At 44.5% G+C, this 1,153,433-nt stretch overlaps 1 protein-coding gene across 4 annotated transcripts; it reads left to right on the top strand.

Annotated features, from left to right (window-relative positions):
• Positions 1-212,712: 212,712 nt before the first annotated feature.
• On the top strand, positions 212,713-983,645 carry ADARB1 (adenosine deaminase RNA specific B1). Of its 4 annotated transcripts, XM_069225700.1 has the most exons (14): positions 212,713-212,974; positions 349,213-349,257; positions 434,086-434,135; positions 595,433-595,470; positions 703,585-703,611; positions 810,061-810,135; positions 820,212-821,137; positions 865,248-865,362; positions 867,914-868,082; positions 868,405-868,553; positions 892,957-893,125; positions 927,206-927,387; positions 931,133-931,311; positions 979,769-983,645. In XM_069225700.1, exons 5-14 carry the CDS (start codon positions 703,602-703,604, stop codon positions 979,943-979,945), a joined length of 2,151 nt encoding a protein of 716 aa, XP_069081801.1. In that variant the 5' UTR covers positions 212,713-212,974; positions 349,213-349,257; positions 434,086-434,135; positions 595,433-595,470; positions 703,585-703,601; the 3' UTR covers positions 979,946-983,645. The 4 variants fall into 4 exon arrangements, with proteins under 4 accessions (XP_069081801.1, XP_069081800.1, XP_069081802.1 ...); XM_069225699.1 differs by lacking the exons at positions 212,713-212,974; positions 349,213-349,257 and adding an exon at positions 364,127-364,217 and having other exon boundaries at positions 434,086-434,149; XM_069225701.1 differs by lacking the exons at positions 212,713-212,974; positions 349,213-349,257; positions 434,086-434,135; positions 595,433-595,470; positions 703,585-703,611 and having other exon boundaries at positions 810,076-810,135; positions 820,166-821,137.
• Positions 983,646-1,153,433: the final 169,788 nt, after the last annotated feature.

Below are 1,153,433 nucleotides of genomic sequence, written 5' to 3'. Positions count from 1 at the left end.
AATACAGACATATGCAATGCCATCAACCACTTCTTGTGTGAAAAGCAACACATCAACAACACCAAACTTGCTTTTCCTCTCAGACCCACCTCTTCTCATAACATTCCGAAAGGGTCAGCTCTTTTTCTGATCTTGTGGACATTATCAGCACCCTGAAAGCCACTTCCTATGAAGATGATATCTTTCATACATCTTTCATCAAGGCTCTCCCATAGAAGCTCTCCCGCCCATACTTATCCTTGCCAATGCCTCCCTCACTCAAGGAATCTTCACAGAAACTCTAAAAAGAGGCCAGATCCTCCCACCTAAAACCTGATGACCTTGCCAACTACCGGGCCACTCACCTACCTTCCAAGATATCATTGACAATGCATTCTGTGCTGAGCTCAAATGTCACATCAATGCAAACTATCTCAGTATAGTTACAAATCTGGCCTCAGATCATGCTGCTGCACAGAGAAAGCTGCTTCACACATTTTTGATGACACCATCCTGGCCACAGATGAGGATGACCCCTGCAAGTACTATTACTGCACATCTCAGTATTCTTTAACACCATCGACCATCCCACCCTCACCCACATTCGGAAGTCTCAAAGGGGGTTAATTGACAACATCTTTCACATGTCCCCTTTCTACCTATCCAGTCAACACCAGTTTGTTCACATGGGCACCTCTTAGCTTTCTAGCAAAACTCTCTCTGTTCTCTTTGGATTTTAGCAATGTCCTTCATTGACATCTCATCTATTTCCTACTGAGAGGAAAAAGGTAAGTATTTACCCCTTCAAAACTAAGTTGCCCTCTTTACATGTGTCTTTGGTAGTCTTTTGTGATCACTGAAGGAGCAAGAAACTGTATTTAGCACCACACAGATTCTCAGACATCAGGTGCGGCCTCATGATGTCGGGTGGTTTTTACAAGGGATGCAAGATCTTCTCAGGGGCTTGTGCTACTGACAATCAATGCTGGTGGTGATGCAGGTGCAAGGTTTAGTTCAAAGGAAGGCAAAGAAGATATTTAGCATGATACTGTAAAACATCAAGCTTGCCCAGATTCTTGCTGAAATAATCTCCAACAGAAAGAAGGATTTATATATAAACAAAATGCAAACCCCCGAAGAGCCCAGGTACACCTCCCTACCCCAACTTGACCCTAAGAGGTGAGATGGTCAGAACAAGATTTGATCAATCCTGGATTTTTTTAATTTTAGGATTGAGGTTTCTTGCGAAGGGACCATATCCTAGACCCAGCACCTTCCCCCAAAAAAACGCTCATGGGTTATTCATAGGACCCGCGGGTAGAACCCCACCTACTCTCCTGAATAGATGGCGGGAAAACAGAAGAAATCCATTAGTCTTACTTGCCAGAGACCTCAACCTCCAGACAGACATGGGAATCAGTCCCCAGAGTCGTCGAGGCCATGACCTTCGCTACCGTGGCAGTAATCCGCCATCCCTCATTAGAAATCGATGCCTACCTGGCTGGGGTCTCTGCACAGTGAAGGGAGCTGCCATAGGGGGACTATGCCTCTGTTTAAGAGGAGCAGATAGAGAGTGCAATCAGAGACACAGAAGAATGAAGAACGGCTATGTATATGTGAGGAGTACTCTACGTTCTACACATGAATACATGCAAAGGATCACTTTCAATTAAAAAAGTGTAGACTAACTTAAGGACAAATATATCGAATTTGTTTCATGTGGCCGCAGTTACCAATTTGACGTTGCAAATCTGTCTCTTCAGACCCTACTTATTTAAACTAGTGCAAAGCCACTTTAAGGGACCTAATCTGACATTATTGATACTGAATAACCCCCTGATGAGGCTGCCTTATCAATTCCAAACGGAACTATTTCTGTTGGGATTATCAATGAAATCCATGTCCTGTGTGAAAACGTCCCCAGTGAAGATAAGGAGGCCAGACTGTGTGACGGCTGAAAGCTAGCTCTTCCTCGCTTTGTTTTATTAAAAATAGAGTATTTATTGCCCTATACGTATAGAAAAGGTCATAGATCTCTTTAGATTGGTTGTCTCGAGTGGAGCTGTGCCACATATGCTGAATATTTATATTTTAATAAACTCAGTAATGTTTCAAGATGATCTACGCACGGTTTATACTTCTGTAAACAGTTAAGTAGGGCATCTGCGAACACATTCTTCCGGAAAGAATGCAGCCGCCGGAAACTGGATCTCGTCCTTTGTGTTCCGCCTCACAAAGGAGTAAGTGAGAAGGGCGACGCTAACGAAAGGAGCCTTTCTTCCACCGGAACGCTATCCGGGGGCCCTCCCGCCAAGTCGCTCAATTATACATTGGTGTTTTGGGCTGCGGGATGTTTATTTACAGAACACCCAAGGAAGACGCGAGGTAACAACCAGGGGTCAAAGTGCAAAGAGTAACGCAGTGGTGTCGTTACCTTTGCTTTGCCCTAGAATCTGCACCTGCTTGCAATAGAAATCCCTGCGAGCCCACAATTTAGGTGTAATATTCCCTTCTCAATCTGCATCTTCCTCTACTTCTGTTCACCTCTTCCCCTACACATGTAATTTCGCCTGTCACTTAACCTGCAGCTCTCCGTTCCAGCTGTGACCTTCACCCTCACACACACCCACACACACACATATCCACCTGTTGTGCTCTTGCATCTAAACCTGCCTTACTTGCAGTGCAATTCCTTTCCACTCCCCCACCAACACCTTTGCTTCTCCTCTTGCATTTCCCTTCTTCCTCTTACCTCTCGCCCATTAGCTGTCTGCCTCTCACTTACTGACCTCCAGATTCCGTGCACTTCCTTCCACCTCGTGCGCCCTTGAAGTGCCCACTCACCCTCCCATCTCTTTACCGCTGACCTCTCGAACTGCAAACTTTATTTTATTTTTTTCCTCTCCATTTTTAGTCTTCAGGCAGGTGTTATTGTCCTTCTCACACCTCTATCTTTAGAACTTACGCCTCACTTTTAGTTTCTGTTCTTCCTCTCCCCTCTCTCTTCAGCTGTCCTATTCTCACTTGTCTGTCTGCAGATGTCTTTTATCCTACCCTCATCATCATCAAGACATGCTCTAACTCCATGCCTTAAAAAGAGAGGCTGTAAGATCTTTTTCCTTTCACTTAAAAAGAGGGTACAATCTAACAACAAATGGACAACAGAATACTTCATTTTTAAAATGCAGAAACAGTAACCATTATTACCCAAAACTCTGTTTTTAAAACCGGCTATTTTCCAGCAAGGATCAATACCTATTCAAAGCCAAAGGAGATTATGGGGGTCATTCTGAGCTTGACGGGCGGCGGGAGGCCGCCCGCCCAGCGGGAAACCCCCTTCCATGAGGATGCCGGCTCCGAATGGAGCGGGCGGAGTGGAAGGGGTGCGACGGGTGCAGTTGCACCCGTCGCGATTTTCAGTGTCTGCTTGGCAGACACTGAAAATCCTGGTGGGGCCCTGTTAGGGGGCCCCTGCAGTGCCCATGCCAGTGGCATGGGCACTGCAGGGGCCCCCAGGGGCCCGCGACACCCGTTACCGCCAGCCAGGCTCTGGCGGTCAAAACCGATAGAGCCAGGCTGGCGGTAAGGGGGTCGGAATCCCCATGGCGGCGCTGCCTGCAGCGCCGCCTTGGAGGATTCCCCAGGGCAGCGGGAAACCGGCGGGACACCGCCGGTTTTCCGTTTCTGACCGCGGCTGTGCCGCCGCGGTCAGAATGCCCATGGGAGCACCGCCAGCCTGTTGGCGGTGCTCCCGCGGTCATTGGCCCTGGCGGTCCATGACCGCCAGGGTCAGAATGACCCCCTATATCTCAACTGGCTTTCCAGAATCTGGGACAAATACAGAAGTGAGGTCTCTGTTCCTACTCCAAAGGGTGGGCCACTGAGCTTTTGGAAGCTAGATAGTGTCTATCAGCTATTTCGGAAGCTAGCATGGCTTCTTCATTAAGGAGCTTCTTAAGGGCATTTGCCTTCAGAGTATTTTCAAATCTGGCTATACCGAGGCTCTACCCCATTTTTTCCACTGACACTAAGAAGGTTCTTGATAACTGAGTCATGGACTGCCCAATGTCTTGCATCATTGCACAAGAAAGTTTGCCATTGCTAATTTCCTGCTTTAGGCCGTGCATAAATCTAACCTCACGCGATCTGGCCAACAAAGCCCAGGAGGTAAGAGAACTCCAGCCTGAGAGCCCATATCATGGTACTCGCCGAGAAACCCAGGAGGGCTCTTAAACAAGGACCCTCTAGCGAGTCCCAGCAAACACGGTCATCCAAAACCAGCGACACTGCTCCATAAAATACCCTGTGGTATTAACATTAACACCGCCCTCTATAAAGGCTCTACTGATACCATACCTCAGATCAAACCTTCTCAGTGCTTTTAAAGTACATAGGAGCCCAGCTTTTACCCACTTCATATGACTGTACCACCTCAAGTTCCAAGCAAAAGTAATCCCCAGTATCTTTTTTCTTCAACCTGCTCCAATGGGGAATCATCCAGAAACCAAGTGAATTCAACCTTCCACTGTGAGAAAAGGTTTTAGTTTTCTCCTTGTTTATTGTGAGAGAGTTCTTTCTACAATAAGCGTGTAAGGTTTGTAACTTTTGCTTCAACCCAATCTTGGTGTAGTCCATCAGGACCAAGTCATCTGCATACATCGAACAATGGGTATGCACCCTGCCTTTTTGGGGGGAGAAGAATATTGAACTGCGTAGCATCTCAGGAAGATCCGCAATGAAAAGGCTGAAGAACAAGGGGGCTAACACCCAAGCTTTCTTCAGTCCATTATTCACTGGGATTTTATCTGTGAGAGAGCCTAGGCCATTCAAATCAACTTTTACCCAGTTATTCTCATGCAGTTGCTGTATCATTATTAAAAGACCTCAGTCAGTGCCCAAACATGTCAACGTTTCCCAAAGGAGCCCACAATTAACTCTATCAAAGCTTCCCTAAAAGCCACAAAACAGCAATATAATTTTCCTGCTGGACCAACTGCTCTCCATGCAGCTCCTCATAGAGCAAAGCAGTGATCGACTGTGGAATAGCCTGACCTAAAAAACCCTTTGTTCTTTCGGAATGCACCCACTACTAAATACCCAGGCCTTTAGAGCAATCAGTGGTGTTTGGGCATAGATCTTAGATGCCACATCTAGCAGGGATATCAGCCGATAATTTGCAGGTCATCATAGGCTCCCTTCTTATAGATGGGTTTAATTACAGCCCTACACCAAGAATCTGGTATCAACACCATTGTTTGGTAGCCATTTAAAAAAGGGGCTTAAAACATTGGCCTACCATATTTGGTTTGCCTTATAGAGTATTTCTGTAAATTCGTCAGGGCTATCTGCCCGTGATTACTTCACATTTCCAATAATTTTAGCTATGATGCCCGTCTCATAAATCTGGAGAAGATTTTGGCATTCTGACTGATCAACAACATTGTTGCTTCTTACATTTTTATCTGACATCTTATACGCTCCATAATAAATGTTGTACACTGCGCTTCGCAGACCTGAATTTCTAAATTCAAGGGGGATTTTTGGTTGACATATTCACCAACCACCAGAATAAACAAGATTTGCCCTTTACATTTGCATTCTGCATTTTCTTCCTATTATTCTCATAAAACGCCTTCCTTTTCTGGGAACACACTAGGCGGTAGGTCTTTTTTAGGGACCATCAATCCTGCTAGGACCTTTCCTCACCTCCTAGGGAAAACAGCTGTTTTCAATTCTTGACTGCCCATTGTAGGGAATGGCATTCTTCATCAAACCACCCTGTTTGCAATTTCCCTAGAGTTCTTTCCGGTGAGTAGACTTCAAGAGACTGGACTTCTTTTATGATTTGCTCACACCACTAGATTCCCTTTCCATCTGCCAGTGCAAAATCAACCTTAATTCTAATTTTAACTAATTCACGCAATTTATGCTCAGCAAAAGAAACCCTTACTGTAAACCTATGCTTTCTTAGTCACAGTCCACAAAGATAAATTTGTATTCTTCTCAATAACCTTCAAAAACATCAATCCATTCATTTAGTTTTATTTTAACAAACATTATCAGTCTTTAATTTTTTTAGTGTTTGGCAATTTATCCCACTTTTAAAGGCTTTCTATTGTTTCTCAGTAATTCACTTAAACAGCCATTCCCACGGTTTCTTCATCTTTGCTTTTAGGCAATTTCAGGCGGCTGTTCAATACTCCTTGGTGAAGATGAATAGCATCAGTTACAGTTAAAGGTGGGCAAGCCAACAAATTAACAGGGAGAGCCAAGCCAGCGCAGAGCAAGGGTCTGGCTAGACTCTTGGAGCCCTTGCATAAGCTGAGTTCTGAAAGTGTTTGCTTTGTAAATCATACAACAAACATCATGTAAAATATGATAAATTCTCTTCAGAATTCAAAAAAGTATATTTCTTTAACATGTTGAAGCTTTGACATTATTATGTCCAATTATAGCACTGCACTGAGAGGCACTTATTTCTTCTTATTATTATTATTATTATTATTATTACTATTATTATCAGTGCTATTATTATTAAAGTTATAGCTTTTAAACATGAACTTTTAAACATGAACTTTGAATCATTCCTACCCCCATCCCCACGCTGGTGACAGTGCCATTAGTGAACCAACGGGTAATATAGTTTTCATGTAACCCCTGTATATGGCCCAGATTAATATAAGGCAACACTGTAGTCTATTAAATCAAACACAGTAGGTTTTTGTGCAGCTCCTATTCGGAACTTATGTACTTGAAGGTACTTTCATGCGTGAATATGTAGAAAAAGGTGCTTTGCTGACATAAAATATGTGCCTAAGATCACACACGTTATGCAAGTTTTCTGGTTTCACTTTGTAAAAATCAGACACTAAATGGGTATCTACTTGTCTTTCCTTTTTATGTTAATGCTTTGTTTTAGGCTGTTTGTGCATTTTCTTCAGTTTTTGTGAACTACAAACTCGACCTGAATGTATTGAAGCACTTTACAGGAGCACCAGTTACAATTGCATTCATTTTTTTCATTTTTATAGGCACAGGAAAATTGAGTGATTTACACAGAATCACAACAGAGTGATAAGCCAACACCTACACTCAAGCCTGTTTCCTCAGTTCTAAAGTCTGCAGCTCTGGCGTAATGCCATTTATTGGGTAGAGCGAATGTGGCTGCAGCTGCCACTTGAAAGCTCAGCTTGTTTTGGGCTCGATATTCCAACAGGACCTCGACCTGAATCAGAGCCAGGCTTCAGGCATGAGCCTGGCTCTGGCTTTTCTTGGGTCATCCACCTCTAATTGCAATGACGTATTAGAGACCTATGCTAAGGTCATCACCTGAAACTTCTAAGAGGACTATTGAATGCCCACCAATTTTGGCTTCTCAGAGGCCTGAGGCCACTCTAACCTTCTGGCTCTGATCTGTGATATCACTACGTATGCACAAACATGGGAAGACACAACATGACAGGTCCAAGGGGCTTCTACATACATCCATGGGGTAGAGCAGCAGATTAACACAGAATGGCTCCTGGGTTTCTCAAGTCAGGGTTCCCAGGTGACCCTATTCCTTGTCTCTGCAACTTCACAAGACTGAGCCACATCCTCGATGTAGGTAAAATGAAGGGTATATTTGTGCAAGGCAGGCCTGAGTCTATGTCTTCATATGGAGACGTGTTGCTGCCTGTAACTCTCCCTCTGGAAAGCACTACTCTTGAGCTGCTCAGGAGCCTTGAATGAGCACATGTAGGAGGATTGCTACAAGAATCACCCATGGCAATGGTAGGGGACTGCCCTGTGCTTAGAACAACACACAACCCAACATGCGTTCCACTTTACTGCCTACAGGATTAGAATGTGCCATGTCTCCAATCAGTTCAGAGCCACTACATCCCTCACAGTAGTTGATGGCTTCTCAATGGAATAACCTGTTTAGGCTATGACTAATGTTGCCATCCAGGACTTTGAATGGACATGGGATAGAAAATCCTGAATGGAAACTTTTTTGATCCGTACAGATATATGAAATCTAACGAGCTCATTCCCTCTCACGCACTGGCCTGGGTGGTAATTATGCATTATGCAAAATAGTGAAACAGTTGGGTGTGGTACTTACCAGGTGTGCAAAATTAGGTCTATTCTGAGTCTGGACGTTGGAATGGAAGCTAACATGTTGACAGTACGCAATTTGCTTTCTCCCATGCTAATCTGTGCTAACTTGGAAGTTCTGCAGATTGCTTATTATTGTTTGCTTCAGGTTTTACTCAGTGAACATTTTTTCAGGCAAAAACCTACCGTTGAGCTATATGGACAACATTATGATCCCTTGGCATGAGCAGTGTGGGGGAGAGGGAAGCCTCCCTCCAGTAGAGTGGTGAGAGGGGGGAGCCTGGAAATGTACCCCTGGAGTACTGTGGCAAAGGGCAGAGCCCCCACTGCGAAGGAGACACCTCTGCTGGACGCCCACGCAGCACGGGCCCAAACAGCAAACTGCATTCGCAACTCCCAGAGTGCTGCACTGAGTCAGGGCAGACTGCCTGCTGACCCCCCAGTGGGCCACAACAACCGGTGAGCGCTCTTGCATCATGCTTTTTGTACTGGGCATCGCCTGCCGAAGCTGGGGGCCTTCGTCCCTACCTAAAAACTGCTGCGGCCCGGGCCCAATTGGATCTACGTGGATGCCTGGGGCCCGTGTGAGGAAGAGCTGCTGTGACCGGGGGACCTGCTCCCACTTAGGACGAGCGCGTTGCCCATAAAGTGGACTTGAAAAGTGCCAGGACCCCCGCCAGAGGACTACACCGAACAACAACACCTCTGAGCATAAATAATATGAGGCCTCTGCCCAGGCACCGCGTCCTGGGCCGTGTCCTGCCGAGCATCGCGCCAGTAGTGGGCAGTGTGCCCACCGGCCCCCCTGACAGTCAAGACTCAAAACTGTGAGTACTTTTGTGCTGCGGGCCCCTCTATGATCTTTTTTCCGCATACAAAGACTCAGACGTCTCTCCCTAACTGGGGGCCCACAGGTAACGTTGGGCAGCTTCGCTGTACAGATATCACCACCTTGAGACTTGTGGGGGCCACGCATCTGCTTCTCCCAGGGTGCCCCCTCTTGGAACCTCAACCTGTGCTTGAGTGGGATTGCAAGACCTTCTATGTTTCTGCTGCCCGTTCCGGAGCTACGTGGCTCTTGGGGCGAGGGGAGACCCTCTGTCCTGGCGACCAGGGGGCGCACATAAAAGGTCAGGAGCCCGTGATGACTGGTGACTACTCCGCAGCACACGCAATCCCAGACACCATATTGGGCACCATTTGAACCCTGTGTTAACCAACGTGCGCTCTCACCGGGTGTCCTTCACCCGCTAGTTTGTCCCGTGTGGGCAGCAGAAGAGCTGGGTCGCCTGGGGCTAGCATTCACACCATCACAGTCGCAAGAGACCAACTGCTGCTCGTGGTTGGCGGCCAGGGGACAGAGATCACACACTCCCTCTGAACCACTACACTGCTACCATGTCAATACCACCACCCTATCCGGAAGGGGCACTCTTCTTGCTCCCCCCCACATGTTGTCAGGACAATGACCAGAAGGACCCACTAAGTTTCCATCAGGGGTCGTCATGGGTGTGGTGTCTAAGCCCTGAAAAGGGCTTAGACACGCTGTGCACGTTGTGCGACGCTGGTCAACAAACACACGCGACTCGGTGAATATTATTGCAGTTGGCGTGGCTTGATTAGGCCTGGTGCAAGACGAGCCCTTCAACACGGGTCTCTGTCTTGCGTCGTGGCTCAGAAGAACCTCTAGCCACGCCTCTCTTTATGTTATAGCTCCGGGCCGGAGGCCACGGAGCAAACCAACAAAACAAAATATTGAGGTGAAATCCCTCAGAAACATCCGGGGATTTTACTTGGGGTGTTATACAATACCAGAACACCCCTCCTTGATACAAAGTGTCGGCTGGTCAGTTACATCACTGGCCAGCGACATTACATTCCTTCACAAAATGCAAAACCAACAAAAACACCAACCAGAATAGTTATTGAATAATCAGACAGATGATCACGTAGATGGGTAGAAGGACATGGATTGCCCCGCAAACCATATCTGGCAGATCCTGATCGTTGAGACGCCACCTCAGTGGCCGGACCACCAGTCACTTGTTCAATCGGGACAGACCCAGTATCACCCACAGTGCGACTCACAGGACCACGCGGTGAAATGCCCTCTTCAGGCCCTTCAAGCACCGGACCACTCTCCTCGGCATCACCAACACTTTCGTCTCGAGAGTCTCCCGCATCATGAAACCTCTTAAAAAGTGACACATTGCGGGTCACTGTATCAGTACCACGCTGGGCAACCACAGCAGATCCATTCTGTTGAACAATTCTCCACGGGACCGTAGAAAAAGACGTACAAAATTTACTACCCGGTAGGGTCTGCTTGAGCAATACATGATCACCCACTTTCAGGTCAGATGCTGTGGCTCGCCTAGCACGGCTGACCCGTAGATTCGACATCTGCTGTTTCTCCTGAACCAAGTCTCGGGCTATCTCAGGAGGAACCCAAGAAGAATGATGAGGAATAGCATCAACAGACGCCCTCCCAAAAGCAACATGACTCGGAGCTAGGCTGGTGGTAGAGTGAGGCGTTTGTCGATAATTCCTTAAGAATGAGAAAATGGCATATTCAACAGACTGGCCACCGGCCACTGCATTTCTTATCACCTTATTCAAAGTCTGCATGAACTGCTCTACCTCCCCGTTGGCTTGAGGCCAATGTGGGGTGATCCGGCGATGACGGGTGCCAGTAATCTTCAGATACTCAGCCAGTTCCTTGCTCTGAAAAGGCAGCCCATTGTCGGTCTCAATCTCTGCAATAAGACCATGAGTGGCCATCGTTTTCTCTAACCCAGAAATCACCACCTCCGCCGTGAGGGCAGGAATAATTTCAACCTCAGGATACTTTGAGAAATCGTCAATGATGACCATAGTATGGCGGCCATCAGGTAAGCTGCCAAAATCCAGACTTGCGGAGAGCCATGGACCTGTTGGGATCGGCTCAGTCTCAATGGGAACAGGCCTGCTCGACTCACCAGTAGCCTGACACCAACGGCACGACCTAACCAAGCGTTCAACCTGTTCGTCTATGAGGGAAAACCATACCTTGGATCGGAGGCGGCTCTTCGTTTTGCCCATCCCTTGGTGGCCATTGTGTGCCAACTCAACGGCTTTGGTAGTGAGAGATGAAGGGATAACCAAACGACTTCCCCTTAACAGACACCCTTGAGAGTCAGTGGTGAGTTCACCCTTCACGCTATAGAGACTTCCAATGATACGTTGAGACTCAATGTTCAACAAAGGCAATTGGCCTTTGATACGGTGCCACTGATTACTCTGTATGGCTGCCATGACTTTCTGCAGGCACTCGTCCGACTTAGTTGCTTGTATGATCTCCCCCATAGTCATTGGCAAAGGCCGGGATCGATCGGTTACATACCTAACACATTCTTCAGTCTCTTTCGCTTCTTCAACCTCCACCTCTGAGGCACTTCTGGTATGTCTCGACAAATAGTCAGCCGGGTTTTCGGACCCCGGGCGATATTCTAATTGACACCGATAATCTTGCAATTGCAGCATCCATTTCTCAATTCTTGGCGGTGGCTTGGAAGCGGTTCCATTGAACAGAGGAAGCAGTGGCTTATGGTCAGTGGTCACAACAAACGGGCGGCCATACACGTAAATATGGAAATGCTTGCAACCCCAATGGACCGCAATAGCTTCCTTTGCAATTTGCGAATAACGCTGTTCAGTGTCAGTGAGCAAACAGCTGGTATAGGCAACAGGAGCCCACATACCTTCTCCCTGTTCCTGCAGCAACACAGCACTTAAACCCCTTGGCCCCGCATCAACAGCGACCTTGGTACTCTTTTTTGGATCAAAATATTTCAGCACCGTCTCGCTAGACAAAGCTTCTTTGATTTTGTCAAACGCTGTTTGTTCAGTAGACCCCCATTTCCACGACTCAGACGCCTTGAGGAGATTCCTTAGAGGCTGGGTTAGATTGGATAAATCTTTTATAAATCGACCACAGTAGTTTACCATCCCTAAGAAGCTTCTGACCTCCATGACTGTGGTGGGCGGGGCGCCTCTTTGATGTCATTTACCTTCGCGGGATCCGGGGCAACCCCAATTTCCGAGAACGTGTAACCGAAGAATTGTATCCTGTCTTTTAGAAACTCACACTTTTGTCGATGCAAAGTGAGTCCAGAGTCCTGAATGCGTTGTAGGACCTTTTGTAGCCGGGCATATCCCACCTTCGTCGCCACTTTGTGGTGTCAGACACGCTGTGCACGTTATGCGACGCTGGTCAACAAACACACGTGACTCGGTGTATATTATTGCAGTCGGCGTGGCTTGATTAGGCCTGGTGCAAGACGAGCCCTTCAACACGGGTCTCTGTCTTGCATCGCGGCTCAGAAGAACCTCTAGCCACGCCTCTCTTTATTTTATAGCTCCGGGCCGGAGGCCACAGAGCAAACCAACAAAACAAAATATCGAGGTGAAATCCCTCGGAAACATCCGGGGATTTCACTTGGGGTGTTATACAATACCAGAACACCCCTCCTTGATACAAAGTGTCGGCTGGCCAGTGACATCACTGGCCAGCGACATTACATTGGGCAGACTGCAAACTCATCCACCGGCCCCCCAAACATGGGGTCTGGCCCGTCACGGGCCACGGATGCAGGAACTTCAACGCCGGGCAGTACCAGCGTACCCTCAATGTCTGCCACACTTGATCAGGTATTAGTTGCAACTGAACAATCCGGATTATCCATATAGACACAACTGGGATCGTTTACTACTGAGCTCAGCCTTCTGCGCGACAATCACTGCAAACTGGTGGACAAGGTGTCCGAAGGGGAAAAAACACTTACTGAACTGCAGCTGCAGGTGAAGGAGCACCATGCTATGCTCCGGGACCTTCGCAGCTGGGTCCAGCAACTGGAGATGGGGCAGATGATGCTGAAGGGCAAAGGAGCAATATCCGGATACATGGGCTGCCGGAGAGCATAGAGGAATGGGACCCTCTGTTCTTCCTCGAAACCTGGTTCAGATCCTTCACTCAGAGCTCTGATCTCACACCTTTCTACACCTTGGTGAAGGCCCACGGGGTCCCATCCCACCATCCACCTCCAGGGTCACACTCACACCTCATCCATGGTTGTCAAGAGTCACCTTCAGCTAGCTGGTCTACAGTATTCATTACTTTTCCCAGCCTGCTTAAAGATCATTGCAAACAAAATAAGCCACTTCTTCACTGACCCCCTGGGGCCTCGGAATGGCTCGACAAACACTTCCCGCTGTTACACCACAAGCAGCAGATTGCCTAATCTAATGACTCTCATCCATTACCAGTGCTCTTTATCACTTCCTCGCGATGACGTGAAAGAACTGAAAATGAGTGGACGGAGGGAATGACACCTAACTACTGTTTATTATACAATAAGCATAACACACAATGTGCTATGTCCTCTAGTACCTGAAATACTGTTGGGTGCCTGCATATTGACTTTTGCCACACATCGGAACTGTCCAGACCCCCACGCTGGCAGGTCTTCCCACTCCTCGTGCGCACCTGCTACCACCACGCTATGTGTACAATTACAGGCAGGCACATATGTGGCCTACGAGCTGACCCATCCTTCCACCTACGTCACTCCACCCGCCTACAAGGGCAGATTACACTGTACACCTACAGTTTGGTGCACTCCGCCTGATGCGAAGTGCTCCCCATGTTGTTTGTTTCCCATACACAGAGCACCCCCCTTTATGGTGGCCACAAGTTAAGTATCCCTTACCCCAGTGTTTTTCAACCTTTTTTGGGCAAAGGCACACTTGTTTCATGAAAAAAAATCACGAGGCACACCACCATTAGAAAATGTTACAAAATTTAACTCTGTGCTTATATTGACTATATATAAAGTAATTCTCTTGAATAGGAATCAAATAAACGCAAAGAAAGTATTTTATAATTACTTTATTATGAAATAGTAAGTAAACAGAAATATGAAAAATTATAAAATACTTTATTCAGTGCGCAACCTGGGCCTGTTTGGCTGAACGGGTAATGGTGAGGGGTCTCTAATTTAGTGCATCGTGCTCCCAAGTGGACAGGAAAACAAGACTGTCCTCGGTTGCTGTTATTGTGCCCCTACCCTTTCTCCTCTCCCAGCTCCCCTATTTCCTTCCCCAGTGCCCTTTTCCCTCTAGGTTCCCGCGTCCCCAGGAGGGACCTTACCTTTGCAAGCCACGACCCTCCTGGGTCGTGGCTGGCTCCTCGGCTGTTCTGCTCCGGCTCTTCTCCGTGGTAGACCTCCTTCTCCTTGTCTCTCGTTACTGCCGCTCTCTCGTCCTCCTCGTCCCGCTCCTCGACTCCAGTTCTTCCTGACTTGACCTCCTTCACTCCTTCGTCTCGTCCTGACCTCGTCGCGCTCTCCCTCTCCGCGTCTTTCGGCTCCGGCCCCTTTTCACCGTTGCTGCCCCGGAAGTCCTCAAGCGTTTCCCTGGAAACAGGGAAACGCGTCATCGACGCCCGGAGCGTTCCCATGGAGACATGGGAACGCGGAACTGACTCATCGGGCTTTCCTGGCGAGAAGCTGGTTGGCGCTGGCGTGGACGTGGTCGTAACGACCCGTTCACAATGTCCTACTGTGATAGGTCCAGGCTGGAGTCTGGACCAATCACAGCCCGGACATCAGAAAAGTGGAGGGTGTCCCCCTGAGGAGCGCCAATCGGCGCCCCTGCTGGCCGAGGGTGGGGTCAAAAACCCCACCCCCCCCCATACCCAGGACACAGTCCGGCGCCCACCTAGTGGGCGAAAATGTGACATTTTTTTTTTTTTTTAATCTTTCGAATTTTTCAATTTTTCCCACGGCACACCAGGCAACATCTCGCGGCACACTAGTGTGCCGCGGAACAATGGTTGAAATACACTGCCTTATCCTTGCATCGAATGGTACAACTAACGGAATCTAACGGGCCCTAAGGCAGGAGGGCTCTCACACACTGTCCACCCCTTACCCAGATTCCACATGCAAACACCCTCGAGCATCCGATTCCTTACTCTTAATGTGAGGGGTATGCACACAGCAGGGAAAAGATATACAGTTTATTCATATGTGTGCCACCATAATGCTAACATAATACTCTTGCAAGAGACACATACGAACTGCAAAGACTGCAACACTGCTGGCCACGGACTATTCATGCCACCACCTACTCAACATACGTGTGCGGGCACTGATTTGAGTGAGACGTGGGCCTCCCCTTTCAGGAAACAGGGGTCACTATAGATAGGGAGGGTCAATATGTCCTACTAGAGGGTAGACTAAGTGGCAAACCACTACTGATCAGTAGCATCTACGCCTCCAACACCGACTAATACCTCCTTTGGGAGAAGCCGTCATAACTCCTGGCCTACAAGACTCATCTCCCCTGGCGCCTTGGTGGCAAATACAATAGCAATCTGGATATGACTTTGGACAGATCCCATCCCCCCAACCCCACACACTCCATGCCGTCAGGCAATTTATCTTCGCTCATGGGCCAATCACTGGTCCCTTGTGGAGATATGGTGTACACTGTTTCCCACAGATAAACTTTACTCATTTTACCCTGCACCCCACCAACTCTATGTCCGTGTAGAACGCTTTTTGTGCTCAAAGCTCTGTACTCCCCAATGTGAGGCACTCCGACTATCTAGGAACAATTCTGGAGGATCACGCAGAACACATAGTAGACATGAGTTAGCTACCTCCACGACCCCCAGTTTCTCTCTGGCGCCTCCAACGTGACCCCCTGGATGACCCAGCATTCCAGGACGTGCAGGATACCCACATTCAACAATATTTTGCAGATATTTTGCAGACAATCATAACACTACCGGGAGCCGAGCCATGGAGTGGGATACATTCAAGGTTATCACGCAGGGCATTTGTATAAAAGAAATAGTGGGTGTCCAAAAGACACCAGAATGCAAGATAAACGAAGCTGAATCACGCTTATCCACCCTGCACAGACACCCCGATGCACATGTAGACATTACTGCACAACACATCCAAACAGAATAAGTCCTTGTACCTCAACTGGAACACCATCATTGTTTTAACTTCACAGCACGTGCGGCCAGGACCCAACAGGAGGGTGACAAGGCTGGGTGACTGTTGGCTTGGTTGATATTCCAGGAATTGACTACCCCTCCAATCACAGAGATTGACCCCAAACTGGGGAGATGCTTCTCAGTCGGGAAATGATACTCTGAGAGCTCACCCAGTGCTATGCATGCATGTATAAAGCCCTCAGTGCAGCGCTCCCAATGGATCTCACTGACTTTCTGTCAAAAATCAACCTCCAGCATATCCCCGTTGCCTCCAGGGCAGAATTAGATACTCCAATCATGGTCCAGGAGGTTCATCAGGCCATCAAAGACTTGGCGCATAACTAATCCCCAGGCCTAGATGGCCTACCACTTGACTACTATTCTATTTTGTGTCCAAGCTGGCCGAACATCTAGCAGAAGTGTACAAGGAGGCTCTCCAGTTGGGCATCCTGCCTGGATCGCTCCGGGAGTCACTGCTGATCTTGATCCCTAAAACGAATTGAGATCGAGCGTTTCTAAGCTCCTCTCGACCAATAGCCATATTAGGAATGGATTATAAAATACTAGGCACAATCTTGGTGGGTCACTACTCCCAGTTCATCCTTATGCTAGTCCATGGTGACCAAAATGGTTTCGGCCCCGGGCAGAACACCTCACACCCAGAGGCCCCACATCATGACATCACGTTGGGCCAAACGCATATTCAATGGAGCCCAGAGGCAGTCAGTTATCTGGGAATCAGACTCTACCACTGACCAACAAACTTATATGAGGGTAACCTTCGTTAGGCAATTGCTGTAATCAGGGCACAGATGACATTCTGGCAATCACTCTCCTTTGCCCCCATTTCAGGGATAGAACTTATTAAGATGCTTATCCTCCTCAGGCTGTTATATTACTTCGCGAATCTTCCACTTGCCCCCTCCGCACCTTCTTAAGGAAGCTGAACACACTGTCGGGCTCCTTGATCTGGGGCACACAATGCCACCGGGTGGCCCTCACAAAAATGCAACTCCCTGTAAATCAGGGTGAACAAGGAGCCCCCTCCTTTGAGGCCTACTTTTTAGTGACACAAATACAGTGGCTATCACATTGGACTGCCGGGCACTACATAGGAGAGGCCACCGGCTCATATGGCACCCTTGACATGACCACGTTGCTCAGTCGCCTGCCTTGCCCTGGCCCCTACAGGTGACAATAGCACAAACCTGCATGCTCTCCATACACCGATTCTCATGAGACAGGCCATGCTATGCATCTAGCATTCCATTAGTGGGTCTCCCCCACTTCCCGGGACATTAAACAACATACACACTAACGACATGGACAGCGAATGCCCTCTCCACTGCAGGGGCCTTTACACTGATGACCAATTCCTCACATTTGACCAGTTAACCACAGATAATACCCTACCACCCGGGCAAATCATCACCTATCAGCAACTGCGCAACTCCATGCGGAAACTATGAGGACCTATCAACACCAAGCCACCATCACACCCTGTTATACAGGCCATATACACCATGGGCGCAGGGCAACATCTTATAACCTGGCTGTACAGAGCAATGAGAGAAATCTTGGATAATTCACTAACACCACTCCGATGCTGATGGGAGGTGGAAATAGGCAGGGAATTGAGGGACAAGGAGTGGGAAATTGTGCTGTCCACCTTAAGAGAGTTTCCCGTAATTCTTTCTTTAAGAATGTTCAATTTCACCTTCTTCCCAAGGCGTACCTCACTCCGGGCTGACTGACTAGGTGCCATCCCATGGCATAACTCACGTACCTGTGTTGTCCCCAACTTGGCGTGGATCTCCATCACAAGTTGTCGATCTGCCCAGTGCTGCATCATTATTGGACCACGATCCCCGCATCCTTAATCCACACATTAAGGGAAGTGACAGAATTGCTGGACCTCCAAACATGGAAGCCTGTGCCCTGGGTTTCTTCAAGAGCAAAAAAAACCCACAAAAGGTGTGATCCAGCTGTGCAGCACTAGTACTCCTATTAGCAGCCTGCACACTTACCCTGCATTGGCCAACAGCCTCCTTGCCACTTGTGGAGGCTTGGAGAGAGACCCTGAATAAATGGGGGGCGGAGGAAGAAGCACTGCGCTGTGAAGAACTGAGCAGCCTCCGTCGCCATCCCATCTCCAACCACTGGCCGGTGATCCTTGCATATTTTCAGCAACACACCCATGATGACACCTTGCCACCCTGACAGGAAGCACCTAGTACACCTAATCAGCTGTGACGCCCTACCGCTGGCACAACCAACCTCTGCCGCAACTGGGGACACACCGAGCCACCCTTATAGGCGACCCTCTTACCCCCCTGGACCCGCTGTCCAGATTGCGCAGTATCCGACAACTGGGTACCCCTCTCGCTCACATTCATTACTTAATGTGACACCACACCAGTCACTTCAGTAAAGTAAGTCAAGGATAAAGCCCATGGCCACCGAACCCCACCCCCACCCAGTTCTACGCAGTTTAGATCACTGTAAGGCATACAGCGCACCGTCACATAAATAACATTGTCAAAACTACAACCCAAATAGACTCGCAGAGAATCCACCTTGCAGTGACGATGACCCAAGACGGCCTCTAGCACTGATATTAACACTGAATTACATCCTCGATTTCATAGCTGTATGAGGGATGATGTAAATGCTATGTCTACAGTGTATGCCAGTTACTTTTCCCTTGTGTTCAAATAAAACTAAAAAAACTAATAAAAAATGAAGGAAATTAACATAGAGACCTGTTTCAATGTTGGTTTTTAATTACTGCTGAGTCTGAGACCCAGGGGACCTGGCACACACAGCGCCTTGCATGTTATGTGCAGAAGCGGGCATGACACCAGAAATATGGAGCCTAGTACTGAACACAGAGCGATAAGTTTTACTGATAGATCTGGTTTTTCACCACCTGTCCCGGTTTTAATAGAAGATTGACCAAACACTGAGACAGGCAATATTTCATGTTTTCTACTGAAGAAGTAGTTAGCAACCACTTGCAAAAGCAGAAGAGAGTCAATTCACACAGCCATACAATTCCTCTCAGTGCTTTCATTGTCTGTGTTTTTTTCTTGCTGGGGAGTGATGGCAAGTCATTCCGTGCCCCTGAGTCGATTAAAAATGGTAGACTTATTTCTATGTTTGTGGAATTTTCCGGCTATTGATTTTCAAACTCTGGTCGCCCTCTTCCAGGTATATCACTCAGACCTCGACACAATGGTCCGATGCGCGCCCAGATCGGACATGGTGCGCGAGAGGAGGCCTCACTGGCCGGGGGCTGCGGCGGGCGCGCGCGGCGGTGTCGCACCTTCAGTCAGAAGTGCCGAGTCAGGTGTTCGCGAGGTACAGGGTTTGCAGGCGGCTGCTGAACGGCCCCGGATCCCGGGGGACGAATACGATGACACTTCTGATTAGCTCGAAGTAAAACCTCAGCAGGTTCCTAGGTCTCAGCTCTTGTGTTTACAAAGACCCTTCACGGAGCCTGGGGGAAACTGCGCAGGAAGGCTTTCTCATTTCAGAGAGGGCGATCCTGCGCGGCCTCCCACGGGGAAGAAAGGAGCAGAGAAAAGAGCCAGTGTCTGCAATATCCTTAAACGGAAAACGGGGACCGTGCGGAAAAGAAAACAAGGAGGACAGACCAGCCAGCTGACAACTACTGCTGATCACAGAAATAACAGTAACGCGCTACTGTATAACATCTGCTGAGACACAGCTGGTCGGGGCAACTCACCGGACTGTGGACCCCCTCGTTTAACACAGCTAGGCAAGGAAGCTTTCTCTGCTCTAAAAAAATACCAAAACACAGCCAGACAGAGATAAATCACTCTAGTGTTAAAAAAAACACGCCAGCGGCCTGCTGGAAAATGTAAATCACTCTATTATAGACCACACACCTTGATGGACAAAACAAAGGTAGCTCACTCTAGTGCAGAGCACTATGTAGAACACTCCAGGTTAGGTTTAACTCATTCTCCTCTAGAAAACCTGCACCATAACTAACACCCAGCTGGATAACTTGTTCCACTCTAGAGCACATGCTAACAACTAGCAGGGCAGAAACCACCCCTCTAACTCATTCTCCTCTAGAAAACCTGCACCATAACTAACACCCAGATGGATAACTTGTTCCACTCTAGAACACATGCTAACAACTAGCAGGGCAGAAACCCCCCTCTACGGTAGAACATCCGCTAGGAACCACCTAGACAGGAGTGACTCACTCTACCCTAGAAAAGATACTAACACCCCGCTGGACAAAGGCGACTCTCTCTACAACAGAATACCTAAGAACTGACTTCTGATTAGGGTAACTCATTCTGCCACAGAGCGCACGTACCATATTTTAGTTTTTTACACTTTTTTATATGAACACTTGCATTTTATGAACTAGATTTCCAAAATAAATGTGGCATGTACTTTTAGCACTCTACGCGAGACTTTGTGCCATCATTTTGGGAATATAAGGCCGTGAGCTAGAAGCCATACCTGAATCTTTATGCACGTGGCAGCCTTCTGCATATCACTCTAGAATATACACAAACCCACAAGTGGACACACACAACACCCAGCGGAATCAAGATAAGCCAGTATAATGTGGAGCAGGCCAACACCTAAGTGTTCATAGGCAACGTATTCTTCTGCACCGCACATGCTGACAACCAGCAGGGCAGAGGTGGATCACTCTACTGCAGAACATCTACCAACACTGACCTGCTCAGGGCAACCCACTCTGCTCTAGAACATACACGAGCACCCAACTGGAAAAGGAATTCACTCCACTGTAGAACTTAGGCGAACCCGCAAGTGGAGTGTGATAATTCTGTCTCGTGTAAAAAATACACTCACCAAAATGGTCAGAGGTACCTCACTCTACTCTAAGGCGCATGCAAAACAGCCAGATGGTTAGTGGTAACTCACTCTACTCTAGAATACATGTGACCTTCCAGATGGATAGAAATAATGGTACTTTTCCCTACTGTAAATAGAGGTGCAGTGAGCTGCACTGTGGTAACTCGGTGTGCTGTAAAGCAAAGGCTGCCATTCGTGGCACTGTGGTAACGTTCTCTGATGTAGAACAGAGGCTACACTGAACTGCCCTCACGTAACTCAGTTAGCAAAAGAACAGCGTTACAGTGTGCGGCGCCGTGCTAACTCTGCTGTACTGAAGAAAATATGCTATAGCGAGCTGCACTGGGGTAACTCCGTCTCCTGTAAAATACAGGCCACATTGAGTGGCACTGTTGTAACGTTTTCTGCTGCAGAACAGGCACTACTGTGAGTTGCACTGTGTAAACACTTCTTACTGTAGAGTACAGCTGCACTGGCGACACGGTCTGTGGTAGAACAATGAGGCACCGTGGGAATTCAGTATGATGTAGATCAGAGGCTAGAGCGAGCTGCAGTGTGGTAACTCTGCTAAAGAAGAGAGACTACAGTCAGCTGAACTGTGGTAATTCTTTCTAGTGAAGAGCAATGGTTATAGTGCGTGGAGCTGTGGAGCTCAGTCTGCTGTAGAACAGAGCCTATAGTGTGTTTCACTGTGGTAACACATTCTCATGTATGACAGGGGCTACAATGAGCTGCTGTGAGGTCATTCTTACTGCTGTACAACAGAGGCTACAGTGAGCAGCAGTGTGGTAACTCGGTCTGCTGTAGAATGCAGGTTACAGTGAGCTAAGCTGTGTTAATTGCTGTAGCTCAGAGGCTACAGTGAGTGGCACTGTGGTAACTGAGTCTGCAGTACAACAGTGGCTGCAGCAAGCGGCACGGTGTTAGCTCAGTCTGCTGTAGAATAGAGGCTACCGCAGTGCTCAATTTGAGCCTCTGGTTTCTGGTACCCAAGACATTCTTATAGCTTTGGAGGCTTTAAATTATCTGAATTGTCTCACTTGAAGAAGTGTTATGGTTAGTAGTTGTATTGGTACGGTCCTTGCCAGCGACGGATGGAGTAATGGGTGATGCAAGGAGCAGTGGGCTCCTGACACTTATTTTATTTACAAATTAAGCACTGGGCTACAGTGAGTGGCACCCTGGTAACTCAGTCTGTATTGCAACAGTGGCTGCAGCAAGCGGCACTGTGGTAACTCAGTCTGCTGTAGAACAGAGGCTACGGGGAGTACCACTGTGGTAACTCAGTCTGCTGTAGAACAGATGCTACAGTGAGCGGCACTGTGGTAACTCAGTCTGTAGTCCAACAGTGGCTGCAGGAAGCGGCACTGTGGTAACTCAGTCTGCTGTAGACCTATGAATGCAATTATAATAATTTCTATTGTATCAGCACTCTGGACATAAACAATTAAGCCCAAAGTACGAGAAATAGCGTACGTGCAGGTCATTTACTTTACTATCAGGGCCCCATTAGTGCTGTCTAATTGTGTTGTTGCTGGTGAACGCTTACTTCAACATTGCCACTTTGGATTGCTTTAAGGACTGTGTAGCTTTATGGTGACCTCAGGTTGACGTCAAGGTCATCATGTAGCGGAGAATATTTAACTCTACAGACACCATAATCCATTTCCTGCCTTGTTTCATGAAGTATGGCTAACCAGCGTTGACTGAGATCATGCCATACGTTTTCTCGCTGGTGTTCATTGAAATATCAGAATTATGTAGGTATCTTGATTAGACGGTGCTCTGCCCCCAAAATACAGAGCTTCCGGTTGTCGGCCATGACGAGCATCTGGTACTGCAATGGAAAGTCGCCCACTCCCACAACACGGGGAGTGGGCGATTGCTTGTCCATAGGGCCAGTAACCTAAGCAAGTATAGTCGCCGAGGGAAATCTTTTCCACATACGACAGCTGAGCAGAATCTTCCTGTATATTCCCTCCATTCTTCTGGTCTGTTGGACTTTTGCTTATGCAGGGTCATCCCCAGTCTTTTTGCCTCCTGCCTCCTATTTTTTTCTGACCTGTCGCTGTTGGCTTTTGAACTCTGAGCACTTTCCCACTGCTAACCAGTGCTAAAGTGCATATGCTCTCTGTGTGAAATTGTATGTGATTGGTTTATCCATGATTGGCATATTTGATTTACTAGTAAGTCCCTAGTAAGGTGCACTAGAGGTGCCCAGGGCCTGTAAATCAAATGCTACTAGTGGGCCTGCAGCACTGGTTGTGCCACCCACATAAGTAGCTCTGTAATCATGTCTCAGACCTGCCACTGCAGTGTCTGTGTGTGTATTTTTACACTGTAAATTCGACTTGGCAAGTGTACCCACTTGCCAGGCCTAAACCTTCCCTTTTCTTACATGTAAGGCACCCCTAAGGTAGGCCCTAGGTAGCCCCAAGGGCAGGGTGCAGTGTATGGATAAGGTAGGACATATAGTAATGTGGTTTATATGTCCTGACAGTGAAATACTGCTAAATTCGTTTTTCACTGTTGCAAGGACTGTCTCTCTCATAGGATAATATGGGGGCTACCTTTAAATATGATTAAAGCGTAGATTCCCCTAGAGAGTAGATGGACATGTGGAGTTTGGGGTCCCTGAGCTCACAATTTAAAAATACATCTTTTAGTAAAGTTGATTTTAAGATTGTGCGTTTGAAAATGCCACTTTTAGAAAGTGAGCATTTTCTTGCTTAAACCATTCTGTGACTCTGCCTTGTTTGTGGATTCCCTGTCTGGGTCAGTTTGACAGTTGGGTTATTTTTCACCTCACACCAGACAGTGACACAAAGGGAGCTGGGGTGTAACCTGCATTTCCTGATTAGCCATCTCTGCTAGGAGGGGGGGGTGGAGTGGTCACTCTCATCTGAAAGGACTGTGCCTGCCTCTAACAATGCCGGCTCCAACCCCCTGGTGTGTGTCTGAGGCCTTGCCTGGGCAAGGCAGGATTTCACAAGTAGGTGTGAGTCCCCTTTGAAGAAAGGTGACTTCAAAGACTAAAATGGGTATAAGAAGGGCACCCAAATCTACAGACTTTAGAAACACTTCTGGAATCAAGAGGAACCTCTGCCTGGAGAAGAGCTGTTAGCTGAGGAGGAAGTGCTGCCCTGGCTGTGACTGTGCTTTGTGGAGCTTTCCTGCAGTGCTGCTTCTGCCAGAGTAAGAGGGCAAAGACTGGACTTTGTGTGTCTTCCATCTTGAGAAGAAATCTCCAAGGGCTTGATCTACAGCTTGCCTCCTGTTGTTTGAAGTCTCAGGGACAGCAAAGACTTCTCTCTGCCAGCACCTGGAGCCTCTGGAGAGACTCCTACTCTGCCCTGTGGTGCCCATCCAGTTCCTGGGACCCTGAAAGGAGAAGCTGGCAGCCTAAAGACAAGAAAATCCACGCACAGAGCGCCGTGCGGGGAAAAGATCGACGCAAATCCGATCGGCGGCTGAAAAACGACGCGCCGCCAGCTCCGCGGCTAAGAAACGACGCTCGCAGGAAACGCGACCGAAGAATCGACGCACGGAGCAGGAGAAACGACGCGCAGCATAGCTGACGGAGGCTGGGAGATCGCAACCTGCGCGGCTGGATCGTCAACTCATCGTGCGGCTGGATTTTTGACTCGAGTACCGCCGTGCGGAGTTATTTTCGACGCACGCCCGCCCGTGCGGGGTTATTTTTGACGCACACCAGGTACATTTTCACTCTAGCAGCGCTAGTGTGTTTTTAAAACTACTTAAAGACTCTTTTTGATTTTTAATTAATAACTTGACTTGTGTATGGTGGATTTTTGTCGTTTTGGTCTTGTTTTGTTTAGATAAATATTTCCTATTTTTCTAAACCTGTGTTGTGTCATTTTGTAGTGTTTTCATTGAGTTACTGTGTGTGTTGGTACAAATACTTTACGCCTAGCACTCTGAGGTTAAGCCTACTGCTCTGCCAAGCTACCAAGGAGGTAAGCAGGGGTTAGCTGAGGGTGATTCTCTTTTACCCTGACTAGAGTGAGGGTCTTTGCTTGAACAGGGGGTAACCTGACTGTCAACCAAGTACCCCATTTCTAACATGGTCCCTATAGACCAAGACCAAACTTGACTATTTCAGCTCCCGAAAAGCTCATCTAGAGCAACGGCTTGCCCTACAAAGCCAGCGCGAGGCTAAGGACATGTTGTGAGCAGACCCAACCCTTTCTGCGTGCATCACCCGTAGCTTTGTATCTTATTCTCAGACATACCTATCATTTTATTTATTTGAGTCTGTTAACAGCTCATATTAAAAAAACATATTGACGCACAATAAAATAAGGGACTAAAATGATTCACTTACATTGAGAAAGAACAAAGAAAATTGGAAACTTATTACAAAACACGTGTCCTGGCCCTTAGTTTGATCAAACTCCCAAAGCCCTACTCATTTTCAATGAACTTGGCTCCATGTGACAGGGCAGGCACATGCATCTAAAGCTAATTAGCAGGAACTGACACTCTGACATAATCAGGTCGAATTCGAATATAGGAAACTGCTTCCTATATAACAGGGTAATTTGTTTTCAGTGTCAAACCTAACTGACCCGTTTTCAGCAGGATCGTCTCATTTCTACAGTGTATTAAATTAGGATTTATGGTCTCAGTGTGATGTGGTGTCTTTTCCATTGGACTGTATAGCAGACAGATCCTGATTCATACGCTCGGCCCAGCCCTAGGTATGGCTGGATCACTGCTGGGATAAAACGACAAGATTATCAACTAAAGCAGGGCCACTGGAATTATTCGGCAGTGGAGGGCCAAATTGTGCGGTACGGATTACTGATTATCCGGCAAGTAAAGCCAAATTATGCGGTCTCATGGAGGAACATATCACCACATTATTTTGTCATTTTTACATGTTGATACTATTTGGGTAAAGGTTTCATCTAATTTGTGCCAGTCTAATACCTAAATACAAAGGTACAGAAAGATGACCAGTCACTTTTGTGAAGAGAGTTCAACTACGCAGCAACACGTGTTGCTGCATTTTTATAAAGTTGTGATTTGTTTCAGCTAAAAACTTTTTTTGTTTAAATCTGCAGTTTATGTAGCAGATGATGGAAAATGTGGCAATCATGGCAAATCCATAGTTATGCGGAAAACGCAGCAGCCGCAAAATTGCATAAATCCGGAGGCCCTATATAGCCATAGGCTCTGCGTATAAGCCATATATGTTTACCTGGAGTACCTGTTCATTTAAAACCAAATCACTGGTGGTCTAGTGACCATCACAAGTAAGTATTTCTCTCTGTCGCTCTTTCAGTCTTGCATTTTCTGCCTTTTTTCACTTGTTTTTCCTCTTGTTTTTCACTTGTTTTCCCTTTTCCTTTTCCTTTCGCCCCTCCTTTCCTCTGCCCCCTTCCCTCCCTGCGAAGTTCCTTTTCCCACCCTCCCGCCTCCCAGCTGAATGCTCCACCACCCCCTCCCTTTCTTAATGGCTGGCGTAGCACAGCCATGCGCAGCGGGAGTGCCGCTGGCGCACCAAAGGCAATCCCCTCTGCGCCCGTCTGCGACTGGAGCGCGCCCAGAACCCCAAACCCTGGTTCTCTGTTAAACCAACCCCTGACCTGCATCCGTTACGACGCCAAGACCCTCCTCCGCCTCAACACCGGATATCTCAGCAACTGCTGCATCATCTTCTCCAAGGATACCCGTAGACCTTTCACCTGCAGGAACTGCAACTTCAGCGCCAGCCTCAACAAGTTGAAGGTACTCTCCGCACACAGAGATAACAACAACCTCCACAACCCCATCAACTGCTTGCTCCTGAACATCCACTCCCTCCACAAGTACGCCACCGAACTCTGGGATTTGATCAACACCGCCCGACCAGACATCACCTTCTTTACTGAGACTTGGACCAACCCCACCTCGGGACCAGGCATCGCCACAGCCATTCAAGAGGGATATAGCATCCTAAGGAGGGACCGCCCTCCTGGCCAGGCGGAGGACTCGCCATCGTACACAAGTCCTCACTATGTGTCAAGGCCGTCCCAGAAGAACAATGCACCACCATAAAACACCTTCACTTCCTGGTCCACTCAAACCACAACTCCTTCATCCACGGGACCCTGGTGTACAGGCCACCCAGCCCCCACCCAGCTTTCATTGGCGACGTTGTAGACATTGCTACCCCCCAGGCCCTGGAGTAAGACGATTACCTCCTCCTCAGCAACCTGAATTTCCGCCTCGAGGATTATGCCAATCCAAACACCACCACTCTACTGGACAGCCTCACCACCCTCGGCCTCAGACAGCTGATCCCCGCACCGACAGACATCGCAGGACACACACTGGACACCATCTTCACCTCAAGCAACCGGATCACCATCAAGACCATCTCCACCCTAGACTGGACCTACCACCGCTGCATACACTTCACAATCCCCGCACCCAGCAGCCGCAGCCGCACCCCAGGGCTCCCCACAGGAAATGGAATAAAATCACCAATGAGCAACTAACCTCCCCAAACCCCTCACTCCTTCCTCTGATGACGCCAACACAGCAGCACGCAATCTCAACGCATTGATCACCGAATGCGCCAACACTCTAGTCCCGGCTGACATCGTCCAAATGCGTACCTAAGAAAGCCAGCTGGTTCACCACTGAACTCCAAGAATCAAAGTGTGCCCGCAGACGTTTAGAGAAAAAATGGAGGAACAGCCAAACCAGTGAAGATCTCACCTCATTCAGAGCCATTACTGTTGCCCACCGCCGGAATATCAAGAACAGTACGGAGGATGCACTCTGGGAGCGCATCAACTCTTCTTACACAACTCTAAGGAACTCTTCTCAGTCATCAATGAGTTCACGGATCCCCCCTCTGAAGTCACCAGCATCCCCCCCCACACCCTCCCCTTCTTAATGGAGGCCGCAGCACGGCCACGCACAGCGGGCGTGCCACTGGCGCACCAAAGGCAAGCCCGTCTGCGCCCGTCAGCGCCTGGACCACGCCCAGCACCACAAACCCTCTGGTTCTCCGTTAAACCACCCCCTGACCTGCATTCGTTACAACACCGAGACCCTCCTCCGCCTCAACACCGGACATCTCAGCAACTGCTGCATCATCTTCCCCAAGGATACCCGCAGACCTTTCACCTGCAGGAACTGCAACTTCAACGCCAGCCTCAACAAGTTGAAGGTACTCTCTGCACACAGAGATACCAACAACCCCATCAACTGCTTGCTCCTGAACATCCACTCCCTCCACTAGTACGCCACCGAACTCTGGAATTTGATCAACACCGCCCGACCAGACATCACCTTCCTTACTGAGACCTGGACCAACCCCACCTCGGAACCAGGCATCGCCACAGCCCATCCAGAGGGATATAGCATCCTAAGGAGGGAACGCCCTCCTGGCCAGGCGGAGGACTCGCCATCGTACACAAGTCCTCACTACGTGTCAAGGCCATCCCAGAAGAACAATGCACCACCATGGAACACCTTCACTTCCTGGTCCACTCCAACCACACTCCTTCATCCGCGGGACCCTGGTGTACAGGCCACCCAGCCCCCACCCAGCTTTCATTGGCGACATTGTAGACATCGCTACCCCCCAGGCCCTGGAGTAAGACGATTACCTCCTCCTCGACAACCTGAATTTCTGCCTTGAGGATCATGCCAATCCAAACACCACCACTCTACTCGACATCCTCACCATCCTCGGCCTCAGACAGCTGGTCCCGCACCCACACACATCGCAGGACACACACTGGACACCATCTTCACCTCAAGCAACCGGATCACCATCAAGACCATCTCCACCCTAGACTGGACCGACCACCGCTGCATACACTTCACAATCACCGCACCCAGCAGCCGCAGAGGCAGCCGCACCCCCAGGGCTCCCCACAGAAAATGGAATAAAATCACCAATGAGCAACTAACCTACCCAAACCCCTCACTCCTTCCTCTGATGACGCCAACACAGCAGCATGCAATCTCAATGCATTGATCACCGAATGCGCCGACACTCTAGTCCCGGCTGACATCGTCCAAATGCGTACCTAAGAAAGCCAGCTGGTTCACCACTGAACTCCAAGAATCAAAGTGTGCCCGCAGACGTTTAGAGAAAAAATGGAGGAACAGCCAAACCAGTGAAGACCTCACCTCATTCAGTGCCGCTACTGTTGCCCACCGCCGGAAAATCAAGAACAGTACGAAGGATGCACTCTGGGAGCGCATCAACTCTCCTTACACAACTCTAAGGAACTCTTCTCAGTCATCAATGAGTTCACTGATCCCCCCTCTGAAGAACCAGCATCCCCCCACACCCTCCCCTTCTTGATGGCGGCCGCAGCACGGCCACGCACAGCGGGCGTGCCACTGGCGCACCAAAGGCAAGCCCGTCTGTGCCCGTCAGCGCCTGGAGCGTGCCCAGCACCACAAACCCTGGTTCTCCGTTAAACCACCCCCTGACCTGCATCCGTTATGACACCAAGACCCTCCTACGCCTCAACACCGGACATCCCAGCAACTGCTGCATCATCTTCCCCAAGGATACCCGCAGATCTTTCTCCTGCAGGAACTGCAACTTCAGCGCCAGCCTCAACAAGTTGAAGGTACTCTCCGCACACAGAGATACCAACAACCTCCACAACCCCATCAGCTGCTTGCTCCTGAACATCCGCTCCCTCCACAAGTACGCCACTGAACTCTGGGATTTGATCAACACCGCCCGACCAGACATCACCTTCCTTACTGAGACCTGGACCAACCCCACCTCGGAACCAGGCATCGCCATAGCCATTCCAGAGGGATATAGCATCCTAACGAGGGACTGCCCTCCTGGCCAGGCGGAGGACTCACCATCGTACACAAGTCCTCACTACGTGCCAAGGCCATCCCAGAAGAACAATGCACCACCATGCAACACCTTCACTTCCTGGTCCACTCCAACCACAACTCCTTCATCCGCGGGACCCTGGTGTACAGGCCACCCAGCCCCCACCCAGCTTTCATTGCGAAATTGTAGACATCGCTACCCCCCAGGCCCTGGAGTAAGACGATTACCTCCTCCTCGACAACCTGAATTTCCGCCTTGAGGATCGTGCCAATCCAAACACCACCACTCTACTAGACATCCTCACCATCCTCGGCCTCAGACAGCTGATCCCCGCACCGACAGACATCGCAGGACACACACTGGACACCATCTTCACCTCAAGCAACCCGATCACCATCAAGACCATCTCCACCCTAGACTGGACCGACCACCGCTGCATACACTTCACAATCACCGCACCCAGCAGCCGCAGCCGCAGCTGCACCACCAGGGCTCCCCACAGGAAATGGAATAAAATCACCAATGAGCAACTAACCTCCCCAAACCCCTCACTCCTTCCTCTGATGACGCCAACACAGCAGCACGCAATCTCAACGCATTAATCACTGAATGCGCCGACACTCTAGTCCCGGCTGACATCGTCCAAATGCGTACCTAAGAAAGCCAGCTGGTTCACCACTAAACTCCAAGAATCAAAGTGTGCCCACAGACGTTTAGAGAAAAAAATGGAGGAACAGCCAAACCAGTGAAGACCTCACCTCATTCAGAGCCGTTACTGTTGCCCATCGCCGCAATATCAAGAACAGTACGAAGGATGCACTCTGGGAACGCATCAACTCTCCTTACAGAACTCTAAGGAACTCTTCTCAGTCATCAATGAGTTCACGGATCCCCCCTCTGAAGTCACCAGCTTCCCCCCACACCCTCCCCTTCTTAATGGCGGCCGCAGCACGGGCACGCACAGCGGGCGTGCCACTGGCGCACCAAAGGCAAGTCTGTCTGCGCCCGTCAGCGCCTGGACCGCTCCCAGCACCACAAACCCTCTGGTTCTCCGTTAAACCACCCCCTGACCTGCATCCGTTACGACACCGAGACCCTCCTCCGCCTCAACACGGAACATCTCAGCAACTGCTGCATCCTCTTCCCCAAGGATACCCGCAGACCTTTCACCTGCAGGAACTGCAACTTCAACGCCAACCTCAACAAGTTGAAGGTACTTTCCGCACACAGAGATACCAACAACCTCCACAACCCCATCAACTGCTTGCTCCTGAACATCCGCTCCCTCCACAAGTACGCCACCGAACTCTGGGATTTGATCAACACCGCCCGACCAGACATCACCTTCCTTACTGAGACCTGGACCAACCCCACCTCGGAACCAGGCATCGCCACAACCATTCCAGAGGGATATAGCATCCTAAGGAGGGACCGCCCTCCTGGCCAAGCGGAGGACTCGCCATCGTATACAAGTCCTCACTATGTGTCAAGGCCATCCCAGAAGAACAATGCACCACCATGGAACACCTTCACTTCCTGGTCCACTCCAACCACAACTCTTTCATCCGCGGGACCCAGGTGTACAGGCCACCCAGCCCCCACCCAGCTTTCATTGGCGAAGTTGTAGACATCACTACCCCCAGGCCCTGGAATAAGACGATTACCTCCTCCTCGGCAACCTGAATTTCCGCCTCGAGGATCATGCCAATCCAAACACCACCACTCTACTCAACAGCCTCACCACCCTCGGCCTCAGACAGCTGGTCCGCACCCACACACATCGCAGGACACACACTGGACACCATCTTCACCTCAAGCAACCGGATCACCATCAAGACCATCTCCACCCTAGACTGGACCGACCACCGCTGCATACACTTCACAATCACTGCACCCAGCAGCCGCAGCCGCACCCCCAGGGCTCCCCACAGGAAATGGAACAAAATCGCCAAGGAGCAACTAACCTCCCCAAACCCCTGACTCCTTCCTCCGATGACGCCAACACAGCAGCGCGCAATCTCAACGCATGGATCACCGAATGCGCCGACACTCTAGTCCCGGCTGACATCGTCCAAATGCATACCTAAGAAAGCCAGCTGGTTCACCACTGAACTACAAGAATCAAAGTGTGCCCGCAGATGTTTAGAGGAAAAATGGAGGAACAGCCAAACCAGTGAAGACCTCACCTCATGCAGAGCCCCTACTGTTGCCCACCGCTGGAAAATCAAGAACAGTACGAAGGATGCACTCTGGGAGAGCATCAACTCTCCTTACACAACTCTAAGGAACTCTTCTCAGTCATCAATGAGTTCACCGATTCCCTCTCTGAAGTCACCAGCATCCCCCCATCACAGGACCTCTGCGACAAACTCACCTCCTTTTTCCAAAGCAAGATCCAGGACATCCACAACAGCTTCCTCCCAAAAAATCCTGGCACCGGAACCTGTGACCGATCCTCCCCCCCAGACCATCCGCAGCTGGTCCACGCTCTCCACCGAGGAAACAGTCAACATCATGAACAGCACCCACTCCAGAGCCCCCACGGACCCCTTCCCGCACCACATATACATCAAAGTACTGTAGAAAGCAATCAATGTACAACTAAGGAATTTCATTGAGGTCAACAACTCCCTGGACAGCTCCCAGTCTGTCTTCCGCAGCAACCACAGCATGGAGACAGCCCTCCTGGCAGCCACAGATGACATCTGATTACTCCTAGACCACAGCCACACCGCAGCACTCATACTCCTCAACCTCTCAGCAGCTTTTGACACGGTCTCCCACGGCACCCTGCGCACCAGACTCCATGACATAGGAATCCGTGGAAGAGCCCTGAAATGGATCCACTCCTTCCTTCCTCTCCGGGAGTAGGCAGAGGGTCAGACTCCCACCCTACACATCCAGACCCACAGGAGTCAACTGCGGAGTCCCCGAAGGATCCTCACTGAGTCCCACACTGTTCAACGTATACAGGGCTCCTCTTGCAGCCATTGTCAGAAGCCACGGTATGAACATCGTGTCATATGCCGATGACACACAATTCATCATTTCCCAAACTGAAGAACCGGACACTGCCAAAAGAAACTTCCACTCAGGAATGGAAGCCGTTGCCATCTGATGATAGAAAGCTACCTCAAGTTCACCTCTGACAAGAGTGAGCTCATCATCTTCGGAAACGCCACCTCAGCTTGGGGCGACTCCTGGTGGCCCACATCCCTCAGTGCCCCCCCTGCACCAACTGAGCACGCCCACAACCTAGGCATCATCCTCGACTTCTCCCTATCCATGACCTGCCAGGTAAACTCAGTCACCTCCTCCTGCTGGCACACACTCTGCAAACTTCGGAAGATCTTCAGATGGATACCAGCAGATTGTCGCAGGACAGTCACTCACTCCTTAGTAATATGCAAGCTCGACTACGGCAACGCCCTCTACGCTGGCATCTCAACTAGAAACATAAAAAAACTACAACTCATCCAGAACACATCTCCCAACATCTGAGGACCCTCCATTGGCTAACGGTCAAGAAGCGAATCACCTTCAAGCTAGTCACCCACACGTACAAGGCCATACACAACGCAGGACCAGCTTACCTTAACCACTGCATCTCCTTCCACACCCCCGCCAGATCTCTCCACTCCGCCCAGATGGACCTGGCCACCATCCCTCGCATCCTCAAAACCACCGCCGGAGGACAACCCTTCACCTACATTGTATCAAAGAGCTGGAACAACCTCCCCCTGCACCTCAGACAAAGCTCGTAGTTCATTATCTTCAGGAAGAACCTCAAAACGTGGCTCTTCGGATGAGGCCCCAGCGCCTTGAGACCCTCACGGGTGAGTAACCGTGCTTTACAAAAGCTGATTGATTGATTGATTGACCGCCATTCCCTCAGCAGGGTATTTTTTTTAATTAACCTTGAGGCTGTTGAGCGCTGAATAACCTTCAAGGAAGTCCAGACCATTCTGCAGGCTCTTTGATTTTCTATCCATAAGTATCATGGAAGCAGCCCAGAATATCAAAGTTATGTGTTTTCCACCCAAGTTAGGTGGGAATCATGAGCATCCTTCCCTCTTCTTTGCCCACTGTACCTGTGGAGCAAAATCACAGTCTGCACCCCAGGAGCAGCTTATGTTCCACCAACCATCTCCTAATTACCAACTCAATGACCACATTCAAGAGACAATATGACCGCCTCTTTAGGTTTCGCATACACAGCGCTTGTGCTTGAGGAGTCTTATGTTACTAAAAAAAAAATCTTCAAAAGGACTAAGAACCCACTTCTACTTTGTCCCTTACTTGCCTGAACTTCAAACGGCACTCCAACGTCACTCAAATTTACTTGCTTTTTATTGGCTAGCAGGTCGCTTCCTGCTCTTGTGTTCTGTTTTCTGTTCTGCTTTGCCATCGTGTGGCCAAAGTACACCTTCCAGTTTTCGCTTATTGATTATTTGTTATTGTTTACACGTGAAAAGATTGACTGAACGCAAGTCAATTCGCATTGCAATGTGTGTAAACATGTCGGCCATCTTGCAATGGAGCATCGAGTCCAGATGCAAAACAAGCAGCAAGTGGGCTCATTATGTTGTGTTTTTCATTACTTAATAATTACATTTCTGGTGAACCACAATTGTAAATAATAAAATTATGTGTTTGTTTCTTAATTAACCACTCAGTCAATTTTATTGAAAACTCGTTTGTATAATTGGGCAATGTTTTAATTTGAATTCTTATTCTCTCAGTGACCTATTAACAGGCAGTCAGAAGTGCAGTTACCCTGCAAGCACTAGGGTCATGATTTGAATTGTGCATCAGGTGCAGTGACACCAGGGCCAAAATTTGTCAGAACTCTAAACACCAGATATTGCTATATTTTAATACTAAACAGGCAGTCACAAGTGCAATTCCCTGGCAAGCATTAGGGTCATGATTTAAATAGCACAGAAGGTGCAGTGGCACTCGGGCCACAGGGTGTCAGAACCCTTCTAAATGAAGATTATTGCTAAATTTTACTGCTAAACATGCTGTCGCAAATGCAGTTACCTAGCAGGCACTAGGTTCACGATTTCAATGGTGTAGCAGGTGCTATAGCACCAGGAACAAAAGCTCTAGGCACTCCACTAAACACATCTCTAGGAACCCCCGGAAACACCAAATATTGCTATATTTTACAACTAAACCGGCATCTTGCAGGACCTCAGGGCATGATTTGAATGGTGCAGCAGGTGCAGTGGCACTGGGGCCAAAAGTTGTCATAACTCCTCTAAACACCAAATATTGCAATATTGTACTACTAAACAGGCAGTCACAAGTGCAGTTATCTTGCAGGCACTGGAGTCATGATTTGAATGGTAGAGCTGGTGCAGTGGCACCAGTGCCACAAGGTGTCAGACCCCTCTAAACACACATAATTGCTAAATTTTACTATTAAACAGGCAGTTACAAGTGCAGTCACCAGGCAGGCACTAAGGTCATGATTTTAGTGGTGCAGCAGGTGCTGTGGTACTACGCCCAAAAGCTGCCAGAACTCGTCTAAGCACCAAATATTGCTATGTTTCACTACTAACAGGCAGTCACAAGTGCAGTTGTCTAATGGTGCACATTGTGCAGTGGCATGTGCCACAAGGTGTCAGAACCCCTCTAAACACAGATTATTGCTAAATGTTACTACTAAACAGGCAGTCACAAGTGCAGTTACCTTGCAGGCTCTAGGGTGATGATTTTAATGGTACAGTAAGTGCAGTGACACTGGGGCCAAATCACTAGGAACCCCTGGAAACACCAAATATTGCTATATTTTACCACTAAACAGGCAGTCACCAGTGCAGTTACCTTGCAGGCAATAGGGTCATGAGTAGAGTGGTGCAGCAGGTGCAATGGCACCAGGCCGAAAATTTGTCAGAACTCCTCTATACAGCACATATTGCTATATTTTACTACTAACAGGCAGTTATAAGTGCAGTTTCCCTGCAGGCATTCGGGTCATGATTTCAATGGTGCTGGAGTTGCAGGGGCACCGTGCCCAAAAGCTCTAGGAACCCCACTAAATACAAAATATTACTAAGTTTTACTTCTAAACAGGCAGTCACAAGTGCAGTTATATTGCAGGCACTGGGTCATGATTTTAATGTTGCAGCAGGTGCAGTGGTACTGTTGCCACAAGATATCAGAACCCCTATAAATCCAGAGTATTGCTAAATTTTACTACTAATCAGACAGTCACAAGTGCAGTTACGTTGCAGGCATTAGGGTCACGATTTGAATGGTGCAGCAGGTGCAGTGACACTGTGCCCAAAAGCTCAAGGAACCCCACTAAACACAAATTATTACTAAATGTTACTTCTAACCAGGCAGTATGAAATGCGGTTACCTTACAGGCATTTAGATCATGATTTGAATGGTGCAGCAGGGGCAGTAGCACCAGGGCCAAAAGATGTGATAGCTCCTCTAAACACCAAATATTGCTATATTTTACTACTAAACAGGCAGTCACAATTGTGATCACCTTGCAGTTAAAAGGGGCATGTTTTGAATGGTGTAGCAGGTGCAGTGGCACTTTACTAACTAAACATTACTATATTCTAATACAATGCTATAATAAATAAGATGCAGATTACGAGTTTGGAACCCTGGGAAATTAATTCAACATACATCACAACGTAAACAACTATTAATGGTTTATCAAACTTAAAACAAACATTATTATAGCCTTTTTTCTAATATTTATAATCCAGTTGGTAAACTAGAATGCAAGAAAAAAAACAAAGGCTTTGCCAATGCTTGTTGCTCTCAATGTCCCCAACCTACATAAAGAGCTGTTATGTCGAACGTTCTTATTATTCAATAGAACGCGTGCGGGGTTTCACCGACAGCGTTCGTGTAACGGCAGTGATTGCCGGATCGGACGACATACGATGTGTACACCCTGTGCTGTCTTATTTGATAAATAAAATATGTACATATTTTCATCCATCTCAAGCCACCGGCGTTTTTCTACATAACGCTACGCCTATTTTTGGCGATGATTGGACTTACCCAGCTAGCAAGACAGCACCAGGAGGACGCCTCGTTAATTACTTGGAGGATTAATGATTATGCAAACCTCTTGTCAGACAACGGTGATGTTTCAAAATTTTGTTGATTTTCTTTGGTGATTTTCATCTCCTCTGCAATTTAAGCCTAGTTTTAAATGCGGTGACATCATCTAGGTAATTACTTCACTACAAGCCCAAATTCCCTCAGAAAATTTTGGATTGTGTTTTGACAGCCATATTTTGGGGAGCTTTGCAAAGAACAAGATCAAATTCCTGTAGTAAATGGATGAAAGGTTTTTGGCAGCCATATTTTGGGGGAAAAACAGTATAAACAAGCCCAATTGGCAGAAAAAACGTCATAACCTGTTTGGTGGCCATATTTAAAAAAAATATTTATTTATTTTTACATTTTCTCCTCTTTGCAATTTTCGTTTTACCACCACCATTTTTTATCAGAACCAGGCATGAGGAAATATAAATGGTTACAATGGTTCAAAAGATTTGACAGTTATTTACCAGCTATTGATGGTGAGAAATTTACACCCAAAAGAAAATTTGCTTTGCTTTACAATTGCTTAGGAGCGGAGGGTCAACACATTTTTGATCATTTACCTACTGTTTTACAAGCTCCTAATACGGAATGGGACATATACATGGAAGCAGTCACTAGGTTGGAGAATCACTTCAAAGTCGAAAGAGTATTATAGTAGAACATAGATTTTTTACAAGGGAACAATTATCACACGAGTCCATAGATACATTTCTAGCAGAACTGCGAGTACTAGCAGCAACTTGCAGATTTGATGGTGATTTGAATAACTATTTTAGAAATCAGATTGTGGTCAATTGTTGTGACAGACGTATTCAGGAGAAACTCTTATGTTGTCAAGATCCAGATTTACAAGAGACTCTGGAAATTGCAAGAGGAATTGAAAGGTCTATCCTTTCATCGAAGGAGCTACATGCAGAGCAAGACTCCTCTACAGCAGAGCATATTAATGCACTTACACCTAGAAATAAACCGTCTGGTTCAGCTGTAAAAGGTTCAAGGAAAGATGGAAAAAGAAGGTATTCTGGGGTTTGTTTTTGTTGTGGATCGCAGAGTCACATGGCCAATTCTAGAAATTGTCCTGCGCTGAACAAACCTTGCCTTAAATGTAAAAGAATTGGTCATTTTGCAAAGGTGTGCCGGAGTATCTTGAAGCCAAATTTGCTAACAAAAGAGAACTCAATTAACACCCTTGACTTTTCGAATGATGAGGAGAGCTGCGTGGTGTTGTCAATCAACATGTTGAAGACAGATCAAAGTCATATTGGTGACCCAATATGTGATAGTCAGATTGACAATGTCAAGGTTGCAGTTAAAGTTGACTCTGGGTCACCTATTTCAATTGTGAAGAAGACCTTGTATTATTCTGAATGATTTAAAAATCTGCTGTTACCACTAGACATTCACACAATGGCATTTGGGGGTCACAGTGTTGATGTAGTTGGATTTTTCAATAATGTGTTTCAATTTCAGAAAAAATCAGTACTTTACGAAGATTTATAGTAAGGAAAGGATACAACATTTTGGGTTGGTATGACCAAGGTGCTCTAGGAATTATTTTAAGACCTGGTACTGGTAAATTCTACTCCAAACACTTTAGATGCACTGTTGAACAAACACAAGCGCCTTTTCGAAAATAAGTTGGGCCTTGTGAAGGGGTTCAATCATGAGATTATTTTAAAAAAGAATGCTGTTCCCGTAATTCATAAAGTGAGGGATTCATTTTGAGTGTGAGGGATCAGTTAAAGGAACATTTGGACAAATTGTGCTTGGAGAAGGTTATTGATGTCATGTCGACTTTGCCTTTTTCTCCCCACCAACACACACAATTGGCAATGGCAGTGTGCATGTGTTAGGTGAGGGGTCCCTTAGGGTGGCACAACATATGCTGCAGCCCTTAGGGACCTTCCCTGGTCACAGGGCCTCTGGTACCACTGGTACCTTTTATAAGGGACTTATCTGTGTGCCAGGGGTGTGCCAATTGTGGAAATAATGGTACATTTTTAGTGAAAGAACACTGGTGCTGGGGTCTGGTTAGCAGGGTCCCAGCACACTTCTCAGTCAAGTCTGCATCAATACCAGGCAAAAGGTGGGGGTACACAAGCCCCCCCCCCCCCAGCCCACAGGCCAGGAGACTCAGCCAAAGCTGGGAGAGTCTTCCTAGTCTGTCAGGTGAGGAAGAGTAGGGAAAACAGGCTGGTTTGTTGCAGAGCCTACTCTGCCTTACATCCTCCTGTTCAGGTCATTCCCTCTGGGGAACCGACCCACTTCCACAGAGATAGGACCTAGTCTGAATTGCCTCTTGTCTGTGTTTTTAATGCCTTCACCCATTCTCTCTATTTTGGGGTTAGAGGTATTCACTTTTGCTAATCTTTTCTTAGCCAGGGTCACCCCTAGCTTACCCAAAGAGGTTACCCATAGCTGGAGTAACCCCACCATGACCAACAGGGTCAGGGGGCCTAACTTGCTATTTGGCATGGGGTCAGACCACCATGCCAAGGCCCGTGCAGCCATAAAGGCTAACACCCAGCAGAGGCCACTTACAGCTGTCAGTGCCCGGAACCACACCCTTAGCTCTTCACCTACAAGGGAAGGGGCTAAGCTACAGGCTTCTATGGGTTCAGGGTGCCTGTCTGCTGTGTTAGGATGGGGGGGTTACTACATCTTGTAGTAAACACCCTTCTTCCACTCTTTCTTCTGTTAGCTGAGGAGCCACCCACTCAGGCTTAACAGTTGCCGGACTAGCCAGGACTTCTTGTGGGTCAGGTTGGACTTTACCAGTGCCACTTTTGGAGTTTTCCCCTACTGGAGCAGAATCTTCTTGGCTTGCTGGAACCTTGGCTAAAGGTTTTCCACCTTTCCTGCACTGTTTTCTTTTATTTTTCTTCTGGGGCCTACTCACAGTTACTGCAGGGGCAGCACCTCCAGAATCCTTGGGAGAGGACTGGCACTGGACCAGTTCCTCTCTTTGACTCTGACTAACCTCTGGGTAGTCATTTCCAAGGAGACAATCAAGGAGGAGCTCTGTACTGACTACCACCCTTCTCCAGCTAAAAGTCCCACCCATTTCTATGGGCACAAAAGCCACAGGCCTATCAGTGACCCTGTCTGGGCTAACTCTTACTCTCACCTGGGAGGTACTGGTTTGAGAACACCAGCCTGTCATGCACATAGTGTGACTGGCACAAGTGACTCTCAGGGCAGTGGCTGGGATTCCATTCACCAATAGGTGGCGGATGTGTCTACTTCCCTCTGGAATCTCCAACTCACCTGTTGGGTCCTTTTTCCAGTTGAAGGCTATGAAGACCTCCTCCTCTGAGGAGTCATCCCCAATGGCTACTCTGGTCAACCTGGGATTTTGCTAGGGGGTTTGTTTTTGGGACAAGAAGTGTCCTTAGTGTTGTGCCCTGTCTGTCTACAGTTTTGGCACCATGCCTTAGTGGCATCCCAGTTCTTACCCTGGTACCCACCTTTGTTTTGGGTTGTATCTTGGGGCGCCATCCACCTGGGCAGGTTGTTGGGGGCCTACAGATGACTCTTTTTCTTTATTTCCAGTGTCACCCACTTTCTCCTGGGGAGGCTTTGTAACCCCTTTCTTTTGGTCACCCCCAGTGGAAGTTTTGGTTACCATAGTCTTGACCCAGTGGTCTGCCTTCTTTCCCAATTCTTGGGGAGAAATTGGACCTAGGTCTACAAGATATTGATGCACCTTTTCATTGAAGCACTTACTTAAAATGTGTTCTTTCATAAAACAAATTATAAAGCCCAACATAGTCATGCACTCCATTTCCAATTACCCAACCATCCAGTGTTTTCACTGAGTAGTCTACAAAATCAACCCAGGTCTGGCTCAAGGATTTTTGAGCCCCCCTGTACCTAATCCTGTACTCCTCAGTTGAGAATCCAAAGCCCTCAATCAGGGTAGCCTTCATGAGGTCATAGGATTCTGCATCTTTACCAGAGAGTGTGAGGAGTCTATCCCTACACTTTCCAGTGAACAGTTCCCAAAGGAGACCTGCCCAGTGAGATCTGTTTACTTTTCTGGTTGCACAAACCCTCTAAAAAGCTGTGAACCACTTGGTGATGCAATCATTATCTTCATATTTTGTTACAATTCCTTTGGGTATTTTTAGGATGGCAGTATTCTCTCTGACCCCATTTATGTTGCAGCCACCATTGATGGGAGTTAAACCCATCTCTTGTCTTTCCCTTTCTATGGCTAGGAGCTGCTTCTCCAAAGCCAATCTTTTGGCCATCCTGGCTAACAGGAAGTCATCTTCATTGAGGCTGCTGTCAATGCTTCCAGAGGTACTGGTCTCCCCTGTGGAAGAACCAGCCTCTCTATGATTTGAGGAGTCAGGGTTTGAGGGACCCTGTTCTCCCTTATTAGGACAGGAGGGGGGAATTCATCCTCCTGTTCACTAACTTCCCAAACTGAAGGATTATCCTCCTCAGAGGGGTGGTCCCTTTTGAACTCTACCAAAAGCTCCTGGAGCTTTACTTTGGTAGGGTTGGACCCAATTTTTATCTTTTTTTAGCTTACAGAGAGTCCTTAACTCTGACATCCTTAGATGCAGGTAAGGGGTGAGGTTGAGTTCCACCACCACCCCATCTGTGCTAGACATTATCACTCTAAAAGGTGGGATTACTTTTTTAAGAATCTAAAAACTACTTCTAGAACTTAAATGCAAACTTTTACAAACTTTTAAACTCTAAAAGAAATGCTAACAGGAGCTTACACAAGACCCTCACAGGACTTTTACAAATTTAGAAAAATAGCTCAAATTTCAAAAAACATTTTCTAATGACAATTTTTGGAATTTAGTCATGTGATCGGGTATTGGCTGAGTAGTCCAGCAAATGCAAAGTCTTAGACCCCACCGCTGATCCACCAATGTAGGAAGTTTGCTCTGTATATACTATCTCAAAGTGAGAGATAGTGTGCACAGAGTCCAAGGGTTCCCCTTAGAGGTTGATAGTGGCAAAATTAAATAATTCTAATGCTCTAATTTGTGGTAGTGTGGTTGAGCAGTAGGCTTATCAGAGGGTAGTGTTAAGCACTTGTTGTACACACACTGGCAATAAACGAGGAACACACACTCAAAGACTTAACTCCAGGCCAATAGTTTTTATATAGAAAAATATATTTTCTTAATTTATTTTAGAACCACAAGATTGAAGATTTGAAGTAAATACATAAAATGCAAGGTACTCCATATAGATAAGTAAGGGACTTTGAATTAGAGCAGTAACATCCACAGTTTTAGTTAAAATGGCAATAATCTTTTTTAGAAGTGGACACAGTGCAAGAATCAACAGTTCCTGGGGGAGGAAAGTATTGGTTAGTTTTTCAGGTAAGTAAGGCACATACAAGTTCAGTTTCCTGGGCATAGGCAGCCCACCATTGGGGGTTCAAGACAACCCCAAAGTAACCGCACCAGCAACACAGGGCCGGTCAGGTGCAGAGGTCAAAGGAGGGCCCAAAACAAAGGCGCCTGTGGAGAACAGGGGTGCTCCAGGTCCAGTCTGCCAGCAGGTAAGTACCTGCGTCTTCGGAGGGCAGACCAGGGGGGTTTTGTAGAGCACTGGGGGAGACACAAGCAGACACACAAAATACACCCTCAGCGGCACAGGGGCAGCCGGGTGCAGTGTGCTTAGTAGGCGTCGGGTTTTCTGTAGAAATCAATGGAGGGACCCGGGGGTCACTCTAGCGATGCAGGCAGGGCACAGGGGGGCTTCTCGGGCCAGCCACCGACTGGGCTAGGCAGACGGTAGCCTGATGGTCACTCCTGCACTGGAGGTTGGTTCCTTTCGGTCCCAGGGGCTGCCGGTGCAGAGCTTTGTCCAGGCGTCGGGTTCTTTGTTCCAGGCAGTCGCGGTCAGGGGGAGCCTCTGGATCCTCTCTGCAGGTGTCGCTGTGGGAGTGCAGGGGGGTCATTTCAGGTTACTCACGAGGTCGCAGTCTCCTGGGAGTCCTCTCTGCAATGTTGGTTCTCTGGAGCTCAAGCCGGTGGCGTCAAAGCTCCAGAGAACTTTGCTTCATAGTTGCAAAAATGTTGCTGTTAGTGAACAGTGCCGCTGTTCTCTGGAGTTTCTTGGTCCTTCGGTTCAGGTAAGGGTATACAGGGTGTCCAATTGAATTACTTCCCGTGTCAAATGCCTATTCATGCAATGGATGTGGGAACTCAAACCGGAGGAAATGGACCCTTATCCTCCAAAACTTGGCATAAACTAACAGATATGTGGTAGGTTCCCATTTGTAACATTGACATTAAAGCAACCAATTGCCAATTGTTCTTGAGATTCCTTGAAATATTCGAAAACTTTCTCCAAGAGTTATCCAAATTAATGTGTATTCAGAAGAAAAAGATCAATTCCATAATGTGCTTGATTAATTAGATCATAGAACAGAGTGAACATTCAACCAGCCGACACGTGTTTCGCCCAATGGGGTGCATTCACCTGCGCTTTCTCAAGGCATAAGGAAACATATTGAACCTCTTAGGGATTTCCTGAAAAACCAATAGCATAACAAATATTCTGTTGGTGGAGAGCTGCGCCAATCTTGTCAGAATGCTCCCTACAACATTTCTTACTGTCTCACAGTACACCATTCTAACATTAATTTGGATAAGTCCTGGAGAAAGTTTTCGACTATTTCAAGGAATCTCAAGAACAATTGGCAATTGGTTGTTTTAATGTCATTGTTACAAGTGGGAGCCTACCACATATCTGTTAGTTATCCTTCGGTTCAGGGCAGTCCTCTGAGGCTTCAGAGGTCGCTGGTCCCTGTCGGATGCGTCGCTGTACAGGTTCTTTGAGTCTGGAGAAAGGCCGGTAGGGCTGAGGCCAAGTCAGTTGTCATCTCTGTCGTCTCTTTCAGGTCAGCAGTCCTTCTTCTTTGTGTAGGTTGCAGGAATCTGATTTCCTGGGTTCAGGGTCGCCCCTAAATACTCAATTTAGGGGGGTGTTTAGGGCTGAAGGGCAGTAGCCAATGGCTACTGTCCTTGAGGGTGGCTACACCCTCCTTGTGCCTCCTCCCTGAGGGGAGGGGGGCACATCCCTATTCCTAATTGGGGGAACCCTCCAAAACCAAGATGGAGGATTTCTAAAGGCAGGGGTCACCTCAGCTCAGGGCACCTTAGGGGCTGTCATGTGTGGTAGGTGACTCCTCCTTGCTTTTCTCATTATCTCCTCTGGACTTGCTGCCAGAGTGGGGGCTGTGTCCAGGAGGCGAACATCTCCACTAGCTGGAGTGCCCTGGGGCATTGTAACACGAAGCCTGAGCCTTTGAGGCTCACTGCTAGGTGTTACAGTTCCTGCAGGGGGGAGGTGTTAAGCACCTCCACCCAGTGCAGGCTTTGTTTCTGGCCTCAGAGAGCACAAAGGCTCTCACCCCAGGGGGTCGGAAACTCGTCTCATGGATGCTGTTTTAAACAAATTAAAGACATATTGTAAAAGGGTGGCCCCAAGAAAGGCGTGTTGCTGGGGATGTCAAGTTGTTAAAGATGAGCTGTCTTTAGAAGATGGGTTAGTGTTACGTGGTTGCATGTTAATTCCTCCGAGCAGTCTCAGAAACAGGTTAATCAACATTGCTCACCAAGGTCATACAGGTATGACAAGCACAAGGAAAAGGATTTGTCAGTTTTATTGATGGCCAGGGATGGATGATGAAATCAATGTGTGGGTTGGTGCCTGTCCAGATTGTAATCAGTCTGACAAATCTCTTAAGGTTTGTAACACTCCTTTATGTCTGGCTAAGTTGCCAAAGGGTCCTTGGGAGAAGTTAGGATTGGATTTTGTGGGGCCCATGTTGGAATTACCTGCAACGATGAGGTATGCCCTTGTTGTGGTTGACTATTATCCTAAATTGGTGGAGTGCCATTTCCTGCGAGAACCTAATATGGATGTTGTCATTAAATTGCTCTAGTCTTTGTTTTATAGAGAAGGTTATCCTCAAACGATAGTCATGGACAACGGTGTACAATTTAAATTGGGTGATATGCAGAAATTTCTTAATTTGCACGGAAATAAACATCTTACTGTGGGTTTGTATAGTCCGCAAGGGAATGGCATGGTTGAGAGAGTGAATAGAATGATCAAAGAAACCATTCAGTTGGCGACAGCTGCTAAAAAGGGAATTGTGTAAATGGTAGATGATAGATTATGGTGTTACCATAACACTCCACATTCTACCACAGGCGCACCTTTATTTATTTTGTTGAGGAGCAGGCATTCATCTTGTGAACTTTCTCCTAAGTGGGTATTGGACAAAACTGGAGCTGATAGCAGGTTACCTGATGCAAGTGTAGTAAGGAGCACTGTATTGCAGCATCAAATTAAGAGTAAGATCAGTTATGATGCACAGCATAAAACAAAGGATATATCATTCAAAATTGGTGATTTTGTGAACATAAAAATGCCCAGAGGTGTGAAAAAGGTCATTCTAAATTTTTCCCTACCACTAGCGTTGTTAAGGTTTCCAGACAGGCTGTTATGGTTGAAAACAGAAAATGGTGGAGCAAAAGGAGCACTGCACTAGTTAATCCTCCAGATATGATCGTGAACATCAGGGATAACACGTTGTCTCTGTGCTAGTCTGATCAGGCTTTCAATTGGTGGTTGGGTGAGGGTGGCTTGGGGAATGGTTCGGGGAATGTTGTTAATGATTCCGAGAATCTAGATGTTGTTGATGGCAATCTTGATAATGAAACACGCAGCAGAGGTTTTGTAATATTAGACTCTGCACAATTGTCACAAACTAGTGATGACAAAATTTCATTTCATGATGATTGCAAATTGTTAAGTAGAAGAAACATCAGGTTGCAAAAATGTTTCAATGATTATATGCTGAATTAATATATTTTGTGTGCTTGAAGCATGGTTGATAATATTTTGGTTTTGTTAGTTTTAGTTGCTTAATATTCTGTTAATTAATAGTTAGGTTCTTCTATTTATGTTTTATCTTTATTTCTCTTACAAGTTGTTTTATTTCATTTTTCGTTGGGGGAAACGTGTTATGTTGAACGTTCTTATTATTCGATAGAACACGCAGCGTTTCACCGACGGCGTTCGTGTAACGGCAGTGATTGCCGGATCGGACGAAGTACGGTGTGTACACCGTGTGCTGTCTTATTTGATAAATAAAATATATATATTTCCAACCATCTCAAGCCACCGGCGTTTTTCTACATAATGCTACAAGAGCTTTCTTTCAAAATCAAGACTCTTTCTAATTTTGTATTGCAAAAGCCATAAAACCTAATTTATTCTGAAAAAATGTTGACTTGGCTAGCAGACAGTGAACCACCATCTTTTCATCCACTGATCGTACCTAGGATTGAAGCTTTCCTTGCGTGACTAATGTAAGAAACCTAGCCAACACATAAAAAAGCATACTGTGAGTAGGTACTTGTAGTTCGTAGTTCAGCTTCGCTGTAAGTAGCAGGTCAAACATGGCTCCTGTGCTGCAGGAAGTAAAATCTATCTTTACAGGCGATATTTGCTCACTGCGATGTCTCCCAAAAGTGTTGCTCAGTGGTGCTAACTCGACATTATTGTAGGTTTGCCTTTATGTAGTTGTCAGCATTCTTACGTCTGTTCTATTTATGGTTTTAATGTCAGCTGTAGACATGCAATTTTTTGTCCTGCTTTGCGCTTTGATAATTGATGACACTTACCTCCATGTAATTAATCAAGTTGAATATATAACTAAAAACAACTCATTCTCAGAAAGTACTGAGTTAGCTGGCTTTACGTGCAGAAATTTGCATGGGCAGGTGCAAAAGCTGCATTTCTGCCTTATATAACAGATTTACTGAGATTTTAGAATATTGTAGAAGCACCATGGTCAGCTCAAAAGTGATGCATGACTCATGCCCGTAAGGAGGATAAACCTCAGGGCAATTGTCTTCAATCTTTTTTTGTAAAACTATTCATTATTGAAAAAATCCAGAGAAAGACACCGTTCTTGGATAACAGAATAGTTGAAAACAATATGCATTATATATCAAACAAGTGTATAAAAGACAAATGACAATGTGTAATATAGTGAAATAAGGTACCTCCAAGTGCACATTAGTTCTTCTATAAGACCACAGGACTCTTAGGTGACTTGCAATGTCCCTTTGATGTACTGCAGAGGGCATTTTATTCCTTCTAATTCCTGGTCCGACGTTCTCCCTTCACAAAACATGTTTAAGTCCTTGGTGCCTTGCGCTTTCATACAAAAGAGTAAAGTGGCAGACATGAAGAATAAAAGTGGAATATGTAGTCAAAAAAATTAAGCACACTAAACGTAGGTAGTACTTTGTTGTAAAAATGTAATAAAGTCAGATTAATGTAAATCCGATTTTTTTAAATGCTGTAGCTCAGAATGTGCAGAAACTGGCAGAGAAATTAATCTTTCCTATGGCATGGAATATGTAGGACATGGAAAGTGGAATATGTAGTACAATAATTAAGCACACGAAACATAGGTACTACTTTGTTGTAAAAATGTAATAAAGTCAGATTAAAGTAAATCAGATTAATGTAAATCAGAGTTTTAAAAATGCGGTAGCTCAGAATGTGCAGAAACTGGCAGAGAAATTAATCTTTCCTATGGCATGGAAAAAATAGCATGTTGACATGAATACCTTAATTCAGTGGACACAATGGCATGTAGTGAGATGTGGACTGCTCCTTGACAGTCAAAAAACAGCTTGGGTTTGGGCAGGTGCTGGCTTTGACTTTACAGGATGGCCTGGGAGCTGTGTCCAGTAACTGAATTAACTTCAAGTGGGCATTCCCTTTAATAAGCAGATGAACCTAACACTAGGGCATGCCTACTTCCTTTGTTGCTCTAGCCAACTTGGATCCAAAACCCTGTGGGAGGGGCGGCAATCCCAGATGTGGTTTGGAGCGATCATAAGGGAGGGTTTTCCCACTATCATAGCCACACCTCTGGGTAGGCACAGAAGCTCTGACCAAGGGAAGAAGAGTTGTTCCATATTAGATTGTGCCAGAATGCTGAGCTGAAGGGTTGGGACAGGGGTGGAGGGATCATGTGGCATCCTAGGATTGGTCAGTTGTGCTAGGCATCTAGATCTTTCCACCCACACTTATAAATTAATGCACAAGGGAGAGAAAGAGGAAGTTACTGGACCTGGATGGCCAGCTGAAAGGAGAAGCCATCTGATGCACTTGATCGACTAAGGACTTTGTCTGCTGCTGAAACCCAGAACTATATGGGTCTGACTAGGGGCAGTGGACCCTTATGCTCCCTAGGGACCAATTGGGGGAACATATGGACTCCACTGCACCCCCACATGCCCTGCAAGAAAGCCAGGAGGCCCTAGGGCTTGGGAGTGTGGACAGGAGGGTGCTCTACTGGCTGGATTGCCGAGGGGCTGAGAAGGAAGCCCCCACCAGCAGGAAAGGAGCACCAGGAGCCAGGAAAGTAGAAGGCTGGTGCAGGAAGCCAGTAAATCCAGCTCCCCGCAAAGTGCAGCTTTAGAGACCAGGAGGCCTTTTGGAAATATTCCTGGTTGCTAGAACTCCCTACTTGGAGCATTATGACCCCAAGGTTAAGATTATCTGCTCAGTGGGGCCCGCATTATGCACCTTTGGAGATGCCCATCTAACCATGCCTAAAAGAGATGATCAGTGATTATTCTTTCTAAACATATTCCCTGGGGGAGATAACTTTAATTAATTTTTTTGGGGAAAAAGGCCAGGCATTGAACCTCTCCTCCCTAAGCCAAACCCCAGCATCGGAGACCCCAAAGCCCTGCCGACATTGGATGGGGCCCTGGGTCCCATTCTCAACCCCCAGTGGCTGGAGGAGGGTCAGCGCAGTGCAAAAGAGGGCCGGTACCCCCATCCTCTGATCCCGATGTCTTCAGTGAAATACAGTGCCTGGCGTGCAGCAAGCAGCATTCTACCGGCCGCACGGACCCCATGCTGGAGGGAGAGAGAATGCTGGCTCCAATGCTGGAACAGCATAGTGTCAGGTGGCTGGGAACTGACCAGGCAGCATGGGAGTGGACTCCCTACGCTGCTCCCACATTGTCGGTGGCTGGTTGTGCCCTGGGTAAAATCAGGGCACCAGGTAAAAAAAGAAAATAAGAACAACAACCAACAATGCAAAGGCACATATGAATAAACAGAGAGGGCTGGACCCACTCATTGAATATACACGCTCACAACTTAGAGCGCCCCATGATGCCCTGCAAGTGCTTGATTTACACCATTCTTTTCAATTGTAGTGCCCCAAGGAAGGGCAGGGGAACCACCAATGCATTTCAGAAGTGATGTAGGGAGTGAAGGGGGCGTAGCAGGCCCCTTCCTTTATCTTTGCCACCTACCGCCACGGCAACGTCCGCCAACATACCATAGCCGTGGCTACCAGCCGCCCACCCGCATTATGACCGTCAACGGAATTCCACCAGAAGGCTGGCGGAATACCGTAGATTGTCATGGTGGTGGACGGCGGTATGGTGGCACTGCTGCCAGCAGCAGCGCCACGCCAGCAAAACACCGCCGACCGTATCATGAGCAATGATACGGCCTGGCAGTGTTTTGCTGGTGGACGCTGCTGCTGGCAGCAGCGCCACGTCCCGTCTCCTGCCGGAGGACCCCCTGCAAACAGGTAAGTCAGATCCTCCGACAGGAGAGGGGGGTAGGGGGTGGTGTGTGCGTGTGTACGGGTGTTGTGTGTGTGGGGGGGTGTCTGTTTTTGTTTGCATGCATGCAGGTGTGAGTCACGTTGACTCTGTGCGTGAATGACTGAATGTGAGTGTACATGTATGTTGTGTGTTGTGAATGCATGTGTGTGACAATGTATGTTGGTGCGTGTTGCAGTGTGTGGGTGTGTATGTGTGCATGTGGGTATGCGTATGATTGTGTATGTGTATGCGTGTGGGTGTGTAAATGTGCGGGGGCAGGAGAGGGAGGGGGAGGGTGGAGAAGGGTTCTGGGGACGGGGAGGTGGGCGGGGGAGACCCCTATCAGTGCCAGGGAAGGAATTCCCTAGCACTGAGAGTGCCTACTACCATGGGTTTTGTGGCGGTACTCTTGCCACGAAAACCATGGCAGTAGGCGGGGTCATAATCCCAAGGGTGGGATTGTGATGGCCACCCTGGCGGGCGGAGTGGTACATTGGCGGTTTGACTTGAGACAAACCGCCAATGTCATAATTTGGGAAAAGGTACCGCCAGCCTGTTGGCAGTACCTTTCCCCAAATTACAGCCGACCTCCAGGGTCGTAATGAGGGCCCATGTGTCCCCAGGCCCATGATGTTTGAACTTGAAAAAACTGTTTACCTAAGTTTTAACAATTTCCAGAGCTGTGGCAGGTGCTTTTCAGCTCAAGAGTGCGGGTCTCTTAGTACACATGCTGCATTATATGGTTTGAAGTGGCAAAAGAAGGATTCTAACGCATAAATAATGTTGTTTTGAATGCCAATGCTTTATTGAACAACTTCCGTTGACAAGCAGTGCAATGCTTATTGATATTCTGATAGTGCCGATTTCATTGATATGATGGTGACTTCTAACGTGGTTATTGTTCTTATAATGTGGTGGCCCCTTGACAAAGCCAATAGGTTTGCCTTATACATTTAAGTGGTCACCTCTTGACAAAGCCTATAGGTTTGCCTCAATTATTGAAGTGTGACCCTTTGACAAAACCAATAGGTCTTCTTTATTTAAAATTACACCTCTTTATATTGTGATGTTGCATCTGGTGTAGGTGTTTCTTATTGTGATTATAGTAGTCATGACCCACTAGGGGTCAGATATGATTTCCGAATGCCTCCAAATACATTTCCATATACCATATGGATGTACTTGCAAAATAATGAGTATTATTTAGTGGTGTGTGCATAATAAATGTTATTTTCCTTTGACAAAGAAAAAGCACTGCTTGGACAATGATCTATTGAGTGTTGCGATTGAGTGCCAGTGAATGGTGATTACTGGCTCACATCTGAGTAGGCCTTGGACTGCTCTGCTTCCCTACCCTGAGAGAGTCCAGTGCTGCAATGGGGAACTTGGTACCAAATAAGGATAAAATTGTGGAGAGGTCATGCAATAGCTCATGTTCCCAAAGGAAGGACCTTTAGTTCCAGTGCCGAAAATAGCACTTATGATGGTGTATAAGTCTGAGACAAGCATGGCATGGGCAACAGAAAGCCAAGTGTGAGTAGTGTTCTGTTGTGTATGCTAACTAGTGGGTAGGTAATGGTCAAGCTATGTGTTTTGTATGCCTTGACATGACAGAGAGATGCTCTACTCCCAGGTTCACCTGTTCCTATTTAGTTGAGAAGGAGTGGACAGGAGACTACACAGGGCGTCTGCTGCTAGAGTCAAGATGATCCTCAGCAGTCTCTGTAACATCCATCAGAACCCTTTGCAGGATATCGACCCCTTCCTTTTCACCTCTTCTATTGGCCCCTCAGACATTCACTGAGGGTCCTTCACCTGTCTATTTAGAAAGCTGTCAGCTTGCTATCACAGATTGTCTCCTAGCTTACAGGTGCTCTTAGCTAGCCCTCGTGTGATCTCAGTTTGTTCTTTTCTCACAGATCTTCATCTGGCCCTCTGAAGCTAGACCTCCACCAACCATATGCTTGTCCTCAGACACCATCAAAGACATGTTACCAGTCCTGAGTCGCCTTCAGGTGTCTCAAATAGCCCTCATGGGCTAACATTCCACCATAACAAACTCTCACCAGGGGCTCAGATCTTTCACTGTTTCACAGACTCCCTGATTTGATGCTCACATTGTACTTTCACTCCCTCAGCTGGGCTTCAGTTTTCCCATAGACATGACAAACCAACCTTCAAAATACAATATGTCAGTCATATTCTACTGGCCTTCGGAGGGCCAAAAAGCCATTTGCCAGCTTCAAGTGGCCCTTATTTAAGTCTCAGAAACTGTTGTCCATGCCCCACATTCATTCGGGCACACCTCACAGACACTCAGCTGGCCCTCACAGACCCTCGGCTTCCCCATACCCCAGATCCCCTGAGTAGGGTCTTTTGACTCTTGGCTATCATACAAATCTAATGATCATTTCATCTTGCCCTCGGGTCATTTCTGCTGACCTGCTGAATATCTTCAAGCACCTTTTCCAGCCCTTAGAAAGTCACTTTTTATCCTGAGATAATCCTTACTACTCTCTTCCAGTCTAACCACATCTCCCCTGCAAACAGTTATCTCTGGCACCTGAATTCAATGTATAGATACCTTTTTAATAAGCAGTTCGTATAGCCAAACCTCGTGGTACAAACATCAAAGCATTGCACAAATGTTAAAGAAACACTTTTTAATACAAAACAAAAACAGGGAGAGACACTAACCAGCAGCTACCGTGTTTCCATCATTGCTTCACACATAGGCCCTCATTCTGACCCTGGCGGTCGATGATAAAGCGGCGGCCAAGCCGCCAACAGGCCGGCGGTCTAAAATATGCAATTCTGACCCTGGCGGGAACCGCCAACACAGCCCGCCAACTTAACACTCCGCCCGCCACGGCGGTACAAACAAACAGCGCGGCGGTTCCCGCCAACAGCCAGGCGGCAGACAATGTACCGCCCACCCTATTACGACCCACCAATCTGCCACCTTTTCCGGGGCGGGAGCACCGCCGATAAGAACACGGCGGAAACAGACTACGAACGGGAAAACGCTCACCTCTACGCACTCCACGCGAGATTCCGGCAGTATGGAACCAGAGTTGCAGGTCATCCCCGCACTCCTATTCCTGCTCATATACCAGGAGCACGCCCGGCGGCGCGGAAGACATCGGTGAGTACTGCACCTACGACACAGGGGAGGGAAAAGATTACCGGCACACACCCACCCACCCACACCCACTACAACACACACATCAATGCATTCCCACAGATCACTGTCACAACCCACAAACCACCCCCCTCCGAAATAATGCAAAGACCAAAAGAAGAGATCATAAACGGGCAGATATATTGAAATATGTACACCAGTAATCCCAATAAATAAATAAACTATGTACAAAATATATACAGCTACTAAATGTAGTCCAACCACTGTCCGTGGATCACAGGGGTCCTGTGCAAAGGGGCAAGGCCCAGTCCCACGACAAGAACTCCACGGAGAGAACACTGCAGGGGCATCAGAAAGAAAATAGGACAGGCACCTCAGGGGGAAGGGAAGGGGGGGCACCTCAGCCACTTGAGTACACGACGCCAGATCCACGAGGGGACTCCATGACCACTGGCCCATCCTGGGGAGAGCAAAGCCACAGTCCAAACAGTCCATACAGTGGGTGGCCTGCCCACTGGGCCATCCTGGGGAGAGCAAAGCCACAGTCCATACAGTCCATACAGTGGGTGGCCTGCCCACTGGGCCATCCTGGGGAGAGCAAAGCCACAGTCCAAACAGTCCATACAGTGGGTGGCCTGCCCACTGGGCCATCCTGGGGAGAGCAAAGCCACAGTCCATACAGTCCATACAGTGGGTGGCCTGCCCACTGGGCCATCCTGGGGAGAGCAAAGCCACAGTCCAAACAGTCCATACAGTGGGTGGCCTGCCCACTGGGCCATCCTGGGGAGAGCAAAGCCACAGTCCAAACAGTCCATACAGTGGGTGGCCTGCCCACTGGGCCATCCTGGGGAGAGCAAAGCCACAGTCCATACAGTCCATACAGTGGGTGGCCTGCCCACTGGGCCATCCTGGGGAGAGCAAAGCCACAGTCCATACAGTCCATACAGTGGGTGGCCTGCCCACTGGGCCATCCTGGGGAGAGCAAAGCCACAGTCCATACAGTCCATACAGTGGGTGGCCTGCCCACTGGGCCATCCTGGGAGAGCAAAGCCACAGTCCATACAGTCCATAACAGACCCCACTGCCACTGGAGGAGGCAAGTTGGCCAGAGGACATCCTGCAGCCCTGCCCGAGATAGATCCTGCCCTGCCACGTCTGCCAAAGGGCCAGCGGTTCTTGCCTTGAAGGGCCCAGTTCAGCGGTTCCTGAGACGGCGGGGCCCAGTTCAGCGGTTCTTGAGACGGCGGGGCCCAGCGGAGCGGTGCGTGAGACGGCGGGGCCCAGCGGAGCGGTTCTTGAGACGGCGGGGCCCAGTTCAGCGGTTCTTGAGACGGCGGGGCCCAGCGGAGCGGTGCGTGAGACGGCGGGGCCCAGTTCAGCGGTTCTTGAGACGGCGGGGCCCAGTTCAGCGGTCCTTGCCCTGAAGGGCCCAGTTCAGCGGTTCTTGAGACGGCGGGGCCCAGGTCAGCGGTCCTTGCCCTGAAGGGCCCAGTTCAGCGGTTCTTGAGACGGCGGGGCCCAGTTCAGCGGTTCTTGAGACGGCGGGGCCCAGCGGAGCGGTGCTTGAGACAGCGGGGCCCAGTTCAGCGGTCCTTGCCCTGAAGGGCCCAGTTCAGCGGTTCTTGAGACGGCGGGGCCCAGTTCAGCGGTTCTTGAGACGGCGGGGCCCAGCGGAGCGGTGCGTGAGACGGCGGGGCCCAGTTCAGCGGTTCTTGAGACGGCGGGGCCCAGTTCAGCGGTCCTTGCCCTGAAGGGCCCAGTTCAGCGGTTCTTGAGACGGCGGGGCCCAGTTCAGCGCTCCTTGCCTTGAAGGGCCCAGTTCAGCGGTTCTTGAGACGGCGGGGCCCAGTTCAGCGGTCCTTGCCTTGAAGGGCCCAGTTCAGCGGTTCTTGAGACGGCGGGGCCCAGTTCAGCGGTCCTTGCCCTGAAGGGCCCAGTTCAGCGGTTCTTGAGACGGCGGGGCCCAGTTCAGCGCTCCTTGCCTTGAAGGGCCCAGTTCAGCGGTTCTTGAGATGGCGGGGCCCAGTTCAGCGCTCCTTGCCTTGAAGGGCCCAGTTCAGCGGTTCTTGAGACGGCGGCCGGTCTATGGCCAACTGCTAATTGCCTGGTGGTGCCCTCCTGGGCAGCGGGGATGGTGCTCCTTCACTGCCCACCTGGGCTGTGGGTGGTGGGGCCCTCCTGGCCAGCTGGGCTGGGTCCTCCCTGGGCAGCGGCTATGGGGGTGGTGGGCTCTCCCGGGGCAGCTGTGCCGGTTCCTCCCGGGGCAGCGGCTATGGGGGTTGTGGGCTCCTCCTGGGCAGCAGGCCTGCTGCCTGACCTCTCCGACTTGCTGCCCTTGCCCTCCTTAGTCGTGGGCCTGTGGCCCTTTCCTCCCTTTGGAGCTGTGGCTGGTGACTGTCTCTGGGTGGTGTCCGGGGGGGATGTAGAAGGCGGGCTCCTGCGGCGCCCCTTCCGCCTTCTGCTCCTCTTCCCAGGGGGTGGGCTGGCTGTCCCCTTGCTGCTGGGCGAAGATCCAGACATGCGGGCTGGCGGGCTCCAATACCCCTGCACCCTTGTCAAGGGGGCTGCAGGGCTGGTGGTGGCTGAGGTGCTCTTCTTACCCCGACGAGAAGGAGGGGGGGGCTCAGGGTCAGGAAAGAAGTTAGTAGTGGCGAGGAAGAGCTTCTTGGGACAATGGAGAGTGGTAGGTACAGTGGGAATGGGAGTGGAGGGAGAGGATGTGGTTGTAGGTGAGTCACGTTTGCTGTCTTTGGGTGCAGGTGCAGGAGGGATAGGCTGTCGTGAGGTGGATGGCTGTTGGGTGGGTGGGTGGCTGCGTTTGTGTGGTGTGGAAGAGGGGGTGACAGACACAGTGGGAGAGGACACAGGGGACGTGTAAATGGCAGTGGGGGTGGTGACTGCACGTGTGCGGACTGGAGTGGAGGGTGTGCTGGTGATGGAAACACTGGCTGATGGTGAGGTGAATGGAGGTGTGAGTGTAGACGTCACAGGGAGGGAGGAGGGAGACGAGGAGGTGGGGGTCACAGAGGTGGTAGTGACTGTTGGCATGTCAGCATCGGAATGTTGCGTGTGTGAATGTCTGCGTGATCTGTGGTGCTTATGTTTGGATGAGCTTCTCTTGGGTGTTGAGGTGTGTGCAGGCTGGTCTGATGGTGTGGGTGGGACAGGCAGAGGAACAGGAGACTGGGAGGAGGGAGTTAGTAGAGGGAGGCAGGAGACAGGGACAATGGCTGCCGTCAGTGCTGAGGCCAGAGCCTGGAACGATCGCTGATGGGCAGCCTGACCCGAATGAATGCCCTCCAGGTACGCATTGCTGCGATGAACCTCCCTCTCCACCCCCTGGATGGCATTCAAAAGGGTAGTCTGCCCAACAATGAGCGTTCGGAGGAGGTCAATGACCTCCTCACTGAGGGCAGCGGGGGTAACAGGGGCAGGGCCTGAGGTGCCTGGGGCGAAGGAGATGCCCGGCTTCCTGGCAGAGCGGGCATGGGGCGAACGCTGAGGGGCTGCTGGGAGGGCGGAGATGGTGCGCTGGGTGGCGGCTGTACCTGTAATGGCGGGGGGCACGGATGGTGCCACCCCCGCAAGGGAGCCCCCTTCCGAGGACGTGTCCGTGTCGCTGCAGGGTCCAGTCGTCCCCGTCGTGGAGCTCCCCTCGCCCTCCGTCTCACTGGTCCAGTCTGACTCTGTGGCATGGCCCTCCTGGGCCATGTGAGATGCAGCTCCCTCCTGCCCCGATGCCACTTCTCCTCCGCCTGATGATGCTGATGCACACAAGCACAGAAAGACAAACAAAAAGGGGGGGGGAGAGAGAAATAAAGGGATATTGAGTACATGGATCTCCGGTACAGTTAGCGGACATGACAGACACAGATGCCCCCTGCACTAAGTTGCGCACTTGGGGTCCGCTACGCATTCCGTGGAACATGCCCTACACGCCTAGAGTTGACAACTGCACCCATGGATGACACGGCCCAGGGATGGCTGTACTGACAAACTACTGAGGGTGGTGGCTGGGGACACAGGGGCTTACGGGGGTGCCCAGCCTACAGATATCGCCCTGGCCTAGGGGGACCCCCAGCCCTCCTCCCCCACCCAGACACCTCCACTGCGCGACAACAGAGTAGATAATGCTTGTACTCACCCCCTTGTGTCTGCTGTGCTGCCCTCACGCGCCCATCCAATTCAGGGTAGGCCACCGCCAGGATCCGGAACATCAGGGGGCTCAGTTGACGGCAGGCACCCCGCCTACGTTGGGAGGCCATCCCCAGCAGAGACTCGGCGGTCTTCTTGGTCCCGCGGCGGATGTCCTCCCACCTCTTGCGGCAGTGGGTGCCCCGTCGATGGTGGACCCCCAGGGTCCGGACTTCCTTGGCGATGGCACGCCAAATCCCGATCTTCTCATGGGCGCGGACCTATGTGACACGTACAGGGAGGGAGAAATACCACGTTCAAGTTTGTCAGCATTTTCCTTTCCAGTGGCCCAACGCCCCCCATCCCCGCCAGGCCCCCCGCCATGCCCCCCGCCAGGCCCAACATGCCCCCCATCCCCGCCAGGTCCCCCGCCATGCCCCCCGCCATGCCCCCCGCCAGGCCCAACATGCCCCCCATCCCCGCCAGGCCCCCCGCCAGGCCCCCCGCCAGGCCCAACATGCCCCCAATCCCCGCCAGGCCCCCCGCCATGCCCCCCGCCAGGCCCAACATGCCCCCCATCCCCGCCAGGCCCCCCGCCAGGCCCCCCGCCAGGCCCAACATGCCCCCCATCCCCGCCAGGCCCCCCGCCATGCCCCCCGCCAGGCCCAACATGCCCCCCATCCCCACCAGGCCCCCCGCCAGGCCCAACATGCCCCCCATCCCCGCCAGGCCCCCCGCCATGCCCCCCGCCAGCCCCAACATGCCCCCCATCCCCGCCAGGCCCCCCGCCAGCCCCAACATGCCCCCCCATCCCCGCCAGGCCCCCCGCCATGCCCCCCACCAGGCCCAACATGCCCCCCATCCCCGCCAGGCCCCCCGCCATGCCCCCCGCCAGCCCCAACATGCCCCCCATCCCCGCCAGGCCCCCCGCCAGCCCCAACATGCCCCCCCATCCCCGCCAGGCCCCCAAGCCAGCCAGTGGCCCCAAATCCATATTGAATTAAACTCACTTGTTGGTCTGGAGGACCGTAGAGTAGCGCATACTGGGGGAGGACCCCATCCACAAGTTTCTCCAACTCCTCTCCAGTGAAGGCAGGGGCCCTTTCCCCAGGCGCAGCAGCCATTGTCCCTTCCAGACCGAGGTCACAGCAACACTTGCAGTATAGGTCCTCTCCTGTGAAAGTTCAAGTCGCAAGTGGATAAGTAGATAGAAAATGGCGGTGACGTCCACGGCGGTGCGTACCGCGGCGGTGCGTCCCGCCACCGCCGGCGCCCTTCGCCATTGGCTCCTGAAACCCATAGGCTTCAATGTTAACCAATGCGGCTTTGCGCCGCGGTCTTCGCCCGCCGCCCGCCGCGGTGTGCCACGCCAGCGCATTGACCTCACATCCCATTGTCACACTTCACAGGTCAGGCAGCCGCCATTTCCAGGGCCCACATGGCTCAATTTCAACTGCGTCACACAGGCCTAGGCCTTGCATAGCCACTCAGACACGCCATTCACTGCATAGAGAATCGTATACTGTGCTAGCTGTGAGTACGTACCTGTGGGTTGCTTGACTGTGTGCTCCATGTTGTCCTTCCTAGGCACCGTCCGCTGGGTTGGGCGAGGAGACAGATGAATCCTCCCATGTACCGACCGCTGGTGGACCTGTCGACAATGGAAGAACGCCACATTATCCTGACCTACCGTCTTAACCGTGCCACTATCCATGAACTGTGTGCCCAGCTGGAGCCCGACCTGATGTCCCCCATCCGCCAACCCACAGGGATTCCCCCTCTGGTGCAGGTCATGTCAGTACTCCATTTCTTGGCAAGTGGGTCATTTCAGACAACCGTGGGAATTGCTTCTGGGATGTCTCAGCCCATGTTTTCGAAGGTGTTATCCAGAGTGTTGTCTGCCCTGATGAAATCCGTGAGGAGCTACATCATTTTCCCTGAGGTGGGCGAATTGGCTACAGTGAAGGGTGATTTCTACGCCCTTGGACATATTCCCAACGTCATTGGTGCCATTGATGGGACCCATGTGGCTTTGGTTCCCCCAAGAGACAGGGAGCAGGTGTACAGGAACAGAAAAAATTACCATTCAATGAACATCCAGGTGGTGTGTTTGGCTGACCAGTACATCTCGCATGTAAATGCCAAATTCCCAGGGTCAGTGCATGACGCCTACATCCTCAGGAATAGCAGCATCCCTTACGTGATGGAACAGCTACAGAGACACCTTGTATGGCTAGTGGGGGACTCTGGGTACCCCAACCTGTCGTGGCTACTGACCCCAGTGAGGAATCCCCGGACCAGGGCAGAGGAACGGTACAATGAGGCCCATGGGCGTACTAGGAGGGTGATCGAACGCACCTTTGGCCTCCTAAAGGCCAGGTTTCGGTGCCTGCATATGACAGGTGGATCCCTAATGTACTCACCTAAGAAGGTGTGTCACATCATCGTGGCCTGCTGCATGCTTCACAACCTGGCTTTGCGCCGCCAGGTGCCTTTCCTGCAGGAGGATGGTCGAGACGGTGGTGTTGTGGCAGCGGTGGAACCTGAGGAGAGTGACGAGGAGGAAGACGACGGGGCTGAAACAGACAACAGGGACAGAATCATTGAACAGTACTTCCAATAGGACACAGGTAACATTTCAAAGATAATTTAGTAAATGTTAACTACTCTCCAGCATCTCTGCTGCCTGTCTATTTGCCCCAGTGTATGATGACTGAGTTTTGGCTTTTCCCTCCCTATTTCAGATCTGGGGTCCCCACTACGAGTCCTGTGCTTCGTTTCCCCATGGACTACAGCTTTGTGGCAGCTGTTTGTTGACTTCACCATGTACAAGGACATATTTGCACTGTCATGTCAATTACAATATATTGAAATCACAGCCAGACTCCAGATATTTTGGTGCAAAATAGGTGTTTATTTAAGTGCTCAAAATGGGATGGGTGGTTTCAAGTGGGTGGGGGCTATGGTGAAGGAATGTCCATGGCAGAGTCCAGAGTAACAGTCACACAGGTGCATTGTCCAGAGGCCTGTGGAGAGATGGAGCATGGGCAGTTCAAGGATGGACAGGGTGACAATGTGGGACAGTGGGATGACATCAGGTGGTATCCATTGCTGGCGGGGGTCTTGACATCCTACTCTGTCTTCTTGCGAGATCTCAGGGCCCTCTTGCGGGGTGGTTCTTCTCCTGCAGGAGGTGGGGGTCTGGTGGGCTGCTGCTGTGCGGGGGCCTCCTGTCAACTAGCGCCGGCGGAGGTGGTTGGCTGTTCTTGGTCCAGGCTAGTGGCAGGGGCCCTTGGGTGTTGTTGAGTGTCCGCCCTGTTGTTGACGAGGTCCTGCAGCAGCCCTACCATGGTAACCAGGGTGGTGTTGATGGCTCTGATGTCCTCCCTGTACCCCCGATAGTGTTCCTCCTGCAGTACCTGGATCTCCTGGAACCGGGCCAGTACCGTCGCCATCGTCTCCTGGGAGCGGTTGTATGCTCCCATGATGGTGGTGAGGACCTCGTGGAGAGTGGGTTCCCTGGGCCTCTCCTCCCCCCCCTGTCGCACAGCTGCCCTTCGAGTTCCCCTGTTTCCCTGGGCCTCTGCCCCCTGGCCGGTGTGCCCACTACCACTGCCCCCAGGTCCCTGTTGTTGTTGGGGTGGTGGGTTATCCTGGGTGCCCTGTAGTGGTAGACACACCGCAGATTGACGCGCCCTGGAGACAGAGGCATGGGCCCGCTGGGTGGGAGCTGTGCTGGTGTTCCCAGAGGGGTTTGGGTCTGTAGTGGCCTGGGCCTGTGTGAGGGGAACCGACTGTCCAGAGGTCCCCGATGGTCCGGGCTGGTCATCGGTGTCCAGGTCGACAGAGCTGCTGTCATCGCTGACGGCCTCTTGGGTGGGGGGTGTGGAGAATTCTGGCCCCTCCGCCGCGGTGTGTTGACGGTCGGGTCCTGCAGGGGTATAGAGGTATGGTTATAGTTTCAATGTGTGGCATATGGGTGTATCTGTGGGTTCTCGTGTCCCCAAGTGCTGGCATTCGTGTGTGGGGGCTTTGGTGAGGGTGGCTTGTGGGGGGGATGTGTATATGCATTGGGCATGCTTTGGTGATGGGTGTCCATGCTTAGTGGACGCATGCAGGCCTAGGTTTTGGGATGTGTGGGTTGTGATGGTGAGACATTGGCGGGGAATAGGTGTGCTGGGGGTGGGGGTGAGGATGGTGGTGGGGGTGAGGATGGTGGTGGGGGTGGGGGTGAGGGTGGGGTTCGAGGATGGGGGTGAGGGTGGGGTTCGAGGATGGGGGTGAGGGTTGGGGTATGATTTGGCATGCAGGTGGGGGGGAAGCAGTATTGAAGCTTCAACTTACCAGTATCCATTCCTCCGCCGACTCCTGCGAGGCCGTCAGGATGCAGGATGTTCAAGACTTCCTCCTCCCATGATGTGAATTGTGGGGGTTGAGGTGGGGGTCCTCCGCCAGTCTTCTGCACAGCGATGTTGTGCCTGGATACCATGGAACGCACCTTCCCCCGTAGGTCGTTCCATCGCTTCCTGATGTCTTCCCGATTTCTGGGGTGCTGTCCCACTGCGTTCACCCTGTCGACAATCCTCTGCCATAGCTCCGTCCTCCGGGCAATGCTGGTGTATTGTATCTGTGTGCCGAACAGCTGGGGCTCTACCCGAACGATTTCCTCCACCATGACCCTGAGTTCTTCGTCTGTGAAGCGGGGTTGTCTTTGGGGTGCCATGGGGTGGTGTGTATGATGTGTGGGGTGGAGTATGTGTATTTAAGTGAGTTGAGTGTGGTGGTGTGTGTTGTTTTGTGTGTGGATAGTGTGTGGGTGATGGTGTTGAGTGGCTGTGGCTGATATTTTTTGGATGCTGGTGTCTCGCTCTTGCCTTCTTTACGAATTTTTTAGCGTAGGGGTTTGTGGGTGATGTGGGTGGGTGTTTTATATTGTATTGTGTGTGTGGGAGTGGTGTGTGTATGTGTATCAGGTGTGTGGGATTCAAATCGTCCAATGTGGCTGAGTTTTGTTCGTTTGTGTGTATTCTGACCGCGGCGGTGTGTCCCGCCAATGGAATACCGCGTTTGAATGACCGCCGCGTGGATTCGTGGGTCGTAATGGCATGGGCGTATTTCTGTTGGCGTGACGGTGGAGGTTTTGTCACCTCCACTTTTCCGCCGACCGCTGGTCTGGCGGTCTGTTGTGGCGGTCGGATTTTCGGAGGTTTGCCTTCTGCGGGTCAGAATGACCGTGGCGGGTTTCCGCGACCGCGGCGGGATTATGGAGGATTTCTGACCGGCGGTAGGCGCCTTTTACCGCCGAGGTCAGAATGACCACCATAATCTGGATTTAAACCCTTCCCAGGCGAAAAGGGCGTGCTTCATGACAGCATGCTTTATCTCACACAGTACATTCACATATTCGAGCAAAACACACATTTTGTACTTTTGTTGCATACGCCCTGCGACCGCAGTCTTGCAGTTTAGTTGCAGTATGTGCCTTTTTCACAGCACTACTTGCAATCCTGCAGGTGTCAGGTTCAAATCTTACTAAAATAAATCTGCGAATTCATGCAGAGATCCTAGCACAACTTGCAACTTGCAAGTTCTGACCTAGAAAATAGCTCCTGGATACTTCGCCTGTTGTAAACATTTGCATTTGGCATGCATGGCTAAGACAAACTTTAATTTTTAAAACATTGATAAAATAAATGTTATTGTGCTGAGTGCTTATATCATTAAGTAACAAACATATTTCAGTTTGTTTAGAGTGCTGGAAGTCATGATTAATTTAGTTATACACAATCCCCTGCAAACAGCTGTACATCCTGTAGAATGGGCATGCTATTTTTCAAGCCAATAACAAAAGAGGGTGTAGCATAGTGTCTCTGTGTCTTTGTTCTACTTGAACTAATATGTACAATTTATTCACTTTTTTTGCTAAGCATATCTTCTTAAGCATTCTAAAGTAGACTATTTTCCTATCTTATATTACCTCTTGGGCAATCTTTGAATACACACACATATACCTGTGTTTCCCATTATGACCTGTTGAGTGTGGTAAGCTGGGCAGCATTTAACAACTACCCATGGACTGCAATTGAAGAGAGGCTCTATCTTTTCCTTCACTAATTAAGATTCTGTTTAACAGCATGAAGCTTAAGGCCATGCATGGCAAAGGATGGAGCACAGCATGGCAGACATGTTTTCTTTTTACTGTGGATCTTGCATCTCCCACGTTGCACGACCCCAAAGCCTCACAAAGGCAAGGAGTCGGAGGAATGGGCTGAGGGAAGGAGTTTGGGGAAAGGATGTGCCCCACAATTTGAATATCACTGTCTTAAAACTACACAGCAGCTCTGAAACACTTTTTGTGTGGCCATTACAACACTTGTCTACAATTAGCGTTGGTCCAGGAGGACCGTATCAATGCCAGATTTTCAGGATATCCATGTAACATACATTTATATAAATGAGTCTGAATGAAACTTATTTGCTTAGGCAATGGTTATTCTGAAAATATGTACTGGATTCTGTCCTACCTGACTGGACAGTTGGACCAATGCTTCACGCAGATATTGGCCTATGGACTTACACTGGAAACAACTTGAAAATAAGAAATTGTGTGAGCGATTCCTGATTCCCTTGATAATTCCCCAACCCTACCCACATCATAGGTAGGTAATCTTGAGAGCACATGTCAAAATGATGGAATTAGTGGTCAATTTAACTACTTATTCTGAGACTACATGCCCATTGTGTCTTCAGATTCTGAGAAGGCATAACCTTAGCATCTCTTGGATACTGATAGAGGATACAAAGGAATGGTGATTCTCAGATTAAAATGAAAAAAGAATCAAGATTTCATTAAGAACACAGAGGCTAATATTATGCATTATGGCGGTCATTCTGACCCTGGCGGTCATGGACCGCCAGGGCCGGGGACCGCGGGAGCACCGCCAACAGGCTGGCGGTGCTCCCAAGGGCATTCTGACCGCGGCGGTATGACCGCGGTCAGAAACGGAAAACCGGCGGTCTCCCGCCGGTTTTCCGCTGCCCTGAGGAATCCTCCATGGCGGCGCAGCTTGCTGCGCCGCCATGGGGATTCCGACCCCCTCACCGCCATCTTGTTCCTGGCGGTTTTGACCGCCAGGAACAGGATGGCGGTGAGGGGTGTCGTGGGGCCCCTGGGGGCCCCTGCAGTGCCCATGCCAATGGCATGGGCACTGCAGGGGCCCCCGTAAGAGGGCCCCTAAAAGATTTTCAGTGTCTGCCATGCAGACTCTGAAAATCGCGACGGGTGCTACTGCACCTGTTGCACCCTTCCCACTCCGCCGGCTCCATTCGGAGCCGGCTTCCTCGTGGGAAGGGGTTTCCCGCTGGGCTGGCGGGCGGCCTTCTGGCGGTCGCCCGCCAGCCCAGCGGGAAACACAGAATAACCGCGGCGGTCTTCTGACCGGGCAGCGGTATTCTGGCGGCTCCCGCCGGCACCGCGGTTACCGCGGCCGGTGGGAGTCAGAATGACCCCCTATATCTTTTAATGTCACTCCCAGCAACACTTTCAAAGAACATTAACAATACAACATTAACATTACAACAATCCAGAACTAGAACACAACAGTCTTTAAGTAGCTTCCTCTTAAAATGAGGCGAAACATCTAATCGCCCGTTTTCTTCTTGCCATCCTCCAAATTTCATTCTCTCCACCTCTCTTCTACTGTGACTCTTCTACGGACTACTGTGCTTCGATCAAAATAATTAATATTCGGCAATAACATGTACCTCATTATCTATAATAGGACTAATAATATCCAAAATGATTTCTAAACTTAAATTTACCACAAATATTAAAACCACATTTCATAGACATTTATGTAGTCGAACAACATTCTTTTATCTTTACTTTTTTTTAAGAAAGGGAAGAGGTGGGAGAGATAATGTTAGCCTCCATGTCTTTAATGAAATCTTGATTCTCTTTTCTTTTCAATCTGAGAATCGACATTTCATTTCAAGACCAGAGGCTAGCATTATGCGTGTTGAAAGCCCTTCAATACTACATTTGACACATGCTCTATTGGTCTAAAGTAATGTATTACAAACGTACATGCATTAGACCAATCTGCCACTTTGAGAATCTCTTCCAGATGACCCCCAGACATATACAACTTGCTAGCCCTTGTACCTCTTATAGAATGTGCTCTAAATCTATTTACATCGCCACCTGCCTGATCCATAATGCTTTTCACCCATCTGGTAATTGTTGCCGTGCTCACAGCTTTATGTGGTTTAACATAAGAAATTAAACAACTGTTATTCACCATGTCTTCTGTACTCCATCATTCTGTTTTCATATTCTTTAACCCCTTCGCTGCCAGGCCTTTTCCCCCTCAGGTGTCAGGCCTTTTTTGGCTATTTGGGGCAGTTTGCGCTTAGGTCCTCATAACTATTTGTCCACATAAGCTACCCATGCCAAATTTGCATCCTTTTTTCCAACATCCTAGGGATTCTAGAGGTACCCAGAGTTTGTGGGTTCCCCTGGAGGAGACCAAGAAATTAGCCAAAATACAGCAAACACTTTGTTTTAAAAAAAGAAAATGGGGAAAAAAAGGGCTGCAGAAGAAGGCTTGTGGTTTTTTCCCTGAAAATGGCTTCAACAAGGGGTTTGTGGTGCTAAAATCACCATCCTCCCAGCTTTCAGCAACAGGCAGACTTGAATCAGAAAACTACATTTTCCAACACAATTATGGCCTTTTACTGGAACATACCCCATTTTTACTATTTTTGTGCTTTTAGCCTCCTTCCCGTTAGTGACAGAAATAGGTGAAAAACTTTCTGTAAGGCTATGAAATTGGATACATATTTACCAAAGCTCTTAACCAGCCCCTCTCCAAAAAGTAAGCCTTTCGCATCTTCACTCTGCTCTTTCTGAGCCATATCTCCTAATTTGGGGTAATTTCATTAATATATCCTTTCTTCTCTCTGCAAGCAATCCTGCATTTGCATTACCTAAACGAGCTCCCACTGTCTGTCTGCATCCCCTAAGTAAATCCAAGTCAACATCCGTTTCATTAATATAAGCCTCTTCTGCCATATCTATGACACATGCCAAAGGATCCATTACATCCAACACCTTGTCCTGGCATATCTTCAGAGACCTTTTCAGGCCTTTCATAGGACCCCTGCCTAGTCTAAATAAGAAACTAGTCATTTCAGGGTCTAAGTTCGATGTACTACATATCTTTTCATCAATAACAGGCCTAGAGCATTCTGCTCTTATCACTCGCCATTCTTTAATAAACATGCCTCTGTGCTCCATAGGCCACCAATCTCCACTTTGTGGATGTTTTATAATACATGGCGAAAACATTTTCACCCCAATGGGTCTTTCAGTACCCCAGAAGAGCATCCAGCCTCATAACCTTCCAATCCTTTAAAAAAATCCTAAACTTGTTGCAAGTCTGAAACATACTCATCAAATTCTGTATGCTCATCTCTCAAAGAAGAATGTCATAAATCATCTCTCCAATTTTCTTCATCATTTGTGCCCCAAAATACACCTTTCCTATTTGCGCCACCAAGGACACCTCTTCTTTTAATGGTATTTAGACCATCCTTTCCTTTTTTAGACATATTAATGTCATCCAAATGTTTAGTTTTCATCAATTTCTTACCACCTTTAACATTTCTATGCTCCTAGTCTTCTGACAGTGAACAAAACTCCTCTCCAGATTCTATGTCGTTTCTCTTATTTTTCAAAATATTATCAACTGTCTCCTGCACCTTATTTTTTATCCCATGCTCAGTCTCCTCACAACTTCCCCATTCATCACTGCACCGGTTACCTCCCTGACACCATAGAGACTATCAAACTATTTAACCCTTTCTAATACAACTAAACTAATAACAATCAATAATAATAAACACCTAACAACTATTTAAAATAACTAATACACTATCTGCAGCCATATTGAGACTCTCTTCTTTCAAACTGATCTCGAAATGCATAAAAATCTGTTAATATAAAATGGTTTATTTTAATTTTTTTGCCTAGCATTTTACTAAGGATCTTCAAAATAATATTGACTGATGCAATATGGCACCTCAAAACCTGCTTGCGCTGCCATGACGCCTCAGGAGGTCGAGCTACGGCTTCGAAGCACGAAACGCAAATGAGGCTCACAGCAGCCCGTTCGCGCTTCAGAGGGTCGCATCTCAACTCTGCAGCACAAGGCTCTAAAGCCGGTAAAATTGTGCCCGATGCTTTTTTTAAATTATGCTATTGCGACGGCAAGCGGTCATGTTACTATTTTATCACAATGCCAAACATTACCTGACAAATCACCAACGTGTGCACATTTTACAAAACTTAGGGCCTGATTCTAACTTTGGAGGACGGTGTTAAACCGTCCCAAAAGTGGCGGATATACCACCTACCGTATTACGAGTTCCATAGGATATAATGAACTCGTAATACGGTAGGTGGTATATCCGCCACTTTTGGGACGGTTTAACACCGTCCTCCAAAGTTAGAATCAGGCCCTAAATATAAGTATACGCCAAATCCTGAAAATAAAAATATTTTGTACAGGAAAAACAGATACAACAGATACAGCTTCTGTAAATGAGAAGTCCAGTAAATTACACAGTCACGTATCCTTTCATCACAAGATACCAATTAAATTATAACACCCTATCAATCATGAAAAAGAAGGTACTTATCTCTTCCGAGAGCAGCATTTAAAGGAGGAAGAGTATTTTCAGAGGGAGTTGCTTTTACACTTTTGCGTTCTAGTTCTGAATTGTTGTTGTGTTGATGTTCTTTGAAGGTGTTGCTGAGAGTGGCATTAAAAGACATAGCGGCATATTTAAGTGCCCCTAGCGCCACCGGAGCATCACTTTTCATGACGCTCTGGTGGTACAATGCCCTGCGCTGTATTTACAAGGTGGTGGGCGTTAAGCCACTTTTTGTGGCTTAAAGCCACCTTGTAAATATGACCGCTTCACACGCAGCACTATGCGTGGAAGGGGCGTTCAATGGATGTTGCTGTGGGCGTGCCACATCGACACCCTTTGCATTTTGATGCTGCCTCAGATTTACGGGTTTTCATAAACCTGAGGCAGCGCCAAAATCTAATGCCACCTGAGGAGAAATGCTTTCATTTCTCCTCGTTTTTTGCTCTTTCTATGTGTACTGCATTCTGCAGCATAAATAGAAAGAGCAAATAGCCATTTAAGATTGTTTTTGTGCAGGAAGTTAATCCTTCCTGCACGAAAACAATCTCAACTCAACGCAGCCATCCTTGCACTGTGGTGCAAGGGTTGCTGCGTTAGGGCACAGCAGCAAATGTAGCGCCACCGCAGGGGGAGACACAGGGGTGCGCCGTATTCTATTAAATGCGGTCCATCTCTGTGTTTTGAAAATGACGGTGCACAAACCTGCCAAAATTGGCGCAGCAACGCTCACCATCATTTTCTGTTAACTCTGGCCCATAATGTATAAAGGTAGCATCCAGTCTTCAAATGAAATCTGCATATTTCTGAAACAGAACGCCTCAGGAACCCAATGGTTCTAAGAATGTTTTTAGAGAGTAATGCAACAACAGTTCCACACTTCTGAAAAAAGATGGTCAGAGCAAAACACACACACACACATACACATTCTCTCTCACCTATCTTGGGGCACTTCCAGTCCTTTGAATCACCAGGAACAGGGCATGTTAGGATTGGGCAGTCATACCACCTGATTCTTACACTGACAGCCACAGAGGGAATGGCCCGGGCTAATGGTGTTTGTCAGCTCAGATCTAGTACAGGCTCCCAGAGATCTCTCCCTACATTTCAAGAAGTCTCATGGTTCATTCCATGGCCTACTATCCATCACTTACACCAACAGTGCCATCATTTTATGATGCATTCTCCATTTCCTTTGGAGATTCTGAAAACAGTTCCATGCATAACTTTTATTGTAATCCTTTTGACGTGTTCTAAGGTTTATCAGTGTCGAATCTGTTAGCAAGCATGGGTTTATATTTTCTGCCTACCAATTGTTTTTCCAAAGAAATATATTTTTCTGGAAGTTGTCTGTGTGACATTTCACCTCTCCTTTTTAATGAAGAAGCTCGATCAGACCTTCAAAGACTACTGTGCTATTATGAGGAGCATAATTCTCTCAAACAGAATACATATAAACAAAAGGACCATTATTCAGTGAATCTATTTTACTTAGCTACAGTAAGCATGAACGATTCCTCCACTGCACAGAAGCATGTATACAAGAAGCAAATTCCTTAATGCTTTTGGGATGTTTGATCTGGAACTGTTGGCATATGATTAACCACCTTAAATTTTTTCTCCTCGTCCATGATTGTCAGGAAGTTGTATCCCTTAACCCAGGTGAAACATTGCACTTTCTTACAAAGTGATATACCTTGCAACTTAAGCTTTCATGTCTTGAGGCCGAAGTGTAGCAGGGAAATGGTTGTGCCATTTTCAGGAACTACTCTATTGGGCCCACTACAGGACACAAATAGAGACCAAGGCAATACAAAAGTCTGGCTTCAACATAAACGAGTGCCAGAGCTATTTAGAGTCTTTTTAGAGACCATTACACTGTGAGATTTGTCTTGCGAGTTATAAAGTACTTTCAACCAAAATAACACCAAACCGTGAAAGCACAAATGTTTTTTTCAGGCAAGCATATTAAAAAATATTCTACTAGGACACACATTTTGCAGCTTGTTTGTGGGCCTGCAAACTTGTCGTGAATGAACGGTGCACTCCAAAATTTATTTGAGAAATCCATCACATGGTAACAGTTGTGTTGCAAAAGAACAAAGTAAAATTGGTTCCCCAGAGAAATACAATTGAAGATTGCATGGCATGTACAGAAAAAAACGTGTCAAACTTAAGCCTTGATGGAGCTCACCATAAAGAAATAAATGAAAAATTTAAAACATTGACATTCAAGAAGTTTTTAGCTAAATTACTGAAGAGCTATTCTTCCTCCCCCTCACAATTATCAAATTATGCATGACATTACTGCAGCTTGAGGAAATAAAAGTATCATTGCTTGTTCTAAATATTAAGATTTAGGGCCTCAGTACAAGGTTGGCGGTCTGTGCATCCACATGGCGGCCCGACCGCCATCGGCTTGGTGGTCAGACCACTGTATTACAATTCAGGCAGGCCTATGGAACAAAGACCTGCGCTGTCCCACTGGCACAGCCAGGCAGCACAGACCGCCGCGGTCAAGAGGTAACACAAACAGACCAGCAGAGACATTGTTTCCGAAGGAAACATCATGAGATTGCACACCGCCAATGTGACTGTGACGTCCAACGACCACGTCTCAGCAGATGGAAACAGAGAGTATAAAGGGAGCGACTCACCTTCAGGCAGCCTTACACGTTCGGTGCCACCATGGAGCCCATCACACATGTCCTGCCGCTGCTCCTGATCGTCGAAGGAGCCCAAATTCCACGCTGTTGTCAACACAACCGACCGCAAGTACATACATGTACCTGGGTCATTAACCTAAACAACAGATCGTCGTGCCGTCAGCCACATGATGTGGGGGTCATGCTACGGGCACCAAGTACACTTGTCATTGTGTACACAGTCAGAGTCATTCACACTGAAGGACACTTTCACAGCCATTAAACGCCCCCTTTGAGAAAGTCACTCACACAGCACCGCACCACTGCACAAAAAACACATGTCTGCACATCTTAGGCACAGAGACAGTGAAATGTAGGCGACATTGTGTCACACAACACCAACAACAACAACAACAACAACACAGCAACATCACCTCTGACAATACAACTGACACACTCACATTCTTCACATGCCATGGACAGGTTTCACATTCAACACACATGTCTGGATGTTTCATGGAACACAAACACCGCTCCCATTAAACAGCCCTGCAATGGACCCACACATTACCCACATTGGAACACAGTGGACAGGCAGTGGGAAGCACCATAGTCAGAGGGACAAATATCCAAAGCTCACAATGTAAACATTACCTGCACAATAGGGATAGGGCATCAGGAACACTCAGGGAAGGATGCTGCCCTCGAACACATATCACTTTGCACATGCCCCCAACAACATTCATACAGGGAATGGACCTTCAGGTATCTCCGGGACAAACAATAGTAGAATCATGTGACATGCCTATCTGCACAATGTGAAAGTGCAAGTCAAGAAAGCACATACAACAGCAACTGCATGGGTCAAACATGGAGATTAAGTAGCTGCAAGGTAGACACAGCAGATTTGACACATGCTTAGGCAAATGCAAAGGAAGCTAGCACAATTGAACACCCTTCATGTCTGCACAAACAAAACTCAAGCTGCCACACATGAGACAAATGTAGAGTCCATATCAGGGGGATAGGTCCAAAACCATACATGCTGACATTGGACAAAACAAAATGAAACACTTACCATCCCAAATAGAACACATTGGCGGTCATTCTGACCCTGGCGGTCAAAGACCGCCAGGGCGGAGGACCGCGGTAGCACCGCCGACAGGCCGGCGGTGCTCCAATGGGGATTCCGACCGCGGCGGTAAAGCCGCGGTCGGACCGGCACCACTGGCGGGCTCCCGCCAGTGTACCGCCGCCCCATTGAATCCTCCACGGCGGCGCAGCTTGCTGCACCGCCGCGGGGATTCCGACCCCCCCTACCGCCATCCAGATCCCGGCGGTCGGACCGCCGGGATCCGGATGGCGGTAGGGGGGGTCGCGGGGCCCCTGGGGGCCCCTGCAGTGCCCATGCCACTGGCATGGGCATTGCAGGGGCCCCCGTAAGAGGGCCCCTACATGTATTTCACTGTCTGCTGCGCAGACAGTGAAATACGCGACGGGTGCAACTGCACCCGTCGCACAGCTTCCACTCCGCCGGCTCGATTCCGAGCCGGCTTCATCGTGGAAGCCTCTTTCCCGCTGGGCTGGCGGGCGGTCTGAAGGCGACCGCCCGCCAGCCCAGCGGGAAAGTCAGAATTACCGCCGCGGTCTTTCGACCGCGGAACGGTAACCTGACGGCGGGACTTTGGCGGGCGGCCTCCGCCGCCCGCCAAGGTCAGAATGAGGGCCAATGCAATTACACCACAATTGCTCAACACCCACATATCCATACAGTCAACATCTACCTTTGTCTTGGGTGACACCAGCACACAATAGCAAATGGATCAGCAAGCAGACTGACAAACACAAAACTGTAGGCAGACAACACAAATTGATCCAGAACAACATGAAGGTAGAAAAGGAATTGCAGGACAAATGTGTGCCCAAAAAACAACTGTTTGTGTTTATATGAAACCAAATGTAAATTGCCCAAGGCCATTGGCCAGTACATTTTGTAGTCTTTCATAGCACAGTACTGTGCCAACACTTGACTCCTATTACTGCCAGGGAACCTCCACAGAAAGGGGCATCAAGTGGGCAGGCAGGCACCTCAGGGATCATCCTTGTGGGGGAGGGGTCAGATTTGGAATGGGAGGATTTGGGTTTGGGAGGGGTGGACTGTTTCTTAGGAGGGGTGGGCTTCTTCTTGGGGGGAGGGGTATGGGTGCTTGCGGGGGGCAGGTGTGGCAGTGGAGAACTTGGAGGTGGAAGGGATGACTTGGGATGTGGGTCGGGCCTCTTGGGTTTGGGACAGGAGATGGAGGAAACAGGGGAAAGGGCAAGGCCAAACAAAAAACTTCGCTTAAGAACATGGGGACGGTCATCAAAAGGGGTGGGGATTTGGGTTTGAGGGAGGGGTTGCCTGGTGTGTCTCTGTGTATGTTTTGGGTGTGTGCATGTGTGAGGCATGCTTATGTTTGGATGGTGTCTGCTGCATGTGAGTGTGGATGTTTGCATGTCTTGGGGGCTGGGAGGTGGAGGTGCTGGGAGCACAAACCAGCTGCCACTGGTGTTAGCACAGACACGAGCCCCGTCTGCGTCCTTGATGGGAGGCCCCAGGTCCTCCTCCCAAGCTGCCCGGGTCCACATCCAGCCGCCTTTGTGTATCCATGATACCAGATGACTACCTGAGCCTCAGAACAGTAAGGTCCCCAAAGTGTTAGATGTCGCCCGTGCAACCAGAAAGGTGGTTCAGGTCTGCCTTGCCAACTCTGTCAAGCCAACGTAGTGCAGAAAGTGATGTAAACTCCGCCCATGCACCTTTGAATGAGATAAAGTGCTTAATGGGGTACAAGTCTCCCAGCAGCTCACAGCCCCCATCCCTCCACTCCTGGAAGGACATATTTTCAGCCATCTGTCACACCAACACCAGTATCCACACCAGCAACTCCTGGTGAAAACAGGCGTGTCTTAGCACTGATGTGACTAGCTTCTGCAAGATTTGAGCAGCCTGCCCCACCACGAACTACACGCTGTCTGGGTCCCCAGTACCCTCCATCAATATCGCCAGGAGCTGCTCAGTGTTCACCACCCCCATCAACATGCGCTTCTCCCACCTGTCTCCATCCAGTGTGCAGCGTATTGCATATATGCAGCATAGTAATAGAATTCGAGCTGTGGCACTTTCAGTCAGCCCCGCTCATATGGCTTGGTTAGGGTAGACAAGGTCACTCTGCTCCTCTTCCCAGCCCAAATAAGGGAAACAAGGGTTGTGTCAGCTGTATGAACACCCTCGCAGGAAGTGGGCAGTGAGAGTTCTGAATAACTCATAAACAGTGCAGGAGGAACACCATCTTATAGTTAGCTATTCTGCCCATCAGCGACGGCGGGAGCGGGTTCCAAAAAGCAACCAAGGCTCTCTGTGAATCCATCACCCTCCCCATGTTGAGGCACATATGTTGCACTCTGGAATGTGCAACCATAATTTCAAGGTACCGAAGGTGTTTCAGCTCCCAGCAGACCAATGTCTGGCAGGCTGTTCACTGGGGTCCCTGCTAGCCCAGCGAGAGAAAATAACAGGGACTTACTATAGTTGATCTGCAGCCCAGACAGAGCTCCAAACTCATCCAGTATGTGGGGAGCTAAGGTAAAACACATCCCCATCCGTGTGTAATGATACAATATGCCTCACGTCGCCCAACTTTATGCCCGAGTCCCTCAGCTCCTGCATAGTCCTCACCATCTAGGGCTCCATCAAAAGTGCAAAAAGGAGTAGGGACAGGGGACACCCTTGCCATATCTCCCTTCCCAGTACCCATTTCTCTGAGTGATAGTGTCCCACCCCCACTCTGGCACTAGGCTTTGTGTAGCGCAGACAATTCCAGCCTAGGAACCGGGCCGGAACCTTATGGCCTCCAGAACCTCAAGCAAGTAACCATAATCAACAGTATTGAAGGCCTCCCTCAAGCAAGTAACCCCAATCAATAGTATTGAAGGCCTTCGCAAGGTCACGGGAGGCCAAGGCCATTTTGTCACTACAATTCTTGACCTTGTGCATGACATATAACAAACACCTGTGATTTATTCAAGTGTTTCGTCCCAGGATAAACTTGCATTGGTCTACATGAACCAGGACCATCCTAATAGGGTTCAGGCCATTGGCCAACAGCTTGCACAGGACCTTCAGGTCCAAATTGATCATAGTAAGCAGTCTGTATGATTCAGGGTCATGTCCCCATGTAGTTTTGGCAAAATACTCATCTCATACCCCTCATACTCATCTCAATACCCCTCTCTCATGGTGGGCAGCAATACACCTGTATCCCATGCCTCAAGAAAAACCTCAAGCAGCCCCTGTGTGACCGATTCAGAGAATCCCTGAAAAAACACCACTGGTAACCCATCCCCTCTGGGAGCCTTGGCTCGCAGTAGCAAATACAACGCTGCATGTAATTCCTCAAGCTCAATAGCAGAGTCTGGGTCTTTGGCTGCTATTGCCCGGTCCATGGAACTCCCAAGCCTTCCAGGAAAATCTTAGAATGGTCCTGCACAACCTGGTGTTCGTGAAAGGCGGCCACAGTGCCCACGCTGATGGACGCACTTACGCTGTCTGGACTCACCAGATATATTGTGGGGGATGGTGTGAGCTCCTTGTGCAGGATTCAATCCGGCAGTCTGCCCGACTTGACTCCCTCTCTGTGCAATTACTGCTTGTATTACCTCAAGGTGTATTTATCTAACCTGTCCATATATTCGCTATGCTCCTTCACACATCCGTTTCCCCCATGCGCATTTTGTGGTCCGTCGGGTCCCTTACCTGCAGCACAGCCAGATCCATTTACTCTGACTTGAGCTTGGCCTGAAGCTGGTATTGCACCCCACAGATTAGACCCATACATGTTCCCCGCAGCCCCGCATTCGGCGCCTCCGACTCTGTGGCCCTGTGAGCCATAGTGTCCCAGTTAAGGTCCATATAGTCTATCAAAGCCTGGGAAAGCGCTTCCTCCCCACCGGGTCGGTAAGAATCTCTGCCAATAGCCTCCATGCTGCTCCTGTCTGTGCGGCCCCTCCCTTCTTCAGTGTGCAGTAGACCAGAGAACGATCCAAGAGGAACCTAGCCAGATGCACCACAGCCTATCCAGCCTTCTGTTTGATTTATGAGTGAGAGAGTGGCACATGTATGCTTGCTGCATAGGATGGTGAGTGCACCAAATATCCACGAGGCCCAGATTGTCCATAACCCCTCTAAGCGTAGCATTCATGTGGGGTTTAGTGCCCTCCCAGGGAGGTGTCCTGTCAATGCCCCCGTTAAGCACGGAATTGAAATCCCTCAACCAGAAAATGGGCAAGTGCCCCTCCTGAATGGCCAGGTCCTCCATCATGGGGAAAAAACATGGGTCATATTAGCGGCATGCATGCTAAGCACAGACACCAGCTTTGTGTCCTGTGCCCAAAGTAGCAATCCATACCTACCCTCCACATCGGCTTTGACGTATGTCAAGGAAAATGGTGTGCCCAGAGCCTCCCAGATTAGCATCTCCAGGTGTGCGTCTCTTGTAGACAGGCTATACTAATCCCAGGATTCTTTAAAAAGGAGAGCACTCTGTATCTTTTCATGCAGGAGCCTAACCCTCTGACCTTCCAAGTCAGCAGCTTAAAATTACCCCCTATGAACGGGGCACTAGATCTCTAAGCACCCTCCACCTCACTGTGTTCAAGTCTAGCCACTGCATGAACATGTTCAATAAAAAAGAAATGTGAACAAACAATAATCCCCATCCGTGGACAAACAGAGTACAACAAAATGATTACAGATGCCCACCCATCGCATGTGCCAGGATATGCACTTCATCCCTGCTTGTCCAACTGGGGCAGGCCAACACTCCTGGTTCCCCGACCAGCCACGCATCACTGTTATATTGCCCGGGTCCCAATTAGGGATCTGGACATGCCCCAATGGCCTAGGCCCAGCATCACCTTGTCCCAGGTTGTGGGCAATCTGAGACCCCTCCAACACAAGCTCAGAGACTGGCCCCAGCACTCAGCAAGCCTTAACTCTCAGACACCTAACAGAGCAGTCAATCGTCCTCCAGAGATGACAGCCGCCTACAGGCACACCTTCCATCCGTCACCCAAAAGTACCTTCCGCAAAGGAAGAAATAGACAGCACCAGTCATTTCAATTCCACATCTCCTCAGTGTCCCAGTGTCTGGCACAAAATCTACTGCAGGGCCCAGCGCCCCAGTCTCTGATTCAGTCACAGGGAGAGGAGACCTGTCTCCCAAGGACACACCCAGGCCCCACTTGTAGTGTACCCACATGGTGCCATCCTCCTGATTGTCATTCTCCGGACGCCCATGGGGTCAGCATCCCAGCTCCCTCTGGCACAGTCACATCTGGGGGTCCCTGTGACACCCGGATCCCGAGTTCCCCCACATGCTCCCACTCGGGTAGAGAATCACGGTCCTGTCCCAGAGTCCTGCCACTCCCAAACTACCTCCAGATGGCTGAAGAAGTGTGCCTTCCCCTGCGACATAACCTTCAGCCTCCAGGGATGCAGGAGCATGTGCTTTAGCCGTAGCGCTCTCAGTTTCAGTTTCACACTCAAGAAAGATTTACGTTGCTCCTGCATCTTTGTGTAGTTCAGTTAGATGGCAATTCTACAGTTCCTAAAATCATAGCACCGCCTGTTCATGGCAAGCATAGAGAATGCAGTCCCTGTCATGATAGTTTAGGATCCTAGTGATGATGGCTGTCTTTGGGGCCCCTGGTGGCAGGGGGCACCAGGGCCCTGTGCGCCTGTTCCACCATGAAGAGGTCTGAGGGCCCCTAATGCCGCAGCCCACTGTGAACCCAGTTTTCCAGGAAGTCCTTCGCTGAGTTTCCCTCCACTCTGTCTGGCAACCCCAGCACACAAATGTTACTGCGTTGGGAGTGACCCTCCACATCTTCTACCCAGGGTTCGAGCTCATTGGAGACCGTAGACAACTGTGCCATCTGGCTCTTGTGGGTGGCAACCTCCCCCTGCAAGGTCTGTATGTTACCTTTGGATGCTGTGACCTTGTCTGCCGCCTTCCTCAGATCAACGCGCAGGAGATTGACATCCATGAAGACAGTCTGAATTTTTTGCTCAAGTGCAGTCCAACAGCCATGTATGGCCAACAGTAGCTCTGCCGGTGTGGGCTCCAGGCCCCTCTTCGGGAAGCCATCTGTGTTGTCCACCTCACCCTGTCATGTGACCTGCTAGGGCTGTTGTTGCGGTGTCATACACTGTGTGATAGTGTTAGCAGGGCACGAATGCACCAACTTCTCCTTCTCCATGGCTGCTTCACAGGAATACCAATGTGCTCTCACTGCCCCACTCCAGTTAAATTATGGGCATCTGAGAGCCACACACTCACCCACAAGAAACCTCAAAGCCCCCAATCCATGCACCATGCAGTCCCCAGCTGAGAGCACGCCAACCTCAGGGAGTTGTCAGGCCCCCCCCCCCACAGTCTCTAGCAGGTAGTCTTGTTGAGCGTTTTTCCCTGGGACTCCTGCCAGACACCCTGGCACCCCGCTCCTGCCACCTAGCAACTGCAGGACGCCTCCTGCCGGCCACGCAAGTACTGTCCCAGTGCCCAGAGAGCTCCTGGACTGTCAAGGCACTCACCTGTGGCACTGCATCACCTCTTCAGACCGATACAACTAGCACAGGCCCTCCACCAGCATCCCTGCTGGCTGCCACTCCACTGTGCTCGCGCTTCACCTGATTAGACCTCAGATCCTTCCCACGGCCTCCCATCAGCACTGCTTCTGGGTTTTCATTCCTAGGGCATCAATGGCCACCCACTCATGCAGCTTACAGGTGCCAGCCCCCCCCCCCCTCTGTGGTCGGTCAGGCACACTGACCGTGTAAGCACTGCCCTCTCCCGGGGTTGAGGACCCTCAGCTTCTCAAAGGGTGAGCCAGATGAGGCTTCCCACCTCTGACGATCGTCCCTGGTCAATCCACAGCATCTCTAGTGGCCCGCACAAGAGTCAGCTCAGCCCTCGCCAGTGACCTTGTAGAATGGGCATCACAACACCCACTGCCGAAGGGGCTTCCAGGAAGTCTCAGCCCTGGCACCTGTAAGCACCAGACAGCTGTCTCATGCTATCATCAGTACAGCCCGTGGCTCTGACCATCAAAGGAGCATCCCATGGGGTTCCTTAACCCTGCTTCTGGGATGCCCAGCCAACTTCAGGCCACTGGGTCAGTGGTCGCAGGGCTGGCTTAATCGCTGTGCTGCTCCTCAGCCGATCAGCTGGCACGGCCTGTCCCAGCCTGCACTGTGCCTGTGACTCTGGCCTAACAGCTGCATTAGACCTTTGTTCTGCAGAGGGCTCCAGAAGTCGTCACAGGGAACACCAAATGCCTCCAACTGCATCCCATGTTGTGACCCCTCTGCTGGGGGTCTGCACATCCGTCTCGTCTTGTTCTGGGCAGCAGGATTATGCAGGATTATAGTGGGCCGTCTGGGTTCTTGAAGGCTCACATCCTGTTGGCCATATTGCTTGTGTCCTCCCCCCACCCCCCCAGGTAGAATGTATCTTTAATTCAAAGTCAGCCCAGAAGTGGGATCTGGATACAAGTTTCAATTGCTTGTTCAGCTGCCTTCAATGCTTTGTAGGGTAAACCAGTAGGCGAAAGTACCTTATCTACAACGTTTCAAGTATGCCCAGGACTGTGTCTGTCTACACATTTTGCTGAAATTTACTATGTACTTTTGATTTAGGTGAGATCATTCATGAGTCATCTCCTGTTGCACTTAGATTACAGCAATATTTCAGAAAGGCCAGTTTAACCTAACTAGACAAAATTCCACACTTTACATAAAACTTGGAGGCACTAGTACACTATTTTGAACATTTTAGATATTCAAAAAACTAAAGGTCGTAATTGGTATTCAGTACCAACATATTTATTCTTGTGAACAGATGTTCACTGTCTTTAGCTCCCAAATAAACAGACAGTTCACAGAGATTTCCTTTTAACAAATGTGTATTATAAATCTTTCTGATCTTCATATAAGTACATACATCATAAATAGTTTTCTTTGTACAACCAATACCTGTTGTGCGGACTACCCCACTTTCTCAAGTCTTTAAACAAGACAAAAACACTAATTAGTACATGAATTTGTAGTAGGCACAGCTCCTCAGTGAAAAGAAATCCAAATAATAAAGTATAGACATAACATATTTTACAAAAGCCTTCCCAATTGTGTATCTATAGCTCAGCAATCCAGGTCCACTAACGAAATATAAGAACACAAATATGTAAAATATTAATTCCTACTGAATCATCAATTTCAGCAAATATTAACTCAATATGAAATAATGTTTTTTTCTATTTCATGAACGAATTGTCCCAAGTGCTCACAATATAAATATCGGTTAGGTAAATCATTTTCCTAAACAAACACATCAAAACAGTATCACCTTACAAAATTATCAATATTAGAATAATTATTATTGTGAATAAACACACTACTTGTTTGAAGGATAACACATTAGGATAGTAAAAGAGGGTAGTAGTGATAGTTACAACTTATTATCAATGATCCTGTTGTTTGTATTGTTTCACTAGGTGCACATATCGTTGGTTTCACGTCCTGCTTAGCAAAATATTGTTACTTAACCTAATATTTTATCAAAAGAAAACATGGCCTTAATTTTGTAATAATTTTGCGATCTACTACATTTTACCATCAATCATTTTAATTGCATATTTAATTTTAACAGAAAGTCCCAGTCAGGAAATTCTAGATTATTGGTTGTTATAAATCAAATTATTCCTTGATAATCTTACAAAATGAACCATCTTAAATTAAGGCAGGTTAATACTCCAATGCTAATTACATGGCTCAATAGACAATTACTAATATTGAACCAGAATCCCTAATGCCGGCATCAGCAAGAAGCTACAATCAAGACTACAAAGAATCCAGAATACAGCAGCCAGACTCATCCTGGACATCCCCCGACACAGCCACATCTCCTCCCACCTCAGAGACCTACACTGGCTTACAGTCAACAAGCGCATTACATACAAACTCCTGATCCATACCTAGAAGACACTTCAAACATAGGACCAGCATACCTCAACCACCGCCTCACCTTCTGCGTACCCAACAGACATCACCGTTCTTCCCAGCTCGCCCTCGCAGCTGTTCCCAAGATCCGGAAAAGCACAGCAGAAGAAGATGCTTCTCCTTCCTCGCCGCCTGGACATGGACCATACTATCTCTCAAGTTCAAGCAGACCGCATCACTGAAGCAGTTCAGGACGGACCTCAAGACCTGGTTCTTTGACTGGGCAGTACACCCACAAACAGCGCCTTGAGACCCTACAGGTGATTAACCACGCTTTATAAATCACTGATTGATTGACTGATTGAATGTGAAAGATCACCTTTTATCTTTACTGTCTTAATCAATGAGTATTTATAAATGAATCTGTATCCCCACTGTTACATGAATCAAAAGCTTAATCAGTCCAGTCTGCTGCTCATGGTAGGGCAGGTCTAGAAAGTAGGCAGAAAAGAGAATGGAAAGTACATTGGTGTCCTCAGTTCTGAAAATGATTTACCTATCTGGGTATTATATTGGTAACCGATGAGACCCCTTCTATGTGATGGAGGAATGTACATTATTTCTTACTGAGGTCGTAAATACTGAAATGTTAGACTGAATAGGACTGACAATTCTGTAGATTCGTATTGTGATATTTGTATTCTAGGGGATCTGGATGACAGAATTGTAGATAATCAATTGTCACACGCCTTGTAAAATACGTTACTCCTATGTTTTAATACTTTTTGATTTTGTATGAGGAATTGTGCCTTTTCCAAATTCATATGCCAATTAGTCTTTTTGCAGTGTTTACAGCCTTAAGAATGCAAGGTAGCACGCAAAACATGTGTCAGATGTATAATGAAGACTATTTATGATTTAAATGCTTCTATGAAGGTCAGTGCATTATGAATCAATATGCACACAGAAGTAATGATTGTAAGAATGTGATATCATGAGAAAAAACTCTATGAACTGTCTGTTTATTTGGGAGTTAAAGACACTGGTCATGTGTACAAGAATGAATATGTTCATGGAGAATACTCTTTATGGATGCATACTAATGCCACTAAATGTTGCCTGAGGTTTATGTAATTATATTATCAGTTAGGGTAACTGATATATAGAGCACATAGTTCCGTTTAATATTTCCTCATAACGCAAACAAAATGCAGCCTTCTTTGCACCGGACTGGTTGTAGATTGTACTCCAATGATAGCCTAATGTGTTTTACATTGCAGCAAGTCCAAGCACACCCTAATCTGGTCCATGAAAGCAAATTGACCAAAGAATAAAGCCGGGATTTGCTTTATTAGACTGGTGCAGTACAAGAACTGGCTAACGTTTGGACGAATGAGAAAGGGAAAAGTTTAGCTTAGAGAATTATTTCCATTTGTAGTACATGGGGCATGGGGAGCCATATTACTTAGAAATGCTACCAAGTAACTATAATTTTGTGTACCTGTTAACAAGCATTTGTCCATAATCGAATTACCCTGGAGTCTCCAGGCTTCACCAAAATCATATTTTTTGTTTTTTTGGGGTTGTCCTCAAAATACCCATCCAGCTGGTGTAAGTATTTTACCAGGTCTGCATCAAAATGACCAGGTCACCCACTTACTTGAGTATTTGTGTGTGCTTTGATACAAACTTTGGTGGAAAAGCTACATCCCTTTATAATTTAGCCCAAAGGTCTGCAGTTTAAAGATGAAAAAGCAAGTGTGGGGCCTGGACACAGCCCTATTTAACCCTTTTGTTTGTGAAATGAATTAGAGTGTTTTCATCCATGAGCTAATTGGACCTGCACCAATGTCTCATTATAGAGATTGTATGACTTTCATTAGGATGGACACAATACCTCTAGAGTTTAACTGTGCCCTAATATTCCTCGGTCCACAGCATCAAAGGTGGCAGTATAGTCAATGTAGCTACAAATAGACTTGCCCCAGGTTTGTGGATTCCCTGTTTAATCATTATTGAGGTTGCTTTGTTGTTGTGTATTGTGCAACATTGGGCACTACATGCCGTTTGAGAGAAGAGTAACAAATCACTCTCTTTCGACTATTTCTCTAATTCACAGTGTAATAATTTTGCATATGACTTGGCGTCCATGTCTAATAAGGCAATTTATCTGTAATTGCATAGGATTGCCATACCGCCCTTAAGTGAGTGTAGTGTAGAACCCTTCCATGTGTCAAGGTGCCTTAGTTGAACATTGCTCCTAGGGATTCATTAGGGCCGGGAGCTTTCTAATGTTCTGAAGTGTCATCTCTAATTTATTTTGTGCAAAAAATGACTCCAGTTCCTCGTGGGTGATACTAGTTGTCATTGTGGATGAGAGGTTGCTTTTATCACGTACTCATGTGATAGATTTGTGCAACCCACTTGTCAGCAGCCATATTATTTGAGTAACCTCTGTGCTGCCCAGATATAAATTATTTGTGAACAAGTAAAAGTGCTCCTGGTTCTGATTTTTACATATTTCATGTAACTTCATCAGTTGTTCCTCTCTTTTTTATCATGTTTTCTGTTTTTATCTATTTTATTTGGTGTCCCCACATTGCTCAAAAGAGGACCTTTGGTCAGTCGTCCAACTTGGGCACATGAAGCTTTGTATTTTTGTCTGAGATCCCACTCAATCAGACATTTGGCCTTTTACTTGGTATACCATTTGAACCATTTCAGGACAATCTGTCAGAGAGGTGAAATTCTAATAACTGCAGAGCAAGACGTTTGTTTAAAAAGTATCCTGGCTCAAAAATAATCACTTTCCAGTCTTGAGCTAATTACAGAGTCACTATTCACATAAACAAGAGGAGAGATACAAAGTGCAATCAAGGACAGCGTATCTACTTGTAGACCTGTGTAGTTATGCAGTATGAAGCAAATCAGCCATTCATGGACCTGACATTAAGCACTTGTAAACCATCCAAAAATCTAGTCTCTTGGCCTCTGTTCTCTGGTTTGCAGAGGAACAGGGTGGGATATTCCATTGCTGTTCAGTTTGGTTAAGTCAATTAACATTAACTAAGGCCCTTTAGGTTTAAGTTTAGATCCCTAGTAATAATCACATCCAGATCACTGTACTCTGGCATAATTGATTCTAGTGAGGAAAATAGTTGATCTATTACATTTTGACTGGCCAAGGGGATGGGATATAAATACATATTGCTGAGACAAAGTTTAAAAGAGGCATCTTACCCTCGATCAGTTGTCAGAAAGCACTACTTGCATGATGGCTGAGGTGGTTGGACAGCTGCAACCTTCAATTCCTCGAAGCACGACCGTGTATGTGCAGACTTTTGCCGTTGATTGACATGTCTTGGCAAGCTCCCAATGGTAAAGATTCTAATAACCATTTCCTGCAAACAGCATCCTTTGTATATGTTGATAAGTTTAAGAAAGTAAAAGTCAATTTGTAAACGATACAGTACTGCAACTTTTCAGTAAAGGAACTGTATATATTGCTGGAATATAATGATTTGCTTCTTGGTGGTATTCTGTTTATTATTCGTCAAGGCTATTGGAACCCAGGACCAGACTTCCTTTGCTTCTTAATTGGTACACAAGAATATTACATGATGGAGGCCATGAGTTAGATCTCAGGATGCTCGTACTTCTCTTCCTTGGCTGCTTGAGTGTCCAAAACTGCATGTTGTGCTCCTTGACGCATTTAATTTGTCATTATTAATGCAACTTTGAAACTATTCATTGTGCTGGCTAAAATTTATGGATATTTCTACCGCCAAGGTTTTTCAGGTACGCTTTCCTGGGCATCAAAGTAATTGCAGCTATTGTGTAACAATCATGTGGCTTCATTTGTCACCTAAGTCACTGCCATCAATTCTCAGTTTGAATTCAAGCCAGATGGTTTAAATTCAATTGCATCTAAGTTCTTTGTCATTAAATGAGCGACAAATCTAACCTGCTGCATCGGAGGTATAACATTTCTTCTGTTTTATAAAGCCTAACTGTCATCAGAGATATATTGGGTATTTAAAGCTTTTTGTTCCTTATTCCATCAACTTGATAGTATCAGCCGGTTTGACAATACTCGAAGTGCAGTTGCTCTCGAAGATCTTCCTTGCTGAATGTTGTAGCAGGAACTTATTGGAGCATATTATCTGTCTGACTGGGGCTTTCTGTTTTTATGATGAGTAGTGTGAGTGAATCACTTCCCATATGCTGTTCAATTACTTGTTGAGGTATGCTGTCAGTCTGATTGCTACATTCTACTTATTAGGATGAGCGTACAAGACAGCAGAAGCTGTCTGATTGCAAAATACCTAATTTCAGTTACACAGAAGAGTGGGATTAAAGCCTGCCTATTGCTTACCACTTGTTGGCTTTACTGCCACTGTCATTTCCTTGTTTCCTATTCAATGGCTTGTCTTGCACATCTTGTATCTGTCCCTCCCGTGGAGCATATCCTCTTTACTTGTGTCCTTCCAGTGCTCACCTTTAGGGAACTATGGGGCAGATTTAAGACCCTCTAGCACCTCCTGGCACCACATTAGCACCATTTCTTTTTACGTTAATGTGGTCCAAGGAGGCCAAAATTGCAGTGTAAATTTACAAAGTGGTGCAATGCATGCATTGTGCTACTTTGTAAACCTTTGCGCTACTTAATGCCTGCGCCAGGCATCATGTATGCAAAGAGGGCGTTCCCCCTTTAGGGGTGGCAAAAAAATGGCACAAAGAAATCTAAGAGATTTCTTTCTGTCATTTATTTGGCACTGGTAACGCCTGCCCACAGCAGGCGTTAAAAGGAGGCCCCCAGTAGTTTCAATGGGCCTCTGGGTGTTTTGCAGGATTAGCGTCAGAATCTTTGATGCCAATCCTCCAAAGCGCTGAACTAACTTCAGCGCTTTGGAGGATTGGCTCCGTGTAGCTGTAAAGAGAAAACCACTGCAAATCAGAAAAAACAGCAATAGTATTCTGCCAAATAACGCCAAAATTATAGGAAAGCCACCAAACACACTTGAAAAGGGTGAATGGATGGCCGACAGGATGACTCCGAAGATAGCCTGGAAGACAGACACAAATCCAGACCCGACAGCCTTAAAGAAGTGGACAATCCCAGTAGTGCTTGAGGCATTGAATATTCTGGATACCAGCTCACCAAAGTGCTTGGGGAAGTTGGTATTTAATAGGGATTGTATCTCAGCTGATGATCTCGCAATCTGGAGCGCATATGTCTCTCTGGTGGATGTCAACGTGACCTGTTCCTGAAACAGTAGCGCCTTTAGTCTACTCAGCTTGTCATAAATCAAATTAATAGTATCAATGTGAGGCCACATTTCTGATACCTTTATCTCATATGTGGGGGGAAATAAAACATTTCCACAACACGCAACGACCATAGAGACCGAAATTGTGTAGGGAACCCCTGGTCGCTTACCGCAACAGCTTTGACCACTCTGCACCACGTAACTGCCACTGGTAGGTACATGAAATGTTGGTCGAATCAAAGAGGCGGGAGTACCCTTCAGAAAACAGGCCAAGTTTGCGACCCCGCATTGCAGTGGCCATGAAGGGACACCTGCTTTCAGATCATAGAATGACTAACAGTAGTCTCACAGTCGCTTCCACTAAGAAAGACTTCTGTTTCGCTGTCCAGACATTTATAATCAAAAGGCAACTCCCACTCTTCCTTAACATAGCTATCACCCAAACGCTCATGCCTGCCCACGGCAAGATGTTTCAAGCACTTAAAAAAATGAAAGGTGAATATGGGCAGATTAATAATGCCATGTATGAGCCAGACAGTCGAAGGACTCTCTGCAATCGTAAAAGGCAACTTTTCCAACTTTTCTATATGAAACATGGTGAAACTCCCTTCCCTTTTAGCCATTGTCTGTTGTTTCTCAGAGAGATTAAAAGCAGCGAACAGTTTACTACCGTTAATGTATCTCCATGGAACACGGCCATTTTTCAGTATTTGCAACGTCCAACCAAGCTGCATAATAAAACGCAGCTGACTTTGTCCATGGTATAAACGAGACATGTCTGACTGAATAATATCAATCGTAGATGACACTATATTTGTGAGAGAATAAATTCTGTTGGACAAGGTGTTCATGCCGTTATCATCAACCGCCAAAGTTCTTTCTAAGTTTTCCTTATCTATCTGCCTTAAATGTGCAGCGGCTTCTATCTGAGAAAGTTTCCATATCTCATTAGACATTGCATTTACAAATCTTTTAGAGCGCTGTTTCCTAGGACCTAACAGGAGGTCCTACAAGTCTATATTTTCAGAAAGTGTGTTCAGGTGTTCTTGAACTGCGGCTAACTTGTTAGACTGTACCCATTGTTGACACAGTTTACCCACACTGTACGTAGTGACTATCCCCGTGTGTTGACCTGAGATAAAGTGAGGATCTGGCCAGCTAATCTTAAAACCCCCTGAGGAATTTAAAAAACAAGCCTGACATCCATTGGTGTCTATTGGCCAAACTAACCACCCGCCGGGACTGGAAAGCGAAGAATTATAAGTACCAGCCTGAACCTTTGCATCTAGCTCTTCTTTGGTGTTATTCAAAAAGAATTGCCAACCATTGAATTTAGCCAGTGTGGGGATACTGGGTGTGTTCATTTCTTTTATTTTTGCTAACATGAGGCAGGATGTCTGTTGATCATAGCCATTCAAAAAAAATATTTGTTCAGGAATCAGGCATGCCCTAAACAAGGCCTCCCTACCATGTATTTGCCAATCCTGTGTCCCCCATACACTCTTTAAATCAATATTGTTCTTCCAGTGATCATAACCTTCAATGGTAAGACGGGAAACAAAGTCATCTGAATATATCAATTTTGTATCTGGTAGCAAAATTTTCCTAATTTTGGAACGAGGCAATTTGAAAAAAATATGACTCCGAGTTTCTTGTGTCATTTTCTTGTGTCATGCCCAGAAAAGTAAGTTAATTTTTCTAACTAAGTTTTAGGGCTCCCCACTGGTGGTGTTGAACAATGTTCCCACTGTGTGAAATTAAGTACAGGTCTATGTCTAGTTGCACAGTGCAGGCAGTAATGTCCCCAATTATTGTAGCAGAACATTTCCCGATAATTCATTGTATTTACATTTACGTCATCACTTTCAAATATTGAATAGTCCTTCATTTCAGTTAACATATTATCAACTGTCTGGACATCCCAATCATCAGAAACAACACCGGGTATGATAACATCTGTCATGGATATTTTGAATACATATGGAATTTTAATGACCTCAGTAGGCCAATATATTTCAAAAGGAACTTTGGGCCAGATGTAACAAATTTACCCAGATTTTACCCATTCTGTGTCTATGGGAAAATACATTGGTACATATGGCCCTTTGTCCCACACAATCCCATCAGAAATGGGCACAGCTGAAATGTTCACCGAGACAAGTCTCTGCGGACCTTGTGTGAGGAATGATGTGGAGTCAAAACTTCATCTATTGGTGCTACTATTGCGCATTCAGGGATGTAATGACCATTTATGAGCAAGAAAAAAACAGTCACGGAACCAATCCAAAAAAACAAGGTAGCAAATGTTAGGCAGAACCAAAAATTGTTCCAAGGACATATCAAGTAGTTCTTTTTAAGCCATTGATATAGCTTGCATATCTTTGAATCGTTTTCAATCGTATGAGTGGATAAGTCTGAAGAAAAGTCATCAATATCGACAAAGTAGCCAGAGGCAGTCTCTGCAAAAACATGATCAAGTTCAGTAGTTGTAGATGTGTTGACTTCTCGTGGGGGCTCATAGTAAATTGTGCCATCAGTCTGTGTTGTATTGGTGTATAAAACGGCCAATTCTTGACTAGATGTTGTCGTGGAAGTGTTGACTGGATCCAGCAAGAGCTCATTCTCCGCCCCCCCCCCCATGGTTGAGGAGGAACTTATAGCATTGTTGGACATTGTAACATAGTCCATAGTAGTATTGGTCACTCTATTCTGAAGAGGAATGTCCTGTTGGGTAGTGAGAGGGGATCGGGAACCACCCAAGGGACCTCTGGGTCTTCTGTGCAGGATCGGCCACATGGTGTAGTTTGACATTGTCAATTGAAACAAATCTGTTTCCTCGGGAACCAGGCAACAATGGTAAGATTACAGTTCTGGTACCTTGTATTCCCAAGACTGAGACTGCTGCTCTGTAGGATGGACCGAATTCCTTCTTTACAGCGATCTTTTCACGAACCAGATCCCCAACTGTAGGAATCCAGCCAGTGGAAGTTGTTGGAATATCCCTTATTCCTAAAGTGGCAGCACTGGTGGATGACTTTTCATCTCAAAATTGTTGAAACTCCTGTAAAACAGTGAGACGTTCATTTATGTTGAAAGGTGTGTCTGCTGCCACCATACCAGAACCATCAAGATCTGGGACATACATAGGCATCCCAAAGAGAACTTCATAGGGAGTTCATCCCCCCAAGGACCGTCTTCGCAGATTATTCAGTGCTCTCTGGACCCCATATAGGTGATGAAGCCAGCTGCGGCCAGAACCTAATACTCTAGCTGTTGAGGACTGCTTTAGATCACGGTTCCGCCTCTCCATGACCGAATTTCCCTCGGGATGGTATGGTGAGGAGTAATGGAGTTCAACACCCATCGTGCCCATGGAGTCCCTGAATGCCTTAGAGGCAAATGCAGGGCCCTGGTCCGAGTGGAATGCTACAATTGCATATGTATCGATAAAGATCAGCAAATCTTTTAGAACAGTTTGAGTGTCAGCCGACCACTGCGGCCATACCCACAGGAATCTAGAACAAGAATCTACAGCGACTAGAATGTATTTGTATGCACCATCCGGTTGGAGTGGACCTCAGTGGTCCAGGTACCCACAATGCAATGGCCTACTGGACACTACGAGGGATGTCTGTGGTGGGCGTTTGATATTGGAGCCCTTTATTTGCTGGCAGATGTCACAACAAAGGACATATTGTTTTGTCTGTTTGTATAGACCCGGCCACCAGAATCTTCTCTGTAGGAATGTTACCATGGCCGAAATACCAGCAGAAGCGACACCCTCATGCGCTGCTTTCACTAGATCTAATCTCTGGTCTTTGTTGGGGATTGCTCGATCTCCAACCCCAGGAAGTGTTGCATGAGCAACTTTCTGTGCACTGATATGGTATGAATATTTTGTAGGGTATCCTTTCGGGAGAGACTTTACTTCAGCCAAAGCTTTCACAGCAGTCATTATTTTATTTTCAATCTCGTATGGGAACGAGTCACTGCAGCCACAGAAGCCGTAGCTACTGCGGATTTGGCTGCTTCGTCAGCCAAAGTATTACAGATAACGTGTACTCCTACACGTTGATGGCCCAATGTATGTACTACATGGACACACAGTAGCTTCTCCTTAAGATCAGCCACCCTCCTCCACAATGTCTTGCGTTTTATGGTGTTCCCTTTAGAATCTCTGAACCCATTCAGTTTCCATTGATTAAGATAATCATTGTAAGACTGAACGCAGTAATATGAATCACAGACCATCAAAGTCAGTCTTCCTGTCTCAGTTTCTTCTAGTGCTAAAATAAGGGCTTTAAGTTCAGCCAACTGAGCTGTGCAGTCCCCGAGGGTCTGCATGAAGGTATTGTGAGGGTGGAAAATTCCATCCTTCACTACTCCACTCACGGCTGCGCAAGCAGCTGAGTATTGATGTTTGGTACCTACAGCTGGTTGGGCCGAACCATCAGTATAAATGACAGTATCATAGTCGTTTAAAGGTAAAAGATGTAGCAGAGCGGGGCACTCTTGTTCATATTAGGGAAATTCTTGTGTCTGAAGTTTTGGATCAAAAATATAATCTACATCAGTAGCTGTCAGAGAAGTTGCCCACTGAATCCAGCGTGGGTGTAGTGCTTTCGCGTTAGGAACGCTCGCTTTGGTGAAGGCCTCTGGTGCCGGCACCGGGGGTAACGACAAAGATGCATTTCCCCTGGGCAAGTGGTCTCTCTTTTATGACAGCCATCTGAACAGCAGGTAGAATTTTTTCTATGGGCGCAAAGCATTGCTCTGTGTTTGAGTATAGATGAGATTTATATGCTATGGGCACCGTGTCATCCTCATTGAAGGTGACATACGTGAATCCAAGGGCACCAGCAATTATTCTGATGACCACATTTTTCTTGTTGTCAAGGGTGTGTAAGTGTTTGGCTTCTAGCATGTCCTGTTGCAAATCCCTAAGGATGCATGTATGTTCAATTGTCCAGAGTCTGCTAGAAAAGTCTGGACGTATTAAGTCATATAGGGGCTTAATACGTTGTGCATAGTCAGGAATGTATGTTCTGCCAAAATTAAAGAATGCAAGCAATGACTGTAGTTTCCTTAGTATATTTGGTGGGTGCAGTTGTGCACATTTTTCTAGGAAGTGTGGGGCCAGGCTTTTTCCTTCGTTCAATAGTTCATGTCCCAGGAAAAGTACACCGAGAAAGGCGATATTACTTTTCTTAAAGTTGAATTTATAACTGACTTCTGCAAACCCCAAAATTATGCGATCAACTCTCACAAGAGGAATGTTCAGGTCGTCATCTGTAAGATAAATGTCACCCACATAGGATAACGCCTCATGATCAATAACATGTAATATTGACGTTACTCGGGCTGAGAACAGCGCTGGGCTTTTCTTATAGCCTTGGGGTAGACAGCAAAAGCGTTTTTGTGAGCCAAATGAGAATGCACTCAGGTCCCTACTTTCTTCTGCTAAATTCTGGCAGAAAAACCCATTGGATATATCCAACATCGTTTTATATTTTTTCCGCACTATGTTATTTATTAGTGCCGTACTACGTGAATTTTGTATAGCATATGTACAGGTATGGCTGTTTAAATGTCTGTAATCTAAGACTATTCTATAGGAATGGTCTGGCTTCGCAACTGGGAATAACGGGTTATTCATTGCAGAGGCACAGGGCTCAACTACCCCCTGATATTCCAGCTGAGTGAGGATCTCCCTCACTGGAGCTTTCGCCTCATGTTTAACTGGATATTGTGGCTGAGGCTGGGGTGTAGACCTGATAGGTATTATATGACACGGAGCCTCCCTGTCCAAACCTACATGATTGCGATATAATGCAGGTGCCTCTGCTAGAGCCCAACTGACAGAGTAAGCTTCCTTTTTAGCCTCTCGAACAAGATTGGAGAAACAGGGTAAAATGACATTTTCCCCATGTGGGAGCTTACGGACGTGTTCGGGCGGCCAGTCTCTTTCGGCCAATAGGATGTCACAATTAAGTTCATCCCAAAGATCACACCAATGGTGCGTTCCACGTCTCCCTCAATTTGGATCTTTAAATCATAAAGTCTATCTGGTGGGAGTACACGCCCATCCGCCGTTTCAACTGCAACAAAATTGCTATTTGCTGTTGCATCCAGATGTTCTCTCAGACTCTGGTGACATATCGTGACCTCTGCTGCGCTGTCTAGCAGTGTCACTGCCCACGTCTTGTTCTTCAACAAAGTTCTCAAGTGTATTGGCATTTTTAAGCGATAGTGCTGCCACCTTTTTCTTTTTAAACTGTGGCTTTTGTTGTGAAGTCTTCTCTTCTTTCTTGACTGTAGACTGTGGTGAGTCTTTCTTTTGTTTCACGTATTCAGGACGTCGGTCAGGACGGCTCCCTCTCTCGCTATGCCTATCCAGAGTGTCCTGAAAGGAACAAGAGGGACGTGAATCAGTATATCTATCAGGAGTTCTAATATCCTCCCTATTTCTGAGAGTATATCTCCTTTGGTAGTTCTCTGGATATGGAGAATCTTCTCTCTGCTTCTGTCTTTCTTTAAAAAAAATTGGCTTCTCCCAGCGCTTTTTCAAACTCTCTTGTGTCTGTTTAGTACCTTCCTTAGAGGTGGTACTGTGTACTTCCATACTAGTATAGGTATCGGAAATAATTTTTGGTAGCTGTCTCTAGTGTTCCTAATGTGGAGTTTCTCGGAGACACTGGCGTATAGCCAGGGCTACTGCTTCCCCTTTAATGTTACTGAGTATTATTGAGGATACCTCGTTAAAATTACGCATTAATTTCATCCCCAAATCTAGGGCAGGGGCTGCCTCGTGCTCATTCTGAATTTGTTTGAACACTTTCGGTAAATTGGCAAGTGTCGGGGTATCATGTGTGGTAGTATATCTTGCAGTGAAGACTGTACCCCATGTGGCACAGTCATCCACCGAGGGAACCATCCCAAAGGGCAAGGACCTTGTTAGAATTCTATGTTTTTCCTGTGGTCCCGTATGGGGAAACACGGCTTCCAGCTGATTTGTTTTCTGGGCTATCCAATAAGGTATTTTCTCCCGTTCTGTGGGTACTTTACCCATAATAGTATGTATTGTTTGTGGATTAATCCCAGTAGTCAATTGATATCCAGTAGGTGCTGGTGGTGCTGGACACGCTGGTGTTGTGTTCAAAGTCCGCATTACGAACTGAACAAGCCTTCTATATAATGTTACAATTTCATTTTATAAGTTCCGCAGATCTGCTACTAGCATATTCTGTATATCTGGGTGAGGTGTGTATGTGGCAAACATAGGCCATGTTGGTCCATCATTATTTAAAGGACCTAATCTCACTCGTTGTATAACATGTGGTAGGGTGCCCTCAAACCAGTTCTGATGCTCTTGATAGGTGAGCAGTATTTTGTGATACTGGTATGCTTGGTACCGTTGAGGTACATTAGCAATTCTATGTGTGTAAAGTGGCTGGCCTGGCGTCCTCCTCAGGAAAGGTGACCCAGGCATAGAACGTTTCTGCTTGGTAAGCTTCATTAGCTTCCACTATGAAAGTGAAATCCCCGCCCTCTTCTCTTAAGCCATGCGCTACTAGATGTAATGTTAATGCTTGTCTCGCATTTTCAGGAATGTCTGTGGCGTTAGCCATATTGAAAAATGGGTAAAGAGATAGAATACCAAGTGAGGGGGTAAAATTCCTTTTTAAGAGTTCGAGCTTGAACAACTTACAGCCTAATTAGGAGTTCCCTGTTCAGCTGAGGAGGATTTTCCCAAAGACCACGGATGTCTCTGTATAATGGTACTTAGGGTACTGTCATTTTGTGAGACAGTGATATTCGGGGTACCCGTAAATGAGTGCCTAAACACCATCGTTGGTGGCCTCATGTCATAGTTTAAACTCTTGCTCTGGGCAAGACTGCTGGTTTAAGGATGACAGTACTTATGTTTGTAGTTGACTATGCCTTTCCTACAACAAGTTGCAACTGTAGTGCCAGCCCTTCCAGCTCACTAGCAGTACCTCACCAACAACCCAAACAGTTAAAGATGATTTGTGGCAGCCTTTACGCATGGACTCAGAAGTATGATGTCTCAGGGAGTTTTGTGGTTAAACTGAGATTACCCCTTTCTCACAGATATATTATGTCTCAACCAAACACAGGCAATAACGAAGATGCAGTAATGTTTCAATAGTTTTTCTTTAATACAATGCGGTGAATTGTATTGGCTGCAATGATTAAGATAATGAACAGTACAAGAGATAGAATTGTAAAGACGAGGGTCATGATTATGAAGACCCCCACCATCTTGTATTAGTGTAGAAAGACATGAAGTGTATCATATGTCCGTGTGCCCTATCAAAATAGGCCTAACCTTCTACCTAAAGGAGAGCTGGGTATGTTAAACCTAATCTGCCAATGCCATGTCCCTGGAAGGAGCCCCCAACCATGGTTACCTTGAATGAGGTCTCGAGCTCAGACTTCGGAAGAACACGAAGTCCGGGTCAGTGTCAAGGCGACGTGCAGCATCAATAGCAGCAATAGTATCTGGTCAGAATCCCTCTGATTATCTGTCTAAAGTGTGATGTATTTATACAGATCTACTTGGACCCCTGACGTAGGTTGTTCCAAAACAATAGATAACGCTGCATGCTTGGTTTGGTAATTTCTTATGTGGGCACCTACAGTTTGTCTTTGTTGTATGAGTTGACGCCTTAGCGCAGTGACACTGATAACATAACTCTAAACAAAAGGGCCTAACTATAAACAAGGCAGCCATCTTAGAAGAATTCATTAAATAAATGGTCTAAGACAGAGCAAGATAAGTAGGTTAAAAGTCACTAGGTGACGGATGCACGAGTCTGTAAGCCAAAGGCTAAGCTAACTCCTGTTATCCCATTAAAACAAACTAGGATTCACTACACTGCCAGGATACAGTCACAGGAGAAGGAGAACCGTGGCAGGTGAATAGTAGGGAGGTTCAGGAGGGGAGAGGAAAGAAGATTATTGGCTCCTCTTTGCTGTCATAGCCGGGAGACAATAGGGGGAAGGCCTCTTTTTAGCCCTTGGGGAACACCAGGGTGAATTGAAAGTGTTTCTCCCTGCCCCTTAGGCAATGCCCTAAGGAATGGGTTAATTTGCCCCTTATGGATAAGGGCTAGTCAATCACATAACTATCTCAACTCTTGGGTAGACTACGGGGGAATGCCTTTATGAGAGATGGAGGGAGTTACAACAGCGCTCCCTGGCTCTTTCAAGGCAGGGGAGTGAGTGAGAGTAGAGAAATTGCTGCATTCCTCTCTGGTTCTTCAGGAATGCTGAGGAGGATTACAATATTGCATCTGTTACCTTACCCAAGAGATAGTGTGTTTTTATCCCCTCTTATTCCACCCAACGCTGGCCATGGCATGCCATGAGGGTCAACGATCAAGCCCTTTTTGTACAAATCTACCAGTTGCAGCTATGAGTCTCTATGGAGATAATGAGCAAAAGCGATTACTTTTGCATTCAGCTGCAGCTAACATCTCACAGAGTTTTGCCTTTTTTTAACCTTTCCAATGTAGACCAATTAGTGAAAATATCTCTACCTGAAAGGAAGAAGATGGTGGAAGTCCTGGTGTGGGACCAGACAGAGTCAGATTGAGTCAGACCAGCTATATCAGTGGGAGGACATAGGGAACGATAGACAGGATTATTCTGGAATATGAGGTACAATTCCAAAGTTTAAGGCAGGCTCACAATATACTGGGTGACACACCAGTGGAGAAATGTAGGTGAAAAAACAAGATGGCGACACAAAGGTATAAAAAGGGACTGATCATAGGATGGGGATTGTGCCCAGGGACATCACACACCGCATCCTCTTTATGCAGGTAAAACATCTAAGTAATCTCTTGGAAAAAAAACTGTTGGCAAGAGGGCAGTCTGACAGTGAAAAAATAGTGTTTGTCCCTTCGTCAGTGCCACAGCAAGGTGATCATACTTACTTCTATCAAACATATCACTAGTGGGTGACTACCGTCTAGCAGGTTTCTGTGGCAGAGTAGGAGAGGGTGAGTATGAACATATTTTATTATTTCTGGTCTATGGTGCACTTATTCATTCAAAGTATACTGCATGCAATACTCCTCTGAACAGTGGCAGTCTAGTCTTGCTCACTCCCAATGCAATGTTCACCTCGTACCAGCACTCTCATTTCAGGGACCATTGTTGAACTTGTATGTAGATGGCGAGGTGAAAGGCCACCTGAATAATTTCTAATAGACACTGGTGCTAACCACTCTATGGTTCGTTCTATTAGGGCCCCAAACCTACCCTTCTCGGGAAGTGAAATCCCAGTTGTAGGCATTTACAATAGACAGATTGTTAATCAGTGTATGGCAGATGTCCCAATTAAAATAGGATCAATGGAGAACAGTTTATGTTGTGTGATTCAAGCCCTGTTAATCAACTGGGCAGAGGCTTGTTTTGCAAAATGAACTGCTTGATTTATTGCACAGCAGGTGGTGTTGCAATTGAAACCCAAGATGGAAATTCAGTGTTAAAAATCACATTACAAGACTCAAGAGTGCGTTGTTCCCAAACCTTACAAAAGATGACCTGCCTCTGAATGTAAGACATACTGTCAAAGAAACGGTATGGGATTTCACAGGCAAAGAGATTGGACTAATAAAAAGTGTGAACCCTGTCAAAATTAATGACAAACCTGACTTGCAATTTTATCGTAGAATTAGGCAATACAGACTTACAAAAGAAGCAAATAAGGAAATGAAGCCCTTTATTGCACAAATGATAAAACATAGGGGGTCATTCCGACCCCGGCGGTCAAGGACCGCCGGGGCCGGGGATGCGGGAGCACCGCCAACAGGCTGGCGGTGCCCCGCAGGGCATTCTGACCGCAGCGGTTTGGCCGCGGTCAGACAAGGAAAACCGGTAGTCTCCCGCCGGTTTTCCGCTGCCCTGGGAATCCCCCATGGCGGCGCAGCTTGCTGCGCCGCCATGGGGGATTCCGACCCCCTCACCGCCATCCTGTTCCTGGCGGCTCCGACCGCCAGGAACAGGATGGCGGTGAGGGGTGTCGTGGGGCCCCTGGGGGCCCCTGCAGTGCCCATGCCAATGGCATGGGCACTGCAGGGGCCTCCGTAAGAGGGCCCCACTTTGTATTTCAGTGTCTGCTTTGCAGACACTGAAATACGCGACGGGTGCCACTGCACCCATCGCACATACCCACTCCGCCGGCTCCATTCGGAGCCGGCTTCCTCGTGGGGAGGGGTTTCCCGCTGGGCTGGCGGGCGGCCCTCTGGCGGTCGCCCGCCAGCCCAGCGGGAAAGCCAGAATGGCCTCCGCGGTCTTTCGACCGCGGAGCGGCCATTTGGCGGCTCCCTCCAGGCGGGCGGCTCCCGCCGCCCGCGGGGCTCAGAATGAGCCCCATAGTGTGCTAAGAGAGGTACTTGGTAATCCTTGCAACTTTCTAATAATAGAAATTAACAATCCCAGTAATAAAGGGAGAACTGTGCAAGACCTGAAGAGAATAAATCAAATAGTGATCCCTTGTTCTCAGTTGGTACCTAATCCTGTAGTAATAGTGTCCAGATTCCTTCAGATGCAGAATGTTATACAGTCACTGACTTATGCCAAACATTCCTCTCCATTCCTTTCTATGAGGATATTCAATTTCTCTTCGTATTTGAGCTCCAAAATAAAGTTCTCAATTGGTGTTGAATTCCAAAGGGGTATCATGAAACTCCTTCAATTTTAAGTCAGATCCTAAAAAACGATTTGGAGAATTTACAGTTGCCCTGTAGCTCAGTCCTGGTGCAATACACTGATGACTTTCTTGTAGCATCAAAGACAAGACTATAAATGAGATGTGATTCCACTTTTCAATGACAATGGTCACAAAGTTTCACCTACAAAGATACAGTACTGTAAAAAGAAGTGATTTCTCTTTGTCATCACATTGAAAAAGGAGCAAAGAAAGTCTCAAAAGAACGCCTTTCTGCAATTCTGAAGATGAATCCTCCAGTCACTCAGAAGGAGGTAAAGATGATTCTGTGAACTGTTGGCTCCTTTTGGCAGTGGATTCCAAACTCTTCCCTGACTGTGAAGCCTTTAATAAGGCTAACTCACAGTAATTTTAAAGATCCACTGTCATTTCATGACAAATTTATGAAGGGCTTCCGAAACTTAAGAGAAAAATTATGGAATGCACCCGCCCTCTGTATGCCTGATTATGATAGGAAGTTCTAGTGTTGTTGCCATGAAAGTGGTGGGTGTGCCTTGTCAATATTGATCCAAAACCATGGTGGGATCATGAGGCCTGTAGCATATCTGTCTGCTGTGTTAGAACCAGTAGCTGTAGCTCTTCCTGGCTGTCTGAAAGCGGTTGCAGCTGTTTGCATTGCATACGAGCAAAGTGAAAGAATTGTCATGGGACACACACTTGTAGTGTTTGTTTCCCACTCAGTTGAGATCTTGCTGACCCATACTAGGGCTCAACACATTAAAGCAGTCACTATGAGCAAATCATACTGATAGCTGAAAACATCTCTATAGATGATGTAATTTTTGGAACCCTGCAACTCTGCTTCCTGTTTCAGACAGCAATGAAGACAAAAACATTGATGATGATGAACCAGAACGAGGAATGTGTGAATGTAATGAAATTATGTACCAAACTAAGGCCAGACATCAAAAATATTCTTCTCGAAATGGCTGATCTGATTTTGTTAACAGATGTTTCTTGTCTGAGAGATCATGTTGGAGCATTTAAATATGCCTATGTCGCTTGTTCCATTTCTCAAATTGTTGAAGCATCACACTTGCCTAATGTAACATCAACACAAGTGCAGAGTTGATTGTATTGACAAGCACTTGTTATCTTGCAGATAATTTGAATGTGATGATTTATACAGACAGGCAGCGTGGTTTTGGAGTAGTTCAGGATTTTGGGACCCTGTGGTCACAAAGGGGTCATCTGAAAACCTCTGGTACTCCCATGGTCAAGTGTACTGCCCATAAGGCTGGTAATGGTTTGGTCACACTGAGAAAAGATATGCTTGTCAAGTGACAAGATACTGCGCATTTGAAAATCCAACCATGAGATCAAATGAAAGATTCAATGAACTAGAACAAACTGAATCAAGTGAAAACTCTGTTGAAAGAACAGAACATGTCAACTGTTTCTTGTTAGACTCAATGCAGACGTCATTAGGTGGATTGAAGGCTCTCCAGGAAGAGGCAGGAAATGGGAAATGTTAGGTAGGTTTTAAAAAGAGTTGTCAAGATGTGGGAGTTACTCCTGAATATAAAAATGTTCTTCCTGACATTATGCTGTATTCATTGGCTCAATGCTTGCATGGCCAGACTCAAGTAGGAAGGGATTTGATTACCAGAATTTTCATTTAGTACAGGTTCAATTTGAAGTTCAGAAATGTTACAGATTTGTGTGAGAGATGCACAACTTGTCAGAGAAAAAATATGGTAAAAAGGACTGTGACGGATATGAGTATCATTGGCAAATCAAAGGGGCCATTTAAAAGACTCCAGGCAGACTTCATTGAGGTGCCAGTTTACAGTGGTCTTAAATATATTTACTCACAGATTGAGTCTTTGGGTCTCCACTTAGTTTGAAGTTCAGCCACTGAAAAACCATTATGCAATGAATGCCGGAGAGAGGAAGAACGAGACGGTGAGACCCCTAGGGAGGAAAGAACCAGTGAGTCTCCAGCGTGCCGAGGCAGAGGGAGAGAGCAGGTGAGCACCAAGACCACCTGGGTGTCAAGGCCAGCCGTCCACAAATGCCACGACTCCAGAGCCGAGTTGTGCCTCAAGCAAGTCCTGCATTGGGGTATTTGGGGCTGGTGGTGGAGGAAGAAGAGCTCCTCCAAATAACAGTGAGGAGAAGAGAGAAAACAGCGAGTAAAAGGGATGGGGAAAAGAGGGCTATACAGGCACTGCTCCTCCATTTGGGCAGAGGAGCGTTGCCCCCTCCCACCCACGCCAGTAGCAACTGCTGCAAATCCTTTTACAAGGAAAGGATAATAAACCCCCAGAGCACATGTGTGTTTGGCCAGCCCTTTCAGGTTGCTGAGCTTGAGAGAGCCTGCACAGGCTCCCAGTCTGCCTGGGTACGCCCTGGCTGGGTGCTCCCAGCCAATCCTGATGCTGCTCTGAGCAGGGCAGGCTGGGAGCCTGTGCCTGCAGCAGCGACGGGAGAAGAGCAGCGCAGGAGCAAAGACGGTAAGTGATTTTTTTATTAATTTGCTCCGACAACCCCCCCGCAACCATGCACCCCCCCCCGACAAAGCCCCACAAGCCGCTCCTGGGACCATAACTGCACAACCCTTATTTGGTTTACTTTTGTTTTGTTAGACACAGAGGCACCAGGGTGTTGGTGACAGTGAGACTACATTACTGGAATAGAGCCTCAGTCAGTGTGTCGCTTTCTGTGTTTTCTCCCCGAGGCAATACAGGGACAAGAGTGGGAATGCCTGACCTTGGAAGGTGGAACAGTACAAGTACTATCTCCATGTGGGAGAGCTAGGCACGAAAGGACACCACACTTTGTTGCAGAGACTTGCTGGAAATTATGCTTTATTTCTTCAGTTGTAGTTTTATTTTCTCTTTTTTACGTATATATGTATACCCAATAGAGGAGAGACAAATAAATATGCATCAATCCCTACATGTACGGATGTGGTCATCCATATGCTCTCTACAGGTGTCTTTTGCCACAAGCAGTAGAAGGAGTGGTAAAGTTAAAAATTCTAAACATAGTGAGAATTAAATGCTGTGCTCATGTAACCAGGCCATTACATTCAACAACATCACCCCAGCACTGAAAGAACTTCCCTGGCTGCCCCTGCAGACCAACATCATCTTCAAGATAAGCTGCCTTAAAAAAAATGCCCTCAGAAACAAAACCCAATCATATCTGGTCATCTCTAATGGACAAAGCTAAACTAAGACATGCCAGAAGAAATATCTTAAGCAAACCTTCTCAGTCTGTGACCAGCATTTATAACAGTATCGCTATCTACACCAGAACTGCTTAGACTTTCCTACAATTTAGAAAGAAGAAACTGAAGGCAGATCTATTTACTGAACATTATCACTTCTCCTATTAAGTAGCCACCTTCACTCTACATCATTTTAAACATTATACAAACTTATTTGAGCTATCTTTCTGTTCAATACTTCGTTGTTTACCAGCTCGGTTCATGCTCTATGTATATCCCGAATTCTTAGTGGGAAAGTTAATACTACTGAAAAATGGGTAACATCCTAAACAACAAGTTGTAAACAATGCAGACGTTTCCTACGCAGGCAGAACAACGCTTGCCGGAACAATGCATGGCTTTTTCTCTGCCTTAACTATGCATGTTCCAAACTACGCATATGCGTGGTTAAGGCAGAGAAAAGAGAAGAAAGCTCGGGAGCGGATGCGGTGAGGTAAGTGGGGCTGGGTTGGTGGGTAGCTTTTAGGGGTGAATTAAGGGCTTAGGGTGGGGAGGTCGGACTATTTATTTTTTAGGGGGTGGAGGGGTTTGGAGAAGTTTTGTTTTTAGGGCTTAGGGTGGGTGGGGGGATTTGGTAGTTTATTTTTTAGGGTGGGATTTGGGGTAGTTTTTTTTTTAGGGCTTATGGTATGTGGGGGTTGGGGCAGTTTATTTTTTAGGGGCAGGGTGGGGAGGTGGGGTAGTTTATTTTTTAGGGGTGGGAAAGTTTTAAGGAAGGGCCGGAGAAAGGAGGAAATAAGAATTTTGGTTTGTTACAGAAGTTTTCATCATTCTTTCACCATTTGTCAATAGATTATATTGTAGGAGTCTTTCTTTGATTCTTGACAAGGGCACATACTTCCCCTACCACTTCAGCAGCAAAAGCACACAAAATGTACATCGAAGTGGTAGGATCTGTCATAAAGAAGTTTCCATAAACAATTTAAAAGTAGTAAGAGTATAGTGGCAAGGTGGCTTAGTGGCTTAGGGCCAGATGTAGAAAGCTTTTTGCATGGTGCAAACTGCGAAAATCGCAGTTTGCGCCATGCAAAAAGCCTTTTGCGATGCTCATTCACAAATTGCGAGTCGGTACCGACTCGCAATTTGTGAATGCAACTCGCAAATAGGAAGGGGTGTTCCCTTCCTATTTGCGACTTGCATCGCAATTCAGAGTTGCTTTGTGACAGCGAATGCGGTCGCAAACCAACTCACAGTTACCACCAGTGTCACACTGGTGGTAACTCATTCGCAAAAGGGAAGGGGTCCCTATGGGACCCCTTCCCCTTTGTGAATGCCGACAAAAATATTTTTTCAGAGCAGGCAGTGGTCCAAAAAACGAAACCAAATGGTTTAGGTATTTTTTTCATTTTGCAACTAGTTTTCTTTTAAGGAAAACGGGCTGCAAAATGAAAAAAAAAAAAACGCTTTATTTATAAAAACAGTCACAGACATGGAGGTCTGCTGACTACAGCAGGCCACCATCCCTGTGAGTGCAGGGACTCGCTATGGGGTCGCAAAATGCGACCCACCTCATGAATATTGATGAGGTGGGTCTTTGCGACCCCATAGCGAGTCGCAGAAGGTGTCTGAGACACCATTCTGCATCCGTTTTTGCGACTTGCAAATTGCGAGTCGCTCAGAGTCGCAATTTGCAAGTCGCAAAAACGGATTTTGCTACATCTGGCCCTAAGTACCTTGTAATGATCAGGAGGTGCTAATTATATGCCCCTACATGCATCTGCACACACACTGAAATTAAATCTTAACAAATATTGTGGCCAACAGACTTGATAATGGGCTTTAGTATATGAGTATATGTTTTTCAAATCTCAGGTTGAATTTGTTGCAGACATACCCTAAATGAACAGCAACCCACAGCTGGGGCTGATTGTAGTGTCTTTATTTCTGGGATATTCTCAGTTGAAAGCAGTATTAGAACTTTACTCTTTTCCCAGTTCTACTCCCTTTGGCTTTAAACCTGTCTAACATTTACTGAGGTCTAACAAAGGAATCATGGGTATCAAAGCTCAGAAGACATAATGGACTAAGCAGACAAGTTATGTGTTATTATAACCGGCCCCACAGAAAACACTTTTTTTAAATTCCCCAGTTACAAGCCTCTTCGATTATAATGAGTCTCCTCTGAAAAAAAGACAAAGAGGTTTAAAAGTTAAAATACAGAGTCCACCATCTTGTTCAGGAATCAATAAATTACTAAAGAATATACAATTCGGTTGAATGCACAACCAGGGTTTCCCGATCACAGTCTAAATCCAGCTACTGTGTAACAGATCCCGTCTCTGGTATCTATGGCAAAGGCAATGCCTTAGGGACTATTCACAAACAGAATTAGAGTATTACTAATCACATGCTACAAAATACAATGAAAAAATGTATTGTGTAGGTCTCCACCTCTGCCTCTCTTGTCTTTTCTGCAAGGAGACCTCTGCATGATGGTTGAGACATCTATACATGTAGGCGCACAAATTTGTAGTAAATGGGAACAGGACCAGGGCAATTGATGGAGAAATGGGGAATAATAGGATGCTCTGTATAGGAACTGCTCTCCACCTAAACTTGGGAACTCCCCAGAGGTCCTTGCCTACTTTTTTGCATACTTTATACAGCAATCTAAACTTGAAAGAGTATTGTTTTGACTTATACTGACTACTCCCTTGTGTCCGAACAAAGCTTTACCTCTCTGAAGAGCTCATATCAAGAGCAAAACACGTCAGGGGTTGCTTTTATTCATTCCAGGTTGGTTTGTGTGGTACTTTATCAATCCAAGGCTATAATACTGTGTCTGGAGTGGTAAAAGGCTTTTGTCATTTTCCAGCTCTGCATGGATGCCACCAGCTAATCCTATGCTTAAAGACTTTGCTGTAAAAAATAGCAAAAGACTTTGGGGGTCATTACAACCCTGGCGGATGGCGGAGAACCGGCGGTAAGACCGCCAACAGGCTGGCGGTCTTACCTAGGTGAATTATGACCATGGCGGTTACCGCCATGGTCATCCGCCGGTTCTCCGTCCCGCTCGCCAGGGCGGAAACGACCGCCGGGCTGGAGACCTGGGTCTCCAGCCCTGCGGCCGTCAGTATACCGCCGGCGGTATTTGGACCCTGCTTACCGCCGTGGATTTCCAGCGGTTTGAACCACCATGAAATCCATGGCGGTAAGCACTATCAGTGCCAGGGAATTCCTTCCCTGGCACTGATAGGGGTCTCCCCCACCCCCCACCCCCACCCCGACTCCCTCCCCTACACCCCCCACCACCCCTGCCACCCCCCAAAGGTGGCAGGGCCCCCCTCCCCACCCCGACCCCCAACATAACATTACTCAAACACACCCGACACGCATGCAGGCACCACCAACACACACACGCACACACCCCGACATACATGCCCACAGCCACACACACTGTCAGGCACGCACACCCACATTCAAACATACATGCACACATCCACACAGACATACCCACAGCCATACACACACTCATTCCCATACACACAACACCCCCGCAAGCATGCACGCACTCACACACCCCCTCTACATGCACACACGCACACCACCATGCACGCACACAACACACAACACCCCCTCCCCTAACGGACGATCGACTTACCTGTTCTGTCGATCCTCCGGGAGGGGAAGGGAGCCATGGGGGCAGCTCCGCCGCCACGCCAACAGAACACCGCCACAGCGAATCTCAGGACGTGATTCGCTGGGCGGTGTTCTGTTGGCGTGGCGGTGGAGGTGGAGCAACCTCCACTTCCCCGCCGCCCGCAAGTATGGCTGTTGCCGGCTCTCCGTCGGAATAACGACGGAGAGCAGCCAACAGTCATAATACGCCGAGCGGCAAACCGCCTGCACAGGCGGTCTTCCACACGGCGGTCCCTCGGCGGTCTTGCAAAAAGACCGCCGAGGTCGTAATGACCCCCTTTGTCTCTTCCTAGCTCGACGTGGCTGGCACTGCCCTAATCCTATGCCTAAAACCTTTGCTAGAAAAACAAACATTTAAGGTAAGCAGATTCAGAGTGTCGCTGGTATTGCAGGGTGCTCTATATAGGAGGTGCTCCCCACCTAAATTTGAGAACTACTCAGAGGTCCTTGCTTCCTTTTTCGCATAATTTATGTGGCACTCTAAGCCTCAAAGAGTATTGTTTTTAGAAATATATATGTATATATCACCAGTAGGTAGTTATAGTTAAGACCTAGTTTTCACAGGAAAAGCGTTTTTTGTTTTGCCAATAACGTTGGCGCCGCTTGATGAATCTTCATGAAATTCTCAAAACTAAAATGTCAGCCAGGCCAGCTGCTGTGTTGAAAGTCCTGGGGTGATCCATCAAGTGGTGGCAAACAAAAAGGGGTGTCCCAAAACGCCTTTTCCCCGTGCTTTTTCTCATAGGCTCTTTAGACACAACTACAACCCAAACCACTGAACAGAATTACACCAAATTTTGCAGGAAGCTAGATCTTGGTGCACAGACCATGCTTTTTTGTTATTTATGTTATTTTGTTCAGTAGTTTTGGAGATATTAAAGGGAAAAGAAATATAGATATGTGGCAGAGACTAAGCACAGGTCTCATGGTGAGATCTGATTGGCTGTCAGCACTTCAACCAGTATGTGCTGGCAGCCATCTTGGGACCAATGTACATTATAGCACCCCATTGAAATGCATTGTAATGAATGGCAGGTTTTGAGGGTGATGTATTTGAAACTTTAGTGCTGTTCCTCAAGTCACCGAAGCCATCTATATGTGACAGTTTTTGCATTATGTTAAACAAAGTACTAATGGGTTTGAATGTAGAAAGATTTACTGACAAGTCATTTTAAGTGTGCATTTGTTCAAAATGTAGATTTCAACATAGGTGGTATTCAAATAAAATCAAATGATTAATAGATTAAACTGATTTGATGTAAATTAGACACTACACTAATAGAATGTATTGAAATGATGATGAATTTCTAATGATTAATGATTTGAATATGCATGGTAAAGGAGTAAAAATGTAGTTCTGCGCTGTACTGACTGAAACATATTGACAAAGTTAGTTAATTTAAAGTTGGTGAAATAGAAATGCTATTGATGAATTATTACTGTAGAAATAATAGTTTGCATATTCAATTAGTTTTATTTGATGTATTAATGTGCTGTATTAATTCACTTGCATTGCTTAAGTGAGGCCTGCTAAGTCTGTTTTTCGTGATTGTGTAGAAAATGCTACTTCATTCCTAAACGTGAACTTTCTTTCAGACTTCATTCCCTTAAGAAGAATAGCTTTGGTAATAAACTACTATTGTTTTATATATAGAGACAATTGAAACAATGTGCTTGAATGCAGAACATCTTGAACTATGGACGAACATTATACACAAATATTTCAAACTCATGTGGAGCTACTTGGATGGATCATGTTCCCATGACAGACCTGGGAAGGTTTATGGATGTTGCAGTTTGGAGTCATGTGGTCGATTTCTACTGGATGATACCCCTTCAACATAATGTGGACTGTCACCTTTAGTTGACCAGTTGGACTTTGGTCAGATTCCCCTTGGTCAGATCTTCAGACTCTCCCAACCCCTGCAGATGAAGAACCCCGCATCTTCCTCTTTACTTTGCCCCTTGAGATGCCTTATTGAGACTCAGAGATTTTTTCCCCTTCCGGTGCACTGAAGAAGACTCTTGGTTGAGCTTCTGACATGCTGACACTCTCTTTTTACCTATTTTTTGCCTACCTCTGTTAGTAAATTACTGCAGAAGATTACCTTTTCACAAATTCTTTTGTTCCTTTTTGTTCCTTTTGTCTTTTGCCCATTTGTGTTCTGCCCTACACTTGTTTTCCCCTGATGTGGCCAATTGTAGGGGTTCCCTGTGCCCAGCTAAAATTATAACTCTGTTGATTTAAATTTACTGATGCTTGCTACCCTGAGCAGCACTTGATTTTCTGTATCTCTTTTGTTTTTAACGTTATGCATTATTATTCTTAAATCCTTAGTCTTATTGATGTTAGTTCGCCTGAACTTAGTTTGTCCCTGTGGCAGTGGGTATAGCGATAGTGATTAATGAGACACTTAGGTGGGTGATTGAACAGAAGTGGTTTTATTGTAGAGTACAGGTGCCCTTGTAACAGTCACTGTCTTTTCTCCTTATATGTTGGTGATCTCCTTTGTTCTCTTCTTTCTCAGGGTTCCCGGTAGTTGATGATGTTTCCCCAGCGGTGGTGTCGTCAGGTAGACCGGAAAACGGAACGAAAGGTAGGTAAGTTGTATGTCTGGGTGATTTGTTTGTATGATTTAGTGTGGGGAGAGGGTGTAGAGAGAGCGAGAGAGAAAGAGGGAGAGAGAGATGGAGTGAGGGGTGGTGGTCTGGTGTAAGACTCCAGCCCAAGGGAAAGAAAAAGGAAAAGGATGGGTATAGTTTATAGGGCCCCGTCCCGTCATATCTGTGGTGCCCAAAACTGTCACGGTTTCGGGCAGGGCTGATCAGGACTTTGGTTGGGACACCCCTTGAGGTCACCGAATATCCTACAGAGGTAGTGTACTGGGGCAGAAGAGCAGCTAAAGGCATACACGGAAAGGACAGCTATGGATAGGCACAGGAAACAGGAAAGTAAAAGCAGAGCAACCCTTGTGTGAACAAACAGGAAACGGATTAGCAGTGGACAAACACGCTGGGGTTGTACACAGAGTAAGGCGCAGAACCTCCCACAGTGACAGGGAATCTCAATGCCTCTGTGCAGTTTGCTCTTACAGGTAGTCACCCTGCCAGCCCCATAGAAAGGAGGCAGCAGAAGTGATTCTGTCTCTGGACCCTAGAGCACAAACAAGGATAGTACTTACATACACAGGACACGCTCTTGTGGGTCCAGCTGGAAACACAGTGGCGATTCCTGAGAAAACAGCAATAGCACACTGTCACTGTTAGGCACGAAATACAACGTATAACACTGGACAAGGATGGGGGCTGGAATTGCCTCCTGGAAACCAGGAGCCAACCCCAGTACACAGGAGGACACGTATACACTGGTGAAGACTAATAGAACACTTACCAGACACAAAGAACCAAGAAGAAACAGAAACAGAAGGGAACAAACAAAGAGGCAGAGGCAAGAACTAGGAACAGGCTCAGGCTGAAGCAAAGGCGGGTCTAGGACTTGAAAACAGGGTGCAAACTTCTGGCTGGGACAGACAGAGACAGGACTGGGAAACTGAGAACAGGCTCTGGCTGGAACAGGCAAGGACAGGACTGGAATACAGGGAGTAGGAAATGAGCAGTAAACAGGACTGGGAAACAGAGAGAAGGTTCAGGCTGAAACAAGGCAGGAGCAGGGCAGAGAAACAGGGAGCAGGCTTTGGAAGAAACAAACAGGTACAAGGCTAAGAAGCAGGGAGCAGACTCTGGCTGGAACAATCAGGAGCAGGGCAGAGAAACAAGAAACAGGAAACAGGATCAGGCTGGAACAGAACAGGAACAAAACTGGAACACCATCCGACAAGGGGTCTGTAACACAAAGGAATTGAAGTCCGATGCACGACGGGGAGCTTGAGGAAATGGCTGCTTATAAGCAGTTCCAAGCTGGGCTGCACAGGAGAGGTTTCAGGTGCGTGTGGTTTCGGACACTTGCAAGTCCTGGAGGAGAGGATCCAGTGAAAAGGAGCAACTGGACTTCTCCCATTGAAAACAATGGGAAACAGAATCCGGGTTTTCCTGACAACCAAGCTGTGCATTATGGGATTTGCAGTCCCAAGAAGCAAATGTAGTCCTACACAAGTGTACCATGGAGAAAAGAGAAACAAACAGGAGTCAGCAAGGGACTCTAGATAGGTGTTCAAGGTGATTCCCAGGCTTCTGACAGTCCCCTTACAGCGCCCCCTGGAAATGGGACGACCGAGTCGTAACAGTATACCCCCTCCCACCAGTCTGCTCAAGAAGAGAAGGCGATCCTTTGGCTGAAAAAAGTTGAAGAGGAACAGCCACAGCAAGAAAATCCAACACCAACCTTGGTGGATAAGTTTACAGTCCTGCCATAGGTGAAACTTCCAGTGAGCAAAGCATGTATTAATACCCATATGGGCTCCGATGTCTTTCCTCTTTATTGTTCGAGTGATACGGGAGGAGTGCATGGAGTTGGTTTCTGGTGAAGTGGATTCAGGAGCAAGGAGATCTGGAATGGCATTACGGACGGTATTCTTTATGACATTAGTTTCCTGTTCAATACTTTCCTCTTTGGAAGAGCTGATTGGTGTATTAGTAACTGTCAGGTCTGTAACACCTTCTGACAAGCAGGATTTGTCTGTTTCTGCAGCTGTATTTACATTGATTGTGGTCTGAGGCTTGCAAAGCATAGAGACTTGGGAGACATGGGTAACTGGTGTTCTCAAGGTAAACATGAAAAAGTCAGAATTGTCTTTCATCTTGGATGACATTGGAGTATCAAATTCAGGAGCAACAGGAGTTTTCATGTCTTTAGAAACTGGATTAACATCTGAAAATGTAGAAGTTCCATAAGCTAATTCTTTAGGGTGATCTTCAGACAAGACTGGGATTTCTTCATTGCAAGTGCTCTGTGGTGTGTTCGTGGTATCAGAAATGGTTTCTTTGTAAGGTGTTTCTACTACAGGTAGTTGATCTTCAACTCTGTTAACACTGAAAGGTTGTTCTTTGGAAAGAAATGGAACCGGAGTCTCTTCAGAAATCGCCTTTACATTGGTATCTACATTTTCAGCTCTTGCCTTTGAATTGATGATGGTTTCTTGCAATAAAACACTAAGAACAGTACTTATCATCAGATCTTCGAATACAAGATTCAAATTCAAGTCTTTAGTTTCAGTGGGAAATATTACATCTTTCAGCACTTGAGCTTCGTTTTCAGATTGCTGGTTTTCAGGAGTCTTTAGTTTCAGGGACACAGCCGGTGGTGACATTGGTGTGGCTGATTTTACATCAAGATCAGATACCGGTAGCTCAGAGATCTGTTCTTCACTAATTGTGGAGCTGGAAACAGGATACACATTGGCAGGGATCAGCAGGTCAGGATCAGTGGTTGAGGCTGCAACTGTGTCCAGTTCTAGGAGAAGGCGCTCATTTCTTATGACAGGCTGTTTAGTTTCAGATTGCTGGCTTTCTTCCTTTTCTGAAATCTCCACGGTTTGCTTTGACACAGAAGAGATTTTTAAACTTTCTGAGAAGTCCATTACAATCTTAGTAACTGCGGGGATTTCTTCACAGTCAGAAAAATCCATGAATTCACTTGAAACAGGAACTGTCTCTTCATTATCTGAAAATTCTATGATATTGTTTGAAAGAGCAGGCGTATCCCCACAATCTGAAAATTCTGGTGTGTGCGCCATTTGAACAGCACTATCTGCAGGTTTGTTCACGGCAAGGCAGGAACCACTGTCATCACTAGATTCAGATTCTTCAACACTGTTGCACAACTTGCCATAAATCTCCAGTAAAGTCATATCTTGGTTTCTTAAGGTGCAGCTATTGGAGTCTGCATCAGAACTCTCTTCTTCCTTTGGCTTTATTTGTTCTGATAGAGGGGCTGAGACACTTCCTTCTGAAGACTCTGATCTATCCTTTGAATCAAGAGGTGTCAAATCTCTCAGAGATGTCAGAGATTCAGTCAACTGCTCAGGGATATTCTCTGGAAAACTACAAGCTGAGAGAGAGTCTGAAGAAGAGGCTGATATATTTATAACTGGAGCTGTCTTTTGACTGTCATAAATAGAAGGGACAATCTGCTCTATAGAAGTCTTTGGAGAGGCACACAAAGTAGCATACTGTTCTTTAAGCCAAAGCTGGTGATCATTTTCTTTTTTCAGGTTTTCAAATTGCCTTGCAGTAGTTTCCATCAGCTGCTCTGTTACTTCTTCTACCTTACAGATAAACAGAATGTCTGGTTCTGCCAACAGTGAAATATGCATTGATGTAAAGAGCCCATGTGCAAGATTTCTTGTGTATGTTACAACATATTCATCATAGAAGTCTGATATCTGCCTTTTAATCTGCCAAAACTGCTCTTTTAGTGTGTGTATGTCCATATTGTTATCAAACCCACTCAGAATAGAAAAGGGTTTAGCAGAGCTTTTAGGGATTGAGACTGGTATATTATCATCCAGTTTGGGAAGAGCACAAGCTTTTTGAATTGAACTAAGGAATCCCACAGTCTTTACTGATCCCTTTGATACAGGTTCTATCCTGCTCACTTGAAAGCACTGAGGGACTGGTAGATCTTTACACGAGTCAGCACAACACTTAGGAATTGAGACTGATGTACTTTCATCCAATTTGGGAGGAGCACAAGCCATTTGAGTTGAACTAAGGAATCCCACAGTTTTTACTGATCCCTTAGATACAGGGTCTAGCCTGCTGACTTGAAAACTCTGAGGGACTGATAGGTCTTTATAAGAGTCAGCACTGCACTTTGAATTCTGAGAAACTGGCCTAGATGGGCTGAAGCACTCAACAGAAAACAAGGGAATCGGTAGTGTGGCTTCTTGAACAGTGTCAGGGTTCTTTGTTTTGGCAGAGTGCTGGAAGTGAATCTGGGATGCACTAGCATGAGGCAAGGAATTAACCATCTTTTCTTGAGAGTAAACGTCTTGTGCAGAGGTAGCAAAAGAACTTCCACGGTTATGAACATTCTTACTGGCTTCAGCTAATAGATACTGCAAAAACTCATTACGTCCTTGTAATTCTTCTACAGACAGGGACTGGGGGTCATAGCCACAAATAACATAATAGTCTACCATTGAAAGATTAGCAAGCCACTCAGTATAGTACTGAACTTGCAAGTTATGGTTTTCTTTAACAAGTCTATCCTTTAAACTAAGGTCTTTTTTAGAGGATTTCAGAGAATGTATAGGCTTAGAAAGGGGTGTCTGAGCATGACAGGAAAGCATTTTAGGTCTGTGTGTGCCTTTACTGCCTGGGGAGCTTGAAATGTTTGGGTCGTGCATTCTGTCACGGTTTCGGGCAGGGCTGATCAGGACTTTGGTTGGGACACCCCTTGAGGTCACCGAATATCCTACAGAGGTAGTGTACTGGGGCAATAGAGCAGCTAAAGGCATACACGGAAAGGACAGCTATGGATAGGCACAGGAAACAGGAAAGTAAAAGCAGAGCAACCCTTGTGTGAACAAACAGGAAACGGATTACCAGTGGACAAACACGCTGGGGTTGTACACAGAGTAAGGCGCAGAACCTCCCACAGTGACAGGGAATCTCAATGCCTCTGTGCAGTTTGCTCTTACAGGTAGTCACCCTGCCAGCCCCATAGAAAGGAGGCAGCAGAAGTGATTCTGTCTCTGGACCCTAGAGCACAAACAAGGATAGTACTTACATACACAGGACACGCTCTTGTGGGTCCAGCTGGAAACACAGTGGCGATTCCTGAGAAAACAACAATAGCACACTGTCACTGTTAGGCACGAAATACAACGTATAACACTGGACAAGGATGGGGGCTGGAATTGCCTCCTGGAAACCAGGAGCCAACCCCAGTACACAGGAGGACACGTATACACTGGTGAAGACTAATAGAACACTTACCAGACACAAAGAACCAAGAAGAAACAGAAACAGAAGGGAACAAACAAAGAGGCAGAGGCAAGAACTAGGAACAGGCTCAGGCTGAAGCAAAGGCGGGTCTAGGACTTGAAAACACGGTGCAAACTTCTGGCTGGGACAGACAGAGACAGGACTGGGAAACTGAGAACAGGCTCTGGCTGGAACAGGCAAGGACAGGACTGGAATACAGGGAGTAGGAAATGAGCAGTAAACAGGACTGGGAAACAGAGAGAAGGTTCAGGCTGAAACAAGGCAGGAGCAGGGCAGAGAAACAGGGAGCAGGCTTTGGAAGAAACAAACAGGTACAAGGCTAAGAAGCAGGGAGCAGACTCTGGCTGGAACAATCAGGAGCAGGGCAGAGAAACAAGAAACAGGAAACAGGATCAGGCTGGAACAGAACAGGAACAAAACTGGAACACCATCCGACAAGGGGTCTGTAACACAAAGGAATTGAAGTCCGATGCACGACGGGGAGCTTGAGGAAATGGCTGCTTATAAGCAGTTCCAAGCTGGGCTGCACAGGAGAGGTTTCAGGTGCGTGTGGTTTCGGACACTTGCAAGTCCTGGAGGAGAGGATCCAGTGAAAAGGAGCAACTGGACTTCTCCCATTGAAAACAATGGGAAACAGAATCCGGGTTTTCCTGACAACCAAGCTGTGCATTATGGGATTTGCAGTCCCAAGAAGCAAATGTAGTCCTACACAAGTGTACCATGGAGAAAAGAGAAACAAACAGGAGTCAGCAAGGGACTCTAGATAGGTGTTCAAGGTGATTCCCAGGCTTCTGACAGTCCCCTTACAGCGCCCCCTGGAAATGGGACGACCGAGTCGTAACAAAAACTTCTTTCTTAATAATAGAACCACCTCTGCTCCGTATCAGGTGGTTAGTGCTTCCCTCGTGCTGGTGTTTTTCCTTCCCAAAATACCTTCCCAACCTCCCTCTACTCGCACTCTCCACCCTCCTCCCTTCCCACTATAGCCCTTATTCTGTCCTTCAGGCAGGACCGTACCTGCTGGAGCCACGCCCCTCCAGGGACATGGCGGAGATGCTGCCTTCTGGGACCTCCTTGTCCCTCCGTGGGGTCGTCTCTGGAGGTCAATAGTCTTCGGTTATCTGGTTCTCCTTCCTCGATGTCAAAATTGCTTTTTTCCCCCATCCTCTTCTGTCGCGCTCTCTTTGGTCGTCCCGGCGTCTTTCTCCCCCTATTCTTCCTCTGCTTGCGCACCGTGTGCGCGTTGTCCTTCTTCCCTTTTCATGTTGACGGAAACCCGGATATCTGGGTTTCCTGCTTCCGCAATTTCTTTCTCTGCGGGACCCCCGGGGTATTTGTCCGTCTGTGGAGCGGCATCATATGCAGCTGTGATTTCCGGCACCTGGCTACATCTCCCTTCCCAAGAACGGGACTGATGGAGTTCCGTGTTCCAAGGATAATGGGATAGATAGTCTGCAGTATATTGGTGATTCCCTGGGATGTGACAAACCTGAAATTAAAATGGTTGGAGTTCGTATTCTTGTGGGAGGCCAACCAGGTGAGAGGAGCATGGTCGGTATACAGAATAAAGGGATGACCCAGGAGGTAGTACTGTAGATTCTCAATGGCCCATTTAATGGCTAGACACTCCCTCTCGATTATTGGGTAATACCGTTCCCGGGGTAACAGCTTTCTACTAATGAACACTACAGGGTGATTGTGTCCGTTGTTGTCTGCTTGGGATAATACTGCCCCTAACCCTACGTCCGATGCATCGGTTTGTAGGTGAAAGGGCTTAGTAAAGTCGGGACATCTCAAGATCGGTTCCGTCATGAAGCGGGATTTTAAATGGTGAAAACTAAATAATTGATCCGCAATCAAGACTGATAGTTTGGATGGTTGGCTTTTCTGTAAAAGGTCAGTAAGGGGGGTTGCCAATGTAGAATAATTGGGTATGAACCGTCTGTAATAGCCTATTAACCCCAAAAAGGAACGGAGTTCTTTTTTTTGTTGTTGGAACTGGGACCCGCTGGATGGCCTCCACTTTATTTTTCTGAGGTCGCAACTGTCCCCTCCCCATAAAATACCCGAGGTATGCGATATGGTCATGGGCTAAGTGACACTTTGCCGGGTTAGCTGTAAGGCCTGCCGCACTTAGGACATGGAAAACGCAGTGCAGATGGTTGAGATGGTCTTCCCAAGATTTGCTAGAGGACCAGTGGGAGTTTCCTATCCCAGTCTCGCCCTGATTCCTAGACGGCTTTTTTCAACAATGATTTTATGGTATGATTATACCTTTCAACAAGGCTGTCGGTTTGTGGTTGGTATACCGACGTTTTAAGTTGTTTGACTCCCAATGTTTTACAGATGTGTGCCATTAAGGCTGACATGAGTGGAGTACCCTGATCATTTAGGATTTCGCTAGGAAACCCGACTCTGGAAAAGAAGCCAATCATGGCCTGGGCTACATTCCTGGTCATCATACTGGTGAGGGGTATGGCTTATGGATATATGGTGGCGTAATCGACGAGGACTAATATGTAGGTATGCCCTTTGGTGGATGGGAGGCGGGGACCTATCAAGTCCATTCCAACTGTGGAGAAGGGGATGTCTATTATCGGCAAAGGTTGTAAGGGTACTCTCCTCTGGGGTCCGGGGTCTACTAGTTGACATTTGGGACATTGGGTACAAAACCATCGGATGTGAGCATAAACACCCAGCCAATAAAATCGCCGTAACAAGTACTCCTCTGTTTTCTCTCTACCATAATGCCCCCCCTGGGTTGATTGTGAGAAATGTAGAGCACCTGTGTTCAGTAGGGCTCTGGTACTACTAATTGTCTCTTTTCGTGATTGTCGTGTTTGGTGATTCGGTACAGGAGGTGTTTGCAAATAAGGAAATATGGACTCACCTCTCCTGTAATTTCTGTCTTAGCTCCTCTCCAAGCATGTTGAAGGGATGGGTCTTCCTGTTGACTGCTATGGAAGGAGGGTAAGGGAGACAGGGTAGTGCCCAATATCTTCTTTGAGTCCTCTTCCTTCCTCTGTGCCCAGTATAGTTGTTTCTCACGTCTCTTTTCCCGTTAAGTAGGTCTATAACGGAGATGTCCACTCTCTATTGGGATGTCCGAAAAGGGAGCCTCTGTCCACCAAGACTCTAACCGGATTCCTGCTTTTACCTTCTGTAATAGTTCAGGAAAATGTATGTAATCTGTACCTAAGATACACTCTTTGACCAGGCGGTCCATAATCCCCACTGGGACCTCAGCCTGTTTCCCTTCCCACTCGAGAAGAACTGAGGTCAGGGTGTACTCCCTCTTGTCTCCGTGGTTACAGCATATGGAAACCCATTGTTGGGGCTGGTATTCCGGTAGTTCAACCAAACCGGTTCTAAGGACTGACTGACTACATCCCGAGTCTACTAAGGCCTTAATGGTTTTGCCGTTGACCCTTATCTCCTGCATATATCTAGGGTTGCCCTTCCCTGTACATAGTACTCGTCCCCGTGTTATCCCGATCTCCATAGGCTCTGTCTTGTCCTCCTTGCGAGGGCATGCCCGTGCTATGTGTCCCCATTCGCCACAACTGTAGCATTGGGGTTGTTGCATAGGAGGCTTTTCACCTGCTCTGGGAAATGAAGCATCTTCAACAATCTTTCAGAAAAGGGGTTGAGCAGTTACTGTTTGAGGTCGGGTAGAGGGGCTTGTCATTTTGGAGGGCCTTCTCTTAAACTCAGTCGACCGATGGTAGGAGCAGGCCAGGTCAATTGCCATGGCGGTGTCGACTTTAGGGTGTTGTCGGATCCAACTCCGTGTGAGAGGGGGAAGGGATTCCAAATACTGTTCCAGAAGGACTGCTTTTATGATGTCTTCTCTATCTGTTTCTATGGGTCCTAGCCATTTAAGGCCGAGGTCCTTTACCCTATAATATAATGTCCTGGGGTCTTCGGTAGGGGCCCACTTTATCTTACGGAATCTTAGGCGGTAGTACTCTGTGTTGTGTCCCACACGTTCCAAGATACTCTTCTTGATTTCGGTATATTGTGTGGTCCCAGCCGGATTGGCTGCCTGATAGGCAGTTTGTAATATGCCCGTTAATAAGGGGTCCACATACTGACTCCATCGCTCTTCTGGCCATTGGGCGGAGGCGGCCACTCTTTCAAAGTTTATAAAGAACGCATCAGGGTCCTCCCCCTCTTCAAACTTTTGGAGGACCGAACTCGGTACATTGGGGTGAACCTTACTGGTGGCAATGGTGTCCGTTAACTTTTGTAGGGCGGTCTCGTGCACCAACTGATTATTTGCCATAATGGTGGCCTGGCTTTTTAGTGCACTCTGGAGGGCCTCTCTATCCTCCTTGGCTTCCCTTTGTTGGGCCTCCCATACCATTTGAAGATGACATTGGCCTTCGGCAAGTTGTTTGATCATATCTTCTATGGTGGGCTTCACTTCCATGATGTTCTGGGTGGACTGTCCTCTATCGCTACTTCCGATCCCACTTCTGACACCACTGTGGCAGTGGGTATAGCGATAGGGATAAAGGGGACACTCAGGTGGGTGATTGAATAGAAGTGGTTTTATTGTAGAGTACAGGTGCCCTTGTAACAGCCACTGCCTTTTCTCCTTATGTGTTGGTGATCTCTTTTGTTCTCTTCTTTCTCACGGTTCCCGGTAGGTGATGATGTTTCCCCGGCGGTGGTGTCGTCAGGTAGACCAAAAAAAGGAACCAAAGGTAGGTAAGTCGTATGTCTGGGTGATTTGTTTGTATGATTTAGTGTGGGGAGAGGGTGTAGATAGAGAGAGAGAGAGAGAGAGAGAGAGAGAGAGAGAGAGAGAGAGGGAGAGAGAGATGGAGTGAGGGGTGGTGGTCTGGTGTAAGACTCCATCCCAAGGTAAAGAAAAAGGAAAAGGATGGATATAATTTATAGGGCCCCGTCCTGTCACCTCTGTGGTGCCCAAAACTTCTTGCTTAATAATAGAACCACCTCTGCTCCGTATTAGGTGGCTAGTGCTCCCCTCGTGCTGGTGTTTTTCCTTCCCAAAATCCCTTCCCAACCTCCCTCTACTCGCACTCTCCACCCTCCTCCCTTCCCACTATAGCCCTTATTCTGTCCTTCAAGCAGGACCGTACCTGCTGGAGCCACGCCCCTCCAGGGACGTGGCGGAGCTGCTGCCTTCTGGGACCCCCTTGTCCCTCCGTGGGGTCGTCTATGGAGGACGATAGTCTCCGGTTATCTGGTTCTCCTTCCTCAACTTCCAAATTGATATTTTCCCCATCCTCTTCTGTCGCGCTCTCTTCGGGCGTCCCGGCGTCTTTCTCCTCCTCTTCTTCCTCTACTTGCAGGCCGTGCGCGCGTTGTCCTTCTTCCCTTTTCATGTTGACGGAAACCCGGATATCTGGGTTTCCTGCTTTCGCGATTTCTTTCTCTGCGGGACCCCCGGGGCACTTGTCGGTCTGTGGAGCAGCATCGTATGCAGCCGGGATTTCCGGCACCCGGATACAGTCGCCTTAGGCAAATTTTGGTGATGCTGTATCTTTAGAACTGTGTCTTGCAAATTGTCTACATGACTTTGAGCTTGAGTTTGTAGCAAAACCCCTTAACTTTATTCCTGACTGGAGTTTTGGTCATGGTGTGCAACTTGATTGGAATTGTATTGAAATTGTATTAATGGTTCTACCACACCCTCTGCTGGGTCCAAAGATCCATCGACCTTGAGCGAGCATTGACTTCTGCGAAGGATGAAAATGCTCCAGCAAGTGTCACAAAAAGGAGAATATATAAAGGGTAATAACAGATTTTAGTTACAATATAAATAATTTGTTGATGGCACCATACTAGTTTTAGGAATTGTGGTGTGTTCTAAGGTGAATTTTACCCTGTGAAAAAAAGCCTTCTGCTGGGATTTCATGAATCATGAGAGAAACCTGTTTTCTCAAGATTTCCCATAGAGGTTATGGAGGTGCTCTACAAGCTAAAATGTGAGCATATTTTCTGTAAATTTCACTCTTGTTCTCTGCCATATAAGAATGAAGTCTGACATTCTTGGTAAAACATACTTTGAACAGGACCAGCCTGTCAGTTGATTCCCTTGTGTTCTCCTGCAGCTTCCTAGAGTGTTCTAAAGAACAACTAGTGCAGTAACAGTCTTACTTATGACAAAGTGTGGCACACCTGAAGCCATCTTAATTGACTCAAACTGGTAAAACATAAAACATTTAATTTAGAAAGGAAGAAAATGAGGGGGTTCATTATGTCATAGAAATATAGTTAGTGCTGTAGAAAGAAAAAATAGGACATATTTTAAGTGAGTTCTCAAATATCTTCATCTTCTATTTCAATAAAACATTCTGGCATGCAGACTGAAACAAGCACTTTCAACACCAGCAGCAGACTGCCAGTTAACTCCCTGATGATCAGCAGATTTACTTGAGTGTTCAAATGAGCAGCTAGAGTACTAACATTGTGAATGTATGACAAAACTGTGGCACATCTGACCTCCATCTTGATGGAATTGAAGTGGAAAATTGAAAACATTTTCTGCTGGGGATACTGCAGTAGTGAGGAAATGTAGATTTTCCTGTGATTTATGAAGGACAGTCTTAATTTTATTGAAGACACAGAGGCAAGTATTATGCTTCTCTGATTTTGTTTTATTGTAATAGCAACAGTCAATAAAACTACAAATCCCAAGAGGCTTAGCAACAGACTAGCCAATGGGATAGAAAGACTTAATCACAGTAAACACCAATAGGATACCTATAATAAGAATATTGTCCATACTTGACTGCGAACAGCCCTCTTTTCTTGTGCGAGAAGTTAAAAAGAACCAGAAAACAAAGGAAAAATAGAAAATGTAACAGCAACTACTAAAGTGAATGAGAACAATTCTTGGCAAAGGTTCATGAAGGGAATGTTCATAGAAGGATCCAGTGAATCTTAAAGATATAGGTCCAAGAGATCCTTCAGTGAAGTGGAAGGTGGAGAGACTATTGTCGGAATTATGGTATTCTTAGGATGAAGCAGGTGGCAATGCTGAATTCGCTGTTAGGGATGGAAAACAACATCAATTACCAAGTGCTGAGGTGGGATAATACTCGCCTATGTGTCTTTAGTAAAATTAAGACTGTCCTTCATAAATTACTAGTAAAATCTACATTTTATGTCAAGACTATAGGTTTCTTATATATTTGTTTAAAACATGTTATTCACAATAGCAGTTGAAGTTTGAATGGGTTTACAATAGAATATGCTAAAAACATTATTGTGAGGCCAGTTGGCAGATCTCAGAATGCCCTCAAGCCTGGAACCCACTCAAAAAGCTTTTGATGCCACGGCACCCCTAGAAGAATGCGCCCCGAAAACAGAAATACCAATGCCAGTTAAGGACATGACCCATCTCACCCACCGAGTCAGAGTAGCGGAAGTTACAGGCTTATGTGGTTTGCAAAAAGAAATGAGGAGTTGGGGTTGAGATGACGTTCTGAGATCAAAAGTGCGATGTTCGTACTCTTTCACACAATAGTCCGACACAAAATTTGGGTTGATTTGAAAAGTAAGGATAAAAAACTGTGTGTAAGTTGCTCTTCGTACGTTTATTAAGTAATAAAGTAGAAGTATATGACGAGAAGACACATCCAAAGCTTTGACACCTGACAAACATTTCATAGAAATATGACACAATACCACAGTAAGTTTTGCTGAAAGCATTTTTAAAGAAAGTTCTGCATAGTCAGGCCAGGAAATATACAAATGCAATACTGCAGTCACATCCCATAGTTTTGTATACTTTGTCATAGGTGGTTTACTCTGTTGACCATGGTAAAGGGTGGAATACATAGTTGACTGAAAGAGACCAATCTTGTAGAAACGTATCTACTACAAAGGTCAGGGGATCTCGGTGCTAGCTGAAAAAGCGAGGTAAGTGAGAATTCAGGTGAGACGCAAACAGATCGATGTTGAATGGACCCCATTTGTCCAGTAGAGACTGGAACACTGAGGGATGAAGTCTCCAATCACTGGACTCTCGCAAATGATAGGAGTGCCAATCTGCAGCACAATTTAGAGTGCCCAGAAGATATTCGGCTTGGATAGAAATTTTGTTGATAAGACAGAATTTCCATAAACTCTTTGCCAATTCTACTAGAGGCTTTGATCTGGTAACGCCTAGATGATTGATGTAACGAACAGCAGAGACATTGTCCATAAGAGGATAGAGCATTGCACTTTGCCTTTTGTTAAGCTTTTGACTGCAAAGGAGGCTGCAAGCATCTCTAAACAATTGATATGCAATTCGGACTCCTCAATGGACCATGTACCCCCAGTCAAGATTGGTCCACATTGAGCGCCCCCACCCATCTGGCTTGCATCAGATTCTAATACAAGATCGGGGCTGCCAGGAAGATGGTCCTGCCATTCCAGGTGTTTAAATGGTCTGTCCACCACTGAAGCTCTATACAGGACTCTATGTCTAAGTTTATGAGATTGGAATAGGCGAGATCTTTCCGCAGATGAAGAAGTCCTAGGCTTTGTAGAGCTGGATAGTGTAGTGGGCCTGAGAAGATGGCTTGAATGGAAAAGGAAAGAAGACCTACAATTCTTGGCAGGGATCTCAGAGAGATTTGATCACTATGGAGTGTGTGTTAGTTTTTGATTACTTTCACCTTTGAAAGGGGAAGGTGAAGTGTAGCAGTAGAAGAATTTACTAGAAAACCTAGAAACTCTTAAGTGGGAGTCATGATTGATTTTTCTATGTTTACCATAACGCCCACTACTGAAAGAAGAGAACATGTAAGATGAAGGTGGGAATAAAGAATATGAGCATTCTGACTCATTAGAAGAATGTCGCCCAAGTAAATTATCAGCCTGATACCTAGAGATCTGAGGTGTGCCGCTACTGGTTTCATTACTTTGGTAAAGCGCCAAGGTGCCAAAGACAGACCAAAGGGCAGGGAAGAAAAATGATAGGTTTGGTCCTGCCACTAAAATTGCAGAAATTGTCTTTCTTTAAGCCTTGTCAATTGAAGAGAAAGTATCATAGCAGCTAAGGTCTTTTATGAAAGAGTCGCCAAACAGAAGACCATGGCCCTCATTCTGACCCTGGCGGTCGGTGATAATGCGGCGGCCAAGCCGCCAACAGGCCGGCGGTCCAAAATATGCAATTCTGACCCTGGCGGGAACCGCCAACACAGCCCGCCGCATTAACACTCCGCCCGCCACGGCGGAACAAACAAACAGCGCGGCGGTCCCCGCCAACAGCCAGGCGGCAGACAATGTACCGCCCACCCTATCACGACCCACCAATCCGCCACCTTTTCCGGGGCGGGAGCACCGCCGATAAAAACACGGCGGAAACAGACTACGAACGGGAAAACGCTCACCTCTACGCACTCCACGCGAGATTCCGGCAGTATGGAACCCGAGTTCCAGGTCATCCCCGCACTCCTATACCTGCTCCTGTACCAGGAGCACGCCCGGCGGCGCGGAAGACATCGGTGAGTACTGCACCTACGACACAGGGGAAGGAAAAGAGTACCGGCACACACCCACCCACCCACACCCACTACAACACACACATCAATGCATTCCCACAGATCACTGTCACAACCCACAACCCCCCCCCTCCGAAATAATGCAAAGACCAAAAGAAGAGATCATAAACGGGCAGATATATTGAAATATGGACACCAGTAATCCCAATAAATAAATAAACTATGTACAAAATATATACAGCTACTAAATGTAGTCCAACCACTGTCCGTGGACCACAGGGGTCCTGTGCAAAGGGGCAAGGCCCAGTCCCACGACAAGAACTCCACGGAGAGAACACTGCAGGGGCATCAGAAAGAAAAAAGGACAGGCACCTCAGGGGGAAGGGAAGGGGGGGCACCTCAGCCACTTGAGTACACGACGCCAGATCCACGAGGGGACTCCATGACCACTGGCCCATCCTGGGGAGAGCAAAGCCACAGTCCATACAGTGGGTGGCCTGCCCACTGGGCCAACCTGGGGAGAGCAAAGCCACAGTCCATAGAGTCCATACAGTGGGTGGCCTGCCCACTGGGCCATCCTGGGGAGTGCAAAGCCACAGTCCATACAGTCCATACAGTGGGTGGCCTGCCCACTGGGCCAACCTGGGGAGAGCAAAGCCACAGTCCATACAGTCCATACAGTGGGTGGCCTGCCCACTGGGCCATCCTGGGGAGTGCAAAGCCACAGTCCATACAGTCCATACAGTGGGTGGCCTGCCCACTGGGCCATCCTGGGGAGAGCAAAGCCACAGTCCATACAGTCCATACAGTGGGTGGCCTGCCCACTGGGCCATCCTGGGGAGAGCAAAGCCACAGTCCATACAGTCCATACAGTGGGTGGCCTGCCCACTGGGCCATCCTGGGGAGAGCAAAGCCACAGTCCATACAGTCCATACAGTGGGTGGCCTGCCCACTGGGCCATCCTGGGGAGTGCAAAGCCACAGTCCATACAGTCCATACAGTGGGTGGCCTGCCCACTGGGCCATCCTGGGGAGAGCAAAGCCACAGTCCATACAGTCCATACAGTGGGTGGCCTGCCCACTGGGCCATCCTGGGGAGAGCAAAGCCACAGTCCATACAGTCCATACAGTGGGTGGCCTGCCCACTGGGCCATCCTGGGGAGTGCAAAGCCACAGTCCATACAGTCCATACAGTGGGTGGCCTGCCCACTGGGCCATCCTGGGGAGAGCAAAGCCACAGTCCATACAGTCCATACAGTGGGTGGCCTGCCCACTGGGCCATCCTGGGGAGTGCAAGAGCAAAGCCACAGTCCAAAATGTCCATAACAGACTCCACTGCCACTGGAGGAGGCATGTTGGCCAGAGGACATCCTGCAGCCCTGCCCGAGACAGATCCTGCCCTGCCACGTCTGCCAAAGGGCCAGCGGTTCTTGCCTTGAAGGGCCCAGTTCAGCCCTTCTTGCCTTGAAGGGCCCAGTTCAGCGGGTCTTGCCTTGAAGGGCCCAGTTCAGCGGTTCTTGAGACGGCGGTCCCCAGCAGAGCGGTGCTTGAGACGGCGGGGCCCAGTTCAGCGGTTCTTGAGACGGCGGTCCCCAGCGGAGCGGTGCTTGAGACGGCGGGGCCCAGTTCAGCGGTTCTTGAGACGGTGGTCCCCAGCGGAGCGGTGCTTGAGACGGCGGGGCCCAGTTCAGCGGTTCTTGAGACGGCGGTCCCCAGCGGAGCGGTGCTGGAGACGGCGGGGCCCAGTTCAGCGGTTCTTGAGACGGCGGAGCCCAGTTCAGCAGTTCTTGAGACGGCGGGGCCCAGTTCAGCGGTTCTTGAGACGGCGGGGCCCAGTTCAGCGGTTCTTGAGACGGCGGTCCCCAGCGGAGCGGTGCTGGAGACGGCGGGGCCCAGTTCAGCGGTTCTTGAGACGGCGGGGCCCAGTTCAGCGGTTCTTGAGACGGCGGCCGGTCTATGGCCAACTGCTCATTGCCTGGTGGTGCCCTCCTGGGCAGCGGGGATGGTGCTCCTTCAATGCCCACCTGGGCTGTGGGTGGTGGGGCCCTCCTGCCCAGCTGGGCTGGGTCCTCCCTGGCCAGCGGCTATGGGGGTGGTGGGCTCCTCCTGGGCAGCAGGCCTGCAGCCTGACCTCTCCGACTTGCTGCCCTTGCCCTCCTTAGTCGGGAGTCTGTGGCCCTTTCCTCCCTTTGGAGCTGTGGCTGGTGACTGTGTCTGGGTGGTGTCCGGGGGGGATGTAGAAGCCGGGCTCCTGCGGCGCCCCTTCCGCCTTCTGCTCCTCTTCCCAGGGGGTGGGCTGGCTGTCCCCTTGCTGCTGGGCGAAGATCCAGACATGCGGGCTGGTGGGCTCCAATACCCCTGCACCCTTGTCAAGGGGGCTGCAGGGCTGGTGGTGGCTGAGGTGCTCTTCTTACCCCGACGAGAAGGAGGGGGGGCTCAGGGTCAGGAAAGAAGTTAGCAGTGGCGAGGAAGAGTTTCTTGGGACAATGGAGAGTGGTAGGTACAGTGGGAATGGGAGTGGAGGGAGAGGATGTGGTTGTAGGTGAGTCACGTTTGCTGTCTTTGGGTGCAGGTGCAGGAGGGATAGGCTGTCGTGAGGTGGATGGCTGTTGGGTGGGTGGGTGGCTGCGTTTGTGTGGTGTGGAAGAGGGGGTGACAGACACAGTGGGAGAGGACACAGGGGACGTGTAAATGGCAGTGGGGGTGGTGACTGCACGTGTGCGGACTGGAGTGGAGGGTGTGCTGGTGATGGAAACACTGGCTGATGGTGAGGTGAATGGAGGTGTGAGTGTAGACGTCACAGGGAGGGAGGAGGGAGACGAGGAGGTGGGGGTCACAGAGGTGGTAGTGACTGTTGGCATGTCTGCATCGGAATGTTGCGTGTGTCAATGTCTGCGTGATCTGTGGTGCTTATGTTTGGATGAGCTTCTCTTGGGTGTTGAGGTGTGTGCAGGCTGGTCTGATGGTGTGGGTGGGACAGGCAGAGGAACAGGAGACTGGGAGGAGGGAGTTAGTAGAGGGAGGCAGGAGACAGGGACAATGGCTGCCGTCAGTGCTGAGGCCAGAGCCTGGAACGATCGCTGATGGGCAGCCTGACCCGAATGAATGCCCTCCAGGTACGCATTGCTGCGATGAACCTCCCTCTCCACCCCCTGGATGGCATTCAAAAGGGTAGTCTGCCCAACAATGAGCGTTCGGAGGAGGTCAATGACCTCCTCACTGAGGGCAGCGGGGGTAACAGGGGCAGGGCCTGAGGTGCCTGGGGCGAAGGAGATGCCCGGCTTCCTGGCAGAGCGGGCACGGGGCGAACGCTGAGGGGCTGCTGGGAGGGCGGAGATGGTGCGCTGGGTGGCGGCTGTACCTGTAATGGCGGGGGGCACGGATGGTGCCACCCCCGCAAGGGAGCTCCCTTCCGAGGACGTGTCCGTGTCGCTGCAGGGTCCAGTCGTCCCCGTTGTGGAGCTCCCCTCGCCCTCCGTCTCACTGGTCCCGTCAGACTCTGTGGCATGGCCCTCCGGGGCCATGTGAGATGCAGCTCCCTCCTGCCCCGATGCCACTTCTCCTCCGCCTGATGATGCTGATGCACACAAGCACAGAAAGACAAACAAAAAGGGGGGGGGAGAGAGAAATAAAGGGATATTGAGTACATGGATCTCCGGTACAGTTAGCGGACATGACAGACACAGATGCCCCCTGCACTAAGTTGCGCACTTGGGGTCCGCTACGCATTCCGTGGAACATGCCCTACACGCCTAGAGTTGACAACTGCACCCATGGATGACACGGCCCAGGGATGGCTGTACTGACAAACTACTGAGGGTGGTGGCTGGGGACACAGGGGCTTACGGGGGTGCCCAGCCTACAGATATCGCCCTGGCCTAGGGGGACCCACAGCCCTCCTCCCCCACCCAGACACCTCCACTGCGCGACAACAGAGTAGATAATGCTTGTACTCACCCCCTTGTGTCTGCTGTGCTGCCCTCACGCGCCCATCCAAATCAGGGTAGGCCACCGCCAGGATCCGGAACATCAGGGGGGTCAGTTGACAGCAGGCACCCCGCCTACGTTGGGAGGCCATCCCCAGCAGAGACTCGGCGGTCTTCTTGGTCCCGCGGCGGATGTCCTCCCACCTCTTGCGGCAGTGGGTGCCCCGTCGATGGTGGACCCCCAGGGTCCGGACTTCCTTGGCGATGGCAAGCCAAATCCCGATCTTCTCATGGGCGCGGACCTATGTGACACGTACAGGGAGGGAGAAATACCACGTTCAAGTTTGTCTGCATTTTCGTTGCCAGTGGCCCAACGCCCCCCATCCCCGCCAGGCCCCCCGCCATGCCCCCCGCCAGCCCCAACATGCCCCCCATCCCCGCCAGGCCCCCCGCCAGCCCCAACATGCCCCCCCATCCCCGCCAGGCCCCCCGCCATGCCCCCCGCCAGGCCCAACATGCCCCCCATCCCCGCCAGGCCCCCCGCCAGCCCCAACATGCCCCCCCATCCCCGCCAGGCACCCCGCCATGCCCCCGCCAGCCCCAACATGCCCCCCATCCCCGCCAGGCCCCCTGCCAGCCCCAACATGCCCCCCCATCCCCGCCAGGCCCCCCGCCATGCCCCCCGCCAGGCCCAACATGCCCCCCATCCCCGCCAGGCCCCCCGCCAGCCCCAATATGCCCCCCCATCCCCGCCAGGCCCCCCGCCATGCCCCCCGCCAGGCCCAACATGCCCCCATCCCCGCCAGGCCCCCCGCCAGCCCCAACATGCCCCCCCATCCCCGCCAGGCCCCCCGCCATGCCCCCCGCCAGGCCCAACATGCCCCCCATCCCCGCCAGGCCTCCCACCAGCCCCAACATGCCCCCCATCCCCGCCAGGCCCCCCGCCATGCCCCCCGCCAGCCCCAACATGCCCCCCATCCCCGCCAGGCCCCCGCCAGCCCCAACATGCCCCCCCATCCCCGCCAGGCCCCCCGCCATGCCCCCGCCAGGCCCAACATGCCCCCCATCCCCGCCAGGCCCCCCGCCAGCCCCAACATGCCCCCCCATCCCCGCCAGGCCCCCCGCCATGCCCCCCGCCAGGCCCAACATGCCCCCCATCCCCGCCAGGCCCCCCGCCAGCCCCAACATGCCCCCCATCCCCGCCAGGCCCCCCGCCATGCCCCCCGCCAGCCCCAACATGCCCCCCATCCCCGCCAGGCCCCCCGCCAGCCCCAACATGCCCCCCCATCCCCGCCAGGCCCCCCGCCATGCCCCCCGCCAGGCCCAACATGCCCCCCATCCCCGCCAGGCCCCCCGCCAGCCCCAACATGCCCCCCCATCCCCGCCAGGCCCCCCGCCATGCCCCCGCCAGGCCCAACATGCCCCCCATCCCCGCCAGGCCCCCCGCCAGCCCCAACATGCCCCCCCATCCCCGCCAGGCCCCCCGCCATGCCCCCCGCCAGGCCCAACATGCCCCCCATCCCCGCCAGGCCCCCCGCCAGCCCCAACATGCCCCCCATCCCCGCCAGGCCCCCCGCCATGCCCCCCGCCAGGCCCAACATGCCCCCCATCCCCGCCAGGCCCCCCGCAAGCCCCAACATGCCCCCCCATCCCCGCCAGGCCCCCCGCCATGCCCCCCGCCAGGCCCAACATGCCCCCCATCCCCGCCAGGCCCCCCGCCAGCCCCAACATGCCCCCCCATCCCCGCCAGGCCCCCCGCCATGCCCCCGCCAGGCCCAACATGCCCCCCATCCCCGCCAGGCCCCCCGCCAGCCCCAACATGCCCCCCCATCCCCGCCAGGCACCCCGCCATGCCCCCCGCCAGCCCCAACATGCCCCCCATCCCCGCCAGGCCCCCTGCCAGCCCCAACATGCCCCCCCATCCCCGCCAGGCCCCCCGCCATGCCCCCCGCCAGGCCCAACATGCCCCCCATCCCCGCCAGGCCCCCCGCCAGCCCCAATATGCCCCCCCATCCCCGCCAGGCCCCCCGCCATGCCCCCCGCCAGGCCCAACATGCCCCCCATCCCCGCCAGGCCCCCCGCCAGCCCCAACATGCCCCCCCATCCCAGCCAGGCCCCCCGCCATGCCCCCCGCCAGGCCCAACATGCCCCCCATCCCCGCCAGGCCCCCCACCAGCCCCAACATGCCCCCCATCCCCGCCAGGCCCCCCGCCATGCCCCCCGCCAGCCCCAACATGTCCCCCATCCCCGCCAGGCCCCCGCCAGCCCCAACATGCCCCCCCATCCCCGCCAGGCCCCCCGCCATGCCCCCGCCAGGCCCAACATGCCACCCATCCCCGCCAGGCCCCCTGCCAGCCCCAACATGCCCCCCCATCCCCGCCAGGCCCCCCGCCATGCCCCCCGCCAGGCCCAACATGCCCCCCATCCCCTCCAGGCCCCCCACCAGCCCCAACATGCCCCCCATCCCCGCCAGGCCCCCCGCCATGCCCCCCGCCAGCCCCAACATGCCCCCCATCCCCGCCAGGCCCCCCGCCAGCCCCAACATGCCCCGCCAGGCCCCCCGCCATGCCCCCCGCCAGGCCCAACATGCCCCCCATCCCCGCCAGGCCCCCCGCCAGCCCCAACATGCCCCCCCATCCCCGCCAGGCCCCCCGCCATGCCCCCGCCAGGCCCAACATGCCCCCCATCCCCGCCAGGCCCCCCGCCAGCCCCAACATGCCCCCCCATCCCCGCCAGGCCCCCCGCCATGCCCCCCGCCAGGCCCAACATGCCCCCCATCCCCGCCAGGCCCCCCGCCAGCCCCAACATGCCCCCCCATCCCCGCCAGGCCCCCCGCCATGCCCCCCGCCAGGCCCAACATGCCCCCCATCCCCGCCAGGCCCCCCGCAAGCCCCAACATGCCCCCCCATCCCCGCCTGGCCCCCCGCCATGCCCCCCGCCAGGCCCAACATGCCCCCCATCCCCGCCAGGCCCCCCGCCAGCCCCAACATGCCCCCCATCCCCGCCAGGCCCCCGCCAGCCCCAACATGCCCCCCCATCCCCGCCAGGCCCCCCGCCATGCCCCCGCCAGGCCCAACATGCCCCCCATCCCCGCCAGGCCCCCCGCCAGCCCCAACATGCCCCCCCCATCCCCGCCAGGCCCCCCGCCATGCCCCCCGCCAGGCCCAACATGCCCCCCATCCCCGCCAGGCCCCCCGTCAGCCCCAACATGCCCCCCCATCCCCGCCAGGCCCCCCGCCATGCCCCCCGCCAGCCCCAACATGCCCCCCATCCCCGCCAGGCCCCCCGCCAGCCCCAACATGCCCCCCCATCCCCGCCAGGCCCCCCGCCATGCCCCCCGCCAGCCCCAACATGCCCCCCATCCCCGCCAGGCCCCCCGCCAGCCCCAACATGCCCCCCCATCCCCGCCAGGCCCCCCGCCATGCCCCCCGCCAGGCCCAACATGCCCCCCATCCCCGCCAGGCCCCCCGCCAGCCCCAACATGCCCCCCCATCCCCGCCAGGCCCCCAAGCCAGCCAGTGGCCCCAAATCCATATTGAATTAAACTCACTTGTTGGTCTGGAGGACCGTAGAGTAGCGCATACTGGGGGAGGACCCCATCCACAAGTTTCTCCAACTCCTCTCCAGTGAAGGCAGGGGCCCTTTCCCCAGTCGCAGCAGCCATTGTCCCTTCCAGACCGAGGTCACAGCAACACTTGCAGTATAGGTCCTCTCCTGTGAAAGTTCAAGTCGCAAGTGGATAAGTAGATAGAAAATGGCGGTCACGTCCGCGGCGGTGCGTACCGCGGCGGTGCGTACCGCCGCCGCCGGCGCCCTTCGCCATTGGCTCCTGAAACCCATAGGCTTCAATGTTAACCAATGCGGCTTCGCGCCGCGGTCTTCGACCGCTGACCGCCGCGGTGTGCCACGCCAGCGCATTGAGCTCACATCCCATTGTCACACTTCACAGGTCAGGCAGCCGCCATTTCGAGGGTCCACATGGCTCAATTTCAACTGCGTCACACAGGCCTAGGCCTTGCATAGCCACTCAGACTCGCCATTCACTGCATAGAGAATCGTTTACTGTGCTAGCTGTGAGTACGTACCTGTGGGTTGCTTGACTGTGTGCTCCATGTTGTCCTTCCTAGGCACCGTCCGCTGGGTTTGGCGAGGAGACGGATGAATCCTCCCATGTACCGACCGCTGGTGGACCTGTCGACAATGGAAGAACGCCACATTATCCTGACCTACCGTCTTGACCGTGCCACTATACATGAACTGTGTGCCCAGCTGGAGCCCGACCTGATGTCCCCCATCCGCCAACCCACAGGGATTCCCCCTCTGGTGCAGGTCCTGTCAGTACTCCATTTCTTGGCAAGTGGCTCATTTCAGACAACAGTGGGAATTGCATCTGGGATGTCTCAGCCCATGTTTTCAAAGGTGTTATCCAGAGTGTTGTCTGCCCTGATGAAATACGTGAGGAGCTACATCATTTTCCCTGAGGTGGGCGAATTGGCTACAGTGAAGGGTGATTTCTACGCCCTTGGACATATTCCCAACGTCATTGGTGCCATTGATGGGACCCATGTGGCTTTGGTTCCCCCAAGAGACAGGGAGCAGGTGTACAGGAACAGAAAAAGTTACCATTCCATGAACATCCAGGTGGTGTGTTTGGCTGACCAGTACATCTCGCATGTAAATGCCAAATTCCCAGGGTCAGTGCATGACGCCTACATCCTGAGGAATAGCAGCATCCCTTACGTGATGGAACAGCTAGAGAGACACCGTGTATGGCTATTGGGGGACTCTGGGTACCCCAACCTGTCGTGGCTACTGACCCCAGTAAGGAATCCCCGGACCAGGGCAGAGGAACGGTACAATGAGGCCCATGGGCGTACTAGGAGGGTGATCGAACGCACCTTTGGCCTCCTAAAGGCCAGGTTTAGGTGCCTGCATATGACAGGTGGATCCCTAATGTACTCACCTAAGAAGGTGTGTCACATCATCGTGGCCTGCTGCATGCTTCACAACCTGGCTTTGCGCCGCCAGGTGCCTTTCCTGCAGGAGGATGGTCGAGACGGTGGTGTTGTGGCAGCGGTGGAACCTGTGGAGAGTGACGAGGAGGAAGACGACGGGGCTGAAACAGACAACAGGGACAGAATCATTGAACAGTACTTCCAATAGGACACAGGTAACAATTCAAAGATAATTTAGTAAATCTGAACTACTCTCCTGCATCTCTGCTGCCTGTCTATTTGCCCCAGTGTATGATGACTGAGTTGTGGCTTTTCCCTCCCTATTTCAGATCTGGGGTCCCCACTACGAGTCCTGTGCTTCGTTTCCCCATGGACTACAGCTTTGTGGCAGCTGTTTGTTGACTTCACTATGTACAAGGACATATTTGCACTGTCATGTCAATTACAATATTTTGAAATCACAGCCAGACTCCAGATAGTTTTGTGCAAAATAGGTGTTTATTTCAGTGCTCAAAATGGGATGGGTGGTTTCAAGTGGGTGGGGGCTATGGTGAAGGAATGTCCATGGCAGAGTCCAGAGTAACAGTCACACAGGTGCATTGTCCAGAGGCCTGTGGAGAGATGGAGCATGGGCAGTTCAAGGATGGACAGGGTGACAATGTGGGACAGTGGGATGACATCAGGGGGTATCCATTGCTGGCGGGGGTCTTGACATCCTACTCTGTCTTCTTGCGAGATCTCAGGACCCTCTTGCGGGGTGGTTCTTCTACTGCAGGAGGTGGGGGTCTGGTGGGCTGCTGTTGTGCGGGGGCCTCCTGTCCACTAGCGCCGGCGGAGGTGGTTGGCTGTTCTTGGTCCAGGCTAGTGGCAGGGGCCCTTTGTTGGTGTTGAGTGTCCGTCCTGGTGTTGATGAGGTCCTGCAGCAGCCCGACCATGGTAACCAGGGTGGAGGTGAGGGCTCTGATGTCCTCCCTGTACCCCCGATAGTGTTCCTCCTGCAGTACCTGGATCTCCTGGAACCGGGCCAGTACCGTCGCCATCGTCTCCTGGGAGCGGTTGTATGCTCCCATGATGGTGGTGAGGGCCTCGTGGAGAGTGGGTTCCCTGGGCCCGTCCCCCCCCTGTCGCACAGCTGCCCTCCGAGTTGCCCTGTTTCCCTGGGCCTCTGCCCCCTGGCCGGTGTGCCCACTACCACTGCCCCCAGGTCCCTGTTGTTGTTGGGGTGGTGGGTTATCCTGGGTGCCCTGTAGTGGTAGACACACCGCAGATTGACGCGCCCTGGAGACAGAGGCATGGGCCCGCTGGGTGGGAGCTGTGCTGGTGTTCCCAGAGGGGTTTGGGTCTGTAGTGGCCTGTGCCTGTGTGAGGGGAACCGACTGTCCAGAGGTCCCCGATGGTCCGGGCTGGTCATCGGTGTCCAGGTCGACAGAGCTGCTGTCATCGCTGACGGCCTCTTGGGTGGGGGGTGTGGAGAATTCTGGGCCCTCCGCGGCGGTGTGTTGACGGTCGGGTCCTGCAGGGGTATAGGGTATGGTTATAGTTTCAATGTGTGGCATATGGGTGTATCTGTGGGTTCCCGTGTCCCCAAGTGCTGGCATTCGTGTGTGGGGGCTTTGGTGAGGGTGGCTTGTGGGGGGGATGTGTATATGCATTGGGCATGCTTTGGTGAGGGGTGTCCATGCTTAGTGGACGCATGCAGGCCTAGGTTTTGGGATGTGTGGGTTGTGATGGTGAGACATTGGCAGGGAATAGGTGTGCTGGGGGTGGGGGTGAGGATGGTGGTGGGGGTGAGGATGGTGGTGGGGGTGAGGGTGGGGGTGGGGGTGAGGGTGGGGGTGAGGATGGGGGTGGGGGTGAGGGTGGGGTTCGAGGATGGGGGTGAGGGTTGGGGTATGATTTGGCATGCAGGTGGGGGGGAAGCAGTAGTGAAGCTTCAACTTACCAGTATCCATTCCTCCGCCGACTCCTGCGAGGCCGTCAGGATGCAGGATGTTCAAGACTTCCTCCTCCCATGTTGTAAGTTGTGGGGGTTGAGGTGGGGGTCCTCCGCCAGTCTTCTGCACGGCGATGTTGTGCCTGGATACCATGGAACGCACCTTCCCCCGTAGGTCGTTCCATCGCTTCCTGATGTCTTCCCGATTTCTGGGGTGCTGTCCCACAGCGTTGACCCTGTCGACAATCCTCTGCCATAGCTCCGTCCTCCGGGCAATGCTGGTGTATTGGATCTGTGTGCCGAACAGCTGGGGCTCTACCCAAATGATTTCCTCCACCATGACCCTGAGTTCTTCGTCTGAGAAGCGTGGGGTGTCTTTGGGGTGCCATGGGGTGGTGTGTATGATGTGTGGGGTGGAGTATGTGTAGTTAAGTGTGTTGAGTGTGGTGGTGTGTGTTGTTTTGTGTGTGGATATTGTGTGGGTGATGGTGTTGAGTGGCTGTGGCTGCTAGTTTGTGGATGCTGGTGTCTCGCTCTGGCCTTCTTTCTGAATTTTTGGTCGTAGGGGTTTGTGGGTGATGTGGGTGTGTGTTTTATATTGTATTGTGTGTGTGGGAGTGGTGTGTGTATGTGTATCAGGTGTGTGGAATTCAATTCGGCCAATGTGGCTGAGTTTTGTTCGTTTGTGTGTATTCTGACCGCGGCGGTGTGTCCCGCCAATGGAAAACCGCGTTTGAAAGACCGCCGCGTGGATTCGTGGGTTGTAATGGCATGGGCGTATTTCTGTTGGCGTGACGGTGGAGGTTTTGTCACCTCCACTTTTCCGCCGACCGCTGGTCTGGCGGTCTGTTGTGGCTGTCGGATTTTCGGAGGTTTGGCTGCTGCGGGTCAGAATGACCGTGGCGGGTTTCCGCGACCGCGGCGGGATTATGGAGGATTTCTGACCGGCGGTAGGCGCCTTTTACCGCCGAGGTCAGAATGACCACCCATATGCTTTAATGCCAGGGTCGAGAGTCGCTAAATTTACTCATTTTGGATCCAGTTTAAAAAATAAACCCTTTCTTCATTTATGGGTTATTGCCATTTTGGCATTACAGAGTAAGCTAAATCCTCTCTTTGTACCCATAAAGAGAGGTCCAGAGAATCAATGACCATGTTCTCTAATCTAGCTGTTTCCACCATGTTAAATATGCATGCAAGAGGACCAGCAAGTCAAGTATTTTATCCTGGGACATTGACCAGGCCTTATCAACGCCCTTGCGGGGATCCTTACCAAATTTAAGAAGCAAGTAAGAAGAGACTGATCATCGTTGGAGTAGCTGTGATATTAGAAGCCAGGGAAGGCCTAAGACACTCTGATTTCAATTTTGTTTGTTTATATAAGACAGAACCTAGAAGAAATATAGTCCCCAACATGGGCATTTGGAAAACATTCCGAAGAGATGGGGTGATGAATGAGGGATGGATCGCACATAGGAGACCCCTCAGAGTCCAGAATGGTATTGGAAAGGGAAGAACCAGAAGTAGAAGGGAGAGGTTTTGCTCTGTTTGTAAGAGGGGAAGCCGATGGATCATTGTCCCCAATGTTGTCTGCATTGTCATCCAAATCACCCATGTCATCATCGGTGTCTAAATGTTTTAAAATGATTATTTGTTTAGGCACCTCAGTAATATGTTTGGTTTTACTTTTGCATTTTGATTGAGTCTTAGTATTCCTCTGCTTAGACGGAGGCTTGGGAGGATTGATGTCCTCAGTCTGATGTGAGGAAACCTCACTGTTCAAATATGTACCTTCATTATTGGTAGTTGGTGTGTTTTTCTTTTTAACAGGTAAAGATACTATTTTACATTTTCTGCTTTCCCCCGCAGAATGGGCCAACAGTGTTTTGGACATCATATTCATTCCATAGTTTTCAATGTATTTTGACATCTTGTCCATAGAGGCCACAGGGGCTCGTTCCACCAACTCTTGTTTAAAAGCTTTCCCATCATCATTTATATCAGACATTAAAGGGGAGCTATATAGTAAGAGAATCCAAAAGGAGACAGGGAAATAAAGCAAAACACTCCCCTCAGGCATGTATTTCAATGTGAGAAGCCGGTAATGCTGAGCGGGACAGAGCTGAAGGCCGCACCCCTAAGCTGACACGTGATGAAGGAAGACGTCGTCAGTATGGAGGAGGAACGAAGGAGTAGGCAGCTGCAAGGTAATGCTGACATGGCCACAGTGAGGAAAAGGCCTTGCGAGTTGCACATCGGTCAAAATGGCGGGTGCGAGTTCTGCTGAGAAGAAAAAGCTCAAAGCAGCGTGTGCAGGAACCAACCGCCACCTAGCACGTGCAGCATTCAAAACAGTAAGACCAGATATAAACATGTCATACAAGTCAAACTATAAAGAATACAATAAATATATATTAACTGAATGCATTAAAATGTTTGAAAAATATAACACATGAGTAAATAAGGTACTTATCTTGACTTCGAGCAGCAAGAAAAGAGGGCTGATCACAGTCGAGTATGGAAGTTATTCTCATTATAAGTATCCTTTTGGTGCTTACTGTGATTGCGTCTCTCTATCCCATTGGCTAGTCTGTTGCTAAGCCTCTTGGGATTTGTAGGTTTCTTGACTGCAGCTATTATAATAAAGCAAGATCACAGGAGCATAAAAGGAGCCTCTGATCTTGACATAAAATTAGGGAGCTTCATCACAAATAAGTCTCCCAAGATGGCCACCAGAGAAAAAAGGGACGAATTGTAGCACAAATATCACCTACATGTAAAGCCCAATGACAAAAGTGTGCAAAACACTTAGGGGCATATGTGTTTGCACCGAATTTAAGATATTTTGTTTTACTCTAATTCGGTGCAAAACAAACTCCATATTTATACTTTGACACTAGACCGGTCTAGTGTCAAATTTATGGAGTTTAAGTCATTTTTTGAAAGTGGAAACCTACCTTGCCTTAATGAGATTCAAGGTAGGTGTTTCCGTGCAAAAAATGACTCTATGGCCTTAACGCCATATTTATACTCCTGTGAAAAAATGGTGCACAGGAGGGGGTCAAAAAATGGTGCAAAGCTTGCTTTGCCCTATTTATTAACGCCTGTGTCAGGGCAGGCATTAGGGGACCTGTGGGCCTATTTCCATGGTGGGACACCATGGAATAAGCCCACAGGTGCCCTCTCCAGGCACCGGGGACCCCCCCACACACCAGACGGACTGCAGAGGATGTGAAACCCCATCCCAGGAAAGCACAGGTAAGTATTGCATTTTATTGTTCAAAATGTGCCATAGGGGGCCCTGAAATGGCCCCCCCTAAATGGCATGTGTGCAATGGCCATGCCCAGGGGACCCTGGTCCCCTGTGTTGGCCATTGGGGTGGTGGGCATGACTCCTGTCTTTTCTAAGACTGGAGTCATGTGGTATGGATGGTTTTGCATCAGAAAATAACTCTTTTTTTTTTACTCTAACCTGCCTAACATCATTTTTTGGTGCAAAACCCTCTTCTTCCATAGTGCCAGCCCCACCCGACTAATGTCATTTGTTTTACGCTAGCCCATCCTTTGCTCTGGCTTGCACCATTCCATAAATATGGTCCCTGGCTGGTGCACAGAAATGGTGCAAGCCGGTGCTAAACTTTTTGGTGCAAAACTGCGTTAGTGCAGTTTTGCAACAAAAAGTATAAATCAGGGCCTTAATTATTTTGTCTTTTTGTAGTTTTATATAGCGCAGACTTTACCCAAAGGTATTAGAGTGCTTTACATGAGCATCAGTTACATTACACAAGGACACATTCATTTTGGTTTTAGGCATGTGGGGATTTAGGGCCACATGTACGTACGTGTAGTGAATCGTAAATTGGTCTCACTGCCATATGCGACTGTGCAAATGGCAAAATGGTATACACAAATACCATTTTGGAATCCCCTATTTTGATGCGACCAATTACCAACTTGCAAATATTTGCGGCTGGATTTGCGAGTCTGAAATAAGAAATCGCAATTTTTGACTTGCAAACCTAATGTTCAGATAGGCCATTTTGCACATGTTTTTTCCAGACTAGCACTGATTCCTGTTTGATAAGCAAATTCAAAGTATAAAAGCAGACCCAGAAGGCATCTGGATTTTCAACAATGGCTACACTTTACGTGACTGCATTGAGGAGGCGGTTCTAGGCTGCCCAGCAGATGAAGAGGCGGAGACAGGAGAGGATATACACAACCAGGTAGGCCATATTTATACAGATAGAGGAGAAAATATGTGAAAAATATAGGCTGAACAGCACAGTGATCCTTGAGCTGATAGAACTGCTAAAACCTAAGCTTGGAATCCGTACCTTGTGCAGCTGCTCCATCCTCACACATGTACAAGTGCTGCACCTGTTGGCCTCGGGTAGCTGCCTGGAGTGATTGCTGTCACTGGTGGGGTGTCCCAAAGTGTCCTGTCACATTTCTTCAGAAGGTTCTTAGATGCCATACTTGCACACACACCCAGCTAAATTAACCTTCCCAAGAATGCAGAGTAAATACACAACACCAAACTGAACTTTTACAGAATTGCCAACTTCCCCCATGTATTAGGGTGTGTGGATGTGACACATGTACCAATCTGTCCTCCTGCACATCTTGAGTTTGTGTTCCTCAACAGGAAAAGTATTCATTCACTGAACATCCAGGTGATATGCGATGCCCACAATGTCATCACAGATATAGTAGCAAAATACTCAGGGAGTATACATGACGCATATATCTTCAGGCACAGTGGAATACACCAATGCCTAGAATGTGGGGAGTTTGATGATGTATATTTACTAGGTAACGCGTAGCTGGAAACCTCAATTACAGATATATATTAGTGCAAAACCAGATAATGCCATGCTCACAATCACATTTGTGTTACACAAGTGACAGTGCATATGCTTTGAGGCCATGGATACTCACCCCATATCTACTCCCTGCAAATCAGAATAAGAGACTCTGCAACAATGCACTCTGCAACAAAGCACATCGGTGCACCAGAGCCATCATTGAAAGGACCTTTGGCATGTTAAAATCACATTTCTGATGCCTGTACAAAAGTGGAGGTGCACTCCAGTATGCCCATGAGATTGCATGCCAAACTGTGGCTACATGTGTCATTCTACATAACACTGGAACCAAGCATGGGCTACATCTCAACATGGATGACACAGATTCTGAAGATGAGGAGCAGGAGCCACCACTACGACAGCCTGATGATGGCAGCATAGCACTGGAGGGTATACGGCGACGAGATCACACTGCAACCCATTATTTTGTCAGGTAAGTGACAACTGGAAACTGCCTTCACAAATATCAAACACAAATAGCCAAGTTGTCTCAATCAAACATCCTTTAATCTCAGGTTAGCCTTCTGTGAATTGAAATACAGTAGCACGTACTGATAAGGCAAAATACATCACATAACACAATATAGCCATGTGAATTACTAAAAACAAAACTTAGAACATCACACCCTCCTAAGGCTTCAACCACCATGGCCTGTGTCTTTTTGGTCTAAAGATGTCTGGCGGGCACTGCTACACCGAAGGACGCGAGCATCAGCGGAGGAAATGCTGCTTACACTGGAAATCTCTTCACTGTCCTGAGGAGTGTCACCAGTGCCGCCTGTTGCTTGGGAGGTTTGTAGTAGATCCACAGCTGCAGTAATGTAGCCTACTCTCCTGGTCACATCTCCAGCAAAAGGCCCCAATTCCACCTGGAGTGTGACTGTGCATCGCAACAGGCATGTTGTTGTTGTGCCAGATGGCCAATAGACTGGCTTAGGCGGTTCATCAGTGCAGTTGGGCTCAGGGTGCCTTACATGGGCACAGTCTGCCACCATTTCCCTTCATAAGACATTGATGCTAGTGGGGAGGCTGACCATGTTGCCATTCATGGTGGCCAAGTGTGTCCCCTCACTCCCACACCCTCAAATTTTCTGTGGGTGGCTCTCACCTATATATGGACTGAGAGGCAGGATTACATCCTCGTTGTCCAATTCTGTGTCCTCTGTGGGTTCAGGATTAGTGCAAAAGTGGGTTGGTGGGTTGCACTCCTCTGTGTCAATGCTGACAGCCTCCTCTGCTGCCATGTTGGAATCATCACCTCCCTCCGTACTGGCTCATCAGTGGATACCTGAGGGAGATCTGTGGGACACAGTTGATACATTGTCAATACCTATCTGATGTTTGGTTCATTAAAATTACATTTCATCTAAGTTGACTACTGGACTACTTTACCCATAATGCACTAACTTGCACTGGACTTCTAGACATGGAAATTACTGACTGATGCATGCTTTTGTGAACTGATATTGCGTGCATACTGCCCTCAGAAGTGTGAAAAGGTCATCTGTGCCACTTACTTTTAGAGGTTCCTGGTGCTGAACTGTCCAGGTCCCCTATTCCTACGACAGCCTCCAGCTCCAGTGTGGTCTCCACCATGCTTTCTATTGCTTTTTGTGGTGGTACTGTGGATGGTCCACCACCTGTTCCACGTGCCTCCTTTAACCGCTCTGCACCCTTTTCTTTGGTCCTTGACCTGAGGTCATACCACCTCTTGCGCACTTTATCAACTGAGCGGTGGCTGACTCCGATAAAATTTATTTTGATTGTATATCCAACCATATTTTTTTTCGGGAAATCAGGTACAGTCATTGCTGTCCTCCCAAACAGCACATCGTGATGCAGGCAGCATTCCTCAGTAAGGACTTCCAACTCTTTTTCTGAAAACTTTAACTTCCTCTACCTCCCTGCTGTGTTCCTCTCCTCTGTTTGGCTGGCCATGGCTGCAGTTGCTCCTCTCTGCTTGGTGAGCCTCTTCTGTGTGTGCTGTTTAGACTCTTCCCACAGTCATGGGAGGCACTTCATGGTTCAAGGTTCATTATTCAGCACCAGGAATTGTATTTTCCCTGTTTTTTGCTCCCAGTTGCTATTTGCGACTTTCAATCGCACATTGTGAGTCTGGGTCAGAATGTGTGACGGTATCCAGCCCATTCGCAATTTAGGTAATCGCAATTTGCAATTACGCTAATTGCGATGCAACTGTACCAATTGGCTAAATTGGTGGGCACTGCCTACATACATTCCGAATTACGAATCGGTAATTGCAATTCACATGGATTCACAATTACCAACTCACAAATTCAGATTTTTGTACATGTGGCCCTAAATGATTTACCCAAAATCACAGGATGTCGAGCTGACACTGAAACTCAAACCTGATTCACCAGTTGCAAAGTCTGCAGCTCTGGCCATAATGCCACATTCTCTCCCCTAAGTGTAACATATAATTTAGGGCACTAACTATATTTTCCATGGGAAGAAGACATTTTCATTTTTATAATTTCTAAAGGAAATGCTTTTGGTATTACAGTTTTAATTACATCAAGATGATGTGAGGAGTGCCACACTTTTGTAACAAATATAGAATGTTAGCAATCTAGTTGATCATTAGAATACTGTGGGGAGGCAAAAGTCAAGGGGACGGACTCGGATAATTGAGAGTAGGTAGGATGGTGCAGAGGCAACAAGTTGAACACGCTGGGCAGGCCATGGGGGCAGTGGCAGCACAATGGACCATAGAAGGCAGGGGAAAGGGAGGCAGGGGCAACAAACCAACCATGCAGGAGAGGCAAGAGAGTCTGTGACAATACAACAGACCATTGAAGGCAAAAGGAAGAGGCAGTGGCAGTACAACCATACATGCCAACAGACCCGATTCAGGCAGGAGACTCTTAATGTTTTTAAGTCCAAAAGGGCTTTCTTATCTGTCTCCTGCCTAAAATCTCCTCTTTTTCAAAGTACATCAATGGGGAAAATCAATTCCCCAGGTCTTCTGTTTTCCAAAATGATGGCAAGTATGCTACATTGGATCACGGCGGGCAGGAGAAATTGGGTACGGGCATGGACTCGAATAACAGAGGGCAGGAGGGGGATGGGTAGGGCCCTAGACCAACATTACAGGGCAAGCCTCACGGGTTACAGCAGCACAATACCCCACACAGGGGAAGCGGGATGGCAGAGCAGGACAACAGACCACAGAAAGCAATAGGGAGGGGACAGGGCTATGCGCATGGACAACAAAGAGCAGAGGGGAAAGAGGCAAGGGCAGCAAGCTGACCATACCGGACAGACAGGAGGGACAGCTGCAGCATAACACCATGAAGGGCAGGAGGGAGGGTGCAGAGACTCGTCAACAGACCAGACAAAGCAGGAGAGAGGGGATAGGGGCCTGCACATGGAAAACCAAGGGCAGGAGGCAAGATGGCCAGGCAGAATCAGCAATCTGACCATGGAGGAAAAACTGGATTGGCACTGGAAGCACAACACGTCATGGAGGACAACAGTGGGACAATAATGACATACACACAGACAACGGAGGGAGGGGCTGTGGCAGCACAGAAGACCATGCATGGCAAGCAGGAGGGTTTGTGGCAGCACAACGGGTATGGTGGACATAAGGGAGGGGGCAGAGGCATGTACAAAGGACCATGGGGGACAGGAGGGAGGGGTGGGGGCTGGACACAGACAAGTGAGGGCAGGGGAATGGGCTTCTCGACAGACCATGCAGGGCAGGCAGGAGGAGCAGTTGTAGCACAACAGAGCATGGAGGGCAGAAGGGAGTAGCAGCAAAATGGACTATGGAGGACACGAGGGAAGGGATAGGGGCATGGAGCTCGGGAAGGCTGGGTGGAGATGGCAGGGACAGGTGGCAGCCATCTGACCATGCCAGGCAGGTGGAAGGGGCAGAGGCAGCTCAACGGAACACTCAGAGTAGATAGGAGGGGCAGTGGCAAGGTCCTTGGAAGATGGTGGGCAAAAAGGAGGGAGCAGGGGCAGGCCCACAGACATCAGAGGGCAGGCAGAAGGAGGGTAGGGACTGCAAGCTTAAGCAGAGAGGCTAAGCAGGAGGGCAATGATGGGGCATAGAACTGGGCAATGAAGGACAGGAGGAGTGAGTAGAGATATCAAGCTAAATGGAGGGCAGTGGCAGCTCATCGGACCATGCATGGAGAGGGGGCTAGTCCATGGACTCGGACACCAGAGGGTAGGGAGAACATGGATGGGGCAGCAAGCTAACTGTTCAGGGCGGGCAGGAAGGGCAGTAGCAGAACAACGGCCACACAGGACAGTAATGAGGGAGCAGGGGCATGAACTTGGACAATGGATGGCAAGGGGGGGGGGACAGGAACTGCAATCATGGTTGGGACAGCACAGTGCCAGGCCAGGCCCTGCATCTAACCCAACCCCCACTGTGCATTGTGATGGGCATCTTACTTAACGTTAAAAATAAATAAAAATTCACTGACAAAAAAAAAAAAAGTCACAGGGACGTGATATTTAGCAAATAGAATTAAAAACCTTAGAAATTCGCTAAAAAACCAAAGGCTACAGGAAAGTTATAGTTAGGTTCAGATTTTACACGCACAAAACCATAGAAATTCAGCTTTTATAATTAGAGTTATTTCAAGTAACTATAACTCATGCCCTGAGGTAACTATAACCCGCACCCTCGCCATGCACTGCTAATTACACCAGATATTACACCATTTGTGACATCTTCTATGACATAATTGATAATATCACTGTAACATTTGCAGTAAAATTATTGATGAGAAAACTGTGCATGGCAAGGGCGCGAGTTATAGTTACCTTAGGGCACGAGTTATAGGGCCTCATTATGAGTTTAGCGGTTGGACAACCAGACTGCCATGTTGGCAGCCTAAAAAGGCCACCATGTTGGCAGTCTTCCAGATTGCCCTATTATGAGTATTATACAGGTAAGACAGTCAACCAAAAAAGGCAGACCGCCAGCCCCGCGGAGGCCTGGAAATAGGCGGTCTGACCTCAAGCGCTTACAGAACCGCGACCAACCACTGACCTTATTACAAGTACACAGTCGCCATGGTGGACCCCCATGGCAGTCAGCCAATGGCGGTCAGCCAATGGCGGTCTGAGCCACATCGGTCTGCGGTCACCAAAGTAATACACAACAGCACATTGCATGAATTTGAAAACAACACAGCTGCCACACATTCCCACACTTGACACGCCTGCAAAAGACACTATAAAACACACCCCTTTGTTGTGTGGCCATTTTAGCTATAGCTTTATACACGTTATTTTAGCAAACCAGGCCTGCTGCTGTGCACCTTAACCTAGATATGTTTTGTTTTAGCCTCGTTATATTATTTTAACATTAGTCACATTTGCAGTCTTGTTTTATTTTCTCTATCTAGCTGTTCTTATCCTAGGTCAGCGCTATGTTCTTAAACAAACCATTTCTTTCACTCTGTGCTTTTCTCAAGGCTGCAGTAAGATTGGTCGCCGGCAAAAGTGGTACACTTTGTCTCCAATGTTCACAGAAACATACACACTCTTACCTTTCTTGGAACATCAGTTGTTTTATTATAAAAACACTACTTTGACCCATGTACGTTAGAGAGAGATTCCAGCCAGATGACTACAACTGTATGCTGATTGCTGATTGCTTCGCTACAGCTGCTCATGTAGACTACAGACTTCTTGGTATGAGGGATGATGTCTTCCCGGGGGAACCTGAAGGACAGAATTAGAGCTTAACATGCTGTGCTCTAACATAGCCTAGGTAAGAACTATCTTTACAAACTCTAGTGACAATATGGTAGCGTTATTCTTGTGTTTTACTCTCCTTTTCATAATTTTAATCTTATTGTGCTTCATCGTCCTAGTTATTGCAATTCATGCTTTATTATCTAAGATGCAGTTACTTCAATAAAACCTTATTGAACTTTACTCTGCCTCTGATTGTCCTTGCATATCTGAGACTAAGGTAACTGAGAGAAAAGGATGAGATCTGAATGACCACGATTCCCCTGAGGAGTCATTTATGTCATGCGCCCGTTTGCCGTAATTATCCCGGCTCTTGAGTGGAGATCAGACACTGCTAGTTAGCTTGGCATAAACCCAGATTAGGCCGACAGGTGTCACATGGTGCGGGTTCAGACTCAGTCCCCCGCAGTACAAGTGATTCTGCCACCCAAATCCAGTAGGCTCATTAGGATAATGAGAACCTACGCGACACCTTCACAGACCACTATCCTTTGCATTTACAACGCCTAACACAGAAGCCAGAGCACCTTATTTTGTTGAGGACATAGATAATGCACCCCTTTTTTCAATATCCCGTTTAACACCCTGCGCACACTTGTGTCCATTTACACCCTATTTTACTTCCCCTGTTTGGCAAGTCACTGTCACCCGTTGTTTTTTTTGTTCCACCATGTCACATTCCAAAAATCCCAGTTTTTCTTAGGATGAGTTAAGAGCCATGGTGGATGAAATCATAAGACTAGAGCCACAATTGTTTGGAGCACAATTCCAGCACACTCCTCTCAAAAGGAAAATGGGACAGGATAGTCGATAGAGGGAATGCTGTAGGCACCACCTGCACACAAAGAAGAACATTAGGAAGAGGTGGAATGACCTCAGGGGAAAGGTCCTTTCTCTGGTCTCCATGTACCAGCTGCAGGCCAAGAAGACTGGTGGTGGCCCTCCCAGTGCCCCATTACATCTCTTTTCCTGGGAGGAGAATGTCTTGACCATCCTACATCCTGAGGGCTTGACAGGAATACTTGGGGGAGTAGAGTCTGGTAAGTCACAACACTAAAAATGTCACCAAAAATGCTATGTCATGCATGCTCATAGCTTACCTTTTGCATCATTTACTGTTACTCAACTCACCAACCCAGTGTTCACCTATCCAAAGACCTCTATTTGGCAACTCACAATTGAAGTGTACTCACCTGGTGAGATGACATATGTATAGTTTGTGTAGTACAGGGACTGATATGACTCCAACTCCGAGCAGGCACTGTTGTATAACTCCAAACACCAGACCAGTGGTCACTTGTGCAAAGACCCCTGTTTGTTGCCTATCAAATGTAAGGGTACACATCTGGAGATATAATATTTGTCAAGTGTGTGTAGTACAGGCACTGACATGTCTACAACACCCAGAAGGCACTATTCCTGTAACTACAAACACCAGAACAGTGGTCAAATGCTACAATACACCTGTTAGTGAACTCTCAATTGCAGTGTACTCGCCTGGGGGGAGAACATGGGTCACATGTGTGTAGTAGAGAGAGTGCCCTGACTGCAACTCACAGGAGGCACTGTTTCATGAACTCCAAACACCAGAACAGTGTTTACTTGTCTAAAGACCTATATTTGCTAACTCACAATTTAAGTTTATTCAGCTGGGAGGATACCATTTGTCAAATGTGGGAAGTAGAGGGAGTAACCTGGCTCATAAGGCCAGGAACGCCCTGTATCTGTAAAACCAACCACTAGCCCAGTATTCGGACAATACCATTATTTGGTAACTCTCAATTGAAGTGTACTCACCTGGGAGGATAACTTTTGTACAGTGTGTGTAGTAGAGGGAGTGACATGAATGCCATTCCCAGCAGGCCCTGTATCTGTAACTCCAACAACCAGCCCAGTGTTCTCTTTTCCAAAGACCCTTGTGTCTTAACTCTCAACAGGGGCGGCTCCTTCACAATGGTGAAGGAGCGTAACCCCCATGGCTATGCCAGCAGCTGAAAAAAAACATATTTTACGATTGTTTTATTTTTCAGCTGCTTGTTCAGCCTGCAGCATGTGCCGAGAGCGGCAGGGCTGGGCCATGGTACGGGGGAGAGTGGAGGAGGAGTAGAGTGCACTTAAGTATGCATGTGTGTTTGGCCGGCCATCTTAGGCTGGTCAAACACACATGCTCACTTAGGTTTCTCCAACACTGGTTTCTCCAGCACAGCCGGGTTAGAGGAACTGCACATGCTCCAGTGCACTGTCTGAGCAGCAGACCAAGTCGCTCACACCAATCCTGGTGCTGCTCTCATGCTAGGTTTAGCATGGGAGCAGCACTAGGATTATGAGGGGAGCCTGTGATGGTGTCCCAAGGACTGCTGGAACAACATCAGAAGAGCAGAGGGGCTCTGCAGCAGGCGGCGACAGAAACAGGTAAGTTGTTTTCCTATTATAATTTTCCCCCGTCCCTGTCCCACCATACCCACCCTTCCCCCACCCAACCCTCCCCTTGAAATTTGCAGCAGCCACCGCTGACTATCAATTGAAGTGTACTCACCTGGGAGGATACCATTTGTATTGTGTGTGTAGTACAGGGAGTTACATGACTGCAACTTCCAGGAGGCTCGTCACTGACACTCCAACCACCAGTCCAGTGTCCTCTTCTTCAAAGACTCCTGTTTGGTAACTCACAAAGGAAGTATACTCACCTTGGTGGATAATATTTGTATAGTGTGGGTAGTACAGGGACTGACCTGACTGCACCTCCCAGCAGGCTCTGTATCTGTCACTCCAAACACCAGCATAGTGATCACTTGCCCATATACCCTTGTTTGTAAACTCACAAATGAAGTATTGAGGTATACTCACCTAGAGGGACAATATTTGTATAGTGTGTGTACTGGAGAGAGTGACCTGACTGCAACTCCCAGCACGCCCTGTATCTTTAACTCCAAGCACCAGCACAGTGGTCACTTACCCATATACCCCCTGTGTGTTAGCTCCCAAATGAAGCACACTCACCTGGGGGAAGGGACAACATTAGAAAAGTGTGAGAACTAGATTAAATAACCTGACTGCAATTCACAGGAAGCACTTTTTCAGCAACTCTAAACACCAGCCCAGTGTTCTCTTGTCCAAAGAGCCCTGTGTCTCAACTTTCAATTGAAGTGCACTCACCTGAGAGCATAATATTTGTATGGTGTGTGTAGTACAGTGAATTACATGACTGCAACTTCCATGAGGCTCTGTTATTGTCACTCCAACCACCAGTCCAGTGTTCACTTTTCCAAATACCCTTTTTTGGAAAATCGCAAATGGAGTGTATTTACTTGGGGGGATTACATTTATCAAGTGTATGAAGCAGAGGGAGTGACATGACTGCTAAGGCCAAGAGGCTCTGTTTCTCTAACCCCAAACACAAGCCCAGTGTTCACATGCCCAAATACCCCTGTGTCTTAACTCTCAATTTAAGTTTTCTCGCCAGGGAGGATAACATTTGTATGGTGGTGGGAAGTAGAGGGAGAGACTGGATTGCAAAGCTCAATAGGTCCTGTGTCTCCAACTCCAACCACAAAACCAGTTTTCACTTGCCCATATCCATCTATTTGTGAACTCTCAGGTGAACTCTCAATTGTAATATACTGACCTGGGAGGATAACAATTATCAAGTGTGTGTAGTATGGAGAATGATATGACTGCAACTCCTTGGAGGCACTGTTTCAGTAACTCCAAACACCAGATCAGTGGTTACTTGTCCAAATACCTTGCTTCCTAGCTGACTCATCTGGAAGTGACCAAGATAAAGATCATGCTCAACTCTGAGATGTGTCTGGCTACCTAGCTCCATCTTGACCTTCAAACCCAAGATGAAGCTATTAAGGACAGGAAGGGCAGCTTATCCAATGTACAAAACAATGAACCCAAAGGCCCCAAGATGCATAACCAAAACAGTATTGGCAGCAAACACATTCAGACTGCACTGACCACATGATGGTTCCAATCACATAAACAACAAACTCCTGGGTCTGTCTGCATTGCAATCAACGAGGCCTCAAAATGGCCATAGGCATATCTTGCCTAGCCACTCTTTTGCCTGCACTGGTGGCAAGATTGCACTCTCAGGCAATCCCTGTAGGAAAGTACCATCTTGCCTGGCATGTTACCCCCATATTTCACTGTATGTATGTTGTTTTAGTCCTTGTGTCACTGGGACCCTGCCAGACAGGGCCCCAGTGCTCATAGTATGTGCCCTGTATGTGTTCCCTGTGTGGTGCCTAACTGTGTCACTGAGGCTCTGCTAAGCAGAACCTCAGTGTTTATGCTCTCTCTGCTTTCCAAATTTGTCACTACAGGCTAGTGACTAAATTTACCAATTCACATTGGCATACTGGTACACCCATATAATTCCCTTGTATATGGTACTAAGGTACCCAGGGTATAGGGGTTCCAGGAGATCCCTATGGGCTGCAGCATTTCTTTTGCCACCCATAGGGAGCTCTGACAATTCCTACACAGGCCTGCCACTGCAGCCTGCGTGAAATAACGTCCACGTTATTTCACAGCCATTTACCACTGCACATAAGTAACTTAGAAGTCACCTATATGTCTAACCTTCACTGGTGAAGGTTGGGTGGCAAGTTACTTAGGGGGTCATTCCGACCCCGGGGTTGGCGGGAGCACCGCCAACAGGCTGGCGGTGCCCCGCAGGGCATTCTGACCGCTGCGGTTTGGCCGCGGTCAGAACAGGAAAACCGGCGGTGTGCCGCTTGCTGCGCCGCCATGGGGGATTCCAACCCCCTCACCGCCATCCTGTTCCTGGCGGTTCCGACCGCCAGGAACAGGATGGCGGTGAGGGGTGTCGTGGGGCCCCTGGGGGCCCCTGCAGTGCCCATGCCAATGGCATGGGCACTGCAGGGGCCCCCGTAAGCGGGCCCCACATAGAATTTCAGTGTCTGCATTGCAGACACTGAAATTTGCGACGGGTGCAACTGCACCCGTCGCACCCTTCCCACTACGCCGGCTCCATTCGGAGCCGGCGTCCTCGTGGGAAGGGGTTTCCCGCTGGGCTGGCGGGCGGCCTTCTGGCGGTCGCCCGCCAGCCCAGCGGGAAACACAGAATGGCCGCCGCGGTCTTTTGACCGCGGTGCGGTCATTCGGCAGTTCCCGCCAGGCGGGCGGCTCCCGCCGCCCGCCGGGGTCTGAATGACCCCCTTAGTGTGTGGGCACCCTGGCACTAGCCAAGGTGCCCCCACATCGTTCAGGGCAAATTCCCCAGACTTTGTGAGTGCGGGGACACCATTACACGTGTGCACTATACATAGGTCACTACCTATGTATAGCGTCACAATGGTAACTCCGAACATGGCCATGTAACATGTCTAAGATCATGGAATTGTCACCCCAATACCAGAATGGTATTGGGGTGACAATTCCATGATCCCCCGGGTCTCTAGTACAGCACCCGGGTACTGCCAAACTGCCTTTCCGGGGTCTCCACTGCAGCTGCTGCTGCTGCCAACCCCTCAGACAGGTTTCTGCCCTCCTGGGGTCCAGGCAGCCCTGGCCCAGGAAGGCAGAACAAAGGATTTCCTCTGAGAGAGGGTGTTACATCCTCTCCCTTTGGAAATAGGTGTAAAGGGCTGGGGAGGAGTAGCCTCCCCCAGCCTCTGGAAATGCTTTGATGCGCACAGATGGTGCCTATTTCTGCATAAGCCAGTCTACACCGGTTCGGGGATCCCCCAGCCCTGGCGCGAAACTGGACAAAGGAAAAGGGAGTGACCGCTCCCCTGGCCAGTACCTCCCAGGGGAAGTGCCCAGAGCTCCTCCAGTGTGTCCCAGACCTCTGCCATCTTGGAAACAGAGGTGTTGGGGGCACACTGGACTGCTCTGAGTGGCCAGTGCCAGCAGGTGACGTCAGAGGCTCCTTCTGATAGGCTCTTACCTCTCTTGGTAGCCAATCCTCCTATCTTGGTAGCCAAACCTCCTTTTCTGGCTATTTAGGGTCTCTGCTTTGGGGCATTCTTCAGATAACAAATGCAAGAGCTCACCAGAGTTCCTCTGCATCTCCCTCTTCTACCAAGGATCGACCGCTGACTACTCCAGGACGCCTACAAAACCGCAACAAAGTAGCAAGACGACTACCAGCAACATTGTAGCGCCTAATCCTGCCGGCTTTCTCGACTGTTTCCAGGTGGTGCATGCTCTGGGGGTAGCCTGCCTTCACCCTGCACCAGAAGCTCCGAAGAAATCTCCTGTGGGTCGACGGAATCTTCCCCCTGCTAACGCAGGCACCAAAAGACTGCATCACTGGTCCTCTGGGTCCCCTTTCATCCTGACGAGTGTGGTGCCTGGAACACAACAACTCTATCCAAGTGACCCCCACAGTCCAGTGACTCTTCCATCCAAATTTGGTGGAGGTAAGTCCTTGCCTCCCCACGCTAGACTGCAAAGCTGTGTACTGTGTGATTTGCAGTTGCTCCGGCTCTTGTGCACTCTTCCAGGATTTCCTTTGTGCACAGCCTAGCCTGGGTCCCCAGCACTCCGTCCTGCAGTGCACAACCCTCTGAGTTGGCCTCCGACATTGTGGGACCCTCTTTTGTAACTTCATGTGAACTCCAGTTCACTATTCTTCTAAGTGCCTGTTGGAGTACTTCTGTGGGTGCTGCCTGCTTCTGTGAGGGCTCTCTGAGTTGCTGAGCACCTCCTCTGTCTCCTCCTCCAAAAGGCGACATCCTGGTCCTTCCTGGTCCTCAGCAGCACCCAAAAACCTCTAACGCAACCCTTGCAGCTAGCAAGGCTTGTTTACGGTATTTCTGTGTCGGAATACCTCTGCAAGCTTCATCGCGACGTGGGACATCTGTCTTCCAAAGGAGAAGTTCCTAGTTCTCTTCTTTCTTGCAGAATTCCAAGCTTCTTCCATCCAGAGGCAGCTTCCTTGCACGTTCATCGGGGGTTTCCTGGGCTCCTGCCCCCCTGGACACTGTTGTGACTATTGGACTTGGTCCCCTTGCCTTGCAGGTCCCCAGGTCCGGAAATCTGTTGTCAGTGCACTGCTGGTGTTTATTGTTCTTCCAGAATCCCCCTATCATGGCTATTGTGCTCTCTTGGGGTAGTATGTGCACTTTACTCCTACTTTTCAGGGTCTTGGGGTAGGGTATCTTGGACACCCGGACTGTTTTCTTACAGTCCCAGTGACCCTCTACAAGTTCACATAGGTCTGGGGTTCAATCGGGATTCGCATTCCACTTTTGGAGTATATGGTTTGTGTTGCCCCTATACCTATGCTTGCCTTTTGCAACCTATTGTAATTCTACACTGTTTGCATTACTTTTCTGACTCTTACTTACCTGATTTTGGTTTGTGTACATATAACTTGTGTATATTACTTACCTTCTTACTGAGGGTACTCACTGAGATACTTGTGGCATATTGTCATAAAAATAAAGTACCTTTTATTTTTAGTAACTCTTTGTATTGTGTTTCCTTATGATATTGTGCATATGATATAAGTGGTATAGTAGGAGCTTTGCATGTCTCCTAGTTCAGCCTAAGCTGCTTTGCCATAGCTACCTTCTATCAGCCTAAGCTGCTAGAAACACCTCTATTCTACTAATAAGGTATAACTGGACCTGGCACAAGGTGTAAGCACCTTTGGTACCCACTACAAGCCAGGCCAGCCTCTTACAATCCCCCGAAGGGCTAATGATCTGCACATTTCAGCAGCTGTTTGACTTACATGTAATTGTCATGCTTCACAAAATAAGGTCAATACCACCAATACCATAGGTACCTGCCACAAAAGGATTAACTGCAAATTAACTTTGTACAAGGTCTATGCTTAATGTAACCATAAGCTTTTGGAGGTAAATATCCCAGTACAACTAGTACCATTGTATCTTTCACATCAACAGGTCGAGCTGGAACTGGGCACACAGAGGCCACAGAAGAGACTGCCACTACCCCCCTGGATGAAGCCCTCAGTGAAGAAGACACTCCTGGACATCCGGACATGGAGGACGGTTCTGGCCCATTTGGGCAACCTGGTCAGACACTAACAGTGAGTCTGACTGTGCTCACATCAACACCTCCCAGCCCAGTTGCCTCAACATCACAGACAACCATTTGCCCCCCAACCTGTGTACCAAGCACAGTATCTACCATCTTGTGCCCCCCGGTCCTGGATCCTGAGATGCAGCACAACACTTTGGACAATGAGGGTCCAGGAACCAGTGGGAGAGGGCACTCTGTGGCAAGGGCACTGGGCCATAGGGGTAGTTTATGTGGGAGGGATGCTGTGGGCCTGGGGGTGAGGCCACTGGTGCTGTTTCTGGTCAGGACACCATCAGCAATATCTCAGGGGTCTATTAGGAGTCCCAATGTGTGATGGGCCAGGTCTTGACCAAACTCCAGGAAATCAAGCAGCTACAGAGGGGCATGCATATGGACATGCGAGAACAGGTGGGGGCCGACAATAACAACATGGTCTCCCTAACAGGGGTGATGAGGGACATTCACACCACCCTGAGTAGGACTTTTCAAAACCAGTCTTCCCCTTCCTTTGGGTCATCAACACCAGGCACATCTACATCAGTGCCAACCACTGGAAGGGAGGCCCTGCCAGAGGATGAACCCGCCCCAGCCACACCTGCCTCAGTAGAAGCAGATCTCCCCAGACATCCATGAAGTATGGATGGCAAGACACCCACCACTGCCAACAAGTGACCTCTTCCTAAAGACACATTGTCCTATAGAATAGGCAAAGTGGATGATGTCACCAGCTTGAGCTTTATCACATACCACACCAAAGTAATCCAATATCACACAATCCAAGATACAGACAGATGGCAGTACAACAGCCCCTGATCACACGCCCATCATAATCCAATGACCATGCATCTGGTGGTATGACACAAACATATGACAGTGTTGTGGCACAGGCACTGTGGTCTGCATTGATGATACACATCTACAGCTACATACAGGTCATGCAAGAAAAGTGTTTAGCTAATGTGAAGGATGAATGACTTGGTCACAATCTGTGACTACATATTCCATGCCCACATGATGACACACATGTAGGCATGAAATGTGCACACAACAGCATACAAAACAAATCCAATATGCACTTCTGACCTTCCACCTAAACACTCAAACAGTGTGCAAGCTGCCTTGGCACAAGTCTCATACACCCCAAATCTGTGACCTACATTACCTGGAACAATCCATGTCCACTTAGTATGTTAGAACAGCATAAGATATCTGCCAATGTCACAACTCTGAAATGCCCACATGAGGATGTCATGGCGAAGGCACCTGTACAAAGACAAAACAAGGAGTATAGGCTTGAAAACATATCAGTTTTACAAAGCACACAGCAAGCAACTGGAAATGTAATTACATTGCAAGGATTCTGACACAAACAAAGCAACATCATCAAGGTCAGGATATGTCAAAGGGTAACTCTTCAAGCTGGCTGAATATTGCAGAGTATCAGCTCCCTAGTTGTTGCTAAAACACTCAACTCCACACATTGTCACAACTACAGTTCATTGTACAGTCACTGTCTTTACATCACATTACATACTTACACTCATGAAAAGTAGCTGTTAATGAGATCTTCCTGCAAGTCAGCTCCTTTCTCTTCACCACTGTCATCCTCACTTGACATTTCAGGATTCTTACCCACTGTCACGCAGGTTCCTCCTACGCTGGGATGTAGAGGACATTCCTCCACAGGGCGATGTTGTGAAGCTTGAAGCATGCCACAATGATCTGACACACTTTTCCAGGTCCGTAGAGGAGGGCTCTACCAGCCCTGTCCAGACACCTACATAATCCCTTCAGGAGCCCAGAAGCCTGCTCCACTATTCGCTGTGTTCTTCCGTGGGCTTCATTGAAGCGGACTTCCCCTGGCATAATTGGATTCCTCAGTGGCGTCAGCAACCAAGGACGGTTTGGATATGGGGAGTCTCCTGTAAAGGAATGGGACATAGGTGCAACAATGAGTCACTCACTTCATGATTGTAGCACCCGCCATGGCACACACATAATCAGGACAGTTTTGACTTACCAACCAGCTAAGCCCTCTCTGGGTATAGTTCTGACATCAGCTGGGGTATGGTGCTATTCTGCATTATAAAGGAATCATGGGCTGAACCCAGATAATGGGCACACACATGTGAAAGGTAGAGATCTGCCAAACAAACAACTTGCACGTTGATGGAATGGAAGTTCTTTCTGCTGTGATAAACTTGTTCATTGGCCTGCGGTGGGACCACAACAACAACACGACAATGGCCCCCACCAGATGTGGGATGTGTGCAAAACCATGAAGGTCAGTCTTCACATGGGCTAAATCCTCACATCGGGGAAATCGGGTATATAGCCGTCAAAGTGTTTCAACATTGCGGAGAGGTCATCCTTCAACACCAGACAGAACATAGGTTGGGACATACCAGCAGCTAAGGCCACTGTACATTGAAATTACCATGTGTCTAGGAAGTGCAATAGGGATATGACTTGTACAATGGGTGGTATGCTGGTTGGAACAGCTGGCTTCAGATCTGGCTCTAACTGATAACTTAAGTCCACTATTGTTTGCTTATCCAGGCGGCACATTATTATGTGCCTTTGCTCTATAGTCTGAAGGTCTGGCAGTGGATGGTGGACAAGAGGTTGTTGCATCCTCCCTCTCCCTGGGTACCTATGTATGACAAGAAATTATTTCTAACATTAGTCAGTGTTTCCACAGCAACATACATGATGGATGTCAATGATATCATGTGACAAAGCATTTCTGACTGGGTAGACATGGCACCCAGTACATATCACAGCTGCAAATAACACAAGGGTCACATGTGCCCCCCATGGTTTTCAACACGTGTCCACAACATGGAGTTTGACCAAAATCAAAGATGTGCAACACCATTGGCCCTCGAAATGTGACTGTAAATCCCGACCACCAAAATGACCGCCTGCTGTGGTGGACTGTGCCTCACTGTTAAATGCCATTTGTGCCCTGCAACGTACTACAATGATGATTGAGCAGTATGACCTACATGACAAGGCAGGATAAGGATGTTTGTGAGGTCCAAAAACCTTTTTTGAGTGTGTGACACAGTTTATAAAGCCCAATACAGCATTTCAGGTCGCCAAAATGGCGGATGCATGACCTACTCCACTGGACATTAGGAACTGCCTGCGCCTGCCGGCGGAAGTCATCATTGTGGTAGGCAGTTGCAACTGCGGCGGCCCCAGCCATAGGCTAATGTTGTTGCTAGTGGCAGTCGCAGGCCATTAGCTGTGTCTGCCAGCGGTGACGACCGCGTATGTGCCGGACTTGACTGTTCTGCAGATTCACTGACTTGACTCCTGACACTTCTTCCAGCAACACTTCCACAAGTTGAGGTACTGTGTGCCACCTCTGGAAGAAATCATACCACGTCCAGCAGCTGATAGGGCCCATGCCTTCTCTCCAGAGAAGCTGAAGAGGTTTGTGACTGAGGTTCCACCCCGGTATGAACAGCTCTATGGCTCTCCAGAAGAGCAGGTAATTACTTCACGTGCACAATTTTCTCTGTACCTTACCATCCTTTCCCTCCGCACAGGCTAGAATGTGCCCATGTGTGCCAGTTAGACGTCTTGTGTGCCTGTTGTTGCAGTCTGTGTGGCATCAATGGGATGGACAATGTGCAGGTATTGGTGGCCAGTGCCATATGTTAAGTTTAGTCACATTGTATTGTGTGAGGTTTTTGGGGTTGTAGATCGTCCTTGTGTTGGATGCACATAACTAGGTAAGGAGACATTACTGTCATGCACTGACATCTCTTTCCTCATGCTTGTTGTAAATTTCAAACAACATGTATGTGCATGGCAGCATGAGCTGTGTATGCATGTTGTATGAGTCATTAGAGCATCATGTGAGCAATGTGAATAGTGCCACAGATTTTTCAAACCACATCTGCCTTGCTAAACTGTTGTGTGGAAGGCATACCGTGACTCACTCCACCTTTCATGTTGCCACTCACACCACATGCCAAATTGCTGCTGGCCACATGATGTACTGTCATGCATGGACGTGATGGGAATGGAGTGTCAAATAGGTTCTGTCTGCTCAGTCTGCAGAGCCCAGGGCTTGTCAAATGGATCTCCCAATATGGGACCTATTCGAGGCTGTGGGAAAGTCACTGTAGCTATGCAACTGTGGCACTGTGCCCACTCCCTGTACCCCAGCAGAACCTGGCATGTGGCCAATATGATGCTTTAGTGGCAAAACCTGCCTTGAAAACCTCATACCTTTGACAAGATTAGGAATGGGTACATAGGTACATCATTAATCTAGTCCATATGTGCATTATGCATCATTGTCAATGTGTGTCTTAGACTCATGAGAGATCCCCTACTCCCACAGCTCTGGTGTCACCTTCACACAGGTCATATTTGTCCTATACAGGCACATTGCATAACTGAAAGTCCCATAGTGCAGACAGTGTGTTGATTCCTGTGAGGCCATGACATGTGACTCAGTAGCTTGGTCATTTGGCAGAAACTGTACATCCCATGCCTTAGTTTGTTGAATGCCATCTCTGTAGTATAGACACATATGTCCAAAGGAGTGTCCTGTGGTATAGGTACATACCACCAAACCCACCCCCTGAAGTGACATGAGTCTGCATTTGTTATTCCACATGCCCACACATGGACAGGGAAGGCACTTTCTGTACCCACCATGCCAGCCCCTTGATTGTGTAATGTTGAAGTTTGTACTCTGGCAGTTGCCTGCAGGGACTGTTTTGCAGTGAGTCATTCTCAAAGAGTGTGGATGTGTTGGTCCATTCATGCCTAAGGAGTTTACCCTTCAGAAGCCACAAAGGTGTGTAGTGTTTCACTGTGGCTCACATCACAGTACAGGTTGCTAGAGCATGGGCTACCTGATGTCAGAAGCTTGCTTAGTCATTGTAGGCCATGAACAAGGTAGTGGGTGAGTCTGCAGATGCAAATACATATGTCTTTAGTCAGGTCCCTGTACTTATTGGCTTGTGTGTTTCACACTTGGGGAATGTTAACCAATAGAAAAGTTCTAGCTTGGTGTTTCTGACATGTATGTGACTCAACCATTTGTGAAAAAACTTGTGAATGTAATTTCTTGATTCGTCTTTAACATCCATTCAGGTCAATGCCTATCAGAAAAAAAGAACTATAAAGGCATCAGCAAAAAGGTGTGGACCCTGAGGGTCCACAGCTGGCAGAGCACCCACTGTCAAAAGAGGTGGGAGGACCTGAGACGCTGGGCCTGGAAGATCACAGAGGTCCAGCTGGGGATGTCCTCCCAACGTGGGTGGGGTGCCTCTCAAACCATGCCCCCCCCCAATGGCCTGCATTCTGGTAGTGGCCTACCCAGACATTGATGGGGAGTACATGGGCATATTCCTGCCTGTCACGTTGTTAAGTGAATGTGTGAGGTTCTGACAGCTCCCCCTGAAGATTAAGGATGAGCCATGCGTAACACAGTAGATGAGTGAATTTTGTGTAGACATGTCATGTGTTGTATACTGATGTGCCTTGCCTGTTGGCCCAGGGACCTAGGACACAACTGTGTACAATCCACAAACAACTTGCTCTCCAGGGACAACATATGGCTGTGTACAGTGATCAATCAAGTACTGGTTGCTGTTGCAGTGGTTGTAAATTCTTTGCAACAGACCACTACTCCTCAGTGTTACAGGCCAAAGGTAAGGAAGTGTTGGATCACTGTCCTCAGCCATGTGTCTGGTTAAATGATTATTTGGCATCTGCCACCCAGAGGCTAGTTGTCTTCAGCGTATGAAGGGTGCTTGTGCACGACTACTGTCTGTAATGTGAAGATGGCCAGCATACATGTGACAGAACACACCTTGTTCTTTGGGTGCAGATACAGACACTTTCCCTTGGTATGTGGGGAATGTCCATTGACATGATTTTTGTGCCGTCACTGTTGCCAACATTCCTTGTGCCTTCATGTCAGCATGTGTCGCTTTATCTTTAGCAAAACATTTGTAAGCTGCTGTTTCATGCATGGTCTACATGTGTTGATGGGGTGATGTCTGTATTTCCTCACATGTATGTGCATGGCAACTTGTGTGTTGAATAAGACATTTACAATGGGGCTACATTTCATGTTGTGTCACATACAGGAGTGTGTCACTATTGATTATTGGTTGATACAGACCCTCACGCATCATAACATGTCATTTGGCATGTACAACTGCCATAGCAATGAGGGGCATGGCAGGTAGGCCTAGAACGTTTAGCCACAATGTGCATTTCTATGCGATGGACGTAGAGTCATGTAGCAAAATTCCAGGCACATGTGAAAAGGGGAAGGTTTGTAACCTGACTGTTGACACTCATCATGGAGTGACTTACAGTTATGTTGAGACCACATGTGTTTGGGTACAAGCATTCATCCACAGACATCTGGGTTTGCATGACCAAAATGGAGACAATGATGTAGCTTCCGACTGGGCAACATGATGAGGGCCTTCAACAAGTGCTTGCAAATCTCTGGGCCTCTCCAACATCCAAGACACTAATAGTGTCTACTGATGCACTCAGAGTATGTCATTGCAAGGGGTGCCAGACATTAGTGGTGATTTTCCTGGGGCTTGCTGATTCATTGTGTTGTGGAGTTTAGAGACATAACACAATGACATATTGCACATGATGTCTACAGTGTCAATTTCCATGCAAATGTGTGGCCTATCTGAGCAACATTAGTACTACCTCCATGACTCTATTGCGACAAATATCACTTGGTGAGGTGTGCATTGTGGAACTGCTTCGAGTGTGACATGAATATTCCCATGTCACCTCCAGGCTATTATACTGTTGTTGAGTCATTATGTATGTGACAAATAGATGTGTGCATGACCTTGTTTGGGATCTGTTGGAATGGACTTGGCATTGGCCTAATATTATACGACAACAGGTAACTGAGATATGCTCCACGGGGCAAAGCATTGAGGGTGATGAGGTCTCCTACTTGTTCAGTGATTGCCCAACCTCAGCCATATCATTGTAGTTGTCTGAGATCCTGATTTTCCAGTGGGCAACTGTTGACAGTTCAGTTGGCAAGCATGCATATGGTATGGCACATGTATTCTCCACTTAGGTGGAGTTTGTTGCTGGGGCCTACTGGACATCATGGTAATGTTTGCTAAGCAGAGCTGATGTTCAAGTGTGATAATGGATATGTGATGACCCTATTTCTCTTTGCATTTGCAGTATCAGCCAGGGAAGCAAATGAGACAGGGCACAGCCAAGTGGGGAAGCATCTGGCCACAGGACCTCAGGTCAAGACACCACTGACACAGAGGGACCCAGTGGCCCAGAGGGTGGGGGAGTGCCACGGGGGATATCAAATCAACATCCTCTTCTTCATCGGATTCTTCCTCCAGTGGCCACTCCCTAGTGGTGGCGAACCCATCGGGACATACCCCTGTGTCTTTGTCCACCACCCCAAGTTCTATCACCACCCTCCTTGTTGCTACCCACCCAGTTGGCCATGCCCGCTCACCCAAGAGGGTGGTCAACTCCTTTGCCGCAGACACCTCTGTCCCAGCCCCTGTTACCCCTGCTGCCCTCAGTGAGGAGGCTATTGACCTCCTGAGGAGTATCTCTGTAGGTCAGACAGCCATTGTGAATGCCATCCAGGGATTGGCAAGCCACCTGCAGCAGACAAACGCATTTCTGGAAGGCATTCATAGTGCAATGTCTGGCCTACAGAGATCTTTTCATTCTCTGGCCTCCACACTGGCAGCAGCCAGCCATCCTCCTCCACCTTCCGTCCCCCTTCAACTCCCTCTTTCCAATCCAAATACCCCATTCCCTTACCACAGGCACACAGACCGATCCGCACGCACTCACCTCAACACACAAGAGCAGTATACATAGACACCAGCACTACAAAACACACTGGTTACGCAAGCAAACAACAGACATGTTAGACTTGTCCCCGTAATATGGATTATACATTCATCTAATGTGTGGCAGCTTGAGTTTTGCTTGTGCAGACGTGGCGTGTGTTCAGTTGTGCTACCTTTGTTTGCATTTGACTGTGCATGTGTCCATTTAGTTGTGTGTTCCTTGCAGCTACTTCATGTAGATGCATATCCCGTGCAGATGGAGTTGCAGGTGCTTTGTTGACTCGCACTTCCTCATTGTGCAGATAGACATGTCATTTGGCTCTTGTATTGTTTGTCCCTGAGATACATGTAGGGCTATTTCCTGTGCAAATGTTGTTTAAGGGGCATGTGCAAAGTGATATGTGTCCCAGTGCAGCCTTCTTCCCTCTTGAGTGCTCCTGATGCCCCCATCCCTACTGTGCAGGTAATGTTTGCATAGTGATCTTTGTATATTTGTCTCTCTGACTATTGTGCATCCCATTGTCCATCCATTGTGTTGCAATGTGGGTGATGTGTGGTTCCATTGCAGGGATGTTTAATGGTAGTCGTGTTTGTGTTCTATGCCCCATCCATACATATATATATGTGTTGAATGTGACGACAGTCCATGGAATGTGTGCAATGTGAGTGTGTGAGTTGTATTTGCAGATGTGATGTTGTTTTGTTGTTGGTGCTGTGTGAGACAATGTTGTGTACACTTCACTGTCCCTGAGATGAGCAGACGTGTTTTTGTGTAGTGTTCTGGTGCAGTGTGAGTGACCTGCCCAAAGGGGGCATATTGTGACTGTGAATGTATCCTTATTTGTGTTGCATTCCAACTCAGGACACAATGACAAGTGTATTTGGTGCCTGTAGTATGACCCCCATACCATGTGACTGACGGCACAATGATCTATTGCTGAGCAGAATGACACAGGTAAGTGAGTACTTATGAGGGGTTACATCCATGGCGATGTGGATTTTAAGCACCTTCGAGGATCAGCAGCAGCGTCAGAACGTGTGTGATTGGCTCTATGGCGGCACCGGACGTGTAAGGCTACCTGCAGGGTAGTGTCTCCCTTTATACTACCCGTTTCTGCCTGCTGAGACTTGGTGGTTGAACCATCACTGTAACAATGGCGATCTACAACCTCATATTGTGTCAGGCGGAAACACAGGCTACACCAGCATGTTTTTGCTGCCTTGTGACTGCGTCGGTCTGTGCTGCCTGGCGGTGCCGGCGGAACTGTGACGGTCTTTGCTCCATAGGCCCGCATGATTCACAATACGGCGGTATGACCACCAACCCGACAGTGGAAATATATATATATATATATATACACACACACACACACATATATATATAAATAAATATACATACATCTATATATACACGTAGATATATATACACATATATATAATTATATATAAACTTGATTTAAAATTATACTTTTAAACTTTTTTAAAAAATGTTTGAATTAATGAAATGTTTAATGTTTCATATTTTTAAATACTAAAAATAAACAATGTTAACAAATGTATGTTATTTAAATATTATTTGTTACACATGTAATTTGTTAGTTTTATGTAACATTATATTTTATTATTTCCAGGTCAAAAATAAATATTTTATATGAATTAACAATTATATTATACTTGAAAATATGTTTAATTACTTTTTAAATAATAAACGTTGCTACATTTCCTTATACTTTCCCACAGGGAGATCTCCGTCTGAGTAGCGGAGATCTGAACCAACAGATAGCTAGGTACTATTCGGGAAATAATTCAGTGACAGCTGTTTTAGTGTAAAAGGTCATTTATTAGGACAGGATTGCATAAGTAACATAACCATTAACTTTCAAACGTAACCGTAACTTTAATAACGCCCTCCTATTAAACTCTCCTCGCTCATCCTTCTCCTTCAAAACCTTTATCTCGTTTCCATTCCCCTACGCACTCCCCTTTTCCTTTCATGCCCCATTTGGTTCATGCGTACCCCCACTCAGAGCCTTCACCTGCTTGTTTATTCCCTGGAAGGGTGGCCAAGCCTGCATCTGACTCACCACCCTCCCCCATCTACTGCTCGCTCACCCCTGCAACCTGCCCTAACTGACAATTTCCCTCCCCTCCTTGCTATTCGATTCTAACTTCCGTCCTTCCAATCGCTCTTCCAATTGCCGGGTGGGTGGGAGGCCAAATTAAAACGCGCGAGGGAATCGCGGCAAAGAGGCCGGTCCCTCCACCCCCAACCCCTTTTATTTCCTCCCCCTAGACCCGCCCCCACTTACCTTTTTCCCAATCCCTGTCCCTCGCGTCACTTCCTTTCCCGAAATGACCCGCGGGAAGACTAGAGCGTTGCTCTTGCTTCCCGCGGGCCCCTCCATCGGGAAATAATTCAGTGACAGCTGTTTTAGTGTAAAAGGTCATTTATTAGGACAGGATTGCATAAGTAACATAACCATTAACTTTCAAACGTAACCGTAACTTTAATAACGCCCTCCTATTAACCTCTCCTCGCTCATCCTTCTCCTTCAAAACCTTTATCTCGTTTCCATTCCCTTACGCACTCCCCTTTTCCTTTCATGCCCCATTTGGTTCGTGCGTACCCCCACTCAGAGCCTTCACCTGCTTGTTTATTCCCTGGAAGGGTGGCCAAGCCCGCATCTGACTCACCACCCTCCCCCATCTACTGCCAACCAGCACAAACCCATTTGGCGTTTTGCTGCCCCACCCCCACAAAGGTCACACTACTGCGACCCAGTGCTTCTCATTTCTTGTTTGTAATCCACAAATTTTCTCCCCCCCAAATCTTCCACCAGCAATCTCAGATCTGTCAAATATTATGCGTTTCCCATTGTGGACAGGTGAAACCATCGTTTCTGAAAAGTGCAACCTCCTGCTCTGTAATGCTCTCGTGTTTCAGTAATTTATTATTATTTTTTCTTTTTTTCTTTTTTTTTGCGCCCAGCAAAAACCTTTACTCCTTTGAGCCCGCTCCATGGCTCCATACTTAACTGCCCCTTTCCACCCTCTTCGTGGAACAAATTCTGTCCACCCAAGTATGTACCATGCCATTTTTTGCTTGAGAATCTCCAAATCCCTCTGCATGTGTTGCAGTAACGTGAGTTCTGACAATTTCACAAAGCCATCCCCTCCCAAATGTATGATTAACAATTCTGCAACATCCCCAGTTCAATAAATTAGCAGTGATGAAAGGAAACAGGTTACCCCACCGCCTTCTGCTCTTTTCCCACCATAGCACCTTGTGCCGCCTGCTGGATAGTCCCAGGACCCGATCATATATCTGTTTTCTCCGCGAACTTCGCTGCCCAGTGGACCAATGAATGGCCGACCAGCCATGTAACCATCCTGCTCTGTGATGGACCAAACGCATCTCCTGCAATGGAAAAATAACTGTAACCTGTGCTTTTTGACAGAAACAAACCCCCCCCCTTCTAAAAAACCCTTCCAACTGTATCGCCCCACCTTTCGGGTCTTAACTTAAAGTTCACAACACCTTGATCGCTAGCGGAGTCTCGCCTTGATCTTTTGCCCAGTCCCAACCCAAATGCGCTGCGGCCGTAGCTGCCCCAATCCTAAACGAATGCGTGCCGAAAAAACCATGGCCCGGCGGCCCTCACATCCCAAAGCCATCCTCAACACTCGTAAGAGCTGAAAACTAGTGAGCTTGGACCTTGATCTGTGCACAAAAACCCCCCGGCTGTCTTATTTGACAACCGTGAGGGTTGACTAAAAGCTCCAAAACATCCACCCTGCCTAAGCGGAAAAAGTGCTAGCTCGTATTCATCTGCGCAACATACCGGCAATTCGTGTAACAACTCTAGTAACGACTCAAAATCAAAGGGTTCCCTGGCCGTTCTACCCCCCACCGCTCTAATTCTGACAAAACTTTCCTGTAGCTGCTCAAAAAACTGGAAAAAAAAACAACCAGGCCAGCCGGTAACTTCGCCGAGCGGACTCCGCTAAAAACATCTCCGCCCACCCGTGATCATCATACCCCCCATTCCCAATTGTCTGCCGAGGACCCCTGTCTTGGTCTGCTCCGTTCCTGCTGCCAGGTTGCAGAAACGCTGCCACTGTGAACGGGACAGGGAAGCCGCAATCTCGTTGACAACTCCTGGTATCGGGACAGCTTTAAAGATCACAATTCAGAGATAAGCCCTGCAACCTGAATCAGCGCAACCAGCGCAAAAACCTTCACATCCCTCGCTTTCTGTCCGTTCCTAAATCCACAACAGCCATGTTGTTGGTTCTGAAGAAAACTGCCCTATTTGCTAACTCGCGCCCCCCATACTGCCATGGCCACCAGAAAGAAAAAAGTAATTTCCAGCAAAGCAATGCTCCTCCTTAGTTGTCACCAAAAATGCTGGCCACGCCTCCGGGCACCATCTGCCATCCCCTACAATCACTAAAACCATGCGCTCCTGCCGCATCTGAAATATCTGCACCTGCCATACTGTCTCTTCTTCCCAGAACCACCTGGATACCCCAATTAATTGTTTCAGAAATATTTCCCACCTTAACATCTTCCGAGTCCCCTTGACCCACTTATTCTGTGGTGTGGCAAAACTGCACCTGACATGTACAACCCTAATTACCTGCAAAACGTCCTCCCCCCCCTTTAACTGTCCTACACGCAAAGTTAAGGTACCCCAACCCCTTCTGGGCTGTCTCGAATCGATTTTTCGTACTTCCTATCAATGTGACCAAGAAAAACAGCATCTCTGTTACTGTCTGTGCCGGTAATCTGGCCATCATTATACTGGAGTCTTAAAACCCTACCCAGAAAGTTGAGAACCTATGAGGGGCCTTTGGTCTTTCTGGGTGCCAACGGCAGTCCCATCTGCTGTGCCATATCCTGAAAGTCTTCCAGAGCTGTCCGGCACTCCCCACTAACCCTTCCTTCCCGCAAAGGAAGTCATCCAAATAATGGGTCACCGCATAATGCCCACTACTCTTGACAGAGACCCACTGCATGTAGGTGCTAACAGCTTCGAACAACGCGCATGAGATCGCGCGACCCCTGGGCAGGACCCTGTCCACATAGACTGCCCCTTCAAGCTGCATCCCCAACAATTCAAAAATCCCTTGGGTGTATCGGCAATAACCTGAAAGGTGATTGCATATCGCATTTTCCATTTCTGCCCCATGGCCGCACACCATGACCAATTTTTTATGGCATCATCCACATATGCATACACCAGTCTGGTGTCTTCCGCTGCCATGAAATCGTCCACAGATGTGCCATCCGGCCATCAACCTGATTTCACCCGGGGCCTTCTTTCAGAAAACAGGAGGCAAGTTCAATCCAATCCCTTGGAGAGCACTTCTCAGCAAAGTCAGAGGTCAGCAGAGCAGCAGGGCAACAGCAGGGCAGCAGTCCATTTCAGCAAAGAAGTCCAGATGAGTCCTTTGGGCAGCCAGGCAGGTTGCAGGTTCAGGTCCAGAAGTGTCTGAGTTGGTGGGGTCAGGGGCCCAGTTTATATACCCAAAAATGCTTTTGAAGTGGGGGAGCCTTCAAAGAGTGGTTTTGAAGTACACAAGTTCCCCTTTCAGTACAGGTCTTTCTGCTAGGGTCCAAGTAGGGGGTTTGGCAGTCATTTGTGTGAGGGCAGGCCACTAGCCTTTGAAATGTGTCAGGCTCTCCACCCTTCCAACCCAGGAAGACCCATTCAGTTTGCAGATGAGTGCAGGTGTGACTGAGTGTCCTGTGTTTGTGGTTGTCTGGGTGAAATGCACAAGGGAGCTGTCAACCAGCCCAGCCCAGACGTTGATTGGAGACAGGCTGTAAGGCACAGAAGGATTTTAAGCCCAGAGAAAATTTCACTTTCTAAAAGTGGCATTTCTAAAATAGTACTATAAAATCCAACCTCACCAATAAGCAGGATTTTCTATCACCAATCTGGCATACTAAATATGACCTGGTTAACCCTTTCTGATCAGAATCTACCACTCAAACAGTAAATGAGGGTAGTCCTAATGCTATCATATGAAAGGAGCAGGCCTCACAGTAGTGGAAAACAAAGTTATGAGTTTTCTATTACCAGGACATATAAAACACACATGTACATGTCCTGCCTTTTACCTACATAGCACCCTGCCATATTGGCTACCTAGGGCCTTACTTAGGGGTGAATAATATGTGGAAAAAGGGGAGTTTAGGGCTTGGCAAGTACTTTTAAATGCCAAGTCGAGGTGGCAGTGAAAGTGCACACACAGGCCTTGCAGTGGCAGGCCCGAGACATGGTTAAGGGTCTACTTATGTGGGTGGAACAACCAGTGCTGCAGGCCTACTAGTAGCATTCAATTTACAGGCCCTGAGCACATGTAGTTCACTTTACTAGGGCCTTACCAGTAAATCAAATATGCCAGATGGGAATGAACCAATGTTACCATGTTTAAGGTAGAGAGCATATGCACTTTAGCTTTGGTTAGCAGTAGTAAAGTGTGCGGCGTCCAAAAACCAGCAAAACAGTGTCAGAAAAGTAGAGGGAGGCAGGCAAAAAGTTGGGGGATGACCACCCTAAGGCTGCTAGATCTAATACAAAGCATATGTGATGCTAACATAACTGTTACACCAACCATGATGCAAACCAACAGACTGGACACACTAACCAACCTACTCACTGGTGTATATGAGCTTCTACAACTTCACCAAATAGGTGTCATGGCAACCTTGAGGTTACAAAACAGGCAGGCCACATTTGATATTCCTTCATAGCAAGAGCAGGTACACATAACAAATACCAAAGTTGAGTCATTACTTATTGACACATTACTGTCTGGGCAATAGCTGTAAATAGGCTACCATTGCCTATGTATCATACCTACAACAGTATGCTTATGGGCAAAGCTGTGTGGGCAGTTTCTGAACATCAGCATGGTGGTTATACTCAAACCTCGAATACCAAGATACTTGTGCCTATATGTATATGCCTATAAATGTTGCAGCACTTCAATAGAATCCAACATGCAAATTGTCCACTCTGGTGAGACATCATAAATGTCTGTGTACATCCCTCACTTACCAAGGGGGATTACCTTGCAACAGGTGTGAAGATATCAACCTTCTATGTCATGTGACATGTCAGATGGACATCACCACCTCACATGATGCTGTCACTTATCAGGAACCATGAGAAAAGTAGAGATGACTTGATTATGTCTGACTCTATGTAGCACATAGACATGAATCTTGAGACATTGCAGAGGACAGAGAGCAAGGACCTACACACCTCACCATTATGACATTGGGACGATTGACCTGCTGGTGGGAATTGACAACCAACAGGGTAGAAAGAGCATTACATTGCTACACATATAACACAGTCATGTGCACCATTATGTGTCATTGTAGTGAGAGGACAACATAGTTTAGTAAAATGTTTCAAAATACATTTGGATGTGCACACCTGTGTGCTATAGATGGCACATGAGATCTGTGACACTTTGCACTTACCGTGTTGTCAGAGCTAACCATCTGTTCCATCACTCATTCAGCTGATAAAGGGGTAAACATTTGTTAGGTCTGTACTTCCCCCCTTGTGGCAGCTCTGCTGCCTTCAAACGTCCATCCAACTCAGGGTAGGCTACCGACGAAATGCGGGCCATTAGGGGGTCATGGTCCGATGGGGACCCCGTCCTCATTGGGAGGACATCCCCAGCTGGACCTCTTCAGACGGTGGGCGCTCTGCCGACTGTGGATCCCCAGGGTCCGCACTTTATTGGCGATGGCACGCCAAATCCCCTTCTTCTGATGGGCGTTGACCTGCATGGATGACAAACACCAGAAAGAATGTCATGTCCACATGTACCACACTAAAACAAGCACAGAAATGCACAAGTCAGTTCAGCAAGCCAAACACAGACTGTCTTGAACATCCACTCCACTGATAGATGAGCACATACAGTGAGGGCATATGTGAGCTGGAAACAGGCAGACAACATGCATCTCCAGCACCAGCTCTACCTCTGGTGCACCATAGAGCTGTCCATACAGGGGTAGCACTTACCCCACCAGCTTCTCCAGCTCCTCAGTTGAGAAGGCAGGAGCCCTATTACCTGTAGGATGTGGCATGATTGCTCCCAGAGGCAGTACACAGCAGCTCAGGTCGTGGAGGTCTTGCTGGCAGCAGTGTCAGGTGTCAAGTGAGAGATGAAGTATTAGATGGCAGTCACGTCTGCCATGTAAGAGACCATCACCGCCGGCAGACATCACAATTGGCCCTAGTCTGCCATAGACAGCAATGTGCTCCAAGGCAATGTCTACCGCGGTAGCATCCGCCTACCGCCATGATGACTTTCGCCGTTGGTCGCAGGACGTTTCCTATTGTCCAGTACAGCAGGTCAGGCAGTCTCCATTTTAAGTCCTTAGATGGTCGGAAAAGTGAATTTCATGATGCTTCATAAGGTCTTGAGTGCTGGCATTAACTAACCCTGTAGGAATGTCCAGATTGGAGTGACATGTTGTCAAGGTGATGAGATAAGGGTAAGGTATATTTAGTGGCAGAGTCAGCACCCTCTTGGCAATTGCTAGATAGTTTTTTTGCTTTTTTATGCAATGCATAGTTGGATGTCCTTATAATAGAGGCTCGCTGAATCATGCGTTTACATTTCCATGTCATAATTGAGGGAAGGGGATGAGATTCCACTAATTTTACATCATTAGCATTGGTCTGTGCTGTGTACCATGTCCCTACTGTATCATATGCCATGTCACATTATGATATGAGACATATGTTTAGAAACTTACGAGGGACACAATGAGTGATAGACATATCTTCTTTTTCTCTCACATAGTTACCCTGGAATGAGAATGGTCAGACAACCTCCAGTGTACTGTCCACTAACAGACCTGCAGACCATGGAGGATCGACATGTCATTCAGATCTACTGCCTGGATAGGCACACAATTATGGATCTCAGCCGTCAGTTGGAGCCAGATCTGATGCCTGACATTCATTATCCAAAAAGCATACCACCCATTGTACAAGTTATGTCAGTGCTGCATTTCCTAACCACAGGGTCCTTTCAGAATACTGTGGCCCTAACTGCAGCCTATGTTCAGTCGGGTATTGAAGGATGTACTCTCTGCGTTGTTAAAACACCTGGAGAACTACATTAGAATTCCATAATGTGAGGATTTGGCCCATCTGAAGGCAGATTGTTATGGATTGGCACACATCCCACATGTAGTGGTAGCCTTTGATGGTACTCATGTAACCTTGGTTCCCCCACATGGCAATGAACAGGTGTATCGGAACAGGAAGACCTTCCACTCCATTAATGTCCAAGTAGTTTGTTTGGTGGACCTCTACATTTCCTAGGTGTGTGCATGGTACCCGGTTCAGCCCATGATGCTTTCATCAAGCAGAACAGCGCCAGTCCAGAGCTGATGACACAACAGTACCTAGAGAGGGCCTGGCTGTTTGGTAAGTCACATATGTCATGTGTGTTGTATCCTATGTCTGCTGCCAAATGTAAGGATGTCCAAGATTTATATTTGCACACATGTAACGATTCCTTACTGGAGACTCTGGCTACTCAATCTGTCCCTGGTTGTTGACACTAGTGAGGTACCCAACTGCCCCAGGGGAAGTTTACTTCTATGAGGCCCATGGAAGGACACGGTGTGTCGTGGAGCAGGCTTTTGGGCTCCTGAAGGCAAGATTCAGTAGCATTGAGTCTGGTGGAGCCCTCCTCTACTCACCCGCCCAAGTGTGTAAGATCATTGTAGCCTGCTACATGCTCCATAATCTCGCCATGAGGAATCAGATCCCATACATCCCTGATGAGGGGGAGCCAGTAGTTCCAACGGATGAGAATGCAGAAATGCCTACTGAGGATGACAGTGATGAGAATGAAGGTGGAGACATCCGGGCTGATTTCATCAATCAGTACCTCACCTGACTGTAGGTATGTGTTGTTCCGTAATTTGATTGACTTAGTAGGGTAGTGTTGGGGTTATTGGTGTTTGAGAAGGGTCTTTCTATGACCATCAGACATGTTATTCATTGCTTTGCAATACATAGCCCAGCTTTTAATGCAAAATAGTAAATGGAGTTTAAACTACTGTGATGATCTTTTTTGTTAGTGTTTGCCACAGTGCACATTTTAAGTTACTATTGTATTTGGGACATGTATTTCTAGGTCATTTCCAAGGACAAAATCCTTGTTTTAATTTGGTATTTTCCAAATCTCTTCACAATACCATCCTCATGTCGACCTTTCTGAATTTTGTCACTGGCAGGTGGGTTTAGTAAGTCTGCCATGTGAAGTGGACATGGATTGATCCAGGTACTGTCTGACATTATGTCAGTGGTGTATGAGCTCCATACCCAGGCTGTCAGGACAGTGGGATGGCACTGTTCTGTTCCACACAATAGACCTGTTTGCCATGGCATGTGGATCCAATGGTGTCATCTGTATGGTCATGGGTCTATGACAAATGTCTTCCTGTGAAATCCATTCACTGAACCTTCTCATTGGTTTGCTAATGGCACTATCTTATTAGTATGTACCTCTCATTGTGTTTCCTCATTGCAGGTCACTGTGCATGTGTGTCAAGACTGAGATAGGTGAGTAGCATGCCTACAGATACCAGACCATGGCGAATGGAAGGTTCCCAGACTTGGGGCAGTTGCAATGGCCTCTGTCTGTATTAAGGATATTTTCATTAGGTAGGAATGGTATGGGTATGTGATAAGGGTTTAGCTGATGACAAATTGCACCAATCTGTTTGCCTATTTGGATAGACAAAGTCTGGCATGTTCCTTACTTCAGTGGTCTGTGGAATGTTAATTACTAACACCTATGCCGACACACTTCACTGTGTGATCATTGGCATGTGGTCAGCCTATGTACTGCACAGTGTTACAAATCTGGATTGATGATTGTCCACTTGTATAATTGTGTATGCATTGAACCCAGAATCAACAGGACATGTGACATATCCCTTCCCACATTTGCTACATTTGAGTATATCATGTGCATTCAAGAAAATTCATAGGTAATTGTTCAAAATAGTTGGAATATGGCTCTCCAACATTTATTGTGTTTTAGTTGTGTTTATTTACAGGTGCACAGGAAAATAAAATTAATGGAATCAAAGCAACAAAGTGCAAACAGTGAAGGTTTCAGTCATGGTGGATGATTTAATCAGGGTAACTGCTACAACATTTGGAGACTCAAGTCCAGTGTCCTACTATCCGTCAAAAATGGACAGTGGTCGTAGAAGAGTCAACAGGGTGTATCAGTGGCACACAAAGGGAACCAGTCATTAGAGGATCACTTTCTGGGAGTGGTTGTAGTCTTGGCATCTGCACCTCCTGATTGGTCGGCATCCACGTTTACGGGGGTCCTTCAGCGACAGAGGCAGGGGAGACTGAGGCATGTCCTACCCCTAGCACAGCCTCCCTTCCACTGGCTGCCATAGATGTAGAAGGGGCTGATGCTACATGGCCAGTGGAAGGGGTTTGGTGTTGTGGGCAGACCCTGCTCAGTGTGGTGTTGATGTCTCTCAGGACCCCTGTTAGGGAGACCATGTTGGAATTTAGGGCCTCCTACTCTTGCATTACTTCCTGGTGGTTGTCTCCCTGCAGCTGCTTGATCTCCCCATCATGGCACGTACCTGGCCCATCACATCTTGGGACTGTTGATAAGCTCCCAAGACTTGAGAAATGGTGCCCTGGCCATTTGTATCTTAGCAGCCTCAGTCCACTGGCTAACACCATCCCTCCCGTGCACCTTATCCCCATGTGCTTACGCCATTGGCACAGTTTGCCCACTACCACTGGTGGCAGGTCCTTCATTGTCAGGGGTTTCTAGTTGTGACTTCGGTACTTGTGCTGGGGGGGGCACATGATGGTAGAAACTGTCCTAGGGATACAGGTTTGGGGGTGAATGGTTGCTTGGGATGTAGATGCAACAGGGCTGGGTGGAGTCGATGTGGGCAGGGTGAGGCTGACAGTGGTGGACTGACCAGGTATCCCAGATGGGCCAGAGTCATCATTATTGTCCACACATTCAGGGGTGTTTTCATCACTGAGGGCTTCATCCAAGGGGGAAGTGGCTGTCTCAGGTGTGCTCTCCATGGTCCCGATGGTAAGTAGACCTGTCGAAGAAGTGGAACAGACAGTTACAGATTGTAATGCAACATGTGGTATCAAACTTTAATAGGTAGATATGCTTTGAGCCATGTACTTGATCCCCTGATATGACAGTGAAACCTGCTTTCAAATCTGGAGAACAGCTATGTGAAACACAGACAATTCTAATATCAAACACCTTGTTATAGGATGTCAGAGTATCTTGGCAATTGGATAGCTGTTCATAGACTGATATCTTGGCAGCTGTGTAACTTTATATTTTTCATGTTACCTCACAGTTACCAGTAGTTCACTATGATTCAACAGACAGCTGCACAATCTAATGTGGAACCTGACTTGTCCATCAAATTAGGCGTAATCAATCTACTTGAACATATGTGTCAGGTTACACCAGGTACAGTACACTGCATGTATGTGTGTTCCCCCAGGTGAGTATATTTCAGGAGGTGATGGGAGGTAGAAGGGACGGGTTAGCATAGGATATAGCAGTAGCTGTGTGTTGGTGAAATTGTACTGGCAGATGCCCATAGTATTGCTGTCATTGCTATAGACTGTACAATTGTAGAGCATTCAGGTGGGTTTAGTCGACTGCTTAGTTGACATGTCAAGGCAATGTTTATTGTGGTACAGTGTTCTGGATTTTCTTAATGGTGGAACAGTGCCTACTGGGAGTTGTAGTGCTGTCAGTCCCTGTACTAACAGCGGCAGTCGTTGCATAGGTCAAAGAAGGGGGGGTGACATCGGCAACGGTGTGTATGAGGCTGGCATGGTGTGTGGTAGCATAACTACTGGGGTCCTGGTTAGCAGGATCCCAGTAGACACAGTCAAACACACTGACAAACAGACCAAAAGTGAGGGCTTCATCCTGGGGGAAGTGGCTGCCTCAGGTGTCCTCTCCATGGTCCCAATGGCAAGTACCTATGGTACTTACACCTTATACAAGGTCCAGGTATCCCTTATTAGTGTAATGTAGCCAGTGTCTAGAAGCATGTCTCTCTACAGGTATTTGTGGATGAGCAGCCAAGGCTTATCTAGGAGACACGCAAAGCTCATGCAATACCACTGTAGTCACACTTAGTACTTACACACATGAAAGTAAACACTGAGTGTTACAAAAATAAAGGTACTTTATTTTGGTGACACAAATACCAAAAATACCATAGAGACTATACTCCCTTAGGAGGTAAGTAATACACAAATTGTATACATAAGTATTCAGAAATAGGCATAAAAACAGTTAGAAAACAGTGCAATTAGTGAAAATCACAATAGTTAGAAATGGGCCTAGAGGAAGCACAAACCATATACTAAGAAAGTGGAATGCAAATGTCGGTCACCCACCTAGGCAAGTGTAGTGTGTAGAGGGGAGCTGGGAGTACTAGAAAAGCCCAAAGATAGGTAACACAACCCACCTCAGCGACCAGGAAAACAGGAGTAAATCACAGTAACTTTCCCAGAACACACACAGAAACACAAACAAGACAAGGAGACCTGTGGAAGAAGGGGACCAAGCTCAAGAAGAACAGGAGAGTCCAGGAAGAGAAGGAGCCGGTGCTAACCCGGATGAAGGTGCAAAAGGTGAACCACCAGTGAAGAAGAAAAGTCAGCACTGCACCCAGGAAGACGAAGTTGTGTTCTTCAAGGATGCAAGTGATGTCCCACGCCGGATAGAGGATTGTAGTCGGGTTTGCATCATCGGAGTCCGCCAACAAATCTTGGCACATGCAAAGCTCGCGGTTAGCGGAAAATGGTGCTGCCGGGGACCAGGAAGACCAGGCAGACTCTACCCAGAAGGGGGAATCAGAGGGGTCCCTCAGTGACTCAGAGAGCTCACAGAAGACCCAGCAGCACACACAGGAGTCCCACAAGACGGGGACAAGAACGTTGCAGAAGAGGCCCATGCAGCACCACGACAAAGGCTCCCACGCCGCCGGAGAGCCACTCAAGAAGCTGTGCATCGTAGGATAGAGTGCTGGGGGCTGGAGCTTCAAGATGCATGAAGATCTTGGAAGAAGGATTCCAACAAGCCTTGGCAGCTGCAAAGTACCTGGTGCATGGGGGTACTGTCTTGCGTGGGGAGGCCTTACCTCCACCAAAGTGGGACAGCTGGAAAAGAGGACCGTCAGGACTACTTCAGTCCACCACCTGTGATGCAGGATCCACGCGGCTCAGCAGGAGAGGGGATCCACACAGACGGTTGTCGTTGCAGTTGGTGCCTTCAGAATCTGGGGAGTGACTCCTTCACCCCAAGGGAGATTCCTTATTTCTTCTGATGCAGGCTGAAGACGGGCTGTCCTCAGAGGATGCACCACCGGGAAATTATTGCAGTTGCTGGAAGGTGCCGGAGATACAATGTTGCAGGAGGCTTCTTGCTTCTTTGTAGCAGCTTGTATGGTCCTGAAGAGTCCAGATGCAGTTTCTTCAGTCAGAAGTCAAAGTGGAGGATGCAGATGAGTCCTGCTGGAGTCTTGCAGTCCGAAGCTGAGGAATCACCCAAAGGAGAGACCCTAAATAGCCCTGAAAGGGGGATTGGTCACCTAATCAGGTAAGCACCTTTTAGGGGAGGGCTCTGACGTCACCTGCTGGCACTGGCCACTCGGATGCTCCCAGAGTTCCTTGCGAACCTTGAATCCAAGATTGCAATACGCAAGGACCCTCTGGAGGAGCTCCGAGCCCCACCCCTGGGGTGGTGATGGACAGGTGAGTGGTCACTCCCCTTTCCTTTGTCCACTTTCATGCCAGAGCAGGGACTGAGGGTCCCTGAACCTGTGCAGAATGGTTTATGCAAGGAGGGCACCAAATGTGCCCTTCAAAGCGTTTCCAGTGGCTTGGGGAGGCCTTCTGTAACGCCCCTCTCCCAAAGGAAATCCTTTGTTATGCCTTCCTGGGCTCGAGCTTTTCAAGCAACAGGAGGGCAGAAACCTTCCTGGGAGATGGCAGCAGCTTAGGCTGTCTGGAAATCCTCAAAGGGCTGTAATGGCAATACTAAGGGTCCTCTAAGGACCCTCCAGAGTGCATGGAATCATACAACCAATGCTTGCAAAAGCCTTGGGGTATGATTCCAACATGTTTGATACCAAACATGCCTATGTTCGGAGTTACCATTATGTAGCTGGACATAGGTAGTGACCTATGTCCAGTACGCGCGTAAAATGGCGACCCCGCACTCACGAAGTCCGGCATTCGTGGGGGCACCTCTGCTAGGGCAGGGGTGCCCTCACACAAAGGTACTTTGCACCCTACCCTATGGGCTGGACGACCTGCCATAGGGGTGACTTATAAAGTGACCTGGTGTAGTGAAAAATGGCAGTGAAAGGGTGCTTGCACCTTTTCATGCAGGCTGCAATAGCAGTCCTGAAGAAGCCTTTCCATGGGCTCCCTATGGATGGCAACGTATATACTGCAGCCCATAGGGATCTCCTGGAACCCTAATGCCCTGGGTACGTAGGTATCATATACAAGGGACTTGTAAGGGGGCACCAGTATGCCAATTGAGAGTAAAATACTGTGGTAACAGTAACCAACAGCCAACTTTAAGGGAGAGAGCTTAACTCCTGGGGTCCTGGTTAGCAGGATCCCAGTATACACAGTCAGACACACTGACAAACAGGCCAAAAGTGGGGGAAACCAGGCTAGAAAGAGGCTACTTTCCTACCCTGGGGAAACAGAAAAAAAAAGAAAACCCACTTACCAGTTCTCCTAGTCATCGCTGCCTCCCCCGCATCATGCTCGTCGCTCCTCTTCGTCTGGTATCCCATTATTCACTGAGACACCAGCGCAGGCTCCTCAGCAATCCTGGTGCTGTTTTCATGCTAAACATAGCATGAAAGCAGTGTCAGGATTGGTCTGAGTGGCTCGGACTGCCGCTTAGGCACAAGCCTGGGGTCTGTGTTGTTTCTGCAGCCTGTCTGTGTATACAGCTGGGTTGGAGAAACCTAAGTACGCATGTGTGTTTGGCGGGCCTCAGATGGCCAGCCAAGCACACATGCACACTTAGTGCAATCTTCCCTCCTACCCCCCTCCCACCTCCCGTGGCCCAGCCCAGCCTCTCCCTGTACATGCTGCTGGCAGAGCCAGCAGATGAAAAATTATGAAAAATAAAATGTTAGCAAGCTATAGGTTTATTTTTCATCTGCTGGCTCAGCCAGGGGGACGACGCCCCTCTGCCACTGCAGAGGAGCTGCCCCTATGTACTACCCCCGCCATACACAGTCACTGTGCCCACAGGTGAGTTTAGTTGACATGTAGGATGCCAGACAGGGGTATTTGGACAGTTGGACACAGGGTTGGTGATTGGGTTGGCAGTTAAGATATCAAAAGGTGATCAGTGAGCATGCAAGACAAAACCTTTGGGTGACATCTTAGGTGTTGTGACTTGCCCGATTCTATTTCCCCAGGTATTCCTGTTAAGCCCTCAGGATGCAGGATGGCCAAGAACTTCTCCTCCCAGGATGTGAACGTTGGGGGAGGAGGTGGAGGACCATCACCAGTCTTGTAACCACCAGCTAGTACCTCAGCGCCATGGAATGGCCCTTCCCTTTGAGGTCATTCAACCTCTTCTTGATGTCCTCTCTTGTGCGTGGATAGCTGCCTACAGAATTCACCCTGTCGACTATTCTTTCCCACATTTCTATTTTCCTGGAGATAGTAGTTTGCTGGACGTGGGCTCCAAATAAGTGTGGCTCTACTCTGATGATTTCATCCACCATGACCCTCAACTCGTCATCAATGAAATGGGGATTTTTTTGTGGGGACATAGTGGTGCTGGATGACACAGAAAAGTGATGAAACTGGATGATGAGGTGTGGGTGCTGTGTTGTGAGTGAGTGACAGTTGGTGCCTGATGTGTAAGATACTAATCTGGGTGTTGAGTACTTGTGCAAGTGTGGGATGAGGGGTATTTGAAGTATGGAGAGATGCCTAACCTATCATTTGTACTTTCTATTTGCGATATCTCTCTTGCTGTGTGTGGGGTTCTGGTCGCAAAGTATTCTGGGGTGTCAAGGGGTGTGTTTTATAGTGCAGTTTGTAGGTGTGTCGGGTGTGTGGATATGTGTCAGGTGTGCGGAATTCAAACTATCCAATGTGGTGTGTGCATTACTGTGGTGACTGCCGGCTGGCGCGGTTCTCATTGCCATTGGTTTTGCGCCATGGAAGAACCGCTACTGTGATTTGTGGCTCGTAATAGATTGGGTGGGTATTTGACTGCCTGGCCGTGCTGGTGGTTGGACCGGCTCTTTCCTGCCCTCCAGAGTCCTGGCGGTGTTGGGATTTTGGCTGTCTTTTGGCAGGCTTGACTGTGTAACGCATAATACAGCGGTCTGTATGACCGCCAACATGGCAGTCTTTTGACAGCTGCCACCGCAGCAGTCTTGCCATCAGACCACCAAACTTGCAATGAGGCCCATAATGTCAGAAACGGCCACTTACATCACATCTTAAAAAACTGCTATTGTCTCACATGGTATGTACTTACAGTAAAGCGAGCACACAATCACTTAAAATATACATTGGAAATGTACATGGTATTATTAGAAGGCTTGTTATAGGAGGACTACAATAAAAACAATGTAGTAAGCTAGAGAGCACAGTCATCTGCCAATGTGACAGAGATAGAAGTTAGAAATGTTTCACAAGACCTTAGAGAAGCAATCACTTAGGGCCAGATGTACATAATGATTTAGCATTTCTTAACTGACCGAATCGCTATTTTGAGCCATTAGAAATGCAAAAATGGCATTCAGTATGTACAAGTGTCAAAAACATGGTCACAAAATGTGATTTCTACCCGGTAGAAATTACAGTTTGGAAACTGGCAAAATAGGAAATTGCAAATAGCAATTTCCTAACCGCACATACTAAGGATTTCATATTTGCGACAAGGCAAAGAATTGGCTTTCAAGACGTGCAGTTACCACTGACTCAGTAAAGGTGGTAACCATGTGCATATTATATAAAGAGCCCCAAAATGCATCTGGCTTTCTCACAATGGCAGCATTATACATCTTGGAGAGGAGGATGAGGATTCTGTCTGTGAGGGACAGGAGGAGGAGGAGACAAGAGAGGATATATAGAAAGAAGGTCACCCTTTTTAGCCTGACAGAAGGGGAGATCATAGACATGTACAGACTGAGTAGTCAGGTCATACTTGATCTCATAGCTGAATTACAACCCTAGCTACATGCCCCAGAACTTAGGAGCAACACCATACCTCCCCATGTGCAGGTATTTTTTTACCTACACCTCTTGGCATCAGGAAATTACTCGACAGTCATAGCAGTGGCAGGGTGTTGTCACAAACCTCATTTGTTAGGTTATTCCACATGTTCCTGGATGTAATGGTTGGAAAGCTGAACCAATGTATCTGTTTTCCAAATACATCCTAAGCATTGCATCAGCCAGAACTGTATTCTTAGGGTAGCACAGTTCCCTAATGTACTTGACAAATGCCACCCTTCAGCTGCACAATACTTCTACAGGAACAGGAAAAGTACACACTCACTAATTGTGCAGGTGGCATGTTGTGCCTTCTGTTTCATCACTGACCTTGTGGCCAGATGCCCAGGTAGCACCAACAACTCCTTCATGTGCCACAGTGGAATACACAGCCATCTGGCACATGGGGAATTTGGAGATGGGTTACCGATAGGTTAGAGAATCTCAAACTCAATGAATGCACTGGCCAAGAGTGTATGTGTGATGTGACCTAATGGCTTCCTCTTGCATGCTCCAAAGGTGGCAGTGCATACGCCTTATGGCCCTGGAACCTCACACCTTACCTGACCCCAAAAACACCAAGTGAGAGACAATACAACAGGGCACACAAGTCAACACTCTCACTCACTGAGTGAATATTTGGCATCATCAAGTCCCGCTTCTGTATCATCCACAAGACTGGGGGGCATTTCTCTACAGGCCACGCACACACTGCAAATCATAGCAACCTGTGTCATCCTGCACAGCATTGCAATGAGAAGGTAACTGCATAATGAAAACATTGAACCTGACTCAGGCGATGCCGCTGACGATTACCAGCAGCTACTACAGGGGCAACAGGACGGAACCTATGCAGCTGAGGGACATGCACGATGCACAGGGATAACAAACAACAATTTCTGAGGCAAGAGATGACATGACGTCTTAGAAATGAAACATCACACATAGGTAGTGTTTGGTGCAAACTCAGTGACCATCTTTTATTCAGGTGGCTATCACAACTGAATAAACATACATGTAAATGGGTTATATATGCCAACTCAAAATAACGAGTTGTGATGTATTCATTTTTTACAATTCTTTGTTGTGGCTTGCTCTTCAGCTGCACTGTATCATGGGCCAGATGCTGTGTCACACCCAGAGGGAGGGCGGCGTGTACACCTAGTTGGATAGGCCTCCTGTGCAGACACCGCTCTGACGCATGATCCCTCCTCACTCTCAGGTGGGGGTGGGATGTGGGGCAGGCACAGGCTGTGGATCTGAATGCTTTCAAGTGCAGTTGTGACCTGCACCAGCCCGCAGGCAACATACTGGCAGTAGTGGGACACATCAGTTTGAATGTTCATTGTACACCTGGCTAGGCTTGATTTAGCATTTGCTACCTTGCGAATGTGTCAATCCATACAATTTACTGCCTGAGGCGCAAAGGCTGCACCCTGTGTTTGTGCTCCACTGCAAATTATCAGTGCTCCTGCCCCTTTGCCACTACCTTGGTCAGGTGCTGCAGCTCCCTAATGACATCCCCAATATTTTTAGTTTGCAGGCCACCATAGATGAATGGGGTTTTGGCCACTTCTGGCATGGCCTCACTGTGCCTGCTCACAGACTAGCCTCTGCTGTGGTGGGCTCTCTCATGATGGACTGCTCGCCATTGCTGTCTGCAAAAGTGGGTAGTACTCAGGTGCTGGCTCTTCTGCCTGTTGGGGTAGATGTCCGGGCTGGAGGAGATGATAGTGTTGGTGGCTCCTGAAGGACGTTACTCCCAATAGGCCCTTCAGCTGCCACAGGTGCACAGTCACCCGGGCTGTGATCTGTGGGACATATTTGCACATAGTATTTGTAAATACATGGTATACGTTTTGGAACTATCATGTTGTGACGTTGCTGCCTGTGTGTCTGACATTGTCATTGGTTCAGGAGTGCAGGTCGTACCATGGCTTCCATATTTTTGTGATGGTCCTCTGTGTCACCCCAAGAAATGTACCTTCTCCCATATCCCCTTCCAAATAGTATTCTTCCAGGCCTCATGGACTGAGAAGTAGGCCTTCCCAAACAGCTAGTCCATTTTACCAACACACTTCTCTGTCAGCACCTACAGCTCTCCCTCAGAAAACTTCAGCTTATGTTTTATGCTGCTCCCAGTTTCCCTCATATCCTCTGCAGCCATGGTGTGGTGTGCCCTTGCGTCATTGTGATGGCAGCGGTGTTTCAGGGCCACACCCTGCTTCCAGTAGGTGTGTTAGGCCTATAACTAGTGGTCACACCCTGTAACTATCCTTTATCTGGGCTCTGACATCATCAAACTGCTTCCAGCTGCAATTTGGGCTTCATTCCCTAAATTGTGAATTCCTAGTAGGATTTACTATTACCTTGTAGGTAATGGCAATTGTGATTCCACATAAATTGCTGTTAGGAAAGCTCAGCCTTCGTACATACCTATTTGCGGCTTGCAAATTGCGATTTTTACAGAATCGCTATCTGAGAGTCGCAAACCGGGAATTTCGTACATCTTGCCCTAAATCACAAGAACCTACAGGAACTATATCAAAATATATCTCACCAACAGTTCTTGACTATACTACAGAACAACTCTCTGGTATCCCCAATTTAAAAAAGACTCAGCACAAATCAGAAAAGCTACGAGAAAACCTGTGATGCTCCTATAAGATTCCAAGACATAAATATCCCTGGGAATATAACTACAACAAATAGCGAAAGACCGATTCTTATGAATAACACCAAATGCAATAACAGAAGAATAATCCTTTATGCTACAGAAAATAATCTGCTAAAATTACTACAAAGTCAGATGTGGATGATGGTTGGCACATTTAAATTGTGCCATCCAACATTCGCACAGTTTTATGCCATACATGGTGAACACTTCAATACAAATATATCTTTAGTGTATGTACTTCTTCCTAACAAGCAGAGTTCTATATACTTTGAATTACTAACTCAAGTAAAATGCAAAACTAACTACTAGCTCCAAACATTTATTTACTTTCTACAAACAATAGTATGTTCCATATTAGAAGTCTACCTGAATACAGTGAGACGTGGTTATTAATATCATTTCAACCAGAGTATTTGGAGGCAACCCAAAACCAGTCCCAGGATGCTTGTTTCCAGTCCAGGAAGGACCAGGCCTGGCAGATTACTACAAAGCCAGATGTGGATGATGGTTGGCACATTTAAATTGTGCCTTCCAACATTTGCACAGTTTTATACCATACATGGTGAATACTTTAATACGAACATATCTTTAGTGTATGTACTTCTTCATAACAAGCAGAGTTCTATATGAATGTATGTCGGAACGACGGCTGCCGGAACAACGAATGCCTGAACAACGAGGTCGGAACAACGACCTCGTTGGTACCACTAATGCCTTTACCACGAATGCCTTAACAACGATTTTTCGTTGTAAAGGCATTCCTGGTAAAGGCATTAGTGATAGGCATGCATTGTTCCTGCATGCATTCCCCCTGACCCCCCACCCCAAAAAATTACTGCAACCCCCCCTAAAACCACACCAACCCCCCACCCTGCCCCTAAAACTACCCCAACCCCCCACCTCCTCCCTAAAATTACTGCGACCCCCACCCTACCCCCAAAACCTAAAACAACCCCAACCCCCACCCCATCCCTGAAACCTAAAGTACCCCAACTCCCACCCCTAAAACTACTCAGAGCCCACCACCCTGCCCCTAAAATTACCCGACCCCCAACCCACCCCTAAAACCTAAAACCACCCCAAACCCCTAAAACAACCCAAACCCCCACCCCCGCCAGCCCCTAAAACTGAAAATACCCCGACCCCCCACCCCACCCCTAAAACTAAAACCCCAACCCCCCCACCCCTGCCCCTAAAACTAAAACCTCGACCCCCCACCCCGCCTCACCCCCGCCCCTAAAACTGAAAATCCCCAACCCCCCACCCTGCCCCTAAAACTAAAACCCAACCCCCCCACCCCGCCCCACTTACCTAAGTCGTTGCGTCGTCCTCGTGAGCCGACTTCCTTGTTTGTGCCTTAACAACGCATGTGCGTTGTTCAGCACATGCGTGGTTAAGGCACAAAACAACAAAGTCGTGGTTAAGGAAAGCGTAGTTCCGCTTTCATTGGCCACGACTTTGTTGTTCCAGAGTCGGCCTTTAGGGCGTTTCCCGGTCTATATACTTTAAATTACTAACTCAAGTAAAATGCAAAACTTACTACTACCTCCACACATGTATTTGTTTTGTACAAGCAATAGTTTGTTCCATATTAAAAGTCTACCCACATACTGTGAGACTTGGTTATTACTATCATTTCAACCAGAGTCTTAGGAGGAACCCTAAAACTGGTGCCAGGATGCTTGTTTCCGGTCTAGGAAGAACCTGACTTGGCAGTTTGGGCTGGATTGTTCCCATTGGGAACAGGGTCGAGACTGATTTGCATATGGCTGGGTCCGAACTGGGGTGGAATGGTGAGCAAAAGATCGATGGATTTAACCCAGATCTGTGACTGGGGGAAGGTTTTTCTAAAAGATACAGCACTCCGTCCATCATCTTGTGGTGTTGCTATGTTCACTGTAAGGGGATGCCCAGATGTGAGTCCCTTGCTCACTGTGTGACTGAATTCAAATTAATTTGACTGATGATGGGTGATACCCGGAAACCGGTCTCAGAATGCTTGTTTCCAGTCCAGGGACGACCTGGCTTGGCAGATCAGCTGGACTATTCCCATGGGAAACAGGGTCGAGACTGATTTGCTTTTGGCTGGGTCTGAACTGGGGTAGCATGGTAAGCAAAAGAACAATGGATTTAATCCAGATCTGTGTCTCGGGCTGAGTGTTTGAAATGTTTTGTCACTCCTTTCATCATCGTGTTGTGTTGCTATGTTCACCCAAATCGGAAAAGGTATGCCCAGACGCAAGTCCATTGCTCACTGTGCCACTAGGTTCAAGCTAGCTTGGCTGATGACGGGTGTGTCGTGGGTATTTGAATGGTTGGTATGAGCGAGAATGAAAATAATGAACAGAAGGACAAGAGGTAAGTATTTTAGGTTTGAGCATTTTCCTTTAAATCTTGGCGGGAGGGGGAAGGGAAAAAGAAGAACCAGGACAGTGCCTATTGGTGTACACTCAGTGAGTCATTCTTTAGTCTTAAAGTAGTGACAGGGTGTACTTGTGATAATGTGCAGCCAACAAGGGAAAAGAAGAAATCAAAATAAGTCAGTTTGTGACCTGTATTTTTTCTTTTTTTATAAAGGTCAATCTGCTTCTGTAAGTATTGGAATATGTTGAAGTTATTCACTTGTACCTCCCTCCTTCCTCACTCCTCTTTCCCCTCCTCCCCCTTCCCTCTTCGAAAATATTTGGTGGGATCCAGTATGCAGGCACGTACCTGCATTAGCCACGTCCCTCCTGGAACGTGGCGGGTTGTTTTTGTTCTTCCAGGGGTCTCTTCCTCTTGTTGTTGTTGTTCGGTTTCCCCGACTCGTTCCGCCTCTCCAGAACCCACAATGCTCTCTTTTTCTATCCCGGCATCCCCTCTGTCTCTCTCGGCGTCCTCGTCACTTTCGGCATCTCTCTTCTTCTTCCAGAATCTCCTGTCTTCCTCCGTAATCCTTCCCGCAATCTCTTCCGCGTCTCTCTCTCCTCCCCCTTCATTCTCCTCTGTACCCTTTATTTCCTGGTTAGCGTGCTCGCTCCTGAATGTATTACTCCCCAGAGTGCCCTAGGGTGCACTTTCCTGTCAGCCCCACTCCTATAGTGGCGTTCGGCACTGTGGTGACTCCACAAAACAGATCCCAGGATGCTTGTTTCCGGTCCAGGGAAGACCTGGCTTGGCAGTTTGGGCTGGACTGTTCCCTTGGCATTTGCATATGGCTGGGTCTGAACTGGGGTGGCATGGTGAGCAAAAGAACAATGGATTTAACCCAGATCTGTGACTGGTGGTGAGTGTTTAAAAAGTTTCAGCACTCCGTTCATCATCTTGTGGTGTTGTTTTGTTTGCCCTAAGTGGCAAGGGTATGCCCAGATGTGGTTCCCTTGCTCACTGTGCCACTGGATTCGAGCTACTCTGGCTGATGATGGGTGATACCTGAAAACCTGACCCAGGATGCTTGTTTCCGGTCCAGGGAGGACCTGGCATGGCAGTTTGGGCTGGACTGTTCCTATGAGGAACAGGGTTGAAAATTATTTGCACACGGCTGGACCCAAACTAGGGTAGCATGGTGAGCAAAAAAACGATGGATTTAACTCAGATTTGTGACTGGGTGAGTATTTGAAAAGTTTCACACTTCGTCTATCTTGTTCAGGGGCGCAACCTGACCTAAACTTTGGGGGAGCTAGTACTTCAAGCCACAGTGGTAGAACTGCCACGTCACGTGATGCGGGCAGAGAAGTCCTCGGAGCCAGTATGAGAGTACGCATTGCCAATATGCCTGGTTCTAACCTACTAACGCATGCAAACAGTATTTATGCGTATCTGTATTTTCATTCTTCAGCAAAATAATGCCAGATCTATTGGCTTTGCCAATAATTTCCAACCACACATTAAGCAATGCTAGAGCTTCGAGATTTCCAGCAGATCTCTGAGCATTGGATGTGAGCAAGTTGTTTGGTACAGAGCGAGTCTTATGTCTGAGTGCATGTTTGACACTTAGAAAAGAAAGCACTGCAGCCTCAATGAAAGATGTCTTTTCATACTAAAAACAACATATGACACATAAGAACAAAACTTTCCATGGAACAAGAAGATTTGCAAGGGGGAATCTCCTAATAAATACAGGAAAGTGCTCCCACCGACATCAAGCAATAGGCTTTTAGAAGTAGACTTTAGGAACCATATTAAAGGTGTGGAATGGGTACTAAGATAAAGGGGCTTCTATTGGAATATCATAAAATGGGGGGGTTTACAAAGATCTCAAAAGGAAGGGGCAGTTACAGAGCTGAATAGGCAGGATAACTAAACAATGAGAAATGTGTGTGTTTATATATCAGACAAAACTGGGGAGTAGCGGAGCATTGTACATTTTGGGGAGGGAGACTGCAGATTTCAAGTGAGGGTTTAAATCTTTGAATTATCCAGTTACACACAATCACACCATTATAACAGATTAAGGGGGTCATTACGACCCCGGCGGTCGGTGGTATAGTGGAGGTATTACCGCCAACAGGCTGGCGGTACCTTCCCCCACTATTATGACACAGCCTCCAGCCCGGCGCCCATGACTAGGCCTCCAATGGCATTATGACCCCTCCCACTGCCATGTTTTCAGTGGTTTTGGTACCGCCACTGAAACCATGGCAGTAGGCACTATCTGTGCCAGGGAATTCCTTCCCTAGCACTGATAGTGGTCTCCTCCTCCTCCCTCCACAGAGTCCTCCCACGCCCCCCTCCCAATCCCCTGCACATTTACAGACATACACGCACATACCTACACACCCATACACACACACATACACACATTCACCCATACATTCATACATTCATACACACTCACAAACATACATCCAGGCACACACACACTCTCACGACACAACAGGCACATACACTCACATCTACTCATGCACACATGCATTACACATGTATGCACACATTCACACACAGTCATACACACACACCCACTCACGTACACAACAACCCTTATCCCCCTCTCCTGTCGGAGAACCCGACTTACCTGCTTGCAGGGGGTCCTCTGGCAGGAGCTGGGACGCGGCGCTGCTGCCAGCAGCAACATCCGCCAGCAAAACACCGCCAGGCCGTATCATGGCTCATGATACGGTAGGCGGTGTTTTGCTGGCGTGGCGCTGCTGCTGGCAGCATCGCCACCTTACCGCCATCCGCCATCATGACCGTAGACGGATACCGCCAGCCTACTGGCGGGATTCCGTCTACGGTCATAATGCCATGGATGGTTGGTAGCCACGGCGATGGTACGTTGGTGGCCATCACCGTGGCGGTAGGCGGCATTTGCCGCCAATGTCCTAATGAGGGCCTAATTGATTTGCCCAGAACTGCACAATTTCCAGTGAAGTGCCACTGTGGATTCAAAAGCAGGTGCTCAGATTGACTTAGTACCTACACCATATCTTCTCCCTTAGTTGTTATAAACAAAAAACATTCAGAAAAAGGTTAAGAGTTAATAAATTCTCCGAAATCTCACCTTCACCAATTCTAATGAACACTTATATTCTTTTTGTTATATTTTCCCCATAGGCATTATGCTGTACTCCCCATGCAGTCTATTAAGTAGACCGAATGAAAAATATTGTGGTATCTAGTTATTATGCAGGGGTTGCACCTTGACTACATTATCTCTGGTTTAAGGTTCAGGTTAGTCTTTGTGCATACCCACTATGGGTTAAAGTATAACATGACATATAAATAATATTTACATTTTTAATATTGATGTAATGGTTTGTTAATAGTGACACATCTCCATTGTACCTATCAGGTGGAACAGAAATCATGGTCTATATGATAAGTGGTATTTTCTATCATTTTAAAAAATATACAAAGGTTTGATTAATCTTTTTCAGTTTTTAGGCCCTGCAATCCTTTCTAGAAATGGCTTTGCAATGCTGTGACACGAACGCACCACAATTGCAAATTACAACTATAAGGCCAGCTACTGTTGAAAAATGCAAACACATGCCTATGCCAAATCTGCGCTCAGTCATATTTTCATCTTTTCTGTACGAAAGGGGGCTAGCTAAAGAGGGCTAGGCACAAGTCGGGGTGCATGCTTGTAGACAGAGTCCATCCACTATTTTCACAGGGTGGACATGGTCCACCTTGCAAAGAAGCTGGGCCCCACTATAATATGCTGAACTGGTCCTGTTGTAATTTTCATTACACTGGGACACATGTAGGGGTGCTGGCACATTGCCTGCGGCAAGGGAACATTGTTATTTTAAATTACAGTTGGGCCCAACAAAAGCCGAATTTAAGGGGCTATCAGGCCTCCTTTTATTATGAGTATCCTGGTGGGTAGTTATCTGGAGCCTAACACCTAGGTGTAAATGCACTGGTGGGGAAACAAAGTCACACAGCTAGTTATCACTGCACAGGTGCTTAAAAGAGGCATGTGTTTGACTTTGTTCAGTCCCTTTATATAAGAGGTATGCATGCACTGTAAGAATGTCAAATGCGTGGCCTGTCCCAGTATTTTCACAAATAATTTAAATACCACTATTTTGTTTTATTTCTTTTATAGAGCTACTCATCTCAATGCTGGGTGTCAGAGCACTTTACACCACACGTACATAATACAGTGACAATAAATCATGCAAGTGTGTAAATCAATGTACAGGATGTGTTACGTAAAAAAGTGAAGTTTAAAAGGTGTAGGAGTCACACTCACTGTGCTATTTTACAAGGATTACAACTTATGAACTGCAAGTAACAAAAGGATCTCTTTGTTAAAAACAGAAATCTACTTACCTATCAACGTAAAATAAAAATCTACAATCTGCATGTTACATTATTTGCTTTACAGGAGACACATTAAGCCTACTTTGATTCAAACTGAACCTAGACAAAGCGCAGATCTCTCCAGCAAATGTGATAAGCTCCAGGGTTTTCTTACCATTATTATTATTCCCTGAGGTTTACCAGGCACATAAAGTAGAAGTGAGTGAGCTCAAAATTTAACAGGGAAAGCCGAGCCAAGGGTCTGGCTCATAGAGCCCGTGCATGATTTGTTGTGTTAGTTACTATGTAAATCACACAACAAACATCACTAAAAATATGATACCATCTCTTCAAAATTAATGAAAACTGTATTTCATTGATACGGCACATTATGACACTGCATTGGAAGCACTTACTAAAAGCTGATTTAAACCCTGTATGTGGCCCCAAATATTATAGAGCAACATTATGGTCTAATAAATCAAACACAATAGAATTCTGTACAACTGGTAATCTGAAGCCCCATATGTAAAAGGGGCTTCAGATTGCCCGATAATGCCCGATACTTAAGAAAAAAGAGTTTTGGTGAAATGAAACAAATTGCCTAAAACCACACAGTTTAAACGGGAAAGACATGATTTTTCCATGTATTTTGGTTTGACTTTGTACAGATCAGCAAGCAGAGGGTATTTATTTGCTTTCTTTATGTTCACACTTTGTTTTTACCTCTTTGCACATTTTTCTTTACTTTTTTTATATAGCGCAAACTCAACCTTGTGGTATTGAAGCGCTTTATGTGAGGACCAATTACATTACACAAGGTCCTATTAGTTATTTATAGGCAAGGGCAATTAAGTGATTTGTCTAGATTCGCTGGATATAGAGCCACGCCGGTGTCTCTTTCTGTAATGCCACATCCTGGATGGAGTGAGAGTGGCAAGCAGAAGCCACATGGAAGTTCAGCTTGTTATGGGCTCGAGGTTCCAACAGGACTTCGAGCTGACTCACAGTCTAGCTTCTGGCTTGAAACTGGCTCGAACTTTCAGTGGCTTGCCCACTACTAACACAAAGATCTTTGCAGCAGGTGCCTTAACCACATAGGATAATGCAGACTTTGCAACCAACTAACAGATTTACTGCCACGTTTCTCTTTGATGCCAATTTCTTTGTGGCAGAGTTTAAAAAAAATATATGTATAGGTTGAGGTCCAGATTTTGCATTGGGTTTGCAGCACTTTGTTGGCACAGCCTCCACTCAGAATCACATTTCTTAAATTTTGTAATGCACTCATGATAGATCTGCTAAACATATACGGGAGTTGTTAAGATCTAATGTCACTTCTTGTGATGTCACTTCCTGTGAGGTCATGGGTTGTGATGTCACTTCCTGGTGTGACTTCCTATGATGTCAGGTTCCATGATGTTATGCGCTATGACATCACTTGCACCTTGCCTAACTTGATCAGTCCCCTCACTTCTTTCTTTAGGGCTTATACCATGACAGAGGGGTGGTGATGCCGGAGGGTCTAGGGTTTGGGTGCTACAGTCACTATATTTCAGCTGTCGACTGATGCTTCTTTAACAGGACCTGGGGGTGATTCTGGACAAGGTAGTAGCGCCAGTGGACCAGAATATGGCTGACTTACCCTGGTCCATCTTCCAAAGGGTGCCAGGATGGTCCAATTTTGGATTGTCCTGGTATTGTTTAGGACCTAACCTACTGGTTGGCCAATGGCGCTCCTCTGGTATGAGGGAGTGGCTGAGTTCACTTTACCAAGTGCTAAGTAGAGGCCCTAGTGGAAATCTGGGGCGACCAAATGAAAGTTTCACCAGGATGGTGCTTGCTTATTTTGCCAGTCTGGTGGGTCATCATGATTTTGAGAAATTTCAGTCAGAAAAGTTTATGTCTAGCATTGTGAATGTTCAATGTACATGATAAAAATATTTTGAGGTGTGTTAATATCAGGAAATTATACGCCTGTGTTTTCTGGAAAATAAATACAGCGCAAGAATGTTTAATTCTCTAAGCCAAATTTGGTAGTCTCAAGCTACTTCATTGGTTTGATGTTGGGGTGGAGAATGGGGCTGGTTCACTGTGTTTAAACAAATATCATCACCACTCAACCTCAGTGGGTCTCTCACCGATGTAAAATATGTACTCTTGAATCCGGCATCAAGCTTGAGCTTTAAACTCCCCTTTTTAGTTAGACATTCAAAAGAGGTGAGACATCTGGACTGTGTCTCAGCAGAAGGTGCATTATTACACAGGACTGCAGTTGCCAGTTTAAAGTTGGCATAGGGGAATAAAAGACAGCGTGGGCACCAGCTGATTGCAACAGAGCATCAGGTTGAGGGACTGCAAGGTCCAGAGGTTGCGCAGCCAAGATACATTTCAAATCAGCCTTTGAAATATGTCTGTGTCTTCAAGTTGGAACTGGGTACCGTTCTTCTCCATGCTTCCAATTAACAGCTGCCCCTTGCAGAGATAGCAAGAAGGCCCCAATGGTAAACCACACAAGGGCGGAGCGATTTGCTGTACACCATGCTGCTGGCGGAAAGCTTTGGTGGGCGCATTGCCAGGTGCTGTTAATGCACAGTGCCATGCTGCTCCACTCTGCCAGTCTACTAAATGTTCATTAAGGGTAATAGCGTTCTGTGAGATAGATTGTGAGAGTACAGCAACCAGAAACCCTTAACAAGGCACAGTGGAATATTGCACCGCACATACTTCCCTACTGCGGTGCACAGGTCCTGCACTACCCAAACTGAGCTACATAAGAAACAAGAGGTAGAGGAGCACAGCAATGGGCTACTCATCTCTGTTGCCCGTTTACAGACTATTAGAGCATCTGTGTGGCATGACAGGCAGCGAGGAAAATTTTACTCAGATGCTGCCTGCTGGACCATCTTTTAAAAATCCCTGCCCAAACTATTAAGTCTTGGTGCCACCCACCATCAACCACTGAGACAAACTAATTGCCCAGAGCCCCATTAACCAATATCACTATGCGCGTTCTTACCTTTTAGCCAGTATTTGGAACTTTTAGAAGAACAACTACAAGTGCTTCCCTAGAGAATACAAGATGATGTTGGCCAAAAAATTCTGGACTGCCTTATGGAACTGCATCTTTGCAACACCATTTACAAAAAAGAGAAAAAAGTCCCACTCCCACTTTATGGCATTTACATAGAGCTTGCTACCATTTGTCATGGGTGATAAGCGCTATATAAGTGCAATTACATACAATATAATCAGGGCACCTGGGATTATGTGATTGTGCAGCCACAGCGTTTTTTGCATAGTTATGAATCTCCTGCACTTGCCACATAATTCATCATCTGCTGCATAATCCGCAGATTTTACCCAAAACAACTTTTGTTTCTAGGTCTAACAGTTCATAAGTTATTAAAGTACAGCAACACATTTTTCCGCACAGTGAAAGGCCCTTTGTAAAGGCTGACTGGTTACCTTTCTGTTGTTTATAGCTTTGTTTGAGTGTTCAACTGATAGTAATGAGGTGCAACCTATGCCCATACAGTGTTAACAACCGTAAAAATGACAAAATAGTAAATACTATCAGGAAATGTGCCACATTGTGCCACATAATTTGCATTTTCTTGCCACATAATTTGATCAACCCTGCTTCATAATGTGTCCCTCTCCTGCCACACAATTCCAGTGGCCCTGAATATAATTTGTCATGTGTGCCTTCATTTCTTGGAAGGTCTGAAGTTAACAGCCAGGTTGAGAACTGGGCAGAAATCCTTTCAAGTGCAGATGATGACTCTGTCATTGAAGTGTTAATGAGCAATCTTTGTCTCTCATTTAAAGAATGGAGTGCTATAGTACAGGGCTCTTCCCAGCCAGAGCCCTCACCATGGAGTCAATGAACAAACATATTATAAATTCTTGGTGACCTCAACCCTTTCCTCAAAGACACTTCCAGCAGCGTGAAAAGCAGAATGTGTCTGTCTTAAGGAAAGAAAATGTTTTCTCAACGCCATGCCCGGCCCAGACTTTTCTCTAGACAAGCACACATGTAGCTCCACCCCATGCTAGGGCACTGGACGGTGGGAGCATAAGCCCTTTTAGCCCAATGGGAGTTGCGCACCTGATCTTCTTGTGTTGCTATGTTTGCCCTAAGTGGCAAGGGTATGCCCAGACGTAGGTCCCTTGCTCACTGTGCCACTGGATTGAAGCTAGCCTGGCTGATGACAGGTGGTACCCCAAAACCTGTCCCAGGATGCTTGTTTCCGCTTCAGGGAGGACCTGGCCCGGCAGTTCGGGCTGGTCTGTTCCCATGGGGAATAGGGTCGAGACTGATTTGCATATGGCTGGGTCTGAATTGGGGTGGCATGGTGAGCAAAAGAACAGTGTATTTAACCAAGATTTGTGACTGGGTGTAAGTGTTTGAAAAGTTTCAGCACTCCATCCATCATCTTGTTGTGTTGCTATTTGGAGGTACCTCCAAAAATATACGCTAAGGGCCTAATTCCAAGTTTGGCGGCCCATGGACAGCCATACTTGAGGTGGCCGTCGGACCACCTCAATCCTAGCAGTCTGACTGCTGGATTACGATCCTGGTGGTTGGACCACCAGGAGACTGCTGCCACCGCAGGGATCAGGGATCCTGACGGGTTGGGGGCAGTCAAAGGCCAACTTCGGCACCACTGTGCTGATCACGACTTCCATTTCCGCCAGTCTTTTCATGCTAGGCCCCGCCATGAACAGGCTGGCAGAAAAACAGTGCTGGGAGCCACAGGGGGCCCCTACAGTGCTGACGACCATGTCGAGGGCAGTGCGGGGCCCGCTGCCAGCACCCTTGGAATGCGCACTGTCTGCTATGGCAGACAGTGCACATTCCAAGGATGCTGTGTGTGACAGCATTGGCCTCAGCTTCCTAGGGGAGCCGGGGCCAATGCCACCGCACTGTTTCCACCGGCCTGACAGGCGGAAATGTCATAATGAGATGGTTTCCACCAGTCAGCCCAGTGGCCACATCGTAATATGGCGATAGTGAGGCCGCGGGCTTGCTAGTCGCCTCACCACCGCCGTATTGGAGTTGTACCGGTTCAACTCGCAATTAAGCCCTACGTGTAGAACACTCAACAAATGCCCATCTTGCCTGTCAGATAAAATAATAATAGCCCTAGCATTTGTCCCAGGTACAGAAGTAACAAACCACTGCAATCTCCCGGTAAAATCTCCCTACTACAAAACATACAAAGTCATACTAAGGGCCCTATTTATATGTTGGTGGGAAGCGAACTCTGTTGTAGTGGCGGGATTCCCCTCCATGCCATCAAAGTGGTCCACCAGCCCAATTTAATTGCAGACAGACCATCAGTTTGGCCATGGTGGAGATTACTCCATCTTTGCTGTGGCCACACTTGTTTCAGCAGTTCCTGGCAAAACATTTATAAATGACTGTCTGCCTGGAGGTAATGTATAAATTAGGCAGACAACCCCTTCACCTTGTGGATGGAGACATTTTCTCTGTGCCGTGGTAGAATGGCAGTCCATCTGCCCAGATGTAAATCTGGGCATAAGTCTCCTAATGGACTATAACATTTTCATTGTACACCGGGCAGTGAACAAAGATGCTGCACAGCATTGAGTGAAAGGAAAATGCACCATATCAACTAAGGTATGGAGCATTTCTGCTGTTTCTTTGCTCTGATGCACTGTGTGCTGCCTAGCACCAATGCAGGTACTCTTGCACCATGGAACAAGGGTAGCTGCATTACAAGCAGGACAGGCAGTGTCCCTTCCTACACAAAAACAATCCTCAACAGTGTTTTCCTCTTTCTATGTGTGCTGCAAAATGCAGCACATATGGAAAGAGAAAATAAAGAAGAGAAATAAAAACATTTCTCTTCGTTATGCCTCACTGGGGAAGGCACAGCAATTTGACGCATTCCCAGATGTACAAGTCCTTGCAAATCTGATAATGTGCCAAAATCCATAGATGGATGCATGGAAATGCCGATGCTCCACCCATGGAACACCTTCCCAATGCAAAGTAACACAAGGAAGCCCTATGCTCTGCCATGCATTACTTTGTATTTACTAAACCACACAAAGCCACACAAAATGGCTTTACATGGGTTAGTAAATGCCAAAAAATATTTTGCATCAGGGCTGCAACAAAAGTGACGCAACCTTGGTGCAAAATCTTAGGAAATCTTCCCCCCAGTTTGGCAGACTGCACTGGTCTGGTCATAGACATCAACCCAAGTATCACATACCATGGTGGAATGTACATGACAGAACAATGGATTTACAGTCCAAAACAAACATTGCAGTGGAAGGATGGCACAATGCCTCCGAAGCCACCCTACCCTACCCTCTAACAATTCCAAGAATTATAACACAAAAAGCAAAGTTAACAACACCTTAAAAGAGAACAATATATTACCCAAATAAAATTCAAAAATAACAAATACGGACCAAAGAAATGTCTAATCACCAAGGACTACCATACCTAGAATCCATAGCAAGAACACCAATATTTCACCTAAAACTAAAATAGTGCTGCAATTCACAAAAAATACCAAACACCTGTATTTATAACCATTATATTAATGATTTTTACCATTCAGTCTAAATTATATATTTCTATATAAATACAACACATTTGGGCTGAAAAGTAAAATAATTATTGTAGGTTAATAAATAATTTAGTGCACATAAAAACATATACCACCTCTTACAAAACCCAACAGCTACTACCAATAAATAAATAAACTAAATAATACTTAACAAGGCAATACAATAAGATTAACAACAATAAAACAAACATTTCCCACCTATTAAAAAGAAAAGAAAATATGACTTACAATTTTGTCGCTGATGTCCATAATCTAGAATCAATCCTCAAATATTAAAACTACAAAACTAGATTAAAAGAAGCCCCAAGGGAAATGCAAAAATACAAGATAAAAACAAATATTTTCAGAAGGGAGATCTTGTGGTCCTCAGAAAACATTAAAAAACACTCTTGGAAATCCAAAGAAAATAAAAAAAAAAAAAAACAATGTTAGTTAACAAAAAAAAAAAAACAATCGTATAACCATTTAAAAGTCAAACAAATAATCTTACAAACATTTCAAATAACTTAATATTAAATATAGTATAACAAGCATGCACTACAGGTAATTTTGACATTATACTAAACTACACTTAATATAGTAAGGCCTTCCACACTACACTACCAAAACAAAAACTATAACCTAACACAAAACCACTAAACCATCACAAAACATTAGGCTATACCAACTTTACTAATCCTAAACCCATCCCTTGTCCCCAAGTCCCCTGATAATAACTTAAAAATAGTGTTACCTGGCCCATAGAGCAGCAGCAGGGAACCACGCTTGCCAGAAAGCAGGAGTGACCAAAAATAGCTCAATAGGCTAAAAAATAGAGGTAGCAGTAAAAAAATGTCTGCTACATGAAAATAGAAAAGACCATTCATCCATAGAAAAGAATGGCTATTAATAAGTAAATGTTATTACTATTTATTTTATGACTTAAAAAGGTTTAAAATGTTTAGAAATGTTATAAAATGAATGTACAAAAATAACAAATGAAAAATATATTTAAAAGTGCTATTTAAAGTAATTTATTTAAATTATAGTACTTGCTATTATATTAACCCCTTCGGCGCCAAAGACATAATGGTTACATCGGGTGGCGCAGCACTGGGGTGCCACGGACGTAACCATTACATCTTGGTACCGGCCCATGGGGGGAGCACAAGCACCCCCCCCAGTGGGCATCCCACCCCCTCCCCTGGGAAGGGGTGGAAGGGGAACCACTTTCCCTTCCATCCCTGCCCCCCCAGTGACATCTGATGATGTCAGAGCGCGATCATCAGGGGTCGCCCCCATCGCGCTGGAAGCCCAGCTTCCAGCACAATTAGAATAGAAATGAAAGCATTTCTCTTCCGATCGGGGTGGTGGCGGGCAGAGTGCCATTAAAGGAAAGGAAAGGCTTTTCCTTTCCTTTTATGTGTTTCTGAGCATTTCTGCTGCCCAATCCTAAAGCGATCAGGCTCCAGAAATGCCCACTAAGCACCAGGAATGTTGTCATTGTTTTTAGAAACAATGAACGGTAGCGACATCTTGGACAAGGGTCGCTCTCCTGGGGGGCATTTTTTTATTAGGCCTTTTCAGCCCCGCGGAGGCAGATCGGCTTATTTTAATTAGGCAGATCTGCCCCTAGGGGGGGCTGAAGCCACTGGGCACCAGGGATCTTTTTTTTTTACCTTTACACACGTGGTGAGTGACCCCTTAGGCAAAGATCGCTCCCCTTGGGGGAAAATAGTTTTTAGGCCATTTTTGCCCCCCTTGAGGGCAGATCGGCCTATTTTTATTAGCTCTCCCCCCCCACCGCACACTAAAAGATCTTATCCCAATGGCAAGCAAGAGGACATTTGATTATTTTGAGTTTTGGTTTTACATTTGGGCCATGAGAGCTTGTCTAACTCTCAAAATCGTCCCACTTGGAATGGTGAGGGCTGCACTTTTTTGGACTTTGGGACGCTGCCATGTAGAAAAATCTACAAGACCTAGACACATCTGAAAACTAAACATCTGGGTGAGTCCAGGGTGGTGTGCTTTTCATGCACCCAGCACCATTTTCTTACCCACAATGCCCTGCAAACCTCCAACTTTGCTTGAAATCACACATTTTCCCCACATTTTTGTGATGGAACCTTCCGGAATCTGCAGGAATCCACACAATTCCTACCACCCAGCATTGTCGCATCTATACCAATAAAAATTCTGTCCCACATGTCATCCTAAAAATGTTTTTTTTCAAACTGCCCTTTTGGAGCTGCTTTGGTTCCCTCTAATTTTGTACATGTTTTTGTCTCTTCCCTGTCACAGGCACTTGGCCCACCTACACATGTGAGGTATCATTTTTATCGGGAGACTGAGGGAAACGTTGGGTGGTAGGAAATTTTTGCCAGTGCGGTGATCCCACACAGAAATGTGGGGGAAATTTGATTTTTTAGCTAAATTTGAGGTTTGCTGAGGTTTCTGGGTAAGAAAACACTGGGTGATCCACGTAAGTCACACCTTCCTGGACTCCCTCAGGTGTGTAGTTTTCAAAAATCTCTGGGTTTGGTAGGTTTCTTCTAGATGGCTGCTAAGCCCAGGACCAAAGACGCATGTGCACCCCTCTGCAAAAACAGGTAGTTTTCTATTTAATAATTTTGATGTGTCAACGTAGTGTTTTGGGGCATTTCCTGTCGCAGGAACTTGGACTACCCGCACAAGTGATGTATAATTTTTATCCGGATATATGGGGGAATGCTGGGTAGAAGGAGGTTTGTGGCTCCCCTCAGATTCCAGAACTTTGTAGCACCGAAATGTGAGGAAAAAGTGTTTTTTGCCAAATGTTTGCTAAGGATTCTGGGTGACAGAACCTAGTGATAGCACCACAAGTTATCCCATCCTGGGTTCCCCTAGGTGTCTAGTTTTCAGAAGTGTCCAGGTTCGCTAGGTTTTCCTAGGTGCCAGCTGAGCTAGAGGCCAAAATCGACAGCTAGGCACTTTCCAAAAAACACGTCAGATTTCAATGTAAAAATGTGATGTGCCCATGTTGCGTCTCCTGTTGCTGACATTAGGCCTACACACACAAGTGAGGTACCATTTTTATCAGGAGACTTAGGGGAACACAGAATAGAAGAACAATTGTTATTGCCTCTTGTCTTTCTCTACATTTTGTCCTTCCAAATGTAAGACAGTGTGTCAAAAAGACATCTATTTGAGAAATGCCCTGTAATTTACATGCTAGTATGGGGACCCCGAAATTCAGAGATGTGCAAATGACCACTGCTTCTCAACACCTTATCTTGTGCCCATTTTGGAAATACAAAGGTTTCCTTGATACCTATTTTTCACTCTTTATGTTTCACCAAATGAATTGCTGTATACCCGGTATGCAATGAAAACCCATTGCAAGGTGAAGCTCCTTTATTGGCTCTGTTTACCTAGGGTTCTCGATGAACCTACAAGCCCAATATATCCCCACAACCAAAAGAACCCAGCAGACGTAATGGTATATTCCTGTCAAAAATCTGCCATAGTTGGAAAAAGTTATAGAAGAAAATGTGGACAGAAATGGCTCTTTTTTCACCTCAATTTCAATATTATTTTATTTTAGCTTTTACTTTCCGTAGGAAAACATTGAAGGATCTACACAAATTACCCCTTGCTGAATTCAGAATTTTATCTACTTTCAGAAATGATTAGCTGTCCGGGATCCAGCATTGGTTTCACACACATTTCTGTCACTAACTGGGAGGAGACTGAAAGCACAAACAATATTAAATATGGGGTAAGTCCCTGTAAATAGTGTTGAAAATTTAGTTTTCTGATTCAAGTCTGCCTGTTCATGAAAGCTGGGAAGATGTTGTCTTTACACCGTAAACCTTTGGTGATGCCATTTTCAGGGAAAAAACCACAAGCATTCTTCTGCAGCCCTTTTGTTCCCATTTAAAAAAAAATGAAATTTTAGCTGTATTTTGGCTAATTTCTTGGTCTCCTTCAGGGGAACCCACAAACTCTGGGGACCTCTAGCATCCCTAGGATGGTGGAAAAAACAGGACACAAATTTGGTGTGGGTAGGTTATGTGAACAAAAATTTATGAAGGCCTAAGCGCGAACTACCCCAAATTGCCAAAAAAAGGCTTGGCACAGGAGAGGGAAAAGGCCTTGCAGCGAAGGGGTTAACTATACATGTGTTTACAAAAATTTTATGAAAATGTTATGTTAAAAATTAAGGGCCTGATTACAACTTTGGAGGAGGTGTTAATCCGTCCCAAATGTGACGGATATACCACCAGCCGTATTACGAGTTCCATAGGATATAATGGACTCGTAATACGGCTGGTGGTATATCCGTCACTTTACTGTCACTTTTGGGACGGAATAACACCTCCTCCAAAGTTGTAATCAGGCCATAAATGTGTTGCTGAAACCTTTTTTTTAAATACGTTGAAGATATTAATTACATTATGTGTAAAATGCTAAATATATATGTCAAAGGGTTTATTTTAAAAAAAAACAATAACAAACATGTAACAGGAATATAAAGACAAATGTATAAATATGTATTATGTTTAATTTATGAAACAAGTTCTAAAACTAAATGCACACACAAAATATTTATAAAAAATGCAATAAAGGTTTATGTGAACAGAGTTATAACCAATAAATGTAAACACAAAATGTGTATAAAATCATGCAATAAAGGTTTATCCCCACTCCAATCAAAGGTACGTTTGGGAAAGTGTTGGACTTTGAAGGGGTTGCATGTACATTGACACTTCTATCTAAGCTACATTAAGGGAGGTATTGGACTTTAGAGCTTAAGTGTACTATTGTACTCCAATTTAAGCTATATTGGGGAATGGTGTTGGACTTAGGGGAACATTTCCTTTTCCGACTCTAATATAAGCTACATTGATGAAGGCGTTGGACTTTAAAGGGGTTACATTTACTATTCCTGACACAATCTAAGGTTCACTGGAGAAGCAGTTGGACTTTTAATGATTACATTTGATATTCTCACTCTAATATAAGCTACATTAGGGAAGGTGATGAACTTTGAAGGGGTTTCATTTACAATTCCCACTCCAGTCTAATCTACATTGGGGAAGGTGTCTGATTTTTACAGGGTTACATTTACTATTCCTACCTCATTCTAATCTACACTGAGGTAGATGTACTTTGAAGCGGTTACATTTACTATTCCCATTCCAAACTAAGGGCCCAATTAGGAGTTTAGCGGCCTGCTGAACAGCTCCAGACTGATGGCTTCCTGATCACCACACTATGAGTTCCCCACAGGCCTGGAGGTGTGTCAGCATGGCAGGCACGGCGGCGGAATGCTTCGGCTATGAGAGCGAGGCTGCAGCTAATGCCGGCCACAGGACCCTGTCTCCAGCATGTCAGACGACCTCTTCCCATGCACCACATCGTGAATGGCACACAGTGCACTCACAGGCCACTGTCTCACCCTATATGGGCTCATTGCCCCCAGGCCATCTATTGGGACCCTTTACCTGCCTGCCCGCTGACCTGTTCATAGCGGCGTCCCTGCCATGAAAAGCTCAGTGGTGAGGCAGGTCGTAATACCAATGGCGGTGCCACTGCTGCCTCTGCCCATATTGACAACCTACATTGCCACAGCTGCGGCAGCTCAAATGCTGGCAGTGCCAACGGTCTTGTGGCAGTCCGACCGCATTGCTTGTAATCTGGCGCTCGGACCACCAAGAAGCCGGTGGTCAGACCACCCCCAACTCCATGGCAGTACACGCACTGCCAAATTCCTAATCGGGCCCTAAGTACATTGGGAAAGGTGCTCGATCTTAAAGAGGTTACATTTACTTCTGCCACTACAATCTAAAATACATTGGGGACGATGTTGGACTTTCACACGGCTAAATCTAGTATTCCCACTCCAATATAAGGTACACTAGGGAAAATGTTAAAATAAGTATGTGTTTATTATCTAACCATAATTTCACAATACATTAAATACATTATAATGGAGAAAACATAAAATAATCACTAATATCATTTTAAAATTAACACACATAAAATGAAAAGCTAAAAACATATACAGTAAAAACTAAAATAAAAACATAATTTAAAATAATAATTATTTTATTAACATTTGCACAATATAAAAAGTAATATATATACATACATATATCTATAAACACTTGAAAACGGCAATTCCCTTGCCGCTCCTGACCGCCAATGGTGCCTGGGTACAACACGCGCCACCGCGTTTAACATAAACACAACACCTTATTGATAAATAAGGCACCCGGCACTCCGTGAATGTGCTAAATACGGTTTAATGTAACCACACAGGAACGCGTTTTGGCGTCTCCGCCTTTCTCAACCTGTGGGGGCCGCCATACTCAACAACTTCCCGCTAGACAAATGGAATGATAATATCATCCTGTGGCTCAGATATATCGATGATATTTTTATAATTTGGAAAGGTGATCATGATACTGCCAATAACTTCATCAAAGAAATAAATATCAATGATTGTAATCTGAAATTCACCGGTAAAATTGACAAGCATGAATTGAATTTTTAGATATCAGAGTATTCATCTCAAATAATAAAATTGAGACAACACTGTTCAGGAAAGTTACAGCAGGGAACAGTATCTTACATGCTAGCAGTTTTCATCCACAACCTTTGAAGAACAACATTCCTTTTGGAGAATTTTTGAGAGCCAAGAGGATTTGCAGCAAAGAAAACGATTATTTTAAGGTACAAGATAACATGATTGATAGATTAAAACAGAGAGGATACTCCAGTGAGACATTACAACACAGTGCAGCTAGAGTTAAATCCCGCACCAGAGATCAGTTGTTGTTTACTTCAGAGTATAGAAGTAAAGGTGTGAACAAGACAAGTGATACCCATAGAGACACTGTCAATGTCAGATATATAACCACTTTTAATACAGCACATGAATCCATAAGAAAGATCTTACAGAAACACTGGCACATGTTAAAAAGTGATCCAGTGATAGGTACAAATTTGAGAAACAGGCCCACAATAACATACAGGAAAGGAACGTCAATGAGAAATGTCCTTGTGAAAAGTGATGTGCGACAAGGGAAGACTTTGCATAACAGCTGGCTTAAATCACAAGATGGATTCTTTAAATGTGCCAAATGCAAAGCATGTAAAAATGGTGAAAACATCAAGACCATCAGACCACCATCCCATGAATAAGTTAGCATAACTTGGAGCAAAGCATGTTCCCATTGCTGTACCGCATAGAGACAGACCTATTCACACTATAAAAGGCAGATATGACTGCAGAAGTGAATATGTCATCTATATTTTAAAATGCTGCTGTTCTAAGATATACGTTGGCAGCACAAAACTCCAAGCACATAAAAGAATACTGCAACATCTCAGGGCTATAGCCAACAAAGATGATTTGTACCCTGTTGCCAGACATGTACATGAGTCACATGCAGGACGATTGGATAGTATTAAATACAGTGTAATTAACGGCATAAGAAAGGATGTTCGTGGAGGTGACAGGGAGAAAAATTTGAGAAAATTAGAATCCAGATACATTTTGTTACTAGACTCGAGAGAACCAGCAGGGTTGAACTCTAGCGAAGAATTATATATCCATCTGTGTTAATTCACGTGGGTCCCCTCCATGGTAACTTACTTTCGCTCGGGCACACATTTATTCTTTCTCCCTTTCAGAACGGTTTTTCCTCCAGATATCTAACTCATTTTTCTACAAATGAAAACAATTATAACATTGATTTAGTTGATGTTTGGTCATAGCTGATTACAGTCATATCTATAGCATTGGGGTTGCAGTTTTCCAATGAGTTTCCAGTAGGTCTCCATACTTTCTAGGGTAATGTTGATTAGTTTGTTTGTTTTTTTTGTGTTTTGTTTTGTATAGATTAATGTTTATTCAACCAATCATTGTAATTGGCACAATTGATGATTAGTATGATTTTATATTTTTCACGTTCATTATTTACATTTTGTTTATAAAGATGGGGTTTATATAGACAAAATACCAAAAATGTGACATGGGAAATCTCATTTCTAGACATATAAATTGTTTGTTTAAAAGAAATAATGATAAATATTTTATGTTGCATTATTATGATTTTGTGGTACCATGTTGCTTTAAGAAAATCAGTTGTATATAAATGGGGAAAAAATGGCGGCCCCCACAGGTTGAGAAAGGCAGAGACGCCGAAACTCGTTCCTGTGTGGTTACATTAAACCTTATTTAGCACATTCACGGAGTGCCGGGTGCCTTATTTATCAATAAGGTGTTGTGTATACATATATCTATATATAACTTAAGAAAAACGTTTACTTACAAAAATACCAAATTAAATCTACATGTTTATAATAGATCATCAGCACTAAAAATAACAGATCTCTTAATATACAATCTATAAACAATATAAAAGATGAAAAATATTTTTTGTAAATATAACTTCTAAAATAAACTCAAAAATACATGTTACAACAATAAAATTCAAAATATCATATTGTATATAACTACTATACATATTTCATACATATTGTGTTTATTCATTCTTTATTGTTTGATAATGCAAGATGTTCAAAGCAATAAACCAGGCTCTAACGGTATATCATCATATCAGACATAAAAATCATAGCATGTTTTACCACAATTGTATAAATGAGTGCCTGATAATAAGAGAAAAACAAAAGCAAAAATGGTAGGAAAACACAAAATGAAGAAGGATAGTTTGAAGAGTCTAAGCAGATAATGATACAGTCCTTAGAGTGTGACCAGTAAAGAGTATAGAGCAGGAAGCAAATAGTAAAGCGCAAATAGCAAAGAGCACAAAACCAAGAACAAACCTTTCTCATAAATCCATCACAACCTCCATAGTCTAGCCATCAGTACACTAGCCAGTGTTTTGTAGAATCAGTCTGTCATTCTTAAATTGCTACCTCTCGTTGACTCACAGTCATCCGGATGTGGTAAGTAGACATATTATCACAACTATTTTGAGTATGCGCACAACCGTCCTTTATCATCAAGGGATAGGTGTTATTGTTCATTTAATAATAAAATATAATTATCGATCAGATATGCCACAGGGTTGATCTAGGCCTCTTGGACAGCTTTGATATACATGTGTTGCTGCCAGGAGCAGTGAGTTGGTAACGGACTGGCTCGAGCTCACCCTATGTGTGCGCACACTCACTGGTTGAATTTCATGGCTGTGGAGAGCAGCAGGAGCGCCACCAGTGAGCAGCAATAGCGGCATGTACAAAGCCCTTATGGCAGTGCAGGCAGGATGAATACTTCAGCAGTATTGAGATATTTATAACAGTGCAGTTCACTGGGCCTCCCAGGCCTGACTCCTTAACAAGGCACACACTGGTCTAGAGTGTAACTCAACATGCCCTAGAAGACCTCTAAGAGTCTCAAGCAGCCCCTTTTATTAACCAAATAAATTAGCAAGTTGATGGAAGGAATGCTTGAATTAATCTCAGCCACAGCCAGTCACTCAGGGCCCCTTTCCAGACCCTCATTTTTTACCCACTGCACCATTCTAGGTAGAGGCCCACCTTATACAATTCAGTCTAGATCTTGCTCCGATAGGAACAGTCCAGGCCAGGTGCTCTCTGGATCAGAACATAAGCAAACCCAGACTTGTTTTGCCCCACTTAGGCCTCATAAATGAGGTATAGCTTGATTCCTTTGGCACAGTCAGCAGGGAAGCCATTTCTGGGCATATACATCACTGTGTCTACTGCAAAAACAGCAAGGTGATTGAAGGAATGCATGAATTAATCTCAGCCACTGGCCGCATTTCAAACCATAATTTTTCACCCACAGTGCCATTCTAGACAGTGACCCACATTATGCAAATCAGTTTTTGTACTGCTCCAGAATAAACAGTCCAGTCCAAACTGCTAGGCCTGTCCCCTCTACTTATTTCTCATCAGTGGGGTATAGCTTGAGGCCTCTGGTGCAATGAGCATGGGATCAAGAAGCACCCAACTGAAGAAGCTCAAATAGACCAAAATCCATCTAGGGTTGCTTATGTTCTGATTCAGTTCATTGGCAGTTTGGGTTGGACTGTTCCTATTGGAGCAAGACCATGGCTGATCTGCATGTGGCTGGATCTAATCTCAGGTGGCATAGTGGCCAAAATAACGATGGACTAGGATATGGCCCAAGTAATTAACAGTGGTTAGATTAAATCAAGTGCTCTATCCATTTTTGTTTTATTTTTCCTTTTATTAACCAAGCTGAAGTCATATGGAATACCCATTGAGTGCACTGTGTACAGGCACCATAGTGCTATCCTGTATCTCATTCCCATTCTCAATGCACTCCAACAGCTTGGACCGGAAGGGGTGAAGTCCCTATATGGGTTTTGGGGCTCTCTGATGGACCCCTTTTTCCTCAATTAAATCTATGCAATTGAATAAGACTGTAAACATCCTCATTAAGAATAGGAGACAAAGGCCAAAGTTTAAACGTTTACTCAAGAATATAGGAAAAGAAATATGCAAGCTGGACTCATCGAATACTAGAAGAACTCAGTAAACCTCTACAGAAAATCCAGCATTTATTCACCTTATAAGAAAGGGAAAAGGTGGCCTCTCTTGACAGAGAAAAGCAGGTCCTTTTGTAGGACTTTGAATAAAGGATTTTATACATTCACTACACAGAACATGGTTCACATGGTACGCACTAATGGGGAAGAATCAAGAAGAAACATTTTCCTACATAATACATTCAAAGATCCTCTCATAATTCTACGACATTAGATTCAGAAGTCCCTAAAGTCTATTCAGGTGATGTGACTTGATACACAGTATGTTATTGGGTCTTGGACAGCTAGATTGTCCTTGATTAGTAAGTACATCAAGTTGAGTGTGACTTGGGAAATCTCAGCTTCTCAGTGTAAGAGCACAATTCTTTATTGCAGCAGAAAATAACAACAGTGGGCACATGGTAAGCTATGATGTTGTTATAAAGAGCACACATGTGGGTTCCAGTAGTTAGACTTTATTTGCGTATCCAATTCTCCACTTCTCTCCTTCAGTCTCCACTCTCCACAGCTCATCATTCTAAGGCAGACTACAGGATAACGGAAGGAATGGACTAACATTCTAAAGGCAGGGGGAAGTGGAACATACTAATTCTGCTTACTTCTAAGGGCTGAGGGGAGTAAGGGAACCTAATTCTACTTTCATCACCTTATAACAGATGTCTTATCCAAAATGGAAGAAGGCGTGAAACTAACTTAAATTAGCATAAACTGGATTTTTCATAAATTAAACACTCAATTTTAGAAAACTGATCCCACACAGGTGGAAAACAGATATATCCTACTTTTTCCAGTTGTAATTCGTCACATGACACATCCCTCACACAGAATTATGTGATCATCAACTGAAACATAAAAACCTCTACAGCAGTGGTTCCCAACCTTTTGACTTCTGTGGACCCCTGCTTTATCATTACTGGAACCTGGGGACCCCCACTGAATCATAATTGGAATCCGGGGACCTCCCACTGAGGCATTTTTCTAAGCAGTCACTGAACCCCTGAGGAGGTATTGTGGGCCCCAGAGGTCCCCGGACCACAAGCTGGGGACCACTGCTCTACAGCAATGGTAAAAAGTATGACACAAGTCTATTTATTGATATAGTTTTATGAAGGCCATTCATTTAAAACTCTCAGCTCCACTTTGCAATTTACAAAATGGGACTGCAGTTTATCTGATGCCCTTACAAATTCTAGAGGCAAAGTGAGAACATTGCAATAAAGGTCTTAACATTGAAATGTGTTTGATTTGATAAGTATTGGGAGTGTATATTTTTTTGTTTACCCCTTCTGTGCCAGAGACGTAACCATTACGTCCTGGGCGCAGTGCTCCTGTGCCGAGGAGTTAACTATCACATCCTGGCACTGGCCCACGGGTGGAGCACTAACACTCCCCCATGGGCCTGAGGGCAAGGATTGAAGAGGAATCGCTTCCCCTTCACCCCCTGACCCCTCCCAACCGACATCTGATGATGTCAGCGTGCGATCTAGTGGGCATTTCTGCTGCCTGATCATACCTCACTTGTGTGGATAGGCCTAGCGCCCGCGACAGGAAATGCCCCTAAACACAACGTGGACACATCACATTTTCCCAAAGAAAACAGAGGTGTTTTTTGCAAGGTACCTACCTGTGGATTTTAGCCTCTAGCTCAGCCGGCACCTAGGGAAACCTACCAAACCTGTGCATTTTTGAAAACTAGACACCTAGGGGAATCCAAGATGGAGTGACTTGTGGGGCTCTCACCAGGTTTTGTTACCCAGAATCCTTTGCAAACCTCAAAATATGGCTACAAAAACACTTTCTCCTCACATTTCAGTGACAGAAAGTTCTGGAATCTGAGAGGAACCACAAATTTCCTTCTGCCCAGCGTTCCCCCCAGTCTCCCGATAAAAATGATACCTCACTTGTATGGGTAGGCCTAGTGCCTCTGACAGGAAATGCCCCAAAACACTATCTGGGCACATCAAAATTATCAAATATAAAACGACCTGTTTTGGGGGGAGGGGGGGGGCAACCTGCATTTTTGGTCCTGGGCTCAGCAGCAATTTAGGGAAACCTACCAAACCCAGACATTTCTGAAAACTAGACACCCGAGGGAGTCCGGGAAGGTGTGACTTGCGTGGATCCCCCAATGATTTCTTACCCAGAATCCTCAGCAAACGTCAAATTTAGCTAAAAAAAACACTTTTTTCCCACATTTCTGTGTGGGATCACCGCACGTGGACACATTTCCTACCACCCAACGTTCCCCTCAGTCTCCCAGTAAAAATGATACCTCACTTGTGTAGGGGGGCCAAGTGCCTGTGACAGGGAAGAGCCAAAAACATGTCAAAATTGAGGGGGAACCAAAGTGGGTCCAAAAGGGCAGTTTGAAAAAAACCATTTTTCGGCTGACAAGTGCAGCACAATTTTTATCGGTATAGATGGGACAATGTTGGGTGGTAGGAATTTTGTGGATTCCTGCAGATTCTGGAAGGTTCCATCACAAAAATGTGGGAAAAATGTGTGATTTTCAGCAAAGTTGGAGGTTCGCAGGGCATTGTGGGTAAGAAAGTGGTGCGGGATGCAGGTGAAGCACACCACCCTGGAATCAACCAGATGTTTAGATTTCAGATGTGTCTGGGTCTTGTGGATTTTTCTACATGGCAGCGTCCCAAAGTCAAAAAAGTGCAGCCCTCACCATTCCAAGTTGGACGTTTTTGAGAGTTACCAAGCTCTCATGGCCCAAATGTAAAACCAAAACCCAAAATAATCAAATGTCTTCTTGCTTGCCGTGGGATAAAATGTTTTATTGTGCAGGGGGACAGCTGAAAGGCTGTTACCCACTTCAGTTGGGGTGGGGGCATAACAAGGCCCATACTGGTTGGTAGCCACCACCCCACTATTTTTTTGTAATCTTTTTAATTCCATGCCATCTAGTAGACTTTCTGCCCCCCCCCCCCAGGGTGTGGATCTGGGGTAATTGCCCCACTGGTGGGCAGAACAACTTTGGCCCCATTTATTAGGGGTGTGGGTATGGCCATACCCCCACCCTCTTATTTTGAAAATAAATCTTCCCTGGTCTCTGGTGGGCTTTGTGCCTCCAAGGGGGGCAGATATGGCCAACAGTAATGTGCCCCCATGGGGAGCAACCCTTGCCCAAGGGGCAGCCCCCCAAACAAAACGCACACACCAATCCCTGGTGTATAGTGGTTTCGGACTAATTATATTAGGCTGATCTGCCGAAATGGCCTAAAAACAATTTGGCCCCCCAGGGAGAGACCCTTGCCGAAGGGGTCGTTCCCTACACATAAAAGAAAAAAAAACAACAACAAAAATGATCCCTGGTGTCTAGGGGTTTTCTATTATTATTATATTAGGCCGATTCCAGGGTGCCCCAGGGGCCTGAGGGCAAGGATTGAAGAGGAATCGCTTCCCCTTCACCCCCTGACCCCTCCCAACCGACATCTGATGATGTCAGCGTGCGATCTAGTGGGCATTTCTGCTGCCTGATCATACCTCACTTGTGTGGATAGGCCTAGCGCCCGCGACAGGAAATGCCCCTAAACACAACGTGGACACATCACATTTTCCCAAAGAAAACAGAGGTGTTTTTTGCAAGGTACCTACCTGTGGATTTTAGCCTCTAGCTCAGCTGGCACCTAGGGAAACCTACCAAACCTGTGCATTTTTGAAAACTAGACACCTAGGGGAATCCAAGATGGAGTGACTTGTGGGGCTCTCACCAGGTTTTGTTACCCAGAATCCTTTGCAAACCTCAAAATATGGCTACAAAAACACTTTCTCCTCACATTTCAGTGACAGAAAGTTCTGGAATCTGAGAGGAACCACAAATTTCCTTCTGCCCAGCGTTCCCCCCAGTCTCCCGATAAAAATGATACCTCACTTGTATGGGTAGGCCTAGTGCCTCTGACAGGAAATGCCCCAAAACACTATCTGGGCACATCAAAATTATCAAATATAAAACGACCTGTTTTTGGGGGGGGGGGCAACCTGCGTTTTTGGTCCTGGGCTCAGCAGCAATTTAGGGAAACCTACCAAACCCAGACATTTCTGAAAACTAGACACCCGAGGGAGTCCGGGAAGGTGTGACTTGCGTGGATCCCCCAATGATTTCTTACCCAGAATCCTCAGCAAACGTCAAATTTAGCTAAAAAAAACACTTTTTTCCCACATTTCTGTGTGGGATCACCGCACGTGGACACATTTCCTACCACCCAACGTTCCCCTCAGTCTCCCAGTAAAAATGATACCTCACTTGTGTAGGGGGGCCAAGTGCCTGTGACAGGGAAGAGCCAAAAACATGTCAACATTGAGGGGGAACCAAAGTGGGTCCAAAAGGGCAGTTTGAAAAAAACAATTTTTCGGCTGACAAGTGCAGCACAATTTTTATCGGTATAGATGGGACAATGTTGGGTGGTAGGAATTTTGTGGATTCCTGCAGATTCTGGAAGGTTCCATCACAAAAATGTGGGAAAAATGTGTGATTTTCAGCAAAGTTGGAGGTTCGCAGGGCATTGTGGGTAAGAAAGTGGTGCGGGATGCAGGTGAAGCACACCACCCTGGAATCAACCAGATGTTTAGATTTCAGATGTGTCTGGGTCTTGTGGATTTTTCTACATGGCAGCGTCCCAAAGTCAAAAAAGTGCAGCCCTCACCATTCCAAGTTGGACGTTTTTGAGAGTTACCAAGCTCTCATGGCCCAAATGTAAAACCAAAACCCAAAATAATCAAATGTCTTCTTGCTTGCCGTGGGATAAAATGTTTTATTGTGCAGGGGGACAGCTGAAAGGCTGTTACCCACTTCAGTTGGGGTGGGGGCATAACAAGGCCCATACTGGTTGGTAGCCACCACCCCACTATTTTTTTGTAATCTTTTTAATTCCATGCCATCTAGTAGACTTTCTGCCCCCCCCCCCCAGGGTGTGGATCTGGGGTAATTGCCCCACTGGTGGGCAGAACAACTTTGGCCCCATTTATTAGGGGTGTGGGTATGGCCATACCCCCACCCTCTTATTTTGAAAATAAATCTTCCCTGGTCTCTGGTGGGCTTTGTGCCTCCAAGGGGGGCAGATATGGCCAACAGTAATGTGCCCCCATGGGGAGCAACCCTTGCCCAAGGGGCAGCCCCCCAAACAAAACGCACACACCAATCCCTGGTGTACAGTGGTTTCGGACTAATTATATTAGGCTGATCTGCCGAAATGGCCTAAAAACAATTTGGCCCCCCAGGGAGCGACCCTTGCCGAAGGGGTCGTTCCCTACACATAAAAGAAAAAAAAACAACAACAAAAATGATCCCTGGTGTCTAGGGGTTTTCTATTATTATTATATTAGGCCGATCTGCCCCCAGGGGGCAAAAACGGCCTAAAAATTATTTGCCCCCCTGGGGAGCGGCCCTTGCCCAAAGGGCCGCTCCCCTTATACGTAAGTATAAGATATAAAAAAATTCCCTGGTGTCTAGTGGTTTTTGCCCCCCCCGTGGGCAGATCGGCCTAATTATAGGCAAGGGTCGCTACCCTGGGGGACAAATTTATTTTAGGTCATTTAATGCCCCCTTGGGGAGCAGATGAGACTATTTCTATTAGGCTGATCTGCCCCTGGGGGGGGGCAGAAACCACTTAGGCACCAGGAATAGGTGTGTGTGTGTGTTTTGTTTGGGGAGTCAGCCATGGGGCACATTACTGTTTCCCATTTCTGCCCTCCTTTTGGTCCCCCTTTGGTTCCCCTTCAATTTCGACATGTTTTTGGCTCGTCCCTATCACAGCCACTTGGCCCACCTACACAAGTGAGGTATCATTTTTATTGGGAGACCGAGGAGAGCTAAATTTGAGGTTTGCTGATGATTCTGGGTAGGAAAACACTGGGGGATCCACGCAAGTCACACCTTCCTGGACTCCCTCGGGTGTGTTGTTTTCAGAAATGTCTGGGTTTGGTAGGTTTTCCTAGATGGCTGCTGAGCCCAGGACCAAAAACACAGGTGCCCACCATGCAAAAACAGGTAGTTTTGCATTTGATCATTTTGATGTGTCCACGTAGTGTTTTGGGGCATTTCCTGTTGCGGGCAGTAGGCCTACCTACACAAGTGAGGTACCATTTGTATTGTGAGACTTGGGGAAATGGTGGGTTTAAGGAAGTTTGTGGCTCCCCTTAGATTCCAGCACTTCGCAGCACCGAAATGTGAGGAAAAAGTGTTTTTTTCAGCCAAATTTTGAGGTTTGTAAAGGATTCTGGGTGCTAAGAGCCCGACACGTTACCCTGTCCTGGGTTCCCCTAGGTGTCTAGTTCTACGAAATGTCCAGGTTTGCTAGGGTTTCCTAGGTGCCAAGTGAGCTAGAGGCCAAAATCCACAGCTAGGCACTTTGCAAAAGACTGGTCAGTTTACTTTGGGAAAATGTGATGTGTCCATGTTGTTTTTTGGGGAGTTTCCTGTCGCGGGCACTAGGCCTACCCACACAAGTGAGGTATCATTTTTATCGGAAGACTTGAGGGAACGCTGGGTGGAAGGAAATTTGTGGCTCCTCTCAGATTTCTAGAACTTTCTGTCACCGAAATGTGAGGAGAAAGAGTTTTTTTAGCCAACTTTTTAAGTTTGCAAAGGATTCTGGGTAACAAAACCTGGTGAGAGCCACACAAGTCACCCCATCTTGGATTCCCCTAGGTGTCTAGTTTTCAAAAATGCACAGGTTTGCTAGGTTTCCCTAGGTGCCGGCTGAGCTAGATGCCAAAATGTACAGCTAGGCACTTGGCAAAAAACACATCAGATTTCAATGTAAAAATGTGATGTGACCATGTTGCGTTTCCTGTCGCGAGTATCAGGCCTACCCATGCAAGTGAGGTACGATTTTTATCAGGAGACTTGGGGGAACATAGAATAGCAAAACAAGTGTTATTGCGCCTTGTCTTTCTCTTCATTTTTTCCTTCCAAATGTAGGACAGTGTGTAAAAAAGACGTATAATTGAGAAATGCCCTGTAATTCACATGCTAGTATGGGCACCCCGGAATTCAGAGATGTGCAAATAACCACTGCTTCTCAACACCTTATCTTGTGCCCAATTCTGAAATATAAAGGTTTTCTTGATACCTATTTTTCACTCTTTATATTTCAGCAAATGAAAATGCCTGTTTTTTTCACCTCAATTTCAATATTTTTTTATTCCAGTTGTTATTTTCTGTAGGAAACCCTTGTAGGATCTACACAAATTACCCATTGCTGAATTCAGAATTTTGTCTACTTTTCAGAAATGTTGAGGTTTCTGGGATTCAGCATTGGTTTCACACCCATTTCTGTCACTGACTGGAAGGAGGCTGAAAGCACAAAAATCATAAAAATGGGGTATGTCCCAGTAAAATGCCAAAATTGTGTTGAAAAATTGGGTTTTCTGATTCAAATCTGCTTGTTCCTGAAAGCTGGGAAGCTGGTGATTTTAGCACCGCAAACCCTTTGTTGATACCATTTCCAGGGAAAAAACCACAAGCCTTCTTCTGCAGCCCTTTTTTCCCATTTTTTTTAAAAAACCGAAAAGTTCACTGTATTTTGGCGAATTTCTTGGTCTCCTTCAGGGGAACAGACAAAGTCTGCGTACCTCTAGAATCCCTAGGATGTTGGGAAAAAAAGGACGCAAATTTGGTGTGGGTAGTTTATGTGGACAAAATGTTATGAGGGCCTAAGCGCGAACTGCCCCAAATAGCCAAAAAAAGGCTTGGCACCTGAGGGGGAAAAGGCCTGGCAGCGAAGGGGTTAAGGGCCAGATGTATCAAAAAAGCCTTTTACGAATCGGTAATAGCGAATTTTAAGAAATCGCTATTTCTGATTTGCAAAATGCTATGTATTATATTTGCGATTCGGTAATAGCGATTTCTTAAAATTCGCAAATGCTATTACCGAATTGCAAATTGCGATACAGCCCCCATTCGCACATATGGGCATATAGGCCTATATTTGCGATTTTTCTGCATTTCCCAAATAGCGAATTCCTAACTGGAATTCGCAATTTTGGAAATGCAAAACCCCAGGGTGCTGGGGGCCTAAGGCCCCCTGTGCTGCACCCCAAAAAGTTTTTGGGGACATGTAAGGCGCACACATGCCAAAGGGGCATGTGTGCGTTACATGTCAATTTTAAAAATGCATTTTTAATGCATTTTTAAAATTTGCACATGGTTACCACAAAGTTTGACTTGCTGGTAATTGCGATTCCTTAATGCCAAATTTGCATTAAGGAATTGCTTGATATATGTGGTTTGGAAATCGCAAATAAGGATACCTTATTTGTGATTTCTTAATTAGAGAATCGCAGTTTGCGATTCTCTAAACGGGCTTGCAAATTTAAGGAATCGCTATTTTAGCGATTCCTTAAATTTGCTTTGCGAATGCCTTTCATAAATACTGGAAGGCATTTTTGCATTTGCAAACGGGCATTCGCACAGTTTGCGAATGCAAAAAGGCTTGATACATCTGGCCCTAAGTTCCCTTCACTAGTGGTTTGCGCCTGAATAATAATTAATCCATCAGTCCTGCACACCTAAAAAATAAAAATACAAAAGGGACATTAAAAGATGTACGAACTTCTGAGTTCTTCGCAGGCGAACTTTGAAACAAAACGTATTGGTTGGTCGAAGATGAGGCTTGCAGAGCAAAATATCGAGGTAACGATAACTGGACTACAAATAGTAAAGTTTCTCGAGGAAACTTTCTCGTTGAAGGTAAATGGGCCGGCCATCTTTGAAAGGAGGCATTAAACCATAGAATGCCTTAAGGTGTGTCTGTGCATATAACTTATTCAACAAATTGTTACAACCATTAAGCATGTTTAAGTTCTAAATAGCCAACACACATTTCCAAATTAAATATAATACGTTTATTTGTTAAATGTATATTTGCGGTGTTGCAGCCCTATTTAACATGGGCGCCACTGAGGCTAAAAGACTCGCAACCCTTGTCCCTCAACTGTGTCACTGTCAGGGGGGCGGCGCTGATTCTGTACGCGTGACAGTGGCAATGGAGGCGGGAATTGTCAAGGAGTACTCGCGACCGAGTGACGTTCCTCGCGCGTGCGCGTGATGGGCTCGTTGGTCTCGGCTTGGGTTAGCAGCAGCCGTCCGTTTGGCCGCTGAGCGAGGAGGCTGGATTGGTTGAGTGCACCGAGGAGGCAGCCCCAGTCGTGCGTGTGTGCAGAGCAGCTCCTGGAGCCACAGACACAAAGCTGCTTATCTTCCTCGCCGAGTGTGACGGGAGACCAAGAGAAGAAAGGTAAGAAAGAACAAGTGAACAGGTTGCAGCCCCTGGGGAATCTGCTGCTCAGTGGGGACTGCAGCGCCCCTTCCTACCTCCTGTGCTTCCAGTTCCCTTAAATCCGGGCCGAGCAGGGTCTCTGGAGTCCCCGGCGGGCACTAATAGCATCCCACACCTGCAACCGGCAGTGTTTGCGGAGCCGGGTACCATTTCTCCATCCCTCTGGAGGGATCTACGGAAGATGCGTTTCGAGGCTCAGGCAAGAGTCTCTAACGTATTGAAAATGAATGCAGTTTGTTAATTTATTGCAAACATCTTGTACGCAGTCCTTTAGAAAACCAGTAATTTAGTAAACGCAGATATAGTAAATTCCGTTACATAAAATTTCTAACATTTTTATATGATGTTAATCTATTTCTTAAATGCGACTCTATAGCCCCATTGTTTCAATGGTGCGGTCATTTGTAGTGTAAGATCATTATATGTAAGTAATTATAACACAAACAACGTTTACATAGTAATTTACAGAGCAAAACTTTCTTAAAACTGTCTGAGTGGCGACTTGCATATTTTCATTTAGAAGTATGGCTAAATTAATACATTTTAATGTTTTCTGTTGGTGTACTTGTAACACCATTAACTCTTTAGCTCATCTCCGTTGATTCCTAGGTTACACATTTAATTACCCATTCTTATTAATATTTGCTACTTTTCATAAGTGCTTTAAATTGTGCAGATGAAGCACTGGGGAATGAGGCGACTTTTCCATGATCCAATTAGGGAGACACGTTTAGATCTGAATTTTGATTGTGTAGTCACAATATCAAGTTATATTAATGCATTTGTAACCTTATGTCTGTATTTATGCAACACGAGTGCACTGTGTGTGTATATATGTATATAATACTTTTAAACACATTAAAACCAATATTGTTTGTGCCTATGTACAGTAACTTCTCTCTGGACAATCAGTGAAGGAAAATGTGCTTTCTATCATTAATACTTGTCCTCAAGAGAAAAGCGTTGAGAAGATGTGTACAGTGGAGTGGCTTCGCTTTATAAATGTGTTTGGGACACTGATTATTGATGCCCTGTAGCATCAAGGTTTTCCAGTAATTCTGTGGTTTGTAGATGTCCCCAGTCCCCAAGAACGCCATGTGAAGAACGTATTAGGCCACTCTTTATCCTAATATTACCACTCATTACTTTATGGGTCATACTCTTTATTTTCGATATTGTTCTGGTGACCCTTTTTCCTTCTTGACAGATACTCACCGTTTGAGTCTCATTTGGACAGGCTGATTCTGATTCTCAGCCGTTGTGGGTGTGCTGAAACATGATATATTGGTGACTGGGTTAGAAAAGCAAAGGCTACATAAATAGATAAAAGAAAATACAAAACTGGTGCCCAATTAAACTAGCTAAAGCAAATTTAAATGTCTCCCAGAATTGGAGAAAAAACTATACCTGACAAGTAGTTACATACATTAAACTTAAAGGCATAGCTATTACTTTTTAGTAACTTCCTCTAAATCACAGTGTACTGCTTCTAACCAGTGTATGGCACATTGTTCCTTGACATATTTTGAGGATCCTGGCTCAGTGTCATTAGGTATTTCATTATGGACAGGGTATCATAAGATCACCTTGCACAGGGTGGACCCAGTAATATGTAACAGAATGGCAGTAGTACAAGTAACAACAAACTGGAAATACATTCTGTATACTTGCAACATCTGCCTGCAGAAAAGTGTTGGAAGTAGCCTCTTGTAATGCTCAACAATATCTTAATATCACAGTATGTCAAAGGTGCTGCGGACACGTGCATCCTAAATGATTTAGGAGAAGGGCAGCAATTGAATATTGGTCTGGTGGATGGGGTATTAGTTATAAATTGACAGCAGCATCCACTTTACGTCAAGATGCCAGATTTGATTGTTAAGCATGTAATACTGTGCCAGGTATGGGTGCAGATTGAGTTGTGTTTCTATTTTTACTTTATTTTCCTGTTGAGATAGAACTGGGAAAAAACACAGAATTGGAGCGTAAACTCTTAATGCTGTGCATAGTGTACGAGATAATGACAGTCTAAGCAGACTAGTCATGTACTAGACCGAAGAGCGCCTGCCCCTTAATTCATTCACTAGTTAACACTGGCTTCGTCTCCCTGAGTCTTTTGATGTAGAAGCTTTCAGTGAGTGACTCTTGTACTTTGCAAGAGGTTTAAAGATAATGACCTCACTGAAGGGGAGGATTTCCCGGGGGGGGGGGGGGAGGGGGAGACAACTTAGACTATTTCTTACTTAATAGTTGTTTTCGGAGCGTCTGTCCAAGTGCAGTTTGAAGGGCATCAAGCCATCCATGCTGGAATCTGAGACCCCAGTCATGGTATAAAGCAGATCTTAAAAAAGGTAGTACAATGTTTAATAATAGAGGGCATTAACATTTTCTGGAAATAAAATAATTTTATGGCTGTGTTTCAAAGCATAGTCAGTGTATTCCACCGAAATTCATATGCAAAACATAGCTCATCGAAAGTGATTAGGTGTGGGGTTAAAGTTGTTGGAGTTAGTTCTTTAGATAAAGTAATTATTTGCTCTTTTCAGTTTGGTGCATTGTTCTGTGGTTTACTTAACGAAAAATGCTATAGAAAAGACTTGTTCTTCTATGCTCATTTGAACACACACAATTATAAAGTGGCAAAAAACAACATATTAGAGATTGTTATTCTGTCATTAAAAACCTGCCATTCATATTGCTATGCTAAGGTCGAAAATGGCGTTTCCTTGTGCAAAAAAATTAACAGTGCTTTGTAGGAAGGTTGGTGGTTCGTTATTCCTTCTACGTTCAAGTGTCAGTTTTTCGTTAAGTGGTCAAGTGTTGAATGACCGAGGACATATTGTGTACAATTGCAAAATAAAACATTATTATTGTGGCTGGAATATTTATTAGTAAATGATCATTTTTTTTTTTATATTACACTATTCTAGATGTCTGTCCTTTCCAACAAATATGTTAAAATTCTTATTTTGCATTTTTTGATGCAAGAAAATACAGGCCTTTGTATAAAACAGGAGAAAAAGGGGATTACGAGCATGCATTGCACGCCTGCCCCTGATTCCTTGTCTGGGATTAGCAAATACTAACATTTGGTCGGTTTAAAGGCACAGATTAAGGTAGAAATGATGAAAATGGATTGGAACTGATACAATTTGACTTTATGTTTGGAATGTTAAAAATACACTGAAATGCTATCTGCCCTCAGGTTTTGTCATAAAAATTGTTTGGAGTGAGATGTATTTCCTTATAGGGATTTTTTTTATACAGTGGTCATCTTTTCCGTGGTTTCTGTCATTGCTGCTCGCCTTCAGTTCCCCTCGATGAGAGGAAGCAGTTGGCATAACCTTTACTTTGGTCCTGATAGCATGTGACCTTAATTGGCGCAAGAGGGGAGCATCCTGATCCTTTCTTCAACACCTGCATTATTTAAAGTTATTTTTTGGTGTTGTCAAAGTTTATGTAGCTTGAAAAACGTGCATGTTTGTAAGAATGATTTTATTTAGTTAATGTAATTAGAGATGTTCCCGTTTTTAAACGTTTTGGGGACTGTTAGATCTAAACGCTGCAAGTGATCCTGTGTTGTACTTTTGCCATGTTTAGTGCCGCGAGGGGGCAACGTACTGCTTCGACCTTCTACGAACAGTAGCCCTTAGGCATCCACGTCTCCTATTATTTCCTCGGCGCTTCCTGCCCTCCTCCTGTAATAGTGCTGCAGTGTGTCATGCTGCAGTGGACCTGTGTCTGAACGCGACATCATGCTTCTATTGTTTGAGTGATGAGCTTGTTTCGTGTGACCGTCTGTCCCGAGGGGGCTACAGTATTCAGGATTTGTAAGGTTGAGACTGTTGCCCGGGTCGGTTAGGTAGTCCTGAATGCTTGTCTGTGCGCTGAGCTCCTAAACTGTGGCGTAACCTGTGGTAGGTATCAGTCTGGCAGACCTTCTCCCAGGGGAAGGGGGGTGCTAGGTAGAGTAAGCCGGTACTGTGTCTCAGCAGAGGCTGTTACTAGCCGGCCTTTCAGATGCGTTCGCCTCCAGTCACCTTCCCCGTGTGTGGGGTCCCCTATTCAGACTGAAAGTACCCCATGACCTCTCCCTTACCTTTGGAGGCAGAGGAGACGCTGGGGTGGACAAGTGGGGGAGATAAAGCGCTGTCTGAGTTTGTGTCGTGATCGTATGTCATGCTATGGTGATGGCTCGTTGAAACATCGCAAGGTGACCTGAGCTGGGGATTCCGAGGGTACCAGCTAGCGCCTGTTCTCTTGGCAGGTAGTTTCACTGGGTGGGTCACGGATAAACACGTGTTCTCAGAAATGGTGCTCAGCCTTACAGCTTGGCCTGCAGAAGAGACATAGAAGGAACGTGCTGGGCCGGTGGGCTGGTTACAGGCATGCCCCTTTGTTGGTGTGTGCGCGAGAGCTACTTGCAGTGCTGCCTTTTGTTGTTACAGTTTTGTATGAGGAAACTGTTGTTGCCCCCGCCGCCAATGTCGTGACTGTTCTGTGTTTGTGAAACAGCTCCCTCTGCTGCAGCTGGGCGCGTGCGGGCAGGTGCAGAAGCTCGCGCGCTGCAACTTCTGATCTACCCGTTGGCAGTGCAATTGGGAGTTGTATTGTAACTCTTCTGTGTGTAGGGTATGTTGCACTGCTGCGGTGTCTGCTCGGTGTCTGAGGGTAGCTCGCACTGCTGCTGCCCATGTGTATCACGTGTGTCTTTCGCTGAAGACTTCTGTACTCTACACAGAAATGAATTGAGTAAAACTAAAAAAATAAAAATAATAATAAAGTAGACGTCAGACAATCGTAAATATTAGGAGGCCACCACGACTCTACTGATGTGCTTTTGACATTGAGTGCCTCAGAAGAGTGCTAAAAAAACCCTGATCGCAAATATCCCAAGAGTGAGGTCTAACATGATAATGCCACGAAATCTGTCCTAATTCCAAGGTGATTGCTTTTCCCCAGTCAGTTAACTTCTAATTCTCCACACCACAATTATCAAACGTGAAAGTCAGCTTTATGCATTTTTGTACATTTTTTAATAAGTAAGAAAACAGCTTTACAATGAGTATGGCCCGTTTTATTAATGCGCTCCTTGTTAGTACTGTTGCTAAAGAAACCACACATAGCCCCAGAAATGCCGTTTAACAGCTTACTGGAGACAACGTCTCTCCTGGTTCCCCCCTCAAACAGATGTAAGCACATGTGAGGCAATGTTTTTCTCTGACACGCCCTTTTCTACCAGTTACCAGCCCCCTCTTTAAAGGGGGGGGATGTGTTAATTGATCTGTAATCTAAGAGGCGGGGCGAAGAGCTAGGTTTATGGGTCGGGCCGGGGAGCGGGAATCAAGATTTTCTTGGTGTGAGTGATAGCAAATACAATTCTGCAGTTTTTAGTGCATTCTGGGAGCCTTTGCCCACGTGAAATACTTTTAATATTCTCTTTCAATTGTCACATATGTAAATATTGCTTCTGCACAGATGGCACATGAATGAAATTGGAATTTTGATATTACACACAATAACTGCTACATCAATAGTTCACTTAGCGATCTAAATAAAATAAAAATCTGGGATCTGCACATTACTCAATGTGCCTTGCAGAAAATGTAACCTTCTATGCTTTTTCATAATGAGTCAAAACATGGGGGGAATGTGCTCTCCACTTACCAGGTATAAGACCTGATAAATGAGACTCCAGCCAAGCTCTTTACAATTAAGAAACATAATTTCTGTTAGATTGGCTACTTCTTACACTTCATCAAATATAGTGCAATGCTTTCCAAGGCTGGTGCAAACATAACTCTTGTAGGATGTCACCTCATGACAAGTCCAGGACTTTTTATGACAACCCTGTGCTTTCTGGCTGCTGCGGACTTGCTGTGTTTTTTCAACCAACTAAAGGAACAAACACACCACACACAATACTAGACTAAGATATTCACACAAGTGGGATGTGAATGCAGGTGGGTGCACATTAAAGCACTGGGGTGGTATTGCCATGTGCTGAGTGCTTTAAAGCCTTGTGTGGATTATGGCATTAGAGAGGTGGGGTTGTGTGATAGAAGTATTATAGCATTTAAAGGAATTGGTGCACATGCCTTTGGAGCAACCGCGCTCAGGGTGGAACCCAGTTCAGCAGTCCTTATGAACTCAAGCCCATACTTTGCTGGTCCACTGTAGATAAAGCAACACCAGCACAAACTAGGCAGTATGCCAGGTCAGCAGCACCAGGCGTCTCCTTCAGGGTGAAGTTGTGGGTCACTGGGCAACTGATTGGCACTCACAAATATTCATCTTGTCTTTTACCCCGTACATACCCTTTTTATTACCCAATCGATGGAGGTAGTCATTCTGTTGACCTTGAAAGTATAATAGGCTTAGCCAGCCTTGCAGGGATTCAACAAGGAAGATCATAGCGACAAGTGCTCCGCTAGCTGACTGTTTGATTCTAGTTTTTTAAAATTTCCTTGAAAAACTCCCTTTTGAGCGGCTGCTACTTCACAAAAAACATCATGCCACTCAGTGTGCAAGGGCCACAGCAAGCAGGAAGGTAGGGCCTCGTAACTTCTTTATTCTTTTATTCATCATCTGTCTTGTCGCTTCTCATGCTCACATCGCAAGAGAAAGCCACTCCCCCTCTGTAGCCCTGTGTTGCTGACAATTTCACCCCATCTGTAAGGAATTTGTAAGGCAGTGGTTGTGGTTATTTGCAGGAATGAGACTATTGCAACCCAAAAAATCATTTTCAGCAGACTATGTACATTATACATTTGCGTTAAATAATAAGGTATGAAACCTATTCCTTGCAAATTGTGTGTAGCTCTTTATGCCAATTCAGTGGTGCTGGAACAGTTTTCAGACTCGGGATGATAACCATCAATTTTACACATCTTAAGTCCGAGAGGTTGCGAAAAACCCAAGCATCACACAAACAAGTGTAGCACATGTGCCACATCTATTCAGCATGAAAGTAGTAAAGGTGTGGCATGTAACTGGTGGTGCATTTGGTTGTAACACATTGTCACTAAGAGGGAGCACGTTTTCTGTTGACATGATGCTAAATTATCACATATGTACAGTTATACTGAAAAAACTAAACAAGGCACCAAGGGTAATATGTGGTAATCATATTTCAGCCAGTGTGTCATGGGCCTGAATGTAAGGAAGGAAATTGGCCAATAACCCCTGTTCAAGCTGTGAAATGCAGCAATAATCAGGGTTCAGTGGACCCCTCAGATCTCTATGACTATCCAATCTCCTACGACCACCTCAAAACTATCTTCTTCCTATTGTACTGCATTTCAACAGTTTTCAACCTTAACTTTCCTCTACAGTCTATGACTGTCTGTATTAACATCTAATCAACTAAACTTAATATACTTAACATTGAACTTCCTGTCTAGTCCAGGTGAGAAGTTGTTCAAACCCCTCCTTTTTCACATGGTTCACCAATGGAAATGCCAATCAAACTTCTATAAACTCATGCAAAACTTTCCAGGCCACTGCGAAGCACCTGTCTCAAGCACCAACTGTACAACAGCGACCCCTAATTGCACACCTCTTCCAACAACAAAGCCAGAGTAAAATAAGCCAATTTAAGATCATGAACCTCCAGAAAAAGCTGAAATGTTGGGGACAGGAGTGTGGGGCAAACTCCCTGCCACCAAGTCACCTGTATCTAAATTGGTGGCAGGTAGCCCCAAAGCAGCCCGTATATAACCCTTGGGCTAAGAAGGGTTCTGATATAGCTCAAGCAAGATGGCAGTTGATGGACTGCACCACCCTCCCAATGTTCCCTGGGTGGAAGTCCTGTCTGTGGTCGGCTGCCCTGAAAGCCCCATTTCTAACTCTTAAAGATCTCTGAAGAATGCGATGGAGGGCACAACAGATGCAGATATAGAGTCCTGGGTCCTGAACGACTGGATGCATGAGGTTCCAGTTGCAGGGATTCGATCCTTGCTTTCTGAGTCCCAAATGTGGCTGAATGCAAGAATTCAGCCCTTGCAGCTGCAGCATCTTGTCTTCCTTGCTGGCTCCTCCACCTGGCTAGCCCTGCAGGGAAATCTTTCCTGTAGGTGTTGCTCATCCGTGCTTTTGGCTCCATGTAACACCACCTCGCTGCTGTATTAGCAAAGAAGGAAGGGGAAACAATTGTAAACTGCACTTTTCAGGGGCTTCCTTTTGCTTCCCGCCACACAGCAGCCAGGACGGTGACATCACATCTGGTGCTGACACCGATGTGCTTGTCACTGCCACTGTGAAATGCTAATTCTGCGGGCATGCTTCACAGGGAATATATGCTGTGTCTGCTCACATGTTACCATCTCTTTGGAAAACACCAACATGCTGCAGCGAGTACTGTTACTCTACCTGGGCAAGGGGAAGTTCCTGTACTTAAGCCCAAAAAAAGACATGCCAGTACAGGCGAATACCGTTACCCAGTACCGACGAGTACCGGCCCATTTGAAGCACTGACACCTTCCCCCTAAAAACATGCCCTGAGAAATCGCTTGCTTCCGTTCTCTGATGCAGTTCCTATCTAGAATCTGCTCCCACCTATTCTAATTCGATTCCTCTAGAATGCTGCCCACTGTGTGTTGTTTAGTGTTTGTTTGCTGTACATTGACATCGCTTACATCCTCTTGATCATGTCATTGTAACCTCGCTTGCGCCGCCTTGGTGCCATTTCCTGCACAATGTGATTTATATTCATTTTCTTGTTTTCTGCTCATCAATATGACTCACTTTTTTTTTTTTTTTACTTTGCTCTACCTAATGTTTGCACCAATACACAATTAATTTGTAGAGTGTGCATGATGAAAGCAACATAAGCATAGCATAGCACATGGCAACACACTCTTCACTGTATCCACATGCTGAATGAAATGAAAGACCAGCAACACAGATATGGCAGTCCTTACACTAATGGCGCTGTGATGTTGCGTGAATGTATGATGAAACAACGAATGCTGGAACCATGCATGCCTGAACAACGAAGTTGGAACAACGACCGCGTTGTTACCCCAAATGCCTTTACAACTATTTTTCTTTGTAAAAGCATGCCTAGTAAAGGTATGCATGGTTCTAGCAGGTGCCCCCCCCCCCCCCCCCCCAACCTGCCCTAAGGCCCAGAAGTACCCCACCCTTTATACTAAAACTACCCGGGTATTGAGCCCTAAACCCATCCCGACAAAAACCCACCCCGCCCCTAAAAACAAAAGTACCCCAATCCACCCTGCCCCTAAAAACCGAACTACCCCCACCCCAAAAAACAAAAGTATCCTGATTCCCCCCCCAAAAACCAAATTAGCCCACCCCAAAACAAAACTACCCCAACACTCCTGCCCCACTTACCTGACCGCCACCTCTCCTGATGCACTCTCCCTTTTTCTCTGCCTTAACCACGCATGTGCGTTGTTCAGCACATGCGTGGTTAAGGCTGAGAAAAAGGGAGTCGTTGTTAACGCAAGCATGGTTCCGCTTGCGTTAACAACGTAATCATTGTTCCGGACGTTTCCTGCCATGGGACTTGGCCGGCAGCGAATGCTTCAAAGAAGTCCCTGTTCTGTGACCTGGTTCGGAACAAGGTGAGTGAGTGTGAACCAGTTGTTTCTTCACTCTTGGGCCCTGGTATCCATCTCTGCTGACCTCCTGTCTCTAGACAAGGGAGATGCCTGACTTTATAAATTGACATGATAAATTAATCCCGGTGGCAGCAGATCAATTAATACCGTACTATGTGTGGCAATTAATGAGCTACTGAGAAAGGCATCAAATGTGAAAATAAGTGTGGCGATTGATGCCACATTAACAGATAGCATGTGAAATAAGTGGAGAACAAAATATTTGAAACTTCCCTCATTCTCCAAAGCCCACCGACTGTCATCATATATATTTACAACGTCTTCTCTTTCTCCTCCTTAGGGATGTAACTCTCCTGACCATTGGGCTTATTAAATTCTGTTATTACTCATTTTAACCTTTCAATTGCTTCGTGCTATTGCTAGAAAATGCCACCTCTTGGTCTTTGGAGTTTACATGTTGCTACCGTGCCCCTATTTTTTGGCTTTGTATACCTATTGTGCTGAGTTGTTGTTTTTTTTTTTATTTTTTATTTTTTTATCCTCACGTACATTTTTTTCTTTAATAATTTTTCGTACAAAACACCCTTTGCATTTTTAAACACGTCGAAGGAAGAGATGATTGAAGCGGTTTTCTTCAAGGTGCAACATGCAATGGACACTGATTAGCGTTACAGTATTTAGGGTTTGTTTACATTTCCTGAATAGATTGTTGATAAAACAATGAACAGTGCAATTATGCAGTTCTGTGACTGCTACATTTACTGCATAATTATGCAACAAACTACGTGATAAATCCACTAAGTCATAACTTGCAGATTTCAACAAATTTTGTTTATACCTCGGGTGAGTCAAAATAATGCTGGTAGTGAATGTGACATATAATTTACCGTTTCATTTTTCTTAATGGAGATAAAGCCTGCTGCATTATTGAGACCTCCATTACCTTAGAAGTCCTGATGGCTTTACAATGGTAAAGGTCTTCACAATATTTGGAGGTTGTTGCTATGATGATGAAACCCATATTTAATAGATAACTGTGAAATATTTTTCACATTTCACAGTTCAATGTGAAATATGTTTTTTTAATAATACTACCAGTTTCTGCAGTAAAGCACCCAAACGTGTTGCTTATACTTATGCAATGGCAGTGAAAATAAATGTGGCGCATTAACACGTTATTTGGAAACACTGTACAAATAAACATCCAATTTACATTATTACTACAGTGAAGTGTTACATTACAGTTCATCACAATGATACAGGGAAATCGACAAGAGAAAAGCACTGTCTGCTGCCTCACAAGTTGCGTGTTACATTTACTTTTCACAGGGAAGCAACTCTCGTATTACCCGTTAGACCTGTTCAGTGGAACTTTACCTTACTGCAGGGTTGTTATCCCTTGCATCCTTCTTTTGGATATTGGTTAAAAACGTTTTTTTAATAGAAATGCACATGGAAAAAATGCCAGGGCAAAAACCAAATGTGAAGATGCAGAAAATGTAAAATGTTATTTATTACCATTGTTCAGCGAGGAAGGGCATCACGACCCTCTTGATATTTCTCTTCTTGTGAGTCGTGGCCCTTCCCTATCGCTCAAAAAGGGCAATATCTACCCTGTTGGGGCACAGCTTGCGCCAAGAAAAGCGTGACAGCCCAGCTCCCCCAAACTGCTTCCAGGCAAGGCAGAGTGAGGGGCAGCTGCGGGAGGGCGAAACCTCCCACAAACCACATCTGCACATGGTTCTGAAACCAGGGCGACCCGGGTAGCAGAAGTACAACATCTAAGATGGCGGCTGGGCCTAGGTTTACTCCTTACTACTGCCTAGGTGAATCCGTCTGAGTAGGCTCGCTGCATGGATCCAGGGCTGCACTTTACGAAGATTTGGTCAGCCCTTCATTCCATCGGCCCTGCATGCTGCCACAGAGACCGTGACTGGGGTGGACACACAGGGTAGTTTTGGGGCCTGGCACAATGTTTACAGAAGCCGGGAACCACAGAGAAGCGAGGTGAGATGGGGGGCCATTGGTGGACCTCATAACTCTGCTCAACAACCTGAGGCATGCTCCTGGGATGGGCACCAGAAACAATAGACAACACAGGTCCTTGTTAGGCATAACAAGGACCCTTAAACATGGGCCAAAAGACTGGGCTTCTACAGGAACAGTCATTTGACCACCAAAGGATTCAAAGGGCTGTACAGATGTAACTAAGCCTGGAGGCTCCAGCTTAACGCCCAAGTCCCCAGCTACTTAGTGAGTAATCTGGAATCCGGGTGTATAAGACTGAAGGGTATGCCCACCAGAACCTAGCCCGTCCAAAGGGGGGTCTTTCCTTGGTGCAGTTACCATACATCGAGGGACCCCTGAGATTACAGAGAGTTTAGACACCAGAGAAAGCCTGATACACCCCCGCTCGCCAAGAACATCAGGGACCCGACATAGACTCCCAGCCGTGCAAAGGGGGCTCCACTTCTTTGGTTGACCATCTCCTGACAGTAATGCTTTAGATTCTGACCTTCCTGGATGCGGAATGTGAAGGGTCACCTGGAAGTACAGAGTGGCCAGCAGCAGACTGTTAACCCCCCACCCCCCCAAAGGTTCTGAGAGATGACTGAGTTCCAAGATTGTTGGCAGCCTGATACTGTGAATAGGAGCTCTGAAACAAGTCCACCATGACTTCACCAGATTGCAACTTACCTACATACTCTGCAGTTACCTTGTGTGCCACGCCCAGAAAAAATTCATAAACTATCTTGGAGGAGAGATACAACACTGACCTGACCTAGACCCTGGAACACTATCTCATGCGCTGCTGACATCCTAGAAATGCAGTAGCGTCTTGAAACAAGTGTGATGGGTCAATCGAGGATTTCAACAGAATTCTGTATTTAAAAATAAATAATAATAAAAAAAAAAAAAAAAAAATCTGAACCGGTCATCGCGAAACTAGACAACACAAAGCAGATACCAAGGGGCACGAGAAACTGAGCAAGACAAAAACAATGGCAACATTTTTCATGATGCAGGTATTCCAAGATATTAAATCCAAAATCAGTGGAAGCATATGCCAGGGCATCAAAGAAGCTTGAAAATAAATAGCAGACCATGGGCACATACGTACACTTGAACGTGCCCCAGATGAGAGGACTTAAACAACCAAATGATTGTTCCATAGGAAAGCAAGAATATTTGTGAAACGTATGATGTTGATACAACCGTGAATTCAAAGCATTTCCAAAGGCACAGAGCAATAGGCCATCAAGACCTTCGTTCAAGGCCCCCTGGAAGCCATTTTGGAAAAACCAGTATACAGGCCCTGCTGCATAGGACCCACAGGGCTAAACCCACTGTAATGATATTTGTAATGATATTTGTGTTTTGACCACTGACTCCACGTTACCCTTAGCTTAGTAGCACACCGTCACATTAGTGACCACCAACTTCATTTTGCCAATTGACTTTATTTTAGCATTAGCCACCGCCACGTTAAAAGCTGCAAGTATTATACCATGGAAACGTTATTCAATGTGCTCATGTTTTTATTCTGCATGTTGGCATGTTCTTTCTCACCAAGGGCTTAGGCTGATAAGAATGTACTAAGATGATGTTTATGGTATGCAGGGAATGGTTTTGTTTTGAGAGAGGGCACCATGGGATCTTGGCCAATTCCCGGCGTGTTCTTTTCAAAACTGACCTGAAGTAGCCAGCATTTTTGAATAATAAACTTATGGAATGGGAGGGGGTTTCTAGAATTGTCCTCTATGGTTTGTTTAAATTAAATAAGAGGCCGAAACCAGATGGACCGGGGAGTGACTCAGATTTCGGACATGCTCAGGACACTGAGGTGTGTCATCCTTCCAGTGACGATAATTGCAGATCGATTCTGGCGGTCTGATGCTGATAAGGAGGGAGGAGATGAAGCAGATTTACCCGTGTCTCATGGTAATGCATTTTTAATTCTTGTTATCTGCTTTGCATTGTGACATTATTATTATTATATATATATATATATATATATATATATATATATATATATATATATATATTTGCTGTGAATATTACAGTGGAGAATAGATTGTACATGTTTTTATTTCATTACTGTTACCATTTTTAAACGTGTGCTTTCAGCATGCTAATCTTCCTCTGCGAACCTTGCAAAGTGATTTAATAAATGTCTTCTTTAGACTAAGAAGCACATGTCCGAGATGTTTTTGCCAGTGCATTCATCTCGGTCATTAGTGTAGCAAACAACCCACCGAAATGAACCTCAAGAGACCCCTTGACACCCGGAACTGTCTCATTACTTCTCTGCTCTGTAGGTCTGGAATGGCGTAAGGGTTTCATGGAAGCTCACATGGCCAATACTGTATATTCACTTGAAAAAGCAAAGGTTACAGGAATGTTATAGTTAGGTTCACATTTTAAACGTACCAAACCATAAAAATTCACCTGTTACAGTTAGTTATCTTAAGTAACTATAACTCGTGCCTAAGGTAACTATAACTCACGCCCTCACCATGCAGTTTTTTCCTCAAACGTACCGCAAATATTACATTGATATTATTAGTGATGCTATCAAAGACGTTATGAGTGCTGTAATTTGTGGGGTAATTAGCAGTGCATGGAGAGGGCACCAGTTATAGTTACCTTAGGGCATGAGGTATTGATACTTAAGATCACTATAACTATAAGAGGTACACTTCTGTGGTTTGGTACGTTTAAAATGTGAGCCTAACTATAACATCCCTGTAACCTTTGTGGGTTTTTTTTAAAAGTGGATTTCTATGTGTTTTTTCAATGTTATTTGCTAACTATAATGTTCCTGTAATTTTTTTTTTTTAAATTATTTATTTCTGTGTTTTTTCTAATGTAAAGTAATATGCACTACTACATGTTATTCCATCCACTGTCGAGTTCGGCATTGTGCTGTGCGCAGCGGGGTTTGGCCGCAGGACCTGGCTTGCGGCCAGCCCCACTAACCATTCAACCCCATGCTGCGCACAGCCCTTTGGCCGTGCGCAGCAGGAGTTTGGTGGCAGTCTGTGTCTCTGGGTATGAGAATAGGTGTGAGAGGGTGTATCTGAGGGTGAGAATGGTTGTGAAAGTGTATGTCGGTGTGAAAGTGGGTGCATAAGTATCTGTGTGGGCCTATGAGTGGGTGCATGAGGGTTTTGGTGGGTCTGTGAGTGGGTGTGTAAGTGGGTCTGTGAGTAGATGAGTGAGTGGGTTTCTGAGTGGGTGAGTGGGGCGGTGAGTGGGTGCACAAGGTTCTGAGTGGGTGAGTGGGTGAAAGATTAAAAAAGAGAAATTGAAAGAAAGTGAGAGGGACACAGTTTTTTTTTTAGGCTTTGGTGAATGATATACGTGGAATAAGCTATTTCTGGACAAATTGAAAAGAAAATTTGATTTGTCCATTAAAAAGAGAGATCACATTTCAGTATTAACCTTAAACTTTTAAAGCTTAAAAGAAATTAAAGTAGGGAAATGACCACAGAGACACCTGGACTAGAATTGTCAACTTTCAGTGTGAGGGTCTGAGCCCTGAACCATTATGCCACATATGTGTGCTTACAGTGTTTTCACCAACACCTTGTCAAGGTTAGTAAGCGCTATATAAATGTAATTACAATTTGAAGTTATTGCTTGGAGAGACCATTGCAATGTCTGTCTCTCTCTCTCTCTCTCTCTCTCTTTCTCTCTTTCTCTCTTCTCTCTCTCTCTCTCTCTCTCTCTCTCTTCTCTCTTTCTCTCTTTCTCTCTTTCTCTCTTTCTCTCTTTCTCTCTTTCTCTCTTTCTCTCTTTCTCTCTTTCTCTCTTCTCTCTTTCTCTCTTTCTCTCTTTCTCTCTTTCTCTCTCTCTTCTCCATCCCATGGATGGATATTTGTGTGCAGGGAAGACAGATGAAAACTCTGCTTTCTGACAGTGGGAGTTGTTTGACAGTTTCCGCTGTCAAAAAGCAGACTTGGTTTGCTTTTGCTTGGTGGGAGCAGTTAGGTCCCACCAAGTAAAAGCAAACAGCTATGTCCCGGGGGTATATGTTATAGTTACTTGAAATAACTATAATAGCTGAATTTCTGTTTTTTGTTGTTGTTTTTTTTTGTGTGTGTGTGTAAATTCGGAACCTAACTCAAACATCCCTTTAACCTTTTTTTTTTTTTTTGTTGTTGTTTTTTTTTGTGTTTTAAGTGATTGTATTTGTTTGTATGTGTGTGTATTTATTTACATATTATATATGTGTGTATGTATATGTTCACTGAAAAATACAAAGGTTAAGGTAATATTGTAGTTGTGTATGGTTATAATAGGTATGTTAATAATATGTTACTTGGAATTGTAGAAATCTTAGAAATACACTAAAAAAAACAAAGGTTAATGGGACTTTAGTTTGGTGAAAATGCCTGTTAAACATATTTTAAATGAACTAAACTACTGAAATTCACCAGTTATCTGAAGTAACTATAACTTGTGCCCTAAATTGAATGTAACTTGTTCTCCCGCCCTGTGCAGTTTCGTCATCAATGATGCCATTGCAAATGTTGCAGTGATGTCATAGAACATGTCATGAGTTATGTAATATGTGGGGTAATTTGTAGTGCTTGGCGAGGTCCCAAGTTATTGTTACCTTAAGGCACATATTACCGTACATATTGCTAACCCCACCCACCCTGTGGCCAGATCTGCATCAAACCTCTGCAGACAGCCAGCCAACCAACAGCCGCACACGCCAAAGGCCATGCGTGGCAGAGGTTTGGCTGCAGGACCTGACCTCTGAGCAGCCAACTCTACGCCACGCATGGTGTTCTACAACACCAAAATATAAAACGTGAGCCTATGGGCTTTATCACGGGGGAGCATATCAATAAATATAAAGCAGATCCATCATCTTTCTCCAAAAATCACAAATATTTTAATCATGCATATTTCAGTAATTCAGACAATCCAATATTTATTAATATTGATTGCTATGAAACATTTTGGTGGCGAAAATGTCAAAATAAATAATCAGAGACATATTGTTGTTTTTAACAATCTTTTAACATTTGTCAGCCGAAACAACCACAAGAGGTCCTTGCACTCCAGTTAAAATGTACAGCTTCAGCTGAGTGCTTAAAAAAAAAAAAATATGGAAAGTTCTCCTGGCATCATAGATTCAGTGACCCAGGAAACCTACTGTTTTTTTATTTAAATGTTTGATGATGCTGGGCTCCCTGCAGCCCTCCAAGAAATTTAAAAAAAAAATGTTTGGTGGTTCCCTTGCCCCTTCTAGGGACATCACCAAAACCAAAAATATTTAAACAGTCCTCCCAGAGCATTATTGGGTGCTCCTTGAAGAAGCAGTGAATAATAAATGAGTGTCTGTGGCTGCTGATTTGTTAGTCACTTTTCCCCCTTATGTATTATTTTTTTCCTTCCTGAGGGTCCCAAACCCACCCGGGATACCATGTGTCCCCTCATGATGGGCTGTGGGGTGAGCCTCAAAGCCCCCTGGCCCTGCCGACTCTCTGCAAGCAGCCCCATTTAGACGCCCTGCAGGAGTTGGCTTTTTTATTTTTTTATTTAAGGGGTGCTCACCCCCGGCCCTCAGAGCATTGTTCTGCAGGAGCTGCAGACGACGATGTATTTTTTTTTCTTTGGTGCCACAGTGGCCACCCGGAGCGTCTCTCGTTGGGGGCTGTGGGAGGAGGCGGAGGACCCCCACTGTCCTGCCAGCCCTCTTGCTTGCATCCATCCCGGGTGCTGTGCTGGAGCAATTACAGTATTTTCCTGCAGGCAGGGAAAAGTCTTGTGCTCCCACTTGGTGGGAGCTGCTTTGTGCTCCCTCCAGTTGGGAGCATATTACACTTTCCCTGCTTATGCTTTCAGGAAGGGAAACAGATGTTGTCTTCAGGGTTGTGGACCCTCAGGACACTGTCTAAGCCAGCCCAGGGGAATGGGGTACTGAGGGCCATAACATAGCTCTGGGAGGAGTGGCCAACCTCTCACCGCGCGCGGCCAAAAGCTGTTCGCAGTGTGGGGTTGGCTGCCTGAGGGAGGGTTGGAAGCAGGGCTTGGCCTCGGCTTTAGCTGTCGTTTTGTGTGATATAAATTTACGAGTCTCTTCTTGTAAGAGGCTGAATTTCTACAAGATAGAATACAAGGATTTGGATTTTGTTTCAAGATAGCATTTTATTTCGCTGCAGCGGGTCGCTCCAAAGAGTGTTGAAAAGGACACACGCTGGCCAAAGCAACTGACCTCTCCCTCAGCCTTTGATGTCTTTATTGCAAATAAAACCCCACTTTGCCACACTGTACATGCGTCATAATTTCCAAACACGTTCAAGCACCTTTGAACCACAAGAACATGATGTTCAAACACCAAGATAACATTTCTAAGAACATGGGGCGGTTAGCCCATCTGGAAAGTTTCGAAAGCAACTCTAAGAAACTAGCACATTTGCAATAAAGAAAATTGAGCAGGGCTGCTGAAGACATACAATTTTGCTCATAGCACAGAACAAATGTAACTGAAAGTTAGACAAATTGGAGCCCTCACGGCAAGTTAAGAAATCAATTTTTTAAATTTGAGACCTATTTCAGGTATTTTATTTGTACTTAAGATTGCGCTTTTGTTCAGCACCTTGCTCTGTTGATGGCTTTGCTATGTATCTCTTGTCCCTAATCCTGATTCGATGACTTTCCTGGCTATTCTTGTGTTTGCTCTGTCATAGAGCATTTCATTCTGAGAGTGTTTTGAGTGGCTGATGTATCCTTCCATTATTGACATCTGGCCTTGCTTTGCAGTGCATGGGAGGAACTTGCTCCCTTCGTTCCATCTCCCACTCAACATTCTCTTCTCTCCCAGAAAAACAACTTTTCTCACCCAACATTCCTGTCAGCAAGCGGCTATTTCAATGCAAGATGACTATACGGATGTGCAATGGGTATCTTTGAATGTGTTCTGTTTTATTTTAACATATCCCACTTAATGATGGCCACCCCAGATGTGTACTGTGAGAAATCTGGTTATTGGTTGAGGGGTGTTATAAGCCCTTCTCAAAGGAAAGCCACAGTCCTTGTCAGGGTGAACCACAAACAGTCACTAAATGAATCCTTTTGAAGTAGGAGGAACGTATAGAGGTTCCCCTCACAAAAGTGTTTGCAATTTCCTGCCTGCCCTGGTCCTAGTATGTCTGAGTGCACACTGACATGTTGTGAATCCCTTTGTAAGTGTATTCAGACAGCCTTTTGAAGAGTATGTGCGGTAGGTGACAGCCCCACCCATCCGGCCAAATGGCCCATCCTGCAACCATCTAGTCCCTTTAATGTGTGGCTGTCTGGGAGGAATACACAAAGGTCAACTGCCCCTCACACCTAGCCATGTGACACAGGAGCCGGCTGCAAGCACCAAATGGTTAAGACAAGCAAATATCAACTTTTTTAAAAGTGGCATTTTCTGAATTGTGTATTAAAATCCATCTTTTTCATTAAAGAGGGTTTTGAATTACAATTCTTTAGAGACCAAACTCGAAATGCCTCCCTCCTTCCAATCGAACGCTATCAACTCTGCCTGTAGATTGTTTAGGGCCTACGCTAGGGGGTGATATATATATTAAAAAGGAAGGTTTGGGCCTGGCAAAAGGTTTACTTTGCTAGGTCGAAATGGCAGTTTAAAACTGTGCACACAGGCTGCAATGGCAGGTCTTAGACATGTTTGACAGGGCTATTTAAGTCAGTGGCACAACAGGTGCTTCAGGCCCACCAGTGGCTTTTAATTTACAGACCCTGGGTACATGTAGCACTTCCTTACCAGGGTCTAAAAAGTAAGTTATATGTGCCAATTGGGTGTAAGCCAACTTTACTATGTCTAGAGGAGTGAGCACTTTAGCAGTTTTTAGCTGTGGTAAAGCGCACAGAGTCCTAAAAGCCAACAAAAACTGGTTCAGAAAACAGGAGCGGTGAAGGCAGAACATTTGGGGGTGGCCCTGCTGAGAGGGCTAAGTGCAGCATGTGCACATGCTCATTTGAATGGGATTTGTTAAAGCTTTCCCAAATACGATCAGTGATGGCTACCTTGGGTGTGGCCATCTTTCAGTGCATTTTGTACTGATGTAAGAAATCCAGTTTCAAGATTGTCACTGTGGATGTGTGTCCATTCATGGAAACTAAATAGAAAAAAAGAAAGCATCAGCAAAGCTAATTGGTTTCACTGCCAAGATGTATTAGCATTGTCAGTGGTTGTTAAGACTACCAAATTAACTGAAATAAGCTAAAAGATTTGGAGGTGGTGCTAGAATCTTTAACGGTTGACAGTCTGTACTTTGTTGAAATTTCACCCTTTTGTATTTGGACTGGTTGTACAGCTTTGGAACGGTTTCATCAATGGCCTGTGTTTCCACTGTTGCTGCTTAGATAGATAGGTGGCAGCATTTTTGGGAGATCTAAGTAGAATGCAAGTGAATAGTTAAGATGTATTTTGTAGAGTGAAGATATAAATGAGAGCTCCGTTTTTTGGGCATAATATTGGATTGAGTAAGCTTAGTCTAGAAGTGTGGTTTCCAGGGGCTTCCTGTAAACATTGACTGGCATGTGATACCTCATAGATCAGTGGTTCTTAACATTTTGACTTCTGTGGACACCACTCAATCATTACTGGAACCTGGGGACTCCCTCTGAATCATTATTGGAATCCAGAGAACCCCCACTGAGTCATTACTGAAAGCCAGGACCCTGCCCTAAGCATTTTCAATTATTTGAACTGTATTAATCTGAGGATACTAACTTAATTTTTAGACTCTTCTTTCAAATTCCTTCACTTGTGCAGAATGTTGTAAAATTTTCAATGTTGCTTCTTTATATACACTTTTATAAAGCTGTTACTATTTATTTAATTTCTAAACAGTCGTAGGCCTCCAGAGAAGGCTTTGTGGGATCCTAGGGGTCCACGGACCACAGTTTAAGAACCACTGTTGTAGAACATTGACAACCTCGGCAGGCACAAGGCCTGAAACCTATCCCTCTGTTCTGATGTTGGTTAGTACAGTTGAAGGAAGCTGGTCAGCAAAGTTTCTTTCAAGCCAGGTGTATGTTCTCCAAGTGTTCACGAAATCTCCAAACAGTTGCCATATCCCTAGTGTTTCAAGTATGTTACACATGCTTAATATACGTGTGCAATGTTGCTTCTTAGGCAAAGGTCGGTTTTTAAGATTTATAAAAATCCCTGCTTTGACTCCCGTGTGGTTAAATATTGTTAAGAAAGAAAACAAGTTTGGTTATGGGATGGAAGTTATTTGAGGATGATTTTTCTTTTTTTCTTTTGCCAACGATGTAATCTCTTTATTTTTTAAAGACCAGTGTACATAGTTATTTCAGCAACACTAGATAATGACTATTCATTTGGAGAGTGATCAGAGGGTTGGAAACTTTTTTTTCCGTGTAGCACATACCAAGTTCTCAGTTCTGTTTCACTGGCAGTTTGCCTATAATGCTGTAAAGAACGTTACGGTGACTAGCAAAGGTAGAAAATTCTATGTCCGGACCCGAGGCAAGGATTATGCCGTCTTTCTCCAGTTTATTAAATAGCAGCCGAACATTCAATAAAGAAACTACTATTCCCATGACACCTTGGGAATCGGAGTACAATAGAAACAACCAATAAAAACAGGTAGGTAACAACCAATTGGGTACACAGACCATAATATAGTCCATTGTCTGTTTCTCTCCTTCCTCTTTCTTCGCTGCTCGCAGCTGAGATAAGTTTACATTTTCCCCTCTTTTATCGTGTTTGAAGTTTCTGCGGTTTAATATTGTTTATTTCTTATGTATTGTGCTTTTTAGAAGTGTCTTCATCGCAGCAACGTTCTCGCTCCTTCGCGATCATATCTGGCTGCTGGTGCAGCTCACGCAGTGTTCGAACGTCACAAGGTGACGCCGGTTTCTAACACTGGCGCTGAGGGAAATGCACTGAAATAGACACGCAGCTTCGTTTTTTCTCGGACATCGAAAGCGAATCTGCGCCTCAATTTCAGTAAGAGTCTCGATCTCCCCTGAGCTTTTCCCTGTGCCTGGAGAGTGACACCCTTCTTTAAACGGGTCTGTAAATAAAATCTCTGTTAATCCCATCACAAAGAGCAGTATTTCTAGGTTTCATCATTAGAAACAGTCTCTGCCACCGTAAGTCTTCCATCTTGCAAAATGATGAAGATTCGCCAAGAAGTGTGACGCACTCTGATCAAACAAAGAATTTCACTTTGGCAAATTGCTCGACTAGTGGGCCTCCTTTCCTATTCTATACACGCAATTTTTCCCCGTCCTCCATTATCGAGCTCTTCAATGTTTTTAATGGCAGCACACCTTCACAGAGGGTTAATGTACTCTCAGAAAGTCCTTCTCTTGGAAGATTCAATAAAGGAAATACATTGGTGGCTTTCACACATGGAGGCCTGGAACGGCAGAGAAATCTTTGTCTCTGCCCCGGAGCTCATTATTGAATCAGATGCCGGCAGATCAGGCTGGGGTGCACAATGTGGAGATTTTTCCACTGTTAAAATATGGTCTCCGGAGGAACTAAAATTGCATATAAATTGTCTTGAGCTTTTCGGTGATTCCTTTGCAGTCAAGTGCTAGACTAAAGGCTCAATTCAGTTGTGTGTTCTCCTAAAGATGGACAATATTTCAGCGGTACACTATATCAATCATCTAGGAAGCACTTTTTTGAAAACAGTTTCCAATCTGGCGACCAGTTTTTGGCAATATTGCCTGGATCATCAAATTTCGGTCACTGCTCAATATCTACCGGGCAATCTGAATCAGATTGCGGATTTTCATTCCAGACATTTCCAGGACTCTCATCTGTGGAAATCCCATCCAGAGGTGTTTTCGCATCTCCAGGATCTATGGGGTCCGTTTTCAGTGGGTCTTTTTGCATCCAGGTCGAACATCCGCTCAAGTACGTCACCAACAAACCAACCTAGTTTTGATTACACCCATTTGGAAGTCTCCAGTTTGGTTTCTGGTTCTTCTTGAACTTTCTTGGGATTCTCCAATCTGGGGTTGATGAGCCCGTTGGTGTTTGCAAACGAGTCTCAATCCTGTGGATGCTGATGTAGTCCATGTCCTAATTTTCTGGCCTACCTTGCGTCAAAAGGCCTGGCATATAGATCTATTGATACTTTTAGATCAGCTATTTCAGCTGGTCATTCTGTAGTGGATGGTTTTCGTTAGGGAGAACATGAGGTAGTGTGTCATCTCCTTGGAGGCATCAGGCTTTCTCTCCCTCTGGAACTTCGTTATTCATCCCTCTGGGATGTCAATCAAGTGCTGAACCTGTTTTTTGTCTTGGCAACCTAATCAGTAGCTCTCCAGAAAGGAGCTTTCAGCCAAGATGGTTATGCTTCTGTGTCATATCCTGTAGAAGAGTTTCTGATGTTTGTGCCTTAGATGTTTCAAATAGAACTTTTTCCCCATCGGGAGTCTCTTTTACGTTAAGTAGATGAACAAAAAGTAATACCAGAATAATCTCTTTTTCCAGACGTCCCAAAATTGTGTGTCGTGCCTCGCCTCAAAAGGTTATGAGGAAATGTCTTCAGAAATGTGTCCTCCGGGAGAACAACAGCTTCTTATTGCCTTGCGTAAACCGCATCAAGCGGTATCCTCACCTACTATTGCTCAGTGGGTTCAATGGGTAAGGCAGGAAGCTGGAATCAGTTTATCCCTCTTTGGTGCTCATTCCACATGTGGAGCTGTGGCTTCTAAAGCATTCAGTATAGGTGCTTGTTTGGAGGATATCATGAATGCAGAAGACTGGTCTTCGGACTCGACTTTCAAAAGATTTTATTTCAAGCCAGTTTTTTAAATAGCTCAATTAGTTGTGGATAAGTTTTGAACTAGCATAATCCTCGCCTCCGGTCCTGACATAGAATGGAAAATGTCCTAGCTATTCTAATGGAAAGTTTGAATTCTATTAAGGACTCAGATTATCCGTCCCTAATTAATTTTTGGATGAAGTTTAAAAATTTAAAGGAACCCACCCCATATTTAGTAAGTACTCATCTAATTATTCATTCAGATTGATGTGTGTAACAATTTCAAATGTAATTGATTATATGAGTTTATCTTGGCTGTTCTTTCTGTGACATTTCTCCCTCTGAGGTTCCAAATACTTTGTTTTCAAAAATTGCCCTTACTTCTTAGGAACTGAGACTGTGAAGCAAGCCACTTATCTGGGAATCACGGCATGTTTTGTGCAACAAAATAGTTAGGAGATAAACAGACAATGGACTATATTATGGACTATGTGTACCTGTTTCTATTGGTTATTTCTATTGTTCTCCGATTCCCATGGTGTCATGGGAATAGTTTTTTTTTTTTTATTGAATGTTCAGCTGCTCTTTAATAAAGTGGACAAAATGGCATAATCCTCACCTTCAAGTCCTTAATAGAATTGAAACTTTCTGTTATGATAGCTAGTAAATATTTCATTCTTGTTAAATGACAGCGAACACCTATGCTAATGGTACCTAAACTAACTGACTAGATCAACCTTGTTGCAATGATTTATGCTTCAGTACCATGGTGACACGTTTGTCTGCATTCAGGTGGAGCACATATTCTAATCTCCTTTATCTCTTGGTTTGTATAGACAGGGTAGCTTTAGTTTCTGGTAAGAGTTCTGAGTTTCTTTGCTCACTCCTTGCCACGTACAGGTCTTTTTCACTACTGCACCTACCGAGTTTGACTCATAGAAGATACGTTTGGCATAAAAATTAAAATGTGATAACATTGTTGTGCGTTTATGGTTTATTAATTGACATTTGTACTCTGTAAGAATGGTTTGTTCCTAATATTACTGCTTGTATATGAACGTTTTAAGTTCACTATAATTGCTATTGATGAGTCTTTGGGAAAACATTTAGGGCTATTTTTAGATACATTAAAAATTGCAGATGATGGCTTATAAACTTATACGTTTCAGTGGTCCTCTGTAATTTGTGTATCTGTGTCTGAAGTCGGAGAAAAGATGTTTTTGTTTGTTTCACGATATGCTGAAGGTTTTTTACATTTATGGATTCCTGGGGGCTGGTGGCGTGCGTGTGGGGGCGGGGTTGATTGATGGGGGCACGGGAGGAATTAATAATTAAGTTAAATAATACAAATATAAAAACAAACTTGCCTCAGCTCCTACGCTACGCGGCAAGCTGCTCCTCTCCTCGCCTTCCGGATGCTGCAGGCATAGGCTCCCAGCCTGCCCACGGCCAATCCTGACGCTGCACAGAGCAGCATCTGGATTGGCTGGGAGCACCCAGCCAGGGTGCTCACAGTTGCCGGGCTTGAGAGAGCCTACTGCGCATGTATGTTTGGCCCCCCTCAGTGCATGTCACCCCCGTGGCCCCACCCCTTTCAAAGAAAAGGTTTTTGCAGCAGCCATTGCTGGCAGGGGACAACACTCCTCTGCCCTTATGGAGGAGCTGCCCCTGCGTTTATGTGCTACTCCATCTCTGTGTGACCGCTGGCTCTCTGAATTACATAAGCATTTTATTTCCCTCCCATTGTAAAATAGTCACTACTTTCAGAGTGATTTATCCTAAGGTTTGTAAGTCTGTAACTCTGTCTTGAAAGCCTGTACCATGACTGTGTGAGAGTCCTCCCTGTCTAAAGTTTGTCTAGAGGAATTGTCTAAGGAAAGGCAGATTAGAAAGGACTCCTGCCCGCTCTCAATGGTGTGCTATGTAATAGTGAAAGTTCTTTAGTGCAGAGTGGAACGTTTGATCTTTGAAATGTAAAATATTTTGGCAGAAGAGTTAAGCATTTTCTGCAGGAGCACCCAGTTTGTTCCTGTCTTTGGTATTTATATTTTGTATTTTAGTCGGTATACGCACGTCCGTCTAGCTCTCGGAGTGAGCTGTTGTGTGAATGTGATCTCTGTATGCGTGTTGATTGTTTCAATTATAGTGGGAATTGATGGTGTGCGTTATGTTATATACTCTATTGTTTGAGAGATGCGTGGATGAGCTGCAGTGTTTATGACTTTACCCACTGTCTGAGTGGCTGGAGTGAACAGAGTCGCTTGAGTTAACTCAGTGCATGGTTGTCAGTCCATGACCCGCCCTTTTAATATATTTGAAGTGTTTGAGAAGAGAGTCAGTTTTCAGGGGCAGTGAATGATAATTTGCACACTTGAGGCCCATGTTCTGAACCGGTTATGTGAAAAACTTGCTTCAGTTAATGGCTCATGAAATACCGACTTCTCGGATAGGGAAGTGCAGATTTGTTCCCCATAGCTTGCCTCACTATTTGCTGAGTTGTAGCTACTATTTCCATTTTTACTCCGATTTCACCAGCCTGGAAAAAATTGGCATAATTTATTTTGCCGTCATTTTGGTAGGCACTAGCTCAAGTGATGGAAACGAAGTATGTTGTGCTGACTTACCCTCATTACCAATCAGTGATGCCTGGAGTTCCTTTGGATCACTCTAAGGATTTATGTTCACTTTAAAGCTTGCTGGTTAATTGGTGTTTTGTTCCTAGCTGTTCTACTCCTTAGGGGGTTTACTGTATTTCTGTTCTTAAGTGCGAGAATCTGGTTGGAGGATGTTTCTTTAAAAGTAGAAAGTTTCTATGGACACAATAGGAAGATGGTGATTGACTGCATATGTAGTGACAGTGTATCCGTTTGGGAGATTTCAAGTGCAGAGCTGTTCTTGAAGAGGTGGGTGAACTCTTTTAATGGCTTATTTTACCATAACGGTGTGTAACTTAATACATTATTAAGAGGATATATCCAGAAAGAATACTGAGTCACTCAGTCACATTTGGGGAAAAAGTGTTACCACAAGCTTCATGGCTTGGTTGGCCAACCTCTTTTGGGGGTGGGGGGATGGATTCACGTCCCATCTTTCTCTATACAGAGAGATCCGAGCCTGTTAAGAGGCACTCCAGGAAAAGTTTGGAAGAGCCTACTTTCAAGGCTACACTGCATTAAGCAAATTTTATCATAACTGGTCTTCTTATTAACACAATTAAAATATTTACAAAAAAATTATATTATCCTCCTTAGGATCTGTCTAGCTTCAGTGAGACTTGTCAGAATAAGTGAGAAAGGCCACTTCGGAGGCTATGGGGGTATTACAAAAAGGAAAAATGTAAATGTTAAGGAGAGTGAAAATGTTGTGGCACCTCTGTTGGAAAAGCCATTCTGAGATTAAGAAGGTAAATACTGTTCATCCGTTCTGAGCTCTGAGGGGCCATTGTGACGAACAAGCTCTTGGCCCAATAAGTTGAAGTTTTGGGTATGTCACTGGCGACTTTAGTCAGTGCTGTTTATAAGCTTAGAACAACTGAAACCGGACCATTGTTACATTTAGTAGCAGTTGTGAAGTTAGTTTTAGGCTTTTTGTATGTTGAGGCAGCAATTGCAAGCTTGCAACTGTGATGCTTTTAATCGTTATTGAGCCAGGTTTCTCTAACGTGGCAATTGCTTGAACTGGCCACCAACATTTCTAACAGTGAAGGAAAATTAATAGAATTGGAAATTATTGATAATTAGCTCAACTGTTTTTAGATCTGTCGTAGAAGGAATAGTGGATTTGTTTTGAAATGCTGGAGATTTGTGCGTTTTTCACAGTTTACAGTAATTATTTTGCTCTTCTAAGTTTGATAAAGGAAAATGGTTTGTTGCATTTGAGGTGGTAATGCAGGATGACACCATTGTTGAAAATAGTCCTTATAGTTAACTACCTCAACTTTCTATATGCTTTTAAAATTAACTCTTCATGTAGGTCTGTCATAAAAAACGATTGTTCCACGTTTGCTGTAATTCTAAAGAGAGTTGGTTTTGTGAAAGATCACTAATTAACCTGATGTTGAACTGGATAAACTATTTGGGGTGGAATCACTTCTTTTAGCTGGTTATGAATTTACACCTTTTGGTAAAGGGTATAAAAGTTACTTGTTGTGAGTTGTTGGAAAACTAACTTGCATAATCCCAATTAATGTGCTGGCATGGGGCTCTCAAGGAGGTGTGGGTGTGGTACAGTGTCAACGAGATATGCACTTAAGTACAAGAGTCAGGATCTCCAGCGTGTTCTTGCAGTTCTCTTTCATGGTGGAGGTCAGGGACTTGTGCCAGATTTTTCGGATTAATTTGCCTGATCTGCAACGTTTTACTGCACAAGAAGCGCACTTCGGATAATGATATTTTTCTGTCTTTGGATAGTGTTCAAAGATGTTCTATTGCGGTGGCTGCGTTTTTAGTATGCAAACTCCTTGTAAGATAACTGCACTGACTTTGTTTAAAAACAGATAATTTAAAATACCACAATCACTCTTCCCTGATAATAAGAGAATGAAGTTGAAGATGCCTCTGAAACGGCAGATGAGATGCCATGAGTATCTTTGACATATACAGTAATAGTTTAGTATTGTTATGCAGACTAAGATATTGTTAGGCGAGGTAAGTTATTCCACTGTCATTCAGATTCCCTACGAATCTGTTCGAGAAGGCTAGTCCTGATATACAAATGATATTAATGCACAGAGCGACAAGCGCAGAACCCTGTTTTTCGCTGCAACAAACATTTAGATATCAAATAACTATTGTTTAACCATGTTAAATCCAAATTATGTGCTAAGAAAGAACACATCTTTTCATTTTAGGCATTTTTTTTAATACGCAGAACTTCTTTTATTGACATTGTTCCTATTTCATTGAAATGTTTTCTGGTTACTTGGTGTTTGGGTATTATTTTTCCTGTCCGCTCAGTCCATGACCCTTGGTCTTTGTGAAGATGATCTTACAGGTTTCAGTCAGCGGCTAATGGTTGATTGGCAAATGCTTTCCCTTTAGTTGCGATTGGATTGATCGGTGGTCAAAATGTTTTCTTTTTTGAAATCACGAGAAACACCGCTGTAAAGTACTCCCGGTCTCATGCCCCTACACGGCATCGTAGATTAGATCGGTGGGTACATGGTGGAATAGCAACCTGAATGGGGAGTCAAGATTTTCATTCATCCTCTACAACAATAACCGCTTTCTTGCCTTGTTTAAAGGGTGCGGTCTGTGTGCATTGTTTAACAAATTTACCATTTGTTAGAATGCTTTAGGTCTCTTGCTGTTGCACTGACTTGCATGCTCCCTAGCCCCTCTGTTACCTGTTTTTCTGTTTTTTGGACAGTTGAAACTACATATAAGAACACATTTCAAACTTGCTTACAGAGTGATTTTAAATGTCTATTTCCCTACCTTACTACTGTTCTTAGTAAACTGAACATAGTTGTAATGTTTTGCAGTTGTGGCTTGCGCTAATTGAATGGGGCGGCACACTGGGGTGGGGTGGGGGGGAAGATGGGTGGGACGGGGAAATAGAATTTGATTAAAAAAAAATAATAATAAAAAAAAAACCACTTCCTTCCGCTCCCGTGCCGCTCTTCTGCCTCCTCCCGTTTCGCTGTACACAGGAACAGGCTCCCAGCCTGCCCTGCCCCAATCCTGACACTGCTTAGAGCCGTAACACACATGCACTCTGAGGGGGAGCTGAGCACTCCCCCCCCCACCCCCCCTCAGTGCAAGTCACCCCTGTGGCCCCGCCCCTTCCCCCCAAAAAAACATAGTTTATGATCGTTTTTTGGGAAAAAAGGTTGCAGCTGCCACTGCTGGCAGATGCACAACACTCTTCCGCCCTTATGGAGGAGCCGCCCCTGATGTTGTGTCAGTTGTTTAATTAGATTGCACACTATTTTTGAGAGCGATGCTTCCATCCACTTGACTCAAGTGACAGTTTTACCACCAATGATGTAATCACAAATGTTGCATTGATATCACTGATGTCGTAGAACATCTCATAACTGATGTGATATGTGGGGTTATTAGCAGTGCATGGTGAGGGCGCAAGTTATAGTTACATGATATAACTATAACTGGTAAATGTTAGTGTTTTTGTAGTTCTAAACTGTAGGAGGCTGGACTGGCTTGTAGTGAGTACCAAGGGGTACTTGCACCTTGCACCAGGCCCAGTTATCCCTTATTAGTGTATAGGGTGTCTAGCAGCTTAGGCTGATAGATAATGGTAGCTTAGCAGAGCAGCTTAGGCTGAACTAGGAGACGTGTGAAGCTACTACAGTACCACTTAGTGTCATATGCACAATATCATAAGAAAACACAATACACAGTTATACTAAAAATAAAGGTACTTTATTTCTATGACAATATGCCAAAGTATCTTAGAGTGTACCCTCAGTGAGAGGATAGGAAATATACACAAGATATATACACAATAGCAAAAATATGCAGTATAGTCTTAGAAAACCGTGCAAACAATGTATAGTTACAATAGGATGCAATGGGGAAACATAGGGATAGGGGCAACACAAACCATATACTCCAAAAGTGGAATGCGAACCACGAATGGACCCCAAACCTATGTGACCTTGTAGAGGGTCGCTGGGACTATTAGAAAATAGTGAGAGTTAGAAAAATAACCCTCCCCAAGACCCTGAAAAGTGAGTGCAAAGTGCACTAAAGTTCCCCTAAGGACAAAGAAGTCGTGTTAGAGGAATAATGCAGGAAAGACACAAACCAGCAATGCAACAACTGTGGATTTCCAATCTAGGGTACCTGTGGAACAAGGGGACCAAGTCCAAAAGTCACAAGCAAGTCGGAGATGGGCAGATGCCCAGGAAATGCCAGCTGCGGGTGCAAAGAAGCTTCGACTGGACAGAAGAAGCTGAGGTTTCTGCAGGAACGAAAAGGGCTAGAGACTTCCCCTTTGGTGGACGGATCCCTCTCGCCTTGGAGAGTCGTGCAGAAGTGTTTTCCCGCCGAAAGAACGCCAACAAGCCTTGCTAGCCGCAAATCGTGCGTTTGGCGTATTTGGACGCTGCTGGGGCCCAGGGGGGACCAGGAGGTCGCAAATTGGACCTGAAGAGAGAGGGGACGTCGAGCAAGACAAAGAGCCCTCACTGAAGCAGGTAGCACCCGGAGAAGTGCCAGAAACAGGCACTACGAGGATGCGTGAAACGGTGCTCGCCGAAGTTGCACAAAGGAGTCCCACGTCGCCGGAGACCAACTTAGAAAGTCGTGCAATGCAGGTTAGAGTGCCGTGGACCCAGGCTTGGCTGTGCACAAAGGATTTCCGCCGGAAGTGCACAGGGGCCGGAGTAGCTGCAAAGTCGCGGTTCCCAGCAATGCAGCCCAGCGAGGTGAGGCAAGGACTTACCTCCACCAAACTTGGGCTGAAGAGTCACTGGACTGTGGGGGTCACTTGGACAGAGTCGCTGGATTCGAGGGACCTCGCTCGTCGTGCTGAGAGGAGACCCAAGGGACCGGTAATGCAGCTTTTTGGTGCCTACGGTTGCAGGGGGAAGATTCCGTCGACCCACGGGAGATTTCTTCGGAGCTTCTGGTGCAGAGAGGAGGCAGACTACCCCCACAGCATGCACAAGCAGGAAAACAGTCGAGAAGGCGGCAGGATCAGCGTTACAGAGTTGCAGTAGTCGTCTTTGCTACTATGTTGCAGGTTTCCAGCGCGGTCAGCAGTCGGTTCCTTATCAGAAGGTGAAGAGAGAGATGCAGAGGAACTCGGATGAGCTCTTGCATTCGTTATCTAAAGTTTCCCCAGAGACCCTAAATAGCCAGAAAAGAGGGTTTGGCTACCTAGGAGAGAGGATAGGCTACTAACACCTGAAGGAGCCTATCAGCAGGAGTCTCTGACGTCACCTGGTGGCACTGGCCACTCAGAGCAGTCCAGTGTGCCAGCAGCACCTCCGTTTCCAAGATGGCAGAGGTCTGGAGCACACTGGAGGAGCTCTGGACACCTCCCAGGGGAGGTGCAGGTCAGGGGAGTGGTCACTCCCCTTTCCTTTGTCCAGTTTCGCGCCAGAGCAGGGGCTAAGGGGTCCCTGAACCGGTGTAGACTGGCTTATGCAGAATTGGGCACCTCTGTGCCAAACAAAGCATTTCCAGAGGCTGGGGGAGGCTACTCCTCCCCTGCCTTCACACCATTTTCCAAAGGGAGAGGGTGTCGCACCCTCTCTCAGAGGAAGCTCTTTGTTCTGCCATCCTGGGCCAGGCCTGGCTGGACCCCAGGAGGGCAGCTGCCTGTCTGAGGGGTTGGCAGCAGCAGCAGCTGCAGTGAAACCCCAGGAAGGGCAGTTTGGCAGTACCAGGGTCTGTGCTACAGACCACTGGGATCATGGGATTGTGCCAACTATGCCAGGATGGTATAGAGGGGGCAATTCCATGATCATAGACATGTTACATGGCCATATTCGGAGTTACCATGGTGAATCTACATATAGGTAGTGACCTATATGTAGTGCACGCGTGTAATGGTGTCCCCGCACTCACAAAGTTCAGGGAATTGGCTCTGAACAATGTGGGGGCACCTTGGCTAGTGCCAGGGTGCCCTCACACTAAGTAACTTTGCACCTAACCTTTACCAGGTAAAGGTTAGACATATAGGTGACTTATAAGTTACTTAAGTGCAGTGTAAAATGGCTGTGAAATAACGTGGACGTTATTTCACTCAGGCTGCAGTGGCAGGCCTGTGTAAGAATTGTCAGAGCTCCCTATGGGTGGCAAAAGAAATGCTGCAGCCCATAGGGATCTCCTGGAACCCCAATACCCTGGGTACCTCAGTACCATATACTAGGGAATTATAAGGGTGTTCCAGTAAGCCAATGTAAATTGGTAAAAATGGTCACTAGCCTGTCAGTGACAATTTGGAAAGCAATGAGAGAGCATAACCACTGAGGTTCTGATTAGCAGAGCCTCAGTGAGACAGTTAGTCACTACACAGGTAACACATTCAGGCACACTTATGAGCACTGGGGCCCTGGGTTACCAGGGTCCCAGTGACACATACAACTAAAACAACATATATACAGTGAAAAATGGGGGTAACATGCCAGGCAAGATGGTACTTTCCTACACGGTATGTTTTAGCTGGCATTTTCACCTATTAACGTTCCTCTAACCTTTGTGTTTTCTTTCATCAAATTCCTAAGGTATTTGTTACTGCCTTCGGCTCTGGCATTTAACGCGGGGAGCAGGCCTTTAATAGCCGGTAGAGCCCGCTACGGCGGGTTCTAAGGCTATAATAAAACATTATTACCATACCTAACTAAAATGTCACCTTAACCTGTGTATTTTCAGTGAAATTCTATTTTTTTTTTTTTTTTTTCTTAAACGTGAAGTAATATGTTATTATCATACGTAACACTAACACCACACCACCCATGGCCTTTGGCTAGGCCGTGCATCCAACTCCAAGCATGAAGTGTATTTGAAGAGGGAGCAGCCCCCCCAGGCACAAAAATCTTTCTGCCCTGATCCTCCATCCCCCTGGGTGCATCATAGAGATGGTTACCTCTAATCTGCCCCCAGGGGAGGAGGGGAGCGTAGATAAGAAAGTGACACCAGGAATTTTCTTTGGTGGCAAGATGAGTGGGGACAACCCTCCTAGGCATTGGGCATAGTCCCCCTTCCCCCCCCCCCCCCCCCCAAATAACCCCAACAGTCTTTCTGCCCCAGCCGGGAGCAGATGGGAGCTGTTTTCCTCCAATTTGGCCCTGGGCTGAGGGGGTAAGGTAGAATGCCACTATACCATCAAGCACTGTATTTGGTGGAGGGAGCCCCCTCCCCCCCCGGCAGATGGGCGGTTTTTACCTCCAATATGCTCCCCTGGGAGGGGGCAGAAAGCCCACTAGACACCAGGGTTTGTTTGTGGCAAAATGGGTGGGGCCAGAAAGACTCTTGCAGCAGGCGCAAATCAAACCAGGGTCAATGAGAGTCTCTCTGCAAGACTCCCATTGACCTTGATTTTGTGTGTGCCTGTCTCTTGCACTAGGCCCAGCCGCACAAGTGAGGTAGCATTTTTATTGGGGCAAGTGAGAACGCTGAGTGGTAGAAATGTTGTGGATTTCCACTGATTCTAGAAGTTTACGTCACAGAAATGCAAGGAAAATGTGCAGTTTTAGGTAAAGTTTGAGGTTTGCAGGGCTCTTTCCGAAACTCCATTGGTTGCCCTTTGAGAAACGCATACAGTTTAAAGTCTTAATTACAACACATAAGATCATGAATGCATTAGGAGCCCCTATTCTCTCTGGACTCGTGCAATCTTATTTACCCACAAGTACTCTTCGCTCAGTTGGTTTAACCCTTGCCGTTAATCCACTGTTTAAAAGACAGAGATTAGGAATTCGATCCTACTGGGCCCTGACACTTTGGAATAGTCTGCCCTCATACCTAAGTAATATGAAAAACCATCTTGACTTTAGGAAACAGCTAAAAACCTGGCTATTTGCAAACTGGTTATTTTTCCTGGCTTTTTTAATGTATTTCAACCTCTGTTTAATTTTGTTCTAGGATACTCTAATTTAATGAGAAAGCACTGGGAAGCCCGGTTGTTGGGGCAGCCATGCGCTTTGTAAATCTTGTCAACATAACATAAAATTATGGATAAGAAAACGTTGTGGGATCCACATGCGGCATACCACCCTGGAGTCCCCTGGGTGTCTAGTAGTCAGAAATGTCTGGGTTTGGTAGGTTTTCCTGGGTGGCCGCCGATACCTGGCCAAAACACAGACGCTACACCTTTTGCCAAATCAAATAATTTTATGGCTGGAAATGCTGATGTCTCAACATTGTATTTTGGGGCCCTTGCTGTTGTGGGCAGTAGGCCTACCCACACAAATGAGGTGCCATTTTTATTTGGAGACTTGGAGAAATGGGAATTTGTGGCTCCCTGCAGATTCCAAAACTTTCCATCACAAATGTGAGGAAAATGTATTTTTGGTCAAAGTTGAGGTTTGCAAGGGCTCCTGGGTAAGAACATTTTTTGTGAAACCTGCAAGTCGCCCCAGCGTGGATTTTCCCCGGTTGTGTAGTTTTAAAAAATGTACAAGTTTGCTAAGTTTACCTAGGTGTTGGCTGAGCTGGGGTCCAAAATCCACATTGGGGAAAAAGGATCAGTTCTCTGTGGAAAAATATGATGTGTCCATGTTATGTTTTATGGCCTTTCGTGTTGCTGGCTCCAGGCCTAGCAACAAAAGTGAGGTACCGTTTTTATCGGGAGACATGTGGGAACAGAATAGTAGAACATTGAATATTGCCAATTTTATTCCTCGGCATCAGTGCCTTCCAAACTTAAGGTAGTGTATAAGAAAGAAGACTTTTTATTTTTATTTTTTTTTATTGCCCTCTGAGTCACGTGGCAGTATAGGTACTAACAAATTTAAAGATATACAAATAGCAGCTGCTCAAATGCTTTATCTGGTGTCTATTTTAGAAATGCATAGGTTACGTTGATACCCTTTTTCACTTATTACATTTTACTATGTGAATTGCTCCATTTCCAGTACACAATGGAAAAACCATTGTGCAGCTCAGTTGTTTGCTCTGAGTACCTCTTAGTCTTGGAGAACCTACAAACCCTATATAGCCCTATAAGCAGAAGGGTCTAGAGGATTTAATGGTAGTGCTTTTGTAAATCGCCCATTGTGACAGAAGCTACAACTGGGAATGTCACAAATGGCTGTTTTTCTTTTTTTTTCCTACTCATTTTCAATATTGTTTATGTAAAGTTAGTTCATTTAGGAATACCTTGAAAATGTTGCCTACTTTTCAGAGATCTATAGCTTTACCGGATCACTGATTGGCTTTAACCCTGGTTTCCATCACAAACTGGAAGTACGTTGAAAGTACAAAAATTAGGGAAAATGAGCTGCCTCTTTGAAAAATGCCAAAACTCTGGTAAAATTAGATTTTTTTTATTTTTTATTTTTTATTCAGAACTGCATGTTCTTGGAAGCTAGGAAAATGGTGACTTTAGCACAGCAAACATGTTGTTGATGGCAAGTTTTGCACAAAAAAAAATGTTTTCCTATACCTCCCACCCAAAACAAACATGTTTGCTATATTTTGCCTATTTTCCCAGTCTCCACCAGGGGGGAATTCACAAACCCTGGGTGCTTTTGGAAGCCCCAGGATTTTTTGAAAATAGAACATAGACTTGATTTGGATACCTTATGTGGAAAAAAACGTATTTTCATGCTTAGGTTTAGGTAATACACACTTAATAATTTATCTCTTCCTCTCAGTTTTAGTAAAGCTTTGTATAGAGATGGCCCAAAAAGCTTCAGACATATAGAGATCTGCCTGTGTTGAAGAAAAACACACAAGGATCAGTTTCCGCTTCAGAAATAGGCTGGGCTGTGGAGTGACACTGTCACGTGTAATTACATTATTGCTCGTCCCCAGTGTGGAGGTGTTTTAAATATAATCGTGTTTGCCTGGATAGACTGTGAAAGTTGACGCCTGAATGGAGAAATGTAATGAATTACATGAGTTACATGATTCCACCAATCACTTTATTTCTTTTTTTAATTGCTGTGGACCTATGAAACCTCAGCATTTAAGTAATTGGAATTGTTTTCGCTGCCATACTAATTGTAAGGACCACGGAAGATGGGCTAGAGTTTTTGGTCATTTAGTATTTTAAAAAAAATGTTTTGCAGTGTGTGCTTTGGGGTAGATTCGTCGGGGGTATCATGAATTTCTTTAGGTATACTTAGGTTTATGCTTCTGACTCAACAAATATATCGCAAACCATTAGTTCTCTTTCTCCCTTGGGTGCGTTCTTGTGCCAGTGACAACGCTGAATAGAGGCGGGAGGGGTTTCAACCATTTGTTTGAAATATGCTTGAACTACCGAATCACACCTTCTTTATTAATGGCAATTTAGTGTGTTGGTGTTTGGGACAATATTGGGACAGTTTAGAAGATCTGAGCTGTTAGAGTTCAAACAGGACACTGGACATTATGTAGAGCAATTGTACACCTACAAGTTTGCTGTGGTATTTATTTGTTGCGCGCACATAAAAAAATGGATCGTTCTAGCTAGAGCCTCAAAGCACAGGCCATGAATGAAAATGAGACCTTGGCATGAGAGTAAAAGTCATCAGAAAGGAGGGATGTTTAAAAAAACAAATTGAAGCAGAATAAGAATTTTCATGAAAGCAAAACCATTTTCGGTTAAAGGAAAGCGGCATAACCTTCACAACATGGAAACTATTCCCAGCATGTCCAGAAAAAGCTTGTGCTACCTTTCACACCTGCCATTTTTGTGGCTTAATATCCAGGCCTCTGCAGACAGCCATTTTGTCCCCACCGGGGAGGGGGGAGGGAGGGAGGAGGAGGAGGAGGAGAGAGAATGAGAGTGTGAGAGCATATGAGAGAGAAGGAGGGAGAGGCAATGGGAGAGAATGAGTGTATGAGAGTGAAAGAATGAGAGAAAGAGAATGAGAGGAGGTGAGAGAGAGGGATGAGAGAGGGGGAGAGAGGATGAGTGAGCGAGGATGAGAGGGGTAGAGAGGGAATGTAATGTATGAGAGAGGAGGCGAGAGAGGGGGCGAGAGGGAGGATGAGAGGGAGGGAGAGAGAATGAGAGAATGAATTAAGAAAAGAATTAAGAAAAGGCATGGCTCATGACCTCACAGTTGTTACAATACAGGTATTGATGATGTCACTCTAGAAGGCCCAGGTACCAAAAAACAAGAAATCTTTGATGGAAAACATCACATTTCTGCACACAGCAATTTATAATTTACCAGGCTCTACACAAAATGAAATAGAAATAGTTATGACAGTAGAAATGGTTATTACTGTGCGGACTCAGAAGCAAAGTCTATCCGTCATCGAGCTCCTGCACTAGGTGGACAGTGATGCCTATGTTCAAGTTTCTTTTGGTATGTAGGAATTATGCTTGTACCCACATGTGTGCTGGCTGCATGGCCTGGCCAGGCCTTCTACTTTACCCGCCTGCCCCCCCCCCCCCCCCACCCCCAACCCCCATTCAGTAGGAGTTGTTTCCAGCTGAAGAGGGCAAGTGGGTATTTCCAGTGCGTGGCCAAATGTGAGGTGATAATTTGTAACATTTAATAACAATATGTAACAGAATATCACATAACAAAACAATTTGGCTGAACACTTTGATTGGATAGTGGTGGAGACTCAAAGTCCCAGTCTGCACAGGCCCATGGAGGTGGGACTGAAACCTGACATCACCTGCTGCTGCAAGTTGCACAATAAAGCGCTTGGGGGTATCCTGCTGCACGGGACACTTTGGCTGGATACTGGTGGGGACTCAGTCAGTCTGCCCAAGGAGGAAGGGCTGGAACCTGACATCACCCATTGTTGCGAGTTGCGCTGTAAGGTGCTTGGAGGTATCCTGCATCACGGGACGCACGGAGGCTGTGCCTTGGCAGAGCCTGGGCCAAGGGTGAGCCCGTCTGCATCCGTCTGCAGCTGGACGAGGCTGGGCTGTGCCAACTCCTTTGATTTTTGGGAAGGTACTGTTGCCATTCACTTTAATCTTTACAACCTGAGGGTATTCTCCTGTGTGATGACAAGTCTGTGCTTCCAAGAGTGCTTTCACTTCTTAGGAACTATTACTGGGCATTTAATATTTTACCTTAAAGGCCGGGCCCAAGAATTCTGAAAACATTAGGCTAAAGGTTATTCACCATAGCAGTACTTAGCTGGTGCTGGGGTATATCTTCCATTTGCCTTCCCATTTGTACTCCTGTTCCGCGGGTTAAAAACCACTGTTTATTCTGCTACCATTCTTTGACAAAGATCACAGGATACTATTTGCGTAGTCCTGGTGATATTTTGATTCCTGGTGTCTGGATTAGGGGCAAATGCAAAGTAACTGTTCCGGCTCAGCCCTCCTCCTTAGTCTTCATCTTTGGATGGTGTCATTAAATGAGGGATTGGAGCCTTAAACAATGAAATTGAGCAGATGTGAAATCGCCTTTTGGCACCTGTTCCAGCACAGGATCAAAGGTTAGAGCCTATAATGGTCCCTCTAACAATCACTGACACCCCCTCTGTAGAGGCAGGCCCATCCACGTATCAGGACAATATCCCCTCAAGTATAATGGCCCTCCTGCGAAGCGGAAAAGTGCCATGTGCAACGGAAGCCTGCTTCAACTGTTATCCCTCAACGTAGTCAAGCAACTGACCCTTTTGTGTTATATGATGAGAAATTAGACCTGTTAAAGAGGACCTTGCTAGAAAAAGTTCATTATGTTATTTCCAGTTTGATTGTTCCAATGCAGCTTAGGCTGGATTCAGTAGAGGGTGTATTAAAGGATCTTAAAATAAGAGCCCCTGCACATACTGCCACATGGCCTAGAACGTGCCAACAAGGGGATGAGGGATCTGCTATACATTGTGTGTCAAGGTCTCCTGACAGTGGCACAGATGTTCTAAGGCTCTGTAATTCGCACCCCCAGGATACTTGTCACCCCCCTTCTTTGCCTGCTTGACAGCATACTCACCCATACTTAAGTACATTTGAGGGAGTCCCTGAGGTGAAGTATGATGGGAATTCAGTCACTTCAAGGGTCGGTCAAGATTTGTGTAGACTGCCGAATTACAGGCAGGCCTATTTGTAGGCAGGTTGTGCAATGTCCTGCTCCAATAGGGGCTTTTAAAAAGTTCTAATGATTCCCACCAAAAGGCCAGCGAAGGAAGTTAAACCTAGGGGGATACCGTCACAGAGTGAGGGGGAGAGGGAGTTTAAAGCCATACAGTGGTGAGGATGGGCGCCCCAGTGGGGAAACAATTGATCTACCCCAGCTTGCTCCCCTTATATGGTGGTCATGGTAAACATCCCTCTGTTACCAAAAGGTTTAGAATAGTCACCTATCCAACTAAAGAACAAAGTGCTGCATTGACTCCAGTCTAGGTCATTGTTCCCCAATCTCAGCTGCAGATCAGATCTTACTGACCCGGAGGGTGGGTTGGATTGGGCAATCCAATAAGCCCTTTTTTGGAGATTGCATTATTGTAACTTTTAGGCATGCTGGGAGGATTTTGCATGATACTTATAGCTTTTTCCTGGCGGGCAAAGTTTCACTTCTTTCCCTTGGGTTTTTTGATAGGCATTTAGCACAGCCTCCTGCTGGCCCTGTCCTCCTCCCTCTTGTTGTCCCTTTAGTGGAAAAGAAGACCATCCATCTTACACCTACAAATAGATATGATCCCCTGAATGACCTATGGGATGTAGACTGACTTACTATGCCCATAGTACCCAATGTGGATCTGATTACACTCCTTATCCTCAGAGGTAGCAGTAGGGTGTCAGATAGGAGAGGTAATGAGGACGATACAAATATCGCCATGTCCCAGCAAGGCTACAGCAGGGTGTGTATTTTAGTCATATGGAACATTGCTGGACTGAAGAATAAATTAAGCCCCCAGGAATGACTATAATTAACTCGCATATTATCTGCATCCAAGAAACAGGGCAGGTAACCCTACTCCATATTGGGGGTTTTCCCTAACTGTTTGAACCCGCTACTCTGGCAGGCCGAGGGGTGGGTGGCTTACCAGTTTTGGAGGGTGGCTTACAAATTTTCATTTTAAATCTACCTGTAATGTCTAGAAGAGCTGCTTCGCTCTCCCCATATTATTAATTTGTGCAGTTGAAATTTAAGAGAGGGTCCGAACTCATCATCATTAATTATTATAGAAATGTGTTTGATTTAACATTGGTTGAGGTAGTCAGAACCTTAGAAACAGACCTTGATACATTCCTTAAGCGGGCTAAGCCAGCCTGTCTGATAATATGGGCTGGGGATCTTAACATCCAAAGATGGAGTTTTCTGATAGGACGGCGTGTGGACTTATTAACTGGGGTGACGAGGATGTATTACATTTTAGACATATTGATTATGGGCATTCTCTGTACAAGTATGATTTGTTGTTGCTGGGAAACTTTAGTAGCCTAAGTTCTCCTCAGACACATATGTATGTGGGAGGGAGTAATCCCTCTATGATGACATTTTGGTTACCTCAACTATGGAATAGCATACCACTAGCTTCGGACTCAGGCACACAGTAGTTAGCGATCACAACCCATTAGTTTTAGCTATTCTTTTGAGTTACCAATGTTTTAGCCCCTGTTAAAAGTATACAGATTGAGCCCATCAGACATAAGAGTATTTATCAAGTGGTCGTGAATTGATCCTGCGGGTATATTGCAGAACCTTATGACCCAAGCCTCCAATTAGTTTGTCATATGCCTATCTCATGTGGTGTATTATGATGCAATATCCCCAGCCTTTGAGCAGAGGATGGTGGCTCTCAAATCCCTTCTGGTTCGACCGATTTTTTTTTTTAAAAAAAAGGTCCCAGTACTAGACAAGGTTGGTTCAACCAAGAATGCCCGCAGTATTGAAAGCAATTGACGGCCACCTTGCATCACAATCCTAGGAACAGTGCTTCTGTCAAGTCATTAAGGAAGCGCTATAATAAATCCTTGTTAGCTAGGAAGGGTGAATTGAGGGAGTAGGCATGGGTAAATCTAGTCCAGGCTGCTAAAACTATTGATTCAAAACTGTTCTGGAAGACTGCCAATATTCCTTTCTTGAAGGATGATCCCGGCTCTGCTCTCACATCTTCTCAGGCCTGGGTCAATCATATTGAGAGAATTTTTGATCCAGCACACACAGACGAGCCAAGTGCTCTTTCATGTGTTATAAACAATGGAGACGAGAGCTTTATCTCTAGTAGCACTCTGCCTTTGGGTTTTACAATAGGGAAAATATTGGATGCAAAGAGCAAGTGTGCCAAAGGGAAAGCCCCAGGTCCGATTGTTGTTCCGGCTGATACCTTTATAGGCTTGGCTGAGTTGTGGTGCCCAATTTCAACCCATGTTTTTAATGCAGCATCAAAGGGTTATTTCCCCTCCTCCTGGGCTAAGTCCATTATAGTGCCAATTTATATGAAAGGCAACAGGGCAGACCCGAAATGCTACTGTCCCATCTCCCTCCTGGTCTCTTCCGCTAAACTATTGGGTAGTGCTGTTTTGAGGAGACTCAAGGACTGGGCAACTGATACAAGCATTCTGTCCGAGGCTCAGTATTGGCTCAGGAAGGGACTTGGCACAGTGGAGCAATGTTTTTAAATGTGGAAATACACAAGAGCAAAGCCAGGATCACTCTGTGTTTTGCTGATCTCTCGAGTGCCTTTGATCTGGTGGACCACTCTATATTGTGGTATACTTTGTTATCCTATGAAGCACCAAAGGAAATTGTTAGCCTCCTTGCACAGCTTTCCGAGAACCTCTCCACGCAAGTTAATTTTGGCCCTAATGGCGAATTGATGCACTCTTTTAAAATTAAGCCAGGTGTAATCAATGGTGTGTTTTGGTCCCCCTTTTTTCCTTGTTCATAAATAGGGTCCTTAGTATACTAAGGCCCTGGCGGATTGATGCAGTGGCGTAACAAAACTTAAGGGGGCCTCCCCTGCAAAATACATAGAGGGGGCCCCCCTGACCTAACTCAGGAGCTCTCAGACCAGGATAATATGCTGAGGGAGGAGGGCCCCTGCACTGTGGGGGCTGCGGGGGCCTTTGTTACACCTCTGGGTCAATGCACCAGTTGTTGCTTGCCACCCAGTACCCATGCTTCTTTGTTGACACCGTAATCCTTATGTCCAGGACTGTGAATGAGTAGCAGAGAATGATGGATTGTTTTGCAGGTTTCATGGAGTTGAGGAAACTTTGATTAAATAATTCCAAGACGTTTACAATGACATGTGCGAAGACCCCTAAAAAATTAAAATCATTCCACCTCAAAGGTGTTCAGATAGCGATGGTCAATTCCTTTTATTTGGGAGTTCTCTTCACTGTTGAGGGGTCATAGGGTGATCACATCCATAACACTCGATTGAAGATGAAAAGGGTCAGTGAAGCAATGTTTAGATTCTCAAGTAATCTTGGTAGCCAACCTACTATAGAAATTGTAACTATCTATAAAGCAAAGGTTTTATCTGTTTTAACCTATGGTGGGAGTGTGTGGGGTTATTCATCTTGTAAATCCTTATTGAGGCATCTGTTATGTACCCCTATTTCATCCTCAACCGCTATCCTCCATTGGGAAGTTGGGTTGAACCATTTGGAAGATATTTTATCATCCATACCTACCTTGCTTATATTATTCTCCCACACAGGTACTCTGCCACAAAATAACAGACTATATAAGGTAGGTCCACCTCTTATATTCATTTCACCTACCTGAAACAAGCATTTGCAATGTAATGGGTCTCTCGTTTACTCGAGTTAAAGCTATTAGCTTTGTAAACTCCCAACTGGACTTTTCTTGCCACATAAACTGAAAAGTAAAACCGTTTCACATAAGCGAGCCGACGGCCACCATGAGCGCAAAGCAAACACACAAAAGGCAACAGAACTTTGCTGGCAGTGAAACCTATAGCCAAAAGTGCAATTATCCGTGTAACGGTCGATGTTATGTCATGCAAGGTGCTCTACTACTGCCCAGCGAGATCGCGCTACCTACGGAATAAAGAGAAAAAAGTGCAGAAACCATACTAAAAACACAGAGCCTCGTATGTTTTCAGTAGTTTACTGGTGCGCTCGGGGCAGGCTAAACACCAGAAAAGGCATGACATAGACATGCCTTTCACCAAATAAATCAAGCTAGTTTTAAAAAGCAAGCCCACGAACCAACCAAACTGATGGGCTCGACTGATTCACTGGAAAACTAGCTTTTATATTGGAGATTACATTTTTTGATGGTTTTATTTCTATAATAAAAAAAATAAAAAAATTGTGCCAGGCGAAAGTACCTTTTAAAAACCGGGTACACCTCGTGCCACTTGGTTGTTTGAGCTGTTTTGGTTATGTGGGTACTGGAACTCCTGTGAAATGATCCGGGCGCTTGCATGGTCAGCAGGTGCCTTTGAGAGTCGACTAAGGGGACTGCTGCCGCAGTAGGAATCGGGAGACCTGTATCATATTAGCAGCCTCTGCTTGAAGAGAAGGAGCTAGAACTACTCCCATGCAAATGATAGGCAGGTTGTTAAAGCCTTAGGCATACAAACGGAAGCAACAATAATATGCTTGAGGTTTAACCCCTTTGCTGCTATTTCCCCCGCTTCCATGCTAAGCCTTTTTTTTGGCTTTTTGGAGTAGTTTGCACTTAGGCCCCAATAACGTTTTGTCCACATAAGCTATCCATGCCACATTTGTGCCCTTCTTTTTTTTTTTTTTTTTTTTTTTTTCCAACATCCTGGGGATTCTAAAGGCACCCAGTGTTTCTGGATTCCATTGGAAGAGACTGAGAAGTTATCCAGTATACAGCTAAATTTTGGGGCTTTAGGAAAACTGGGAAAAAAGTGCTGCAGAAGAGTGTATCTGTTTTCCCCCCTGCAAATGACATCAATGAAGGGTTTGCGGTGCTGAAGTCGCCAAATTCCTAGATTTCAGAAAAAGGCAGCCTAGAATCAGAAGATGAAACTTTTTAACCCAGTTTTGGCATTTTACTGGGACCTAACACATTTTTCCTTTTTTTTTTTTTTTTTTTTGCTCTCAACCTCCTTATAGTTTGTGACAGAAATGAGTGTGAAACCAATGGTGGATCCCGAACAGCTATACATTTCTGAAAAGTAGGTAAATCCTGAATTCAGCAAGGGGTAATTTGTGTAGATCCTTTGAGATTTTCCTAAACAAAGTAACAGTTGAAATAAAAGAAAAATATTGTAATTGAGTTGGAAAAAAGCCATTTTTATCTACGTTTTCATCTGTAATGTTTTCCGGCTATGGCAGATTTTTGAAAGCAATATATTGTTACGTCCGTTGGACGTTTCTGGTTGCAGGGATAATTAGTACTTGTAGGTTCCAAAAGAACCTGAGATACTTAAGGCCAATAAATTAGCTGCACCTTGCAATGAGTTTTCATTGTGTATACAGCAATTCATTGGTAAAATAGAGAGAAAAATAGGTATCAAGGAAACCTATCTTTTTCCAAATTGGGCACAAGATATGGAGTTTGAAAGCAGTGTATATTTGCACATCTCTGAATTTGTGGGTATACATGCTAGCATGTGAATTAGAGGGCATTTCTCAAATCAACTTCTTTCTTACAAAATGTCTTACATTTGGAAGGCGCAAATGCAGTCTCGAGATAAAAATGGTATCTCACTTGTGTGAGTAGGCCTAATAATGCCTGCAATGGGAAACGCCACTAAATGCATTGTGGACATATCACATTTTTCCACTAAAATCTGACTGTTTTTGTGTGCCTAGGTGTGGATTTTGGGCCCTAGTCACTTAGTAGAATCCAGGATGAGGTGACTGGTATAGCTCTTACTACATTTGTCTACCAAGAATCCCTTGCAAACCTTAAAATCGGTCTTAAAAACACATTTTCCCCACATGTCTATGATGGAAAGTTCTGAAATCTCAGGGGAGCCACAAATTTCTAAACGCTCAATACCCCCCTTGGTCTCCCAATAAAAAGGATACCTCACTTGTGTGGGTAGTCCAAGTGCCTGTGACAGTGAAGTGCCAAAAACGTGTAGAGGTTGACAGGGCACCAAAGCGTGTTCATAAGCGCTGTCTTTTTAAAATACGTTTTTAGGCTGACTGCATTGGGCATCCACACAAGTGAAGTATCCTTTTTATCGGGAGACCAAGGGGTACGCTGGGTGGTAGGAAATTTGTGGTTTATTTCTGTTTCTGGAAGAATATGGCACAGAAATGCAAGGAAAATGTGTGATTTTAGTCTCATTTTGAAGTTTGCAGGGCATTGGTGGTAAGGAAACTTGTTGGGATCCACGAGAGGCACACCATCCTGTACTCCCCTGGGTGTCTAGTTTTCGAACATATCTAGAGTTGGTAGATTATCCCTAGACAAGAAGCAAGCATGCAACCTAGTCTATTACTTCTGTCATATCACGTCCTAAACACTCAAATTGTGAAAAGACCCCTCACCCTAGTTGGTGGCATGCTTCATCATGCAGGTCCCACTCAAGGCACCTAGTGTGTCAGGGGTGTGCTTGGACGGCTGATTACAGCGTAGGGTTTTTTTTTGGTGTTTTTTTTCATGAGTTGAATTCCCAGCTGAGAAGAAAAGTGCAATAAAAAAGTCTTGTGGCTATCCACATTATTTTTACACATACACACTGGTTAGATTTGGCACAAGGGTGAGTGATGGTTCAATATATAAAATTTTACTAACGAGATTTCACAAAAATGAAATGCACTGGTATTTGAAAGGTAAAAAAATTGAACCAATAACTCGCAGCTTGTGAGCTGTAAAGCTGTGGCAAGGCACCAACCATTTTACAGGCCATTCACACTTATTTCATACATGATACACACAAGACCATTCACACTGCCATCCGGGGGCCCAGCACATTACAACATTCACAACAAGAGACATTCTAGAGACAATGTACTCCCTGGCAGAGATAGACAGAAAATACAGTTATTACTGCACAACCATATACTTATCAAGCACATACTGGTTGGATTTGGCATGAGGGTGAGTGGTGGTTGAATATATAAAAGTTTATTAACAAGAGATTTCACAAAAATTAAATGTTCTATTAATAAGTGAAAGGTCAGAAAACCGAACCAGTGGCTCACAGCTCGTAAGCTATAAAGCCGCGTCAAGGCATAAACCACTTTACAGTCCATTCACTCATACGTGACACACACAAGACTATTCACGCCACCAGCCGCGGGCCCAGCACATTACAGCACTCGCATAAACAGATGGCACCATTCAAGGGCCCATCACTTTCATACACCCACACATCTGACCTAGCAGTCATACCGGCTGACAGTGTGTGTGGACTGGGGTTTGGCTAGCAGTGTCTGTAGTGACCAGCAGCAAGTCACTACTCACACAGCACCAACTCACCCACACGGCCAGCCAAAGCGCCTGTCCAGGCACACACCAGCGAAGCACCAGTCCACGCACATTGGCTTCACATTTTTTTAACAAAAAGGAAGACACAAACTAATTGCAAGTAAATACAAAACTACAAACACAAAAGCTCTAACTAAATGTGCATTACTAATGCCAACTGTGAAACTGAACAAAAAATATAAAACAATAGAGAACAGGCAGTTCACTTTTACACTAATGGTAGCTCCCAAAATTATTTTGGGTGTGGAACATTGTGAAACAAGCGGCCACGCACAGCCCAGGTTTAGAAGGACAGTCAAGGCAGTACATACGACTCTCCTTCCCAGCACCATTCCGCATACAGACTCTACATCTCCTACTGGGAAAGTCTTTTTTGGGCGTGAGAGGAATGTGATCAGCAGAGTGGTGATCTTTCAATCTAGCCATATCCTCCACCACTCTAAATCTAGGAACACTTGCCTGTTCCACTACAAAAAGGCTGACTATCACTGACTCCTGAAGCTGAGCAAATGTCATCTTGGACTCTGGAGAACAATCCTTAAATACAACAAAAGCATTAAAGGTTGCTAAGTGGAATAAATGGATAGACAACTTCTTATATTAAATATAAGCCTTACGAACAGCAGTGTAAGGTTCCAACCTCTGATCTGCTCTATTTACACCACTCATGTACTTCGTATAGTCTAAAAAGCAGACAGGTTTGCGCACTTCAGCAACCTGACCCCAAACAGTCACAGGTGAGGTACTTTCATCATGGAGGGTAGTCAGCGTGTGGACATCTTTCCTCTCTCAAATTTCACAGTTAGAGGTTCATCACTACTCGGAGCACTGCACTGTCCGCTTTCAAATTTGTTTTTACAAACAAGCTGTCTTGGGTAGCCTTCACGGTTAGAGTGGATTGTGCCACAAGCAAGTGTACACTTTGGCCAATTCTTTTTAGCATAACCTAATGATGATTCTTTTCAGAATTTGAGTGTTTGGATTCTTCACAGAACTAAGAGTCTTTGTAGTGTGCTTGCTTCTTCTCTAGGGAAAAAGTACCAACTCTAGATTAGTTTGAAAACTAGACACCCGTTGGAGTTAAGGTGGTGTGCCTCTGTTGTGGATCCCATAAAGTTTCTTAGCCACACTGCCCTGTAAGCTTTGGAATGTGACTGAAATCACACATTTGTCTTGCATTTCTGTACCATATTCTTCCAGAAGCAAAAATAAACCAGAAACTTATACCACCCACTGCCCCCCGCCCCCCCCCGATCTCCTGATGGGGATGCTGCCTCTCTTGTGTGGGTGGGCCGGGTGCCCGCGACGGGGAGGGAGCCGGGGCACAGTGTGAATATATTGGGGTGATCTACTGCAGAACTGCCTGCGTTTTTGGTCTGGGGGATGGCAGTCATCTGGGGGTGCCTACAGGGCCCACAGATGTTTGAGGATTGGACGCCCGGTGGAGTCTGGTGTGTGTTGCTTGCGTAGATCCTGTGGAACTTTCCTGCCCGGAGTCCTAGGCAAACCCCAAGATTTGCTTTGAGGAGCACATTTTCCTCCCTTTTCTTTGTGAGATCACTGCGCCGGCACGGGTTTCCTGCCACATGGCGTTCGTCTCAGTCTCCCAGTAAGATGATGCCACACTTGTGTGGGTCTCCAAAGCAGAGTCAGCCTAGAAATGTATAAAATAAAATTGTGCTTATCAGCTCGCTGTGATAACTCCTCAATCTCTACATGTTTTTTGCCCTTCCCTGTTGCAGGCACCTGGGCCATCCACACAAGTGAGGTATCTTTTTTTTATCTGCAGATCAAGGGAAACATTGGGTTGTGGGAAATTTGTGCCGGTGCGGTCTTCCCGCACAGGGCTGTGGGGAAAGTGTTTTTTTTTTTTTAGCTAGATTTGAGGTTTGCAGGGGATTCTGGGTGGGAGGGTGTTGGGGGATCTGCGCTGGCCCTGCCTCCCTGGACTCTACCCGGGTTCTAGTTTTCAAGAAGGTCTGGGTTTAGTGGTTATCCCTAGGTGGCTGTTGAGCCCAGGGGTGCAGGGGCGGGTAGTTTTGTGGTAGATAGTTTTGTTGTGTCCAGCTTGTTTTGGACCCTTCTATGTCGTGGGCCTACCTACACAGGTGAGGTACCATTTTTGTCGGGAGATGTGGGAGAATGCTGGGTGGAAGGAAGTTTATAGCTCCCCTCCGATTCCAGAACTCCATTACCAAAATGTGAGGAAAACATGTTTTTTAGCCAAATTTTGAGGTTTGCAAACGATTCTGGGTAATAGAACCTGGTGAGAGCCCCACAAGTCACCTCATCCTGGGTTCCCCTAGGTGTCTAGTTTTCAAAAAAGTATAGGTTTGGTATGTTCCCCTAGGTGCCGGCTGAGCTAGAGGCCAAGATCCACAGCTAGGTCAGTTTCCTTTGGGAAAATGTGATGTGTCCACATTGTGGTTTGAGGCATTTCCTGTTGCGGGTACTAGGCCTACCCACACAAGTGAGGTACCATTTTTATCTGGAGACTTTGGGGAGTCCTGGGTGGAAAGAAGTTTGTGGCTCCCATTAGATTTCAGAACTTTCCGTCACCGAAATGTGACGGCAAAAGTTTTTTTTTTGCCTAATTTTGATGTTTGCAAAGGATTCTGGGTAGAAGAACCACGAGTGAGGTACAATTTTTATAACGAGTCTTGTGGGAACACATACCAGAAGAACAAGTGGTATTGCGCATTGTCTTTCTCTCCATTTTTCCTTCCAAATGTAAGATAGTTTTAAGAAAGAAGTCTATTTGAAAAGTGCCCTGTAATTCACATGCTAGTATGGGGACCCCCGAATTCAGAGATGTGCAAATAACCACTGCTTCTCAACACCTTATCTTGTGCCCAATTTGAAAATACAAAAGTTTCCTTGATATTTATTTTTCACTCTTTATATTTTACCAAATGAATTGATATATGCTAGGTATAGAATGAAGACCCATTGCAAGGCGCAGCTCATTTATTGGCTCTGGGTACCTAGAGTTCTTGATGAACCTACAAGCCCTATATATCCCACAACCAGGAGAGTTGCGTTCAAAAATCTGCCATAGCTGGAAAAAGTTAGAGAAGAAAATGTACACAGAAATGGCTGTTTTTTCAACTCCGTTTCAGTACTTTTTATCTTAGCTGTTAGTTTCTGTAGGAAAACCTTGAAGGATCTACACACATTTTTTTAAATGTTTAGCTGTTTGGGATCCACCATTGGTTTGACGCCCATTTCTGTCACTAACTGGAAGGAGGGTGAAAGCACAATTTTTTTTTAAAATGGGGTATGTCCCAGTAAAATGCCAAACTTTATTAAAAATTTGGTTTTCTGATTGAAGACTGCATGTTCCTGAAAGCTGGGAACATGGTGATTTTAGCACCGCAAACCCTTTGTTGATGCCATTTGCATGGAAAAAAACACATGCTTTCTTCCACGGTACTTTCCCCCCCATTTTCCCCCAAAAACAAATTTTATCTGTATTTTGGCTAATTTCTTGGTCTCCTCCAGGGGAACCCCCAAACTCTGGGTACCTATAGAATCCTTAGGATGTTGGAAAATAAATGGATGCAAATTTGACGTGAATCAATCAATCAATCAAGGAATTTGTAGAGCACACTACTCACCCGTGAAGGTTTCAAGGTGCTGAGGGGTGGGAGAGAGAGGGGTGGTGCTGCTGGGGCAGGGGGGGTGCTACTACTACTCGAACAGCTAAGTCTTTAGGAGTCTCCCAAAGGTAAGGAGGTCCTAAGTCTGACGCAGGTGGGTCGGAGGAGTGTTCCACGTCTTGGCGGCAAGGTGTGGGAATGATCTGCCGCTGGATGTAGTTCTGAGGATGCGTGGGACGGTTGCGAGAGTGGCGGAGCGGAGCTGTCGGGGTGTAGGAGAGACGTCTGTTGAGGTATTCTGTCCGGTGTTGTGCAGTGCTTTGTGAGCATGGGAGAGGAGTTTGAAGATGATTCGCTTGTTGACGGGGAGCCAGTGTAGGTCTCTCAGGTGGCCTGTGATGTGGCAGTGGCGGGGGATGTTCAGGATGAGGCGTGCAGAGGTGTTCTGGATGCGATGCAGCCTTTTCTGGAGTTTAGCCATGGTTCCTATGTAGAGAGCATTGCTGTAGTCCAGTTTGCTGCTTACAAGGGCTTTGGTGGCTGTTCTTCTGGTTTCCGTGGGGATTTATAGCTCTTTCGGAGCATGCAGAGGTTGTTAAAGCAGGAGGAGGAGATGGCGTTGACTTGCTGGCTCATGGATAGTGAGGAGTCCAGGATGAATCCTAGGTTGCGTGCGTGGTTGGTGGAGGTCGGGCGGATCCGAGAGTGACAGGCCACCAGGAGTTGTCCCATGCGAAGGGGGTGGAGCCGAAGATGAGGACTTCCGTCTTGTTGGAGTTGAGTCTGAGGCTGCTGATGTTCATCTATTCGGCGATGACCTTCATTCCTTCGTGGAGGTTGGTCTTGGCTGAGTCCTTGGTGAGGGTGAGGGTGAGGATGAGGGCTGTGGTTTCGCCATTGTCCAGTATGGTTCCGATGTTGTCGGTGAAGGCAATGAGGGCAGGTTCGGTGCTGTGATTGCTGCGGAATCTGGATTGGGAAAGGGTCCATTCTCCTCGAGTAAGCGGGTCAGTTGTCTGTTGCCAGCCTTCTCGATTACTTTAGCCGGGAAGGAGAGCAGGGAGATAGCCCGGAAGTTCTTGAGGTCCTTTGGGTCCTCATTGGGTTTTTTGAGGAGGGTGTTGATCGCAGGGTGTTTCCAGCTCGCCGAAAAGGTGGAGGACTCGAAGGAGCTGTTGATGGTCTTCCGGAGCTGGGGTGCGATGACAGAGCTCGCTTTGTTGAGGATGTGGTGAGGGCAGGGGTCGTATGGTGAGCCGGAGTGGATGGTGTTCATGATTTCGATGGTGTCGTTGAGGGGGGGGGTCCAGGAGAGCAGAAGGCTGGTCGGTGGTGAGTCTGTGGTGTTGGTGGTTGCCAGAGGGGGCTGAGTGCTGAAGCTGTTGTGGATGTCCGTGATCTCGCAGTGTAAGTAGGAGGCTAGGGAGTCTCAGGGGCCTTGAGAAGGCGAGATGTTGTTGGAGTTGGAGAGTTCCTTCACGATTTTAAAGAGTTCCCTCTGGCTGTGTACGTTGTTGTGGATGCGTTCTTTGAAGGTGGTTCTCTTGGCGGTTTGTGGGTGATGGTGTGTTGTGGGTTTCTTGAAGGAGAAGTGGAGGCAGCAGTGATCTGTACAGTGGAGTTCGGTGGTGTGGCTGAAGGAGACGTGTTTGCTGGTGGAGAAAATAGGGTAGAGTGTGTGTTCTACGGAGTGGGTCGGTGTCGTGACTAGCTGTTTGAGGCCGAGGTTGGAGAGGTTGTCGAGCAGAGGGGTGGTGGTGTTGTCGTTGGTGTTCTCGAGGTGGAAGTTTAAATCCCCCAGGTGTATGTAGTCAGTGGATGTGAGCGAGCGCGTGCTGATGACGTCGGTGATGGAGTCGCTGAACTGCTGTTGGGGGCTGGGGAGACTGTAGACAAGGGTTCCTCGGAGAGTGGTGTTTGGGTCGGCGTGGCTCTGGAAGTGCAGGTGTTCGGCTGTGCTGAGGATGTCTTATGTTCTGGTCGTGATCCTGAGGGTGTTCTTGCAATGATGGCGATGCCTCCTCCTGGTTTGTTGGAGCGGGCCCTGCAGGTGATCTTGTAGCCGTCAGGGATGGCTATGGCGATGTCGATTGCTGAGGAGGGGTTCATCCAGGTCTTGGTCAGGAAGACAACGTCTGGGAAAGCTGAGTCTATAAGTTACCATAGTTCTACTGCGTGTTTGTGGATGGAGCGGGTGGTGAGAAGGATACATCTGAGATGCTTGTGTTCTGCCTTGGTGGGTGGGTCGTTGGCGTGGAGGCTGGTGAAGTTGCAGTTAGGCAGGAGAAGGGTCCGTGGGTGGTCTGCAGGGAGGCTTGCAGGCAGGCTGGAGAACAGGCGGTGTGGAGGGCGCAGAGGGTGGTGTTGTCGTAACGAAGACGTGTGTGGCGGTGGTGGGGGGGACGAGAGCCAGGGGTTCTGGCATTGGGCATGATCCAGGCACGGACGGGCTCAGATGGGCTTGCCTTTGGCGCGCCAGCGGAGCAGCCGAAATTAGGTAGGGGTGGGGGAAGGACAGGAGAGCTGGGAGGCAGGGGGCGGAAACGGCGTGAAAAAAGGGGGTGGGCCACATTGGCAGGAGAGCAGCTGCGAGGAAGTGGAGGGGGGCCGTGCTGCAGGGGCAGCAGCGGCAGGTAGAGAGAGAGGTGGGAGGGCAAGAGAGAGAGTGGAGGTAAAGGCAGAAAGAGTATGAAAAGGCAAAAGTGAGAGCGAGTCTGAGAGGGCACACAGAGAGCGAACAGCAGCAGGGGCAGACACAGAGAGAGAGCACACGCAGAGAGGAGAAGAGAAAGGAGGAGAGAGGCAGCCTAGCAGGAAAGCAGAGCTCTCCCACTAGACACCTGGGATGAGGCGCAGGCAGAGCCTGCGCGTGGAGGAGGGCCTCGAACTCCTGACAGGGGTCAGGAGTTCAGAGGAGCAAGTGAGCGAGCGTGGATAGCTTATGTGGGCAAAAAGTTATGAGGGCCTAAGCGCAGACTACCCCAAATAGTCAAAAAAGTTTTGGCATAGGAGGGGAAAAAGGCCTGGCAGCAATGGGGTTAAAGAAAACAAACCTAGACCGGCAGGACCCCAACAACTACAGACCAATTACAAATGGACCTTTCCTGGGCAAACTGATAGAAAGAGCAGCGTTCACCCAGATGTCACAATTTATTGAAGACAACTCCATACCTTCAGACTACCAAACTGGATTCTGTCCAGGAAGGAACACTGAATCAGCACTCTTAGGTATCTGGGATGATCTTAAAAATACAGTCAACCACAATGGAGTTGCTGCACTAAATCTGCTGGACCTCTCAGCTGCCTTTGATACTGTTGACCATGACACCCTAATTCAAAGACTCCATGAAGCCGGCATAGAAGGGACTGCTCTTGACTGGATTACATCCTACCTTCAAAACAGAACTAATATTATCTATTCTCCTCCCTCTCTATCCAAACCCGACCTCACAAAAGCAGTGGTCCCCCAAGGATTTTCAACATCTACATGATGTCATTATCGGAATTGATCAATGATTTTCAACTCACATGCTACAACTTTGAAGATGACACACAAATACTGCTTAAATTGGAATGCCCCAAAGACATTGAAAACTCACAAATATTTAGCTGCCTCAGAGCCATTGATCAGTGGATGACTTGAAGCCCTCTCAAACTGAATGCTTCCAAAACAGAAATACTTGTAAGTGGTGACTGGAAAAATTATGATCCACTGTGTGCCTGGCCTGACGATCTGACCACCTCCTCAAGTATCCAAGAAGTTAAAAACCTTGGAATTCCCATGGACTCCAAGTTAACAATGAACGTCCAAGTGGAAAAATTAGCACAATCAAGCTTCATCACCGTGAAGACTCTGCGACGCATCTTCCTCTGCCTCAGATTTCCACACCAAGTGCAGGCTACTATCTCTCTTGTACTATCTAAACTGGACTATGCCAATGGCCTCTACCATGCATCATCCCTATCTATTATATGAAAAAACTACAAAGTACTCAGAACTCAGCTGCCAGGCTATTATTACATGTAAAGCCAAAAGCCCACATCTCCCCTGCCTTGAGAGCACTACACTGGTTTACCGTTGCCAGAAGATCCACCTTCAGGGTGTTTTATATCACCCGCAAAGCTATACATGGAACAGGACCGCTTTTCATCAGAAACAAAATAACCAAATTCATTCAACAAAGAAACCCACCTTAAAACACCACCATACAAGAAAAAGACAATAGGTGGTAAATCCTTCTCTGTTTAAGCAGCTATGCTATGGAATTTGTTACCTCCAAATATAAGATCCACGGATAACTATCTTGCCTTCAGAAGACTACTCAAGAGTTGGCTCTTTCCTTCATAACCACTATATTCAAAATGCAATGGTCTGCATATGCCTGTGTTGATAAATATTTTTAATCTGAATGTGTATATTCTAGATATGTATAGTTCTTTAAGAAATATGTATAGTTACTATTTCATAAGAATTATACACATACTCTTTAAGCTTGTTTAACAAATGTATGTATATGTGTGTGTGTGTGTGTGTGTGTGTGTGCATATACATATATATATATATTATATATATATGTGTGTATATATACAGTATATATATATATATATATATATATATGTGTGTATATTATTATGTGCTTAACATGTACAGAGGTCATTGCATAGCTCCTAGATAAGTTGTTATATTTGATACTTATGAATCCCTGCTTTCTTTTTTATATCACAATGACCAAATGTTATCTTAACCATTGAACAGCAAGCATTTCACTACTGGAAAAATTAAGGAAAGAAAAATGAATCTTAGAAAAGTACACTTATTAATTAGCATAAAATATTAAAAATCTTTAAGTTTGTGTTTATACAAAACTACTTTACTCCTCATATTATTATACCAATTATTATATTCCTTGCCCATATATTCCGTTACTATATATTTACATATCTATTTATTTATTACTCTAGTGCAACTGTACTAGAGAAAAAATAAATACAAATAAATCTATAAATAAATAACATTAAGAATATAAATAATTACATATAAAAATTTAAAAACAATTATATGAATAAATAAATAGCAATTATTTAAAATGTTCTCTCTCGTGAGCTTTACTCTGTCTCCCCATCACCCTATGTGTCTATCAATCTGTCCTCCATCCCCACTCTGACTTATCCCTATGTCCCTATCAATCTATCCTCCATTCCCACTCTGACTCATCCCAAACCCATTCTACTTCTTTCATCTTCAAAATAACCCTGTCTAAGCTCTTCCCTCCTCTACAGCATCTAGCTCACCCCAAACCTACTACTAAGATCTCCCAAACAACCCTACTAAATTCTCCCTCATTTATCTAACCATCGACCCATCTAAAACCCCTCCTGCTACTATAATCTCCCCAGTCCCATCCACAGACTCTTCCTCCTCCATCTCTCCTTTACTCATTCCAAGTCTCATACTATTACTATAAACTCCCAATTAACACTTTGAGATTCTTCCCTCCTCTATTCCTCCATTACTCTAGTCATTCCAACTAACAAACTCACACATCCTCTGCTCAAATTAACTCATACTAATACTGTACTCGTATTTTCCTATACTAATCCACCACTAATTCCTCTTGGGTTAGCGTGCTACTCAACAAAAAGCGCTTTGCCTTGTCCTGACTACCCCTGGGTAGTAAGCGCTATATAAATAACCATTACCATTACAATTCCCTGAACAATTGCACACCAGTGATGACTTTGGTTTAAAAAGTCTTCTACCAAGTTCCCACATCTCACTAACTCCAAAAGTGGACGGACAGCAAGGGGGGTCATTACTGTAATCCCTACCAGTGTAGACCCGAAAATTATAGACCTATCCAGTCCTACTCTCAGACAACATATACATCTTAATTCTATAAATTGCCCTCTTGCTAGGAATGAACTGCCTAAAAACCAAACGGCCCTTGAAAAGGACAAGAGTCTTGTCAACAGCTATTTCTTTCCCTGGAACATAGATCTCTGAAAACCGATCTACAAAGTGATCAAGGACGGGCCAAATCTTGAAAAGATTGTCACAATCGGGGTGACCTTGTGGCAATGCTAAAGCATTATCATCAAAATGCATCATCCGAGGCAGAAGCAAATACTGATCACAACTCATGGTTGCAGGAAATACAGCTGTTGCCATCAAGAGACTAGTAGACCAGCGTGTAGACAGCAGCAGCTTTCTTATCAAGCCCATCAAAAACATGAAACCCAAATAACTTCTTCAACTCATCCAGATTTGTGGGAGCCCACCAGGTAGCTCTAGAGTGGGGCCAAAGTCTGGCACTGTTGTCCCTTAAATTCTGTTCAGCAAACAAATTAGTTTTAACAACAATCTCGTCCAAAAATACATCCTCTATAAACAACTGAAAGAAATTTAGAGGGAAAAAGTTTTCAGTATTCACTCTACACCCTGCAACACCATCTGCACCAAGTTTGGGGCAACTGAGGCTTCAGCTCATCCAGTGGGAAGCCTTTCAGCCCCAGGCTGCAATACAGATGCCTCTGGAAGCACTATCGCCACTTCAGTGGCCTGCTCTAAAAGAGGTACTTCTTCCGCACTGAGAGTGACTTCATCATCAGATGATTACTCTTGGACAGAAAAATCACTGCCAGAATCTTGCACTGCCTCCTTTACCTCCAGATGCAGAGTCAGTCTCATAATCATGGTGAGAGGAAGATTACAAAATCATACCAACAACCTCCTGAGTGGTCATCTTGCGGCTAGCTATAATCCTTACTAATAAAAGTAACTTGACAAATACGTCAACAACAGCCAACACTCTGTAAAATAAGTAATAAACAAAGTGTGGTTTTATCACAAGACCTGTATACTCAAACAATACCACTCACTTGCCAAAGACCACTGGACACACCAGCAACTACTCTGCACAGGCACAGCAAGCAGTAACAATATCTCATTAGAAAGGAAAAACAAAATAAAATTACACAAAGAACAACACAATACACATTGAGCACAAACCCAAAGATAATTTCACACACAATCAAGCAGAAGCTAAATATGGTGCTATTATTACAGCATTTACAAAAACCACATTCACGGAGGGCAGTGATGCTCATTTGGAATAAATAGTACAAAAAACTTCTTCTTATCATACACATACAACAGCAGATCAACCAGTACCGAAACCGCAAGCAGGAGTTGCAGCAAAGGAAAACAAAGGCTTTGCACTAGGAAAAAGGAGAATTAAAGCATTACGATCACAGATGATAAGAAATAAAACCGTTAACAGTTTAAAACAGTATGAAGTCTGCCCACCACCATTCAGATGCAACCCACACATCGTCAGCCAACAGTCAGTCCACTCCCAGCGCCAGTCCATGCACACCGCGAGCCAATCGCTAGCTCACACACGCAGACCATCAGCCAAACTCCAGTTCTCACACACACTAAAACTTTCCCTGGTATAGTAATTTTCTGCCCACAAGGGCGGTTGATACTGTCAAAATACATGCTCCAAACAAAGGGAGAAACCCTTGCCAAAAGGGCCACTTCCCAACATATAAATAAATAAATAAATAAAATCCTTGGTGTCTAGTGGCTTTCTGTCCCACCTGGGGCAGATGGGCCTAAAAATATGGCCAATCTGTGCCTGGGTGGGGCAGAAAATGGGTAACGCATTTCCATAATCAAGGGGAGCGACCCTTGCCCAAGGGGCCACTCCCCAACAAACAACACTGAAATCCCTGGTGTCTAGAGTTCCTCTGCCAACCTTCTAGCCCCCCCTTTTCAGGGTGTCACGGGCTCCATGTGATGATGTCATCAGATCGGCGACAGGAAGGGGTTGGATGTGGCACAGGAAGTGCTCCAGCTGCCATCCTCTGTGTATGTGTGTGAGTGTGGGGGGGGGGGGGGGGGTTGAAAGTGGGCTGCCCACAGGGTGAGGTGCGAGGAAGGAATGGTTATGATATCCGCACACACACACCGCGGCTGATGACTGAGCCATTCCGCCATCAGCACACAAGGGGTTAAGTACCAAAACGAATGCAAATTTCCACTGGGAATGTAGTTTTTCAAATGTGAAGGCGGGGGAAATAAAAAATGTTTTAGCATGTATTATCTTCATCCTCAATTTCAAAGTTTGAATTTGATATTTATTATTAAAAAAACATTATTTTAAGGCTGTGTAAAATGCACTTGAAGCCATTTGACTTGCTTTTTTCTTACAATTGGAATCGATCTATTCAATGGCAGTATCGTTATGTCCCAAAGCATAACTACGATTGGGTGTAAAGTGAAGCAATAACAACGGAGCACTGGCTCCTGCTGGTGTAAGACCTGTACCCCCTGTGAGACTGAATCCTGGGTGCCAATGCTTGTACTGATCTGTGAGATGACTGTCGCTGGATTTTGTGGAATTTAAAATTGCAAATAGACATTGGCATACAGGGGTGCAGAATCTAATAACATATCTACTTTTCCATGGGACAGTTTGCTTTATAAATGTACTTGTCCTGCAAAATAAATCTACTTGTCCCTTTGGTGCCAGGCAGTGTGGTGACAAATTATCGCAGAAATCTAGTTATATAAGAGCTCTGATAAAAGCCTCTCTTATTATGCCAGTGCTCTTACTATAGTAGGGCTTGAATACTAGCAATTTCCTTATTTTGCCGCTTTTCTGCAGATGTAAATACTGGGGCTGGAAATAGGGGTAAGCAATAATTCCAGGGTTGGAATGCCCTTTGAAGTCTGTGCTTACCTACTAACTTGCATGTTTTAAGGGTTTTTGACAGCTCTACTCTGTTTTCCCATACTGAGGAAGGTTGGAAATGTACTTTTTCCGAGGATGGGGGGTGAAAAAGCATTTGGAGGGAAAAGTGAACTTGTAAATGTTCAACAGATTTTCACATGAACAAATCTAAACATGCATACTTGTTTGTGCTAAAATGCAGTTCACAAATATTTTCTAAGAGTATGATTTCCTTGACTTCTATTGTAAATTCATGAAATATGTAAATCCTCACTAATGCAAAGGCATATACCATGGGGTCCTCTTTAGTGACTTTGAGAATTTGGCCTCTGATTAGGTCTGCATTAACCAAGATCTTTTGTTTTTATTAAAGTTGTATTCATCTGTTGGCTGGCTTCACCGTGAGTGAGAACAGTCTGCTCCTACAAAGGAGTTTTGTTCTGTGCCAGGAACAACTGTAGCTGTCTGTGCTTTTTGAGACCCAAAAATATTTTCGCCTTTTACCAATGTTTGTTACAATGGTGAGGGCCCAGCAGAGCCCACAACAATAAAGTGCTAAAAAACCATGTCAAAACAAGACACACATTGACAAAACCAAGAATGCTGACCCCAATGTCGGACCTATTGGCTTTGCCAGTGCATGTTACTTTCATGTTTACCATAGTCTTGTTGAAACTGGTTACACTGATTTTCTATTCTGAATATGTTTTTAAAATACTAGCATGCATTAACACATTTTGCTAAATGATTATTCAAGAATTCAAGAAATGCAACCTAAAATTACACAATTTAGCAAAACATTTCTTTCCTATTTGCATTTCTTGTGAACATTTTATTTTGAAAGCAAAGGATCGGATCATCAATCTTGCTTTCAAGCTTCTGCAAATATTCGCATATAATCAGAGAGCTTTCTGGGAGCATTATACATAGCCTCATTGTGTTAAACTTTGCAAATATGTGTCCACGTTTTTTTTTTTTTTTTTAAACTAGAACCACTGTCGGTAGTGCAGTCCGAGCCTTCAACCTGTATTTAGTGAGGTAACCCTGATAATAAAGGCTTTGCATTCATGGACCATAAATACAAGTTTGAAGAGCATTGACACATGGACACAAATATGACCTCAACTGAAGACAATTGCATTCCATACTCCATAAAGTGGTACTGTAGTCTGGCAATCGGAGGTTTAATGCTTTAATACTGCAGGGGGTTGGGCCTACTTGTCCCCCAAACAAAATAAACATGAACACTTGTTGTCCTTGACCCCAAACAGTATGTCCTCGGTGTTGTGCTCTAGGAATTCTAAACCCCCAACATAGCCAAAAGGTCTTACCTGTGAGAGCTATTGGCTTTGGCAATGTTTTGTAGCCATGCTGTAAAGCAGCTGGGGATGTTTTGCAGTGTGGCTAAAACTAATGTCTTCAAGCGCTATACCACAGCCTGACTAATGCATTTTTTTAAGCATACTAGGGCTAAATGTATCATACTCCTTTTTTAAGGTCGAGCCTACGTCGCGTGCACTTGTGCATGCGTATCGCTTGTGAGACGCTTTAGGAGTTGGAAAAGGGCTCGGAGCCACGTCCACATCACGTCAGTGTCTTTCATTGGTTTGTGGGCTTGCCTGTTGATATCTTCTTGCTTTCATTAGTGGAAGGCACGCATACTTCATGACTTTTCCGGTGGTTAGTCCTCCTCGAGCGCAGCGACCAAGTACTGAAAACATGCGAGGCTCGCTGGATTTGTGGACTACTTTTTCTCTATTTTCGCACTGCGATCTTGCTTGGCAGAAGTTGAACGCTTTGCATAATATCGACCCTGGTACAGAGTTAATTGCACTTTTGCCGGTTACGTAGATAATTGCACTTTTGCTGATAGGTTTCATTACAAGTGAACCGTAGCAGCGCGATCACACTGTTTTTTTTATTTCAATCTGGCAAGAAAAATCCCGTTGGGAGTTTACAACTGCTAATAGCTGTAACTCGGACAAATGTGAGACCTTAGTGCATTGCAAATGCTTGTTATTACTATTTTTATCCATGTTGCACAGCAGCCAACCTGCAAGACAGCAAGGCTACAAATTATTACCAAAGATGGCAATTCCTATGCTGTATAGTAGAAACAAAAAAGCAGCAGAGGCAATAGTCTCTGAGGTGAGACCAAGGCTTTGCTCATAATCACAGGAGTATTTTGCTGAGACCTAACAAGCAATGGCAAATTTGTTAATCTCCCCATGCGTAACAAATTAAAATAAATGGCATTTGGCAAAAAATCCTATCACATGAAGAAAGCAAAAACATCCATGTCTGTGTCTTAGTGTAAATACATTTGATAGCAGAAAACATCTGTTGTCACAATAAACATTATTTCAAAGGAGAAAATGGCATTTTGAAGGGCATGTGATGTAGAAAACAATGCTACAAACGGCAAGAGGTTCAACAAGGAAGAAGAAAAAGTAAAAGTACTGCCTCAGTCACAGCGCGATCAGCCGAAGGACAGCAGTCAAGCTGAAGCAAGCAGTACTTGGTCCATGCTCCAGCCAAAAGAAGAGGAAGTGAAGCCAGCACATGCTGGTCAATTAGCAGGCAGTTAATACGTGACAGTGAAGCCATGCAATGGGGGCGGGCTGCAAGCCCTTTGTTGTATACAGTATCTATTGCCTGCTCAAATGCATGCAGCACATGCGCTGTCACAGGTGAGATCTGAAAAGACCTTGATCCTGAAGTCCAAGGCAAGCTAAGTAAATAAAAAATCTTTTTGACGCCTTGTCAATGATCAAACACAAGCTCGAACTCCTTATAAATACTCTGTCCAATAAAAACCCTTTCTCATTCACTATATATAGGGAATCATCCCACAACTTTAGAATTAGAAAGAGCCATGACCAAATAGCAGGAAACAGTTGCCTTTTTTAATGGCTGTGTTCATCCTTATGATGTTTTATATTGCCTAAGCTCTCCTGCTGACTGCTTGATGAGCCGACAGAAACACATCCAGATTGGCCAATATTTTCAAAGAAAGAAACTGGAATTGGTCCACATGTGTTGGCTAAGTTTAGTGAAGCTGCTTAAGACATCGTGTCATGCAGCACAAGATCCTTAGTTCACTCTCAGAAGAAATGTATTTTGATTATGGTATGGTATAGAACCCATCAGTATCACTCAACACTTATTGTGAATACTCCTTTGTTTCTAGACCTCTTTTTCGTTCTCAGCATTTTGTTTCCAGGATACTCTCTGCTGCCCCCATTTTCTCTTCTTGCCTTTCCTATTTTTTGTTTAATTCATTTTATTGAAAACTCTTTGACTTAATTCCCTTAGGTGTTTCTGAATACACACACATGCAGTACAAAAAAACAATCACCACAATCAATTATTAATGTTCATGGTGAGATACATTCAGTCAGCAAGACGTGTAGCAAGTAAGTGTCAAATACCCATTGTAGGTTGTCTGGATTGGAGAGGTTTTGCTCTATGATCTCATTTGAAATTAAATTGGCAAAATGTACAAGAAGGGAAAAAAAACCAAGTCAAATGCAGGTGTAATTAAATCGGACAGAGGTCTTTAGTGTTTGCATCTGCTCAAAGTTAGCATGGGTTCAGGTATACTGTTGAAAGGGCAAACATGTGAAATATTTTATTCTTCTGCACTAGTTGGGGCTTGGACTCAAAACTATTTTGTCTTACAAAACACAAGTTTGGCTATCTATTTTTGCTCCAACCTTTTGACGATTCTGTTTCCTTTGTGGCTGCTATCCAAAAGAAACTCTATTCTGTGCTTGCTTTTAGTTAGCATCCCTATGTAGTTTATTTCCCCTTATTCTTTTTCTCCAGTGTAATTCTGCTGCTGTATCCCCCTTTGCAGCAAGAGCAGGTTTCTCTCCGTCCTTGTGCACCCTTCTTTTGCTGTTCGGCCATATTGGTAGATCCCGAAGTTGCCTTCAGTTTCTCATTACTGTCGCTGGAATTTCAGAGATATTAGTCTGGAGAACTATCCACCCACTAACTTTAGCAGGACTCCACTCTTCTTTCTTCTGGGGACTCATGTCAGCAATATGCTCACTAGTCTGTGGCTCATTGTGACCAGAATTGCTTTCTTCTGGATGGACATAATATGAAGGGTTTGTAGTGAACAAATTGTAGGGAAGTACCATCTTGCCTGGCATGTTACCCCCATATTTCACTGTATATATGTTGTTTTAGTTGTATGTGTCACTGGGACCCTGCCAGCCAGGGCCCCAGTGCTCATAAGTGTGCCCTGTATGTGTTCCCTGTGTGATGACTAACTGTCTCACTGAGGCTCTGCTAACCAGAACCTCAGTGGTTATGCTCTCTCTTTGCTTTTCAAATTGTCACTAACAGGCTAGTGACCAATTTCACCAATTCACATTGGCATACTGGAACACCCTTATAATTCCCTAGTATATGGTACTGAGGTACCCAGGGTATTGGGGTTCCATGAGATCCCTATGGGCTGCAGCATTTCTTTTGCCACCCATAGGGAGCTCTGACAATTCTTACACAGGCCTGCCATAGCAGCCTGAGTGAAATAACATCCACGTTATTTCACAGCCATTTACCACTGCACTTAAGTAACTTATAAGTCACCTATATGTCTAACCTTTACCTGGTAGATGTTGGGTGCTAAGTTACTTAGTGTGTGGGCACCCTGGCACTAGCCAAGGTGCCCCCACATTGTTCAGGGCAAATTCCCCGGACTTTGTGAGTGCGGGGACACCATTACACGCGTGCACTATACGTAGGTCACTACCTATGTATAGCTTCACAATGGTAACTCCGAACATGGCCATGTAACATGTCTAAGATCATGGAATTGTCACCCCAATGCCATTCTGGCATTGGGAAGACAATTCCATGATCCCCCGAGTCTCTAGCACAGTCCCGGGTACTGCCAAACTACCTTTCCCGGGGTTTCACTGCAGCTGCTGCTGCTGCCAACCCCTCAGACAGGTTTCTGCCCTCCTGAGGTCCAGCCAGGCTTGGCCCAGGAAGGCAGAACAAAGGACTTCCTCAGAGAGAGGGTGTTGCACCCTCTCCCTTTGGAAAAAGGTGTCAGGGCTGGGGAGGAGTAGCCTCCCCCAGCCTCTGGAAATGCTTTGATGGGCACAGATGGTGCCCATCTCTGCATAAGCCAGTCTACACCGGTTCAGGGATCCCCCAGCCCTGCTCTGGCGCGAAACTGGACAAAGGAAAGGGGAGTGACCACTCCCCTGACCTGCACCTCCCCTGGGAGGTGCCCAGAGCTCCTCAAGTGTGCTCCAGACCTCTGCCATCTTGGAAACAGAGGTGCTGCTGGCACACTGGACTGCTCTGAGTGGCCAGTGCCAGCAGGTGATGTCAGAGACTCCTTCTGATAGGCTCTTACCTGTGTTGCTAGCATATCCTCCTTCCTAAGTAGCCAAACCTCCTTTTCTGGCTATTTAGGGTCTCTGCTTTGGGGAATTCTTTAGATCAGTGTTTTTCAACCACTGTTCCGCGGCACACTAGTGTGCCGCGAGATGTTGCCTGGTGTGCCGTGGGAAAAATTGAAAAATTCGAAAGATTAAAAAAAAAAAAAAATGTCACATTTTCGCCCACTAGGTGGGCGCCGGACTGTGTCCTGGGTATGGGGGGGGGGTGGGGTTTTTGACCCCACCCTCGGCCAGCAGGGGCGCCGATTGGCGCTCCTCAGGGGGACACCCTCCACTTTTCTGATGTCCGGGCTGTGATTGGTCCAGACTCCAGCCTGGACCTATCACAGTAGGACATTGTGAACGGGTCGTTACGACCACGTCCACGCCAGCGCCAACCAGCTTCTCGCCAGGAAAGCCCGATGAGTCAGTTCCGCGTTCCCATGTCTCCATGGGAACGCTCCGGGCGTCGATGACGCGTTTCCCTGTTTCCAGGGAAACGCTTGAGGACTTCCGGGGCAGCAACGGTGAAAAGGGGCCGGAGCCGAAAGACGCGGAGAGGGAGAGCGCGACGAGGTCAGGACGAGACGAAGGAGTGAAGGAGGTCAAGTCAGGAAGAACTGGAGTCGAGGAGCGGGACGAGGAGGACAAGAGAGCGGCAGTAACGAGAGACAAGGAGAAGGAGGTCTACCACGGAGAAGAGCCGGAGCAGAACAGCCGAGGAGCCAGCCACGACCCAGGAGGGTCGTGGCTTGCAAAGGTAAGGTCCCTCCTGGGGACGCGGGAACCTAGAGGGAAAAGGGCACTGGGGAAGGAAATAGGGGAGCTGGGAGAGGAGAAAGGGTAGGGGCACAATAACAGCAACCGAGGACAGTCTTGTTTTCCTGTCCACTTGGGAGCACGATGCACTAAATTAGAGACCCCTCACCATTACCCGTTCAGCCAAACAGGCCCAGGTTGCGCACTGAATAAAGTATTTTATAATTTTTCATATTTCTGTTTACTTACTATTTCATAATAAAGTAATTATAAAATACTCTCTTTGCGTTTATTTGATTCCTATTCAAGAGAATTACTTTATATATAGTCAATATAAGCACAGAGTTAAATTTTGTAACATTTTCTAATGGTGGTGTGCCTCGTGATTTTTTTTCATGAAACAAGTGTGCCTTTGCCCAAAAAAGGTTGAAAAACACTGCTTTAGATAACGAATGCAAGAGCTCATCAGAGTTCCTCTGCATCTCTCTCTTCACCTTCTGCCAAGGAATCGACCGCTGACTGCTCTGGACACCTGCAAAACCGCAACAAAGTAGCAAAGACGACTACTGCAACCTTGTATCGCTGATCCGGCCGCCTTCTCGACTGTTTTCCTGGTGGTGCATGCTGTGGGGGTAGTCTGCCTCCTCTCTGCAGTAGAAGCTCAGAAGAAATCTCCCGTGGGTCGACGGAATCTTCCCCCTGCAACCTCAGGCACCAAAAGACTGCATCACCGGTCCTCTGGGTACCCTCTCAGCACGACGAGCGTGGTCCCTGGAACTCAGCAACTCTGTCCAAGTGACTCCCACAGTCCAGTGACTCTTTAGTCCAAGCTTGGTGGAGGTAAGTCCTTGCCTCACCACGCTAGACTGCATTGCTGGGTACCGCATGATTTGCAGCTGCTCTGGCTCCTGTGCACTCTTCCAGGATTTCCTTTGTGTACAGCCAAGCCTGGGTCCCCGACACTCTAACCTGCAGTGCACGACCTCCTGAGTTGTCCTCCGGCGTCGTGGGACCTTCTTTTGTGACTTCGGGTGAGCTCCGGTTCACTCTTCTTCGTAGTGCCTGTTTTGGCACTTCTGCGGGTGCTGCCTGCTTCGGAGAGGGCTCCTTGTCTTGCTGGGCGCCCCCTCTGTCTCCTCACACAATTGCCGACATCCTGGTCCCTCCTGGGCCATAGCAGCATCCAAAAACCCTAACTGCGACCCTTGCAGCTAGCAAGGCTTGTTTGCGGTCTTTCTGCGTGGGAACACCTCTGCAAGCTTCTTCACGACGTGGGACATCCATCCTCCAAAGGGGAAGTTCCTAGTCCTCTTCGTTCTTGCAGAAACCACAGCTTCTACCATCCAGTGGCAGCTTCTTTGCACCCTCAGCTGGCATTTCCTGGGCATCTGCCCAATCTCGACTTTGTCGCCACATTTGGACTTGGTCCCCTTGTTCCACAGGTACTCTCGTCCGGAAATCCATTGTTGTTGCATTGCTGGTGTTGGTCTTCCTTGCAGAATTCCCCGATCACACTTCTGTGCTCTTTGGGGAACATAGGTGTACTTTACACCTACTCTGCAGGGTCTTGGGGTGGGCTATTTTTCTAACCCTCACTGTTTTCTTACAGTCCCAGCGACCCTCTACAAGCTCACATAGGTTTGGGGTCCATTCGTGGTTCGCATTCCACTTTTGGAGTATATGGTTTGTGTTGTCCCTATACCTATGTGCTCTCATTGCAATCTATTGTGACTGTACATTGCTTGCATTGCTTTCTATTGCTATTACTGCATATTTTTGGTATTGTGTACATATATCTTGTGTATATTTGCTATCCTCATACTGAGGGTACTCACTGAGATACATTTGGCATATTGTCATAAAAATAAAGTAGCTTTATTTTTAGTATATCTGTGTATTGTGTTTTCTTATGATATTGTGCATATGACACCAGTGGTATAGTGGGAGCTTTGCATGTCTCCTAGTTCAGCCTAAGCTGCTCTGCTAAGCTACCCTTTTCTATCAGCCAAATCTGCTAGACACCTCTTCTACACTAATAAGGGATACCTGGACCTGGTGCAGAGTGTAAGTACCCCTTGGTACTCACTACAAACCAGGCCAGCCTCCTACACAAATTAGTTTAGATCCTTAGTTCTGGGTCTTCACTGATGTAAACCTGGACAGGGTGTCGACTTGGATGCTTGTACTGGTTTCAGAGAAGTCTGAAAGGGGACCGTATTCTTTTTTTTTTTTTTTTTTTTTTTTTCCAAGATTGTTGTTTTGCAGATGTTGTATCTCAAGATTCTACAGTGCCAGGACTGGATGAGAACTGACCAATGTGTGATGGTATTCTTCAGGTGTGGGCCTTAAGGAGCTAGGGGCTTTGATGAGATGGTAAGAGCAGGAGCGTATGGGTTTTGGTGCATTGACAATTTTGGGAGAAGATTGGTGTGTTCACTTGATGCAGTTGAATGTGGACTTTGATTAGAGCAAACCTGTAATGTATGCATTTGTGACTGGATTGCAAGAAAGGTGAGTTTGAGGTATGCTGATGTTTCTTAGAATGCTTCAGAGAACAAAAAAGAGCCGAGGCATTGTGCTTTATTGGCTTGAGGGTTTGCAAAGGGAGAGGAGTGAAATGGAATCTGCGAGACCAAATGTTGCTGAGGTGGTTCTGTTGCGTAGGTTTAATCACATCCAGGCAAATAGATGTGGCTACAGCGCCCCAGGAGGAAAAGGTGAAATGTGTGTAAGAAGAGGTGTCCACGGGGTTGCACGAATGGTGAGGTGTAGAGCTGAGAAAATGCAAAAGTTCGAGTGGGATAGGGAGCACTGTTCTGCGTAGGTTTTTGAACCAGCAGCTCGGATATTTCTTGCCTAATGATTTTTCTTTGCAGTTTCTCCAGGGCTTACTGGTGATGGCAAACCAGACTTGATCTTTTATACTGCGATTGTGGCCAAATGACATGATGGGTAAGCTTATCAGAGGTAGAGAGCAAGAAGGCCCCACATTATTTTTTTTTATTTTTATTTTTTTAACCAGTTTGTGTTGTTTTTTGCATCACATTAAGACTGGACATCATTTTGACACTGATTAATTTCTAGGGGCAGTATAAATAAATGTCAGCATACAGTAGGTGAGCAAGCATAGCCTCTCGTCACTGTTAGGGGGTGGGGGAATGATTAACAGGGATCGGGTACTCCGCAGTAATGCTCATCTACTCTAGTGAAAATGCTGAGCAAGCGCAGGGGGGGGTATGCTCGGGAGGAGGGGAGTAGAATTCAAGGATTCTTCGGAGAGAGTGCCTGCAATTCATGGAGTGTATCCCATTCTAGTGTGATGTGAGTCTTGTGCAACCCTATAACCTGCTCTCTTCGAAGGCCTTGCGCTCAGCTTTACCCCATTTCAGCGTGGCTGCAGTCCAGTATGCTATGTCGGGAAGATGTGTATCCTTCCATCTCATGGCAATTGTTCTAACTATACAAGTAGGGCTAAGTCTATGAATCTATTGATGGCATTCCCTGACTTATTACGTTTGTATAATCCCAAGAGGTCGGTTTCCATACTACATAGATTCTCCCTCCCTGTGACGATTGTCAGGGTGTCTGCAACAGTCTTCCACATTAATTGCACCTCTGGACATGTCCAGAACGTGTGCGCCATAGTAGCGTTTTGGGTGTTGCATCTCGGGCAGTTGGATGGACTACTATACTGTGTAAGTGTGCAATTGTAAGTTACGCCCTGTGCTAAATGTTATGCTGCATATATTGAAATTTAGTATTGCATGGGACTTTACGCGCGTAAATAAGTATTTGTCCTTGTGAAGTAGTGACCGATGTCGAGCTCCCAGCATTGTCTAATGGGTTGTAGTATATTGCGCAGTGTTTGAGCCAACACGCATGTGAACCATGGGACTAGGTGCTTACCACTACCCATCACGTGAATTGCATGGACCTGGGGGATGTGTATTGGGTTCTCTGCCCACAATCTGCCAGTTTCGCTGCAGCTCAGCTAGTAGAGTGCGATAAGCTAAGAAATGACCCAATAGTAGATTATGATTGGCGCTGAGCTGCTTAAATGGTCTGAGGTTGGTGTCTTGGAACAGCACACCCAGGGTGTCCACTCCCTCCGTCTCCCAAAGTTCTAGCTCCTCTCTCTCTCTCCGAAGAAGTTCCCTGATGGGGGCCTATCGAGCTGATACGGATCGCAGGGGAGTGCAGTGTTTGCGCCAGGGTGAGCCTGAGTCTTCTGATGTAACTGTTGAATGCAGTGGTCAGAAGTTGATTGGATTGCGGGTGGAGCTTCCCAGTGGGCAGCAACAGTTCATGTAGCATACGGCGTGCACGGAAAGACCTTATTTCGTCAGGTGTCGACCCCCCCCAGCCACGGAGATGGCCATTGCAGTTGTGCCGCCAAATCCTAGTGCTCAAAATTATTAGGAGCTCCTAATCCACCTTTGTCGACGGGGAGCTGGAGTTTCTTTAGACAACACGCAGACGCCCACTATTCCAAATTAAGACCCCTAGCATACTATATAATGTGCGAAATGTGAAACTCTGTAAAAGGCCCCACATGTTATCCATGAATACAGTGTCTGTGTGACCCTAGGAAGAATAATATTTACCACAATAGTGAGAGGCTTGAGAGAGCCTGCACAGTCTCCCAGTCTGCCTGGGAGTGCTCTGGCTGGGTGCTCCCAGCCAATCCTGACGCTGCTTGTCAGTAGTGGACGCAGGGCAGGTTGGGAGTCTGTGCCTGCAGCAGCGACGAGGGACAGAGGAGCGGCGCACGGTGGAGGATGTAAGTGTTTTTCTTTTTTCTTTAATTTTTATTCACACCAGCGTAATAAATACACGTTTCGGCGAAGTTTTCCCATGGGCTTAGGGGTGCTGTTTTGCTTGAAATTACTAAGTGGACTAGTGGCCCAAAAAGATAAACTCAGCGGTAAACGAGCATGAAGACGTACTTCTTCCCTGTCGAAATCCGAACCTGACTGGGAACCCAAAGCATCCCTGACTAATTGTTAGACCAACCCCCCTTTGGGTGCATAGCCAGCGAGCCTGGTCACTACAATGGGGCTTGAGGGGTTATCACCCTCCCTCCCCCCAGAGAAAACTCAGGACAAATGGCAACAATGGTGCATTCTACAACACCTTTTTCATTATATATTCAATTGTATTAGTTTTTAAAGCATAGTAAATGAGGACCTTACAATGCACCATGATAGTTAATCTTCATTGGGGCTCTTCGTTGATTTCCTCACTATCCCCATGCTTCTCATCTTACCATAGCCCCTCTTTCATATGTATTTCATTATTTTATAGTGCATCTATTACCAGTGTAGGGTGTTAGAGCACCACACACACAGATAGTGATTCATAAGGTGTTTAAATCAGTGCATAGAAATGTTACATAAAACAAAGTGGATTTTAAGATGTAGGATTCACATGTCATCCATACTGGTAGGCATTTTTTTAGGAGTACTTGGCCTGGGGAAGCATAAACTCAGGATTCAGATCGTAACCTTGGTTATGGTTGACTGCACTAATAAAAATTCTACCTAAACAAACCCTTTTTAGCAAAATTAGGATAAAGCCTTAGAAAACAACTGTCTAACCTGTGCCATGCAGTTTTCATGTAGCTCTTTACGGCTGTTCATAGTTCACTGTGCTAGATTATGATTGTAATTTATGAAATGCTCAGTGATAAAATGATCTCTGTGACAAAAGCACTATCCCACTGAGCTATGTACATAAAATATCCAGCAATCACCATAGTACGCGTTCTTTGCAAGATTTGCGCATGAGTCAAAACTGGCACTAGACAGCACCGATCTCTCTCCAGCAGGTACATTAATCACCATAGTTATCTGGGCACTTTTATTATTGCCTGAAAACTGTTGGATATGCAAGGAGCTCTGCAGTGCTTCACTGTTACAAAACTGCCCTGCCCCCACCCCCCCAGGGAAATGCCTGATGCCTGGTACGGCCGGTCCTTGGCCGAAATCATTTACTCTACAATACTGCCTAGCCTAGTGCTTTGTACACATCTATTTTGTTGTACTCTATTATTTTTAAGGTGAACGTACATATAGCAGGAACATATGTTGTGAGAGATTTGCATCACCCCTTTCCTTTTATATAGAAGCGCTAAAAAACGAATTGCTAATCTCAGCACACATCTTTCTTTAGCCTGTCAAACACGTCTACACATGTGGTTGCTCTGTTAATGTAACACTTAAGTGATTAGGATTTATTTTTGTTTTAGTGGGATTACACGTTTTTTAAAAGAAGCAGAGCTTTCACGCCTGTTCCCGGGTAGAGCTATTTTCAGACTGGGTTGTATTTGCTACCAGTTTTACAGCAAGCTTCTGGTCTGGTTGGTTAAAAATAAAACCGAAGTAAAAAAGACACATAGTGAAGTATATAATTGAATGCACTGCCTTGGGCGGCAGAGTCGTATTGTTCCAGGGGAATGTAATATGTGAGCTCGTGAAATAGCCTTGCTATTATTCACTGAATGCTGGTAGCCTTATGCTTGTATTTTAACTAAGATTGCACTGTATTACACATCAGAAACTAGTTTTTTGTATTTAGATGGCAGTTTGATGATAATGTTAATATTTTTATATAGTTCAAGTTAGCAAATATAAATGTCACACCAAAATAACTTCAGCTTGAAGGCCAGGGACTTAATAATAAAGGATATAGTTTTGACAGGAAGCAACTGATTCTCAGAAGAATAATATAGGCTATAAGCCGTCATGAGTCGCAACATTGAGATTCTGATGGATACAACTACCTGTGGATTCCTCACCTCATGAATACTCCCATGGCGCCAGCATTCGACGGAAATCTTCTTACTAGTCTCTGCACGTCGACGAGGACGTCACTGTCGCCCACGCGACGCCGTCTGACGTCATACAGGCAATAAGAGGTCCTCGACGACGTGCGGACGTCAGTTCCCTTTTTTCCGTGCATTCGAAACGGTTATCTTCGAGGGAGCAACTGTTACTCTTGCGGTTACAGTGTATATCTTGCTGCGTAGTCTTTCGCTGTGGAAATAATGTCGCAGAGAAAGTCTGGATTTAAACCTTGTCGTGAGTGTGGAGGCAAGATGTCGGTGACGGATCCTCATTCCGATTGCCTTTGGTGTTTGAGCTCCGACCACGACGTCTCGACTTGTGATTCATGTCAGCACATGAATCCAAAGGCTCTTAAAGAACGTGAGGCGAAGCTGTTTATGGCCAAGTCAAAGGAGAAGCATCACAAGAAGTCTTCTCCAAGACATCGGCGTCATCGAGACTCCCGGCGCCGTAGAGAATCTCGGCGTCATTCAAGGGAGGCTCGTTCCAGGTCTCCGGATCGGCGCCGAAGAACATGGGAAGTCAGCCCCACGGTTACGCTGCATCCTTCGACGCCGTTGCCTTCTCCGGCGTCTCCAACTTCACCTGGACAGGCGTCGGTGATTGAGGTATTGGAGCCTCAAGTGTTTTCTCCGGCGCAGACGCCGAGGCCGGCGTCGGGGTCGCCTCCGAGACAGGCACCCCAGTATCCGGCTTTTCCCACCCCTGGAGCCGATAGTTCTGCATTCTTGAATGCGATGTATGCCATCTTCCAGCAGATGGCTCCAGGGGGTGCTCCGGCTGGGCCTTTGGCCTTTTCTTTGGGTGATCCTGCGCCTCTTCGGCCGGCACCCTTTATGCCCTTTCTCCCGTTTGGGAACGTGGGCTCGGCGCCAGTGTCGGCGCCAGTGGCCGCTCCGGTGGCTTCGGAAGGATTGGCCCCAGGGATTTCCATCCCGTCGACGTCGAGATTTCGGCCTGTGACTCCGGTGGGCCCATCCGTTTCAACTGCTCTTCAGTCGGCGCCGAAGTTACCTGTGGCGCCGGATGCGGCGTCGGTGGCTTCGGAAGATCGGCGCCGATCTCCGACTTCGGCGGAGGCATTGTCGACTCCGCGGATTGAGCAACGACTGCATTCAAGGAGACGTGCTCTCCGGGTACTAGAAGAGCAGGAGTACCAACGAGCCCTAGAGGAAGGAGAGCTAGAGGACTCGGGTGATGGGCTGCGTGGACTGGAGTCGGCCAGTGGGCTGGACACTTCCCCTGAGTGGGACCTTTCGTCCCCGGGGGAATATACTGAGGAGGCTGCTTCCTTTCATGCAGTGGTACGGAAGGCAGCTAGTTTTTTGGACCTGCCTTTGCCGGTAGTGGAGGCGAAACAAAACCTTTTGACAGAGGTGTTACATCCGGCCTCAGCCGCGGCGGAGCCTCTGTTACCTTTTAATGACGCTCTGCTGGATCCGCTTTTAGAGGTGTGGAAGAGGCCGGCATCTTCCCCAGCAGTTCACAGAGCCGCGGCCAGGAGGTATCGGGCGGCTCCAACTGACCCTGGTTTTCTGTCCAGGCACCCTACGCCGGAGAGCTTGGTGGTGCAGGCCTCCTGTTTGTCCAAGTCAGCGCCTGGTTCTTTTCCGACGGTGCCTGGGGACAGAGATTCAAAGAAGCTAGAGGTGCAGTCGAAGAAGATTTTTTCGTCCTGCAGTCTGGCGTTAAAAGCCACCAATGCAACCTGTATCCTGGGGAGGTATATTCATGCTCTGATGGATGACATCTCCTCTTCGTTTACAGAGCTTCCCCAGGGTCTTTTGGATCTTGTCTCAAATGCCCAGGCTGCTGCGACCCAAATTATCCAGACGGGACTGGAAACCACCGACTCGGTAGCCAGAGCAATGGGCACAACTGTGGTGGCAAGGAGACAGGCCTGGCTCCGTAACTCGGGCTTTTCGGCTGATGTACAGTCCACATTGTTGGATCTCCCGTTTGATGGGGACAAACTGTTTGGGGCTAAGGCTGATTCGGCCTTGGAACGTTTTAAGGAAAGCAGGGCCACGGCTAAGTCGTTAGGGCTCCAAGCTCCTTCTTCCACGGCCTCTTCCAGATTCTTCAGGAGGTTTCGTGGATTTGGGCGTGGCTCTTCCTCCTCTTCCTTTCGGGGAAGATATCAGCAACCTGCCTCTTCCCATCCCTATAGATCTTTTCAGGGGGAGAGGTAGGGTCCGCACCAGAGGAGCCTCTCAGCAGCACTCTGCCTCTTCCTCATCCTCTGGCGGGGTGCAGCAGGGGAAGCAGCCTTAGGCTTCCACCATTTCCAACTCACGCCTCTCCTGTAGGGGGAAGATTACAGCATTTTCTCACCAAATGGGAGACTGTTACGTCGGACAATTGGGTTCTCAGTGTTGTGGGAAAAGGCTACACCCTTCCTTTTCGGGAGTTTCCGCCCCTCATCCCGCCCCGCCCTTCGTATTGTTCACAAGAACACCTCCTGTTGCTAGAACAGGAGGTAGAAGTCCTCCTTTTAAAGGGCGCGGTGGAGTTGGTCCCGGAGCAGGAAAGGGGTCAAGTAGTTTACTCAAGGTATTTCCTGATTCCCAAGAAGGATGGTCGTTTGAGACCAATTCTGGACCTGAGGATCTTGAATTGGTTCCTCAAGCAGGAAAAGTTCAAGATGCTGACCCTAGCACAGGTGCTTTTGGCGTTGAACATGGAAGACTGGATGGTGTCTGTCGACTTGCAGGATGCTTACTTTCATATCCCGATACTCAAGTCACACAGGAAGTATCTCCGGTTTGTGGTGGGATCGCAACATTATCAGTTTGCGGTCCTTCCGTTTGGTCTTACTTCAGCACCTCGAGTCTTCACGAAGGTGATGTCGGTGGTTGCGGCAGAGCTCAGAAGGAAGGGGATAGCAGTATTCCCTTACTTGGACGACTGGTTGATCAAAGCCAAGTCCCCGGAGCTTGTGTTGCGTCATCTGCAGTCAACAACCCAGTTGTTGTTCGACCTGGGTTTTTCGGTGAACGAGCCCAAATCTCACCTAGAGCCCTCTCAGCGCCTCCTGTTCATAGGGGCAGTACTGGATACAACATTGGGTCGGGCCTTTCCTCCGCCTCAGCGGATTCAAGATATTCAGGATTTGGTTCCAATGTTTCGAAATGGAGCGGTAGTTCCAGTCCTCAAGGTCCTTCGTCTGCTCGGTCTTTTTGCCTCCTGCATTCTGTCACGCATGCTCGCTGGCACATGAGGGCTCTTCAGTGGTGCCTCCGAAGGCAGTGGTCTCAACACAGAGGGGATCTAGAGGGTACTGTCAAGATCTCCAGAGATGCTGCTGTGGATTTGAAGTGGTGGATTGTAAGCAACAATCTTTCGCAAGGAAAGCCGTTCCAGCAGTCACCACCAGTGGCCACAGTCATAACGGATGCTTCCACTCTAGGGTGGGGAGCTCATCTGGGGGATCTGGAGATCAAAGGTCTTTGGTCTCCAGAGGAACAGATTTTTCACATCAATCTGTTAGAATTACGGGCTGTACGTCTGGCTCTCAAGGCCTTCCTCCCTTCCCTTCGTGGTCAGTCGGTACAGGTCCTAACGGACAATACTACCACGATGTGGTACATAAACAAGCAGGGAGGAGTGGGGTCGTACCTTCTCTGCAGAGAAGCTCTTCGACTATGGTCCTGGGCAAAGGACCATCGGATTTGCTTGATAGCAAACCATCTGGCCGGAGTTTTGAACGTGCGTGCGGACAGTCTCAGTCGCCACTTCTCGGCAGACCACGAGTGGCGTCTCCATCCAGATCAAGTCCGTTTGATCTTCCAGAGGTGGGGGTTTCCTCGGGTAGATCTGTTCGCCACTCGAGAGAACGCGCATTGTCCGTTGTTCTGCAGCCTTCAGTATCCGATGCAGGAAGCGTTGGGGGACGCGTTTCAAATGACCTAGTGCGGCCAGTTGCTTTACGCGTTTCCTCCCATACCCTTGATTCCTCGAGTATTGAGGAAGATTCGCCAAGACCGGGCTCTAGTAATCTTAATAGCTCCGGATTGGCCAAGGAGGGTGTGGTACTCCGACCTTCTCCAACTCTCAATGTGCCCGCCGCTCCGTCTCCCTTTCAGGGCAGACCTCCTCTCGCAGTCGCAGGGGCAGGTTCTACACCCCAACCTCCAGAGTCTGCACCTACATGCCTGGAGATTGAACGGGGCAACCTGAGTTCCTTCTCTCTCCCGCCTGAGGTAGTGGATGTTATATTAGCGGCCAGGCGACACTCCACTAAATCTATCTACGCTAATAGGTGGTCTAAATTTGTTGCGTGGTGTGGAGAGAGGCAGATTGATCCTTTGCATGCTCATCTATCGGACGTTTTGTCTTTTGCTCTATCTCTGGCGCAGAAAGGTTGTGCAGTGGCTACCATTAAAGGTTATTTATCGGCTTTGTCAGCCTTCTTATGTCTTCCAGACCAACCATCTTTATTTAAATCCCCTATTGTTATCAGATTCTTGAAAGGTCTTCTAAATCAATATCCTCCAAAGCCATTCGTTATGCCGCAATGGGATTTGTCCTTAGTCCTGACTTTCCTTATGGGGTCCCCTTTTGAACCTATGCATTCTTGCCCCTTGAGGTATTTGGTTTTAAAAACAGTCTTCCTGATAGCTATAACATCAGCAAGGAGAGTGAGTGAGTTGCAGGCCTTATCAGTAAAACCCCCTTATACAACTTTTTATGGGGATAAGGTGGTGTTGAGGACCAAGGCTGCTTTCCTCCCGAAGGTTGTTTCACCCTTCCATTTGGCTCAGGCAATTACTTTGTCCACGTTCTATCCTCCGCCTCATCCTTCCAAAGAGGAAGAAAGACTGCACCGTCTGGACCCAAAGAGAGCGTTGAGCTTCTTTATCGATAGAACAAAGGATTTCAGGCTGGAGGATCAGCTGTTTATTGGATACGTGGGCAAGAGGAGAGGAAAGGCAGTCCACAAGAGAACACTATCCAGGTGGGTTGTTCTTTGCATTAAAATATGTTACTCTTTGGCAAAGAAGGATCCTCCTGAGGGCATTAGAGCTCATTCCACCAGAGCTAAGTCGGCCACTTCGGCCTTGGCCAGAGGTGTTCCTGTGGTCGACATCTGCAAGGCCGCAACTTGGTCGTCCCTTCACACTTTTGCAAAACATTACTGTTTGGATTCTGAGGTTAGAAGGGACGGCCATTTTGCACGGTCAGTGCTGCAGGATTTCTTGGTTTGACCATTTAGGCACCCACCGCCGGGCGTGGTACTGCTTTGGGACTCTATTCATGAGGTGAGGAATCCACAGGTAGTTGTATCCATCAGAAGAACGAGTTACTTACCTTCGGTAACGACTTTTCTGGTGGATACATTAGCTACCTGTGGATTCCTCACGGTCCCACCCGCCTCCCCGTTGCCTTTCTGGTCTTACCAAGTAATCCTTGAGTGCGCTCCTCTTGGTCTTTGAGGGTGCAATAGATGTATATATAATATATTTATATATATATATGTATATATGTATATATCTTTGTGTATATACTTGGTGTGTGTATATATTTTAAAAGAGAGAGTTTTATATATATATATATATGTACATAAAAAGATTTACAGTTATTCATACAATGTGGTGTATTTTTACAATATAATGGATGTTGCCTTGCTCTTTCATTGCATTGCCTGGTTGTTCTCATGCACGTAAAAAATGATTGGTACTGACGTCCGCACGTCGTCGAGGACCTCTTATTGCCTGTATGACGTCAGACGGCGTCGCGTGGGCGACAGTGACGTCCTCGTCGACGTGCAGAGACTAGTAAGAAGATTTCCGTCGAATGCTGGCGCCATGGGAGTATTCATGAGGTGAGGAATCCACAGGTAGCTAATGTATCCACCAGAAAAGTCGTTACCGAAGGTAAGTAACTCGTTCTTTTTGTATTTCAGAAAATAGTTTTTCTGCAATGTACGGTTTCTGCAAAGCCTACACAGCTTTTGTCACAAAAACTGCTGATACACATTGCTGTGTTGTTGCCCCCCTGGCTTCTGTGATCCCTGAGCAGGCCAGAGATCAAGGCCAGGGCAAAAATGGTAGAAAAAATGTCTTTTGGTGGTGGAATTTCACATTTCAACCTGTTTGGGTGGTGGAAACAGATGTTTTTTGGTTGTGGAATTTTGCTTTTGAACCTGTTTGTGTATGTACACTTGTTTACGGCTTCCGTTTTACAAATTGTACTAAAGTGACAAAAGACCAAGAAAAGGAAAGGTAATCTTAACTTTGTTGTTTTTGTTTGAGTTTGAGTCTGCTTAGGGTTTGTTTCTTGGGGAGTTTAGAGAGACTAATTGGTTTAAATTCGGCCTCAGTTTTTGAACAGCAACTGAAATGTTTGTGTTGTACTAGTCTGCAACCAAGTAGGTTCTGAGCCCCAGTTCTCTGCCCTTTCAGCACACGAGGTGCAGGTTAAGTGATTGGGCTGGCCCCAGTCACCTGAGTATATCTTCTCCCCTCCCAGCTTGCGCAGCCCTTAAAGTTTAAAGCCCCCCGATCTACAGAGTTTGGGTTTGTATTGGCTGTAAGGTTTCAGATTTAGGCCCTTTTAATTCCCAGAGCTACAGTTTCTCTTGGTTAGATTTTAGGGCTTGGTCTCATATTGGTGGCTAGGGTTCCCATTGGTCTAGATCACCTGATCACTAGCTTTATTCAAAGGGTTTAGGGCCAGGCAAACGGTGCTGCCTGCTTGGTCCTGGATAGGGCATAGGGTAAAAAAATCTGTCTTTCCATCTTTTAAAACTGCAGGAAAACAACATAACATACAGTATAGATTTACTACTACCCTCTAAAGAATACCTATCCTAAATATACACCCCTCATATGCATTAACAGGGTGAACATAACCACTGAACATCCACATTACCCATGTAACGTCTTCAACAGCAAAATAACGCACTATTTGTAAAAGTACAATCCAAACAACTGACAACCCCAATATCACTTGCCAAAAGGAAACTAGATATCAATGCAAGATGCAAACCTATGAGCAGTAGGTTCCCTGGCACCTTCCCCCCAGAACCCTCCACACCCCTTTCAAACCACCAGACACCACAGCAGCAACAACACCACTACCTTTCACAGGAGGACACAGACACTTCTCAAACCTCGAAATACTCCAACCCAACATCTTTCTCTATATCTCCAACCCAAGCTGCAACCAGATTAACCACCCCATTCCACCTACTCCAAAATCCTCTGCGTTCCTGATACTTCTCCAGTACTACACACACACCCCTCAAAAGCTCCAGGACATAAAGAGGGAAGAAACACAACAGCTACATTGCTTTCACGTTAAAGCAAGACCCATTAATTAAACTCACTTCAACATTTTTGTTCCACTCACACCAGACCTCACCTTCAGCACTGAAACATGGTAATCTAAAGGCTTTGCACCCACATGCCACCAAGCCATCCCCCGTACATTTTACATTGTTAGCAAAAGTCATATTGGCAGAAAAATTGTTGAAGACCTGGCTATCACCTCTAAAAAACACAAAATAACACACATCAAAAATCACATCACAGACCTCTGCAAATCTTTAAAAAGATGTCACCCCACTTCAGCTACCACTCATTTCTTCTGAACATGTAGATCACCGCCTAGCCATGTAAACTTTAAAGCTGTCTTACTAGATACAGTGACCAAGACAATCTGAATCGCCCAAACCCGTACATTCCAGGAGATCTCACCATATGGTTTAGAAAGAGCCATCAACCTCTAACAGATTGTTTCGTACCCAACTCACTCTGCTGGAGGCATTCTGGATGTCATGTTTGACCCTTTGGGACACGCTGCAGATACAGATGACTCACCCCTTAAGCCGAAGCGACTACAGCATCACCACCTTCATGATCAACACTGTTATCAACTGCAACACTTAAAAGATACTAAAAACAACAAACTGTTGTAACAGTGAAAAAGCGATACGCCCAGAAACTCAAATCTCATTTTGATAGAAACTCCGTAACAATGCAACCTTACGATATGCACATCTTCTGCAGCAGGATCTCCACTGAACTCGGTAAAGAGATACCAGCAAAGGTGCCATCCAGGTTTGACCACAAGAAGCACCGCATGGAATAATGACATAAAAAGAATAAAAACACAACTCGACAAATCAAGAGATGACAAAAACAGTATTGTACTACGTCACTATAACAGAGTCCACAGAAGAGCCATCAGTACCACAAAAAGTCAACACTACTCCACACAGACAACTGAAGATGACTGCCCTTCTAAGGAATTCCACAAGATTCCAGCAGAATTCTGCAGTCCAGAGTGCCAAAACAAAAATATCACAATGACGAGATGTCTATGACAAAATATCCATAGAATGAATCTCATAAATTAGAAAGAAAATTACCTTAAGGTGAACACCGACAATTCCACCTCAACACATGACCCAACAAAAATAGAAAAAAAACTATTTTCCACCACTAATAAATACCCTCTCATAAAAAGATTGCCTCAACATGATCATCACAAGCAGACTGTAATGAAAGACCCTGCAAATATAACTGTCACGCAATGTTTATTAAGAGCGTATGTAGAGTGAACCCATCCCTCGACTGCTCTCCAACCAATTCCCAGCTGTTATCCCAGCTCCGTGCCAGTATTCCATGTATGCCATTCATGACAATATGAATGCTGTAACCAAGCTGGGTATCAGCGATCTGAGCGCAGTCTAGATCATTTCTGAATCATAACACATCCCCATTATTTCCAACAGAAAAAGCTTTGAACCCAGGGTACACCGTGTTTCCAACAATAAGAAAACAACCATTGTACTTAAGTTCCTATGACGCAATAACGACTTGACTCAAAAACATATTAACATTCAATAAAACTTTTTACACATTGAACTTGATTATGACAATCGCATCATGAATGAAAGTACATAAGACAAATTTTGTATGTAGTCTTGAAATCTAACTGGCATTTGACACACATTATTCCTCCCCCCAAATTCCTCTCTACATTCTTCCTCGTTTCTTCCTCCTACACTCTCCAATTCTTCATTCGCTTTCCTTCTTTTTCCTCCCACTCTCGGTATTTCCTTGTCATCCATAAACATGAAATCTGAACACTGTTGCTTTCTCTCTTTCCACGTTTTGCGTTTTCCCCTGGTGACATTTTCTTGTTCACAATACAATGCCACTCTCCGTTTGTTCCACTTTTGCCCATTCACTAATACCACATGCCATTCATGAACGTCTCGTACCCTCATGGGAACTGAAGACTTGTTAGCACCATTTCCTTTCCTTTCCAATTTTATTTTCCCCAAATCACCCTTGCTTATCCTCCTACCTTCTTTCATTGTTCCTTCCTTTCTCATTCATCCACTGTGGTGACAACTTTGTTCTTGGTTCCCTACCTCTTCAGAGCGGTGTTTCCCCAGTGGCTCCATTTTCTGAAGTGTTGTATGCCCACACCATTTCCTCTACTTTTCACTCACCCCTTTCCTATTCTGTCCTGCCATCTGTATTGCACACATTACCATTCGATTTACTCGGTCCACCATTCCATTTCTCTGGGAGGGGTTATACAAAGATGTAAGAAATCTCTCATCACCACAGACGTAAGTTGTTTTCCGTTGTCTGTCATGTTTCCCTCTCTTCAAAGCACACCTTTTAGTATTTTAATCACACTCTCCCTTTTTATATTCTTTACAAACTCCACCATCACCCACCTTGAATAAACATCCACCATCACTATGGCGAAACGCTCTCTCTCATTCAAATATTCCAATAGGCCCAATTCTATCCAAACACAGTTTCTTCCAGGGACCTCTCCCTACGCTAGAAGAACATATGCCCTCACTCGTTATTTTCAATCTCTTTTCACTATCCCTACACAACCCACACTCTTCCACCCACTCATTTACTTGTCGGTCCATCCCTGGCTACCAAAATTTCTTTTTCAGACTTTTCTTTAATAGTTAATTATCATCAACCTAAGTGCATGCCAACTTGATTTTTCCACATACCATAAGAAGTTCCCCTGCAGCTATGTTCATATTTATTCAACTTGCGTTATTATGTCTTCAAAAGATTTCCATCTATACTTGTAATATAGAGGATTCCCTACCCTCTTCCCCCTATTTTCCTTGTCTTTACGACTACGAGTAATTGACCTACAATGCTTTTTTTGCACTACCGACCCGCACAGTAGTTCTGTGCAGACCGGCACACAAATATAGCCTGTTGTGTCCTCTTTCTCTGTTTACTACTCTTCTTGACTGCAAGATTGAAATGCTCAATCAGGAAGTTCTGGCTGGCATTCATATTGGCTGTTCATTCACACAGCCCCTCCCTTTTATAGAACGCCCTGTCCTCGTCCATTTCTCGTAGTTCGAAAACATGGATTAGGACCGCATTGCGCTGTCGACCACTTCGGCAACACAGTAAGCGGTTGGCGGTCTTTCCTTCTCTTCTTTTATTATTAACACGATTGTTCACCACGTTGGACCCTAATCTGTGCTGGCATGTTAACTATTTGTGGCTAGCTACTTACATAGCGTATTTTGAGTCCTTCATATATGTTGTTAGGTATCTCCATCTATTTCACATATTATACATTTTGAAACAGCATTCAGTATTAAATGTGAAGTAGCTTATCCTCTCACATTATACCATTCTTGTCAGTACGAACTTTACTACATAATGGCGGATTTTTCACTTGTTAAAAAAATATATTACCCTGATACAATCTTTACAAAGTACTTCAGTTTGATGTATATTTGACCTGGATAAGCAGTTTTCTCTCAATACATTTTTATAGATACCCTGAATGATTTTTCACCCTCTTTGGAAGTAGATCTTCCTCTGACCATGGTGGGTAAGCAACTATTTTTGCTATTTATATTTTGTAGAGTGTTGTTGTAGTATTGCACTTCCAAATAATTTTGTCATTTTCAATATTTTTTGTTTTTAATTTCTTATGTTTTTGAAGATATTAATAATTATTTTGGCACACTTCTGTGGTTTGTGTTTTTTTGTCTCTACAGGTGACCAAAGGTCTTGTATAGTTAACACAGACCTGTAGTGAGTAATTACTCAATTTTTTTCTTGTTTTGATTGATCAGTTTGTCACTATATATTTAATGTTCTGGAGAAAAATTTGTGTTTGAGTCCTGATAAAGCACCATTGGATCCTTTTGGACATTTTTTTGGGCGCAAAACATGTTGACTTCCTGCAAAAGGGTGCAGTCATTGTACTTTACCCGTTGTACATGTGTGGGACCATTATTTCCCCTTCATTTTTCTTTTGTTTTTAATCTTGACCGGGTCCTCGCCTATTTATTAAATATTTCTTCATATCAAGGGGGTACCTGAGCCAATTTTAATTTTTATGCATCTCTCCAGTTGCCTCTTAGTAACCTAAAAAATGTGTGGTACTGAGACATAAAAATTCACTCTTAATGGCTTGAAGGTCTGATGCTAGACCTCGTCAGACATTGCAGTGCCAGTCTGATGTGAAGCACAGCCCGATGATGATACATGAGGGCTATTGCTTCTAATTGAGTGTGTGTCTGTGAGAGGGGTGTGATTACCCTTCATTTTTTGGAACTGTGCACCTAGTGATTCTTACAGTATATATTAATAATATATAGATATATATTATATATGTAATATATATATATTATATAGATAATGGGCACTGGACCAATCAATCTCCCACTTCCTCTCTTCTTTTCAGTTTCTTCGTGAGAGTCTGCCCTAGATGGCCTTCATGTGCTGACATCACTAATTTTTTTACACCATTAGGAGGTATTAACCTGTCTCTATGCATTATTATATTCCCATCCTCCCCATTTGTCAATTCCTCTTGCAATTTGACAAAATGTTGTACATCCAGTTTTAGTTTCCTTTCCCGTCTCCACCCTTCACAAATGTTTTTACTCACCTATGGCTGTCTCCCATTCTTCTCACGGAATAGCTTTAAAATCCCCTTCCAATGCATCTTCCACTCCAACGCATACAACTTCATCATCTCTTTGTAGCTTGTTCGTTGTTTTCATAGGCAACCCTGACATGCAGTCTGCCTGTACATTTTTCCAACCTGACACACATTTCACCTCACAACAATACTCTTGAAGACGAGCTGCTAGTCTAGCTAAATCTTGCAGACACCTTGTTTGTTCCTCTGGGTTGTAACACTGTCAACAACAGCTTATGAGCTGTACACAGTGTAAAATAATGCCCCACACGTGCGGAAATGCTCCACACCCCATACAGCAACCAATGCTTCCCTTTCAATTACAGCATAGTTACTCTCCGTTTGGCTTAAAGACCTCTTTGCAGACCCACCGGCTTCTCCATCCCAGCTTTGTGCTGTGATAACACTGCACCTAATCCATGTGCACTCGCATCCACCATCACCACTGTCCTACACTTTGGCTCAAAAGGAGTTAACATCCTAGCATTCACAATTTCTTTTTAATACTTATAAACGCTTGTTCTTGTTCACCCCCCCCCCCAAAAAAAAAAAAACTGGAGTTCTTTACCCTTACTTAGTAATTCCGTCAAGGGCTTGGTCTTTTTGCCAAAGTTACCCACACATTTTGAATAGTATTCCAGTAAACCCATAAAAGACCTAAGCTGATCTTTTCCTGTAGGTGTTGAGGCTTCCCCTATAGATTTGATCAAATCCTCATTGGGACTAACTCCTTGCTTTGAAATAGTAAACCCTAAAATATTCTATTTGCTCTACTTAGACATTCTCTTTACTCAAGGTCAGTCCTACCTCCCAAGATTTATAACATCTTCTCCAAAGTGCTGTTGTGTTCTTCCTTCGTAGCCCCAAAGATTAAAACATCATCCTGAAAAAAATCTTATACATGGGAAACTTTCTAATAAAATATTCATCACCCATTGAAAGACACTTGAAGCTGATGCCAGCCCAAATGGTAGTCATGTAAATTGGAAAATCCCTTCCATGGTTCTAAAGGCAGTTAAATTCTTTGAACTCTTATGCAACTTAATCAGATGGTATGCAGACTTTAGATCTAGTCTTGTGAAGTACCTGGCCCCACTCAACTATAACACCATCTCTGAAATGTTAGGTAAGGGAAAGCTGTCCAGCTTTGTAGCCTGGTTCAACGCCCTGAGATCCACACAGAATTTCAACCGCCCAGCACTTTCTTTGTTATAACTATTGAGATAACCACCCCAACGCTTCCACTGGTTCATTTATGCCCTCCTTTTTAATCTCTTTCAACATCTCTCTAACTTCATCTCTTACTACTGTTGGCACCTTTCGCACACATTTTATTACTGGTACCACCCCTCTCTTTAACTTGATCTCACGTACATACCCCTTTAACGTACCTATCCAATTTTCGAATACTTTGTCAAATTTTTCTAGTATTCTGTCAACCCCTTCTTCCTTCTGCACCACCAACACTTGCTCGGTAGATGTAGGATCTAGTATTACATGTGAATCATACTGCTGCATCCACACCAGTATCGCTGGGTCTTCACTTAATACATACAATTTTCCTTTTGATTTCCTTCCTCTAAACTCAAACATTGCATACATGAAGCCAATTATTTTAAAATCGCCTCCACCATAACCTTTCAATTTCACATCAATGGTTTGAAATTTCACCTCACACCACACTATTGAATACACTACCCGGAATAATGGTGTACATTGACCCAGGTTCCACCATCAATTAAATATCCTTCCCACTAACTCCGAATAATGTCTTGGGTCTGTCAATTCCCACATTTCCCTTACTCTCAATGCACAACATCCTTTCAGGGAAACTCTTGTTCTTGTACATACGCCACTCTACTCCTTGACATATCTTTACATACCCTTGCTAAGTGACCCCTCCTACCACACTTTCTACAGTCTGTCATGAGCAAAACACCCTCTGAAGTCAGCAGCATGGGATAAGCTGCCGAACACCCTTTAAACCTTGACTTGGTGTTATTTCTCTCTTTCCCCTTTATCGTTGTTACATTTTTCTCTGCTACTCCCCTCCTTCGTTGACTTTATATGTAGTTCTTTTTTTGATACAACATTACTTCTCTGTGAGTAGATTCTTTGTTCCATTTGTTGCAACGCCCTCCTACACAAATCCGCTTCCTTTAGCTATACAAATAGCCTCCTGCAATGCCTGATTCCTAGCTGTCCATAGTCTCTCCTGCATATGTTTATTCCTACATTTCACTATCAACTGGTCTCTTGTAATCTGATCTGCCATATTGCCGAAATCACATTTTAACGCTAGTTCTCTCAAACATGTTACAAATTGGTCAATCTACTCATGCTCCTTCTGTGGATGGGTACACAACTTATCTCTTTGCATGACGATATTCACTTGTTTTCCAAAATAGGTTTGTAATTATTTTTTCTTGCTTCCACATACAGATTTTCTATTTCTTCATTATTTGCACCGAGTGCTGCTGGTAAATACTTAAAGATGTGTTGGCCTTCCTTTCCTAATGCATTTACCAATAATGCCCTTTTCCTTGATGGACGGACATTTTGTCCGTCTGTTGCCTCCAAATAGTTTTAGAAATTTACAATCCATTCCTCTCTCTCAATATACAAAGAAACTGCTTGTTCTAAATACATAGGTGGTGCAGCTGCACTTTTTGTGGCCTTAATATCCATACTTGCTGATTTGGAAAATACTCCATATTTGTTATTTCCGTTGGATGCACACCATTCAGAATTCAGCTGGTCTTTAAGTTTGTGTTTGTCAGGTTTGCGTATCACTGTTTAAAAGGAATGCGTTATGATGCAGTATGCTGGTGTGCGTATCACCGTGGGGATACACTCAAAATGGTGTCTGTAGTCAATGAGGGCCAAGTCACGTGATGACAGTTCTCTTCAACAACTAAATGTGAGACGGGCGTAACATGCTACCATGGGAATACACTCACAATTGCATCAGTAATCACCGAGGACCTGAGTCATGTGATGACTCCTCTTCAGCAACAAAACACAAGATGAGTGCACGACTCTCTACACAAACACACAGTTAGTGGTTGGTGCTGCAGGCTCGAAGATGGTATGCTGCTTATACTCCGATTCACCATGGCTGAAGGATCAGGTAAGCTCTTATCCTGAACCGACTCTAACGAGGCACCTCTCTGGCAGTCACACAATTAACGGTGTTTGGAGCTCCTTTTTCAGGTTCTTCTTTGGTGGCTCAAATGTGAGCCAGATCCCACAGTGGACGATGACGTATATTCTGGAATGGCACATCTGGTCATAAAGTTTGGAATACAGCAGCAATTTCACCTGGGTTCATGTTCACCTCATGCATGGCTGGAGAGCAGGTGCTCTTCGCCTATTTGTAATGGTCGACCCTGTAAATATAACTGTCATGCAGTGTTTATTAAGAGCCATATGTAGAGTAATCTGTTAACTGCTCTCCTCCACCTGTTCCCAAATGTTCTCCCAGCTCCGTGCCAACCTTCCATGCATGCCATTCATGACTTCATGATGCGTGTTACAGTGATCTGAACGCAGTCCAGATCATTTCCCACTCATAACACAGACCATCAGGATCACCTATATATCCAGCATCTCTAATTTTTCTTTTTTTTTTTTTTAAAGATATCCTTTGTACAACTTGTGCAGGAGAAGCAGCAAGATGCTTGCTCAGCAAGTCTCTAGAACTAGGTTAATTTCCACCCAAGCTGAAAACCACTTTTCAGAAAGAAAAAACAAATCTTGACCCATCTCACTGAGCAAACTGCAGGTATATATCAAATAGACTATTCTCATGAACATTATTGGAAAGAGCAGTATTTCCCCAATTTTCAAAATATACAGAAGGAAATGACATAATATCAGACCATCAGCCTGGCTTCAGACCAGGCCGAGGCAAATACTAAGCCATCTTTATCCATTTGAAATGATCTACAACTCATAGTGGACAAGAACAGAGTGGATGCCATATTGCTTCTGGATGTATACATGAAAATGCTCTAAAATGGATTGCTTCTTACCTCAAAGACAAAGTGTAGTTTAGCAACCACCTTTCACATTAACTCCTCACACCAAACACTGGTGTCTTGAGGGGTCAATCATGTTCTGTTTATTATTCAGCAGCTGACTAACCCCATTTCCTTACCTGATTAAATTCTTGAACATCCCCTGTTACATCTATGCAGTTGACACCAAAATCAGTCTAAAAAATGGATAGCCTGAAAGACCTCCACAAATCAAAAGTTAACTGCTGTCGCACCATAAACAAATGGATAATGAGTAACCACCTAAAGCCTAGCACTGTATAGAAAAAGATAATGACCTGCAGATATTGGCAAAATACCACTCTACTTCCAAATGGCCCAAGGGACTGAAGTCTCCTCCAACACCATCAAGAAAAGTCCAAAACTTGGGGGCAACCATGGATTCAGGCCTATCCTTGAAACCACATGTCAACAACGTCAGAGTGCGTCCTACACAAGGAAAACACTTGTGTTGCATTTTCCTGTACTTTGGATACCAACAAACTACAAGCAACCATCACATTCACAATCTCCAAGCTTGATTATGCCAATAGCCAATTCCTTGGGGCACCCAGAGTCCTCATGCGCAAAATACAAAAAAACTAAATGGTGCCTCAAGACTCCTCTACCTTGACCCAAGGGGATGCATGACTCCTGCATTCAGTTCACTCGCTTACCTGTAGCTTGAAGGGCAATGTTCAAGGCACTTTGCATTGTTCGTTGAACCGCCAAAGGAAAAGGACTAATATACCTTCTAGTTACATTCAACTAATACAAACAAAACTGGACACTGCACTCCAGGTTTGCACAACTAATTGACATTCCACCTTACTATATAAATTCATAGGAGACACTCCTTTCTCAGTACAAGCTACCAAACATTGGAACTCATGAACATTTGAAGCATCACTGTGCATATACGCTTCAGAGCCATAAACATGGCTAGTTTCAAGTTAACTACATCATTCCACAACCTTTGGATAGAACCTAAAAATATAATTGCACCTTAAAGTTCAATCTACAGCCGCAGATATGGAACAACCCAAACTGCACATTGTTTTCGTTATCCAGATAAGATAAAAAAAAAAGGCTGACCTATGGTTATCCTGGGTATTACATAGTAATATCAATTCATGTATAACCCTTCTGGTCCACACTAATACTAACACCATAACACTTGATGGTCAGTAGCCAACTGTAGCTTAAACCTCTTACATGAGACATATATGCTATGAGTCTTCATCTCCCAGTACTGTACCAGCCAATAAGACAGCCATTACCACCTGAATAGGCATTAAATAACTGAAGAGATTTGTCACATATTGCTGGTCAGTTGGAGGATCTAGTCCACCTCTGTAGTTCCCAACCAGCTACACGCTATGACCACTTTCTTTCATCTCACAATGATCTTGAGATTAGAGATGAAAGTAACAAAGCACATCCAGGCAGATCTCCCACCATACAGTTGCACCTACTCAAGAACAAAAACTTTAAACCAAATATCAGGTTGGACAACCCAGTGCAGTAACTAGCAAAGTAGTCTGTTTTTAAAAAATATTACAAAAGGACCTGCAGAGCTGCGCAGAGCTGCCTGCTTTCTGAAAAATCATAAACTGTATGACTATTGCTCACACCTCTTCAACCACTGTACTGTTAAGTGTTGCATCCCATAACATGATAAACGTACCTTGGTGCTTATCATGCACAACATGGAAACGTGCCCCACACAGGATTTAAAACCAAGACAACATCCTTACAACTACTCTCCTTGCATGGCATAACTTGCTGCTGCTGTGGGTAATTGCTTCAGTTCCCCACCCATAGGGGATAGGGGAGACAGTAGGTGCTATGTAAATGCTGCAATACAACACAATACCATATTGATTACTCCTCCCTTTTAGCATTCTAAATATTGTCTTTTAAGACTGCTGTGCCCACAGAAACTGATTTGTAGCTTGCCCTTTCTGTCTTGTAGGATATTGTGGCAAACCAGCCACAGACGTTTGTGGTGAGCTGATAGATATTCATCTTTTGGGGTTCAATCCTCATTGTTACAGAAAAGGAACTTGTAGCTAATGGGGAGGACACCCTTGTAATCTTCTGATGTGGAAACTTTGCCTCTTTTCATCTTGCTTGACTTGTCAGTAGCATTTGATTTTGTGGAGTACTCCTTTTTGAGAACCTTCATGCTGTAGCTGTAATTTCTGGGAATCATGGAGATGGTTTGAGCGTTTGCTCTTGGAAGACATCCAAGGGTAAAACTGTATCCACTTGTTGACCTTTGACCTTGTGAACTTTAGTTTGTCTCCATTCATAAATGTAATTTCAGTATTAACTCTGAGATTTCTGTAGTCCTATGAGCTGTCTACATATTCGAAGCACGAGTTTCAATTGGCACTTTTTTTTATTTTTTTTGAGTTAGCAGCATTAAGTAGTTGTGTGATCTCTTATCCACGCGACTGGACTAAGTGAAGGGCGATATTTCTGTCTCCGACATATCAAGGGAATAATGTTGCTGCGTGTCTGATTTTGGGTGTGGGTTGTCATACTGGCAAAGGCTTTGTCCAAGCAAAACTGACTGCTAACCAGTAGACTGGTTATTATCAAGACTAGTTGCATGTTTTAAAAGAACCCCCCCGCTGTACATTAGTGATAGAATGTATTCCTTCTCACCTCAATGGACATTGAGGGTCAGTAACCTACAGTTTTCTGCAGTACCCAAATGGCACTTGAACAACGAGCATTCCAGATGTTTGCTCTCTGGGTTAGGTCTTTGCAGAATTAGAATTGTGCAGAGTTTATCCAGTTTGGATGGCCCTTAAGGCATTGCCCTTTAGGTAGGTTACAGTGATTTTGTTGTGCCATAGTGGTCTGTACACTATATTCTTACTTTGCATAGGGGCTATTCCTTGAAACATACTGATGCACCATTAGAGCAGCACCAGAAAAACTCGCACCAAAATATTATAAATGCGTTGCAACTTTTGCTGAGTGAAGGTCGCTTCGGAATCTGGGCATTTATTTCCCTTGTCTTTTACATGATTTTTTTCTCTCTCTCTCTCTCTCTCTCTCTCTCTCTCTCTCTCTCTCTCTCTCTCTCTCTCTCTCTCTCTCTCTCTCTCTCTCTCTCTCTCTCTCTCTCTCTCTCTCTCTCTCTCTCTCTCTCTCTCTCTCTCTCTCTCTCTCTCTCTCTCTCTCTCTCTCTCTCTCTCTCTCTCTCTCTCTCTCTCTCTCATCAAGAAGGTCTAAAACGAGTATTTGTTGAGTGAAAACAATATGGTGTTCTAGCACTTCTGATAAGGCCTTAGTCACTTTCAAAATTGCTGGACTACCTCATAAACTCATGTGGGGAGAAGAGCTTCCTCAGTGGCTCGACATCTATTCCTATCTGATAAGTCACACCCATACACTTTTAAAGCCTTACTCCTCTGAATTATATCCCGTATAAGTAGTTAAACTGAACGAGTATGAAGCAGGAAGTGATGGCCACTTCTTGGAGCACCATCTGGGCTTTTGTCAGTCTGCATCATCTGCCGTTCCGATTGGCATAAAATTGCCAGGTGTGTTAAAAACTAGGGTTCTGTATATCAGATACATTTTTATTGTCCAGTTTACTCATGAGTACCTTTGTTTCCTAGGGGTTATATTTAGTGACTTTATGTAGTGCTACAATATATCTGATAGAGACTTCTAGCTATCCAATTTACAGTCCCTGTGCTGGGTTTGGACCATGTCCCCAGCAGGACATCAGTGAGGGCTTTGTTAAAGGGAGACATCGGTTCTGATGTGGAAACCCCCGGCTGAAGCACCTCAATCAGGAGGTTAGTCGTGAACAGGCACCGCAGGCAAATCCAGGTCCAAGACTACACCCTACCATAGCCTACGAAACTCCCTCCTCTGTAGCCATTGTAGGAGGTGAGAGCATACCAGCATCTGGAGAGGTGTCCAGTCTGCTGCCTTCCCCTAGTTCCTCATACCAGTCCATTTGCTCCAGACCATATTCAATAGGATCCGGAGACCCCTTCATTTTCTCACCTGTGCCTGGTTGCTTATAAAAAGGCTCCAGCAATAATCTGGGCCCTGTCGGTGCCACCGGAATTGGCATCATACAATGCTGTTCTGGCTCAGGATCATCAGGTATGAGGATTGGGCTTGCACCACTGGTGGGCTCCGGTGGCACGGGGAGCGTCGATGTTGGGAACGGCGCCGGAGGAGGCAGACTGTGTGAACTCTGCGTCGTTCCTGATCTGGTATCGGATCCAGGAGACCCCATCGGAGCCAAGGCCAAAGCCTCTGGCGTGGAATCTGATGGGGCCTCAGCTGACCCCATGGGGCCAGAAGGTGCACAAACAGGGCCAGCCAGCTCGAATACAAGACGCATGGCCTCGTAAAACTCCTTGAGTTAAGCGGGGGTTGCTCCGGCTGTTGGGAAGGGGGAGAGGCTCGAAGTCAGCCCTGGCATCGGTTCCACAGAACCGTGCCTGGGACGTCGACGTTCCCGAGTCACCTCGTGGGTCAATGGGCGGGGCGAAGTCTAAGTCCGCTGGACTTTTTCTTCTCCTTGTGCCTCTTCCTTGAATGCCCGGAAGACCTTGAGTGCGAAGAAGAGGACTTGGGGCTCCTGGACCAGTCCTGCTACCTTCTCCTTGATCAAGACCTCCTAGGAGTCACGCCAACTGATGTCGACTACCGGGCTGCCATGAGCTTCAGAGACCACTCTCTCGAATCTTTAAGGGCCATTGCACGACAGTCGGAACACGCCTTTGAGTTGTGGTCTCGGTCAAGGCACCAAAGACACCTGTGGAGGTCCGTCACCAACATGACGCAATGGGAATCTCAAAATGGCTTAAACCCTGACTTTCTTGATGTCATCCTGCACAGACTTCAAAAAGAGTCGACAAAAAGGTCGAAAAAGGCCTGTCAAAAAAGACAGAGGGTAGCTCGATTTTGGATCTGCGCTTAACCGGCGTGAATGGAAAAGAACTGAGGTACGTGCGCCGGGGTGGTGCCTTTATAGGAGACGTGACATCACTGATGGCTCCAACGACCGCGCCAAATGGATCCGAATGACGCCACCTGACGGCGCGCACAGGGTACTGCTCAGCAAAAATTTCCGATTCCAAGCAGACGCCAGGAAATTCCAAGGTAAGGAACTGCAGCTAGATAGTCTCTCCCAGATAATGTGTTACCAAAGGTACGTAGCTTGTTAGAGCGTGTCTGAGCTGGAGATATCAATAGAACCGCATTGCAACAAGCCAAAATCCTTACTGCTGCTCAATATATCCTTTCATAAAAGATGGGAATGCTACTGAGCCTAATGTAGAAATCTCTTGTCTTGCTTACCCAGTGAAGCCTTGCAGTACACCTACTTGGGGCAGATGGGTGACTGTCTGCAATGGTTTCATTCCCTTCTATTTGTCCAGTGGCTTTCAGGGACGTCCTCCATGCTCTAAGATCTACTCGCTTAGCAGGGAAAACCCTGCTTCAGATCATGCCCCCATAAATGCAGTGGAGAGGGATACATTTCTACATAGCCCAGGTAAATCAGTTCCAATACTGAGCCACAAATCCACTCATTTATTGCTACTAAGTGAGTGGCTCCATAACAAAATTGTAGGTCAGTCATCACCAATCCCATGTAAGTTGACTTGTAACATTTGATCATTTACACAGTGGTCCCATAATTACTCTGTATAAAGGAGGGGAGCATTGAGGTCAGTCGTCAGAACAATCTGGTTTGCAGAATATTCAGATTTCTAGGCAAGGCTGCATCTTGAAAAAGATCCACTTTCCTTAATAGTGACAGTAGAATTGGACTATATCAGTGCATGTAGCTTGAGTGTAATGTTTCCTGCTGCAAACCTAGTTCAGAAGTGGCCACAAATATGTCCAGATACTTACAGCTCTCATCTGCCACTTCTAAAGTATATCTTGTGAGCCAGTCATCTGGTTCTCTCTGAACTCTTATTGGGATTTAAGCATGGTTTGGTCCAGTTTAATTTTAGTCCCCTGTATTCCTCAAACTCAGAGGATTGTTGTTCGGGCAGCTCACATAAACCAGTGTATAGTTAGTCACACATAGTTCACTATGCCTGACACCCTAAAAAGCCCTCTTCTACCGTTCTCTGTGTAGTCATTCCGTTGTTGGCTTCATGCCTACCTTATCTGTGTTGATATATTGCCCTAAGTGGCAAGGGTATGCCCAAGAAGTGGGTTCTGTGCTCACTGGAACAAGCTACACCTGACTGACAAGTTCCAATCGGAGCAAAGCTGGTCTTGGGTTGCTTGTGTTCCAATTAAGGTAAGGCCTGGATAGTCAGTTTGTGCTGCACTGTTCCCATTGGAGTAGGTATATATCCAAGGTATGCAGTTCCTTTCGGACTAGTGTCAGGCCAAGGAGAAGAAAGAAAAAGGGGGAGAAAAATAGACAGGTCTGGCCAGTGCAGGGGGTGACCTCAACCACTGCATGATATGAGATAGTAATATAGTGAATGTGTTTGGCTAACAAATATGTAGTCTATTCAGGAATAGGTCCTATGGGAATGGGAGAAAAGATGTAGTCTTTAGTGGTGGGGTGGGATACGCAACACGTGTCTAGGAGTCCCAACTGCAGGGAGCTAGCAAATGTACCTGTTTACCAACTCTGTGGGTGAGTACTATCTAACTCAGGGTTCCACACTAGATTGAAATCTCCCAGTACTATTATCTCTTCCTCAGCAAACCTCGCTAACTGATCAAGGAAAGCAGTCAGGAATTCTATAAGATTTACGTTTGCATAGATCACAGCTATGGTACATTGGCGGCTACACATGGTTCCCTTCACCATCAATATCCTTCCCTCCTTATCTGTCCTGTCCTGACCTGAGATGTGTGGAATTTAAGAGAGAAATGAAACATCAAAGCAACCCCGTTGCGTTTCGCTTAGATGTGGCTGACGATCTATAAATCAAAGGATACGTTTTATGTTTTAACCTGTGTCCCTCAGTCCTTTTCATGTGAGTTTTTTGTAGGATGTCCGCTACGTCAAACCTACAATCTAAGATATCGATCCAAAATTTAGTTTGCTTATGGGGGGGATTTGAGGTCTTTAAGTTTCTAGGTACCTGCAGTAACTGTATAGGTAGGTGAAAGGTCTTCCTTTTAAATGAGTGTGCTTGCAGTTTATGAATTGGGGTAGTGGGCCGCTCCCCCTGCTCCAAACCACACCCCGCCTTCTTGTCCCTCTGCATCAGACATGTCATACTACACCATATGAAACTTATTAATTGTGAGATACTTAGGAGCCTTAGCTCCTCACAAACAAATTTATTTAACCTTTGTGACATATTTCTGGAGACTTCGGTCCAGTTCCGATTGTTCTCTGCATGGAATCAAATAGATGTTTAGGGAGACACCGGCTACGGTTAATGGAGTCGCCCCAGGACTAAGGGCAGTCATTATTATTACTCTGATAGTAATAGCGGTGTGGGTCTGACTCCCCCTCCAAGGACCTCCTGCCCATAGTTCTGGTGATGGGGTATACAGGAGAAATCCAGTCCTTGCAGCTCAGTTTCTAACCAGGTAAAGTTGGTATCCCCTCTGGGCTACCCTCTGGCAGGTCCCGAGAATGCTACCTTTACTTGCCCGAACCTCGTCCCTTACATTGCTGCTGCCATTGCCCGCTTGTCGGTGCTCGTGGCTGATCAGTAGGTTGGTCTTTCCTCGTTCAGTTTCTTCACTGGTGTTTGGAACATTGAGCCCCAGAAGAGCCACCACTTTTTCCAGGTCTGTAAAGTGGTGTGACTTATTGTGGAGATCGAAGGCTATGCCAAAAGGGTGTGTCCATCTGTACCTTACTCGTTCCTTTCTAAAATGGTCCATGACAGGCTTGAACCACATTCTCATCTAATTGGGGGGCGCCACGTCTTGAAATAGAGAGCAAGTAGCTCCCTAGAAGGGGACTGATTTTGCAGACCTCTAGGAGGATCTTCTCTTTGACCTCGAAAGAATGTAGCGTGGCTAAAACGTCCCTCACTCGGGTACCATCTCTTACTCTTTGTCCAACCCTGTGGACCCGCTCCAGTTGTACCTCTGGCTGGTCTTCTCCGAGCAGGTTTGAGAATAGCCCCACCACGAAAGACTCCAAGTCTGTCCCCTCGGCTCCTTCCTCCAGGCCTCCGGGTGTTGTCTCGCCGAGAACGGTTTTCTGAGTCCTCACACTTGAGGATGGCTATCTGTAGTTGGTTGCGGATATGTTCAGTATAATTTTCCAGTGGGGCCACACGCTTATCGAGCTCTACTCATTTAGCTCAGAGGCAGTGTTCGGAATCCAATTGCATCAAAGTCTGCCTCAAGCAAGGATAACCGGGCATTGATATCTGTGCTGAAGGTATCTAGCGATGCATTAAGATCTATACACAGTTCCTTCCTGAGTTCTGTTTTAAAGTCTTTGAGTGAGGTTAGAAAGTTCTCTATTCTCAGAGCCATGTTGTTCCAAGTAGCATCTCGATTCTGCTCTGGTGACTGGGTGAAGTAACCAGTGACTTTATTTGACTGGCTTTTCTTCAATCACATAGAGGCTGTTGGGGTCTGGTGTTCTTCAGTATTAACAATCTAGTCCCCGTTAACCACTTCAATAATCTTTCTCCAGCTCGATAAAAAACTTCAAGTGGGGCATTTGCCCCATGGCGCCAAAAGCTATTTTCCCTACTGATTAGAAGGCTACTGGGGAAGGAGTCCTCTGTTCAGGTTAGTTGCCTTTGTTCCACATCTCAGACTCTTTCGGGGAGAGCGGGTTCCTCTAAGTTTGTGGAGACCCAATGGTCTCTTCTAAGTGAAACTCCTAAGTCTGAATCTTAGAGCCTAGTATTGCGGGAGTTGCAGAGTGGCTACAGCGGGTCTCGCTAGTTCCCAAAGTTGTGTGATAAGTGTTCCCTGTGCGAAAAAAAAATCATGCGTCTCCTTTATTCTCGTCTTTAGCCTGCTCGTTTGCCCCCTGGGCCTCAGTGGGGCCATTTGCCGAACTGGGTGTCCATGGGTGTGTTGTCTCTGTCCACTCACTTTCGGCTATACGGTGCTTCTCGACAGATCAGCAGGTTCGCTCTGGCAGGGCCAGGCCTTTCAGGACTGGTGCCATGTTGTAGTCAGTCAAAATCGTAGTGCTCAATTTCTCTTACCGCCTGCTCAACCCCTTATCTTTGCTTTGTGTGATCCTTGCCGCTCCGGGCCCAGGACATCAGTCCCTCACGTTAAGAGAAGATTTACCCTTATCTTAAGGAAGACTACTAGATCACCGTGGGACATGCTTCATCGGTTGAAAGCCAAGGATCATGCAAAAGGAACTCCTCCTTCAACAGTAACTCCAGTACAAATAGTTGGAGTTGTGATGAGGGCAGGAGGGAGTCTGTACCACCTGTGTTTGGTTACAGTTTAGCCTTTTTTCAGGGACCACCATTTTGGCAATATCATGTTTTCCGGCAGGGACCCCAACAACCTTTTCGCAACCTTTCAAACCCACTTTTTTAGGCAGACTTTGGGGCAGAGGAAGAGGTCGAAGAAGAGGTCGCAAACCGGTCCTGTGGTAGGAACTACCTCAGTAGCAAATGCAGACCCAGAGCCAGGCAGGGAAGAAAAATTTATAGTTAACCTGTCCCAAAGGATACTCACAGAAATGAGTTGTGAAAAAAGGTCTAGGCTTTGTACCGACACCCAAAGTTGATAGGTTCCGTGACAACTATGAACTTCAAAGCTTTTTAGGAAGATATGCCTTCGGACTTTCTTCCATGACAAACACAGTAGTGAACAGATTGACTCTGGTCTCTGGAACCCTTCCAAGTTTACCCCCTCAGCCAGCATGGTACCTGACAAACTCCTTAGCTTTTGAACAGGAAGTTCTTAAAGATTTGGCAAGATGTTCCCAAGGATATAGCTTTCACAGCATGACTAAACAAGAGTTCGAGGCAGTAAAATCATTGGGGACTGGCACTCAAATCACTATCAAACAGGCAGATGAAGGGTTGCCACAGTAATAATGTATAGCATTAATTATGACACCGATTGCTGTCACCTACTGGCTAACAGAACATACTATACCCCGATTACTCAGGACCCGACTAGACGTCTTACTTCCCTGATTAGCTCAATCATGTCCTCTGCTAAGGCACAGGGGTGGATCAGGAAAAATGAGGGCAATTTCCTTTTTTTCTTTAACAAGAAACTAAGGATCCCCTACCTTTACATACTGCCCAAAACTAATAAGGGCCTACTGCCTCCCCCAGGCAGACCAAGTGTCAGGCATTGGGTCACTTTTAATCTAAATTCTGTAATCACTTCCTACAGCCATTGGTAAAGGGAATGCCTTCTTTCGTACAGGACATAAGAAATGTCCTGAACCTTATTGAAGAAACAAATGACATACACCAGATCGACCTATTAGTAATCCTAGAAGTGCAGGCACTCTACACTTACATTCCACAAACTGCAACCTTGGAAGTAGTAGAGAACTCACTATGGTCTAATGAATGGATATCATTAACTCCAGTGAGTTTTGTCATGCAGTGTGCCACACTTGCCTTTAACTGAATTAATTTTTTCAATATGGGGAGCAATTATCCCACCAAACCCACAGCACTTTCACGAAAAACACGTTTGTCCCCTATCTGACATGCCTCTACATGGCAGCTTTCGAGAAAGAAACACTTTTTTATGCCTCAGTGCAAATAAATCTCTTTGGCATAGATACATCGACTATGTCATGGTCTTCTGGAAAGGGGACAGGACCCACATGTGAAAAGTTTTGTGCATGGGTAAACCCCTTGAACCCCCATCTACACTTTTTGTGTAATATATCTGATGAAAGGCTCCCCTTTTTTTGACCTTTTGGTCTGCCGAACAGGGAAGAATTTGTACATAGCCACATACAGTAAACCAGCTGACTGCAGAAGTCTTCTCTTGTACACCAGCCATCACCCCAAGGCACTCTGGGACAACTTGCCCTAAGTACTGTTCTTACGACTGCACTGCAATTGTAACACTACACAGGACTTCCAGACTCGGGCATTAAAGCTTTTCAAAAACTTAGAAGCAAGAGAATATCCAGCACACTGTGTTAGAACAACAGGGGAGCACTATTAGACAGACGCACCAAACCACAGGATGACCTTTTGACTGGCGTGACCACCTTCACATCTGACTCAAATAGGAAACAAAAAAATTATAAGAAAACATTGGGGCATTCTACAAACGAGTGACTTCACATTACCACCGCCACGGTTTGCTTTCAGATCTACCTCTAACTTGAAGGACAAGCTCGTACACACCAGACTTACGAGATCAACTAGTACGGAACAAAGACAACTGTATGGATTTCCCACAGTGGTAGGGCATTTCCCTTGTGGGCCATGTATGTTCACCAGAATGACAAAAGGGATCAAACTCACAGTTGCATTGACCTGGCAACAAAGAGCATACACAGACTGCAACACAAGGAATTGTATATACTTAGTGATGTTCTTGTGAAAAGAAATATATAGGCATGATAACAAGACCTGTCAAGACACGCACCATGGAACATTGGAGTAACATCTGCTGCAAGAGAGAAATCATCAGAATGTGTACACACTTTTGACAGAGGGCCATTCCCCGCCCATGAGATACAGTGGAAGGTTGTGGAGGCACAAACACACATGTCCCAAGGAGCCCTTTTCAAAAGGGAACTGAATTGGTCCTTCCTGCTATCTACACACATGAGGGGTGTCAGCAATGATACTCCATGGAGTGAGATCAAGATCTAACCACCCTGCCAATCAGCTACTCACATAAAGAGAATTTTTCAATTTGTATGGGCTCATGTCCAATGTGAGAGGATCGATGAAGTCCATATGACGTGTTCCATGACAATTTGTTGACTGGTTAAGATACTGAGCAGAGAGCTAGAGTGCTTGCCGGGTCACATACTGAATGGATCTGTGAATCAACATTCTATATGAAGAGTGCTCTGCCTTGCAAGGGATCCCCGTAGTATAAGACCAGAGGTGCCATCAACATGTTCCAATAAGGGTACTAGGACCTTCTCCCAGCATGTAACTATGTAGTGCTAGGTTCTGGTTGCAGGGGTAGATGGGGGATGGTTGACTTCCAGTCACCCATAGAAATATTGATAACCCTTGCCGCCACAACCACAATATCTGGGGCTCTATTTCTCCATAGTGGTCAGTCAAGAGTTTAAACCTGTAATATTTTGTCACAGATCTTTATTTCATGGCCACCAATGTCTTTTGGGGCTGCTCCCCCGCAAAAATTGCCTCCCAAGCCGCTCTTGCTACCATTGTGGACCCTGGTGGGAGGGTTTGTACCATTTTTTTTATCTCCCTGCACTCCAGGATGGCACTTACCCTTCTTGAGAGGAGGTGGGCGAAGTATACATTTCATACTGGGGCAACCCCCGGTAGCATTGTAACAACACATTACCGGCCACGTTTGTGACTTTTGTGAGCCCCGGGGAGGTTGTACTATTTTCAATATTTCCTTTACACCTCAGCACCACATCCCAATATGGGGAATACACTTCCTGAGAGGAGCTGGCAATGGATATGTGGGACGTTCAGGCGGCCACTGCAGGAGCCGTAACAACACATCTTCTTGTGGGACCTGCAACTATTGCACAGCCTGGTGTTACTCCACGACTTCCTTACTGTTCACCTAACAGGGCGGGTGCAACAGACTTTGAGGAATCTACCCGATACTCCACTCTGAGATGGCACCCACACTCCCTCTTGGTGAGTGCGTGGCCTAGTTGCGCACTTGGTGGTGGTGCGGGTGGGTGTGCGGCCCGTGGGAGGTTTACATATGTTCTGCAATATTTGTTTCCCCCTCGTGAGGAGGGGAGGGGGGCGGTTTGCAACCTTACCCTGTTATCATCACTAACCTGCCTGTCCATTACGGGGGCTTTATGGGTCACCCAATATGGCGATCATCTCTACTAATGGTTAGCGATCTAGTCATTCTAAATTAGAACAAACTCACCTGTGAATTGTCAGCTCGGACTATAAAACCACCTGCCCCCTCTCCACTCCCAAGGAGAGAGAGCCAGGATAGGTTAATCAGTGGAGTCCATGCCACGGTTTTGTGAGTATTAGCAGGGGCTCATCCATGAGAACGGACGTTAAGACAGTCTGGTATGATTTCCTTACATTACTGACTTTTCTTTCCTCTCCTAAATACAGAACACTAAGCGTCCACTCTGCTCCTGAACGAGGAGGCAGAAAAGCTACTCTACACATTCACATCCTGGAAGCTCCCTGGGCCTCCACTTCTGAGACAGGAGTCTTAACATGATCTCCCTCGTCTGTGCATTAACATGAACAAGACCCTTGACACAATGTTATGACTCGTCTGTGCACTTTGGATGCACATCTGTTATCCTCCAAACTGTGCTTATTCCCAAATAAAAGCCTTGAAAAAGTCACTGTGTGACGAAACACGTGTTGGCTTGCCTTTACTATGATGCTTTTCCGTTTGAATATGATAGCTGTGGTTATTGCACGATGATTCCTGGATGGATATTTACTGTTTTCTTCGATTAAAAGAACCTACTGCTACTGAACTTTGTTGAAGGACTTGATTTTTACATATTTCCTTGAGTGCTGCAGTATTTGTAACTAACTTTATGTGGTGTTTTTCCAGAACACCACAGCAGGCTTTAGGGTAGTGGAGCTCAACCTACCGTACAGCACCTTTGATTGTTGCTATGGACTCAGTATCATTTTCACATTACTATAACGTTTGGGAAGTGCACCATATTTACTACCACTACCCATTCTTTTCTATGTACAGAAAAGCTACCCTCTTTCACTCTCTCTTTCTCTCTTTCTCTCTTTCTCTCTTTCTCTCTTTCTCTCTTTCTCTCTTTCTCTCTCTCTCTCTTTCTCTCTTTCTTTTCAAACACGGCTTTGGAAAAAAGATCTCTGCCAAAAAGCCCCTTGTGGGTCCCTGTCTAGCATTGCAGTGCCGGCTTGACGAGGACAGGCCCTATGGTGAAGCATGACACCCATCTGGGTGTGCGAGGGCCCTTCTTCCACTTCCTAAAGGAACAATTTACTGTTCCACCTGAGAGGCACTGACATGACCTGTCTTTTTCTCCCCCTTTTACTTTCTTCTCCGTAGCCTGACACTGGCCTGGAAGTAACTGCATACCTTGGTTATATATATATATATATTGTTTATAGGAGCACGTATGATGGACCTTTTAAGCGCTCTGCCCCCCGTTTTTTGTCTTTTGAAATCCAATTGGAGTAGGGTCAAGTCTTATTTGCATATGACTAGGTTTAGACTTCGGTGACATCGTTGGCACAAGAGCAGTGGGCTGTAATGCTACCCCGAGCGATTGTTAGACTTATCACAAACATTCCTTGCATCACCTTTGGTGCTTTTGATACACAGCTAGAGCAAGCTGCAGAGTCAAGTGTGTGCAACCCTTCCTTGTGCACTTGATAGTTAACAGCAGCAAGTGTGTCCTGTCATCCTCTTTTGTGCCCTTGCGCTTTCAAATAGTTGTCTTGTTAATGCTATAAAACTAGACAACTATTCATCCTACCCACCTATCTAATAAGTAGACTGTGGCACAATTATTGAAGGATTTTTCAAAATCAATTAATAGTACTGCCAGCAGTTCTTTATTTTCCCTAACTAATACTAATGTATTAATAATCGGGTGATATGCAGAGGTAATGTTTCTGGCCTTAAATATTAGGGATTCTGGTAACCCCTTTAGTTGATTTACTAGTATTTTGTGGAATGTTGTTGTTGCTTCAGCGCAAATCTGATATCAGCCTATAAGCCACATATGATCCACAATTTTCAGCTTTAGAATTGTGCTAATGTTAACGTCATTTAACCTGCTTCCTAGTTGCCACCCTCTCAGGATACCAGATACATAGTGTTGGGGGCAAGGACAGCAGCAAACTTAAATGTAATTGAAAAGAAATATTATTAGAAAGGAAGCTGTTGGGGCCTGCTTCTTTCTTGATTGTAAGTTCGATAATTGCTTCTGTGAATTCCTCAAATGTGACAAGTTGGTTTAGAGAGCCCAGCTCCACCTACAAAAGCATGGCTGTAGTAATATCTGATCTGCAGGAGATCGTGGCTGTTTGTGTTTTTCTTTGTCTTGGATCATATAGTATACCACAGTAATCCGCAAATTTCTCTCCAGTGATCCCAGACTTGGTTACCAATTGTCCTGTTTCATTCATCACTTTTCTCTGTTGTAGGACTTCCTCTTACATAGCCAGTACAGTGATGTCCCTGCTGTATTACCATGATCATACACTGACCTTTGTGAAGCCATCTACATATTCTTAGTTTCCCTTAGAAGTTGTCGGTTTTAGTTGAGTTTGGCTCCTTGCAGCTCCCTGGGGTTTCCTTTTTTCAGTGTTTGACTTATTGGGATCTATATACCTCCAATTGTCTTAAGGCCTCACCTTTCTACCTTCAAAATATACCAACATTCCTTGTGGTGTAACCCAGAAAAATGTTTTGGCAGCTCTCCAAAGTGTGAATGCCAACTCGACTGGTCCAGTGCTACACCTAAAATACTGTTCATCCTATTAGTAGAGGGCTAAGTTGAAACTCACTTTTATTTTGAGCCACCATGCGTTGACTCGCCACATTCCATTCCTGTGCCACCATGCGTTACCCATTCATAATTCTAGTGGAGCATGATCTGATAGACCTAGTGAGTGTATGTCTTTCTCAGTGTCCCTCTTGTGGTCTGCAGAGGGTATAGGTCAGTGAATAACCTAAGTGCTCCATGGAAGGTGCATTTGCGCTTGTGTGGGTGTTGTGTTGGCCAGGTATCAGGTAGACCATACGTAACTTTGAAGTGTGCCAGTATTGGTTGGACTAATGGTGGTAATGAGGCTATGGTTGGCCTGGTGTTGGTGGCTCAGATCGTCTTGATGCTGGTGGATCCAGAAAGGTTTTTGTAGTGGGCTGGAGGTCAGCGCACATAAGAGTCGGAGGATGTCATTCCATTGTTTCTGTTAACTTCAGATATTTCTCAAATGTCGAAGACAGACTTGTACTACCTGAAATGTAAAATCTGTATGAATTAAGATTGCTAGACCCCTAGACCATGCCACAAATCCTGCATTCCACACTCCACAAAATCCACAGCATCTCAGGAAATTGCACTTGTTATTCATGAGACGTGTATCTTGGAGCATCAGCATATCAAGGTTACAAATCTTCGCTGCCTTAATTACTGCATTCTTCTTGGCCTGATCAAGCATGCCATTCATGTACCATGTGATTACCTTGACAGGCCACCTGTTTTCACTGCCCATATTGTTTGCTATATTAGCCGGCAGTGACAGGAGCTCTGTGCTCGGTTTCCACATACTGTTTCGAACCCCAGCATTCTTAGTAAAGTATGCAACCAATAAACAGAAACACAGCAAAGCCACCGCCGCTCCCTAATTTGAAGCAACGGTCATAGCTTTGTTCAAATATCTTAGACAGCCTGATCTGGGTTTACTTTACCCCATCCCCAAAACTCCAAATAACACTTACATATTACTGGAACACTGGCCAGTGTCCCAGACGCAAGATGTAATTACCTTCCTTTACTTATCTATCTGTGCGACCTTGAGCCTTAGAATCAACAGTGCTGTCTGTGTCAACCTACTGACAGTGCTGTCTGCTCGAATGATATGCAGGGCCTATAAGGCAAAGATCTACTTTCTGACCAAAGTGTGGAAGGAAGTAATTCTCCGAATCAGTTGCTTCCTAGAGGAGTCATGGCAAATTGGTTAGAAAAAACAGAAAGCAGCTTAATCATCTGTAGTGCATACCTATCCCACCAACACACTTCCACGATGAAGCCCTAGTGCTATAGCAGGTAGCATGTCGTCAAATAAAAAGGTGCGTGTGGTCCAAACCACCCAAGTGTCATCACCATCTCACTGTGTGGCCCCTTTGAACACTACGCTGTCTCCGAGTGAGGAACTGTCATGAAGCGAAAAACCCTTCGCCATGGCTGCTGCATACCTACATTATACGGCAAGCCCAGTACATTGTAAAAAGCCCCTCAGAACCACTGTTAACCAAACATTGAACAGGTCAGAAAAGGGCAGTGTAAGACGGAAACACCCACCTTGTCTTTCTTCACAAACGTCATCTCACTTACCAAACCCACAGACATTATGTTCAATATTACGCCCTAATATCATAACTCCCCTTTTATCCAAACACCCTTTCCAGCAAAAATGTTGATTCCAAACTGTATGTACTGTACCTTTTCTGAATTATGAACTCTGTTCTTTGTATAATTTTCCTCTCATACCTATTTAATTTCTGTGCTGAAGTCCAGAGGCTGAAAGTGTTAAATACAACTAGAAGAGATCATGTTGAAAAGAACATTTGTCTCCATATCAGTAGGTCTGACAGTTTCTATCAATTATTGAGGTTGTGTGAACCTTCGAGTTAGTAGATCACACCTAAGTGAGCTCTTCCCCTTCTCTGCTTTCCCTGGTCAACTGAAAGCCTGTGGAGGATTCAATCTGAGTCAGTTCCAGATGTTTTATGCTTTCTACCTGTCTTGATGGACCTGTGGCTTTGTGCAGGAATCTTCACCTTTTCCATTATCTGTGTTGCCACTCTTTTGAATGTACCTCCTGGTCTCTTTTCCCGTCAACCATTTGACCACCCAGTGTTTGGGGGTGTTCTGAGCTGATTGTGTTTTTTTCTGCCTCACAGGTCGCTTCATGTATCTCAAAGAAACATTCGTCCTGTTACTATGCTTTCAGTTTTGCAGGGTACAGCAACATATATTAAAACCCAGCAGCCATCAGTTTCTGTAAATTCCCCGCATGTTATTCATGCTGCATTTGATCTGGATAGATAATCTGAGAGTCTTCTAAAGTCACTGAGTCAGACAATTGCACCCCTTTCATCACTTCATCCCGGGCTTTGTGATGCAGTTGCTTTGCTGTCATGCACCTTGCGGTACTTCGGCAGGGACTTTAGCTGCAGGACATGGTTTTCAACCAGGACTCTGGGAAATGTTTGGCCTGGTTTCCCTCTACTCCTTTGGAGAATCCCACGAAAAGGAGACTACTTTGATCTGCTCGCCCCTCTTCGCCCACATTCCTGACTTGTAGTTATTTGGTGGTTGCAGTGAGGAGTGACATTGTTTATCATGCTTTGCAGGAGTCTTCTATTTTTTAGATCTTGCCCTCTTTCTGACCCCATCATTAAGAAGATCTTGGCAAATTAGGCCATGCTTATGCCTGTTTGTTAAGTTTTCGCTTCCAATGCCGACTGTCAAGCAAATTGCTTCTAGAATGACCATCAGTGACCCAGCTTGTCTGCGTGCCCCCCTCTGCTGTCTTCCAGCCTAAAGAGGAGTCATATACCCCTGCCTGCAACTCTCTGCAAATTTGTACATCTTCCTTTGGTTCAGGTGCTGCTCCGCCTTGTCTTTAGTAGTACCCATTTACCTGGGGTGAGCAGAATTTGTAATAATGTGGGTGTTGCCTCAGTGTCACATCACTGAAGTAGCTATTGTGAAACAAATCTTAGCTTCACGCAGTGTAGCAACTGTATTCAGCAGGAGACTGTTAAGGGTTTAAGCATGTAGCAGGTGATGCTTTTTGGAGCAAAACGTTGCAAATATATTACTAAAGCATGGTGTAGTAGGGCACTGCCATTTATAGACAGCACATTTTGAATTGAAATGACCACTTAATTTGCACAGACGTACAGTTTTATTGATAATACTATATAGCACACAAACGCTAATGTGTGGAAAGCGGGTTCAGCAAATATTTATCATTTGCACATTACCGAGTAAAATGTCTTATGTTTTGATCCTATTAATATTTGTTTTTCCATTACACTTCAGAATTAAAAATGTGCTTCATGTGTGCTTTCCTGCCTACTTATATGTTTTGGAATATTTGTACATTTCTTTGACATTTATTTCAATGTTGTTGTGTGTAAGGAAAAATGTACCTTCTACAACCTTTCCTTTCATTCTTCCCTTACCCCAGCAAGTTTGTCACGAAGTCGACTTAACTAAATGCTTTCTCTTTACAGTCGAAGAAAAGTAAACATTAGTCTCCATGCTAAAAGAAGCAGCAATTTGTCTGACACTTGACCTCTCTTTGAATGCACAACTTTGACAACATAAAAACAAGATTTACAGGCATCTTTAATGACCTCTTGAGCTCCAGCATTATCTTCGGTGTGTTACAGCACCTCCCACCACTATTTCCAAGCAGCCTTGCTCGAGCAGTTAGCACAGCTACTCCCTCCAGTCTGTTTGAGGAGGGGGCTCCTAGGGTTGGGGAGGAATCATTCCAGTGTCTCAGGTGTAGCGTGGATGTCTGTGTGTGAGGCTTAGCTGTTGAACAGCTGTCCGCATCAGACATACGATCAAGGCTCACTGCTCAGTGTGAATGTCATAGGCATCTGATACTGCTCCTTTCATCCTTGCCTTTTTATGTAGGCAAGGATGCTTTGCAAGGGGTAAAAGAAAAAATCAGGAGGGAGGAAGCGTAATGGCCCCAGGCAAAGATTATTTTGTCCTGCACTACTGAAATAGTATCCTTCTATAACTTGTCAGGCGTCAGCTTCTGCTGAACTTAGTGTTAGCCTTCTCATTACCCATCTGACAACACTATACTGTTTGTTTTTGAGGTCCTTGTCTAGTCTCTCCTCCTTGATGTTGTCCTGTTCCACACAAGTGGCAATCTCTGTTGCCACAGACTTCCAGCTTCATATAGTGTCCCCTTCCTTGTGCCTTAGTTCCAGACTAGAAGCAGCAGATATACCTACAGCTTTGGAATTTTTTCTGCATACCGTTTCCTCATGGCACTACTGATGCTCTCATTGGGGGCTGCCTCCATGCGAGCGGAGGAGCGTCGCCCCTTCGCTGGAGAACAGGAAACACGAAAAATAAAATGGTAATAAAAGAGATTTATTATAATTTTATTTTTCATGCTGGCAGCAGCAAAGTCTGAGGGCGGGGCAGCAGCAGGGAGAAATAGTGTGCACTTCAGTTTAAAGTGCGCATGTAACTTTGGCCGGCTGCCTTGCAACGGCCAGCCTGACATGCGCACTTTAAACACTCCAACCCAAGCTGTTTTAGTCAGTTGGGTAGAGAGAATGCACAGGCCCCTAGTGCTTCAAGGAGCGTTGAACCAGCTTACTCCAGTCAGTGCTTCTCTCATGCTGGATGAGCAGCATGCGGCCAGCCCCTGGAATGGTAGAGTGGAATTGAACGAGGCTCTGAGAGTTTGCTGCCTCTGCTGGAGGAGCCATGGAGACGAAGAGTGGCAGTGGGTAAGTAATTATTTATTTTTATTTAATTTAACTTACTGACCGGCACTGTGAGAAACTCGCAGGACCATCAGTCTCAATCATGGCCGTTAGAAACACTGTTTAGAGCTTTGGCTTTGAGTGTAAGGGCGCTGCTGGTTTTAACTAGTGCCTGGCAGTGGGTTACATATTCGCCATTGCCCCGCCTGGGCCACTGGGGCTGCTGCTGTTAGCTAGATGGGAGGCTCGCTTGCTATCCACCCACTGTGATGCTTCATTGTTGGGACGGAGCTCACCAAGGTCATCCACTTTCATGTAGAGCTGCTGTCAGTGGATCCCTACAGGAGATGCAGGGCCCATTGACCGTGCACAAGCACCCTTCAGTTCTATGTTTTTTTTTCTGCGGCCATTCTTTCCTGCTGTCCAGGTGAAAGCCACTTTACAAGCCTCACTTTCGGGGTTTGCTGAGGTTCTGACTCATGCCTGATAAAGATGTGGCAGTGTGAAGTTCGAACAAGGGTAATTAAAATACCGCTAGCAGTTCAGTGCTTTTGTTCAGGCAGGATTACAGGGCATGAGACCGGAGCTGCTTTGGAAGTGTCTACCATTGCCACCTTCTTTGTTCCTGCCCCTTGACTGAGTAAATCTGTAACTGTCTGAAAGAGATGGATCATGGAGAAGTATGTGAAGACGAAGTTTGTGGGCTCTCCCAAACACCCCGAGGCATTCTAGCCTTGGAATTCCGGCTTCCTTCTCCTGAGCCAACGTTTACTCGTGCAGACTATTACACTTACCTGGGTAATACTACACATCACTAAATCCATTCAAAAGTGAATTTGCAGTCCTACATCCGGAATGTAGGAGGCTGCGTACTTTTTTTAAAGAATTGTAGTTTTACTTTCCATATTAAGTATTGACTCCAAAGTTTTAATATGTGGAATGCTCTTCTCTAATAAGACAGCAATTACTGAATTTCACACTTGACATGGTCCCACTTAGCAGATAAGGTACCGACTACTACCAGCCCCACTAGCTTTTCAGGGCTTGGTTAGCAATATGTAGCAATACTGGCAAGAAACTTAATATTATGTGTCAGTCAAGCAGGTATTGCCTATGAAATGAATTGGATTACTAAAAATAAACACAACAGCATTGTGTATTGCATTTCTCTTCTATCATTCACTAATTAAAATCTTTATTAACATATGGAAAATTAACCCAACAGAATAGGTCAGAACCAGTTCATTGACAGAGCTGGCTCTCAAAGGTTCCAGCCTTGCAGAATTTCTTTATGTTCAAAGGGACATTCAACATCGGCCTTCAGTTAATAGCAGTCTTCAGTTAGAGTGGGCAAGGATGATTTTCAGCTTTCACTAAACTTTGGAGACTGCAGAGCTAGAGAAATGCAGCTACGCCTTGAGTTGAACAGTATTAAGCTTTAAAGTAAAAGTTCTAGCTGCTCATCTTAGAAAGGGAAATAGTAGCACAAGACTTCCAGTTATGTGTGACCGTAGTCTCCATCTAATAATTAATCTTGATTAGGGCTTTAGTTTTATGACACAAAATCAGTTTGTGCCAAAGTTAATATGCAATTGTCATTCTAAAGGCCCCAAAGATGAGAAAAAGATGAGGCTACTGGAGTCCCTTTCACAGTAAACGTTTTTTTGAGTGAGACAACCAGGCAAGTCTTAGGCCAACAGCCTCAGTCTAGATCAGGTGTGTGGAATTTTATAAATGGCCACTTGTCAAAGAAAGGGGTCTGTCGGGTATCTACTTGTCCTAGGAAAGAAAGCACTTGTCCCTTTTGGTGCCATGCAGTGAAGTGAGAAATTATGGCACGATTCTCTTTATACCAAATCTTTGGTTTTCTGATTATACCAGTTCTCATACTAATTCAGGGTTTAGATTCTAGCAAGGCTCCGATTGTTAGAAAAATCTACATTCAAGGGGTTGAAAGCTGGTTGGAAGCAGAAGTTTCTGGCTCAGAATCCCCTGATAGTCTGTGTCTGTGAACACCTGGAAACTTGAATGTTTAAGGGTATTTACCAGTTCCTCTACATTATTTTCCTACACTGGTTGGCAATCTACTCCTAACAGAGGCAGGAGTGAAATTTTTAATATTGACGGTAAAGGGGTGTAGGGAAAGTAAATCTACATTCCTCAACAGATTTCATTAGAGAAGATATTAACGTTTATATTTGCTTATGCGGAAATGCATATTATAAATGTTTGAGTAATGTTTCCCGGCCAGCTTCTGTAAACTGTTAATATTTGAAAGCTGTACGTCTGTACCAATGCAAAGCTATACGTCTGCTCCAATGCAAAGCTATAACATACCTGTTGGTGCACTTTTTGTGACTTTTGTTTTTTTAAGAATTATACAGATTCTTCATCAATCCTTTTTTTGTAATATTGGTACTAATCAACCATGTTTTACTGAATGATGCCTCAGTGAAATGGTATTTAAAGTTGCAAAATGGTTTAGCAAAACTTGTCTTCCAAGTTACAATTGTTTGTGTACATTTTATTTTGAAATCAAACAATCGCCAATCCTGTGCTCGTGCTTCTGCATCTATTTGTATGCAATCAGGGATTAATCTGATAATATAACTTGTAGCCTCAAATTGTTACATTTGGGAACGTCTGTACACATATTTACGCTGAAACTAGTGTCAGTAATGAAAACGGAGGTCTCGCTGCATTTTCTTAGAGCGCTTGCTCAGTAGTGAAGCCTCTTACAATATTGAGTCCCGTATACATATTTTGAACAATGCATGCGTATGAATGTGCCGTTTTCCTTGGTGGTAGCCAAACCTTTCACATATCTGCACTGTAAAATGGCACCCAAAGATTCTGCTGCAAGGGGTGAGCCACCTTGTCCACTGGACAAAATAAATGTGAAAACTAATTCTTGACATTAAACAGTACGTTTTGGACATTGGGTATTACGATTCCGCACCTCTGTAGATGAAAATTTAATGTCATTAGAAAGAAGGTATCAGGTGGAAGATTATAACAAAAGCCCCTTTAGAAATGGGGTTTCTGTTCGTCAGAGTATACACACTGTACAAGCAGGAACCACCACTCTAGTCAGGTAAGTCAGATACGCACTTAAAATTAACTTGTGCTCTCTAGTAACTTGGCGCAGAGCAAGCAGCCTTAACTTAAGAGGTAATGTGTAAAGTATTTGTACAAAACAATGAAAACACAACAAAAAGACTACACACCGGTTTTAAAAATAGAGAATATTTATCTCTGTAAAATATGGCCAAAACGACAAAATTATAATCTGTAGAAGTTGAGTTCTGCACTTTTAAATACATCATAGCAGTGTTTTAGAATGTAGGAACATTTCTGCCAAATTCAGGAATTAGGGTAACTTTAGAAGCCGCTGCTCTTCTGTTAGGGTAATTAGGGCTCCACTAGGGTTTGCGAAGAGCAGGGCACAGAAATACGCGGACCGCTCGGGTCTAATCTCTGTTAAAAGTGAATGAGTAGGCAGCTGCGTGGAGAGCAACCAATTGATATGAAGCCTGCTTTGATCAGATCCCAGGCAAAAGTAAACATGCATGATGGGTTGCATGGAGTGCAACCAAGTGATATGAAGACCGTTCAGGTCGAGTCAAAAGTAAATACCTTCACGAGGCTGCAGCGAAGTCCCTGTCAGCGCCAGCATCGGCCGTTACGCTCCCACTGGGGTGCTGATGCTTCTGCGAGTTTTAGCCGTGTGCCTGAGACTGCGATGACGTCTCTGATGGCCCTGTTATTCTGGAAACGGGCAGGGGAAACGCCACTGGGCTCAGGGGCAGGTGCTGGTGATTTCTCCTCTCTCATTCAAGAGAAGAATGCAGCTTTGCGGTGCAACCTTAGTATAGTGCGCAGAATGGCCTCTTCGGTGGTTCACAACCCAGACGTCCGTGCTGGAGTTTTGTAGCAACCTTTAGCAACAATAAAACAGTAGTGAATTCTTTGATGTCCCTGAGACCTCCTGGAAAACAGGGGGCAAGCACTTGGAATCACTCGAGGGCTGTTTTCAGTACTTCAATCTTCTACCAGGCCACCACAGTAGAGCAAGGAAGCAGTTGCTCAGAACAGTCAGGCGCAGCAATATATCAATCCTTCAGCACAGCAGCCTTTACTCCACTGTAGTTTCTTCCAGGTCCAGTAGTGTACTGATTTCAGGGGTTCAGAGCCCCAGTACTTGGACCAAAAAGTGACTTTGATGTAGGGGGATGAATTCAAAGGGTCCTTCTGAAGTGTGCAGGTCTCCCTTTCAGCCAAACTATCATTAGGGGGTAATCAGCCCTTTGTATAGGACAGGAACTTCCCTGTCGAAGTGTAGGTGTGAACTCCTCTCCACCTTTCCAATCCTGAAAGACTCATCATTATACAGATGCATTTGAGTGTCCTGTGTTGTGGGTGTCTGGAGGGAGTGCACAAATGTAGCTGTCACCCAGACTAGACGTGTATTGGAGTCGGGATGTCAGGCACCCAGAGTAGTGAGACCAGAGACATGCCCACTTTCTAAAAGTGGCATTTCTATAATAATAATAATAATAATAATAAATCCAACTTTACCAGTAAAGAGGGTTTGTCATTACCATTCCAATAATATGAAACATGGTTCAGCTTCTGATCAGGAATTAGAACTTAAAAGTATATTAAGGATGTGCCAATGCTGGTGTATCGGAGGAGCAGGCTTCACAGTAATGAAAAAGAACTTTGGGAGTTTTTCCTCATCAGGACATGTAAAACTTAAAAGTACATATCCTGCCTTTGACTTACATGGCACCCTGCTGTGGGCTTTCTAGGGTTTACGTTAGGGGTGACTTATATGTAAGGGGTAGTTAAGGCTTAGCAAGATATTTTAAATGCTAATTCAAAAGTTGCAGTGAGACTGCACACAAAGGCTCTGCAATTGGCAGGCCTGAGATGTTTAAAGGGTACTGAAGTTGGTGGCACAATCAGTGCTTCAAGCCCACTAGTAGCATTTAATTTACAGGCCATGGACAAATGAGATACCACTATGCAAGGGACTTACAAGTAAATTAAATATGTCCATGTTTAGAGGAGAAGCACATGCACTTTATCACTGGTTAGCCATGGTAAAGTGCACAGAGTCCTAAGGCCAACAAAAAGATACAGCAACAAACAAGAGGTGAAAGGCAAAACGTCTGGGGGGGAAAACCACCCTAAGGATGCCAGGTCTAACATTCTCCATGAGCTGGTATTTTTTCCTGTTTCAATACTTTCACTGATAACACCCGCGTATATATCTTTTGTTCTCTCCGTATTCCCTTTCTTTTTGCCTCCCACTCTAGTACAGCTATTTTTAACTCGGGTAAACATTGTTTATACATTGTTTACAGAATCTGCTTCTTTTGACCAAATTGTCATGTAAGAATCAACGTGAGAAGCTCTAAAGTATTATTTTAGATAATTCAGAATTAAACAAACGTTTCCTGTTTTTGGATGTTAGGGAAGTGTGTACATGCTTTGAGTGTCTTCAGCTTTATAATAGTCTGAGAAGCACTTGAGGGAGGAAGGTGACAGATGGTTAGAGAATCCGTTGAACACTTATTTTGATTTACTAATAAATGAAAAGCAAATTAGTGATCTATAATAGACACCTGTTTGTCATGTGTGAGGGTTTGCCACTAGACTGATCTTTGCAGCATCCTGTTAATATAAAGCTTTGTTTTAGCTGGTAACCATCCAGCTTAGTGACATTACTATGAGGCACAGCTATGCCTGTAGTGCTTATAGAAATGATGTGTGGTAAAATTCAGCTCTATCCAGTGAGCTGAAGGAATATAGAGTTTGCTAGGGACTAACGAAGGGATCGGTGCCTTGGGTATTTGTAGGAAATGTTTGAGTATAGTTTCCAAATGTTCCCAAAATTATATCTGGCAGCTGGGACTGTGTTGGTTATTAATGTTTATAGAAAGTTTTGAAATGTACTCAAAGGGGGTGGATGGCAAGGGAAAAGGGTGTGGGGGAAGTACATAAGGTAGTGGAAGGGGTTATGTTCAAAAGCAGCAGAAAATTGATGATTGTCATTTTGAATGAATTTAATATAAGTGTACAGATTGTCATCCAGTGGCAGAAGGATGTGAGATAGCTTGAGATCTTTGTCTTGAGTTGAGGAGTGAAGGTAGGTAATGAGAAGGATTTGAATTTCCTCTGCATAGAGAGAAGATACGAAACAATGAGTGCCGTGATGACATTGCCTAGGTAGAGAAAGGAGATGTTCAGGACTCGACCCAAGAGCAGTGAAAGTGTCTTGTAACTACCCCGCCCCTATGCTACTCCAATTTAGGTAGGAGTTGAGGGGTTGCCTCTTTAATGAACACTACATGACAATGCAGGGGCTATCCACAGCTCAGCTTCCTATCCTATTACTCGCCAACATTAAGCTTGCCTTGTCTACTTACAGCACTCCTCTGTCTTTTGGCTGGGTTTGTGCTACAGAAATACCGTATTAATACATACATCATACATACCTAATTCCTGTTTAAGTCAGGTAAAGCATCTTGCCAGTCTTTAGTTTCATGCTTATTTGCAAACAAAACATTTTTGCAAGTATGTGAGCATGGGAAAGCTTGGTTGAACTAGTGATCTAAGTAAGAAAAATTGCTGCAAGTATGGCTGCATGTTTTCATAACCCAGAAGAATTCCTTCGCTTGCAGCGTACAGTCACATAAGTCTAGCAGTTGCCTTCAGTTACGGGGTACCAAGAGTCAATCTTTTGATTACAAGGTGTTCTAATGTGAAGATCTCACTGATCCCATAAATCCTTTAGTTTACCGCCAACTGCATTAATGGTTGGGTATTGTCACATTGCACATACTCAATATGTAGAATAGCTGGAATGGTGCTCCACCTCTACTAGCTTTTGTTGCCACAAACATATTTCACCGATCAACTAGAATTCATTTGAGAGGAGGCACTTGATTGACCCTGTCAGTAAGACATAAGAGTGTTAATGTACCCAGTTTAAATCAACCCTTACATGCTAGTTTCCTTGATACAAATCAGTGTCCTCATTTCTTTGTAATAGTTTTGCGGGAGAAACCTATATTTAACTTCACAGCATCCATATCTGAAAAAGAGATCCACCACCAGTCCAGTTATAGTGTTAGTTTTCTTTATTGCATTTTGTAGATTTGATGTGTTGTTTTTATTTCATGTCCCAAATTTCTTTAAAAACATAATCACCCGCCCATCCAACACATTTGATCCTATACGAGGACTTCCTCACGGCTTGTATTTCTTTAATAGTAACGAGCAGAATCCACACTTGTTCATATTTTTAATAATTTCTTTAACATATCTCTCATGCATCCATGATTCCATACCATGAGTCCATGATCCTTTTTGTCTGGAGGTGGAGACTCCAAGGAAATTGACAAAGAACAAGATATGACCGACTTAGATATGCCTTCTGTTGTAACTTAATGACCTTAAATGGAAAGCACATTAACACACTTGTTAAGAATACTGAATGTAAAGTGTCTACTAGGGTGCTATGCACATGTCCTTTGGGAAATGGACAATCAGATCTCACACTCCATTCTGGAAGAATTTAAGAATGCATTGGATCAGACAAATCAGGATGGTCAGGATGCGGCTAAGTACATATTGAGAGCCAGTCTGCAGCACTAATGTTTTGATCTGCCATCCTGCATGGATGCACACAACAGGTTTTTCTTAAGACGGACAGGCATCCCTTATAGGTATATCTCATGGTGGTTCCAGACTTGTTAGAAAAAAGTTAGGCTCTGTCCTAGGGCTCTTCAGAATTCAGCCTGGAGATTGTGATTCTTACTAGCTGAATCTGAGCATTTGCACGTCACTCAATCTCCCTCTTTGTGAGGAGGACCTTCTCTCCCAATAACAGGGCAGGGTTCTGCGCCCAAAGCTCCAAGCATGGAGATATAGCAGAACTAACTGAGGGGTTATGTCTGCCCAAGGAAGCAGTAGATATTATCTTGGTGGCTACACAACTGTCTCCCAATTTGATTTGAGGACTTTTGGGCTGATCTACTTTAGGCCAAATGTTTCGATTTACTGTAGTGTTTAACACTTGCCTAGCAAGGTTTTACTGTGGGTAATGTTAATTGTTGTTAGCTCTTTCAACATTTAAGTTTCCTTAAGGGGGTCACACACCTATTTTCTCCTGCAGCCTTTACTATACCACAGTGGAACCTTAATTTAATTATCAGGTTTTTGATGTGCATGCCTTTTGAACCTATGCACAGCTGTCCGCTTAGGCTGTTGACCATTAACAGTTTTTCTTATTGCTGTTACTTCATGTGTGCTGTCAGTAAACTGCAGATGTTTTCTGATAGAGACTTCTAGCTGCAGGTTCCTTACTTTAGAATTTCCAGACGTCCGCTTGGAATTTGGAAGTTTAGCTGAGCAATACCCTTGCACGCGCCACCGGGTGGTGTCGTTCAGGTCGGCGTCACATCATTGGAGCCGTCTGTGATATCACTGTAGCCTATAAAGGCACCACCCAGGTGTGCGTATGTCAGTTATTTTCCTTCTGTGCCGATTAAAGTGCAGATCTGGAATCGAGCTACCCTCTGTCTTTTTTGATCGGCCTTTTTTTTCAGCTTTTTGTCGAAGATTTTTTTTTGTCTCTGCGAAGGATGACATCTAGGAAGACTAGGTTCAAGCCGTGCGGTGCCTGCCACCGCGCCATGTCAGTGATGGACTCCCATAAGGTATGTGTCCGGTGTTCAGACCGAGACCACGACTCTGTTGTGTTCCAACTGCTGGGCTAGGCTAGCGGACTTCAACTTCATGTTGTCTTTCGGCCGACGAGGCGAGTTGGGAACATCCACATTCCAGGCGCAGTTCAGCAGAGCTGTTGGCAGGGCCAACTTTGAGCCTCCCACCCCTTTCTGGGAGTCGAAGCGACCCACGCTCAACTCAGTTTTACGAGGCCATGCGTCTCGTATTTGGGCAGGCTGACCCCACCTGTGCACCTTTGTGCTCCGCTGGATTTGCAGGGGCCCCATCAGGTTCCATGCCGGCGGCTTCTGCACTGATTGGGTCTTTTGGATCTGATATCGGATCTGGAACAATGCCAAGTCCACACAGTCAGCCTCCTCAGGTGTTGCTCCTGACGTCAACGCTACCGGAGCCCACCAGTAGTGCGAGTCCCATTCTAATACCTGATTATGTGGAGCCAGAATGCCGTTGCACGACACCGATTCCGGCACAAATGCGCCAACAGGTGCCAGATCATTGCCTGAGTCTTTCTATGATCAGCCGGGCATTGGTGAGGAATGGGAGGTGTCTCAGGACCCTCTGGAGTCTCAGTTGGAGCAAATGGACTGGTATGAGGAGTTAGGAGAGGCCAGTGGACTGGACTCCTCTCCAGATACTGGCATGCTCTCACCTCCTACGGTGGCTATGGAGGAGGGAGCATTGTATGCTATGGTGGTGCAAAGGGCAGCTGAGGTCCTAGATTTGCCTACTGTGCGTGTCAGGACTAACCTGACTGAAGTGCTTCAGCCGAGGGTTTCCACATCTGAACTGATGTTACCCTTTAATGAAGCCCTCACAGATATCCAGCTGGGGATGTAGTCCTCACTCAGCACAGGGGCACCTGTAAATAGGACAGTTGGCCACCACCATCACCCAGCTCCAAGTGATCCTAGCTTCCTCACACAACACCCCACCCTGGAGAGCGTGGTGGTCCAAGCCTCCACTTCCCATGGCACCTTCCCTTCCGCTCCCCCAGATAGGGAATCCAAGAGGCTGGACCAGCTTGGGAAGATGATGTTTTCTTCATCCAGCCTGGCATTGAGATCAGTAAACACCTCATGCTGATTGGGCAGTTTTTCCCATACTTTAAGGGATACGGTGGCGCAGGTGCTGCCTCAAGTAATCTTGGTGGCTCAGGACTGGACATGGAGAGTCTGGTATCCTGCGCTTCTGAAACTGAGCATTGATTGTCCGATCAGGCTGCCCCTTATTGAAGATCTTCTGATGCAGCAGCAGGGGAAGGTTCTCCACCCGAACCAGTCAACTCTGTGCCTTCAGCCTTCACCCTCCACCCGAACTCTGTAAAGTTATTCTAGCAGCGAAGTGTCCCTCCACTAAGATGGTATACGTCTGCCGTTGGAAACGCTTAGTAACTTATTGTACAGAAAAAACTATGATCCTCTTTTTGCTTCTCTCTCTGACATTCTTCTTTTATCTCTTGCCCAGCAGGGTTCTGTCTTGGGCACTCTCAAAGGCTATCTTTCTGTCTTATCGGCATTTCTTCGGCTGCCTGATCTGCCTTCATTATTCAAATCACCTATTGTACATAGATTTCTCAAAGGGCTTATACATATGTTTCCCCCTATGCCCTTTGTTATGCCTCAGTGGGATTCAAATCTAGTTCTCACATTTCTCAAGTGTGCTCCCTTTGAGCTGTTACATAACTATTCCCTCTGGCTGCTCACCATCAAGGCGGCTTTCTTAGTGTCAATAACATCTGCAAGGAGGATGAATGGGATGCAGGCTCTCATGTAAACCGCCGTATCTCACCATGTTTCCGGACAAGGTGGTACTTGGAACTCGTGCCTCTTTCCTCCCCAAGGTGGTGACCCCATTTCACCTGAGTCAAAACATCACCCTGCCTACCTTCTTTGCTCCACTGCATCCCTCTTAAGAAAAAAAAAAAGGAGCAACTCCACCGGCTAATCCCAAAAAGAGCATTGTTCTACCATGACCGCACAAGAGAGTTCCGGGTGGGTGACCAACTCTTTGCGGGTTACGTGGGAGCAAAGAAGGGTCGGGCAGTGCCGAAACGAGCCATTTCTTGCTAGATAGTTCACAACATTAAGATCTGCTATGCACTGTCCAAGAAGCAGACTCCCGAGGGCTCATTCCACCAGGCAAAGCTGCAACCACCGCGCTAGCACAAGGTGTTCCAGTCCTGGATATCTGTCAGGCAGTAACGTGGGCATCATTGCACACGTTTGCAAGACATTACTGCTTGTACAATCAGGTCCGTAGAGACTGACACTTTGCTTGTTTGCTCCTTCAGGACTTTTTAGTGTGAAGAAGATCTGTCCTCTGCCCACAGCCAGGAGGTTATGGCTTGGGTATCTATTCTAAGGTAAGGAATCTGCAGTTAGAAGTCTCCATCAGATGAACAGGTTACTTACCTTCGGTATCGCATTATCTGGTAGAGACTATCTAACTGCGGATTCCTTACACCCACCTATGCCTACCCGCTCTGCGTACACGTCTAATAGGGTCATGGATTGTCCCTTCCAGGGCCCTAGTTTTTGCACAGACAAACTGTTAGTTCTTTCCATGGCGCTGCACTTCTGGCATGGAAGTTAGTGGAGGAACTGATTATACGCGCGCCTTGGTGGTGCCTTTATAGGCGACCGTAACATCACAGATGGCTGCAACGACGCCATACGAATCCACGGTATTGCTCAGGAAAACTTCTGGATTCCAAGCTGACTCCTGGAAATTCTAATGTAAGGAATCTGCAGCTGGATAGTCTCTACCAGATAATGCGTTACCGAAGGTAACTTGTTCATTTTGCTTATGTATGTTATCGCATATTGCATCTTGGTGGGTTTTTTCATGGTATTCTCTCCATTTTTCTCACATTTTATGTTCATTTTTTTTTTCCAAATTATTTTCTTTAGTAATCTGTTCATTTCACCATTTTTATATTATTTTATTTCCTTCTCTGCTGCCAGCTTGCATACATAGTCGTTTATGAAGGAAAAACATTAACGTTCGACTGACAGCCATTAAAAGCAGTGGATTGATTATTTCCAGCTATAACTCGAACGCATTTTGATCTTCTGTCACTAAGTTTAATTGCAAATACACAATGAATTACCGAACTCACTTTTAAGCACTCTCCTCAGAGTTGCACAAACGAACAGTGATAAAAACTGTTTTCTGTTGGAAGATTTAAGGTGTTTTTACTAAATGCAACTAATTTAAGGATGTTGCCATCTATCGGTGAATCGCAGGAGTCTGCTGCATCAGCACATGCACGAGGCTTCTGAATTTTTTGAGCTGAAAGGGACTGTCACTAGATAAATTGTCAACCTAACGGCATACATGGATAAAGTTACATTTGACCCATTCAGATTTTCCTTTTATTGGCCAGTGGGTGAGAGGAATCTCACTGCCGGTAGCACAGTATTTGTGTGTTTTATGTCCAGAGGCCAAAAGCTGCAACCGCACAAATCTGGGTCAGTTATACGCCTCTAGGAACACCAAAACGTGCCAAAGGTATAGTTCGTCTCCTTTCAGTGCCATGATGTAGACTTGGCTCACCCTACTCTTCTGTAACAGGCAGAAGCAGGTCTAAGTCCACGATACTAATGTAGTGAAATGTCTTTGCACAGCATGCACAACAGCGGTATATTGTGGGATGTATGTGATTTTGGTGAACACGGAACCCGACTAAAGCTGCTCTTTACTAACCTTTTTCGTCTAAATTGTTTCATCTAAATTTTCGACTTGATTGGCTTTCATCAGGCTGAGTAACCCTATTGTGGGAAAAAAACTTCTTGGCCAAAAATATAATTATACGTTTTTTTTCAGCATTCTTCTGCTTTTCACTTGTTTTTTTTTTTTTTTTTTTTTATACTGTTGGCCCATTACAGACGAATTTTTGTGAATGTTCTTTAAACGTCCCTCTTTTTTTTCTTTTGATTTTTTGAGGCGTTTGTCGTGGCTCATTCCTATTTATTCTCCCCTAACTTTCTGATCCTCCCTTTCCTTGGGCACCCGCCCCTCTTTACCCCTGTAACCCACACCTCTTTACCCCTGTAACCCACACTTTATCCTGTTCTTTCTTTTTTTCAATGTTTTTATTGTTTAACTTTATTTTTCACAGCATCATCTTTACCTGGCCTCTGATCTTCTGCCTAAAAACCTTGTTTTTATGGTTTTCATCTAAACTTCTACTTCCTGTCTATCACATTCATGCTGGCTCATTTTCTGTTCGGCCCACACAAACCCCCCTCAATTGCCACTCCGCACTTTTGCCCCTGTGCTCCATTACTTCCACCCCACTTTCATTTATTTATTATTTTACTTACCTTTTTCATTGTTTCAGTTTTTTGTCGATATGTGTACATGGTTGAAAAAGGATGTGGTGTGTGTGTGTGTGTGTGTATATATATATATACATATATATATATATATATATACACATATTTATTTTTACATTAAATAGTATTAAATTAGGTTTGTAGTCCATAGTAGATTGGCCCCAAATTCGGACCAACATTGTGTGCAAGAAACGAGGCAAAAAGCCCACGGCCAACTAGATTGCTTTATTTCATGTGATCCATATGAAGCACGGATATGAGTGAATATGGATACCACTAATCAATAAAAGCTTCCACCTTATCTAAACAGGATGACCCTGCCCATGGTACTTTTGGATAATGTAAGCAACAAATCAACCTTTACAAATCTGTGCTTGGCTCTACGGTTTAATGCTACCCTAACACCCTAAGATGCATATGCTTCAGCCTAGTGTTTTCCAGCACATATAAAAAGGTTTCAGCATATCACGGGAAGCACTAAGTACCTCTGCTCAGTGCTAAATTGCCAAAATAATCACTACACTGTTGGCATTGGGTGTTTACCATATATCTTAATGTGGAAAGCAAATTAACGTTTTGTAGACCTGGATGGCAAACGCCTACCACCTCAGAGAAATTACAGTTGTTACTGGCCCTGTAGTGTATTCTGACCCAAAACATTAAATTGTTCCATGGTAGAATGGTCTTCTGGCAGAAGACATGCGGACCAGTCGGAGCACTGAAAGATACAGTGGACCATCTTCTGCTGTACTCCCAGCCAGTAGGGTCCCTACCCTGAGATGTTGAACCTCCACCTGGAGTATATGCTTTGTCAAAAAGCCGGGCACAAAGTTAAAATATTAAAACTGAGCTCTGTGATGTCAGGGCCACAAATGAGATTCCATCGTTTACACTTCAAACAACAATGAATGCCCTCTACTTCACAATTATGCCTAAATGGCAGTTGTTTGTGACTCACATTTTCAGCCATTGATACAGTGAGTACCACTGTGTGCAAGTTCTACTAAAATGTTGTAGTTTTTTCAATAACATTGGCTGAAAAAGCCAGTGCAAAGCTTCTGGAATTTCTCTTCAAACATACTGGATGACTTTGTTAACAAAACAGTAAGGTAAACTATTGCTCCCAATAGATTCAGGAAAGCATTGAACTGGACTGCGTTAATTACTTCAATAACAGATAATGAGTGATACCTGTTGTGTCACAGCCGCTTGCGAACCACATTAGCTGGAGATTTACAGGACTTTACATGATGATCTACATAAACGTACGAGTCGGCAGTCTTAGAAACAGCAGGAACTTTGCTGCCTTAGCCACACCTCCTTAGGACTGTGATCTGCATTTTGTGAGATGAAGGCATGATAGTTGAGATGATAAATATTGTCATCATTAACCCCAACACGTCTCCTGCCACACGAAAATGTCCAGACTTTTACAAATATTCGAACTGAGCGGAAAATAATAGACCATGTGTCTCTGCATTTTAATGTTGAATACTACACATGCAAGGCCTCCCAAGTGACTGAAGATGTCTACATCTACTCTTTACACAGCCATAAATATGGCCGAGTTTTTGATTGGCCCACTAGCGCTCTCTCGTACTCCAGGGAGCTCTTCATCCTACGACCAGATATGGAATACGAAGTGCCTTTGGATGAGTGATAGACAGATACAAAGAGGGTGTACCCATGAAGCCTTTGAGACAAAAAGTACAATCATTCAGACGATAGTGCAGTTATAGATTATCTCATTGAGGAGTGATGCAGTGAGTTTGTGTGTGTGTGTGTGTATATATGTGTATATATATTATATAAATGCGCTCTGATCATGGCTAATAAGAATTGTATCGCTCGCTATTCTGATCCCTGTAACTAATGACTCCTCAGGAAAATTTGGACTGTGGCTTCTTGCATGAAAAGAACCCCTGTAAATGTTTCTGCACAGGTGTGGTTGCAATATCATTGGAAAAGGGCACTAGCACACCCCACCCAATCCTGAAGTATACGTTGATATAACTGCCTTCTATGAATCCTTCTCTAATCTACAGTGTTAAGCAACATTTTAAACATGTGTACCTTTAGAGAAGCTCTTTGAAAGGTGCTGGTTTCTTCAGTGCCATGCATGTCTAGTCTGTGTACTACCGCATATGTAAATGGCCTTAGCAGAGTCATGTTTCGGCTCTAATAGTAGATCTGTCAGTGGCCTTCTGTACTGTTGATCATAGCATGTTGTGACTGCACTAGAAGCCCTGGCACTTTTCAAAGGAACCGTTTTGCTTTAGGTTACTCTTCTGCCGCAGGTGCTGCCTATGCGGCGAGCTTTAACGGGGAGTCCTGCTTTCATTCATTCTGTCCAGGGCCCGACACTCAATTTGATGAAATGTGTACACCCCCACCCCACCCGAAGCTCGTAAATGGATATCATTTGCCCTAAGAGGGGACCTTTTGTTTTAGCAGGCCTACGTTTAATTACATCTACGTAAAGACAATTATATTTCGAACGGAATTCAGTGCAATACGCCAGCAATATCAGTGATATGTTTGCTGTAAAATAAACGATCTCTTGTGCTCGTGCAGTAGGATTTTTTGGACCAAATTACTTATCATTTACTGTAATTTTGCATCAGTACAGTAACACAGAATTACCAAATTTACTTTAAGTCCAGCCGAAGTAAAATTTCCCCCAAACCTTATTAGGACGACATTAAAAATGCAGCACTAGCTCACAGTAAAAATTCTTGCGTTTTCGCCCACTCTTTCCTTTATTCTAGTGTTTGAATTTACTTATGTCCCTATGGGTTTTGTTCCCAGGAACTTTCTTGTTACATTTATTCACTTCCTTCAGTGTTACCCGCTAGAAGGGATCTTGAGTTCTTAGAAGGCCTTAGCATTTATTTAAATATGTAGTGAAGGTTTGAAAATGCCTCCAGGTTGGCATTTTGAAACATATGAAGAAATGCATTGTTCCAGAAGCACATTTTAAATAAAGGCAAAGTATGAACATTTAGAACTTATTCTTTTTACAGTGTTTTATTTACGTTCGGTCAGAATTAGCCAATAGGAAATAGGCTGATGGTGTATCTTGAACGTTTTGTGGGATGAGCACTTTTTGAGACCATTTTGCCTCCAGGTCACCTATAGTTTCCCACCTCCAGAGCACTTATACTGCTTGTAATCGGAAATAGTTTGCTTGTTGCTCAGTTAGTTCTTCAGTCATTTTGCCAGTATTGAATGCATAAACCAATACACACAAAGTGACACATCTTCATATGTAGTAATCTGAGTGGCCAGCCTTGCTGTAATCGAAAATCTGTATTCCTTTCTGTGGGCCCGCTCCTGGTCTTTGGTAGAACACTTGGGGACATTACACAGCTCCTTGCCCTGGCTGTGTGTACAGTATTGACTTCTATACCTGGCAGTTGAAATGAATTGAAAAAAAGGATTCCAGATCCCAATACCATAAAACATTGGCCCTGTGTCTGATATAGTATGAAGAACATTAGCCATGAGTTGAATTATCTTACCTTTTTCTATTAAGAGCTAATGTGCAATGAAACTCACCATGAGCTACTAATATTATTAGCATTGCAATGTTGTACAGTCACCACATCAGTCAAGGTTATATTGATGGCCATTGTATGCCAAATTAGCACCAGTACATCAGGCAGGATTTGCAGTAGTAATATAAAAAAATATTTGTAAAGTTGGAATGCCTTTAAATAGGAAACAACTAACAGTTACAGCTGCAGCACCGATGGCACCAAGGTAACAATTAATATTAGTTATAAGTCTCCCCAATACCAAATAATTTCACATTCAAAGAACAACTTAAAATATGGTTTGGAAATTGAGCTATGTATTTTCTTCAAGCATCAGCTTAAAAGTTCTAAAGATACACACATTTTCGTCTCGAATACACACTTTTCAAGTTTGATAGACATATATTAATTCAGACAAAAAAGCTTTTAGTTTAGTAGCAGAGCTGCACAAAGAAGAGCTACTTACAGCTAAGTGGAGAGTTACCAGTATCTTTGGAGCTACTCGTTTGCCAAGCCTGATCTTGACATACATAGGTAGTAGGTGTACATTTATGCTGCATCCCACCCTGCCAGTCTCGATATTAGTACAGCTGTGGCAAATCTAGCTTTTGGTGGGCATTTATCCTTTGAGCTGGTTTATTGAATACAGCTAGCAGTATTTTTGTGGATGTGTGTGTTGTTGCAACATTCTTTTCATATTTCTTTATATCAGGTCATTTTCCCCACATTTTATTGTGTGACTAATTGCCAACACTAGTCTTGAATGTTCTAATTGGTCTATCTCATAAGTACAGTGTCAGATGGAATCCATCTCTCACTTCTTTGTGAAAAAGACTGGAAATGATCTAGTATCTCCTGCTTCTTCATACAGTAGTTGAGAAGAGCTGTGACATACGTTCTTCAGCAGTTGTTTGTCAGAATGTTAGCTAAAATATCATCTGACACAAATGTTGTGTTCTAAATATCGTTTACAAAACTATCATCTCTTTAGTTGTAGATTTTCTATTATTCTGCCAGTGGGACGATATTATTATAAACGATATATAGGATGCCATGTTTCTGACAAACAATATTTTGATTGCAATATTCTCGTAACTTTTAACACTGGTTGGAAAACTTCCTTCAGCAGAGAGAAAAGAAAATGAGAGCAGTGATATTTTGCTTATAATTCTTGTACAATATATCCTAGAGTAATGAGGCTTATAGAGGAAGATGGAGTTTGTGATGACTCTTTTGTTAATTCCCCATAATAAATGTGTACAAGTGTATCATTACTCAGTTGTTAATGTGGTATTGACCTTCTCGAATAGTCTTCACCGGCAAGATCTGCCTCACTGTGAATACATAATAAATGATGTTCCACTAATTCTCTCTTCAGTGACATTAGATAGTACGAGTCAATCTTCCATCGGTACAGGTCGCTCTTTCCACTGTGCACCAAAACACTTGGGCATTTGAAGGGCCATTCTGCCAATGCCACATAATTTAAATGGAAACATGATCACAAGTAGCATTGAGTGAATGTGGCCATCATACCACTAATGAGCCAATTTTTTTTTAATCTTCATGTTTATTTTTAGTGCATTCAACTGACAACGATAAATATATGAGCACAATTTGGCTGCAACCTTAATTACAAGATTTCAGCCTTGGGCCTGTTGGCATTTTTTGATTTCAGCAAAACACACATTACCATAGTACTCCCTGGCACTGAAGGGAGCTACTTTGTGTGTGTGGATGCATTTCTTATGAAAGGGCAGCATGCCTTAACTTGTAGTGGATGCAAAAAGAACAGATAATGGACGAAATGTAGAACATATCAAACAATCACTCCCAGTCACAGATCTGGGTTAAATCAATTTGATTTTTGCACGTCATGCCATTCCAGTTTGGACCCAGCTATATGCAAATCAGTATTGACCCTGCTCCACATGGGAACAGCAGCTCAAACTGCCAGGCCAGATCCTCCCTGGATCAGATACAAACATCCTGGGACCGATTTCCAGTTATCACCCCTTATTAGCCACACTAATTTGAATCCGGTGGCATAGCAAGCACAGGACCCACGTCAGCATACCCTACCCATTTACGGTGACAAATGCAAAAAGAACAGATGATGGACAGAATGCGGAACAAATCAAACATGAACCCCCAGTCACAAATCTGGGTTAAATCCTTTGTTTTTTTGCATGCCATGTCATTCCAGTTTGAACCTAGCCATATGCAAATCAGTCTTGACCCTGCTCCTCACAACCTGTAGTGAAGTTAGCAAACTCCTGAAGTCGGCTGACCCATTGCCCCTTATTGCATGCTGGAGTGGGAAGAAGAAAAATGTGACTGACACCAGCCACAGACTAATGGATGAAGTCTAACTGAAACCCCTGTAAGTAACAGTTATACACATCATGTTAGTAAAATTAAAACATTTTGGCTAACACAGACCTAAAAAGGTCAACCAGCCTCCCATTGCCTGCAAGCTTCTTGCTTTTAGGAAAGAAAAAGGTAGAAAGAAGTAAGGGTAAAAGAGGAAGGTATGGGAAAAGTGGAAGGGGAAAAGAAAGGAGGAAAGAAAAAAAGGAAGGTTGGAAAAAGAGAAGGAAGGAAAAAAGGAAAAGGAAGGATATAAAAAAAAGGAAGGCAAAAAGTTAGGGGAGGGGAAAAAGGAATGAAAATGAAAAAAGAAAGGCAAGAGAAGGAAAAAAAGGTAAAGAAAAAAACAATGAAAGGGAATGATAGAACGGAACAAAGAAAGAAAGGGAAAAGGAAGGAAAGAAGGAGAAAAGGAAGTCAATGAAAAAAGGAAAGAAAAGGAAAAAGGGAAACAAAAGGAAAAAAGAAAGGCAAGAATGAATGAACAAAAGGCAAGAAAGAAGGAAAAGAAAGAGAAGGCAATCGAGAAAGAGAAGGAATGAGAAAGAAGCAAATAAGGAAGGAAATAAAAAAGGAGATAAAGTAAAAAGAGGATACCTTAATACAGAACAGTTTCAGTCGACACAGTCCATGGTACGCTTTTAAATAGCAGTCAGAAAGGCAAAACACACCAAAAGGAATTTATAACAGCATTGACAGGAGATGGGATATGATAAAGATGGGATGCCTATCAGAAGCCTTCTGCTTTCAAATCAGGCTCTAAACAAAAAGTAAAGCCTAAAGTAATTCTAAAGAAAAAGCAGAACACTGGCACTGAAGTGAACTAGCTTGTGTGTGGATGTGCTTCTTGTGAGAGAGCAAAATGCAGTCACTCAAAGTGAAGTTAACCAGTGGCTGAAGTGGGCTGACCCACTAGAGACAAAATATGAATAACACAACAGTCAATGGATGAAGGGAGGTGGCAGAGATATGTAAGTATATAATACATATATTTTTTTTAAATCAAAAGGACAAACTGGACATAATGAGCTCCGATGTTTTTTTTTTTTTTTTTCCCCCCAGGCTAGAGATAGCCTAAGCACAGCAAGCTCATTGTCAAAGAATGGCATTTTAGGATTTCTGTGACTTTCATTTAACTAGGTGGTAAACGTCATTAAAAATTTACAAAGGTGATTCATAGTCTGTTGTTGCAGTTGCTGCACAGTCCACAAACACTTGGCAATGTGCTTCTTTGTGTGAATGCACTGCAATTGTAATGGTGAAAAGATTTGGTTATCTGCCTCTGATTGTTAACTTTGTGTGAATTTATGTAAACACAGACATTGAAATCTATATTAAAAATGATGCTGCAAAAATCTTGTGTGGAATCAATAAGGTGTCCAGCATATGTCTCCTAACTCATGATATCCACTGGTTTCCAATAAAATCTAAAGTCCAAACTTTGGTGCAAGCAGCATTAGCACAAGGTCCTTTTATTCAGAGGTTCTATCAAACCTTGCCTCTGGCTATAATCTGAGGTGGACTGTTAGGTCAACAAATGCAGGCCTGGCACATTGTTTTACCCTTTCAACAGAAAGATTTTTTTGGGGAAAACCTTTCAGTCCGTTGGTTCTCCTTAGTGAGATTATTTCCTCTCAATTTTGTCATACCAGGGAAGATGGTAGGCTTTAAAAAGAGGACTGCAAACTCCACCTTTTTCCTGTTGTGTAGCTAGTTGCCAACACGTTTATTTATATGTTTTATGCATTTCACAAGAACCTATGTATTTTGATTATCTAGATTGTCTACACTTGTCAGTATTTGGGGGATTTGTGTGAAACTTTGAAAAGATTTCAGAACTAGGCCATACACATGAACACTTTAATTTAGGCAGAATTACAAAGCATATTACTGTCATATCTGGGCCTAGTCCAATTTACTTCATACATCCCTTTCTAGCTTTCGTAAATTATTATCTTTTTTTGTTTTGACCTTGAATATAGATGCATGGGAGAAGAATCATAAAAATGCCTAGATCTACACTTTTCCATTAATATGTGCATGCATATCTCTTACTAAACTGCAGCCCCTTGCTGCTCATTGACTGATGTTTGCGAAACTAATACTGAAATCAAGCTCAGCCTTTACTTGTGAGATTTGTTTAGATCAGTTTCTTTTGTTTATACTGCTCATACTAACAATACAGATGTGCGGTGCAGACGAGAACTTTTAAGGACATTGACAACCTCACTCCATTAGCAGGTAGCTCATTTGGGCACACTACACAAAACAGACACCACCATTACTAATTTGTTCAGCTGCCAAAGCTTTCTCTGTATTAAGTTTTAAAACCTGACAGTGTCAATTCATCTCCTATTGTGATAATGATAGTTCTTCATCCTCGTCCATCAGAAAGTCATTTGTCTCTCCATTTTTATAGGTCTTTGAACAGTTACTGTCTTTTTCAATTTTGTATATTTTTCTTCAGATAACAGCCAATCTCTGAAATCACTCTTCCACTTAACGGAGTATGACCCAGAATTCCAAATCCAGTGTATTGCAACTCATTGTTTTTGCTAGCATGGACTGTAAAGCCTCCAACTTATAAGGAAGCTTGCTTTTTTCCTCTCAGTAATATAAGAATATATTGTTTTAGCCTCAGACATATCCATTTTCCTAATGCCTTTTTGTAAGTGCACCACCACTTGCCTCCATAATTCTGGTGCATATGGGCACAGCTGTACCATTTGTAGGAGGTCTGCACTGGCAGCTTGGCACTTAAGCACTCATACTTCTGTATAGACACATTTTACTCATAATCATGGGGGTAAGTTAAGCCTTGTGCATGCATTTACAATGTGTATAGCGTAGACACTGACAGTCACTATCTCCTGGTATATCATCACCTTTAGGACATTCTGTATCTGACAGTTGCTCTCCAGTATCTTGTTACAATTTAATTCAAGAGTGCAGGGTCGATGATGAACACTCCTGGTGGAGCACACCATACAGGTATGTTATCCCCCTACGTTCCATAACCAAAGAAATTCAATCTGGCTACTGATTTTAGGTGATGTTCTGGAGAAACTTTTCCCGGGAAAATCAGGCTCCATGGATCACCCATGTTACCATTTGAACATCTTGTACCAAAGTGAATGGAGCACTTACGTTCTGAAAACCTGCATCTAACACCACCTTTTCCTGCTCTGCTACAGAATGGTCTTGGAAAACCCAAAATTTGTAATAGCTTTAAAGGTATTTATTTTTAAGCACTTTGTACAAAAATGTGCTAAGATTGTGGGCTTATTTTAGATATTGCAGCCTGATATTATTGGCTTTGATCAAAGTGGTAGGTTCTTGTTCTTCCTGTTTAGAAAGAATGCAAAAAAGAAACTGTCAGAGACGGGTAATTTGAAGTACTCGTCAACATTTTTAGATTTCCTTTTTTACCAGCGAGCTGTTGACCCTACATTAGCTTTTCCTTAATGTCTGTTGAAACACAAAATCTGTACCCATAACCAAATGCGTAAACCATGGCATGTCAGACAAGCTACTTCATTCTGGTTTAAGTTTAAAATAACGTATTGTAACAATGTCTTTATCTTAAGACATACGTGGCTTTAATTTGAATGTAGATTTTGAATAATTCTCTTTCCAGGTATAAAAATGAACATATCATGTATTTTACTAATAACTAGTGCTTCCATTTTAACAATCTAAACACTGGCTATAATGCATAGACCGTTGATGCATTCCTAAATGATGTGTACATTAAACAAACACAGAAGCAATTTTAATGACAGTTGCACTTAAATGAAGAAAAAAAGCTCAGTACAGAATACAATTAAAATGTTCTGCAAATAACATACTTAGGGCACTGTCATGCGCTACAGTATTCAGTTGATAAATGATGCAGATTTCAAGAATGTTTTTCCTGCAGCTACTGGTGACAATTTACAGTTTAACAGTGTGATATCTAAGATCTGAAGGCTACAGCTTAAAATATAATGAAATTTAGATCACTTTAATTACTTTTCCTCAAAGTAGCGCTACCCCCCCAACCCCCACCACCACCACCATTCGCTGCACCAACACAGCATCGTTTTTGTTTTAAAGGGAAAATGACCACATCAAAGCAAAACCAATATCCTATCAATTGCATTGGAAACAAAACTGCAAACAATTTAACATCAGGCCTAGTTCTTTCAACTGTAGATGTTCATAAAACCGCAGTCTTTGATACAGAGGCTTCATCAGCTATTTCACACATACACATACACATTATTTAAACTAACAATAAATCAGGCAGAGTTTGTCTTCTTTATACAAAAATGCAGATGTGGCATCAATTTTTGTCAATGGTCAGCCTTTCAAATAAAATTACTATTTAACTAACCACAGTCATTCTGCCTTGTTCCATGTCATCCTCGGTTGCTCCAAATAATAACTCTGGGAACTTGTACTTTCTATCGTTACTTGATAGGCTCAGAACATTCATAATTCAGTGACATCACATGCTAGAAACATTGTGTCGGATTTGTAAAGGTGTCATCCAGTGAAAATAGATTAAGCTTCATCTGTTCCTCAATCTTGCATTTACCAACAATAAGGGTTGTGGACTGTCTTTGTTTAGTGATGACTCTTTGGATTGTAAAAATCTATTGTGACATCACTCATGAATGGCCCCTTAAAATATTTCTAATACAGTTCTCAATTATTATGAGTGGGATCAGCTTCCTCAAACCCTACTGAGAGTGCAGTTTCCTTTCCAATAGTGTCTTCATCTGTTCAGGAATAGAATATAATGCTAGATCTTTCCTAATGTTAACCTCCTGATCCGATTGTAGAAAATACATGGAAATAATATTTCTTTTGGGAGAAGTTGGGCTATTATGAACATGTATTTGGAAAAATAAAATCACTCAACTGGATGACAAGTTTGTATTCTAAACTTGTGACTTCCGGCTTCCCAAAAACATTTGTGCAGCACTCCCATTTCTGAGAAATGCCTAGTTTCTCTGGTAATGGAAACAACCAAAGACAGCAGAATGATAGAGATGGAAATGGGCATAGAAGCTGTGGCCATTGTCGAGCCTTAGCCCAGATGCAAGCCTGATTTTAAAGTTGAATAGCTTTCCTCTCCTCAACACTCCGGTAAGAGAATGGATCCCTGATAATTGCCAATCTTGGCATTTACTGGTTGCAGAGTGTACGCTTACTGGGTGCAAAGTGCAGTAAAATCTATAGCAGTGACATCATGGAACTAACTCCTGCAACACCTAGAAGGAGATACTTGCCATGCTACTAAAAGGATGCTAAAGGAAAAGAAGCCAAGCACAAGAGAGTGAATTACTGTTTCTACGAAGGGCAAAAGTAAAAACTTTAGGATGATGTAGAGTTTTACATTAAAAGTGTTCGTTTCTTAAATCTTTCTTTCCTGCTTGCTCGGTATACAGTAATTGCTGTACAGTGTGTGATTGCCATGCGACATGGCCTGCTTTGACTGAAAACCATGCAAGTTAAGTTTTGGAAACTGTTTTTTAAAGCACCAACATTGGATTCTACAACAGTTTAAACTTATGTTTTTTTCTGACTTTCACATTAAATGCTGGCTTTACATATAGCCAAAATGTCCACTGTCTGCCATAGTCTTTTTCCATAACAATTCTTATTATTTAATTAAGGGTAAAGTTATAAATTTTGCAGTTAACAGTAATGTTACTCTATTATTCTTACCATTACACTATGTTTCTATTTTTTAGATTTCTTCTAGATTTCTGCGGCCTTTCTAAGTTGACATGAGAACAGAGCTCAAATCCACTTTTGTAAATCATAAGACTGTCAGAATCCTTTCATGTGCTTTACCTCCTACTCAGGGAGCTCTTTAAAAGTTTTCCTGCGCTTATGATGACCTGTGGATTAAACACCTATCGGCTGAAACCTTGAGTTTTCTCAAAGTGGAGTGTATTGTAACAGACATGACCATAGAATCTACCTTAGATTATTGAGTTCTCCTCCCACTTGCTCTGTGCTTCTCCTTATTATTTACTGCAGTGGTTTTAATGTATTCATAGATTGTACATCACACACACACACACACACACACACACACACACACACACAGTAAAGCACTGAGTAGTGCTTTTTTAAATCACTCGTTTTGGAACATTTGAGGGACTCCATTTTTTCTAACAATAAAATGCTTCGTTTTGTTTGAATCTGAGTTTTTGTTTTACAGTACAAAAATAATGTAAACAACGTATAAAACAGTATACATTTAACAGCAGAGCTCTTCACAGTCAAAAAAGTATGTTGTCCTATACAGATTTCACCAACAGTGCTGTTAGGAGACTAGTACATTACCCCTTGTGTAAAGACAAACAAAGGGGGGCTAACAGGTTTATTATTGGTAATTTTGCTAACAGATTCAGTGGATATATATGTTATATAACAGCAACAGAACAGAATTGATAACATAAGAAACCATACGATTGCGAGGCCCGTATTCCATACCCAACAAAGACAACACCAAACACTCATAACTGTACCAAGAATAATGCCTTATTGAGGCCTCGTGGGAGTTCATGTGTGTAGTGTGTATCAGTGCACAGTGGTAATAAATGACTGATGAATTGCAATGGTTGGTGCGTTGTCCATACCTCTCTATGGTATGTCGGTGCCGCCGTCTGCATTCTCTGGGGAGTTAATTGAAGTTCAGATAAGATGACATCCCAGTGAGTGGCAATATGGTGTTTTCGTAATCTCAGATTATTTTACCTTTTGTAGGGGGACCACTTTCTGTCTGAGCCCCATTGAGCGTATTCAGGCAGCAAATGGATGGGGAGCCAGGCACTTCACTCTGTGAGTAATAAGTTGCTTGGCTACTATTAGTTTCAAATCTAGGAAATGGGAAGTGGCTTTGTATTTCTTGTGCCTGCGGAATAATCACAGGAGACATATTTCCAATTTATGCAGATCTGGTCACCCAGTGCTTGTGGATAAACAGGACATGATATTCAAACAGTAGCTATGCAAACATGGACAAGTCCATAGTGTGAGGAAAGTCCGCATTTATTAGACTGCAGCAAGGGCAAGTGGCGTTGGCTCTGTGGTAGTAACAATATATGTTGGCAAGAGTGAGATGCGCCCTATGTACAATGTACAGTTGAATGAGTTTGAAATGGGTGTTTTGGTGCACTTGTCTTTGGCTCTCCAACAGGGCATCCCATTCCTTGTCTGTGCAAGGACATGCTAATTACTGAATACTCTCTCAGTGACGCCATAGGGCTGTTAGTTGGCGGGGCAGTGTGGCTACGGAGCAAGTCACCAAACCAGTGTATGAGGCATCTGCCCCTCCCCATCCTGTGAAGATGCTGGATTGTGAGGAGGGTGCATAGTTAATTTGCTATATCCCCCATCAGGTCCCCAAGGAAGCAGTCAATGAGTTATAGAGTAAAAAGTGGCCTGGAGGTAGTCCATCCACCTCCATCAATATCTTGAACTGTGCCAAGGCCCCGTCCCAATACAGGTCACCCAACGTGTGTATGCCATAAAGCCAACACAGCTACCAGGGTGAATCTGGCATTCCTTGGCGTACCGAGCAGCATCCTCCCTTGTGTGTTGGGGAATGTGAGTCTAGTGAGGTGGAGACATCTACGAAAGCAGCAATAGGCCACTCCCAGCAACAGGGAATTGGGTGGTCGTGTTCATGAGCGGGAGTGTAACAGATGGAGGATAGTGGGCAAGTCCCAGGCCAGTAGATTTGTGGCTGTGTCCGACTGGTGTAAGCCAGCCAGCCATTTAGTGACTCATTGAGTTTGAGAGGCAAGTTAATACTACTCGAAGTGCCGCACAGCAAGCCCGCTCTCATCTAAGGGTAAGCAGAGCTTCACCAGGGCTACCCTGCATCTCAATTTGTGCCAAATGAAGTCTTGTATCTGTCGAGCAAGGTAGTGAAAAAGCACAGCTGGGATGTAAAGAGGGAACAATAAAATGCTTTATATTGAATTTGAAGTCCATCTCTTTGGTCATGTTTAGCATAGTTGCTTAGAATAAGACTGTTGCTTAGCTGATTTATGGTGTTCGATGTTGCTAGTTACAATGAATCAGGTGAAATCTTTGTTTTTGTTATGGTACATGCCCTGGTTCTGCTCTGAAATATAGGATAGCATTACTCTTTTACACTCTTTAATCAAAACACTATTTTTTCAGGGATAGTTGTCCCATGTCCTCATCGGTCGCTCCAAATTATAATTCGGAGAACTTGTACTTTCAATCACTAAATCATAGAATTACGAATTCTCTGAGCCTTTGACATCACATGCTAACATTGTATGGGATTTGTAAAGGTATCATCCAGTGAAAATAGAGGAGGCTTGACCTCTTATTCAATCTTTCATCATCTACAATCACCAACAATAATCGTTGTGGACTGTCTTTGTTTAATGGTGACCCATTGGTTTGTAAAATCTTTTGTGCCATCCCTCACTAAATGCCCCCTTAAAATATTTCTCATACGGTTCTCTATTGTTTTGAGTCGAATTTGCTTCCTCAAACCATACTGAGAGTGTATGTAGTTTGTGTTCCAGTAGCTTCTCCTGTTCAGGAATAGTTTAAAATGTTAAATCTTTCCTAATGTTTACCTCCTGGTGAAAAAGATCCTTATCTGATTCCAAGCGTCCAAGTTTAGGGAAGATCCCGTGTGGGAGAAGAAAATTCCTTACCCCCATAACAATTCTCTGGTGTAGGCCTGCTTGATAGATTCAATTGCTGGCCCTCCTTCCAGGTGAGGTGTAAAATTTGATAATGTCTTGCTTTATTGTTTGAGAGTCTAAACATACCTTTTGTAACCTGAGCTGAGACTGACAGACTGAAACACAATTAGCTTTTTGTGCTAGAATGCTAAAAGAGCTATGATGGTAATATCTTCATTTTGGTTTTTTTACCACTGCATCTTGATGTGAATGTATATCGGAAATAACACAGCTGTAGAACTGGAGTTGCATTTAAGTTTAAGTAACTTTTTCCTATCTTTCCAAGATTCACTCTTGCGTTTAACTTACAGATACCAAATGATCTGCTTAATGTTTGCACAATTGAGTGTCACAGTACATTTAGACCGGTAGCACAGCTGTTGTGAACCGCTCATTGTATCCACCCATATACTATTGAAGTCATTCTGTAAGTGCATTTCATGGGTATTTATGAAAGGGCTATGCTCAGTTGGTGGTTTGCTGTATTGTTTAAATGAAGTTGTGTTCTGATCATCTGCTTTTGTTTCTTTCAGATTCTATACATTCATCAAGACTGTGGAAGTGTATCGTGAACAAAGGTACAGTCGATATCCTAAAACTGATCGGAAACGTTCTTTCAAAAATAATCATGAGTGACTGTACACTGAGTGAATTCACTAAATTGGATTTAAGTGTGTGCCACGTACCATTGGGGAATAAATAATGTATTTTGGTGATATGCATTTCTCTGCATCCCTGGCCTTTAACTGGATCAATCAACCTGTGCCATTACTTTGGCTTGGAATGTCTTAATCATTTGCCTGTGAAGTGGGACCAAAGATAATTCAATGTAATGTATGTAAATTAGTATTATGCATTTTTTCATCCATGTAGCCAGCTCTGTCTGTACTGCTCTGTCATCCTGGGCTGGATTTCACATTATTGAAGTATCAATGAAAAGTGCATTTAGTGGTAGTAGGTGTGGCAGAGCTGTCAATCTCTGGAAAGTTGTTGCATTTAGTGTCGCCCACCTCTTTTTTTTGCCTTGCTAAAGTACTTTCAGGACTCTCAGCCCACCAGTGCAGAAAAACATTATGGAATATGAAATATATAGATGTCTAGTCCTTCATCACAGCAAGTAAAATAATGTCATTTGTACAGTTCATTTCTCCCATGAGTATGTTAACAATGCTTTTGTGACATAATTTGTTCAAATTGCTCTTCGTTGACTCTCTGACTTTTATGTAGTTTCTTTTGGGGAAAAACACTTTTGATGGCTTACTTTATTGGCATCTTCCAATCTGTGGTCCAGCAACGCAATGGGATCTTAATCTTGTTCTAACCTCTCTTGCAACATTGTGAGATTAAGACTTCTTTCCGTTGTGACTTGAAAAACAGCCATTCTGGCTGCATTAATCTCTGCCAGGATTGCTGAGCTTCATGCCCCCCTCACCCCCCCCCCCCCCCCCCAAGTAGCTGTTACATTGTCTTTCACACAAAAAAGTGTTCCGTAACTCTTATTTCTAAAACCTTTACTATAGTTCCACTTTAACCAAGAAGTTAGTCTTTCTGTTTTTCAACCAAGACCACATACCTACCCCCTGAGAAAATATTTTGCATTCCTGTTGCCTTTAGAACTCTGAAATTGTATTTGTACAATACTAATTACTAAAGGATTCCAACTCATTTATTTTGGAGATAGTCAACCTACCTCATGGCATTGCAGTAAAAGTGCATATTGCCAAGTTGTAATTGTGTGTCTGATATTACCAATTGGGAGTTAAGCCACATTGTCAAATGTGTGCTCTTTTCATGACACCATGCTAAACAGTGGAGTCTTTTCCAAACTAATCCTCTTAAAACTGGTTCTGAGAAATGTGATCTTATGATCAAATCCTTTTGTGAGCTCTGGATTCAAATGAAAAGGGTATAGAACATGGCTACAGAGTAATACTGTTGCTTTTATAGTGATTAATTTTCTCTTAGTCCTTACTTTCCCTTCTTCACAAAAGTACACCAATCTCTCCCCTGAGTAAGCCTGACTTTTTAGAAAAAGTGTGTAGGAACTGGACTGTAGCGTTAGAGACTCAAGTGGCCTTGGTGGCATTTTGCTAAAAAATGTCTCTTTACTTTTAATATTGTGCTGGTTTTTTGCCAAGTCCACTTCCTTCTGAATCTTGTTACTGTGGTGGAGAAAGCTGCTACAGCTCCCCTGCACCCCCAGGTCTCTTGCCGCTCCCCATTTGCCTGTCCCCATGCAGCTCCCCATTCTCCTGTCTCAATTCAGCTCCCCATTCTGTCACCCCTTACAACTCCCTGTTCTTCTAATTTCTCCTTCCCATTTGCTCCTCTTTTCTGCATCTTCTGTTCTTCATGGCAATCATATTAATGCCTGCGGTGATCCTGGACCTTTCTGTAAAGCCATTCCTCCATGGACCTTACATTGTAGAATGTCATTATCCATGGTTTCACCCAAGATCACATCCATGGAAGTCTATAAGAAATGTTATTTTTCTCCTGAATGTCCATGATTATGCTATAGAATGTGTAAACTGCTTTGAGTTTACCATCTGTCATCTATAATCCCTTTAAATATTGTGCACATGAAGGTAAACATGCAGATTTATGGGCTTACATTATGTGTAGATAAAAGGGAGCTTGTTCCTTTGAGTCTAGGGTGCACTCCATCCCACAATGTAATCTTTTCTTGTGAATTGTAGGATCTACAGTAATAGTACTAAAGGCTTGAATAGAGTAGCAAGCTAATAGTATAGTATGGGTCTGTTAAATTGTAGAAGGAAAACAAAAAAACTTAATTAGTTCATTGTACAGACATGGACTTCATTTAAAAAGTTGTCTAAATGTTTTCTGTCCAACTTTTGCCTCTACTTGAGCATTTGCCTCCAGGAAATTGTGTCTAGTAAAGTAAAAGTATGGTTCTTTTCCATGTAGCTGCTTTACAGATGCCATAGATAGACGTATGTCTAACCCAGACAGTGGTTGCAGCTTTTCTTGTGGAATGGACCTTGAGACTACTAGGGAGCGCTAGAAAGCTTATAAGCACATGCTACTATGCATCTGGTAATCAATTGTTTAGAAGTAGCCAGACCTTGCCTCACAAGTAATTGTTCAGTTTTTTTTATTTCCTGAGTCTTAGCTGAATAAAAATGTAAAACCCTCCTATCTTGAAAATGGAGAGTCTTCTCTGTTGGTGATGAGTTGCCATTGAGCGATCGTTTGACTGGAAATAGCTGGGGTCGAGCCCTGCGAAAATGTCCTCTACAACTTTTTTGTTTAGTACCCATTTGTGATTTTCATCATAATGTCAAAATCCACCTCTTGATTCCAAGTCCCTAGGATATGAATTGCTGTGAGTGATAGACCCCTGGCCTGGGTCCAGTGCCTCATGGTTTGAGCCTGGAAGGATAACTGTCTTGATCTTGTTCCTCCCTGTATGTTGGCATTATGTTTTTTAATGGTATTGTCTGATTAATCAAAGGACATGTTGATCCAAAGATAGAAAAAGGTGCACTGCTTTTGATTCCAGAAGATTGATGTGATAGCCCTTTACTCTGGTTGCTCATAGACCTTAAACTCTCATATTATTCATGTGCACCCCCAAACTCTTCCAATACTTACTGAGGGGCATTCCTGGTCAGCATTGTTTTTTTCTTTTAAAAAGGAACTTCAACTAGTAAATTCTGAGTTTTGCACCAACATACTAGAAAGTTCAGTGCTGATATTGTGAGATGGATGGGGTCTTCTTAATTGTCTCTTTTCTGAGACTATAGATCTTTGAGGCACTGGTGGAAAAGGTTCATTAAGAGTCTCTTCCATTTGGAACTGTCAATGTGCAAGATGATGGGAGTGATGCAACTTGAAGAGTTATATGATTGCTGGTATGTCTCAGAGCCACACATTTCTTGCAAATAGATTATACATTCTCCTCTAAATTATAGTTTTGTTTAAAGTGGCTACCTTTGCGCCCACATTATTCATGCATTTATCTATAACCTAGTGGCAGTCGCCACTAGGTAGTTATAGTTAGGACCTAGTTTCTATAGAAAAAGCGCTTGTTTTTTTACCTTGCCTATATCTTTGACGGCGTAAGACGAATCTTCACAAAATTTTCTAAAAGAACACGCCGCTCATTTCGGCTGCTGTCTGGAAAGCTTCAGGGTGATCCGTCAAGCGGGGGCTGAGAAAAAAAAAAAAGGGGAGGGTGCCCAAAACGTTTTTCTCCATGTTAATTTCCATTTGGATTGTGAACAGGACTAGAGTCCGAACCACTGGACAGGTTTACACCAAATGTGGCAGAAGCCTAGCTCTTGGTCCAGAAAGCAACCTTTTTGTGATCTGGTGCTAATCCATTCAGTGGTTTTTGAAATATTGACGAAAAGCCAAATTTGTATAAATAGGGATGTGGAGATCTGATCGGCTGCCAACACCTCAACAACGAAGTGTTGGCAGCCATCGTAGGGCTCAGCTTCAGCTGAGTCCCTGAAAAAATTGTAAAAATAAGAAAAGGAGCTAGGGTAGGGACGGAAACCCTGACCCTTTAGTTATGGTGCGCTGGTCCCAGAGGGATTCTTAACTTCCACCCACCCCCACACAAAAAAGCATTAAAAAAAAAAAAAATTGCTGCATATCTGCAACGGGGTCGCAAATTTGCACAAGAGTGGAAAACAAGCTATAAGTGCCCTAAGGTAACTATAACACACACCCTCACCACATACACTGCTAATTACCCCACAAATCCTGGCACTCTTGACATCTTTGATAATATTGTAATATTTGCGTTAAACTTTTTGATGAAAAAACTGCGTGGCAGGTGCGCAAGTAATAGTTACCTTACCACATGAGTTATAGTTACCTGAGATAAGTCCAACTATAAGAGTTACATTTCTAAGGTTTTGTACATTTAAAATGTGAGAAGCTATAAAGTTCCTGTGCCCTTTGTTTTTTTTGTTTTTAATTCTATTTCCTTGCTCTAACGTCCCTGTAACCTTTGTTTTTTTCAGTGGAAAAAAATAAATATATATATATATATATATATATATATATATATATATATATATATATGTTTCAGTCAGGTACTGTACTGACATCGCTGTTGGTTTGCTCCTTTTGATCTGGCATCCCAATTTGGTTAACAGCCTTGCTGTTTTTCAGAAATCCTTTGCTGCTTATGACCGAGAGTCTGCTTTCATCAGCCAGTTATCGAGGTAGGGATAAACAAATGCCTCCTTCTCTCTTAGATAAGTTGCGACTACTACCATTCACTTTGAGGAAATTTGTATGGCTGATTTCAGGCCGATCGGCAGCACTGCGTATAGATTATGATCGTTTCCTACTAGGAAGCTCAGATATATCCAGTGTGGTTGTGAACTGGGGTGTGAAAATACTCATCTTGCAGATCTGTGGTGCAAAGCCAGAATGCCTTATTTACAAATGGGTAGATTTGACGCGAGCTATCTGAATTTTTCACTGGTGATAAATTTGTTTATGAACTGTGGATCTAAAAATGGATTGATATTGTTTTGCTGTGATTTTCCTTAGTGTCAGGAAATGTATGTTATAAACTGCTGTCTTTTATTGGTATGATGGCAAGTTTTCTATTGCTCAGTTTTGTAGTAAAAGAAATGAGTTTCAACTTGCATTAAGGACAGATAATGCTTGGATAAGAGTTTTGGTGAATAGAAACGGATTGAGTAACTTCTTTGAATAATGTTTAGAACCCATCTGTCCATAGTTATGAGTTTCCTCTCTTCCGAGAAGGAAGTCACCGCTCCCCCTACAGGTCTAGGTGTTGAGCCATCATTGTGCCTTTACTGAAATAATTCTCGCTCTTGAACAAGATGTTTTAGGGGGAGTGGTATTTTGCTTCTTGTTCCATTTTTGATAATATCTTTGCAGCTGATTCTGATGTTGCGAAGGCGGCTGTTTTGGCCATTTTGGGGTTTGCAAAATCCCACCTGTATTTTGGTGTGTACTGTTCAAGATTTGTTTTCCATTCTTACAGAGCCACAGTCTTTAGGTTTTCCACTTTGTTCTAAGCGTCTCATCTTCCGAGTGTTGTCCGAAGTGGACCATATGGTAAATTTGCAATATTTAGTTGCGCCTCAGGTTTGAAGGAGCATAGTCACAACCGTTGTTACTTTAAGAGGGAGATAACGTGCCAACAGGCAGTTGTTGAATGTTCAACTGAATCTACTGCTGCACTGATAACCTGATCCTGGGGATCCCTCACTGCTGCTTGTTCTCCTGCGTCCACCACCCTCCTGTTTTCTTTGGGAAACGAAAAGCAACCTACACAAAGAACTTCTTGGTGAATTCCGACTTCTGTTAACTTTTCACAAATGTATAACCTTCTGGGTTCACCCTGGGCAGAGAGGAAGCTTTGGGGAGGTGGAGCCTCTCTGGTTAAGGTCATTAGCTAAAGAGCTCTGATACTCTTCTGGAGTGTTAAACTTTGAAATAGCTAAGAGCTGCGGGAAAGCCTTCGTTTGGAGTGCTTCCAAGACCTGCAGTGCCTTTGCTCCCGAGTTGAGGGATGGTTTTGCTAATGCTTTATTAAGAGGTATGCCTACAAAGGACACTTATTCTACTAAGAAACCGGTTCATATATATCCGACCTGCTTGTGTACTTCACCCTATTAGCTAGCATTGTTTTATCTATTATTATGAAAATATACCTGTACATTTGTGCATTTTTGATTACCGAAACAGGGCTTCAAGAGGGATGGGTCCCTGTAGGTCTCACACCCAGCAGTAATTAAAAACTAACTTTAGAACGGGGAGCTATATTCGTGTCCTTAACTCTAAAAGGCAAAGACGTGGTCGATTTCTCAAACAGTGACCTTAAAAAAACATTCACGTAAAGCATGTCAGTGCAGTAGCTCCAGTTTACATTTAATGTTTTACTGAATTCCCTGTTTTTCTGTACTTTTATTGAGGCATATTAATCTTGTATACATGTACTGTGAACTGTGTTTGTCTGGAGTTGCCCACGATGGGGAGCTGAAGGCAGTGTAAGGTTCTTGCTGTGCCTGCCAGTGGGGCCTGTTGGTGTTCAGACTGCATGCTCATCCAGTCATTGGCCTCTCCTGAGAGATCACAGACCAGTGAGTACATGCACCACTTGTAACTGTGACCATACATGAATGTGTGGGGAAGAAGTACAAAGGTGAAGGTGTTGAAATATTGCCAGTTTCAAAGTAAAAGGAAACTAAGAGCTTAACGTTGTATGTGTGTGGAAGAGGTAGTAAAATGAAGGAGAGAATCAAAAGAATGTATGGAAGAAAGAAATGAGGTGTGAAATTTGCAGATAGAGGATTTCAGAATAATAATAAAAGGTGAGTGTCAGAGAGAGCCTGCTGAGGAAAGTGGGGTTAAGGGGATAGCAGGAGTGAGTGTGCCAATTTAAAGACCACTGCCCTTTCCACTAAACTCAGTAATGTTTAAATTCGTCTCATACTTTTGAAACTGAAGCATTTTCAATTCTAATTGTTCACAACAATATCATTGTTACTCATTTATAGAATAATGCTAACAAGCATTGACAAAAGCTAATAGGCTTAGCTTGTTTCAGGTGCTTGTTCTTTATTTAATGTTTTTTAATTGAATCATAGAAGGCTCACTGAGAGGCACTAAAATACTAGTTAGGTGGCACATTAAGTGAAGCACATAATTTTCGTTCACATGTTTAAGCCTCTCCATTATTTGCACAGGCCACGCTTCTTGGAAAAGATTCATAGGTTTACTTTTTACCTTTTTTTTAAATCATACTTAAAGTCCTTACTGTAACTGTTCTATTCATCCTTGTGCAATATAATTGTGGATTCTACTTTACTCAGCAGTGAGTCGCTTGTAAAGTGCTCTCACACCCTGGATATGATTTGGGGAACAGAAAATGAGTAATATATGGAATAAAGTAGCCTTCCTGTACATTATAAGGATGTTGCAAGTCACCAAGTTGTTCAGTTCCCATTTGGAGGAATGAAGCCGAAGGCAGAACTCCTTTAAAAGTCATGAGAATCCGAGATGACTTGCAATACCCTTAAAATGGATTACAGATAATGTTCTTCTTTTTAATGCATGGTCACAACAGCACCCTTCCCTCAACCGCTTTAAATCATTTGCCATGATCTTTCATAGGAAATAACCAATATGGTTGCCTAACTTGACGATTAAAAGTATACCTGTATTCTTGTACAAAATTGAACGTAAAAGCGTCTGTTAACACTTTGTTGCAAAGTGATGTGAGAATCGGTTTAATGCAAGTCATATTAAAAATATGCGTCTCGCAGTGTGTAGATAAATTCAAAGAGATTTGTCCTGTAATATCCTTTAGTGTACAAAGAAATAAACATAATACCATCAATATTGCGTTTCTGAACATCATTGTTCGTTAGAAGAAAAGAAAAGGTGGAAAACAAAAGGGCAGTAGTCATTTTCGCTGCTTTGTTTAACCTGCAGCTGTAATAATGCTGAGTGGACGTGGCTTTCACCTGGGGTGCAGGCCTTACCAGGTCACAACCCCACTGTAATAATTTAGTACAGATGAGGATCAGCTTTGTAATTTCTTTTTTACAGGTGACTAGAGATTTTCGAAGTACCCTGTAATGGGGAAATTAGAGATAGGGTTGTATTTTGCGATATTAAGCTTCAATGTATTACAGATTAATTAATAGCGATTTACAAAAAAGATTACATTCACTCCCCTTAAGGATAGGACTTTCAGTTGGGGGACAGCTGTTCTAAAAGATGTTTATTCTTTGCGACAGGAAGCAAGTGCCTGAGAATTACTTTTGTGATGATTTTTATTTGTGCTTTTATAGAGGAAAATTGAAGTCTACATACAGACTAACATGGAATATAAGGCAGCGCTATCTCTTCTCTGCTTTTTTTCCCCTTTGTGCAGTTGCTTTTGTGTATACTGATTCAGTGTGACACATTACACTATTTGAACATTATTATCAAGGTTTTGCCTTTTAGAATTGCTCTTCAGATTGACTATGACTGTTTTTCTTAATGCCCGTCTTCGGTTCAAGTGCTAACAATAGTCTAGTCAAGAGTTGTTGTAGAGCTCATGGCTACCCTAAGGCCTCCCAGTGCTAGAACAGACCTTTCAGTTCGTCAGATCACCGCAGCGTCGAAAATTAGTTCCTAAACAACCAAGTTTTCAGGGCTTTACAAAAAGAAAGTCCATCCTCCAATTTTCGTATCTCTGAGGGTATGGTGTTCCAGAGTTTGGGAGCTAAGCAGGCTGTTGAACAGCCACCCCATTGAAATCTGTGGCTCTTGGGGTCATTCAACAGATGTGCCGAGGAGGATCTGAGGTACCTCCCAGGCATGTATGGGGACGCTGGAGGTCTTAACAATAAGGAGCCTTTTTTGTTGAGTGCGCTATGCATAGTGCATAAGGTCTTAAATTGCACTTGTCGCTCCACCAGGGGCAAGTGTAGTTCTTCTAGAGCCTTTTTGGTGGACTGATATCTCGGGATGTTCATAAGGTGCTGGGCAGTGGCGTTCTGGACAACCTGCAACCTTCTAAACACATATTGAGGTGAGCTGAGGTACAGAACATTCCCGTAGTCCAGGCAGAATAACACAAGGACCTAACAATTAATCTTCTAGCTGTGAGAGGGAGATGATTAAGGACCTTCCTCACCAGTCTCGGGATACCAAAGCAGCTTTCAGCAAGCTTTTTAGGTTGGAGCACCATCATGAGGCTATAGTCCAGCCACATCCCAAGGCTCTTTATCAGCATTTTGGGCTAGGAAGCCCACTCTGGCAGTTCAGCATGGGATTCAAGACGTGGTCACAGAGATTGTTGCCCAGCAGCATAACCTCCATCTTGTCTTTGTTGAGTTACAATTAGCAGTTATCCAGATGGATGGCTACTTCCTGAAGGTATGGGGCCAGGGGTGGGTGGCTTGAGCTGAGGTCGGGCGAGATTGACATGACCAGCTGGGTGTCGTCTGCATAAGGAACCAATGACCACCCCGAAAGAGCCTGTTTCAGCCGGGGTACATATAAAGGTTAAAAAAAAAAAAAAAAAGTAGAACGGGGGGGAAGAGGCAGCAACCCCTGAAGTACCCCACAGCTATAAGGAAGACTGGTAGAGTAGCAGGGCTGATATACAACCTGGAAAGCTCTGCTCTCCAAAATGGAGGAAAGCCATTTTAGTGCTCTGCCATCAGTACCTACATATGATATTCTTGGAAAAGGTGTAGAATAATCTACCGTATAAAAGGCAGCACTGAGATCTAAAAGAATAATGTCCGCCGAACCTCCTTGATCCAGCAGTCATCTAAGTTTTTAAACCACAGCCAGAAAGGCTCTTTCTGCACTGTGCTGTGGTCGGAACCCCATTTGGGTGGGGTGATGGACTTAATTGTACTCAAGGAAGGCAGAGAGATATTTATTTACATTTTGTTTCTATGAGCTCGTAGGCTCCTGGAAGGAGGGAGACCAGCCTGTAATTACTCAGTCAGAGGGGGGTTGGCGTGAGGTCAGATTTTTTTTTTTAAAGTGGTTTGATTACTGCCCGCTTCCATTGAGTGGGGTCCTACCCCCTAGTAAGAGAAAGATTTAGTAGATCTGTCAGGCATCATTCAAACCCTGGGTGGAGGATTTGAAACTGGCATTGTCTTATGGGGATCCTGATCTTAGTGTGTTCAAATGGTTGGTTAAACAACTCAAGGTGAGATTGGGAAAGTCTGTAAGATTGCCTTCTAGTTGGTCTAACAGGGGCTTTCCAGATAGTCAACCATATTTGACCTCTCTGGGAAAGAGGAGTAAATATCCATTATCTTCTTTTGGAAGAAGAGTTCCAGGTTATTACTATGCGAAACACAGGCTTCCAGAGTAGGCCTGGTTGGTTTAGGCTTGGTGATTCCTTTGAGGATCCGAAAGATCCCTTTGTTTGTTTTTGTGACAAAGTAAGAGCCTTGGGACACTATTGTTTTGGCATGATAAAACCTTATGGCTTTCCTATACCTGAATTTGCTAGCCTCGTCATAGGACCTTTTCCAGCTTCTTCCCAAACACAAGCTTCCTTTTCAGAGCCACTAGATGGGCAGTAAACCAGGGGGATTTGTTGCTCCACTGGGCATTCTTATGCCACTTTGCCGGCAAAACAGTGTCCAAGGAGTTGGTGATCCACTCATTAAACCTGTGAATAATCAGGGTCATTTGATCGGATAAATCTGGTCTTGTTGCCTCCAGGGCAGTTGACCAGCTTTCAAGGTACAATTTGGGCCAGCATCGTTCCAGAATCGTTCCAGCTGACTAACTGGAGGACCAGGAACAAGTGGGAAAGGAAGGTGTAAGGAGATCGGGATAGGAAGTGGTCTGTCTAAGTTAAAGGTAAGGGGTTCTAGATCTGGAGATTGGAAATATTGTTAAATACAAGGTCAATAGTACACCCCTTCTTGTGAGTTGGGCCATACACCAATTTCATTAGCTGTAGGGAGGCAAGGTCAAGTGTCACCCACATGTATATTGAAGTCATCAAGCAGGGTGAAGTTCGCCCTATCTATGGTTAGGCCTACGGTCACTTCGGAGATGGCCTGAAGAAAGTGATCAAATGGATCAGGTGGTCTATACAGAAGTATTCCAGAGAGAGTGAAAGTGGTGCTTAGTGTCAGAAAAAGGAGCAGGCTCTCCCAATTCTGAATATCAAGGGACGGGGTCCAGGGCTTGGACGACATCAGGGCCGGCATCCTCATGTAGCTAAGTCTTGGTGATGAACAACGCATGTAGTTTTGACTCTGTATGTGTCTTGATAATTGTTTGGAAAGTACTGCATTGACTTTTTTTTTTTGGGCAGTATTCATCACTGTGTGTGTGTGTGTGTGTGTGTATATAATTTTTTTTTTTTTTTTTGGGGGGTGGGGGGGATTGTCGTTCCACTCTCTGAACTGAATTATAGCTCCAGGGATCCCATCCCCTGGCATCAAATCTTTTCTTTTTGGGTGGATGAAGGGGAGGTGGGGAAGTGTTGCGCCACTTTCCAAGCTGTACTATGCCATAGGTGACCCTGTCCCACTGGGCTCGAGTATGGTTCCCCATGGTGGGAGCATACTTGTATCCGGCTCCTGCCAGCACCCAAGATTGGTGCTGGCTGGGGAGTCGGCAGGGTCCTTTGGGCTCCCCCAGGGACACCAGCATATATGGACATGTGGGGGCCCCAGATGGGCACTCACAAAAAGTAGATTAAGCTGCTCCAATCAGGGGAGCGGGTGGACACCATAGGGCTTCCACTGTAGCCTCCAACAAATTAAAGGTATATGAGTGCCTCAGGTGATCACCGGGGCACACACAACAAAATACAAATTGTCCGTCTTCACCAGGGAAGCCAGCTGGGGCTCCCCTTGTGGCCCCAACTTAGTTTGAAGCTGTGGGTGCCTCAGGTGAGCAGCAGGGCACCCACAGGAAAAAATAAAAATGCCAGTTTCTGCCAGCACTCATTTGGTTGCTGGCGGTGGAACTGGCAAGGACCATAGAGGTCTTGTGGCTAGCCTCATAAACGCCTACATTTGGCATGTTGTGGGTACTGCCCATAAAAAAAGAAAAGATTAATAAATTAGTGGCAGTAGCGGCTCGTTGATTATTCACTGCCCTGTGCAAGGAGCATGCCATTAGGCATTTCTAAATTATATTTCTTCTTCTTGATGATGCCCTTGGAAGGGGCAGGAGCACAACCAAGCATTTTTTTAATGTTGTGAGTGGGCTGCAGGGTGTGCAGTTGCTCCCCAGCAACACAAAAAAGCAGATCTAACCACATTTTTTAAAGCACTCCGAGCAGGAGCTGCATGCTGTTCAGCTGGAGTGCAAGGACCCCTTGTGTTGGGTTATACGGCTGCATTTTGTGGCCTGGAAATGATACAAGAAAGACTCAGATATTGTTTTTTTTTATGTTATCTTTTTGGGGAAAAAACACTTTTATTAATTAAAAATTGCAATGTGTGAATTTATAAAATCTACACTTGATTATAATTATTGGTGACTTTTGACAAACAACAGACTATCTCTTTAAAATTAAAGGTCTGACTGTTCCCCCCCCTTTTTTTTTTTTATATATACCTACTCTACAGTTTCATGTCTTCACAGAAATCTTCTAGTGCAGAAGCAGTTCAGGGATTTTGTTAAGTGTTTCACCGAAGGATTGTCTTTATGGAAAACAGATGCACCTTTGTCCTATTTTGGAGCTGAAGGAAATGGATAGTTATTAACTGAAAATGTTTCAAAAATAGAAATAATGAGGTTGGTCCTTGTCAGAGTAAATTGATAGTAAATCCTGAGGCCTAGTATAAGCCTGATAGATGCATTAGGCGTATCTCTCATGTGGATTTTGTCATAATATGATGATATGATGAAGCTTTATGCTATGCCTAGTATAATAAACTCTTGTTTGGAGAGCATCTCGTCAGCCAGGCATGTTTTAAAAACCCAGCTCAGTGAACGGTAAAGAGAAAATGGAAAGGCTTATGTACCTGCTGTTGAAATATTATGATGAAAGTTTTCTTGTATAGCGCTCTACCGCTCTTGGTACAGCTTATCGGAGTTTTAAACTTTAATTACAGAACATTCCCTTGTCTATGACTTAGAATGTGAGCCAATAAGTCAAGTAGTTTTGAAGGCTTTCCAGAAATGGAGGCATCTGTCAAGCATTTGAATCATAGGGAGGTGCTCATATGGAGAAGAGTTCCTTAAGAGGCTTTTGCTATTTTTGGTAACTAAACAAAGCCTGTTAGTGAAATTCAAGTGCTCCTTCTGGGGCTTCTTATGAGAAAAATGACTGCTAAGAAATTCTAGATCCTTACCTCAACCCTTAGTTAGGCTAATTTGCAGGAGTGTGGAGTCCTAATCATCAAAGACCTATTTGGGCTAAAGGACAGTAGGCTTTTGTGTATTTGTCCACTTGACAAGTAGTCCCAAAGCCCTGAAACATATTCCCTTTGGCTGCCAATTTACAGTGTGTAATTTGAATATAAAGCCTTTACTACTAGGTTAGGCGCGCCAACGAAATGCAGTGCGTGAAAGGCCGCTTGCATTACCAGTAGAGATTTCAGTATAAAAACACATATTTAAGCTTGCAAAATCTGTCAAATAATGTATTAACATTTACTATTTATTTTCTAAATTGATGTGGGATTTTTCTTGTGTTGTTTTCACTTTATTACTGTTTGTGGGATGCATTACTACTTTACACAATGCCTCAAAGTTAAGCCTGGCTGGTTTTGGGGTGAGCTACCAGAAGGTTAAGCACTGGTCAATTTAGTAACTTGTGGTACACCCTGATGGGGATTGTGGCTTTTGCTTGAACAGAGGGCCCTCCCCGACCCCCATTTAACCAACAACCCAGTTTCTTCCAGTCCTATTTTAAAAACTAAGCTAAAAATCTTTCAATCTTTTTTCTAGCCTTTGGCACTTTCCTAAGTACAGGTGGGAATTTAAGGATTTATTCCCACCGAGGTCTGAAAAGTTTAGCCTGGCCTATATAGTGAAATATCTTTGGGTTTTATTTCACTGTGAGGGCATACCACCTCCATTATGTTGTGTGCCATATTTTTATATATTTCACCTTCCAGTTTGACTGGTGACTTAGATACTTTCCCAAAGACAGTGTGTTCCTCCCCACTGGGTTCATCCCCATCCACGCCCCCCCACCTCCACGGAAAGTGTTTCTTTTACTGCAGTAATCCGCATTCTGCCTCATCCCCCTAAGGATGAGGACAGGTTTCTGCAGGTGGATCCCAAAAGAGCTCTTTGCTTTTACATTGAGTGCATGAAAGAAAGTGGTTGGTGAACAGTTTTTTGGCTTTGCCGCTGGTGAGAAGGAGATAAGAAGCTAGACTTGTCTAGCTCAATCGTCCTATGCAGAGAGACATATTATGCCTTGGCTGAAGAGAAACCTTCTGAGACCACTCAAGTCCATTCCATTCCATCACAGTTACGACTGCCATATCGGAATTTGCCACTGGTTTTCCTGCATTGGATATCTGCTAGGCTGCTTGAAGGGTTGCATACACACTTTCACCAAGCATTACTGTGTTGGCAGTCAAGAGGACTATTTCACCTGCTCCATCCTGTGTTGTGTAGCCATTTTAGTTATAGTTCCATGCACGTTATTTTAGCAAACTAGGCCTGCTGCTGCGCACTTTAAACTAGATATATTTTATTCAGCTTTGTTTATTATTTTAATAAAAGCCACATTTGCGGTCTTGTTTTATTTCTCTCTATCTAGCTGTTCTTTGCCTAGGTCAGCACTGTGTTCTTAAACAAGACATTTATTTCACTCTGTGCTTTTTCAAGGCTGCAGTAAGGTAGGTTGCTGGTAAATGTGGTAACGCTTTGTCTCTAGTGTTCTTAGAAACATGCACATCCTTATGTAGGGACATTTTCACAGAACATCAGCTGTTTTATTATGAAAACACTTCCCTGTCCCATACACGTTACAGGGAGATTCCAGCCAGATGACCACAACTGTATGCTGATTGCTGAACGCTTCGCTACAGCTGCTTCTGTACGCTACAGGCCTCTTGCTCAGGTATGAGGGATGTTGTCTTCCCAGGGGATTCTAAAGGGCAGAACTAGAGCTTAACATGCTGTGCTATAATATACCCTAGGTAGGAATTATTTTAATGACTCTAGTAACAACATGGTAGCGTTATTTTTATGCTTTACTCTCCTTGTCACAATTTTAAGCCTGTCATGCTTTATCGTCCTGGTTATTGCAGTACATGCCTTATCTAAAATGCAGTTACTTAAATGAAACCTTATTGAAACATCTGCCTCTGATTGTCCTTGTGTATGTGAGACTAATGTAATTCAGAGAAACGGATGTGATCTGATTGACCACAATTTCCCTGAGGAGTCAATTGGGTCATGTGCTCGGCTGCCCAATCATCCCTGCTCTTGGGTAGAGATGAGGCACTGCTAGTTAGCCAGAGAAAAACCCAAATTGGGCCGACAGGTGTCGCCTGTAGTGGGCTAAGACTCAGTCTCCCACACCGCAGGCGATTCTGCCGTACAAATCCAGTAGTCTCAGAATAATGAGCCTACGCGACACCTATAGGACTTCCTGTTGCAAGTCCACTTTCCAGACCTGGCACCATTTAGGAAGTGAATTGTTTTAAATCTGTTCAAAAGGTGGGGAATATCCTGTTTGAAATATCCATTGGTAGAGCAAGTTACTACTTTTCTGTATCTGGTGGATACTCAGTCGAACTGCTGATTCCTCACTGACCTCCCTTCTTCCGTATTCTGTAGAATGCACTTTTAAGGCTCTAATAAGGTCAGATTTCTCACACAGACATTCTTCCTGTTTGTCAAGGGAGATCTTCAGCTGAAAGCGCTGAAGAGTTTAAAGGTTATCATGCAGTGGTGGCACCTGTATGCGTCCCTGCACTGTTACTTATGAAGGAGAAGTGAGGTTACCTCTGAGTCATGTGGCCCCATCTGCCAGCACACAGGGGCAGTTTGCTGTGGAAAAAGTTCTAAACTCAGTCTGGCGTTAGGGGAATTCACTAAGGTGAGTAACTTGTCCTCCAGAGCCCTCGTTTGATTAAAAAGCCTAGAGAGCATTCAAAAACATACTAGGAATATTGAAGTATTTGAAAGAATAAGAACTCTGCAGTGGTCACGGTTTGGTTGTCATCAGGCATGTGGCACCACCCAAACTTTGCTAGAATCAAAACCTTGACATAACCTTGACATATCAGATGCATGATTGGATTACAAGTGTCACCAGCACTGAATTGACAATCTTAAATCGTTTTACTCCTGGTTAAACAGATTGAGATTACAGGACCTGCTGTATGTATTATAACTGTCCTCTCTATAAATGTATCCACAGTGAATCTGTCTAGGTTTGTGTTTTTTTTTAAAGCACATTTTTCAGTCATCTGTGTATGTATGTGTCCCTCATTATTTTGGTTTCCTGAGGTATTTTGAGTGCCACCGTTGGCAACTGTATTACTTCAGTATCCAAGAAGTATTTATGTCTCTGTGACTCTGACATTGTTGCTTTTGTTTATCAATCAGTATAGAAGTAAAGTTTGAGGGTGGGGCAAGGCGGTTGGGAGGAATGGATGCTTGTGTGAAAGCAAGTTCTGATGGTAAAGAGGTGGACATGCTTCCCTTAACTATTTTAGTATTAGGGCTGCCTGTTTCGTTTTGTGCATTAGTTGAGCTGTTCTATATATCTGGGGAAGATGCAAGTATTTAATTTAGAGACTTTATATATTTGAACACATTTAATGTTTTGAAGTATGTTTTTTCTTTTAAGACTGGTGTAGTCTAGCTATTTCTAGTTTCCCTAGGGAGTGTGGTGGGTGTCAGAAGTTGGAGTTTTATTTTTTCTTATGCTCCCTATATTCTGCGGCCAACCAAATTTTTACCAAGTATACTTATAGAGTACCCACATAATATGTCTTTCACTGGGATTTAAATGTCCAAAGATTGACTCAGCCTGGTGGTCATTTAACCCTCTGTTTCCATGTTACCACAAGTCCTAAACTCAGGAGATGAAGTACACCTAAGGAGCATACTCCCAGGCCCCATGCTCCTAAACCAGACCAATCTTCAGGCAAGGATTGCACTTAAAAATAAAAGTCCATATTTTAGGAGAGAACGCACAGCTAGGAAGAGTATGTACTGCATTTCTCAGTGACAGACCACAATAACTCCTTCTCTCATAGAGTTAGGTCAGAGCCATGGTACCTAACATCTCTACTTGATATACGTGGCTAATCAATAGTTTGCCAATTTCAGTGTCCATTTGAATGTGTAGATACTGTTCAGGCCTGGAACCTTTGGAAACTAGCTGCTAGTAGGTAACGTCGTTATCTTAACTGTTTAAAAGCATCCCCACCAATTATGTATTAAGTGTGATAATCCTTCCAATAGTTTTTATTTCAGGTAAAGTGGCATTCATTATAAAAGTAGTGCACATGATCGAAGTTTACTGGTCTGGCAAAATTCTCTTCTAGAATCAGATCACGTGTTCAGCGATGGAAAGCCACAATATTTGTTGTGTTCAGATTATAAGCAAATATCTGGTGTAACTGCTATAATCGTTAACAGCTCTGGTAAGGAGCTGCCCAGATTTACCATTCAACGCCAATCAGCCCTCACCGTTTGGTACAACCTTAGGCTCGAGTTTCGCAACCTGTAATGCCTTTAAATCTAGATTGTATCTGTGGCCTTTTGACAGAGGTTAGTTAATGTTACAAAACACAAAGTTTGGAGCGGGGATGAGACCAGAAGATGAATAATCCCATCGTTCTTCTGTTTCATGCTTCTGTTTCTAGTACTTATTAATTAGTATAAAACATGTATTAGCAGCACCTGATCTACCTTAAATGTCCACAGGAGCTGGTTTTACTAATCAAAGAAGATGCTTATTAAAACAGCTTTGTTAACGTTTTACACTCTTAATAGAGTTGGTTTTGTAATAAGGTTATCCACACCTCAAAAAACATAATATACTTTCATTCATATTTTGTTTCTCAAATATCAAGAAATGCCTCGACTTCATTGGATATTGGCTTAACAAGATATGAGGCCTGTTTGGTAAGGCTGTGCTGAAAAAATATATACATGTTTAGGCCACTTGGAAGTATGAAGGAGAGTGTCAGAGTAAGAGGGGAAGACAGAAACCTAGGTACCACCTCCGTGAACCTATGAAGGGTCTGTAAATGCTAGCAGCTCCACCTAGCCTTTGCAGCTTCATGCAACTGCACTTTGACAGGTGGCCTTGAAACAGGCTCTGTGATGGCTTCTTCAAGGGCTGAAAATGTATCCCAGAGCTACTGGTAAACTTTGTCTCAGTTTCACCTCCTCTGACTCACAGACTTTGAGTCTTGCTTCAACGTATTTTAAGCCCCTCTTGGAAGTGTGGGATTCTTACCACTCAGTAATTGAGAAGATATTTGTGCTCTGTATTTTTACTGTGATGCTTGTTGTCAGAGATTTAATGGCTGACTTTGTACTAATGTTCTAAAATTATTTTTATTTAAAATGTGTACCTTTTTGCAAGTCACATTAGCCCTAAGCTTGGTTTGTCTCTTGCTGGTGCTCAACATGCTTTCATTCTGGTGGTTCATTTAGCTTCTTGCATTACTGAGCGGAGACAAAGCATTTAATTTCACATAATCCACAGCTAGCCGGCATGTGCTAATGATTTATAGTCACCAGGGACATGGGATAGATTTAAAGTGGTAATCCAGCAGTGAAATCTCTATCACTTTGTCGATCTGCGAGCTACCATATCCAGCCTCTCGGGAGTGTGTACAGCAAAACAAAAGCCTGATTATCGACCATTAGCCAATCCACAGAGAACCGGTACTTAAAAGCTTGAGCTGCAGTTGCAGTCATCCTTCCAAGAATGTAAGTGTCTGAGATCCTCACCACCTCCCCAGCGCCACTGAAACCAAAGTGTCTTGACTTTCAATAACATTGAATTAAAAATTCCTTTATCTGAATTGTATTTGCAGTCATACTGCATATGTATCGCTCTGTATTATGTTAAAACCATTACTTTAGTATGTTGTTAATCATAGCTTCTCTGTCAGTGGTATTCAATTCTGCACAAAGAAATGGGATTGAATCCCTATTTGTATACATCATCCTCACTACACTTTTGAAGAGAGAACGCTGCTCTTTTAGTGCCAGTTTTAACAATGCCCTATGCTTCTGGCTACGCTTCAGAAGGTAGAAATGGTGCACTAAACCGTAAAACGCTTTCCATCAGCAGACTATAAGTGCAGTGGGGTGGTCCGAGGAACCCTGGAGGTCTGCAAGGCCTACTCCGGAGATCCACGAATGTTTCACCAAATTAAATTGTATTACAATTAATCGATTCACATTGATAAAGTATAGAAAAATAAGGAAGCAAAATTGAAGAATTGAAGACGTTCTGAAATACACAAAAAGTTTTAGTATTTTGAGCATGTCTGGTGCATACTTGTTTTTGTATTTTTGAATATTGTTTTGTGGCCCAAACCATAGAAAATGTTTAGGTCGGGTCCCCTGGCTTTCAATAATTACTCACTGGGGATCCCGGCTTCCAGTAATGATTCAGGAGTCCATAGCAGTCAAAAAGTTAAGAACCGCAGTACTAGTGCTTTACATGTGGCTGGCGATGCCAGTAATCCTACTTTGTACTTTATACACCGATTTATATTTGGCAGCTTTACAGGATGGGAATCCTCTTTCGTATGTGTGCAGATGTAATGACAATTCTTGGTGCATGATCTAAAGTGTTTGTGTGTGTGTGTTCTATTTTGTAGAGGTGTTCAAATGTGTAGTGCATACAGGTTTTTCATCTTTGCCTGTCTCTTCCTTTCTCAAATGTTGTACAGTGCCCACCACTCCCTTTCCCCCTTTGACTATTCTTGCAGTGTTGACTTTGATGTGCCACACCCACAGTCTATAGGGGTTTAAAACCTGTAGGGACTGACACAAACAGATGGCTGTGTCAGATCCCCATGAGGTGTGCCTATGGTGTTTAGGTTCAGTGCACAGCTTCAAGGCCTGCAATGGCTGAGCCCAGAATCCAAAAGCAATCTGAGAATCTGAAGATTTACGTGGTGAAACACCATAAGACTCCATGCATGTGGTGCTTCAGGTTGAAGTGGATAGTGCGGATCCTCTTGCATAGTCGTTTCTTTGGGAGATCTTTTTCATGGTCGAAGTCTTCAGGTAGTCCAAGAAGAAACATCCGAAGTCCTATCAGGAATCGACCTCATTCCGCCCCTTTCATTCTCTAGTGAAGGTGCGATTGTGTCTCTGTGCCCCAAAGTCTCACTTCCATTCCAACGAGGAGCCGATTTCAACTTTGGTTGCGATGTACCCACAATTCCCTGGTCCATTGGTAACATTGCAGCAGGGCCAACCCTTTGGAGAGGCCACGCTTCACATCTTAGGCTCGCTTCTGACTCCCTTGTGCACTTTTGAGCCCCACGAATTAGCAGGACCTCCAGTCTGGTTTCTGCCATGAATCTGTCCTTGGCACTCTGTGCCCCTTGAATGCCCTTGCAGGTGCCGACTTCGGGATGAAATCTGCACCGGAAAGTGGGCTGAATCAGTTCTTTGGGTACTGACACCATCACTGATGCCTGAGGAGAAGCCACAGTTTATAGTTGTATCTGACTCTGAGACAAATTTGTTTCTACCTCGACTGAGGCAGTGTCTAGACCTTGATGTGGCACAACCAATAATCAAACCCTCAGATTCAGACCATATTCCCTTACTGCAAAGTCGAGCACAATTTTACGCAATTTTTTGGTTTAGACCTTGATTAAAGCCAGCCATATGGAGATGAGAAAGAAGGGGATGAGGACGAGTTTCCCCCACCTTAAGTTGAATCCCAATTGGTATATGGATCTACAAAATGCCAATGCTTTGGAAACCTCACCCGTTACTGGGTTGGTTTCCCCCACTTGGATCAGCAAGAGTGCGCCTTTTGCAGTTGTTAGGAAGGTTGTCGAAGTCCTTGACCTCCAGCAATGAAGTTGAAACAAAGATATGCACTAAATTCCCTTTTCCTAGCCAGTCACCAACCACACCTCTCTTGCCCTTCATCGAGGCCCTCACTGATGCACAGTTCTGGCCCTCTGGTCAATCACCAGGTCCCACACCACCATAGTCTATTGCCTGGTGGCCTGCATTTTTTTAATCCAGTATCCAGCTTTTGAGGCTTTAGTAGTGAAGCCGTCCACTAGCAGTGTGAATCCTAACGCCTCTCCAGCTACTCTAGAGTGAGAACGAGTTCAAATGCATGGAAACTTTTGGAAAAGGTTGTTTTCGAAAGCCTGCCTTGCATTTAGGTCAGATAACACCAGGAGCCACCTAGGACGTTACTCCCATACACTCTGGTACATGTTTGGAAAGATCTTGCCAGCAGTCCCACAAACCTTTTGGGCTTCCTTTACCTAAACGATTTAGCATGGCCAGAATGTGTCCAGGTACGCCATCCAGTCGGAACTAGACAACGCTGATTGTCTAAGAAGGGTCCAGTGCCATTCATCGATAATTTCCACAGGCTTTTCTCAGGCGTCTAGGCTTCCCAAATGAACACGTCCTTCGACTGTTCCTTTCTTTGGTGAAAAGGTGGACTTGTTCCTGGAATGCTCTAGAGAGCTGAGCCACAACATATATTTTGGGTTTCTCAGCACAGTCCAGCAGTCCCCCCGGCAGTTTTGCTCTTGTTGAGGTTATGTCAGGGGCTTGGTGTCTCATAAGGGTCAGTCCCACTTCCACTTAACAGGCCTCCCAGCCCTTTTGGATGCCTAGGCCATGAGCTTAACAGACAATGACCTGCCATCAAGGGCAACACATATCTCAATCCCCTCTAGCAATTACCTCAATACCTCTTAGTGTACCTTTTCAGGCAGGATCAGCCACTTTCTTCAGGGTATTGCAGAATATGGCATCTGAAAGCTGTGTTCTCCATTGACCAACGGGGTTGGGCCTTCCTATTCCTTTTTGTCCCACTGCATTGTCAACCATATCAGAGCAGCTTTAAGGGATCTGTTTTATGCCAAGAGGTACAGGTTTTTTTGGCCAAGGGAGCCATAAAGAGGGTCTGGCCTCAGAAATGGGGACTGGATGTTATTCCCGCTACTTTCTTGTGCCAAAGAAGGATGGAGGCCTTTGTTCTATTTTGATCCTTCACCCTCTCAACACCTTCCAGCACAAGGACAAATTCAAGATACATATGCTAGACCAGATTCTGTCTGACCTGGATCCTGTATACAGGACTTAGGGCATATAGGTACATCCCCTTCTTGCAGATCCACAGATGCTATCTGCAGTTCAAGGTGGACCACAAGCATTGTTTGCTGTGCTCCCTTTCAGGCTTACTAGTACCCCTCGGGTTTTCACAAAGGTGATGGTGGTCGTCACTGCACATTTTCCCTAACTCGATTACTGTCTGTTGAAGACAGTCTCTTTGCGTTCAGTCGTGGACTGCCTTCAGAGGACTGAACATCTCTTGGCTTCCTTGGAGTTCTCAATCAATCTGCCAGAGTCATCAGACTCCTTTGAAGACACACTTTTTTTTTTTGTTTTTTTTTTTTTTCAAATCTGAGCAGTTCTGGATAAGGTGTGCTTTCAGCTTTTTCCTCCACACAAGAACATTTTGCTAAGATCCGATGTTTCATCTTCTGTCCTGGTTTTCAGTGAGGATGTCTCTGAAGCTTGTTGGCCTGCTTACCTCCAGCCTTCTGCTCACCAGATCTGCCAGATGGCACATGCAAGCTCTTCAGTGGGATCCGAGGTCTGAATGAGCCCAATACCACGGGAACCGGTCAGACCCTCATTGAGGTATCAGAGGAGACTGCAGAAGAGCTGCTGTGGTCGCTGCTCGGCTTCAATTAGACCAGCTTTTCACCCCTCCCCGAACCTGGAGGTCACTGCGGTGACTGGCACATCACTATTGGGTTGAGGAGGCCATTTGAGAAAGGAGATCATCAAGGACTCTGGTCTCCAAGGGAGATCCACCACCACATCTTTTTGCTGGACTTGTGGATGATTCGCTTAGCGTTGAATCCCTTCCTACCCACCATTAAAGGGAGGTTGGTGCAGGTTCTCACGGACAACACCATTGCCATATGGAACTGCAACAAGCAAGGCGGAGTGGAGGGGGTGGCTCCTGTTCCTGGAGGCTCTATGCAACTCACCCGACGAAGCAGGTCACAAATGACATTTACACCTGCAGGTGGATCCCAGGGCATTTTCCAACAAAGGAGAGAACCCTGAATCGCTCTTTCTGCCACTACCTCCTTCCTGAAGTTGTTGATTTCTTCAGGGAGCCAGGTACCCTTCCAGGAAATCTGTGTATGCCGAGCAATGGGATAAGTTTGTGGCTTAGTGCGGTACGCGTGATGGATCTGATGCAGTCAAACTATTGGATCCATTGTTGTTTGTTTTGTCTTTGGCCCTGCAAAACTTGCTGCAGGCACTGTTAAATGTTGCTTGCCAGACTTTTTGGCCTTTGTACATTTGCAGAACCAACCATCCTTGTCCAAATCGCCTGTTTTGATGTCTTTCCTTAAATGTTTGCAACATGTTTCCCCCAAAGCTCTTTGTGATGTCACAGTGGGACTTAAATTTGATTCTGCTTCCCTCATTTGTACCCATTTTGAACCGATGCACAGTTATAAATTACACCTCCTCATCTTGTAAACGGTCTTTCTGATGGTGATAATGTCAGCATGTGGTATGAGTGAGCTTCAAGCCCTCTTGGTGCAGCCTCCTTATACCACCTTTTTTTCGGGACAAACTAGTGTTTACTAGCAGCATTCCTTCTGAAGGTGGTAATGCCTTTTCATGTCATACAAGCCATAATTCATCTGACCTCTTTTTACGCTGTCATGCAGAGTTTCAAGCCTGGATATCTGTCGGGCAGCTATGTGGTTATCAGTACACTTGTTCACAAAGCACTATTGCCTTGACAGCCTGGTCCATCAAAATTAGCATTTTGTCTATTCTGTCCTGCAGGGCTTTTTAGTCCGAGCCATTCCACACGCCCACCATCCTGGGGTGGTATTGCTCTGGTATCTAGTTAGAAGATGCTTAGCCTGTGGTTAGACGTAGCCATCAGAATATCAAGTTACTTATCTTCGATAATGTTCTTTGTGGCGGCTACTCCATCTATCTGTAGAATCCTCACTGCCCTCCCACCTCCCTGTTTTGTGGAGTGGTCTCCTTTGCATGTAAATAGGACCCAGTTTAGGAATTTGTACAATTGTTCTTCCAATTTGCTTAAGGCCTCTGTCTGAGGGCCCGAACAAAGATCTGAAAGCAACTGACATCAGCGCACAGGGGTGGCAGTTATATGCAGCTCTGCATGTCACTTCCGGAGCAGAGTGCATTTAGACAGTGCCACCTACCAGTGCTTCCAAGTACTGCTGTTTGAGTTTCATGATCTTATCTCCAGTGAAGAATATGTGGCTAACGAGTATCCACCAGAAAGAGCGCTATTGAAGGTGAGTAAACTTTTCTTTAGAGCTGTTGATATTAGAACATCACACTCGGTACTCACTCACTGCCTGCTCTCCTTTGGTTGGACGGATTGAAACAAAGAAGCAAAACAGTCCGAGGGTTTGTCTTGCCCCTTCACACCAGCCATAGCTACTGTCACCAAGCCATTGTCTTTCATGAAAATGCTGTTTTTTTGTTTTCTGAAATCTACTTCATTAAAGATTTTATTTGATGTAATGTACATTTCAGTTGGTTAGGATAAAATGGATCTATGGAAGCAAACCCCAGAAAAATAGAGCACTTATCACCAGTGTAAACATTATTAAGGTTGGACGTTTTCAACCCAGAAAAGATGATGGTCTGAGCTGGCCAGGCTACAACATCTGCTTGATTGCATGCAGAAATATCTGCTGGTATATTAGTAGAGTTTACTTACTAGCAATACATGTTTTAAAGAGATCAAATCTTTGGACTGACCTTTGGAGAAATGCCCCACTCTACATTGTGAGGGTGCTCTGAAACCTACATTGTAGGGCTCTCTGGAAGGAAGAGAGGGAAAGGAAGTGAGGAAGGAAGGTGTGGAATTGAAGGTTGGGAGAGAAGGAAAAAAGACATGCAAGGGACAAAGTTAAGATGCTAGCAAAGATGGAAAGTATGGACGTGGGTTAGCAAGGAAGGTGAAACATCTGGGAAAAAGGCAGGAAAGTTGGGAAGAAACAAATGATGTTATGGTGACGAAGGTATTTCAGGAGTTTAAAATGGAGTGGGAAGGAAAGGATAAATGGGGAAGAATAAATAAATTTAAAAAGGGGACCTAGCTAAAAATAAAATAAAAGAATAAACAAAAAAGTGAAGGGGGTTGGCTAAATTGCTCACTTTAAAGAGACCACTCAGTGATGAGGTAAAGTTTTCTGTAACCAGCCAGCCCTGCATCACCAACATTTGTCAGCAATAGACACTCTAGATTGATCCTTTGTTTGATTATCTCTATTTTGTTTTTAAGATATATTGAGGCATTAGTCACTGGATTGCTCTTTGAAATTCGTGTTCGAGTGCAGAATTGCCTTCTTAACTAGCAATTTCGGATCCTTGAAAAAATCACTTAGAGCCTGGTTCACAAAGCTTTTGCCACATGCATCAAACCCGTGTGCAGAAAAGAATTTAATTTGAGGCTGGAACGTGCCTAATCCTGTCCGTGGATGTTGCACTTCGTTGCAGACAATCTGCCACTACAGTGGAGTGTCATTGGGTGTAGTTGTAACGACAAGGGTGGTAAAGTGGGTCTTCCAGGGGGAATAAACACATGTATGTGGACATTTTGAAACATTGTTAAAACATTTTGAAGGTAATATCCCACCAGACAAATTACCACAATGTATTCCTATAAAGAGCCGGAGTAAAAGAATTTCCAGAGTGAGAAAGAATTCTATTTCAATTGGGTGTAGGGAAAGAGGGTTTTCCTTGGTGGTTTCCTTGTGTGAAGAAAAATGTGCTTTTGGACATTTCCTCAGCGCACTCATTACTTACATTGGAGCAGACATTGTGGATAGGAGCTATGCCGGAGACTCTGCGATTTGCATTGATTTCCATGTCTACTTCTCTTGGATTTTAGTGCTGTATTAGAAATGTTTGATTGCACACAAATATCACACAAGTCTACAACTGGTACACATTTCTTTTTGTGAATGTAATGCATTCTTGTGAAGGGATCACTCTATTTCTTGTTTAGTGGCTTAGAACATGTGCTAGTTCTTAAAGGAAAACCACCTTAGTCATTATTGAGTTCTCTACACTTGTCGCCCTTCCAAGAAGAGCAAAATTACTCTTTTGTTCTCTCCAAATCATATTGCATTAGTGAATTACAGAGATTGTTTTGGGCATTTTAATTAAGAGGGAATGGAAATCCGAAAGCAATCATCTTCCAGATGATGCTGCATGCTTTTCGTTTGTATGAAAAGATGATCCTGGTGAAAGGATCATTTTGTTGGACCAGAGGTTAGAGTGATCTTATATCCTAAGCCTGTTTTACTGGGGGATTACTTTCTAATTAGTGGATTATTGCTGATACGAGCTCAATCGGGAAGACTCGACAAGCCTTGAAAAAGGGAAATGATATATGTGTTGCCCAGTTTGTTTACTAATTGCTAATCCATAGACCTAATATTCACACTGGTAATCATTTCGTCATTTTTGTAGTTTAATGTAGATAACGACAGGCATGATACAGCATTGAAACACTCTTGGAAAGACAAAACACAGCTGCTAAGAGATCATTACATTTTCCAGCGCAGCATCGAAATATTGGTATTTTGCTAATTCACTGATACTATGAGGTGGATACATGATAGGGATGCAAATTTTGCCCATTAGTGTCTAGATCTTGGGCGGTGTAGATCATGGAGTGAATTAAAAGGAAACTAAGGCATTTTATGATATAGGAATCATTTGGTTCTTCACTAGATGTGAGAAGCCACATATTAGGCTCTGCATTGGTTGTGTTCATGTTAATTGCATTTATGTTGTTGCTGCCTATTACTGCATCACATGTCCACCAGCTCCTCCTACCCCCCACACAAAGATAGTCAGGAAGGAAAGCTCTCTGTACCATTCACTCCCTTGAACTTCTTCACCTTTCAGAAAGGAGAGCTCCTTACATCAGGCTTCATCAGATTCTTATTTGCACCACAACCTCTGTGGACTCTTCAATGCTCTCTAACTACAGACCCATCTTCCTGCTAGAGAAAATCCTTAACCGAGACCTCAGTGAAAACACCAACTATTGGACTCCACTCAGGTTTTAGACCCAACCACAGCAGGATAACTAGTATGATGGATGTCTCTGGCATGGCTGCAGCGGGGATGTGATGACTCCTTTGCACCCTTAGTATATTATGACAGCACACTTACTAATATACAGGTACTAACTGAAATACATGTATGTGTATTCATTGCCCTTACTTCTCTGATGTTCTCGGGAGCAAAGGCAGTTTGATTGTATTACCTTCCATATTTTCAAGAGGCCAAGGGATGCATGGCATCGCTGCGGCTCCTTCCAGCATGTTGAATCGGCATTAGTGAAAGGGGCGTTTTGCTACCTTTTTGTGCCCCTTGCACCACATCTCCGTCCTCAGCAGTTAAAGCACTACGCTTCGCCTGTTTTACGAAAACCGCGTTAACATAGCACCAGGAGCTGCAGGAATTGAAGACTGACACCATCTTGTTAAGAGTCCAGCAGCGCGCCCTTTATCTCGCTTGCCATCTCGTTGCATAGCCAGTAAACTCCCAGGCTGATCAGTGAAGCTAATGGCTCTGGGGAGACTCCGGCAGCTTTTGAACTGGAGAAATATTAATGGCTTATGTGTGCAGTTTTTATTCCGATTGTTTTCACACTAGAATTGTTTTAACATTGGGGTCACACTGTTGGGAGATAACTGCTGTGTAGCCAAGGCAAAGTAAACAAGAAATGGCCGTTCCCGTGCCGCGCCCTGGCCTCGGGATTGAATCATTATGGAATATAAAGCACACGGCGCGAATCACTGTTAGCAAATCCAAACCACAGTTTAGTGATTGACAAAGAATGCGCCTTGTATGCTTCAGTATGTTTTTGCTACTTGTAACCAAGTATAAAAAAGATAAATAACTATTGCCTGTGGCAGTGGATTAGCCTCCATCGTGGATTGGAAGCCGTGAACCCTCAATCAGTAACTGCAAGAAAATCGTTTCGCCAAAAGAAAACGGAATTAAAAGTTGTGGCCGCTACTTATTTCCATACCTGGATTTGCGGCGGTGTAACATAATCCTACTTTCCGAAGGCACGTCTATAGTTCAGACACACATTGAATTGTGTGCACTTCACCCCATTGTGTAGTACTGTTCAACAAAGAAGCATTTTGTTTCCATCCAGTAGATGTTTATCAGGAAGGAGTGTTACTTTACGGAATAGATTCTGAAAATACATTTGTATTACATCGCAGGGATAAAATCAGCACTCAGTATTGGAAGTGGTAAATTGCCTTTCAAAATGCGCGGGGCCAGTGTTTAAATGCAACACACAGAACTCGCCAGGTTGTCGCTAATTTAGATAATCAAACAAGGGAAAAGGGAGAACTGTGAACGACACTCCCATGCTGTGATGCTGGGCGCAGAGGGGCTGCGGACACTAACTGCACTTAAACCTTTATTTCAGGCCTCTCCTTTACAGGGACATACTAATGCAGGAGCCGGTCTTCAGCACCGCAGCGCGTCGCCTCCTAGTTCAGTATGTCACGTTCCTCCCTCGCTTCCTCCTGAACTTTAGGTTACTCTCAAAGAGCCTGAGGATGAAGGACATGTTTTCCTCAACGTCGATATTCCTTAAGGAAAACCTGGATGACCCAGAAAGACAATGCTGGGTTCCTGAAATATGTCTATTCATGAGAAGGGGTTTCAAATCCTTCCCTATTTGAGGACATTAGGTTCAGGTAGGTGTGGCTCTCCTTGTCACATTTTAAGATTGTGTTATCATAACGTTTTCACCTTGAGTTTTGTTTCCTTGCTTCCCTTTCTCATACCAAAAAGGAATGTGTATGGTAAGCCTGTCCGATGTCATCTGCTTGGAATCTGGAATGTATGGCAAAGAGTGCTGACACATGGAATGCGGAATCTGGTTCAGAGGGAAAAGTTGTTAGAACCAGGGAGTTGGTTGTGCCACACCTTTTCTCTATAGCACATATGGCTGTATCTCGTTGTCCAGAAATGCCAATAAACCCGCAGCTGCGACTCCACACACGTTAATGGTGTCTTACCATCATACCTCTTACTGAGAAGAACCTCCTCTCCACACATTCCTATAAAAAATACTATTTTTAGCCAATGTTTCTATTGACAAATAGAGGGAACGTCTTACTATATCAAGGGTAATATATGGGCAGATATAAACTTTTTGTCACATTTGAGCAACTTAAGCAACAGATAGATGATGTGCTCTCGGTTGTTCGGATCTCACAGTCTGCTAATTAAAACAAGCAGTGGCAAAGTCAATGCTTCTTGTCTATTAGATCGCTTTTGGCTTTGTCAGTGTTTTTAGTCATGTTGTGCAGCAGATTTGCTGCTATGCAGCATGGCTGAAAGTTTTTTTAAAAAAAAGCAAATACTATGAGGCAGCCAGTGATGATGCGTGGGGGTGGTGGAGAAGTACACAAGGAAGCCAGCAAAAAAAAAAAAAACAGGCGGGTAGAGTGCTTAACCCCTTCCCTGCCAAGGAAGTAGTGGTTACGTCTGGTGGCGCGGCGCTGAGGCACCACGGATGTAAGCACTGCGTCTTGGTATAGGCTCTTGGGGGAAGCACTGGCAGGCCCCGGAGGGCCTCCCCACACCCTCCCAGGACAGGGCTGGAAGGGGAATTGCTTCCCCTTGCCCCCCCACCCCCAACTCCCTCAGTGACGTCGTCAATTGCGTGCTGACCTCATTAGAGGTCACCTCCGATCGTGCTGAAAGCATGCTTCCAGCACGATGCGGAAGAGAAATGCCGGCAGAGGCATGAAAGGAACTGACACATAAGGGGAGCGGGCCCTTGGGGAAGGGCCGCTTCCCAGGGGGCCAAATTATTTTAAGGCCATTTCTGCCCCCCCCCCACCCCAGGCAGAAACCACTAGACACCAGGGATTTTTTTTTATACTTACGCATAAGGGGAGCGGCCCCTTGGGCAAGGGCTGCTCCCCAGAAGGGCAAAATATTTTTAGGGCTTTTCTGCCCCCCCCCCGCTTCGGGGCCCATTTTTGTTAGGCCGATCTGCCCCCAAGGGGGGCAGAAACCACTAGGCACTGTGGATTTTTTTTCTGCGCCGATTTCATGCAAGGGGAGTGTCCCCTGGGGGGGGGACAAATTATTTTAGGCCATTTCGGCTCCCATTGGGGGCAGATCGGCCTATTTCTATTAGGCCGATATGCCCCCGGGAGGGGGGCAGAAACCCGTTGGTCACCAGGGATTGGTGTGTGTGTTTTGTTTGGGAGGTTCATCCCCTTGGGCAAGGGTCGCTCCCCATGGGGGCACATTACTGTTGGCCGTTTCTGCCCCCAATCAGCCTATTTTTGAAAGCCCACCAGAGACTAGGGAAGATTTTGTTTTTCAAAATAAGAGGGTGGGGGTATGGCCATACCTCAACCCCATATAAATGGTGCCAAAGTTGTTCCGCCCACTGGTAGGCACATGGGGCAATTACCCCCGATCCACACCCCGGGGCAGAAAGTCTACTAGATGCCAGGGAATTTAAAAAAAAAAAAAAAAAAAAAATTGTGGGGTGGTGGCTACGAACCAGTATGGGCCTGGTTATGCCCCCACACCAACTGAAGGGAGTAACAGTCTTTCAGCTCTCCCCCCCGCACACTAAAACATCTTATCCCACGGCAAGCAAGAGGACATTTGATTATTTTGGGTTTCGGTTGTACATTTTTGCTATGAGAGCTTGGCTAACTCTCAAAACCGTCCACTTATAATGGTGAGGGCTGCACTTTTTGGACTTTGGGACGCTGCCATGTAGAAAAATCCACAAGACCTAGACACATCTGAAAACTAAACATCTGGGTGATTCCAGGGTGGTGTGCTTCACATGCACCCCTCACCATATTCTTACCCACAATGCCCTGCAAACTTCCAACTTTCCCCACATTGTTGCGATGGAACCTTTTGGAATCGGGAGGAATCCACAAAATTCCTACCACCCAGCACTGTCTTATCTATACGAATAAAAATTCTGCTGCACTTGTCAGCCTAAAATATATTTTTTTCAAACTACCCTTTTGGACCCGCTTTGGTTCCCCCCGTAATTTCAACATGTTTTTGGCTCTCCCCTGTCACAGGCATTTGGCCCACCTACACACGTGAGGTATCATTTTTACTGGGAGACAGAAGGGGAACATTGGTGGTAGGAAATTTGTCCCGGTGTGGAGATCCCACACACAACTGTGGGAAATATGTGATTTTTTATTTTTTAGCTAAATTTGAGGTTTGCTGAGGATTCTGGGTAAGAAAACATTGGGGGATCCACGCAAGTCACACCTCCCTGGACTCCCTCTGGTGCCTAGCTTTCAGAAATGTCTGGGTTTGGTAGGTTTCTCTAGATGGCTGCTGAGCCCAGGACCAAAAACGCAGGTGCCCCCCGCAAAAACAGGTAGTTTTGTGTTTGATAATTTTGATGTGTCCAGATAGTGTTTTGGGGCATTTCCTTTTACGGATACTAGGCCTTCCCACACAAGTGAGGTACCATTTTTATCGGGAGACTTGGGGGAACGCTGGGTGAAAGGAAATTTGTGGCTCCTCTCAGATTCCTGAACTTTCTGTCACCGAAATGAGAGGGAACAGTGTTTTTTTTTTTTTGGGCCAAATTTTGAGATTTGCAAAGTATTCCAAGTAACGGAACCTGGTGAGAGCCCCAACAAGTCACCCCAACTTGGATTCCCCTAGGTGTCTAATTTTCAAAAATGCGCAGGTTTGGTAGGTTTCCCTAAGTGCCGGCTGACGTAGAGCCCAAAATCTACAGCTGGGCACTTTGCAAAAAAACACGTCAGATTTCAATGTAAAAATGTGATGTGTCCATGTTGCGTTTCCTGTCGCGAGCATTAGGCCTACCCACGCACGTGAGCTACCATTTTTATCGAGAGACTTGGGGGGAACACAGGATAGCAAAGCAAGTGTTATTGCCCCTTGTCTTTCTCTACATTTTTTCCTTCCAAATGTAAGACAGTGTGTAAAAAAGATGTCTATTTGAGAAATGCCCTGTAACTCACATGCTAGTATGGGCACTCCGAGATGTGCAAATAACCACTGCTTCTCAACAGCTTACCTTGTGCCTAGTTTGGAATTACAAAGGTTTTCTTGATACCTATTTTTCATTCTTTATATTTCAGCAAATGACTTGCTATATACAGAATGAAAACCCATTGCAAGGTGCAGCTCATTTATTGGCTCTGGGTACCTAGGGTTCTTGATGAACCTACAAGCCCTATATATCCCCGCAACCAGAAGAGTCCAGCAGACGTAACGGTATATTGCTTTAAAACAAATCTGACAACGCAGGAAAAAGTTAGAGGAAAATGTGGAGGAAAATGGCTGTTTTTTTCACCTCTATTTCAGTATTTTCTTTATTTCAGCTGTTATTTTCTGAAGGAAACCCTTGTAGGATCTACACAAACTACCCCTTGCTGAATTCGGAATTTTGTCTACTTTTCAGAAATGTTTAGCTTTCTGGGATCCAGCATTGGTTTTGCACCCATTTTCGTCACTAACTGGAAGGAGGCTGAAAGCACCAAAAACAGTAAAAATGGGGTATGTCCCAGTAAAATGCCAAAATTGTGTTGAAATATTGGGTTTTCTGATTCAGGTTTGCCTGTTCCTGAAAGCTGGGAAGATGGTGATTGTAGCACCGCAAACCCTTTGTTGATGCCATTTTCAGGGAAAAAAACCACAAGCCTTTTTCTGCAGCCTTTTTTTCGCATTTATTTTTTTAAATACGATTTTTTTGCTATATTTTGGCTAATTTCGTGGTCTCTTTGAGGGGAAGCCACAAAGTCTGGGTACCTCTAGAATCCTTAGGATGTTGGAAAACAAGGACGCAAATTTGGCGTGGATAGCTTATGTGGACAAAAAGTTATGAGGGCCTAAGCGCGAACTGCCCCAAACAACAAAAATAATGCTTGGCACCTGAGGGGGAAAAGGACTGGCAGCGAAGGGGTTACACAACAAAGACGTAAGGCTTTAAAAAAAAAAAAAAAGAGCAGAGGCAGGACGAAAGTAATGCATCCATGTTCAAGGGGAGTGACAAACGCATGAAGAGGAAAGCAGCCTTTTCCAGCTGACCACTAAAAGCAAGCACATGGGTGGCAATGAAGGCAACCTGTGGAAAACAATAAGTGGACTGTAAGCCCACTGATAAAATCAAAAGTTCTCAGGTGCTGAAATCAGTTCCCTGTCTGGCTCACATCTCTATATGCTCAGTATGTTTAGCGAACTGCCTCAGGGAAGTACACATGTGAGTGAAATAACAAGATAGATTGATATACCCCACCCCAGTAGCTAAGTATTACAATTGCATTTATGTCCAACACTTGCTTTCACACGTTTACAAATTAATTAGTAACATTGTACACAATACTTGTCGGTTGTAACCTACCCTCATGACAAAAATATCAAATAATGAAGTGTATGTGTAAAGTGCCTTTTTACCCTATGGGGGGGTGTGCCTTGATGCTTTATAATAAGTTATCATTGTTAACCATTTCAAGGATTTTCTGTTTATTGATGTTGGAAGGATGAAAAGCCAAGTTGTCTGACTTGCAGTGGATGCATTCATTACATCAATAAGGCAGCAGATGCGTTGCTCTGTAGAAGGCGCTCATTAGGCCAGCTATCCCCCGAGACTTCTCATAGAGCCAATGATTCCAGGAACACACGAAGAATCGTGTTAGTGTCCCACCTGCGGCTTTCTCAATGGTTGTGAAGCCACAATAAAATTAGGAAAGCTGAGCTGGATCCAGCAGGGTGAAAAACCATGACCAGAGGATCGCACAGACTTCTTGAGCAGGTCGGTTTCCACACAAAGTTCATATTTCCACAAAAACTAGTTTAACCATTACACCTCGTTTGTATATTGCACTTATTGTCGGTGCGCTGCAATAAAAGGATGAAAGCTTCCCCGCCCAGTATTCTGATCGATGGCCTCTTTGCATGCACCCCTCCGTAGTAGGTGCTCCCAGTTACTGAACGACTATAGCTAGGGGGAGTAAACGTAGCCAGGGCCGCACTGAGAACTCAAAACATCCCTGGCAATTTTCTCAGACCAGTCCACTTTGGGTAGGGGCTGGGGTGGGATGCAAGTGCTAAGTACTGCTACTTTTCTTACTGGGTACTGATATTGTAGCCCAGCTGCAAAATCGACCCCCGCTGCTGCAGAACTGGCCCCCAACCTTCCAGCCTCCCAAGAAAATGCCTGATGCCCTCTGTGGCCAGTCCGGCCCTGCAGGACTCAGCAGAAGTGCCTCGGACAACACCTAAGGTCGGAGAACTCTGTAATCCACAATTGCATAAACTAAGAATGATCGTCTGTTCACAGGACTTGGAATCCCTTGACGTCAAAGACGGTGCAGGAGTTAACCCTTGTGTCATACTAGTAAACGTTTTGACAAACTAGGTACCATAACTGAAGTGATGCGCTGATGCACTGACGCTGACGGGTGGAGCAAGCCGCGGTTGCTACGTAGTCCCCACCGTGATCTCGCCACACGCCTGTCCCATGCATCCCTATAGCTTACTGCTCAGCCTGGCGCCATCCTCCAGCGGGGCATCTCGAGGGGAGTGCTGCCGGCAGCCGGCTGACTGCAGCGCATGTGCTTCCAGGGCTCTGCACCACAGGCCCTACTGCGCCACAAGCAACGCAAGCGTGACAGCCTCTTTGATTGCAGCCCGGTCCCCCGCAGAAGCTGCTCAGCCAGGACGAGGGTGCAGTTTGTGGGATCTCCGGCGAGACCCGCTCACCACTGGTCCTTTTGTTTTACGCTTCCTACCAGCAGTCAGGCAACTCACCTGGAACAGTTACGTCCGTAAGCCACAGGCAGTGGGGCTTGAAACAGTACGAATCCACTGCACTGCAGGGGGAAGGCTGAATTGGCTGCAAGAGCGCACCCTACCTGAAAAATTCATTGGCCTACTGTGCATTATTCAGCTACCTATTTGTTGGGACATGAGATGCGCCACACGCAGTGGCACATTAACAGAATTAATTATATAAAAACATGGTCACTGTAAGAAGGATGTAGACCTGGCTAACTCTACAGCGCTGTGTGACTGCACATATAGAAGTCAGTGTCAGCAGCCGGTAGACCACAGCGTGGCGTCGTGTGCTTCCAGACCTTGGACATCAGGCTGTCGCTGTGCCACAAGCGAGCGCAGCCTCCATACCTGTCAGCCGCTGAGAGTGCGCCACGGATCCCCACAGAAGTGGGCCAGCTTAAGGCTGGGTGGGGATATCAGGACATCCAGCAAGACCCACTCGCCAGCACTTACAGTGACCAAACACCAAGTTTCAACAAAATGAGAACCCGCAGCTCTCTTTTGCTACTGGCTCAGTACAGAGTACAGAATATGTTTATTAAAAAAAAAAAAAAGAAAAAGAAATTCACACCAAAGGGCTCAGCCACCCTGAAGCTGAGGAAAAGGAAGAAGAAAAGCCCATCTCCAGTAAGCCCTTTAGCAGCATCCGGCGAAAAGGTCTGCCTACTCAAACCTAAAGGCAAAGGGAGCAGCTAAACCAGATCCTACCCAAATAAAAGTGGAAAAAACTATGCAGGAATACTTCCACTCAGTGAGTTCCAATCCAGCAGAGCAAAAAGTAATAGCAACGAGTCAGGCGATCTCACGTGGCAAACACTCTACCGTAATATCGCTACGTGACAGCACCATCACGCAATACTTGCACATCAAAAGCAGTTACCAGGTGCCCTGGCTACCAGGGTCACTACTGGACCTAGAAATGGGTCAAGTTCCCGGCGGCTGGGCATCCATAACCACTGCTACCCCAGTGCCCTCGCTGCGCGGTGGGCCCCCATCATCTCTGCTGATCAGAGCAATAAAGCCGCAAACTGTAGTGTATCAAATATGGGATCAATCTTCTTCACCCATCTGGGGCACGCACAAAAAATTCTCCCACACCACTACCAAGAGCTCGGCAAAGCAACAGCCACGGGAGGAGGACATTGCCAGTGGACTTGCTTGGAGCCGAAGCCAACCTCCCCAAAAGTGTTCCTTATCTCGGAGCTCTACATTATGGAGCACAGAGGAAACACAAAAGGAGCTTAACTCCAAGTCAGAGATTCAGGGTGGCGAAGGGATTGACTGGAACACCCTATACAATGTCCTGTCTGCTATTACCACAGCAACCTCAACGAACACTGACAAATTAGACATTCAGATATCGATAATGTCAACTATGGCTTCATACATAATAGCAATAGATGCCAAAATGGAGAAGCTGAGCTCCTAGATGATAAGAGCGCAGTCGTATGCGGCAGAAACATATCAACATTATGGCCACAGCCAGGTCATAGAAAAATTGGCAGAACTACTCAGGGTCAGGAATTACATGATTATTGAAATAAAAAACCCAGCCTCGCTGCACAACAAATCAATCATACACGACCCGGATGGCCTGTCTCTTCAGATTACCGCCAGCAAAGGTTAAGCCTAGAATCATCTAACGCATCACTTCAGGAAAGAGTCTGGCCATCAGCCACCGAATTACCAGACCCTAAAGTCATCGTGGGCCAAACAGCCCACAACACCTGACAAAATCTAACTGCGCTTTCAAGTTCAAGCAACCAAGGACTGGCCGCCTTTCGAACCAGTTCTCTCTAGGGCAGTGGTTCCCAACCTGTGTTCCGGGGACCCCTGGGGGTCCGCGACTGCTTAGAAAATGTATCCGTTTTAAGAGATTAGATCCCCAGCTTTCAGTAAAGACTCAGTGGGGGGGTCACCGGATTCCAATACTAATTCAGTGGGGGTCCCTGGGTTCCAGTATTGATAAAGTGGGGGTCAACAGAAGTCAAAAGGTTGGGAACCACTGCTCTAGGGAAAAAATAAATAAAATACTGAAATCTCAAAAAGAGAAACGTAAGGCCACCAGAAACTAATCAACTGAAAGGCTGCAAGGGCCAACCCGTATACCCTGCATTCAAACAAGCACAAGCAACTAGACCCGTGGCAGATCAGCAGAGGATATTGGCACCAACAAGCACTCGGAACAATGAAAACAAGGCCCAGCCTTATCCGGTCAATCAGGTCGCAAACGGGCAAACCTCTTGGGACAGTGAGCTGCAAACAAGGGAGAACACTCAGGACACCACCAAGGGTGCTATAAATATGACAACCCTGGCTAATATAGGCTCATAAGATCTCTTGAACGAAACCCCATCTCAGTGCCAGCGTTCTCCCCAACCCATGCTGAGCAGCCTGACAAACAGCGGCCGGGTTGGGGGGGGGTTTCAAAAGTATAGCTACCAGGAGACCGGGATAGCTCAGACTGGCAGGCCAACAGACTGCTAGCGCTTCAACTCTTAGGGGCTCACCCCGCAGAAATATGGCCTGTTAAATACATTATCAGCACTCAAACAGTAGCACCAGTCAACACTCCCTCCCTGGAAGCACCCCAGGGTAGGCTACCCGACTCCAATTCCATGGGTAAACAAACTTCCCTGGCAGGCGTGCAGCCTGCCCACATATGGTTTCAGGAGCCCTACCAGGAATGACAGAACTAAGATATCTGATTCTATAACAAAAGACTAAGAGTAGGAGAAGTGGCCCATCCTTTACTCACCATTTGCTATTCACCAACAACGGCTTTCCCCCCTCATCTTGGCACAGACAGGAGTTTTTCTCTTGCACAAAAACCGTATCTGATGGATACAACTACCTGTGGATTCCTCACCTTATGAATTCGTCCTTGCGCCAGCATTCGACGGAAAGTCTTCTTCCTAGCCGTCCACGTCGACGAGGACGTCATAATGGCACGGCTTCACGTGACTCCGTCTGACGTCAACGTGCCAATAAGAGGTCCTCGTCGGCGTTCTGACGTCAGTTTTCCTTTTTTCCGTGCCTTCGACGCAAACGGTTTTTCTTCCTGGCTCGTTGATTACTGTTGCGTATTTTGGTGGTTACAATGTCGCCTCCAAAGAAGTCCGGTTTCAAGCCATGTAGAGAGTGTGGGGGTCGGATGTCAGTGACCCACCCTCATTCGGATTGTATTTGGTGCCTTAGTTCTGAGCATGATGTTGAAGGATGCTCATCGTGCCAGAGTATGAACCCTAAGGCTTTAAAAGAGCGTGAGGCGAAGCTTTTTCTAGCGAAAGCGAAGAAGAAGGGCCATAAGAAGGATTCCTCCCATGCTTCACCAAAAAAGCATAAGAAGTGGCGTCATCATGATTCACGGCACCGTCCTGACTCTCGGCGCCAGTCGGAACGGAGCCGGTCGAGGTCTTCTCGACGCCAGAAGACATGGGAGATGAGCCCTACTGTGATGCCTCAGCCCAGGAGTCCGGAGTTGTTGCCGGCGCCGTTTGTCTTTGAGGTTGCTCATCATAGCCCTCAATTTTCACCGGTGTCGAGGGAGCATGATGTACAGCAGTCCTCGACTCAGCAGTACCCTGCTTTCCCGGCTCCAGGGGCGGATCCGGCTGCATTTTTTAATGCAATGTATGCCGTTTTTCAATCTATGGCCCCTGCTGGTGCACCGGCGGGTCCCACGGGGCCATTGGCATTTGATTTGGGCCCCCGCGCCGTGTAAAGCGGCTCCATTCATGCCCTTTTGTCCAGCGGATGTCGGATCGGTGCCGAGGGTATCTCCTTGTGGGAGTTCACCACCTGTGGCTCCACCATTGCGTCAGCCGACGCCATCGCCGCGCCATTCGACGTCAATGATGTCTCCTTCCAGACCGGCTCCATCGCCTTCCTGCCAACCAACTCCACGGAGGTCATCGTTGGACTCCGTGCCAGCGCCGGGTGAGGCCAGAAGTCACCCATCTCTTTCTGGGCCTGTCCGAGGTTCGAAGTCTTCGGCGTCAATGGATTCTTTGTCGATGCCGGCTTTGGAGACTCACCTTCGGTCTTGGAGGAAGGCTTTTAAGACTTTTGGAGGAGGAAGAATACAGACAGCTGGAGGAAGGTGAGATTGAGCCTTCGGATGAATTCCAAGGTCTGGCCACTGCAAGTGTGCTGGATACTTCTCCGGAGTGGGACATTGCGTCTCCGGGGGAGTTTACAGAAGAGGCCGCATCCTTCCATACGGTGGTAAGGAAGGCAGCAGAGTTTCTGGACTTGCCCTTGTCTGTGGCGGAGGTGAAAACTAACCTTCTCACAGAGGTGTTGCATCCTTCTGCGTCCAGTGCTGATCCTTTGCTGCCTTTCAATGAGGCTTTAACTGAGCCTATATTGGACTTGTGGAGGAAGCCAGTTACGACTCCTGCAGTGAACAAGGCAGTGGCGAGGAGACATAGGGGCGCACCAGGAGGTCCGGTTTTCCTGTCACGACATCCGACTCCTGAAAGTTTAGTGGTCCAGGCGTCTTGCTCCGTGAAGTCTGCTCCTGGAACATTCCCTGGAGTCCCAACTGATAGGGAATCCAAGAGGATGGAGCAGTCTTTGAAGAAGATCTTTTCATCCTGTAGTATGGCGCTCAAGGCTACTAATTCAACCTGTGTGGGCAGGTATGTCCACTCCCTTATGGACTCCGCTAAAGAGATGGCCAAGGATCTGCCACAGGACATGCAAAAGTCATTTGGGTCTCTTTTTATGGATGCGCAGGCGGCTGCACAGCAGATAATACAGTCTGGCCTGGACACATCTGATTCGGTAGCCAGGGCCATGGGAACATCTGTGGCTACCAGGAGGCATGCCTGGTTAAGGTCCTCTGGATTTTCTTCGGACGTTCAATCCACCTTAATGGATCTACCATTCGATGGAGAAAAGCTTTTTGGAGACAAGGCGGATTCTGCCCTTGAACGGTTTAAGGACTGTCGGGCAACAGCTAAGTCTTTGGGCTTACAGACTTCTGCTGCAGCATCTTATAGACCTTTTCGCAGGTTTAGGGGGTTTACACGTGGCTCTGCCTTTCGGAGGTCCCAATACTTGGCCCAGCAACCTGCCAATCCGCCCTATCGTGCCTTTAGAGGGCGGGGTAGGGGTAGAGCTAGAGGGCCAGCCCAACAGCCTTTATCTTCATCCTGCTCCTCCGGTGGACAACAGCAGAAGCAGCCCTAGTTTTCCCCACTTTATTGTCCATACTTCTCCTGTAGGGGGAAGATTGAGTCTTTTTCTCCAAAAGTGGGAGTCGATTACAACGGACTCGTGGGTGTTAAGAATTGTGGAAAAAGGTTATGCTCTTCCCCTTTCAGGAGTCCCCTCCTCCCTTCCCCCCCGTCCCTCATTTTGTTCAGAAGACCATCTTCTGTTGTTGCAGCAGGAGGTCATGACCATGTTTTCAAAGGGCGCAATAGAGTTGGTGCCGTTGCACGAAAGGTATCAGGGGTGTTATTCAAGATATTTCCTGATTCCCAAAGTGGACGGTCGCCTAAGACCGATTCTAGACTTGAGGATTTTGAATTTGTTCCTCAAACAGGAGAAATTCAAGATGCTGACCTTAGCACAGGTACTATTGGCGTTGAACGAAGGAGACTGGATGGTGTCTGTCGACTTGCAGGATGCGTACTTTCATATTCCAATACTCAAGTCGCACAGGAAGTATCTCCGGTTTGTGGTCGGGACGCAACACTACCAGTTTGCGGTCCTTCCGTTTGGACTTACTTCAGCACCTCGGGTTTTTACGAAGGTGATGGCGGTTGTTGCAACACATCTCAGAAGGAGGGAAGTAGCGGTTTTTCCCTACCTGGACGATTGGTTGATCAAAGCCAAGACTCCGGAGCTTGTGTTGTCTCATCTGCGAATGACAACTCAGTTGTTGTTCGATCTGGGTTTTTCAGTAAATGTACCCAAATCTCACCTGGAGCCCTCTCACCGCCTCCTGTTCATAGGGGCAGTACTGGACACAACATTGTTTCGGGCCTACCCCCGCCTCAGCGGGTTCGGGACATTCAGGCACTGATTCCAATGTTTCAAATTGGAGCTGCAGTTCCAGTCCTCAAGGTCTTACGCCTGCTAGGTCTGTTTGCTTCTTGCATTCTGTTGGTCACTCATGCTCGCTGGCATATGAGGGCTCTTCAGTGGTGCCTACGCAGGCAGTGGTTCCAGCGCAAAGGAGATCTCGGGGATTCAATAAAGATCTCCAGGGACGCTGTAGCGGATCTTCATTGGTGGACAGTGGACGGCAACCTTTCCCAAGGAAAACTGTTTTCACTACCACCTCCTGTGGGCACAGTAATATCTGATGCTTCCACTCTAGGGTGGGGAGCTCATCTGGGGGACCTGGAGATCAAGGGTCATTGGTCTCCAGCGGAACAGATGTTGCATATCAATCTGTTGGAGTTGCGGGCGGTATGTTTGGCGCTCAAGGCCTTCCTCCCTTCCCTTTGCGGTCAGTCAGTTCAGGTCCTGACAGACAACACTACCGCGATGTGGTATATAAACAAGCAGGGAGGTGTAGGGTCGTACCTTCTCTGCAGAGAGGCTCTGCGACTCTGGTCCTGGGCTCAGGACCATCAGATTTGCTTAATAGCGAATCATTTGGCCAGAGCACTGAATGTACGTGCGGATGTTCTCAGTCGTCACTTCTCAGTAGATCACAAGTGGTGTCTCCATCCGGACCTGGTCCTCTACATCTTCGGGATGTGGGGTACGCCTCAGGTGGATCTATTCGCCACTCGGGAGAACGCGCACTGTCCGGTGTTCTGCAGCCTCCAGTATCCGTTGCAAGGAGCGTTGTGGGATGCATTTCAGATGTCCTGGAGCGGCCAGTTGCTTCACGCGTTTCCCCCCATACCCTTGATTCCTCGGGTTCTGAGGAAGGTTCGTCAAGACCGGGCCCAAGTCATCTTGGTGGCTCCGGACTGGCCGAGAAGGGTATGGTATTTTCCGTCTCCCGCTCAGGGCAGACCTCCTCTCGCAGTCGCAGGGGCAGGTTCTTCGATCCCCCACCTCCAGAGCCTGCACCTTCATGCCTGGAGATTGAACGGGGGAACCTGAGTTCCTTTTCTCTCACACCGGATGTAGTGGATGTTATTCTATCGTCTAGGCGACACTCCACTAAATCCATTTATGCCGGTAGGTGGGCAAAATTTGTGGTTTGGTGCGGAGAGAATCAAAAAGATCCCTTAAAGGCCCACCTTTCAGATATTCTTTTGTTTGCTCTTGATTTAGCAAGGAAAGGCTGTGCGATAGCTACGGTTAAAGGTTATTTGGCGGCTCTGTCGGCTTTTCTTTGCCTTCCGGACCAGCCTTCTTTATTTAAATCTCCGATTGTAAATAGGTTCATTAAGGGTTTAGTTAATACGTTTCCTCCAACGCCTTTTCTCATGCCTCAGTGGGACTTGAATCTGGTATTGACATTTCTGATGGGTTTGCCTTTCGAGCCTATGCATTCATGCCCGTTGAGATACTTAGTCTTAAAGACTGTTTTCTTGATTGCGATTACTTCTGCTAGGAGGGTTGGGGAGCTTCAAGCCCTTTCTGTTAAAACTCCTTTTACCATGTTTTTCCCTGATAAAGTGGTGTTGAAAACCAGGGCGGCTTTTCTGCCAAAAGTTGTCACTCCTTTTCATATAGGGCAGGCTATTACCCTTCCCTCATTCTACCCTCCTCCCCACCCCTCTAAGGATGAAGAGAGGCTCCATTGGTTGGACCCTAAGAGGGCGTTGAGTTTCTACCTGGAGAGGACAAAAGACTTTCCTCTGGATGATCAGCTGTTCGTAGGGTATGTTGGACAGCGGAAGGGCAGAGCGGTCCAGAAACAAACAATCTCCAGGTGGGTCATCCTAAGTATAAAAGTTTGTTACTCTCTGGCAAGGAAAGTTTCTCCTGAAGGTATCAGGGCCCATTCTACTAGGGCTACGTCCGCTTCTTCGGCCCTAGCGAGAGGAGTTCCATTAGTGGACATTTGTAAAGCGGCAACTTGGGCGTCCCTCCATACCTTCATAAAACATTATTGTTTGGACTCTGAAGTGAGGAGGGACGGTCATTTTGCTCGCTCGGTATTTCAAGATTTCTTGGTGTAATCAGGCGGGCACCCACCACTGAGTGCGGTACGGCTTTGGGACTCTATTCATAAGGTGAGGAATCCACAGGTAGTTGTATCCATCAGAAGAACAAGTTACTTATCTTCGGTATCGCTTTTTCTGGTGGATACACTAGCTACCTGTGGATTCCTCACAGTCCCTCCCGCCTCCCCGTTGCCTGCCTGATTTCAGAGTTATCTTGTAAATGGTTGATTTTTGTTTATCTGGAGATATGTATGTATGTGTATATATATATATATATATATATATATATATATATATATATATATATATATATATATGTAAATATATGCGTTAAATTGGAAGTGTTATTGTGTGTATATATATTTTTCTTTACGGGTTTTGATGGGTCGGTTCTCACCTGTTCGCCTCAAAGGCACGTAAAAAATGAGGTGAAACTGACGTCAGAATGCCGACGAGGACCTCTTATTGGCACGTTGACGTCAGACGGAGTCACGTGAAGCCGTGCTATTTTGACGCCCTCGTCGACGTGGACAGCTAGGAAGAAGACTTTCCGTCGAATGCTGGCGCAAGGACGAATTCATAAGGTGAGGAATCCACAGGTAGCTAGTGTATCCACCAGAAAAAGCGTTACCGAAGGTAAGTAACTTGTTCTATTAGCACATAGATGCTCAGCCACAAATGATCTACAAGAAGACAGGAAGCAGAATGATGAAACAGAACCTTCGTCAGCCACCAGGACCATATTAAATTTTCAACCTACCAGTAACTCCAGGGGAACCTGGGACATTTTGAACAGGCATATATTCTCAAAATCTGCATGTCTCTCCCAGGTCTTGATAAAATAAACTGCTCAGACTTGGATTGATTATCCTTCCCATCCCCGGGACCAGGAGAATTCAGGGAACCCTCACAAATATGTTTTAGTGACACAAAAATTAAGGATCACATCCTGCAACACAGAGCTCTGCTGGAGAAATGGGGAATTCAAGTGAGTACACCAGTGCCAGAAAAGTACCCTCACTTTCTAGCGCACCAGCCAAAGGACTGTTCAGCTATTGCAAAAATCTATTCAGTACTGGCAGGCGCGAAAGGGCTCACAAGCAACGTAACAAACATAAAACAAAACCTCAAAGTAACTATTCCCACTAGATTAGAAATTCGATCTTCAGCCCAAACATCCTCTGGGAGCACATGCTCAATTTGGCCAGCAACCGCCCTTCAGGACTGCCCCTAGCACCATGCCGCCAAAGGGAAACAGAGCCCTGGGAATACAGACAAGCTCTCTTTATTTTCATGGAGCACCGCAGGCATAAAAAACATCTCCCTGGTCCTTTTTTCTTGAAATCTACTTATGCTCGTACGACATAATATGCCTTCCAGAGACTTGGAGCCTTGGCAAAGTTTCCATTCAGGGCTATATGTAATTCCACAAACCCGCCGGAAAAATCAGAGTCAAAGACAGATCAAAGGGTGGCTTGAGCGCATATGTGACCCTTAATAAAAAAATATAACCGCAGTAGACTTGGAATTGGACTTGACACACATACAAGCAACAGCCATCAAAAACTGGAAAATAGGGGTGCACGAAACCTGGGTGCTGATATTAACTATTAATTTGAATCCCAAGGAAGCGCGCAGACCCAAGTCTACTGAGGCAGTAGAGCAAGCTCCGTAGGAACTTAACAGTCGTTACTCATGTGCACAGTGGATAGTGACTGGAGAGTTCAACTTTAATTTGGCCAACCGCCTTGGGAATGACAGAGGCCCGCGCCCAGGACGTTGCCTGGCACATACCGGAGGAAGTATAAAAATACGCAAAACGCAACAGAGCCGACCACCAATTATTGACATCTTTTGAAGCAATGGGCCTCAGGGCTCTCAGTGGAAGGTTCATCTAAGATCAGCCAATGGCAGTGACCCGCAGAACTAAAGCAGCCCAGTCAACTATTAACTATGTTTTTGTTTCTCTTCATTTATTACACAAGGTCACAATTTTTGAAGTAGAGGAACAAAGAGAAAGGACAACCTCCCACTTAAGGTGGAGATAATAAATTAAAACGAGGAGGCCACAAAAGGCATATCCTAGGGTTCCAAGACCTGGGATGTGCATGGCGCCGAATAAGATGGACGGAAGCCTCTCAAGCAAAATGTGATCTGGAGAAGCCTCATTCCTTTAGGAAGCTACAAACTTCAAAACCCAGTGGCCTTCTGCAAAAAAGGTCTGACAGAATAAAAAAATGTTAGGAGCAAACAAGTGGCAACAACTTCTTCAACAATGCCCGGCACACAACAAATGGTTTAACAGCTCCCTCAAACTGCGGAAGCCTGTTATAAAAGCTACCAAATCTACACACAATCAGTATGCACCCGGCGCTTCGGCTTTGACTTTCACAGAAATCAGGAAGGAATACAAGAAATCCATCTGAAAAGCAAAAAGCGCAGTGAATGAACAACAATGGATTGAAATTCTACTCGCTGTTAAAGGAAAAAACAGCAAACCACTGTGGACCCTGATAAATCAGTTAGAGTACGTCTGGGCCCGTAATGCTGGCAGCAGTGTCACCTCAACCCGCATGGCTGAGACACATCGGGTCATTATATTGCTGCAATGAACCAACGCCACCACATCCTAACCTGAAAGCTACATCGCCGGCTCTCTCTGTCTAAATCCACCATTGTCGAACAAATAAAGACAATAAGAGGTTCTGAGGCCCCTGGCCCAAACGGCATTCCCGCCTCAATATTCAAGCAAGATCAAGAGTTCTTGAGTAGCACAATTGACTAATTACTTAATTACGCCTTAAGTGAGAACAACATACCAGAATCGTGGTGAGGGTCAGTCCCGCACCAGATTTACAAAAAAGGCCCCCACGCGGATCCAGATGGCTACCGTCTAAAAGCCCTACTTGATTTTGAGGCAAAGATCGTTGCAGGAATTCTTCCTCAGGAACTGGAGAAATGGGCTTAGGAGTCGAGGCGTTTTGTAAGCAACCAAACTGTCTTTCGGCCCAACTCCAGCACAACGGACAGTCTTGTGGCGCTCAGCATGCTTACATCGAAGCAGATCCAGAAACAGCAATGCCTCTACACACGTTGCATTGATTTCTCAAAAGCATTTGACCATGTGGACAGGAACTGGCTGTGGTGCAAACTAGTCATGTGGGATATTCCGTCCAACCTCCTGCGGGCAATACAGTTATTGTACTCAGAAACCTGGGCAAAGGTCAGCCTGGGCTCAAACAAAGGCCTATCCACAGCAATTGCCATAGGCTGATGTCTTAAACAGGGCTATTTCCTCGCTCCAACATTGTTCAACTTCTTTATTTCAGACTTAGGCTCAGCACTGGATCAGGGGTGTGGAATTTAATAAAATATCTAGTTGTCCATGGGACAGGTTGCTTCTTAAATCTACTTGTCCTGTAAACAAAATCTACTTATCCCTTTTGTGCTATGTAGGGCGGCAACAAATTATGGCAGCAATCTCATGATGTAAGAGCTCTAATAATAACCTCTCTGATTATGCCAGAGCGACCGTTATAGTAGGGCTTGAATATTTGTAATTTCCATCCCTACTATAGCACGTTCCTTACTTTGCCACCTATACGCAGATCTACATAGTGGGGCTGGAGGAAGAAGTAAGCAATCATTCTACTTCACTCACCTACTAACTTGCATGTTTTAAGGATTTTCACCAGCTATTCTCTAATCTTCTGCCATAATGAGAAAGGTTGGAAATTTACTCTTGACAATGGCAGAAGCAGAAGTGCTTCCAGGGTTGGGAAAAATTGGTTGAAGGAAAGTGAACTTGTAAACGCTCAGTAGACTTTCACACGAGCCAATCTGCACATGTATATTTGCTCATGCTAAAATAAAGTTCACAAATATTTTCTAGGAGTATGATTTCCTGTTCTACTTCTGTAAGTTCTTGTGAATTCATAAAAACCACTAATTCAAAGACATATACAATGGATGCACTTTTGTGACTTTCTTTAAGAATTAGGTCCCTAACTAGGTCTTGCGTTAACAAAGACATTTCTATCTATCAGGTGGCTTTACTGTGAGAAATCGCATTCTGCAAGGAGCATATTGACACACAAAGTAGGTTTGTTCAGTGCCAGGATCTACAGTGACAATCAGTGGTGCAACAAAACTGGAGGGGGCCCCCTGCAAAGGAAATGGAGAAACCCCTCCCTCCAGACTCACTCGGGGCAGGCGCTTTGCTGAAGGGGGCCCCCTGGAAGGGGGCTGTGGGGCCTTTGTTATGCCACTGGTAGCAATGTGTGCTTTTTGAGACCAAAAACTTTTTTTCTTTTTGCCAGTGTTTGTTACAGTGTTGAGGGCCTGGCAGCTCCCACAACAATAAAGTATTACAAAATCCATGTCAAAGCAAGACACACATTGACAAAACCACAAGACTCTCAAACAAATGTCTGATCGGTTGGCTTTGCCAGTGCTTGTTTCTTTTCATGCTTCCTATATTCTTGTTGACAATGGTTACACTGATTTTCCATTAGGAATATTTTTGGGAAATACTAGCATGCATCAGCACATTTTACTAAATGACACTTCAAAGAAATAGCACCTAAAATTTCAAAGTAGCAAAGTTTTTTTTCCCCTAATAGCATTTTTTTCTGAACACTTTATTTTGAAAGCAAATAATCATCACTTTTGCCTACAAGCTTCTGCAAACTTTTGCATATATTCAGAGAGCATTCTGGGAGCATTATACTTAGCCTTATATTGTTAAACCTTTCAGAAGTGTATACACTTATTTAGTTATTTATTTTACTGGCACCACTGTCTACAGTGCGACCTTAAAACGTTTTTTTTTTTTTACCATGCTTACCCTAATAATGAAGGCTTTTCATTAATGAACCTTGAATACAACTTTGAACAGCATTAACATATTGACACACATTACCTCAACTGCAGACAGTTCCCTTCTCTGTAAACTGGCAGCCAAAGGGTTTGTGCTGCAGGGGGTTGGGCCTAGTGGTCCAAAGGACAAAATAAACATGAAAACATGTTGCCTTTGACCTCAAACAATATGTCCCAGGCGTCCGGTGATAGGAATTCCACATCCTGGTGGATTAAGCACATTCTGGACAGCACCTTACCGTACGCGAATGACATTTAATCATGAATCAAACCCCTGTAGGTTTGAAAAACCTGCTCAACACCTTGGCACCTTATTGTGCAACAAACCAGATGACAGTTAACCTAGAAAAAAACAAAATAGTAATCTTTGGGGAAAAAGCGAAAAAAGAAAGGAATATTGTACCTGTTGCAGCAGTACAGTAGAAAGAAGCCCCAGCTACAAATATCTGGAGGTTTGGCTACAAGAGAGGCACTCGTCCAACCAGCATTTAAACGCCCTGAAACTGTGTGGCTTCGCTGATCCTATCCTTTCAGACACTACACAGCAAATATTTAATGCCAACCTGAAAACCCACTCTAACAATAATCAAATCAAAACTGATTCCAATGCTTTCCTATGGATCAGTGGCCTTTTAAGTGCAGTGAATTTATTCCCTCAACAACGCCCAGAGCAAAGCTTATTCCTAGTATTAAACCTGCCGCAACATACATCACCTGCGCAAGCCAGACTAGAATTTGGGCTTCTTGATCAAGAACTAATGCAACATTTGGCACTCTTAGAATATCTGTCGTCTGCCTGCGCAAGTCCATCCAATACCCTGAAATCTGTTATCTGGAAAGAGATCCAGGACCACAGTCACTCAAATCACTGGCCAAGGCAAGATGAGAGGCCCTGAAAACACTGCCAGTGCAGCACCTGTGGGGTCTGCCAATATCATACCAGGCTTTCAGACTAGCAATGTATAAACAAGTAAAGTTCCTGTCCTGGAAGCAGGATAAGAAACACTTCTGCAAAGGCAGTCATGCCTGGCAGTGCATCAACACATACAAAAACTCCCCAGAGCTATCTGTTTGAAGCCATTAGTGGCTTCCATAAATCAAAATTTTTAGCGTTATGATTCGGCCTGTTTCCAGCAAGGGATGCAACACCTCCATGGGCCCCAAAGCCTGCCACTCTGTCATGCAGGATATGCCATGGACCGCAGGAATCCTTTATGCACTTAATATGCATCTGCCCCACGTTACTAACTGCATGCAGAAAGCTCCTATGAAACTTTTTTATCGTAAATGGAGTCAGACCGTGTCGCCAAGCCATGTTATTCTGTTTACAGGGACAAAAACCCCAAGTAACGGCATACCTCACAAAGTTTATCAACTTTGCTGAACAACAGTAGAAGGCAGCTGCACTCTCAAAGGGAGGGGTTCCACTCAGCTTGTCCGTTGCTTCCCCCACTCCTCTTAGGCCATTTTTAGGCCTCCTCTATCAGACAGCACACGTAATGTGTGCTTACCAAGAACATACAAGGGAATACAGCCCACCCATTGCCTGTTATAGGTTGACTTGGTTGCTTGCTTATTCAGTGGCTCTCCTTGCCCCATGGTTGTGTTCTTGTGGTCCGCCTTCCCCTGGCGGATAGCCTCTTTACCAAATCTTTGATTGACTGACTTATATTCTTCCACTGTTCACTTTTAGGGAATATTTTGGTTAAGCTCTCCAGGACAGTGTCTTTTTACAGCCCTCTCCCTCGCACTCTAAGGCTCATAAAGTATCAAACTTACAATTAGGTGGAACTTGAGCTTTCTGGGGCACACATGGCACTGTTAAAGTGGCTTAGATTGGTAGATAATTTATGGTGTTTGTTTTTCTCTAGCAACAGAACAGCTCCCCTTCACTAACCATGCTTAACTTTAGAATTCAGAGTGCAGTTGCGTGTTTTAGAGCAGTATAGAATGTCCAGGACTACAACAATCCATATGCATATTAATGTCTGCATTGACCGCTCAGGTTTTGCTTGACCTTATTTGATCAACAAAAATTAGCTTTCAGAGTACTACTGAAAGAGATAGAAAGATAGAAACATAGAGTGAGAAAGAGAGAGAGAGCCTTAAGCTCAACCCACGTGTTTAATAAATATAGGATTTTATTGGGCCAAAGTTTTGTTCTACTAAAACAAAATTGCTTGTATTGTTCATTCTGGCTTGTGGCAAAGCTTATAATCAATACAACAGGACTAAGTTGATTATGGTGGCAAGCCAGAGATCATGGCTGTAGACCTGATCTTTTTGTTGCTTGTTATGAAATTTTACAAAAAAAGTGGTAGACCTGATGTATTTATTGTGAAAACTATTTTTTACAACAAATGAGCCTCTAACAGCATGTTGTTATCACACTGTTATAGGCTGTAGACAGTATACAGATTACCTTTGTAGGCAGGTATTTTAGTATTGATCACCCACTCTAACAAACCCTGGCAGTAGAAGATTTTCCCTTTCATGTTTCTTGTTAGGTCCTCTTGAGTATTATTTTGCAAACTGTAATTCTGTACATATTTGCAATTTTATAACTGTACACAGGATGGTTGCCAATTTGTGCACACGTACGTAGGCCAGTGTTGGTTATAGCATAAAGGCTACAAGCCTTATTGGTTCACTTGGAAAAAGTTATGTCAAATTCATTAGGATTGATCAGTTTATAATGAAAAGTTATGACAAAGCAATTAGGCCTGCCTTATTGTGAAAATAATGTCTTAAAGGTAATAGGCATTTAAGCGTAGATTGTTTTGCAATGTGCTAAAGCCTATAGGCTGGCATTTTGTAGGGGTATCCAAAATTTGCTTCCACTTATTAGACAAAATTTCATGAAAATAATGCAAAATGTAAACTTGTCATTTAGCACCATATTTTAGCTCAGGGTTTCCTTGTGTCAATTATACCACAAACACTCAAGTGCTGTAAACAATAGCTGCTCATCTTCTGATTGTTCTTGTTGTTCCTGTGCTCCTGCACTATAGTTTTTCAGTGAATAGATGCAAAATGATGTGGTGTTATGTAGCGTACTTTTGTGTAATGAGCTGTAAGACATTGGGTTATTAGTTGAAGGAGGTGAGAAGCCACCTCAACTAGTATTTTTAGCCCTTGCAATGGTAAATGCCTCAAGTCACTAAATTAACCTGAGATCAGTCCTCTGGTATCTGTCACAGAGCAGCAGGCCTAAATTTGAGGCAATATGTGAAGTATATATGCAGTACTAAACAGCAATAAAGATGAAATGCAAAACAGTAAAAATCTCAAAAGAAATTTTAAAAAAAGAGTAAAATGTAATAAACAAAATGACAAATTCAGTAAAGGGATACTGGAGGTCTGATTTTTTTTAGAGTTTTAAATAGAAATAGTGCCAAGAAGCCCAAAATTCCAATAAGTCAGTGGTCGCTGTAGAACTGGACCTAGGCACAATTTGGCGCTGACTGCAATAAAGTGCGAGTCAGGTACTAACAAGGTTCATTCTCTTTAAAAAAAAAAAAAAAAAAAAAAATATGTACCTGCTGACTTTTGTTCTTTAAGTCCCAGCCCATCACATGACTACACTTCTAAGCCCTCCAAGGACCTCAAAGAAGGCACTTGAAGACTCATAAGGTGACAGGCAGAGTTCACTTTGTGTCCTGGGTGTAGCGTAAGAGCAGGTCTGGTCTTTAAAGCTCTTCTCAGGTTACTTTCAGTAGGTTCAGTCCTTTTCTGATCATTCACATTCCAGGCGTTTTCTGAAATGGGTGCCTGGAGGTTCCACATATTTGCTTGGCATGAGCTACTGGGTGGGGACGACTCCTGAGGGTGCCCTAACCAAGGCAATAAAGTTTCCCAGGTGTAACCCTGCCAAGATGGCTGCAGGATTTGGCCACACTAAACTTGGACTCTAAGAGCTTCAGTGGGGTGAGTGGTGAATATACTGTTGTAAACCTAGTGTCCTACCACATCTACCATGAAAATCCAGTTTTAGGCTTCCCTGTGCCCCCAACAAACTCAGAGACAGACGTCTGGTAAAATCAAAGCTAAGCTTTCAGCAACCAGACTGTTGATATACCTAAGGTGTCCTGGGATTTTGTTTCCCTCCTTTGTAGCCTGCACCAAATGTTATATTTATTCCGAGCAGGATGCAGCATTCAAGTAGGACTTGACACTTTGTCAAAGCATCCTCTCTCCCCTCTTGCATCATGTTCTGTCCGGTTCAGGTCAGACCTCTGCCCGTTCTGGTCAGGCTATTGTTTGCTCCTGGGAGAAAGTTCACACCTCAATCATGGTTATTTAAATGGTTATTACCAGCTGGCCAAAGCAGGAGAACTAAATGCAGATTTAGCTTTGTGGCTTCAGGAAGGCCAAAGATAACTTTTTAAAAAAGTTAAGTTTCTGTAATATTTAGAACCTAACTGACTTCACCATTAAATTGGATTTTATCAGCTATTCAAAGTAGTTCTTTAATTATTTTTCTAACTAGTCCTATTCATGAGATACAAGATTAGTGTTTAATATTGTGCCCCCAGTGTTTTCCTACTTCACAGCCAAACCTGCTACAAGGAAAATAAATTTGAGGACATTTTCACTCTAAGGATATGTTTAACATTAAACATTTACATGTCCTGCTTCGAAAGACCATGCAGCTTGCCTTTGTGAACAAAAAGACCTTTTTACTGGTGACATACATATTTAAAAGGAAGGTTTAGGCATGTCCCAAGGGGTTATTTTGAGATGTCGAATTTGCAGTTAAAACCTGCAGAGCCAGCCTCCTGGTGGCAGGCCTAAAGCCATGTTTACATTGCCACTGTAGTGGATGACACAATGGGTGCTGCATTCCACTTGTGACATTTAGTGTATAGGCCCTGGGTATGCCTTGGTACCAAATATAGGAACATGTAGATAAGTGTGTCAATAAGGAGTATTTTAATTTTTCCATGTTGAAAGGAAAACAAAAACACTTTATTACTAGTTCGGAGGGGGTAGTGTGTACAGAGTTCTATAGCCATCAAAAATAGGGTTCAGCAAAAAAATCAGGGTGACCCTGCACAATGGGCAGTTTTCCAATACAAGCGTAACAAGAAATATTCCCAAGATTATGCGAATTACACTGTATAGTTTAAATTTCGTGGGGCTCAGTATTTTGTTACATGGGATATCGCAGATTACTGTAATAGGCAAGGGTTTTGGTGACACCATGGAAATTCACCAGTTACAGTGAACTATGGTAACCATAACTCACGTACCCAACGTGCAGTGATGTCATCCATGATGTCATTTGAAATATCATTAGTTGTCATCAGTGATATTATTTAGCATGTCATGAGTGAGGTAATATGAAGTTATAGGCGGTGCCTGGCAACAGTGCAAATTATAGTTCGTTCAGTTAACTATAACTGGTGAATTTCAGTGGTTTGTAGAGTTTAAACTGTTACGTTTTAGCTGAAATTGTGAACTAAATATAACATAATTTTACTTTTCAGTGATCTGCTGTGTTTTTGTGTAAATTAATAATGTAAATGAATGCTCATTAAACCAAACATTTTTACTCAAAACCATCAACATGTGTTTGAGCCTTTGACCAACCACAACCACAAGGTATCATTACACTGCAGCTTAAGATCATAACGCTGTAGCATGGCTTGCTTTAAAAACAGTGATAAGTTCTCCTGGTCTCATGCATTCAATGACCCGTGAGACTTAGGGCCTCATTACGGGGCCAGCCTTGCGGTGGTGGTTGGACCGCCGCACTCTAGCCGGTCCGACCACCACATTAAGACCCTGGTGGTCGGACTGTCAGGGGACCGCTGACCCCGCCAGGAACATGGTTCCTGACAGGCTGACGGCGGTCGGACTCATGGTCAGCCATGGCGGTGCTGAGTTCAGCCCCGCCGCTCTGATCACTAGTCCTCTTTCTGCCAGCCTTTTCATGGTAGTTTAAACATGTTGAATAGTCCATGTATTTCGGCCTCTTTACTGCAGGCCTCTTCAGGACACGTAAGGAGGATGTAACTCTTCACTTCCCATGAGATATGGTTACTGTAAGGGTAGGCCCACCCCACCTATTATCTCGCTAGCGCATGCTGTCTGCTCGAATAGCATAGCATTTCGTTCTAGTTGTGATACGGTCTCCTGGCATCTCATTTACTTGCGTGCTGCTACGGGAGAACAGCAATATCTCTGGCCCGTGCAAGGATCCCCACGTTAGGATCCGCGAGTGGTGATTGGTGAATACCAAATAGAGTGTGCTATTGAAATCATTGAAAATAAAATAAATTATTATATTAGGGCAATAATAATTTGTTTTATTGAAATGACAAATGTTTATTGATTCCTCAAGAGCCATTTTTGTTTTCTAATGAGTTGTTAGCCTGTCCAGACTCAAGGGGGTTACAATTCGGCAAACCTCTATATATGTATATGAAACAACCATGTTGTGGGCAGTGCAGGCCCCCACACCCTCAGAATGCGTGCTTCCAAAGTGCTGTGTGCCACAGCATTGGCCTCACCTCCTTTAAGGTAGTCAAAACCAACACAATAGCACTGTTCCTGCCAGGCCGATTGCCGGAAACGTCGTAATACGATGTTTCTGCCGGTCAGCCTGGTGGGAACATCGTAATAAAACTAGGGGTGAGTCTTTTCCATTTTTAAACCTAGTAGTGGACAAGAGAAGATCTTAGCAAAGGAAATGGGAAAGAAAGGCTCACACTATATGAAAACATTCAAGAAAGTGAAACATTAGAGATAATACAACTGTCTGCTGCTGCTGGTGGCAAATCAGGTCGGCTTTCAAAAATGATGAAATGGCGTTCTTCCCAGTTTTGTAATTTGCCCACTACAGTATATGTATTTGCCATTTACCCTTGGGCCTATTTTGTATTGGCACTGTAGTTAGAGCACATCTCTCTGACTTTTTATACTAATGTTTGTGAAGTAGAATCACCAGAGTCCAAAACCTCAGCAGTTTGAGTCTCATCCAGTATATGCTGCTGTTTAAATAAGTGCAGCGCTTCAGCCTTGCTATTGTGGTGTTGGTTTTGACCTGCAGTAAACTGCAGACCCATTTCTCGAGGACTGTGGTAGTAGCTGAAGGTTATGTTGGTAGATGCTCTTTAATAGTCATTGTACTTGAATATTAACAACAATGAAGCTTACCGTGCTTGAGGACATCACCATATTTTTAACAGGTTATTCTTTGTACATGCTTATGATCTATCCCATCCTAGGTTTCAGAACACTGCCACATTCAAGACTCTGGTGGACTTACGCAGTAATTACCACTACCTGCATGAAAGGGAGTAACCAGAAAATTAAAATACCCCCACCTAAATCATATTCCATTCACACTAAACATAAAAAGTGATCAATCCCGACCCTCGTCAAGAGTTATTTTCCCTCTTTTATCTTCCATCCATCCTTCCACGCTTCTATCTATTCATCCATCCATCTGTCCATTTCCATTTTTTCACTCGTCCCCCCATCAGTATATATCCATGCATCTAACCATTTGTTATTTCATGCTTCATCTGTCCTTTCTTTCGCCCTTCTATCCAGCCTTCCATGGTTTCATTTCCTTTCACGTTTCCTTCCTTCCTTTTATCCACCCTTTCTCCTCCTTCTAACCATCCTTTCTCCTCCTTTTCTTTCTTTCCTCTTTTTATCTACCCATCTTTGGTCTTGAATCCTTACGCTTTCTTTCTTAACTTTCTTGCTCTCAGTTTTTCTGTTTGGCCACCTCTCTCTCTCTTTTCCTCCTCGCCACTGCCTGCATGGGTACTTTGCTGTTGCCACAATCAGAAGCCAGCTGTTCTTACCCTCTGCTACTTACCCCCGTTGTCCACCTCTCTTCACAGTAGCTATCATGCAGTGTCACTCAGATTTAACGGAATCGTAAAGCTTCCCAACTGAAGACGACGTAACTTCTTGCTCTCCGTCTAAGAGAGAAGAAGGGAAGTTGTTTAAAAGTACAAATGGTCTCATTGCAAATGTTAAGTTAAAATGTGATCGATTCCGGGCACGAGTTTCCAGAATTCTATTTGTCTTATAAAAAGTAACCTTGTTAAAAACGTGCGAGATGTTTCGTAAAACTGAATTTTGAAAAAGTATTTTCTAAAACACGTAATAAAATCTTTTTTCATTTAATGGACAGTAACGCATTGCTTTACTTATTTGTATGTATTTTTACCTTTTTGTCCAAAATTTATTTCAAGCATGTTTTGACCTCTGTGTATTTCTGGTCAGTATTACCTTTTCTAACATAATATAAATATATACATTTACCCATAATACACAGTCACCACTGTGTGGTGGTTCTATTTCGTTCAGAGTTTCCACAAGTTGAGCATATGTTTCTGCATAAAACTCTCCAAAAAAAAAACACCTTGGCTTCCTCATTAAAACTTTTCTCCAATCTCTTGAGGTCAAGATGATGGAGTGAGTACCAAAAAATGTAATTCCCATGTTAATTTCCTCAGCAAAACTGTGCTCTCAGATATAGAAAAAACAGCTTAATAGAATTATACCAAATCTGACAAAAAGTTAGGAGTTAGCGCTCAGAAAGGTAGTGCGGAGTGGGGGCGGTGGGGCGTGTTTGTTACCTGTGGCGAGGTTGGGTGCCATGCCATAAATCTCGCTGTACATGGCCAAACATTTATGGAATAGGGGGTGTTGTCTGCAGGCTGCTCGAGGCACTTGGTTATATGTTCAAGTTTGAATATGATAAAAAACAGAAATTCACTAAAAAAAACAAAGGTTAAAGAGATGTTATACTTAAATATAGCAATAGGATCTGATCTTGTATAATAAAAAAAGAAATTCACTGAAAAAGTGCAACGGTAATTGTAACGTAATAGTTATGTGTTAAAATGAGACAAAAAGTAACACACAAAAAAAAAACCACTGAAATTCGCAAGTCATGGTTCGGTCCACTATCCATAACTTGCACAACAGCCGTGCAAACTATAACTTGCACTCCAACTGCATTGCTCATGACCTCACTCTAAATGCAACAAACGCACTTGTAAATGTTATAAATCAGCTCATATATTAACTTACCTATCACAATACACTTACCTCTTAAAAAGAGAATAATGTGGCATTATTTGTTAGGTTTATTATGTTGATTCAATTTTTCATTTAAGTGATATGTATTGGTTTATGAATATATATTGTTTGCATGACTGCACTTAACTGTACCTTGGTGAATTTCTGAGTTTTTTTTTTTTTATTTAAAAGATAAGAGAGCCAATCATAACTCATTTTTATCCTTTTATTTCAGTGTTTTTTTTTTTGTATTATCCTATATTACATTCAGAATATCCTTGCACCCAAACTTCTCTCCGCAGGCAGTCAACTCCTGCTGTGTACAGCCTTCGTTCGTGCACAGTGATTGTTGAACACAGGGCCTGGCCAGGGGCCAGGTTCTGTACCTAACCCTCTGCAGGCAGCCTATCTGTGTTGGGCAAGGCAGTTAGACCATACTCAGAGGGGGTTGCCTGCAGGTCCTACTCCCTTCTATCATGTGTGGCCAGTATCTGCTGTGCATGGCCTTTAGCCCCTAGTGGGATGGCCATTAGATCTGGCCTCCAGACAAGCCCTCATACAATCCTCTGTGAATAGACAACTGCTGCTGCTCATGGCCTTTGGCCGTGCAAAGTGTCAGTTTTCTGCAGGGCTGGCCAGGCTACACAACCATCAGCCATAGGCAGCCACCCCCTGCTGCACATTTTTTGGCCTTGCACAGAAGGTTTTGTCTTCAGGGACTGGCCTGTGGGTCTACCGATCCTGAGACTAAATTAAGATTTTTCTTTTTTAATTTTTATCAGAGAGGGGTCCATTTGAGACCCACCCTCACATTGGCCTGTAAGCGACGGTTTACAAACCACACCCGCTTATGAGCCATTTCCTAACTTTTCATGACTAGGCGATTGAGTACCGGTTTTCTATTATTGCTGCAGACAGGCAGTCAAATAATTTCAGATCCATACATCTTGATCCACATCTGTAGATCCAAACTGGATGATCGGGAGAAAAAAGACTTAGCAAATCATCGGGGCTTATTTATTTAAGTTTTTGGATGATTATTAATATGTGAATATCTGACTCTGGATAGCCTCAAATGAACAGTTCACATATGTCAGACATTTAACATCTTTATACCCAATACAAACACCCCTTTAAAAGACAAATTTTCAAATACTAAACAACTACACAAAACAGCACAATCCTTGTTTAAAGTTATAACGTTGTCAATTTTGGTGTAGTTCAGATCAGCTGTGTTATCTGTATTGAAGAGCAAAAAACCCTATGGGAAATAAAATTGGAAATTGCTCTTTTGGGAAACATCCCCCTTTTTTGGCTTCTGTTTGACTGAACAGCATGAAACTTGCCATGAAGCACGCAGAGTGGAAGTACTTTGTTTTATTAAATTCCTTCAGGTTTTTGAGCTGCTTCAAGCTTAAAGTTTCTATGGAAACCTAGCTCCTCCATAACTACATTGGTTTATCTTAAGTGCAGGCACAACCTTTAACTTTAGTATGGATTGATGAATCAGTGCGAACATTGGCAGGCATTTATCATGTTCAGTTATTAATGTATTCGCATGTGTGCTGATTCATCAAGGGGACACGTTTATAGGGGTGGATTCAAAAAGTATTCACCTATTAACTGTGATAACATTTCAAAAATCCCCATGAAATTTAGCAATGCCTTAGCCCAGTGTTTACCAAACTGTCAGTGGTAAGGCAATTTTTAGTCTGTTGCTTAAGTTCAAGCAATAAATAAACATGCCTTTAAATTCCGTATTTATCTTGTCACATTTGCTGCGCTTCAAAGACTGAAGTCAATGGTCAGGCTATAGCTTCCTACAAATTGCTGCTTATATTTTCAACATTGTGATTGGTGTTTACAAAGTCATCCGCTTGCTGGATTACAGACAGTGTGAAAGGAAAGGCTGTAGGATGTAATTTTTTGTAACACACAATAAAATACAAATACCTGTAAATAAACTGTGCACATTCAGTAGTTAGGAAGTAAAACTGAAGCACATTCTATGTATTTCTGAAGTATGATGGAAACAAAGATTTTAATAGGATCAGAACAAATCAAGACATCTTTACTTGGTGATGCACAACGAATAAATATTCACTGAAACCAGATTGTTTTTTTTGGGGGGGGGGGGTCTACCCCCACCCCACCCACCCCACCCTACCCTCCACGTGCTGGCCTTCCCCTTTTCCCTCCTGCGGGCCACAACTGCTTACATTGCATTAGGTTGCTTTAATTAAGATGCAACTCTTGCATTCCAAGTACGTGCAAGGTTCGGTGTGAGAATGTAGCAAGCACAAATTCTCTTTATGGAACTCCTCCTTTATCTGAGACAGGAAGGGAACTTTGTGACAAGCAAGAGCTAAGAAGTGTGTTCCTCTAATAGCTTCTTCGGCGATTTTCTGTTTGAGGCCCAGCATTGTTTGGGCTTGGAGGGGGGTATAGGGGTGGGAGAAAGGTGGAAATAAAACTTTTTAATACTTACTTCCTCCTAACGTGGAGCATGCTTCCCTTCCAAGTTTATCAAACCAAACGTTTCGCAAAAATGATTTCTCTGAGGTCGGAGTGCAAATAAAATAGTTTGTTTAAAAAAAAAAATATATATATATATAATAATAATAATTGAAAAAAAATACTTCCCGTAAAAACAGTGAAAAAGAGAAAAATAATATCTGTAGGTATTTTAATCCAACTAACGAGATTCACTCAGCTGTCTGAACAAGTCTGCTGATGAAAGTGTAGAGCTACAAGATAAAACATTAATTGATGCTTTACTCAGTTACATTTTAAAATTGCATTTCCTTCCACTTGATACATTTTTAGGCCCAGAAGGATTAAGGGATGTGCCAAAATCTCATAATCACACAGACTTTTCGGTTTCAAAGACTACAATTTCTTTTGGCGACCACGTATTCTTGACACATTCTGGTGTGAAATTTTTTTCTATTCCATTTTGAGGATGGTTGCAGTACATCTTTACCTTAACAATGCTGAACTTTCAGCATGATCGTTCAGTTTAGATTAATTGTATCTAAAGTGATCCTCCAGGGATATCTTGAAAATCTGAATTAAGACACTGAGAAAATTGAGCTTTCTTACTGATTCTTATTGCATTCCACCACCTCCTTCCATCTCATAGAATGAACTTCATTCATGTGCTTTCTGTCACTTACCCAACCCTGGGATTCACGCTGGATTTACAATGTTCTTTTGTTATTCTCTGCGGCACAGTGCTTTTGCTGAAATCCAAGCAAACTTTTTAGTGTAAGGATCAACAGTTGTGGTCTTTCTTTGCTAAGCACATTTTAACCATCCACTTGCAGGGCTTGAAAAATCATTAAAATGTTACTAGACCTGCAGGTCGACTAGCTTAAATAACCTACTCGACTTAACTGTAATGTACTTGACCTGTAAACGGGTCTCAAATTGTGTGATCCTAGGCAAACAGTTTACAGAGTCGGCTTTTTTCTTCATTCTCCCGTATGATTGCACCATCAAATACGTGAGCTCAGCATTTCTGCAGTACAAATAAACCTCTTCCATTGATTTGCATTATACGGACCTTTCCCATAGGATTGTGTAGCAATACACCTCGTTTTGGACACAACCAGACTTCAAGTCAATCAGAGAGAAGCTTGCCCCCATTTCCATTGTAAAGTGGCGCATCATATCTCAGATTTCTTACTGCTCGTCGTAGGATAGGGGGCCTCCCTGAGCTATGCTCAGTTTTTTTTTTTTTCCTCTCACAGCTTGACTTGGCCATACAACACCTTCCAGGTGAACATTATTTCAGTCTACAAACTCTGACAGGATATTCTTCAGAATATCAGAGGGTTCAAAAAAGGGTTTGTTTCGCCCTTGTAAAGCATGTGGCAAAAAGAGGCTTTTCTCAGAAGGCCCTCTTAGAGTCTGACAAGGCTGATCAAGGAATTTCTAAAAGGGCTATTTGAACTTATCTTTGATAAGGAAACAATCGATCTCTTGGCAAGTGAATACATTTTTGGTCACAATTAATACAAAAACCTTTTCAACCTATCCATAAAGCTGCCATCAAGCACCTTACATGGAAAACAGCTGTTCTGTTAGCATTTACGTCTGTGAGACGTGTCAGTGGGATACAACCCTCCACAGTGTAGGAATCATATTTAAAGTGTAGGAAAGATAGTCATCTTGTGAACTAATCCTCGATTCACACTTAAGGTACCCAATAATTTCCATATCAGTGAACCAGTTGCCTTAATGTCCTTCTTTCAGAACGCTTCTAGTGAAGCAGAAAGGTCTCTTCACACTCTCGATGTTAAAATTATGTCCAAAGTTTTAAGGGAAAGGACTACGTTTTTTAGACGACCAGCTCAGCTCCTAATGACTTTTTATGCCCCATGGGAAAGGTCACATAGTGTCAAAAAGAATCATAGTGAGATGGGCATCTGTGGTCATAGCACTTTCTCATGAAAGAGCCTGAAACCTGCTTACATACAAGGTGCACCCCCACGCCACTAGAAGTGTGGCAACCTTGACGACCTTGTTTGCAGGAGTATGATTAACTGATATATGCAGGGCAGCATATGCTCAAATAGGCATACATTTACTGAATATTATGACTTAGATACTGTCAACATTAAAGATGCAGTGTGGGTGAAGCAGTGCTTCGGAATTTATTTCAATAAGGTGAGATTTTCTTATTTTGTTTAAGTGTGATGCAATGTATTACTAATATGAAGCTGCTTTGTATACTATCCACCTCCGCTAGGTGATTCGTTCTTTACATCGTATTTTTGGGTTACTTACTGCTAGCTATTTAGATTCAAGCATGTGAATGTATGAAAGATTCAAAGCTGGAGAAGAAAACAAGTTCCTTACCTGTACACTGTGAAACTCCAGTAATTATATCTAATATAGATTCACATTCAATCCCTCAGCCACCCCCTTCAGTCTCTCATTCATTGATTTTTTTTTTTTTGTTTGTTTGTTTTGCAATTGCTTGGTCTGTTTTATAACCTTGTGCTTTGAAGTTTGAGGTGTGAAGCCACTATACAAGGGGAATGGGTGCAAGCTTCTCTCTGATTGGCTGAACCCTGGTTGTGTCCAAAATGATGTGTATTGCTACACCATCTCATGGGAAAGGTACTTCTAATGCAAAACAATGGATTTTTTTCCTTACTGCTCGTTGTAACTACTGTGGGACTCCAACCTTGATGACAGGGAAAATTCAAGTATGTGAATCTATGAAAGCTATAAATACTGGAGAAACACAGTGTACAGGTAAATAGCTAGTTTTTTTTTTTAAAGTTCTAACATTACTACCATATGTAAAAGTAACATTTTGGCTATCTTGAAGTGAAACAATGATGCTCTATACACAGGACCTTTCCAAGATGGACTTAGTAAACATTATTCTGGGCGGCCATCTTTGTGTATAGGGTATGACTAATGCAGTGTTCCAAGATGGCCAAGATAATCTTTTTAAACATGGTGGATATCTTGGAACCATAAAACGGTCATACACTATGAACAATTACATTTCAGTATAGCCACCCAGTTTGCAGATAAAATGAGCAACAAGCAAGCAGCACAGTACGACTGTATTGAGTGCAGGCATAGCCACAAAGCAACCTTTGGTATATAGTCCTAAAATTGCAAATAAATGCAATATATATTTCTGGCAAAACAATATACCTGCTCTCCTAAAATGGCATATGTGGATTCTGGAGCATCAAATTCACGCCTGATATTGTCATAACAGTGACCAATTCCAGAAGCCTGGCCTACTACAGTAATTTCTGAGATGCCTTGTAATAAAGTACCTAATTAGTCTTCAACTCAGGCTAATGAGTAACTATCCTCTCAGGCCTATTTGCTAAACGCCATTCACAGAATGTATGTCAGGCCTACTGTCTTCGTCATACTTTTTCTTAATAAACAGAACAGATCTATTGCATTTTACTTTTTCTCAATGAACCAATCAAGCCTACAGTCTTTATCGTTGGCTTATCATAGCCAACCGTGTCCTCCTGTGTTGCACTGAAGCTGGCAACCATAAGACACACTGTCATAAAATTACAATTAAATAGAAAAGTACAATTGGCAAAACAATATGGAACCCCCCCCTTTGAAGAGTACGTAATAAGGATTTTCAAATCACAGATCTTAAATTTACTGTTTTTCAGAGGAGTTCATCAGCATCAAAACCCTGGCTACTATGACAATCTCAGATTCCGTGTAACAAAATTACTGTCTACAGCCTCTAACACAGTGTAATGACACTTCTTTCTTAAAAGCCTATTGGGTTTAACAAATGCTTTTCACAATACATTGGTCAGGCCTATTGGCTTTGTCATAACATTTTGTAGTAAACATATCCGACCTATGGCATCTGAGGTCAATTTTCCCAAAGAGCCAGTCGGGCCTGTAAACTTTCTCTAGCTTGTTCGGATAACCAACTCAGGACTACTGAATTCTGCATAATCAACTCTCAGGCATACAGTCAGAAAAATATAAATATAATAAAAAATGCAGGTGGAAAAATAATATTCAACAGCTTGTAATATAGTTAACAAGGATTATTTTAGTGTAAATCTTCTACCCTCATGGATTATCATAGTGGGAAATCAGAGGAGGAAACCAACACCAAAACCCTTGCCTACTCTGTTAATCTGTGAGGATCCATGAAGTGAAAAGCCTATCCACAGCCTTTAACACAATGCAGTAACAATCCGCCCTTAAAGGGCTTATAAATTATAACATGGGATTTTCACAATAAACCAAGCCAAATCGTATAATTTCCAAGTTAAACTTTCGCATGGCCTTTTAGTGTCTCTTAAATACTAAATGCACCCCCCACTGAAATGCCCTCATAAGGATCATATAATAGACAACTAATGCCACATCAAAAATGCTCCACTGCCCACATCGTGCGTAAAGTCCCCTGGAGCCTCTATCACCCAAAAAGTCCCCTTGTCAATTTCAACTAATAATTATCCCTAGTCCACTATCTGTTGAAATTTACCAATGTGCCTGGCCAACCTTTTATGTTATCTTCCTGTTTGAATAAGCTGGCAACTTACCACAGTGTTGTCATTTTTCAAAATGCACTCAATACTCTTGTGAACCCACACAATGTCACATGTCACTAGCCCACAAAATATTACCAGTTCCAATATAAAACCCACAAAAGACCTCCCTTTATTGCTACCAATCACCATCACAGTGCCCCTTCTTCCTCTGTCATCTTCCTATAATGAAACACCGTGGTGCCGCCGTAAAAAACAAGTATGTCCGTAGTGTTGCTGCTGTCAGCCCATTAAATGCCATAAGCCAACTCTCCTGCTGTGGAAGCCTCAGCTGATGTGTGGAAGGGAGTTGTAGTCACTCGTGTGATTTCTTCTGGGAACTACTGCATTTTGATGTTGCTTCTTCCACCACATCAGGCTTGATTTGGCAGTCTGTTAAGAGTTGTTGACAGAGGAAGTCCAAGAAGAGGTGGCAGGCGGGGTCTACCCACAATGGTGCAGGGGAAGATCCCAGGAATCCTGTGAGGTGGCAGATGCTTCTTCTTGGTAATGAATTGTCTGCAGTGTTGCAGTCACGTGAGAGCCGGGTGGCGGTGAGAGATTTCCAGTTCAGTGGATATCCAGGGTGGGCTCTTGTTAGTGTGTTTCTTTGGAGTGGAGGGAGACTAACTAGTTGTCCACTCTCCAGCAAGTCGCAGTCAGCTGTATATTGAACTCCTCCCACGGGGTAATTGAGTTTCATTCGTGCCTCCTTGTATTCTTCCTGCTCATGGTACCTGTCACCTAATGAATACATTTAAATTTGTAGGGTTGGTATGAAACGGAGGTGACTCGTGGCTTGGGTCCCGTGCACAGTAGTTCTGAACTAAGGACTACGGTTGCCGTCAGTCTGCTGATGTTTAAACTCCTGGGTCCCCAAAGAGTGCGAGCGGACGGATACAGGACTGGACTTCTACCTAGACCGTCCCGTAGAGCTCTTTATTATGTATCTACCTCTACTTCGGGTTGTGCTTAATGTTGACAACAAATGACTGATATCTGCGAACACGATCACCCGCTGGTACTTACAAAGCTCCGAGAAATAGATAATTTTCCCGCGGTTGGTTCTGCTTCGTGTGTGATTAACGCGGTATTATCATTTTTGCAGAATCGAGCTAAGGCTTGCTTTGATCCGCAAAACATTCCTGGTGGCCTAACCGGTGCTCTGGTGCCAAAGCAGCTTTCCTCCACGCATGCCCTGTAAACAGCACCCAGCCCTGCACAATATTGAATTCTCCTTGGGCATCATCCAACGCTGAAGAAAACTGTTCGAGTTCCAAGAGCCTTTACCTTTCTCTCTCTGCACAGAACTGCCAAAACCTTACACTTGAAAAACATGTCCTGCTTATCTTTCTGTACCCACCCCGCAATATAATACCCCGTCAGAGTACCCCTGGAGCTACGCCAAGTGCTGGGGGAAAATAAAAGTCAAAAAATCTCTTTCTTTGGCGAGGACGCGGCACGGCAACAAACCTCTTCAGTTTTTGTGGAGCGGAGCTGGTGTGGCAGCAAAGTTAAACGCAGACCTGATTTGGGGTTGGCTCGCTGCTGCAGTCGAATAAAAAGCACAAGCGCTTGTAGATCGTAGAAGCATGTTTGTCTCATTGTGTCCTCACGAAGACACGGCTCTGCTTCTTATTCCGTGTGCAAGCTACTGAATCCATTTAAAAGGGGAAATAGCAAACAGCTGGAAGTTTCACGAGGACTTCTACTGATCTAACGAATGAAACTGAGGGTTGCTAGTTTACAGTTCGTATCATCGCTTTTTCCAAGCCAAAGTCTCGCCCCTTCCCCGCGCCCTCACAGTCATTGTATGGAACACCCCAAGTCTGAAAAGTAAAGTCACGTCTTGTACCTTGTCCTTTTTCAGGCGTGTATTGTAACATGCTGTGTCCGTCCCTGTGTTTATCTCAGTGTTAGTGTGTTCTTGTGCTATCAGGGAGTATTCTAGAGTTCCCACGTTGCGCTACTTTGGATAATCACTCTTGCACTATGTTCCTGGATGCCGTCGTTGGCTCCTGTGTCCAAATAAAGTTCAACTTAAGAACTTGGCATCCGGCTGGTCTTTTTCTGCTATTCACACCGGGAGCATCCACGACACACTTATAGTGCCGCCACCAGGTAATGAATGTAACGCTCGCCGATGGGTTGTGCTTGTACACTGAGCTGACGGATGGAGAGACGCCTGACGGGGTGCGAGGAAGTGCACCGTGTGCATGTTCTCGGAGAATATCTTCAGACTGAGAGTTAGCCAAGCTCTTGATAGAAGCAGGGCAGAAAATAAAAACCACGAGAAATGTATTAGTGGCTACTTTGGTGCACCGAGGGACACCCATTAGGAGACATTGAGAGCGCCACACCTGGTTGTCATGGAGCACTGGTTCCAAGGAACGATGGACGTGTTTCCATCAAGGAGCTTAGTTCTTGGAGATTTTTATGTTCCAAAATAGAGTTTGAGAAATGTTGCTTCTGATTAATTCGAAAGCTGAGGCTTGATTTTTTTTTTTTTTTTTTTAAATTGTTATATCAAAATGCCGGAAAAGTAAAACTCACACTTTAGCTTTCCAAAAAAATATATTTGGTGATGTGTTTGCGAGTTGAAAGGTCCCTGCGTGAGTGGAAGTTTTCCAGTTGTCACCTGCCTCCCTCTCACGGTATGCATAAAAATGGTTATAGTTGCGGGCATTAGTGGTAAATAGCACATTCCTGCTCCACAGAACACCTCTCCGCTTCTAGAGATGGAAAAACTGTCAAACAGATTGAGCACTTCTTTAATGTGGAATTGGGCTAAATTAGAAATGGCACCGATCAAAATGTTTGTAGAGCCAAGCATTCTGTATTTTAGGTCCTTTTATTTTATGGCCGAGTGAAAGAAATGGAACTTTGGAATTTATGTGTTAAAATACATGATGGAAACCATTCGTACTCCAGAGCGTCCCTTATGGTTATTTTCTGAAGTTTTTTCCTGCCAATTTACTTTAAGTCCCCATCACGCTGCGCTGTAATCGGTGTTCTGGACTGAAATAGCTGTAATCAGCGTTCTGGACTGTAATAGCTGTTTTTTGCCTAATGAAGGAATTGCGAGTAAAGCTGTAGCTGAGGCCATGTAAGCATGGCAACCAGTTCAACAAACGCAAAGTAGTGTAAGTCTTGGTTCTCCACGTAAGTAGGATGCACTGGTATTTGGGCATAGAAATCCACATTGTGTATGACTGCACTTCAGAAAATCAACGTTCTGTTGAGCGAGAGTGTGTGTGTGTGATATGCTGTTTATTGCCATTGTTGATTGTGGGCAAGGGCCATGCCTAACGAGTGATGAAGCCCCAAGTGTAAGTCAGTGACTCCCACCCCCGTGCTAACAGTAGTGTGTTTCTTAGTACAGTTGCTTTCCACAACGTCTTAGTGGGCCAAATTTATTTTCGCTGCAGTGATAGTGAAAATAAATATGGCGAACAGCACATTTATAGCAACAGTATTAATAAATGCACAATCTGATAGAGACTTCTAGTTGCAGATTCCTTACCTTAGAATTTCCCCCAGGCGCCAGACTGGATCTGGAGATTTTTCTTCGAGCAAATACCCTTGCGTGTCGTTAAGTGGCGTCGTTGGCATCGTAGTCGCCGTGATGATGTCGGGAGTAGTGCATAGACTCCGCCTCAGCGCAGTGATGTCAGTTCTTTTCTTTCCCCGCCACGTGCTGATCCGAATAGAGCTACCCTAGTCAATTTTTGACTGCTTTCACCTTTTTGTCGGATTTTTGGTGAAATTTTGGTGCGTCAAGATTTCCCCGCAGCCTGGCTTCAAACCTTGTGAGGACTGTCACCGCATGATGTTGGTGACGGATCTGCATCAGGTCTTTTTGTGGTGCCTGGAGCGAGACCACGACCTGAAGTCGTGCTCTGAGTGCTGGGCCCTGCACCCGAAGGCCTTAAGGAGGCGGTCCCTCAGGCGTATGGCGGCCCGGCGCTCGACTCCGCATCAGTTCTGGTCTAGCTCGAGAGGAAGGTCTCGAGACTGTTCGCGGAGCTACTACCACTTGTTCTCCTCGAAGTCTTCGGGTCAAGGTAAGAAGGGAACTCAGCCATTAATGCATAGCCGATGACAAATGGCTTCTCCTTCCGGAGGTGGCACAAGGCCTCTTTCAGCAGCGGGGAGAGCCTTGGTTAGATCTGTTTGCCTCCGCAGAGTCAGCTGTTTCGCACGTTGGAGTTTCCAAAGCGGCACTCGCTCGGTGACGCTTTTTATCTCGAGTGGCACTCCGGCCTCCTTTCTGCCTATACCACTTCTGTCGAGTTCTCCAGAAGAGCAAGAACGATCGGACCTAAGTAATCTTGGTGGCTCCGGACTGTGCACAGAGAGTATGGTATCCAGAGCTTCTGAGCATGGCAACCAATTTTCCACTCACACTACCCATTAAGGAGTATCTTCTGTCGCAGCAACCGGCACGGTTCTCTACCCGAACATGTCCAATCTCCGCCTTCATGTGTGAAGATTGAGCGGGGGCAGTTGACGACTTTTGACCTTCCACCTGAAGTCTGGGATGTAATCTTGGCAGCCAGGCGTCTCTTCACCAAAACGGTATACGCCCGTCGTTGGCATACATTTGTGGCATGGTGTACCAACAAATCTGTTAATCCGCTCTCTGCTCCTCTTTCGGAGGTTCTTTTGTTCATTCTTTCTTTGGCCCAGCAGGGCTCTGCTTTGGGCACCCTTAAAGGCTATTTATTGGCTATCTCAGCCTTTCTTAGGTTGTCTGATCAGCCTTCCCTCTTTAAGTCTCCTATTGTTAGTAGATTCCTTAAGGGTCTCACCCATTTGTTTCTTCCCACTCCGTTTATCATGCCTCAGTGGGACCTCAATCTTGTCCTTACTTAATGTGTGCTCCTTTTGAGTCAATGCACAATTGTCCCTTACGGCTCCTTACTTTCAAAACTGTTTTTCTTGTTGCCATCACTTCTGCTCGCATAGTGCGTGAGCTTCAGGCTCTATCTTCTAAGCTCCCATTTTTGTCTGTGCACCATGACAAAGTGGTGGTGCGCACTAAGGCTTCCTTCCTTCCCAAAGTCATTACACCTTTTCATGTAGACCAGTCCATCACTTTGCCTACTTTTTATGCATCTCCACATCCTTCTCATGAAGAGGAGAGACTCCACTGCCTGGATCCAAAAAGAGCGTTGGTGTTCTATCTCAATCGTACTAAAGATTTCCAGGTGGACGATCAACTCTTTGTTGGAATTGTATGTGCAAAGAAAGGGAAGGAGTGCAAAAATGTACTATCTTGCGATATGTCCTTCTTTGCATCAAGATGTGCTACACTTTGGCAAAGAAGCAACCCCCTGAGTGCTTGCATGCTCATTCCACCAGAGCAACTGCTGCTTCCACAGCATTAGCACGCAGAGTTCCTGTCCTGGATATCTGCTAGGCAGCAACAAGGGCATCCCTGCACACGTTTACTAAACGTTACTGCCTGGACAGTCAGGTCCGTATGGGCGGCTACTTTGGTTGTTCGGTCCTGCAGGACTTTCTAGTATGATCTTGGTTTGCAGCCCACCTCCGAGGATGGCATTGCTTGGGTATCTGTTCTAAGGTAAGGAATCTGCAACTAAAAGTCTCTATCAGATGTGCAAGTTACTTACTATCGGTAACAAAATATCTAGTAGAGAAATGTTCTAGTTGCATATTCCTTATCGACCCACCCATCCTCCCCGCTTGCAAACTGATTTCTGGGGACAGGGCTTCCCCATTCAGGGCCTTGGCTCTGGCGCACCAATTTGTGTTCTTCGCGACTGCGCTTTGGTGTGGAAAGTCGTGAAAAGCAACTGACGTCACTGCGCTGATGCGGTGTCTATGTACTACTCCTGACGTCATCACAGCGACTACGACGGCATCGATGCCCGCGGGGTCGACCAATGCCACCTAACGACGTGCAAGGGTATCGCTCGAAGAAAAATCTCTGGATCCAGTTTGACGCCTGAGGGAAATTCTAAGGTGAGGAATGTTCAACTAGAATGTCTCTACCATATATATAGTTACCGAAGGTAATTAACTTGTACTTCACGTACTTACTACTTCAGTTCAAAGGTCAAATACAACAGTGCAGCAAAACGGACAAGAAAAAATGCTTTTCAACCCAACCAAGCCATATTTCCTGATATTTGGCAAGGATAAGAAAAGGCACACACTGGCTTAATGATATGAACAGTGACTACTACAAACCCTTAATTTTCACTGAATGCCAAGTCACTTGGATTCACCCTGGACATCACTTTCACCCTCAAGGGAACACTTTGCCAAGACAACAAAGAATGCCTTATACCTTCTCTCTTATAAAGCGTCTTCAGAACTGCTGTTCAAGGCCTCCTACTCTTTCATCTGAATGGTGGTAACAGCCTGCTCAGTGGCCACCCAGATTGCCCACTGATATCCCTTAAGGGCTCCCTACACGTTGCAGCCACATCTCATCCATGTTCTCAAGAAATATGATCATGTCACCCACATCCTAATGGAATTCTGTTGGCTCCCTTTGCTGGCCTGCACCTTCTTATAAACCAGCTGAATCATTTACGAAGCTGCTATGAGCAACCTTGTTTATCTTGCAGGCAAGCTCACCATCTGTGGTGGTTCTCGCCAAACCTTCAGGCAGAACACCGTCCGACTACAAACTATGAAGTGTAAAAAAGTCAAAACAGAAGGTCTTTTTCATCTAAGCATCCAGCGTCTGGAACAATATCCTGTATCAATCAGGGCTCCCTCCCCCCACAAAGGCTGCTGCAATTTAGGAAAGAGAACATGCACGTCTTAATAAACTGACATCATAATGCATTTACAGTCCACAGACTTGCTACCTTTTATTTCTTGTTGACTTTATATTTGCCTTTGAGAAAGTACAGCGCTCTGCTGCATTTTGGCTTGGTTTACACAATAGAAACACCACACACATCCATACTTTATATTGCCTCACTAACTGCATGTTACTATTACTTTACATGTCGAAACAATACTCCTAGCAACCACAAGGCCTCTTTAATGTGGTTTTACCTTGCTGGACAAATGTAACCATGCTGCACATCGTTGAAGGCTATATGCAGGTGGTTTAGTGGCACATGGGCTGGCGCATCACCTGCACCAAAAGCCTGGTAAACATTGCAGAAAGGACGCACATCTATTATGCTGTTGTAATAGGGATAGGCGCGTGGGAGACTGCACATGGCCAGGCTGTATATAAGGTCTTGTGGCCATACCTTGCTGCTTGTGGACGAGGGCCCAAGGGCTGTGTACAGCTGGGGTTGCTTGGGCACAGGGCCTGACCATTGGCTGTGTCCTACAGTCAACTTATAATGTACAGGGCAAAAAGGTGTATGGGGGACTGCATGGAGGGGGCTAGCTGTGACTTGCGCCCCCGTCATGCACAATTTTATCGTCAGTTATGTAATTTCAAATGTTGCAGTCATGTTATCAGTGATGTCATAGAACATGCCTTTAGTGATGTAATATGGCAGGTAATAAGCGGTGCATAGCGAGGGTATGAGTTATAGTTTCTTTAAGGTATGAGTTAGTTATTTGAGATAACTAGCTGTTGAATTTCAGTGCTATTGGTCGTTTAAATTGGTATGCTTTGACTGATGTTGTCACTTAACTATAATGTCCTCTTAATTCTAGTTTTTTTTCAGCGACTTTTTAAAGCTTTTTAAATCTTTAGTAACATGTTATTACAATTCCTAACTATAACATCACTTTAACATTTGTTATTTTTTTCAATGAATTTCTATGCTTTTTCTAACGAAAAGTAAAATGTTCATTGCTGCGTGCATCGTCGGTCTGGGCGCAGGCCCTGTGCTTAGCACTCCAGGGGGTTGGACACAACTCCCCACACCATCCCTGCATGGAATGGGATTGCATGCAGGGCCTGGCCCGGCGCCCAACCCCTCCACAGGTGTCCACCCCCCCCATCACTCATGGATGACTATTCCATATAGTGATATAAAGGATGTCATTTAAACTAAGGGAGAACTACTGGCTTTGTCAAAGAGTCAGCGGACTTGTTCGCGTTATCGAAGGGGTCAGCAAATCAACATTTCTAAAATAGACCTATTGGCTTTGTCAAAAAGTCACAGATAACTATAATCAAATGTATATTTCCTAAATTGACACATCAATGTTTAATAATGGTGATTATATTTTCAATAAAGCATTTAAAATAAAACATTAAACATGTCTGTGTCTTTTTGTAACATTTTTCAGGCCACAAAATTCAGCCATGCAACCATCCACACTATGTCCCTGCAATCCAGCTAATGAGCTCCAGTATGGAGTGCTCAAAAAATATGGTAGGCTCTCCTGGGGTCATGGTTTCAATGACGCAGGAGAGTTGAAGTTTTATAATTGTGTTTTTTTTTTTTATTGTTTTTTTTAGTGTTTCTGGGTGGGCTGTTGAGCTTCCAGCAGCCTTCCAGGACATTAGAGAAATGCTTGGTGGAGATCTACAAATATTATTAAAAAGCCCTCGCAGGACATTATGGGGTGCTTCTTGCACAGAGCGATGAAACATAAATGAGCAGCTCCTGCCACTTATTTACTATTCTTTCTATCTGTTTATTTTTTGGGTGTCCTAGTGCCCACCCATAGCATCCCCAACAAATACCAACAAATACCAATGTTGGGGGTCACTGGAGTGGGAGTTCCAAGCCCCCATGACCCTTTCCAGCTCCCCAGCCAGGAATCATAGCAGGAGACATTTCTTTATTTTTATTGGGTGCTGTGATGCCACCCATCCCCTGTCAACTAATTGGGGGCCACAGGAGGAGCTCCATTACCCCCACAGCCAGCCTCTCCGGGCACCATTGTGGCAAGAGTTGGCCATTAAAAAATGAATGCCCTGGTGCCATCCTGGTCACCCTCTACTTACCATTTGTTGTGGGCCTGGAGGTGGGGCGGGTGAGAGCCCCAAAGCCACTGTGTGCTCAGCTGGTTCTCAGTGTGGTGCTGGCAGGCGCCAGGTCCAGTTCTTTGCTCCCAATCGGGCAGGGGCAAAGATTTGTTCCCTACCTATATTTTTTATACTTTTTTGTAGTATGGTGGAATGTGTCCCACAGTCCCCAAATGGCTGTCAACACCTCTTTGTTGATGTGGTGTTAGCCAAGCAGATCATATGGTAAGATCGGTTGGTTTTGAACCTTAATTTCTCAAAAAACACTATACAGATTTACACCAAAACACAGAAAGCATGCTTTCTGGAACAAAATCCATCTTTCTGCTAAAAGTAGTATAATGTGGTTCAACCATTTATGCAGTAGCGCTGTTCAGTTATCCTATGGCAAATTGCAAAGTGAAAACACATTTTGGGACACCCCTTTTTCTCAGTTTCTATTTGACGCATCACCCTGAAACTTTCAGGGATGGATCAGAGGCGGATGAACTGTTTTTGTGGAAATTTAAATGAAGTTTCGTCAAACGACTCCATAAGCAAAACAAAAAATACTTTACCTATGTGAATGTGGTCCTAAATATAACTACCTAGTGTTGATATTTAGTCTATATTCGTCTGTATGCTGCTTGCAATCTCATGGGCTTGCACCTCTTGGTTGGGGCCCTGTATCGGTGCAAGGTCCATACTGCACCGATACAGGGCCCCAGCCATGAGATGGAAGCCGGGGAGTTTTGCACACACGCACTTCAATGTGGCTTGCAAACTGATTTGATTTATTGACAACATCCACAACACTGACACGTTTCAGCCCTCTGGCCTTTCTCACTGAAACTCGTTTAAAGGTTCCTCATGCACTTCAACTATGTTCACTAGTGCTTTAGTGCCTGCCACTTTGGAGTGGTTTACTTTCGAAAACTGGAATAACTTTTCCCTTAAAAAATATACTGTATTGCAGTGTACATTTTGTGAGAATTGAAAATCAGATTAAAGTGTTGGTGTATGGCCATTGTTCATTTAGCCTTTCAAATCATGTATGTTCCTTTCATCTGAATCTTAAGATTTAACACGACCCATCATTGAATTTGCACACTCCTCTTGCTCAAGTGATACACTTTTTTAAATGTTCTTAACTCTGGTGCTTTGTGACAAATCTGCACAAACATTTGTTTTATTTTTATTAAAAGAGCTAATCAATTTTGATTCTTTTGTTGAAAGTTTGTGCTGATCTGTTAAGCAGGGGCCAAGACAAAGGGGCCCAGAAAGTGCTATCACCCATAGCAAAGTTTACTTTCCAACACAAAAAATTCTTTACCTAGAAACAGCTTGATGGATTTAGACCAAATTTGGCAGAACGTTAGAACTTTAACCAAAAATGCTTTTGTGATTTGGTGTAAATCTGTTACGCTGTTTTTAATAAATTAGTATTTAAGAGGTGCTGGGGTTTTTCAGGATGAGGTTAATCATCAGAAAATGTTAGAGATATCGGGGGAGTTGGATTTCTCTGTACTCCTGTGATACCAACTAAAAAATAAAAAGTAATTTCTGATTGTCTGCAGGCGCTTTTATCTTCTGTCAACCACTCATGTATTTTGAGTTCCAAGAAGGGTCCTCAGTACCGGAACAGTCGGATTGGCTTGCCTGCCACATGAGAGAAAACATTGTCTGCTATTGCAGAACTAGGAGACCCTGTTCAAGAGTCCTGAAAAAAGTTTTGGAAGGTCATATAAGGGGGCAGGAGGAACATGCTCTATGGGGGTAATTCCTAAGGGTAAAATTAAAAATGTATAATTTTTGACGCCGGAACCATGGTTTAATGGTTCCCAGGAGATCCCTTGTGTGGTATGGCAGGTCCAACGCAGTATTACTGTACCAAAAAACATTATTAAAAAATCTAGAGGGACCTGGTGATAGATCAGACTCTGCAGCCAACCACCATTGTGTAGGCCAATCACAACAGTGAGTAGTCCGCCCGCAGGTGTTTGGGGGAGGTCCAACCTCACTGCGCACAGCTGAAAGTTGTGCACAGCCTGTTTTGACATATTTTGTCAAGGGGGTTATTTGATTTCTGCTAGGTGCATTCAGGTGTTAAGATTTGTCCTTGTACTTTTTTTAGGTCTTTGTTCATCCACAAGATGTTCTTTTTGGTAAATTTTTATGTTTTTCGAGGGAATGTTTTTTCAAATGCTGTGATCTTCCAGTTTTGTTGCTTCTTAGCAGAGTCTATTCTACCCAGTTCTGTGATTACGGTTAGATGAATTTCAACGTTGCCTATATTCAGCTTATTCCAGATTCAGTAGATTGCTGACAAATGATATGAGCTAGTTTCTTCTTTATGGGATCAATTAGGAAATGTGGTGATTGATTCAACGGAGTGGAGTGTTTCCATTGATAGTAAGGTTTTGATAACAGACAATGTGGTTTAATGTATGTCTAGCTGTCTGGGTCTGCATGGTGACAATCTGGAATAGGTTGTGATTGGCCAAGACTGATACAATGGCATTTGGTTGAAGCATTTAAGGTTTGTTGAACCAGATGCTAAAGTTACAAACTTACAACTTGTTAGATGAGATTCTCTCTACTTGGGCTGGAAATGGGGCCACGCACATGAAGATCGAATAGCACTATATGCTGACAATGTCCTGCTTTAAATGACGAACCCTGTTGATACCAGGCCGCGGAGCCTTAATTTATTACGCTGCTTTGAACAGGCTTCGGGGCTCCGTATGAATCCCTCCAAATCAGTGTTGGTGCCATTGGCACCATCCTGCAACTGTTATGCTTGGCAAGATGCAGTACCTATCCGCTGGCTGAGCTTTAAACGTCTGTGGTGCATCTTCCGGAGCTGACGTGGTCCCTAAATCTTGCACCACTGGCACGTCATGCCAACTCAGACCTGACGAAATGGCACTCCCTACCCGAAATGCCTTGGACCATGTAGCGCTTTATAAAATGATGATTCTACCCTGGTTCCTATATATTTTTCAAAAGTTTCCACCCCGATCCCACCCTTCAAGTTCCAGGCACTAGATTAAAAAAATCATAATTTCTCTGGCTGGGGGTTAGCCACTACATCGCATTAGAACACTGACAGAGGTGTACCTATGACGACAGGATGGGCATGGCTATTTGTATTATTTAGCAACTCAAATCCACGACTGGTTCACCCAGGGGATGGACGGACCTGGCGTATCAGTTCAAACTTGACTCACTGAGATTTCTGCAGATTCTGGATCTGCTTTATGGCTCCCTGCTCTCTAAAGCAATGGAAGCAGTGACTAAAGTGTATTCCTCGCAAGGAGTGAGGCTCTGTGGCATACCCAATGGATGAACACTCTCACCCAACAGACACCCCTCTGGCAGAGCACTTGGTTGAAAGAATCAGCGACCCTGCAAGGATTTATTAAATGTGGTTTATTGGGCATTTCTTAGCTTGGGGACTGGTACATCCATGAGGTCCTTTTAAGACCTACGGGCTACCTATCCTCTTTCCCACACTTAATTTTATAAATATCTTCAACTCCCCATGCCTTCATTACACATTTATCCCATCATGATTTCCTCCCAGAATACAGTCCGCTTGAGGCCAAACTGCTCATGGGGGCCTGGGTAGGGGAAGAGTGTCAAGTGTATAAAAAGCTGAATAACCATGCACCAGGTGCAGTCCCTCCGGAGAGGAATCTACTTTATCAACCTTGCTGTATAAGGCCATGAATTTGGGCGCCAGATTGTCTCAAAGCACTGTGTGGTATTCGGACGAAAAACCATCAGGACCCCGAATTTTCCAAGAAGCCAGTGAGGCGTTTGTTTGGTTATTTCTGCACTCAAGATGAGTTCATCAAGGATCTTTTTGTCTGCCTTGGGTAACATGGGAAGAGGCATATCTGTAAGAAATTGGGGTGTATAGTCTGTGTCAACAGTTGGCGATGCTCCATATAGCCAATTGTAATAGTTAGCGAATAGTTCCGCCACCTCCTGTAGTTTGGTGACCGTTTCACCCTGTGTGTTCATTATTTTGGGAACAATTGTAGATTGATGATGGGAGATCAGCCAGTAAAGTAGCTCCCATTTTAATCGCCTCACCCATAGACCCGGGATGCTCTTCACAGATGTTTTGCGGCCTCCATTGAGTGGTCACGGATTTCTTCTCGTATTAATGAGAGTTGGCGGGCTCCTGCGCCCGTCGGGTGTGATGTCTGGGATGCTTCCAGTTTGAGGGCCTGGGCCTCAAGCTGAATGAAGTGTAGGGAACGCTTCTGCTCTTGGGCTCGTATATAGCCCCTCGCCATCCTCCGCATGACTGCTTTACTGGCCTCCTAGAGGGTGCCCGTTGACAAGACCGAGCCCTCATTGAGCTCAAAGTAATTCTGGATTTCTTTCTGCATGGTTTATGTTGCAGATACCATGCGTTCAATCACCGTACAGGGTGTGAGTCTCTGATCCCCTGGAGCCAATCGCACTCTGAAGAACGGCATGATCTGAAATGCCCCGAGGGAGAGGGTCTCAGTTTGGGTGAGGTGACAACAGTCCACTGCATGCAAAAGAAGATCTATCCTGGAGTGGGTGTGGGGTGCTGCTGATGTATGAGTGAATTAGCGACACTGTGGGTGCCACGTCTTCCAGGCATCACAAAGCCCCGGGGAGGTCAGTCAGCTCTTTAGATTATTGGCAGTAGAACTTCTATGAGCTGTGGGCGGACTCAAAGTGTCCAGCATGGGATCTTGTTCTGCATTAAAATCCCTGCCTAGGAGAGTGATACCCTGAGGTAAGTCAGGTAGCAATTTAGATATGTCAGCCAAGAACATGTGAAGGACCGCCGAGGCGCGTAAACACTTACCAAATTGATTGTGTGTCCCACTACAGACCCAGTGAGGGCTACCCCCTTGATCCCCAGACAAAGCCAGCATGGTAGACCCTATCCAATCCTTTGCGGGCCACAAAGGGACAGTGATCTCCTATAAGGTGTGCCTCCTGGAGCAACAGCATATCAGGGTGATGACGTTGTGTGAAAGCAAATACAGCGGTGCGCTTTATCTTATCTAAGAGACCGTTAACGTTCCAGGAAATTGCTAGTATGGGGCCTACCATATATCAGTGTAGAGAGTATGAAGTGTTGTCTATCCCCCGGCCATCGATCTCCGCAGTCTTTGTTCGGGCCGGGACAGAAGGCTCGACCGGGGGATTGAGGCGAAGACGACCCAGAGTGGCTGTGTGATCTCCTCCGCCAGGACCCAGTTCATTTCCTTTGGGTCTTGGGGAGCACTGATTGATGGTCCACTCCCGTCGCCTCACCACCTCAACGGGAGCCAATATCGGAGGAGGCCAACGGGCGTCCCTTCGTGAGCCAGGTCCAGGCTGCGGCAGGCTTGTCAAAAAATTCATTTTATTAGCATAAGACCATTCTGAGTTGGACCACGAATAATTTATTGTTCGCTGTTGGGAATTGGTCAAGATTAAAAAAGTAGCAAGGGAGTGAAACAAGAGGTAATGCTCAGACACTCGTACAAAAATCAAGATAAAGGAAGACGGTAATTATCCGAAGTCCCTCAGTATAAGGTCAATATATGCGCATATTCGGGAACGCAGCCGCGGGGGTAGGTGTCTCACTGCACGCCGGTAACCTCACAAATTCATTGTGAACCGGGCAACAGGCCTGCGTGATCCCATGAAACACTTCCTCTAAATAGAGATGGGTGACTAATAGGAAAGGGAAGCCAGTCCGGTTTATCTCTAGTAAGTGACCAATGACGTCTTGACTGTGAGCGTTAGGTTGCAGGAGCTGATGAATTTTCCTTTGTTTTCAATTGGAGAAGTCCAATGAATAAATAGGTCCTGAAGAAGCGTCAAGGGATCCTGTTGGACCATGAGAGACGCAAAACATGTCGACCGTATATTGACCTTATACTGAGGGACTTCGGATAATTACCGTCTTCCTTTATCTTGATTTTTGTACGAGTGTCTGAGCATTACCTCTTGTTTAACTCCCTTGCTACTTTTTTAATCTTGACCAATTCCCAACAGCGAACAATAAATTATTTAGTGAGGGTTTTGAGCCAATTTTATCCTCTTCTTGTCTTTTTTCTTTCCTCTTTCTCGGACCCACATGTGGTTCCGCGGCTTCATCATTAACTAAAAGATCTCCGGCAAAGAGCCCCCCTTCGGGGGGTGCCCGTCAGGCATTGCAGTGCCGGCCTGACGAGGAGCTGTCCTATGATGAAGCATGACACCAAATGTGGTGTGTGAGGACTTGTGCTCCTGATTATCAGGACTTCTCCCCTTTCCCTTTCACCAGTTTTGGAACAGTGTATTATATTATCAGTTTGACTGGAGTGTGTACACTGGACCACAAAATCCTCCGATCCCTTCTCTTTATTTGGAGCATAAGGTGTAACAAGGTCAGAGGTGCACCATACAACAGTGATCCATATTCAATAAGTATGGCCACAAATCAAAAGATGAGGGAGGGGTTACCCCCTCCTCCATAGGAACACCTGCAATGGGCCTACCCATCTGGGCACAACTGCAGCCCCACCTGCAATGTATGGTTGTTTGAGGGCTTTCTGGAATATAGCTCCTGGTGGGCCTAGTAGTTGGCTTTAGACCCTCCTTTCATCCTCAGGGTCTTCCATTCTGGGTGTCAGGCCCTTGTAAGCTAGTCTCTTAGTAAAACAAGAAGAGGATTGCAGGTTACAAGTAGACTCGAGCCTCTCCTCTGTAATATACATGTTCTTCAGTGGAGTTATTGTGGAGGGTACATTGCATAAAGGTGGGGAAAAACAAGTGCCCAGCAGGGCCCACAGTATACTCTTCAACGTAGCGTGCAGGTAATCCGGGCAACCCACGTGTCAGGCGCTGAGTTAGTCCAAGTAAGAAGAGGACCCCACTTTTTACTGCATATGTGGTGCATTTATCTCAGATAAACATGTCGGGGCCTAAGGTATACACCATTTGGTCCGGGGAGTCCAAGTGCCTCTGGTATGGCACAAAGCCAGGCTCTATATTAAATCTCACAGCTGCAGCCCCATCCGCCCCTGGAGCCGTGAGGCCGCACAGCGCAACTGGTTGGTCGCCTCGTCTCTTCAAGCCCTTTGCCCCAGGGTGGGAAATCGCCGTCTGTCCACTAGTGCTGTCCAAGTTAGTGCTGCCAAATGCAAGCAGGCTGCTCCTAATTCCGGCGCCCCTGAGTTGTGCGAGATAGGTTCTCTTCACTGCCGATGCGGGGAGCATAATGCCAGTGCAATAGATACCGGGGGAGGCTGCAGAGAGTTTCTAAGGGTGAGGGGATTTGCACTCACTCACCCCAGGTAGGGTCTCTTCCTCCGGGACTCAAGGACAACTTCACTAGCTGCGCCGCACCCCTTGGAGGAGCAGGACAGTTCGAAGAGTTGTTCCGAAGTGGGCCGCAGTCTTGAAAGTGGGGCAGTGGTCCGTGAAAGAAGATGTGTTTTGCAGCCTCCTCTCCCTTTACAGCCCCAAGCAGCACCATAGGTGTTCCCGGCTGCCCAGTATAAAATGCAGGCGAGTAGGACTGGGATTAAGGTGGATGACGGAGTGGTCGGTAGAACTTCTAAAAGTGTGACCACCATCTTGACGCCTTGGCCATGCCCCTACCTATTTATTTATTTATTTTAATTATTTTTAAGAACAGGATACTTACACTGAAGGAGTTGCATGGCAGAGTACTGTGAACATGCCCCAGACATCATTTGCAAATGTTGAAGGGGATCTGACAAGGACTTCTTTCAACATAGTCATTAGGGCTTGGAGTCAGACCCCTTAGAAGGTGAAATGTTACCTATTTTGCAATACATTGAAGGATTTCGTAAACATCAAAGAGCTCTAGACCAATGTCAATAAGACTCAGAAATGCGTGCCATACGGTGCATGTTGGTAGGTCTTGTTTATTGTTAGAAATAGGGTTTTTGGTTGGCAGTCAGGTTGCCCTCTGTCCAAGTAAGAACCCTCACTCTAGTCAGGGTAAGTCACACACAATCCAAAATCAGCCTGTGCCCACCCTCTGGTAGCTTGGCACAAACAGTCAGGCTTAACTTAGAAGGCAATGTGTAAAGCATTTGTGCAATAAATCATACAATACCATAATAGAACACCACAAAAATACACCACACAGTGTTTAGGAAAATATATAATATTTATCTGGGTATTTGCAGGTCAAAACGATCAAAGTTGCAATATGAATTTGTAAAGATATCACTAAGAAGTGATATAAAGTGTCTTAAGTCTTTAAAAAGCAAACAAAGTCTCTTTCAAGCACAAAGTACCTGGTTTCTGGTGGAAAATCTCCGCAGAGGGCCGCAGAAGAGGAGATGCGTGGAAAAATGGTGTGTGCGTCGGTTACGCCCCTTCACACACGGACTTGCATCGTTATTTTTCACTCGGGGAAGACGTGCATCGTTTTCCGGCACGCAGGCCGTCTCCTTCTATGGGGGGTCGCGGGGATTACCAGATGTCCCGGGTCTGTGCGTGGATTCTCCTGCTTGTTTTCTGGCTGCGCGTCGTTCCGCGGGCTGTGCGTTGAAGTTTCGATCTCACGGCAGGCGTCGCGTCGATTTCTCCTCTGGAAGTCGGGCGGCATTGTCCTTGCGAGGCCGTGCGTCGAAGTTCCGGTCGTCCCGAAGGCTTCGCGTCGATCAGTGTCGGTGTGTAGCGTTTTTCTCGACGCGGAACAAGCTGTGCGTCGAAAATTTCGGTGCACGAAGTGTCCAAGTGAAAGAGAGAAGTCTTTTTGGTCCTGAGACTTCAGGGAACAGGAGGCAAGCTCTATCCAACCCCTTGGAGAGCACTTTTACAGCCAGACAAGAGTTCAGCAAGGCAGCAGGCCAACAGCAAGGCAGCAGTCCTTTGGAGAAAGCAGACAGGTGAGTCCTTTGAGCAGTCAGGCAGTTCTTCTTGGCAGAATGTAGTTTCTGGTTCAGGTTTCTTCTCCAGCAAGTGTCTGATGAGGTAGGGCAGAGGCCCTGTTTTATACTAAATTGTGCCTTTGAAGTGGGGGTGACTTCAAAGAGTGTCTAAGAAATGCACCAAGCCCCCTTTCAGTTCAATCCTGTCTGCCAGAGTCCCAGTAGGGGTGTGGCAGTCCTTTGTGTGAGGGCAGGCCCTCCACCCTCCCAGCCCAGGAAGACCCATTCAAAATGCAGATGTATGCAAGTGAGGCTGAGTACCCTGTGTTTGGGGTGTGTCTGAGTGAATGCACAAGGAGCTGTCAACTAAACCTAGCCAGACGTGGATTGAAGGGCACAGAAAGATTTAAGTGCAAAGAAATGCTCACTTTCTAAAAGTGGCATTTCTAGAATAGTAATATTAAATCCGACTTCACCAGTCAGCAGGATTTTATATTACCATTCTGGCCATACTAAATATGACCTTCCTGCTCCTTTCAGATCAGCAGCTGCCACTTCAACAGTGTATGAGGGCAGCCCCAATGTTAGCCTATGAAGGGAGCAGGCCTCACAGTAGTGTAAAAACGAATTTTTTTACAAGCGTAAGTCTTCACTAAAGCCATTTAGAGAATTTATTTTACCGTGTTTTTTTCTTTCGAAGGTGGGTCTTTCAAAGTGTAAACTACAATACTTCATTAATCCTTACTAGTACATGCTCCCCACCCCACCAGAGGTTCTCACGCCTTGGCTGCTTATAATCACCCATGCAGCTCTTGGCTTGTAGTTTGCTTCGGACAGGTCCTTGCGGTTGTTTTGTCTGTGCATTGTTTTAACCCAAGTGTTAAAACCTGCATTTAATTTGGCCCACTAGTACTGAGCTTTATCCTTTGTATGAAAATATAAATATATGCCTTTCATTTGTTTATTTCTTGTTCAAAACAAATTCAGGTGTAAAAAAAAAAATAGAACATTTAAATTTGTATTTCTTTATAGGTGGAGCTTGTGTAGCTCAATAGTTGCTTCAGTGCATATTTAAAGGAAAGCATATATAAGGGTGTCAAGGTCTCGCTATCAGTTGTCTGGAGGGTCGGTTTGGTGAGGCAGATCATAGGATCCTGGATTCACGTGTGTTACAGACTAGAAGACAATGTGAGCCGGTGCATTTTCACGGCCCTTGTAAAACTTGGAATAGGGCTTCTTTTCAAAGAGACGTAGGAAGGGAGTTCCATAGAGTGAAACCTTGGATGTGCAGCATTCTCTCCTCAAAGAAATAGCATCTACTGGGGTAGAGAGGAGTTTCTAATGGGTCTATCCAGGCATCTAGTAGGCTGATGTGGCTTTAGGATATTTGCAAAGTAAGGCAGTGTGTGGAGTCGAATGGTCATGTGTGGTATCTGAGGAAGGTGCTTAGTAGGGTGGTCAGTTGTGATCTCTTGGGGCAAGTAGGGGTAGATTAAGATTGAGTAGAGTTGTGTTTTTTTTTGTTGTTTTTTTTTTTTTTTTTTTACAAAAGTGTTCTAAATTTATCTTCATCTCACTTAACATTCCTCCATATCATTGCAAGTAAGGAGGGGAGAATAAATCCCCCCAAAACCTAAACCATTCATCATATACTATTTATATGCATGTAGTGTGTTTAGTATGGTGTGAAACAGAGGTGATCTCATTGGAAGCCTACATCCTTCAGAAGCTCCTCCTCTGTGGAGTCTGTGCCAGACTTCCTTCCCCAGCTCCTATGATAATCTTCGACCTCTGACCTTTAATATTAGCCCTAGGTGCACTGGAGCTTGGAGCTCGCTGGGCCTGGGTGGTCCTTTAAGAGATTTTGGACTTCTGAACCTAAACAAATATACATGCTTGGATTAAGGTAATTGGGACAAAGTTGCAGTAAAAAGACTAGAAGTTAAGCGTGCAAAAAAGTAGGTGCGGAAGGTTACTCTGTGGAAGGTTTCTGAGTGGCGTTGCCATAGGAGTTATGCTATTTTCAGTACTTAATCTGTGGTTGTAGTATTTAATAACCATTACATAGCAATGAATTGTTTTAGCATTGCCTAATTTATAAAAGATGTCTGCGGATGGCAAAGATTGTCGTGTTATCATAACTTGTGCGTGATTTTCCAGAAAGACTTTAGTATCCTAGAGGTGATTAGATCCTTCTTACAGCAAGGTTTGTAATACCCTGTGTCCAGACTTTAGGTGTTCTTGTAAGTTGTGCTTTCCTACAAGTGCTTTCTCCTTTGTAATAGCTGCTGGCATTTTGTTTTCTGATATCCTATTATTTTGCCCTTTAGCCAACTACGTTTGGCTAAATTGTTCTTCCTTTCTCTGACTTCCAAACTATTTCCTCCTTGCACAGCTTTATTGTCTTTTCTTCCTTGCGCTTTCTCTCCCTTTAATTTCCTTGTTGCTCTTTCCTCTATTCCGAACCCCTCTGCCTCCCCCCACGCACACCTCAACCCCTTTGGACCTCCCCCAAGCATCCCCCCCTTATTTCTCTCCCATTTCATTCTCAGTACCCCCCTTCTTTATCTTTCCCCTCTCTTTTGCCGCCCTCTTTCTTCCCTTACCATTTGTGCTCCCCCCTTGCTTTGCCTTGTCTTCCACTTTTCCTTCTCTCCTTTTTCTCTTATACCATTTCCTTCTTTAATCTTTATTTTTCTCCTTATTTTTCTTTTCATCTTCCCCTTTCTTCCACTCCAATTTTCCCACTCTTTCTTCCTCCTGTCAGTTCTTGTTCTCTATCCTTTTTCACCTTTTACATTCCTCCTTATCTTCTTTCATCCTTCCTTTTTTAACCTTCTCTTTCTTTCCTTTTTTCCTTACCCGTTTGTTTAATTAGCAAAGCCCACAAATGTGTGTTTTAAATAGTCAGCCACGCTTGTTTGCACATCAGTATTAGTCAGAATACTTTGACTACGAGACGTAGAGTAAATTTGAACATTACTGTTCTTTTTCTCTGCAGGAAGCACAGTTCATCTGAGGACAAGAAACAGGAAAACACCCGAGTGCGAGGTAAACGATACCCAGTAAGTAACCATATCTCTCCCACACAGATTTCTTATTAGTCATTGAGAAAGCAAGTATTGCATGTCTGTAATTGCTCTGTGAATAACTTTTTGAGCCATCACTTCACTATGACAGTTACAAAATATTTGCCTGTGGGAATCTCCAAGAGGTTTGTGAAGTAAGGCTGCAAAGATTTAGTCCAGTGTAGGATATGCAGTTTCTCTGCACATGTAGAATGAACTAATCTGAGCTTGTTTATTAATTGTTTAATTCTTTGCCGCAGGCCAGCTTGTTTTAAGTGTCAAGTTCTTTGACTATTGGTGCTTACCTATGCATAATAATGCAACATTTTAAAAGTGCACCTTGTGAGCAGTGAAAAACAATTGCAGGACGAATCAATAGGTTTAGAATGGCAGCAGCTTTACTGAAAAAGGCAATAATTTAGACCTTGAAATTAAAATGGTGTGTGGTTGGCTGTATTGTCTTCTTCAAAGAGTCCCGTTTTGGCTTGAACGTGTCATGCTGCGTTTTAATTGCATTGCGTGAAAATACCAATGGCACCATCATAAAATGAGTATTGCCTGTGTAGGGATGGTGTATTGAAGTTTGCTTTGATCTTTTATAGCCCTTGGAAAATCTATTTTGCTTCTAATTGATGATTCGCTGGGGTGCGTGCTCTATTGAAAGATGTGTGGTGAACTTGTGAGTGCTCAACTTCAAAAAACAGAATCCCTGACTCACTGGCTTCCTCCCAGACATCCTGACTAATCTAGGCTCCTTAGGTCTGGCCTCGCAGACAGGACAAGCAGGAAAACCTATTGTGAATTTACAGTGTTGCCTATCATTACATACTTTATCTTCACTCATTTGCTTACTTTTTATTTTATGGCTTCTCTTCTTATTATTATTTGTCCCTCTCCTGGAGCATAGCCTCTTTACTATCCCTTTGATTGGCTGATTTATATCCTTCCGCTCCTCACATTTAGTGAAATGTTTTCTCTTTTTCATTAAGCACTTCATGAGAGTCCGTCTATGTTCTTGCTCTCTTTTCCCCCTTCAGATACCCGCCACTTCCAGTTGCTTTTCCTGTATTCACCCCGCAACCTGCTCCTCCGCTGCACACCTACCCCTGGTGGTACTTGTAATTGTGCTGGCATTTGCTGCTAGGTCGCTAAGCATTGCTTAAACCGCTTTGGTGCACCCCCGGTGCACCCTCTCCCTACGCTGACTCTCAGTTCCTTATCCACCGCCCACCAGCTGTGTTTTTTTCCCAGATGGGCCCAGCAGCTGCCTTTTGCTGCTGTGCCACTCTGCTAAACGAAACGCACTTTCATGTAAATGCATTTTTTAAAAATAGCAATGTAATTGGTGACCACCATCTTAGATCAGTAAATAAAAAAAAGAAAACTTTGCTTACATCACGTCATAAACAAGGGGCTGTGTGCCAATGCATGCACACGGATACTTCACCACGCATGTATGCATGCAGTTGGCAGCACTGGTTGCTTTATTCTGCCTTTTCTTTGTTTTGTGTGGCAAATGCAGCACAGTCCAACAATAGGTCAACAAGGCAAGCCTGGTTCTAGCAGGAGGGCTAGAGGTAGGTGAACCAGGCCTTCCTAAGGTAGCCTCCTGTCCCTCCCATGGTCCATTTACAAAAAAAAAAAAAAAACTATTTTGCTTTTTTCTTAACTCACGTCGGCCTGCAGCCTCGCTTTCTGAGCCTAATTGTTAGACCTCCATGACAAACACCGTTGTGGGCTGTTTGAAGTGCTTCGGTACAGGTGTGAAGTCTTCGGGAATGGTGGCTGTCAACATGCACAGGTGAAAAGCAGGGGTACCCGTGACACTTCCGTTGTATCAAGAGTCTCTCAAGCTCCCGTTTGTTGCCACATATTGATAGGCCTCATGTCACAGAGGTGAGCCCACCTCTCTTGGTAGCTGATTGCTGTATTTAGGTGTTAAACATATTAATATGGCGAAACCTTTCCCGATATAGTGTTAATATGTGTAAAAATGGAAAAATGGTGAATACTGCTTCAGAATATGCCACACTAAGCTCGATAAATTGCCTTTCTTGTCGTATAATTTAGTAGACACTGCTGCATAATTTGATGCTTGTCAGATTATTACAGTAACCCTGCATATGGCAGTAACAATCTAATAGGACTTTGTCATCCCAAGAAAAGTAATTGAAAACATGCGTACAACCAGCATACATCTTAGTAGTGTTTTGTTAGATTTTCTTCCTGCTGTGACCTTATTCTTGTGGCACTATATGGCAAAAAACACTGCCAATGCCACAAGTTTTGTCTTTTCAGAACTTAAAACTTTTGCAAGTTTCGCTAGGGCAACACAGATCCAGCAGGGGCAGGAGCAGTGCAAGTTCCATCATACCAAAAAAGGATTAGCAACCATTCTGTGGCAGCACTAGTAACATGTAATGCCCCTGTCCTGCCTACTCCCAATCCCCAGAGATGCAGCCGAGTCTGCCATAATTAGAAGGAACTTAAGGCACAGACAGCACCGTTTGGTGCACAGCGGACTGTGCATTTATTTTCCCCAAAGAAATTCTCTGTCTCATAAATAGACAAGGCTTAGAGGGCTGCTTTAACCCCTTGGCTCTAAACCAGTGAGATACTATAGTGGGCTAATGCAGTTCCTGCCAAGATGTCCTTACAATCTGCGGCTTCATAAGTACAAATATTGCTGCTCAGCTTTACGTTTTCGAATCAGCATTAGGACAGCAGGCGTTTTTAAGCATTTGTATGTCCTGCATGAATACAGCATTTGTGAGCTTCTAGGTGTCTTTGATAAACAACACACTGATTTCCGCTTCAAATAATTGTGTTTTGGCGCATCTTGGAAGGCAGAGCACATAACCTGCTTAGACCACTAATGACATTAGCTATCGAAAAACTAGCAGCTGTGGATGGGGTGGTGTCCTTTTATCAGAAGTCCTAAAACACGCAGGCTCCACTGCTGTGGCTCTAAAGAGTAGTGATCCTAATCAACAGTTTGAGAAGAGTAGGAGAATGATGTGTCATAAAGAAGAGATTGTGATGGTGTTAGAGGTGGATGAAGGAGGATATAGCAGGAGAATGACGAGCATTCTGAGTGGTGGGCATCTGGTGATTGATCGACCCGAACTTGAAAAGGGAAGAGCGTTGAATGGAGGGAGCGTACTAGGGAAGGGTGGCGGTGGAGGATGAGGCTGACAAAGGACTAAGAAGATGAGAAAAGAAGCTTCTCAGAGAGACGTGTAATGAGCAAATGCTAAATTGTATTGGGGCGTAGAGAAGAGTTAAGAGGAGTGCGGTAGCACAGAAGGGAGAGTAGAGTGATGTGTGGGGAGGGTGCCGGAGACAGAAGGGAGAGTAGAGTGATGTGTGGGGAGGGTGCTGGAGACAGAAGGGAGAGTAGAGTGATGTGTGGGGAGGGTGCTGGAGACAGAAGGGAGAGTAGAGTGATGTGTGGGGAGGGTGCCGGAGACAGAAGGGAGAGTAGAGTGATGTGTGGGGAGGGTGCTGGAGACAGAAGGGAGAGTAGAGTGATGTGTGGGGAGGGTGCTGGAGACAGAAGGGAGAGTAGTGTGATGTGTGGGGAGGGTGCTGGAGACAGAAGGGAGAGTAGAGTGATGTGTGGGGAGGGTGCCGGAGACAGAAGGGAGAGTAGAGTGATGTGTGGGGAGGGTGCTGGAGACAGAAGGGAGAGTAGAGTGATGTGTTGGGAGGGTGCCGGAGACAGAAGGGAGAGTAGAGTGATGTGTGGGGAGGGTGCTGGAGACAGAAGGGAGAGTAGAGTGATGTGTGGGGAGGGTGCTGGAGACAGAAGGGAGAGTAGAGTGATGTGTGGGGAGGGTGCCGGAGACAGAAGGGGTGATGGAATGGGAGAGGCTACAGGGAGAAGGGAAGAAGGGGAGGCCGTCACATGAGGTTTACATTTCCACTTTATGCCCCTTACAATACGTTCTGCTCAAAGGACTGACGGCCAAATATTGGTTGAAAAGCTAGGCACAAAATGACAGTTCCAGATGTCATCCTCCGAAGCTGTGGCCTTTGCATAGTGGGCAGCTAAGGGAAGAAACAGGCTCGCATTTGATGTTTGGCTGGCAGCCAACTCATGTTCTTCCAATTGTTAGTACATTTATTTGAAGTCAATGACTTTAAAAAAAGTCGTGCAGCCCTTTACAATCTCTTTAAAATATACATCCCCCTGGTCTTTGTAGATCTTGTGCCTACACACACTGTACAATCCAGGCCTTGGTGCTCACGCTGTTGAAAGTGTTGAGATTGCGAGGTCCACCCACACAAGCACAGTAGCTTTACATACACAAAATGACTTCTCCATAGGTAGCAGCAGTGACTGTAAGGCTGACAGAAGAGGGGGGCGTGGACAGAGTCAAGGATCACATTGGAAGAGAAGAGGTTGAGTTTAATGGAGAGGATTCTGAAGCAAAGAGGGGGGAGAGTTAGTGTGAGAGGGAGGAGGGTGAGGAAAAAAGAGGAAGGATAGCGAGGAAGCGAGTGAAGGTGGCGAGCTGAAGAGAAGAATGAGGTGGGTGAGTGAGAGAGTGAGAGAAAGGCAGGCAAAGAAAGAAAGCTGTAGCGAGAAAGTGGAGACAGAAGTATAAGGTGAAAGTGGGACCCCAGAGAGAAGATATTGAGGAAAAGAGAGATAAGAGATTGAATTGAAGCAGAACGGGAGGAGGGTGAGAGGAGAAAGACATGAGGTGGAGAAAGAGAGAAAGAAGAGGCCACTGCAGGGAGACAAAAGGATGAGATGGCCAAAGAATGGTGAGGCAGAGAGAGGAGGGCGAGGTGAAGAGTCCAGGGTGAGGCAGGAGGATGTAGACCGTGAGAAGAGCAAGGTGAGTTGGAGACAAAGGATGGTGAGGCACAGACAAAGGAGGGTTAGATGAACAGAAAGGAGTGTGCGGCACAGAGAAAGGAAGGTGAGAGAGAGAGTGGACAAGTACACAGAGAGTAAAATTAATCAAGAACTTGGGTAAAAACAAACCTTTAGAAATGGAGTGAAAGCTAGTAAGCATGACCACTCGCAGGAGGCAGAGTAAGAAGATCTGGCATGCCTGGGCCCAGGTCTCCAGTACCCGGGAGATGCCACGCAAACCGCACAGGTGCTTGATTTGGTGCTCGTGAAATGTGCTTGATTTGCAAGTAGAATGCCCCCAGCGTCCGGGGGCGGTGCGAGGAGAGGGCGGATCAAGCTCCGGGCCTCTCTGTTGAATTTGTGCCGTCAGTGGTTGTGGTTTTGTGGGAAATAGTTTGTTAGTGAGTGTGGGAATATACTTAGACCTCCTCAAGGAAAGAGCACTTATCAAAACGCTTGAAGCAGACAAGCATAACATAGTCCTTTTACGGAAATGGAGGCTAGCCTCGTGCATCTCGTTGTGCCCCCCTGTTGCTACGAAAGAGGAGAGTGCACACACGCTCAATAAAAATATTTAGAAATAAATTGGCCTAGTAACAAACACAAACCCAAATCATCTCAATGTTGATGGTTTAATGGCTTGTAGTTTCATATCGTGACAAGTACTAACCCATTGACTCAGTGTGACTGATAGAATTGTAATCTCTGCACCCTTATTTCCAAAGGGACCTGTTTTAGCCAGTTGAGTGTTTGCTAGTGTACTTTTTCTTGTGTTATATAGTTAGGTTATACCTTTCCAAAGAAGGCAGTATGGGGCTCCAAAGAAGGAGCCCAAACCACTCATGCACAGCTCATAGTAAATGCAGCCTCAGTACATCTGCATCTGAACGTTTTCTCCGCTTAGATCAGACTGCAGCGCGGCCCTAGCATTCGGATTGCCTTTTTACGGTGTTTTTACGGTGTTTTTGTGCTCTTTGGAGCCCGAAGTTTAATTGTTCTCACCTGCAGCTTCGGGCTTTTGCCTGGACTCAGGAGCTTCAATGAATTTAGATCTTTCCTGTTTCCACTACTCGACAACTCACATTTATGTAAAGAGATGCATGACTAGGCCATTTCTATTGGTGAACCATTTTAATGGTAGCAACCACTTAACCAGTATGTCAATCAGCGTTGGCTAGACATACCTTGTTCTTTTTGCAGTAACACACATTGTCAAAGCCAATAGGTCTGGGCAAACTGGTGCAGTGGCTATTTATCTTTTAAGAAGTTAAAAGAAAGCATGCCATCGCCAAACAAGGTGACCAAGTGCATGCAATAAAAAGTGTATATAAAAAAATACATTTTAATAGCACGAGTGCTTCTAGCAGACAGTTGTTCTTAAAACAGGCGTAGAAGCCATTTTTCGTTTCAGTGCACATTTCAGGAAAATACGTTTCTTAATGACACAAAGAAAAGATGCTATTGGCTTGAGTTAATGTAACCTGAAGACAACATTTCTACTGTGAAAAGGATGAAGGATGTAAAAAAAAACATACGTGCCCAACATTCCTGGCACTTAAGTTCACCTAGGCGGATTTGTACATGTGATCAAGCAAAATTGCTTTAAAACTGCCTACCAGTATGGATTACATGTGAAGCCTACACCTTGAAGTCCACTTTCTCTTTTATGTAACATTGTCTATACACTGATTTACACACGTATGATTCATTATTGCTGTATGTGTATGTGATATAAAGTGCTCCAACACCCTACGCTGGTAGGAGAGTCACTATAAAACAAATTAAATACATGTGAGAGAGGGACTATGGACAAATGATGGACACTGTTGGTAGGGGATAGTGAGGCAATCATTGAAGGGCCCCAATAAAGATTGCTATATCTTGGGGCACTGTAAGGCCATCATTTATTATGCTTTAAAAACGAATGCAATTGAATATATAATGAAAAATGTGTTGCAGAATGTACTGTTTTTGCCTTTTATCCCAAGTTTTCCTTGGAGTGAGAGGTGTATCCTCTAGGCCCCATTGTAGCGGTCTGTCTCGCTCACTATGCACCCTGTCGGAGCTGATCTGCCAAAATTTGCCAGGGCTGCTTTGGATTTCCGGTCCGGCCCTTGGTAGAAGCAAAACGTGATTGACAGGCCAGCAAATCAGTGATTGAAGAGGGTTGTATTTATGTGAGTCATACTAATGTATCATTTTTTTTATTACATGAGGCTGGCAAGAGAGAATGACTTTAGATTAAAAGGTTAACCATACAGTACACTAAAGAGAAGCATCATAACACAACTAACATAAGTACAAATCAGCTGACATAATTCTTCGACCACACAGGATGTTACCTCAAGTCCTTATTTGAGAACTCCTTTCCACGCTTTGTGGTCTTAGAAGCAAATAGCTAGCAGTGATGAACCACGTTTGATTACAGAGCAAAATATTCTGAAGCTGCAAATATTTTAATGTATTCTAAAAATCACAAGTTATCATAATAGACTCTCAATAAAATGGCAAGGCGTGGTAGGTACTCTTCAAATAGGTTACCGCACCTCTTCTACCCTAAAACTCACAATGGAGACTTAGAATAAAGTGTTCCCAAGATATATTTACGGGAAGAAAGGACTAGATTCTAAAGGTAGTGTTTCTGTTGACTATATAACGACCTATAAGATTATTATTTCTGGCCTAAAACCATGAATCACGAGGCCGCCGGCTTTGGTGTTGGAAGCATAGGAGTCAAAATCAAGATACATGTTTGTAAACGGGCCAAGGATACCTTGCAAGCTGTGAGAGAAAGAGGCCTAGACTGCAGTGACACAAGAACAGGTATCCGTGCTTCTCAAAGAATATCAAGCACACTAAGGGAAAGTGGACGCTTTCCTTTGAAGCAGGTCAAGAGAGAGACACAAAAATCCGGGTCCTGGAGGAAAAAGGTACTACCTTCTACCAGGCAAGACACAAGCGTAAAACAAGACGTGGAACGTTTGGAAATAATATAAAGGGACTCAGGAGCTGGCAATAAAGGTAAGTGAATGTAGGATCACCCCAAAATATGTTGGCGCGCCGCAGATAAAAGAAAGCTGGTTCTGCGTCTCTCGGAAGAAAGGAAAAACAAATCAATAATGAGCTTGCAAAGAGTAGCCAAACTTGGGTCCCCCAAGTGCTTTAGAGCAGTGGTTCCCAACCTTTTGACTTCTGTGGACCACCACTTTATCATTACTGGTACTTGGGGACCCCTAATGAATTATAATTCGAATCCACGGACCCCTTCCCCCCACCGAACTGAGACATTACTGAGAGCTGGGGACCTAATCTGTTAATTTTATTTAAATTTCTAAGCATTTGCGGACCCCCTGAGAGGTCTTCGCGGACCCCCAGGGGTCCCCGGACCACAGGTTGGGAACCACTGCTTTAGAGATCTGGTGAATTGAATCCTTGACCCAGCTCTTAACCCTATTTACTGGTTCAGTAATTCGTTAAAACACATTAAGATAATGTAGTTTCTCTGTTCAAGTGAAAGGAAAAATAGCCAAGAGTCATACCAACTAATTAGTTGACTTGAAATTATATAGAGGGTTTTTTTTTCTTCAAATTTCCACCTATTTGTATTTTAGGAATAGCTGGGAAATTGATACAGTATGTGGTATTCAACTTTACTTTAGGAAGACTGGATTATCAACCATTGATCAGTTTATTCACATTGCAACATACCATCAAGAAATATAGTAAAAAGAAGTGCATTACTGAATTAGCCAGTCGGTCCATGCAGTTGATAAGAGCTGGTATTCCTGCATTACACCCTGGCTTTCTATACAGTATGAATAGGCCCTATCAGAGAAAAATCTAGAATGGTTACTGCTGTAATCTTTATTGAGATACACCATCATGACTTTATACTCAAAACGTGCTCTGCAAGTAAGAGCAGGCTTGGGAACATCCAGAAATAGAATATTTGTTGCCAGTAGTGGTTAGGGAAGACCTTAGGACCTCCCTGACCATCTGAACTGCCAATAACAGGCAACAAACTGTAGTAATTATGCAGTCCATAGACTCCTGATCTCCCCTGCACCCTTCCCTCGCCACACGTTTGCAAAAGGACTGGACCTCATCAGCGCTGCCCTTACCTCAGTCCTGAACGACTCAATCAACAAAGTACCTTCCCAGACTCCTGGAAACATGGTGTCAACGTCATTATACAATGCAGATGACACACAGCTCACCATCCCACCCCCACTCGACAAAAAAATCGATACAGTGTAAGGAGGAATCCACTTCCCCACCTGCAAAACTGAAGTTGCCAGATGGGTGAAAACCAACTGTTGCAAGCTCAACACTGACAAAACAGAAATAATAATCTTTGGCAAAACCACCTCTCTATGGTACTCCACCTGGTGGCCTGCGGAACTCAAACCCGTACTCCTCCTGGCAATTCATGCAAAGAACCTTGGAGCAATAGTCAACAACTAGCTTGTCATGATCGGCCAAGTAAACAAAGTGCCCACCTCCTGTTTCCTCATTCTCAGTATGCTCAAAAAGATCTTCAGTCGGCTTCCTATCAACACATTCAGAACCATCATCCAAGCTCCCATCAGCAGCAATCTGGATTGCTGCAACACTCTCTATTTCGAAAGCAATGCCCAACTGAAAAGACTCCAACCCATAGAAGACTCAGTAGCCAGACTCACACTCGCACCACTCCTTCCCACCCAAAAAACCTGCAGACATTTCCTGCCACATCTTAAAGACCTCCACTGGCTCCCAGTTCACAAACGTGCAGTCTTCAAAATCCTCACGCACACAAACAAATCCCTACAGAAGATTGGCCTAACCTACCGCAAAAAACACATCAACTTCCACAAACCTACCAGACAGGTCTGTTCAGCCAGACTTCCACTTTCACAGTTCCTCTGCAAACACAGAAACAGAACCAATGGTGGTGCCTTCACAACCCTCCCTCCCAAGACCTGTAACGACCTGCCCCTGCAAATCAGCTACACCTATTCATTTATTGAATTTTGCAAGAAACTGAAGGCCTGGCTTCTCATGTAGACATGGCCTAGGTCAACAGAGCTCCTGCTTTCAGCATCATGATTTCCTCCTGGGTGAGTTGTGCACTTCACAAATATGCATTACATATATCACCCATCATTGACAGAGGCAGCAGAAGGTATTACATGCATCACCAGCTAGAAATTTCAACTTTGACATGTTAACTATTCTTCTAACTCTAGTAATCCTTGGGTAACTTTAGTGCCGTCCTTATTACAAAAATATTTTTTCAGTTAAATGAAAGAATCTAAGAAAATGAATGAATTCTGTTCCTATTCAGGATGCTACATAAGGAGCTGGGTTACTCATGTTGGCCAAGCATTGATATAGCCATAGAATGTAGCTGAGGCCATACCTCAGTTGACCAGAACTCTAGTCTATAGTGGAACACTTCACTTTTACAAAGCCATAGAGGATATGGGAGGTGAAATTATCTTATAAAAAGCCAGCTCTGCTATTCAGAGAAGAATGTAATTAGAATAAAATAGACACATAAAACAGCCACACTGTGATAAGATTTGACTATGGCTTTGGGAGCTGGTGAGTGGAAATTTAAATGACCAAAATAATGAAAAGTAGTCCTGATCTTGGGCAAAAGCTAGGGTTTGAACCCATTTGGTGTAAAGTGGGACCAGAAGACAAAGAATTCCCTTTATTTTTCTACCACAGACAAATCCTATTTTAGGATTTCATCAAATTTTTGTATTAATGTATTTTATCGAACACATTGGGCTCAGCGAAGCACTTTGCCAAAATAATTGATCCAGGTTCTGAAGGAATTTGACAGCTTCATTCATAACAAACGCTTGATAAATGAGTCCCTTAGTTGGAACTAAATACATTTGAGGTAAGTGTGGTAAGATGTTAGCTTCGTAAATGAGAAGCAAAACCAGTTGCCAAAGTGTAAGTGAAATCAGATGGCAAGACTAGACGCAGGCATCTACTGACAAGCTTTATGACACATTTGTCAACCATTTTTCTCTCATTATGATGACCCAGTTATATTTGAACAGAAGTAGTGGCAGCCATTGAACTGCATCCTAAACCTTACATATTTGAATGAGCGGCTACAACTTCTCTTTGATTCTATTGATGTCCGAAATCTTGAAAAGGCTAAAATCTAAAGAACTCTAAAACTGCTGACTTGGGTTGATTACCTGCAGAAAATGAGAAAGTAGTTCATCAGCCCTTAATTATCCCACTCAGTTATTTGAGGAATTTGAGACTGGAACTTGTAAGGGTATGTGGCATGATTCATTGGTTGGCCCTTTTTTGTACATTTGAAAAATATCTGAAATCATACTCTCATGTACAGGCCAATCTTTCTTCTAAACTTCGATAGTGAGGTTTTTGTGCAAATGTTAGCAGCAAGATTACAAAAGTTCTTGGCAAGTATTATACATACATACAGACCATCAAGGTGTCTTGGCTGTGTAAAAATATTGCATAGCCTGTACCTGTATTGACACTGCAAATACATTCTCAAAACTTCCTTTGGCAATATTGATCACTATTGAAAACCATTTCACCGTGTACAGTAGGTTTATATAGGTTCTCCTCAATCATTTCCAGTTCCCTTATTCCTTTATGTCTGCGGTCCAAACAATATATCAACAACCATTATAGTCACAGATCAGCGTGGCACTCATTTTACCATTGGCAAGAGACTAGATAAGGGTGCCCTTTTCACTCTTATTTGCATTGTTCATTGTGCCATCAGTTAATGTTAAATGATCAGTTACACAATTACAAACTCTATGCTGATGACCTTCTAGCGCTAGCACAAAATGCTGCCCCTTTTCAGCATGCTTTTGAGTTATTATTGTGTGCATTTTCCAAATAACACCGAGGTCATGATGTGTGTCAATTTTACTTGGGCGAAATACTTTGGAATTAAGGTTCCTGATTCTGTAGGGAAATTCTTTCCTAAGATTCCTTACAAACATGGTTCAAAATAATCAGTCTTTTAGATCTTAATTAACAGTTCCCAGAACAGTTGGCAGGACTTTCTATGTGAAAGTAGTAAACATCTCAAACTTTAGTTTTATTTTCAAGATTTACCAATTTTCATTTCTTCTGCATTATTTTAGTAAACTACGAGAACAGATTAATTTATGTCACAACTAGAAACCATAGATATCCAGAAAAATAACCCATTCCCGGGATGAAACCGGTCTTGCCCTCCTGTTTGAAGTATATAATTGTGTAGCCAAACAAATTTCTTATAGCACCAAACAGGTGCCCAGCATAGCAATATTTTTCCCAGAAGCCTTCTTTTTTCCTTATTCGCAAATGCTACGTGCTTAAATTGAATCCTCCTGATTTGTTTTTTTTTCTAAACATTACATTGTTTCATTGTGTGAATCGCATATGCCATGACATCCAGAAGCTCGTTAAATTTCTTAAATTTACAGATTAGAGGCTGATGGGGTGGTTGAGAATTAAGAAAAATTTGGAAACATTAGGGCATTCTGAAAGACACTCTGCTCCATTAGATTCAAATATAAATCAACCCCTCTTTTTGTTACAGTCACACATTAAAGATCATTTTACTACTTGGCTGAGAGTTACGGATTTTAAGAGGAGCCATCATAACTATTTTGCAATGTCTGATACTCAAGAGGTTTGACCCGTGTTTCACAATTGTACCAAAAAGTACAATTTGTTCCTTCCGAGTGATGCTTTGAGTTGTACTCCAGCTTGCACAATGAAGCTCTGAACAATATATGTGGACGTTCATCATCTCTTAATTTATGATCTCTGCATACCTGTGGTTAGTTATTTTTTCTTTCCTTATTTAATCATTATTCCCTTCTTTTTCAGTTCAGTTTTTTTTCCTTCGGTTTCATGTATAGTGTATGCTTGGGGTGTTAAGAAGATTTGAAAGTAGTATTGCTGACTTATTAGGGCGCTCCGTACACATAATTTGGTCTGGTTCTCTTTGGTGCTGGGCATTTCTACGTATTCTAAGAGAAACAAAAAAAGCTTAGGTCCACTCTGTGCCAGTCGAAGTTAAGTTTCAAGTACTTTTATTAATGTTTTACCCATAGTACTTCTCATGACGCCACACCTTCTCACATGCTTTAATAGTAGAATGTTGACCTACTCCCCTCACTCTTTCCGCTTCTTTCCTTGTCTTTAAGGCACATCATAACTAACTCGATTGCTCCTTCATCTTGCAATGTCCAGTTGGTTTCAGTTTCTGATTAGTGTAGGTTTCATGTATTTTCGTCATCCCAGAGTCCACCGAATGAAGAGCCCTTCATCTCTACAAACAAGTCACACTCTTAGTCTTTTGCAAGAAAGTGCAGAACACGGCCCCATAATTTCTGGAATTGCCTTTACTTCTCAATTCAGAGGCTAATTTCTCAACACCCAATAAATACCATAGCGCCAGCAAGGGGCGCAACCGGACCCGGAATTCGAGATGGGGCTAATGCTTTGAATAATGGGGAGCAGAGCCAGCTTCAGAGCTCAGTCAATGCCACTTGGTGGGTTTCCTTCAATCTTCCGAACAATACATGATATGGTGAGTTGTTATTCTCAATGGTATGTGGCCGGTAATCCATTTTAAGTGTACTGGGCAGTAAGGTTGGTCTTGGCATAACAAAATTTACTAACTCTTAGACTGGGAGGAGTTTTCCTCAGGGAATTTTAGAAGAATGAATAAGATAAGTTGCTTTGTTGCATTAAATATAAAGCCGTTAGACTTGGTAAGGTGGAGATTCAGTTTCCAGTTTCTGGGTCAAACAGCAGCTAATGATACATACATGCTGTTGTACATTTTCCAGGTCTGTTAGTCTTAACATGAACTTCTTAAAAACAAAGCTTACAAAATATTGGGCGGCAACTGCCAAATTAAGTTTTGCAAAACAGTCCTTGGCTAAATACAGTTTTGTACTTATTGCTATGTTGATGCTATAGTTACCAGCACACACTACTAACACATTTGCAGAACAGATGTTAGTACATGAATGAACTGTGTTGCAGTGAGGGGGAAGAGTCCGGGCTCTATAACACATAGATTATTGAATCTGTATTTCCATGTTTCCAGACGTTACCCTGAGTTTTAACTGCCTTCAAATACTCTTTGCTATGATGTGCTTAAGCACTTCCGTGGCCTGACATGGACCTCACATTTGGAAAGATGTTGACTGTTCAAAGTCGGAGACAGAAACTGAGCATAAAGTTTAATTATCCAAAGTGCCACAGAATCAGTGCCAAACCTTGCAACATACTCACTGGTAGCTGTAGACTGTCAAAGAGTAATGCCATTGAAGAAACTGTTTGGCACATTGCTTAAACTCAGCTGTAACTCTGTAGATTGTGTGCAGATTACATAATACATGTATATAGCAAACATGATGGGGCCAAATCGGAAATGGAATTGAAAAGGGTCTGGGTCATCAGGAGTAATTAGCGTTAGGAAAACTGTAAGTTGTAGACATTCAGAAATACCATGTTCTAGTGTGTTGCATCCGAGACATGGGAAAAATATATAGGGCCGGCAATCCTAATCCCAACTGCATGTGAATTTCAGAAGGAGAGCACTGGCACTTCTGAGCCAGAAACAAGTAATTCAAGACAATAAATACTTGCACTTGGCATCTACCACTAAAATAACTGCCCTATTTGTTGACTCAACTCACATTCACCTCTAACCCTGGTATTTTTTTTTTGCATTACTTTCCTTTCAAACTCACTTCTACTTTTCCTTCATATACCGCCTTGTTTCTTCTTATCTCTCCTTCTTTGCTGATTCTCTCTTCTGTTTTCAGCTGTCTCCCTCCTTTTATTTTTCTCTAGTTATCCTCCAATGTCCTCCCTCTCATCAGTTTCCTTATTCTCTTTCTGTCGTTGTGCCTCACTCTGTATAGTTCTCATCTATTTTTCATTTTTTGCTTCTTTAAATTATTTTCCTCTATATTTGGCTATTCTTCACTTTTTTCTTTCTCCTCCTTGTAGGAAAGTACCATCTTGCCTGGCATGTTACCCCCATATTTCACTGTATATATGTTGTTTTAGTGTATGTGTCGCTGGGACCCTGCCAGCCAGGGCCCCAGTGCTCATAAGTGTGCCCTGTATGTGTTCCCTGTTTGATGACTAACTGTCTCACTGAGGCTCTGCTAACCAGAACCTCAGTGGTTATGCTCTCTCTGCTTTCCAAATTGTCACTAACAGGCTAGTGACCAATTTCACCAATTCACATTGGCATACTGGAACACCCTTATAATTCCCTAGTATATGGTACTGAGGTACCCATGGTATTGGGGTTCCAGGAGATCCCTATGGGCTGCAGCATTTCTTTTGCCACCCATAGGGAGCTCTGACAATTCTTACACAAGCCTGCCACTGCAGCCTGAGTGAAATAACGTCCACGTTATTTCACAGCCATTTACCACTGCACTTAAGTAACTTATAAGTCACCTATATGTCTAACCTTCACCTGGTTAAGGTTGGGTGCAAAGTTACTTAGTGTGTGGGCACCCTGGCACTAGCCAAGGTGCCCCCACATTGTTCAGGGCGAATTCCCCAGACTTTGTGAGTGCGGGGACACCATTTCACACGTGCACTATACATAGGCCACTACCTATGTATAGCGTCACAATGATAACTCAGAACATGGCCATGTAACATGTCTAAGATCATAGAATTGTCACCCCAATGCCATTCTGGCATTGGGGAGACAATTCCATGATCCCCCGAGTCTCTAGCACAGACCCGGGTTCTGTCAAACTGCCTTTCCCAGGGTTTCACTGCAGCTGCTGCTGCTGCCAACCCCTCAGACAGGTTTCTGCCCTCCTGGGGTCCAGCCAGGCCTGGCCCAGGAAGGCAGAACAAAGGACTTCCTCAGAGAGAGGGTGTTAGACCCTCTCCCTTTGGAAAAAGGTGTCAGGGCTGGGGAGGAGTAGCCTCCCCCAGCCTCTGGAAAAGCTTTGATGGGCACAGATGGTTCCCATCTCTGCATAAGCCAGTCTACACCGGTTCAGGGATCCTCCAGCCCTGCTCTGGCGCGAAACTGGACAAAGGAAAGGGGAGTGACCACTCCCCTGACCTGCACCTCCCAGGGGAGGTGCCCAGAGCTCCTCCAGCGTGCCCCAGACCTCTGCCATCTTGGATTCAGAGGTGTGCTGGCACACTGGACTGCTCTGAGTGGCCAGGGCCAGCAGGTGACGTCAGAGACTCCTTCTGATAGTCTCTTACCTGTCTTACTAGCCTATCCTCCTTCCTAGGTAGCCAAACCCCCTTTTCTGGCTATTTAGGGTCTCTGCTTTGGGGAATTCTTCAGATACCGAATGCAAGAGCTCATCAGAGTTCCTCTGCATCTCCCTCTTCACCTTCTGCCAAAGGATTGACCACTGACTGCTCAGGACTCCTGCAAAACCGTAACAAAGTAGCAAAGACGCCTACTGCAACCTTGTATCGCTTCATCCTGCCGGCTTTCTCGCCTGTTTCCTGGTGGTGCATGCTCAGGGGGTAGCCTGCCTCCTTCTTGCACCAGGAGCTCTGAAGAAATCTCCCGTGGGTCGACTGAATCTTCCCCCTGCAACCGCAGGCAACAAAAGACTGCATCACCGGTCCTCTGGGTCCCCTCTCAGCACGACGAGCGTGGTCCCTGGAACTCAGCAACTCTGTCCAAGTGACTCCCACAGTCCAGTGACTCTTCAGTCCAAGTTTGGTGGAGGTAAGTCCTTGCCTCCCCACGCTAGACTGCATTGCTGGGTACCGCGTGATTTGCAGCTGCTCCGGCTCCTGTGCACTCTTCCAGGATTTCCTTCGTGCACAGCCAAGCCTGGGTCCCCGACACTCTAACCTGCAGTGCACAACCTTCTGAGTTGTCCTCCGGCGTCGTGGGACTCCCTTTTCTGACTTCGGGTGGACTCTGGTTCACACCTCTTCTAAGTGCCTGTTCCGGTACTTCTGCGGGTGCTGCCTGCTTCTGTGAGGGCTCCCTGACTTGCTGGTCGCCCCCTCTGTCTCCTCATCCAAGTGGCGACATCCTGGTCCCTCCTGGGCCACAGCAGCATCCAAAAGCCCTAACCGCGACCCTTGCAGCTAGCAAGGCTTGTTTGCGGTCTTTCTGTGTGGGACCACCTCTGCAAGCTTCTTCACGACGTGGGACATCCATCCTCCAAAGGGGAAGTTCCTAGTCCTCTTCTTTCTTGCAAAACACTAAGCTTCTTCCATCCGGTGGCAGCTCCTTTGCACCCTCAGCTGGCATTTCCTGGGCATCTGCCCACTCTCGACACTGTTGCGACTCTTGGACTTGGTCCCCTTGTTTCACAGGTACTCGGGTCTGGAAATCCACTGTTGTTGCATTGCTGGTGTTGGCTTCCCTTGCAGAATCCCCCAATCACGACTTCTGTGCTCTCTGGAGGTTGTAGGTGCACTTTACACCTACCTTACAGGGTCTTGTGGTGGGCTATTTTTCTAACCCCCACTGTTTTCTTACAGTCCCAGCGACCCTCTACAAGCTCACATAGGTTTGGGGTCCATTCGTGGTTCGCATTCCACTTTTGGAGTATATGGTTTGTGTTGCCCCTATACCTATGTGCTCCTATTGCAATCTATTGTAACTTTACACTGCTTGCATTACTTCCTTTTGCTATTACTGCATATTTTTGGTATTGTGTACATATATCTTGTGTATATTTGGCATCCTCATACTGAGGGTACCCACTGAGATACTTTTGGCATATTGTCATAAAAATAAAGTACCTTTATTTTTAGTATATCTGTGTATTGTGTTTTCTTATGATATTGTGCATATGACACCAGTGGTATAGTAGGAGCTTTGCATGTCTCCTAGTTCAGCCTAAGCTGCTCCGCTATAGCTACCTTCTATCAGCCTAAGCTGCTAGAAACACCTCTTCTACACTAATAAGGGATAACTGGACCTGGTACAGAGTGTAAGTACTCCTTGGTACCCACTACAAGCCAGGCCAGCCTCCTACACTCCTATTGTTCTCTATCTAATTTCTTTTCTCAGACTATTCAGAGACTTTAGTGTGCTCTTAAAAACCTGCATGACCTGCAAAATGCCTTCCACATGTACAGTGCAGCCTGAACGCCACCAAATGTATAGCACAGAAAGCTGCAAAATCAGGGCATCCGGCTTTAGAGCTTAATGTTATTGCCCAAGCCGGGGCTATCAACTTCAACAAAGACAGGCTCAGCAATTACCACATGAAGCACTATTGCTTACATGTCATTCTTTAAGCATATGAGCTGTGAATATAAGAGTGCTGTGATATTATAGTTAACCATAGCTGGCGAAAAACAGGATTAAAAGTTTTGATCATAAAGCTAACATTCCAAAATCACACAAGCATTATGTCATAAAATGAAATATTTATTCTTCATGATTCATGGATTTAGTGTATGAATGTTAGCCAATAAGAAGTCTAGAGTTTGAATAGTGTTGGTGTGTGACAAGCGTCGAATGGGGCAGACCATTAGTCCTCCACACTAAAGCAGACAGGCAGAATACATGTGCCTTCATAGGAATCATGATGCTACGACCGCCAATTCCACAATGCTCCGACAAAGAGTACAATAGTCATGCTCATATTGAAGGTGCCCTTTGTATGCCTCCTAACCTCAAAGCAATGCTCTCAGGTTTAGGGCCAAGTAATATGGAGGTGCCTCAGCGATCTCTGGATTCCTGGGGGAATATTAAAAAAAAGACATACTATTACAGGAAAAACAACAAGGACAGGGCAGCATACTCTTTAGAGCCATGCAAGAGACTTCCTCTCCCGAGACTGATGTTCCCTCTTTGGAAACTTTAATCAAGCATATTAATTAATGATGTGCTCCACGAAAGACTGATATGTGTCCTGTTCTGTTTCTTGTTATAACCACATTGCACTTCAGGGTGGTCCCCATATACCCTGGTACAAGTAGTGACTCTTGATTTTACTGGGACATGGCATCTTTCGCTCCTGGTTGGACATAAGATACCTATCTCTTAGGGTTGTTGCATCTCCACTTCATGATGGGCAACATAACCTCATATAAGAAGTGGCTCTTGATTGGGTCATGCCTTCTCCAACTCTGGGTGGATCCCATAAACCCATGTATGAATGGAGTCTTGTGATCTTCCGAATTCTGAGCATCTCTTCTCTTCGGTGCACCACGTAACCATGTTGCCTGCTGATTTTCCTTGGGTCACACCCTTTCTGTCGTTTATTTAAATTGGATTGTATTCAGATTAGGAGCCATATTATATCTATTATTATGAGCATGGCATATAAAGATTATTGTCTGTAGTTGTTTGCTTATATTGCTATCATTAATTTGTCCAGTGTTTCTCATTTTTATTTCCTTTTTTGTCTCTGTCTTATATGTCTGTCTCTCTGTGTTGCAGTTGAATTTGTTATTGTTCTCTATTGTAATTCAGATGATTGAGTTTCAGGTTTTGGTATGTGGGGAGAATTGTTTATATATGTGTAGTTGTTATTTTTTCTAGATTTCTTAGTGTATATTAATAAAATTATTTTTCTGTTTAGAATATGTATTGATATTGGATTAATTCATATGTGAGATTCGGATGTGAGAGTGTTGTGTGTTTTACTCTTCTTGTAGTGCCCTTGATCACTCTCCATATTAGATTAGGGACCCCTGTTTAAATGTCCTTCACACCCTTTCTTTGCCTGGGCTCCAACCCCACACCTACTCACCAAGCACAGCCAAGATAGCTCACTCAAACAACATCATTATAAATAATGATGGTAATTAGGGTAGGGTAAATATATGCAAGAGAAACTCTACTTTGTGACATATTTCTGCTTCCAACCTTGGATAAGCACATTAAAATATTCCCACAGGTGTGTAACACACCACTGAACTTCACACACAACACCAAAATACTTTAATTATAGACCACAATATGGAACATACTGCCTACCAGCCATGCAAGCAAGCTGAGTATATGCTTCACCCAGCACGCAGAAAATACTTTCAGGTATTATTAGGGGTAGGAAATTGCTATACAAGTGCTACAATAAAATATAGCAATCCACAAAGCCATTACCAAAACCAGTTCACTAGTTTTGATTTATTATCCAGTGAACACGAAATGGGCATTGACAGCAAGGTTGAAAGAAAGTTATAAGTATCCCTATACCTGAAAGAAATATTTGTTTTGTTTTCGTGTATATTCCGCTGCACCATATGAATGGCTTCACAGCACTGTAAAAGTAAAACAAAATGCTAATAATTACATCATTATGTTTTTACTTATTTGTTGTTACATTTTATTGAGAAGAAGCACTTTATCTGTACTGCAGTACACGTGCATGCTTTGAGTTTTATTGTTTTGTGACATTTCTGATTTTTGTTGGTGAAAAGTGTAAGATTTGATTACAGTGCTTGCATGGCTGCTGATTTACCGTCTTAACGTTTAGTTGCTTTGGTGTTTTTATAGTGCGTAGGTCACGATTCGGCAGACAGATACAGGGGCTGCAGAAGGACCTTGGAGACGCTTAAGTAGACGAAGAAGGCTTGATGCGCCTTTAGAGCAGCGCAGAGGCGTGATGCTGCATGGCATCCTGGCTCCGGCTCAGCCCAGGGCATTGGGGCGGGGGTGGGGTGACTTTTGAAGCCCTGTCAACCCAGTGAGTGTTGCGCGCCTGGTTCCAGCAACCATTTATACCCTGGAATTTCACTGTTCTCCCATATTGTGAAGATAACTTTTTTGCCACCAGTAATAGTAATGAAACTCTTTTTTCTCTTAGAGCCATTTAGTGGGTAAAGGCCTTCTGAAACAAATGCCCGATATGACGGCAAAGGACATTCAGCAAGCTCTATTCGTGTGATTGTCCCGGTGCACTCTAACACTTCTCTCCTGTATGAAGCTTATTTCAGACAGGGCAATACAATGTGTATGAGCGCCCCGATCCCCTCATGGGCTTCAGCAGCTTCTAACATCTTCTTATGGAAAGTGTGTAGAAATGCGCGAGCACAGTGCCACCCAGTTAGTGTTCTGTGTACGTTTCTTGCCGTGTGTGTGTGTAGAGTAAGTTTGTATTATGCAGAAGGCGTTCCTATCTGATTTTAGTCTAGTTCTTTCACCCAGTGCCTTCTTGATGGGGATTAGTCAGGGTCTTCAAGTATATTAGGGTCGCATAGAACAGTAAGACGGGGTGCAATGGGAATATGCTATTTTTTTTTCTCTAATGTGTCAGCTGTCTGGTCCTACTCACTTCTTCACTTGGGGCAGTAACACCCAATGAGGAACTGAAACCTCCCACTCCACAAGGCCAAATGTTTATCTCCTGGTGGAATAATTTCATGACCCTCCAACCCCCCAATAGCAAAAAGGTCCTCCATAATTAAATACCTTTCTCACTTCCAGGCTTGCAGTGCTGGGTAAACCATTCCTAGAAAGAAGTTGGTGCTTCCCAGAAGTGGTGTGAAACTCAATGAGTAGGATGTTAATTCCCACCCGCAGGGGAAACACATATAGGTGTGAACATTTGTGGTCCCTCAAAATCTATGCAACTTCCCACAGGGATCTGCCTAACAGAGTCTCTGTGCACGTCCATGTGTGACTATTGCAGAGGAAATCTTAGGAGCGATGCTTGGTAATATTGCAGAGGGGTGTGGGATACAGAGCCCTCTTCTTTAGGTCATCCCACCCTACATTTCCATCTGATATGTGCTTTTTGGCCAACCAGATATGGCTCAAGCATATATTGTGTACTTTCTGTGTATCTGCATTTGGGATAGCGAGTATAGGAGTGCAAAAGAGAATTTTAGGCAGTGCTGTCATCCTCACACTGCCGTGATTTGTCCCATACAATCCAAGATATGTTAAATGAGCACCAGCTAGCAAGATACACCTTCACATTTTGGCTGCTTCTAACAGTGGCGTTGTGAACCCCTTTTTATCAGGTTAAGTTGGGGGTAACTGCTGCACCTGATTGCCTGATAATCTGGGTCCCACTGAAACTTGGTTACTTGTGTTTTGGCCTTTTCTGTTCTTTCATAGAAGGCTTCAAGACAGTAGCAAGGCAAAGAGAGGTGGTCGTCTAAGGTGGTTAAGTGAGCCAAGCTCACTGAAGAAGATGAAAATAAATGATGAAAAGTTTTAAAATAGGCAAAGGGAAGCAAATAGTGTCTGGGAAGAGGATGGTACAAAAAATAGCATGAGAAATTATAGATAGAAATTGCAGAGAAAGACTGATAGGGAGAAAATGTTAAAGTAAAGAAAACAGAAAGAAAGGACCTATGAAAGGAAGGAAAGGTCAAATGAAATGTGAAAAGAGCGCATTGTGAAAAGAAAAGTAAGGGTGCAAGGCTAATTGGTTGGAATGATGAAGGGATGGACAGATTGAAGAGTGAACTGATGAGTTTGAAAGGATGAAAGATGGTTGGCTGAAGGACAGAAGTGTGATAGGATGAATGGATGGATCGATGTATGAACAGAATGGACATTAGATAGTGAAAGTTACTAAGGTGAAATGGTGGATGGATGAATATGTGAACAGACGGACTGAATATCAGTTAATGGTTGAAATAGGTAAGGATGAATGGAAACGTGAAGGGATAGATGGGGAGGATAAAAAGACAGATGTGTGGATTGTAAAAGTGGTGGGAACTGATCAGTGAACCCTCAAACTTACTGTGCTCATTGGGTATCATTAGGAGTTTGGTTTCAAGTGGGAGTATTTTACGTTTCTGCCTACTTTCTTGGGTCCTAGTCACTTTGTTCTATTTTTCCATAGCATCTAACGGAGTGTGTGTGCTATGGTTCCATCAATATATCCTATATCTTAACCCATTCATTTAACTGAGGTGAAATGTTTATGGCTTTGCATTGTTTACTCTTGGGCTATAATATTTAACCCTGCTTCTTTTACCAAATTACAGATCTAGGTTAAGAAATGTTAAACAAAATTTGGGCCAAACAAAATGAGAAGATTAAATGACACTGAGCACCAGACAAGTTGAGGTGTCATTCAAGGTAAACGTAATGGTGTACATCAGTGTTGGCCACAACTGAGGGCTGGCCTATTGATGGCCATTCAAGACCAAATGCTTTGTTGATGCAGTTTAATATACATCTTTAACGTCTTAAATAGTTAACTGTGTTGACTTTCTTGTGGACCTGAAAATAGAACTTTGATAGTACACAAACAATGGCATAGCAAAGGTGCTCTGGGGCTTAGTGCAAATAAGGTTAATAGGCCCTACTTAAGTTGTAAAAGTCTATCGGTATTTGGGGTGCATTGTGCCCCCCTCCCACCTAGATCCTGGTGCTGTTGCATCTCTTACAGTAATGATAGTTATGCCCTTAGTACAGAAGGTCAATGCCGAACTGGTGAATTCATATTGTGCTCAAAGCAACCATGTTGTGGTCTGTCTGCTCAGAATATTTCAGCTTCTGAGCTTTACCTAATTTAGAACCTTGTCACAGTGCCTTCCTTAAAATAAATAAAATAATCAATGTTTGTAAAGTGTTGTATTTAACTGAGGTGCACGACCAAAATGTTTTTTTTTAATATTAATCGAAATGAATATTTGAACAACTATTTAAACGATGTAGCTAAATATTGGCAATCTACAAATCTGAGGCCAAGGTGATGCTCATGGATTTGGCCTCAGAATATTGTTTCATTGTTCGAAGTGAAGCAGGACTGGTTGTGGTTTGAAAGAAGGTCACCTCTTGGTCACATATCCGACTACCTCGTATTGTTATTACTGTTGTATAGTTTCCCTCGTCCCTGCGGCCTTTGTTCCTGCTTACTGTTTCACGTGTTCTGGCCATTTCCGGCCTGCTCCAGTGAGTTAGAACATAAGATCCTATCATTGCGCATATCGCATATCCAATTTACCCTTGGACTAGTTTATTCCCAGTCGCGATCTTTAGTCAATGAATTGTCTTTGGGCCAAAGGGCTAATCACTTCAGCAGTGAAAATCAGTGCTGGTCACAGCTGTTAAGGCAGTGTCATTGTTCAGTATATGTGGTGCTAAATGTAATATTGAGCAAGTAAATGACAGTGTGTGAATGTTAAGGCGGGACTATTGAGCCATTGCATTGCAGTCTTTTTACCCCTTTCAAAACTGTAAGGATCTACAAATGAATATCTCCGCCCCAATAACAGCCAGCTCAAATTTCTGTTGATGATCCAGATGTTTATCGGCTTTTCTTCTTTTTATTGCAAAACGTGTGACTAACCCCTGCTATCACAAGTAAAGGCTCTATTGAAATTAGATGAAACGAAATGTAAACTGTTCGCATAAGTTAGACTTTTTTTTTCTTTGAGTGCTCACTCAGACTTGCAATATCAAAGGGAGGGAAGTCCATACATTGAATCTCAAAGGTAATATATAGCATGGCCAGTGTCGTAATGGGTAGAGTCTTAATTATGTGCTTCTGTGTCAGATGGAATGAAATGCAGAAGTAATCACTGCAAGCGTATGCCTGATGAAGATGGAATGTATATGAATTGAGCTGAGCACCTACATCATGTGTTCATGTCTGGAGGTTCTCTGCAGTCTTTCCATATTCAGCGTTTCCGGTTTAAAACTTAACTTGATTAATGGTCATTAATATTTCTTTAAGGTTCATACCTTAGGCTATCTCTTGGGCTAAGAAGTGTCTGCCGATTCTAGATATAGGAGTGCCGAGCCAGTCAGCAAGTTTGCTGCTGCATGAGATTGTTGATGCTGCCGTGTGGCTCCTCGTCTGTCAACCTACGTTTACTCTTAGTGAGCAGAGTGAGGCAATCCTGTCTCCTTTTGTAAAGTGACAGACTCGAGCAGGCTCGCTGTGATGAACACTTGCATAGACGGGTCCTGCAAGTTTGTTGTTACACTCCTGGTGTACAAATGTACCACTCAGTCAATTGATGTGGAAGAAATGTGAGTGCTCGCAGGTTTTTCACTAGTATTAGTTTACAAAGATGCATCAGGATTATTTATTGACTTCCACAGAAATACTACAACACAGCTACCCTTCTGTAGAGTGCCTAAGATATACTCTTGCTAATGCAAAAGCATTACCTTGGACTTCCGTTTGAAATCTAGCCAAGCAGTGACGGAGTGTCACCCATTTATCGCAGTAAGCAGGGAGTAGTCTACAGCCTATGTTCCACTGATCAGTCACCCAGTTTTCTTTGCTTTCACTTTGACCTCAGCACCTGAGTTTCATAGCACCAGATGTGCTAAACCACTGATGCTGAAAGAGCTGTAAAGCTGCACTCTGAACACTGATCAGTCAGCAATTCTTTTCACTCAAACAGTCAAAATCCCATTTGACAATTCACCCTCTTGCTGCCCTTCTGTGTCAGCCTGCCATTTACTGTGGGTCTCCTCTCAAGGTTCATGGTGACCTGCCAGAAACTATCACTCCAAAGGTGGAAATTAGGAACATTGTCTCAGGAGTATAGTCAGACCCTTATGGATGCCTCGGCTTATCCTCTTTGGCTCAGTTTGTGGAAGGTGTTCAAGTAAATAAAATATTTGAACCACTGAAGTGCACTCTATTGCAGATTTTAATTTGTTGCAACTACTTGAGAAGATTCTCATACTTTAGCCTCAAAGCAATCAACGACTCATAATAATTATGATTCGAGAGTTGTTACTAAAGGCCTGCATTATGGTCTCCCACCATAATACCTGCAGCAGCATCTTACTTCCTAGCAGAGCCCTGATGTGCTAACCAATCAAACCCTTTGATGCCAAAGTTGATGCGGTTTTGCAAATTTCAGGCGTCAAGCAGTTGAAAGTAGCCTCCACCAAATTAACAGACTAAGTTTAAGAACTACTGACTAAACTTGGATTTCCTGGTATGTCTGATTCCCTCCTCCTTGGTTTCTTTAAGTGCTTTTTGATTCAGCTGGTTCTGATAGGTCCACTAACACCACTTTCTTAAACATCTGTATGCAGACTTTTGTCCTTTACTGATGTTATAATCAGACCCATAATAATACGTTTTTACGTTCAGAGGAAGAGTAATAGGGACTGATGTACAATTCTGTAAATCATTGTTACTTCTCATACGAGCTTTCTGGTCAATTAGTAGCAAATCATGTTATGAAAATGACTTAACTGTTCCCATGCTTATATCAGGGCATAGAGATGCCGTACTTCAGCTGATACTAATTGTATGACTGATGGTGATCATAGACAGACCAAAATGTGCATCTAAACCATTCAACTACCTTTCCGTAGCCATCACTTCACACATTACAACCTCTCTCACTATATATTGCCTGCAAACAGATCATCCTCTGCCACGTAAAATGCATGTTCAGCCATTCTTGCAGCACTTCTCTCACAAAATCCAATTTCCTCTGCGTGTCAAATATTGCCAGATTTGTGAATACTCAGTATGCCGACATTGCTATCCTCATCGACCCACACAAACTGTCTTTTATGTGTCACTGAATCTTGCTTAATGTTCACTCCCAGACATTAAGCAAAATATGTTTTGGGTACAGCATTTTCAAACAAGATAGCATCTAAAACAAAAGAGTGGTATCTCCATTCTTTTCAGAGATTAACTAAATTGCAAAGTAATGCCAACAAATTACTCTGTCACTTTTGGATACCTCAAAGTATTTATCTTATTGGGACAGTCTAGCACTGCTCACCTTTATATCACATGCAACTCACCCTAGCTCTGACTCAACTTTATGGATGAACTCGCAGAGTATCTTTAACTTCCCAAAGTGCTTTAATCTTAAGCATCTTCCAGAGAGGTTTTAACATTGCATGTGGCAACACCAAGTGCAAACCCTGTATTGCCTACAAAACCTTCTTTAATCCAGCCCATCACCCACCTGACCTACAATAAATTAAGACTCTATGACCTCAGAATTTCATCATTACACTTTCTGATAATCACATGCTTCCCACATAATCAATTGGTCTATTTCTCTGTCCCCTTTCATACACCTACCACCAAATAGATTTCCTCATAGAACCGATTTTCTTTCAAAAGTTGGATATGGATAGGAGGAAATGTCACCTCAACAATTTTTCAAGACCTCATCTAGTTTTAACTAAGTCTTCTCGAGTCTTCTGCATTATTGGCACTTAAGCACCTGTGTGCCACAAAAACGGGGCTAACCTTGGATCAGTTTATCCTATGAAAAACAGAAACTCATAATACATATCAAACCTAGCTCCTCACTAATTTCAGCTTTCCTTTGGGCCAAAGTACAAGCCATGCTCTAGAAAAGAATGAGCACTTAAAATAATACCTTCTCCCCTAATCATGCTAGCTCTCTAGTTGACAATATGTTGGCAAACTGTACTCTTGTGCTTGAAATTCTGTCTTCTTCATTATCTAAATGTAATGAGTTTCTGTCCTTTACAACAATAGAAATAATTCCATCAAAAAAACTCCTGATTTATTCCTTCATGGAACATCTTTAGCTTAAAATTCAAACCATGTGCTCCACTTTTGTGACCATCGCTGGCAAAGAACATATTGGTGAAATAAACCTACAAGCTTCTTCTCCCTCACTGTCCGAACTACCACATTAAAACGGCAAGCCTCCATCTTTTTGAACCAGTATGGCACTCTTTAATCATCAATTTGAGGATTACCAATCTGAATTCTGCCAGCCCCAACATAAGTGACCACTGTGAAAATACTGGATGTTGCTCATTGCCTTTTTTTATTTAACAGTCTTTGGTACATTTGACCAATTTTGGAGCACCATGGGCTTTTGGGGCCAAGTCCAAAGTTGGGACTTCTCTTCTTTTCAGTTATTAAAGATTGGAAACGCGCCAGGATGCAGCATGTTGCGGCGGCTAAAGCCTTGGAGGCCGTGATGCAGGATGGTGCGCTAGTTGACCTGTGGCGGCAGCGGCACGGAGTGGCGAGAGAGGGTACATGTTTGAATTATGTGCATGGTAGCTGGTCTCGAATTGACCGCCGGCTGGGCTCCAGGGATGTGCTAGCCTGGACTAGAGCGGTTGACCATCTCCCTCGTACGCTGTCAGATCACTCGCCGGTGTGTCTGGAATTGGAGATACCGACTGAACTTGGTAGATCTGTTATGTGGCGGCTGCCTAGGGGGGCGCTTCGGGATGCAGCCTTCCGTGAGGAATTGCGGGAGGCGATTAGACTGTACTTTGCAGAGAATCAGGGGTCGATGAGGTCCCCAGGAACCCTTTGGGAGGCATTTAAAGTTGTTATCAGAGGGGTTTGTCTTTCGAAACAATACGGTATCGCTGTATGAGGAGGTCTCTCTTAGGGAAATTTGCTTCCTCGGGAGGGAGGCCCGCGCGCGCCAGTATGGGGAGGGTGAAAGGGCTGGACGTACGTTGGCAGCTTTCGCAAACCTTGGGCCAGTGACTATGTCTCTGAGGTCGTGGATGGTGGGGGGGGAGAGTGTGTCTGGATCGGGTGGAATTATGCAGGTGTGTCACTGAGTTCTACGCGGGGCTCTATGCGGCTCCGGCGGGAGCTGGTACGACTGATGCACAGGTGCCCTTCGAGGATATTGCGCTAGTATGGTTTGATGAGGTGCACAAGAAATACTTAGACAAACCATTTTCAGTAGAGGAGGTGGCTGCGGCCATACGTGGCTTGCCCGGAGAGAAGTCTCCCGGTGTGGATGGCCTGACCTCTGTGTTCTATAAAGAGTATGTGGATATATTAGCCCCTCGGCTGTTGGAGGTCTATGCAGAAGCCCTGGAGACTGGGTCACTCCCGGCCTCGCTCTAGGAGGCACTGATAGTGACGATCCTGAAGCCTGGAAAGGATCCGACTCTGTGCGACTCGTACCGCCCGCTTTCCATGATAAATATTGACAACAAAATCCTAGCAAAGATGATTGCGGCGAGGCTGCAGCCTCTTCTCCCCAGTTTGGTGCTTCCGGATCAGTCGGGTTTTGTCCCGGGAAGGTCTACGGGCCACAATTTGCGCACCTTCTTCGCGGTGGCGGGAACACTAGTAGAGGATGACAATGCAGCAGCTGTTTTCCTGGACGCAGCTAAAGCGTTTGATTCCTTGACATGGGACTATATGTTCGCTCTGTTGGGTCGGGTGGGACTTAGCGCGCGCTTCCTCCGCTGGATTAAATTGCTGTATACATTGCACAGACTATATTATACCCCAGTGTGGCTGCACTCCATGGGGTTGCGCGAAGATGCGCGCTGTGTACGCTGCCGGGCGCCGGAGGCTGTTTTTTTACATTTGGCATGGGAGTGTGCGGATGTTTACGCCTTCTGGGTGGCAGTTTTCAATGCAATCTCTGAAATGGTCGAAATAGAAATTCCTGCCACTCCTAGAACCGCGCTGCTTGGGTGTGTGGAGGACATCCGGGCAACACACGGACGCTTGGTGGGCCTGCTATTGTTGTTGGCCAAGCGTAGAGTGGCCATGTGCTGGGGCGGGACGAGAGTGCCGCGCCGTTCTGAATGGTTAAGTGATGCTGCTTTTTGTCATGATCAGCTTATGGTCTTCTGGAGCTTGATGCCTGAAGGGTCTAGACCCAAAGACATTTGGGCCCCGTTGAATAACTTCTTAGCGGCCCAAGACGAGTGAGTGATATAACCAAAGAAGCCCGGACTGAGTTACTGACCCCTCTGTATGTTGGCATCTACGCCAGGAAAGGTGAACGGTTGTTGATGTCTGGCTGTATTCCCCACCTGCCTCTTCCGTTTGTATCTGTTGATGTCCCTTATTCTGCTGTATGTTATCACTACTGCATTTCTGCCAGAAAGCTGCCCCGTGGTAATTTGGTACGGATCTCGTCCCCAATTAATGGATGGGAAATTTAGAAGGACAAATGGATTGTAATGATCAATGTGTACCTGTCTGATTTCTCCTGCACGAAATGTATGTTAATATTGCAGTGGGTGGCTATTGCTCTTTAGATGTGCTGCTTTGAAGGGACTGTTTTACTTTTATATGTTTGATATGATAAAATCAATAAAATAAATACAAATAAAAAAAAGATTGGAAACGCATCTTAGAAAGGATGGTGGTGGTGGGAAAAAGTGATATTGTTGTCTTGTCAAGACAGAGCTTCCATTGACTTACCTTTGAACTGAAGATCAATTTGAAGATCTGCTGCCTCTCATATAAAACTATCCACATACGCAGCAATGCTACCTATCCAACAGGGGCTTCTTACATGTTGAAATACCAAAATTAGTAAACTCACAACCTCCAAGTTAAAAATCTACAGATGCTTTAGCAAATCTTTGCAACAGATTACTCGTTCAACTGTGCACTCACCCTGATCTTCTCTCTTTGAGGAAGTTGTTAAAACCCATCTTTTTCATCTCCACTTGAATTGATGCCAATCTGGTGTTCATGAATCTTTCACTATAACTTTGATTACGGTTGCTGTTGGCCCGTATACTTGTTCTCTGTAAACTTAATAATAACTAATCATTGTAGTGGTGCTGTAGCAAATCTTTAAAAAAAATAAGTTAAAACGAAACAGATGCTCTAAAACCACTGGCAAGTGACAACATTAGTGTTTATTTCTACGTCAGCAGCAATTCCTCGTGCACACATGGCTTAACTAAAGGAGAAAATTATAAAACGCCTGCTTAAAGAACTGGAAGGTCGCAAGAGCCAAGCAGAAGGCAATATTATTGCAAGTACTCTGCCAATACATTTTAGAAACCGGCTTCAGAGGTGTTGAAACACACGATTAGCACTTTAGGACGCCAGTCACCAAACTATCCTACAATGTTAGGAATACCAGAAGGGACCTACAGGGTTTTAGTGTTTAATGTTTCAGTGAGTTATTATGGTTTTATTCTGTAATGTTTTGCGGTGATCCATGTGGCTAGTTTATTATTCAGCTTATGAGTGCCTTTCGGCTGGTTTGCTTTGACATTGTCTGTGCTGCGTAAATAACTACACTGGAGATAAACATATACTCAGTGTTTCAGATTTTGAATTTGTGGTAACGAATTGGAAACCTAATATTCCTGGGACCATAACTGGTTAGTTTGGCTTTTCATTGTGCTCGACGTGGTTTACTAACTCCTGGGCATACAGAGGGATACGTTTTGTACAGCCACAACATCCACCATGACTCCGATGGATAAGGTGTCTTCCCACACAAAGCATAATTCTCTTGCAGACTAGAGATGACCTATTCTGTCTCGTCGTTTGAAACATGCTTTTGCTGTGTGCTTGGCATATGAGAACGACCTATCCATGTTAGGGCACAAATAAAGACTGCCTAGTGGTGTTTAATCAAATCTGTGTGCTACTTCAATTTTAGTTGATGAATAATATGGATTTGATATGTACTTCCTCTATGTTTACAACAGTTTACAGTAGAGGGGAGTTATTGTGGATGAATGAAGTTTGCGAAACGTTATCGGTCCCTTTGTTACGTTTAGGGCCTCTGGGATTTTGGAGTGTTTGTGGAGCAGTGACAAAATGTTAAATATCATGAGGTGCTCCTTGCTTTTCTTAAAATAGTGCAAGACGCCTCCGTATTCATTAATCCGAAACATTCCTCCCGGTTATTTCATTGGAAATTAAATAGTTTAGTTTTTTAATTTCATATTTTCAACGTGTAGGTTTCTTGCAGGGAAAGATTATGTAGGAAGAGCCCGCGGCTGCATATGCTTTGAACCTCTGTGAAAAGACTGTTTTCATAGTTCTTAGAAATTGCTTTGAGAAGATAATCGCCTGTGGTCCATCTGGAGTGGAAAGCACAGTTTAAGATAATTGGATCATGAAGACTCTAAGGATAAATTGGAAATATTTGCTCAGAAATATACCCAACCCTTCCCTGGCTTCTTCACAGTTACTTTAATCTGAAATTTAGAGTAAAATGCCTATGCGAATCACTGAATCCTACTGCCTGTAATAAGTATCATGCATGCATCTTTTATTGTGACTTTTAGTTGTTACTCAGTGTATCGGCTCTTGGAAAATAATTTTACAATAACTTATCACCTTCACCCTCCATTCCCCTCCCCGACTTCCCCATGTCTCATCTGCAGTCTTTGCAAATCCACCAGATTACATCAGCATCCTTCTAATGCAGTTTACCAGGTAAGCGCCCAGTTGTTGTATGCCCAACCCTCATCCGGCCTAACAATACATTTGATATCCTGACCTTACCCACCCAGGCATGCCAATCCTTCCATGATGAGAATTAGCAGCCTATTGAGACACCAAATATCTCAATTGTCCTTAGCTAAATAGTGTTAGAATGGTATACTGCTTGCAAACGTTTCGCACCTCGCTGCTATTTTTTCATACTTGCCAATCCCAAAATCCACCATAATTTCTGAAATAAGGTTATTCCCGAAGACAAAACTACTTTTGAGCTAGTATAAACTCCAAAAGTAAATGGAAAATCTCTCTACACTTCTTTGTGTACAATGGGTATACTTGTTTGGCTAATGTGTGTCAGCATACCCTTTCTGTTGCATTCTCTTGTACCTTCATCACTTCCAGTTTTAGCCATTGCCTATCCATTGCCTGGAGCTTTGTGGTTTATGGTAGGCCTTGGAGAGGTTTTTGTATAGTCTCCTTCCCTCCAGTGTAAGATGCCAAAGATTTCCTCTCACTGTTCTCTGTGGGAGAAAGTCTCCTCTTTCCTTTTGGAAATAAGGATGCAATACATCCGAGCAAAGGAATGTGATCCATCAGCCTGCACTCGTACACACTCCTCAAAGTGCACAAGGTTCCCAGTGGCCCTTACTTTCGTGAGGTGGCCTTGCACCCAGTGCCCACCCTAAAAGCATCGTAACCTCTCTGAATTGGGTAGGCCAAAGTAGTTTTTAACATGCTCACAGCAATTTACTCGCTTCTACTGAACATCTGCCCCAGGGTTTGGTATTCCCTCCCTCTCCAAAGTGAAAATGTCTTCCTTTCCATGCCTGGGATTTAGTCCTTGTTTCTCTTTAATGGTTTAAATGAGGATGGGAAGTTAATGGAGAGTAGATGTTGTGTCCTGCTCTCAATATCTCCCTTGTAACTGGTGAGATATACAGTCTGTATGCCATCTGGGTTGTAGGCAGCTGGGTGATTTCTTCCCATAATGGTTTGCTGCTGAATGTGATCGATCATGCACCATTCTTTGTTAGTGTCCTGCTGGGCCGAGTTGTATAGGTAGCATTGCAGTGTGATCTTTTGATATCAGGCCAGGTCAGCGAGCATCAGTTCTCTAACTCGGGGTCACCGAACAAATTGAGAAAACTAAGCCTTACCCTTATCTTTGCCAGACACGTTCTGTGCATTAGTACTGTACTTCTGTTATTGTCTGTTTTGGAGGCCAGTGGATCCATCCAGAAATAGTATACAATTTTGAGGAGAATATACATGTTTAGCGCCACTCTTCTCTCCCCCAAGAAATGGTGCAATGTTTACAACTGGCTTGCTCTATTTCAACCATGTTTTGCAAGTCTGTTGCATTGGTGACACTGGCATCTGTGGTTGTGAGGGCTATGTGAATACCACAAGTACTTGATTGTCCCTTTCAACAACCTAAAGTGAGTTAACATAGTAAGAGGTTACAAATCCTGTTATTGTAATGAGATGTTTAGGCTCTCTGACTTACCAGTGTTTACGTTGAACCCAAGACTCTAGTATAGGCCTGCAGCTACTCTACTCTAGCAGGAGGTGGGTCTTCCAGGCTCATGATAGAAAACAAGATGTTGGCAAGCATAGCAAACTTTAATTTGTTGCCTCTCTGCTTTTCCTTAATTTGCACTGAGCTCTGATGCATTGTGCCAGTGTTACTAATGCTAGGGTAGATAGGGGTGAAAGCAAACACCTCCTTCTGGTATTTCTCTTTATTAGTGTCCATATGGATGGGTTGACATGTACCATCACTCTTTGCTTTTGTGTCTGGTACCTCAGCGTTACACTGCTAAAGAAATGTTTACCAAAACTCATTTCCTTAATCGAATTTTTCATGAAATCTCCGTCAGGTCAGTTGAATGCCTTTTTGGGTCCAATCAGAAGGGCACCGAGTTACATCCACGCTTTTATTTTATGTCTGGTAAATGCATGCTTTTTTCCCACTTCCTAGCTCCCAGTTATGAAGCAGGTCTGGGTGGGATGTAGTAGGGACAGTTACACCTTTTTTGTTCTGCTCGCCAAAATCGAAGTGAGCAGTTTGGAGTTAAAGTTCAATAATAAAAAATTCCTATACATGGTATAAGCCATTTTAGCCTATTTGGTGTTGGGATCAATGAGATGGTTATGTCTTTCGTGGTCTGGGTCATCCTAGCCATCTGTGGTATCTCGTTGAAAAATCAGGAACAGCTGTGATTCAAACACTTAATTGAAGTTGGCACTAAAGTCACCTGGAGCATGAGAATTCTTCCAGATCCTGATTGACCTCAGAAGTTCTTTCTTCACAGGTGCTGCTTCTAGGCACTCCTGGTATGCCTCTGACAACCGTGAGAACACCTCATTGTGAACGTAGGAATCTCCCTCGCCTGCATCTTTGCAATCTCTCAAGTAGAGCTCTTCACAAAATTCTTTGAAAACTCTGCCTTCTCCATTACTCTACTGCGTAGAGGGCTCCCTTATCTTAAGCTCAATAAGTAAGCTCTTCACTTTCATTGCTCTAAAGATGCTCACCAACAACATATGAGTTTTATTTTCCCCTTTAAGGACTCATTTGTCCAACCTGCCTAGTAGATAGATGCCTCTGTTAGCTTCTGTGGTCTTAATCTGCCCAATCAGCACAGTCAATTTTCATATGTGCTTCAAATGGAAGTTTTTGTGCACCTTCTCCCGCTTCCACCAAGTATTCATTTAATCATGCCAACAGGGCCACACATCTTCTAAAGGCAGTCTGCATTCTCTGTCAGCTGTCCCATAATTACTCATTTCTTTGCATCCCAGAGGGTCGCTGTTTTATCCTCCCCATTTGCATTTGTGGTTATACATGTTGTTGCTTTGGCTTACATTTTGTTCAACTACTGGGTATTTCAAAAGGGCTTCATTAAGATGCCAGGTCCCAGTATCATCGATGTTCCCAATTCTTGACCCGTCTATCACTTATGAAACTTGCCCATAGTAAGACAATACAATTGGGCTTTCTTCTTCTTTTGTTCGTGGCAGTGACCTCATGTCTAGCAGGATATGATATGTTTAGGCCTTAATTTTGTGTGGTGCAGAGTAAAGAGAATCTTCAGTAACTAATAGATGTCTGTCGCTACCCATCAATTAATCCAGTGTCGTTCAGCCATTACTTTCCGTCCCCAGACAGCATTGTCTTTCCTACATATTTATTTTGTGTGTTACTCTTATTTAATTTTCTTTATGATAGTCAGGATCGAATCACCCCCAGTGTGCCTCACTTAGTCTGACTCATTTATCCATATTCTCCCTCATGTAAGTTTCCTGGTTCTCTTTTGGCAGGTACAGAAAACTTCCGTCAGCAGCTTACCCTTAAGAAATCTGTGCACTGCTACCTGTTTGCCCTCCTGATCGCTTTTACTCTCTATAATATATCTGTAATTCAGGATTGCCACCTACTATTTTTTCACTGCAAATTTAAAATTAAATAAATATATAAACAGAATTTTTTGATGGATACTTCTATCTTCAGATTCCTCACCTTTTGAATACCCCCAGGTGCTGGACTGGACCTGGAGATTTTTCTCAGCAGTTCCCATGTGTTCCAGTAGGTAGTGTGGCGCTGTCTGCTCCATCCCGCTCTCTAATTGACGTTGTGGCTACCACCACCTCTGCTACGGTAACAGAAGTTCCTTACTTTCCACACCTTCTGGTGTGGATTTGGAGCTTGCTTCATTTATTTCTGTCACTTAACGCAACATTATAAGTCACTGAGCACAGTAGAAAAGCTCAGAAGGCCTGGTCCCCTTCAGAGTCAGGGACCCCGATGCTTTCTTGGTCTTGAGGCGGCTCCCTAGAGAGCTGTAAATCCCATTTCAATTTTTCAGGTAAGTCAAAAAAGAAGAAACGCAGTAAGCCAAAACATAGCTTCCCCTCTTCCTACCACTCATGTCAGTAGATGTTGTGTGGAAGTCTGGGTACCTCAGGATCTTAGTCGCCCTCTGCAGAACCGACTCCTACATTAGTTTCCATCTTGCCTGAGTTCCCAGGTCCGTCTGTGATGCTGCAGCAAATCCAGGCATTCAAAAAGGTGATGCTGCACCCTTTCTGGCACATTGCTTCCTAGGAGACCTTCATTTGGATTACCGCTGGCGAATCCATTGCTGACGTTGAGCCCACTCCAGGAAATGTCCAGCCTTCAAGACCATTGTCTGCTCAGGCTCTTTCCCTGATACTGGTTTCCCATCTGTCGATGCTGGCAGTGGCGCTGCTGATGCCAGAGGACAAACCAGTAGTCCTTTTGGACTTTGAAGTAGATCCACCATGACTTTGATCTAAATTACGCTCATCTTGACCTACACCCTATTGTTCTGATTCAGACAAGCTTCCTTTGACACATAGATTTTCATACCCTGAGCCGCAGGAAAATGACTATGATGAATCACCCTTATGTGACAATGGGAATCTAATTCTGAACATGAAGGAGGCCTGTGGCCCTGACATCTCTCCAGATACTAGACTTAATTCTTCACCTTGTCCCACTATGGAGGAATTTGTGTTTTTTACTGCGTTGTTTAGAAGAGCAGCAGAAGTTCTTGATCTTCAGCTTACCTCCTTGGAGGTTAAACGTGTGCTTATTGAGGTACTGCAGCCAGGACATATCTCTTGAGAACCACTGAAGACGTCACAAATACCCTCTTGTGCACCTGACTGAAGCCAGGATCTTTTCCCCACACCCTGGCAATAGACAAATAGCTCAATGGCACAGACCAGCTCTGGGGAGCTGGACCCATCTTTGCTCCTGCAGCATCCAACACCAGGGAGAGTTGTGGTTCTAACTTCAACCAGCTGACTCGACTCAAATGCATTCCGAGCTGCTTTACCACACAGAGTTGAAACGTGTGGAGAGGAAAGAGTGTTCTTCACTGCCAGTCTTGCCATTCACTCTGTCAACGTGAGGTGTCTCCTGGAGTGCATTACTCACACACCTTGTGGGACATGCTTAGTGAAGTTCTGCCCTCAAACCTCCAACAAATAATTCAGGACAGTCAAGAGGCAGTAAAGTACAGTACATCATTAAATTGAGCATGGACAGTACTGATTGTCAAGGTAGGGCAGGTGGTACCATTGTGGTGCTTCAGCGGCATGCATGGATGCAGTCAACTGACTTCACTAGTGATATCCAACAGTTGGACCTGTCATTTGATTGCACCTGTCTCTTTGGAGACAAGGCATATTCTGCACTAGAGTGCCTTTAAGAAAATAAAGCAAAAGTGCACTTTGTTGGCCTAGCACCGCTCATATAGCAGTTGCCCCAAGAATCACAACCCTTCCAAGACTTTGGAAGTGGGTTGCTGCAGAAGCAACAACACATTTTGCCTCTGCAGCAGCAGACCTCACTGTCCTTTCAAGGTAGAGGCCGGGGATCTGGCCGCCAGCATCCAGGCCCTCAGGGACAATGATCTACCCAGTCCTCTCCCATCCCTCTGCCCCCACCACTGCAGAACCACTTTGGCTTACCCTCAGCAGCACATTGTCACCTGGTTGGAGGCCAAATAATGTTTACCTCCACAGGTAGCAAACCATCATGTCAGACAGAGGTTTGCTTCAAATCTTCCAATGCATCTAGCCCTGCCCTTCAACTTACCCCCTTCAGACATGCTGTACCTACACCACAGTGGCTTCCAGAGGACCACTTGTCCATTCTCTAGCAGGAAATGCACCCCCTGTTGGAAGAGGAAAGCATAGAGGGGGTGCTGAATTAGAGATCAGGGCTGGCTGTGCTCCCAATACTTTCTGAAGCCAAAGAAGGATGGAGGACTTTGTCCTATTCTAGACCTATGTGGCCTGAAATACTCCCTCAAGAAGGACGAGTTCAAGATGCTCACCTTCGCCCAAGTTCTGTCTACCCTGCTACAAGGTGACTGGATGGTGGCACTATATTTGCAGGATTGCAATTTTAACATCCCTGTCCTGCAATCTCTCAGATGCTAGCTGCGGTTCAGGTAGGCCACAAACACTTGTCGTTCTCCATGCTCCCCTTCTTCTTCACCATCAACCCGCGGGTGTTCATGAAAGTGATGGTAGGAGTTGATGTCCATATGAGGTGGTTGGGAATACCAGTCTTCCCATACTTTAAGATTGGTTACTAAAGGCGGGGTCAACTTAAACAGTTTGAACCACCGCCATTTACCATCAGTGTGCCAAAGTCCCTCCTGACTCCTTCACAAACGCTCACTTTCATTGAAGCCATCCTGGACACTGTGCTGTTATCAGTCTTCCCTCCACCTCAACGAGCCCAGGATCTTTAGCTATGATCCCGGTGTTTTAGCCTTTCACCTAGAACTCGGTGAGAGTGGCCCTGAGGCTTCTTAGTCTACTGCATCCTGCTAGTGGTCCACACCAGGTGGCAAATGCGGGGTTTGCAGTGGGATCTATAGTCTCTTGGGCTCAGCACCAGTGGAACCTCTCAGATTCCATCCAGGTGTTAGTGACTGCAGTGGTGGTTGCTGGACTGCAAATGGAGTAACAGGAGACCCCCTCTCCCTACAATACACTGATCTGATGGTGTTGATTGATGCATTGTTGTGGGATTGGGGTGGCCACTTGGGAGAGGTGGAGATCAGGGGACCCTGCCCTCTGACAGGAATCAGCCTGTGCATCAACCTGCTGGAGTCATGATTGATCCACTTGGCACTAAAGGCTTTCCTCCTGTCCATCAAGAGGAAATGGGTGCAGGTTCTTACAGACAACACCACTGCCATGTGGTACTGCAATAAGCAAGGTGGGGGTGGGGTTGTGGATCCTGTGCCAAGAGGCTTTATGTCTCTGGCTCTGGAGCTGGTGGCTAAGTCATCAGGGCATCTCGCTGGTTGTACATTGCCAGGAAGGCTCTTTAAACACCAGCGTGGGTGGGTTCAGCCGACATTTCCTAGTGGATCACAAATAGCCACTGCACTCCGAGGTGGAACGGGGCATCTTCCAGCAATGTAGAGAACCATGTGTCCGTCTTAACACCACCTCCAAGAATGTGCAGTATCCAAACTTTTGCATACTGAATTCCCAAGGCAATTCTCTCTTAGTAATATTATTCAGTTGGACTGGCGCCTGGGACTCCTGTACACCCTCTTGCCTCTACCTCTCCTGCCCAAAGTTCTGAAGATAACAAATAACCAGGCCCATGTCATCCTAGTGGATCCTGATTAGGCCTGGAGAGTGTGGAACCCAGAACTCCTGGCCGTGAGCATCTGTCCTCTAATCTGGCTGCCTCTTTGTCAGGATCTCCTTTTACAGCTGCATGGTAGGGTTCTGCACATAAACCTCAACAACGTACACCTCCATTCTTGAGATGAGCAGTGCCAGTTCACTGCTTTTGGCCTTACTCCTGAGGTCGTACATAGCATTCTGCCAGCCAGGCTTTGCTCACACAAAACCAACTATGCGGAAAGTTGGCAGAAGATTGTTGTTTGGTATTCTAGGCATATCCAGCCCATACAAGCCTTGTTGTCTGATGTTCTAATTTGTTCTTTGCCTTTAGCTGTCAAGATCTTGCTCTGGCAACACTTAAAGGCTATTTGTCGGCTTTGCTAGGTTTGCTACTGTTGCCTGATAAGCCATCTTTAATTCACCAGTTGTGATGCAATTTTTTTTTTAAAGGCTTGGTCATATGTTCCTGAAAAATCCTCAGTGATGCTCCATTGAGACCTCAATGTGGTTCTAACATTCCTTGTGAACTCCATGTGAGCTCATATGTAGCTTCTCCCTATGAATGCTCATGTTGAAGGCGGTGTTCCTCTCTGCGATCATGTCAGCATTCCTCGCAGGTGAGGTTCTTCATAGACCAGAGTTTCACCAGTACTTTCTACTGATTTCAATTGAATTTTCATGAACCAATTCTAGCAATGCTTTAAAAAGATGTTAGGTGTATTTTTTAACATTTTTGACCTATGCGCCCTTCGAGGCTCTGCATTTTTTTACGTTGTTCCTTCTGCAAGTCTTCCTGATTCTCCTGAAGCTCTGTGCTTTGGCCTCTTAGAAGAAGTAAACATGCACTGAATGCTTTCTGCTTCAGGGCCCACTTCATCTACTGTCTCTTCTAATATATTTACCCTGCCTCAAACAGAGGTGGCTGGTGACGTTTGAAAGTGGTGGGACGTAAAAGTGACCTGTCGCGAACGAGCCTGACTGTCATGAAGTGGGGGGGTTCGATGGGGTTCTCTCCCTCCACCCCCAAGAAAATGTAAAAAAAAGAGAGGGCAAATGGTGCATTTTTAATTAAATCTGAGAACGCAATAAAGTTAATAGGGCAATTGTGAAGGTGTAGTTCTGTCATCAACAGAGAAATTTAATATGATAATGATGTTGTTAGGAGGCTGTGAATGCTGTGAGCTCTTCGCATGTAGAGTGGATGGATGGACCAATCACGCTTTATTTAATCTCACCAGAATGAGGTTGGATTACAAAAAATACGGTACCCTCAATCAAGCGTACAGTGTAAAAATAGTGGAGCCAGCAGTACAATGAGAGAAAAGAGCAGCTACAACACCACTTTCGTATCATACACAACAAAATATGAAAATCTAGGGAGTGACAAAAGGTAACATCTCAATTGGGAATCACTGCTGAGCTGTTCTTTGAGAAAGGATATTTTGAAAACAATGTAAATGGTTATATCAAATCAAAACAGCAAAGTGTGCAAAATGATTTTATCATATGCATCACTACATGTGCTGCGACTTGCAAGGTACATTGCCACCACTTACAAATGGTTTAAAATACGAATGAAATGCCTCTTTCCAGACTACTAATGACAGTGTGCTTGCATGGCCACTCATACCCACCCCATCACTCAAATCACACAGCAGTTCCTCCTGCTGTGCTTGAGTGTAATTGTGCAACTCAAAATAATTTGCCTCTAAGGCCCTTTTTGCTATGTAGGCCACATCTCCTTCCTATGTCTTCACTACAAATAACTATCTAGAAGGTCTGTTACATAGTTTTCTTAGTGCACTCTGGACATTCACAATGCCCTTTTCATAGTGCACCCTGAAAGATTTAATTGGATCCCTAGGGTGCAAATCCTGATCTGCCAGCAGCTACAGCCAAAGGATGTAAAAAACCACCAACAATGGTCTTACCCTCTCCACCCACCCCTAACATACACACAGCCCTGCCCACGTCCCTTTCATAGGGCCAGGCCTCGTAGTGCTTCAAAAGTTAAAAAAAAAAAAAAATGTATTGATGCGTTTTTCATGTGTCTTCTTATATACTTAAACTCCGAACCCGGAGGCACAGTTTAAGGTCCCCAGATTGGCCTCTGACGTTATCCACCCCAGGTCAAGGGTCCCTGAACACATGGGAAGGAGTAGTTCTTGTATCTCCTGTGAGGGTTTACAGACACATAAACACATGAAAAAAAGGGTCTTTCCATAGTCGCGGCCTCATGGCCAGTCCCTGCTGTATAAGGCCATACGAGGATTGGCCATCTGCAGCAGGTTGGCCGCAGGGCTTGACAACTGAACACCACTTTCTGTGGGGATTAAGGGCCACAAATTGATGAGGAACAAAATGGCAGCTTGAGTTGGGCAAGATGAGGGGCATCACCTAGAAGCAGATGAACCAAGTGTACTGAGATGCGGACACTGTCAATAAACGATCATAGTGAACGACCGTAGCCTCATCGTCATACACAAAGCCAATGGAAGTGTGCAGTGTTTCCACATAATTAAGTATTTACTGCACTTCTCCCATCGTCTACCATCTGCTGTATCTTCAGGCCCACTGGAATTATGCGGTTAGGGAACACAAAATTATGCTCCAGAATTGACTAAATTATGCAACAAGAAAAGGCAAATTATGACGCATCATGCAGCACTTTTTTGATAGTATTACTTCACTGTTTTGTACATTTTACAAAGGGTATTATTTATTGCATGGGTAAATAATTCACCTCATTAGTACCAGTTTAACAACTTTATACAGAAATAAGCTACTGAAAGATGATCAGCTAACATTTGGAAACGGCCTTCTACTATGCAAGAAACATGTCACCTCTTTTGATCTGTCTGAGCTAGATTTTTTTTTTGTTAAAATCTGCAGATTATGCAGCAGATGATGGATTGTGGCAAATGCAGCACCTCCATAATTATGTGAAAAACAAGCCACAGAATAGAATCATTTCAGTGTCCCTGTGTATAATGTGTTTTCTTGCCACAAGCAGTTTGGAAAGTATGAGTGATGGATGGTCATGCATCTGTACTGTGGTGCAAGCACAAGTCGCGGAGTTCTTGTCTTATTTATGTCTGTTATTGGGGTCTTTGGATGGAGGGAGCATGAAGTGATGGGTTGTACTGGAACCTTCCTCTAAATCCAGAGCTTCAAGGTTTGGTCTGTGCACAATTATTCTGTGCTCCACTAAAAGAAACTATGTACCTCACAGAGAGGGAGGAGCATCATTTGAAACCCACAGACACCTCTAGCAATGAACCACAATCCTCACACTGTGGTACTCCGACACATGACTTGCCCCAAATTCCCAGCTCTGCTAAATCTGTGATTGCTATCATTAACACGCATGCACAGTCACAGACAAACTAGCACACATACATTGCTGCCAAGACAGACTCACACATAGGCAGCAATACACCAGCAGCATTATAGTTTAAAAACACACTTACAGCATCACTGTCATTGAGTGAAACAGACATCCATCAACACGCATGCAGCATCAGTGGCAGTAACAGCAACACACACAGGCACGCTAGTGTGCATAAGGCAACAGAAGCAGTGACAAGGAAGCACAAAGCCCGAGCGGTACACCTACTCACGTACATCAATGTTAATCACATAGGAACTTTCCTTTTGGTAAAACACTCACACAGCACCAATGAGATTGCCAGCCACACAATCCTACATGCATACGTACATAAATAAAACACTTCATCCATGGCATCATTGACAGTAAAACACGGGCACACACGTGCACCAACCTACACCCACCGTAACATAAACTCACTATAAAACATGCCATGGCAGAGAAAAACATGACTACACATGCTGACACGCTTGAGTGAATAAACTGACCGCGAAGGAGGCAGGCACCGGGATGCACACGTGTGCAAATGGCTCCACACACATGCCCATGCCCTGCCCACATCCCTATTACTGCGCTCTCGTACTGCAACCACACACAGCCTCGCGCACACCTTGAAAGAACCACACCTGGGCAACCACAGAGAAGGGCACACACGTGTACATTTAGGTGTATAATCTTGCTGGTGCCCAGAAAATCTGTAATCTTTATTTCAGTCAGTGTCTCAAAATTAAAGCACCAAAATCACCTAGTTTCAGGCCCTCGCCTCTTGTCGTTCCTCTTATACTACAAGCCTGCTGAAGATGCTAAGCTGGCATGTGGCACATAAACAATGCCCCGTAGGAAAACTGCAAGCACTCTCCTGACCCACCTTGGTATTCTGTTCGCACCGTGGTGGTGGAATTTGCATGAAAGGCTAACAAATAACTCCAACCTAGAAGCAAGGACGCTACTCACGCAGTACCACTGGAGCTGCGGGGGAGCCGAAGGTGACCAATTTACAGAAACCCTATAGACAAACTTTAGACACCAGTGCCTATTGTATTAAGGATTGGCACTTATTTTTGTTTCCGGAGTCCACAGTGAGCGTCAGGGAAATGTTTGTTGACTCAGTTCAACTTGAGACGAGAAGAAAATCAAATGCGCACACCACTGCCGCATGACGACTTGACCACGAGGTCACAGGTCACTGCAAAGTGTGATCTCTGCCCGGACCACAGAGCAGCCCTGTCCAGCAACACCAGAGACAACCAATTACCGCACGGCTTCATGATAAGCCATACAGTGAATGGTCAAGCTCCGTTGCCAGGAAGCAGAGCATCCCACCAATCTGCGGTGCTATGTGCACAACCTGCACTAGAGGCCTAGACTAGGCCTTGCACCCGCGATTAGCTAATCCTGATGCTGGTCCCTTGCTGTTACACTGCATGAGATCAGCTCCAGGATTGGTGTGAGCAGCCTAATTCACGCTCATCAGTAGACCGGGGGTTGTGGCTTTGAGCAGCCCCCACTCACTAATGAACAAGTGAAGAGAAGCCTTTAGTGCGCATGTCGGGCTGGTTGGAGTAAGGCCGCCGTCCCACCCGACATGTGTACTAGGCTCCTCGGTCTGCCTGCCACTGCCTGCGGGTGAACGAAGGCTGCAACTGCTGCAGGCAGGTACAAGAAGATTAGATAAAATAATGTGTGTGTTTATTATTTTAAAATTCGCACATAACTAGAGACAAAGCAGTGCAAAAATATCAGTGGGGCAACGCCTTAACGCGCCCTAAGGCTGAAACCACCCCTGCCTATAAATTTCATGAGGGATCCAATCTATGTCTTGGTTTCCACAAAGAACTGTTGCCTAAAGCTCTTGGTAACAATCTCTGATTCAGCGTGTGGAGGACACTATCAGGTCGTAAACACTGTCACTTTTCTAAAAATGCTTTCCCTTTTTTTGGCACCACATTGTTTAAGTGAATTCATACTATTTGACAGTTTTTTCCTTCTTGAGCTCACCATTCATATTGCTACTGACCACCAGGTGTGTGTTTTGGCTAGAGTGCTGCCGCTATGGTCTTCACATGAGACTCATAGCAAAATTATTAAACACAAAGTGGTCTTGGATCAAGGGGGACCGGGAGGATCTGGTGGTTGTTACAGACATCCCAGTAAACTAAAGTACTGGTCAAGCAGAAATATGCAAAGGGAGACAACTCAAATCTACAGTCCCAACAGGTGCGTAACAAACAGCCTGTGGGGCACATTTGGACAATTAATTATCAAGGTACAGCGAACACGGAGTATGCGGTAAGACACAACAACTGTTTGGAACTACCTGTCCTCTAGCTCTGCCTGCACTCTGAAGGCCCATTCAAGATTAGGTGGTGCAAGTAATGGCAGACCACACCGCAGCAACATTTTACTTAAAAAGGGAAACGCACACTCTTCTCCACTATCAAGACTAGAGCAAGACATTTGGGAGTAGGCATTATGGAGGCCTATTGTACTCTTAACACATCAGGTGACAGGAAAGAAAACTACACAAGCAGACAACCTTAGCAGAAAAGCATGTTTCACATGCGGGAGCTAAAACAATCAGTAATGACACATTCTCACTAAAGGGCATGACAAAGAACTCTTTGCCACAAACGCAAAATGCCAAAAATGTTCAGATGGGCCCAAACACCCTCATTCTCAGGGAAATGGACTGTCGATAAAGTGCTGTGAAATGTTTGCATACGTTTTCCCCCAGTGCCCTCAATTCCACCCGTTGCTATAGTCAGCAACGCGTTAAAGAGATCCAAAAGAACCATGAGTTTAATTACGCCTGAATACCCAGTCAATCATGAATTTCAAACCTGGTATGTTTATTGACACAAAGGATAGGAAGACTGCAAGTAACTATAGCCATTTAACAATAAAGGGGTGACAATGGTGGGATGTCGAGCTATATACTGAATCAACAAATCTTACAATTAGTAGCATGGCTGCTGAGTCCTTAGAATATCAACATGTATTGTTAACAGATAAACATATGAAGGTTATATGTGATGCCAGGAGACAATCAATTAGGTAATGTTGCATAGTCAAAAGTACTGTAACTGATGCCCAAAATATAATTTCCAGAACCATTTAACAGAGTAAAGAGCCATCTAGTATTTTTATTTATATTTAATTGCAAATTAAGTTAAGCTTCTTTAAGAGAACAATTATGAGAAATTGCAGTCTATACAAAGGGAATGAATCAGAAGCAGATTATTGCAGTACTTGTTACTAATCTCTTTCTGGAAGGGGCAAAGATATTATATTCCCCACATGCAGTTCAAACACCAAAATTAGGTTTAAATTTAGTCCTAGCAGATCTCATGAAACCACATTTTAAACCCATGTACTCGGCAATGTTTAAAGTTAACATTAAAGATAGACTTTCTAATTTCAGTTGCATCATTAGATAGGTTTGGTGAGTTGTGAGCTTTAACTATTCAAGACTAATTGTGACTACGAGTTCAACTGCCAAGATTGGTTGAGCTCTTTTCCAAAATCAGGTCTTGAAACCTATTCTTTGGATGCATTATCCTCTTCCTCCTATATTTCCTTATTGATTTTGCCAGTTACAGATCCTGAATATTGGAGTGACGCTCATAGGGCACATGTTGGGTCCCAAATCTAGGAATTTTGAAGACTTGAGTCTCCTGAATTGCATCCGTCTACATTCAAGTCAAAGACAGTCAAATAAGCTTTATTTGATTTTTGTGTAAAAATCATAAAAGCATACAGTACTAAATGCTATATCATAAACAGGTTAAAACCAAACCCACACAAATATGTTTAAAAAATAAAACCATGAAAAGTTGCTATATAATAAACTAATGCAAACAGTGAACTGAAAAATAGCACAGGCGAGATGGGAAAAATAGAAATTTCTTCAGCTGGCTAACTATCCATAGGTAGACCATGCTTAAGACAATACAGTAAATAATTGGAGTGGGCAGGATTTGCAATGGCAAATAGACCAGGAGACACGTTGCAAATTTGAATTCTCTCAAGACATGTAATAGTAGTCTCTTCCTTCGACCCTTCATCATCGTCATCATATAGGGAATATGACTATGGACATACCATAACAATAAATCAGAGACAAAAAATAAACTAATAAACAAAACTGTGCAGTAGTGGAATTGAAATACAAAACCATAATCCCAAAACCATCCCATTTCCCCACTGTTCGCCTGAGGCGGACTGCTGCAGAGATATACTTATAAACCATCAAACATATGTACTCTTTGTAAAAGCTGCTGATAAATTAGGGCTGGCCTGCATTGCCAAATATTTAAAAACTTCATCAAAGGCAATAGAAATCATTTTGTCTGAATGACATAAAGTTTACAAAAAAACATAAAATGTAGCAGAGACAGGCATCATGAAAAGAACAGCTGGGATAAGCTACTAGAAAATGCGCAATTCCAAACCTAAACCTGATTAGATAAAAGTGCTGGATATTAAATAATGGGAACAGAGGATATGGCTCCATAGTGTTGGTAGTAACCAAGGGAAGATAGCTTGCCACTCTCTGTTTTCCTATTTTTTGGCATGCCTAAACTGTTCTCTCATGGCAAAGAAGTCACTCCTTAGTTGTTTTTTGGAGATACTGGGCAATAACAGAGGATTATGATAGCAGTCCTCTCTCCCTAATTAGGAAAACGGCTCCTTCTCATAGCTCAGCCATTTTAATTTAGAAGCCTAGTCAGAGGACTTGGCATCATTAATTATAGATTGGTTGAGCAAAGTTTCCTGCTTGACCCAGATTGCTCTCCACAACAACAAAAGCACTAGTTTAACATGATCCTCCAGCGGGACCAACCCCAGTTCAGAGTGACATACTGTAATAGAAAAGTTATTCAAAATTATTAGTAACGGAAAGAAGCTTCCTTAAAAAGGTTTCAGCCACTTGCAGGTTGAAGGTTTCACAATAACCCCAGACTTCAGCACCAAATATTGCCAGTGAAAGGCATTTAGCGCGGTAGATGTTCAACATTGCACCCAGTGGTTTTCTTCCCAATCTCTGAGCAAATCTAAAAAGGACTGCGGTAACTTGCTCGAAGTTGAGTCTCTTACACCTTATCAGATGGGGCCAGGAACTATTAGGATCAAAGGGGATACCGAAGTATGTAAAGGCACTAACATTTGATAGATTTTCCCCATCTAAAAACCGAGATTTCGGCAGTTTGGAGGAAGACCCAATAACCATTACACATGGGATTTGGAAGTGTTAGTTTTTAAGTCCAAACTAGTCATAAACAAAAAAAACTCTTAACAGTTATTGTAAACCTGTACCTGCTCTAGATATTAAAATGTTAATACAGTCATTGGCATACATCAGAGCAGGAAGTTTCCTGTGACCACCTTGTTGGGGGAGGGGGAGTCTGCCTCCACTGCATGAATATTCTTTTCTAGATCATTTATATAGAGACAGAATAAAAACAGGGCCAAGACACAGCCTTGCCTAACGGCACATTGGATATAGAAGCATCAGTACGCTCACCATTTTTCCCGCACGTTACCCACGCTGTTACCCTGTCGTGCATCTGCGCTAAAAAAAAAAAAAAAAACAAGGCCAAGTCAAAACCCATATCAAGCATGATGGACCACAGCTTCCCTCTGCCCAGCCATTCGAAAGCTGCGGAAAGATCCATAAAACCCAGATAAATACTCCATCTGCTGCCCACATTGTACTTTGAAATCAAGATTGAGGCATTGTTCTACAGTACCTTGACCTTGCCTGAAACCAAATTGAACATCTGAGAAACACCCCTTATCCGCAACCCACATCTCTAGTCTCTCCAAGTGGATTCTCCCTATGAGTTTACATGTGGAGTCAGTGAGATTGGACTGTAGCAGTGGGGATCTGAGCTATTCCTCTTTTTAAAAATGGGCATTATAATTGCACTGCACTTGGGGGGACCTACTTTAGCCATAGACCTCAGAACATTAGCTATCAATGGGGCCCAGAGTTCATGATTATCTAAAAAATAAATATATATATATTTATGTATGTATGTGTATCAACAGGAACCCCATCTGGGCAAGGGGCCTTGTTTCTCCTTGACCAACTCAGTGCAGAAATCACCTCCCCATAAGTTGGGGGATCTAAGGGCAGTTTTGTGGGGTTGCCCTTGAAAATATAATTTGATAAAGGACTACCCACTTCCTTGTTGCTACAGAACACAGTTGAGAAATACTCAACCTAATCTTGAGGAAGAATATTAACATCCATGGGGGTGTTATGTTCATCATTTAAAAATTGATTGTTAACTGTTTTCCAGAACAAAAGGGCACCTCTGCTCATGCTTGTTCAGTTACATTTGTCCCAAGCATCTCTCACAATGTCCTTTTTCCTCTGTAATGTAGCCTGTTTGTATTCAGGTGTGAGGTGCGCCACCAGCCCTCTGTCCCGCGGGACCTGCCACAGTGCACCCACAAGCAGCTATTATCGAACCACCGCCAGCCTTTGGGTTCGGCTACTTTACCTCATAAGGTTAAGAATCCAGCGAGTGATTTACAGACTATATGAAAAGCACCTAAAACCTCACTGGGAGAAGAGCGTCTTTTAAATGATCTAAGACTTGGTCCCCCACTTCTGCAGTAATGCCCTGTGAACAAGGGAAGAGTCAGCTGTTGGCCACTTAAAGGGTAATGCCCTTTTGTTTTTGGCATATATTACAGAAGCAGTATCTACACTGGGAGGAGATAAGACCTTGCCAGTGTTGATATCCAAAAACAGTGGGTAGTGATTGCTCAGCCCGAGAGAGCGCAAACAAATTTATCAGGCTTCCTTTCACTCTTCAAAGGAAGGATATATAGTCTTCAGTGGGTTGTTCTATCAGAATCATTTTTACACCAGCCACATTCCAAAATAAATATTTAAAGTCATGATGTTCTTGCGTGACTGACTGTCAAAGAGTCATAATGGGCGCTGCCAGCTTTGCAGAAGCTGACACCCTGTCGATGTGCATACAAGATACATTGCTACCAGTGCTACAATGAGAGGGTGATAAAGTAAAAAAGCGTGGAAGAGTGGGGCATTCTTGCAACCTCAAGGAACGCAGTAGGAAGACCCCAAGCCATCTGTAGGTAAAAGAACCTGATTGGTGGGTGTCAGTTAATCAACCTGTTCCAGAGTAGAAATGCGGATGAATGTGGGGACATTATACATATTCTGACCAGGCAAGTTTTGTGTACAAATTTTAACGCCACTAAACCTTCTACTAGAACATTGACCCAAGCAAAGTACTCCCAAAAGCAAAACTGTTATTGACCTCCGAGCATAGTTTACAACTATACATTCCCCCCTCCCTCACTTTTTGGCTGGAGGCCATCCCATTGCACCCGTTCCACATTGGGAATAGCATTAGAGTAGAGATCATAGGTGTACTGATCAGAAATTCTATTAAGCCAATGAGTAACCTTGTTCTTTAGTTGATCATAGGCCTTCTCCTGGCCTTGTATGAGAGCTGGAACATTTTTCAAAGCCATAACCAGTGGTGTAGCCTCTGGGAGGAGATGACGTACACTTATCCTGTTAGAACACTTCCTCCTGAGTGACAAGCTTGGTGTACTAGGACTTATTTCACCATTAGCTAGAGTAGTAGACGGAATGGGAATGGATGGACTCAGATCCTTGGCTAAGTGGACCACTGGGGGACAGACAAATTTGTCCTGGATGACGAAGAAATTGGGGTTGTTTCTGTAGATAGGCATGGGGTACCAGAGTAAGAGATTTCTGCTGAGGTTGGCAAAGGGCAACTGGCTTTTCTTTTGTCAAAGTTTTTTTCCTGTACTTAATATGAAAGAAGCTTATGAACATAGGAGTTAATATGTTGATTTGCTTTTCCCATCCTACATGTGACCTACCAGCATGCTGAAGCTTCAGTTCAGAGATTGCAGGATATTCTCAGCTAATGCATGTACATTACAAAAATCCCCTTTTCGTTCCTAATGTTGTAGGAGGAAACACTTGTCGCTTATAATCCACAAATACCTTTTTGAGAATATATCAATAGGAACCCCATCTGGGCCCAGGGGCCTTGTTTCTCCTTTGAGTTACAAGCAAAATAAACATTAGCAGATACTCCTGTGGTCTACAGAAAGAATGTGAGCACCGTTTCCTCATTACATCTTTTGTTTCACTCAACTTTTACTGTTTCTACATTTATTTCTTTTTATATTTTTCTGTGTTAGTTGGAACTTCACCTTGTGCCTTGTACAGGAAAGTTTAAAAAAAAAAAAAAAAAAAAAAAAAAAAAACCCTAGCTTCTGTTTTTGATGTGCTGCAGCTTATGTACACAGTGCAACCCAACAAAAGAGGAAACCTACACCTCCGTCTCTCAAGTCAGAAAGACATTGTGATGTGGCACACAGTGCTTGGACTCATTCCACAGATCTCGAGCAACTGCTACTGTCCTAGTTTCATTTGCTGTAGACATGCCTGCAGCGTTTCCTTGTAGCTAGGTTTTCAGTGGAGTGAGGTAGCTTTGGGGGAGTACATCTTCCAACACCAAACAGTTTCTTAGGTGATTGAAACATTAGAAGGGAGCTGCTTTTTAGGACTTGCCTGAGACAAAGCATGCAGTATTGCTTGCAAGACATTTATTTACTTACAGGGTACTTACAGCCTGCTCATAACTTGCCACTGGTTGGCTTTATTGTCATTCATTTCCTAGCTCTTCTTCTGTCAGCATGTGCCGGCTCCACTTAATCTTTGTGTTTGTGTCCCTACTCTGGAGCATGGCCCAAGTACTGCTGCCTTGCCCAGGGTTCACTGCTTGCTCTTTTAGAGGTATTTTTCTCTTTTAGTTGTAGTGCTTTTTTTGAATGCATGTGTTTGCAGACTGTCTTGCCCCCTTCTGTCCTGCTCCACTTTGTTTGCCCCCTCCCATGTTGTTTTTTTGCCCCTCTCACTTTGTTCCTTACATCTGCTCTCCTGCTTTGTTCCTTGCCCCATCCCTCAGGTGCAGTTCGGTTGCTTGACCCATTGTTATTACTTGCCCTGCCATTGCTTGCCCCATTGTTTCCGCCTCTTCTGAATTGTTGCTTGCTTGTCTGTACAACCCGACTTCCTTGTTGCCTGAACCCTTCCCCCTGCCTGCTTCATGTTGCTTGCTTGGCCCATCCCTCCTGCCCTTCCCCCATTGTTGCTTGGCCAACCCCTCCTGCCCCTCCCCATTGTTGCTTGGCCAGTCCCTCCTGCTTTGTTGCTTGCCTTGCCATCTCTTCTGCCCCCTCCCGCTTTGTTGCTTGCCCCCTCACTCCCACTCCCTCTCGCCTTGTTGCTTTCTCTGTCCCACCCGCTCCCTTCCGCTATGTTGCTTGCACCTGTCATTCATGCCTTCCTCCCTGTATGGTTGCTTGCCCTGCTCCCTCCCAGATTGGCGCTTACCCTGTCCCACACCCTTATGATCCCTCTCCCCACCCGCATTGTTGATCGCCCATTTGTTGCTTGCCCTGTCCCACTGCCCACACCCACAGAGTTACTTGCCTCTTTCTGACGTGCCAGAAAAAAAGGATTATAACGCAGCCAGCTCTGCTGGCATCATATCACTTTTTTTTCTCTCCGAACTTTCAGCTATGCCTCACAGCAGCTGAGCTGCTGTACCGGATGGTGAAAAGTCATTGACAAAGCTAATAGTTCTTGCATAGGCGAGCCATAAACATGCTCCTATCGTAGAAGAATTTGAGGAAGTATTGAGCTTTAAGGTCAATAAAGGAGAGTCTCACATCCTAACTTCTCTGTACCCTGGCCAAGACTCCCTTATGACCCCCACCCTCCAAGAGCTAACACCTTTTGAGGGAGCTGACACCCCCATAAGATACTTAGGGCTTACAATCATAAGGCACCTGGAGGGATGGTCCAAGGCCAACTGAACTCCTCTTTGCAAAAGCATCCTAAAAAACATGCAACAGTGGCACCCACTGAATCACTCATAACTGTGACGCAGTAACATCATTAAAATGAAGGTGCTACCCAGAGAATTACCCATTTCATTTGCACCTGACTCCCATATATACCCATGACATAGTACAACCACAGAACAGTATTTGGTCATTCATATGTGCCGGAAAAAGCATGCTTCAATAACAAGAGTCTCATGCTCTCTAGGGTTAGAGGAGGCCTTGCCTGCACTACTCTCCTGGACTATGGCTGGCCAGCTCACTTTTGCCACATCTCGGAATGGGTGCAATAGGAGAGTGATAACCATTGACCCCATGTGCATCAAGCAGTCTCCTGCTGACCCTTTTGGGACCTAGCCTGGCTGCCCAAAAGCGCATACATAGTCACCCTGACCAAGACAGTTGTAGATATATGGGATCACTTAGCAGGCAGAAAGGGTTGCACTACATTCCCATCCCCTAATACACCAATTCCCAGGAACCCAGATTTTACACCTGCACTGAGCCCTGCTGCTTTCCAAGGATGGGAGCGAGAGGAGTGTAGTCAGGGCATACTCATGAACAAAGGGGCTGATATCCAAGACCAACTGAGTCATACAGGATTCCAAACCTCAAGCTGCGCATCCCTACCTGAGGTGATGGGCTGCTGATCTGGGGAAAGATATTTCACTAAAGGACTGAGAAGTTATATGGCGGGTCATACCTAAGTCCCTTCCCAGCATCCCTCAGAGAGAATCCGTATTCATAAGCAATGTACCAGTAGTATCTAACCCCGTTCAGAGACTATCACATCTAACCTCAGCTTTATGCTGGAGAGTCAGCCAAGCACAAGATACCTTCATACATGTTTGGTGGGACTGGGCAATCATCCAGACCTTCTGGAAGTAGATATTGGGACACATCAAGGGATCCTCAGTCTACCCCTCCCAGTGGACCGACCCATCCTCCGATTATGGGCAAAACTGGGCAACATGGAGGCTGTCACTGGAGATGACTGGGTGCTCATGAGACACATGACTGAGGCACCCAAACAGCTAATTACAAATACCGAAGAAAAAATCCCCCTCCCACCTCTGAAGGGTTTCACAAAATGTTGCAGATACTTGCTGTGAAACATATGACTCATACACCAATAAGAAATTCACCTCCTGCTGGCAACCTTTATCACCTACATGTTGCGGTTCGAACACAAACATTTAACCCCGCGGAAGCTTAGAGCCCTGCAGCTCTTTGAATGCCCCAGCAATGTACTCCCTCTGCCTCCACTTCCCTTCCATACGGGATGCCCTGCATTTACCCGTCTTTAGGGTTGAGCCTGCGTAGCATGCGCTTGCGAGGCGCTGTAGGCGTTAGAATAGGGCTCGGAGCCCTGTCCATGTCACGTCAGTGCCTTTCATTGGTTCTTGGGCTTGCCTTTTAAAATCTGCTTGCTTTCCTTAGTGGAAGGCATGCATACGTCATGCCTTTTCTGGTGGTTAGCCATCCCCGAGTTCTCTGTTTTCCGTCCGGTTTGTGGACTACTTTTTCTCTTTATTCGCAGCATGATCTCGCTTGTTTAGCAGCGCGATCGCACTAGTTTTTTTTTCTTTCATTTAATGAGGCAAGAAAAGTCCCGTTGGGAGTTTACAACTGCTAATAGCTCTAACTCGGAGAAATGCGAGACCCGTTGCATTGCAAATGCTTGTTTTTAATTCCCACCATGCTCTCCCCCTTCAGGTACCCATATTCTCTCAAACCTTCCGGAAAAGGTTAATGGTGTTATATAATAATTTAGTTGGGACACGCACGGCCTTCTGCCAACAGGATCCTCTGGATTAGATTACATCAAGGCACCTGTTTGCTCAGCTTTTGCAAGTCTTATTAAAAAACCTTAATAAAAAAGATTTGCATAAAAAATGGTTGTCCAACGGCCACATGCAAGTATTACGCTTTGATTATCAATAAAATACTGTGTTAAAATTAAATTACACAAATAGGATCTTGATTCACCCATCACATGTCCAGTGTTTTGTTACTCCACTGTAGTTTCTACATTTGTTTTGCATACGTTTTCCTTCTCACACTCATTTTAGTTGAGCACATTAGTGTTCTGCAAGAGCAAGAAGTAAGAACAGTCAACATTATAGAAGCTCAACATCAAAATGTTTGATATTTTGCGCAGTTTCATATATGGTATAGCAAATTGTTTTTTTCTCATTACTTAACATTTGATTTTCTTGACTTGTGCATTTCACTAATAACACTGTGCTTTGATGCCGATTTGTAACGTGTTGCTGTAGTTTACCTCAGTGTTTAGTTTGAGCCGGTGGTTTCTAGTGTGGGGCACCAACACTTATTTTTGAGTACTGGTCCCTTTTTTTTCTGCCTCAAGTATTTAGTACGAGCCAAAGACATATGGATAAAACGAAAAAATGTCACAAAGAGAGAAAGCTGCAAGAGTGAGCTGAAGGGGCAGGGAGTGGCTGTAAATGGATTAGAGGCCGGGATGACGTTAGAATTAAGCTTCTTTAGTGTTCTGTGCTTTTGCATTTAATTGCAGCAGCCACGTGTTTTCCGAGGAGAGCTTTGGGCACTGGCATGTTTTTATTTACAAATGAATCACTGGTTTACATGCTCTGCACACTCCTGCCATCAGTGTTGCGGGCGAACAGCTGTAAATTGTTTTAATTCAGAGACTTCTCATCACCAGATAATACTCAACTGCTTTCTGAAGCCGACAGTGCCCCAGGACAAAGACTCCACATCTGATTGCTTTTTATCCCACTGTCTTTTTCAGACTTTCTTATTGCGCTCCAGGACCGTCAAGCTTCAATCACTTTCCGTTCGACTGGATTTTCCTTGTACAGCTTTTTTTTTCTTTATTTTTACCACTTCTTATTTAATGCTTAATAAAGTCTTATAGGTAGGTGGGGTGGATTGTAGAGAGCCTGCCCTTCCCGTTCTGCACTAAGTACAATTTGAAGTTCACCTCCCTGGTTGGACTGATACTGAGTGTAAACCTTTGTTTACCTTGCGGTCCCACGGATGCACACTGCTCGTCCTGGAAGGCTTTAAAAAAAATAAAAAGACAATATGCTATACGAGGGAGTGTCGCTGTGCTCACTATAAGATGCAACATCAAGACACATTGAAGTCGACACTGGTCTTCAGACTAGAAGACCCTGAGTGAAAGTACTGTGAGGTGGAATTGCAGTCTGCAGTAACATCCGGTCATTTGGAAGAGAGTACCATTAGTCTTACCTTGGGCCTCATCATCGGAGTCAACCGAGGCAAGACCACACATAGGACAAAGGCAGCACCAAAGGCACCAGATTCTCTATCAATGCCCGAGGATTGACCCTCCTAAGCATGACCTAGGAAGATGTTTTGTATGTAGCTGAGCAAGGCACTCTGGGGCACTGGCATAGAGCCCCACGTCTACAGCCAAAAGACCCTGACATTGTGTTTTGGCCACCGCCTCTAAGCTTGCTCAGCACTGGGAACAGTCATTGGCTCCACTTTAGCCAGAAGCTCTGAGTCTCAACTGGGTTCCATACCTTTCAGGCCTGCTGCACTGACTCTACACCATTAGTGCAGAAGACTGCTTCAAAGCTGGCAGTGAAATGGACCTTGACTCCTGCCTCTGTGTTGAGTGAAATAACCATGCTGATTGAGATTGCCAAAGTACTTGATGTCAGAGAGAGATCGCATGATTTTGACTTGACCTCCACTTCTAGACCGGAATCCTAAGCCCCTAAAAAAGACACTTTCAACAGAGCCATCTCAGAGTTCCAACACTGCTTAATCTCTGAACAGCAAAGGCAGCAAGACTCCTTTCCTCAGTCACTACTAAGCCCAATTCTGCCACCATTACGACAAAGATCACCTTCACCACCCGACGCCAGTCATATCCACATTGATTCCAACCATGACAGCTAATTTGGCCCAGGATACCTATGCTGCAGAATTTGTCCATCAGACACAGAAATTATGATCCCTGGGAGGATTTCAATGCTGATCTTCAGGAGGATTCAAATTGTGAGCTGTATCCACCAAAGACTTTGACCTGAGAATACACAACAGCCTGCCTTGCTGTCATTCAGAGAGTGGCTGGTCAAAACAAGGTGAGAGACCTTATTGAAAACAGAAAGGTCTGCAGTTCCTGCCAATGCTCAGAGCATAATCAAATGCACAGAAGAGAACTTTACAGCCATTTTAGGTCAGGGTGGTCATTCAAAAAAGGAAAAGACATAAAAGCCTCCCCCAGAGGGCCCACTGTGTATCAGGGGTCATCTCTTCCTGCCTCATTACTGGTTCGCACTGCTTGCAAGAGAGCGTTCACACAAGAGATGTGATGCCGCCTCTCAACAGACAGCCAGAAGATTGATGCTGCTAGACGATGTATTAATGTGCTGCCAGCAATGCAATGGTGTTTAGCTTATTCAGTTGGCCTCCTCTCAGGGCATGACTGGTACAATTAGGAGGAGATGGAACAGCTAGTCAAACACCTTCTGGAGGCATACATCGAGAGTGGCAGAGAGCTAGTGCAGGAGGGCAAAACAATTTGAAACACACACATCCATGGTGACACTGCCTCCAGGGAGGTGAACACCAAAATGTTCTTCTGTGGACACGTTTGACTAAGGGTTTTTGGGTTCGATCCTTCAGAAAACAGACATTGATACTTAAAGGGTCGTTGGGAACTTTAAATGCAACCTGGCTAGTCTGGGATTTGGTCTCCAAAGACGTGAAGAAGTGCAAAAGCTTTAACACTGCAGCATGATGGGTACCAGCAGGCTCAAAAGATCAGTACCTTTGGAGGATTCAGGGGCAGTGGATGAGGATGGGGAGGCAGCTCTGGCAAGGGTGCTTTCCTCTCTAAGCAGTGATTTAACAACAGTTACCACTGATCACACAACAACTTTTGAGGGGAACGTCAGGTTATTCCTTTCCAAATGTGAGAAACTAATCTCATACAGGTAAGTCCTCTATGTAGTACAGTGAGGATACTGCTTAGTTTCACATCAATGAACATTCCCACCTCGCCGTAATGCAGTCAGTCGGGAACACACACACAACGTCTGCAAAAAGACATACAAACACTTAGGAAATGTGCCATCAAGCCAGTGCCCCCCACATCAGTGGAGTCGACGAATATACTCTCTATACTTTCTCTTTCCAAAGAAACATGGCACCTTGCTGCCTATCCTCTGCATCAGGCCACTAAACTGCTACATCCTGTCAAGGCAGGGCATCACTCTGCTGCTCTTAGGAGATCACATGGCAACCCTCTGTCTCAAGGATGCCTACTTTCACTTCCGATTCATCTGGCACACCATTGCTACCTCAGGTTCGTTGTAAGTGAACAGCACTGCCTGTTGAAAGGTCTGCCCTTTGGAGTGACAACAGCCCCAAGTGTCTGTACAGAATGCCTAGCAGTGGTTACACTTTCATGAGGTCCACATCTGGACATTTAGCTGATAAAGAGCAGCAGCTGTCAGCAATTTCTAGTACACACCCAGGCAGATGTTCTTGTCCTGTAAAGGCTAGGATTTACAGTCAAGGCAAAAAGTCCCATTTCTTACCTCAGCAGATTCATCCCTTCTTTGGAGCAGCTGTATACTCTATCGCAGGCAAAGACTATCCTTTTCAGACATTATGTTCTATAGCAATAAGAATGATTGTGAAACTGCAGTGATGATAGACTCTTCTCTATCTTGCCACAGTGCTGCTTGCTTAGTTTCCCATGTGCCCACTGCAGTAGTGTCTTTCAAGACGATGGACACAAGCAATGTGTCAATGGGAAGACCCAGTATTGGTAAAGCACAAAGTTCATCATTATCTCAAACGGTGAACAAGAATAGCTTGATGTTTCTGTGCTCTCAGCATCAAATGACGAGTACTACAGATGCCTCACTTGTTTGGTGGAAAGCACATGGGCAGAGCACTGTTCAGGTTACCTGGGTGCAAAAAGAAATCAGGTTCACACCAGCTTTCTAGAGCTGACAGCAATTCAGCTGATACTCAGAGCGTTTTACAAGCACCTTTGCAAGAAAGCAATATGACTGTTTTGCGTACAGAAACGAGGGGTTACTCACTTGACCCAGCCCGTAGGGTTTGCCTAATAAATTTGGCACTGGGCCATTCATCATCCGGGCCAGCTCCTACTGGAGCATCTCCCAGGGATGGACCGACAAAATAGGGGGTCTGCTAAACAGGAGCTATCAGCAAGTATATGAGTGGGAGATGAATACCAAAGTACTTCAAGAGTAGTTTCAAATATCACGGATTCCTACTACCAGTTTGTTTGCCATTGCCAAAAATGTAAAGTGCCAAGGCCTTGCCTCCATATGCTTGCAGCCACAGTCCTTGGGCAATACACTAATGATGAACTGGCCAGGGATATTGCTTTTGATTTCCTACACTACCTCTAATCCATTATGTAGTAGTGAAGCTCCAGGAGACATTCAGTGTGCTCATTTTTGTTGAGCCCATGTGGACAAAACATTCGTGGTACTCACAGTTTATGGAAATGTCTCTTTAACCTTACGAGAAACTGCCTATCTGAGCTGCTAACCAAGCATCAGGATCAAATGGGATAGCTAAACCTTAGGTAAATGATCTTAGCGATTCGGCACCTGAGAGCCTAGATTTTTAGATTCCTCAAACTGCCAGATGAGTGCATTCTAATTCTGTGAGAAGCCTGCAGACCTTCAGTGAAAGCCTTCTATGTGGCAAAGGGTAAATGCTTTGTGCATTAATGTATAAACAAGGGGCCGAACCTTTGAAAATGTAGGATATCATCTGTTTGCTGCACCTCCAAACGGTAGGGTTGAAATAGACATGCATCAGGCAACATTTAGCAGCAGTAACTGCTTACATACAGAACAGACAACACACATCTTCATTCAAAATCCCAGACATTAATGCTTTGATGGAAAATGTTAAGAGAATACCACTGGTCACTATATGGGACCTCTATTCCATCCTAACCATAGGTATTGGACCCCCTTATGAGCCTTTGCACTCTTGTCCGGTGCAATACCTCATCTAGTAGGTCACATTTCTGGTAGCAGTTACTTAATTGCAAATGGAAAATGGATTGCAGGCCTTAACGGTAGAGGAGTAAGAGTTGTCCCAAGGACAAATCCTCACGTCCTACTAAAACTTGTTCCCCCATTTCATATTAGTCAAACAATTAAGTTCCCAATTTTCTTTTGCACCCTGAAACAGTTAGAGAAAACGCTTTGCATGCATTGGATGTTAGGAGTGCTCTAATGTATTATCAATAGAATGGAAGCCATTCTAAAGACAAAGCAATTGTTTGTTGCGTTTGCAAAACCGCATTAGGGAAATTCCGTTTCCATGCCAAGTGTTGTGAGGTGGATAGTCAAATGCATTAAAGGATGTTAAGTTATGGCAAAACCAACGTTGCATTCTGCACAGTTGCTTTCCTAAGTAATATACCTCGAGCAGATGTATAGGAGACTGCTACATGGTCAGCACCATACCGGCTTAGTAGACATAACACTGTGGATAGCCAGGCTCGTTCAGAGGGAGCTGCATAGTTGGTTGTCCTTTAGAGCTTCAACATTGTTACTGCTAGGCCTTTTTTTAAACAATTGCTATAGCTGATCTATAGCAAGCTGACGTATGGAACAAGTGCAATGGAGAGGGTAACCATGAAGAAAATGGAAGAACACATATTCTGTCAGATTTGTGGCCTGTGGAATTACTTGGGTCAAATGTCACTCCCAGCTGTAGACAGATATAGCTGGTGTCCTAAAAAAGTGTGATATCCTTTGGAGATGGGCCAATGAAAAAGAAGCACCATGGAAACTAAGTCTGAAATCCACTCTGTTTTAAAACCACTTAAATAAACGTTTGAGACACATTCTTTGTTAACCACCAAGTTTTTCAGATGTTTTAAGGTTGAACTGTGCCATTGACATACATGCAGGAACCAGAACCTAGTGCCTGATTTAGTTTGGTGAATGGTGTTACTCTGTCACAAATGTGGCAGATATCCTGTCCTCTGTATTACGATTCCATAATATCCTTTGGAAATCGTGATACAGCAGACTGTATATCTGTCATGTTAGTGACTGATCAACCCGTCTGCCAAACTCTAAGTCAGGCGCTTAGTAATTAGACGTGGTTAGTGGCTGGAGATTCTATGGTCTACAATAGCCTAAAATTAGTCCACACATTGTCTGGTCAAGGTGGCTTCTCATTGTTACACACTTCGACAAATCCCTTTTGGGCAAAACCTAATCCTCTGCCCAAGCCCATTCTTTGAAACTTCTTCCCAAAACACATCTGGCACAAGAGACCTTTTGAGATGCATGCTCTACTTGATCATGTTAACCAGCTTTCACTTACCTGCAAGAATAGGCCCATGGTATTTCTTTGTAGGACAACTAGGATTAAAAGAAGAAAGGTACATCTCACACAAAACATAAAAAAGCAACAATAACCCAGCAAATCATTTTATATTGTCATAAATGTTGGCTACCATACTGAAGATGTTTTGTAGCATTCTACAGTTTTGTGCATCAATAAAAAAAACAATGCTGTAGAAGTTCGAAAAGTGTGATGCATTTGAGACTACGGGCCCGATTTAGATATTGGCGGTCGAGTTACTCCATCACAACCGTGACAGTTATCCATATCTGCCGAACTCTAAATCCCATTATATCCTATGGAATTTAGAGTTCAGCTGACAAAATATCCATCACCATTATGCTAGGGAAACTCATCCACCAGTATCTAAATCAGACTCTGTTAATGGTATAGAGGAAAATGTAGAAACAAATTGCACACACCATCTAAATAGCTGAGAAACAAGATGTTCCAGTTATGAGTGCTACACCATAAAGGGTATGCTAAAGCTTTTGATCCTTAGCAGTGTTAAATAGTATTATCACGTGGTAGGAGATTGCATATCCAGGTTCACCTATGCGGAAGGGCTTACTACATGTTGTTCAATCATCCTGGTAAATTGTGCAGGGGGACAGGCACTCCTCCTGCTCTGGGGCAGAGGGAATAGAAAAGTGTAGATGAACCTACGAGAGCACAGGGCTTTGCTTTAGATATCTTCATACTCATTGTAAAGAAGTGCAGATAATAGAGGCCTTTGGGATCATACATTAACCGTATTGTTCTGGGTGTATTCTAATTTGTAACTCTTATTTGTTTTCTTATCACATGTATGGTAAGCTGACGTATGAGACAAGTGTATAGAAGTATGCTCCACAAAGTTGTTCGCAAATAATCCATTTGTCTTTGGTTTATGACTGATGCCTCCCTATTTAAGCACTTTGGGTAATCACCACTAATAGAAGTAAGATGCAAGCATCTGAGAATAGCTGGTAGCAATGAGACATTGTCTCCAACTTTATGTACCTGTACCTCTTGACCCCAGTGAGCATCCTGTCTTTTCTTATGTGCAGCCATGGGCATTTGCCTCTTTTTTGGGGCCTTTAAGCAGCCACTGGGTGCAAACTGAATCAACGTTTCACTTTATAAATACCTAGATTGCAATTTCCTTGCAAAAGTGTGTCCACTACTTATGAAAACAGGATTGCCCGCATAACCATTTCCTCAATTAAGTTTTCTACAAACCTACAGAAGAAAGTAGCCACTGTCTAACTCGAGCCTTACCTTTGCGAAATAATTTTATTCTGCCTAATCACGTGGTTCCAACGAGTCCCAGAGGCAGCCTGCCTAAGCCATATGTTCGTGCTCTTCTAGTTATGGAAAATTGTACTCTATCATGTTATCAACTGGTGGTTTTATGATGGGCACATAACTAATCTGCCATTATGAAAAACTGAATAGCTCTATTTTTGCCATGTAATTTGTTGTGGGGGTTTACAGTTTGCTGCCAAGACTATTCTAAAGTAGACACTTGGGTATTGGTAAGTTAATACCCCTTCTGCGTAGAGATCCATTTTACGCTGCTAAGACTAACAAGCGTCTGCAGTTTACAATATTCACAAATATTATCTGGAAATAAAAATCTTGTCACTGACAGATGGGTTTGAAAATGTATTCTAGTTAGCATTGTCATTGGTGAAGAAGATTGTGCACATTTGTGATTGAATACCTTACAGCTTTCAAGTTTGGTTTGCTCATTACTTTTAAGTAGTTTTTTTGGAAAGCAGGTGTAAAACTACTCATTCAGCGGCCACGAGATACCTCAGGACAGTAATCTATGTCCCAAAGAACCACCAGAAGCGCAGGCATGTGATGTCAGCATTTTTAAGAGTCATCCACAGAACATCAGCTTAATGGAAGCATTAACTTGTGTGCTGGGCACCTATCTGAGAGCCGGCGAAGTAAAAATGGGTTATGGTTTCTCGTGTTGAAGATTGTGCCCCTCTTTCTAGAGGAAGGAGAATTTCAACTCTTTACATGGTTACCATGGACACGTCTTGAAAGCTAATGGCAGTGGATCAGTGTTGGAGGCAGATGCTTATATGGTAACCAGCCAGCAAAGTAAAACCGCATCACGGAGCTAGGCGCATGAGATTAACTGAGTGTTAACAATTGTGCTGCAATATAGTGGAGCCACATGTTTACAGAATAGTACATTCAGTTTTTCATCAGAGGAGAAAGGACCTCTTCCATGCTTCCAGAAGCCCCCTCAAAGAATCACTTAATTCAAATTATAAAGTGGCATTTCGGGCACATGCTGCTAATATCTGGAGCTGTAACTGTCAGAGAGGTTGGGAGGATTTTGGGGGAAGGCAGGAGCTACTGGGCCCCAGCTGTCAGGGCCCAGTATGGCTTTGCAAGCTGAGCCAAGTCTGGCTGTCATTGTAGCAAGAGCAAGCTTTCTCAACCTTTTCAGATAGGGTATGTGTGGTGCTCATGCTCAGCATTCAGTGATCAAACAACAGCCACAATAATGTAATTATCCAGCCCAGTGCTCATCTTTTCAATAAAGAAAGTACTTTATTCACACATTTGTACTAAATATACTGCACGATCCCACAAATCATAAAAGCGAGTGACCTTGAGTGATTCTTCATCAAGGCATTTTACACTATACCCTTTCCCACTACTACTCCCATCTTGGTTCCTCGCCCCCACTAGCTTTGGGTTCAGCCCACACCATGCCCCTCCCTCAATCCCCTTTAGATGTTAGGAGATAGTTCGAACAAGAAAAGGTGCCACTTTCAGGCTCACTCAAATGCTCACGTGTCTTACACACGCTTGATTTGGGTTGAATGTTCTAAGTCCTCATTCACCCCTTGCATTTTTGCTGCAGTGATTTGAAAGTCTACTGAGCTGCATAGGAATTTGCCTGTGTGCCTCGTCTGGCAGCCTGCTCAGACTCTGTTTCTGCAGCCTGTGACATGAATATGGATGTCTGCATGCCCGTTTCAGTCTCCTGAGGTTGGCACTAAGGTCACCAGGCCTGGGCCATGGACGGATGCAACCTAGGTTGGGCCAAGGGTGATCACAACAGTTGTCATCCTGAGTAGACAAAGAGGTAAGTGCAGTCCTGTTCTTGCCCAAATCTGTCACCAGTTGTAGCCCCAATCTGGTCTTTAGTGATCTTGGCAGGATTAACCCCCCATTGGGGTCTGTGGCGATCACTGCATGTTTAGGCACTGTCAGGCCCCTGCACAGTTTTAGCTGGGCTTAAAATGATCGTAGCTGATCCTGGCGGGGACAGGGGTGTGATTCCGGGGGAGTCTAAAGGACACAAAGGTCCTATTTAGCTTGCTCTCATACAGTAAGCTTTCTGGATGTCCTGCAGCAACTGGGGTCATGGTGGGCCTCTCTGCTCCTAGGCTGTCTCTCTGCCCACAGGACCACCAAGTAACTTCCTTCTTCCAGCAGGCACTCAAGGCAGCACCATGGCCCCTCCAGCAGAAAGTGTAGTGATGTCCCCTAACATCTGGGATACTGTCTGTCAGCAGACACCAGCCCTGGTCACATAGAAGTTATCTGCAGAGCAATCACTTCATTGTTCTTGAAAGACATGGCAATGGAACAAAATGCGGGTGGTTTGGGTCCTGCATTAATTCACAGCTTAGGCAGGAGATGCGTATCCACTGTCTCAAACTATAGCACCTGTGGGATGGTTTTCCTTTCAAGTGTCCTCAGGCTCCTCTCCAAACGATGCCTGGGTGTGGAGCGATGTTTGTGCCGACATCTAGCCCTCTTGCTCTCTCCAACCAATAACACCCACAGGAGACATTCAAGTGTGATGTTTCTGCACTTGGCTGTTAACACCCCACCTGAAGGATGACTCAGGGACACACAAAACAGGCAGTCATAGACACTTTGTTACCTCTGACACAGTGTGTGTATTCCCACTCCTTGCCCCGACCATCCACCAAATGGCAGTGTTCAGGAGACTTTTCTGCTGCTCCTTGCTAACAGAAGGCCTCGTTTCTAAAGGTAACTCTGTCTCCATTCTCCTGACTTAAGTGTCTGGATGCCCTCACTCCAATTTCTGGAATGCAGACTATACAGTTCCATTGTCTAGGAGCAGATATCTCTCAGTCTTTCCTGTGCTGTGCAGGCCAGGGGCATTAAAAATAGATCACATTGGCTTCCGTTACTTAGACTCACTCATACAGGTACATGTATTGGACATACTACACATTTACACACAGTAGACAGGTAAGGGATAGCAGCATGCGGTTATGAGCATACACATAATACCAAGACATTACAAGCTGGCCTGTAGGTCTCTGTGTGACACAGACAGAAGGTCTTGTCACACAGTTGATTTTTTTTTTTAATAAAAACACAGTATGCTACCACCTTTTTTATGCACTATACCCAGGACAGCAATCGTAGTCTACTGCCCACAATGAGGGCATTCTTGTTGCACTCGTGCAGGTGACAAGACCGGTCCAATTCCTCACATAGTTAGGAACAGGCTTCTGCGCAGACGCTTAAATTAGCATGATAACAAGGCCAGGATAAAAGTCATGATGCCATGCATGTGCTTTGAGCAGGAGAACATGCCCATACACCATGCCAGGGACATTCCAGTTCCAACAGTAGCTAATATTGTCCTTAGTTTTTTTTTTTTTAAGTCTTAACTTATTTTATTAAATAAAATACATTTTTCCAAAATACATTTAAATATTTTGCAATTATTAAAATAGAGCAGAGGATATGATAGTCTCAGGCTTCTGACTCTTTTGTGCACTTCTGATTCCGGATTATCCAGGAACAACTTATTCCTGTGTTTTTAACAAATTCTTAGCAGAATTTTCTCGCATCTCTTTGAGTTCTAAATTCTCAGGCTCTTTTATGCTATTCTGAAAATAATTTTTCATTAAACTTTTCTTATTTATCAGTAAAATAACGTTATGAATCACCATTTAGAAACAGGCCAACGCCTTTTTCTTATGGATATCTGTTATTTCTCAATGCGTTTCACACTTAAGTTATTCATCAGCAATACATGTACACAAATATGGAAATTATCCTGTGAAACAAAATACATAATGTATTCACATTTTTGAAGTCATACACACTTTAAAAAAAATCAATGTCAATAGCAGGTAAAAATTATCACAATACTTTAGTATTGTTTTCTGCACATGCTGTCTCCTAATACCTTTTCACATAACCAGCGTGCTTAGTACTGGTGTGCTGTTATGTAGTCAATTTTAATTTTAATCTACCCTTTAAAATAACGTTGTGCATGATATAAAATGCAATAGGTTGTTTGAATCCCTGATGCAAACTCTGAATAGGCCACTTTGTTTATAAAAAAAATAAATTAAAAAAAAGGGGTGTATGTATATATATATATGTGTGTGTGTGTATATATATATATATATATATATATATATATATATATATATATATATATATATATATATATATATATATACATATATCAAAACAGGATTCTCTTTCAAATTCAGGAAGGAGAAGAACCGCACTCCATCATTGGAGATTCCTGCTTGTTTGCTTTGTCGAGATTTCACTAATGGAATTAAACTGAATGATTTATGGCACAATGATGGAGTGCGGTTCTTCTCCTTCCTGAATTTGAAAGAGAATCCTGTTTTGATAATATGGTGTGTCCTGCCTAAAACCTGCACCACCGGAGAAACAAGTGCGCCGAAAACATGCTTTCCAGGACAATCTTTCATTTGTGTATATATATATATATATATATATATATATATATATATATATATATATGTGCTTGTTGTTTCCGGCACTTATTTTTGAGGGCCGGGGCTTGCTCTTCTGCTTCAAGCATTTGCTGCGCGCAAAAGACACATATGGCAAAGACGGAGGAAGGAAAAAACAAAAAAGCGTCACAAAGGGAGAAAACAGCTGCAAGAGTGAGCTGAGAGGGACAGGGAGTGGCTTTATATGGATTGATGAGGCCCGAGATGGCTTCAGGATTACGCTGCCTCAGTATTCTGTGTTCACAAATTTAATTGCAGCAGCTGCATGTTTAAGAGGAGGGCTTTGGGCACCGGCACCTCTTTATTTACAAATTAAGCACTGTATGTATATATTCTTGCATATGCATTTCATATATAAAGTTCACATGTCTCTATATTTGATTAAGTTCACTATATGCTGCCATGATAGGAATTTCCTTAATCCTACCATTAATAATTACTTCATTACTCTCTAACAGTTGCTTTAAACCCAGTTGGTATTGAAGCGGGTAAAAGGGCGTTCCCTGCTGTTTTCATTTTGTGTAGCGTAATATTGTTAGTACTGATGTAAGTTATCCTCCGATGCGTGACTCTTGTGTGTCTTTTACTTAAGCATGAGAGAGTGCGTATTTAATCTGTTTTAATATGAACATTTAACATCAACATTCAAAAAGTGTCTATTTGTGTTACTAGGTCTTTTATCTACAGTTACATGATGTAGTAATTTATTAACATAATTGTAAGAAGCATGACAGATATGTTCTAATGCATCACCATGAAATTGGACTTCTTTGTGTTTGTTCATTGATGTTTTAAAATCCTATTTGTCCCACAGTCTAATCTCTTTTCTGTATTATTGGGACATACCTGTGGACTCTGTTTTCTCTCTGTGTGAGTGATATGGGTTGTTGTAAAAAAAACGTCTAACTTGTCCTTTTTTAAGAGGGAGCACAAAGCGATCAGTTCCGTGTTATCTCTCTTGGGCTTCAAACCACGCCCATGTCACGTCAGTGTCTTTCATTGGTTCCTGGGATTGCCTTTTAAAATCTGCTTGCTTTCATTAGTGGAAGGCATGCATACGTCATGCCTTTTACGGTGGTTAGCCCTCCTCAAGCGCAGCGACCAAGTACTGAAAACGTACGAGGCTTGCTGTTATCTGTCCGGTTTGTAGACTACTTTTTCTCTTTTTTTGCAGCGTGATCTCGCTTGCGAGAAGTCGAGCACTTTGCATGACATCGACCCTGTTGCATAGTTAATTGCACTTTTGCTGATAGGTTTCACTACGAGTGAACTGTTATTTCAGTTTGCCTGCTTTGCACTGATGGCAGTCGTCAGCTCACTTATGTGAAACTTTTACTTTTCAGTTTATATGGCAAGAAAGGTCCAGTTAGTTATGTGAAACTGTTAAATTATCATTTTCAATTTATGTGGCAAGAAAAGTCCGGTTAGGAGTTTACAATGCTAATTGCTTGAGCTCAAGCAAACGCGAGAGCGTTTGCATTGGAAATGCTTATTTTATTTATGTGTTTGGGCTACTTCTCCATCATCATCCAAAAAGACTAGTGCTGATTTCTGTTCGGTATTTAAAATTGAATAAAGACCATTTGAAGAAAGTTTCTTGCAGCTGTCCTTACAAATTGTCCATAATTCATTTCTGTATTCCGCCATTTCATATTCTATAATATAAATGGACAGAGTACTCAATGAAGGAGAGGTTAATGTGAGTCTAATTGAATGCCAATTCAATGCCATTCGTTGTGTTCCAGATGCAGTTTAATGCTGCATGAAAATTAGACTGTTGTTAATGAGTCTGTCTCCCTGTTATAAAATGGCATGCTGTCACCTTGTTGTCTGTTTGCTAGATTAATGAAAATGTCTTGTCTTAATATGTTGGTTCTATTTTAGTCGTCAAATACAAGAATTCTTTACGAAAACCATGGCCTTGGTGATTTATCTGTTAAATTATGTTACAGGTTTCTAAATAGTGTATATTTAACGTGTAAAATGTTATCTGGTTAGCTTGCTCATTACAGTGGTTGTGGTTTACTGTACTTTATTATAAGTAGTATCCATTCTGTTTATACAATTCATATACTTGCTGCATTTAAAAAAAATATATTATGCTGACCTGGTAAGGAGTTTGGCGATGTAATAGCCCATGTATGATTCTCAGTATTGTGTGCATGCTATTTACAGTGTTTCATGCATCACTCCTCTCACAGTGTGAAATATCGGTATTATCTGTACACTGTCAGTTGTTAGTAATTCATCACTTTCTTCTCTTTAGTTATGCGATTGGTTATTATTGTAAAAATCATATGTGACTTCTTTCTTTTCCTAATTGATATGCTAGAGTACCTGCCCCTGTAACTCAGTCATATTGGTTTTATACCAGCACTTAAGCAGAGCTCAGTTTATGCGTATTGTCCTAAGTTTCAGTACATCCAGACCATAGTTCTCTGGTGGCAGGAGTCATGATTCTTGTGTGTAAAAAGTATTTTTATTCATATTTCATACAATTCTGCCTTTCTTTACTCTTTCACTTCTGTTCGTTCCTTTTTTTTGCCTTGGAAAATAGCTCTCGCTTTTTATTGGGATATACTCCTCTTTCCTGCTCTCTCGGTGTCTCTAGCAAATTGTAGTTTCTTGTTATGTGCTGTCTTGTTACAGCAAATTATTCTGTGTCTGTTAAGTTTTCAACCTTCTTTCATTTGTTAGTTCTAAAAACGTCTGCTTATACTCTGATAGTGGATCTGTTAAATTATTTCCTTTCGAAATTATCATTGAGGTACACTGGATTCAGAATGTCCAGTCTTTTGTTCCAGCAATATTCCCTCATATAAAAGTATCAGATCCTAGATCCCCTCTTCCATCAGGGTTCCTGTTTTTTTCAGTTATTGACGTCCTTATTTCACTCAGTTTCTGTCCCGTTATGCAGTTTTGTGCTTCTGATGTGTTTTCATTTTTAGTTTGTATGGTGGTTTTGTGTTCACGGACCTGTATTTTTGCATATTTTTTTAAAAAGGTTTTTCATTAGTGGCTTTCCACAAGAGCATTTAATTCAATGTATACAATTTGTTGTGTCTGATATAGTGAGCTTGTGGTCACAGGGAAATCGGTATTGCCTTTTGAGGTAATTGTACGTATGGTATATTGCAATATTGTCACTGATCGTATTGGAGTTTATCTAATGATGTACGACTTTGACAGTTTCAATATTGTCTTTTCAGTTATGACTGGTTCTCTTCACTGATCACTTTGGTGGAGCTCGAATTATGTTTTCACTCTTGATACTATAGTATTTCTTTCACGTATACACAGTATTTGATTTATGATCTATTTTTTTGCTGTTGAATTTACATAATTTCCTAGCTTCCTTGTGAATGTCGTTCTTCGTTGTCAAATTATGTATTACTTTTGCCAATTGTTAGTTTTCTAATATCAAGAGAGCACTTACTGAGGATTACAATTTTTCTCTGAAACCTTTGTAATCTCCACATAGGGTGGATCTTAAACCAACCTGAAGTCATAATGATATTTTTGCAGATCTGTAATACATTACCAGTGTTGCTATTAATTTATTTTCTAGACATATATTCAAGCTGTCTCTGTTTACAGTTCATGTTTTACTTGTGGGTATATGGTGTTCCTATATTTAAGGTATCGTTAATAGTATTCCATTGGCTTCTTTTTGGGTGTCTGTCATCTTCTCTCTTTCTTTAAAAGACATATTGTCATGACCACAAATGGAGCAGCTGTGTTGATAACGTACTGTTTATCGAATAGGCTACTCTTAAATGCATCTGTTCACGTTGATTTCTGGCAAACTCTCTTTGAAGTGTGTGCTTCATTAGCTTTTATGGATGCATCAACATGGTGCCCAGGCACTTGGCAAGTTATGCTTACAATTTGGTGTGTCTGTTTATTTTTCTTTCAGACTCTTTTGTTTACGCTTTCACTTCTACCACGGAACGAACTGGACAAGTCTAGTCCAATGTATTTGAACACATTGTTTATGACAATCACAGCTGCAGTGAAAAGCGTAATATGTAGGACGTTGCACAAGGAAAATGAAAAAGCAATAATTCTAGTATTAACCATCTGTAGCATTTGAGAAGTGGCAAATAAAGGTGTGTCCCTTCTGTTCTGGAGATCCAGAATTTGTATTGTATTTGTCTCGCATGTTGAAATACTTTCTCATCCCTAGCTACTCAATTTGCATAATTTATTAGGTGTTTTTTATGCCTTGATGAGTTTGTTTAATGCTCAGATTTGCTTTGGTTTCTGTACGCCGTTTAGGGTGCATAAGCGTGAGGAGTAGATCCTGACAGTGAGTTTCATGAGATGAATATATTGAAAGGAGTAAAAGGAGGCTTTAGTAATATCGCGACTGGGCTTCTGCAATGTTCTTTATTTAGGAGTAGCGCAGTCTCGGCTGAAGAGGCTCCAATAGGTACAGAATTCTGCTGCCAGGCTGCTGCTCAATCTCTCTAGAAGAGCTTCAATGGGTGAGGCCCTACAGATGCTTTACTGGCTCCCTGTAGAGAAATGGTTGTCGTTTAAGGCTCTGTGCTATTGCTACCAAGCCTAGCTACCTGCATCGCTTTATAAAACCCTATCAACCTTCGAAGTGTCTGAGATCGTCGGGGCTTTATTGTCAGAAGTCCTTTCTATTAGGAGAATTCAGATGGGAGGCCGCTCTTTCAGCTGGTTGGCCCCCAAACTATGGAACTCTCTTCTGCTACACCTTAGACAATCGAAGTCAGAGCTGTCATTTCAAAAAATCTCAAAACATGGCTATTTAGAAAGGAGTCTGATCTTTTGGGTGTGTTTGCTGTGTTGTCTGCTTGGTAGTTAGACCTTTTAGCACTGGGACACTTCTTTTAGGTAGCCATGCGCCTTACAAATTGCCTCTTATAGGAACACAGCTTGCATATACAGTCCAGTGATTCTTTTGAGGTACAGTAAGAGTCTAGACGGATCAACATGTTGGTTTGTTTTGGCCATTTTTTTTTATTCAGTTTTCAGTTTTAAGGTTTGATAAAAGTGAGGCAGAGCAACTGAAATACAATGATAGTGCAATGTACTACAGAAAGTACATACAGGAGTCTGCTACAGATGTCCAGAGCACCAGTACACCAGTTGTAACATTGCACTGCGACACTACATCACTAACAATCAAATAAAACGTACAGAGAAAGAAAGGGGTGGTTGACATTTAGAGGAATTACGTTTTTATAACAATGTTTGCATTGACTAGATAAGAAGACCCAAGAGCATGACTACCAACTTTGATTGTATAAGTGTTAATATGTCTCCATGTGAGTTGTTTAGAGTGTGGTTAGTGGCAGGGGTAAACTGTGAGGCCCACATACATAAACCAAACCATAGGTGTGATGTTGACCCGGGAGAAGGGGGGAAGCTAAACATCCCTATGGGCCTACTTGTCAGCCATATTCTGGTCACTCCTGTAGCAGCCTGTGCTCATGGGCCACTGTTGCGGTGCTCCACCAACTGTTGGAGCATTGGGTTTAAGAGCATTGTCAGCTTTTTTTCACTAGGTTCAGTTACAATATATTCCATATAGTTATTTGACTATGACCATGCCATTGCCTCTATTAGTTTCCTATTGCATTGCCCTCTGCTTCCACCCATTTATGTAGTTCCCACTTCCACAGTGCCTGCGAATGAGAATCTTCAGCCTTCCCCTTCTGAGCCAAGAGCCTTTTGCCGACTACAAGAGAAAAATCAATAAAACTGGTTTCATATATTAATTTATTTTCAGTTATCTATGCACCCACATAAAGTAAATCAATACATTTATATGAAAACATGAAAATTTTAGTCTGAAACGTGTGCATATCTGCTGCTGTTTAAACCTCAGTACTAAAATGTTTTTCTTTTTCATTCCAGTTACCTCTCAATCTGCACACCTATTGGCCAGGTAGTCATTTAGAATCACTCATAAAAACAACAGTTTTTTCCCCATTTTTATCCATATTTAAAAGTAGATACTGGCAGAAAAATAAATGTTTTTCTTTCTTTATCTGCAAAAACAGTAAAAAACTGAGCCTTAGTGGCAAGCAGGGTTTCAATAAGGAAGATAAAGGTGTCTTTGCCTGTAAAGTTGAGGACATTAATAGAGGGCCCGAAATGGACCATTTCCAATGTCCATTTGTAAATACTGTGGTGTCTGAGGCACGGAAGGACCTGGCCCACTTAACCCCTGGTCCTAAAAGACTTGTAGCCTGTGCCAAGCAAACCGTTGAGGAGTTTCGAGCCTGTGTGCAGTGGGTTGTGTATTGAAATGTATTTACAGAAAAGTGGTAAAAATCAAAACTACTTAAAAATAGGGCAGCCCCTCTTCTCTTATTGTATGCTCGTGCCGACCTTTATAAGATACGGATTATACATCATCTGATCTCAGGTGAGGAAAAAGGGAATATTTGTGACATGCAGGCAGATGATGAGAGCAGTTGCTCAAAGTCGATACCTGCATCTAACCTGAACAGTGGCACAGATGCGCCATTGCCTAAATATAATAGCACAGGGACATTTATAAACTCGAATAAAAGCAATCACTCTAATAGTTACATTTCTCCTCCGCCTATGGACGTTTCTAGAGCATCTCAGATGACGTCATATCAGAGCTGTAAAGTGTTGGTGAGGCAGTTCTGATCTGTGAGCCTCTTTGAGGATTGACTTTTGTCCCGAAGGGCAACCCATTAAGAAGGCAAATGTGGATGATCTTAAGTGAAGACAGTTGTATTTATGTAGCTAACTCTTCGCGAACAGGGCCCTTCGGTTATCTGAAAAGCTTGTGTCCCGTGCTAGCCTTTTTCCCGTGGTGGCAACACCTGCGTCACTCGCTAACTTTTCGGTGGGGATGCTAGTGCTTCCAAGTTTAGTCTTAACTGTTTGTGGGGCTAACATTTGGAAGGAAAATTCTCTTGACTGAGCAAATATCCATAACCCTGTCTCTGCAGCAGAAGCTCAAGACAGCCTAGTGCTTAGCTTACCTGTCCAGCACTTAGGTCTCCCATGTTCCGGTCCTACTTCTAGTGTGGAATGGCCCATCTGGAACTCTGTGCCCTGCCAAATTCCCTGATCCCAGCCCCTGCAGCTCTCTCACTTGCAGCAGCCTCGGCCTTCTCTTCAGATGCTGGTTTGACCGAACTTCAAATGAATTGGAAAACAGTTGCATACTCTCTGCGCTCAACTGCAGCCAGTGTCCCGCGAGGTGTCAGCCAATCAGGTGGCCCCCATCACTTCCTTCGGACGCCCATGCACGCTGCCTTTGGCACCTCTTATCTCCGTCCGGCTTCCTGCCGCCTGGTACACACCAAGAGACCTGGTCTCCACGTCACACGCCCTCATATTTCACTAAGGAGCGGTCTCCCCACAGTAATTCGTTTTTAGGCTTTTCACTGTCTAAAAAAATACATTTTAATATACTTTGTAGGTAGACTAAATGCATTCGGCGAGCAGACGACCTGCAAACACACAAGCACGACCTCCCTTAATTGAAAGACTGTCCAGGTTGAGTGCTCCTGGTTTCACCTCCAGAGAACGGTGTTACACATTTCAGTGCCGCTGACGTACAGCAGCTGCTTTTATAGAGCCGTGTTTTTGCTCTCCGAGATGTGTAGATTTTCGGATAGCAGCGGGCGCTTTGATTGATATGAGATATTAAGTGCTGGTTTGTGTTGTGCTCCCACAAGGCTTCTTGGATTGCAGTACTCTGTTTTTTCCCCTCCTTATCAGTGCTGTAATCAGGACGAGGGCTCCCTCGGTGATGCTAGACTTGCAATGCTGCTGCAGCAGTTTGGCTTGATGGATTTCACTTTGCATTAGGGCTCGTGTCCTACACAGTCTGTAAATAGAGTGTACGAGGCCAGCGGCGCGGTCCGGGGGGAACCGATATCGCACATTCCTTAAATGGGAAGCACACTTGCAGCTTTTCAAGGTAAAACGCATAATCCTTTAAAAAAAATTCTCATCTGTAAACAAGATTTATTCCGCACCGTAAGTGTGAATGAACACGCAGCGAGCCTTGCTTACCTGTCACTTTTAGAGACGGTTTGGCAGAATGTAGCCAGGCTGCAGCGGTTGCCCTGCTTGTGCCTTCGAATCAGCAGAGATTCCACTCCAGAATTTTGTTCTCATTTTAAGTGAGCGCATTTTATGCCCCCATTGTGTCTTGACAAAGCAAGCCAGGGTTGTAATTTACTGCTGCCATTTCCCTGGTAACAGATCACGACAGTGCGTGACTGCATAAAAAAAGGGCGGAATTAATTGTCCCAGCTGCCGAAGTAGGCCATGCGAGACTATCCGCTACTGGGGCCACCTATGGCAAGGTCGAACCATCGAAGGACGTTTACTGCTGAAATTATGCTCTTGTCTAAATAGGATTATGTATAGTTTTTTACGGCGTGCTCACACTTCGCATACTCTGCAAGACTGCATTTTCTCCAATAATGCATAAAATAAAATACTTAATGTGAACAATTTAAAAAAGTGCCCGGTTTCTGCTTCAACTGAAGGGCTCTGCTTATTTTGTAAAACCAGAATAGAGCATTGTCTGTATCGAAAATAACTGCATAGAAAACTGATGCGCATACCCAAAGGTTTTATTTGTCTATAGTTTTCTGGACGTTGATATGCAGTACCTGCATTGAAGCTCTTCTGTAATGCCAGGTAATACTGGATCTTCCTCAGTCATCTTGGGATGTTCATGTGTCGAACGAGCAAGATTGACAGAGCTTAGTCAACCAATCCCAGCCACAGACCCCTTCCTAGAGGCTCGAAGATCTGAAGGCGACAGTAGGTGACGTGAGCTGATGTTTGATAGCCTGTGTGAACTGGGTAGAAAAATGGAATGAGTGAAGAGATGGAAGCCACCAGGAATGATGAGAATTTCAGACAAATAGTATTTAGTAATATTGTTCTGGTACTAAAAAAAATACCTTTTATTGAATTCATGTCAACCACCGGTGTTTTTGTGGCCTGTATTCCAGTCCATCTTTTATTCCAGTATGCCACTCCAGGCAGAAACCAGCCATTTGCAATCCAGGCTTGGCTCTCATCTAGTAGGCAAAGTCCAGCCTCATAAGCCATGCCAGCTTTAGATATGGAACACAGTCAGCCCAGCCTGGTTTTTGTATATCTGGGGTGCATTAATGAAAAGTGTGCGATCACCCCATGGCACTACCTCAGTGAGCCCACCGTCCAGACATATCCTTACACTGAGCCTAGAGCAAGCAAGGATTCTAGTAAATCAACAGAGCAGGAATTATTGTTCGGAATCAAATGTTCTACCATATACCAAAAGTCCAGATGAAGCTTCAAGGAGAAAATCACAACAGCAAAAACCTAAAGGCCTCAGTAAGCAGAATAATCTGTTGTAGAGACGTGGTGTTGCAGAATTAAGTTTGTCTTTTACGTTCTTTCATGACTGCATCACTAAAAAGGAGTCAGCCGCTAACTACAATACATCTGCCATGTTGTATTGCCATAACTTCCATTTTGTTCTGTGGCAGGACATCCATCTTGTGTTTTGGTTGATAGTTTTTGTATCACACCAGAGGGCCTATGGTACTAGTCTGTGATTTCCTAATAACTGTCACTAATCATTTCTCAGTATTCCACTTGGACTATTAATGAAACAGTTGCAGCTATACAACGTTCATTGTCCTGTTTAGTTTGAACGTCGAATTAGTACATTCCAACAATCTAGCTTGTGCTTTGATTGAGGCCGCCATTAATTTACTAGTTGTTGGAAAATGTTGGGCTATTCACTCAAATTGCAGAATCAGTGTTAAACATACACACATTTGAAAGTACCTAGAAATCAATTTTGAAATAATGCAGTACTTTTACTTTGTTATAACGACTATTGCCTCACGAGCACTCCGAGGGCCAGGTGCTTTTTGCTGACCTTCAGTTTGTGTGCAGGCACAAGTGCAGTGCAGAAAGAACACTTACAATTGTAGAGCAAAGTTTATATTTACGTCATTTAATCCGACAAGCAGTTGCTTCTGTTAGAAAACATTGGCATATGACACCATTACGTGTTTCCTTGTGTATCTTGTTGGTTATCTGCTTTCTCTGTAGTTGGCTTCTGCAGATATTTGAGGATTGTGTGCTGTCATGTTATGTGACCTGGATTAAACTTGTGTTGTACTTCATTGGCCTACGTATATAAACACTCACTGGCTCATTTAGTTTACCCGTGTGGAGGAAAAGTACCGTACTTCAGCTTCCTCATGACTGTCGTCAACAGTGCACCCCGCCCCCATCACAACATTAACAATTTCAGTGATGGACATTCACATCATCAACACCTCGGCACTGATGTGATAGTTAAAATGACTGGTCTATGTAATGGTTAGAATCATAATAATAGATATGGTTATCTCAAAGTAAAGGGTTTGTCAATATGAAAGCCATGGCTGTGAAATTGGATGGCTTGCTCTCCATGTTTCATTTTCTTCCAAATCTTTAGGCTCTCTCATTGACCCATCTGTGTCCCTCAAGGAGCATGTCCAGAAAAGAGCACACACAGCAGGGTCCCAGTTTACATTACAGCACATAATCAAGCCTGCCCTTCATCCTACAAATTTCTGTTTCTCATTCCAGGTCTTTGGCTTATCATTTGCGTAATGAGGCCACTCACTACTCGCTTAGTTCTCATTAACACCAATCAAAGTGTCGCTTATGTGGTGGCTTTTCTAATCACCAAAGAATTTGTGATCATGTTTCCCTTGCCTTGAAAGAGCTACATTAGTTCCCTCTCCATTTCAGAATCCACTTCGGAGCCTGTTGTGTGATCTACAAGGCACTTTCCTCGAGTAAACCTGAGTACTTTGCCTCTAAACATGACTGCTGGAACAAAAGCTGCTGGGTGTACGTCTCTGTAAGTCTTTTGGATCTGAACCTTACCAAAGAATGCATACGCCAAGTACGAGTCTGTAAAAACCTCCCTTGGCATATCAGACTTTCTCTTTGTCTAAAACAAGTCAGGAAAGATTTTTTAAACCTAGTATCCTAGACTAAATTATTTCCCTCGTCCTTTACCCACTGCAATACTAGAATACTGGAATTCCGCTGTTCTGTAGTTTTGTGTATTTTTTGTCATACGTTTTCATTCTAAGCATCACTTTGTGTCTGTGACCTCAAGTTCACTAAAAATCATGCTGCAATGTACTGGACTCCGCTAGCATATGAGGTTAGATTTGCTCCTTTTAACTATAGAATGAATCTTGATGCTGTGACATATCAAATAAAAAGAAATCCCTTCATAAAGAGAAGCTTCCTTCTCTTTTTGTTTATCTTTCTAGCATAAAAACACTAGTCTTTTATAAAAGGGTTCTTACCCACCAAACCTTGGTGGCGTGCTTCATCATAGAGTCCTCACTTGTGATATGAATACATCCAGTCAGGCCTGACCTTGTAATCAACAGGAACTCTTTGAGATCTTAATTCAAGATTGCTGGGTGGAAGAACTCTTAACATTATCTAGCAGAATACCCCTTTTGTAAATAGATGCACATTTATTAATGGGGTCCAATGGTCATTAGTGCCTCCTACATCTGGATTTAAGGTCTCCATGATTGAGCCACCTCAACCAGGCACAAGAGGGTCCTTAGGCTTTCGTCAGAGACCAGTAAGAGATCCTTAATAATAATACTGCTTTCAAATGGCTTTAACACACACAATCATTACAATTGATTAAACAAGAATAGGAGTCGTAATGCACCATAAAATGCAGGAGATAGATCCTCAGATTTAAGGAGACCACAGGCTGAGACCCTGGACGCAATGATTAATATCCCTTACACCTATGAGGCTTACCAGGATTTGGGTTATATTTCAGGCGAGGACTTGATGGGGAAACGTGACACCAAGGTGTGGTGGGTGAGTGACCTATTGAAGACTAAAACAAATTTGTACTAAGGTCAAAGATCCTAATAAAAAAAGAAGCAGGTTTCCTCTATATTTTTGAATAAGTGCTGAATTTTCAGCATTACCTTGGAGGTGGAGCTAAGCTTTTCAGAATAGCACTTCTACTCCCCCCTATGACTTTTAAGTGGTGACATATTAGTCATAGACTACTTTGAATAGTATTCTAGCATTTGTTGGTGCTTACTACCCCTATGTGGAACATTGAGGAGCTTACCCACATTAGTAGAAAGCAACACTGTGTATGGTGTATGCTTGGAAGGTTGTTTTTGTTGTGAGTCTATAAGTAATAATTTTTTTTTAATGTCATGCATGACCACTGAGGTGCGGTTATCATCTTATGAGATGCAGCCTCTGGTGGTGTGGTGGGTACGGGTATGCGAGATAGATGTGAGAGTTATAATTGTAATAAGTACTAAAACATATAGACTGTTCACCACACCATGCTGGCCTTTTGGCTGTGGGATGGCCAATGTGTGTACACCAAAAAAGGGGGTAATCTGAGAAGGACCAGTAATCCACATGTCAACATGCACCAAGTAGAGGTGGTGTCTAATGGATAAAGGGATGCCCGAAGGAGCAGATACTGGAGTCGATTATGTGAGGAGTAACAATGCATTTCTTTAAAGGCAAGGATACTGCCTACTGCAGAGTTAATACACCCTTACAAAACAGAGATAAAATGGAGGAGTAATGAATGCTGGCAACCTGAACAGAAACTACACAGTATTTGCCAGAGATGCTAGGACAGTTTAGAGGGAACAGTGTTTATATTATTGCTATAAGATTAAGCCACATTAAAGTGTAAGCTCAAAGCCTACAACAATAAAGATTGTCACCTATTACCTCCAGCACAATTGTTAAAGACAGTTGCTTGCAAAGTTGAAATCAACTTTGATGAAAACCTCTATTTCTTGGACATCTGTTCTTGGAAAGAAGCAATTGTTATGAGATCATGATCACTCGCTTGCTCACCCAAGTCATGTGTGGCCCTAGAGCTGCATCAAAATCCACATCACGAAAAATACTGTACTTTTTCCCCTCCCCTGTTAAGTTCCAGCATGTTTTACCTGCCTAAATTTAACAAGGGTTGCAGACATTGACTATTGCACCTGTTAATTAAAAAGTGTGGTAAACTCTGCACAACTTAAAACTCGACCCCTGTGCAAAATGGAATTTATGTAGGGGCAGGAAAACTCTGACCTTCCATAATCGGGGTCCAAAAATGTTTACGCGCGCTACTCATCCGCAGGGTCTCAAGGTGCTGTGGGGTAGGTCCTCAGGATTCAGTCGAAGAGCCAGGTCTTCCTGAATTGAGGTAGCTATGGCGATTGCCTGAGGTGGAGAGGCAAGGTGTTCCAACAGTTGCAAGGTAGGTGAAAGATCTTACTCCAGCCGCAGACTTCCTTATGGTGGGGTATGGTAATGAACGACTGCTGGGAGGAGTGGAGAGGTCTGGTAGGGGTGTAAAAGGTGATGCAGTGGTTGAAGTAGCTGGGTCCAAGGTTGCTCAGGGCCTTGTAAACTTGTATGAGGAGCTTGAAGTTGATCCTTTTCTTGACAGGAAGCCATTGGAGATCTCTCAGGTGTCCTGTGATGTGTTCTCAGTGGGGGGGGGGGGAATTTCAGGATGAGTCTGGCGGAGGCGTTCTGGGTTTGTTGTAGCTTGCTCAGGTTCTTAGTGGTTCCGGCATAGAGGGCGTTGCTGTAGTCAAGTGTGCTGTGATCAGGGCGTGTCACTGTCTTGCGGCAGTCGCTTGGGATCTATCTGAAGATATTCCGGAGGAATCCGAGGGTGTGGAAAAAGGTGGAGGTGATGGAGTTGACCTGTCATGGTGAGCGCTGATTTGAGTATGACGCCGAGGTTGCATGTGTGGTTTGTAGGGGTGAGGTGGCTGCCAAGTGTTGAGGGCAACCAGGAGTCATCCCAGGCTGAGGAGTAGGGTTCCATGATGAGGATCTCGATCTTGTCGGTGTTAAGCTTAGCTTTAGCTCTCCTTCACCAAGGTGGCGACTGCTTCCATCCCATCTTGGAAGTTCTTCTTGACAATTGTGGAGTTTTCGGCCAAGGAGATGATCAGCTGGGTGTCATCAGCATAGAAGATGATGTTCAATCCATAGTTTCCGACGATTGGGGCGAGCAGGGCCATGTAGATGTTGAACATTGTGGTGCTCAGCGAGGATCCTTGGGGTACTCCACAGCTGATCCCTGTAGGTTCTTGGGAGGAGGGGGGGCAGTCTGACTCTCTGCGTACTGCCTGTCAGGAAGGAGTGTATCCAAGAAGGGCTTTGCTGCGTATGCCTGCTGTGTGTAGTCTGGCACAAAGGGTGCGGTAGGACACTGTGTCGAAGGTGGCTGATATGTCCAGTAGGATGAGGGCTGCTGTTTGGCTATGGTCGAGGAGAGAGCAGATGTCATCTGTGGCGGTAAGCAAAGCGGTCTCGGTGCTGTGATTAGTTCTGAATCCTAATTAGGAGATGTCCAGGATGTTGTTGTCCTCAATGTGTTGGCAGAGCTGAGCGCTGATTGCTTTTTCGGCGACCTTGGCTGGGAAAGGCAGTAGCGAGATGGGGTGGCAATTCTTGAGTTCATTAGGGCTGGCTGTGGGTTTCTTCAAGAGTGGGCGGATCTCAGCGAGCTTCCAGTTCTCGGGAAAGTATCCGACTCTAGGGAGCAGTTGATGGTCTTGTGGAGCTCAGGTGCAATTGAGGTACTGGCTTTGTTGAAGATGTAGTGGGGGCAAGGATTGGTGAGGGCTCTGGAGTGGATGCTGCTCATGATGGAGAGAGTCTAATCTGTGGTAAGGGCGGGGGTCCAGGCGTGCAGGAACTGTGGTGGTTCATTGAATCCGAGTTGGGGCGTTGCTGGTGAGTTTGGAGAACCTTGGGGTCTGAAGCTGTCATAGATATCCTTGATTTTCTGATGGAAGAAGGCGGCTAGTTTGTTGCAGAGGTCCTGGGATGGTGGGATGTTAGTGGCCCCTGCTTGTGGTTTGGCGAATTCCTTCATGTCGGTGAAAAGTTATTTTGTTTTGTGAGTGGTGGCGTTGATATGGTCCTGCAGGGCGTTTTTTCTGGTGGATCTGATGAGGCCATGGTGTGGGATCTTGTGGCAGATTTGAAGGCTGCAAGGTCCTCCGGGGATTTGATATTCCTCCATTTTTTCTCCAGTCTCCTGCAGGTGTGCTTAGATTCCTGGAGTGCAGGTATGAACCAGCTGGCTTTCTTGGCGGTCTGTTTCCCTGTGGTCGTTCGGAGTGGAGCTAGGGTGTTGGTGCAATCAGCGATCCATTGGCAGAAGTTGTGTGCTGAGCTGTTGGCATCTGATGTAGGGGGTAGCGAGTTGCTGAGGGTGTTGATAAGTTGCTCCTCTGTGGTCTGGTCCCATTTCCTGTTGGGGGGGAGGGGGGGGTGTTGACGTGAGCTGTAGGTGTGGTGATAGAAAAGTGGATGCGGTGGTGGTCAGTCCAGTGTAGCAGTGTTGAGTTGTTGATGGTGACGTTGCTGGTGGCGGAAAAGATGGGGTCAAGTGTGTGTCCGGCGATGTGTGTTGGTGGGGGTACCAATTGCTTGGGACCGATTGTGTAAAGGTTCTCGAGTAGCAGGTAGGTGTTGTGGTCATCGATGTGGCAGTTGAGGTCTCTGAGAAGTATGTAGTTGGTGGAGGCGAGTGATTGGGGGGGGCCATGAAGTCAACGATGGAGTCGCTAAAGGCTGGGTGTGGGCCGGGTGGTCTGTAGATGAGGGTGCCACGCATGGTGGTCTTCGGGATGACGTGGACTTGGAAGTGGAGGTGCTCCATGAGAGGGGGAGTGTTCCTGTGTGTTGATTGCTAAGTGTAGAGTGGTCTTGTGGGGGATGGCTAGTCCGCCGCCTGGTCTGGAAGGTCGGTCTTTGCGGAGTAGTTGCTGGGGATGGCGATGGTGATATCCGGTTCGGATGCTGTGTTTTTCCTGGTCTCAGTGAGGAAGGCGATGCCTGGGCAGGTGGAGTCTCTCAGGTCCCAAAGTTCCACAGTGTGCTTATGAAGGGAATGGATGTTGATAAGGATGCATTTGAGGTGATCTGGAGGGGTTTGAGACAGTTCTGTGGCTGGAGGGGTGGGGGGAGATGTCTGGCGTTTGGAGTGCGGAGAAGGTGCAGTGGCAGTTGCAGCAGGCAAAAGGTCCGTGGGTGCCTCTAGGGGAAGGCGAGGTGGCAGGCGGTCGAACATCCTGTGTTCAGTGCATGGAGGGTTTCTGCGATGTGTTGGTGGATGGTGCGAGAGCCAGGGTATGAGGTGCTAGGCATGGATGGGCGCAGACTGGCATGCCTTTGGCGCTCCCACTGCACACAACTGTGTAGTGGCCACCCCTAAGAAGGAGAGGGAGGGCGAAGGGATTGGTCAGCTGGGATGTGGGAGGGTGGAAAATCGCTTCAGGGGGTGGGGCCGCAGGAGTAGCAGCAGCAGGGAGAGAAGCACGGGAGCGGGAAGTGTCAACCGCAAAAAAGAGAGAGAAGCCGAAAAAGGAGGAAAACCGGGGAAAAAAGAGGAAAGACTGAAAACAAGACAGACACAGATGGCCACCAAGCCACCAGGGATGAGGTGCAGGCGGGTGCCTGCAGGTGGAGGTTGGCCTCGAACACAGAGCTGGCAGGCTCTGTCATGCACAACAGCAGCAGTGGCCACGCAGGAAGGAGCGGCGGACTCTGGTCAGAAAGATAAGTCACCCCTCACTGTGCAGCGGCTACCCTTAAAAAGAGGAGGGAGGGGGGAAGGATTGGTCAGTAGGAAGGCGGGAGGGCAGGAGAGCACTTCAAAGGTGGGGGGGCGGGAAGAGTGCCAAAAATGCAAAGAAGAGGGAGAAGCAGAAAAAGGCATAGAACAGAAAAAAAGAGGAAAAACAGAAAAAACGAAACAGATGGCCACTAGGCTACCAAGGATGATGCAGGTGGGTGCCTGCAGATGGAGGTGGGCCTCGAACACAGAGCCAGAAGGCTCTGTCAGGCACAATAGTCGCCACGCAGGAGGGAGCTACGGACGCTTTCCAAAAAGGTCAGTGGGGTCGCCCTTTACTGTGCAGTGGCCACCCTTAAGAAGGGGAGGGCGTGAAACGATGGCAAAGGATTTATTCAATCCTTTCATACGCAGCCTTTTCCTTTAAAAAAATTAATAAAAAATAAAAATAAATAAACATCTTACTAGTTCTTGATGCTTCACACTGCAGAACGCTCCAGTTTGAGATCCAGGAAGGTATCCAACTACTAAAAACTCAGTATAGCTTGGATATCATTGCTCTGAAAAAATATTTCTGATGGATACAACTACCTGTGGATTCCTCACCTAATGAACACGCCCATGGCGCCAGCATTCGATGGAAATCTTCTTCCTAGTCTCTGCACGTCGACGAGGACGTCACTCTAGCCCACGCGACGCCGTCTGACGTCATACAGGCAATAAGAGGTCCTCGCCGACGTCAGTTCCCTTTTTTCCGTGCATTCGAAACGGTTATCTTCGAGGGAGCTACTGTTACTTTAGTGGTTACAGTGTGTTTTCTGCTGCGTAGTTCTTCTCTGCGGTAACAATGTCTCAGAGAAAGTCGGGTTTCAAGCCCTGTCGAGAGTGTGGGGGCAAGATGTCCGTTACAGATCCTCACTCCGACTGTCTCTGGTGTTTGAGCTCCGACCACGACGTCGTGACTTGTGATTCATGTCAGCACATGAATCCGAAGGCCCTCAAGGAACGTGAGGCTAAACTATTCCTGGCGAAGTTGAAGAGAAAGGAAAAACATCACAAAAAGTCTTCCTCGCCAAGGTCTCATTGGCGTCATCGAGACTCCCGGCGCCGTAGAGATTCACGGCGTCATTCCAGCAAGGAGACTCGTTCGAGGTCGGCTTCGGCTCGGCGTCGGAGGACTTGGGAGGTCAGTCCCACGGTCACGCCGCATCCATCGACGCCGTTGCCCTCTCCGGCGCCACCGACTTCGCCTGGACAAGCGTCTGTGGTTGAGGTGATGCAGCCTCTTGTGATGTCTCCGGCGTCGAGGTCGGGGTCGCCTTCGATCCAGGCACCTCAGTATCCGGCTTTTCCAGCCCCTGGAGCCGATAGTACCGCATTTCTGAATGCGATGTATACCATCTTTCAGCAGACGGCTCCAGGAGGTGCTCCGGCTGGTCCTTCGGGGCCTTTGGCCTTTTCATTGGGTGATCCTGCGCCTCTTCGGCCGGCACCCTTTATGCCCTTTCTCCCTTTTGGGAATGTGGGCTCGGCGCCGATGCCGGCGCCGGTGGCCGCTCCAGTGGCTTCAGAGGGATTGTCTCCGGAGGTTTCCATCCCGTCGACGTCGGGATTTCGTCCTGTGACTCCGGTGGGTCCATCGGCTCCAAGATCTCTTTGTCCTGCTCCTTCATCGGCGCTGAAGCTGCCTGTGGCGCCGGATGCGGCGTCGGATGCTTCTGGAGATCGGCGCCGAACTTCGGCAGAGGCCATGTCGACTCCACGTATTGAGCAGAGACTACATTCAAGGAGGCGTGCTCTCGGTCTGTTGGAAGAGCAGGAGTACCAGCGAGTCCTGGAGGAAGGAGAGGTTGAGGACTCTGGTGATGGACTGCATGGTCTGGATACGGCCAGTGGGCTGGATACTTCCCCTGAGTGGGACCTTTCATCTCCAGGGGAGTATACGGAGGAGGCTGCTACCTTTCACGCGGTGGTGAGGAAGGCGGCTAACTTTCTGGACCTTCCTTTGCCGGTGGCAGAGGCGAAGCAGAATTTATTGACGGAGGTGCTGCATCCGGCCTCTGCTGCAGCGGAGCCTCTCTTGCCGTTTAATGAGGCTTTGCTTAATCCGGTGTTGGAGGTGTGGAAGAAGCCTGTATCTTCCTCAGCAGTTCATAGGGCTGTGGCCAGGAGACATCGGGCTGCACCATCTGACCCTGGTTTTCTTTCAAGACACCCTACGCCGGAGAGCTTGGTGGTGCAAGCCTCCTGTTCATCAAAATCAGCGCCTGGATCTTTCCCGACGGTACCAGGAGACAGGGACTCCAAAAAAACTGGATGCGCAATCCAAGAAAATATTTTCTTCTTGCAGTTTGGCGTTGAAGGCCACCAACGCAACTTGCATTCTGGGGAGATATATTCATGCTCTTATGGATGATATTTTATCTTCTTTTACGGAGCTTCCCCAGGGACTCTTGGATGTTGTCTCAGACGCCCAGGCTGCCGCAACCCAGATTATCCAGTCTGGGCTGGACATGACCGACTCAGTGGCTAGGGTGATGGGCACGGCTGTGGTGGCAAGGAGACCGGCCTGGCTCCGTAATTCAGGGTTTTCTGCAGATGTACAGTCGACCCTATTAGACCTCCCGTTTGATGGGGACAAACTGTTTGGAGCAAAGGCAGATTCGGCCTTGGAGCGATTTAAAGAGAGCAGGGCCACAGCCAAATCGTTAGGGCTGCAAGCTCCTTCTTCCTCTGCCTCTTCCAGGTTTTTCAGGAGGTTTCGTGGATTTGGGCGTGGCTCTTCCTCCTCTTCCTTTCGGGGGAGGTTCCAGCAACCCGCCTCTTCTCACCCCTATAGATCATTTAGAGGAGAGGTAGGGCCCGCACCAGAGGAGCCTCTCAACAGCACTCTGCCTCTTCCTCGTCCTCTGGAGGGGGTGCAGCAGGGAAAGCAGCCTTAGGCTTCCACCATTTCCCACTCACTCCTCTCCTGTAGGGGGAAGATTACGGCATTTTCTCCACAAGTGGGAGACTATTACAACGGACACTTGGATTATCAGTATTGTGGAGAAAGGCTACACCCTTCCCTTTCGGGAGTTTCCGCCCCCCCTCCCGCCTCGCCCATCTTATTGTTCAGAAGAACACCTCCTGTTGCTAGAACAGGAGGTTCAAGTCCTCCTTTCAAAGGGCGCGGTGGAGTTGGTTCCAGAGCAGGAAAGGGGTCGAGGTTGTTACTCAAGGTACTTCCTGATTCCCAAGAAAGATGGTCGGTTGAGACCGATCCTGGATCTGAGGATCTTGAATTGGTTCCTCAATCAGGAAAAGTTCAAGATGCTGACCCTAGCACAGGTGCTTTTGGCGTTGAACAAAGAAGATTGGATGGTGTCTGTCGACTTGCAGGATGCTTATTTTCATATCCCGATACTCAAGTCGCACAGGAAGTATCTCCGGTTTGTGGTAGGGTCGCAGCACTATCAGTTTGCGGTCCTCCCGTTTGGTCTTACTTCAGCACCTCGAGTCTTCACGAAGGTGATGTCAGTGGTTGCGGCAGAGCTCAGAAGGAAGGGGATAGCAGTATTCCCTTACTTGGACGACTGGTTGATCAAAGCCAAGTCCCCGGAGCTTGTGTCGTATCATCTGCAGTCAACAACCCAGTTGTTGTTCGACCTGGGCTTTTCTTTGAACGTGCCCAAATCTCACCTGGAGCCCTCTCAGCGCCTCCTGGTCATAGGGGCAGTACTGGATACAACATTGAATCGAGCCTTTCCTCCGCCTCAGCGGGTTCAAGATATTCAGGAATTGGTTCCAATGTTTCGAAATGGAGCGGTAGTTCCAGTCCTCAAGGTCCTTCGTCTGCTCGGTCTGTTTGCCTCCTGCATACTGTTGGTCACGCATGCTCGGTGGCACATGAGGGCTCTTCAGTGGTGCCTCCGAAGGCAGTGGGCTCAACACAAGGGAGATCTAGAAGGTGCGGTCAAGATCTCCAGAGATGCTGCTGTGGATTTGAAGTGGTGGATTGCGAGCAACAATCTTTCGCAAGGAAAGCCGTTCGCGCAGTCGCCACCAGTGGCCACGGTCATTACGGATGCTTCCACTCTAGGGTGGGGAGCTCATCTGGGGGATCTCGAGGTCAAAGGACTTTGGTCTCCAGAGGAACAGATGTTTCATATCAATCTGTTAGAGTTACGGGCTGTACGTCTGGCTCTCAAGGCCTTCCTCCCTTCCCTTCGTGGTCAGTCGGTACAGGTCCTGACGGACAATACTACCACGATGTGGTACATAAACAAACGGGGAGGAGTAGGGTCGTACCTTCTCTGCAGAGAAGCTCTTCGACTATGGTCCTGGGCAAAGGACCATCAGATTTGCTTGGTAGCAAATCATTTGGCCGGGGTCTTGAATGTACGTGCGGACAGTCTCAGTCGCCAATTCTCGGCTGAGCATGAGTGGCGTCTCCATCCAGATCAAGTCCGTTTAATCTTCCAGATGTGGGGGTTTCCTCGGGTAGATCTGTTTGCCACTCGGGAGAACGCGCATTGTCCGTTATTCTGCAGCCTCCAGTATCCGGTGCAGGGAGCATTGGGGGACGCGTTTCTGATAACCTGGTGCGACCAGTTGCTTTACGCGTTTCCCCCCATACCCTTGATTCCTCGAGTATTGAGGAAAATTCGCCAAGACCGGGCCCAAGTAATCTTAATAGCTCCGGATTGGCCAAGGAGGGTGTGGTATTCCGACCTTCTCCAACTCTCACTGTGCCCTCCGCTCCGTCTCCCTCTCAGGGCAGACCTCCTCTTGCAGTCGCAGGTGCAGGTTTTACACCCCAACCTCCAGAGTCTACACCTACATGCCTGGAGATTGAACGGGGCAACCTGAGTTCCTTCTCTCTCCCGCCTGATGTAGTGGATGTTATATTAGCGGCCAGGCGACACTCCACTAAATCTATCTACGCTAATAGGTGGTCTAAATTTGTTATGTGGTGTGGAGAGAGACAGACTGATCCCTTACATGCTCATCTGTCAGATGTTTTGTCTTTTGCTCTGTCTCTAGCGCAGAAAGGTTGTGCAGTGGCTACCATTAAAGGTTATTTGTCTGCCCTGTCAGCCTTCATTTGTCTTCCAGACCAACCATCGTTATTTAAGTCCACTATTGTTCTCAGATTCTTGAAAGGTCTTCTAAATAAATATCCTCCAAAACCATTCGTTATGCCTCAATGGGATTTGTCCTTGGTCCTCACTTTCCTTATGGGGTCCCCTTTTGAGCCTATGCATTCTTGCCCCTTAAGGTATTTGGTTATTAAAACAGTCTTCCTGGTGGCTATAACATCTGCAAGGAGAGTGAGTGAGTTGCAAGCCTTATCGGTAAAACCCCCTTATACAACTTTTTATGGGGATAAGGTGGTGTTGAGGACCAAGGCTGCTTTCCTCCCGAAGGTTGTTTCACCCTTCCATTTGGCCCAGACAATTACTTTGTCCACGTTCTATGCTCCGCCTCATCCTTCAAAGGAGGAAGAGAGACTACATCGCTTGGACCCAAAGAGGGCGTTAAGCTTCTACATTGATAGAACGAAGGACTTCAGGCTGGAGGATCAGCTGTTCATCGGATACGTGGGCAAGAGGAGAGGAAAGGCAGTCCACAAGAGAACACTCTCCAGGTGGGTTGTTCTTTGCATTAAAATCTGTTACTCTTTGGCAAAGAAGGATCCTCCTGATGGCATTAGAGCTCATTCCACCAGAGCTAAGTCGGCCACTTCAGCCTTGGCCAGGGGTGTTCCTGTGGTCGACATCTGCAAGGCCGCAACTTGGTCGTCCCTTCACACTTTTGCGAAACATTACTGTTTGGACTCTGAGGTCAGAAGGGACGGCCATTTTGCACGGTCAGTGCTGCAGGATTTCTTGGTTTGACCATTTCGGCACCCACCACCGGGAGTGGTACTGCTTTGGGACTCTATTCATTAGGTGAGGAATCCACAGGTAGTTGTATCCATCAGAAGAACGAGTTACTTACCTTCGGTAACGACTTTTCTGGTGGATACATTAGCTACCTGTGGATTCCTCACGGTCCCACCGCCTCCCCGTTGCCTTTCTGGTCTTACCAAGTAATCCTTGAGTGCGCTCCTCTTGGTCTTCAAGGTTGCAATAGATGTTGTATATATGGATACTTGTATATATTTATCTGTATATATATATATGTATATATCTTTGTGTATATACATGATTTGCATATATTTGTTGGTTTAAAAAAAAGAGTTATATTAAATCTACAGCCATTTTATTGCAATGTTGTGTATTTTACAGTGTTATGGGATGTTGCCTTGCTCTTTCATTGCATTGGGTTGTTGTTCTCATGCACGTAAAAAATGTTGGTACTGACGTCGGCACGTCGGCGAGGACCTCTTATTGCCTGTATGACGTCAGATGGCGTCGCGTGGGCTAGAGTGACGTCCTCGTCGACGTGCAGAGACTAGGAAGAAGATTTCCGTCAAATGCTGGCGCCATGGGAGTATTCATTAGGTGAGGAATCCACAGGTAGCTAATGTATCCACCAGAAAAGTCGTTACCGAAGGTAAGTAACTCGTTCTTTTGCACCAGTGTGTTTGTAGCCTCTTTAATAGGTGAACTATGTTATATGAAGGCATGTGGTGTGATTGACTTTGCATGCACTTGCTTAGTGCTGCTGACTAAACTAGTTATCTTTCAATAAAAATAGCACATCACTAATAACTTTATGTTGCCAGACCCCTTTTGTTAGTTTATTTTGCTTGTCCCTCTGCCTGCATCTATGCTTTAGTAGAATCCCTACTTAGTTTTTAAATAATGGCCTTTTTTTTATGGAGGCATGTTGTGGCAGAAAATATCAGAATGCTAGAGCACCATAATGGGATCCACCCTGTACGTTGTACATTATGGCAGAAAATAAACTATCGTCCATCAGTATGCTTTTTCCATTTAAAAGTCCGAGTGTTGCTGGTCTTGAGAATATTTTTATGGATTCACAGATGTAATTTTGTAGGGTTTGTTAGTTCCAAACAGCACTATTCAAAATCCCATTACAAAATGCCACCTCTTTCCCTTATACGTTTTTAATGTTTGGATATTGCATCTGTCATATTTATTTCATTTTTTTGCATGAATAATTTATAATATTGCCATAAACAGTCATTTTTAGGTCGCAACTAAAGATATCTTGGGGACATTCAGAAAGTTGACCTAGGAATGTATTGTGGCTGTTGCTTGTCATTGGCTTTGTAGTTTGTAACTTGCATGTTCTTTCCTTTCATTTGCTGGCTTTGTTTTAGGCTGACCCTTCCCTTGCCAAAACCTTATTTCCAGAATCCATTCGAGTGCTCCCTTTCTGTAAACAGGCCTGTATATCTTGTTCTTATCTTGTCACATTTACTGTGCATTCAAAGACCGAGGTCAAATGCCAGGTGCTGTCTTCAGAGGGCACTTGTTTACCTTTCTTTCTCTAACTTCAACGTGAGAGGATTTATGTGACAATCTTGCTGGATCGTGAGTGGTTGGAAAGTTGTTGTTTTTTCTAGCACAGGGCAACCTTTAAATGAACTGCGAAGTATTTCAGAATATATCAGAATAATGACCGCACAAATGAAGCACATTGTTTATTTCTGAAGCATGTTGGAAAAAATACTTTAACCCCTACGCTGCCAGGCCTTTTTCCCCTCCTGTGCCGAGCCTTTTTTTGGCTATTTGGAGCAGTTCGCGCTTAGTCCCTCATAACTTTTTGTTCACATAAGCTACCCACGCCAAATTTGCGTCCTTTTTTTCCAACATCCTAGGGATTCTAGAGGTACCCAGACTTTGTGGGTTCCCCAGAAGGAGGCCAAGAAATTAGCCAAAATACAGTGAAAATTTCGTTTTTTTCAAAAAATGGGAAAAAGGGGCTGCAGAAGAAGTCTTGTGGTTTTTTCCCTGAAACAGGCATCAAAAAAGGGTTTGCGGTGCTAACATCACCAGCTTCCCAGCTTTCAGGAACAGGCAGACTTGAATCAGAAAACTCAATTTTTCAGCACAATTTTGGCATTTTACTGGGACATACCCCATTTTTACGATTTTTTTGTGCTTTTAGCCTCCTTCCAGTCAGTGACAGAAATGGGCATGAAACCAATGCTGGATCCCAGAAACTGCCACATTTCTGAAAAGTAGACAAAATTCTGAATTCAGCAAGGGGTAATTTGTGTAGATCCTACAAAGGTTTCCTACAGAAAATAACTGAAAAAGAAAAATATTGGAATTGAGGTGAAAAAAACATCACTTTTTCTCTACGTTTTACTCTGTAACTTTTTCCTGCAATGTCAGATTTTCGAAAGCAATATACGTTACGTCTGCTGGACTCTTCTGGTTGCGGGGATATATAGGGCTTGTAGGTTCATCAAGAACTCTAGGTACCCAGAGCCAATAAATGACCTGCACCCTGCAGTGGGTTTTCATTCTATGCTGGGTATACAGCAATTCATTTGCTGAAATATAAAGAGTAAAAAAATAGCTATCAAGAAAACCTTTGTATTTCCAAAATGGTCACAAGATAAGGTGTTGAGAAGCAGTGGTTATTTGCACATCTCTGAATTCCGGGGTGCCCATACTAGCATGTGAATTACAGGGCATTTCTCAAATAGATGTCTTTTTTACACACTGTCTTACATTTGGAAGGGAAAAATGTAGAGAAAGACAAGGGGCAATAACACTTGTTTTGCTATTCTATGTTCCCCCAAGTCTCCCGATAAAAATGATACCTCACTTGTGTGGGTAGGCCTAGCGCCCGCGGCAGGAAACACCCCAAAGCGCAATGTGGACACATCCAAATTTTTGAAAGAAAACAGAGGTATTTTTTGCAAAGTGCCTACCTGTAGAATTTTGGCCTCTAGCTCAGCCGGCACCTAGGGAAACCTACCAAACCTGTGGATTTCTGAACACTAGAGACCTAGGGGAATCCAAGATGGGGTGACTTGTGTGGCTCGGACCAGGTTCTATTACCCAGAATCCTTTGCAAGCCTCAAAATGTGGCTAAAAAAACACATGTACCTCACATTTCTGTGGCAGAAAGTTCTGGAATCTGAGAGGAGCCACAAATTTCCTTCCACCCAGCGTTCCCCCAAGTCTCCCGATAAAAATGATACCTCACTTGTGTGGGTAGGCCTAGCGCCCGCGACAGGAAATGGCCCAAAACACAACGTGGACACATCACATTTTTTCATAGAAAACAGTGCCTACCTGTGGATTTTGGCCTCTAGCTCAGCCGGCCCCGGGGGGGGGGGCAGAAATGGCCTAAAATAAATTTGTCCCCCAACCCCCCCCCCGGGAGCGACCCTTGCCTACAAGGTCGCACCCCTTGTGTGACGGCGCAAAAAAAAGATCCCTGGTGCCTAGTGGTTTCTGCCCCCCTTGGGGGCAGATTGACCTACAATCGGCCAATCTGCCCCCAAGGGGGGCAGAAATGGTCTAAATACAATTTGCCCCCCAGAGGAGCGACCCTTGCCTGATGGGTCGCTCCCCATCTCTAAAAAAAAAAAAAAAAAAAAAAAAACACAAAAAAACGATTTGCCCTGGCGCCTAGAGGTTTCTGCCCCTCCTGGGGGCAGATCGGCCTAATACCAATAGGCCGATCTGCCCCCGGGGGGGGCAAAAATGGCCTAAAATAAATTTGCCCCCTACCCCACCCGGGGAGCGACCCTTGCCTACAAGGTCGCTCCCCTTGCGTGACGGCGCAAAAAAAAGATTCCTGGTGCCTAGTGGTTTCTGGCCCCCTTGGGGGCAGATTGACCTACAATCGGCCAATCTGCCCCCAAGGGGGGCAGAAATGGTCTAAATACAATATGTCCCCCAGGGGTGCGACCCTTGCCTGATGGGTCGCTCCCCATCTCTAAAAAATACAAAGAAACAAAAAAAAAACACAAAAAAAATATTTGCCCTGGCGCCTACAGGTTTCTGCCCCTCCTGGGGGCAGATCGGCCTAATACCAATAGGCCGATCTGTCCCCAGGGGGGGGCAGAAATGGCCTAAAATAAATTTGCCCCCCACCCCCCCGGGGAGCAACCCTTGCCTACAAGGTCGCTCCCCTTGTGTGACTGCGCAAAAAAAAGATCCCTGGTGCCTAGTGGTTTCTGGCCCCCTTGGGGGCAGATTGACCTACAATCGGCCATTCTGCCCCCAAGGGGGGCAGAAATGGTCTAAATACAATATGTCCCCCAGGGGTGCGACCCTTGCCTGATGGGTCGCTCCCCATCTCTAAAAAAACAAAGAAACAAAAATAAAACACAAAAAAACTATTTGCCCTGGCGCCTAGAGGTTTCTGCCCCTCCTGGGGGCTGATCGGCCTAATACCAATAGGCCGATCTGTCCCCAGGGGGGGCAGAAATGGCCTAAAATAAATTTGCCCCCCACCCCCCCGGGGAGCGACCCTTGCCTACAAGGTCGCTCCCCTTGTGTGACTGCGCAAATTAAAAGATCCCTGGTGCCTAGTGGTTTCTGGCCCCCTTGGGGGCAGATTGACCTACAATCGGCCAATCTGCCCCCAAGGGGGGCAGAAATGGTCTAAATACAATATGTCCCCCAGGGGTGCGACCCTTGCCTGATGGGTCGCTCCCCATCTCTAAAAAAAACAAAGAAACAAAAAAAAAAAAACACAAAAAAACTATTTGCCCTGGCGCCTAGAGGTTTCTGCCCCTCCTGGGGGCTGATCGGCCTAATACCAATAGGCCGATCTGCCCCCAGGGGGGGCAGAAATGGCCTAAAATAAATTTACCCCCCCCCGGGGAGCGACCCTTGCCTACAAGGTTGCTCCCCTTGCGTGACGGTGCAAAAAAAAGATCCCTGGTGCCTAGTGGGGGCAGATTGACCTAAAATCGGCTGATCTGCCCCCAAAGCGGGCAGAAATGGGCTAAATACAATTTGCCCCTCCAGGGGAGCGACCCTTGTCGAAGGGGTCGCTTCCCATCTGTAAAACAAAAAAAAAAAAAAAAATCCCTGGTGCCTAGTGGTTTCTGTTCCCCCTTAAGGGCAGATTGGCCTAATCAAAATAGGCTGATAACCCCCCCCGGGGGGGCAGAAATGGCCTAAAATAATTCCCCCCCCAGGGCCACTCCCCTTGCGTGAAAGTCACACAAAAAAAAACCTCCCTGGTGTCTAATGGTTTCTGCCCCCCTTGGGGGCAGATTGGCCTCATCAAAATAGGGCAGAAATGGCCTAAATATAATTAGCCCCCTAGGGGAGCGACCCTTGCCTAAGGGGTCGCTCCCCACCTAAAGGAAAAAATAAAAACATTACAAAAAAAAAAAAAGATCCCTGGTGCCCAGGGGGGGGGGGGGGGGGGCAGAAAAGGCCTTCCCAAAAAAAATGGGGTCGCTCCCTTTTGACATTTTCAGTAAAAAAAAAAAAAATCCCTGGTGTCTAGTGGGGTTTCAAAGCTGGATTGCAAGCAATCCGGCTTTTGAAACCCTGTGAGAGACTTCAAAGGGAAGGAAATACATTTCCTTCCCTTTGAAGCCCCTCCGGGCCTCCCCCATGGGATTGAAAGAAAAATGCTTTGCATTTCTCTTTCAATCGCAGGGGAGACCCTGTGACTAATCACCACGCGCTGACGTCACAGGGGGGGTCGGGGGTGGAAGGGCTTCCCCTTCCATCCCTGACTTGGGGGGGTGGGGGGGGAACCCCACAGAGGGGCGCGCTCTCTCTGGGCTCTGTGCACAGGACATAATGGTTACGTCCTGGGCACAGCAGCACTGTGCCTCAGCACGTAACCATTACGTCCTGGGCACAGAACGGGTTAATATGATGAAAACGAATCATTAAAGTAGTTGATGCAATTTTCATACATTTTCGTCTGTGCACTGTATAGTTTTATTAATAAAACTGTATGTCTGCGCAAATGTAATGGTAATGCCCCACTCTATGATACTCTACTCCACTGTTCCCCACACCACTAACTTTTAGCCATTCTGAACAGCAGCCAAGCTGGTGTACAACATGGCTAAAACAGATTGGCAAAGCCAATAGCTCTTGCTAGGCGAGACCTATTGGCTTTGCCAATGATTGGTGTTCCTTGCTGTCTATTTTTTTGTTTATCCCTGCTTGTGTATACTTCCTATCCTAATTTTCCATTTGTAGATGTGTTTTGAACAAGTTAAAAGAACATTATGATTTCTGAGTGTTTTCCCATTGACGCATGGCTCGTTTTTTGCTTTCACTGATGACCGAGCTGACAAAAATCTCTGGAATGCACTTCTTAGTTTAAAGAAGACAGTTATTATTATTCCACCATGAGGTTCCTAAAAAAAATGAAGATTAGTAGGTCGAAGGCACACTTTTAAAAATAGTCACAGCAGTGAAATGAAAATATATCAAAGTGATTCTCAACTGCAATGTACACTGCAAATATATGTTGTTAAATTATAGCATATTTGCAAAGCAAAGGATAAAATAAAAATTCATCACCGTAGGGCCTGCCAAGCTCTTCATCTTTCTCATGCCAGCAAGAAGCCGACCCCTGTTCAACTGCGATAAAGAGATATCCACCCTCACGGGACAAGTGTCTGTGTCAAGCATTTGACGTCCAATCCTGACTGACGTCTTGGAAATTCCCTCGCTACTGAGCAGGGCCACCTCTTTTATAGCTTAAACAATCATGGAAAGAGCCTTCTGAAAGGCCCTCCCCTCTCAGATAGAAATATTCAAACTTGCTGGCTAGTTAGTGTAGGTCAGAGTTGGAAGAAAAACGTTGAAAATTGGCCAACCTTTCAAGGCTCCCCTTCCAAGGCTGAACTGTTCCCTGCACTGAAGAAAAATAAAAAAATATGTGCCTTCTTATCATGCTATCGTGTTCGGTAAGAGAAAATATGAAAAACACAAGCTTAGTTTACCATGTGTAAAAACAGCTCATCTGCAATGTCTCAACTGCAATGTCTAACACCACGATAAAGCCAATAGGCAGCTAAACTGAATACAAAATGTAATCTGTAGCTGGTGAACATTGAACAACTAATATGCACAGTGGTGAAACCTACCTATTTTCAATACAGCTCGTCATGTGGCTAGTCATGTAGGGTGATCGTGCGCAAGGCATGAGTTTGTGCTAGGTGAGTGGATGGCCCTTTCTTGAACATTGTCTGATCCGCATATGCCACTTGTGAATCCCAGAAGTTATGACTCAGCTGTGATACTGCAGTTGCATGAGTAGTATTGTACCAGCATTGGCATAGCCAATATGTGTCGCTTTTGGTATCTTGTAACTATGTAGCCGTGCAGCACATTAACCCTTTATCAGAAATAAACTGTGTTTGTGCATTCCTACATATATTTGCCATTAGACTGTAATGGTCAGAACCATCCCCTAGAGGGCACCACAATAAAAATAACATTTGGAAGAAACATGGTCATGTAACCATATAGGCAGCCCCTAGAGAGCATAACCACACGAAAAGAGAAGAGCAGACTTCATTGCAATGTGACCATGTATTCAGCTCCTAGAGGCAGGCCTAGTAAAATCTACTGACTCGACCCCACTCGCTGTGGCAAGTGAGATTTTATCAGGTTATGGTCTTTTCTGGCCATCTAGAAAGGAACAGGTGTTCTGTTCATTCAGAAAATGAATGAGCAATAAAGATGCCTTTAAATCCTATTTCATCTTAACACATTTGCTGTCTGTTCAAGGACAGAGGTCAAATGTCAATTTGCCTTTTACTAAGTGGTGCTTATCTTATGCTGAGAATGGTGTTTAATTGTTTCTCTTACTACAGTTGGATGATTTTGTAAAGTGAGATTTCTGACGATCTTTGTGAAACAAAAGTCTGTCTGTAGGATGCCAGTTTTTGTTTATAAAGCACAACTTTTAAATAGCTTGTAAATAGATAGTATAAATATTTCAAAATATCTCCGTAATTACAAATCACTTTTTTGTACTTCAGGAGCGGGATGCAAAGATTGAAATAGGAGCAAAACAAATCAGAACACTTTTACATGGTGATGTCCAAATGGCATATATTTGCAGAAACTCTATTTCCAAACATTTCTGTTTGTACACTGTATAGTTTTATAAGTAAAATCAAGTCACATAGACATTTTGTGAGAATTTCAATGTAAAATTGCTGACTGGAAATGATAGTACGCCACCACTTCATGCTTTAGTTACTTATTCAATAAGTTATAGTTTTGAACCATGATTAGAGAAACATTTTGCCCCATCCTGATGACAATACTGTTAATGAACTAAGAGCAGGGCCACTGGGATTATGCAGCAGGAGAGGTCCAAATTATGCCGCCAGGTTTGAGTAAATCAAGTGCAAGGAAAGGCAAATAATGCGGCATAATGCAGCACATTTTGTAGTAATACTACTTTATTTTGTCATTTTTTAACTTGGTAACACTCTGGGCATTGGGTGTACCTCATTAGTACAAATGTAACACCTATTTATAGCAAAAAACAACAGAAAGGTGAGCAGTCCATCTTAAAAATGGCCTTTTATTGCTTGGCAACATGTTGCATATTTAGCAACTTTTGAACAGTTTGAACTGGATTTTTTTTGTTAAAATCTGCAGATTATGTGGCAGATGATGGATTATGTGGTAATCACTGCAAACTATAACTATCCCAAAATTGCCGTGGCCACACAGTCGCTTAATTCCTGTGGCCCTAAGAGGAAAGTCAGAGGTCATGTGTATCCCATATGCGGCTAGATCTGTATTATATACAGAGCAAGCATTTAGTCTATTAAACAAGAGTTTTTTGTACAGCAGACCTGGTACCCCACCACAGGCTGAGTTATGGATAAAAATGTGTTGTAAAAGGAAAGTGTTGCTAAGCATTATGGGGCGACTTTCCTGAGTGCAGTGAATATTGTAGTATCGTCTCTCCCACTGTGCTGGGGGTGAGCCATGTTGAGGGTTTCCCTTGTGTTTTTTTTATTTAAGAGGTGCCAGTTTGTATATTTTTCAACTGCTAAACTTGGTAAGAATATAGGAATGGGGCTGCAAATTTAACTAGTGCTCATGTAAAGCGCTCCAATCTTCCGTAGAGTTTGTGTTATATAAATAAATAAAAACAAATCCACCTCCAGCGTGCAGCCTTTGTCGGGTGCAGACACTGCAAAGAAACAACGAGATGCCGGAGGAAGAAACAGCATATCGCCACAAGTGCAAAGCGGAGGGGCAAAAGAAAAAAGTAGTGCGCTGACACTAAGAAATATGGCCAGTTGTGCAATAAGCCATGTAACAGGGTCAGTCTCCATGGCAGTAACAAAACAGCCTCAAGGCAGGACAAACCTAAAGCATTAACCTAACAAACCAAAGGTATTTTGAAAGGCAGGCCAAGGAATGAATGAAAGCGATGGGCATGTGACGGGTGTGGTAAAAGCCTACAGAAGTAAATGACAGCATTTCGAGAGACCGCGCATGTGCGCTGGCTAGGATCGACCTAAAAAGCTTATTTGGTTTGCTTCTTGTGAACTTGGGAGCCAAACACCAAAACCCTGTTTATTCAGCAAAAAGCTGATGCTCTGGTTTTGGAGTTTTTAAAGGCAAGTTTGGTTTGTACCTCTCTGTACATGAAAGTATGAAAAGGGAAGTGGGTGTAGGAGAATACTCCCAAGGAAACTCATGATTCCAATTGATTTGAGATGATAAAAGCATAGAAAACGTTGACACCTTGCACTATGTAGGAAACTGATCTTGGTGAAGATTTTGTAGGCATTTGTATTATTGAGTCACATTGATTCCTACACATCCCAACATAGAAAAACAACAAGTTTCATGGAAACGTAAAACATTTGCAGTAGTCGTTAGGAGGCTTCCTGGATTTGAAATTTAATGTCGGAAATGCATTTTGAGTAAAATCTTTCTGTACATCAGTATTGGCTGTCTTAGCTTTACTTTTTTGACCGTATTTTTGTGCTTCCACTAAAGACTGCTTGTTTTGCACTTTTTGGCTTGTGGCAGCGCTTCTTCTCTCTACAGCAGTATCAGGCTGGTGGTAATGGTGGGAAGCCAATAATCATGGTTTTAGGTTCAATCTTTTTATTATAAAATGTTATTATAAAGGCAATAGGACTTGCATATTTATTGTGAAAAACATCTGTTAAAGTCAGTAGATATTTAAGTGTGGATTGCGATCACTCTATTTTAAAGCTTACAGATAGGTATTTTTTTACATGGAATCTCACAGATTACCATAGTAGATAATGGTTTTAGTATTGGTTACCCCATGTGATGAACCTTGGCTATAAAAGGTTTTCTCTTTGAGAATTCTTGCTAGACCCTTGAGGGAGAGATGATATTTTGCATAGCAAACTGTAATTTTGTATATCTTTCTGATTTAATGGCTCTGTGTCTGATGGTTGCCTTTAGTAGGCAATGGCCACAAGCTGTGGGGCAGTTGGTGCACTGGGAAAGTTTTGTTTGATGCCATTGGTCTGGTCTGTTTATTATGAAAGGTTATAACAGTGGCAGCTGGTCTGGTTTATTGGTTGTAAAAAGTATTTTTTAAAGCCAGAAGTAAGCCTTTAACAGTTGGCCTGTATCATATTGTGTTACATTTTATAGACTATATCTGTACAAAATGTAAATTACAGGGCATAGTTTGTGAATTTTGCACTCTGATTGTTATGCGAAATTCCTCCTTTATGCCACTTTGCTTAATTACACACCTCAAAGATTTGCAACAGTTGCATGGGAACAACTGAACCGGAGCACCTGTTGTTTTCAGTGCTATTATTAAATATGCCTTTGCCTCCAAGATGTTCCACAAGGACTCGTTTTGCACTAAAATATGCAGCAAAATGACACATTTCTCGTAATTGTGTAATGTTGCTTAAATCTACTGAAATTATTATTATGGAAAATCAAAATTTGTATATTTGGTACACCCCTTCTATAGAGAAGTATTTTGTTACATGTAATTTCACAGATTACCATGGTCTTCGTGGGTTTTGGCATTGGACATCCACTCGAACACATTTTGAGAGTTTTCACTGTGATGATTCTTGCTATGACTTGTTGGGTGGGGTTGTATTTAGTTTTGCTAGCAGTATTTGTCTGTTTTTCTCATTTCATAACTGTATGCATGATGGTTGCCAGTTTATGTGCCCTTGAATAGACAAATGTTGGGTAAGATGTAAAGCCAGTGTTAAAGGCTTCATTGCTTTACTAGTAAAAGTCATGCCACATTTTATAGGTTTGATCTGTTTATTATGAACAGCTAAAACTAAGTCCAGTCGGCATGACCTATGTATTGTGAAAGCATGTGTAAAATACCGTAGTCTTGTAAGCATGGATAGTTATTACACTGTGCTACAGCCCATAGGCAGTATTTCGTTGCATGAAATTTCACAGGTTGCTGTAGAAGGAAAGGGCTTTGGTGTTGATCCACCTGAATAAATCATGGGGATGAACATATGCACTAAAGTGACTGTTATTAAGCTCTTAGGAGAGGCAGTATTTTGCTTTGTCAACTGAAATTTCGTGTATAGTTGCAATTTTATGATTGTATGTCTGATCGCTGGTTGGGAGAAAAACTTACACTTAGCACAGTAATGCTGAGTTGGTTATGGTTACAAGCCATGACACCTAAAGGCTTGATTAGTGTGCAGGGAGACGTTATATGCCATAGGTCAGACTTGTTTACTTTGAAAAGTTATTTACCTTATTAATTGTGAACAGTATATGGTATATAGACCTCTAACAATGGATTGTTATGATATTATGCCATGCCATAAAAAGGTATTTGCCTCCATATAATCTCACAGATTACCACAGTAGGCAAGGGTTTAGGTTTTGGTTACAAACTCCGACAAACCCTAAGAGTAGAATTTCACTGTTCATGTTCTTGTTAGGCACTATTTGAGGGTTTGTACTCTGTTGTGCCAGCTGTACCTTTGTACATATTTGTAATCATATAAATGTATGCCTCAGGGATTCCATTTTATGCGCACCTCAGTAGGCCTGTTAGTATTTAATGTCCATTTTCTAGAAAACCAGTGGGTCATCTGGAACCCATTTATAGCAACGGTCATATCTCTATGTAGAGGAAATCACTACATACTTTAAATGTCATCAAGATAATTGACTTATGCAGTGAAAATTGCTTCATGCAAGGAATGCTACATTACAGCCAGCCTAGGTGGTAACTTGATCCAAACGTTTTAATAAATAATGTCTATTACACTTTAACAAACATCATCTTTTACATTTCATAAAGGAAAAAAGTCTGCAGCGTGTCCTCAGTGAAAAGAAACCACATAGAAGAAAAGGTGAATAAGTAAGCAAGAGTCTGTGTGTTCATATCAAAAATACAACTATAATCTCATATCAAACTTCTTAAATCAGTTCATTCCCAGAGTTCTGCCACATTTGTGCTATGACTCGTCAACACGTTTGAACCTTTTCTGTATTCTCGATGCTTCCTCAGGATAGGTAAATATAAGGGACACCTTTCTAAAAAAGGGTCGCCACCAGGGAGTTGCATGATCCCGAATTAATTCCTAAGGAGGAGGACTAAGTGGTGGATAAGGAGAGTAGTTGCAATATATTCACTCCTGGGTCTTGTGCAGTAGCCCAGGAGTGGGACAGCAATTGGAAGGTGCACTGCTAATCTCGAAGGTCGGCTAGTGGCGCAGAGAAGACCAAAATGATGCAGATTGACATCATCCAAGGGGCAGTGTTGTGACGCTAATAGAATAAGAAGTAAGATGACCCCGTATTCGGATAAGTTTAAGGAGTGGAAATCTAATTATTTGCTCATGCTAGGTTGGATTGGGTCAAAAATAATCCTGTATTCAGATAATTATGAAGAATGAAGACAGCCGTACACGCTACATACGCCAGGTCTCGCTTGGGTCAGAGGAGCAGCGCAACTTGTCACTGTCTGCCTCCTCATCCTGGTTCCACAACTTTATCGAATTTTTTTGTTTCCTGTAAGGGCCGACTATTGTGCAATGCTACCTGTCCAGTTGATTCTTTTGCTTTAGGTGCTCATGTGCCTCTATTTTATTTTCTGAACTTTCCATTCTAAAACTACCTGCAACCATGTTGGAATAGTTAATTAAATGTGGCACAATAACTACCATTGTGTTGCGATGTAAGCATGCAAGAGCACGTGATAGCTACCTTGGCATGGCGAAAAGACATTATTCATAATTCCTGTATGGCCGCTGCATGCATATGTTGTACTGGTTCTAAAAGAATACACCCGACACTGAAACACTTGACTGGGATAGGCCTGTTAGTCAGATGACTACGTCCTGAAGAGACCCTTGCAGACACACAGGGTGGAAACGTTGACAAACCGTACCTCTTGGTTGTTACATGTAATTTAACTTCAAGGGATTCCTTGATGACATAAGAAAACCCTCTCATGTATTTTATCGATGTATACAACTGTTGGAAATTTTGCAGTGTATTTTATCTATATTCTTGGTAAATATAATAACCATTGGAGCACGGTGTTGTCTGCAGTATGATAACGTATTTTGTTGATTGTTACACTGGATAGGAGTCAAAACTTTGCAAGAAGCAAACTATATATGTCTTGTATCTTGCCGTCTTTGTATTTAATGTTGTCTGACGGCTAAGACTGAGTTACTCTGGGTTCCTCCTTCTGAGGCATATTAGAAGATACCACTTTGGAATGAGTTGTACAGGACAATCGTTATATTAATATATTTGTTGTGACAAAAAGGGAGCATCAATGCAAAAAAGTATTGACAAAACCAAACAGTTGGCACTCATCTTTTAACAGCGAAATCTGTTGGCTTTTCCAATGCATTGTTTACAAAAAACAAAAGTTTTTTTTTTTCTTTGATGCATATGACAAGTTTCAAGCAGTACATCACAATGCTTACGCCAACAAGCCCTGCATGTTGTGTCTCTGGTACTCCCACCTGGTGATGTATTTCTGATGGATACAACTACCTGTGGATTCCTCACCTAATGAATACTCCCATGGCGCCAGCATTCGACGGAAATCTTCTTCCTAGTCTCTGCACGTCGACGAGGACGTCACTCTAGCACACGCGACGCCGTCTGACGTCATACAGGCAATAAGAGGTCCTCGACGACGTGCCGACGTCAGTTCCCTTTTTTCCGTGCATTCGAAACGGTTATCTTCGAGGGAGCAACTGTTACTTTTGTGGTTACAGTGTATTTTTTGCTGCGTAGTCCTTCTCTGCAGTAATAATGTCGCAGAGAAAGTCGGGTTTCAAGCCTTGTCGAGAGTGTGGGGGCAAGATGTCAGTTACAGATCCTCACTCCGACTGCCTTTGGTGTTTGAGCTCCGACCACGACGTCTCAACTTGCGATTCATGCCAGCACATGAATCCGAAGGCCCTCAAGGAACGTGAGGCTAGGTTGTTTATGGCGAAGTCGAAGAAAGAAAAGCATCACAAGAAGTCTTCTTCGCCAAGGCATCGGCGTCATCGAGACTCCCGGCGCCGTAGAGATTCATGGCGCCATTCAAGCAAGGAGACTCGTTCCAGGTCGCCTTCGGATCGGCGCCGGAGGACTTGGGAGGTCAGTCCCACGGTCACGCCGCATCCGTCGACGCCGTTGCCCTCTCCGGCGTCACCGACTTCACCTGGGCAGGCGTCGGTGATTGAGGTGATGCAGCCTCTTGTGTTGTCTCCGGCGTCGCAGACGTCGAGGCCGGTGTCGGGGTCGGTGTCGGGGTCGCCTTCGATACAGGCACCCCAGTATCCGGCTTTTCCCACCCCTGGAGCCGATAGTACCGCATTCCTAAATGCGATGTATACCATCTTCCAACAGATGGCTCCAGGGGGTGCTCCGGCTGGTCCTTTGGCCTTTTCATTGGGTGATCCTGCGCCTCTACGGCCGGCACCCTTTATGCCCTTTCTCCCTTTTGGGAACGTGGGCTCGGCGCCGGTGGCCGCTCCGGTGGCTTCAGAGGGATTGGCCCCGGAGATTTCCATCCCGTCGACGTCGGGATTTCGCCCTGTGACTCCGGTGGGTCCATCTGCTACAAGTTCTCTTCGTCCTGCTCTTTCAGCGGCATCGAAGTTGCCTGTGGCGCCGGACGCGGCGTCTTTTGCTTCTGGGGATCGGCGCCGATCTTCGACTTCGGCGGAGGCCATGTCGACTCCGCGTATCGAGCAGAGACTACATTCGAGGAGACGGGCTCTTCGTCTATTGGAAGAGCAGGAGTACCAACGAGTCCTGGAGGAAGGAGAACTGGAGGACTCTGGTGATGGACTGCATGGTCTGGATACAGCCAGTGGGCTGGACACTTCCCCTGAGTGGGATCTTTCGTCTCCAGGGGAATATACGGAGGGGGCGGCTTCCTTTCACGCTGTAGTACGAAGGCAGCTAACTTTCTGGACCTGCCTTTGCCGGTGGCAGAGGCGAAGCAGAATCTTCTAACGGAGGTGCTACATCCGGCCTCTGCTGCAGCGGAGCCTCTCTTGCCGTTTAATGAGGCTTTGCTTGATCCGGTGCTAGAGGTGTGGAAGAGGCCAGTATCTTCCTCAGCGGTTCATAGGGCTGTGGCCAGGAGGTATCGAGCTGCGCCATCTGACCCTGGCTTTCTTTCTAGACACCCTACACCGGAGAGCTTGGTGGTGCAAGCCTCCTGTTCATCAAAATCAGCGCCTGGATCTTTCCCGACGGTGCCTGGAGACAGGGACTCAAAAAAGCTGGATGCACAGTCCAAGAAATATTTTTCATCCTGCAGTCTGGCGTTGAAGGCCACCAACGCAACTTGCATTCTGGGGAGATACATCCATGCTCTTATGGATGACATTTCGTCATCATTTACGGAGCTTCCCCAGGGTCTTTTGGATGTTGTTTCGGACGCCCAGGCTGCCGCGACCCAGATTATTCAGTCTGGGCTGGACACGACCGACTCGGTGGCTAGGGCAATGGGCACGGCTGTGGTGGCAAGGAGACAGGCCTGGCTCCGTAATTCGGGGTTTTCTGCGGATGTGCAGTCAACCCTATTGGACCTCCCGTTTGATGGGGACAAACTGTTTGGGGCCAAGGCAGATTCGGCCTTGGAGCGATTTAAGGAGAGCAGGGCCACAGCCAAATCGTTAGGGCTCCAAGCTCCTTCTTCCTCTGCCTCTTCCAGATTTTTCAGGAGGTTTCGTGGATTTGGGCGTGGCTCTTCCTCCTCTTCCTTTCGAGGGAGATTCTATCAACCTGCTTCTTCCCATCCCTATAGATATTTTAGAGGGAGAGGTAGGGCCCGCACCAGAGGAGCCTCTCAGCAGCACTCTGCCTCTTCCTCGTCCTCTGGAGGGGTGCAGCAGGGAAAGCAGCCTTAGGCTTCCACCATTTCCCACTCACTCCTCTCCTGTAGGGGGAAGATTACGGCATTTTCTCTGCAAGTGGAAGACTATTACAACGGACACTTGGGTTCTCAGTATTGTGGGAAAAGGCTACACCCTTCCCTTTCGGGAGTTCCCGCCCCCCATCCCGCCTCGCCCATCTTATTGTTCAGAAGAACACCTCTTGTTGCTAGAACAGGAGGTACAAGTCCTCCTTTCAAAGGGCGCTGTGGAGTTGGTCCCAGAGCAGGAAAGGGGTCGAGGTTGTTACTCAAGGTATTTCCTGATTCCCAAGAAGGATGGTCGGTTGAGACCAATCCTGGATCTGAGGATCTTGAATTGGTTCCTCAAACAGGAAAAGTTCAAGATGCTGACCCTAGCTCAGGTGCTTTTGGCGTTGAACAAGGAAGATTGGATGGAGTCTGTCGACTTGCAGGATGCTTACTTTCATATCCCGATACTCAAGTCACACTGGAAGTATCTCCGGTTTGTGGTAGGATCGCAGCACTATCAGTTTGCGGTCCTTCCGTTTGATCTTACTTCAGCACCTCGAGTCTTCATGAAGGTGATGTCGGTGGTTGCGGCAGAGCTCAGAAGGAAGGGGATAGCAGTATTCCCTTACTTGGACGACTGGTTGATCAAAGCCAAGTCTCCGGAGCTTGTGTTGCATCATCTGCAGTCAACGACTCAGTTGTTGTTCGACCTGGGCTTTTCGGTGAACGAGCCCAAAGCTCACCTGGAGCCCTCTCAGCGCCTCCTGTTCATAGGGGCAGTACTGGATACAACATTGAGTCGAGCCTTTCCTCCGCCTCAGCGGATTCAAGATATTCAGGAATTGGTTCCAATGTTTCGAAGTGGAGCGGTAGTTCCAGTCCTCAAGGTCCTTCGTCTGCTCGGTCTGTTTGCCTCCTGCATTCTGTTGGTCACGCATGCTCGCTGGCACATGAGGGCTCTTCAGTGGTGCCTCCGAAGGCAGTGGTCTCAACACAAAGGAGATCTAGAAGGTGCTGTCAAGATCTCCAGAGATGCTGCTGTGGACTTGAAGTGGTGGATTGCGAGCAACAATCTTTCACAAGGAAAGCCGTTCGTGCAGTCGCCACCAGTGGCCACGGTCATAACGGATGCTTCCACTCTAGGGGGGGGAGCTCATCTGGGGGATCTGGAGATCAAAGGCCTTTGGTCTCCAGAGGAACAGATGTTTCATATCAATCTGTTAGAGTTACGGGCTGTACGTCTGACTCTCAAGGCCTTCCTCCCTTCCCTTCGTGGTCAGTCGGTACAGGTCCTGACGGACAATACTACCACGATGTGGTACATAAACAAACAGGGAGGAGTAGGGTCGTACCTTCTCTGCAGAGAAGCTCTTCGACTATGGTCCTGGGCAAAGGACCATCAGATTTGCTTGGTAGCAAATCATCTGGCCGGGGTCTTGAATGTACGTGCGGACGGTCTCAGTCGCCAATTCTCGGCAGACCACGAGTGGCGTCTCCATCCAGATCAAGCCCGTTTGATCTTCCAAAGGTGGGGGTTTCCTCGGGTAGATCTGTTTGCCACTCTGGAGAACGCGCATTGTCCGTTATTCTGCAGCCTCCAGTATCCGATGCAGGGAGCGTTGGGGGACGCGTTTCAAATAACCTGGTGCGGCCAGTTGCTTTACGCGTTTCCTCCCATACCCTTGATTCCTCGAGTATTGAGGAAGATTTGCCAAGACCGGGCGCTAGTCATCTTAGTAGCTCTGGATTGGCCAAGGAGGGTGTGTTACTCCGACCTTCTCCAACTCTCAATGTGCCCTCCGCTCCGTCTCCCTTTCAGGGCAGACCTCCTCTCGCAGTCGCAGGGGCAGGTTTTACACCCCAACCTCCAGAGTCTGCACCTACATGCCTGGAGATTGAACGGGGCAACCTGAGTTCCTTCTCTCTTCCGCCTGATGTAGTGGATGTTATATTAGCGGCCTGGCGACACTCCACTAAATCTATCTACGCTAATAGGTGGTCTAAATTTGTTGCGTGGTGTGGAGAGAGGCAGATTGATCCCTTACATGCTCATCTATCGGACGTTTTGTCTTTTGCTCTGTCTCTAGCGCAGAAAGGTTGTGCAGTGGCTACCATTAAGGGTTATTTGTCGGCCTTGTCAGCCTTCATCTGTCTTCCAGACCAACCATCGTTATTTAAATCCCCTATTGTTATCAGATTCTTGAAAGGTCTTCTAAATAAATATCCTCCAAAACCATTCGTTATGCCGCAATGGGATTTGTCCTTGGTCCTGACTTTCCTTATGGGGTCCCCTTTTGAGCCTATGCATTCTTGCCCCTTAAGGTATTTGGTTATAAAAACAGTTTTCCTGGTAGCTATAACATCTGCAAGGAGAGTGAGTGAGTTGCAGGCCTTATCGGTAAAGCCCCCTTATCCAACTTTTTATGGTGATAAGGTGGTGTTGAGGACCAAGGCTGCTTTCCTCCCGAAGGTTGTTTCACCGTTCCATTTGGCTCAGACAATTACTTTGTCCACGTTCTATCCTCCGCCTCATCCTTCTAAAGAGGAAGAAAGACTGCACCGTCTGGACCCAAAGAGGGCGTTGAGCTTCTTTATTGATAGAACAAAGGATTTCAGGCTGGAGGATCAGCTGTTCATCGGGTACGTGGGCAAGAGGAGAGGAAAGGCAGTCCACAAGAGAACACTCTCCAGGTGGGTTGTTCTTTGCATTAAAATCTGTTACTCTTTGGCAAAGAAGGATCCTCCTGAGGGCATTAGAGCTCATTCCACCAGAGCTAAGTCGGCCACTTCGGCCTTGGCCAGAGGTGTTCCTGTGGTCGACATCTGCAAGGCCGCAACTTGGTCGTCCCTTCACCCTTTTGCGAAACATTACTGTTTGGACTCTGAGGTCAGAAGGGACGGCCATTTTGCACGGTCAGTGCTGCAGGATTTCTTGGTTTGACCATTTAGACACCCGCCACCGGGCGTGGTACTGCTTTGGGACTCTATTCATTAGGTGAGGAATCCACAGGTAGTTGTATCCATCAGAAGAACGAGTTACTTACCTTCTGTAACGACTTTTCTGGTGGATACATTAGCTACCTGTGGATTCCTCACGGTCCCACCCGCCTCCCCGTTGCCTTTCTGGTCTTACCAAGTAATCCTTGAGTGCGCTCCTCTTGGTCTTCAAGGTTGCAATAGATGTTGTATATATGGATACTTGTGTATATTTATCTGTATATATATATATATATATATATATATATATATATATGTATATATCTTTGTGTATATACATGATTTGCATATATATGTTCGTTTAAAAAAAAAAAAAAAAAAGAGAGTTATTTTAAATTTACAGCTATTCATTGCAATATTGTGTATTTTACAAGGTTATGGGATGTTGCCTTGCTCTTTCATTGCATTGGGTTGTTGTTCTCATGCACGTAAAAAATGTTGGTACTGACGTCGGCACATCGTCGAGGACCTCTTATTGCCTGTATGACATCAGACGGCGTCGCGTGGGCTAGAGTGACGTCCTCGTCGACGTGCAGAGACAAGGAAGAAGATTTCCGTCAAATGCTGGCGCCATGGGAGTATTCATTAGGTGAGGAATCCACAGGTAGCTAATGTATCCACCAGAAAAGTCGTTACCGAAGGTAAGTAACTCGTTCGTTTCAGTCTTTACTGAATTTTGCCTGAGGTCGTGGAGCAAACATATCCAGTTGATGTTTAAGAAGCAACCACTATCAAGTGATACCACTGACTTAATCGTAGGTAGGGATCTTTTGTCCCATTAGTTTAAAAAAAAAAAAAAAAATGCTTGAGATTGGGCGCAGCTGTGTGGTGGCCACCTCCTTGTGTTGAGGGGACCTCAGCTGTTCATTTAGGAGGGTGAGCCTTAGGGCTTATTGTTTAAAGAATGCCTGACTTTTGTAATGCTGTGCCTCGACTTTCATTGACCAATAGTGCTACCCGAAGTGTTCAGCCTACAGTCTGAACTACTTGTTGTGCAGGTCGATATCCTTGAGCTAGTACTTTCACTGTGTCATTTGGATTATGACCAATCACCAACTACTGGTACTCACCTTTTCCCAACTAGGACTTTCTATGTATTTTTGGCAAGGTGGTGCCTATACTAGGTGTATATAAAAAAAAAAAACAATCCAGAGGTAATTCCTGTAGCATCCAATAAAGACAGATTCATTAGGTGTGACTGTACTCCTGAGGAGGTTCTTCTAGTCAGGAGACATAATATTGTATTGCATATTTGTATAGCACATCATCAGCAGTACATATTGCTCACAGCAGGGACCTCAGTGTGAGTAGTTGTGGCAGTCCCAGATGAAAGAAGTCTCATGCTTTGGGATCTGAAATCCATTTTTATGAGTCATAATCAACAATTTATTGCAATTGGCAACTTGAGAAGGTGGTGACTGATGCTGTAGGCTGGACACTTTCTATTACCTATGGGATGGAATGAAAGATTTGACTCTGGTTTGGAGAGATCGCAACCTTCCTTTCCTTGTGAATGAATGATAAAAAAAATTCATTCCTGTTATTCCTTTAGGACTGGCTAGAGAATGTTTTTGCTTATTTATTCACAAATTGAATTAAAAAAGCAGTTTTGAGATGAAGCACTAAAGTTACACCCTGCTGTTGATTTTTATGGCCAGTTGGTCAGCAGTTGTGTTGTGTTTATGAAGTTGTCCCATTTGCTCATAACTGGTAACCGAATATTTAAAGTCGATTGTATATCTACTACAGTAGGAAGGGGCGTTGCATTGTGCAAAGCTGTAACAAATACATAAGAAAGAGGTTCTACATTGTGAACTCAAACTAATTCTGAGGGAGGTAATTTATTGTTTAACATTGAGACCTTCTTACCCAGATTTCCAGTTCAGGAGGGTCTATAGAGGTATGGTTTTCATAGTGTACATTTTTAATATTGTAATTTGTATTTAGTCTGTGAATTAAAGTACTGTTTCTGTTTAAATGTAAAAGCATGGCCTGGACATTGATTTATTATGTGTGCTTTATTTACTGTTTTTATTTTAGGTTCTTTTATGGCCTACTTTACCCCCAAAAAAGGGTTTTAGACCGCTTTACAGAAACTATTACCTGAAGGACCAGGTTGCAAATAACAGATTAAAATAAAAATCAATTGTCACAACTAACAAGATAATCCTAAGGCAAAATGTCATGAATGTGGTCTGTAGAATTAAAGGGAGCTAAAGAGTCTGTAAAAGGGAGCCAGATAGTAATATTTATGCATTACGATTTTGGTCGAAAGTAATTTTCCAGTTATTTCCTTAGAACAATCACCTTTTGTTCATGCGTAATATTTTTCTTGTAGAGCGCTCAAGAGAGCTACTGCTCTCTCAAATTATTTTTGTGTGGCTTGGTTTGATTTAAAATTGGAGCATTCTTTTTAGTTCTCTCATCTCTCCCTGGAGATTGACTTATTAGGTCTTAATGTGTGTCTGGTGGAGTTTTGAGTTTGTAACCCACACCATCTCACTGAGTAAGCCTTGGCATGATCTGCCTGACTATCCCCAGGATCAGACTCTGAAAAGAGCAGGGTGGGGTACTTGGTACTCAGTCGGGATCTTGCTGAGATGCTGCTGTGTGCTCCCTGCTCACCATTGGTGGTCGCCTTATGTATGTTTTTTAACGCTGACTAGCTTATCCCAGAGCCACAGCCACTCCTTTTCAGCGAGTGATGTCAATGGTTGTTGGAGATCTGTGCTGTGCAATGCTGGATTATTTGGTGTGTGAGTATGGTGACATTGATGGATGGACAAGTGCATGTTCTCTGGTACATGTGCAATATAGTAATCATACCTGTGCAAAACGCTCCAGTCAAACGCAGTCTACAGCACATGCATCCTGTGCATTATGAGTTCTTTGCTGCACATATGCACTGTGTGCCGACATGCATGAAGCAGAGCAAGAGTGGCTTTGGTTTTGGCTCAGTGGCTTCAGCAACAGTGAACAGCGTTCTAGAAACTGCTGTAGAGCTCTTCATGTACGCTGTGAAACAGATGACAGGAGCAAAGGATACGCACTGTGGTCTCCAAGGAAGGTGGCTGAGACTCCTTCCACTAGGTACTTGGTGATGCATATAAATATGTGCTCAGTTTGATATCGCTGAACTGTGCAGGTGGTTGATATGTAGGGTCTGTCTGCCAGCGATCGCTGTTGAGGAGTTCTTAAAAGTAAAGGAATGGACAACCTAGATCAGTAATGCCTCCTCCTCATATTTTGTACCCTATTTAGGTGACAGCAGACTGAGGCTAGTTACTTTGTGTGAAAAAAACAGGTTTACACTATTTGCCAAAACTTTATGGATGCCTGCCCCGTGAAATGTAAGTGGAACGTAGTAGGAACTAAACTCAATGAGAGCAAAACCTCACCTGCTAGTGTGACCTTAGCAGTGGAATGGAACTTGAATTGGTAAGCAATTGTGGGACTGAAAAAGTCCCATCTGGAACATATTGTGTTATCTTAGTTAAAGATCTGTTGCCTCTCCGAAAGAAAGCTTTGCTTGATGTGCAGGGAGCCTTATAGTAAACCAGCCTTGTGTCTGGTAGTCAGTGCAGACTTTGCAGCACTAACGAGATATGATCCCTTTGATTGAGTATGCAATATGTTCTTTTCTTCTTATTCTTTCACATTTAAGCATTTATGCAACTTCCTGTTCACTTTTCATGTACCTTTCTGCAGTGTGTGTGTGTGTGTGTGTGTGTGTGTGTGTGTGTGTGTGTGTGTGTGTGTTGTGTATATATATATATATATATATATATATATATATGCACTTACATACAAATAGCTTGTTTAACATGAGACCTTGTCATAAGGGCCTCAAGGCTTTACTCCATCTGACCAGGCTGAGACTCCATGTATCTGAATCAACATCAGTCTGGAACAATTGCTTTATTGTCTCTAGTTGAAGGTCAAACAGGCACAATAGCCTAAAGACTCTAGTCTGAATTGTCCTATTTGTACCTTATTCGTTTATGAGAATTCTTCTTAGACTACCATTGTTATCCACTTTGGTTAATCTAGACAGTCCTATAGTGATATGGGAATGTGCTATTTTAGATAAGATACAGTATGAAAGCACTGCCACTTGTCAGGAGAGGTTCATGCAAGACACTGCCAGGGAATATATTGACCGCCAGAGATGTTGCTGTTTTGCACTTTCTACTTAAAGCTGTAATGGAGCAAATTTCAGGAGTAGAGTAGTTAAGTGTGGCTGCCTTTCACTAGGAACACAGCCTTCCTAACTACTGATTATTACAGCTTCTAGTTTTAAACAGGTATGCAGTGTGCTGAATCTGCCCAAGACGCACTAGATGCAAATTTGACTACTTCATGCTTGGAGTGTAGAAATAGGTTCTAAGGTGTTATGTTTTTAGATGACATTTTAACTATGGTTCATTTTATTCTTGTTGTTCCCTGCATGCGTTTATGCTGTTTTAATTCTATTCTGTGCAGTTGTTTTCGATGTACTAAGCAACAGACAAGCCTGTTTAAATAAATACTTTTTAAAGTGTATTTTTTTAGTGCAGTTTCTGTGTGTGTGGGATTGAGAAGAACTAAGTTTGTTTCCAGTCACCGAGGCATCCATGGTTCTCTGTTGAGGGACTGTTAATAACCCAAAAGCATTGACGCCACTAAAACTATGTATTGGATGGGGTTCTGTGTGGTTACAAAACCCTGTCTTTTACATTCAAACATTGGTGCATTTAACTAAGTTTCAACCCTGTGGATGTGAAAACAAACCTTGTAGAGCTGAGCCAAAGACTCTGTTTATGCAACAAACTAGACCTGTATGATAATCTTTGTCTGAATAACATTGTAGTCTGGATAAAAGAAAATTGGTCTCAGTTAAATGTGGGGAAACTTAGAGAAAATCTGTTTCTGTCCCAGAGTTAGATTGGTTTAAATATTTTATGAGCCTACAAGTAAAAATTGTTTACTAAAACTATAATAAATCCCATTGCACAGTTATATCCAGGTAGGTTATTTCTGACATATTTGTGCACCTTAGCCATCCAGTTATTTATGAGGTCGCAAATTTAAAGACTGATTACCCAAATAAGCCATTATTGAGGAATGAAATAAAAATCGTTTGGACAAACAGATATTTGATGAAGCGGTTACATGCAAGGTCCAGTTAAAATGTCCCCTCCTGTCACCTAAATACGAGCTAAAGGCTGCTCGTGTTCACCACCAGGCTGCTATAGTTTCACACACTTTCCTGCCTCCGAGAATCCATATATCTGTTATTAAAATACTTCAAGCCAGCTGCAGGATGCGAGACCGGAGATTAACTGTTCTATGGATAAATGTATGAAAAGCCCTTAACCTGTCTTTGCATGATATAATCACCAGCACAAATCCATCTACAATCCTGCCTGTTTTTGGAAGTCTAAGGCTGTATCTTTCGGACATCTCACTGTGTAGTGTGCTAAGCTAATGGATAGAGGAACTCATTCGGGAGTCAAAAACAGAACGGAACAACTGGGAGTTATGGAGGAAGTGTTGACCCTCCTGGGAACCATAACTCTATGCGCCACAGCTGTTCAACCAGTAGTCTGTTATTTATTAGATGTACCTCTTCTTTACCTCCCGTGTGCATCAGGGCATTGACATCCATAGATGGTGTAACTGCACCCAGTGCAAACTGCTGAAAAGCTTTAACTTAATGTGTACTCTTTGCTACCCCTGGAGCATGTTACGCACAGGATGCTAATTCACAGGAAACTAACTGCTTACTTAACACATGGAAATCACCAGGTGACCAGAAAATGATTCCCGAAAGTGAAGTTGTCATTGCAAGGTGAACAAACTTCAGATTGTTAATGTTCCAACCTAATCTGCCTCTGCGGTTGATGGAAACTGCGCATCTTTGATTTGCGGAAAATACTCAAAAATAGAATAGTGTAAAATTCATTGTGTTGGTCTCGGGCCCTTTTTGTCACTTAGAAATCCTAATTTTCTGACATAAGAAATTCTCCAATGTTGTCCTCTTTGTTTTTACTCCGACTGTTTGCTGTTTTGTGCCGTACGCGGAATCGAGGGGCCTGTAACAATAGTCCTGTATGAGCAATCAGCTAGATGTCCAGATACCATGACCATTGATTTCATCTCATGCCAGAGGAAACCCCTGGCTTGTCTTCTGTAAGGAGTGCAAGGGGGGCCTCCGCCCAGCTGCCAACACTGTGTACCGCCCCCAGGCCTACCTGCTAGCACAATTTCTCATTCCAACATGGCCCTCAGATTGATATCTGTTGAGATAGGGATGACCTGATACTTGGAGACTGCTCCAGAAATGTTCCAAGGAGGCGAAAGTACATGAAACTGACTATCGATAGGTGTGCATCTGGGCCTTGTGTGACCACTAAAAGATAATGGTAGCACACAAAAGCATCATTGCTGGTCACGCTTTCAGCCAGACGGGCACGAAGAACATGCCCCTGGGCGCACTGGCCTAGGATGCCATACAATTAAATATTCAAAGAAACTGCAGATCCTTTACCAAAGAGTATGAATGTCTGAAAGAACCAAATATCCAATCGTAACTAGCAGCCTTTGTGGCAGCGGTAGGAGGTAACGTTTGTCAGTAGGAGGCTTGTTTACGCGCAGATTTCTTCACGCCGCAGTTGCATTCTTGTTGGTGCCTTTCGAGTATGGAAACAGATTCAGTTAGTCAGCAGGTGCTGGGTAGTTATCAGATCGTTCTGTCCACATCACGTACCACCCCCTGCCAAGGTATCAGTGTGGTACCGGGTGCCGGTGGGTTCCCCGTGCGAAATCTGAATCCGGCCTGTGGCCCCCGTTGCCTTTCTCCCCGCAGCGCCGAGGGTTTCCTCCACTCATCTGTGTGACGGCTTATAGTTTTTATAATAACTAGAAGCCTGGCCGGAGCTGGGATTACCGGGCCGGGGCCATCTGGTGCGTCCGGGTTCAAGGAACGGAAAGGTTCTCTGGCGGGTGTTGCAGCTTTTTTGTTTTTTTTACTTTGCTTTTCTTCTGCCTCGGCCTTCCAGGCTACGTGCCGGTCTCTTGAAGCTGCTTTCAATCTGGTTGGGGTTTAATTAGTAAACCGGCTGTAATTACCCGATTACATCGGGATGTGGGGGATTTTGAATAGGAATTGCATGATAATAGAGCAGCATTATAAACAGGTTTAAAATCTGTGCTTTCCGGCGTAAAAAGGGAGAAAGTAATCCGTTGGAAAAATAACAGAACTCCGTAGTTCCGTGGGTCCCCCTTGCACAGGTGCCGCGTGGCCCATCCAGTCTGTCGAGATTTCCCTCCGTATCTAAAATGGAAATTCCAGTTGGGCCCACGTCTTGCAACCAGTTTACCACGCGGTGCTTTCCAAACTGAATAACAACTTTATCTCCGTTATCACCAACTCTCTTTCCATTGCTTAAGACTCTGCTCTCCAGACTCCTACATTGGGCTCTCCTTTCTTGTGCTATGACAAACTGTAGTTGTCATTTATTGTTTTCCGATATTTTAGGCGCAGTCAGTCATTCCGACCGTTGCATTGAGCATGTAGCTGTTCCATCTCTTTGCTCGCTCTAGTTCGAAAGAAACACCCCTCCTGTAGGAGCACGATGCTTTCGACCATCATCTGAGAGATTGCCTTCCCTCCTTGAGAAGTGCCCCTCCTGTGGGAGGCAGAATGCTGTCTGACTCGCATAAAGTCTGAGTGGTTTGCCTAGCGGCTTCACGTTCTGTGTATAAAAGGACTTTAAAAGACCAGGAAGGAATGTTTTTCATTTGCATCTTTGATGCTGCAGTGCAGTATTTAAATTTATGTTAAAAGCTCACCTCTGCCAGTCCCCTAAAGTGTGCAGCTTATCTGATGGGCATATGTACACCGTCACCCTGGGTTTTATATTCGTGGACAATATAAAAATATTGAAAAGGTCTCCGGGGTCTAGCCAGAAACCCAAATTATGACTTAAATGAAAATTCCTACGATGCAGAGCTAGGACAAGTAAGAAACATTTTCTTCCTGACTTTGCTTCGCTAGTACCAGAGTCACTGGGATGGGACATAATCCACTGAGGCAGTGAAATGCTGAATGTGTGGCTGATGAACACGTGTGTGACCACATTGCAGGAAGTCTAAACAGTATGACTTGATCCTTTTTTGTGGTTAGGCCACTGTGGAAGGCAGCCACCTTTCTCCCTTAGTTCCTTTTGTCTGTGAGCTGGAAAATTAATTTTGAGGGCTATTTAAACTCCTCCCTTTTGTCAGTTCCCTTCTCCATCTCTAGAAGTTTGGAGAAGCGGTGTCAGCTTGCACTGGCTCTTTGTTGCGTATTGTGATTACATCAGTGGGTTATCTATTGTACGAGTTCGGCCGTCATAAAGCTGCTTGAGTGGGGGTGGACCACCGATGTAACATGTAAATTCTTATTTCATACTAAGTTAATTAAAATCATTGCATGTATTTTATACAAAATATACAACATAAAAGTAAAAAGACAAATATTCTTAAAATTGTTGTAGATTTCCGATAATGCTTTGATGCAGAAAGACAATTCATTTTAAGTTAAAAATGCTTCAGTTTTTCTTAGCTTGATTAAGGAATTTAACAGTTTTTACTCTATAGCCGCTTGCTTGTTGGAATAAGTGCTTGACGCAAGAGACATCTTTCTTCTAGAAGAGTGCAACAGACACAAATAATATGCACAATGAATTTGTGTGTGCCTTTGTACAATCTGCAGGTTTTGTCACTGGTGTTATTAGACCATTTGTGGACATTTTCTAAGGTGGGTAGTCCACCATGGTGATACACCATGAACTTTGACTTAAAAAACTTTGAAAAATTAGCATTCTAGATACAACGGGTCAAATACATTACGATAGGAGTTGATCGCTAACATGCGTGTGACCGTTTTGCCAGGGCTTCCTTGTCTTGTGTCCATGAGTGCTCGTGCAAGCAGAAAGATGTGCTTCTTAAATTTACCCAGTGACACTGGAGAATTCAAGAGTTAGTGGACTTGAAGATTATTTAAACATTTTCGTAAAAAACGGAAAAAAAACCTCTAAATATTGAGGGCCTGTCCGGGCAAGACATTGCAGACCAAAGCACATGATCTAGTGTTCCTTCATTTGCTAGTTTTAGTTGTAAACCATTTTTTGTGTAAAGCACATTTTTGCGAAGGCTTCTTGCCTGGCAATTTCTCGTTTGATGAGGCTGAATTCTAGCTGCACTTGAGCTGGGTATACATTACGAGGGAGACTAAAAAGATGCTTGTACATCTTTTTGTTTAGACTTTAGGGTTTTTGTTTCACACCCACACAGAGCTTCACACCTCTGCTGCTGCTACATTTATGGTGCTCAGAAACAGTAAATCTACAGAGAAGCAGAGTTAATTTCCAGGAACAAGATTCTGCCCCCTATTTAGTAGCTGTCAGCCATGCATGCATGCACCTTAATGTATAAATTGGGACTGCTGATGGAGGCAGTGGTCTGCCCTGTAGTTTGCCAAGATGGCGTCCTTGATGAGGGCTGAGGATGGAGTGAAAAACTGTGTTGATGGCACCAAGGTGACACTTCCTTAGATCTCTGATCAGGGTGTCACTTCCTCTAGTATCATTGTACACATTTCACCTTTTACCTAATTATTTAACTATGGGACTCAGTTTAGCGCTAATAACATTCTTCTGTCAGGGGTATGAACCATCCCAAGATAGCATGCCGTAATAGAGGGCTGGGGAAGCAGTGCCTCGTTCTGAGGGTTCCCCACTGTCCTCCCATCTCATAGCTTAACTTTCACGGCGAGTTTGATCAGAATATACTTTTAGTGGGCCTACAACACAATGAAGACTGCATCGAGGGTGATCGAACCACTGATGAGTTGAGGTATGAGTTCTGTACATGATTGGGTAGAGGTTTATACTAACTCTAGCAGCAATTTTCCGAGAACATCATGGTACTCTTCCTTCCCTAATCCAACACACGGTCTGGGTTGATTGCACTGTACACCTCAATCACGCTTCAGTTTTAAACTCCTCCTTATATCCTCCCCTCCAAACCAGAGCTGGTAGAATTTTCCCCAAAAATATAATAAGATATTCAGAAGTTCCAATATGAAAGGAAAGAAGGTTGATAAATTAGAGGATACCTGAAAGATCCCATTAAGTTGTAATTACACACCTGACATTTTCCATTGTACCTTTAAATGTAGTTGGTGATTGGGAACAAACCTTTGCATTGCTGCGTACCAGGTGATAGTTTATTCCTTTTTTGTGACCCCTTTTAAGCTGACCAGGGTCATTGAGACCTCTTTTGCATTTCCTGAACACTTCAGGATCCCTTCTTCTGGTCATTGGTTCAGACCTGCTTGCCCCTCTTAGCTGGTGAGCTACCCATCCCAGCGCTTGCGAACTGTGTTCCCACTGATGAGAACTGTGCCCAGTTTTCCACTGAGCCTGTGAGTCATACACCCCACTGATGAACTGCTTCTGGGCTTGTAAGCTATCTCCTCATTTTGGTTGTCCCTCATTTATTTTAATTATCTACTGAGAAACCACATTAGTTTGTTAGTAACTCTTCTAATCAAAGTTGAGTGTTTCATAAATTAAGTGCAAGGTTAATGTTAAAAGCAGCACTTTAAATGTGTTACGAGTAGACACAGCCTAATAATAGCAAAGATTCGGAAACACATCTGAATTTACAAGCTTACAGCACTAAACAGATGCCCCACACCCTTAACCATTAATCCCCACAGCCCAAACACTTAACTAATGCACCAAAACCATAACCTTATACCCTTTGCGTCTAACTCCATAGCTGTAAATCCTATACCCTTAACCATATCAATCTAACCCCAAACCCCTATATCCTAAACTCCTAGCCGCTACATCTCAATCAAAAAACGCTAAGTTGTGTACCCAGAACCCTGTACCCTTAACTTCATACCCTCCCTCATGCCCTTGATTCCTATTCCCTTAACGCTTTAACACCTCTATTCCAGTGCTTACATAACTCGATACCCTAAACTCTTAATGTTGTTTCCCTTACCCCATATCCCAAACCCTTATCCTGTAGTCCGAACACACAACCCTGTTTTGCAAACCATATACTGCAGACCCTTAATTCTATATCCTTAACCTGTTGGTCCTGACTCCATGCAATTGACCACTATACCCTGTATCGTGTGCTCTTAAGTCTATACCTCTAACCCTTAAACCACAAACCCTTAACTCTATATTCTTATCCTTCGCCTCTATATCCTTAACTCCATATTTCTAACCCTAGAGCCCTAAATCTATACGTCAAACCCTCTATCTCCAATATCTAACCCTTAATGCCCAATTCCTATACCTTTTACCCTATGCTCCAAATTCTTAATCCTTTTCCGTTTACTGCTGTCCCCAGCTCCTATAGCATTAACCCTTCCCTCCTTTCACACGGTGCATACCTAAATATGTGTAAGGAAATGCCTCCCTGTTGCAGTTACCCCCCACTTTTTGCCTGATACTGATGCTGACTTGACTGAGAAGTGTGCTGGGACCCTGCTAACCAGGCCCCAGCACCAGTGTTCTTTCACCTAAAATGTACCATTGTCTCCACAATTGGCACAACCCTGGCACACAGGTAAGTCCCTTGTAACTGGTACCCCTAGTACCAAGGGCCCTGATGCCAGGGACGGTCTCTAAGGGCTGCAGCATGTCTTTTGCCACCCTAGGAACCCCTCACTCAGCACAGACACACTGCTTGCCAGCTTGTGTGTGCTAGTGGGGAGAAAATGACTAAGTCGACATGGCACTCCCCTCAGGGTGCCATGCTAACCTCCCAGTGCCTGTGGCATAGGTAAGTCACCCCTCTAGCAGGCCTTACAGCCCTAAGGCAGGGTGCACTATACCACAGGTGAGAGCATAGTTGCATGAGCACTATGCCCCTACAGTGTCTAAGCAAAACCTTAGACATTGTAAGTGCAGGGTAGCCGTAAGAGTATATGGTCTGGGAGTGTCAAAAACGAACTCCACAGCTCCATAATGGCTACACTGAATACTGGGAAGTTTGGTACCAAACTTCTCAGAATAATAAACCCACACTGATGCCAGTGTTGGATTTATTAAAAAATGCACACAGAGAGCATCTTAGAGATGCCCCCTGTATTTTACCCAATTGTTCAGTGCAGGACTGACAGGTCTGTGCCAGCCTGCTGCTGAGAGATGCGTTTCTGACCCCATGTGGTGAGAGCCTTTGTGCTCTCTGAGGACAGAAACAAAGCCTGCTCTGGGTGGAGGTACTTCACACCTCCCCCTGAAGGAACTGTAACACCTAGCAGTGAGCCTCAAAAGCTCAGGCTTCGTGTTACAATGCCCCAGGGCACTCCAGCTAGTGGAGATGCCCGCCCCCTGGACACAGCCCCCACTTTTGGCGGCAAGTCCAGGAGAGATAATGAGAAAAACAAGGAGTCGTCACTGGCCAGTCAGGACAACCCCTAAGGTGTCCTGAGCTGAGGTGACTCTGACTTTTAGAAATCCTCCATCTTGCAGATGGAGGATTCCCCCAATAGGATTAGGGATGTGCCCCCCTCCCCTCAGGGAGGAGGCACAAAGAGGGTGTAGCCACCCTCAAGGACAGTAGCCATTGGCTACTGCCCTCCCAGACCTAAACACACCCCTAAATTCAGTATTTAGGGGCTCCCCAGAACATAGGAAAATAGATTCCTGCAACCTAAGAAGAAGAGGACTGCTGAGCTGAAAAACCCTGAGGAGAAGACGGAGACACCAACTGCCTTGGCCCCAGCTCTACCGGCCTGTCTCCCCCCCCTTCTAAAGACACTGCTCCAGCAACGCTTTCCACAGGGACCAGCGACCTCTGAAGCCTCAGAGGACTGCCCTGCATCTAGAAGGACCAAGAACTCCTGAGGACAGCGGCTCTGTTCACCAAAGACTGCAACTTTGCAACAAAGAAGCAACTTTGAAACAACACGCGTTTCCCGCCGGAAGCGTGAGACTTGGCACTCTGCACCCGACGCCCCCGGCTCGACTTGTGGAGAACAATCACTTCAGGGAGGACTCCCCGTCGACTGCGAGACCGTGAGTAGCCAGAGTTGACCCCCCCTGAGCCCCCACAGCGACGCCTGCAGAGGGAATCCCGAGGCTCCCCCTGACCGCGACTGCCTGCTTCAAAGACCCGACACCTGGTAAAGGCACTGCATCCGCAGCCCCCAGGACCTGAAGGATCCGACCTCCAGTGCAGTAGCGACCCCCAGGTGGCCCTCTCCCTTGCCCAGGTGGTGGCTACCCAGAGGAGCCCCCCCTTGCCTGCCTGCATCGGTGAAGAGACCCCTTGGTCTCCCATTGAATCCTATTGAGTACCCGACGCTTGTTTGCACACTGCACCCGGCCGCCCCCGTGCCGCTGAGGGTGTATTTTCTTTGACCTCTGCACCTGACCGGCCCTGAGCTGCTGGTGTGGTAACTTTGGGGGTTCAGAGCAACCCCAACGGTGGGCTACCTTGGACCCAAACTTGAACCCCATAGGTGGTTTACTTACCTTCAAAAACTAACAAACACTTACCTCCCCCAGGAACTGTTGAAAATTGCACTGTCTAGTTTTAAAATAGCTATATGTCATTTATGTGAAAACTGTATGTGCTATTTTTCTAATTCAAAGTTCCTAAAGTTCTTAAGTGAAGTACCTTTCTTTTAAAGTATTACTTGTAAATCTTGAACCTGTGGTTCTTAAAATAAACTAAGAAAATATATTTTTCTATACAAAATCCTATTGGCCTGGAATTGTCTCTGAGTGTGTGTTCCTCATTTATTGCCTGTGTGTTTACAACAAATGCTTAACACTACTCCTTTGATAAGCCTACTGCTCGACCACACTACCACAAAATAGAGCATTAGAATTATCTCTTTTTGCCACTATCTTACCTCAAAGGGGAACCCTTGGACTCTGTGCATACTATTCCTTACTTTGAAATAGTGCATACAGAGCCAACTTCCTACAATATGTATTTGGGGGAAAATACATATGGAAATGTTCCTTATTCAGAGAATTCATTTTTAGAACTAAGTATCGAAGTGTGTGTTTTTTTTAAACAATTGTTGCCTTCAAAGTTTTGAGACAATGCACTTGTTATTGAATTTGTGAGCTACTGCATCCATTCTTGAGCCTGCGAGCTATCAATCTATCCTCCATTCCCATTCTGACTCATCCCAAATCCATTCTACTACTTTCATCCCCTAAATAATCCTGCCTAAGCTCTTCCCTCCTCTTCCACATCTAGCTCACCCAAACCTCACTTTACTACCATGATCTCCCAAACAACCCTACTAAATTCTCCCTCATTTATCTCACCTTTACTCATCCAAACCCCCTCCTGCTACTATGATCTTCCTAACCCTTTCCACAGACTCTTCCCTCCTCCACCCCCCTTTTACTCACCCCAAGTCTAAATCCTATTACTATAAACTCCCAATTAAAACTTCTGGATTCTCCCACCCCTCCCCCCAACCCCTCCATTACTCCAGTCAATCCAACTAACAAACTCACATAACTGTGACTCAAATTAACTCATAATAATACTAAAAATGTACTCATATTTCCCTATACTAATCCACCGCTAATTCCTTTTGGGTTCCGGAGTAGCGTGCTACTAAAAGCGCTTTGACGCCTCGTCAGGGGTAGTAAGCGCTATATAAATACTATTACAATACAATACAATAGTCCAAATTCTTGTTTATCAACTTTATTTATCAGAGATCATCTTCAAACTTAGCAAGAAGAGACAGAAATAGTGTAGAGAAGATTGGGAGGGGCTTTTGTTGTAGATTTAGTGGCACTTTTTTTTTTTTAGCATCCTTTCCTATAACGTTGGTCACCCTTCATAACTTTTTGAACTTCTTGGGCGTTGCCTGAAGCCATGAAGGCCTTCGCAGCTGAAAGCAATTTGATGCCTCATCAGAGGCAATAAGCAATAAGCTTGTCCCACATTTCCTGGTCCAGCAGTATTAACATCTTAGATTGTGTATCCAATGGACTAGTTTGGGCCATTAATTTCTGCTCTGCAAGGTCATTTAATTGTTGCAGTCTGAGAAGACAAACTCACTTCATAGTTATTGATACTTCTTGGTCCTTCTCACAGCTCGCCAAAAAAAAAAAAAATACAGCATAGACGTCAAGAAACTCTGCAGGACAGGTTGCATTTTTTTTCCAAACTGTTTGTGAACTTGCTACCCAGAGCAGACCTGTAGGGTAATTGCAGAGGACCCAGATGATCACATGCTCCTAAAGTTTGACCCTCTCCGACAGAATCTTCTCTTTGAGGAATTCCAAGATCCCTTCTATGGGAAGAAGCTAGAAACCTTTGTGCAGACACAGGCCATTTACCAGACATTAGGTTACATTGTATCCAGGGTCCAATATCAGCAGTCGCTTGGAAGTATACAGAAAATGTCCACGGTAGTTTGTTTTCGTGCATTATCTGCTAATTCGAGGTAAGAGTCTTTGTGGAGCAATTAGCTGCATAACAGGCACGTCTAGCTGCTTTTTGTCCTGTCCATAATAAAAACATCTAAGAAACCTTCTGAAGGTTTTTCAAAAAGTAAAACTAATTTGTTGAGGCACCTAACAGCTCAGTTTAAGATTTGAGACTAGTTTAGCAGTTACCTTGAGATCTGTAATAGATATTAAACTGCAGTTAATTTCACAATCATGACATCGTTTTTAATTTAGCAGCCAGCGCATGCAGTTATAATGATGTATTGACACAGCCCATTTGTAGGTTCTTAGACACTAGTGGGGAGGTCGAATACTTGGGGAAATGTAACATTTAAAAGAGAAGAAAATATGGGTGGTGACTTCAAAATATTTATAGTACAGAAATATTTCTCCCTGTTTGGAGGGTCTGTGAATTAAGAGAAGCATGGCCCTTTATCTAGTGTGATGGTTTTTTCAGAAATAAGAAAGATATTAAGGCGAATTCAGGACTGGGGAAATTTAAAGTATTCCTGAAATGTGGGTGTAAAAGTTTGTTCTGCACATATAATCTTACAGTGGGTCCCTAGGAGAGATCTGTTCATGTGGGTTTACTGTCAATTTATTCTTCTGCATTGAATCAGACTACTGACTCTATCTGTAACAACAAGCAAGCTGTTTTCGGTTTGCATGATCTGTTCTCGCCCAGTGCCACAACTTTAAAAGATGAATTGGCGACCTGGAAGAGCTGAAACCTGGTTAGAAATGGTATTATTGCATTTTAGGGGAAAGGAGTAAGGGTTTAGCAATGCTCCGAATTGTAAATTCACCAGCGTGGTGCCTGCAAAAAAAAGTAAAGTCACAATGTGCAAAGGTCACACTGCAAGTTGGAAACGTCTTTCCATCTCCCAGTGTGCACTTTGTAACTCAAAGCAAGCATGTAAAGATCGTCCACTCTCGTTCATTGTTGAATTTATTGGCGCTGCGCGACAGCAATTGTGGTCGTTAAGTATAGATCAGATATAGTGTCAAAAGGGGGTGGTATCCATTTGCAAAGCTGACCCCGTGGGTGCTGGCCACCTTGTGAATGTGGCCTTTTGGAATTGTGGGGAGCAGGCAACGGTCCAGGTCCCTGCTGCATGCTCTCAACAGTGACATTCACTGTTCCTGTAAATGATTGTGCCTGCTAAAAGAGAAACTGGTACAAGAAATGTGGACAATGCACTACCTGTTTGTAATACATCTTGATCTGTCTCCCACTGTCTTCCCAAGAGATCCTTACATGTCAAAGAAGATGGAGAAGCTGAAGCTTTGCAGAAATCTGCTCTGGTGCACTGTTCTGTAAAAACATATTTCCCTTTTGAGTTTTGAAGATGGTCCTAAAACTCAGACCTTGTTTACCCCTGACCACAGTCAGTGACAGGAATTCTTAGTGGCCCTGATTGTAGGTGGTAGAGATTATAAATCGTCTGGATTGTTATTGGCCTGCACTGGCACACCCATTGCTTTGCTGCCCTTCCCTCTATATAATGTGTTCTCATCTCTTTGTCAGCTCTTAATGCTCAATGTCCTCTCTCCACCAATCCTGCCTGCTATGCCACATTACGCCGCTCCGTTCCTTCATTGCTCCTCTGTCACGCTCCGTCTTCTCCGGTGACATCAGGATGGTGTGCCACTGGAGCGGACTTGTTACAGTCTGATCGTGGGCCGTCTGCCCGCCTTGTGGAGGAACATACAGTACACCCTGTTACTAGTTGCAGGACATTTAGAGAAGGTTGTAGGTTGAAATGAGTCAGCTCATATTAGGGGACGTTACTACGGATTCAGAGCAGAAGCAATTAATTTGGAGTATAGGAAATTAAAATTATGAAATCAGAAGGATGTTATTCCTACTTAGTCATATTATAGTAATATGGAAGGAAACCTCTTAACATGTTGCTTCTAAAATTACAATTGTGAAATCAAAAGGGTGTTGTTTCTGCTGTCATATTTTAGACTCCTGGAAAAAATCTCACATTTATATGGAAGGAAATCTCTTAAAATGTTGCTCCTAACCGGCTACTTCCTCCCACTGCCTCTTGTACAACAGTGACCTCTGGTTTCTAGTCCTCTGGTACCACAGTGTCAGTGATTGATGATTCGCATTTCCAGAACGAAGGCGGATGCAGGTGACACAGCACCTGCCTCCCCCCGGCTGACCAAGGAGAAGCAGAGATTCATCTCTGTCAGTCCGGTGAGACTCCTCTTACACAAGGGTGACTGAGATGCCTCTGAATGTCAGTGGTAGGTGAAACTTGCCTGGTACCTACATTTGCATGCATGTGCACATCCGAGTGCTCCGGAATTAAGTAATGCGTTTGTGACCAGTCTAATTATTGTGCGGTTCTGTACCCAGCATATCCTCTTGCTTATTTTTGTCGGTTTTTGCTGCAGTATAAGAGAACCAGGCCAGGTGCCGGTGTGCTTTCCTTTTGACCAGCCATGGAGATGGAAAAATCGATTACAAGTAACACGCTACACATGTGACTTGCAATAACACATAGGCCTGGATTGGGAGTAGGTGTCATGAGATCAGTGGGTAACTGTTGTTAAGCAAGAAACAAGTTGCAAAATACTTGACGGACTGGGGGTAGGAATCGTTTGGGAGAGACGAAAAAAGGATGGGTAGATAAGAGACATGGAAAAATAACAGTGAAGAGCGGTGCTGAGGGTTGACGAATTTTCATTCAGGTGTGGTATTAGAGTAGACAGGAAAAGCAGCAGGCAAGGAAAACGAAATTGGTGTGGACGGGTAAAGGGATGAGAAAGGGTGTTATATAAAATGTCTAGTTGCTGGTCAGTAGCGTTCGAACAGGAAGACTTTCGGTTTGTCTCTGGCCTATAAAACGTAATGTGAAAGAGATGAGTTGCTGAACCACAATGTTAGCTTGTGGGAGATTGGCACTGCTTACGGTGATACATCTGAGTGTCCAGAGTCATAGGGATTGTGAGCAGCTCTAAACAAAAAAAAAGTTAGCCAACTCTTTCCAGGCGCTTATGTGCTTATAAATGGTACATTATGGCCCTATTTTGCTGCGTGCAAAGTGATCTTGGCGGTACCTTACCATGTTTAACTAAATAAATAAGTATTCTCTTTAAGGTGTTTCTGTGACATATTAAAACCCCAAGACTGAAGCTCGAAGGTCATGAGACCCCCAGGCTGTCATGAGTTAATTCACCAGACCTGCTCTGACTGATGGTAGGGGGTATCCTGGGGCTGTAGCAGTTATAACAGAATGAAGTCAAATCTTTCTTAGCCCCCAGATCACTTTATACTTTCGATTCCCTTGATATAGAAATGCGTCCACTATTGCTAGTATAGACCGTTTCAGATGAGGGTAGGCTGAGTCCTCTGAAGAGTCCCAGTACATGGGCACCTGCCAGCTCTAGGGTTCAGACAGAGTCTGTGATGGCTTTGGAGACTGGGCCCTCTCATGCTGCTGTTTGGCACACCTGGGATTTGTGTGCATTGACAGGGGTCCACTGTGCCTTCATGGTCTGTTTGTAGTCTACTGCTAAATGAGGACAGAGGGTGAGCCAATGTCAAGTAGGCCCTTTAAGTTAACTTACTGACAAACTTACATAGACATACATAGGTATGTCCTAGATCAAAGAGTACATGAGGCTGCCAGAAACAGACAAATAACTCAAGCACCCAGGAGTCACAGAATTACTCCCCCATAGGCCTAACAAGAACTTGTGAGTGCCATGTGTGCAAGTAGGAGTGTAAATTAGCTTAGAGACTAGCGAAGGAGGCATGTAAGAAAACTCCTCCACCCCCTCTGCCTATACTCTGCCCCTGCACCAAACACTAGTTCCAACCAAGGTGTCATTCTTTATTGGATGAGTAATTTGCTGTGTTCAAGGATGTAAAAGTTCACAGTGAACAGAGAAAAGCACAGGTATAAAGACTTATTTCTCCAGGTGTGGAATAGCTGTTACATAGGTGTAAATTACTGCATAAGTGTAGTATACTACCTGGCTGCTTATTTTACAATTTATTTGGTCGATGCCTACTAGACAGTGCAGCTGTTTGATTTGCTAAAGACATCTTGTGAATATTCAGAAAGCTGACCTAGGAATGCATTCTATCTGTTGCTTACCGTTGGCTTTGTGGTTTCTAACTCAAAATTTCTGGCATTGTATTTGTTGACTTTATTTGCTTTAGTTTGTCCAGTTTGAGTTTTTCCCTCTTGTTGCCCAAACCTTGTTTACTGTATTCTTCCACTCATTTTCTGTAAACAGGTCTTTAAATCTTGTTCTTATCTTGTCACATTTGCTGTGCATTCAAAGACAGAGGTCAGATGTCAGGCTCTCTCTTCCAGGGAGCTTGGTGTTTATTTTTCTTCCTCTGACTTCAAAGTGATAGAATGTGTGAAAAACCTGCTGAGTACACATGTAAGCGGAGATGGTGTAGGATGTTTTGTTTTTTCTAGCACTCAACAAAAAAAAAAAATAACTGCTGAGGTTTCAGAATATATAAGAATTAGTACAAATGAAGCACATTTTATTTGTATTTCTGAAGTATGGTGAAAAATATTTGAATAGGATCAAAACACATCAGTACACTAGGTGATGACATTTGAACACGTTATCGTTTGTGTATAGTAAAACTGTATTTTGGTGCAAATGTAATGATCATTGAAAATGTGTTGTCTGTAATGGTAGTGTGCTGCCACCATGCATACTCCACACTACCCCACTCCACTTCACTCTATGCCCTTTCACTCTTCGCCACAACACTCCACTCTGTGACATGCCACTCCATTACCATCTGCTTTAACACACTGTACAGCATCCAGGCGACTCTCACGCCACTCCAGTCTAAGCCACTCACTCTGCAACACAGCTTACCACTCCATGACGCACTACACCACTCCACAACATGCCTCAACACGCCACTCCACGACACAATACGCCACTCCACGACCCTCCACTCCACACAGTCCACTCCACTCTACACCACTCTCACACTCTGCTCCATTGCAGTGTACTCCAAACCACTCAGTCTACCACACTCCAAGCTACCCCATTCTAACCAACCCCACCCCAATTTACCCACCCACCGAAATCTACCCCACACCACTCTACCCTACTTCCATCTACCCAACCTCAGTCTACCCCACTCCACTACAATCTAATCTACCCCACTCCACTACGATCTAATCTACCCTACTTCACTCAGTCTAACCCATCAGCCCCACCCCACTCCAAACTACCCCACTCCACCCCAATCTACTGCACTACACTCAAATCTACCCCACTCTGCTCCAAGATACCCCCCTCTACCCGACTCGACCCCAGTCCATCCCACTCGTATGTACCCCAATCAACTCCACTGGATCCAACCTCAATCTACTATACTTCAATCTACCCTAGTCCAGTTTACCCCATTCCACTCAACACTCATCTGCAATCTATCAGACTCTTCTCCACTCTAATCTGTGCAACTCAACTCCAATCTACCCCACACAACCACAATCTACCTCACTCCAATCTACCCCATTCCACTCCAATCTACCTCACTCTAATCCACACAGTCTACCCAACTCCACTCTAAACTGCCCCACTCCAGTCTACCACACTCCACTCAAATCTAACCCACTCCACCCCATGCCTCCCTACTCCAGTTTACCCTACCTCACCGTAGCCCAGACTACCCTTGCCCAGTCCATCCATCCCCAAGCTACCCGACCGTGATCTACCCCTATCTACTCCACTCCCATCTACTCCACTCCACCTTACCCCAATCTACCCGACTTCACCCCACTGCAGTCTGCTGCATCCCACTCGAACCCACCCTACTTCACTCCAATCTACTCCACTCCATCCTACACCACTCTAATCACCCCTCTCCAGTCTGCCACACTCTGGTCTACCCCACTCCATTCCAATCTACCCTACTCCACCCTGTTTACACCAGTCCATTCCACCCTAATCTACCCAGTACTCTCCATGGCAGTCTACGTCACTCTTCCCTAATCTGTCACTCTACTCTACTCTAGTCTTCACTCCACTCCAGTCTATCCACCTCCCCTTCACCCCAATCTACCCCACTCCACTCTACCCCAATCTGCCATGCTCCATTCCACTCTACCAGATCTGACCCACTCCACTTCACTCCAATCTACCTTATGCGACTCAAACCAACCCCTCAAGTGCAATCTAACCCTCTCCAGGCACCCCACACACCCTACTCCACTCTACCCCATCCAGTCTGCCCCAATCTACTGAAGTGCATTCTACTCCACTCCAGTCTACCCCACCCCATCCCAACCTACCCCATTCCACTGCAATGTACCACACTTCACTCCAATCTACATAACCATAATTCTACCCTACTCTGATCTAACCAACTCCACTGCAATCTACCCATTCCAATGCACTCCACTCTTCCTCTATTTACCCCCACTCCACTCTACCCAACATATCCCACTCCACTCTACCCCGATCTACCTTACTCCAGTCTACTCCAATTCAATCTACCCTACTACACTCTACCTCACTCCATCCTAGTCTACTCCACCCCAATCTACCACAATTCAATCTACACCACTCCCCCACTCCAATCTACTCTACTCCAGTCTTCACTCTACCCCACTCCACCACACACCACTCTACCCTGCACTACTCCAGTCTACAGCACTCCACTTCACTCCAACCTACCACGTCACTCAAATCTACCCCAGTCCAGCCCAGTCTAATCCACTACAGTCCAATCTAACCCACTCCTTCCCAGTCAAATATTCCCTACCCTACTTCACCCCAACTACCCTCCTCCAGTCTGCCCTATCCAATCTGCCCCCTCCAGTCTTCCCCACTCTAATCTACCTCCACCTGCGTCATTCAAATCTACTTATCTCCACTCCATTCTGAACAGGCCCACTCCAGTCTACCCCACACCACTCCAGTCTACTCCACGCCACCCAAATCTACCTCATTTCAAACTACCCCACTCCAGTCTACACCACTCTAATCTACCCCAGTCTACTCCTCTCCAGTCTACTCTACTCAACACTTACCCACTTCACCCAATACCAATCTATCCCACATCATGCCAATCAACCCCACTCCCCCAAACTACTCCACTCCCCAATTTATCCCACTCCACTCTACCACTCTCCACTTCACTCTACTCAAATTTACCACACTCCACTTCCCTCCAATTGTCTCCACTCCAGAGTACCACACTCCACTCATATCTACCCCCACTCCACTTCAGCCTACCCCAGTCCACCCAATCTACCTCATCCCAATCTACCCACTCCAATCTACCCCTAGCTACTCCAATCAACTCCACTCTATCCCAATTTCACCCACTTCACTCTCCTGCACCCCACTGCACTCTATCCCACTCCACTCCAAACTACCCCGCTCAAATCAACTACCCCACTCCATTCCAATCTATCCTTCTCTAATGCACCCATCACAATAATCTACCACACAACACTCCAGTTTACCCCAATCCACTCTTCTTCAATCTATCTGACTCCACTCCAATCTCAACCCACTCTACTCTACCCCACTCTACCACATGCCACTCTAGAATGGAGGGTGTAGATTGGGGTACTCTACCCAATATACCCCACTCCATTTCATTGCATACTACCACATTCCACTCAAATCTACCCCAGTACTATCTAACCCACCTCACCCAGTCCACCCTACCACAACCTACCCCACCCTAAACTACCCTAGTCCGATCTACAACTCCAGTCTTTCCCGCTCCATTCTACCCCAATTTACTCCACTCCAATCTACTCTTTTGTGCTCTAATTTACCCCATACTAACCCAATCTACCCCACCCCAGTCTACTCCACACCACTCTATCCAACTCCACTTCAACCTACTCCATTCCAATCTACCCCACAGCACTGCAATCTACTCCACTCCAAACTACCCCACTCCTACCTCACTCCACCATAATCTACACCACTCCAATCTACTCCTCTCCAATCTAGCCCACTTCACTCCTTCCCCAATCCACTGCACTCCACTCTTCCCCACTATGCTCCAATCTACCCCAATCCACTGCACTCAGCCGTGTACTCCCCTGCACCCCAGTCTACCCAAATTCCATCAGCACCTTCCCCATTTCAATCTACTCCCACTCCATCTCATCCAACTCCCACTCCACGTTAATCTACCCCAATCAAGTCCACTCCAAACTACTCCAATCTACCCCCACTCCATTCCATTCTACTCTACTGTCATCCACCTAATCTACACCACTCTACCCCACTGCCCTCCAATCTGCCTGTCTCCACTCAAGTTTACCCCACTCCACTACAGTCTACCCCACTCCACTCTACTCTACCCCAATATATGCCACTCCACTCTGCCACACTCTACCCCAATCTACCCAACTCGTATCTACCCTACTCTACTGCACTCCAGTCTACCCACCTCCACCTCAGTCTGCGCCACTCCACCCCAGTCTACTCCAGTTTAATCTACCCCACTTCTTTTTACCCTAATCCACCCCACTCCATTCTACCCCACTGTACCCCCACCCCTCTCTACACCAATCTACAGCACTCCACTGTACCCCGGTCTACTCCATTCCACTCTACCCCAGTGTACCCCACCCCACCCCACTTCAGTAACTTCTGCCATGCTGAAAGCAGCCACATCGGTGAGACAGCTTCAAGGGCAGTAGGTCTCACATTGGCGAATTGATAAAGTTAACATGGAAGAGCCTAGTTATTAGCCACTCTTTTTGGCTTTTTTCTCGGCCAGTCACTTGTGTATCAAAATATGGGTGTTTGTGGACTTGTGTATTGTGAGTACACACACTCATTAATCTGTAAGCGTCAATCACAGTAATTAGTTTATTGTAAAATAAAAGTTTTGTGTATTAATTCATATGGCATTTTTAGAATGGACCTTCATCTGAATATAATGACTGTTGTTCCTTATACAATAATATTGGTATTTTCTTTTCCGTGTCTTTGAGATGTAGATTTTGGTTGAGTAGTGTGCCTCAGTTTCTAACCATATTAATTTATTAAACCGTTTAAGAATTACCCCTTAAAAACTCATTTTATTAAATTGGATGCTGAGTAGGGCAGACATGGTAAATTATTAGTGGGCATTCAAGTCTGAGAATATTAAGAACTTGGTTGAGATTAATGTGTACTCAGATGTTTATGCTCTTATACGCAAGGCCAACGTAATATTTTCATAAAAGTGACTTTTAACAGACTTTATGATCTTAACTGCAAGAGTAAATTACCATAGGTGAAATATTGACAGACAAGTACTCACACTGCCATTATGTTGGTGCACCATAACTCTTTTGGCAAGGAGCAGGGCCATAAAGTCAAAAAAGTTCCACGAGTTAAGCCTGGCATGGAATTTGTAAACAGCCTTGATTAGTCTAAGTCAAAAGCCTAATTTCTAATCTGCTTTCGTAAATACAGGTTCCTATATATAACCCCAGTTAATGGCATAAAAAATGGGCTTTAGCCCTTGAAATCCTGCTGAAGTCCAAGGGCCATGCAACAACCCCACAAGTAGCACTGGGACATACCTTGGCTTTGTTTGACTTCATCACGGTTTACCAGGAAAGGCTGCTTATACTAACATCATGTTCCCTTGCAGAGGTGACCTTCTCTGACATTTTGTGCTACGCTACTTAGAGGAGAGCCAACACGGATTTACATATATAATGTCTCTGTTAAGAGTGGTAGTGTGTGTGAAAAGCAATGGACAGGTATGTGGGCCAAAGTCATCGCTACTGGCTGTTGATAATTAAAGCTGCAGAACTGAAACATGAAATGAAGAACCCAGCACAGCTTCCCACCTTGCTGAACAGCATTTCACAGCAGCGTTAGGAAGTGAATTGGGAATTTGGGACTATTGGAAGCATTAACCCCCAACAATCGTTCTCTTTGAGGGCCATACCATCTCACTGCCAAGAGTGTCTCATCAGAGTGATTTGTGTGCCTTGTAGCAATGAACGTACTATTTGTGTAAGACAGTTACTATGGCGATGAGTGAAGGCAACTTCCTTGTGTTCAAGGCACCTTTAGTGACTAACTAATGGACCTACAGAAAATCACCTGATTTAATAGCTCAGCATCGAAAATCAGTCATCATCCATGATTAAACAAAACGTGCCTTAGACTTAATAGAGTGTAGGATTTTTTTTTTAATCTTTTATCGTACATGTTGTGCCCACTAGATCTTGACATGCTCCATCTCCCTCAAAAAAATATATCTTTTGAAGTCTCATCTCGGAAACAAACAAGACAAAACAGGGGGCCAGTAGGCCTGCCATCCCTCTGGGCCTACAATTTTTATTTATGGGTTGCACAATTTATTATGTTTCCAAGTGTTAATAACACCTAATTATTTCCCCATGGTCTATATTGAACACCCATCATGGCCAACCCAGATGCATACTTAACGTTTGGATGACTGTGTCTTTCATTTCTTTCAACAAAAATTAATAACATGCATGAACCAAAATGTTGAGCTGAAATAAGTGAGATCCAGGAAAGGCCGGTAAGTCTCAAAATTGCTTCTCGTAAGGCTAGGCACCTCTTGGTGGATTACACCATTTGGCAAGAATATGTTCCTGCCTTCCTTCAACCGCAAGTATTCCATTCCTCGTAAAAATCACTACGAGCTTTTCAAAAGTTATTAACTAGTACCGGCCCTATATGCGCATAATCTGTAGATCAGTGTGGCTCCCATTATTGGTGATATCATCTAGTTCGGTGGATATTCTGGGGTGCAAAATAATTGTGACAAGTCAGAAATATTCCCAGTTTTGAATAGCACAACCTAATTTAACTGAGAGTATCCACTTAGATGGAGTGTGGATGGGGTGAAGTATTACGGGATCCATCTTACTTAAGATACGATGGAACTAATGAGGTTCAATCTTGGGGAGGCCTTGGAGACCTTTAAAGCACAAATTGATTAATTGTTGCTCCCATTGTCAATGTTGAGCCAGATCTTGCTCAATAAGATGGTAAAACTTGTTTATTAATATTCCTTCTTCAAACAGACCAATTTTTTTATGTCCTCTTAAACAGATGCTGCTGAGCTGATGCTGTTGTGGTAGCAAACAGCCACATGTTATACGGGAGATCTTCACCCAACATTGGTGAATGGGGGATTGTCAGTCCCGGACCTGTTTATCTACTAGTTACTTGCGCTATGCATTTTGTGAGAATTGAATGAACACTGGATGTGCCCTACTCAATATTGTCAGTATTTTGTGAAAATAAAATCTGTTCGAAGAGAAGATGTGGATGCATTTGGAGTGATGGGGTGGATATGGTGAGAAATACCAAGACAGGCCAGACATGGCACACCCTAATCACCCTTATTGAAAATAACACACAATACTGTTCTCCCATCTATGCTTGAAAAAGCCTATGAAAATCTAAAGGAATTGAAGTGTTGTGTGATGATTTTCAAGTGGGGTCTTCAGGGACATGCAGTTATATAAAACTAAGCATGTTAATAACGTATCGTCGATCTTTTTTGTATTGTAGGTCTATTGTCACAGATTTTCCTTAGCCCTCACCGGAACTCAATATGTTTATAAAATTGATTCAGAGAGGTGATGCTAGTAAAACTATCTTCTTCATGTATGCAGAGATTATGGGTATTGAGAAAAGTCTAGAAGATATAGCTAAGCAAGCCTGGGAGACTGAGTTGGGTAGTCCAGTTTCTGATAAAAGTTGAAAATATTGTTTAGCTCAGGTGAAATACATTCTGTTGAACTACAGGCATAAAGTAATTAAATTCATTTTATTCATTGTCTGTATTTCACTCTGGAACGTATTGCTAAATTCTCCTCTGGAGGTGTTGTGGAGTTAAAAGATTTAGAGTGACAAATGTATTGTATCTTCATATTACATGTCTGTGCCCTCTGGTTCTAGAATGTTGGAACAAGTTATTCACCACTTTGACAACAGTGGTGGGTATTCACGATTGTTCCAAGTCCTGAGCTGACCCTCCTAGGAGCTATGGAGACTATACGTGTAAAAGGACGTAGATTTGTATCTATGGCTCTCCGCTTTGCCAAGAAGATTGGTGGTGATGCATCGGATGAGCACCAGGTCCCCCAAACAGGAAACATTGCTTCAAGATTTGGTGAAATGTAATGGAACTGATGGAAATTATACTGCTGTTGTGCATCCCAAGGGCCGCCTAAGAGACTTCTGGGAACCACCTCAGTCTTTGCTGCTATAACAAGAGCCAGAATCTGGGTTGCAAAACTGTCATGTGATGTATATTGGATTGTAATCAAGGGAATGTAACTTATTGGCCATGTAAATTGATCACTTACTGTTGATTAAGTTAGCGTGGCACAAGTGTATTAATAAATGGTAATGTACTGCCATATAAACGGTCTTGTTGTTCAAGACTAAATCGTACATCCGGTTGTCACAATTGCATGTTTCATTATGGTAAAAATTAAATAGAATGTTTAGAAACAACTACTACCAGCCTCGGCCCTTCCGGGTCTGCACATTTCATGTTCGGGAGTGAAAATTTGAAACTTCCATCAAAATTGGTAGTCAACAACATTGCATAATCCGCACCTAAATTAAACAATTTTTCAGTGCGGAATTTGGCTTTTCTAAATAGCTGGTTATTGTATGGGACCACTGTTGGTCACTTCATGTTAACAGTGCCAGTAATGTTGATGCGAATTGCCTCTTCCTTGGGATCACAAATAACCATTACTAATTCGTAAGAGGCAATTGAATCACTACAGTCTACGTCGAGGGCAGGGGGTGGGGTCTGTTACTACGACCTCTCGAGACATACCGCATCCCCCATTAAGGGCATGTTTGGAAATTACCACATTTGTCTTCGGAAATACAGATTGCACCAGCTTGCACTTCTGAAGTGAAACAGCGCCAATTATGTGAAAAAGCAGTGCAGTCATATACGTGTAATGCACATGCCAAGCCTTCCACAAGATAGTGGTTTAACAACTAATATAGAGGCAGATAATGTATGCAGCACCACTTATCGCCTGCTGTGGAAGGTTAAGAGCAACCTGGATCAGCATCCACACCAGTTAGCAGGTGACTGTTAAAACTTCTGGTCATCTACCCTTCCTTAAGACTCCACTGTGAGCACTAGTGCAGTTCTTCTTGGTCGGCTACAAAAGAACAGAACTGGATCTCGCTCTGTCAGGATTACAAATGTAAGGTTTCCGCGTCCATATTCCGACTGCTTCTCAAACCACAGCTTTCTCCCTCGTTTGGGGTACGCAATGCAGCCCACCTCGGTGTAGTGCCTTCTGTCTGAATGTGTATATCCAGTTGAGTAGCCTCGACGACTGTTCATGGCGATTTATGTGAAATAAGGTCATTTGTGTTGCTGGATCATATTCCATCACGAACCTGAAAACCACCATACAGCACTGTGTACCCCAGCTGACCCTGGGAAGCGTTCAACGAGCCAGGACTGCGAACTGGATAGTGATCACCTCTGGGTGCCACACGCCTAGATTTTTTGTTGTTTTTCCCCTTTTTTTTAAAGTGCGGTTAATTGTGGTACTGCTTATATTTTCGTGTGCGGTGAGCTATAGCGTTAGTCTGTTTCCCACATAACATGCTCCTCGTTTCAAGGAGCTTAGGTTTTGGAAAAACCACCAGGCTGTAATTTTTAGTTTGTGCATAACCTGTTTATGACACAGTCCAACAGTTTGTATCTCTGGTTTTGACAAGTTGGGAAACATGTCTTTTTTTTAAAAGAAATATTATTTTAACTTCTGTATCCGTTGATGGTAAAGAACACACATCAGCAGAAGGCGCATTTAATCTCTGGCTCCAGAGACTGCACACACTGAGAGGAGGGTGTGCCTTGCACTGGATACGAACAGAACGTTTTATGGCAGCAAGAGAACGGAATTCCTGCAGTGGTCTGCCAATTCAAGCGGGATTAGTGTGAACTACTTAAACTATTGACCCCCCTCGACCATCAACTGTTTATCTCGCCTCGCCAAAAATGTCCTCGTAATGCGACCCGGTGCAAGTGATTACTGTCAGACATACCCCTCCCCATGCTCTCCTTTACCTTGTTTTTGTTTTGTGTGGGCAGACGCACGGGGCGGGGATAAATTAGGGGTTTTGTTCCACAATGCAGATTGAAAAGCGTATATAACATTTTAACCTGAAACAGTCTAAATATATCTTAAAAATTCCTTAAGATAAACAAGTATTTATGTAACCTCGGAAATAAAACCGATAAAGTCCAGATCTGAATTAAAAAAAGAAAAAAACATCCGTGAGACGGGTAATAAACCAGTAGAAGACCTGATTTATTTGTCTTTAGCGCCACCACGTGGTTATTTAATGCAATGTAATGTATAGTGCCAGTGGTGTGCGAAATTATATTTGCATCGGGAAAAGTAACCAAAATGCAAAACCAACATTCTGAGCTATTTATAAGCCTGCAGTTTATCCCTGCATCAATTTTTGACTCAAGACCGCATGCCACATTAAAAAAGTACAAAAAACACAAAACGCCGCAAACGGGTCGTATGCTAGTTTTTCCCGTGCCCTCACGCTAAATATTTCGCCTTGGGTAACGTGAAATTACGCGCCGTGGGAAGCCCACAGAAAATTCGCTTAGAAGTTACAGCGACAGCTCGCTTTATTACACCAGTGACCTGGAAATATAGCCCAGACCTACAAACAACTCTATTATATAAAAAGTGGAGCAACTATTTGCAAAGTTAAATGTTTTTGGTGCTCATACTCTAAATGTAACCGCTGCTCACGTTTGACCCAATGCAGCTACAGTTCAGTGTCAGAGCATATATGAGGCTCATGGGTAGGCATGATGAGATGATTCATGTGGTGTGTGCTAAAACAGTTTGAGGTCACCGAAAAAGTAACGGAGAGAACTAAATAGAATAGGTGAAATAAGGGAACTGAAGCATACCACATACTGTCTTTGCTGCCCCGCCTTCCTTCGCCTTCTCCAGACCAGTCAAGTGACGTGGTACTAAGGGATATGCGAACACCAGAATGCCACATCATGACCAGTCTTCCCTCACTGGACCCCCCTTCTTCCCCTTCGCCCCCTCCGTTCCACTTTTGTTCACACAGCCTTTTGTATCAGTGTATGAGCTTTTAAGTGCTACCAAAGTGCCAGTGAGCAAGTACTGAAATAGGTCTGTACTCCATTAAGGGCCATCAATAAATGCACCAACACTTCACACTCACGCGAACATAGTGCCAAAAACCACACAGCTGACAATATGTTCTACTATAGAAGCAGTCACAAACACATCACAATATTTTTTAGGCACCGTGGCATGAACACAGTTGAATGACAGTTATACATTGCTGAACACCAAATTGTATATCAACAACTATGTAAAGCTCTTCAGTGCATCAGCATCGTTCCAGACACTGCACTAACCTTATAGAATGCACTTACTGGGGAATGGGCAACCATTTGCTTCAAGGAGCATTAAAACATAAGATGCATCAAACTGCTTTCTCCGTGCATTCGGACAGAGACTGAATTCCCAGGTGTGTATTACCATGCACGTGTTAACTGCGCCAAGTCATCAAAATAGAAGGATTCCTCTCAGTGAAGTACAGGTACATCAGAGGAGAGCTGTCCCTGACAGATTCCACATTCTGTGGAGCACTATCAAGCCACAATATTTAACACATACATAGACAACTACTGACAATGCACAGACCACCACAAACCGCTGCCGTCCAGACTCTGGTCTGCAGAAGGCCCAGAGCCATGTGGAAAGGCAAATTCCAGGCAGCTGACAGTGCTACGAGCCAACACCAGTGGCAGATATGAGCAGTACAAGTAGTGCCAATACCAATCGCATAACAAAATTAATGTATAAATCAAACAGTTTGACAAGCATTAGCCAAGCAGGATGCATATTTGGTAAAGATATTACCAATTTGGACTTCAAAATGTGTGCAGCATGAAAATGTACCTTAATTGAGGGTCACATGTGGCCTGTGTGTATAAAGGGTGTATCAATACCACCTAGGTTGCCCCTCAACTCTCACACCTCCCTTGATCTGAGCCTTTCTTGCGCAGACATATGGACTAGAGATGTCCGGAGCTCTACCAGGGCCTTGTGATATCCATTCACTTAATCAATCGTTCTTGCCTCTGGTCTTACTGGTAACTGGCGCCGTTCTAGAGACAACACTGTGACTGCTGGGGAGCATGAAAGGGAAGAGCACAAGACCAGGATGTGTTACGGGAGAAGAAACAGGTAAGTGATACTGAAAGAAGCAGTAGATAAGGACAAAAGTAATAGGAGGGGAAAAAAGATTAAGGGTGAAGGGCCCAGGTGCAGGAAGGATGGTGTTCCTGGAAAGAGTCAAGTGGAATGGCGGTCAAAGAATTACCTGGGGAGAATATTGGTTGTAATGTTATAGAGAACTGTAGTAGAGATTGAGAGTAAAGGCAGAAGAGAGGGGTTGAGAAGAATTATTTTACAGAAGGAAGAGAGAGAAATCAAGAGAACATCATTCATCTAAATTTTTAGTGTTATCACATCCTTCCCCGATGTAAATAACGTCTATCCTCCATGATATGCATTTCCATAGTTCCTGATGTTTGTACAAATACATAGTTTGGGATTTATGTGCCCTCTTTAGAGGGCACATAATGCCTTATGCCATTGACAAGAGCAAATCCCTATGTGGGTTGCCAACTCCTCTGCCCTTGTGCGGTGGCAGTGGGAGTTTCAGTAGTAACTGATATTAGGAGATTGACAGAATAATGGACAGGGAGATGGGTGCAAAGAATAGGTCAGAGAGAAGGATGAAGGCAACATTCACATTGTACAGTTTGTGCTGGAGTGACAAGAGACAGAAACGACAAGTCTGTGCGTAAGGGGCAGAGTCTGCCTTTTGTGGGTAGGCTGATTTGCGGATTTGTGCTGGTAAAAATGGACTCTGGATAGGAACTAGGGTTGTCATCTGAGTCCACACAGTAAATCCACATACCTAACTTTCAAGTAGATCTACAGACTGCTCTCCCTGTTTGCTATGTGCAACATTTTATAAACCAGCATTGACCTAGCCAATATGTCTCTCCTTTGGGACCTTTTAAGTATTTAGCCATGCAGCACACTAAACTTTTATCAGAAATAAACTGTGCTTGTGCATTCCTTCATTCACTTGGCATTAGACTGTAATGGTCATAATGTCCCCTCAAGGGCACCACAATAAAAATATAATTTGGAAGAAACATGATCATGTAACCACATAGTCAGCCCCTAGAGGGCATAACTACATGAGAAGAGAAGAGCAGAGAGCATTGCAGTGTACCCATATAGTTTCACCTAGCAGGCCTGCTAGAATATTATTACAAACAAGACCCTTGGAACACAGACAGCTATAAAGCAAAAGCTCAAGCCATGAGAGAGCTTAAAAAGCCATGAATGGTTGGAGAGGGTATGTTTTTGCCCCCCCCCCTAGCTCGTGCGGGGACCCAGAAGATGAGCTGGAAAGAAAGATCATGTTGTACTTAATGTTTTGGTGGTTGTCTTAGGACCACCATAGGCTGAGTTATTTGCAAAAATGTGTTGTAAAAAGAATGCCTCACAAAGCATTATAGGGTGAGTTTCCCAAGTGCAGTGAATATTGTAGTATTGACTCTCCCTCTGTGCCGGGAGAGCTGTTGTGGGTTTCCCTTGTGTTTTTTCTACTTAAAAAGGAGCCAATTTGTATATTTTTCAACTGCTAAACTTGGTAAGAATTCAGGAATGGGGCTGCAGATTTAACCAGTGCTCATGTAAAGCGCTCCAATCTTCTAATCGCGTTTGCGCTATATAAATAAATAAATAAAAATCCTCCTCTTGCTTGCAGCCTTTGTCAGGCACAGACATGCAAAGAAACAGTGAGATGCCAGAGGAAGCAGCATACCGCCACAAGCACGAAGCGGAGAGGCAAAAGAAAATAGTAGTGCTCCGACACAGGTTTATGGCCGATCATGCATAATCCAATGTAACAGGATCAGTATCCAAGGTGGTAAAAAAAGCAGCCTCAAGGCAAACTAAAACATTTACCTAACAAACCAAAGGAATTTTGAAAGGCAGGCCATGGAACAAATAAGTGATGGGTGTGGTGAAAGCCCATAGAATAGATTACAGCATGTCAAGACACAGCGCATACGCGCTGCCTAGGCTCGACCTAAAAATGGTGCTAACTGCAGTGCTGTCCTTTGGATGCCAAATGATCTAATGTTCGAGCACCAGTGCTGAAACCTAGTGCTAACCCCCACACGGTATACTGTTATCCTGACTTTCTAGTCCAGGTCACACGTCTCGTGATAAGAGTAGAGTGGCTTCACCAGTGTGATACTTCCCTCCTACTGTGAGACCGATCTGCTCTTCCCTCACATACATTATTAACTGTTGTGCATGTTATTAGAGGGTGGCTTACTTATTTGGTCATACTAAGCCAGAATTTTAGCAAGAAAACAGGCCAAAATTATGAGTTTCATATTTGTATAAAAGCAGCATAAGATACATTTATCTAGCAAATTACACTGTTTTGGTCCATGACCTTTAACAAAATTGCGTGCTCTCTGCTAGAACACAAATTTGTCAGATTCATATTTTCTGGCGCTTCCTCTAGCCATCATGTGCCACATTGATTATTTGCATTGTCAAACATGTTGAAATTTACATGTATCTCTCTCGCCTTAATTTCTTTGAATCTTTAGAAGTCTTATATTGAAAACAATCTTTAACGGCTAGAGATGTACTTGATAGAGAAGATGAGTGGTCCGAGGTACTGACATTTTGCTGAGCGGGTTTGGGTGGAGTCACCTCACAAAGCGAGAGGCAATGCACAGATCCTCAGTAGTAATGGATTGCAAACATATCAGGGTCTTGTTTTTCTCCATGATCCTCAGCAGACTATACGTTCTTGGATAGCTTACCTCCCCTGACTCGGCCAGCAGTAGGGGTGCATCTCTCTAACCTCTCAGCTTGAGATGCCCATGGCATTCAGTGAGTGAATTGTGCCTCAGCTTATACTCCGCCCTGATTTCTTTGGTTCAATGTGCTGTGCGTGTGGTTCTAGTCACAAGTGTCATAATAGACAGGACTAGGGTATAGGATGCATAGGGCAAAGACATAATCACATGTTGTCCCATCTATCCCTACAGCAATGCTGCTAATCAAGGATCTTTTATAGTTCCCATTTTTAAGTGAGGTGAGCAGGTGGATGACATGCATGTAAGAAATACTGGTCTGAAAAATAAAATACACCAGAGTACCATGTCAGAATGGCATTCTTAGTGAATGACCTACAAGAGCAACCACCTGTAACTGCTTTAATGAGGTACCAGCCCTTCCATTGCTAACGTCAGCTGTTTTCTGCCATGGCATGGCCCAATATTTCCATTTAATCTCAGTGGAGTGTCTGTGGGAGCATTTCTTTGCCGTAGTGGTACTGCAACCTTTCTTCTTCATGATCTGTAATATACAGAGGCACATCAGGTTCTTAATTGATGCCAAGTCACCAATGTGGTAGATGCTGTTTGTTGTATTATCTGTAGTGTCATGTCTGAAGTTATGCCCAGGGCATTGGTGAGGCATCATCGTTGTGTAACTAATGAAAACAGGGGCTTTCAGCAATGCGATCTTTAGGTTTTGCATCATTCCCATTATGTCGTGTTTGAAATGTGGTTATTAGTTGCACAGCCTGCACAAGTAATAGGTCCACAATTATTTTAATGGGAACCAAGCACCCCGTAGTCGCACTTGACTCTCTCATGGTAGCAAGGCAGATGAGCCCAAGGTTTACTCAGGGAAGATGGTGTGGGCTAAACAAAAACACCCAATAAATGATTGTCCAATCAGTATGTTTTCTTTATAAAAAGAGAAGTACATTTATTACCTGCACACTACTAAATACTATGCAACAATTTACAAATGTGTACATTGGCAGATGGAAAATAGCATAAGTGACATTGAATAATCAGATTTGACCTCCTAGCGAAGTCACACAAACATATCAAGTGAGTCTGTTGGTTTTGTCAAGGTTCAAGAGCAACAATCCTCCTGTTGAAAACATCTGGCCCATAAATGCACCATCAAAACAATAAAACATATACACTGTGGGCAGAATTGATTATCATCGTTGTGTGTGTTTTGTCATATACCTTTCAATCATAAAACTGCAATTATAATAGCAGCCCCTAGAGGTCATCACAGTATAATAACATACGGGTATTTCCTTTAATCACCTTCAGGCCATAATAATCACAACCATAGACATATGCCCTAGAGGGTTCAGCACTCCTAGCTGTACAGCAGAACCTCCAGCCTTGGGAGTGTTGGTAATATGTTGAAACTCCTGGGGAGTTTAGTGTTTTTGAGTCCCATTCAACTTAGGTGGGGGAAGGGGGAACTCCTCAAGTCCATTTTAGGGGAAGGTTGCAAACGTTTGCTAACGTTGTTAGCAACCTCGCTGTTTTGGGGGCCACCACAAAGGGAGAAATATCCAAAATTAAGGCTAAAATAATGCACAATGGCCCGGCCCCCACAGGGCATTATGGCGCAGTCATTATTTTATTAGCGGCTTTCCTGCAGTTTTGGGGAGAGCTGCGGTCTTTGGTTTTCCATTTCTTTAGGGGTGCTTGGTCAAACCCAGGCACCCTGCACTTTGTCCAGATTGAGGGGCGGCCCAGGGAACCCACTCCTGGCCAACCACACCAGTTTCCCACCCGGGCAGCACACTTCCGTACTGCTTCTGGCAAGGTCTCTCTGCCTGCCCGCACCTGTAGTCAGGCGTGTGGCAGTCTGTGGCGGCCTCTTACTCCCCAGCAAACGTAACATGGGGAGCAAGATAGGGTGGCTACGCTTGGGGAAGCGGAACAGTGCTCCCACTATCATTTCTTGCTTGCTGGTGTTGGGGATGGTGTCCCGCCCCCTTGGAGTAGCGCATGCCCAGGGGAATTGGTCCCCAGGCATTTTGAGAAGTCAGAGGTAGGGGCCCAATGCATGTTTCATCCCTTGGGGCAATAATTATCAAATCTCTCTTGTGCCGATCGCCGGCCCACCACAGGGGTTTTTACCGGATGATGCAGCAAAACCCCATGCAATGTGTACGAGGAAAGGCCAAAGGTCACCAAACTTTAAAATGCCATAACTCTGGCCAGTTGGGCCCATTCGAACGATTTTGAGCTCATTTTTACTACTTCTGGGAAGGTGAGGTGTATCTACCAGGGGCAGTTGCAGCCACTCTCCTGGCTCCCTGTGCCTCCTGATCTTGGGTTTTGCTCACAAAAGTCCAGGGTTTTCCCCCTAACTGGTCCTTGGGGAGTGTAAGAGGGCGGCAGCCTCACTGGCACATATGGAGATCCACTGATCCTGGAGTCAACTGGGTGGAGTCCTTGGTGTATGTTAGTAGGTTCCTCCTGTCCATATTGGTTGAGTTCTGAGTATCAGGTGGGGAGCTCCGGGGTCCCCTCCCCTCAATCCCTCCACACTGCGTTTGGCAAGTGTTTTACAAAGGTCCAGGGCATCGGATGGGCTGTCCATAATACGTGGTTTACCATTTACGTTGACCTGTAATTGTGCAGGATATGACATCCCATATCGGACACCAAGCTTGTGTAGTTGTAGTTTCGCCTCTGTGTATTTGCGCCATGCCTCCTGCACCGCAATCGTGAAATCGGGGAATATTGACACCGACATGCCCTGGACTTACAGGGGGCCTTTTTTTCTTGCCATGTGCAGGGCAGTATCCCGGTCCCTGAAATTAAGCAGGCGGGCCAAGATGGGTCTCCGCAGCGCCTCAGGCACCAGGCACGGTCCCAGGGTTCTGTGGGCTTGTTCTACCACGAACGTAGTGGTGAAGTTGTCTTGGCCTAGCAGGTCTGTTAACAGGGTCTCTATAAAAGTGTCCATGCGACCAGTGTTGGTGGACTCCGCAATTCCGATAATGCAGATGTTTTTCCGTCGCCCTCGGGCTTCCAGATCCTCGTTCTTGGCTGCCACCATGCGGAGCCTATTCTATATCAGTTCAAGATGTTTCTCCATTTTGTTTGCCCTATTGTCTAGACTGGAGATACGGTCTTCAGCTCCCTGCATTCTGGTATCCTGTTTATCCATTCTTTCTTTCATCTTATTGAAGCAGGACTCTATTGTGTTGAATCTGGCATCTAGTGCTCTAAATCAAGATGTCAACTCAGCCATGATTGTACCCAAGTCTGTGGGCTGGGCCGTTTCCAAGCTCCTGTCTGTATTCCCTCCCTCCCCCCCTTCTGCCATGTTTCTGTCTGTCAGTGTGGCGCGTCGCTGCCTTTCAAATGTGAGTTTCTTCTGCTTAGAATCCCCTTAGACCATGATCGACGTGTCGCTGATTGTAGTCTTCTTACATCACAGTTCCCTGATCCCGGTCACTACAGCAGTGTTTGCCACCGCCTGTGCATTCCTCACTTGCTGTGGGTTGCGCGGGTATCATTGGGAGGGGGGTCGCCGCCAGCCATGGACTAGGGGGGAGATTGGGGTGGGGGTCCCGTTCACTCCAGCTAGGCCACACTGTAATTCTCTCATTGAGTCTGTGCCGCCTTCAGGATCTTTCATCCCCACATGTGGGCAGCAGCTTGTGCCAGAAGGCTGCCTGCGCGGTCCGCTTGCCCCCCCCCAGGCCCGCCTGTGCCCCCTATCACTGCGGGGCTTCTGGGGTGCGGAGTCTGGCACACAGGCCTAAGCCCTGGCCGCAGCACCACCGGTGTCACAATGGTGGGCTCCCTGCCTCTGTCCGGCCATGGGGGACCGCCCTGTATTTTGGGTCGCACCGCGCGGCCCTCCCATCCACTGTCCAAGAGTCACCCGCCGCCCCTGTCACTGCGAGGCCTCCGGGGCGCATGGTTGCTCACCTCACGCCAGGCCCGTTCGTCTACCACACATTCAGGGGGCCCCTCGTCACCCTGGGCAGCTTCGGTCTCAGGCTAGGTTCACGCCGCTGGCCTCACGTTTATTGTGGGAGGAGATCATCTGTCGGAGCTTCAGTGCCTTGCGGCCATCTTGGTCACCAGCATGGCTCCGCCCATAATCCCAGGTGAATATCTAATCCCACAGAGTCCCCATTGCACCAGGCTACCTTTTCCCATTTACAAGGCTGTTCATGACACGCATCCCCCACACGTGTACACGCTTGCACATACATTTTCATGTGTAACCAGCCAAGTGAGCCTTGCCTTTGCTATGTTGCAGCGGCCTTATCTTAAAAGGCGAACACTGGTGGTAAAAGTGCGCAGTCCATTTGCCGTGTGGTTACTATGGGTGAGACACCTGTAGTGCGACTCATCAACAGCAAAAAGTAAAAACAAAAAACAAACAGCTAACCAAAAAATTCGACTGCACTGAATGGGCGGAACCCAATTGCAAAACTTCCCATCATCTAAACATTTTTAAGGATTTTGTTTAATAACCTACTTGTTTGTGTTGTGGAAATCAGCCATAAGGTCCCTTTAACAAAGTTCTTCCTGTCAAAAATATATTTTTGTACTATTTGTAAATATGTAATCTATTTTTACACAAAAACATCTGTTAGAAATCTATGACCAGTCTATAGTTGCGTCTAAGTTGCCGTTTCATTGTAAATGCTTTTTCAAATTTGCTATTAACTTTGGATACATTTGATGATTGTGCACAAAATCAGGCCGTCAGTTACCACGTTACAGCTTAGTTATGTCGTGTCAAATTTCTTCCTGATCATTGGAGGTCGGACAGGCGCAATTAAAAGGGTGGGGGGGTGCTAATTTAAATCCCATAGGAATCTGTGTTGTGTGCTACAGCCAGCTTTTATGAATGGCTATGAAAATAGATTACTCAAAACAGGGGCTTAATGTGGTTTGATGTAAGGAGTATTTTTTTCTGATATTTCTGTTGTATAACAGGATAGGCCTGGTTTTGAAGCCTTAAATCTTGACAGTTTGATTTGAGCAGTGGGTTTTAAGTTAAAACGCAAACATGATTGGTTGTCACATTTTTCGTATCAGGCTTGTAGTTCTTATTGCACTTAGTAAGGAAAAGGTGAAGGACAACTGTGGTAATTCCTATGCGGTTCGTTTACGCCCTAGACAGGTGGAGAATGCTCTTCATTTGACTGAAAAAATGTAAATCAGGTCGATAAACTTAAGAATTCCGTGCCAGTTGTTCAGTACGTATTAGGGCCATTTAGAAAAAGAAAAAAAGAGTGGAGGGCGGTTTGAAATCCAAAAAAAGACTCTTGGTGAAGGAAACATCAGGCACCTGAAGGGTGACAGAACTAAATTAGCACACCCACTTCAAGGTCCTTGTTTCTGTTTAACAACGTGGCGTATTTCCTATTTAGTAGACACTGAAACCATATGTAGAAAATGAGGGCCTCATTGCTTGGTTGTGCATCAAGTAAGATGGTAACTGCGCCACAGCACGCCATTAGCTCGTTACTTTCCTCTCCGAATACTCACTCACACGGCACTCCCGGCATCGTCGGTCTTGCTTTCAGACTCTGCGTCCATTCCACATTCCGCGCTAGGCAGTGCTCCTAACATCAGCAGGGACTGGGACAAACACCTGTGGACACTTGCATGCGGGTCCAGCGCCCCAGCCCCTTCCATTGAAATCTGTACAGTGATTTCATAGTTGCCAAATGTTGTTTTCCTGATCTAAGGTAGAAAAGCAGCCCATCCGGACTTGTCATATAGACGTGGCGGATTAGAATTGACACATACATCCGGGCTGACTTCATTACCCAGGGCCTACTCACGACTACACGGTTTATTCATTTTATGTGGAAACTTTCTTTATTCTCAAAGTAGGATTCAAAATGAGACGGTCTTCACCCACCTGCTATTTGCCATTGTGCAAACTGCGACCCCACGTTTCTGGCCGAACTAGTGTACGGCAGAGTGTGAGGAGGTTCTTCTGACAAATAACTAGAAAGTTCAGTTTACGCCCCCTAGTTGTAACACTGCGGTGGTAATCTCGGCCTACTCTTGATCCATACTCCTCATAGTATTAAGTCCTAACTTCACTTTCCTCCGTCTCCACCTGTAAATGTCTTTAGTCTGTTTTAGATTAATTTGCTGATTTGGACATTTTGTCACCGATATACGTCTGCCTTGCATGCGTGGAACACAGAACTGGACACAATACACCGGATGTGACATTGACAGTGCAGTGTTCCCTGGTAACTGATAAGTACTCTTTCTATGTTCTCAGTGCATTGGTAACCCTTTGTGTAATTGTAATTGTAATTGTAATCGTATTTATATAGCGCTTACTACCCCTGACGAGGCGTCGAAGCGCTTTTCGATGAGTAGCACGCTACTCCGGTACCCAACAAGAATTAGTGATGGATTAGTATAATTTAATAAGGAGTACAGTTTTAGTATTATTATGAGTTAATTTGAGTTGCGGATATGAGAGTTTGTTAGTTAGATTGACTGGAGTAATGGAGGGGTGGAGGAGGAAAGAAATCCAGAAGTGTTAATTGGGAGTTTATCCTTCATTTGCTCAATCCAAAGGCTTGAGATGAATAAAAGGGGGGCGGAGGGGAAAGAGGATGTGGAAGGGTTAGGGAGAGCATAGTAGCAGGGTGAGATGAATGCAGGAGAATTTAGTAGGGTTGTGTGGGAGGTCACAGAGGTAGAGTGAGGTTTGGTGAGTTAGATGTGGGGGTGGAGGGATGAGCTTAGGCAGAGATATTTAGGAGATGGAAGTGGTCGAAGGGATTTGGGATGAGTCCGAGTGAGAATGGAGGATAGTTTGATAGAGACATGACATAAGAGCGATGAGTAGATAAGTGTGATAAAAAGAGAGCAGAAATTCATAGAAACATGCCAGGCACAGAAACAACATATATACATATATATATATATTTATACACACACACACACATGACTTATACACACACATCTGCACATACAATACATAATTAGAAACATGGGTAAAAAATACTTAGTCGTCCATCCATCATCCTGGTAAAAAAGGCGGGAACTCCCCTACCTACCTCGAGGGTGGTCGGGGCGTGGCTCAGCGGGCGGAGCCCACAGGTGCTCCACAAGGGGAGAAACCCTCCACTCTGTGTCTCCAGCAGAGGAAGACAGAAACCGCGCGTCCCAGTCAGACACAGACCACGCTCCAGCACATCATCAGCTCACCTCCAGGAAGGATTCCAGATCCCCTCTGCCATGGGATCTCTGAGCGCACAGCCCCGCCCCGCCCCATCCCTGCTAAGCCCAAGAGCCAGGGTGGGCCGTCCTTTCCAGAAGGTGAGCTTCAAACACGGCATCTGCCGCGTCCACATTGTACACTAGGGTACGTGATGGGCCACGGGGGCAAAAGGTCTTCAGCAACCTTGTGTGCCCCCGGCAATGTCATTGCCACTAGTGCGTCCCCGCGGAGAGTTCCTCGCGCCCCTGCGCATCAGCGACGCACCACGCTAGTCGGCGGCAAACGCAGTGGGGTCGCCTTGGAAAGCTGTCCATCATTCTGGCAAGAGGTGGGAATTCCCCTACCTACTTCGAGGGTTGACGTGGCGTGGCTCAGCGGGCGGAGCTTACAGGTGTTTCATAAAGGGAGAAACTTCTACTCTGTGTCTCCAGGAGAGGAAGATAGAAACCGCGCGTCACAGTCAGATACAGATTACGCTCCAGTACATCATCAGTTCACCTCCAGGAAGGATTCTGGATCTTCCTCTGCTATGGGATCTCTGAGCGCACAGCCTTGCTTTATCTTTGCCAAGCCCGAGAGTTAGGGTGGCTTGTCCTTTCCAGAAGCTGAGCTTCGACTGCGGCACCTGCTACGTTTATATTGGTAAGTGCTTCCTTTGAGGTTTAGTTTCTGTAAAATGAGCATCGTGGCCTACACACCCGGAGTATTTTCTACGAGTATGTCAGTAAGGGTTACCTAGCATGTTTTATATACCCTGTTTATTTTGTACATTAGGGGTACGTGATGGGCCACGGGGTAAACGTCTCCAGCAACCTTGTGTGCCTTTGGCAATGTTATTGTTACTAGTGCGTCTTTGTGGAGATGTCCTCGTGCTTCTGCGCATCAACAACACATCACCGGAATCGGCGGTAAAAACGCAGTGGGCTCGTTTTGGAAAGCTGTCCGTCATCCTGGCAAGAGGCGGGAATTCCTTACCTACTTCGAGGGTGGACGGGGCGTGGCTCAGCGGTGAATAGATGTGTGAACATCTATAAGACATACGGTCCGGTATGGTACCCCAGTGGCACTTGTTAAGTAGCTTAAAGCCTCGCCTCCCATCTTGTATTACATCTTCCGTACAGTATGTGATTGGCATGGCCCATGTCCATATTTACCATAAATTGAAACTCGTTTTTTTTTTTTTTTTTAAATCATGCCTTAGTTCTTCCACTCCTTCGTGGTGTCATTCGCAAGCTTGCCATGAATTCGGATATACTTAGCATTATGCTACAAAAATATTATTTTGTATTTTGACTGTCGTTGTTTCGGTGTGGTTGAGGACAAATCTGGCATGCTCACTGTGGCAGTTTGAGTTCGACTCTGTGACTTGCGAAGTGGCCTTCTGAAACAATCACTTCACCCACGGTGCATGGCTGTGTTTTTAAAAGCGTAGCAGTGCCATCTTGTGGACAAGGAGGAGAAATACATCTGTGTTGTGAATGTCAAGGGCTGATCCAGGATTTTTCATCTATGTAAATCACGGAGATATTTACAGTAGTTTGTTTTGCTTCAGTGTGGGATTCCTACGAGTGCTGCGTTTATTGTTTTAATGATGTAGACAAGAGAAATATTTTTTGTTCTGGAATGGGTTATGGGTATGTGTTTAGCTCTGTTGGAAGAACTGGAGTGGGAACTAAAATCAGCCCTCACAGAGATGTGGAAACCACCTTTAGATGGCACCGAACGATAAAATGTAGTGAGTGAACATGGCACCCCCGAGAGCTGCGAGAAATTGGATTGGAGGAATGTACCCCAACGAAATTTGAAAAGTAAAGGGGTCTTGACAGTGCGTTTGACAAACAGCACTTGAACTGCATTCACTGAAAAGCAAGAAGGCTTACAGGAAGTAAAGGGAAACGAATTAATTATTTATTTCAGGAGGTTGAAAAGTCTTGGTTGCTTGTAAGTATTCTTTATTTTCAGTGTAATATACAATAATGCAGAACAGCAAAATACCTCTGCCACCGACGCCCTTCCAACCATTTCTCCCGTCGTATGTCGAGTCTCGAGACCAGGTTCTCGAATCCTTACAAGACTCGACATACGAACTGAGAGAGAACCCAACATATCCTTCCCTTTAACACATACAAAGTTACACCCAACATTTGCAAAAACACGTAACACGTTTTGCTAAACTAAAAGTACATAATCACGGAACTTCGTAGGAAGCCTCCTATTCCTAGTGGAGGATTTCCTTTCCATGTCCATCGACTCACATTCCTTCTTAATAGGACCTTCCAAATCCTTGTCCTTCTGTGGATCATTTCTTGCTTCTTGATTTACTTTGGTGGATTCCTTCAAAGATTTGTTCAAAAGTTCCACATCACGAGCCAAGAACAACCTCTCCTTATTCCACCAATTGCCATCTTCCAATTTAACAGCATTTTTACAAATTTTGATGACTTTCTTAGGATAAGAAAATCTAGATTCACCTTTCTGAACAATGCGGGCACTCTTGATTTTGACATAATCACCCAACTTCACACAAATTGTTTTTCTAGAATTACCTTTGTATTTATTCTGAGCAGAAATCCTTTTTCCACTCACTTTCTCAATCAATCCCTCATCAACTCCATTTTCACCCATCCACTTCCTTTTCAACTTAGTACCAGGAGCTCTTCCCTTCAATAATATAAAAGGAGACACACTAGTATCTGCATTGGGTGTGGTCCGCACAGCCCACAACAACTTTTTAAGTTCATCCTTACATTTTAACCCTCCAGCTTTGGCCAACTGCATATTTTCTTTAATCACTCTGTTAAAGCGCTCAACAAGACCATTACTCCTAGGATGATAAAGTGAAGTCTTAACATGTTTAATGCCCATGAGCACCAAAAAATCAGAAAATTGAGAAGATGTGAATTGACTACCATTGTCGGTAAGTATCTCATCAGGAATACCTTCTCTGAGAAAAACAGATTCCAAAAATTCAATGATCTTATGCGAATTAGGTACTTTCACTAACTTAAACTCGGGCCAACGACTATAAAAGTCTATTAACACTATACCATACTCCACTTGCCCATTGAGCAAATTGACAGGTCCAATCAAATCCACTGCAACCTTACTCCAGGCTTTCCCAGGCACTTCAATAGCTTCAACAGGGGATGGCAGGACAACCTGAGATTTGTCACTGATAGCACAGGCCAAACAATCTCTCACAAAGTGTTCTACATCTCTGTCCAGTCCAGGCCACCAGAAATCCTCTCTTATTCTCCGTTTCATAGCCCGCATACCTATGTGTCCTTCATGTCCCAAGGATAATACTTTGTATCTTAAATCCTTAGGTACAACCATTGCATCCGCACGCATCAACACGTTATTTACAATAGATAACTCCTCAAAAACATGTTTGTACACTTCACACTGTTCAGACTTGCATACAGACCATCCCTGTGCTATGCCCTTCATGACCTCCTTCACTTGATCATCACTTCCACATGCTTGCCTCCACTCATCTTCCGTCACCGCACCACCCAAATGAAACTCTATAGAACATACCAGTACATCATCTTCTTCTGGTTCCTCCTCATCTGACTCATTCTTGCAAGGAAGAAGGGAAAGAGAATCAGCAAGTGTATTCCTTGCACCCGGAATATATTCCACATGAAAGTTATACATTTGTAATCTGTACTGCCACTTAGCTATTCTAGGAGTGGCTCGATGCGCACCAGAGGTAGAAAACAATTGCACTAAGGGTTTGTGATCCATCCTGACTGTAAAGTGCACACCCCACAAATACGATTTGAAATGCACAATGCCCCACCAACATGCAAGGGCTTCCCTTTCAATAGTTGAGTAAGTTTCTTCGGCACCTCTCAGACTACGTGAAGCAAAGGCTACCACTTCATCCCTACCATTTTTCTTCTGCATTAAAACAGCACCTAATCCAAGTTGACTGGCATCCGTCATTATTACTATTTCGTCCCTAGTGTTAAAAGACTTCAACGGAACTGCCATTGCTACTTCCTTTTTAATGGCTGCAAACTCCCGTTCACACTCCAGACACCAATCAAATTTGACATTTTTCTTTAAAAGAGATCTGATTCTATGAGTTTTACTTGCACAATTAGAAATGAACCTTGAATAAAATTCAATCAGACCCATGAAGGATCTGACTTGGTCTTTATTACTAGGAGACTGAAAATCTTCAATAGCTTCAACCAGCTTTTTCTTTGGTTCCACTCCACACTTAGAAATTTTATACCCTAGATAATCAATACTAGATACACTAAATTTACATTTGTTTGCCCCTAGTAAAATCCCCTTTTTATTCAACAAAGTTAATACCTGTTCCATTCTTTCATCATGCTGTGCTTGATCCTTGCCAAAGATTAGAATGTCATCCTAGAAAGCAATTACACCTTCCATACTTCCAAATAAACTATCCACCACCCTTTGGAATACCGCAGAGGCTGAAGCTAAACCAAATGGCATGCGTCTAAATTGGAACAACCCTTCCGGAGTAACAAAAGCTGTCAAATGTCTTGACTCACGATGCAGATTAATTTGATGATAAGCCGATGTCATGTCCAACAAACTGAACACGCTGGCCTCATCTAGAATGGATAGAATTTCAACAATGTTAGGCAATGGATGGCAATCCACCCAAATTTGTGCATTGAGATCACGTAAATCAACACACATGCGAATAGAGTTATTGGCTTTACGAGCAATTACTATGGGGGCCACCCAATCTGATGCATCCACCCTCTCAATTATGCGTTGATCACATAATCTATCTAGCTCCTTTTTCAACTCTGCTCTCAACGCTAAAGGTACTCTACGTACTTTATGAACCTTGGGAATTGCATTCTCCTTTAACTTTATCTTGTGTGCAAATCCCTTGAACATGCCAATTCCTTCTTTAAAAACACCTGGAAATGCATCAATCCACATAGAACTAATAGATAACACCTGGTTATAATTCTTGCTCAGTATAACTTGTTCGGGGTTATTGGGATCTAACAAAATACCCAACTTGCTTTGGTCTTCCCAACCTAAAAGACAAGTATCATCATTAGCTACATACACTACTCCCTTAGTCACATTACCTTGGAAACTCAACTCGACTTCACACTCCCCCAAAACTTCCACTGGTTTGCCACCATATCCCACAGGCTTGATGCTAGACTTCCTGAGTCCAACATGGCTGAAATTTTCCTTCCACACCTTTTGACTAACAAGTGTATAAGGTGACCCAGAATCGGCTACAACAATTATTTCACGGCCATTAATTGACAATTTACAGGTAGCCCTTTTAGTATTGTTAAGCATAACAGCATCACTCTCATTAGAACAACACACAACAGTAAGAATTTCGTCATCCTCATTAGAGGAAGAATTAGATCCATCCAAATTGTCATTGTGTAACTTAAAAACCTTAGCCCTTGAACTGGAACTTGATATGTTAACAGCCCTACACACTCTAGCAAAATGCCCAACTTTGGAGCATTTTGCACATTTTTTACCTACTGCAGGGCAATTACTTGCATTACCTAAATGGGTGGAACTACCACACCTAAAACATTCCCTTTATTTGTAATTTTCCTTCCTAACTGATGTTTCAGCTTTGGCAATTGCTTGGGATTTGTTAAATTTCTGTTTGATTATAGCTACTTTCTGATGAGAATCTTTCTGACTAGTTATATTCATCTGTTGCTATCTCCACGGCCTTTTCTAAAGTTAAATTCGGTGTAGACAATAGTGTCTCTTGAACTTTCTTATTATTGATTTTCTCGACAAGTTGATCTCTAATCATTTCATCCTCACATGCCTTGTAATCACAGGAAACCGCTAACATTCTTAAAGCCCCCACATAGTTAGCAACTGGTTCACCAGGAACTTGCACCCTTTTATAAAATTTGTGTCTTTCCATAATAACATTTTTACACAATCTAAATCTGTTATCAAGAGACTTAATGGCAGAAGCATATTCATCAATACCGCCATCACCTTCACCCACATCTAATGCAACAGTCACCTGTGGAATGTGTTTTAAAATTTTGCGGCCCTCTGGACCTAAACAATGACGTAAAACAGCAAACTTTTTCCTATGAGTAAAAGAGTCACCGTCAATGGCATCTAAATATGCCTCGAAACCTTCTTTCCAGGAATCCCAATCCGCTTCTGAAGAAACAGGATCCGGAGAGAATACAGGAGGAGGAAGAATGGATAGCTGCATATTAAATGTAACCACACTAAATGTTAATTAAAATTAAGCAATGAGGAATCGTGTAAAACACAGATATGCGTGTCCTGTTAATTTTCAAAACACACTGCGCAAGGTGTGCGTGTCACCGCAGAAAACAGGTTGAAGAAGAACAATTTAACATTACTATACTGCTTGAAATGCTTGGAAAAACTTGGAAACAAGTAACTTGCAGAATGAAGACACTTTCCACTTAGTAACGTCAACAGATGAAATGAATCACGAAGAATTGGCCGGTTCACTCGTTTCCTGGCGTCTCCGTTGCCAGGAAACGAAGTAACTCATAAGACGCGTATGCAGCGTCTTCGTTGCTTAGCAACTAGGTTCCCAACGCCGGCGCGTGACGGGACACGTGAATAACGACAGGAGGTGTCGCGCGCTGGATCCGACACGCGCAGAAACCTCCTTGTGTCAAACAGCCCAAAAATCGATGAAAATAAAGGCAGACAGATTGCAGGCTCCTCGAAGAACGGAGACGCAAAGACTCCTTTCAGCAGGATCGAAACACTGAAGGCCGGTTGAAGACGCCGTTCGTTGAACTCCTCAAAAGTTCCACATCACGAACTGAAAAGGTGCACACGTAGGTCCAGCTGTCCTGCAGTCCCTCGTCGCCAATGAAAAGTCTTGGTTGCTTGTAAGTATTCTTTATTTTCAGTGTAATATACAATAATGCAGAACAGCAAAATACCTCCGCCACCGACGCCCTTCCAACCGTTTCTCCCGTCGTATGTCGAGTCTCGAGACCAGGTTCTCGAATCCTTACAAGACTCGACATACGAACTGAGAGAGAACCCAACAGAGGTCCACAAGAAAGCCCGGAGTAACATATCCCCAGGGTAGAAAATCATGCACAAAGAAACCGAGTGCAGAGCAGGCACATTTTTGATACATGAGACGCAGTGTCATTTCCCAAATTCTGCCACCCCAACTCCTATAAACCACTTGTCTTTTTTGCGCCATTCTCTGTTATCCTCTCAAACTATTCACAGGGGCCTGGGGTTCAGCAAGTGAATGGGCACTCAGACTGAACCTGCAGGCACGTGCAGGGGCTGTTCATCAAGACTGGCCAGTCATTAGCTTAGTAGGCTGCTGGTGACATAGACCGAAGCTTGTGCTTTCTCCTCCTGCAGTACTTTTTGTTGCTGCTGCTGAGAGGTGGAGTGTGCCTTTCGCAGTATCCTCCCAAATGATGAAACATCCTTACTGCATGTGCATGCTAATGTGATTAAGCACCCCTTTACAGGCCAATTCTTTTCCATCTGGAAGAACACGCTTTCCCCAGTAGTGTATTGGTTTGAGCCAGGGGAGCAAATGGGCTGATTAGCGGGTTGTGGATGCTAGCCAGAAACTGCAGCTGGAAGAGAGCTATTGCTGTAGCAGCATATTCAGCCTTGGAAAAAAAGACACCTAACTTGCAGTCCACTTGAGTCATATCCAGATGACCAGTATGCCCTGTTTACTGTTTGGGAATAGTTTTCATTAACCCATTCAAGTTTTTGATCCTTTGGCAGTTCACCACACTTGACATTTCTCTCTCTCAGGAATTGATGGGGAAACCCTATACGTTTTTTAGGGTCAAGCGCACAAACGCTCCGTCCCTGTTGTAATCTCTCTTTGGGCGTTTAACCACGCCCATGTCACACTTGTCCCGTTCATTGGTTTGTGGGCTTGCCTTTTAAAATCCGCTTGATTCCATTAGTAAAAGGTAAGCATACATCATGCCTTTTCCAGTGTTTAGCCCTCCTCGAGCGCACTGGCCAACTACTGAAAACATATGATGCTCCATGTTTTCAGCCTGGTTTCTGCACTAGTTTTACATAACGAGATTGCGCTCTACTTTTTTCTTTCAATTTATGTGGCAAGAAAAGTCCTGTTAGGAATTTACAACGCTAATAGCTGTAATTCGAGCAAATGCGAGACCCGTTGCATTGCAAATGTTTGTTTTAAGCAGCGGTTGCTTGTATGCAGTCCTCGATCCAAGGTGGAATTTTAGTTCAGTGGGAGGGACAAGCTTCTTTCAGGTTGTTCTCAACTTTGATCACAAGCCTTTAACTCACTGATGGTAACCAACACATTAGGCCTCAGATGACCTCCTCTATTTTTTTAAAATAAATTTTTACCTTATTATTGGTGCTGTAGTGGCCTCCTATTAAATTAACCACAATGAGTCACGTGTCTAGTGTCTGCAGAATGTTTGAAATATACTGGGGACCAAGATTTGGAATGGATTTTTCCAGGCTGGTCAGTATCCAGGTCACTTCCCAAACTTCACGTTGCAGCGGATACTCTGTGAATCCAACTCATTCGCTCTCTAACATACAAATTCATGCACTCCTAATCTCAGTACTTAATTTGGCATTTGCAATACCCTTTCTAGTGGGAGATCTTAACATGAAATGATTCTAACAGATGCACGAAGGCTACAGTAATACACACGTGAAAACCCATTCCATGAACTAACTTTGTCTCCTACAAAATTGCTGAAGCTTCCCATATGTACTCTTGAGTTGAGCGGAGTCTTTGTCACTGCTGTATTTTCAGGAATAAAACTGTTGGGTATTCACTGATGTTGTATGACAGTCTCTGGCCCCATCCTAGCTTGGTTGTTAATCACTTACTCACAGTGACAAGGATCAGAATTTTAATAGATTGAGTGTGAAGTAAAAAAAAAGTTTCATACATTTTACACTTTTTTCTTGCTGCGTGTGTCAACTACAGCTACTTCAAAGAGTACATCTGCCTTCCCCACTGTCCAGAGTTCCTCAGTTCCAAGTAAAGTGGGTTAAGGTTTCACCCTCTACCTACTATTTTGTCACATCTAAGGGAGGACGAGGGGGCCCTGCAGTGCAGTCTCTCTTCACCCTGCTGCTCTCCTTTCCATGGACCACATCATACACAAAAGACTCAAGGGAGCGAATTAGGTACTGTGATCTCTCCTCCCACCACCGTTCCTCAACTCCCTGGCCATGGGTAGACCTGAGGAAAGTTGGATGCTACTGCATCATCAATTGTCACCTCAACCGAGACCACTAGCGCTCATTCAGGAGATCGGACGATGTCTGCCCACAGGAGTGGGGAATATGCGTCTGCCCTCAAGAAAGGGCATGATGTGTCTTCCCTCGGGAGCGGGGGCGATGTGTCTTCCCTCGGGAGCGGGGACAATGCGTCTGCCCTCTGGAGCGGGGACAATGCGTCTGCCCTCTGGAGCGGGGACAATGCGTCTGCCCTCTGGAGCGGGGACAATGCGTCTGCCCTCTGGAGCGGGGACAATGCGTCTGCCCTCTGGAGCGGGGACAATGCGTCTGCCCTCTGGAGCGGGGACAATGCGTCTGCCCTCTGGAGCGGGGACAATGCGTCTGCCCTCTGGAGCGGGGACAATGCGTCTGCCCTCTGGAGCGGGGACAATGCGTCTGCCCTCTGGAGCGGGGACAATGCGTCTGCCCTGTGGAGCGGGGACAATGCGTCTGCCCTGTGGAGCGGGGACAATGCGTCTGCCCTGTGGAGCGGGGACAATGCGTCTGCCCTGTGGAGCCGGGACAATGCGTCTGCCCTGTGGAGCCGGGACAATGCGTCTGCCCTGTGGAGCCGGGACAATGCGTCTGCCCTGTGGAGCCGGGACAATGCGTCTGCCCTGTGGAGCCGGGACAATGCGTCTGCCCTGTGGAGCCGGGACAATGCGTCTGCCCTTGGATGCGTCTGCCCTTGGATGCGTCTGCCCTTGGATGCGTCTGCCCTTGGATGCGTCTGCCCTTGGATGCGTCTGCCCTCGGATGTGTCTGCCCTCGGATGTGTCTGCCCTCGGATGTGTCTGCCCTCGGATGTGTCTGCCCTCGGATGTGTCTGCCCTCGAGAGCGGGGTCGACGTGTCTGCCCTTGGATGTGTCTGCCCTTGGATGTGTCTGCCCTCGGATGTGGGGTCGACGTGTCTGCCTTTGGGAGAGCGGGGTCGACGTGTCTGCCTTTGGGAGAGCGGGGTCGACGTGTCTGCCTTTGGGAGAGCGGGGTCGACGTGTCTGCCTTTGGGAGAGCGGGGTCGACGTGTCTGCCTTTGGGAGAGCGGGGTCGACGTGTCTGCCTTTGGGAGCGTGGGAGCGGGGTCGACGTGTCTGCCTTTGGGAGCGTGGGAGCGGGGTCGACGTGTCTGCCTTTGGGAGCGTGGGAGCGGGGTCGACGTGTCTGCCTTTGGGAGCGTGGGAGCGGGGTCGACGTGTCTGCCTTTGGGAGCGTGGGAGCGGGGTCGACGTGTCTGCCTTTGGGAGCGTGGGAGCGGGGTCGACGTGTCTGCCTTTGGGAGCGGGGTCGACGTGTCTGCCTTTGGGAGCGGGGTCGACGTGTCTGCCTTTGGGAGCGCGGGGTCGACGTGTCTGCCTTTGGGAGCGCGGGGTCGACGTGTCTGCCTTTGGGAGCGTGGGAGCGGGGTCGACGTGTCTGCCTTTGGGAGAGCGGGGTCGACGTGTCTGCCTTTGGGAGAGCGGGGTCGACGTGTCTGCCTTTGGGAGCGTGGGAGCGGGGTCGACGTGTCTGCCTTTGGGTGCGTGGGAGCGGGGTCGACGTGTCTGCCTTTGGGAGCGTGGGAGCGGGGTCGACGTGTCTGTGCTCAGGAGCAAATGCCACTCCGACAGTGCTGCTTAGTGTGTGGTTTCTTGGTAGCGTGTGGATATTTGACAGCGGGATCAGCCATTGCTCTAAGACTAATTGAAAGAGCACAAGGGTAAGTGAGGGGAAGGCAGCAGGTGTGAGAGTTTAAAGGGTGGCAGGTTATTGGGTTGAATATATGTACATTTCAGGAAAGCGAGGGTGTCGGGAATATTGCAGTAGGGTCATTTGACATCCCTTGTGAAGAATATTTTAAATGTTTTTTTTTTTTGTTTTGTTCATTAGGTTCCCGGATTGAAGACTCTTGTGGCTCATAACAACAGGTAGGACTTTAGAATTACCTTTTACCTTTCTGTTCCGGTTCCAAATTTTGTATATGGTGTAATTTGTCAGTGCATACCAACTCACGACTCGCACAAATGCTGCCAGATTTTGTGGAGAGTAGGGAATGCAAAAATATTGCCTGTCAGTTGCTTAAATACATTCACTTTTTCAGTAGTAGCTTTGTTAGGACAGTATGGCTGGGCCAAGCCTCTGCCAAAAATTCATATTATTTTGTATCGTAGTGAAGTACATTATCCATGTGTAGCTTGTTATTATTCTAGAATAATGTGTAATTATGGAAATTAACGTCTTCTACCTTAGTTGATTGTTTCGATGGTGAGAAACCTATTCTTATCATCAACCCTGAATTATTTGTCTTAGTTGCAAAACATTGTTTCTTGGGTTGGTACCATCTTAAATTAAGAGATTCCTTCGTTCGGTAGTCTCCACTAGATATTTCACAGTGTGATTGTTTCCTCTGATGCCATGCTGAAGATTAAGCATGTTAATCTTTCTTCATGGGTTAGACACCTATCATGTTAATTAGTTTTCTCTCCTTTCTATGAAGTGCTAAGACAGCTTGCCTGGGATCACATGGTGAAGTTACTGTCACTTCATTTTCATTACTGAGCTACGCAGATGCCCACACCAGGAGTGGATCAAACCAGGGACTATTCAAAGACCATATATTGAGTTGGTTTGGCAATAGTTTTTCATCTGTTCCTGTCATGTGTAAGAAAATATAGTGGGATCCTTGCAGGTTATGCCACCATGCGCTCCCATGGTTGTCTAATTTTCAGAAATGTATACTTCACTTGTTGGCGTTTGACACAGACCCGGAAGAGAGCAGATATTAACCATGGCAAATGAGAGGTAAAATGGAACTACCCCTTCTCTGCCAAGCCCATATGTCAAAACTGTGCCCCAAAGAATGCAGATATCTTCTTACTTTACATGAGAATGCTATTACCTGGGGGGAAGGTGAGAGGGAGGGGGCAGTCACCTGTTCCGGGAGTTTTTTGACCATTTGACCCTGGTGTCTAATAGGCTTTCTGCCCACCCAGGTTGGGGGCAGAAACACTGCTGAGGCCATTATGGGGTGGGGTGATGGTCCGATGCCTGGGTGGGCCACCACTGCCCTTTTGGGTTTCACCGTTATTTTCTGGTGTCTAGTAGGCTTTATGGCCGTCTTGCAGGGTGGGGCATCCTTCTGCTGAAGAAGATGGACCAGCGTGCCCATGTTTCTTCACCCTTGCAAACATGCACCTACTTGGCATCTAGCCCATTTATTCAGCCTAGCAGGTGTAGGATACCAGTAAAATGTTGATTTGGCCAGGGATTTTTTCACTTTCTCGCCCTTGTCTGAGTGTGCTTGTATATGTATATCTTTCCACTCTGCTTCTTTTAGGGTTCGCCCCCTTGGATTTCTCTATCCTAGTAGTATGCATAAAGGGTTAAGTGATATCTGATATGAGTTTCTCATCTGCTACTTTTCTTACAAGCGGTTTCACAACTGATGTTTGTATTAGTCAGTATGTGGCTTACTAGGCTGGTGTAGAGCCCAATTTCCGATCTGGTAATATTGGAGCATCTCCAGCTTCGGTAATGCAGGTTAATCATTTCAAAAATATAATGTCTGCTTTTGTCAGAGAGATCTCCAGCTCTGGTACAGCACTGAATTGTCCACCTGTTAAAGGCAACTTAATCCATAGCATGCCCATAATGGGTGGCAGTTGTGAGAGAAATGTGTAGAGGCCGGCATATTGGCCACGTTATCCCACACAGCTAAAGTAACTCTAGTAACTGGAGTGGAATTGATACCCCATCTTTGCTATTTCTAGTCATTGCGATTCACAGCTGTGCCTCTCTGATAATCTTGTATATAAAGCATGATTGTTTGTCTGATTCCAGTTATACATATTCATTGAAATAGCATAATTGGGCCTCCAAGTAGGAGAGTTTGATATTAGTGGGGACCAGGCCAAAGTTCTTTGGGATAAACATAATCCTTCCCCAGCCATACTCTATCAATGTACTCATTTGTTTGAAGAGGCCGTGTGACTCCATGATGAGACTGAATGGTAAGGGGTCAAAAAATATTCCTTCCTAGTTTCTCCCTACTTAATACCAATGCTGAAAAAGCCCACATTAACCTTAATCAAAGGTGCATCTGTCCTATGCCTGGGCAGCTTTTTCTGCCTAAGTCTAAGGCCAGTCCTAAATGTTGCCTAGGAATTGTCAATTGCCTTGGTCAAAAACCTTTTTGGCATTGAGCGAGATCAGGAGGGAGTTTCTGTTGGTTACATATATGATTTCAGCTGTGTGCAAAATCTTTTTCTTACAGTACCCACATCTTCCAAAGATCAACCCAGATTTGTGTGGATCATTCAGGCCCAGGAAGATAGGACCTAGCATATCTGCTAGTGTGTTTGGGAAGATTTTTGCAGAGGCCAAGTAGGCAGATGGTCCTGTATGAGACGCAGAGAGGTGTTTGTCCAGTTCAGGAATTTCTGTAACTGAATCTAAAATCGGCTAGGCGTCTGAAAAGATATTAAACAGTCTTTGGGCCGAAAACGTCTTACGCCTAATCGTCTCTTATAAGTGTATGGTGATTTACCTGTTTCCATACACCCTATAGAGCTGATCAGTTTCTGTAGTCGTATTGGTGGATTGAACAGTTTGACTTGTTGCCATGTGGGCATGGAGCTATAGCCCCTGTCTGGTAGAGATTACTATAAAAGCCTATTAATGCTCTCGCTGTAGCAGAGTTGTCAGATCTCAGGTACTTATTTGCGCCCTTTACAGATTCTATCCATTATTTTCTGTCTTTGCAAATAGTAACACCCCAGTAGGTGGCCTGCCTTGTTGTCCTCTATAGTATTATTGTTTAAGTCTGAGCAGCAGTTATTCTGCTTTTTCAATATCCAATGCGCCCATACATGTGCCCTGAGAGCTAAAAGCTTATGCTAGGCCTTTGAGTAACCAGTTCTCTTGCATTTCCCCTCTATTCTCTCAATTGATATTCTAACTGTTCCTTAATCTTGGCCTGAGCTGTGCCCAACCTGGATGAAACTGCAGTCAGGCACCCCCTGAGAACTGCTTTGATGGTATCCCAGATTGTGCTCTTACTCACATAATTCTCTGTCTTGGATTCTAATAGAGTTCACAGCTTATTTCCTGATACATCTTTCCATTAGCAGGTTATTGTTTAATCTTCCCCACTTGTCCATGCATGGTCCACACAAGCAGAAACCGCTAGTGACACTGGGGCATGATTGGTTTGGTGCTGTGGGCAGTATTTGTCTGTTTTGTACTGGGAAGTAAAGATGAGCAGGGATCTAATCTGGCATATGTCCTGTAGCAGGTGGGGAAAAATGTGAAGCCCATTTAGTTGGGGTATATATTGTGCTACAGATCGTCCAAACTATTGTTATTTAAAAATGGCTGCATTCCATTCTGACCTGTCCTCAAAGATGGCCGGTCTTTAACATAATCTTTTAATATATTGAGGACCCCCACCATGATTGTCTCACTCTGCAATGTCCATTGTGTCTGCTCTAGCTGATTTGTAATGCTTTTCTTGTCTGGAGTTGTGGACCTATTGATTGGCTATGATGTAAACGTTTTTTTTTATTTGTTTTCCCTCAAACTATTTTAGGTTAGTATAGCCGCCTTCTTTGAGCAAGTTCCAGCATTTTTTTTTACACTATACAGCAGATTTAGTACAATTATGCTGCGTACGTTTACCATCTCGTTGTTGGTTTAGGCAGAATAATGCCAGAGAGAAAGTAATGTGAGCTCTTTCGCCAGTGTTAGCAGAGATATCAAGTAATTTGCCATATAGGGATCTCTTCCTGTCCCCAAACCACAACCATTACCTTCAGAGAGTGATGCCTATGTACTAGCATTGTCTACTCCGTATTTCACTAAGATAGTCTCTGAACCAGTGCGTATCTGCAATTCATCCAGGGTTGTCTGTGTTTTACACTGTCATTAGCGATGGTAGCCAAAAGACATTCTTTTAATGACTCCAATTTACCCTTGGGTCTAGACGCATGTGGCTGTAGTGACATTTACACCACAGGTTTATCGTTAAATGTATCCTATCCTTGAGCCAGTCTTCTCTTTCAGATTTTGAAATTCAGCACTTTACCGAAAGCTTCAGTCAGATTGCAATCTGACAAGTCAGCCACTCCACTACTAGCCCATAGTGTAGCCGCACCAAGCCCTCAGTGTCCCAGTGCAGGAGCAGAATGTAGCCTGGATACATAGAAAGGGTAGGTGCCCCGTGCTAAAATAGATGCCGCTCTGAGAGTGGTACTCCTGCAGGTACCAGACCAGTGGATCCAAGTCTAACACAAAAAGCAGAGGTCAAAGGGGACAGCCCTCTCTGGTGCCCCTAGCCACCAGGAAGGGCTGTAACCTCAGCCCGTTTGCCCATACTCTGGCAACTGGTTTAGTATTAAGTAAGTTAATTACTTTAAGGAATGAGCCACTAAGGCAAAATTTACACAATGTGGGGACAGAAAGCACTTAGTCACCAGGGATTGGTGTGTGTGTTTTGTTTGGGGGGTCAGCCCCCTGACCAAGGGTCGCTCCCCATGGGGGCACATTATTGTTAGCCTATTTTTGGAAGGTCCATCTGCACCCAAGGGGGCGGAAAGCCCACCAAAGACCATGGAAGATTTTTTTCAAAATAAGAGGGTGGGGGTATGGCCATACCCCCACCCCAAAGAAATGGGGCCAAAGTTGTTCTGCCCACAAGTGGGCAGATGGGGCCATTACCCCGGATCCCTCCACCCCACTCTCAAGGGGGCAGAAAGTCTACTAGATGCCAGGGAATTAAAAAAAAAATAAAAAAAATAGTGTGGTGGTGGCCACCAACCTGTATGGGCATGGTTATGTCCCCACCCCAAGTGAAGGGGGTAACAGTCTTTCAGCTCTCCCCCCTCACACTAAAACATCTTATCCCACAACAAGCAAGATGACATTTGATTATTTGGGGTTTTGGTTTTACATTTGGGCCATGAGAGCTTCTCTAACTCTCAAAATAGTCCCACTTGGAATAGTGAGGGCTGCACTTTTTGGACTTTGGGATGCTGCCATGTAGAAAAACTCCACAAGACCTAGACACATATGAAAACTAAACATCTGGGTGAGTCCAGGGTGGTGTGTTTCACATGCACCCGCACCATTTTCTTACTACCAATGCCCTGCAAACCTCCAACTTTGCTGGAAATCACACATTTTTTTCCTCATTTTTGTGATGGAATCTCCGGAATCTACAGGAATCCACAAAATTCGTACCATCCAGCATTGTCTCATCTATAACGATAAAAATTCTGCCCCACTTGTCAGCCTAGAAATGTTTTTTTTTTCTAAATGCTTTTTTGGACCCGCTTTGGTTCCCCATCAATTTCGACATGTTTTTGGCTCTTCCCTGTCACAGGCACTTGGCCCACCTACACAAGTGAGGTATAATTTTTACCAGGAGACTGCGATGAACGTTGAGGGGTAGGAAGCTTGTCCTGGTGCGGTGATCCCACACAGAAATGTGGAAAAAACGTTATTTATTTTTTTAGCTAAATTTGAGGTTTGCTGAGGATTCTGGGTAAGAAAACACTGGGGGACCCACACAAGTCACACCTCCCTGGACTCCCTTGGCCAGATGTTGAGGTTTGCAAAGGATTCTGGGTAGCAGATCCTGGTGAGAGCCCCACAAGTCACCCTATCTTGGATTCCCCTAGGTATCTAGTTTTCGAAAATGCACAGGTTTGGTAGGTTTCCCTAGATGCCGTCTGAGCTAGAGATCAAAATCCACAGGTAGGCACTTTCCAAAAAACACGTCAGTTTTCAATGTAAAAGTGTGATGTGTCCATGTTGCGTTTCCTGTCGCGGGCGTTAGGCCTGACCATACAAGTGAGGCACCATTTTTATCAGGAGACTTGGGGGAACACAGAATAGCATAACAAGTGTTATTGGCCCTAGTATTTCTCTACATTTTTTCCTTCCAAATGTAAGACAGTGTATAAAAAAGCCGTCTATTTGAGAAATGCCCTGTAATTCACATGCTAGTATGGGGACCCGAAAATTCAGAGATGTGCAAATAACCACTGCTTCTCAACACCTTATCTTGTGCCCATTTAGAAATTCAAAGGTTATCTTGATAGCTATTTTTTCTCTATTTCACCAAATGAATTGCTGTATACCCGGTATAGAATGAAAACCCATTGAAAGGTGCAGCTCATTTATTGGCTCAGGGTACCCAGGGTTCTTGATAAACCTAGAAGCCCTATATATCCCCGCAACAAGAAGAGCCAGCAGACGTAATGGTATATTGCTTTCACAAATCGGACATTGCAAGAAAAAGTTAGAGTAAAACGTGGAAAAAAATGGCTGTTTTTTTCAGGTCAGTTTCAATTTTTTTTAATTTCAGCTGTTATTTTCTGTAGGAAAACGTTGTAGGATCTACACAAGTGACCTCTTGCTGAATTCAGAATTTTGTCTACTTTTTAGAACTGTTTAACTCTCCGGGATCCAGCACTGGTTTCATACCCATTTCTGTCACTAACTGGAAGGAGACTAAAAGCGCAAAAAAATAAAAATAAATGGGGTATGCTGCAGTCAAATGTCAAAATTATGTTGAAAATTTTTATTTTCTGATTCAAGTCTGCCTGTTCCTGAAAGCTGAGAAAATGCTGATTTTAGCACCGCAGACCCTTTGTTGATGCCATTTTCAGGGAAATAATCACAAGCCTTCTGCAGCCCTTTTTTTTCCCATTTAAAAAAAACAAAACATTTTTTTCGTTGTATTTTGGCTAGTTTCTTGGTCTCCTTCAGGGGAACCCACAAACTCTGGGTACCTCTAGAATCCCTAGGATGTTGGGGGAAAAAAAGGAGGCAAATTTGGCGTGGGTAGATTATGTGGACAAAAAGTTATGAGGGCCTAAGCGCGAACTGCCCCAAATAGCCAAAAAAAGGCTTGGCACCTGAGGGGGAAAAGGCCTGGCAGCGAAGGGGTTAAGCAAGGACAAAGACCAATATAATGTACATTTTAATAGGAGCTTTTTTAGGTTTCAGGAGAACTGTAATAGCCTCTCTCATTGAGGGGGTAACATGCCATCTCCTCAGGGTTTTGTATGTAACTCAAGTAGATGTGGGGTAATATATTATTGTACTCCTTATAGAATTCAGTCTTATCAAGGTGTCTTTTCGTACTGCCAGATCATCAGTGACTACTGAGATTTCCTTCGTTAGTTCATTTAAACACTATGATTATGTTCTAACCACACGTGTGCTATTTTATTTAGGTAGCTTTCACTTTCTGGTGGGGTTTTTGCTACTTGGGCGGGGTATAAATGTTCATGGCATTTTATCAATTCCCCAACAATCTCATCACTCATTATTAGACTCTCCTCCCACGAAGGCCAGTTGTAATGTGCAGTAATGGTGTCGGTCTCTCCTGAGCAGTGGGGACATCATTCTACCGGGATCCTCTCTCTCCGTATTGCCTGGCTCATGTATATTTTCCCAAGAAGGCAACCTCTAGACTTGTTCATTATATCTTTGTAGAAGGATATTCACTTTAAGTAGGTTGTGCCATCTCTGAAGCTCTTTCCTACAGCTCTCTAGTCTTCAGTTTTTTCTATTGGTGTGCGGATATTTTTCAGGCTGCCTGAATGTATAGCAGTTATTAAGACTCGTATATAATCCTTGAAAGCTTCCCACAGTGTAGAATGTTTAGTTACAATACCAAAACCAGTATCAAAGGTGCGTTGGAAGAGTTCTGTCATTGCGTTTTCATCCCGGTACATGAATTCCAACAGTGACTCAATAAGGAAACTCCAGCTTGGAGGGTTCAGTCTAGAACTGGGCACTGCTAATATTTTCACGGGGAAGTGGTTTGAAAGAGTCTGTCCCGGACCCAGGGCATTCTCTCTTGGGACTCTAGCCAGTAGTCTGAGCGCTATAGTGTGTCATGAGGGGAAGAGTAAAACGAGTAGCCTCTCTAATCCATGCCGACGTCTCCATATATCTAATGGGCTAACCATGCTCATAATGTCATGCGCTACTTCAGTGATCTAGCGTTGTGGGAGCCGATCTAGTTGCACATTCTCCACCCCACATGACTGTTTCAGTCTCTACGGTGTCTGGTAAGTCATGTCCATCCGTATTCGGGTTGATCAGCACTATATTCTTATTACATAATGACCTTATCACCATATCAGTACAGTAAATCTACCATTTGGGTCCTCTGATTTTTTTTTTTAAGGAATCTAAAATCGAGTCAGCCGCCTATTTAATGTGCATATTCGTCTGGTGTTTGTACTATACCCCAGAGGAGCAGATCTGGCCAAATGCTGTGGGTTTGTGGGTTTCTTGGAGCATGGCTATAGCTACTCCATACCTACTTAGATGCATCAGCTCATTTCTTTCATTCTGAGGATTATTTAGGCCTCTTATGTTCCGGATAATTAAAGTTATTTTTTATTTTATTTATGGTGGTCATCAGATCAAAGTGTGTTCTGGCTATAGCGTTGTCTTTCGAACCAATTCTGATTTTAAGCATATTATCTTTGTTGTATTCACCTGATTCTCAAATTATGCCCCCCAGCACTGATCTCCCCATTTGTCAGTGTCAAAGTCCCCATCTGAAAAACATATCCATTCATCAAAACAACACAAAGATTATATACTCCAAGGTGGCATAGTGCGCTCTCTAAGGCCCGCGCGCGTCCAAGGTTAGAACCGAATTAGTGCACAGTCAGTGCAGCATTTGCGACAATGGTGTATATGAGCTGCTTACATCCTTTCCATCAAGCTGCCGTGAGTAAAAATCCACTAAACTCATCTGGCCTTTCAGTTTTTTTCGCTCCTTTTCTTTCGTCCCTCTGTCATTCATTAGGGTGCACCGTTTATTGCTGTCTTAAATGCTATTCATTACCCTCAAGTTCTTCCAGTGTTGGCCTCACAAGTTCATCCTTTGACGGCGATGTTTCCGGTGACGGTGTGCATTTCTGTATGCCAGCTAGCCTTTTTTGCAGAACGTAATCACTACTGTTGCATTTGCAAAAATGGGGGATTTTCCATCCAGGTCTAGTGACATTCTGGCTGGGTAGGGCATTGTATACATGAGGCTTCTGGACTGTAAGATTCCTTTCACTTTCAGAGGTTTTTCTGGCTTACTGGACTGTTGTACTAAAGTTTCAGTACATGGACAGAGTAGAACGCCATATGACGGTCCCTGTAATTAAGGAGCTTCTCAATCAGTGGTCAGGGAGGTGCTTTCGGCAGTGGTCCAGGTTAGGCCACAGGGAGCAGTGCACACGCTCTATCAGGAATGCATCGGAAGCTGTATCTTCCAAACAATTCAGTTAATGGATTTACAACAAAGGTATCCAGGTAACCCATATTTGTCGACTCAGCAGCGACATTTTTTTGCTTTGGTGTTAGAGACCAGCTTCTCCATTTTCAGTATTTTCTCTGTGCTGACTTTTCATTGTTTTCTACATCAGAGAGTTGGCGTTGTACTCCATCCAGTCTAATGTTTTGATGGTCCATTGTCTCCGTGAGGCGATCCAGTCATGACATCATTCCATCAAGCTTGCTGTCTATGGAGCAAAGGCTGGCATTAAGATCCAGGAGGATTGCATTGTAGTTCCACTGGAGCTGATCTAGTTGGAGACCCCAGCATCCACCATGGGGGTCTGTCACTAGCATTGAGCACTTTGGGGGTTTCCTTTGCACTAAAAGCAGTTTTCCTTACTTCTGGTACTTTCTCACACGAGTTAGTCTGAGATGCCCAAACCAGCAGTAGACTGAGAATTATGCCTATGCAGAGCTTATTTTAGGGCTAGCACTCATATCTCATGTGGAACAACTTATTCTTTCGCTGCCTTACTAATCAATATCTTAGTCAAGTTCTGCTATATTCACAAGTGTGTTACTGTACTCAAACACGTCAAACACTTCAGTTAAGTAATCAATAAACTGTCCTACTCCGAGGGACCTCATATTGAAACAGGAAGCATACTGAGGGCTCGTTTGCTGAATTATCTCTGAAGCATCATGAGTATATATCTTCCTGGGCTGGCCTGTAGTTTGCCAGTTGCTAGGCCTATTTCATGTATTAGCCATACACCCTACCATGTCTGTACAACTTTTTCATCAGCATTTGTAGCATGCATGCATCTATAATGGGAATCTCACTGGGCAGCTTTAGCAATGTTCTCTTACGGTGGAAGGGTGGCTGGGTGGGGGGATGCTGGGTGGGCGGCTGCAGTGATCATCTACCGCCTCACCCCCAGTTCACCTCCAGGACTGAGTTTATGATGATCTGTAGGATTTTTTGAACAAGCAATTGAGTAATCCTTATTAAAGTACTAGAGGGTCGATGGTCTGGCGCCCATCTGCTACCTCACTGGTGCACAGGAATGTGGCCTCAAGGCACCACTGCTGTCTCTGTGGTGGTCCTTCGCTTATATGTGCGCACCAGTTTCAAGACTTAGTAGTGTCACACTGCTTGAGTCCCTATGTGTATAAAATGGCTGATGCAGCAGGGGGAGGAGGTCGCACATGCACCCGACCAATTCAGCCGACAGGTAGCAGGTTGAGCCTCAGATTTTCAAACCGTCCAGTCCTCTGAGGCCCATTCACCCTTAAGGGCCATTGTCTGCATCACCCTCCATGCCCCCCCTCCGTTTGTGTCCAAAGCTCCCGTGGGCTGCTGGCACCTTGCCAAATCCCCTCCCCCCCCCTCCCCTAAGTATCGCCTTGAAATTCAGGCCGTTTCTCTTCAAAGCTGCATCTACCGCACGTATAGCGAGTGCAGGTACGGAGCACCACGTTATGCAGCCATGTTGGCTGCCAGCTTGGCCACACCCCCCTACAGTATAGACGTTTGACCCTTCCCAGAGTATTCGGATTAGTGAGTGGTCAGTGCCATCTTGTAACAAACCTTAGGTTCTCACCATGGAACCTCGGCGTTGTAAAGATCATTACCACTCCCTTTTTAGAAAGATATGAATCAGGATATTGTTTCAGGAATCAATTGGATTTAAGACAGAAATATTCACTTTTTAACAGATGTGTTTCTTTAAATTGGTAAATGTCACTTCTGATTCCAAAGGGGGTGTGAAAAATAAAGAACTCTCTCTGGACATGCAGAATGTAGAAAAGGTCTTATTTATATTAACAGATTTCCCCCCAAAATACATATCAGTGAAATAGCTATGTGCAGTAGAAGAGAACATTGAGGAAAAGTCTATTTCAGAAAAAATTCTCTGAACTCCATCCCCAACTGGAATTGCAGTTTCCGGAGGTATTGAGGTCATCATTTTGGCCCTAACTACACACCCCTGAGTATTAACCACAGGGTAGCTAAAGCATGAAGTCTACCTTTTGGAGGTAAAGCTATGAATGTTCATCTTGAGACCGAAGACATGTTGTTTGTCAATTGTGTCTGAGTGCGTGCGTTACTCCCTGCTCTTAGATGTTGGAGCTCACTGGCGCGAGCATCAGGAATATTTTCCGGATACAGGTTTTTTTTTCTTTCTGCTCCACATCTTCACCTTCTGCCATAATGGCCTTTGCTCTTTCAAGTCATCACATGCGGATCCATTCATGCACCAGCCTCCATTTTATCTGCAGTTCCCATGACTTTATTGCCGTTAAGAGTTCTTGATCATCGTTTTCTCTTGACAACTGAAGATGAGCCTTTAAAGGTGTCACTATCAAAATTGAACTTTTAGTGCAAATAAACTATATAAAAGGTTTAAATGCTCCCTTGCTGTTATACATGGAAATCGCTGGGTCCTGGTTATTTCACTTTATGGTCTTGGAATATCGACTTGACTTTTACATGGTAAGGAGCTTTTGTTTTTAAAAAAACTGACTCTTATGAATATTTTTGGCAGGGTGTCTGTCCCCTAAGTAAAGTGTCCTCTGATTCCAATTCTGGTGTGTGTGTGTCTGTGAGAGTAGAGCAAGTTGTGGACAAATCCCTGACGTCTTGTTCTGCGACTCTTGACAGGGCCCTGATATTGATGTTGTTTCTCCATGCCCTATCTTCCAAGTCTTAAACTTGAGAATTTGAATCTTCAGTTCTAGATTTTGCTCTTGTAGTATTTGCATGGTCTATAACATCTGATGATGAACTTCAGAGCATTCATCCAGTGTTTTTTTTTTTTTTTTTTGGTTCTCCAATCTGGCTCCTAGTGAATCGAGGTCTCCTTTGAACTATATAAAACATGACTAAAGGTATATCATTATTGTGCCCACCTCTCTTTTGATGCCTTGGAAGATTTCTGCAGAAAATCTTGTGTAATGTTGACCTGTTCCGGCTGCCTGTTGGACGGACCAGGAGGGGCACTTTGTCCCTTCTTGTCCCTTCCCAAGCGGAAGCATGGTTACAAGTCATTCGCGAGTGCTGGAACTCTGGATGAACGGTGGCTTCCGGATTGGTTTGATGCTCTTCTGGGAGATGCGGGCTTGAAACCCTAACTGCTGCTTGGGGCCTCCAGTGCTTTTGAGCAGAGCTCAAGAATGATGGCAGGCCGCTTTCTGCGAAATGTGTCACTTTGGTGGTATTTGGCCTAAGCTCATGCTCCGTTTATGCCTGCAACAGTCAACAAAAGGCTACATGGGGATGACTCGGGCTTGCCCCACTCCTTACGGTCTCCTTATCTCCTCCAGTCAGTGTTCTGCATGCCACTTACTGCCTTGTCCTATCCCTTAATGAGCACATCCGCACACTACTGTTTCTTCCCCACTCACACTCCAGTGTGTGGGTACGCCTCGGGTCTGGTCTTCTCCGGAGGCAATGTGGAAAACCAGATTTCTGGTTCTCACTGGCCATTGGACGTAGCTGTGTGCGAGAGTCATGCAGTACTCCATGTCTTTTCTCTTCCACTCAGTGGCCAGATCCCCAACCTCACTCATCACACCCCTCCCACACCCACAATCCGAACAGTCGCATAGGTATTGGCATTGTAAAACTCGACTCTTTTTGTGCACTTTTTGGCAAGTTTACCTTTTGTGCTCATATAGTTTTCACATTTTAATATTATTTTGCCTGGCACCACTTCTAAATACTTAACCATACCTCAGTCAGTACCTCCACAGTGCAGCAGATAGGATTATTTTTTACCTTGGTAAACTTGGTCATATTTCAAAGAAGATTAGATTAGTGTATTGGCTACCCATTAAGAAGTGTGTTGCTTTCCAATCTGAGTAGTTTACTGCACACTTTCAATACTGATCAACGCCGTGAATGTCACCTCATAAGCCTGATTTAGAGTGACATTAATCCCTCCTTAGAATCTTGATGGTCTTTTAATTAAATAGTCTCTTGTGGAGGGAAACCTTTCAGGGTCCCGGGAACGAACATATGGAATAAATGTCCTCAGTCTCTCAGAAAGTAAGCCCTAATGAAGTATAGGAAAAGGCTGCAAATCTGGCTTTTTGATTACAACCTCGGCCAGTCCTCTACCAGTTGTGGGTTTGTCAAGCATATCAAATAGCACCTCGGGGACCTCTTTGGTGGTGAATGTTTTGGCTTAACAAATTCCCATATAAAGTGGCTTGGCAAATCTTCATAGTATTCGTGAACTGCAACCTGCACTAAGCAGGCAGAAAATGTGATCAACGTCAGCCTCCCACAGGGACGAAACTGCACACCAAGAATCCTTGCACGTGGTGAGGGATAAAGGCATCAGGGTGGAAGATGAGTTGTCAAGGTGGAAGGTTAGGGTGGGGACAAGCTTAGACGAGAATAGTTTACTTCTCTGTATAGTGATGCTAACCATTAGGGATAGAGTACCATTTCAACCCTGATGGTTGTGTGGTAGTTAGCTATTCTGGTTGAACATTTCAGTATGGGTGTGGGAAAGGAAAATAATCTGTTGCCTAGAAGTGGTGTGAAAAAATGAGGTAGCCATGAAGTTGTCGAAGCACATGGTGTGGAGGAAGAATAGAAAAGGAGTTCAGAGCATATGCCTAGGAATACCTACTGGGAATTAAGTTTGTTGGTGAGAGAGTGGTGATACAAGGAGTTGACAGAATTGGAGAAGTAGGAGGCGTGCTCCCTCTCACCTAGGGAAGCTAATGTCTTAAACATGGTTTGGTGGTCACTGGTGGCTTATGCTGTAGAGAGGTCCGAATGGGTACATATAAAAGAGGAGCTTGTGGTGTGTTGAGATGAGAAATTTGAATATGTGAATAGAGTTAAGTTGGGGAGAGCTGAATTGTAATAGGTTTATTAGTATGTATGCAAAAGAAAATTGTTAATTTCTTCAAAATCTTCTCTGTACTTTTGTTGCATAAGGAAGCTGAAACGAGGACAGAAACAAGGACAGAGGTAGTTGGCTAGAGGGGCTGCTGGTGTGTTTTATTTCTCCAACTAACAAGGGTAAAACGACCAGGGACGTGAACGTTTGGCGGTAGAGGCCGGCCGGAACAAGTAGCTCTCCACAACCCAGGCCCATCCTACATCAACCATTGACTGAGCTTCTACATCCCAGCAACACAGCTAAGCTCCTCCTCGCTAAACCTAACAGAATCCCGTCTTCCAGCATCCATTGCAGCCCCAGCAGAGGCCGCTCTTTTGCCACCACAGCAGCCAAGTCCTGGAACAGCCTGCCCCTCCACCTCCCTCCCTGGCGTACTTCAGAAGGAGACTCAAGACGTGGCTTTTCGACAGAGACACAGCACCTTCAGCGCCCAGATGCCCTTAGGAGTGATAGTAGTGCACTTTTCAAATGCTTTGATTGATTGATTGAGTAGCTGAAAGGAGACCGGTATGAATTTGAAGAGAAGTTGAACTATTTGAACATTTCAGTGTGAATTTGAAGAGTTGGTATAGCAGAGTATCTGACTACGTTTGGTGTACTTATGTAGCCGTTTGTATTTCCATCTCTGTGGATATGCTATCTTTCACACTTGTAAATGCTAAAATATGTTTTTCGATTGTACTAACCCTGTGGCAGTTCTACAGGAGAATAATCAACAGTGAACTGCCTATTATGACTCTGAACAGCAGATGGCGATGTTGCATTGTTAATGAATATTTGTACAGTACTGACTAGAGTAACCTCAACGTGAAGTCCCACTCGCAAGGCTTTTTCTTCATTTAATTATTTTGGACTCCCCATTCAGTTGAGATTTACAGGCTCGGCGATGCTGGCACTATAAGTACTGTCCTGCGAGTCAGAGTTGTATTTTCTCGGGGTTTCTACGCGCGTTTACCTGTAATTTATGATGCTCAGTGTCACGGCTCAGAAATCCCCACGGTTTCTTGTTCTACTCAATAAAACAAGCTCAGGGGCGTAGCTTGGTCAGTAAGATTGGTTGGGGTGGAGAGAGGGGGGGGGGGGGGGGAGGGTGAACTTCGAATTTTTCCAACAATCATGCTGGCATAGAATGTAAAAATACATTATATGGGGTTAGGGTGCCTGAGAGAGGTTTAAGGGGCAGTGGAAAGGGCGAGGAATGCAGATTGGTAGGGGGACTAAGTGAGAAAAAACCAACTATTTTCTAAACTTAACATTTTTGAAGACTTTCAAAACAGAAAGAGAGAGAGTGTATTTTTATCTGTGTGTACAAATTTGTGATGAAAGCCGACAGACACCTCCCCATACCCGGCTGAATGCACAACGTACCTAACCAACTATGTACTAGAAAATGCATTTATTAGGGGGGTATTACACCCTATATACCCGTATAATCTACACCCCTGAACAAGCATTGGAAAGATGATAGGTGTTGCCTTTGGAACATAATGGCTTTGCCAATGTCTCTTAGCTTTGCAGTACAGCATTATCAAGATGCTGTGCAACATGGCAAAAAGCTATTTAAAAAAACGCAAAAAGTGTAGAGATGACGTGGCAGAATTATTTTGTAAGCGCATATACTCCGTTACGCTTGCGTGCTTAAAAAATGATGCGGGTGCCATTTGAAAAAAATACTGTTTATAGATGGCTCAGTAAATCATTATATATACATATATATTTATATATAGGAAAAAATGCTTTCTAGGTGGTTGGGCTGACAGCAATTTACTACCGGGTCCTCTGCAAAAAAAAAAAAAAAAAAAAAAAAAAAAAAAAAATCATTGATGGCGGGAGGAAGAAGCAGTGGGGGACAGTGAAGAAGTACTAGAGGGAGACTCATTCAAGTGATAAAGCCATGTGGGGTGGGAAGCAATCTGAGGGGAGCAAGAGCAGCGCAGAGCTTGTGGAGGGGGCAAGAGAAATAAACAAGGGAGGCAAATGGAAAACAACCTCTCTCGTATCTTCTGTCTTACTCCCCCTCTCCCTCTCTTTCTTGTTCTCACTTGCCCTCCCCCCGCCGAACTTGGTCATCAGTTCACTTGCACCAAGTCCTTTCTTTCTGCTCCCCCCCCCCTCCCTTTGCGCTCTTTTCTATCTTTCTTCAAGCCCTCTCCACCCCCGCCCCAGGTGCCGCAGAGCAGAGGAAAGCCCGGTCAGTGGTAAGCATTTTAGCATTTCGATGGTGCAACACTGTCAGCAACACTGTCCATCCCCTACTCTGCTGCACCTGGGGTGGCTCAGAGAAATGTAGGATTGTGCACAAATAGAGGGAACCTGAAGCTGCTGCTCTCGAGCTTAGATCGCTTTTGACTTGAGGCTGACTGTGCATTGAGCCATAGCAGGCCATCTGGCTTGTGCCCTCTGTGGCTTGCTCATCTTTAAGAGCAGATGAAGTCGCACCAATGCTGCCTCATTACTATTCTGAAGTAGGGTGACCAGATTTTGAAAACCAACAGCCAGACAGCCCGCATCCCTAGCAATAGGACTAAAAGGTTTGACTTGATGGTAGGACAAAAAATGACTTGTCAGCGCCAGCAGACAGTAAATGCGGATTGTGTGGCACTAAAGGGAGTTTACTGCAACTTTTGCACACAGTTTAATCTGTTAGCTAACTTGCTTTCTGCTAGAGCAGCTAACTATGCACTGGAATTAATAAAAACTTGACCTCTCCGACTCTAATTATATTTTTGTCTCAAAATCTCCCCTTTTCATGCTTTCAAATGTAGGTATGTAAGGAATATGTGATAAATGTACTTAAAGGAAGCAGCAGCTTGAGATGAGTTCATGTTAGTGAACATAAAGAACTTTGCAGTGTAAAAAGAAGCGTTGATTCAGATTCTGGAGTTTTTGATTGAGACAGAGACGTAAGATGTCCTTCAATCTTCAGAACTGTTTTTAAGTCTGACCTTTATACAGCTTTTAACTGTCTGGGGTTGAACTCTTGCGGACCACACCAAGAACTTGGTGATCTTAAAGCCAGCCCATTGCTTTCAATTGTTCCATTGATTGGTTTTCTTGTTACTCTCATTTGCTAGCAGCGTATTTGGTAGGTTTCCTTCCTCTTCTTGTGTTTGTATCTGGATTCTTTACCATCATTTTGATTGGATGGCTTTTATCCTTCTGCTGCTTAAGTTTTGAGCAAATTCAGTTGCAATTTGGCAACTCTGTTTACAAAAAAGCACTTTCAAGCGTGTCATTTTTTTTAATCTATCACTTGAAATGGAATTAACGGTCTTGGAACAGTAAAAAGAAATTGAATAAAGTGGGGCTCGCATCATTCCGCTTGCACATGCATGCATGGCCGCATAGGGAATGCTATGATGCACCCAACAGCCGCTTCATGACGCCTAAGCACAAATGCGATTGTTAGCCTCAACACGCATAATGTCTGAGCAACCTGCAAGGTCTGAATCCACTCGGGTCCACTCGAGCTCCTTATTTAGACTTAAACAGGAAGAAAGATTACAGTAGATCAGTGGTTTAGGTACTCTGAAGTGGATTCCTTTGGAACGAATTAGTGCTGCTGTTACCACAAGCTTGAAAGTAATACTCAGATTTCGGCCAAGCATCAGTGGCTTCCTTCCAAACTCCTCCCTCATTTCAATCTGTTGGTAATTATAAACCTAAGACTGGGACATTGGTGCATAGACTTAACCTTTAACGAATTTAACAGCTGTGGAGACATTTTGACTCAGACTGATGCCAACGGTCTTCAAGCGTTTTCAGTCTTGAATTCCAGTTATAAAACATTTCTGATAATGTCAGAACATTCTGTGCCCCCAATTTTAGGTCTAGCATTACTTACAGGAGGTTTCAGTCAACCCTTTTCCTCATTGTGGTATCCTTCGCATTTTGCTTCCATCTAACACAGCGTGGCTGTCAACTTCACTCACTGGTTCCCTTCTGTGGCATTCTGCCGAAGCACAGTGTTGTCACCTACTAAGAAAATAGTCTTCTGTGCCAGTGACTTGAGGGTCAGTTTGTCATTTTAAAAATATATATATTTTTTAAAATTGGGTGAAAGCTTAGCCGCTCCCCAGACACTGCTACCAGGCCTGCTGTAGCCTGCAGTTCACCCTATTCCACATGCGCACTGCGAGTATCACCCGTCTTTGAATGAGCTTTTAAACATGGGCAGCTGTTTCCTAATAGTTTTACAAAAACAGTTTGAAAGCAAAACATGCATTTGCATAACCGAAAGGTCTGTTTCAAATGCCAGACTCCTTGACTTGCATTACATGTTGTGCTTATCCCTCTCCCCAGCACCCAGATAGAAACTTGCACTTTGGGTGCTTTACATAACTATTAATAACTAATTGAATGTGAGAACGGAACTCTCCTGCTCACTGTCATTGATTGCATTATTTCACCCACTATGTCTCTGAATTGACAGAAATAACACCAGAACAGTTCAAGCTTAGGACTCCATGACCAAGCCACCTTCTGAGCACACATAGTCACTAAAACCACTGATAAAAACTTTGCTCTTCTGCTCTCGGAGGTGCAGTCCTTGTTAAGGAAAGGTTGGCGCCAGGTTAGTTCCCAAACAAGAATAAGGGAAGGAAAACCTATTCATACTGTGTCGTAGATCAGAAGACGTTGTTAGACATGAGTCCTTATGGACTTAAAGTTTTAAAAAAATCAATACCCAAACGATATTTTGAACGGTAGTATTGACAGATATTCTACCAAATCTGTGATGAGAGCGGTTGTGTATTCTGGCAATTTACATGGTGTCTATTTTCACAACCCCCATACATGTATGATTTTTTTTTCCCTGAGATTTCCATTTGTCAATTTACAGTTTCTCTCTTTGGGTTGAGATCATTGCCCTGTGTTCACTTGGCACTTCAGCGATTGGCTAACAAAAGTGCTATTTCAGCACCAAGTGTAAGTGGTGGTTTAAACATGTTAAATTGATACTGGCATCTAACATCCAAACCTCAGCCCCGTAGCTTTCTGATAGGCAATTTAAATACCATTACTTGCCTGGTTAACTCGCAGATGACCGAGTTCAGGCATTGCCCACCTTGACTAGTCGTACTGTTTAATCTTCTAGATTTGAGGGTGGTCAGACAAGTTCTCATTTTGTATTACCACTAGGAGCCAACAAGACATGCTTGATCAAGGTGGGCAATGCTGCCATTATGCCTCTATCGGAGAGGCGAGTAGCGTGAGCTTGATTAGGCTTTCGAAAGCAGCAGAGGAGCTATGAACAGATCAGCATAAACGCTGTACCCATTTCTGGTCCAAGAAATAAGAGTACAGATTACTTAACAAGAACTTAAAAAAAAAAACTTCAGGAATGAGAGCTTTGTCATAAGAGTGACGTTCTGATCCCGTATTAGGAACACCTTCACTGGATCGTATTGCAAGCAGAGTATATGCAATGCCCGCGCTTCACATTGAGATTGCCGCTGGTAGGATTGGAGGGGAACCACGTCTGATCACTATAAATGAAAAGCTTCTTTACTCTTTGACACTTCTTTCCCCTCATCATCTGATTGGCTGCTAAATTGAAGTCATGTTGCCGGTTGATCTGCATATCTCTTGTACAAACTATATAGTCATGCATCCAGATTGTCTCCAAATGTCCTTATGCAAATGTTTACCTCTCAGGGATCATCCCAGGGACAAACTAAAAAGTCAACCACATGATCCTTATTGCTGAATCTGTCTATCAGCCTATGCAGGTCTTAGAGTTCGATCACTTGCAATTGTCTCAGACTGCAAGGGAATAGTGACCCAGTACAATGCACCATTGACTAAAACCTAAAAAAAATTGCCAAATGTATGTTAGATTTAACAGTTATCCCATGGCAAACACTCAGAAGAGACATTAGTTCCTAAAGCATGCATTCAAACGAAGACAGACTCCTGGCTTGCATTCTAGCCCTTTGGTGCTGTATAAACAAACAGACATGTGAATCTGTAAATCTTATTTACCTTGATTAGCAGTTAACATAGTTCTGGACTATTTGTCCCGCACATTTCTAGATTCTCATGTTGCCCACTCCTCCTCCTCTGAGTGACTGATAATGTTTACATATTCATTATCAGAATATATCTAAGGGGTTAGGATGGTGCCACTCTTCCAGCTGTGAAATGACAGGTGAGGTGGAAACAACCCCCTGTGTGTTCCGCTCATGGCCTTGATGCAGCTTTGAAAAATGAAAGTTAAGCGGCTTATCTGAATCACTGTAGTTTCTTGTACTCGTTGCCATGAATCTCTGTCCCTCGGGAGGAACCCACTCACTGTCTCTCGCCCTCTGTTCTGTGTTACTGAAGAGGATAGCTCAGTGGCCTAATCACGTGCTGCTGACAAACTGCGGCGTTCTAGAGGTTAGAAGTTGAACTTATGCAAGGCAGACTCAGTTTCCATCCTTGGGATGTGGGTGAGTTATTGGTTAATCGTGACATCTGTCATTTACAGCACTTGGAAATGGAAGCAGTTTTTCTTTAGTGCTGCATAGAAAATAGGTTACTAACTGAAAAGGACAGAGTTGTGGACAGCCAGTGGGCACGTTGAGGTGGGGACCCCAGAGTGCTTGTGGGCACTGAGATCCTATTTGTTAAAAAGACATTTTTATTCTTCAGATAATATTTTCAGGCGCTGCCCTGCAGCAAGACATTGCATGAATCGAGATAGAGGGGCAGCAAGCGACCTGTATCAGAGTCTCATTCTTTTTAGGGTCGAGCGCGTAAAGCGATCTGTCCCTGGTGTAATTTCTCAATGGCTTTTAACCACGCCCCATGTCTAGCCCATCAGTTTGGTTGGTTAGTGGGCTTGCCTTTTAAAACTCGCTTGATTTCATTAGCGCTCCCTCTGTGGGCTTCCCCCCCACTCTTCATGGCAGGGCTGAAAGGGGAATCGCTTCCCCTTCTACCCCAGACCCCCCCCAGTGAAGTCTGATGACGTCAGCACACGATCGCGTGCTGCCCTCATCAGGTCACCTCCCATCGCACTGGAAGCATGCTTCCAGCGCAATGCAGAAGAGAAATGCACAGGATTTCTCTTCTGCTCGGGAGGAGGGGACAGGCAGAGGCATGAAAGGAAAGGAAAGTCCTTTCCTTTCATGTCTCTGCAAGCATTTCTGCTGCCTGATCGTGATGTGATCGGGCTGCAGAAATGCCCACTAGACACCAGGGTTTTTAAAAAAAATTTTTTAAAGACTTATAAGGAGAGCAACCCCTTGGGCAAGGGCCGCTCCCCAGGAGGCCAAATTATTTTTAGGCCATTTCTGCCCCCAGGGGCATGGAGAGTGGTGGGGGTCATTATTTTTATTAGGCCAATCTGCCTCCAAGGGGGGCAGAAACCACTAGACACCAGGGAATTTTTAGTTTTTTGTGTCAATTTCACGCAAGAGGAGTGACCTCTTAGGCAAGGGTTGTTCCCCCGGGGGAGGCAAATTTATTTTAGGCCATTTCTGCCCCCCTTGGGGGCAGATTGGCCTATTTCTATTAGGCTGATCTGCCCTCGGAAGGGGGGGGGGCAAAAACCACTTAGGCACCAGGGATTGGTATGTGTGTTTTGTTTTGGGAGGCAGCCCCTTGGGCAAGGGTTGCTCCCCATGGGGGCACATCACTGTTGGCCATATCTGCCCCCCTTAGGGGCAGACCGGCCTATTTTTGGAAGGCCCATAGCCCACCAGAGACCAGGGAAGATATATTTTTCAAAATAAGAGGTTGTGGGTATGGCCATACCCCCACCCCAAATAAATGAGGCTCTGTTTTCTTTGGGAAAATGTGGTGTCCACGTTGTGTTTGGGGCATTTCCTGTCACGGGTGCTAGGCCTACCAACTCAAGTGAGTAACCATTTTTATCGGGAGACTTGGGGGAACACTGGGTGGATTGAAATTTGTGGCTCCTCTCAGATTCCAGAAGTTTCTGGCTCCGAAATGTGAGAAAAAAGTGTGTTTTTGGCCAAATTTGGAGGTTTGCAAAGGATTCTAGGTAACAGAACCTGGTGAGAGCCCCACAAGTCATCCCATCATGGATTCCCCTAGGTGTCTAGTTTTAAAAAAAGCGCAGGTTTGGTAGGTTTCCCTAGGTGCCGGCTGAGCTGGAGGCCAAAATCTACAGGTAGGCACTTTGCAAAAAACACGTCAGATTTCAATGTAAAAATGTGATGTGTCCATGTTGCATTTCCTGTCGTGAGCATTAGGCCTACCCATGCAAGTGAGGTACCATTTTTATCGGGAGACTTGGGGGAGCACAGAATAGCAAAACAAGTGTTATTGCCCCTTGTCATTCTCTACATTTTATCCTTCCAAATGTAAGATTGTGTGTAAAAAAGATGTCTATTTGAGAAATGACCTGCAATTCACATGCTAGTATGGGCACCCCGGAATTCAGAGATGTGCAAATAACCACTGCTTTTTCAACACCTTTTCTTGAGCCCATTTTGGAAATACAAAGGTTTCCTTGATACCTATTTTCACCTCTTTATATTTCAGCAAATGAATTGCTGTATACCCGGTATAGAATGAAAACCCACTGCAAGGTGCAGCTCCTTTATTGGCTCTGGGTACCTAGGGTTCTTGATGAACCTACAAGCCCTATATATCCCCGCAACCAGAAGAGTCCAGCAGACGTAACGGTATATTGGTTTAAATCTGACATCACAGGAAAAAGTTAAAGTAAAACATGGAGAAAAATGGCTGTTTTTGTTCACCTCCGTTTCAATATTTTTTTTCCAGCTGTTATTTTCTGTAGGAAAACCTTGTAAGATCTACACAAATGACCCCTTGCTGAATTCAGAATTTTGTTTATTTTTCAAAAATGTTTAGCTTTCCGGGATCCAGCATTGGTTTCACAGACATTTCTGTCACTAACTGGAAGGAGGCTGGAAATACAAAAAAATAGTAAAAATGGGGTATGTCCCAATAAAATGCTAAAATTGTGTTGAAAAATTTGGTTTTCTGATTCAAGTCTGCCTATTCCTGGAAGCTGGGAAGATGGTGATTTAAGCACCACAAACCCTTTGTTGATGCCATTTTCAGGGGAAAAAGCACAAGCCTTCTTCTGCAGCCCTTTTTCCCCATTTTTAAGAAAAAAAACGAAATATTTGCTGTATTTTGGCTAACTTCTTGGTCTCAAACAGGGGAACCCACAAACTCTGGGTACCCCTAGAATCCCTAAGATGTTGGAAAAAAGGACACAGATTTGGCGTGGGTAGCTTATGTGGACAAAAAGTTATGAGGGCCTAAGCGCGAACTGCCCCAAATAGCCACAAAAAGGCTCGGCACAGGAGGGGAAAAGGCCTGGCAGCGAAGGGGTTAACCTTTTGCTGAATATCTTACGTTCTTGTGCACCAATCAAATTTAACATTACATGAGTATCTATCAATAGAAATCAGTTGAACTTCAGATGTAAAGCTGGTACTTTTACTCTTCTCTGGGAGGAGGACCAACTCTTACCATTATTCAAAGTTTCTGCATCTTTCGTGCACCATGAATAATAAGCAGACGATTATATTAGTCAAAGGAATATTTATATCCATTTTAAATTTCGAAAGTCGAAATAATTTGTTTATCCTCGTCAAATAATAATGGGTGATGTTCCGCAACTCTTCCCTACATAATAAGCAGCATACTTTTGCCCTTAATGGAAGATGAAGTAATTTAAATATCTATCTGCATGACACTGCCAACGGAACACTAATTATGTTAAATTTGTGTGCTGTGAACTGAAGGCAAAGTCTAATCGTGCATCAGGCTTTTTTTCGCATGCTAATTTACATCAGATCCATATTCTGCAGAGTTACTCTGCTCTGTCATTCTCTTAATCTGCAGTCTTTTTATGCCTATCCCTCAATCCCTAGTCTTCCATCCCAGATACTGACCTTCAGGAAACGCATTACCGCAGCAGAATTAACTCATTTCATGAAATCTTTCTGATGCGCTTTTTTCAACTTTATTTTAATTCTGGTTCTCAATTTTAGCTTAAATGTATATATGTTCTGTTCCTTCTAGCCACGATGCAAATCTCCTTTTTCCAAGACCATATTTACATACACATTCTGGTAGCTAGATATTTATAAATATGTAGATGTGTGTCATGTTGTATATTCCTTTCACACACAGTTAAAGTGAAGTTACGGTAACAAAATATAGTTTTAAAAACCTTGCAATAGGCCAGTTTGATTAGCTATACAAACGGTAAGTCGCCCGAACTCCCCAAATGGAGCACTGGGTATAGATTTACAGAGCAGAGATGTATACATGTATTTCATTGAAAGATTTTTCACAGGTATTTGTTTAATTTTTTGGAGTGGAATGAAGTAGAACAACTTACAATACGCGACTAAATGTAGTTAGTTAGAGGGTTATTAATAAAGTCACATAGGTCAAATGAGTCCAGATTTACAAAGATGTCTTGAGTGTGCCGTACTCTTCCAAAAACCGTGTCCTACAATGAGGCTGGATACTCTGCTGGACTTCTGAGAGCTTGACAAGTTGAGCCTGAAGTAGCAAGATGACAACACTGGAAGTTTAATTTTGAAAGTCTGCTTCCTACTGTAGAGAGAACTTATTTTAAGAGGTAAAATGAAAGCGCTTGCTTAAGAGCTTTGTTACTGATTAAAAGCGCTAAACTAGAAATGTGGTTGTAAATAGTTCTGGTGAAGGATTTTGGTGATTCAAGGAGAGACCTTGGATCCTTGTTTCTTGAAACAATACTTTCCTTCTAGGAAGTGTGAGAACCGAATTTAAAGTATTTTGTCGTGTTAAAGGTAAAATACTATACGCTGTAGGCATTTTCTTGGGGCTTCCGTTTAATTTTCACAACCTTAAATATTTATTATGCCAGTGGTTACCGGCAAATCTTTTACTATACTGTAAAGTAATTTGGTGCATTTACTCATATTAATGTAGCATTCTTGCACGGAAAGCGAACATGGAAACATAGAATAATTTTGTTCATTTTAACCCACCATTTGTTTTGATGGGATGAACATGCCTATGAGCTTGGTCCTTCTGCAAAGTATACACTGCGCTGCTCAATTGTATTTTGAAGTATAGGGCCAGCAAACATAAATGGTTTATCAAGTGGCATCTTGAGAGCCACGATCATTTACATCCTTCTCAAATGGGTTTCAGAACCCATCACAGTACAGAATCGGCACTCCTTAATGTAACTGAATCTGCTCGGCAACTTCTAGATCAAGGTGGTCATGCTGCTATTATCCTCCTTGATCTTAGTGCAGCATTTGACACTGTCGATCATACTCTTCTCCTTGATAGACTTTCCAAGATAGGGTTAGGAGGTCCAGCCCTTGCCTGGCTCTCATCCTTCCTCACGGGAAGATCCTTTCAAGTTTTAGATCGCTCTTTTTTGTCTGACGTCAGGTCCCTATCTTGTGGAGTCCCGCAGGGTTAATCATTAAGCCCCACCTTGTTTAACATCTATCTGTCATCCTTGGCCACAGTAGTCGCTCCTTATAACCTCCCTATGGTCACTTATGCTGATGACACGCAATTGGTGGTTTCCCTCTCTAGTAGTAGGGACTCCCCCTCTGCCAACCTGGCCGACTGCATGAAAGATATTGGGGACTGGATGACCCTGTCGAAACTGAAATTTAATGACAGCAAATCAGAGGTGATGATTATAGGTAATGGCGCCCCTACCGCCCCTCTGGCTATGTACTCTGAGGCTTTTAACAGCCTGCCTCCTCCAATAACACAAGTAAAAAGCCTCGGCTTTCTACTTGACCCACGCTTAACTATGGAGCCACAAGCTAAAAGAATCTCCTTGATCTGCTTCGGCTTAATTAGAAGTGTCAGGAAGATTCTTGGACTTCTGCCATTCGCTGCCAGAAGAATTCTTGTACAAGCCCTAGTCCTCTCCCGCCTGGACTACGGGAACTCTCTATATCTTAGTTCTCCAGATTATGTAATAAAGAGGCTGCAGGTTACGCAGAACGCGGCAGCTAGACTTCTCATGAATACCCCAAGGCATCTTTCCGCTAAACCAACACTTGCAGCTCTTCATTGGCTTCCGATTAAGCAGCGCATTCAGTTTAAAGCTCTGTGTCTTGTTCACAGAGCCTTACACAATAAGGCTCCCCTTTCCCTTAGAAAACGGATCTTTCTTTACTCGCCCCTTAGACCTCTTAGATCTCGTTCTTCTCGACAGGTTTACATCCCTTCGGTCAAGAGATCATGGGGAGGTAATTCGTTCTCCATCAGGGCTGCTCGGCTCTGGAATGCTCTGCCCTTTGAATGCCGTCAGGAATGCTCTGAACTTCTCTTTAGGAGGAAGTTGAAAACCATTCTCTTTCCCAGTTAATCTGCTTCCCCTGGCTCTTCCGACATTCGTGGTGTACTTTAGCGCTGGGATGCCCCCGGGTAGCCATGCGCTCTACAAATCTATAAACTAAACTAAATGGTATTGATGTGTTACAATTTCTTAGCCCCAGTTATTCGTCTGCTGAATGGGAAAAAAGACTTAGTGTGGTGGTATAGAGGGTCCAAGTAGATGACATTACAAGATCAATTAAACAGCATCACAAACTACCTACGTTGGAAATCACTAGAGTCATTTCTGAATGCGAAATGTGAATCATGAGTTTGCTTTTTAGGGTTGAGCGCACAACGCGCTCTGTCCCTGTTGTAATCTCTCTGTGGACTTTTAACCACGCCCATCACTTTGGTTGGTTCATGGGCTTGCCTTTTAACATTCGCTTGATTACATTGGTGAAAGGCATGCATATGTCACGCCTTTTCCGGTGTTAAGCTCTCCTCGAGCGCACCAGCCAACTACTGAAAACATACGTGGATCCATGTTTTCCGTATAGTTTCTGGACTACTTTTTCTCTTTATTTCGTAGGCAGCGCGATCCCGCTGGGCAGTAGTCCATCGCTTTGCATTGCATCGATCCTGTTAAATGGATATTTGCACTTTTGCCAGCTCCATGGATAATTGCACTTTTGCCTGCTACATGGATAATTGCACTTTTGCCGATAAGTTTCACTACAAGTGAACTTCTGTTTTGTTTTATGTGTCTGCTTCGTGCACATGACAGCCGTCGGCTCGTTATGTTTCATTTTCAGTTTATGTGGCAAGAAAAGTTTGGTTATGAGTTTACAGCGCTAATAGCCTTAACTCGAGCAAACGCAAGACCCATTGCATTGAAAATGCATGCTTTTTGTTAAAGAAACACCCGCATTAAAGTAATTTTCGACAGCAAGTTAAAAACGAAATCAGTTGTGAATCCTAAATAAAGAACCAACACATCAAGGGATACCCTAGTCAGATAGTGAGGAGAGTTGGTAGAGGAGAAAGCAAGGAAGTAAACACTCTTTAAAAAAAAACACAAAAAAAAAACATTTTTTAATCACTACAGTTTTAGAAATTGAGAGCACACCCTCTAGAGTGGCAAATGTCTTTAAAGAACTAGTCTTTAGAACTAAGTGACTGTTGTCTGTGTGCTAACCTGTGGAGATGGCGAGGCCAATACTAGCTTACCTAACTGCTCCAAGTAAACACTAAAAAACCATGGGTTTATGACGTGTATAACGAAAACATTGCCAAAATCCACCAAACAGGAACTAAAATGCATTTGAGAATACTGTGCATGGTCAAAATACAGTCTGGATTGGCTCTGAAAAGGTGCTTGTAAAAACAGGACACCAATTTATCCTTTCTCACGCTGCACACGATTCTGGTACCTCTCATTAGGAGTCCTCAAACTAGTTCTGGAAGGTTTTCAAAAGTTGCTGTCCTATGCCTATAGGTGGGACATTATCACTTTGCAGTGGCATTGCACTGCCTCTGGACATGATGGCACAGAGCCGTAAATAGGTGTCAACCCTGTGCGCTAAAGCTATTTCCTTTCTTTTTTGTACCCTATGACGATGAATCTGGATCTCCACTTCAAAACTTTGTTGCAGTTGTACTAACTCCAGCATTGCTCTGTTCAATACAGCAAGCTAGGAAAAATGTTGAATGCCCTCGAAGACCACAGGATTAAAACCATATCATGAATGCATGAATGCATGAAGCAAATGATAGTTATGAATCTGCACAACTTCTGCCTACGGTACCTGGGGTCTAAACATGACTTAAGTCCTGTGACAAAAGCACCCCGAGGCACCTGAAGGCTGTCAGTGAGCAGGACGCAAAATTGTAGGTCACCAAGAAAAATATACAGGAGATCCAGTAGCTAATCCTAGCGCTGATCTCTCTAAGTAGCGCTTTAGGGCCTTTTGTGTCAAAGTGTCTTGGTCCACCCACACAAATGAGATACCATTTTTATCAGAAAACTTGGGGGAATACTGGGTGATAACAAAATTGTGGCCCTCTGCAGATTCCAGAAGTTTTCCTCATAAACGTGAGGAAATTGTATGTTTTTAGTTAGTTTGTGATTTGCAAGGCTTGTGCGTGAGAAAATGTTGTGAGATCCATGTGAAGCACACCACATTGGACTCCCTCCAGGGTGTCTAGGTTTCAGAATTGTCTAGGTCTGACAGTTTTTCCCAGGTCGCAAGCTAAACCAGTCCCAACAAGTGCTGCCATTCACTGTTGCAAGTGGGCGATATTGGGAGTTAGCCACACTCCTGTGGCCCATATGTAAAAACAGCACCCAAAGAAATCAAATGTCCTCATTTGCCTTTGGAATAGGATTTCTTAGTCTGCAGGCGAGCAGAAAGACAATTAAAGATTTACAGGTGAGGGTGGGCCGGATGTTAGAATGGTTTATACACACCCCATTGTTTTTTTTACAAAAATATATATACCTGCCATATAGTAAGCTTTCTGGCTCCCAGGTACAAATTGGGGCAACACTCATGTCTGCCGTGGGAAGGGGGGGGGGGGGAAATTACTGGTTTGTTCCTTTTTTGGCAGTGTGGCCAATGGCAGAGTGCAACACTTGCACCACTTTATTTAGCCACAAAGGCAAAATCCCTTTCTCACCTCTCCCCTGGGGGGGGAGGGGGCATATTGGGGGTAAATGCCCCTATTGACCCACTGGGGGGCAGAAATTCGATTGAGCTTTGAGGTGGGGGAGAGTGTAGGCCCATGCCAAAGGGGCAGCCCACCCTCCCACAAAAATACTGCATAAATGTAGTCCCTGGTGTCTAGTCGTCTTCCCTGCCATCCCCCTCCAAGGGGGGGGGGCATAACGACTGTATGGCTTCTTTTCGAGGGGGAACATGGCCATTCCCTTGGTGGGCAGTACCCACCCCTATGCTCTTAAAAAAATAAAACTGATGTCGAGTGGGTTTTGTGCCCCCCGGGGGGCGGAAGCAGGTTGGAGGTAATTACCCCATGTGCCTTCTTGGGCAGAAAGACTGTCTTAATTTTTTGTGGTGGGGTGGGGGGATGGCAGGCACATAGTGGGCCACCTCCACCTGCTATATTTATTTTCATATAAGACACTGTTGCCTAGTGGTTTTTTGCCCCCTGGGAGGGCAGATCAGGGTAACTACCCCTATACGCTCCAGGGGAGGGCAGAGAGAGACTGTCTCTTCTTGTTGATGTGGGGACATTGCTAGGTCCATGGTGTGAAGCCCAACCCCTTATTTTGTAAATAGACCCTGAAGTCTAGAGGACTTTCTGACTCCCCGTGGAGGTGGCGGGCGGGGGGCAGATCAGCAGTAACTAAAGGGGGGGGGGGGGGGCACAGAAAGACGGTTTCTTATTGTCTTACTGTTGGGGTGGGAAAAGGCCACGCCTTTTTTTTTTTTTTTTTTTTAAATCTCTCATGTCTAGTGGGCTTTCTGCTCCCTCCTCCCCCAGCGGGGCAGAGTTGGGGTAATCACCCCACCATAAGTGGTTTGGGGGTTTAAGCCATGGCCATGCCCACAGTCTGCAGCCTCCACCCCTATATTTATTTTGTAAATAGACCCTGGTGTCTAGTGGGCTTTCTGTCCCCCTCCGGGGAGGCAGATCCAGGGGTAACTACCCAATCTACCCGAAACCAGAAAAAATGTGTCTTCTTGTAGGAGTCACTGCATGCCCAGGGTGGGCAACCCGACCTCTGTTTCTTTCTTTTTTTTTTTTTATCCTTGGTGTCTAGTGGGTTTTCTGCTCCCCTGAGGAGCAGATTTGGGATAAGCATCCCCATCTCTCCTTCAGGAGGGGCAGAAAGACTGTCATAGTTTTTTTAGGGGGTGAGAGCATGGCCATGCCCATAGTGGGCAGACCCCACCCCTATATTTATTTTAAAAATAGACCCTGGTGTCTAGTGGGCTTTTTGCCTCCCCCTTTCTTGGAGGGGCAGATTGGAGGTAACTACCCCCATTCACTTACTAGTGGGGGGCTAAAGACTGAAATTTCAAAGGGGGTGTTAAGGGAGCACAGGCCCTTGCCTAAGGTGCCGCTCCCCCTATCACTGGTGGCTAGCGGGTGGAGATCCCTGCTTAGGGATTGCTCTCCTGCGGCGATCCCCAAGCAGGGATCCACTGGATAGAGGTACCATTGAAAAAGGGAGATTCTCCCCTTTCCAACTATACCTCTCCCAAAAGAATCAGTGCTCGGGGCTGAGATAGGCCCCCGAGCACTGATTCAGTGAGAGTAAAATGTGCCAATCAGATCGTTATTATACTACAGGGAAAAAAGACTCAGGCTGTTCGGGAAGCCCTCCCCAAGCTGCACAAGTTTAAAATATAATAAAGGGATCCCTCTGGTACTCAGCACCAGAGGAACCTTTATATGCCTTTCCAATGTTGGCCAGTGGCTGGCGGATGCACTGAGAAAGTAGTGTGGGTCTTGTCCATTTACTGGCACAGCACTTAAAGGGGTTAAACATGCTGGTGGAAACATGCTGGTGCTGCCTTGTTCTGTAGTTTTAAGATCTTTGGCTGCTGCTCCACGTCCCGGCAGTAGTTCACTTCTATTTGATGCCCATATGTAACTAGCAGAAGCACCTTTATTGAGTGATCTCAGTTGATATTTCACATTTGGGAACTTAGTGTGCTCTCTGAATTGAGCAAAACTCTCAGATTCCTAACCTTGCTTAATAGCAATGAAGTGCTGTCGAACAGCCATGCCTTTATAAAGAGACGGTTTTCATTGTTAGTGCAGCTCATTAACTGATTTGTAGCACTCGCTCACTTCTGAGTTCTCTAATTCCTCTATATACTATCTTAGGTAGGTATTGGTGTTTAAATATAGTTGTAGTTCTATGTGGTGTAATTTCATGCGTTAAAGTAGAGAGCAAATGTAAAATTTGAATGAGTGAACAAGTTTGTTTTTAATTTGATGCAACTCCTGCAAAGAAAAATAAGAAGCTGCAAGGAATGGTTAAATGAGCAAACATTAACTAATCTAGAAACCTGTTTGGCAATTGACTTCTATGAAAAAGGGTTACATTGCTAATACCAGAAGAGAATGCCATTTTTTGCCTCCCTCATTCTTCAGCACATTTGATCCCAAATAATGCACAGGCAGAAAATTACATAGTTATTACTGTCAGTAAAGTTGAGACCTGCAGGAGACATCAGCATTAGAGTCGTACATGAGATTCTTTTTAATAGTAGTTAAATAAGTTCTGTTATTCACGGATTCTTAATAGTAGCTAAACATGTTCTCTGTGTTACTTTGTTCTCCTTTAAGCAGTGTTTGGTAAATATGGAAACACTTCATATTTTACCACAGTTGTCCTTCCTTTTGCAGGTAGTGTGTGACCCACTAACCATCCCCATGCTCATTTATATGTTTGTTTTTTGTCTTTGATATGTGCACGGCATGTGATCCATGCTTCAGGCATTAATGGTGGTGGCGGTGTCCAGTCATCCATCTCACATGGCAGTGGGTATGTTTTCAATTGGATAAAATGCAAAATATTTGCATAGGAACTTGTCCCAAAGATTGCAAAGTGGGGGACAGTTAATTTGATCTTTTGAGTTCCTAAACAAGTTTACACCATTTCCTTACTTCCCGTGTATTAGAGATGTTACCCAACACGTTTAAAAAAATAAATAATTTGAGCAGTAGATGCTTATAGACTGCTATTCTTTGGACTTCTGCCGTGGATGAGACCTCTTAATGAAGTCTCACACCGTGGTAAACTGTTAAAATGGATCTGAGTTGTAACTTCCAGTATCCTGTCTTTAAAATAAGGTACACTGTACAGTTAGGGTAAGATGCTCCTTGCAGATTGTGTATGAATACATTTGAATGTACATGTATACGTGTGCATGATGAGTGTGAAAGGCACTGTTTTCTGACTCTGTCTGGCATCTGCTCAAAGATAGACTCTTGCAGACGTCATCCGGGGGTTGGAGTGACGATCTTCCTAAACTGATTAGCAGCACCTTCCTGTCAGACAACTGAAGTATGTTCTCACCATGCGCAAGGGAAGGACGGGTAAACTTTGTCCCCAGCCAACATAAAGGTTTTCTTTGACGTCTTGGAGGGAAGATACCTGACCCGAAAGGGCAACACCTGCTTTGGAAGCGCAGTGACCAGCAATTTCACTGCTAGCTTTCATCTTGTTTTCTTCTCAGAAATATTTATTAGGGTTTGACAGCCAGTGGGCTGATCCCTGAAAGTGCTAGCTGGGGGAGAAGTGTGATACTCTATCACTGGATTGGCTAGTAGAACAATATGGCTAATGAATCACTGTCTAGAGTGTGCTGCACCCACTATGGACCTCTACTCTTGGGACTTTTGTGACTCTGCTTTCAGAGGTAGTGGAAGAAGCTCCCTGGTTTGGTCTAATTTCCTGTAAAAGTGGTCTTACTGGGGAAGAATTGAAGAAGGGAGTCACCTAGTTGGCTATTCTTATTTGTGGGTGCCCCGAGAGTGGGTACCACAGACTTCTGCTTGGACACATTGGCCCCCTTAAGTGCTTAGGGAATGCAGGCAGAGAGTGGTGTGCACTGAGAAGTGTGAGGTGCTGCTGACAACAAGGTGTTGGCGGGCCGGTTGTGCTTTGGATCCAGAGAGGTTGCTAGGCCTTCTGGTGTAAAAACAAATATATATATATATATATATATATATATATATATATATATATATATATATATCTGAAGTTATGGCTTTTCAGTAGTGATGGGCAAACGTTCATCAAAATTGTGCTAATGCACTGAAATGTTACTGCAACTTGAAATGCCCGTTTTTATGATTGAATTGTGAACCCTCTTGCACAAAGCCGGAAGGCATGCCTTTCTATAATTGTATATCTTGTGTGAAGGCCTATATATAGTGGTATTGTGGTTTCATGGTTTAGGATCTGCTGACTCACAAACTGTTAAAAATGCCTCACACCTATGATATCTAGCCTATATTGGTGTTTTAGATAACCGCTGTATAATTTTCCTTAGGGTACCCCACATAGTTTACAAGCCGGTGTAGGGGAGGTTCTAATTGGTTTTTCCACCTGTCATTTTGTAAATATTAGTAATTTTATCCAGTATTTAAGTGTGTTTGATAAATCAGGTTATCTTACAAGAGAACAGTGACTGGACATTGATACATTGAGGGTTATTTGTGTTGCTGAGTTCTGAGTTTCTAGCACACAGCATCTACCTGAGTCAGCCTTGATCTATTGTACCTTGCTACATTGAGAGTCAGGTGCTCCGGATGCTTCTTGATTCCCAGCTTGAGGGTCCACACAGAGGTGCGTAGTTGTCTAAAAAATAAAAAATACTTGTCTTACCTATTCAAATTAATTACATGGATAAACAAGATACTGCACACTAAAGCATTTCAAACACCACAGTGCTTTATGTACTGAAGCTTTTGTTTGGGAGAAAAAGTGTCAACAAAGAGGGTACAAATCTGTGCGGGGTAGGTCCCCCCTCCCCTCAGTATTCCCCCCTAAATCCTATTGACCAAATGCCACACTTGACCAGATCTCATGATCTTAATCCCTGGATAGAAGCGGGGTTGGAGACAGTAGGAGTCTTCTTTGATAATGGCGTCCTAATGTCATTTGAGGCCATCAGGGACCTCACCTCCCTGGGTTCAGGACATTTCCTGACATGACATATGCTGTCTACCGACTGTTTATAGCGGCTTGGGGGACCAATGGTAGGGAACCTCCACACACTCCTATTCTTCACACACTATCAGGCACCGGCTCAAAAAAAGCAATAACACTTCTTTACGCCACATTATTGATACCCGGTACTACACAACTGGAAGCAACACTCAATAGATTGAATATAGTTCTTCCTCACCCATGTCAACCAAAACGTGGGCAGAGGTTCTCCAGCAAGTAAGGAGGATATCTGGTACATGCAGTTTAACTTCATTCATCAGACATACCTGTCTCCACATCGTATTAAACCCATGTTCCCTGCTTCGTCCTCTAGTTGTCCACGAAGCAGGACTATTGAAGCAGGCTTTTACCATATGCTATGGGAATCCCTCTTGTTGTTGAGCGTGTGGCAGGTAATTGTGTCAGACATATCTGACATAACAGATTTGGTATTTGACCTCACCCCAGAGTCCTGCCTCTTAGGTATTTGTCCCGACCCAAACAAGACAAGCATCTCCACAAATTTGTGGATCTGGCATTTATCATGTACAAAAGACAAATTGCCATGAGTTGGAAAGTGCCCATGCCACCAGAAGTTACCAGTTGGCCCTGGCTGACACTGAAATGGGCGCAAACAGAGATACATGTATTGAAATCCCTTTGTGACAGTGGTCAACTAGGCGCAGGTTATGATACATGGGACAAGCTTATAATGACACTTGATGCTAAGAACGATATCCGTCCACCCTGAAGAAGCCAAAAACTCATAGGACTCCTCAAGCACGCACACCTACTCTCCTTTCTCGACTGCTGGACTACCTATACTAACTGCTCCCAAATGCACACATGCTTAGAGCGGGATAATGCTTGCTTGAAGTCAGTTCTAGTGGAAGTGTAGATAAATGCTGATCTCCGGTGAAATAGGGGGATAAGTAACTTGGACCCTAAGGGCTCGGTCTGGGCAGAGTCATGGACGCATGGCTTTGACCCCAACCACTCACATCACATGCACATCTGTAATGGCAATTCTTATGATCTGTATAACTGAATTTCTTGGGGAATTATGAACACAAATGACATTTATGACTTTCTAAGAAGATATTGTAGGCAATGCTCTAACTGTGTACTTTATCGTCGTGTATGCATTCCCCCTTGATTATGTCTTTGACAATGTATTACACGCCGTACGTGACTCTGTAATTGTTACCGTTTAAAAAATTTTAAACTAATAAAATAGATTTTTTTAAAAAGGGTACAAATCGCAGTCAAAATGACACATTTGGAACATGCACATTGTACTGGTAAATCGATATTACACATTTATATGCTATGCATTTGTTGCCCAGAAATATGCTAAGAAATTTAAATTGGTCACAAGCATCAGCTGACGCCAAGGTGGGAATTACAAATCATATGAAGTATAGGCAGGTTTCAGGGGTCGCTGTTGTCTGTGAGTATGTCCCATTTCAGGCGTCCTCCTTCATTCACACTGAAGCTTGACTATTCTAGCTCTTCTAGACGACACAAACCAGAACTCAATTTCTTCATAAGAGCTACCTTTGCAGATTTCAGGCCCACTAAAATCGAAGCATCATCTCTCAAGGTGTCTAAGCTTTTTCACATGGGTGAATTGGAGACTGTGACATTATGGCAATATGGAAAACCCTAACTATATGCCAGTCTGTGCTCTTTAGGAAGAGGTGGTGGGCCACATCCCGAGTTGAAGAAGCCTTCCCAGCATTATTGAAAGGGTCAATGCAGGCAGTGCTAGTAGAATTGTAAAGCTATGTAGCCTACTGTTGTTTGAAGCATGTGGAAAAATCACAAGGCCTGAATCCTTGCAGTAACAGGGGATCCTATACACAGCATCACAGAGGAAGACTGCAGCAGAATGAAAGGGCTGGTCCGTTAGATCTTCAACAGTCCCAAGAAAAATTTGTGATACAGAGGTCAGAAATGACAGATGAACTCTCTCATAGTAAACTGCACACTGAGTCCCGGAGCTCTTAAGGAGAGGCCAGGGTGAATTGCTGTGACTCTGGTAGTTAGATAAAACTGATTAAAACGAAGCCAGTTTATGTACCAGAGGGCTCATCTGAAATGACTAAACTCGTGTTGGTGCCTGGTGTTGTGGCCGATAGAATACAAGTGCTACTCAAAGATCTTGTTAGTTTTCCACAGGTTCCAGATGCACTTGTGTACAAGCTGCAGGAACTTGTCTGTGAAAGTGAATATGTATACTGTGAGAGCAATTAGATGCTCGCAGACATTGGCTTCTGCAGCAAATTTAAAGACTAATATCAGCTCGGTAGAGCTGGGAAGTCGGGCTTTATGGCGGAGTCATGGTTTCTTCCATAGCTCAGTTGAAGGAGTGGTCTGCATTTACTACAACAGCCATTCTCCGGTTGGGGCAGTCTATCCTGAAAAAACGGTTATCAGAATATAATTTACAAAAATATTGCTCCATTATGCGTAGAGTGTATATTAACTCCAACAATGGTATGTTGTAAATATTTACGACACTATATTTATCAGGCAGTATTTAGTTCACTATATTCTGGTACCATACCGACCAAAATACAGATCCAGGACCAAAGAGTAATATTTTGTCTACCTTGTGGTTATGTTGTGAAACTCCCAATTCGAGGGGCACACACATAAAGGATTGCTTGGCTCCAATACCGAACCATTGACAAGTTGCGCATTTTTACCTAGTAAATAGGCGTCGCTGTTTTGTGCTGCCATGTCATCTTGCATCATTTCCAGCATCACATTTGGCGTTTGTCTCCAGGGTGAGTCTAGTCCATTGTAAGCATTAAGCTAAAAATATGTAATGATATTTTCCGTTATAGATGTGATTCATTGAAAACTATAAAGCAGGGGAGAACGACTGTTTTTATCAATAATACTGTTTTGCGTCTGGTGGTTAGATTTACTGTGTCGATAATCTGAATCCAAGTTTAAAGATTTTTTTGATGACCGAAAGAAATGAAAGTGCTACACAATGGGACATTTATGTTTAGTGTTTTATACTGCACCAAAAAGCCTTCATTGTCTCTTTGGAGCACAGAAGTGAAGTTTATCAATCTGAGTTACTGAGGTGAAACTGGGAGATTAGGAGTCATAGAATTGGGGTAGGAGGGCGTGATAAGGGTTACGGGGTGACGATGGAAGAATAGGGTATTAAAGTGGGGGTTCTACTTCTATGGGGAGAACAAAGCGGAGGGTATGGGAATAGAAGTAAATACAAGTAGAGAAGGAGGTACAATAGAGAGGAATGAAAACGAGGAGATCAGAAGTGGAGGAGTCTAAGGTGGAGAGTGTCGGTTGTGTCCGCATTGCTTCCCGGTGAAAAGTGGGTGGATGAGGTTTGGGTATGTTTCTCCTTCATCTACTCGAAGGGAAGCTGCTCGCTGTTTTCTTTAGCATGGTGTTTCCGAATGTAATAGACCCTGTCGACTGCGAAGGGGCAGTTGCAAGTTAAGCTCCTCCTAATCTAGGTGCGCTCGAGGGTTAAACGGGGCGCGTGCTACTTGTGCTAATAACAGTGAGAGTGGGCTTTCGGCACCCGCGCTCCTCCCGCTGTTTGATGAATGGAGCCAGCTCTTGGCGCGTTACCACGGGGTTAACTGTGCCGCTGCTCCCCACGGCTCGCTGACACGCAGCGCGCCACTCTCACGCCGAGTTATTAAGTGAGACAGAGCGAGAGTTGGCACTCTGGCGCCCGGAGCTGGCAGTGCCTCGCAGCTTCTCCATGGCGGCACGTCCGGCTGGGGCTGCCAGCATGGGCGCCTTCTTCAGCCTCGTCAGGCGGCGCTTCAAGCGAAGGCGCAAGAAGCGCTCCGAGCGCAAAGGTACAGTCTTGTCCTTGGGTCTCGAGGGGAGGGGGCGTCTAGGAAACGGACTGCTTCGGTCAAAGCACCCGAACAAACTTTCCCGGTATTGCTGTCTTGTTTAAGTGCCGTCTTCCTAAATGCGTATGTCAACAGGCAACCCGTTAGCACGAAACAGTTCATATCGTCCACTTCATGCTGAAATGTAAATGTTCATATTTGAAATGTTACATCACAGGCTAGTCAGAGCTCAGATTAACATTTCTTTTACAAGCTTTATTTTTGGTCTGCCAGTTAATGAAAGGCCGTTAATTAAAATGATTGACCATAAAGTGCCACGAGATGCAAGCAAAGCGCCGGTGATCTTTTTAATGTCGTAGGGTTACTTTTTCTATTTTTGCCTATTGTAATAGTGTTTTTAGCAAAACTGAAGTTAAATGATAATCAGTTGCCTTTTACGTTTAAATTGATCTCATCCATGCAGTTGTTTTCTGATATTTTTGTTTTTTTCTGTACCGCTTTCAAATATAGAATATGGAGTCAAAGTGCAGCACTTAACTGACCCTTGTTGAGGCAAATTATCCTTTTGTATAATTCAAAATAGTGCTAGTATTAGTGTATGAGTCATTGTAACAGCCAAGTGTGCAGTGGAGGGGGCAGAGTGCACGCACGTATTTCGTTGATAAATTATGAAAACTTTGACGTTTAACAATTACAGGTTCTTGAAATTAGGTGTTCTCTAGCGTGTTGCTGGCGGTTGGAAATCTTCTGCCGCCTTTTGCTTAGACCCATTATTCTTGTCCATGTCACAAATGCACAAATTGACTGAGGAGAGGGATATGCAGCCTTTTTTGAATGGCGAATAGCAGTGGTCTACCGCCATTTAGTAGTTCCTTATCTTTTACGCTACTGGCGGTAATGCGTTAAAATATATAGCTCGTTTTCCTTTGTAATGAGAACGGAGTTGGTTATTTTTTTCCCTTTTTAGTATCCCTAGTTCTAGCACTAAATTACCCACCCATCCCGTGGCACTGTGTGTGTATATATGTGTGTGTATATATATATATATATATATATATATATATATATATATATATATATATATATATATATATATATATATATATATATATATATATATATATATATATATATATATATATATATATATATATATATATATAATGTATATATCTCTCTCTCTCTGGCACTGTGGAGCCCTTCTGGACATAAAACCACCTCCAAGGTAGAATGTTTGCCACGCGACAACACCACTTTGTAAGACTGTGCTAATGAGGCGCAATGATTTTAGAAGTGACAAGTGCACATCCTTGAAGTCCTGAAAGATGAACCGTACTCGGAATAAAAAAAGACACACGGCCTTAACGTAATGCTGATTCCATTTAGCGTACGGGGAAGGGATTGTTCCCAAGAAAGCATTAACGTAACTACCATTAGCTATTATCAGTAAAATATTATGGAAGGCAATGTTTTTTTCCGTAGAAGGGACCATTTCTTCAAACTGCATCATGGAATTGTCAGGACTCTCCCGGACTATCACTAGCTGCCTTAGACTTGTAGTGCCTGAACGGAGATCCATTCCCTATGATGAAGGGACCCCCGTGCCCAGCACCAGCTCACAATGGATCGAAGGCTGTTCTTTTGAGAGGGAGGAGGTTAGAGAAGGATGGGTAGGCGTGGGCAGAGAAGAGCCCTGCAACGGTGACTCAGTAGGCACTTGTTCTGAATGCGAGCAAAGGCGTTTCTTCCGTTAACAAGTATCATCTGGTTTATTTTTGAAACTGCTGTTTAAACATCAGTGTGCTAATGGGACTGGTGCGGGAATATGAGCTGAACTGGGATTTCTTTGTCCCCAAGAGTTCCAAATAGAGCCTAATACACCTGTTACCTTCATGTCTCTTCACAGGTTCCAGCTTCCGGGCATCAAACGTGTAATTGTGATCTTTCTCGTAATGGCCGGAGCACCCTGGCTGACTGTTCACATTTAGGAATATTTACAGGAAGGCTTGAGAGAATCCAGCTAAAAATTTTGTTTTTCCACTAGCGGCACTAATGAGATTACAAACTTTGACTTGAAAGAGCTCTGTTTGCTTTTGCCTACATTTGGCTCTTATTTTGGAGGGTGAGGAATACACACAGAACAAGCGATGGCTTTTGACCCCATGAAGGAACTGGCTACATTTTTAGGCAATCGTAAATTTTTTATATATAGCAGTATATAGTGCTTAATGCAACTATTTCAGCCATTTATAAGTGTTGCAAATAAGTCATCGCTGTTGTCTAATTTATCAGTTCTTACTTTATCAATCACTTAATAATGAAAGGCAGAGTTGGCCTTGCTCGCATTCAGCCTCATAACCTGCAGACCACACATTGAGCTCTGTAGCAAGTGCTTAACCCACTGCTCTATCTTGCTGGCCACAGAAAGGTACCCGAGAGTCAAGGTACCCCATACAATCAAGAACTGAGTAAAAATACCTAAAAAATGAACAAGGAGACATTAATTAGGGAGTAAGAGTTGTAATTGTATTTTCCAACGTCAGTGACCTTGTTTGACACAGTTTGTAGAGAAAAAATAGAAAAAGCGTGCCCCTGGAGAAGGTTTCTCTCTAGTTTTTGAGCAAGCATAAGCATGGGTAAGCTAGATAAACTTTGTGATGTAATTTTCCGATGTATTTTTTTTTTTTTTGTAAACAATATTTGCATATTAATAAACCAAAGAAGAGAACAGAACTGAATTTTTGGTATGTTGACTTATGGGATCACATGTTTCTGATAAGAATGTTGGGATTCTTAAATAAGGATCTGTGAGGTTATTTGTTGTATTTTTATTGTTAGTACAGTAAGACATGTCGTAACACAGAAGACCTTTTCATGGTCTTCGCAGCTACAGACCGCTTTACGAAGAGAAAATAAAATGTGCTTCACACATACCATGGGGGGGGGGGGCAGGATCTCATAAAGCTTCAAATACACGTCCACTAAGTGCACCTGTAGTCCTTGAAGAAGCACAATAACAATTGATTGTAACATGCAAGGACAGGGCGTAACAATTTTAATAAAATCTTACGCAAAGTATTGTGCATATTGGGATAAATAAATCTATTTCTCACACTGCATGATAAAGTTCTTTTGTGAAATCCCGACCCAGCAGTTAGAAAAACAGCCTCTTAATAACGTATCCCCATTACCCATCCTTGTACGAGTTAATTGAATAATTAGAGTAGCATTTCATTTAATGTGATATACCACACTTGTTTAGCATTTTTTATGTGTATGAGAACAAAATGTATTAGACATACATAATTCTACAGTGTCATGATGTTATATGCATGTGGAAACACTGAATCCAGTTGATCCTTATTCCTGTAATGTCCCAGATTACAATCTGTTGTACAAGTTCATTATCCAGTATCAAAAAGTATTATGAAGTTTCTCCAAAGTTAGGAAACAAGATGTTGTGTGTTATAAAATCAACACTCTTAATAAATCTTAAGTTCTGGCAACAGACAAGGTCACATCCGACACGTTTCACAAGCATAATCCCACTTTTTCAGGTTTTTCAAGGCCATTCGGTCAAATTTTATTTTGTTTGTGTTCTTCATATGCAGTACAAGTTAGGACATGCAAAAGAGATCTCTTGATATATCAAATTTAGTAGTGAGCTCTTGTGATGGGCCCGGCCTGTAAGAACAGCTTTCACAATACAATACCCCCAATGATAGTCTCAAAATACTCCAAATGTTTAATTGTAGGTAATTAAGTGATTCTTATTTATGTCATCCTTGATAAGGCTATTATCTGATGCTCCTTTGGAAGACTGTCTCATGACTTGTTTTTGACAAGCCTTAGTCTCTTTTCTTTGCCACAAAAGCTTCCATCGTTTTAGGCAGTGAAGTGGCCCACGGGCAAAGTGTGCACCATAAAGCATGTCCAAAATAGATTTGGGTGCAGAGGTTCTTCGAACCTACCTTGTTTAGCAATGCGAATAATTGCATGACTTGATTTGACAGTACATTCAGTGAAACTTCAAGGAGAGCAGAGAAACGGCTACTGGAATGAAGATTTACCTTTACAATTGAGTGATCACTTTTATTTTCAATATATCCTAAATTAATATTTTTTATTACTTTATGCTTCCTGCTTGTATGAACACAAACCCATGCCTGCTTCCGTATCCATGGTGTTTTTTTATATTTACTATATATTTTTCCATTATCACGTGTTGGGGTGTGTCAGTGCAGTTTGAAAAGCATAAAAACATACAGTTGTTTGAAAAAAAGTCACAAAATACAAAAAACATCCACGGTTCTCTTCACCTAGGATTAATTACATTATTATTAAATTAAATATATATAGAGTGAGCCTCTTTTTTATGAATTGTGATGACTGCCAACTCTCAGACTCATGCTTGTATATGTCCTGTAACTCACTGGAGTCCTTCTCACCTTATTAGAATCCCTCAAATCTGCCCAGTTGTCTTTCTTTGTTTATAGATTCCAGATAGTTCTATCTCAACATAGTAGACCTTTAAGATGTTTATCACATTTCAGAATGTATTTGGCTTGTAGCTGTCTTAGATTTAATGTCTGAAGAGTTTGAATTTAGATATCTAATCTAATGAATAGTTGCTTTTGCTGATGTTGTCTGATCTGCATCCTTCTGCCCAAAGCACCACTGAGGACCAATAGTATATGAACACTTTAATTGGGGCCATCTGGTAAATTATGTCACAATTGTTCTTAAAACCCAAGTAGACCTCCTCAATTAAAGGCACAATCTAGAATTTCTGTTGTCGATAATTGGCCTGGTTTCAACAGTGGCTCAATGCAACATTCATTGCTTCTTCTAATTAAAAGTCCCATTTAAACCTCCTTATAGCAAATGAGAAGACAGTGTATTTCATCTGTATAATTCCTGTTGGTACATTCGCATCTTTATTTTACTGCAGGCGCTCGCGAGGTGGTGCAGCAAAACATCTTTGTATTCTGTCAGGAATCTATGTTCAAGTGATGTATAAATCTGAATCTAACTCCAGAAGTCTCTGGTAAGCCCTACAAACAGTTTAGGTGACAGAAACCAGAGCACTTTGAGGTGATTTATCAAGACCTGCAGCACCGTAAAACCCTTCAAATCAGTGTATTCCCAAATCTCCTGTATAGAAATGCTTGCCTAAACATCTGACATGTCCATTAAATGAGAAGCTGCAGGGATATGTAAAGGAAAAGACTTGCATGCTTCCCGCAGGAATTTTGTTGTCCAAAATCTTGATGAATTAATGGAGAGCTTTCCACGCAGTTGCTTGGTGCCTCTTGCAATTGGGGCATTTATGACCTTGAATTTTGGATGGCTCAAAATAGAAATCATTTGGTCAGTTTCCATGCGTTGTTTCAATTTGTATAAACCTGATTGTACAAAGTTGAGACTTGGTGCATGCAGATAGGCTTTGGAAATGAAGCTCTGTCTTTTCATTTCTTTTTCATTTGTTCTCTGAAAATAAATTTGTCAAAATAGACACTATTCATTTTCATAGATGCCAATTAGTGATATTCCAGGACCCAACGGCTACTCCTGCTTCGCCCTTTGGTTTCCGGCACTGAAACCCCTCACTCAGCAAGCCCAGTTTCCACTGCTCCCCCTTTGTTTGGCCCCTCAAATGAAAGTGGGAGGATGTTGAGGGGCTAAAGATCAATCCGCGCTCACAAGATGTGTGGTGTCACTTTCACTACTTCTGACTGGACAACAATACACTATACTTCTTATAAAAGGCAGCTAGACTGAGGCATGGCTTCTTAAAAGAATGTCAAAGGTGACATCAGTGAAGATTGCTCCTATCTTTAAAATACAAACTTTGCTCATTGTGAGTCTCGCAGTTACTCACCAAGCCAGTGTTCATTTAGGAAACTGTTTAAGTGACTATTAATATGTTACTTTTCAAGAAAATTAAATGTAGAAATCATACGTTTGGGATTCCCTGTTATCTTCGCTGAACCAAGTTAATGTTTTTTCAGACTTTAAAGAGTTGTCTGTTTCCTGAAACTTGGATAAAGCTTGTTATTTTGGCAAATTTACTTGTGAAAATATCAGTGTAGCTGCCCTTTACTTTATAGGGAGCTAAACGCTTGTAGAGTAATGTTGCTGGGGAAAGTAAATTAGGTACATGGAGATAATAAGTTACCAGTATCGCATAATTCTGGCCAGGTTGGGCTGAAGCCATGATTTCAGTTAAGGTCTCTTGGTTCCTTGGTTGTCAAATTTACCACTAATCTCCATTTACTTTACAAGCTTGTTTTTTTAGTGTGAAGGACTTTTCTGCTGCCTTATACCATACAGTCTGCCTTTGGCAAATAGTACACCAAAATTATTTGTTTCCTTCACTTGATTAATTTTCTTATTATATCTTAATGTTTTAAAAAAATATATATTTATGAAACATGACCCCACCCACAGGCTCTAGAACACGTCTTACATAAGAGATAACAGTGTATCATTTTGGGTGAACTTGGAATACGTTGGATGGGGTGGTATGTTAGTCTTTCAGATAGATCTTGAATTTATCAGTATTTAAGTCCATTCAAATAGCGAGCAGGTTGATGTTGAACCAGTAGTCCACATGTACCCATTATTTTGGGGCTTTACATAGTGCTTGGTTGAGCGTTTTAGACTTTTTTTTACATTTTTGATTTCAAGGTTCAGGCACAATTTGCTTCTGGGGGTCTCTTTTTGGAGGGCATATGCAATTTTGACATAGATTCTGGTTTGCAGACGGAACCAGCGTAGGTTCCTCAGAATTGGAGTGGTCTAATATGATTTCTTTGCACATTTTATTGGGGTATAATGTTGCATGTAAGATGGCTTTCAGGGATGCTGTGGTTGATTTTGGGTGGAAAGGTAGCATTGAATTGAGGATCTGTGTGTTAAAGGCTCAAGATGTGAATAACAGTTCAAAGTTTAATGTTGGGAAGGGGGATTTGAGATTTCATAAGAGAAAAAGTTTGAAGAAGGCTGACTTAGTAAGTGCCATCAACCAGTGCCAGTGTTAATTTTTTTCCCATTATATATAAGCCTGCTTATTTGGCATAACCAATTAACGTAGGGGAGGTTTCAAGATCTGAAAGTTATTTAATCCATTTTTGAACTTGGGGTGAAGTTTCTTTGGATTACAGGACAAGGATTTGACTTTCCAATCTGGTACAGAGGATTTTGCGGAGGGTTTCATGGATTGTGGAGAAAGCTGGTTATAAGTCCAAAAGCCATAGGTCACCATCGTCTGTAATGTGAAGATAATTGTCAAGAATTTGGCGTTTTGCTGTTTCAGTGCTTTTATGGGTCTTACACATCAAGGGAAGGCCCTGGTAGTTTTGTTTTTATAAGATATGTGGGAAAGTGGTTGCAAGGATACAGCTTTTATTAAGCTTTTCCATAGGAGTGGACGTTTGAAAACTGGTCCAAGACGTCACTGTTTTTTTAGCTTTTCCCTTTCTTGTGGTTGGCTACTGGAAAGGTAGTGGTCTTGAAGTATGTCACTTTGGGCTCATTTTGCTTCTGCTATCAAATTGTCAGCCAACTTTGTCACCCAGGTTGTCAGAGTACAACTAAGGAATGTGCCATTACAGTTGGTTACACCCATATGTCTTCCCCTGCTCATGCTTTACAGGCAAGAATGCAACTTTGCAAGTCTTGCCCTTTTCTTTAGAAGAAAAAATGCAAGTTTTCATCCCCTTTTTCTGTCTTTATGCTGTGGTGCCAACATTCAGATCCCAACTAACATTTGTCAGTTTTGTAAGCATCTGTACGTTTGTGTTATCATGTAACCATGAAATTATGAACAGTAAATAATAAAAGATACCTAATTGTATAAATGTACTTTCATGATGACTCTTTGAGGAGGATCTTTGCGATTTGCAGTTTGTTTTTCAGGAAACTACATTCTTGATTTATTTTTGTCTTTCGTTCGTGCTTTTTCTTCCTTACAGCATTGCCATTCCACTTTGTCCATTTGCTAATTTATTGTAATCAAATTGAGAGGTCGGTTTTTGGACCTCATCACTGTTAGGTCATCTCTCAACACAGCAGATGAGCATCTTCTAATTTAACTGCAGCGAGCAGAGAGCTCAGAATTTAGCCAGGTAAATGTGTTCTTGCACTTGGAGTGGCACTATAACATTAATATCCCAGGGGGCACTACACTACTTTCCACTGGGGGAGGGAGGGTATATAGAAAGGCATGCAACAGGCATTTACGTGTTAGAAGATGTTTTCACATTTTCTTTTTTAGCACACACAATGCCACCTTGAGCTACTTAAGAATGTTTTCTTTCTCCATGCCCTCTACACAATGAAACCACTATGTCGCATCTTCCTGTACCTTGCACATCAACATAAACTGCAAGTTATCCTCACACTCGTAATCTCTAATCTTGACTATGCCAACAGCCTATACCATGGTGCACCCACATTCATTATACACACAATATAAATCATCCAAATTGCTGCCACAAGGCTTCCTCTCTGCCTTCACCTTAGAGAATGCACGACTCCAGCCCTGCAATCAGTCCACCGGCTACCCGTAGCTAAAAAAGGCTATGTTCAAGCACTGCATTGTCCACAGAGCTTACCAAGGAAAACTACCTCTACACCTACAAGTTAAATTCAAGCAACACAAACCCAACAAAACACTGCGCTCCAGGCTGGCACCACTTGCCATCATACCACCTTACCATAATAAATCCATAGGAGGCATTGCTTTTTCAGTACAATTGCCAACATTAGAAGAACCCAGGCGCATATACACGTATGAAGAGAGTTAAAACCGGACTTTCTGATGGATACAACTACCTGTGGATTCCTCACCTAATGAATACTCCCATTGCGCCAGCATTCAACGGAAATCTTCTTCCTAGCTTCTGCACGTCGATGAGGACGTCACATTTGCCCACTCGACGCCGTCTCACGTCATTCAGGCAATAAGAGGTCCTCGCCGACGTCAGTTCCCTTTTTTCCGTGCCATTCGAAACGGTTATCTTCGAGGGAGCTACTGTTGCTGTTCGACAGTTACAGTGTGTTTTTTGGCTGTGTTTTTTTCTCTGAGGTTACTATGTCTCAGAGGAAGTCAGGTTTTAAGCCCTGTCGAGAGTGTGGGGGCAAAATGTCGGTAACTGACCCACATTCCGACTGTTTGTGGTGTCTTAGTTCCGATCATGATGTTGGCAGATGTGATTCATGTCAGCATATGAATCCGAAGGCCCTGAAGGAGCGTGAGGCCAAGCTTTTTATGGCAAAGTCGAAGAAAAAGGAGAGACACCATCGAAAATCCTCGTCACCGAAGTCTCATCGGCGTCATCGGGACTCCCGGCGCCGTCGAGAAGCCGGTCGAGTAAAGAGAGGTCTCGGTGGAGGTCGCCATCGACTCGGCGTCGGAAGACTTGGGAGGTCAGTCCCACAGTCACTCCCCATCCGTCGACGCCGTTGCCTTCTCCAGCCTCACCGACTTCGCCCGGGTCTTCGGGCCAACCGCCTTCAGTATTTGAGGTTCCACAGCCTCAAATGTTCTCTCCGACGTTGCAGACTTCGAGGTCGGTGTCGCCTTCGATCCAGGCACCCTGATATCCGGCTTTTCCGGCCCCTGGAGCCGATAATACCGCATTTTTAAATGCAATGTTTTCCATCTTTCAGCAGATGGCTCCAGGTGCCGCACCGGCTGGGCCTTCGGGTCCTTTGGCTTTTAACATGGGTGCTCCGGCTCTGCTGCGACCAGCACCCTTTATGCCCTTTCTCCCCCTGGGGAACGTGGGCTCGGCGCCAGTGTCGGCTCCGGTGGCTCCAGAGACTTCGGCTCCGGGAGTTTCGACTCCAGCGGCTTCGGTGTTTCGGCCAGTGACGCCGTCTAGGCCTTCTGCGACTCCGAAGCAGTCTTCTCTCCATCTGACTCCTGGTTCGGTGCCGAAGCTGCATGTGGCGCCTGTTGACCCGCCGTCGGACGGATCCGGAGATCTTCGACATCTGCTGACGCCATGTCGACGCCGAGGATTGAGGAGGGGCTGCATGCGAGGAGACGTGCTCTCCGTCTCCTGGAAGAACAGGAGTATCAGCAAAACCTGGAGGAAGGAGAGATTGAGGCCCCTGGTGAGGGTATTCATGGGCTGGACATGGCTAGTGGCCTTGATACTTCCCCTGAGTGGGACTTGTCATCTCCAGGGGAGTATACGGAAGAGGTGGCCACTTTTCATGCTGTTATAAGGAAGGCAGCAAACTTCTTGGAACTGCCTTTGCCGGTGACTGAGGCGAAGCAGAATCTGCTGACAGAGGTGTTGCATCCGGCCTCTACATCAGCAGAACCACTCTTGCCGTTCAACGAGGCGCTGCTGGAACCTGTGTTGGAGGTCTGGAAGAAGCCAGTGTCTTCTTCGGCTGTCAATAGGTCTGTGGCCAGGAGGTATCGGGCTGCACCGGCTGACCCTGGCTTTCTTACCAGACACCCAACACCTGAAAGCTTGGTGGTCCAGGCTTCCTGCTCGGCAAGGTCTGCGCCTGGGTCTTTTCCATCTGTGCCATCTGATAGAGACTCCAAGAAGATGGACATGCAATCCAAAAAGGTGTTCTCGTCTTGTAGCATGGCATTAAAGTCCACCAATGCTACGTGTATTTTAGGGAGGTACATTTATGCTCTGATGGACGAAATTACATCTACGCATACAGAGGTTCCTCAAGGGTTGTTGAATCTCGTGTCGGACGCTCAAGCTGCTGCAACCCAGGTTATCCAATCTGGGTTGGATACAACTGACTCTGTGGCTAGAGCGATGGGCACGGCTGTAGTTACGAGAAGGCAGGCTTGGCTTCGTAACTCAGGGTTTTCATCAGATGTACAGTCGACCCTGCTGGACCTCCCTTTTGATGGGGACAAGCTCTTTGGTGCCAAGGCAGATTCGGCCTTGGAGAGGTTTAAGGAGAGCAGGGCCACGGCCAAGTCGTTAGGATTGCAAGCCACTTTTCTGCCTCCTCCAGATTCTTTAGGAGGTTTCGAGGATTTGGTCGTGGCTCATCCTCCTCCTCCTTTCAGGGGAAATTCCAGCAGCCTACCTCTTCTCTCTCTTATAGATCTTTTAGAGGGAGGGGTAGGGTCCGTACCAGGGGAGCCTCTCAGCAGCACTCCACCTCTTCCTCTGGAGGGGTGCAGGAGGGGAAGCAACCTTAGGCTTTCACCAATTCCCACTCACTCCTCTCCTGTAGGGGCAAGGTTACTGTATTTTCTTCACAAGTGGGAGGTCATCACATCAGACGCCTGGGTTACCAGCATTGTGAGAAAAGGCTACACCCTTCCCTTTCGGGAGTTTCCGCCCACCATACCGCCCGCCCATCTTATTGTTCAGAAGAACACCTCCTCTTGCTAGAACAGGAGGTTCAAGTCCTCCTTTTAAAGGGCACTGTGGAGTTGGTTCCAGAGCAGGAAAAGGGTCAAGGTTGTTATTCAAGGTACTTCCTGATACCCAAGAAGGATGGTCGGTTGAGACCAATCCTGGACCTGAGGATTTTGAATTGGTTCCTCAAACAGGAAAAGTTCAAGATGCTGACCCTAGCTCAGGTGCTTTTGGCGTTGAACAAGGGAGATTGGATGGTGTCTGTCGACTTGCAGGATGCTTATTTTCATAGCCCGATACTCAAGTCGCACAGGAAGTATCTCCGGTTTGTGGTAGGGTCGCAGCACTATCAGTTTGCGGTCCTCCCGTTTGTTCTTACTTCAGCACCTCGAGTCTTCACGAAGGTGATGTCGGTGGTTGCGGCAGAGCTCAGAAGGAGGGGGATAGCGGTATTCCCTTACCTGGACGACTGGTTGATCAAAGCCAAGTCCCCGGAGCTTGTGTCGCATCATCTGCAGTCGACAACCCAGTTGTTGTTCGACTTGGGCTTTTCGGTGAATGTGCCCAAATCTCACCTAGAGCCCTCTCAGCGCCTCCTGTTCATAGGGGCAGTACTGGATACAACATTGAATCGAGCCTTTCCTCCGCCTCAGCGGATGCAAGACATTCAGGCGTTGGTTCCAATGTTTCAAAGTGGAGCGGTCATTCCAGTCCTCAAGGTCCTACGTCTGCTCGGTCTGTTTGCCTCCTGCATACTGTTGGTCACGCATGCTCGCTGGCACATGAGGGCTCTTCAGTGGTGCCTCCGAAGGCAGTGGTCTCAACACAATGGAGATCTCAAAGGTTCTGTCATGGTCTCCAGAGATACTGCCACGGATTTGAAGTGGTGGATTGTGGACGACAATCTTTCCCAGGGGAGGCCGTTCACGCAGCCTCCACCAGTGACCACGGTCATAACGGATGCTTCCACTCTAGGGTGGGGAGCTCATCTGGGGGACCTGGAGATCAAAGGGCTTTGGTCTCCACAGGAACAGATGTTTCCTATCAATCTGTTAGTGTTACGGGCTGTACGGCTGGCTCTCAAGGCCTTCCTCCCATCCCTTCGCGGTCAGTCGGTTCAGGTCCTGACGGACAATACTACCGCGATGTGGTATATAAACAAACAGGGAGGAGTGGGGTCGTACCTTCTCTGCAGAGAAGCTCTTCGACTATGGTCCTGGTCAAAGGACCATCAGATTTGCTTAGTAGCAAATCATCTGGCCGGAGTCTTGAATGTACGTGCGGACAATCTCAGTCGCCATTTCTCGGCTGACCACGAGTGGCGTCTCCATCCTGATCAAGTCCGTTTAATCTTCCAGATGTGGGGGTTTCCTCGGATAGATCTGTTTGCCACCTGGGAGAACTCGCACTGCCCGTTATTCTGCAGCCTCCAGTATCCGGTGCAAGGAGCGTTGGGGGACGCGTTTCGGAGAACCTGGTGCGGCCAGTTGCTTTACGCGTTTCCCCCCCATACCCTTGATTCCTCGAGTGTCGAGGAAAATTCGCCAAGACCGGGCCCAGGTAATCTTCATTGCTCCGGATTGGCCAAGGAGGGTGTGGTATTCCGAACTTCTCCAACTCTCACTGTGCCCTCCGCTCAGTCTCCCTCTCAGGGCAGACCTCCTCTCGCAATCGCACGGGCAGGTTTTACATCCCAACCTCCAGAGTCTGCACCTTCATGCCTGGAGATTGAACGGGGCAACCTGAGTTCCTTTTCTCTCCCACCTGATGTAGTGGATGTTATCTTAGCGGCCAGGCGACACTCCACTAAATCTATCTACGCTAATAGGTGGTCTAAATTTGTGGTATGGTGTGGAGAGAGACAGATTGATCCCTTACGTGCTCATTTGTCAGACGTTTTATCTTTTGCTTTGTCTTTAGCACAGAGGGGTTGTGCAGTGGCTACGGTTAAGGGTTACTTGTCTGCTTTGTCAGCCTTCATTTGTCTTCCAGACCAGCCTTTGTTATTTAAATCTCCTATAGTACTTAGATTCTTGAAGGGCCTTATGAATAAATTTCCTCCAAATCCTTTAGTTATGCCTCAATGGGATTTGTCCTTGGTCCTAACTTTCCTTATGGGGTCCCCTTTTGAGCCTATGCATTCTTGCCCCTTAAGATTGTTAGTTCTTAAAACAGTCTTCCTGGTTGCTATTACTTCTGCAAGGAGAGTGAGTGAGTTGCAGGCTTTATCGGTAAAACCCCCTTATACAACTTTTTATGGGGATAAGGTGGTGTTGAGGACCAAGGCTGCTTTCCTCCCGAAGGTTGTTTCACCCTTTCATTTGGCCCAGACAATTACTCTGTCCACGTTTTATCCTCCGCCTCATCCTTCAAAGGAAGAAGAGAGACTACACCGCTTGGACCCAAAGAGGGCGCTAAGCTTTTACATAGACAGGACAAAGGATTTCAGGCTGGAGGATCAGCTTTTCATCAGATACGTGGGAAAGAGGAGAAGAAAGGCGGTCCACAAGAGAACACTCTCCAGGTGGGTTGTTCTTTGTATTAAAATGTGTTACTCTTTAGCAAAGAAGGATCCTCCTGATGGTATTAGAGCTCATTCCACCAGAGCTAAATCGGCCACTTCGGCCTTGGCCAGAGGTGTTCCTGTGGTCAACATCTGCAAGGCTGCAACTTTGGTCCTCCCTTCACACTTTTGCGAAACATTACTGTTTAGACTCTGAGGTCAGAAGGGACGGCCATTTTGCACGGTCAGTGCTGCAGGGTTTCTTGGTTTGACCATTCAGGCACCCACCACCGAGTGCGGTACTGCTTTGGGACTCTATTCATTAGGTCAGGAATCCACAGGTAGTTGTATCCATCAGAAGAACGAGTTACTTACCTTCGGTAACAACTTTTCTGGTGGATACATTAGCTACCTGTGGATTCCTCACGGTCCCACCCGCCTCCCCGTTGCCTGTCTGGTCTAACCAAGTAATTCTTGAGTGTGCTCCTCTTGGTTTTGAGGACTTGTATATATTTTGTATATATGTTCATATGTATATATATTGTTCATATATTTATTCATTTGATTAAAAAAAAAAAAAGGAAGAATTAAGTTCTTAGAATGATGTATTTATTTGGAATATCATTAAATATTGCTATTTGTTCTTTTATCTCAATGGCCTATTATTCTCAGGCACGTAAAAAATGTTGGTACTCGCCGATGTGCCGACGTCAGGACCTCTTATTGCCTGTATGACGTCAGACGGCGTCGCGTGGGCAAATGTGATGTCCTCGTCGACGTGCAGAAGCTAGGAAGAAGATTGCAGTCGAATGCTGGCGCAATGGGAGTATTCATTAGGTGAGGAATCCACAGGTAGCTAATGTATCCACCAGAAAAGTCGTTACCAAAGGTAAGTAACTCGTTCATTTAGTAGATAACTGCACCAGCCGCATCCCGGCAGCAGAGCTCAGAAAACAGTTTCACCCTCAAGTGCAGTCCTCCGATTGCAACCCACAAATTGTAAAAAGCTTAACTAGCAAACTGCAGGTAAGTAGGGCTGACCTACGGTTCACCAAGGCAGTGTATACTAATGTACTTCCATATAAAACAACACTAAATGAACAAGCATGAAATAACTAAAGAGATCTATCATACTGCAAGAAATTTTGGAAGTCTTTAATGTAGTCCTCCACAGCAGGTCTAAAATGTCTACAGTCTGACTGCTTCGTTAGATCTCACGTAGACACTTCAATATGGAATGATAATAAAAATGCCTATCCTAACAGATCTCTCCACTTCTCTCTCTCACCAACAATGCCGGCTCAGCACTACAGCTATACACAAAATCTCAGATTGGACAGCCAATGCAGTAATCAGCTAAGCAGACTTTATTATATAGAATACCATAAAGAGACCTGCAGAGCTGTTTAAACCTATCAGCATACTTGAAACCATAAAACTGCTTATCTGCCTCTCACCCTTAATGATCCAACACACTGCTAAGCGCTGCATTCCATAATGCGATAACTGGGCTTTGGTGGTCATCATGTACTACATGGAAGCACTTCCCACATGAGATCAAAACAAGGACAACATCCTTTCAGCCATACTCCCTACATGGTGTAGTGTGATAATCATACAGGCAACCACTTCAGCACCCCACATAGGGATAGTAGGTGTTATAGAATTGTTGCAATTCAATAAATTACCACTTCTAAATGGCAGACCATGAGTTTGGCAAAAACATTTGAAGGTGTTTTGAAAATAATAAGTAAACTATTAACAAAGTTAAGATGGTTCTATATGCATTGTATCTTGGCAAGAAAGGGCATTCCCACTCCCCAGTAGCGCTGTTCTCATTCAGTCTGGTACTTTTCCCACATTGCATTGCAGATTGAAGTTGAAGAGAGACAGACTGTCAGAGTTGAGCCAGGGTCTTGCTTTAGATCATGTTTGCAAAATTTGATTTTCTGATACTATTGGGCCCTTGTTATGTAGGGGACGGCATCTCAGGCTTAGCCTTTTAAACGATCTGCAGATGCAGCCAGTGACTTTGCCTCAAATGTGCTAATATAGTCCTCGATTTGAGTTGTGGTTAACTATTTTTCCTCTGTTTCCTCTGTTGTGTGGGTGTAGCTTTGCTATATTGTCCCACATGGGCACTGTTGGTTCAGCATGTGCAAAAAAATCACTCTTCTGGTGGAAGGGACCCAGTGCTCTAAAGACAGGTAGGGTCTACTAATTCTAGCAAGCGTAGGCGAACCTTGTGAGTTTTAACTTCACATGAAAGGTTTGGTCCTTGATTAGTCCCTCTAAAGTTTTCAGCTTGTTCACCCAATAAATATTTGAGCACTCATTGGTCTGCCCCATGCGATAGGGAGGTTGATTGTGTCAAACAGAGATGGCAGTCTCCATCATCACTTTATTTTTTCATGTTTTTAGCAAAGTGGATTACATTCATCCATGGTATCCATGCAGTTTATTTTTTCTAGTGGAATATCACACAAAATGGAAAAAAATGAATGTGCTTGTAGAAAGTATTTTAAAAGTACTAGCCAGGCAAGACTGACTCGTATAAAGGTTGACCATGTCCAATAAGTACATTTATAGAGTGTATTGGTTTAGTTAATATGCATAAAATGTTTCGCTTAACACCACTGACCATTGTGGGCATTATTTACTTAAACTTTAAAACATTTGCAGTTTATTCTGCATATGGGTTTGGCTTGATGATAAAATTGCAAATCATGATACCAAATCCGAGCAATCTGGCTTCTCACAGTACACACAATAGGAAGCAATCTCTGTTGAATGCTATGGCCACACTCTATGTGCATTTTTTTTTTATCTTAGTGTTGTAAGTCTAAAATCCGTAAGTTCAAAAATCAAAGTTTAAAAATGTATGCAATTTTTGATGCTGGATTGGTGGGGAGACCCCAAATACCCATCTAAATCACAAACTTGATGCAATTTGTTTGGGCCCTGTTGTCGCTTTTTTATTTACTGCATAGATTTTGCCTACTGGCCTGTTAATTACCTTTTAGTCCAGGTAAAAGCAGCAGAACTGCCCATTACAAGTAGACATACCTCCTCATACCTCCGTAGTCAAATAATAGCTTCTGTAGTCCTTTCTGCTTGTTCTAAAAAAATATCTGACCCCTCAGAAATCTTCTAAATCTTTAATACTTTTATAGCTATTTCAGAAGAAACAAAAAACATCTCTGTATGTCAATGTTTATCCTAAGGCCCTTAAACTGCATTTCATTTCCGCCTGGGGTCACTGTTATCACTTATCCTGGAGAGTATTATAATTTTTGTGTAGTTATTTTTGTGGAAAGAAATTGCTGTTCTACATGTCCTGCAATCTTCCTACTTTTCTTACGTGATTCCTTTTTCAACAGTCGATTATTCTCAATTTCCTTGTTCTCTCGTATCCTTTTTTCCTACTCCTGAATATAAACTCATTTGAATATTCTTCTTTATGACCACCTTGACTCCATTTCAGGTAAAATACCCTTCCTTGAATGTGACTTAGCTTGTTGTACAAAGTCTTCAGCCAATCATTTTTTAAACTGGCTTAGCCTTTTTTTTTTTTATAACTGTTTTGCCCTGTCTTATGATTTCTAAAATTGAGGAAGTTATCAGATTGTCTACAACAGCAGTACTGGATTCCCTTCCCAACTATTTACTTAGATCTAACCCTTCCAGGTGGACCACAATTCTAAAAATAATTTCCTTCTTAACAGATGACTGCTAAAATAGTTCCTATACATATCAGAGGACAAAGAGTGATCCATGATTTTATAAGGATGATAACCTTTTTGGATACCTTTCTAGAGAGAATCACAACGATATTTATAGCCCACTTGGAAGCTTGGGCTTGCCTTTCAAGGCTACTAGGAGAGTGGATTTTTGTGTTGCGCTGTTATGTCACCCAGGGCACAGTGGTGCAAAGTTCATAGTTCTACTTGTGCGTTGTTGCGTTAAGGTTACTTTTGGCTGGTAGATTGTCAGTTTATTTGGCTAAAAAGTGAACACATAGGAAATGTCCCAATACCATTCACATTTGTATCTGAGACATCATTTTTTGTAGCTGACCCAGTGTGTGATTGTCATGCTGCTTTGTGTTACTTCTTTGCTTACATAAAGAAGCCTGAGGCGGTATATTGTAGGTGCTATTTCCATTTTCTGTCTTTGGTTGACTTTTCACAGTCTACTAATCTGTTTTCTCTGGTGGGTAGGAGGCTTAAAGGGGAAAGGGGAAGCCTAATGTTATGTAGATTAAAATGTACTTATGAATCTTCCCCTCCCTCATTAAGCAGCAAAGAAATTAGTGATCCATGAAATATATTGTGATGTAAATACGTATCTGATCGAGACTTCTGGCCCCAGATCCTTTACCTTTGAATTTCTCATGCATCCGACTGGATCCGGAAGATTTTTCATGAGCACTACCCCTGCGTGCCGGTAGGTGGCATTGATTGGCTGTGCGTGGCATTGTCTAAACCAAAATTACGTCTGTCTACATCATCTATATAGGTGCCAACCCGGTGCTCTGGTGTCGGTTCTTTTTTTTCACGCCAGCTAGTGCTGATTCAGAGAAGAGCTTACCACTCTGTTGTTTTTTTGACAGGCTTTTTGATGGGGTTTAACCTCTGACGCCTGTCACCGCACTATGTTAGATATGGAGCCACACCTATTGTCTGTGATGTCTCGAGTGCGACCATGACTCCAAGTCGTGCTTGAACTGCCGGGCCATCACACTAAAGGCTTTGAGGGGGGCGGTCCCTTAACCTGCTAGCGCCCAGGCAGGCGACGCCGCATCAAGTGACTCCTAAGTGATCTCGGTCCTGATCGAGGCAAAGGTTGCAGGACTGCTCCAGGAGCCCCAAGTCCTTGTCTTCCCACTCCACGTCATCAGGGCATTCGGGAAAGAGGCATAAAAAAACAAGAAGTCGGGCTTCGACTTCTCCACGTCTGTCTGCCGGTGCGTTGACGGAGCATCAATGATCGAGTCATGGTTCTACAGAGCCCTTGGCAGGTCCGACTCTGTGCATTCCCCTTTTCCAGGAGCTGGAGCAGCTCCCCTCAGGTAAAATAATTTTACAAGGCCATGCGCCACACATTTGAGCGGGCCGACCCCTCCAGAGTGCCTTTGGGCCCTGCAGGGCAGAGGGGGCTCCATAAGGATCTGTGTCAGCAGCTTTGACCCCCACTCAGATGGGTCCTTGTGGATCCGATCACAAATCCGTACTGGTCACGCCTCCACAACCTTCCCTGATGTCAGTTCTGACACCGATGCGCCTCACTCCGCAGGCATCCACCAGCGGCACCAGCTCCATTTGGATCCCCGAATCCGACATGGAGCTGGAATGGCGTCCACCAATGCTGACAAGACCCATGTGTCCGAGGTCGGCGCCTGAGCCCTATTCTGAAGGGCTAGGCCTTGGGGAAGAATGGGTGGGGTCACTGGACTCTTTGGAATACCAGTTAGTAGGCCAGGAAAGCATGAGGAACTGAGAGATTCCAGTCGATTGGATAGTCTCCAGATGCTGACATGCTTTCTCCCCCTACCTTGACTATGGAGCAGGGAGCAACATATGCTATGGTGGTGAAGAGGGCGGCTGAGGTCCTTGAGATTGAGTTGCCTTCGGTGGCAGTCAAGACTAACATCTTCACAGAAGTGCTGTGGGACATGGGTATGCAAGTGCTTCCACAGGTCCCGGAGGAGGCTCGGGCCATTATCTCCCAAGCAGCCAGGGACAGGAGAGATGGAGCGAAGTTTACCACTAGGTGTGGTTTAGGCATGACTGACTAGCTGGGAGAGCGGTTTTCACGACAGTGGCGCTTTGGTGTCACATCTGGCTGAGAACATCTGGCTTTTCAGGGGATGTCCAGGCTTCCCTTAAGGACATGCCATTTGATGGCAGTTGTCTCTTCGGAGACCAGGCAGACTTGGTGCTTTAAGTACTCGTGGGCTATGGCTAAGTCCTTGGGCCCCTCAGCTGCCCTGCGTCATCCCCAGTTTGCCTTTCACTCTTTTTGTGGCTACGGAAGGGGCTTTCAACCATGCCAACCCATTCTAGCCACGGGCTGCAAAATATTCCCCACCTGTGCATCGTCAAGGGTGCGCATCATCCTGACCCGGTGGGTGAGGTAGCCAGAGGTCTGCTACAACCCCCCCCCCCCCTCAGCAGCTGTAGCCCCTAAGCCGTCCTAATCTTGCCCTACAAGATTATGGGCGTTTAGTTGGTGGCAGAATCAACCACTATCTCCACTACTTGCAACCCATAACATCGGACAGGTGGGCCTTACAGATGATTCGGAGGGGCTTCTCCCTCCCCTTTGAATCTTCCTCTCCCCCTGTGCATCCATCTCACAAATGACTGACGGAGGATCATTTGTTCTTGCTCCGTGAGGAAGTCATGGCTTTCTTGGTCAAGGGGGGCAGAGAGAGGGTTCCAATGTCCGAAGTAGGCAGTGGTTGCTATTGCTGCTACTTTCTGATACCCAAAGGAACAAAGGTCTTTAACCTATCTTGGATCTGTGAATCCTCAATCTCTTGCTCAAAAAGCAGGAGTTCACATTGCTCATATTGGTTCAGGTCTTGTCTGCCCTAGACACAGGACACTTATTTACATATTCCCATCCTGCCTGCCCACAGACCGCTACCTGCGGTTCATGGTATGCCACAAGCACTTTCACTTTACTATGCTCTCTTTTGGCCTTACCAGTGCCCCCCAGATGTTGACCAAAGTGATGGTGGTAGTTGCAGCACATCGGCGAGATCAGGGGTGCCAGTCTTCCCCTATCTCGATGACTGGCTTTTGAAACTGAGCTCGCTGCAGTCTGTTGTCTCACACCTCCGGACTACGGCAGACCTTCTGCATTCGCTGGGGTTCACTATAGACGTGTCAAAGTCACACCTGACTCCATCTCAGATGCTCCCTTTCATCGGAGCTGTTCTGGACACATTGCAGTTTCAGGCTTAGCCTCTCGAGCAGAGAGTCCAGGATATTCAGGCTATGAAACTGATGTTTCAGTCTGTGTCCTGTATTTCGGTGAGAATGACTCTTAGGCTGCTGGGCCTCATGGCCACCTGAATCCTGCTGGTAACACATGCCAGATGGCATATGTGGGCTCTGCAGTGGGAACTGAGGTTCCAGTGTTGGCAGCATCAGGGGAATCTCTCAAAAATGGTCCAGATCTCGGAGGGAACTGCAAAAGACCTGCGGTGGTGGTTAACGAACCGCTGTTGAGTCTGAGGCAGAACCCACTCCCTTTTTACAACCAGAATTCACAGTAGTGACAAATGCATCACTCCTGGGTTGTAGTGGCCAACAGCGAGAGCTTGAGATCAGAGGACCCTGGTCTCTGGCAGAATCCGGACTCCTCATCAACTTACTGGATCTCAGATCATCGGACTGGCATTGAGCGCCTTTCTACCTTCCATCGAAGGACGGCTAGTGCAGGTTTTCACGGACAACACCACTGCCATGTGGTACTGCATCAAACAGCGCAAGGTGGGGTTGTGGACCCTTTGTCAAGAGGCTCCGTGTCTCTGGACATGACTGGAACAGCAAGGCATAGCCCTGATGGTTTAGCATATGGCAAGCATCTGGCAGGTTCCCTGAACGCTAGAGCAGACAAATTCCGCCATCAGTGCCTAGCAGATCATGAGTGGCATCTCCATCTGGAGGTGGCTAAAGATCTCTTTCAGCAGTGGGGAGAGCCTTGGTTAGATCTGTTCACCTTTGCAGAGGATGTGCAATGTGAGCAGTTTTGCATGCTGGAGTTTCTAGGTCAGCTCTCGCTCTGAGATGCTTTTCGTCTCAAGTGGAGCTCAGGCCTCCTGTATGCCTTTCCGCCCATACCACTCCTGTCCAGAGTTCTCAGGAATGATTGAGCCCAAGTCATTTTTGAGGCTCCGGACTGGGCATGGGGAGTCTGGTATCCCAAACTTCTGCAATTGAGCATCAATCGCCGATCAGGCTGCCCCTTCAGGAGGATCGTCTGTCACAGCAGCCGGAGAGGTTCCTCCACTCGAACCTGTCAACCCCCGTCTTCTTGCATGGAGATTGAATGATGACAGTTGGTGGCTTTGATCTTCCTTCCAACGTCTGTAATGTCATTTTGACAGCCAGGCGTAGTTCTACCAAGAGTGTATACGACTGCCAATAAAAAAAAGTTTGTATTATATTGTACAGAGAAATCCATCGACCTGCTTTCTGCTTCTCTCTCGGAAGTCCTTTTTAATTTGTTTTTATTCTGAGCCTTGTCCAGCAGGGCTTTGCCTTGGGTACTCTGAAGTGTTACCTTTCTGCTCTGTCTGCCTTCTTGCAGCTGCCTGGCTAACCCTCTTTATCTAAGTCCCCTATTTTAAATAGATTCCCTGCTTTGACTTTCATAATGCCTCAGTGGGACCTTAATTTGGTTCTTTAATATTTGATGTGTGCTCTTTTCAAGCCTCTACACAATTGTCCCCTCTGGATTCTTCCGCTCAAAACAGCATTTCTTGTAGCAATAACATCTGCCCTGAAGGTGTGTGAAGTGCAGGCTTCGTCATCCAACTTGTCTGTTTTTTCAGACAAGCTGGTGCTTCACACTAGGGCCTCTTTCCTCCCGAAAGTGGTGACACCATTTCATGTGGGCCAGTATGTCACCTTGCCTACTTTCTGTGCTCCTTTGCACCTCTATAAAGAAGAGGAGCATCTCCGCTGTGTCCATCCAAAAAGAGCATTGTTCTACCTTGACCGCACAAAAGAGCTCTGGGTGGAGGACCAACACTTTGTGGGGTATACTAGTGTGAAGAAAGGTCAGGCAGTGGAGGAATGAACGATCTCCATATGGGTCAATCTCTGCATTTAAATCTGCTGTGCATTGGCCAAGAAGCAACTCCCTGAGGGCTTGCAGGCTCATTCCACCAGAGCCAAAGCTGTGACCGCTGTTAGCACGTGGTGTCCCGCTCCTGGACATTTGCCAGAGAGCAGAGTACACACGTTTACCAAACACTACTGCGTGGACAGTCGAGTCCGCAGAGATAGGCATTTCACCCGTTCAGTCCTGCAGGACTTCCAATTTAACTAATTGGTCGGCAGCCCTCCAACGAGGACCGTATTGTTTGGGTATCTATTCAAAGGGAAGGAATCTGCAGCTAGAAGTCTTTATCAGATAAACAAGTTACTTACCTTCGGTAATGCCTGATCTGGAAGAGACCATATCTTGCCACAGATTCCTTACCAACCCACCCATCCTTCCCTTTCTGCCGTCAGATTTCTAGGGTTAAGGATACTCATTTTCAGGGCTCTAGTTTGGACACACCAGTGTTAGTGCAATTCATGGCTCTGTGCTTCTGGTGTGGAAAGTTGTGAAAAAGTTACTGATGTAAGCAGGCCGAGGTGGAGCCCATACGGGTGACGCGAGCATCATTTCTGGCGTGGACGACGTCACCTGGAGCTGATTGATGCCACATTCCAAATCCAGTCCAACGTCTGTAAAATTCAAAGGTAAGAAGTCTGCAGCTAGATATTGTCTCTACCAGATAAAGCTTTACCGAAGGTAAGTAACTTGTTCTTCAAGTACACTTGCGGAGTGAACATGGGACAGAAGGAAACAAAACAAATAGACTTGGAAAAGGGAAAACTATTGGAGCAAACACAATTACAAATAATGAGGCTTATGTATTTCTTAACTCTTTAGTAGCTCCCAGTCAGCTTTGACCCCTCATCAGGTAAATAGCACCTTAAGGAGTAGAAGCCCAGGAGGTGACTGTGAACATTTAACTATGAAATTGGCAAGCTCTTGGTAGAATCTGTAAGGAGAGCATGTAAAGCCAATAGTATGTGTGTCAACATATGGTATTAGTCATTGTGGGAAAGTCGTTCTTGTCTTGACTTTAAATGAAAGCCAACTTAACCCCTGTGGCATGTATCAGATTAGCGTTAGGCTTGGTTTTGTATCAGGACTTGTTTTTGTGTTATTCAATCATGGCTAAGTCAACAGTAAATTATGAAAATGTTCCACTGTAACTTCCTGAATGTCAGGGGGCACAAGCCATTACATAGGTTTTTAAGTGGGCATGAGCCTAAGGATTGCATGGTTGACCTTTTGACAAATATTTTAATACTTTCTATGATCTGGTGCAAATAGTTTTTTCTGTGTATAAGTTACACAACTGACGGTAAGAGGTTGTTGCTCATATGAATGGTGGTACAATGCAGCTTTGAGTAAACGTTGCCACGTTATCTTTTTTTAATTGCTTTTTAACATAAAGATGGGTAGTACAATAGTACAAATTGAGAAAAAAAAAACTAAATTATATATCCAGATTCAATAAAATTAACAGCTCTGTGCATTGGATTAGAAATTTGTGTTTCATGTTAACATTCCAAGCATTATCACATGTACTCAACAGTTCTTTGACCACATTAACAGTAACATCCGCCACTCCTAAAAGCATGTTATATCGCATGCAAACAAAATCATCCTCTTTTGAACCAAGAATTTATAATTTGACAATCATCATTTTTTGTTAAAAAAGCCAACTGTAGAAATAACATTAAAACGAAAAATGACCCGGCCTACCCACTCCCATAGAAATAGCATCCTGACTGTATAGTTAGCTATTTATAGTTTAAAACAGTTTGAAATGTTTGGCTGATTAATGATGTACCATCTTATTAGACAACTTTCCTGGCGTGCATTTATACCTGGATCGGCCTAAAGACAACCTAAGAGTTTGAGATTGGCATGCTTGTAGATAAATTTATCCAAAGAAAAAAGTGGTACACGATTGTTAAAATATTTGCTCAAAGGAAATTTTTTTTTTTACATGGCAGGCTATACTAATGCTGAAAATTACAGACTGATTTTCTTTTCTTTTGCTAGGGACATGTTGGCTTATTGAGGCATTTTAGGTGCTTTGCAAGCACACATAGCAATTAAATAACATCTAGTTAAAACCTCCTTGAGCAGGCGGAAGGGAAGGAATAATCATATTTTGAAACAAAGGAATTACTTAACATTATAAAAAAAAAAAAAAAAAAAAAAAAGCAATATGTCCAGCGAAGCTGAAGTCAAATGTATCCCTTCTACAAAAGTACTTTTGAATGGCCTTTAATATTTGTAGTTGGCCCTACCAAACTGTACCCTTATGGATTAGTTGTATTCTCAGATACTGAAACATTGTCCCCTGGGCTTCCTATTTAAGAGTCATAAATATGCTTCTGATGGATAAAACTACCTGTGGTTTCCTCACTTAATGAATTTTCCCCATGCACCAGCATCCAACAGAAATTTTCGTCTAGCTCTGCACGTCGACGAGGACGTCACAATTGCTAGACTCCCGCACGACGCTGTCTGATGTCATCCAGGCAATAAGAGGTCCTTGCCGGCGTGCTGACATCAATTCCCTTTTTTCCGTGCCTTCGAGTAACGGTTATTTCTTCAAGGCTCCGGGGAGCGACTGTATCTCTGTGTAGTGATACTTAGTTAATAATGTCTCGGCCACGAAAATCTGGGTTTAAACCCTGTAGGGATTGTGGTGGCCATATGTCAGTTACGGATCCACATAATGATTGCTTGTGGTGTCTCAGTTCCAATTATGATGTCGAGGAATGCGGTTCATGTCAACGGATGAACTCCAAAGCACTCAAAGAGCGGGAAGCTATGTTATTCTTGGCAAAGTCGAAGAAGAAGGAGAAACATCATCATCGAAGATCTTCTTCTAAGTCTTCGAAGTCTCATAAGAGGCGTCGTCATGACTTACGGCGCCAGCATGGTTCATGACGTTGGTCGAGTAAGAACCCGTCCCGCTCGAGGTCACCGTCGGCTCGGCGCCGTACGAGTTGGGAAGTTAGCCCGACTTTGACATCTCAACCGTCGACAACTCCTGCTTCTCCGTGGCCATCTGTTTGAGGTCGAACCTCATCAGAGTCCGGCCTTCCCACCGGCGTAATCGGAGGTGCCCGAGTCGACGCCGGTTCCACCTCAAGCACCGGCGCCGCAGGAGTACCCGGCGTTTCCGGCACCAGGGACGGATCCAGCCACATTTTTAAATGCGATGTTTAATATCTTCGCCAACATGACCCAGGGCGGTGTATCTGCTGGACCTTTGGGTTCTATGGCATTTGACTTGGGTGTTCCGGCTCCGTGCAGACCGATGCCCTTCATGCCTTTCTGGCCTGTGGGAGGTGCTGGTTCGGGCCAATACCTTTGGCGTCACCTAGAAGGCCCGTGACGCCGAAGATGTCTGCTGCCCCGGCGCCGATGTCTTCGCCTCAGCTACAATCGATGCCAGAGAGGGTGGTCCATCAACCCACGGCGCCGATGGATCCGGCGTCGGATGGATCCGATGATCGACGCCAACCAAGGTCTTCGACGTCGATAAACATCTTGTCGACTCCGAGAATTGAGGCCAGACTGCGCTCCAGGAGAAAAGCTCTTCAACTACTTGAAGAGCAGGATTATAGGAGACCGCTCCTGAAAGAGGGTGAGATCGGAAAGCCCCTGGGGGACCCACAGGGCTTGGACTCCGCCAGCGGTCTGGATACTTCCCCGGAATGGGACTTGGCTTCTCCTGGTGAGTACACTGAAGAGGCTGCATTGTTCCACTCAGTGGTGAGGAAGGCAGCGGATTTTCTTGACCTTCCACTTCCCGCTGCTGAAGTTAAGACTAACATACTCACTGAGGTATTGCACCCTGCTTCAGCTGTGGTGGAACCGCTTCTCCCCTTTAATGAGGCACTCATGGATCCAATCTTGGAAGTGTGGAAAAAGCCTGTGTCTTCTTTAGCAGTGAATAGATCTGTAGCGAGAAGATACCGAGTGGCTCCTGGGGATCCAGGATTTCTTTAAAAACACCCGACTCCGGAGAGTTTGGTGGTGCAAGACTCATGTTCTTCGCGTACAGCTCCTGGGTCCTTTCCTGGGGTCCCGTCAGACAGAGAATCCAAGAAAATGGAACAGTCTGCGAAGAAAACTTTCTCTTCATGTAGTATGGCCCTAAAGTCGACAAATGCAACCTGTGTCTTAGGTAGGTACATCTATGCCCTAATGGAGGAGGCCAAGACTGCACAGATTGGGTTGTCACAGGATGTTCTGAGCCTTTTGGCTGATGCACAGGCGGCGGCAACTCAGGTCATCCAGTCAGGACTAGACACATCTGATTCGGTGGCCGGGGCAATGGGCACATCCATAGCGACCAGAAGACAGGCCTGTTTAAAGTCGTCGGGATTCTCTTCCGATGTACAATCTACCCTCCTAGACTTACCTTTTGATGGAGACAAACTCTTCGGAACAAAAGCTGACTCTGCCTTGGAACGGTTCAAGGAGAGTAGGGCTACCACAAGATCCTTGGGCTTACATGCTTTCACCTCTACTCCTTTAAGATCCTTTAGGAGGTTCAGGGGGTTTGGGTATGGCTCTTCCTTTCGGGGGAGATTCCAGTCAGCAGGCCAGCAACCTAATACTGCTCACCCCTATAGATCATATAGGGGCGGGTAGAGTTTGTACGAGAAGGGCCACCCAGCAGCACGCTGCCTCTTCCTCTTCCTCCGGAGGGGTGCAGCAGGGAAAGCAGCCTTAGTCCTCCATCAATCCCTTCACATGCATCTCCTGTAGGGGGGAGGTTGTTGCGTTTTCTCCATATGTGGGAGTCAATTACATCGGACTTCTGGGTCATCGTTGTTGTGGGGAAAGGCTATGCCCTTCCCTTTCGGGAGTTTCCTCCTCCCATCCCTCCCCGTCCATCCTTCTGTACGGAAGACCATCTCCTGTTGTTACAACAGGAGGTTCTAGTCCTTTTATCAAAAGGTGCAGTGGGGTTGGTTCCAGAGCAGGAAAGGGGTCAGGGTTGTTATTCAAAATATTTCCTGATCCCCAAGAAGGATGGTCGTTTGAGACCAATCCTGGACCTGAGGATTTTGAATTGGTTCCTCAAACAGGAGAAATTCAAAATGCTGACCCTGGTGCAGGTACTTTTGGCGTTGAACAAAGGAGATTGCATGGTGTCGCTCGACTTGCAGGATGCTTATTTTTATATCCGTATACTCAAGTCGCACAGGAGGTATCTCCGGTTTGTGGTGGGATCGCAACACTATCAGTTTGCGGTCTTCCGTTTGGTCTTACTTCAGCACCTCGAATCTTCACAAAGGTGATGGCGTTGGTTGCAGCAGAACTCAGGAGGTGGGGGATAGCGATATTCCCTTACCTAGACGATTGGTTGATCAAAGCCAAGTCTCCGGAGCTCGTGCTGCACCATCTGCAGATCACAACCCAGTTGCTGTTCGATCTGGGCTTTTCTGTGAACGTGCCCAAATCTCACCTAGAGCCCTCTCAACGCCGCCTGTTCATAGGAGCAGTACTGGACACAATATTGAGTCAGGCCTTTCCTCTGCCTCAGTGGATTCAGGACATTCAGGCGTTGATTCCAATGTTTCAGAATGGAGTGGTCGTTCCAGTCCTCAACGTCCTTCGTCTGCTTGGTCTGTTAGCTTCTTGCATTCTGTTGGTCACTCATGCACATTGGCACACGAGGGCTCTCCAGTGGTGCCTCCGCAAGCAGTGGTTTCAGCACAAAGGGGATCTCGAGGAGTCTATAACGATCTCTAGAGACGCTGCAGCAGATCTATGATGGTGGGCTGTGGACGGCAACCTTTCCCAAGGAAATCAATCTGTTGCAATTACGGCCAATACGTCTGGCTCTCAAGGCCATCCTCCCATCTCTTCACGGTCTGCCAGTCCAAGTCTTGACAGACAACACTACTGCGATGTGGTACATCAACAATCAGAGAGGAATAGGGTTGTATCTTCTCTGCAGAGAGGCTCTGCGGCTCTGGTCCTGGGCACAGGACCATTAGATTTGCATAGTAGCAGACCATCTGGCCAGAGTTCTCAACGTACGTGCGGACAGTCTGTCAGCATTTCTTGGCCGATCACTAGTGGCGTCTCGCCCCAGACCTGGTTCTTCACATCTTCCGGATGTGGGGATTTCCACAAATAGACCTGTTTACCACTTGGGAGAACGCACACCGCCCATGGTTCTGCAGCCTCCAGTTATCCGCTGCAGTGAGCGTTTGCGGACGTGTTTCAGATGCCTTGGTGCGACCACTTGCTTTACGTGTTTCCCCCATACCGTTGATTCCTCAGGTTCTGAGGAAGATTCACCAAGATCAGGCTCAAGTCATTTTAATAGCCCTGGATTGGCCAAGAAGGGTGTGGTACACAGACCATCTCCAACTCTGACTATGCCCTCTGCTCTGACTCCCTCTCAGGGCATTACTCCTCTCGCAGTCGCAGGGGCAGGTTCTACACCCCCACCTCCAGAGACTGCACCTACATGCCTGGAGATTGAACGGGCAATCGGAGTTCCTTTTCTCTCCCTCCAGAAGTGGTGGATGTTCTCTTATTGGCCAGGCGACACTCCACCAAGACTGTCTATACTAACAGATGGGCAAAGTTTGTTGCTTGGTGTGTGGAGAGAAGTAAATTGATCCCTTAAAGGCCCATTTGTCTGATTTTTTTTGCTTTTTGCCCTATCCTTGGCCCAGCAGGGATGTGCAGTTGCGACTGTGGAGGGTTATTTATCGGCGCCGTCGGCCTTTCTGTGCCTCTCTGTGCCTTCCTGATCAGCCTTCCTTATTTAAGTCCCCTACAGTCATTAGGTTCTTGAAAGGCCTAACTAACAAGTTCCCTCCCACTCCTTTTCTCATGCCTCAGTGGGATTTGAATTTGGTTCTTACATTTTTAATGGGTTCACCGTTTGAGCCTATGCATTCTTGCCCGTTGAGGCTTTTAGTTTTGAAAACAGTTTTCCCCATAGCTATTGGGTCTGTTAGGCGTGTGAGTGAGATCCAGGCTGTTAGTGTGAAACCTCCTTTTACATCCTTTCATGCGGACAAGGTGGTGCTGAGAACCAAGGCGGCTTTCCTTCCTAAAGTTGTCACTCCCTTTTATATTGGCCAATCTATAACACTTTCGTCCTTTTACCCTCCTCCACATCCTTCGAAGGAGGAGGAAAGACTTAATCGCCTCGATCCAAGAAGAGCTCTGAGTTTTTACATTGAAAGGACAGGAGACTTTCGTATTGATGATCAACACTTTGGTGGATATGTGGGCAAGATGAAGGGCAAAGCCGTCCACAAGAGAGCCCTTTCCAGATGCATAAAGATTTGTTATTCACTGGCAAAGAAGGTTCCTCCTGAAGGTATTCGGGCCCATTCCACCAGGCCTAAGTCTGCTACTTCGGCCTTAGCTAGAGGTGTCCCAGTTGCTGAAATTTGTAAGGTCGCAACTTGGTCTTCGCTCCACACTTTCGCGAACCATTATTGCTAATTCTCTGAAGTTAGGAGGGACGGCCATTTTGCACGTTCTGTTTTGCAGGATTTCTTGGTTTGACCGGCCAGACACCCACCTCCGAGTGTGGGACTGCTTTGGGATTCTATTCATAAGGAGAGGAATCCACAGGTAGTTGTATCCATCAGAAGAACAAGTTACTTACCTTCGGTAACGCTTTTTCTGGTGGAAACAGTAGCTACCTGTGGATTTCTCACAGTCCCACCCGCCTCCCCGTTGCTTGTCTCGTCATACAAAAACTTATTTTGCTGAAAATGTATATACGTTGTTGGTGTTTTTTATATATAAACAAATATTGTGATTTATATTTGGATTTGGATTAGTATACGTATACTCTTTCGAAGTAGGTATTCACCTGTTCGCCTCGAAGGCACGTAAAAAATGATGAAACTGACGTCAGCACACCGGCGGGGACGACTTATTGGCACAGTGATGTCAGACGGAATCACTTGCGGAGCCGTGCAATTGTGACGTCCTCTTCTACGTGAAGAGCTAGGAAGAACATTTCTGTTGAATGCTGGTGCATTGGGAGAATTCTTAAGGTGAGGAATCCACAGGTAGCTACTGTATGTGCCAGAAAAAGGGTTCCTGAAGGCAAGTAACTTGTTCTTTCCCTCTATTGGGTGAATTTTTATATCTACCATTCCATACAAGACTGCATCATGCTACATCACTGCATTTGAAACCAAAACCGAATATAGATGCTTATTTTGCGCTCATCAATTTTGTATATTTTTTTTTATCATGCAAATACAATTGCCCTACAGCAGGGCCACTGGAATTATGCTGCAGGGGAGTACCACTTTTTGCAGCAAGAAAAGACAAATTATCTGACGTACTGCAGCACATTTTCTGATAGTGTACTTATTTTTTTACTACTGTTAACACCGCATTGTAAAATCTCCAGATTATGCAGCAGATGATGGAATATGTGGCAAATCCATAACTGTGCAAAAACTGCGCGGTGTGCAGAGATGTGTAATTTCAGTGACCTTGTGAAAACAGTCAGTCATCAGCAGTCATCTCTGCATAATAAGCATTACAGTCCATCTGAGCTAGTTGATCTCGATGAAAAATGTTACTTCATTAAATATGTAGGACAGAGTGCTCCAGAGATATGTATCGGTTCATAATTCGTTCTCCCACACCCAAATAGTGTTGCATTGACATGGATGTACGTACCTCCTTCTCACAGATTGCGGTGTTCTTCTGGGTACTAAAAGAAAGGACATGGTCGGCGTTTAATGTCAATCACAATAGCTTTTGTGAAATTAACACTGAAGAAATATAATGTTAGGTTAGGCTCCAGCTCCTTCGCTCCACTACTCTTGTGGTTAAATTGTGAGTGATGTATACATGCGTTTGTTTCTCTGTTGCCCAAATAAAAAACTTTTTCCTGAGCACTAATTTTAATGTAATAATCTGCACTACACCTAGAAAAAAAAGTTAAACGAAGTGGTTTCTTAAAATGTTCATAAAATATATCCAGACTTACTAAAATTGAATCTAGAAGTTGTTGCTGTTGAGAGCAGTAAACAGGCCTAACCCAGGTCTGCTTCCTTCTAATCATTTTGTTTGTAAGCATGCTCATCACACAGGGCCAAACCAGAGCTATAGAATATTTTCCCGCTCTGTGGTTTGCATCTAATGAGGAGAAGACAGTTGGCATGCTTCCTGCTCAATAGTATGTAGCTAAAACATGTCAGCTTGCAGAAACAGCCTCATCAGCAAACTCTATGCAAATTGATATTACAGTGAGTGAGCAGTCATTCTTTTTTTGGCTTGACAACTAAGGCACAACAACGGAGGCACTTCAGTAGTTTGTACTCAGTGGTCTATAAACTTTATAATGCCAAACCCTTTTGAGTAATCTGTTTTTGCTTTCGGGCCCTCTCAAGCTGACGTGCATGGGGAGAATAAATTTTTAGGAGCATAGAAGGTGTATATAGATGGGCAGGGGACGCTTATTCAACTGTAATGTGTAGTGGGGATTTTACTGGGGCATGAATGTTAAAGGTGTGGGCCTTTCCTTTTTCCTCCTCGCTATAGGTTCCTGCAGCCCTTTCTAACTGTGGACTCCTGCATTGTTTCTGCCAGGCCTGCACAGTCAACAGCCTAACCCCCCTTCCCTACCCCAAAAATATTCCTGTCACTTTGCACCCTTGCTCTCGCCACTGTACTAACCCTCCCGACTCTTGCAGCACACCAACACTTCATGACATACCACTCAACCTCTCCTCAAGAGTCACCCTTTCAGCCTTCTAACCAGCAGAATCACTCGCCTTAAACGGAATTGGATCATCCGCCCTGAAAGTATTCCTCAACTGATTTTTTTTTTTTATCACCACTTATTTCAAACGGACCACCCTTCAAAACTCTCACCAGACTTGGAGACTCAAAAGGTTTAGAGGCATCCTGCAGCTCTTATGCTCTTCACACTCTTGTATCTTTTTTTTACCCCCCGCTCTACCCCAGTCCATGTTCCTGCAGAACCCCTTCTTAAAAGATTTTGGAACTCTCTCTTACTTCTGACTGATGCCGTTCTCAATCCCTCCATACATCCTCCCTCTAGAATTTATAGCCCCATCTCCACTGGCTCCTGCACACCCCCTCCCTTCCTTAAGTATCCTGCAGTGCACCATCCCTAAAGGTGCCTGCAGTTCTCCCTTGCCCCCGCCTGCTCCTTCCAGGTTCCACTCTTCTCCTACCCTGTAGCCCTAGCAGTGCTCCTTTGCCCCAGGACACTGCTCAACAGTTTCCCCACTAAAATCACAACTGCCTATCAAAAGAAGTCCAAAACAACACAATGATGCTGATAGCTGATAAACGTATCACCAATATTGTTTGATTTTTTTTTTTCCGCAGGCAGTCTTGCTTGTTTGCATGTCCACACTTGTTTTGTGACCAAGAGAGTCATTATCCAATTTCTTTGATGTGGGAGCGCCCCACTATAGTGGAGGTCATGCCCCTCCAAGCCTCCTGGGGTGCGTGCCCCCCAGTTTGTAGCTCTCTGGAATAGCTAATGCAGTAACATATGGTAAAGTGCCTTTCTTTAAGTGCTCATATTGGTTTCACAGACAATCTAGAGCTACTAGTACCTCAAAGTGTATGGAAAATGCAGCTGAAAGCCATTGCCCCATTGTCATGTGTTTCATTGCTTATCTTAGCTATTCTGGTGGAATAGCTGACTTCCTGTGTATCTGTAGGAAATCTGCCTTTATAGCATAGTCCCCCTGGATTATTCGCCTTTGCCTGAACCTATTTTTGTTTCTGGAACTATATGCACTTTATTCTGTGCTTCCCGGAGTAAAGTGACTGTATGCCCTCTTCAAACTCAGTTGACTTGGCAAACCTTTAAGTGGCATATTTTACTTTTCTACAAGTCCCTGGTATATATTACATGGGGTACCCAGGCCCTGATAGTTAAATGCCACTAGTAGACTTCAGCATCTTTTGAGCAATCCTCTACCGTGGCAGTTGAAATGTAGCTTGAGGTCCCCCATTGTAGCCTGATTGTGGCAGTGTAAAAACTGCATTTCGGCCTGCCAAAATAAACAATTTAAGCAGGTCAAAACATCACATTCAAATATTAATGTAACCCCTGTGTACGCCTTGTAGCCCACAAGGCAGGGGGCATGGTAATTAAAATTAGGACATTTAGGAATGTAATATTGGCATGTCCTTACAGTAACTAGAAGGCTGAAGTTATTTTCCCTGTAGCATTTTCTGGATGGCCTGTGGAGAAACACTGGCAAGGGATATTAAATACTTATAAGGTGTCTCAGGAATGAGACCAGCTAGACAAATAATTGGAGAAGCATTGTTAGTAGCTATTAAACATCTAATTTACTGGTGAAGTCGGATTTACAACAAATATTAAGGAAAAGTACGTTTTATCTTTTCCCTCCCTCAATTTTGCAAATTTACTTTGGGCCATTTCTGCCCTCCGGGGGAAGACTGGCCTATTGTTATTAGGCCGATCTGCCCCCGGGGGGGGGTGGGCAGAAACTTCTAAGCGGCAGGTACAATTTTTTTTTTTTTTTTTTTATATAGAGATGGGGAGCGACCAATTAGGCAAGGGTCGCTCCCCTGGGGGGCTAAATTGTATTTAGACCGTTTCTGTCCCATTTGGGGGCAGATCGGCTGATTTTTGTTAGGCCAATCTGCCCCCATGGGGGCAGAAACTACTTAGGCACCAGGGATTGGTGTGTGTATGCGTGTGTTTTCTTTAGGGGGGCAGCCCCTTGGGTAAGATGGGCCTATTTTTGGAAGGCCCAAAAACCCACCAGAGGTCAGGGAAGTTTTTTTTCAAAAATAAGAGGGTGGGGGTATGGCCATACCCCCACCCCAAATAAATGGGGCCAAAGTTGTTCTGCCCACCAGTGGGCAGATGGGGCAATTACCCCTGATCCACACCCCGGGGGGCAGAAAGTCTACTAGATGCCAGGGAAATTTAAATATATATATATATATATATATTGGGGTGGTGGCTACCAACCAGTATGGGTCTGGTTACTCCTCTGCCTCAACTGAAGGGGGTAACAGTCTTTCAGCTCTCCCCCGCACTCTAAAACATCTTATCCCACAGCAAGCAAGAAGACATTTGATTATTTTGGGTTTTAGTTTTACATTTGGGCCATGAGAACTGGGCTTACTCTCAAAATCGTCCCACTTGGAATGGTGAGGGCTGCACTTTATGGACTTTGGGACGCTGCCATGTAGAAAAATCCACAAGACCTAGACACATCTGAAAACGAAACATCTGGGTGATTCCAGGATGGTGTGTTTTACATGCACCCGCACCATTTTTGTACCCACAATCACCTGCAAACCTCCAACTTTGCTTGAAATTACACATTTTTCCCACGTTTTTGTGATGGAACCTTCCGGAATCTGCAGGAATCCACAAAATTCCTACCACCCAGCATGGTCTCATCTATACCAATAAAAATTCTGCTGCACTTGTCAGGCTAAAAAATGTTTTTTGCAAACTGCCCTTTTGGACCCCCTTTGTTCCCCCTAAATATCTACATGTTTTTGGCTCTTCCCTTTCACAAGCACTTGGCCCACCTACACAAATGAGGTATAATTTTTACCGGGAGACTGAGGGGAACATTGGGTCGTATGAAATGTGTCCAAGTGCGGTGATCCCACACAGAAATGTGGGGAAAATGTTTTTTGTTTTTTTTTAATAGCTAAATTTGAGGTTTGCTGAGGATTCTGGGTAAGAAAACATTGGGGGATCCACGCAAGTCACACCTCACTGGACTCCCTCGAGTGTCTAATTTTCAGAAATGTCTGGGTTTGGTAGATTTCCCTAGAAGGCTGCTGAGCCCAGGACCAAAAACGCAGGTGCCCCCCTGCAAAAACAGGTAGTTTTGTATTTGATAATTTTGATGTGTCCAGATAGTGTTTTGGGGCACTTCCTTTCGTGGGCGCTAGGCCTACCCACACAAGTGAGGTACCATTTTTATCGGGAGACTTGGGGCAACACAGAATAGCAAAACAAGTGTTATTGCCCCTTGTCTTTCTCTACATTTTTTCCTTCTAAATGTAAGGCAGTGTGTAAAAAAGACATCTATTTGAGAAATGCCCTGTAATTCACATGCTAGTATGGGCACCCCAGAATTCAGAGATGTGCAAATAACCACTGCTTCTCAACACCTTATCTTGTGGCCATTTTGGAAATACAAAGGTTTTCTTGATACCTATTTTTCACTTTTTATATTTCAGCAAATGAATTGCTGTATACCCGGTATAGAATAAAAACCCATTGCAAGGTGCAGCTCATTTATGGGCTCTGGGTACCTAGAGTTCTTGATGAACCTACAAGCCCTATATATCCCCGCAACCAGAAGAGTCCAGCTGACGTAACGGTATATTGCTTTAAAAAATCTAACATCACAGGAAAAAGTTAGAGTAAAACGTGGAGAAAAATTGCTGTTTTCTTCACCTCAATTTCAATATTTTTTTTATTTCAGCTGTTATTTTCTGTAGGAAATACTTGAAGGATCTACACAAATGACCCCTTGCTGAATTCAGAATTTTGTCTACGTTGCAGAAATGTTTAGCTTTCTGGGATCCAGCATTGGTTTCTCACCCATTTTGGTCACTAACTGGAAGGAGGCTGAAAGCACAAAAAATTGTAAAAATGGGGTATGTCCCAGTAAAATGTCAAAATTGTATTGAAAAATTGGGTTTTCCAATTCAAGTCTGCCTGTTCCTGAAAGCTGGGAAGATGGTTATCTTTCCACCGCAAACCCTTTGTTGATGCCATTTTCAGGGAAAAAAACACGAGCTGCCTTCTGCAGCCCTTTTTTCCCATTTAAAAAAAAAAAAAAGAAAATCACTGTATTTTGGCTAATTTCTTGGTCTCCTTCAGGGAAACCCACAAAGTCTGGGTAACTCTAAAATCCCTAGGATGTTGGGGGGAAAAAAGGACGCAAATTTGGCGTGGTTAGCTTATGTGAACAAAAAGTTATGAGGGCCTAAGCGCGAACTGCCCCAAATAGCCAAAAAAAGGCTCGGCACAGGAGGGAGAAAAGGCCTGGCAGTGAAGGGGTTAAAAATGAAACCCTACTGCAAGTCATACTTCAGCCTACAAAGTTGACAGAGCTCTAGCAAAATATCTAACAATATTGATTTCCTGGCCTGGGTAACTGCATTCTGGTTTTTGAGATATGCTACCTCTTGTGCCTCCGTTTTTTACATTGCATTGCAAAGTCTTTCATGAACCCTCAGCCTGAATAGAAAACTCGTTGATGGTCGGTCCTAGTCCAGAATCCTAGAAATCTCGACTACGTGTGGTAGTCATAGAAATCCCTGACAGATCTGCGACCTTGCAAGGAATTTCTTGCAGAGTGGTTTCTTTCAGGACCTTTTTGTTAGTGATCTCCTGACTCTTGTCACTTTAAAACTGACAACGTTATCGATAATAGATCAGGCTCGTTCATACCACAAAAACATGCCACCATCTAAATGTGGTAGGCACATGCTTGCAACAATACCTTTCAAATAAATTAAGCATCGCATAGTTTTGATAGCATGGGAACTTCCTTTCCGACATTTCTCTGTAGAACGGGTATCCAAACTTATTTTTTGTTTTAATGCATATACTGCAATCCTGAAAATAGTTTCCTGTTGCTTTAAAGAAAAATTACTGTTGACTTTCAATTACTGTAACATGGAGAAGGTTTAAGCACACAAGGATGATTAAAAAAATATAAAAGGATAGATAATGTAAAGGAAAAGAAAATGGCAAAATAAAATACTGGCCTACCACTAAAGTGCCCATTATTGATTATCTGACAAAACGGAAGTCCTCATCCTCTGCAACACCCCGTCCACTTGGGACGACTCCTGGTGGCCCACGGCCCTCGGCACTGCACCGACCCCCGCAAACCACGCCCGCAACCTCGGCTTCATCTTGGACCCTCTTCTCACCATGACCAAGCAAGTCAACGCCGTGTCCTCCGCCTGCTTCCTCACCCTCCACATGCTCCGCAAGATCTTCCGCTGGATCCCCGCCGACACTAGAAAAACCGTGACCCACGCCCTCGTCACGAGCCGCCTGGACTATGGCAACACCCTCAATGCTGGGACCACCGCCAAGCTCCAAAAACGCCTGCAACGTATTCAAAACGCCTCGGCCCGCCTCATCCTCGACGTACCCCGCAACAGCCACATCTCCGCACACCTGAGACACCTGCATTGGCTCCCAGTCAGCAAAAGGATCACCTTCCGACTTCTCACCCACGCACACAAAGCCCTCCACAACAAGGGACCGGATTACCTCAACCATCGCCTCAGCTTCTACGCCCCCACCCGTCTCCTCCGTTCCTCGGGCCTCGCGCTCGCTGCCGTCCCTCGCATCCGCCGCTCCACGGCGGGTGGGAGGTCCTTCTCCTTCCTGGCAGCCAAGACCTGGAACTCCCTCCCCACCAGCCTCAGGACCATCCAGGACCACTCCGCATTCCGGAGACTCCTAAAAACCTGGCTCTTCGAGCAGCAGTAACCCCCCCCCCCCCCTTTTTTCCCCTAGCGCCTTGAGACCCGCACGGGTGAGTAGCGCGCTTTATAAATATTAATGATTTGATTTGATTATTAGCAGGATGTCCAAATGTGTGCGAATATGAAAAGGCAAAATTGTGTCCCAGGTTGAGAGAGCCAGCAGCTGACGTGGATTGACCCATTGCTTCAATGTGTACTGGGGATGCGAAATGTTAATGACAGTTGTCAGTTCTATCAGACCAATGGTTTGTGAAGCCTGACCCATAACCTGTGTGTAAGTATATTTGTATGTATTTTTTATTTATTTATTTTATTATTTTTTTGGGCGAGATTCTGGCAAGACCTTAAAAGGGCTGAGCAAATGAACCCTTTATTAATCAGATGATAGTTACATTAGGGATTTGTTTCCCCAAGAGACTGCTTTCTCAACTAATAGGATCGGCCCTACGAGGCCCTAAAATGTAAACAGTTTACCCAAAATTCAGACCAGTCTTAAACCTGTTTTTTTTCAGCGCTTAGTGTTGTAGTACTATTGGTGATGACAAGCAGGCCTTAGCTTGCAGCTAAACCACAGTTCTTTGATTTTTGTGTCTTTTACAAAAAGCGCTTTTACTCCAGGAAATGTATATTTTTTAACTTATGGCTTTAACTGGCATCCGCTATTGTGGAATGATAAATAAAACAATAAATAAAATGCATCTTGCGTTATCACATGCCCGCCAGTAGTTGTCATTGTGCCTTTTTTTGGACTAATGCTGCATAATGCTGGCAAAAAGCATTGGCATAATCAGTAGATCAAAAAGATGCGCCTTAATGACTTTGCCATTGTTTGTTTTCGAGTGTATTCATTGTTAATAGTTATACTAGCATCCATTCAGCTTTTCGCCTCCCATTCTGGCACTCCTGTGGATGTGGATATCAGGAATTTGAATCCGCATTCACCGTTCGTAGGTATTTATCAGTAAGAATATATGCCATGTGGAATTTTCAAGATAACACTATTGTGTTGTATCATTTATTCGACACTAACATTAGTCCAAGGGTTTTTTGAGTTTAGGAGAATGAATGCGGTTGAGCCATGGAGTGGGATCGCCGCCTTACGTCTCCTTCCCTCAGCGTAGTTTGAGATACTTTACTGGCCCTTTGGATGCATCGAACCAGATTTAAAAAAAAAATATTCATAGCCCCAGGTCCAAGAGCCTTCGTTAAATGTAAGGGACAAATGAATTGGAATTTTTGCTTTCCCTTTACTGCTGTGATACTTATATGTTGCCTTAGTTAATGTGCAACCGCTTACGCGATAGATGAAAGGGCTGGAAGTAAACCTAGTCTACATTGAGGATGTTTAGTTACAGGCAAATTACTTACTTTTTAAGGGCATCAGCCAAAAAGAGCATGTGTATCTTTCATTTGTCTTGTGTAGCGCCATATTTGCTTTTTTCAGCATTTGTCAAAAAGTCTAATTTTGCTGCAATTCTTTTCACAATCGGGCATGTGACAGTTGACAGCAGTTGTTTTTTCCTTTGTATTGACAGATTCCAAGAACGACCCTTTTTCTCATTAAAGAAAACAGTAAAATGTTCGATTTTCAGATTTTACAGATGATGAAATGCAGTGCTCAAGTCCAGTCATTTAGCTTTCGCTACTTTTCTTGCTACCGAGAAACTGCTGACTCTGGGTGTCGCTGCCGTTTATATTACATGCTTCGTTCCCACAAATTGAACTCTGTGTGTGATTTATTATCCTATTTCCTGTGGTTCAGGTTGTTAAGTACAGCGTTCACAACAGATGTGCAGTGGTACAGCTAGCTGATGTGATGCGGTGGGAAGAGGGATTCTGGAAGAAAAGCTTTGAAGTGGCGGACTTATTCCTCTGGTTTTGGATCTATATGTATATGTCTTACTGGTTGTTGCCGCTACTCGTTTGAAAACGGTAGCAAAAGCACGAGGATTCATTGAGCACGTGAGGCTGAGCCCCGTCTTTGTAGAATAGTTGAAAAGAGGGGTGGAGTGTTACCGCCAGAGCGGCTGACTTGGGACCTGGGGAACCAGCTTCCAGTTCAGGCGTCGGCCCAACGTTCTGTGATTCTGCGCAAATCCCTTGATTTTCCTGTGCCTTAAAAACAAGCATTGCGTAATAGGTCTCACCTATGCGAGAGCTGTTGGCTTTTCCAATGTCTTTTAGCCATATTGAGCATGGCTAATAGTTTGAAAAAATAAAAAAAGCGCTGACGCAGCCAGCACTTCAGCTTTTTTTTAGGTCGAGCCTAAGCAGCGCGCTAGTGCGGTCTCTCGGCTTGTTGTAATCTACATCTGTGGGCTTTAACCACACCCTTCTCACTCCCCATCACTTTCATTTGTTCCTTGACCTGTTTCAAAATTCCCTTGATTTTGTAGGTAACTGCTTCACATTTGTTCCATCTTGAGGCTGCTTTGTTACTGCCTTGCAGACTGACCCCGTTACGTGGATGAATGCACGACCGGCCTTATAGCTTATTGTGGCACACAATTTTTTTCTTTGGCCTCGCCGCTTTGCGCTGTGTGGCCGTATGTTGTTTCTTCCTCTTCCTTGTTTTGGGCATGCTGTTGTTTCTTTGTGGTGTCTGAGCGCTTTACTTAAGGACGTGAAGCTTCATGTACCGCAAACTAGCTTGGAAGAGCGCTTTACATGGCTAGAGGAAGTCGCTAATCATCGACCTCGTACAGATTTTTTAAATTTAAATAGCATATTACTCTTGTCTCCCTTCCAACATATCCTGAATGCACAACATAAAACTTTTCTCAAAAAGGGTTCCACATTTCATTTTCCAGCACAGCTCCCGAAAGTAATTGGCGTTGTGTTGAATTTAAGATTGCAGGGTGCAATACCTTATGTGGCCAAAGGAGGTCCCAAGGGACTCTTGTGATAGCCTGTGGTACTGTACCCTTTCCCTGCTTCGTGCACATTACAACAGTAAATGTTGCATGCTTTTTTCTTTCAGCGTATTAACAGTGTAAAAGCGGTAACACAACCATGTTGTTCCTGTTTACATTTCACATGCTTTACTTAATCTTGCATTCTCTGAGAGTTTGCTTTTTCCAGGATGTTGTTACTTATTTCTTTTCACAGCCAGCATATTACTCTTGTCTCCCCTCCCTCATAACTTATTTCCCATTTTCTGGTTCTGCAGCACCGCAAGGTCACACAAATGGCAATAGTGTTATGCAAATATTTTCACTCCACTGCATACAAAAAAACAAAGTAACAAAAATAATGCAATTTTCAACGCAAATAGCTCTAACTTTAACAAATGCTGTTTCATTTCAAATGCTTGCTTTTTCTTATGGGTGGGAGCGGGCAACACGGATAACAGGAGGAAGGGTGAGAGGAAGGGCATAGTAAAAAAAGAACTGTGACCTGGCCAGTACTGGCCACATCAGTGGTTTTTTTGTTGTTTATTTTTCTTCATCTGATGATGGTTGGGGTGGGCAAAGCCAGCAACTGGGAGAGTGGGAGCGTTAAGGACAACTCAGAAAATGGGGGCAGGAGGTTTAGAAGCAATACAAATAACGGCGGGTCAAAGCAAAGTAGTAGCACAAAACAGGAGAGTGGAAGGTGGGATGGAAGAAGCAACCAACATGGACAAGGAGGGGTTGGAGGGAAGAAACAACATAGACAATCGATGGTGGTAAAGAAGAAGCAACACAAAAGGGGAAAAAGAAAGAAAAATAGTACCTCAGTGAGTAGCAATCAGTGCTTGGTCTTTGCTCCACATGAAAAAAATAAGTGGTGAAACTGGCACATGTTGGCCAATTAGGAGTCTGTATGCAAAAGTGTCAAGTAAGGCAATAAATGGCAAGCAGTGGACGAGTTCCAAGTCCTTGTAGTAAACAAAATCTCTTACAAGCGACCGTGCATGCGCATTGTCGTTGACAAGACCTACAAAATTGAATCTGACCTTGTTTAAATCTTATGTAAAGCACTCCAATGTCACTGGGACGAGTTTGCACTATAAGAAATTGCAAAAAAATGATCTTGCATGCAGGCCTATGGCTTTTAGTAGGCTATACAGAGGATGAAGGGGGTAAGAGGAGGGTTATTTGTTGGAAAGGAAGTATAGTGAATAGTTTCTACTTTTAAGTCTAGGCCATTTTCTTATGTGCGCTTTTAGGAATCGAGAGAGCACTTTGAGATAGCTTGCAATTCGAGGATGTACAGCTGTAAAAAGGAATGGCATTGTTTGTATGTAGGATAGCATACTGCAGTGTAGCATTTGTATAGCGTCCACTACCCTGATGTGGGTTGCTCAAACTCTCTACCCAGGTTTATACAAAATGATGTAGGCAGCTGCCTGCCCCCCACCAGGAGAAACTTATATGAAAACGTTCACAACGCTCTTACTGATCTGTTTCCCCTTTGATCTCAGTTAGCAGATGTTTGTGTAGGGGTCTGGCTGATATGGCTCTCAATTGATCTTTAGATGGCAGATCAGAGCATCTGTTTATAGACCGGCCAGAATTTATGTTGGAGCTTTTCTTTGTGAACAAGATCATACAGATTCTCTGATGGAACACGCTGTGAATAACATACTCTTAAACCAAATCCTTAAGAGCAGAACCAAATCTCTTCGACAGCAGGCAGTTGTAGAGTACCCAATTTACTGCTATGGGATGAATGAAATGCTGGGCTGACCCATCAGGATTCAAATGTGTGTAATTCAAGGCACAAACACCCAGGCGTCCGTAGGGAACGGCTAGTGCCATCTTCCTGGCTTGTGGCATGGTAGAGAGTATTTGTTATGTTATGAAGTATGTTGTTTTGTTTTGTTCTATTGGAATGTTATGAGGTAAAAGAATGTAGGGAAGGAATGTCAAGGCATGGAATGTGGAAGAGGGACAGTTGGAGATGAACGGGGCGGCAGACACAGGTGTTGGCGTATTTACTGCAACTTAAAATAAATACAAGTTGAAGTGTTCAGTCTCTGTTCTTCTTGAGATACAACACAAATTTTGGCTACGAGGATGGGATCAAGAATTCATGCTGGATCGGCAAGGACTCATGCTGCACTCTCTACATGACCCTCTTCTCAGGATCATCTACACAATGGAGTGAGTACTCGCCAACACCTCCCCGCACCCTTTGAAGCCTGAAGTGTCCCCTTGGACATTTTTACAGCAGGCCTGCAGTTTTGTTGTTGTTTTTTTTTGGCTATTTCCACGTTCGCAGATTTGAGTTATTGGAGCAGCGGCACGCGCGGACCTAACTGTTGTACTCGCGCTTACTAAGCTTCACGCGAGTCACCTTCCAAGGATTCTTGCGGATTCTCGGCCGCAACTGAAGCAAACCTTAGGGGCGGCGCGCTGCACGTACTGCTGGGCGTTGTGTGCTTACCGTATCGTGCGCACGGCGCGCTGTATGTTTTTGTCCTTCCTCGGGTGGGTACGCCAGTGAGCCTTACGATGTGTTGTCTGCGCACGGAGAGGCGGCCATCTTAGGAGTACATTGCAGGTCAGCACCCCATTCGGCGGCCATCTTGAAACTACTACATATGCTTTTAAAGGACTCACATTTTTTTTTTTTTATTTAGCTTTTAATGTGTAGTATTTTTCACGGGGAAAAATGTGTGCTGCTCAAACATTTACCCTCACTCCTCCACAACCCTTTCTGAGCTCTACAGGTGATCAACAAGTGAAATGGCTGGAGTGGAAGGAATATTTCTTGAATTACTTAGACACAATTGATGAGGAAGATTTAACCCCGGCTAAGAAGAAGAAGATCTTGTTGCATTGTTTGGGACCTACAGGTCTTAAAGTGTATAAATCTTTGGGAAAAAAAAGTTCATCAAGATGGTGACTCTAATGTTTTTGCACATGCCCTGGAAGATCTAGACAGATATTATTCGACCTCTGTGTGTATTGCTATTGATAGATTTAATTTCTTTAGTAGGAAACAAGGGAAAATTGAATCTATAGAGGAACATGTCTCTGAACCAAAAACTAGCAGTTACTTGTAGGTTTGGTGTACTACATAATGAGCTGATCAGGGATCAGATTATTATGCATGTGAACAATTCCCATATTCAAGAGAGATTGTGGGTGCATGGTGAGTCGCCATTGGAAGAAGTTGTGGCCCTTGTTAAAAAAGCTGAAATTTCTAATAAATGTGCTAAGGCTATTTCACTTGAAAAAAAAGAAACGCAGAACGAAGTTGTCAGTAAAGTTAAATTCAAGAAATATAGGGAGGAGACACAAAGAAAGCAGCCACCTGAAACAAAGAATAATGATAAAAAGTGCTTTCGTTGTGGGAGTAAGGAGCACTTAGCGTTCTCCAGGAAATGCCCCGCACGTGACCAACAGTGTGCCAAGTGTGGTATTAGGGGCCATTTTGCCAAAGTATGTCGAAGGGGTAAAAAAGTTGCAGCAATTGTCAGTAAATCAGATTCAGAATGTAGTTCTGATTCTAGCCTGGACTCAAAAGTACATGAGTGTGTTCTAGGTATTAACAGCGCTATTGATTTTTCAGTTTTAGAAGAATGTGAAGAAGTGAATCTTTTGGAAAATCCTTATGTACCCACTCTTGAATGTACAATCAAGGAATAAACCTGTGTGTGAGATTCTCTTGGGAGGTGTGCAAGTACTGATTGTAGCAGACTCTGGTTCTCCTTACACAATAATTAATAAGAATTTATGGGAGAAAAAATTCATAAGAGTTCTTGGGTCCACCTTGACTCCTCCAGATGTCTCTCCTGAGAGTTTCACAGGAGAATCTATTCCCATGATTGGGTTTAGAGAAGTAGTCTTTGAGTTTAAAGGTAGGAAAACTGGGGGCAAATTATATGTTGCTGAAGGAGGGCCCAGCGGTTTTGGGGTGGTTGGATCAAAGAGCTTTGAACATTGTGTTGGACCCCAATAGTATGGAACAAGTTAAGGTGGCGAGTGTCAGCAGAGAGTATGGGCTCACATTGAAGAACAATTTTCCTGAGCTGTTCTCTGATAGGATCGGTGCACCTAAGGACTTTACACATAAAATTTTGTTAAAGGAAAATGCTGTACCAAAAATTCACAAATCTCGTAACATTCCTTGGGTGTTAAGAGAGGAGGTTAATAAAGAATTGGAGTCTCTATTAAGGAAAGGTATAATTGAAGAAGTTGATGCTTCCGAATGGATCTCCCCATTGGTGGCAGTACGTAAGGCCAATGGGAAGATTCGTTTGTGCATCGACTTGAGGGAATTAAATAATAACATGGTGATGGAAAGATTCCCATTACCAAAGATAGGCGAGATGCTTGCCTTGACAAAAGACATGAAATGGTTCACCTCCATTGACTTGTCTTCGGCCTACCATCAAGTCAGATTACATGAGGATAGCAAAGGTTTAACTGCTTTCATGACTCCTCAGGGTTGTTATCGATATGTTCGAATGCCGTTTGATTAGCATCTGCTGCAGCAGTTTTTCAGAAACTAATGCACAAACTTTTCAAGGATGTAGAAGGTGTAATCTTCTTTCAGGACGACGTTTTAATTATGTTCGAGAATAGGAAGCAACATGATGCTAGAGTTGTTAAAGTACTTGGTATTCTGAGGGATAAAGGCTTAGCAGCTGAATTCTCTAAGTGTAAGTTTGGTGTTCAACAATTGAACTATTTGGGGCATGAGATCACTGCAGGTGGAATTAAACCAAAAAAAGAATTGCTGTCTGCTGTTAGAGATGCTCCGGCACCTAGTAACAAGGACGAATTAAGATCATTCCTTGGCTTAGCGGAATTCTATGCAAGATTTGTTAAGAACTTCTCAGAAAAAACCTTTAGTTTAAGACAATTGTTAAAAGAAAAATGTAAATTTGTTTGGACAGATGCATTACAGGGAGACTTTGACTACGTAAAACAAGAGATTTGTTTGGGTAAAACGTTGGCAGGCTTTGATCCTAAACTTGCTTCCATTCTCACCACGGATGCGTCTAATAAGGGTATTGGAGCAGTTCTAAGTCAGAAAGGGGTCAATGGTGAAGAAGTGACCATAGCATTTGCCTCTAGAGCACTGTCCCCCACAGAGGAAAGGTACTCAGTTATAGAGAGGGAGGCTCTTGCTGTTGGCTTAGAGCACTTCAGGAATTTTTTGTGGGGTTTTGACATTGAAATTAGATGTGATCATAAACCCTTAATTAAAGTATTGACCACTGAAGGACTACTTAAGGCCACGGCAAGAATAGCTAGGATGTCCATAAGATTGTTGGACTTCAAGTATAAATTGGTATATGTCCCAGGTGTTAAGAATAAGGTGGCGGATTGTTTGAGTAGATTGCCCCTACCCCTCCAAGAATCTTTGAATGAAGATGAAGGGATCACTGTTGCATGGTCCGGGAATACTGAATGGAATGCCATTAGTTGTGAAGTCTGGGATGAAACCAGTTCAAATGATCCTATTCTATCTAGGTTAAAGATGTACATTCAGTGTGGTTGGCCAGAAAAAAAAGAAATTACAGCTGAGCTCAAAGTTTTTTTTGAGTTACGTGATGAGTTGTCAGTGGACTATGACAAGGTTATGAGGGATGTTAGAATGGTTCCACCTGAAAAATTGAGGGATTCTATCATCAAAATGAATCATGAAGGACATTTGGGCATTGTCAAAACCAAACTAAAAATGAAAGAAAATTATTGGTGGCCTGGTATGGATGTTAATATTGAGAGAATGGTTAGGAATTGTGATTTATGTATGAATGCTGATAAATCTCTGGTGACCTTAAAACCAACCTTATATCCTGTGCCTTGTCCTGAAATGGCTTGGGAAGTTATTGGTATCGATATAATGGGACCAATCGTTGAGGAGAAAGTGGAATGGTATATTATAGTGGTGGTTGATTACTTCTCAAAGTGGCCAGAGATTAAAATTGTGACCAAAGCTAATTCAGCTAATGTTTTGATGTTCTTGGATGAGCTTTTTCAGAGGGAAGGCTTACCTAAGAAAATCATCACGGATAATGGTGTTCAATTTAAAAGTGAGGAGATTAAAGAATTTTTTAAGAGGAATGGAATAGAACACAAGTTTGTTTCGGTCTACCATCCAAGTGAGAATGGTGAAGTGGAGAGATTTAATCGAGTAATTAAAGATTCTTTGCAATTAGCTAGATATAAAAATGTTGACTGGAAAACCTGTGTTAAGAAAATGATTTGGATGTACAGAACCAGCCCGACTGTTACAGGGCACACTCCATTTACTGTCATGAGAGGAAGAATTCCATTCACAAAAGATAATCAGGGTTGGTTAAACAAATCTAGGATGAAAGAATGGTCACCTGCTGAGGTTAAAAAAAATATTAAAAAAGCGCAAGGTCTTTATAAAAACTTTGTTGATTTGAAGAGTGGTGCTAAAGAAATAAATCTTAAGAAAGGTGATGTAGTTCGTGTCAAATTACCAGGCAAGGTTAAAAAAGGAGATACCAAGTTTTCTGAACCTAAAACAGTTCTTGAGATATACAAAAATTCGGCCAAATTGAGTGATGGATGAGTATGGCATATGAGCTGTTTTGCAAGGTTTAGAGGAGACTCTACTGATGTGGATGGAAATACTTCTGCAGAATCTACAGAATTTACAAAGAATTACTTTTGGCTAGATACTATGCATATTGACACTCCCACAGGGATGGAAGATCTTATTGGAGCTGAAGAAGGGTATTCGGCGTATAAAGGTGCTGGAGTTAACAATGACAGCTCAGCACAAGAAGCTAGAGTCACCAATGACAGTTCAGCACAATCTGGGAAGAACGGAACTTATGAAAGTAAACTGGGAAGAATTGTTAAGAAACCTGCTTATTTAAAAGATTATGTTGTAAATTAGTTATTTCCTTTTCCTTGGCTTCTCTCATTGATATTGTATTGTGTAAGGGGGAAGATGTGTTATGTTATGAAGTATGTTGTTTTGTTTTGTTCTATTGGAATGTTATGAGGTAAAAGAATGTAGGGAAGGAATGTCAAGGAATGGAATGTGGAAGAGGGACAGTTGGAGATGAACTGGGCGGCAGACACAGGTGTTGGCGTATTTACTGCAACTTAAAATAAATACAAGTTGAAGTGTTCAGTCTCTGTTCTTCTTGAGATACAACAGTATTGGCAACAATATATAGTTCTTCCTACAGTCAGTGTGTAAATGGTTTGCCTTGTACATTTTAAAAACCGCGGCGCTAAGTGTAGAGGTTAAATTCCAGCCTTCATAACTAGAAATTTTGTATTTGCCCTCCCATGCACAATACTCTGAACATACAATTACCCTTTTGTTTATAGTAAAATTCGAAGTTGTGCCGCCTACGAAAAAGCTGAAAAAGCTAAATGAAAGCAACAGCCAGTTGAAGTGTAATGCAGGTTCTGGTATGCTGCTGCTTTAATTAGACTTACCCTGCAGTTTCAGTACTTCGTGCTCCATTTCCTGATTCATGATCGTTGTGGGGTTCGGAGACTGTCCTTGTTACTCTTGTTTTGTTGTTGACGTACAAGTGGGATTTAACAGTCATTATTACGGCAGAGGAGGGATCCCCGAGGAAGAATCCTTATTCAGGGCAGGCAGATTTCCCTTTGGACCGTTTATCCCACAGAGTAGGATTAGGTAATCAGATGATCTGCTTCTATCACGATTGGCCAATTTACCGAGCAAATATAATTCTCAGACTAAAGTGCGTTTTACCACAGGTGGAAAATGTTTTATAATGTTTATTAAAATAACTGTGAGACTTGTAGAAATTGCATCATTGTCACTAAGTACTTGTTCTGATACCTGAACGCTTGGCAAAGCTGTTTATTAAAGACCTGACTACATGAAAAACTGACTTACCCTTGTTAGAGCCCATTCTTCTAGTACTCATGTACCTACATCAGGAGCACGCAAATCTGTGTGATCTTATTCCGTTCTAAGGACGTTTCTACACATTTGATTACTTGAGACACAGAAGGCTAGTATGGGTGTGCAATTTTACAAAATATGTACTTCTCTAGGGGATGGGGTGCTTTTGAAATGTACTTGTCCCATAAAACGAACATCCTCTTGTCCCTTTTGGAGTCAGCAGAGAAGTAGCAAATTATGGCAGCATTCTCATTAGGGAAAAGCTCGGATAATAACTTATCTGATTATGCCACTCTTCATGTTTTATAAGGTTTTGGATTCACTAAGGTTCTGATTTTGTCACCTTTCTACAAATCTGTATAAACTTTATTATGATTGAGCAAAATTCCCTCAAGGAATTCTGCTAAATTAGGACTGGGCCCTGTTCCCGCACCCGTATTTTTGAGAACAGACACGCTTTTTCCAGATGGGCAACTCAGCTGGTGAAATCACATTTCAAACCTGCTGCTTTGCAGGCTGGACCCATTTTATTTACCCTGCTCAGCCCTCAGCCACACCACAGTAGACGTATGTAAAGTTTCTCACCTGCCAGACTACAGTCTCCCTACTCTCCCCTATCCGCCCAGTCTCCGCCTTAACATGCAGAAGCTCTCCCGCTGAGATTTATGATGGCCCTCAGCAAGTGGTAGATGTGAGAAATGATCCCCACAGAAATGGGACTACTGTGCATCATTTCGCGCTGTAAAACCAGGTCAGCAATGTTATTTCTCATTCCAGCGGGATAAACTCGTAATAGCATGGTACTGGTGGGATGTTACTGCACGGTGCTGGTTTTTACAGGTGTAGATATGCCATCCCCCATATTGGTGCTGTAGTGAGTTGGACCTACTTGTCACTGTCCAGTAGGCACATCAGTGACATATGTATCGAGCGCAACTACTCACTCATAAGGGTTTCAAGAAACTGTGGGGGGGGGGAGGAGGTTTGATCCCTTGTGTGTCAGTTGAAGAACCAGGTCTTGCGGTCCTTCCTGAATTGAGATAACAATGGGGACTGCCTGAGGTGAAGAGGCAAGGTGTTCCAGCTGTTTGCCGTGAGGTAGGCAAAGGCTCTTCCTCCAGCCGAGGTCTTCCGTAAGTGGGGTACAGTGACTAGTGCTTGTTGAGCGGAGAGGTCTGGCGGGGGGAGTGGAAGGTGGTGCAGTGGTTGAGGTAGGCACATGAAAACTTGCTGCCCTTGACTCCAGGCAATATGTCTTTGGGCATCAGGCGATAGGAATACAACACCTCTGAGCGAATCTTTTTCTGTGCATCTCACGTTGAGTCTTTCAGTTATGCAGCAGGTTTGACAAATTTAAGTCCCAGAAACAGGTGAGAGAACACAGACCCAGCCAAACACATTCCTTTATCTAGTTATATACTTACATATATTCTCAGACATTGTTGTGCCCGCTACCTCCACTTGCAACATTGAAAGCTCCAGCCTCACTCCAAGTATGATTTAAAATGTGGAGAAGTAGTCTGTTGTCAGTCTGGCACTCCAGACCATTTTGCATAACACATATACACTGTAAGAGAGTTCTTTAGTTTTAGTGACATTATAGTAAATAGAGTGTTGTAGATTTTAATACTCAGGAGTCTCAATAATAATGTTAGAGTTTAACAGTTTGCAGTAGGGACTTAATATACGTATGACCTATTTTTTGTTAGTTCTGGCTTAACATCACTGCTGTTGGAATGATCTGTTTTTACCAATTTCTTATATGTACCTCGATTAGGCTTTGGCTTTGCTCTACAGGAGTATTACACTCTCATATCATGGTAGTGAATGTTTGATGGATCATTCTCCAACCTATGTAGTGTTTACATTGCAATGCACAAGGTACTATATTGCATCTCAAAAGTATACAAAATCATTGCTCATTAAATTATTTATGTCATAGATGCATTGTGTGCAGAAAGCATTTTTTTTGTTTTGCTTTTTCACGGCAGCAGGCCCTTTAGTAATAAGTTAAGCGTGTGAGAAATGGGGTTGTTGGTTAAGGGGTAGTGAAACCCCATTGCAGCTAAAGCCACAATTCTTGTCTGTGTGAACCACAAAAAAGGCACTAAATTAACCTGAGCTTAACCCTCTGGTAGCTTAGCACAAAAGCAGTCAGGCTTATCTTAGAGGCAATGTTAAGTATTTGTGCAGTACTTAAACAGCAATAAAGCGAAAATACAACACAAGAAAAATCCCACACTTGAAAAAATAGAGTAAATGTTATAAAATTATATGACACCAAAACAACAAAAATCAAATCAGTAGAAACAGAGTCACAATTTTTTTAAGTTTAAAGTGAAAAATGACACCTAAAAGAAGACCGCTCGAACTGTGGACATTTAGTCGCGCAAGACTGGGGCAACGTCAAAAGTTATGGTTGACCACGATAGAGCGCACAAAGTGGATTGGTCTGATCTCTGCATACCATTGGACTTTTAAAAAGAAAGTGTCTGATGAGGTAAAGTTCAGTGAGGGAGGGCAGCAGGCCGTGTCCGAGGAGGAAGTGTCGTCTGGGATCTGCTGGATGAAGTTTCAAGTGAAGATTTCTACATTCAGACCTAGCCTCTTTTTTGGAATTCGAAAAAACTCGAGCTGGATGAAGTTAAGGCTGTAGCCAATGAGGGCTCCATGAGGCCAGATACCCCTTTTGTGAGGAGATGCTACATATAAGAACGTGGTGGGCCTCCCACAAAGTCAAGTTGACGGGCAATGCACTGTGGTTGTATAGGCATGTAGGTAGGTCCTAGTCTCCTCTCTGGGCTTAGAGCACCTTTTGCCAGTGCTAAGTTTCAGATTTGAACCATGTGGTCACCTTAAGTACCACATCCAACCAAGTGTACAGGACTGGAGGGATGCCACTTGGATGGTCAGGACTAACTCAGGCTAGGTCCAAGTGTGGATTCAAGATGCTTGCAGACTTTTCTGGCCCTGAGGTTCTGATCAGGAGGCCAGCCAACTACTCCTTGGAGTCACTCTGGAAGTTTGGGGTTCATGCAGGATAGCAGGTCCCAAGCCGCAGGGCAGTCTTCTTAGGGCACAAGACAGGCTTTAGACAGCAGAGCAGCCTTGTTGGTGCAGAAGGGCAATCGCCTGAAGTACACAGCAGACCACAGGCAACATAGTAGTGCTCTGAGAATCCCTCTGCAGGTCCAGAAGGGAACTGAAGAGTGGGTCTGTGGGTCCAATTGTTATCCCTGCTGCCAGCTTTAAGGTGGAAGGAAATTCTGCCCCTCACTGCCCAGACTCCAGCTGTCTCATGGCACAATAGGCTAGTGTGAAGTTCTTTGTATGTGAGCTGAAGCAGTGCCTTTGAAGTAAATGTATGGCTGTGTACAGCTGCAAGTCCGCCCACCCCCAATCCTTCCAACACCCTTCCTCTGTTGTGTGGCTCCCTGAGAGGAATGCACAAAGGCTAACTGCCAGTAACACTTAGACATGTGACCCAGGAAACGGGTTGCAGGTACCAAATGCTTAAACCAGGAAAATGTCAACTCTCTAATAGTGTCATTTTCGGGTTTATGATTTAAATCTGACTTTACCATTAAAAGGGATTTTAAATTACAATTCCTTAGATACCAAACACAAAGTTTCTGCCTGCTTCCAAGCAAACATTATCACTTATTAAATGTAATAAGGTAACCTACTCTTATCCTATGGGAGAGGTAGGCTTCAGGGTAGTGAAAACGAATTTGTCACTACCAGGACATGTAAAACTTAAAATTATTTGTCCAACTTTTTAAAAATGCGAAACACCCCATCCTCCTGCTGTTTATGGCCTATCTTATGGGTGGCTTATATGTATTAAAAAGGGAGTTTTAAACCTTACAACAGGTATATTTTCTGAGCCGAATGGGCAGTTAAACACTGCATACAGGCTGTAGTAGCAGATCTGGGACATGCTTTAAGGGCCTGCCTAAGTGGGTGGCACAATACTTGCTGCAGGCCTACTGGTAGTTGGATTACGCTGAAGTGAACTGCAAAAATAGATAAACAATACCATGTTATTAATGGAAGAGCTGCAGGTGTGATAAATATTTCAAAAGTATCCATAGAAGGATTTTAAGAAACATAGCCATTTTACTTGTTTGTGTGTAAGGGTGGTTCTCATATGAAACCCCATCAATTCATTGGCCAACTTGAAAGACTTTACTACATGATTTATTCTGTATGGAGCTATTTTCTCCTTTGTACAGATTGCTTTGTATTTAACCTATTTTACTAGAACCTCTGTCTTAAGAATAGCATATTTGAATTTGAATGGGAAAAAGACCTTTACGCTGGGGATCCACAAAATTAGGAGCCCAACAGATTGGAAGGTTTTCCAACAGTCAGATGGTGCGCAGGATGGATTAATAGATTAGAGAATAGGGACAACCTCCATACGTGAAGCAGTGCGGAGAGTTTGAGTGGAAAGGGAATGTGGGGGAGATGAGTACAATGGTAAGGGCATCCATGACAGTAGTCATCTTGAAGGAAAAGTATGAGGCAAAGACCTTGGCTGATAAGAATGAGGGGTCGTTTTTCGTGGTAAGGAGATTGTTACATATATTTAGGGCCACTGGAATATCCACAGCTGAGGATGGCCACATTTTGTATCAGGGTTCATTAAATTATGCAGCATGGTTGACTAAATTATGTAGCAGTTTTCACTAAATTATCTGATGAGAAAAGGCATATTTTGAAGAAGTATATTACTTCACTATTTCGTTTTTCTTTTTTTCTTTTTTTTTTTTTTTTTTACAAGTTTACGCCTTATGGGACAAAGGATTCACCTGATTAATAAACAATTTAACACATAGATACAATACAAAGCAACTGAAAAGTGACCTGCCTCTGCACTGCAACACATGCAGTATTAACTTTTAATCAATTTGAGCTAGAAAGTTTTTTCTCTACTATTGAAGCAATGCAACTAACCCATCTTCATGCCTTTTTGATATGAGGAGGACACCAAAACGCCTTCTTGCAGTGACCCATGAACCCTGCAAGGTCAGTACTCTTCCATAGTCTACACTTTCTGTGACCAATTAGAAAACAATGCAGAGAATATTTAAAGTCACTACAATTTCCCTGTCAAAAAATAAACATTTTGTTTTGCCAGTATATCCATAGTATGCACTGCTAACCATCACCACAAAACCCATTTACTCTGCTCTTTTTCCTGCCCATGTTCCAGGTCTGAAGTACAAAAAAAATATGTGTGGAGACTAATTAGCAGACGCCATCTCTAAAGATGTTTCAGATAATGTTCGGAATAAAACCACACCACTAGTATAGCCACTCTGTGTAAAGAGCAAGGCTCGGGTTTCCGTTCCTTATTCTAGCTATAGGTCCGTGGAGAGCTTGCCATTCTTTCACGGCCGAATAAATCTCTACCAAGGTAGTTTGACTATTTCTCATTGCATTAAAATGTCCTTTGTAAAACACTTTGCATGAAATCGCTCTGCGGAGAGCATTCTTTATTGTTATAAAAGAATATGGGCCATATGTACTAAAGCATTTTCCCATAGAAATTGAGTGGCTAAATCCCTTTGTTTCATCAGGCCCTTTGCCTCACTCATGGTACTATAGTACATCGGTTTTCAATTTGTATTTTGTAGGTTGGCTCCAAACACGTAAAATCATTCCTTAACTCATTGGCGGTATAAGGACACCTCTAAGGCTTGAATGCAGGTATCAGGGGACAAACAGTAAAGGTTTATTCTGCAAACCATTAGTTTTTTTTAAAGCCGTCCCCTCCTGGAATCCCCTACAAAGCAACACTCAAAGTGCGTTTTTTGTGCAAATGCAAATTGTGCGGAGGATGAGGCATTGTGTGCAAAGTTCAGCAAATCCACAACTATGCAGAAAATGCCACCACCGCAGAATTGCATTACTTCAGGCGGTCCTTGATGGGGTCCTTGTGAGCAGACCAAAATATGTGAATGTAGCATTCTCCTTATACTTTTCAGTGAGCTTGGTTCAAGTATGATCCGTGATCGTGAACATGGGGTGACAGGAGAAAAAGGGTGCATGTGGTGGCATTATTAAATATTTTTAATAGTTTTCAGTTGGCCGAATAATGTAGTGTGCTGAAGTTGTGTATAGCCATTGTAGATTTCGTGTTGAAAAGCAGGGAAGGATACAGATCTGTTCAAGACCGCAATGGACTTGACCTCGTAACCTTTTCTGCTGCACTAAAGGGCAAGATAAGTAGCCTGTTAGGAAATGTCCAGTTGTGTGACCTCATCATTGGAGACACCCCTACCTATCTTTGACCTACCCAGTTGGTTGATTATCCTGCCTCATCGCACACAGTTTCATTCACCATGTGAAAACGTGGACCGTACAAGTAGCCTTGCCAGTGTTTCTTTTCTATTGCGTTTTTAGCCCTTTACGTCCCTAATATTGTTAATTTTCTTTTATTAAAATTGCAAACATTTAATACTTGTTCTGTCAAGCACATGATCATCACTTTTCAAAAATGTATTTGTTTTTCATGCCCACTGCAGAAACCAAATGACATGACATTACGTTGATGTTGAGCTCAAGGGGCTGTAAGTTGTGCATTAAACAGCTTCGGGTCCCTTCCGAAAAAGTGCATTAAAGTATGTTGCTTAGTTTGCATTGTACGTCTTCCTGCCCAGATTTCTCAGTGGGCTGCTCCAGTTTACGTCATCTCCCCGGACGGGGTTAAAGAGTGAAATTAAAATACTGTGCTACAAGGATGAGGAGGCGCTGGGGGACCGTGGAGCAAATTAGAGTTGTCACAAACATTTTACACGGACGACGGGGAATGAGACGGGAAATGCCCTTGAATTTCAAAGTAGGTGATTTCTATTATTGAAGCAATGAAACCCTTTCTGTAGGACGAGGACACTAAAATGCCTTCTTGTAATGACCCGTGAACCCTGCGAGGTCATTCCTCTTCCCTGGTCTACACTTTCTATGACTAACTAAAAAAAATGCGGAGAATAACTAAGGTCACTCTATTTCCATGTCAGAAAATAAACACTTTGTTTTGCCAGTATATCCATAGTATGGACTGCATACTAGCCGTACAAAACCCATTTACTCAGCTCCTTTTCCTGCTATATGAGCAGCAGGTTCCAGGGCTGTTGAGCTACAAAAATGAGGTGGGGAGACCAATTAGCAGACGCCATATCCAAAGGAGTTTCGGGTAATGTTCGGAATAAAACCACACCACCATTATAGCCACTCTGTTTAAAGAGCAAGGCTCGGGTTTCCAGTCTTTATTCTAGTTATAGGTCCAGGGAGAGCTTGTCATTCTTTCACGGTCGAATAAATCTCTACCAAGGTAGTTTGACTACTTCTCATTGCATGAAAATGTCCTTTGTAAAGCACTTCGCATGAAATCGCTCTGCAGAGAGCACTCCTTATTGTTATAAAAGAATATGCCTCTCTCATGGTACTATAGTGCTTCGGTTTTCAGTTTGTATTTTGTAGGTTTGCCCCGAACTCGAAAGATCATTTCTTAACTCAATGAAGGTATAAGGACCCCCTCTAAGGCTTGAATGCAGAAATCACAGGACAAACAGTGAAGGTTTTTCTCTGCAAACCATTAGATCTTTAAAGCCATCCCCTGCAAATCAATACTCAAAGTGCGGTGCAGTGGCATCTGTTGTTTATTCACGGTGATGGGACACAAGGCAGCGTGCTCTCCCACGAGAGGGCATCACCCCATTCACCTCGGTCTTTGTGCCACCTCCTCTCTGAAAATAGTAGCGAGATGATGTCACTCATGCCCCGGCCCCAATCGATCATCGCCCCCCCCCCCCCCCAACTTGTGACTTGGATCATTCTTGGTCTATACTTTTAAGTTACCATTTACAAAACACAGCCCATCTGACTACGATACATAAATAGTCATCAACGATTTTAATCGTTGCCAAATATCCAGTTGTATCAAACATTGCTGCGTTCTTCTTTGGATAATAAAAATACTGAAATGTTTTCCTCTTTGCCAGTATCGCTCGAATACAGATGAATGAGACTTTTTTTCTGTCAGTGTTCGTATCAAAGCAAAGCATGACATCCCTAGAAGGGTGGTCTCCCATTTTGCCTTGAAGGCGCTCTGCTTTTGCAAAAAGCAACCCCAGTGAAGTTATCTTCTCATTTTGTAAATGTTTAAAAAAAAAAATATATATATATATGTAAGGAACTAACACACTATTATGTTGGTAAGTAGATAGAATATAAAACAAGTGTTTAAAAAGCGCTAGCCACCATTTCCTGTCTTTACTGTGGTAAAGTATACAGGTGTTTTATTGCGATGTGCATATTAAGTTAATTTAGGCATGTATGTAAAGGTGCCTGTTTTCAGGCTTCTTGGGTTATTGTTCCTTCAGATTCGTCTCTTACTAAAAGCAGTGTCTGAATGAAAGCCTAGTTGAGCACTTCACATATCTGCTCTTACCTTCTTCCAGCTAAGCCTCTTGAAAGTATGCAATCTTGGGCAGCACATGAATTTGCCACTCCATTAATCATAAGTGAATGTTCTATGGAAATATTAAAATCACAGGTATTCGCCTAAACTATCATATGGCGCACTAAATTGACCAAGCAGGATAGGGAGCGAAGTGGAAGGCTGTAGGAGCCTGCTCACCCGTGGTCGAGCCACAGAGGCTGAGGTGGATCCCTCTTCAGAAAACAATGTAGGCACCGTAAAAGTGTTACACCAGAGACGTTTATGCTGACCCTTTCCTACAGATGCATGTCTGGACCATTGAACATTGCCCCTTTCCTAGAAGGTTGCAGGGGAATAGGGAAGGCAGTGATAGAGTAGGGCACAGGTTACATTGTTCTAGGGAGTGCATGTACTCTTGAGGCAACATCCCACCAAGGCGTGGTTTGTGTTAACTTGCCTGCAGTCATGCTTGTCATTTGGATTTACAGATCACTCTAATCATTTAAGCCCCTCTGTTTAGGTTTTCCTACAAGGCCATTTAACAGTTGCAAATGTGGCATCACATTTCCTAAATTGCCGTGCACCCTCCCTGCAAACATAGTCTGTTTTACATTTGTAATAGATGGAGCCCTGATGCGTTAAATAAAGATCTCTGATGACAAGCCAGAAAGTGGTCATTTTAGTATGTTTTCTAATTGTGAGACTTGCTAGCGTTAAATCTATTTACCTAAAGATCCTTATCCCTAATTAACTGAAGACCCCAAATTTGGTGTGGTTTTCTGTGGTAATAAAACATGTGGGGGTCGAGGTGAGAGTGCATGAAAGGTTTACATGTCCCCTTATGTAAACCACTTGTTTTTCCCATGTTTGTCCCCATTTGTTGCTTTCCCCTCATGTGTTGGCTGGGAACGCCATCTTGGAGGAGGAGAACAGCCTAACCTGCAAGCTGGCCATTCTGGTCCTAGCACTTCCAAGAAATGCAACATGTAAAGTATTGGCCCCACTGCTTTTCAGAGAGGTCTGTAACTGTTCCAGAAATGTTATAGCCAGGCTTACTGCTCCACAGCCTTTTTGTAGCAAGACGTTTGCTGACAGTTTGACTGGCCTCGAAGTGTTATTTCCAGCAGAACACAGAGACAAAGATTTAAGTATGAGGTACTTTTATTATTTAAGTCCACCAGCAAAAGAGCAACAACATCTACTGCTTCCTGTCCACTCCTTTTGCCTCCGATCCAGCCTCTCATGCACTCTTTCCATGCATGCAGACATATAAACACTTGCGTTCAAACACCACCACATAATCGGTACCAGTACTGACTGGAATTTAACTAGAACTTATTTAACACAAATTCAGCAAAAAGTTTTGGCACTCTACTTTCCAATGTACTTAAGCCAACATCCTGCTCAAACACATGGACCCGAGAATCTAAAATATAAGGCCGAAGATACAGTGCAGACTCTCCACGAAGTAATCCATGCAGCACTAGTTAATGAAGGTACCGCTCTCCATGAATTTATCAGTTCCATATCTGTTAACACACACACGTACTGTACTCAAATTTCATACCTTTCATTCTTCCAGTCTAACAGTACGCTACATCACTCCCACAACACTTTAATCAACCTGGCAATCCATTCTCAATTTCTTAACCCAGCTAGACCTCTTGATCCTGTGCCTTTTGTCTAAAAGTAACAGTTGGCCACTAGTGCCATCATTACCACTTCTAAGAAAGATATCTACTCTTCTTATTTTGATTCTCCTTAACCTTTACCCACATAATGTTATTACCAAACATCACGTTCTTCCTGTAGGTGGCTTTCAACCAGTTAACAATAAATGGTGCTTTGCCTGTCATAGTATTTGAAGTAGATCTGGTAGACTACAAGGTATTTCGCAACAATGTTCTCCAACAAAGTCCTGGCTTGCGCTCTAATTTGATGGATTCCTTCACCTCTTCGTGAAAGCTCCTAACGTGACAATTTTTCTCAGGATGATGCAAGGCTACTTGAGAATGCATAATACCATAACTCCTCAAACATTGGCTTGGGAAGTTTCCTTTCAGTGATATAAATGCCGTACATTGCCTAGAACTCTCGTCCAGTTCAAGCTTTTGCTACATACTGGTGATGTCTGTGGTTGAAAATAAATCAGCTTCAGACACTGAGGCAAACATTTAATGTAAAATCGCACACGGAAAAGCAACTACCAGAATTTCATCATTATATCATAATAGGTCTACGCACAGCCCTACAATCACGAGAAATGTCTACTGGTGATAATGAGTTAGAACTTTCTATAGGCCCAGGTATATCCTTATCTCACCTGTCCATAAGAATGTCTTTTAGTTTATTCCTTTGATTCGAGGGCATGTTGTTCATTAGTTGCATTAGTAAACTTTCATACTTTATAATAAACTGGCAGATTCCTTCTTCATACCCGATTCTCATAACAAAAGCAAAAAGTACAATCCTCTTAAGAAGTCCTTCACATTTTGATGACCATGCCTGGTGGCTTCCAGAACATACGCAATAAACACAGCTGTGCACATCTGCCAGTGCCTTTGCCATCGTTGTGACCATGAGCCATTAGACATGATAATGAGTAGACAGTAGCTACCCAAGGCACTCGTATGCACTCCCCGCACACAAAGAAATTCATTGATGCTCATGCATACTCTGTCCTAGAGGCCCAAATACAGGTTTGAGCACCAAATTACTTCACTGCATGGCATCATGGAAGATGCTGCTGTTTCATCATGTGAAAATGAGCCTGAAGGCAAACTTCTACTTCTGGCGAAGTTAGTTAGTGTCTCTCCTTGTCAGAGAAAACTCCAGCTTGTCACTTCTTGTTGCAGTGTTAGATCCAATGAGAAATGCAGATCTGATGAGTTGAGTAGGAGGTACATTTATTATTTGAGTCCAGCAACAGAAGAGCTTCCATTTCTGCCTCCTTCCAGGTACTCCAAAAGTTCACTCAGTTTTCTCCCAACCCATCGACGCAAGTTCCCGTTCCACCTTTGTATTCCACTATTCCACATTTGCACATTCATATCACACTTCAAAACACAGACACCAACATCACACTGAACCTGGCTTAGCCCTTTACATTCTTAACAAATTGTTCAGTGGCAATGTGGGGTTCATTGTTTGGTGTCAGGTTCTGCTGACTACTCAGCGTCTCGGCTTGTCAGTTTTCATCATGGACTCCGCCTGTCGGAGATATCCTAGGGGACAGATGTTTATTAACTGCCTGATAGACTTTGTGCTTGTCTCCATCCTTTGCTGAGTGTGTAATCCGTTACAAGGACTATGGGCACATTTTAGAGAATTGCTAAAGAAGCGTGAAGGAGGATAGCTGTTGGCAATATGGAAAGCAATCGTCCTGTTGTGCAATTGCTATAGCAACTAATCAGCTTTAGGGGTTGTTTGCCATTCACTGATGCTGATGCTTACACACCCGCCAAGCTTTTTTGAAAAGTCCATTTCCCTCTAAGGGGTGGGGGGGGTGGATGGTCATTGCAGTGTGCTGTTCTTCTTTTGTTACTGCATCCCTATTTGTATGAAACCCTTCACATTTTGGGTTAATAAGAGATGGGCTACATACTCTACGAGAGAAAGCCAGATTAGTTGGGTACTTAAATATGAAGTCTCCAGGAACCTCAGATTCACTGTGCACAAAGAATTGACGTTATCACAGCTGTTAATAACCGGTGACCTCCACACTAGAAAGTTGTATCAACCTGGTACGCAATATTTACAAGTCAGGAATATCTGGTATTTTGTGCTTATGTTTGTGGTATTGATTGTAAACCTGTGGATACTATTTTTCCTCAGTGTTCCAGTTAACACTTTATGTATTCCAACCAACGCATGGGAAAGCTTGTTGGTGGTTTTTGATGAAATCATGAATGCTTTTATTTTGAGTACAAAGAATAGAGGTCTTTGCGTTGTTTTGTAGCCACATTTCAGATAGTGTCCCGGTTAGTTATGTCACCATATGTGTTAACATGTTTTCTTCATTCATCAGTTGATTCACCAGTACTTTAATGAAGTTTATTTGTTAGTGCTCTTCACTAATCTTTGGTAACATTTATGCATTCACAACAACCGTTGTCTGCATTGGTGTGCGGCTACTGCCATCTTAGTTCAAGATTCCTTACCTTTTTCTTTATGATAGCTCAGGCCTTGTATCATATACTGAGTGTGTTTGACTTCTAGTTTAATTCTTTGGACCCTTTTTCGGAAGTCTCTTCTTTTTCCCCTTTCTGTTCCCCTGGTGCCCTCACCTTAGAATCCTTAGTGGCCCTTCCAACAAGATTCTTCTGGCCATTTGGAGCCTGCTCGCTTTGTAAGGTTCATATTCCCCTGATGTGCTGCGTATTGCATATTAAATTTAACTTACTATTAACCAGAGGCTTCAAGAGTCATTGTATTACCATTGTTTTGCTGTTTTCTTTTTTAAGAGTGACTTTCTAGTGAACTGGATATGTTGCGATAGGTTTTTCCTAGAAGTCGCCTGGGGCAGTGATTTATCTAATCCATCTTGTTGTGTTTTGCAAGTTAGGTTTGTTGAGGTATTGTACCCGTTTTCGTCTTGCTGTAGTGTGCTTCAAGTGCATCAACATATATCAGACTTGGATTCCGTGAGAGGTCTTACCATATTATTGAAACAGCGGCAAGATTTTAGCAAGTAGGTATCTGGTGCTGTGAAACTATTAGTGTTGGTAGTAGAGTAATGCCGAAGAAGGAAATAATTAGTGGATTAGGTAAAATGAAAGAGGAAAGGTGTTTGCAGGTGACTATAATGCATTATTTCCTTTGGTCAAAAAGATTGTCAGAAAAACCTGGGCTTAAACCCTGGCAGCTGTGACTCAAATTGCAAAGAAATGCTGGTTAAATATTAAAGCAGTAGCAAAACAATATTAAAGTTAAAAACCAAACAAACATTAAAAAAAAATACCATTCCCAAACCAGTTTAATATCAACGAAAAACCACTAATATACATATTACTAAAAAATGCTCACAGTTGGGTTTAGCAAACCAAAGAACTGTTTTCTGTTTTTAGCTTTGAGCCCCCAACAAAACGCAAGGCATCAACCCAACTCAGTAGGTGTGGTTGACATTGACCTCAGCACCCTTTCATGGTAACCTTAATGTAGTTGGGGGGGGGGGTCTGGTATGCCTAGTGGGCAGCAGCAGTCAGATAGTTTTCCTTGGGTTTTAGTCTCTTTTCTGAAAGTTAAACTCTTGTAGTGGAGCAAGGCAGAATGCAGTAGTCAGTCAGGGTCCCTTAAAGAAGTTTGATATATTGAATCTGGTTATGTTTCAACAACAAAATCTCAGTGGGGCAAAATTCAGTTCTCTTCCAGGGGATCCTTATCAATAGTCATAAGCACTGAATATCTTTTATGTAGTACTTAACGAATGTGTGTGTGTGTGTGTTATATATTCATGTGTCTGCAAAGTATAGAGAAGGTAAAAAAATTGCCAGATTACATTTGCTTTTCTTTTAAAACTATATGACTCAGTATAATTCATGTTAATAATGAAACGCTGACTGTAGGAAGCCTTCCACAAACCTTTATTTGAAATTAAAAGGAATTGGAATATGAGACATTGTTAACCAATGAGATGCCATTAAAAGAGTAAGCATAAAATTGACACTGTGCCTTTAAGAACCTCACAGTATCCCCTGTGTCCCATCTTGCCCCACAGGTGTCAGGTCAGTTCAGTTTTCCATCTCCTTCAGTTAGGATCCTGGAGCACTGAGCTCTCTGTGTTTTGACTAACGTATCAGAAAAAGCTTTCAAAAACCTTTTCAGAACATTTTCATTTGGTAGTTGCCAGATTCTGTTGTACTGATACACACTCTTTTCTGACAGAAAAATGTTTTTCTTTCTGTCAGAAATGGCTTTACTGTTTGTGAAGTGCCGTTGCTGTGGGAAGAAAAAGGACCAGACTGACCCTCATGCAGTTTGTATTGTATGCCTGCCAGTCTCACTGTCCTGACTCTTGTCCTCACTGCCAGGCATACTTTGAAGGACAGGCAGAAGATAATGCTTCATGGGCTCCAAGAGAGAGTATCATCCACAAGAGACCTTGGGGAACATCATTCTTCTTCAAAAGAGCCCTCCTCTTGTTCAAAAACACCCCACAGAGGAAAATCTAGTGAGAAGCACCATAAAACAAAGTTTGTCTGTGTCAAGAACAATACCACTTTGTACACTGTCGATGGTGAGGTCTGCTCAGCATTGGAACACACCCGACGCTCGACGTCAAGAGCAACATTTATTATTTAATATTTAAGGAGTGTCCCGGCCCTGCACATGGGCTTATAAGACTCTGAGGATTCCCCTGGAAGACAACTTGGATTACAGGTAAACACTTTATCCTTCTACAGTGGTTGATGTCTATTCACACTTTTGTGAATTTGCAACCTTGGCCCTGTCCCCAATTTTTGCCTTTTGGGTTAGTCACCTTTTTGCAGCTTGAAAATCCCCAGTGGGCCAAGCCTGAATGGTGTAGCTAGCAGGTCTCCACAGGGACAAATACCTTCTCCATAATGTTTTGTTGAAGCTTTTTATTGGTGGCAAAAAGCTCTGAGTGGATGAACCTGGAAATCGTGCTTGCCAAGGTCACTACTATCTTAGGTTAACCTCTTCCTGGCCGGTCCTACAGCTACCAGACGTTCAGGGAGGGCTAGTAGACACCAGGTCTCACTCCAAAGGGAGCTCCGGCAGGAATCAATGCAGTGCATTGCCAACCGGACCGCTGGTACTTCCACACAGGAGAGCAACTCACGCCTAAGCCCTTCATTTAGGCAGATCCAGACAGAACAGTTTCTGCTCTATTTTCACCTGTTAAGTTAGTTGGTTATGGCAAGCCAGTTTTATATTGCACACTAGCTATCAACAATTGGTGCCCCCCACCAACCCAACCCCAACATAATTCCCAGAGCCCACACTGCCTACGTTTTCAGCACTTCTTGTTTGTTCTCCTGCACCCTATTCCAGATTGTCCTTGTGTGAGGTCTTCGAAGATGGCAAATGCCCTATTCCTGTGTACCGAGCACCACTTGCCCACCCACAGTTTGTCATTTTGTAAATGAAGATTGATCCCTGCCAAATCTTTCCTGACTGGCTCTGGAAACAGGTTCTCTCTTACTTTGAGCAGGGACAGGCCCTATTCAGTTTAAACATGTGAACACGATCAAGTTTTGCTCCTTTGTGATGGCTATATTGTGGATGAAAACAAACAGTTCTCACACTCCAGGATATCTTGCTACCAACGCCTTCTCTCACTCTTCCTGCTGGCAGATGAAAGCTCCACTCTCTTTGGTCAGAGAGCTATTTTGCACCTCAGAAAAAAAGGCAAATCGCTGTTGCAAAGGAAGAGCCTAGCGGGACCAAATTAATTGCTGCTAAAGCATCCTGGCAGCATTAAGCAGTTTTTTTCTAAAATTACATTTAATCTCACTTAGCAAAGCCTACTTTCATCACTGAACTAGATTTTTAATAAATAATAAAAGTAGTAAATGACTAGACCTTGCAGCATTTTCTAACCTGGCTTATAAAAAAAAGCAAGCAGTGTTTCTCCATAGGAAAACCACAGTACTGGTACATTGAAAATAACACTATGTAGCTACTCGCTGTAGGGTCACGCTATTCTAAATGTTCTGCATGTCCAAACTTTAAACAAACCCTCAGGCTTGTGGGTTACAAGGCACACTCAGGAGTCCCTTATATTATGTTTGAACTTAGTTTTGCTTATACCTTTAACTGGCATATTTTGTCATATGCTGCTGGTTTAGGCATTAGCCCGCCAGGCCACAACATGAGGCTCAAAGCTAGTCTTCTACAATCATACATGCGAGTGGTGTAAATGGACAGTACAACCCACATGTTACATGTTTCATGTATGCCATTGGTGCATTTCCTACTCCAAGGTACTGTGCACTTCTATAAATAAAAAAAAATAAAAAAATAGTTGGTGTAGCCAACACTTATTTGTTTAGGGATCAGCACATACATTTGGAGGCTGAATGGAAGACACGCAGAACCTAGAGTCAAAATGCCATTGTAATGTTAACGAAAATTTGGGGTGGACCCCTCAAACAGATCTGCTTCCTGATCCTCAACCTCTCCACCCCTCACTTTGATACCATTGCTGGACACCCTTGGAAAGGGGATTAAACCGGTCATGTGATATTGTTAGGTTTTCCTATTTTCAGTTTACATTTGTTGTGAATTCTGACGATGGTTTTTTTCAATAACTTCCATTGTTTAAAAAAAAAAAAAAGAAAGTAGTGGTGATCAGTGTTTAGTTTTGCCCTCTGTACATATTATGTTTTTCCAGAGCTTATAACGAATTTTGCTTTCCTTTCCTTGCTTCTCTCATTCATTCCTATTGTCAGTTATTCCTGCATTCTATTCGGCTCCTCACTCCCTTCTTTGTGCCCCTTCATTAAATTTGCTCTTTCTACTAATGTTTCCTTATTTCACAACTCCCTACCTTCATAATTTTTCAGTACTCAAATCCCTCTCCCCAGCTCTCCAAACCAAAGACGTGCCAAGGATGTGCATGCATTGAGATATGTTTGCACCTCATTAAGATATGGTTGTAACATTTAAAAAGTTAATGGTGGCCATTTTATATACCTTCCTGCTCCTCAGTTATTCATATGACGACGATTTGCTGTCTGCATCGGACATGAAATGTATATAGAAGGGGTTCTTTGAGCTCAGTTATTGCACGTCAGCATCACTGTGTCCTGTTTTCTCCTTGGGGTACCAAGAATGAACTGGGCTAATAAATGTATTTTTACTGTCTGATCAGGGCCTATTCCTAATTTACGTGGTTACAAGGGAGAAGCTTACTAATAACATATTATATGAATGCTATTAACTATAGTTACTTTGGTGACCGCAAACCGTGCTGCTGTGTGAAGGGTGTAAGGTCATAAAGAAGCTTCATCATTTGCAGGATGCCTTTGATCATTTGCATCTGCAGTTAGGAACAGGAACGAAGTTTTATTTTCCATTGTTGTGCTGTGTCTGTGGAAGTTTGCTTTTAGTTGAGCACTTTTAAGCTTTATCCTTTAGCAAGCATATTGTAGATCTTTGTTTAAGCAGTGCAAAGACTGTGTACTGCGGAGCTTTTGTGGCAGTTGTTCAGTACAGTTTATCTTTGTCTTCGCTGCAGTGTGCACAGTTGTTGTGAGTTTCTGTCTTTCGGAGGGGAGTGGGTAAGGCATGCAGGTCAAAATGTTTGCTTTAACTGTGTTCACAGTGTTTTGTACAAGTGTTGATGCAAAGTGTCAAGGATTGTTTTGGCATCATAAGTTCCAAGCTTTATTGTGACATGGAAGCAGTAGGAATGAAAGTTGAACTTGTGGATACTGGGGCTGTAGCTAAACCAGTGTTGAGGCCAAGAGCTGGTCCATGCACCCCGTTGTGCTGAAACACCACCATCTGCAGCACATACTAGTAAACTACTAGCTGCGCTGTCTATGGCCTACACCCTAATTCATACGTTTGTTATAATAATATCTGCACTGAACTCAGCCCAGCTTCACCAAAACCAACTCAAAGACCTCTCTTCATCGTTCATGGGCACTAAAAATGTTCAGGATAGGGCCCTCTGTGTGAAGGTATACTGCTCCTATAGGCATGCTTTTAGACCATCACAGTGTAAACCTAAACACCGGAGTGTTGAGTGTAGTATTTTATGGGAGTACATTGATTTTGGAGCCATGTATATGCAGTTATCTTTGTGCTGCAATCCTGATTCCTGAACGTTGAGAAAACAAAGCTGTGTCCTGCTGCCAATGAGGGACAATGGAGTCACGGAGGTGTTCCTTGCCCTGGAATGAGTCACTTTTCAGAGTTCACCTGCAAACCTTCACTACTAAGCAACATGCAATGAACAGTGAGCTGAAACCATATGATGCGAGTCAAATGGAAATTGAAGTAGGTCTTCAGGGGCCCTGGTACCTTGCAGATATGTCCAGAAGGGCACATTAAGTGGCTAAGCATAGGTCCAGTTGATCAGAACATCAGCATCCATCATAGAAGAGTGCTTACAAGGAACTGCATACATACTGTTTGAGTCCAGACACACTAAGTCAGAAAAAGTAAAACAAATGATAGATTTTGCACACAGACACGATGTGGTCATCAGCCCCACTTACAGGATAGTTATATTATTACTATCCATTTATCTATTCAATAGTCATCACGTCTTCTCATATGACATTTAAAAAGTGAGCAAGTTCTTACTGTGTGTCTTCTAGCAAATATCTCAGCAATGCTACTGTAGATGGATTCCTGCCCTTATTCCAGCGATGCATTCTGCTTGTTGAAACCCACAAATACCCATCTCTCTGCCCTCTTTGTCCTAAGGCAGAACGTAGAGGTGTAGGTGGATAAGTATATTTATGTAGGACATCAGTGAACACATACTGTTGCTAGGTGCAATGGTATGACTGATACTGCTTTCTAGATATATGCAAAATATCTATGTACAATGCATTTTAGTGTTTTAAGAGGTACCAGATATGAGTGCTGAAACGTCAGGTCATTTCCAAGTTTGGTGGACCCGACAAATCTGCATGTGCAGAATCTCAAAGTAGTACAAGTGAAGGCAGTTGTGGGTGTCCTTTATTTGTAGGAAACACAATAACTGATATTGGCCACTCTGTGCATTCCATCCTTTTCAACTTTGACGATCCACTGGCATGTACAATATTGCTGTCATAATTTGCTTACTCACTAAGAATAGGCCTCACGAAACTCATTTCACATGACCCCATATGCGGGTGCAGATGATTACTACACCACTGACCTGGGCCAGTTTGAAAGCAGTGATCTTTGCGTGGGAGACTAGGTAAAATGTTTGACTGCTCAGCCATCTAGTCCTTCTTTGAAGAACTCACAAGTCAGATTGTTCACCAGACCTCCAGTACTACTGGTAGTAAGTGGAAATGCATCAGCATTTGGGTATCAAAAGTAAGGTTGTTTGTAATTTAATGTATCCATTACCAAACCTATTATGGGCTCTGTTTATTGGCATCGAGGTTAAATTACGGTTAGATGAATGTTGAATCAGAATGGTTTGTATTAAACGAGCTAGGTATCTATGTAAATACGTAATTTTGTAATTGCACAGAAATTATTAGTTTTTTAATGTAGCTCAGGACCGGGGGGAGGGATGGGAGGCTGTGCTGGGCTCCTCTGTATGGGGTAACTCGTACTACTAAGATCTGTTACCTATTCTTAACAGATGGTTGAGCTGTATGTTTAAATGCTCTGTTGGTGCCAATATTTCTGGGATGTTTGAGAAGATAGCAGTTGATCTTCAGTGCTGTGGTTTGATGCTTAGATTTCTATTTCCACCCTCACCCTGAAAAATGATGATCCTGATGTGATGAATGATCAAATGATAGATAAAATGCATGAATCAATCAGCTATGATATTTGCTGCTTTAGGGTCCATCCTGTTTCACAACATGCCACCAAAGGCAGGACTATACATTTGTAAAATAGACTTGGTTGTGCCTTAAAAAGGGAAGCCTTGCCCAAACAGCTAGGCCACATTCCCTCTGTTTGTGAGTGAAGGTTGCAGGAGGCATGTTTGGCCTTGTTCGATGACCAGTGAGCTGCGGCTTCAGCTTACGAAAACTCACACATCTCTTGAACCTGAGAAAACATATTGACACCTAAAATACATAAATGAATCTCATCTCTTGGTGATTGCTTTTTAACACGTTCCAGTTTGCCTTTTATTTACTAATAAGTTAAGTTCAACACATCTAGAAAGCACAGTTTAGGATTCTTACCACTGCTCAAAAACCTTTGAATAAGTGAATTGTTTCAGCAATGAGGGAATCAGTATTTAACCAGCTTGTGAGGAGATTTCATATGTTGCATTTGTCTTAGCCTGTTGGGTATTCATTGAGATGTTTGTGGATGGCGATACCTTTGGCATTCATGAATGTGTACGTTTAGGAGGGCAAGAGGCTTTTCTTAAGGCTACTCCAAAGCAGTGGGAGGCATTTAACTTGTAGGAAGAACAACTTGTTTTTAAAACTGGTGTGTTACCTTTGGAAGAAGTTATGGTTAGGTGCCACACTTCTTAATCTGGCACCTTTACTAGACCCTTTTGCACAAGAGGTGCTCATACATGCATTGCTGTATATGTTAAACTGCTGATCTCATGTGAGCTTAGCCCTTGGCTTTAGTTGATATACGATATTCACACTGTACTTTCATTACACCCCTTCTGATATTCTCGAGTTACAGTATTGTAAACTTTCTTTTTTATTTCTTCTTTCCATAATATATATTTGTAAAGGTGCCTGCTAACTCATGCACCTAACATTGAACTGCTAACTCAAACACTCTGCCTTGGGGGAAGGTGTGGGATTGTGGCAAGTGGCGCAGTAAGCGGTACTGCGCAAATCGTGATGTTTTTGAAGTGAAAATGTATGTCAATTGTTAAAAAAAAATATATTCACACAATACTCCTTTTTGTTCTATTATAGGTGCCAGCTCTAAACCCATGACTGAAGGTACACATTTTAATTTCTAATCTGAAGGTGCATGCTAAATACATTCTAGTATATGTGTTAATTGATTTTAAATGAGAGATGTTTGGCAATTATGATACGAGTCAGACCTTTGCCAGTGAAGCCAAGTTTACAAGTCTGTATAATATTGTATAGCATCATATAGTTGTGACAAATACCAACTAAGACCTGAACTAAACCTAGTCTGAAATTAAATTACTATTTTTTTTATGGTTCAAATCTGTTTTTATTGTCACTAGGCAAGAGAAACTCAAACATGAAAGCAAACGTTACAGCACTCATGAATAGTGGCATGAATACATAGTACAACAACATTGCAGCTCCTCCCCTTACCGGGGTACTCATGATTTGTGGAGTTGTTTACAAACTCCTAATTAGTGTGTGTGGTGTTTGTAGTGGTAATGGGTGCAGTAATAGCAGAGAGAAGACGTGTGTGAGACGGAGTAGTGGTAAATATTTGGGACAAGTCTGTTCTCAGAATTCTTTGTATAGTAATACGATATATCATCTCCAGAGTTCTCTATAAGAGTCCCCTTTAGACATCAACATCAGTGTCAGTTTCTCCATCCCCAGGCCATGCCATAAGCGGTGGAGCAAAGCTGAATGTGTCAGAATTTTGTCTGTTCCCCAGTGTGCAAAAATAGTCTGGTGAGCTGCCCCCAAGGCTAGAACAATTTAACAGCCCTTATGGGACTTGAGTGGGGAAGTGAGTGTATTTGGGATGCCCAAAATTGTGTAGGCCGGGAATCGAGCTAGTTGTGTATCTAGACATCCGTCTGTTGGTCAGGCCTGCGTCCCAGACATGTGCTAATTTAGGGCTGTCCCAAAGTACATGGAGCAGAGTCCCCAGCGACCCACATTGTCACCAGCAGTCTGGGCTACATGTGGGATTGCATTTATGCGGCTGGGTACCAGTGTGTATTGATTTTAGTGGCCGCCTCTATGTTAGCGGTATTACATGCTGTATGGCGGGCCCCGTAGTGCACCTTGTTCCATTGCTTCGGGAACGGTCTGCCAATCTCGAGTTCCCAGCATTTTTTACTCTGGGTTTTGGGTAATGGAGATGTGTGTAGGAGAATGCTATAAAGTTCTACGACCAACTGTTTGTCGTTGGTTTTAGTGACTAGCCATTTCTCAAATGTTGTCAAGGGTCGGTGGCCTCTGGCTCAGATGGTGGTGAGTGTGAACCAGTGTCTAACCTGCATGTAACGCAGTTGTTCTGTCTCCGAAAGTGTGTATGTTCTCCTTAACTGTTTAAAGGGACTAGGGCCAACCTAGTTGAGAAAGTGGCCAATGGATCGGCAGCCGGCCTTTTGACAAAGACGGAAAGCCGCTTGGTCAAGGTAAGGTGTAAAATCTCTCCTGCCTGTTACAGGCGTTAGAGGTGAAGGGAACGTTGATAGACCCTTGCACGTAACGACAGAGTCCCAGACCCTTAGCACTGACCGCGTAACTGGGGAGGAGTATAAACCCCAAGTTCATTGTGGGCGCCTCAGGAATGGGACCTGACACAGATCTGTGCCTGCGACTGCTCGATCCATGAACAACCAGTGTTTCTCCGATTCTCTGAGAACTGTCATTTTAATGGCCGCCACTCGACCAAGCCAAGAGAGGCAATTTAGATGCCACTGAGCAAGGTCATTGGTAACCTGTTGGAGAAGCGTCCCATAGTTGAGGGTCACAGTGTCTGCTACAGTCATAGCAAGCTGTATGCCTGGGTATGGGTTGTGTTTCAGTAGCAGGTGAAACCGTGAGGTTAAGGGCCTGAGACACTGCTCGAATGCGGCCTAGTCTTTGGTTTATCTAGGGCCTGCCTGCCCACTCATCTCTCAGGCCAGTGACATACCCCCAGGCCTGTATGCACTGCCAAGCAGAGTCCAGAGCCAGGCAGGGCCTGCAGACCCCACATCCTTTCAAGACTCCCAGTATTCCCCCTGCTCAGGTGGATCCAGCAGAGGGGCAACATGGTCTGGGCTTCTCTGCTCTCTCATACAGCACCCACCATCTTGGATCCACAGGTGGCAGTGCCGCTGCTCCTCTCTTCTGTGGCGGTCTGCGCCCTCGGGTCCCAGCTTGTTATCACTGCGTTCGTGATGAGATCTCTGACTGATAAGGCACAGTCCTTGCCCATTTTCACGAACTGGGTGGGGGTGTGTGGGGCCCGCATTGGTCCACCGGCGATGGGTAAGAGGACCCAAAAACACATCATATATGTCTTCCATCTTGGCCACGCCCCCAAAATTATTATTTCTTTAAGGCATTACATTTAGTAATCAAATAAGCATTCTTCTGAAAAAATCTTTATCATTCTGTTTTATGTTAGTAATATTTTGAGCAATAAACTGTGGGTCTTCAATTCATCCCATGGCTGTGGTTATTTTTATAATCATTTAGTTTTTACCACTTTTTTATCACTGCACTAGACACCTCGCTACTCAGTTCTCTTGACCCTCTTGATGCCATTAAAAAGGAGAAATTTGAGTATGGTCCTACAAGAACTTTGCCTTTTCTCTTCCGCACCCATTTGACTCTCCTGACATTTACTTGAATACATATGCGTATAGCTTTATATGTGTTTTCAGCTTTGTTGAAATATAGCTGTTAGAAGAACAAAGGATTCCTTTGGTAATAATCACATGTGACTCTGTACACTCCTACCATCCACAATTTGTGGGCTCACATAGAAAGATTAGATAGAAGCACAGCATTAAAAATGAAGCAGGCTAAGTAGGGTCATTGGTACACTTAGTGACGCTTTTCTCATTTGAACCTATACCTCTGATTCAGACTGAAGAGTCATTTATATACCTAGACATAGTTAGACCTGAATGATTTTGAAGCAGAATGGGTGCCCACTACTCATGGAAAAAAACATTAGCAAATCCTGAGGCACATTGATTAAAAGATATACATAGGTTAAAGGGTAAGCAATGAAAGCATAACATTTTGCCATTGCTGGGACTTTTTTGTCCTGGGTTATAATGAACATTTCTTCTGCATTGTATCTCCAGAGCACTTGGTTACATCACAATTAAATGGATATTTTGGTAAAAAGTGATTGCACTTCCTTTGCTTTAATCTGTTTATTATATTACTCACACAGGCCTTCAGTCCCTCCACAGTTACAATATCAGCCAAAATAAAACTTCTGTGCACCTTTGGGACTTTACAGACTTCATATTTAGTGACATATTGGTTGCCTGCCAGACCTTTCTTTCAAATCTTTTTAAGCTAGTGTTCCATACATACTTGCTTCACCCCTTGATGTTGCCAATTGTATGAAGCTTCATAAAGTAGATTGTGCTAATAATGCCGCACCTTGACAAACTCAGTGGATAAGAGGTCAAGTAATATGACTACTCTGTCATCAATTATTGTGGTTACCGAACATATAAAGAAAGAGTGAGAGGTTGAGGACTTTTTTTTATTTAGGAACCAGAAATTAATAATGTCTGTCCCAGCTGAAAGTTTAGAAAAAAGTCCTCTGTCTTGTGTGAAAGGAATTCAGTCTCATGTTTAAAAAAGTGGTGGGATCCAGGCCAGGCACTCTGAAAACCTAGGACTAAACATTAAACTCAAAGAAAACTGAGTGCACTTTACCATTTATCCCGGTCCAAGAATGGACTGACTTATTGGAGATGGCTTTTTGCTTCAGAGGTGTTAGTCCATGGTTGATGAAGTCATATAGGAAAATCAGGAGGGGCATGAAGGAATCTTAAACTCTAAGCCCTTGACAGAAGTAAACAGTAGAGTTCTTGAGAACCTAAAGTATAAGGACATTTAAGGTATCAAAATGCTTTATTTTTATGTTGGACACTTATTCTTGTAACGTGGATATATGTTTATTATGTAAATGTTTGTTTTGAAATGTCTGTTCCACTGTTGTTTAGTAGGTTAAACATGTGTGAATACACCAGAACTACTTCATGATTTAAAAAAAAATGTACGTCTATAAAAATAATTTCAAGTAATTTCCTTCATTTAAAATGGTTTATAACATCTGTGTCTCCGTTATGTCTATTTTGTTATTAATAAATGTTTTGACTACACCTTTAGGCTGATGTGAAGTTGTGTGATAATTTCTAAATATATTGGAAAATAAGAAATGTGATGCTTTGAATGTGTAGGTTCAGAGTAATTACGCAGCTACTGTAACTCTTGAATTTATGGTGTTCTTCTTTGTATTCTAAGTATGTGTGGAACCCTCCCCATATTCCCTCTACAGGATCACTCTCTGTTGTGTTACATTAGTTAAATGGAGAACATCCACTCATCTCAGGATGATAAGGCCAAGAACATAAACTCTAAAGGTTCTTGGAAAACTATACCCTAATAACGAGAATAACCACAGTGTACGAAATGGCTGTACTCATTAAATTGGATGGGCAGACTTCCAATTTATTGTTTCGATAATAGTATATAATACATTCACAAGTACATCCAAACAGTTAATATACTATAATAAAGTCCAGACATTTTAGTCATGATATAGTACGTCCTATAAAGCCATCCAGAAGAAGTTGCATAAAATAATATAAAACATGGAAGATAGGCGGTTTCTTTTTCACTGAAGATATACATTTGATCAGTTTACCAGTGGTCCTATTTGTTAATCACCTCTAACATAATTGTATACCCTCTTTAATTGTGTGACACCACAGGGGTGTGGAATTTATTAAAATATCTACTTGTCCAGGGGACAGGTTGCTTCTCAAATCTACTTGTCCTGTAAAAAGATCTACTTGTCCCTTTGGTGCCATGTAGTGTGGCGACAAATTATGGCAGCAATTAATAGCCTCTCTGATTATGCCAGGGCTACTACCATAGTAGGGCTTGAATACTTGGAGTTTCAATCGCTACTGTAGCAATTTCCTTATTTTGCCACCTTTCTGCAGATCTGCATATTGGGGCTGGAGGAAGCAGTAAGCAATAGTTTCAGGGCTGGAATGCCTTTGAGTCTGCAAACCTACTAACCTGCATGTTTTAAAGATTTTTACCAGCTTCTCTCTAATATTTTCCCGTAATAAGAAAGGTTGGACATTTACTCCTGACAATGGCAGAATTAGAACTTCTTCCAGGGTTGGGAAGAAAGTGGCTGGAGGGAAAATGAACTTGCAAATGCTCAATAGATTTTCACATGAGCAAATCTACACATTGTATTTACCCATGCTAAAATACAGTTCACAAATATTTTATAGGGGTACGACATATACCATGGGTGCACTTTTGTGACTTTCTTTAAGAATTTGGGGCCACATGTAGGTAGGTTCAGATTTGTGACCTGCAAATTGCGAGTCGCAAATCCGAATGTAGGATGGTGTCCTTGACACCATCTGTGATTCGCAAGGGCTTCACAAATGCCCACCTCATGAATAGTCATGAGGTGGGTCGCAATTTGCGACCCCCTCGCGAATGGTGGCCTGCTGGAGACAGCAGACCACCATGTCTGTGACTGCTTTTCAATAAAGCATTTTTTTTTGTTTGTTTTTGTAATGCAGCCCGTTTTCCTTAAAGGAAAACGAGATGCATAACAAAAACAAAAAATGAAACGTTTTCGTTTCATTTTTTCAGAGCAGGCAGTGGTCCGCAGGACCACTGCCTGCTCTGAAAAAATGTTTACAGTGACATTCACAATGGGGAAGGGGTCCCATGGGGATCCCTTCCATTTTGCGAAAGTGTTAGCACCCATTTGAAATGGGTGCAAACTGCGATTGGTTTGCGCCCGCGTTCGCGGTCACAAAACAATCCTACATTGCACTGCGAGTTGCAATTAGGAAGGGAATACCCCTTACCAATTGCGAGTTGCAAACCCGTTTTGTGATTCGGTAACCAGGTTACTGAATCGCAAAACTGGGTTTGTGTATCGCAATGTGCTTTTTGCATGTCGCAAACAGCGAAAGTCGCTGTTTGCGACATGCAAAAAGCTACCTACATGTGGGTCTTGGTCCCTAATTAGGTCTGGTGTTAACAAAGACATTTCGTTTTTATTAAACTTCTATTTCTCTCTCTTTCGGCTGGCTTAACTGTGAGCGATCGCATTCTGCTCTTCCACAAGGAGCATATTGCCACACAAAGTAGTTTTTTTCAGTGTCAGGAACTACAGTGGCAATCAGTGACGTAACAAAACTGGAGGGTGCCCCTTTGCAAAGAACATGGAGGAGCCCCCTCTCCAGACTCACTCAGGGCAGGTGCTGTGCTGGAGGGGCCCCCTGGAGGGCGGCTGCGGGGCCTTTGTTATGCCGCTGGTGGCAACGTGTGCTTTAAGAGTTCAAAAACTTTTTGGGGGGGTTTTGCCAATGTTTGTTACAATGTTGAGGGCCTGGTAGCTCCCACAAGAATAAAGTGTTACAAAAGCCATGTCAAAACAAGACACGCATTGATGAAACTAAAAGACTTATAAAAATATGTCAGATCAGTTGGCTTTGTCAGTGTTTGTTTATTTTCATGCTTCCCATAATCGTGTTGAAAATGTTTACACTGATTTTCCATTAGGAATATTTTTGGGAAATACTAGCATGCATCAACACATTTTACTAAATGACACTTCATTTGCATATAATCAGAGAGCATTCTGGGAGCATTATACTTAGCCTCTTAGCCTAAACTTTTCAAATATGTGTGTACACGTTTTATTTTTTTTTGTACTGGAACCAACGTCAGTAGTGAAGTGTGACCTTAAAACATTTATTTACAGCACTCACCCTAATAATGAAGGCTTTCAAATAATGAACCATATATACAAGTTCGAACAGCATTATCTTTTGGAAACACATTACCTCAACTGCAGAGAATTCCACTCTCTGTAAACAAGCAACCAAAGGGTTTGTGCTGCAGGGGGTTGGGCCTACTTGTCCCAAGGACAAAGTAAACATAAAAACTTGTTGCCCTTGACCCCAAACAAGATGTCCCGGGCGTCGGGCTATAGGAATTCCACATCCCTGCACCATGCCTCTTTATAAATCAGCTTTAATAGCACTTTCGCAACAGAGACTGTAAGAATAGGATGTATTGTTTCTTGATATTGGCCACAAAAGTGAAATATCCAAGGATCATTGTTAGTGATTTCCTATAACCTATTACTCTGCTGTAGTAGGGAATGCAGCAATCTAAAATGTAAAAACCTTATATTGGCGTTGATGGCAATATATGTTTCTCTCAATGTCATATGTTTCCATTAAATATCTTACATTAGATTTAGATTCCAAATGATATCAATAACATATGCTTTATCTTTAATGTTTTATTTACATAAGATTTAAATTCCAGAATCTGATTCTGTCAAGCTTTCCCAACTGGTAAATCCTAAATACATTTAGTTGCCTATATAACTTTTAGAGGAATGACTGAATGACAATATATTTTTATCTAATGGAGTCCAGTTTATACTGGCGTACATGTCTCCTATTACATAGTGTCTCAGATAAATGATATGGTGGCAAGTTCTTAATGCTGATAGTAGATCTGTGAGCTGTTTATGGACTGTAGGTTTGTCTAATAACTTATCCATTTTGTCTTGAAGTTTGGTAGATCGTATGTTCTTCAAGAGCACGCCCTACTGTATTATAGTTGTGCATAATTGCCTTAGTCATTAACATAAGTACTTGAGAATCATGGTCACTCTCTGTACAGGATTTGATTATAAAGTTTGAACAGTGGAAAAACATGATGTAAGCACAAAAGTAGAAATCAAAACTGAGCTATTTTGTGTTTGTAAAAATAAAAATAGTAAAAACAGCTGTTTCATCTGTTGGTGAGCTGCCATTTTGGGCTTTCGTTCATTTGCTATTTATTGAATCAAAATTAGTTAATTATACTTTTGCTTCCCTTGACCATGAATTGTTTGTATGAGTATATTCATCAGAGTATCAGTCTGGATTAAAGCATTAGCAGGGCAAGTTCCTGGGAGTAGGTTGACATTGAAATTCCAAGTTAAGAATATTGCCTTAGCTGGGAACTTTAACAAAACATATTTTAGATTTAACAAAGCCACTGTGATTCTTTCTTCTGTGCCTACTATTCTTAAAGGTAAATAGGTATTTATAATGATCAAATGCTGGGTTTAATTATAATAGTTTCCAAAAATACAAGTAGTGCAGCAATATCGACTTGTATGAGGCCTTTCAGCATTTAGAATCCTAAGGCCATCACTAGGGTGGCCTTGATAATTTTGTAGAGCTGATTTATCACTGGAAACAAAATTACTCATTGCTACTCATTTTTTTACAGATTTTTTTTTTTTTTTAAGAGAATTTTCTTAAATCCCAATTAATTGCCTTCAAATGTCTGTACAGGTTCTGTGTTCCACAATAGCATTTCTGTCATTTTATCTGAATTTAGACTTTCCTTTTTATCAAAGCTTCTTGCTTTCATGCTAGGGCAGTTCTTGTTTTTAGATAGTATAGATTGTGTTGGTTAATAACCTTCTCACTACATAAGGGAGTTCTAGTCCATACTTAGGAAGTGAGATTCAGAATTTGTCTTCTGTGCTATGTAATTTTCTGTTCCACGATTCTTCATTTATGATTTATAACACGTGTAGAATCTTGACCCTGGGAATTCATGGGCTTGCACCGTGATCTTCTAATACTAGTTTTATATCTCACAGTTTATTCCAGTCTCTCATAGTTTCTTATTAAAATAATGATTGTGCGAAATTAGGCTCATGGTCTTTGTTCCTATATATTTATCATCTGTCAGTAATTAGATTGTATGTGTATCTCGTGAGGATACATCATTGTTTATATTATTTTAGTCATTTTGTTCCTCCTGTTTAATGTATTATGTGATCCTTCAGAGGAATATGTAGGTCTAAAATTAACTTTACATGACTCACAATCCATCCATTCTCTAGTAGAATTGTGGCTTGGGTTATGTAAGCTAGATATGGTAGAGAAGACCACAATCCTTGATTTGTCTCTACTACATTTAGGGCAAACTATGCATCTATATCTCATTGCAGGGTGAAGTTACAAAGAGGGATGTGGAGAAATGTTAGTTTTTCAACAAATATGTTCAGTATTCTGTTCCATTTCTCTAAAGGATATACCTAAATCCATAAACGCTGACCTAGGAAAAATTACCTTCCGTGCCTGGATTCATCAGTGCTAAATATGGGTGGGTTTCTCTAGAGAGTGTAATCTGCATAATCAATTATATATTATTAGTCCAGATCATGAAATCATGTCTGAATCACCGTTTATGAGGTAGTGTCCATTTTATACAAGAAATAAAATGTAGGACTGTACTGTAAGCATTAAAACTATTTAATTTCTAGTTCCCTGCAACATCAGGAATTTACGGTGCAAGCCAGACCTCCCATTCCGTCACTCGCTGCCTCGAAGACAAACTGAACATGACGTATGCCAGAGTTTTAGCAGTTTTTGGAGCCAAAATAATGTAATTCCCTCCATTCTCTATCGTGTGTGAAAATACCCCAGCCAAGGTTTAAACCTCATCCTTGTTCCTCTGGGTTTCTTAAGCATGGGGTATCAGACGTATTGGTTTACTGTGGGTTCAGGTGTCCACCATAGGTAGTAAACTGGGTTCACTGCATTTGGAAAATTCAGCAAGAAACTGAAAGCTAAATGTCTGTTTGGACTACCTCTCTTTTAATTGCAGGTATGACCCCTGGTCATAATGAAACCTACCACAAACACATACTGTCAGGATCTATAAATAATAAGGTTACTTTGACTGGATGCCAGACTGCCCTCACCCTGATTGACTAGGTGGGTAAACGTGATGAACAAGACTTTGTTTTGATTTTCAGCATGTTTACCCAAACAATCGCAGCTTTATTCAGCCTTAATTACACATAAACATAACCCTGTCAATGTTTGTCCCATATCTGTATTCTCCTAGGTCTTCTGACTCAAGTTTCAAGTTTATTTATTATGATACAGAACTCCACAGGAGGTCCACATAAAACAATACATATTTATGAAGAACCATTAGAAAAAGTAAAAGGATTCAACTTTCCTAGACGGTTAACTAAATTAATACAATGATAAAAGCACACTTAAATTAGTTAAAAATTCTGACACAAAACATTTCATTTGGAATAGAAAGGGCACATAATAACTCGGAGGCAGTGCATAGGGAAAGAGTGAGACAAATAGGGCGCAGCCACCTGCAGTGATGTAGCGAAAAGGCCGAACAAATTAGTACAACATGTTTCAAATCTTGGGTGCCATTGTGGCAAAGATTACAAATAGCAGAGGAACCGAACCATCTAGCCTGTAATGTATTAAGAGGAAGCAGCCCCTGTCGCAGCAGGAGCCCGAATCGTCTCACCCTGTGGGGCAAGTTCCAGATGAGGTAGGGCTGTGTAACCCTCGGCCTTAAGATATCAGATATAATGTGAAAACTCTGCCTGTGTACACAAGCCTGGCTGTCCTGGCGGAAACTCACTGCCCAAGTTGCATTCCTAAGTGTAGATTTGAGAAGTGCTAGAGAGAAAGTGAAAATTGCAGAAGAATCTAATTGCAGAAGATCTATGGCATATAGAAAATTCCTGCAGATGGTATAATTTGCTCCGTGGCCGGCTAATATTTCTGTTTTTTAACAGTGACCGCAGGGAGTCATCGCTGCACATAATCAGGCTAACCATCCTTGGATGCCTTGTGCCAACATAGGCAGGATTGTTTTTTTGCAGGAAGGGGCACCTTCCTGAACAAAAACATCCTGAAAGGTATTTTCCCTTTTTCATGTGTGCAGCTGAATGCAACACACGTGGAAAGAGGAAGAAATCAGGAGAAATGAAGACATTTCTGCACATTATGCCTGTGTAAGGTTTTGGCACTGCTCCAGTCTACGTGATTTTGTAAATCTGGGACAGTGTCAAAATCGATGGGTGTTGCATGGGAACTCCCACTGCAAAGCCCATGGAACGCCTCCTTAACACAGAGTAAGGCAACGCAGCGGCTTGCGCTGCTTTGACTTACTCCATATCTATGAGGCCATGCAAAGCTGCGTAGGGTGGTTGTGCGTCGCCTCATAGGTATGACTGAGAGGCTTGTTCTGACAGAGCGTCAATAAAAGTGATGCTTTGGTGGTGCAAGCCTCTCATAAATATGCCCCACAATATTCTGTAAGTTTTTTTAAAATTTATTTTTTAGGTCTTTCACAGCCAGGTAGCTACATATAAAATAACAGGCAGCTTAAAAGAAAAATAAATAAAAGAAGGTGGTTACTCATTGGTAAATGCACTGTAGTACATTAAGACACCTCTATTATTTAATGCACTGCAGAGGTCTCTGTGTAAGCAGACAGCGACAGAATTAAATCTTGGTTGGTGCAGTGGAGAATAGTGACTTGTGTATTTTTAGTGCCACAAGGTCACAGCCTGTGACAGAAAGCACTGTGAAAATGTAAGTCATTATTTTATATTTGCATTACACACTGTATAAGATAGGCCACTACAAAATGCTCAAAAAAAGGTTTAAGATAAAATGGTGTTTCCTAAATGTAATAAGTATATGTAATAAAAAAAAATTAATAGCTGTCCCTTCAACACCCCCTCAGGGTTAAAAAAACACTATTTATATACAATTACAATTAAAGGCACACACTTCACAGCCCAGTTGTTAACTCTTAGCACTACCACTCAAAAAGAACAAATCTTTGTCATCACAAAGCTTTGAGTGATTGGATGTTTTTTTTATATTTTACCATTTGCATTTGCAGATCAACTACTCGTAGCTCACATTTGCTTTTCATTTAGGAAGCAGGCCCCCTCCTGGCAGGAAGGATTCTTTAGCTATCTCTGCAGCTTCATGTCACAGCACGGGAGACTCAGTCAATAAAAGTTCAGCGGAAGCATTTTACGATCGGCTGGGGGAATGCACAACCCACTTTCCAGGACTTCACGGCCCCCCAGGCAGTCGCGACCCACAGATTGAAGACCTCTAATCTAGGGGGATGACGGGGGTGGGTTAAGTTTCCACACTGCACCGTGGAGATGCTGGGAAGCCCACTCGGTTCACCTAAAACCCGTCGCTCAAGACAGGTACCACATCAATACGTTTACATTGTAGGGACTCCAAGTTGCTTAGGTTTTTGTTGACGATCAGTTTGGAGAAAAAGGACACCCTGGACTTAGGACAAAAACTAGAGTCCTCCAGAGAGACCAGGTGTATGTCACTACTTTGAATTAGTCTAAGTGGTTCAATGTCTGAAAAGCATTTTAACAGTTGAGATCTGTTTATGCTCTTAGTCGATGATCTTTTTTTAAAGTCTAAACTCAGGGTGACTTCCCTGTTCCCTTTCGGAGGGTTGCGGCCGAACCTGTGCAGGCATGAACCCTGAAGGAACTCAAAAACATTGTGCAAAGGGATTTAAGGATGGCCTAATTGGTTGAGATATTGTCAGATTGTGGGCCAAAGTTGCGTCGACCATTTCAGGCCTGCTGATGGATCGATGAGATACAGACTTTACTCAAGAGACAGTAGATGTGGGATGGGGTTGTGGAACTGGAACCTCCTGGGTTAAAAGTTCTTGCGGGCCAGATTGGTCGTCGGAGAATCGTACCTTTCTCTGACCTTTTTTGGGAAACTTCCAGATTGTTTTTTTTAATCCTTTTGGCGTTTTTCTTATTGCTTGTTGGTGTTTGCGCTGAAGGACCCTGAGCCCTGGTCGTGATAATTGCCTTTGGTCAAGCTTCGAAGATTGAAAACATGTCCAGCAGAGCTTTGGAGGTCAGGATCCTGGCCTTTCCCTGATGAAAAATCACTCAATAGGAATCTAATGGAGTTGACTGGGCTCTCAATAGGAGCAGGATTCATAGGTGGTAGCTCAACCTGGGGTGGACCAGCCTGGGAGCAAAAGTCATTACCAAAGGGTGTTTCGTTGTTCATAGGAGTATGTAACCGTGCTAAATGATCTTCACGATGTAGTGTGAATAGTTCAGGATTAACTCCATTGCCGTTAGTCATTTTCTTTAGTATTGCTGTTACGGAATCAAAGATACAGTCGGGTCCCCCAACCAATTTTTCTAGAAGGTTCAAAATAGAAGATAAGAGACGCTCTAAGCTTAAAAGTGAAAAAGAGACCAAAACATATAGATCAGGGTTTTTACTTAGGGGGATTAACGTTTAGGCTCAAGTTGGGCGTCGCTGAAAGATGATAACTTAATGAAGAGTGGTTAGAGGGTGTGCTGCTAAAGAACTGCAAACCTGTGGATGGAGGCAGGGGGAGAAGTGGGGGATTTTGCTTCCTGCTTAAGGAGTTCTAAGTGTAGGTCAGGGAGGGTGAAATCCACAAGGGGATTTTCCAGGCAAGCACATGGAAAAGGAACATCAATAACAGATTCAAAAGGCAATTTCTCCCTTGCGAGGGCCGTGCTGGTGGAATAGTGGATTGATGGAGGGGTTACACCTGGAGAAAGCGAAGCGTCTTTACGAAAAGCTATAGTCTCGAGGATGAAGGAAGATGTGTGGGGAGTGGCGAGGCCTCTGTTTGGATCTGACGAGACGTGAAAGAGAGATGGGTCCTTGGGACAAGGACAAGAAGGGAGGAATTCTCCTGATGTAAGAGTGACACTACAGCCTGGAGATCCAGACTTTGGAGGATTAGGGGGAGCCTTATCTTTGTCCCATATCGAGAAGATTTGATTTCTGCATTTTAGGCCTGAAGTTACGGCTCCCTTGTTAGGCAAAGGATCAGATTTTTTTTGGGAACAAGATCTCTCTGGGGGTAATCGGCCGGATCTTAGCTTTTTAGCAGTCATTGTGACCCACAATGTTATGTTTGATGTTTTACTTGTATTGCAATGGGAGATGTTCCAATAGATGGTGGAGTCTTTTGAAGGTGATTAGGGCATAGGAGATGGCCAGGTGATGGGATAGTGATTAGAATGCTGTTTAAGAGGCACTAACATTACCTTGTAGCTGTGATGAACAGGGCCTGAAACAGTTGCGGGCAGGAGAGTTTCCACCACTTGCTTCAGGTGAAGACCTTCACTGCGATAGTCTATGACCTCCTCCCAGTACCTCTGGCGTTACTGGAGGTCTCCACGTGGATCCTGTGCCTCCCGAGGCTCCTCACAGCACCATAGGGCGTCGCACTGCACCACCCAGCCAGAGGTATCCGGGCTTCACGTAGCCCCAGCCCTATGGAGACGAAGGAACCTCACTGCCTTCCGGCGGCGTGTACATCGTATGCAGGCGGAGAGCAAAGGATCCGGCAGGGAGCCGGTGAATCCTACGGCAGGACAACAACGAACCAGCCTCCGGCAGGGAGCAAGGGGGCCAGGAGCCGCAACCGGCTCCACTCGCAGCTCACCCTTTACAGCTTGCTGTGGCATGACGCGTTCTCCTCAGCGTCGTAGTGTAGAGGAACAGGACTCTCAGTCAGAAGTTTGGGGATCAGCAATCTCTTCTGAGTCAGGAGTATTTGACGTGTGCTGGTCATTTATGTATCTGAGTAAAGATCCACATACTAGCCACAAGTAAAGGTTTTTTTTTTCTTCTTTTTTTAATGGAAGAGATTTCAAAGGGGATATCTGCAATCTTTGGGCCTGGGGTCGGCCAGCACTTAGGGGAACCAACCAGCCTCTGACATTTCTAAAAACTGGAGACACAAAGGAAACAACTGTGATATGGCTTGCTGGAATCTCAATACGTTATTACCCAGAATCCCCTTACATATAAAAATAAGGTTAAAAAGATTACATTTTCTTTAACTTGCTCTGTCTGAAAACTCCAAAACTCAAGGCAAACTGCAAAGTCCTACCATCCAGTACTTTACCACTTCACCTGATGAAAACATACTAGATATATGTTGGTGGGCATGTTGCACTAGGCTAAAATAGACTAACTTTTTGACTGTGAAAAGACCACATTGACACTATATTGACTTCATTTTGTCACAGATTTAACCTGTGCATGTTAATTACAGTAGGCCTATCCACGCAAGATATTACTGGTAGAAGTGTGGGAACACTGGCCGATAGGAGTTTTGTTGTTCACCCACAAATGCTGGAAATCTCCATCACTGAAAATAGGAGGAAAACTTTATATGTTTGTTTTAACCTGTGTAGGTAATTCTAGGAGGTTACATCACCCAGGACCTCTTCAAGCGTCTAGTGTTTAGAAATGTTCAGACGAGTGTTTCTGTGCCTCAGTGAGGAGCCGCATGCTAACTGTATTTTTTCTTAGGCTAAGAAACAATCCAAACCCTGTTAATCTCATTCCTAGGGCACATAACTGTTGTCTGTAAACCAAAAAGGAATCAAAACTTGTGTAAATTATTTTCCTAGGCTAAATACGTTTAACCCCTTCGCTGCCAGGCCTTTTCCCCCTCCTGTGCCAGGCCTTTTTTTGGCTATTTGGGGCAGTTTGCGCTTAGGCCCTCATAACCTTTTGTCCACATAAGCTAGCCAAGCCAAATTTGCGTCCTTTTTTTCCAACATCCTAGGGATGCTAGAGGTACCCAGACTTCGTGGGTTCCCCTGAAGGAGGCCAAGAAATTAGCCCAAAATACAGTGAAAATTTCGTTTTTTTAAAAAAATGGGAAAAAGGGGCTGCAGAAGAAGGCTTGTGGTTTTTCCCCTGAAAATGGCATCAACAAAGGGTTTGCGGTGCTAAAATCACCAGCTTACCAGCTTTCAGGAACAGGCAGACTTGAATCGGAAAACCCAATTTTTCAACACAAATTTGGCATTTTACTGGGACATACCCCATTTTTACAATTTTTTGTGCTTTCAGCCTCCTTCCAGTCAGTGACAGAAATGGGCGTGAAACCAATGCTGGATCCCAGAAACCTAAACATTTCTGAAAAGTAGAAAAAATTCTGAATTCATCAAGGGTTCATTTGTTTAGATCCTACAGGATTTCCTACAGAAAATAACAACTGAAAAAGAAAAATATTGAAATTGAGGTGAAAAAAACAGCAATTTTTCTCTACGTTTTACTCTGTAACTTTTTCCTGCAATGTCAGATTTTCGAAAGCAATATACCGTTACGTCTGCTGGACTCCTCTGGTTGCGGGGCTATAGAGGGCTTGTAGGTTCATCAAGCACCCAAGGTACCCAGAGCCAATAAATGAGCTGCACCCTGCAGTGCGTTTTCATTCTATACCGGGTATACAGCAATTCATTTGCTGAAATATAAAGAGGCAAAAATAGTTATCAAGAAAACCTTTGTATTTCCAAAATGGGCACAAGATAAGGTGTTGAGGAGCAGTGGTTATTTGCACATCTCTGAATTCCGGGGTGACCATACTAGCATGTGAATTACAGGGCATTTCTCAAATAGATGTCTTTTTTACACACACTCTTATATTTGGAAGGAAAAAATGTAGAGAAAAACAAGAGGCAATAACACTTGTTTTGCTAATCTATGTTCACCCAAGTCTCCCGATGAAAATGATACCTCACTTGTGTGGGTAGGCCTAGCGCCCACGACAGGAAATGCCCCAAAACGCAACGTGCACACATCACATTTTTTGAAAGAAAAGAGGTGTTTTTTGCAAAGTGCCTACCTGTAGATTTTGGCCTCTAGCTCCGCCGGCACCTAGGGAAACCTACCAAACCTGTGTATTTTTTAAAACTAGAGACCTAGGGGAATCCAAGATGGGGTGACTTGTGGGGCTCTGACCAGGTTCTGTTACCCAGAATCCTTTGCAAACCTCAAAATTTGGCTAAAAAAACACATTTTCCTCACATTTTGGTGACAGAAAGTTCTGGAATCAGAGAGGAGCCACAAATTTCCTTCCACCCAGCATTCCCCCAAGTCTCCCAATAAAAATGATTTCTCACTTGTGCGACAGGAAATGCCCCAAAACGCAACGTGCACACATCACATTTTTTGAAAGAAAACAGAGGTGTTTTTTGCAAAGTGCCTACCTGTGGATTTTGGCCTCTAGCTCAGCCGGCCTCGGGGGGGGGGGGCAGAAATGGCCTAACATAAATTTTACCCTATAAACACCCCGCCCGGGAGCGACCCGTGCCTACGGGGTCGCTCCCCCTGCGTGACATTGGTGCCTAGTGGTTTCTGCCGGCCAATCTGCCTCCAAGGGGGGCAGAAATGGTCTAAATACAATTTGCCCCCCAGGGGAGCGACCCTTGCCTAATGGATCGCTCCCCATCTCTTAAAAAAAAAAACAAAAAAACAAAAAAAAACATACAAAAAAAAGTTGCCCTGGCGCCTAGAGGTTTCTGCCCCCCGGGGGCAGGAATGGCCTAAAATAAATTTGCCCCCCCCCCCCCCCCCCCGGGGAGCGACCCTTGCCTACGGGGTCGCTCCCCCTGCGTGACATTGGCGCCAAAAAACAAATCCCCGGTGCCTAGTGGTGTCGGCCCCTTGGGGGCAGATTGACCTAAAATCAGCCAATCTGCCCCCAAGGGGGGCAGAAATGGTCCAAATACAATTTGCCCCCCAGGGGAGCGACCCTTGCCTAAAGGGTCGCTCCCCATCATCAAAACAAACAAACAAAAAAATAAACACATTTCTTTTTTGCCCTGGCGCCTCGAGGTTTCTGCCCCCCCTGGGGGCAGATCGGCCTAATAATAGGCAGATCTGCCCCCAGGGGGGGCAGAAAAGGCCTTCCTAAAAAATGCCCCCCATTGGGAGCGACCCTTGCCCAAGGGTTCACTCCCTTATGTCTATTTCAATAAAAATAAAAAAATCCCTGGTGTCTAGTGGGCATTTCAAAAGCAGGATTGCAAGCAATCCGGCTTTTGAAACGCTTGGAGAGACTTCAAAGGGAAGGAAATACATTTCCTTCCCTTTGAAGCCTCTCCGGGCCTCCCCCACGTGATTGACAGAGAAATGATGAGCATTTCTCTTTCAATCGCGCGATGGGGGAGACCCTGTGACAAATCAGCGCGCGCTCGCGCGCTGACATCACAGGAGGGGTGTGGGGGGGGTCAGGGGTGGAAGGGGAAGGGCTTCCCCTTCCATCCCCGCCTTGGGGGGGTGGGTGGGGTGCACAGGGGAGGACACTGAAACTGTAGCCTTGGACGAGGTCACCTCGTCCAAGGCACAGAACCGGTTAAACAGTGTGTTGCTGTCTGGGGGGTCACAGAAAGGCATCACCTTCCTATCACAGTGCTTCTCATAGAGCAAAGCCTTGTGAAACAGAGGAAATGTGTGAAATCAAATCTGAAGTCGAATTCGAAGGGGAAGAACTAGGGCATGTTGTAGTTCATTTTGTTCCAATCTCCATATCCTGGCTTATTCTCTTGGTGGGCCGAAAGGGGGTGTGGGAGGAGCTTGGCTACTCCTCCTGCCATACCGGTCTCTCCCTTCTATCAGAAAAAAGTGGATCGAGCTAGTTGCCATGACTAAGGAAGAGCATTGGGCAGCAGTAGCTGCCCTTAGCCCCTCTTTTAGCCATGCCCCTAGCACAAACTTGGATGGGCGAAGATAGGGATCCCCGTCCAGGTGTATCCAAGGTGTGTGATATCACTAGTAAAATAACATGTATATTAATGAGATCCCAATCAGTAACTTGCTGGTGCCCAGAAAGGATCTGGCACGTGCAAGTTCCTTACCTATACCCCTTGCACCAAACAGTGGCTTTTTTTCCGGTTTACTCCAGAGATTGGGGTTACAACAAGCACTGTAGAAGAGCAAATCAGCCAGAATAAGGAGCATTTAAAAAAAAAATCTTTGGCTTCTTCACAAGTCTAATACGTTGGCAAGCCATCTATGAATAATTAAAAAAAAATCTTGAAATGTTTCATGGGTTTTTATTAGTGGTTGTTAGTGTTCATAGCTGCTGCATACAGATTGATCTTTAATACCCCCCTCCCAGCAGAGCCTTGACTAGCCCACCCTATTTTCAGAGGTTTAGTGTGCAACAGCAAGAAAATAAACTATCTCCTATCATCTTTGAAGAGTGCTTGGCTGTAAAAATGCTTGCTGCTTCCACACACATTTGTTTGTAATTTTAATTGAATAAGCAATTATTTCTAGCCTGTGAGAGACATATGTATGTATTATTCCTTGTAGTGCTTTTAATCAAACTCTCCATTTGTTTTTCAAGCCTGTACAGGACACCTCTAATGATAGAGAGGTTGCCACTGGAAAAAAGTAACACTCTAGTACAGGGGTCTCAATTTTTTTTGTAGTGAGAGCTGCTTCTGATCAGTGAAAATCATTGTGAGCTACAGAAGGCTAAACAGCTTGTGCAGTGTTACCAGACACTCCCGTACCCAGCTTCATTGAATTTAAGCCATATTGTTTGAACCAAATACTAAGACTTAAGGGCACTATGACAGGGCTGCCTTGCGTGTCAGTGTAGTCTTAGGAGATGTATGAAAATGTGTGCGTATGAATAGGATATATTTGTACGGGTAACTGAGAGCCTGTGTTGTATGTACTTGCAGCATAGGACATACTTTTCACCATGTGTGGCGCCATTACATATATAACACCAACGTACAATTATTTTTCTTTACATTTCTCTCATTAAAAACATGACTGTATTTTTCAATTATACTTATGGCACAGTGTCTCCTGGACAATGGGAGCAAGGGGCCTGCTGTTTTTGCAAATGAAACCTTTGAAACGGGAGAACATTTAAATGAAGAGTTAACTTAATCATTAAGGTAACCTTCCATCTTACTTTTCTGCCACTTAAAAGCATTCAGAAACATTTGTTTACAGCTCTTATATCGAGTTGACAAGGACTTTTATACCTCAGTGCTTCAGTTGTTCACCACCATGATCCACACCCATCCTGGGTAATAAATGTTATGTGGCACTGCTCATTTCCAGGCCCTGTTATCTGCAGCCTGATAATAATGTAAAATGAACACAGCATTCCCTATACCTGAAAAGGAAAATTTGACCTTGTGCTTTTTAAAAATGTAACTCAAGGCTCTGAGCTACTCTGAAGGTGTCTGGGAGCTACTGGTAGCTCACAATTGAGTTGTGGGAAAACTGATCTAGTATGTTTCGATAATCCTTCAAACCAGACAGTTTCTAGATGTCTCATGTTGAGGCAGATGAAGGAAATGAGGTGAGGAAAGATGCTGTGATTACCCAGGATGAGCCAATATCTTGAAGAGGAGGAACCATATGTGATCACAGGTCTGACTAGTTATCAACTAGATCTCTTTTTTTTAAATGTGAACTTGCCATTCTGTAGCTAAAACATGATTTATCAGCATCCAAGTACCTCTGAAAAGTTATGCAAGTTTAAAATTTTCAAGTTGGCATGCCCCTTCCTTTCTGGAAGCTCTTCCCCATTCTACCAGCGTACTGTCAGTCATATGGTAGTGGGCCACTGTAGAATCATACAGAGTGGTTACTCTCCTAAAGGAGTCCCACAGGACCACAGTTTTCTGTTCAGCAAGGCTTTGGTATTTCCTTTGTGCCTGATGCCACATGTCCTGAAGAAAGTCAGGGCAGAGGGCAGCTGATTTTTATGTCCCTTGCTTAGGTCGGGAGGTTCCAGTATTCTGACCTTTTACATCGGTCTTTCACTTAGGCTTCTTCTTCAGAAGAATCTTGTCTCCTAGCAGCAAGGCAGTTGCTATACCTGCACCTCCACAATATTTATCTTTGGGTGTGGAGATTGAACTGTACCAACTGTGAGTGCCTTTGATTTACCATAAAAGGTGGTTGATATAATTTCAGCTAGTCTCTGCCATCCCACCTAATCAATTTATTTGGACCTCTGGTCCATGTTTGTTGCCTAGTGCAAAAAGAAGCGGGTTCACCCTCACCAGGCTAGATTGTCTGATACGCTGTTGTGCTTGTTACCTTTGGCCCACAAGACTTTGTGTGGGCACTGTTATGGGTTACTTAATTGCTCTTATGGCCTTCCTTTTTTTTTTTGCCTGATCTACCCTCAATATTCAAATCACCCGTTGTGATGTGTTTTCTAAAATGGCCTTTAGATATGTTTCCCCCTACCTACATCATAATGCCATTGTGGGATACCAGTTTGGTTCTACTTGATGTGTGCCCCTTTTGAACCTCTTCATTGTTCAATTCTAAGATACATTAATCACTTGAGTTAGCTTGATGCTTTTATTTTTGCAGTACAAGGGGCTTTGCAGTGCGTTTAAAACTGCTCAACAAAGGAAGTAATGTGAAAACACGCACACACGTGTTTGTCAGAGGCCCCAGATGGAGAAGTGCCTTCCTCCCAGCCCAGACCTGCTGACCCCCTGGGAATGTGTCACGGACCCCTGGGGGTCTGTGGACCACACGTTGGTAACCACTGGTATATATAATAGAATACATAAGGTGATTGAATGCTGCTCTTTAAGCTTTTATTTAGCTCTTTTTTTAATTTTAGACCTCTTTTGTACTCCTAGTTTAAACAACATTTACTATCAATCAATCAATCAAAAAAATTATAGAGCGTGCTACTCACCTGTAAGGGTCTCAAGGTGCTTAGGTGGTTAAGGGGGGGGGCTGCCGATTACTGTTCGAAAAGCCATGTCTTGAGGTGTTTTCTGAAAGACAGGAGGTCCTGAGTCTTGCGGAGGTTGGTGGGGAGGGAATTCCAGGTTTTTGGGGTGAGGTAGGAGAAGGATCTGCCTCCGGTGGTGTCGCGTTGGATGCGGGGGACTGTGGTGAGTGCGAGGTCAGCGGAGCGGAGGGGGTGAGTGGGAGTGTGGAAGTTCACTCTTACGTTGAGGTAGGCTGGTCCAGTGTTGTGGAGGGATTTGTGTGCGTGGATGAGGACTTTGAAGATGATCCTTTGGTCGATCGGAAGCCAGTGAAGGGATCTGAAGTGGGAGGAGATGTGTTCATGGGGTGGGAGGTCCAGGATGAGGTGGGCGGCTGCGTTCTGGATCCTCTGGACTTTTCGCTTGAGCTTGACTGTGGTGCCAGCGTAGAGGGCGTTTCCGTAGTCTAGCCTGCTGCTGATGAGTGCACGGGTGATGGTCTTTCTGGTCTCTATGGGAATCCATTTGAAGGTTTTTCGCAGCATGCAGAGTGTGTTGAAACAGGAGGATGTGATGGCTTTGATGTGCTGGGTCATGGAGAGAGAAGAATCTAAGATGATGCTGAGGTTGCGTGCGTGGGTGGCGGGTGTTGGGGGTAATCCTAGGGCGGTGGGCCACCAGGAGTCGTCCCATATTGTTTTGTTGGGGCCGAAGATGAGGATTTCGGTTTTGTTGGAGTTTAGTTTGAGGTGGCTTGCTGTCATCCATTTGGAGGTGTCAAGGAGTCCGGCATGGAGGTTGGTTTTGGCGGTGGTAGGGTTTCTGGTGAGGGAGATGACGAGCTGGGTGTCGTCTGCGTAGGATATGATGGTGATTCCGTGTGGCCGGAGGATGTTGGCGAGCGGAGCCATGTAAATGTTGAAAAGGGTGGGGCTGAGGGAGGACCCTTGGGGGACTCCACAGATGATCTTGGTGGCTGGGGAGTGGAAGGGAGGGAGGCGGACTTTCTGGGTTCTTTCGATGAGGAAAGAGGCGAGCCAGTCCAGTGCCTTGTGTCGAATTCCTGTGTAGTAAAGGCGTGTGCAGAGTATTTGGTGGCAGACAGTGTCGAAGGCTGCGGAGAGGTCCAGGAGGATGAGTACGACGATCTCGCCCATGTCGATTCTGATGTCATCAGTACAGGCGATAAGGGCGGTCTCAGTGCTGTGGTTCTTGCGGAATCCAGACTGGGAGGTGTCGAGTGCGTTGTTTTTCTCTAGGAAGTGAGACAGGAGGGTGTTCACTAACTTCTCAGCGACCTTGGCGGGGAAGGGGAGAAGAGAAATTGGGCGGTAGTTGGTGAGGTCATCAGGTTCTGCTTTGGGCTTTTTCAGGAGTGCGGTGACTTCTGCATGCTTCCAGGAGTCTGGGAAGGTGGCGGCGTCGAAAGAGTGGTTGATTACGGCCCAAAGCTTGGGAGCGATGGTTGGGCTGGCCTTGTTGAAAATGCGGTGGGGGCAGGGGCCCAAGGAGGAGCCTGAGTGGATGGAATTCATTGTTTTTTCAGTTTCTTCGTCGTTGGTAGGGGCCCAGGTGTGTAGTAGGTTGGGGGGTGGGGTGAGTCGTTGCTGGTCATGTCGGTGGTGTAGGTGGTGAGTGCTGGTGGTGTGAAGCTGTTGTGTATGTCTAAGATTTGAGGTGGAAGTGGTTGGAGAGGGAGTCGCAGAGGTTTTGTGTGTGAGTGGGGTTAATGTTGCTGGCTTTGGGTTTGGAGAGCTCTTTGATGATGGTAAAGAGTTCCTTGCTGTTGTGTGAGTTACTGTCTGTGCGTTCCTTGTAGTATGCCCTTTTGGTGGTGCGTATGAGTTGGTGATGTTTGCGTATGGTGGTTTTAATGGTGGAGAAGTTGGTGGTTGAGGGTTCCTGGCACCAGGCTTTCTCTGTTTTGCTGCATTCACGCTTGGAGTTCCGTGGTGAACCAGGGGAATGTTCTTGTTGATGTTGCAGGTGGTGATGTTTCTTCTAAGAGGGGCGAGTGAGTCAGCGCAAGTTGTAATCCATTATGTGAGGTTATGGGCAGCAATTTTGGGGTCGTTGGTGTTGGGTCAGTGTTATGAGCGAGTTGAGCGTTCAGGTGTTCTGTGGTGATCTTGTCCCACATGCGGTAGGGTGTGGTGGTGTGTGGGGGGTTTCAAGAAGGAGAAATGGACGCAGTGGATGGCTGTGGCTATGTCAGGCTCAGATGAGAGATTCATCCAAGTTCCCGTGAGGAAGGCAATATCCGATGAGTGTGATGTGATAAGGTCCCAGAGTTCGATGGCATGCTTGTGTATGGAGCGGGTGTTTAGGAGTATGCAGTTTACGTGGTTGCGAGGGCTGTTGTCGTGGTGGTGCATGATGGTGTTGGTGTGGGGGGTGTTAGTGTTGTTGCAGAGCGTGGTAGCAATGCGGGCATGTTGGTGAGGATTGTGTAGGTGTTTTTGGGGTTGGGGTTTTGGTGTGTGGTGGTGGTGTTGTGGGGGTGTTGGTGCTGCTGTGGGTTGTGGTAGTGTTGTTGTGGAGTGTGCTAGGTTGCGGGGCTTGTTTGTGTTGGAGTAGGGTGTGTTGGTGTTGGTGAGGACTGTGTGGGATTTTTTGGGGTTGATGTTGTGGTGCCTGTTGGTGGTGTTGTGGGTGTGTGTTGGGGTTGGCATGTTTCTGGTGTTTGTGGGGTGCAGGAGAACCGGCAAGCATAGCAGGTGAAGGGTCCCTGTGTGTGCTTGGGGTTGGCTTGGGTGCAGGCGGGGAGCAGCCCTTGGTGGAGGGAGTGGAGTGTGGTGGTTGAGTAGTGTTGTCTGGGGGATCAGGATTGAGAGGGCCAGGGGGACTGGCGCTTGGACACGGTTCAGGCGCAGACGGGCTTGCCTCTGGCGCGGCGCACAGCAGCTGCCATTAGGAGAAGGTGGTGGGAGGGTGGAGCAACTGGGAGGCGGGAGGGAGGGCCAATGTGTGTGCGAGGGGGGCGGGGACGCAGCGGCAGGGGGATTGTGACCGGCAGGAGCCAGTACAAAACAGGCAGAGATATCAAGGCAGCGAACGAGATACAGGGGGGCACGGGGCAGAAAAAAGCAATGCAAATAGAGCAAAACACAATCGCAATGGGTCAGACAAAAAATAGGCTTAAGAAATAGACGCAAAAAACGGCAATACGAAAATGTGAAAAACACGAAGGAATACTTGAGCGACAACCAGGAAATGCCTACCACTAGGCACCAGGGATGAGGTGCAGGCGGGTGCCTGCGGGTGATGGAGGGCCTCAAACTGATGTCCAGTCGGCAGGATCAGGGGCACGGGCAGGCTGGTGGAGCCAAGTGGACTCCTGGCCAGAACCAGGTCAGGAAGTCCTAGTGAAATCCAGTGGATTTAAGCATTTTTATGCAGCCATTATTTCTCTTTAGTATTTCTCACTTAAATTGGCTTTTCATTAGGAATAGGTGTACAGAGACATTCTGGGTTTCAGTAACGTGAGGCGAGGAATCCATTGAATTCTTAGATTTGCCTTTATGTCGGTTGGATGGCTTTTGGTATCTACCTGGGCGTCCACTTTGATTTGATGGCCTTTCTCCGTATTCTTATGTTTGTCCAGTGTTATAATTAAATGAGTTGTATCTTTCTAGTACTCATTTCAGCAGACTCTTTATAAGTTTTGCATAGAGACAGTTTTGTCTCTATACCAACCAAATTAATTTATTAAAATGTATACATAATGGTGTCATGCTTCTTCAGTCTGTTTACTATCATAATAGTGTCCTTCTGCCTTAGTGTGTCCATCATATGAGTCTAAGGCAAGTATTGCAAGGATAAAGATTCCGCTTTAACAAGAATGCACTTCATTTTGTATGGCCAGTCAGTGAAGTCAGTTCGCGTGTGAGGGAAACCTCAATCTGCCTTGTGCCACATCCTTTGGGTTTGCAGCCAGAAACCTACATCTGGCCATCTTAGTAAGCAGCAGTGCACTGAAAACATGGCAGTGTTTATGATGCTACAGACACATCCCAGTTACCAAACCTTCCCCGTCCCTACACTAAATGGGGGTCAAGTGCAAGTCATGTGGTATGTCCTAAACTAGTCATACACCACTGATTAAGTTATCTCCCGTTTGACTACATTTTAATTAGCTTCTCGTCTGTTTCCAACATGCCAGGCACTCTGAGGTTGTATGTCAGTAATTAAAATCAAAGTTTTGATGGTGCCATTATTCTGTTATACATATTTCTCCTTGTCCCAAAGAAAGGCGAGAAAATATGACTTTTTCTGTGTTTGGGACATGGATCAATTGCAGATGATGACGCTGAAAATAGGAGATCACAGATGGTAAAGTTTTAATAAGATGATAGAATCTTGTCATGGAAACTGGAGCCATTTAGCATGTTTATTAATTAAAAGGTTCAGGTCTATATTTTATTTCTATGCTGGTGTAAAGTTTTAAATAATTTACACCATTCTAAGTTGGCCTCCTAAGCGCAGCGGTTTACATCATCCCTTCTGATTTTAGGTTGAGCTTAACAGTGCGCAAGCGCTGCTTTTCTGACGTGTCATCTGGGCTTTTATCAACACCTGCCTCACACCCACCACTACCACTCGTTTGTGGGCTTGCCCTTCAAAAATCCTTTGATGACATTGGTAAATGGTTTACGTTTGACCCTCCCTCTTTGGGGAGGTTTTGTTACCACTTTGGCCACTGCCCCTGTTACATGGATAATTGTACTTTTGCCAATAAGTTTCACTGCGAGTGAACTTCTTTTTCCTTTTGGGTGTCTCTTCACAGTGATGCTCACAGTGGCCGTGGCACTATGAATCGGCTCACTTATGTGAAACTGTTTTACTTTTAATTTTCTATTTATGTGCCAAGAAAAGTCTGATTAGGAATTTACAATGCTAATAGCTCTAACTTGAGCAAATGTGAGACCCATTGCATTACAAATGCTTGTTGTACATCTGATGGTGAACCGATCCGTGGTACACATTGACAGCAGCTGGATAATCAGATCAGGTCTGGAGTCTTGGCAAGGCATAAAGTGCAGGAGAATACATGGATGTCACATAGCTGGGACTGGAAAAGCACAAGACCTTGGACCTAGAAGACTTGGGAGCTTGGCAACCTCAAGGTAATTATAGACACAGTTTCCAGCCCTGGACGTCTCTGTGTTAGCCTCATCCGTTCTGGGTGTTAATCTTGTTTTGCTTCCACAAAACAAATTAAACTAAGATCTGAAATCAGTGATTGTAGGTCAGAAGTTCAGGGCTAAAGTTTGTTCATCAGTTAACTCCTCCTTAGAACTTGTTTAGGATTGTTTTTATTTGTTCTTTCATCTGGTAGTCATGTTTAGGTAGCAGCCTACCAGACAGCACAAATGTCCGGTTTGCTAAATACATCTTGGTGACTTTCAGAAAGTTGACCTAGGAATGCATTCCACTCTTTGATTACCATTGGCTTTGTGGTTTGTAACTCAACACTTTCTGGCTTTCAATTTGTTGGCTTCATTTGCTTTAGGCTCTCCAGGGTCAGTGTTTACTGAGTCCTTCCACAAACTTTCTGTTAACAATCCTTTAAATCATGTTCTTATCTCGTCACATTTGCTGTGCATGCAAAGATCAAGATCAAATGTCAGGTGCCATATTCCAAGGGCGCTTGTTTACTTTTCTTTCTCTGACTTATAAATGAGACGATTTTTGTGACAATTTTGCTAGATACTTTTTTTTTCTAGCACACTACAACATTTAAATGAACTGTTTAAGTATTTTAGCATATATCAGAATTATAAACGTACAAATTAAGCACATTTTTTGTTATTTCTGAAGTGTGTTGGAAACAAATACTTTAATATGATCCCAGATCAGTAAACTATGTGGTGCAATTTCCACACATTTTTGTCTGTGCACTGTGTAGATTTATTAGTAAAACTGTATATGCAAATGTAATGGTAATTTCAATTGAAAATGTGTTCTGTAATGAGTGTGCTACCCCACACCATGAATACTCCACTCTGTGCCACTCAATTCTACTGCGCGCCGCTACCGACCACTGCACGCTACTCTGCATCAGTCCACTTTACACTACTCCACGCCACTGCACTCTATGCCAATTTACTCTACACCATTCTACTCTACCCTGTACCCCTCTACTGTATAGCAGTGCACTCTTCGCCACTCTACTCTACTGTACCCTTTGCCACTCATCTAGGCCACACCAATCAACTTTGCACAACTCCACTCTATGCCAGTTCACTTTACACTGTAACACTCATCTCGCTGCACTATATGCCAATCACTGCACGCCACTCTAATCTACTCTGCACCACTGCACTCTGCCACTTCGCTCTACACCATTTCACAATGCAACCTTGCACAACTGCACTGTACCCTGCACCATTCCACTCTATGCTACTTCATTTTACTCTGACACAATCTACTCCACTCTACGCCACTCTACTCTACGCCACTCTATTCTACACCACTGCACTCTGCACAACTCTACTCCGCTCTGCACAACTGCACTCTAGTGTGCATCACTGTACTCTTCGCCACTGCTTTCTACACCAGTCTGCTCCACATTACAATACTGCACTCTGATACTCTTCTCTGCAACACTGCACTCTCCACCAGTGAAGTCTGCCATTCTATTCTGCACTACTCCACTCTACCCCACTGCACTCTGCCACTTCACTCTACTGGGCATCACTCCTCTCTGCATCACTCAACTCTACACCACTCCACTATGCACTACTGTATGCCACTCTACGCCACTTCACTCTACTCTGCCGATGCGCCATTCCACACTGCGCCACTCCACACCACTGCCCACCACTCTGATCTATGCCACTGAATTCTACAATGCTGCATTGTATGCCACTGAATTCAGTGCCACTGCACTCTACACCACTATACCCTGCAGCACTCTACTCCAATGCACTGTACACCAGTCCACTCAACTCTGCGGCTCAAGTGTATGTCACTTGGCGCTCTACACAACTCCACACTATGCCACTCCAGTACACGACACTCTGTCACTCCACTCTACGACACTCTACTTTATGACATTAACCTTTAGCTCTGCTGAACAGAAGCCACGCTGGTAAACAGCATGGCTAAAACACATTGGCAAAGCCAATACCTCTTGCATGGGCGAGACCTATTGGCTTTGCCAATGCTTATTTTTACTTTACTTGAATGTCTTTGTGATATTCACATTCTATATTGTTAAATATTTGCTTTACCAAGAAAAAGCAACACCTACTTCAAGCGAATACAACTTGATAGGTTGCTTTTACTGCCAACCTAGTATTACACCCTTGCTGTCGTCACTTGAGGAAATACTCCGCTGCATCGGTGGTTCTGCGACTGTGTCAGGTTCACTTAGATTCCACAGCACGTGTGCTAAATAGCAAGAGTATGAAAAGCGCATATTAAGAGCATGTGGATGTTTCTTCGCAGCAACCTTTCTTCCTTTCTTAGTTTAAAATAACTGTGTCAAAACAAATGTCATTGTGAACGACTCCGCCGTTTAAAATAGTATCTGATGAATTTTCAGGAAGCCAATACATTAGGAGGGTTCACTAGATCAAAAGATAAACCCTTCAGTCTCCTGTCTCGGCGGAAAACGTTTGAATCTTTGCACCAACAGACGTTAAGACTGCACTGACTGATATGTGGAAGATTGGACTGAAAAGCTTCATTTATAATCGAGTTGAAGTACACATTTTCTTTTCGTGACTTCATTTAATGATTTTATTGATTAATAGAGGAAACGAAACAGCTTGTGCTGGAACTATGGGCTGCTTTCGGTAAGGGACTGGGATTTCGATGGGCGCTCGTCACTATTGCTATGATCTGACGTATGAATAACAATTATATCTAATTTTATTTAGTTATTCCATACACAGTCATGCAGCTTTTTAGGTTGTTTTACCAGGAGTTATTATTACCCAATATATGGTTACTCATTTTTCATATTCAGATGATTAAAGGCTTGGTTGTTGGTCTTCCTAGTTTCAAACTGGATCTTTCAGTCTGCAGGCAGATTTCTGTAGAAAGTACAGTAACCCACCAAGCTATTGTATTTTGTGAGCTTCCTATGCGTTTTCCCCGAAATGAGGATCAAATTGTTTTCAGGAGTCAATATAAAGGTGTCATTCCGCTGTCCTGTGTAGAAACAAACATTGGGAAAGCCAGTAGGCCTGGTCATAAGTGTGCAAAAGCATGCATGGAAAGCAAACTTGAATGCCATTTATCTGATGGAGACATCTCGCCGCAGATTCCTTACTTTAGAATCTTCCCCATGCGCGAGCTGGGATCTGGAAACTTTTTTCCCATAACACGTCTGTGCGTCGGAAGAGAGATTCACGCTTCTCTGTATCGAGGTTGTCAAATGAATATGACATCAGTGTAGTTCATATCACCCCCTCGCCAACGTCAAATCCTTTTTTTCCGTGCCTGCAAGGCGCATCCAGTGATGGTTGTTTCAGCCTACTTTGACTTTTTCGTCGTACTGGAAACTGCTTTTTCTAGATCTTAGAGGTTTAAGCCCTGTGGGTCATGTGGATGACAAGTGTCTTCTATGTACCCCCAGTCAGTTTGTATGTGGTACCTGGGCGAGCACCATGACGCCGAAGAGTGCGACTCCAGTTGGCAACTTTGGCCAAAGGCTCTGTTGGAGCATTGAATGAAGCTTTTGGCAGTGCGGATGTCAGAGTCATCCCGGTCTTCATGCCGGATGAGGTCTCCTTCTCAGACTCACGTCCATTCATGGATCCTTTCAATGGGGTCGTTCTGGTAGACTCCATCGATGTCCAGAGGTAAGTCTCGATGCAAGCGGTCAAAGTCACAGAAGTTGCAGACTTCACTGCATATGACCTCCCACCATTCCTCGGTTGAGGAGACGAGGTAGGAGTCTACCCCGCATCTCATTGCCTTTCAAGGAGATGGGGTTACTCTTGACCAGATGCATGAATATTACACTTCCCTTCATGCTGTCTTTGGTCAATCACCTCCCTCTGTAGCGTCTGTGGGTCAAAAGGAGGTATGAAGTGCCTTGTCTGTATCCACCCCGGCGGGTTCGCCCTCAGCTTCAGTTAGGCGTTTAGCTTCAGTTAACGAAGCTGTTACAGCGCCATACAGAGCCCTTCGGAAGGTCCCACCTTCGGCACCGATATCTGAAAAGCCGACTCCACTGGTAATGCCAATCAAAGTCAAATCCCTCTCTCCATCTGACGTCGAGATCAACATTGAGGAATCTCTTTCTCAGCATCAGGAACCACTCCACTCATGCCAGTTATTCCTGATGTTCCTCCTCAATAGTTCCCTGAGGTTTATCCTACTGTTGGGTGGAGAGGCAGTAGAGGAGTTGGAACCTCATAGAGAGGACATTTGGTTAAGTGACCTAGCTACGGCAAGTGGCTTGGATTCTTTTCCAGCCTCAGTCCTACTTTCATCCCCTGGACTTGCTACGGAGGCGAGCTCCTCTTTTGCAGACGTGCTGAGGAGGGTTGCAGTGGTGTGGGATCGGACTCTTCCTTCAGTGGAATTAGCTTCAGCTGCCCTAATTGATTTCCTCCATCAAAGCCAAACAGGGGCTGACCCAGTGCTTTCTTAGAGCAAAGCTCGAATGATGTCTTATTAGGGCTTGAGCTAAGCCTGATCCAGGGGACCCTGTTCACCGGGCTATATCTCACAGGAACCGACCTACCCTTGGTGATCCGGTTTGTCTGATAAGACATCCTACTCCTCAAAGTTTGGTCGCACAGGCCGCTTCAGCTTCCCCTGATATGGAGTCTCTCCCACATGTCCCATCTAATAGAGTGTCCAGCAGTCTAGACGTCTGTGGCAGACATATGTTTTCCTCCAAAGGTTCTGCTCTACGCTGTGTGAATACAACTTGTGTCTTTGGACGTTTCTCTAATTATTTTTAGGATTCATTAGCGAACATCTTGCCCACGCTTTTGGAAGAAATCAGGAGCACTCTTACTCCTATGATTCAGGACAGCCAGCAAGGAGCTAAACTATTAATTTGCTGTGGCATGGATACCACTGATTGACTCTGTGGGTTGACCTATGGCTTTCTCAGTTGCACTACGTCGCCATGCCTGGTTATGTACCTCCGGGTATTCAGAGCCAATCCAGGGCAAATTGCTTGACATGCTGTTTGATGGTACCCATTTATTTGTTGTACAAGCTGACTCAGTTTAAAGGCGTTTTCGTGACAGTAGAGGTGGACCAGCAAATTAGCTTGGTTCCTCCCTCCCTTTTCTTACATATTCCACAAAAGAGCCATACTTCAGCAGGGCAGTGTTGCTTTTTATGTGATATATATGTTCGATGGCATGTGTAGCTGCAGATACACATGCTGTGCACATCCCGCCATCTGGTGTTGGGCTCGGAGTGTTACAAGTTGTTTTTCTTCGAAGAAGTCTTTTCGAGTCACGAGACCGAGGAACTCCTCCCATTTCAACTCCATTGCGCATGGGCGTCGACTCCATCTTAGATTGTTTTTTTTCCGCCATCGGGTTCGGACGTGTTCCTTTTCGCTCCGTGTTTCGGGTCGGAAAGTTAGTTAGAGTCTCGGAAAAAACGTCGTTATTGTTTGCGTTCGGTATCGGGTTAGTTATAACAGATCGACGCCGAATTTTGAAGAGCTCCGGTGGCCCTTCGGGGTTTTTTCGATCCCCCGTCGGGGCCTGGTCGGCCCGGCCACGTGCGACTTCAAGGCTGATGGAACGGACCCCATTCCGCTTCTGTCCAAAATGCCATAACAAGTATCCGTATACGGATCAGCATCTGGTCTGTAACTTGTGCTTGTCCCCAGAGCACAAGGAAGATACTTGTGAGGCCTGTCGAGCGTTTCGGTCCAGAAAGACGTTAAGAGACCGAAGAGCCAGAAGACTGCAGATGGCGTCGACTCCGACAGGACAAGAGATTTTCGAGGAGGAAGAGGAAGCTTTCTCTATCCAAGAGTCGGACTCGGAAGAGCTCGAGGCCGAAGAAATGCCGAAAACCGTGAGTAAGACGTCGAAACATAAGACTCACGAGAAGTCAACAAAAGCCCAGGGGACGCCACCACCAACAGGCCATGGCTTAACCCAAAAAATAGGTGACCGAACCAAGGCACCGAAAAAGGGCACGCTGGTGTCGAAGTCATCCGACTCCGGTCGAGATACCGCCACACAGCAATCTCGGACCCGAGACATCGGCTCTGAGAATTTTCGGCACCGTGACAGCGGCACCGAACAAATTCGGCACCGAGAAACCACCACGCCGAAAATTACAAAGGTTTCTTCGGAGCCTAAAAAGACCTCCGAAAAAGTTTCGGTTCCGAAACATCCAGCCTCGGAGCCGAAAACAGGTTCCTATACAGAGGAACAAGGATTGTCCTCCCAAATGCAAAACATAGATTTGGAGATGAACTTCAAGCTGTAGAGCCAGACTACACTCAAAGGAGGCTCCGCATTCATCAAGACACAGGGAAGATAACCACTCTTCCCCCAATTAAAATAAAAAGAAAACTTGCCTTTCAAAAAAAGGACAAGGAGCCACAGGCAAAGGTGGCAAAGAAAACAACTCCACAACCGTCTCCACCACCATCAGTGCACACATCACCAGTAGCAACTCCTCCACTGATGCACTCCCCGACTCATACTGCCATGAGTCAAGATGATCCCGATGCATGGGACCTTTACGATGCTCCAGTATCGGACAACAGCCCAGACTCGTACCCTGCAAAGGCCGAGCCATAACTCCAAGGGTGGAGAAAAAGTACAAGCCACCGCCAACAGATCCTGTTTATATTACAAGCCAGTTAACACCGGACTCAGTAGTTGTCAGGGCAGCTCGTAAGAGAGCGAACTCTCATACCTCTGGGGACGCACCACCTCCAGACAAAGAGAGTCGCAAATTTGATGCTGCGGGCAAAAGGGTTGCAGCACAAGCAGCAAACTAATGGCGCATTGCCAATTCACAAGCACTTTTGGCAAGATATGATAGAGCTCACTGGGATGAGATGCAACATTTGATAGAACACTTACCCAAGGAGTTCCAAAAAAGAGCACAACAAGTGGTGGAAAAAGGACAAAGTATCTCTAATAATCAGATACGGTCTTCAATGGATGCAGCAGATACGGCTGCAAGGACAGTAAATACTGCAATAACAATAAGAAGGCACGCATGGCTGCGCACGTCAGGTTTCAAGCCGGAAATTCAACAAGCCGTGCTAAATATGCCATTTAATGAACAGCAGTTGTTTGGGCCGGAAGTCGACACTGCTATTGATAAACTCAAGAAAGACACTGATACAGCAAAAGCCATGGGCGCACTCTACTCCCCGCAGAGCAGAGGCACATTTCGCAAAACACCTTTTAGGGGAGGGTTTCGAGGACAACCTACAGAAACCACAACATCACAAACAAGGCCCACTTACCAAAGCCAATATCAGCGGGGAAGTTTTCGGGGGCAATATAGAGGGGGACAATTCCAAAGCCCCAAAAGTCCTCAAAATAAGCAGTGACTTACAAGTCACACATCCCCATCACATAACACCTGTGGGGGGAAGACTAAGCCAATTTTACAAACATTGGGAGGAGATAACAACAGATACTTGGGTACTAGCAATTATCCAGCATGGTTATTGCATAGAATTTCTCGAATTCCCTCCAACAGTCCCACCAAAAACACACAGTATGTCAAAACAACATATAAATCTTCTAGGATTAGAAGTTCAAGCATTGCTCCTAAAAGATGCAATAGAATTAGTACCAAAACAAGAACTAAACACAGGAGCTTACTCACTGTACTTTCTGATACCCAAAAAAGACAAAACTCTAAGACCTATACTAGATCTCAGAATATTAAATACATACATCAAATCAAACCACTTTCACATGGTTACATTACAAGAAGTAATCCCACTGCTCAAACAATAAGACTACATGACAACACTGGATCTAAAGGATGCATATTTCCATATACCAATACATCCTTCACACAGAAAGTATCTAAGGTTTGTATTCCAAGGGATACATTACCAATTCAAAGTGTTGCCATTCGGAATAACGACTGCGCCAAGAGTTTTTACAAAATGTCTAGCAGTAGTAGCTGCACATATCAGAAGGCAGCAAATACATGTGTTCCCGTACCTAGACGATTGGTTAATCAAAACCAACACGCAAATACTGTGTTCACAACACACAAATTATGTCATAGAAACCCTACACAAACTAGGTTTCTCAATCAATTACTCAAAGTCACACCTTCTGCCGTGTCAAACACAGCAATACCTTGGAGCAACAATCAACACAGTAAAAGGAATTGCCACTCCAAGTCCACAAAGAGTCCAAACATTCCACAATGTAATACAAGCCATGTATCCAAACCAAAAGATACAGGTCAAATTAGTAATGAAACTCCTAGGCATGATGTCCTCATGCATAGCCATTGTCCCAAACGCAAGGTTGCACATGCGGCCCTTACAACAGTGCCTAGCATCACAGTGGTCACAGGCACAGGGTCAACTTCTAGATCTGGTGTTGATAGACCGCCAAACATACATCTCGCTTCAATGGTGGAACAGTATAAATTTAAACCAAGGGCGGCCTTTTCAAGACCCAGTGCCACAATACGTAATAACGACAGATGCATCCATGACAGGGTGGGGAGCACACCTCAATCAGCACAGCATCCAAGGACAATGGGACATTCAGCAAAGACAGTTTCATATAAACCACTTAGAACTGTTAGCTGTGTTTCTAGCGCTCAAAGCATTTCAACCCATAATAACCCACAAATACACTCTTGTCAAAACAGACAACATGACAACAATGTATTACCTAAACAAACAGGGAGGAACACACTCGACACAGTTGTGTCTCCTAACACAAAAAATATGCCATTGGGCGATTCACAACCACGTTCGCCTATTAGCACAATTTATTCCAGGGATTCAGAATCAGTTAGCAGACAATCTCTCTCGGGATCACCAACAGATCCACAAATGGGAAATTCACCCCCAAATACTGAACACTTACTTCAGAATGTGGGGAACGCCACAAATAGATCTATTTGCAACAAAAGAAAACTCAAAATGCCAAAACTTCGCATCCAGGTACCCACAACATCAGTCTCAGGGCAATGCACTATGGATGAACTGGTCAGGGATATTTGCGTACGCTTTTCCCCCTCTCCCACTTCTTCCATATCTAGTAAACAAAGTTGAGTCAAAACAAACTCAAACTCATACTAATAGCACCAACATGGGCAAGGCAACCTTGGTACACAACACTACTAGACCTTTCAGTAGTACCTCATGCCAAACAGACCAGATCTGTTAACACAACACAAACAACAGATCAGACATCCAAATCCAGCATCGCTGAATCTAGCAATTTGGCTCCTGAAATCCTAGAATTCGGGCACTTAGACCTCACACAGGAATGTATGGAGGTCATAAAACAAGCTAGAAAACCTACCACTAGACACTGCTATGCAAATAAGTGGAAAAGATTTGTTTATTACTGCCATAATAATCAAATTCAACCTTTACACGCATCTGCAAAAGAGATAGTAGGATACTTACTACATTTGCAAAAATCTAAACTAGCTTTCTCTTCCATTAAAATACATCTTACGGCAATTTCAGCTTACCTGCAAATTACGCACTCAACTTCATTGTTTAGGATACCAGTCATAAAATCGTTTATGGAAGGCCTAAAGAGAATTATACCACCAAGAACACCACCAGTTCCTTCATGGAACCTCAACATTGTCTTAACACGACTCATGGGTCCACCTTTTGAGCCCATGCACTCTTGTGAAATGCAATACTTAATGTGGAAAGTAGCATTTTTAATTGCCATCACATCTCTAAGAAGAGTGAGTGAAATTCAAGCATTTACCATTCAAGAACCATTTATTCAAATACACAAGAATAAAGTTGTTCTACGGACCAATCCTAAATTTTTACCAAAAGTAATCTCACCGTTCCACTTGAATCAAACGGTAGAATTACCAGTGTTCTTCCCACAGCCAGATTCTGTAGCTGAAAGAGCACTACATACATTAGACATCAAAAGAGCACTGATGTACTACATTGACAGAACAAAACTAATTCGAAAGACAAAACAACTATTTATCGCCTTTCAAAAACCTCATACAGGAAATCCAATTTCAAAACAAGGCATTGCTAGATGGATAGTTAAGTGCATTCAAACCTGCTATCTTAAAGCTAAAAGAGAACTGCCTATTACACCAAAGGCACATTCAACCAGAAAGAAGGGTGCTACCATGGCCTTTCTAGGAAATATTCCAATGAACGAAATATGTAAGGCAGCAACATGGTCTACGCCTCATACATTTACCAAGCACTACTGTGTAGATGTGTTAGCTGCACAACAAGCCACAGTAGGTCAGGCTGTACTAAGAACATTATTTCAAACTACTTCAACTCCTACAGGCTGAACCACCGCTTTTGGGGAGATAACTGCTTACTAGTCTATGCACAGCATGTGTATCTGCAGCTACACATGCCATTGAACGGAAAATGTCACTTACCCAGTGTACATCTGTTTGTGGCATTAGTCGCTGCAGATTCACATGCGCCCACCCGCCTCCCCGGGAGCCTGTAGCCGTTTAGAAGTAGATCTTAAACATTTGTACATTTGTAAATATATTACTTGAAACTTCATTATGTACATACGCATTCACTCCATTGCATGGGCACTATTACTAGCATACACAACTCCTACCTCACCCTCTGCGTGGAAAACAATCTAAGATGGAGTCGACGCCCATGTGCAATGGAGTCGAAAAGGGAGAAGTCCCTCGGTCTCGTGACTCGAAAAGACTTCTTCGAAGAAAAACAACTTGTAACACTCCGAGCCCAACACCAGATGGCGGGATGTGCACAGCATGTGAATCTGCAGCGACTAATGCCACGAACAGATGTACACTGGGTAAGTGACATTTTCCATATATATATGTATATATATATATATATATATATTTATATTTCAGATGGATACAACTACCTGTGGATTCCTCGCCTTCTGAATTCTCCCAATGCGCCAGCATTCAACTGAATTTTTTTTTTCTTCCCAGCCCTCTTCGTCGACAAGGACATCACAATTGCCTGACTCCCACGCGACTCCGTCTGGCGTCATCTTGGCAATAAGAGCTCCTCGCCAGCGTGCTGACGTCAGTTCCCTTTTTTCCATGCCTTCGAAGCCTAATGGTTTCTTCCTAGCTCTTGGGAGTTACTGTTACCGAAGGTGTTAATTGTAAGTTACAATCTCTCCTCCTCAGAAATCCAGATTCAAGCCTTGTTGGCAGTGCGGGGGGCGCATGTCGGTGACAGACCCGCACAATGACTGCCTGTGGTGCTTGAGTTCTGAGCACGATGTGAAGGAGTGTGGTTCATGCCGGAGCGGGAGGCTAAACTCTTTTTGGCCAAAGCGAAGAAGAAATAGAAGCATAGGAGTCATCAGAGGTCTTCTTCCAGAAAATCCTTGAGGTCGCACAAGAAAGGGCGTTGGCATGATTCTCTGCGTTGTTCGGATATAGGTCGGTCCCGATCGAGGTCTCCAAGTCGGCGTTGTGCGATGTGGGAGGTTAGTCCAGCGGCGACTCATCACCTCAGAGTCCTCAAGCTTCTCCGGCGCCTTCAGTCTTCAAGGTGGTTGGGCCTCAGGAGAGTCCTCGCTTTTCGCCTGGAGCGCAATCGGACGGTCCGGATCAGGTGCCGACGCCACAGGAGGAAAAGGGGTATCCAGCCTTCTTGGCTCCGGGTGCAGATCCAGTGGCATTTTAAAATGCCATGTTCAACATCTTTAATTCTATGGCCCCTATTGGTGCACCAGCTGGTCCCACAGGTCCTTTGGCCTTTTCAGTAGGTGCTCCGGCTCCATATGGACCGGCGCCGTTTATGCCCTTTTGCCTGTGGAGGGTGTGGGTCTGGCGCAGGCACCTATACCGTTGGAGTCGCCTAGAAGACCTTCGACGCCGGTGACTTCACCTGGGAGACCTATGGTGGCGATGACGTCACCCCATACTCATTCAACGCCGGTGAATCGGGCCCACTTGTCCTCGGTGCCAATGGATTCGGTTCTGGCGTCGGATGGATCCGTAGAGCGGGGTGTGTCTCCTGGTCCGCGTCAGCCGATATCTTCAACGTCGGTGAATTCCATGTCGACGCCAAGAGTAGAGGCCAGGTCAAGGAGAAAGGCTTGCAGACTTTTAGAGGAACGAGAGTACCTGAGGCAATTCCTGGAGGAAGGGGAAATTGCTGAGCCCCTGGGGGACTCAGCAATTGGACTAGATACTTCACCTGAGTGTGATCTAGCCTCTCCCGGGGAATGTACAGAGGAGGCAGCCTCTTTTCATACTGTGGTAAGGAAGGCGGCAGATTTTCTGGACCTCCCACTACCATCTGCAGAGGTCAAGACTAATATCTGTCCTCCATCCTGCTTCAGCTGCTGTAGAGCCACTTCTGCCTTTTAACAATGTTCTTACAGAGCTTTTTCTGGAAGTCTGGAAGAAGCCCGTGACTTTGTCTGCTGTTAGCAGATCGGTTGCAAGGAGGTATTGAGTGGCTCCGGGGGACCCGGGTTTCCTGTTGAAACATCCGACTCCGGAGAGTTTGGTGGTCCAGGCTTCACGCTTGTCTCATTCGGCCCCTGGTTCCTTCCCTGGCACGCTTTCAGACAGGGAATCCAAGAAGATGAAGAAGACCTTTACTTCATGTAGCATGGCTCTCAAATCTGCCAATGCGACTTGGGTTTTGGGCAGATACATACATGCTCTGATGGACGCGACCAAGGCTGTGCTACCGGATCTGCCTTTGGAGATGCAGGGACTCCTGTTGCATGCTCAGGCTGCTGCTATGCAGGTTATACAGTCAGGACTGGACACTACAGACCCTGTGGCCAGAGCGATGGGCACTTCCATTGTCATTAGAAGACATGCATGGTTGAGGTCTTCTGGGTTCTCGACGGATGTTCAGATGACCCTGTTGGACCTGCTGTTTGATGGGGACAAATTGTTTGGGGCTAAAGCTGACTCTGCATTAGAGCACTTTAAGGACAGTAGGGCTTACTACCTAGTCCTTGGGCCTGCATGCTGCCACTGCCACGCCGTTCAGATACTTTACGAGGTTTAGGGGGTTTGAGTGAGGAGCTTCCGTTTGTGGGAGACCCAAACCAGCAGGCCAACAATCCTCACGTCTGCCCAATAGATCCTATAGAGGGCGGTGTAGAGTTAGGACAAGAGGGGCCACCCAGCAGCACCCTGCCTCTTCCTCTTCCTCTGGGGGGGTGCAGCAAGGAAAGCAGCCTTAGTTCTACACCCATTACATCTCATGTTTCTCCTGTAGGGGCAAGGTTATTTCATTTTCTCCGTGGGTGGGAGTTAATCACATCGGACTCCTGGGTCCTCAATATTGTGGGGAAAGGTTATGCCCTTCCTTTTCGGGAGTTCCCACTCCCATCCCTCCCCTTCCATCCTTTTGCACAGAAGACCATCTCCTGTTACAGCAGGAAGTTCTAGTCCTTTTATCAAAAGGTGCAGTTTGTTCCAGAGCAGGAAAGGGGTCACGGTTGTTAATCAAGATATTTCCTGATCCCCCAAAAAGGATGGACATTTGATGCCTATCCTGGACCTGGGGGTCTTGAATTGGTTCCTCAAACAGGAGAAATTCAAAATGCTGACCCTAGCGCAGGTGCTTCAGGCATTGAACAAAGAGGATTGGATGGTGTTGGTCGACTTGCAGGACACTTAGTCTCGTATCCCTATTCTCAAGTCGCACAGGAAGTATCTCCTGTTTGTGGTGGGGTCACAACACTACCAGTTTGCAGTCCTTCCGTTTGGTCGTACTTCCGCACCTTGAGTCTTCATGAAGGTGATGGCTGTGGTTGCAGCAAGTCTCAGGAGGAAGGGAATAGTGGTATTCCCTTACGTGGACGATTGGTTGATCAAAGCCAAGTCTCCAGAGCTCGTGCTGCATCACCTGCGGATGACAACCCAGTTGTTGTTCGATCTGTTCTTTTTGATAAACATGCCCAAATCTCACCTGGTGCCCTCTCAGCGCCTCCTGTTCATAGGGGCGGTACTGGACACAATGTTGGATCGGGCCTTTCGTCCGCCTCAGCATATTCAGGACATTCAGGCCTTGATTCCAATGTTTCAAAGTGGAGCCGTCATTCCAGTCCTCAAGGTCGTTCGTCTGCTCGGTCTGTTCACTTCATGCATTCTGTTGGTCATTCATGCACGCTGGCACATGAGGGCTCTTCAGTGGTGCCTCCGCAGCCATTGGTTTCAGCACAATGGGGATCTCGAGGAGTCGATAACTATCTCCAGAGATGCTGTAACAGACCTACAGTGGAGGGCTGTGGACGGCAACCTTGCCTAAGGAAGGCTGTTTTCACTACCACCTCCAGTGGCCACGGTTATAACGGATGTCTCCACTCTAGGGTGGGGAGCTCATCTGGGGGACCTGGAGGTCATGGGTCATTGGTCTCCAGTGGAACAGATGTTTCATAGCAATCTGTTGGAATTGCGGGCGATACATCTGGCTCTCAAGGCCTTCCTCCCTTTCCTTCGTGGTCAGTCGGTCCACGTCCTGACGGACAATACTACTGCGATGTGGTATATAAACAAGCAGGGAGGAGTAGGGTCGTACCTTCTCTGCAGAGAGGCTCTGCGGCTCTGGTCCTGGGCTCGGGACCATTGGATTTGCTTAGTAGCAAACCATCCGGCCAAAGGTCTGAACGTGTGTGCGGACAGTCTGTCTGCATTTCTCAGCTGATCACGAGTGGTGGATCTATCCAGACATTCTGATCCATTACATCTTCCTGATGTGGGGGTTTCCTCAGGTAGACCTGTTTGCCACTCGGGAGAACGCGCACTACCCGTCGTTCTGAGCCTCCAGTATCCGGTGCAAGGAGTGTTGGGGGGCGCGTTTCAGATGTCCTGGAACAGCCAATTGCTTTACGCGTTTCTCCCCCATATCCTTGATTCCTCGGGTTCTGAGGAAGATTCCCCAAGACTGGGCCCAAGTCATCTTAATAGCTCCGATTGGCCGAGAAGGGTGTGGTACACAGATCTTCTCCAGCTTTCACTGTGCCCTCCGCTCTGTCTCCCTTACAGGGCAGACCTCCTCTCGCAGTCGCAGGGGCAGGTTCTACACCCCCACCTCCAGAGCCTGCACCTTCATGCCTGGAGATTGAACGGGGCTATCTGAGTTCCTTTTCTCTCCCGCCAGAAGTGGTGGACGTTATTTTATCGGTCAGGCAACGCTCCACCAAGACTATGCTGGCAGATGGGCAAAATTTGTTGACTGGTGTGGAGATAAGCAAATTGATCCCTTACAAGCCCATTTGTCGGACATTTTATTGTTTGCATTGTCCTTGGTGCAGAAGGGTTGTGCAGTTGCGACTGTCAAGGGCTATTTATCAGCACTGTTGGCCTTTCTGTGTATTCCTGACCAACCTTCCTTGCTTAAGTCCCCCATAGTTGTAAGGTTCTTAAAAGGACTAACCAATAGGTTTCCTCCCACTCCTTTTGTTATGCCTCAGTGGGATTTGAATTTGGTTCTCACTTTTCTGATGGGTTCACCGTTTGAACCTTTGCATTCTTGCCCGTTAAGGATTTTGGTTTTGAAGATAGTTTTCCTCACAGCTATCACGTCTGCTAGGCGTGTGAGTGAGCTACAGGCTCTTAGTGTTAAACCCCCTTTCACGCAGACAAGGTGGTGCTGAGAACCAGGCTGCTTTCCTACCAAAGGTAGTTACTCCCTTTCATATGGGGCAATCCATCACACTCTAGTCCTTTTACCCCCCTTCCCATCCACCGAAAGACGAGGAGAGACTGCATTGGCTTGACCCAAGGAGGGCTTTAAGCTTTTATATTGAGAGGACCAGAGAATTTCGAGTGGACGACCAACTCTTCATTGGCTATGTGGAGAAGAGGAAAGGCAAGGCCGTCCATAAGAGAACGCTGTCCAGGTGCGTCTTTCTTTGTATTAAAATCTGTTATTCTTTGGCAAAGAAGGATCCTCCTGTTGGAATTAGGGCCCATTCCACCAGGGCTAAGTCTGCCACTTCAGCCTTGGCTAGAGGTGTTCCAGTGGCTGACATTTGTAAGGCCGCAACTTGGGCTTTTCTCCTCACTTTCGCTAAGCATTATTGCTTGGACTCGGAGGTTAGGAGGGATGTCCATTTTGCACGGTCGGTGATGCAAGATTTCTTGGTGTGACCACTCAGGCACCCATCTCTGAGTGCGGTACTGCTTTGGGACTCTATTCATAAGGTGAGGAATCCACAGGTAGTTTCATCCATCAGAAGGGCAAGTTACTTACCTTTGGTAACGCTTTTTCTGGTGGATACACTAGTTACCTGTGGTTTCCTCACGGTCCCACCCGCCTCCCCGTTGCCTGTCTGGTCATACCAAGTTTTCTTTGGGTGAATATGTATGTATGTATATGTGTGTGTATATGTGTGTGTGTATATATATATATATATATATATGTATATATATATATAATGTTTTTAATCTTTATATTTGAATAAATATTATGTATTATATTTGATTGATGTATTTATGTGAGTATGTGATGTCGGTAATCACCTGTTTGCCTCAAAGGCACGTAAAATATGGTGAAAACTGATGTCGGCATGCAGGCGCGGACCTCTTATCGCCACGATTACGTCAGACGGAGTTGCGTGGGAGTCGCAATTGTGACGTCGACGTAGAGAGCTGGGAAGAAAAAAAATAATTCAGTTGAATGCTGGCGCTTTGGGAGAATTCATAAGGTGAGGATTCCACAGATAGCTAGTGTATCCACCAGAAAAAGCGTTACCGAGGTTAAGTAACTTGTTCATCTGTTACCACTTAATTGTGGCACCCTGTGGGTATTCATGTCTGGCAGGTGCTAATTTTCCTTTCATTGTTATTGTGTTACATAGCACCCTGAAACCCTTTTTCATGCCTGATGTTCAAGGGTTCTTTCATTATTGTCATTCCTTGATGTAAAGTAATGACCATCCATTTCAAGTTTGTCAGTAACAGCTTCTTAGAGGGTTATCACTTTATACTGCACCTGATTAACCCCTTTCCTGCCAGACCTTTTCTCCTCCTGTGCCGAACCTTTCTTTGGCTATTTCGGGCAGTTCGCGCTTAGGCCCTCATTACTTTTTGTCCACATAAGCTGCCCACGTCAAATTTGAGTCCTTTTTTTCCTCCATCATCCTAGGGATTCTAGAGGTATCAAGAGTTTGTGGGTTCCCCTGGAGAAGACCAAGAAATTGGCCAAATACAGTGAAAATTTTGTTTTTTTGCAAAAAAATGAAAAAAGGGCTGCAGAAGAAAGATGGTGGTTTTTCCTGAAAATGACATCAACAAATGTTTTGCGGTGTTAAAATCACCATCTTACTAGCTTTCAGGAACAGGCAGACTTGAATCAGAAAATCAAATTTTCAACACAATAGAGGAATTTTGCTGGGACATACCCATTTTTACTATTTTTTGTGCTTTCAGCCTCCTTCCAGTTAGTGCCAGAAATGGGTGTGAAACCAATGCTGGATACTGGACAGCTAAACATTTTTGAAAAGTAGACGCAATTCTAAATTCAGCAAGGGGTACTTTGTGAAGATCCTTCAAGGGTTTCCTATAGAAAGTAACAGCTAGAATAAAAAAAATATTGAAATTGAGGTAAACAAAAGAGCCATTTCTGTCCACATTTTCTTCTATAACTTTTTCCAACTATGGCAGATTTTTTAAAGCAATTTACTGTTACTTCTGCTGGATTCTTCTGGTTGAGGGGATATATATGGCTTGTCGGTTCATCAAGAACCGTAGGTACCCAAAGCCAATAAAGGAGCTGCACCTTGCAATGGGTTTTCATTGTATACCGGGTATACAGCAATTCATTTGGTGAAATATAAAGAGTGAAAAATAGGTATCACGAAAACCTTTGTATTCCCAAAATTGGCATAAGATAAGGTGTTGCGAAGCAGTGGTTATTTGCACATCTCTGAGTTCTGGAGTCCCCAAACTAGCATGTGAATTACAGAGCATTTCTCAAATAGACGTCTTTTTTACACACTGTCTTACATTTGGAAGGAAAAAATGTAGAGAAAGAAAAGGGGCAATAACACGTGTTCTTCTTTTCTGTATTCCGACAAGTCTCCCGATAAAAAATGGTATGTCACTTGCGTGGGTAGGCCTAAGGCCCACAGCAGTAAATTCCCCAAAACACAACATGGACACATCATATTTTTTTACATTTTTACATTGACACAGACGTGTTTTTTGGAAAGTGCCTAGCTGTGGACTTTGGTCTTTAGCTCAGCCAGCACCTAAGAAAACCTACCAAACCTGTGCATTTTTTAAAACTAGACACCTATGGGAACCCGGGATGGGGAACCTTGTGGCACTCTCACCAGGTTCTGTTACCCAAAATCTTTGCAAACCTCAAAATTTGGCAAAAAATAACACTTTTTCCTCACATTCTGGTGATAGAAAGCTATGAAATCTAAAAGAAGACACAAATTTCCTTTGACCCAGCATTCCCCTAAGTCTCCCGATAAAAATGGTACCTCACTTGTGTGGGTAGACCTAGTGCCCACGAAAGGGAATGCCCCAAAACACAATATGGACACATCACATTTTCCCAAACAAAACTGACCTGTTTTTTGCAAAGTACCTAGCTGTAGATTTTGGCCTCTAGCTCATCCCATACCTAGGAAAACCTAGTAAACATGAACATCTCTGAAAACTAGACACCTAGGGGAACGCAGGATGGGTAACTTGTGGCACTGTCACCAGGTCCTGCTACGTAGAATCCTTAGCAAACCTCAAAATCGGTGCTGCAAAGTTCTGGAATCTGAGGGGAGCCGCAAACTTCCTTCTACCTAGCGTTCCCCCAGGTCTCCTGATAAAAATGGTACCTCACTTGTGTGGGTAGGCCGAGTGCCTGTGACAGGAAATGGCCCAAAACACTACGTGGACACATCAAAATTATCAAATGCAAAACTATCTGTTTTTTGGGGGGGTTGGGGGGGGGGGGAGGGGAAACATTCATGGTCCTGGGCTCAGGAACCATCTAGGGAAACCTACCAAACCCAAACATTTGGAAGACTAAAGCATTCTGGGTAGTTGTAGTATGATCTCTTTCCCCTACGTAGGATGCTGACCGTAACATAACAATTTTATCATGATCATACTATCCTTAACTCTGATGTAGCTCCTTCATAATGCATAATTCACAGAATTTCAGTGCCTTTATAATCATCTCAGTGCTCACATTATAGAAGTTTCATTTAAGTCCAGGTCATTTCCAGCCACATGATTTTGCATAAACCAGGCCTCAAATCATAAAAGTAGCTTGAATAATATACTCAACCTAACTGTAATGTACTTAACCCGGAAACCGGTCTCAAATTGTGTGATCCTAGGCAAATATTGAATTTTACAGTCGCCTTTTTCCTCGTTCTCACATACGAGAGCACCTTCAAATATGTGAGTTCAGCATTTCTGCTGTAAAAAAAAGAAAAAAAAAGAATTGTTTATTTTATTTATTCAAACGTTTGCCCCATGTATTATAAATCTAGCCGACATGTAGGGTATACATTATCCATGCATGACTTGCCTCTTAGTTTACTAATAGCTTTGCCATCAGGGCAGGAGTGTTTGTCAGTTTGTTTAAACAGTCACTTTTAATATATATATATATTACTAAAGCATGATGTGGTAGCGCACTGTCATTTACAGACAGTAAATTTCCTAGAAATGTCCAAAAACCTTCCCACTAACTTCCAGCTTTACTGATAAAACTATATAGTGTATTAACACTAATCTGTGAAAATTGGGTTTCAGAAAACATTTATCACTCGCACATCACCAAGTAAAGTGTTCTGACCTTTTTTCATTCTAGTAAAGTATTTTTTTCATCACACAGAAGTAGAAAAAATGGTCTTTCACAGCTACTGAAATATATTTTGAAATGTTTGTAAAGTTGAATTAGTTATGTAAATGTTGTGTGTTAGGAAAAACCTAATACCAAAAGCCTTTCATTTCACATAGGTTAGACAATTCACCTTACAAAATCCTGGAACTCAGCAGTCACAAGGAAAAGTATTTGCATTGCAAGAAGACAAACTGACTTTTGACCTCTGTCTCTGAACACTGAGCAAATGTGACAAGAATAAGATTTAAAGGCATCTTAATAGCTAATTCAGTTTCTGATTGAACAGAACACCTGTTCTTTGTCCACTGGCCAGAAGGGTCAAGTGAAATAAAAAAAAATAGCTCAACCTCATAAAATAAAACTGCCATAGCAAGTGGTCCAGTAGATTTTTGAGCCCTGTAAACACTCCCAGTCCCTGCTTTCAGAGAGATGATTCACTTATTCTTTTTAGTTAATGTCTTACCAAACTCCCGGGCCGTCTGCTGAATCAAGTTACAGTTACAGTGCCGCAACGACTTCTCAGGATGATTTCTAGCTAAAGCATCTCATTATTGTGTAAAATGAAAACACTCTCCTCTCTCCGATACTTGTCAACAAAGCGCTTTTGAAAGTCCATACCGTTTCCTAGTCTTTCAGTGTATAGTACACCACGCAAGCAAGGCTAAGTAGCCTCTTGACACTATCGTAGATTATGATTTTACATCCTGATGCTTGGTGCTGCTGCAATCATAAATTTCCAAATAAAGGTGGTCATATATAGCAGCACACTAACTGCTGGTGCAGGTGGCAAGATTGACCACAAAATCTCAAATATAAATCACAACACAAAAATGCCACTGCACTCCCGGGATTTGAAAATTCATATATATGTATATATATATTCACAATAATCACCATTCATATCTCATCTCATTCCACAGTGCATTTCATCAACCATCTTCAGGTGGAATTAGGAAATGGATAAGTCCTTTAATTTTACTTTCCTATTTATAACCATTTGAAAAGCATTCTGGGAGTCATAGGATGATCTTTCCCCCATGTAGGATGCTGATATTTGTTTTTGTTGGTTACTACATAGGTGTTTGTTTGTTATACTACTCTGTCAGCAAGTATATATATTGAGAACATCTTGAAGATGTTTTTATCATCTCGAGCTACTTTTCTAGGGGTAAGGTTTATTTATAGGCCAAATGGTTGCTATTGTTGTCTTCAGCTTCTTTCTAAAGAGGGAAATTGTGTGTTTTCTCTGCAAGAAATAAACATTCTATATGTGTCTTGTAGTGTAGGTCTGGTAGAATATATCTTTACATGGTATTGTGCACTGGCATGTTATGCTGCTCTGTGTTCCAACAGAGTGGAACATGTAATTTCGGTCTACATATAAGAACAAATAGATTATATTCACTAGCTCATTTGACAATACAGTCCTACTATCATGAGTAATGTTCTTACCCAGGTTTTCTTTGTCTCTATCATGTCATTGCTGTGGCCTTTCTACAGTTTTGATGGGGAGTTTGTGCATGGGTTCACATCTCCTTAAAGGAGCAAGTAGCTTGTCATTCATTTTGTTAGCTCACCTCTAACGCCAATTGGTCATATTAACATAGATCTTTCTTCTATGTTTTTTTAAAATGTTTATAACTCAATGTAAGTGGTTCCTTCCACAACCTTTACATTGTAAAATATGTTAAGACTCCCTTACATTCTTATAAATGCCCAGTCTTTTTTCATTCTTTTAGACCAGTTTTATTCTAAGAACATATTTTATAATAACAATCCTGGGTGATGCTATACCCGTATTTTAACGTTTTTTTCCCCTTTTCTTTTTATTAATGTGATTTTACACAGTTCTTGTACTAACAAGAATGTCTTTCCTCATAGATATTACGAATGTATGGTCTATTTCTTTTGTACTAGACCAGTTTTCTTCTGATTAGAGACTTTCAGTGTTGTTGGGTCGCTTCTGACGCACATTTGAAATACTAACATGGATGGGTTTATTCCTATGTTTTTCATGTCTTCTGGTTTTATTTACCTGTTTCCTTCCACAGGTTTTGATGTCGTAGAGTACATTATTACTGACCTTAATTATTATAATTGTCTGGTCTTTTTTCTTGTTCTAGACCAGTTTTGTGATACTTTGAGACTGTTTTGAAGGTCTCAGTTCGCAGTTCCTCTCCCGGGTTACTATGCTCTGGTATCTGATTCTTAAGTAAGGAATCAGCAGCTAGACGTCTCTACCACATGTAGAAGTTACTTACCTACGGTAATGCATTTTCTGGTAGAGACAGGATCTAGCAGCAGATTCCTTAATGACCCTCCCCTCCCATCCCATCCTCTACGCTCTGGGAACAAAGTTCTCTTTGGTCTCAGTAGATTTCGTTATCGAAATCAACACCTTGAATTAAGAATTCAGTGATTAATTGACACAGGGTATCTTTTGTGCTAACACTTTGTTTCAATAGGCAGTTTCTATATGTGACTCCACGTTTTGAGCGTGGAAAATATGCACAGAAGAACCTGATGTCGGCAAGAGGGTTATATGGACTCGGCTGACGTCATATCCGGTGGACGACATTGTTATGGAGTCACATGACACCCTTTTCCGACGTGGTATGGGAAAAAAAGCTTCCGGACCTGGGCTTGCGCCTGGGAAAGATTCTAAAGTAAGGAATCTGCGGCTAGGTCCTGTCTCTACCAGAAAATGTGTTACCAAAGATAGGTAACTTGTATGAAAGCACACTAACACTGTTGATGCTAGGCCTGTTCACTTTGCCATTGCTGGTTTTCTTTAGCTTTCAGCACTGTATGGGAGAGCCCTTATCCTTGGCCTTTCCCGCTTATTCTTCTTCCCCCTTCCGCCTCCCACACACACTGTCTAGTCACTCCATCTTCTGCTCCCTGTTTTCAGTTATTTTTTATTTTATATTTTTTCAGAGGCTCTGGAGCTACTACCCTCTTGCTTCCTATTTTTGTGCTGCAGCACACTTTATTTTTCCCTTTTAATTATCCATTCTAAAATGTCTTTCTGCCATATTAGAACACTAAATTAAAATGTCCTAAATGGACACCGGTGTGCCACAACAAATGCTTCACGAAACATACTTACATATTGACCTCATTCTTGGAATACTTTTTTTCTGCAGTAGAAACCCCATTCTAAGTTGGCCGGCTGCGCAACTGCTTGCTTTTGTGTGCATTGTACAGATACGGTGGCCATACTGACTAGTTGATGCCAGTGCCTATTGTTTTTTTTGTTCTGCTGGGAGTAAATCGTGATTAATTTTGTTTAAAATAATAAATCAGCATAGATTAATACCGCTGCCGAGAGCAATTTGCTTTCGGGGAATTGTGCTCATCACTGTGAACTGGTGTTGTCGGGTGATCTAAACACAGTTCCCAAACAACCTGGTGAGGCGTACATACTTTTAGGGGGGAAGTCTTGATCTTATGCTCATTAACATTGATCTGAAATGGTTTGGATCACAATCTGATCTGCCCAACAAAACACCCTGCTTTTATGAGGGTGCTATGACCCGTATCCAATCATCCTTTATTTTACTGTTTCAGAGCAGGATGTTGACAAGCCGACTGACAGCTCCTAGATTAACCACCTTGAAATACAACTCCGCAGCAGAGAGGAGCAGGGACCTCCTACCCATGCATATGAACAAATTATGTGTAGGAAGAATCAGAACACTTATATAGTAGGGTTTAATAGCAGAAACCTTGCGTCAGGGAAAAGGCTGTCACTTTGGATTATGCTTTACATTATCTCTGCATTTGTCTCATCTTTCCCCTTTTTTTATTCCTCCATTCTCACCTATACCATTAATTACATTCTGTGCTGCCTGTGTTAATAATGGACTGGAGCCATATTGAAGTTTAGTGGACCTCACATTGAAAGCAGTTCTATGAAATTTTAATTGACACATTGTACTAAATGTATTCTTCATATAAGAGTAAAAAACTGTATGAAGGGAATTTTAATGCCATGAACTAGTTGAACACTGTTGTTGACTTGTCACCAATTGATGTGGCTTGTAACTAACTATTCACCATGTTTTACGTTCATACGTCATGTAGTGCATTGTTTTCTATATTGCATCACTACATTGTGATGTCATGGAATCAAGAGTTGGAAGTTTGGAGGAATTTGTTTATTGTGGCAGTCTGAACTAAATCTGGAAGAGTGAAGTCTGCTGTACCCAGTTGATGGATAGGGGCCATTTCTTACCGATTCAAGAGTCTTTAATTCTGTAAACAGACCTTACAAATCATACCTGGACATACTCTGTTCCTGCTACGTATACCTTTGTTTTTTCTGTCCTTTGCCCCTTTTTGTGGATGAAACCTTCTTTCATGGTCAGTGCCTTCTGTTGCAGAGCCCTGTTGCTGTTTATTTTTCTACATTTTTTTTTAATGGTTATATGAATTTGAAGTATGGTTGTTATTTGAGGTAGGTTTTCATCTATCGCAACAAAATCACGGTGAGGATGAACCACAAATGTTACTAAATAAACCTGCCTTTACACTGTGGTAACTTGGCACAATAGCAGTCATGCTTACCATAAGGGAAATGAACAAAACCCAAACCAATTTAGGAAAATAGAATACATTGTAATTAATGAAATGGCACCAAAATGATAAAAATCCAATTAGGAGAACTAGAGATATACATTTTAAAGTTTAAAGTTCAGAATATCGCAAAAAATCAGCAAGGGCCAACTATGGTCATCTGGTTGCGCTTGACTGGGACAAAGTCAAAAGCTAAGGCTGACTGCGAAGGAGTGTGTGTTGGAGCTAGGGACCAGGTTCGTCCTTTTGAATAGTTTTACCTTTGGACACAGTCTCTGGGATGAAAGTCAAAAATCCTCAGTGGGGGAAAAGCAGCAGGTGATGGCCGAAGAGGGCTCTTTGTTTACAGATAGCAACTAAATAAGATGTTGGTGAAGCAGATGATTTTTGGCTGGAAACCTCTGAGTGGGTGAAATTTGAATTTCATGCCCAGAGAAGGTCCCTCGCAGGTCAGACACTTTTTGCACCTTCGCCCGGTAAAGGTTTCTCCCTTAGGACTTGGGCCAGATGTAGCAAAAGAACATTTAGCGACTTGCAAATTGCGAGTCTGACCGACTCGCAATTTGCAACTCGCAAAATTGTATGCAGAAAGGTGTCTCAAACACCTTCTGCGACTCGCTATGGGGTCGCAAAGACCCACCTCATGAATATTAATGAGGTGGGTCACATTTTGCGACCCCATAGCGAGTCCCTGCACTCTCAGGGATGGTGGCCTGCTGGAGACAGCAGACCTCCATGTCTGTGACTGCTTTTGTAATAAAGCAGTTTTTTTTTTGAATTGCAGCCCGTTTTCCTTAAAGGAAAACGAGTTGCAATACAAAAAAATAATGAAACCATGGGGACCCCTTCCCGTTTGCGAATGAGGTACCACCCACTTCAAGTGGGTGTTAACTGCGAATTGCTTTGCGACCGCTTTCGCGGTCACAAAGCACTTCTGCATCGCGGTGCGAGTCGCAAATAGGAAGGGGACACCCCTTCCTATTTGCGAGTCGGATTCACATTTTGCGAGTTGGTACCAACTCGCAAAATGTGAATCAGCATCGCGATGGCCATTTTGCATGGCGCAAACTGCGTTTTTCGCAGTTAGTGACATGCAAAACGGTTCCTACATCTGGCCCTTAGTAACTTTTTGGAGATTAGATCTTCCAGTGGGACAAGGCTGCGGACTGTAGCTAAAGAGGCCACCACTAGGACCAACACTTTCTCTGCAAAGTCCGTCTGAATCAGTTTTGCTCCGGCGGAGAATAAAATAGCTAGAGCAAGCTGAATCTTTGGTCCAGTGGTGATGCACCTTTGTTGGATCGGGTTGGCAGGTTGATCCCAGGCTCCCATCGGTTCTCAGAAGAAAATGTTTTCTAGCCCCAGGTTTCAGGAAATTTAGGAGGAGTACACTTTGAAACCATCCAATTATCCAGGACCATGTGCACAGCACTTGGGGGTTAAGACTCAGCAGCAGATCCAGTTGGAACTGGTCATGTGGATAGTTGCAGGAAAGGCCCTGTTGCTCAAAGAGGAGGTCAGCCAGCTGACCCTTGGAGTTGCTTCTAGTGGTTATGGGTTATATGCAAGCAGGTTCAGTTTTCCTTTAGTATTCAGACAGTAGGTTAGGTCCTTATTTTGATTTTCACATTTCCGGTAGTGTTCTGAAATGGATACAGTGGATTCCCTTATCAGACTATCCTTCCTGTATCAGACTATGGGTGAGGGAAACTCCTGGCCACTCCCTAACCAGTGGGTTAAATGTTCCCAAAGGTAACCCTACCCACATTTGCAGCACTTTCTGTGTGTTTTAGTCTAAACCTTCCCACGGTGTCCGTCTGCACCTAAATCCAATATGGCAGGGCCCTTCTTCCCATGGTAAGAGCTTAGAAAGTGAGCATTTGTCTGTGCTTATGTCTGGTGTTTCTGATGGATACAACTACCTGCGGATTCCTCACCTTATGAATTCTCCCAATGCGCCAGCACGGGTCAATTGGCTTTCACGCTGGGGTTGCCCGCGCTGTATAAGCAGGCCCCATTTGTGCCCTTTTTACCAGCGCCTCCTTGCAAGGACACTGGCTGGGTGCTGATGATGTCACCACCTCTACCCCAGATGACGGCGCCAGCGGCGCTGATGGGGTCAATACCGGCTCCGGATGGATCCAGTTTGACGCGGGGTGTGAATTTGCCTCCCTCCCCTCCTCTGCCAGTGTTACCTTCTTCTTCATAGCATGCGTCTTCGATGTTGGCTATCTATCGACGCTGCGTTTGGAGTCCAGGCTGAGATCGAGAAGGAGGGACTTGAGACTTTTGGCGGAGCAAGAGTCTCGAGGACAAGAGCTATTGGAGGAAGGAGAAATCCCGGGGCCTTCAGGTGATTTCCAGGGCTTAGAAGCTGTTAGTGGGTTAGATACATCCCCTTAGTGGGAACTTTTATCCCCTGGAGGTGAACTCACGGCGGAAGTGACTATTTACCATGGCGTGATAAGGAAGTCGGTAGAATTTTGGGATTTGCCACTTCCTGCATCGGAGTTAAAGACCAATATTTTGACGAAGGTGTTGCATCCATCAGCTTCCTCTTGTGAGCCCCTCCTCCCTTTCAGTGATGCCCTGATAGAGCCCATATTGGAGATATGGAGGAAACCAGTTACGACACCTGTGGTTTCTAAGACTGTAGCAAGAAGGTACAACGTTGCTCCAGGTGATCCGCAGTTTCTTTCCCAACACCAGAGAGCTTGGCGTTGCAAGCTTCTTGGTCTGCAAGTTTGGCTTCGGCATCGTTCCCTAAAAACCATCTGATAGGCAGTCAAAACGTGTGGAGCAGCCTTCTCCTCAGGAAGCATGGCCTTAAAATCATTGAATGTTACATGTGTACTGTGGAGATATATCCATGCCTTAATGGATACAGCAAAAGAAGTCGTCCCAAAATTGCCACAGGATGTTCAGCGGCATTTTAGTGAACTGTTCAGGACAGTCAAGCGACAGCAATGCAGGTCATTCAATCAGGAATAGACACTGCAGACTCAGTGGCTAGAGCCATGGAGACTTCTGTTGTGACTTGGAGGTATGTTTGGCTCAAAGGTTTCGGTTTTCCCTCTGATGTTCAGGGTAAGCAGGGAGGAGTAGGGTCGTACTATCTCTGCAAAGAGGCTCTGTGGCTCTGATCCCGGGCGCAGGACCATCGGGTTTGCATAGTAGCAAACCATCTAGCCGGAGTTCTCAATGTACATGCGGACAGTCTCAGTCGGCACTTCTCGACAGATCACGAGTGGCGTCTCCATCCAGACATATTCTTCACATCTTCCGGATGTGGGGAGCCCCTCAGACAGACCTGTTTTCCACTCGCAAGAACGCACACTGCTAGTCGTTCTGCAGCCTCTGGCATACGGTGCAGGGGACATTGGGAGATGCGCTTCAGCTGTCCTCGTGCAACCAACTGCTTTATGCGTTTTCTCCCATACCCTTGATTCATCGAATTCTGAGGAAGATTTGCCAATACCGGGCCCAAGTCATATTAATAGCCCTGTATTGGCTAAGAAGGGTGTGGTACACAGTCCTCCTTCAACTCTCACTGTGCCCTCCTCTCCGTCTCCCTCACAGGGTAGACCTCCTCTCGTAGTCGCAGGGGAAGGTACTACACCCCCCACCTCCAGAGCCTGCACCTACATGCCTGGAGATCGAACGGGGCAGATCGAACGGGGCAATCTGAGTTCTTTTTCTCTCCCTCTAGAAGTGGTGGATGTTATGTTATCAGCCAGGCGAGACTTCACCAAGACTGTCTATGCCAGTAAATGGGCAAAATTTGTTACTTGGTGTGGAGAGAGACAAATTTATCCCTCAAAGGCCCATTTATCTGATATATTACTTTTTGCACTTTTCTTGGCGCAGAAGGGTTGCGCAGTTCCAACAGTGAAAGGCTATTTATCAGCGCTGTCGGCTTTTCTTTGCCTTCCTGATCAGCCTTCCTTATTTAAGTCCCCTATAGTTCTTAGGTTCCCTAAAGGGTTAACTAACAAGTTTCCTCCCACTCCGTTTGTAATGCCTCGGTGGGATTTGAATTTAGTTCTGACTTTTTGATGGGTTCACCGTTTGAGCCTATGCATATTTGCCTGTTGCGGCTTTTAGTTTTAAAGACAGTTTTTCTAATAGCCATCACATCAGCTAAACTTGTGAGTGAGCTTCAGACTCATAGCGTGAAACCACCTCTTGCTACCTTTCATGCTGAGAACCAGGGCGGCTTTCCTTCCTAAGGTAGTTACTCCCTTCCATCTGGGACAATCTATAACTCTTCTGTCCTTTTACCCTCCTCTCCATCCATCAAAGGAGGAGGAAAGACATAGAAAGGACGAGAGACTTCAGAATTGATGATCAGTTCTTCATTGGATATGTGGGCAAAATGAAGGGCAAAGCTGTCCACAAGAGGACTCTTTCAAGGTGGGTCATTCTTTCCATAAAGATTTGTTATTTATTAGCAAAGAAGATTCCCCCTGAGGGCATTAGGGCCCATTCCACCAGTGCTAAGTCTGCCACATCGACTTTGGCTAGAGGTGTGGCAGTTGCTGATATTTGTAAGGCAGCAACTTGGGCTTCCCTTCACACTTTTGCAAAGCATTATTGCTTAGACTCGGAAGTTAGGTGGGATAGCCATTTTGGATACAGTAGGCACGGTAACAAAATGGTGAAACTGACGTCAGCATGCCGCAAGGACTTGGCTCTTATGGCTCCGATGACGTCAGATGGAGTCGCGTGCAGAGCCGTACAATTGTGACGTCCTAGTCGACGTAGAGAGCTAGGGACAACGTTTCCATCGAATGCTGGTGCATTGGGCGAATGTATAAGGTGAGGAATCCACAGGTAGTTGTATCCATCAGAAACACCAGTCATATGAACAGAGAAATGCTCACTTTCTAAAAGTGGCATTTCTATAATGGCAATACAAAATCCACATACACCAGTAATCAGCATTTCTCATTACCATTCCAACTATATCAAACATACCTACGCCACCCCTCATATATCAGACAATACCACTTAGACATATGTTCGGGCATTTCCACAGGTAGCTACTGTATCCTCCAGAAAAAGCATTACCGAAGGTAAGTAACTTGTCCTTTGTAGCTTGTCTCCAGTCCATGTCTGGGGCAGAGTGACAGCTGGGCTTTGTACATAATTCTGAGACAGCCTGTACACAGGGAAGGGTGGAGGTGTCACAAGAGAGGATCTGCATATTGAATGGTCTTCCAGGGCTGAGAGAGGTAGAAGCGGGGCATCTGTAAAGGCTGTGCCCTGGCCTCACACAAAGGGGTAGTTTACCCCCGAATTATGTCTGGAGCCCGTGTTGGAGGAGAGAGGGGACATTCCTGGAACTGGTTAGTATTGCTTGGAATCACCTCTCCCCTTTTTGTGGTAGCTGCGCAAAATGAATATAAGTGCAGAGGTTTTTCGCCCACATTTTGAGGACTGGGGACCGAACCTCTGCCGGAGGGACTGCCTGAACACATAAAGGACTCAGCTGGACTTCTCTTCTTTTGTTGGCCTGCTGCCTGGTGTTTGCTGGGTGGCCTAAAGGACTGATCTGGATTGTTTTTCTGTATGTTGCCCTGCTGCCAGCCTTTCCTCTGGCACTGGACTGCCAAGGTTCGGTGGGATTACCAGGAGGGAACCACCACCTAAAGCTCCTCTTTTGTGCTGGCCTACCTGCCCCATTGGGTCCCCTCCAGTGCCCCCACGCGCCCAGTGCATATTGAGCCCTGTGTCCTGATCCCTGCCCGCTAGCGCTTGGCAAGTGCTTTGTTTTGTCCCCACGACATTAGCAAAGCGCAACCATTCCAAAAGAAAGTGCGGAATATACATATGGTGTTTTTTTTTTTTTTTCTCTTTCTGAAGCCTACCTGGCACTGGCCGTGACTTGCAGGGCTGGAGGGAATCCTCGACGGAGGTCCTGTCCCTACCGAGCCTTTCTTTACCGTAATTACGGAGATAGGAGCGCCAGAGCTCCTGCACTGGGTGTGGTACCGGCTGATATACCTCCGTTGTAACCTCCCTAGGAAGTTTCTGAGAGAAGCACCAAGCACGAGGCCTCCCCCTGATATGTTTTATGATATATGCTATATGGAGACAATGAATGCAACAATCAGAAACTATGTCTTGGCATTAATGGTAATGTGTTTATGATGACATATGTATTGGGAGGGTAATGTTTTATGGTGTATGCCTTATAGGAATGTTTCATTTTATAAACATTCATGATGATGTCTTGGCATTCCTGATAATATGTTTAGTCTGACGTGCGTTTTTGGTGATCATGACAACCCTACTACTCTGGTGTTGCAGAATACCAGTAACTTTTATTTTTACCTGACTACTGCTTATTGCCACACAGTACTAGTAACCTGTGTGATGTTCTGACAACTGCTTGTGTAGCAGGGTATTACTGATACTTGTTGTGTTTGGTCTAATGGTGTTTTATGCAGTGCAGTTTATTTTTATATAGCTGGTTGTTTTGTTTCCATTGTGGTGTATTCATAGCGTCACATGCGTGAGGCAAACGCTTTACACATTGCCTCTGGGTTAAGCCTGACTGCTTGTGCCAAGCTATCAAGGGGGTGAGCAGGGGTTATCTTGGGTGTGTAAGTCTCTCGCCCTGGTTAGAATGGTGGGTTCTGCCTGGCTGAGGTACATACCCTAGCCAACCTGAAACCCCATTTCTAACATTTACTTTGGAGGTCGAAATGGCTGTTTAAAAGTTCCCACCCAGACCCCAATGGCAGACCTGTAGACATGTTTTACAGTGCTACTTTAGAAGAACAGAATGTGGAGCCAGGCAGGAAAATGCACTAATGCAATTTTGAGGCAAAATTCTTAGCACCAGCTAAGTGGGTGGCACAAGGAGTGGTGCAACTCACTAGAAGCATTTGTGTTACAGCCTCTCGGGTACATGTTGCCCCATATAATGGGGATTTGCAAGTGAATCAAATGCATCAATTAGTTATTTGCCAATTTTGGCATGTATACAAGGGTAAACAAAAGAACTTTACAACTGGTTACCATGAGTAAAGTGTGCAGAGGCTGAAGGCCACCAAAAACAGGGTCAGCCACAGAAGACAAAAATTCTGAGATAATACGATGCAGAGAATGGTTTTTTCCATCACTTATTGTTTTTCTTCATTGGAAGATATGTCTGGAAGTGAAAATGGGACTGTTTTTTAAATCTGGCATGATATCAAACACTATTTCTGTCAGTGAGGCAGACAGGCAACTCATGTATTGGCTCTCTCTGTGTTGAAGTTTCCCTCACTCACTTAAGTGTTACCCTAGGGAGGGTGAACTGACCTGGTCACACAACCCTGATTTCTGATGATGTGTTTCATCCGGAACCAGCTGTCAGAGTCTTGGTAAGGGGTGCTACCTTTTTGAAACAGGGTCCTCTGGACATCAAAGCATCTCCTGCTCCAACAATGCTATTGCATAGACTAGTTGAGCCATACTTCCTGTCTGTACAAGAAAGTACTGAGTTACCATTGTACTATGCAACTGAGTCCTTCCTTCTCTTCTTGCTGCCTCAAAAGCATGCCTTCTTTCTAGAGTATGTATCAGAGGAGTTTTTAGTGTTCTTTGTTGTAGATGTTCTCTTTTGCAGTCCCAGTTGGACATTATCCATTAAGTCCTGGGTATCCTCACCCCATTTTTTAGTTGAGCCAAGCTGCCTACTTGGTAGCAAATGGTTTCTAAAGTGGCGAATGGGGAGGCTACTAAGGCTAGAAGCACATTATCATTGGAATTGTGTGCTTCCTCAAGTGCTCAGACACAGTTTCATACCCCTAAAGTAGAAAAGGTACCTGAAGCACAGGAAGTGGCCTCATCGGATCTGCACTGCATGTCAGTCAATAGTCCGTCAATAGTCAAAGACTTGTTGGATGCGAGTCTGACACTAGAGCAGCTCAAGCCTGTGAGAAATTGGTTTGTTGATTGACTGGGATGTGAGCCCTGCTCAAGCAACAGGCACAGTCCCTTGCAGGGTGAACCACAGCAACAGCCACGGTCCCTTGCAGGGTGAACCACGAAAAGTCACTAAACTAACCTGTGATTTACTCTGGGTAGCTTGGCACAAAAAGCAATCAGGCTTAATTTAGAGATAATCTGTGAAGCATTTCTGCAACACACAGCAATAAAGTGAAAACGCAACACAAGAAAAATCCCAAACCGATTTAGAAAAATGGATGAAATTGCAATAAATTATTTGACATCATAACAACACAAATTCAAATAGTAGAACTGCAGTTTTGTTTTTTTAAAGTTTTAGATTCAAAAGGGTGACTAAAAGATAAAAGTGCCAACTGCAAGCATCTGGTCACCTTTAACACCACAAACAGAAGTGTACAGAGCCCTCTTGGGGGTTCAGGACTCACTCAGCTGGGTCCAGATGTAGGTTCATAAACAGGAGGTCAGCAAACTAGTCTTTGGGGTTACTGCTGGCAGTAATTGGTGCAGGTGTAGAAGCAGGGCACAACAAAGCAGTCCTTCAAGGTACAGCAACAGTGTGTCAGAGTGCACAGTAGGTCACACCAGCAGGCAGCCCTGTGAGAATCCTTATTCAGGTCCAGTAGTGTACAGAAGAGAGGTTTGAGAACCCAATTTTTACTTCTCCTAGAAGGTGGGAGAAGTTTCTGGAAAGATTATTTGAAGTTTCCTGCCTCCTCAGCCCTGGCTCCAAGCTGGCTGCAAGCTGGCTGCAGGGGCAATATAGGGTTGTTAAGCCTATTATGAGGAAACAGGACACAACCTATTCACGTGCAGGTGAGGCTGTGCTCAGCTCCGTGCCCACCTCCCACCTGCCAGTTGTTGGGCAATTCTGTTAATCCCACTATTATGTGAGAGGAATTTACAAAGTCCTGACTGTCACACCCAGTCATGTGACCTAAGCTTAGAGGTACCAAGGCACACCAAAAGTAGTCCATACGGTGTTCATCCAAGTGGAAATAGTAAAAACCACGACTTGCAGACACTCTCATGCACGGGGATACCTTATGAGGCGTATCATGGTCTTTGCATTTAGTGACATTCCCTGATGAGCCACCTTTTTAAAAGGTTCGACTTTGGAACATTATATTTTCGAGATTTAACGCAACACTGGTTTATTTGGGTACTTGATTGGCACCTACTACGCCCTTGCATACTGGACTCATACTTCTACATTAAACCATTGGCCTTGATAAAGTCTATGTGACGAAAAACGTGTTGGCTGTACCTTTGGTTGATGAGTGCTTCAACAAGAATATACTTTCTTCAATTTCGATATCATGCTTTTGGACTTGGTTTTTACTATTTCCACTTGGACTACCTTTGATGTGCCTTGGTACCTCTAAGCTATACCCATTTCTGACTGGTCCTCCAGTCATTAATCCCCGACATCCTTGGTGGTTGGATGTTATTACCAAGTTTTCACCCATCTTTCATGCCTGTTTAAATTACCTTTACCCATTGGATTGGATGTGCGAACCCCTTTGGCATCATCCACTGTCTCTGTGCATATACAATGTGACCTAAGACAGTCTGCAGACACAAAGGACTAAGGGTCAAATTTCCAAAAGTGGCATTTTCAAAATTATAATGCCAAAGCGGACTTTACTATTAAAGAGGGGGTTATTACCATTCCATGGGTACCCAACTTGATATATCTACCTTCTCTCATTTAGGAATTACAGCTTATTAAATGTAATAATGAATCCTCAGTGTTATCCTATGGAAGGGTTGGGCCCCACAGTAGTGAAAGATGAATTTGGGGGTTTTACACTACCAGGACATGTAAAAATTGGGAGTACTTGTCCAACCTTTTAATTACACAGCACCCTGCCCTATGGGCTACCTCGGGCCTACCTTAAGGGTGACGTATATGCAATAAAATGGAAAGTTTAAGGCTTGGCAAGGAGATTTAAATGCCAAGTCGACTTGGCAGTGTGACACTGCATTCAGGCTGCAATGGCAGGCCTGGGACATGTTTTAGAGGGCTGCTTGTGTGGGTGGCACAATAAGTGTTGCAGGCCCACTGGAAGCATTTAATTTCCAGGCCCTGGGTATGTGGCATATCACTCTACAAAGAACTTACAAGGAAATTAAATATGCCAATTGAATACAAGCCAATTTAACCAATTTTTAGGGAGAGCGCACAAGCACTTTAAATACTGGTTGGCAGTGCTAAAGTGTACCGAGTCCTAAGGCCAGCAAAAGCAAAAAATCCAGCAAACGTAGGAGAAAGAAGGCAAAACATTTGGGTATGACCCAGTATAGAGGAACATTTCCAACAGAGCCCCAGAAACAGCGGGCCTATGACCCCACTCTCCTCACTGTCACTCCAGGTATGAGAAATAGTTGAGCGAATACTAATCTCCTTCTACGTCACAGGACACTAGTGTTCCTTATCCTCATGATTCATCACTTTTGAGTTCCCCTGTGGCTGTCCACCTCTTTGGGAAGCTAGGTTTCTTCGCAGGCTAGTGTGAATCCTCTGACCACTATGATCAGGAGATACTGGACCTAGAAATTGTTTTCTGTTCCACACTCTTCATTTCCAAACTCAGGACTCTGCACTATGCTGACACCACTTCTCTGTTCAGACTCGTTTCTAGAGTGCTGAGGTAAAAGCCTTTAAAACAGTTGCAGTCACTTCTAAATTACTGTTTGGCAGCTCATAGTGCATTTTGCATGACTGTGGTGAGTCTGACCCTGCTGGACACTGTTGTGGCCTGCACCAGTCCAACTGCCCCCGCAGGTTCTACTCCTGGATGCCCTGGTTAGGATCATCAGAGATGATTTAGGCTCCAATTAATTCATCCTCTAGGCTCCTTTTGCACATGAGATCCCAATTGACTGAGTGTGGAGGACTGAAGGCAGATACTGGTGAACAAGAGGACTTTCACCCACCAAAGGTGTCATACTCTGAGCCATATGTTAAACCAGCTGTTTTAAAGATTGCGGTTAACAAGCATTGGGCTCTCAAAAATGTATCCTAGTTTATATCGGGGAAAGCAAGCTCTGCCTTTTTGTTGTGAAGGCATCTCTGTCAGGCAAGCTCAGACTAACTCAGTTTGAATTTCACACGCATGCCCAAAGGTAACTATAACTTACACCCTCTCCATGAATTCCTATTCTCTGGCACTCACCCGGCACTAGAACACAGTTCGTAAATCTTTGTAACTTCATGATCCATAGTGATTCTTTGCGTCTCCGTTGTAATTCTCTGTTACCACCCTGTTCAGTGCACCTCCGGAGCTAAGCAGGCAGGAATCTAAGATAGGAAGCGCTATCATACTCTGTAGAAACCTCCCACTATATACACCCTCTCCATGCACTGCTAATTACCCCACCAATTACGTCACTTGTTAAATTTGTTATAATATCATTGATAATATCAATGTAATATTTGCAGGAACATTTTTGATGAAAAAAACTGCATGGCGGTGGTGCGAGTTATAGTTACCTTAGGGCACAAATTATAGTTACTTGATGTAACTCTAACTATAACTGGAGAATTTCTACGGTTTTGTACGTTTAAAATGTGAGCCTAACTATAATGTCCTGTAACCTTTGATTTTTTTTTTTTTTTTAAGTGAATTTCTATTTTTATTTAATTCTATTTCCTAACTATAACGTCCCTCTAATCTTTGTTTTTTTTCAGTGAAAAAAAATAATATATATATATATATATATATATATATATATATATATCTAGTGGCAGTCGCCACTAGGTAGGTAGTTAAGACCTTTTTTTCCCATAGACAGTATTTTTTTTTTTTTTTCAAAAAACTTTGGCGCCATTTGATGAATCTTCACAGAATTTTCAAAACATATACTTTAGTCAATTTAGAAGCTGTCTTGACAGTTTTGGGGTGATGTCAAGCGGTTGGCGAGAAAAAGGGGTGTCCCAAAACACTTTTTTCCGGTTCTATGTCAATGGGATTTTTCAAAGTTTTAAACATAACTACAGCCCAAACTGTTGGACGGAATTACACCAAATTTGTCAGAAAGCTAGCTTTAGGTCCAGAAAGCTCGCTTTGTGATTTGCTGTAAATCTGTTCAGTAGTTTCTGAAATATTAGAGTTTTAAAAAAAAATAGATATATAGGGACGTGGTTCTGCTGGAAAAGCAGAACCTAGATTGACTTGCAGCAGCCTGATAGAAAAGTTGGGACCGCCATTTTGTTTGTCGCATCGACTTGGGGGTGGGAAAAGAAGAGTGCAGAAACACATAAGGGGTCAGGATACAGGTATCTTGACCCCAATGGATACATAGAGGTGTCCCTTGGTGAGTAAAAATATTTCCCAATTATTTTATTTTTTCGTTAGATCTATTGATTCTGAGAAATTTAAAAAAAAAAAAAAAAAAACACTGTGTCCAGCCTCATGTTTGGGTTTGGGTGCATGCAGGAGGGTTGGCTGCTGGGCCTGGCCATAGGCCAAGGCCGGTCAACCACCGCCGAGCACAGCAATCTGGCTGTGCACAGCACTGGTTATATTCATGTCTGTGCATGATTAAAAAAAAACATAGCAATTCACTGAAAAAAACAAAGGTTACAGGGACGTTATAGTTAGGTTCTGAATTTCCTCACACAGAAATTCAGCAGTTAGTTATGGTTAACTCAAGTAACTATAATTCGCGCCGTAAGGTAATTATAATTTGCACCTTCGCCATGCACAGCTAATTACTCCACATATTACTTCATTGATGACACCTTCCATGGCATCATTGATATTATTCATGCAACATGTGCAATAAAATTACTGATGAGAAAGCTGTGCATGGCAGGGGCGTGAGTTATAGGTATTTGCATTAATCATAACTATAACTGCTGAACTTCTATGGTTTTGTGCGAGGAAACTCAGAATCTAACTATAATGTCTCTGTAACCTTTGTTTTTTTCCAGTGAACAATTCTACATACTTATTAACATATTTTAGTATTCTTAAAAGGTAAGGATACATTTCAATTTAAGTACATTAACATGCACCATTTGAAAATTTAAATTAGAAATTACATAACCTTTAAACTAAATTTCCTCCATTTCAGTAATAGTAAATTGTTTAAAAATAATTATTAATAAATTAACATACTGAAATTATTGAATACACATTTACCTGGAGCACATGTGGTGTAACATTTTATTTTGTTTGTGCTAGGTTAAAATAAGTATTTAATATTAACTCGCATGTATATTTGTTGTTTAAGTATTTTCTATGTTCAATTTAATAAAGTGTAATTTAATCATTTTCCCTATACTTTACCATATAGAGATCTCCACCACAAGGGCTTCCCCATCTAAGTGTGCAATGTTACTAGCATTACGTTTGCACTCATAATGCCTATTGTTGGAGGCTCTGCTCCATGATTTAATGGAGAGGAGACATGTACATTTACTCCTAGGTGTAAATCTAAACTCTGAAATGGTGAATAGAAAAGTGTCACACATAGGTGTAGTAGTTAATATACTTGTGAATCAATATGTGTACATTTATCCTTGTGAATAGGTCCAATGTATACAGAAAGAACAAAAAATATCTGTTTTTCGGTCGGTGTTCAAATTGTAACAGTGTTTTTTCACATTTTAGTCAAGACTTCAAATGCATGCCGATCCATTGACTTTGCTGTTTGTTTTTTGTAAACCTCTATGGTATACTTTAAGGGATGACCCTAGTAACAACGGCAATGAACTGTTGTTGATGTACATCAAAAGTGGGTTAGTAATTGTTACACGAAAAATAAGAGAAAAACACATTGCCATCGTTTAGAGACTCTGGCTTGTAAGGAAAGACTTTAAAGGAAAGCAAATGAAGTGGCATCTAGGCAGTTGCCGTGTGAATGTATCAGTCCTGAGCACCAAAGTTGTATTGTTTATATCTGACTTGTGATTATATTGTTTGCAAATAAGGGGTGTCCTATTCCTGAAAAGATCTACATAAACTAACAAGCTCAATGGCAATCAAATCATAGTAATTCACAAGGGCTTACCGTTCTGGAATAGCCCCTCTTCTTAGTTCACGTAAATGATGTTGGCGTTAGGCTCTTTCTCCCCATTACTTTTTCGAATGCTTGGCGATTAATCTTTAGCACACTAATAATTGCTGCTTCATATTTGCTGTCACCCACCATTAGCTTAGATTAATTTGGCTATTTAGTTTCATGGAGGTTGACAAGGTTAAAAACGACAAAGAAAATGTCAGCACTGTGAGTAATTATCTCTAATAACCTTGCTGTATGTAAAAAGTGTCACAGTGCAGTCTCTTTCCGTTTAAGTCCTAGTGCAACTTGTGTGTGTTCTGTATCAGTTTCTTCTTGGGTACTATTTATCATTTTCAAATAAAGTATCTTCTAAAACAGGAGTGGGCCAGGCAGCGATGGTGTAGGACAAAAACACCGGAGCTCCTGCCCGAAGAACCCCAAGTGCCATCCTGACCTTATATTCTGGCCAAGTGGGCACTTGATATGTGCTATCCTATGCCTCACAGCCTGGACATGCTCAGGGGGCGGCATAGGGCCACAGAGCCTGAACATCATGGCATTCCCTGGTCGGGTAAGCACTGGGTGGCCTAGCTGATAGGCGATGCATCTAAAGGGGCCTATGCTCCGAGTATCCCCCATGGCACAAACTCCCCAAGTCCTGGGGCAGACACAGATGGGAGACTGGGGATCGAAGGGGAGCTTTTGGGCCTGGCAGATTGACCTCCCTTCTAGAAGCCAGCGCTTGTGTACTGTTGCACAGAACTACCTTACCTGAGGCGGTGTGCTTCGCCCTCCTCCACCCCCTGCACTGGTGGGGATACACTGGAGCTGAAGAGTCCCTGATGCCATTGACTTCCCTATGCTGGATAACTCCTCAGCTAGACCCAGGCGTGCCCTGGGCTCTCCCAGAGGACACTGGGACATGGTTGAGCTCTGGACACAGAATAACGCTTTTTGACCTGAGACCTGCTGGATATTGTCCCACATTGGCAATGCCCCTGCAATATATTGCGACCTGCACCATGATCTACTGGGTCTTACTGTAGCATTGAGTGCCATCTTAATAGATGAAGACCAGCTGCTTATAGACTCAGTGCTCCCTGGGGCATGCCAGTGAGTACAACCATGACGATCGGCGCAGTGCACCTTCCTTCGGCATACTATACACTGCTGGTGGAACCCCCGCTACCGTAGGGGTCTCACTCCTCCTTTCTTCGACTTGTTGGACCCTTGACCCCACGTAACATTATGGAGGGAGCACCAACATAGCTGCTTCACTCACAACTGCTGTATCGGCACCATGGGAAAAATCTCTAAGAAAAAATATGTGGACACTGGAATTGGGTACCAGAAGAACCGGCTGAGCCCCCAATATGAGGGAGCGACCGCTTCTGAGCCAGGGCTTCATTAAAGCCCCATTCTCCATGATATTCTCCAAGCTATACCAGCCTCTAGGGAGGTACTGGAAACAAAAATTGACACTTTGGTGGCTGATATGGAGTTTTTGAAAGTCGACCATAGAAAACTGGTGGAACAGGTCATGATGGCAGAGAGAGAACTGGCCGAGGTTCCCCCGATCTTGACGACTATTAAGTAGGAAATCACAGATTTGGAGGTCAGAGCAGAAGATGTTGAAAATAGGTTAATTTGCAATAACATTAGATGGAGCAGACTGCCTGAATGGATGCAAGGGCAGGCACATTCTGAATTATCTTGAATGTTGGTTACAAGAGGTGGCGTAGAACTCAATGAGGAACCCGTCTGTGGAGGGACTCTGCCCCATTCTATGCATTGGAGTGAGCACATCGTCTCCCGGTGCGACCTCCACCTCCCGGGGCACTGCCGCGTCTGGTGTCAGCCAGCCTGTTGCTTAACAAAGACCAGGACCACATCCTGAACCAAGCTAGATTGAAGGAGGACCTCTGAGTAGAAAACAGCATAGTCATGTTCTTTCCCAACTTCACCATGGAGGTCCAAAAGCAGCGATCCACCTTTTTAGAGGCAAAGCAGCGCCTCCGACAATTGGGTATTACTTACGCCCTGATGTTTCTTGCCAGACTGCGTGTCGACTTCGAATGGAGTGCAGTTCTTCCAGACTCCACAGGAGTTATGGGAGTGGATCGGTCAGTACCTGCAACCGAAGTCAAGCCAGGAATTACCCTAACGGAAGTCTGTGAGAGTCAAGTCAGAGCGCAGAGCCACAAGCTGTAGCACAGTGGTCCTCTCCAGGGCAGAGGTCCAGCAGGAATGACAGCAGGTGGTGGAAGCGGTGGCCACAATGAGTGGCATTGGAATGGGTCCCCCATTTACAACAGGTGGTGATGGTACTAATTGACTCAGACTCTGACCCCGGATCCACCTCATCTGAGGCCTCTGGTGTGCTTCTGCCCAGAGTGACTCCAAGGACTGCTGATGAACTCATTAAGAGCAACTGCTTTATTGGTATTGTAATGCTCTTTACTTGGAGTACATTACTGAGGCTGCATTGAAGATCTTTAAGAATGTACCCTGGCTCCCCTGGCCACAGATCTCCGTTTTCCATACATTGCTGGGTGTTAGAGCGTCTGGCATGGCTCATCCAAACAGCCACCCTCCCTCTCTTGGTAGTATGTTTTGGGTCTCCCTCACGTGTTGGGGTTTTGTGAGTCGCGTCCATTGATCTTACCATTACAGTCCCCTGTCCCAGTCCTGGGTAGGAGTGTTGTGTGACAGAGCTGGGACTGGATGGGGAATATCATAGTACGTTCTAGAGACACACGATGGCGACCCCATAAAATACAAATGAAATACTGGAACATTAGGGGGATGCATACTAGGACCTCAACTGGCCCGGGGGTCCACATTGCAGGAAATACCTTATAGCTAAAGAAGGGACAGCACTGCAGATGAGGTGGCAGGGAAAAGCCTACTACACCACATACTCTTTATATGTGAGGGGAGTACTCATCAGGGCACCCCCCGGTAACCCCTTTCAACACACTGCCGCCCTGATTGACCTTGGGGGCAGGATTGTGGTGGTGACAGGTCGACTAGCTGGCCAAGACATAGTGCTAATTAATACCTATGCCCGAATATTGATTAAGGGGCATTCCTGGAGGATTTGTCCAGGGTCCTGGCCCTCACCTGATGCATTCATTTATTATGGGATGAGACTTTAACTGCTTATCGGATGCCACCTTGGATCATTCCCATCCCCCACTGTGGAACTCCCCAATTAACAGAACTGCTTGATTATTTGTGAATTGGCAGACTATGTGGGAGGCTGACCCCTTGCGCTGCTTGCATCCACTGACCACGGACGACTGCTTCTTTTTGGTCTCCATGAACAGCTTGTATTTAGATATGTTCCTTTGCTCCCCAGATGTCCATGACCTGGTATATAAGGTTAAATACCTTGTCAGAGCCATTTCGGACCACAACCCGATCCTCCTTCATTTGGGCTCGAATCAGTTACGGTCTTGTATTCCTACTTGGAGACTGAAACCGTAATCTTTAGAGGATTCGGTGTTTCGGGACCCATTAGAGACTGCATTTGGCTATACTGTGAGGACAACACTGGCACAGTATCCTCCCCACAGATGGAATGTGATGCCTTTAAACCAGTGGTCAGAGAAACAGCATAGCAGAAACAGTGCATGTTAGGTGCACACTGTTAGCTGAAGTAGTGACTTTGGAGGCAGACTTAAGAGACGTAGAGAAAAGCAGACCTGGCCACCCTAATGTAGAGCAGACATTGCTTGACACCAAAGTGTGTCTAGGGGGCAGGTTGAGAAGCTCAGATGCTATGAATATAGAGAATAAATAATAAAAGTGCATGCAGAATGAGCCCGGACTGTTATGCGCTTGGCTGCCCAGTCCCCTTAGAAGGGGCTCAGTTATTATGGAGCTTGACAGACCAGGGACCTGGCTCTATAGACAGGCGGACATCATCCACCATTTCAAACGGTACTATTCTGGTCTCTATGCAAGCACCTCCGCTCGTGCAGAGGATGCCGTCACTGATTTCCTACCCCCTCATCTTCCCAGCTGTTACCACGGAGGAGGCTGGGGGTTTAGGGGGAGATATCACACCTCAGGATATAAGACTGGTTCCTCATTGAGTTCTATGCCACATATGCTGAAATACCCCTAAATTGGTAGATCTGTGTAAGACAATTAAGGATGCAGAACATCTTCTGACCTCCACTTGTGAGGCATTCGTAGTGCCACTATTAAAGCCTGGGAAGCCAGCACATGGCTGCACAGCAAACAGGCCGTTATGGATGCTAAACATAGATTATAAATCCTTAGCCGGGTCCTTGCAACCAGACTCCTCCCCTACACGAAGAAACTGGTGCACCCTGATCAGGCAGGGTTTATTCCTAGCTGCGACATGGCGATTACATCAGGAGACTTCTGACCCTATTAGAGGCAGATATTTAAGACCCTAAACAGGCAGCAGTCTTCACTGTAGATATAAAGAAAGCCTTTGACAGCCTAGAGTGGGACTTTGTATATGGAGTGATGGCGCGCCTGAGGCTGGGATGAGGTTTCATAGCCTGCATCCGCTTACTGTATTTGAACCCCACAGCCAGACCTAAAGCAGGCTGTACCATCTCTGAGAGCTACAAGCTTGGCCGAGGCACCAGACAGGGACCCCAAGAACAGGGACCCTATTTGCACTGGCAGTGGAGCCATTGGCTGGCTGTGCCAGATCTGGGGACCTCTTCCGGTAAATAGAAATAGAAGTAGGAGGGCAACAACAATACTTTGCCTTTTTACGCAGATGACCTTTTAATATTCCTTTGAGACACAACTAGGACCTTGAGGGTGGTGCCAGACAGCTACTGGAAGAATTTGGTTTGCTGTCAGGGTTAAAAGTCAATTGGCAAAAGCCCAGACTCTTCCCAATGCTAGCAAATCGTACTCCACCTGAGGGTCTGGCGCTGCTACAAAGGGAACCACGATACTTGGGAGTAAAGATATTCCATGACACGGCTGGCTTGCTAGATGGGAACGTTGGGAGAGTGGTTCCCATGGTCCAATTGTCTAATAACTTCTGTACAATGCTTCCCCTATCAGTAGCAGGACGCATTGTCCTTATTAAAATGGGTGACTCTCCCCAGGCTTTTGTATTTCTTTGTAGTTCAACCTGTCTGGATCCCTTGAGAAATATTACGAGAGCTAAACTCGCTCATTGTTGCCCTTCTATGGGTCACAGGAGAGTTGCCTTGGTGACTACAGCACCTTGTTAGGCAAGAGAGGCTTAGCAGTCCCTGAGTGAGACATATTACATTGAGGCCCAGCTTCACTGGCTCACCCAAAGGTGGGTGTGTAGGTTCACCCCAGGACACAAGATGATAGTTTGTCTCTGAGCTCCCACAGCTGTTCCTGGTGGTCCTGAAGACAGGCCGGCCTCCTGCTGAGGACACCAGCCAATTTGAGGTGTTACAGCGCTGTTGGAACGGCGCTGTTGGACACTGCTCCTATATTCACTTGACATACCCGTACGCATGTTTACCACACTGCTGCATGGACTGGAATGGGGGTGGGCCTCGAAGATTGGGTGACTGCGGGTGCGACGCAGGTAGAAAACTTGTTTCAAGCCAAAGAACTTCTCCCCTCTAAAGTTTTTCGCTTGGAATTTGACTTGCTCCTGGGGCACTTTCTGCTCCACGGAGGAGTGACAGTAGCAGTTAGGAAACATTGTGGAGGGCAGCATGTCAGAACCATCTCACCATAAGAGTCCCCAATATATAGTCACGTCCTCGAGCACCTTAAAGTGGTTATTGTTTGTATAAGACAATAAGGGAAGACATGCTACGGCCACCTGATGCCTTATGAACTCATTGGGAGTAGGACCTGCAGAATCCAATACCAGAGTGCAACTGGGAGAATTTACTGGAATGGGTCCCCCTGGTATCGCAGAACACCTGCTCTAAATTATTCAATTTCTGTATTTTTCACAGGGCATACCTCACCCCAGAGACAGTGAATAGGTATTTTAATACAGTTGAGGCAATGTGTCCGAGATGCGGGTTGGTCGGAACAGAATTTTTACATATGCTTGAGTATTGCCCATCAATAGAGGCCTACTGGGAGGAAGTCACGGTTGCAGACATTACACAGAAGGAGGTCCCCCGCTCCCTGGGGCATTGCCTATTGAGCTGGTTTCCACACACCGCTGAGACCAGAATCAGTAGCAGTTTCCTGGACTTGGCTTTCATCGTGGCAAAGAAGGAAATTATGGAATTGAAAGCCTAGTAGGGGGCCTCGGGTCACAATTGGCATAGGTAATTTGAGAGGTGGGGAAGTTATGAAGGTAAATTCTGCCTCTGGCCCCTTCCTGTACATTGCTACATAAAACACTTAATATTGGAAATAATGGACTTTTTATATTGCTGTGAGAGCACGTTTGGTGTCTGTGGGGGTTAGGGGAGAAGATATGAGATGCATGTGCGGGAGGCCACAGACAGACATGCACAGATAGTATGTTGTGTATGTTGTATGATAATACTCTTTGGTCTGATGTTTGATGCAGTTTTGTAACTTAATAAAATCTGTTTGAAAAAATGTTCTTCTAAAAACAAAAGCCAGAATTGAATATGGCATGGATGAGACTCGTACGCTTTGCAGCATCTCCACCACCCATCACAAGGACTTTTACTGGTATACATATTTATGTCCGGTACTTTATTCTTCTTCTTCTTTTCTTTTCTTCTCTTCTCTTTACTATCCTTATCTTCTTTCAAGTTTTGGTTACCAAACATTTATGTATATCACCCTATATCCTCGTTAATATACATCTGCACAGTGACTAGTAATAAAATGGGTTATACATAGCGGCTGTCTGTAATCTTGTCATATGTTAGACCACGAACATGAAACATGTTAACCACCATGAGTTCCAAAGTAGAAGTATTTTTATCATATATAGACTGCTGTGTAAGAAAGTTTCATATGTTGTTTCATTTTGGTCAACGATTAATGAATAAACATTACCAGCTCTTGGTGTTCCAGCAGCTTGCCCTAGAACAGATTGTATGCCAGTGCTTCTGGACTATTGTTAAACTTGATTAAGTGGGATGGACTGGAATATGCAGATTAAGGAGAAACCAGTATGAACCAGTGACAGTCTATGAAGCTTTATATGAACATTATCTCTCCCGTCTGTAAATGGCAGAGCATTTTGTTAGCACAACCGTTGTCTGCTTTGAAACAAGGCTCTTAAAAGCGTTTGAATAAGTACAAAGTATAAACTGATTTACAGCATGCTTTCTTGCCAGTCACGAATTAGTTTGTAGCCTTGTACCACCACTGCCCTTGGCCATTAGCTGAGATCAAGTATCGACCAATTACTAATACCAGGTATTAAACATTCAAAATTAAAATGCATCTACTTGATGAACTAGAAACCGTACATGTTCTTTAACTTTAAAAAACCCATTTGAATCTGCATCTTATTTTATAATATCAATGAACTGCTCAAGTGGCATCATCCACAGTCAAATCTGTAACCCACAAACACATCAGGCAGAGAATTAAGCATACTTCGAACGTAGTAAAAAAAAACACACCTTGAACGAAGCAGGAACACTTCCAGAATAACAGAAAATGAGTGCTTACTAGAAGAAGGAATTACAAATAAAATGGGTAACTCTCTCCAGCCACAGAGAATCAGATCACACACTGCCAGTTCAGTGATTAAGGCCGTTATAACCGCTCTAACATGACCACTAACTAACTTGCTAAATGTACCTTTGAAATGAACCTTTACTGCAGCCAACTGACACAACAATTCGAGAAACGGACTAGAACAACATAGCCAAAATATATCTTCGGATGATGACACAGACTATCATAGAACCATGAGAAATCGCGCATCTGACACCCAGTAGTGGTACACAACTGATAACTTAATATTTGTTGATTCTTAATGTTGCTTTCTTCAGTCTCTCTCTGTAATCTTCGTCATCATATTGTTTTTATGAGTTAATAACAAATCCAATAGACATTTAACTCTCCAAATGAGTGAGAATAAACTTTTACTTAGTTTATTTAGTTTTCTAAAAGTAATCCGATAAGCAGTCTCGTGTTTAAAGGGAGACAAGTCCACAGTTTACTGACGTGGTTAACAAAAAGTCTATCACCCTCACCAGCATAAGAAAAGACCACTCTGGTTCAAAGAGGGGTTATTAAATGTCAACTTGTTAATATGTCTTGAGCCAAATAGTGCCATATAAAATAGTGTTTTACTGAGGAGGGGTTGTGTTTTTTCCAAATGGAGGGTGGCCTAAGAAAGCAACAAACAATATTTGTAGGGGTCCTAGCCTTTATAATTAAGGGTGAAGCCTACTGTGCCTCTTTTCTCATTCATGGGTACAAGACAGGTACATCTGGCTCTACATTTGCATCCCAAGAAAGATGTATGCCACTCTTCGACAACTGGGATTGCTGACCTTGTTTGCTTGTCTTGCAAACTATCTGCTGTCAACTATTCTTATCACTTTTTTCACAATTGCACTTTTCGGTATACACATGGATCACCCCACACCTCAGTGCACATAAGTGTACAAAGTCTGTTAGATGTTTTAGTGAAGATATTTTACAGTTATGCAGATAATCTATTCTTCATTCAACCTTGAAAAAGCATATTGACTGATTTGCCAGAACAAAATACACATCAGCTGTGAAATCTCAGAATACAAGAAAGCAGTCTCATAGTTTACATCACCCTGGAGGTGAGTGAACATGCAAAATATCCACGAGAATATTCAAAACTATGCTTTTTAATCTAACCATAACCTAGCCCATAGTGAGCTGCCACTCTCCTGCACTTAAGCTTAAATTATATATATTTTTTAAAAACCTCCCCCCACTATTAATTGCCCCTCTACACACATGGTTCTTATCTTTCACTCTTCACTCACTAAGGGGTGAATGACAGTGTTGAATTCCAACCTGTGATGCCTGCCACCCCCACCTGGTGAATGCTACTTGCGTCTTGGCTGCAGTGCTTGCTGGCCTTCTTAATGATCCACTAAGAGAGAAGGTCCAGCTTTGTAATGGCCATCTGATCTCATCTCTAAAGCCTGCCTGCTGCTGCCATTCTTGGGACAGCTGGCTTGGTCTGTCCTCTACAGTTTCCCTAACTGTAATGCAGCATGGTATCCAGTGCTTGCAGGGCATTGTGGATGTGGATGCCTAGCTGCCCATGGTAGAATAAAAAGCTTTCCCGAAGTCATACCGTGCACAGCTGTGCCCCACAACAACTCTTCGCTAATCTGCACATTCGTAATGTATCCTATACAGGCAGTCCAGTGGTGAATTTAATGTACAGATTGTGTGTGTGTGTGTGTGTGTGTTTCTTGTCTATTTGTATAAGGAGAATACAGGACTTTCTCTCATTCATCTTGGAGTTGAAGGGCCTGAGAAATGGAATGATTGCTAGACCGTGCCACCACACGCCAGTGCTGAGCACCCTCAAATGCCAGCACAGCTTAATTTTGTTGCAGTGGAATAACTGGTGGTGATGACCGCCAGCACTAATTGCTGTCGTCAAAGCAGCTGAATGAACCTTCAGCTCAGTATAAGACTATCCATTGATACATGATTGTACATTTTATTTGCACATTGTTCTTGGATACAATTTACAGGCATCATTTGGTGAACCTTTATCTTCTCTAACGCACCCTTTTATTTCACTGTATTTATCATTGTTTGACAGTTGTATTTCACATTACAAACATGGAATACTTTACAGTTAAGTGCACATAAATGACCAAGTCTATTATATGGCTTAGTGAAGATATTTTCCATTTATGTATTGTTCATTCAGCCTTGAAAAAGCTAATTGACTGATTTGCCAGAGCAAAACACGTGTTCCCTGTGAACACCTAGAATAAAAGAAAGCAGCCTCATAATTATTTTAGAGTATGGCAATTTTATTGAAGTGGAGAAGTAACAGGATTAATTTGATTATATTTATTCTACACTTAAAACCTGTGACTGCTTTGAAACTCTGCTAACACTCTTAGTTCTAGTGTATTAGTTTCTTAGTGACATAATAGACCAGCACCTCAAAGCACATATCTAGCTACTCTGCATGCAAAGTCATGTTCTGTGTATGAATAATATATCCTGTATTGCCTTAAATGAGGGTTGGGATCTGGTGGACATGCATGTCCACTGTCCTCCACTCGTATATTTCTGGGATCCAACTGATTTTGATGGCCCTGGTTTCTGGAGATCAGATGTTTTATGGGATTTTGTGACTTAATTGCACAAAAAAGCCCATATACCAACTGGAAATATCAACAAGTACAATAAATGGTGGCCCTTACAAGGGATTCTAGACCTCTGCCTCTTTTCTATGTTTCTCTCTGCTGTATTTGTGGCATATTACCTTTTATTTGTCACCACAAATACATTCTTAGTCAAAATTATATTCCACTGTGCTGATTCTGGAACTGTTTATGCGGAGGTCAGGCTTAAAATGACGGGTGTGTGAAATTCCTGTAATTTGATTTAGCAAAATAATGCCAAATTGCTGCAAAATCACGTGTAATTGCATGAAATGCAAATCCAATATACTATGTTTAGTGTGAAATGCGCCCTTACATCAGTTTTTGGCAGGAGGACGCTTTTAAACAAAAACTCTGCGAAGAACAGCTTCTTGTGCCTGTTGTTTTAATGTGTTGATTGAAAGTTGTCAATTTTTGCTGCAAATTTTTGCTTCACATGTCACAAAATTATGCAATGTGGCGAAATGGCGTATTTCCAGGAATTCCTCCAGACATGTGTAACACAAAATTACGCAAATTACACTGGTGCAATTTAGATTACTACCAACCATATTAAGTATCAAGCCTGTTTAAGCACTTACTAAAATAGATATAGAATACCTTATTGGTTCAAGTAGTGGAACAGCTGTCTTATGTTGCAAAAATATAGAAAAATAAAATCAGTAATGTCCGGACTTCGAAACTAGTATTAATGATATTTCAAAGGTTAGTTATTTTTGTTATCTAATTGGCATAATGAAATTACTCCCAGAAAAATGTTTCATCAACAGCAAGTAGCGTCCAGCAGATGGTGGGTCTTCTTAACAAAGCCGTTAAAGTAGGACTGCTTCCAGACATTTAGCAGAGTTGTGTAAACATGCATCTTTAAGCATGAGTATTGATTTATTTTAGGACTACAGTAGTCCCTCGGCTCACATTTTTTTCCCAAGGGGCCATTTCCCTAATTTAGAGGGTAAGCAACCTGAGCTTCATTCACTTACAGCTTTTTATGGTGACTGGTGTATGGAGTTGACAATCAGTCTGATAAATATTCTTACACATAGTATGGGTGCATATCAACACTGAGTGCCATTTCACTATGGTGATTATGTTATGACATGGATGATAAAATGTTGTTGTTTTCTTGCTTGTTTTTTTCCACAGGTCCATACCTATTTAGGTTTCTTTGTGTAGCTCTTAATGTAAGTTACATTTCTTTCACATATCTTACACTCACCTGGGTTCTTTAGTGTAGCTTAGGAGTTTTATGTGTTTTTTTGGTCCTGAAGAAACACCACCTGATCTGTAAGGACTATATAGGCCTGAAACATGTTGACCACTACTTAGGGCTGCAGAATTAATTATCCTCTGCTCTCTCTCTTTTTGGTAGACTGAAGAAACATTATTTCCTTTCATACTCCCCCTTGTTTTAACCTTGACCCAGAGCCTTCATGTAGAATAAACAATCTGATGTGAGGCTCTAGAGCCAATTTTAATTCACATTCTCCAGCTTCCCACTCTTCCTTGTAGGTTCGAATCTATTCCTACACTCAACCACGGCACACATTTGAAAAGATCACTCATGAGGGGCCCATCTGACACTGCAGTGCCAGCCCAACGAGGAGCAGGCCCTATGATGAAGCATGACATCCATTGGGTGTGTGAGGGCCCTTGCTTCTACTTTTAGAAGTGCCCTTTTGACCCGGGGTCTTCTTTATGGAACAGTGTACCTTAGCTATTTGTTGTTATTAAAACATTATTCTACATTAAACTGGTAAGCTAGCACAAGTGGTGTCATAGAGGAATGTTTGTAAATCAGTGACCAAACGGAGTCTTGAGGTACTTGTAATTTTTACTGATCAGTAATGTGTTACCCTTGACACATTTTGACCTAGTAATTCTTTAACTACAGTGGCTTTCAAAACTACCCTTTTAAACTGAGGGTGCATTTATTGGCTTAAGGTAGTAAAGTTTGGAGCCTTGTGGCCAAGCCAATTCCAATTCATCAGTAGATGGTCTCAGCTGAGAAAAAGCCACAAGTCTTCCATCTGGAAAAAGGCAGGATGCTTCAGAACCTTATTTGACAGGATTGGGGCAACTTGATTTGGGGCATGCCATGACAGATTTGAGTTGTAGAAGGACCCTCTAAGATCCAGTGGGGGCACCAGGCCAGCGAATGCAGTAAGAAACCTTACTTTACAGAGCTCAGACTACATCCTGTCTTGCAGAAGTTGTTGAGTTTTGAATTCAGTCGTCACAAACATGTGAGTGTAGGGTTGCCATAGGCCTTGTAGAGGACTGTATGGCTTAGCTCAAACTTGTGTTGTAAATATAGGGTTCTGGTTAGGCTGCCTACATTTTTTTTCAGGAGTTCCAGCCTTGGAGACTAGCTGATAAAGCAGAGCAGTATGAAGTGAGTGTTCTCTTGTTTTCTAACATTGAAGAGGGCTGCTCTAATGTCGGTGTGTTCAGTGACCATGTTGGACCTGAAGACTGGAAGGAATACGTTAAAGCCTGGGCAGACTGCCTTCAGCTCTTACAAGTTGGTTCAGGAATGTATTACTTTTGTCCCAAAAAGAGGTAATGGGAAGATTGTGCAGGTGAGCTCTCACTTCTACTCCTGTGTGCATCTGTTGTTAACTGAGACCTGAGAACATAGTATCTGAAAGGGATAACCCACCAAAAGGTCTACCACCTTGGAGATGCCACTTAAAACTCAAGGACTGGGATAAGTGTGAATTGGCTGGCTATCCGCTGATTCCAGTGCTATGCAATTTGAAGCTACAGGTATTTACATACAGCTTAGCATAAGGGGCACGTAAGCAGGAGGCCTGTAGTCCAGGAAACCCTTGCAATCCAGAGGCTAGCAAGAAACTACAATCCAGGGAAAGTCAGTGACCTTGATTTCAATGGATGTGGAAGTTGTAGAGGTTAGCCATCACTGAGCACCTAAAAGCCATTGGCAATATGAGCCTAGTTAAAGTAGTGGTGGAAAGAACCTCACCTTCTATTCTCAGCACCCCCAACCCCAGCAGGAGTGCCATACATCTCCTGTAGTGAAGCTAGAGCTGTGACATGAACCCCTAGACTTCTTAGCCTTTGAGTCATGTGAGGCTGTCTTGTGTTAAGTCTTAACACATCTTTTCCCAGACTATGAATTTGAGATTTATGAAGGTGAGATGTTGGTTGAACATTTGAGGTGAAAATGCCTCCTTAAAAGCCTGAAAATTCTTGATTAACTGTGCTGATTGGAGCTCACACTTAGACCATGGCAGTCTAAGTGTGGCATGGCAGTGAGTCAAAGAGGTACTGTGACCTCAAACTGCACGTTGACGGCATTGTTCCTGGCCTCCTGTTTTAAATCAAAATACTTCAACCACATCTACAGTTGTAGAGAGAGATTGTTGTCCATGAGGCACGTAGCAGTCTCTTTGAGGGCCCTGTTTCCTCCTCTTAAAGATTGATATTACAGTTTTGAGAATTATTTCTACTTTTACTTAGAATTACTTAGTGGTGGGTTATCCATCTTTGGAATATGTGAGAACTACAATGTAGAAGTACCAATGTAACGTAAGTCTCCTTCTCATACTGGCAGCTACTTTGATCTATCTCTTCTCCATTACTATGCACTTACTACTGTCTGACCTATAGTGCTTTCTTCTTAGCAGTTCCCGGTGAGACACGGTTCAAAAATATCATGCTAATCCACTCAATGTGATTGAGAAAATCAGCCCTTAGAACCTCCTGTCTATTGCATAGAAAAAACAACAATGCTCCCTGTATAAATACAATATCTGTGCCAAACATCAAATCCATGCCAGTAGATACTCACCTTTTGAAAAGCTAGACACACTAGTTTATTCATTGTCTCATAGATTAAAAAACATATCAACTCAAACAAATAAGTTGCTTGTGACAGACATATATAGAGATATTTCCAGGCGATGCAGTAGTGAGTGTTGGGCTTCAAAACACATGTTTTTTACAACGTGTAAAGAGTCTTCTTAAAAATAAAAAGAACTGATTTTATGGTTCAATGATTATCCATAACCATGTGGAGGTATGGTGTATCTGCATTTCATCCCTTTAGTTTTACTTTGATAGGGTCTTTCTCAGAACTGAAAGCATTCAAAGAATTTCATTCTACTATTCTAACATGAAACTACACTATCTGGAATATGAATGGTACTTGTTATTCACATTATTTTAGTTCAACCAAGGCCTCTCCAGTGAAAAGGCCATCTAAATATCTGCACAGCTCACAAAGCAGTAGTGGTGCATGCTGGATGATGCCAACATGTCTTACATGAAAGACTTTAACCCCCCTTTTGGAAACTGTTAGCAGCTATCTGCTAAACTTATCCCTCATGCTCCGCTAATTGTTATCAGCAGCTTAGAACATACCTGGTGAGCCTGTAGAATCATCCAGTTACCCTTAGGATCCTAGAAGTGTATGGGCAGACCTGCCGTTATCCCTGAAGGCCTTGACAAGTGGAAAAATAAAACCTTTGGCACTAGGTGAGGTCTACAATCTACCACCTCCCATTTTTAGGGGGCAAGGGAGCCCATGCTGCTGTATAAGCCCTGAATGTCTCAATGAACAACAGCCACTTCCATACCTCCCTTTTATGCTACTTTATTTTCCAGCTTTCTGCACTGCATGAACGGTACGAGCCTCAGAGTTTTGAGAACCTGTCCAAGCCACATTGCTTGACATGCCATTTGATGGTGCCCATTTATTTGGTGCACAGGCTGACTCAGCTTTAAGGCGGTTTCGCAACAGTGAAGGTGGAGCAGTGAATTAGCTTGCTTCCTCTCTTCCTTTTTGCCTAGTTCATAACTCCTGTACTGTTTAGTATGGTGTTATTTGTTCTTACATATTCCACAGAAGAGCCATGCTTTGACAGGCCAGTGATGCATTTTCAGTTGGGTGGGTGTTCCTGCTTGGCAGGTGCTATTTTTCCTTTAGTTGTTATTAGGGTACATAGTACCTTGAAACCCTGTGGGGCTTTTCATGCCTGATGTTCAAGGGTTCTTTCATTATTGTCATTACTTGATGTAATGACCTTCCACTTAAAGTTTGTCACTACCATCCTCTTAGAAGGGTATCACTTTTTACTACACCTGATTAAGGTGATATTGTTTACTTTACTCTGAAGAAAATCGTGTGCTTAAGAGTTGTTACATTTATGGTATATACCATACTCTAAGTGGAGTGTTTGATTATTTGCTGTTATGCTAGTCACCGTTTTTATATATATATATATATATATATATATATATATATATATATATATATATATATTTCAAAAGAAGGGGATTTCTCTTTCACTTTGTCAAGAGAAAAGAACCGCACTCCGTCGGATTTTTGTAACAATATTATAGTTGGTTGAAGAACATTAGTAAAAAAAGTTTTTGTTTTGTCTTGCTAAAGTGTATATATTTTGTGATGTTAAGGAGCATTTTTTGATTTTTTGATGTTTGGGTGCAATTTTAGTAGTATTTATTCTGTTGAGTCTAGGTAGTTTATTTAAAGCGCTAAATGAGTACACCGGAAACACCTGTGAACAAGGTCCGGTGTGACCGAAACGCGTCAGGGGATTCCTGTCTTGTTTGTTTGTAATCCCACAAATGGAATAAAAGTTTAATTATTAATTGCACAACGACGGAGTGCGGTTCTTTTCTCTTGACAAAGTGAAAGAGAAATCCCCTTCTTTTGAAATACGTACATCCTGCCTTCAATCAGCACCACAGGTGAAATAAGTGCGCCACAACACGCTTGTCAGGACAATTCTCCTCTTTTTACATATATATATATATATATATATATATATATATATATATATATATATATATATATATATGTTCGATGGCATGTGTAGCTGCAGATACACATGCTGTGCATTATTCTGTCATCTAGTGTTGGGTTCGGAGTGTTACAAGTTGTTTTTCTTCGAAGAAGTGTTTTCGAGTCACGAGATCGAGTGACTCCTCCTCTTCGGTTCGATTGCGCATCGACTCCATTGTTTGTTTTCTTTCTGCCGTCGGGTTCGGACGGGTTTCCTCTCGCTCTGAGATTTTGATTCCGAAAACTTTGAAAAGCTCTCTTTTCGGCAGTATTGTATCGGTCGGGTTTATATCTTCCATCGACACAGCAGTACCGTCGGAGAAAACAACTTTACTCTCCCTTCAGGGCACGCTCGCCCAACTTTGGCCTATTCGGGCCGACCGCGTGGAAGCCTCATGGATTGGACTCCATTCCGGGTCTGTCCTCGGTGACATGCGAAGTACCCGTACACAGACCAGCATCTGGGTTGCAATCTTTGCCTTTCCCCGGATCATCAGGAAGAAAATAGTGAGGCCTATCGATCCTTCCGATCGAAAAAGACTCTTTGAGACAGGAGGGCACGACGACTCAAAATGGCGTCGAGAAGCAGCGAACATCTCGACGTGGAGGAGGAAGAAATGATGCAAACAGCGGTCTCGGTTCGAGATTCCGAATCCGAACTGGAATCAGAAGAAGACAGACAGGTCACAGCAGGACAACATGTGAGTACGCCTGCCCCTGTACCCCATGAAAACAAAAACATAAGGCCTTGGGTACGCCACTGCCGGAAGGCCATGGCTCGGCCCGAAAAAAGACTACCGTGATCAACTTACTAGTTCGGCACTGAAAAAGGCCACTCCACCTAAAACATCAGAGGCAACAAAGAGCTCTGTGTCCAACTCCAGCAAACATCATTTTTTGGAGTCGAAAATCACTTTTGGAGCCGAGAGCATCGACAGCATCATCTTTTTCGATCCTGAAAAAGCCTGCTTCGGAGCCTAAAAGGCCAGCATACACAGAGGAACAGGGACTTTCAAAAAGACTTAAAGAAAGCCACAAAACCTCTGAAGAGGAGTATCAAGTGCAACCAGTACTTGAAGTCATGGATGAAAGGCAGTCCAGGATCCACATCCATAAGGAAACAGGCAGAATTCACCCACTCACTCTTTTGACTCAGAACAGGACAATGTGTATCCATGGGACCTCTATGCTCCAAATCTCATTCCTAGTAATGACCCAGACAGCTATCCCTCTAAACCTTCACCACCTGAGGCTAGCACGGTTTACAATCAAGTTATAGCTAGGGCTGCAGCATACCATGGGGTCACCATGCATACAAAACTCCTAGAAGAGGATTTCTTGTTTAACACCCTACCTTCAACACACTCTAAATATCAATGCTTTCCTATTCTCCCGGACATGTTAAAACATGCAGATCAGAAATTTAGTGAACCTGTTAAGGCACGTTTAATAACACCCAGGATAGAGAAAAAATATAAACCTCCGCCCTCTGATCCTGATTACATTACCCATCAGGTACCTCCAGATTATGTGGGCGTTGGTGCCGCCAGAAAAAGAGCAGTCAGTCATCAGGAGATGCGCCCCACCTGATAAGGATAGCAGGAAATTTGATGCTGCAGGGAAACGAGTTGCATCCCAGGCAGCAAATCAGTGGAGGATAGCCAACTCACAAGCACTGTTAGCTCGCTATGACAGAGCCCATTGGGACGAGATGCAAGACATAATCCAACATCTCCCCAAAGAACATCAAAAGAGGGCAGAACAAGTAGTGGAAGAAGGACAAGCCATTACTAACCATCAAATTCGGTCTCCCCTAGATGCAGCAGACACCTCTGCTAGAAGTGTCAATACTGCAGTCACAATAGGCAGGCATGCATGGCTCAGATCTTCTGGTTTTAAACCAGAAATACGGCAGGCTGTGTTAAATATGCCATTCGATAAAAAGCACCTTTTTGGCCCAGAAGTTGACACAGCCGTAGAAAAATTAAGAAAGGATTCAGACACGGCAAAAGCAATGGGCGCACTATATTCAACACCATACAGGGGATCCTTTCGGAAACCTCAGTTTCGAGGTGGGCTCAGACCACAGACAACAGAGGCATCCACATCACGGGCGAAACCAACCTACCAACCACAATACCAACGAGGTGGTTATAGGGGCACATATAGAGGACAGTACCCCAGAAATAGAGGGAAATTTCAAACCTCTAAGCAACCTCTACAGCACCCTAAACAGTGACTTTTCTCATTCCCTTCCACTCCACACCTCTCCTGTGGGGGGAAGACTACAACAGTTCCACACAGATTGGCAAAATATTACCACAGACAATTGGGTACTATCAATTATCCGCAATGGCTATTGTCTAGAATTCATACACACTCCTCCAAATATACCACCAAGGTCACACAAACTATCCACAGAACACATCAGTCTGTTACAAGAAGAAGTCCAATCTCTACTACTCAAAAAAGCAATAGAATTGGTACCACAATCTCAAATAGGGACAGGCGTTTACTCACTATATTTCCTAATTCCCCAAAAAGATGGCACCCTCAGGCCAATATTAGATCTCAGGAACTTCAATCTTTACGTCCTGTCAGAACATTTTCACATGGTACCTCTACAGGATGTTATCCCCTACTCCAAAAACACGATTTCATGACAGCATTAGATCTCAAAGATGCGTATTTTCATATACCCATCCATCCTGCACACAGAAAATATCTCAGGTTTGTCATTCAAGGAAAGCACTATCAGTTCAAAGTGTTGCTCTTCGGAATAAAAACAGCTCCAAGGGTATTCTCAAAGTGCCTAGCGGTATTCGCAGCCTACCTAAGAAGACAACATATACATGTCTTTCCATATCTAGACGATTGGCTAATAAAATCAAACAGTAATACGCAATGCCAAAATCATACGCATTATGTAATACAAACCTTGCACACACTAGGGTGGTTCTCAATAAACTACCAAAAATCACATCTACAACCTCCACAAGCACAACCGTATATACTAAATACTCAGGAAGAGCTAACAAGTCCAAATACACAAAGGATACAAGCCTTCCGAACTGTAATCACGCAAATGCAAACAAATCAACGATACACTGTCAGATTTGTCATGAAGATTTTAAGGATGATGGCATCATGTATTGCAATTGTTCCACACGCAAGACTAAACATGTGGCCCTTACAACAGTGCCTTACACAACAATGGTCACAGGGACACGGTCAACTTCAAGATCTAGTGTTGATAGACCGCCAAACATGCATGTCCTTTTGTGGAATTCCACAAATCTAAACATAGGGCAGCCATTTCAAGACCCTGTGCCTCAGACCATAATTACAACAGATGCATCAATAATTGGTTGGGGAGCTCACCTAAACAATCACAATATTCAAGGGCAATGGGATGCCAAACACAAACAGCTACATCTAAATCACTTGGAGTTGTTAGCTGGCTTCCTAGCACTCAAGGCTTTTCAACCTCTTCTCACACAGAAGAATGTCCTTATCAAAACAGACAACATGACAGCCATGTATTACCTAAACAAACAGGGAGGGACACATTCATCCCAACTCTCCCTTCTAGGCCAGAACATTTGGAAATGGGCAATCCACAACCACATTCACCTGGTAGAAATACATTCCAGGGATAGACAATCAATTAGCAGATATCCTCAGCAGAAATCACCAACAAACACACAAATGGGAGATTCATCCTCAAGTACTTCAAAAATACTTTCAACAATGGGGAGCGCCAAACATAGATCTGTTCGCCACAAGCGAAAACACAAAATGCCAAAACTTTGCATTCAGACACCCACATCCCCTATCCAAGGGCGCAATGCTCTCTGGATTAATTGGTCAGAGATATTTGCTTACGCTTTCCCCCTCTCCCACTCCTTCCGTTTCTAGTCAACAAGTTGCGACACACTTCACTCAAGATAATACTCATAGCACCAACATGGACACGTCAACCGGGGTACACAACATTACTAGACCTGTCAGTAGTACCACACTCCAAACTCCCAGCCAGACCAGATCTGTTGACACAAAACAGAGGCCAAATCAGGCACCCAAATCCCAAATCACTCAATCTACCAATTTGGCTCCTGAGGTCATAGAGTTTGGATATTTACAACCCCATCAGAATGTATGCAATAAAACCCACTACTAGACAGTGCTATGCAAACAAATGGAAAAGATGTGTATATTACTGTCAATCTAAACATATTGACCCTCTTACAGCATCAATACAAGACATTGTATGCTATTTACTTCATTTACAAAATCTAATTTAGCATTCTCTTCAATAAAAATTCACCTTACTGCAATTTCAGCATATTTACAAAATATACAGCACAGCTCTTTATTTAGAGTTCCTGTCATTAAAGCTTTCATGGAAGGTTTAAAATGCATCATTCCACCCAGGACACCACCAGTCCTTTCTTGGAATTTAAATATAGTTCTTACGCGGCTTATGGGACCACCATTTGAGCCCATGCACTCCTGCCAAATGCAATTCTTAACATGGAAGGTTGTGTTCCTAGTGGCAATTACTTCTTTTAGACGAGTATGTGAAATCCAAGCCTTTATTCTTGAAGAACCGTTCTTCCAAGTACACAAGCATAAAGTTGTACTAAGAACAAACTCAAAATTTCTTCCAAAGGTTGTATCACCATTTCATATAAATCAAACAGTGGAACAACCAGTCTTCTTCCCACAGCCAGATTCTGTGGCAGAAAGAGCTCTACATACATTAGACATCAAACAAGCTTTAATGTACTATATAGACAGAACTAAGCCATTTAGAAAGACTAAACAAGTCTTTGTAGCCTTCTAAAAACCTCATACAGGCAATCCCATATCAAAACACGGTATAGCAAGATGGATTGTAGGATGCATCCAAACATGCTACATTAAAGCCAAAAGACAACTCTTAGTTACTCCTAAAGCACATTCTACAAGGAAGAAAAGTGCTACAATGGCTTTTTTAGGGAATATACCAATAGCTGAAATATGTAAAGCAGCCACTTGGTCAACACCACATTCACTAAACACTACTGTGTAGACGTCTTATCACGACAACAAGCCACAATAGGCCAAGATGTACTCAGAACATTATTTCAAACAACTTCAACTCCTACAGGCTAACCACTGCTATTTTTATGGGAGGACAAACTGCTTTGTAGTCTATGCACAGCTTGTGTATCTGCAGCTACACATGCCTTCGAATGGAAAATGTCACCCAGTGTACATCTGTTCGTGGCATGTTCCACTGCGGATTCACATGCACCCTCCCACCTCCCCAAGATTTGCATTAGCATGGACATCTCTTATCTTTTTCCTTTATACTCTATCACTCCTTCCTTACCCTCTGCGGGAAAACAATCTAACAATGGAATCGAAGCCTATGCGCAATTGAACCGAAAAGGAGGAGTCACTCGATCTCGTGACTCGAAAACACTTCTTCGAAGAAAATCAACTTGTAACACTCCGAGCCCAACACTAGATGGCAGAATAATGCACAGCGCGTGAATCTGCAGCGGAACATGCCATAAACAGATGTACGCTGGGTAAGTGACATTTTCCATACACACATATATATATGTTCCATTATCTTCTCTGCCGTTTGTTGGGGGGGTGGCGGGAGTTAATGTCTGGCCCCCTCTTCCTCCCACCCCCTGCTGCGGGCAGTGTCCCGATCAGCAAGTGGGGGGGTGGGGGGAAGGAGGATCTCGGGTGGGTCTTATTCAGATCTGGCTGTTTCCAACCCTGTGAGGGAGGTGGTCGAGTCACGCCTTTTGAGTTCTGCCACTGTTTGTGCCCTTTTCACTGCTGTCTGCTCTTTCATGGGACCCAGCTGAGTGCTCTTTCATGGGACCCAGCTGAGTTTGTGCCCTCTGTGGCCTGTGGTGTTTCTGCTCCCTCATCTGCCTGTGGTGTCTGTTCACTCGGTTTAGTAGCATTTCAATTCCTTTCAACCCAGTTCAGACACATTACCTGCAGCACGTGATCTCTGTCTCTGTAATTAAACAATCTGGCTACCATTGGTCGAGGTGGGGGTCCAGGTGGGAGGGATCTCCCTGTGACCCTGTACGAATGTTCCACTAAGAAGAAGGTTGAGTGTTTACCTTTCAGGATGGTGGTGGAGAATGAGTCTTCCAGGTATATCTCCATGCTGGGACCCTCAGCCTTTTCTTGAAGGCCCACGATCTGTACATTGTTGTGCGTAGACAGGTCTGCCTGCTCATTCATGCGTTGTCGGAGGTAGTGCACTTCGGTTTGCAATGTCTTAATATGGTCTTAGACCTCCTTGACTAACGGTTCCAAGGTCGCCGGCGCGGTTTCTGTGTCTTCTAAACGGTCTTTGTTATTCGCTGGGAATACTGAAGTCAATTAGCAGAGCACCAGTCTTCGGTCCCAGTGTGGTCTTGACATTCGCCGCCAGGATCTCGTTGAACCTTTGGGACTGTGCTGCCAGGGAACCCACTGTGGTGTCTTGAGTGCATTTGTTTGTGCCCCATGAACCGCTCGTGTGGCATGGTCCTGCTTTGTGTGTACCACTGTTGTGAGCACCTTCTCTTGCAGTACTGCAGCAGGGCATTAGTCGCCTTGGGGGCCCAGTCTAGTTCTGTGCTCCTTCTGTGGAGTGTTGAATGTTAGTCTTGTTGTGGGTAAATCTCCCCCCCCCCAACCGGGCTGTTTCAGTGTCTGTGCTGGTGTCTCTAGTATGCCTATGGTTCTCTTGCGGGGGGAAGGTCAGGTTTCACTGCAGCGCCAGATGTGGCTGTGAGTGGAAGCCAGTCAGCAGGCTTTTAGGGGTGTTACCCTTACTGGTGGTTATCGAGTCTGCACGGCAGAGGGCAATCGGTCTTGGGGGCAGTCCAACGATATCTGCCCCTTGGCCAGGAAGATGAGGCAAGGTCTATTTTGTTGCTGCAATGTGTGTCCACTGCAGGTTTCTAAGTAGGGGCCGTGTATGGGGGAGCACCAGCATTAGCCCGGTGGTTGCCATTCCTCCTTCCCTGTCGGGCGGTCTCTCTCTGCAAGGAGATCTATTAATGATGGGGTGCGGCTGGGTGGTCACGAAAGTCTCTCACCTTTGTGAGCCTCTTCAGTTGTTCCCTGTGAGGCCTCAACAAGGCTGCTCTATTGGTCCATTTCGGTTGCCCCGTGGTGTAGGTCGGCAGCGTCAGCGGGATAGGCCGGCTTAGATGTCACGTGGCCTGTTTAGTCTTTCTGCCGTGGCTCAGTACCACCATGACCCAGCCCCTGCTCCCACCCCTGCAAATGTCTTCACTGTTCACCTCCTCGGTCAGGCCTGAATATGGCTGCACATCGTGTTCCCACCTTTAGATGCAGGGGGTGTGGGTTTGGGCATCATGCAGTGCAGGCAGGTGCTCACCTGTGGCGTGCGGATAGGCCTCTTGCGATCGCTGGGCTTTTTTGTCCCTGGGCTAAATGCCTGATTCCAGTGTGGCGCAGCATGGTCCTGTCTCGTCTTATCTGGTCGGGCCCTGCTGAGGCTGTGATCGGACCATTGATAAGCACCATCCTCTGCCAGCAGCCACATGAAGTATGGGGAGATTTGGCCCTCCTACTAAGCAGTCAGGAACAATCTACCCATTCAGAATGCAGTTTTCAGGGCTAGGGGCTGCGAAGCTCCGAGCTGTGTGACTCACTCGGCTGCCCTGTTGGACAAGCCCCTTCCTTGTTTGATCCTTAAGGTTTTGTATTAGATAGCCATCGAAGTTTGGCGGATTGTCTGCACTTTGGGGTTGACACTGTTGTGGACATGTTCTTTGAACAATATTCTTTTCATTCCCTTGCCTAGATCTGTTTATCGTGGGCCTTCAGTAAGAAGTATCTCTCTGGAGATTCTATTCTGTCTTCTGTATAGAATAATTAATATTATTGATTCTTTAGATGTTGATCTCCACTTCGGCATTTTCACTCAAGACTTCTTTATTTTCTGAAGGATTTTAACCCCTCCAGGGGTACTTCATCATCTTCTCTATGAAGATATGTATATCTGTTGTGCTTAAAAGGGTTATATGCTAATACTTCATGTAGTACAACTTTTTTCATTGTTTACCTGATTCTAGTTGTTTTTTTGGTTGGGTTCACACTTTGAGAAGCGTTGTCATAAGACAGAATATACTAAATCAGAAGGACCTTCACTCTAGTCAGGGTAAAAGAGAATCACCCTCAGCTAACCCTTGCTTACCCCCTTGGTAGCTTGGCAGAGCAGTAGGCTTAACTTCAGAGTGCTAGGTGTAAAGTATTTGTACCAACACACACTGTAACTTAATGAAAACACTACAAAATTACACAACACCGGTTTAGAAAAATAGGAAATATTTATCTAAACAAAAGAAGACCAACATGACAAAAATCCACAATTCAAGTTATCAATAAAAATGCAAATATGAGTCTTTAAGGAGTTTTAAAGACACACTAAAACTGTTAACATGAAAAAGTACCTTGGGTGCGTCAGAAATAACCCCGCACGGGAAAGTGCGCGTCAAAAAGGGCTTGCGATGCGTTGATTCCACTCACAAGCGGGACCTTGCATTGTTTCTCCTTTCGCCGGGTCGAGGCGCATCGTTTCTTCTCTCCGCAGGAGAGCGATGTGTCGATCCGGTCAGCACTCTCGGGTCCGGGCAGGCCTTGCCCTGTTTTTACACGCCCAGCGGTACTTTAGTCAGAAATCCAGCCGCACGATGATCCGAAAACCGTGCAGCGCGGGTTGCGATCTCCCAGCCTCAGTCAGCGATGCAGCGCGTCGTTTCTCCTGCTCTGTGCGTCGATTATTCGATCGCATTCCCAGCGACCGTCGATTTTCAGCCGCAGAGCGGGCGACACAACGTTTCTTCAGCCGCAGATCGGAGTTGCCTCGATCTTTTCCCCGCACGGCACTCTGTGCGTGGATTTCCTTTTCTTTAGGCTGCCAGCTTCTCCTTTCTGGGTCCTAGGAACTGGATGGACACCACAGGGCAGAGTATGAGTCTCTCCAGGGACTCCAGGTGCTGGCAGAGAGAAGTCTTTGCTGTCCCTGAGACTTCAAACAACAGGAGGCAGGCTCTAAATCAAGCCCTTGGAGAGGTCTTCTCAAGATGGAAGACACACAAAGTCCAGTCTTTGCCCTCTTACTCTGGCAGAAGCAGCAATGCAGGATAGCTCCACAAAGCACAGTCACAGGCAGGGCAGCTCTTCTTCCTCAGCTCTTCAGCTCTTCTCCAGACAGAGGTTCATCTTGTTTCCAGAAGTGTTTCTAAAGTCTGTGGTTTTGTGTGCCCTTCTTATACCCAATTTTTCCTTTGAAGTAGGCCTACTTCAAAGTAAAGTCTCTTTTGAATGTGAAATCCTGCCTTGACTAGGCCAGGCCCCAGACACTCACTAGGGGGTTGGAGCCAGGGTATGATTTTATTTTTTTTCCTGGAAAAACTCAAAACCTGGCTTTTCGCTCACATGGAACGGTATTGGCAAGCTGCACTACATACCTTTACAGAAATGATCAAGAAAATACGCTGTTCCTGTGATCTGAAATGCAGTAAATTGCCTTATTTATTATGACTCAACTTAGTTCCACCGTCCTTTAAAAAAGCGTCTGCTTAGACTATACCTAACACACTAATTCCTATTAAAACGCACAGTGGCTGCCTTGTTACCTGGTTTTACTCGTTAAACAACCCCTCCGACCATGCTTTCCTAACTTTACTCCTCCATTCTTCCCCCTTTTGGCCCTTTTCATTTCTGCTTCTATCCTACCGCTAACACATCTCCGTTTTTTCTCTCCTGTATCCCTCCCCTACCCTCTTCCCCCTAGTCTCCTTTCATCCCACTCGGTCGGTCTATCCTTCGAACATTCGATCTCCACCCTGCTCTCCCTGCTGTCTATTGCCCCTTTTCACCACTCTTCCTCCAGCTCATCAGGAGTTTTATATAAGACCGTATGTCACACTGTTTTCTGTAAAACGCATCTATAACTTTGGTGACCATCAGTCGCATAAAATCTGTATAACTAAATAAATAAAAATAAACGAGTTGTGAACCTGCTTTAACATTCTTACAGAACACAGAAGGTTCAGCTCCTAAGATGGCTTCCATGAGTTCCTGCTGCCTGAGAAAAGGAGATGCCAAAGTTGGAAATATTTTTCCCACAAGATCTCAAGAGCACTTATGGCTGACATGATGATTTTCAGCAGCTTGATGAGGAGTTCTTACCACCTATCTCTCCTCCCCCTCCCCCCGCAAATAAGCTTATTTACCCCTTAGTTCCCATGGTCACATTGCTTGCAGGTCTTTTGTCACTTCTGCACTTCACTCGGCATCATCACTATCCTCTGCAACCCTTGTCTGTGAGATCATAACTTTCTGTTTGTTGTATCCCCAACAAGTGTGTGTCCCCTCGCAGACAGTGCAAGGGTGAAAAACCCAGGTCTGTCACTGCTCTCAATCACCCAACTTCCTAGGCCTTCTCCGGAGATACACAAATAAATACTGGCATTGTCCTATCCCAATGCTGACAAGGTGAACAAACTTGTTACATTCTGAATTGACCCCATAATCTACACCCCCAGCAGGAAGTCTGCATAGCCAAAACCAAATATATAGGTGATCATGTATCCTTGTTTAAACTTGGGAAGTGAAAATGTTACAACTGCTAAAAGAAGACAAATGATCAAGATCCAGGTAGCCACATACTTAATTGTACAGCTTTCACATGTTACTATGCTGTTGTAAACATACTGAATAAAATTCTTCTTTTTTAAATTAAAAAAAATAATACTGGCAGGAACATGCATGCAAGTACTGAGAGTGAGTTATGAGTTAATTGTACTGGAATTGTTCAATGTACATCACCCTGAAAAACAAAAGCTAAAAAAAAAAAAAAAACTTAAAGTTCAACCTCGTTACCATATAAAATCCAAAGCCTATTAAAAAGGACTTATTTGGCAAGCTGGTGACCTGAGAATATTACCAAGGTCTAGAGGTAACCAGAATTATCTGCTACAGAGACTGCCCTGCAGACCCTAACTTTTTGAAGCTGTGGAGAAGAGGCCTGGTAGAGAAACAGGTAAGAAGGGTACAGGGAGAATAAGGGGGAATAACACTATGAGGAGTAGGAATGTCACAGAATGGTGGCCACGGAGTAGACCACACAGCAAAAGTAGTTTTTCACAAAGAGGCCAAAACACAATGGGTTGTGCCAGAGATAGAATGTTGTGCTGCAAACAATACAGGTTAATGTGCTATAAAAAGCACCAGCGAGCCGAGGGATGAAAGGGAGAGAAGGGCAATTAGGAGCAAACAGAGGACAAGTGAAGTAGGTAATGAGCTATGAGGCAAGTTCAGTAGTAGAAGTGGTGACAAACAAGTTACTTGCCTTCGGTAATGCATTATCTGGTAGCGACTGGATTTAGACGCAGATTTCTTACTTTAGAATCTTCCCCAGGCCGAGTCTGGACCTGGAAACTTTTTTCACATAGCACGTCTGCGTGTCAGAAGAGGGCATCGGGTAACTCTGTATCGACTCCAGCCATCGAAGGTGACATCAGCGGAATCCATTTAACCCCTGTGCGATGTCAGTTTCTTCTGTGACTGTTTTCTGTGATCAAAATGTGGAGACACATATAGAAACTGCCTATCGTAACAGTGTGCTAGCACAAGACACACACCTGTTTTAAATAATCACTGAATTCTTAATTCAAGGTGTTGATTTCCATAATGAAATCTACTGAGACCAAAAAGGGCTTAGTTCGCAGAGCAAGGAGGATATGAGTGTCGTTAAGGAATCTGCAGCTAAATCCTGTCTCTACCAGATAGTGGTCTACTGAAGGTAAGTAACTTATTCATCGACAAAAGCATCTAGCCACAGACTCCTTACTTTAGAATCATATACCAAAGCATGGTAACGCGGAGGCGGGATTGCAAACTGAGACCTTTGAAAAAATCTCCAAGTCTCACAAGGTCTAGAACAAGAGAAAAAGACCGGACAATCATAATAATTAAAGTGAGTAATAATATACTCTACAACAATAATACCTGTGGAAAGAGCCACAGGTAAATAAAAACCATAAGACATGAAAAACATGAGAATAAACTCATCCATTTTAATATTTAAAATGTGTCAGAAGCGACCCATAACATTGAAAGTCTCTAAACAGAAGAAAACAGTACAAGAGAACTAGACCATGCATTCACAATAATATCTATGAGGAAAGACATTCTTGTTAGTACAAGAACTGTGTAAAAACACAATTATAAAAAGTCATAAAAATGTTAATAAGGTCATAGCATTACCCATGATTGTTGTTATTACAAATATGTGCTTAGAACAAAACCAGTCTAAAAGAAGTACAAAATGTATAATGTAGGTGAGCCTTAACATATTTTACAACGTAAAAGTCGTGGGAGGAACCTCTTATGAGTTATAAACATTCAAAAACATGGACGAAAGAAATCCATGTTAATATGACCAATTGGTGTTAGAGGGGAACTAACAAAATGAATAACAAGCTACTTTCTGCTCCCTTAATGAAATGTGAACCCATGCACGAACTCCTCATCAAAACTGTGGAAGGGCCACAGCAATAACATCATAAAAACAAAGAAAACCTGGGTAAGAACACCACCAAAGACTGTATGACAGTTTTGCCAAAAGAGCTAGTGAAGATTATCTAATTTTCATATATGTAATCCGAAATTACATTTTCTGCCCTGCAGGAACACATAGCAGCATAACATGCTACTGAACAATATACCATGCAAATGTATACTCTATCAGACCTACACTATAGGACAGACATAGCATGCTTATTCCTTGCAGAGAAAACATACAATTGCCCTCTTTAAAAAGAAGCTGAAGACAACAATAGCAACCTTTTGGCCTATACATTTCCCCCCAGGAAAAGTAGCTAAAAATGGTAAAAACATCTTCAATATATCCTCAGTATATATACTTTCTGAGAGAGGAGTATAACAAACACTTATGTAATTTATTTAATTATTATTAGTATTTTTTTATTTTTTATTTGAATAAAACCGCTAGTATGAAAAAAGGGGGCCTTGGTAGAGGGGCAGAAACCAAGGGGAGTATGTTACTCATCATGATTAATACTAATCTACAGAGGAATTAGGAAAAGGTGTCAATGACACAACAACCAAAACATTTTAAGATTGTGAAATAAAAAGAATCTGTTAGACTTTTCATCCTTGGCGTGGTCTCCCTTAAATTGTTGCCTCTGTTCCCCAGGTTGTTGATATGTGCTGGACTCTGATTTTACTGTTTTTGTTACTCTGGGCACTTTACCACTGCTAACCAGTGCTAAAGTGCAAGTGCTTCTTTACAAAATGTGTATGTAATTGGCTCATCCACGATTGGCATATTTGATTTACTAGTAAGTCCCTAGTAAAGTGCACTAGTGGTGCCAGGGCCTATAAATCAAAAGCTACTAGTGGGCCTGCAGCACTGGTTGTGCCACCCACATAAGTAGCTCTGTAATCATGTCTCAGACCTGCCATTGCAGTGTGTGTGCAGTTGTAACTGTAAAGTCAACTTGGCAAGTGTACCCACTTGCCAGGCCTAAACCTTCCCTTTTCTTACATGTCAGACACCCCTAAGGTAGGCCCTAGGTAGCCCCAAGGGCAGGATGCAGTGTATGGTTAAGGTAGGACATATAGTACTGTGTTTTATATGTCCTGACAGTGAAATATTGCTAAATTCGTTTTTCACTGTTGCAAGGCCTGTCCCTATCATAGGTTGACATGGGGGCTACTACCTTTAAATCTGATTAAAGTGTAGATTCCATTTGGGAGTGGATGGACATGTGGAGTTTGGGGTCCCTGAGCTCACAATTTGAAAATACATATTTTAGTAAAGTTGATTTTAAGATTGTGTGTTTGAAAATGCCACTTTTAGAAAGTGAGCATTTTCTTGCTTATACCATTTCTTTGACTTTGCCTGTTTGTTGATTCCCTGTCTTGTACAGTTTGACAGCTGGGCTGGTTGCACCTCACACTAGACAATGACACAAAGGGGGCTGGGGTGTAGCCTGCATATCCTGATGCGCCATCTGTGCTAGGAGGGAGGGGAGGAGTGGTCACTCATACCTGAAAGGACTGGCCTGAGCCGCAAGCTCAATAAATACCTGTTCATTCATTCGGTCTCTTCAAATACATTTTCAGAATACCAAAGCCAAATGCCTGGCTTTGCCTGTGTTTATCTAAAATCCCTGCACTCAGTAGTTTTTGCTGTGAACACCAGCAGCTGGTCTTGGAAGTCAACCTACCGTCTGTTGCAAGTTTTCAGTTGGCCCCCATAGTAGGCAGCCAGTGCGCTTTGGGTTCATCAGTACCAAGAGTCTATGGCCGATCTTTGCCATAACAGTACATGACTTGGCAGCAAACTTGTAATGCCTCGTGCAGCAGTTTTGCTAGGTTCACACATTTCGACGAAGTGCTAAAATCTAACTTAAAGGCCATGATTCCTAGTTCCTCTACAGTCATCTTTACTATTAGACTACTTCTCCTGCCCAGACAAGTCTTACCCAGAATTGGTACACCCATTACTTCATTTTGCCAATATGCTGTATTTCTTCCTTGTGGATGGTAAATACACCGTTCCTTTCCTGAGACATTTACTGGACCAGTTTAGACTATTTTGCTGCCTTCATCAGATTGAACAGTGCCTTTCAGCTCTGTAGTGTATTAATCCTTAATATAACCCTCTTGATAAAATAATTGCAATATGCAAAACGTCAGTGTTCGATTATATAAATGAAATAATTTTTATTTGAATGACTGCTGGTTCCGATAGCAGACAGTCTTCTGTGCAAGGGCAGGCTTTCTCATAATTGTCAATCTACCTTCTGCCAAGGAATATCATTCTGTCCCCGTTCAGATTAGTTTCTGTGTTCCAGTACAAAAAGCAAGATGCGCTACGCCATATCTAAGTTCTTGCGTGATAATTGGGGTCATGCAGCACTGTCACTTTTCTGAGGAGTATTGTTCAGGTTCATTTCTAATTTACATCGCTAAAATTGAACCACTTGTTAGATACTGCTCGAACCAATTATGTAAAGTTAGAAATGACATTTTTTTCCCCCCTCCTCCATTATATGAAGTGTGCATCCGCTATATGCCGCTCATTTAAAGCCCTTTCTTCTAAAAGGAAATGTAATTGACCTCAGTAAAATGTGTATTCAAAATTAATTCAGGGTGATAAATTATCTTTTTCCATCTCTACTTTATGGTGCATTTTTCAACCATCATATTCAGAAGTCCTGCTCACTTTAACCATTTGTTTTCTAACACCCTCTTAAATGATTGTTTTCGTGTTTGCTGCAGTAACAACGTGTGGTCTCGCTCATTTTTAAACTCTCACTTCTCTAGCTGCTTGTGGGACAGTAGGTCATGATTTTTTTTTTTAATTGAAAAATATCTGCAAAACTTGCAGCTTTATATATATGTATATATTAATATATATATATATATAGACGTTTATATATATATATATATATATATATATATATAGATCTAAAAAAAGACTAAGGCATGCCAGTGGCAATCTGGAGTTATGATATATTACTTCACAGAAAGGTTTATTGGCCTAGAATTGTTAAAGAATGTAGCAAGTTGCCAAAACTTGTTTAAGGACCTGCCATTTTAATAAGATAGGTAATTTTTTCATTTTCAGAATCAAGCTGTTTCCTGCCGCAGAGATGCTTTTGGTTACGTATGAAACCCAAATTGTGATTCAGTGCATGAAACCAAAATTGTAATTCGGTAACTTGTCATGGAATCGCAATTTGGTTTTACGACAAAATTCTGATTAGGTATTTGGAAGGGGCTTGTTTAAAGTGTCCCTTCCAGGTAGCAAATCAGAACAGTGTGCAACGGGAACCTGATCACAAAACATCAATAATTTACTGACTATTAATGTGTAGTTATTTAAAAGCAGTCCCAAACATGCTGGTCTTGTGACCTCAGCAAACTAACATCCTTGAGATTCAAAATGAGTCACAATTTGCAACTTACCTCATTAATAATCGCACTATACGACCACTTCGCATCTGATTTTTACGAACTGACTTATTAGTATGTAGGTTGGTTCACACAGACAGAATGGATTCAGTAAAAGCCCCTGCACAATTTGCAAACACTTTTACTGACGCCATTCTTAGTACATTTGGGGCAAACATCTGTATTGGTACTTTGTGTAAAGAGCATGTTAAAGCTAACAGAAAAAAATGTAGGATTGCCCATGAAGTGTTGTCCATCCCCCTGTTCAACGAATGCTTTCTACAATTCAATTTCCCTTCCATTTTTATTTTTCCCTTTGTATTCAGCAGTAAGTCGTTTACTGCTGAAAGTGTTAAAATTAGTACTGTAACACAATGATCCATGTAGCGAGTGATGGCATCTCTGGACTACAGATTCAGCCATTAAAAACTGTTTGGCTAATTTCCTTGTGTTTTATTCAGGATTGCGTTTATATTTACATGTGCATATTTTTTATGTGGTGTTTTGATTTACAGTGGGACACTGTGCAACAGTTAAATAGGATATTTATGTTTTTGGTTGATGGTTTCAGTGGTGGTAAAACTAATTTGAACAAGTGTGTTTAAATTAAATTATGTTGTGACATACTGTGTGGTGCTGCAATTTCCAGCCTCACATTTGTGAGTACAGTGCAATACCAAGATAAAAATGGCTCTTCTGAACCATGTTGAGAGTTTGTCAGGAAAGCTTGTGAAGATGTATGCGAGCAGGTTTTTGATTGTCAGTGTGGTAACAGAGAAGGTGTTCTGACTACTCAGACCCCCCTAATGTGCCCTGCCCTTAGTCGCTGCTATCTCGGCGAGATCCCCTGACGCCCCTGAAACATCAGTCATACACAACACAAGAGAGCAGTGTCACAGCAGGTAGGATCAGTCAGGAACACAGTAATCGCACATGTAGCTCAAAGCATACATATTTGTCAGGTGTAACATCATAGCATTCAAGTTATCAAGTGTTTAAAGGGTCATCTGTCCATAGAAATTACCACCATACCTATTTGGCCCACTTGCACTAGTTTACCCAACTTGAGAACTTTCTTGAAACACCTTGGTGCCCATTTTCGAAACCGCAATCTTATGGAATCTTCTCGTGGCCATTTTGAATGCAGAACCTTCTGGAATCTTTTTAGCAGCTATTTCGATTCCTGAGCCTGTAAAAGGCACTTCCGTCTGCCACGCCCTGCTTGGCAATTGAAAGGTCAGCAGACTCAAGGTCCTGTTTAGTTGTCCGATTTACCTGCACAATCCTGTCCAGCTTCCTCATATGACTTTAGTCTTGATTGTCCAGTCATCTCATTGGAAAGCATCCCTGGTCTCACCTATTCCAGCACTACGAAGCGTACAAAAAAACCGACTCAGATGAGTACAATTCATCATAAGCTACAATATGCACGCTAAACATCTCTCTCAACCAGCAAATGGACAGACTAATATTCCATTTAACAGAACATTTGTGAGACATTGTGTGAGGTTAAGCATGATTGTTTGAGGAGATCCCTGTGACAGGAACGTGATCTAAGAACCAGATAAAGCGAATAACTCATTTGCGCGATTAGGAGTGCAAGCTTCTAGGCGCTCAGACTAGGGCATGTTTGGGCAAACTCTCAAGCACCAAGTCCATAGTTCAGATCAACAGTTGAAAGAACTTCGAGGTTGGACATTCATACTTTGCCTAATGGCTAAAAGTGTATAGGAGGAAAAACGAGTGATCTCCTCAGAGAATTTAATCGAAGGAAGAGACGCAGCAGTGAGGAATATCACCAAGCAGAGCAATATGAAAGAATACAGCAGCATAGCCGGTTGCAGACTCACTTGTCATATATTCTCTTTCATACCATTTGGCCCTTTCCCTCTGTGTTGTCTCAGATTATGCGTATCCAGTGTTTGATCTGGAGAGCGCAGTTGGGCATCAGAAATCAGGCATCATTCATCGCTACTGCTGGACCCAGAATCTCAGTTTAGTCAGTCTGGTGAGTTTACTGGCTAACCATCCCCCGACAGAAGGCCGTCTGGCTGTTTTCTTTCCCGGAACACGATCTGCATGTCAGTGTTTTTCTTCTGGATGACGACAGTGTGCTATCTGTGGATGAGGCGCTTGCAGTGGCAGAAAATCAAAGTCCATGTTAATTCCAGTGAGCTTTCACTCGTGATCCAAAATATAAGGAGTAATGTGTACTCTGAAATAGTTCTAGCGTTTCGTTGTGGTTAAGAAGTGCTATATAAATACAGTTGCAAGGCAATGCCTTATTAGTGATTCACGAAAAGGGGCCTTTCAGTATCCAAAACATCTGCATCTCAATGCAATAGGTTATTGTTTGTAGAATGTCTTTTTAACTAGGGATGTTTAGGATTTCTTTTTTAATAATCTGCATTGTGTATTTGGTGCAGCCTAACAGATGGTTTATTAGGTGTAGCAAATCACGTATTGGTGATTAAGCGGGATAATGGTAACCTGATGTGATGCAGGAATGAGGACTGCGAAGTGTATGACGCATTGGTGTGATCATGTGCTTAGCAGCTGATTTTAAGGTATTTTCTTATGCATTACATGTTTTCTTTCATCCTCTTATTTACACAGTTTTTATTGAGTTTATAATGTGTGTGCTATTTTATTGAGTTTATAATGCTTTACACTCAATTACTTTGTCTTCACATAAAATTGATTTCCACAAATGAGAAATTCACACTCCATTACAGATCTGAAAGATTCTGAGTACATTGATTGAAAATACAGTACACCTTCACTCTGCTAATGCGGTCTGTTCAGCATAAGGGTCCCACATTCCATAATGTTCAAGCACTAGATAAGTTTCAGATTTTCTTTCTAGTACAGATGGGGGAAGCACACAGTAATTTTTGAGGGCAGCATCCCTCACACGGCTCACTCAGATGAGGTAGGATAAAATCTTCACTTTCTGACTTTGTCCAGCTATAATGCCACCATTTGAATCTCTTCTGAGCTGACTTGATTCCAAATTTGATTGCTTCATGGGGTGCCAGAAAGCCCAGTCACAAGAAGGCCACCACTGTGTTATTCTCTTCTGGCTGGAATCATTTATCCACCGCATATCTGCCCCAAACAGTGGCTTTGTGGCACACCGGCTGGCTGTCCATATCCGCGATGCCCAGCTGAATATCGTTATCCTGTGAGGTAGTCACTGGGGCCCTGAATGGCTGCCTTCCCAGTGGGGAAGCTGCAGCCCTTGAGTGTGGTTCTGCCTGAACCACTCCAGGGTGTGCCGGGGCCTTGACCGACGTGCTTCATTGATTCCCCTCCCCGCAACGCAAGCTGTAAACTCCCCACACCCGGCCCTCCTGGTGCAGGGGTGATATGGTGCAGCAGGCTTGGTAGTGGTCGCTGCGGATGGGGCAGATGGTGAACTCTTTGCCCTGGGCTGCCCTGCCAGGATGTTCAGTCGAGATGGGAAAATCTGAAGCCTAACAATCCAAGTTGTCCTTTGAACAGCGCTGTCAGATGTGCACTGCGGACCCAGAGCCCGGGGATGCCCGACCCCAGCAGGCGCAGACAACTAGCACCATGGAGGACTTGGGCTTCTGCTTAATGTTCTTGGACCTGAAGCACAGTGTCACCTCTATTGACACCAAAATTTACTTGCTGATGGAAAAATGTGATCGCTTGAAAAACAGTGTTCAAACATGATGAACGATTTGACCAGCTTGAATGCCACACCTCAGAGGGTGAAGATGCCCAGCAAGTGACCAGTGAGAAGCTACTACAAATAGCAAAAATCCTGGAAGTGATCCATAATAAGAACAAGGATTTGGAGGTGCAGTCACAAAGAAATAATATAAGGATCATTGGGGACACAGAATCGACTTTGATGGGCCGGATAGAAAACTACATTGAATCCATGCTCTGGTAACTATTTGAGGATGCACTCTTCTACATGCTCATTGTCGAGCGTGCTCACAGTTCCTTTGGGCCACATCCTCCTCCCGGGGCACCTGCGGAGCCCATCATCGCCTGCCTTCTTAATTAGGAGGACCGTGCCTCGGTTCTGCACCTAGCCGGGGAGCAGTAAACTCTACACTACCAAAGCAACAGGATTAAGATTTTCCCGGACTTCAAGGTCACGGTCCAGGCTATTTTAAGGGATTTTCTACCAATCAAATGCTCCCTCATACAAACAGATGCAAAACACTCACTTCTTTACCTGGCTAAACTTTGAATCGTTCTTTCAGGGAAAACTCACTACTTTACTGGTCCGAAGGTAGCTGCTAAATTTGTTACAACGATTCCGAAAGCCATGACAGTCCCTGACGGCGGGAAACTCTGGGGCTGATTATCTTAGCGATAATGACTGACGGAGAGCTGTGGCCTTACCGTCCGTAGTGGCGTTCTGAGCAGGGCACTGCTATTTCCTGGTGGGCCTCCTCCACGCTGTTACTCTGACCACCCAGCTTTTCTGGCTTCTGGTTTAAACCATGTTTGTTTAGTATTTTTTTATCTGTCGCCCATTTTCTCCCTGCCTGTTGCTCCTGTGATACCTGCTGCACTCCTTCTCGCCCTCCCCCACGGCATTCAGACCCATGGACTCCATCTCGCACTGTCAACTTACCATTGACGCATTTGCTTACGCAATCCCTTTACCACCCCTGGCCATGACTAACTTAACTTGCTTAACTTGGAATGTTGGAGGCCTCAATGATGTGCTGCGAGTCCGTGTGGGGGTTGCGTACATGCACCAGCATAAGGTAGTATCTGTCTGCTTTAGGAGCTGCACCTCACTGCCACCTGTTGAGGGCCAGCTGGTTTGGGGAGTGCCATGTTGCACCCTATTCTAACTATGCCCGATGAGTGGCAATTATCATTCTAAAGGGTCTTCCCTTGTGCAATAGGACGGTGCTATTCGGTCCCCTGGGGCGCGATGTGCTGCTGGCTGGTGTGGTCCGTGACTGCCCGTTCTGAATGCATCAGTGTATGGCCCCATCAGTGACTGCCCTGACTTTTTCCCACGAGGTCTGGCACTTGGCTGGCACGCTGGGTCTGAGAGCTCTTCTGTGGGGCGGTGACTTTAATATTGTGCTAAATACCGCAGTAGTGTGACTAGACCGCCACATCCTAATGCATCCGCACTGCTGCAATCACTCATAACAGACAACCATCTGGTTGACCTTTGGCTTTCCCCACACATTTGTCAGGGAGGGCACTTGTGTTACAACTACAAATAACACTTGGTTGCGCATAGACTTTTGGCTTGCAATTCTGGATGCAGAGTCTTGGACTCACTGAGTCGGGCACTGCCCATGCACGCTTTCTGAACACGCTCCCGTTCTTCTAGATTTGCACATCCCTTGGGGCGCTCAGCGATCATTCTCTTGGCATCTCCCTAGCAGCACTCTCAGGGACCAGGTCTTCAGAGCAGAAGTTAGAGAAGCCATAGTCGATTGCTTTGACTGCAATAAGCACTCTGTCCAATCTCACCATACCTTCTGGGAGGTGTTTAAGGTAGTTATTGGAGGAGTCTGCATGGCTAAAGAATTTGGGATCCTATGGATACTACGACGCAAGCTTACTTTTCTGGAGGCAGAATCATGAGACCTTGAGCACCAGTACCATTCGACGGGAAACCAGTCCATTCTCGCGCAGATTAGAACAAAGATAGATGAATTTGAGGAGGAGGCGTGGCGAGAGGTGTGCTATATATATATATGGTTTGGGACGCAATCAAGCCATTATGGTGAGGGAGTCGGGGCAGGGAAAACACTTGCAAATCTGCTGCATAGGCCCTGGGCTAGTGATTATGTGATAGAACTCAAAGATCTCCAGGTCGGTCACACAGGCGGTCCATCAAACAATGGTTGCCTTCTTCACTTCACGCTATTCCCCTGTGCACGAGGTCACTCCAGAGGCCTACACTGACTATTTTGACACACTCCACCTCCTGTGGCCGGATGACGGCCATGAACGCTATCTAGATGCTCCGTTCACTGTTGACAATATTGTTTAAACAATTTGGGGATTGCTTGGAGAAGAGGCACCTGGTCTTGATGGCCTTACGGCTGCCTTCTATAATGAAAATGCTGAGCTTTTGGAACCCTGTCTTATTGACATGTACGCCGAATCTATAGCAGCAGGAATTCTCCCCGCGTCTCTGCGAGAGGCGCTGATTGTGACCATTTCGAAACCTGGTAAAGATTTACACAAATGGACTTGTATCGCCCACTTTCAGTGATCAACATTGATTACAAACTCCTGGCCAAACTGATTGCTTCTTGGTTGTTCCCATTGTTGCCCCTCATTACTCGTCCGAACGAATATGGGTTTATACTGGACGGATCTACAGCTCATAATATACCTTTCTACTTTTCTGTAGCACAGTCAGTCGATCCACTCAGTCTTTTTAGATGCCACTAAGGCATTCAATTCCTTGGAATGGTCCTATCTTTTGTCGTTTCTGGCCGGATTTGCAATGAGTACCAAGTTTCTTCTACTTATAGGGCTTCTATATGAACAGCCTATGGCTTGTTTGCGTATCAGTGGCACTGTTTCTGCACCCTTCCCGGTATCGAGGGGCACCAGTCAAGGATGTCCCCTCTCACCTTTATTGTTTGCCACGGCAGTAGAGCCCTTGGATGCCTGCTTATGACAGCATCATACCCACACGGACTTGCATTTACATCTTGGCCGGTGTTGGTGTCCATGTACGAGGACAATGTCAGGCTTTACGTGAGAGACCTGCAGAACAACCTGGACGCTCTTAACAGAGAGTTCATTCACTTTGGCGGCCTCTCGGGCATCATGATTAGTGGACCAAGACAATTATATTCCCTCTGACCGATGCCACCACCCAATTTGACTCTGCGTTCGCGCTCTCCTGGATGTCGGAGCCCATGCAGTATTTAGGAATCTGATCTAGCCGGGACCTTGATGAGTTACGGAGAGCTAATTATGGCCAGGCGGTTTCCTGGCTTGAGGATGAATTAGAACGTTGGCGCTCCCTCCCTCTTTCTTTGACCGAGAGAATAGCGCTTGCCAAAGTGACAGTGCTCCCCAAGTTTCTCTACTTTTTTGTGAATCTCCCCGGGCCCGTATTGCACAGCTCCCGCACACTCCGGCGTTCACACCTGATTTACCCTCATCTGTGCCGAGACACAGCCCAGGATATCTTGGGAGCTGTTCATCCTTCCCTTCGAGCAAGAGGGGCTGGCTGCCCCAGACATGGAACGCTATTTTAACTGTACACAAGCACAACTAACACACTTCTGGGTTCACCCTTTCCAATACCAGCCGCACACAGCCCCTGAGCATGACCACGTTCACCCTTACCTGCTATCTATAGCATTGTACTTGCCTCTGCGACGCCTGCATGTGCGCCTGGACACTGTGGCTTGTACGACATGGGCCTGGAGGGAGCTTTGGCATAGAGCACCAATAGAATTCCTTTTTGCCCTCTCGGTGCTTGTTCTTGGTCACACAGCGCTGCCCTTCACTGAGGAGGCGGGTATGCGTGCCCAGCTCCAAGCAATGCACTTGACGAATATGGGGACTTTGTACCCATAGGGGCAGTTTATTGAACTGGAGCAAGCTTTGCAGGAACCTCTTATCCTCATGTACAGACTGACCTATTTCCAACTGCGCGCTGCTATTCGCTCCCAGCATGGCTCTTTCCCGAAGACCCCGGAGGCGCTCTTAGTGCTCGAGGTGCTGCGTACCTCTCCCCCCGCGCTGATTATTTACTAAATTATACCTCGCTTTGCAGGCCACTGCCCCTTTGATGGTCCCCTACTCAATGGAGGCGTGGTAGGCGGAACTAGGTAGCCCCTCTCGGCTGATAGATGAAATTACAGCTGTGCACACATTCGCACTCTTTCCCCTAATTACAGGTTCTGCCTGATCCACTTTAAATTTCTGCACCATCTCTATTATACCTCTGCACACTTGAATAGACTGGGCCTACGGATGGATGTGAACTGTCAGCAATGTTCCGCTCCCATGGCAGATTTTCTGCGTTTGGCCTGGACATGCCCCCACTTGCAAACTTTTTGGCAAGAAATGTTTGATGTTATTGATAAAGTGGTAAGCCTGCGGAACCCCGGTCTCCACAGCTTGCCTTGCTTGGCTATGTGAAATATTTCCCCACCGAAGGACAGAAGCTACGAGGCTTTCTCACTCTTTTGGCAAAGCACAGTATTGCAATGTCCAGGAGTAGGCATTAAGTACCCCAGGAAACTGAATGGCTTTGGGATGTGGCCTACTGCGAAGAACAACTGCTAACTTACTGGGACCTGATGCTGGCTGGTTTGCTCCCTCAAAATCTCTGGTCTCACTTGGTGGTCTACCTGAGGGTGCACGCTGATGGCACACTGAGCACCACACTGTGTCTATAAACGTGTCTTACTGCTAGAAAGAACTCCTTTTTTATCAATATGCTGTAATGGGGTCCTTATGCTAACATGGTATCTGCAGTACTGTCTGTAAACCGGAGTGCTCCATTCCCCCATCTTGTCCCCCTACGCTCTCTCCCATCCCTGTGGCCTTTTCCCTTCACGGCGTTCACTACTATTTTGAGGACTTATGATTATTGCACAATTTGTATTTCTGTGTACTGTACCTGACTCGCTCCCCTTTGCTGACTCTCTCCCCTTTGATACCCTGTCCCATGTCCCTGGTTGTATACTGCTCATTTTTTGAAAATTTAGTAAACAAGGTTTTTAAAAAATGCTTTGCTTCGTTTCGAGTGACTATAGCATTCTTGTCTTGTCTGATGGTTTACAGATATTAGACACTGGGCAAACCATTTGTTAAAAGCATAAAACACATATATGGTATCTACTACTGTAGTGTGTGTAACTAAAAATGTATTGACCATGCAACATTTCACAGCAAAAGACATCAAGTGAAGACTAGTACAGACCCCGTAGTTCTTTTGCTCTGTTGAATCAGACAACATTAAAATGAACAATTTTTATTAAATTACAAATGGGAATCCATTCAAAACCATGGGGTTTATGTGAATCAATCTGAGACAATCTGTGTTTATGTTGTGTATGTTTTGACTCAAAGAGCATGATCTGATCAGGACATTCAGGCCATCTTTCTAAGAACGTTAACAATAGACTCGTCAACTGTAAATCGAGGCTGCACCCATGCATTCCTATGACTATAACTCTTAATAAGTAATTAGTAAAAAATCATATTTATGGACCTCGTGAAAGGGTAAATTCCAGTATAGAACTAAATGTGACAACATAAGATTGTCCCTATCCACAACGTGGTTGTAACTAGAGGCTGACTTGCAGAGCATTCATTTATTCACTACTGAAAGTTGTGTATAACTTCCTTCTAGGTAAACAGTTACTTAGCACTTTTGTAGATCTACTTTTCTGTTCTGGGTACCTTTAAAGATTTAAACGGTCTCTTTATTTTTCAGGGAGAAGCAAACTTTACCAGTCACGGAACCAAGAAAAGCACTTCATCATGGATGTAGACGATGAAGAAAATATGAGTAAGATGTCTTCAGCTTTATAGTTGGTGTCATTCCCGATAACTAAAAATGCCTGGGTAAAAGGCAGGTAAATGAAGGGAGGATTGAACAGGATGGTATTGTAAAGTTTCCCTACTGAGGTTCCTATTTCATTGGGTTTGAGTGAACATATCCGTGGACAATGTTTCTGATTATTTCAAAACCTGGGCAAGGTAGGATACTCATCTGTTCTGCATCTCTGACCTTAAAGACCTCAGTTTAGAACTGATGGTGCTTCTTAATTTCCCATGATATTATTCCACATTTTGTTTTCTCTTTCATATTTAAGAGAGAAACAGATAAATTATTTAAAAAAATCGGATGCTTATTAGCCCAGAATGTTTATGATGATATTAGTTGCATTGTTGGTTAGATTGCTGTAGCAGTCTTTCGTGTTCTGTTTGTTTTCCTTTGGCTGGTTCTGTGTGCAGTGCTTTGGAAAGTTGGATTGGAGCTCCTCATAAATGATGAGCTTTGTCTTCACAGAGGGAACTTTGACAGTGCAAATCCGTTTAGAAACACATTATTTCTAGTTTTGTCTATTCTTTTGCGGAAACCCTTCATCCCCACATCATCTGAATTCTCCACCGCAGTCTTTACATATGAGGATGAGGCCTCATCCCTGAGACTAGCAGCCCCACTTGCCCACGTAAAAGAATAACATACTCTTTCAGATCTAAAGAAATGATTGGCTTTTTTTAAGATGGATATGAAGCCACCTATGGCAGCCTAATAACATTGTTTTAGTCTGATGCTGTTTCGGGTCAGGCTTTTGAGGCTACTTTCTCCATTAATGTTGCAGGTCATTTTTTTCCATTAAACAGTATTTCTGCTGTGAATGCAGTTTCCTCTCCTAGAAAGAATACAGAATTGGACTTCAGGACAGGTCTTGCAAACCCCCCTGGCTATGCTGGCAATGTCATGGGGCCCCACCAATCGTGGGACCAAACCTTTACTTTCTGCCGTTGCCATCCTTCCTGACCTTTTACCTTGTCTTTGCAGCACTGTACCGTAGCCTAATTGTTGTGGATTCCATGGGATCTTGAAGCATTATTCCCTAACATCTGAAGTGCTGTTGTTAAGTCTGCAGTGGGAGTGCTGCTGTGTTTACGTTTGGTGGTCATCTTGTGAAATAAAGCTGGATTTATTCATGGACTTGGGTATCATTGAGTGCCAAAACGCTTAAGGCAATATTCTCACAAGAAGTATCCTACTCTCTAGCTTACGTCTTTCTCTGAATCAGAGGTTGCAGTGCCTGCTGCTCAGCCTCTTTTATTCTATTTCAAAGTTGAAGGCTCTATTAAATCAAACATTTGCAAAACATAGAACGTCCTACTGCAGAAACCAAAAGGATTGATGCAGAGGGCACAGAGTCTGATCATGGAGCAGCAAACCCCACCTATGTGCTATGGGGAAGGACGTATACTGAATGTTTTTTGTTGGATGAAGTGTTGGCATTTTCTTTTCACACCCTGGCATTCTTTCTGACACCTTGGCTTGCTTGGCTAGCTTGAGAAGTTATAGGCGGCTGATTCTGGACTGATGTCACTTCATCAGCAGTTTGGATCACTTAGATAAAACAAAGGAAAATCTTTGAGAAGGCTTCCTGCGTCTGGTGTAGACTATATTCATAGAACAAATATCCTTTAGGTTTCAAGACTGACTTCTTGGTGGCCTACTTTTCCTCTCCCATGTCCAAACTATTGTAGAAGTATATTTGCATTGATCAGCCTGCGGATGAATTGAGGAGGCTATAAAATATATTTGTTCACAGTGAGATAGCAGCTTGTGAATTTCAAACCCCATTAGGGATATACCTCACATCTTTTTGGAGTTCCAGGAGGAAGCTGCATGCTTTAAATTAATGGGAAACATCACACAGCATCCTTTGATGGGTTATATTACTCTACTAAATTATCTGGGGCAGTTGATGTTTGCCCCCAGTCTGTAAATAGCTCACAAATGGTCTCTTGTGTATCTTCCTGTTGCCTATACCAATATATCAGGGCACAGCTGGCGAGTGTTATGGGGAAACAATGCAAGACAGGACAATGAGGTTGCTGACAGTTGGGACTAAAGGAGGTCATTTGTTTTTTCAAGGTTGTCTACTTCCTATATATTTGGACTTTAAGGAATGGGGTCTGCGGCAATATGTCCCAACCCCACAACCTGATTTCTGCTCCCCAGCTCCAAAGGTATGACTTGGCCATCACTGCTCAAGGCCATCTTTATGTCTCCCTAGTTGGGTATTTGAGTTTGTTCTACCACAGGCGTAGCTTTTTCCTTTATTACCAGTGGGTTCTAGAGTTGCTGGAAATAGGCTGTTAGCAGATTATCAAGCACCCCAAAACTATTTACTCCACATCCTGCTGAAGAGAAAAGCTGAAGAGAAACATGTTAATGAAAAATGTTTGCTCTGTTCCAAAGAAGAAACTAATCTCAGTGGTTCTGCCTCAGGAGGGAAAATAAGGAAGAAATGTACTTAAAATACTTCTTGTCCATAGTTTATTAAGGGATTTTAAAAGCTTTTAGCAAAGTTGTTGTCCAGCACCTATGTCTGGTCCCCAGATATTCTGTCTCCTCTGACCCAAAGACTATCTCGGTTTTCTGGACTTGAGAGTGAAGGGTCTGATTGAACTTGTGACCCTTCACTTCTTGGAGTATGTAATGTGCCCTAGTTGATGTCCCCTATTTGGCTTTTCATTAGCATGTCACACTTTTATAGCTATATTGGCTCCAAAATTACAGATTGTGCCCTAATACTTGGTGAGAGTCTGTTTATGGAAGACAAGCTTACCGCTGTGTCTACTTTTTCAAGGCAGCATGAAATAACCACTTGGTCTCTAAGCAACTGAATATTTATTAGGCTGAAGCCCAAAAAGAAATTACTGCAGGAGACTGGAGTCTTTCATCGAACGTCAGATCACGACCAACATTCTTATACAGTATCAAAACATCTCTCCAAGTTATAGAAATAGTTACCCAAAGCCAACCCAGTATTTTATAGAAGCTAAAAGAGCAATTGCATGATTACATTTTTGAGATTCATATTTTAGCAGCCATTGGCATAGTTGATAGTCATCACTTTTCAATGGCACTACTAAACCTTCTAGCACTGCCACTACTTTTTGCCGAAGCTGTCACAAATAGGCAAAAAAGAAATAGTGTTTCTTGGCCACTGCAGAATAACATCATCAAAAAAGTGCAATGATGAGTACATATGTATGTGTCATCATTCACGTGTGCTTAAGCATCATGATGCTCCGGCAGCTCCAGCATGATTACATGTGCATGCGTTGCCTTGTATATGTGTGCCTACATCATAACGTGGTACCCTTTTTTCCTTCCAAGATGCTAGACATCTTTCCTGGAAAAATAAATAAAAACAATATATACAGTGTACCACAGCGCACTTTTTGTAGAATGGGGCAGCTCAGTAGCAATTTGCAGTTGACAGGCCTCAAAAAAAGAAAAAAAACAGAAACAATACAAAATAAAACCAAGAGACAGAAAGAGATGGAACGGAAGAGGTGGGACAAAAAACAACAGTTAGTTGCAGGAGCTGCGGGGGGAGCAACTTAGGAGGTGAGAAGGCGTTATATCTAAAAACAAAAACAGCCTGAGAAGAATGAGGAGGTCTGCAGGAAGAAACGTACAAGCTTTGAGTGGTAGGAGCACCACAGATAGGAGTAGATTTGAGGGGTGATAGCACACAGAGGAGAGCATAAGAAACATAAGAAAGATAATAAGAAACATAAGAACAGCACACTCCCATGGAGCAGTGGAATCAAAGGAAAGAAAATGTAATTCCCTAATGTGGAGCTGTGGAAAGACTCAATTCATCCACTCAAAAGTTTGTTAAAGAAACTAGGTTCCGGGGTGGGAAAAACACAAGAAGAAGGAAAGCCATTAGAGAAGATACAAGTAAATGAGAGTCGAAAGAAAGCCAAGAAATGCTAAAGAATGGTCTGACCTACGACCACTGTAAGTATTGGTATTGTCCAGAGTTCTTCAATCCTAGACATTTAAAATCTGTATGTACATGAAACCTTAAAATGACAAAACACAAACAATAGAACCACAAATAGATAAGTAAAAACTCCAGCCAGTCCTATATAAGATGGATTCTTCTGAAAACAAGTACAGTCGCCATGATTTGTCAAAGCCATATCCATTATCCATGGTATCTACTGGCCTGGATGAACACTGCCTTCCATCTTTGCTGGACATTCCATAATTGAGAATCTGAGACGTCTTCAAAATAAACACAACCATTTAGTTAAGGCAAGCAAGCTTGGGCCTGCGAAATACAAAGCAGCAATATCTTCACTTTTTTCTAGAAACAGTTTGCTTAAGGGAATTGTCCTCATTGAAGCACTCTCAATATTTGCATAGGATAGACTGTAAATAAATGAAATTTGCAATTTTGTCCCCCATACCTTTTATCGTAATGCCCTGAGCTGGTGTCTTTTAGTTTTTATTTAAATATCCAAATGGACTACAGAGAACATCTGGAGCATGGACTCACAAACAAGGAAAAAGACATAGAACTTCTTTGTAGCCCCCGAATTTCAACGGGACATGTTTTCCGATCGGTGTATCTTCCTGCAAACAGAACAAGAAGGATAAACTTACCCTTTGTAAGGGACAAGGGGCTGATTTTTTTTTTTATAGTGTCACCACTGCTTTTTGTATCCTTGCGTGTGTATGTAGATCTGTAGCTAGGTAGTAATGGCCTGTTTTATTTGTTAATGCAAATCATTCCGAGTCTGCGTGGTCATAATCTAAACCTCACTGCCCCACCCCCTAATATCACCCACCCTCTTTTAACCACCCTCTACCACCAAGTTCCCATTGCTGATTTTAAATGTATCACTTTCCAGCTTAGTGCACTCAAATAGGAAAAAAAAAGTTCACACATATCGACACACAGACACTATCCCTCTGTCCCTAAAAAATGCAGAGGTGCAGCCACATGTGAACACATATTTCCTACTCTTTCAGCATGGGAGAGAATTATTTACTTATTTATTGGGGGTGGGGATGGAGGTAAGTGCCGCTGTGGTGGTGGGGAAGGAGGTAAGTGCCGCAGTCCGTCGCTAGGGTCATGCTTCACTCTCAGATATTTAAAGATTGTACCCAAGAAGGCATTTATTAGGAGTAAATACGATTACCTATTATTTATCAGATTAGATTACCAGTGGTAGTCTTTTCCATGTGACATCTTCGAGTTTACATCTGTGTCGTCATCTTAGGCTGGTCATAATTTTAAAAAAAAACAATATGACCGACCCCCCCAAAAAATCTTACCTGAAAACTGAACATAACTTCCCTTCTTTCCTCTGCTAATGTTAACTCCCTGCTGCCCCCAGCCGGCATGAGAAGCCCACTTCAGCTATAGCCGACTCCCCATTAATGTGCTATTCCTGGAATCTTCATAGACTGCACACATCAGTCATTCGTCAGTGAGTCATTGCACACTGTGAGCACACCAAACTGCCGCCTTAAAAAGTAGTCTTGTTCTCATACACTTAACTGTAGTTAACATTTTCCAGAGTGATTAGTTAAGGTATCAACTCGGGGTGTATTTTCACAAATGTCTGGGTATTCCTCCCTTTCAGCCCTCCACACGAGTGCAGTTTATGGATCTGCTGTGATTGGGTTTTACAGAATGAACGCTTTTAAAATATTAGCTGATCTTCTAGATTTTCCCCTCTGCATTACCTGTGGTGCAGCTCCATCAACATGTAGACATCTAAGTGGAGTTCCATGTCGAGGTTCTGTTTTTAGCTCTGATTGTTTCTTGGAATGGCAAGTTTTCGCATTAGTAATTTATTTTCAGCTTGTTCAAAGATGCAAGGAATGTAAATGTATCGAACAAAGGCGACTGGAACAACAAAAGGCTGTCCTCTGCTTCACGGGGACACTGCTGGGACTTCGAGAAGGGCACTCAAAAAACTGCTTTGGCTGCTTTAGGGAGCCAGCTCGCTAGAAATATTTCTATCCACTATTTCACCCGATCAGCAGGTGTAAGAAAAGGTGACTGTAGAAACGGACCAAGATGCATGGGCCAGTCTTAAACTGCAAAATATCCTTGCTGTTTAAAAAGATAGACATTAGCAAAGAAAATTCTTCTCACTTTAATGTACCAGTGCATGTAAACACAGGCATTCGCAAATGCTGCTCACATGCATTGCATGCAAGAATGATGGATGCTATGACATTAAAAGCTACTCTGTTAGGTTTGTTGACTAAAATGCACTTTGCTCAATTTACGTGAAAACTGTGTATATACAGCAGAAGGTGGGGGATGTAGATACTTAGATTATTCCAAACAATTGGCAATCACTCTGAGGGTGCTGGACTTGATCATTATTTCATATATGTGATTACACAAGGAGCCCAGATCTATTCCACTGTCTTGCTCATGCCCCAAAAGGGTCATTCCAGTCGTGCCAAATAAGAACACGACAAACTTGTGCACGTGAGCATCAGTGACGGGCTGCTCAAGCCCCCATGGCACAGCGAGCATGGGACCCACATCTCGTCATCTCCATCCCATGTAGGATGATTTAGACAACAATATAGTGATGGATGGAAATGCTCAGATTTACTAGAACCACTTAAACTCTACAAACCCACTGGTAATATTCTGTGCCACAATGTTGTATTTGCTTCTTTTCCCAGTCTCTGGAGATGTGGCCTTACTGCTTGTGCTGGTCTGCCCATTTGGGGTCTGCCCAAGACTGATGTGATATATTTGGTCCTTCGTTGTGATGCCACTTCTAAAACAACGGAAGGGAGAGCTACCCGGAGTAATGTAAAGGTTATTAGATTAAATTATTTCCTGTGTCACTTTTTATGTTCTGCAAGAAAGCCACATGCCAAATACTGGACATGATTTTAGGCAGTTGTGCGCCTTATGAATACATAAGTGCCTATTGCTTTGCATTTTGTCGTTGAAATTCAAAGGGTATCCCTTTCCAATCATTAACATGCTTCTTGGCACAAGATGCCAACCACTGCAATTCCTCCCCTGGTAAATAACCCTCAGGCCTTTAACCAAAGCCAGAAAAGTAGTGCCCTCCCTAGGTGGTTGACAAATACTGTGTAAACAAAAGTACAATTGTTATTACTCTTTTAATGTGGGAGGTAGTGAGTTTTGCACTGCTTTTTAAGTATTGGCAATGTTTTTGGAAAATGTGACCAAGTGTGGAAAAATCTCCCGTCCGCTACTTCTTTTTTTGTGTACATTTCTTTCACATGTTCACATGTTCACATGTCCTAATGATCTGTATGTCCTGTCACAATTGTTGAACCACCAGTGCCTGTCTACTCTGGCTCTGTTTTTTTCATCTTTTGATCTTCTGTTTTTATTTTGAGCGCCGAAAGGAGTAACCTATCGAGCTTTTGCTGGAGGATGTTATAAATGAAAATTTAGCAACCATTCCGTCAGCTTTGTCAACTGGGTAAAGTGGTGTGTGCGTTTATGTGTACCAAATTTGACTCCAGAATCCAAATGTACACTTGATAAGCACATGTTCCTAAAAACAGTCGAGCCACGCATTCCAGTCTGAGATAATTTGCTTCCTCAAACAAATCATTTTGTAGTGGTTCTCCTTTTTGACTTCCTTTGCATGTGTTATTTATCTGACCCTAACTTATCTACTTGTGTTTATTTTTTCAACACACACCTTTCTGTGACACCTTCACTTCAGGTAATTCCTGGGTTTTCTCTAAAGAGCTACTCTTTTTTGTTGTTTTTATAAGACCGTGGCAGTGCAGTGCTTTTGCAAATTCCTACCACAAAACCACCAAGCAGTTTTGGGCCTGTTATAAAATCACCCCTTCACATAGCAAGTTTAATTCTGTCCCGTTCACACGAATACCCCTACCATGCTGCCCTGTTCATTTCAAATTCTTTATCTTTTGGGAAAGGTTATAGCGATATCACTGACAAATAACCCCAATGACATTGATAATGCACAGCTCTGAATAAAATATATATCCATGCATGAAAACTTCGAAACTGATATCCTGTATAGCCAAGATAGATAAGCATGAACCATCGGCATTTTGCCTCTACCCTCCAACTTGACAAGGAGAGCAACTGATCATGAAAGGTGCTTTGGTCCTTGCTTGCAGCAGTGCATTGGTACAGATCCAGACTGCCTAGCCTGCATTAGTTATGACCCGCAATGGATATTTTCATTGCAACAATCAAATAGCAGACCGAAAGAGGCGCCTGGGCCACTTCCCATTGTATGACCTTTACAACACCTCGTTCACAAAAGATGGGCAGGCTAAATTTACACTCATGGCTTTCTGTTGTGTAAGCTAGTCTACAACTCCTGATCTTAAACTCCCTGTGTTTGTTTTCCCTGAACTAGGTAGTGAGTTGCTTAAGTGACACTTTTGAGGGCTGTTGGCTTACTAACGTTATTATTAGTATTAATGTATAATCTGGAGCTTCGAAGAATAGCTCGATAAAATCTACGGATCGTTAGATGAGCTACACTGAATGAAAATTATAGAGACTCTAGATTTTGGGTGTTCTTCTTGGATCACCGGCATTATTAATGGTTCTGGGTGTGTCAGAGCAACAGAAGTACTGTTAAAGAGCGAGGAATAATTGTCATGAAACATTCTTTAAAACAGTACAGCAGACATTAATGCTAAAGTGAGGTTTAAGTGCAGGAGAAGTAGAACTGTTTTCCTTTCAAGGGCTGCAGATGCATGACTTCTATTTCAAATTTTGATTCCTATCCGTTGAATCATGCATGAGCTTGCATATGCATCTACCTAGAAAATGTTTTGGATAGGTCGAGGCGTGATACCGCTGCATGTTTTTTAGAGAGACCAACTCCAAGCATGGTAGTTTGTTTGTGATTACAACTGATAACACTATTAGATTTGTCTTCCCTGCCACTGCGGAAGCAGCTTCCCCGATTGATATGTTGATTGTTGCAAACTTAGTTGCATTGTCCCCTCGATCCTCGTTAGTAACTAAAGTGCACTAGGATGATGAAGATTCAATGCAAAATCTTTTTTCGCTTATTGATTTGGCCAAATTTGTTTGCAGGTTGTCAGATCTGTCACTATTTAATTACCGTTAATGCATCATTCTTAAGACCTGATGTGCAGGGAATTGGGATTTGGTGACAGTGTGTGGCTCTGAAGTATTAACAGCAATTATATGTGCTTGTTAAGTAGACCTACATTTAGGTGATCATATTTGTCCTTACTACCTTTAGTACTAGCTGCTAGTCCTGAACAGTGCCTTTAAATATGATATTGTACCTATAAACGTAGCGAGTAAGCATTTGGAAACCTACTGCTTGGTCTCTAAAGAGGAGCCGTGGAGAATGCTGTGTTTGTTCATCACCTTCTCAATAATATGAAAGCTGCACCTTTAAAACACAAACCCTCCATCCTTTATGGAAATGCCATAAAAATAATGATCGAAAAATTTGTAGTGCTCAGATTCACTTTGTTCTCTAAAATGTTCTGATCTTTGTTAAATGTCAAGCTTAAGTCGGTGGTTGACACACTCTCCCCCTTTTTAAAGCTTTTTGATAATACGTTGGTCTTAATGGATGTATTACAAGTCTGCTAATTCATGCCTCGTTATAATGGTCCCCAACATTTCAGAGTAGCTGGATTTTAAACACATGGATGTTTAATTACTGCCATATCATTTAAGAGGATGATATATGTGAGGCACCCCAAAAGCGGTGTAACAATTTATTTTGTATAATTTATGACATACTTTACAATTGTTTTGAGGGGAGGGACTGTTAATATCCCATCCATTTTAATGGTTATGCATCTTCTATCAGCAATTTTAATTTTACTAAATGAAAAACAAATTATCCAATTTTATGACCATTTTATCTATGACCTCACAAATTCTGGGTTCTATGATAGCTGTCCATTTCTCATGCAAAGAGCACACATCACTTAACCAGTTACAAAGATAGATAAAGGAATCTATAAATTTTGCATTTACAAGATCCTGCAACGAAGGCGTTGTAAGTTACTCTTTCTGGGCACCACAGGTTCAAGCAGCACTGATGTTAAAGAAAACCGCAACATGGCCAACGTCTCACCGAAGAATGATGGTGCACAAGCTACCGGGGATGGCCCTCAACTCTCTAATGGAGGTAGCAGCAGGAAACGTCCACTTGAGGAAGGAAACAATGGCCACTCCAAGTTCCGCCCAAAGAAGAGAAAGAAAATGCCGGGACCAATTTTGCCCAAGAATGCCTTGATGCAATTGAACGAAATCAAGCCAGGTTTGCAATACAGATTACTTTCTCAAAGCGGACCCGTTCATGCCCCAGTGTTCATTATGACCGTTGAAGTCAATGGACAGGCTTTTGAGGGCTCTGGTTCTACCAAAAAGAAGGCTAAACTTAATGCTGCTGAAAAGGCCCTCAGGTCTTTTGTTCAGTTTCCCAATGCATCTGAAGCCCATCTAGCAATGGGAAGAACCCTTTCTATAAACACAGACTTCACATCTGACCAGGCCGACTTCCCAGATACCCTATTCAATGGATTTGAAACCCCAGTGCAAACTGACAATAACTTTTATGTGGGCTCAAATGGAAATGGCTCATTCAACTCAACTGGGGACTACAGTTTGCCATCATCCACCAGCTCCAGCACTCTTATCCAGTCCCCTCTTCCTACTCCATCACCGTATCCCGTAGCAAGTGGAAAAAATCCTGTCATGATCCTGAATGAATTGCGACCTGGCCTTAAGTATGAGTTCATCTCTGAAAGTGGGGAAAGCCACGCAAAGAACTTTATGATGTCTGTGACTGTAGATGGGCAGACATTTGAAGGGTCTGGCAGAAACAAGAAACTTGCAAAGGCTCGAGCAGCACAGTTATCTCTTGCTTCCCTCTTTAATATGCAGTTGGACCAGACTCCTTCCCGCCAGCCAATTCCCAGTGAGGGACTACAGTTGCATTTGCCACAGGTGAGGAATACAAACCATGCATACTTTTTTCCTTTGTTTTGATTTGTTTTGTTGTATCTTTTACATTTTGTGCATTTAGGTTATAAGGTGGCTTCCCTCAGGGGTGTGGACATTCAGGATATTGTTTGGGGACAAGGACAACAAGTGTTCATGTTTATTTTTTCCATCGGACAAGTAGACCCAAACCTGTACAGCCCACACACGATGGCTGCCAGTTTACAGCACGGATCAGGGAAGGGCATTGTCTGCAGTTAAGGTAACATTTGTGCCCATATGTTAATGCTGTTCAAACGTATATTGTGTTTCATTAATGCAAAGCCTTTATTAAAAGGGTGTCCCCACAATTCCTGGGCAAAATATAAGTAAAAAACTTATGGTATATTGTGGGAAAAGATAGTACATTCTTAATGTACACAATGTATACTTAAATTAGTCACTGCTGTGTGCTTTTGATTTCAGGATACATTGTTTATTTCTTTCATTAGCTGTGTAACAGATTTCATACTACTTGGTACCGGCAACTGCACTGTGTCTTTAAAATTAAGATTTAAACATACAAATAGATATTTTTTAAAAAAGTGGACGTAACAGCCAAGCTTTTTTTTTTTTTTTTTACAATAACATAAATGTAACAACTAGAACAGCATTTGGTCTTCCAGTTGGTTTGAGTGGCGTGGCTGCACTCCTTATTTAATAGGCACTCCACAGGGGAGGTAGTCCTTTAGGTAGTACCACAATGAGGAACATCACTGTAGCAACACAAAAGGATGATTGACAGAGTGCTAAAACTTTTCAAATACTCCCTCAGTCACAGATCTGAGTTTAATCCATTGTTCTTTTGCTCACCACTTCATTGTAACCAGTTTCCACAAGATTATAGCAAACATAAAAGTTAACGAGCATTGGCAAAGCCAGTAGGTTTGACATTGGTGGTCTGCCTTTTGGTTTTGTCAATGCGTGTCTTGTTTTGACATGGTTTTTGTAAAACTTTGTTACAGAGCTGCCAAGACTTCACCATTATAACAGACATTGGCAGAAATAGTTTGTGGTCTCAAGAAGCTCATATTGCCACAGTAGTTCCTGGCACTGAGCAAAACTACTTTGTATGCTGATATGCTCCTTGTGAAAGAGCAGAAGGGGGTCACTCACAGTGAAGCCAGCCGACCGATAGAAAAATAGATGAACTTTTAATAAAAAATTTAAAAAAGGCCTTGGTTAACGCCAGACCTAGTTAGGGGCCCAGTTCTTAAAGTCATAAAAGCGCATCCATGGCAAATGTCCTTGCTTTAGTGCAAATTTACTGCTTTTATGAATTCACAAGAATTTACAGATGTAGGCCAGGACATCGTACTCCTAGAAAATATTTGTGAACTGCATTTTAGCGCGATCATATATGCAAGTGTAGATATGGTCATGCGAACATCTGAGTGCTAACAATTTCACTTTCCCTCCAACCACTTTTTTCCTATTCCTGGAAGAAGTTTTACTTCTTGTCAGCAGTAAATTTCCAGCCTTCCTCAGGATGGGAAAAGATTAGAGAAGACACGGTGAAAACACCTAAAACTTGCAAGATAGAGTTGCAGATTTAAAAGTGCATTTCAATCTTGTAATTATTGCTTTATGTTACCTCAATACCCAGTATGTAGATATGCAGAACAAAAGAAGGGCAAAATAAGGGAATTGCTAGTATTCAAACTCTAGAATTGTATGATCCTTGACATAATCGGAGAGGCTGGTATCAGCGCTATAGTGAGATTGCTGCCATAATTTGTAGCCGCACTACATGGCACTAAAGGGACAAGTGGATTTTTTTTTACAGGACAAGTAGATGTATTAAGCAACCGGTCTTATGGCCAAGTAGATATTTTATTAAAGTCCACACTCCCGTTCACGCCTGTAAATATGATGAACTACCAGCAGGTTTTTCAAGTAACTAAAGCTGTACAGACCTTTTTTCTTCGTCATCCTACCAAGTGAGTTGAAATCTGTTTGCTACCCATGATGGGAAGTACCAATAATATTCTTGCGTCTAGGTGTGGCTGAGCTCTCTAGTGTCAGGATTTCATTTGCGTTTTAAATAGGATTACATATTCTGCCCACCGTAACGTGTATTGGCACCTCACCATGTAAAACCGAAGTTTTAAAAATTAAACACTGCCTAAAAGCTTTGGCAAGTGCGGCCCAAACTGTTCAAAGTGGTAAAACACTTGCTTTAAGTTGATTCTTATGAATTGTGAAAGATATTTGTTCTGCATCGAAAAAGTAGTATTTGTATTTAGCTACCTTCCTGCAAGTGACAGTGGCAAAGATACCACTGTCAACTATTCTATTGTGATAGTATTCAGAAAGCAGGACCAGAACTGGGGACATAAAGAGTTCTGGATAGATAGGGAAATGTATTTGTTTTATTTATAGTGGGCATACTATAATTTAATTATCTCTAGGCACCTGACAAAAAGTCTCAAGCTGTACAGTATATGTGCACATTACTAAGGGTGGGTCAAATGCACAGCTGAAATTTAGAGATAAACTAGCATTGGCAAACTCAATAGGTCTCACCTTTGTGACCTACCGGGTTTCACAGTGCTTTTTTCTAGTGAAGTTTAGTATCTGCAAAAAAAGCACAAAGATGTGGCTTCTGCTGGCGGTCGTGCCATTCTGTAGTTGTGTGCACGTTGTCTTACATGCGCATGTCTACAGAAAAACACAGGCCCCATTTCCGTTCATGTTTTTTGACTGATCTAAGATGATGGCAGCCAACCAGCTGTAACGACTTGGCAGACTAGAAGCACCTATATGTTCTGCGTTAGCCTACTCTAGTTCTTATGCTGTTTGGTAGTTGCTACCTGAAAAGGGGGGGGGGGATTTACAGCCCGTCTGAATCCTAAATGGGCAGACTTTATTTTTATGTCCTTTGTCAGTGAGCTCCACATATGAGGGCCTAAAGTGGAGAATCTTTGCTGACACTTTTCCTCCCCCAAACCCAGATGCAGCTTCATCTTCAGAATTCTAAGTAGCATCTGATGTTCCAAGTGACTGCCCGAGACACATATGGATATAACTGCAGATAACTAGTGGTGTTGTCGTGGAAACACTAGACAGGTCCGTTTGAAAGTGATGCATTCGTCTACTGGTTGTCAGTGGATGTACCTTGCTGCTTAGATAAATGTCGGCCAACTCATCTGTTTGTTTGGCTGCCTCCCTACCAAGGCATTTGCAGAGTGAAGCTTGACATTGATAAGAGACCCCACACATGTTCTATACTGTTTTAATTCATTGTAAGGAAGTGCTTGTTTAAGCTGACACATGCGCAGTAAAGCTGAACAGACCACTGAGCCTATGTGGGCTTTAACGCTGAAGCTGGTGTCCTTCAGTATTCCCTGAAATTTTGCAGTTTAGCCAAATAGCTGGGGGGGTTGAGAAGGGGGCAACTGTTGAGAGGACTTGAGGGCATTTTCCTAACTTCTGAGGTTTGTGAATCGCTGAAGGAAAACATCTTTTTGGTGATTAAGCTTTATTCCACTGTTGGTCATTCAGTAGTCTAGAACTTCCTATCCACATTTCAAAATTGCAAAATCCTTAATGGCACCATTGATACCCAAACAAACCTCCATTTCATCTGCATAAGAATGAAGTTGTAGACCTCTAGCCTTGATGACAGGCGATAGTGTTCTCATGTAAATGAAAACCAGGCAGAGGGGAGAGTGAGGATCGCTGGAACACCCACACTTGAACCTTGCTTTAGTTAATACAAAGGGGCCAGTTGAGATCCTTGTTTACACCTATGCAGTAAGAGCTTGAACCTTCTATTTGGATCATCTTATATGGCAGTCTCTGAACTGAGCCTAGAAAGAACCATGTTGAAATCTGCGGTGTCAGTGGCAGCCAACAGTACTTAAAAGGACATGTCCTCTTTACCCACTACTGCTCATACATCATTAAGCAGTACCAAATAGCACCGTTTTGCTACTGTGGTAGGTCCAGATGCCCGGCTGTTGGGGTTCCATTCGGCTCTGTGCATCCAGGAAGACCTCAAAGTAGGAAGTAACGTTTTCTCAAGAATTTTAGATAGCCAGAGTAGACTAGCAATAGGTTGATAGTTTTGGAAGTTATTTGGAATCAGTGCGCTCTTTATAAATTAAAGATGCAAAACAAATTGTTTCTGATGGATACAACTACCTGTGGATTCCTCACCTAATGAATTCTCCCAATGCACCAGCATTCGACGGAAAATCTTCTTCCCAGCTCTCCACGCTGTCGAGAACGTCATAATTGCACGGCTCTGCGCGCGACTCTATCTGACGTCACCGTGGCAAAAAGAGGTCCTTGCTGGCGAGCTGACGTTAGCTCCCTTTTTTCCGTGCCTTCGACGCTAACGTTTTTCTCCTTGCTCTAGTTACTGTTTCGAAGGTGTCCTTTTTGTCTCTGGTTACAATGATTTAGAATCCTAGACGCAGGAATTTCTTGATCACCATAGCTGTTGCATGGCACATTAGTTACAACCATTTATGGTCAGCTAGCCCAGCTAAGGTTTCTTATTCAAAGCAACTAGTCTTCAATTACCTACTGAATTTAAAAACGGGGTAGCAGCATATGCCCTGAGGTATCTGTGCTAGCCCACAAGAGTAGTCCCCGGTAGCAGCTCCGCGAATGGTTGTAGTTTTTTTTTCTGGTTCATCACTAGTTGAAATTTGACAGTGTATAAAAAAACAAACTCTATGAAAGGCCTCTGGTCCCTCTGAAGAAGCAGCCAAATATCTGATGATGATTAGTAAAGGTCTGCAGCATCTGCAAAAACCTTTTAGGTTTATTACTAGCTGCTTCAGCCTTGTTGGTTCAGAATTCTTTATTAACAATGTTTATCATTCACAGTGGGGGTATTATTTATAGTAGCTTTTTAAAGATATAATTTTCATTCATCATTTCAGTTTCTGGACTGTATGAGACCTACACTTAGTGACAATATTGTCTTAATTTAGGTCGAAGTACCATTTTACTACACCCTTCTGATTTACCTGAAATAGATTTCTAGGCGAAGTGAGCATTTTCAGATTCATTCCCCTTTTCCTGCTGAAAACGAGACCTCGTTTTAATTGCATTGAAAATTGGGGGACTTTGCTTAATTTCGAAACTTGTTTAAATGCTTCTTCTAAAGAAAAAAAAAAACAAGTTGCAACGAACATCTTTTCTGATTCTTTTGTTTAGGAAACACTTTTACTGACATAATATAAAAGCAATATTTCATTTTGAAATTGAACTCCCCAAAATGTGTTTGTGTAGACGTTACTAGTGTATTTTAATTACGTTTTCGTCATATGATCACGTCACTGTCACAGATATTATTGCTATCTTTTCATATTTTCTCATAATGGCGTCGGGAAAACCCACTGTGGTGGGATCACAAAAAATGGGATGTAGGGCAGGAAGTAGCTGGAAGCTGGATGTGTGGATGTGCATTTAATGCAAGGTGGGTGGTAATTAGGTCGTTGAAACAAAGATGTCCCCATGCTTGGCTCAGTCGGGCATGCACTCCGCTGCCTTAGCACACTGAGGTTCTCTTGTCAAACAGTATAAGCCCCAGAACAGGGCTTTACGGTTTCTAAGAGTGATTGACATCTCTCTAGTCTGACAAGAACTGGCAGTTTTGAAATGAGTATAGTAGAAGGATCAGTTTTTATCACTTGGTCCTCCTGGTGGAATAGTTTCCTTCCTCTGCCTTATTTTCATAAAGGTCCGTCAGTTCCTTTTAATTTGTTCTTTACTCCATCCACGCGGGCAGCGTTGGCTTTATGGCGGTGCCGCTGGTGCTGCCGCAACGGGCATCCCCCAGCTAAATTGTCAGTGAGGAGAGCGAAGACCCAGGGCCTGTCTCGTTTTATTTGTGTAGCATACTTCGGCGACTCGTTGGAATAAGATTAAAAAACAGCTAGTTTTGTTATTTTGCTTTCCCGTCCATGCTCGAGCAGTTTACTGCCTTGTGAGCAGTGTTCAGAGTGCACAACCACGTATGGGACTGTGATCCCGAGAAGGGTAGGGGGCAGTGAGTCGGGGACAGAGCCAGGCACATAGCTAAAAAGATTAAAATATCTATTTTGTTGACTTTTCACCTACAGGTAACTGTATATAACATGTACTGCACAAACCTTAAATGAAAAATAAATGCATTCCCAGCTTTTACGTGGGAAAAGCATAGATGTGTAAGGAAAGATCACGAGGCTAATGCAATCGCTTCAGATGTCTAAATGTATAGCTGGAGGATCACTGATTTCAGTCTGGGTTGGTGCACTGGGGAATAATGGCATGTATTTATATTGAAATAAGTTGATTTACATACTCGGGTCGTTCAGTGTCTCTGTATAATATGTGGGTGATGTAAAGTGCTCTGACATTCTACGTTGCTACGAGTATATCTATAAAAGAAATTAAATCCATGTGAGAGTGGCTATAGCGAGATCGAAGGCCCAGTTGAAGGGTGGCAGTGAGGGAATCCATGGAGGAGGTGGTTATATGGATGGGAGCGAGGTGCCATAAAAGATTGTTGCATTGGGTGCCACCAACGCTAAAGTCTGTCCTTCATTTCGGACAGAGATGATACAGGTATATTTGTGCTGTATGAGTGAGACAGCGTGAAGCAGGAGTGTTTTGCTATACTACATTTGGGAAGGAATGCATTTTAACTTCTGCAAGTAGATGGATCACAGTATAGAGAGAATCCAGGGCCGGATTGGGGAACCAAAAGCAGCCCGGGCAAAAATGCTCAAACCAGACCTACTCCCTTCTTCCTCTCTCTTTCCCTACATCTTTCTCCTATTTTCCGTTCTCTTCTCCTTCCTTTCTTTCACCACTTCCCTCTTTCTCCCTCTGTCTCCCTCCCTCTCTGTGTGCCTGCTGCATTTAATGTTGGGGTGGGGGCAGTAACCGAGGCACCAGCAGCGGTCCTGGGCTTTAAAAACGAGCTTCAAATGGCTGCAGCCCACTGGTGAAATGCCAGTGGAAAATCAAGGCACTAAGACTATTAATGATCATGACAGACACATCAATGTGATGTGGTAGAAAGCTAGGGAGTATTTGTAGGTCCTTTGAAGGTAAGCTAAGCTGCTATGAAAGGAGGGAGCAGAGCTGAAGCCCCCATTAAAATGCAGGGCCTCTCAACCGTCTCCCCTTCCCGTCTTCATTCTGTACTGCAGACACTTTGCTGTATTATCCAGGTAGAAAAATACTTATTTTCTTTTGTGCTATTGTTTTTTATTGCCTGACACGGATCACACAGCGTTCACCTCTTTCCTGTTGAGTCTGCAGTTCAGGAGAGGCCCATTCCTCTGAAACCAGATGTTTCCTAAAACAGATAGACTCTGGCTATGGGAAACACATTTGAGGCTGCTACACTAGGATAAATTCTAGGTCAAAACACCAGGACAGTGTTCCGTTGATTTCTCGCTGACCAGTGTGCAGGCTACGCACAGCAGTGTGAAAAAGAACTATTTCTGCTCTCCAGGGTTGGTGTCTTCACAGCTGACTTATCTACCAGGTGCAAACAATCCTGAAGTCCTTCATCCTTCTAGAAGTGCTGCTTGGAAGATCTTCAAAGGAAGGAGCCTGTCTGCTGATCAGAGAATTAGGTGCTTGAGGAATCCCACAATAGAGTGCTACCTAGAAAAGGAATTCAAAGCCTAGTGCCCTGGAAAAATGCAGCTGGGCATGATCCGCCATAACATTGCAGAGCCTACCAGAAGGGCAAGCCTGACGAGCACTTTGAGTCCTCTTTCTCTATGACTCCCACTATGCCCCCCAATTGCCGCCACAGTGGCCTGAGCATGCTTATCCCTCCTTTTTGCCCTGAAGATGTAACTGAGTAGTAGCTAGGGTGAAGAGACATTAAGCCATGTAGTATTCCTTTACGTTGCTAGTGGTCATGCTTCCGTTGAACTGCATTATCTGACTGTGGAAGGGGGTCACACAATTGTGTTTTGCCTTGAGTCGTGCCCTCTAGACAGCACTTGTGGATTTGGACACTGGGAGGTCAAATTCACTATTCTCACTCCAGTCCTGGAATATTTGGGGAAGTGCAACTTTCATTAAAAAAGCCCAGGAGGCTTTTTTACTACTCTAACTTCAGTTGTTCAGTACTAAGGTGAAATGTGTAAATTTTCCTTGCATTTATCTAAGAAAGGGTTAAAAGGGGCAATTTTGCATTGACAGATATACTGCCCCAATGGGCCCCACTCAAGGCACAAAACTAAGAGAACCGTGGGTATCTGGAAGCTATTACCCACTGGATCCTTCAGACCAGTGCTTAATTTGTGCTTGTTGTTTCCAGTGCTGAGCACCAGCACTTATTTTTGAGGGCCGGGGCTTATTCTTCTGCCTCAAGCATTTGCTGCGAGCAAAAGACACGTTTGGGAAAGACTGAGGAAGGGAAAAACAAAAAAGCGTCACAAAGGGAGAAAGTAGAAAGCTGCTAGAGTGAGCTGAAGGAGCAAGGAGCGGCTTTAAATGGATTGAAGAGGCCCGAGATGTCTTCAGGATTGCGCGCCTCAGTATTCCCTGCTCGCACAATTAATTGCAGCAGCCGCATGTTTAAGAGGAAAGCTTTGGGCACCGGCACGTCTTTATTTACAAATTAAGCACTGCCTCAGACATTGATCGTCTCTTGGAACCAGGGATCGTTGTGCAGGGCACTTAATAATATTATTAGTTACCCAACCCACTCCCACCAGTATAACTTCCGAGGGTAGTGCATAGGATTATGGAGGCCCCAGCATGAGACAAACTGCTTTCTATGCACTGCCTCCTGTATCGTAGCTGCTCTCTGTTTCCACGTGTTTTATGCGCTGGCCCAAGACAATGTTTGACTATTATTTGCAAGGGAAGAGCAGGGCTGCAGGGAAACCTGGAGTCAGAGTGAGACGAGTCAGTTTGGCAGTAAAGCCCAGCAAAAACGTGGAATTTTGTGTATAATAATCAGGACATGTTTGGTTGATTTTTAGGGCTACTGAAAGTTTAAGCAGTTTTGACTTTGTGAAATAAAGTATATATGCAATATAGTTTTTTAATGGTTATATTGTAATGCACAGTTTGTGAAGAGATCATATTTCGGTTTATTAGATTTTATTTACAACCATTATTCAGCTACAACACATTGTGAAATAGGTGTTGCCTGTACATGTTCGCTTTAATGAATAAAATACTTTTTAAACAAAATTGTTAGAAATTAACACTGATAATCACCAGAGCAACAAAGAAATTGTTGATATACTGATTCCCCTCCAATTAAAATAAATAAATAAGTCTACGTTGTCAACGTAAGGATCCTTCCGGCCAGATGCCTAGCACCATCTCACTTTCCTCACTAATGCTCTCAAGACTCACTCTTTTTCAGTGCTTTGTCATGACGTTACTTATTGGATAGCTGCCATCTCCAGACCCTGTTCACTTGTGGCCGATGAGTAACTGGTTGTTCACAACTAGGCTAAGTCACCATTACCTCTCTTGAGGCAGTCTGAGCCCACCGCTGCATGGTTAGGAGTGCTTTGCAAGAACCCTCAATTTATGTCAGTAAACACAAATGTCTGAAAGTCGTGCAAGTCAGTGGGCTCCAAAGCGTTCCATGTTGATCATTTTTAGGTCAGGCTTAGACATCTTTATTTATCTTGTCAACCTTATGCTGTTGAAGAAATGCATAATAAAACATGCATGTATAAACATATGGGGCTTTTTGCTCAGCCCTTCACAATCATTGGTCTCTTCAAGTACTATTTACATGTGGCTTCCATCCACAGTATATAGCGTGAAACAGTGGGTCACCCACTGCAACCATTGGATCTCTTTACAGTGAATTATAGCATTTTGCTTTTGCACGTATGCTGATGGGCCAGTCTTTACTTACATTTCATCATTTGTTTTATTTATTTACTTTTGTAATGGGTTTTTAACTTTTTTTTCTTGCAAACATATGCACAACACCTTTAGATGGTGGCATTTGTATTTACTTGTTATTGCTTTTAAAATGCAAATGCCCATTTCTTATGTTTACAAAAAATAAATAAAAGAGACATATTTAATGTTTGCCAAGGCCCAACCTATTAGCTTTGCGAATGGTTGTCATTGTTGTAATGTAGCCACAAGAAGCGACTGACTGCCAGGAAGAATGCCAGGGTTATTTTGTGTATTTGTTGAAGTAGCAGGTTGATTCAAATCAGGTTAGGAACACTTGCACATAGCCTAGCTGGTCGTGGGAGAAGTGTCACAGTATGGCCAAAAATATATGCATGCAAGAAGTAGCTAGGGAACTTTTTATTGATTTAATTAATTATTCATTTGAACAGGTAATTTGTCTATATGGGTGAGCTTTAAGGCACCCACGTAGGAGGAGCTAGACCAGGGTTCTGCAACGTTTACTGTAATTAGATCTACTTAATTTCATTAAACATCATCCCTAGCTACTAACTAAAAATATCAGTGTTACAATAGTGACCCTTTCAGACAAAATTCCATTAGTGACCATTGCATGTAGGATTACTAGCAGTGGTCACCCCAGACTATAAGGCAAGGTCACCAGCAATGATATTAAAAAAAACAACAAAAAAAAACATTATTTTTAATTTTGAATACCTCTATATGTTAGAGCAGCCCCCCTGGCAGCTAGGAACGAACATCAGTAGTAAGACTTCAGAATGCAGCATAAATTACCATTTAAATATTACATTTAAGTAAATTTTCAGCTTATCAGTTCTGAATGTGCACAATCTTTACTTTTAAATACATTCTTTTCAATTTTTGAAGCATATCTAATTCAACCAAACAAAAGCTTTCCCTTTACTAGGTTGGGCTACTCATGAGGGAGCTACTCATAGATAGTTGGAGAGCTACCAGAAGAGCTCTGAGCTACTCGTTGGAGAAACCTGAGGTAGGCAGTTGGCATTACTATCTTGCAATTGATACATTCCACGAGAGCACATACAGCCACACAGTTTATTCTGTGAGAAAGCCCTGCTTGACTTCTGTCTGGACAAGGGGTGGGCTTACACACATCGATAGTCACTAAGCTTGACTTGAAAATAAATTAAAATTGTTTTTAGCAGATCTGCTTAAGTTAAGAGCAGAGATTAACAATACCCTCTTTCAGCTCCTCGTCCACAGTGTCCTGTTTCAGCTGTTCATTGTCTACCTTCTCTTATGTTTCATCTGTTAAGTAATATGCAACTGATTGTTAGGCTGCACCATGTCCAGGCTCTAACCACACTTTAAAACCCTGTTTGATGGATGGCCTCAAACAGTGCTCAGCTTAATACTTCAAAACTCCAAATTGTATCTGTGGTCACTAAGCATTACTACTGATTTTCAGTGGTCTATCCAACTCCTCAGCCCCAGTTCAAGAGCCTTTTTGATGAATCTTTGCCTTGTTACTCAAATCAGGAAAGCATATTTAACAGTTTTTTTCACTTAAAAAAAATTCTCCATCTTTGCCATTCGAGGTTGAGGTAATACATGCACTTGATATCTTAAGGATCTGAAACCCAGGTGTTTTGAGATTCCACCCTCCAATATATGAAACATTATATTACCCATCTTATCTGCTTTCTCAAACTAGCTTCACTATTCTGGTTGTCAGTAAACTAGTATTTTCAATTCAGGGAGCTCTCTATGGTACCACAGATTGCTTTAGAATAAGGGCACCCTGCCTTGCTCTTGGTTCCTCCACCACAATCCAGGTTGCTGTCCTAATATGAAAATAAAATGAGAGCAAGTTGGAACAAGCTGCCAGTAGAATTGAGTACCTTATGTCGCCACTACACATTTAAACATAGATTAAAGGATTGTGATATGGGTTCTGTTGGAAAATGGCCCTCTCTGAAGGGTCACCCAAAACTTTTTGCCTGCCTCCCTCCATTTTGGGACCTCCTTTTTGCTGGCTTTAGGACTCTGTGCATTTTACCACTTCTAACCAGGGCTAAAGTGCTTGTGTTCTCTCTAAATCGTGATAACATTGGTTTAACCCCGATTGGCATATATTGTTTATTTATAAGTCCCTAGTAAAGTGCACTACTTGTGCACAGGGCCTGCAAATCAAATGCTACTAGAGGGCCTCAAGTACTGATTCTGCCACCCACCTAAGTAGCCCCTTAACTATGTCTCGGGCCCACCATTGCAGGGCCTGTGTGTCTAGTTCTACACTGCCATTTCAACCTGGCACGATAAACCTCTTGCCAGGGTTCATATCTTCCCTTTTGATACACGTTACCCCTAAGCTAGGCCCTAAATGACCCTCAGGGCAGGGTCTAATGTATTAAAAATGCAGGAAATGTACCTAAGTTTTACATGCCCTGGTAGTGAAAAACTCCCAAATTCGTTTTTCACTATTATAAGTCCTATCTGTCTGATAGGATTACATTAGGATTGCCGTATTACTTCTTATATGTGTAATAAGTGTGTCATGTTTGGCATCTCTGGACTCACAATTTAAAATCACAACTTCTGGTGGAGGAGGAGTTTAAATTGCAGTTCTGAAAATGCCACTTTTAGAAAGTTGGCATTTTCTTACTGTAGCTGTTTGGTGCCTACTGCCTTTCTCCAGTACACGTCTGTGGTGAGGAGATGGCTGGGCGCATGTGCATTCCCTCTAGACAGCCACACACAAAGGGGGCTTTGGGGTGGGAGGGAAGATCTGACACACCTATATGGTCTGTGTCCTGATCACACGCCAAGGGCTGCATACCCTCTGTAGTGAGTATGGAGCCAGGGCAGGAAGGGAAGGGACTCTGTGCACTTTAAAGGCCTCACTTTGAAGTCTCTCCCACTTCAAAGGCACCATTGTGTATAAAAACTGGACCTCAGACACAACCAACTCAGTACACTTCTGGACCTGTGAATGCTCTGCCAGGAAGAAGGACTGCTGTGCTGCTGAAATGACACTCTGCTGAACTCCTGCTCTGCTGACTTGCTGCCCTCTTTGCCTGGTAATGAGAAGGACTGGACCTGAATCTCTCCATCTTGCCTTCTGTTCTTCTGAAGTCTCAGGGACACAAAAGACTTCCAACATATCTGCTACAGCTCCTGGCCCCATCTTCAACCAGCTCCTGAACCCCAGGAGGCACCACATATATCCTGGGCTCTTGAAAGTGGTTTTGTTGCTCCTGTTGCTCCTGATATCAAGCTTTTTGGACTCAATGCAGCTGCGAATGGGCCTGCTTGCACCAGAGCCATGCCACTTGCCCAAAGAATCAGTGCGAGCAGGTGCAAGTTCACCTCTTCGCACAGCAAGCAATTCTGCTTGTGACCATGAGCCTCCAGTCCTCGACATCCGGCCGACTCTTTGCACCCGCAGACCACCACCAGTGATGCTGTCCTTGCTCCTAGTGAACTTCTTCTCTGACAAAGGGTCTCTTGGCTCAATTTTGAGATGGTAAAACTTCAGCAGGACTTGTCTGGTACTGTGCCTGACCCGCGTTCCATCACAGCCTGAACTTTTGGATTTCACCCAGTCTAGAGGGACCAGATAGCCCCTGTTGGCACTTTATACTTTCAAGGATTATATTTCATTTTAATCTTTAAAAATTAATATCTTGACTTCTACTTATTTGATGATGTTTCGGTATTGTTTTACTCTTACAATTAAGCTCTATTTTTCTAACCATGTTGTGGTGTCTTTGTGTGGTGTTTTCACTGTTCTGCTGTTTGAAGCTCTGCACAAATACTTTACACATTGCCTCTTAAGTTAAGCCTTGCTGCTCTGTGCCAAGCTTCCAGAGGGTGAGCACAGGTTCATTTATGGTGTGCCTCTGACTTACACTGACTAGAATTGTGGTTCCTGCTTGAACAGGTTGCATCCATTTGCCAACCAGAAACTCAATTTCTAACAGGTTCCATATCATGCGGAGACTTTTCTTTAAGCGGTTATTCACAGCAGTGAAAAACAAAACTTGTAACGATGGTCACTAACTATTCTTAACCTAAAATTGTATATGGGTTAACACTGAATTACTGGAAATTGTTACTCCTCGGGGTTCTGATCAACATCATACAAAACTGGAGATTCAGTCTGGTTTATTTGATATCACACAAAACCCCTCAATGAAAAGCATCCCCATTTTCATCTTCATCCATCTATATTAATTCTCTGTTTTCGATTCAGTTTGTAACCGCAAAAGTCAGAGGCACCCTTGTTGTTCATGTCAGACTTGGTTGTGGTAAATCCTACCAAACGTAGCATAACAACCTATAACAGAAAACTCTTCCAGTACAGTACCTCACTTGTTTAGATGTTTGTATTTGACACCTGCACTCTCATTTCTAAAATGCCCAGGCATCTTCTACATATCCCTTTTTAGGTTGAGCGTAAGCGTAGGACCTCTTGTATAGTTCTTCTGTGGGCATCCAGCTATTTCATTTGTTAGTTTGTCATTTAAAAATCCTTGTTTGCTAGTGGTCAGTCATGTCTCTTTGTCCCTCCTTCTGTGAGGGAGCAGGAACTAGCTACTGTATAGTTATTCTTTGTCCTGTTTATCTGGTCTTAGGGGATTTTTTTTATTTTTTTACTTTGATTCCTGCTCCTGTCCAGGGAAGGTTCCCTTTTCATTTGCAGACCATTCTTCCTCTGAGCTTAGCTTTAAACAAGGCTATAAATCAGGCTTTTTTCTTGGTCACAATTGGTGTTTGTGGGCTTTGTGGACCCTCTCTCAGCTGCCTGTTTTCCGCTCTTCCTTGGCTTGGATTTTCTTTACCAAGTGTGCCTGCCTCTGTGCTGAGAGCAAGGGCGTAGGATCCCTTGTAATTGCTTATAGCCTAGGTACCTAGCTCTACCAGGGCTCGTCAACCCTTAGAGACAGTGCCCACTTCTGCTCCATACTGGGATCCCACTTGCAGCTCTATCAGTGCACCTTAGTTCACACACTCCAAGCCCTCAGTTGTGCCAGTGCCAGGAACCGCACACACGCTCTCTGCCAGAGCACCTCAATTCTTGCAGTCAGTACACTCTGCAGCTCCAGTACTGGGACCTCGGGTACAGCTCCATCAGTGCGCATCAGTTCACACACTACAAGCCCTTAGCCGTGCCAGGAACTCCACATGCTGTCTGCCAGAGCACCTCAATTCTTGCATCAGTACATTCTGCTGCTCCAGTACTAGGACCTTGGACGCAGCTCCATCAGGGCACCTCAGTTCTACCTCCGCAAGGTCACTTCCTTTCCTATGCTGGGAGCCCGCTCACATGCAGCTCTATTGCAGCAGCTCAATTCAGTCGCACTACAAAGCCACTGGACCCAAAAGAGCAAAACACAGCTCAGCCAGTGCACCTCAGGTCTAAAATCCACCGCCACTGTTGATGGGAACCAGCAGAGCTCCGCCAGGATCCATCAATTCTAACATTCAGTGCACATTCTTTCTCAGTACTAAGGCTCACTCACACACCCTTCGGGACTCCTCGCTTCTGTCGTTCAGAAGCAATTCTGCTTCCGTACTGGGCCCCGCTCGCAGCTTCACTAGGGCACCTCCAGGCTGACACTCTGCAACACTGGCACGCTAATACTAGATTCCACACACAACTCTATTAACACACCTCACTTCTGACCGTGTGTGCCCGATACTATTTCAGTACTGCAGGCCACATACAACTGTAAGTGCACCTCAACCCTAACCTGCAGCATCCCATTATTCCAATACCAGGAATTACACATTGCTCTGTTTCTCATTCCTCACCCGCGGCCTTTCTGTTATTCCAGCACTGGGCCGGGTCACAGCTCTGCCTATAACCCCAATCCTGAAACCCCCTAATATTGCTGTATTGGGGCTCACATACAACTCTGCTAATGCACCTCCTGCTTTTCTACAGTGCCCTCTGCTATTCCACAATAGGACTTCTGTTTGATGATGTAGGGGAGCCAATTAAATCTATTCTTAACTGCCATCTTTATTTGGGAGGATCTGTTTTACCTAGCTCACTCCATTCTTTCCCTTACTTTGTTTACTCTCAGTATTTTCTTTTTCCTCCACTTTTCTCTTTCCAGTTCTTAAAATCCACACATTAACAGTTTTGGTCTTTCTTTCAACTGTTTATTTCTACTCCTCTCCCTTTTTTTAAATTTCCCTCTTTCTCTTGCTACCTCCTCTTTCAAACTCACAAAAACATGGTTATTTCTTTCCTTGTTCTATTCCTGTATTTTTTCTTCATCAGGGGTTAATTATTTCACTATTTTTTCTCTTCCCTTTATTCTTTCTTTGTTTTTTTGTTTGCTCTTTCCTTTGACTCGGTATGCATCCTTTCAGTTTTTTGTATTTAAAAAAAATATTTTTTCCTTCCTTCCTTCCTTCCTTCCTCTGGTGTTTTTCTTATCTTTTTGTCAATTTACGTTTTACTATAAATCCCTCTTTTTTCCCATCTGTATGTGGAAGCCACAAGTTACTTGTCTGGACCGAAGTGTCAATGTCGTTTTACCATTCTGTGTCTGTGGGAAATGTGTCAGTACATACATGCCCTGGTTCTTTCGCTGCTTGTTTCTCTTACCATCTCTTTTTTTCCTCTGTTAATTTTTCTCTTTCTTTTCACACTTCTTTCATTAGTTTTCCTCCTTATCTTTCGTTCGCTAGCTTCCTTCCCTTTCTTCGTTTGCCTCACACGTTTGCTCTATTTATTCTTAGTTGTTTTTTCATTTTCTTGTTCTTTCTTACCCTTCATTCTTTTATTTCTTTGCAACCCCTTCTCTTTCTTCCTTTTGTCTGCTGTATTCCTTTCGCTTCTCTTTTTCTGCCCCATCTGCTTTCTCTCTTGATGCCTAAGTTATCAATGGAGCAACAGGTATAGTGGCACTGCGGCCCAGAGTCCTATGGACCTCCCTCAACTCTAATCACTGCTGTATTTTCCTACCAACATTGCCGTCAACCATTTTACTTTCTTACTCAAGCGGCCACGACAACGTTACTCCTGAATCCCTCTTTTCTTTCACCCTCCAGTCCATCCCAAATTACGTTTTAGTTATGGTGTTTTGAGCATTACACTCTGATGTCAAAAGTTTATTTCTGATAAAGGTTTATATGATAATTGTATATGTTTTAAGATAGAGAAATAAAGTCAATGGAAGTGCTTTAGGTAAATGCTGGGCCACTGGAATAATATGGCAGGAAAATACCAAATTATGAGGCAGAGTTGACCAATTTATGTGGCAAGAAGACTCCAGTTATGATTTTACAATGCCAGTAGCTCTAAATCAAGAAAATGCTTGTTTCTTTTGGGCAATCTTTAAACATGGTTGTTTTAAAAAGCGTGAACTGTATCAGATGCTCCGAAATGGCCATTATTGAAGAGAAATAGTCAGGTCTGAGCTTGGCGATTAATCTGTTAATAGCAAAACCAAAGCAACAAGTATTGGCAAAATGTTGGAATGGAACGATTTTGGATACTCGCAAATGGGAAACATAAACGGAAAGCTTTTGATCTTGTGTTCAGAGTGTGCGAGTAGTTTATCTATACGGTGAAGCTACAATTGTCTGTTTAGCAAGTGTGAATTTTTCTTTAAACCATTTGTTAATGAATGGCAGATTAGTGCTACCCACTTGTGACATTCATTTTAGAAACTATAGTTGTCCAAGATGTGTACACTTCATTTTATAGTTTGGTAGACGTTCTTCTAGTAGCTATTCGGCAGTTGCCTTTTAGAAATGGACTTCTAATTGGAGGATAGAGATATTTTATTATTCCCACACAGCTTCAATCCGCGCTGATTGCCATCAACCTCTCGCAGCTGTGCATGTGGTCAGTGAATTTTCCATGGCCTTTTAACAGTGAAAAGTACCTGTCACAGGGATGTAAACTAACTCAATCTCAAAACTCTTACTTAAGTTTCCTACCACCTCTCCGAGGCCACACTCATTTAATATCCTCAAGTACATGATTCCTGCTTCATAATTGAACAGCTAACGTTGACATATATTCATTGCTCACTACCACCATGACCTGGTCTTCCTCTGCGAATCCTGACTAAAGAGCAACTCGGCTCATAGACCATTATTAACTTGCCCGATATTCTGTGACTTAATGTAAGAACATGTGGCTAAAATACCGTGCTCATCCTTTGAAATTTTTACTTCACGAAACAAGTCACTCAACCTTCACATCATCTGCCTATCGCAAACTCAGTAAAATCTTTAGCGAGTAGCTTGCTGTTCTGATAAATACTTCTAACTGCAGATTCTTCGCCTTTAGAATATCCCCAGGTGCCAGACTGGATTCAAAGAATTAGCCAAACAGTACTGCCAAGCACTAATAGGTGCTGCGTGGCTCCCTGTTGACTCGATACCACCACAGAATTGATGGAGCTTAGCCACAGAATTGGTAACAACATATAAGAGCCACCCCTGTGCGTCCCTTTCTTTCTTTCTGCCACCTTTAATGAAGATACGGTGCTCTGCTCCCACTTCAAAATGTATCTCAGACAGTGTGCCAGGGATGATGTCTTCCCGCAAACACAATTTAAGTTGTACTACTACTGGAGGAAGTAGATGTTGGTCATGAACCCCCCACAACATGTTTTGGTGTTTGAGATCCAGTGGTCTAGGAGCAGGAACTTAAATTATACATTGCCAACATAATTTTGATGCTTTTCGCGTTTTGTGCATTGAGCACCTTTAACTCTGACGCAATTTGTACTCTTTGCACTTGACTGCCTGCCTTCTGTCACTGCTTCACTTTGCCCACTACTGACAGGGACTCTGCTGGCTGGCTCTGCAATTGCAATTTAAACATCTGGCGCTCTTTACACTGGCGCACTTTGCACTGGGCCTCTCATGAGGGGTCTGCATCCCAGCTGACAGTGTTACTCTCCTTAATTATATCTGTGCAGTGCTGATGTTTGGCTATGCAATTGTAAAAAGTTTTATGATGATCTATTTTTAGGGGTCATATCTTGGCAGGTGCTGCAACTACTTGACTCTCTGTAGCACCACATTTTTATTTTATTATCTTACTGATTATTGTGTTTTAAAGTCTTATTGGTTGTTTTTTTTAAATTGAGCATAGCAACATGGAAGCGCTGCTTTTCTGATTTTTTGGTATGTATCTGGGCTTTTAACCACGCCCACAGTGCACCATCACTACCACTCATTCATGGGCTTGCCCTTCAAAAAACCTTTATTTTAATTGGTAAATGCTTTACGTTTGTCCCTTCTTGGTGCGGTTTCGTTACCCCATTGGACATCGCCACTGTTACATGGCAAATTGCACTTTTGCTGATACATTTGACTGCAAATGAACTTCTTTTTCCTTTTGTATGCTGCTTTACGCTGATGCTGTGGTGCTTTGAATCTGCTCGCTTATGTGAAACTGTATTACTTTATATTTTCAGTTTGTAGCAAGAAAAGTCCGGTTAGGAATTTACAACGCTAATAGCTCTAATTTGAGCAAATGTGAGACCCATTGCATTACAAATGCTTGTTATTGTATGACAATGGTTTTAGTAACTATGCAAATAAAATAAAGTAACTGATTTGAAAGCTAACCACATTGCCAAAGAAAAGAGGTTGCAGAGAAAACATAAATCCTACTCCAACTTGTGGGGCTCCTCACAATCTCATCTAAGAAGCCACTCCAGTGCAAAGTTCCATTCCCACCTAATCTTTGGAGAGTTGAAGACGTGCTTTATGCGCAAGAAAGCTAAGAAGACTCAAAGCCATCTCAAGATCAGGCGAGAAAGTGGTGATCAAGATATCTTAACTCGCAAGCCTCTTCTGACTTCTATCCGGTCCCGCATTTGGTTCCTGTGTGTCATGATTTCCCTGCTCCAAAATTGACCCAGCAGCCAATAGCAGCCTTCAAGGAAGCTATACCGTAGTTCTTTCTGAGGCTTCCGGCATACTTTTAGGCCCCAAGAGGCTCTATTTGGACTTTGTTGGCAGCCCCTTCCTGATCAGTAATTGGCCCTCTGAAATCGGTTTCGAGCCCATACTGCCACAGGTTCATACCTACTCCTCCCCCAAGTCCACACCAGCACTTTCCATGGCAGCATCAGTCACAACTCCACAAGTGCCTGCCCTGGATCAAAACTCCCATGACAGTCTCCAAGCCATCGTCAGCCAGTTCCTCCTCTTTGTAATGCTACGAGATGACAAAAGTGTGTCAGTATGCACTCCCTACCTCAGTGTCATTATTGCCCGAGGATAGAAATGTTATTTGAATCTGATGCAGTTCAGGGTTTGCAAAATGTTCACCATGACACTGATGATGATGAGGAAGCGGACAAACTTCAGCCCCCTCATAAACCAAAGATACTTATATGTGGCTCCTCTCTGTTTCTTCATGGGTGGTATAGTCACCACAGAGCTCCACCTTTCGGCCTGCAAGAGCATAACTATAAAACAAAATCAGTAAATCCTTTCTGGGGCCTGGGAGCATTCTAAGCCTGAGGAATCTGTGGTTAGAAAGAGTATCTACCAGAAACAGTGTCACTGAATTAAGTAACTTGTTCATTACATATGCTCTCGGTATGTTTGCTTAACCAAGAACATTTTTGTAGGTGAAATCAACAGAAAATGTTGTTTAATACTAATTGGGACAATTCCAAGGACAACATTTTTACCTCACTACTAAAACTATTAATAACTTGTAACCACGTCGTACATAGGCAAATAAAACCCCATATACAAAATACCTAAGTGTTATTGCCTGTACTTGCAGGCTAAAGCACTTAACTGCCATCCATGCAATTATATAGCATTCATAATTGGATGGGGAGGCACTTTTCAATTCATTAAAGCTTTATTCGGTTTCAATAAAAACGATAAACAATAAGTTGTGTTCCAAACCAACTTAAAAAATATAGTATTCAAAGTAATTAAGAAATGCATGAATTAAAAACGCATGAAATCCATAGTTTTGCAACTAGTAACAGCCTGCAATATATGAGTTGCTGTTGCACAACTAGTCAGTATTGTACAAAGTTACTGTAGAAAAATGAGGCCTACATTGCTGAAAGTTCATTCCATTAAAAAGAGACAATACATATCACTTCCTCTGTACAACATAATATTTGCAAAAGAACATTAAACGCGAAGTGCTTTGTTCTGAGTATTCGTCACAGGGGCATTTCGTCAGTGCAACAGACCAGTCATTAATCCTGGGAAAGTTAACCAGTGGATGAACAGTGTTGCGCCTGAACATCTTTAGGACAAACCTGTCCTATGAGTTGTGAACTTATTCTAAATAGGGTCATCATCCTTGAGACCCACTTTGCCTTATGTATGGCGCCCATCTTTTTCAATGGCTTCTGCCCCTACCTTGCAGCAAAATGAAATAAAGCAGCTTGATATTTTATAACATTTTGTTTTCTCGCCATTATAAGCGGTTTCCAGGACCCCAGAATATTGAACAGTACCCACAGATACAAACAAGTTTTAGCTTGAGATAAAAACGTTTCCCCCACTTTAAATAGCCATTATTTATAAATAAGGGCACATTTAATGACTGACGTTTTGCACACATTCAGTCTCAGATCTAAGTCTACCATAAAATCAGCAAAAGCATTAGCTGCTGCAGACCAGTGGGGGTGTGGGAGGTAAGTACTGTGTCATCCGCATACAGGGTGGCAGGAACATGGTGATCAAATCTCTGCATCATTCCTGCAACATCCTGCCCAGATTATTTATGTAGAGTGAAGAGAAGTGGCACCAGTACACAGCCCTGCCTCACCTCCTTATATGTGCCAAACTCTGTGGAACATTCAAAGTTTATTTCACACCTTACCTTGGCACTTGTACCTGAGAAGGTGAATAATAGGGATTTCTATCCCCATTCCTCCCAAAATGCACCACATTTTACCATGGTTGTCACAGTCGATTACGCCAAACAAATCCATAAATGCCAGCTATATCGGCATCTTCTTCACCACAGTTTGCTTCCTTTTGAACAAGTTTAAGTTTAAACATTGTTTGATGGTTCCTAGATCCTTACAAAATCAATACTGAGTCTCTGCAATTGATTTCTTGTTCTCGACCCAATCCTCTACCGATTAATCTAATAGGGAGATGGGCTGATAGCAGGTGGGGCCACCATAATTAACTTTCTTAAATATGGGGACAGTCACTGAACGTGGCCTTGTTTCTAGAATCCCTGTTCTGTACACAGCCTTCAGCACATTATTAAACAGTGGGCCCCAGGCATTTATATTAGCTTTAAAAAGATCAATAAGTGTACTATCAGGTCCCAGTGCCTTTCTAATCAGCCTATCCTCAATGGAGGCTATTGAATCCTCCATTGTAAATACAAGGGTACTAAAATCATTGTTGCTTATCATAGTCATACTGTGTGGCTCATAAACGACAAATCAACATCTAATGTGTGCTAACCAAGCATCATCAGGAATGGCTATTTCTGTTGAGGGGGTAGTACCAGCTCTAAAATATGGATTAATAATCATTTCGAAGCGGCAGCACAATTAATTTCTTTACTTGCTGTCAAAAGTGATGCCCGTGCCGCTTGCTTAATCTCATTTCTCCTTTGTTTGAGAATGTCCCTGTACATCTGCCTGCAAGATTTTACTTCCTGTTTATTTCTGGGGGCTTTGAGTGGCAAATGTAATAAATACATCATGGGATTTAGTTCAGGTAGCATCAAACAAACTGCGGGGTTTAGGATCCCCTTGTTTCACTGTACTCCAAAGTCCCTTTTTGATGCCATTGGAATGGCATTTTTTATTTCCCTACCTCCCAGCTACTCATCTCGGCATGTTCCAAAATGTTTAGTGTTGTCCTTAATCAGCCTCTCCAGAAAGCTCACCAGATGTATAGAATCCCATCTGATAGTAATACCATTACCCGAGGCAACATTCAAATTTCTTACGTGAACCTCCGGATCATTTCCCTGAGAGACATACTGAGACCTAAATGTAAGGTTTAGGGCATTATGCTCACTAATACAGCTGACATACGTTTTAAAATTACAAAGGTGCTCAAATTGTTTAGTAATCAGCGTGTAATCAAGCCTAGAATTTGATGATAGAATTTGCCCATCATCCTGAAATGCTACATTTAAAAGGAGCAGGCAGAGCACCGTACTCACTGGTGAAGTTGAATCTAAATATTAAACTGTTAATCCCCTCTCCAAATCGATTATGCCTAAAATGCAATTGGCCGTGTTGGCTACATCAACGTGACCACATACTTCTTTGGCTGGTGACACACACAAATGTGAGTTGAAATCCCTACCCCAAATCACATACTTTGCCCTTGCAGATGCAGTACACAAGTTGCAAGGCCCCCTTAGCTCTGCCCGTGCAAGAAGGGACGGCTGGAGTGTAATATAAACTATACCCATTTATATGCAGGCTTTCACAGGACCATGCCTCCTGTAGACAAAAAAGTGGAAACCCGGAGGTGGCATATCCTGAGTAACCTGTGTGTTATGCTCAGGGAGCTTATCGTTAGTCTCAGGGGCTTTAATAACCAGAGAAGGATTCAACCCCACTGCTTTAAAATAATTCAGCATGTCCATCATCTTGAAACGCCTAAAAGCAATGGACTCCACTTCCTTCACTCTGGAAGATAACGACTCGCAGAGATGGAGAACAAGGTCGCTGTAGTCCCAGACGTTTTTCAGCCCCTCCAGCCCCAGCGATATCCTTTTCATGTCCTGCGGGGATAAAATGTGCCTTAAGAGTGTTAAGTCACTGGTCCCTGCCTCCTCTTGGAGACCGAGAACAGGGCTGTGTGGTCCCAGAAGTTTTTCAGCCCCTCCAGCCTCCAAAATGATACTGTTCACGTCCTTATGGCATCGCTTACACTCAACCTATAGTTCTGGAACAGATGTGCCCAGCAAATACCCCCACTAGCCCTTACCAGCTGTTACTTCGTCCCCATCCTGACTTGCTTAGGGAAAGCCATAGAAAATAGTACGTTCTTCAAGAACAAAAATCTTTCTCTAAACTCCACAAAGTGTGTAGCATGGAACAGCTGTTGTAAAACCCCTTGTTTGTTTTGCAACTAGACTAAAGCAGAGCCCTATTGGAAATTGCTTCCAAACATTATGTGACCTCTCTAAAAGCTGTAGTCCACTAATCTACACAACTATTGACAATGTAACCAGATTGTTAATAGAGCTACACTGGTTACCAGCAGAGGCCAGAATCAAGTTCAAACTCGCCTATCTAACCTTCACCTCAGTCAGATGTCAGCAATTTCTTTGTCTTATGGCTCCTTGAAGTTATAGTTAAGTCTTTCAGGAACAAAAAAGGATTTGTCTCAGATCAAAGTGGTTCAACCCCCTTACCACTAGACCTAAATCAATTGCAGAACTTGTTCCTTTACATTGGAACCCTCTACCGCTTGAACAAAGGCATCAAGTAAGTCTTTTCTAGGTCTATGAAAACATTTATACACATCTTCAAAAGCATTCCTGTTCAGCACTTATCTCCACTCATAACTCTCTCCTATTTTGCTCCGGCAGAGGACAAAACATCCATAGTTTTAATTTTGAAAAATGCTGCTTGTGTGGGGCACATCTGTACATTTCTGCTACCTATCGCTTGGCAGTTACAGCATTTCTCATGGATACTTTTAGCCAAAGAATATTCACCATGTGAATATTCCTCAGGCGTTGGGCTAGATCTGGCAAAGTTCTAAAGCAGGACTTCTGCATGCTGGTACGTGGCTCTGCAAGGACTTTGTTCTTCTCTAGAAATTAAACAGCTGAATTTAAGTGCAACCCTGTGCTCTGACATGAGCTCTTTTCTTTTTGCGCCTTCAGACCCTGATCTGGCGCTCTTCTTCTTTCATCTGACAAGATTTTTTCTGATTTGGAAAAATGCATCTCCAGGCAAAGCCAATAGGTCTGGTGTTCGCCAGCTGCCTTCTGGCTTTGTCAATGCTTGCTTGGTTTTGTCATGTTATTTGCAAAAGTTTCTTATTGATGAAACTGGTGGGCACTCAGTATTAAAAAAAAAATATAAAAAAAAAAATAAATCCTAAAAGCAAACATATTTTTTCTCAGAAGCACAAACTGCCTTGTCACTTAAGAAAACTAGTTTGTGTATGCCCTTCTTGTGAAAAGGCAGAAGTTAGCCTATAGTGTTTTATACTAGGGTAGGCAAAACAAAAATTTGAATGACATAATAACAGACTATTCAATGCAGATGGTTGACTGAAGGTCCCAATGAGTATATCATATGATTTCAGTTAAAGCTAAAAGTGTCACCTAACACCAGACCTAAAAAGGCAATATCTGACTCCCACATCAGGGGATGAACCATTGCCCATCTGTATGCTTCCACTAAAATTAAACAACAATCCTGTTCATCAGGTTTAAACTAAAATATTTCCCATTGCTATCTGGAAGACCAAAATGAAAATTTGCAGATGACCATCAGGCTGTCTCTCTTTTTCCACATTTAGGAGAGATTCCAGTGTTCTCTAATATAAGTGTCTAGACTGCAATCCCTTTCTGAAGTAAGTGTATCCATCTTCGGTCCAGAAGGTCCAGATCTATGTGAAATTTTCAGGATACGTATGAGTAAATTTAGTTATTGTGACCATCCTGAATCTAGCACTCCTGGACCAACATCAGAGAGTCACATAATATAGGCATCCTGATCGACATGTACTGCATGCAGTACTAAAGACAGTTTATCTGATTATTCTAATTATGGGCTGCTCTTACACCTCTCAGTAGTTTAACTCTGTGACATCTGCTACAATCAACATACAGTTACATATCAAGTATGTCCAACAAATTTCCTGTATGGCCAGATCCATGGCAAATTTTCAGGATAACCAATGAGATAAAGGTACATTCAGTGGATCTAAAAGGAGTTGATTTGCCTAGTCAGAACTTAATTGGTTCTAAAAATCTGGCAAGTACATGGTTCTCATTACTTATGTTTGATATCCTTGATATTAATGACTTCTTTTGTAGTATCCTTTGTGCATTCAGGTATAATGAACATAGACACACTCGTTGCTTGGATAATAGTGATGCCATCATTAATAATGCAATTTCTTTTTGCTCTTGCTTTTTTATCATGCAACAAGTAATAGTGACTTGGTGGATGTTTAATGCATTAGTGCATGATTTAAATATGTGACAAGTGGGGTAGCCAGAAAGAAAGGTACAGAGGTAAAAATATGAGGATGTAGGTACAGAAAGAATTAGAGAGATAAGATAGATTTTATATATAGGCATGGTAAAGCTAGAGATATAGAAAAGGAAATGTAGAGAGTGAAAGACGGGTGGGGTGCACCTAGAGGTGGAGGGAGGTAGAGACTAGGTAGAGAGGGGCGATTTAAAACGCTGTAGAGGGCAGAGAAAAGCAGCGGTAGGTAGAGAAGTGAGGTAGCTAGAGAAGTATAGAGAGCACTGAGGTAGAGGGACAACATGAGAAAAGGTATAGAAAAGTGGCAGCCCGTCCTTTAGGGCAGAGGGGCCACACCCCCCCACCTTTTGCCCCCCATGAAGAGTGTCTGTCAGGCTGAACAAAGGTCATCCTGACAGACACTCTTCATTTTCAGGTCAGGCAGCCAGGAGCAGACATGCGTGATTTGCGCAGACGCCTGGCTGCCTGAGCTGAACTTTGCTGGGCTGAGAAGATCACAGCTCCTATGGGCGTGACCTCCTCGGCCCAGCAAAGGTGCCTCGAGGCCCTCCCCTGGGTGACGAGGAAAGCGTCACCAATTGACACTCTCCCTGGGCGCTTCAGTTTAAGCCCTGAAGTGCCCAGGGTGAGTGTCAATCAGTGACACTTCGCCACAGAGTGGGGTGGGGTCAGCAGTCTCACTGACCCTATCCCACTCTGTGACGAGGCTGGGACTGCTGCCTTCCCTTATTGTCTGACCTAAGGTCAGACAATATGGGAAGGCAGCAGTCCCAACCCTCCTGGGACCTGGAAGCCGAAGGTACGTGTGTGTGTGATGTTTCAAATTGAATGTTTGGTGCGTGCATGTTTGAATGGTATGAATGTTGTTAATGGATGTGCGTGCATGTGTGAAAGAATGAATGTGTGTGATTTTTAAAATGAATGTTTGGTGCGTGCATGTTTGAATGGTATGAGTGTTAATAGATGTGCGTGCGTGTCTGTGTGTGAAAGAATGAGTGTGTGTGTGGGTGCACCGCCCACCCCCCTCCCTCCTAAAGCTGCCGGCTGCCACTGGTATAGAAATGTATAGAAGGATAGGTCATGTCAAGAGAGCAGTAAGGCAGAGAGGATTGTAGAGAGAGATGAGGGCTAGATAGAAAATGCGATGTGAGGTTGACAGAGGTAGAAATCGAAAAGGGTTAAGTAGGAAGAAAGTATGGTTAACATGCTTTTCTTGTTAATAAGTCAGGCATACTGCATTTGTGGTAACTGTTAAAGATAAACAATTCTGACCTATGAAATTTTGACGTAACTTTCCCCAGTGAACTATCAAGCCTGTAGCCTTCATCTTTGGCTTGTAACTTTAAAAAACTAGGCCCTACTCGATCGAGCACATGCTTTACAACAAGACAAAAAATGCAATGAAAGCCCTCTTTCTGCAGAAGTGCACATCCTCTGCTCAACTATACACTTGTAGATAAGATCAACATGTAGACAGTGTATAAGCTTTACTCCCTGTAATGCTTCTTGAGCCTCTTTTTCTTCCTATCACATAAGGTTTAGTAACAGCTCTACTGTCACACTAGGACAGTAAATAGGCTGAGAAAAAAACTAGTAGTGGAAAGGCTGTTTGGTAGTGGGAGAGGTAAAGTAGAGGGAGCAGGAGAGTAGGTGGAGAGTTAAGGTAGGTGAAGTGGGGAACGAATAGCAAATTAAAGTAAGAGGTTTGGTTTGTGTGAGAGAGAGGGATAGTGAGATGTGATAGTGAGAAAGGTGTGAGGTAAGCTAGAGAGAGGGCTGAGAAAGATGGAGGTGAGGTTGTGAGAGGCAATAGGCACATAACATTATAGAATGATGGCCCAGAGAGCTTTAGATAGCCATGTGTATACATGTGAGCGAGGTGGGGTAGAGAGGAGTATGGAGAGAGGTAAAGGGAGGTAGACAGGTGATGAAGAGAGTTGACATAGAGGATACACAGATGTAGAGCTACAAAGAGAGCTAGAGAAAGGGTTGTGGTTGAAGAGGTAAGGCAAAGTAAGTAGACAGCCATGAAAGCAGATTTGTGAAGTTGCATTCCCAGTGATCAAATATAAAAACATTCTGCTTTTCCCCACACCATTATTACTATCAAAGCGGGATTGGATTGAGTAACAATATTCCAGTAAATGTTTTTCTGAATGGAAGGAGGCAGTTTTTTGTTATACACTTGTGAATTGTAGTCAGAGGGAGTCTAAGCCTAAAATGGTATTAGGGTTGAAGGAAGCTTTTTTGAAACGAGCTGAAAACTATATACTATCATATTTCGAATACTTTTGAATCTGCTATGAGCTATTCTGATGAACTCCCTAGATCTCCCCCTAACCAAAGGGGTGCTACTTTATCCCCCTTCAGTTAGATCTGCCATTGGGTGCTGGTGGGCCTGTATTTTATGATTGTCAAGATGAATTAGCTCACTCCCAAAGTGCTATAGTAATTGAGTTATATCATTCATGTCCTGGGTTTAAAGCCCAGAGGTACTACTCGTAGTATATTGCATTCTTTATTGCCAACATGGACTTAGGGTCTTCCTCTTCAGCTTCACTGCATGATTTTCTTCCCTTGATGCAGGGAACATTGAACGGCATAGTGGAGGCGTTAGTAGTGATATATAGGAATCAGTTAAATCAACCTGGTATATAAGGGATATTACAACTGAACTTCAAAATGTTAATATGTTTGTCAAGTATACGAGGACCAATACGTTCCTCAAGTGTACCTTAGTCGGACAAAGATACATCTAGAGCAGAGAGTATTGAAGGGACTTTTGTTTGAGCTCAAGGAGTCATAGAAATCGATATTATGGGCTTTGGGGTCTGAACAATCAAAGAATCCAAATGAAATTGTGACATATGAATTTTTTTCAAGATGAGCAGTGTTGATAAGAAAGGATTATTTAATTACGGATTCTTGAAACTTTCTTCTATTCTAATATTACATTTATGGGGCCCAGGAAATTCCAAATTGCCTTCTGTTGAACCTTGGGCAAGTTTTATCATTGTAAATAAATGTAAAACCAAAGACAAAAAAGCTCTGTGGAGGTTGCTAACTGTTAAGACTGATTTATCTCTTCCTTTGGTTGGAAAGCCCCTTTTTACTGGCTGGTGGTGTCCAAAAGAAACAAATAGATAGTAATACTTGTAATATTACAATTCAAAGTGAAATTACACTTTTGGGGCAGATGACCGATAAACAAAAGCCATCAAGCAAAACCCAAATGGATTTGTTCACAATATATCTGCTTCTAATATAGAGAGGTAGTAGAGACTGGAAATGTTAAAGATCTGTATATTTGTTTTTGAGGTATGTAGGAAAGGAAAAGCTTAGTCTCCTTTGAATCTGTCTAAAAATGTTATATTGTTCAAACAAATATTAGAACTGTCTGATTTCAGCTCTGAATATATCAAGACAGTTTGTTGAATCTATGAATGGAAAACAATTAATGAAAGTTTATTTATTTTCCCCATTAATAAAAACAATGATACTTAAAACATCCCAACCTATTAACCATATTGTCCTCGACATTAAACTTGAACCCGAAATGTATTTATCTGGAAATCAAAGTGTTTGATTGCTTACTAAGTTACTGGATAACAGTTCAGGGATTTTACTTAGACAGGTTGTATTGTAGGAAATAGAAAGACCTAGGGAATGTTATCAACAAAATACTCAGTGTTACCTGAATAAAAATAAGCTGTGTGTTGTAAACACTGATAAAACTAAAGTGAAGGGTAAATCTTTTAGGTTGTTTTATCACAACCCATGTGCTACCTTATCTGGCTATGAAAGCTCATCTGTACTCTAACCCTACAGAAATATGGAATAATATGAGGAGATCTCTCACTACCTGAAAATACTTAGTTGGAATATACATGGTTTTGATCACATAAGTGAGTAAGGTTATATAAATCCAGCTTTTAACATTATCACTTATTAATGTTGTCAGAAACATAGTTGAGGGAGACTCATAATGGAAGATTGTGCGTCACTCTGTGCAGATGGTTTTCGGATGGGTATTAGTGATCTTCAGGAGGATTAATGAAACTTGTATCTACTAAACTGGCGAAAGATGCTTTTATGGTGAATGTTAATAGTAGGTGGGCACAGGTTTATGTTGTACACCTCAGACGGGGTGGAAATGTAAATAATGTCTTCATTTTGATACATATGTATGATATATATATATAAATATATGTCACCTCCAAAGTCCACTAAACTGCCGAACTCCTCTTTGACGGTGCTTCCTTTTGTGCTAGTGGCACACATATAATATTCACAGCAACTGGCTCTGAAGAAACACAGAGGCACTCGCAGATTGACTTCACTTATTTTAATCTCACATGCATAGCTCGTTACAGCTTCTGCCTTTTTCAAATGTTGGATTGACAAGTGCAATCAGGACGCACACCTTTAATAGTTCACCTCTAGTGCAGACATTTCCCACTGAAAACTGACTTAATTGTTGTCAGAAATGAGTCTCTAGTTGGCAGCAATATATACTCTTGTCCAAATAGGGATCACAATCCTAGTCAGGGTAAGCTACACACAATCCAAATTATCCTGTGCCCACCCTCTGGTAGCGTGGCACTGAGCAGTCAAGCTTAACTTAGAAGGCAATGTGTAAAGTATTTGTGCAGTAAATCATGCAATAATACAGTGAGAACAACACAAAAAGACACCACACAGGTTTAGAAAAATATAAGATCTTTATCTGATTACATTAAGGTCAAAATGATCAAGATCTGATAATCACAAATTGAAATATCACTTATGTAATGATAAGAGTCTTAAGTTCCTAAAGGACCAACTGTTTCTTGCAAGCACAAAGTACCTGGTTTGCATCAAAATTACACGCACGAGGACCACAGAGGAGGAGGTGCACACAGACGTTGCGTTGATTCTTTTCCACGCGGTAAGGGCTTTGCGTCGATTTCTGGCACGCAGGCTTGAATCCTCTTTGCGGTGCAGGGTCTTTTGATGCCCAGGGACGAGGTGTGGAAATCCTGGGCGTGTGGGGCAAAGCAACGGCTGGTGCATCGATCCGGTGGGTGATGTGGCAGAATTCCTGCCCCTCGGCTGGCACTGCGTTGATTCCTCTGGCAGTAGCTCGGGCTTCATCATTCTGGCTCAGCAATGCCTCGATCAGGTGGGATGTCCGTCGAAGTTCCGGTCACAGCGTTGGTGCTGCGTTGGTCTCCACTTGGGGAGCTGGGTTGTATTGTTCTGGGTTGGCGATGCAATGATTTTCTCACCACTGGACAGGCTGTGCATCGATTCTGGCAGGCTGTGCATCAATTTTCGCCACACAAGGAGTTTCTTTGCAGAGGTGAAGTATTTTTGGGCCCGAGACTTCAGAAAACAGGAGGCAAGCTCAATCCAAGCCCTTGGATAGCACTTCTCAGCAGAGCCTGAGGCCAGCAGGGCAGCGGTCCTTTACAGCAAAGCAGTCCAGTTGAGTCCTTTGGGCAGCCAGACAGCTTCTCTTGGCAGGTTCTGGTGCAGAAGTGTCTAGTTTGGTAGGGAGTTTATGTACCCAAAAGTGCCTTTGAAGTGATGGAGAATTCTACGAGTGGTTTTGAAGTGCACAAGGTCCCCTTTAAGTACAACCCTGTCTGCCATGGTCCCAGTAGGAGGTTTGGCAGTCATATGTGTGAGGGCAGGCCACTGGCCTTTGAAATGTAAGTGTCAAGCCCTCCACCCTTCCAGCCCAGGAAGACCCATTCAGTATGCAGATGTGTGAAGGTGTGACTGAGCATCCTGTGTTTGTTTGGGTGAAATGCACAAGGGAGCTGTCAACCAGCCCAGACGTTGATTGGAGACAGGCTGTAAGGCACAGAAGGATTTAAGTGCAGAGAAATGCTCACTTTCTAAAAGTAGCATTTCTCAACTAGTAATATAAAATCTAACCTCGCCAGTCAGGGTTTTGTATGACCATTCTGGCCATATTAAATATGACCTGTTTACCCCTTTCTAATCAGAATCTACCACTCAAGCAGTTTGAGGGTAGCTCTAATGTTAGCCTACAAAAGGAGCAGGCCTCACAGCAGTGGAAAACGAATTTAGGAGTTTTTCACTACCAGGACATATGAAGCACACAGATATATAGGGTGACTTATGTGTAGACAAAGGAGAGTTTAAGGCTTGGCAAGCACTTCTAAATGCCAAGTCGCAGTGGCAGTGAAACTGCACACACAGGCCTTGCAATGGCCGGCCTGAGACATGGTTAAGGGGCTACTTATGTGGGTGGCACAACTAGTGCTGCAGGTCCACTAGTAGCATTCAGTCTACAGGCCCTGAGCACATGTAGTGCACTTTACTAGGGACTTACCAGTATATCAAATATGCCAATTGGGTATGAGCCAGTGTTACCATGTTTAAGGGAGAGAGCATATGCACTTTAGCACTGGTTGGCAGTGGTAAGGTGTGCAGAGTCCTAAAACCAGCAAAAACAGTGTCTAAACGTGGAGGGAGGCAGCAAAAAGTTGGGGGTGACCACCCTAAGGCTGTCAGGTCTAACAATTGTTTTCAATCATTTTTCATCTGCCATTCTCTTTAGCGTGCGTGCAACAAATTTTAAACATACATTAAGCATTCTTCCTTCGTCTCTGTGACAACACCCATACAGACCATAGTTACCATGTGGTGCTATCCTAAGTACTCTGTGCCTCTCTGTGTAAGTCATGTCCCATGGTTGGCCTGCAAACCAGACTGGGCATGTCGCAGCGATTCAGGCAGTGAAAATTAAAAATAAAATCACCTCCAAAGTCCAAGTATACCAAGCCAGCCAACAATAAATGTCTCTATACTTCCTAGGAGTACCCTAGATAGATCTCCGTCAGACGAACAGTGCACACTAGGGACCGCTTTTATACCACACTGCTAAGTAAACACCCAAACTTTCAATCCAGACACCAGCCTGTAATACCTGGACAGAATCTAAGTGGCATACCACAGGGTGACACTACTATCAGATACTTTTTCATTCTTTATGTAGTATGCAATGATTCACCCCTCTTCTTCCACCATACAATAAGCTTTTGTGTACCAAATATTTGGACTTTACTGGATTAGCATGAACTCCCGACTGCCACGTTTGACTTTTTACTTGTCAACAAATTTATCCTGATGAGTTTGTTGACACCAAGACAAAAAACCCAACCTATTTAGATTTTGTTTTGTGGTGCACAGTGAAGAGTGATCAGGCAGTAATGAGAGCATCACTATTTATCCTCGATGTAAATAGGTGCTTCTAAAAAAAGTCAGTGTCCATGGCATTGGTGTTTGTAGGTCAATCTCCTTGTCTCCTAATCTGACTTTTTTTTTTTAACATAGTACATTGTGTTTACTTAGAAATTCTTGGAAGAAAAAAGACTGTTTTCTAACATAATTTGTAGATGATGGAGAATTAGGAAATTACTGTTGGTGCGCCTATCTGCCTCCCTTCAGAGATAATGGTCGCTTTCTGCCTGAGCATCGCACTGCTTCTCAATTCCGTTTCAACAAGTCTATCAGTGCACTTCACTGAAACCAGCCATCTTCTGAATAGTTGGCATTAGACTAGAGTTTCTGTTTTGAAAAATGAACTGAGGAGAAAAACTCTACAGTAGCCTACTTTGCAGTGAGCATTGGAAGAAAGTGGACAGAATAACCCAAAAGCATTTCAAGGGTTCCGCCAAATATGTTGCGTTTTGCAGATTCTACCCATCTTTCCTATTTCCTTTTGCTCTCTTGTCTTATACCTTAAATAATTTTGACAGAATGGAAGTTGCCCTTCTCATAAAAAAAATAATTCAAATACAATTTAAAGCATAGCTACTGAATTTAGTCAAAGCTGTTCACATCTTTTTACTACCTACTCCACGTTTGAAGGACCTCCCACCTTTTCCTCGCTGTCAGAAAGCTGCTTCCCCATTAGCTCCACAGTCCTTTTGTTACCTCAAAGCAGAACTATCAGCCATCATATTTCTCTTTGCAATAATAAAGTAATGTTGAAAAAACTCTTCTCATGCACGTTGAGCGCAATCTGAATAAAGCAGTCAAGCAAACTCCTCTTTCACCTCGCCTCATTTCATCAGTTTTGGTTCACCTCATTTCTGCCTTCAATTGCTCAGCTTCTCTGATTTGCTGTGAAAATGTTTTGACATGCTGAGCAGCTGCCTAATTGGCCAACTTCTCCACTAATATCAAAATATGTTTCCGATTTGTGGCTAACTGAACGCCACAGTAGGCCAGAAGCAGTTTTCAGATTGAGAGGTTTGTTCAGTTGATTGGACAGTTTGCTTTTACAGTGATTCAGAGTGTGATTCAGTAGAGATCCAATTACTTTTAAATTATTCGGCATACATCTTCTAAAACCGAGAAGAAATTGTAGGACAAAATGTAATACCCGTATTTATTGTAAAACACTGCTCAATGAAATTTAATGACTTTTGCTCTCAAAGTAACAGTAAAAAGCCCTCTGTTTTGTCTTACAATGTCATGCATTTCACAAACTCTGAAAGCTGCATGTTTGTTTTTGTAAATCAGGTTCATGCAGTAAGCTGGCAGTATTGCTCCTTGTACTTTCAGTGACTGGCAGTGAACTTGACATAGAGCCTGCCAGGTTAATGCCTGAATTGTTGAATGTGTGGTAAAGTTAGGATGAAAGGATCCATTCCAAGTGAGTTTTAGTTAATCTCTTCAGCTTGATAAAAACGTAACACAGTATAGATGCTTAATATGAATTTTATCTATAAAAAAAATACAATGTATTATTTTTTGGCTAAAACAGTCTGATTGCAACAGGAAAAACTGCACTTCCCCACATTGTTTCATTGTTCCCAAATTTTACTATATGTTGACTTAGATGATTGAAGCAGATTTTGAAAATAAAGACTTCAATGTCAGTAATCTTCCATTTATTTTCTGCCATACTCTATTTGCGTGGAGTAGCTGTATGTGTCAAACCTAATTAAGAAACACTGGAGAGCTGAAGAGTGATGACATAGATCCGAGGAGTATGGGTTGGGAGGGCGATAAAGATAGAGATGTATTCAGGTCAGCTGAGGTATTTCATTTGACTGGTTACTTATTTGAAGTCAGGTCTTCATTTCCTGTCTTAAATGTACAGTGATGGAGTTTGCTGGCTGCGTGTGGGAAGGGAGAGCCTTATCCTTTGAGCATAGACAGAAAAAGGCCTAGCATTTTGTCTTTCTTGCATTTCCTTTTCCTGAGTTTAATGAGGTTGTTGCTCTGAGTGTTACCTTTCCCAAGGAAGAGCTTAATCTTGTCAGATATGGTATTGACCTTTATATTACACATCTAGAGGTGATGTTTTTTTGGATGAGAGTCAGTGGAGTTTAATGAGGGGGGTGATTGCCCGTCACTTCCTGAGCCCATCGATTATGTTGACATTACCATTAAGACTACAGATAAGTAAGATTGGATGCTGTAAGAACAACATTTCCTCTGTTGATTTGGACAGCTGTTCTAAACACGTTGTGGAGAAAAGCCTTCACCCACAGCACGATGAGTTGATGCCATGTAGTGTTTATTATTTATTTTTTTGCAATGTGTGGTTTGAAGCAGTTGACAAGTTAGTTAAAAAACAGAAGGTTCATTAGTGAGTCAATTTTGCACACATTTGTTGATTATCGCTTACAATAAGCACAAACACAGTCTGCAGAGATTTGTGCTTCAGGTACCGCTTGGACATCCAAGCCGGTGTGGAGGCTGGGCAGTCTTTCATCTAGATTAAGTATTTTCTTGATGTAACATAGCCAGAGCTGCTTGATGCTGTTTCCATAATGATGGATCTTTGTCCTTATCAGGCTTCCTTCCAGCATAGACGTTTAAGAGACATTAGGCTTTGGAAGATATTTCAGTTTATGGGAATGGGGGTCATGATCTGGAGGCACATTGACATGCTGGGATTTGTTTTGGTAGGACCCAAGTCACTGCTGCATGCCATTGAAGTCCATTGTTGCACAGTGCGTGTTGAGTAAAGTCTGTTGTCAACAGTGTTAAGTGTTGCAGAGAGTTTTAGCAACATGAAAAGATGTCAGGCACTGCTGTTAGTGATCTGGAATCCGTCGCTATCCATTTAATCGATGTCGTTCAGCATTGGAGCCCGAATCTGCATGGGTTGTCCTGGAGGAGGAGGTCACTGTTGATGGTTCCATCAAGGTTACTGGCAACATCATTTTTTTTATAGTCTTACTGGTGAGTGGTAGATGTGCCATGACCTTGTTTAGTTTCTTCAGATGTTGTAGGATTTGTCCAGTCTTGAGAGAGTTGAGAAGAGGCCTTGGGTGAGGGAAGTAATGATATTGATTAAGACATTGAGTGTCTTACCAGAGATGGCTTTTATTGTTGATGCTACAATGAGATCCCAGAAAAATAGTTTAACACATTTTATGTAGACTATAAATATACAGAGTGCTGTAACCTTTGTGCAGGCCCAGGGGTACAATGCCAATGTGGAAAGACCGAGGTCAAAGCGAAGCATTTCACTTTGTCTTTAAAAGTAAGATATTTGCAGTTAGCCAGATCCAGAGAGTTATTAAGTTTCTAAGCTACATACATGAATTGTTTTGCATCCTTCCTATGGTGTATGTAGGTGAGCTAGAAAATACAGTATCAGATTTATATAAAGGTTATTTAGGTTAATAATTATATCACATTAGGAATTTCAAAAACCACAAGATGAAAATAAAATTTAAAGGTAAATATGTTTGTGTCAAACATAACTTATGAATTACTTATGCATGTACATTGCCATACTCAGATGTTACATGCAACAAATACTCCACTAAAACGTGTGCATGAGGTACTGGAACTGCAGAACCTTACCATAAAGTATAATTTGTGCGGGTTTGATAGCTCCTGCAAGTTAACACCGTACACTAGCATGAAAAGCCCAATGACAATTTTGACAAAGGGGATGATTTTGTCCCCCAGTATGATAAACTCCAAGATCCCAGTTTTCCTAGATACTACTCAAGATACTGGCCTTGTGATTTCTCCTGGTCCTGCTACTGAGGAACGTATGCAGAGGGTGGCAAAGGTTTTAGACCTACATCTTTGAACTTGAATTTCTTGAGTCTTCCGGACCTAACCAGGCTATTCAACCACCAATTTTGTCCTGTCAGTGGCTGTCAGGTTTACAATTTTGCCAGTGCCTGATCCCTCCACAGGGGCCAGCAGGCCTTTCAGCCTTCTCATGGCCGAGGTTCACAAAACATAGCATAAGGGGTTTATCTATAGGAAACTGTTTTCCATACCTCATTAGGGGTTCAACAATAGTGGGACTGCTCTGTATTAGAATAATAAATGATTTGTCAGAGCAACTTAAGTTGTCTTTATTTTAGTGATATTGATATTGCCTCATTCCTACATAAATGTGTATGTGTGTGTGTATATGTGTGTGTATATATATATATATATATATATATATATATATATATACATACATACAATCCACACAACATAAACAATTAAAATTCAAGGTAGTCCTTCCAGACATTTTGTTTGGGTGTCTCAAACTAATTTGTAAGCAGAGTCCCCCCTAGTGACAGCTCATTCGCTTTTTTTTTGTCTCCACCTCTTAATGAAGCACAATCTTGCTCCCAAAATTCATGGTAGCAAAGTGCCCAAGTGTAAACATTTCATCAGTCCATTGAGGAACTGCACACACCTAAATAGTCAGATGTGTTTCAACCCCTTTCTTTGGGCCTCTCCAAGAAATTGCAACAAGGACATTATACACAGATGTAATAGACCATTCCAACCAAGACCGTGCATGCAAATAAAAAATCCTAAAGACTGCCAGTGTCAGCCTCCCCGTATACAACTTGGAGCTCGGGAATACGACAGAGAATAGGAATCAATCTGTAACTAGCGTGGAAAAATTCTGATTAACTCCTGCAGTTCTCCCAGACGCGACTCTCCTGGCCACGTATGTGGAGCAATGTCATGAGGCACTGGCATTCTGTGAGGTGCTGGTTCGTGGAGAGAACGACCACTATCCGTTTTTGAAGAAACAGGGCCCATCTTCCTTATTATCTTTTTTTTTTCTTTTTTAAACACTCAGGACAGCAGGGACAATGTGCAGCTCAGACCCCTGCTCTTCCTGCATCCACTTTTGCAAAACCACTTTAGCGTGTCCTTGCCAGCACTCAGCCACCCTGTTAGAGGCAGGATTCAATATTTCCTTCTAAAGTGGCAGGGCATAACATCCGACAAAAGAGTCCTCCGAGTTGTACACTGGGCCACGACCTCCCGTATCTCTCCATCCTGCTTCACCTTCCGCCACCATCAGGGTGGCTGATAAAGGACCACATGTCTGTCTTGCAGCAGAAAGTGTCGGCCTTTTTAGCCGGAGGGACCATAGGGAGAGTTCCTGGCTCAGAAGTAGGAACTTGGGTGTTAGTTTTGGTAATTCTTTGTGCTAAAAAAGGAGGGAGGCCTTTATCCTATTTTAAATCATCGCCCTCTCGCCTTCCTGCAGAAGGACAAATTCCTCTCACTAAACCACGTCTTGTCTGTCACAAACCCAGGAAACTGGATGGTGGTGTTGGGTCTGCAAGACTATTTGAGGTTCACATGGACCAGGAGGGTTTTCAGTTCGTAGTGCTCCCTCTAGTGCCCTTGGATGTTCAAGACAGTGATGGTTGCAGCATTCCTTCGGCGGTCGAGAATGATTGGCTGCTGAAAACGGTCTTGCCCCAGACAAATATCAACCACCTCTACGAGATAGCAAAACTCCTTATATGATTGGGGTTTGCTATTAACGTGTTCAAGTCACACCTAACTCTTTTGCAAGCTCTCCCTTTAATCCAGGCTATTCTGGATACAGTACGTTTTTGTGCCTTTCCCCGGAATAGAGAATCCAGGACACTCAGACTATGATCTTGATGTTTCTGCCTCTATCCTGGATCTCTGTGCAGATGGTTCTGAGGCTTTTGTGATTGTAGGCCTCTTTCACCCCACTGGTCAAACACACCAGATAATACATGCAAGCTATACAGTGGAACATCAAGTTCCAGTGGGTACACTACCAGGGGAATCTGTTGGATTGTATACTTGTTTTGGACGAAACTGCAAAAGATCTGCAGTGGTGACTACTGAACAACAATTGGGCAAATGGTAAACCTTTCTCCCTACCACACACAGATTTGGCAGTGGTAACAGATACATCACTTCTGAGCTGGGTAAACCATCTAAGAGGGGTGTAGCTCAGAGGCCTCTGTTCTCCGGCTGATACTCAACTTCACATCAGTATGTTGGAGTTGAGTGATTCACTTGGTACAGAAGGCCTTCCTGCCTACTGTGAGAGGAATGCAGAAAAAAAATAATGGTTCACTTTAGGAGAGATTTTAAGCCTAAACCTCCTAGGCAAAGTATTATGATTTTAAAACAATAGATTGTGATTATACAGTTAATTGTGTTCACTGTATTATGTTTATTGATGCATAAACAGACATTTTCAGCATAAATCGTATCAGTCCACTAGTTCATTTGTCGACGCTTCGACAAAACAACGCAGCAAAGGTGTATACAGACGTTTGTGAAAAGTTGTGCGATGGTGCTAGACATAAAGTGTATATACACCATAGATACACGTTACTTGGGGCAGATACAATTATGGATTATCTGCATGACTCAAAATGAGAGAACAATGTGTACATCATAAGAAATCATATCAGTCTACTAGTTCATTTGTCGATGTTCCGACCCTATGGAAAGCAATTTATTTAGGGTCATCATCAAGACAAAATTTATAAAAGCAACCAGCATGAAGGGAATATTACCGTTAATGATTTGCAAATAGGTCAGGCATTCATCCACCCAGATTCGAAGGGTTATAGGGTTGCCCCATAATAGTTTGTTTATATCATCGGAGGAAGGCTGATGCAGGTGCTTGCAGACAAACCAATTGCCATATGGTACTGCAACAAGCAGGGTAAAGTCAGATCTTGGGCCCTGTGTCCAGAGACTTTGAATGTGGCCAGACCTCCAAGGAATTTCTCTGGTGGTGAACCACCTGGCTGGATCTCTAAACACCAGGGCAAATAAACTCAGCTGCCAACACTTAGCAGATCATGAATGGCTGTTGCACCAGAAGGTGGCACAGCTTTTCTTCCATCAATGGGGAGAACCCTTGCTCAGTCTTTTTGCCACCCTTGAAAACGCATGTCAGCACTTTTGTGTGTTGGAAGGCATCTCTGAGAGAGCGCAGCCTTGGGAACTCCATCTGGAATGGAGTTTGCGACTCCTGGGTGCATTCCTGCTGCTGACTCTCCTGCCCAGGCTTCCTTTCTGCTGAAAGTGGTCTCTGCCTATCATGTTGGGCAGACTATTAATCTAAATTGTTGGGATCCTAAGAGGGGTACTATGCTTTTTTATTGATTGCACCGAAGAACATCTGGTGGATGATCAGCTTTTTGTTGGTTTCTCTGGAGCAATGGAAGTGCAAGGACAAGGCAGTGCAAAAGCAGACCATTTAGTGATTGTTTTCTGCAAAAAGATGTTTCACACTGGTAAAGAAGCAGCCTCCAGGGGGCTTATGATCTCATTTCCCCAAGAGCTAAGGTTGCTACCACTGCACTAGCATGAAGAGTACTTTTCTTGAACATTTGTAAGGCAGCTGTGTAGGTGTTGGTTCATATGTTCACAAAATAGTGCTGCTTTGACATGTCTGTCAAGAGGGGCAGTATGCCTACTCAGTCCTGCAGGACTTTTGGTTTGAGTTAGTTCCCAGGCACACCTAAGAAGGAATGTACGTACTGCTCTGGTGTCTTTTTATAATGTGAAGAATATGCAGTTAGGAGTATCTATCAGAAGACAAATTACGTACCGGCAACGCTCTTTCTGCTGGATACTCTGACTATAGATTCCTCACCATCCCTTCCACCTCCCCAGTCTGTGAACGGGACTCTTTCCATCTAAAAAGGTCCCAATTTAGAGATGTACACACTAGTTATGCCAATCTGCCAGTAGGCTCTTTGTCTGAGTTCGCGGACAGCCTAAATAAACAACTGACATTGTTGCACATGGATGGCCCTCAACTATGACTCTGCGTGTCACCCCTGAAGCGTGATGACATTGGCACGGAGATGCACAATGCCACATACTGGCACACAGAAGTGTACTGCTTTAAAGTTTCCAGATTTAGTCTGATGCCTGATGGAATATTCATAAGATGAGGATTTTGTGGTTAGATGGAGTATCCACCAGAAAGAGCGGTATCAAATGCAACTAATTTGTTAATTTGAACAATAACTGGGTAGGCTGGGTTAGTGTTTTACAGCTCAAGACTTGGGTAGTCTAGAAGGAAATCGAAGGCTCTAAAGGAAGAGTCAGTTGGAGGTTGAAGCGAAGAGAGTGGCACCCTTTTTATGATGACTTTCACGTTAATTGAAGAAACAAATGATTATTTTTATATTTGTTAATTGGTTGTCGAGCAGTATACAAAAAGAGATCCCTGCTGTTTTACCAGGCTCATTTTCTTTGTTAAACTAAAATTCTAGCCCATAGGCTGTAGTCATCCCTGGTCGAATGCCACTAACTGTATAGCGTCCTTTCTAGCTTGGAATAACACTTTATTAGGGTGATTGTTTGACTTTTGACTTGGATTATGAACCATATGTAATCAAAACTGATAGTATGGAAAATCATGACACCTTAAAAGCATATGCTTTATATTATGCAATAAATATTACTCTGAATAAATATATTATAAACCTACCTACATTTTACGTTGGTCTGAAGGAAAAAAGAATGTAATAAAGGAGCAGCATGAGTCAGTCAACCTGTACATGTATTGATATAGGGGGAAGAAGCAGAGTGAATTTCTAATCGGTATGTTTGCATCTTCTTTTGGTCATTAAGGCCGTAGAAACTGAATTTTATTTAAACTGATGCCTCAACAGAAAGGTGATGAGTCTTCTCCAGTCCTGCAAAATGGACTGCACGTTTTTATGATAGCCTGGCATGCAGGATTAAGTTAACTGTTGCATCTTTGCCAGTTAAAAACCCAGCAATTTAGACATAGTAAAAGTTGATCTCCATGCAATTGTCCTTTTGTTTTAATCTACACACCTCCTGCCACGACCACCATTAACTAACACCATTACTGTTCGCTTGTGTGCGTTTACGTTCACCATGCAAGGCTGTTTTTGCAATTTTTCTTGGGTATGATGAACTAAACAAAATATTTTCTGAAGACTTCTATGTGTGCGGCTCATTTTTGTGGAAACATTGGTCGTATTCAAGTGCAGAAGAAGGTACGTTTAAACCATATTCAGTAATACATTGAATAAATATCCTACGGTCTGGCACTCTGTGAAGCACAGAGTGTTGCATTTTAAATAATGCATAATGTTCTGGTTCATTTTTAGGTCGAGTTTAGCAGCACACAAGTGCTGCTCTTTGACATGTTGTAATCTAATCTGTGGGCTTTAACTACGCCCATCTTAAACCAATCACTTTCATTCATTCCTGGGCCTGTCTTTCAAAATTCCCTTGATTTTGTAGGTAAATGCTTTGTTTGTCCCGCCTTGAGGCTGCTTTTGTTACACCTTGTAGACTGTTACATGGATTACTGCACGATCGGCCAGATACCTTAGTGTGGCACACTATCCTTTTTCTTTTGCCTCGCTTCTTCTTACTGTGTCCATATGCTGTTTCTTCCTAGTCTTTGTTTTGGGCATGCTGGTGTTTCTTTGTGGTGTCTGCGCACAAAGGCTGCAAGCTGGAGTGGGTTCCTTTTTAATTTATTTAATATATATATATATATATATATATATATATATATATTATTATTATTATTATTTTTTCTTCATTTAGCGCAAACTTGATCGGAGCAGCGCTTTACATCAGTACCACTTTACAAGTTTAGTTCTTGAAAAATGTACAAACTATAGCTTTTAAAACCGAAATAATAACAGAAATCCTGAAAGCGGCTCTCCCGGCACAGCGGGAGAGCAGATACTACAATATTCACTGCACTCTGGAAACTCGCACCATAATGCTTTGCAGGTCATCTTTTTTTCAAATTTTTTTGCCCATAACTAGGCATGTGGTGGTCCTACGACAATGCAACCACCACCAAACCTTCAACACGATGCGCTCTTTCTGTCTAGGTCATTTCTGGCCTGCTAGTAAGTTTGCTGGGCCTGAAAATATGTAATTCACTGCGCCCCCTGAGGCCTAATATATGGTAACACTGCATTACCTTCTGCCCTTCTGTTTCCATGTGGTTAGGCTCTCTAGGGGCTGACTATATGGTTACATGACCATGTTTCCTAGAAATGTTATTTTTATAGTGGTGCCCTCTAGGGGCTGTTCTGAGCATTACAATCAAGATACTACAATGTTTGCTGCACTTGGAAACTCGGCTCATAATGCTTTGTGGGGGAATTCCTTTTTCAAAACATTTTTGCCCATAAGTCACTACACAACCTACTTTTTCTGTCTAGATCATCCCTGGGTCCCCACACTAGTTTGGGGGGGACCCCAAAATAATAATATAAAAAAGATGTTTTTAAAATGGCAATTTTCATTTTTTTCTGCAGATAGAAGAAGAATGTATATGGAAGTGCTTTAGCTCTAAGCGGGGCCACTGGAATTATGTGCCAGAGAGGATCAAATTATGCAGCAGGGTTGACAAATTTTTGTGGCAAAAAAAGTCCAGTCATGCATTTACAACTCCAATAGCTCTAACTCAAGCAAATGCGAGACCTATTGCATTGCAAATGCTTGATTTAAGCCTGGGACGTTTCACTTTTCTGAACTAAATATTAGTAAACTATGCCTTCCTGATCCAAAGGTTTGCTCATCCATGTGTCTCCATTTGACATCTTTGTCATTTTTCTAACGCTGACCGTGTTGAGCAGTGGCAATAATTTGTGGTTTCATATTTTTTTATTTACTTGAATTGGTACAGTGCTAAACATCTATCAGGTTAAGACATGACATTAAACTTTACCTTTGTGGTGAAAATAGTATATGCTTCATTGTTTCTAATATGTCTGTATCACGTGATTCCCCAGGTCCTAGCGGATGCCGTTGCACGCCTCGTGGTAGATAAATTCAGTGATCTGACTGATAACTTCACCTCGCCCCATGCTCGTAGAAAGGTGCTGGCTGGGATTGTCATGACGACAGGTAAAAATTACTCATTCATGGAAATACTTCAAAGCTGCCTGTGAGGTTGGACAATTTCAGGAGCAGCAATTGATTCTAGATAAACATGACTGTGTACCTCCTTTTCGTCTGACATGCAGATGTAAAGATCTGCCTTGTTTGGTGAAGTTATATTTAGTGCTTGTGCATTTTATGCTCCAGGCTCTGGACCGTTCAGTTATTTGCAAATTGGCCTACTAATAAGTATGGATAACCTGTCAAATACCTTCTGATTCAAAGCATCATAAATGCATGCAGTGGGTGGGAGATGGAAGGGGCTGTGAATTACAGCCACTATTGGTGTACTCAGTAGTGAGGATATAAATTCAAAACCTAATATGAGAAAGTAAGATGGTATCTGTATTAAGGACATTTTTCGAACCAAGCAAGGGAAATATCACCTATCTTTAACCTTATTACAATCTAGGAATTCATTTTCTGGTGGATTTCACCATGCCTTTGACACTGTAAAAATAAAAGAGAAGATAAGCAGACGGTGATGAACTAGTCAATGTAACAGGTGGGCGAAGAGGAGAAAGATGCTGATGAATAGAACTAGCGCCGTTAGTGACGGGCAGGATGCTTCCCTTTAACTGACACAATCTACTACATTGTAGGAGAACTATAAGAATATTTCAGTCTTTTTATGCGGGTAGTCAGAATTATGCTAAGGGATGTAAATAAAATCGACTGATACTAGAGCTTACGTTTTGATATACTTGCATCCAAGAGCATAGACCTTCATTTGAGAAAGTCAGGAGAGCTGTATACACTGCGAGGAAGTGCCTTCTACATCACTGAATGAGAAGAAAATGAGTGAGTTTCATTGCCGTGGGCTCACTAGTATCCAAACAGTGCAGCCTGGCAGGTGGGAAACTATGGGTACATTAGGATGCATCAGAAAATGTTTAGCTAATAAAATGGCCGTCATTAGCACTGTGCAAGCAGTGGATTCCTCCTATTGGAATTTAGAAGCATTTCCCCAGCGCAAATACACTACTGGAAGAATTGAGTTACCTCCTAGATGGTGATTTGTGCTGAAAAAGGAAGAAAACATGTATGATTAGAATTCCAGTACTAGTGCTGCTAAGATCTGATTTCTAGGATGAGCAACAACACGAAATACTTCCAGAAAGAATGATGACTACTTCAAGAAGAAAAAATGTTAGAGTTGTACATTTAATGTTTGATCTAAAATGGGGTCTACTGTGTTGCATACTACACTGTCCTTTGGGATTTATTGGCCATTCATATTTTGTGTCTGAGTGCCAGGTGTAAAATTAAAAAATGTATAAAATAAATATTTTTTATAGTCTCTTAACAGTGCCATTTCAGTTATTTTGAGGGGACCAGCCTGAATGGCAAATGTTGGCCTCTACAGATAAGATTGCTTAGGTTAATGTTTTTATGTTTTATAATAAAAGTTGTTTTTAATTGTAATAAAAACCACTTCCACAACTTTTTAAGAACAGTGGCAAAGCTTGAAGCACACACGTTTGCTATGTGCCTTGAGAATGCTGAAACCTACCTGAAGGGATTCTTTGGAGTCGGTTGTATAAGAACAATGCCATACTTATAGAAAGGCACTGTCATGTAGTCTTTCCTGATGTGTAATATTGACCACCTGAGATACTCAGCAGCTGTCTCAAGGTGTTTGATTCTTATGGCAAGCATCATTCGCATTAACTTCAAAGTATCTCCACAAGCACCTCTAAAGGGACATGTTTTAATTGTACTTTCCATTTACCTACCATAGCGAAGATGGTCGTGTTGCAGAGGAGGGAGTGGTGGGGCTAATAATTATGTGAATTACTGAACAGGAAATACCTTTCTCTTTGGCACTTTGTGTATAATATTACAACTATAATGCAAGATTCTTGGAACAAATATGAAACCAATGTCCCCAGTTGAGAAGCATATTTGTTATTCAGTACCCAAAAATCAAAGGAAGTGGTCTTCAGTAGTGTTGCAATTTATACTGGAAGGTTAGTACTAGAATGGTGGCCCTTAGTGACTGTCTTGGGCCCAGAGACCTGGAGCATATTTTAGTGACAGTTGATCTGTGATGCTGCATTTTTCTACATGTTGGTTGAGTTACCAGAAAATATCTGATCGACCTATTGCTCCAGGTTGGTGGTAATGATTGTTGGATTGTGTCTGTGGCTAAGTATTGAGGTAACACCTGCTACCTGCCCTAAGAAGTCACCTCCTTTTTAAATATATCTGCATTGCACAATGTTTTGGTTTATTGCTTAATTCTGTTTATTTTTATCCCTGAAGACATTAGTTTAGATTAGTTAATTAGTGCCTTACCATCTCATTCTTTGGTCAGATTTTTTTAAACTTACCTAGTTGGTTGTATTTATATGTGCGCTTCACTACTATAATGAAATGCTAAACTAGAGCATGGATTGGCAATCAATTTGCCAACTGCTGTGTAGACATGCTAATTTATTGTGTTCATTTCCTAGAAAAGCTAAATTGACACTTTCAATGGACCCTGACCATTTTCACTCTTCACACCTTATTGCAGGCACCGATGTGAAGGATGCTAAGGTGATCTGCGTCTCCACAGGGACAAAGTGCATCAATGGGGAGTACATGAGTGACCGTGGTCTGGCCTTAAATGACTGTCATGCAGAAATTGTAGCTCGCAGGTCTCTTCTGCGATTCCTCTACACAGAACTTGAAATCTTTTTATGGTGAGTGTGGTGACATAGACTGATCCATTCAACCACACAAGTACTCTTCATTACGGTTGGCTTTTATTTATAATATTGCACTTGCCGATCACTTTCATTACATGCTTTTATCCAGTGGAATTTGTGTTACATGCATGTTTCTATCTAGGGCATTTAAAAGAGAAAATCTCTTTGTTGTCAGAGGTGAAGAGCCTGGGTGTTCTAGATTAAGAAATATTGTGTTATACCTTTAGTGGATCAAAAGTAAAAGTAACCCAATGATAAGTTCACCGTCGTGCTTTTCAGTGCTGTTTTTTTACTGTTCCTTCTTGTCTTTTAATAGCTCAAAAGAAGAGAGGCAAAAATCTATCTTCACAAAGTCGGAGCGTGGTGGATTTAGGCTAAAGGACACTGTGCAATTTCATCTGTACATCAGTACCTCTCCATGTGGGGATGCCAGAATATTTTCACCCCATGAAGCTGCACAAGAGGGTATGGACCGCTGCAAAGGAATATTATTTGTTGAAGATCTTAAATGTGTCCTGTGCTGATACCTGGGTGAGAGGGTTTGCTGCAATATGAGCCTTGAAGAGTAGTGTGCTACGTTGCAAGCTGTAGAGTGCATAATGAAATGAGAATAAATAAAGTGTTCCAGTGTTTAAAATAGTGCAACTTTGCCATAAAAAGTGGGGATTGCAATTTAGAAGTTGTGTTTTAACTTTGGTACTTGTAACTCTTCTTTCACACATTTGAACTTTGAGTCTTTTATTCTCTCACTCATCCAGAACTTCAGAGTTAAATGTGAGACTGGTGCTGTGTAGAGAGTTCACTTAAAAAGAGCTTCCTTTAGGTGGCTCCATGCAGTTTTTGGCACAACTCCCCTTGAGACTTTTTCATTTTTTTCGCTTCACTTATTTCATGTGAGTTCCCACTGATTGTTTTACCACCGACAGCTGGAAAAAAAAGATCAATATATATGTTCCTTTTTGTCATGAGACACACTGATTGCTTGGTGATGATTGGGGTTCCTGTCCTGCTATGTGTGCTTTCCTGGGCCATTTATGTACCTCTTAGATTTTATAGTTTGTAGTCTCCATGCCTCTTATCACGTTCCCTTAGCTTTATGACCTTCTCACCATAATCAGTCTGCTCATTGAGCATAAAGCTATTTTACATAGCATGTTTTTTTGTATCCCTGTGGGATAGGAAACTTCTGATTGTCTTGCTATTTCTGTTTGCTTGGCTCATTCTCAAGTAATGTGAGCTCATCATTATTTACCATCTGCATATTTTCTGTTTTACTGATGTTTACAAATAAAGTTGTCAGGCTGAGTTTTTCCAAGTTTATAGGCAAAAGACCAGAATGACAGTTTTGTATAGTAACAAGATTTGGGGGTATATTAAAATATATGAACTCGAGGTAATAGAAAATGTGTTAATACGCTCTCTGTTATCTCTTTATCCTGAGCTGGGATTTAAGCCAATCAGAAATATTATTGCCCTTTATCCAGTATCATATTAAAATCATTTGACTAGCAATCACCATGTCACACTAGTATTTAAGATCTCTCACAGTGACTGCTTCAAAAGCAGTTGATGCTATTTGCTGGGCAAACTACTTAAAACGGCTACTTAAAGTTGTAGGTCTTAATTATTTATGGAGAACCCTGCTTTGATTGAGCTTCGGCTATAAGGACTGTGAATGTGGCATATTGGTCTTCTAAATCAAAGGTATTCGAGAATACAACTAAGTTGGTCACCATATCATCTCTATCATGCCCTAGAGAACCAGGTGTGTGACTTCTTTAGATAAGTTGCATCCAGAATTAGGCCTTTCCCTAAATATTAAATTTAGATAAAGGATTTTCCTGACAAAGGTATACCGAGCAAAGTGAGATTTGCAACTGTTAGGTAATGTTTTCTTGTGACTGTAGCTGTAGGCAAAGATAACATACAGCACTTAATTCTTTTTTGCACTAAAACTCAAAATGTAAAGCAACAATGACTTCTTCCCGTATGTAAGTGCTACGGCATTACATCCCATCTTGATGCAATACAGTTTTGCTATCAAACAGATATAGCTCTGATTTTTAGGTTGAGCTTTCGAGACCTCTGGTATATTTTTATATTCTTCTTTGTGGGCTTAAAGCCCACCCACTGATTTTCATTTGTTTGTTTCAGTGTCCTTTAAAAGTCCTTTCTTGCTAGTGGTTAACCCTTCCTCTTTGTCCCTCCTTTTTGTCTTATTTTTCCTCCCACGGAGCACCGGCCAAGTACTGTATCATTACTCTTTGGTTATCTGGTGTTTTGTGGGACTATTTTATTCTTTGATTCCTGCTAGTGTTATTGTTTGCAGCAGAGTTCACTTAATCTCCCAGTGCTGTCTACAGACTGAGAAATGTAGCATCCTGATCACTGCTCCAGGCTCCCCCCATAAACAGGCTTGTAAAGATTTTTAAGTTTTCCTCACACTTATCTGAGGTCACCCAGCATATGCTATCAATCCAGACTTGTTCCAGGCAGGGCTCTTTTATTTTTTCCACATGCTTCACCTCTGACCTCACTCTGCAGCAAGAACTGGGAGTGCTGCGAGAAAGAGAGGACAGTAACATTGTGCCTGCTTTTACACTTTCCAGGTTTGTGGGCAGGATCCACCAGAGTTTTGCAGTTGTTGGAGATGACCTTGTATGCGTTTTATGGCAAGTTGATTTTAGGAACTGGCGCCCGTAGTTCCTTGCATTAACGTCACAAGCATTGTTCACAAACTTCTTTCTTTCCTTTAACGATAGACCCGCATTCTGCACATTTAACTTTCCACACAATGAAGTTAGAAAGCGTCCCAAAAACCTCACTTAGTCTGTAAATCCTAACACATACATGGGTGCTTAAACCTTTCTGTTGAGCCTTTCACTATCCCAACTTTGTATGCAGCTGCCTAAGAACCTGACTTAGGAAGAAGAAGGGAGCAGGGGTGTCTCTGTCCTCCTCTGAAAAAAAAAAGAGGGTGGGGAGAAGAAAAAGCTGATTAGTAGAGGGTAATTGTCAGTCACAGCTGCTGGTCCACCAGAAAAAAACAATGGACATGGAGAGCTGCATGCAGTGAGTGTTTGACCGGGGGCGGATGGGTATTAGAGCAAATAAACAGGCCCGCGGATAGTTGGAGATCAGGGACATTAAATGAATCTTAAGTACAATATTGTATTTTGCAATTACATTTTTTGGGGGGGATTGGTCCATTCATGGCATGCTTCAGCGCGCCACTGAGGTTGTTCGGCTGGGCGGTGGACAGGCGGATGCCCAGTATGGGATTAGGGGCCAGAATATCCAAATAAATATTATTTTTCTCCCTTGTCTTGGCGCAGTGCCCTTTGGAAATTCCCAGCCATTGAGATAGCACATTTTGGGAATTTGTAACATTTGAGCAATCTGACACGCACTTCCAGTGATTATAGGCGATCAAACCAGACTCCTAACTGCGTTTATGGCAGGAAGCGGCACCCTGCCCTATAGCTGAAGCCAGCCTTCATCTGGCGAGTGGGGTGATGTGAATACTGCTCAAGGAAGAAAAAACAGGAGCTTTAAGGAGCTGGATGCTGTATTATGGAGAGGATCTTTTACACAGCATTCTCTATTCAAGCAGCAGTTTTTAGTTGTGCTAAACGTGTCATTCTATCATGCAGGCCTTACAACCTATTTTATATTCTCTGGATAATGTAGAGGCATGGGAAGGGGTGGGGACTAGGCTGTTTTACCTGAGCTTTCTTTTGACTGTATTCTGTGAAGTAAGTAAATATAAAGACTCTGTCGCCTTTTCAAAATAAGGAAACAATCAGTTCACGAATCGGGGCTACAACCACTGTTACCGTCATGTAGCTTCTTCCAAAGTCTGTCCACATATAGCCTAATAACCGTGTATTATATTAACTTTGAGGGGATGATATTATAGACTTTTGTATACAATTGCATTACATATTATTAACAGCATAATGTGTTGTCCATTAATTAGTGAGAATTTGTGTATTTATGTACATATGTCAGGAAAGTGTTAGAAGGGTGACCTGCATTTTTCTAAACTTGATTACTTTTCCGACTAATTTAAACAAGCATTTGCAATGCAATGGGTCTCATGTTTGCTCGAGTTAGAGCTATTAGTGGTGTAAATTCCTAACTGGACTTTTCTTGCCACATAAATTGAAAATGAAATGTATGACAGTTGACATAAGCGAGCCGATTCAAAGTGCCACGGCCGCCATGAACATGAGCGTGACGGAGAGACACAAAAGGAAAAAGAACTTCGCTCACAGTCAAACGTATCGGCAAAGGTGCAAGTACATGTAACAGGGTCAATGGCCAAGGCGGTGACAAAACTGTGCCAAGGAGGGACAAATGTTAAGCATTTACCAATGATAACAAAGGATTTTTGAAATGCAAGCTCATGAACTAGTGATAGTGATGGGCATGCGGAGGGCGTGGTTAAAAGCCCACAGATAGATTACAGCACGTCAGAGCGCTTGCGCACTCGACTTAAAAATGAAGTTGTCCACAATGGAAATATATAAGTTGAAAGTGGGCATTTCTGTTTTTCCGTTGTTTTTTTTTTTTTTTTTGTGGTCTACGAACCAAGTCCAATAATAATTCTGTGTTAAGCCCGGACCCAACCGACAGCAACACCCTTACTGTATTTTAGGGACAGTTAAATGAAATCAGATTGCCTATTATACAAGTTCGTTTTAGGGATTTTTCCAATTTTTATAAACGAATTAAATATTTTAAAAAAAAGAAATTGCATTTGTTACCCAATAACAGCGTGCCAAATGACATGAGCATGACAACTAGCTGTGCACTCACCTTCAAGAGGTGAGTTGCTGTAAAAGCTCAGCTCCAGGGTAAAAGACGCTGCCTTGGTATCTTGTTATCATGCTGCAGTTCACCCCCCCCTTCTCCTTAGATAACCTCCCTTGGAACGTTTCAGAAAAGACTGATCCCACCACACATGAGAAGAGAACTGTTGAGCGTGTGCTGCATTGTACGCCTTCCTAAGATAGCAGCACAGCCAAGGGTAACCTGCATGTTTTTTTCCACAAATGGCATGGACTGCAATTCAGGGCTTTAACTGGGCCGGCTCCTTCCGGTGCAGAGCACCGGCAGTTCTACAAAGCAGGTGCAGAGACGGATCCCTATCGGGCTCTCCATTTTTGCCCTCAGCCTCAGGGTGAAATAAAAACTGATCTCTGCAGCAGTACCACCCATCATTGTCTTTGATGTAACTTCCGAGACTCGTTATAGTTCTTTCTCAGTTACATCATTTCAGAACTGAAGCATTTCCAATATTATGTACAATGAAGCCATTGTTGTTGCTTATTTATGTTACGCAACTAACAACCATTGACAAAGCCAATATTCCAGGTGCGTTGTAGGTTTCATGTTTTTTTGTTGTATTATACATCTCTGTACAGCGACAGAAAGATGAAAGAAGCAGCAAAATACCAGTCGGGCGGCGTACTACGCAAAACACAGATTTTTTATTTACGTGTTTTAAAGCCACACCCTTAGTTACATCAGACATGCCATTAAGGAGAATTTAGTTGGGTAAAACGCCAGAACTGATTGAAGGTGACACACAGTGCCACAGCACACAAATCCACACCGCATAAATCCACTACATACAACACATTTAAATATCTCATAATAACATGTCACACAATTCAACTAAAGACACTTTCACTCCACATAATTCCATCCATGCAACATAATTTCAAACCAATATAAAAAATCCATATAATTCCACTCCGCTCCATGCTGCAAAATTCCACGTCACATACCATTCTCTACATAATTCCACTCAAGTCCAAACCATATAATTACACTCCACGCAACACAATTCAACTCCAGATAATTCCACTATACATAATTATCTGCTTATATCCACTCAATTCCACAACACAAATTACACTCCACAAAATAAATTCAACTTCGCAACATGCCACATAACTCCACACTGTATACTACTCCACACCATGCCCCATAATAACACTCTAAACCATGCCACATATTTCCACACCAGACAATTCAGTGGCACTCAATTCTACACCATTCATCATAATTACGCTCCACATATTACCAGTCAATGCAACATAATTGAGCTCCACATAAACCCACTCAATGCCACATAATCCAGCTCCACATAATTGCACTGTACTCTATACCATATAAATACACCCCAAATAAATCCACTCTATGCCACATAGCAACAATCCACATACACTCCATACCTTACCTTGTAATTCCAATCAGCATATTTTCACTCTCACAGTTCCATGCCACACAATTCAACTCCACACATTTTCATTCCATACCACATAACTCCACATGAAACCCCATAATTTAACTCCACAACACACCACATACATCCAATCCACACAACAGAATACCACTTGATGCTACAAAATTCAACAGCACATCACATAATGCAACTCCACTACATGCCACTACACAATGGTTAAAAGACATTGTCATTTACAACACCAGTAGCTCTCAGATTGCTGAGACCTAGTAGTTTTCTAGAACCGAAAACAAAATATTGTGAAAGCGAGAACTATTGGCTTTGCCAATGCTTGTTACTCCAGTCATCTCATTTTTAGGGTCGAGCCTGCGAGATCATGTGCTGCAAATAGAAGGTGTGTGACTGGCATAAACGTGCCCAGCAGGACAAACAAAATTGCAAAGTTTTATTTTCTATAGTTATCTTGTTTATTTTATTTTTCCCAGCTTATTTTATCACTTTGTACTCATGTTTTGTTTTTGCTCAGAGGCGCTGCTCTCGAAGGATAACAGTTATCTTGTTCTAAATATCGCAAAGCGACATTGTTTTTTTATGTATAATTTCCGTAATTGTGCTTTAACACATGGTCGTGCAGTTCACCCCAATCCACACCACTCCAATCTAGTCTTCCCCCCTCCAGTCCAAACCCGTCCACTCCACCCCACAAAAATCTACCCCACTCAATCCAATTTGCCCCAGACCAATCCTCCCCAGTCCACCCCACTCCAAACCAAACCGCTCACCCACATCCGCTCCAATCCACCACACTCCAATCTTCCCAACTCACCCCAATCCTCCCAACCCACCCCACTTGAATCTGCCCCACTCCAGTCTAAAACAATCTGGCTCACTCTATTCTTTCAAAGAAAGAGTGAGAGAGGGCCCTCCTGAACCTAACAACAAGGGGACAGGGCACCATCAACAAGGAAAAGAAAAAATCCCCAAAATATACGATAATCAATCAATCCAGCCTTTACTCTAAGCATAAACACTTAAATACACAACAGACGATCATATCCACTCAACATTGCAGTGATGAATCTCCAACAAAAGAATCAGTAAAAAATATATTTAATCAAATATAATACCCCATTCATATAGGTAATCCATAAAATCCACCATAGTATCTACAACATATAAATGCAAAGATAAAAACCCAACAATTTAAAAACACCACACATGTAGGAGAAACATAAAAGCATCAGTATCATCTAATGTCTTGATGCTGTCCGAAATTTGGTGTATCCAGGCCAATCAATCTTTGCATACAGTCTCTTTTTTAATTTAGGCCCGGTCCAATAGGTCCAGCAATCCAATTAGCGTCAATGCGTTTCGTGGTCTAATCAAAGTTCTTTTACCACCTTCTTCAGGACAAAATATTGTTATGTTCTCAACATCTGCATCCAACATATAACATACATAACACTGGTCACCAATTATCAAAAGTCCATCATCCTGTTCCAATTCTGTCTATTGTTCCAGGATATTAAAAAAAGTTTAAAATTTCCCAGAGTCTCCTTATTATTCAAACTTAATTATATAGGGTTTATCTAAAATCCAGTATCCTCCGATAAGATATCTGTCTTTTATCTGATTCTGATACCACGTCCTCCTCCGACTGTTCCCCACTCCAATCCTAAACAATCTACCCAACTCTAGTCTGTCCCACTCCAGTCCAAACAAATCGTCCCCACTCCAGGCTGCCCCATGCCAATCCAAAACTGTCTGCCCACTGAAATCCAAAACAGTCTACCCAACTCCAGTCTGCTGCACTACAATCCTAAACAGTCTGCCCCACTCCATCTGCTCCACGCAATCTAAAACAATCTGCCTGTTGGAAAATGGGTTATTGGTAAGGGCAGGTAGGTACCTACACTTAGCAATAGGCCACTAACCTCCACTTAGGTCCAGTTAGGTCTGAGTAAATTAAACCCAGCTCAACCCTTGGTAGCTTGGCAACGAGCGACAAGGCTTAACTTAGGAGACAGAGTGTAAAGCATTCAAATATCACAAAACAGTAATTAAATAAAACACAGGAAACAGTTTAAAAATCCAAAACCAATTCATAATAATAGGTTATATTCTTATCTTTAAAATGACCCAAAAATGAATAAAATTGGTTAAGGGGAACCGGAGATATGAATTTTTAAAGATTTTTTTTTTTTTAGCGCCTAAAAACAAAAAGCGCCAATCGGGTCATCTGGTTGCACCTCGACTGGGGCAAAGTCAAAGTTTAAGGCCGACCGCAATGGAGCCCGGCTCGGCTACAGGCTGCGGGAGGCCTCGGTCAAAAGTTTACCTTCGCACTTAGTCGTTTTTCTGAAGATTTTCTTCAGCGGGACAAACCTGCCAGTCAAATCCGACCTCCTGGAGCCCTTCTCCGGATAAGCATCACAGGAATCCTCGGTGGAGAATTTTACCTTGGGGCTTAGTCGTTTTTTCTAGGTGAAAATCCTTCGACCGGGGTAAACCTGGATCTTGATCCGACGTCCCTGGAGCCCTCCTCTGATACGCTGGCTGGGAGGTCCTGGTCAACCTTGTACGTTCGGACTTAGTCTCTTTTTGGGAGATTTTACTTCACCGGGACAAACCTGCAAATCAGGCCGGGTCGCGGTTGAGGCAATCCGGCTAGAGTTGCCTCGGCGGGTCGGTCCCTCTATGGAGCTTTTTTTTTTAAAGTTCTCCAAACTTCTCCAAACTTCTGGGGCTTCTCCCAGATGTTCTTTTAAGGTTCTTCTGGGGTCCACAGCTCACCCAGAGGGTCCAGAAAGCTCTGAGATGATCCTTGGGGGTGCGGACCACAACTCCCAGAATGCACCTGGCGCAAACTCCTTTTTGGTCACTGGGCAGTGGTCAGCTGGTTGATTTCTTCAGGAGTTGGTTAGCAATTTTTCACCTGTAGCAAACAGGGAGTCCCTCCTTGAACCAGTTGAAGCCAGGCAAAGTCCTTCTTGTGGTGAAGCCCAAGTGTGCAGCTGGTGCAGTCCTTCTGAGTGCAGGTTCCATGTGCAGACCAGGGGTCCAGCAGCGCAGTCGTTCTTCTCCTTTGGTTTTTCCTTGTTGGAATCTAAGGTGTGGGTGCAGGTCTGCCAGTTGTATCCTTGCTCCTGGGTGAAAAACAGGGGAGTCCTGATTCTCCTGTCAGGGGCAGGGTCCTTCCCCCTGTGATGACCACTTCCTGGGAAGTGTGGCAAAAATCAATCCCAGGAGGCAACATTCTTCAAAAATCCATCATGGCTGAATCTGATTTTTGGAGGTTACATCTGGCTGAGCCCACCCACTGGTGTGGCTAAAAATCATAAACCCACCCCTCTCCTGCCCTCTCCTAATCTAATCAAGGGGGCACCTAGTTGTCTGGGGTTGCAGGATGTGGGGGTGTTACTGATTTTCTCCAAATGTCCATCTCTTCATTTGAAGACCAGTTTGGCAGCCCTCCCCCTTCCTGCCTCACCATCTGCTGAGGGAAGATTCCCTCCCACAGACACATCCCTTTGTGTGAAGCCAGGCCACTTCACACCTCATCAAGGCTGCCCGGCCAGGCTGCCAGAGGCTGGCCAATCAGGGCACAGCAGCAAAAACAATGCAGGGCTGAAATGGGCAACTTTTCAGGAAAAGTTAAAAACTCTTTACCTGAACAAGTTATATTAAATCAAACAACTGGAAGTTGTGGGATTTATTATTATAACAATTAATTTGATACCAAACACTTGGTATCCATTACTTAAGGGGACTTTTAAAATTAAAATAGTCTCCCCATTCTAGCCTATGGAAGCCATTCACAATAGTGAGGGGAAAAACGAATTTGGCTGTTTTTACCTCACCAGGGCTTATAAAACTATTTTTTATAAAGTCCCTGCGTATAGATACATGGCACACAGCCCTAGGGGCACATAGGGCACACCTTAGGGTGACTTATATGTAAAAATAAGGTAGTTTAAGACTTTGGAACTACTTTTAATTCCGAAGTCGAATTTGCATATAACATTAATTTAAAAGCAGCCAGCAACGCAGGGCTGCCTTTAAAATGACACTGGGCACCTCAGCAGTGCACCTATGGGTGCACTACCTATGCTGCGGTCCCTAAACCTACACTCCCTACCATATACTAGGGACTTACAGGTAGGTTAACTTAGCCAATTATAATTAGCCTAATTTGCATATCCACTTTACACAGAGCACTGGCCCTGGGACTGGTAAGCAGTACCCAGGGCACAACCAAGAGTCAGTAACCACCAGTACCTGTCCAAAAAGTGTGGGGGTGACCAGGGCAAAAAGGAGGACTTTCCTACACTGCCCCACTCCAGTCAAAACCAGTCTGACCCACTCCAATTTGCCCTCTCTACACTACTGAACTGCACACCAGTGCACTCTACTACAGTCTACTCTGCAACACTGAACTCTACGCCGCTCTAGTCTACGCCATTGCACTCTACCCTGCACCACTATACTCCTCTCTACACCACTTCACTACAACACTGAACTCTACGCCACTGTTCTCTGCACCACTTCTCTGTGACAGTAATGCACTGTATGCTACTATACTCAACACCACTGTACTAAGCATTGCTCCATTCTGCGCCATTGCACTCTGCCAGTCCACTCTATGCCACTCCATGTCACTGCACTCTACCATGCACCACTCCACTCCTCTCTATACCCCTTTACTCTGCAACACTAAACTCTATGCCTCTCTTCTCTGCAGTACTTCACTCTGTGACAGTAATGCACTGTATGCTACTATACACCACTGTACTCTGCATTGCTCCATTCTGCGGCATTGCACTCTGCCAGTCCACTCTAAGCCACTCTACTCTATGCCACTGCACTTTCCGACACTGCAGTCTATGCCACTACAGTCTACGCCTCTCTTCTCTGTCCCGCTCTACCACACCCTACTGTGCGCCACAGGACTCTACACCACTCCAGTCTAGGCCACTCCAGTTTGACACTTCTCTGTGACATTCTACTCTGCACGCTGCACTCTGTGCCACTACACTCTATGGCAATGGTTCCCAACCTTTTGACTTCTGTGGACCCCCACTAAATCATCATTGGATTCCGGGGACCCCCACTGAGTCATTACTGGAAGCATGAGACCTAATTTGTCAATATTTGGTAATATTTGTTAATTTTTTAAGCAGTCGCTGACCCCCTGAGAAGGATTCGCGGAACCCCAGGGGTCCCCAGACCACAGGTTGGGAACCACTGCTGTACGGCACTGTACTGTACTGCACCACTCCACTCTATGCCATTTCAACTCAGAAACAATCTACTGTGTGCCACTGCACTCTATGCTGTGCCACTCTGAGTCACTCTTCTGTAAGCCACTGCGCTATACCCCCTCTGCTGTAAACCACTCCACTTTACGCAGTGCACTCTGCTACTACTGTATACTATTGCATTCTACCCCACACAACTTTGCACCACTTCATTATAATTGCAATCTTCTCTATGCCATCGAAGTCTACGCTGCTCTACTCTTCTATGCATCACTCCACTGTATGCCAATGCGGTCTATGCCACTATGTTCCACTTCACTCTGCTCTACTCCATTCTACACCACTTCACTTTATTCTGAAATAATCTACTCTATGCCATTTCACTCTACTCTGAAATAATCTACTCCACATCACTGCCCTCTTCTGCCATTCTACTCTACTCTGTGCCACTCCACTCTATGCTGTGCTACTCTACTCTTCACTTCTGCACTCTCCCCCACTCCACTCTAAACCACTGTACTCTCCTTCAGTGCACTCAACACTACTTTACTCAAAACCAGTGCACTCTTTGCTACTACAGTCTCTGCCACTCTATTCTACTATGCATGTCTGTACTCTACGCCACTGAATTCCACACCACTTCACTCTATGGCACTCTGCTCTGCAACACTGCAGTCTCTGACACTAAACTCCACGCCACTCTTCTCTGCACAGTACACCACTGCATTTTATACCATTGCACTCTACGTCACTTAACCCTGCACCACTCAACTGCACAGTACACCAATCTACAAAACTCGACTCCACTGCACAATACACCACTCTACTCTATACCTCTCTATTGCACTGTAAACCACTGCGTTCTATGCCTCTCTGCTCTGCACCGCTCTACTCTGTCAGTGTACTCTACCCCACCCCACTCTACGCCACTGTACTCTACATCATTGGACTCTGTCCCTTGGGTCTGCACCACTCCACACCACTGCACTCCGCAACACTTTCCTCTGGAACACTGCATTCTGCGCCACCCTACTCTGCGCCACTCTACTCTGCACCACTCTACTTGGTGCCACTCTACGCTGCTACACAATGCCTCTCTACTCTCCCCCACTCTACTCTAAGCCAGTGCATTCTACCTCACTCTACTATGCACCGCTGCACTCTTTGCCACTCCAGGCCAGGCCATTCCACTCTGCCACTCTACTCTGCAACACTTCACTCTGTGCCACTACACTCTATGCCACTGCAATTTACCCAGCACCCTCTATGCCAATCCACTCCACGACACTCTATGGCACTCCACACCACTTCATGCTGACACTGTACTTAGCTCTACTCCACTCCCTTCCACTCTGAATCTCTTCTCCCTCCATGACGCACCACAACACTCTGGACAATGCCACTCCATGACACTCCACTTCAATCTCCTCAACTCTACACCACTCCGTAACATTCCACTTTACGACACTCCACGACACTCTCTTTACCCCACTAACCTTTACACATGATGAACAGCAGCCAGGCTGGTGTACAACATGGCTAAAACATATTGGCAAGGCCAACTGCTCTTGCATAGGTGAGAATTATTGTCCTTGCCAATGCTTGTTACGGTCTGCAAGGTATTGGTGAAAGAGACAACTCTGGGGTAACAGAAAGGTGATTATTTTGTCCTTTGAGTGCTATTCTTGCTGTTCAAGCAGGTCTGCTTGCCCACAGTACGTTGGTATTTATTAATAAAATTCCTTACGGTCGATGCAGTCATATTTGCCACTTTTGGTAAAGGCGTTATTAAGGGACAGGTTAACTTTAAACGCTCGTCACATTGAGTATTCCCACAGTACAATTAATCTCTTATTGCGGTTTTTAACTATAGTTGCACTTCTGTTTTGTCTTTCTGGGACATCTTTGTTTTTTGCTACACACTATACTCTGTTTGGTCATATTTTGAGACACAGAAGTTGTCTTTTCTTTTTTTTAATCAGTGAAAAATACTTTCCAAAGTACAAAATTATACATTTATTCAGTAAATTTGCAAACCTGTTTTATTTTCGAAGTTAAAATGAAAGCTTACCCTTGATACACATGAGCACTCTGTTGTATTACAAAATTACAGAAACCATCTCAGTGAAAAAACAATGGGGGTTATTACAACTTTGGCGGAGGTGTTAATCCGTCCCAAAAGTGACGGTAAAGTGACGGATATACCACCAGCCGTATTACGAGTTCCATAGGATATAATGGACTCATAATACGGCTGGTGGTATATCCGTCACTTTACCGTCACTTTTGGGACGGATTAACACCTCCTCCAAAGTTGTAATAACCCCCATAATCTCTACTGCTGTTGATATTAAATTGAGTATTTGAGGAAACTGATTTACGAAATTTCCTCTTTTCTTTACCTTATGTGATGGGCCTGAATGATTTTTCCATCTTGATTTATTTTGGTAAGGAACCTGGAGTCGGAGATGCATGGAGATATGCTTATCTGTAATCTTCATGGACCTCATATTGCAACTGTTTCGTAAAACAGGCCCAATGCGCTTCGAAGGAGCAGACATATCGGCCTATCCGGACTTTACAGCAGAGGTACAGAAAAAGCGTAACTCATTTTTTCGGGTCAAAGAGCGACTAAGAGACCACAACATCAAATACGCTCTGCTGTTCCCGGCCAAACTTCGTATACAGGATGATACCCGCACTCTTTTTTTTACCTCACCAGAAGATGCATGGACTTGGCTTCACGCAAAGGGACTCGCTTACCCGTTAAATACAAGAAACCCCAAAGACAAAAATCACCCTTCTAGTGTCAAACGCAAACCCCGCAGGCAACCAGACACTAAACCTACTCCTGAACAGTCTCGCGTGGAACGCTCTCTACTACTGCAAACCACTTCCCTCTTCGCCAATGCATCCCCGGGGTCCGTATCGACGCAATCGGGATTAGAATCCGAGCTTGGGGTATTTTCTGACTCTACAGATTCTACTTGTTTCCCCAATCTTACTCCACGAACAGCGGACCACATCTGCTAATGTATACCAGTCTCGGACACAACGGTACATGATATCCTACAGAAGAAGCCACTAATCGCCCGCTAAAATTTACTGCTGCACACTGACCCCGCCTCTGCTTCGTCGCTACCCTTGACTGCAGCAACAGACTCACGGTTGGCCCCAGAAAGCAGCCACTTCAACAAGAACATAACGGGTCGGACCAGCATTGACTTGAACTTACTTATTTGAAACACCCCCGCACCATATGGACCGTTCCACCTGGTTGGCAAGTATTGTATCGTTAAAACCCTTGCCGCAACCACCGTTATTGTTAGTTATAGTTAATGTTATTGTTTTAATCAGCAGAGTCACAACAGAGAGGCATATTTTAGCTTATAGTATTCGAAGTATATGTTATTTGTTTGCTAATAACAAGCACACACTAGGTATCCGCAGTATAAATTGGCTAGGCGCAATGGGCGTGACATACACTATAGATGCAAAAAATGCCGGCCCACCAAACTCACAAAGTCTATACACACAAGTACAAATGATCCATGGCAACCCAAAGACAACAGTATAACCCGCAGTATAAAATACTCACTTGGAATATAAGGGGCATGGCATCTCCGCGTAAGCGGCAACAGATACACGCATACCTTAGGAGACATCAAATACATTTCGCCATGTTACAAGAGACACATCTGGCTAAGCCCTCTTTGGAGTATACAAAAGTTAAATGGAAAGGACAATTATATGGCACCACCTTTTCAACATATGCTAGGGGAGTGGCGATTTGGATAGCCCCTGGGGTCCCCTATGTTACGTCCCGCGTACAATGTGACCCAGGTGGCCGATATGTCCTTTTGGAGGGTGCCCTAGATGGGGATCCCATGGCATTAGCATCAATATATACTCCCAATTCAAATCAATGGGAATTTCTACGGACACTTAACAGTAGTAAACTCAATGATCCGGAGATGGATACCATTTGGGGCGGTGACTTTAATTGCGTATTAGACATTCACAGAGACCGCTCTACCCCTCCGTTGGATAATACCCTAGCTAAACGTGCTTCACTCGAACTTGCTGAGTGGGCCTCCAATAATAGGCTAAGTGAAATTTGGAGAACTGGCCACCCCACACACCGCGAATACTCTTTCTACTCCCCAGTGCATAAATTATGCACTAGAATAGATATGATATTCGCATCAAAAGACATCATTCCAAAGATAATCACATCAGGCTACCTGGCTCGCACAATATCTGATCATAATCCGCTTCAAGCTACCCTGAGAATGGGTCGCACACATACGTGCATTCCCACATGGCGTTTACAACCAGATGCCCTCATAGATCCTCCTTATCATGCTGAACTAGCTAAATGCCTATCGGATTATTTTGCATTAAATAAAAACACAGCAACAGCGCGCGCCACGGAATGGGACGCTCATAAAGTGGTTATACGCGGCCACTGCCTTGCAGCCTCATTAGGGGTCAAAAGAATGCTTAACAGGGAACTACTAGAGATAGAATCTAAAATGCGCAAGGTAGAGACCGAAGCCACCACTAGCGTGACCTCGCTTGAAACACTAAACTCGCTAAAATCTGACTACAAAGAAGCTGATGCCAGACTCAGCAGACATGACTATAGACATTTTAAAGCCCGGCAGCATGCTGAAGGTGACAGATCGGGCAAACTACTAGCATGGTTGGTCCGACAACCATTACAGTCCTCACCTATAGGCGCGATAAGAACACACACAGGGGAAGTGATTAACACTCAAGCCGGAATCAATAAGTCCTTTCATACATATTATTGCTCCCTATATCAGCCCACTAACCCTCCAAATGAACAACAACTTTCTGAACTCCTCTCATTGATTCCCCAAAATAGGAATATCATTGATAGCGCTGCCACATTGGATGGTCCCATCACTAGCGAAGAACTACGCACAGCTCTCTCTCAAATGGCACGTGGTAAAACCCCTGGCTCAGACGGACTACCAATGGAATATTATAGCTCATTATCCGCTCATCTCCTACAGCCTTTGATCGAGGTATTTAATGAGGCACGAAATAGAAAGCAGTTGCCAGATTCCATGCGCGAAGCATTGATAGTGGTGCTACCAAAACCAGGACGCGACCCACTTGATGTCAAATCCTATAGACCACTCTCCCTGTTAAATACTGACTGTAAACTCCTGGGGAAAATCCTAGCAAATAGGCTACTCCCTTATTTATCAGACTTAATCCATCATGATCAATCTGGATTTGTACCAGGGAGGAACACTTTTCTAAACATAAGACGCCTAATACGTATATTACACAATGCCACAGAAACTGAGGCAGTGGCTGTGGCATTGGACATAGAGAAGGCGTTCGACACGCTCGGATGGGAATATCTCTTCCGCACACTGAAGGCGTTCGGCTTTCAAACCGGTTTCATCAACTGGATTGCCACGCTATACGCAAAACCAACAGCCCGCGTTAAAACGGGCCAAATGATATCAGAGGCGTTCCCCATCGGAAGAGGCACTAGACAAGGATGCCCTCTATCCCCTTTATTATTTGCAATAGCTATGGAGCCATTGGCAATTAAACTCCGCAGCTGGGCAAGCAGATGGGGCATCCGAGAATCCAACATATACCATATTATTTCCTTATACGCGGATGATGCTTTAATATATTTGCGGAACTATACCTCCTCCCTCACAGAAGTTATACAAATCCTGGATAACTTTGCTTTATCCTCTGGCCTATGCGTTAATTGGGCGAAATCATGTATTTTCCCGCTTACCCGTATACCCACTGAGAAGCAAACGTTATTACCACTACACCAACTGACATGGGCATACCAGACCTTTAAATATCTGGGGATTCAGGTCTACCACTCCATGACAGACCTACGCGAGGGCAATTTCGATAGGCTGCTACGCTCAACTCGGGGATCTATGGCATTTTGGAGCTCCCTCCCACTATCACCCATGGGCCGAACGGCCATAGCTAAAATGTTAATATTACCTAGATTTTTATATTATTTCATGGCGCTCCCATTGTCCCTACCACGTTCATTCTTTCATAAACTACATTCCCTGCTAACAGATTTGCTGTGGGGCAGGGACAGACGGAGAGTAGCCCTAGCCATTACACAATATCCACAGGAGGAAGGTGGACTCGGCATGCCGAACTTTGAGTTATACTATGCAGCAGCCCAACTCCAATGGATAACCACATGGCTTAATGAACCACCCACCCCAGAATGTACAGCGATAATGTCTTGTGTGGCACCACAAACGATATTGACATCACTTATGTCCAAACCTCCTTACCCATCTAACAGAAATCCCCTGGTAGAAACAGCCAGATACTGCTGGCGGAGATATGTTCAGGGCAAAACCCCAACTCCCCCTTACTCGCCTGCAATACCTTTGGCTCAGTTACCAGGCGTCCAAGCTCTCTCCCAGCACCATGATATACGGGTAACCAAGACATTGAACACGGGGGACCTGTACTCGTGCTCTAAAGCAAGCACTTTTGCAGAACTCGTTTCTGCCGGTATCATGCAACCTGGGGCCTTCTTAACATTTAATGCCATTAACAAACTTCTACAAAACTTTTGGGGGCGCAACCTAAATGAACCCGACGAATCCCCTCTACTCACCTCATTACTCACTAAAGGAAATATAAAGGGCAGCATTACTAAATTATATAAAATACTCCTTACAGATACCTGTACTGCTCTGACCCAAGTTAAAAGCCGCTGGGATGGGGTCCTCCCCACACCAGTCGACCAGAAGTCCTGGAAAGCTGCCCTTACCACGATTAAAACTGTATCCCGTAACGTTAGACTAAGATATACCCAATTCAATTATATTCATCAAGCATATCTATCTCCGTCCCGTATCAACAAAATATACCCAAACTCTAAACCAGAATGCCCTAGATGTGCAACCCCTGCAGCAAATTTCTACCATATGGTTTGGGAATGCCGCGCAATACATACTGGCTGGTGCCGCATCACCGAGACGGTTGCAGATATAATAGAAAACACGCTTCCTCCCACACCAGAATCCTGCTTGCTGGGCATACGTCGCCGGGGCAAGAATGAAAAACATACTCACAAGTTTATAGATCTTGCGTTTGTAATATACAAACGATTGATCGCTACACACTGGAAGGCCCCTAATGCCCCACCCTATCACGCTTGGCTTGCAGCCTTACACTGCTCCACACTAGCGGAGGCCCACACTCTAAAACAGCTGCAACTCAGAGGCCAGATACAAGAGGGTGCCGAACACTGGGACCACTTTGTAGTACAAATAGAGTCTAGAGATGATAAATACCCCCCTTGAAATACGTGACATGAACATAACAGCCTGTAAGTAAATACTAAGCAATCACGAAAAAAAAAAAAAAAAAAAAAAACATATCACACCTGACGTAGTACCTTAACTAACCTCGCCATATCAGCCCGAAAATGTACAGTTGGATAACAAGCGCAACTTCACCCAGACATAAACACACAAATTGACAGAAGAGGCCGATGCCCTGTTACCCCTGCCCTCGCCCCAATACAAACCATATAACATGCAAACAAGCACTAACATACCTCATGCCTATATAGCTGAATGTTACCGTAGTCACTTAGAATACTATTAAATATACTTAAGTAAAACTATAGATATGCCTACTGCTATTGTTCTAAATTGTTTCAAGTTAAGTTGTATGTCAGTACATTAAAAATGTAACCGTACTGTATGGGAATTACAAGTACGTGCAGTGGCACATGACAAGGGAAAAATGTTTATTCTCTTACTAATTCGAGTGACATGTACGGTTATTCGTGTGATGTGTTTAATAAACAGATTTAAAAAAAAAAAATCTGTAATCTTCATTATTTAGGCATAGACCTCTATGTCATAGTCCTTACTTTGTGAGAGGTCACTTGCAGCCTTTAATCTGATCTGGCAGTGACATTAGAACTAAACCTATTAGGGAAATCTTCCACTCAGACAGTTGACAAGCCTGCCCTTAAAGTAGACTGTTGCCAGAACATCAGGTTAGCTTCGCACAAAATCTGAATATTGTAAGCAAGGGCAGAATACTACAGTATAATTATATAGACCATGGACACTTAGTTGTCCATTCATATCAGTAGTAGTTGGTTCTGCATGTAGGTGCAAAAACCAGGGCTCTATAGTGGGAAATACCTGATCTCACCAATTAGACAACTAAGTTACATAATTAGACTTACGAAGCCCTTGTGCTTTTTTGGTACCTAGAGTTGCTTGTGAGCTTTCGTGGGGTTGTTTGAGTTAGAAAGTAGATTGCATTGTATGTATCCTCCTCTTTTACCTGCTGCCACAATCATGCTGTAGGGCTTGGGAAGCAAAGGCCTGACATACTTATGTCTGACTCTAACTCCTTGTCCCAGCTAACTGGCAGAGGAAGTAAGGATCATGGCCTCTGGTTGAGAACTGGGAACCTCAGTCACCAGATGACTGCTTATGCCATAATCGCAGAGTCATTCGATATTACACAAGTGGTTGCTGCTATGTGCCCCTGCAGTAACAATTTTGTCCTACTATCTTGGTTGATCGACAAGCACTGTTGCCTTCACCTTTGCATTTGTTTTGCCATTAAAAAAACAGGCAGTAATCGTCAACAAATTCCCATCCTAGATGCTAGCATTGTTGATGATTAGTGGCATTGGGAAAGATTCAGTAAGCAATAACTTGAAATACAAATACTGATGGCCCACACACAAATGCTGCAGGTGATGTGTTAATTGAAATATGTAGATTTGTATTGTTAACGTCTGTAGAGGTTAAAAAAAAAGTCCCCTCGCAGAATGAGCGACACATAGATTTGTAATCAGCATTGTCAAAATGCAGGGAATTCTTCTGTGGAATGAAGAGCCTCCCTTTGCATGTGAATACATTTCTGTTTTATGTACATGTACATACATAAACCTATTTTTTATAAATAATCCTTTTCACAATACAAGCCAAATTGTTTTTTGAGAATCTTTTAATTTTATTAAACATCAGGTAAATGTATTTTTTTATTAAACAGCTGGTAAAGGTATTTTCTGTATGCATTTCAGTTAATTCCCTTCTCCAGACAAATACAAGTTTAAGATGCTAAAATATTTGAAAGTTATTAGCATAATGTGAGAAATGGTGGCTTGTCATTAAGTTTTAATTTTTTTATTTGTATTTCTTTTTAACAGATATGAGAATCCGAATTTGGCTCTGTTGGTGAAACAAAAAATCACTTTCTTTGTAGTTTAGTTAAGAATTAACTTTGGATCAGACATGACATCATAAAACAGTTTTTGGTCATGCATGTCACACAGATGCCTGGTGTAGCAATCTGTCATATATATTGGATATGCCTGGGTGGTACTTAACAATAAATACTAGGTTGCACAGGCAATGATCTCCTTGTCTTCGGAACAGTTTTTGATAAATTGCATTCTGTCACTTCCAAGTTTTTTGACGTAACTCACCTCCTGCAGACTGTCCATGGACAGACCCAGTAGTGCATCTTGTGCTTAGTCTCTTGACAGCAGGAGCATATGCAAATAGCACTAAAGCATTGAGGTGAATATTTAATTTTGAAGAGATTCATCAACTTCAAATGAATAACCTGTTCATTTTGTCTGCACAGACTGCCTTGCTGAACTTTACTTTGACTATCTGGAGAAGTACCAAAGATAGCCCTACAGTTCGATGCTTCTAGGTTGGCCAACCACCAGCAAAGCTCAACTAGGAGCCCTCACCTAAGGAGATGTGGCCTGATTAAGCTAGGTCCATATGGAGGTGACCGACTAGCATTTAGACTTTGATAGTACAACATACCAGAAAGACTGCAGTTTAGTTGGACTCCTCAGAGTAAAGGAGCAGAAGAGAAAGGATGTCTTCAGCTTGTACATAATCAAAGCAGTCTTGGGAGGGTCTTTCACTGTCTTAGAGGATTGTTCCTGCATGACAAGTGCAATCTTTGTGGGGAGTTTTAGAGTGAAAAGGGAAGAGCAGAAAATCCCTGGATGGCTGTTGTTTAAGGGGAGTGCATGTGAGTTTCCAGAAATTGATGAGTAAGACAAAATTAGGTCCAGATGATAGCACAAGATGCATTGGCACAGGAGAAGGATGTCATCCAGGTAACTAATTGGACACATGTCTTGAAATTTCAGGTCATCTGCTGCATTCAAAGAATTTTGATAACGGAGGACAGGTCAAAGTTAGGCTGTGATATGGTGATATCTAGTCTTGCCAGTAGAACTTTACAAATAGTTTGTGACCTTTGAAGAAGGGATTGTAAAAGTACTCATGCTTCATCTGTAACCTAACCATCTAGTTACTCAGAAGAAGAGTATGCCTTAAAAAATTTGACTCTTCGGACTTGGTTTATTGATAGACAGAAGAGTGGTTGAGAGCACAATTTATAAATGACCCTTTTCTGTCATCCTCACCGATAGAAGAAATCCTACAAACATATCCTGGAAGGGAGTAGTACAATAGCTCCTTTTCTAACCCTTTCTGAGATGTCCTGTCTATGAAGGCACTCTTTTTGAGAGTGGAGGAATTAGGCTTAGGCTGTTTGGATTGGCCGGGCTGGGCCTAGAAGTCTAAACGGTACTCACAGGTTTGAAGTGAAGGATTATTGCTTGGGAAGGAAACGGATGATGTGCCATCTGAGCTCATTGACAAGTGTAGGGTTAATCCTTAAGAGGCATGCCTCGAATGGTTGTTGGCAGAGCTCAGTGCATGAGGAACTATAAAGGATAGACTGCTAAATGGGAATACGTTTTGCGTTGCATGGAAGGTAAAAGAGTAGTTCCAGAGTCTGCAGAATGAGCCACAATGCAGTTCGCCTCAATGAAGGCTGGACTAGCACATTTTTTGATTGCCAGCTGGGGGAAAAACATAGGATCTACAAAACACCTGCCACATTGGAAACTAAGCATTGTCCAAGATAAGTCAAAACATATTTAACAGCAGTTTTATAAATTCATTGCTGAACTGCAAGCCATTAGTGTTCTTGGTAAAACTCACTGTGAAGAAGCATAGGCCTGCAGAGATAGCAAATATTCACCAAGGAAAGCCATGGTACCCTGAGTTCACCCTTGGCATCGGTCAGCTTGATTCCTCGGAAAAGGCATTAGTTGTTTCAACTGTGTTCAGGGACAGGATATATATATATATATATATATATATGTATATATATATATATATATATATATATATATTATTTTTTTTCAGTAAAAAAACAAAGGTTACAGAGACATTAAGTTAGGTTGACATGTTACCCACACAAAATCTTAACAATTCAGCAGTAATACTTATATTAAGAAACTAGAACTCGTGGCCTAAAGTGACTTAACGGCACAAGCTAATTTCTTCAAAGAAGTGTAACTGTAAGTTTAACTATAACTGCAGAATTTATATGGTTTTTGTGTTGGTGAAACATCAACTTAACTGTAACGTCCCTGTAACCTTTGTTTTTTTCGTGAATTACTATTTTGTTTTTAAAAGTAAAGTAGTATATAATTACCATACAGTAAAACAACCACCTGTCCTGTGGCCAGCCCCCCTGCGTACATCCAGCCCCACTCTGTGCACGGCCTTTGCCCGTGCTCAGCAGATTTATGGTGTGTGAGTGGGTGTTTTTGTTTTTTCCATCGGGCTTCGGAGCCGTGGTTCAATCGTGGATTTATACTCGGGGGTGGGGGTTGGTCGGGGGTTGCGCTGTGTGTCGGAGTAGCTCCGCAGATCCACGGATCAGCTAAAAATCTAATTGAACAATGTTTTGCCTATGAGGGGTCCCTCCAAGACCCCTCTGTGTGTTGTCGGGTTAGGATGTTTCTATCCTGACCCCTTTCTGTTTATTTTTATTTGTTTTCTCCCCAGGGGCACAGCCTAGAAACAAACTGGAGACCGCAACTTTCCTTTCAGGTTGTGGCCAGCTAATGAGGGCTTTGCTTTTCTCCCAGATCCCCAGGGGATACCCATGGATCTGCATCCCTAGATATCCATATTTGTTCTTTTAATAACTCTGAAAATACTGAGCAGATTTACACCAAATTACATCAAGGGCTCTTTCTAGAACAAGACCTTTCTACAGAATTTGATGTAATTCCGTTGAGCAGTTTGTGCACAGTATTGCAACTTTGGATTGGTAATATATCATCCAAGTCAACTGGGAATGAATAAAAGCAACCCCTGGCACGTGTTTTGCTATCATTATAGGTCTTCAGAGAGGTTTAGGTTTGTCACAAGGGACCACCCAGTATAAGTCAAAATACTACCCCTAGAGCAGCTGAAAACAAAGCAGGTACTGTATTTATCTAAACAGATATTTGTGGAAATTCAATTGAAAAAATCATGTTATAATCCTATATATTTCAATTGATGAGACAGAGACCAATACAAGTATTATTGTATCCACCTTGTTTAGGTTTAAAAAATGTTTCAGTCTTAACTAAGATACAGCTTTTATTCCCTTTTAATTTTGATATAAACAAACTATATTTCGTTTGACCATAAGTTTCATTTCATACACCATGTGTATGAACAGTTCAGGATGCTGTATCGATCTTATTCTGTTATGATATATACAACACTTGCTCTAAAACTACCTGATTCGTACATAAAATACAAATAATGGGGAGTAATTTAAAACTATTCACTTTCTTCTAAAGTTCTCAGAATCCATTATTTGTAGTCTGCAACAATGATAATGATCTATTAGAGTAAAGAAAAATATTTAGTCATCATCTCAAGGCTTTTGTCTCGTTCCTAAATTTATATTTGAAAAACCAAGAGTATGCAATCTTATTGGGAGGAACTTCCCTTCCCACATTAGAAGCAAATTCTGCTGCTCAATTTAACTAATTCACAGTCTCCTGAACTCGTGGGGAAAGTGAAAAATGATTTCTGGTAAAAGACCAATAGTATACAGTGTAATGGGGAGAGAGTCCCTAGCTGTGTTTAAGGTGAAATTGTCTCTTTATATTGGAAACTAGTTCGTCACAATTGTTTACCTTTGTATTATACTTGCAGTATAACAATCCTCCACCCTGTTGGCCTAATAGTGCCCAACCACCATCTTTATATTCCTTACTATCTGTTCTTTTGCATATTTGTTTTTCAACGTCCACTTTGGTTTGGGTTAATTGCTGGTTACCTACCTTTAAAAAATACCAGCCTCACTGTGGCATTCTATAACAAAAAACAAGTTTACAAAGTTTTAAGCTAAATGTTATGAATCCTCTAAAAGAACAAACAACTTTAGTTTTCCGTCAATATCCTTGTTGTTTTGTAGTGAACGTCTGAAATTTGTGCCCCCACAGATTTGGGAGACCGACATCCAAACCGCAAGGCAAGAGGACAGCTGCGCACAAAAATAGAATCTGGAGAGGGAACCATTCCTGTCCGTTCCAGTAACACCATTCAAACATGGGATGGAGTATTGCAAGGAGAGAGGCTGCTCACTATGTCCTGCAGTGACAAAATAGCAAGGTAACATGCATAAATTGCATTTGTTTGAACAGTGTACTTTGCAGTGTGCAATCTTCACTAACCTAGGTTTGAGTTTTGATGTAAGCATCGTTTAAGAGAGGGAAGTCACTGGAGCTTATCCTTGCACGGGGCCAGATTTGCCTTCATTCTCTCACTGTGGGGTGTGAGGTGCTACCACCACGTCCTAGAACCCACCAGGTATATATGGTATCCCACAGAACACGAGTACAGAAGCTAGGTGCATGAATGCTAAAAACCCTCTGGCAAGAGCAGTACTGAGAGCTGGGAATGAAGATATTTGGATGAAAAAAGGGACATAGGGAGGCAAGCCTGGACCAGGAGGATCAAGTTGAGAGTGAGGTTGGCAGGGAGAGGTGGAGAGGTAGGATGAGGTGGGTGATGAGGGGATTGTAGGCTGTGTGGCCTAGCAGGGTGGCATAATATTTATGTTTTAGGTTAAAGTCTAGGGTTGTGATCAACCATACATACGGGTTAAAAGTAAACTGAGAGAAGAGTGGGTTGGCAGTAGGGCTGAGTTCTCGATGGGTAACATCCACTTAGATCCACCATGTGAACAAAATCTATTTCAAATGAGTAAAGTGGGCAGTTTTAGAACCAGGAATTGTATTTACTTTCTGTAGGTGAGGCTCTGCCAGGAAGTGAAACTTTCTTCCAGTACATCATATTCCCTAACAGTGAGCTGAACACACTACATGTGAGTGAGTCTTGCTCCTATGAGAAGCATTTCCTGTGAGTGACAAATTCTCCAAGTGAGTGGGAATAACAACCTGTGGGAGAAAAGCTCTGCTTCTGTGTGAACCTCAATACCAGCCAGTGTGTCTTTTTGTCGAAGAGCTTAGTTGCTCCCTGTTAATTTACCTTTCTCTCAGAGAGCCAGAGAGACTCACTTCCTTCAAGTGAAACTACTAATCTCACTCAGTATGTGAAACTTGCTTCCGGTGATACTCGATCTCATTTCAGAGACATTCTCTCAGGAAGAGTGTGTTGGGAGAATAAGCTGCGAAAGTGGAAAAGTGGGTAGATTGAGATGAGGGAGTTGGGCATCTATGATTATGGAAAGAAAGGTTGATATGTGTGGGGTGGGGAAGGTTTTCACTCCGAAATTCAGGTGCAGTAGAATGTAACCCTAGGGTGAGGAACATGACGACAGAAACTGAAAGGTTTACAGACTGAGTGCCCTGAGAGTTGGTTTTGCAATGCTGCCAATTATGGGATTTGGATAACCTCGTGCTCTCATTAAGAGGTTCAGTACCTGTGAGCAAACCTCTCTGTTCTCTCAGCCATTTGCTCCATATGGCAACATGGTTGACTGTTTTTAATGGTTTCAAAATTGAAAAGGAAATGTAAGACGTCTTGTTGTTTTGAAGTGAGCGGTCACGGAGCCTTTGACAGGGTGCATAGGAATAAATTTAGCTCAGCTTCTGCGTTTAAGGAGCTGTATATCTGCATTGTGTGCAGGTGATCAGTCCTTTCGTACCGTAGTTCTCACTTGCAAGTCACGACAAGGCTTTGACTTTCCCACATGATATTTTTGTTGTATTACTTTCTTAATGTAACTAAGTATGTTTTCTGAATTTAACCAAGGTACGCAATCCACATTTGGAATGGAATACTCACTTGTTTGCTTATAGTCAGTGATCTTTGAGCCTCAATCTCCTGTTGCTCTAATGCTTAGAAACACTGCATACAATATTTTATTTATTAGTTCAGATCTGTACTTAGCGAAAATGTAGCCTGAAGAGTACTTTACAGTAAATGAAAAGATGATAATTAACAGAAGAACAAAGTGGCAACAACATCAACATTCATTTTCTGTGGAGGAAAAATAGTTTCATCAGGTGGATTTTGAAGAAGGAGGTTCTCCTGAGCTTTTCTGAAGACAGAAGGTTTTAGTTAGTTGGATGTCTAGGGCAGTCTTTTTTTTAACGTATGCAAAACATTCACTTGCAACTGTGAGTTTTTCATATAGATTTTGAGGCAAAGCAAATCCACTGTCAATCAAGGCGGAGTCAGTGGGCATAGAGGAAGATCAGTATAAAGGGATGGCATCTTTTTACATTAGATCGAACTAAATGCTAAAAGGAGGAATTTTACTGTCAGTGCAAGTTCATGTCACCAGCTAGATAAGTGTTTCTGCAATCAAAGTGTCACAAAGCTTGTGATTGAACCTCATTGTTGAAGTCTCTTGCAGAAATGAGTGTTCTGGCTTTTGTCAACATGTGTGGTGGAGTTTGTGGAGATTTTTTGAGTGTCTAGTTGAAGGAAGAGCCTGAAACAAATCCTAGTGAATAGCAGATGAACCCATTTAGGGGGCGATTAAGAATATCTTTATTGTAGATTATTTGTTGTAGCATGGAAAAAATGGAAGGACATTTTTTCTGATTGCACAAAAGAAAACATTAAAATCATTCCGATCTAGATAATCGCATAGTCTAATGGTGATGCAAACTGACAAATTAGCTTTTCAGACTTGAGTTGCAAAGGAATTCTGAATGAGGTTGAAGAGACCTCTAGTAATATTTCCTGCTTTCCTTTAAGGTTAAATTTTTTTAGGAATAGAACCAAGATCATACAGGCATGGCTGAGAGGCAGATATTTTTCACATATTACTGTTAAGCTGTGTGGGTGGGTCAGTGGAAAAATAATCCATCATGTCCTCTATTTAGTGTAGTGTCAGGCCTGGTTAGCGCGCTATGGTTGCTGTCCTCCCCTAATCACAAGATGTGCGGAAAAGAGTGGCAGTTAGCTGTATGTAGCCTTTCCAGTCATCATCTTTGTTCAGAAAAGCTGTGACAAACCACCAGGAATTGCTACTCAAGTGATGGTAGTGGGGCCCTGGTTTTAGGTGGGGGAGTTAGAGAGTGTGGGGCACACAGGGATCTTAGGGGGGTGGGGGGCGTACACGCAGGGGCCAGCTTTGGTTAGAAAAGCGCAAAGGCAAAAAGCAAATGGACATGCACGGGCAAGGTAAGCTAAACATGACCTTAGAAAGAATAGCTAGTAAAAGTCATCAGATGATCCTCCAGGGACAGATTAGTCAATGGAAAGTCGGAAACAAGATGATGAGGCTTAAATTGAGGATATGCTCTGAAAATGTATGTGGTCTTAAACCTAAAAAAAGAAGGAAGGTGGCAGTAGGCCTAAAATCGCTACAGCCAGATATTGTCTGCATTCAAGAGACTCGTATCCCTCGAGGAAGGCAGGACGCACTGAGAGAGCTGGGGCCGACAATTCTGCCTGTACACAGCCAACTGTGACAGTCATGGCTAGAAGCTCTATAGTTACTCTGAGTCGTGACCTCGCTGATAGAGGGGGGCGTTTGGTCATTTCAGAGTGTACGTTGGGGGGGGGTAAACTCACTTTAGCTACCAATTATGGGTCAAACTTTGATGAGGCTTAAACCCTTGAGGCTCCAAATTTGGAGTTAGCTGCATGGCTGCATCCTTTGTAATTTGTGGGGACCTCAATATTCATCTCAAGGTCAATAAGGACCTAATCAGCATGGATAGTTATCAAGGCCGAAAACCCATGTGTATGGCGCATTAAAGAGGTTGATAAACGACTGTGCCCTTGTTGATGTTTGGGAAAAACTTAAAGCCCCGGATCCTGGCTATACCTATCACTCCTTTCCCCATAACAAACTGGTTTGCCTTGATTATTTCTTTATTACGAGATAGAACTCTTTCCCAGAATCCTATTGGATCATATTCCTCTAATACTGGTGGTACCGGTAACTATTCTCTCTAGTCCCCATCGAACATGGACATTTGATAGAAAGTTATTGGCCAATCCCTTCTATTTAGACCACATGCACATTTGGTTAAAGCAATTCTTAGAGATTAACAGAGCCACTGCCTCACTAGGGTTTATGTGGGATGCTTTAAAGGCAGGGATTAGAGGAGAGACGCTGAATATCGGGTTACACCTGCAGAAGACAAAGAAGGCGGAAATGATGACCTTCCTTCAACAGCTTAGGCAGGCAGAGTGTAAACTGGTTTACTGCATTAGTAAAGGGGAAGAGACTGCCACAGCTCAGGATGCGGTTTCTATATTGAAAGCTTAAGGATAATTGACACTTTAGCAAGGTATTAGCAGCTAAATATCAGAAGCTCAGAACTGAACGCTATGAATATGGGTAATCTACTGGAAAAATTCTGTCGAAACGGATGCGGCAAACTGTGGCACACAGGTATATAGTGGCTGTCAACGATCCCCAGGGACATGTGTGGGAAAAACCAGAGGAGATTTTTAAAAGTTAGGGATTTTTGGATAAGCTTCATTCCAGCACACATGAACAAGGAGATGCGGTGGAATATCTACGGGGGTTAAAACCAGTCAGGCTTAGTCAGGAGGAGCAAAATATATTAGAAACCCCAATTTCACTAGTAGAAATATATGAAGCTATGTGCTCCCTGTCCATGAGCGAAGGCCCAGGGTCCGATGCTCTCCCTTTGGAGTTTTATAAGGCATTTTTTCAAGAACTGAAGTCTGATATGCTGAAGGCGGATATGTTACTAACGTCTCTAAAGGCCCAGCTTAGCCAGCCTTCTTTATCCTGCGAAGCAGCCACTATAGTGGTCTTTAAGAAAAAGGATAAGCCTTCATGTTCTCGGAGTTCGTACAGGCCAATATTATTGCTGAATTGTGCTGAGAAAATATACGCTCAGATCGTAGCCAATAGGCTGGAAAAAGGTCATTCCTTTATTAGTCCACAGGAGGCAACACAGCTTCATCCCAGGCAGAGGCACAATTCATCATATCTGAAGGGTTGTCTCTCTGTTTGATATGGTGGAAGTACATCAAACACCATGTGGCTTGATATTGTTGGATGCAGAGAAGCCTTTCGACCGTGTCTCTTGGGTGTTTTAATGGGAGACCTGGAGGTGGAAGGAGTTTGGGGATGGTTTCTTGGCAGCCATTGAAGCCATCTACAAATCCCCCAAGGCTCGGATTCGGCTAGAAGGGGCAGAATCAGACAAATTTTTATCTCTAGCAGCACTCGCCAGGGCTGTGCTTGCTCGCTCCTGCTGTTTGCATTATTTATCGATCCTTTTTTTTTTTAGCAAACTGGTATCAGCCCTGTCGTCCATCATGGAGAGAGTTACAAGATTCTTGCTTATCCTGATGACGTGGCTGTGATAACAACTGACCCAGATAGAGCCGTTAATGAAATTGAGAGGATGGCTAAACTGTTTGGCTTATATTCGGGCTATAAATTAAATAGGGATAATACCTTGGTTATTTGCTTAGGTCAGGTTAACATGGCTGACGAGTGGGTTGTATCAGAACCCACCTGGTTAGGTATTAGAGTTTCGGCCTCAGTTGATCAGTTGGTAGAATTAAACATGGTCCCTCTGTTGGGTAAAATAAAAAATGATCTAGAGAGAATACATCACTTAAAGTTTTCCCTTCTGGGGCGCTGTAATATATTAAAAATTAATGTACTCCCCAGAATTCTATATTTATTTTGATCTACCCCCCTAGAGTTTCCCAGGAACAGGTTGGCCAAGTTAGAGGCAATTGGCAGTAATTTTCTGTGGGGGTTTGCCAAACCCAGAAGGGCTCTGAGATTCATGACCCTACCAAGATACCCAGGGGGGTGGATGGGTGGTTCCTCAGTTCACGCTGTATTATTATGCATGTTTTCTCAAGCACATGATTATATTGATAACCGGGTATACAAAGGGGTGCAGCTACGCAGAGTCCCCTTCAATTTATGAAATGATTCTGGGCTCAGAGGCCAATGGGTGGTTTGCAAGATGCATAGAACCCAGTTATTTAAAAAAACACGCTTTAAGGTCTTGGAGGAGCATATTTGATTTGTGGGCAGTTAAAACATCGGTTTTTGATCTACAGGTTTAATTTTACACTCCACTCTCTGCTCGAAAATTCCCCCCCTCGGTTTTTCACCTCCCAGTCCTGGATATCTGGAGACGGCATGGGATCAGCAGGCTCGGTGACCTATACTATAATTCCCTGCCTAAATCTTTTACTGAGCTACAAATCCAGTATAATCTGCCCTAGAACATTTTTTTTCAGTTTTTTCAGTTTTTGCAAATACGAGATTTTCTCCTCTGTTGGAAAAATGATCTCCCCTCTATGGATAAAATCTCTATAATAGAGGGTATGAGGTGGGGGACAGGATAGGGGTACTCTATAGTTTACTCAGGGATACTCTGTTGGGGTGATCTTTCTCTTCTGAATCAAGAGTGGGAGGAGCGGCTTGGGCAGGAATGGCTGGAGGAATCATTAGAATTGGCTGAAAAGATTGTCTTCACGGCTAGTCTAAAGTCCCAGCATTACAAGACTCTATTTAATCTGTATTATACACCTGCCAAAACTTTTAAATGGTGGGTTCTGACGGGAAGAGCACCCGCTGTGAGGGAGCAGATGCTGAAATTTTACATGTTTTTTGCCTGCCCCAAACCGAAGCCACTGTTTGTGGCAGTGGAACAGTTCTTAGTACAATTATCGAGGGACAGCTTTGTCTCTCACCCACATTAGTACTCCTAGGGGTAACGGACTCGGTGGAGAATGAGGTGGTAAAAAAATGAACGATATTTCTTATTTATGTCAATGGCTGTACTCTGTTTATCGCTTACAATTGTTTAAAACCGCAGCTCCTGACACTGGAAAACTGGAGGGCGAGACTGTTAGCCATACGTGATATAGAGGTGAACCTATATAACCTTGAGGGTCATAGGAAACATCGTTTGGGGGAACGAATCTGGTTATCTCTGACCAGATGGTCAAAAGAACGCTTCAAATGAGCCAGGGTGATCAGTAGCCTTATTGTTGGTTTATGTTGTTCTTTTGTCTTCCCCATTCGGTCCAGTAAGCTCTATGAAGTAGATTGATATTGAATTTCTGTTTGGTTCTCTTTCTTGGTGTTGTCAATGATGTAGTGTTGTTTTTTCAAAAATGTAATATTGTCTTGCCCAAAAAAAAACAGCCCAGTGTATTAATGACAGAAAGATCTGCCTATCCAGATGTTTGAAGTAAGCAAAGGAGAGAAGCACTACCTGTTAACTCTGTTCATAATGTAAACACATCATGTAGGAATCTGCGTTCAGTGTTTGTGACACGAGCTAGATGTAGTTTTACATCTACACCAAGCAGATGAAACGTTCTTGGTGTCCGTAACACCAAATATTCCAAAGGCACTTCTGAATGCCGTGTAAATGTTTTGCCAAACTAACCAATACATATGAATGAAAATAAATCAAATGTTGTGGGATGATCTGAATAAAGAAAGCAGCAAAAGTATTTTTACAGCATAAGCTTCTGAAAAGGTCTAAAGGTGTGTGTCTATTTTGAAATAACATTGAATGCAACTCTTGGAAAAGCTAAAGTGGCTTTGGAAGAAATGCACAGGTGTTAATAAAGACATGACTGTCGTGAGGAGCCATGTGAATGAATTCTTTCAGGAATAGCAGTGTAATCTTTCAGTTCAAAATTAAAATCTATATTGGTTAAAGTTTCTGTAAGCGTACTTAGATAATATATATTATATATTATGTGGGATAAAGACAAGAAACTAAGCCCTAATTTTGCTTTGGAATGATAGGTCACATCACAACAGAATGTTGACAGCTACTGAGTGGAATTAATTGATAAAACACTTAAGCCAAGACTCTTGTGAACACCTGAAAAAATGTGATAATGAAATTGGATTTACCATTAAAAAAAATAATCCCAAAATAAGGTTATTGCCAACAACGATTACACACTCGGCCAATAAAATGTACGCAGAAAGAGTGCATAGAAAAATATGGTTAAAAGACATGACGAGTTTAGGTTTACCCCATGTCCCTTTTCTTTAAGGAGACTGGTAATCCATGCCAGTTTCTAAAAGCAGTAATCTATAAGGTACGAAATTGTTTGCTCGGACTCCCTTCTTTCCCTTGAAGAAAAAGTTCAGAGTTGGAAACAAGAAGCTTCGAAATTCTCAGTGTAAGGTATTAAGTGTTTATATCCATAGTAGTCAGTCCCCAGGAAAAAATAACATTCTGTTCAGACACCCAGAGACGAGGCAATGTAAAGTTAAGTAATGCTGTTCTGCCTCCTGGTAGGTTATTGTGAAGGTTCTTCAAAGGCCATTTATATCTTTTTGCAAAAAGCAATAAAAGTCAGGAAGGGATCTCCAAGCCTTTGATAGAGAGAATGCGCAAAAGGATGAAGAATCTGGATGGGAAAAGAGAGCACTGCGGTAAGACCAAGAGCAGTACACTTTGGCTTGAAAAGGATTACATGCTTTTACTAATAAAAGAGGAGCGTCCCACCTCCTTTCTGCCTTTAAATCCATGATGTTCCCTCTCATCCTCTACCCTTTTTCTCATTATCCTGCACTATGGGGCAGATATATTAAGGTTACATTCACAAAAAGCGTTTGCAGATTGTGTACAGACTTTTTGCAAATGCAGTCTGATCCATATACAAATGTAGAGGTAGGTCGGTTAACGAAATGCTGAGCTGCAGGGGATCGCAGAATGACCTGCCTAATTAATATTCCCTAGGCAGGTTTCAATTTGTGACACCCTTTGATTGTCCACAATCAGAAAGATGGTGGCCTGCAAGGGACAGTCGACTACGTTCCGTGTGATTGCTTTCCTGAACGAAAAACGTTGCTTTATTTTAATGTAGCCCGACTATTGAAAGGACCAGGACTGCTTTATTTAAAAAAAAAAAACAGCTTGGAAAAAGTCAATGAGAGCAGACAGTGGCCCACTCCTTCTCAAACTGCCACTGCTATCCCATATGGAAAAGGGATCCAGTGAGGGCCCACTTCCCCTTTGCAAGTCAGTTACCATCAAAACTTGGAAGTCAGTAACCTATTAATGCATAGTATACCGATTCATAGTTTTGAAGCAACGCCTTAAACACAAGCACATTCCAAATGTATGTATCTATTTCTAAACCCATAGAGATTCAGAAAAACAAAAATTCTGACTGCTAAATGGGGTTAGTGGATTATTAAAAGGGTTTTAGCGTTCACAAAGTCTTTGATTTACTGAATTGGAGGGTTTGCGAACACTTGAACCCTTGGTACATATGGCTCTGTCTTTTAAGCACAGTTTTTACTTTCATGAGCTCTCTTTTATCTATTCTCTGGGGAAACAAGCCGTAGTGCTATATCCAAATAAAATGTTAACTTGAAACTTAAAGGAAGAGTATGTTTTTTTTAAATGAGAAAAATGAGCAGCCCACAAAAGTGACCAAAGATGCGTGTTATCCACATACTGGCGCATTGTAGTGTATGAATGAAAAACAGAGTTTCCAATAATTCACAGTGTTCGTTGCAAAGCACAGAATGTCAAAAGTAATCTTTTGGGACTCCGCAATGACGAGAATGAACATCGGATCTGCAGGTCACTACCTTCACAAACTGTTCTGTCACTGAGAAAAGAGGAGAGCAAAGCTGTACCTTTCACTTTGCAACCCATCTTACTGCAGAGTATAATACGGACCAATGATTCCCAGTAGGTATCAAAAGCCACTGACAGATAACACTAACAGATAATCCCTGCCATTTTCAAGTACCTGTAGAATGTCATCCATCTATTGATGTAATACTAAATGAAGCTTTCCCTACCTGTGGTTGGTGAGGCCTTTGTTGAATACCTTTATTGAGCAGACGTAGGGAAGAAGAGCCAGTGCCATATTGAGTTCTCAAACCAGGCTGGTCATTTTTAGTTTGTCAGCTAGACACTTCATGCACTGTCTGTTGAAAGACATATTGTGCCTTATCAAAAACATGCAGGGGCTTAGCACCCACCCATTTACAACCATTGATTGGCTTTCCTGTCCCTCATTTGTCTGCTTCTTCTTTGTGTCCCAACTGGTCAATTTTGTATTTGTCCCTCCAATGCAACGTTGCCTCTTTACTCTATCTTATGATTGCCTGGCATCTCTGCTCCACTGCTTGCTTTTCAAGCACTACTTTTTTCTTTTCGGTTGAGCAGGATATGAGAATGCATGTTTTTTCAAGCTGCCTTCGTCACATACTTCTTAGTCTTAGTCCCTGTTGCCTGTGTGTTTCTCCCCACCCCATCCCTGTTACCTTCACTTGTCTGCTTCCCTGGGCCCTTTGTGTTGTTTCCTCTGCCAGCACCCTTTTTTTCCCTGCCCGTTGTTGCTTCCCACTACCCACACCCCTAGTGTTGCTTTCACCCAACCCCCTTGTTAACTCAATCCCCCTTGTTGCTTCCACATACCTCACCCACTCGCCGTTCCTTCTGTGTCCTGTGTTGCTTCCACTCTCGCTGCTTGTGCTGCCCCACCCGCTTTAAAAAAAATAAAAAGAAACACATTTTGTGATTTAAAAAAAAAAAAAACGTTTAACAATGCAACCCGGATCAGTAACTAAAAAGAAAAAAAAACATCTGTATCATTTTGTACGTGCACGCTTAGTATGCACGCCTACAAAATGACCTGAGCAGGCTTGTCAAAGTTTTTTTTTTGTTTTTTTGTTTTTTAAACGTTGGGTGTGATGCATGTGCATGCTGGCTAAAAACCATTGGCAAAGCCAATACGACCCTAAGGCAAGGCCCTTTGGCTTTGTGAATGCTTGTTTAACGTGCATCATTGAGATTGTATCTCTCTGTATTAATTGTAAGCCTTTCTGTTCGAGTTCCAATATTTATTGCTCATTTAGCAGTAGCATTGTATTGTCTGTGAAACTGTTTTATTAACATGTGTTGTGCCCTTAAGATATTTTTCCTTGTGATTCAAGCTGATAATCTGATCACAGCATACTTTAAAACGTTGATTGCGTTAAGCAACAGCAGGAGAATAAAGAAATTATTGGTGTTGGTGACTTCTTGTTACCGTCCTAGCATTCTGAAGAAGGTGATGATGATTACTGCATCTCTGATATCATTATTTGACTAAAAGTTGGCAGTTTAAATTCGGAGTTTTGAAGTAAATCTTAAATTTTTTAGATACATGCATATAACATGAACTTGAAAATGTAAGAAATAACAGAAAAATGAACAGATTTGAAAAACAGAATCTCAGTGTGCCTTACATCGAGCTGCCAGACATTTAACCCCTTCGCTGCCAGGCCTTTTCCCCCTCCTGTGCCGAGCCTTTTTTTGGCTATTTGGAGCAGTTCGCTCTTAGGCCCTCATAACTTTTTGTTCACATAAGCTACCCACGCCAAATTTGCGTCCTTTTTTTCCAACATCCTAGGGATTCTAGAGGTACCCAGACTTTGTGTGTTCCCCAGAAGGAGGCCAAGAAATTAGCCAAAAAACAGTGAAAATTTCGTTTTTTTTTTAAAAATGGGAAAAATGGGCTGCAGAAGAAGGCTTGTGGTTTTTTCCCTGAAAAGGGCATCAACAAAGGGTTTGCGGTGATAAAATCACCAGCTTCCCAGCTTTCAGGAACAGGCAGACTTGAATCAGAAAACCCAATTATTCAACACAATTTTGGCATTTTACTGGGACATACCCCATTTTTACGATTTTTTGTGCTTTCAGCCTCCTTCCAGTCAGTGACAGAAATGGGCATGAAACCAACGCTGGATCCCAGAAACCGCAACATTTTTGAAAAGTAGACAAAAATCTGAATTCAGCAAGGGGTAATTTGTGTAGATCCTACAAGGGTTTCCTACACAAAATAACAACTGAAAAAGAAAAATATTGAAATTGAGGTGAAAAAAACATCAATTTTTCTCTACGTTTTACTCTGTAACTTTTTCCAGCAATGTCAGATTTTCGAAAGCAATATACCGTTACGTCTGCTGGACTCTTCTGGTTGCGGGGATATATAGGGCTTATAGGTTCATAAAGAACTCCAGGTACCCAGAGCCAATAAATGACCTGCACCCTGCAGTGGGTTTTCAATCTATGCCTGGTATACAGCAATTCATTTGCTGAAATATAAAGAGTAAAAAATAGCTATCAAGAAAACCTTTGTATTTCCAAAATGGGCACAAGATAAGGTGTTGAGAAGCAGTGGTTATTTGCACATCTCTGAATTCCGGGGTGCCCATACTAGCATGTGAATTACAGGGCATTTCTCAAATAGATGTCTTTTTTACACACTGTCTTACATTTGGAAGGAAAAAATGTAGAGAAAGACAAGGGGCAATAACACTTGTTTTGCTATTCTATGTTCCCCCAAGTCTCCCGATAAAAATGATACCTCACTTGTGTGGGTAGGCCTAGCGCCCGCGACATGATATGCCCCAAAACACAACGTGGACACATCACAGAAAACAGAGCTGTTTTTAGCAAAGTGCCTACCTGTAGATTTTGGCCTCTAGCTCAGCCGCCACCTAGGGAAACCTACCAAATCTGTGCATTTCTGAAAACTAGAGACCTAGGGGAATCCAAGATGGGGTGACTTGTGTGGCTCGGACCAGGTTCTGTTACCCAGAATCCTTTGCAAACCTCAAAATTTGGCTAAAAAAACACATGTTCCTCACATTTCTGTGGCAGAAAGTTCTGGAATCTGAGAGTAGCCACGAATTTCCTTCCACCCAGCGTTCCCCCACGTCTCCCGATAAAAATGATACCTCACTTGTGTGGGTAGGCCTAGCGCCCGTGACAGGAAATGCCCCAAAGCGCAACGTGGACACATCCAAATTTTTGAAGGAAAACAGAGGTGTTTTTTGCAAAGTGCCTACCTGTAGATTTTGGCTTTTAGCTCAGCCGCCACCTAGGGAAACCTACCAAACCTGTGCATTTCTGAAAACTAGAGACCTAGGGGAATCCAAGATGGGGTGACTTGTGTGGCTCGGACCAGGTTCTGTTACCCAGAATCCTTTGCAAACCTCAAAATTTGGCTAAAAAAACACATGTTCCTAACATTTCTGTGGCAGAAAGTTCTGGAATCTGAGAGGAGCCACAAATTTCCTTCCACCCAGCGTTCCCCCACGCCTCCCGATAAAAATGATACCTCACTTGTGTGGGTAGGCCTAGCGCCCGCGACAGGAAACGCCCCAAAGCGCAACGTAGACACAGCCAAATTTTTTGAAAGAAAACAGAGGTGTTTTTTGCAAAGTGCCTACCTGTAGATTTTGGCCTGTAGCTCAGCCGCCACTTAGGGAAACCTACCAAACCTGTGCATTTCTGAAAACTAGAGACCTAGGGGAATCCAAGATGGGGTGACTTGTGTGGCTCGGACCAGGTTCTGTTACCCAGAATCCTTTGCAAACCTCAAATTCTGTCTAAAAAAACACATTTTCCACACATTTCGGTGACAAAGTTCTGGAATCTGAGTGGAGCCACAAATTTCCTTCCACCCAGCGTTCCCCCAAGTCTCCCGATAAAAATGATACCTCACTTGTGTGGGTGGGCCAGGTGCCTGCAACAGAATAAGGCCCAATACTTGTAGAGATAGAGGGGATAGCACAGCAAGTTTATAAGGACATATTCTTTTATACATCTTTAGACTGACTCTGCTTTGGGGACCCACATAAGTGAGGTGTCATTTTACTTGGGAGACTGAGGGGAACACTGGGGAGTAGGAATTTTGTGCTGGAGTGGTGATCCTACAAAGAAAAATAAGGAAAATATGCTTTTTTAAGCACATTTTGAGGTTCACAGAGGAGTCTGGGTAAGAAAATGTTGGGGGATCCACGCAAGCCACACCTCCCTGGACACCTTGGGGTGTCTAGTTTTAAAAAATTTCTGGGTTTGGTAGGTTTCCCTAGATGAAGGCCGCACACAGGACCAAAAATATAGGTGCCCTCCCCCCCCCCCCCCCCCCCCCCAAACACAGGTAGTTTTGTAATATATCGTTTTGATGTTCCCACATACGTCCGTGATGTGCCAAACACTAAAATTTTGAAAAGAAACACACTTAGGTTATGTGAAAAAGACCCCTCACCCACCAACCAAGTTGGTGGCATGCTTCATCATCGTGTGAAGCAGCGTGTCACAGGTGTGCTGTGACGCCTGATTACAGCGGAGCAGCTTTTGTCATTTTTACCACACATACTGGTTGGATTTGGCACGAGGGTGAGTGATGGTTCAGTGTATCAAATTTTACTAACAAGAGCTTTCACAAAAATGAAATGCACTGTTAGTAACTGAAAGGCAAAAAACTGAACCAATGACTCACAGCTCGTGAGCTGTAAAGCCGCGACAAGGCACCAACCGCTTTACAGTCCATTCACACAACTTTCATACATGACACACACAAGGCCATTCACACCGCCAGCCACGGGCCCAGCACATTACAACACTCACATCGACAGACAGCGCCACTCAAGGGCCCATCACTTACATACGCCCACATGCCTGATACAGCAATCACACCAGCTGATGGGAGTGTGTGGACTGGTGTTTGGCTGGCAGGGTGTTGCAGTAGCCAACAGCAAGTCAATATGTACACTCTCAGCCAAGCCCCACTCCACACACAATGGCATCATTTTTTATTTTTTTTTAAACAGAGGAATCCCTAACTAAGTAGAAAGAATTACAAAACTACAAACACAAAAGCTCTAACTAAGAACATGACAGAAATGCTAACCATGAAACTAAACACATGAAAATACAAAACAGACATGAGTTTACACTCATGATTGTTCCCAGAAATTCTTCTGGGTGTGGTAATTCTTAAAACAAGCACCGACACACAGCCCAGGCTTTGAAGGACAATCTGGGCAGTACATTCGAGTCTCCCTCCGGATACCTCTTCGAAAACACACTCTACATTTCTTAGCTGGAAAGTCTTTTTTGGGTGTGGGAGGAATGTGCTCAGCAAAGTGGCGATCTTTCAATCTAGCCACATCCTCCACCACTGCTTCTCTAGGAACTCTGGCCTGTTCCACCACAATAAGGCTCTCTATCACTGACTCCTGAAATTTCACAAATGTCATCTTTGACTCTGGAGACCTATCCCTAAACACAATAAAAGCATTGAAGGTTGCTAAGTGGAAGAGGTGAAGTGCTAACTTCTTATACCAAACGTAAGACTTACGAATAGCAGTATAAGGTTCCAATCTCTGGTCAACTCTATCTACACCTCCCATGTGCTTATTATAATCTAAAATGCACACAGGTTTGCGCACTTCAGCAACCTGGCCCCAAACAGTCACAGGGGAAGTACTCTCATCATGGATGGTACTTAGCATGTAGACATCCCTCTTGTCTGAAAATTTCAAAGCTAGCAGCTCCTCGTTCCGCAAGGCACAGCACTGTCCTCTCTCAAGTTTTTTACAGACAAGCTCCCTTGGATAGCCTTTCCGGTTAGAACGGATTGTGCCACAAGCAACTGTGTCCACTCTAAACAATTCCTTGAACAATTGCACACCAGTGTAGAAGTTATCTACATACAAATGGTGACCTTTGTTGAACAGTCGTCTACCAAGATCCCACACAATTTTCTCAGTAACTCCAAAAGTGGGAGGACATCCAGGGGGGTCAATATTGGAATCCCTACCAGTGTACACACGGAAACTAAACACATATCCTGTCCTACTTTCAGACAGCATATACAATTTAATTCCATATCGTGCCCTTTTGCTAGGAATGTACTGCCTAAAAACCAAACGACCCTTGAAGAGGACCAAAGACTCGTCCACACTTAACTCTTTGCCTGGAACATAGACCTCCGAAAACCGATCTACAAAATGATCAAGGACAGGCCTAATCTTAAAAAGACGGTCAGAATCTGGGTGATCTCGTGGCAAGGCTAATGCATTGTCAACAAAATGCAGCATCCTAAGAAGAAGCAAATACCGATTACGACTCATGGTCGCTGGAAATATAGCTGTTGCCATCAAGGGACTAATAGACCAATAAGAAGCCAGTGACGGCTTCCTTATCAACCCCATCAAAAAAGTCAAACCCAAAAACTTTTTTAACTCCTCCAAATTTGTGGGAATCCACTGGGCAGCTCTAGAGTGTGGCCTAAGTCTAGCAGCGTTGTCCCTCAAATGCTGCTCCGCATACAAATTAGTCTGCTCAACAATCTCTTCCAAAAACATACCATCCATGAATAACTCAAAGAAATTGATAGGCATAAAGTTCTCTGTATTGGCGTTACACCCCGGGAGACCAGTAAAGGCAGGCAACTCTGGCTGCTCCATGTTTGGGGCAACCCAGACATCAGGTCTTATAACGGGAAACCTTTCGGCCTCAGGTTGCTGCACTATTGGCACATCAATGTCCTCCTCTAAAACAGGCCCTTCATCTGCACTGAGTGTGGCTTCATCATCAGAAGATTCCCCTCCAACAGAAACATCACTGCCAGAATCTCTGACTTCCTCCTCTGCCTCAGATGCAGAGTCCGTCTCATAGTCATGATCAGACTGTGACTCAAAAAGCATACCAACCACCTGCTGAGCGGTCATCCTGCGGCTAGCCATGATCTCTCCTGCTAAAATTAACTGGACAAATTCACCACCAACAACCAGCACTGTGTAAGACAAGTAACAAAGTGTAGCTTTGTTAGTAAGAGTTATAAACTCAAAAACTATACCGCTCACTTGCCTGAAAAAGCTTGATTCACCAGCAACTACACAGCAATCACCAATGATATCCCACTAAAAATAAAGAAAGAAAGGCAAATTAGAAATAAGACAAAACAAATATCATTGTGCACAAACCTAAGGACAATTTCACACACAATCCTGCATTTAGTACACCCCCTACAAACATGTCATTCATGCATGGCAACAATACTCCTTTGGAGTAAATTGTTTTTACTTACCTAAAACATGCAACTGTGCAAACTGCAGGTCAACCACCGCCAAAACCGCAAGGAGCCACAGCAAATAAAGCAAAAGCTTTGAACTAGAACAAAAAGGAGGAAAACATTTTTTATCACAAATGCAAAGACTTCTTCAGTTGACAAACACCCCACCATCAAACATTTAGAAATTGGTGCCTAAGTGGATTCTGCCATAGGGGCAGATGGGCCTACTAAAAAAATAGGCCTGTCTGCCCCAAGGAAGCCAGAAAATACCTTTGGTAGTGTGTCCCCATGGAGAGCGACCCTTGCCAAAGGGGACAGCCCTCAAACAAACAAACAAAAAAAAAACACACACACAACACTATCCCTGGTGCCTAAGTGGCTTCTGTCCCCCTTGGGGGCAGGTGGGCCTAAGGAAATAGGCCCATCTGCCCCCAGGGGGTGTAGAAATGGCCAACAGGTCAATGCCCCCCTTGGGGGGACGCCCCGTGACCAAGGGGACGCCCCCCCCACAAAAATAAACAAATAAAAAAAAATCCCTGGCGTTCTAGTGGTTTCTGCCCCCCTTGGGGGCAGACCAGCCTAAAAATAATAGGCTGATCTGTCTCCAAGGGGTGCAGAAATGGCCTGGGTACATATGCCCCCAAAGTGGGGGGCGACCCTTGCCCAAGGCCCCCCCCTCCCATCCCCTAACACACACACACACACACACACACACACACACACACACTATCCCTGGTGTCTAAGTGGCTTCTGCCCCCCTTGGGGGCAGGTGGGCCTAACAAAATAGGCCCATCTGCCCCCAGGGGTGTAGAAATGGCCAACATGTCAATGCCCCCCTTGGGGGGGCGCCCCGTGACCAAGGGGACACCCCCCCACAAAAATAAACAAATAAAAAAAAGCCCTGGCGTTCTAGTGGTTTCTGCCCCCCTTGGGGGCAGACCAGCCTAAAAATAATAGGGTGATCTGTCTCCAAGGGGTGCAGAAATGGCCTGGGTACATGTGCCCCCAAAGTGGGGGGCGACCCTTGCCCAAGGCCCCCCCCCCCATCCACTAACACACACACACAACACTATCCCTGGTGTCTAAGTGGCTTCTGCCCCCCTTGGGGGCAGGTGGGCCTAACAAAATAGGCCCACCTGCCCCCAGGGGGTGTAGAAATGGCCAACAGGTCAATGCCCCCCTTGGGGGGGCGCCCGTGACCAAGGGGACGCCCCCCCCACAAAAATAAACAAATAAAAAAAAATCCCTGGCATTCTAGTGGTTTCTGCCCCCTTTGGGGGCAGACCAGCCTAAAAATAATAGGGTGATCTGTCTCCAAGGGGTGCAGAAATGGCCTGGGTACATGTGCCCCCAAAGTGGGGGGCGACCCTTGCCCAAGGCCCCCCCCCCCATCCACTAACACACACACACACACACACACACTATCCCTGGTGTCTAAGTGGCTTCTGCCCCCCTTGGGGGCAGGTGGGCCTACAAAAATAGGCCCATCTGCCCCCAGGGGGGGCAGAAATGGCCAACAGGTCAATGCCCCCCTTGGGGGGGGCGCCCCGTGCCCAAGGGGACGCCCCCCCCACAAAAATGAACACTTAAAAAAAAATCCCTGGCGTTCTAGTGGTTTCTGCCCCCCTTGGGGCAGATCAGCCTAAAAATAATAGGCTGATCTGCCCTCAAGGGGGGCAGAAATGGCCCTAAAAGACATGCCCTCCAAAGGGGAGCGACCCTTGCCCAAGGGGGGGCCTATCCCTGGTGCCTAAGTGGCACAGATGGACCTAAAAAAAATAGGCCGATTTGCCCCCAAGGGGGGCAGAAAAGGCCAACAGTTCTCTGCCCCTTGGGGGGGGGGCGCTCCTTGCCCAAGGGGGCACCCCCCCCCCCCACATAAATACACATAAAAATAAAAAACCCTGGTGATCTAGTATTTTCTGCCCCCCCTTGGGGGCAGATCTGGCTAAAAAGTAGCCAATCTGCCCTCAAGGGGGGCAGAAATGGCCCTAAAAGACATGCCCCCCAAAGGGGAGCGACCCTTGCCCAAGGGGGCGACCCCCCCATCCACTACACACACAATCCCTGGTGCCTAAGTGGCTTCTGCCCCCCTTGGAGGCAGATGGCCCTAAAAAAAAATAGGCCGATCTGCTCCCAAGGGGGGCAGAAAAGGCCAACAGTTCTCTGCCCCCTTGGGGGGGGGCGCCCCTTGCCCAAGGGGGCACCCCCACACATAAATGCACATAAAAATATAAATCCCTGGTGATCTAGTGTTTTCTGCCCCCCTTGGGGGTAGATCTGGCTAAAAAGTAGCCAATCTGCCCCCAAGGGGGGCAGAAATGGCCGTAACTAATTGCCCCCCAAAGGGGAGCGACCCTTGCCCAAGGGGCCGCTCCCCGCCAACAAGAAACAGGAAAGTAAACAAAAAAAAGGAAATCCCTGGTGTCTAGTGGGCATTCCTGCTGCCCGATCGCAATGCGATAGGGCAGCAGGAATGCTCAAAGAGACACCGGGGGAAAGGAAAAGCCTTTCCTTTCCCCCGGTGCCTCTTTAGACCAAACCCCCCACCCACCGGGAAGAGGAACTCACCTCTTCACTCCACGCCGCACAGGAAGCAAATGGCTTCCTGTGCGGCGATATCCCCATAATGAAGTCAGCGCGCGATCGCGCGCTGACGTCATTATGGGGGGGTCGGGGGTGGAAGGGGAAGGGCTTCCCCTTCCATCCCTGACTTTGGGGGGTGGGGGGAAGCACACAGAGGGAGCGAGAGCGCTCCCTCTGGGCTGTGTGCCGAGGACGTAGTGGTTACGTCCTCGGCACAGCAGCACTGTGCCGCAGGACGTAACCACTACGTCCGCGGCACAGAAGGGGTTAAAGTGCTAAGTAATGTTATTAAAGCAACCCGCCTTTATCTTAAGACAGATTGACCCTTTCACTGCTAGGCCTTCAAACTCCCTCCTCCCCAGTTCCGTCCCTTTTGTGGCTATTTGAGGTAATTCGCACTTGGGGCTCAGTAACTTTTTGTCCACATAAGCTATTCATGCCAAATTTGCACATTTTTTTTCAAACATTCTGGGGATTCTAAAGATACCCAGGGTTTGTGGATTCCCTTGAAGGGGACCCAGAAAATAGGCAACATTTTTGTTTTTTGAAAACAATAGGGAAAAACCGCTCCTGATAAAATTGTGTTTTTCCCCTAAAAGTGGCATCTATAAACAAACAATCTTCCCAGCTTTTTGGAACATGCAGATCTGAATAAAAAAACTAATTTTGCACCACAGTTTTGGCATTTTTCAAAGAGGTAGCCTATTTTCCCTATGTTTGTGCTCTCAACCTACTTCCAATTTGTGGTGAAAACCAGTTTAAAACTCATGGGTGATCCAGAAAAGCTATATATTTCTGAAAAGTTGAAAACATTCCCAATTCAGAATGGGTCCATATGTGTAGATCCTTCAAGGTTTTCCCAAGGAAAATAACTGCTGAAATAAATATTGAAAATCATTAGGAAAGAAGGGCATTTGTGACAACATTTTCACTAGACACCTAAGGGAATCCAGGATGGTGTAACTTGCATGGATGCCATTAGTTTTTTTTGTTTTTTTGTTTTTTTGTACCCACAATGCCCTGCAGACCTCCAACTTTGCCTGAAATCTCGTGTTTTCCTTACATTTTGTAGATTCCCGAGGGTTCCATCCCAGAAATGTAGGAAAAATGTGTTACTTATGGAAAAGTTGAAGGTTTGCAGGCCAAAACACTGTGAGCTGCAATTAAAGTACACCACCCTGGACTTCCCTTGATGTCTAGGTCTTAGACGTGTCGGGTTGGGGGCACTGGCATGCCCATTTTGGGTAGCCCCCACCCCTGAATACTCACCAAAGAAATAGTCTGTAGTGTGCTATATTGCTCCCTGGGAGGCCCGGGGGGGGGGGGGAGATTGGAGACTTTTGCCCCCATCTGACCCCCTGGGGTGGCAGAAAGAATGATTTTGTCCAAACAAAATGTTGAGGGGAGCAAAAGCCCTTGCCCAAATCTCCAACTGTTTTCATGTTTCCTCATATGACACCTTAAAGCCTTGTCTGATGCTGAGGGCTCTTGGTGCAGTTGCTCATGGTCCTTGCCATCAGAATGGGCCAAACATAGTTTTATGCTAAGGTGATCTGATTGGAGAATAGGAGCGTCATTCTCTACAATACCGATCTTTTGTTTATTTTCTCAAGCAACAAAACACAAATTAGCCCACAAATAACCAATTAGATGAATTTTGTGACCCTTGTAACTGCCTGGTTGAATACCAGGAGGAAGAAAGTCTTTCTTTATCCTGAGAAGTTCCCTTATTTTTTGTCAATAATACGTACCACACACAAGAATCCACCATATTTTTACTTCTTCACCATCAACTCTTATCACACTTTTGGGAAAACCAAGCATTGTTATTTTTCACACACAATACGCCATTAGGACTCAACTTATCTTTAGTTACTTCCTCATGGTAACCATATTAATTTTGTTACCCAAATTTGCTTTACACACGACCAACATGCCCTTTACATCTACAGATCGTATCAAAAGCTAGACATCCTTTACAATTTTCAACTTGGTAGAACCTACCACAGCATAAGCAGGGTGTTTTTTAAGTCCCTCTCACTTCTCTTCTTATTCCTTACATTCGCCCACTCTTTTTTACTTTTATTAAACCCATCTTTTTTATCATATTAATCTCAGACAGGGCCTCAGAGTACTTCAAGTATTCGCATTAAGATCATTTTGTCATCTCATTTCATGAAACATTCTCTGTTTGTTTGATACCCTTTGCTGTGTTAGCAATAGCACTTGTTATTTCAGTTCCTACCTGTAACCTTTTCTGGACTTTTTTACTTTGTTTTCATCATGGTTTGGTCTCTCAGAATTTATTTAGAAGTGAGTGTTTCAAATTCACACGAACTAGCTAATGTACACAAAGCAGATACGTTGTCTTGAGTTAATTCATCTTCTTTTTGCTCTCTGGAATAAAATGTAGATCTTTCTATCATCCTGGTAATCTTTTTGACAAATCTTTGTGCCTACTGCTTAGTGGCATGCTCAAAAACATCAATAGGATGTTAAAGAGGTAGAAGAATCATACATTTCTTAAAGCCATCTCTACCAAGACAGTGTTTCTGTAAGGAGAGTTTCCTTTTTGTTTGCAACCCTCCGCTGCCAACAGCTCCACATTGCAAGAAAAACGAGGAGCCATGACACTCAGTCCATCGGTGACTCCTGCATTTTACAGAAAAAGGAGGAGTCCGTATACTGGCCATGAAAAGTTGGGGTGAGCGTAAATCGCATAATTGAATATAGCATAATCACTTGGCATGCCTAAAAAGTCTGCAGGATTATGCTTAAATTACACTAAAAGAGGAGGTCCACATTTAGCTGTGTTTATTTCTAAACGCAAAAATGCCCCCTCCACTCCCAATGTCCAAAATGGACACAAGAATGCATTTTGCACACAAAAAATAGCACTACGTGCAACAGAACACAATTAGCAAGAATGAACAGTGCTCGTGTTCGCTAAATGCGATCTTGGGTAGGATTTTTGCCCTACTTACGACCTACATTTTGTGGTATTTTTAGTGAAAAATGTGCCCTTTTGTCCAAAATGGACATGATGCATTTTGCACAAAAACAGCGATAAATGCAGCAGAGCATGAATAGCGAGTGCAAGCAACCGGTTGTGTTCACTAAACATGCTTTTGCTTTAGGATTTTTTTACCCAAAAAATGTATCTTACTTGCATGAGGAGGAGTAAATGCGTAATTATCGGCAATTCCATGGAAAAGAGTAATGCGGAATTACCAGAATTACTCCAATTACGCTGGCGTAATTGAAATTCACCCAGGTCTAATTTAAATTAGAAATTGTAGAGGAAAGTCTATAAAGTGTTTATTATTTTTGTATTATTATTATTATTATTATTTTTTTGCTTCAATAAAAATATTTACAGTAACTTAAATGCTACCAGAAGTTGAAAACATGTTTGGATTCACCTTGCACACGGGGAGGGTGTGTATTACTGTATTGCTAGGAAGCCACTTCCTTGAAGAGATGGTTTTCAACAATGCACTGCTAAGGACACTTATGAAGATCACGTACACCTGGAAGATCACATGATTGGCTTTGCACCATCCGTGTGTCTCTTGTTTTTGGGCGGTGCTTAGCTCACAGGATCCTCGCGCTAAAACATGCACCTATAAATTCTCTTGACAAATAAGTCAGAGCATTATTGAATGAGTCACCTACTTCTATACCTAAATCCCGCCCCAGTGGCTAAGTCATTCCAGAAAATAAGCGTATTCTGACCATTGCAGCTACAATGAACTGATGAATTGTTCGACCAACACGCGTGGATAGACAGGTTCCTGCTTTTGCTGCTCATTGTCAAATATGGTACTTAAGGTGCCAACACCGACCAAGGTAGCTAGAGTAGTTTATTCAAGAAATAACAAGAGCCATGCACTGCGGAGATGTCACTGTGTTCTTCCCCTTACCCACCTCCAACTGCCTCTTATGGAACTACGTGGCATTCCATGTTCCACAACATTAGAACACAACGTGCCCGCTTCTATTGACGTTAACAAAGACTATTCTTTCTTACATGTCTGTCAGCTCAGTTAAGAGGTTTTACAAAAATGCTGCACCTGCCATGTGGGCCGTTGCCATTCTCCCTATGGTTTAACCTAAAGCCTTATTGCTCTGCCATAGTCTATATACCTATGCGTGACTTTAAAAAAGTCTGTCCCAAATATGCTTGCTTAGCTCAATCCCCATAGCTTACAAATAAACTTAACTGCTAATGCCCAACTCTCTCCCTTTGGACTCAAAGTATTTGAAAAACACTCCACCTCACTTCCACATTCTGGCCGTTCGGAGTTAGACCAGACTACTTTACCTAGGCCTACTTTGTAGGTGAATTAAGAGTGTCCGCATATTTGAGCTGGGTGCTGAGTCGTAAATAATAGTCAAAACTAGCACTGCTCACCTATTTGCTGCGTTTCTAATTTCAGTATGTTTCTCCTGCTGTCTTTCCCGCTTCGCAAGAACGTGAAGAGATTTTTGATAGTTCTAAATGTTCCTTATACCTTAATTTTTTAAGTAGTTTCACTTTCTAGTGTGATGAGAATGCTTTTTTAAAGATTTGTTTAAACCCTTATGTTGTGAAATGCTTCCCACCATGAATATTTTGGCCACATAATGCACTTTCCTAATATCGGAAAAGCATTGCTTTTTTTGTTTACTTATCCTACCCTTGCAAATATCACAGAAAAGCATTTTGCACACGGTTGAATGGTATATTCAAATTTGTTTTCTGCATTTAGGTGGGCATTTAAATCAGACGACAATAGGATTAAAATATATTAGAAATCATGATGCCTGATCATAGATTGCGGCTAATACATAATCATTCACTGAGTCGGTTTTCTGAGATTAAAGCAAACAATTTACTCTCTTTGAACTTTTATTGATGAAATGTCATTTTGAATAGCACAATTCTTCTTTTGTTCTTCAAAGATGGAAAGCCTATAATGACCTTTTGCTTTTTGGTGTAGAAAACTATTTTCTTGGGTATGGAGTGAATCAGAGTATTTCATACAGACTTTAATTTCATGAAATATTTGAATGGTTGCAGTCATTGACGTGACTTCATTCATACCTGATGATTAGCAGATTTTGAATCAAGGCGTGACTGGGTGTACAGGACGTCTGGCTTTTTCCTGGGAGGTTGTAAGGGTGGGGGGCCAGTTTTGTAGTGGTGCAGCAGTTTTGAAAGCACTGCAGAGTTTCTTGTATATCCAACAGTTTTCAGGCAACAAGATAACTCTGGTGATTAATGACCTGCTGGAGAGAGATCGGTTTTGTCTAATGGCAGTTTTGACTTAGCAAAGGTATCACAGAGGGTTAATGTGCCTGCTGCAAGCAATGTGTACTAGCCAGATCTCAGAACAGTATTTTATGTACATATGTCAGTGGGATATTGTTTTTGTCACAGAATTCCTTTTGTTACTGTGCAGTTCATAAGTTACCATCATAATCTAGTACAGTGAGCTGTGAACTGCCATCAAAGAGCTGTATGCAAACTGCATGGTACAGGTTAGAAATGTATGTTTTTTTTCCCGGTCTTTAAATATCCTAAATTTGCTAAAAAGAGTTTGTTTGAGCAGAAATCAATTTTTAGTAAAGTGAACCCTAACCACCGTGTTATGTTCTGAATCATGAGTTTATGCTATTCCAAACTTAGCACTCTTAAAAAAAACATGCCTACCAGTATGGATGACATCCTACGCCTTGTAGTCCCCTTAGTGAGGATTTTCTGTAAACTAATTTCTATGTTTGTGTGTGTTTGATGTAAAGTGTTCTATCACTCTACGCAGGCAAGAGAGGTACTTTAAAACAAATGAAAAACATGTGAGAGAGGGACTATTGAGAGATGAGAAGCACTGTTAGAGGGTAATGGTGAGGCAACAATGAGGAACCCCAATAAAGATCGCTGTACACTGTCAGGTCATCATTCGCTATGCTTTAATAACGAATACAATTGAATATATAATGAAAAATGTGTTGCCGAATGCACCTTTTTTGTAATTTTCTCCCAAATGTTCTTTGGGTCGGGGGAACCCCTCAAGCCCCGCTGTAGTGGTCAGGCTTGCTCACTATGTACACTATGGGGGCTGGTCTGACAAAATTTGCCAGGGCTGCTTTGTTTTCCTAGTCTGGCCCTGTTTTGAATGCTTTCTGTCGTCAACTAGGAAGGGTAGCAAGTGCAGCAGAGAGCTGGGCGATGAGGGAAAGCACTATGAGGGATCACCTGAGTAAACACAGCCTCAACATCTACACTTGCATTCCAAGTCTGGCTTCAAAGTCATGAATTAAAAAACAAAAACAAAAAAAAGTGATACCTCTGCTTTGCCCACCACTGTATGTGACATTAGCCAGAAGGATATGATGATGTGCATCCCAGTACATAATATTAATTGAAAATGAGGAAGTGAAGTAGTCACAGAGAACTTGGTATGGCTGAAGCCACGATTTGTATGTTTTAATGCCTGCATTCAAATTTAAGTGGTACAAACTGAGCTGGAACGTTAAGGCCCCCTATCCATTGTGTAAGAGGAATAGTTCAAGATTATATAACTAGGTAAGAGGAAAGGGATTGATCTCAAAACCAGCCCCTGGATTTTGGCCTCAATACCTGCTCCAGTACCCTCCTGTTGAGGCTGCAAAAGATTCATAATTGTTCCTAGCTAGGTGACTGGCAAGACTGTCTCGAGGGAGCTGGTGAAATATTTTATCGTCTTTATTTTCCAGACTTCGTTGATTTGGGGTTAACAGTATTTCTCCGATTTCAGGGCCAATTTAGAGGTGTCATTTTGGACATGGGTATGACATTCACCAGACTGAGCATAATACATCCGGAAGATGGCTGAACACTTCCCAGAGAGTAACACGATGACTACCTGATGGCTCCAGGGGCTTCTTGAGGCCTCATGCACAGTGGTGGTTCCCCCATGCATAACTTTGTGTGAAATCTTTGCACCTTCACCTGGCAGAACGCTTATGTCAGTTAAAGCCCACCTTAGTCCCCTCATTTTTGATATCGCATTTATGTTGGGCTTATACTCCAGACCTGTTCATGGCACGTCCTTTTTTGTTTGTCCATTTACTCATCATTGTAAAAATGGATCGGGGAGAGAATCTCACTGAGACATGCAAATTAGTACTTTATGAGACCGATCTGATACATTTTCCGGAGAAACATGTTCAAGTTAGGTAAGGCCTTAGGCTTACCATCACTCCAGGTCTGCTCCGAGTTGGTGATAGTGGTAAATGAAAACCTGTATCAGTCACTGTTGACAGTCACTCACCATATCGCTGCCAGTGGATCGGTTTAATAAGGCCATTTCATCCTATTCTCCTACACTATGGGCATGCTTCATCAGAGAGCTGACACCACAAACCAGTGTCTCAGCTCACTCAGTGAATAAAAGTGGGGCCAGGTGATCCTCGACCCCCATCTTCAAAGCCCTGGCTGTTTAGAAACCTGTGCCATCTCAACACATTTAAGTACGGAATGCAGTATGCTTTCCTTAGTGTGAACTAGTAATACAAGAGTGCAAACTCCTCGGGTCGAAGGAGTTCCTGAAATAATTGAGGACACTCTCTCATTGTTTGCTTATCTTGGTAGCTAAGGCATTCTCTGGTCTCTTTTCTGGCAATGCGCACAACAGCCAGAAGGCTGTCTTCTTCTGAGGCAAGACCTTCTGAGTATGGACGATCATAAAATCCTGTCATATATACAAGACCACAATTGTTAGATGGAATACCTTCTCAAATCTCCGATGACTATTCCTGGCATGAGACAAATCTTCAGACATTTGTATGTGCACTTTCTACTAGATCCAGCTAGACAGTGGGACATTCTCCAGACAGTTTATCAGCTAAGGGGCCGGTCCTCTTGCAGTATGCAATCACTTAATACATTGAGGCTTCAGCTCTAAATTATAACATTTTCACTAAACCATTGGCAAGTAAGGCATTGACTTTCAATGCAGCTTTCTCTTGCTCCCTTTCTTCTATCTTGCTGTGGACTCTTCCTACAGGACAAGAATGGAAGACACCGTTTTGCTTATATGATGTTTCCTGCAACCTAAATCTGTTGTAAGTTCACATATTGAGCATTATTTGGAAAGTAGTGTTTCGGCTTTGAAAGTAAAACGTACTTTTTTCAAGCTTGTTTTGTGTGTTGTTTCCAGAATTACTTCCTAGGGAAAAACTCACAATGCACTTGCAACATACTCTGCCTTTAAGTTTATTTCATTTCCATCGAGTTCATATTCTGGCTGTGTTGTGGGAGACTCTCTGAAAACAAACATATCTTTTTTAAACTGCATAACATAAGAGAAATGGAATGAGACACTAACTTGGCTATGGATGTTCTATTATTTCACGTAGACACTTCATGGTTACAAATCATAAGAGAATGCCTCCATACTGTGTTTCATTATAGTCCCTCACACCTAGAGTTGGCAATTACATTTCTGTCAGAGATTTGGATTGTAACTGAGTGATGAAAGTTATTAAAGGAAAAAGGTGTGTCATCAGCAAATAAAAGATGTGAAAAGCTGAATGATGGAGTGATGTCTTAAAGTGAAGTAATATAAAGTGGAGGACCAGGGACTAAGCCTTGAGGAACATCATGAAACAGAAAGATTGATCAGAGAGATAGGAGGAACACCAATTAAGATATATGTTTGTTAATGCCTTAACGTGGTGCTTGGGTAAAAAGAGTAAAGAGGTTGATATTTTTCAAATGTAGCTGAAAGGTCAAGAAGTATTTGTGTGGACGGCCATTTTTTATGGTGTGCACGTCTGTTGAATTTGGACACTTAATAAAGTGTAGTTTTAATGCAGTATAGAGTTCTACAGCAAAAATGAAAATGGTTAATTAAGTTATGCTAAGTAAGAATTGCTGTGAGACTGAGATGTTAGAAAAGGAAAATTGTGAAACGTGGGTGTGGTTGGCTTGATCATCCGTATGGTTCTTGAGGAAGGTTAGGACAGAGCCGATGTGAAACATTGAGGTTAAGTACTGGAACTCCGAAAAGTCAGAGAGAAGCCAGTTAGCAACCAGTGTAAATGGTCAACACGGTGAGCAACTGATATTTTCCATGGCAGATTCAGCAATGAGATATGCAATGGCTTCCAGCAACAGAGGTCTTCCAAGATGGACTGCTGGTATTCTGGCTAGTTAGCTTGTGTCCAAGAATGCAGTGTGGGGTTTAAGTTAATGTCTAGGTATTGTATTGAGTGAAATGCCTATTGGAAGGGGGCTAAAGATTTTAAGGCATTGAGGTCCTGTGTGGGGATGGTGGGATTCAATGCATAGGATTTGTTCATGTTGACTTTAAAGCCCAATACTGCCTCAAAAGCAGTGAGGCAGTAAACCACCACGGGCAGAAAGGTAACAGGTTGTTTAACAGTAAATAGCAGGTCGTCCGGAAAGAGACTGATTTTGTGGGACTGACTGCCAAATAGTATACCCTCTGTGGCTGCAGTATGTGTGATAGTGATGGCTAAGAGTTCGACTACCAAAGCAAAGATGATAACAGACACCCTTGGCGGTACCCCTGGTGAGAAGGATATGGCTCATGTGTTGTCCATTATGACAGATAAAGGCAGTTGGGCCTACGTAGGACATCATGATTTTGGCACTCTTTCCCAAGCCAAGTCCAATTTTGCTTCAAACAGCGCAGAGAATGGTCCAGTACACCCTGCCTTCTCCACATCGAGCAAGAGAAATCAGGCTGGGTTATTGTGACGGTGGGCCTTTTCAACCAGGTGTGCAGTCCAAACTATATTGTCCGAACCCTGCTGTGGAGATACTATTTCAACCTGTTAGCCAAGATCTTCATGAAAATCTTAGTATCGGAGTTTCGGAGAGCTATTGCGCGGTATGATGAACTTAGTGCATGGTCCTTGCCCGGTTTGGGAATAAGGGTGATATCCGCAGCGGCCATAGTAGGTGTGATGTCTGTGTCTTTGTTGAGTGAGTTAAACAATGTCAGCAAGCAGTCTTGGAAGCTAGAGTGGAACGTTCTGTAGAAGATGACAGGAAGACCATCATAGCTTGGATTTTTCCCAATGGGCAGCTCCCTGAGTGCCTGGTGGAGCTGTGAGGATGTGATGGGGCATCTAGGAGTTCAGCGTGGCGAGGGTCGATTCGAGCCCAGTCACAGTTGCCTAGGTAAGCATCTATCGGGAGCAGAGGGATCTCATCCAGTATGTAAAGAGTGTGTTAGTAGCTGTGAAAAGTTTGTTGTTGGCCCCTTTGGTGGTTGCCCAGGTTGTGTCCCCCATCCGTATTTTAGAGATGTGCATCTTAGAATGTTGCTGGCATAATTTACGACCAAATAGCAAGCCAACCTTGAAAACTTCCCCACTCTCAGCCCTACCCCCTCCCCAGTAGTATGGGCAGGAGAGAACGTTCTGCTTTATTGATCCTATGGGATAGTAGCTGTCCCTTCAGGATCGCAAGCTGCTGTTTGTTGCGTCTGGTGGAAGCGGTCTGGTCAAGTCATTCAAGAGTTTTTTTAATGTTAATCAGGGTAGAGGACTTGTGCCCCATAGGATGTTTAATAAAAAAAAAAAAGCGCCATCCCTTGTCCTTGAAGACCATTTGAACCCTGGAGCAAAAGCCCGCTTCGCACATAATAGCTACTCCCAGGGTTTTGGCAGGAGCATGACCCCAAAAGTGATGGGGACATTTTGGGTGGGGCATACAGTGGAAGTCTCCCCCAGGAGGTGTGTCTCCTGGAAGAAGATAACATCCAGGTCGTGTTGGAGGAGACATCGCCAGACTTGTTTATGCTTATTAGGCGAGTTCAGGCCCTGGACGTTAGGTGATAGTAGTTTAGTGTACTGTGCAGTTCCTATAGCTAATGTGGGTGGACGTAGTTCCTAAGCATTAGGACTTATCTGATCCAATATTCAGCAAGACATAAGCAGGAAGGCCTAGGTGATGGGTCGTAATGCCCCAAAAGGTGAATGAGCGTGAGACAACAGGCGCCATGAATAGCTGGATGTCCCAGGGCCACCCGATGGGCCCTGTCCAGGCCAGGGGGTGAAGCCTCCTTATCGCCTCGGATCGTCTGTGGGAGCTCAGCTGCGAAGGCCATGTCATTGCCTTAAGGATACCCCCCACCGCCTCCCAGAAGCAGGTGTTATTTTGTCGAGTTCTGTTTTCTAGATCTTCCTGTTTGACATGCTGTTTGAGCGTTGCCACCCTGCACCATAGCATTTCTTGATTATCTGCTGACGTGTCTGCCACTTGTTCCAAGTTTCCCACCCGTGTCTCTATTTCAGATATGTCCCGGCATAGGTCTTCAAGGCAGGACTTGCAGTCTGACTTCAGGAATCTTATTTCTAAGCTAGTGTCCTTAATGCATTGTTCCATGTGGTCCTGGGAGATGGGTACTTGTGCTGAACCAACTGCTTCTGGCGGGGTGCTCTCCTTATCTATATCAGCTTTTGAGGCTTTGTGCCAGAGAGAGGTCACTGAGCTTCCTTTAGTGGGCTTTAGATGTGGCTGTAGTGCTGTAGCTTGTCACTGAGGATGTCTGGCTCCAGTAGTGGGTCTGGTTGGCTATCCGCACATTGCTTTGCTACAGGCACTTCATGAGTGCTGCAGAAAGTGATGAAGAGGGTCTCTCTGGCCCAAATAGTACAGGCAAGCGTTGATCCCCATGCTGTTCAGGATAAAAGGGAGGAGAGCCGCAGGGATAGTCTTCTGTCTAGCAGCAATGCACGTGCTTTAGGCTTCCAGCCTCAATCCAAAGTCTGCACAGCCCTATGGTTCCCTGCAGGGTATAACCTCCTACACAAGCACAATCAGCTTCTAGTAGCACCTGGGGTGAACCAGGAACTGTTCACCCCTAGTTGGACCACATGGCTCACCAAGCATAGTGGGAGGACTTGCAATAGCCCAGTTAATCCTCCATCTGTCCGTGACATATGTAGGCAATTGTCAAGCAAGGTTCTTGGTGTGTGTCCCAAGGCCGCGGCTGCAGCCGCCTCACAGCCATAAGCCATTGCAGTCTTCCTCAGGTGATAGAACAGGGGGGACCCAACTTGAGCAGGTGGCCAAAGGGAATCATGGCAGGGCAAGCGTCTCCAAATGGCCTTCAGAGAAGCAGGCATGTTGGCAGTCTTAGTTGGTCCTGGACCAGCAGCCACCGGACAAGGGAACAGGCCAAGCGGTGGGTCCCCAGTTTGTCTGCACTCATTAGGCCTCAATGCCACGCTCCTCCCAGGCTTTGCCCCAGTCCCCATCCAGAGCAGCCAAATGCTGTGTGTGTCCCAGACGTTTCCCCAACACCCCCTGCCTCTCAGGCAACAAAGTCACTCACTGCCTGGAATCAGCTCCCCTGATGCTCCGGATTCTCGCTCTCAGTCCACGAGGCTGGGCCACAGAAAGCTCAGGCCGGCCGCTGAGTACTCCGTAGGGCCATGAGGAAGATAAAGTATCCGATTCAGGGCGGCACAGGGCCCCTCAGGCTTCTATATCAGTCTGCGAGTCTGAATGGAACTGGGTGGACGAGATACTGATGTCCAAGATGGGGCCCCCTGAGTGCTGGGGCCCACTTCCACTCCCCAGTGCCCGCACGTCAGGACCACCAGTCCATCACCTTCCTCAAGTGGCTACGAGGGATTTGGAACCGAGATAGAGCACGTCTTACTCCATTCTCGTCTTTGCCACGTTCCCCCGCCCAGAATATTCCTAAACATATTATGGTGAACCAGTTTACAGGTTTTTATAGTTGGATTGTGCTTTGACACAAACGTTCCGAAAAGTTTCTCTTTGTTTCCTTGACCCTTGTATATGATATACTTTGTTATTACTTTGACAATGAAATGTGTGACATTGTATGTTTTATTTTTGTACAGCTTTTTGAGGCTCTGACGGAACGATCAGGGAGTTCAACACACTTGCATCCCCTGAGCAGTCTGTTTTGTTTAAACACGGGTATCTGGCTATAATTGTTTGATTGCCCCAACACACGGGTGCTTGATGCTTTACACGGACCACCTGTTCATTTACCTAATTACGTTCCTTGACTGTTTAGCTAGGAGTCACATTTTTTGACACCTCTTAAATACTTGGATGTTGTGTTCCTCTGTAGATCTTCATTATGTTCTCCTACCGATGACCATGCTTTAACTACATAATAGTGCTCCATGTTACCTTTATTAAATGTTAATGTGTTAATAGCATTTTAATGTTTTATGTTAAACTTATCTTTTTTGAGTCCTTATTTCTTCACCATTCAACTTAGGTCAGCTTTACTAAGCACTCTCGTGCCTGCAGTTTTTATATCTAGCTTGATCTCACTTTTGTTTCAGGTTAACAATAGTTTTTGTGACTCACAGGAATCAGTTTTGACCCACCTCCTTATGCTATTTACAGTGCCAATTCCATAATAGCTTTGGGATCTACTTGACTTCAATTGTAAGATAATTTTCTTCAGACTTAATGCTTTTTGTCAGTCCCAGTAAACTCAGCTTTTGTTTTCTCTCAGAGTATTTTCTTCTGGATGATTTTAAATACTTTCCTGTCCTGTTGATGACCTTACGATTGTGCGTGGCGGTGTCCAAATGACGGTATAAGTGCTAGAGATTATAAATCTGTAGACTAATTGAAATATTTGTCGTAGGTCCAATTGCCCCCACACTACAGGCACTTGCACTTCCTTTGGAGCTCTTAAATGGTCTTGTAAATAAAGGTTTCATCATGTTGTGTTTGTGTTTTTGTACTTTATTTCGCTGAGCACTACCCCTTCCTTCTCATTTAGCACTGATTTTTTTACTGTTTGTTAGTTTGATTTATTACAATGTATTTATTCTCCATATTACTTAAATTCCTCTTTTCGCCTTAAAGCATTGTGAACATTGTTTCAAAACTCTTGCATACTAATATCATTTAGCAGAAGGTAACCATTGTCCTTGGTCTAATTGTCAATTACCAAGGGTCCTCTAACCCTTGAAATTACCCTGTTCATCATAAGAATAAAAATAAATTAAGGCCCTCATTACAAGTGTGGCGGTCTTGTGACTGCCACACTCACAGTGGTAGTCTGGATCGCCGCCAATGCGGCAGTCTGACCACCACATTAAACCCTGTGGTTGGACCACCAGGGATCCGCCAGCTCTGCCAGGATCTTGGAACCCGGGGGTCTGGAGGTGCTGGAAATCCAAATTCACCAGGGCAGCGCTGCTCTGGGGGATTACAACCTCGTTCTCCGCCAACCTTTTCATGACAGTGCCCCCACCATGAAAAGGCTGGTGGAGAACAGGTGCAAGGGGCCACAGGGGGGCCAATGCACTTGGCATGGGCAGTGCAGGGGCTCCCCTGCCCAGCACCGTCACAATAAAGCAGACAGTAAACATTGCCAGGGTGCTGTAGCCTGTTTCCTGCTTGGCTGGCGGGCAGAAACCGAGGTTTCAGCCCACCAGCCTAGTGGGAAACTCTTAATGGGGCTGGTGGGGAGGTGGTAGCCTGTGTGGCTGCAACCTCCCCGTCGGAGGTTCGGGAGATGGTGAAAAACGTTTACCAAACTCGTAATGACCCCCTAAAATTGTAAATGTAAAATATAAGATGTTGAATTTGTGCCTGAAGGTTGCATATACGCAATATTTTTGGCATAGTGAAAGCCTGGGAGCCACTAACTAACAAAATAAGAAACTGCTGTAGTGAAGATGATATTTGACATGCCTGCTACAGTTTAAACATTATGTTCATGCTAGAAGATGCTGAGCTGTTTATGAAAAAAAAACAGTAATATGAATTCATGCCTACAGTTATTGATCTGTGAATTCTTTTCTGTTCTATCCCCTCAGGTGGAATGTAGTAGGTATTCAAGGATCCTTGTTCAGCCACTTTGTAGAGCCAATTTATTTCTCAAGTATAATTCTTGGAAGTTTGTATCATGGAGACCATCTTTCCAGAGCAGTATATCAGCGGATTTCAGAGATAGAAGATCTCCCACCCCTCTATTCCCTAAATAAACCTTTACTCAGTGGTAAGTCAAGCCCTATCTAATCGCTTGTAACATAATTCCACCTGTTGCATTCCAAATTGGTGAGTTTGTGAATACTGGTGCACAAAGGAACAAACTTAACCTTAAGTATGAACATGTATTTGTGCCTTTTGCAGAATGCAAGACGTTACTTCTTGTGGTGCGCTGGCATTCTGTGTGTTTGATTCTCCTGCCCCATTGTTCATTGGTTTTCCTTCTGTACTGTGCATGCAATTGATGATGAGCTTTAACCAATGCTTAGGTTGCAGAGGGCACATAACTGAGAACCTGACACAGTCTGTCCTGTGTTTGGAAAACTTCCATCCCATAGTTTCCTGCTTCCACCGTGCTCTATTTCTGCATAGGTCTCATGTCCATAGTAAAGATGGGATTGATTTTGCACACTACCATTGACTGCCTTAGAGATGGAAGCTTTGGCATTTGGATAGTAGGAATATGGTTCTGGATACAATGGTTGGGTATGTATTGACTGATTCTGCTTCATTGTCGTGTGCACTGCTCTGGGGCAATCCCTGTGCCAGTTCAGGCAGAGTGCACTTGGATCACATACTGTTTAAGGTGTTTTAAGATTTTAAGTCTTGCAGTACCAGGCAGCCTGTTTATCTTGAAAAGGATCTGAACCTACCACAAAAGACTACTTCTACCTTGATGCCAGCACAAACAGGCATGAGGTATATGAGGTTGATCACATAACTATTAAATCCCTTAAATGCTTTGATAGTTCTTGGTTAAATGCCTAAAATTGAGGGTTAAATCCTTTATTTAGTACAAAGTTAAGCCAGTCTCCCTCAAAGGTCTGTAACCAAGACATCATTAGTGTTACCTGGTTGCAAAGCAGATGCATGAACACTCGAGAAAATACCAATCCATTGCCTGATGTTCAGAAAGAATACCATAAGTATAAAAAAAAAAAGTAAGGGTCCAGCTTCAAAATCAGGGAACAGATTGATACAAAAGCAGTTGACAGACTCTCCATCTAGTCTTACTTCATGAACATAAAAACTCAAGAAAGAATAATGGAAAGATCGCAAATCTACACATCTAGTGGAACCAAAAAGGTCCTTTCTTGATAACAAAGTGATACCAGCATTTTCTGCTAGATCTTCCCTGCTACAGAAAGTTGTTTCTCAGTTTTCATTACCCAGTCAAAGAGAACAAACTGATAGATCTGTAACTTGTGGCAGTCAAGGAGTGGTCCGTCCGAATGAGCCTGCAAGAGTCGGTTGGCTAAGTGCCTCAAGCTGTCACGCGTCTCTGGTCTGCGTGAAGCTGCTGCCTGTTGTTTGAGAGGAACGTTCTGTTGTTTAGGGCATCGGGGTCACAGCCTCCTGGCAGGCATCAAAAAAGTTATGTAAGTTACGCAGACCAGAGACGCGTAACAGCTTGAGGCACTTATCCAACCGACTCTTGCAAGCTCATTCGGACGGAGTACTCCTTGACTGCCACAAGTTACAGGCACAGTCAAGGCAATGTTGTCCCTTTGTGGTCCTGATGAGGCCCAGAATTGAAGGGGCCAAAACGCGTCGACACCTTGTGGATTGCGGCGAGGTTGGGTAGAAAGCATATCTTGACCCCCCAGAAGTACATCACACAGTGCAAGGAACCCCAGGAAGTAATTGATCTGGGTACAGCATCTGTTGGTAGAACTTACCACAACCATCACTTTAGAGTGGATTACGTCTTTAAGCGATTTACGCACCACCACCTCCAATGGAGGAGAATAAGTTGGGACAATTTCCAGATGGTACATTTTGTTCATTTATTGTCATTTTCTCGTGATTTGTCTGCATTTTCTCACATTTTGTTTAATTGGTAATGTTGTGTAAATGTCACCCTTGGTGCTATGTTCTGGCGTAATTGGGACAATCCGTCCCTTTGTTTATTCCTTCGTCCTGCATGATTATATATAAATAAATATAACAAAGAAATTATTTTACGAAGAGAGTATTCATCACTTCTCTTGCCAGAAAATAGAGTAATCTTTCCCGGCCTTTTGGCCAATTTTGTATCTATACATGTTTCCTTACCCAGGTCAGGTAGGGTTAGTTGGGTAAACCTATTCTTCATTACATGTAATTTGGAAGAAGGTACAGGTGCAGTTCATTTAACTCGCTCTCAGTGCATAGCTGTGCCCATCAGTTTAGTTTGCTTTTACTTCATTGCAGTTCCTCTGAAAAAGCCTTTAGTTCTTTCAGCAGACCCTGGACCAGCTACTCAGTCTCTCATTCTTAGGCACCTGTGTTCTGTTGCTGTAGTTCTGAGTCCTGCAGGATGGTCACATACAGCATACTCGTTCTGCTGCGGCATCTCTTGAACTGGAGGGGACGCTGCTGCAGCCTCATTCAGAACTTGATGCCAGGTGTGGCCTCAGGACCGATCTTGTCCTGGTGGGTGTCTTCAGCACTTGCAGCCTCCGGGCGATCAGGATGCTTTCCTCGGCTGTGACTGAGCAGTCTGATTCTGAAATACTAATACAGAGCTCTGCCTTTTGGAGTTAATATGTCAGCTCCCTTCACCCCCTTCAGGGTCACAGCAAAATCTTGAGTTCTGGTTGCTTCCTTCCTGCCGCGGCAGACATTCTACTGCTAACCCTGTCTGAACAATTTCTCAAGTCATCTTTGTCAAGGGTGTTAAAGAGTCCAGTCTGGCCCTGACTGTATGGACCATGTTTGATCGTGGGTTTTCAGTGAAGTATCCAGAACGGTCCATGATAATTCAGTTCATTGGGCCCTTCTGGAATTTCAAATATCTCCCCAGAGAGAGAATGTATTTTCAGTCTAATCATACAGCACTGGAAACAATGTTGAGTGAGCGTGAGTGAATCCTGTGACTTCTGGATCTATAGGCACACTGCATCAGGGTGGTCCCAAGCACCTCTTAATTTCTCAACCTTCTTTTGCATAGCCCTCTTAGTGGCCCCAAGTGGCAGTCATAGCAAACGCATAAGTTCCCTTTGCACATGAATTTCTTCATCAATGCCTGTGGAACAGGTCAGATTCATCCTCCCACATGAACTGGTCAGAACTGGATATGATTAGACTTCATGGTTTATGTGTGATATTGTGTTAATGTAACAGAAAGATTCAGGTTTAAAACCTTTTTTGTCTGAAATGTGCAGTGTTTCATATTGACAAAGGGGCATTCTGAGGTCAGTGCAATTTTGTTAAGCCACTGGATTGGGTAATAATTCATAATAGTACCTACAAGGTTTTGACTAAATAATTCTTGAGTGTTGGCTGGGTGAAATTTTGATGTTTCATGTTGGACTTAAACTTGTATGTGGTTTCAGGAGCGCAAAGATCACACACCTCTTGCAGCGCTTTCTGCTCCAGCTACAAAGGTGATGCTAGTACCTGCAGGTTGATAATGAGATAGAGTCCTACATATATTAAGTTAAATAAACTATGTAAATATATGTAGGGATCTAGCTTTCTTTGCAGATTATATTTAACAGGCCTCTTCTTTAATCAAAGAGGGTTGGACTTGTCACTTTTTGTCACACTTTCACCCGCCATGGCTATAGGTGGTGTCTGTGCTTACAGGTTTAAGCTCACTCTAAACGCACCCCTGTTTTAAAGAAGTAGCTTTCACTTTTAGAAGCTTTGGCCATACCTGCAGACGTAAGTAATTTTTAACTAGTTGTGCTGGATTAAGAGTTAGGATTAATGAACCCAAAATGTTGTTGTAGGTGCATTTCCCAATGTACATTCTTTTTTGTTGATTGTAGGCATTAGCAATGCAGAAGCCCGCCAGCCTGGAAAAGCCCCCAACTTTAGTGTCAACTGGACAGTGGGTGATAACAACCTGGAAGTTATAAATGCTACGACAGGCAAAGATGAGATGGGTCGAGCATCTCGCCTTTGTAAGCATGCACTCTACTGTCGTTGGGTGGGCCTTCACTCAAAGGTAGGTAGAGTTTACACAAAAAAAAAGCTTACTGCTCTGTTTTGATTTTGCTGTGAACTCATTTCTTTGACAAATTCATGTATATAATATCGCTGCTTATGTGTAATGTCCATCTGTTACTATACCACAAAGAGTGGAAGTTCCTATCTAGCGTCTGCAGATCTGTTCCAACCATCTTATTTATCCTTGTACTTGCAAGGTGTTAAAACTGAGGAGTCACCAATGTAAACCAGTGCTCTGCATTCGGAGTTGCTGAGCTTAGTGTTTGGCCTCCATTTCGGTTTAATGCTAAAGCAGTTGAGGACCCTGAAGGGAGTCACATTCAGAAACAAGCATCCACTATGTCTCCCACAAAGTAAACAGCTCCCTCAATTTCACTGTAGTAATGCCTAACTTTCCCGCAATTCTGTCTCAGTGCGGTGGACACAAGAGGGTTAAACAAAACTTAGCGAGACCAGCAACATCCGAGTCATTATGTTGTTGTAGGCACCAATATTAACGGGACATTGTTAATGACCTAGAAATTAATATCCATCTTAGTGTGGTTGGACCAAAGATTATCACTAGCATTTTACATTTCAGAGCAGCTGAAGGATGTTCTCATTATTTATGACCCGCATACATTTCCTCTTTGCCCGACAGCAGTGGCATTAGGTATGAGGAAAAATAATTCTCAAATGTACAGCCATGAATCATCTTAGACCCTTCAACCCCACCAGTTCCTACATACCATCAGACTTGCATCTTCAAATGCATAGATTTTACTTTGCATCACATACTAGATTTAATTCACACTCTAAAATTTAGATGCACCCAATTTGATTTGAAAGAGGATCAAAAACACTCAGCTCCTCTGTAATATCATGCATTTTGCAAAGGTGCAAACAAATTCACCTCAGTTAATTTTAAATGTTGACCCTGTCTTAAAATCCTTTAGCACAGTGCTCCAGGTTCCAAGCAGATGCCTCATACACAGGCTTAGACTGGGCGTGCCGGGCATCGGGCATTTTCCTGGGAGGCTGTATGGATGGGGGGCCGCTTTTGTTACTGTCAGCTGGTTTTGTAGTGGTGCAGCAGTTTTGAAAGCATTGCAGGATTCCTTGCATATCCAACAGTTTTCAAGCAACAATAAAAGTGCCAAGATAACTTAGCACAGAGGAACGTGTACTATTCAGATCACAGAACAGTATAGTATGTGCATATCTCAGTGGGATATTGCTTTTGTCACAGAGCTCCTTTTGTTACTGTGCAGTTCATAAATTACAATGATAATCTAGCACAGTGAGATATGAACTGCCATCAAAGAGCTGCATGCAAAATGCATGCTACAGGCTAGAAAGTTGTGTTTTTTTCCCAGTCTTTGATTATCCTAATTTAGCTGGAAAGGGTTTGTTTGTGTAGAAATACATTTTTATTTGTAAAGTGAACCCTAACCACTGTTATATTCTGAATCCTGAGTTTGTTTCCCCACATCAAGCAGTCCTAAAGAACATGCCTACCAATATGGATGGCATGTGAATCCTAAACCTTGTAGTCCCCTTTGTCAGCATTCTCTATAAACTGATTTCTGTGTTTGTGTGTGTATACAGTAAAGTGCTGTTTTGCTTTTCACTAATGACTGAGCTGAAACACTCATGCACTGACAAAAATCTATGGAATGTGCTTCTTAGTCCAAAGGAGACATTTATTATTTCACTATGCAAGGTTCCTAAAAGGAGATTAGCATGTTGAAAGCATGCATTTAAAAATGGTCACAGCAATTAAATGAAACATACACTAATGATTCTCCACTGCAATATACACAGCAAAAATATGTATCTATATTATAATGCAAAGCAAATAATGAATTAAAAATGCATCACCGTAGGGCCTGTCTGGTGCTTCATCTTTCTCCTGCCAGCAAGCTGATGACCCAGTTCGACTGAAATAAAAAAGAGAGAACTCTACCCTCACGGGAAATATATATATCAGGCATTCGGTGTCTGAATCCTGATTGAGGTCTCTGAATCTCCTACTGTCGACCTGGGTATCTTTTATATCTTAAAAAACAAGGAAGGAGCTTTCTTACAAAACCCCTCCTGCTGCGCAAGAAGTATTCAAACATGCTGGCTAGTTTAGGTAAGCTTTGAAAATAACACGTCGGGATTTGGCCACAATCCCAAGGTGATAATCCAAAGCAAGGCCGTTCCCTGCGGTCTGAGTACATTCTTATCAGCCAAAGCCCTTGGTGGTAAGAAGTACGAAAATAAGACAGAATGCACATTTTACAACATGGAAAATCACCTGCAGATTCTAACGTGGCAGTGAAGCTAAGGCTTAGCTGAATACAAAATGGAGTCTGTAACTGGTGACCACTGGACAGCTAAACCAGGTGCAAAGTGGTGCAACACGAAGTCAGTGGCCAGAACACACATTTCACTACAAGCGCTCCAACACCCTGCTCTGGTAAGAGGGGCACTATAACACAAATGAAAAACATGTGAAAGAGGGGCTATTGAGAGATGAGAGGCACTGTTAGAGGGTGATGGAACCATTGAAGAACCCCAATAAAGATTAAAAAAACTAATACAATTGAATATATAATGAACAATGTTTTGTAAAATGCAGTTTTTGACATTTTTCCCAAATTCTCTTGGGTGTGGGAACCCCCCTAATCCCCACTGTAGTTGTAAGGCTTTCTCGCTGTGCAACCTCTGAGGGCTGGTCTGACAAAGTTTGCTAGGGCTGCTTTGTTTTCCTAGTCAGGTCCTGCTCATACATGGGACACCAGGACTTTTTCCACTGTGAGAATCAGATATTCTCGGATGTCGGTAACTGTTCAGTGATTTGTGACCACACTTGCTTTTGAAGACCATTTATATATATTGCAGATCGCAATGAGAAGGAAGATACCACTTTCATGTTACCTCCTCTTTACGTTTCATACCAAGCTGCAAAAATCACTTTGGCAAAGATTTTTGAAATAATTTTAGTACATTGAAACACATTGTTTGACAGCCTCAATTGTTGTGATTTTGCAAATCGCACTCTTTGCAACAGAACTGATCTGTGTACATCAGATCACATCTTTCTTTTATACTTGCTTCCAATTCTGTGGTCTGTGCAACATATCCTCGTTGATTTGTTCACTGAAGAATTTTTGGCACATATATCTTGGCTACTGTTGTACTATTTCATAACAAATAGAAGACTCGTATACTATATTACAACTGTGCCATAATCTGCTTTTTAAGACATCAGAGAAAGATATTGTCACCTTTGGTGATTATACATGTATCGATCTTTACCCAGCTGTCATAAGATGGTTCTTTTTTACTAATGATGAGGATTAGTTTCATGCTTTACAATTGGAGACCCACTGTGTTCCGGTCTCTACTGAATAGGCTGCTTAGGATTGTCAAACACCAAGAAAGCAGTACTTGTAAAATAGGTTCATATTGATCTTATGCATCCTGCCTCCTTTCTTCAGACTTCTGGGATATCCTACCTGTAGGCCAGTGGATTAGCATCTCTCTTGTAAAACAGAGTAAAATTGGATTGGGTTCATGAGACAAGCTTGATTTCTGGCTTGCCATGCCTCATATGCCACTGCTGCTTACATCCAGATGATTTTTAACACAGCATGCAAAATTGCTCGCACACTATTTTTATTTTGACCTACCCAAGTTGCTCTGTTAAAATTTACACACTGTTTTCTCTTATCAGTGCCTCTTGCTAGCCTCATTCATTGCTACTTATGCCAAATCTAATTTCTGTTCTTTGAAACTGCCCTATACTGTATTCCTGTAGAGTAGAGGTGCAACCGCTACCTGGGCCTAACCATATACTTTGCGAATCTTCTGATTCCTTAAATACCAGGCTTTTTTTGATGACTGTACATCTTTAGATTTGTCACTCTGTGAGCAATAAATGAGCTTGTCGCACAGAAGCAGGCCTCAAGTGAATGTACTCTTAGTTTTGCACATCCTGACTTTATAAAGTTTTTTTTTTCTCATCAGCTGATTATGAAAATATGCAATGGGCTCATTGAACTGTGAGTTGGTTGGCTGGGGCTTCTTATCTATCCGATCAGTTCCAAAGTGTGTAAAGCTCTGAAGTGCTTACCATGCCTCATCAGGCAGCCTGTTCTAGGGAGCTCCCTTAGCCTAAATCCACCAGTGGTTTGTTTAATTTTTCCAGGAGCCTACCAGATCAGACCCCAATGCAGAGCTCCATCGGAGTCGCTGTCCAAGCCTAATCCTACCAGGACCCATAAACAGGTGTCTGAATTTTCCTTCCTCGACAGACTACCGCCTTCAGAACTTTATCATCAAATGCAAAGAAGCCCAGATTTGAAGCACGCACTAGAACAATCAACAGTGGTATCACAACCTTCCTCTGAATTGCTTCTGCTGTCTTAAAAAACAAAGTTGACAAAGGTTCCAAATCGGACTTTGAAGTTTCCCTGCACTACTGATTTTGTAAGCATTAGTCATACAATGTAGCTTCTGGTCCTTGCATCTGCCATCAGACCCATAACAATGTGGTACCACTCTGCCGAACAACTTGGAGGAGGGAGTGGGCAACTTTAGGTACCTGCATCTGAACCAGTACCTTTCCATGGTCCAGGAAAGTTTCCCACAAAAGCCTCTGGATCAGGCTTAGATATTTTGTCACCTTTGCAACAGCTACTTGAACCTGACTTATTTGCAGGGGATTAAGTCAACCATCTCAGCACTTTTGTTGTTTTCTCCTGTTTCCTGATGAGTGGTAAAAATTTCAAGATTTTGTGAAATCTGCATTTCTTGGGTGCTGTGGCATCCAACTCTGTCCCCTGACAATCTACTGCCTCCATACTGTAAAAAGCTGAGTCAAGTGCATGTACCTGTAAGCCACAACACACACTTTCCTACCATTTGCTGTTCTACCAATCCTTTTTTTTAAATATATTTTTAAAGCTGTTTCAACATATCTATAACTACAACACAAAAATAGGAATCTCAAATTTCATGTAAGAAAGGAAAATATAAATTTTAGCACATTTTATTTCGATTAGTGGGAAAATATGACAGCTTTTTGCAATCAAATCTATATGTTTTTCTCAAGGCATTTTTCTGAAATATCCATAACAATTTCTCAAGAAAATGACTGCACTGTATCCTCATTCCCCTCAATGACGAGACTGGCTCTTTTTTTTTCATATGTCAAGGAGAATCTCTTTTCCGTTTCCTCATCATAGGCTCCACGTAGGAAATTCCTACCATTTGTCATGAGGTGTCGGCTAGCAGTATAACATACAATACGTTTACTTAATCTCTGCTACCCATATCTTCTCCAGCCAATACCAGCAGTGGCAACCTTTTAAGCTCTGCTACCCATGCTTATGACAGCACTGGCAGCCTTTCCTGTTCAGCAGGGGTTCCGCATCTGCTTTTACCTGAACTTCTGGCTGGCATGTGATAGAGAGCGAGAGATAGACAAATAGTCATATTCTTCTAGTTAACATATTAGAGACATCTCTTTCCCATGCTCAGTCTATTTGCTTTATAGGTAGTATTATGAACATAGTCTTTGCTCTCCTAGGTACGGTGCAGCACGTTGAACAGGTTTAGATCCATTTTGGTTAATGCAGTCTTCCTGGATCTCATGGCATCTTATGTGTAGGTGAGTTGATAGCTGCTTGAGGATGCACAGTGCCCAATTGTATCACACATCCGATTAGAACTAGGTATCCGTCTTTCAGTTACCATGGGCCTAAATCTCAGTTCATGCACTTAGACTTTCTTTAGTGGTCTTAGGAAATCAACCTATGTGATGACTCCCATCCTGTACTCTCAAATTCTGATCACCATGAGCTATTTTGAGTGTAGCTGAGCTATACTGACTCAACATATGATTCAGAAAGTATCTGAAGACCCACCTCTTCTTTGAACACTACATTTCCACACAATACAATTCACAACCATCAACATCTGGCTATATTGTTATTGTCAGAACCCCTTTCTGAGGGTCACACAGTAAGCAGGAGATTCTGGACCCAACCATGACGGTTTAGCCTTTTACTCCTGATGTCTTGGGGCCTCTTAACATCTAGGTCAAGGACACCTTCAGCACTTGACTCTGAATGGTAGCTCATGTCAAACAGTCCAAGGCTTCTCAGGGAGGAGGTAAGTGTAGGAAGAGCACAGGCTCACAACTCAAAATACATCCTGCAATCACCAATAAATGATTTTCCAGTCAAATATTTATATTCAAACGTGAAGCATAACATGACACCCCCCAAATAGTACCCACAGTCTTCTCAAGGCAGGCCCACTATTGTTCCCCGGGTCAGCTTCTCAAATCCCACCTCTCGGCCTAAGGTTCATTGGCATTTCCCCGTTACGTGAGGTGACATTCAGCTAGGTCCACTAGTGAGTTCAAGTCTTAAATGTTCCAAAATAGCTTGGTGAAAGTCATTGACCCCGCACTGAAGCACGTAAGTCAGAGCAAGCTTCCCCGACGCCCAGCGACGTGGTCTAAGCACACAGTCTTCCATTGCTCTCTTCCAGTCACATGATAAATCTTCCTGAATCCATTGGCAGGTCTTGGGTGCTCCCGGATTGGGGTAGTTGAATCAGTGCTCTAAATCTATGAGTTGTGGACGGCTCCTTCAAGGCTGCATGCTGCCTAGGAGTGACAGCCTTTCACTTAATCATGGCCCCTCTACTGGCATACTGGGGATCACAAGCAGCAACACACAGGGCCATGGCTTCTTCTGGTCACAGGAGTGCACAAGGGTGATGGCAGGCCATCACCTACGCAGACCTGACCTGGCATATGGCGGTTACAACAGCACCCATAAGGTGCCAACCCTCTTAAGGTTTCAGTGCTGCACAGAGCAACAGACTTTCTCTTGTCACAACGCGATAGCAAGAGTGATGACCCTTATTCTTGACTGCAAGACCAACCTAGCACACCACGATTGCAACAGCACCAACAATGTGCCGGCCCTCTTCAGGTCAGGGTGCTGCGCAGAGTGACAGCCCATTTCTCATCACAGCGTGGCACCAAGGGTGATAATACTTATTATTCACCGCAGCCCCTACCTAGCATAGAGGGTTGCAACAGCATACATGGCAGACAGCCTGATTGGAGCAGTGATCCTGATAGTCCTGAATCTCACACTCAACTCCTGGGTAACCACTCAGCAAGATCCCCACTGAAGCTCACTCCCTGCATGCGATCTCCTTCTTATGGAGTCCACTGGTCTTGGGTCAGGCAAAGCTGGTGCTCCAGGGGAGTGTTCTAAATTCTCCTGGGTGATGTCCCCTCACCCATCATGGGAGAGTAGCAGACCCTTATTCCCTAGTTCTCGTCACAATAGGCAGAACTTGTGCTGAGTTTTTCCACACTGATAAACAGCTTTAGTTTGACAATTTGGGAGTCTCAAGCCCCCCTTTTTATAAACCATTTCAAGACACAAATGTGATTTATTGTCTATTTTCTGGAGGTTTATACTGTGACGGTTGACTACTTTGAAGTGCCCACCCCTCTGTTGTGTTGTTCCTCCAGAAAGCAGTCTATCACAGCATGACAATCTCCAATCTTAATAGCCCCAAGCACTGGCAGTGATGGTGACTAGACGTTCACACCAGTGCTTAGTTTGTAAATAAAAGGTGCCGGTGCTCAAAGCTTTCCTCTTATACGCGCGGCTTCTGCAATTAAAAGTGCGAGCACATAATACTGAGGCAGCGTAATCCTGAAGCCACCTCGGATGTCTTCAATCCATTTACAGCCACTCCCTGTCCCTTCAGCGCACTCTTGCATCTTCCTGCTTTTCCCCTTGCTGACGCTTTTTCATATTTCGCTTCCTCCGTCTTTCCCACATGTCTTTTGCTTGCATGAAATGCTTGAGACAGAAATCTAAGCGCCGGCCCTCAGAAATAAGTGCCGGTGCCCCGCACCGGAAACAACAAGCACAAATTAAGCACTGGTTTTCACATAGGTGTCAGCCTCAGTGATGTGTCAAAAGGTTACCAAAGGGCTCCAGCCCTACTCTTTATAATTCCCTTATCAGTGCCATCTCCTTCCTGAGATGTGCCATGATCACTTTGATGAGTGACCACTTTCAGAATCAAAGTACCACTTTTTAAGTATACTGACAAGCCGGGCTCTTCCTTCTTCCACTGTGTGTCCCACCCAGCTCTTAGAATACATCAATGGACAAATCTGTCTGGAATCTTCTACCTCCACATTTTCTGCAATGATGTTCTCAATCTGGACCCCCAGGCCTCTTTGGCTGTACCACTCTCAGCCAATCGTGCATTCCTAGTGCTACACACAAACATTTATGTAGCTTTCAATGTACTGCTGGGGTGTGCACACATACATAACTGCGCATGTACAAACAAGCATGCAGGCGACCATGCACTGCAGACACAGGCAAACATGCATATGAGTGCGCTTGTAAAGACACATACGCAGGCCTCCATGCACTACTGTTACAGGCACACATACATAAAAAGACATGCGCGCAGGCCTCCATGCTCTGCTGCCAAGGACATATGTTCCTAACACATATGAATGTCCTGAAGCCCCCCTCCCCACCCTTTTGATCATGAGGGAAGCCAAGAATGAACTAAGCCCACAGCAACAGAACTTCAGTTAAGTGTGCCAGTAGTCCACACTCTCATGACGTAGGTAAACCGGTCTGGCCATGCTACTGATTACTCTTTACAAAATGGTATGCTGCCACCATCATGCTCATGCCACTTAGCTCTTGGTAAGGGCTGTAGCCCTTCACCTTTGAGGGTAGCATGTTGTACTCCCCTCCAGTCTAACCAGACCACAATTAGTGAGACAGGCTTAAGTCATGGCGCACACAGATGGCCACAAATGGATACCAGGGATCCAGATATCTCCGCAGCTGATGCACTCTGAGTTGAGGGTTATGTGTCCATTACCATGTGAGGGACTTTTCCGTCCCAGCTGCTATGTATTCGGAGTCATGACTTAGGGCTCCCATCCTTATTTTGCTCTCTACCTAGGTTTGCCCTGTATATAGACATATATATATATACACACTCACATGGTGTTCCCAATCTGTGTGTGTGTGTGTGTGCGTGTGTATAATATGTATTCACTATATTTGTCCTTTGGAATAGTGGGCATAAAAACTCAACAGCAGTGTTTTATATAGACAAGAAAAATGTAAGGTACTGAAATCATCTGTTTTTATGAGATGTGGGCTCTCCTCCATGCAGTGTTGTTGTCAGCAATTGATCAGTGTGTCCATCATTCATCCTTGAGGATTGGAACCGTACACAGTTGTCAGTATTACCACATAAGATATTTTCATGCAATGAATCTAAATGGGTTAATTTGTGCATGTTAACCGTATTTTTGAAAACGTGGTGCAATTGTGTCCCTCATGGACCTACATGGGGCAACTGTGTTCCAGCAGGCCCCTTCAACTTAATTTGATTACGTTAATTTCTAAGTTAAACTACATGTACTCTGTTTGCTGCTGTGCTTGGTGGGATCCATCTCTTTCTGGAGAATGTTCATCATCTGAATGAAGGGTTTGTAAATATATTAATTTCCCGTTGCTTCCACTGCGTCTAAATATTATTATAGGTTTGAACAGATACCGCATTATTCTGCTGGTCATCTTAGCTGGAATTCCTTGTGTTCTCAGGCTTGTTAGTTCTGATTGTTGGCCGTTTCCTGTTGCTTCCAGCTTTTGGTGGTGGCTAGTGAATCTCTGATCTCAACTTAACTCGTTTTTTTGTGCTAGCCTTTAAACCTCTATGATTGAGTTCCAGAGGGACCTAGTTTACAATCTAATTTGGAAATCATTCAGCCCAGAGATCCACTTAGAATCACTCCGTATAAGTGCAAATCAATTATTTAGGTTCTGACAGTGGTTCTGTTGCAGAATCTTTTTTACTCACTTGGTATTTTGAGATGTGGAAGTTGTCAAATGCAGTTACTAAATAGCATATTTTGTGCAGCTATTCCTCTGTCCCTTTCAGCCATTTCCCACCCTAACACTCTCCTTTTTTTTTAGCAGCCTCCCCTAACCCTCTCTTGTACTCACCTTCCTTCACTACCCTGTTTTTGCTCCACTGTCTCTCCAAGTGGGATTAACTCTTTGCATGTAACCTTATTTAGCGCAGTTGTGAAAGGAAATACTAACAACTTTAAACACATCAAACCGTATGTTAGTTCCCAAAATCAGATCGAATTACATGTCCCACCCTGTAGGTACCTAATCAGGACCATAAATTACTGTTTATCTGCTGTCCTGTGTAAAACAACAAAGTGTGAAATAATGCAGTGTCATTTTTTGAGGATTTAAGTGTAGGCTCCATCCGTGTTATCTTTTGGGTGGATGTCGAGGCGATTTCCCAATGGAGTTCTACATTTTCCTGTTCAATATCAACCTGTGTCAGTTGTAGGGGATCTAGGTATTTATGTCCTTGTGTGCATTTATTAGCCACATAAAGAATAGAATCTTGTGTGTCACTCAGAATGTGTAGCAAAAAATAATTTTCACACAGCTCATACTTGAGAATCATGACTCTTCCAATTTGCACCACCTATTCAGATCCCCTCCATGAGTCACCTGTTGCCAGTGGAGGACAGAATACACTTTAACCTGCCCAACTCACTTGTGGTTACATGAGACCAGTGGATTCTGCAGGTTGTCCATCATGATTATGCCACTCCCTTTCTGTCATTTCTCTCCTGTTTTCACTCTCACCTCGGCAGAACAAACCCCCATCCTTCATAAAAGGTTCAATCTGGTAGAGACATCTAGCCTCTGATTCCTTAACTTTGAATTTCCCAGGTGTCAGACTGGATCCGGAAGATTTTTCGGGAGCAGTATCCCTGCACGCCGGTATGTGGCTTCATTCGGTTCCTCTCATCGGTGTTGTATGTACCAAAAGCGATGTCATGGTCACCTATCTATGCACCACCTCAGAGTGCAGACATAATTTATTTTCTATCCACACGAGTTAGTGCTGATCTGGGAAAAGCTACCCCTTTGTAGTTTTTTACAGAACTTTTTTTGGGACATTTTGTCAAATTCTTTTTTCAGTGTGTCAGAATGTCTTCAAATAAGTCAGTGTTTAAGCCGTGTGGCGCCTGTCACGGTGTCATGTCTGTTACAGACCCCACCCCCCCCATTTGGTCTGATTTTGGTGTCCTTAGCACGACCACAACTTTAAGTTGTGCTCAGACTGTGGGCAATAGCACAGAAGGCTTTAAGGGAGCTGTCTCTGAAGTCGCTAGCAGCCCAGCAGGCGACACCTTGGAGGTCTCGGTCCCGATTGATGGAAAGGTCACAGGACTGCTCCAGGAGCCCCAAGTCCTCTTCTGCGTGCCGCTGCACGAGCTGAATGTTCGGCTCAGGACTCGGCACGCCCGAGCCTTTCCTATGTGTCAAGGCCCCAAATTGGGCATGGGGCCTTGTTTTTCCTTTGGCGCGGAGCTCCCCCGTTAGGTCCTGCTTCCCTCCCTCCCTCACCTCTCCTATTCTTTTTCTTCTTTTCTGTCGATCTTGTTCTCTTCTACATTTATACTTACTTTTTTTCCCATGTTTCCTTCTCTTTTCCCAGCATGCTTTCCTTTTCCCTGCATGCACTGGTTCCCTATTCACTATGGTGTTTTTTTCTATGGAATTCTAAGACTTGATCCCAATTCCAGATGGCAACGTTTTACTTCCTGTCAGTCACTTCCTGTTCCTTGGGTATATAAGGTGTGTGCTTCTTTTTCTCCTTGCGCTGCAACACTTCCTGTTTGGTGGTGGTCTTCGCTCCTGTTCCTCTGCGTCAGATATTGATATACTGCTTTTGTTCCAGTTTTTTCCTGGTCATTTCGCCTTTTTGTTCTGAATATCTTTTACTTTTGTTTTTGTTTCAGGAGTTCCCTTTTGTTGAGGTTTTTCCCCCTTTGGAGTTTTTTTTCCCTTGGGGGACTCCTTCTGGAGGGAACAGACTGCCTTTGGCGTTCCCTCTGTCAGCAGCACCGTGGCTACCAGAAAGGGTCTCCCCAATTTGGGCCAAGGCAGAACTTACAAGAACAAGAATCTCGCCACTCTTCCTGTGGGCCCACAGACACAGACTGCGAGTAGGTTGTGACATCTTCATCCCACTCAAAGACCTCAGGACACTCTTGGAAGAGGCACAAGGAACATGAGAGGTCTAAATGTGCTTTGACTTGTCCTCGTCCGTTGGCTGATTCGATGAGTAAGTTCTGCAGAGCCATCACTGATTCAACTTTGCACCTCTCTGCATTTTCAGGAGCCGGAGCGAACCCTGCTCAGGTAAAGGAGTTTTACGGGGCTGTGTGCCACCTATTTGTGCAGGGTGAACTTTCCGCAGCGCCTTCATGCCCCCGCGGGGCTGGAGGGGGCCCCATCAGGTTCCACTCTGGCGGCTTTGGCCTCGGCTCCGATGGGTTCTTGTGGATCCGATCTCAGATCCGTACTAATGTCGGTTATGCCACCCAGAACTTTCCCGGCACCAGCCCCATTCTGATCTCAGACGACATGGAGCAACATCGCCCGACGCTGACCAGACTCATGGGCTCTAGGTTGCCAGAGTACTATTCTGAAGGGCTAGGCATGGAGGAAGAATGGGGGGTGGGATCAAAGGACCCTTTAGAATACCAGTTGGAAGGACAGGGGTCAATGGACTGGTGCGAGCAACTGGGAGATGCCAGTGGACTGAATACCTCTCCAGATACTGGCTTGCTTTCTCCTTCTACTGTGGCTATGGACGAGGGAGCATCTTATGCAATGGTGGCAAAGAGGGCAGTGGATGTGCTCGACCTCGAACTACCCTCACTGGCAATCAAGACTAGCTTCTTGAGGGAAGTGCTTCAGCCTGGAGTTTCCTCTTCAGAGCCACTGCTCCCCTTTAATGATGCTCCTACAGATGTCCTGCTGGGAACCTGGTCCAAGTCCAGCAGATCCTGTGAACAGGACAGTTGCCCACCATTGCCCCATCACAGAGGACCCATCTTTCCTCACCCAACACCACACCCCGGAAAGCTTGGTGGTCCAGGTTTACACTTCCCATAGCACTTTCCCTGTCGCTCCCACAGGCAGGAAATCCAAGAGGATGGCTACCATAGGCAAGAAAATGGTTTCTTCCACCAGGCTAGCATTGCGGTCGGTGAACACTGCATTCCTCTTGGGCCGGTACTTCCAGACACTTTTGGACAAGGTTGCACAAGTGCTGCCACAGGTCCCAGAGGAGGCTCGAACTGTTCTGTCCCAAGCAGTCATGGATGGGAGAGATGCAGCCAAGTTCACCGTCAGGTGTGGTTTGGATACAACCGACTCGCAGGACAGAGTGGTTTCATCGACTGTGGCACTTCAGTGCCACACCTGGCTTAGAACATATGGCTTCTGATGGATACACTTACCTGCGGATTGCTCACCTTATGAATTCTCCCAATGTGCCAGCATTTGACGGAAAATCTTCTTCCCAACTCTCCATGTCGACGAGGACGTCACAATTGCACTGCTCCGCACGCGACTCCGTCTGACGTCCTCGCCGGCGTGCTGACGTCTGTTCCCTTTTTTTCGTGCCTTCGACGCTAACGGTTTTCTCCTAGCTCTTGTTACTGTTTCGAAGGTGTCCCTTTTGTCACTGGTTACAATGCCTCTTCCTAGGAAGTCAGGGTTTAAACCTTGTTGGGAGTGCGGGGGTCGCATGTCGGTTATGGACCCTCACGATGACTGCCTTTGGTGCCTAAGTTCGGAGCATGACGTGGAGGAGTGTGTGTCCTGCCAAAGCATGAATCCGAAGGCGCTGAAGGAGAGAGAAGCCAAACTCTTTCTGGCTAAGACGAAGAAAGGACGCAGAATTCATTGCAGATCGTCTTCACAAACTTCTTCGAAGAAGCATAAGAAGCGGCGCCAACACGACTCTGTGTCGTTTGACTCGAAGTCGAAAAAGGTCCAGGTCTCCATCTAGACGGCACCGTGCAACGTGGGAGATTAGTCCTACGGTGACTCCACAGCCTCAAAGCCCTCAGGCTTCTCCGGCACCATCGCCCGTTGAGGTGGTTGCACCCCAAGAGAGTCCACGCTTCTCACCTGGGGTGCAGGATTCTGATGCCCAGCCGGCGCAAGTGCCGGAGGAAGATCAGCGGTATCCTGCCTTCCCTGCTCCGGGAGCGGATCAGGCGGCATTTTTGAATACTATGTTTTATATGTTCAATGCTATGGCCCGCTCGTACACCGGCTGGTCCCATGGGTCCTTTGGCATTCACATTGGGCTCCCCGGCCACTTATAAGTCAGCACCTTTCATGCCCTTTTATCCAGCTGAGGGTGCTAGTTCGGTGCCGATAACTTCGCCTCATAGGCCTATGGCACCGATGACATTGCCTTACAGACCTGCGGCGCCGGTGATGTCACCTCAAACACAGGAGACGCCGATGACGGAGCCTCAGGTGTCCATGGCGTCGATGGGATCAACTCCGGCGCAGGATGGATCCGGTTTGGATCGTAGTGTGTCTCCTTCTCCTGGTCCACGTCTGTCAGTCCTGAAGCCGGTGTCATCGACGTCTGCTAACTCTGTCGACACCGAGATTGGAGGCCAGGTTGAGGTCGCACAGAAGAGCACTGAGGCTCTTAGAAGAATAGAGTATCAAAGACAGCTACTTGAAGGAGGAGAGGTTGCTGAGCCCTTGGGGGATTATCAGGACCTAGACTCAGCCAGTGGGCTAGACACTTCCCTGGAGTGGGATCTTTCATCTCTAGGGGAGTTTACAGAGGAAGCGGCCTCTTTCCATTCTGTGGTCAGGAAAGCGGCAAATTTCTTTGATCTTCCATTGCCGGCTGCTAAGGTTAAAACGAGTATCTTGACCGAGGTCCTGCATCCTTCTTCGGCTTCAGCAGAAACCTTGCTTCCATTTAATGATGCTCTTATGGAGCATATATTGGAGATTTGAAGGAAGCCTGTGTCATCACCAGCTGTGAACAGATCTGTGGCAAGACGGTATAGGGTTGCTCCGGGAGATCCGGGATTTTTGTCAAAGCATCAGACGCCGAAGAGTTTAGTAGTCCAGGCCTCATGTTCGGCACGTTCTGCACCATGCTCCTTCCCTGTTATTCCTTCGGACAGTGTCCAAGAGGATGGAGCAGTCAGCCAAGAAGACTTTTTCTTCCTGCAGTATTGCCCTGAAAGCAGCAAATGCTACATGTGCGTTAGGGAGATATGTCCACGCCCTGATGGACACGGGTAAAGCTATAAGTTCCAGAGTTGCCGCAGGATACACAAGGGCAGTTTGGTGAGCTCTTGTCAGACGCTCAAGCTGTGATTAAGCAAATTATCCAGTCTGGTCTGGATTCTACAGACTCAGTGGCCAGGGCGATGGGTACCTCAATCGCTACCAGGAGGCATGCATGGTTGAGGTCTTCTGGCTTTTCTACAGATGTCCAGACCACTCTATTGGACCTGCCTTACGATAGAGAAAAGCTGTTTGGAGCTAAAGCTGACTCTGCCTTAGGGCGCTTTAAGGAGAGTAGGGTTACAGCGAAGTCTTTGGGTCTGCAGGCTTCCACTACTACCCCTTTCAGGTCCTTTGGAGGTTCAGGGGGTTTGGGCGTGGAGCCGTTTACCGTGGGAGACCCCAGTCCAGAGTCCAACAGCCTTCCATCCTCCCATATAGATCCTGTAGAGGGCGGGGAAATTTCAGACAAGAGGGGCAACCCAGCAGCACCCTGCATCATCCTCTTCCTCTGGGAGACAACAACAAGGGAAGCAGCCCTAGTTTTCTGCCCATTTTAAGTCACACTTCTCCTGTAGGGGGAAGGTTACGTCTTTTTCTCCGCAAGTGGGAGTTAGCCACATCAGACTCCTGGGTTCTAAATATTGTGAGGAAAGGATATGAACTTCCTTTTCAGGAGTTTCCTCCTCCCATCCCTCCACGTCCCTCGTTTTGTTCAGAAGACCATCTCCTGTTGTTGCAGCAGGAGGTTTAAATCCTGTTATCAAAAGGCGCAGTGGAGTTGGTTCCAGAGCAGGAAAGGGGTCAGGGTTGTTATTCAAGATATTTCCTGATCCCCAAGAAGGATGGTCGATTGAGACCTATCCTGGATCTGAGGATTTTGAATTGGTTCCTCAAGCAGGAGAAATTCAAGATGCTGACTAGCGCAGGTGCTTCTGGCATTGAACAAAGAGATTGGATGGTGTCTGTCGACTTGCAGGATGCTTACTTTCATATTCCTATTCTCAAGTCGCACAGGAAGTATCTCCGGTTTGTGGTGGGGTCGCAACACTACCAGTTTGCGGTCCTTCCTTTTGGTCTTACTTCAGCACCTCGAGTCTTCACGAAGGTGATGGCAGTGGTTGCAGCAAGTCTCAGGAGGAAGGGAATATCGGTATTCCCTTACCTGGACGATTGGTTGATCAAAGCCAAGTCTCCAGAGCTCGTGCTGCATCACTTGAAAATGACAACTCCGTTGTTGTTCAGTCTGGGCTTTTCGATAAATGTGCCCATGTCTCACCTGGAGCCCTCTCAGCGCCCCCTGTTCATAGGGGCAGTACTTGATACAACATTGAATCAGGCCTATCCTCCGCCTCACCGGATTCAGGACGTTCAGGCATTGAGTCCAATGTTTTAAAATGGAGCGGTTGTTCCAGTCTTCAAGGTCCTGCACCTGTTCGGTCTGTTCTCTTCTTGCATTCTGTTGGTCACTCATGCACGCTGGCACATGATGGCTCTTAAATGGTGCCTCTGCAGGCAGTGGTTTCAACACAAAGGGGATCTCGAGGAGTCGATAACGATCTCCAGAGACGCTGCAGCGGATCTATGATGGTGGGCTGTGGACGGCAGCCTTTCCCAAGGTTAGGCCGTTTTCTCTACTACCTCCGGTGGACACAGTCATAACGGATGCTTCCATTCTAGGGTGGGGTGTTCATCTGGGGGACCTGGAGATCAAAGGTCAGTGGTCTCCAGTGGAACAGATGTTTCACATCAATCTGTTGGAATTGCGGGTGGTACGTCTGGCTCTCAAGGCCTTCCTCCCGTCCCTTCGCGGTCAGTCAGTTCAGGTCTTGACGGACAATACTACCTCGATGTGGTACATCAACAAGCAGGGAGGAGTAGGGTCGTATCTTCTCTGCAGAGAGACTCTGCGGCTCTGGTCCTGGGCACAGGACCATCGGATTTGCTTTGTAGCAAATCATCTGGCCTGAGTTCTCAACATATGTGCGGACAGTCTCAGTCGGCATTTCTCGGCCGATCACGAGTGGCGTCTCCATCCGGACCTGGTCCTTCACATCATTCGGTTGTGGGGTTTTCCACAGGTAGACCTATTTGCCACTCGGGAGAACATGCCCTGCCCGTCGTTCTGCAGCCTCCTGTATCCGGTACAAGGAGCTTTGAGGGAAGCGTTTCAGATGTCTTGGTGCGACCAGTTGCTTTACGCATTCCCACCCCCCCCATACCCTTGATTTCCCAGGTTCTGAGGAAGATTCGCCAAGATCGGGCGCAAGTCATTTTAGTAGCTCCGGATTGGCCGAGAAGAGTGTGGTACACGGGCCTTCTCCAACTCTCACTGTGTCCCCGCTCTGTCTCCCTCTCAGGGCAGATCTCCTCTTGCAGTCGCAGGGGCAGGTTCTACAACTCCACCTCCAGAGCCTGCACCTACATGCCTGGAGATTGAATGGAGCAATCTGATTTCTTTATCTCTCTCCCCAGAGGTAGTGGATGTTATTTTATCAGCCAGGTGACACTCCACTAAGACTGTTTATGCTGGCAGGTGGGCAAAATTCGTGGCTTGGTGTAGAGAGAAACAAATTGATCCCTTGAGAGACCATCTGTCTGTTTTTTCCTTCCACTCAGTTTTTTATTCCTCAGTGGGATTTAAATCTGGTTTTAGCTTTTTTAATGGGTTCACCGTTTGACCCCATGCATTCTTGTCCTTTAAGATTATTAGTCTTTAAGATAGTTTTCCTTATAGCTATTACGTCTGCTAGGCGTGCGAGTGAGCTTCAGGCCCTAGGTGTCACATTATTTGCTGACAAAATGGTGCTGAAAACCAGGGCGACTTTCCTTCCTAAAGTTGTCACTCCATATGGGGCAGTCTATTACCCTTTCATCTTTCTACCCTCCTCCTCATCCTTCAAAAGAGGAAGAAAAACTCCATCGCTTGGACCCCAGAAGGGCTCTCAGTTTCTATAGTGAGAGGACAAAGGACCTTCGGTTTGATGACCAACTCTTCGTTGGATATTTGCGAAAGATGAAAGGCAGAGCTGTCCATAAAAGAACAATATCCAGGTGGGTCATTCTTTCCATTAAGATCTGTTATTCGTTAGCAAAGAAGATTCCTCCTGAGGGTATTAGAGCTCATTCTACCAGGGCTAAGGCTGGCACTTCAGCTTTGGCTAGGGGTGTGCCAGTGGTAGATAATGTAAAGTGGCAACTTGGGCTTCCCTTCATACTTTTGCGAAGCACTATTGCTTGTATTCGTAAGTCAGAAGGGATGGCCATTTTGCACGTTCTGTGTTGCAGGATTTCCTGGTTTGACCGGTCAGGCACCCACCTCCGAGTGCGGTTCTGCTTTGGGACTCTATTCATAAGGTGAGGAATCCACAGGTAGTTGTATCTATCAGAAGAACAAGTTACTTACCTTCAGTGACGCTTTTTCTGGTGGATACACTAGCTACCTGTGGATTCCTCACAGTCCCACCCGCCTCCCCGTTGCCTGTCTAATCATACGAAGACTTTTGTATTACAAGTGTATATATGTTTTGATTAATTTATATATAAATAATTGTACTTATGGTACATCAGTATGGTTATTACTATGTATTTATTTGAGCTATTGTGAGGTCATAAAAAATGGGTTAAATTGACGTCAGCACGCTAGCGAGGACCTCTTATTGCCACGGTGACGTCAGATGGAGTCCCATGCAGAGGCATGCAATTGTGACGTCCTTGTCTACGTGGATAGCTGGGAAGAAGATTTTCCGTCGAATGCTGGCGCATTGGGAGAATTCATAAGGTGGGGAATCCACAGGTAGCTAGTGTATCCACCAGAAAAAGCATTACCGAAGGTAAGTAACCCGTTCTTTTCGGGGAATGTCCATGCAAACCTTACGGTCATGTCCTTTGATGGTGCTCATCTCTTCAGAGAGAAGGCACACTTCGACTTGTGGGTCTATGGCCAAGTCCTTGTGCCTCTCAGTGACCATTTGTCCCAGGTCGGCCTTTTGCCCCTTTCGTGGATAAGGAAGGGGTGTGTCACCACGCCAAACCTATACCAGCCACAGTCCTGCACAGGCTTCCCAAGATTGGCGTGGCGCATACTGACCCCGCTGGTCAGGTAGCTATAGGTCGGCCACAACCACCAACCCCCAAGCAGCTGCAGCCTATAAGCCCAACTAATTTGACCCTAAAAGATCATGGCTTTCCAGTTGTTGGGAGAACCTGCCATCACCTTCACCACTGTCAGTCCATTACAACAGACAGGTGGGTCTTAGGGATAATTTGGAGGGGCTACTCCCTCCCCTTCAAATCCCGTCTTCCCCCTATACCTCCAGCACATTATTAGTTGACGGAGGATCCATGAGGAATTTGCGGCTCTCTTGGCCAAGGGAACCATAGAGATGGTTCTGGTATCAGAAGTAGGCAGTGGTTGCTATTCCTGCTGCTTTGTGATACCCAAAAAAAACAAAAGGCCTTCGACCTATCTTAGGCCTCTGAACCCTCAAGCTTTTCCTCAAAAAGGAGAAATTCAAGATGCTCATCTTGGCTCAGGTCTTGTCTGCTCTAGACCAAGGAGACTGGATGGTAGCGTTGGACCTGCAGGACCCGTATTTTCATATTCCCATCTTGCCTGCGCACAGACGTTACCTGCGGTTCCAGGTAGGAGACCAGCACTTTGAGTTCACCGTGCTCCCCTTTGGCCTTACCAGTGACCCTCGGGTGTTCACCGAGGTGATGGTGGTTGCAGCTCACCTGCGGAGATTAGGGGTTTCAGTCTTCTCCCAGCTCAATGGCTGGCTGTTGAAGACGGCCTCACCCCAGGCTGCCGTCTCCCACCTCCAGACTGCCGTCTCCCACCTCCAGACTACGGCAGACCTGCATTCGCTGGGGTTCATTATAAAGATGCTGAAGTCACATCCTCCTCCTTCTCAGATGCTTCCTTTCTCTGGAGCTGTTCTGGAAACAGTGCAGTTTCGGGCTTATCTCCCGAGCACCGAGTCCAGGATATCCAGGCTAAAAAAAAACAATGTTTTAGCATGTATCCTGGATTTCGTTGAGAATGATCTCTGTATCCTGCTAGTGACACATGCCAGATAGCATATGCAGGCTATGCAATGGGACCTGAAGTTCCAGTGGATGCACCATCAGGGGACTCTCTCCAGCAATGTCCAGATCTCGGAGTGAACGTGAAAAAGACCTGCAGTGGTGGCTAACGAGCCACAGTTGGGTCAGTGGCAGACTCTCGTCCCTTCCCTAACCAGATTTCACAGTAGTAACAGATGCGTCACTCCTGGAATGGGGTGGCCATCTGGGAGAGGTGGAAATCAGAGGATTCTGGTCTCCAGCGATATCCGGACTCCATTATCATCTTCTGGAGCTTTGAGCCAAACGGCTAGCATTGAAAGCATTTTTCCCCCTCTATCAAGAGACAGATAGTGCAGGTGTTCACAGCAACACCACTGCATGTGGTACTGCAACAAGTTGGGAGAGGTGGGATCGTGGACCCTTTGTCAAGAGGCCCTGTCTCTCTAGACATGGTTGGAACAGCAGGGCGATTCCATACTATATATGTTCAAGCTATCAATGAACAATATAATAATACCAGGCATTGTGTTTGATGATTTGGATGTGTAATCAGTTGATACTATGATGACTGAATTGCAGTATTATACTGTATTTGAAAACAAAGATGTTTATCAATCAAAAGAAAATGATGGTGATATGTTTTGCTATAATTATTATGGGCACCATTTCATACATAGAGCAAGCAGCCCCAAAACTGTTTTTAATTATACACAATTGGAACATTGTCCGACTCCACCACAAGGGAGTTCCAAAACATATTCTGATAAGTTTACATATTTTTCTGGGCACAATGTAAAAAATGCTTAGTCATATTATTTTAAAGTACCACCTACTAAAGATATACATATGCTATTGACGAATACTAAATTTATATATTCAAAATCCTTTGTTTCCCGATTGTCTATAGAAGGCTATGAATATTGGCTGAAATCTATTGATCTGAAGTGTGTGGGGAACTAGACCTTGGCAAATTAGGGGAAAGGAAGCTCTATTTATTTATTTATTTCTACAAATGATATTCTTAAATGAAACAGTACAACAAACAAGTTGTTTAGGCTTAGCTAAAATTAAGGAATTAAACATGCCCAGTATACCTGCCCCTGCAAAGTTTTATAAATGGCAAAAATATACAAATGCAACTGAAGATCAGCTTGACGAATGGGACCAGAATGATACATTTAATGTTTCACTGACACGTCCTGGTGTGTGGTTATAGTGGTCAATAGATACCAATGGGTGTCATCAACGTTTTATCAACTCCTCGGGGGTTTTAGAACTAGTAGGCCGGACCCTCGCTATATATCATCAGAACATGCAGGGTATAGTTAAGACATATAGTGTAGGGAAATTATGCCAGCAATGGTTAAGAACTTCCTCACTAGATGCGGGTAGAGAACACCTCAGTCTCCTGTCTAATAACACTGACTTACAGGACTTCCTGTTAGGCCCCAGCAAACACCGTAGGAAGTGTTTCTTACATAAAGTATATAATGAAATTTGGAAGCTTTCCCAACAAGAAGCAGCTGCACGGTTAAGGCAAATAGAACAGGAAAATCTGAAAAAGGCGTTAGCTGTTGTGAATAATGGGATTAATACCTTGTCCAACTGGATATACACTTTAAATAACATTGTTTCTTCTGCTATAGACATTGTACAAACAGACATGTCTTCCTTATATCATTGACAGTCAGCTAAGGTCCATTATGCAGTTGGGTTGGGCACTTCAAACATTGAAGGCGGGTCGCGTTCCCTGGCAGCATGTCAGTGCAAGGGAGATATTTTACTCCTTTTAACGCAACAACAACTACTAATGGCTAAGAAAGAAGCGACTTATGCAGTGCTTATTATTGAGAAATTAGACAAGTTGCCTTTTATTGTGGCTGAAATACCATCTGCTGAGTGGCTAATACACGGGGTCATCAATCTGTCTATTTCTACACTTCAGTTCACCTCCTGTTTAAAACACATTCCGGTAGGCAGATATGAAAGACTGGGAGATAGTTACATCCATGAGGTATGGGAGCTTCCCTTCCCGTACAAATGTTTCAGTGGCATGAAACAAGTCTTTCTTAGCGGTAGTGAATGCAAGACTTCAGTCAGCCATTCAATGGTTTGTAAACAGCTGTCATTGCATGGGGCGTGTAACGCTTCTGCAGCAAGCTTAGCTTGTTATCTGAAGGGAGTTCCAGTCCCCTTGATTAAACCTACGTTCCAGGTGCTTTCAGACGGCAGCTACGTCCTCCTCAGTAATGAAGACTATTGTGGTATGCGACCTGGAATAGTTTACCTTGTTTTGGTCTCTAAGGTTGTTACATGCTGCGGGAACGTACTTTTTCCCCCCACCAAAATTAAAGAGGTAGCTGACATTTGGCCTCACATTGCTACTTCAAAAGTGAATTTTTACAAGTTGAGCAGACTCAAGGCTTTATTGTTTCAAAAGCATGTGGCCCTTACATCTGCACACGCGACCTAAGCACTTCAGGTAGCAAGGTCATCGGCAGAAATACAGTCCCTTTTAAATACAAACTTTCCGAGACACTTTCATGAACTCGTGGGACAAATATTTAATGCGTTCAGTACAACTGGAATCGCATTTTTTTTTTTTTAAAGCTGTTGGTTACCATCAGCAATCCACTCAATCTTCTCTAGTATATTCAGGGGATTTCGGATAACTTTGGCTTTATTAGCTGGCATCTCGTCCTTGCTATTTATTATGCGCAATGGCTGTCCCGCTGCAGCAAGGAGGAATGAAGGCGCTCCCATCAGCACAGCTGTGTCGTGAACGCATGATGCAGTATTATGGAGCAGCACTCCTGGAGCAATTGGAGTGTGGCTGGTCGTTGTCAGTCAGACCGGTTTTGCATTGTGTGCAGCCCTTGTTTCGGTGCCTCTGGTGCTCTTTGGGTAGAGATGAGACACTGCTAGTTCGCACTGAGACTACTGGACTTTGAGCAGCAGAATCGCCCGCGGTGAGGGAGACTACGTCTAACCCACTGCGGGTGACACCTGTCGCTCCAATCAGGGTTTTGCTCTGACTAACTAGCAGTGCCTCATCTCTACCCAAGGATAGAGATGACTGGGCAGCCGAGCGCATTACATACTTGGCTTCTCAGTGAAGTCGTGGTCACTCAGGTCTCATCCATTTCTCTCATTTACAATTCAGTCTCATATATAAATGACAAACAGAAGCCGTATATGTTTCAATAATGAGTTTAATAAAACAACTGCATCTTAGATAGCAAAGCGTGAGCTGCAATAACCAGGACGACACAACATAACAGTATTCAAATTGTGCCAAGTAGAGTGAAGCATAAAATCGACGCTATCATATTGTCACTATAATCAATGGACTAGCTCCTACCTAGGCTATGATAGAGCACAGCATGTTAAACTCTAATTCTGCCCTTCATGTTCCCCTGGGAAGACATCAACCCCCATACCTGAGCGAAGGCCTGCGATCTGTGTTAGCATCTGTAGCGAAGCATTCAGCAATCAGCATACAGTTGTGGTTCCCTGGCTGGAATCTCCCTCTAATGTGTAAGGGACAAGGAAGTGTTTTTATAATAACACAGCTGATGTTCTGAGAAAATGTCCCCACGTAAGGATGTGTGTTTTCTACAAATGTTAGAGACTAAACTTCTACCACGTTCACAGGCAATGTACCGTGCTGCAGCCTTGGAAGAAGCACAGAGTGATCAAGAATGTCTTGTTTGAGAACAGAGTGCTGGCCTATGCAAAAACAGTTGGATAAATGGAAAATAAAACAAGACCGTAAAAATGGTTATTGTAACAATAATAAGACGAAGCTGAATAAAATATATCTAGGTTAAAGTGCACAGCGGCCTAGTGTGTTAAAATAACTTGCATGGAGCTATAACACAACACCCTCCCCTTGTCAGTTTAAGGTGGTTCAAGCCTAACGACATATAAAATTGTTACTAAAAAGCTCAACCTAGGATATATATAAAAGCAATGTTAATGATGACAAATCGAAGGGACCCGTACCTAGGATTCTTTATCCCATCCTACGTGATTTGGGTATAACGCAGGTGCCTGTGCCAAAGCCCAATCAATGGCATAGTATTCAGCGAGTTCCTCTGGAACAAGGGGCGAGAAAGAAGGCTTAATGATGTCTTCTCCATATGGGCAGGTATGGAAAAATTCAGGTGGCCAATCTTGTTCGGCCAACAAAACATATATGTTTACTACGCGATCCCGAAAGATTGCGTCTATTATGCGCTCAATGTCTCCTCCTAACTGTAGCGTTACTTTATACACCCTATCAGGCGTGGAGACATGCATGTCCGCAGTTTCTACTTGTATAAAGTCAACAGTTGCTTTCACCTCCAGATGGTCTAGAAGACTCTGGCAAACTATTGTGACCTCTGCCGCGCTGTCTAGCAGTGCTAGTGCCCACTTCTTGTTGTTCAAGAGGACCCTCTTCCTGAGTGGCATGTCGAACTGCGACTGCTGCCACTTTTTTCTTTTTAAATTGGGGTTTTTGTTGGGCGGGTTTCTCTTCCTTTTTAACAGAAACCTCAGATGAGTGTTGTGATTCCTGTCTCGGTTTCACGTACTCTGTTGTTCGCTCTGATAGCCCATCTCTCTCATTTCGTTTTTCCGATGAGTCCTGAAAGGAACGAGATTGGCGTGTATCAGTATATTGATATCTATTATCTCTATTCCTGAGATTATATCTATTTTGTGGGGTCTCCATTTGTGGAGATTCTCCCCTCTCTTTTTGAGGAGTTTTTTTTTTTTTATCCCAGCGTTTCTTTTTACCCTCAGGGGCTTGGTTGGGAAAATCTTTATTAGATTTGCCCTGAAATTGTGGTTTAGATGGTCTGGCCCCTAAACTGTCTCGACCAATGCTAGAATAGGTCTCTGCAATAATCTTAGGCAGCTCGCGTTCCTGATCCTATTGGGAAACGTCATGGAGCTGCATACTGTGGCAAGATTGCCCATCAATTGCATCCCCAAATTTAGGGCCAGGGCAGCCCCGTATTCATCTTGAATTTGTTTTAACACCTCCAGTAAATTGGCAAGTGTTGGTGTACCGTGTGTATAGAGTGCAGCAAATACTGTGCCCCAGGTATTTCAGTTATCCACTATAGGGACCATCCCAAATGGCAAGCACATTGTTAATGTTCTATGTTTATCCTGAGGTCCTGTATGGGGAAATACTGCCTCCAGCGCATTTATTTTTTGTGCTGACCAAAACTGAGTTTCCTGTCCTTTTGCGGGTACTTTACCCATGATCAAATGTACAGTCGCAGGGTTTATACCTGGTGTTACTGCGTGTGGGAGTACTGGAGCAGCACGTGCTGGGTTTGTAATTAATGTTTGCATTACGAATTGTACTAATAGTCTATATATCGCTGTTAATTTTGTATATAGGTGACGAACCTCAGCTATCGCTAAATTTGCAACTGCAGGATGTGGTATATAGGTGGCCAATAAGGCCAGGTAGGACCATCATTACTTAGAGGACCTAACCTTACTGGTAAAATTGTGTGTGGTAGGGTGCCATCAAGCCAATTATTATGTTTTTGATAAGATAATGGTATTTCTAAATAAGTGAATGCCCTGAATTGTCCAGGTGCATTTGCAATTGTATAATGATGAAATGTATTTGTGTTCCCATCAACTGCTGGAAATGTGACCCAAGAATAAAAGAGTTCTGTTCTATAAGCTGCAAGGGCATCCACCACAAATGTGCAGTCAGAGGTTGACTCATATTAACTGTTATTTGTATCTGCTGTGGTTTCGCCATCATAGACAGACTATATGTTCAGAGAAGGCACACCAAATGGGGTTTTCCCTTTTTAAAGTTCAAGCTTGAACAACCTCCAGCCTCAGATAGGATAGCCTACGTAGCTGGGGTGGAGATCCTCGGTACCATGGACGTCTCCGTATACGGTATTGAGGCATCATTGTATATAATGAGACAGAGATACTCCGGAGGACCCGAAAATTAGAGCCTGACCAAACGTTGGTGGCGCCATCTCGATCTTCTGGACATGAGCATCAATACTCCGATCAGGCTGCCCCTTTTGGAGGATCTTCTGTCGCAGCAACAGGGGAGGTTCATCCACCCGAACCTATCCACTCTCTGCCTTCTTGCGTGGAGATTGAGCGGCAGAAGTTTACAGCTTTCGACCTTTCTCTTGAAGTCTGTTTTGTTATTCTGGCAGCCAGGAGTCCCTCTAATAAGACGGTATACACATGCCTGTTGCAAAAAATTGTAAATTATTGTACAGAAAATTCTATCGACCTTCTTTCTGCCTTTCACTCTCTTATATTCTACTCTTTATTTTTACCCTTCCCCAGCAGGACTCTACTCTGGGTAATCTTAAGTGTTACCTTTCTGCTCTGTCTGCCTTCCTGCAGATGCCTGACCAGCCCTCTCTCTTTAAGTCCCCTATTGTAAATAGATTGCTAAAAGGACTTGTACACGTTTCCCCCTTCATTATGCCTCAGTGGGAGCTCAGTTTGGTTCTCACCTACCTAATGTGTTCTCCTTTCAAACCTCTACATAATTGTCCCCTTCCTGATGCTCGAGGCAGCCTTTCTAGTGGCAGTAACATCACCCCGGAGGATGAGTGAGTGAACTGCAAGCCTCCATTCCTGTCTGTTTTTCCAGACAAACCGGTGCTTCACATTAGGACCTCTTTCCTCCCGAGAGTGGTGATTCCATTCCATGTGGGCCAGTCAGTCACCCTGCCCACGCTTCTCCACATCCCTCCAAAGAAGAGAAGCAAGCCGACCGTCTAGACCCAAAAAGAGCATTGTCCTGCTACCTTGACCGCACAAAAGAGTTCCGGGTGGACGACAACTCTTAGTGGGGTATGTTGGAGCAAAGAAAGTTCAGGTAAGTACAGAAGCGAACCATTTTGTTTGGAGTCATTCTCTGAATGAAGATTTGCTATGATTTGACTAAAAAACAGCCTCCGGAATGCTTAGGAGCCCATTTCACCAGAGGACAAGCTGTGACCACTACGTTGGCACATGAAGTCCCAGTCCTGGACATCTGCCAGGCAGCAACGTGGGCATCTATGCACATGTTTACCAAACACTGCTGCCAGGACAATCATATTCCCAGGGACCGGCATTTCGCCTGTTCGGTCCTGCAGGGCTTTCTAATTTAGAAAATGTGTCCACAGCCCTCCGCCTGGGATGGTATTGTTTGGGTGTCTATTCAAAGGTAAGGACTATGTGGCTATATGCCTCTATCAGATGAGCAAGTTACCTTCAGTATCAAATTATCTGATAGAGATAATATCTAGCCACAGATTCCTTACCGACCCACCCATTCCTCCCCAGCTCTGCAGACAGATTTCTAGGATTAGAGATGATCCCTTTTAGGGCCCTAGTTTGGACACATCAATGTCCATGCACTTCATGGCTCTGCCCTCCTGGCTTCGAAAGTTGTGGAAACTGACATCCGCGTGCCAAGGTGGCACATATATAGGTGACCACGTCACTTCCAGTGCATACAAGCCTGCCCAGATCCGAACAAAGCCACCTACCAAGCGTGCAGGGGTACTGATAACAAAAAATCTTCCTGATCAAGTCTGATGCATAGGAACTACTTCAAAGGTAAGGAATCTGAGGCTAGATGTTCTCTCTACCAGATAATTAATTACCGAAGGTAAGTAACTTGTTCATCAATGCAAATACAAAGAGGGGTGATAGAGTGAGTCCCAGAAAATTACATTAGAAGCAAATGCTACTGAAGCTCAGAGGACAACCCCCTTAACACCTTGACACTCTTGCGGGTGAGAAGTTGCGCTTTACAAAATGATTGATTGTCATTAACTTTTGATGCTCACAAACGGCAGTGGTCTCAGACTGATTTTGGAACTTCAGTTCTTGAACACCTACCCTAAGAATTAAACATTTAAGAAGCTAACTCTGGCCCATGTCTTTCCCAAACTTGATCCTGGGGACTGGATGGTATTCTTGGACTTGGGCACAACTAGTAATTTCACCTGTCCTGCAGTCTCACAGGAGTTTCCTCCCCTTCATTTTGGGGAAGTAACAACTTCAGTATACCATTTTGCTCAACCCTCCGCATGTTTACCAAGGTGATGGCAGTTGTTGTAGTCCATTTTCACAGGTCTGAAATACACTTGTTCCTGTACCTCAGTGTGGCTGCCTTCTGAAAGCAATTTTTTTTGTTTGTCTTAGACTACCTGTGGGTGACCACTTAGCTCATAATTAACCTGGTGTTCTCCGTTGCTGAGCAGAAATCTCACCTTCGACCAGTGCAGAGGATTCCATTTACTGGGACTGTTCTGGAAAGTGTGACATAGAAAGATTTGTGTCTCTGCAGCAAATCTGGATATGATGCCAGTATTTTGAGCTTGTTTTGGTCACGATGGTTCTAATTCTTCTCGGTCTCCTGATCTTGTGCATCCTTCTGCTGGCACATTAGAGCTCGGCAGTGGAACCTCTGCCTTCCACAAGCTCGGTGCCAGGGGTACTTCTCAGACAAAATCTGTGTGTCAGTCAAGGCAGCCTAGGACCTTCACTGGTGAATGAAGGATTCCATACTGACTTGTGGCAGGGGGATCTCTGTACCCCATAATTCAGTGATGACTGATGCGCAGACAGTGGGCTAGGGAAGCCACCTAAACTAAATGGAAATAAGAGGCCTCTGGTCTCTGTTGAAGCAGAGGCACTATATCAGTCTTATGGAGCGATGTGCAATCAGGCTTGCTTTCTTCGGCTTCCTTGTAGATCTTCTTGCAACCTCCAAAAATGCTTATTGTCAAGATGTTAGCACTCTAGGGTTTTTACCTCAAAGTTCCCTGTGAGACTTGGCTCATCTTTAATGGGACTCTAGTCTCCTTTATGCATTTTTCTTCCCTGCTGCTAAATCCCTGGGCTATGAAGGGCATGGAGGACCAGGCTCAGCTCACCCTGATAGCTCTGGATTTGTGTCAGAGGGTCGAGACCTGCAGAGTCTGAGCTTCTGTCTCCCTCTCTGTCTCCCTCTTCAGGACTTTCTCTCCAAACATGGCTTGGTTCTACACCGAACCGCCACAACCTACACCTTTAAGTATGGAGATTGAATGGAACCACCTGAATAGATCTTGTACATTGGCATCAGAATCAGAGTTTTGAATATCAGCATGTATGTCTAATTCATACGTTGTTCCAGCGTGACCCATTTTCAGTGTTGTCGATTTTGTCAAGCATGGATTCATATTGACACTTGAAGGTGTCCTTCAGTCCGTCATGTTCATGCTTATGTTTGCTACTAAAGTTTCAAATTGTTTCGTACTTCTGCATCGTGGATGGACTGCTCTGTAAAATACATTGGTGTTATGATGGGATCTCTGTCTTAAATTCTTATAAAACGTTATATGCCGTTCTTCAAATAGGGAGTTTGGGGATCTGTGTCCAGCCCAGCCTCTACTGATGTGGTTTTGCTTGTAGTCATGGAGGGCGTATTGTCCCTTTTATTTTATGTCTTTGTCATCAACATTTCTGTAATAGAAATGTCTTATGTTCCTTGACCTCAATAGATGCTTATGAAGGCCTTCAAGGAGTCTGATTCAGAAAGAAAGGGGTTCACAGGAGGAGATACTCTTTCAAGAAATATGCGAGAGAATGTGTATGTCATGGGAGATATTGAGCATGATTCTCAAACATTATCACACATAGTACTGAGAGTAGCATGAGCCAGATTGAAAGGTGAAGCTTACTGTGTTCACAGTCCGTCTGCAACTCAGTTTTCTTGGATACTGCTTAGGCAACCGAAGATAGTACATTCAATAATGCAGTAAATGGAAGTTGCTTTGCACTTGATTTACCCTAGAGGCCAGGGTCAACACGTGGGTTGTCCAAGGTGGCGCGGTTTGCTCCAGTTCTTAGTCATTGCGGGCTCCCTGTTAGTAGGATGTTAGTTGGTGGAAGCAGGAAGCCGACACATAATGCAGATCACAGCATCAACATCAGTCCCTGGTCTTCCATCATCTGTTGTCTTCAATGATATAATTTCAGATGTCATCAGTGATGTCAGTGAGGTTATAGAATTGTAAGTAGTGGATGGCTAGGGCTCGTTATAGTTCCTTGAGTTACCTGTAACTGGTGAATTACAGTGGTTTTTAGAGGTTATGTTTAACTGATATTTTCACTTTACTGTAATGCCTTAACCTTAGATTTTTCATGAATTTTCAGGGTTTTAAATGTAAAATATTATTTTATTACCATTCCTAAGTAGCCCTACTCTGCGCCACGCATGGCATCATGGGGAAGGGAGTGCCAAAACCCCTGCTTGGGGGGTGGAGGGTCTGTCCCACACCATGCACAGAGCCCCCACGTGGGTGGCAAACCTACCACAGTCATACAGCAATCCACGCACACACACCCAGCTTATTTTTGCCCTGCGGTAATTTTGCTGTACTCCTGTGAATTTCTGCACTGTTTTTTTTTTTTTCGTTCCCTCATGCACCCATCAATCACCCCCATGCCTACACTCCCCATTCCCCTTCCCCCCCCCCCCCCCCCCCCCCCCCCCAAGGGTCAGGGTACCCCAGACCTACCCCCTTATGTTGTTTTGTGTTTATATTTTCAGGACGTGGTGACTAAGTTCTAAAATAGGTGCCACAATATTCCTCTTCATGTTGCTGTCAGCCAATCACTGCCTCAGTTCAGTAGATCTGGCCTCAGACCCTTGGATCCGGTCCCAGTCCTGCAGGTCAAGACAATCAATGCCTCATTTGCCGTTTAGTACATATGTACTCTGTCAGTAGTACCTCGAGTCTGCAGCAGTGTAAAAAAATGTTCACGTTACCCTGGGTAGTGTCCTTCAGGGCAACCTCTTCCCCCAACCCCCCAAGACTCCCAGAACAGCCAGGGGGTTATTTTATTTTCCAGAAATGGGGGCTGCAACATTTCTCTCCATGTTGTGGCCAGCCAGTCACAACCATTGGTTCTGTAGTACCAGTCTCAGTCATGTGGATCGATCAGTCATAGTTTCATTTGCTGTTTAGAACCTTGGTACTCCCGCAATAGTACCCCTTCGCTACACATATAAACATTTTTAATTTTAATTTCTCTAAATTGACTGAAATGATTTATGGCAAATCACAAAAAGCACACTTTCTGGGTAAAGGTTTAGCGCTCCAAATTTTGTCTAATTCTGTTTAGTTGTTTTTGCTGTAGCATTGTCTAAAGTCCTTATGGGAAATTGCATTTTGAAAATGCATCTTGACACACTACCCTCCCTCCACTTCCCCTCCTCCTTTTTCCTTGTCCTCCACTGAAATTGTTTTGAAGAAAGTTTTGTGAAGATTTGTCAAACCAAGTCAATGTTATTAACAAAGAAAACAAAGCAATTTCCTGTCAACGCATGGTCATAGTACTGTAACATAGTATTGTCTAAGCTATGGCTCCTTTAGACACTATTGTCTTAATTTAGATGGTAGTGTAGAATGAATCCAACAAAATAACTCCACAACTTGTTGTCATCATGTTCATACTTTGCTTCCCCTATGTCCACTTAATACCCTGTCCCAAACCCTGTTGGCATCAGTGGAGCCCTTGGTCACAGGACAGACCATGCTTTTTAGTCACCTATGAAAATTAGTGTTTTAAAGCTTTCGACAAATTTTATATAGCCTCATCGCACAGTGCCAAACTTATTTAGCACGTGAGCTCGCTTTTTGCCCACTGATTAACTGTCATCCATTGAGTCTCTATAAATTTAACAAAGCCAAGAGTAATTTCAACATAGTAGATTGCTGCCAAAATTCATACATGTTCAGTATTGTCAAAACTATAAGCAAATCAACAAATTGCTTTTCATCTAACAAGATGTACAAAGTGTTAACCCTTTCAAGCCCACCAAGCAATTTTTTTTTTTTTTAATGCTCAACTCTCAACTACCGAACAAATTTAGATCAACCCAAGAAAAGCACGCTTTTTGAGTAAAGTTTTAGTTCCATGTCCAGTTTGGTGTAAGTCAGTGCAGTTGGCACAGGGCAAATTTCCCTCAAAAGTTAAAATACATCTTTTTTTCCTGTGCACAGAAATGAACAAACTTTGACTTGCCATACCCCTGGTCCCCTTCACCTGCAATGACAGCTGTAACAATGCGTTTGCAGAACCCACCTTGAGTTTGCCGACCTGGTGCCGATGATGGGGGCAAAAAGCTCCTTTGCTCAATTAGATTTTAATATTTTTTTAAGATTTCATCTGCAGAGGTCCTTGATCCCGTGTTCACTAATCTGGATGAATTAAATATCTAAATATCTCTTATTTATCCCTTCAAAGCCCATCCAGATTTTTTTTTTCAAATGATAGGGACACAATTTAGAGTTTGCCGTATCGGATACTCTGTAACAAACATGACTTGCATCCCATCCACCATGCTACAAGTGTCATGGGAAATAATGCACTTGTAATATGACAGACAGTATATATCTGCTTTGTTTGTGATGTAGTACCCCATCTGCCAAACTCTAAACCAGGCCCTGACTTCTCAAAATACTGAACAGATTTACTCCAAACTAAGTGAAGGCAACTTCTTTGACCAAAGTTCTACCTTTGTGACAAGTTTGGTGTGATTCCATTCAACATTTTCTTATGGATGCCCAAAGGAAATGAAAGTAGGAAATGTCACTTTTTTGACATGCTGTTTCTTTTTAAATTTTTTGGCGCCTGCTTGATGAATCTGCATGAAGTCTGCCATGCCAAAACCAAAGTGGAAAACAAAAAAATGCCATCTCAGTATAAACTCTAACCTAACTACACGGGTACTATTACAGATATATATGTATGTATATATATATATATATATGTATATATACATACATACATACACACTCACCCCACTGCCCCCCGGGTTGCCAGAGATGGGAATTCTGCTGAATTTTTGATAGTTAATAACTTTGCGCCATTTTGACAAAACTTTGCAAACCTATTGCTTTTTCTAGAATGGCAGAGAATGCGAAGATTTACAGTGATTTGTTAAGGGAGTGCAAAGAACAACGGGGGGCAAGAAATCTGGCAGCATTATCGGCTATGGTGTGCTGATAATCCTTTTGGGTATTATAAATAATGGATAAGGGTAAGTATTTTGTAAGTTAAAAAGCATAAAAACTCAGATATCCATGCCTGCAGTAGTTACGTGGAATTTCACAAAACTACTGCAGTACATTGCTATGACAAGTCAATTTGTGATTGACTAATGATTGCCTTTACAACAATTAAAGGCAGCTATGTTGTTTTGATGACATTTTGCCTCTGTTGTGGGTTAGAGCTTACATCTAGTTACGTATTAGGTTTTATATGTTTTTTATACGTATAACCACTTAAGTAGTAATAGTTAGTGTTAGAAATGGGGTCTTTGGTTGACAGTCAGGTTACCCCCTGTTCAAGCAAGGACCCTCACTCTAGTTAGGATAAAAGAGAATCACCCTCAGCTAACCCCTGCTTACCCCCTTGGTAGCTTGGCAGAGCAGTAGGCTTAACCTCAGAGTGCTGGGCGTAAAGTATTTGTACCAACACACACAGTAACTTAATGAAAACACTACAAAATGACACAACACCAGTTTAGAAAAATAGGAAATATTTATCTAGACAAAACAAGACCAAAACGACAAAAATCCAACATACACAAGTCAAGTTATGATTTTTTAAGGGTTTAAAATAAAAAGAGTCTTTAGGTAGTTGTAACACCACACTAGCGCTGCTAGCGTGAAAATGTACCTGGTTTGCGTCAAAAATAACCCCGCACGGGCGATGTGCGTCGAAAGTAACCCTGCACGGTTATATGCGTCGAAAACAGCTCGGCACGGCGAGGCGCGTCGAAAAAGCCAGCCACGCGACGGTCCGAAAGTCCCGCGGCGCTGGTTGCGATCTCTCAGCCTTCGTCAGCGATGCTGCGCGTCGTTTCTCCTGCTCCGGGCGTCGATTCTCCGGTCGCGTTTCCTGCGGCGTCGTTTCTCAGCTGCGGAGCCGGCGTCGCGTCGTTTTCTCAGCCGCGATCGGATTCGCGTCGATCTTTTCTCCGCACGGCGCTCGGTGCGTGTATTTTTGTCCTTAGGCTGCCAGCCTCTCCTTTCAGGGTCCCAGGAACTGGAAGGGCACCACAGAGCAGAGTAGGGGTCTCTCCAGAGACTCCAGGTGCTGGCAGGAAGAAGTCTTTGCTATCCCTGAGACTTCAATAACAGGAGGCAAGCTCTACATCAAGCCCTTGGAGATTTCTTCTTCAAGATGGAAGGCACACAAAGTCCAGTCTTTGCCCTCTTACTCTGGCAGAAGCAGCACTGCAGGAAAGCTCCACAAAGCACAGTCACAGGCAGGGCAGCACTTGTTCCTCAGCGATCAGCTCTTCTCCAGGCAGAGGTTCCTCTTGATTCCAGAAGTGTTTCTAAAGTTTGTAAGTTTGGGTGCCCTTCTTATACCCATTTTAGTCTTTGAAGTCACCTTTCTTCAAAGGGGACTCACACCTTCTTGTGAAATCCTGCCTTGCCCAGGCAAGGCCTCAGACACACACCAGGGGGCTGGAGACAGCATTGTCAGAGGCAGGCACAGTCCTTTCAGATGAGAGTGACCACTCCACCCCTCCCTCCTAGCAGAGATGGCTAATCAGGAAATGCAGATCACACCCCAGCTCCCTTTGTGTCACTGTCTGGTGTGAGGTGAAAAACAACCCAACTGTCAAACTGACCCAGACAGGGAATCCACAAACCAGGCAGAGTCACAGAATGGTTTAAGCAAGAAAATGCTCACTTTCTAAAAGTGGCATTTCCAAACGCACAATCTTAAAATCAACTTTACTAAAAGATGTATTTTTAAATTGTGAGTTCAGGGATCCCAAACTCCACATGTCCATCTACTCTCTAGGGGAATCTACACTTTAATCATATTTAAAGGTAGCCCCCATATTATCCTATGAGAGAGAGACAGACCTTGCAACAGTGAAAACGAAATTGGCAGTATTTCACTGTCAGGACATATAAACCACATTACTATATGTCCTACCTTATCCATACACTGCACCCTGCCCTTGGGGCTACCTAGGGCCTACCTTAGGGGTGCCTTACATGTAAGGAAAGGGAAGGTTTAGGCCTGGCACGTGGGTACACTTGCCAAGTCGAATTTACAGTGTAAAAATACACATACAGACACTGCAGGGGCAGGTCTGAGACATGATTACAGAGCTACTTATGTGGGTGGCACAACCAGTGCTGCAGGCCCACTAGTAGCATTTGATTTACAGGCCCTGGCACCTCTAGTGTACATTACTAGGGACTTACTAGTAATTCAAATATGCCAATCATGGATGAACCACTTACATACAATTTAAACAGGAGCACTTGCACTTTAGCACTGGTTAGCAGTGGTAAAGTGCCCAGAGTAACAAAAACAGCAAAATCAGAGTCCAGCACACATCAACAACCTGGGGAACAGAGGCAAAAAAAGTTAAGGGAGACCACGCCAAGGATGAAAAGTCTAACACGTGTCCCCCCCAGCTAAAAGTGGGGAGCAACTACCCAACCTCATGGGAGTTCTCATCACTAAGGCGGAAGAACCTGGACAGACCATCAGCATTGGCGTGCTCTGTACCGGGTCGATGTTCCACCGTAAAGTCCATCCCCTGTAGGGAAATGGACCACCTCAACAGTTTTGGGTTCTCACCCCTCATCTGCATTAACCATCTGAGGGGTCTGTGGTCGGTCTGAACTCGGAAGTGAGTCCCAAACAAGTAGGGTCTTAGCTTCTTCAGTGCCCAGACCACAGCAAACGCTTCACGTTCTATGGCACTCCACCTACGTTCCCTGGGTAGTAACCTCCTGCTAATGAAGGCTACGGGTTGATCTAGGCCCTCTTCATTCAGCTGTGAGAGTACTGCTCCAATACCATGCTCTGAGGCGTCTGTCTGTACAACAAACTCCGTGGAGTAGTCAGGTGCCTTCAGCACAGGTGCTGTGCACATGGCAGCCTTCAGGGCCTCTAACACTCTCCAGAGGTGTTGCAGGTGTTCCTCCCATGTGGAACTAAACACAGCAATGTCATCCAGGTAGGCGGCACTGAACTCATCCAGTCCTGCCAACACCTGGTTGACCAACCTCTGAAAGGTGGCAGGGGCATTCTTCATCCCAAAGGGCATCACATTGAAGTGGAAGTGCCCATCGGGGGTAGAGAATGCTGACCTCTCCTTTGCCCCTTCAGTTAAGGCAATCTGCCAGTACCCAGATGTTAAATCAAACGTACTGAGGTACTTGGCAGCTCCTAACCGATCAATGAGCTCATCAGCTCGGGGGATGGGGTGTGCGTCAGTCTTGCTGACCGCATTGAGACCCCGGTAGTCCACACAGAACCTAAGTTCTGGAGTGGCACCAGGAGCAGTAGCCTTTGGGACCAAGACCACTGGGCTGGCCCAAGGACTGCTGGAGTGCTCAATAACCCTTAGGGTTAACATTTTGGAGACTTCCTCCTTAATGCAAGCCCTCACCCTGTCAGTCACCCTGTAAACCTTATGTTTAACAGGTGTACTGTCCCCAGTGTCCACATCATGTGTGCACAGGTGTGTGACTCCTGGGATCAGGGAAAACAGTGAGGCGAACTGTCCCAGCACGTGGCGACAGTCCCTCTGCTGTTCCTCAGTCAGGGAGGGGGAGAGGATCACTCCCTCCACAGACCCATCTTTCTCTCCTGCAGACAGGAGGTCAGGAAGAGGCTCACTCTCTTCCTCCACCCCGTCATCTGTCGCTAGGAGCATGGATAGCTCAGTTCGCTCAAAGTGTGGTTTGAGGCGGTTGACATGTAGGACCCTCAAGGGGTTCCTGGGGGATTGCAAGTCTACCAGATAGGTGACCTCGCTCTTTCTTTCCTCAAGACTGAGCTTTCTCAGCTCCAACTGGTACTCCCTCTCTGCCTGTCTGTCCTGTAACTCTCCAGGTGTCAGACTCTTGGAGGACACACTGCTACCTGCCCTGGAGATTCTCCCCTGAGACATAGCAGGCCCACCCACTACATCAGTGTGAGTGACTTGCAACTCCTCTTCCCCCTCTGGCTCCTCATCTGTGTGCCCCTCAGCTGCTTTGGCTGTCACCCAGGCCCTCAGCGCCTTTTGCAGCTCATCCTTCTTGGATGAGCTCTTAATGGGACAGCCAACATTACTACAAAACTGCTTCAACTGAGCCACTTTGTAGCTCTCCAATTTCTCCAAGTCAAAAGCAGCTTCAGCTAGGGCATCTCCAGACTGAGACATGATGAGAGGTTAAAAAAATATGCACAGTTCCAAAAACAGAAAAGCAAGTTCTCAAATGAAGTTTCAGCAAAGTCAATCACGGGATCAGCGAAAAAAAAGAAACTGAATGCAGAGAAAAACAGTCCAAGTAAAAAAACAAAAATCACAAGACTAGTAGTATGTGGTCACGTAGTGGTCTGAGATCAAAACAGTAGTGTACACTTAATTACTGTATGTCAAGTACAAATACAAGTCCAAATCCCACCGCTGCCACCAATGTTAGAAATGGGGTCTTTGGTTGACAGTCAGGTTACCCCCTGTTCAAGCAAGGACCCTCACTCTAGTTAGGATAAAAGAGAATCACCCTCAGCTAACCCCTGCTTACCCCCTTGGTAGCTTGGCAGAGCAGTAGGCTTAACCTCAGAGTGCTGGGCGTAAAGTATTTGTACCAACACACACAGTAACTTAATGAAAACACTACAAAATGACACAACACCAGTTTAGAAAAATAGGAAATATTTATCTAGACAAAACAAGACCAAAACGACAAAAATCCAACATACACAAGTCAAGTTATGATTTTTTAAGGGTTTAAAATAAAAAGAGTCTTTAGGTAGTTGTAACACCACACTAGCGCTGCTAGCGTGAAAATGTACCTGGTTTGCGTCAAAAATAACCCCGCACGGGCGATGTGCGTCGAAAGTAACCCTGCACGGTTATATGCGTCGAAAACAGCTCGGCACGGCGAGGCGCGTCGAAAAAGCCAGCCACGCGACGGTCCGAAAGTCCCGCGGCGCTGGTTGCGATCTCTCAGCCTTCGTCAGCGATGCTGCGCGTCGTTTCTCCTGCTCCGGGCGTCGATTCTCCGGTCGCGTTTCCTGCGGCGTCGTTTCTCAGCTGCGGAGCCGGCGTCGCGTCGTTTTCTCAGCCGCGATCGGATTCGCGTCGATCTTTTCTCCGCACGGCGCTCGGTGCGTGTATTTTTGTCCTTAGGCTGCCAGCCTCTCCTTTCAGGGTCCCAGGAACTGGAAGGGCACCACAGAGCAGAGTAGGGGTCTCTCCAGAGACTCCAGGTGCTGGCAGGAAGAAGTCTTTGCTATCCCTGAGACTTCAATAACAGGAGGCAAGCTCTACATCAAGCCCTTGGAGATTTCTTCTTCAAGATGGAAGGCACACAAAGTCCAGTCTTTGCCCTCTTACTCTGGCAGAAGCAGCACTGCAGGAAAGCTCCACAAAGCACAGTCACAGGCAGGGCAGCACTTGTTCCTCAGCGATCAGCTCTTCTCCAGGCAGAGGTTCCTCTTGATTCCAGAAGTGTTTCTAAAGTTTGTAAGTTTGGGTGCCCTTCTTATACCCATTTTAGTCTTTGAAGTCACCTTTCTTCAAAGGGGACTCACACCTTCTTGTGAAATCCTGCCTTGCCCAGGCAAGGCCTCAGACACACACCAGGGGGCTGGAGACAGCATTGTCAGAGGCAGGCACAGTCCTTTCAGATGAGAGTGACCACTCCACCCCTCCCTCCTAGCAGAGATGGCTAATCAGGAAATGCAGATCACACCCCAGCTCCCTTTGTGTCACTGTCTGGTGTGAGGTGAAAAACAACCCAACTGTCAAACTGACCCAGACAGGGAATCCACAAACCAGGCAGAGTCACAGAATGGTTTAAGCAAGAAAATGCTCACTTTCTAAAAGTGGCATTTCCAAACGCACAATCTTAAAATCAACTTTACTAAAAGATGTATTTTTAAATTGTGAGTTCAGGGATCCCAAACTCCACATGTCCATCTACTCTCTAGGGGAATCTACACTTTAATCATATTTAAAGGTAGCCCCCATATTATCCTATGAGAGAGAGACAGACCTTGCAACAGTGAAAACGAAATTGGCAGTATTTCACTGTCAGGACATATAAACCACATTACTATATGTCCTACCTTATCCATACACTGCACCCTGCCCTTGGGGCTACCTAGGGCCTACCTTAGGGGTGCCTTACATGTAAGGAAAGGGAAGGTTTAGGCCTGGCACGTGGGTACACTTGCCAAGTCGAATTTACAGTGTAAAAATACACATACAGACACTGCAGGGGCAGGTCTGAGACATGATTACAGAGCTACTTATGTGGGTGGCACAACCAGTGCTGCAGGCCCACTAGTAGCATTTGATTTACAGGCCCTGGCACCTCTAGTGCACATTACTAGGGACTTACTAGTAATTCAAATATGCCAATCATGGATGAACCACTTACATACAATTTAAACAGGAGCACTTGCACTTTAGCACTGGTTAGCAGTGGTAAAGTGCCCAGAGTAACAAAAACAGCAAAATCAGAGTCCAGCACACATCAACAACCTGGGGAACAGAGGCAAAAAAAGTTAAGGGAGACCACGCCAAGGATGAAAAGTCTAACAGTTAGGAAAAAATACTTATAGATTTCTGTATCTTAATAAAAAACAAAATTAGAGTACTGCTGTACTTCTTCGATGGTGCTGTGGTACTTACAATTTAAACGAGCATTTGCAATGCAGTGGGTCTTGCATTTGCTTGAGTTAGAGCTGTTAGCATTGTAAACTCCTAACTGTACTTTTCTTGCCACATAAATTAAACATTTTAAGTAATACAGTTTCACATAAGGGAGCGATTCAAAGCGCCACGGCATCAGCGTGAAGTAGCACACAAAAGGAAAAAGAAGTTGTGTTGCAGTCAAACGTATCAGCAAAAGTGCAATTAGCCATGTAACAGGGGCGATGTCCAAGGCGGTAACTAAACCGCCCCAAGGAGGGACAAACGTAAACGTTTACAAACGAAAATAAAGGATTTTTGAAGGGCAAGCCCATGAATGGGTGATGGGCGTGGTTAAAAACCCAGATACATACCAACACGTTGGAAAAGCAGCACATGCGCCTCTATGCTCAACCTAAAAATTGAAAAACTAATGTAATACACTATAGTTCATATATAAGGTGTAGTACAGTTTACACAATTAAATATGTAAACAATTGTAAATAAACATTTTAAAAAATATATGGAGTACCGCAGAACTACTTAAAAAATACTTTACAAAGTACATTTCATTAAAAAACAGTACTTGCTAGGTACAAGTGCTGTGCTCCATACATTTACTTAAAAATATGTTTAAAAACATACTAAACAGTTTAATAAATTCACTACACCAATCCATGCTACAGTAGCCTACTGTGTGTCACACCATTATACCCTATTCCATTCTACTCCACTCTACACTTTTCCACTGTGCACAAGTCTACAATATGCTGTATGCTGTTCCACTCTACACCATACCGCTGTGCACAACTCCACTCTGTTCCACTGTATGCTACTTAACTCTATGCCACTCCATTCGACACCACTCTGCTGTATGCTATTACACTCTACCCTACTCCACTGTATGCCAGTCTACACCACTACACAGTATGCCACTCCACTGTAAGCTACTCCATTCTTACTCCATTGAACTCTCCTCCACTCCATTCTATGCTACTCCATTGAATGCCACTCAACTCTATGCTATTCTACTATACCCCACTCCTTTTGTTCGTCACCCCAGTCTGTGTTACTCCACGATACCCTATTCCACTCTATGCAACTCCATTTTAACCTGTATGCCACTCCACTCTGACACTCCAGTGTATGCTATTTCACTATGTGCCACTACCCGCTACTCCACACCACTCTAGTGAGTGCCACTCAATGCCACTCCATTCTATGGTATTCCATTGGATAACACTCCACTGTATACTGTTACACTCTACCCTACTCCACTGTATGCAAGTCTTCTCCACCACTCCTCTCCACTGTATGCTACTCCATTGTACCCCACTACTCTATACGCCACTTCAGTCTACTCCACTCCACTGTACGCTACTCCACTGTACCCCACTACTCTATACGCCACTTCAGTCTACGTCACTCCACTATACGCTACTCCATTGTATGCTTCTACTATACCCCACTCCATCATACGCCAGTCCACTCTCCACCACTCCATGGTATGCAATTCCACTATACCCCACTCTGCCACTCAACTGTATGGCACTCCACTATACGTTATTCCACTGTATGCCACTTCAGTCTTCACTATTTCATTGTATGTCACTCCACTCTACGCTATTCCACTGTGTGCCACTCCACTGTAAGCTACTCCATTCTGCGTCACTCCACTGTATGCTGTTCAACTATACCCCACTCCAGTCTGCGCTACTCTACTGTAAACTATTCCACACTACGCCACTCTACCTAACTCTACTGTATGCCACTCCATGACACTCTAGTGTACGCTGTTTCACTCTGGCACTGCACTGTATGCTACTCTACGTTACTACACTCTCCACCACTCCATTGTACTCCACTCCGTGCCACTCCACTCTACAACACTACACTGTATGTTACCCCACTATATGCTACTTCACTCTAAACCACTCCACTGTTCACCACTCCGCTCCACCATAAAACACTCTACTCCACTCTGTATAACCCCACTCTACAAAAATCTATTACTCTTCCACTCTAAGACACTCTACTCCACTCTATCCCCGTGCACTCGACTGCCCATCTTTCTACTCCACTCTGTGCCTGTACACTCTATTGTACAATACTATTCTCCTGTATGACACTTTCCAACACGTGACACAGCACTCCCCTGTACAGTACAAGATGCCACTCCTATTTTACAGTTCACTCAACTCTACGCTACTGCACTGTTTGCCACTTTGCAGTACACTACATCACTTTACACTATTTAACTCTACACCACTACACTCTGCCACTCCACTGAATGACACACCACTCCTCACTTCTACTCTATGCAGCTTCATTCTACAAGATTCTACCACACTGTATGCCGCAGTGTGGCACTTTACTCAGCTCTATACCCCTACACTCCAATGTACAATACTCTGTTACACTGCATGTCACTGTACCCCAGTCTATGCTGTTCTGCGATACTTTACTCCTCTACACGACACTGTATGCAACTCTTTGTATGCCACTGTACGCTTTAGTCCACTGCATTCTGACACACTACTTCACTGTATGCCACTCCACCCCACTCTGACATTCAGCTCTACAACACTGTATGCAAGTCCACTGGACCACCCTCTGACACTGTACTCTACTGTATGTCACTCCACTCTGTAAAACTGTACTGCTGTATCCCACTCTACTGTACAACACAGTACTGCAATGTATTACACTTTACTCAACTGTATGCTACGCCACTCCATTCCATTATTCTCAGACACACCTCTCCTCTCTGACACTTTTACCCCACTCTATGCAAACCCACTCCAGTCTACTCCACTCTGCTACACATTATCACACTCTACGCTGCTTTACCATACTCTGCTCTACGCCTCTCCACTACCTTGCACTCTACTCCACTGTATACATCTCCACTGTACAACACCCTATGCCACTCTGACACTTTCCGCCACTCTGTGCCCATCAGCTGTATGCCACCATTATACACTCCACAGCACTCCTCTTTTTTTATGACGCACCACTCCACTATATAACATAGCATACCACTCTACGATAATCTCCTCCACTGTCCTCTACAACACTGTACTCACTGACACTTTACAACACTCTGCTCCACTCTGACAGTCTACGATACTCTACTCGTCAACACTCTAGTCAACCACACTCCAATCAACAACACAACACTGTACAACGCTACACTGTATGACACACTGCTCTAGGAAAGTCCATTGTACTCTTTGGCACCCCACTGGACTCTGACAAGGCACTTGACTCTATGCCACTCTACTCCAGTGTACCGCAATCCCCTCCACTGTATCATAGTGTACAGTACGACACGCAACTTCACTTTATGCCACTTCAGCTCCATCTGTACTACTGTGGTAGTACTACCCTGCTGGATATATCTATACATTTTGAAGCGTGATTTCTCAAACACTAATGAACAGATTTACACTAAATCACAAAAGCATCTTTTCTGGAATCAGGTCTAGCTTTCTGCCAAACTTGATGTAATTCAGTTCAGCTGTTTTGGTTGTAGTGTTGTATCAGAGAGAGATATATATATTTGACAGATCTTCACATAATTTTCAAAACTAGGTTGCCACTCACTTCAGCTGCTGTCTGGAAAGTTTTGAGGTGATGCTTCAGGTGGGGGCTGAGAAACAGTAGGGGTCTCAAAATGCATTTTCCCTGTGCAATTTCCCATAGGGATTTAAGACGCGACTACGGGCTGAACGGCTAAACAGAATTATACCAAATTGGTCAGAAAGCTAGATCTTGAGCCAGAAAGAGTGTTGATTGTAATTTGGTGTAAATCTGTTCAGTAGTTTTGAAGTAATTAAAGAAAAAAGATTTATGTATATCTAGGGATACGAATCCAGATGCGCGCGCCACCAGCAATGCCATGTTTGGCTGGCCACAACCTGAAAGGAAAGCTGCAGCTGCCATTTTGTCTATCGGCTCGGTGTGGAGGGGGAGAAATAAACATAAAATAAGATATAAGGGGTCAGGTTAGAGGTATCCTGAACCCATAGGACGGATGGATTGGTCCTTGAGTGGCACCTCATGGGCAAGAAATAGCCTAAAAACGTTTTTTTTTTTTTTGGGTGCACGAGGATTTGTGGATCCAGATCCTAATTAAAAGCAAGCATTGACAAAGCCAATAAGTCTCACTTACATTGGATATATTGGCTTGCTCTACAGTACCACAGCTGCTGTTAGCATGGTTAAAAGTAGGAAAAAAGTGCTAGGATGAAGTCAACACTGGCTGCTTTATTTTTTATTTTTATTTTTTTACTTTCAACCATGTTGCACAGCATATACGCAGCTGTACAACATTACAACATGGAAACTGGACTTCATCAAGGTGACACAGGGAGGCTCCGCGAAGAAGAGATATTGTGTCCTTCTTTGCAATATATACAGGTCCCACTGCGGAAAAGGAAACATGAGCGTTGTTTGACATGCTATAGAAGAAGAAGAATCATCAGAGAAACCGTAAAAAAAAAAAAAAAAAAAGAATAAAATACCCTGATGAAGTCCCGTGTAGTTTACAAAACGCGTTGGCTGTGCCAATGATGAATGATCATTAAAGGATTAAAGAAACCATTTTGGATTGAAACTCAATATTAGGGCTCACGCTTCAATGGATTTTTAAGAAAGACTGTATTTTTATACAATGAGACTTACAAGAAATGTTCTAGTGTTACTGGACTCAGAAAACTTATTTAGACTACTTTAGCACTCCCTTTTATGTATGAATTCTAGTACGACACTAATGTTAGCAGCTCAGGATGAATTTCATTGAACGTAAGTAGCTCTTATTACAGAGGCGCTTGGAAACACCTGTGATACATTAACAAGGCACAGTTAATTTACTGAGGAGGGTGCCATTATCACACAGCACATGCCATCCTTTAAAACAGTTGTAAGGCCGGATACTTGTTTGCAATGTATAGACTTGTTAACATCACAAAGTATTTTGGTTTTGTTATTTTCAGATCAGTGTCCACTCATTGTTTACATTCCAAAGCAACATGTTGATGTGAAAGGGGGAAACGCACAGAAACAATGTGTGGTTTCAAGAGTCCCTCTGGAAGTGCATCAAGGCTTCAAACTTCTTTAGAATGCAAATCCTTGTTTATATTACAATGACATTTAATTGGAAAATAAACTGCCAGTGGTTTAATTTATGAAAAAGTACTGTACATTATCTGTGCGTATTTTTTTCTTTTTTGACTGCGGCGTTTCCTGATTTAGCATTTAATTAGATCACATTATAAAGCATTTTAGTAAGATGCAGTATGGCTTTTGCGTTCTGTTAGCTTCAATTAATTAAGTTACTTCTACCATTTCATTCCACCACTCGATGCAGGGTGGCATAGGGAAACTCACTGAAGCCTGGGTCTGGTGGCTCATGACACAAATGTATTGATTCCAGGAATCTTTGTTTGACATCATGATACGTTCAAACATCACCTGTACCCCCTCCGCCTTTTATCCTTCTGAGACTGATAAAATAAGTGCTATTGGGTTGGATAACAGAAAATGTTATTCAGGGCTGTGAAACTACCCTTTATAAATACATAATATGTTAAATTGCTGACACAGTGTAGCTTTCTCATTGTCTCTTTTTTTGTATATAAAATAGCACTAGCAAAGATAGTAAGTATAATTTTAATGTGCATCCACCACTACATCCATTTCTCCATCACCACACCTACAGCTCACCTCAACACCGCCTGCCCTTCCACAGGAAATGGAACCAGACCATAGAGAAGCAACTCGTCAACACCCTCAGCAACTCACCACCCCTCGATACGGCAGATGCCAACACCTCAGCACGCAACCTCCACCAATGGATCGCTGATTGCGCCAAGACCCTAGCTCCACTCCGAGCGACCACAGGGAAACACACCACCAAGGAAGCTAACTGGTTAAACTTTTCACTGTCATCAAGGATTTCGCCAAACCACAAGCTGAGGCCATTAGCATCCCTCCATCCCAGGACCTGTGCGACAGACTAGCTGCCTTCTTCCATCAGAAAATCAAGGATATCTACGACAGCTTCGGACCCCAAGACTCTCCAAAAACTCTCCAAAACTCACCAGCAACGCCTCAATTCGGATCTCTGAACCCCCACAGTTCCTGCATGCCTGGACCCGCCTCACAACAGATGAGGCTCATTCCATCATGAGCTGCATCCACTCCAGAGCCACCACTGATCCTTGCCCCCACTACATCTTCAGCAAAGCCGGTGCCGCAATCGCACCTGAGCTCTGCAAGACCATCAACTGCTCCCTAGAGTCTGCCACTTTCCCCGAGGACTGGAAGCACGCCGAGATTCACCCGCTCTTGAAGAAATCCACGGCCGGCCCCATGTATCTCAAGAATTAACGCACAATCTCGCCTCTGCCTTCCCAAGTCAAGGTCGCCGAAAAAGCAATCAACGTTCAGCTCTGCCAACACATCGAGGACAACAACATTCTGGACATCTCACAATTAGGATTCAGAACTAACTACAGCACCCTGCTCGCCGTCACAGATGACATTCGCCCTCTCCTCGACTGCAGCCAAACAGCAGCCCTCATCCTACTGGACCTGTTGGCCGCCTTCGAAACAGTATCCCACCGCACCATATGCGCCAGACTCCACGCAGCAAGCCTCTTTTTGTGGATGCACTCCTTCCTGACAGAACGCAGAGAGTCAGACTCCCACCACACCTTTCAGAACCTACAGAGGTCAGCGGGGGAGTATGGCAAGGATCCTCGTTGAGTCCCACACTGTTCAACATCTACATGGCGCGCTCACCCCAGTCGTCAGAAACTATGGATTGAACATCGTCTCCTACTCCGATTAAACCCTGCTGATCATCTCCCTGACTGAAAACCCTACAACGGCCAAGGCCAAGAAGAACTTCCAAGATGGGATGGAAGCAGTTGCCGCCTGGATGAAGAGAGCTGCCTTAAGCTAAACTCCGACGAGACTGAGATCCTCATTCTGGGACCCTCCTCCTCTGTCTGAAATGACTCCTGGTGGCCCTCCATACTTGGCAGCCACCCCACTCCCCTCCCCCAATACACCCAACCGCAGCGTCGTCCTCGACACTCAGCGCTCACCATGACAAGACAGGTCAACTCCATCGCCTCCACCTGTGTCCAAACCCTCCCACTCCGAACGATTTTCAGATGGATCCTAAGCGACTGTTGCAAGACCGTGACACATGCCCTGATCGCAAGCAGGATTGACTACAGCAATGCCCTCTATGCTGGAACCACCAAGAAGAACCTGGGCAGGCTACAACAAATCCAGAACGCCTCTGCCAGACTCATTCTGAACATCCACCGCCAAGAATACATCACAGGACACCTGATCGATCTCCATTGGCTCCCCGTCGGGAAGAGGATCAACTTCAAGCTCTTCGTACACCCTCCACAACCTTAGACCTAGCTACCTCAACCACCACATCACCTTTTACTCCCCTGCCAGACCTCTCCACTCCTCCCAGCAGTCTTTCGTCACTGTACCCCACAGAACGAAGTCCACGGCTGGAGGGAGATCTTTCACCAACCTTGCGGCAAAATGTTGGGACACCTTGCCTCTTCACTTCAGGCAGCCACCATTGCTACCTCAATTCAGGAAGGACCTTAAGACCTGGCCCTTTGAGTGAATCTTGAGACCTATCCACAGTGCCTTTAGACCCTACGGGTGAGTAGCACGCTTTAAAAATGATTGATTGATTGAATGTGCTAAAATATGCAAACCTAAACCTGCACAAAAGCTATTTACATGTGTTAACACTTTAAAGGCAGACCTACTGGGTTTGTTGGAGGTATTTGAAAAACTATATAAAAACAGTGGCTAAACCATACCTTACATTGTGTCAGTGTTTTAATGTAACATGTTTTTAACATATGTTTATTACTTGGGGCTGAATATACGATATTTAATGTTTTCTAACTTATTACTACCTATTTTATCAGCTTCAGGAGGATAAAAGGCTGAGTGGGCCCGCCAGGATTGACTAACAGAATGCATTCCGAGATTCCATGCATGCATACGCACTCATCTTTCAGTGTAACCAAAAAAAAACATTTTAAGCTGGGCGCATATGCGTGTACACATGGACGGCCATCTTGGAATGCTTTTGCCATACTTTATCAAGATAGTCAATGCACTCCTTCCAAGTGTGATGACCATCTTGTAGCAGTAAAGTTGTAATAACTATAGCAAAAAGAAAATGAAACGAACACTGTCAAACCTGATAGCGCCTCAACCAACGCCAGGCCCATTGGCTTTGCCAATGCTTACTTTACTTAGCTGCAAAATGATTTGCTGATACTGTAGATGGAGCATTAGCCTATTTGTGAGATGATTAGTTTTCGTTTTCATGGTAAAAAATGTTTCTTCTATCATGAAAGCGAACTGATGATAATTATAACTTGTCCTTTTTCTAATTTGTACAGCTTCCTGCGAACCTTAGATCTCGACTCTGCAAACCCAATCTGTACTATGATTCTAAGCAGTCAGCGAAAGAATATCAGACAGCCAAAGAGTGTGTGTTCAAAGCATTCCTGAAAGCAGGCCTGGGTGCCTGGGTGAAGAAACCGAGCGAGCAAGACCAGTTCTCCTTCTCCATCTAACGTATTGGATTGCTGTCCGTAACTTCGGAAAGTTGTACGTGTGTGTGCAGGCTTGGCTTATGAGAATTCCACCTCAAGGGAGCAGCCGGACGCCTTCATCCCCACTTACATGGAGTTTTAAATTGACTAAATAACAGTTAGTTCCATTAATGGGAGGTTCTATCATACTTAAATCTAGCTAGGTGCATCATTTTCCTCCTTGTGCCCAGCATCCACTTTTACCACAGCCAAATGGATGTCATCAACTCCACCTGCTCGCCACGCACCTGTCAATTGAAAATTGCCAAGAAGTCTAACTCAAGAAACTTAAGATATGCCCACTTCTTGAACTATTAATAGTGATATTGTTGTTTTTTGTGATTTTCTTTTGTTTTCTTTTCATGTTGTTTTGAGACCAACTTGCAGTTGTCTTTTTCCGATGTATATTCTACATTCAAAATGTATTGTGCTAGATAATTAAACGTCATGCAGCATTACGATTGAACCACGTCACCAGTAAGCCTCCAGCGGGAAATTGGAAACTCCTGTTCCTAATGTGTGACATTCTCTGCAGCACCTTCTAGTGCAGGAGGTGGCTGGCCCTAGGCCAGAGGCCTTTCAAATTGACAGACAATACGACTGTTTACAAATGATTACTTGTATTTTCCCTTTTATCTTGTTTTCTAAATCCATAAATTAGATGATTTATGTAATTTGAGTTTTACGCTATGTTTTTTTAGCAAACGTTTTCGCATATGTCATTTCTTTAAAAAATCAAGTTTTGATCTGTGGTTGGCTTGCTCATAGCAACTTTGGAGCATGTTTGTCTGAGTAGACTGCAGAGCCGCAAAGGATCTGAAATCTTGTCTGTTACCCCATGTATGATTGTGACCTCTCTACTTCCCAAAGCTGTCTTTTCTAAACCAGCCCCCCTCACCCCCTGTCCTCAAATCTATACTGTATTTTAAGCCTGTGAATAGTTTTTTATCATTATGCTTTTTTATTCTGTTATAAGTGCCCGTTTTTAACCTTTCTGTAGCATACACATTGTGAAGTCCGATTTGTTTAAAAAAAAACAAAAAAAAACTGGAAATGTATTTTAGTTGCAGAATTTTAGACTCGACTGCACAGTAAAAAATAATTTTAGCTGTACTGTAGTTGATTTTTGTGACACATCTGGCGACCATAAAGACAGCAGCGTTGATTTGGGTAATAATGCAAAATCAGTTTCATGGTTACTATTCAAAAGGAGGGACAACATTAAAAGAAAAACATTTTATAAATTAGCCGTAGTTTTATTTTTTGAGGATAGGTGACCATCAAATACAAGGTTACTGAGAAATGGGTGTGTTCCCTTTGTTACGTGAGAGTTGCAACATTCAGGGTAATTTAGGTTTATCAGAAAGGTCCAGCCATCTAGTTCTGCGTGCACAGGACTTCCATGGAAGATATCTTGCAGAAGATGATGGCTCAGCAGAAATACCACGAAACCTCAGTAAACAAGAAACTGAACTTCGCCATGATCCATTTCATACATCTCGAAGAGCTGTTGCTTCGTGGTTGCCTCACTCCCACATTCAACTGCCTGGCAATACTTTTCAAACAAACTGAGCTGTCCTCCTGAGAACATGATCACCATCAACCTGGAGCGTCCAACAATGTTTAGAAATGTTTTGTCTGCCGTTGCAGAATTGTCGTAAGGGAATTTTACCGCACCTACGCAATAACATGGATGAACTCCAAAACACCTGACAATATCTGCACTTGCATGCAGACTCAAGATTGATAAAGGTATTGATCTGCTTTTTTGTGTATGGATATGTTCCGAGGGGTTAGATTGCCATGAACATTAGTACGTACTGCATGGGGTGGCCTTTACTTAATTGCAGTATTTCCATGTGTAAATACATAAAAACATGAAAAGAAATACTTTTGAACTCTCAGTTCTTATCAGTATTTCCATGTACTTCACCAAAAACAGCAAAGGTGCAACTCTACAAGTGAGCAAGAACCATGTACAGGATCAAGTCTCATTCTCGGAAGAGCTTTTGTCATGGAGGTCCTTAGTGGGATTGCATGAACCATGCATCTTTTGTAACACGTGACAACCCCTAATTGAGAAGAACCTTACTCTTAAATGTCTTTGATTCAGTTGACAAGTTCGCTGGCAGTAATCTTAAGCCCGTATATGTTTAAAGACCTAAAGTACACATACTATATTTTTACTTGTTGAAACACTTATCAGAATCTTAATATTTTTGGTGCTTTTTTATTTTGCTGCTTGGAGTGTCACACTCTCAAAATTGTGTTTGTGATCGTAACCATTTCACAGTGAGCTTGCTTTCTGTTTTGGTGCAGTACGGTCTAATGTCAGTGCTGAGAGATTCCAACTCTCCTGTCTAACCAATTATTGTTACAAATCTGCACCAGGACAGATATTAATACTTGGGTAGGGGTCTGAGACCCCAAATAGTATCTACATGATAACTCTGGAATATAACTAGCACTCTGTAGACCTGAAATTATAGTGAAACCAGATGGTCTTCAGCTTTGCCCATTGACTTTTATTCCAGCTGCTTCTTTTCATTGATCTTGTCTCCCCTTAGGAGTCACATGAGAGAGCAGTGCAGCAAATTCACTAATCACTGTTACTTGCAACAACATCATAAAGCACTTCTCTGGGTGGTATATATGTCTTGCGACTGCCCATCACATCTGTTTCCAAGAAAACTGAGGAAACTTAAGCAGGATGCAAACTGGACAGCTAAGAGGCGTACGGTTACTATGCATGTGATGGAATTAGAATCAAGATAGAGTGTATGAAAATATAGCCTACCTTTATGTCATGTTCTCCCTCTTATACTAGTTTCAAGGGATGGCCAAAAATTCCAAGACTTACGTATAGGAAACAAACCCTTAAGTAGCAATACAGTTGCTGATATAATTAAACTGGGCCTGCATATGCTACCCACATAGGCTGAGTAGAGTTTGCCTTGCATGCATGCAGTCGTCTGTATTTTTTCCAGGGCAGCTGAAGTGAAAAAAACCAGGTTGTTTTGGTCCCATAAAACCTCATTACTATTTAGTAGATGTAAGCTACATTTTCTGTCTACTAAAAGAAAATGACCAGTTAGCCGCTGGTGTACACTGCCCATCACACACACACATTCTCTCACACACACTCTCTCCTTTGACCTTCCACAGTACAATCTAGATAGGTGAGTCGACATTCTGGCTTATGCTTCAAGCGTCCTGTCTAGCGTTCTGTCTCCTTTCAGCTTTGAAAAGGTGTCGTTTGTGGAGAGGGTAATAAGCCAGAGCTCTTGAAATATGTTTCTGGACTACTCACTGGAAGAGGCATATAATAAGCCAACATAAATTCTGTGTCATTGCTGCAATATGACGCTTTCTCACTACCCATGAATTACCTCTGACAACTCTTAAGATTCCACAACTCCCCAATCCTTTCTTTGCCTAGGACTGCAGGGATACTTTCGAGTCACTTGTGTGGAATTAACTGAACCCGAGACTAGATCTAAGGCTGCCAACAATTTGCAGCTTTCCAGTGTTCTCTGTATAGATAAATCATTGTGAATGACCTGCATGTACATTAACCCTCTCATTGATTCCGACCTTGGAATTTAAGCATGAGATGTTCTCATCTGTAGAAAAAAGAAGGGGGATGTTGTAAATGGAAATAAATTAAGACTATGTTAATTTTCTCTGTTGTCCTGGTTCGTTTATCTTGAATGGTTTCATTTTCTAATTTCTGCACTGTGGTTTTGAATGTAAAAAGTTGGTTTCCTCCATATTGTTATTGTAATTGTATGTTCGATGGCCTGTGTAGCTGTAGATACACATGCTTTGCTTAAGTCCGCCATCTAGTGTTGGGCTCGGTGTGCTACAATTGTTTTTCTTCAAAGAATATTTTTGAGTCACAAGATCGTGTGACACCTCCTCTCTGTTATTGTGTGCATGGGCATCGAGTCCTTTGTTAGATTGTTTTCTTTCTGCCGTCGGGTTCGGACGTTTTTCCTCTTGCTCATGTGAATCTCGGTTCAGTATCTTCTGAACTTTATTTCCACCTTTCTATCAGTGTTGGTATATTTTTTGATTGCATACTGTATACTTTCAATAGTCGATCCAAATGTTATCATCCGCGTCAATTTAACACCCTCAGGGGCGTCCATGCCCTTTTTGAGCTTACTTTGACAACGATAGTCGGAGAATGATGGGCTAATAGAACATACTCTTTTTCAGTTCGGTCTTGGGTGTCACTACAAGTTTGCCAACACAGATCAACACTTGGTGTGTAATTCGTGTCTGCCCCCAGAGCACAAATATGAGACCTGCGATGGCTGTAAGTCTTTTCGATTAAAGAAGACCGTATGGGACCGAAGAGCACACCCGCTAGGAATGGCGTTGAAAGCAACAGACAACACTCCTGGTATCTTTGGAGAAGAGCATGCGCAAGAAGAAATCGGACACCAGACAGCCTTCTTTGGTCGCGACTCTGAGTTGGGCCAAGATTTGGACGTCGAGAGTCAGTCCATTCCAGTGCCTCAGTACGTGAGTACACCAGCACTATCGCCCCAAACAAAGACTTTTTAAAATACTTCTAAATTGATTGTTGGCCTTCCACTGCCCTCAGGCCATAGTAGGGGCCAAAAAATACATTTGCATGGTCCACCTTCCGGTTCAGTTTTGAAACATAGACCAAAATGCATTCGGCTCTGACCAAAAGAGGCATCTGCGTCCCAATCTTTTTTGGGATCAAGCCAAAAATCAGACACATCCACTTCGGAGCCAAAGAAAATACCATCCACTTCGGAGACACAATGTTTGGTTTGAAGGGTTTGGAGCCAAAAACTGTAGTGAGCAAACATTCTACAATTCCCTCGGAGAAGTCATCTGATCTAGAGCCTATCCTTGAAGTAATGGATGCTAAAGAGCGCAAAATTCATATACTAGAAGGAACAGGGAGAATTAGCTTCTCCTTTTCCAATTAAAAGGAGACTTACATTCCAAGAGACATTGGACTCTGTGCCACCCCCCCCAAAAAAGTCTCCAAAGAAAAGGACAAGGCTCCAGAACAACCTTGGCCTTCACCACCTCATTCTCCCGTACTTCCTTCTACTTCACCACCATTATCACCTCTATATTCTATTCACCCACAATGTTCTCCACAAGCAACATCATCACTTCATAGGGATGATTTAAGTGATATTCCGCAAGATACAGACCAATGGGATCTATATGGTCCAGATCCCATTTGTTAGAAATGGGTTCTTTGGTTGGCAGTCAGGTTACCCCCTGTCCAAGCAAGGACCCTCACTCTAGCCAGAGCAAAGGAGAAACACACCTGGTTAACCCCCATTCACCCCCTTGGTAGCCTGGCATGAGCAGGCCGGCTTAACTCAATAGCAGTGTGTAAAGTATTTATACCAACACACACAGTAATACAGTGAAAACACTACAAAATGGACACCATGCCAGTTTAGAAAAATAGGTAATGTTTATCTAAATTAAACAAGACCAAAACAACAAAAATCCAACGTACACAAGTTAAAATATGAATTTTCAAAGGCATCAGTCTTACTCCATAGAAAACAATGTAAACGATGATTTTGCACAAAGTACCTGGTTTGCGTCAAAAATAAAGCTTCGCGAGTGTGTATCCGAAAAGTCAGCGATGCATCAATTCCTTCTTCACAAGGGAGGCTGTGCGTTGTTTCCTCTCCAGACAGGTCGGCAATGCATTGTTTTTCTCCCCTGAAAGAGAGCGATGCTTCGATTTCCAGATGGGCACCTCAGATCTGCGTTGTTGGGATGACTTTGACACTCAGGGATGATGCGTGGAAAATCCTGTTGCACGGTGTTAGAAAACCACGCTTCGTGGGTTTTGCGTCGTTATCAGCAGCCACAAGCGGGTGTTGCACTTCGTTTCTCCAGCCGCAATGCGTCGATCGCCCAGCTGCAATGCAGGTGGATCGACAATTTCAGCCACGAAGCCAGCAGCGCGTTGTGTATCAGTTGCGTTGCAGATGGTGCGTTGAAAGTTTCCCTGCACGGTGTTCTGCGCGTGGATTTCAGCTCTTGTTCTGCCAACTTCACCTTTCAAGGGCCCAGGGACTGGATAGGACACCACTTGGCAGGGCAGGAGTCTCAACAGAGTCCAGGTGTTGGCAGAGGAAGTCTTTGATAGCCCTGAGACTTCAAAACAGGAGGCAAGCTCGGTTCTAGCCCTTGGGGGATTCTTCACAAGCATGAATATACCACAAAGTCCCATCTTTGTCCCCTTTCACAGGCAGAAGCAGCAACTGCAGGATAGCCCAACAAAGCGCAGTCACAGGCAGGGGCAGCACTTCTCTTCAGCTCTTCTCCTTGGAAGAGGTTCCTCTTGAATCCAGAAGTGATGTAATTTTCAGGGGATTTGGGCCCAATACTTATACCCCTTTCTGCTCTTGTTTGCAAGATCCTGTCTTGGCCAGGCCCCAGACACACACCAGGGGGTTGGAAGGTGTAAGTGACCACTCCTCCCACCACTCCAGCACAGATGGCTCATCAGGATAGCCAGGCTACACCCCAGCTCCCTTTGTCTTACTTTCTAGAGGGGATTCACAAGCAGCCCAATTGTCAAACTAACACAGACAGGGAATCCACAAACAGGCAGAGTCACAGAATGGTTTAAGCAAGAAAATGCCTACTTTCTAAAAGCGGCATTTTCGAACTAGCAATCTAAAAACCAACTGCACTAACAGATGCATTTTTAAATTGAGTTCAGAGATCCCAAACTCCATATTTCAATCTGCTCTCAGAGGGAATCTGCACTTTAATAATATTTAAAGGCAGCCCCCATGTTAACCTATGAGAGAGACAGACCTTGCACAGTCAAAACAGAATTTTGGCAGTATTTCACTGTTAGGACATGTCAAACGCATCAGTACATGTCCTACCTTTGACACGCACTGCACCCTGCCCTTGGGGCTACCTAGGGCTTACCTTATGGGTACTTACATGTATAAAAAGGGAAGGTTTATGCCTGCCCAGTATGTACACTTGCCAAGTCGAATTAGCAGTTTAAAGCTGCACCTACAGACACTGCAGTGGCAGGTCTGAGCCATGTTTGCAGGGCTTCTAATGTTTGTGGCACAACCAGATATACAGGCCCACCAGTAGCATTTGATTTACAGGCCCTGGACACCTCTAGTGTACTTTACCAGGGTCTTACTAGTAAATCAAATATGCTAGTCAGGGATAGCAAATGGCTCATACATTTTACACAGGAGCACCTGCACTTTAGCACTGGTTAGCTGTGATAAACTGCCCAGAGTATCAAAAACAGAGTCCAGCAACCATCAACAACCTGGGAAGCAGAGGCAACAAGTTAGGGGAGACCACACCAAGGATGCCAAGCGTAACACCATTCTTCCCAATTACCCTGACCTATATCCAGCAAGACCTTCTTCCCTTGAGGATACCACTTCATATAACCAAGTTGCAGCTAGAGCAGCAGCGTATCATAATCTGCAACTGCATACAGACCCAATAGAAGACTTTCTATTCAACACATTAACAAGTACACACAGAGTCCCAATTTCTACCCATGCTTCTGGACATGTTTAGACGTGCTAATGACACATTTAAAGAACCTATTAATGCAAAAATTATTACACCAAGGGTAGATAATAAATATAAAGCTGCACCCTCAGATTCAACTTTTATAAAGACACAACTACCACCAGACTCTATGGTGGTAAGGAGGGCACGAAAGCATGCTAATAGGCAGTCTACAGGGGATGCTCCTCCTCCAGATAAGGAGAGCAAAAACCTAGATGGAGTGAGCAATAGAGTGGCTGCCCTTCCTGGTTAGGTATGACAGGGCTCACTGGGATGAAATGGAAGAATTATTAAAAAATCTTCCACAAGAGCACCAAAAAAGAGGACAGGCAATAGTAGCAGAGGAACAGGCCATTTCCAGTAATTCAATAAGATGCGTCATTGATGCAACTGACATAGCATCTTGTCGGGTTAATACTAGTGTTATCATAAGAAGGTATGCATGGTTAAGGTGTTCAAGATTTAAGCCAGAGATACAACAAGCAGTCTTGAACATGCCTTTTGAGGAAGAGCATCTATTTGGCCCGGAGGTATATACCTCTAGAGAAAAATTAAAAAGGACTCTGAGACAGCTAAAGCTATGGGCGCTTTATACACTACACCCAGAAGGGGTACATTTCGTAAACCAAAATTTAGAGGTGGTTTTGCATCATTGACCACAGAGCCTTCTACCTCACAACAAAAACAAGAAACACGTTTTTATAACATCTGCCTCTAGAGGATCTTCCTCTAACACAAACAGTGACTTTCTACAAATCCCCACAGCACATACATCTCTTGTGGGAGGAAGACTGGCAAATGGTTACCCTCAATGGTGCAACTTCATCACAGACCAATGGGTTCTATCAATTATCTAACATGGTTATTGTCTAGAAGTCATCTCCACCCCACCAAACATTCCTCCTTGTTTTCACAAATTCTCTCACGACCATCTTGTTCCATTAAAAGAAGAGGTACAGTCCCTTCTCAAAGGGGCACTAGAACCAGTTCCTCTATACCAACAAGGGCTAGGAGTATATTCACTGTACTTCAACCATACCCAAGAAAGACGGTTCCTTAAGGCCATTTTGGATCTCAGTGCTCTCAACCAATACATACTTTCAGATCATTTCCAGGTGGTCACCCTGCAAGATTTTATCCCTCTGTTACAGCAAGGAGATTACATGACAGCATTAGATCTCAAAGATGCTTATTTCCACATTCACATACATCCAGCACACCACAAATATCTGATTTGTTATTGCAGGAAAGCATTATCAATTCAAAGTGCTACCATTCGGGGTAACAACAGCCCTTAGAGTATTCACAAAATGCTTGGCGGTAGTAGCTGCATTTCTCAGAAGACAACACATACACGTTTTCCCATACCTGGACAATTGGCTCATAAAAGCCAATACCATTCAAACATGCCAACAACACACTGTTGTAAGTCTTCTACACAATTTGGGATTCACAATAAACTATCTCAAATCTCATCTTCAACCCTCACAAATACAGCCTTATCTGGGCTCAATTCTGAACACCCAGTCAGCATTAGCATATCCAAACCCAGTAAGGACTCAAGCTTTTCGAAATCTCCTTGCTCAGTTACAGGAGAATCATTCACAGTAAAACTAGTGATGCAACTGTTTAGGATGATGGCCTCTTCCATTGCCATCGTCCCCATGTAAGACTACACATGTGTCCACTGCAGCAGTGCCTTTCTCGCCAGTGGTCTCAGTCACAGGGCCATCTTCAGGATCTAGTGTTGTTGGACCGCCAGACTCCCCGCTCTCTGCAGTGGTGGAATTCCACCAACCTTTCAAAAGGCGGGCCATTCAGGACCGTGTGCCTCATAAATAAATGCGCCACAGATAGGTTTTGGAGCTCACCTCAACAACCTGATCATACAAGGGAAATGGGATCTCATTCAACAGACTTATCACATGAATTATTTGGAGTTGCTAGCAATCTTTCTAGCACTCAAAGCATTCCTTACACAGATGTCTCACAAAGTTGTGTTAATCCGTAGAGACAACATGACAACAATGTATTATCTGCAAAAACAGGTGGGGACACACTCATCTCAATTGTCCCTTCTAGCTCAGACAATTTGGAAGTGGGTGATTCACAGCCACGTACAATAACTGGCAGAATATCTCCCAGTAATGGACAATCAGTGAGCAGACCTATTAAACAGGACACAGCAACAAGTTCATGAATGGGAAATTCACCTACAAGTACTTCACCAATACATTCACCTGTGGGGAACACCAGAAATAGATCTCTTCGCTACCGCAGAAAACTCAAAATGCTAATATTTCACATCGAGATACCCACACCCTCATTCCAAGGGCAATGCTCTATGGATGAATTGGCCAGGGATATTTGCTTATGCTTTTCCGCCTCTCCCACTCATTCCATTTCTAATACACAATTTGAAACAAACATCACTCACTATGAGTCTTGTAGCCCCTACCTTGGCACGTCAGCTTTGGTACACAACACTGCTGAAATGTCTGTGGTTCCACATCCCAAACTTTCCAACAGACCAGACCTTTTGACTCAAAAGAGAGGTCAAATCAGACATCCAAACCCCAAAACACTCAATCTTGCGATATGGCTCCTGAAGTCAGGGTTTGGGTATTTACAACTTCTTTCTGAATGTACGGACATTCTTAAAGAAGCACGCAGACCTACAACTAAACAGTGTTAAGCTGCTAAATGGAAATATTTTGTATATTACTGTCAACCTAAAAACATTGATCCACTTAAAGCCACAGTACAAGACATTGTGTGTTACTTGTACATTTACAAAAAGCAAACTTAGCATACTCTTCTATTAGACTTCACTTAGCAGAGATAGCTGCTTATCTCCAAAACAGACAACATATTTCTTTGCTTAGAATTCCTGTTATTAAGGCATTTATGGGAGGGCTTTAAATGAGTTGTTCCACCTAGGGGTTCCTCCAGCTCTGGTATAGAACCTTAACATCATACTTACTAGACTTATGGGTCCACCATTTGAACCCATGCATTCTATAATGGAAAATTGTTTTTTTGGTAGCTATAACTTTATTAAGAAGAGTTAGTGACATACAAGCCTTCACTTTAGAGGAACCATTTTTCCAAGTATGTAAAAATAAAATAGTTCTTAGGATAAACCCTAAATTCCTACCTAGACTAGTTTCACCATATCACATTAATCAATCAGTGGAGTTGCCAGTCTTTTTCTCACAGCAAGAATCAGTTGCTGAAAGAGTTCTCCATACACTGGATGTTAAAAGAGCTCTTATGTATTACATTGACAGGACAAAAAGTTATAGAAAATCAAAACAACTTTTTGTAGCTTTTTTAAAGCCTCACAAAGGTAATCCAATTTCAAAGAATAGATTAACTTAATGGATAGTTAAGTGTATTTAGACTGTTACCTTAAAACTAAAACACAACTACCTACGACTCCTAAAGCACACACTACCAGCAAAAAGGTGCTTCTACGGCCTTTTTAGGAAACATTCCAATAGCAGATATTTGTAAAGCTGCTACTTGGTCTACACCACACACATTTACTAAACATTATTGTGTAGATGTTCCAGCTCGTTAACAGGCAAATGCTGGTCAAGCAGTTCTTAGGGTGCTTTTTCGAGCTACTCAACCTTCTACAGGCTAGCCACCGCTTATTTGTAGGGGATTGCTTTACAGTCTATGCAAAGCATGCGTATTTACAGCTACACATGCCATTGAACAGAAAATGTTACTTACCCAGCAGACATCTGTTTGTGGTATGTAGTGCTGCAGATTCACCCTTCTCCCCAGAAGCCTGTAGTCATTGTAGTACAACATATTGTAAATATGTACATACAGTACATCTCTTTTCATTTAATGTATATATATATATAATATATACACTCTTTACTTCACCCGCATGCGGGAAAACAATCTAACAAAAGACTTGATGACCATGCGCACTATCACCAAGAGGAGTCTCTCGATCTCATGACTCAAAAATATTCTTCTAAGAAAAACAACTTGTAACACTCCGAGCCCAAACTAGATGACGGACTTCTGCAAAGCATGTGATTCTACAGCACTAAATGCCACAAACAGATGTCTACTAGGTAAGTAACATTTTCCTTATATATGGCTTACTAACCCTGATGAGGTGTTGAAGAGCTTTTCGGCGAGTCGCACGCTACTTCGGAACCAAAGGATTAGTGGTGGATTATAGGGGAATACGAGCACATTATTACTATTAGTATAGGGAGGCATGATTTAATTTGAGCGCAGGGCATGAGTCTGTTAGTTAGATTGAATAGAATACTGAAGGTATAGAGGAGGGAAGAATCCAGAAGTGTTTTTTGGGAGATCATAGTAGCAAGATGAGGTTTGGGATGAGTAAAGGAGAGATGGAGGTGTGAAGAGTCTGTAGAAAGGGGTTGGGGAGATCATAGTAGTAAAATGGGGTTTGGGATAAGTTAATGGGGAGATAAATTAAGGAGAATTTAGTAGGGTTGTTTAAGAGATCATGGTAGTAAACATTTGGGGTGAACTGGGAGGGGTAGAGGAGGGAAGTGTCTAGGAAGAGTTATTTTGGAGGTCAGTTATAGAACGGGTATTGGATAAATCAGGGAGTGAAAATAGAGGATAGCTTGATGGAGGTATAGGGTGATGGTGAGACAGAGTAAAGATTTCAAGAGAGAATTTCTTTTCCTCTTGTACAATAGGACTAAAGTATTAAATAAATAGATACATGATTACAAAGTAAGGGAATATATGGGTAAGGAATATAATATATATTGATATTTTAATCTTATTGTATAAAGAGACTTAAGAGTTGCAGTATTTGAAGTTAATTTATTTGTGTACTTTTATAACATTTTTATCCTTCCTCAATATTTCAATAGTGAAATGCTTGTAGATAAACAGTTACGATAATAATTACAGATTGCAATAGATAAAATAAAACCAGAGATTCTTAAGCGTCTAACCAAACAACTTACATAGAAACTTATATAGAAACTGTGCAATTACCTCTGAACATGTTAAGTGTAGAATAATGTGCAAATATATATAGATACTCATACATACATGTATGTATATATACACATACATACATGCACTTATACATACATTTAACCGTAAGTAAAATGTACATTTACTAAAACAGGCATAAAGAGTAGTTATATATTTTTAAGATAACATTGTTATTATACCTTCTTGGTCAAAGAAATACACATATGTAGATATATACAAATTAAGAAATTATAAGTGTTCACATATACAGGGATATTCAGTCCATTGGTGTTTGAGTATGGTGGTTATGTAGGAAAGAGCCAACTCTTGGGTAGTCTTCTAAAGATACAATAGTTATCCATGAATCCTATATATGGGGGGTACTGAATTCCATAGTTTGGTCACTTGAACAGAGAAAGATGTACCAGCTATTGTCTTTTTCTTGTATGGCAGTGTTTTAGGACGGGGTGCCAATCTTGAGCCGAGGTTTCTTTTATTAATGTATTTTGTGATTTTTCCTTATTAAAAGCAGTCCTGTTCCATATACTGCTTTGTGGGTGATACAGACCAGCTTGAAGGTGGATCTTCTGGCAACAAGTAACCAGTGTAGGGCCCTCAAGACAGGGGAGAGGTGTAGGCTTGTGGCTTTAGATGTAGGAGTGTTCTGGTAGCCACGATCTGAAAGTGTTGTAGTTTTTTCATAAGAGATAGAGATGATCTATGGTAGAGGCCATTGGTGTAATCCAGTTTAGATAGTACAGGAGAGATAGTAGCCTGCACCTTGTGTGGAAATCTGAGGTGGGGGAAGATGTGTCACAGAGTTTTCATGAACATGAAGCTTGATCTTGCTAATTTGTCCACTTGAGCAGTCATTATTAACTTTGGAGTAATTCCAGGATTTCTAACTTCCTTAGATACTTTAGGAGGTAGTGACAGATCGTCAGGTCAGACACAGAGTGGGTCATAATTTTTCCAATCACCACATGTGAGTATCTCCGTTTTGAAAGCATTCAGTTTAAGATGGCTCCTTGTCATCCACTGATCAATGGCTCTGAGGCAATTGAAGATTTGTGAGTTTCTAATGTCTTTGGGGCATTCCAGTTTAAGGAGTATTTGTGTGTCATCTGCATAGTTGTAGCATGTGAGTTGAAATTCATTGGTCATTGCCAGTAATGGCATCATGTAGATGTTGAAAAGCATGGGTGAAATGATTGAGCCTTTAGGGAGCCCTGCTTTTGTGAAGTAGGATTTGGACGGGAAAGGGGGAGCACAGATGACATTTGTTCTTTTTAGAAGGTAGGATGTGATCCAGTCAAGAGCAGTCCCATCTATGTTGGCTTCATAGAGTCTTTGTATTAGGGTGTCACTGTCAACTGTGTCAAAGGCAGCTGAGAGGTCCAGGAGAAGTAGTGGAGCAACTCCATTGAGATCTATTGTTTTTTTTAAGATCATTCAGATGGCGATGAGGGCAGATTCAGTGCCTCTTCCTGGGCAGAATCCAGTGTGGTAGTCTGAAAGTATGGAGTTATCTTCAATGAATTGTGACATCTGGGCGAAAGCTGCTCTTTCTGTCAGTTTGCCCAGGAAAGGTCCATTTGTAATCAGTCTGTAACTCTTGGGGCTCATGCGGGTCCAGGTTTGTTTTCTTTATTAATGGGAGTATCTATGCCTTTTTAAGGTCTTCAGATAAGATTTCTGTAGTTAAAGAATTATTGATGATTCTTCTTACTGGTGCGGCAGCAAAGGTGGATAAAAGAATGTTCTTGAAGATGTGTGGTGGAAAAGGGCAGCTGGGAGGCCTGCTTGCTTTGACCAGATTAATAAATTCACTTTGTGATATTTGCTAGAAGGAATGCAGAGGCTGACTTGGAGGGGATTTTTGGAAACGGATTGGTGCTGGTGGTTTTCCTTTGTTTTAAATAGGAGTTCAGTGTGTCTGCTTTGGTTGTGTAATGATTTGACATTTTGTGAATTCTTGGGATTAATGGGAAGACCTCCTTTCATGCATTTAGGTTTTCGAAATTCATTAAGAATTTTATAAAACTCTTTATTGGCAGATGTAGCATTTTGAATTCTGTCTAAGTAGTACCCTTTTTTTATAGCTTTTTTGATTGATGATATGTATATTTTGGAATCTTTTGTAGGTTAGGTTTGTCTTGAATGTTGTATGTTTTGAGCCGGGTTTGTTGCAGCCTTCTGATTTATTGTTTTATCTTTTTTAGTTCTGTGTTTCTTCAAGGTGCTTGTTTTCTTTTGTCATTTTTTGTTTTTCTGGTTGGTATTAGGATATCAAAAACTTCCTGTAGCCACTCATAACGTTTTGGAACAGATGTTATTATGTCTAGATCTGTGTTGGCTGTTAGTTGTGTTTCTAAGTATTCAAAATTGAGTTTGTTCTATGGTCGATAGGTGGATGTATGTAAGGTGGTCTTGGGTGTGTTGTTTTGTTGTGTTTTATATTACCGAATGGTGGTATGACCAGGTGACTGGTGTGATGCTTTGAACGGTATCTAGTTCTAGGTTTGCAAAGATGACATCTAGGATGTGTCCAGCAATGTGTGTGGGATTTTGTACAATCTGATGTAAGTTCAGTGTGACTAGGTCAGTGATGATAACTTTTGGATGGGGCATTTTGGGTTTATCAAACCAAATGTCTAGGCACCCAAAAATGTATAGCTTGGAGTACAGTGCTATAAGGTTTGAAACTGTTAAAAATGTGTCTGGGAATGTTGAATTGCTAGGAGGTGGTCTGTAAAGGAGGAGGAGGTTACAGTAGAAAGTTGGTGTATGGTTGCACCTGGTGATGAGTGCCTCACAACCTTTTATAAAGAGATGTTTATTTTGCTGCGATTTATTGCTTGAATAAATATAGCAGCAAGTCCACCTCCTCTTTTGCCTTTATGGTTTTGTGTGATGGTTTGATATCCTGGAGGAACGGCTTAATGCAACACTGGGGCCATGTCATCTTCCAGCCATGATTCAGTTATGAAGAGTAAGTCAGGCTGTGTGTCAGGTAGTAGGTCGTAGATGTGATGCTTGTTTTTAAAGAGTGATTGAGCATTTATGGGTAGGCAGTTTAGAGATTGGCTTTTGGTGGTGGTGTAATTTTGTTTTGTAGAGGAGTGATCAGTATATTTTGAACTTGTAGTAGGTGTGTCATTAGTGCTGATATTAACTGTATGAGGGTCATAATATTGTTGTTTTTCTATTGTGTCCTCATCCAGCAGGCTTAGAAGGCAGTTTGTTGGGTCTGTGTTTGTCGGTGGTGGAAATGATGGTTGCGAGTGACATGGTGAGTTGTGTTCTTTTTTGTAGAGTAGCCTTGTTTTGTAATAAACATGGGGATGGGAAATTGTGAAGAGTGGCATGTTGTTTATTTTCTTTGCATCTGTTTAGGGTGGAAGGAGTATGGGTTTGGGGTAGTGGTAGAGTTTGTGGGTTCAACCTCCTCTTCTAGAAGAGATGCAGACAGATATGTGGAATTTAAAGATTCAGTGGCTAGTATTCTTTTGCTTTCTCTTCAGAGACTGCTTCAAGTCCACAGAATCGCCACATTTCCTCCACAAAAGTGTTCTTTAAAGGCTTCTGTAAAACGTTCAAGAATCCCCTCTCATTTCCTCCAACTTAGATAGCTCTGTCAGACTCTGGGTGTGTTCCAACTCGATTCCGGTTCTAAGGCTTTTAAGGTGTATTTCCCACAATGTACATATGAAAAGTATAAGCTATTTGAGTTCTCCATGAAAATGGATTAGGTTGAATTTTTTTCTACCTAGAAATGGCATATGCTAAAGAACTGTCATAAAACTACTCCACATTCTTATTACTTGTTGGTTGGTGAGACTAAAAAGTTCAGAGAGACTTTAAACAGTTCAGAAATTGATGGTAAAGTGAAAGCTAGACCATGCTGGATATGTAGGTTGTTTAAATCAATATGAACATCATACTTTTCTAGTGTTACTTGCCTGATGAGCATTTGCTGAGATTAATTTGCATTCTAAGGGCAGTTCCTCCAGCTCTCCATTCAGAGGTCCATCCCTGACTAAAACAGCTGCTGTCTCAAAAAAATTGTAATAGCATAACCTGTTTGAAGATTCCTAACATTCCTATTTCAAAACATTTTTGGGGATATTTTAAAACAAAGTATTTTCTCAAAAGAACATTCTGCAATTAATAGTGGTTCAATATAGTTGTGCAAATAACGTGACAAAGCTCTAATCATAATAAAGTCTAATTTTACATGTATCTCCATTACAGCTTTTATTGGAGTTTTCAAGTCCTCCCCATGAACTTTAAATGCATCAGAGTCAATGTACAACTGGCAGGGAACAGATGAAAAAGCAAGAAACTTAATTCGATTCACCCTCCCTTCCAAACCTTGCATGTCTTATTATAATTTAGTCTTGTAAAATCCTTCAACTTTTTTTCCAGGAAGACCTCGTGTTTCTCATTAGTTCACCATTTGTAAACATTGGTTCTGCATGTCCTCTTAAGGGAAGATTGCCTGGAGCTCTGTGGAAAGTGACTTTTTTTGGAGCCCAGTTGATTTGTTTACACTGTTAAGGTGTGAAAGTAAAATTCTTGACCAGCTACAGTTTTGTTGTATGCAAGAAATAAAAATGTAAGCCCAGGCTCTTATGCAGAGTTCCTTCAGGTCCATCTGATTTGGGAACCTCTCTGTAGAAAGAAATAGAGCTCAAGCAAGCGGTGAACATGCAGGGCACTTTACCGCCAGTGGAGATCAGAGACCCAGTAGCAGTGCATGGGCAACAGCTGCCATGACCCACTGTGAAGTCCTCAGCTACGCAGTGGTAGCAAGAGTGGGCCTAATGGAGCCTGCCTGGGGGTTGTGAAAACAAGGCTTCCGGTGCCTTGGCCCCTCCCGGATGCCATGGGACCAGTGAATTGTCTGAGGACTGTCTCCGCACCCATGGTGAACCTTGAGCAGTGTCTGACTGATCACTGTGTGTTGGCAAGACCTGCATAGTGCCCTACCAGGCAGCAGAGACAATTGGTCTGGAGCACTTGGGTGCCCTCTGTGGTACAATAACCAGCATGGAAGAAGTGTGGCAAGAATCTTATGGGGAAAACAGCCCTCTTAGGGAGCCTTTTGCCGACAAACTCCACAAGATGATTGTTGCCTCCCTTAGGCAGAGACTTCTCTACCAACCCTGATCCATGAGCCTGTCTGCAGACACCAGGTAACAGAAGGCTGAACATGCCAATTGTGTGCTTGTTGAACGATCAACCTCCGGAGGGCCTGATCTTTTACATATGAACTACCTACATGGGTTGTAATGCAAAGAGTATACACTAATTGCCAACCATTGGAACTCCTGGGTTGAAGCCCTAGGGCAGTTTGGTCCTCACATTTGTAGAGTCCTACACTCCCCAGTGGGGGTCATAGGGACCCTATATATGCCCTCCTAAATAGCAAACACAAAAGGGAGTTCCTGATTTCATCACAGCCGCAAACTCTACCTCCCTGTTCTCATACCTACAGCTGGCACTCCCTCTACTGCCACAATGGCTTTGACCAAATAACTTGTGACCTCCTCGCAATCTTTCAAGTCTGAGCTATGCGATGAAGTCCGGCCTGACTCTGCTTCAGAGTTTCAAACTCTGAACAACTCACCCAGGGCTAAAATCTGCAATGATATAAATTCAGATTCAGTGGGCGTCTGACTGCTGGAAGCAGATACAAAAGTAGAGAAACTGAAATTCACATGTGCAACACTCAGCACACTTCAGCCACGGGTGTGTGACTACTTAATTTAAATGCGAAGAGCTTAAGGACTGCTCTAGGGGAAACAATATACGAGTCAAAGGCCTGGCAGATGTGGCGGATGGATTTGACATGCGTGCCTTAATGGTGGGTTTGATGTCTTCCATTTTGGGTGGCGATTACCCAGAGGATCGGCTAGGGAAGGCCCTTACAGAAGGCAGACTAAAAGACACAAATACACATGGCCTGCAGAACATCCTTCTGAAATTTCACAGCTTCAGAGAGAACAGGGAGGCCTTAAACTGTAAAGGCATTGGCAAAGATTTATTCGTAAAGCCATAACTGTGCCCTCTAACAGGACATTATCTTGGAAAACTTTGCAGCACAGGCTGTCATTCCACCCAGACACTGATAAACAGATTGGAGAATATCCAATATAGATAGACCTTTTCCTCTGGTATTACCTTTGAATATGCCAGTAAATAAAGTATTACAGGAGATCCAGTGGATACATTGGGAATGGTGAGCTGTCCTCATGATTCAGACATGAACCAGATTTCAATGAAGGGCTGGCGGAGTGGAGCACATAGTAGACTGCTGATGAACCATTGGGAATGAACAAGGGCACAGCATCACAGAGATGCTAAAAGGAAATCTAAAGGCAAAAACAACAATGGTAGCTCATGACTCACTGAGGCATATAATAGTTTTTTTTCTTGCCTTCTGAGATATTTGGAATGCTGATGTAGTCTCTTCCTTGTGGTCAAGTACTTATGGGCCAAGTTGTTAATGCATTTGAACATCCATCATCCTAATTTGTAGTATATTCATTCAGCAGCAAAGCCATCACAAAGCTTTTCTAGCCAGGGTAAAAATAAACCAGTATAGAAATCATAGCTGAACTCAAGTGTTCTTGAAAGGTAGTTTGCTGTCCTTTTAGATGTTTTATGTTCAGTGCAGTTCCAGCGCGGGTGCAGTTTTCAAAATCAGATGAATTATGAAAGCCATCTACACGCATATCCATAAGAGAAGTTGAGAAAGAGTCAGGAAAATAATATTCAGAAGGGAACCTTGCTTCCGATCATTATCCTGGAAATCTGCTTTGCATGATCAGCCACAAATAACACAAAAGTAGCTCCAGAGCTGTTTCCAATCTGTCAGAATGTCTCAGGACTCTGCCTTGATAAACAGAACAGTTACCTATTTTCCCTGCACTTATATTCAATTGCAGGAAGCAATGTCACCATGTTACTGCTTTTAAAACAACACAAGTAATTTGAGAACCACTGCACTGGCAACATCTCTCTCACCTTGCAATCTCAGGACCCTGCCCATCACACCTGCTATGTTTTGCACTATGTAGGCAGCCTTATCTGATAGAAACTTCGAGTTTCACATTACTTTCTGTAGATTTTCCGCAGGCATCAGTGTGGATCAGGAGATTTTTCTCAAACAGTACCCCTGCATGCTGTTAAGTGGCGATGGTCAGCTCCGCGTCTGTCATCGTCATTGGGTGTGCCAGATATGACTTCGCAGGACCTACATAGGCATCACCCCGACACGCTGACGTCCGTTCTTTTCTTTCGGCACCAGCCAAGCGCAGGTTCAAAGAAGAAATACCCTGTCACCTTTTGACTGATTTTGAACTTTTTGTCAAATATTTTGAGTGTTTCATTCTCCCTGCAACTCCTGTCATCGGATAATGTCCATGATGGATTCACACCTTATGTGCTTATGGTGTTTGGAGCGCAATTACGACCCGAAGACATGCTCAGAGTGCCTGGCCATGCATCCAATAGGTTTGAGGGAGCGGTCTGTGAGAAAGTAGCCTCTTTCTAGCATGGTTACCCACATTTTGGCCCTGTTTGTCAGTGTGTTTAACTGTGTCACTGGGTTCCTGCTAACCAGGACCCCAGTGCTTATGCTCTCTCCGCTTGTAAATTGATTGTTGGATACTGTTACAGTATTCCACTCATAATTGGCATACTGGTGCCCCCTTATAAATCCCTAGTATATGTTAGTTACCCAGGGCAATGGGTTTTCCAGGGGATCCCTATGGGCTGCAGCATCACTTTTGCCACCCATAGGGAGCCCATGCAAAGGCTTCTACAGGACAGCCATTGCAGCCTGTGTGAAATGGTGCATGCACCCTTTCACAGCCATTTTCACTGCACCAGGTCACTTATAAGTCACCTATATGTCAGGCCTTCCAACCCTGAAGGCTGGGTGCAAAGTACCTGTGTGTGAGGGCACCCCTGCACTAGCAGAGGTGCACCTAAGTCATGCAGGACCATTTCTCCAGACTTCATGAGGGCGGGGACGCCATTTTAGACATGCATTGGACAATACCTGTGTCCAGCTTCACAATGGTAACTCTAAATACGGCCATGTAAGGTGTCTAACATCTAGAAATTGTAACCCAATACTGATTCTAGTATTGTTTGTATAGTTCCATGCGCTCTGGGGGCTCCACAGTGGACCCCCAGTACTGCCATACCACCCTTCTGAGGTTTTCCAGGCAGCCCCAGCTGCTGCCACCTCACAAACAGGTATCTGCCCTACTTTTGCTCAAGCAGCTCAAGCTCAGGAAGCCAGAACAAAGCATTTCCTTTGGGAAGGGGGTGTTACACCCTCTCCCTTTTGAAATAGGTGTTACAGGCTGGGAGGGGTAGCCTCCTAGAGCCTCTGGAAATGCTTTGAAGGGCACAGATGGTGCCCTCCTTGCATAATCCAGTCTACACCGGTTCAGGGACCCCCAGTCCCTGCTCTGGCACGAAACTTGACAAAGGAAAGGGGAGTGACCACTCCCCTGTTCATCACCACCCCGGTGGTGGTGAGTGTCCCTGGGTTTTGCCTTTTTGGATTCCAAAGTGGTGGGGCAATCTGGGAGCATCTGAGTGGCCAGTGCCAGAAGGTGACGTCAGAGCCTTCCCCTGATAGGTGCTTACCTGTGTAGCTGACCAATCCCCTTTCAGGGCTATTTAGGGTCTCTCTCTCCTAGGTGTTTCCTCAGATTCGGATTGCAAGACACCAGCAGGAATCCTTTGCATCCTTTACTTCATCTACTACCGACGAAACTGGATCTGGACTCTCCAGGAACTATCAAACTGCAACAAAGAAACAAAGATGACTTCTGCAACATTGTATCTTCAGCTCCTGCCAGCAACTGCAACGGTTTCCCGGTCGTGCATCCTCAGAGGGCAGCCTGTCTGCAGCCTACACCAGAAGAACAAAGGAATCTCCCTTGAAGTGAAGGAGTCACTTCTCTGCTTCAGCAGGCACCCCTCTGCAGTGATGACTGGTGGCGTGGGGCCTCTCTCCTGACGACGAGCGTGGATCCAGCAACACAGGTGGTGGATTGAAGTGACCCTGGCTCTCCCAAGGTCCAGCTATCCAACTTTGGTGGAGGTAAGAGCTTGCCTCCCCACGCAAGGCAGTACCCTCCTACATCGTGTGATTTGCAGTTGCGACCTTCCACAAAGTTCTTTGCGCACAGCTCAGGCCCCCAGCACTCCTTCCTGTGAGGCACAGCTTCCTGAGTGGTTCTCCGGAGTCGTGGGATCCCTTTGTGTGGTTCTGCAATAACCTCCATTTGCATCTTTTTTGTCCCTGTGCTGTGGGACTCCTGTGGGCACTGCCTGGTCTTCTGCGTACTCTGAGTTGCTGAGAGTCCCCTCTGTCTCCCCCTCTGGGGTAGAGGCCACCAGGTCCCTACTGGTACCAGGCAGCGCCATTTTCCGCTAACCGCGAGCTTTGCATGTGCCAAGGCTTGTTGGTGGAATCCAGCCACGCAAACCAGACTGCAATCTTCCATCCGATGTGAGACATCTGCACCAACCAGGAACCCACATCCATCTTCTTGGGTGCAGTACTGACTGTCCTTCACTGGTGATTCTTCCTTTGCACCTTCATCCGGGTTAGCAGGGGCTCCTGTTATCCCTGTACTCTTCAGTGCCTCTTGGACTCGGTCCCCTTCTTCCACAGGTCTTCAGGTCCAGGAATCCGTTGTTGGTGTCTTGCAGTCTCTTCTGGTTCTTGCATTATTTTCTATCATGTGTTCTTGTGTGTTCTAGGAAACGTACTGTGATTTACTCCTGCTTTCCTGGGCTCTGGGCTGGGTTCTGTTACTTACCTTTGGTGTTTTCTTACACTCCCAATGCCCCTCTACACACTACATTCGCATTGGTGGGAAACCGACTTTCGCATTACACTATTTTAGTATATGGTTTGTGTTCGCCCCAGGCCCATTGCAACCTATTGTGATTTTCACTATTTGCACTGTTTTTTAACTGTTTGTACAGCTATTTGTGCATTCCAGTGTATATACTGTGTATATTACTTACCTCCTAAGGGAGTATAGTCTCTAAGGTGTTTTTGGCATTTGTCACCAAAACAAAGTACCTTTATTTTTGTAACACTGAGAATTTTCTTTATGCGTGTAAGTACTGTGTGACTACAGTGGTATTGCAAGAGCTTTGCATGTCTCCTAGATAAGCCTTGGCTGCTCAGCTACAGCTACCCCTAGACAGCCTGGCTTCTAGTCACGGACTACATTTCACTAAGGTAACTGGACCTGTTATAAGGTGTAAGTACCTTTGGTACCCACTACAAACCAGACCAGCCTCCTACACAGTCCCTAAGGCTACTTGCAGCCCAGCAGTCCGTTCTGCGTTGCCACGATATTGGTTGAGAGGAAGGTCCTGATAACGGTCACAAAGCCCCCATTCTTCGTTGCCACACTCTAAGTCCTCGTGACCATCAGGTAAATCGAGGCACAAGAAGTCATTGAAGAAGAGCAAACATTCTTAGACTTCACCCATCCGCCAGCTGACGGGACGCAGGAAAAGGAGCATCGTTGCTCTAGGCCTCTGTCCTCGGAGCCTGCTTCCGGGTTGGCTCCACGTCTCCCTAAGTATCTAGGAGCCGGAGCCACCCCTGCCCAACTCCATGAGCTCTATGAGGCCATTCGCCTCATATTTGGGCAGTCCAACTCCACTTGAGCGTCTTCAGGCCCCATGGAGTCAGCAGGGGCCCCCTCTGGTTCCGGCCTTGGCTGCGGAGGGCACCCATTGATACGTTCCTGGGCCCGAACCGGCATCGGTTGAACCACTTCAACTTTCCCCAACGACGGTTCCGATGCTCCCGACTCCATCCATGCCCACGGTCTGCGTTGATCCCATCCTCATTGCCGACTCTGACACAGAGCCAGACTGATGCCGCTGGACACCAATTCTGGCTTCAACAGGAACCTTGCTCCCTAGGTCGGAGCCTGACCATTATTCCCTTTGGTTGGGGTACGGTGAGGCCTGGGAGGGGTCACTGGACCCTTTAGAATACCAGCTTGAAGATCCTATGGACAGGCATATGGACCTAGGTGAAGCCAGTGGTCTTGACACTTCTCCTGTCACTGGCATGCTTTCTCCCCCTACTCTGGCTACGGAGGAGGGGAAATCCTACTATATGGTGATGCGAAGAGCGCCTTAGGTCCTGGTTCTCTAGCTGTCTTTGGTGGGAGTCAGGACTAACATCCTGACTGAGGTGCTTCAGCCTGGGGCTTCCTCTTCTGAACTCCTTTGCCCTTTACCGAGGCCCTCACTGATGTCCTGCTGGGGACTTGGTCCAAACCCAGCACAGATGCCCATGTAAACAAGACAATCTCCCGCCGCCATAGACCTGCTCCCAATGACCGAGTGTTTCTCACGCAACACCCAACCCCTGAAAGCTTGATTATCCCCAGTTGCATTCCCTTCCGCACCCCTGGATAGGGAATCCTAGAGGTTGGATCACCTGAGGAAAAATATGTTTTCTTCCTCCAGGCTGGCATTGTGGTCGGTAAACACCACATGCCTTTTGGGCCATTACACTCATTCCTTATGTGACACAGTTTCGCAAGTGCTGCCACAGGTCCCTCAGGAGGCCCGGGCTATTCTCTCCCAAGCTGTGCTGATGGCAGAGATACAGCTAAGTTGACAATATGTGGGCTGGATACGATCGACTCACTAGGCAGATCGGTTGCATCTACGGTGGCCTTAAGATACCACGCTTGTTTGAGGGTGTCTGGTTTTTCAGGGGATGTCCAATCCACTGTTATGGACATGCCCTTTGATGGCACCAGTCTCTTTGTAAACAAAGCCGACTCAGTATTTGAGCGCTTTAAGGAGTCCCGGGCTGCAGCCAGGTCCTTGGGCCTCGCAGCTACCCCTCAGTCAAAGTCAAAAAGATACTTTATTTGGCTATCCAACAACTATCAAAGCAAGCACAAAAAAAACAAGAAATGGCATAACAAGTAAAAGGCCAGTTGGATATGTATATAATACAATATTGTACAGTATTTAAATACCTAATAAATACACATTCATTCTCGAAAATAGAGCAATCATACTCGATAAAATAATTCAAAATGATGCTATGCAGAAATGCCAATGTTATTTAGCTTCAATCGAATAAGTAATTAAAAGAAGTCACAAAGTCACTACCAACATATAATGGTAGTGAACAAAATAACTAAGTGGCGGTCACTGGTAAAAGATGTTTCCGTTTGTACCAAACATTCAGTACAAAAATTACTAACTGCAAAGACAGTTGGTAATGACGTGTCACTTTTCAAGATTCTTAAAGCTACTAAATATCTGGAGACCTGTAATTTCAAGCAGATTGGCCAGATCTACCTATGGCGGACCCCCAATAATCCGGGCAGAAAAACAGCATATGTGCCTCTGTCTGAATGTCCAATCTGCATACAAGTCACATACTTGAGCCCGGTTCATTCTCCCATTTGCAGGTGTAAGATCTCAGCTGAAGGGTGCCCAACCTAAAAGTACATGCAAGCTCTTGGCTATAGGTGGCCTAATTGAATCCAAGAATGGCTCAAAGCATGGATGAAGTTTGAGCTCCAAGAACTTGTTTGTCAAATAGCCCAAGTCCCCATTTTATACATATTGGTCGTAAACGTATGCCCAATAGCGACATTTTAAAACTTAAAAATCACCTTTACAAAGGGAGTTTGGTTCAACCCAAAATCTCTGTAGGACCAGTCTATGGATTCAGTCAAAAACAAATTTCACCCAAGGTAATTCTTAGTATTAATAGAGTTAGCTAAGTCCCAAAGAGAATCTTTATATTCGCTCAATTCAGGGGTATACCAAAGGTGAACCCAATAGACAAGGTGCTTTAATGTAGCTAAATCCTCAATTCTTTTAAAGCCTAGGTCAAAGAAGAGTGGAACAAGAGGAATGCTGATTGGCACAGAGAGAAGGTTCTGTGCGAAGTTTGTTCTCAGCAATAGCCAGACAGTTAGTGTTGGTGTAGCCCCAGACCTCCGCGCCAAAAAGCGCAGCAGTTTGAGCCTTAGCTCGATAGACCTCTAACGCTGGTGATAACGAGCGACAATTAGGTTTCTTGTTCTACCTAACAATAGCATAGGCTCTATATTCGATTGTCAGAAAACCCTTGGTGAGTTGCATCCATTTAAATATATCAGTTAGTTTGACCCCTAAGTAGTCGAAGTTATGTACCCTATCCAAAGCTTCCCTACCAGCTCGGATGGTGATGTTCTTGACTACACCAGGACGAAAAACCATATACTTGGTTTTCCCAGCATTCAACTCTAAACCTCTGGATGAACAGAAGCCTAAAAATGTATTGATCAAGAGCTGCAGTCCCATAGGTGTTTGGTAAATGAGCAATGAATCGTCAGCAAAGAGAAGAATGGGAACCTTCCTTTTTATTAAAGGTGAGTGAGTCGTTCTTGCAATCAGCGAGTGGTTCTACCACATTATTCATGAAAAGGGTGAATAACGTTGGTGCATGCACACAACCTTGATGAACACCACAGTTGACAGGGTTGTGTTCTGTTAATTCCCCCTGACTGCCCCGCCATACTTGGGCAAAGGTCTAAGAGTGTAACTTTACAATAAGCTGTAAGAGATTTTCAAGGACTCCTCCATTTGCCAAGACTTGCCATAGATTGTTAAGTGAGATAAGATTAAAAACTGTTCTAAGATCAGCAACTACATAGAGTCTTTGCTTAGAACATATCTCCTAAAGACCCCCCTCAGTCTGCTTTTCGCCCCTTTTGTGGCAACAGAAGGGGTGTTCCACCACATCTGTTTCCTGACAGCCGCGGTGTCGCGCCTGCTGCCCAGTCTCTGAGTGGCCTAGGATGTGGGTTCTAAAATCTTCGTGGATCAGGATGTCCGATTTCTACCCAGTCCACAGCCCCTGTGCTGCAGCCTCCAATCCTTTCTAGTCTGATGCTTCCCCATCATGACCAGTTGGAGGCAGTATTCACCATCACCTTCCCCGCTGGTAATCCATCACATCAGACAGGTGAGTTTTTCAAATAGTCCAAAGGGGCTACTCCCTCCCCTTCAAAACTACACCTCCATCCATGCCACCACCCTGCGATCAGATGACGGACGATCACTTGGCACTTCTCTGCAAGGAGGTTACAACTCTCTTGCCAAAGAGAAGGTCCCTGTGCCATAAGTAGGTCATGGTTGCTATTCCCGCTACTTTCTGGTGCCTTAAAAGGACAAGGGGCTCCGCCCTATCCTAGACCTCTGGTCCCTCAGTCTCTTCCTCAGAAAGGAGAAATTCAAAATGCTCATTCTGGTTCAGGTTTTATCTGCCCTGGACGCAGGAGACTAGATGGTAGCGTTGGACATGCAGGATGCCTATTTCCCTATTTGCGTCCTGCCTGCACACAGACATTACTTGTGGTTTACGGTAGAACACACACATTTTGAGTTTACTGTGTTCCTCTTTGGCCTTACCAGCACCCCTCAGGTGTTCACAAAAGTGATGGGGGTGGTCGCAGCTCATCTGCGCTGGTTAGGGGTTTCAATCTTCCCCCTACCTGGACGACTGGCTGTTGAAGGCGAGCTTGCCCAAGGCTGTCATCTCTCACCTCCAGACTATGGCTGACCACCTGCATTATATATGTGTTGAAGTCACACTACCTCCCTCCCAGGTGCTCCCCTTTATCAGAGCTGTTCTGGACACAGTGCAGTTTCGGGTCTATCCTCCTGAGGGGCAAGACCAGGATATTCAGGCTATGATACTGATGTTTCAACATCTACCCTGGATCTCGGCGAAAATTACTCTGAGGATACTGAGCCTCAAGACCTGCATTGTGCTGGTGACACATGCTAGATTACAAATGCAGGCTCTGCAGTGGGACCTGAAGTTCCAGTGGGCACAGCATCAGGGGAATCCCTCTGACATGGTCCAGATTTCAGAGGGAACTGCACAAGATCTGCAGTGATGGCTTTTAGAACGTGATTGGGTCTGAGGCAGATCCTCCCTTCCCCTACCAAATTTGACAGTAGGGACAGATGCATCACTCCTGGGATGGGGTTGCCACATGGGAGAGGCGGAGATAAGAGGTGTCTGGTCTACGGCAGAGTCCGGGCTCCACATCAGTCTTTTGGGGCCCAGGGCGATCAGGCTGGCATTGAAAGCATTCCTTCTCTCTCTCAAAGGGAAAATAGTGCAGGTGTTCATGGACAACACCACCGCCATGTGGTACTGCAACTTGCAGGGCGGGGTGGGGTTGTGGACCCTTTGTCAGAAGGCTCTGCGCCTCTGGACATGGCTGGAACATCAGGGCGTTTCCTTGGTGGTTCAACACCTGGTGGGATCTCTGAACACCAGAGTGGACGAACTCAGCCGACAATGCCTAGTCGATCACGAATGGTGTCTCCATCCAGAGGTGGCGCAATGTCTCTTTCAGTAGTGGAGAGAGTCTTGGTTAAATCTGTTCACCTCCACGGAGAACGCACAATGTCATCTGTTTTACGCATTGGAGTTTCCAAGGTGGCACTCGCTCCTCAATGCTTTTCATCTTGTGTGGAGCTCAGGCCTCCTGTACACCTTTCCGCCCATACCACTTCTGCCCACAGTTCTCAAGAAGGTCAAGAACAACAGGCCCAAGTAATCCTTGTGTCTCTGGACTGGGCACAAATAGTCTAGGAACCCGAGCTGTTGAGCATGGCCATCGATCATCTGGTCAGACTGCCCCTTCAGGAGTATCTTCTGTCACAGCAGCAGGGGACGGTTGTCTACCCCAACCTGTCCAGTCTGTGCTTTCTTGTGTGGAGAGTGAGCGGCAGCAGTTGACAGCTTTTGACTTTCCGCCTGAAGTCTGTAACGTTATCTTGGCAGCCAGGCAATCGTCCACCAAAATGGTATACACATGTAGATTTAACAAATTTGTAGCATGGTGCACAGACAAGTCTGTTGACACCCCTTTCTGCCCCACTTTCTGAAGTCTTGTTGCTCTGCTTTGGGCACCCTTGAAGGTTTTTTGTCTGCTATCTGACCAACCCTCCTTGTTTAAATCTCTTATTGTAAGTAGAATCCTGAAGGTTCTTACCCACATGTTTCCTCACATCACCCTTCATAACGCCCCAGTGGGATTTGAATCTGGTTCTTACTTTCCTAATGTGCACTTTCATAACTGTCCACTCAGGCTTCTGACATTAAAAACAGCCTTCCTTGTAACCATCACTTCTGCCCGCAGGGTGAGTGAGCTGCAAGCACTGTCATCTAAGCTACCCATTCTTTCCATCTATCCTGACAAGGAGGTACTTTGCACCAGGGTTTGCTTTTTGCCAAAATTCGTCACGCCCTTTCATGTAGGCCAATCCATCACCTTGCCTACTTGTACGCACCCCCACATCCTTCTAAAGAGGAGGAGAGACTCCACCGCCTGGACCCAAAAAGAGCATTGGCGTTTTACCTTGATTGTACCAAAGAGTTCTGAGTGGATGATCAACTCTTTGTTGGTTATGTGAGTGTGAAGAAATGTCGGGCAGTGCAGAAGAGAACCATCTCCAGACGGGTTGTTCTCTGTATTAAAATGTGCTATGCATTGCCTAAAAAGCAACCCTTGGAGGGTTTGCGCGCTTGCTCTACCAGAGCAACAGCTGCAACCACTGCATTAGAACACAGAGTTCCAGTCCTCAACATCTGTCAAGCAGCAGCGTGGGCATCCCTGCACATGTTTACCAACACTACTGCCTGGACAGTGAGGTCCGTAGGGACGGGTAGTTTGCCCGTTCGGTCCTGCATGCCTTCGTAGTATGATCTTGGTTCACAGACTCTCTTCCGGGGATGGTATTGCTTGGATATCTATTCTAAGGTAAGGAATCTGCAACTGGAAGTCTCTATCAGAGGAACCTGTTACTTACCATTGGTAATGCCTTATCTGGTAGAGACATATTCTAGTTGCAGATTGATTCCCCACCCACCCATCCTCCCTGCTCTGCGATCTGATTTCTAGGGACAGGGGCGTCCCTTTAAAGGCCCTAGTTCTGCCGCACCAGTGGTCAGTGTTCTTCATGGCCCAACTCATGTGATGTGGAAAGTCGTGAAAAGAAACTGACATCAGCGCACTGGGGTTGCGCCTATGTAAGTCCTGACACATCATATCTGGTGTGCGCAATGTCAACAACAGGCACGAAGCTGACTGACACCACCTAACAGCACACAGGGGTACTGCTAGAGAAAAATCACAGGATCCAGACTGACGCCTGGGGAAATTCTAAGGTAAGAAATCTGCAACTAGAATATGTCTATACCAGATAAGGCGTTACCAAAGTAACTTAACTTGTACTTTTTTCCTTACTGGAGCTGAAGAGCTACCAGCATGCATTGTACATTACATACCATACCTGGAACATTTCAAGCTTTTTGGTGCTTTCTTCGCTGAGCCATAGCTAGCCTTTAACTGTCGTTTTTTCACTGAATATCATCAGTTTCTTTATGATGTGGTCAGTGTTCTTCATGGCTCAGCTCTTCTGAAGTGGAAAGTCGTGAAAAGAAACTGATGCCAGCACACTGGGGTGGCACCTGCATAGGTCCTGACATATCATATCTGGCGCACACGATGCCAAACACAGGCACGAAGCTGACCGACACCACCTAACAGCACACAGGGGTACTGCTCGAGAAAAATCACCGGATCCAGACTGACGCCTGGGGAAATTCTAAGGTAAGAAATCTGCAACTATAATATGTCTATACCAGATAAGGCATTACCAAAGTTAAGTAACTTGTACTTTTTTCCTTATTGTAGCTGAAGAGCTACCAGCATGCTTTGCACATTACTTACCATACCTGCCACATTTCAAGCTTTTTGGTTCTTTCTTCGCTGAGCCATAGCTAGCCTTTAACTGTTGTTTTTTTCACTGAATATCATCAGTTATTTTTATGATGTGCTGTGTTTGCCTTCTTTATACCAATTTTGCACTACACTACTTGGGCGAAGCCCTGCACCCAACCCTTTCCGATGCTGGTCACAAGGGCTGACTGGCCTTGCACTGGGCTTAATTTGTAACTGTATACTACATTTCAGGCAAATTCATCAAACCTTCTCAATGTTAGTAGTGAATCGAACAGTTATTGACCCCCATTTGTATTTCTGCCCCACTTCCACCCCATTGAATTCTGGAATTCTCAAAACCTGACATAACCAACAGAAAGATAAGCCCATGTAACAACTTTATTAGTAAATAAACACCTCTTTGATCTCTCCTTTAAAACTGCGCCACCTTTTATGGACTTGCATGAAATTGAAAAAACAAATAGAGTAAGCTCAACATGCTGAGTGAAATGGCGCCAGATAGTTTATAGAATCAAAAATGTGTTGACCACATCCCCCTTTAATATTGTCCCTCACCATTGGATCTGCCTAGAACGTGAAATACTTGTCCTGTGTGCAACTTGCTTACTCCGTACCACAGATGGTGAAAATGCATCATACCACTCTATAGTTAAAAGCAAATTTAAATATTGTTGCCCCCCTTAAGCTTTGCAAAGAAAATTAAAATACTGGTGCCCCCCTTAAGCTTTGCTCCCAGCACTTGGTGGATTAAAATCGAAAACTAAATCCCAAATATTGAGTAGTTTAATCCAACAATGGAAATTAATACTTGTTTTGCCACTCGCTCCTTGTAATTTAGCCCCTCCCACCCAATTTGCCGGATCACCCGCACGTATCTCAGAATACTAAAGTGGAATCTCAAAATGATAAATGTCTAGCAAATTTCATACATATTTGTGAAATGGTCCAAAAGTTATAACAAGGCATACAAAAAAGTGTTCACCATTTCAAGGCCACCCACCTCCTTTTTCATCTCAAAACTACTGAAGAAAAAGCCACTTGATGTAGCTTCATATAGCAGTATTTCCTGTAGTTACGAGCAGTTCTTACTGTGGAAGCTAAAATGTGAAAATGGGTGTTATTAACAACCCCCAAAAGCATCTCCTGTAACTTTTTATTCTCCAGTTTTTTTGCACCTGATCCTTAGTTTATGGCAAGACATTAACGTGCCGACATTTTGGCTTTACGTAGGGGAATGGTTGCAATCGGTGGACAAAACTTGTAGTGGACAGCTTAAGCCCTATGTCAGATGGATTTTCGAAATGCTAAACAGGGGTTGAATCCATATCGTAATTTATGTTAATACCCTTTATCCTAACTATGCCAGGATTTGACTGTGCATGCAAACCCTGTTTCCAAGCCTAAGATAATGGCCAAACCTCATTATGCACTTCCTTCAACTGTACACAGCAGTTATTTACTGCAGGGCCTTGCAGAATGACACCGTGCCCAAATGTCAACAGGTGTCCTTTAGCAGTGCGCAGCAGAAGATGGGGTGAGGGGTTGAGGGGGTGGGGGAGAGGGAGACCAGACATCTGGCAAGCCCTGCGAAATATAATGGATAGGCAGTCACCCCAACAGTGTTTGGCCTTTGGCTATGCCTATTCAGGGCTTATATGCTGTTTACTTCAGGGGTGGAGCTCTGGCTCTGGTTTTGGGCCAAGCCCTGTACCCCACCATCCTCAGGTGTCCTTCCCAAACTACAGGCAGTCTTTGGTAGTGCGCAGCGGTTGTGGATGGCAAGGCCTAGCTTTCTGACAAGCCCTGCACCCCACCCTTTGTTGGCACCAAACCTCCATTATGCACAGCCTTCAGGGGAGGTCAGCCAAAAGGCCTAGCCTGTAGACAATCCACTATGAGCAGCAATGTTTTTGTTTGAGATTTTATTTGAAGGCTTTTATTTTGGAACCTTTGTGTGTTTTTGTTTGTAACTTTAACCTTTTTTATCCTTGTGTGTTTTATTTTTTTAAACTTTTTTTTGCTTTTGCTTTATTATCAACAACAAACATTACGAACATGCGCATTATCACAGTTGTTCCATTAAAAAAAAATATCATTGTGGTCAATATCTGACATTACATAGCAATATTTCCATGCCTATTGTGTAGTGAGTAGAGGTGAACATGACAGATGAGGCGGGACATCTGTATCGTACATCAATAGAAAGCATGGCACATCCATTAGCACAATATAAAATGTCACGTACTAGCCACCGACCCCTCAGTATCACCGTCTGTAAGTGTATCACCTAATCGAAGAGTCTGGAAATTTGCATGATAATGTATTGTATCTATGCCATTTAAGTCCTCCATTTGTTGGGAGGGTAGGGTCACTAAATAAGTTCGAAGTTGCTGCCATATGTCCTTAGATCGGGAAGCCGGCGGCTGCTTAGTTGCATAAGTGCCACTGGTGGTGTCACAATAGGAAGTGTTGGGGATGATATTACTACCCCATCGGAGCGCAATTTGTCTTTTCGCGAGAAGGAAGGCCAGTGCGAAAAGAGCTGAGTGGACTGAGGCAATGGCTGAACATAGCCCAGCACAGCGAGCAATGGAGTGGGAGTGAATGAATGTCCTATCATTTGTGCAAAGATTGTATGCACCGAGTCCCAGAAGGCGCAGATTAGGGGGCAGTTCCTGGTCAAGGGAGCAAAGTCAGCATTCGCTGACGAACATTTTAGACATGTATTTGGTCGGGAGGGGTAAAGTTTACCGAGTTGTAGTGGTGTAGATATTTATAATGTAATAGTTTGTTCCTCTGGTTTTTGGAGATATATTTAGTCTGTGCACAACAATAGTACCACTGTTTATCTGATACAGAATGTCCCAGGTCCTGTTCCCATGCAGATCTAAAGCTCTGCAATCCTACGGATTTTAACTATAGAGAAGCTTTATACACTCAAGATATCAGGTGTGTATTGTCTTGGGCTGCATTAAGTAACGATAGTGGGGTAAGTCGGTAGGTTCAAGTGTGTAAGAAGAAAGTGTAGTGTGTAGCGCGCTGTGCAGTCGGTGTAGGATAAAGGTATCTAAGTATGTTGTAGTGTGTCCTTCATTTAGCGTTGTGACTGTTTTCAGCGTGGCTTCTTTAAAAAAAAAAGGTCACCTATCCTGTGCAGATGACGGGAGGACTACACCTTTTGAGTGAGCCTCTCCAATGTAAGTGGGAGCCATGGGTTCACCAAAATTGGGTAGTACAGCATATCGCAGTCAAAGTATCAGCACAGTTTGAGCCAGGCCCAACATGTAACCGAGATTGTCTGGATTTCCGCTGTGGTCCTAGGAGGCCCAGCGGCAAGAGCACCAAGAGGGAATGGGTGGGGGTCCTGTGCATGTTCAGGTTTGAGGAATTGCAGCCGTGCGTCTGGGTGGTACCAGAAGTAGGCAAAGTGTCCCTGGGCTATTAAATAGTATAGTCGGAAATCAGGGACTGAAAAACCGCCCCGGTCATACTGGCGAGTCGGTGTGTCCCAACGCACCTGGGGGTGTTTGCCAGCCCACACGAGCTGCATGAGTAATCTGCGAAGTGTGTCAAAAAAGTTGTTATGGAATTGGAATGTTTAAAAACAAGTATAAAAAGCAGGGGAGGACCACCATTTTGATAACGGCTAAGGGGGAGTAGGATCCAGCGTTCTATCTGGGATGTGAGTTTATCTATTGATGGGCCATAATTCAAGCAAACCATCTCAGCGCTGTTTGTATGCAAAACAATACTCAAGTATCTAGGCAGATCCTCACACCAACGTAGCGGATTTTCCATAGGACAGGGTAGAGTTGCATCCGTTAACAGAAACAATTCCGATTTACCCCAGTTTATAGTCAGCCCAGAAAAGGCATCAAATCACCTCCCTTAACAGGGAGTGAAGATTCAGGGAGGGGTGATGGACAAATAAAAGAATATCATCAGCATATAGGGAGGCCTGAAGAGGTCCATTGTGGAACCTTAAACCCCCATCTAAGTGTTGCTCCTGGAAATAGTGCACCAGTGGCTCCATAGCAATAATAAATAGCAAAAGTAACAGCGGGCACCCTGTTGTGTGTCTCGTGTAAGGATATGAAAGGCTCTGAGAGTATCGTTAATGTGTAACCTAGCCGTTGGGGTGGCGTGAAATCAAGTCCCTGATTCCTCTTGCCATCCCTAGTTTTGACAAGGTAGCATGTAGGAAAGCCCATTCAAGTGAGTCGAATGCCTGCTTGGCATCCAAAAGTATCGCCGCAGCTGGCAGGGTGGAGGAATCTGGCTGATGACTGCGCAAATTAATTGCTGTCGAGTGATGAGGTACAAACCTGGATTGCATAGGGAAGATGATTTGGTCCATAAGAAGAGATAGGCGAGTAGCCACTATCTTTGCCAATATCTTGTTATTGTGGTTCAGCAACAACAGTAGTCTATAAGAGGCACATACATCAGGCGGCTTGCCAGGTTTCAACAATGATGTTATTGCGGCCTCTCGGAGGCTTGGGGGAGGCCTGATTCGCACCACTCAAGGAATCTATGGCCGGGGAGATCTTTAAGCAGGTAATAGGGGCCGCCAGAAACTGCTGTTGGCCCTCCTCTAGCCATACCATGACAGTACCTGATAAGTAGTCCGCCAAATCTGCGGCTGAGGGACCACGTGTGAAGTATATAACTGCTGATAGTACGACGTCAACTCAGAGAGGCAGGTGGGGGTGATGCAGAGCGGACTAGAGGGCCGTGACCGCTGGCAAGTGTAGCTGGGTGGCAGAGGAGATGTGGAGGTCCGGCGCGGTTGCAGGCCTACTCGCTTCCAGCGTACCTGATTGGAGCTGTGAGTGCGCTGGAAGCTGACTGTCGTTGATGCTGCTCCGCTGCCGGTAGAACAAGAGGCCGGGAGTCAGCCCCCCTAGTGGCATCTTGAACCCAGAGGTGCCTTGGACCTTGAGGCCCGGGCGATCAGCTCATTGCCCCGGGGCTGTAGGGCCCACGGAGAGCACTGGTGGCATACGCAGGGGGCGGACTGAGACGTTTGGAACGAAACAGGCTATGCCCGGACATAGCTGAGAGCTCCCCTGCTCCACGGACTGCAAGATGAGGAAGACAGATAAAAAGCAGACTATGAGGCACGGAAGACCCCTAGAAGCAAAGATGGGAGCAGAGAAGAGTTGGTAGCAGTCTTGGAAGACCAGGAGTCAGAAGCCGAACATGAGCTGCGTCATATCCTAGCGGCAATGCAGAATAGCTTGGCTACGATCAATGGTAAAATCGATTCACTATTCTACAGGATGGATAGAATGACTGAACAACAGGATAAGCAGGTGGAGGGTGTGGACAAGGCCGAACGCAGAATCTCTACGGTGGAGGAGAAATGTAATAACGTGTCCCAGGTGCAAACACAGGCGGACAGGCCAGTGGCTGCACTGCAGGCAAAGGTTGAAGACCTCGAAGCCCGCTCACGCAGAAGCAACATACGAGAGGTGGGCATAGCAGAATCGACGGCTATTGATAATATAGAACTTTTAGTGGAGCGACTCCTGGTCAGACTACCAGGCCTTGAGACTTTTTCAGACATTTTTGTAGTGGAACGCACCCACCGCTCGCTGGTGCCCAAGCCGCCTTTTCCGGTGATAGCCAAACTACTAAATTATAGGGATCGTGATGCAGCCCTACGGAAAGCACAAGAACTTAAGACATTGTAGTATGAAAACTCGAACATCTTCCTATACCCAGACTTCCCCCAACAGGTACAGGAGGATAGAAGAATGTTTATGCCTATGAAGCGCTGTCTCCTAGAACTTAATTTGGAATACTGCATGCTTTATCCAGCAAAACTCAGTCACAGTGGATGGTAAATCGATGCTTTTCACTGACCACAAGCAGCTACAACAATTTCTCAAATGGAGAGACTCTTCAGGCAAACAACAAAGTACGCGGGCCCCTACCCATTAGGGGGCACACGACTATGGATTTGCCAGACTTGCAATCAGGGGCTTTGATATGTGCCTTCATCGGAACGAGATTCAACAACGCTGATAATAATTCGCTTTTAAGGAACTATGGGCCATATGTATGAAAACATTTTCCCATAGACACAGAATGGGTAAAATCCTTTGCTACATCTGGCCCTATATGTAATATAAGCATTTTCTGGAACTATAGAGTATCTGGTTATGCTGAGCATATGAGGCTTAAGGTCTAACGCAATTTGTTTGTTACAGTCGCAGAAGGGATAGGTCACAAGTGGGGTACACTAACACTATTAAGGGATACCACCCACCAATTAATCAAGGGCTGTTAATGCTGTGACACAGCAGCAAATGGGAGGGCTTCTGTAACCGCTGCTAGGCAAAATCTGCCCGTGTATGTACTCCACAGAGTTTGTATACGTACATTGGGGGGAGATGAGAGGGATTGGGGTGGATTACGTAACATTCGACATGCCAGCTGGGGGTTTGCTTGTTGTGGGTGAGGGGTGGGTTATTGGGGGTGTGTGAAAGGCGCGGCGATACAGAAGACTCTAACTCGGTTTTAAGTAAGTTCCCGAAGGGTAAATAGATTTTATTTGTTTAAATTACGGTTTGAGGAAGGGTGTTTATCTAGGATTTCAATATCGTGGTAATCCGGATGCGTCCCTTTTAATATTGGAGAGGCTTCTGTAATGGTCTCGCTGTTCTAGGATTCTTTGTCTTCCGTCTTTTCTAGGTGATGTGGTCTTCGGCTTATGTCTTCTCGTCTCTTCTCCGCGGATCTCGGAAAACACAAAAGGACAAGGCCAGGTAAGTGGTGGGGCGCGGTGTTTTCTTTAGCTGTTAGTATAGGAGTAGGAGGGCGAGGAACAGGATGACACCAGGGTCGTGGTGTTAGGTTGGGTAGGTCTAAGGATGGGTGCAGAATTCCTTAAGAGTGAGGGTGAGTGGAAGATACAGCCAATGACAGGTCCAGACTCCCTATGTCTACCCCACACTACCCTCCTCCCTAGTTCCCTCCCCGGTGCTCCTTTCCTCTTGTACCCCTCCCTCTGTGCCCTCGCGTGCTCTTGTGCCTTTTCCTCGGTGTCCCTTTAACAGGGACCGTACCTTGAAGAGCAATGACCCTCCGGGGTCGTGGCGGGTCTTGTCGCCGTCCTTTTCGTCTCTTCTATCTCCCCGGCTCCGGCTGTTTAACTCTTCCTCTGCGTTCCTGGATTCCCTGTTCTGCTCCCGGCACGTCTCTTCGTCCTGCTAGTCTCCTCCGGGCTCCTCCCCCCCCTTAGGATTGTCCGTCTTCCCTTTTTGTCTCTCCGCGACCCGGAAGTTCGGGTCTGAAAGGGAGTTCCTCTTCCGTGCGTCTCCTGGGAGACGCGGAACCGGATCGGACCAGGTGCGCGGGCGGTGCCCCTCGGAGGTAAGTGTAGACACGGGAACTGGCACCCGTCTACAGGGTGTTTGTTATTTGACGTTGTTTCCTCCATAGATTATGGTTAACACTATGTCAGACATCGCTGTGACCATCACAACACGTGCACAATCCACATGGCGAGGGTTGAAACAGAACAGAGCACAGCCACTTCACGCGCTTCCTTGAGGCTTCTGACGTGGAATGTTAGGGGCCTCAACGACTACAGGAAAGTGAGGGCAGTTATTGCATATCTTAAACGCAATTAAGTGGACGTAGCAGTTCTGCAAGAAACACATCTAGCTCCCAAGAGCCCGGTGCTTACCACTAGTCCATTATAGGGCAGTTTCGTGACAGCAGGCTTTAACTCACACTCCCACGGGGTTCTGACATGGACTAGCAGACATTCAGGGGTACGTAACCAGCAACTCGTCCGGGACACAAATGGCAGGTATATTATTGCCCGCTTTACAAGCAAGGACTTAACATTCACTTTAATTGGAATTTATGGCCCAGATTATGACAACCCCCAGTTCTATTGGGACCAGTCAACATAACTTGCGAGATGGGGTGGGACACCACAAATTCCAGTGGCGATTTTAACTGCGTATTAAACCCAATAACTGAACCTTCCACCTGGCCCTCTCAGTGGCGGGCCGTGCATTGCCTACAATAGCAGCAGAAATGGGTTTGACGGATGTATGGCAATATAGATAACCCACATTAGGCGGCTATACACATTATTCAGCAGCGCATAATATATATATACACAAATAGATTATTGGCTAGTGTCCAGAAACATAGTACCCAGAATAACTGGTTGTGTAACAATGCCTAGAACACTTTCGGATCACTCACCAGTGTTCGTAACGGTGGAAACATATGGAGGCAACATAGGTCCATTTATGTGGTGGTTCCCACCCTATTCAATACTAGACACCTGGTTCAAACACGGTTTAAAACAAGCAATAGAGGAAAATGTTCGTAATAATATAGGGACAGTCACCAAATTCAGCATAGTTTGGGAGGCATTTAAGGTATTCATTACGGGAGTCACAATAGCTTTGCATGCAGGGGTCCTGAAATCTATATGGGAAAGGTTACATTGCATAGAGGAGGAAATAGCCAAACTAGAAAGGGCACACCTTAGAGCAGCAGACGCAAAAACACTGGGTCAGATTAAGGATAAGGTCTCTGAATACTGCAATGCTGCTCAACCTGAAGTGAAACACATGGGCAAATATGCAGTAGCTCTTATTTATGGAGAAGGTGAATGCCCTGGGGCAGTGTTAGTGGCCCTCATGAGCCCTAACAGAGACTTGGAGGTGGTGCCGGAAGTGAAGTCAGCAGAGGGACAATGTTTCAATGACTCTCAGGGAGTCCTAAATAGTTTGAAAGGCTATTTTAAGGAACTATATACCACTAAGACAGCACATGATTCAGGCATTACAGATTATTTAGCATATACCACGATGAAATGGCTAACTAAGGAAGATAGAGAGTGCCTTATGTCTCCGCTGCAACTCGGATGGACTAAAGGTGGCATTTTATAAAGCATACCAAGAGCTTCTTATTCCTCATTTGCAAACTTTGTGTAGTGAGATGGCTACTGATGCTATTCTGCTACCAACCACGAGGGAAGCTTTGATTGTCACACTGCTCAAACCTGGTAAATCTCCTCAGCACTGTTCATTTTATAGGCCCCCATCTTGAATAAATGTCGACACCAAAATATACGCTAAAATTCTTGCAAACAGGCTGGCCCCTCGTCTTCCCCAACTGATTGGCCAAGAGCAGTTGAGCTTTGTCCCAGGTCGCACTCTCACAATGAATCTCGGGACAATTTTTGGTACATTGCAACAAATAGACCCAGCGGCCAGGCAGTTGCAGTATTTCTTGACGCAGAAAAAGCTTCTTACTCTGTGGAATGTAATTTCAGGTTTGTGGTGCTGCGTTGCATCGGAGTGGGAGATGTATTTCTACAAATGGTGAAGACCCATTACACTAAACCCGTGGCCTGGGTGAGGGTTAACTGCACCGTATCTGACAACATAGAAATTACGAGGGGAACACGACAGGTATGTCCCTTGTCCCCACTGCTGTACACTCTAGTGGCAGAACCACTAGCATGCGCCACATGCAAATACCACAAAAACAGAGGTATCTGCTTCCCTGGGTACACTTTGTCGATTTACCCTTATGCGGATGACACCCTGTTGTATATACGAGACCCTAAGCGCAATCTCTCCCCCTTACTCCGGGAGATAGTCTTATTTGGAGGTTACTCCACGTTAAAGGTGAATTGGAGCAAATCACTGATATTCCCTCTTACACCTGCCACCACCGGTACAGATGGATTTCCCACTTCAGTGGATGGAGGACCTCGTCCAATACTTGGGGATTCAGCTGCATGCTGATCCATCATTGGTTTTATTGGAGAATTATGGCAGAGCAATACAAAAGTTGACAGAGGCAGTAGACAGGTGGAGCAGACTTCCACTCTCCCTAATGGGACGTAAAGCCCTCTTGAAAATGGTGGTCCTGCCGAGATTTCTTTTTCTTTTCTTCAGCATACTTATACTGCCCCCCAAAACGATGTTTAGGCAGCTGAGATCTCTGCTGGTTAGGTTAGCCTGGGCGGGAAAACAACCCAGAGTCCGATGGGATGTGCTTAGCAGATTAGGGTCCCCAGATTTGAAGATCTACTATGAAATCGCGCAGGGCATGATAGCGCATAGTTGGATACATGGGCTACATGATGCCCTGTATACATATATTGAGCATGACATTTTACAACCACACCAACTACCACAGCAGTTATTCATTCCCCCCAAGAGACTGAATGGTGTTATAGATTCAGTGAACACCACAGTACACGCTTGGCAAAACCTACTGGACAAACGGGCACTTCCTCTACTATACAGATAGAGTGGTGTACTTGGTTCCCACTGAGCCACAATAAAGGTGCAGTGGACGCATTCAGTAAGTTGTTACTTACTGAAGTGGGGGAATTTCTTCCGAGACTGTAGAATCTTCCCAAGTAAGCAGTGTATCGCAGATTTTGAGGTGAAGACCTCACTTAAGGAATATCAATTTTACAGAGCGAGGCATCCCTTTTATGAGATAGTAAGAGACGATTTCACTGAACCCTACCCCTCCCCCCCGAGCTGCCTGCTGTCACTTGGGTGATACAGGGAACATCGGAAAAGGAATTAGTGACTAGGCTATATGCTTTCGCACAAGAGGCACAGACACCTAGGGTACTGAAGGCCAGATTAGATTGGCAGAGGGACATAGGCAACACAATACCTGACGAGCAGTGGCATTACTGTTGCTCAAAGACCCGTACTATCTCCTTAAACGGGAGGCACAGATTGATCCACTTTAAATATATTAACAGAGTTTATGACACCCTGCCAGGCTATGGAAATATGTACTCCGAGACTCGGCTGAGTGCCAACGATGTGGGGCGTGGGAGGCGGACTTCCTGCATGTGGCTTGGGCCTGCCCAGGCATATAAAAGTTCTGGTCGAGGGTAATCGCTGAGCTGGAGTGGATGGCGGGTATAAGGCTCAGGTCAACACCACTGTTGGCCTTGTTAGGATATGATAAAGATGTGGGGAAGGAAGACAGGAAGCTAGTTGCTATGGATTTGCTGTTGGTCAAGCGCCGGGTGGCAATGAGATGGGATCGGGACCACTACCTACACTTAGAGAATGGCATTGGGATATGACCTTTTGTAACACCCAGACTGATACGTACAATGAACCATCCCAGCCACAACTGTGCCCAAGTAACTACTGGGGGCAATATCAAATGTATTTAATTGGTAGAGACAGAGGAGGCAGAAACCGGCAATTCAGAGTCAGGACCATGAGCAGGTATTCGAGACACCACTGTCACACATGGGGGGACCTGAGAGGGGATCATGGGGAGGTGGTAGATGACTAAGAATGCCGAAAACTAAATGGATAAGGTACCTTTCTTAACTGTGGATGTGCAATAACGTGGTGTATATGATTCTTTGCCTGTAAAATACTGAGACACTTTGGATGGGATTGTCATAATGTGTTGTAATCAATGTACTAACTGCTCACATATGAGCTATATGTGGAAGAACTGTCACTTATATCCTGTACTTGGAAGTTTATGGTTAGAATTGCAAATATTTTTATTTAATTTTTTGTTTAGGTGTCCGCCCTGGTCTCTCTCCCTCTCGTACCGGCATGCCTGTGCATATTTGCTGAGATGCACAGCCTCTCATGCAGCCAGGTCATTAAATTGCTGTAGTAATTCCGATCGAGCAACCAAGTCTGTGGCATTCATCTGAAGGCGCACCCCGGTGTCCACATCTATGAGTTTCTCTTCAACTTTTGCTAGTTCCGCCCACAGGGCTCTGAGCACACCAGCGTGCTTAGCAATGCAGACACCCCTTATGTACGCTTTAAAAGGCTTCCCAAAGCGTCGAATATCACTGTAATGTGCCAATATTCAATGCAAAAAAGTCAGTGGAAGCTGCCCTCATTTCAGTGCAAAATAGTTCATCGTGCAGTGCGTTCTCCGGGAATCGCCATGTTCTAGCCGTTGGCATGTTAGTAGGTATGTTTAGTAGGGTCACAACTGGCGACTGGTCCATCAGAGTGCGGGAGGTGAAAAATATCCGTCACCCACAGTAGCACTGAGGGGGAGAGGTACCAGTGGTGCATGCGGGGCTATGTGTTGTGTGGTGAAGGGTAAAATGTATAGTCTGAGACATGTGGGTGCTGGACACACCATGCATCGGTCAAATGAAACGTGTCCAGGAGGCCTGTCAGTACTTGATGGGAGTATGGTTTAGTGACTCCAGCGTAGCCAGTGCTGTCTAACAACGAGGTGCAGGCAATATTAAAATTAACTCCCGTAATATGATTCACCATCATGTGGTCTGTTCTGCTCGGAAGATTATAAAAAAACAAATCTGGGGAGTCGGTGTTAGGGGCGTAGACATTGGTCAGCAGAACTGGCCTCCCAGCCAGATCCCCCCGCCAGCAAATAGCACCTCTTCGAATAGGCATCCACAGCTTGGCAACTGAATGGGATATTTTTATGTATTAATATAGCCACCCCTCATGAGTATGAGCTATGGCATGCAAAGAATTTATGGTGGCCCCATTGCGCAGCGTAGGAGTGTGTTGAGCGAGGGGCCAGGTGCGTCTCCTGGAGAAACGCCATTTTGATGGTATACCGATGTAAATAGGAAAGTACCATCTTCCTCTTCTTAGGGTTGTTCAGTCGCCGAACATTCCAGGTCGCACGTTTGACCAGCGTCACTGACATGTGGTCACTGCGAGAAAGTCTATGGCGGCTGGGGAGGGTGGATTATGCAAATATATTAGACAGCCCGCAAAATGTACATGGTAATAGTTCCTGTGATAGCGCAAAACATAAACAACCCAATTCAAATCCCCCCACCCACACTGGTGAATACATTTCCCAGTGAATCCCTAACATAAAAAACACATAATAATGAACTAAACACCATTGGGGTGTGGCAACACTCCACAACGGGGAGGTGTCCAAATGTAGAGTATCACATATTTATATAAGAGCACACAATATGTTAAAGTATGTATGTTTCTGCCTATGGTGGTGTCATGGAACCCGGCCGACAGGTCATACGTCATGGCGGTGTTTCTGTATGAAAGGTTCAGTTCTGGGATCCATTGGTCAAGTCCCCAGTGTCCTGCAATTTTTGGGGCGATCTGGGGGCCGAGTCCATCGGGCCTGGCTTATTACACCTTCGTTTCCCCAGGTCATGCAGTTTGCAGAAGGATGCCTCTTCGTCAGTTGTGGAAAAAGTATGAAGTTTGCCGTTAAATTTAATGCGCAGTCATGTAGGATATAGCATGGCATAACGGATGTCGTTTTTCTGTAGAATGGATTTTACATCAGCATATTTGCGACGTGCATCCTGGACCAGCTGCGTACAGTCAGAAAATATGGAGATGGATATTTCCTGATATTGCAAATATCCTTTTTCATGAGCCAGTCGCATTGCAGTATCTCGATCTCGAAAATTAAGGAGCCTAGCAATTATTGGGCAAGTGAGCCTGGGGGCAGGCCTCTGACCTAGGGATCTATGCGCCTTTTCCACAATAAACATGCTGGTGAAGGACCCTCTGTCAAAAATGGCCACCAGTAGTTTTTCCACGAAGCTGTCCATTCGGCCAGTGTTCGTTGATTCTGCCACTCCTGTGATGCGCACATTGTTATGGCGCGTTCGCACCTCAAGGTTTTCTTGGTGGCCACAGTTCTCAGAAGGTATTCAACTCTCTCTCCAGGCACTTCTTTGTGTCTATAGATCCATCCTCCACCTTGGAGATCCGACGCTCTGTTCCATCCATTCTAGTCGCCTGTAGATTTATACGTTCGTTCATACGGCTGAGCCTTGAACCCATGGCGTCAAAGAATGAATCGATGGCCTGAAAACCAGCCCTCAGCTTGGCCATTATAGCCGCTGTGCCATCAGGTGGTGGGGTAACACCCCACTTGGAGCTTGCCGATGAGGGACCCTCAACAGGAGTTGTCTTGGGGTTTTTATTGGTATCGAAAGAGAGTTGCTTCTGTCTGGGATCACCCCACCCCATGTCTGCAGTCTGTGCGGAGGAGCGACGCACCCCTCTGTGCAACTGACTAGTTTGCTGTGTGAATTTAGGATGTTTTACAGTTGTTAAATCGGTCTCATTCCAGGCCTGTAGTTTTTAATAATTCAACGCATGGCTCATGTTCAGGCAAGCAAATATTTAGAGAGTAGGCGCTATCAGGCATTATCTGAGTGGTAGTCATGCCAGGCCGGGGGGGGAGGGGCCCACCGCGGGGGTCACGCAGTGTTCAAGGGAACCCCAGGGAGCTCATCCCAATCGGGTTCCCTACACTGTGCTCACTTGTTCGAGTCCTGTTGTGGTTGTCCTGGACAAAGGCACCCAGCCAAGACCCAGAAAACATCCATGGAGGCCTAGCAGTGCTGCCCCTCCACACAGGCTTGCATCCCCCGTTCCAGTGTGGCTGGTCAGCCTACTCTGCCCGGCTGGTGGCCGATCTTCCCAGGGGAGGCCCCAACCTCAGCCGCATCGGCCACGCCAGGCGGAGGCAGCCCGAATGCGTTGCCCAGCAGGCAGCCTCCAACGCCCCACCCTCCGGCTCATCTGCAGCCCCTGTCGCTGCAGGGCCTCTGAGGGCTGCGTCAAGCAGAGGCGACTCTCACCTCTCTCCGCAGCCGGGCCCTCGGGTCGGGGACACCCAGCGACTTCCTCAGCAGCTTCTCAACAGTCTGGGGGAGCGGTTCATGCAACACAGAGCCCTCCTTCTGCATGCGTTGCCTGCAGGGTTGTGGTGCGGACAGCATTTACGGGGAACTCAAAGGAATCACCATTGCTATAGCTGGGTTAGAACACTCATTTAACCAAGTATCAGTTTTGTCAATCAACAAACTATGGATATCCACAGCATGTTTGGGGAGAGACCCAACGTTGAGTATCCCTGTATCTTAGTATTAGTCCTGTAGTTAGATATGCCCTAATTAGTACCTAGGACATTCCCCTTCGTTACAGGAGCCTCAGTTTGAGTAAAATGAAGGCATCCCTGTGGTGGAGCAAGTTTATGGCCCCACCACTTCTCCACAATCAAAATTTGTCTTGCAACATAGACTCTTCTCAAGTGTCTTAATTTCCTCTACAGAGTAAGCGGGGGGGTGCTATCTAGGTACTTCACTGACTATCACCAAGTCAGTGACTGTGTTTGATCAAGTCTCAGCGCATACCCCAGAGTCTCTGGGTGAGTGTCATTGTGCTGATCAATGTCCCTGTTTGCAACATAGTTCCCTTTCCACCAATAGAATGCCACATTCAGTGACCGTGTACTTTTTGAGTTGTGAGTCTGCCCGCGTGTCTAGGTAACTGCCAGTGTGGGAACTCAGGTGTTACTCTCAGTAGTTCATAGGGCCTTTGATCTCCATTTAACTTTCACAGATCCAGCGGTGGTGTGTTTGTTCAAGTCTCAAAGTGTGCCCTGGACACTCTGGGTTACTGCCAGTGTGCTGATGCATGTCCCTGGGAGCTACTCATAAGTACATCATAGTGGCTGTATCTTCCTCTGGTGTGTGGCAGTGAGTAGCAATGTGCTGCAGCCTTGCCCGCTCATCAGATGGTGGCCTACAGTAAGACCCTGTACCGTACCCTCACTGGGTGATTTGTAGGGAGACCATATTTTCAAAGCGCTGCAGACGGCCAAACTCTGTACAGACTTCGGCTGTGTACAGCAGAGGTGGGTCGCAGTGCCTTGGCTCTTGCACCCAGGCATCAGTAAGACTACTTAAATAAATGGTACCTTGTGGAAACGTGGTTGAGAATGTTGATGTGGTAAATATAGGGGCCATATGAGGGCAGTGGTTATTTTAAAAGAGATTTTCACATTGGTATACTGACCGCTGACAGTTCAGACCCCCCTACCCTGTAGTACCGAACGTGAGCAACTTGGCAGAATAACCACTAGGTGCAATTAATGCAATTGTCGATGCAGAGGCCAGTTACGAACGAAGCCATCAGTGTAATTTACTGAGGTGATCTGTTTCCAATGACGACAACATATGTGAGTTTATTCTTGTGTACCTAAAAGTGATAATAAAATGTAGGTAACCCAATAGATATAATCAACTGTTGCAGTAGCACTTGAATTTCTGGCTCAAGCCTTCTACACTTGTCACCAATCCACAAAAGACAACTGCATACAATAACTCAGACTATACGGTATTTATTGAACAACTTTTCGCCTTTTAGGAAAACAGAAGATAAAAAACGAAAGGTGCCAAAAAAAGATAATTATTCTTCATGTATTAAAGTCATGAAATATTGTCATCTGTTTGGTTTAGGCTAATTTGCACCTTGGAATAATCTACCTCTTTGATTATTACATACATTTCTAAAGATAGAATATGCATTAGATCATCTCCATTACAGGTTTTCTTACCAATGTCACATAACAACATAGATGGTGACTCACAGGTACTTATTCTTGGTCGTACTGTCCCAGTCCTGTTTTGACATTGGTTATTAAATGTTGTAACTAGTTGAAAAAGTAAGTTATGGGCCTAATGTAAATTGATCATCATACTTCTTACCGTTTAAAGACAATTTACAGGCCATAATAATGCACGTTACTGATAAACTTTCATAATCAATTGGATTTTGTACCCTTTAGCAAGGCTCTTTACCAACAGATGTTGTGACTGTGGTAAAAGTTGTCATGTGGCTTGATTATTAAAATACCTTGAAATACCTTTGTAAATGGTCTGTGACATATAAAGAAAAGGTAGGGAAAACATTGTGTTAACAGCAAATGTAGTGTATAGAAATAACACGTAATATTTAATATTTGTTTAAGCCTTAAACCAGGAGTCTCTAATGAGTAGCTTATGAGATATTTGTAGCTCACTAGCCCCCTGGAAGTAGCTTTTGGAAGTGAAACCCACTACCGTAAATCATGGAGCGGGTTTGGACACATTGAAGGAGGTAATACTGCTCATTTCCAGACTCTGGAATCATAGCCAGGACAATCAATGACCGGGTCACAGACTAGCACGTGCACACATACATCGATAACCTGAGGAATGCTACGGAACTGAGGCAAGACCACCCGGCCCTTCTCCCTATTTAGCAGACTTATATAGAGATTTGTCAGGTTGCATCCCTATCAGTGATACTGTGGGTTTGTGAATAGTAGCCTTAAAAGAATGTTGGTAGGAGGTAGTGGAGTATATTGAGGGCAGAACTAGAGAAGGGTCACTATCTATGATCCTACATAGGGTAGTCACAATTGTAAAGCTAATGTTAGTGGTCACTATTATAACAGTTATATCTACGAATAGCTTACGCTGATTTTCATTAAACAGAAATAGGCCTGATAGAAAAGATTAAGACCCCTGGCCTTAAACCATGTGCTATTGTGATCATGCAAAAACTATAAATAGAATATTCTATCAAAAGTAAATTAGGATAATGTTAAATGGTAATAAATTAATAGGTTATAATACAATTACGGGTTCACATAATTTTCTAAACATTTCCTTGATTTTTCTTTTGGCTTTCTTGCCTTTCAACGACAAATGCTTAATGCATGTACTTAAGTATGTGTTGGTCTACTGCATTGCATATGTTACCGATAACTTCTTCTTAATCATAGAACCCTGGCCGGAAATTGTAAGAATAAAAAAAACATAAAAACTGTACAGTTCTCAACTGTAAAGAACTGTATTTCTTTAATGCATGCTAAACATCATTTTACAGCTCGAGAAAGGAAATTATTTTCTCTATGGAATTTCTTCAGAAGGGCATCTTTTTCTCTATCATTATAGAAAAGTTTTGTAGAATCCTATATGGGTTCTTACCCTTGTGGCCAAATGACTTAAGATGTTCAATATATAAGGATAATCCACTTCCGTACACCTTCATAAGTACAATTTCCGGTTTCAAAATATAAAATACACTTTTCTTAAATTTCTGGTCAAACTCCTTGAGTGTAAGATATGAATCAATACATTCCATTCAATCTTAAATATTATTTCGATATGCTATATAGTGACCCCTTCCATCATGAAAAATGATGCCCACTGTAGTTTATATTGTCCTGCCAAGTGGGGCCTGACCATATTGGAAATCTGTAATGTATGCATCGTTTTTCATGTCATCTGTTGTATTTCATAACATCTCTGTCACACCATGATGACATAGTTACCACTTTCTCACTACTTGGTGGAAAGCATTTTTGCTCCACTGTTTTGATGTGTTGTTTTGTGCAGCTTTTTTGACAACTTTTTAAAATGAAAAAGGTTTGCAACCTGATATATTTAAAACACAAGTCGCTCAGAGAGAATCACAGTAGAGGAACACATTCCTGTTCCCAGATGTAGCTGATTCCATACTTTGTTGTCACTTGGAATCGATTCACTGTCTGAGAGTTCTAGAAGTACCATTGGAAACTCTGGAGCCTTTTCCTATGAATCCAAAGGGAATAGTAGACTCCCTGTACATAAATCAACAGCATCTATATTACAAATTGTTGATGAAGATACAATTTTATGTTTCTGGAAATTGTTTAGTAAAGTGGACAAAGGTCTACATAAAACTTATCAGAGGTCTGCTGGATGTGTTCCAATGTTGGAGTTAACTGAAATGGAATATCACATGTTTAATTACACTTTCAGTTCACTCCAGATAACTTAGTCCATTCAAATCTATGTTTATGTTTTATTGCACAGCCCTGCTCACCACTAGGGGTGTGCGGGGAGCTCCGCGCCACTGGCGGAGCTAACGCAGTTTTTGGAACTCCACTCCGCTTGGAGCATGGAGTTAGTCCAAAAACTCCACTAGCCCTGCCTGAAGAGTTGAGTTCACTCAGTGCGCACTGCAGCCCAGTTGTGGGATGCAAAGCACAAACTCAGACAGTCTACGCTTGCGTTGTGCAGCCCATAACTGGGCTGCTGAGCACACCGGAGCACAGGCCAGAGGGAGGCAGCCGCTGCAGACTCGTCGGATGAGGAGGAGAGGAGGACACCCTGGAAGACCCAGCTAAGTCCTCGTCTTTCTTTTGTTGGTGGTGTTTGTTCACAAACAAGGACTGAAATGGCAGTTTCCTCTGCCTACGCCCTGGCCTGAAATCGGGGCTCAGGCCAGGGCCGTATGCAGCAAAAGCTGCGAGGCCTGTTGTGCACCAGGACAGGCTGTTGCACAAGAGGCCTGAAATGGCAGCTTTCACTGCCTACGGCCCTCTCCTGAATGCGTCGGATTTCGGAAGCGCTAAGCAGGGTTGGGCCTGGTTGAACGGGAACAGTCTCGGATGCCTCACAGGTTAACTATATAGTCTCGAGTGATTATGGTATCCGAATGGAATGAAGAAGAGTACGATTTTTAAGGAATTTCCTGAATTTGAAATGATCCTTCTCCAGTATTGGATCTTTCATAGATTCACATGCTTAAATCATTCCCCGTAGTCGAAGTGAGAGTCCTATGGTACCATAATAAAGCAGTATATATGTCACTACCATAAGCTATAATGGCAATTAAAAAGACTAAGGACCAAACTTGAACCATAACCAATCGGGCGACAGCACCCTCTAGAATACTCCCAACAGAGGCTGAGTCCCTCAGATTCTCTACCGCACATCGTGTGAACGAGAGTCTCCCTGAGAACTGCTCAGTTCTTCAGGTATTACTTCTTTGTAGATCATCCAAGATTATATTTCGTGTTTTATTTCAATAATTCTGGCACTAATATGTCAGAGTAGGAGAAAACAAGGTATAGGACTACAAAATATGTCTAACCTTTTTCTCAAAAACTCTTACGTTCTGAAAGATGAGGCTATTTTTGGGACTACAGAATCTTAAATCTGTCTCTTATGATGAGGAGAGTGCAAATTCCTTCACCTCACAGGAGAGGTCAAAGGGAAGAGGTCGTGCCAGGGGTCCCAAAAAGGCATTTAGAAAAGCCACAAAAGATTGAATATGAGCCTTCACAAGGTACTTCTCACAGGGAGAGAAATTTGGGAAAAAAACACCCTCAACGCCTTTTTCAACAGTGACAGTACATTGGACCTCATCTAAGAAAGGCCTCATCTACGGATGGCCTTGTTTACGGCGGCATAGTCTACGATGGCCTCATCTGCGACAGTCTACAACAGCCTCATCTATGACAGTCCTCTACAGTGGTCATGGGCGACAGTCGTGTATGGTGGTCGTCGTCGTCGACCTCATTTATGATAGTCAACGATGGCCTCATCTACGATCGTCGTGGACAATGGCCTCATTTACGATGGTCGCCAACAACGGCTTCATCTACGATGGTCATTGATGACAGCCTCATCTATGATGGTGATTTTCGATGGCCTCATCCATGATGGTCGTCTACAACAGCCTCGTCTACGATGTTCCTCTATGACAGCCTCATCTAGGATGTTAGTCTACAATGGTCGTCTATGACGGCCTCATCTATGATGGCCGTTCGAGACAGCTTCATCTGTGTTGTTCATCTACGACGGTCGTCTATGACTGCCATCCATTACAGTCTCATTGATGACGGTTGCCTATGAAAGCCGCATCTATGATATTTGTCTGTGACAGCCTCGTCTATGACAGTGGCCGACAATGTCATTGACTACAATTACCTAATCTTCGTAACCATGCCTACGATGTCCTTGTCCCCATCTGCATTGTTTACGACCGCCTCGTCTTTGATGACGGCCTTGTCTATGATTGCATCCTCTACGACGTCCTTGTCTACGAAGAAGGCCTGGTTGACAACAAACATTATCGATGTCAGCCTAATCATTTATGTTCGCCTCATCAACGTCGATCTTGATGACAATACAAACAAAGACGAAAGCAAGTAATTGTCAACAAGAACAAAACACACATAATCCAGAGTAACTTAAAGTCAAGAATTAAGGGGACTAATATGAGCATGTCTACAACAGTCAGCAATATATGGAGAGGTAATATGACGAGCAATTACACCACTTCCCCTCCAACTTCGGAGCATGGGTCAGGTCCATGTAAGTCTAGTACTAGACCAGCAGGGCATATTACACTCACAGCTGGAGGATGCCCCCACCAGATGAATTTTGGTGGTTTCAATACCTTTTGGGAGCGAGCAACCAAAAACGTCCAGCTTCCAATAGCAAACAAGCAAACAGTTTGTTTTTTCTTTATAATTTTAAATAGGAAAGCTGTAAGAATTACAATTATGGAAAACCCTGTCACTCATAATCCCACCTCACCAGCAAGGACACGTTCTCATCTATGTCCAGTGCTACTGTACAGGCTGACAATTCACTGGAAATACGGGACAGGTATACCCACCAGATATGATCAGACATGGCAACACACATAAAATGTCTGCCAGAAGACAGAAAGGCCAAAACAAATGCTGCTGTGCTGCGAAATGTCCTCATCAAACAACATAGATTGCGCTATATATATAGCTTCAATAGGATTCCCACAACTGGCAGGCTTAGTAGTCCTTGAACGCCAAGTTTGGATCAAGGCCACAACATTTATAATCTGAGGTACAAATATATCTAATATTTTTACCTTGCCATGCTGTTGCTGTAGTCAAGGCTGACTCTGACACCGCAAGATCTTTTGGCACATTATTATTTCGAAAGAAGCACTTTTTAGAGGGACTTGCGAAAGACACTTATCTGTATCAAGGATGATACCAGAGGTATCTGCCTTATCAACCCTCTCAGTAACCCCTAGGCTAGCTTACCTATAGTGACCACATTCTGGTGCTGTTTACGCCATCCTGTGGGAGAAAAAAATCCAAAAATGTTTGTCATCTATGGCTGAAAAAAACATTGAAAAATACGTTCTAGATCCCATCACGTATAGACAGATGTTACAGTTCACTCAGATTCCGACAACTACTCCACCAAAACGAGGGCTCCCACCTCATGCATCTCCTTAGGTTCCGTAGAGAAAGACCCACATTCTCAGCGAGGAACAGGCTTCTATCCTCAGGTTTTCCTCATAAACAAGAAAACAGAGGAGTGTTGGTCCATCATAAACCTTTGGAAATGAAACAAATATTTCCGGAAACAGTCCTTACGTGGTCACCCTCACCCACAGCACATGACCACTCTGAATTTACAGGATTCATACTTCCGCATTCCCAGCCTCTCATCAGCATTCTTCCCCTTGGCTGCAAATCACCTTTTTTCAGGAAGGACATAAATCAGTTATTTCCCTACTTCGACAACTGGTTGATAAAGGCACCAACTGCATTTCAAGTGTCCAAGGCCACAGAGGCTTGCCTAAAGTTACAAACTAAGTCTCCTTGTAAATTATCGAAAATCATCACCTCCTTAATCCAAGAAGATACTGTTTCTGGGCTTCAACACTAGATGCTGTCCAAAACAAAGACTTTCCTATTCTAAGACAAGCAACTAAGGCTCAGGGAAATGGTTAAAAAAAAAATATATCTGTGCGACTGTTGAATTAGCTCTTGGGCATCATGTCCCCAGAGATCAACATGATCCCTCCAGCACGCCTGAAAATGAAAGCCTTACAGGAGCAGCTGCAAAAACAATAGATTTAATCAATCGAGAGCCTGGTGAATTTCACACAGGTATGATGGAAACTCTAGCCTGGTAGTCGTAGACTACAGATGCTTCCCTGGAAAGCTGGGGCAGTCATCTACAGAACCTGCAAATTCAATGGAAGTGGCCTCCGCTCCTGAAGAGCATACAAATCAATCGCCTAGAGCTCAAAGCCATCTACTCAGTTTCCAAACCTTTCTGGCAATAATAGCAGAGTCTTTGGTGTTATTTCTCACAGAGAATTTCACCACCATGCAATACGTGAATAAACAAAGGGACACAAGATTACTGGAGCTGTCCAAGAAGTTCAGGAAATCTGGAGCAGGCTAACAACACACAGAATAACTCTTCCGGCTGAACATGTTTCCTGGGCTAGAAATCTCATAGCAGACATTCTAAGCAAAACTGGAAACAGTCTCCATGAATGGAGTTTGATCAGTCATCACTAAGTATGATCTTCTCGTCCTGGGGCAAACCAGCTCTGCATCTTTTTGCAACAAAAAAAATTGCAAATGCCAGTTCTATGCAAATTGGCATCCACATCCAGGATCATCGGGGAATGCCTTTCGACAGATGGTCCATGATCTATGCCTACCCTTTTCCCCAATACCTTTAATACCAAAGGTTTTCACAAGGAGGAAAACTGAGTGGTGTCTTCTCATCCTCAAAGCCCCCAGGTGGCCCACACAGCATTGGTTCACAGAGCTTCTCCTGCTATCTGATTACAACCACATTCACCTACCAGCATTCTGTAAATGTTTGACAATGAACTAGTGCCAAGTCCTTCATCCTGACCCAACGTGTCTCCTCTCATGCGCACAGCTCCTAAATTCATATATCTCAATATTCTTCAGGACTGCAGGTATATTCTTTCCAAGTCAAGGCGGAAGCCACGATAAAGACTTGTAAAAGTTAATAGAAACGTTTCTGCCTATGGTGCCAGAAATCAAACCAACATCCTATCAAGATATAGATGCTCATCACATTTTCTCTCTTTCTACTCTCGCAGAATCATCTAACAGTTCATAAAATAATTATTCAGAGTTTTATCCTCCAGTAAGGACTCTTTCCCTGGACTGGCACCTGAACATAGTTCTATTTCAACTCATGAAGAGTTTATTCGAACTCATTCACTGAGCACACCTCGTATTTCTCACATGGAAGGTCACCTTGTTACTAGCGCTCACTCCGACAAGTATAGTAGGGGAACACAAGCTTTCTCAACTCAAGAACCTTCTTGCGCCTCACAGGCAATTTAGTACGTCTCTGAACCAATCCAAAGGTTTATTCCCAAGATTCCTTTGGATTTTGCCTCAATTAACCTATAGTATTTCAGACTTTCTTCCCAAATTCAACATCACCAGCTGAGAGGTCTATTCATACGCTAGTTATCAAATAATAACAAAAATTCGACTTACTTTGCACTAAACAACTCACAAGAACTGACCACCTGTTGGATTCGGATGGACACACTCGTAAGGGTGCTCCAGTCTCAATGGTAACCATCGCTCAATGAATTTCAGCTGCAATCCAGTTCTGCCACTCAAAGACGAGCAAGCCCCTCACAGAGAAAGCTAGGGTGCACTCAGCTAGGGCAGTTTCCGCCTCAACTACTTTGTTTGGCGAAAGTGCCTCTGGAGGAGAAATGTTGCGCTGCAACTATAATTCATGTAGCTTCATTACCTGGAATCGGCGCAGCGCAGTGATGCAGCGGTTAAACCGGTTTTACTGCAACACTTATTTCAATAAGGGGAGCCTCTTTTGGTTCCTATTGTTTATGTATTCATGCAACTTTTAATGTATGATGTGTGTGTATGTGTGTATATACATAAAATATATATTTATATATTAATTTATTAAATTGCATATGAATGTTATGTATATAATTTCTACCCACCATCCACTATTTGCGCTAATACTATAAGATATACAAATACGGTAACTGCTTGCTATTCTGATTCAAGCATGTGGATCTATAAAAGAACCAATAATGGAGAAGAAAATGTGTTACCTGTGGCTGCAGTTCTTCAGTATTGTTATCTTTCATAAATGTACATGCAACCTACCCTCCTCCCCGGAGACGCTCCCCTTATAGCTCAGGATTATTTATTCCCACTTGTGCTTGAAAATCTGAGGGACTCAGCCTCTGTTGGGAGTATCCTAGATGGTGCTGTTGTCTGATTGGTTATAGTTCAAGTTTGGTACTTTTTTTTAAAGGTAGACTATTAAACTGACTTTTTCATTGCCATTATAGCCAATGATAGTGATATATACACTGATTTAATATGGTACAGTGGGACTCCCAATTCAACAATGGGGAATGATTCAAGCATCTATGAAAGATACCAAGCCTGTAGACATGCAGGTAAAGGTAAGTAACTTATTTGAAGGGAATAGGTAAGGCATTCCAGAGGAAAATTACCTTTATGTAGAAGGATTCAATTGCCATGTCTTATCTCCGAATTTATGTGTGCAATTGTTACTAGCTGTTATATTCATTTACACATTAGATGCCTGCATTTACTTTGCTTTCATTAAATTACAAGACGAACATTCCTGATAGAGGCTGGATGTGACAGAGCTACATACAGCATTTCTGCTTTGAGCTCCTTATGGCCAGTATTCACGATAGTGACATCTAGACTTAAACCCTGAGAGTCATGGAGTGTGGCTGTGGATGGTAATTGCATACACTAAACGGAGGACGAACTGTTCTCTGCATAAATAGAGGTCTTTTACTGGAAGAAATCTTGCACAGCTTCATGCAGTTTATTTTGATTCAGCTATGTGGTCCAACTTAACCACAAATGTTTCAAAGTCCTCTCTCATGGTATGTGATGAAGTCCACCACATTTCCCATTGAGCCATTTACTAGCTACTGTTAAACACTTAAATTGTGTTGTAAAGTTACTCTGCAATTTTATTTTCACAGGTTCAAAGCTTTTTCTAATCCTGTTATGCGAGAAGCTGATTTTTCTGATTCATCAAGTTTCTACAACCATTTGACATAATGGTAAATGTAATCCCTGATGTTCCATGCTGTCTTTGATTAAAATGGACTAACTTCTTGGTTCTTCTGCTGAGGTATTCCTGCATTAAACTGAGCTGTTTCATGCAAGGTTGGCATATGGCATACATTTTTATGATTTTTCGGCAGCCTCTTCATATTACTCGGGCCTATACTTGTGCTGATAAATACATGTATTAATGATTGACTTCTTAAGGCAATGTTGGCTTTTTTAGTTAGCTTGCAGAGCCAAAAAACTCATAGCATATCATGCTATTTCTCATCTGCTGCCTGGCTCATGTTTCTAGTTAATTCTGCATATTGGAAATTGAATATGTATGCACATTTTCAAAACTACTCAAAGAAAGGGGTGTAGCTTGGTAGTAAGACTGTGGTGGGGGAGTGTGAGCTTCAGGTTTTTCAATATTCATATTGGCATATAGTGTAAAAATACATTATAAGGGGTTAGGGTGCATGAGAAGGACTTAAGGGGCAGTGGAAATGGAGAAGAATGCGGATTGGTAGTGTTACTAAGTGAGGGAAACCACAATATTTTGTAAAACTTACCAAGATTTTTGAAGACTTTCGAAACAGAGAAAGGGAGAGTGTGTGTGCCTTTTTGCATGTGTGTATGTAAAATATCATGGTGAAATTCGTCAAACACCTATTTACCAGAAAATACATTTATTAGCAGGGGCTGTAACACCCCAACCCCCCAACAAAGAGTTGTATGGATGTTCATGTAATAGCTTGTTGAAAACTGACTGTCCTTTGACTGGATTTGATGGCTGAAAATCACCTAGCATTATAACACGTTTTCCTCTGAATAACATGCCATAATTTGTTCTGAAATCTTCCTAAATTCTCAAATCAGTGAAAGCTACCATCAAGCTTGAAACCATGCTAACGTCGTCAGTAATTTTATTTTTTCGAGGGACTCTGTAAACTTCCTTGTCTACTGGACAAATAGAGAACATTTATTAAAGACAGTTGCCAAAGGCCATAAAGATGGTTCCCCAGGACCGAACGAAATTCCAACAATTATCTTTAAAACGCATCCTAAATTCTGGCTGGAGTAGGGTCTTGCTATCTGAGGAAGATTTTAGAAACTCTTAGCATATTGGCATTAAACCTTAATTTAATACCCTGGTTTTAGACCAGGATTAAGGTAAAAAGTGAAACTATTTTTAACATCGTGTCATTTGCATAACTTATTCATAAATCACAAAGTAATAACGCACCTCTCCACAGGTGCTATATCAACTTTAGAAAGGCCTTTGAAAGCTCTGACAGAAGACTTCTTTGGGCCAGATGATCAAATCATTCCTCAATGCAAGAGTCTTGCTCTATACAAACAATTAGATTCAAGTCAAGCTGGGCACTGATGGGACCTTGACATAAAAGGTCATCTTTAGTAAAAGTCTGAAACAAGAATGCTTCTTGGCCCCAACCTAGTTTCATTTGTTTGTTGCAGATATAGAGCTCATGGTTGTTAACCAAAGGTCCCCCCAAGCTAAACAGCTAATCAGTGTGTGTGTTGCAGTTCACTGCCTGTCGGACATGCAGACCCGGCTATGCCTCAGTAAAAAACATCTGAGTTGATCATTTGCCTTTGCAGGGACCAATGCTTGTTTGCAGAGACCAATGCTTTTTGGAACTAATGCTTGTTAGAGAACAATGCTTTTTTGGGAACACATGTTGCACAAGCCTCAGCATCCCAATGACTCAGATTGGGTGTGACCAGATGCAGCAGGTATTCAAACCACACCCAGCTTGAGTGAATTGCTTGCTGTAAGGGTCACCGGCTGCAGAGAAGGAATCTCTGCTTTTCCACTTTAAATCTTCATGTTCTGTTCTGTCCAGCATCTTGGAGGCCGCTTCAAGAAGAAGAGACTGGGGGAACTAACCCTTAAAAAGACAGTGACACACGGCACATGATTTAAAAAACAGATATCCGTTACCTTTGATTTAAACCCTTATAGATCAGGTAAAAAATGCACACATATACATGAAATTGGATTTGCGAGGTCCAAGAGAGTGACAAGTGGAAAACAGATTTCCGGACCTAATTTGGTTTATATGAGTACCTGATCATGCCTTTCAGACTCTGCAATGCCCTGCTGCCTTCCAATATTTCATCAACTAGGCACTACCTGATTTTATTGATCAGTGTGCTGTTGTCTATATTGACAACATTGTGATCTATTCCAACTCCTCTGAAAAACATGTGGCTCGTGTCAAGACCATTTTACAAGCTACGCGACAAAATCATCTCTTCGCAAAACCAGAAAAAGTGTAGTTTCCATGTTGAAGAAGTAGAATTCCTCTGGTATATCTCAACTCCAAATGGGGTAGAATTGGACCCTAGGAAGGTTGTAGCCATCTCTCAGTGGAAGGCTCCACAAAGTGTCAAAGAAGTACAAAGCTTCCTAGGGTTTCCCAACTTCTATAGACGTTTTATTGATCACTTTTCCACCATTGTAGCTCCCATCATGAAGTTACTTCGTAAAGGAATAAAGTTTCAGTGGGGAGAAGTGGCGGATAAGGTTTTTCATCAATTGAAGGACAAGTTTAGTACCGCCCCCATTTTACGACACCCAGATCCTATGCAACCATTTGTGGTAGAAGCAGATGCTTCTCAAGTAGTGGTCGATGTGGTCTTGTCTCAACGTGACCCTGGAACCGGCGAGCTTCATCCAGTGGGTTACTTCTCCCACAAATTGAACCCAGCTGAAACTAACTACTCAGTAGCAGACCAAGAATTACTAGCAATAAAACAGGCCTTTGAAGAATGTAGACATTATCTTATAAGGGGTTTACACACCGTCACAATTTTAACAGATCGTAGGAACATACAATTCCTTAAGTCCGCACATGCTTTGTCTAAGCGACAGTTGAGATGGTCCCAAATATTTTTATGACTATGACTTTTTTATCCAGTTCCAACCAGGTCGTAAGAATGGAAAAGCTGACGCACTTTCTAGACCAGCTCACACCATTACAGAACAATTGGAAGAGCCACCCTTTATTGTTTCATCAGACAAGATAGTGGGGTCACTAACCTTGATTCAGACTTCTTGCAAGAAGTGAAACAAGAGCAAGAAAATACAGTAGCCATAGAAACTCTGCAACACCACACTACTGACATTACTAGCCATGGGGATTAAAGTATGTAGCACAAAACGTATACCTACTCACAAAAACACTACAAGACAAAGCTTGTGAGTGCAATGTTAGTAAACTTGCTGGTCACCCAGAAAGAAAAAGACTCCAAAAATCCTTCAATGACACTTTTGGTGGTCATCCATTTCCAAATACACAAAGGCCTTTGTAGCAAATTGTGTGACCTTTGTCCAAGGGAAGAGTTTTCAATAAGCCCTAACTGGTCTTTTGCAACCCTTACCTACACCATCTGCTCCATGGCACCCAGTATATTTAGTCATCATAGTAGAATTACCAAAATCTCAAGCTGGGTTCACCAAAATTCTAGGTGTGGCAGATCATTTGACCAAGATTGCACACTTTATTCCTCTAAAAGCCTTACCTTCGGCTATACAATTATCCCATGTATTCCCACAATCAATAGTCTGTTTATATGGTCTTCCTTTGGTAGTCGTGTCCGACCGAGGAACACAATTAGTGTCCACATTTTGGAAATGTCTTTATCAGGAATTGGATTTGGATTTTCACCTGTCATCAAGTCAACATTCACAATCAGATGGACAAATCAAAAGAGTTGACCAATGTATGAAACAATATTTGTTGTTATCTGCTAAGCTCAGAAATGGATTGGGCTGAGTGCTTGGGAGCAGCTGAATTTCCGTATAACAATGTAATTCATGTATCCACTGAATATTCACCTTTTACTGCACTTATGGGTATCACCCTTGAATGTTAGAATTGAGTGCAGTACCTCAGTTAACCACTCCTGTGGTACAAGACTTTTTATGACAATTGAGCAGCATTAAAAAAAAATGTTCAAGACAACCTAAAATTAGCAAATCAAACATACAAAATATATGCAGACCAAAAAAGATGTCAGGGACCAAAGTATGAAGAGGGGCAAAAGGTTTGGTTATCAACTAAACACTTACATTTAAAAGGTGCACAAAAGTTTCATCCAAGGTTTGTGGGCCCTTTTTCCATCATGAAAAAGATTAGCAAGGTGGTAGTGAAAGTAGAACTTCCCACTTCTCTGCCAATTCATCCAGTGTTCCACATCTCCTTATGAAAACTGGTAGCACCCCCCATGCATTGCCCAAAAAAGAGCACTTCCAATCCTAATGGATAATCAGCTGGAGCATTAGGTCAGGGCCATACTAGACTCTAAATGAATACGGAACAAACTTTATTTATTGGACTGGAAAGGTTATGGGCCGGATGATTGTTTACGGGAACCAGCAGGGCTCGTACATGCTCCCCGATTGGTTTGTCAGTTCCCCCATTGATACCCTGACAAACCAAAACTAATTGGGAGGGCTTTGGGAGGGGTATACTGTCAGGCCTGCAGACCCAGATATGCCCAAGCAAAAAAACTTCTGAGTTGATCATTTGCCTTTGCAGGGACCAATGCTTGTTTGCAGAGACCAATGTTTGTTTGCAAAGACCAATAATTGTTAGAACAAATGCTTGTTAGACACCAATGCTTCTTTGGTAACGTGTTGCACAAGCCTCAGCATCCCTATAACCCAGGCTGGGTGTGGCCAGATGCAGCAGGTATTCAAACCACACCCTGCTTGGGTGAATTGCTTGCTGTAAGGGTCACCGGCTGCAGAGAAGGAATCCCTGTCCCTCGGCTTTTGATCTTCACGTTCTGTTCTGTCCAGCATCTTGGAGGCCGCTTCTGGATGAAGAGGAGACCGAGGGAGTTAACGCTTAAAAAGACTGTTATGCGCTACACGTGATTTAAGAACATTTATTACTAAAACTTGATACTTGCTGACTTGAAACTTGATAAGCAAATGTTCCAGGGGGCGATGTGCCTAAAAGGACACATCTTTGGCTTTTAGGGTCATTGGTATGTATGCCGCTTGTCATGCTATAACGCTTATTGTAGTTACTTGCATTATACCACAGAAAGGAGTTTCTGTTTAACAATTATTATGAAAACAATATACTGTGAATATGTTGTTTATTATCGCTGAGATCAAAGTGTTATTTGCATTATTTCAAATTGTTGCTGGTGATGTGGAACATTCTGTGCTTGGCTCTTAAACTAAGCTGAAGCTTATCTTTGCCATGCTCAAAATTACGCTGTGGTGCAACAGTCATAAGTCGATTGTTCATGAATTGAAAGATATTGATTAACCCTATGTTTTCATAGAAATACAATGAGAACCATAATCCTTGATATTAACCCTATGTTGTTAGTGTGATTAAAGCACTGAATTACATTCCTCGCAATACTAGCACAGTACAATGATTAACCCATGAATATCAAGAGAATCTAATTCCCTGAGAGTTTGTTGTTATTATTGTTGCCTACGTAAATGTCTGAGCTGAGTGAGTTAGCATCTTAGGAAATCTCATCAAGGTGAAACACGCAAAATATCCACTGAACGTCAAGGAACATCTAAGTAGGCTTAATTGAGGTGACATGGGACTAATCTGGGATCACCGTAGGAGTAGTTGTAGACAGTATAGGAGGTTCAAGACTCTTATTTAATTACAGGTAATCCACATCATTTCTGAAAATTCCTAGAGAGAGGTAGAGCCATCAAAAACGGGAAAGGGGACCCCAACGGGTACATCTAGCTTGCACATAATAGTTTAACAGTAGACTATACATGGTTTATGAGATAGTCGTTATTTTACTGATGTGTAATTTATCATAGGAAAGACTGGCTCAGTAAGAACATCACTAGGTGTCCGGACCCAGCCCTGCGACTCCAGTGTCTCTCTCCTTGTGTCATCCATCCCCTTTCCCCCAGGACATTACGGTGCCGATCATGTGTATTTAAGTGGGAGGCACCCAACGCTTAGGTGGACTTCGGAACAAGCTGTTTGGTCAACATTGTGTCTCCGTGGGACAAACAGGTTAGTGCTTGACACTGCCATCCTAGACTACACCACCATCAACAAGCACTACATAATCTTCAACAATACTGCAAGTTGAACAACCTTGAAATTCATCAAGCAAAAAACAAAGTAGTCACTTTTTCAAAACAAAAATGCAGCAACACCTGTCCATAGAAATTAGGCCTTTATTCTATCTCTAGTTTGACATATTACATAAAATAGTAGGGATCACATTTTTCACATTTAGCCACAACAAATGCAAACTTTGGCCACTAAAACATGACGAATCAGATTTGCACTAGCATAAACATTATAATGTTTATCCGCCCAACCTCTTAAACCTAACTTTTATCACTAACCTATTGTCTGTAGGCATGTCCCAGAAAATTCAACAACAGGTTAAATGAGGCACAGAACAAACTGTGCAAAGTAATTTTTAGGCTGCCTTAATCTGCCTAGAAAGCCCAAATCTGTTTGGAATTTGGCATAGTGGCACAAGCAGTGGAACAAAACACTACATGGCTTAACTTCTGGTTCAAACTAGAGCTTGCAGAAGGGCTTTTTCAAATGCCACCTTGGGCAGGAAAGAAGCATACTGTTTGGTCACATACCATTGATTCCACATTAAAGGAATTCCAAATTATACTACATGGGACCTTAACACATCCTATGAAACTTTCATATACAGTCTCCAGAGAGTTCTAATTCTGAATTCCAGAGCCAGCGATTTATATATGTTACAAACAAAGCAGCATTTTTTTTCAAAATCTATACCTTTGGAAAAATTAATTCCTCAAACGAATTTCGATCTTGTGATTTCCTGGGAGACAAAATTTCAGTTTCATGTTTACCTTTTAGCCTTTTTGATGTAGAGGAGATTGAGATAAAATAGAAATATCAGAGTAAATTCAGCCAGCAGGCATTGTTCATATTACAAAGAATTGCTAGCCCATGTTCTGTTGTGCGCCCAGCTTTTGTCAACTGGAGGTAGTACCTTCTCTGGCCAATAGTTCATGAAATGAATATAAGCACCTACAAATCAGCTATTACTCACTATTTTCATGTTACAGATAGCAGACTAATCAGCAGATTTGCAAAATGTATGGCCAAACTTTCTCTTTGTATAGACAAATTATGCCATTATGTGTAGTATACAGTAGGTAATAGCGTAAGAATGGAGCTACCTCTACGACTGGACTTTCGGCCCATTTAGTCCATGTTTTACCTATCTTGCTCAGTTTTATACCGGAGTGTTATAAATGTTATATTATTGCTGTGACAATCAGATGAAACAATAGAGTAATCTTTTTAGTAGTAGTATTATTTTAGTATCATTTCAATCATTTTGCAATGTTACTTTTTAATCATGATGTGTTTTATTACATTGTGCCAAATTACTCTTAGTAGAACGGGTATCATTGCATCGAACCTTGTCCTAAGATAAAAGCCTGCCTCCTTGCTGACATCGGTTTGACAAACTTTCTAAACGAGTATATTTGATTCGGATGCATATTTATTGTTGCATTTCTGCTCAACCCCAGAAAATGTTAACACACAAACTTTGGGCCTTATTATTATGACTTTGTCAGTCCGAGGACCGCCATCTTAGCAGTGGCGATCTGACCGCCAAAAAGGCGGTGGAGAGGACTGCCAAATTATGACTATGGTAGTGTTGCAAACGAAATACAACCAAAGCATCGCCAATATGGTCAGACCGCCATGGACAACTGAAGGCACCAGCAGACCGGCAGAGACCAAGTTTCCATCTGACTCATTACGAGTTTGCACACTGCCAACATTTCAGCCGCAGTTGAACCACCATGGAAAGAAGGGCAGAAACAAACTGGATAAAAGGCGACACTCACCTCCAGGAAGCCATACTCGTCCGGAGCTGCCATGGAACCACAACTAGACGTCATCCTGCTGCTTCTGTTTGCCGAATGACAATGGAATCTCGTCGGTGACAGCAACTGCAAATACACACACACACACCTGTTGGTCATAATATGTTTGTTACATAAGAAATATAAATGTTCAAGGCCATTGGCCAATCCAATAAAAAACAATTTTGGTGCACTAAAGGCACTATATGGTGCCCCTACTTGACTCCTGACTGCAATGTAACCTCTTCCTTTAGGGGCATCAATGGGGCAAGCAGGCACCTCAGGGATGCCCTTGTGGGGGGGATGTGGTTGTATGAGGTGGTGTTCTGAATGTCTTGGGTGCAAGTTTGTGAGAGATATCCTTGTGGATGTCTGTTGGGTGGGTGAGTGAGGGTGTTCATGTGTATTGGGCTGGGTGGGATGGAGGTGCTGGGGATACTGTGGTGGGTGGGTGGTTGGCTGTCTGTTGGGGTGGTGACTGCATGTATTGTGAATGTGTTGCATGTAGGCGTGTCAGTGGTTGTGGTGTCTGCAGGTGTGGTGACTGGAGTGGAGATGTCTGAGGGTCTGCTGGGGTGATGTAGAGCGTAGGATAGGTGTGGTGGCTGGATCAATGAATGTTTGTGTGGTGTCTGCAGGTATGTCAGGTGTTGTATCTGTGATGGTGGGGGTGTTAGAGCAGGTTGTGACTGTTATGTCTGCTGGTGTATGTTGCTTCTGTGTATGCCTGTGGTGTTTCTTGTGGTGCTTTGGTTTGTCTGCGCTACCCTTGGATGTTGAGGTAGATGCATGCCTGTCTGTTTGTGTGCTTTGGCTTGGTTAGGGAAGGGGGGGTTGGGAAGAGAAAGGTGGAGGGGGGATGGTAGACAAAGGGTGACTGGCTGTCTTAAGTGTGGAGACCAGAGCCAGAAATTCTCTCTGTAGGCCACCCAGTGCCCCGTGAATGCCCTCCAGGAATGCATTACTCTGTTGTATCTGAGTTGCCAGTTCCTTGATGGCTTTCAGGATGGTCGACTGACCCACAGAGCTCGGCCTCAGGAGGTCAATAGTCTCCTCACTGTGGGCAGCAGAGCTAACAGGGGCTAGGGCAGAGGTACCTGTGGCAAAGGCACCCTCTTGGGTGAGCGGGCACGGCCAAATGGATGGAGAGCTATAGGGAGGGCGGTGATAGAAAGGGGGTGGTTGTCTGAGATGGTGCTGGGGTGGTCCCACATGGGTCCGCCGCCACCAGGAAGTGTCCACTGGAGGAAGGTTCCGAAGATGAAAAACTGGATCCAGTCTCCCTCATGGCACTCCCCTCCCGCTCCAAGCCACTGGGTATGTTGGTATTGGTGTTCTCGTGACTGGAGGTCCCGTGGCCAGAAGCTTCCCCACATGGCTGTGCCCTGTCTCCTTCGCCTGCCGATGTTGATGCTGGGAAGTGTAATCACATTCTTTACATACCACTCACTTCACATTGTGCACATTAGTAACATCACATCTAGTTGTACAACACCCCAGGTAGTACCAGTTTAGTGCCAACAGCTAAGCTACCTATCTCACACCTACAATACCATGATTTCAGTAAAGCCTTTGCACTACCCATTCCATGGCAGTGTGACTTGGCCACGTGATACTGGGTCCCTTTCCACAGCAACATAGCCAACCAACAACCAAGCTTTGGGAAATAGATGTAACATAGTTTACCACACATCACATACACAAACTAAACACCTACTAACTAATTGGCCTGATGTCGTACCACGCAAGGGAGCACATAGCAAACACAAGACAGCATGTTGCACACATGCATACCCACTACATGCCACTGAGTTCACAGCATTCCCAAATGAAAGTTAACATGCAACAACTGTAATTGACATAACCAAATGTTAGAAGATGAAAGAGTCAGAAAACATGTTAACTACACATGTACCAATAGTGATGTAGGAAAGGTTTATACATGCTTTGTGGACTAAGTTATCCAAGTCATTTTTTTCCTGAAATCAAAGTATAGCACTCATATAAGGGTCTAATAAGCTCACAGCATTTCTTCACACATAACCATAGGTACTATAGCCCCTCTTTCAAGTCAATGGACACCAGTCGTGCATGAATGTGAGCTACAGTTCATGTATCATGAAATTGTTCCATCAACAACCCAATGACTAAGTGGCAACATCACTATCCACACATCAGACCTGACTAGCCTTACATCTGTTTAGGAAAAAAATCAGAGAGACAAAACACATCTGAGACTAACAGGACAGGTACAGCCACCATAATGCAAACCAAATGCCTGAATATACATACCATACCACTTGTATGTGTATGTGGACTACAACACCTGCACCACAATGGTTTCAGTGCAAACAATAGGTTGGCAAATGACAAGGACTCATAACATATCCAAAAATGCAACAGGAAGTATGTTCATAACTCATCACAATGTGGATTCATAACATAACCTTTCAATGTACACACGATGGTGGCCTATTTATCATGCCTATATCACTATGGCTAAAGAAATAGCTTTGTAGCCACTTTCCACCTACAGAACATGAACATGGTACTAATATTCATAGCTCTGACACTCATGTATGTGATCCAGTATGAGTCTAGCAATACCTTCATGGTTACCAACATGTAGGATGTCCACTCAGATGACACATTATAGAGGCCTATGCACATCCCTCACTCACTTACCAAGGGGATTCACCTTGTAACATGTCTAGATAAATGTTGCTAGTATGGCATGTGTAATGTCAGAGGGCATGACAGCCTCACATGATGCTGTCACTCATCAGAAGCCTTTTGAAACATAGGAATGACTTTGAATTGTCAGACTCTATGTTGCAGATAGACATGGATCAAGGGACTTTGGAATGGACAGACTGCAAAGACCTGGACAACTTACCATCATGATGTTGGGAGTATTGACCTGAGGTGGGAAGGAGCAACCACCAGGGCAGGAAAAGCTGTATATTAGTACACATATGACAGTCATATGTACATCATCACATACTTTTGTACAGAGGGGACAACATAGGAGTATAATATGTCCCTACACAAATTAGATTGTGCATACCTGTGTACCAATGTTGGGAAAGGTACATCCGTGTGTTCCTTGGAGGTCTTTTACCCTTTGCACTTACAACATTGTCACAGTTTAGAAACTTTCACATCATACACTATCCTGGTAAAGGGATGAACATGTGTCAAGTCTGTACTTAACCACTTTTGGCTGCTGTGCTGCCCTCAAATGCCCATCCAACTCCGGGTAGGCCACCGCCAATATGCAGGTCATTAGAGAGATCAAGGTCCGACAGGCACCCCATCCTCTTTGGGAGGACATCCCCAGCTGGGCCTCTGTGGTCTTCTCGGCCCAGTATCTCAGGTTCTCCCACCACTTTCTACAGTGGGTGCTCTGCCGGCAGTGGACCCCCAGGGTCTGCACTTTCTTGGTGATGGCACGCCAAATCCCCTTTTTTTATGGACGTTGACCTGCATGGATGACACAGACAAGAAGAGCTCGTCATGTCCACATACAGAATACCAAAACAAGCAGGGTGAAAATACAAGTTAGTGCAACTATCCATGCACACACTGCCTACAACATCCACTTCAATGAGGGATGACCATCTGCAGTCAGGCCATATGTGCTATTGAGACAGGCATACACAATGCATATCCAGCATCAGGTGTCAGCTTGAAACATTTGACCAGACCACAAGCCTATCTCTGAACATGGTATATCTAACCAAATATGTTTCACACCACCTTCAGTGATCATGTATTTCAGTCTGCAGTTTGTTCAGAGTACATACATCACACACACTCTTCTATGTCTCAGCACTCAACATCTATCTGTACACATATGCACATCTCCCCACACATTTTACCACAATCCTTCATTCCACCACATTTCCTGGACATCATCATACACTTCACCCTTAAAACATTGCCTTTGAATTGCAATTACCTGCTCCTCTAGTGCACCATAGAGCTGTCCATACAGGGTTAGGACCTCCTCCACAAGCTTTTCAAGCTCCTCGGGAAGAAGGCAGGGGCCTTATCACCTGCAGGATGAGGCATGATTGCTCCTAGAGGTAGTACACAGCAGCTCATGTTGTGGAGGTCTTGATGGCAGCAGTGTCAGGAGTCAAGTGAGCGATGAAGTATGAGATGATGGTCACTTCCGCAGCGTAAAGAACCGTCACTGCTGGTGGACATTGCCGGTCGCGCAATACCACCAAAGGCAGCAATGTGTTCCGATGGCAATGTCCACCACTGTTGTATCCACCTACTGGCATGACGACTCCCGCCGGCAGACTTACGTCACTTCCTAATGTCCAGTACAGTAGGTCAGGCAGCTGCCATTTTAAGGCTAGTATATAAAAAGAAACGTTATGACAAAGTTGCGTCACAAGCTGTAAAACATGTCTATGAAATTGTGTCCACGGCTGTCTTTGAGCAAACATGTAGAAATGTGCATGAATTATTTACAGGATGTAAAATTTATGTGTTTTAAGTAATGTAAGTGTAGTGGCATAGTCAACAGAGTAATGACAATCTGATATATGGTATATGTGTCCCATAGATGTGAAACATGTTAAGAATGTTAATGCCACATGGACTGTCAGTGACATGCTTTTTCATTTCTGAAATATGATAGAGGAAAGGGGATGTGAATGCAGTAATGAGCCTTTCTTTGCCTAAGTATGTTCAGTAAACCTATGATGTACAGAATGAGTGATAAACATTTTGGTTGTATCCCACATAGTTACCCTGCCATGAGAGGAGTGAGAGAATCTCTAGTGTACCATCCACTAGCAGACCTGCAGGCCATGGAGGAGTGACGTGATTGAGATCTGCCGCCTGGATAGGCATACAATCATGTATTTCTGTCAGCTGGAGCCAGATCTGATGCCTGCCATTTGTAATTCCCATAGCATACCACCCATTGTACAAGTAATTTCAATGCTGCACTTTCTGGCTACAGTCTCCTTTCAAAATATGGTGGCCCTAACTGCAGGGATGTCACAACCTATGTTCCGTCTGGTCTTGAAGGATGTGCTGTCTCCATTGTTGAAACACCTGGACAGCTACATCAGATTTCCACAGCGTGAAGATTTGGCCCATGTAAAGGATGATATTTATGCTTTGGGACACATTCCACATGTGGTTTGAGCCACAGATGGCACCCATGTAACCTTGGTTCCCCCAGATGCGAATGAACAGGTGTATTGGAACAGGAAAAACTACTACTCCATCAATGTCCAAGTGGTCTGTATTGCTGACCTCTACATATCACAAGTCTGTGCAAGGCACCCGGGGGTCAGTCCATGATTCCTTCATCAGGCAGAACAGCAATATCCCACTGCTGATGACACGACAATACACAGCGAGGGCTTGGCTGGTTGGTAAGTCACATTTGCCATGTGTCTGTCACTTTTATCTGCTAACAAATGTGTTGCTGTCCTTTTACTCATGTTTGCCTTTCTAAACTCTTCTTTACAGGGGACTCAGGTTATCCAAACCATCACTGGTTGTTGACACCAGTGAGGTACCCAACCACGCCCGGGGAAGTCCGCTTCAATGAGGCCTACGGAAGGACAAGGCATGTTGTGGAGTGGACTTTTGGGCTTCTGAAGGGAAAATTTCAGTTCCAGCGAGTAAGATACCGATTTGCAAAGTGAGAATGGAGCTGGAGACATCAGGGCAGATCTCATCAATCAGTACTTCCCCTGACTTTAGGTTTGTGATATTCTGTTAGTCAAGCAACTCAGTGGAGTATTGGTGGGGTTAGGGATGCTTGATAAGGGTGTTAGTATGACCACCAGACAGATCATAATTAGCTTCAAAACCCATGACTCAGATGTGCAAGCATATTGATACATGGAGTAGTGTGCAGCTTTTTGATCGCCATAATCTGATTGTATCACAATGCACCGTCTGAATTACCATTGTATATAGGAATTGCCTATATAATGTTATTGTTCCAATGCGGCCTATGCCTTATGTTTGACATTTATGATTTGCAGATTCCTTCACAAGGTCATCCTCATTTGGCAATATCAGACAGTGTCACAGGCAAGTTAAGTGAACATGGATTGAACCAGGTACTGTGGGGCATGAGAGGTGTGGTGTGTGTGTTCTGTGCCCAGGAATTCTGGACAGTGGGATGGTAGTGTCAGATTCCACTCACTAGACCTTTTTCACATTGGAGGTTTGTTCAATGGTGCCATGTGTGTTTTCATTTGTTTCTTACACGTCATCCTGTGCTATCCATACTCTCACCCATCAGAATGGTTTGTATTGATAATGACTAACTTGTATGTAGCTGTCACTGTGTTTCCTCACTGCCAGCCACTGTGCATGAGTATAAAGACTGACATAGGTGAGTGCCATGCCTACTGATACCAGACCATGGTAAGTGTAAGGGTTCATGACTGGGGGCATTTGTACTAACCTCTGTCTGTATCATGAAGTATGGTCATTTGGGAGCTATGGTATGGGTATGTGATCAGGCTTTAGTTGATGATACATTGAAACAATATGTTTGCTTATTGGGATAGTTTAAGACCGTAAAGTCTGTAACCTCAGTAGTCTGTGGGCTGGTGGTGATTGACACCCTATACACTGAAGTGAACAGCAGTACTTCACTGTGTGATCATTGGCATTCTCCCAACCTATGTGTGGGAAAGTTCAATGACAGTGATATGAGTTCTGTCTGTCAATATTATTCAGTGCAATTTCTACCCTGATTAAACAGTACATGTGAGATGGAACATTGCAGATTTCTTAAGTTTGTGTGAAACTTTGTTGTGCAAGAGTTGTTATAGATGACCGTTATCTATGGTTGATAAATGACTCACACATGATCTGTGGGTAAGTGGTATTTATTGAGGTGTGCACAGCAAAATGTAGTGATATGGCTCAATAATAACACAAAGGAAACAGTGAAGAGTTCTGTCATGGTGGATGAAATCATCAGTGTGGCTGCTATAACATTTGGAGCCATAAGTCCAGTGTCCTTGTACCATAGGAAAATGGAGATAGGTTTCAGAAAAGTCAACAGGGTGTATCAGTGGCACACAAGGGGAACCAATCAGTTGGGGTTCACTTCCTGGCAGTGGTTTTGGTCTTGGCCTCTGCTCCTCCTGGATGTTTTGGGGGACTTTCACGTTTGTGGGTGGGGTTCGTCAGCTACAGAGACAGGGGTGTCTGAGGCCTGTCCTTCCCCTGGCAGGTCCTCTATTCCACTAGCAGCCACAGATCTAGAGGGGGCTGGTTTCTCATTGCTAGTAGAAGGGGCTGGATGATGTGTACAAAATCGACTCAGTGTGGTATTCATGTCTCTCAGCAGCCCTGCAATAGAAGCCAGATGGGCATTTTGGCCCTGCCACTGCTGCATGACTTTCTAGTGGTTTTCCCTCTGCAGCTGTCTGATCTCCCCCATCATGGTAAGTACCTGGCCTATCACGCCTTGGGATTGTTGGTGTGCTCCCAAGACTTGGGAGATGGTGTCCTGACCAGTTGTATCCCTAGGAGTCTCCATCCTCTGGCCCACCCCATCCCTTCCACGCACCCTACCCCCACGTGCCTGTGTCCCAGGCACAGTTTGGGCACTCTCACTGGTGCAAGGTCCATCATTGTCTGGGTTTACGACAGGAGACTCAGGTAACTGTCCTGAGGAGCACATGATGGTAGACACTGTCCTTGGGAAACAGGTTTGGGGGTGAATGGTTGCCTGTGATGTTGAAGCAACAGGGCTGGGAGGTGTTGATGTGGGCAGGGTGAGGCTCACAGTTGTTGGCTGACCAGGTGGGCCAGCTTCGTCCTCAATGTTCACACATCCAGGGGTGTAATCCTCGTGGAGGGCTTCATCCAGTGGGGTAGTGGGAGTATGTGGTTTCCTTTCCATGGTGACATTGGGTAGGTGACCTGTAGGAGAAGTGGAACACAGTTGCTGAAAAGTAATGCAACAAGTGATATCAAAGTTTGAGCACAAGACATGCTAAGTGACATGCGCAAAAAGCCTTTACTTGATCCCCTGATATGACAATGACACCTACTTCCAAGTCTGGGTTAGGGCTATATGGGACACAAAGATTTCCAATTGCATTCACCTTGCTACAAGATGTTGGAGTACCTTGGTGGTTAGATGACTGTTTATTGACTCATATACTGTCTGATTGATGACTTGACATTTTAAAGTAATATCCAGGTTAGGTGTATGGCATCATTGAGTCAACTAACAGCTGCATAATGTACGGTGGTAACAGTGCTGGCCAACAGCATAGGTGTGACCAATATACCAAGGCCTCTGTATGGGTGTACTCTAGGCACATCCAGCTTACTATCTTTGTGTCCCTCCCTAGGAGAGTACATGATATTGTTTGGGTGTTGATTTAAAGGTCAGTTTAGTAGGGAACACAGCTGTAGCTGTTTGTAGCTTGCAATTGTACTGGTAGATGGTCATAGCACTGATGTCATTGCCATGGACTGTACAACATTGGGAAGTCAGGTGGGTTGCACTGATTGTTAGTTTCATGGAAAGCTATTTAATTTGTAGTACAATGTTCTTTTTTTTTTTTATTGGCAGTACAGTCCATGCTGGGAGTTGTAGTGCTGCTAGTCCCTGTACTCTTCATGCCATGCACAGACAGTGTGCCCCAAGTTAGTTTACTTGACATGTGGTAGTGAGTGGGCTGGCTGTTAAGGTGGCCAAAGGTGGTCAGTGAACATGCAGGACATAGCAGTTTGGTGACAGTTGCTGTGTTGCAAATTACCTGAATCCCCTCCCCCAGGTATTCCCATCAAGCCCTCAGGATGCAGGATGTTTAAGACCTTCTCCTCCCATGATGTGAAATTAGGGGGAGGATGTGGAGGCCCACTGCCAGTCTTGAGGACTGCCAGCTGGTGCCTGGTGGCCATGGAATGTACCGCCCCCCTCTCTTCCTGATGTCCTCCCTCTTGCGTGGTTAGCTGTCTACAGAATTGACCCCGTCAACTATTCTTTGCCACATCTCCAGTTTCCTAGAGATAGATGTTTGCTGTATTTGTGCTCCAAATGGTTGTGGCTCTGCTGTGATGATTTTGTCCTCCATGACCCTCAATTAATTAATTGTGAAACAGGGATGTTTTTTGTGGGGACATGGTAGTGGTGGACAAGACTGTGAGGAAGAATGAATTAATTAGGTGAATCAGTGGTGATGAGGTGTGGGGGCTGTGATGTGAGTTGACCAGTGATGTTGAATGTGTGTGATATTAATTTATATGTTGTGTGTGTTGTGCAAGTGTGGGATGAGTGGTATGCGAAGTGTGTAGGGGTGCCTATTCTATTTTTGTGTCACCTCTATCTTGGGGTGTCTGGTTGCAAAGAATTGTGGGGTAGGAAAGAGTGTGTTTTATAGTGCAGTGCGTAGGTGTGCGGCTGTGTATCAGGTGTGGGGGTTTTCAGACTATCCAATGTGGTGAGGTGTATTTCTGATGTAACTGCCGCCAGTTTTCACCGCCATTGGTGTTCCACCATGGGAGAGCTGCTATTGTGATTTGTGAATCCTAATTGGATCCGAGCTTTTTTGGCGGGCTGGCGGTGGGACCTCCTATTCCTCCCTCCAGTGTCCTTGGGTTTTTGGCATTTTGTCTGTCTTACCATCAACATGGCGGTCTTTTGGAGGTCGGCACTGCTGCAGTCTTACCGTGAGCCCGCCAAACTTGTAATGAGGTCCTTTGACCGTGCAAGCTATTGGCTCCCATTCGTCTTTAATGGTGATGGCTTTAATTAACTTTACAATAAATGTTTATATTTATGAAATGCTTCACAAGATACTGCACCTCTGCTTGCAGACATAAAGGGCCGGATTATGAGTCTGGCAGTCCAAGGATCGTCAGACTTGTAATGACAGTCAGATCGCTGCACTCCAGGTAGTCCGACTACACATTACAACCCCGCTGTCACCACCCAGAACATGGTTCTCGATCGACTGGTGCCTGGCGGAATTGTAGTCAGCCACTGCGGCTCTGAACTCAGTGCTGCTGTGCTGATCACGAATCTTGTTTCCGATACCCTTTCCATAGCGGGAACCCCTCCATGGAAAGGCTGGCGGAAACCCAGCACTCTCGGAATGCGCACTGTCTGATTTGCTCCCCTTAAGGGAGCTGAGGCCGTTACGGTTGCACTTTTTCCACCAGTCTGACCGGCGGAAACGTCATAATAGGATGTTGCAGCTGGTCAGTCTGGCGGGAACGCGGGAACATCATTATACGACTAGGGGGAGGCAGCCAGTATGATGGCTGCCTCCTCCCCGCAGCTTTGGCGGTCAGAGATGTTTGACTGCCAAAGTCATAATGAGCCCCAAGGTTTCTAGTGCTGTTCTTTGTTGTAGATAGTAAGTATCCAACTTGTTACATTTAACGATATCGGTACAATCAAAGTCTGCATGAGGCAAGTACTGAATTAAAAAAAAAAAAACATCGCTTCAAGATGGGCACACCTTATAGGAGCTTCGGGATCGGGACCTAAAGAGAGCATATAAACAGTTATTTTTTTTGTTATATCAGACATCCAAATTAAAAGTGAAATACACCAAAAAGAGCAAAAATTGTACAATTCATTGCCTACAGGCTAACCCAGGAGGCAACTATTTAGCACAATGCACCATCTCCTGCAACAATTATTCTTTAACTCTTTCAACAACTTATTTGAACACAACTTTACATATTGCATCATTTAATAGACACTGTTCAACAATAACATTTTGTTGTATAATTACTCTGCATTTTTTTGCGCAGGCTCAACATTTATTTCGAACACAGCTATGCGAGAAGCTGACTTTTGTAAGTCATCAAGCTTCTACAAACTTTTGACATAATAGTAAATGTAATCCCTGATGTTCCACGTTGTCTATTGATAACAATGGACTTATTTCTTGGCGCTTCAGCTGGAGTATTACTGAGTAAGGTTGCAAGATTGCCATATGGCATACATTCTTAAAAAATATTTCTGCAGCTGCTACTTCGTACTTAGGCGAATACTTGTGCTAATGAATTAAAACAATAACAATTGGTTTTTAAGTCAATATTGGCTCCTTTAGTTATAATGCAGATCCAAATAACTCATAGCATATTATAGCATATCATCATACTTCACAGCTACTGGCTGTCCCATGTTTGTAGTTAATTCTGCATGTTGGAAATTTAACAAATATTCACAGCTCCAAAACTACTAAAGGAATTGTGTCTGTACATGTAACAACTTGTTGAAAACTGGATCCCATTTGACTGGTATTGTTTCCTCCGAATAACAAGCCATAATCTGTTCTAAAGATGTTTTACCTGAATGAAAGCTAGCATCAATTGCTTACGTTGGTTATGGATACAACCATACAGCCCCACTATAGCACAAAATAATTTCGGGTTTTGATTTGGTAATCTCTGTTGCCTCCTAATGCTTGAAACACATTACAGTATTTCTTGTGTTGCCTTCCTAATATCTATGTTCCTAATAACATAGAACTTTATAGAAATGATATATTGATGATGTGATAATGATTTGGACTGGTACACAAAATGATCCGTTGGATTTCCATAAATGGTTAAATGAAAGATCAGCGGATATGCAATTTACTATACAGTATAGTTCTCTTGAAATTAATTTTTTGGATATAACTATTAAAGTACAAGAGTACCGATTATATACTACTCTGTATAGAAAAGAGAGTGAGAAAAATTCCTTGTTACAATATACAAGTCACCACCCTCGGAATCTGAGGGATAATCTTCCTTATGGCCAATTCCTCCATCTCCGGAGGAACTGTTCCCGTAAGCAGGATTATTTTGTAGAATGTGAAGATCTGATGAGCCGTTTGCTTATGCGGGGATACCCGAGAAGTGTAGTTTGAAATGCATGGAAAAGAGCTTGGTTTTGCCATAGGAAGAATCTACTTCAACCTAGGGTACCAATAGACAATGGAAACTTGGTGTACAGGATCCCCATGCATGCTTTTAAGAGGGGTAAGAACATTAAGGATTGGGTGGTTAGTTCATTTTTGGCTAACCTCCAAAACCTTGTTATCAATGTTGAATTTATTAAAGATTGTGGGCCATTATAAATGTGGGACATGTAAAGCATGTATAATATGTTTAGAGACAAACACATTTGAGTATAAACATGTGTCTGTTACACTTAAAGAACATACCAATTGCAACAGTATAAATGTAATTTATGTGATTAAATGCCCTTGTGATTTATTATATGTTGGCCAGACTAAACAGAAAGTTAAGGTGCACATTTTGCAACATTGCAGTCGTATTAGATGTAAGATACAGGGTGCACCATTAGTTGACCATTTTACTGCATTGAATCATTCGGTAGACTCTTTGCGATGGCTTGTGATTGACAAGATCAGTGTAAATCGACGAGGGGGTAATGTAACTGATATTTTGAACTTAGGAGAATGTAAATGGATCAATTTTTTGGACTCTGTTTCCCAAGGCTTGAATGAATATGAGGAAATAGACAGGCAAACAGGCAGTTTATCGAATGGCTAAGATATATTGTCTGGATAAGGCTGTCTATGATGATGAACTGTGCATGAGAGATAATACCACCAAGGTGTAGATCTTGACTGGGATCATGAGACCTGTGAGGGTAGAATAACTTATATAGTTGTATATATTTTTGCCCTTTACAACTTTTTCTATCAATGTGGCTACTGGTATTTATATGTATATTATATACTTAAACTTCATCCTTTTTTTAAAAAATTTTTTAAAAAAGTTTTTCTTTAGTAGAAACAATGAATATGAAACCAGTAGAAATTAGACCAGGTTTGATGGAGAATGAGTGTGGTGGTTTTCCTAGTATTCTAAGTATAAATAAATAAGGAATATAGACATTCATTACAACAAGGTGGATAAGATGAAAAGAGTCCGTTTAACATTGCTAGTGAACAGCCTAGGTGGAAGGCCTTGGATTCAATAGTCGCTCTATTTACTAATGAGAAATAACGTTGTGATGCCGGTAGCTCTAGAACTACGTTGCCAATGAGGCCGTTCGTTCTAATAGGAATGAGGACCGAACGCTATGACGTCCGCATTCCTTACATTTTTCCCGGTGCCATGTGCGTACATATCGACGCAGGGTATTTAAACGCGGGCTTTTCCCTCGCTGCGTCTTTGTATGGAAAGTAGCGGCGTCCTAATGCAGGCGATTAATGCACCAGCGTGAAAAGGTAACGCGGATCTAGCCTGATTATTTGGATATCCTTGGGAGGGGGTGTATGGAGACAGGTTTTAATAACAAAGTGAAAATTGTATTTGTGTTTCGTGCTTTTAGGACGAAGTGTACTTTGTAAAGAAAATATAAAGACTAAGGGCTACATGTACGAAGCTAAAAAAAATTGCGAGTCGGAAATAGCGACTCAATGCGAATCGCTATTTCTGACAAAACGGGATGTAAGAAAAAATCGCAATTCCATTTTACAATTCGGTGCCGAATCACATCGCAATTTGCGATTTCCTAAATTGCACATGGGAGTGTCACACACTCGCAAATTGCGACTGTGTCGCAATTAGGGAACGGGTGCAAAAGAAAAGAGAAAACACACTTCCTGGTGCTGGATGATGACATCAGAACCAGGAAGTACCCCCCATGGAACTGGAAGGAGTCTAGCCAGCACATACAGCAGAGGCACACCCAGCTGAGAAGAGCAACTGCAGCCGTGGCAACTCAAACTAAGGACGCAACCACTGCAGAGAGGAAGAGAAAGCTGAAATTCTCTGAAAAAGAGTTGGCAGCAATGTTCCCTGTAAGGCGCGCGCACACCTTTCCTTACCCCATCGCGCAGGCCCCTTTGGTAAGCGCGCACGTTGTGCTGTTATCAAATGTTCCAACATTCCTATCCTTTGTGGTAGTTTATATGCGTTATCACTTTCTAAGCCTAAATAAGCCTTTTAGAGTGATATACGTGCTCCCCTAAGGCAGATAATGCTCATATTTTAATCAGGATTGATGTCAATGAAAACAGCGTTTAAATGCCGCGGGGAGTGTTTTAAACATCATTTGGCGTACTTTAGCATACAAGCGAGCAAGTGATATTTGTCTTGGAAATTAATGGTTAATGAGCTAGGAAATGCTTCAGAACAGTAGAAAATGTGCTGTTATCAAATGTTCCACCATTCCTATACTTTGTGGTAGTTTATATGTGTTATCACTTTCTAAGCCTAAATAAGCCTTTTAGAGCGATATACGTGCTCCCCTAAGGCAGATAATACTCATATTTGAATCTGGATTGAAGTCAATGAAAACAGCGTTTAAATGCCGCGGGGAGTGTTTTAAACATCATTTGGCGTACTTTAGCATACAAGCGAGCAAGTGATATTTGTCTTGGAAATTAATGGTTAATGAGCTAGGAAATGCTTCAGAACAGTAGAAAATGTGCTGTTATCAAATGTTCCACCATTCCTATACTTTGTGGTAGTATGTATGCGTTATCACTTTCTAAGCCTAAATAAGCCTTTTAGAGCAATATACATGCCGCCCTAACAGGTCATGTCCTTGGGGTGTGCAACCAGGTCACAAAACTGCCTTGATGCCATATTGCATGGAGCAATGATATCCCTTTTTTGCTTTAGTGGTATGGAGAGGCTAATGCCAAAGATCTTGGCTAGTTATGCGCTGCGTGCGCGTGAATGGTCAATTTCTTGGCGCACGTATCCTTGGCTGCAGCGCACAGAGACCGCACACTGCCACACACAGTGGAAAAAAATTAGAGGGAACATTGGTTGGCAGCCCTGAAAAAGGGGTGCTGCCTACACCATGAGGTCCTGTTTGGCAAGGCAGCAATGAGTTTCCCTGACACACGAAAAAAGAAGATTTGGCTGGACATATAGAGCAAGATTAGTGCCATAGGAGTCAGCCATCGCACCATCGAGGAGGTTTGCAAAAGATGGTACGACCTCAGGTCCAGAACCAAAGAAAGGGTGGCAGAGCAGAGCTTTGAGGGAGGCACACGGAACAGGTGGAGGACCATCCACAGTACCACCTCAAACAGCTATAGAGAGCATGGTGGAGACCGCTCTGGAGCCGAGGCTGTCGTAGGAATTGGGGACCTGGACAGTTCAGCACCTGGAACCTCCAAAGGTAAGTACCAAATCTCACTTATTTACACCATTCAAGGCACCATGCACACAACCACAGTCCACAAGAGCATGTATCTTCCAAATTTGTTCCATTCCTATATTGCAACCTCAAGGACAGTGCCTTATGGGCAATGTAGTACAGTAGTCCAACTGCTTAGGAATATTTATTTTGATACGCCACACATCAGAGAGCCACTGACAGTGTATCCCCTGTCTCCCACAGGTCTCCCTCAAGTATCCACAGATGACCCTAGTGTGGAGGTAGATGACAATGCTACCATGACAGCAGACGAGGTAGTCAGCATATCTGCAGGGGAGTGCAGTACCACACTGATTGTCCACCATGCACGTGAGACCACTGAAGAGACAGATATGGACAATGAGGCAGGAAACCTGACACCGGGGCAACAGATGGATGTGAGTCGGCCACTGCGAACAGCTGGGTCCAGGCGTAGATTGTGTTGTCGAACACATGATGCAGGTGAGGAGGATGTCACAACTGAACAATTCCTTGGACCAGAGTCATCCCTACTGAGCAGTCACCGCCTGCAAAACAAACAAATGCAGATGATGAACCGGAACCTGCACAGAATGCAACAGGCCCTCACACAGGGATTTGCCAATGCTGAATCTCAATTTTCCAACATGAACACCAACATGGTAAACCTCACCACCGCCATCAATGACCTGTGTAGGGAAATGGTTGCGGATCGGGCCCATGCAAGGCGCAGAGAGCGCAACGCAGCTGCACGTTTGGACCGACTCAGTCTGTCCACTGGCTGCCTAGCCACCACAACTACCTGACTACCTGCCTTTCAAGGAGCACTGTCACGCTACAGGTGGAACTAGGCCATTTCGCCAGAGATGTGGCAAGGGGACTAGGGTGCATCACTGCTGCAGTTGACCTCATACATACCTCCCAGGCAGCAAGAGGTATTGGTGACACCTCTCAGGACAGTGAGGATATCAAGCGTTAGCAGCGTTTCTGCCTCACATGCCCGCATCCTGCGTAGCAGCAGTGCCCGCCAGACATCAGTGGACCAACCAGGCACAGGCCATGGTGGATGTAGCCGTAGGAGGGTGTGATGTTGGCTCCCTGGGCTTAGCCTGAGGCACATGATATTAATGTGTAAGACTTTGTTACATTTATCCTTTACTGCTAGCTAAACGCCAACATTTCAATGATACACTCCTGACATTAAAGGAAAGTTCTTTTTTGCACAACCTGGCAATAAGTGTCTTATATTTGTGAGTGCTGTAACTGTTGCCACGTACCTGCCGAAGTAGTGAGTTGCAATGTGGTCCCGTCTCTGTCTGCCCTCCATTGCGATGCTACCATCCCCAGGTTGTCGTTGTGGTTGCTCTTGCTCCTCATCCTCTGAATCTGTGTCATCTAGGGTGAGATGTAGCCCACTTCTGGTTGCTATGTTGTGTAGGATGGCACATGTTACCACAATCATGCATGCGATGTCCAATGTAGTAGCGCCTCTCATTCTGATTGGCAGGTGTTAGATATGGGGTGAGTATCCATGGCCTCAGAGCATATGCACTGTCACCTGTGGAACAAAACAGCAGATATGGGCGTGGCCTCACATAGTTATGCAGTGACACATATTTAAGACATTGGTCTGTACTACACAGTACCTAATAAATATCCTTAACCAAACTCCCCACGCTCTAGTTGTTGGTGTATCCCACTGTGCCTGAATATGTATAAATCATGTGTGCGCCCTGGAAATTTTGCCAGTACATCAGTTATGACATTATGGGCATCACATACCACCTGAATGTTGAGTGAGTGAGTACATTTCCTATTGCGGAACACATATTCCAGATTTGCAGGTGGACATATGGGTATATGTTTCCAGTCCACACACCCTAGTACATGGGGAAAGTTTGCAATTCTGTAGAAGTCCAATTTGGTGGTGTGTTTTTCCTCCTCATTCCTGGGTAGGTATATGTATCTGGACATGTGTGTGAGTATGGCATCTAAGAACCGTCTGAAAAATCGTGACGGGGCATTTTGGAACACCCCACCAGCAACTGCAATCACCCCCTGGTAGCTACCCGAGGCCAAGAGGTGCAGTGAGCAGAGCACTTGCACAAGTGTGAGGATGGAGCAGCTGTACAGGGTTTGGTGTTCTAGCTGAGGTTTCAGCAGTTCAATCTCTAAGATAACTGCGCTGCTCAGTCTGTATTTGTCATATATTTCCTCCTTAGTTTGTTGAAATATGGTCTGCCTGGTTCTGTATATCCTCTCCTGTCTCCGCCTACTCCTCCTCCTCTGCTGGGCAGCCTGGACTCCCCTCCTCCATGCAATCACGTAACATGCAGCCATTTTGAAAAACCCTGATGCCTTCTGGGTCTGCTTTTATACTTTGGTTCTGGTTACCACCTGCTTGGAATCAGTGCTAATCTGGGTGTGCAAAACTGACTTTTTGCGACTATTCGCAATTTGCGACTGCCTTGTACATTCGGTTTGCGACTCGCAAATTGCAATTTCTTAATTGCGAGTCGCAATCACGATTCGCAAATTTTAGCAATTCAGGTTGCATCGCTATTTGGGACTCCGAAATGACATTGGAACATACCATTTCGCTTTATGCACGGTTGCAAATAGCACTGCGACCGATTTGCGAGTCGCAAAACGTATCTACATGTAGCCCTAAGAGAGTTAGGAATTTAGTGTTGATTGAAATATTACATAATTGAGTTATGTGTCAGTGCTCTGAGGTAGCATGAAGCAAAGAAGTTTTTTGAGAACAGAGACTTGAGAAATGTTGGTGAGTTCATTGGTGGATATTTATAAATAATATCTATATATATAACTAAAAACCTTTCTCCCCTAAGGGACTGGATTGGAGGAAATAATACAGGTGAAAGGATATACGGATGACCCTGTTAGAAAATATTACTAAAGGAGGAAGATGCTAATAAGAAACCTATTGTATTGTGGGTAACAGTGTTTTGGTAGTGTTTCGCATTGGAAAATAGTTAATTAATGGTGTGAGGTGATTCTAATTGAGATAGTTTATTACTTTCTAGATCTGTGGAAATTTGGAGTTATATTTGAGAAGACTGTTGGTTTAAAGGTTGAGTGAACTTTAGGTGAGTATTGATGTGGCTATTATTGCACCATAGGAATACGTGAAGGTAATAGTAAGGTTGGGTTTTTTTGGGATTATTTTAGATGTCCCCTACCTACTAGCCCTGAGGAAGACCCATTTTGGAGCCCGGAACTGGCCCAAGAGTTCAAGGGGGTCGAAACGCCGACGATAACGCCATAGCCTGGATTTGTTTTTTTGGAATGCAGTGAAGGACCAAAAGGGGAACTGAACTTCAACGTAAATAAATGTCCATTCAATGTGGAAAAAGGGTGAACCAACAAGCTGTTTTTAAGTTTATTTTTCTAATGGATATGTGGGAGATTTAGTGTTGCTTTTTGTATTTCCAATCACGAGCACCTTGCTTTTTGCACTTTTTTTCTGTCCTTCTCCTCTTTTGTGTTGATATGGTAGGTTTTTTTTATGAATTTTGAATATGATTATAGTAGATAATTTGTATTGAAAATAAAGGATGGATTTCTGATGGTTTTTGTATCTATGCTGCATGATATTAATAATGTTTGTTTTGAAAAAAAATCCCTTTTGTCTCCTGATGGATCAATGTTGTCTTGGAAAATAATATCTAAATCAGCATTATATCATCCGCATAAGGTTTTATCTTATTCATCTGCGGTGTAAGTGGCCGAACCTCCCCATCTGTTTGTGTGCAATTGCCAATGGGTCAATAAAAAAGGCAAAGAGGACCCGAGACTGAGGGTAGCTCTCTGATCTCTCATTGTACTTTCAATATCCCTCCTTCTGATGTATAAATAATTATTTTTACCTCTATATTCTCATACATTTTCTGTATGAGCCACCTGACTTGGGTGTGAATTCTGTATCGCTCTAGAATACTAAAAAGTGACTCCCAGCCCACAAAGTTGAAACCCTTCTCAGAATCCAATTAAAAAAAAACAGCAGCAGGCATTTAATTAACAGATAAGTAATCAAAGGGCTCTGCTAGATTTTAGTGTTTGCTGCTAACTGGGGCCAACAATAAAACCATTCTGATCAAAATGTATCAATTTAGGGATTATTTTATCAAATGTATTTTGGCAGTATTTTCATGATTATTTGATAATCCAAATTTAGCAATGTTACAAGGTGATATGAGTTTGGATCGCCAGCATTTCTCTCTTTTTTTATATTTTTTATTTTTTTTTAAAGTTGACCACATTACCTGAAGTAAAGGAAGGTGGGATAGGCCATCCCCTAAGACAAATTGGCTAACCGCAGCACTTATTCATTTAAAACATCAAAAAACTCCATATAGAACTCTGATTAAAAATTATTGGGCCGCAGACTTTGCCATTCTGTAGCTTGTGGACCACCTTTCTCAGCTCTTCCTTGCTAAAGGGGCTAACCATCTTTTGACTATCTTCCTCCAAGTGTGGGCATGCCTAGTCCTCCTAACAATGCGCCCAGTGCCTCTCTGTCAACTGTCTGAGTATGATTATAGATCTGCTTTGATTGTTCTGGGAAGATCGCGTTTATTTTTTCTATTCTCCTTACAACAGAGCCCAGTTATGGACATTTTAAAGTATGACTAGTGCATTTTGCTATTTTTTCTCGAGTTTGGCAAACCATAAACATCCCGGCATAATTTCTCTCTTCATAAATCTTTTGCATATAAGCAGTATTATTTGCATAGCTTTTAGCGGAGAAATAGTCACTTAATGCATGTCTACCATTCTAGCGAAGCACCTTACTGTTCTCCTCTGTATTATGCAGCGAAAGCTTACAGACTGCTTCCCTCACGTTTTTCCAGCTTCAATTTTTACTGCTTGGCTCTGTCATTGGCTGGTACATCTTTAGATATCAATTGCCCCACAAAAAAGCCTTCAGTGTGTCCCACGCTACATTTGGTGGGGCTGTCCATTGATTCCCCAACAATGAATTCTTAGATATCCTCCTTAAATATTCTAGCCATTCCTCATCCTGCAATAAGGCTTTCTAAAAATTAACCTTTTAGCCTGGGACTATCGCCCACCATCAATAATGCCTACCACAAGAGCTGACTGGTCTGAAAATCTATTGGGGATTGTTTGAAAAAAATTTAAAACCCAAGCTAGCTAAGATGTAAAAAAAAATCAATTAGGTCACAGTTTTAAATCTGGCCAAGAAACACATGTACGCCCTCTTCTCTGGAAATGCCTCTCTCCATGTGTATATAAGGAGTAATTTGCTTTGATATTTTCATACTGCTTTAACTGTTGCCTTTTGTTGCCTAAAGAGGAATCCACCCATGGAGCCTGCAAAAGGTTAAAATCGCCCCATTATCATTTCTACTAGGATCTGTTTTGTTATTGTTGGAAACTGGTTTGTTGGTTGACTGGGGTGTGAACCTTAGTCAAACAGCAACCACAGTCCTAGTCAGGTAAGAGTTAGGCACAGAGCAGTCAGGCTTAATTTAGAACCAATGGTAAAGTATTTGTGCAACACTTCAAACAGTTAAACAGAGAAAACACCACACAAAAGATACCACACTAAGTTAGAAAAATTTACCTGGATTTAACTAATAAAACAAGACCCAAAAGACAAAAACCCAATAAGTAGAACTTGAGATATTGGTTTTTAAAGGTTTTAGGTAAAAATAGTGCTAAGTGTAAAGCTCTAAAAGTGGATATTCGGTCAAGCAGGACTGGAACAAAATCAAAATTTAGGCATACCACGATGCAACGCGGGGCAGCTACAGGGACCCACTTAGGCCTTCTGAGCAAAAATACCTTAATCTGAGGTTGCCAAGCTTAGCGTGGATTTGAGTCGAATATGCTTCATGCAGAGGAGACACTGTGCCGGCTCCGAGATGTGGGGAGGCTGCGGTGCAAGATCCTGATGTGTCGATGAGAGTAGCCTGACGACAGAAGGTTTGCGATGCAAAGACCGGCATTGAGGATGCATTGCGCAGTTGAGGCAATGCGTCAGTTCCAATGAGCAGGGAAGCTGCAATGCAGAGTATCAGCATCGTCATCGAGGCTGCCGTCGACTGGGATGTGAGTACATTGCGCGGGGGAAGTGTTGCACAGTGGTGTTTACAAAGGTGATGCTTCGGGTCTGATCTACGCAGCAGCAGCGATGTGTCTGTTCTGCTCCTAGGTGCGCCACACAACCAAAGCGATGGTTTGGCAGAGGATGCATCGATGCTGCTGGAGCAAACACCTTAGGCCCACTTCCACGGGTCTAAAACTGGGCTGGCACTACTTGGCAGGGCAGATTCAGAGGGCATAGTCCATTTGCAGAAGCAGGATGGTTGGAAGCCTTTTATGTCCCTGAGACTTCAGAGCAGGCTATCCCTTGGAGTCACTCTGGGTTCAAGTGATGCAGGTCCAGTCCTCACAGAGACAGGGGAACACCAGACAGCAGGGCAGCACAGCAGGGCAGCACAGCAAGGCAGGAATCCAGCAAAGCAGCAGTCTAGCAGAGTGGCAGTCCTTCCAAAGAACAGCAGTCCTTCTTCCTGCCAGAGTGTGCACAGGTCCAGAAGTGTACTGCAGTAGTGGTGTCAGAGGTATAGTACATATACTCTGTTGAGCCTTTGAAGTGGGGGAAACTTCTGAGACAGGCTTTGAAGTGCACAGAGGTCCTGCCCTAGCTCTTGACTTACTACAGGGGTTTATGCAGCCCTTTGTGTGGGGACCGGACATAGCCTAAAGGTGTGTGGCTGTACCCAGCTCCTTCCTTCCATTCTCCCAGGATGGCCCCTCAAGTCACACCTAAGCTCTAATTTAATTGTTTAGTTTAGTTTTAAGGATTTATAAAGCGCGTAGTGACCCGAAGGCATCCCAGCACTAAACCTAACCTGACCAGTGCTAGCAATAGGAGAATTCAGAGAGCTACCTACAGAAAAGAATGGTCTTAAGTTTTTTTCTAAAAAGCAGTTCTGAGTGTTCATGACGGAGTTCAGAGGGAAGATCATTCCAGAGACGAGCGGCCTTGGTAGAGAAGGAGTTGGCCCCCCAGGCTCTCTTAGACCGCAAGATGGTCACAAGTCGAGAGGAGGAGGACCTTAGACTTCGAGAGGGGACATAAAGATATAGCCGCTTTCTAAAGAACATTGGACCCTTATCTTGCAGGGCTCTGTGAACAATGCATAGGGTCTTGAAATAAATACGCTGCTTAATAGGGAGCCAGTGAAGTATGGAAAAAGCAGGCTTAGCGGATAAATGTCTGGGAAGATTGACAAGAAGCCTGGCAGCTGCGTTCTGGACTGTTTGCAGCCTTTTTATGACATAAGCCGGGGCGCTGAGAAAAAGTGAGTTCCCATAGTCCAGACGGGAAAGGATCAGAGTTTGAACAAGGATTCTTCTGGCCATAGGGGGAAGAAGATTAAAGATTTTCCTAAGGACTCTTAAAATGCCAAAGCATGTAGAGGAAACTCTTTTTGCTTGATAATCCATGGTCAGGCGAGAATCCACCCAAAAACCAAGGCTTTTTACCTGGTCCTTGGGAGGAGGAAGATTGTTGAAGGCCTCAGAGTATAGTGAAAGGGGAGGGGCTGGGGGGGCATTGCCTAGTACAATGACTTCTGACTTTCCATCATTAAATTTAAGCTTAGACTGGATCATCCAAACTCCAATGTCTTTCATACAACACGAAAGGTTGGCCGCCGACGAATCCCCAGAACTAGATAGTGACACCACAAGTTGAGTATCGTCGGCATAGGTGACCAAAGACAGATTGTAGGGAGCGATCACTTTAGCCAGCGGGGATAGATAAACATTAAAAAGAGTTGGACTCAGGGAGGAGCCCTGAGGAACTCCACAAGTCAATGGAAAGATATCAGAGAAGTAGGCTCGGTCCAGGACTTGAAAAGATCTACCTTTGACGAAAGCGGACAGCCAGGACAATGCTAGGCCTCCTATTCCTAATTCAGAGAGCCTACAGCAGAGAAGGTTGTGATCCACCGTATCAAAAGCTGCGCTGAGATCAAGTAGAATCATGGCTACATGAGACCCTTGGTCCAGAAGTTGCCGGGCTGACTCCGTCACTGTAAGGAGGGCTGACTCCGTGCTATGATGGGCTCTGAAACCCATTTGAGTGGGGTGAAGGAGTTCATGGCTCTCTAAGTAGCTGGTTAATTGGTGGTTAACATGTTTCTCCAGAATTTTTGTTGAAATGGGAAGGAGAGCAATGGGTCTATAATTCTCTAACAGAGATGGGTTCAATTTCGGTTTTTTTAAAAGAGGCTTAATGATGGCATGCTTAAAAAGAGGGGGGAGGAAACCTAAGGATAGGGAATGATTCAGTATTTTTGTAAGGGGAGGTACAATAATATCTGAAACTCGCGAGAGGATGGAAGGAGGGGCGGGGTCTAGGGAGGAGCCCGATTTAATTTGAAGAAGAAGGTTGGTAGTAGCGGTGTCAGTGAGAGGTACAAAAGCGGTTAATGTGCTTCCGGAGAGGGAGGGATCCATCGTTTGGTACTCTACTGTACCTGGGGGAGGAGAAGAAGGGAACCCAGAGTACCCACAGTAATTGTGTGTGACTGCCTAGGGGGAATACAAAAAGCCCAGCTGTCACCCACCCCAGACAGCTTATCAGAGACAGGCCCCAGGCACCAAATAGCTAAAGTAAAAAAATAATTGCCAACTTTCTAAAAGTCAATATCACAAAATGAAATGAAATAAAATGATGGACTGAGTGTTGAAACTTTTTTAACACTCACCCCAGTCACGGATCTAAGTTTAATCTATTGTTATTTTGCTTGCCACGTCACCCCTATATGCAAATCAGCCTTGACCGTGCTCCTAATGGGAGCAGTCCAGCCCGAACTGCCAAGCCAGGTCCTCCCTCGACAGGATTCAAGTATCCTGGAACCGGTTTCAGGGTATCACCCTTCATCAGCCAGTCTAGCTTAAATCCAGAGGCGCAGCAAGCAAGGGACCCAAGTCAGGGCATACCTAACCACTTAGGGCGTACAAGGCAATATCACAAAATAAAATGATAGGTGGAGTGTTGAAACTTTTCAAACACTCACCCCCAGTCACAGATCTGGGTTTAATCCATCGTTATTTTGCTTGCCACGTCACCCCAGTTTGGACCCAGATATATGCACATCAGTCTTGACCCAAACCCTGAGGAGCCCGAAATGCCAAGCCAGGTTTCTAAAAGTGGCATTTTCAGAATTGCAATTTAAAATATGACTTTACCATAAATTGGGATTTTAAATTGATTCCAGAGACACCAAACTCAAAATGTTTGTCTCTTCCAGATCGTGAATTACACTTATAAGATGTAATAAGGTAATCCCAATGTTTATCCTATGGGAGAGATAGGTCTTGCTGAAGTGACAACGACTTTGAGAGTTTTTTGTTACCATGTCATGTAAAAATGAGAAGCCTTTTAAATACATTGCACCCTCCCTTTTAGGTTGTCCATGGCTTACCTTAGGGTGACGTACATGTGTAAAAGGGAAGATTTGGGCTTGGCGAAAGTTCTTATTTTTTGTCAGGTCGACATGGCAGTGTAAAACTACACACAGTCTCTGCAATGGCGGGCCTGAGACATGGTTAAAGGGCTACTTAGGTGATTGGCACAATCAGTGCTGCAGGCCCACAAGTAGCATTTAATTTACAGGCCCTGGGTCAGTTAGTTCACTTTACTAGAGACTTATAAGTAATCTTAAAATATGCCAGTTGGTGAAAAGCCAATATTACTATGTTTAGGGAAGAGCGGGCACTTTAGCAATAGTAAGCAGTGGCAAAATGCACTGAGTCCTAATACCAGCAAAAACAAGGTCAGAAAAATGGAGGACAGAGGCAACAATGTGTTGGGAAGACCACCCTAAGGCTGTCAGGTCTAACAGGTATGTTATATTGCTTTGCATAGCAAACTAATCACCCAAGACGGTATGCAAGTGCTTGGGCAGGTGTATAGGTGTGAGGTGCTCAAGGTGCTCACTGGAAGAGCCGGCATTTAAATTCTTGCGGAGCTCAAGTAGTGTGGAGGAGGCTCTGATGTGATAAGGGAGAGTGTTCCATGTCTTGGGTGTAATGTAGGTAGAATGAGTGACCTCCAGTTTTGCTACTGCGGTTGCAGGGAATGTGTGTGAGTGTGAGTGAGGCAGAGTGTAGGTGTCTAGTGGGTTGGTGAAAGTGTATGAAGCTGCTCAGATATTCTGGTCCTGTCTTATGTAGGGCTTTGTGTATTTGCGTGAGAAGTTTGAAATGGCTGCACTTGTGAATGGGGAGCCAGTGAATCTTCCTGGGGTGCGGTGTGATGTGGGTGTGGCATTGGAGGTCGAGTATGAGTCTTGTTGCTGTGCTCTCGATGGTCTGGTGTCCGTGTAGGAGGTGTTTGGAGATTGTGGCATAGAGAGTGTTGCCTTAGTTCAGCTTGCTGGTGATGAGTGCTTGCATGACAATCCTTCTGGTGTTCTGAGGCAACCATTTGAAGATCTTTCGTAACATGCGTAGAATGTGGAAGCAGAAGATGCACACTGCATTCACTTAAGTCGTCATGTTGAGCCTGTTATCTAGGATGATCCCTAGATTTCTTGCCTGGTCTGTGGTTGTGGGTGTTGTTCTTAGCTCTGATGGTCACCAGGTGGAGGCCGGTACTTGCCTGTTGGAGTTGAGCTGCCGGTAGTTGGTTCACATCCAGTCTGCTACCATCATCATGCATTTGGTCCTGGTGGTGTCTTGTTTGTCAAGGAGAGGATGCGTTGAGTGTTGTCAGTGTAAGAGATGACAGTGATGTCTTGTGATCAGATGACTTTGGTGAGCGGTGTCATATGTTGAAAAGGGTGGGGCTGAGGGGCGATCCGTGTTGGACTCAGCATACCAATCTCTTGGTCTCTGATGTGAAGGGTGACAGCCTGGCACTTTGAGTTCTTCCCGTGAGGAAAGAACAGATCCATTTGACAGCAGATCCTTGTATGCCAATCTTATGGAGTCTTCTGATGAGGGTGTTATGGGAGACAGTGTTGAAGGCCATGGAGAGGTCGTGCAGGATGAGGGCCAATGGTTTTACTTAGTCCAGGATGATTCGAATGTCATTGGTGGACCCAATGAGTGCTAGATCAGTGCTGTGGTTCTTTCTGAATACTGATTGAGTGTTGTCTAAAAAATAGTGATGTTCGAGGTGGTTTGTGAGTTGCTTATTGATGGCCTTCTCAATGACTTTGGCTGGATAGAGGAGCAGGGAAATGGGTTGGAAGTTGCTCAGTAGATTCAGGTCAGCTTTGGACTTCTTGAGGATGGCGCTGATTTCTGCAAGTTTCTATTAATCTGGAAAAGTGGCGGACGTGATGAAGGTGTTGATGATGTGGGTCAGGATGGTGCTAATTGATTATGTTGCCAGGTTGTAGATATAGTGGAAACATGGGTCTGTTGGGGCCCCTGAGTTAATGGTTTGCATGTTTGCTGCAGTGTCGTTTTTGGTGAGGGTTGTCCTTTTGGTCAAGGGCCGATCTGCAATAAAGAATAAAATAAATCAATATAAGGCCTAGGAAATTCCTCCATTGGGGCGTAAAAACTCACTAAGGTGAAACGTGCTGAAAAAAAATGGAGCAATTAACCCAACTACAGCGACTCTTTGTCATTTGCCTAGTCATGGATTTCTGATTTCAGATTTTTTGCTATGAACACAGCAACACCATGATGTGCCTCCTGAGCAACTGAGGAACCCCAGAAGCCTGTCCACTTCTTAAGCATTGAAAACGTAGCCAGTTTTACTGAAGCAAGATGGGTTTCTTCTAACAATGCTACTGCTGGTTATTATACCCCAGAACCCAGGGTTCTGTAACACGCAGTTTCCTTCTGTGGTTTACTCCAATAACATTAAATTATAATCTTCAGTGTGTTTCGCTGTGGTACCAGCCCTTGAGCTCCAGACCCATTCCTGATCCTGTAAGTACTCCTACTGAGAGTTGCCCAACTGATATACCTGATCCCCCTGAACCTCCACCATGGAGGGGATGGAAGTCGCAAATGCATTACTTTTACCTTTTGTGTGTAAAACTCGCTTAAAGGAACTGTGCAAATTCTACTTAGCAGCCTCCCTTTAACATACCTTTGTGCAAAAATCGCAATGGTCATCAAGACCTATGCCTTTTGCTTGAAAATGTTTTAAAATGTTTTATGTGATAACTAACATCCTTGTGCAAATAGCAATTCAATGTAAATCATTACAAAACAGACCCCTCCCTTTTAGAGTGCCTATGACACATTTAATTCTGAACTTAGTTTGAATAGCCTTTATTCAATATTCACTTCTATAACGCAGGACCACTTTTTTAAATGCACCCCATACTCCCTCCTTTTAAAGTTTTGACATAAGATGAGTTGCTGGTCCGTGCTGTGACAAAATTGTGGCTGACAAGGGGTTTGAGAGGGCGGGAGAGGATTTTTGGCAGCATGGATCAAGGCCAGAAGTGGCAGCAGCATAACTCAAGGGGAGGGGACTGGTGGCGGAGACAAGATAAACATTTTAAAAAATGTACTTACCTTGCCTCTGTCCCTGCCGCCTCTTGCAGCCTCGCGCTTCTCTTCTTCTGGTGTCCCAGCTTTCACATCATCACCCCATTCCATTGCACTTTCCCCTCTATATTTTAGCACAAAAATAAACACCCTTGGATAAAACTCGACTACTAGTAATTTATGTTTTGCAAATTTGTATTGTTTGAAACAGCTACAACCGTTGCAAATGAACTGTACATAGTATGAGCATAGAATTAATGACCTGTGCTGGCTGTTGTGATCACATCATGACAACGTTGTCATATCACCAACATCTGTAAAATTAATACCCATAGGTAACAGTACGTAGGGGAAACAAGTAGGTAATGCCAGCATGCCAATGCCACACAGAATACACCAATAGTCATAGAAATGTGGAGTTGCACTCTCTCCCCTATGTGTCATTGGAAGTACTGACATATCACCAATGTTCTTTTGTCCACATCCTCATCCTCTGCCTCCTCATCCTCACTGTCCTCAGGGTCCACTGCTGCCACAGGGGCATTTCCAGTCTCCTCCTCCTGCAGAAAAGGTACATGGCATCTGAGGGCCAGGTTGTGCAACATGCAGCATGCCACTACTATCTGGCAGACCTTCTCGGGTGAGTAGCATAGGGATCCACCTGTCAGATAGAGGCACCTGAACCTGACCTTCAGGAGGCCAAAGGTCCTCTCAATGATCCTTCTGGTTCGCCCATGTGCCTCATTATAACGTTCTTCTGCCCTTGTCCTGGCATTCCTCACAGGGGTCCGCAGCCATGAAAGGTTTAGGTAACCAGAGTCACCTGCAAATATTGAGGGACAACATTTAGCCACACACTATCCTAAACGGCCAACAGCATAGGCATACACCAACATATACTGGGTGGGAACCAAGGCTCACTTATTAGCCACACCCTGTGCCTCTATAGTTGGGACATCACATTTGGGATGCTGCTATTCCTTAGGACAAAGGCATCATACACCGACCCAGGATACTTAGCATTGACATGGGAGATGTACTGGTCCACCAGGCACACCATGTGCACATTCTTGGAGTGAAAACTCTTATGATTCCTGAACACCCTTTCATTTTGCCAGGGGGTACAAATGCAATAAGTGTTCCGTCAATCGCCCCAATTATATTGTGGATATGTCCCATTGCATACAACCCTACCTTCACAGTGGCCAAATCTGCCACCTGGGGGAACACAATGTAGCTGCACATGTGTTTTATCTGGACAGACAAGACTCTTGCCAGCACTATTGAGAACATTGGCTGTGACATTCCTGCTGCCAAGCCCACTGTCACTTGGAAAGAACCAGTTGCCAGGAAATGGAGCACTGATAGAACTTAAACAAGAGGGGGGGTTCCCAGTGGGATGACGGATAGATGAGATCAGGTCTGGCTCCAACTGGGCACACAGCTCTGTGATTATGGCCCTGTCCAGTCTGAAGGCGAGTATAAGACGTCTGTCCTCCAGTGTAGCCAAGTCCACAAGGAGTCTGTACACGGGGGTATGTCTCCATCTCCTACTCATCCGCAGCGGTAGGTATCTAAGGGACACGAGTGAGTAGGCTGTCACATTTTGAACAACTATACCACAACAGCAGTCCACATTGTGCAATCGTGTTTTGGGACAGTGTAATCTAAAAGTATGTGTCTATATATCCTGTGACGCATGAATAATAGACAGGCCTGTTCCCACCCCCTGAAATGGCGACCGCCTGTCCTGTGTGGAGGGATAGGTGAAAGTGAGGTAATGCTGCCAATGTTGTGCGCCGTGGTGGTAGGCGGCCGTGAACCGCCGTGCAATTCATCATTGGTTTATATTGGGGACTATGGGGTACAGTGGCCAATGGGGATCTATTCTGGCGGTGACGGTATGCACCGCCGCGGACGTGACTGCCATTTTAGTTCACATTCCCCACTTGTTTCCTGACCTTCCATAGGAGAGGAACTACACTGCATGTGCTGCTATGACCTGTGTCTGGAACCTACCATGGCCCGTGTGCCTGGGGAAAGGGCCCCTGCCTTCATTTTGGAGCGACTGGTGGATGGGGTCCTACCCCAGAACGGACTACTGGATGGGCCTCTAGACCAACAGGTGAGTACACTGTGGGCACGAAGTATGTGGCATGAATGCATGGAGTTGTGTGTGAAGGCATCATGTAAGGAGGGTGGATGTCCTCTTGGCGGTTTACTTGTTGTGCACTGGGCTATGTGTGTGTGCCAATGGTGATGGAAACGGGTATGGTGAGCCATTTGTGTGACTGGCTGGACTGTTTGTCTAATGGTGTTCTCCTGCCTGTATTGCTTCTGCAGGTCAGCGCCCATCATCAGAAGGGAATATGGCGTGCCATCGCCAAGGACGTGCGGCCCTGGGGGTCTATGGCAGGCAGAGCACCTACTTTCAGAAATGGTGGGAGGACCTGAGATGCTGGGCACTAAAGACCGCGGAGGCCCAGCTGGGGATGGCATCCCAACGAGGAAGGGATGCCCGTCGCACCCTGACCCCCCTGATGGCCCGCATACTGGCGGTGGCCTACCCTGAGCTGGCTGGGCGCTTGAGGGCATCACAGCAGCCACAAGGGGGTGAGTACAGTGGCTATCATTACAACTTACGGCTGGTGGGGAGGTATCCCGGGGGTGGCTGTGTGTCCTTGGGTGCCCCTAGGTCAGGCTAGACATAGCAGCGTAGGTCCTCTGGAGGCTAAGGGTTTGAATGGAAAATACTGCTTACGTAGCTTGTTAGTATTCACTTCTGGGCAGGGTTGCTTGGGTCCCAGGTGTGCTGCAGTTGGTGGTGTGTGCCCCTCATGCCTTGGTGACTAGCCATTTTACTGGTAGTGCAATGCATAGTGCGTAGGCCTGTTCCCTGTGTGTGAGTGTGCTGTGTATGCCAACAGTGGTGTTGGTGCAGTCATTGACCCAGTGTATCTTTTGTCTCTCTCCCCCCCTTTCTTGTTTCGTCATCCTGTCCTTATGTGCATTACCATCATCTGGCAGAGGAGCAGAGGCACTGGCGACAGAGGGAGCTGCATCCCACAGGACCCAGGAGGCAGAGTCCACTGATGCCGAGGGAACCAGTGGGACGGAGGGCGAGGGGAGCACCACGGCGGAAACTGAAGGGGACAACACCGACTCAGATACCTCCTCTGATGGGAGCTCCCTGGTGGTGGATACCTCTGTGACCACGCCAACTGCAGGTACAGCCGCCAACCCCCGTACCAGCACCACCCTCCCAGCAGCCCCTCAGCGAGTTGCCCGTGCCCGCTCACCCAGGAGGGTGAGCATCTCTTTCGCCCCAGGCCCTGCTCCAGTGAGCCCTGCTGCCCTGAGTGCGGAGGCTATTGACCTCCTGAGATCCATCTCTGTAGGGCAATCAACCATAGTGAATGCCATCCAGGGGCTGGCATCCCAGATGCAGCAATGCAATGCATTCCTGGAGGGCATTCACTGTGATTTGCTGCCCAACTGATTCAGGCTCTGGCCTCCTCTCTGATGGCAGCCATTGTCTCTGTTTCTACCATCCCCCCTCCAACTTCTACTTCCCAGTCCCATTCTCCTCAAGCCCAACCCATCCCAAGCACACAGGCAGACGAGCATGCACACAAGACAACACACAAGAGTGGCACAGGCAAGTACCACACTTCGTCCCACAGGCACTCACACAAACAACATACCATTGCAGACACGACAACATCCACTGTCTCCCCCTCTTCCTCCACCTCCGACCTAATAACATCCACACTTACACCTGCATGCGCTACAACAATATCCACTACCAGCATCATCACCACACCAAGCAGAACACACACCTCACTGGCAGACACCTCCACAACATCCATGCACGCGTCCACTGTGTCCTTTCTCACCGTGTCTGTCCCCCCTCCTACAGGACACAAACACAAGCACTCAGACACCCAAGAGCCATCCACCTCACAACAGCATACAGCTCATGCACCTGCACCCAAATCCAGCAGACATACACCTCCGACGACCACTCCCTCATCCTCCACTCCCATAACTCCTCCCTCCTCCTGCCCCTATGTCCGTAAAAAGCTTTTCTTTTCCCAGATTGACCTCTTCCTTACCCCTCCCCCCCGTCCTGCACTTATGGGCAGGGTACCAAGGACACAGCCCAGAACCTCAGCCAAACAGTCCACGGGGATAGTGGTATCACCACCTGCTCATGGTGGTAGGGATACCAGACCAACAACACTGAAGGGCAAGGAGGCAGCACAACCTGGGATGAAAGGGAAGAGTCCGGCACCAGCTGTGAGGAAGGGGAAGGAGCCTGCACTAGTTGTGAAGAAGTGGAAGGAGCCTGCACCACCAGGCAGAGAGGGGAAAAGCCCATCCACCCTTGACAGGAAGGGTAAGGGATCCCCAAACCATGACCAGGAGGACAAGAGGCACTCAATGCCAGCGGAACCTGTCAGGCATACACCGCCACCACCAACAGCTGTCACAGGGCCCCCACCCCCAGCCGTGGATGCGCTGCTATCACAGAGTGCAGGTGCTGCCCAGGAGCCTCCCCCAACCACCACCAGCATGCAGCCATCACAGAGTGCAGGGGCAGCCCAGGAGCCTCCCCCAACCACCACCAGCACGCAGCCATCACTGCCGGCGGATGCCCTCCAGGGGCTACTGTGCGGGCTGCCCCCTCCAGAACCAGTGGGGTATTCACCCACTCAAGAGACTGTGGCCTTGCACTCCCCAGGACAAAGCACAGGCATGTTGCCCCCTCCAGAACCAGTGGGCAAGACACCTACATGAGAGACTGTGGCCTTGCACTCCACAGGACAAAGCAATGGGCATGTTGCCCCCTCCAGAACCAGTGGGCAAGACACCTACATGAGAGACTGTGGCCTTGCACTCCACAGGACAAAGCAAGGGGCATGTTGCCCCCTCCAGAACCAGTGGGCTTGTTCCTGCATCCGGCTAAGGTGCCCCCCTCCCCCACCGAGGAGCCTGCCTATTTGCAAACTGATGCCCCTGCAGTGTTCTATCCGGATGAGCTCAGGATTCGAGTTGGGCCTTCAACTGTGCCCTGTGGCCATGTATGCCCTTTGAACTTTGGACTCTGCAGTGTCCTTTTTTTATACAAGTGTACATATCTGTTTCATGGCCAAATCGGATTATTAATTTTGATGTTGAACTGATTACAATCACTTTTGTCAATTCTTGTTGTCCTTGCATTATTCTGCAGATTTTCGGGGTCAATTTGTTTTTGTAGTGCAGCTGGTTGTGTGTGTGTGAATGGTCTCTGTTGTGCGTGTGTGTGTCACCCTCTTTTTCCTCAAAACCTCCCTTGTGTGCTAGGTGGCTGTACTCACCGTCGTCGTCCTCATCCACGTTGGTGTTCCAGGTGGAGCATAACGTAGAAGATCATCGGGAAGACTTGCAGTTCGGGTTCCATGGTGACGTGGTTCTTCCCTGTGTCTCCAATGGTGAGTCCTTTCACTTTTGTGCTCTGTTTCCGCCAGGCTTTTGTTGGCGTTGGTGCCACCCCAGAAAAGGTGGCGGTTTGCAGGGTCTTAATATGCTGGGCGGAACTTTGTGTTCCGCCTGGCTGTAGGCAGCTACCACCGTGGTGGCTGTTGTTCCGCTCTGGTGGTCGGTGTGGTACATTGGCTGATGTTAAAACCCCATGGACATGACTCCGGTCTTAGTTAAGACAAGAGTCATGCCCATCACCCCAATGGCCATGTAGGGGGGCCCAAGTTAGCCTCCCCCATGGCACTACAAAAAAAAATATATTTACCTCTACTTACTTGGGATGGGGTCCTCCATCCTCCGCTGTCCCTCTGGTGTAGGTCGGGGTGTTCCTGGGGCTAGGGAAGGGCACCTGTGGGCTCTTTCCATGGTCTCTGACCATGGAAAAAGGCCCACAGGTCCCCTAATGCCGGCCCTGACCCAGGCGTTAAATAATGACGCTAAGCAAGCTTAGCGCCATTATTTACATCCCTCATCCCCCCGTGCTTGATTTTAGCACCGGGGGATAAATATGGTGCTGGGTCATATCGTCATTTTTTGCCCAGGAACACCAACCTTGCATCTCATTGATGCAAGGTAGTTTTCCACAGGAAAATAATGACTAACTCCAGTATTTTGGCGCTAGACATGTGTAGCGCCAAAATATAAATATGGAGTTAAGTTTGCGCTGAATTAACTTAAAAAAACAAAACGCTAATTCCGCACAAACAGAGTAGAAATATGCCCCTTAATTACCCTGACAAACTCGCTAAGAGTTTGCAGTTACTAGGATGGGAAATTGACATTATTGTTGTAGAAGAAACTCACTTGAAGCGCATAGAGGGAGCAAAATTTAGACACAAACACTTTGCCCTGGCATTTTAATAAAGTCCGTCCAAACGCAAAGGGGTGGCCCTCTTCATCCATAATAGTCTACCCTTTGTTAAAATTGACAGTAAAAAGATAGAGAAGGAAGATAGCTCTTTAGCAAGAGTTCCTTGGAAAAGAAACTCCTCACCTTGGACATGCTGTATGATCCAAATATAGGACAGGATGGCTATATATTTTCGAGCCCTAGGCATAATAGCTGTTTTTGCGGAGGGGGCGTCATTCTACTAGGCAATTTTAACGTGTGGAATCCCAAGAAGGATAGAACAGGGTTGGACCACCCAACTCAACGAGCTTCACAAAAAACACTCAAACATAAATTTACAGAAGTGGGCTTACAGGATATGGCGGGATCAACATGAGACAGAAGAAAACTGCACATTTTTCCCGTGTCCACAGTAAATTCCTAATAATTGATTATATATTTTTATCCACTCCATACTGCACTTGACCTCTCACTCCAACTTTGGATTGATGGTGATCTCAGATCATGCTCCAATGTTTGAGGGAGCCCAAAAGAAAGGAGAAATTGGTCCTTTCACCTGTCCCTTTTACAAGACCTTGTCCTTAGAGATGAGCTTAAAACCCACACACAAGCTACTACAAAAATAACAACACTCAAGAGACACCATAGTAATTCGTTTTGCCTTTAAAGTGGTCCCCCAAAGTGTTTGTAATAGCAAGGTAGCCTATATTAAAAAACGAGGTAAAACAGGGAAGATTGGAGCAGGAGCTGAGCTGAAGGAGAGGAAGGTGGAATGCAGGGTGTCCCCAGTATACTAAAATCTGAGGACACTGACAGCAATAAGAAGACAAATCGGAACCCTGGACGCAAAAAAGGCTGAGTTGTCCCTACTAAAACTGAAACACTCTCATTTTACCCAAGGGAGCACGATTGACACACACCTAGCTCGTGTTCTATGTGTGCAACAGGAAAGGGTCTACATAAAAGAAATTACTCTTGGGGATGACATCAAAGACAATAACAATCCTGCCTTCCATGCCTTTTTACTTACACCTTTACTTACACCTTTATGTGGCAGAGGGGGGCCTCACAATCTTTACAAGACGACTATTTAAGATCCTGCCAGTTACTTAAGGTGACTGCCCAACAGTATGTAGAGCTAGAAGAACCTGTGTCAGAAAACGCAGTAAAAATGCCACTTGCAAACCTAAAGCTGAATAAAGCTCCTGGCCCTGGCAGCCTTATGGGAACTTATTGTAAACATTTTGAGGCACAATCCTTCCCTATTTTATTAACAGTGTACAATATTTCTTTGACTTCTAAGTTAAATGAGATTATCATCTCTTTATTGCATACAGAGAGCAAAGAAACAGACCCGTACCACTTTTTAATGTGGATATTAAGATCTTTACAAAAATCCAGCATGGCAGAACCCATCTCTTGGTGTGTGGAGCTGGCTAGCCCACCTCAGAGGTGTGGCTATCGGGGGCTACACGCAAATAGAAAAAAACAATTTCACATCGGCTTCCTCTCACTCCTTGACGCCATTCTATCTGTAAGAACAAAAGAGTAACCTTTCTCATGTGCCCCCACCGTTTTCCCTTCAAAGATGGCTTCCCTTTAAAGCTCGCCTTTTAGGCTCACACCCTGTTTGGCCGGCCTGCCAGGGAGAAGTCACAACCCTCCCAGCGGCCGGCTCTTTATGTTCCTTCCTGAGAGTCGTCCACATCTCCCCCAGGAGGGCAGAAGGCTCTCATGTAGCCAGCAACCATAAAATGGTCACTGGAAAACTTTGAGCAGTAAAGTGGCTAATCACAAAAGTTGCCATTTGTGCAAAAGTTACAATAAATTTAATTGAACATCAAGTCAAGTTTAATTTACTGATTTCTTTTGATACCTTGAAGCATAATCCTTAGTAGTCCCAATCAGAATTTACCATTGCTGAGTTGTCAGCAAGTAACTGTACTTGTGAATGGGCTACTAGCCTTTTTACAATAAAAACAACAAAGTGAGGTTTTTATTGTCAGGACATGTAAACGAAATATCCTAGCTTTTAATATCCAGCACCCTGCCTTCAAGGCTTATTAAGCCTGCGTTAGGGGTGACTTACTAATGTTGAAAAGGATGGTTTCGGCTTTGTCATTTCTTTAAATGGCAAAGTCCAGGTAGCAGTGCAAAACTGCTCTGCTACACAGCAATGGAGGCTGGGAGTCACACTTTGCTTTGTCATACTCATTGTGGCACAATAAGTGCTGCAATTCAAGAGCAACTCGAACTTACACCCCTGGTACCATATACTAGAGACTCATAAGTAAGTTAACATGTGCCAACTGTGGGTGAACCAATCAGACATGTATCTTTTAAGGATTAAAGCACTGGCATCGAGATCTGTTTAGCCAACATCAGTGCATCTTCAGAAATGAAAAACCAGCAGCATCAGTCCAAACCCTTGTGGGTGATCATGCTAAAAGAGGCTTACCCCAGATATCATCCAATGACACACATGACTCTGGCACATAATGCTGCTTAAAAAGACTCTCTTCCTACATCTTTAATGATCCTTACAACTGTAAATGAGAGCATGAGTAAATTATTTAGCTGTGGTTCTTCCTATAGGTGCCTTCTGGCCCAAACTCAAAGTACTTTGGGGTTCATGACGACCCTGGCGGACGGCAGTAATTTGGGGAAAGGTACTGCCAACAGGCTGACGGTACCTTTTCCCAAATTATGACATTGGTGGTTTGGCTCAAGCAAAACCGCCAATGTACCTGTTAGGGTTTGTGCACAGCAAAGAGCATGTCCCCTCTCACTGCACTAGTGGGTTCTGTAATAGCTCCCTTTTAAACTTACTATTGAAAGCCTTTCTTGTTATCTCACCTTCCCCCCCCCCCCCAGGCTTCTGTGTATGTTGTTTAATGTGCTGTTTTGTTTACACATTGGGCCTTGCTTTTACCAAGGCTTCTTTAAAACACTCCTCTCTAGGCCATGTGTTAATTTAACTCATTTGCATAATAACTGAAACTCTGCACACCTTTCAAAAACATGTGCAGCATGTGAGGACCACACCCAGCTCTTCAAACCACACCCAGCTCTGCACACCTTTCAAGAACATGTGCAGCATGTGAGGACCACACCCAGCCCTGTCTATAAAAGGCAGCCCTCGAGCCTCGCCCAGTGCTTGTGCTCGTCTACCTCCCGCTTACCTGAGGACAGATCCCTCGGCGCTGGCACTCCTGCTCTCTACAGACTTTCATTGGCTTCAATGGGCGCAGCTGCTGGCTCTTCCTTCTTCCGGTTTCCGGTTCCTCCTTGCCTCAGCCTCTCTCCTACAAGCAACCTGCAAAAGAGAAAGAAGACAAGGTTAGACTGATCAGTATCTCTTGCCAGCAACAAGTAAGTGCAAAACTTTTATTACCTGAAAGAACTTTGACAACAATTTCGGGATTCGTGTATAGACAATTTGAAACAAGATACCTTCCACGAACATTGTGATTCAAACTCTTTGTTACAACAATACTTTGCGGAACTTTGTGAAGCAAACATTTTTTTATGGAACTTTTAAGAATCGAACCGTGGAAACCATTAACAGCAAGGCAAACAGTAAATCAAGGACTTGCACAAATTACATGCTGTATTTTGACGTAAAAGTACAGTATTTGTTTTATAAAAGATTCTGGAAATATGGGAAAAGTGAGTCTGCTATTGGCAATTTAGGCTTTAGTTATATTAAGATGAATGTTTGATATTGATAATTCTGATAACGGTATTTGTTTAATATTTTAGAAGCTTTAGAGTAATAGAAAGCACATCCCAGAGCAGTAACACATTCCAAACCTGGAAAGTAGAGACCAGGATCCAAGAGGTACTTTTAGAAGAAAATTTCTAATAAATAAAGGGATAGTCAGGAACCCAGTTAGGAATAGGATGTACTTATCTGTTCTTTGTTTATGTTTCATTAGGCACCAGTTTCTACCGAAGTCAGAGAGGGCTGCAGATTTGTGCAGCACTTCAACAGTGGAAACGCAAGAACGCTGTTGTCTCTTTATTTTATTTTATCCACTTCCCCCCTTCCCTTGAGCTTCTGTTCTTAGTGCACTGTTTTAAAAACTAGTGTGCTGGAACAAGCAGTTTCAGGGTGGGGTCGGATTGTCTTCAACCTCCATCAGAACTGAACAAGGACTCAGGTGAGCTGGGCTTTGACAGAAGCACAAGCCTTAAATAAAAAATAAAAAATCAGTTCTGGTGGACGATGAATATCGGGGAAGAAATAGAGGGCATTGACGTCACGGATATGGCGCAGGCCCTAAATGAGGACTTGGCTCATAATGAATCAGTGTCTGGCATCTTGCAACATATGCAAGAGGAAATAGAGAGATTAAAGATGGAGAATACCTCTTTAAAACAGGATTTAAGCAGGTATAAATGTAGGGTGTCTCAGTGGAACACAGCTTTTACGCCTTTGTTTAAAACCTCCTCAGAGACAGGGGCGCCATCAAAACATACAACTTTGCCTCCCCCAGTTGAGGTCACTGTTAATGTTCCTAATGCTGTGCCCTTAGCAGCATCTGAACGTTTTCATGGAGATAGTAACAAATTCCATGTTTTTATCAATCAATGTCAATTACACTTCGTTTGTAAGCCACAACAGTTCCCTACTGATGCTACGAAAGTGGCATTCGTCTTGTCTTATTTGGGTGGCACAGCAGCCAATTGGTCAATTCCTTTCGTGGAGAGAGATGATCCCATCCTCCATAATTGGAATCAATTTAAACGTACCATGACCAGCCTTTTTGCAAAACACACTTTCATGCAGGCAAGTGATAATGAGCTTTTAAATCTTAAACAAGGTAACAAGGATTTATTGACCTATCTCACTAGTTTTAATCGTTTACTCACCGAGACACACTGGCCAGAAGAAAAGCGTGTCTCCCTTTTCTATAAAGGTTTGAGAGACGAGTTAAAAGACGCGCTGGCTCATATCTTTGATTTGCCAGAAGACTATTCGGACTTTGTAGATTTAGTTGTGAAATTAGAACATAGACTAGGAGAAGGAAAGGGAGATAAATACAAACTGGAATCACGGTTAACTTGTATTAGACACGAGAAGAAAGACCCAGATAATAAACTCCCTGAACCTGAGCCTATGCAAATAGGGACACTCAGAGGTTCACTCACATCAGAGGAAAAAGAAAGAAGGAGAAAGCTTCAATTATGTTTATATTGTGGAAGGGCAGGTCACTTTGCCAGAGAATGTCCAGTAAAGCCTAAAAATCCACGAAAGGGTGCTGTTTCCTCCACCTCCTCAACTGAATCGGGAAACGATTAAGCTCGACAAGGGGAGAGGTTACTTGTTCGAGAAAACATCTTAATCAAACCTCTAATGCTGCAGCCTTCATGGTACCGCACATACCTAGACATTTCATAATTCAGGTCGTTTTAATTGTTACTACCCAAGTGAGGCATTCTCTCCCTGTCCTACTGGACTCAGGCGCGACAGGACATTTTGTGGATAATAAGTTAGCTGAAAACTTAGGACTTCCTATGTGCCTAAAGCCTTGTCCAGAAGCAGTATGTGCGATGGATGGGTCAGAATTGACCTCTGGATTAATCACAAAACAAACAAGTCCACTTGTTATGGTCTGTCAGAACGGGCACACAGAGGTGATTAGCTTTGATCTGATAGATACTCCTAATTTTGGTTTGATTCTCGGGGTACCCTGGTTAACAACTCATAACCCAAAAATTGATTGGGTGAATAGAAATGTTACTTTGGATTCCTCTTTCTGTAGAACCAATTGATATCAAGAAGCAGGTACAGAACAGAGCACAGTATTACACTGTGCTAGTCTTATACAAGATGAACCAAGTCTCCCTCCTGAATATTCTGACTTTAAAGACGTCTTTGATCCAGTAAAGGCTAGTGTGCTGCCCCCACATAGGTCTTATGACTGTCGTATAGATCTTATCCCAGGGGCCCCTTTACCTAATAACAGAGTATATGCTTTGACTGACGAAGAAACCAAATACTTAAGAACCTACCTAGATGACCTACTACAGTCTGGGTTCATCCGTCATTCCACATCTCCGGTGTCATCTCCACTCTTTTTTATCCCGAAGCCGGATAAATCCCTGCACGCGTGTATCGATTATAGAGGACTAAATAAGGCTACAATAAAGAATAAATATCCTCTTCCTCTAATACCTGTGTTGTTGGATCAGTTAAGACATTCTACTGTATACACTAAACTAGATCTGCGGGGAGCTTACCACCTGGTCCGAGTAAAAGAGGGGGATGAGTGGAAGACAGCTTTCAAGACAAAGTTTGGTTTATTTGAGTACACAGTAATGCCCTTTGGGTTATGTAATGCCCCTGCGGCCTTTCAGTTCTTTATAAATGAGGTCCTACACGAATTCCTGGACGTTTGTGTCATAGTATACATAGACGACATCCTCATTTACTCTAAGAACTCAGAAGAACACACCCAACATGTTCGTGCAGTATTAATAAAGTTACAAGAAAATCATCTTTTTGCTAAGTTAGAAAAGTGTACTTTTAATGTCAGCAAGGTGGACTTTTTAGGATACTGCCTGTCACCTCAAGGAATAACTATGGATGTAAAGAAAATCAGTTCTATTGCTGATTGGCCAGAACCATCCTCTGTAAAAGATATTCAGAAATTTCTGGGTTTCGCCAATTTTTATAGGAGGTTTATTGCACATTTCGCAGACATTGCGGCCCCAATAACTACCTTGTTGCGGAAAGGGCAACGATTTCTTTGGACTGATGAGGCGGCACACGCCTTTCAACTCCTAAAACAAAAGTTCACTTCAGCCCCAATTCTGAAACATCCTGATCCTGACTTGCCTTTTTTTGTTGAAGCGGATGCTTCACAAGTAGCTTTAGGAGGAGTTCTCTCTCAACGAGATGCAGTAGATGGCCAGTTACATCCTATAGCCTTCTATTCCAAAAAGTTATTACCAGCTGAACAAAATTACACTGTGGCTGAAAGGGAACTACTAGCTATCAAAGTAGCCTTTTCAGAATGGAGGCACCATTTAATGGGAGCCAAGTACCCAGTTACAATCTTTTCTGACCATAGGAACCTACAGTTTTTTGGATCACTTAAAGCACTAACACCACGTCAGATGCGCTGGTTAATTTTTTTTAGCACATTTGACTTTGTAATAACCTATAGACCAGGTGCACAACAAATTCACTCTGATGTGTTATCTAGATACGGACATACTTCAGACATGAAACAAGATAAAATAGGAGAACCCATTATTCCTCCCCAAAAGTTTTTGGCACCAGTACAACAGAAGGATTTCATCACAGATCTATATAATGCACACATGCAAATAGCACCTCAGGATTGGTTAAAAGATTCCCATAACACAATACAACGAGGTTTATTGTATCACGACAACATGCTGTTAGTGCCCACCTCCGAATTACAAACACAGGTGATAATTTGGCATCACGCCTCACCGTTGGCAGGTCATCCTGGTTGGGTAAAAACCCTGGAAAATGTGCAAAAACACTTTTGGTGAGACACTATAAGAAAGGACATTAAGCAATTTGTCACTACCTGTCCAATTTGTGCAAGACATAAATCTTCTCATAAGGCCCCTGACGGTTTGTTAATACCAATGCCAACACCCAAGCAACCTTGGCACACTGTGAGCGTAGACTTTATTGTAGGTTTACCACCTGTAAAATCTTTCACAACAGTGTTGGTTATAGTGGATTTTTTATATAAAATGGCACATTTTGTACCATTACGGAAATTACCCATGGCGGCAGAATTTGCTGTTATTTTTATAAGGGAAATTGTGCGTTTACATGGTTTGCCAAGCAAAGTGGTGTCAGACCGAGGGAGCCAGTTCAACTCTAAATTTGGGAAAAAATTATGTAAAAAACTGAAAATAGATGTGGCATTATCCACTGCTTTCCACCCAGAGACAGATGGACAGTCTGAACGACTGAACCAAACCTTACTTCAAACGCTACGTTGTTTATTGGCTGATTATTCTAGTGAATGGTTGGAAGCTCTCCCTGTAGCGGAGTTTGTTTATAATAATACTGAGCATTCAGCTCTACTTTGCTCACCATTATATTTCTTGCAGGGGTATCATCCAAGAGCTATACCCTTTTTGTTAGAAGATTCTCTGTTACCTACAGTAACGGATAGACTAACAAGGTTAGGTGACATACAAGACAAAGCCAGGAAACATTTATTAAAGTACAAGGAAAGCATGAAAAGACAAGCAGACAAACACAGATCTGAGGCCCCAATGTATAAAATCGGTGACAAGGTATGGCTCTCCACAAAGAACCTAAACATAGAGGGATCCCGAAAGCTGCAACCACGTTTCATTGGACCCTTTAGTATAACTGCCATAGTAAACCCGGTAACAGTAAAATTAGATTTACCAAAAGAATATCCAGTACATACTACATTCCATGTGTCCTTGCTTAAGCCGTACAATCCAAAAACCCGACCTGAACCACCACCTCCACCCATACCAATTAAGGGAAATCTAGAATATGAAGTTAAAAGCATAAAAGACTCAAAAAGAATTAGTGGACGTCTGTTTTATTTAGTAGAATGGAAAGGATATGATGAATCTGAGAATTCATGGGAACCAGCATCATATGTACATGCCCCACAGCTGATTAGACGGTTTTATTTAAAAAATCCAGGAAAACCCCGTCCTGTAGGAGGGCCTTTGAGGGGGGCAACTGTTAGGGTTTGTGCACAGCAAAGAGCATGTCCCCTCTCACTGCACTAGTGGGTTCTGTAATAGCTCCCTTTTAAACTTACTATTGAAAGCCTTTCTTGTTATCTCACCTTCCCCCCCCCTAGGCTTCTGTGTATGTTGTTTAATGTGCTGTTTTGTTTACACATTGGGCCTTGCTTTTACCAAGGCTTCTTTAAAACACTCCTCTCTAGGCCATGTGTTAATTTAACTCATTTGCATAATAACTGAAACTCTGCACACCTTTCAAAAACATGTGCAGCATGTGAGGACCACACCCAGCTCTTCAAACCACACCCAGCTCTGCACACCTTTCAAGAACATGTGCAGCATGTGAGGACCACACCCAGCCCTGTCTATAAAAGGCAGCCCTCGAGCCTCGCCCAGTGCTTGTGCTCGTCTACCTCCCGCTTACCTGAGGACAGATCCCTCGCCGCTGGCACTCCTGCTCTCTACAGACTTTCATTGGCTTCAATGGGCGCAGCTGCTGGCTCTTCCTTCTTCCGGTTTCCGGTTCCTCCTTGCCTCAGCCTCTCTCCTACAAGCAACCTGCAAAAGAGAAAGAAGACAAGGTTAGACTGATCAGTATCTCTTGCCAGCAACAAGTAAGTGCAAAACTTTTATTACCTGAAAGAACTTTGACAACAATTTCGGGATTCGTGTATAGACAATTTGAAACAAGATACCTTCCACGAACATTGTGATTCAAACTCTTTGTTACAACAATACTTTGCGGAACTTTGTGAAGCAAACATTTTTTTATGGAACTTTTAAGAATCGAACCGTGGAAACCATTAACAGCAAGGCAAACAGTAAATCAAGGACTTGCACAAATTACATGCTGTATTTTGACGTAAAAGTACAGTATTTGTTTTATAAAAGATTCTGGAAATATGGGAAAAGTGAGTCTGCTATTGGCAATTTAGGCTTTAGTTATATTAAGATGAATGTTTGATATTGATAATTCTGATAACGGTATTTGTTTAATATTTTAGAAGCTTTAGAGTAATAGAAAGCACATCCCAGAGCAGTAACACATTCCAAACCTGGAAAGTAGAGACCAGGATCCAAGAGGTACTTTTAGAAGAAAATTTCTAATAAATAAAGGGATAGTCAGGAACCCAGTTAGGAATAGGATGTACTTATCTGTTCTTTGTTTATGTTTCATTAGGCACCAGTTTCTACCGAAGTCAGAGAGGGCCGCAGATTTGTGCAGCACTTCAACAGTGGAAACGCAAGAACGCTGTTGTCTCTTTATTTTATTTTATCCACTTCCCCCCTTCCCTTGAGCTTCTGTTCTTAGTGCACTGTTTTAAAAACTAGTGTGCTGGAACAAGCAGTTTCAGGGTGGGGTCGGATTGTCTTCAACCTCCATCAGAACTGAACAAGGACTCAGGTGAGCTGGGCTTTGACAGAAGCACAAGCCTTAAATAAAAAAATCAGTTCTGGTGGACGATGAATATCGGGGAAGAAATAGAGGGCATTGACGTCACGGATATGGCGCAGGCCCTAAATGAGGACTTGGCTCATAATGAATCAGTGTCTGGCATCTTGCAACATATGCAAGAGGAAATAGAGAGATTAAAGATGGAGAATACCTCTTTAAAACAGGATTTAAGCAGGTATAAATGTAGGGTGTCTCAGTGGAACACAGCTTTTACGCCTTTGTTTAAAACCTCCTCAGAGACAGGGGCGCCATCAAAACATACAACTTTGCCTCCCCCAGTTGAGGTCACTGTTAATGTTCCTAATGCTGTGCCCTTAGCAGCATCTGAACGTTTTCATGGAGAAAGTAACAAATTCCATGTTTTTATCAATCAATGTCAATTACACTTCGTTTGTAAGCCACAACAGTTCCCTACTGATGCTACGAAAGTGGCATTCGTCTTGTCTTATTTGGGTGGCACAGCAGCCAATTGGTCAATTCCTTTCGTGGAGAGAGATGATCCCATCCTCCATAATTGGAATCAATTTAAACGTACCATGACCAGCCTTTTTGCAAAACACACTTTCATGCAGGCAAGTGATAATGAGCTTTTAAATCTTAAACAAGGTAACAAGGATTTATTGACCTATCTCACTAGTTTTAATCGTTTACTCACCGAGACACACTGGCCAGAAGAAAAGCGTGTCTCCCTTTTCTATAAAGGTTTGAGAGACGAGTTAAAAGACGCGCTGGCTCATATCTTTGATTTGCCAGAAGACTATTCGGACTTTGTAGATTTAGTTGTGAAATTAGAACATAGACTAGGAGAAAGAAAGGGAGATAAATACAAACTGGAATCACGGTTAACTTGTATTAGACACGAGAAGAAAGACCCAGATAATAAACTCCCTGAGCCTATGCAAATAGGGACACTCAGAGGTTCACTCACATCAGAGGAAAAAGAAAGAAGGAGAAAGCTTCAATTATGTTTATATTGTGGAAGGGCAGGTCACTTTGCCAGAGAATGTCCAGTAAAGCCTAAAAATCCACGAAAGGGTGCTGTTTCCTCCACCTCCTCAACTGAATCGGGAAACGATTAAGCTCGACAAGGGGAGAGGTTACTTGTTCGAGAAAACATCTTAATCAAACCTCTAATGCTGCAGCCTTCATGGTACCGCACATACCTAGACATTTCATAATTCAGGTCGTTTTAATTGTTACTACCCAAGTGAGGCATTCTCTCCCTGTCCTACTGGACTCAGGCGCGACAGGAAATTTTGTGGATAATAAGTTAGCTGAAAACTTAGGACTTCCTATGTGCCTAAAGCCTTGTCCAGAAGCAGTATGTGCAATGGATGGGTCAGAATTGACCTCTGGATTAATCACAAAACAAACAAGTCCACTTGTTATGGTCTGTCAGAACGGGCACACAGAGGTGATTAGCTTTGATCTGATAGATACTCCTAATTTTGGTTTGATTCTCGGGGTACCCTGGTTAACAACTCATAACCCAAAAATTGATTGGGTGAATAGAAATGTTACTTTGGATTCCTCTTTCTGTAGAACCAATTGCTATCAAGAAGCAGGTACAGAACAGAGCACAGTATTACACTGTGCTAGTCTTATACAAGATGAACCAAGTCTCCCTCCTGAATATTCTGACTTTAAAGACGTCTTTGATCCAGTAAAGGCTAGTGTGCTGCCCCCACATAGGTCTTATGACTGTCGTATATATCTTATCCCAGGGGCCCCTTTACCTAATAACAGAGTATATGCTTTGACTGACGAAGAAACCAAATACTTAAGAACCTACCTAGATGACCTACTACAGTCTGGGTTCATCCGTCATTCCACATCTCCGGTGTCATCTCCACTCTTTTTTATCCCGAAGCCGGATAAATCCCTGCACGCGTGTATCGATTATAGAGGACTAAATAAGGCTACAATAAAGAATAAATATCCTCTTTCTCTAATACCTGTGTTGTTGGATCAGTTAAGACATTCTACTGTATACACTAAACTAGATCTGCGGGGAGCTTACCACCTGGTCCGAGTAAAAGAGGGGGATGAGTGGAAGACAGCTTTCAAGACAAAGTTTGGTTTATTTGAGTACACAGTAATGCCCTTTGGGTTATGTAATGCCCCTGCGGCCTTTCAGTTCTTTATAAATGAGGTCCTACACGAATTCCTGGACGTTTGTGTCATAGTATACATAGACGACATCCTCATTTACTCTAAGAACTCAGAAGAACACACCCAACATGTTCGTGCAGTATTATCAAAGTTACAAGAAAATCATCTTTTTGCTAAGTTAGAAAAGTGTACTTTTAATGTCAGCAAGGTGGACTTTTTAGGATACTGCCTGTCACCTCAAGGAATAACTATGGATGTAAAGAAAATCAGTTCTATTGCTGATTGGCCAGAACCATCCTCTGTAAAAGATATTCAGAAATTTCTGGGTTTCGCCAATTTTTATAGGAGGTTTATTGCACATTTCGCAGACATTGCGGCCCCAATAACTACCTTGTTGCGGAAAGGGCAACGATTTCTTTGGACTGATGAGGCGGCACACGCCTTTCAACTCCTAAAACAAAAGTTCACTTCAGCCCCAATTCTGAAACATCCTGATCCTGACTTGCCTTTTTTTGTTGAAGCGGATGCTTCTCAAGTAGCTTTAGGAGGAGTTCTCTCTCAACGAGATGCAGTAGATGGCCAGTTACATCCTATAGCCTTCTATTCCAAAAAGTTATTACCAGCTGAACAAAATTACACTGTGGCTGAAAGGGAACTACTAGCTATCAAAGTAGCCTTTTCAGAATGGAGGCACCATTTAATGGGAGCCAAGTACCCAGTTACAATCTTTTCTGACCATAGGAACCTACAGTTTTTTGGATCACTTAAAGCACTAACACCACGTCAGATGCGCTGGTTATTTTTTTTTAGCACATTTGACTTTGTAATAACCTATAGACCAGGTGCACAACAAATTCAATCTGATGTGTTATCTAGATACGGACATACTTCAGACATGAAACAAGATAAAATAGGAGAACCCATTATTCCTCCCCAAAAGTTTTTGGCACCAGTACAACAGAAGGATTTCATCACAGATCTATATAATGCACACATGCAAATAGCACCTCAGGATTGGTTAAAAGATTCCCATAACACAATACAACGAGGTTTATTGTATCACGACAACATGCTGTTAGTGCCCACCTCCGAATTACAAACACAGGTGATAATTTGGCATCACGCCTCACCGTTGGCAGGTCATCCTGGTTGGGTAAAAACCCTGGAAAATGTGCAAAAACACTTTTGGTGAGACACTATAAGAAAGGACATTAAGCAATTTGTCACTACCTGTCCAATTTGTGCAAGACATAAATCTTCTCATAAGGCCCCTGACGGTTTGTTAATACCAATGCCAACACCCAAGCAACCTTGGCACACTGTGAGCGTAGACTTTATTGTAGGTTTACCACCTGTAAAATCTTTCACAACAGTGTTGGTTATAGTGGATTTTTTATATAAAATGGCACATTTTGTACCATTACGGAAATTACCCACGGCGGCAGAATTTGCTGTTATTTTTATAAGGGAAATTGTGCGTTTACATGGTTTGCCAAGCAAAGTGGTGTCACACCGAGGGAGCCAGTTCAACTCTAAATTTGGGAAAAAATTATGTAAAAAACTGAAAATAGATGTGGCATTATCCACTGCTTTCCACCCAGAGACAGATGGACAGTCTGAACGACTGAACCAAACCTTACTTCAAACGCTACGTTGTTTATTGGCTGATTATTCTAGTGAATGGTTGGAAGCTCTCCCTGTAGCGGAGTTTGTTTATAATAATACTGAGCATTCAGCTCTACTTTGCTCACCATTATATTTCTTGCAGGGGTATCATCCAAGAGCTATACCCTTTTTGTTAGAAGATTCTCTGTTACCTACAGTAACGGATAGACTAACAAGGTTAGGTGACATACAAGACAAAGCCAGGAAACATTTATTAAAGTACAAGGAAAGCATGAAAAGACAAGCAGACAAACACAGATCTGAGGCCCCAATGTATAAAATCGGTGACAAGGTATGGCTCTCCACAAAGAACCTAAACATAGAGGGATCCCGAAAGCTGCAACCACGTTTCATTGGACCCTTTAGTATAACTGCCATAGTAAACCCGGTAACAGTAAAATTAGATTTACCAAAAGAATATCCAGTACATACTACATTCCATGTGTCCTTGCTTAAGCCGTACAATCCAAAAACCCGACCTGAACCACCACCTCCACCCATACCAATTAAGGGAAATCTAGAATATGAAGTGAAAAGCATAAAAGACTCAAAAAGAATTAGTGGACGTCTGTTTTATTTAGTAGAATGGAAAGGATATGATGAATCTGAGAATTCATGGGAACCAGCATCATATGTACATGCCCCACAGCTGATTAGACGGTTTTTTTTAAAAAATCCAGGAAAACCCCGTCCTGTAGGAGGGCCTTTGAGGGGGGCAACTGTTAGGGTTTGTGCACAGCAAAGAGCATGTCCCCTCTCACTGCACTAGTGGGTTCTGTAATAGCTCCCTTTTAAACTTACTATTGAAAGCCTTTCTTGTTATCTCACCTTCCCCCCCCCTAGGCTTCTGTGTATGTTGTTTAATGTGCTGTTTTGTTTACACATTGGGCCTTGCTTTTACCAAGGCTTCTTTAAAACACTCCTCTCTAGGCCATGTGTTAATTTAACTCATTTGCATAATAACTGAAACTCTGCACACCTTTCAAAAACATGTGCAGCATGTGAGGACCACACCCAGCTCTTCAAACCACACCCAGCTCTGCACACCTTTCAAGAACATGTGCAGCATGTGAGGACCACACCCAGCCCTGTCTATAAAAGGCAGCCCTCGAGCCTCGCCCAGTGCTTGTGCTCGTCTACCTCCCGCTTACCTGAGGACAGATCCCTCGGCGCTGGCACTCCTGCTCTCTACAGACTTTCATTGGCTTCAATGGGCGCAGCTGCTGGCTCTTCCTTCTTCCGGTTTCCGGTTCCTCCTTGCCTCAGCCTCTCTCCTACAAGCAACCTGCAAAAGAGAAAGAAGACAAGGTTAGACTGATCAGTATCTCTTGCCAGCAACAAGTAAGTGCAAAACTTTTATTACCTGAAAGAACTTTGACAACAATTTCTGGATTCGTGTATAGACAATTTGAAACAAGATACCTTCCACGAACATTGTGATTCAAACTCTTTGTTACAACAATACTTTGCGGAACTTTGTGAAGCAAACATTTTTTTATGGAACTTTTAAGAATCGAACCGTGGAAACCATTAACAGCAAGGCAAACAGTAAATCAAGGACTTGCACAAATTACATGCTGTATTTTGACGTAAAAGTACAGTATTTGTTTTATTAAAGATTCTGGAAATATGGGAAAAGTGAGTCTGCTATTGGCAATTTAGGCTTTAGTTATATTAAGATGAATGTTTGATATTGATAATTCTGATAACGGTATTTGTTTAATATTTTAGAAGCTTTAGAGTAATAGAAAGCACATCCCAGAGCAGTAACACATTCCAAACCTGGAAAGTAGAGACCAGGATCCAAGAGGTACTTTTAGAAGAAAATTTCTAATAAATAAAGGGATAGTCAAGAACCCAGTTAGGAATAGGATGTACTTATCTGTTCTTTGTTTATGTTTCATTAGGCACCAGTTTCTACCGAAGTCAGAGAGGGCCGCAGATTTGTGCAGCACTTCAACAGTGGAAACGCAAGAACGCTGTTGTCTCTTTATTTTATTTTATCCACTTCCCCCCTTCCCTTGAGCTTCTGTTCTTAGTGCACTGTTTTAAAAACTAGTGTGCTGGAACAAGCAGTTTCAGGGTGGGGTCGGATTGTCTTCAACCTCCATCAGAACTGAACAAGGACTCAGGTGAGCTGGGCTTTGACAGAACCACTCCGTCTGTCAGGGTGGTAACGTCCGCTGGGCTGGAGACTTCGGTCTCCAGCCAGGCGGCTGTCACAATCCCACTCTCAGGATAATGACCCCACCTTCCGCCATGGTTTTTGTGGCAATCGTACTGCCACGAAAACTATGGCGGTAGGCACTATCAGTGCCAGGGAAATCCTTCCCTGGCACTGATAGGGGTCTTACCCGCCCCCCTCACCCTTCCTCTCTCACCCCGCACATTTACACACCCACACACGCACACATACACACGCATACCCACATCCACCCACGCATGCACATGTACATACCCACACACCGCAACACACACTAACATACATTGTTGCACACATGCATTCACAACATACACTCACATTCAGTCATTCATGAATGCATTCCACGTGACTCACACCCGCATGCACGCATACAGAAACAGACACACACCCCACACACGTACACACCTCCCACCACCCCTCTCTCCTGTCGGAGAACCCAACTTACCTGCTTGCAGGGGGTCCTCTGGCAGGAGACGGGACGTGCTGCTGCTGCCAGCAGCAGCGTCCGCCAGCAAAACACCGCCAGGCCGTATCATGGAACATGATAGGGTAGGCGGTGTTTTGCTGGCGTGGCGCTGCTGCTGGCAGCAACGCAACCTTACCGCCGTCCAGCGCCATAACAGTCAACGGAATTCCACCAGCCTTCTGGTGGAATTCCATACACCGTCGTAATGCGGTTGGCGGCTGGTAGTCATGGCGACGGTATGTTGGCGGCCGTCGCCGTGGCGGTAGGTGGCATTTACTGCCAATGTCGTAATGAGGGCCTTGATCTTTTCTAGTTACAAAGGGGGGTGAAATAGGAAACTGGCACTCTTACACAGTACACACACTATTAACAATGTAGTTGCAGTGCTTAAAGGGGAGGGATATCAACCCTGTATCCCCAGACCTAAATGGCCAACAAAAATGACACAAGCCCTTAAGCACACAATAATTATTTCAATGACAGTTGTACAATTCACTTCAAAGATCCAAATGTTCCTCAGGTTCTTTCCTTATTCAGGTCCATTCTTTATTAACAGAGCCCACAGCCAGCCAACACGTGTTTAGTCACTGAGTAATTCATCCCACAACTTCATCAGGGCTGGAATACAGCAATAGTGTAACTAACAAATCCAAAATACATACCCATTTTAAGAATATCACTCTGTGTAGAAAATATCCAAGCCAAAATGCTGGGCTAAATGGTCAACTGATGGTGGAAACCCATACATCACTTGTCAAACATTTTGTATAAGGTAAGGTAAAGCAGGTGATATACAAAGAATCAACATCACACCTTATGGGCATAGTAATATACATGCTGTGCCTGGTTTGCATGCCAATGGCCTCTACATAAAGGAAAAACTCTTGGCATAAAACATAAAGTATAGAGCACCTAAGATGTCCACTATTAGGCCCAGACAGACCTTTCTTACTCACTAAACCACACTCATAAAATTCTTAAATCATTGAAGCACATATCTATGAATAATGACACCTTGTTGGTATTAGTTAATTATGCCCATATCAAACAATTATACCAAGCACCTATAATGTATAGAATGTACCTTCATTGTGTTCTGTAAATCTGGAACAAAACAATGTCACAATCAGCCAAAATCATATTAGCCGTCACCATTAAATAGGTTATATGAAGATTAAACAGAGGTTCATACCTCTAACCAGGACAGTGTCTCGCGCCCGGCTGTGATCCAATATTCTCATGGTGAGAAGGTCTGAGGGTGGAAGGGGAGGGTGAATGCTGATATCCTACTTTTCCAAAAGGTTTTTCTTTCACATTGTATAAATTGCAGTAATATCAAGCCATGCATTGTTATGCAGTAATAGAAGACCGCAATATATGTAATGCTTGTTGAAATTTAAAATGCCATAAAAATGTCTTGGTATTTTAAAAAGCTCTTCAACGTTCTTTTTAACTTGCAGAAACTTAACCATGGAATGTTTTTACCACACAGAGTAGATCCAGTTTTGAGGTCATAACTCTTATGAGGCCAACTTTCACAATGTGGCAACATTTTGAGGCAGAAGCTGTACACGTTTTTGGCTAAATATTTCTCTGATTACATTTCTTTCAGTGCTTCTTTCATTTGTCTTCTCAGACTTTGTGAGACAAAAACGTTACATGGCATGCAAAAGCAGTGGTATGTCCATGTTTACATTTCCCTTGGTTGCAGTGACAGGATTGTAACCATTGATAAACTAGGAAACCTCACTTCTTTTAATGCTACATGTGTTTTTGGTGATGCCAGTGAGTGTGTCTAACTGTAGATATAAAATGCTTTACTCTTAAGCCCACTCCCTCACTCTCCACCCTTCTTACAATCTAGGGCCTGGTAGCATACCATTCTGCTAGCATGCAGTCTTTCTATGGCTGGAACAGCCAAATAGTCTCTCAAACATTCCTTTGGGTAGTGGAGGACCACCGCCTGGCTCACTGGAGTTGTGCTGGGCCACAGTTGAGTCATGTGGCAGAACATCTCAGGTAAGGTGGGCTACTGCCATACTGCAGGATCCTGGACAAAGCGGCTGCCTTCTAATGGTGGCCCCCTTCTTGGATCCTGGTGGTATCTGCAGCAGACAGGCCTTGCAGGTGCATCAGACCAGGTTGCTCCGATCTGCTGAGCCTCAATGGAAGTCGCACAAGACCCCTTTGGCATGCAAAAATGTTGCAATCCTGCTTCCAGGTGCAGGGCTCCTGTAATGAAATGTAATATCTTTATTTTATAGGTAATAACCATTACAAAAAAGAACTCTAGTTTTTAAGCTTGAGCAAATATGTTTAATGCAAATTAAAAGAGAACAATAATTCATTTCTAACTATAAATCCAACAATTAATAAGAAAGCTCTAGCAATTTTCACACATTTTAACAGTTTTACCAGCTAATTCTACTGATAAGGGGCTCCTGCGGTGAATTAACCATTCTGAGACGTTTGGTGGCATGGATGGCTGTGAGAGAATGGGTTCTGCCCATCTAATCTGTCTGGATCTTTCACTTTATCACCTGGCTTTCAAACGTTTACTGCGGGGAGCCTCATAATGTGTGACTCACTGTTAGAAATTGGGTCTCTAGTTGACAAAGGTATGCACCATGTCCAAGTAGAGACCACAATCCTAGTCACTGTAAGTCAGATACACACTCTAAATTAACTTGTGCCCACCCTCTGTGAGCCTAGCACAGAGTGGTCAGGTTTAAATTGAGAAGCAATGTGTAAAGTATGTGTGCAACACTTAATTACAGTAACACAGAGCAAAACCCCAAAAATAGACTCCACATTAGTTTAGAAAAATAGAGAATGTTTATCTGAGTAAAACAAGACCAATATGACAAACACCCAATAAGTAGAAGTTGAGTTATGATTTTTTTAAAGATTAAATGTGAAAACAGTGCTTAGAAGTCACTAGCAGTCAAAAGATTATTGAGGTTGCAAGGGACGAGCGCTAATCCAAAGTTCAGACTGACCACGATGGAGAGCAAGCCAGCTGCAGAACCTACACAGCGTCCACTGAAACAGTACCTTTGATGGAGCAAAGTGTTGATGTGGAAGGCAAGATGCGTTGGTTTTTGCAGAAGTCAGCTGCAGAACCCACTTCTGAGGCCAGGACTGGTGGGGGTACCTCAGGCAAAGGTAGCATCCACAGATGGCAGAGTCTAGCAGGACCAGGAGAGTTACAGACAGCCTCCGATGTCCCTGAGACTGTGTAGAACAGGGGGCAAGCCAACAAGCCCTTGCAGAATTGTGAGTAGAGAACAGGTCCAGTCCTTGTCACTTCAGACAAGAAGCAGCAAGCTAACACAGCAAAGCAAGTAGCAAAGTGGCAGTCCCTCCTACAGCATAGCACACAGCAAGTAGTGGACCAACACAGCAATGCAGTCACAGTCCCTCCTGGCAGCACAGCAGTCCTCCTCCCTGGGAGAATATAATTGGTTTCAATATAGTGCTGACGTGGTGGGTTTTGAGTTCCTTTGAAGTGGGGAAGACTTCAAGATCACAATGTCTCTGCCCTTCCCTGGCTCCAGACTCACTATAGGGGGCTATGCAGCCTTTTGTGTGAGGAGAGTCACAGCCCTATTCAAGTCCTCCCACCCATCTAGCCCATGAAGGGCCATCAGGATGTAAATGTCACACCCAAGCTCCTTTTGTGTGTGAATGTCTTCAGGGAATGCACAAAGCCTAGCTGGCAATAACCAGAGACGTGTATTCAGGTCAGCTAGAGGCACAGAATGGTTTATGTAAAAAAAATGGCAACTTTCTAAAAGTGGTGAAGGAATGGGTCTTCTCAAATCCACTAAACAAAGAAGGGAGTCCAGACCTCTGGAGCATGCCTAGAAGGAAGCACCCTTTGAAGATTTTATGGGAAAGGCTGTGACAGTAATGTCAGTGAGGGGCGGAGTGAGGCCTTCAGAGCAGAAAAGGCAAGTGACTCCTGGGTGATGCCATTTTGAAATACCCCAGCAGGCTGTGCATGAATGTTGGGGCAGGGGCAGAGAGTTGATGTGGCACTCCAGGATAGGTGAGAGGTGCATCCCTGCTGGAACCTCTCATCCCCACTTAACAGGTATTGTGCAGGAGGGAGAGCTCTCTCTTGGTTGTGACTTTCTTCTGGACACTGGGACTGGAGACAGCAGTCATGGACAATTGGAAGGAAGAACATCTGGACTAAGGACTCTGACTCCAGTTGACTCTAGGACCGGTGAAGCTGGTCCACTTACACTCCCTGAAGACTAGCTGGGGAAAAGACTGGGCTTCTGCACCAAGCAGTGGAGAGTCCCAGAGGAAAAAAAAAAGAGAAAGGCTGGCATACGGAATGAATAAAACCAGTTCCCTGCATTGTTTTCTGCTGTGAGGCCAGGAGGCCTAAAGAAAGTGCTCAATGTGGCTAGGGGTCTCCACTAAGAGAAAAACACGACCAAGATCACTCAAAATGGACCAAAGGGGCCTGAGATAGCAGACTGAGAAGGATTTTGAACTTTGTCCCCAGCACGATCCCAGAGTGCATGGAGCTCCAATGTCCAACTGAATTAACCCCCCTTCCAAGTGTGGGTCAGGGCCCAGTGTTCACCACAAGGAAAATCCCTGTATTTGTGCTGGGTGGGGGGGCATTGGGCCTCCCTCCCCAGTGTCCAGAGGGCCTGGTGACCCCATCTCCCAGGCCAGTTTTTATTTTGGGGGCATCTGGGACACCAACTCCAGGCCCCCAATGGCAGTGAAGGCGAGGAAGTTGTGTTGCACTTCCCCTGCATAAGGAGAAGAGAAGGGAGGGGCCCAGGACCACATCCATTGTACCCGTATGACAAGGAGGTAGGACGACCAGCACGTTCCCCCAGAAGTAGCTGGCCTGCCTTGCCCTGCGTCTCTCTCTGTGTCCAGAGAAAAGAAAAGGCTGAACAGTGTGAAAGAAAACAATGAAAACCCAAGGCAACGGCTGTCCTCGCAGTAGGGAGAGGACAACTCATTAAAAAGTTTACAGCTCCAAGAGAGTGCCCCATAATGCCCTGCAGGGCTTTACAGTTCAGCTTGCTTTTCTCCCCTCAATGTTGGCCCCAGGGTGGCGGGGCCACCATAAACAAGTTTAAGATTGCAGGGGAAACTGCACGAGTTGTTCAGCCTCCCTCAAAAGGATTTAAGAAGCTCCCTCCATAAGTTTTGTGGGACTGCAAAAGGGTGACCAACTCAGGCTTTCCCCTGGAATTCAAGTACTCCCCAGGCTGGAGCATGTGCTCATCAGCTGAGAGTGCAGCGCTTTTTAGGGGCAAAGTTTATGGCTACAATTATTGTGGCCTATGGATGGTTAAAGAAAATGTACATGTTGTGCAATGCTCTCGGGGGTGAAGTCTGTGGTTATAGGTGTTGTGATCAAGAATGTGATGCCCTCTAGGGGCTATTTTTATATTTGCGTTTTCAATATTGCAGGTATACAGAATGCACACAGACCCTTGAGAAATGCATTTTTTCTTGAAATTGCCTTATTAAAATAATGATGTTAACAGCTGGTGTGTATGTAGTGGTGTGTTGTGTGAGGTACGTGGAAGTTGTGTGGGTGATGGTGTTGTGTGCCTGTGGATGCTAGTTTGTTGCTGGTGGTGTCTCTCTCTGGCCTTCTCTCTGTAATTGTGGTCGTAGGGGTTTGTGGGTGATGTGGGTGTGTGTTTTATATTGTATTGGGTGTGTGGGAGTGGTGTGTGTATGTGTATCAGGTGTGTGTATTTCGATTTGTCCAATGTGGTTGTGTTTTGGAGATGTGTGTGTATTTTGAGCGCCGCGGTGTGTACTGCCAATGGAATACCGCGGTTGAAAGACCGCCACGTGGATTCGTGTGTCGTGATAGTGTGGGCGTTTTTCTGTTGGCGTGACGGTGGAGTTTTTTTTTTCGCCAGTTTATCACTGACCTTTGGTGTGGTGGACTTGTGTGGGTGTCTGAATTTTGTCGGATTCCGAGATGTGGGTCATAATAGCTGTGGCGGAATTCCGCGGCGGTGTGTTGGCGGTCTTCTGCACGGCGGTAAGCGGCTTTTACCGCCAATGTTGTAATGACCGCCTAAGTCCTGAAAAGATAATGTTTTGACATGTGGTCTGTTGAACTGGACCCCTTTAGAGATTCAGAGGTGATTACACAATGTCATGAACGGGTACTTCCATCAGCCTTACGTATATTTGTAAATTGCTGCGTGGTATTTAGTAGTGTGTGTCTAATAAATGTACTTTTCCTTTTTCAAAAGAAAGAGCACAGACTGGACAATAATTTGTTGAGTGTTATTATTGCATGCCAGCAAATGATGATTACTAGACCACACCACTTCGCTTGAGTAGGCCTTGGAATGCTCTGCTCCACTACCCTAAGGGGAGTCAAGCACTACAATTTGGTGTTTGGTTCCCACTGGAGTGCAAATGTGGACCCACTACTTGTGCAGGCCATACAAATAGTGGCCTGTTTCCTTACAAGGGCCATGTCAGATCGGGTGCATAGAATTTCTTTTTATGAAGCAAAACAAACAAGAGATTTCATCCAAATACAAAAATACAAAGGTAATCATATCTACTTAACCAATTTCATCAATTTAAAATCTTAGTCATGATCTGTCATTAGAGTAAAAGCAAAAAGACAGAAAACAAAAACTGATAATTCTTCAATCGTGTGGAGCATATGCTCGCTATTAAATAAAAAAAAATCAAAGCCTGACCACTACTGAATAATACATCGGAGCAATCACAAATACATTAAAATTCCATGTAGCTTAGCCTACGAGATTTTAATCAAATTTTACATGTAATCAGATGTCAGGCAGAGTCCCCTGAGGCTAGCCAGTCCTGTATTTCCAATTTATTCTCAACCCAATGGTACCCAGATCAGGGCCCCACATTTCCTAGCACTCTTTCCCTAACAATTGCAGAGGACTTTCTACATATTATACATACTTAGCAGTTTCATAAATCATTGTTGGTTTGTAGGGGGTTCCTTGTCTAGCCATGCTGCCATAATGTGGAGGCGTGCTACTGCCAAAGCAATAAAAACAAATAAGAGCCTCCCCCTGTCCCTGAAAGTGTTTCAATCAATACCAAGTAACATCAATGACTCAGTGATGTTAACCTCTACAACAAGGGCTGCCTTCAGGAAGGCTCTGATATCTTATTTAAACGCATGTAGCTTCATACACCCATAAAATATATGTTCCATATCTGTTACCCCCAACAGAGATGGCATCTATCATAAGCGACTCCTCCACATCTATACCCTAAATCCCCAGACATGCCTCCCATCTCTCCCTATGAAACTCAAGGACATCCGATATCTCCTCGCTCAACACCTTGTAAATTTGGCCAATCTTTGTTCTCTGTATCATACACTCTAGGAGAGGTGTTCTCTCTACAGACAGTGCTCCACTCCCTAGTTTAGATATAAAGTCCCTAATCTGCAAGTACTTGAAAAAGTTTTTCCCTTCCAGACCGAACTTCGGAAGGTCATCAAAGGGTACTTCCATCAGCCATATGTATGTTTGTACATTACTGTGTAGTATTGAGTAGTAGTGGGCCAGCCACTCAAGCAGGTAAATGGGATACCCTTGGTTGGGTAGCACTGATTTGCAGGGTTCTTCTTCTTTTTGGGCAGAAGGAACTGCATAACCACAGGTTAGTTAGTGCCACCGTCATGCAAACCACAATCACAGGCACCCACCAGGTGCTGTAAGTCAGCTTTGATGCCTTCTTCAGTCATTCAGATGTCTTGGGCACACTTGGGCAAGTACCACAGCTCTGATGACAAGGTGACAATGGAGACCTCTCAGACATGCTTCTAAAGTGCTGTGGTTTCTCCGAGGAATTCAGTGACCAGTCCCCAGGCTAGATCACACCCATTGCACAAGTTGGGAGTTAGTGGTGGACAGACCACATCATCATGGGCAACTGCTTCTGGTTTTTTTTAAGCAAGTAAATAAGTTCATTGTATGATTACTTAAAGTCTTTACAATTACATCAAACTGCCCCACACAATGTCAATGTTAAGAACAAATTATTACGTTGAGGTAAATTCACTATAGGCATGACGTGACAGATTAAAGTCTTTGCAGATTCGTCAAAAAAATCTATGTAAAAGTAGGTTGAAAATTAGCAATACATTCACAGTGAGCTCCAGTGCAGAGGACAGGTAACATGACCAAATTCAAAGTTCCACGCATCATAGGTCAAATAAGATGCTGACATGCTGCATAACATTGTCACTTGCACCTTTGAACAATCGAAGATGCGGTGGTAAGCTCCAAGTAATATGCATCACTGAACATTTAAGACACATCTGACGTAGCCATTCAAGCAAAGCAAAGAACCACCAGGGCCCAGCAGAAGAAAGATGAGCCACTTAAAACAAACATCTCTGGGAGTCTAAAACATATGAGAAATATCCATTCAGATGGGGCTACAGAGCAAGCCTGCTTTTCAAAGTGCAAGTGTGAAAAACAGAGCCCTACTGGGACCCAGCAAAAAGGAGTAGAGTGACTTAAAAGCAGCATATAATGTATGCGCTCTCCAGGCAAAAGAGGCAGCGTAAGAGACAATGCATCATGTTGGTTTGAAACACATCATAATTAAGCCTTTAAGGTGAGAATAGGCATAATCTTCAAAATGCACACTGCCGAGCTCTCTAGACAAGCATGATTTTCAAAGTGCAAGTGCAAAAACAAAAGCCCACCAGGACCCAGCAGAAGAAAGAAGTGCAAAAGAAAAGGAAAAAGAAGCAGCGTGAGAGACAATGCATCATGATGGTTTCAGGCTGCATAAGAGACAATGCATCATGGTGGTTTAAGACACATCCCGAGTGTGCCATTAAAGTGCAACAGGCATAATCTTCAAAGTGCAAGGTGCTGAGTTGTCAGGCCACGTCCGGTGGCTAAAACTGTCTGGTCACAAACAGGATTGCCCACCGATGAGCCAGCGCAGTTAGAGGAGGGACCAGCTATTCAAACTACAGAGTGCTGAACTAACCAGCTATGTCAATCCTGTGAAATAGCAACTCTGTGGTTAGGTTCAAGTGGTTTCCCCCTTGATGCAATCTTGGGGATACACCCAAAGGTGGTCAGGCGTCAAGCAACAGCCTTCCAGCTAAAGAAAAAAACTTGCAAAACCGTGCTAGCTTCATCGGGATCTCAAATGTAAAAAATTAGTGTCACTGCCTTTTTGCATGTTCTTATCCCATGTTGCAGAAAATTTGGCCTTAGATGCACACACCTCTGAGGGAGCACAACTGGACAGCAACATACTATGTATGCCACGGATTCTGTGGAGTATGAGCACAAGCCTCCACTGCCTGTGTTCTGATGAATTCTTTTTCCAATGGGCCCTGTATTCCCATACCGGCAGTGTCAGCAGAATGTTCTTTCGAGCTTTTCTTCCCATGGTTGCTCTCAAATATGGCTGGCAACTCGTGGCTTCATGTGACATGTCGAGACCATTTGTCCCTGAGATGTTTTTAATGTTGTTACTATCCTGTTCCCTTATTAAGTGCTTGCTCTGTTATTTTAAGGTCCTCTTTAGGCGCTGTGCTGTCACAACTAGCTCAGTTAAGCCCTCTGTGGTCAAGTGCAGTGTATCTATCGCACTGCCAAGTTACCCTGACCAGTTGCTCCTATGATCCTGGAAAAAAACACGCAAAGCCCCTTTCATTGAATCAGAGTCTGCTCTGGCCACTTGATGGTTAAATTTTAGTAAATTCTTTTTATATTAAATGTCTGTTGTGACTAGACCAAACTCTAACCAAATCAGTGCGCTTGGTAATTTTGGGGAGAACGAATGCTTTCCCTTTGCAGCTGTGTGGGACTGCTCTAGTGTCTCTGTAAGCACGCCAGGGAATGTAAGGTGTCCGTAACTAATGTCGGGTAGTAATTTGGTCTGCATTACTATATGGATCCCCTTGACCACAGGACTCTCTAGATTATAATGGAGTTTGGTTAATACACTGATACTCAAAGTACGGCCTGGGGGGCAAATGTGGCCCCCTGGTCAACAGTAGCACTGGACTGTTATTTATTCGACTCAGCACAAACGTTAAAAAGATGTTAAATAAACAGCTAAACTTTTATTTAAAGGTTAATTGTGCAATTCAGCCACTAGATATATATGCTTCACTCCCCACCACATCTACCTTATTGGCAAATACCACCCCGACTGCTACTACTGGCATTAATGCGGCCCTCAGTCACATTACAGACCAAACTTTTTGGCCCCTGGAAAAATGTTTGCGACTACCCATGGGTTAACACAAACGTGGTTTTAGTTTCTTTATCTTCCACAGCCTTTGCGCGCAAGGAGAATTTACCAGAGTATAACACTCAGAAACCTAAATAATTATATCACATCGTGCTTATGCTTATGCTGTCATTTCAGCGGATGTTTCTTGGTTCTTTGGCCACAAACCAAGCCTTAGTTTTTGCAGCGTTTGCAAGCAAGAGGTTTTTTGTATTGTATGAATGAAGTATACCCCGGGCCCTCTTCATACCAATTCGTGTCTGGTCAAATAGCACCAAATCATCTTTATACTGGTAATTTGATGTGGCCTAGCTTTGGTGGGAAAATATTTCCTTTCATTGATTCTGCACCTAACACAGCTGTATATAGATTAAACAAGATGGTTGCAATGACGCATCCCTGCTTCAGACCTTTATTAGTGTATACTTTCACGGTATGGGTTTGAGTTAACTTGATGCGGACACAGGTGTCTGTATACAATGCTGTAATAGCTGCCAGGAGTTGCCATGGAGCTCCCCAATCCTCTAGTTTAGCCAACGGTGTGTTCCGATCAATTCCATTGAATGCCGTGCTGTAATCAATGAAACTGATATAAAGTGGGGTTGTGGAGTTTTCAATGGCTTTGGCCCGAAGACAGGAAAGAGCTATCACGTTCTCCATTGTAAAGGCATTCAGCCTGGATCCCGTCTGGTAGAGTGGGGTGATGTTATCATTGATTGAGCAACACTTGAAAAAAATACCTCTGCAAATGCTTTTCTGTCCACATCGAATACTGATATTAGCTGTAATTTTCGGGTACATTGTTAGCCCCTTTTTGTAAATTGGTTGAAGGATGTATCCTTTCCATGATTCTGGGATGGCAGAAGGTATTAGTTGAAAAGGCTATACATGTAAATGTTGAACATGGCTCTGCTGAGGAAATTTTCCTGAAACTTTTTGTTTGTGTCTCCCAGTCTTTGCTGACCTTCTGTGCATGACCTTAGGACTCTTGGCACTTCCCCACTGTCTACCTGTGGTAGAAAGGAGCGAGTAGGGACATGGTTGAGGTGCTGTACCCAGGAAGGCACTGTAAAACAAGTATGCCACACACCTGGGGGGGTATGGTCCTGGCTACTAGGGGTTTGTGCACTGGATGTGCCACCTCCTAGGAGACCCTGTTAACCCTGCACTCAGGATGGCAGTCCAGAGGCAGGGGCCAACCCTGAGCAGCCTTATGCCTTCCCCAGAGGGCCCCAATGGTAGGGCTGGTGGTAGGCGGAAAGCAGGGAAGGGATACAAAGCATACCCTGTCCAGGCTGGGGACCATCCCCATGAGGGTGTTCCATATCTAAAGGGGGGAGTCAGACGCATCCATAAGGGTGGTCCGGCTTCTCTACTAGTGGCCGTGGGCACTGTCCCCCAGTATGGGCAGGGTGAAATGAGTGTGCATGTCTTCTCCTAGAGGGAAGGTGGTGCTCACAAACGTGTGTGGGTCCCGCTATGGCAGGGCCCAGGGTGTGTGAAGAAGTCATGAGGCCTCTAGAGGTACTGAGCCTGGGGCCTTCTGAGGTACTGAGTGGGTGCACACTTACATGATGAGGGATTTCATGTGTGTTGCGCCTGACACAGGTTGCCAATAGGGGCACCCTTGTCAAGGGGCATGGGACCATGTTGTGAGCCAGGCCCGGGGAGCCTTTCCATGCCCATGTGCATGTGGGAGCCCATATATATGGGACGATTGTCATAGTTGGCTTCAAGGTGCCTACTCCCACCAAGGCAACCTACGTGTAAAGGATACTGGCACACTTGCCAGTGTGTGCATACTTGCATACGGGTGGTTTTCCTATATAGGTACTGGAGCTGGAATTACTTACAATGATGTGCACATTTGTGCATTAATATTCTGTGATAGGAACTGAGCCTGATAGAGCACCTTTGTGGTGACTTTATTGAAAGTGTCTCACATGCCCAGCATCCCTGGGTGTGTGCCAAGGTATATTGCCCCCGAGAGTGCCAAATACCCATGCATGTTCACACTACCTATGAGAGCTGCTCTACCCATAAAGTAACATGGCAGAATGAGTCTGATTAAGTCTGACTGCAATAATTGATTGCAGGGGAGCAACCTCATGATGTTTAGTATTGTTGGATTTAGAATAGCAAACCCCTTCAGATGGTGGAGGGGGTTTTGTCATCGATGCCCTAGAAATACTACTTCTAGGGCATGGCATTTCTAGGTTCTCTAATGGTTCTGGCACCTTGTAAATTAGGCTGCCATCTATGGGTCACGGGGTACAGCACATCTGTGCATTCCTCAGGAGAGCGTTATAAAACACGGGCATCCAGAACGGCAGATCCCTGCTATTTGGGGCCTGGATAGATGGATTGGGGAGAGAGGTTATTGACACTTGGCCTCTCGAAGCTAGTGCATGGCCCCACTAAAGATAAAGATCTACATTCAAGAGATTCAGGGTGGACTTGGAGGAAAATTGGGGGGAGATATCGGAGAACCCTTTGAACCACCCCCAACTTCAAAGGAACCATCTAGTATAACTAGGGGTACTCAATGTCTGAAAGGCAGAGTAACCTTTACAGTGACATGGGACCGGTGCTACTGGACCGCGTAGGCACACTGCCAGAGTAATCTGTTGTGCCCAGGAGGATAACTGTCTGAGGAGGGGATCCGCGCTCCCCTTCCTGCCTACAGACTAGCCTGGGGCTGATTGCCTACTGCTGTGTAGCATCCCGAAGGGTAACTCTCCAAGGGCACGATGGCTTGCCACCTGTTCTCAGGGGAGGTTTCAGGGACATCAAAGACCTCCAAAGAAGGGCATACATCAACAACAGGTAATATCTGGAGGGCGGTGCCCTCTGCTGCGCCTACATCGTATGCTGGACTTCACCTGGCAGAAGCGGCGTTAGCGTGGCCTAAGTATTGTGTCTGGAGACTGGAATTGCCTGGTGCTGAGCTTGCCAAGGACTACCCACACTTCAGGTGAGTGGCCCTTCATCGTGGGGACCACTGTATGCTGAGTCGTCTTGTTGTGAACAGGATCACCCAGTGTGGGACCCTGTGGGGCCCGCTATTGTTGAGTGTGTTGCAATTCTGTTGTGTGAGGTGCCCTGTTCATTGGCTACGGCCCTTTGAGGTGACCTGAGCTGTGCTGTACTTGGCCTTGTGTGTCACAGCTGAACTTGCGTCAAAGTGACAGGGGAATCTAGTGCATCTAAAGTCATTGCGCACTAGATATTCCAGAGAGGTACGGAAACCAAGTGTGACTGGAGGGACTAGTGTGATTCAAGTCATTGCATACTAGATGTTTTGCCTTCCAGAGGGGTGCAGGATTTACATCCTTCGTGAGAGAGTCTGGGATTGTCTTGTGCGGAACAAGTCATCATGCACCAGACTAGTGCCTCTTTCTGAGGTGGTACCACAGTGGGAGTTGGCTTGTGAGCGAATTTATGGTCAGGGCAACTCAGATTATCAGAACCCTGATGTTGTGCCTCCTTTTTGCGGTGGTACAGCACTGGGCAGTTTTCACGAGGAATCATAACAGTCTTGGGTCACTGGAGTCTTCATGCCCTAGACGTTTTTCTCATGGTACAGGAGGTGCGGGCCTACTGACTCGTCGTGCACAACTGGAAGTGTTGAGGCTGACTCACGTCAACAAGTCCCGACGGTGCCTCTCCATTCAGGAGGTGTTGAAGTTGGCAACTACTTGGTAACATTAAACTGCTGGCTGGGCTGGTTGCCTCACTGTCTAACGGCAGCCCCAGTGACCCTCCACCTGTGTTTTGAAGACATCTGAGTGAACCTCCTGTGGGGAGCCCGAACGTCTTCTCCCTATTTTTTTACTGGCTGTTTCTTTTTCTTCCCCCACCTTGACCCAGGAAACACAGACTGGTGACTAGCTGCAGGCGGCAGAGTAACCAGGAAAAGGTTGATACAATATTTGATTCATGGAGGGGCGGGATAGTTGAAGCTGGTTGGTGGGTAAGGGGGTGTATGGGACCCAGCAATCTCTCGAACATAGTGTCATCCACTATCCGGTATCAGGGCACTATATTAGGGTGTCGGAAGTGAGTGCGTACAAGTGAGTTTGTGCACGCGCCAGCTGATTCCCATGGCGCCCATACTGCGGTGCCAAGTGGATGTGTGGAAGTGAGTGAGGGTGAATGCGAAGGCAGTACCCTGGTGCTACTGCTGGTCACATTTATCCTGTCAGGAAGTTCGTACAGTTGGCATTACGTCTTACTAGAGTGGCTGCAGCTGCAGGGCTACGTGTACGTGTTGTAAACCTTGTATGTACGTTTTGCTACTAACATTGGTAACTGGGGTGCACCCTGAATTGATGTCTTTCACTGATTGTGAGGAATTCTAGGGTGGGTCTTGTGCTGGCAATGTTTGTCACCTTATGTGGGTGCAGGAAGGGAATGTACCATTTTCCTCATTTGTACATACAGTAGTAGTGTTTAACACAGTTGGGCCTCATATAGTGGCTTCCATTGCAAACTGGAGGCACAGGCCCAGAGTTGCATTATACCTGTACTCTGTTGACAAGGTGTGTGTTGAATACAATCTTTTTATACATACACTGTGTGTGAAGTCTCCTTTGTGCCATGCAGCATGGTTTTGGAGGGGACGTAGTGTGTCTTTGCTTTGGACATTGCCTCTGTGATAAGCCTGACTGGTCTGTGCCAAGCTACCCAAGGGTGAGCACAGGTTATAAAGTAAGTGTAATCACCCACCCCTGACTGGAGTGGCAGCTTCTGCCTGGCTAGGGTCCTGCCTCAGCCTACCAGAACATGTTGTGTCCAACAGTAAGGAACCTAAAAAGCCAAATTTTCTGTAAAAATGTACCCAGGAAGTTTGTTTGGCCTTGGGGCTCCATCCTTTTGAATTGACTTCAAGTTGTTTACTGTCCCCTTTTGGCTCAGTGCAATTGGATTCTTCTCAAGGCCTTCTAGGGTGTTCGCCAGAAAAGCTGTAATGATCGTCCTAGTTTTTGTAGCATCTACATGAAGGTTTCATGCATGCTCTACTAATTTTTCAGCCGTGAAAGCATTAGTCTTGCCTGTTGTTTTATCTGCCAAAGCCATTATCGTAGGCTCTTCCCTTTTCTGTGCTGCAACTCTGCAAGGCAACATAGCCCATTACTCTCCTTAATCTCTTTGTCTGCAAGGTGAGAAAAGGGACTTCCACTTGTGACTGCATGTGATTGTATTTTGGACTTATTTGGCTTAAGGACTAAGTGCATCTCTGTTATTATTGGCTGCCAGCACTTCTCAACTATGCATAATCTGTGCCCCAAAGCTGGTAGGGTGAAAGTAGAATTCCATCTTAAGCATTGGGCTTTGGAAACAGGGCGCCATTTGATTCTTTTTACTAGAAGTCCAACATTGAAGGGTAGTGGTAGGCCAGCCTGCATGTGACTCATATGGATCATCAAGCTCATGTTGACCATGATGGATAGAGGATGGTGGTCACTTTCAGTTCTGGCCTGAACCGCTTCTGTTCACAGAGTCAGGTTCTCCTGTTTGGTCCGCACGCTCCTTCCTTTGAGCTCACAGAGGACTTCTCAGATTTCCAAGCCAAGAAAGGCAGCTCTTCTTCTAGATTATGTCCTCCTCACCTCTAGGAAGCTGGTTGTCATGTAGACCCCATCCATTTCTGGATGCACAATAATCCTCTGGGTCCCGAGTACAGCATACCCTCTTTGGTCAGTAAAAACTTGGTCCCACTCGTATACAGGAATGGCAGACGGGATGTTGATTCTCGGTCTGGACTCTAAAAACTGGTTTGAGTCAGCTCTCTTTTCAAATGTCCTTCTCAGGCTTTTTTCCAGACTCAGACTTCTACTTGACTGATGCCCTTCAGAGCAGTTTGGTGTCCAGGCTGGAGCAAAAAGAGATTTCAACAGTCTACACCTACCTATCAAAAGACATACCTGAAAGTGATAAGAGTGAGAATGAAAAGGCTTTCCATTGTAAAAAAAACCTGTCACACCATGACATCAGTAGCTGTAGTCGCAACCTTTACCACTACCATATAGCAGTATCTAGAAGCCGAATCAGTAGCCCTCTGTTTCAGAAACAGACCTAATTTAATTTCTAATGGAAGCCTGTTTTCTCTTTCCCTACGTTAGGGTCTGGATTCCCTCCCTCCAGTGTCAGGAATGTCAGCAGTACACTTCCACTGGCTGGGAAAGCAACTTCACCTCTCTCTTCTGCAAATAAACAGGCCAGGGGCTTCCAAAATGAAACTCACAGACCTGTATCCCTCTGGTTCACGCAGGCACTCATGCAGTGTGTAGCACGCTTCTCACACACAACACTTGTTCATCCACATGCTCAGGATCTCAGTGCTAGGTTCCAGTGTTCACCAGTAGCAATGAAAATGTATGTAAGGGGGGCAGAAGGCTCCCATTCTTGTGATATAGGTAAAAAGGCCTGGTCACACTGGATCACATCGAGACATAGAATGCTGTACCCACCACACCTAAGTCACTACTGAGGTCATGTTAAGTGTGCCCCTACAGGGATGGTCTAGGACCAGTTTTAGGTCAATGTCATGATTACACTTTAGCACACAGGTTAGATTAGTGTGAGGCTGGTACCAAAATTCCAGAAACTGACACACTAGATGCTCAAACTTGGGCACAAAAACATCTACTGTAATACTTACTTTTTGATCTGCACTGACGTGTCAGCACTTTACACATTTATCTGAGTAATGTAACACTTTCTCTCTTAGATTTTTGTTCTGAGACTCATTTGGAATCTCACAAGGTACATACGGCTCAATAAAGGACAAGACAGAATCAACACATTTTGGTGTTCCTTCTACCCACAATACTATATGAATGTGATGAGCTCCTCTTGTTTAGTATTCCTTCCTCCAAATGTAGATGACAATTTCACCAAGTGGATCATTTTTCTTGTTGCAGATGAAGCAACGTGTGGCTTGAAATCTGTGGTTAAAGTATTTAGAAACATTTGGTGGATACATTAAACAGAGTTTTCTGGGTGTTTTGAAGGTGATACCAGCAATGTATGAATTTGCATTTCTCAAAAGTCATGCTGATCATCTCAAGTGCACTTTATACAACTCTGTGTTAAAAACTAAGTAGGTACTCCTTTATTATATAACATTCATTTTAATTCTGCATGTTGGTGGAACCAATATTTGTTTGTTCTATGTTGACATGCCATTAGATTCTTTAAATTGCAATTAAGAATTTCATCTTTACCAAACTGTTTTTTCAAAAATGTGCTTGCGCTCTTATTAGGAAATCATACTCTTCAGTATGTGCTACATAAATACACACAACAGCCAGCTCATGTTCAAACAGAAGATGAAAAAGGTATTTAGGCCCATATTTATACTTTTTGACGCACAACTGCGCCAACGCAGTTGTGCGTCAAAAATGTTAACGCCGGCTAACGCCATTCTAAAGCGCCATGCAGGCGCCTTATTTATTGAATGACGTTAGCCGGCGCAGCTGACTGGTGTGCGTAAAAAAAAATGACTCACACCAGGCAGCGCCGGCGTAGGGGAAAATGGAGCTTGGGCGTCAAAAAATGGGGCAAGTCAGGTCTGAGGCAAAATTTTGGCCTCAACCCGATTTGCGCCATTTTTTTTGACGCCCAACCCCCATTGAAATGACTCCTGTCTTAGCAAAGACAGGAGTCATGCCCCCTTGCCCAATGGCCGTGCCCAGGGGACTTATGTCCCCTGGGCATGGTCATTGGGCATAGTGTCATGTAGGGGGGCACAAATCAGGCCCCCCTATGCCACAAAAGAATTACGAAAAAAATACTTACCTGAACTTACCTTTCCTTCCCTGGGATGGGTCCCTCCATCCTTGGGTGTCCTGCTGGGGTGGGCAAGGGTGGCAGGGGGTGTCCCTGGGGGCATGGGAGGGCACCTCTGGGCTCCTTCTGAGCCCACAGGTCCCTTAACGCCTGCCCTCACCCAGGCGTTAAAAAACGGCACCCATCAGGCTGGGCGCCGTTTTTTAAGGCCTGCCCCCTCCTGTGCGTCAAAATGACGTCACAGTATAAATAAGGCGCACAGGCCTTAAAGTCATTTTTTGGAAGGGAACGCCTACCTTGCATATAATTAACGCAAGGCTGGTTCCCCCTTCTAAAAAATGACGCACATGGTGGAACTTTGACGCCCGCGGGGTCGGACGTCAAAGTATAAATATGGGGCAGTGTTTGCGCCGATTGTGCGTCAAAAATTTTGACGCACATTCGGCGCAAAGAGAGTATAAATATGCCCCTTAGCGTTCTATCTAAAACAAGGATTTTCAGAGTACAGTCTTTTTGATCGACTCGCCTGTGGAGAAACAGTGAAGGAAACAAAGCTTCTAAGCTTTTTCACAATACACTGATCAATTCACTATTGGCTTGGTCCATTGGTATACTTCCAAAGCATCACCCGCAACGTCTCTTGAATTCACTAGATGAATACTGCAATGTTTGTGGGTATTTTCAGCTTTTGCAAAACCTATCTATGAGAAATCCACCTTTTCTGTGTGGTCTCCCTGCATTTTTCAGCTTTTGCCAAACACTCATTATAACATTGGCGGTCTTTTCCGATGAACGCCATGGTGACGTCCGCCAACAGACCACCGCAGAGGTGGCAATCCATCCAGATTATGACACACGAAACAGAAGCGACAGAAAACAGCCACAACCACAATTCCGCCAGACCCAACAGAGGCGAAGAACTGTTGGATCCACCACCCTCCCTGCTATGCCAGCAACACACCACCCTCCAAATTATGAACCACAAATCACCACAGTAGACACTCAACGGCGATCATCCATTGGCATTGCAGACTGCCGCAGCAGAATTGGCCACTCCACACCAACAAAAGCCAAGATTGTCCAGATTGAAAAACGTACACCTGACACATATACACACGCCGTATACACCCACCAACAGCATGATAACACCCCCACACAACCCACAATCCTTTGCAAACTGAAAAATCTACCTGCACTTTGCCAGCCAAAACATATCCAGAACTGCACACAAAACCGCAGCCACCTATTCACCCGTCATGCATCACACACCACACACCTTACCCCAACACGTCATCCTCTGCACAACACACACACAACACCCACTACACAATAGGCATGTCCCCACAAAAGAACCATTGTTTCACAGATAAGGAGTTGCGGGTCATGGTGGAGGAAATCATCAGAGTAGAGCCACAGCTGTTTGGTGCACAGGTCTAGCAGATATCCATTGCCAGGAAGATGGAGCTATGGTGGAGGATCGTGGACAAGGTGAACTAATGTCAGCGGCCAGCAAGGACCACGGCAACCCAGTCCTCCACCAGAAGAAGCCCTCAGTGATGACAGCAACTCTGGATGTATCGATCTGGATGATCTCCCTGGCCCATCTGGGACCACTGGGACCCACATCCAATATCCAGTCCACCACAGGGCCCCCCTCATCTGACTCCAACACCACAGCAGCCACCCAAAGTCCCTAAACATCTGTCCCCAGGACACGTCGATCAACAGTGTGCCCACCTGTACAGGGACCCAAGTCGACACAACACAGGCAAGACGATGAAGGTCCTAGTGTCAGTGGGAGTGGGCATACAGTTCAGGCCAGGGCCTGTGGAGGCCCAACCCACAAACCCACTGCCCAGGAGGTACTCACACATGTCCTGGGAGCCTACCAGAAATCCCAGGACCGGATGGGCCCGGTGATTACCATCTTGCAGGAGAACCAGTGGCTGCAGGGGGAACACCACCAGGAGGTCATGCAGCAGTTGCAGGGCGTAAATGCCAACATGGCATCCATTGCAGGGGTGCTGGGTGACATGGCCAACACAATGCGTAAGTACACAGCACAACAGTGGGCCCCTTCCACTAGTCAGTGTACTCCCCAACCTACAACATCTGCTGCAGCTAGTGGACAGCAGGACCTGTCACAATACTCACAGGCCATCAGCACCCCTCCCCCTGAAACAGAAGAACCACCACACAAACTTTCCCTGCGACCCAGACAGACACCAGAGACCGTAGCCAAGACCCAAACCACCGCCAGGAAATGAGCCCCTCCTGAATGTCTCCCACTGAGACACCTTGTTCACTTTGGACTGCCATTGCTCCTTTTCACATGGCCCCATGGATACTAGACCTGTGCTACAAACTAACTGGGCCACTACCCTGAAGATTTCATCCATCATCACCCCACTATCCTTTACTTTTTGTCAGGTACATAAACACCCTTGTACACATTGTAAGTTTTTGTGCTTCATTTAAAAACAATATGCAATGTCTTGACCTGCATTATCCCGTGCAAATGTCAAGTAATGTGTGAATCCATCCAACAAATGTGTGAAAGCAGTCTGTAGTCATCACATCAGTTCACAGTTCTGACCACACCATCATATGCAAAAAGGGAAAGCATAAGTGGCTGTCAATTGAGAAGTAAAGATAGTAGAGCAACATGAGCCCCTATAACATAACATCTTACATTCAGCTGCTCACTTCTACTCAGTGATTTTCAGCAACTGACTCCAAGCACCATGTGGAGGAAGAACCCATTGCAGGCCCTCACACAAGATACCAGAGTATTAGTTATGCCATGTTGTCAGCATGCCAATCCCTCCTCTGGACCACCTAGTCAGGGCCACACTGTCAGGGAAATTGAAGTCACATAGAGGTTGTCTAAGCACATTGTAAGTCACATGACATTCCTAGTAACACATGCTAAGTACTGTATGGGATGAGGACACAGTTTGCTGTGGGCATGTATCTGAGAAAGCTAAACTGCTGACACGTTGTTTCGGCAGAATAAGTTTGTTCACTTTCACCATAACACTGGCACGACGGACCACAGATGGAATAGTGTCAGGTCACCTAATGCACACATTTGTGCTCTGCACAACACATCAGCCTCACAGCACTTTACTGTAATGGAGGTATTTGCAGGAGTTCTGTCTTACCGGAGTGTCATTGGAAATACTGCTGTATCATCATCTTCCTCCTCCTCATCACAGTCTTCAGTGTCCTCTGCTGCTACAGGCGCATTGTCTCCCCCCTCCTCCTACAGGAATGGCACATGGCGTCTGAGGGCCAAATTGTGCAGCATGCAGCAAGCCACCACTATCTGGCAGACCTTTCCAGGGGTGTGGAGCAGTCATCCACTAGTTACATGGAGGCACCAGAACCTGGCCTTCTGTAGCCCAAATGTACGTTCAATAATCCTCCTGGTACGCCCAAGTGCTTCATTGTACCGATATTCTGCCCATGTCCTCGGTTTACTCACTCGTGTCAACAGCCAGGACAGGTTAGGGTTGCTGGAGTCACCTGGAAGGAGTGAGAGAGACACATTACTCATGTACAATGGCACAGAGTACGTCTTCAAGTGGCATAGAGTGACATACATTGGTGAAAACTTAAGCTCACCTATGAGCCACACTCTCTCCCTCTGTAGTGATGCCATCACCTGTGGGATGCTGCTATTCCTCAACACATAGGCATCATGCGCAGCTCCAGGAACTTGTAACATGGGAGATTGTCAGGAATAAGGCCAGGTCTCGTCCGAAACGCCGCTGCGCGACTCTGCAGCGCTTTATGCGCACCACTTGTCATCCCCTCTGGTTCCAAAGGTGACCATCAGCGTCGTCTTTCCTGTGGCAAAGCTCAAAGAGATGCAGGTTCAGGACATTGGTGGACAGGATGCACTTATCAGTGCTATTCGATGAAGGGACTACAATTCCCATGTTTTTAGAGGCAGCAGCCATCTTGGGGTGTGGCAGGCCTATAAAGCCCAGCCACACCAAAGCATGTTGCTCACTATTTTGAAGACTTCGATGCAGCCAGACCTCGTGGGGGTTTCTCTGGAGAAGAACAGAGTTCCTGAATGGCAGAGTGTCGTCTAACCAAAATATCCTTGTTTCCATGGTGCATTCAAAAACGAGTAGGTCGTACTCGTAGCGGTAAGCCCTTGCTGAATCCAAGTTTGGAGGAAGTCATTACTTCCAAAATGTAAAGCGCCCCTTAATAATGAGCAAAGCGTTTCGGTTCACAGATGCAAGGCGCTTTTGTGCACAGCAATTCAAAGCGTTTCCGTTCACAGATATAAAGAGCTTTTGTGCACAGCAATTCAAAGCGTTTCCGTTCACAGATGTAAAGCGCTCTTTTGCACAGCAATTCAAAGTATTTCAGTTCACAGATGTAAAGCGCTTTTTTACACAACAATTCAAAGCGCTTCAGTTCACAGATATAAAGCGCTCTTGGCATGACAATTCAGGCGCTTCAGTTCACAGATGTAAAGCACTCTTGGCACAACAATTCAAAGCGTTTCAGTTCACAGATGTAAAGTGCTCTTGACATAGCAATTCAGGTGCTTCAGTCCATAGGTTTAAGGCGCTCTTGGCACGAAAATCAAAGCGCTTCAATTCACAGGAGTAAAAGGTTCTTGGCACAACAATCTAAGTGATTCAGGCTACTTGAGTAAAAGCTCTTCCTGGTATTATTAAGTAAAGCGCTTCAAGGTCAATGAGTAAAACTTTTTGGCATTTATTGTTGTGAATGTGAAAGTATTTCTGGAGATAAGCAAATCATAGTTTTCATTGTTCCTTGAAAAGCTTAAGATGTGAAAAGCATATTTAATTCTTTGAGATTTTCTAAGTCATGATCAAAGGTTTATGCTGTGAATACATAGATGTTACAGGATAGATATTCTGTGTATAATTATAGTTCAAAGTTCTTGCCATCTCTTGATTCTGAGATCGTAGTTTACTCTTGTTCCATGTATCAAAGAAGAGGCTTTGCCCTCATTTCAAAAGAGGTCTCCATCTAATATCTCGGAGACGCATTTAGTCAAGAGTCTATTGATGAGTTACATTTCTATGAATGAGTAAATGCATACTTGTTCTAACTTTTACTTTTCAGATCTCTCCCCCTGCTGTTCCCTACCCTATTTCCCTTTCCCCCGACTGGCTTCATCATAACTCTGTGCTATAATAGCTTTCTGAGTTGGTGACGCCGGAAGGTGGGCCTTTTGTTCAGCGACGTGCAGATCCTGCGGAAAGGACACTGTGACAGAATAGTGAGCCCACGAGTTTTATACTTTCATCTTAGTCTGTACAGGAGCTGCGCAAATGGCCACCCTAGATACCCTTATGCAAGTAGTCACTCAAATTTTTTTACAGCTGATCTAGTGAATAAAGTAACTCAGTTACAGTGTAAGGTAGATGGTTCTGAATCTGAGTCTCGTCCTACTCCTCCGGTATCTACTAACATAGCTGTGAATGTGCCGACACAGATTGCTTTAGCTGCAGCAGAGAGGTTTTCTGCGGACCCCAATAAGGTTCAAATTTTTCTGACACAGGTGGAATTACATTTTACGTGTCGGCCTAGTGCTTTTCTTGGATGCACAATCTAGAATTGCATTCATTATATCATATCTGAATGGTGATGCACCTACTTGGGCGGTGCCATTAGTCCGATTAGACAGTCCTCTTTTATATAACTGGCGTAGTTTTGTAGAAGAATTCGTAAAGGTTTTTGATAGACGTGCAATCACTATGACTGCAGACAAAGAGTTACTAGAATTACGTCAAGGAAATAAAGACCTGATAACGTATTTGTCACAACCGGTTAGTGGTGGAAAATGCTTGGGCTGAGGAAAAAAGGTCAGCAGTATTTTATCAAGGGCTAAAAGACGAAATAAAAGATGTATTGGCCCAAGTTGAACCACAACCAGAAACTTGTACTGATTTAATTAATCTAACCCTACGGATAGATCTCAGACTTTCTGAAAGAAAAGGAGCAAGGAAAAAATGGGAAAAACAAACTGGCGAATGGAAAGATCCAGACACTTTCAATTGTCTTCAGATCTATGATTGAACCGATGGATATCGGAACTGTTCGCCCACCACTGACTAAAGAGGAGAAAGACATGTGACGAAAAAATGGTAAGTGTCTGTATTGTGGGAAAAAGGGTAATTTTGTAAAAGAGTGTCAAAAGAAACCCGAAGGCAAAATTGATCCAACAGTAGTGACAAAAAAAAAGATAGCGGTTGCTTTGGAAAATTCACAGGAAAACTAAAGTGCCCAGGAAAAAACAAAGGGGACCTCTTGGGCAAATTGACAATCGTTTCAGTGTGCTCTTGCACAAATCGTTATGTCAAACATTTCCGAATCTCAGTACAAATGACTGTGCGGGGAAAAAGACATAATATCCAACTCCTCATTGATTCAGGGGCAAAAGGAAATTTTGTGGACCAACAAACTACACTAGTCCTGCATATACCCAGTGTAAAAAAAAAAGGTTCCAGAAGTTGTGTATGCAGTTGATGGAAGTCAGGTGGCAGGAGGTCCCGTTACTAAACAAACCTCACGGATATAAATGATTTGCAAGGATGAGGAGAATCAGAACCACTATGAGATAATTCGCTTGATATAATCCAAGCACCACAATATGGTTTTATTTTAGGAATGCCGTGGTTAATGTTACATAATCCATGCATAGACTGGTGCAATGAGGTTTTGCGTTTTTCTTCTTCTTCTTGTGGAAAGAAATGTTTTCAATCAAGACGAAACAAAGAAGGAAATATTCAACACTCCATAGCTACTGCAGTTGAGAAGGAAATTGATTTACCATCACAGTATTCTGAATATACCGATGTTTTCAGTGAAATGAAAGCAAGCTCATTACCACCTCACAGGCCGTACGATTGTCAGCTCGATCTTGTACCTGGCACGATTATACCGAATTGTAGGATCTATGCACTATCAGAGAAAGAAAATCAAGTAATACGAGAAGACCTTGATCAATGTTTAGCCAACAAGCTAATTCGGCCATCACAATCTCCAGCGGCTTTTCCACTATTTTTCGTACCTAAAGCAAATGGCGATTTGAGGCCTTGTATTGACTTTAGATAAATAATCTAAATAAACAATTAAAAATAAATATCCACTACCTCTCATACCAGTCTTGTTAGACCAGGTAAAATCCTCTGTCATCTACACTAAACTTGACTTACGAGGTGCTTATCACCTAGTTCAAATTCGAGATGGAGATGAGTGGAAAACGGCTTTTAAGATTTGGCATGGCCTCTTTGAGTATTTGGTGATGCTGTTTGGTCTGTGTAATGCCCCAGCAGCCTTTCAATATTTCCTAAACGACGTTCTGAGAGAATATCTAGACATGTTTGTCATCGTTTACATTGTTGATATTTTGATTTAGTCAAACTCTGAAGATATACATGAAGAACATGTTAAAGTGTTAAAAACTCTACAAAAATATAATTTGTTTTGTAAGCTAAGTAAATGTGAATTCCATACCAAAGAAGTTGAATTTCCAGGAGTCATTCTAACACCTGACGGCATGCAAATGACTGAAAGAAAAATTTAAGCTGTATCCGAATGTCCCACACCAAAATCAGTGTGTGATATTAAATGTTTATTGGGTTTTGTGAATTTTTATTGACACTTCATCCATCACTTCTCTCAAAAGGTGGCCCCAATCACCAAGTTGCTAAGAAAAAAGGACGTTTTCAACTGGTCCCCAGAGACTGAGAAAGCATTTCAAGATTTAAAAAAGGCTTTTACTACCGCTTCCATTCTAGCTCACCCTAATATGGAAGAACCATTCATCGTGGAAGCTGATGCATCTGATGTTGCCGTTGGGGCCATCCTGTCTCAACGTCATCGAGAAGCTGGACAATTGCACCCCATAGCATATGCATCAAGAAAACTGAATGAAGCAGAACAAAATTACACCATAGCAGAAAAAGAACTACTAGCAATTCGTAATGAATTTCAAGAATGGAGACATTATCTGTTGGGAGCGAAACACACCATAACTGTATATTCTGATCATAGAAATTTACAATTTATGAGTTCTGCCAGGCTACTAACTCCAAGACAACTAAGATGGATGCTCTTCTTTGCAGGATTTGATTTCATAGGGACTTTTAGACCAGCAATGGATAATGGTAAGGCCGGTCCATTATCTAGACAAGATTCTTTGATCACACCTACTGAACAAAAACCCATGCCTATTATAACGCCTTCAAAAGTGTTGTGTTTAGTAGCTGCAGAGAAATTTTTCGATCTCATTCGTAATCATTTTCACATCACTAAGTGGCAAGAGTGGTTACAACAAGACACTAAGGGGGTCATTACAACATTGGCGGTAAAAGCCGCTTACCGGCGTGCAGACGACCGCCAATACACCGCTGCGGCCGCGGAAAACCACCACAGCTATTATGACCCACATCTCGGAATCCGCTGAAATTCAGACACCCACACAACTCTGCCACATCAAAGGTCAGTGATAAACTGGCGAAAACAAAACCTCCACCGTCACGCCAACAGAAACACGTCCATGCTATCACGACCCACGAATCCACGCGGCGGTCTTTCAACCGCGGTATTCCATTGGCGGTACACACCGCCGCGCTCAAAATACACACACATCTCCAAAACACCGCCACATTGGACAATTCCAAATACACACACCTGATACACATACAAACACCACTCCCACACACCCAACACAATATAAAACACACACCCACATCACCCACATCACCCACAAACTCCTACGACCAAAAATTATTGACGAAGGCCAGAGAGACTGCACAGCATAGACAACCAATACACAGAGGCACACGACACCATCACCCACACAACATCCACACACAAAACACCACACACCACTACACATCACCACACTCATCACCACACACACCCCCCCACACATCACCTACACCACCCCATGGCACGGCAAAGACACCCCAGGTTCTCCGAGGAGGAGCTCAGGGTCATGGTGGAGGAAATTGTACGGGTAAAGCAGCAGCTATTTGGCTCACAGGTGCAGCACACCTCCATAGCTAGGAAGATGGAGCTATGGCAAAGAATAGTCGACAGGGTCAACGCAGTGGGATAGCACCCAAGAAATCGGGAGGACATCAGGAAGAGGTGGAAAGACCTACGGGGAAGGTGCGTTCTGTGATATCCAGGCACAACATCGCGGTACAGCAGACTGGCGGCGGACCCCCACCTCCTCCCCCACAACTAACAACATGGGAGGAGCAGGTCTTGACCATCATGCATCCTGAGGGCCTCGGAGGAGTCGGTGGAGGAATGGACACTGGTAAGTCAAATCTTAACTATCATATCCCCCACCCTACCTGCATGCTATCACACACCCCCACCCTCACCCCCTCCCCTATCACTCCAACTCCTCACTAATGTACTAATAACACAAACCACCCATCCCAACACCAAGCCCTGCATGACACAACAAAGCATGGTCACCCCTCACTAAAGCATGGCCACAGCACATACCCATAACACCCCCCTAACCATCATCACACAAGCCCCCACACTGGAATGCTAGCACTGGGGTACACGCTCACCCACCTATTGCACACCATGACACACACAGATGCAATAATCATGCTTTTATACCCCTGCAGGACCCCTACCCAACGTCACCAGACAGGAGGGTCCAGATATCTCCACCCCACCCACAGAAGAGGCCCACAGTGATGACAGCAGCTCTGGCCAACTGGATCCAGATGACCAGCCCAGACCATCGTGGGCCTCGGGACAGTCAGTTCCCCTCGCACAGGCACAGCCCAACACTGACCTTCCACCCTCTGGAAACACCAGCACAGCACCCATCCAGCGGGCCCATACCTCCGTACCCAGGACATGTCAATCAGCTGTGTGTCCACCACTACAGGGAACCCAGGATAACCCACCACCCCAACAACAACAGGGACCTGGGGGCAGTGGGCACACGGTCCAGGGGACGGAGGCCCAGGAACACAGGGGAACTGGGAGGGCTGCTGTGCGACAGGGGGCGGACAGGCCAAGGGAACCCCCTCTCCAAGAGGCCCTCTCCTCCATCATGGGAGCATACCACCACTCCCAGGAGACTATGGCGACGGTCCTGGCCAAGTTTCAGAAGACCCAGCACATGCAGGAGGAACAGTATTTGGGGTTCAGGGAGGAACTCAGAACCATCAGCTCTGCCCTGGGCGCCATCGTAGGGGTGCTGAAGGACATACAGAACACCATGAGGGACACCGTGGCACTACAAGGGGCCCCTGACACTAGCATGGACGAAGAACTGCCCTCCACCTCCGCCGGCGCTAGTGGACTGGACGCCCCGCCACAGGACCACCACACCAGCACCCCACACCCTGCAGATGGAGAACCACCCCACAAGCGGTCCCTGAGAACCAGGAACAGGACAGAGCACAATGGCAAGACCCCCGCCAAGAAAAGAGACCACCCTGATTGTCGCCCCACTGTCCCACTTTGTAACCCTGTCCATATTGGAACTGCCCCAGCTCCACTTCCTATGCCCATATGGGCAGTGCACCTGTGAGACTAATAGACTGGACTCTGCCATGGACATTCCTCCACCATCCCCCCTCACCATTTTACCACCACCTCCAATAATTAGCACTTCGATAAACACCCTTGAAGCACAAAACAATCTGGAGTCAGTCTGTGATTTTGAAAATGTGTATTAGCAATGACTGTGACAAAAAGCGTTTTCAAATGTAATGTCAACATACCTATGTCACACATCACAAGTCCATGAAGGATGCAAGCAGATGACACACGTTGGTAACCACACCTGTGAAACCGTAATGGATATGTACAACTCAGTTACCAAATACTGCTTGAAACAGACAGACAGGATAAAGGTAGAAGTGTGAAAGTACTTGTAGTAGGCAGGAATGTGTTCTCACCTGTGTGTCACTGGAAATATTGCTGGATGACTGAGTCCCTGTTGTCAATGTCTTCTTCCTCTGCTTCCTCCTCATCACTGTCCACAGGCTCCACAGCTGCCACAACACCGTCATCTGGACCATCCTCCTGCAGAAAAGGCACCTGGCGTCACAAAGCAAGATTGTGAAGCATACAACAGGCAATGATGATCTGGCACACCTTCCTTGGTGAGTAGAATAGGGAACCACCTGTCATATGGAGGCACCTGAACCTGGTCTTCAGGAGGCCGAAGGTGCGTTCGATCACCCTCCTAGTCCAGTGGAGAAGTGTGGCTCAATGGTTAGAGCGGCAGACCCTGAAGCAGAGATCTGGCTCAAGACCAGGGTTCAAGTCCCGCTTCGGCAGGTTTTGGGCTCAATTCCCCTTGACCAGATAATTCTCGCCTCGGTGCCTAATCTAATTCATGGGTCCCACTCTGCAACTCTGGGCAATAGCTTGCTTAATCTCCACAACGGCCCCAACAGCGCTTGGATGCCTGGCTTCACCCTGGGGGTGCTCAGGAGTGGGCGCCTCACAGGGAAAAGCCAGGAGGGGTTCCATAGCGGTATGAGTACAGCGCCTTGAGACCCTAACGGGTGAGTAGTGCGCTATACAAGTGCTAATTTACATTTTTTTTTACATTTACACCCATGGGCCACATTGTAGCGTTCCTCTGCCCTGGTCCTGGGATTCCTCACTGGGGTCAGTAGCCATGACAGGTTGGGGTAACCAGAGTCCCCTAATAGCCACACACAGTGCCTCTGGAGTTGACCCATCACATAAGGGATGCTGCTATTCCGCAGGATGTAGGCGTCATGCACTGAATTAGGGAACATAGCATTTACCTGGGAGATGTACTGATGTGCCAAACATACCATCTGTACATTCATGGAATGATAACTCTTCCGGTTTCTGTACACCTGTTCACTCCTGCGGGGGGGACCAAAGCCACATGGGTCCCATCAATGGCACCTATGATGTTGGGAATATGTCCAAGGGCATAGAAGTCACCTTTAACAGTAGCCAAATCCTCCACCTGAGGGAAAACAATGTAGCTCCTCATGTGTTTCAGCAGGGCAGACAACACTCTGGACAACACGTTGGAAAACATAGGCTGGGACATCCCTGATGCCATGGCCACTGTTGTTTGAAATGACCCACTTGCAAGGAAATGGAGCACTGACAGCACCTGCACTTGAGGGGGGATTCCTGTGGGATGGCGGATTGCTGACATCAGGTCTGGCTCCAACTGGGTACACAGTTCCTGGATTGTGGCACGGTCAAACCTGTAGGTGATGATTAAATGTCGCTCCTCCATTGTCAACAGGTCCACCAGCGGTCGGTACACCGGAGGATTCCGCCATCTCCTCACGTGTCCCAGCTGACGGTGCCTAGGAAGGACAACCGCGACCACAGAGTCAACCTACCCAGAGGTGTGTACCCACAGACTACACAGAACACAAAACATAATCCAAAAAGTTGTCTGTAAGTGTGTTGAGTCCAGGCCTAGGTATGTGTGACGCAGTTGAAAATGAAGGCATGTGGGCCCCTGAAATGGCGGCTGCCTGACCTTTAAACTGGGACAATGGGATGTGAGGTAACTGCGCTGGCGTTGTACACAGTCGCGGTAGGCGGTCGAATACCGCGGCGCAATGCTGCATTGGTTAACATTGGACCCTATGGGTCCCAGGAGCCAATGACGAAATGCGCCGGCGGTGATGATACGCACCGCTGCTCACGTGACCGCCGCGGACGTGACCGCCATTTTCTATCTGTTCAATCACTCAATACCTGATCTTCGACAGGAGAGGACCTATACTGCAAGTGCTGCTGTGACCTCGGTCTGGAAGAGACAATGGCTCGTGCGTCTGGGGAAAGGGCCCCTGCCTTCACTGCACAGGAGTTGGAGAAGCTCGTGAACGGGGTCCTCCCCCAGTACACGCTACTCTACGGTCCTCCAGACCAACAGGTAAGCACACAGGGAGCAAGTTGTATGGGCTATGCCTGGGTGGAGAGGGCTGGTTGTAAGAAGGAAGGGGGCACAGTTCTGCGAGCATGAAGGACTGTGAATGCATGTGCCACATGGCAAGGGTAGGGATGGGGGCCACTCACTTCGACGGTGCAGTTGGTAATGACTTCTCTTCTCCCCCTGTACATGTCATGTAGGTCAGCGCCCACTAGAAGAAGGATATTTGGCGTGCCATCGCCAAGAACGTCCAGACCCTGGGGGTCCACCAGAGACGGAGCTCCCACTGCCGGAAAAGATGGGAGGACATTCGCCGCTGGAGCAAGAAGACGGCGGAGGCTCAGCTGGGGATGGCCTCCCAACGTGGGAGGGGTGCCCGTCGCACCATGACCCCTCTGATGTTCCGGATCCTGGCGGTGGCCTACCCTGAGTTGGATGGGCGCTTGAGGGCATCACAGCAGACGCAAGGGAGTGAGTACAACATAATTCTGCGGAATTTGCGCGCAGTGAAGGTGTCTGGGTGGGGGAGGAGGACTGTGGGTTCCCCTAGGCCAGGGCGAGTTTCGTAGGCTAGGCCCCTCCGTAATGCAGGCCATGTGGCACTCCATCCCACCTCTGTAGAGTGCCAAGTACAGGTATACATGCCCCTGTGTCATCTGTGTGCTGATGTCCACCATAGCCATGTAGGACATATCCCAGGAACTGCATCAGTATAGCCCAAGAGCGCGGCGTAGTGCAGGGGGCTGCTGTGTCTGTATTGTCCGCCAACGGTAGCGGTAAGCCATGCACTCAACCTGTCTTTCTTCTGTCGCCCCCCCTTTTTGTGCTCTCCATGTTATTTTGTGCATCAGCATCATCAGGCGGAGGTACAGTGGCACCGGAGCACGAGGGAGCTGCATCCCACATGGCCATGGAGGGCCACACCACGGAGTCTGAATGCACCAGTGGGACGGAGGGCGAGGGGAGCTTCACGGCGGACACCGGATCAGCAACCAGCGACATGGACTCGTCCTCCGATGGGAGCTCCCTTGTGGTGGCGGCAAAATCTGTGCCCCCCACTTCTACAGGTACAGCTGCCACCCCCCCACCAGCACCGCCCTCCCAGCAGCCCCTCAGCGTTCGCCCCGTGCCCATTCACCCAGGAGGGTGGGCATCACCTTCGCCCCAGGCACCTCAGCCCCTGCCCCTGTCACCTCTGCTGCCCTCAGTGAGGAGGCCATTGATCTCCTCAGGTCACTCACTGTTGGGCAGTCTACCATTGTGAATGCCATCCAGGGTGTAGAAAGGGAGTTGCAACACACTAATGCATTCCTGGAGGGCATTCATTCTGGTCAGGCTGCCCATCATCGAACCCTGCAATCTCTGGCCTCAGCTCTGATGGCAGCCATTGTCCATGTGTCTAGCCTCCCCCTCCAACTTCCTCCACCCAGACCCAATCCCCAGTACCTCTGCCTATCCCAAGCACACCATCAGACCAGCCTGCACACATGTGAACACACAAGGGAAGCTCAGGCAAACATAGGCACCACACATCCCACAGGCACTCACACAAGCATCACCCACATACAGACACAGCAACATCCACTGCCTCCACTGTGTCCCCCTCCTCGTTGTCTCCCTCCTCCCTCCCTGTGTCGTCTACACACTCACCTGCATGCACTACCACTACAGCCACTAGGACCCGCACCAGCACACCCACCACCACACCCCGCTCACCTGCACTCACCACCCCCACTACCATTTACATGTCCCCTGTGTCCTCTCCCAGTGTGTCTGTGACGCCCCCTCCCAAAGTACACAAACGCGGGCACACACACACCCAACATCCATCCACCTCACAACAGCCTCCAGAACATGCACCTGCACCCAAATCATCAAAAGTTACACCTCCTACAACCACCTCCTCTTCCTCCACTCCCAGACCCCCTCCAGCTACCCGTCCCAGTGTTCGTCAGAAACCTTTCCTGAGCAACGTTGACCTCTTCCCCCCCCCTCCCTCCTATTCATAGGTCCCGTACTAGCACCTCAGCAAAAAAAACTCCAGTACCAGTGGTGCCTTTTAGAGGTATGTGGAGTGCACCGGGCACCAGGGCAGCCAGTGTGACACGGAGCCAAAGCACAGCCAGTCCCCCCCCTGTGAAGCACCAGAAGTTGGACAGTGCTCGACGGGATAGGGGGAAGACTCCAGCCGGCAAAGCCGCTCACAAGGGTCCCGGGGGGAGTGTCGAGTCAGCTGTGACTCCTCCCAAGGTGGGGAAGGGGCAGAAGAAAGCGCCAAAGTCTGGGAAGAGCAGCACGGCGGAGAAGGCCGCCATCATCCCCGCTGCCCAGGAGGCCACCGCCAGCCCGATCTTCACTAGTCAGGAAACCACCGCCAGAGTCAGTGCCCAGGAGGGCAGTCCCATTGTCACTGGTCAGGAGACCACCGCCAGAGTCAGTGCCCAGGAGGGCAGTCCCATCGTCACTGGTCAGGAGACCACCGCCAGAGTCAGTGCCCAGGAGGGTCCCGGCAGCCACAGCCCCGCTGGGCAATAAGGGACCGCCATGGCAAACACCGCTGCACAGGTCAGAGACAGCAAAGTCAATCACCGCTGAACAGGGCAAGCACCGCTGAACAGGGCAAAGACCGCCATGGCAAGCACCGCTGAACAGGGCAAAGACCGCTGAAAAGGGGAAAGACCTCCATGGCAAGCACCGCTGATCAGGCAAAGACCGCTGAACAGGGCAAAGACCGCCATGGCAAGCACCACTGAACAGGGCAAAGACTGCCATGGCAAGCACCGCTGAACAGGGCAAAGACCGCCATGGCAAGCACTGCTGAACAGGGCAAGCACCGCCAACTCAAGCACCGCTAGCCCATGTGCGGCAGGGGCAGTGACGGAACTGGGACCGTCATGGTGAGAGTGATGCACTCTGGCACCAGTCCCCCTCCAGAACCAGTGGAGACATGCATCCACTACCTCAGTCCTTGGCAGGATGAAGCACTCTGGGCACCAGTCCCCCTCCAGAACCAGTGGAGACATGCATCCACTACCTCAGTCCTTGGCAGGATGAAGCACTCTGGGCACCAGTCCCCCTCCAGAATCAGTGGAGACTGTCATCCACTTGAGAGACTGTGGCTTTGCACTCCCCAGGATGGTACAGTGGCCAACTCAGCCACTGTATAGACTTGTGAGACTGTGGCTTTGCACTCCCCAGGATGGTACAGTGGGCAAGCCACCCACTGTAGAGACTTGAGAGACTGTGGCTTTGCACTCCCCAGGATATGGCAGTGGGCAAGCCACCCACTGTAGAGACTTGAGAGACTGTGGCTTTGCACTCCCCAGGATGGTACAGTGGGAAAGCCACCCACTGTAGAGACTTGAGAGACTGTGGCTTTGCACTCTCCAGGATGGTACAGTGGGCAAGCCACCCACTGTAGAGACTTGAGAGACTGTGGCTTTGCACTCCCCAGGATATGGCAGTGGGCAAGCCACCCACTGTAGAGACTTGAGAGACTGTGGCTTTGCACTCCCCAGGATATGGCAGTGGGCAACCCACCCACTGTAGAGACTTGAGAGACTGTGGCTTTGCACTCCCCAGGATATGGCAGTGGGCAATCCACCCACTGTAGAGACTTAAGAGACTGTGGCTTTGCACTCCCCAGGATACATCAATGGGCATAGAGCCCCCTCGTGGATCTGGCGTGGTGCTGTCATCCGGCTGAGGTGCCCCCCCTTCCCTTCCCCCTGAGGTGCCTGTTGTATTTCAATCTGATGCCCCAGCAGTGTTCTCTCCGTTTTGCTCAGGTATCGTGTGTGGGCCTCGCCCATGCATTTTGGGCCCAGTGGTCCACGGACATTGAATGGTGCATACCTGTGAGGAACCAGGAAAGATAGAGTCCCCACCCGGGGTCTCCTTCCCAGCGGTGGAGGGACACCCTAGTCCTCAGGGTCCGTTTAGCAGAGAGTACACAAATCAAGCGGAGTCACCAACTGGAGGAATAAAGAGAAGTTTATAACATGGATTATAGCTCGAGCTAATACAGAGTCCCAGGACAGTCAAGTGACTATCCTACGGAGGCTGCCCCTTCACTCTGGGGCACCCAACCTTATATACACACAAAACTGCTTAGTCAGAGGACAACTCCACCCCTAGCGTATTCAAGGTCCTCTGCGGCCTTCAGAATATTTCAGGGATACACGTGTGGTGGGAGAAGGTACAGATGCAGCTGGCAGGAGGTGGCAACGACCTGTACGAACCTGTTCTGGCAGTTACTGATTAAGCACAAAGATTCTCAGAACTACGGTTAGAACAAGTAAATTACAGCGATAAGCAGATTGCAGCCCAAGGCTGCGAGCACAAGTTCAATCATCAAAGTTCAGGAGGTTTGTCGAGCACATGGCAACATAATAAAGATAAACAGATGCCTAGCAGCTTTGGTGTATGATTAAGTTTATGTACATTTTCTCAATCCCTCCTTTTGCCATTGTGAGGCAAGTTTGAACGTCATTCAGTGTCTATGTTAAAGGACATAAGGTCTTTTATCTCCTGCTCAAGGGACAGCATAGCCGTGTGTTGAGGAAGGCGAACAGGCCAGGGGGCAAGGGATGCCATACAGCAACCGCACAAAGCAGGTAGGCACTGTACACAAAGACAACAGGTGAGGAATACAGCAACGAGCACAAAAAGGAATATTAGTATCTTCCAGCCCCATTGGGAAATCAAGCCCCAAAACCAGTCGGTCAAGGACCATGTTCCTTCGTCTTGGTGTATTGTGGAAGCTATCGTATGCAACCTTTGAATAGCTTTATACACTGAAGGGGCATTGTCTGGAATATAAACGTAGCAGCTCGATCCGATCAAAGTACAAACTCCACCGGGGTCTGCCAAGATGACGTCAAGAACCATTCTGTTTTGAAGAGTAACAAGGCGGTCAGCAGCAAGCTCTGCAGTGATGTTACTCAGAGCTCCTGCTGTTTCATTTATTGTTGCTTCCACGACTCGTGTGAGATGTCTGATATCCCTACTGTTCATCATAGGGCCCCAAAATGTAAGGTCTCCTTTAAAGTAGTCCAATGCTTCTTGTGCTGAGGTATCTTCTGCCGATATTACCCCTCTCCGAGTCCTGTGGTGTTGAGGGCCAGCTGTGTAAGTTGGCGGTAGTAACCAAGCAATGTAACACGTGGCGGTCCAGGTGGGTACCAAGGAGGTGTAGGCATTATTACCACAAACAAAATACGAGTTTCGTGATGGTATCATGGTAGGCCAATTAGTTCCATTCAATATTACTGTAGCATTACAGTTACTGGCACCTACACTTCTATTACCACTTTTCTGAAAACAAAGTGGAGCCTTGACCTGTGTTACAAAATATCTTCGGCCAATCCGGGGTGTGGTATTAAAGGATAAAAAATATATGTCAGTAGACCTATTTCGTTGGTCAGCATAGTCTGACTTTTCTTCCTTTGTTCCATAAACTCTTGTTCCAGTGGGCCAGCATAACCGGTATAGGTGGGTGACCAATAGTCCGGAATTAGTAGCATCCATTGAGGTAGCCCAAATGGCTGATAGTTCATACCAGGCGCTGCAGGAGCCATCAAAAGAAAAAGGGAATGAAATATATGTCAACCTTCTTTGCACGGAACTCGGTAGCAAGCCACATATCCAACAATTTGTTCTATTTACAGCCAGCTGATGTTGATGTAACATAGATATGAAGGTATTGTTTTCATATTCCTTACGTCGTCCTTCCTCATGGGGTGGTAAGGAAACATGGCTGTGTTCTGAAGGCGGTGGCGTAGTTGGTGAGACATCTGAATCAGAATCATGTATTACCCACCCAATGCAGGACAGAAGTACCAAAAATAGTATTGTTATGGTGAGACAAGCGATACGTGGGCCTAATAGTCTTTTTAAATTCCCTATTTTCTTCTTTTTCCTCCTGTCTTCTTGTATAACACCCATTTCTCTTTATTGCTTCTCCCACTAGCAGTTCAGTCCGACCTAAATGCTGCCCGTGACTGGTGGTTGCTTCACTGTGGGGTGATACCAGCAGTCCTATTGACACACTCTGGTCCGCCCCGACAGACAAAATCACGGCCCTGCAGCTATCGTCAGACTTAGTACAGGGGACAAGCAATCAGTTCATTGTTCATTTTCTTATTTTCGTGGGCGGAAATCGTATCTTGTGGACTGTGGTATGGTATGGTCAGGAAACAATTGTTCAGTGTGACCAAAATCTGAGGGAACCTCCTGCAGCACACTGTCGTTCTGATTTTTATCACTCCGCGTAGTGTTGCTGAAATGGTCCTCAGTCGTCAGGTGGTCACCACTTTTTATTTAATCAGAGGGTACGAGTAGGGGTACTTTCTTACAGTGGGATGCATGTATCCAATTCTTAGCTCCCTCGACTTTAACTGCTGTTCGAGTAGCAAGAAGGACCTGTCGCTGACCTTTCCATGGAGGTTCGAGACTCTTTTTCCGCTGTAAATTCTTTGTGAGAACCCAGTCGCCAGGTAGTATCTTGTGACCTGGATCAGTGGATACAGATGGGAGTGCTTCATGCACCTGTTGGTGAATAGAACGCAAATAATTAGTGAGTTCATTTAAATAGTCCATCAAAACAGGATGTTCTAGTTCTGAGTACTTGTGAGGTCGAGGGACCCCCAGACATTTGCTGGCCTTCCCATCACTATCTCATGGGGTGACAACCCTGATCTAGAGTGAGGTGTCATCCTGACAGACATTAAAGCCAGGGGCAACGCGTCCGGCCACCTTATACCGCGTTCTGCGCATATCTTTGACATCTTCAATTTAAGTGTGCCATTATATTTTTCAACTAGTCCTGCTGACTGGGGGTGGTTAGCTGCATGAAACATCTGGCCCAACCCTTCACACACCCTTTTCATCACCTGCCCTACAAAATGACTCCCATTATCTGACCAGACACACCTTGGGACCCCAAACTGTGGGAAGAACTCCTTCAGAAGTACCTTTGCGGTACTAAGGGCAGTATTATCTTTAGTAGGGTAAGCTTCTACCCACTTACTAAACATACAGACCACAACTAGGACATATTTCAAGTTGTTACACCTTTCCATCTAAATATAATCCATTTTTAGTAGTTCAAAGGGATACGTTGGTGGTGAAAAATGCCCAGCGGGGACTGAGGCACCCTTCCCTATGTTATGTTGTAAACAAATCATGCAGGATTGAACCAGTTGGTCAGCTACTCTTCTGATATTTTTATTAGACCAAACCGGATCAAGCAAATCACAGATGCTTTTCGCACTAACGTTTACAGGACCATGGGCCATAGTCACTACTGGCAGAACAAATACATCGGGTAACATCCATCTTTCCCTCTGTGACAGATCTGTCCAGCACAGCGTATTTTCATCTAACTTGGCCTTCCCTTCTTCCCATTCCTTTTTCTCCTGTTCAGTTGCCTCATCCTGTATCTTCCTGACACTCTCTACCGTGTTCCCAAATATTTCTTGGGGCGAACCTTCTCTGTACTATCTACCACATACATGTGTCCTGTCTCTGCATACGCTGTATCTTTTGCTGTCTGATCGGCTAGGGCGTTGCCCCGTCCAGTTTCATCTGTCACCTTTTTGTGTGCACTACACTTCATGATAGCCATTGTTTTGGGCAATGCCAGGGCAGAAAGTAAGTTAGTTATAAGGGTCCCATGTTGAATACGTGTCCCATGTGAGGTGAGGAATCCTCGTTCTGCCCACAAGCGACCAAAATTGTGTGCTACGCCAAATGCATACTGACTGTCCGTGTAAACATTCACATTAAGTCCTTTACTTAACTCACTCACAGGCTTGTGTTAGAGCTATTAATTCTGCAGCCTGAGCAGAGTTATGTGGTATTCTAGCTGTTTCAACTACAGTGGTAGCTGTTGTAACTGCATAGGCTGCAGAGGTAGTGCCATCGGGTAGCTTGATGCATGAGCCATCTACGTATAATATGCCATCAGGGTCTTTCAGTGGAGTGTCCTGTAAGTCCACTCTCTCTTTTGTTTCATCCTCCGTCCGGAGAATGCAGTCATGTATGTCATCATAAGAATCTTCTGTTTTTTCAGTAATTGGCAATAAAGTGGCAGGATTGAGCGTGTTGCACCTTTTTAATGTTATATGACTAGCTAAAAGTGTCAGTTCATAAGTAGTTAATCGTGCATTAGTAAGATGCTGTGTTTTTGTTTTGTTTAATAGTGCGTCAACAGTGTGTGAGACCAACAGGGTGAGGGGTAAATCCATGACTATCCCGGGCGACTGGCGCACTGCAGCGCTGCAGCGGCTACTACCCGTAGACAGCTCGGGAGTGCAGAGGATCACTGGATCCAGTAGGGCCGAAAAATAAGCACACGGGCGTTGTTTGCCGCCATGCTCTTGGGTTAATACTGATAGTGAACATCCATTTCTCTCGCTCACATATAACTGAAAATCTTTACGATAATCAGGCCTACCCAGTACAGGTGCTGTGCAGAGTGTATTTTTCAATTCATCAAAACCAAACTGAAAATCGTCATTCCATTCAATTGTTTCAGGACAATCTTTGTGGGTGAGATGAAAAAACGGTTTTATCAAAAGAGAATAATTAGGAATCCATTGACGACAGAAGGAGGTAATACCTATAAAGGCCCTAACCTCTCTCTGTGTCCTTGGAACCGGTATGTCTCGTATAGCTTGTATTCTCTCAGCCGTCAACGTACGTCCCTCCTTAGACAGGAGGTGTCCTAGGTATATAACCTCCTGTCTACAATATTGCAATTTGGAGAGGGAGACCTTATGGTGATGGTGTGCAAGATGTTTCAATAAGGCTACAGTATCTGTTTTACAATTTTGTTCTGAAGTGGATGCTATTAAAAGGTCATCCACATATTGAACCAGTGTCGAGGAGCAAGGAAAAACAAGGGTATCTAATTGACCCTTGAGGGCCTGGCTAAAAATGCTAGGCGATTCAGTATAGCCTTGTGGAGCGCGACAGAACCGGAAACTGCGACCACCCAGTGAAAACCCAAAGATGTGTCTGCTATCTGGATGAATGGGAATGCTAAAGAATGCATTTTTAAGATCGATAACAGAGAACCAAGTAGCGGAGGCAGGTATCATTGTTAATAATGTCGTAATGTCAGGAACAACAGGGAACTGGGGTATTACAATCTTATTGACCGCCCGTAAATCAATAACAAATCGGAGTCCTGGAGACGCAGTGCCATCAGATAATTTTTTATGAACAGGAAGAACAAGACTGTTACAATCATTACCACAGGTTTCTTCAATGACACCCAAATCAATCAACTGGGTCACAATATTTTTGAGTTGTTGTTCAATGTGTTGGGATAATTTGTATTGGGGAAGACGAGGTAATTTGGCATTGGCTTTCAAGCGTATGACATACGGTGGTATGTCCAGACATCCAACATCGTCCTTATGTGTGGCCCATAAAATGGCTGGCAAATCTCGAAGTTCGGGTGGAAGTGGTATTGACAAAAATTGTAACGGGGAAATATTTGGACCTAAAGTGACATGAACTCCATCCGGAGAGCAATAAATGGTGGCGTACAATTTCTTTAATAGGTCCAAACCCAATAAATTCTCACTACAGGCCGAAGTAAGAATGAGAGGGGAGCTAATGGTGTAAGGACCTATAGCAACATGCAGCGGCTGGGAGACGGGGTTAGCCACCGGAACACCAGAAAAACCCATAAAGACGTTAATATTGCCAGACAGAGGGACCCCTTGGACCTCTTCCTGTTTAACAGAACTTTTGGTGGCCCCAGTATCTACCAAAAAATCATGTGGAGTACAGTCTAATTGTACCTCAACGTGAGGGCCATTCTGCCTAACAGGAATAGAAACTGGTCCCACCCCCCTCTGTCGAAGGCTGTCCTAGTCAAAGGAGGACCCCTGACCTTCATATGCATCATAGTCGTCATTAAAATATTGACGCTGGGATGAAGCATCAAAATAATTCGGGCGGGGGGTACTGTGGGACCGTGAAGGGGCCTGCTGGCGGGGTCTGTCTGCAGGACCAGACCTACCGCGTGGTCTGTAGTCCTGTTGCGGTGGGGGGATGGGGCGGCCTGTGGAGTTGTCCTTATTGGGGCAGTCATTCTTCCAGTGGCCCTCCTGCTTGCAATAGGCGCACTGATTGTAGGAGAGGGAAGAACGGGGAGGGCGTTGGGACTGCCTTCTGTCATTGGGAGGTCCTTGTGACCTTGATCTGGACTGCTGTTGACGGGGCTGAGGGTACGCCTGCTGAAATAACACCTTCGTTTTAACTCCTTCGTTTTTTTTCTCATTCTTTTCTTGTTCTTCTATCTCCCTGTTCTCATAATATTGGGCTATTGTCAGTATTCCAGTGGCAGTAGAGACCGGCCACGTACTTTCACACAATTTCAATTTTCCCCTTATGTCTGGTAATAAATTGTCCACGAATTTGACAACAAAGAGTCTTATCCCCCCTTCAGTAGTCATGTCTTGGCCGCTGTAATCTGAAAAGACACCCTCAAACCTTGTATAAAAGTCCGAAACACCCTCGTCCTTTTTCTGTTTACAGGCGGACAATTTATCCCAATTTATCTTGTGTGGTGCAAGTATGGTCTTCATTAAATCCATAATACGCAGTGGGAGAGCCAATATAAGTGGGTCTGGTTTCGCTCCCCCAACCCTGTCCTTTTCTGCTGCTTGCAATTGGTCCCACGTGCCCCCTAGTTCAGCATGGTCGTGCCTCCGTACTTTTGACCATACTTCCTGCGGGACTACTGCTGCCATTAACATGTCAATATCGGACAACGTCATAGTACAGGATTCAAGAATTTGTTGCAGTTCTTTATAATATCCTGCAGGATTCTTACGGGGTCAGGTAAGGCGGCTTTTAGGGTATATGTTTCAGATCTTTTCCATGGGGTGTGTACCCACATTTGTTGAAAATGCCCTGCGGTAATAACTTGGCCAGCGTTATCCATCACCGGCTCTCGCCAAACCGGCGGAACCTCTCTCATGGGAAACATGGATGCCCTTATAGATTGGCTACATATTCACAGGCAGTCCCTATATACGAGAACTATTTTGTTCCTGTAAATAGTCTAATTTATCTTTATCAAATGTACCGTGAATAGGCCATTGTAAATCAGAACTACCTTTGGTTCTTTTTCTCCATATATCAGACCAGATAATCGGACCTATGCCATATTTAACATATATATCATGATTCGGAGTCCCGGCCGGAGGAGCGGGGCATGTTTCCTCCAGGCGGGAGTCCGTACTGCAAAGACAACAACACAATTTCCTAAAACAACTGAACGCTGGCATTCTTCCAGTATTTAAAAAAAAAAAAAATCTTACACCAGTGGTTTGAATATACCAAATGAGTGGCACATATGCCCTTTGCTTCCTATATACTTAAATGACAACTGAGGTCAGTCCTACCACTGATGTCGATCTTTGCAAAGAGCGATAGAAACCGTACAATACTCACAGACCTATTTTTAGACAGGAATCTTTCAACTCCCGTCCTTACCTGACACTTCTGTTATAGTCCGACAGTTGGGGACTCTAGTAGTTCACGGAAAACAGAGACCCGAATTCAGACAGCGCCAGGAGAAGTCGAGCCGGCTGGAAGACACACAGTGGAGATCCGCAGGTCCACGACAGAGAACGAAGCTCAGAATCTGGTGTGGGCGCCTCCCTTGGAAGTCCAATCGTGAGTCTTCCGTCACCTGGTCGGTCCCATGGATGCCTGACTCGGGTCCCTGTTCAGGCGCCAACTGAGGAACCAGGAAAGATAGAATCCCCACCCGGGGTCTCCTTCCCAGCGGTGGAGGGACACCCTAGTCCTCAGGGTCCGTTTAGCAGAGAGTACACAAATCAAGCAGAGTCACCAACTGGAGGAATAAAGAGAAGTTTATTACATGGATTATAGCTCGAGCTAATACAGAGTCCCAGGACAGTCAAGTGACTATCCTACGGAGGCTGCCCCTTCACTCTGGGGCACCCAACCATATATACACACAAAACTGCTTAGTCAGAGGACAACTCCACCCCTAGCGTATTCAAGGTCCTCTGCTGCCTTCAGAATATTTCAGGGATACAAGTGTGGTGGGAGAAGGTACAGATGCAGCTGGCAGGAGGTGGCAAAGCCTGTACGAACCTGTTCTGGCAGTTACTGATTAAGCACAAAAATTCTCGGAACTACGGTTAGAACAAGTAAATTACAGCGATAAGCAGATTGCAGCCCAAGGCTGCGAGCACAAGTTCAATCATCAAAGTTCAGGAGGTTTGTCGAGCACATGGCAACATAATAAAGATAAACAGATGCCTAGCAGCTATGGTGTATGATTAAGTTTATGTACATTTTCTCACCTGCACTACTAATCGTTACGTATCTTTTGTTGGATTTCTATATATATCTGTATATATTTGGTTACTGTATTTTGGTACATTACAATGGTTGCACTCATTTCCTTTTGTCTTTGCATTCTTCCGGTGGGTTTTGGGGTCGTTACTGTAATGTTTGGATATGCATTGGTGTGTGTGTTGTAGTGGGGGAGGGTGGGGGTTGGGATGGGGATGGGGGTGGGGGTGGAGGTGTTGCGTGTGTGTCCCCCTGACTTTTGCCTCCCCTATGTCGTAGGTGCAGTACTCACCGTTGTCTTTGGCGCCGGCGTTGCTGATGATCGTACAGGAGCAGGAAGACTAGTGCAGGATGAATACGGAGGTGAGCGTTTTCCCATTGAAAAGGCTGTTTCCGCCGTGTTTTTATCCACGGAGAATCCGCCCCGGAAAAGGTGGCGGAGTGGTAGGTTGTGATACTGTGGGCGGTACTTTGTCTCCCGCCTGTCTGTTGGCGGTGACCGCCGCGCTGCTTGTCTGTTCCGCCGTGGCGGTCGGAGTGTTAAAGTGGCTGTCTTGGTTGGCGGTTTCCACCACGGTCATAATTCCCTTTTTTTTCCGCCGGCCTGTTTGCGGTCTTACTGCTGCTTTAACACCATCCGCCAGGGTTGTAATGACCACCTAAGAGATCTATTCAACAAGGCTTACCTCTAAATGAATCTCGAGTAGTCCTGCCTACTGAAGAGTTAAGAGAGACAGCTTTTCATTGGTTACACAAGCATCCTCTGGCAGGTAATCCAGGTCCTCAAAAACAATAGAACTCATGAAAAGGTATTTTTGGTGGCCTACATTCGTTCACGACCTTAAGCAAATGCTACAATCATGTGAAGTATGTGCAAGATGCAAAAGCGAACATTGCAGCCCTAAGGTCTATTTATACCTCTACCCGTTCCCAATCATCCATGAGAACATATTTCTATGGATTTTATTACTGGTCTTCCTCAAATAAAACAATTTACAACCATTCTAGTGGTAGTAGACAGTCTTACCAAGTATGCTCATTTCATTGCCTGTAAAGGACTACCAACTTCCGACACCTTGGCGACTATCATTTTGAAAAATATAGTTCGGCTTCACAGACTTCCAAGAGTTATCCTCTCTGATAGAGGAACACAATTTTCTGCACGTTTTTGGCAACAATGGTGTAAGGCCCTACAAATTGATTTGACTTTATCTACTAGTTATCATCCACAAACGGATGGTCAAACAGAGAGACTAAACCAAACTCTGAAACAATATTTACGATGTTATGCAACAAAGTCTCCTACAACCTGGCTGGATCTTTTGTGGCTTGCAGAACTGGCTTATAATAACTCTCACCACTCTTCAATAAACTCAACTCCTTTCTATGGTTTATATGGGCGTCATCCTCACATTTTGCCAGTTATGTTACCTGCATTTGCTCAAACCACTCCAGCAGTCAAGGACATGCTAACACACATGAAAAAGATACATGCACAATTACAAACAAATCTTTGTCAAGCAAAGGAAAAATACAAAAAGCAATAGGACAAAAAACACCAGCCTGGTCCTCCGTATACAATCAAAGATAGAGGGCCTCATTCCGACCCTGGCGGTCCAAGACCGCCAGGGCCGGGGGCAACGGAAGCACCGCCAACAGGCTGGTGTGCTTCATTACCCATTCTGACCGTGGCGGTAAAGCCGCGGTCAGAAAAGGGGATCCGGCGGTTTCCCGCCAGAATACCCATGGTGCATTAAAAAATTAGTAGGTCGTACTCGTAGCGGTAAGGCCTTGCTGAATCCAAGTTTGGAGGACGTAATTACTTCCAAAAGGTAAAGCGCCCATTACCATAACGAGCAAAGCGTTTCCGTTCACAGATGCAAGGCGCTTTTGTGCACAGAAATTCAAAGCGTTTCTGTTCACAGATGTAAAGCACTTTTGTGCACAGCAATTCAAAGCGTTTCCGTTCACAGATATAAAGAGCTTTTGTGTACAGCAATTCAAAGCATTTCCGTTCACAGATGTAAAGCACTCTTTTGTGCACAGCAATTCAAAGCGTTTCCGTTCACAGATGTAAAGCGCTCTTTTGCACAGCAATTCAAAGTATTTCAGTTCACAGATGTATAGCGCTTTTGTCAACAGCAATTCAAAGCGTTTCAGTTCACAGATATAAAGCGCTCTTTTGCTCAGCAATTCACAGTGTTTCAGTTCACTGATGTAAAGCTCTTTTGTGCACAGCAATTCAAAGTGTTTGCGTTCAAAGATGTAAAGCGCTTTTTTGCACAACAATTCAAAGCGCTTCAGTTCACAGATATAAAGTGCTCTGGGTATGACAATTCAGGTGCTTCAGTTCACAGATGTAAAGCTCTCTTGGCACAACAATTCAAACCGCTTCAGTTCACTGATGTAAAGCGCTCTTGGCACAACAATTCAAAGCGTTTCAGTTCACAGATGTAAAGCGCTCTTGACATAGCCATTCAGGCGCTCCCGTCCTTAGGTTTAAAGCACTCTTGGCACGACAATCAAAGTGCTTCAATTCACAGGAGTAAAAGGTTCTTGGCACAGCAATCAGTGGCGGCCCGTCCTTTAGGGCAGGGGGCCACGCCCCCCCCCACCTTTTGCCCCCCATGAAGAGTGTCTGTCAAGCTGAACAAAGGTCAGCCTGACAGACATTCTTCATGTTCAGGTCAGGCAGCCAGGAGCAGACATGCGCGATTTGTGCAGACTCCTGGCTGCCTGAGCTGAACTTTGCTGGGCTGAGGAGATCACAGCTCCTATGGGCGTGACCGCCTCAGCCCAGCAAAGGTGCCTCGAGGCCCTCCCATGGGTGACGAGTAAAGCGTCACCAATTGACGCTCTCCCTGGGTGCTTCAGTTTAAGCCCTCAAGTGCCCAGGGCGAGTGTCAATCAGTGACACTTCGTCACAGAGTGGGGTAGGGTCAGCAGTCTCACTGACCCCATCCCACTCTGTGACGAGGCTGGGACTGCTGCCTTCCCTCATTGGCTGACCTAAGGTCAGCCAATGAGGGAAGGCAGCAGTCCCAACCCTCCTGGGACCTGGAGGCCGAAGGTAAGTGTGTGTGTGTATGTGTGTGATGCTTCAAATTGAATGTTTGGTGCGTGCGTGCATGTTTGAATGGTATGAGTGTTAATGGATGGATGTGCGTGCGTGCGTGCGTGTGTAAAAGAATGAGTGTGTGTGTGTGCGCCCTGCCCGCCCCCCCTCCCTCCTAAAGCTGCCGCCGCCGCTGACAACAATCTAAGTGATTCAGGCTACTTGAGTAAAAGCGCTTCCTGGTATTATTAAGTAAAGTGCTTCAAGGTCAATGAGTAAAACATTTTGGCATTTATTGTTGTGAATGTGAAAGTATTTCTGGAGACAAGCAAATCATATTTTTCATTGTTCTTTGAAAAGCTTAAGATGTGAAAAGCATATTTAATTCTTTGAGATTTTTTAAGTCATGATCAAAGATTTATGTTGTGAACACATAGATGTTACAGGATAGATATTCTGTGTATAATCATAGTTCAAAGTTCTTGCCATCTCTTGATTCTGAGGTCGTAGTTTACTCTTGTTCCATGTATCAAAGAAGGGGCTTTGCCCTCATTTCAAAAGAGGTCTCCATCTAATATCTTGAAGACACATTTAGTCAAGAGTCTATTGATGAGTTACATTTCTATGAATGAGTAAATGCATATTTGTTCTAACTTTTACTTTTCAGATCTCTCCCCCTGCTGTTCCCTACCCTAATTCCCTTCCCCCGACTGGCTTCATCATAACTCTGTGCTATAATAGCTTTCTGAGTTGGTGACGCCGGAAGGTGGGCCTTTTGTTCTGCGACGTGCAGATCCCGAGGAAAGGACACTGTGACAGAGATGTATTGATCTGCAAGGCACACCATCTGGACATTGATTGAGTGGTAACTCTTCCTATTCCTGTAGACCTGCTCATTTGTCCTGTCAATGGTCTGTATCACATGTGGTATGTGTCCCATGGCATAGAATCCAGCCTTCACAGTTGTCAAATCTTCACTCTGGGGGAGTGAGATATAGCTGCTCATGTGTTTCAGGAAGGCATTCAAGACTCTTTTAAGCACATTGGAAAACATTGGCTGTGACATTCCTGCAGCCAAGCCCACAGTCACCTGGAAAGAACCCAATATACTCCCTCAAGATTGTAAAATGCACTGGTGTCCTCTACGTGCAAACGGACTTCCCCATAATACCAATACTTTTCATTAGCCATTGTGTCTCACAGATGTAGTTGGAGTTTTGTGCTGTGATTACTGCATCCCATTTTAAATGCCCTGTCAGCTATTCATCTGCAAGCAGTGCACTGGTATGAGATCTATTTTGAGTGCCAGAGTCTACAAGCAAAAAGTTGTAGCGGACTGGAATTGCCTTGGTGTCTACCATTGGTACCCATGACGCCCATTGAATTGACCGACATGGGTACCTGCATTAGGAATTGCCAATTGCCTGTCCTGTATGAAGGGACAGGTGGAAGTGACCTCACTCTGCCGGCGTTTTGCATCATGACGTAAGGCGTGCAACTCTTCATTGGTTAACATGGCGGTCTATAGAGCACAGGAACCAATGATGATCACTGCCAGTGGTGACGGTGTTCAACGCCGTGGACGTGACTGCCATTTTCTCCATCCAACTTCACTTGATTCCTGCCTCTCATCACAGCGTGTGCTGCTGGGTCCAGTGTCTGGAACCCACAATACCTGTGCTATAGGGGTTGGGGCCCAGCCTTCACATCGGAGGAATTGGAGAAGCTTGTGGATGGGGTCCTACCCTTGTATGGACAGTTCCATGGGCCTCCAGATCAACAGGTGAGCTTTTTGGGTACTTTGGATGCTATATTGCTGTATGGAGATGTATGTGTGTGCTAGCAGTGTGTAATTTGTGGATTGTATTTTTGCTGCATGCAATGTGTCTGCAGAGGTATGAGTCATGTGGTTGATGTGGTATCTATGCAGTATGTAAGCCATTGTTGTAACAGAATGGAGTGTTGAGTTCATGGTGTCCTTTCGTCTGTGTTCCCTTTGCAGGTCAGCGCCCATCAGAAGAAAGGGTTGTGGGATGCCATCACCAAGGATGTGCAGACCCTGGGGATCCATATCCGGTGGAGCACCCACTGCAGAAAGAGGTGGGACACTGGGTGCAGAAGACTGCGGAGGCCCAGCTGGGAATGTCCTCCCAACGAGGGAGGGGTGCCCGTTGGACCCTGACCCCGCCCCTCCCCACCCCCTCAATGGCCTGCATACTGGCCAATCCGGAGTTGGATGGGCCCTTGAGGGCAACACAGCAGCCACAAGGGGTGAGTACACACTGTATGGAATTCTTTCTTGATGCCTTTCATGGTCTATGAGTTCAAGGTTCTAGTCAGTGGATGCCCCAATATGTCCGTTTAGCTAATCTTGTAGAGTCCTGCTTAGCAATGTAGGGTGATATGTACATTTGGTATTGGCAAGTAGCTGGCATACCATGCAAGACATTGCTTAGTGAGTCCTAGTAGGTCTGCAGTAGTAGTGTTTGAGTTCATTTCTGCTGTTTACAAGGCAATGGTTTGGTATTGTGGTCCGTACTGCACAGTGTTAGTCCCAGTGAGTGATTGTGATGTGTATGCCATATGTGTTGTTGCTGTAATTGACCCTGTGATTCCTTTCTTTCTCCCCCACCCTCCCTCCTTTTCTTCTCATGTCCTTGTGTGCAGAGCAGGGGCACCGGCGAGTAGGGGTGCTGCAGCCCACGGGTCACAGGAGGCAGAGTCCACCAATGCCGAAGGGACCAGTGGGTTGGAGGGAGAGGAGAGCACTATGGGTGAGACAGGCTCTATGACTACTGACTCTGATTCCTCCTCCGATGGAAGCTCCATGGTGGTGGCAGACCCCTCTGGGACCACCCCAGCAACATCATCTTCCACCACCACCCGTACCTGCACCGCCCTCCCAGTAGCCCCCAACCCAGTTGCCCATGCCCGCTCACCCAGGAGGGTGGGTGTCTCCTTCGCCGCATGCTCCTCAGACCCTGCCCCAGTCAGCCCTGCTGCCCTCACTGAGGAGGCTATTGACCTCCTGAGATCCATCTCTGTAGGGCAGTCAACCATAGTAAATGCCATCTAGGGACTGGCATCCCAGATGCAGCAATGAAATGCCTACCTGGAGGGCATTCACAGTGGCTTGACTGCCTTACAGAGATCGTTTCAGGCTCTGGCCTCCTCTTTGATGGCAGCCAGAGTCCCTGGTTCTTCCGCCCCCCCCTCCAATGTCCTGTTCCTACTCCTAAAGCCCTCTTCTCCCACCCATCCCAAGCACACAATCAGACCAGCATGCACCCAAGACAACAAACAGGACATACAGACAAGCACAGGCACCACAGATCACACCACAAGTATACACACAGCCAACACGCAGATGCACACACAACAGCAGCCACTGCCTCCACTGTCTTCCCATCCTCCTCCCTCACATTCACATCAGTACTCATACCTGCAAGCACTGCATCATCAGTCCCAGATCCTGCCACATGGACCACCTTGTCCACAGTCACCACAACAGCAGACATGCAGACTATCACCCCATTCACCACATGTGCAGTCAACACCACCGCCATCACAACCACATGCAGCACACCCACCTCACTTGTAGACACCTCCACAACATACATGCACATGTCCTGTTTATCCTCTCCCACCCTGTCTGCCCACCCCCTCCGAAAACACATAAATGCTCCCACTCGGATACTCAACAGTCATCCATCTCACACATGCACACTGTACATGCACCTGCAACCCAGTCCAGCACACCTACTCCTCCTACAACCACTCCCACTGTCTCCACTCTCAAACCTCCTCCCACAACCTGGTCCATTGTACCTAAGAAACTTTTCCTTGCCTGCTTTGAACTCTTCCCTCCTCCTCCCCCCATCCTGCCTGGAAAAAGAAGGTCCTGCTCCCCCAGCCCAGTACCTCAAGCTCCCAGTCCACTCACGTCCCTCCCCCTGCTGCACAACCTGCCACTAAGGGGCACAAGACGGCCACTCCAAGCCCCCACTCCAAGCCCACGCCTCCGCCCCTATACAACAAAGCAAGGAGCCGCCCTCTCCCAAACCCAAGTCCGAGGACTCCCCTCCCAAGAAACCCACCCCAACCACCCCACCCACCCCCTGAGGTGGGTGCCTGCCATCATCATGATGTCCCTGCTCAGTGGAGTGATCTGGGCTGTCAGGAGCCACGTTGGGCCTTGGACGTTGCCCTGTGGGTTGCACTGGACAATGGACTGGCCAATTGCCCTTTCTGTATTTAGTTTTCTCATTGTGCTCGATATTACCACTGGAATACAGTGGTTGGCCCAAAGGTATGTGTCCTGGATTTCTTTGCTACTGGCTTATGTTGTTGCTGGATTTCTCTGCAGGTTGTTCTTAGTGTCTGGTATGCGTGTATGGTGTGTGTTGTGCGTATGTCACTCTCCCCTCCCTCCTTTGTGTGCTAGGTGGCTGTAATCACTGTCTTCGTCAGCGTTGCTGCTCCTGAACTGCCATCGCATGGTACAGCATCGACAGGGCTTCAAGTTCGGGTTCCATGGTGGCCGCGGACTCCTCTGTCTCCCTGGAGGTGAGTGTCTCCTTTTATATGATTCTTTTCTCCCAGGCTTTTCGTGGCGGTGGTCCCACCCCGGAAATCCTGGCGGTCTGCTATGTCATTATATGGTGGACGGGAAATGGTGTTCCGCCATCCTCAAGATGTCAACCGCCGTGGTCGGTGGGCGGACCGCACTGGCTGATCAGGTTGTACTTTGGCTGTCAATGGGAGGGATCACTGCCATAGTCATAATTTGCCAGTCTTCACCACCAGCCTGGCGATGGACCTACCGCCACCGCCGGCGTTGCAGTCAGCTGGCCACCAAAGTCATAATGAGGGCCTATATTTTTCTGGCTTTAGAACGCTGTGCACTTTACCCATGCTAACCAGTAGAAATGTGCCTTTACTCCAAATTTAAGCATCATTGAATGGGCCTATTCCTACTTGGCACATGTAATTTGTCTACATGTCCCTAGTTTATGGTGTAAAAAGAGCACCCAGTGTCTGAAAGTAAATGACACTAGTGGACTGCAGCACCTATTGTGCCATCCATTAGAGTTACTCTTTAACTACTTGAACTGGCAGAAGGCTAATTAGCATAAGCCTCTGCCAGCTCTCAGGCAGGCTTGCCCCCCATAAGATAGGAAATGCCCCCCTGACCAAACAATAGGCTGACATAAATGGACTCCTGTGAGTTAAAATAAAATATGCAGGGTGAGGGTCTCCTTTTGACAGCAGTGTCAAAGCCTGCTTGACAAGTCTATCCAACCACATGTAACACTAGGGGTGCACTTAATGGATGTCAAGATAATTCTTGAAAATTCCCTGTTTGGTTACTGAAGGAGACCCTGCTTTTGTCCTACCATACTTTTGTGTTTGTTATGGATACAATGCCTGCCTCTAACTAGATGTTCGAGTAAGATGTGGGGAGGATACTAGGATTACCATTGTATACTCCTCACTCACACACCCAGCCCTCAGAGCCCAAGTTTAGTGTGATCAAAGTATTCTGCCATCTTTAAAATGCCCTGACCCACTGCATTTTCAGGCTGTTTGCAGAAAGGCAAACAGCAGCTACTGAAAAAGTGGGTAGAGTTGGCACCAGGAACTGTTACACTCTTGGTTATGGAGTGCCCAGTAGTCACCTTCACCCACTAGCTGGTAACAGGTATAAATGTAGCACTTCCAGGCACCCACTTCAGAGCATTTACTAGACCTGCAGAAGATCAGAAGACAGGACCTCCTCTCTTTAACCTGAAAGACTGTACCTGATCCCTCTTGTACCCAGGTCAAATAAGGGTATTCAAATTGTTAGATGGCTGACCTCCTGTCTGGTTACAGGGAGACAGGCGACAACAAACTGCAAGAGGCCTTTTCTTGGCCAGTTGACCAGGCAATGTTAGCCACATCTAGGGTGCCACCTTGAGGGTCCAATCCAAGGAGTCTTCTGCATGTGAAAGATTGGGGAATGCCCATAATTTTGGAATGGAGGAATCTGTAGCAGACAAATGGGAGGTAGCTCACAAGCACCATCAAATAGGTTATCACAGAGCAGGATTCTAGATGCAAATGTGAAACACTTCTCAGAGCATCAGACACAATGGTGACCCTTTAAACATGGTAACATTGGACCATACCCATTTGGACCATTTAATTCACTTATAAGTCCCTAGTAAAGTGTACTATATGTGCCCAGGGCCTGTAGATTAAATGTTACTAGTGGGCCTGCAGCACTGATTGTGCCACCCACTTGAGTAACTCCTTAACCTTGTCTCAGGCCTGCCATTGCAAGGGCTGTGTGTGCAGTTTAACTGCTGATTCGACTTGGCATTTAAAAGTACTTGCCAAGCCTAAAACTCCCCTTTTTCTACATATAAGTCACCCCTAAGGTATGCCCTAGGTAACCCATAGGGCACGGTGCTGTGTAGGCAAAAGGCAGGACATGTACCTGTGTAGTTTATATGTCCTGGTAGTGTAAAACTCCTAAATAAGTTTTTACACTGCTGTGAGGCCTGCTCCCTTCATAGGCTAACATTGGGGCTGCCCTCATATATTGTTTGAGTAATAGCTGATGATCTGAAAGGAGTAGGAAGGTCATACTTAGTATGGCCAGAACAGTGATACAAAATATTGCTGACTGGTGAAGTTGGATTTAATATTACTATTTTAGAAACGCCACTTTTAGAAAGTGAGCATTTCTCTGCACTTAAATCCTTCTGTGCCTTACAATCCACGTCTGCTGGGTTTAGTTGACAGCTCCCTTGTTCATTCACTCAGACACACCCCAAACACAGTATATTCAGCCTGACTTGCATATATCTGCATTTTGAATGGGGCTTCCTGGGCTGGGAGGGTTGAGGGCCTGACACTTACATGTCAAAGGATTGTAGCCTGCCCTCACACAAAGGACTACCACACCCCCTACTGGGACCCTGGCAGACAGGGTTGAACTAAAAGGGGACCTTGTGCACTTCTAAGCCACTCTTTGAAGTCTCCCCCACTTCAAAGGCACATTTGGGTATTTAAACAGGGCCTCTGCCCCTACCAACTCAGACACTTCCTGGAGAAGAGAACCTGAACCAGAACCTGCATCCTGCCAAGAAGACCTGTCTGGCTGCCCAAAGGACTCACCTGTCTGCTTTCTGTGAAGGACTGCTGCCTTGCTGTTGCCCTGCTGTCTTGCTGCTCTCTGGCTGTGGAAAGAAGTGCTCTCCAGGGGCTTGGATAGAGCTTGCCTCCATTTCCCTGAAGTCTCAGGACCAAAAAGACTACCTTTCTCCAAGAAGGACTCCTTGTGTGGCGAAAATCGACGCACAGCCTTCACCGCGGTGAAAAATTCACTGCACGGCGAACCAGAACGACACAGCCCAACTTTGCAACGAGAAGATCGACGCAGTGCCAGCGTAGCGACTGGAAATTCGACGCACGACCCACTGGATCGACCCACAGCTGAGCCCGAACTACGCTACCCGACTTCCAGAGAGGAATCGACGCAGCGCCTGCTGTGAGTAGAAATTTTCACGCAATGGCCACTGGATAGACGCAGCCCCGGTGACTTTGTCCTGTCAGCGCCAGAAATCCATGCATCGTCCCCGGGGCATCCGAAAACCCGCCACCCGAAGAGGATTCACGACCGAGTGCCGGAAATCGACGCAGAGCCGTCCCTGCGTGAAAACTAAACGATGCATCGCCGTGTGCAGCCCGAGAAATCGATGCACACTCTTTGTTTCCATGCATCTCCTCCTCTGCGGTTCTTTGTAGAGATTTTGAATGCAAACCAGGTACTTTGTGCTTGAAATAGACATTTATTGCTTTTTAAAGACTAAGACACTTTGTATCACTTTTATAGTGATATCTCAACATATACTTATTGCATTTTAATCGTTTTGACCTGCATCTTATCAGACAAATATTATATATTTTTTTAAACACTGTGTGGTGTATTTTTGTGGTGCTATACTGTGTTAGTGTCTGATTTATTGCACAAATACTTTACGCATTGCCTTCTAAGTTAAGCCTGACTGCTCAGTGCCAAGCTACCAGAGGGTAGGCACAGGATAATTTGGTTTGTGTGTGACTTACCCTGACTAGAGTGAGGGTCCTTGCTTGGACATGGGGTAACCTGACTGCCAACCAAAGACCCCATTTCTAACATTGGTGATCAGCGGTGAGGATAGGACTTGTATTTGTGCAGTGACATACAATAGCTAAGTGTTCACTATGTACCCACAGTTGAAGGTCAACTTGATGTTTTATCTTTTTCTGCAATTTCGTTTTTCCACCTGACAATTGCTTAACTAAAATCCTCATTCAACATGTCTCTGGCTGGGTCTCAAGCAGGAGATGACAATTTTGACCTGGCCATGCTGGAGACCTACACTGTTGAACAGCTCAAGGGGTTCTGCAGGGATATGGGAGTACCTACCTAGAAAGCCTCCAGTAAGGAGGAATTCCAAATGGTGCTGAGGGCCTGGGCAGAAGCCCATTCTGATGAAAAGGTTGAGGAGGAGGGTCCAGAGGATGGTCCCTCAGAGGATGTTTTGCCTTCAGTGGATGAAGTTACCACTGCAATTGTGCCCCCTGCCAAACCAGGGAGTAGTGTCTCTGATCAAGGACTGACCCCAGAGGGAAGGAGAGAGGAGAGAGAATTCCAATTGCAAATGACAAGGTTAAAAATTGAAGCTCAACAGGAGGAAAGGAAGGCAGAGAGAGAAGCCAAACAGGCTGAAGCTGAGAGAGCAGCCAAGCAAATTGAAGCTGAGAGAGCTGAGGCTGCAGCTCAGAGAGCCTTGGCTGAAAAGAAACTTTTGTTGGCTCATGAACTGAGTCTCAAGGAGCTGGAGATCAAGGTGAGACAGTCTGAGTCCAGTAGTGATAGTTGTGGTCTGGGCACTGAAGAAGCTGAGACCATACCTGTTTGGGACTCACTTCCGGGTTTAGACAGAACACAGGTCTCTCAGATGGCTCATGCAGATGAGGGTAGAGAATCCTTAACTCTTGAGGTGGTCCATTTCCCTACAGGGGATGGACTTTATGGTGGAGCATCGCCCGGGGATTGACCACGCCAACGCTGATGGTTTCTCCAGATACTTCCGCCTTAGCGATGTGAGCTCCCAGGAGGTTGGGTAGCTCTCCCCACTTTCAGCTGGGGAGGGGGACACATGTTAGACCTGATAGCCTTAGGGTGGTCACCCCTAACTTTTTGCCTACCTCCCATTTTTTTTAGCTACTGTTTTTGCTGGTTTTAAGGCTCCGCGCACTTTAAAACTGCTAACCAGTGCTAAAGTGCATATGCTCTCTCCCTTTAAACATGGTAACATTGGATCATATCCGATAGGATCATATAATTCATTTATAAGTCCCTAGTAAAGTGCACTATATGTGCCCAGGACCTGTAGATTAAATGCTACTAGTGGGCCCGAAGCACTGATTGTGCCACCCACTGAAGTAGCTCCTTAACCTTGTCTCAGGCTTGCCATTGCAAGGACTGTGTGTGCAGTTTCACTGCCAATTCGACTTGGCATTTAAAAGTACTCGCTAAGCCTAAAACTCCCCTTTTTCTACATATAAGTCACCCCTAAGGCATGCCCTAGGTAGCCCATAGGGCAGGGTGCTGTGTAGGCAAAAGGCAGGACATGTACCTGTGTAGTTTACATGTCCTGGTAGTGTAAAACTCCTAAATTTGTTTTTACACTGCTGTGAGGCCTGCTCCCTTCATAGGCTAACATTGGGGCTGCCCTCATATATTGTTTGAGTAATGGCTGATGATCTGAAAGGAGTAGGAAGGTTATATTTAGTATGGCCAGAACAGTGGTACAGAATCTTGCTGACTGGTGAAGTTGGATTTAATATTACTATTTTAGAAACGCCACTTTTAGAAAGTGAGCATTTCTCTGCACTTAAATCCTTCTGTGCCTTACAATCCACGTCTGGCTGGGTTTAGTTGACACCTCCCTTGTTCATTCACTCAGACACACCCCAAACACAGGATACTGAGCCTCACTTGCATACATCTGCATTTTGAATGGGTCTTCCTGGGCTGGGAGGGTTGAGGGCCTGACACTTACATGTCAAAGGATTGTAGCCTGCCCTCACACAAAGGACTGCCACACCCCCTACTGGGACCCTGGCAGGCAGGATTGAACTGAAAGGGGACCTTGTGCCCTTCTAATCCACCCTTTGAAGTCTCCCCCACTTCGAAAGCACATTTGGGTATTTAAACAGGGCCTCTGCCCCTACCAACTCGGACATTTCCTGGAGAAGAGAACCTGAACTAGAACCTGCATTCTGCCAAGAAGACTTGCCAGGTTGGCCAAAGTATTCACCTGTCTGCTTTCTGTGAAGGACTGCTGCCTTGTTGTTGCACTGCTGCCTTGCTGCTCTCTGGCTGTGGTGAGAAGTGCTCTCCAAGGACTTGGATAGAACTTGCCTCCTGTTCCCTGAAGTCTCAGGACCAAAAAGACTTCCTCTCTACAAGAAGAACTCCTTGTGCGCCGAAAATTGACGCACAGCCTGCCAGAAACGACGCACAGCCTGCACTGCGGTGAAAGATTCACTGCACACCGAACCTGAACGACGCAGCCTGACTTCGCAACAAGATCGACGAAGCGCCAGTGTAGCGACCGGAAATTCGACGCACGGACCACTGGATCGACTCACAGCTGAGCTGGAATGACACAGCCCGACTTCCAGAGAGGAAACGATGCAGCGCCTGCTGTGCAGTAGAAATTTCCATGCAGCGCCCACCGGATCCACGCAGCCCCTGTGACTTTGTCCTGTCAGCGCCAGAAATCCACGCATCGTTCGCGGGGAGTCCGAAAACCCCGCAACCTGAAGAGGATCCACAACCGAGCACTGGAAATCGATGCACAGCCGTCCCTGCATGAAAACTAAACGATGCATTGCCGTGTCCAGCCCGAGAAATCGACGCACACTCTTTGTTTCCACGCATCTCCTCCTCTGCGTTCTTTACGGAGATTTTGAATGCGAACAAGGTACTTTGTGCTTGAAAGAGACATTTATTGCTTTTTAAAGACTAAGGACACTTTGGCCCTCATTACAACATTAGTGGTAAATCCCGCTTACCACCGTGCAGAAGACTGCCAACACACCGCTGCGGCGGCGGAATTCCGCTACAGCTATTACGGCCCACAGCTCGGAATCCGCCATAATCCAGACACCCACAAAAGTCCGCCACACCAAAGGTCAGTGATAAACTGGTGATACCAAAACCGACACCGTCACGCCAACAGGAATACGCCCACACTATCACGACCCACGAATCCATGCAGCGGTCTTTCAACCGCGGTATTCCATTGGCGGTACACACTGCCGCTCTCAAAATACACACACATTTACAAAACACAACCACATTGGACAATTCGAAATACACACACCTGATGCACATACACACACCACTCCCACACACCCAATCCAATATAAAACACACACCCACATCACCCACAAACCCTTACTACCAAAATTTCGACAGAAGGCCAGACCGAGACACCACCAGAAACAACAATAGCATCCACAGACACACATCATCATCACTCACGCAATATCCACGCACTTCAAACAACAACACATCCCCTCACACATCACAACACACACCTCCTCACACATCACCCACACCACATCATGGCACCTCAACGACACCCCAAGTTCTCTGAGGAGGAGCTCAGGGTCATGGTGGAGGAAATCATCCAGGTAGAGCCACAGCTATTCGGATCACAGGTGCAGCACACCTCCATTGCTAGGAAGGTGGAGCTATGGTGCAGAATCGTCGACAGGGTCAACGCAGTAGGACAGCATCCAAGAACTAGGGATGACATCAGGAAGAGGTGGAACGACTTACGGGGGAAGGTGCGTTCCGTGGTCTCCAGACACCAGATTGCAGTACAGAGGACTGGCGGTGGACCCCCACCTCCTCCCCCACAAAAAACAACATAGGAGGAGCAAGTCTTGGCAATACTGCATCCTGAGGGCGTCGCAGGAGTAGCAGGAGGAATGGACTCTGGTAAGTCAACTCAACTATTATATCCCCCATCCTACCTGCATGCCATCACATACCCCCACCCTCACCCCCATCACTCCAACACCTCACATATGTCCCACTATCACAACCCACCCATCCCAACACCAAGCCCTGCATTCAACACCAAAGTATGGACACCCATCACCATAGCATGTCCACTACAGATACCCACACAGACCCCAAACCAAGGGGCATATTTATACTCCGTTTGCGCCGAATGTGCGTCAAAAATGTTGACGCACAATCAGCGCAAACGTTGCCCCATATTTAAACCCTGACGCCCGAGGCCGCGCACAAGAAAAATCCAGAGTGTGCGTCATTTTCTGGAAGCGGCAACCCGCCCTGCGTTAATGATATGCAGGGTAGGCGTTCCCGTCCAAAAAACGACGCACACGGCCGCGCGTCGTATTTATGCTTCTGGGCAAAAAGGACTCCCGGCCGGTAGGCGGAGCAAAAAAATGACGCAAAGCCCGATGTGCGTCAAAATTTAACGCCTGGGTCAGGGCAGGCGTTAA

Source organism: Pleurodeles waltl, chromosome 3_1 (genome assembly GCF_031143425.1).
Source record: "Pleurodeles waltl isolate 20211129_DDA chromosome 3_1, aPleWal1.hap1.20221129, whole genome shotgun sequence".
NCBI classification, from domain to species: Eukaryota; Metazoa; Chordata; class Amphibia; order Caudata; family Salamandridae; genus Pleurodeles; species Pleurodeles waltl.
This window is presented reverse-complemented; position numbering and strand designations above follow the sequence as displayed.

Excerpts from the sequence above, each read along its gene's own strand:
- ADARB1 (XM_069225700.1), top strand. Across the intron at positions 821,138-865,247 it reads TACAGTTGCATTTGCCACAG|GTCCTAGCGGATGCCGTTGC; the intron begins GTGAGGAATACA and ends GTGATTCCCCAG. Across the intron at positions 865,363-867,913 it reads TGGGATTGTCATGACGACAG|GCACCGATGTGAAGGATGCT; the intron begins GTAAAAATTACT and ends ACCTTATTGCAG.